At 44.6% G+C, this 1,153,433-nt stretch overlaps 2 protein-coding genes across 4 annotated transcripts; both read right to left on the reverse strand.

Annotated features, from left to right (window-relative positions):
- Positions 1-41,291: 41,291 nt before the first annotated feature.
- On the reverse strand, positions 41,292-646,549 carry NUDT14 (nudix hydrolase 14). Of its 3 annotated transcripts, XM_078660295.1 has the most exons (6): positions 459,354-459,413; positions 459,147-459,242; positions 376,957-377,000; positions 213,547-213,611; positions 136,227-136,464; positions 41,292-42,709 (listed from the first exon to the last, which is right to left on the reverse strand). In XM_078660295.1, the coding sequence occupies exons 3-6, from the start codon at positions 376,971-376,973 to the stop codon at positions 42,469-42,471; spliced, it is 561 nt and encodes a 186-aa protein (XP_078516421.1). In that variant the 5' UTR covers positions 376,974-377,000; positions 459,147-459,242; positions 459,354-459,413; the 3' UTR covers positions 41,292-42,468. The 3 variants fall into 3 exon arrangements, with proteins under 3 accessions (XP_078516421.1, XP_078516420.1, XP_078516422.1); XM_078660294.1 differs by lacking the exons at positions 459,147-459,242; positions 459,354-459,413 and adding an exon at positions 646,424-646,549; XM_078660296.1 differs by lacking the exons at positions 459,147-459,242; positions 459,354-459,413 and adding an exon at positions 646,230-646,361.
- LOC144782794 (uncharacterized) lies at positions 484,426-490,798 on the reverse strand. Its single transcript, XM_078662084.1, has 2 exons — positions 489,861-490,798; positions 484,426-486,363 (listed from the first exon to the last, which is right to left on the reverse strand). Exons 1-2 carry the CDS (start codon positions 490,762-490,764, stop codon positions 485,762-485,764), a joined length of 1,506 nt encoding a protein of 501 aa, XP_078518210.1. The 5' UTR covers positions 490,765-490,798; the 3' UTR covers positions 484,426-485,761.
- Positions 646,550-1,153,433: the final 506,884 nt, after the last annotated feature.

Genomic DNA, 1,153,433 nt, shown 5'->3' on the forward strand with positions numbered 1-1,153,433 from the left:
CGCCTAAGGGCCAGTGAGGGCCTTGGCGCAGTTTTGTTGTTTTCCAGCTGTCCAGCACTTTGTGGGCAGCTGCCACGTTTAGGCTTTTTTTTGTACTTTGAGACTGGCGCTGCATGGCAGCGCACCCTGACTTTGGACTCAGGGCATCTTTGCCCCACAAGGCCAGTTGGCCTAGGGACTGCCACAGGTAGTGGCTTATGTAGTGTTGGCGCGCAATGCGATTTCTATGCTTTTAATAGTAATTGCCTACTGTGTATTTTTGCGCTATTGACTTATGTTATGGCACCTCTGAATGTTTATGCATTATGTGTCTTTCTTTCCAGGCGCTGCACCTCTGAATGTTTAGTCATCCTGTGTCTTCTTGCGCTGCACCCCTGAATGTATTTTACTGCATCATGTGCTTTATTCTTAACACCTCTGAATGCTTTAGGCCTCATGTGTTTCTCTTTATTACTCCTCTGAATGTGTTCATGCATCATGGGTAAGGTGTTCTGGTTTATACCCCTAAATGTGTTTATTCTTAGGTGGTTGTCTTTTCTACTCCTCTGAATGTAGGTTTATTGCATCATGAGTAATGTATTCTTTCTTAGACCCCTAAATGCTGTGTGATACTTAGGTGGTTCTTCTTTCTTAGTACAGGTGGTCCTAGTAAGGTCCTGGTCCCCTGCGTGACAGTCTCCCAAGGAGTTTAGGGTTGCGTAGGTGGTACTTACCTGTTCCCAGTAGTTACGGGATGTGATCTATAACTGTTACTTTGTGTTACAGTGAAGTTTATATACTTTTATTCTAATTTCTGACAAGTATTTCTATATCTGCAAAGTGTTGATTCAGACATTGGTCCATGTGGCCCTGTCTTGTAAATAATCCCTTGTGAATATTGCCGTGCCAGTTGGCACAATGTACATGTGTAATTTCTATCTGATATGTTTTGACAATACAAAAGTTATTTTAATATAACCTTGTGTGGAGTCTCTTTTGTGGTGTACCTAGTATGTTGTTGCTGTTGTGCGCTGACGCAAATGCTTTACACATCGCCTCCGAGTTTAGCCTAGACTGCCCGCGCCATGCTACCTAGAGGGCGAGCAGGGGTTATCTTGGCGTGTGACTTCCTTGCCCTGACTGGAATGGTGGTTTCTGCCTGGCTTTGGCATCAGCCTTAGCCTACCAGAAATAGCCGGTTTCCAACATTGGTGGCAGCGGTGGGATTTGGACTTGCGTTTGCCCAGTGCCATAGCGACAACTGGCTACATTACAAAAACTCTGCGTTTTTCAGATAGTCACATATTTGGGATTATTGTTTCTGATTTTGTTTTTCCTCAAAAGTGTCATTTTCAGATGGTGTTCCTGCGCTTTATGTTAAGTGGCAGATGAGAGAAAATGACAGGGCGGGACGCCAGTAGATAGGGGAGGTTCCCATAGGTTAGGAATCCCTTGCTGGGTCCAGTGTCCAAGCCTATTCCTGTCCCTGTGTGGGTAGATGGAAGAGAGGGAGGGTGGAGGAGAAATTGCTTGCTCAGGAGGGTGGTTATTCCCTGAGTGTAGTGTGTGTGTCTGGATTCCCCAGTATGGTAGGATCCAGTGGTGGCAGCTTAAATGTGTCCAGTGCGTGAATTCCCATTCCCAGTTCCCAGAGTATGGTGCCTGGTGCTCAGTAAGAGAGTGAGAGTCAGAGGCAGTGAGGAACTGTCTCACCAGTCTGGAGGGGGAGTGTGTGGATGAGTGGTGTCTTGAACTGGAGGAGTTGGTGTGAGTTTTTTTTTAAGGAGCTTGCACGTGAGGTGTACCTCTGGTGGTGTGCAGGAGATCCTGCAGAGGCATTGGACAAGAAGGTGGATGTCTGGCGGTGTGCTGGATGTCGTGCAGAGACATTAGAAAGTGATTCTAAAAGTAGTGGCTTGTGTATCTGATGATCCTGTGTAGGTGAAGAGGTTCATGTGTAGCCCAGCTATGTCCCATTAGGATGATAGGGGTGTAGGGGCTCACGTCCTGTCTCAGTGGAGGCGGAGTGAGTGTGGGACGGTGTGTCCCACGTTAGCCCGAAACCTTGTCTCAGGGCCTGGAGGGTTCCCTAAGGGAGCGCCAGGTCAGGGGCCTAGGCTGTACTTATAAGTCATTTGAGGAGGATCTTCCTGTGTCAAGAGGACGGGGAGTTTCTGTAACCAGAACTCCGGCGGTCCTAGTGTTGGGCAGTACCGCTCCTAAGTGGAGGGTGCAGAAGTCCTGGTTCGCTGGGCATTTGACCATCTAGAGTGCTCGACCATTTTTGGGGCCTCTGGAGGTCATTCCCCGAGGAGGGGGGAGGCCAGGTTCAGGTTCAGCCTGACCTGGAAGGAAGGGCATCTGTAGTCAGTGTCCTGACCGGTTGTTGGCTTCCAGGGGTACCGCTCCAAGGTGGGAGGGTGCAGAACTCTGGAGGGGGGTGCAGAGGGAGGGTGTCCTTACTTCTGACCCCGGTGGGAGGAGAGTGTGTCGCTGCTACGCCGCTGGCGTGTGCTCTGTCTAGCCTGAGACATACTGTGCCTGTGATAGTGGAACTGGAAGGGGGTGCAGAAGGACGGTGTACTTCTGACCCCGGTGCAACTTAAGGGTGTAAATCCTAGGTTGGGAGATTAGGAAACTTCTAGGTCAAGAGGAGTCTCTACTAAGGTGGATCAACTGAAGAGACTGAGGAGGCGGCCCTTGCTGTGTGTTCTGGGGCCCACCTGCAGTTTGTTGTTTCCACTAAGGTAGAGGAAAGGGGGCTTTGCTGTGTGCTGTGCCCCCACCTGCTTGAAGAGGGACTGTGCTGTGTGCTTTGTACCTCAGAAGTGGAATCGTTTCCAGGTGGTAGACCAGTGACGGAGTGAGGTCCTGATCTGGTAGGAGAGTTGTGTTCTGGTGAGTGCTTCCCTGTGAGGGTTATTCCTTCACCCTGACTGGAAGCAAGGGTCCCTACTTGGTCTAAGGTACTTACCTCTGCCAACTAGAGACCCCCAGTTCTAACATTGGTGGAGTAGAGGTCGGATCGGGCATTCTTGCTGTGACCTCTAGTCAGCCTGAGGGTGTGGTCCCTAGGGTGTAGGATCAGTGGTAGTGTAGCTACCCTGAGAGAGAGAGTGGAGATTGGCTATTGTGTGCCAGGGGCTTCTGCCCCCACTCTGTGGATTGGTTAGGACCTGTGACCGTTGGGTGGCCTAGGGCCTGGTCCTGGCTGTGGATGACTAGTGTGTACCAGTGGGGTATCCTAGTTGTGTCAGAGAGCTTTTGTGAGGGAAATCCCTGTGGGTTCAGAGTGGCGAAAAACTGTAAGGTGGCCCTGCCCTGCAGGCCCGTCTCCGTGGTTTTGTCGCCCAAAGCATTGAAGACCATCAGTGTAGTGATTGGTCTACCCTGCGTTTTGGCTGGAAGGGGGATGTGTTGGACCCGGTCCTTTGGGCAGGTTCACCCCGTGACTTTTTGCGTTTTCCTAGCCTGTTTTTGGAACCTGGGTTGGTGATTTGAGGCCTCTGCGCACTTTTTCACTGTGGTACAGTGTAAAGTGCGTGTGCTTTCTGTGTATGGATGGTGAGCGCCCTGCCCTCCCATAGGAATGAATGGGAAATATGTATGCCCATGGTAGATTCCTGATGCGTGGGGAGTGCAGGGGCGAGTTTGATATGTATGAACTCGTGAGAATGAATGCTGCAGAATGGTGTATGCGGCATGGCTGTATCTAGTCCAGAAGCGCCACTTTTAGAAGTTGGCATAATTGTGTAGTGAGTCTGCTAGCACGGGATTGGCTGATGGGCCTGGCCCAGGCATGCCTGGGCCTGTTGGTAGATGGACTGTCTGGAGGAGGGGGGTCTGAGTCAAGCCGTAGATGAAAGGCCCCCATCTGCTGTTAGGGGGGAGTGGAAAGAGCTCTGGTGGTGCCAGGCTGTGTCTGTCGGCCCACCCTGGATGACTCTCCCTCCCGATGGCCCCCTGTCACTTCTGACCTGAGGCTGACAGGAGAGGGAAACCAGATACTCCCAGAGCTTAGGGCTCGCCTACACAAAGACTTCAAGAGACTTCAAAGTACTTCAAAGTATTTTTCTGTATAAAAAGGGGCTGTTTCCCCTTCCAACTTGTTCTTGTTTTCTGACTTGAGTCTGCCAGGGGCGTGCTGATGCTTGGGCTCAGGGAATCCCTGAGCCCTGCCCAGCTCCTGGACCTCTGATGGACATTCCTGGACTCCTGGGGGACCCCTCTGCCTTGCTGGGCTGATGGGGGGACTTTGCTTGCCCCCTTGGAATCTCTGGGACCGTGTTGCAGCATGGAGGAGCTGCATTTGCTTGCAGGAAGCGCTGTGCTTCCCCCTGAGCGCCTGGGAACGCTCTGCCTGATTTCTAGCGCTGTAGAGCGCTTTATTTGGATTATAGCGCTGTGGGTCGTCATTTAGCGCTGGGCGCGCTTTATTTACATTGCGAGTGCCCACCTCGCTTATCTGTACTTGTATTTCGGCTGCCCACGCCGATATCTTTAATGCCTGCCCGCCTGCCTGCCTGAATCGGGCCGCCCGCTGCCCGCGGTGACCCGGAAGTACCTGGCCGGCCGGCCAATCCCAGCGCGGCCGGCCGGAAGTCCCGCCCCCGCAGCCCGGGTGCCGGGAGATGATCACCGCCGGGCCCGGGGAGAAGAGGAGGAAGAGTGATGCCGGCAGGTCTGCAGGGCTCCCGTGAGCGGAGGGAGCCCTGCAGCGAGAGGGCGGCCTGCAGAGAAGAGCCCCCGCCGATGACAGCCGGTGAGTGCAAGCGGCTGGGGGGGGGCTCCGCGAGGCTGTGGTGGTGCCGATGTGAGGCACCAGCTGTGGGCCTGAAGATTGGGCGGCCCCGTATGGCAGTGGGTCGCCCCACCGTGAGTACAGAGCCCGCGAGGGGCTCTTGAGGGCCCGCCTTGCTTCGTGTTGGTGCCGGTTTAGAGGCACTGCTTCAGGGCGGCCCCGGATGGCAGCGGGTCGCCCCAACGGTGTGTAGAGCCTGAGACGACTCTGGGGGCATTATCTGAGGGCCCCGAGAGGCTCCGTAGGGGCACGTGATGGCTCCAACGATGGCAGAAGAGCAGGGAGGGGCGCCGGGACACATTATCGGTGTCCGCCCCTCCCCCGTAGCGCGAGCTCGCGCTCATGGTCAGTGTGAAGCCACGAGGGCTTCAAGGGCGGCCCCGGTTGGCAGTGGGTCGCCCCAACGCTTGGAGAGTCCAGGAAGGCTCGAGGGGGCATTGTCTGCTGAGCCTGAGAGCTCCAACGTTTGGCTATTTACAGTAGCAGAGCCTGTGTGGCTCCAACGTCTGGGGCATGTGCGATGTGCCCAGAGCCTGTGTGGCTCCAACGTCTGGGGCATGTGCGATGTGCCCAGAGCCTGTGTGGCTCCAGCAGTGGCGCAATTGGCGCCTAAGGGCCAGTGAGGGCCTTGGCGCAGTTTTGTTGTTTTCCAGCTGTGCAGCACTTTGTGGGCAGCTGCCACGTTTAGGCTTTTTTTTGTACTTTGAGACTGGCGCTGCATGGCAGCGCACCCTGACTTTGGACTCAGGGCATCTTTGCCCCACAAGGCCAGTTGGCCTAGGGACTGCCACAGGTAGTGGCTTATGTAGTGTTGGAGCAATGCGATTTCTATGCTTTTAATAGTAATTGCCTACTGTGTATTTTTGCGCTATTGACTTATGTTATGGCACCTCTGAATGTTTATGCATTATGTGTCTTTCTTTCCAGGCGCTGCACCTCTGAATGTTTAGTCATCCTGTGTCTTCTTGCGCTGCACCCCTGAATGTATTTTACTGCATCATGTGCTTTATTCTTAACACCTCTGAATGCTTTAGGCCTCATGTGTTTCTCTTTATTACTCCTCTGAATGTGTTCATGCATCATGGGTAAGGTGTTCTGGTTTATACCCCTAAATGTGTTTATTCTTAGGTGGTTGTCTTTTCTACTCCTCTGAATGTAGGTTTATTGCATCATGAGTAATGTATTCTTTCTTAGACCCCTAAATGCTGTGTGATACTTAGGTGGTTCTTCTTTCTTAGTACAGGTGGTCCTAGTAAGGTCCTGGTCCCCTGCGTGACAGTCTCCCAAGGAGTTTAGGGTTGCGTAGGTGGTACTTACCTGTTCCCAGTAGTTACGGGATGTGATCTATAACTGTTACTTTGTGTTACAGTGAAGTTTATATACTTTTATTCTAATTTCTGACAAGTATTTCTATATCTGCAAAGTGTTGATTCAGACAGTGGTCCATGTGGCCCTGTCTTGTAAATAATCCCTTGTGAATATTGCCGTGCCAGTTGGCACAATGTACATGTGTAATTTCTATCTGATATGTTTTGACAATACAAAAGTTATTTTAATATAACCTTGTGTGGAGTCTCTTTTGTGGTGTACCTAGTATGTTGTTGCTGTTGTGCGCTGACGCAAATGCTTTACACATCGCCTCCGAGTTTAGCCTAGACTGCCCGCGCCATGCTACCTAGAGGGCGAGCAGGGGTTATCTTGGCGTGTGACTTCCTTGCCCTGACTGGAATGGTGGTTTCTGCCTGGCTTTGGCATCAGCCTTAGCCTACCAGAAATAGCCGGTTTCCAACAAGGACAATAATAGGTTTTATCATTACGTATTGTTATCGTTTCTTTGTTTGTTATTTAATAAAAAGTTCATCAGTGTCCTACTGATTTTCGTTTTCCTATTCTTTTCTTTCCAGGTTGTTTCATGCTAAAGTTTCTGTTAACAGGATACAGTGATCACTTCGTTATTATTGCATATGTCCTTTTCACTAGGGGTGCTCTCTGGTCGGGCCAGATGACGTATCTCTAGTAAATGGTCCGGGTGAAACTGTGATGTATTCCTATAGGTTCTGAATCGATCCCCCTATTCCTGACCCTATTCTGGTTAAACAAACCAACAAGTTAACTAACAGTCAGCCCATGAGGCAGAAAACCCCCATGATGCAGATACCGTTATCTGACGCAGTCACACTACGGCACAGGAACGTGTTATCTGATTAGGTCATAACGCTTGCGATCTAATTAGACAAGCGATATTCCTCCAGCCCCTGATAAGGCATACGGAGTTCTCATAACAAATCAAACCTATGACAACCTGGGCAAAACCCTGCGGCCATTGTTTTGATTTCACCGAGAACTTCAGCAAAAGAATGTGCTAACGAGCAAGTCGTATGACATCCTTATTGACGTATCTATGTCCATCCTTACGTCAATCTCGGCACCTTAAAGGTATAAATATTACCGATATTGCCCTATGCAAACGCACGCGGTGGTGACGAGACGGAGCAGCCATACTTGCCGAAGCCCAGAGCAGAGCAGACCCCGCTGGCACAGCCCCGCCTTCCTGACGCGCTGAGAACGAGACGCGCTGATTTCTCCTGCCGAGAGATCCAGCACCGGCGCTTCCGGGTAGCCCTCGCAGGCAGCCTGGAATATCGAGACCAGAGAGAGAGATACCATCCCTCATTCAACCTAGATTCCAGGTACAGAACTGAATAACCCCTCACAGAGAATTCTTTAGTTATTTACTTGGCAAAAACAAACTTAACTTAAACTGTAACTTTCTATTCCCGCCCACGTACTAGGCTTAGGTCAGGTACACGGGGTAGGCGTATTTAGAAACACCAGTTGAGTACGTTTAGTCAAATGTATATGTGTATGTAATATATTTTATTCATTTTAAAACATCTTATGGCTTAGAAACCATATCAATGTTTTTACAGTATTATTTTATACTATTGCTTTTAATGTATGCACTTTACTTAGCTATAAGTATTGCAATAATATCGATCCATTTCTCTTGTATGAGAAAAGAGACTGATCAATAAATAACACCTTTTTATTGAACACGCCCGTCTCTTCCTTTTCTCTACAATCTGATGAGACTAAGAATGCACGTACTGACTGAGTAAAATAAATTGCCTTTTGTTCACACGACTCTCGAGATATACTCTTGATTAGGGGAGAGCAAAGTTGTCATGTTCTATGGTTGTCAGAAACTAAATCCCTTCTTGTCTAATCAGGGAAGTTAAGTCCTTCCTGAACATTCGAGAAAGTTTCTAGTGAACTCTGAGCTAGCTGGCAAAACCCAAAACTTTAAGTCTAGTATCGACAGTAGTAGACCTAGTTAACGTCTGGCCTAGGCCTTTACTGCTGTAGGTATTATTCCAATGCGCAGAGCCTATTGGGATGATAGGACCTACACTACATGGCGCCCAACGCGTTTGGAAAGGGCGATAAAACTAACGTAAGACATTTAGAGTAACTCAGTCGTGCTTTCTCACTCAGACCCCTTTTCCCATAATACTCCAAAGACGTCTGGAGTGGGTGAAAGGTTATATCCGCCAGACCTCGCAGGAGGGAACTCCTATGTATGGTTCTTGGTATAAGTCAACGTTGAAGGATACACTGTTCCAAAATATTGTGCATCTAATCTTTGTTTCCATAAGAAACCTGATCTGCAAACAAACAAAAAAATAACCATCCTGTCAGTAAAATGGGAGACAGTGATGAAGAAAGAGAGGCAGTTACATTAGCAACTGAACTCGCAGCAGCTGATGCTACCATGCAAGACGCAGACCTGGATATAATACTCATTCCGGTCATCAAAAGGAAATCTATAACCATAAAACTTATAGAAAATGGACTGACACCTAGAGGTGGTACAGTCATATTCGTAATTGAGGCACACGAATATCGGCAGACAGAGGTATACTATTCATGGATAAATTTTCCAGCAGAAAATCCTGTAACAAAGTACTTCCACTATTACAAAATAGAGGAACCTCCTGAAAATTACACTCCTTTCGAGGAGGTGGAAGTACCACTCAAATTTCAAGAGCATTTGCTCTTATTTGATGGCGCCCTAAAACATAATAATCACATCACCAGGCTCGGTCCTTTAGGTAGACCAGGAGCAACGTGGCCGGTCCTAGCCGGATACACACCACATCCAGACATCGACGGGATGTCTGCAGCTAACTTGCTAACACAGCTAAAACAATTAATAAAAATACATAGACAATTAGTCCAGTATGTGATGGGGACTTCAACAATTCAACCAGCGATTAAACTCCCACAGCTGACCCCTCACTAGGGGAACACAAATAAAATTACACCACAGAACATCCAGTCCTGCCTAGGTAAAGTACCGGCTAAACGGGAACAAATACCATTCTGGCTAGCGCAGAAAATAACCCAAATAGAGGCGGTGTTTCCAGACACTACCCCGCTAGAAAAGCACAGGATTCTGACTATCTGTCTTCCAATGGGAATCGCACCACACATTGAGGACTGTGACACTTGGGGTACAGTCTTTGCTTCCATCTACACAAAAACGCACGGTGTTCCATCCATTTCGGTAATACCAGATGTGCTAAAACAAATTCAAGATGAATATGGTCCAGAACCCGCTTTAACTCTTGGTATGAAATTACTGAAAGACTTCAAGCAGGTCTCGGCTATATTATTAGCCAACATAAAAGGTGAAGCAGCAAACGTGGCGATCCGCCAGAGGTTAAAAGAGACAGATATAGCAGACCAACCAGCTGAAATTGCCAGAATCATAGAAAAATCCTATGAGGAACTAGGTAGAGATAGTTTAGGTGGAATACCAGTAAAACCGCAACTAATTGAAAGTCCTGAAAAAATATTTTTTAATAATAATTCTACATCACCAAAAAAGAACTGGGATGGAAACAAACAATCCAATCCTAAAGAAAAGAAATTCCAGTCCAGAGGAAGGTCTCCTAGGCGAAGAGAAAAATCTCCGAACCAAAGACACAGGTCACCTCAGAGTGACCCCTCTGGGAAAAGATATAACCTTAGGAATAGGGATAATATAAAAAAAGCCTGATAGATATCAAGACATTGATACACGTCCCTCTCAATCTTTTCAGACTTCCTTGCAGAAATCGGAAAGAAGAGGACGATCAGAACAAAGAGAAGAGCACGCCAAGTCCAAAGACAAGGAACCTGCTCAGCTAAAAAAGAAATTACAATTTCCAAAAAAGAAGGTAGCCAGCATTAAAATAGTTAACAATGCCGAGAATACTGAGGACACAACTGAAAAACGGAGAATGGGCTCAGACAATGCTAGACAGCGTAGCAGAAGTGAGCATAGCTCGCAAAGTCCTTATGAATCATCTGGAGACAGTGGACACGAATGAATATCTTCAAGTGGAAACTGCGGACACCAGAGTTAGCAAACCTCACAAAATATACGAAATAACATCGCGTATAGAGGGGGATAAGACTAGAAAAATAAGGGGACTATTTTGGGATAATCTCTCCAAGGGCTATGATATCCTTCTAGCTGAAAAAGACTGGCCACCAGAGTTTGTCAGGGAGTGCCCTCATGGCGAAGAAATAATTATGCCTGCCTTCTCAAATCAAATTCCTATTCATAAAAAATACACACTTGCTAGAAAGTGGGCAGTGGCTCTAGCTCCTGCTTTATATAAAAATCACGTGGGATGGGATGAGGACTCCCCTCCTCACAAAATCCAGTTAAAATCACAACCAACTGCACAAAGGCAGTACCCAATTAAGCAAGAAGCTAAAAAACAGGTAAATGAAATACTAGATCAGCTAGAATACCAGGGGGTGATTGAAACTTGCACCTCACAAATGAACAACCCTTTGTTTCCGGTCTCCAAACCAGACAATTCATACCGTCTAGTTTTGGATTACCGACACCTTAACACATGTTGCAAAACCTTTGCAGTGCAAAACTCACATAGTGCTGCACTAATGAATAACATAGTGCGCAAAAAATACAAAACAACATTAGACATCTCTAATGGATTCTTTTGTCAAAACATAGAACCAGAGAGCAGATATTTAACTGCATTCTCAATAAATGGCACTCAAAAACAATTCGGTCGGTTAGCCCAGGGGTACAAGAACAGCCCGGGGGTATTCTCAGCGAGAGTAACAGAATTACTACAACTATATGATGATGAAGCATTATCTTATGTCGATGACATATACTTAACAGATGATGACTTGGAGACTCACTTGAAAAGAGTGAACACCATAATACTTGGGTTCGCAGCAGAGGGTTACAAATTCAACTTTAAAAAATCCAGAATTGCCCATCTGACAGTCCTGTTCTTAGGATATGAATTATCAAGCGAAGGCAAAAGCCTGGCTGACAATTTCCTAGAGAAATGTGCCGTACTCCAAGCACCGAGAACACTAAAAAACTTACAGTCAATCCTAGGCTTCCTAAATTTCGGAAGAACATACATTGCAAATTACGCAGAAAGGGTCAAACCCCTTTATGATCTGATAAAACCCGATTTTAAAAGATCCAATTGGACTCAAATACACACAGACATTTTGAGATCCCTACAAACAGACATGCTAATTAAAACAAAATTAGAAACACGTGATAACACACGCAATCTTGTGATTCGAGTCATCCCAGGGAGATGCGGATTCACATACCTGAACTCTAATGAGGGAGAAAAGGTACCAATTGCATTCAAATCACACTTGTACACTAAGGCTGAAATGAAATTTAGCCCAACGGAAAAAATTCTTACTGCAACACAGACAGCTATAGCAAAAGAACGAGCCCTGGCACAAGGTAAACGAATAATAATCGTGACACCGATACCAGCCCTAGAGGCTGTAACGAAAGCAAGCATTCCAAATGCTAAGGCTCTCCATCCGAGATGGATACAATGGGCTAATTCTCTTGCTGCAACAGACGTGGCGTACGAATTTGATCCTTATTTAAAAACACAAGAATTTCTCCAATATGAATTTGAATGTCCTCCGCCGACCGAAATTTTGCCTCTAGAACACTACGGCTGTATAATATATACAGACGGATCAGCACAACCCGCGGTGGGGGGTAAGCAAGCTTACAGTGCTGCGTGCGCGATCGTTAAAGGTCGCTGGCACGAAGGAAAATTTAAACCAGCAATCACTAAAACACAATCTTTAGGAGATTGTACGGCTCAGCGAGCTGAACTACTGGCATTCAAGATGGCGCTTGAAAATACCGATCGAGAATTCCCCACACTCATAGTGTGCGATTCGTATTATTGCGTTCAGTCTTATAATGAATATTTGCAGATCTGGCTTCAGAATGGTCTTAAGGATGCAAAAGGAGGCACAATCAAGCATAAAATGCTCTGGGAACAAGTAGTTCTTTTACAAAAAGAACTACCAAAGACTCACGTGATTCATACGCTGAGTCATCAACGTGATGGCGTTCACGTTGCAGGGAATTCATTGGCTGATGAGGCCGCGAAAGCAGCTGTGCAAACGGCTTCCGTAGCTGCCATCACCCGGTCAAAAACAAAAATAGACAGCGAAATATTACAAGCTGTCAGCGCTTCAGAAAAGGATTCGATAGAAACACTCCCGAAAGGCTTTCCAGTAAAATACTCATACATAACTGATGCGAACAATGTTCCTTTTGCTCGAATCCCTGGAGTGGGGGATAGGGCAATTCCAAACATGGAACACAGGTTACGACTAATAATAGCGGCACACGAAGGGCTTGCTTCCATCCATGCTGGCGTCTCAGCCACAGTATCATTATTAAAACAGAGATACTGGTGGCCACAAATGAGAAGACAAACAAGGAACTATGTTCTAGAATGTGAAATATGTCAAAAAATGAAAGTATCAACGGTGAGACGTCCAGCGCAGACGCCCCTTCTAATCTCGGATAAACAGTTAGCCTGTGTTTATCTAGACCACTGTGGTCCCTTACAAAGGGATGGTAACTATAAATATATCTTGGTCACAGTGGATTCATGCACGAGATTCATATGGATGTGGCCCCAGCGAACGGCTGACGCCAGAACTGTTATAAAAGATTTGCGAGTCTTTATCGGCACATACGCAATTGGCATGCTGCATTCGGACCACGGTCCTGCTTTTAGCTCTAGAGCTTACAAGGAGGCCATGGTCAGCATGGGCGTGGCATTGCGGTACTCTTGTCCATTTCACCCTGAGGGGAACGGAATTGTTGAAAGAAAAAACCGTGACATAAAGCAATCTATAACGGCAAAGGTATTAGGTTCGGGAGCTGGGTGGGTCAAACATCTAATAAGTGTCCAACGTAGTCTAAATAACATGCCAAGAAATTCTCTGAAGGGATTCAGTGCGTACGAATTATTATTTGGAACTAGGATGTTGATCTCTGACATTGATAGTCAGACTTCAGTGGTGAAAGAAAAAAGCTTTGATATCAAAGACCGTTTGGCTATTTTGCAGGACTTAAACAAAACAAGAAAAGACCTGAGCAACATAAAATTGAAACAACAGCCAACAACCACTGAAGAACCACCACCTGTCCCAGCAAGACCTGTCTGGATTCCAAAAGTCGGGGATCTAGTCAGGGAAAAGATCGCGGTAAAGAAGGAATTTGGGCCTTCTTACAGAAAAGCAGTTCCTGTCTTGTCTGTCAACGGGACAAGATCAGTTGTACTACCGCCACTTGCTGGAAAAAAGGAGAACCGAGTTGTATCCATCGACCTGGTAAAACCACAACATGTGGCCGATAACAAACAGTAGGCCAAGTGGACTCCCAATAAGTAGCAGAACACCAAGGTTTGCTACCAGTACAGAGGTCCTAACGAAGAGGCTCATCACATTCGAAACGCCTACAGAAAAACAACAAGGACTATGCAACAATGCAATAGAACTCAGACCTCTGAAAACCCAAATAAAAACATTTAGCAGAGACACACCAATCTATAATGAAGTACCAAGTGAAAATGCAAGAAACAGAAATCCTGAACCAATTGGCACAATTGACAGAACTGCATCCGGCTACTTCATAAACTTCGATGATTCCTCTGAAGGGTTCAGTGAATCAAAGACACAGCCATCATCAAAAACCTTTAAAGATAAAGCTAAAGAACTTTTGAAACAATTGAAAGAAACATATCTGATTTCTCCATGGATTGAATTTTGGGTGGGTTTTGGTGCATTTATCCTCATACTTTGGCTCATCATGATACTAACTTTGGGACGCTTCATTGAGGGAAAATATGCAAAAATGGACACAGCAAGTCAGAAAATCAACTTGATCCTCAAACCACACACATCTTCACACATCGAGAAAAGAGAACTTTCTTCAGTCAACTTCACAGCCAATCCGATACCTGGTGGGGTAGCCTGGGACAACACTGACTATGAAATTTATGGTCCGGTCGAAATCCTAAAATATCCACACCAAATTAAGATCTCATTGAGTGACTTTGCAAAACCAAGCTCATTTGCTGATGATTGGGACTTCGAAAGCATTAATAATATGATGTCTGACTTAGTAATGTCTGCTAAATTTACCAAACATGATTATTTGCAGGGTTCTACAAATTATGATAGTATGTACTGTTATAACCACTATGGTAACCATTTTTTACATAGATCTGCACAACCTAGAAATGTTTTAAATTATAATCAATGGGAACATTGTGCAACCCCTCCAAAAGGAAGCTCAAGGACCTTCTATGACAAATATTCATACTTTTCAGGTTTTAACACAAGTAATGCTGAAGCATTCTATTTTAAATTGTCAAACAAGACAGGGACAAAGACCATGATAACCAACACAAAATTGATATATTCAGACTCATTCTTTGAAAAAATGAATACTTTTGGTTTTGATTATTGGGACAAGAATGTTGAATTGAAAAGTGTTTGGGGTACAAAAGAATGGCAAGTACAGGGTATAGAATCTATGTTTAGAGCCTGCATGATCCCAGAACAAATGATATTTTTAAATGACACTGTTCAACAATCCACCTGTCTTGGCCTAGCCAAAATCAAAGACTTAAATAAACCGTCTATTCCAAAGCCAACAATGTTCAGCAATAGCTCTACAGATGAAGAGATAGACGTAAATTATGTATTAAACCAAAACAGAACACATCCTGATTGGAAACAGTGGTTGATCTGGCCCACAGATACAAATAACTGTCAAGATAGATTCCTGAACAAAACACAGGGGTTCAAAATGACCAGGCCAGACCCTAGATATCCCCAAAGACATCACCCAGGGATAATAACCACCTACAGTGTGGGCAAATTATGCCTTCAATGGCTACAAACTTCCACACTGGCAGAAATTAAACAACACCTAACTTTACTTACTGATGGTGCTGACTTGCGTGATTTCATTATGGGACCGCGCAAACAGCGTCAAAAACGTTTCATAGCAGCCTCTGTATATGCAGCATACAATGAGGCCTGGAAGGTTACTCAAATTGAAACAGCAGAGAGAATACGGGAAATTGACCGTATTAATTTGGAAAAATCACTTTCTGTAGTGGACAATGGGTTAATGACTCTGTCCTCCAGAATTTTTTCTTTGGACAGCATTGTGTCTTCAGCAATCGACATATTGTCGCAGACTTACTGTTATTACAACACGGTCAGTCACAATTGCGCTCTATTGTACAGCTTGGCTGGACGTTACAAAATCTGCGTTCAGGCTATGTGCCTTGGCGTTTAATCAACACAACGTCACTATTCCAAATCTTTAACCTTACTGATAGACAAATCAGTATGGCACAAAAGGGTGCTGATTATACAATCTTGAGCATTGAAAAACTCGAAAGATTACCAGTGACAATGTCAGAACGACCTGTCAGTGAATGGATAATACATGGGATAATAAATATTCCAATCTCAACCTTCAGGTTTCAATACTGCCAAAAATATATACAGGCTGGCATGTACGAGAAATTGGGAAAGGGGTACATTAAAACATCATGGAACCTGCCCTATTCACATGCATGTGTCAGTAATAAAGGACAGAAAGTGTTTCTAAGTGGCAATAATTGTGCGATGTCACTAAGCGGCACGCTTCTGTGTAACGGAATTAGTTTGCATGGAGCCTGTGAAGGGAATTCATACAACCTTTCATGTCACCAGCAAGGCGCACCTGCAACAGAAATAGAACCATTCTTTCAAAGACTCTATAATGGGAGTTACATTCTAATTGTAGACCGCAGATGTTGTAGTCTTATGCCCGGGACTCCTTATCTAGTAACTACGACTGCGAAGGTCAAGTGCTGTGGACGCTCATTGTTCCCCAGCTCCTTTCCAGACAGGGAGGCAAGGGCATGGCCCAATTTGAAAATTACTTCTATTCGAATAGATACTTTAAGCAGAATGAAAACAGTGCTTCTTCAGACGCCTACAAGGCTCACGTCATCAAAAGAAACGTATGATCTACAAGTCGCAAGGACGACTGCAGAGATACATTCATTGTTATCAACTAATTCCTCCATACATTTTGCAGAAATACTAAACGAAATCTTAAATATTTCTGATACCAATGGGGTCTCAAAGGTATTTAAGACAGTATTTTCGATGGCATTAACACCATTCAAAGCCATACTGGGTATTTTTCCAGATTTCGTCCATTCGATTTTTGGCGGACTTCCCCTGATCTTGGGACTAATTGCAGGAATCCTATTCTTGGTCCTTATTTTTCGGTATGGCAACCCATGTCACAGACAAAACTCTTGCGACAAGGGAAGAAACAATCCTAGCCATTGGATACCGGGACCGGATATCAAAAATCCTGGGACTCTCCCGGCTTAGAGACCTGAACATGACTTGGTTTCTATCATTTCGACCAATGTGGCAAAGATGTGTTTTACCTGTATTAAGGTGTCTGCTATGCGGAGAAGAATGCGTGTTAGACACCTGTCTGACGCTACAATCGGATGCGCCAATGGATGCAGAAACATTGTTGAGCCCGATCAAGGTTCATGCTTTGTGCTGCCCTCAAAGGCTACCAATCCTGATGACAGCATTCGTGGAAGCTTCACCACTACGATTGATGGGTAGTGAAGTTCAAGATGAAAACAGCATCGATCAGGTACGACCTTCTGTCAGCAATGCAAATCAGAATGTCAATGGAAACAATCATGCGCACGAATGCATGATTACACCTATTTCCGAGTTAGTGGAACTTTCCCAGGAAGCTGTTGACAGTTTTTTCGAAAGCCTAAATGATATGATGTTCTCACCAGAGCAGAAATAGAGACTTTTGAACAAGCTCGCACACGGCGTTCCCTGAATTCGGCCTTCAACTTTAAAAATAAAGTCACATGAACAATTTTCCCTCCGGTTCACGGACAGCAATTTTTCAGCAGCCCCAAATTATTTTTTCATATTTTTCGGGACACTATCTTCTGCTTAAAGTAAGAACTATTCTTAAAGAACTAAGGTTTCTAAATTTTAGATAGCTTATAGACATAGCTTATAGACATTAGCTGCCCGCTGGTATGTTCATAAATATTTTAAATATTTTATTCTGTGATGGAATGGTCTCGAACTTTTTTCTGTATTAAGAGCCATTTCATGTGTATATTCTCATATACCAAATAAGCAATAATGTATACAAATGCGTGATTACCTTAGCATTATTACACAGCTTGAGTGCATACAATACATATGATTGCAACTTTTCAGTATATTTGAAAATTTCAAAATGCATTTATGTATTTTGGGGTGGTAAGGTATACACAATACTCTATAGTATGTTGTACTATGTTTTACTATGCATAGATTAGTAAATATGACCATAGTTAGCGTGGAGTGGGTGTGATGTATTCCTATAGGTTCTGAATCGATCCCCCTATTCCTGACCCTATTCTGGTTAAAAAACCAACAAGTTAACTAACAGTCAGCCCATGAGGCAGAAAACCCCCATGATGCAGATACCGTTATCTGACGCAGTCACACTACGGCACAGGAACGTGTTATCTGATTAGGTCATAACGCTTGCGATCTAGTTAGACAAGCGATATTCCTCCAGCCCCTGATAAGGCATACGGAGTTCTCATAACAAATCAAACCTATGACAACCTGGGCAAAACCCTGCGGCCATTGTTTTGATTTCACCGAGAACTTCAGCAAAAGAATGTGCTAACGAGCAAGTCGTATGACATCCTTATTGACGTATCTATGTCCATCCTTACGTCAATCTCGGCACCTTAAAGGTATAAATATTACCGATATTGCCCTATGCAAACGCACGCGGTGGTGACGAGACGGAGCAGCCATACTTGCCAAAGCCCAGAGCAGAGCAGACCCCGCTGGCACAGCCCCGCCTTCCTGACGCGCTGAGAACGAGACGCGCTGATTTCTCCTGCCGAGAGATCCAGCACCGGCGCTTCCGGGTAGCCCTCGCAGGCAGCCTGGAATATCGAGACCAGAGAGAGAGATACCATCCCTCATTCAACCTAGATTCCAGGTACAGAACTGAATAACCCCTCACAGAGAATTCTTTAGTTATTTACTTGGCAAAAACAAACTTAACTTAAACTGTAACTTTCTATTCCCGCCCACGTACTAGGCTTAGGTCAGGTACACGGGGTAGGCGTATTTAGAAACACCAGTTGAGTACGTTTAGTCAAATGTATATGTGTATGTAATATATTTTATTCATTTTAAAACATCTTATGGCTTAGAAACCATATCAATGTTTTTACAGTATTATTTTATACTATTGCTTTTAATGTATGCACTTTACTTAGCTATAAGTATTGCAATAATATCGATCCATTTCTCTTGTATGAGAAAAGAGACTGATCAATAAATAACACCTTTTTATTGAACACGCCCGTCTCTTCCTTTTCTCTACAATCTGATGAGACTAAGAATGCACGTACTGACTGAGTAAAATAAATTGCCTTTTGTTCACACGACTCTCGAGATATACTCTTGATTAGGGGAGAGCAACGTTGTCATGTTCTATGGTTGTCAGAAACTAAATCCCTTCTTGTCTAATCAGGGAAGTTAAGTCCTTCCTGAACATTCGAGAAAGTTTCTAGTGAACTCTGAGCTAGCTGGCAAAACCCAAAACTTTAAGTCTAGTATCGACAGTAGTAGACCTAGTTAACGTCTGGCCTAGGCCTTTACTGCTGTAGGTATTATTCCAATGCGCAGAGCCTATTGGCATGATAGGAACTACACTACAAAACAGGTGCATCAATCAGTGGGGAGTAGATAGGCATGACAGATTACAACGGGGGAGAAAGGTCCGCATTACCTACCCTTTCACTACTTGCAAAGATTTTCCTACGTATATTTGCAAACAGGGAATACCTCCAAAAAGAACCAATTCCCAAACAGTCAATGTTTGGGCAAACAATCAATCAATGAGGAACGAAATAGGCACGACGTGTTAAAGGTTTGCGTTACCTACCCTTCACTATCTGCAAAGGGAGAGAGAATATTCCTATTCTTCCTCGTTTGCAGGCAGAGAAGATCCTTAAGAGAACCAACTTCGAACAATTCAATGCTCGATTCAAACAATCAACAAGGGGTACTGTGAACACAAATGGACGCCGCTTATGTACATACACATTGCTATTTTCAACAGGTTGTTCTTAATGTTTCTATTTTAGCGAGGTCAAAAAGAGATCCCATTAGTGGCCTACTGATTTTGCTTGATTCCTTTTGTTTTTTTACACGATTTTTCGCTATCTGCAAAGACTAAACAGAGTATTGCGACTCTGTGCTTGTTTGTAAATAGAGAATGAACCAAAGAGAACAATCAATCAAATGGAGAGAGAAGCAGGCACGACGGATTACAACGGGGGCAAAGGCCTGCGTTAACTACCCTTCACTATCTGCAAAGAGAGAGTACTCCTAATAGAAATGAGGGGTGGGGGGCAGCATTCAAAGCAGATCAGTGTGCATAAACACGAAAATGTTTTTACTTACCACGTACTTGACATTCGACAGCCTATGATATTTGCTATTAAAAAACCATTGAAATTCACTGAAAAAACCATAGGTTATAGACTATATATAGTTAGGAATTAGCATTTACAAAACCTTGAAAATTCACTGAAAAAACCATAGGTTATAGACCATATATCGTTAGGAATTAGCATTTACAAAACCTTATTTTACTCACACAAAACCATTGAAATTCCATATATAGTTAGTTGCACTAACTATATATCGCGCACCCGCAATCCACTGCTGATGATGTCACATATTACATCATTCATGACATGGTCAGTGACATCACTGATGACATCACTGATGACATCTCAAATGACATCACTGATGACATCACTGATGATATCTCATTTGACATCAATGGTCACATCAATGATGATATCATTAATGTGACAATACAATGCATCTCCTCACACTTTAATATAACCTCTGTTACACCCAGTGTTAAATACAGAGTATAATTTTTGAAACCATTGACACACCAATACTAGTTACTACATACGCACTCACTGATTCCTACGTCTACACACACATTCACTCATTCACCCATACAATCATTCATACATACAATCACTCATCTTTACAACACTATCATATGCACTCATACACCTATACAGACACTCACACTCTGCCACTCATCCATGGAGTTACTCACACACCTAGTCAGTCCTGTAAAGAATCAATCACACTTCCATTTTCTTATCTATACAGTTAAACATAGAGTACCTTACATTTTCAAACATATACTAACACATACTTACTCTCTTATACAATCATTGATACAAGTACACATTGATCTGCACAGAGTCACACATCTCCCAGCCAGCCACACATACACTCAGTCTCCCATACAAATACTTGGACAATCAATTAATAACCCATATAGTTACTCATATAGCTACTGATCAACACATGCAGCAGTTTACAGAGCAACAGACATAATAATGCACAAATTAAGACAGTTTAGTCACTAACCCATGCACTCAGTGAGACACATTTAATCACTCACTCATACAGTCAGTCACCCACCTACTAAATGCTTCATCCAGACACTTATACATCTACTCATTCTTCAATATGTAAAACATATTTAAACTTTACAGAAACACACAGTCACTGGATGATGTCATCAGTGATGTCATCAGTGATGTCATTTGAGATGTCATCAGTGATGTCATCAGTGATGTCACTGACCATGTCATGAATGATGTAATATGTGACATCATCAGCAGTGGATTGCGGGTGCGCGATATATAGTTAGTGCAACTAACTATATATGGAATTTCAATGGTTTTGTGTGAGTAAAATAAGGTTTTGTAAATGCTAATTCCTAACGATATATGGTCTATAACCTATGATTTTTTCAGTGAATTTTCAAGGTTTTGTAAATGCTAATTCCTAACTATATATAGTCTATAACCTATGGTTTTTTCAGTGAATATATATATATATATATTTATTCCTGGCTATAACATACTTGAAACCTATGGGTTTTTCAGTGAATTTCAAAGGTTTTTTAAATGATAATTCCTAACTATATTATACCTGAAACCTATGGTTTTTCAGTGAATTTCAAATTTAAATGCTAATTTCTAATTATAATGTTCATTAAGCATATCTGTTTTTTTCTTTCTTTTTCAATTATCATCCCAATCTCAACCTAGTAAAAACTGCAAATATCACCACTCTTCAATTGATTCCTTCCGCCAACAAAATCGCCACAAACCACTAAAAAACCAGGCGATAGCTCCACCTACAAGTAACAAATTAACATCAACATTTAACTGGTGTAAGGAGGTCGACTATCTACTGCGTGAATTACACCCAACTCACACCCATATTTAAAGACGAATATGTGATAGAGGTACTAATCATGCACCTCCAACACCCAACAAAGTCACAAAACCCAGCGCCACCACCACAACCACCCCCCCGGACCACTCCCCCCTACTACCTCAGAGGCAGGGCAAAACAGGACAACGGACCTTCCCAAGATACCATATCCTCCCTACCATATCCTCTCAACCGCACAATAGCTGAATGTTCAGAGATGTGGCAACCAACTATGTATAAGGGAGTAAATTCGCACATCAACAATAATTTACAGAATCCCAAGTGTACCGGTGATATGCTATACACAACTCACTATAGAAACAAAAAACTTTTCCATGTGGAGATATAGTATGGATACATGTAGTGTACAGCAAAGTGGACGCAACCATATTATCTCAGACACTGGGGAATAGCTCCGTCATGTAGCTGTGTTGTCCCCCCCTTGAAGCAGAAGTGGAGTGGGCTGGTCCAACGTACGAAACTCCAGCGTAAGAGTATAAATACATGGGCTACGCCTTGGGCGTGGTTCACTTGTGTGAAGACAAAAGACTCTGGCACAGCAAAGGTTCTCACCCTGCCACGTGGCTGCCGCCAGGACCACGTGCCTCCTCGATACAGGCCCATTCCGAACTCAACGCCACAGCACCGCAGACATAGGTCTGTATCGACTACTGCCTTCGATCTACACTGCGGACAGCAGGGTTCACAACTTGAATTCAGCTTTGGATCTAAACTATGGAGAACATTGAATCAAGCCTTGCTTTCTTTAATGCAGAGACAATTGTACTATAATTCTTCAGGATGTGACAAAAAGCATTGTCTATAACTGTGCCGACTACTGCCTTCGATCTACACTGCGGACATCAGGGTTCACAACTTCAATTCAGCTTTGCATCTACACTACGGACAGTAGGAAATTCAACCTTGATTTATTTATTGCAGAGACAATTGTAATGTATGTCTTCAGATTTTGTTAAAGTATGTGACAAAAAACGTTCGTCGATGTCTGTGCTGACTACTGCCTTCGAACTACACTGGGGACAGCAGGGTTCACAACTTGAATCTAGCTTTGGATCTACACTACAGACAATATTGAATCAAGCCTTCCTTTATTTAATGCAGAACAATTGTACTCTATGTCCTCAGATTTTGTTAATGGATGCTACAAAAAACATTCCGCAATGTCTGTACTGACTACTGCCTTCGATCTACATTGTGAGGGCTCACGATTCTGGTGGAATTGCGATTGCACATGACGTATTCCAATAAGCAAGAGACATTGTACCAGTGCGACCCGCCTGAACAACAAATCATCGCAGGGTATGCACACGCTGAGTTCTTTAGGTACCACTAACGCACTGCATGACAAGTCATCTTCACGTGGCCTTAAGGCAGAATTCACAAGGCAAAAAACATTGCTACCAGTGCGGCCTGCCTGTACCACGCATCATCGCAGGCTCCACAGAACCTTGCTTCAAGTGCCACTAACTCACAAGCTAAATTACCAATACTGTGCACCTCTACTCAACGCCACGTGGTTGTGGGCCCTTGCTATCCGCTGCCTCCTGCCTACACTGCAGTCATCCGACCTCACAATTAAAAAGACTCTTCATTCATTATTTGCAGAGTGCAGTACCAAACAAAGTATAACGTCCCTCAAACCTACACAATATCCCTTTAGTAGCCTTCCTTCAAAAACTTCTTTTATATCAGTTCAAGGTTTAGTTGAATAACAAAATTCACCCTACAAGTGCAAAGTAACAGTGAATGGCAGGGTACACTGCGGATAGCACAGGTCACAATTTTAACTATATTAACTATAATGTCCCTGAAACCTACATATTTTGAAGTATTCCATATATGTTTTGTCTTTTATTTGAATCATGATTACAGATGATGTAGTCCAGTAGGCAACAGACAATGCTTCCAGTGCAGCCCATTCGGACCACGCATCATCGCAGGGTGAGCACACACTGAGCACCAGATGTACCACTAACTCAGTACACCATAAATAATCGCCACGTGGCCTTTTTAAGGCAAAATTCAGTAGTCAAAAGACATTTTTACCAGTGCGGTCTGCCTGGACCACGCATCATCGCAGCCTCCACACAAACTGCCCCTACCTCAGTGCACCACAATTTATGAACCTTTTACGATAGAATCTTCTGTGTATTATTTCACATGTAGTGCTCCTACCTTTGTACAGCAGAAGTCATAAACCGTTTATAATGGAATATTTGTGTACGATATGATGATAACTATTGTACTTGTTACCAACAGCAACGTAATAAAATGGAGTCGAGCGAATGTGCCCGTACTCACTTCATCTATCTATCTGTGTCTGTGTATTCATTATGTTTGTAAAATGTTGCTCCTGCGCCCTACCACATTATATTGTGCTGTAAGCAGGGAATGCAACCATCTTACCTCTGGCAGTAACAAAAACTTCTGGTATTTAACTTTCTCTTGCTCATTTTAAAAATACGAACGTAAAAACTGGATCATTACAATACTGCAAGCAAAGTGTATAGTAAATTTATAAGTATATGCTATTGCTCAAATTTTTTTTTGTAGCATATTTATATAGCGCGAAGTCGACCCAAAACTATATCAGCGATATACATGAGCACCGTATTTACAGTACATTTTCAGGCATGCATACATTACGTGATTTGTCTACAATAACAGGATGTGGACGCGACTCCGAAGCTCGAACACAGATTTCCAGCACCAAGTTCTACAGTATACCTGAATGACCACATACGTGTATATATATTAGCTGCCCTTCATGGGCCAAAAACTGCAACCTAAAGCTTTCATAGCCCTGTATTACTACATCTACAACACTCCACTGAATGTACAACAAACATTCATATTTGCAGAAATGCATCATGTCCACCATCTTTTATGTGTGGAACTATGGATGAATGTAGGGTCAGTGATGTGTGACTTCACAGACATAATGACACATTGGTAACCCTGGGCGGGCAACTTTTCTACGCCCACGAAGTGGGCGTAGTGTTGCCTACTTTGCCTTTGCAAAGTAGGCGAAGCAGGCAACACTACGCCCACTTCGTGGGCGTAGCGAAGTTGCCCACCACCAGCCTCCCTCCCGCCCTCCCTAAATGCCTAAATGATATTATAAAAGAATTATAAAACCACTTACCTTGTCTGCCGCGTCCCCGGGGCTCCCTCTCGTCATCGCGACGCCAGCGCCGCCGTCTTAGTATTAGTATCCAAGACGCGCGCGCCGGCGGCGTGATGACGAGAGGGAGCCCCGGGGATGCGGCGGACAAGGTAAGTGGTTTTATAATATCATTTAAGCATTTAGGGAGGCGGGATGGAGGCGGGTGGCGCGTAGTGGGGCTACGCGAAGTGCGTGGGTGGGCGTCGTTTTTTGCCCACTTCGTGTAGCTTCGCGAAGCCCCACTACGCCCACTACGCTCAGGGTTACACATTTGCGTTTAAGACCCGGGTGACGGCAGCACTACAATACAGACACCCAAATCAGTTCATTTCTCATATAGCTCACGACGGAGCCACGCCCATAGCTCCGGAGTCATTGTTCACAGCCTGGGGCAGTACTGGCATACGTCAGGCCAGCCCACTCCGCTTCCAGGAAAACACAACAACGCTACATGGCCCAGATTTACATTGTAGTGATTTCTTGGTTCCAGGTCTAGTTGTCAGAATGGCACACACACTCTCCCTCATGGCTGGTATACACCCACACACCACCCATCCAGCACAGGCGTCACAACACACACGACCCTACCAATAAAAAAGACCGGGCGCACGTGCTCTACGCCATTTTAGAGTTGCTCCTATCTCAAGCGCTGTGATGGCTCGACCTGGTGGTTCGGACGCCTCATGTAGGCCCAAACTACCGAACAGGGGGGCCCACTACCACGTGCATGGCCTCTTTGGTCACTGAGTTAGTTGTACCCCAAGGACTGAGCGGGTGAAGTACCTGCGATGATGATGGGTGCACGAGTAAGAGTATGTCCTTTGCCATAGCGATATCAAAACTCAGCAACAAATGTGAGACTTCTTGGTGGCATAAGGGACTGCATAATGTAGAAGGTGCTCTGTCCGCGAAAAGGTGAGCAGTGAGGCCTGGGTGCGCACCGGAGGGAGTAGATGCGATACAGCAGACTGGATACAAAAAAGCAACGCAGCGATTTCGGCATACGCAGTCCTACATACCCTATCTTATTCCATTTGTATTTTTTTTTCCTATAGCAGGAAAGTTTTTATAGTCGGTCAAATGTCCGTCGCTCCTACATGGGTAGCGAAGTAGATGAGTATTTATTTTTTTATACTACGTACAAAGAAATGTATCTTATTTTGACAACCTTTCCTTTCTCAATTCATTTAGCACTTGTGCCTCCGTTGCTGTGCACAGTACAGCTCATGCCTTCGTTGAAGTGCACAGCACTGCTCACGCAGCGCGAGACATTTTCTATATATAAAAACGACGACATGAACCCAACCTACGAATCGCACACGCTCGTGTGTGTCTGTTTCCTTCCGTGCTTGGTGCGTGTAATAGACTCCAATAGCACATGAGGTTTCAATTATTGTGCCCAAACACGGGCGTGATGATTGAAACCACGTGTATGACTGCGCACCACTTGTTTTCTATAACCGGATGCAAAACATTACCACTCTGCTAATTGTTCATAAATCGAATCCCATTAAACAAGTTGGAACAGTACAAATAGTTGTATTTTTAATGGGGGAGGGAAGGTGTGTGAAAGAGCGATGTTATTCTACTCCACATTAAGATAGTGGCAATTACCAATCATAACATCTTTCTTTTACTATCTTTTAGATGTGGAGCTTCAGGGTTCACTATGTCCCGGCACGTGGTGGAAGACACACCGGTGACACAAAGGTGAGCTACGAATATTCTTTTCAGTCCCTCTCTCACTTCCTCTCTCCTTTGATGAACAAATGATGCACAATCTCATCTTCCTTTTATCTAACAGGTTGTGTTTCACAAATTGGCGCCCCCCCAACACCTCCAAAGCTTAACGTTTGAGGATTTTGCGATGATGCGTGGCCATCGTAACAATGCGTAGGAAGGTTGCTTTGACACGTTGTGGACCCTCTTTGAAACACGCCAATGGCACCAGGTGAGCAAAGAAGCTTGTTTCCGAAGAAAGGAGAAGTCACCTGTGGGCAGAGAGACTGGATAGTGTGCAGCAACTTGAGTGCGTAGGAATGTACAATCACCTCCGGGCAGTGGGAGTGGATAGGTTGCAAAAGTCTGGGTCCGCAGGAAAGGGCACTCACCTCCGGACACTGGGAGTCAATGGGGTACAGCAGTCTAGGTGCGCAGTAATGAGAACTCACCGCTATACAGTGGGAGTGCATGGGGTATATCACCCTGCGAGGAAAAGAGAGCACAGACACCTCCTTGCAGTGGGAGTTGATGTAATACAGAATATACATGTGCAGTTGTATGTACTCTGCTATTACTAACTCTATTCTATCTTTCAGAGCACTAAACTTAAGGGTGCACTAAGAACCAGCACGTGGTGGACACACACCGGAGGCAAAAAGGTGAGCTGCAAAGATTTTCCCCAGTATCAACACTACCTCTCCTGCTCCATCTATTACTTTCTCTCACACTTTCAATGTCTTTCTTTCTCTTCCTCTCTCTCACACTGTTTCTCTTTCTCTTTTCAAGTTATGAACGCTGCTGTCCACACTGCGGATAAATAAATCAAGGCTGAATTTTACACTGTCACCGGTATAGATCTAAAGCAGAATTCAAGTTGTGAACTCTGCTAAAAACAGTGTTTGCAAAAGGTAAGCAGAGCGGCCTAGATACACAATGCCTCCAATTAAACGAGCTGCAAACAAACAATATTGTCCTGTATAAGGACGTGATCTCTCACCTCATTCTGTCTCATCTCTGAATCATTGTAAAGACCTGCTGGACCACACTGTAGATTTGATCCAGCAGGCACTTCCCTACAGACACCATTCTTCAGCGCGGGCCTACAAGAGGGGTGGGATGTATCAAGTGCACTGCACACGTGCGAATAAGCAATATTGCAAAGTGTTATGTCAATCTGTGATCTTTGACCTCATTAAGTCACATCTCGGTCTCATTTTAAATACCATCTATACCATAAGATAGGCTTAAGCCTACGAGCAGCGCTGCTTTACAGACTCCTGTTGTGGGTGATTCTATGGGAGGGTGGGGTGCAATACCCTGAGTGTGCATGTGAGAAAAAGCGATCTTGCCTTCCGTAATGATGTAATCTCTCACCTCATTCAATCACATCAATGTAATTTTAAGGACCTACTGGACAGTAGTATAGACATCAGCCAGCAACAACCGCTGATCTACAGACACGTGACATTAGCTTTCAGGACACTTTAGTTACTTCCTTACTGAGTGTACAAGCACACAGGCTCCCGCCACTGCATTACATGCGAACATTAAGCTTCTAGCATACGCTCTATTGCTATGTATATTATCATTAACATGATATATTATAATTTAACCTTGTGTTTTCTCGTGCATTCAAACTCCTCTTTGAACCACTAACGATTATTCGTACTTCAAAAACGAAGGATGCACTCAACTCCTATGTTCTACCAAGTATAAAATAAACATTCATTTACCTGCAAACGTTTCCCCCATTAAATTACTTCTCTCTTTACAGAGCAAAATTAATTGGCTGAGAGGGGCTGAGCGGGAATTCTCACCTGCAATGATGCCCTGAGCTTTCTAACAAATTCCATGGCAGTATCAAGACACCGTTCGATTGTGGGGACCTTCTCGTGGGAGACACCGTTGGTAGCAGGTGAGCTGTGAAGCCTCAGTGTGTAAGACCTACAATTGAGCACCTTGCGAGGTAGGGACTGGGGTGCAGCACTCTGGGTGCACAGGTGCATACAAGCGATTTTCCAGTAAGTAATAATGTAGGAGTATATTATCAAAAAACGGCGATCTCTGGCTTCATGTATTTAATTTTAAGGACTTCTTAAACCACACTCTATCTCGCAGATCCCTGCGTCCTAGACAAATGAATGACGAACAGTAAACACTAAAGACTGAGTGCAATAAGCCAACACTCCTCCTGCCTCTCTACTTTTAACTCTCCCTCCTCTTCTCACTTCTACCCAGTACCCTCCCTTCCATTTTCACTATGATCCTTTAATTCGAACTACCACACATACTTATATTTCATTTTTGTTTTGCAGGTTACCTACGCTACTACCACTGGAGTCCATCAAACACTTTGTTTATAATATTGTTCTAATTAAGTTACGTTTCTATTTTTTTAATTTTTTTTATAAAGAATAATAAAAAAAGAACTGAGTATATATGTCTTCTTCTTCTGACAACATTTGACTAGCACCACCGAGGCTTCAGAGACTGCCGAGGCACCCCCTGCATATTAAAATAAAGATCCTGACTATGACAATTCCCAGACTTAAGTTGCCTCGAACTCCTCGAACAATTAGTAAATAATTCTCTGGAAGGAGCTAATCTCCTAGACTACAAAACGCCTCTGTACCCTTCCGTGCCCAATTCACATGTGACTTTAACACAATACTTGGGGGCATATTTACAAAGAAGCAGTTAAAATTATACCTTTTAATTTGTAAAAGAATAACTGACGGGGCTCAAAGTTTTACTAAGAAAAGAATGATGTTTATAACTAGAAGTGTAATAGCGGGGCTAACTCTTTACCAGAGGCTGTAGCTACGATTAACGGTTCCTATGGACATTTTTTAAAAGTCAAGCACCCTTGCTGTTTGGATTAGCAACATTGTGTACTGAACTTGTGACATGTGTGCTCAATTAAGTGTTCCATTAATTGTTACTATGGTAACAGGCAGTAAGCAGTTTGGGGCTAGGGTTCAAAGGTGTTGGCTGTACAAAAACCGTCATATTTACCCAAAGTTCTCTACATTACAGAGGAGAAAGCAAACAGAGACGACAGAACACTGTGTACATTAGGAGCAAAAGAAGAACACAACTCTTCGAATTAACCTCAAGAGAGGGCTCGATCAATCGCCACTGGCGTTACAAAACCCCATGTACAATTTGCCTACTCTGTACTCAACAATGTGCAATTCTTTATCGATCCCAATCACACACTGCTGCGTCCTGTTTCACAGTGTGCACTTCACTAAATACTTTGTGGCTACTTAAATGGAACACAGGATTGTCGACATTCCAAAACTTAGGGGCATATTTACAAGGACGCGTTAAAATTATCGCCGCTTTAGCAGCAGCAAACTGCCGCTAAAACGGCGATAATGGACCTTTGAGCCCTCTGACCCATTTTTTTCAAAACCCCGTAGAGTAGCGGTCCCTGGGGCTGGAGAGTACCTTTGAGCCCCCCACCCATTTATTTTGTAGCACCGAGGGATGGCGGTCCACGGGCTACACGGTCCCTCTGGACCCCCATCAAATTTAATATTTTAGACCCCGGGATTTGGCACCCCAGTTAGCTAATTTTTAAACAAGCACAGGAGCCCGCGCTTCGTTTTTTATTTTTATTACGGCGGATCGATGCACCCAGCGCACATTTCTCAGTTTAAAAAAAAATAAATAATTTGGGGGGGCCCTAGGGGTCCTTGCGGGACCCCCTAAGCAGGTCTAGAGGGTCAAAATCTTTCTAACCTGCCCCCTTTATACATTTTGAACACCTATTCCACTGATTTCTAGACCCTCACTTCTACCGAGGCACAAAATGGCAGCCAATTAGCATTCAGCATGTGATCGGGACGGTGCGCTTAGGGTGTGCTCAGGATGCGCGGATCCATCGCTGCCATAAATATATGTGTGCTTTTAATTGTGATTTTCTCAGGAACTACCAAACAGATTTACACCATTATTTATTCGGGTTCAGAGAGGGCCACGGAACTGAAACCGTGTTAATCACTGCGAGTGAGGAGCTCAGGAAGTCATTGGACGAAGGCGGAAAGGCCGACTTGATGTTATTAGATCTGTCGGCGGCCTTCAACACCGTCAATCATAAAATCTTAATCGCCAGACTTTCCGATATGGGTGTTCAAGAATCTGCCATGACTCTATTGACTTCATATCTCACTGAGAGATTCTTTCGAGTCGAATTAGGCGAATCAAACTCGCAAACTTTCAATCTGCAATGCGGAGTACCGCAGGGTCCGTCTTTGAGCCCTGCACTGTTTAATATTTACGTGGCCCCTCTGGCCGCCTTGATTAGACAGTTCAGGTTCTCAGTAATATCTTATGCAGACAACACGCAGGTCGTCGTATCTATAACTAAAAATAAGGAAGAGATTGCCGATCGCTTTAACAACTGTATGTCCCATGTCAATTCTTGGATACAATCTAACTGTCTTAAACTTAACGGCAGCAAGACCGAAGTATTACTACTGGGAGCCAATCCTCCGGCCTGGTCTTTGAAATGGTGGCCTCCAGAGCTGGGTGAGTGCCCCAAACCTGTCTCAAAGGCAAAAAATCTAGGGATCACCTTTGATTGTAGGTTGACCTTCGATAGCCAAATTAACTGTCTTACCGCCAGTTTCTGGGCCATCCTTAAAATGATTAGAAAGATTAGTTCCTTCGTTCCCACTGAGGCTTTCCAGTGGTGACTGCACTCGCTATTTCCAGGTTAGATTATGGTAATGCACTTTACCTGGGGATCCAAACTCAATTCTTGAAAAAGCTCCAACGTCTGCAGAATGCAGCAGCAAGATTGATTTTGGATATTCCCAAACATGAATCAGTCTCCCAGCAGCTAGAAGCACTGCACTGGCCTCCGGTTAGGAAAAGAATAATCTTTAAATCATTGTGCATCACGTTCAAAGCACTCCAAGGAAAGGGCCCTTCCTACCTGACGTCGCGCATAAAATACTATGTGCAGTCTAGGAACCTTAGATCTGCACAACAAAAACTGTTGCATGTCCCTAGGTTCAAGCAGTTACGATGGGGAGGAAGGAGCTTCTTGCTGAGATCTGCGAAATCGTGGAATCTTCTTCCACTAACAATTAAAAAAAAGCCCAAATCTTAAAGCATTTAGGAAAGCAGTAAAAACATGGTTATTTCAATCCGAACTCTAATTCAATTTTGCATACCAGCCTCACACGTTCTTTGACTCCGCAGCGCCAAGACGCCTCCGGGCATTCCTTGCGCTCTATACATTTAAAAAGCAAATCAAATCAAATCAATCAAATTTAAGCAAAAGGCACGAGTCTGAACCTCTTTGCCAAATTTGGTGTAATTTCGTTAAGCACTTCGGGCTGTAGCCGCGATGAAAGGTTCCTATGGAAAATTGAATGGGGAAAACACATTTTGGGACCCCCCTTTTTTCTCAGCCCTCGCTTCACAAATCACCCCGAGACTTTCAGGATAGGAGCGGACCGGAGCACACCACTAGTTTTGAAAATTTTGCGAAGATTCGTCAACCGGCGCCAAAGTTATTCCAAATAGAATGTTGCGGATTTCCTATGGAAAATAGGTCCTAACTATAACTACCTACTGGCGACCACCAGTAGGTAATTAATATATATATTTTGCACATTATGTGAACATGTTGCTGCTCAATTATGATGCTGCTATTCATCAAGCATATTTTGCACACTATGTGATTACTATGTTGCTATATTTATATGCTGCTTATATGATGAAATTTGTATTTTGCACATTATATCAATATCTGGCTGCTTTATCTTGATGCTGCTACTCATCAACCATAATTTTCCACACTACGTGATTATTATGAATATGCTGCTACGAAAATGAATTCGACATCCAATTATTTTTATGCATATTGAAAAATGATGTTGTATCATTACATTGCGAATTTGTACAGTTATGATGCATTATGCTGTACAGTAACTCTTCTATGTCCATGAGAAAGAGGGAGAAGCATCACTTCCTGGTCTAACACTTTATAAACGCCTACCCCGCTATGGCAACGCGTCATGTGATCAAGACCCGATAGGGGTTGAAACGCGTCATGGCGGACTGGCTGGTCAAATTATAATAAAGAATCTTTGATTGGCACAATTACCTGGGTCCACTATCGTCTCTTTGTTGTAGAAGAAGCAATTTCAAGCGACGGAGAAAAAAAAAAAAAAAAAAAATATATATATATATATATATATATAATCTACTGGTGGTCGCCTGTAGATAGTTATAGTTAGGACCTATTATCCATAGGAAAACCACAACATTCTATTGCCAATAACTTTGGCGTTGATTGATGAATCTTCTTGAAATTTTCCAAACTTTTGGCCAGCTCAGTCCCACTCCTTTCCTGAAAATGTGGGGGTGATTGGTCCAGTGGGGGCAGAGAAAAAAGGGGGTCCCAAAATGTGTTTTCCCCATGCAATTTTCCATAGACCTTTAGCCACGGCTACAGCCTGAACGGCTGAACGGAATTACACCAAATTTGGCAGAGAGGTAGTACTCAGTTCTGACTTGTGCCTTTGGCCTATCTGGTGTCAATCTGTTCAGTAGTTTTTGAGAAAATTGCGGTTAAAGTTATTTATATATCTATGGGCGCGGAGGATCAGCGGATTGTGCAAGGATTGGCCTCGTAGGATAAGCGCACCGTCCCGATCACGCGCTCAATTCTAATTGGCTGTCAAGTGGTTGTAAACATTCGAAACCAGGAACTGTTGGTAGCCATTTTGTGTCTCGGTAGAAGCGAGGCTGAGGAAGTCTGTGGAATATGTTGGCAAAACGTGAAGAGGGGCAAGTTAGACACATCCTGACTCCCTAGGCCTGCTTAGGGGGTGACATAGGGACTTTAAAAACAAAGTTGCGGGATGGGCATAGGATCCGCGCATTTCGCCGCCGAAAAAAAAAAGAAGCATGTATTTTTGAGATATACATCAAGCTTATGTGTTTAGATCTTGGGTGGCTCTAAAAAGAGCCCTTGTGTTTATTGAGAGATTTTAGTACCTACAAGTAAGTACCGATGCAGAGTCTAAAGTTCGAGAGGAAGACTCTGTTTCCCTCATCTGTAAAATGTACACCATCTGTCCTATAGATGCCATGCATATTGAAACGCAGATTGTTGTGGTATATGGACCCCATTCTATAGTCTAGGAGAAAAGCAGAAACAGATTTATTCACATGTTTTCTAGCTTTCTCAATCTGTGGACAAAATTGATTGGACCAGTTCCATTTTTGCCTTTGGCATATGTTAGAATATACAAAGGCAGTTTGGGGGAAAAGTGACACCAATTCTCCAAAGGTGTCCTTCATAAGCATTTCCAGACCTACCCCAGTCAAAGTGCCTAGGTCATTGCAACCACAGTGCACCATTATGAGGTCAGGGTGTTGGAGATGTAAAAAGGATTTCACCAATGGCATCAATTGGTGCCACTTTAACCCTCTCTGTCCAATCCATTTAATGTCTACGTTTGGTAAAGCTAGGTCTTTGTGAATTCCTTTCTGTTCTGCATACCTTTGCCTCCAGAAAATATAGCTGTGTCCCACAATTCACACTCTAAGCATGTTTAAGGGAGGTCTGGATGCACTCAGATGGTCTCTGTAAATGAAGTGCCTGTTTGAAAAGTTATATTTTTGTAAAATGGTGGATAAGATGCAGTTGAGAAAAATAGAAGAGAAATGATTGGTTTTTTGACAATATTCTACATTGAAAACTAGGGTGCAGGTTTCTGTTTTTTTAAAGCCTGATTCTTATTGGTTAACAAAAATTGATAGAAAGGAACATTACATAAGATAAGCTGGTATATTGAGAAGTCAAGCACACTTGCTGTTTTGATTAGTAACATTGTGTGATGAACTTTAGACCTGTGTGCTCAGTTAACTGTTTCATGAAGTGTTTCTATGGTAACAGGCAGAAGGCAGAATGGGGTAGGGTTCAAATGTATGTCGTTTGGAAAGGATTGAAATGTCTAACCAATAGAAATGTGTGTTTGGTTTTGTATTAATGTGGTAAGGAATGTGATTTGATGTTCAGGTGTATGTGTGTTGAAAATGAGAGGGAAACTCTGCCATTCTCTGGTTCTGGTGAGAGGTGTTGAAAACAGAGATTTTGAATAATGTCATTTGAGATGTCATCAGTGATGTTACTGACCATGTCATGAATGATGTAATATGTGACATCATCAGCAGTGGATTGCGGGCGCGCGAGTTATAGTTAGTACAACTAACTATAACGGGGGAATTTCAATGGTTTTATAACTATAACACCCCTGAAACCTATGGTTTTTTCAGTGAATATATATATATATACATATACATATACATATATATATATATATATATATATATATATATATATATATATATATATATATATATATATATACTGTGTGCCCTGACCCATTAGCAACATTTACTGTTTAGGTGATTGAATAAACCATCCATACATTATTAAAATGAATTTACTTTAGAAACAAAAGGGATTTATGTAATGTGTGCATGAATGTTCTATATTTGCTTTTCTAACAAAGAACATAAATCCCTTGTGTTCTCTTTTGGTGGTAAGTCTAGCCATGTTGTATATAGCATCACGTAGTATAAAGTTTCCAAAATTGACCAGCATAGCCCTAGGATATTGTGGTGATTTATCTGAGCGTTTCGGTAAAGTCAGAGGAAAACGATGTGCATGGTAAACTTCCCTGTCCATTTCCCAAGAGTTGAGTTCCGGGAATGCAGATTTAAGAAGGTTGGACATCAAGCCCCTTGGATCACTTCCTTCTAAGCCCTCAAGAATCCCGAGAAAACGCAAATTATTTCTCCTTGCCCGGTTTTCTTGGTCTTCAACATTTGCCATTAAGTCTCTTATTATGCCATCTTGTTCCTTTGCCTGTGCTTGAAGCTTGCTAACATCAGATTCTTAATTTTCTGTACGAACTTCTACAGAGCCCATTCTGTCAGAGATCTCCAAGCAGGTGTTGCCCACTTTGTTAATAGCTCCTTCAAGTTTTTGGATAGCCACATGGTCCCGTGTCTGTCTTTTTTTACGTCTTGGTGGAAGATTTTAATTGAGCTGAGGACGTCTCTCAGTGAAGGCTCTATAGTCAGTCCAGTGCCATTTCCATTTCTGTTTTGCCTTTGCCCCCTCTCTTCTTCGGGTGCGTCCGTAATGCTCTGGTTCCGCATTTGATTTTGAGTTGGAGTTTTTGCGTATTAGTTTAGTTCTCACTGAGGTTTGCTCCGTATTGCTCCCCGGATCTGTAGTTTCTGCGTGGGTTAATTTGGATTGCCTCTTGTGTCTACTTCTTTTTCTTTCAAGCTTTTTCCTAGGCGTTGTGCCTTGTACAGATTCATTTATATTTCTAGTATCCGTGAAAATCGATGCCTCCGGAGTTGGTCGTACAGATCCGAATCCGATCCTTCTGAAAGTACGTCATTGCGGGGTTGGGTCAATTCCCCCGGGTAGTATGTCTGCGTCGCAGGAGGAGGATGATCGTAGTTCTCCGCGCTTGCTTTAAATTTGAGGCAACACTCGAATTGATCCCTTTTGGTTGTGGCCACTCCAGACCCTTCTATACCGGGGCATGAGTCCATGATCTTTTCCCCCCGCATCAACCTGTTCCAATTGTGCGGCCGAGTCTACATCGCCGGGAACACCCACTTGATTGCCTTGTTGATGCATTGTGTTCAGCAGTTTCTCATTAGTAGAGCAAATGCGTAGCCCCTCCTTAATCAGTGGACTGAATATATTAGAAATTCTAGGCTGAGATCCTATCGAATATCCGGATGATTTGGCCGCTGCTTTTAAGTTTTTGAATGTTTGTAATCTTTTTGTCTTTTTTGCCAACAATTCCAAATTTTCGGTATCTTCTGATTCCTTTCCCATCTCTTTCTCTTTCTCCTTCTCCTTCTCCCTACCTTTCCTTTTCCCCTTATCACTTTCTTTGTCGGCATTCTTTTCTGTTTCAGTGTCTCTGATTTTCCCGTCTTGTTTTTTAGCTCTTACGTTGCCATCATGTTTTTCCTCATTATTTTCCTTTGCCTTTGACCCCCTGGTTTCCGGTCATCTCTGCGTATCTTTTGCCTTCTGTTGGAATTGTAAATTTCGTGCCCCTTTAATATTTCCCCGGCTCTCTGAGCTCTCCAGACTCTCTTGATTCTCCGGGGTCTGCGTCTGGGTCGGTTGTGATACATGTGGGACTTGTGAGTCCAGTGAGTCCTGTGCGTCTGATGCGTCTCTTTCCAGGGTGGATTTCAATAAGAGTCATTTGACGGCTCCCCAGCTACACCACCACCACCTGATCCCGTATTTCCCGCCATAGCCAGTGCCTGTTCAAATGCTAGCGCCTGTGATATTGGCCGTCGTACTGATTGCCTTAGCTTCAGTGGTGGAAGTATTGGTGCTTTTTTTCTCACCTTATTGACTTTTGCCCTTGCAGTTGCCCCTGCAGGTGCCCATGCAGATGTAGATAATCTTTCTCGTGTGGTCTTGCTTTCTATTTTGACTTTAATAGCAAATTTTATAGCAGTCCGTGCCCCTCCAGCCACTGCTCTTGATGCCCTTATGCCTGCTCTCTTAGTCTCAAAAGGCTTAACACATGCAGGGTGAAAGTCTAAATAGACTGAATAGACTGATGTCAAGTAGCTCATGCACGTTGTTTTATGAACTGCTCCCAGCGTTTTTACGTCTTGCTTGGGTTTTTTTGTACTTCTTTTGAATTATCGACCCTCAGGCATAACCATCTGAGCCTTACCCTAAGCCTGCTGCCTTCTGTCCACACGCAGTATTTCCGTTTTTTTAAAACTTGTTTTGGAGCTTGTTCGCTCCCTGTGAACTTTTCTCTGGCTTTCCTATCCAGCGAGCCAGCGAGCCAGTATTGCCGAGTCAGCTTGCTCGTCAGCAGTGCCAGCAGGGTTCCCCTGGCAACGTGCAGAGTGCCTCTCATTTAGGCACGTCCCACAGTGTTCGCTGATGACATGGCAGAAAGCAGGAAAGCAGGCAAGCAGTCGAGGCGAGGCGATAATGACGACTGCAGATTCAAGAAAGTGGTAGTTGGAGGCACACTCTTGAAGCCAGGACTTTTGCTAAGGGGGTAAGACCAATGTCACTGAGGTATATGTAGTATATGATATGACTGCCTGTGTTGGGAGAGTGTATCGCTGCTACTAGTAGATTTCTTCTCTTTGAGCTACCAATTTTTGCCGAGCTTGCTGGGTTGCCGGGATGCCGGTCTGTTGAATTATTGATTGATTGTTGATCTGTCAATCCGTGGGGCACGCATGCCACTCTATCTGCACCTTTTCTAAGGTTGAACGACTTGGGCAACCAGTACCGTCACTTTTCTGCCCGTTTCGCCTTACTGACAGCCACTGATCGTTTTATTGACGTTTTTCTATATTTGCTTTTAAATGTCGGTCTTAGTCATACTTATACACACGTACTCAAGATTTCATCTGTATGCAATGTGTAACGTGTATCTCATGTACTGACATCTTCCATTTATTCATATTAAATGTGCACCACTATGTAATAACTTGTCTTAGCTAGGCTGTATTTCTTTCTGCATAAAATGTGTTTTTTTATTTTCTGCTTTGATGTCTTTTACTTGCAGGTGCAATTCATGTGATTTGTTAGTTTGAGAATAGATACAACACTGTACTAGTGATAGAGAGAGAGAGACAGAGAAAAGGACCTTGACAAGGAACAGGGAGAGTCAGAGTGTCAACTGAAAGTATCCATTCAGCACTGTTGCAAAGAGTCACATGTGACCAAGGAAAACACTGTTCCCATGTTTGGCCTGGGAGAAATTATTGTTTCAGCTCACAGCATGAGAATAGAAAGAACAATGGAGCCCCTCATGATGTGAACAGAGGGATGTTACTTCGGAGATTCTGGTGGAAATAACTGGTGTTCACACTGTCTGAGGTTACAGCACTTTTCTTCGAACTTTGAGAGATTTAGACCTCAAATCTTATTCCCTTTGATTCTTTACTGAGTGTGGCTTAGGCTAACACTTTTTCCCTGATCCAAGCAGACTCTTAACCAGGTTACTGAAATTATGACACCTTCCTGAACTCCCCCGCATTTTTCTATTTTTCTGAATTTCCCTGCTTTTTGAGATCCTTTAGTGTTTTAAACCATACGCCTTAGTTTGGACTTTAAGATAGATGATTTTATACTTCACTCGTGTATAGAAGAGACAAACAGAAACTCTTTCTCTGAGCATTAAATTCTGTTACTGATCTTTTGTACTGGGGTGACCAAACTACTTGGCTGCCTTATACTGGAACGCCTGAACGTCTTTAGGAGTTTGGGTTATCCTGTTGTTATTCTGTATCTTTGCAGCATGGTACTAAGATCTGTTACCCTGACTGCTAACTTGTAATAAACCTTCTTAACTCTAGTCACTCAGTCCTGGTCCTTGCTGTTTAGCCAAATGGGTTGTACTGGTAATTAAACTGATTGATTTATGCTAACTCCCTTTATCTCCCAGTCAGCGTGAAAAGGTCCAAAAATGTCCACTGGATAACAATGGTAAGTGGGTTGGCCCAGCGCTGCATCAAATGTGAGGAGCAAAGGCAAGTGTTTATGCCCAAGGAAGACAACCCCCTCAATGGAACTCATAAGAGAATGAGAGCCTTAGAAGTATTTGGAAAGCATCAGGATGGCAAGTGTTAATAAATAACAGATGTGTAAATCAGATGTAATACATTAATAGTTGAAAGAATAATTGAGATTTGGGGAGAAGTTACTTCATCTTAGTTGTAAAAAGGAAGTAATGGAATAATTTTATCTATGTGAGAAATGTAGGCTGAATTCAGTGGAATAATTAGGATCTCATCCATACAGATTAAAAAGCTGCAGCAGTTCTCATGGTCAGTGTAAATATACACATAGTTACCTGCTATTAAGAGTCTGCTTGAGAGCATATTAATCACCCAATGCTATGGACAGACTCAAACTACTGAATGATGAAAAGTGCTGGGGGTTTAAATCTGAAAGAGACAACTGTCATTTTTTTAGATGTCTGTTTATTGAAGATCTATGGGATGAGATGCATTTTAACACCTAGATGCTTACATGCACTAATGTATCAAAAGACAATCTTCTGATTCAGTTCAACTACTTTAACGTAGATGACAACATTGCGAATGAGACCCTACTTTGGACCCAAAAAGCTGTCACTGTGGGGAAAATACCTATCCTGAGAACACGGAGTCAGCAGGAGGCATTAGAGTTGTGGATGGTTCGATTGAATTATAACCTAGATACAATAAATGAAATCCATTAACAAAGCGGTTCTTTAGAGCATTTGGTCAACATTTTATACATTTAATAGAGATTAGGGGCCCGATGTAGGTAAATCCCATTTACCGATTTTGAAATACCGAATCTTACCGATTCGGTATTTTAAAATCGGTAAATGGGATGTAGGTCCCAACATCTGGATTCGTTACCGAATCCTTAACAATTCTTTAATTACCGATTCGGTAAATACCGAATCGGTAATGCCCATTCTTTCCTATGGGCTTTGAAGCCCATAGGAATGATTAGGCATTACCGATTCGGTATTTACCGAATCGGTAATTAAAGAATTCACAAGGGTGCAGGGGGTGTCACTTTGACACCCTCTAGCACCCCCAAAACGGCCATGTGTGCAATGTGGCACACAGACATGCCCTAAGGGCACGTCTGTCTGTCACATGGCACATGTGTACATGCACAGATGTGCATGTACACAGGAATCGGTTTTTTACCATGGATTTGTATTCCATGGTAAAATACCGATTCTGTAAGCCATGTGCTGATGGAACATAGGCTACCTACATTGCATTTTCGGTAATTTTACCGAATCGTTATCATTACCGAATCGGTAAATATTACCGACTCGGTAAATTTACCGATTCGGTAATGATAACGAATCAGTAAAATTACCGAAAATGTGCCCCTACATCTCCATAGCCCTTTACCGATCGGAAACGGCCGAAAATCGGTATTTTCGGCCGATTCCGATCGGTAAAGGGCTACCTACATCGGGCCCTAGATTGTATATTTTACTTTAGAGTCTATGCATTAATTTTTTTATTTGTACAGTTATGTATTTACTTAGCTATTTAATTATATAGTGTATGTAAGACCGAGGGTATTCAACGTTCACTACAAATTTTTCTTAACAAATCCTATTATCACGCATACTTTCACTCCACAAATACATTCATTCCGCATACTTTCACTCCAAAAATACATTCATTCAGCATACTTTCTGCACGCAATACTAGAACATCTTGGGGCACAGATTAGTGAGAGACGAGATCAAATTGGCTTGGCTAGGCATCATGACCAGGGAAAAGAGGGGGCGGGCGGGTAGGAGGGGTTGGCTCTAGTGGAGGAACAAATACGAGTTAGTGGCATGTGGGTTATTGTTATTGACAGAGAGGGTGCATGTTGGCATGGGTATTGTAGCGGGATCATTCTCCTCTATCCTTAATTCCACTTTGACTGGCGCAGAGTAGTATAGCTTTTAATTAGATGATGCTAGGAGGATTTTGGATATTATTATATTAAAAAATGAAAGGAAAAGGAACAAATTATCAAAAAATATACTTACTGAATTAATTGACGGTGAATCCGGACACTCGACGGTGCACTGCATTCACGATAGAATATGGTGAATTAGTATTCTTTCAATGTACAAACAATAGGACGAATCTTATTTGTTGAAAAAAAATGGACGGTGCGAGAAGAAAAATTATGTGGAGAGGCTGCAGAATTTTACAGATTGTGAAGCAGTTAAGAAGGTAAGCGTACGGTACTGATGAAAAAATGTGTCTCTTTTTTATTTTTATTAATACTTCAGACGAAAGAGGTAATTCATTTTAACAATAATTTTACTTTGCAGAGTGACTTCTACGGGAACGCATGCAGGAAAGATCTGCGTGGCAGTTGGTAAGTGAAAAAAATAAAAGCATTTCTTTGACTTTTATTATCGTTGTGAAAGCAAACGTTGTTTAGAAATGTGTGATAAATGTACTTTTGCATTTTCAAATACATTTTTAGGTGTCATTCCTTCGTTATAAAAAAATGTGGAGTCATGGTATTTGCGGACTAAAAAATGCGTTGTGATTGTATGCGGAGTCCTTTCATGCGGAGTAAAGTCATATATTCAAGACCGAGCAGCAAATTAGGTAGGTCAAAAATTCTGGAACAATCAGTAAATCTACAAATTGTACTGTTTGCTACTAGGATCATTATACTGCTCCGATGGAAGCTGTGTTTGTAAAATGGGGATATTAATGGGATCTAATGTATTTCGTGTCTTCCTTCAGGCTAGCAATTTTGTTAATTTGTCAAGTTCCAACTTGACTTCTATTCTGATGCTTTCTATTGATATCAAATATTCTTAATAAATCCCCCCCACCACTCTAACATGACAAATGGGGGCATCCAAATACATAAACATGTTTTCAGCATCTACACATTGGCACCTCATCAACTCAGTCTTGTCCATGAAATCATGCATTTTATCCATCACACAAATATTCCTTCAACCCTCATGTTGAGAGTCATGTTCAGCAGTACTGTTTGAAGTGTGGTTGCAGTAGGTATTCCAAACAGAAGCAACACCGCTGGTTCCGCCATTAGTAACATCATTTCGGCTGACCTGATGAAAATGATTTTAATTAAAGTAACCTAAGAGGATATACAGAGATGTCTTTTAACAAACAATATTTGTATGTTTAATATTCATTTGTTCAAGTTATCTTCTGTGTACACAGGCCTTCTTAAATCCAATGACATTTTTTTATAAAACAGATAGACATGCTCCACAACCCAGCTTACTCTCGTCTTTGATTTTATGCTTGTCTTTAACCATGTACAGTGCTCTTCTGCGTTTTGGTTAAGTTTACACTACAGAAACACAATGTAAATTCATACTGATCTGGAAAAAATAGACAGTTAACTATGTGAAGGCTAGAATTGGATAATGTTTCATTGTTTTAGTAATCGAGGAGCTACATTATTTTGAAACCACATAAAACCAAAAAGGACTCCCATCGTTTTTGGAAAATTTTCATTGTAAGAAAAACTGATAGACTCAGCTAGCGGTATCTCCACAACTTCAATTAGCTCTCCTTCTTCCATGGTGCCCCCTCCTTTTTCAGTTTTCATACTGTCTGTCACCTCTGCATAAAACATGGTCTGCTTTGAACCTGTAACACCAACTGCAGATCTATGAAAAAGAAAAGAAAGATTGTATAAATATTTTCGAAATGAGACATTTTCACTTATGTAACAAACATCCCAACTGTAAATATTTGTTATTAATCGCTGCGAAAAAATATGTTTGCTTTTCCCTCTTCAGTCATTCTTTTTCCTAATTGAATTTTTTTTATTCACGCCTTGGTTACATTTTTGTTAAGCGGCGTAAGCTTACCTAATTAACAGCATCTACGATTACGCTTGTATTGTGATCTCCCAAAATCACAACATTACACATGGTCATATCATTAAAGACTTTATGCAAAAATCTTATTGTGGGAGCACAGGATCAATACAAATGACCAGAACACAAGCAGATATTGTTTGTGGCACTTGTGATTTTTGTGCACTTTTTAGATGCAAGCAGTGTTTCATGCCAAAATAAGGCACTGAATGCAGTATCTCCATTTCACATAAATGTTTGCAAACGTTTGCATAATTACGCAAAAGGAAGTTATGCTCATTTTGCGCACCCATATTTTTTATCTTCGCTTTGGACGTGAACCGCTGCCCAGCTCCCAGTTCCTTGTGCTCTATAAAACATCATATCTTATGGACAATAACTCCTTGTGAAGTGAACTGTGGTGGAATATTAATTGTCATGCATATACCCAACAATGATTCGAGGCCTTTTGTTTTGAAAATTAACCCATTAAGGTAATACAACCAAAACTGAAATACTGAATGGGTTTCATGGTAGAAATAGATATCACAAAGAATTTGAAAAAATATTGGAATGATCTTAGATCAATTTCAGCATTAATTTGTGGCTAGCGATGATGCCTCAAGGGACCATTCCCATCAGTGGGTGTAGCACAATAAGTGAAATTACTGAAGCGTGCCACTGGTCCACGAGTCATTGCGACAGTGAAATGGTGCCTTGAGGCACCATGGTCGGACTTCTCCTATTAAGTGGCAAGGTAGTGTGGGAGTCGAGAGAGCTGCCCATGCCATTTAAGTCGTTGATAACACTTTTGCGTAGCGTGGGGAGGGGTAAGTACAAACAGCCTTGCCTAAAGCTGTCTGAGGAACATAGATTTTTATTCAATCAATCAATCAGTCATTTGTAGAGCGCACTACATACCTGCGAGGGTCTCAAGGCGTGGGTGGGGCGCTACTGATTGAACAGCAAGCTCTTGAGTAGCTTCCTGAAGGTCAGCTATGCAATCTACATTATTTCCCCCATGGTGTGTGAGCAGCCTCTGTCTGCTCTGTACACCTGATCCTACAGCAGCACTCCCCACTAGTCCATGAAATGTACACTGGGCAGCCTCTGACCCGATACACAGAGGCAGCTGCGAGGGACATCACTCATTGTCCTGCTCCCTATGCAGACAGCATCAGGCTCTTCTACCCTAATTCACAATGACACTCCACCCCTGCCACAACCGTGATGTTGGGTGTGTAACATCCCAAAATACCTGCCACCTATAATCATCTTGCTTTTCTCCACCTCAGGGCTAGCAGCCTATGCTCCAGTTCTCCTTCAGTGCTGGGCAAATGTATCGCCAGATTTATTTCATGGTTTCCGCCACCATGTCTCCCGAGCAAGCACCCATGCCCACTGCTACCTCCCACAAGTGCCAATCCTTCTCTCTAATCTTGAGAAAAAACACCAGTACCCACACGTCTGCTCTACTAGACATTCTGCAAATGGTGGTTCACTCGTTAGTCCTCCGCCATATCCATCCTATTCCATATCTGCCATATTAACAGCACTACCAAATTGCCCCCAACTTCATGAATGCCCAGGTTTCCATCCAACCACACTCCCGAGGAATTACCAGCTAACCTGCCCCATCTCGAATCTCCAGTATTTGCTTACCCACTGCTACACTAATTACTTAGCTCCTTCCTTTTCACAGTCCCTCGGGGAGCAGCAGGCAAGTATAGGAAAAGCAAGATTCAGAGGCAGAGGTCATCCTTAAATTTTACATCCTAATTTGGGCTTGGCTTGTTGAGTGCCTGTTCTAACACTCTAGAAACTGCCTCATCACTTTCAGTGTCACCGGCTGCAGTGTAGGTGAAGTTGGCAGCAGAGTGTATGTGTGTGTCTATTGTTTTATGTTTCAAGTCACTGCCAAGGTACTGCTGGACTGAAGGTTCCCATAAAGCATACACACTCCAAATACAGGATGGCACTGCCCGTTCACAGGCACTGTAAAGATAAACAAATTGTGATGGTTTAAATTGTAATGAGATGCCCAAGGCTTTTATCTGCCCCCTTCAGGAAGGGAGGTTGACTAACCCTCTGCAAAATCCCTTCAGTGTGCCATACGTGGAGGAATTTACTTACATGGTATATCTGGTGACATGCGGCATGTGTGTGGCACATGGTGTCTTGTGATACATGAATGAATGAATGAACATTTGCTGTATGGATGGTGTCCTTCCTGGGGACATAGTGTCTTTGCCTCTAACAAAAGTTAACTTATAATGTTGAACCGTTACAATAATATTTTGTACGCCTTGGACATATGAGGTCAAGCGTGCATAACTAACAAAGAGCATATCTGGTTTCTGCAGGTGTACACCTGAGAAAATACCCCCAGAGTAGTGTGAACATTTGTGGAAGAACATGTTGGTGCTGGACATAAAGACACCCTGCTACTCTTAGGCGTTCTTAAACAGGTTGTACCCACACATAAGTATGGGGGTACAGGATTACCTTAGATTCTCTCTCGGGCACCCAGGGGTTCTACATGCAAATCATTCTGAGCTAAGCCTATTTGGTGACTTTTTATGTTGCGTATTTTAAGTCTTGAGAAAGCTTGAATTGGGACGAAACACATGTAGGGTGCAGGTAGGGAACATTCTGAAGGCTGATGTACAAAGCCTTTTTTTGGTCACAAAGTCTGACATTTGCAAAATTACAGGCTTTCAAAAATGCAAGTTGTAATGCACTGAAGCTACACTGTGAGCTGAGACATAATTGGCTTTCTCACTCACAATGTACACACAGTTACTTCTTTGTCAAGGATAAGGAGTTGTGAAAGAGCTATCAACCCTTCCTTGTTAAATTCAGCGATATACATCAATACTTTGTGACCTCAATTGTTATTGCAAACCGTTGGCTTGTTAAGGGCCTGTCAAATCGGGGAGAGGATGTAGCCTAACGGCTAGGGCGGTCAACTTCAAATCTGGGGAACCGGTTTCGAGTTTCGGCAAAGACACCAACATCCTGTGATTCTGGGCAAATCACGTAATCTCTCCGTGCCTAACAAAAATTAATGTGTCCTGATGAAACCCAACTGGTGCTCATGTAAAGCGTTCTGATACCTGGTACCCTCTGGTCAAGTTTGTGCTACATAAAAGTCTGTAAAAAAAAAAAAATAACATCAGACTGCAAAGATCTGCAAAGTGGAAGCAGCCCAAGATGGGCCTGCTGATTGCACAGGGGTGAGGGGCAGTAAAGAAATGTACAGGAGACAGCTGCACGCTTACCCTTCTCTTCAGTAGCAGTATGCCACTTATTTTATATGGAAGATCATGTCCCTTTCAAGGGGCAGGGTTTGCTATTATGCCATTCTTGCAATACGAACGCAGGGGTGGAGTTATTTTGTCCTTCATATGTCTCCATCAATGCATTAACTGGTATTTGGAAGGATTCACAAATAGAATCGCTGGTTCATTAATATTAACGGGTAGGGATTCAGTGAATCCTGATGAATCCCATTTTTGTACTTTGAAGGGTTAGTCAGTCTGTTGTACAAGAAGATAGTTCTGGGTGTCATTGCAGATACTTTGGAAAAAAGTGTTTATTACTCACTGATAACATTGTTATTTTATTTCTGTTTTGTGAATCAATGCGGAAAATGAATTTTCGATATGTAGAAGTTATATATTTAATGACATACAGCTTCAGGAATGTGAGATTTAAAAGATTCTGGGGGTTGGATGGCAGTGTGGTGTGATATTAGCAGGGACTTTACAATTCCACACTATTCAAGATTTTACACTTTATGGTACTCAGTGCTACAAGGCTCGCAAAAGAAAAACTCTTAACATTCCATTATTATAAACTGATCTTAAAGAGATACGGGATCTCTTGCATTAGAAAAATCGTGGGAATATCTGTCTTTAGAAGGAATTACTGGACTATCAATTCTGTAGAGGATATCACTACTATCAAGACCTACAGATGCGAACTGCAGGCAGCATGTTCTGATGAGGCTCTAGAAATGCTTTGTCAACTGGTCGTTCAAAATCCTAATTCTCTCTTCCAATAGCCATACAATATATTCAGCTACACTGATCTGGGAGATTCGTCTGTTCGATCAACTTTCCTCATTCCTTCTGTCTCTTCACTTGTTCCCAAAAGCCTGTTGTAGCTTCAAGACTCCTTATTGACATATGAATCCATCCATCCTAATATCCCATGAGATTGCCAAAATGATTGCCCTTTTTCTTGAGGATGGCCTCAAGCTTCAAGAAGACATGGATAGTTAGAGCCCCCATCAATGTAGAACTCTTGGGAGAGGATGTAGCCTTAAGGTTAAAGCCGTCAACCTTGAAGCTGGGGAACCCGGTTCGAGTCTCGGCAACAACGCTCAACATCCTTGATTCTGGGCTAATTTCTTAATCTCCCCGTGCCTAACAAAAATGAATTTGTCCATCTGTAACTAAACTGGTGCTCATGTAAAGCACTCCGATACCTGATGTCTCAAGTCTAGTTCGCGCTATATAAAACTCTACAAAAAAAACTCTACTACAAGAACATCAACTTTCATTGTGCTTCGGCAGGTTGAGAAAATAAACTATAACAGTCCTATTTTTAGAAATGCCTCAGGGTATGTTAGTAACCTCCCATAAAATCACCTGTTTTTCACTCCTTTACTACTGTATTCGATATACCTATGCATTAACAGGTATCGGTAACATGCAAACCTAGTTAGAGAGCAAGTAAGTGTTAAACAAGTGGGAGACCGAGTTACGATTTAGGACTGTGACAAATAACCTAGATATTTGAGCGAGGTGATGCCTATCACAGAGAAGGGTTCAATGAAGATGCAAATCTTCAGTTCCTTTCTAAATTGCAGGGAGGTTGGGTCAGAGCTAATATGGATGGATATATTCTTCCAGATCCTGGGAGGAAACCTGATAAAGGCCTGCTTCCTGATTTTCTTCTCTTGCAGTTTCAGTCCGCTCACATTGCATCCTAAGTATGATCGCCCTACCATTGCCCTTTGCAGTGCTTAATTGGTAAAATAATGAGTGCCGGTACCCAGAGCACTGCTCAGAAGCCCACGGCCGGTGTTAATGCACCGAATACCAATGCTGCCTAATCCTGAATTCACCTCAGGCCTCTTTAATCCACTGTCAGGTGCTCCATGCCCCTTTTTCTCACTCTTTCATGTTCCTGCTTTCTGCCCATGTGACTTTTTCCATCTTTCTCTTCCTCCTTCTTTCCCCTTTGTGTGTTATCCCTCACTAGCTCTCGGTAAATGTCTGCTAAGAAAAAAATGCTGCCCCCCAAAAATGAGTGCAGCCACCAACTCAAATTAAGCATTGGTCCTTTGGCACAGAGTTATCCAATTCAGACTTTTCCTTTTAAGTGCCACCGTAGTCCTCTGGTCAGAGACCAGGTATTAAGACAACCTCGAATTGTCAGTGTTAAAAGAACACCTCTCCTGGAAGCTTCCAATCATGACCTTGCTAATTTTTTATTTCTGTGCCACAAGATCAGGGAAGCAAAATTACAAAACTCTAGCCGCAGGTCTGTCATGAGGCATTAACATACTACTTTTGCTTCCACATACATATCCTCAATACCTCTTTCAACTTTTCTGTTATCATATTGTAGCGAGGTCGGGGTGGAGAGACGCACTAACTGGTGGATGCCTGTGCCTGTTCCTAATTCCCCTCGTTCCCCACAGACTAACAACCCGAGGGCAGAGTGGAACAGCGTTTCGGAGCAGGAAGAGGAAAAAGACCGCGGCGCCTTTAACTGGACCTTCATTGAACAGGACGCGACTCCGCCCCTCTCTGACGTCGGTAATCACGGACTGGACAAGAGGCAGGAAATCATGTATGGTGGGTGTGTTCACACCCCGGAGGTCGGAAGCGGAGAAGGTGAGCGAGAGAAGAGAAGCGGAGCTGCCGAAGAAGACGGGAGAACAGCGAGTGAAGGAGAGCCAGGAGGCCAACGACCCCGTGTTCCGCCGTGCCACACTCCCGAGGGAGGAGTGTGGCTTTCCCAGGAACGGAGGCGTTGGGCGGCTTGGGTGGGGAAGAAGAACGCCCCTGTGTAAATTTGTAGATATCCCTGTGTGTGCCTTTCCCGTGTGTGCCCCGATACCCGTCTTCCCTCCCTACCCGTCCTGTACTCCCTCACGAGCCTACCCCTCCCCTTAGCACCAGCACAGCTAGATAACAAGATACACGGGTGTCCCATCACCTTCACTCGGCCCCTGGAGAATACGTCGTATCACAACCTAACTCGAACGGCTCCCTCTGTTGGTCTCCTTTTCCCTCGGTATGCCTGAGATGGAGAACTGAAGCGGATGAAGCAGACGCTTGTCAGGATAGCCCGGACAATCAACATCCCGAAGACATCGCCACCACGAACAACCTGGAGTTCGCCAGGGAAAGACTAACCTTTAGGACAAAGCGCACCATAAAAATAAAGCCCAGTTTGAAGAGATACACTGGTGTAACGCCTCTTACTGAACCTGAGCCCACTACCAGACCCCCTCCCACGCCCACACATATATTCTTTAATCAAAAAAAGGGTCAACTTCGGGTTAGCTTTGGTTACAACATACTAACATATGTTTAAAAAACAACCTCAGATATTCACTTAAAAACCACAGTTAAAATCCAGTTTTGGGTACAAATTAAAACAGAGAAAACACCAAAATTCACACGTTATATGGGTAGTTCTACCACCCAAAATTCTCACAACAGCCATGCAAACCATACTTTTCACACCAAATGCAGGGCTCCTGACTTCACACTTGATGTGAGATATGCAATTACCTATGTTGTAAATAATGTAATTGAGAGGACATCTAAAATTACCCTTAACTCTATGAAAGAAAAGACTATGAATGTAGATTTTTTGTTGTAATTTATAGTAGGTTTTGCTAATTAATTACTGTGTGCTTTTTTAGCTGTTGTTACATATTGGTATAGGTACAGTGAGTTCACAAGCACTGTGTTTGTTATGGAAGTTATGGTTTGTGTGTGAGCTATGGATTGCGCAGCCAACCATAACTCGTGAATTTCAGTGCTTTTTTCAATTGTAATTTTTGTTCTTGTTCTCAATAAATGATTATACTGTGCTTAACTATTACATATTGTTACCATACACAGGCATCATAAATATAGAATAGGAGCACATTATCTTAAATATATATCAAAAAATCATAGCATAACATTATAATATTATAATGCCAGCACATAAAGACACGTACTGTATCACTGAAAAGAAACTTAATTGTATGTCTGAAATAAGTGTACACACAACAGCTTTTTACCTATTGGCGGATACCAGAATTACATAAGGGTCTTTCATAGACTGGCTGTCCTCATCTGTATTTAATGTATACCTATCACACTTGCACCTATCTGCTGGAACTACCACATGTACACAGATGACAAACAGATGTCATCTCAAGATCCCAGCAGGACATATGGGCATCAATCAGTAGTCATCTAGTTCAGTTCCATCTAACATCAATTTTTCTGCCTTTTTCCATGTATCACCCTCAAATGTTGACCATAAATGCCTGCGCCCTAAAGGTTATAAAGTAGATTTATTGCTTCACCAAGTCAGCACTATCAAAAAGAGTGTATTTTACTTTTTGTATCTCTTCCAGCAAACACTGACCCTCCAAGATTTCTTGTGGAAATTATCACAGGTCTTGGCAGTACTGATGTCCCACCCAAACTACTGTAGCTGCACATATGTGGGCCTTTGGCAGAAAACCATCTCCACACTACAACATGCCCACAAATTAATACTTCTTGCCTCATGTCTGGCCTAAAGTAGGGAGGGAACATCTCAACCACCATGAAATAATGCCTTCATTGACCCCAGATCAAAAAGTGAGGAGTCTTCAAAGCGCTCTGCCTCTTTCCATGCCCCGCCCCTAAATGCTGTGCAAATCAATCGAGCAGGTGCAACAGAGGGGGATGATACACCCATATGCTCCTTGCTTTGGAATTCCCTCCCTCGCAGTAGTAAAGACCTACCACGGTTCGCTGAATTTGCTTGAGTAATTCCCTTTTCCCTTTACCTTCTTTTACCAGCAATATTCACTTGAAATTCGACATCTTACAACCTCTGTGCTCTATAAAAAAACCTTAAATTAAAAAGAAAATTCCTGCCCAACTCCTGTTTATCTGTGGTGTAAATTTGTAATGAAGCTTCTGATAGCAATATATCACTGTAGGCTAATATTCCAAATAAAGTTCCTGGATAGGCTTAAACAATATCATGGCTGAGAATAGCCATTTTAAAAGCTATCTCACTTTCCAACTAATTTTAGGAATAATATGTGCAGATTCTAATTTGGAAAGAAGTGTATTGACTTCATTAGAAAACCGAAAGCACTTAGTAAACAGGATAATGACATATATATGAACTGTTCTCAATTTTTGTAAAGATCTGAATATCAGCGCTGGGATACTCTCGGGTGACTACGCGCTCTATAAAAACTTAAAATAAATAAAATAAATTATCTAAGCTAGTTTACCATTCCACAAATAAAGAGCGGCACATAAATAAGAATATAATACCCATAGCAAAAAAGTTATTATTATTTTAAAACACTCTGCAATAACTAACGTGATATACTTGGTGTGTTCCTATGCTGTATCAAATTTCCAATTCTGAATTAGTGGGATTTTGACTATATATGACAAATATATGATTTGTGGTTGACGCACCTGTTTGTCAAATTGATTTTAAGCGTTTAATTAATTATTGATCAGAGCTTTTTATTTATAAATGAGACATTTTATTTGGAAATGTTGTGAAAGCTGAAGGGTGAAACGCACTATGTTTTAGCGCTGGTATTATATTTATGTGTTTTTGGCACATTGCAATGACTTCAATTAAGCGAGCAAGAAACATTTATTTCGCCTACAATTCTGTGGCAGTGAAAGACTTATCTCAAAATTACATTTTGTGACTTCAACAAGCGCCCCCGTGACCCAGGTGTCTTGCATAACTGTGACTGCAGCATCCTTTACTCTAAATTTCTTATTATTGCTTTCAGGACCACCTGATCTTGAAGATTCTATATATAGAATTGGAAGCACTCGCCTCTGGTGTCTGCTGGGAACACACTATATAAATGCAGAGATGTTAGTGAGGTTTCTTTCTCTTTGCATGACCTCTAAATGTTGACACCAAGGGACCATCCTGCCCATCTGTGGTTGTAAGTCTTGCTTTCTAAAAGCAAAATGCTTCAGTCATTGAAACCAATCCAAGGACTCTGCAGATCGTGGGGTTCATTGTTTATTTATTATTCCTTTCTTGCTGAGCAAAGATGTCAGGTTGATTTTCCAAGTCCAGGCAAAAATATAAAATACCCTACAACAAAAATTGCATTTATTGCCAATGAAGTTTTCAACTGCAGGTTGATTTTTGTATCAGATGATGGCCAGCCAACTATTTAGGGAAAAGCTGCATTTCAGTATCAAAAATATATTTCCAAAGTAAGAGCATTTAAACTCAAATGACAAGACATTTACAGTAATATCGGGTATGTGGGCAAGTAATGTGTTGTGGGTAAATCAATAAACATGCACCACATCTGAGCATCTGAATGCATCGTGGGCGGATATACATTATGTGTTCTTAAATGACTTGAAATAAAATATGTATTATATTTTCCAAACATTTCAAAATGTGACTTTAAATGTCTTTGACATTTGAAAACGCTTACTCGGGGCGTTATCCCAAATCAAAACCTTTGGCAATAATAAAGCCAAAATGCACAATATACATTAGACAGAAGACTGGGCCTGGAGGAGAGAACTAATAAATGACCACTTGCAACCTCTAGAGAAGAACAAGTTTAGTTCACAGCATGGGGCTCTGCTAAGCATTTATGGAGTGGATCTATTAGTGAGAAAGCAGACAAAAGAAATTGTTATTTGCAACAATGTCTTGGTTTAAGATGTAAATGACTTTAGGTATGGAAATTGTCCAATAGTGTATGAACTCTAGAGGATATCTAGAAAAATCATATACTTAATGTGCGGCGGTTTTCACTGTTTACTCCCATATCAAATAGTAGGTCTGATAGAAACTGTTTAGCTGTCTTGCCAGCCTCGTGCTCTCCAAACACGTATATCAAAAACACATGTGCATACCTAGAGGGCGCCCTCTTCATCTGTTAGTTTGTCAAGTGTCATTAAATGTTGGTTCCATCCACCATAGCATACAGCTTAGAGCAATGGTTCAGGCCACTTCAGTAACTGACTCTCTATAGTACTGTCAGTGATGGCACAGACGCATTGGCTTTGCCAGTGCTTGTTTCGGATTTTGTTGCAGTTTCCTGAATAGGACCCAGGATTCTCCAACTACACCCATTCCCCACCAAATTGTATTCTTTGTTTCATTTATGGGGAGACCCCACTGTGCCTAAACCTATCCTTCCAATTTTACAATGCTAGTCTGCTCTCCATCTTCCTTGTTTTTCATTTCTAAATGTTCTACATCAGCCACTCCCCTCTATAAAGAAACGTGTACCCTGTTTCCACTGTTGCCAGCATTGCAATACCATTCACCTCCTTTGTCATCTTGCACATTCCAATAGTGCCTTCTCCCCATATACCTTAACTCAGGCATAGGTTAGTGGGACAGTGCACTAACCATGGGCATAAAAACCTTTACAGGTTTTGCTTGATCTTGCAGATCGTTCAAGCTGAGTGTCGTTCTTTATGTCCATGTATAAGTTTTAACATAACCCCCCTTGTTATACACACTTTACATTATTTTTGATTTGCTGCGCCCTCTTTAGTTTCTAAGCTTGCTTAAAAATTTTATTTTGTTTTCCAGTTATTGGCATTTCTTGACAACCATTCTAATTATGCAACATGTCTTACTCTAGATTTTTTAACTCAACTCAGAAATGATGCTGGATTGTTGGTGCGCTTATGAATGCATTCCACTTTTTGCACTTCTCTTTGTATGCCCTCAAGTTTATTGTCCACCCCTGATATGGCAATCAATTCCCCCTGGATAACTACCTTTAGGGTCTCCCACAGAGTGGCAATAGAGGTCTTGTGGTGTAATTAAAAGATAGGAAATCAGCAATCGCTTGCATAATGCATCTCTCCATATCGGGTCTTTGCAGTAAACTCTCTCTCAATTACCACAGATGGGGGACTCGCTGTGCTGGAGGAACCCCAAGGGTGAAATAGACCGCTATATTGTCCAAAAGGGGTCGTGGCGCAATCTCAGTCGTCCCTATTAATGGCCAGACCTTACCTGGCCCCAAAAAATTGTTGAGCTGGGCGCATGTCTTATGGGCAAGAGAGTAAAAGGTGTAATCCTGTGTTTGGGGATGTTTGTTCCTCCAGATGACCAGTAAGCCCATCTCCTGTAGCCAGTGTGCCCACTATCGGGAAAGGGCCCCAGTATGCCCAGAGTGCTGTGCTGATCTGTACAAGTAATTATTGCAGACACAGTTTAGGTCCCCCCAATCAAACCCAGCAGATTGGGGGAGGCCATCCCCTCCACAACGGCTTGCTTGAAGAAGTGCTCATGACCTTCAGTGGGGGTGTACAAAGAGGCTACAGTAAAGGTGAAGTAGACAGATGAAGAGCTAGAGACCTACTCACCGTTGGACTGTGGAATCCACTACACATCTGATGCCACATGGGATTGATTCCCCAAATAATTAAATGAAAAATAGCAGAGTCGGCAGGTGTGTGAGGAGAGGGGGTCACCTACAGAGATTATGCAGGCAGGATCTGTGGGAGCCCACCCAAAATTAGATGACTCCCCGGTGTTGCGGGACCTAAATGACATTCGGCGTGTGGTGACCTCAGAGCTCTGGGAGGGCCCTGCACCTCCTGCCCCCCTGTTTCTCCCCCGATTAATCACTGTATAGGGGTGACTGTTGACCTCTTTTGAAGACTTAAATCCTGTTTCTCTTTTGTACCGGCTAGTGACTTAGATGGTTACGACCTGCAATGTTTACTGCCACCACTGTTGATGGTGTATATGTTTTCTCTGGGTGGTTCAATCCTAGATACAATGCATTATATGTGGCTAAGCTGTTGAAACATAGTACATGTTATACCATGACATTTTTGAGATTGGATTTCTGACTTGCAATATTGGTCCAAAAGCTGGGTGCTTAAGCACTATATTTTTGAATGTGAGATGTACCTTCCTACTTTACAGTTAACATATGTGATGACATGTAATGTACCATACTGTGAACATTCTTAACAAAAATACGTTTAAAGAAAAAAAAAGGTACATTTGAAGTCAAATGAAGAATGTCTCTGGCTTTGTGAAGCATTGTCTCTTTTAATTGAAAATCATGGATGCATACAAGAATGTCAGCGGGACGGGCATTCTCCTGTTTTGGTAGACCCACTGTGTGGACTCTATCAAGATATATCTCTGTATTGGTTGGTTCGTTGAGGATCTGGAGGAACAGGGTCACATATTCTCTAATGTCTGCACCTTCTGCCTTGGTTGGTGCTCCCCAAATGTGGATGTTATGTTTTCAGGATTGGTTCTCCAAATCCTCTGTGTGAGTCTGGAGGTCAATGTGCTGGTCCTGGATGCGTATCACCCCCTCCTGAAGCTGCTCAAGTTCCTCATCTTGGCTGGAATCATGATCCTCAAGGGTTGATACTCCGTCCCCCACCTCTGCCAGGTGCTGCCAGGCATCTTTCAAGTCCTGAGAAACGTCTTTTTTTTAACTGTCTGAAGGTCTTCCCGCAGGGAGGCCAACAAAGCCTCCGGAATGATATTGTCACTGGTCCTTTGCTGTCATCCCTGTCTTCTGCCAGCTCCAGTTGTAGAGGAGGAGGCCTCTCTTCTGATGAGCCTATGGCTGGTCTGGTAAGCATCTTCCTGAGAGACTTCTTTCTTGCTCGAGCTGCTGCCATGGTCACCAAAGTATGGCCACCACTGGCCGCCCTGTCACCGAACTGCGAGTTGTCGTTGGTCTGCCCCCTGGAGATGCGCGATCCTAAGGTGTGTAATGACACCTGGCAATCTCTCTGCCCTCGATGCGGTGTCACAGCCCAGCAGTGGTTGGGCTACACACATAGCCTCTCCCACCAGGCCAGTGCGGCGGTCCTGCCAATTACTTCTGCCATCCCCACGGCCACGTCCAGCTTCTCAGGCGCCGCAGACCTCAAATCTGGGCCCAGTCTGCGCTCAGAGGCCCAGCAGGAATGCTCCAGGGCCAAACAGCTCCGCTCTGTTACCTCAGGCCACCCGCCTGTCAATGAGGGTAGGGCCAGAGCAGGAATTTGATGTCCTCAGTTGACAGCCACCTCCCTTCCTTTTGCGCGATAAGGAGGCGCTATAACTGTGCTGGGGGGTGTGGAAAGGGTCGCCAGCCCCTGTCTACTGTGTCCATTATAGGAACGAGCGTCTCTTCGGTCTTAGGGAGGTCTCTTCGGTCTTAGGGAGGTCTTAGTCTACAATGGACTTGAAGCATGGCTTATGGCGGTACACCCTTCCCCGAGGCCGCTTCCCTGTGCATGAGGAGGTTGGCCTCCAGGAGTGCTGCACCTTGCCTGCAACTTAAACTGTATGGTCTTGCCCCCCCCCCTACTGATCAAGTCTTCTACGCTACGGCAAATGGGAAGTGCTGGCGCCTGATAGGCAGGGTGGGGGAGATATCTCCAGGCGCCTCATGCTAGTGTCCAGTCTGGTGTAGAAGCAACAGGTACAATGCTGTTGATCAATATCTCCATCCACCCAGCAGGGCTCACAGCTGTAGCCTTGCATAGGTGGGGTGGAGTAGTGGTCAAACACACTAGGAAGCAATCCGATGTCTAGGCCCTCATGTATTGCTGCAGTAGTCCTTAGAGGCAACCCAGCCTGCCGACAAGTCCACTCTCAGTTTCTCAGATGCTGACTATCTTGAGTCAGGTCCCAGAAAACGGCTAGCAGGGGCACTACAACGGCCAACAGCTCAGTCGCTCCAGGGCCAGAACAGTAGTGCAGTGCACCGGTATTCAGCTGTCACCCTTCTTTATGCATGATGGGGAGGCACTGGCACTATCTCTGTCAGTATGGTGAGCAAGCGACTCACCAATCTGTACTGTAGCCATAGTCTACCATAGGCCTGGATCATGGGATATAGCCGGATATCTCCCTCTGAGGGTGCTTCAGTCTGTCTGAAGAGGATAGCTGCCAGTAGCATGTTGTACCCTGTCTGCGACCGGTGCTGCATTGCAGTGCCCCCTCCTTCAATAGAGTCAAGTCCCTTAGCCCAGGTCTATGGGAGGTTGCCGGTACTCAAGAGGGGGGCGGGGAATCCTCAAGTGCCTGCCACTGGCACCTGGTCTGGGAGAGAAGCAGCAAGCTCAATGCTTTCAGGCAGACTTTGTGAGGTAGGAGAAGCCCGCTCTGCTACCACCGCTTGCTCCCGCAGGGCCCCCGGACCTTGGGCTTTGTGCAGCAGGTTTCTGAGATGCTCCATGGCCTAAATACCTCGCCTGGAGCAGCTGCTGCCACTCTGGCCTCTCCCACGCTGCTGGAGCTCTGGGCCGGGTAGAGTAGCAGTCTCCCCCTGCCGAGCTCTCAATCATCGCCTGGCCACTCTGCACCGTTCCCCATGGCGATAGAGGAAGTATGCCACTGGCACTTGCTTCTGGCCTCCAGCCCCCCTCCAGGAGCGTCCCTCACACATGGGGCAATGCACAGATATGTTTGGTGCTGCTACCTGGAGAAACATGGACAGCGCTCTCTTCATCGCGCCTTGACCGCCGCCTGGTGGCCTCTAGTGCGCTGCTCGAGCACGCTAGGGGATGGGGGGGGGGGAGGAGGAGGTTAGGCTGACCCTGTGGGTGCCTATCGGTTCTTGTTGGGGTCTTTATGTTAGTATGAAAGAATCAAGCTAATCAGCTTGCCCTCTGCGCACTGTTACTTTGACCCGGGTGGGTTTCTGATCAAAACATACAAATCACTTTAAAGAATATTTTGAGAAATAAACTCAACGCAAGTTTTTGTTTATGTTTACATGAATTATATTTTCAATGATTGTTTTAGATAAGTGTATAACTCTCATTTAGGTGATAAACAAAAATTCATGAAAATTAGATGTTCAATCACATCTATATATTATACATCTTACAATTTTATCGCAATAAGTTCTTGTGCCCAATGCATTTCGGGCCACACGGCCCTTCTTCGGGGGCAGTACCTGTAAAAAAATATACATTTCATTTATAATATTATCAAAATGCTGGTCTTACATCATACATTGGTGCAGTTAGCCTCACAAAAAATGCATCCTTATCAAAACCTGTGGAAGATTTATGTTGGTAAATATCTACGAAACATTTTATCTAAATGTGCAGAAAACCTGATCATGTTGACACGTACTCATAATAATAAATGCAAGCAACCCATATGACCATTACAAGCAACTAAAATGTACCTTTGCTAATGAGACGAAATTGTGAACACCAAAAGGTGAGGACTCACTTATTTAACACTAAAATGTGAACTTCCAGGGATTCTACGATGTGGTATGTTAACTCGTGGACCGTCACAAGCTGGGTATTTCTCTCATTTACACTGGAAGAATATCAGAAACAAAACTGATTAAAAAACCTTTCTACCACGTTGTTTTTTCACTAATTTAAACATGACACTTCAAAAGACACTCACTGGAAACTGAATGAGATTTTTCAAAAACTCTACGAGGCCACGTTCAAATGCTCTTTAACTTCGAAACCGGCTGTTGTCCCAATGCTGTAACAAACAAAAATAAAACCTCCTAAGAATATTTCCCGTTTAGTCCCACATTGTCAACCTAGTTCCACATGATTTTAGCCGGACTTAAACGTGTGCGCAATATTTTACACAAGCTGATATCGCAATATTACTGGAGCAGTTTACATCACTAACCTTACTAAAACAGAATAATTATAGGCTTTCGACGAGACTTTGTGCTTCTAGCAGTAATTTGAAACGCGGAAACCCACATGATATAGACCTGCGTACTAAGCACAAACGAGTTACAAACTACTTCTCGCTACGCTCCTACGAGACACGTACCTTTCAATTCTGCAGTGAACTACGACCTCGACAATCTGCTACCACCATTGCGTTCGTCTTGCCAATATTACCAGGCGCCTTTAAATGACGCAGTAGAAATACTAAAAATAAACGACGGACCACGTTTGAAACCAACGAAGCGCCATGCCCAGTACATGAAGAAAAATGATAATAAAGAGGACACCATATTGGAGCGGAGAAATGTGTGTAGGTGTGTCATAACAAATCACTCATAATAGTACAGCATATATTTACAAGGTTGAAAAACATGATCATATTAATTAGTTGTTAAGTTTATATTATTTTCCGTGTCCTTCAGCATGCAGTATACGTGCAGTATCCTATAAGAAACAAGCTAGATCCACTCTGTCATTAATCCCTTTGGGATCTTGTGTTTGTAAACGACGAATCCAATGAATTTCCCGCTGTAAGAGAGTCTTAGTGAGACTTTTCCCCGGGATCGGGGTTGCCACCTCGAGGATCAGGAATTTGATTTGCGCTATTGAATGTCTGTGATTCTCCCAATGTACAGCCAGACTACTATTGGGATTTTTGTTTCTAATAGTACTTTTGTGTTCCGAAATTCGGATTTTGATTTTTCTTTCTGTCTTACCTATGTATAAGAGTCCGCAGGGACACTTGATTGCATAGATAACATTCATTGAATTGCAATCTGCATTAGTTCTGATCGAAATGGATTCTCCTGTATGTGGATGTTTGATAGTGTCAGTCACCATGACGTTATTGCAGTGTACGCAGTTTTGACATTTTTTCATTCCTTTGTACACTTGCTTTGAACTTGTAGGATGACTCTTCAACATTTCTTTAAGGTTTCGTGAACGTTTATAAGCAAAAATAGGCTTGTCCTGAAACAAATCTTTGAAATCGGGTTCATTTCTAAGCAATTCCCAGTGTGTGTTTATGCTCTTTTTGATCTCATAGGAGCTGGTTGAGTATTTAGAAACAAATACCTGGCGATGTTGTTGTTTTCTGGTCTGGGGTTTGAGTAGAGATTCCCGTGGTAATTTATTAGTTTTATCCTTAGCTGTTTCTAACACATTCGGGGGATATCTCTTAGATGCGTACTTGGCTGTGATCATGCTCATGTTACTTTGGAATGTATTATCCTGCGAGCAAATTCTTTTGGCTCTTAGCATCATTGAATATGGTAGATTGTTAATCAGATTCCTAGAATGAAAACTGTTGTACATCAGGGCTGTGTTTTTGTCAGTTACTTTGTGGAATACTTCAGTATGTATGGTGCCATCCTCTATTTTCACCAAAACGTCCAGAAAAGCAATCTGTTGCCGCTGTATGTTGCTAGTGAATTGAATATGTTCATCGTATGTATTCAATTGAGAGATCTTGTTTTGCAATTTGTCTTTGGTACCTTTCCACATCACGAAGATGTCGTCAATATAACGACAATATAATAGTATGTTCTCTGTCCATTCTGCATCATGCTTAAGAAAACTGTCTTCAAATCTTGCCATGTATGTATTGGCATATGCCGGTGCCCCGGAAAAACCCATAGAGGTGCCCTTGTTCTGCAAAAAGAAATCATTTTTCCACTTAAAATAACTGTGATGCAAACAGAAATGCAAAAGTTCCAACAAAAATTCTTTTTCAGCCGGTATCTCTTCCTGTTTCAGCAGGGCCCATTCTACTGCCTCTATGCCTTCAGTATGCGGGATAGAGGTGTAGAGGGCCTTGACATCTAGTGTACAGATCCATACATCTGATGTTATCTGTGTATCCATGAGTTTTCTGAGAGAATGAGTAGTGTCCTTGATATAGGAGTACCAGCTTTGAACAAACGGTTGTAGGAACTGATCAAGATATTGTCCCAAAGGCTCGAAGATGGTACCGCACCCGGTGACTATAGGGCGAAACGGTGGACTTGAAAGATCTTTATGGACTTTAGGTAGCATGTAAATACCTGGTTGTTTTGGAGAAGTAACAGTCAAAAAGGAACGGGTTTTCTTACTAATCCATTTCATTTCTTCTGCTGTTTCCAAGATACTCTGCAGCGTGGTTTGTAGATCTTTAATAGGATCCTGATCTAATCTTAAGTAAACATTAGTATCAGATACATGCTCTGTTACATTTGAATCATAGAATGTTTGATCCATTACGACGATGGCACCGCCCTTATCTGCTCGTTGGATATATATCTTGGAATCTTCCGTCAATTCTTTAAGAATCAATCTGTCATGCTTAGAAAAATTAAACCGACACCTTCTCCTGGTATTGATGGTTTGTAAGTCTTTGGTTACAAGGTTTTCAAATGCGTCTAGATTTTTATGAGACGTTGGTGCTTGAAAAGTTGATTTTGCTTTAAATTCCATGTATTCTGGTGAATCAATCTCTATTGTTGGTTCTGGTAAAGTCAAGAAAAAATACTTAAGACGTAGTATCCTCATGAATTTAAAGAAATCCACTTCCATTTCTAACGAGTTTGTTTGGTAGGTGGGTACAAAGTTGAAACCTTTATTGAGAACCCTAGTTTGTTGTGTAGTCAGTTTTTGTGAAGAAATATTGATCACTAAATTTGTTTGGTGCTCCTCAAATTCGGTTTTACTACCTCCTTTGCCTCTCCTTGTTTTCCTTTTACCTTCCCTGGTGGTTGTGTAGCATCCGCGTCCTGGGCGGAAAAAGACGTTTTTGATGAGGAAGCTGTTTCCGTAGATGTTGCATCCCTGCTGTCAGGGATCTTTTCAACTACCTTGGGTGGTGGTCTATTGGTTTGCGTGTCTGCCTCTGAGGCCACGCTTTCTTGTGACGAAGAAGTAGTTGTACGTTTGGTGAAGGTTCGCCTTTGGGCGTACACCTCCGCCCAGGTGTACACTTCATTTAATTTATAATCCAGGGTATCTCGTTTGTACTTCCTAAGTTTCCCTTCTTGAATTTCTTTTGTGTGTTTATCCATTCTTGAGTTCATTTCCTCCAAAAATTTAGACCAATCATCAGTGTCCATTCTGGTCTCAAGATCTGTTTCAATGATTTTGATTTCTTCAGTGATCTCTTTGATGACTACAGATAATTGTTCCACCAACAATAAGATTAGGTCCAATGAGCACTTATTCAGCACTGCGTACCAGCGGTCCATAAAGTCTTTGTTCATGTGGAACCGGAATAACATAGGTTTTATAGGCATTCTCAAACCTCTTGGAATTCTTTTAGAGCGGTGATACTGCACGAGCGTGGATGCATGAAGGCGTTGATTTAAACGTCTTTTTGTGAGAAATTCAAGTTGTTTCAATTGCTGTGGCAAACTGCTCCCTTGCACAGTGAAAGACCGAATATCATCAATTAAAGAGTATATTTACGAGGCCTGTTCATTGGTGAAGGCAAGAGTTTCAGCTCGGTTGTCAGTGAGACCTGTAATGTTGTCAAACTGCATATTTAAACGGGTGCTCAATCCCTGTGGACAGGGAACAAAACAAGAATTAGTAATGGGAGAGGCACTCCAGTATTTTACTCTTAATATTTACTTGTTTCTGCTATTTTTTTAAGCGTGCTGCAGGGGAGGACGCAATGCCCATGATGCGCCGTATGCAGTAAATATGAAAGAATCAAGCTAATCAGCTTGCCCTCTGCGCACTGTTACTTTGACCCGGGTGGGTTTCTGATCAAAACATACAAATCACTTTAAAGAATATTTTGAGAAATAAACTCAACGCAAGTTTTTGTTTATGTTTACATGAATTATATTTTCAATTATTGTTTTAGATAAGTGTATAACTCTCATTTAGGTGATAAACAAAAATTCATGAAAATTAGATGTTCAATCACATCTATATATTATACATCTTACAATTTTATCGCAATAAGTTCTTGTGCCCAATGCATTTCGGGCCACACGGCCCTTCTTCGGGGGCAGTACCTGTAAAAAAATATACATTTCATTTATAATATTATCAAAATGCTGGTCTTACATCATACATTGGTGCAGTTAGCCTCACAAAAAATGCATCCTTATCAAAACCTGTGGAAGATTTATGTTGGTAAATATCTACGAAACATTTTATCTAAATGTGCAGAAAACCTGATCATGTTGACACGTACTCATAATAATAAATGCAAGCAACCCATATGACCATTACAAGCAACTAAAATGTACCTTTGCTAATGAGACGAAATTGTGAACACCAAAAGGTGAGGACTCACTTATTTAACACTAAAATGTGAACTTCCAGGGATTCTACGATGTGGTATGTTAACTCGTGGACCGTCACAAGCTGGGTATTTCTCTCATTTACACTGGAAGAATATCAGAAACAAAACTGATTAAAAAACCTTTCTACCACGTTGTTTTTTCACTAATTTAAACATGACACTTCAAAAGACACTCACTGGAAACTGAATGAGATTTTTCAAAAACTCTACGAGGCCACGTTCAAATGCTCTTTAACTTCGAAACCGGCTGTTGTCCCAATGCTGTAACAAACAAAAATAAAACCTCCTAAGAATATTTCCCGTTTAGTCCCACATTGTCAACCTAGTTCCACATGATTTTAGCCGGACTTAAACGTGTGCGCAATATTTTACACAAGCTGATATCGCAATATTACTGGAGCAGTTTACATCACTAACCTTACTAAAACAGAATAATTATAGGCTTTCGACGAGACTTTGTGCTTCTAGCAGTAATTTGAAACGCGGAAACCCACATGATATAGACCTGCGTACTAAGCACAAACGAGTTACAAACTACTTCTCGCTACGCTCCTACGAGACACGTACCTTTCAATTCTGCAGTGAACTACGACCTCGACAATCTGCTACCACCATTGCGTTCGTCTTGCCAATATTACCAGGCGCCTTTAAATGACGCGGTAGAAATACTAAAAATAAACGACGGACCACGTTTGAAACCAACGAAGCGCCATGCCCAGTACATGAAGAAAAATGATAATAAAGAGGACACCATATTGGAGCGGAGAAATGTGTGTAGGTGTGTCATAACAAATCACTCATAATAGTACAGCATATATTTACAAGGTTGAAAAACATGATCATATTAATTAGTTGTTAAGTTTATATTATTTTCCGTGTCCTTCAGCATGCAGTATACGTGCAGTATCCTATAAGAAACAAGCTAGATCCACTCTGTCATTAATCCCAATATGGTGTCCTCTTTATTATCATTTTTCTTCATGTACTGGGCATGGCGCTTCGTTGGTTTCAAACGTGGTCCGTCGTTTATTTTTAGTATTTCTACCGCGTCATTTAAAGGCGCCTGGTAATATTGGCAAGACGAACGCAATGGTGGTAGCAGATTGTCGAGGTCGTAGTTCACTGCAGAATTGAAAGGTACGTGTCTCGTAGGAGCGTAGCGAGAAGTAGTTTGTAACTCGTTTGTGCTTAGTACGCAGGTCTATATCATGTGGGTTTCCGCGTTTCAAATTACTGCTAGAAGCACAAAGTCTCGTCGAAAGCCTATAATTATTCTGTTTTAGTAAGGTTAGTGATGTAAACTGCTCCAGTAATATTGCGATATCAGCTTGTGTAAAATATTGCGCACACGTTTAAGTCCGGCTAAAATCATGTGGAACTAGGTTGACAATGTGGGACTAAACGGGAAATATTCTTAGCAGGTTTTATTTTTGTTTGTTACAGCATTGGGACAACAGCCGGTTTCGAAGTTAAAGAGCATTTGAACGTGGCCTCGTAGAGTTTTTGAAAAATCTCATTCAGTTTCCAGTGAGTGTCTTTTGAAGTGTCATGTTTAAATTAGTGAAAAAACAACGTGGTAGAAAGGTTTTTTAATCAGTTTTGTTTCTGATATTCTTCCAGTGTAAATGAGAGAAATACCCAGCTTGTGACGGTCCACGAGTTAACATACCACATCGTAGAATCCCTGGAAGTTCACATTTTAGTGTTAAATAAGTGAGTCCTCACCTTTTGGTGTTCACAATTTCGTCTCATTAGCAAAGGTACATTTTAGTTGCTTGTAATGGTCATATGGGTTGCTTGCATTTATTATTATGAGTACGTGTCAACATGATCAGGTTTTCTGCACATTTAGATAAAATGTTTCGTAGATATTTACCAACATAAATCTTCCACAGGTTTTGATAAGGATGCATTTTTTGTGAGGCTAACTGCACCAATGTATGATGTAAGACCAGCATTTTGATAATATTATAAATGAAATGTATATTTTTTTACAGGTACTGCCCCCGAAGAAGGGCCGTGTGGCCCGAAATGCATTGGGCACAAGAACTTATTGCGATAAAATTGTAAGATGTATAATATATAGATGTGATTGAACATCTAATGTTCATGAATTTTTGTTTATCACCTAAATGAGAGTTATACACTTATCTAAAACAATCATTGAAAATATAATTCATGTAAACATAAACAAAAACTTGCGTTGAGTTTATTTCTCAAAATATTCTTTAAAGTGATTTGTATGTTTTGATCAGAAACCCACCCGGGTCAAAGTAACAGTGCGCAGAGGGCAAGCTGATTAGCTTGATTCTTTCATATTTACTGCATACGGCGCATCATGGGCATTGCGTCCTCCCCTGCAGCACGCTTAGAAAAATAGCAGAAACAAGTAAATATTAAGAGTAAAATACTGGAGTGCCTCTCCCATTACTAATTCTGGTCTTTATGTTAGTGCCACACCCTAGAGCTCAAGCGATGTTAGGGGGAGTGGGCGGCAGGCCTCGGACAACAGCAGGCGACGGAGGGACGTCCTGTCCGTGTGCCATCTTGTACACGCTCCCATATCAAATATATTTTTAGACTACTTATCTGTTGAAATTAGGGAACATTTAGGCTAGCGCAATACAGCATCAAACATTCAGAAATGTGAATGATTGAGAAGGCTTTCTTCCATTTTGTTAAGGAAATGGAGAGTCAAGTCCAGTACCTAGACGAATCAGTAAAATGTACAGATTAGACTAAAACTAATTGAGGAGTAACAGGGAGTGGGGAAAGACTATAATTTCTATTTGTGATTATTGAGAGGCTCACAGCAGCCTAATAATCAAGTATCAATAACAAGTAGACAAACTGATCTCAGTTAGCAAATTCAGTAAAGCAGGAGGACACTTTCACGAAAACAGATTTTTGACTGGAAACTGAATTAAGAAATGAAGGATGAAGATTGAAGATGAAAAAAATGTAGAACACCAATAAGAAAAAGTTTGAGTTGGGTTCCTTAGGAAACTTGTTAAAAAGTTCCCAGAGACTGCTTCTGGATACTGGTGGCTCAGAGTATGACTGAAGGGGGGGTCAAGTACTGTTATATCCTATTGACTGAAATGTGCTAAAGAATAACTGAGTCGCGAACGAAACAGACTGGGGCTATAACTTCAACAGACCTGATGAATGTGCCTAACCAGAAATATGTTGACTAATTAAAACATTAAGAGCCCGATTCACAAAAAAGTAGGAAAGTAGGGCTGAAGATCTCAGGTTGAAAGTACTTTCTAACAACATTTATTATTTACCAATTCTGGGGAGCTGCACCAGGTGCTTCTTTTGAAGCACAGTCCTGCGAATGTCAAGAGACTTTTCTCAAACTCAGCGGATGTTTCTACTGCAGAGAACTCAACATACAGCGAATAGTATTCCCTATGCAAATGCACATTTTTTTCTATGTGGGGAAAATAGTTTTCCCTGTGAAGAAAGCCTTATTCCCACACCCCTCAGGGTGACCTGTTCTTCCTCCAAACCTGGAAGTGGAATTGGTCTATCGCTATGCTAGATTACATCTTCGATCAGTTCCAGGGTGGAAAAGTGGAAGAAAGGTGTTAAGGAATGCCCAGACACGTACATAAGTGTTGGTCTTCCCAAACTTCCAAGGTAAAGAAGCCTTGGAACATCTACTTACTTTCCCTTGAGTGGAATTCATGGCTGTTGACAACTGCAAACTTATGGTGGAGAGCTCGACAACTATTAATGGGTTTAAGCCTGTCAGGAATCACTTTAGAAGGGCTAGCTGGTGTAAAAAAACAAAAAAACATAACTCATAACTTTGTTAAAAGGGCTGGGAGAGTCTGTATCGTCAGTTTCCTGTTTTTTTAGTCATGTGGTAAGGACACAAAAAAACATTAACGGAAAAATCGCCATCATGAGGCTGATGAGTAAAACAAATTAATTCCGAGTATACGGAAAAGATACGACACAAAAATCATTTCAAAGTGGTGGAACGGATAAAAAAAGCACCTTATCACTCAATAATATCAAATTGACCACTTGGTTGTCATGTCATGAACATAATCATAATGCCAGTATGTCTCCTTGGGAGTGCATTGTTACAAAATGGGTCACGTAAAGGTACACAGGATCTTACAGAACTAAGGTATTATTTTGTTAGTTGTTTGATTACAAATTATTGTTTTTTAGTCTTGATGAGGTGAAGGGTCACTCGCTCACCTATTATAATTAACCCGCAATGCTAATTTCTAGATCATTTGGCAGAATGTTCACCGAATTTATATTTTTCTTTAATGGCCACCACGTCGCTTTCGCTCATTCCCTCCTCCAATGATACTTTCCCTTTCTTCCTCCCGTTAGTATCTTCCTCTGGTGTTGTGAATCACTCCTACATCTGAGAGTTAGGATGGTGCCAAACAAAAGTAAAAATAATCCTGCGTAGAATTTAATCTGACAATAGAACACTGTCCGTCTGCCCTTCTAGCAGAGTCTGTACATACCATATCTGTTCCTTCCTCTCTGTTACTGGCTGGTCATTTGTCTTTCTTTCGATATGGTCATCCTATTCCGGTACTCGTGCAACATGAAGACGTATTGATTCGTTCATTTCAAAATATCAAGTTCTTTGCCTAGGACTATTAAATTCCTGTTTGCTTTTTATTATTTATAGGCCTTCCTGTAGAAAGCTGCAAACTGATCGTCATTTTTGCTACACCGTTGCTCATTTAAGCAAGCAGAATGAGATTTAAAGTGCATAAGTACAAAAAATAGGACACACATTTTTCGCATTAAAATGCACCTGTTGTGAAAAAGCTTAACAGAAGAGATTGTCCAACTGTTAATCCCAAGGTTTATTTTCATCAATTAATCGTACACAAACATTTTCTGAAAATGTTCGGATTTGGAAATATTTTTTAAAAAAAGATTTATATTGTGATAGTATTTTCCAGCCAGTAATTGGTAGTTCCGATGAGGAGTCTGACTCTTCCTCGCCTCTGGTGTCAATGATGTCAGAGACTACATTTTTTTGTGACGTCTCTCACTGCACTGTAATTGCCTCTAATGTCAGGGAGCGTATCGTGAATATTTGCGCTGGCCCAATGATTGCTTCTGTGTGTTGAAGAGCTGTGATTTATGCAGATCACTTGTTAACTCAGAGAAATTCCGAGTAAATATGTGCGGCTTAGACTCTGCTAACGCATAAAAACACACAAGTGCCCGGATCTGTGTGGACCTAGAGACGCTGTTCTTGATGGGGCCTCTGGCCTACACACTGTTACTGACGAGTGGGACCTTCTGGGGGCTGTCGCCGGTGAGAAATGGCAAAAAGTGACACCGGCATTGTGTTTTTGATAGGACACATGCATTTTGAAAAGGAAGGGATAGGTGTGGGAGGAGAAGAGATGAGATTTAGCCCTTAATTACAGACACAGGTACCTAACATCCTGTCGGCTGTAATGCTAAAGAAGCATTGGCAATGCAATAGGTCTCTCATTTGCAAGAGTTTAAGGTATTGGCATTGTATATGACAATGCCTTTTATTTATCTGATTTCATAATTAACACATAAATAAAAGGCATTGTCATTTACTATGCCAATAGCTCAAATTTCATTTCAAAGAAGCGTACGCCATCGCCCCGGGCTGCTTGGAAAGTAAATGTTGCAGGAAAGAACATCATGCCTGCAGTAGGAGAAACTCAATAAAGAAAATAATGCTTACAGACTAAATAAGACATACCATGTAACAACAGAAGTAAAAGGGCCAGTCTTCATGGGAGGTTACAAATGAAGACAAGGCGGTACTGAAGAGGGACTAACAAGACTATCAACTAATCAAAAGCCAGCATTTTCAAAGGACACAGACACAGACACAAGCCAATGAAAAATATGGCCGGAGAGTGGACAGAGCTTCAACTCCTACTCGAATGCAGCATGCCTCGCAGAGCAGCGCATGCACTGCCAAGGATCGACCTAAAAATGAGATGGTTCTAAATCTAGAAAATACCAGAATTAACTTTAATACATCGCATTGAAGTAGTTCAAGCACATGGCTGTGTAAACCAGCTACTATCTTTGCGTGATCATAAATAGATGTGCATTGTTTACACTGAAGGCTTATCGGAACTTGATTATAGACATATCAGCTTAAAAACACAATATAGTTTATACTGCTCTCACATGACATTCCAAAGTAACACGAGTGTCCTCGTTCTGCGTTTTGCAGTAAAAGGGTGCAGTATTTCCACCAGGAAATGCTGATATTACGGTGCAAATGTGCATGTCTTATGTGGGACCACACGCTGAATTTGCATCCTGTGCAATGTGTATTAACTGCAGGGGAATCTCTGTACATAACAATTTCACATGTACTAGAAACTCCTATTCATGTGAAATTATCGGATGCCAAAATACTGCACGTGGTAACAATGTGCATGTTCGAATATGCAATAAGGGATTCAGGCAGGGGTGTAGTTTGGACAGTAAGATGGGGGGAGGTTGAGCTTCAGATTTTCTGACAATCATGCTGGCCTATAATGTTAAAGTACATTAAATAATAAGCAGGGTGTGTGAGTGGGGCCTGAGGGGAAGTGGAAAGGGAGAGGAATGCAGATTGATAAGGTCATACAAAGTGAGAGGAAACACAATATTTTGTAAAATAACCAACATTTTTGAGGAATTTAAAAAAAGAGTGAAGGAGAGTGTGTGAATTTTTGTCTGTGTGTATGTAAAGATTCCTGGGGAGATCCAACAGACACCTCACCATACCCGACTGAAAGCACCTGTACCCAACTATTTAGCAAGATACACATTTAATGGGGGGGGGGTTAACACCCCGAACACCACCTAAAGCTATGCCCCAGGACTCAAGTCCAATGCATGCATGCACACACAAGCGGCAGCAAAATACCACTCACTACTTTCAGACAAGCTCACAGTTATTACCTGGGGAGATCACACTGTAGGCGTATGGTAGGCTAGGGCAGACATGGGTACAGGGCTCACAGGATACTGCAGCCAATGGATGGAATAGTTTTGGTAAGGGCAATAGATGGGGCAGGTCTGTAAAGGGATGGGATCGGTGCATCTAGGGTGGGACATAGGATAGTATGCATTAGTGGCAGCATTGTAGGACCTGGTTATTAACATGGAATGCCAGGACTCTCTATGCCCAGATCTGGATCCCTCATGGTACAGGACAGCAACACAACTCCAGTCTTATTAACTTTCTTCCCTCACACTCCACCCAGCTCCCACCCCTGCAGGGGAGAAAGTAAATCCGTCCATGGGCTACAGGGGGCGCTGGGAGTAGGGTACCAAGTAGGATAAAACAGCCAGGAGATGGGATTGTTGGAATTGGAGTGGGATTAAAGCAGGAGGAGGGATAGGGTTGCTAGAAGACACTTTTATCGTTTGCAATGAGTTTTTTCTTGCAATATATGACACTGTAATATAGGTTCCTTCTAAAGTGCATAGTAATAATGTTGACTTCCATTAAAATAAGTGGTATTTGGGTTCTGTGTATGACCCCTTTCACATCATTGTAATGTGTATAGAGAAGAGGTTTCTATGCGCGCAATTAAATTATAAATACAATAATTAATATACAGTTTCTTTGGAGGATATGATTAATCACAATATAGACACATATATAGACTTGCAGAAACATATTTAGCTCCTTTAGACGTGCTCAGTGTCAGTGGTTGAGAGGATGTGGCGAAACGGCCAGCGCGGCTGACTTTGGAGCTGCAGAACCAGGTTCGAGCCTTCGCGTTGGCTCAACATCCTGTGATTCTGGCCAAATCACCTGGGGTGTGCGGAATTTGCGTAGTCGCGCTACACAATGCTACGCGAAATGGTAAAAAATCTCAGCGAGCACGCACAAGTTCTGCGAACACGCAGATTTGCTTGTTCCGCTCGTTCGCGATGCTTTCTTCTTGTTCGCGAATGCTGTTTGTGTACTCGGGGAGAAATATCTCGCGAACACTCCTTTTGAAAGCAAAAAATTCAGAGGATTGTAGAATTTTTGGCAATTCTGCGTTCTCCGCGGAACGCGAAATTACCCAAATTCCACGAGTGGAGCGGAATTTACCGCCCAGGCCTACAAATCACTTACAGCCTGATTCATCAATGGGACGGTTTGCGTGGCCCTAATAGCGAATAATAGCGACTCGCTATAAAGGACACGCAAAACGGTATTCATGAATAATTTAGAGAAAATAAAGCGAATCGCACGCGGCCGCAAATACCGGTTGCGACTTTCGAAAATCGCATATAAATCGCTATTTCCGGCAACATCCGTGTCGGAATAGCGAATTCTCTAATAGCGAGATCGTCAATAGCGGGACCTCAAATAGCGCGAGATCGGGAAAACGGGAAGTCACATGTCGAGCACAGCGATGACATCACAACCAGGAAGCAGCCAGGGCCCACCCCCATACACCACAGTGAGGCAGACCTCGAGTCAGCAACTGAAAGAGCTCCAGCAAATCTGTCAGGAAAGTACTGAGCAAGTACAGTGCAGCAATGTCAGAGGAGCCAGTTCCTGGGCCCAGCAACACCACAGGGCGGAAGAGAAAGCTAAAATTCTCCGAGCAGGAGCTGGAGCATTTAATTGAAGGGGTGGTGGCCAACCACTCCAAACTGTTTGGGAAGGACTCCAGGAGGGTGGCAGAACAGGAAAAACGCAGGATCTGGCAGGGTATAGCGTCCACGGTGAACTCCGTGGGTGTGGCCGACAGGTCACTGGACGAACTGAAAAAACGCTGGTATGACCTCCGAGGTCGTGCCAAAGAGAGGGTGGCTGAGCGCCTTGAAGAATCATCGGGCACAGGAGGGGGAGAACCTACAGTCCCTCCAAACACCCCCATGGAGGACCAGGTAGAGAACACCCTGGAGACAGAGGCGGTCATCGGAGTGACTCGTATGGACTCATCCCGCACCACCCAAGACACCCGAGGTAAGTGGCATGCGACTGCGAGCCTGTCCCCTATGAATGTCCATGACCAATTAGCCTCCCATATTGTTCCATAGTCATGCCATCGTTCCACATCAGGTAATGCCCTGAAGCATTGTGGGACATGTAGTGTGGCCACAATGTAGATTTACCACAATGCAGTCAGACAGGTTCCAAAGTACGCAAAGCCATAGCCAGTCAGGGAATGTCACCCAGCATGCATGTAGCAACTGCACGTGTGACAGATACATGCAACTAATGAACGTCCACTTCCCCTCACAGGTGGTGCAGACAGCAGCGACAGCGAGAGGCTGCAAATAGATGAGGAGGCACCGGATGAGGAGGAGGTACTGCCACATACACAGCCACCAGCCCCTGCCCCAGCAACTACTCCCGCAGCCAGATCCACCACCAGTGTGCCTCCAGCCCCTGCAACTACTCCCGCAGCCAGATCCACCACCAGTGTGCCTCCTGCGTCTGGCGCAGCAAATACAACCGCAGCCAGATCCACCACCAGTGTGCCTCCAGCCCCTGCCCCAGCAACTACTCCCGCAGCCAGATCCACCACCAGTGTGCCTCCTGCATCTGGCGCAGCAAATACTACCGCAGCCAGATCCACCACCAGTGTGCCTCCTGCGTCTGGCGCAGCAAATACTACCGCAGCCAGATCCACCACCAAGGTGCCTCCAGCCCCTGCCCCAGCAAATACAACCGCAGCCAGATCCACCACCAGGGTGCCTCCAGCCCCTGCCGCACCAACAACGCCTGCCGTGACACCACCAGCAGCTGGTGCTTCTACATCAGGGCCTGCGACAGTGCCAACACAGCGGCCACCCACTGTGTCAGGCCAGCAGAGCAGGCGTGGCACGCCTCGTCTGCAGACCAATGCACCTAGCAGCAGGAGGGGGAATGGACCGGCGCTGGTGAGAGTGAGCGTGGAAAGACGCATGCTCCGTATACATCAGCTGCAAGCACGGCAGCAAGGTGCCATACAGCTACAGCTGTACAACATTGGGCGCAATGTTGCCGGAGTGGGGGACCGGATGGACCGCATGACGGCAGCCATGGAAGGTGTGGGTGAGGGAATGGCCAGCATGACTGCAGCCATGGCAGGTGTGGGGGAGGGTATGGCCCGCATGACTGCAGCCATGGTGGCCAGCACTGCTGCAAATACATCGCAGCGCAACGCAGCACGCCGCCGCCACCGGCAGCTATTGACCAGGCTGACCGCCTACACCAGGTCCAATTATATAATTAGCAATGCCACATCACAGTTGTCGCGGCGGTCCCTTGCGCAGCAGCTGCAGCTCATCCAGTGCTGCGAGGATGTGGCCAGGGTCCTTGAGCACCTGACCAGTGCCGTGACAGCACTACACCGTCCTGATCTACCTGCCACTGTTGGGGGTGATGATGCCAGTGAGGGGACATCTAGTTTGAGCAGCCACTCTGCCTCACACGTAGGGACACTCAGGCGCAGCACCAGGCCCACAGCAGCTGCACGTGCCATGGATGAGGATGAGCCACAGAGGCGTTTGGGTGGTACGCGCAGGAGGCGCACATGACTTTCTATGACTCTTACAGGCACAGGCTGAGTATAAGCCTGCCCTGTCCTTTCGCACAGCAGTATGCTGAAATACTGTTAGCAAAGACAACATTAATAGTTTTACCATTATTGTGAATGAAACAAATATATTTATTTTAGCAGCACACATTGGCGTAGTGTCATTATTGATTTCTGCATGCATTTGTGATTTGTGGGGTGAGGGTGGAGGGTGCATCAGAAACTGTTCAGTGTGATGTGGTTGCGACGTCTGTGGCCTTCAGCAGTATTCTCCCCGTGTGCAAGGCGCGCATGAGCAGGTGGCCGGTCGTCCCCTTCAGATTCACTGCCAGATATGTCGACTGGTATCCGGCGCTTGGTTGCAATGTTATGAAGTATTGCGCAGACAGCCACACTGCGGCAGCACATTGCAGGACTGTAATACATGGCCCCACCTGTCTTGTGCAGTATGCGGAACCTGCTTTTGAGCAACCCAAATGTCCTTTCTATGCAGTTCCTTGTCCGAATGTGCGCAACATTGTAGCGCCGTTGCTGGGGTGTAGCAGGGTTGAGGTATGGGGTGAGGAGGTAATCACGGAGGGCGTAGCCACTGTCACCTGAATGAGAGGAGCAGAGGGTGAGTGCCTGTGCTGCGCTGCTACTTCATAGCAATGTGACATTGTCGACAAAGTGTACTTACCAAGTAGGTGTCCTTCCCCAAAGTCTCCCCTGGCCAGTCGTGTGTGGAGGCCGCTGTGCCGGAATATATAGGAGTCATGGGTACTCCCTGGGTACTGGGCCACAATGTCAGTGATGTAAGTCTTGGCATTGCAGACCATCTGTATGTTGAGGGAGTGGTAGGACTTCCGATTGCGGAACATATACTCCGTGGCAGCTGGTGGGCAGATGGCGACGTGGGTACAGTCTATGCATCCGAGTACATGCGGAAAATGTGCTACATTGTAGAATTGCAGCTTGGTCAAGTGCAATTCCTGTTGGCTGGTGGGAAATTTTATGTATCGGTGTAGCTGGGTCAGCATTGCGTCAACAAAAGTCTTGAGGCAGCGTGATATGGTGGGCTGGGATATCCCCCCAGCAGCCGCTACTATCCCCTGGAAGCTGCCAGAGGCCAGGAGGTGCAGGCTACACAATACCTGCACATGTGTAGGCACCGCATTGGTACGCCTTGTTGGGTGCTGCATCAGGGGGTCAAGGTCGTGTATGAGCTGGATTATCATGTCCACATTTAGCCTGTATTTAGCATATATCTGCTCTCTTGTTTGTCCCAGCAAGGTCACCCGCTGGCGGAATATCCTCTCCTGGATCTGGCCTCTCCTCCGTGCTGCTCGCTGTAGCCTTCGGCGCCTCACGACCATGTACATTCGGGCATTGTGAAACTCCTAATGCAGCTGCTGAATGTCCTTATGTGTGATTGGTCAGCCCTGAACCTGTTACTGATTGGCCAACTGCTTTTTGAATTTTTTTTTTACATGGCTTTTATGGTTACCACCTGCTTTGAGTTGTCCTTAATTTGCGCCGCGCAATCAGCGATTTATGGGTTTTTCTCTATTTGCGGTATTTCATGAATACCGATTGCGATTGTATAGCGAAACCGCTATTTATTTCGCAAAATCCGTGGATAGTCGCATTTTCCGATTCGCTAGTGCTCTCCTACCGGGATTGTGCGATTATTATTGCGTATTCGCTATTATGTGTTTGCGATTTAATGATGAATGCCGATTACCGACATTGCGCCCGCAATTGCATTTTCGCAGCTAATGCGGGCGCAATTTAGCTTGATGAATCAGGCCATTAATCTCCCCGTGCCTACAAAAAAATGAATGTGTCCTTGTCTAACGTAACTAGTGAGAATATAAAGCATTCCAATACCTTCGGATCGAGTTTGTGCTATATAAAACTGCAACAAAATAAAAAATACAAATGTGATCGGCTTGGCCTGCTCCTGTTGATCTGGTGAGCCATCATTATTTGTGATGCGTATGTTCCTGCGGCTTTCTGAATTTACAAGTCATGCGATCGATCTGAACGCTTTCCCTGTAATTAGAGTTGAACCCGTCTATTTATTTTGACTTTTGCTACATGGGAAATTACCTTTTCCTGACTGAGACCCTGAAACCACTAAGGGTCAAACCGTCCTTGACGACCCAAGCAATTGGATCTAAATATTAATGAACTGTTGCGGAGTCTGAATTTCCACGAGCCAATAATTGTGTTTTTGCTATAGATATTATTTTTCCATTGCCTTCTGTCCCTTCCACACTTTTCACTTTTGTAATTGTGCTGGTGCCTCTACAATAGGAGTATTCCAGCCTGAGCTTGAACTATTATGACAAATCCAGACGTGTTTCATCCATGTTGGGACTCATAGTGAGTTGCAGTTTGAAACCCATGAAACATGCGGCTCAGCACCCACACTTGTGTGTGCATATACTAATTGAGGAGACACACTTGATCAATACAAATGTGGTGCGTCTCGTTGACGAACCTCAATAAAACTAAAAGTCGACGGAAGTTTCTAGCCAGCAAACGGTTGCTTTTCATAACATCAGTTATATCTAAAACGAATCTGAGTGGGAGAAAAGTATCCGGACTCCACAGCGTGTCTTTCACATCATCCTTGAAGTAATATCAGGCGTGATTCCAATCATCTTTCAAGTAATGACTGTCATCTTGGTTTAATCAAATAAGAAATGTAAATATCGTGCACCATAACACTCAAGTCGAAAATACTTCACCATTTGAGACAAACCCAAATTATTTTCTGAATATATTTTTTCAAACCACATTACTTAGAGAAGTAGATGTTCCTTCAAACGATGTGTAGGTTAAAGGATTTGAGTTTTCTGTTTTGCATGCAGATAATTTGACAAGCCTTTATCCACAAGTGCAGCTGCCCACGGGAGCACATTTGCTGCAGTAGTTAGAAATGCATTACAAAGTGGCAATTGAGAGGAAAAGGAGAGACCTTTCTCCAGTTCAAAGTTGAAAGCAGCAGGTGCAGAACAAAACAGGATAAAGGTAATTAAATGAACATTATATAAGACTGTATTCCCTTCCAGCAGGTGTTACAAGGAGGGCAGGTGATTCCACAAGTGATAATGCATGTCATTGTCCTAAAACTGTTAACTCAAATGCAGTTATAAGAGATATGGAAATGGATTGCTTTCATGTTCAAAGGGGGCAGACGCATGATTATCCCTTTATCAGATGAATGCTAGTAGAAATCACTGCATTACTTGGAAACAGTTATGTCTTTTACAGAGTCAGGTACTAAGGAAGGAACTAAGTTTCGCCGATTTCACTAAGGGAAGTTATGGACTGAAGTATTGACGCCAAGCTGTTCATGGCATGACTTACAATAAACAAGTCTTGCCAACGTCTTCAAAAGCACCACATCGTGTTTGGTGAAAGACATCCATTTAAAACACCTATATGGCCTACATGCTTACTTCTTGATCTGGAAGCATGAGTATAAACAATGTATTTTTATTTAACGTTTTTTTCCATTACGAAAGTGTTCAGCATACTAGAGATTTCTTTCACTAAAATAAAAAAAAAAGGGAGTTTTGTTTAAAGCGCATGAAAGTGTTTCAGTCAAGCCCTTATAGGGAGAAGATATAATAACTGGAGGAGGAGGAGCAAGAAAATAGGGGCGGTGAGGGTGCATATGTAAGTCAGCAAGCATTCTATGGCTGTGGTGAGTGCAGAATTGTACGCGTACAGATAATGGTGAGCATTTGCAAGCAGTTCAATGGACGCTGCATTCTGGACAGATGTGGCATTTCTAGTGTATCAGGGCCATGATCTAGTTTGTAACAATGCTTCACATCAAAGATATTCTTTGCTTTTCTGTAGAGGCTGTGCTCCTGGTCTAATCCACCATGCCATTCCAGTTTGGACCCAGCCCTATGCAAATCAGTTTTGACCCTGCTCCCCATGGGAACAGTCTATCCCGAACTACAATGCCAGGCCCTCCATTGACTGGAAACAAGCATACAGGGACTGGTTTTGTGGTATCAACCCTCATCAGCCAGGCTAGCTTGAATCCAATGTGAATGTTTGACAATTTACAGCATTCCATTCATCATCTTTTGGTGTTGCTATAGTCACCCTAAGTGGGAAGGGTATGCCCAGACATGGGCCACGTGCTCGCTATGCCACTGGATTCAAGCCAGCCTGGCTGATGAGGGGTGATACCCAGAAACCGGTCCAAGGTTGCTTGTTTTCCAGACCAGAGAGGACCTGGCCTGGTTGTTTGGGTTAGACTGTTCCCCTGAGGAGCAGGGTAAAGACTGATTTGCATATGGCTGGGTCCAAACTGGGATCATAGTGAGTAAAAAACGATGGACTTAACCCCCCGTGGATTAAAACTAGCTGTTATGGGGCAATACCCCGAAACTGTTCACAAGATATTTGTTTTCCAGTCCAGGGAGAACCTTGCCTGGTAGTCCGGCTGGGCTGTTCCCATGGGAGCAGAGTCAAAACGGATTTGCATATGGCTGGGTCGAACCTGGAGTGGCATGGTGAGCAAAACAACAATGCTATTAATCCAGATCTATGACTGGGGTGAATGTTTGATAATATTCAGCATTCCGAACATCATCTTTTTGTGTTGCTATAGACAATAATGTATGCCCGATAAAGGATCTGATTTGGCAAGCCAAACTGGACGCATGTATGCTGAACAATACTTAACCTGTTCTTGAGTGAACAACATATCTGGTTTTCAATACTCCAATACTGTTTGAATTAATTTATCATCTAGAATGCTCCAGAAACTCAAACCTAGTTATCTTTGCATTTTTAACTAACCTTCCTGTATCGTCATAAAAAGGCTTAAAACTAAATACATCAAATCCCTCCACAGTATGGTGCTTGAATACAGACTAAAGAGATAGGCACTGGTCACAACAGTCAAAAATAGTCTATCCTTGTACAAACATACAAACCGAATAGAACAAAAAGCTACTGGTAATAGAATATAACATTAAAATTAGAAAATAGCTATCTTGATAGTGGCTGCGATAACTAGCTGTCTCCATGTTAATATTGAACCTTTCTGTGTTTTGCATCATCGGAAGAACAATTGTACTTACTCCAAATTCGAATTCCAAGCAGCTCGGCCGATATGCAAAGCAGACAAATGTGATCATGTCAATTCAGTAATGAAAGAATGACATTGGTTGCCAAGAAAAACTCACTGCCAGTTACACTGCCCCTCCTTGTGTGAAAAGCTCTGTGATTGAACAGTACTAAATGTGTGGCTGATAAGTCTGCTTCAGGCAATCTGCTAAATCTGTATAATCAAAGAGTGGATATAAAATGGCAGTCCCAAAATGAGAAATAAAACCAGGGGAGAAACACCTTACTTTTAATCAGGGCCACACACTTTAAAAATTAGCCAACACACCTAAGAAAATTGCAAATAAACATAATCATTACAATTGTATAACACATCCGTTAAAAGTGACCCTTCGCTATAAAATGAGAAGTCAGGTTGACATGCTAAAGTTAGAACCTGCCACCTACAGGGAACACAGACACCTATCATCAGGTGTTACATTAGATCACAATCTTACAAATAGTTAAAATATGGGATCTCAAGAAAAGAGAGCAATTGTGACCTTGCTATTGGCAGTTCCAAATGAAATCCTTGCTGATTTATCTGACACTACCGGGGCTACTTTACATGCTGGGCCAACTCATAAAGTCCCTCTTTGATGAGTATGCTTATTAGCTATTATTAAATGTGTAGTGTCATATTATGTCTTCAAGATATAACGAGCAATTTCAAATGGGCAAACAAAAAATGCAAAAAAGACACTCTAAAAGTGAGACTATCTGCTCTATAGGATGTCTGTGATGATAGCAGCAATATCATCAAAGGCTTGTAAATGGATTTAGCCTCCTACAGGTGTACAACATCAATTATGCTCATATAAGAGTTCTGCACCCTGAAGGTGAGAACGGTCTTGGTCTTTCTACCATTTACTGGGGGTTTCAAGTGCAATACAGTGCACAGTGTCAAAAAAAGAAAATGATTATTACTCAACTCATTTGTGTAGAACCTAGAAAGGAATGGAAGAGGCATATAGGTATTTACTCTCAGTTTAATACACACATTAATGCCATAAAATAACTTTTTCCTAAAACTTGGCCCACAATATCCTTATTTGTAGTCAATACTATATGGAAATGTTTTCTTAGGTAATAATTTCCAGCTAATATGATCAGTTCAAATATTCTGATGTAGCAACACGATGCTCGTTCATTGACTTTCAAAGCCTCTATATTCTGGATGTTTGCAATGAAGCTGTGTTTGTTCACTGTTACCAAAGGTTAGACTAACTCATAAATGGAGGATCTTGAATTATGTTGATTACATGCCTCTTTACTATCTCTTATGAATGATTTAGTCTGAGGCACTAATGGTTTCATGACTGCATCTACAAATTCTGACAACAGTTCCAGTAGTGAGTAACATGAAGAAGCTAAAAGCCTGCCTGCGAGTCTAGAGTAGAAATATTTTTTTTCTCACTAGCCCATCATGACAGCCAGACTTCGTCACTACAACCCTTAGGACTCCAACGTGTTTCTTTAGCCGTGTTTTTATTCAGAAGTCGGGAAATAACCTGGAGAGGTTTTATGTACAGGTCACGATTAAAAGTAGGTTGGAGTCAGGGGCCGGGTAGATGAAATTTACCATAAAGGCCAGTTTATCTTTCTGAGATAATCCCCAACGAATGGGAATAATTGTGCAGACTTGGTATTTCAGGGTGGAATTACGCATGAAATTCTACTGGTGCACTGTGGCCGGTCACAGTGATGGCTGAACAGAAAAAAAGATGTGACCTGGTAAGGGGGAGCACCTGGAAGTCGATCAAACAGGGGTTAAGGACCAAGGGTAGGCTGCAATTGCCACTCCCTTCCAAAACTATTTTTCGAGTTGCTAGAAATGAATAAAGGCATTTCCGCACCTGTAAAATATTAGCATTCATAAGTTAGTTCTCACTCACACTTATATTCATGTATTTTTCAGGTATATGAATCCAATGCTGAACTTATGTACTGACATGCCAATTATTTGTAGTTGTACATGCACATATGAACACTTATTAACCATGCAGCATTGAATTATGCAGTCAGAGTTGACTTAAGTAGGCCTGTATTTTTTCTGTATAAAACACAGCTTTTCCATTTATGCTTGCAAGTCTTTTTCCTTGCAGGTATGTTCACATGGTTTGTTAGTTTGAGAATAGATGTAACACTGTACTAGTGATAGAGAGTCTGAGAAGATGACCTTGACAAAGAACATGTCGAGTTAGAGTGGTAATTGACAATCACTATTTAGTAATGTATCAAGACGTTGCAGGTACCCAAGGTTGATATCGATCTCAGGACTGGTCTGGAAGAATCTGCTAATGTTGCAGCTCACAATGTGAGAATGGAAAGGACAATAAAGCCCCTGATGATGTGATCAAGAGGGTTACTCAGAACATTTGCATGGAATACACTGGTGTTCTAACAGGTTGAGGTTGGGCACTTTTCCTTTGGACTTTTAGAGGTACAGACCTCTATGCTTTCCCCTTTGATTTTTTTTGCTAAGTGTGACTTAGGCTAACATTAATTTTCCTATCCCTAGAAGACTCTTAACCAAGCTTCTGCAATGCTGACACCTTCGCAAAATGTTCCCCTTTTCTGCATTTCCCCAACTTTTTAAGACTTCTTTAGATTTAATCACTTCTGATGGTTTTAGACACTAAATTAGATGACTTGAGAAATTACTCATGTTTAGGATAGAGGATCAGAAACTCTTCTCTAGGCACCAGATTCTACTGTTAATTCTTTGTATTGCTGTGACTGAAAGTCTTGTTTACCCCATGCTGATGCGCCTGAACTTTTTTGGGAGGTTAGGCTATCCAGTTGGTATTCTGTACCTTTGTGAATCAATCAATCAGGATTTGTAAAGCGCGGTTAATCACCCAATAGGGTATCTAGGCGCTTGTAGGCCCCAGAGGCTTACTGTGACAGCCAGGTCTTGAGAGCCATTTGAAAAGTCCAGAAGTGAGGTGATGGTCCGGAGGAGTGTGCGAAGACTGTTCCAGGTCTTTGCTGAGATATGGGAAAAGAAGCGTCCTCCATTTCTCCTTCGGTAGCTGCGGGGCGTATGGGCAAGTGAAAGGAAGGTGGAGTGTAGTCTTCTGGTTGGTTGGATGAAGTTCACGCTGTGGTTAATGTAGGCGGGTCATTGGTTGTGTAGAGCCTTGTGTGCGCGGGTCAGTAGCTTGAATTGGTATCTCTTCTGTATGGGGAGCCAGTGGAGTTTCCTGTGGTGGGGTGTGATGAAGGTTCGTCGGGGAAGGCCGAGGATGAGTCTAGCTGCAACATTCTGTATGGTCTTAAGTTTCTGTAGAAGGTGTGCGGCGATTCCTAAGTAGAGGGCATTAGCTGGTGATGAGGCCTTGTGTCACGGTGCATCTCGTACGTATGGGAAGCCACTCGAATATCGTACATAGCATGTGCATAGCGGGGAAGCAGGCGGTCGAGACAACGTTGATCTGTAATTTTTTTCTGAGCTCTAGACTGCGCCCTCCCCCCCCCTCTGCCCAGAGGTAATTTCAGACATGTTGGAACCGGATGACATCGTTCACCCTCGGTCTGCGGACTGGGTGCCAATGGACAAGGTGGCCAAGTATCTTGTGAATTGTTTGTGTAAGCCCATGGAGAAATACGCTTGCAACCGCCTCCAGGTGGAATGTCCTCGCCGGAGTTTAGCTGGTAAAGTTGCCCTTACACCTGACATTGACCTGAAGATGGCGACGTTCCTGGCCAAGTTTGTAAAGGACCCTAAGAAGGAGACCGACAGGTTCTGGCGTTCCAGCCGGGACAAGCTCCTAGATGCGGTGGGCCCTCTAACTAAGATTCTAGATATGGCCAAGGAGGCTAAAGCCTCGGTTTCTTTGATTTCCCCAGAGGTACTGTCAGGGTGGACGCAGCTTGCCATTGTGTTCCTGGGGAATGCGAACTGTGCACTCTCTACAGAGCGGCATCATACCCTTATGATAAAGGTAAATCCAAAGTTGTGAGACCTCGCCTCTTTGGAGCCTGATTCTGTGGCCAGGAGGCCTTGTTTTGGGAGCCCTTTGTTAAGGAACTCAGTAAGTTCGTGGCAACGTTCACTTCACTGGACAAGGCCTAGTCCAACAATCACAGGGTTTTTACCCCTCTGGTTTTCCAGGGGACCGGTCGTAGCACGGGTACCTCAGTCGGCTGGTACTCCTACTCCAACCTTGACAAGAGACAGGGCTCCGGGAGTGGGCAATATCAGGACAGCACACACTTCAGAGGACAGAAGTTCCGAGGCTGCGGAGGATACATTGGTCAATCCAACAACACTGGCAAAAAGGGATGATTTGCTGCACAGGAGAATACCCAAACGGATTTGTCAGCAATATTTTCCTGGTCAACAAGGCCGATGGGGGTCAGAGACCGGCGATCAACTTGAAGGATTTCAACAAGTGGGTGGTATATTGCCACTTCAAAATGGAGGATATCCACCTTCTCAGGGACATGTTGAGGCCTCTCGACTGGATGGTCTGGCTTGATCGTAAAGACGCATACCTCCCGGTCCAAATCTTTCCCCCTCACCGCCGTTTCCTACAGTTCAGGTGTGCAGCCAGGTCTTCAAGTTCACCACCCTGCCTTTTGGGCTTTCCTCTGCACTGTGGTTTCACAAAGGTCCTCAAGCCAGCGGTGGAATTCCTAGGGGCGCAGGGCATTAGGATGATCGTGTACTTAGATGACATGCTCTTCCTGGCCCAGTGTCCAGACAAGCTCACCAGTCACTTACAGACAGTAGTCAACTTAATGCAGGGGTTGGTATTTGTCATAAACAAAAAGAAATCTCTCCTTACTGTGGTTCAATGTGTGACCTTTTTGGGCTTCAAGATAGACTCTGCCTCCTCTACCCTGAGCCTTCCGGCTGGAAAATGATGAAGATCAGGCACGAGCTGCGCCAAACCTTGGCCAAGCCCCATACATCGCTGCGGCAGCTTGCCTGCCTGGTGGGCCTTTTCTCCTCCTCAATTCAGTCCAACTTTCCCGGTCCCTTGTACTATCATGCAATGCAGCGCCTCAAGATGCACCATCTCAGAAAGGGGCTGACTTACCCACAATCTGTCCCGCTTACAGCGGAGGTAAAGGAGGAGATGGTTTGCTGGTTTGCTCACATGGTGGAGTGGAATGGGAGAGCAATCTTCGGTTCAACCCTGGACGTCGTGATTGAGTCTGTCGCCAGTCGTTCTGGTTTAGGTGCCAGATGCGGAGATTTTTCCACAGGTGGAGCCTGGTCCACACAAGAACAATCCTTGCATATCAATTGTCTGGAGTTACTGGTGGGGACGTTTGCGGTGCACTGCTGGTTGAAAGACAGGGTGCAATCTTGCGTCCTTCTCAAAATTGACAATATTTTTGCCTTCAGGTATATCAACAATCTGGGCGGCACCAGATCCCATGCATTGGGGAACCTAGCTAAGGAATTTTGGAACTTCTGTCTAGAGCACAAGGTGTCAGTCACGGTGGAGTACCTCCTGGGTCGCGCGAACAAGGTGGCAGACTAGCACTCTCGCAACTTCCTGGACTCCAGTGTTTGGAAACTGGAGCCGTAGGTGTTCTCCCTTTTCAGTCGGTCTGTTTGCATCGTATCTGGATCATCAGTTGCAGAGATTTTTCAGTTGGAGGCCAGATCCTCAGGCGGAGAGGACAGATGCGGAGAGGACAGATGCGTTCCTCCAGGACTGGCGGCGGGAAGGGGCTACGTGTTCCCCCTTTCTTAATGCTCATGCGGGTGTCCATTCAGGTATGCCGCCAGCAGGTGGAGATTGTGTTGAATATCCCTCTCTGGAGATCTCAAGTGTGGTTTCTGGTTCTTCTGGAACTTGCCTGTGATTCTTTAATCTGACTACTCCACTTTCCTCACATCCTGCGGAATCCAGAACCCAATCCTCATTGCCTGGTGGTTGAAGGGATGCTACGGATGATGGCCTGGTGGATCTCAGATGGTTGCTCCCAGGCCTTTGGGGACACACTGAGTCATTACTATCCAGTGCAAGGGCGGACAGCACGACCAAAAGGTACCGATCCTCAATTTCCTGGTGGGTCGTGCAGAGGAAGGGTTGGCTTACTGCTCTATCAATACATTCCTTTCAGCAATTTCAGGGGGCAATAACCCCATTCACGGGTCGCCGGTGGGCGAGCACCCGTTCCTCTGCAGGCTTTTAGGGAGATTCGTCAAACCCTTCCGCCTGAACCACATTATTCTGCGCTGTGGGACGTAAACCTAGTGTTGAATCTTTTCCTATCCTGGCAGCCGAATAGGTTTCTGTCACACAAAGAGATTTCGGTTAGGTTGGCAACACTTTGTGGCTGATTTCTTGCAGGCGTGTGTCAGATGTGAGAGCCCTAGATATCTTGGGCAGAGTGTTCTCCCCAGATAAGCTTTCATTTACGATAAGGACCAAGTGTAAGACCGGGATTTTCTCATAGTCAGCATTCCGAGAATCTCCAAAACTGTGTGTGGTACAGTGTCTCCGAGTGTACAATGAATTGACTGAGGAGGTCAGCCCTACAGGCGAGAGACAACTGCTTATTGCATTACGAAAGCCTTACAGAGTGCTTTCTTCTCCAACCATAGCCAGACGGGTACGTGGGTAATGCAGGAGGCGGGGATTGATACAAAGGGGTTTGGTGCCCACTCAGCTAGAGGGGCAATGGCCTCAAAGGCATTTTCACTCAGAGCGGGTTTGGAAGACCTGATGCGTGCAGCCGACTGGTCCTCAGATTCTACCTTTAAGAGGTTTTACTTTAAGCCAGAGCTGGAAGTAGCTCAACAGGTGATAGACAAGCTTTGAACTGGCATAATCTGAGCCTCCGGTCCTGACATAGAATGAAAATTTGCCTAGCTGTAGTACAGGTAAGTTTCAATTCTATTAAGGACACAGAGGCGATGATTATCCCGCCCGGCAACCACTGAAGATGCAGAATCTTCCCGTTCTGGTGTAAGTAACTTGTTTTAAAGGTCAAATGAGATTTACGTTTAATGTTTCACTAGTCTCTATAGTTATGCATTGTGTAGCAGTGTTTTCTTCTGTGGTTGTTCTTATGATCCATGCGTACTGGAAATGGTTTCTGAAGCTACCTGTTTTGCAGGGAATGATGAGTCCAAACAGGATGCTTGATGTCTGTCACGGAGCTGTATGCACGAAGAAAGAGGATGGGTGAACAGAGTAGAGGGACCAAGTTTGGAGAGAGTGTGGACAGAGTAGAAGGAATTGTGTTCTAAACTTTGCCTATTTCAATCTTGTTTTTGGGAAAAGTAGTTTCTTATTGTGTTTTGAAAATGGTTGCTGAAAAGAAAAAGCAAAGGAAGAAGGCATTATCCTTGCCTCAGTGTCCCTAATAGAATTGAAACTTAGCTGTGCTACAGCTAGGCAAATATTCATTTATCTGTTGAGACAGTGCTCTTCCCATTACCCTACCATGCAATATTTTTTATTAATTTTTTTAATTTATTTTTTATAGCACTGGATAGGCCCGGAGGTATCAGAGCACTTTACATAGATGAGAACGTGATAGCTGCACAGGTTACAAATAAGTAGAAACAAACAGCAATGTACAAAACATAACAAAGACTGATACATGTAACAAAGAGTAGAGGGGGATAGGGAATTGGGCCGATGGTCGTTAGATTAAATTCAAGTCCTACAGACCGGCACCAACTAGGGTAGCACCCGGGGCCAGACCATCCCACTGGGCCTGAAAAGAGGCTGACCTTATTCGAGTCCAGTGTAAAACCCGCAGACGGGTTGTGGTCGCTGCACCGCGGGACAGCTTTGCTCACCGAGCCCGAGACTAGTAGGCAGCAGAGAAAGCCAGCAGATGGGGGTAACATGGCCGCCTCACACCCACCATCCCCACCGACAGGATGCAGACGAGAAGCGATGGGGAGCAATAAAGAATCTCTGCAGTCCGTCGTTAGGCACAGGCCAGGTCGCCGACATCTAATTCTATGGACGAGATAGGCTGCAAACAGTGTTCTCGCCAAAGACCTCCCACGCATAGGATGGAGGACTCTGTCCGTGTTCGCCAGTCCCAAGAACCTCAACCATTCCAAAGTAGAGGGGAGACCTCTCTGACCCCAAATGACTCACCAGTGGAGGAAGGCTGTCCCGATTCCTGGACCGGAAGAGGGGCCGCCAAGGGGAATGAGAGGGCCACAGACAGGAACCCAGTGCTCTCTCCCTGCTCCTACCGGGGAAAAACATCTTGGGGACCAAGGCAGCCACCATGGTAAACGTGTAGGGCCACCGTCTCAAAGGTTATCCAAGAATCACTATTTGTTCTTGCCAGAGACAAGGAGTTATAGAAGGATGCAGAGTAATAGTGGCAGTGTCCGGAAAGTAGGTGATGGCCATGGATTAACATCCAAAGGGTGATTAAGGAGTCATGCACTTAATTCGTTTTGTTACGTAAGAAGTGATCAGCAGGCTTGGGTTATAGTATTGTGACTCGTGACCTACTCAGATTATTTTTCTCTATACATCCTGCACTTGAGCCTGACAATTGAAGTATACAACTTGATCAGGCACTAATTAGAGGATAGCGCTATGTGTCACAAAGGTTATAGAGGGGGTTCTTAGGATCTGTTCTGCATATAGTTAATATTCAGAGAAAATGTAGATTTACTTTGTATTAAGGCATGCATTCTGACTTACATCAGTACTAGACATGCACGTTTAATAAAATTAATCATGTGTCACTTTTGTTGCCATCTACTTGTCAGGAGAACATGTACTATGTATTTTTGTTGATCTGACATGTCAGACTTGACTACAGTAATGCCCAAAGCCCCCTAAGGTTACGAAGGCAAGGTTATCATCGAAGGTGCTTACATGATACTTTTAAGATCTTTATTGACATGACAAAATTATGCTAACAAGGATGCCTTAGTTTGGGGTACGTGCTTGCACTAATGATAGGTGGTTATCATCTTATAGGTATATCCTCATATTTGTGAGGGTGAAATAATGTTGTTTAATAAAGTTGTAACATCTATTTCATCCCTCCTAATCTGCGTAGCATTCACCATCCCATCACTTTCTTTATTTCCGAACTTTGGCTGCTCTTCTCAGCAACGTCAATTTCAAATCCCACATGTAAACCATTAATTTGCCAATCTAACTCTCCTTCATGCGGGACACAAATGAATCCTTAGCATTTCCTCAATATGCCCTTAACATTTCTGAATATATGAACCAATAACAGTTCGACCTAAACACCAAAAAGAAAAACTTATGTGAATCGGAAACACACATCAACTTAAAAAAAAACAGTAAAGATACAGTGCATATGCAAGACTTTGTGCGCATGTAGAGAAAATATGCAGATCGCAAACAGCCCATTCTAAAGTGCAGCCTTATGACAGGTTGTTTTTCCTCAATACTCAGTTGGGCATTTTGGTTATTTGCTAATATTTCAGCCAATAATTTGCTGGAGGTATGAAGCCTCTTGATTTCTTAGTGTACTGGGAACATTAGTGGTTTGCCTTTCTTTGCTTGCAACAGAGAAATCCAGCACAAGGACTATAGCAGCTATATGTCATCCCACCAAACCGTATTGATTTTCACTCTTTATTGGTGGAGAAGCAGCTCTCAAACATGTGGGGCATACATTTTGGGTCCATGTCCTAAGAGAAGAATTTCTTTCACAACTCATCTGTTCTGAACTGGGGAAAAAAAAAAATTATAAATAGGGAACCATAAACCATGATGATAGAGTGGAGAATATAGTGTCTTTACCATCCACTTTTACTCCAGCATTGGACCAGGTGGGCCCCGAAATGGCCATACTTGAAAAAGTGGTTCTAAACAAACTACAACATGCCCTTCAGTTTATTCCTAAGCCCAGATACAACATCTCTAAAGAGGAACACACATCCCTCAACGAATTAAAGAACAACAAATCTATCGTCATAAAAAATAGCGATAAGGGAGGAGGCATAGTCCTTATGGATGCTAAGAACTATGAAACTAATATGTTAAAAATGCTCAATGACCCTGTCTTTTATAAAAAGATTACAAAAAACCCCACAGAAAGAATCATTAAATCTATACAAAAATACCACCATTAGAGCCCTAGATACAGGAATCATAAACAAAAAAAGAGTATGACTTTTTGAACAAATCACATAAAAAAGTTTCCTGTATATACGGCTTACCAAAGATTAATAAAAATCAGCAGGATCCACCTTACCGGCCTATTGTCTCCACCATAGGTACGCCTACCGAAGCCATTTCAAAATATCTTGACAACATCTTGAGACCTTATATACCCCTAACACCCTCGTACATCAAGGACACAGGGGACATAATTACCAAGGTGGAACATCTCCCATTCAACCAATATACTGACATACTAGTTACCCTAGACATTGAATCATTGTACAGCAACATCCCTCAACTTGAAGCCATGGATGCGACCATGTGGTTTATAGACAAATACAACATACCCTGCTCCAAACCATTTATTCGGGAATGTCTTTCATTAGTTCTCACAGAGAATGTCTTTGAGTTTGGTGAATATATGTATCTACAAACGAAGGGCGTGAGCATGGGGGCAGCCATGGCTCCGTCAATAGCGAACATATATATGGCACGCTTTGAATCTAAATACATTTACAACGAAATTGCCCCATTCTTTGAGTCTGTTTCCCATTGGTACCGCTACATTGATGACATCTTTTTTGTATGGACCGATGGGAAACAGACTCTTGAAGAATTTCTAACCTGGCTCACCCTCACTGACATTAATCTCCGTTTCACTGCCCATGCAAATACATCACAAGTAGAATTTTTAGATATTTATATCAGACATAAATCAAATGCACTAGAGGTAGACTTATACACCAAGCCCACGGCCAGAAATACTCTCCTCCACTTCAAAAGTTATCACCCGAGGAGCCAGAGGGATAGCATTCCCTTCTCCCAGTTCCTCAGGGTGAGATGAAATTGTACCAACATGAAGGACTATGACACCCAATCGATCAACATGAAGAAAAAATTCCTTGAACGAGGCTATCCCCATCGCCTGGTCAGGGAAGCATACAAAAGGGCACGTTTCTATGATCGAGACGCACTACTCATGTCCCAAAAAGCAAAGCAGGAACCAAAGCTAGTATGTATAACAAAACATTCTACTTTAGATGCTACTATCAGACAAGTAATTAATGCCAACGGGCATCTTTTAAATGTGGATCAGGCCCAAAAGAAGCTAGCCAAACCCATGTTCGCGCATCGTCGCAACAAGAATTTGAAAGATCTAATAGTCCGATCGCGCTATATTATGTCCACCAACAATCCTCCCTTTATACAAAAATCTATAAACGGAGCGAACTGTGTGAGAGGCACTTCTCGCTGTGGTTCATGTCAATCATGTGATAATATCCTTACTGGAGAGTTATTTGAGTTCAACAATTTTAACATTTCAGCTAAAGAATTGTGGACCTGCAACACCCAAAACGTCATATACCTGATCATATGCCCCTGCAATTTGGGCTATGTAGGGGAGACCTCTCGAGTCATTAAAACGCGCCTAACAGAACATAGGTCCGCCATTAAAACTATGAAACATACAGCCCCGTTAGTCAGCCATTTCATTGAGTTTAAACACTCACCCACAGACATCAAATGGCGTATTTTGGAGAAAATCCACATTCCAAACAATAATGGCGGAGATAAAATCCGAAAGAAAAAAGAAGTCTTTTGGATATTCTCTTTGGGTACTTTTACCCATGGGTTAAACAATGAGCTGCCCTGGGAAAACGCCATTATATAAGGGGATATGACATGAAGATCCCATACTGATTAGCTAGTTTGATCTCTGCCCCCCCCCCTTCATTACTATTCATATCATAGATATTAGTATACGTACACCACATGTTATCTCGGCTCAGACTCTAATTGCAATAACTATGGCAACCGTGGCTCCTGTGACTAGTAGCCAACTCTGTTTCAATCGCACGGGCAATTCGAACTATGCTTGGTGCATTTACCTCCATATCGCTTTAAGAGGTGGGACCACGGTACCATTCAACCTATAGTGACACTGGATATATAAACGAATAGAGAACTGCGTCTCGAATTCGTTTTTTCCCACACGAGGAACCAGATGCCATACCCGCTAACTCCACGAACAGCAGAAGACAGGTAATTTCCGTGTCTCAGTCCTGTGAAACTACAGCCCCTAGCTGTTTTTCGTTTGCGCACTCGTTAATATTCCTTATGCATTTTCTCCAGATAACCATTAATCCATTTGGTCTCTGCTCCGACCCGACAGCCACTAGTCCAGTGTAGCAGTCTAGTGTTTCACGGGTCTCGGCTGAGACCCGGAAACACTACCACACATTGTATCACCTTCTGGCCAGGCGTGGCCAGAAGGCTATAAATAAACGGACGGTGGTCGCTCGTGGCTTCCGGTCTGACCATACTGCCAACTGTGTGTGTGTCGTTCATTACAATTGTCCCTACATTGTATTGCTTACCGTTAGCCCCCAGTGTGTTCCCCAGCTCCCCTACACTGGCGACAGAGGGTGGTGCGAGGAGCGAAGGTGCTTGAACCCTAGCTGCGGAGCGAGACGATCCTGCCCGTTCCAGGTATTGTCCTGATGCCGCGTGGCGTCCGCTGTGGTGCCATCTGAGGGAGTTCATCGGACGGCGGAGTTCCGGTAAGCAGCGTGTGCAGAGCTGCGTGGGGACCGGAGTGCACGGCGAGGCCGTGTGAGTGCGGAGAAGGCCCGGCGGCCGCTTCGGAAGGTGCGCGCATGCGCAGTGTCTTCGCGGCCTAACTCTGAGGTGGAGGCGTGCGCAGGAGGCCCTGGCGGCGGAAGGAGACGGCATTGCAATCGCCGAGGTGCCGGTATGGAACCCTGAGTGTGGGAATAGATCTGTGAGACGGCGAAAGGTGCCGCGCCTGTCAGGCCGGCGAGGGAAACAGCCAACAAGCATTGGCGGCGAACATTTTGTAAAAATAAAAAAATATATATATATATAAACCAAAGGATAAGTCCATGCTTATTCCTGATTGGATGAGAATCTGCTTGGTGAATAATAGTCGTGAAGCCCGAGTGGATAAGAATTGGTTTGCAGCACGGGACAGTCACTGAGCCATTAGAAAACTCTAGACAAGGCGTCATCCTCCACGTCAGGCGCCAGGTGCTGTCTAACCACGGGGCAAAGAGGAGCCACACTAGACTAGCAGACAACAAGAATGTCGGTGCAACAAGATGCAGCCAACGGGGGCGGGGCACAACAAGCAGTGGCCCCAGCGCAGGGAGTAGGACAACAAGCGGCAGGAGCGGTAATACAGCAGTCGCCACATGCCCAAATCAACCCCATTCCTCCATTTAGTGCGTTGGCGGACCCTGGCACAGCAGCGCCACGCTGGGGGGTGTGGTTAAGTCGCCTGAACAACTACTTCACAGCGACAAGGGAGAAAGACAATGAGGTAAAAAGGTCCCTGTTATTGCATTTTGGTGGCGATGAGCTATACAAGTTGTTCCTACACCTGCCTAACACGGGAGCGGCAACAGACTATGATGGCGCTGTCCAAGCTCTGAATGCGCATTTTGATCCGCAGTTGAACCCCCATTACGAAAGGTTCAAGTTCAGGCAGTCTCGGCAAAGAGAAGGGGAAACTATGGATGCGTTTTATGCCCGACTGAGAGAGCTTGTAAGTACATGCCCGGATGATGATCAAGATAAAGAAGTAACGGCGCAATTAATACAAGGCTGCAAGAACAAACACCTACGGACATTAATTTTGAGGCAGCCCCGCATAACACTAGACGAAATACTAATGTTAGCCTGGTCACACGAACTGTCTGATGCTCGAGCCGCAGCGATGGAGTCAGCCATCAACCCGCCAGCAAACTCTGAAGCAGCAGTCAAGACAGAGAGAGTCGATGCGGTACGGAGCTCTAACCGGGGGAGCAGAGGAAGATGGCCGACCAGGACACAGAGGCGGACACAGTGTGGGTCCTGTGGGTATGAAGAGCACAATCGCGACAACTGCCCAGCACGTGGCAAAACATGTGACAAGTGTGGAGGAAGTAACCATTTTGCCAGTGTATGCAGAGGTGGAGCCAGAGGATCATCTAGAGGACAGAGAAACGAGGGAAGGAAACCACCGACTAAAGCAATCCGGCAGCTAGCGCTAGACGACACACGAGATAATTACTCGGTAAAAGGAAACAGGACAACATCTCGCTACCCGAACCGTCTGGATGACTCATCAACAGACGATGAGGATGAATGCTACTACGTCTCCTTTGTAAATGAGCTCAAAAGGCGGCGTCGGCCCCAACCAAAGTGTCAGATCCAGATCGACGGATCGACGGTGACAGGAGTCATAGACACCGGAGCCACGATCAACTTCATGGGTATCCAGCATTACAATGCACTAAGACCAAATCCTTGGCTAGTGCCGTCGAAAGCGCGAATCCTCACCTATGGAAGCACGACACCACTACCGTTAAAAGGGAAGATGACAGTACAAGTGAAAGCAGAGAATCAGGAACTAACGACGATTTTTCATGTAATCGATAAGGAGGCAGACCTGTTGGTTGGCAGTCAGACGGCAGAAGACCTCAAGTTGATTGCCTTCGCAAACGCAGTGAAAGAACTACACACGGAGGAGATCCTCCAACTTTTCCCGTCACTGTTCCAAGGTCTGGGCACCATCAAGAGGCCACCAGTAAAGCTACATATCGACAAGGCAATTCAACCAGTTGCGTTAAGGCATAGGAGAATACCATTTCATCTTCGGACGGCAATGGAGCAGGAGTTAATGAAACTAGAGGAACAAGGAGTAATAGAAAAAGTGACGGGACCGACCCCGTGGGTGTCACCAATGGTGATCGCCGAGAAGCCTAGACAACCTGGGCAAATCAGAATATGCATAGACATGAGGATGCCAAACAAAGCGATCAAAAGAGAGAGACATCTTACTCCCACAGTGGATGACATATTAACAGACTTAAATGGGGCGCAATGGTTCTCCAAGTTGGATCTAAATGCGGGGTACCATCAATTGAAACTGGCGGAAGAAAGCCGATATATTACTACATTTTCCACGCATCTAGGTCTGAGGAGGTACAAGAGACTTGGGATTACATCGGCAGCTGAAATCTTTCACAACACTATCAGAGAAATTCTATCGGGACTTAGTGGGGTATTAAATGTCAGTGACGATATCCTCATCCATGCCAAAACCAGCAAAGAACATCATAGGAGGCTGAAAGCAACACTGAGGAGGTTGGCAGAGTTTGGTGTCACGCTGCACAAAGAAAAATGTCAATTTTTCAAGCAGTCCGTAGAATTCTTTGGCTACGTGTTCGGAACGGAAGGTGTGAGAGTGGATCCACGGAAATCGACTGCCATCAAGAACGCTCCAGCCCCAACAACAGCCTCGGAGGTGAGAAGCTTCATGGGGATGGCACAATACTGTGCCCGGTTCATCCCACAGCTGGCCACCATAGCTGAACCACTGAGGAACCTGACAAAAAAAGAGAACCCATGGAAGTGGTCACGGATGGAAGAAGAAGCTTTCAACAAGATAAAAGCAGCACTGCTAGACAGCACGACGATGGCCTACTTTGATACGGCACGTCAAACGGAAATACTCGTGGATGCAAGTCCAGTCGGACTAGGAGCACTATTGACGCAAGAATCAGAACCTGGAATATGGGTGCCATTGGCATTCGCCAGCAAGGCCCTCACAGCTACAGAGGCAAGGTACTCACAAATTGAAAGAGAGGCGCTGGCCGTGTAACCATTTTCACTTATACATCACAGGGCAACCCTTCAGAATGGTCACAGATCATCAGCCTCTAGTGCCATTGTTCAAAGGCACGGCCCCACACCCTCCTCCGAGGATCGAGAGATGGGCCATCCAGATTCAACACTACCAGATGGATCTAGTCTACAGACCAGGGGCCAAGAACCCGGCGGATTTCTTATCTAGGCATCCACAGACAGAAGCTGCAGAGACGATGGATCAGGAAACAAAGACTGAAGATTACGTCGACATGGTAGCCCACCTATCATGCCCCCAGGCCCTTGCACCGGAAGACATTGTAGCTCAGTATGGGGAAGATGCCGTCATCATGAGAGTTAAAACGGCCCTAGACACTGGGTCGTGGGAAAACTTCTTGCGAAATGTGAGCGACTGGGACGAAGCAGATAATACAAGGCTGTCCCAGTTCTGGAGAGTACACAATGAGCTCAGTAGAGCGAATAATGGGCTGATACTTAGAGGAATGAGAGTAGTAATTCCACGCACTCTGCAGGACCGAGCAACACTACTTGCTCATGAAGGACACCAGGGAACGAAACGGATGAAGGCAAGAATGCGTGAAAAGGTGTGGTTCCCTTACCTGGAGGAAAGAGTGGATGAACTGGTAAGAAACTGTCGAGCTTGTCAATTGACCAGTCTTCCTGAGGCGCCGGCACCTGTCATAACGGAAGAACCACCACCGGCACCCTGGACATGGGTCAGTCTAGACTTTGGGAGTTTCCCGGACGGGAGAGTGACGGTAGTACTAGTCGACAGCTACACGAAATACCCAGTGGTAGAAGTTGCCCAATCTACAAGTTTCGCAAACGTCCAACCAATACTCAGTAAGATATTTGCGATGTTTGGCATTCCGCAGGTGTTAAAAACAGATAATGGACCCCCATTTCAGGGACATGAATTCAAAGAATTCCTGCAAGGTTTGGGAATAACACACCGAAGGATCACACCTCAATGGCCTCAAGCCAATGGGGAGGCAGAGCGATTCATGAGAACTGTAAACAAGACTCTGAGAATTGCACTGGTAGAGGGAGCAAATCCTGAAGCAGCCTTGCAGTTATTTTTGAGGGAATACCGAAGCACCCCACACAGTACTACCCAGAGATCCCCGTGGGCGTTAATGTTTGTGGGACCCAGGCACGACTTGTTGCCAACAGCAGAGAACTGGATGCCAGAACCATACTCACCAGCAAACGCTCAAGAGAGAAGGAGGAAAACAAATGAGAAGGCAAGCCACAAAAGGCGGGCGCAGGACAGAATAATAACCCCTGGTGATGAGGTGCTGGTAAGAACGCGCCGCCCAGGCGGAAAATTCAGGACTCCATATGAAGTGGAGCCATGGACGGTCAAGACAACCAAAGGCACAGCGGTGACAGCACAAAAGAGTGGGGAAGAAATCACCAGGAATGTCTCATGGTTTAAACGGATCCCATCTAAAGAAGCCAATCATGAAGAAGGTGAAGGACATGCCGCTGAACTATCTAGTCAACTTGACGACGGGCATGTGCCCCATGAGAGTGAGGAGAATACCAACAGTCCCTCATCCATGGGTAGAAGAGAACACAGACCAATGATTACCCGAGGACGAAGCTATCACAACTTGCGACCAAATCCCAGACCTAATCGGATGCTAGCGGATTTTGCGTGCTGACTCTGCAAGGCAGTGGAAAAGAAAAGAACGTTGAACACCAACTTGGGAAGGGATGTAGCAGTCTAGTGTTTCACGGGTCTCGGCTGAGACCCGGAAACACTACCACACATTGTATCACCTTCTGGCCAGGCGTGGCCAGAAGGCTATAAATAAACGGACGGTGGTCGCTCGTGGCTTCCGGTCCGACCATACTGCCAACTGTGTGTGTGTCGTTCATTACAATTGTCCCCACATTGTATTGCTTACCGTTGGCCCCCAGTGTGTTCCCCAGCTCCCCTACATCCAGCACGTGTCTATTGTAACCTAGGACGCATTCCGCCATTCAAGTGATCTATAAGATAACAGGTAACTTCTAGGAAGTAAATGTTGCAATTGCCATCTCCAGACGCTTTTTTGAATCGCGCTGCTTAAACACTCGCTATGTATTATTTTTTAGGTAGTCAATAACTCATGAGATCCCTATTCCGGCACGTTAGTCACCAGCCTAACTGCGGCTCTAATTGAAAGTAGGACGTTAGCAGAAGAGGGACTCACTGTGTACTCCCTGCCAGGTAATAAACAACAATTCTACCTTTTAGATCGTAACTAAGCAGGTTCTTTTTTCAATTACTGACAGGCCGTAATTCATTTTCTTAGAACGGTCGGCCTCAGCCCTGATCTCCATTACGACTTTACCAGCGCACATCTTTGCAGTACACGTGACTTGCATATGTTGAACGGCTTCACCGGATTATATATCTTCAGGTACACATGAAAGCTTTGTTTCCTCGTTTTTGTTATCATTCAGGATACATTATTTTTTTATGGCTTAGACATAAAACAGCTATTTATCAAAATGTTTATTTATCCATAGCACTCATGAACTGCTTTTAGTGCAATACAAGAACGCCATCGTAATATGTTAATAATTGGGTTCTGCAAAATAGTGAACCAGTGGTCATCTTTCTAAAATTCAGACACATTAGATTATAGGACCTTGTCTGTTAAAATAATCCATCCTTCATGATGCAAATCAAGTTATACATTATTGTATTTCCTCTATTCCTGTAGCATTTAACAACGTTTTAATTCCATAATCGCAATCAATACTGGTATTGCGTTCTGCAACAAAGAAGTAAATACACCCTTTACGCAGGTGTACCTCAGGTATCCTCAACAGAATAAGGCTTATTAATTAAAATATATAATTTTTGCCTCAGTTTTAACATTGATATTAGTTTTTTGCTTTTCTTTATATGTCTTAATAGACAGATACAGGCCCCTGCAATAAACCCGAGTTGGACTAGCCATTAAGTCTGGTTTTCCTCATGACCGTAAGGTAAGCCATTACAACTGTGGGATTTATCTGTCACAGAAACAATCCCGCCCATCCTTAAGAAAAAATCTTTCTCTTTCCCCAGTTCACTCTGTGATCCACGTCTATAAATTTAAATAGGCCAAAATAGCAAACCCTAACAAGTACCAGTAGACTTTTATAAAAATAAGCGCCTTTGTACAGCAGCACCAGTATTTGCCCTTTAATATCTTGCGCCACCCTATTCTATTTCTTTCTTTCCCTGGCTCTTTAAACATTCATCTTTTTTCTTATTATGTTCTTTGTATAGTTAATCTCTAAATGCATTATTCAAATGTATACCTATGTTTCTACAATTGTACGACTTAATACATAAGTGGTTTATCATGTTTAATTATCATATCTCTGGCTCTCTAGTTCAAGAATCTAATATAGAAAGTTGTGCACTGTCTAATATATAGACATTATTTTAATTTCAATGTTTATTTATTTGGAGCAATAAGAAGGTACTGTCCTGATGAAGACACATTCAGTGTCGAAACGCGTAGACGGACGAATATCCATCTCTTCTATATACAATAGGGAATATTCTTATTATTAAGATATTTTGTATAGTTTTTGAAAAAACTGTTTTAAATTTTTTTCGTTTTAAATAGACTGATTATGCCAATGAATGCTTTCATGACCTTTTATCTTGTGTATCAAATGTATTAAATGTAATCCTTTATACCAATTTAGTGCCTTATTACATTTCTTCTCTTGAATGATGCCAGTTTTTTCTGTTTTTGCCTGGGTGAGATTATTTGTCATATAGTGTATGCCCTGACCCAGGAATTGTATCCTTTTTAGGGGGTCCCTGTTGTTACATACTGAACTGAATGGTTTCCACGTACAATGTCAACTCCACAAGGTGGGTCAAGTGCTGAAACTTTATGATAACTTTATCTGAAAGTATCTGGGTCTTCTGACTGGCTCCAGCAAATGAGGTGAGTAGAAGGGAGAGGAGGTGCCAAATACATAGATGTTTCTGTTTCCTACCAGGGCAATGCAGACACAAGTAACAGTGGAGACGAGACTTGCTCCTCTGGCAGTCGGCCATTGTAAACAGCTAATGGGAAATTAGGCAGTGCAGTTCTTTACAAACATTCCTCTGCCTTTACCTTCGTCAGTTTACCCAACGGCTATTTCACCATTATTATTCAAGGCAAAATGTTCTTAAACAGAGCAAAATGTGTTTAATAATTATTACACCTTTTTTTTTGGAGATTGCATAAAAATGCATTTTGGATAAATCATTGTTGTTCGCACCCGACAGAACCATTTCTACTTAACTATTGATTACCCAGGTTCTGAGGGACACAGGGTCAACCCCGTTGATTTTATACATTTTTTTAATAGCTACACATTTTTGCTGGCAACACTTATGCTGTTACCTTTACAACTACATAGCCTAATAACACAAATCTGGTATTTGTATGCTAAAATTACTAAATAGTCCTGGGATGCAAATAACCATTAGGCTACACTTGGACCAATCAATTCTACCAGAAAGGAAAAACCCTTTGAGGAACCCTTGATGCCAACCTCTATACGTAATGGCAAATTAATTCAGGCATTTATATTATTTTTTTCTCTATCACCTTTCATAGGACAATAATGCAAATCATCCCAATAACTCTAACAAGTATGCTGGCCAGGCCTATGGTTGATTCCATGCTTGACTATGCTAACTCACTATAAATAACAAGCATTGGTATAGCCAAAAGGTCTTGCCTTTGGGACCTTATAAGTGTTTAGCTAGAGCTATTAGCTTTACCAATGTTTTTTAAACCATGCTGTAGAGCATTGTGGCAGCAGTGCAGCATGTTGAAAATATATAATAAAGTGTTATAAGCATTTTTGTTACCTTATATATACAAGAAAATAACAGGAGAGCGTGGGCTGGGAAATAGTACTTGAATTACGAGTAGTGGACGGACACTCAAGGATAATCAATAGATGGTAGATTCCAAGGTAGTGCTGAGTGATGCTGAGGTGGTTGTGTGCTAGTGGGGAGGTGCTACTGAATGATTCTGAGGTGGTAGTGCTGCACTGATGCTCAAGTTGGTGCTGTGAGGAGGTGATGCTGCACTGATGTTGAGGGGGTGCTGCATTAGTGCTGAGGTGTAGCTGCACTGTTGCTGAGTTGGGGCTGCTCTGGTGGTGGTGCACTGCTGCGGAGGTGGTGCTATGCTGATGTATTTTGGTTAACTGAAGCTAAGAGCCTAACCATGGGTCGAGAAGACTAACTGACGAAGATCGCCAAAAAGCTGGAAAAAATGGTGTCAATGAAGAATCTGATGGGTAATTGTAGATATTTAGCAACTATGACTCTTCCTCGGAGTTGCAAAATAGTGCCTTGTTATTGAACAATGCTGTATTGCACACGCGAGATGGCCATTTGTCACTTAATAATTAATGCATTACAAAACTCAGCAATACTCATTGTATTTGCACCAGAAGTCAGGAGGCTGACAGTTCTACTGAAATAAATATCAGGCACTTTCTACACACAGATCTCTGCAGCATGTGCTTTAACATGCAGAGATATATGCAGAGACTATGCTGATGAAATGTTAGGATGCTACTCAATTATTACACAGTGGTCACTAAATGCCACCCTTGATGCCGCTTTACATATACAATTTTTATTTGGATCTCAATGTTGATTCATCTCGGCTGAGCTGATGTCTAATATGCATCGTCTTGTCTCTTACAAGGCCCCCTCGCTGCACCAGTTGTTTCTCTGGAGCTGTCGGGGTCTGCCAAGATGACGTGTCTTGAGCAAACATGTGCTTTGTAGAAGCGGAGTGAATATGGGATGTTTCCTATCAGTCTATATCCTGATGGTATAAGGGTGTATGGGTAGGACAAACGGAATTACGCGATTCTGCAACCACGCTGTTTTATGCATAGTTATGGGTTCGTGGCATTTGCCACATATTGCATTATCTCTGCAAAATTTGAAGATTCCCCCCCCCCCCCCCAAAAAAAAGTGTCTAGCTAAAATGAATTAAAAGCTATAAAACTGATGCCATATTTGTGCTATGAAGTTGATGGCCGTTCACATAAGTGGACTTGCCATATTTCAGTCCCTTAGTTCTGTATTTGAGTGTAACACTGTTGCTACTGAGGTGGGACTTTTGCTTAGGCAGTGCTAACATGTATTAAATACAAAATAATGCATTAATACTGTCGCAAAATGTGACGCATTACGCTGCAAAATGTGCCTTTTGATGTCACATCATTTAGTCAACACAGCCATATAATTTGGTCCTCCCCTGTTGCTTAGTTCTAGTGGCTGTTACCAGAGGCCTTTCTGGAAGGCCAGTGGGTGTGGGGCTGGACTGGACTAAATGGGGCTTTATAAGGACAGGAGGGTTGGGACATATTCACACATGAAGCGTGTATCTTAGAAGGTAGGAGTGCTGGAGCTAAGGTGGCCAAACGTCCGTAAATTTCACGGACAGCCCATAATTTCGACCGTCTGTCCGTTGTCCGTGAAGGTTTCTTTAACGGATGCCATTTGTCCGTTATTTTAACAGCTGTTGGGTGACAGCCAATCATGTGCCTTTCTAATGCCAACCATTTGCCGTGGAGAACAAAGAAAGCGATTTAGGATTGCCTTGAAAGCCATCAGCCAACCCTAGAGCTCGCTGGTACACTGCATGAGTGCTCTCATTGGCCCTGATTCAGGGCCAATGTGAATAGCTTTAGGGTACCCAGCCACAGTACTTCTGGACGTGCAGAGCACGTTTCAAGCCTTTCCCTTTTTAATTTTTCTGGACCCTTACTCGACCCCTGACCTGTAGGCTCAGTAAAATGAGTTCTAAAGGGACCAGGCCTCAAGGTGACATTGGTGGGATTGGAGGCTGGGGAACTGTTAATGTCAGAATCCGAGCCTAATGCATTTTTGGAGATTTCCTGCAGTTCTGGCTATTCTTCAGGCGATCCTCATCGCACAACGCATGAACCATAACAGGTGCGAGTGTATCAAAATGAATGTCCTCAGTTTAACCTAACGTGTAAGGGTGAAAGGCTCATTTCCCTGTGTTACAGAACATTGTTAGTAGAACTGCACGGGAAGGACAGAATCGGTAGAATGTAACAAAAGATGGATTTTGTGAGTATTAAACCAAATCTAATGTCTGAACTGGATGGTATGATTGAGACTTTGGAAAGGCGGGTTACAGTGTTGCTAATTTATCTTATGCAACTAACAACCATTGACAAAGCCTATAATCCAGGCTAGTTGTAGGTGCAATGTTAGTAGCTGTATATCTCGTTGCAACGACAGAAGCAGCAAAATACCAGTGCGTAGCACACTATGCTAAACTCAGATTTTAGCGTAACTGTTAAACTGCCCCCTTAATTGCACGGGCCACACACTACTTTAAAAGACCCCTCCCTTCAGTATTTTTTATCCCATTTAAAGGAGATGATCATATTACAACGGTTGTTTTGAGCACTAAAACATGAAATGCACATCTGTGTCCAGGAGAAACCAGAATGTGATGGCCAGCCAGAAACATAAACAACATGTAACTTCTGTACGCTGGTGTTTCACTGTGCTGTGTATAACAGATGCTGCACTGCTTTCATGAGCATTGGAGAGCACAGTAAATGCCCGGCTTTTGAAGCACATCTCCGTGGGATGTCCGATGTTTTTAAAAGAAACATTAAACTGTGGCTCTCATGCCTGTGCTGTCTTTATCCCAGGAGTTGCTTTCTGCTACGCCTATCCCTACTTTGGCTACATAAAGTACTCAATAGAGTAAACAAGCATTTACAATGCAACGGTTTCGCCTTTGTACAGAAGGAAGGTGCAACTATTAGGAGGATAAGAGAGGGAGAACTTTAGAACCAACCTTCATTCATCCCTGAAAGCACAACACCTATTTGCACAGGATGGTGTATGTAATGTGAAAGTAATGCCTTCAAAGTTATTCCTTTTAGCTAGCGAATAGGGCTTGTGATACCCTTCAACAGAAAAAAAGTTAATATCCATGGAGAGAATAAAGTGTTTATTTATCTTTCGGACCTAAGCCATCATAGAGGGCAGCATATCTAAGATTGTTCGAAAACGTTCTATTTCTGAGAACGTCTTTTTATGGGAAATACAAGGGTATATTCACTTTAACTGAGCTGCTTTCTTAATGCTGAACAGAAGCTTCTGTCTTGAATTGGGAGCAACACGTTAAACTGAGACCATGGACACTGTTTTTTTTTCCAGCAGTTCAACCCCTTCTGGTTGCAGCTGCCCTGCAGTACATTCACTACTGCGGAAACAAAACCTCTATAGCTGTAACCTATGGGTCATAACGTCATACAACCAACCCTCTATGCGCTGGAAGTAGATTTTTACTAATAACGTGACAATACTACTGAGAAGAGAAACGTCCTCAGAAAGTAAAGCTATCCTTTAGGAGATAATCATACGTTCTCCCCATAGCAGATGTAACCACGGACATTTCCCCCCCTCCTTAAACCCGGTTAGAATGGGAAAGCTACAGGTACACTTGGGGTCAAAGGAAAACAATGGGTTGACAGCCTGCCTTTTCTGAATTGGGAGGGGGGTGGGGGGCGTTCTATCTATTTTCGGTAACAGTGAAAGAAGATCTGTTCAAGAAGATGCTAATGTGCAGACTTATTTTAAATGGAGACACGCCATGCTCCTGGGGCACGTGAATCATGAAGGGGATTGGCTGTTCGTGGTGCACGAATCGAAGAGCTGTTGGTATGGCGTAGGCCCAGACAGGCGACGTGAATACGATTTACTCTGCACAGTAACAATGCAAGGACAGCTTGAGCCAAGTTCACCTCCAGAATTCTAAAGCTGTTACCTCAACCTGGGCTCATCCCAATATTAAAATGCCAGGGCGCCACAAATCGCGTTAAAGCCTCTTCAGAGCGATGTGTGGAAAATGTCAAGTTGACCCGTGCCGACAGATGGGGAGTTCTCTCTATTCAATGCGGGGTACGATCGCACAACTGCATCCCACCTGAGGTAAAATAGGCTCTGGGCCGCTTGTACATCTCTCAACGCTAATTTACTGCCTCTGCACGGCATATCGATGTAAAAAAGTTTCGAAGTGCGGGAGATAACGCCCAATGAGCTGCGCCTTTTAAAGATAAAATAACTCCATTGCTGCTAAAGACACGCTTATATTAAGTGCGCAGAAGAACCCCCAACTGCGCATAAAATGGCAGGCATTCTCTGCAGAGGGCGCCGGAGATCCGATAAGTCTGAAGTCGCCACGGTTTAAAGCCGTGCGCAGCATGGTAATTCAGCGAGCGTTGAAAGACGTCTTTATTGGGCTTAAGAACGTGAGCTCAGGGTATCGCATTGTATTTTCACAAACACAGCTTGAATGGCTGTCAGCTGTTATGGGAGACAGAGGCGGAACCAAAAGCCATATGTAGGATCAAGAGATTTCGCCGTGGGCGGAGCAACTGCTACGCAGTTGCAACGCCCAGGGCGAAACCTAAGAAAGAATCCGGGCCCATGCAAATGTTTAACGTGGACTTTGACCTCTCGCTGAGCGCAGGGGGAAGTTTTAAATTGCTGTTTTCTTTAGGCATTTCACGCATATTTAATATTCTGTAATGGTTTCACTAAAATGGAAAGACGTAACCATGACAAAAGTTGAATTATGGCAAACCCCCCACGCCTTTCTGGCGAGCAATTCTTGGAATACAAAAGGGCCTGCGCTGCGTGTCTCAGCAGCGACCCCGTACCAGCAGCGACGCCGAAGCACTGGCCTTCAGAAAGCACAACCGCCAGTGAGAAGAGCTCTGAATGTGACTTTCAAAATCAAAGAAAAGTTTTCTACAACTCCCTGTTCGGCCAGCTGGAGGGCCCGGGGCACTTGCGAGCTTAGACAAGGAGTGAAACTGTAAACTAACACTTTTTATATCGAATATAATCCTGATGATAATCAGGTTTCAAAGAACTATTTTTGAGAGGCAAAAAAGAAACGGAGGCGCTTGGAGACAAGGTGATGTGCACACGATCACACAATTTGCGCAAGTGGGATACGCTAGGATTATATATACATACACCTCTGGTCTGTTGGCGTTAAAGTATACATCTTGCAGAAAGAAGTAAAGTAAAGTCCACATTTGTAAAGCGCACAATCACCCGTAAGGGTCTCTAGGCGCTGGGGGCCGTCGGGGAGATTAAGCGAGCTATTGCCCAGAGTCACATGGTGCTGGGCTAACCTGCCGCCGGAGCCGGGGATCGAACCATGGTCCCCAGATTCCAGCGTCAGTCGCCCTGGCCGCGGCGCCACACCTCTCCCCAACCTAGTCTCAGTCATTTTCCACCCATAGAATCTCCCACCCTCCTGTAGCAGAAATATCAAATAGTTGGAAAGAAGACAGTCTGAAACAGCAGGTGCCAGATGACTCAGCGTCTCGTGTGAGACCTTCAGCCGAGGTTCATTTAAGAAAAGAAATCTCGTGCACCTTGATGCAAATGAAAGGCAACTAGCTTGCCATTCAACAGTAACACCAAAGCAGAAGAATGAATGCCATTTGTGAAGCGAGTTAAAATACTCTGTATGCAAAAGGTATCTTTAAAGCATCTTATAATGAGCCCTGGCCTCAACCAGTTACAGCTTTTTAACCTACTACACATTGCATTCTGGGACGTGTAGTTTCATGTGTAAATTCGTAAGAAGCCTGGTGTGACAACTCCATGTGCTGAACAGCCGATAAGCACAGTTATAACTATGTCCCGACAGTAACAAATGAACTATTTTCAAGACAACCCAACAAAGAAGATAGGAAGAAGCGCGGATGGCCACTAGAAGTTCTAAGCGCTATACAAATGGTAATTATAAAGTTAAAAGATGTGCTTCATCTCAACCGGTCCCAGCCCACGAGGGGGACATCTTCTTCCAGCCCTGGATTCTTACCCACCAGCATGCTGGGACTTGTAGTTTTACTTTATATGGTAGGCACAGACCCCCCCCAAAAAACTTGTGCGTAGTAACGCATAGAAAAACATGTAACTGTTAGGATGCAAGCCATCGCACCAGGCGCCCTCACCTGTCTTGCCAACGCCGCTGACCCCAGCACGACAATCTTGATAACCTTGTTGGGCGCGCAGTCCGGGGGCGGGTACTCCCCCTTTTCTGTATCGTTTTTGGCCACTATAGGTGTGGCAGGGTATACTCAGACATGAGTCCCTTTCTCACTGCTCCATCAGGATTCAAGCAAGCCGGGCCGAAGAGGCTGAAATGCCAGAAACCGGTCCCCGGTAGCTTGTCTCCTTTCTGGTGAAGAATTGGCTTGGTAGTTTGGTCTGCCCTGTTCCCATGATGCACTGGGCCAGGGACAGACTAATTTGCATATAGCCAGGTTCTGAGCTGGGATGGGGCAGTGAGATAAATAACGGTGATGGATCAAGCCCTGATCTTTGGACTGGGTAAGAGTGGTCTGCTTAATTCAGACACTCTGTTCATCACCACCCCCTTTTCTGTATCGTTTTTGGCCACTATAGGTGTGGCAGGGTATACTCAGACATGAGTCCCTTTCTCACTGCTCCATCAGGATTCAAGCAAGCCGGGCCGAAGAGGCTGAAATGCCAGAAACCGGTCCCCGGTAGCTTGTCTCCTTTCTGGTGAAGAATTGGCTTGGTAGTTTGGTCTGCCCTGTTCCCATGATGCACTGGGCCAGGGACAGACTAATTTGCATATAGCCAGGTTCTGAGCTGGGATGGGGCAGTGAGATAAATAACGGTGATGGATCAAGCCCTGATCTTTGGACTGGGTAAGAGTGGTCTGCTTAATTCAGACACTCTGTTCATCACCACCCCCTTTTCTGTATCGTTTTTGGCCACTATAGGTGTGGCAGGGTATACTCAGACATGAGTCCCTTTCTCACTGCTCCATCAGGATTCAAGCAAGCCGGGCCGAAGAGGCTGAAATGCCAGAAACCGGTCCCCGGTAGCTTGTCTCCTTTCTGGTGAAGAATTGGCTTGGTAGTTTGGTCTGCCCTGTTCCCATGATGCACTGGGCCAGGGACAGACTAATTTGCATATAGCCAGGTTCTGAGCTGGGATGGGGCAGTGAGATAAATAACGGTGATGGATCAAGCCCTGATCTTTGGACTGGGTAAGAGTGGTCTGCTTAATTCAGACACTCTGTTCATCACCACCCCCTTTTCTGTATCGTTTTTGGCCACTATAGGTGTGGCAGGGTATACTCAGACATGAGTCCCTTTCTCACTGCTCCATCAGGATTCAAGCAAGCCGGGCCGAAGAGGCTGAAATGCCAGAAACCGGTCCCCGGTAGCTTGTCTCCTTTCTGGTGAAGAATTGGCTTGGTAGTTTGGTCTGCCCTGTTCCCATGATGCACTGGGCCAGGGACAGACTAATTTGCATATAGCCAGGTTCTGAGCTGGGATGGGGCAGTGAGATAAATAACGGTGATGGATCAAGCCCTGATCTTTGGACTGGGTAAGAGTGGTCTGCTTAATTCAGACACTCTGTTCATCACCACCCCCTTTTCTGTATCGTTTTTGGCCACTATAGGTGTGGCAGGGTATACTCAGACATGAGTCCCTTTCTCACTGCTCCATCAGGATTCAAGCAAGCCGGGCCGAAGAGGCTGAAATGCCAGAAACCGGTCCCCGGTAGCTTGTCTCCTTTCTGGTGAAGAATTGGCTTGGTAGTTTGGTCTGCCCTGTTCCCATGATGCACTGGGCCAGGGACAGACTAATTTGCATATAGCCAGGTTCTGAGCTGGGATGGGGCAGTGAGATAAATAACGGTGATGGATCAAGCCCTGATCTTTGGACTGGGTAAGAGTGGTCTGCTTAATTCAGACACTCTGTTCATCACCACCCCCTTTTCTGTATCGTTTTTGGCCACTATAGGTGTGGCAGGGTATACTCAGACATGAGTCCCTTTCTCACTGCTCCATCAGGATTCAAGCAAGCCGGGCCGAAGAGGCTGAAATGCCAGAAACCGGTCCCCGGTAGCTTGTCTCCTTTCTGGTGAAGAATTGGCTTGGTAGTTTGGTCTGCCCTGTTCCCATGATGCACTGGGCCAGGGACAGACTAATTTGCATATAGCCAGGTTCTGAGCTGGGATGGGGCAGTGAGATAAATAACGGTGATGGATCAAGCCCTGATCTTTGGACTGGGTAAGAGTGGTCTGCTTAATTCAGACACTCTGTTCATCACCACCCCCTTTTCTGTATCGGGTACTCCGGGATGGGCACCAGAAGAAAGTTACTCGAGTGCTGGGACATGGTGGCATCCCTGAGTGTCAGACGCATCCCGCAAGCCCTGCCGGGGAGACCATCCGAGCCATAGCAAAGGGCTTCCTCTGTCTCCTACCCTGCTGACGCAGGCGTGGGAGGGGCCTTTCTCTCCTCTCCCCCCCCAAGCAGCACAAAACGGTCCTCCCGCCAACCGGATAAGTTGTCTCCTCGGGAACAGAAAGGATTGTGAGTCTGGAGGTAGCCTGCCGTGGGACTCGGAGCCAGCAGCCCTCAGCCAATCAGGGTATCGCATTGTATTTTCACAAACACAGCTTGAATGGCTGTCAGCTGTTATGACGAATACGAGAGTTCGAGTCATTTCTCTTGAAATTAAACCCTTGCTCCCTCGTAACGGAATTTCAAAGCCCTTGCAACAAAAAAAAGATGAGATAGCTTGTTGATTGTGTATTTTTCCGGCTAACAACATTGCAGCAATTGGGGTCAAAATCGGAGTTATTCAAAGTAGAAACACGAAGTAGAGATTCGGATGCTTTTGGCCTTTTCAAAAACAAGAACAATATTTCCCAGAAGCAGGATCCATTGATGCTAGCCATGTACAGAAAAGGACAGAGATACAGAGCAAGAATGCCGTATACTGAATATATGGCGTGGCCAAATGTAAACAAGCGCCATAACAAAAGAAGTCAGGTCCCGGGCCGGCCAGCCAATCACAGCGCGGCCCAGGGAATGACGTCACGGGGGTGTCCCGGGCCGGCAGCCAATAACAGCGCGGCCCAGGACAAAGGGGCGGGACTTAAAAAAAGCCCGAGAAACGCCCCCGAATCGCGTTTTCAGGGGAAAGCGTGATTGACAGCCTCTGTCTCCCAATGGCTAGCCTCCATTTATGGAGCTAGCCAATGGGAGACAGAGGCGGAACCAAAGCCATATGTAGGATCAAGAGATTTCGCCGTGGGCGGAGCAACTGCTACGCAGTTGCAACGCCCAGGGCGAAACCTAAAAATGACTGTGCCTGCAGAGCCCGAGAGACAGCAAGGGAGCGGGAGGAGAATAGAGAAAAATACTTCTCCAAACCACATAAATGTCGCTAAGGGGAGGGCCACATGTGCTCGGAGCAGCCGCTATGGGAGGGAACAGACCACCATAAGACGGGATAAATAAATCAGATGGACCTATTAAACGCACTGATTTGTGCACTTCACAAAAAGGAACCAATCAAAAGTGATAGGTGTGGTCGAAGTCCGTAGAGGAGATGACTGCAGGTAAAGAGACAGCACATGTGCTGCCAGGCTCATCCTAAAATTACAGTGCAAAATTTACAATTGCAGTCTGACTGGCATCAGATGGCCTAAACACATACAGCCATATGTATTAAGCAAAGAGGAAGCTGCATTGCCTCGGGGTAGAAAGATTCCTTTTAAGTGTGATAACATTCTACACCATTGCTACTAGCGGGAACTGTCCTGCCAAATGCAAAGGAGAACATTTAACCAAAATCCGAAGGTCTGAACTCCCTTACCACCGATATGTAGCTAGAACCGTCTGTCCATACAACCGACCATTTAATCAGATGTTAAAAATCACTTTGTTCTCATAGTTGCTTCTCCCTTTCCCTGGCATGATGACTTATTAAACCAGCGACTATGGGCACTTAGGATATAGTGCCCTTTACAGACTTACTTGTCTGCTCTTATCGCTCATTATTGTGCTCCTTTTCTACTTTTATGGTTTCAGCTTGCTTTATAAGAACATTTTAACATTGATGGTTTTACCTTCACCTTCATGAAACAGGCCTCAGAAAAGCACTTCAAGATATGCTTCTTTATGTTCATCTCCAAGATTCATAATTCATAACATAATTCATAAGACACTCCACCGGGACAACAGCCAGACCTGTACTCTTACATCACACATACATATACTCGCACAAGCACTGACATCATCACCACAGCTGACCTGCCTGTCCAAAACAGCTATATAGGCACGCATGCAATGCACATTAACCATCTTTTCGAGGTCTCACAACTCTTTGGGTACATATATTGAGCAGGGAATTGTAGAACAATACATAACCATGGGATCCAAGCCAAGTAGTCCTAAAGGTAATGTCCTCAAAGCCAAGAATAAAGAGGCATGTCGGCCATAGGTGTTTGACTGGGCAATGTCACACTTTCAATACATCAATATGTCCATTATCACATTACAAAATCTTAAAATCATCAGGAGACCAACGCAGAGCCCACTCGCATCTTACCACTGCAAAAATATACACACACTTCCCAGGATCACTTACCTCCTTTCCACTTATGTGATACACTCACTCAGTAGGTCACACCAGCAAAACCATATCTCATAAACTTGAGATCAACTGCAACCACCGAAGACCAAAGACAAAATATTACTGGTGTTCAAAAGTCCACATCTGACTTCCTTATCAGGATCCATCGTGGTGCCTGAAAACTTCCTCGCTGCTGCCTTACGAACCACCACAATGTCCATATGCTTGATCTCACCTCACCACACAACACCATGCAGTCAAGACTGTGCCCTTTTTCTGTCATGCTGAGGTGCACACTGCATTGCTGATACTACCAAAGAGATATTTCCACTCTCCCTCTAAGAAAGTTAAATATTCAAGCTGTTTCTGCTATGTTTTCATTCATGTACACTGAAATCTCTTCACCACTGAGCAACGCCAGCTTCAATCACAACCTCACCACCATGATATGCCTTGATGTTGTAAATAGAATTATTAAAGATAAACAAGCTAAGCAGCACCCACCCCCCTTTCACCATAGAGGAGAGAACACTATGCAAGCCAACCCAGGGAAAATCCTAATGTTGACCCAGTGTTGAGCAGCCTGATGTGCACACACCACTGCAGGAGCTCTGCACTATTTTTTTATATGCAGTAGGCCCCAAAGTATGTCTGATCTATGTGCAGTTACAAAATTCCTCATAATGTTTGATGGAGCAGTTCAAGCTGAGTCCATTATCGCTGTGTGGACATGTGCAAGATGAGGGGCGGCGCTTCTCATACAAACATGATGGTCCGTGATCCTCAGAATCCATCACTCAGTCGTGTGGACCCTTGAACTCAGAGAAAAGCTTCTTTCCAATTAAACCCAGCGCTTGTCACTTATGCTTCTGCTGTACATGTTTGCACTTCTACAGTCCAGACTCCAGGCAAGCATCACTTGCAGGCCTGTATCAATAGTTGTCAAAGGTGTGTGCTTGTGACACAGCAGTGAAATTGCTCCACTCTTCATAAAAAAATATGAAAGCTGTCAGCAGTTACCGGGACTCAGTGTCCCAGTGTGCTTCCTTGTTTGGTGTCCAGTGGAGTAGGAGGAGCCCTCGCCACGCTTTCAAAACATCAGAACTGCTACCATGGTGCGGGAAAGCTGTCAGCAGATTACAGGACTCAGTGTTCCAGCATGCTTTCTTGTTTGGTGTCCAGTGGAGGAGCAGGAGTCTGTGCAGCGCTCTCAAAAGCGCATAACTGCTCCCACATCGCCAGTCGTGCCCGGGCAGATCCGTCCGCACACATCAGAGACCGGAGGAGGCTGGGCTGGGCCCCCCTCTTGGTCTATCGATTTAAGTTTCTCCCTTCACCTCCATTCAGATATTAAACGGAAGGGCGTCATTTATGGGCTGCAGAATTGAACTGGATTGGACTCCACCTGCCACCTCGGGACAAGGTAGGCCCTCAGAGGTCATATTGTTACAGAACTATTACCGTTAAGGGATTAAGTGGTTTCACGGTTATTTCCCCTGTTAAAGGTGTGCCAGTGTACCCTGACCTTTTCATTCCGTCACTACATATTTCTGGACTAGCCTAGCCAAGCCTAGTTTCCCTGCTGCTCCGCTAATATTAATACACCTCTATTACTTACTTTGGTCCAAATGGGTAAACACAAGACAGATGTAGAAGTCCATGTGGCACCGGCAAAAAAGACAATGGACTGTTATCTACAGAGGGTGGTGGGGGTGCTCGACAAAGAAATTGAGCTAGTGGCACGTCGGCTTTCTTGTTCCCTGGTAAATCAATTGCACCCATACTCTTCTAGCAGCAAGATTAATGGGACCCCCTCAAAAATACATTAGGCCAGGGAAAGGAGGGGAATGAGGAAACACAGCAAGAAAAACAGTTTTCCCTCAATGGCCACAATATTTTAGTACAAATATATACTTTTCTATTTTTTACTCAACATTCAATTTGGTATGGGTGACAAATACACAACAGTCTTATTTGCTTTCTCTAAAAGAGTATAATTTTATTTATTATTCATTATTTCCAAGTCATTATTTCTTTTAATGATCATCCTTTTTCATACCGACTCAGAAAGGAGAATTACTTTTTTTTAAAAAGATTTTTTTTGTTTTTTGATTTATGATCAATTACATAATCAATGTATAAACCTCAAATGTCCAAATACATTGATATTTCATTCAAGAAAAAAAGACACATAAATATATACATAATACAAAATACAGAGCTATATACAAAAGAATTAATTCACCAAAATAATTATACCCCTGGTAACCAACAATCTGTCACAAACATACTCGCACAGTCATACCCTCACCACACTCATAACAATAACATCTGAAAAAAGGGACTGGATCCAATTGGCAGAAGCACCCTGCCAATCGGTAAATCTCAAGACACAGTATGAGACTTCGTACTTGGTCGGAAGTCTCATACTGTGTCTTGAGATTTACCGATTGGCAGGGTGCTTCTGCCAATTGGATCCAGTCCTTTTTTTCAGATGTTATTGTTATGAGAGTGGTGAGGGTATGACTGTGCGAGTATGTTTGTGACAGATTGTTGGTTACCAGGGGTATAATTATTTTGGTGAATTAATTATTTTGTATATAGCTCTGTATTTTGTATTATGTATATATTTATGTGTCTTTTTTTCTTGAATGAAATGTCAATGTATTTGGACATTTGAGGTTTATACATTGATTATGTAATTGATCATAAATAAAAAAACTAAAAAATTCTTTAAAAAAAAAAGTAATTCTCCTTTCTGAGTCGGTATGAAAAAGGATGATCATTAAAAGAAATAATGACTTGGAAATAATGAATAATAAAAAAAAATATACTCTTTTAATGGTAATGTTAATGTTATGGGATCTTGTATAGCGCACGGCTGCCCCAGCAAAGGGGCGTCCCGGCGCTTTTAGAGAAAGCAAATAAGATTGTTGTGTATTTGTCACCCATACCAAATTGAATGTGGAGTAAAAAATAGAAAAGTATATATTTGTACTAAAATATTGTGGCCATTGAGGGAAAACTGTTTTTCTTCCCATACTCTTCTAGCACATAAAATGGCTGGGTCCCCATACGACGCACCCCTGAACCGGTGGAGTTAGTAGATCCTTCTGTAACCCCCCTCCCCGGCCAGGAACACAGCCACGGCAGGGCAGTAGAGTCCCAGGTTGTTGTGGGGAGGACTGCAGGGCAAAATCGGCCTCAGTGACCGTGCCAGGGATGTTTACCACCAAGTTGGCAGTAATCCATCCAGACGCCTGGGAGAGGGGGGACTGAGCGAAGGGAGTGGGGCTGGGGGTAAACAAGAATGCTCTTGGCAAGGGCCAAAGCGACTCAGATTGGACATCTCAACAGCCACCACCCCCGGAGTGGCACAACCTTGAAAAGATGAATTGACAACTATGCTGGAAGTATGCATGGGCTCTCTCCTGGAAGGACTGGACTCTAAATTGAAACTGATTATGCAACGTCTGGCCTCCATTGAGAGGGAACTCTTTGACCTGTCCCAGCACAATAAAATGGCCAGCATCATAGTCAACAATGGTCCTGTGGCCCCACTGGTCAGTGGTGGATACAAGGGTCTCAGTCAACCCGGGCCCCAACCTGCATCTGGCGAGGCCGCATCGTCAAGTTCCCTCTCGTATGAGAGTACCATTTCACCCGGCTCATCCGGCTTCCGCCTCCAAACGCAGGATCATAGGAGGTAGTAACATCCTTGGAGACCCCAGGACGAAGACCCGCCAATATGGCAACAGGACCTCCAGTAGGGAGCCTGGGCAAGGAGCGGACTCCAATTTTGGAAACTGTGAGCCAGGACTGCAGTCTCAGGCCCAACGACCCTCCAATCTACCCCAGAAGCAACCACTTATGTTGTGGTCCTGGGAAATGTACCCGCTCTGAAGCCTGGAACTACCTAAAATTTTCATCAGTTACAAAATAAATTGCTGCACTGGTTGAATACAAATACAACCTTAGGATTCAGAGTGGAGAGGCAAATTACATTGGCCCAGAGGGAGCCTGGATAGGAGGATCCAAAAAGAGAAGCAGTAGTGATTGTGTGATAATTAATTTCAATCAAACTTACGCAGCCAGCTTTCACACCACTAAAGGCCCCGTCACATCAATTGTGGCCCTCTCCCTGGGCTTTTTCTACAGATTGCTGTCCCAAGCCATAACCCCAAGCCTATGGCACCCCCGGAGACCTCCCGGTATGGCTTCTCAGGAGTGGCAACAGGTCCTTTCTCCCTTTTAAGTCTTTAACGCCTTTGCACCCCTGGGGTTCCTAGATAACTGTGATTGACTTGATGTGTCTGTGCCAGTGACCCCAATGGTTCCCTCTTTGCAACTTACTTGACCTTACCCATCTGTCGGATTGAGACAACCCTGGAACTTAGCCCCTGGACACTAACCTTCGTAAACTTATCTTATGGAATATAGCTGATTTGGCAAGCACGTTTATGGTTGCAGAGTGGTGCTGTCTTGTTCAAATGTTTGACATTATATGTCTGCAGGAGACAAGGGCCATTGAAAATTCCTTTATTGCTAGAGGGGTATAAGTCTTTCTTTGTGCCCGCTACCCCCTCGAAGGCTGGCCGACCCAAGGTAGGACTGACCGTTTATGTTTCACTCAGGCTTAAATGCACTATTGTTGAGTTGAACACAGCTAATTCATGCTTGCAGGCCTTGCTTTTCACCCGTGGGTCTAGTAGAATACTGATTTTTAACTTTTACAATGCCATCTCATCCCTTCCCGAGGTTTTTAACATATCTTGGCTGGGTACCTTTTTGATAAATGTAATGCCTCCACTTGCCACATTATGCACTTTGTATTGGTGAGAGATCTTAATACCCATCTATGTGGGGACACAACCAAGTGGAGCAAAGGTGGTTCATCTTGTCCTCGTTTTGCTGGAATGCACCTAGAACATAGTGGTCAGGGTGACAAATTAAATACCTTGGTATGTGATTCTGATCTTTTATCAGCAATGGGTAAACTTGATCTGGGTCAGACGGCTATTACTCCCACCTTTAAAGGGCATGGTAGTGCTTCTTTTACTGATTTTATCTTTGTCTCTACCCCCCTTTTTACTTAATATATGACTTTTCCATTACAGCGAGCATCTATAGCGATCACAACCCGCTATGCCTAAAAGCCAGCTGGCACTTTTTGGGCTCTAAGAAGGGGGTAGGCACAAGGGGCTCATTGCAGGCCACAGACGAGGGTAGAAGGCTCAAATGGGTTGATATCATCCTTGTCCCCTTTCATGAGACTGTTTTAGATATATGTCGGAATAAAATCCAGATCGGTCTGGCCGCACAGTTGGAGCTGGAAGAGACTATTGTCAAAGCTTTTGTACCCATCTCTCGCTCCTTCGGTGACCTACTGACAGTCTATGCTTCTAAAAGGCACCCAGATAGGGTCCCAAGATGGTGTGACTCAGCATGCTCGCATGCAGCTAGGAAGTTAAAGGAAGCCCTGCATGCCACCTCTAGAGACCGTGTGCAAATTAGAACTCGCAGAAAGCAGTAAAAAGAAGCCTTGAGAAGGCGCAAGGAGGCCTTGAAGGAGGATGCCTGGAGCATGCTCATGGAAGCCAATACAATCAAGAGTAGTACCAAGTTCAGGAGCCCTTTGCTGGGAGTACACACAGCCAATGCTCTTGATGTCCACATCACAGAGTCCGACTGGGTTAGTCACTTTGAGGATATGTTTGGGGGATCCCTGGCTCAGTGCGCTCCCCGAGGAGCGCACTGGTAGTGGTAGTTCGGGAGGGAGAAGTCAGGTTGGGAATAGCTGGGCTGATGCGTAAAAAGCTCCTGGAATGGACAGAATCCCTCCCGACTTTTATATTGCAAACTTGGAGTTGTGGGACTCTGTGCTTACCTCCGTTATTAATGCGGCTGTTAGGTCAGGTACCCAAACCTCATGGGCCACCACTATTATTGAACCGGTTTTCAAAAAAGGGAATAGAGATGGCACTCATTGCTATACGCCCATTTCCTTGTTGGACTCAGAGTACAACATCCTGTCAGATGTCTAATATTGCTTCTGTCCTGGCAGCTCAATTATTGACCAATGTTTGAACTTTTTCATGATTTGAATAAGTATACAGTTGCCCATCCAGGCACCATTTTCTTGGCCTTTATGGACCTCTTCTCCGTGTTCAACTGCGTGAACAGAAGCAAACAGTGGCAGATCTTGCTTTCCCTGGGGGCTGGTAGGGACATAGTTCTTTTTCTCCAAGACCTTCATCGAGATACGAAGGCGGCTGTGCTATAATCGGATGACCTGAATGTTTCGCACCTGTTCCCTATTCAAAGAAGGGTCTGTCAGGACTGTATTTTGGCCCCTTTTTTATTCAATGTCTACATAGACAACCTAGAGAAGATCCTTCTGGAGACTAAGGTGGATTATACCCAGGTGGGCCGGTAGGCCTCCCAGTTCTGTTGTATGCAGACAATGCCATCTTGATAGCCAGGACTGAGGGTGTCTGCAAATGCTAGTAAACTCTTTTGTTCACTTTATATGGGGATCAGGACCTGTTGGTCAATAATTCAAAGTCCTATGCCATAAAAGTAGGCACCCGTCCAAGTAGGCCGTTCACCATTAAGGTAGGGTCCTGTTAGATGCCAAAATGAAATGGGGGCCCCAAATAACTTGTAAGAAAAACGACTTACCCGGTAGTCTGCAGGTATTTTTAACTTTGCCTCCAGATTGGGAAAAAGATCAGTAGGGGGACTTTTATAGCTTTATAGGATCAAGTGTATTTCTAAAGCACTATATGGCAGTGAAATCTGGGGGTAAACTATCCCTGATGAAAGTCAAATCGCTGAAAACAAGTCCTTGAGATGGCTCTTATCTGTTCCTCAGGGCACTCCCGCTCTTACTGTACACGAGGAGCTTAGTTTGACCCAAATCACTGATTTTATAGCCTACCGTCCTGTGTCTCTCTGGTTAAAAATCTGGTCTGGTAAGGGTACATTGCTAAACAAAATGATCTTAAAGGACAGTTTGGCTCTTGATCAAGCCTCCCAAGTTCTGTGGCTCAAATACATCAAGGAATGCCTTACGAGTATAGGGAGAGATCTCTTTACTAATCCTGATCTGTCCAACAAGAAGGACTTCAATACTATAAAGGTGGCCTTCCATGTGCAGCAGTCAACGGCTAGGGAGGAGAAGGAGTTTCTGAAGCCCAGCATACGTCACTTCAACAAGTTAAGAACCACGACGGTGGAGCCTTCTTACTGGGGTTGGTAAACTCAGATGACCATTTCTTACTGATCAGGTTCTAGTTTGATCTCTTCCACTTCCTTCTAGCCCATCCAAGGGGGCAATGCAAGGGCCAAAGTCTGTTGTCCTGTGGTTGCGATGGAAAATGCCCACAAGGCATTGTTCATTGTATGATGTTTTGTAACTTTTAAGATATACCCAGAAAGACCTTTTTAGTCCCGATCTTGAAAATGGTCAATTTTAGGCAAGTGCAACCCGCCTTTATCTTTTTACCAATGCTCACGGGTAGCACTGTTTTTTATGTGCTTAACTTTTTTAGATCTGCCGTCAGGTTCAGGTCTAGTTGTGACTAATTATCTTGTCTCCCGTATTTTACTCATGGCACTATGCACTTTGTATTGTTCCGCTCACTTCATGTCCATGTAATGCTTTTATCGGATGTAATTAACTGTGTCAACCAGAATGATCCTTTTTCTCCTGGTAATTATCTTGTGATACTGGAGTTTTTGTATCTTTGATTTGAAATTTTTGTCTAGGCTACTATCTCATTTGACATGTTTTGCGAGGATTGTTGTATGCTATTTTAATGTGTGCTTTGATGGTTTTATTTTTTAAACTGAATGAAGACTATGATGATGATAAAATATTATGAAGGCATGTCCTCCCACAGCAATGGGAACAAATTTACCCTCTCCTTCATTATGAAGGAAGCAGGTTAGAACTTGAACTCCTTTACTGCATGACCAAACAGGAGGGTGCTTACCATGCGCACTTTCAGAGGCAGGGGCAGCTCCTCCGCTAAGACGGAGGAGAATTGCCCATAGTAAAAATATAATGATAATAGCAATGTTATCAGTTTATTTTCCATTATTGCCCATGTAAAGGTGATGGTGGGGTGGGGCTATGCTTAAGGCAGAGCAGGTGGAGGAGTGGTGAGCACACTCTAAAGTGTCATGCGCACTTTGCATAATTTCTACTGGCTGTAATGCACAGCCTGGGTGGAGAAAATGCCCAGGCTCCTATTCCTTGTCTGAGCGCTGAACCACGGCGCTCAGACCAATCACAACGCTGTTGTAAGGCAGTGTTGTGATTAGCTAGGGGAGTCCGGAGCGACTGAAGAGGACAGAGGAGAGGTAGCTGCAGGGAAGATAAGTGATTTTTTTTGTTTTCCTATTTTCTTTTTTTCTACTATTGTTTCAGGCTCAAAGAGGACAGTGCAATTATAAGGACGGTTCAGTTTTTTGAACATGCCTATAAAACATTGACTGCTTTTAATATACGGATATATATATATGGTATTATGAATTACGTATGTTCTTCTATATGATGTTTAATCATGGAAATTATTTTATCTCAATGTTTGCATTTTCATTTTTATTTTAATCAAATGATAAATACGATAAAGTATTTTAAAACAAACAAAACAAAAAACTAGTACCAGTTTTGAATCATATAGATTTTTATTTTATATAGATAGGTAAGTGGCTTACTGCTTTCAACAAAGAGATGCTTTAGTTACTTGCAGTTCATAAACTGTAATCGTTCTAATATAGCACAGTGATTCAAAAAACAATGGGATTGCCCTAAAAAAGTATAAAAACTTTGGCAAAATAATCATTTTGATCACATTCGTACATCCTACCAGAGTTAAATGTAAGTTGTTCATTCGTACCAGATCTGAGGATACTTTGGCCATAAGAGGTGACATATTGATTTTGACAATGTCATCTAGATCTGCGGTGATCTCCACCCCCAAGTATACAGCAGATTTCACTACCCGGTGATCACTGCACACGGCATATGAGTTTTTAACAATCTGGGTCTTCTCCCTATTTATTCTGTATCCTGAAGCCTCTCCAAACCGCTGGGTTTCCGCTTCTATCTCTCGGATAGCTAGTGTGGGATTAGAGGAAACGATTGCCACGTCATCCGCGTAAGCGAATGTTTTGAATTGCCTGTGGTTTATGGTCACTGCCGGTATGTTAATATTGGATTCTAACCTCCTAAGCAGGGGGTCCATGTACAGGGCAAATAATAGAGGTGAAGAAGAAGTTTATATGGGCCCATGGAAAGACAAGGAGGGCATATAGATTTATGAGGAGGATGGGGGGCCCCAGATTTCAGACTGTATTACTGGGCGGCTACATTACAATATATTCAGGGATTAATAGGAGGGGGAGGGCTGGGTCCAAGGATCACAGCCAATTCCACCAAGGTTTATGCCACTGTTCTCGGGATTGAAGTGGAGAACGCATTACTTAATCGTCTGGACTCATCCTACTTTAAAAGGACACGATTCAAGACAGTACAGGCTGCATACAAAGTATGGGAGGCCTTTTTGAAGAGAGCGGGATTAGGAAGATATAATAGATATACTCGGCTCTATAAAAACAGATCCCTTCCCTTAGAAATCTTTTCAGATTCAGTTTCGGCAGAATGGGCAGGGAAAGGGATTAGAAAACTGGGTGATCTGATGGGCCCCCAGGGGATTGTTCAATTCGTGGAACTGCGGGATAAGTTTAATATAAGTAGGAACAGTTTTTTTAAATACCTGCAGGTACGCAGCTTCTTGTGTAATATACGGGGGGAGAGGCAGGATTTAATAACAATTGCATATTGGACCTGATAGGAACGGGAGGGGGGTGAAGATCCGCAGTGTATACGCAAATCTGGTTACTACTAAGCCAGATGATATGGAGAAGCATGGTGGTAAATGGGCGAATAAGCTGGGGATCGAGATGGCTAGATTTCAAGATTCCCTGGAGTTAGGTTGTACAGTGTTGTGTTCAGCCCCGCTGCTATCTCAGCATTACAAAACGCTCTTCTCGCTCTACTATACCCTTGCTAGAATAGCTCAGTGGGGCGGCACTTCAGGGACGACGTGCTTTCGTTGTGCTGCACCAGAAGCTGACATTATACATATCTTTTCTACATGTCCGCAATTGTATACGCTGGTTAAAAGTATTGAGCAATTCTTATCACAGGTCACAGGGGCCAACATTGTCCTTACTCCAGAGTTAATGTTATTAGGTGTAGCAACAGAATATAATAGCATGTACAAAGCATTTCTATTCTTAGCTATGGCTGTTTTAAGATTGTTGCTCGCTAGGACATGGCTGGAAAAGACTCCCCCAGCTATGCAGCATTGGCTTGCTAGTCTTTTGGCGGTTTACAATCTCGAAAAAGGGATATATGAAAGCAAAGGTAAAAGTGGTAGGGCATTAGGTAAGAAGATTTGGAAACCATTGATACTGTGGAAAGGGGATAGGGTGGAGGTATAGTGGAGGGGTCCTAGTAACGATATACGGGTAGATCCCGCTCTGTGCTAATGGAATATACGAGCAAGAGTTTTCCTTTATGGTATTTACGACTGATTATGCTAAATCATTTTCACTTTTCTCTTTACTTGGGAACAATCTATTCTGTATGGATAAATAAACAATGTGTGTACCTTTTTTATTTATTTACTTATTTTTTCTCTTATTGTATATGCTGTGCTGTGCTATATGTGAAAAAAACCTTCAATAAAAAATATTTTAAAAAAAATATATAGCACAGTGAGCTGGGGATATATGACTCCTATACCTTGTAAGCCAATGTGTAATGTGTAAGTGTGATATGAAGCGCTTGTAAATCCTGGATTGGGATGAGCATCGTTATAAAAGAAATACAACAAAATAGTGGTATTTAAATTATTTGTGTAAATGCTGGAATTAACACATCTGACATTATTCAAGTGCATGCTTAGGTCTTATATACAGGGACTGATGAAAGTCAAAAGCTTGCCTCTCTTGAGTATCTGTTTAGTAATACGCTGTGAGCCTTTGTTTACCCTCTATTGCACTTGCAGCTAGGTGTGAAGTTACAGAAAGCTCTCAGCCAGAATACTCACTCAAAAGGAGGCCTGATGAACCCTTATCTTCAGCCTTTGTTTTGGGTTCAGCTGGAATTTTATATAACAAAGCCCCCTTGCCCTCGCATTGCTACTTTGAAAGAAAGCAGACAACGTGTAGGCGTTGCTGAATGTGTCCCGGTGTCTGAAAATTACACCAGGACATGTTCAGCATATTTCTGTGGGGCCCAGCTTCTTAGCAGAGGATACAGCGTTCACCCTGTGAAAAGAGTGGGTAGACACCATCTACCCATGTATACCATCAACTTGTGCCTTGCTCCTGTACCACTGAGAGATGGCTATCCTTACACCAGCTCTCTCCTCGCCTGCCTTCACCTTACCAGCCACACCGCGTGGACCTTAAGAAAGCTTCCACATCTACAGAACACCCGCTCCAAGCAAGTAGTAAACGGATGCAGATTTAGGCCAGGTAATTCACACAGAAAGGGGAAAGCACTTAATTTGGACGCAGTATCCATGGATGTAGGTGTGGCACTCATAATGAGGCTCCTTATAGTCCTGTTTACTACTGTATTTTCCCTCCTTGCCATTCACATAGTCACTAAACAGTAAATATGAAACTATTGACATGCTAAATTTGGACGGGTTGTCAATCCTGTAATATCTTTTGGCACAATGTGTGGGTGATGTAATGCCCACTACAACTGGAAAATGGTGAATCAAAGTCAATATGCGACGGAGCAATGCATGTGCACCGCGTTTGATGATTCAGTGTGCAGCAAAACATACAGTAAAATGAGATGTCCATCAGTACAGAACCTGGGACAAACTGATCTAACACTGTTTTTGCTGCTTACATAAAGGTATAGAAAACATTCTGTAACATAAAAAGGTGATGCAAAACAGTGGCTATACCTTTCAAATGTGACTGATGCTTCAGATAAAATCAGATCGTTCTTTTTTTATTACATTATTAGCAAATTCAGTGCCCAATACATTTGCTTCTATTTCTCCAATAAGGGTTATTTGTGGAAAAGGATTGTTTGTTATAAATATTTAACTCACTTAAAAGGACCAGCTAGTATTGTGTTGCAGGTGATTTCATAATTTGTTCTCTTAACGTTTAGGACTAAACAATTGTATTGGTTTTCAAACAACAGCAGCACATATCAATCACCTTGCATAATTGTCAAGGCACACAGCCGGTTCCACAGACAATTGCACTACAGGCAGAACTACATTTTACTTCTTTGACTGACTGAAGCAGGTAGAGCCTGACCCATGCCAATTGCCCAAAAGTGGGCATGGCAACACCAATTCCCTGACAACACTCCTGAACTTCATCACTCCCCCAACACTGCCAGATGTTAGGGTGCTTTGGGGGCACCCACAAGATACATATAGCAGAATTTCAAAAGCCATGAAAGAGACCATAGCTTTCGTTCAACCCGTGAACGTTGGGGGATCTGCAGTACGCCATATCTGTGTGATATTTCACTCAGCATTATGAGCCCAGGGTGTATCAGGGCCATTTTGTGTCTATTGGCCTCTAAATCTGAGAACACTGCAAAATAAGTGCTATGGGGTAATCTTCTAATGACCATTCTGTTCAGTTACAAAGTGAGATTCTTACTTTGTCACATAGGGATTTGATTTTAGGTCATTGTAGTGTAGTGTGCAAGAGATCCCCCTACGAGTTCCGACACTTCAGACATGTGGGTGACAACATTTTCCAGAATCTCCACAGTGTTTGCTTACCTTTTATTTTAGCTATATCACTCTGTATTGTGTAGCTACAGAGACTTCCTGAGGGGCCACATATGCTTCTTGTCACTTGTCGTCAGCCAGTTGCCCAATATTCTGTACTCATGCTTTCTTAAACATCTCAAAGGTGTCACATGTATGGTGGATTTGTGAACAGTACAAATTCTAGATTTTTTTATCGCCTATGTCTCCCATAAAGAGATGGACCACCAGTGGGTTATGAACCAGAAGCACAACTACAGCTTTGGTGTATGGATGTAAAGTGTGCTTGAGTTGCAGAAAGCTGCAGAAGAGATTCTTGTGCATTTCTTCTTCTGTTTGCAGCTCTGAGAAGGAGCAAACTGCATTCCCAGCCATGAAATTACCCAGTTTGGAGATGTCTATTAACTCTCATTTAAGGAACCCCTCGAGTGTGGTGACTTCAAGCAGCATGGTGCCCAACCATGATGCATTTCTTTAGTGACTTTTGTACCATCCCGTGTCCCTTAGGGTTACATTCCATAACACCAGGGCGGTCTAGGCAGTGGCAGGAGAAGAAGGCCATCCTTGCTTCCATCCAGAGAGTGTCAATGTTGGGTGGAACCCACAGCACCCATTTCTCAGTGGCGAATGTGGGGACAAACTTTACAGCAAATAGCTAGTCAATGATGGTAATTAGTTGTGCGCCACAAGAGCAGGGTCAGAGATCTGCAGACCCATCCCTCCATTGCACTACGAGTTGCAACATTTGGCCAATGCGATTCTAAGGTTCCAACCAACCACAGGACCAGTTTAATTATCGCTTTTTTCCGGGTTAATTCTTTGCATCTAATTGCACATGGAAAAATCTGAAGCTGATAAAGCATTTCGCCATTCCTTAAATGCAATGCAAAAACCACTTTAGAATAGCGATTTCGCTACTAGGGGGAGCAAATTACCATCAAGTTGAACTTGATAGTAATTTGCAAAAACTATGAGAAAGTGAATTTTTTAAAGTTGTAGGTTACACACACACATGCCCTTGGGGCATGTGTGTGCGCAACATGTGTGCACAGAGCAATTTCAGTGGTGCAACAGGGTGTCCTTTTGACAACCTTGCACCCTTGAAATTGCATGCGCAATTTGAGAGTACCTATTGGTACTCGCATATTGCGCATGCCTGTAGGCCCATAGGAATGAATGGGAAGGCATTCCTTATTTGCGGTTCAGTGACTTAATATCGAGGGACATAATATAGAATGCCGAAAATATCGACTCCAAAATATCAAAGTACAGAATATTGAATCCCTATCTACAAACAGGTAAGAACCAAAATATCGAATTCAAAATATAGAATGTTAAAAATATAGTTAACTAAAATATCGAGTTTTTTCAATGTATTAAAAATATTATAAAATTTATTAAATATAAAAAACAATTAAATAAAACATTCTTAAAATTTTGTAAACAAATTTAAAATGTGAAAATAATAAATGTAATGTAAGAAGGACTGAGGAGCTTGCTAAATATGCTGAAGGGTTGGATGATCTTCTTCTGCTTGACACTGGAAACAAAATAGGATGGCTGAATAATGTGAGAAACCTGGTTCTCAAATTAGGACTAAGTGATGCTTGGGAGTCTCAAACGCCGCCGCCCAAGGAAGTGATTAAATAACTATATTGGGATTGGGTACAGAGCAAGGCACTGAGTGGTTTGGATGGAGGTTCACTCACGGAGCGATTTTTGCAAATTAAATGGGTGAAAAAACTGGAACCCTTCCTCGACCTGATAACCAAACCTCTAGATAGAGCGCTATATCTAAAACTGAGGTATGGGACGCTCCCGGTGTACGACTTTACGGCGAGGTGGTCCAACTCTGGTGCCCCACTGCGTTCGTGTCCAGGCTGTGCAGCACCCAAGGAGACTGTGGCCCACCTATTCTTTGCCTGCCCTGCCTACAAAGTGGCCTGGAAAATCTGGCTGAAACCTGTGTGCAGGGAGTTGGGGTTGAGGTGTCACAGTCAGGCACTACGTGTACTTTCTTCAGATTCATCATCCACCTTCATGATATGCCGGGTGGCAAAATTTCTGGGTAGTGTGTGGGTGACGCGCTCCCGGTTACTGAAATTGCATTCTAGGGAACTAACAGTCTGATGTTGTAACCGTTGTAGTAAGCTAGTGACTGTGGTGCACTCCTTAAACCCAGGACTCTTTTTTATATGCCGTAGCATTTTATAGTTTTTAGCGGGAGAATTGACAAAGTATAAAGTATTATGTATATGTATTCTTTTATGGTGATCAAATTTGCCGAATAAAGATTATTATCTATCTATAAATGTAATGTAAAAAAAGTAGAGAATTTGTTTGATAGTGAGAGTGTTAAAATTACTATTCCCACTCCAGTGAGTGCAACAGTAGGGAAAGCGGTGGATAGCGTAGGGGTAACAATTACTATTCCCACTCCAAAGAGTGCAACAGTAGGGAAAGCGTTGGATAGCGTAGGGGTAAAAATTACTATTCCCACTCCAGTGAGTGCAACAGTAGGGAACGCGTTGGATAGCGTAGGGGTAAAAATTACTATTCCCACTCCAAAGAGTGCAACAGTAGGGAAAGAGTTGGATAGCGTAGGGGTAAAAATTAGTATTCCCACTCCAGGGAGTGCAACAGTAGGGAAAGCGTTGGATCGCGGGGGGGGGGGATAAAAATACTATTCCCACTCCAGAGAGTGCAACAGTAGGGAAAGCGTTGGATAGCGGGAGGATAAAAATTACTATTCCCACTCCAGTGAGTGCAACAGTAGGGAAAGCGTTGGATAGCGTAGGGGTAAAAATTACTATTCCCACTCCAAAGAGTGCAACAGTAGGGAAAGCGTTGGATAGCGTAGGGGTAAAAATTACTATTTCCACTCTAGAGTGCAACAGTAGGGAAAGCATTGGATACCGGGGGGGGGGGTAAAAATTACTATTCCCACTCCAGAGAGTGCAACAGTAGGGAAATCGTTGGATAGTGGGAGGGTAAAAATTACTATTCCCACTCCAGTGAGTGCAACAGTAGGGAAAGCGTTGGATAGCCTAGGGGTAAAAATTGCTATTCCCACTCCAAAGAGTGCAACAGTAGGGAAAGCGTTGAATAGAGTAGGGGTAAAAATTACTATTCTCACTCCAGAGTGCAACAGTAGGAAAAGTAATGATTTAATATTAAAATAAAAGTAAATTAATTATTAATACCAATAAAAATGTAAATAAAAATAATGAATTACCAATTAAAAAATGAATTACAGATTAATAAAAATGAATTGCCAATTCATAATTAATTATCAATTAATTATCAATACATATAAATAAAAATAAATATTTACTTTATTACAATTAAATTACTTCCCACCCCATTTCCCCTATAAACCCACAACCTGCTCCAAATAATAAATACAATTAACATAATTATCAATTAATCAATTAATACAAATTAATTACCAATTAATAAAAACGAATTACCAATTAATAAAATGTAATTACCAATTAATAATTAAGTATCAAGCAATTAATTATCAATACATATAAATTGTATTTGTATTTATATTTGTAAAGCGCGAATTGCTGCCCTGAGGCGTCCAAGCGCTAAAGATAACCAGAACACATCCGGAGAGCACAGAGGGGGGGACGGGGTTAAATGGGTGAGTTAAAAAGAAAGGTTTTAAGCTGTTTGCGGAATGAGGTGAGGTTGGAGTTGGCTCTTAGGTGAAGTGGAAGAGCATTCCACGTCCTGGAGGCATTATGGACGAAGGTCCTACCGCCACACCTGGATCTTTTTATTCTAGGGGTTACGGCTAGAAAGGTCTTACTGGAGCGAAGACTTCTACTGGGCGTGTAGTGAGTGACTAGGTTGCGAGTAATAATTGGACCAGTGTCCCAAAAGGCTTGATGGGCAATGCACATTGCCTTAAAGAGAATTCTTTGGCGAACTGGTAGCCAATGAAGGCTGGCCAGTCCGGCCCTTACTGGGTGTCTACGAGGAATCTCCAGCAATAAGCGGGCTGCGCAGTTCTGTACTGTCTGCAGCCTGCGCAGGATGTAGTCTGGGGCGCCGAGATAAAGGACATTATTGAAATCAAGGCGAGATTGTATAAGCCCTTGTATAGCCACCTGTTTGGCTTCCATGGGTAGGAGGGGGATGATTTTCTTTAACATCCTCATGATGCCAAAACAGGTAGCTGACAGTTTCGTAGCCTGTGCGTTGAACGATAGGGCTCTGTCCAACCAGACTCCGAGGCTCTTAATGTTGTCTTTGGGTGATGGTGGAGGGCCCAGACACGGGAGCCAAAGAGCATCGGGAAGGCGAAGATTCGGGGGGCCTAGGAGCATCAGCTCCGTCTTGTCCCCGTTCAACTTGAGGGATGAAGAGGACATCCAGGTCTTCACCTCTTCAAGGCACTTTCTGAGCCCGCCTGACGCAGGAAGGTTTTCACCAAAATATCGAATTCAAAATATAGAATGTTAAAAATATAGTTAACTAAAATATCGAGTTTTTTCAATGTATTAAAAATATTATAAAATTGATTAAATATAAAAAACAATTAAATAAAACATTCTTAAAATTTTGTAAACAAATTTAAAATGTGAAAATAATAAATGTAATGTAAGAAGGACTGAGGAGCTTGCTAAATATGCTGAAGGGTTGGATGATCTTCTTCTGCTTGACACTGGAAACAAAATAGGATGGCTGAATAATGTGAGAAACCTGGTTCTCAAATTAGGACTAAGTGATGCTTGGGAGTCTCAAACGCAGCCGCCCAAGGAAGTGATTAAAAAACTATATTGGGATTGGGTACAGAGCAAGGCACTGAGTGGTTTGGATGGAGGTTCACTCACGGAGCGATTTTTGCAAATTAAATGGGTGAAAAAACTGGAACCCTTCCTCGACCTGATAACCAAACCTCTAGATAGAGCGCTATATCTAAAACTGAGGTATGGGACGCTCCCGGTGTACGACTTTACGGCGAGGTGGTCCAACTCTGGTGCCCCACTGCGTTCGTGTCCAGGCTGTGCAGCACCCAAGGAGACTGTGGCCCACCTATTCTTTGCCTGCCCTGCCTACAAAGTGGCCTGGAAAATCTGGCTGAAACCTGTGTGCAGGGAGTTGGGGTTGAGGTGTCACAGTCAGGCACTACGTGTACTTTCTTCAGATTCATCATCCACCTTCATGATATGCGGGGTGGCAAAATTTCTGGGTAGTGTGTGGGTTACGCGCTCCCGGTTACTGAAATTGCATTCTAGGGAACTAACAGTCTGATGTTGTAACCGTTGTAGTAAGCTAGTGACTGTGGTGCACTCCTTAAACCCAGGACTCTTTTTTATATGCCGTAGCATTTTATAGTTTTTAGCGGGAGAATTGACAAAGTATAAAGTATTATGTATATGTATTCTTTTATGGTGATCAAATTTGCAGAATAAAGATTATTATCTATCTATAAATGTAATGTAAAAAAAGTAGAGAATTTGTTTGATAGTGAGAGTGTTAAAATTACTATTCCCACTCCAGTGAGTGCAACAGTAGGGAAAGCGGTGGATAGCGTAGGGGTAACAATTACTATTCCCACTCCAAAGAGTGCAACAGTAGGGAAAGCGTTGGATAGCGTAGGGGTAAAAATTACTATTCCCACTCCAGTGAGTGCAACAGTAGGGAACGCGTTGGATAGCGTAGGGGTAAAAATTACTATTCCCACTCCAAAGAGTGCAACAGTAGGGAAAGAGTTGGATAGCGTAGGGGTAAAAATTAGTATTCCCACTCCAGGGAGTGCAACAGTAGGGAAAGCGTTGGATCGCGGGGGGGGGGGGATAAAAATACTATTCCCACTCCAGAGAGTGCAACAGTAGGGAAAGCGTTGGATAGCGTAGGGGTAAAAATTACTATTCCCACTCCAAAGAGTGCAACAGTAGGGAAAGCGTTGGATAGCGTAGGGGTAAAAATTACTATTTCCACTCTAGAGTGGAACAGTAGGGAAAGCATTGGATACCGGGGGGGGGGGTAAAAATTACTATTCCCACTCCAGAGAGTGCAACAGTAGGGAAATCGTTGGATAGTGGGAGGGTAAAAATTACTATTCCCACTCCAGTGAGTGCAACAGTAGGGAAAGCGTTGGATAGCCTAGGGGTAAAAATTGCTATTCCCACTCCAAAGAGTGCAACAGTAGGGAAAGCGTTGGATAGCCTAGGGGTAAAAATTGCTATTCCCACTCCAAAGAGTGCAACAGTAGGGAAAGCGTTGAATAGAGTAGGGGTAAAAATTACTATTCTCACTCCAGAGTGCAACAGTAGGAAAAGTAATGATTTAATATTAAAATAAAAGTAAATTAATTATTAATACCAATAAAAATGTAAATAAAAATAATGAATTACCAATTAAAAAATGAATTACAGATTAATAAAAATGAATTGCCAATTCATAATTAATTATCAATTAATTATCAATACATATAAATAAAAATAAATATTTACTTTATTACAATTAAATTACTTCCCACCCCATTTCCCCTATAAACCTACAACCTGCTCCAAATAATAAATACAATTAACATAATTATCAATTAATCAATTAATACAAATTAATTACCAATTAATAAAAACGAATTACCAATTAATAAAATGTAATTACCAATTAATAATTAAGTATCAAGCAATTAATTATCAATACATATAAATTGTATTTGTATTTATATTTGTAAAGCGCGAATTGCTGCCCTGAGGCGTCCAAGCGCTAATGATAACCAGAACACATCCGGAGAGCACAGAGGGGGGGACGGGGTTAAATGGGTGAGTTAAAAAGAAAGGTTTTAAGCTGTTTGCGGAATGAGGTGAGGTTGGAGTTGGCTCTTAGGTGAAGTGGAAGAGCATTCCACGTCCTGGAGGCATTATGGACGAAGGTCCTACCGCCACACCTGGATCTTTTTATTCTAGGGGTTACGGCTAGAAAGGTCTTACTGGAGCGAAGACTTCTGTTGGGCGTGTAGTGAGTGACTAGGTTGCGAGTAATAATTGGACCAGTGTCCCAAAAGGCTTGATGGGCAATGCACATTGCCTTAAAGAGAATTCTTTGGCGAACTGGTAGCCAATGAAGGCTGGCCAGTCCGGCCCTTACTGGGTGTCTACGAGGAATCTCCAGCAATAAGCGGGCTGCGCAGTTCTGTACTGTCTGCAGCCTGCGCAGGATGTAGTCTGGGGCGCCGAGATAAAGGACATTATTGAAATCAAGGCGAGATTGTATAAGCCCTTGTATAGCCACCTGTTTGGCTTCCATGGGTAGGAGGGGGATGATTTTCTTTAACATCCTCATGATGCCAAAACAGGTAGCTGACAGTTTCGTAGCCTGTGCGTTGAACGATAGGGCTCTGTCCAACCAGACTCCGAGGCTCTTAATGTTGTCTTTGGGTGATGGTGGAGGGCCCAGACACGGGGGCCAAAGAGCATTGGGAAGGCGAAGATTCGGGGGGCTCAGGAGCATCAGCTCCGTCTTGTCCCCGTTCAACTTGAGGGATGAAGAGGACATCCAGGTCTTCACCTCTTCAAGGCGTTTTCTGAGCCCGCCTGACGCAGGAAGGTTTTCATCCTGCGTCAGTGAGACCACCAGCTGCGTGTCGTCCGCATACGAGATGATCTTAATCCCGAAAGGGCGGACGACCTCAGCCAGTGGCCTCATGTATAGATTGAAAAGTGCGGGGCTCAGAGAGGAACCCTGGGGGACTCCACACTTCAGAGGTCTACTGGAGGAGATGGACTCACCCTCGAAGACTCTAAAGGATCTGTCCTCTAGAAAGGACTTGAACCAAAGCCAAGCTTTGTCCTTAATCCCATCAAATAAAAATAAATATTAACTTTATTACAATTAAATTACTTCCCACCCTATTCCCTATAAACCCACAACCCGCTCCAAATAAATAACACAATTAACATAATCATCACTTTATCAATTAATACAAATTATTTACCAATTAATAAAAATGAATTACCAATTAAAAAAAGTATTTACAAATTAATACAAATTAATTACCAATTAAAAAACAATAATTACTAATTATTAAAAAGTAATTACCAATTAATAATTAATTATCAATACATATAAATAAAACTTGATATTTAATTTACTATAATTAAATTACGTCCCACCCTATTCCTCTATAAACCCACAACCCACTACGGAATTAAATTACGCAAAAATTAAATTACATAACATTCATTACTTTAAAAAAATTAAACATACATAACAAAATTAATACATAATTTTAATATATATATATACTATCATACATAACACTAAAAAAATTAGATATTATGGAAATCGATATTTTAAATTCGATATTATGGAATTCGATATTTCATACCCCAAAATCGATATTCTGACTTACTATATTTTGGTAATTCGATATTCTGGGCAGTCTATATTTTTGATTCAATATTTTGGGCAGTCTATATTTTGGAGTCTATATTTAGGGTTGTCACCCTTATTTGCGAGTCGCAATTTGCGAGTCGCAATTGAGGAATGTTAGGGAATCGCACATTTTATAGCGATTCCTACATGCATAGGCTTTTGCAATTCCTTAATTGCGATTCCTTAATAATCGCAATTAAGGAATCGCAAAGGCCTACACTGATGCATGTACCTGTGGGTCTTTAGCCCCACCCTGAGTTGTCTCTGTCTTGTGTTACATGTATACTGAGATATTGAAACTCCTCAGTGAATACTGCCATACCCATTGCCCACTGCACTTCTGCACGAGTGAGGTCAAGTGGGTAGACCGTTGTCTTGGCAAACTTCGGTTTCGATCCAGATATTTTCCTGAAAATGTTGAGTGTCCGTAGTGCTCTGGATTCTGACAATTTGGATTTTGAAGATATATCAATAGATTATTGTCAGACAGCGGCACTCCATCTGCAACTCCAGGTGCCCATTTTGAACCCCTTAAGGAGAGCATCAATCCTGAGCGATTCCACAAATGGCTAAATCGTGATGGAAAATAACAGCAATCTTAGTGGGCACTCCTGTCTGATGTCCATGTAAATTCGAAAGAGCTTTCACCTGGAGATTAGCATTCAGTAACTAAGGCTGTTTATAAATGTGGTTCCTAGTTTGATTTTCCCTAATAGGGAAAATAAGTAATCCCATGGAGACTATAGGACTATACTTGCTGGGGCAGAACTATGTTGTCCACAACCCCCTGCCACAGGAGAAAGGAGGGGGCCGCAGCGGAGCGCTTTATAGCACAAGGCGGCTTCCCACATGTAGAACATGTGTGGGATGCGGCTGCTATCCTATGTAATGCCCATGGACTTTCTTTGGTGGACTTTAAACAGACCGTATGCCTATGCTGAGAACTCTTACCAAACTGTCCCTCCAGCCCTTGCTAGTGGTAGGAACCCCTCCCTTGCCTATCAAACCTTTCATAGACTCCTTGGCTGAACTATAGATTTCTAAATCCCTTGTAAGGTTAACTTTGTCTGCACGTTGCTAAATGTGTGGGTTTTATACTACATTCTGTAAATGCTTATTGAGACTCGTGACTAAATTGCCTAAAATGCTGATATTGCTTTAAATGCTAAACATTTCTAAAACAATAATTAATTCAAGTTAAACTGGGCTGAGTCTTCTTAAATTGTATTCCTAATGTTCTGTCCAGAGACCGTTCACAGGAGATGTGATTTATAATCCATAATCGAGATAGCCATAGACTATTTTCAGAGCAACAGATTCTCCTACTATTGTTCCGCATAGAAACAGCAGAACTATTGGTTGGTATGATTTTATTCTGATTGAACTTCTTCAGGATGTTTGGGCTTCCTGTTGTTATCCTATTTATTTATAGCATGGTTGTGAGAGAGATTAATTTGAACCTAATTTCTAATTTGTAAAGTCAGTTACCAATTATTGGTCCTCACTGGGTAGCCGAAGTTCAACAACCTTGATTCCTTACCCCTCAATGCGATGAGCCAAGTCCATCGGAGCACAAAAGCCTCTTTGGGTGTGATTAGTTATTGAAATCCAGTGTTGAAAATGGATATAATAATCGGCCCAGGAAAAACGCTAGACCAGTCCTAACACCCATAAGTGGTGCCCCTCCAGCCCTGGACTCTTGGCAGTGATGCTGTAGGTGCCCAGATAGCCAAAAGCTAAAACTTGGGACGTAGGAAATGTTTGGCTAAAAACAGCTCTGGGAACCGAGGGAAGACCGGGACCAACTTGCTTGTCTATCTGTTCAGGTGTATTGCTGGTCGGCCTGACTTTTCGGCACTTCTCGCAACGTTCTTTTCCGCAGCAGCAAATCCAGTTCTGGGTTCCTTCACTAAAGGGGTATCGGATTTCATGGAACTCTCGTCGGCCATAGCCTCGTCCAGCTAGAGACTTCCAAAAAAGAGACTAAGTCTGACGGAGGAATCTTCACCCCTTCCCAATGATGACACCTTTTCCTCGGACACCCTTTGAGGCCCTGCCCTGATGAACTTCTACCTGCTCAGAGAATGCTTGTAGAAATTTCTTTCAAGTCCAAAGGAAATTGCCGACCAGGCCTAATCCACTTTTTGTTCCGACGTGCGCTCCGTTGTGGTCAGCCATACTTTTTGACTTTTACTGGGTCTCGACAGACTAGATGTCAGAGGTTGCCACTTTGATCTTTTAGCTGCTATTTCTTACCTTAAACTCTAAAAATTCAGAACACCGGTACTACTAATTGAATGCTTGTCATTTTGGTTTCAAATAATTTATGAAATGTACTCTATTTTTCTCAATTGTTGTCTTATGTTTTTATTTTATTACTGTTTGTGTGCTGCAAAAATACATTATACATTGCCTGAAAGGTAATCCCCACTCCTTTTGTGCCAAGCTACCAGAGGGTTAAGCACATGTTAATTCTGTGTCTTTTTGTGGGTCACACGGACGAGGACTGTGGCTCTTGCTTGAACAGGCTTAACACCCCAATCAACCAACAATCTAATTTCTCACAGGATGCCTTGTAGGACTCCCAGAGGGTCACTCATATACGAATCAAGTCTATGTTTAAAGTCAAGAATCCCTCCATTACGTGGGTTATAAATAAGCAAAGTAGGAGGCTAGTGAGGTGCCACACATTTAAGTGCCAGCAGTCATGATGACCGCTGCCTTAACTACCTACCATGAGTTTTCTCAGTGGTCTGAGAGGCCACAGGCTCGATATATATATATCTATTGAAATATCCCTGAGCTGGGCGCAGGTACTAAAAAGTTATTGAGTCTCAGGAAAAATGTGTGGGCTCCCAAAAAAACAAATGGTGTACTCTCGGGTCGTAATAAAACAGCACCAAGAATCACATAATCTCACTGTCTATAGGAATTTACCCAGCCATTATTGGGAGGGACAGGGGATCTGGTTAGTGAACTCTCCTGTCCATCTGTCAATCCTCCACCTCATTGACATCTCCAACTGTATTAGTTCTTCCGTCCTGGAGTTGGCCAATGTGTGTGTGAGAGAAAGGATGTAGTCAGTGGCATATATGCTAACGAACTACACTACTTCCCATAAAGCGTACCGTATAACACCCCAGTGGGTCCTTTGTGGCATGGATCTTTTAAATAAATTGCAACCTCTTGGTTCCCTGCACAAATCCAGCTTGCGACACTGTTGAAGACCTGTCTGGTTCGGAAGGGAGAAATTGAGCTAAAAAGTTTCCTGTAAAGAGAGAATATTGGCTTTGCATCTTTTGGCCCTTCTAAGCACAGCACTTCTTTTGAGAGGGTTAGACAGACAGTTTACATTCCAAATAATTATTTGTAAATAGTCTTTGAGGGGTTCTCCCATCTGTTCCCCTTACGATCTGAGACCTATGCTCATGATTCACCTCTCCTGTGACTGTCTCCTCATGTTCTTATTGGCAAATCTAAGTGCGGGTGTATGTCCTGCCTTTGAAATCCTAAAACTATAATTTGTCTGTCCCAATGCTACCTTCACCCCATACCTCAAGCACATAAATCACCTTTTAATCGAGACCCTGCGGGAGGTACATTTAATTATAAGTTGTACGATATATTAGATTTTTCAAGAAATTTTGAACAATTGATTCGTCTTTGCCTGTGCACTGTTAGAGATGACTTTTCAAAAGACGTCACATTATTAGGAGGGCGGTTGCTGATACCACAGAGCCAGTTACCCATGTCAAGGTGGCGTCTTGGATACATGTAGCTCTGCACTGTTTTACAATATGTCCAGAGATGTGCTCATAGAAGAAAGGGGGAATAGGGTCATAACACATGTAATACACACAAGACAACAACATAAATTGAGATAGTCATGATAGCAAGAGCTAGGCCTGCTTTATGTGAGCTGACTTGTAGCTCCATCTCTTTTTTACAAAGTCTTCTTCCTCCTGTCTTGGCGACCCCATCTCCTCTTTTTTCCACATGCACCCAGATCCTCCCTCGCATATTTCCCCACGCTAATTTCCCCATCTTTGCCTTCTTTTCTCTGTTATTCACTTTCTCACCCCTTAATTCCCATTTCTCTTGAATCCTACCCCTCACGCTCAAAGAGTATACCCCATCAGCAGCAAAAGGCATCCGGTCCGTGGCCTACATCAACCCTCATAGACCTTCCTCACCCCACTCTTCCTGATCCCCCCCCCCCTCTCTGGCCCTCCCCATCCCCGTTTCATCCAACATATCCTCCATTCATTTTCTTCCTTTTTGTTTGATGTCCGGAGGATGTGTGGAATATCAACATGGGTGTCTGAAGGCATAGTTCCTATTCTGAGAGGGGAAGAGACCAATGTGAGCAACAAATTGAGGATCCCCTTGTACTCAAAGGTGCACTTTCACGGAAGGCTAGACTGGGCTTATTTGTATTCTCTTAACTTTTTTTAGCTCTCGTTCTTGAGTGTACTGTAGCACCACAGTTTCAGTTTAATTGGGAAGACAGCACTTTAGCCATGGAAGTGTTGGTCCTTGCTGACCAGTATTCTTGTTTGTACCATGAAATATAAATTGAATAAAAATAAAGATTAAAAAAATAAAGAAGCCCGTATAATACACACTGTCCTCTCAGAAGCATTTCACATGAAGTTTGCACATACAAATTTTAAAAAGTTGTGTTACAAGTTGAGGAAATACTGGCTCTATATTTGCAAACAATCACTACATCCTCATTTGTTCACTGTAACTATTCGGAAACTGGTTAAGAAAGTATGAAAACTAACTTTAAAACACCTTATTTGATTGCTTGGCACTGCATGAAACACAATGCGTAGCCACCACTTTATAAATTAAATTTCATAACATTCTGTTTGACATTTATTGCACAATTAAGTGTTATACAGCCCAAAATATGACAATGTGAACTAACAAGAGACCCCTTACCTACCTATATGAAGAGATTCGTGTCAGGTTTGAAACAGGAACATCGTACCCACACTCTTCTATAATTTCTTTGCAGGCTATTTCCTCCAAAGATAGATCTGGTTTGTCTACTATGCCAGCACAAAGTTCATAAGTTACTCCTACAGCAGCAGGCAACAGATTTTGTGGGTGGCATGAGACATCCTTGCACTTTTCCTGAAATATTTGAGGGTCATGCCGTTCCATTTCACACATGTAAACAGCTGTAAGATACAGTAAACACATGTTTTAGAAGCACAAACTTAGAAGTACAACTTTAATTACAGAAATGTCTGCGAAGAACGGGTGTAAGAGTTCATCTTAGAAAGGAGTATTCAAAAAAATACTGGTGAGGTTACTGCTATTCCTTTTATTCTCTTTAATATAAATTCAATGTATAAATATGTAGGTAAACAAAATAAATACAAATTCATATTAATACAATCAACACGTATGACGTAGCAAGAATAGCTTGACTGGCCAACTAATAGCTAACATAAAGTGAATCATGATTAGAAATCAGAGTTACATTGAAAATGAAGTACAATGTTTAATAATCCAAATAAAGATTGAAAGAGAAAAGAAACAAATAAACAGCAGATGGGAATTATGCGGAAGGTAAAAGTGGTAAGAATAGTAACAGAATAAGGAAGCAGGGTGAACAAATTCTAAAGAAAGACCCTCTAGCCCATTCAGCAGACAACAGCATTTTTATCTTCTGGAGAAAAAATATTATTTTGGCTCTGCCGAGTACAAAACAATAGAAAATTGTTTTTTACAACATATTCCATTAGTTTACTCATCAGTCAAATGTTGTCTAGATTAAATCCGAATTTTTACATTTGGTCCATCATTAACCTTTATGAATAATAGAAGTTAAGGAGAAATACAGAAAGCACAATAGTATTTTGCTTGGTGCCAAACATGATTACCTCGTTTTTGCCATAACTGAACTGAGGCTAGCATCGATTCATTCAATTTTACACTTATCTTAAGACAGACCAGGAAAGTATTATACCGAGTCTAGGATCTTTCGGTTTTTTGAGAAAATTGTCTGCTATTGACCAATTATTGATGTAGCACCTGATGCTACAATGACATTCATCATGAATTTATATTAAATATACAGGGGTGATACAAAGGAGTCCTGAGGTACAGTGAATCATAAAAAAGAGCAAAATAGCTCCAGCTTGACAGGTTGATTCTCAGATTCAAGGAAAAACCCAATGTAAGGCTTCGCCAACTCATGCAAAAACCTTGAAATAGCTGATCAACGAATCATGGTCAACTTGTTTCAAAAGCCACTCGGTAACAAAGCAAGATCACCAGTGCTAGCTCCACAATCATTGATCATTTTAAGTTATCATTTACATTCATTAAGTCACCTTTGGTTATCTTCCTAGAACAAATCCGCAAGAGGTCTATAACTGCTAGTGGAGGCCGGATGTAAGTTAGCTTTTTTATGAAACATGCTGGATTCTGGGGGCAGTGACCACAGCGCTCATAAAAATAAATTCATTATATAGGTGAAATAGAGGCAAGAATTTCAGAGAACGGAGGCAACAACCATCCAGCAACATGGTCTTATGGCCTGATTTAGATCTTGATGGGCCTGGTCCCACTGCTTTTTGACGGTATTTCCGCCTGACTTCTAAGCGTACGCCCACTCTATTTAGATGTTGGCGGTTCGACCAACAAAGACCATCAAAGTGCTGCCACCTTGGGGGGGCGTGGCCTAACGCCGATGGAGTGAGTTCCTCTGAACGGGGTTCCTCGCGGCCGGGCCCGATCTGGCTTCATCCTGGGCTCTGACAATCGGTCAAGAGCTTGACTGACTGCTGGGACACCAGCGAGAAATGCCTGCAGCAGCTGGAGTAGCAGAAAGTTGCGGTTAAGACCTGCAAGTCCACAGTGAGACTAAGCAACAGTGAGGCCGGGATCTAAAATAGTGGCTCGAATGGGAAATGAAGGAACGGAGCCCTTGGGGAGCCGAGACTGAGGGCGCACTGTGTGAGACCCGGTGCGGGAGATCTCTGGCCGATTGGGGAGACCTCCTTTGCCCGAGCGAGGGCGGTAACGGTCCCGGCGGTGGCGGGTGAGGGCTGTAGCCCGGTGCCAAGAGAGGAGGGGAAGGCTGCACTAGGCTGAGGCCCACCAAATGTGGCCCTCCCGCCGCTGACGGCGAGCACGGAGACACTTGCCTGCTACCCCGAGAACCGGAGCTGGAGCGGAAGGGCTGGTGTGGACTGGAGCTCTGACCTTGCGACTTAGAGGATCGGAGACTGGGACCAGGCTACACCGCGACGCTAGTAGCTGCTGCTCTCCTTCTGTGGGCCCCTGGAGAGGCAGTCGCTGAGCTCCAGAGGGAAGCGGCGGCCTAGGAGGAGCGGACAGCGCAAGGCCTGTGGCGGAGCGCAGACACAGGTAGGAGCGCTTGCACCAGAGAGATCATTGCCATGCAGACCCTGAGGCATTGCAGTCAGGGCTGCTTGGGACACATTCTGGCAAGCGCTGAGGACTGGGCCCCACGATAATTGACCAGGAACTTGGTGGGCTTGGATGCAGCTATGTGCGGACACTGGAGAACCTGGCAGAAGATGCTGAAAATCGATCCAGCCGCAACAACATTTGCGTAGAGGGCATGCCCGAAAAAGTAGAAGGAAACAACGCAGTACAATATCTGGAAAAGTTTCTGAAAACCGTGATGGCCCCCAAGGGCCTGTCTGAGTTCTTTGCTTTGGAACAAGCGCATGCTGGCTAAGCTACTGCACTTTAAGGACTGATACGATATCTTGAATCAAGCACGAGCTAAACCGGATCTCAGGGTTGATAACTCCACAGTGCGCATATTCCTTGATTTCTCCAGGGAGGTCCAGAAAAGACGAGCATCGTACCAAGAGATTAAAAAAGAAATGTGACAATTGAACCTACAGTATTCAATGCTCTGTCCAGTGCGACTACAAGTAATCATTCCAGACGGAACTAAATTCTTTCAATCACCACAGGATGCCAGAGAGTGGCTGGAAAGTCGACATGAACCCATATCGGAAGCTGAAAGGGCCCAATGGCAACAACAGCGCCAGAAGCGCAAAGAAACCCGGGCGAGGAAAAGCCTAGTGGCGCCCTCTCAAACAGAAGCCAAAATGGGAAGGCAGAAAGTGATGGAAGAGATAGCACAAATAAGTGGGGGTCAGACAGATCAGAGGGCGCAAGAACGAGAGACCACCCCACAGGATTCTGAATCTGATCTGGAGTCCAACGCCTTTGAACACTCGAAGCACGGAGATGCCCAAGGTCACCTAGCACACTGCGGATGATCTAATATAGAGCGCCTAGTCCCCCTGACGACATGGAGATGGACTGGAATCATACCCCTAGTGCAAAGAGAAGCTGTGACAACATACTGAACACGTGCCCTGAAAGATGTCCCTCATTGCTACTTCTCTACAAACCCTTTTGAACGTTGTTCGAGTTTGGGCAGGCTGCATGTTGCTTCTGGTCCTGCGGAGGGGGAGTTAGGGGTTCCACTTTCAATTGTATTTCTTACTTTTCAAGATGGGAGTTAGCGAGAGACACTGTTGTACACATGAGCGATGCTGAGGAAATATGCGAGGGATGAGGGGGCTTGCTGACCGCGGAGGAGGGAGTCCTTGTTCCAACACTAAAACGGACACATGCTAACACCCAGACATATAAATGCCCAACATGGAATGTTCGGGGAATCCATAATATGATGAAGCGATCTAAAGTATTCTCCTACTTGCAGAAGAGGAGGACGCACATCGCCCTACTCCAAGAAACACATCTCACGAGCAAAGAATGGCAGGCATTAAAGAAAAGATGGAGGAGTCAAGTGTATTTCCCCACCTACTCAGGATATGGGGAGTGTTGATATATATCCGGTGACGGATACTATCATAGACACTGAGGGTAGGTATGTGGTGATACGGGGCCGCCTGGAGGGAAGGAAGCCGACACTGATTAACATATATGCTCCAAATGTGGAGCAGGGCACGTTCTTTGCGACATTATCGCGACAGCTGGCCCTGCTACTGACGGAAACAATATTACTAGCAGGGGACTTTAACTGTGTTGCAGATACTATGATGGACCGCTCATACCCTCCCCTACGGGACTATCTATCTACCCGCACAGCCACAGTATTCGCAGACTGGCAAAAAACAACGTAGTCTACTGGACTCATGGAGATGCCTACATCCATAGAGCAGGGATTACTCCTTCTTTTCAAACATTCATGAGGTACACACTAGACTAGGCTTGTTCCTTTCTTCCCTGGACGTACACTGTCAGATTGAAGCCATTAAGTATCTATCCCAAACTATTTCAGTTCACAACCCAGTGTTTCTGCAACTAAAGTGGGTGCAACCTCGACCCTCCATACCAACATGGAGACTCCAACCTGATGCACTGGAAGACCAAGTCTTCCGCGAAACAATCAGGAATAAAATTAATCAATACTTCACTGATAATGCAGGGACCGCGTCCACTCCCTAGGTAGAGTGGGATGCCTTTAAGGTGATAGTACGAGGGTATTGCATTGCCAAATCCAAAGGAATTGGACAAACGCTAATGACGGACGTAGAAGAAGCTGAGATACAGCTGCGCGACATAGAGCTAAGACGGCCAAACCATCCTGAGATCCAGCAAGATCTCCTAGCGGCAAGGAGGAGGAAGCAGCACAAGTAGATTGCCTCCGATGCTTTGACTATAAGAACTGCATGGAAAAAAAGCACCCTGAAAGGGATAAATCAGGCTCCTTGCTGGGGGGGCTAGCTAACCCTGCGAAGAGAGGCTCACCAATCTTAGAAATGACAAACGCTGAAGGGGCTAAAATCTATACTCAGGCAGGGATCAACGAGATATTCGTAAACTACTACTCTACTTTGTACACTTGCATGTTCTCCGGGGACCCAGAAGAGATACGAGCATACATAGCAAACATAAGAGTGCCGCGACTAGAAGAGGAAACTGTGGAGCCTCTGGGAGAGGACATTAAACCATATGACATAGGCGCTGCTATTAAGCATATGGCGCGCAACAAGACCGTGGGCACTGACGGGCTCCCTGTGGAGTTGTATGCCACATACTCTGCCAAACTGATTTTCTCACTGGTGGCGTTGTAGAAGGCAGCCGCTAACACGGGCCTTTTTCCAGCAACCATTAGAAAAGCTGTTATAGGCCCGATCCTAAAGCCCAATAAGGAATCTCACGATACAATGGCTTAGCGTCCACTATCAACGCTAAATATAGATTATAAAATCCTTAGTTGGATCCTTGCCACCCGTTTGCTACCCTACATGAGTATATTAGTACGCCACCTGGAATAAATTACCCCCTGTGCCTTCACTGCAAATCTGAGGAGACCCTGCCACGGGACGTATTGACCCTGACCCTGACCCTGAGCCTACTTCTCGCAGCACCCGCTTCGCGGGTGCCGCATCGTGATTTGGACTAGCGGGTTCTGCGAGGCGAGTAGAGCGTTCACTGCGTGGGAGCTGCGGGGGCTATTTCCAATCTCCAGCCTTCTGAACGGTGCTGCAGGGACTCAGTTTCCCAAGAGTCCCTGCCCGACATCCACCACCTGGTTCGCGCTGATTGGCTGCCCCGCCCCCTGAACGCCACCTGGAATAAATTACCCCCTGTGCCTTCACTCTTCGGACATCACTGCAAATCTGAGGAGGAGACCCTGCCACGGGACGTATTGACCCTGACCCTGAGCCTACTTCTCGCAGCACCCGCTTCGCGGGTGCCGCATCGTGATTTGGACTAGCGGGCTCTGCGAGGCGAGTAGAGCGTTCACTGCGTGGGAGCTGCGGGGGCTATTTCCAATCTCCAGCCTTCTGAACGGCGCTGCAGGGACTCAGTTTCCCAAGAGTCCCTGCCCGACATCCACCACCTGGTTCGCGCTGATTGGCTGCCCCGCCCCCTGAACGCCACCTGGAATAAATTACCCCCTGTGCCTTCACTCTTCGGACATCACTGCAAATCTGAGGAGGAGACCCTGCCACGGGACGTATTGACCCTGACCCTGACCCTGAGCCTACTTCTCGCAGCACCCGCTTCGCGGGTGCCGCATCGTGATTTGGACTAGCGGGCTCTGCGAGGCGAGTAGAGCGTTCACTGCGTGGGAGCTGCGGGGGCTATTTCCAATCTCCAGCCTTCTGAACGGCGCTGCAGGGACTCAGTTTCCCAAGAGTCCCTGCCCGACATCCACCACCTGGTTCGCGCTGATTGGCTGCCCCGCCCCCTGAACGCAAAACGTCCACACGTAACACATCCCACAAAACCGGACCGGGTCCCCGCTGAGCGGGAGCGACGCCGGGCGAAGCACGGGCAAAGGGCGGGCCGTCTGTGGCCGTCCGGGGCCAGCAGGGGCCGGGACGGGCCACCTCCCTAACATCGCATTCCAAAGGTGAGCTCCTTATCCGTTTACCACATCGGGTGCTTGTGCGGCTATCGGCATGAATATTGACGTTGTAACCCAGGGTGTCGATACCCCCGCCTCCCTTATCACATCCTTTGAGACTTTGATCGACTCAGCCTTTAATGAGATAGTGGAGACCGAGAGGAGGTTCTCCATGGGTCCTTCCACCATTAACACTAAATCGAGTGCCACAAACAGCACAAATGGGAATACACATGTAACCCCTGCAGTTACTGTGGTTAAGCCATCCTATCCCTCTGTAAATGTGCCTATTGTCTCGGATGACGAAAATACTGTCACTTATATTGCTTCAGACTCTCCCTCTTTAACTCCAGTTGTGGCTATCTCAAACACGGTATTGACATCAACACCTCCTGCTATTTCAATGTCTGATGTCATACCTACTACCACCATCGCTTCCCAGGTTGATGTTATCACCCTGGATAGCCCGGAACATAGCAACAAACAGGGAGGGGGGAAACGTAAAAGAGGTACTGTTAAGCAAGATGCAAATAAAAGGAAACAACCTTTAACTTATAAGAATCAGCCCACCCCACAAAGTTTGTGGAACAAACAAAAAACTACGGGGGCTTCAACTGTTGTTATCACGGAGGATAAAGATTTATCAGATATGGATGGATTTGCTGCAGCTTCCATCGTTCACTCAAGTGGGAATTTTAACACTGTATGGACCCAAACCACACTAATGGGGGATAATTGTAACCTCTCAAGACAAAATGTGAATCTCATTGAAACTATAGTGGACACTGTTTCTAATCGGTTAGAAAAACAAATGATCGGCCAGTTTAATAATGTTTTTAAAAGACTTGACAGATTGGACAACCTGGTCAAAAACGGAGAAACAAAAAGGAAGGGGTCTGTCATCTTGGATCAAATTAGAGCCGACCGTCTCTTAAAAGAATTGGAATCTGTAAATAACACACTGTCACTGAAAAAGCAGGAAATTACCACCATTTTGGGTGGGGCTATGAGTGATCCTGGGACTTCAATTCCACCTATTGTCCTACCTACTACTCAACCCCAACCAATTAATGGAGGGTCACAATGGAGTAAGTCTAATCTACCCACTGTATCAACTAAACCTACCCCCACACCTGCTCCAAGAAAAAATATTACTTCTACTATCAGTAACAATAATAATGGTCCAATTCAAACTACAATAGCATCTAGACCTGCGGTTGCTAATAATAATGAGGGTAAAGGCCGACAAGGACTAAGCAAACCGTTTAAACACCAAGGGCCGGCTTTACATCTGCCTCCGGATGCATGCCCTTTTGTTCTGGTCCTTGCAGGTATACCGCCATTGAGGGAAGATCAGGGGGAATCATGGGTGCAATTGCGTAACAAATGCATAGACTGGCTGACCAAGCATAAGGGCGTAGGATATGACATATCCAGAGAGATTCTATCGGTACGCAGGGTGTCGTGGGTCGGGCCCTTGACCAAAGACAAGGAAGGCGACTGCATAGTCCTTAATTTTCAAAACCCAGGGACTGTGAGAAACCTCCTTAATAGGCATAGTAACTGTTCTGCCATTTCTACTGTTGTTACTATGCTACCTTTGAGTCACTTTTACAGACAAATGATAATACAACCCCGGCCCCCCTCCATGCAACCTCAATTTTATCCAAGACAGTTTCAAGCACCGCCTATGTTTTGTCAGCAACCGCCCATGCAATTCCAAACTGCTCCATTTCAATTTAAGATGTTTAACAGATATGCACCCTTGTCGGACCTGGATATGCAAGATTGACCCTCTTTGACTAATCTTGCTGTATTACCTTCGACACCTCACTTAGAACCCCAGGCTGCTCCCCAAGTCTTGACGCAAGCTATGTCACGAACTGTTCCAAGTAAAAAACCTCAGACTCAGGAACAATCGTCCATGGTCCCTGAATTATCTCTTGTCAGCTGGAACATAGCTGGCTTGAAATCCAAGCTGAAAATTGGGGAATGGTTAAATTGGGTTGATTGCAACTGTGATATACTGATGTTACAAGAAACTTGGTGTTTAACGGACCCAATAAAGGAGGGATTTCGCTGTTATAACTTAAAGGCTTCACCTTCTCATATGGGTCGGCCTAGTGGGGGCCTATCCATTTGGTCCAAAATAAAATCCGGGGTGCAAACTAAACTGATCCCCACACCGGGCAATTGTTTTATGGCTATGACGTACACTAACAGAGTGAAATTGTGTATTAGTAATTTTTATAATAACGATTTTTTTACTCGTCCCAATGTTAATTTTATTTTGTTGTTTGCATTTATCGATGATATTATGGAAGGTCATAAGTATGGGCCCTTTGATGGCATTTGTATCGGAGGGGACTTCAATGCCCATATGTATCGTGGGAGGCCGCCCTGTAAAAACGGGGAAGAGCTGAAAAACTTCTTAGCATCCCGCGACCTAGTAAACTCAATAGAAATAGCAGGTTCTATTGAAAATAGCCCAACAACACCTACCTTCATAGGTCATGGTTGTGCTTCCACGATAGACTACATTTTTACTTGCCCCAAATTAAGTGATATAACTTTAAAAGCAGAAGTTATCTGTTCCACTTATAGCGACCATTATCCGCTTAGAATATATCTACATATCCCACAAAATTTGAAGGTTGCAGGGAAGCTAGAGTCTGGTCCACATAATTTGGTATTGTCCACTGACAGATTAAGATTAATTTGGAAAGGGGTGGACAATAAAGATATTCTCGCAAGAGTAATCAAAAAACACCCTGAGATTGTAGAGATATGTCTGTCACATACGAGTTCTGGTAGAAATGTGGTTGATGCCTTTAGCAATCTATGTGGGGCCATTAAAAAATAATCCTCCAAACCATTTAGGCAGAACACAGCACATGGTCCCCGTTGGTTTGATCTGTCATGCTCTAAGGCCAATAGGGACCTGAGGGCTGCTTTGAAAACTAACCCTAGGGACATGGTAACTGTGAGAGAACTAAGATCAAAATACAAAACTGCCCTATACATTAGATCTGAGGCTTTAGTGATCAATTATTGGGAATCTCTCACGCGCACTGCCAAATTAAAGGATACCACAGGTTTCTGGAGAGAGGTCAAGTCCTTAAGATCTTTTGGCTCCAACATTAACCCAATAAATTGTAACATAACGGGTGAGGCGTGGGTAGAACATTTTTCCCAAATTTACGCTACATCTGTAACTCCTTCGGATATTGTCTCTCTACCCAATAATACCGAACCTCTGACCTTCACATTAATGGAGGTCGAGGATGCTATAATAGATAGCGCTAGCAATAAAGCCCCTGGCCCTGACGGTCTTTCTATTGACCAAATTAAATCAGAAATTAATTTCTGGGCCCCCCTGTTATGTAACTTATTTAATAATTTGTGTGATAGATCAATCCCCGAATCCTGGGCGAACAGTGTCATCGTTCCGATATTTAAAAAAGGCGACAGGTCGGATCCCGCCTGTTACCGCCCGATCTCACTGATTGACAATACGCTAAAGGTTCTGGGAAGGGTGATTTTTAAACGGATAAGGAACTGGGCAGAGGAAAATAATGTTCTCCATTGTAGTCAATTGGGCTTTAGAAGCCAAGTAGGCACTGTCGAACAATGCCTAAACTTAAACTTAATTATGGCCAAATATATCATTGTTAAAAAATCCCCTCTTTATTTAGGTTTTATGGATTTGAGTTCCGCGTTTGATTTTGTTAATCGTTCTAGGTTGTGGTCACTTTTGCTCGATTATGGTTTGGATGACTCACTGGTGTATTTTCTTTCTGACCTGCATCGGGACTTAAAAGCCAGAGTACGAATTAATAATGATGGTGATCTGTCCAATGATGTTTTTATTAGCAGAGGAGTTAGACAGGGCTGCGCACTCGCCCCACTGCTTTTTATTTTATACATTAATGGATTGAGTAGCACTTTATGTAGGATTTGTAAGGATGTCCCAATTATAAATGGCTCCCCCATTACTACCTTACTTTATGCGGACGACGCAGTACTAATGGGGCGTACCCCGAATGCCTTACGCATTTTGATCTCTGGGTTTGTAGCCTTTATGTCAGATCTTGGTTTAAATACCAATTTTAAAAAATCTTTCATCATGAATTGCGGTCCAAAAAAGTACAATATTACTTCAATTAAATCTGGTAATAATATTCTACAATGTACAAATAGTTTCCCTTATTTAGGGCTGTTGTTCTCCAATTCAGGCTCATGGCAGCCACATGCTGCGCATGCTAGGAATAAAATTAGTAAGTCAATTAATTCAATTTTGTCTCTCCGACAACCCAAATTGGCTGATGTCGTTACACCCCTGCTTAACATTTACCGCACTCAATGCCAGCCAACGGGGACTTACGGTGCAGAAGTGTGGGGTTACTGTAACAGTAAGGCTCTCCAGTTGGAGGAAAACAGATTCTGTAGAAGGGTGTTGGGGGGAGTCCTCAGCGCCCCTACATTTATTTGTCATAATGAACTGGGGCTGCCTTATATTGCTGATTTTATTAGGTCTAGGCCTGCTCTTTTTTGGATTAAAATATGGTTAAATCCAGCAGCATCCCTAACGCGCAGTATAATATCCGACTGCTTGTTAAGTGATAGATCACAGTATATTCCCTGGTTAACTGCAGTTAAGAATAGTCTGGAAAGTGTGGGGCATGGTTCTTTATTTAGCTCCCCTAGTTCTATTGTACCTGCCCACAAGAATAACATTAAACAGGCATTGCTTGTCCTCTATAAAGAGGAACGCATGAGTTCAGAATCTATCAAACCTGCTGTTATCAGATATCTGAGCATTATAGACCCAGGCGGTGATAGCCTGGTTAATTTTTACAGATACTTATCACTACCTCTGGGAAAGTGGAACCGGAGTCTCCTGTTTAGGTTTCGGGATGGAAGCATAGTTAATTTGCTTAGCTTCCCCCTTGGCTATAACATTGGACTCGAAGAGCGGGATTGCCCATGTCCTCATGGTGGAAAACAAAGTCTGTTGCATTATCTCTTTTTCTGTGGCTATTACAAACTGTATACTTGCAAATATTTAATTCCGATTCTTCGCAAATATAACATCAGAGATCATAATCTGGCATTAAAATTTTTTCAAATGTTACATTTTGATGATGTTATACATACTTTAAGCTGTTTTATAAAAGCTTGTGTGAGATCGAGGGCAAGTATGGAACATGGATAATGGACAATAGTTTTATGTAATCTGGCGCATTTTTTGCATTTTATTCTATGCATTTTATTAATTCACTGGAAATTGAACATAGACTTAATTGCATACGTGTTTTGCTATAAATGATTGTTTTTAGAACTTTGTGATTAAGTACCCCAGTGATTAATGTTTTTTCCCTATTACGTACTTTGCACTTTATATTGGTACTTCGCACTTTATGACATATATGTTGCTTAAAATCTGTATTTTATAACAATTTTTTAAACATATGTCTTAACTTGTTTTAATTGTATTCATTCTGTATGTACTTTTATGGATGTATTCAAAATCCGAATAAAGATCATTTGAATTGAATTGAATTGAATTGAGTATATTAGTACATGGGGAGCAGGCTGGGTTTATTCCAACACGGAATACTGCTGGGAATATAAGAAGGCTACTTGATATATTAGAAGCAAATGAAGGGGGTCTTTCAACCGCTGCAATATTCACAGTAGACATAGAAAAAGCATTTGACAGCCTGGAATGGGGCTACTTGTACGAAGTGACGCTTCATATTGGGCTGGGGGAGCGATTTACAAAGTGGACTAGACTATTTTATACTGAGCCCATGGCTAGGGTGCGCACACTATGTACTATATCGAAGGACTGGCCAGTAGAACAAGGCATCAGGCAGGGATGCCCTCTTTCCCCCCTGTTGTATGCCCTGGCGGTGGAACCTCTTGCGATTATGGCCAGAACAGGGAGCCACTATCGAGGCCTAACAACAGACCCAGATAGCCACTATATCACAATTTATGCGGAGGACTTACTGCTGTTCTTAGATAGAGGAGATAAGGATTTAGCGAAGGCTGGAGACCTGCAGGAAACATTTGGCGCTAATTTAGGGCTTAAGGTGAGCTGGCAAAAATCACGACTCTTCCCTGTATAGAGAACGGGCAACTCATCCCACTGAACTCGGCAATTTGCGCTGGGAATCTAACTGTCTGCCGTATCAGGGCGTCCTTATATATCATGACTGGACAGACCTATATGAGGGAAACTTAGGATGAGCTATGCGAGGACTAAAAACAGCGCTAGAATTTTGGGGAACTTTGTCACTCTCAGTAGCTGGCCGGATCGCACTACCCAGATGATAGCACTTCCCCGCTTGTTGTATTTTTTCAATACATTCTCAAAGTGGCTCCCTGGGAGCTTCTTTAGAGAGCTCAATGCCCAGGTACGAACCTTTATTTGGTGCTCACGCTGCAACGATCGACGAGGGCAGGTGGAATGGCGGTCCCAGATTTCGAGACTTACTATATAGCAGCACAGGTGCAGTGGTTGGTACAGAACATAGCACGGAGGCGACAGCGAACGGAACACCCAGATGCAGCAATATTACAAGGGCTGCTACAGATATTTCTAAGACTCAACAAATAAGCCAGGACTGATTGCCATGCACTCAGAGTGCAGACCGGATGCTGGCACCGGGGTTTAAAAAGGATAAGTGAAAACCCGTACATATACATCAATGTAACATTTCCCCTTATCAAGTGCAAGTCCTGTACGGTATCTAATGTCAATAGTCACTGTAGTCACCCTATTTTATATGGTGTAATGCATATGTTCTCATACTAAATAAGTAAATAAGGTGAAACAAACACACCTCTAGTAACACAGCTAAAGAAAATTTGAAGCATCAATTAGTTGGTGCATTATTATGATGAAAGCCTGCATCTACATTCAAACAACCATCACATACTATGTTAACCAGTGTATGAAGTAGACATTAAAATAATATGTTGTATTACCTGCCATCATGGTAAGGAAAAATAAGTACTTAAAATTTTAGTCACAAACATTGCTAGGAATGAAACAATTGCAAAGGAAAATTAATGCCAGGACTAATTTGGTGAACTCAAAATTATGGATTTATTACAACCAATGAGATAAGTCTTTCAATATTCTCTCAAAGCCAAATGGCAGTCTATATATTGCCAACAAAGGTCTGTGCACTGTTGTGCGGTGGAAAAAACTTGCCTCCTAGTTCATTGTCAAGGGGAACCTACTAATGAAGGGGCATCTAGTGGGCAGGACAGGCACCTCAAAGATCTTACTTGGGAGGGGGGAGTTGGGTTTGGGAGGAGTGCTCTTGGGTTTGGGAAGGGGGGTTACGTTTGGGAGGGGTACTTTTGGTTTTAGTAGGGGTGGTTTTTGTATTGGGAGGGGTGGGTTGGAATGTGAAGAGGGTGGGTTGGGGTGTGGAAGGGTAGCCATGTTTGGGAGGGGTGGTTCGGGCTTTGGATGGAGTTAATGCAAGTCAAACAACAAACTCACAGGGAAAATGGGTAGGATGTTCGGCAGGGAGTCAGGTTTGGAAGGTAGAGGGAGTGGCAGTGGCTGACGTGCATGTAACTGTTGAGGTTGCAGGTACCGTGGGTCTGGTGTATGCCATGCACGTTTGGGTGAGTCTTACTTCCTAGGTGTCTGTTGTTTGGATACAAGTATGGGTGTTTGTGTCTTGTGGGTGTGGATTATAATTTGTGTGTGTGGATGGGTGTGCTGTGGAGGTGTTGGGTGTGGTTGTGGTGCATATGGTTGTGGTGGTGCATGTATGTGTGGTGGTGGGTGCAGTGACTATGGGAGTTGTGGTGCATATGGGTGAGGTGGTGGGTGCGGTATCTGTGGGTGTGCTGGTTGTGGTAGGTGCAGTGTCTCTGGGTGTGCTGGCGGTAGTGCATGTGGGTGTGGTACGGTGTCTGGTGGTGGTGCATGTGTGTGGTGGTGGGAACAGTGGGTATGGGTGTGCTGGTGGTGGTGCATGTGGGTGTGGTATTTGTATGCTTAGCTGTATGCCTGTGTTTTTGTTGGGTTTGGATTTCTGAGTGCATGTGCTGCTAGTGTCTGGTTGAGTGGGTGCATGCAACGATGTGAGTGTAGTTGGGGCAGGCCTGGGAATAGAGAATTGGGATGGTAAGGAGCGGGAAGTTGGGCAGAAGGATGGGTGGCTGCTGTCAGTGAGGAGGCTAAACCTTTAAAAGATCTCTGTAGGCCAGACTTAACACTGTTAATGCCTTCCAGGTATGAAACCCTTTTTTACATATGGCAACTAAGCCCCTGGATGACATTCAGTAGCGCAGTCAGAGCCTCCTCACTCAGTGCAGCCGGGGGGAAAAGGGGCAAAGGTCCATACAGCGAAGGAGATGCCATCCCTTTTGGGGGGTGGGTTTGGCCAACTGGGGGGGGAAGAGGGAGAGTGGAGATGGTACTCTGGGTGGTGTACAAAAATGCAAGTGGTAGCGTTCCTGTCAGGTCCACCACCACTAGTGAGTGCTCATTGTCGAGGCTTCCGATGAGGATGTTGGGGAACTGGTGGCCTCTGTTGCACTCCACTCATCTTCTGACCCACTGGGACCCTCTGTGTTGGTGGTGTCAGTATCTGAACCACAGTGGCCTGCTGCTTCCCCACCTTTGTGGCCGAGGTCTCCTCCGCCTGCTCCCAATGATGCTGAAATGACAAATACACTAGTTTTATTGAATCTATGTGAACAGTTTTCATCTTGAACTTTGATCACAAAACAGTTTCCAAGTTTTCATATAACACCCGCTTCAAGGCTCAAACTTTGGTTCTACATTAGCATAAGCTCATGCATGTACGCAACATTTTTAGAAACCATTTGGTCACAGTTTTGTCATTTCCCATGATAGCTCCTACATCATGTATGATATTGTCTCTTATCCATTTTATGTCTCTCCAGAAGCTGTTCAACACCTCTGAATAATTGGGCTCTGTTATTTATAATAGTGAACTTATGTCAGTAAAAAGGATATCAATCAAAAATACCTTTGTAGAGCATGTGTTCAGAAAGCCCAACAATCTGCATTATTTTCATTCTCAATAAATAAAATATTAATCAATGTGTGTCAACAAATATTGCAATGCTGTACCAATACATGTATAAACTATAAGCGTGTTTCCTTTGTTTGGGAAATTCACAAAGGTAACACTTACTTCAAGTAACTAAAGTAGATGTTGATTGTGAAAAATATTAAATGGATTCTGTACTGAAGTAGCTTATTAATGTATCACACACTATGTAGATACCTGTGCCGTTGAAGACATTAAGAACAATATATTTGGGTGGATTGACAAATGACTTCTACAACATAAGTAAATAAATAGGCCTTGAAACATTTTTAATCCACTTCAGTACAGAGCATTTTCACATTTGACTCCTAAATATATCTAGTCATTTGAAGTTTGTTTTAGCATTGTGAATTTGTTTCACAAAATATGCTGGCTTTCATTTTAGACAATAATTGGTACGTCAAAGTAATTATTAAATACGCTGTTTTATATATAGTTTCTACTTCAAAGATTCAAATGTAAATCACAATATGCAACATAGTACACCCTAAAGCATTTCTACATTTGCCTAATAAGTTATATGTTGGTCCTGATTTGGAGTTTTCCTGATAGGATACTACTATACAAAAACCCTACAATAAAACCCTACAAAAAGACCCTACAAAAACACAACAGACTCTCCACTCCCCACTGATTGCAAGTGAGTGTGTGGTGTGTGTTGTGGTCCTGAGGCGGAAAGCCGGGACACGGGCTGAAACTTGAACTTAGCTAGACCTAAAAAAGCCATTCTTGTTTTAAATCACGCACTTAGGAAAATGATTTTAAAAATTTTCACTTTTCTAAAAAATACGAATTTCGGTATTTTTAAACTTACTTGTCAGGTCGACGCTGAGTTAGAGCGGACCCTGCTCCCCAGACCCCTCAACAGAGCCTTGGGCTCTCCTGACCCATCCAAACTCTCGGACCCGCCATCTTGGGTGAGGAACCCAATCACCTCTGTCAGGCCCCTCCCTCCCTGAGGCACCAGACCCTACAAAAACACAACAGACTCTCCACTCCCCACTGATTGCAAGTGAGTGTGTGGTGTGTGTTGTGGTCCTGTGGCGGAAAGCCGGGACACGGGCTGAAACTTGAACTTAGCTAGACCTAAAAAAGCCATTCTTGTTTTAAATCACGCACTTAGGAAATTGATTTTAAAAAATTTCACTTTGCTAAAAAATACGAATTTCGGTATTTTTAAACTTACTTGTCAGGTCGACGCTGAGTTAGAGCGGACCCTGCTCCCCAGACCACTCAACAGAGCCTTGGGCTCTCCTGACCCATCCAAACTCTCGGACCCGCCATCTTGGGTGAGGAACCCAATCACCTCTGTCAGGCCCCTCCCTCCCCGAGGCACCAGACCCTACAATATGAATCCCCCCCCTAGGAGGCGCAGCGGACGGGCGCAGCGGCGGGGCGCCGAAGGCGCGCCAAAGGCAAGCCCGTCTGCGCCCGTCCGCGCCCAACCGGGCCCAGGGGCCATGACCGCTGGCCAAAAGTCCCCAAAACACTACTCCTCCAAAATATTACACCTACTACGGCACTTCACTAACGATCGGTGTCTCACATCTTGGGACCCTACATCAAAACACTTCAACTGTCCACACTGTCCATTTCACAGTCATCCCTCTACACCCCCTCCCTCGTTCAGCATGTTCCTGCTTAATTGCAGATCCCTTCCCAAACATGCCACTGAACTATCCCTGCTGATCATGGACAAAGATCCGGATGCCATATTCCTTACGGAAACTTGGCTTCAAAGTGACTCTGACCCCAACATCATCCAAGCTCTCCCAGCAGATTACCAAATACTGCGAGCTGACCGCTCCCTAGGAAAAGGCGGTGGCTTAGCAATTATTTATAAAAAGCGCTATATCTGCCGTTCCTCTCCAACCAATATATCCGGATGCGAACACCTCACTTTCTCGCTGGATTTCTCCCCTACCTGCACATTCTCAGGGACGCTTATTTATCGGCCACCTGGCACCTCGACTAGTTTTATTAATCAACTCGCCCCAGAGGTAGCCAGTGGCATCTGCTCTTCATCTAACTACACCCTACTAGGCGATTTAAATGTGCACTTGGACGATCTGACGGACTCGGCTGCCATTGAACTGCGTAACAGCCTGCTGGCATTAGACCTTTCTCAGTTAGTACTACAACCCACTCATGAAAAAGGGCATCTCTTGGATCCCATTTTCAGTAACTGCACCCACCTCACAGTTACCCCACCCATTACTCTTCCATGGACAGACCATTTTCTAATTCCTTTCTTATGGACTCCACCAGGTTCTTGCCTTTTAACTCTTCCTGCCCCAAGCAGAGACCGCAAGTGGACTCAACTTAATACCAACTTGTGGACTTCCACACTGGAATCCTCTGTTCCAGAGAATAACCCTGATCCTATTGTCAGTAATGACAACTTTAACAACTGGATCTCCTCTTCCCTAGACTCCATCATTCCACACAAAATCATGAAATCCAAACACAAACCAAAAAATGCTCCTTGGTACTCACAGGAACTACGTTCCCTAAAAAGAGAATGTAAGAAACTGGAACGTAAATGGCGCCTTGACTATTCAAACACCAGCAAAACTGAATATCGAGCGTCCATAAAAACCTATAAAATCATGATAAAAAAGGCTCAAGCCTCTTTCTTTGAAAATAAGATCAACGAAGCAGCATGCAAACCCAAGGAGATCTATCAGATCGCCAAAAGCTTGCTCAAACTCCCAGACAAACCACCAGACCCTTTGACCGCACAAACTCGTTGCAATGAGCAGGCTGACTATTTTTACAATAAAATAGCAATGATATACTCCTCCTTTCCCCCCATTCCTCATCCACTTCCAGAACAACATCATCCCAGACCCACCCCTCTTACCTACCTGACATCCTTTGCACCTTTGGAGCATACCAGCTTAGAAACTATAATGCTGCAAGTAAAGTCTGGATCCCCTAGTGACCCAGCCCCAGCTCGCTTCCTACAAACAATCACGCCTACCATCCTCCCTACTATCCAGAATCTGATTAACAACTCTCTTTCAACAGGACTTGTCCCCCCGAAGTGGAAACAGGCCACAGTCAAAGCCCTCCTGTAGAAACCTAACTTAGATCAGATGAATCCAGGAAACTACCGTCCGATCTCCCTGCTACCATGGATTACAAAAATTGCAGAAAAACATGTAAACAAATGTATCACTGAATTCCTGGAAACAAACAACTCCCTGGATATCTCACAGACTGGGTTCCGTCCTATGCATGGAACGGAAACTGCATTACTAGCAGTGACAGAGGGAGCTAGAAGGATTATGGATGAGGGTGGCACTGCGGCCATTATTTTACTGGACCTCAGTGCCGCCTTCGACACTGTGAATCATGACATCTTATGTCACAGAATGTCAGAACTAGGAATTACCTCCACCGCAGCAGCCTGGCTACACTCTTTTCTTTCTGACCGCTCCTTCCGAGTCTGTGAGGGCAGGATCACATCGCCCAGTAAACTGCTCAGTTGTGGGGTTCCTCAGGGCTCGTCCCTGAGCCCCACACTGTTTAATATTTACATGCTCCCCCTTGCAGAAATAATTCGCCCGTTTGGCGTTCAAGTCGTGTCTTACGCCGACGACACACAATTGGTAGTTACCCTTACCCATCCCTCCTCCTACTCCAGTGATCTCAGAGGCTGTATGGAAGCAGTCTGTTCCTGGATGAGCCAGTCTTACCTAAAGCTCAACGGCGATAAAACTGAGCTAATGGTGCTGGGCAGCTCCCCTCAAAAATCTATTGACTCACTGTGGCCGCCAGCACTAGGCCTTGCTCCTGTAGCCAGAGACACCATCAAGAGCCTGGGCATTTGGCTGGATAACGCACTAACCTTCGGCCACCAGGCAACCAAATTAGCAGCCACCTGCATGAGCATAATTAGACTCTTACGAAAGATCCTACCTCTCCTTCCTTTCAAGGCCAGACAAATCATGGTCCAGGGTCTAATCCTCTCCCGGCTGGACTTCGGAAACGCCCTATATTTAGGAGCCCCCGAATCCACCCTGAAAAAACTGCAGGTTATTCAAAACTGCGCTGCTCGAACTCTTCTGCGCATCCCCCGTCGGCAATCAGTGAAAACCGAACTCAGAGCCCTGCACTGGCTACCTGTAAAAGACAGAGTCAGCTTCAAATGCATGTGTATCGCCCACCGTGCTTACTGGAGAAAGGGAGCAATCCTCAATCATGCTCTGATTACCCCTTACCACCCCAACAGACAGCTAAGGTCGACTCTCGCCTTTCAAGTCACCACTCCCAGGTTTAAAAGAGAGAGAAGAGGAGGAAGAATGTTCTCAACAAATGCAGCAAGGCTTTGGAACTCCCTTCCTCTCTCCATCCGGTCGGAACCCAACATCTTGCCCTTCCGGAAAAAATTAAAAACCTTCCTCTTTAACAGATAAACCTCGACCTGCCTAACCCTCTTGTACTTCGGCCTGAGCGCTGGGACGCCTGCGGGTAACTATCGCGCTATATAAAAACCTATTCTATTCTATTCTATATATATATATGTGATGGAGCATTCCATCTGCCAAAATCCCTTTCAGTATCCCATTTTCTCCATCATTCACTTATCATCTGGACATAACAAAGGACACTAAGAAATGGTTTTGGGTATGTGTTACTCTGTCACCAATGTGAACACATTCCTGTCTGTGTTTCAACTAAAATTGTATGCCTATCACAATTATTTGTCTGAAAACAGACGGGCTTACACACATTTGTGAAGGAGTAAGACATCATGCAAGCTTTCAACGTGTCTGATACAGTATTTCGGATGTAAAACACAATTGGCATATGCTCGGAATCCAAAATGTAGCCATTAATTCTGATGTGACTACTCATTTTGGCTCAAATGATCTCTTTTGTTTGTCTAGAATCCCAACTTACCAATATGACGTTTGGTACATCCACTGTATCAGAAGTGCATATTATGCTATGTCACATGTAATTGGACTACCATTACATCATCCACAATAGTGAAGGAGCCTCACACTTGCCACAATAAAGATTACTTTTGGTACAACTGTCATGACATCAAACAGCCTGATGTTTATGTGTGGTTTAGGCAACCATTTGTCTGCTCAGAACAGTTATTTGGTAGTGAACTGGAATCAGGTAGTATCCTTTCCAACACATTCTTAAACAAAACACATCAACATACACATTGGCCATAATTTCCACCTTCAAGAACTCTTCTTGTGCGTTGGACATGGATCACCCCGCAATATCCTGGCTGTAACACAAAATTAGTCATGTAAAGTGCAACTCAAATAAGAAAGTATCCCCTTCATATGTTGGGCTCTCAACTGCCCATCAAGCTGTGATAGGCCCCTGAAAGAATGTGGGCCATTAAGGGGGTCAGGGAGTGCAGCGCACGCACTTCCCATGTTGGGAGGACTGCCCGAGCTGGACTACAGCTGACTTTCTGATCCGGCCTCGTGGGTCCGTCCACCTTTTGCTGCAATGGAGGCTGCGCCTCTTGTAGACCCCCAGGGTCCGCACCTTCCTGGCGATGGCCTTCCAGATATTCCGCTTCTGATTGGCGTCGACCTATACGTATAAAAGAAATGAAACCAAAAAAAATGGTTTTGTGAATTTTTGTTTGTCAGTTTTGATGTAACACAATTTTACTAAATCTAGCACAAGCATGACTCATAAGTCAACTATATAATGTGTATTTTCACATGCTGACCAAAACAATTATATTAATACACACTTTTGTAGTGACCTGTTGACTACCCTTCATCCCTTATGTCCTACACTCACTAATTCAGACCAGTGACATCATCTAGCCAAGTGGGCTCCTACATTTTCTGTGATGTGAGCTAGTTCAGATCAGTGCAAAACATTGTGCATTGTTACCAGACCCCCCTCAAGGCCAGCTTCATTGACTTGATGCCTAAAGTCCAAAGTTCCAGATACTATAGTTTGAACTAAGGGATACATGCATTCTGGTAAATGATGTTCCGTGAACTGGACACCATCACAGGTGAGAACCTGGTGTTTGCCCCATTGTTAGTGATACTGGGACAAGACAGTGAGGTACGGAGCCTAGTTAGGCGATTGGTGGTATAGGTTTGTTACTTGCAAAAGTAAGAGTGGCTATTTGTTGGGCTTGTGGCCCTCTCCCAACCCTAAAAGACTGGCACACTGATATGACATACTGTGACACACAATTGGACGTATTCAATGAGCTGCTTCCGCCACAGAGCTACCCTGAGGACATATGGGTGGCATAGCAGGCTAAGTTGGCTGGGGTTGAGACCGGATACTTGTGCAAGGACCATGCTGCTGGTGTGGAGATGGATGATGCAGACCCCCTACCAGGGCCAATTCGTCCAATGTGCATTTGAGTGACATTACAAGAATATCCTAAGAAACCTATTAATACATTGTACTTTTTTATTGTATGCCTGTGTCTCTGGAGATATCATTATAACCTATTTGTTCTTGTCACATCCGTGCGTTTTCTTTTGCTGCTTGTATTTCGACCAATGTTATTGACATGTTCGCAGAGTGACACTCTCCAGATGTCTAGACTTCTCTGCCTGTATGTTCCCATGTTTACAGCCAACCATATGTTGCCGTGCCAAGTTTGAATGGATGTGTTCTGTTTGAAAAATGCAAAATATATATATACATATATTTAAATTCACAGGTTTCCTGTAACTTTTTTATGAAAAAAGGACCTTGTGGGCATCTAATAAATTACCTAAATGCTCTGTGGTACTCTGAAGGGGTCTGGGAGCTACTGGTAGCTCCCAAATAACTGTCTGGAGCCCCTGATCTCGGCTGAGTGATTAATGGGACGATACACATAGCTAATATCATTTTCACTTGGGTTGTACAGAAAACATATATACGTACAGTTGTAAAGCCTATATAATATGTTTTCTACTTTTTTTTTTTGCAAAACATTTATTCAGCACTGTCAGGATTACACAGCGTCACGCCTACAACCCGGAGGCTGGCCGCTATCCATTCATATATAAATGACAACCATGAGCATATTTTTTATCAATGCGAACATAAGCTCGCAAACCAACAACATCCAAGTGACAAGTGCAGCATTCACACAGCCAAATCAAAGTGTTCCGCAATTTTCTGATATTTTTAGTCAACAGTAACATGTGCAGTAACATTGTGATTTCGGGGGGGGGGGGGGGGCGGGCGCAGGCCAGGTGCTAGAGCAGACACATAAGTCCGCGCGAGGTGTGCAGTCGGTATTGTCTTGAGTCCACAGTTGCAGTGACAGTGCTTCCTAACATCCAAGGTAGCAAGCCGGGAGCCGTCAGGGCTGCCTCCACTGCAACGTCTCAACATCGTAGCCTCAATCTTCGCCATCCTCTGGGGGGTCAGTTATTAAGTAACATTGCAAAGGGGCCCAAATGTCAGTAGGCCTAGAAGCGGGTGGCAGCAGCTCGGAATAAGTGTGCAATTGTTCTTGGCAGTACACCATATCACTCATCCAATCCTTAAACTTGGGTGCCCTTCCTCTCCCCCATCTACAGGCCACCCTGCGCTTAGCCAGGAGCATAGCTAGTGCCACATATTTGCGGTGAGCTGCCTGGAGAGGCTCAACATACCCCAGTAGGGCCACCAATGGGGACGGGTCCACTATCATGTGTATCATTTTGGACAGTGCTTGAAACACCTGAGTCCAGTAGCGGTTTACCTCAGCACACCCCCATGCAAGGTGAAGAAAGTCTGCCCCGGGAGCCTTACACCTGTCACATGAGTCCGTAGGTCTAAGCTGAAATCTGTGCAGGCGCACCGGTGTGTGGTACAGTCGGTGGAGAAATTTGTAGTGTATTATCCTATAACGGCTGTTAGATGAAATGCGCTCGGTCTGCTGCAAGCAGAACTCCCATTGCTTGTCCGTAAGGGTCATGGCCAAATCTTGATCCCATTTGTCCCTGGCCGGTAGAGTAGTGTAAGTCATGTTGGCACGAACAGATCTATAAAGTGTGGAAACCAGTTTAATGGGATTGTCCAGGAGCAGCAGGGTCTGTAGGGGAAGAAGTACTGGGGGTTCGTGTGGGAAGTCAGGTGTAATGGCCTGCAGTCCGTGCCGGAGCCTGATATAGTAGAACAGGTCTAGGGGCGTCGGTTGTATACCCTCATAAAGTTGGTCTTTGGACCGAAATGCGCCATCACGGTACAAGTCCCCCCAAGTGGTTACATGAAGTTTTTTCAGCAATTTCTGAAAGCCAGCTTCTTGTAGGAGTGGGAGCTGTGGGTGGTAGGTCAGTGGCAGCTGCGGAGCATAGAGGAATTGTAGGTCGAGCCTCAAAGTGATGGAGTTCCACGCCGTCACAGTACTAGCCACCGTGTTAGGAGTTTTATCTCTGCCCTCAATCCGGGAAAAAAATGCACCTTCAATGGGGGTCGGATGGGCCAACCAGTGCTCAGCCGCTAGTTGAGGCATGTATCGCTGCTGACGCACCCAGAAGTATGCATAGTGGGCCTGAGCAGTCCGGTAATAAAGTTCGAAATCCGGAATACCGAAGCCGCCCTGTGAGTACGGTCGAACCTGAATTTCCCACTTGAGCCTGGGCGCCTTTCCACCCCACACCAGCCGGAGCAACTCCGAACGTAGCAGCCGAAAAAAATAGGGTCCGGGATGAAACGGTATGTTCAGGAATAGGTATAACAGCTGAGGGAGGATTACCATTTTAACTAGTGAAGCTCTTCCGGCCATGGAGAGAGGGAGTGTGATCCACCTGGAGATGTTGTCGCCTATCTTATCCATCACAGTGCCATAGTTGGCACGCATCAACGCCTCTCTATCTCTCTCCACGTGAATGCCCAGGTACTTAAAATCACCCTCACACCAAGCAAGAGGGAATTCCAGCGGGAATTGACGTGTCGAGGCAGTAAGGGGGAAGATACATGACTTGTTCCAGTTAATTTGGACTCCCGAAAGGGCGCAAAATCGTATAAACTCCCTGAGTATTGGATGTAGGTTGTCGCCTGGGTGCCGAACGTAAAGAGTGATATCATCGGCATACATAGAGACAAGAATCTGTCTCTGAAAACAGCGCAATGCACTATCGCGATGATGCTGACGTAATTTGGCAGCCAGGGGTTCCGTGGCGATAGCGAACAGGAGCGGGGAAAGGGGGCAGCCCTGCCTAGTCCCTCGAGAAATCGGGAACTCCGGAGACAGTTTCCCATTAATGAGGACCCTGGCCGTTGGATGCGTGTACAATAATCGAATCCAGGAGAGAAATATAAGCGGAAAGCCCATGCGCTCGAGTACCCTGAACACATAGTCCCACTCAAGCGAGTCAAACGCTTTGGTGGCGTCTAAGAAAATGGCTGCTATCGGGAGGTCCCCGTGGACTGAGTCGTAGACCGAAAAAAACGTACGGAGGTTGTGCGACGTTGCCCTTCCAGGGACAAATCCGGCCTGATCAGGCAGTATCAGATCGGGCAACAGAAGGCTGATGCGCGTTGCAATTAATTTGGCAAGGATTTTCACGTCGCAGCTTAACAAGGATAAAGGTCTATAGGAGTCGCAGCTGTTAGGGGGTTTACCGGGCTTGAGCAGGGACGTGATAAGGGCAGTTCTCATGGAGGCAGGGAGGTGGCCCACCTCCAGCGCGTCCTCATATACTTCCCTCAGCACTGGCGCCATGAAGTCAATAAATGTCTTATAAAATTCAAGAGGGATGCCATCCAACCCGGTGGCCTTACCCGATTTCATATGCATGATAGCCTCTCTGACCTCATCCAGTTCAAACGGGGCGCCTAAAAAGGCTCTCTGCGCTTCGCTTAGCCACCCCAAGGACACATCTGCTAGATAGTCGTCCAGAGTAAGTTCATTGGTCCTGGTAGAGGAGTACAACGTACCATAGTGTCGCACAAACTCATTTAGGATTTGCGTGGTGTCCCTGAGTACCAGCCCTTCAGCGGTCTCAAGTTCCAGTATGACTGTTGGCGAGCGCATGAGTCTGACCGTTGCTGCTAGAGCCTTCCCAGGTCTCTCACCCTCCCCATATCTTCTAGTCACCCAATACTTGTTCCTAAACTTAACTTCCCGAGCTGCCTCCTCGGAATACTCCGACAGCCTCTCCCTTATGAGAGCGAGGGTCGAATTATCCGGGTTCGCCCTGAGGCTTTCCTCAGCACTCCGTAGGTCCGACTCCAGCGTGCGCAACCTATTCAGTATGCTCTTGAGTACCCCCGAGCCCTTTGAGATGCAGAGACCCCGGAGCGTGGCCTTAAAGGCGTCCCAAATAGTCTCGACGTCCTGGACAGAATCCTTATTACGTTTGAAGAAGTCCAAACATTCCACCCGAAGTTCCTCCTGGAACTCCGAGTCCAATAGCATAGAGGGTTGCATACGCCACGCTGTAACCGGGGGGCCCAGTTCAGAGCCTCGTAACGCAATAACGACAGGGGAGTGGTCTGAGTATGTTCTGGGGAGGTGCGACGCGTGAACCAGTGTCGCATAAAGTTGCGAGGTAAGGAGGAAATAATCGAGCCGTGCCCATGACTTAGCCTGCGCCGTGAAGCGTGTACCCTCCTCCCTTGGCCCGCAGTGGGAACGCCAGGCATCTATAAGGTTATTGCTGTCAACAGTTGCTCTAAGGACCTCACGCCCGTTCGTGTAATGGTGGGGGGCGGGGTGTGACCTATCCAGAGGGGGGTGCAAGGTAGTATTGAAATCCCCTCCCCATATGAGGTGTTGCGGTCCTGTCTCCACTATCGCAGCCCATAAGTCAGTGAAGTACTGTGGGTCATCAGTGTTAGGCCCATAGCAACACGCAAGCGTCACCGTCAGGCGTCCCAGCCTTCCCCATAGCAAGCAATATCTCCCCTGAGGGTCAGCCCTGGAGCCGGCAGGCTGAAAAGGCGTAGTTCTCCTAATCAGAATTGCCGTGCCTCGCGCATATGAGGAGTAATTAGCAAAGATTGAGTGTGAAGCCCATCTACGTCCAAAGGTGCCAGGTCTATGGGGCGCAATATGTGTTTCCTGTAGGAAAGCAATATGAATTTTGTGGCGATCAAGGTAGCTCAGTACTTGCCTCTGTTTCCTATGATCCCCCAGCCCCCTCACATTCCAAGTAATGACATTTAAGCGTGTGTCACCCATGTATGGTCATATGTGCATGTAGTCAGGATCATTGTGCGCCGAGCCGCACTGACATCACCAGCGATGAATAGGCCATCACGAAATCGTACCCGCCCGGTGACACCTAGAGGGGTCAAGAGGCCAAGCCCTGAAGGAGCACTTCTACCACACGCGTCATGTCCCAGCTTTAGACAGTGCACACCACGCACATCCTGCACATCCATCCCCCGGCCACACCCCAACCGCCCCCCACAAAGGCAGAAGAGCTTGCTCAAAACACCAAATGCACATGTTTTAAAACGAACCCCAACAGTACCCCAAATACAACCCTCCACCCACCTCCCCCCAGAGCGTCCCAACAAATGGGCAGGACCCGTAGAAAGAAATGCAGTCACCAGTAACCAACAAGTAGGACGAACCGTTCCGGCTCTGCTAAAGGGAGCCATACCCTGCCTGCCTCATTCCAACCCATCAGGACACCATCCCACCACCCCCCTCCCACTGAAGCGTCCCCAACTCGCCAGTACCCTAAGCCCACCCCCCACCCATACACTAAGCAAACCAAAGAACAACCAACAAAAAAGAAAAATAAACAAGAGTCAATGTCATTGGGGAACACCCAGTAGGGGTCAGCTGAGGCGCACATTCTACCACCCCCAATCCTCCCACTCCGTACAAGGCCACCCTCAGTGTCGTCTCCCGGAGTAGAGAGGGAGTAAGGGGGGTGAGGGCCTGGCATACATTACCACCTGCAGTCCAACACCCGTCCATGGCACCCCAAGGGCAGCCGTTGCCACCGCCGAGAAGGATAGTACCCCCAGTGTAGTGAGGCGTGAGGACATTCCAAGGAGGTGCGGAATCAATAAGAATACAAAGCCATCCGTCGATTATTCGGGATCCGATGCATGCTGGTCCTCAGCGTCCGCAGGTCGTCTATTCCGTTTAGCCAAAGTTTTAATGTAGTCATCAACCTGTTGAGGGTTGAGAAAAAAGTGTTGCGTGCCCTGATGTGTGACCGGATATAAAAGGGCATAGTCAATGTTCAGGTCTCGGAGTTTCCTTTTGACCACTAGAAACTTCCGTCTTTGTTCTTGGACCATCGGGGTAAAGTCAGGGTAGATGGAGAAGGACACACCATCATACGTGAGGTTGTGGTTCGCCCGGGCTGCACGTAGCGCCGCATCGCGATCACGATAGTTTAGCAAGCGTGCAATTATAGGTCGCGGCGGGGCTCCAGGTTTGGGCTGAGGTCCCAGGGAGCGATGAGCGCGCTCCACAATAAATTGATCCGAAAGGGCCTCTGCCCCCACCGCCGCAGTAAGCAGCCTCTCAATGTACAACTCCATCTTCCCCGTGTTGGTCGATTCTGGAATACCCGTGACGCGAATGTTGTTCCTCCGGCTCCTCGCTTCTAACTCCTCATTTTTTGCGGCGATCACCCTCAACACATTGTCCATCCGAGCAAGGCGGGAGTCATGTGCCGCCGTGGCGTCATCATTTTCAGATATCCGGTGCTCCACCTCAACAATACGCTCTTCATGCACATCCATCTTCTGGACTATACTGTCCATTCTAGAGGAAAGTCTATCCACCTTGTCAACCACCGTTGCAAAGCCCTGGCGCATTTCTTGCATCATGGCGGCCATATCCGGGGGTGGAGGAGTCGACGTCGCGGCCTCTGTGGCCGGGCTCCGGGGCTGCGTAGCGTCCCCCGTGTGTCTCGTCGCCTTCTTCTGCGACGTGGGTTCAAATTGCAGCCTGGGCTGGCGACTGTCCGGCTTCCCCATGGCGGCAATGGGAAGGAAGGAATCACCGCGACACGGCGCTATCCCCGCGTCAGCCGGGGTGGAGTTAGCCTAGGGGGAACGCCGTACCTCAATGGCGGCTGTACACAGTGGCGTCTCTGCCCCAAACGTGGCGCTAGGCTGAAGCGCGACAGGAGCCTCCAAGGCGACTCCCCAGGAGATGAAGCGCCAGGCGGGCGTGTGGAAGTAACCCGGAGCAGGGCACAGGAGCACCAGCCAAAATGTAGCGCCTCGGGATCGCAGCCAATTGCACCAGGCCGGCGGTGCTTGCAGTCTATCCGGGATGTCAGCCAAGTGATAGTCCGCAGTTCGTGCCCAGTAGGGCCAGGATCGAGCCGTTAGCAACACAGGGCTCACAGCAGGCAAATTCCAACAGTCCAATATGGCGCTGGGAGAGTCCACTCACCACAACAGCAGGGGCTCGGGCCACAGGGAGAATCAGCGGTAGCGCCGCATCGCCTCAAGCCCCCCGCGCCATGCCGCACTTGCCTCGTGGTATCCCTCAGCTGCGTGTACGATGGGGCGCCACCGCCGCTCCCGCCACCAGCGCCGGCCGCGCCTCCCGTCCAGCTCTCTCGGCCTGCAGTCCTCGTGGCGAGCCCCGGGCTCAGGTAGTCCCAGGAGCCGAGTATAGGGACCGGCACTGCAGGTCTCACATCAGCCGGGGGGCTTCGTCTGCTGTAACTGCGGAGCCCAAGGGGGTAGCGCCTTCAGAATTGCACCGAGTGTGCAGCGGCACTTGCTGCCCCTCCGTGGGGATTTTCGGGCGGGTGGGCGCAGTGGAAATAGGATCAATGCCGGATCGTCATGCCAGGCTGCTGGAGCCTCACGAAGGTGCGGCCATGCAGCTTGTGCGCCCTCTAGCGCCCCCATGTTTTCTACTTTATCTGATGTGAGATTTCTACATTTCCCTTTGTTAATCAAACATATATATATATAGATATATCTCTACAAACACACCAAATAGAATCTAGGGCAATAAGCACACAACAAATACTGATGTTGTTTTTTAACATTGTGAAGTTCTTAAAACTCCCCAACATCATTGTCCTATGTAAGGAACAAAATATATGACACTTCACATCAATCACTACACTTCACTCAGGAACTCAAAGGGATATTGTAGGCTGTGTTAAAGGAAAACAAACAGTTATACAGATTCAAATATACATTTCAAACATGTACCTGTTCCTCTGGTGAGCCACAGAGCTGGCCATACAGGGAGAGGACCTTCTGTGCCAGCAACTCCAGCTCAGCTGGTGCGAAGTTAGGGGCCCTCCCATCTGCTCAATCTGGCATTATTGCTCACAGAGGTCACAAACAACAGCAAACGTGGAGGCGGTTTTGATGGCTGCAGTGTTAGGGGGCAAGTGAGATTTTTTCAAACCGCCGCGTACATGTACGTGACGTGTGCGACCTTCAGTGGAGATGAACAGCCATTGGCCTTCGCACATTGCTTTTACAAGTGTTAGCCTATGGCTGTGTTCGCTGTGCAGTTGAACACCCACTATACGGTCAACTTCCGCTGCGGACGTCCGATTGCAAATGTCCTGATTGCGAGGTCAGACGCCCACCATATTAGAAGGTCAAATAGTGTGTTTGTGACTGTTAAGTGCGTCACTACCACTTACAATGGTGCCTACTTTGTTTAAATATTCAAACTTCAAAGGACACTCATGATTTTTTAAAAACAACATATTTATATGTAGTGTGTCACTGTGGTTAAATGCGATATTTGCACGGTGGTATGAACACCTCCGTTGACGGCATTTGGGTTGAGAGACAAAAAATTTGTAAATAATACATTAGAAATGTATACCCCTGCAAATGTCACAACTTTGACATGAGATGGCCTGACCTATTGGCAGGTAGAATCTGACAATATTGTTTGAGTAATATCAAGGTGAATCATCTGAAAAGTTGTTACATATCTTGGCTCTTCTCTTTTTTTCCATATAGAAGACTAAGCTTATCCTAAGAGGAGGAATCCAGCAATGCCGGGGGAAGTCCGCTTCAATGAGGGCAATGGAAGTACACGGAGGACAGTGAAGCGGGCTTTCAAGCTTGTAAGGGGCATATTTCGCTGTCTGGACAATACTGGTGGAGCCCTCTTCTACTCAACCACTAGGGTGTGCCAAATCACCAAGGCATGCTGCATGCTGCACAATATAGCCCTCCGATGGAACATCCCTTACATCGCAGAGGATGGACATCATGAAGAACCACCGGCTGAGGATCCTGAAATGCCAAATGAAGATGATGGTGTGAGAAGGAAGGAGTTGACTCACGACAGGCTGTCACTGACAACTTCTTCACAAGTATCTCTTTACATATTATCACATTAACTGTTAAGACAACTATTGATGTAATAAAGAAAAACATATGTGCGGGACATTTTTAGGAAGGGCAAGTTCTGGGAAACCCAGGCCAAAGGTCTTTGGTGAGCAAAGTTTTGACACATTGACTTTTGTGTTCATTTTCACTGCTTATCTCCGATTGTGTTTTTGAAGATGTGCCTTCAAAAAGATGACTTTGTAATGTGTCTATTTAATTAAGTTTCATTACTGATCTTTTTGTTTTAATCGGTTCTAGGTATCTTCACCAAGTCATTTTTATTTTGACATCTGCAGTTAAATGGTGCTGTTTCAAAGTATAAATTGAACATGGGTTGTTCCTGTGGAATACACACACAGCCTTTGTGAATACATATCTGGTTCTGAGACCACATGCACAGTGATTGAATGGAAGTTTTTAAGATTGCATTTGATTTGTTTACTGTTGAATGGTGGCACTGAGCCAATATGTGCTGCTTGATTTGCTCTAACCATATGTGGTAGTCAACCAAAAGCAGTCATGCCCCTCACATTAGCCAAATGCACATTTTGTGTTAAGTGTATGAATATATTGCTGTGTCTCATCATTCTAGAAAGAACTTCTTGAAGCAGACCATTTCAAGCTGGTTGTGACATTGCCCCAGATACTGCAACAGTAGATTTGACTGATCCTGGGGCCACAAAGTGGAGTACTGCCAGTACTTAGGACTACTCGCGTTATGTGCAATTCCTATTGTGAGGCAGAACATCTGGCTCCAGCTGATGACATAATTCAATACTATTTTGCTTACTGAATCTGATTCTTTTGATTATATCCCCTTCTTCCATTGTGGCAAGGTATGGAAATGTACAAATGGTACAGAGTACATGTCTAATCTAGGGTATGTTATGTTTAATACAAATTGACAGAACACTCTGCTTCAAATTTAATTAAAGTTGTCGAGTTTTTGGTATTTGTATTTTGTTGTCATGGCAGAAATTAGTGAGAAACATTAACTACTTGCAATTCATCTATGAATGCACAATCTTTTGGTTGTTTAAATGTTGAAATGCATGATGGAAGGAAAAACAATTTAAGGAATACAGAAAATAACTACAACACCAGTCTTGGACTTTTTCTGCTTTTATTAAACAAAGGCAAATAAAGTACAAGTGGATGTAAAACAAAAAACACACAAAATATGAAAAAGTCAGCCATAGTGTAGAGCCAAATTTTTTTGAAGTCCAATGTCCAAAATACAGCTGGCCTCAGAAAGGCAAATATGACCAGAAAATAGTTCACAGACTGAATGGTAGTCACACACTGGAGGTGATTAGGTTTGGTGTCTCTTGGTGGTGGTCTTGCTATCCTCTCCTGGTGGTCTGGATGAATGCATGCTCCTGCGGGGGGGCTGGTGGATCCACAGTTGCAGGGACATAGGTGGGTGCAGGTGTTGCCTCTTGGGACCAGGCCTCCCTTTTTGTGGCTGAGGCATATGTAGTAGGGCCTCAGAAAGGGGAGGATGGTGCAGGAAAAACTCTGCAGTTATGGGTGTAAATATCCTGCAGCACCGCAGTCAGGGAGCCTAAACTGGAGTTCAGATTCTCGTTCTTAACATTATGCTCCCTCTGCAACTGCTTCATGTCATGGAGCTCTATGAGGGCCATCATGTCTTGGGAGTGATGAAGGGCTCCTAAAACTTGGTTATTGCTGGCCTGGGTGTCAGTGACCCCAGTGACCTTACTATGCTGACCCAAGGATCCCTCACACGACCTCTACCGCCACTAAACTGTAGCCTTGAGCTAGTGTGCCCCGTCCTAAGGTGTCCTGGCTGAACTGCAGGTGGTGGTGGTATGTTTCACCACCAGCCAGGACTGGGGGGGCACAAGATGGGTGTTATGTTACTTTTGACACAGGATGTTTGCTGAGGTGTTGTAACATGTGGGGTGAGAGGTGCAGGTGTTGGCCAAGGGAGACTCAGTGGAGCATTCTGCCCAGACAGACCAGATGGACCAGGCCACTCCTCTTCATCCGGACTGTCAGGAGCAGAGTCCTGCCTGAAGGATTGATCTTTTGCTAGAGTGGGGGAATCTTGAGACAGCTGTTTAGCCACATGCTCTGGCTGTTGGACATATATTGAAGGTAACTAACATAATATTTTGTAAAAGTGTGGATTACACGGCCAATGAGTTTTAAGCAAATACAATGTAGCAACCTAAAAGTGAAAAGGAATTGAATATCATGATTATTGACCTTTCAGTGGAAACTTCATTAGTTACACAAACAGTTTATGTTTCATACAAAACTCCTTCAAATAAACAGGTAAGAAGATGTTCTGAAATGAAAAAAGATAAGTTAATAAGTATACACGAAATGCACCAACCATTCATCACAATACAGTAGAGAGGAGAAATGTGAAATGTACCATTCCAATGCATAGCAGGCTAAAAACAGACATTTACACAACTTAGAGAGATGTTTAGCATTATCATCATATAAACTGTGCAGAATTTAGTTTTCACATATGCCACTTTTATTTTGCAGACAATTTTACATGCCTTACATTTTTAAGGTCATCAAACGATTTGTGAAACTGACATCAATTCAATTACAAGACAAGAAAAGGACAGCATACAAAACTCAACACAAGCAATTTTCAAAAAGGAGCATTAAATAGAGATTGAGCATTAAATGACACTTTACCGTAGGTGAAAATACGATAGAAAAGGAAGAATGAGCAAAATCAAATGGCAATATTATTATCACAAAACTGGAACAAGTCATCAAGGTAGTTGTAGTTATTTCAATAAAACATTCACAACAATTACAACATTTTGACTTGAACATACCTTGTGTAAATATGCAGTAGAAAGATAACAAACATTTACTTGGAGTACAAACACTTACAAGCACCATACCATCATGTGAAATCTGATGGCTATTGAAATGATATCCTAAATAAAACACAATTCATTGAAACAAACAAGAAGAGCAAGATGTGACTGATATAGTTAAGTTTCTATGTAAAATTAATTTGTGGGGAACACATTAGCAACAGCTAACTTCAAAGCAAACAGGACATTTAGGTTTAATGACACATTGAAAAGTCTAACCACCAGTATCCACTCCACCAGGGATTCCTGTGAAGCCTACAGGATGTAGGATCTGCAAGACCTTCTCCTTCCAGGGCATGAGTTGTAAGGGGGCCTGGGAGAACAACTCCCAGTTCTCTGGGCCTCCAAGTGATGCTTGGAAGCAAAGGATGCTTGGAACTCCTGCCCACACAGGTCGTTCCATCTCTTCCTAATCTCCTCCAGGCTGTTTTCTACAGCATTCACTCTGTCGACTATTGTGGGCCGCATATCCTTTTTCTGAGCTAGGGATGTATTTAGGACTTGGGCTCCAAAAAAATATGGTTCTTCTGTTTTCATCCACCATGACTGACAATTCTCCCTCAGTGAAATGTGGATTTTTGTGCCCTGGCATTATCCAAATAAATATGATGAAATCAAATGAATTAGAATAACCTGACTTCAGTGACCAAATTTCGCCTTTCAAAGTTGTGGTGCTGTGAAATGGCAAAAGATTATGGTCCGAAATGGAGTGTTTCATAATGTGGTATGCAGGTGCAAACAAGTAGCCAAACCATATCAGGATACAGCCTACAGCAACAGGAATATACCAATGTTGACCGCATCCCACGACAGATTCACTCTGTCGACAACCCGACGCTAGGAGACCGCCAGCACAATTATTGAATCTAAATTGGCTAAGAGCAATCCCACCGACCTGATGGGGGCTGAGCACTATTCACCAGCAGTGGAGTCCGCTGTGTTGGCAGCAGTAAGCCGCGTACGCAGCAGTAAACACTCCGTCAGCGCAAAGGGAGAGTCAGCCAGCATACATCCAAGTAGGCCAAGCTGACTGTTGTCAGTTTGATGGGGCACTTGGGACTGCTGCTGTAGCGGTGTTATATCCTGAGTGCAATGCTATTCATGCCCTGCCTGTAGAACCTTACTGTGATGACATGTTATAGAATGTTAGTGGTCAAATGTTCACAGTTGACTGGGCTGAGCTGCATGCTGGCTGCTCCTGGTGGGGTCTTGATCTGGTCTTGCTGTGATCTTGTACCATCTTGCATAAAACCTCTTTGAATCACCTGAACCTGCGTGGACTTGATCACTACAAGCGGGATGGCAGTAGTACCACCAAAATCTAGATCAGGCCCTAATCTAAATCATATCCGCATTTGAGATGGATACGGATTACGTAATGCTTGTAAAGAGTCTGCCGAGAATCACCAAAGGACCTCATACACACAAAAACAGGACACAACCTCTCCCTCTGTGTTAAATAAAAACAAATATATACACATCTACACATCTGAATTCCTCAATGAGTTGTCGAGGTGCTTGCACCAGTCTTCCAGATCTAGTTGCAGGTAGAGGAAGGGTGCCTTCATCTGGCATCTCTGGAGAAGAGTTGGATGCTTGACTTGAGCACTCTGGTGGACTTGCCTCACTCATGAGGTCTGGAGCCGATGAACAGCGAGGCAAATGCTTAAAGTGTGACGAGTCTCTGGTAATTGATTTTCCAGGTTGTTGGGCAGTTACCATATGTCCTTTGCTTGCTACAAATCTTAGCCGTTCAGCATCAAATTGAGCATTCGTCTTGCGTGTCCGCTTTTGCTTGACAAGAACTCGGTTTCCTTTCTCGAAGACCGTGTCTCAAGTGCATATGGGCTCATCAGCGTTAGGCTTCATTTTGCATTTGTGAGACGTGTCAGTGACACAAATCTTGTCTGGTTCTAATGACTAATAATATTAACAACAAGAGAGAGAGGGCAGAGACACTCTTAGTCCCCCAGGTTCAATTCATAAACAACAAAAGAGTGTCTGCGTAGGGCAAGACAAACATCCAGCGCAGGATTCGAGAAGAGGAGGAATCAACCTAAGAATGAGTCACTTAGGGATTTTTTGAGAAGCCCTCACTCACCACCCTGGGTGGTGACATGCTTCATCATCGGGCCCACCAGGAGAAGCCGAATGCCTCCCTGGTGTGCTACAACGCCAGATTACTGCGGAGCTGGTTTTGTGACAGTAATGTGCAAAAAATGTGAGTTTAAAAAATGCCAGCAGACTATACCATACAAAAACTTTATTCCATGGTTAATTAAAATTAATCGTGAAAAAGTGTGCAAAAAACAAACCAAAAAGTGGTGGTTCACAAAAATCTGTGAAACCAAAGGTTTGTTAGTAAAAAGATCCACACTTCATGGGTCTCGGGAGGGGGTGGTGGCGACAGTGGCACACCGCCCTCAACGCCAAACACCCGCTCGGCACCTAGCGGTCTCCTTCACCACGGGGTCCGATTAATTTTAACTTTCACGTCCTCTGGCTAGGGTGGGCCTTAGCGCGTCCACACCACCGAGGTACACTACGACATGGTCCTGACGAAAGCCCCGTAAAACCTTTACACATAAGGGCAGAAACATGTTGACCCCACTTTAATAGGGGAAAACACCCAACACAAATAGTTGGTAGATTTCCCGACACATCGCTTTTAACCTATGCCCAGCTAACCATGGAATAAAGTTTTTGTATGGTATAGTCTGCTGGCATTTTTTAAACTCACATTTTTTGCACATTACTGTCACAAAACCAGCTCCGCAGTAATCTGGCGTTGTAGCACACCAGGGAGGCATTCGGCTTCTCCTGGTGGGCCCGATGATGAAGCATGTCACAACCCAGGGTGGTGAGGGAGGGCTTCTCAAAAAATCCCTAAGTGACTCATTCTTAGGTTGATTCCTCCTCTTCTCGAATCCTGCGCTGGATGTTTGTCTTGCCCTACGCAGACACTCTTTTGTTGTTTATGAAAATGGTTCTAATGACTAACAGGTGGTCTATTGTGGTATGTTCGTTTCAAGGACTCTCCTGAACAGCAAGGTGACAGGACTTTCTCCTGTTGTGGACTGGGGAGTGAAACGGTAGGCACGGAGGGCTGGGTTTAAAGCGGACTTGAGGATCAATTCCTTCCAGCACAGCACTCTGAACTACCCTTTTCAAAATACTCATAAATCGTTCAACCACACCATTTGTCTGTGGCCTGAGAGGGCACCCGCGGAATTACACATTCCAACTGCACGCAGCACGAGATGTGCACCGAGTCACATCTTGTATACGTACCTATAGGCTTTGCTAGTGTTACTTCACCAACCATAGAAGAAATATATTATTATAGAACTAAATTGTACACTCATTATCAACCTCAGGATGAAATAATATTTGAACCCAAAAGGCTTCAAAACTATGAGGTCAAATACAGATTTATGGATTTGTTACATCAATCCACGGACCTGCCAGATTCAGTTTTAATATCCTTCAGTGTGCCACCTTAGTTGGATTAGAGTAATGACATTAAACGGGAACTGTAAAACTAATTAGCCAAGGAAAAATAAAAAGAGAAAGGCAATAGCCAAACCTCAGCTGACTAAAAGGCTCCTCCAGGCTATCCCATCAAACGCTAAACTAGGAATGGCAGCAGGAAAAGGAGAACAAAATGTGAACGGGAAAGTAAACATAAGTGCTATCTAAAGACTTTTCGTCTCATCATGAAATAGAAATCCCATTTAATACATTTATTTACCTTTTTGTAACAATGTTATAAATTGCTCACAGACAATGATGCATTAACAGTGTATAGCACTACCACCGACATCCTTACAGTACATCCCTATTGGATATAAAATATTTTTAAAGCAACCTGATTTGATGAAGACCATTAGTATTAATCCCAGAGCAGGCCCGGCGCAACAACAGGCACTGAAGCTGATTAACACTTACAGCAAGCTGTCTACCAGAGGTCTAGGCAGTTTGTGGCAGGTTTATTAAAAGGTGATGGAGTCGTCAAGTGATATAACGTATTAGCAAACCACTTTATGAAAGCCTGTTCTGGATGGTTTTCATGTGGGTTTCCCAGACATATCATAAAGGAGTGCACACCTTTTTTACAGTCACCAAAAGTGTGTTTGGAACTGCACAGTGCATATGTATTCGCTACTTGAACAGAGACATAGCAAACAAGAACATCTACGTCAAAACGGCCAGCTTAACTCGCGGGGGTGGTATGGGGGTAGCGCGGGCGTTCACGCGGGGGCAATTTAAAAATAAAAAAACATACTTTACATGGTCCCGGGCCGCCTCGCTCCTGGCCGGGTCCGTGTTTGACATTTTCCTGCTGCTTTCCACGAGCAGGAAGCAGGATTTCTCCCTCCCCTCCCCTACCACTCACAACGCTGAAATGGCAGCGTTATGATTGGTGCGGATGGCGCCCAGTAGGGCGCCTATAGGGAGGCCATTAGAGAGTGTGCATGACTGCTTAAGTAGGCCCCAGAGGGCTGACCAAACAGTCAAGACCCTCAACAGTGGGCATGCCACTCCTTCCTGACCCGCCCATCTGTCCGCCCCCAACCAGGCATACCCTCCCATCCAACCCAACCAGGCATACCGTCCCGCCTGCCCCCAACCAAACATACCGTTCTGCTTTCTCACAGCGCGAGATGCAGAAACATGAAAAGCTATTTAAAATACCATTTTATGTTTCTGCTTCTCACACTGCGAGAAAGCAGCAGGGTGACACCTCTCCGCCCTAATGGAGGTGCCACCGCTGCATGAAAGTGTTCACATGCCCCATACTCAAGCTAAGCTTACCTTTTCAGATTGAGAATAAGCACGTTCTGTCTGAGTTAGAGTCCAGCTAGCATAGGCCACAATGTTTCTCTGAGCATTGGCCCGTCCATTATGTTGGGTAAGGATCGCGCCCAACCCCATTGGGTTTGCATGCATCTATCACAATCTCTGTATGCAATTTCAGATCGCAGTAACCCATTTCAGTTGCATTTTCAATTGTGTTTTTTATTTTCTTGAGGACTTTAATTACATTCAGATGACCATTCAAACGGAACATATCGCTTTGTTAGTTCTCTTAGAGGGGCACTCACAGTGGCAAAATCATGAATGTACCTGGAGCAGTAGCTGGACATGCCTAAGAAGGATGGCCATATCTTCTTGAGGGCAAGCAGACAATTCTTGTACTTTTTCGGGAGTAGGAGTAATTTATTTTTCAGAGAAAATTTGCCCAAAGAATTTAAGTCTGTTTTTGTGAAACTCACACTTCTCTGCATTTAGTGTGAGACGTGCACCCACAAGCAGACGGCATACTTGTCTGAGTGCTTTATCATGTTCCTATCGTGTAGCCCCAAACACCAATATATCATCAGTGTAGTTAAAAGCATGTGTGACAGGTTGAATTATTTGACAAATGACATCTTGAAAGATTTCTGTAGTTGACGACATGCCAAAATTGAGTCTTTTATATCTGAACAAAACAACCTGAGTTACAAAAGTAGTAATGTCCCTACAGTTGTCTTCCAGTTCAAGTTGATGGTAGCCTTTGTTCACACCAAGGCGGAAGAAATCTTTGTCGCCATTCAGCTGCATGATCATGTCCGATATGTGTGAACCTGGATGTCTTTCTTTTTCAACTGCTTTTTTAGCCTGTCCCATATCAACATATAGGAGCACTGAACCTCCATTGTCGTGTTTTGGCATCACTACAATGGATGAAACCCACAACGTTGGACCAGTAAAGGGCTCAATGATGTCATGCTTTAACAGTGCTTCTAGTTCTTTCTCAACGGCTTCCTGTAAGTGAAAAGCAATTCGACTATGTAGTTGTGCAGTAGGGTGAATTTCTTGAATAATGTTAAGCTGCACCTTCAATGTTTTAAGTTTCCCAAGTTCACGAAGCAACGTCGGGAACTGACTCACTATTTTAGAATGGCCATTCAAGTAGTAGTTCATAGAGATCAGTTCCATGTCAGCAGCAGTATCAAAACGTAATAAGCAGGTACTCGACAACATACCTTGGAGGACATGAATTGGCACTTGCACTGTTGTTTCTTGTGCTGCATGGTCACCACAAAGGATCCTTGACTCTGTAAGGGTGTATGAGCTGTCCAGGTGCACACCTTTTTTCTCAACAGTGTGAGACGTGGTACCGGAGATAGTTCTTTGTACTTTTCTGCCGGCATGATGTTTATTGACGCATCACTGTCATGATAAAAGTTGTAGGGCAACCATTCACCTTAAGCGTGAATTTAGGACAATGTCCAAATTAACATTTTTGCTTCGTGTGGATATTCTTTTTAGATCTGTATTCTTCTTTGCAAGTGGCCAATCCTACATGCGCACGTCGGTCTGTGATTGACATCATCATTGGGCATCCATCTTCCTCACTGTCACTGGATGATGATGTTAACAAACCTTTGGAAGATGAATGTAATAAAGATTGACTTTTGTTTCCACTTGCCTTAGTTGATATTGTTGTTTGCCCTTGTGGGAGTGGCTAGAGTGCTTCTGGAACTTTCTGGCGTCCATCTTCTCGTCTCTCTGTGACACAGTTTCTCTTTCACTTTGCAAACCGTGAAATGATTTCCATTCCGCAGCCTTTGCATATCTGTCTGATGGAGGAACATTTACCTTAATGTGTTAAGGAGAATCCACAGCGGGAACACCATTTCTTTTCCTTCGAGACTTCACTCTGTGGGTCTCTGCCTTGTGTTTCTGCTCAATTTCCAAACTCAATTCTAATTCATTTCAGGTTGTTCCAGCTTCCATATCAGCAGCCTGCCGATCAGCACATTCTGCAGCCCTTCCAGTCATGTACACTTTAACCAAACTGAGGGTTTCTCACAGCATGTGTTGTCGAAATGAATGGGAGAGGCAATCATCAATAACTCTAAGACGCATGGCTTTTTCAGTGTTGCATTCACTGAACTTCAAGTGCTTTATGTTAGATCTCACCTATAGTTTCCGCATGAGTGATAAGCAATGTCTGAAGAAAAGGACCCAACTTCCCTCACCCACCAAATCTGCCCAACAAGGTCAAAGCAAGGATGGTAAGAATGGGGGAAGAGGGGAGACATGGGAAGAGAAAGACTAATGTCCCACTGGGTATTACAATAAACAAGATAAGTTTCAGGATGGTCCTATATTTTCCATGCATGTAAAAAACAGAATAAGAATATTAGGGTTGTGCACCAGAACTCTACTAATACACACAACTAATGTCTAGGTATCTATGTAGTAATTGCATTCACTACCTGTTATATTCCCCTCTTCCACATTTAAATTCAGTGACTGTATGTACAGGAGCAGTGTGCAATCTATAACATAGAAAAGCGAAATATAGTATGTACCTAAACTCAGAGGATTAAATAGAGGTAAGGAAATACATGTAACAGTGTAAATACCCACCTAATATCAGGATATAGCAGGGAACTAAGAACAGCCAATAAAAGTTCAACAAATCCATAAGAGGGACAGAAGATGGTACATAGTATTTGAGTTAATACTCTTATATCAAACAAAAGAAAACATGCAAAAATATGCAGGGCTATGTGATGTGCATTTCCTTAAATCTTCAGGAAACATAAATAAGCTGCTTTGATTTTGGCAAAATTGTAGGGACTGGTAGCCCGATGTGCCTTTGCTATGTCTCAAGATATGTGCTCCAGAGGATTTTGAGTAATTTAGGTTCAAAAAAATGTATATATCTAGAGCCGCGCCCCGGTACGCGTACCGGGGAGCGCTCCGGGCGCGCCACGCGACTTGCGCACGGCAAGCTGATTGGCTCTCGGGTGTCTGTAAACATTCGAAACAGTCCGGAGCGGCCGCCATCTTGTGTCTCGGTAGGATCGAGACACAAGAGGTGGTAAAAACAAAAGGGAAAATAATGAAAAGGGGGCAGGGTAGACCCCCCCCTGGCCCCCTAGGTTTGATGTGTTATGTTATGTTATGTAGCTTTTTATATAGCGTACGGCTACTCGGTAAGAGTGTCCCGACGCTTTCCACCAGCAGCTCAGAATAACACAACACAGCTAAAAACGGAAGACAACAGAGAAAAATAATAAAAACAGTAGACAATAAAACAGACTAAGAATTAAAAAGCCAGGTCTTCAGGCCCTTCCTAAACTGGAGTAAATTGGCAGTGCTGCAGAGCGGAAGTGGAAGCAGATTCCAAAGCTGGGGAGCTCTGCAACTAAAAGACCGCCCTCCAGCACGAGCCTTCCTCACCCGCGGGACCACAGCTTTAAAGAGGGATTCCGAGCGAAGAGAACGGACTGGATGATAGAAAGTCAGTCTCCGCTGCAGATATCCGGCCCCTGATCCATGCAAAGCTTTATGCATCAGGGTCAGGGTTTTAAACTGGATCCGCTTCCTGATGGGGAGCCAGTGCAACGTCTGAAGCAACCCGGAAGCTCGAGCTCGTCTGCCTAGGCCGAAAATCGCCCGGGCAGCAGAGTTCTGCACCACCTGAAGGCGCTGGACCAGGTAATCAGGGAGGCCAAGAAAGAGAGCATTGGCATAGTCTAGCCTTGAACCGACAAGAGCCTGCACAGTAATCCTCCTGTGCTCCTCAGACAGCAAGGGCAAAAATTTGCGGAGCATCTTCAGGATTCCGTAGCAGGTGCCGGCCAGGCCAAGAATATGACTACGTAGCGACAGCTGGTTGTCTAACCTGACGCCCACATTTTTGGCCACCAAGGAAGACTGTGCTGGAGGGTTCATGTCGGACGGCCACCAATGCTGCCACTCCGGATCGGCAACGCAACCGAAAAATAAAATCTCAGACTTGCCCGAATTGGCCCTCAGACTGTTCCGCTGGAACCAGTCGAAGACCAATGCAAGACAGTCCCGGATTCTCTCTCCATCAAACTCTTGGTCTTTCCCGCATGTGAAGAGGAGTTGCGTGTCGTCGGCATAAGAGACGATCTGGGCCCCGTAAGCCTCCACCAAGGCCGCCAAAGGGGACATAAAGATGTTAAATAACGTGGGGCTCAACACAGAGCCCTGTGGAACCCCAACTCCCAATGGCGACATCTCGGCGGAACTCTGGGAGACCCAGACCGTCTGGCGGCGGCCTTCAAGAAAAGAAGAAAACCACCTGAGCACCGTCCCCCTAAGGCCGATGTCATAAAGCCTAGCTAAAAGCGCCTTGTGGGGGACGGTGTCGAAATCCGCCGAAAGGTCTAACATGACCAGCATGGCCCTACCGCCGACATCCAGGGTCTCCCTGATGATCTCAGTCACCTCCAAGAGAGCCGTTTCCGTACTAAAATTAGGACGGAAACCCGATTGAGATGGATGGAGCAGATTATTAGCTTCCAAAAAGCTCGACAGGACACCGTGGGCATGTTTTTCCGTTATCTTCGCCAGCGCTGGTAGAAGCGAGATTGGCCTGTAGTTCGCCAAAGCCTCGGTGTCAAGACCCGTTTTTTTTAGGAGGGGGATCACCATTGCTCTTTTCCAAGAACTGGGGACCCTACCCTCCCTCAGGGAGGCATTGAGGATGGAGTTGACCAGTGGATTCACCACTGCCGCCATCCCGGCCAAAAATTTGGCAGGGCAGGGGTCCAGTGGCGAGCCGGATTTGAGATTGGCCAGCAGAGTCCGGGAGACATCGCTGGAAACAGCAGGGAAATCGGACAGCACCACCGCAGATGTATGCGGAAGACTGCGGACTGCCCTCACAGCGCTGCTTCCGTCCGGTCCCTCCACGAAGGTAGCCTGAATATCCTTGATCTTATTTGTGAAGAAACCAGCAAGATCACACGCCCAAGCATCCGCCGAAGCTGGTGGAGGCGGATGGGAGTCGTAAACTCCTTCACAATATTAAAGATCTCCTTACAGGAGTTCGCAGATGCCTCAATCCTCCTAGCCAGATAGTCCCTCTTGGCACCAAGGATGTCCCGATGGTAGGCCTTCACCGCCGCTTTATAAGCGATTTTGGCCTCCCCATCATACAGAAGGCGCCAGGCCCTCTCGGCCACCTTGCACTGGCTCCGAGCCAAACGAAGCGCCTCCGTGAACCACGGTGCAGATTGCCGTGCCGCCGTGGACCGGGGGGCTATCCTAGGGGCAAGATCGTCAAGCCTATCGGTGAGCCATCGCTGCATAGTCTCCATGTCCAAATCGCCCGAAAGATGACCACGAAAGATGTGGGGGCCATAAAAGGGTCCCTCGGGTGATAAAAATGTATTTTTATTTTTTTCGATTTTCGCGGGGGGAGCGCCCGGTACGCGCACCGGGGAGCGTACCAGGGAGCGTACTTTGGTGAAATGTAAACATTTTTTTTTCTTTTTTTGGGGGGGCGTGCCCCGGTACGCGTACCCTAAGGACAAAAAATTGACGGAGATCCTTTAAAAGTATAGGTTTAATTTTTATAAATGTGAGGTAGTTCTGAAAATAACTTTTTTTTATTGTTTTTGTTGTTTTATATTTTTTTTATTATTTTACTGAACATTTTTTTATTTTTGTATATTTGAACAATTTTATATTTTTTTTGTGTTTTTTTAAGGGAACAAACAAAAAACAGGGAAGTGGAAATGGCTCAACAGGAGCAAAAAAAAGAAAAGAATTAGTGCTTCCTTTTCTTGTTGCATTGGTGGTTGTCCACAGCATAATTTATTAAGGTAACACTAAGCTCACCATAACATAATGTTTTGCCACAGAAAATGCAAACATGTTTTATGGTGCCAAATTTTGGTTGTATATTTGGCACCATTTGGCGTGCTTCAGGACCAGAATGTGAGTTTTCAGTAGAGGAGGTGCTGGCCACAGGGGGTAGGTTGTTCTGAAGTTCCTGTAGTTCAGCGTGGGCTAAGTTATTTGGATGAAACCTCTCCATGTGGCGGATCATGGTAAAATTACCAAATGAATATTTCTTTAGGGGGTTGCCCTTGGAGAGGACTGAGCCACAAATTAAGACAGGTGACTTTGGGGGCGTTCACCTTTTTTTGGCCTTCAGGGATGGAAAAGAATTGCCAAACATAGTGCACTTTAACGTGCCTTTGCCTTGGTTGTTTAGGCAGGAAGTGCCTTGATTGTTGCTCCTCCTACTCTTCTTCCTCCTCTTCTTCTTCTTCTCCTCCAAGGAACTGTGGTGGTGGACCTTCTTTTCTTGGTGGTGGTGGTGGTGGTGCACCAGCTGCAGCTACAAGTGATGCCATTGCAGTTATCAAAAATAGCTCTTGCTCTCTCAATAAAGAAAGTTAGAATGAGGAAAAAAGGAGGGGGCTTTCATCATTTGGAGAAAAAAAATGATGAGAACCAATGAAAAGTGTTATTTTCAGGTCACATGACCTGACACATGACCCGGTGCGCTTACGTTACGCGCTCCGGCGCGCTTACGGTACGCGCACCGGGCCGCGCCGCGGAGCGCTTCCGGGTGCGTTTACGAAGCGCGTCATAAGACACATTACGCGGCAACGCGATACGTCACGCTTACGCGACGCGTCACGATGTGGTTTTTTCGATCGCGGCAATAGCGCTAACGGGACGCTCCCCGGTACGCGCCCCAGGTCGCGCCGTAACATTGCGCTTACCCGTGCGTTCACCGGTACGCGCCCCGGGAGCCCCCCAAAGCAAAAATTAAAAAAATTTAAAAAAATTATTACATAATTATACAATATAAAATTCGTTATAAAAAATATTACTTTTCATACCTATAGAGATTTGCTATTAAAAAACCATTGAAATTCACTGAAAAAACCATAGGTTTCACACCAGTTATAGTTAGGAATTAGCATTTAAAAAACCTATTAAATTCACTGAAAAAACCATAGGTTTTACACCAGTTATAGTTAGCTGGAAATTTTACTCGCATAAAACCATTGAAATTCCCACGTTATAGTTAGTTGGACTCACTATAACTTGCGCGTGCAATGCACTGCTGATGACGTCACATATTACATCACTCATGACATGGTCAGTGACATCACTGATGACACCATCCTTGTGACAGAGTGACAGACCTCCTTTCACTGTATTGTAACCCTTGAAACACATATTCAAAAATAGAAAGTAACATTTTCAAAAAAATGGAGATACCCATACCAGTTACAACAACCAATTCAATAATTCCACCATCTATATACACATCCACTCATTCACCAACAGTTCTATATAGTCACTCATACATATACTCACTCATCATATGTAGTGATACACCTATACATCCTGTTACACACTGACAGGCATCCAAAAGTTACTCACACACATACTCACACATGCAAATAAACTATTGAACATCTATTCATTTGCATATATAGCTATACACACACTACCACTTTACTTCTAAGGAAACTTACACATACTTACTGTCTTAAACAATCACTTATAGAAACACATACTAATTTAAACAGGAACTCTTAGAATCCCTCACTCTCACATATACTCACTTATATACATCAATATTCACATATACTAGATTAAAACATATGTAGTTACTGATAAAAATACTAGTGAGACAGTCATTCACTCACTAACACACACATATACACACTCATCCACCCATACAGTCCTGCACATATGCTGTCTTCAAAACACATACAAAGAGAGAGTCAGTAATTCATGCATCTATGTGCTAAGTAATACCCCCACCAAACCATACAAACACTCATACTAATACTAAGAAAAACATCTAATAACCCATATACATACACATGTACCTACTCACCAACCCATGCAGCCACTTATACAGAAAGTGAAACAATAATACATATATTTAAATATTTAAACATTACTCACTAATATTTATTTTTCAGAAAGACACACATTCACTGGATGGTGTCATCAGTGATGTCATGAGTGATGTCACTGACCATGTCATGAGTGATGTATTATGTGACGTCATCAGCAGTGCATTGCACGCGCAAGTTATAGTGAGTCCAACTAACTATAACGTGGGAATTTCAATGGTTTTATGCGAGTAAAATTTCCAGCTAACTACAACTGGTGTAAAACCTATGGTTTTTTCAGTGAATATGTATATATGTATATATGTATATATATATATATATATATATATATATATATATATATATATATATATATATATATATATATATATATATATATATATATATTACCTACTGGCGGTCGCCAATAGGTAGTTATAGTTAGGATTGGCTACCATAGGAAATCCGCAACATTCTATTGGGAATAACTCTGGCGCCGGTTGAGGAATTTGCGTGTAATTTTCCAAAATTTAGGCCAGCTCCGCTCCTTCCCTGGAAGTTTCGGGGGGATTCGTGGAGTGGGGGCTGAGAAAAAAGGGGGGTCCCAAAACGTGTTTTCCCCATGTTAATTTCCATAGGACGGTCTGACAAGTCTACAGCCCGAACCGCTGAACGGAATTAAGCAAAACTTGGCAAAATTGTACGGACTGGTACGCAGATGTGCCTTTGCTATATTTGGTGATAATTGCTCCAGTGGTTTTTTTGAAAATTAACTTCAAAAATACATATATATCTATAGGCGCTCTCCGAGCGCTCACAGGTGCGCGTACCGGGAAGCGCACCCGGCGCGCTACGGGAGTGCCCGAGCGGAAAGCTGATTGGCTGTTGGGTGTCTGTCAACATTCTAAACAGTCCGGAGAGTCCGCCATCTTGTGTCTCGGTAGAATCGAGACACAAGAGGTGAAAAAGAAAGGGGGAAATAATTAAAAGGGGGCAGAGTAGACACCCCCTGACCCCCTAGGTTTTCTGAGGGGGGTCTAGAAGGACCCTGAAGGGCAAAACAACTTTTTTATTTTTTTATTTTCGCGGGGTAAGCGCTGGGTGCGGTCCCAGCTGGGCGCTCCGGTACGCGCACCCTGAGCGCACCACAGGGAAAAACAGTGTAAAAAATTATAGTAAAAAAATAATTTAGAGTGCTTAGATGTAGGGTAGCTCTGAAAAGAGCTGTTGTGTTATGTGGGTGTTTTTTGTACCTACAAGTAGGTACCAATGCAGAGTCTTATATTCAAGAGGAAAACTCTATTCCCCTCATCTGTAAAATGCACACCATCTCTCCTATAGATGTCTTGCATGTTGTAACGCAAGTTGTTGTGGTAAATGGAACCCATACCACAGTCTACGAGGTAAGCAGAAACAGATATATTCACATGTTTCCTTGCTTTCTCAATCTGTGGACAAAATTGGTAGGACCAGTTCCATTTTTGCCTTTGGCATATATTAGAAAATACCAAGCCAGTTTTTAGAAAAAGTGACATCAATTGCCCAAAGATGTCCTTTAAAAGTATTTCCAGACCTACCCCAGTCAAAGTGCCCAATTCATTGCCACCACAGTGCACAATTACAAGGTCAGGGTGTGGTAAATGCATAAAGGATTTTACCAATGGTATCAATTGGTGACTCCTCAATCCTCTCTGTCCAATCCATACAATGTCCACATTTGGTAAATCAAGATTGTAAATACCTCTGTTAGCTGCGTATTTTTGACTCCAGTAGACAAAGCTATGACCCACATACCAGACTTTTGTCATCTTGAAGGTAAATGTGCTTGTATTCAGATGAGTTGTGGAAATGAAATGGCAGTTTGAAAGTAGGAGTTATGTAAAAAAGTGGTTGAGATTCAGTGCACTTTAAAAACAAAAAATGATTGGTGCTTTCTTAACATTCTCCACTGAAAACTAGGGTGCATGCTTTTGTTTTTTGAAAGAAGTCATTTCAATGGTTGAGGAAAAGTCATTTTAAGAAACATTGCACATGATTAGCTGGTACATTGAGTGGTCAAACACCCTTGCTGCTTTTTTTTGCAACATAGTATGATGAAATTCTGAACTGTGTGCTGGGTGAGGAGGGAGTTACCATGGTAACAGGGGAATGAGCACTGGGGGGATGGGTGAATGTTATGTGACTTTCAAAGTGTTCAAAAGTACAACCAATTAAAATGTGCAGTTTGTTACTCCACTTCATTAACTCCTTCTCTTACTCCTTCTGTCCTGTTACTTCTACACTCCCCTTCCCTCATTCTCTCTCTCTGTTAGCCTCATTCTCTCCGTCCCCTTAGTCTCTCACTCCTTTTCTATCACGCTCACTCCCTATAACTCAGCCATACTCCTACACTCACCTTCTTTCAGACCTTATCCTTTACTTTCCTTCCTTTATCTTCCCTTCCTTCACTGTTTTCCCTTCCCTTATTCTCCTTACTCCACTTCAGTAACTCTTTCTCTCAATTCCTCTGTCCTTTTACTTCTACATTTCCCTTCCCTCACTCTCTCTCTGTTACCCACATTCTCTCCGTCCTCTTACTCTCACTCCTTTTCTATCACGCTCACTCCCTATAACTGAGCCATACTCCCACACTCACCTTCTTTCAGACCTTCTCCTTTACTTTCCTTCCTTCCTCTCACTTCCCTTCCTTTACTCCTTCACTCTTTTCCCTTCCCTTACTCTCCTTACTCCACTTCACTAATTCCTTCTCTTACTCCCTCTGTCGTCTTACTTCTACATTTCCCCTCCCTCACTCTCTCTCTGTTACCCACATTCTCTCCTTCCTCTTAGTCTCTCACTCCTCTTCTATCACGCTCACTCCCTATAACTGAGCCATACTCCCACACTCACCTTCTTTCAGAGCTTCTCCTTTACTTTCCTTCCTCTCACTTCCCTTTCTTTACTCCTTCACTGTTTTTCCTTCCCTTACTCTCCTTACTGCACTTCACTAATTCCTTCTCTTACTCCCTCTGTCGTCTTACTTCAACACTCCCCTTCCCTCACTCTCTCTGTTTCCCACATTCTCTCCATCCTCTTAGTCTCTCACTCCTTTTCTGTCACGCTCACTCCCTATAACTCAGCCATACTCCCACACTCACCTTCTTTCAGACCTTCTCCTTCACTTTCCTTCCTCTCACTTCTCTTTCTTTACACCTTCACTGTTTTCCCTTCCCTTACTCTCCTTACTCCACTTCACTATTTCCGTCTCTTACTCCCTCTGTTCTCTTACTTCTACAGTCCTCTTACCTCATTCACTCTCTGTTAGCCTCATTCTCTCTCACCCCTTAGTCTGTGACTCCTCTTCTATCACACTCACTCCCTATAACACAGCCACACTCCCTCACTTATGTTTCTTTCCTCTCTCAGTCAGGGCCTCATTTATGAGAAATGACGCATCGCTGCGTGAAAGCAGCGATGCATCACTTCTCAGTGCGCTCTCCTTGCGACATTCATGATGCTTCATATTTAATGTATGACGCATTATGTCGCAAGGAGTTACAGATACGTCAGTATTTCTGACGTATCTGTAAGCGCTAAAGTGATGCATTGCTGGAGTGTGTCACAAAAGTGACGCAACTCCAGCAATGCATCCTTTCACATGGGGCCAGACTCATGTGAAAGGGCCTACGTCAATCTGTGTGGCAGGCGCAAGATTTTGACGCAATGGCGTCATAAAAGTGACGCAGTGAAATCTCATAGATTTCACTGCGTCACTTCTACGACCCTTCCTTGCGTCAATACGCCCCCTTTGCATACATTACACCTGGCGCAGGTATAATGTGGCGCAGGGGATAACAAAGTGACGCAACTACCTAGATGCGTCACTTTGTAAATATGACTCAACAAGGTGCATTTTTTACAGCACTGGTACGTCACAAAAAGTGACGCACCGGCGGCATAAAAGTGACGCATGAGTCTTCTACTCTCACTTTTTCTTTCACTTTCTCTGTCTCTTCACTCCCTTACTCACCTTGTCTTATACTCACTTATCTTTATCCAGTCTGTATCTCCACTCTTTCCTAAACATCACTGCTCTTTTCTTACCCTTCCACACCCCCGTTCCTTTACTACATTTTCTTCACTTATCCTCATTCCCCATGTTCACTCTCCTTCTCCTCACTCTCCTTCCCCACACTCACCTTCTTTCAGTCCCCCTACTTCACTTCCCTTCCCCTCTCGCCCCTTTCTTTGCTTTCTCACTCATTTTCCTCTCCTCTCTCACTGCACTCCACTTCAGTTATTCTTTTTCATTTTTTTAAGAATACAGCTCTTTTTTGAGAATTGGAGGTAGTTCTAAAAATAACTTTTTTTTCTTCTTCTTTTTTCGTTTTCTTCAACAAAATTCAAAAAACAGGGAATGGCAAACTGCTCAACAGGAGCAAAAAAACCCCATCAAAATTAGGGCCGGGGACGGCAGTGGTGGTTCTCTATTGCTCGAACCATGTTCATAACACTTTGTTCCCCGTAACAAAGTAGTGCATCACAATGTTTTCACTTGATTGAGGCCTCATTAAAAACAGGCTGAATATTTGGGATCAGCCGTTCTGTTCGCCCCCTCACCGATGCAGTTGCTCCTCCAGTTGAAGTAGAGGCACCATCCTGTGGAGCCTCTCGTGCCAGAGCCCTGACACTCTCCCGGGCATAGTTCTGGGGGTGCCTCCTCAGGACGTGCCGAATCATGGTCGAATTTCCAAATGAATATTTTCTGGTAGGGTCACGGGGTGGTAGGGTCACCCCGTGACAGGACAGTGTGACAAATTCGACACTCCACCTTTGCAGCATTTACTTTTTTTTTGTCTTCAGGTATGGAAAAAAGTTTCCATATAAAATGCTCCTTAACTCTAGGCTGAGGAGCCTCTTCATCTATAAATCCATCTGAGTCCTCACTGCTGCTGGATGCTCTGGCAGCCATGATAATCCAAAAAAGATTAAGCAGGAAAAAGACAGGTCTTGCAGTCACAAAAGTGAAAGAAGAAGTTAAGGAAATGGGTGGGAATTTCATTCTTTGTAAAAAAAACTGTTAGCAACCAATGCAAAGTGTTATTTTAAGGTCACATGACTTGACACGCTTACGCTGCGCGCACCGGAGCGATTCCGGGGGCGCTTACGCGGCGCGAATGTAGGCGCTTCCGGGGGCGCTTACATGGCGCGCCTGAGTGACGTTTTGTTAGCTTTACGGAAATGCAAAATCATTTTCATTTCGTAAATCAAAAATACTGTTTTTATAAGTATGGTACTGAATGTCTTGCATTATTATTTACTTTTCATACATATTTTTTTTTCAAACGCAGAAATAGCGCTCTCGGGAGAGCGTACCGGTGCGCCACCCTGGGCGCTCCAAGACAAAATGATATGGGTAAGCTTACCGGTGCGCGCACCCTGAGCGCACCAGGAAAAAAATGATAAAAAAAAAGAAAATACAGTGAACAAATAATTTTTAAAATAAAATATATATAATTAATAGTTATAAAAAACAGCTAATAAAAAAAAAATTGTAGGTTACAAAGTAGATATACAAAGGAATTAGCTTTTAAAAAACCTTTGAAATTCACTTAAAAAACCATATGTTTCCCAATCGTTATAGTTAGGAATTAGCATTTAAAAAATCTTTGAAATTCACTGAAAAAACCATAGGTTTCACACTCGTTATAGTTAGGAATTAGCATTTAAAGAACCTTTCAAATTCACTGAAAAAACCATAGGTTTCACACCAGTTATAGTTAGCTGAACATTTTACTCATACAAAACCATTGAAATTCCCACGTTCTAGTTAGTTGGACTCACTATAACTTGTGCGCCCGCAATCCACTGCTGATGATGTCACATATTACATCATTCATGACATGGTCAGTGACATCACTGATGACATCTCAAATGACATCACTGATGACATCACTGATGACATCTCAAATGACATCACTGATGACATCATCCATGTGATAATACGATGCACACTCTAATCTAACCTTTGATACACCCAGTGTTAAATACAAACTACCATTCCTGAAATTATTGACACACCAATACCAGTAACTACATACGCACTCACTGATTTCTAGGTCTACACACACATCCACTCATTTACCCATACAATCACTCATCAATAGAACACTATCATATCCACCCATACACCTATACAGACACTCACACGCTGACACTCATCCACAGAGTTACTCACACACCAAGTCAGTTATGCAAAGAATCAATCACACTCCCATTTCCTCAACTACACAGGTATACACACTAAACCTTACTTATTCAAACATATACTAACACATACATACTCTCTTTTACAATCACTGATACAAGTACACATTGATCCATACAGTCACTTACGCAATCACAGGCTCTCATGTATAGTCATTTATATATTGCAACTCTCACATGCACTGTGTTTTACATATGTACTTACTTGGACATGGAGCACTTAGATAGCCATTCACTCACCAACACACCCATGCAGACAGTCAACCACCCATACAGCTCTTTCCACATGCACTTTTGAACCCATATACCAAGTGAATCAACTGCTCACACATATATGCACAGAGTCACACACCTCCCAGCCACCCACACACACACTCACCCTCACATACAAATACTTGGACAACCAATCAATAACCCATATAGCCACTCATATAGCTACTGATCAACACATGCAGCAGCTTACACAACAACAGACATACTGATGCACACATTCAGACAGTTTAGTCACTAACCAATGCATTCAGTAAGACACATTTAATCACTCACTCATACAGTCAGTCACGCACCTACTAAATCCTTCATCCAGACACTCATACATTTACTCATTCTTCAATATATAAAACATATTTTTACTTTTCAGAAACACACATTCACTGGATGATGTCATCAGTGATGTCATCAGTGATGTCATTTGAGATGTCATCTGTGATGTCATCAGTGATGTCACTGACCATGTCATGAATGATGTAATATGTGACATCATCAGCAGTGGATTGCGGGCGCGCGAGTTATAGTGAGTCCAACTAACTATAACGTGGGAATTTCAATGGTTTTGTATGAGTAAAATGTTCAGCTAACTATAACTGGTGTGAAACCTATGGTTTTTTCAGTGAATTTGAAAGGTTTTTTAAATGCTAATTCCTAACTATAACGAGTGTGAAACCTATGGTTTTTTCAGTGAATATATATACATATGTGGAGAAGAGTGGCTCACTGGTTAGAGGAGGCAGACCTGGAAGCAGAGGTCAGCCCGGGACCAGGGTTCAATTCCCGGCTCGGTGGGGTCTTGAGTCCTAAAATGTCCATGGACTCGACAATTCTCGCTCCGGTGCCTACTCGATTCACGGGTTCACACTCTGCGACTCTGGGCAATAGCTTGCTTAATCTCCACAACGGCCCCTCGCGGCGGGATGCCTGGCTTTCACCTTGCGGATACCCTGCCGGGGTTATCTCACAGGGGAATACCAGGACGGGTTCCCTAAGCAAGCGCTTAGAAACCGCTTGGTGATTTGCGCTATATAAATTCCTGTACATTTACATTTACATTTACATTTACATTTACATATATATATATATATTATATATACACACACACATCAAAGTCCTTTCAGTTTGCATAAAAACAATATATTTATATATATATATATATGAGAAGCTTCAGAAAATAAGAACCAGCACTCGTGGGGGGTTTAAATCCGAGTAGGATTTATTAGGCACAAAGAAAGAATGTACATATATATATAGGTGGGAAAATTAGACGAGGCAAACCCAAATAGATGGTGCAGTTATTTTATTTTCGTTAAGCCCAACAACACCACCGCCACGACGCGTTTCAGCCCACGTAGGGCCTTGATCACATGACATGTGTGTGGGGTCACCTCTCTTTTAAAGTGCTAGTGCAAATAAGTACTTCCCTTTTCCTGATATATAGACATAGAAACGATACTTAGTTTTTGTAACAGCATAAATGCTTGAGCTTTTCCAAAACCAACAAATCTGTGCAAGATATATATATTAAAAATTCCTATCCATGAATTTAAGGCTTGCTTATAACAGTATTAATTTCGAATTGTACATCTTCAACTTAAATTTGATAAATTTCGAGATTAATACATGAAAATAAATACCTAAATTAATAAACAAATAAATACCCATCTAAATATCAACGATAAATACTTATACAAAAATATATATATATAAATATCTCTATGTACATTCTATATACACCAACTGTACATTCATAAACATAATTGATTTATATACAACTTTTAAAATTGCATAGAAAAATATATGCATAAAACGAATTCTAATTTCTCAGTTTATAATACCCGTCATTACTATACATTGCACAGAACAAAATCACAAATGCTCTACATTACTATGGTTTTGAATGGATCCAATTCTTGTGTGTTTGTGCAACTATAGAATCCTTGGTTTATTCATTACTGTATCATACATTTAACCAGCTCCCTACACAACCTTCTCTTACTGTTCTTAAGACAAAATCCATTACTACAACCCTAAAATATCGATTTACTAGGACTACTTAAAAATAAATGTGTGGATATGTGCTCACCCTGTGTAAATTATAATAACAAAAAGAGTAGTAAGATTAAAATCATGAAATCCTTCTACTCAATAGGAAGAGAGGCAGCTACAGTGGATGTTAAATACTTTCTTTTTTGAATCACCATTAATGAAGATAGGTGTAAAAATCCTCACTGGTGTTCAATCCATTAGGCATCTTGCAATCTGATAAAATTGTGTGCCTAGTTACGAGTTTTCTCAGTTTAGCCTCCCGGTTACCGCCTCTTCTCCGGGGTGGAACCGTATCTATGACAAAATATCTCAAGCCTGAAATATTGCCATTGTGTACTTCTCCAAAGTGCTTGGCCACAGGGTACGCCACATCACCGTTGTTTATGGCCCTAATGTGCTGGAGCACCCGTTTGTGCACCTGCAGCTTAGTGCTTCCCACATAGCGCAGGCCACAAGGGCACTCCAGCACATATACGGCGTACTCCGTTTTGTAGGTTAACTTGCTTTTTATAGTTATTGGATTAGTACTTAAAGGAATTGTGTACTGAGTTCTGCTCTCTCCAAATTTGCAGGCCTTGCAAGTTGAACATTTTATAAATCCTTTACTACTGTTACAACCAGTTCTTATTCACTCTCACTTCCGGACTACTGGTTACCAAATGATCAGCAAGAGACTTTGCTTTTCTGTATGCAATACTAGGCAAAGTTGTCATTAAACCACCCAGTACTGGATCACTGGTAATAAGACCCCAAAGCTTGGTGATTATCTTGCGAATACTTTTGTGTTGGCTACTATACTTTACAATCAGACGAGTCACATTACTCTCTGCTTTTGTTTGAGCAAGATGTTTTTTTCTGATTAAGGATCTATTGGGATCATTCGCTTTTTTAATGGCTTCTTCAACCACTCTTGGTTGATAGCCTCTTCTCAATAGTCTCGCCTTACACTGATCTTGAGCCTGTGCACAATCCGTGTCATTGCTACAAATACGTTTGATACCAAGCATTTCCCCGTAAGGAATACTCCTAATCAAATGCGCCGGATGATGACTTGTGGCATGCAATATTGCATTGCCCGCACTAGGCTTCCGATATAATCTAGTTCGCAGGTCATTATCAATAACGGAAATTTCTACGTCCAAGAAGCATATCGAGATACTACTAATCTCACAGGTAAGTTTTATATTCAGATTGTTTTCATTCAAACTTGCAACAAAATCTACAGCATCCTTCCAAATAATAAAAAGGTCATCTATGAACCTGTACCATCTGATGATATTATTCTGCATAACATCTGGGAATGTCGGTATGAGGACCTGTTCCTCCCAGTAGCCCATATGCAAACAGGCATAACTGGGGGAGAAACAGGCCCCCATAGCGACTCCCCTCACTTGCTGGAACACAAGAAAACATGAAGAAATTGTTCTCCAAGCATAATTTAATCATACTTAGAAGCATTCTGTTAAGCTCATAAAATTTCATTAGCCTCCTTTTTAGGAAATACTCTACTGCACGCAAGCCATCTGTGTGATTGATGCTAGTATATAATGTAGAGACGTCCGTAGATATCAATAAATAGTCATCTTGCCACTGCACACCTTTCAATTTCTCCAGCAAATCACCTGTGTCTAAGATAAAAGAAGACAGGTCTCGGACATGTTCTTGTAAAAAGAAGTCTACGTATTTACTTGTGTTCTCCATTATTGAATTACATGCCGAGATAATAGGCCTTCCTGGAGGTTTCACATTGTCTTTGTGAATTTTGGGAATGAAATTAATTTGGGGCATCATAGGGTGTTCATTTAAAAAAAAAAAAGCAAATTCCCTCTTAGTGATTAGTCCCATACTTCTCCAACCCATCAAATTTGTGTATATATAGTACTCCAGGCACCCTTTGCTTCTCCACTGTTAGATTTTTTATAACAGTTCCTGTCATTCAATTGTCCCAAAGCTTCATTCATATATAATTCTTTGGGCCATAGGACGACATTTCCGCCTTTGTCGGATTGCCGAACTATCACGTTGGTGTTGCTGCGAATTTTACCGATGAGTTGATGGTATGCTCTATCCCGGTATTGCATTTTTTTATGAACATTGATTTCTTTCATATGTAGATGTTTTAGTTCCGATGCCACCTTTTCATGAAAAGCATCGAGATTATCCTTAATCATCAGAGGACAAAATGTAGATTTAGGTTTGAAGTTTGTAGGAGCTGTGGTCATCACATCTTCCATTAGTAAATTTTCAGTTATTTCTGTATGTTCAGCCTGCATTTCCAAAAGGTCAGTATATATATATATGTATATATATATATATATATATATATATATATATATATATATATATATATATATATATATATATATATATATATGATCTGAGTCAAGTATTGGATTGGAATTTTATCAGAGGGGAGAAGCATAGTTGTGTTGAAAAGAAGGTCGCCTTACGAGTTCAGAAAGGTATTTCTACGTGGAGGTGATTATTTGCTTGCTTTCAGAAGTCACTCCGAAGACCAGATTCTACAAATGGTGTTGTGATATTGTGGGATTAGCTACTGGATTTCCTTAAAGAATGTAAAAAGAGTGATGCTGGGACTAAAGATTTACAACATCATCACCTTTTTAATGTACCTGGAAAAAGTTAAATGTATCACTAGCGATTGAGTTCTATTTGATTGTACACTGAAAAGTTGTAAACTGCATTATAAGAAATTGGTCTTAACACCTGTAAGGCAATGTTATAAGTGCCTTTATAAAATAAGTATTTTTTATACATTCTTAAAAGCAGCTTGGATAAAATTTCTAGATGAGGCCTCTCCGGTCGTTTTGAAGTGATCTGTGATTTAGTGGGTAATACTGGCCAAGGAATAACATAGATAAATAAAGTGGTGTTATGTTTGGAATAAGATGGGCCAGTAATTGTAAATATTAGGATGAAAGATTTTAAATATATTCATATTGTAATGTTAATAGTAGGAATTTTTCTGTGGCGATCAATGATGGGACGTGTTCAACTGAGTATAGGGTAATGCTGCCCATCACATGACAATGGAAGAATAATAATATTTATTATAAAATAAAAAGACGGTTAAAGGCTTTTTATAAAAGAGAGTAATTGTATTTATTTAAACAAGTCAAACCTGGATACAGACCTCTATAGAAAGCCTGAACTAAAACAACCAAAAGCCTTTTCATTATTTAAAGCAATTTCAATTTCCATCTACTCAAACCACGTATTGACACTACAAGTCCTTTTTAGGTCTCGCGCCTAGCGTTGCACTGCGCAGCAGCAGTGCTCGCGCAGCACGAGACATTTAGTGGGTGAAAAACGGGGTTTAGGTAGCTGACCTAGGAATCGCACACGCTCGTGCGTGTGCCTTTCCTTTAGTGCTACCCGATTGGCCTTTGCATGCGTCTTGTTGTAAAAGACTGCACGCAATTGGCCACAGGCGGGCGCATTGCTCCGCCCATGGCCTATTGGTGTCTATTACGCGCGATTGTTTTATTTTTGGATCCATTTCCCAAGGAAGCAAGTCGGGCCGGCCTCTTATCCATCGCCACCAGGCTCCGTTCAGCAGGCGCCCCGGGCCGGCAGGGGTCCGATGGGTCAGAGTGTGCCGGGACCTTCTAGTTGCTATTGAAGTGAGACAGCGTGCTGCTCTGCTCTTCAGATTCACGCCCGCAATCAGGTCTGGATCGTGTGCTGACGAGCCTAGGCCGGCCTCTAAATTACCGAATATTGACAGCTTGTGTTATGTCGAATATTAACTCGATCTGTGGCTCTGCGCTGGGGCAGAGTGCTTGCCTTTCCAGTCCCTGTCCTTCCTACAGTGCTCTCCCATTTCCCGAGGTATGGGCTCGTCCTTTCGTATTAAGGCAGCCCCTTGGACTGATGCGGGCGGTGTTTGCCTGGCACACTGTCGCCTCATGTGGCACGGCTCGACTGCTTCAGAGATGTGTGCCCAGCTCTGCAGAGGGGAGGGAGCTCTGCAGGCGGCAAAACAAGCCTTGCTTCTTTGAGCCGAGAGCGTGCCAGAAATTGTTCTCGCCTCTGAACGTGTGTACCAGAAATGAAGGTAGCCTCGTACTGCCCTGCAGTGAGCACAGAACTTCATTGCCCTTCTTGAAACAACACAGAGCGCTGCCCTTTAAATAGTTCCCCGTATGAATGCAGTTCAGAGTGCCATACGTCTCCACCACTGCACCCCTTTCCTGACTGTGGTTTCATCGCCAACTCTTGTGCTAATATGTAAAGCAATGGATAGCACGACGCCTTTATATTCTGTACTGCTGCTTGTTTACATTTCTATATGTCACCTTTGTAATAAACGTTTGTAAAGTGCTTGCATCACATCTAATACTGCTGCGCTTTCACAGTGCTTTGTTCTGCAGTAGGTTTACCTTTTTGAGGCGCAGAGACAAGCGTATATTTTTCACATTGTTTAGGTGCCACTGGACACTGCTTAGCTTTTACAGCGCTTTGTTTTCCGGTTGGCAGCTGCAGCATATTCAATTGGGGCTGTATGTTCAAGTATGTAATAAATGTTGTGTGTGACGATATATTCACCGAACAGTACAAAGCTTTCCCCCAAGCTTTGTTTTCCGTTAGGTTTGCCCTTTTAAATGTACATACACGAGCATATGTTTTTTACACTGCTTAGCTTTTCGCGGCGCTTTGTTTTCCCGTAGGTTTTCACAGATGCACACACACAAGCATATATTTTTTGTACTGTTTAAGTGCCGCTGGACACTGCAGAGCTTTTCACAGCGCTTTGTTTTCTGGTAGGTTTTTAAAGATGCACACACACAAGCGTATGTTCACTTACTATAGCATACCGTTCCACACACTACTCAAATATACCTTCTAATGGCTCATGCATCCTACTCCTTTACATCCCTTTCATTCTCACAATAAACCTTTTGCAGCACATTTACATACGGCTAGACATCACCACACCATCTCCAAGCATTTCACACCATCTCCACGCATTTCCGCAGCACCACTTGCTCACAGGCGCAGGGGTTCACGGGGAGGACAAGCGATTCCCTCCCTCCCCTCGCTACTCTACCTCCACCCCACTCTCTGGCATCCTGCATGGCTTCTTCCATTGCTGTTCGCTCCTATGCCCCCCTTTTCTTGCAGACCTTTTAATCGACACCAAGGTCCTTATAATTTCCAACCGCCACCTCCCCCGCCCCATGACGAGTGGTGGCAGCATTTGCAAAGAGGCCAAGGTTTGAATGGGTCTTCAGAGTGCTGAAGTTTATCTCTTTGCCTGGTGTGTGCTCTGTGGACAAGTGTGGCCCGGCGCAGTGTGAGTAGTTGGCAATCCTTTCACAAACACCAAAAAGCACGTACTGATTCTGGCAAGCTCCTCAAGGAGATTCTGCTCCAAGTCCGCCTAATGAAAGAAAAGTAACGGTGAGCCGACGCCGAGACTCGAGTTCTCCAGCTCCAAAGTCGGTATCTCTGGGCCTTATGCCACATCCTCTCCCTATTGGATGACACCTATATCGAGCTATCAATCAATCAATCAATCAAAAACCACTTTATTCGATTAGTAAAAATCATAAAGTATACTTAACATAATACAAAATAGTGTCAGAGTTTGATGAATTCTCATTAAAAAACAATTTAAATACAATTACACAGAAAAATCCGTTTGTCTATAATCTATACATACAAAGGTAATACCAGAATTTCATAGATTTGCGGCAAATAGAAAAACGATTTTACAAATAAATCAGTTTATCCCTTTCAATGTAATTCAATATGTAAGGTGATCCGGCGCCATTTGGACTGCCAATCTAGTTTTCCTACTTCGAATAGATGCAACAAGGAAGCTTGCAACACCAAACATGACTACCGGGAATTCCATTCGTTGTAAATAAAGTAGTGCTGGTTTAACCTGCAAACATCCCTTGTCTTTTAACAATGGAAAAATAAACTTTAGCCTACCCCCAATATAAAAGGGCCAAAAAAACATGAAATGTATCGTGTCTTGGAGTGAGTGGTCATCACACTTACAAGGTGCAGCATCCTCCGGCCTACTCCACCCCTTAAGATCACTTAATAACAAATGAATCTGATTAAATCGGAATTTCGTTAGCAGCCATCGGTGAAAGGGAATCGTTACAATAGTAAGATATGGTTGAATGGATAGAGACGAAATAAGCAGGTAATGTGCCCTTACCATCGTTTTTCTTAATTCTACCGCTTCCCGCTCCAGCTCTCTAATCTTTGTGAAATTAGTTTTAACCCAGTTTAGGTCAGCTTTTATCAAATCCTCTGGCTTTGTATAAATCTCTGGACGCCCCAGGATCCTAGATGTTATTTTAATAAAGGACAACCATTGGATTGCCTTAGCTTTCTCTAGTTTCATACAGTCCCTAAAGATCTTATGGTTCAGGGTAAGATAGGGGTTCAACCAAGTTCTAATCCATAATAAGATAGGGGCCATGTTTATTATGTCTGAAATATAGCCCTTACCCAACTCAAGGTGGACCGCAAAGGTGGCCGTTGATTGGGGTAGAGCTAAAAGGGCACGGAGGAATTTATTTTCCTCTCTCTGGATGGAATCAGTTTGTTTATAGCCCCATACCTTGCAATTGCGATAGTTTTTGCTTTGTATATGGATAAAATCGCTTCACACGGTTTACCCCCCAGCCTCTTAGCGAAGCCTAGTATTGCAGCGGACGATCTTCTCACAGCTGTAACTTTAGTGGAAAGTTGAGGGACCCAAGACCCTTTGTCGTCAAACACGACCCCCGAGTACGAAAAGACTTTCACTCTGGAGATTTCAGAATCATTACAGTAAAATGTTTTAATACTGTTCTTTCTTGAGCCCAGTGACATCACATGCGATTTCCCGTTGTTAATCACTAAGTCCAATGATTTCATAAAATCACCAAAGGAATTAAGTAGTCTTTGTAACCCTAATGGGGTCCGTGCTAATAAAACGGCATCATCCGCGTATAGGAGTACTGGGATGGGTGTTCCTCCCATACGCGGAATGTCTGCTGTCGCCATTGCCAAATTATCTTCCAGGGAGTTAATGTATAAAGTAAATAACATTGAGGCCAATATGCACCCTTGGCGCACCCCCCTTCCTGATTTAAACCCTGCCGTACATTTCCCCTCCTGTGTCATCCTTATAGATGCAGTCAGATCCCTATGTAACTCGGCCAGAGAATACACCAATGCCCGATCAAAGCCTAGATCCAGAAGCATGGTCAACAGCCTCGACCTATTAACTAGGTCAAAGGCCGTGGACAGATCCATAAAGCCCAAAAAAATTGAGCCCTTAGCAGCGACCGTATATTTATTTATTATTAAATGTAAATTAAGACATTGGTCCTCCGTGCCTCTGCCAGCTCTAAAGCCGTATCGAGCTAGTTAGTGTGTCCCCCTCATGTCATTGCCTGTTTTGGCTTGTTTGCCGTTGACCTCAGCATGAGGAATCTCTCATTGCTAGAGGCTCTCACTGGCACAAGCTGTCTTTGTGGCATGGCATCCATCTTCCTGGGGCACCCAGTACGCTGACTATGTTAAGTTGTATTTATAAACCTGCAGTGCCCTTATAATTTAAACTTCATTCCTGACTGGTGCCGTGCTGGCGTTGCCTTCTGTACTTTAAGAAGCAGAACGTCTGTTCCATTCCAGTACCACCAGATGCTGTAACTCCGGCGGCTTTTCCTCTGATTTCACTTGTGTGTCAGTCACTCCCCGCTGGTACCTGCCTCTGAATGTTGCTCTTTTTCTCCCCTAGATCAAGCTTGCAACCCATCCCCACCCCCTTACCTCTGTCTTCCCTCACCTTGGAATAACTTCACTCTACAAACCAAATCCCTCAAACGTATCTGGCTACGGGAAAGGTACCACAATGCCCATTGCCCACATTGAGTCTCTCAGATTTGCAACCCGACAAACAGCGGACCCAAGAGCGTATGGTGCCACTAGGCCAAGGAATTAGTGAATACTGTGCTATATAAAAAACATAATCAAACTGAGTGATCCCGGCCAAATCACTTCCTCTACAGCTGCCTAAATTGCCTCAGTGAACTGGGAGTGATTGAAGCTGGATTTTTTTGCAATTTACAATAAAAAAGCAAGTGTTGTGCAACCCTCCAGTCTCCCTAAACACGTGAGGTGACACAAGCAAGCCGCACCTGGCGCTCCCCTGACACTCTGGGGTCAATTAGGATGGGACCGTCCGCCACAGGGGCGGAGGTCCCGTGCCTCGAATTAGGATGCCCCCGCCACAGTGGCAGGTGCATCCCGCATTTTTAACATTGCGCCGCAATGCTAAAAATGCATGTTGTGCGTTTCAAAGCACAACATGACAGGCACCGAGCAGTGCCTGCCATGTTGTATTTTGAAACGCAGGGGGGTACCATAGGTACCCCCCATGTGCACCCCAACCCCCGCTTCACCCTGGGGGCCCGCAACGGGCCCCCAAAGCAAAGACTGTATGCCTTTTCGTGGCAGCATTGGTCTTCCCGTCTGCCGCGGTCCCCTCCGTCATTGTAATATGGCAGGGGGAGATAGGTGGAGGAAGGGCACTGATGGCGGACGGATCGCCGGCCACCGCCTGCATGGCGGTGGCGATCCGTCCGCCATCCTAATCGGCCCCTCTGTTTGATCTTGGCAAACTCTTCCCGCCTAAGGTAGCAAACCTGTGGTAATGCAGCCATGATCTCAAACAGGAGGCATATCTCTGTGACTAAAATACCAAAGTTGCTTGGTTGTAAAGTACTGAATTAGGAGCTCCCAGCTTTTTTTTTAAAGGGGGGGGAAGGTCGGTCTTCCGCCCCACTCCCTGACATCAGATTACCTGTTTCCTGAGTTTACAACTAAACACAAGTACTTTTCAAACTTGCTGCGCAGTGTTTTACTGCTGTGAACTGCTTTGATCTGTAGCCCGTGTTGAATTAAGCACCCAGGGCAGTACTCTCATCTGTGGTGTAGCCATTTTGAATCCCAACAAAGCCAACACACCCTTTCATCTTCCTGATGCGGATAAAAAGAGCAAAAGTGAGTTTGGAAAGAAGGAAAGCATGTTTATTTGCAGAGACGGCTTGGTTGGATACATCTGTGAAATATTGGTTAATGGGGCCCTCGAGTTTAGATTAAAAAAAGAACAGCAACAATAGGCTTCTGGAATGTTCTATTGTTTCGTGATGTCATCTGAGGTTTAGAGATCTATTGTGATGTCATTCACTGTAAGGCCCCTTTAAAGTAAGGTATTAGTGCTTACTGCAGATTACTTGATTCTAACAACTTCATAACTATAAGAAGACTTGGTTGTGCCTTATACTTCAAATACATTGTGAAATCTTTAACCGAGGATTTGTTTACACTGGTGAATGACACAACTAGGTCAGTAAGATTAGTTTCTTGGGTAACATTGGTTACTGTTTACCTGTGGAAACAGTAACTAAGAGTGCGTATTGAAATGCTTTACATGAGCACCAGTTACATTACACAAGGACAAATTCATTCATGGGGAGATTATTAGAAATGATTTGCCCAAAATCCCAGGATGTTGAGCCGACGTCAAGATTCAAACCAGGATATCCAGATCCAGAGTTTTTTTGCAGAGTTTTATATAGCCCAAACTTGACCCGAATCCGAATCAGATATCAGAGCGCTTTACATAGCACCAGTTACGTTACATGAGGACACACATTCATTTTTGTTCGGCACGGGGAGATTAAGTGATTTGCCCAGAATCACAGGATGTTTTAGCGTCATTAGCGAGACTCCCAGTTCCCCAGGACCGAGGTCGAGCACCCTAGCTGTTAGGCCAACTCCTCTCCCGTGTTGGCAGCTTTGGTTGTTATGCCACATCCATATAGTCGCTCCCCTCTTGCACCTGCCTCTGAATGTTGCTCTTTCTCTCCTAGATCAAGCTTGACAAACCCTCCCCACCCTCTTACCTCCGTCTTTTCTTACCCTTCAATAGAAGTATTATTTGAAATAACGTCACTACCATATCATTGCATATTAGTCATTTGTATACGCATGCGTGCACGCCTCAGCCTCCCTGCAGCTTCTCTTGTATAGCCCAGCATGGGCTACCTTGTATGGCATTCAGTGTTCTGCAGAGCTTATATATATTCAGGTACCCACTTTTCAGAGTACCGATTTCCTGAAAATGCCTGTAGTCTCCCATTAAATATACTGCCATAGTGCTGAGAGGTGCAGGTACTCTCCACTTCAAATTAAATCTGGTGAGAAATTATACATTTTATAACTACGCGTCTTTCAATTTTTCCCGTGAAACGTTTGCATTTTAAAAGCACTGTTTTGATTCTCCCACTGAAAGCACATTTTTATTTCCAAGCACCGAAGATGATCTCACAAGGCCGAAAATACAGCAGCCTTGAGGGAACGCGCAATGCCTTTAAAGAGAAACAATCAAGAAAACAAAACGGGAATACAAGCCAGCTGAGGATCAATTCCATGTTAATTCCATCAAAGCCAAGGTGACAAAGCTTGCTGTCCTGAAAAGTCAGTATATAAAGGGGTGGTCCCAGTAAGTATAATATCAAAAAGTGTTAATGTAATAAATTATAATGGTAGTCACGAGGTAAATCCAAGTAGAGGTTTATTTATAAAGTTACAGGATCATAGTTGTTGGTTACAAGCAGAATGATGGTTGGTTCAAGATGAATTCAAGTTAGTTCATGGCTAATTCAAAGCCCCACCAGGAGCTGCATCTTCACAGCTCAGCCCACTCACTCCAACAGTCACTCTTCCAGTCCACCAGGCATACCAACATTCCACACTGTCATCAAGCATTCTAAGGTTCCATACATACACACATGCAAAATGGCTGAGCTGCTGTAAACGTAAGCTCAACAGTTAACAATCAGGACAAATTGAAAAACAAATACTTAAGAAAACAGATCAGAACACAATTTAACGTTCACTGTTATTTAAACACACTGACACTAATCATAGGTTATTCAAACAGAACCATTGAACATTAAATACATCACTGGTAATGGTGCCCAGGGGAAGGGGTAGGGATGGGAAAGTTTGCTGATTCGTACACAAACTCGGCACATGACAAACGCAACCTGACAACATATGAGCAGAATTGTGTACCAAACCAAGACCAGACATCAATGATATTCCTCTTCTAATAGCAGATCTGACTTTGTGGGTGGTTCTTCTCTGAGAGACCATCAAGAAATACTAACAGCAGCTGGAGAATTTTGAGCGTGGGCTATTTTTCTGCTCATTGTTGCATTTATTTCTAATGCCAAGAGCCTTTAAGGCAATTGATTTCTGATTTATTGAACTGTGCTTTATTTTTGCCTTATGTATCAAACTTTAATATTTTAATAAATCTTCCCTGTTTTCTCAAAGTTGCTGATCTTAAACTTCCTTTTATGAATCAGTACTTTATTAGATCTTGCCTATGCAGCGCGCATAGCCACTGCTTCACTTTTACAGGCAAAAACGTCCACGCGTTGCATTGCTTTCATTGGCAACGTATGCATGTTTGGCGATTCCCTTGCAGGAGCGAGCTTTTAAAACCATCTGTTAGTAATTAACAGATGGTTCCTGCTCACTCCCGCAAGGGAAACAGGCGCTGGCCTCCTCCTCTATCCCCTCCCCCTGCTGCCTCCTTTCAGCACGAGGCATGCACGCTTGTTTATTTGGTTATTATTCCGGCTTGCTTAGCTAACACAGCAAGTCGTGCTCTGCAGCTTTACGATACAATGAGCTGTAAAGTGTTTAAATGGCTATTTTATTTCCGCTTGGTAATCATTTTCCGCGGTTCGTGACTTTGCGGTCGGCAGCACTTCGGTAAGCAATAGCTCCGCTATTATTTTGCTCTTACGAAGCATGTTATCACGAGTATTTCACAATATGCTTCGCGCACTCACAGCCAAGACGGGTGATTATAACTGGTGCACTTTTGTATTGTTTAGAAGCTGCGCACTTGAGCGCATCACAGATATATGAAAATACGGGACGGTGGGGTCTCGTAGAATCTGTTTTAACATTGCATCATACTTTTACATTTGTTTGATGCACTATTTGGCATGTGCTTGTATATGGCGAGCACTAAACACACTTTTAGGTGGTGTGCTTTATACGGAAGCCGACGCTTCTTACTGACACATACGAGCATGCATGAGATAGTGCTACGGTGAAGTGTTTATGTTGACGTCGACTTGGGCATTTGCTTGATGTTAGAAGGCAATTACTATGGACTGTAGTTTAGACCACTGCGTTTCTAATGCTCAATTTAATACTGCTCATTTTATCGACTCTGAAATATTAAAAGCAAAGCCTGCCACTACTACACGCAGAGATATATTACCATCAGACTGGGATTGTTGAAAGTATGAGATGATTTTAGCCAAAAAAACTTTGTCTCTAAAGGCAGTCTGGTTTGGCTCTTTTACTGCCATTTGTAGATTGAGACAGAAAACCTCTTAAACTTTTCACATTTGTTTAATTTTTCATTTGTTTATTTTCAAGCATGAATTAATTCAGGGACACTGAAATTACACAGCAGTGAAGTGTGCGATTATATTGCAGGATTGAGTAAAGTAGGCAGCAAGGTCTGGCAAAACGTGCGGCATACATGCAGCAGAACAGTACAGCGTTGAACAGTATAGCGCAGTTCATATTTAATACATTTATTTAGTGTCTTACTAGGAATTTTGAGTGCTCTGTTGAATTAATGGTAGCCTTGAGAACCATGTCTGACGGTATGTAGTAATAGTGAAATAAAAGCACTTATAAAAACACTTATAAGGTCCCAGAGGCAAGACCTTTTGGCTATGCCAATGCTTGTTTTTTCTAATTGACTGTATTTTTGCAATGTTGTTTTGAAGTTTGTCTTTAGCAACACATCGATTCACCCATTTTGAAGGTTAACACCGTCCCCTACCCCGCATCCAGGTGATACGATCATGCAGATTATCTAAGAGATAGCGTGGCCACAAAGTGCATGTGAAATCAACTGAACCAGTAATAAAGGCAGAAACCATTACATCCTCACTGTAGATGGCCACCCTAGAGTAAAATTAATGCCAACGGTTCTTGCTACAAAGTCTTCATACCTACTGCCGGTGTTCTGAGGAGCGCTGTACCCCCATAGAGCTCTGTACCCCCTACGTCACGGGGGTGCAGAATTCCACAGAATCGGCCTATCTGCCGTCGCTCCCTCATCGAGTTTTGTACCCCCCTAGATTAGGGCTTGCGATTTATATTATGCAGGATACGTGACTTGTTTTTCGAAATGGAGTTAACCCTTCGCGAATCTTTACAAGTAAAGGATCAGTAACTGATTCGACCAGCCTCGCCCTCGCCACCGTTCCACGCATCCGCAGAGCCACCGCCGGAGGAAGATCCTTCTCACACCTGGCAGCCAAGACATGGAACTCCCTCCCCATCCACCTTCGGCGACCCCAGGACCACCTAACCTTCAGGAAGCTACTCAAGACCTGGCTTTTCGAGCAGTAGCGGACCCCTCTCCCCCAGCGCCTTGAGACCCTTACGGGTGAGTAGCGCGCTATACAAATATCATGATTGATTGATTTTGCTCCATCGTTCCATTACTACAGCCCTTTGCAACTCGCAAATATTAAGGGGCACACTTTTAACTGCATCCTCCTATATGTGATTAGGAAAGGGTTGCAAAAGCCCTTTTGCGTGTTAGAATGCAATCCCCGACCCGCTTTTGTACATTAGGAAAAAGTGCTTTGCTGTCTTAAACCAGTGTTTTGTGAAAACTGCCTTGTACATAGGGTCCTTTCGTATTGCTAAGTATGTTGTCCTTGGTGATGTAAATCTCGCATCTCAGCTGAAATAAACACAACCCGACAATGGAGCAGCTCGATGCTTTTCGTATTTTGTATAAGCCATGAATGTGTCTAACATTTCAAAGGAAAGGCGTCTCCTCCTTGAACTTTCCATCGGGCACGAGGCGGGCTCTGCAGAACAGTGGCGCAGCAGCAGCCGCAGCGCACAATGCCAGGGCATGTTTGAATAGAGCATGCGCAAATGCAAAACGTTAGGGGGTACACGGAATGATGGTGGCCATGGTGTGACATTTTGTATAAGCCATGAATGTGTAACATTTCAAAGGAAAGGCGTCTCCTCCTTGAACTTTCCATCGGGCACGAGGCGGGCTCTGCAGAACAGCGGCGCAGCAGCACCCGCAGCGCACAATGCCAGGGCATGTTTGAATAGAGCATGCGCAAATGCAAAACGTTAGGGGGTACACGGAATGATGGTGGCCATGGTGTGACATTTTGTATAAGCCATGAATGTGTAACATTTCAAAGGAAAGGCGTCTCCTCCTTGAACTTTCCATCGGGCACGAGGCGGGCTCTGCAGAACAGCGGCGCAGCAGCACCCGCAGCGCACAATGCCAGGGCATGTTTGAATAGAGCATGCGCAAAAAGAAAGGGGGGCTGCTCGGCCCCCACGTATGCATGGCGGGGCGGGCCCCCACCTGCAGCCATTGGGTCGCGCCCCCCGCGACCCGGAAGCACTATCGGTGTTTCCGGGCCGTGGGGGGCGTGGCTTGCAGTTTATATGCCCGGCGAGCGCGCGAGACGGTCTCTTTGTCCCCGCGCTCGCCCTAGACAACAGCTTCGCTCCCCCCACCAGGGCCGGGGAGCCTTTAATTTTATTCTTTATATTTCAGGTTAAGGTTCCCGACGAGCAGGAGTTTGTGATTGGGACCGGCAGGTTGAGCCGAGCAGTCCGACGTGGGACCCGGTATTAATCCCGGTGGCTGCAGTGTTCGTGTTGCCAGGGGGCGAGCAAGCGGTCAGCAGAGCGGTAATTCGGGACATACGAGTGTTTATCCCTTCGAGGGGAGTCGAAGGGGAGGGTCGATTTGTGTGTTTCACGGAGGGGAATTTAGTACACAGTTATCGTCACAAAAGCGAAGCAGGCTTATCCCCGGCAGCAGTTGGATGGGAGACCTCCAGTAAGATACTCTAGCAGGAGGATAATTGTACTTTTAAACGCTGGGAAATTTTGGTGCTAGAAGTACACAAGGGACATTGTTGGAGTCCTCGTTTTTGCATAGGCGGTATTTACAACATTGTGTGTGTAATACAGAAAGGGTTGCAGATATAATTTGGTTATGGCTGCATGGGGCGCGAGAGGCTCTAAAGTAGAACGCATGTTACAAACGATGATGCACAGGATGGAAGCAATGGACAAAAGGTGGGGGAAAGTGGATGCGCTGGGGAGGACTGTGGCTGAGATGGGTGAGAGGCTGGAGGCTAGCACGGGGAGCAGGCCTAAGCGAACGATAATACCACCTAAACCTAGAGGAGACTGGGAGGTCCCCCCCGCGCGCGGTAGGGCCAAAAAAGGATGCAAGGGGCGAAATAACCCCAGACCGGGTGGGGAGTCACCAGTAACAGGGCCAGACGACGCGCCAGCACCCGCCCCAGCACCCGCGCACCCCGTGATTACCCCGTTAGTGCCAGCAACCCCAGTGATTGCACCGGCGGAACAGGCTCCAGCCACGCCGCCGGTGATGGTGGTGCCAGCAGTGGTGCCACAGGGGAGTCCAGCAGGCCAAATCCCGGGAGTGGGGCCGGTTCCCCCGGAATTGGAAGCCCAGATAGCGGCGCTGGTCCCATGGTTGGGGATAGGGGGTGTTTTACCGGCCACAGCAGATCCCTTAGCAGAGGCACAGAAGGTGGTGGCCCGAATTATGACGGCGAGGGCAGGGGGTAACACGTCAGGCACCCCGATTTCTCCCCCAACAGGCGCAGCAGATGATGGGGAAAAGAATAAGATTATTGAGCCTACACGGAGTGCGGAAAGTGGTAAGGAAGTTGCTTTACCCCTTTTGGGGGTAGGCTCGCTGCCATGCAGGGGGGAGGACCTGGCCCAACACGTGGCTCAAGCTGTGAAAGAGTGCATCTGGGCAGACAAATTTATCAATATGTTTTCCTTGCTCATTGATAACAGAGAGTGGGAGTACGCAAAGACCCAGAAGGATATGTTACTGCCTAGCGAGTGGCGATCCCAGTTGTTGAAGTTTAGGGTGGAAGAGACCCTCAGTAACTGGCTCAAGGCGTTTTCAGTATTTGTAGCAGTAATCGCTGAGCATACACCAGGGATGCAGGCCCAATTGGCTTGTTACCAGAGTAGGATCATAACGTTTAGCGAGAAGCATGGGGAGGCATGGAAAGAATATGATATTGCCTTTAGGAAAGCCAAGGAATTTAACAAATCTCTAACCTGGGACAAAGTTGACTCGGCATCATGGCACTCGCAGTTCTCGGGAGGGCAGGCGCCGGGTGGGGCCAATACTTGGAGTAAAGGGTACCCCTACAGGCCGCAACAGCATTTCCAACAGCCAGCCCAACACTCAGGCCAACAGCCCTTTCATGCGGGGCTTGGGTGGGACCCGTCCAGCAGACCCAGGGGCAATGAGGGAGGAAAGGGGTATGCTGGGACTTTAATAAGGGGGCATGTACTAGGGCCCCGGGCACATGCAGATTTAAACATGCATGCGCCAGCTGTGGGCAGGCTTCCCACACTGAAGCCAACTACAGGGGAAAAGGTCCTCAGAGCGGTAGGGGGAGGAGGAGACCAGAGTAGGTCTTGTCACACCCAGGTTGCCCACACCCCTATTGACATATCAGTGATGATCCCATGGCTGAATAAATACCCAGACCATGACTCTGCCAGGTTACTACAGGGAGGTTTCACGCATGGATTCAGGATTCCAGCCGCAGGCTATGAGGGTAGGCCACAGTGCAGGAACCAACTCTCAGTTAAACACAACCCGGGCGTAGTGGAGGAAAAAATTGGAAAGGAATTGCGCCTGGGCAGAGTGGCGGGCCCCTTTAACGATATCCCGTCAGCAGATTTTGTGTGTTCACCGCTGGGGGTGGTCCCGAAGAAAGATAGGGGTTAATTCAGGCTGATCCATAATCTCTCAGAACCCAGGGGCAATTCATTGAATGATGCAATTGATGATGACATATGCGGCGTGAAATATGCCTCTTTCGACCAAGCAGTGGAGATGTTGAGAACACTGGGGCATGGGGCATTGATGGCAAAATCTGATATTGAATCCGCTTTTAGACTGCTCCCAGTCCATCCCGAGGATCAACATTTATTAGGTTTCACCTTCCAGGGGAAATACTATATGGACAGATGCATGCACATGGTTTGTTCCATATCATGTTCATACTTTGAAACTTTTAGTTCATTCTTGGAATGGGTTGTGAGACGGTCCACTGGACACCGACACGTAATGCATTATCTGGATGACTTCCTCTTCCTGGGGGCGGCGGGCTCACGGGAGTGTGCAAAGGCATTGCAGGACTTTTGCGTGCTGATGCGCGCTTTCGGAGTCCCGCTGGCTCAAGGCAAGACGGTGGGCCCGACTACTTGCCTGGAATTCCTAGGCATCGAGTTGGATTCAGGAGAGGGCTGTTTCAGGTTGCCAAGGGAAAAAATAGCCAAATTCAGAGCAGCCTTGCAACAATGCTTAAGTAAAGAGAAAGTGACATTACAGCAGTTGCAACAGACGGTGGGCCAACTTAATTTTGCATTGAGGGTCTTACCCATGGCACGCCCCTTTTCACGCTCTATTGCCCAGGCCATGAAGGGTCTGAGAGAGAAAAACCACCGGACCAGGTTGTCAGCAGAGGTTCGCCAGGACATGCTCATTTGGATAGCATTCCTGGAGGATTTCAATGGCAGGGTGGTGTGGGGGCCCTCACCTGCGACGTCGGTGGAGTTAGGTCTGTGGACCGACGCCGCCGGCAGCGTAGGCTTTGGCGCCATCCTGGGCAATAAATGGGTGGCGCAGAAATGGCCGAAATGGTGGGAAGAAAATGGGCTGACTGTCAACATAAGTTTCCTGGAACTATTCCCCATTTGGGTGGCATTGATGGTGTGGCCTAGACAATTGTCCAACCGGTCAGTGGTATTCTGGTCGGATAACATGGCGGTGGTCGAGTGTATCAATCAGCAGGCAGCACGTTGTCCCTTGATAATGCGCCTCATGAAAGAAATTGTCATTGCATGCATGAGGTTGAACGTTCAATTCAGAGCCACACACGTCCCAGGGGTGCTGAATAATGCGGCTGACGCCCTTTCTCGCTTCAAGATGCAGGTGTTCAGGGAGCAATTACCAACTGCAGAGGCGTCACCGGCACACTTCCCCACAGCACTCTGGCAGATTGGTGCCCCCGACTACAGAACCTCGTGGCAACGAGCCTAGCCCCCAGGACCAGGTCGGCCTATGAAGGGGCGTTCAGGTCGTATTCTGAATTTCTGGGGCAAGAGTGGGAAGAGACTTGGGAACAGGAAGCGAGCTTCACTCTCTATTTAGAATCAATGCGCAAGGGGGGGCGGTCAGCAGCCACAGCTAATAGACACAAGGCGGCGGTGTCATTCTTCGCACAAGTAAAGGGCGTCAGGGATCCCACAAACAGCTTCTTTGTGCGAAAGGCATTGAGAGGGTGGCGGCGGGGGTGACTGCTAGAACGATTGGCGAAAGTACTGGTTGCCCCTTTGTCCAGATTTCAATTCCAAAGGGTATTGGCAATGGCTATTAGAGAAGCAGGATTGGACCCCAAGGAATTCGGTACCCATTCATTCAGGATTGGGGCGGCGACAGAAGCCGCGGCTAGAGGTTTGCAGTCAGGCAGTATAAAAAAGAGCGGAAGAAGGTCTTCTGACGCCTATAGGCGCTATGTGCGGCTGCACATGCTGTGAGGTGGTAACATTTCCCAAATTGACATTTGCCTTGTTGTGTGCTTCCCTTCCAGTTTCCCGGATCTGCCACGCAGGACGGGAAATTGCGCAAAGTCACCCGACGCCCACACCAACAAGGATGCATCGCCAGGAGGAGCAAGAGAAGAAGCGGATAATATGGGTTGTAGGTCATTCTTATGTGCAATGTGCTAATCATGCTTTTATTTCAGGTGGGTTTAGACGGCGGGCGGAGGCACAGGGGTCCAGGGTGACCTTTTTCAGTAGAGGGGGACTCCGCATTAGTCAGCTAAGGGGCTATATGACTCAGTTGTTGCAAACACACACGCCACCACCCTCAGTGGTAATACTGCATTTGGGGGGGAATGATCTGGTGAGACTGAACAAAAGGGTTTTGGTGGAAGAGATAGTCTCCGCGGCTGGGTGGATAGCTAGGGAATTGCCAGGGTGCACAATAGTGTGGTCCCACCTCATACCACGACTACAATGGAGGGGGGTCAACTCAGTAGCGGCATTGAACCACTCGGTAAAGAGGGTCAATAACAAGTTGGGGAAACTCTTTCGCACCACAGTACTACAGAACATACCGCACGGATGCATCTGGGGCAGCCAATTTTACTTGAAGGACGGGGTGCACCTTACTGAGGAGGGCAATGACTTATGGGTGAGAAATATAATGGCATGGATTGAGAGTTCTGGTAAGTAATCATGACCTTATAAGCGTAGGGAGGTTTTGTGGGGGGGCCAGATAGCCGGTTGACTATGCTGGCCCGTGGCGGTAAGGTCATAATCGGTGAGCCCAATTGGAGGTCCTTAAGGGGGGGGCGGCACCATTAGCATATGGGCTCGCCCAGGGGGAGGGGCCACTGGTATCTCCCAGGGTACCTCTCAGAACTCCAGGGGCAGGATATACGTTGGCTTACAGCGGTGCGGGGGAGGGAGCAACGCTCTATCCTTTTGTGGAGTAGCCACCCCGCACATACACTATGATGTCGGTAAATGACGCGAGTGTAAGGGCCCTCCTATCAGGGGTTAAATGGAGTTCCCGGTGTGTCCGAGGGTAAACAGGGTACAGACTCTCTTGGTGAACGGGCCCTCGTGGGGCATGCGCACTCGGTCGGGAGAGTGCAGCAGATAAGGATCGGACACCGGTTAGCGACCTTGCCGTAGGCCCAGTAATTATAAAACTGCAAATGATGTGAAATTAGATTCGGTTAGGAACACGCTGTATTAGACAATTTGTTAAGGTTAGCCCTTTCAGACATGTCTATCACACTGTAATCTATTGTGGATATTTGCCGTTTTATAATTGTGTAAAATACCGTTTTTAATTTTGACAATTTTAATTTTGTTTTCATATTTAATAAATACGGCCGGGGGACTTCCAAAGACTCCAACTGTTTCCTCCAGTTCATTTCATTGTGCTTTATCTGTGTCAGGTGGGGGGGGGTGGCCGGTAGTCCCTGCCCATGAAGAAAGGGGGGGCCGCTCGGCCCCCACGTATGCATGGCGGGGCGGGCCCCCACCCCCACCTGCAGCCATTGGGTCGCACCCCCGCGACCCAGAAGCACTATCGGTGTTTCCGGGCCGTGGGGGGCGTGGCTTGCAGTTTAAATGCCCGGCGAGCGCGCGAGACGGTCTCTTTGTCCCCGCGCTCGCCCTAGACAACAGCTTCGCTCCCCCCACCAGGGCCGGGGAGCCTTTAATTTTACCCACCCACCATCCCTGATACCTTTGGATTGGAGTCTTTTTTTGTGGCTAGCCATTAAGTAGTGTAAGGAATAATGGTTATTGGCATAGGTTAACGTGCAATTTTCATTCCTTAGGCCTTTTTTCCCTAGAACAGGCAAAGTTGATTTACCGTGTACAGTGGTTGTGTGATTAATTAAAGTTTTTCCTCAGGCCTTTTTTCCCCAATTAGTAGCAATATATTGTCGTATTTATTATATCGGTCAGGCGGTAAGGTCATAATCGGTGAGCCCAATTGGAGGTCCTTAAGGGGGGGGTGGCACCATTAGCATATGGGCTCGCCCAGGGAGAGGGGCCACTGGTATCTCCCAGGGTACCTCTCAGAACTCCAGGGGCAGGATATACGTTGGCTTACAGGGGTGCGGGGGAGGGAGCAACGCTCTATCCTTTTGTGGAGTAGCCACCCCGCACATACACTATGATGTCGGTAAATGACGCGAGTGTAACGGCCCTCCTATCAGGGGTTAAATGGAGTTCCCGGTGTGTCTGAGGGTAAACAGGGTACAGACTCTCCCGGTGAACGGGCCCTCGTGGGGCATGCGCACTCGGTCGGGAGAGTGCAGCAGATAAGGATCGGACACTGGTTAGCGACCTTGCCGTAGGCCCAGTAATTATAAAACTGCAAATGATGTGAAATTAGATTCGGTTAGGAACACGCTGTATTAGACAATTTGTTAAGGTTAGCCCTTTCAGACATGTCTATCACACTGTAATCTATTGTGGATATTTGCCGTTTTATAATTGTGTAAAATACCGTTTTTAATTTTGACAATTTTAATTTTGTTTTCATATTTAATAAATACGGCCGGGGGATCGTGAGATCCCCCGACTTCCAAAGAATCCAACTGTTTCCTCCAGTTCATTTCATTGTGCTTTATCTGTGTCAGGTGGGGGGGGGGGTGGCCGGTAGTCCCTGCCCATGTGCAAAACGTTAGGGGGTACACGGAATGATGGTGGCCATGGTGCGACGTCATGTTCCGTAATGTGCGCATGCGTACAGAGCTCGATAGGGTACAGTGCTCTATAGCACACCGGGTCAACAGCTTTGTCTTGTTCCTAATCTGGCTGAAACTCCAAAAAAGCGTAAAACGACTTTCCATAGTAGAAAGAGAATTTAATGGATTACTATCGCTACCTCACTAATGCAATTTCTTGGGCACCCCCTCTTAGAGAAAACTGACAAGCTAAATGAAGAATAAGAACCAATGTATTAAAAAGGTTTGTGGGCCGAATATGCATTATCATAACAATCAATTTCAGCAAAAGGCTGACACTAGAGGAGCGTCTGCCTTGCAACATTGTATTTGCATGAGGTGTTACTGACTTCCTCCTATGCTACAAGACTGCACAAAAACTCTCCTGCGCGAGTAATTGTGGAGCAGAACAGCAGTGGAATATCGTATCCTTAGAGGCAGACATTTAAAAAAAAACGTAACTATAAAGATTCAGGTTAATTTAGTTACCTCTTTAAAGGCTACCTGCAGTTTAATTAAATATGATTTTGTTTATTCCCATTATTTTACATACAGTTCCACCAAACATTTTCAGCCATCCATTTAAGGCAACTATTACAGCAAAAGATCTATGTTACGTTAATATATGCATGTGTGTGTGGTAGAAAATTAGTTTGGGTGGAGTTTTTGCTACACAAAGCACCACTGTAAGGGTATGGTTGCTCCAGCATGAGGGAGAGAGCACAAAGGTCAGATATTGAGATACTGGTGCTTTGGGGCTTTATTGGGTCCTTCGGGATTAATAATCCCACAGATCTCGTACATTCTATCTGGCCAAAGGGCATAGGCTCTGCAACAAAAAATACATCACATCATGACACACGGGCTCACACAGCCTTCATTCTGCTATAACTTTAAGAGCGAGCTTCCTTTGACGGCAAATACACTGATTAAATGATTACCTGGGCGGAACTGCTTCACCACAACAAAGCACTGCCGAGTCGTATTGAAGATAAGGATCGAAACACTAAGAGGGAAAAAAACAGATAATCTGAAGAAGCAGCGATATTACTGCCAGCACAACTTTTTAAATTGGATGCTATGCATGAAAATAGCTGTTTTCCACCCATCATAGAAAATATTAACAAGCAACCCAGGTCAATTTGAAGACACATGCATTAGCGAATAAAGTTATAGACAGTAAGCAAAGCTTACAGGAAAAATATCCATGATTTCCACCGCACTAAAGCTTTTACCAATACACTTAGCTATAAATGCGAGCCAATGAATTTTAGAAAGCAGCTGGGAAAGTAGCCCAAAACCGAAAGCATCCTCGAGAGTGCTTAATGGTGGTTCTGCTCAGGAAGAGAACAGTAATTTTATCTCTGCCAGAGTGCCTTTATCAAGATGTAAGAGATGAGCAATAAAAATTCAGAGCTCACTGTTCTATACCATTAAAAGACATTATGCAAGACAAAATGATAAGGACTTTGATAATGACAAAGTCAAAAAGATGTTATTTACCTTCCTTGTTAACAATGTCACAGAAATCCACTCTTCTCCAAACCAGTTCATTCCTTAATCATATTCCAACAGATTATATTTAGGCCCCAGCAAACGTTTAGATATGCCAGCTAAATTTGTGATATTCCCAAATTTCGCATTAGGCGAAATTAGTGAAATTTCTAAAAATTCCACTTGAGTGAGCACCTGTCTTAACCGCACGGGTGCTCAGGACGAACTGGAACCATCTTCAGCCACAGTGGGAGTGTGCCGAGGATGGTTCCAGGCTGTCCCCCACATGGCACCCCGCAACACGGATCCATTGGAGGGGCAGCAGAAGCGCTTCCGCTGCCATTTCCAACTCCCCCTCATCGGCGATCTGATGACATCAGCATGAACATAGTGAGCTGACCTCATCAGATGCTGCCGGGGATGCCCTAGAACCCATTTGCTTCCAGGGCGTTTAGGAGACAGGACACCTTTTAGGTAATCCTTCTCTGGGGTGGAGGGGGGGGGTTAGAATGCAGAACACACTCAAGGTGGAAAAGAAAGAGTTTTTCCTTTCCCCTTGTATCAGTCTGTAGTGGATTCCTGCTCCACAATCCTGGGTGGGACGCAATTGTGGAGCATTAACCCACACCGCTAGATCACAAGGGCTTTTTTTTGTCTGTTTTGTTGTTTGGGGGAGTGGCCTCTTGGGCAAGGGTCGCTCTCTATGCGGCAAAATGTTAAATCTATGTTTCGGCCCACCTTAGAGTCTAGTTCGGCCTTTTCAGCCCTCTGAGGAGGGGGGGGGGGGCGGAGGAAGGGGGGGGGTCGAAACTCACTATACACCAGGGCTAATATTTGGCAGATAATTGTGGGGAGCACCCCCTTGGGCAAAGGTCACTCCTTTTGGGGAATATTTTTTTTTGTATTCTTGGAGGGCAGTTCAGTTAAATCCATGGTCCCCTCGGGGGCTAATTCAGTCATTTTTTCAGCCGATCTGCCCCCTCCAGGGGAGGCGGGGGGGGGGTTGGAACTCACTAGACACCAGGGATATTTGTGAGATAATTACGGCGAGCGACATCTTGGGCAAGGGTTGCTCCACTTGGGGGATATTTTGTTTTGGTATTTTGAACCCCGGAGGGCACTAGATACCCCAGGGCAGACAGACCATTTTTAGGCTGATATGCCCAGGTGGGATGGGGGGGAGGGGTTGACTCGAAAGCCTAGAAATCTGGATTAGTTGAAAAAGTTCTGGGGTTTCACTTTTTGGAAGGGATTGATAAGAAGCCATCACTGTATTCATATTGGTCTACTAGCTCCTTGATGGCAACTTCTATATTTACTGCAACTAGAGTCTTGATCGGTAGTTGCTTCCGCTTCGGATTCTGCATTTTGTTGACAATGCTTCAGCATTGCCACAGGATCACCCGAATTGTGACCGTCTTTTCAAGATTCGGTCTCTCCTTGATCATTTATTAGACCCAAACTGAAACCCCTCACCGAAAAAGTGTGCAGTTGTAAAAACAGCTTATCAGTGATGGGTCTGAGTTTGGATTTTCGCTTTCAATACTCTTGCTTTAAACATTTTTATTCACATTGTTGATAACATAAGAACGTGCTAAACATTGAATATATTTCCCCTGTCTTTCAACTTTGTTTTTAGTTGCCCCAGAAGAAGGAATCATCAGATTCCGAAATGCATTGGGCGTACATCACATAAAGAAAATAGTTTTGGATTGTAAAATGATTTTGAAAATGTAAAATGGTGGCAGCATTTATGCCAATTTGTATTATGTATAAAAATAATTTTTTAAGAAATTGGTTATCCTGATTAATAATATATAATAATACTACATACATGTAACGGACAGGACACATTTCAGCAAAGCACACGATAACAAGTTTCCATTAGATGAAACGATTTTTGTTTTGTTTCTTTTTTTCCAAAAAAGGTGTGTACCGTACACTTCCCTTTAGATTGAAAGATCGCCACTTTCTGATTATGTTCCTTCCACATCCCAAAAAACTAACTGTAGGAGATGTAGAGTCTGTACCCGAAGAGGCGTGCGAAAGAAGAGTTGTAGGAGAGTATTATGTACTGCACCGAGTGTCCTTCTAATCCTGAGATATGTGTACCTGCATGTTTTAAATTGTACCACACTCAGCTCAAGTATTGGGAGCAACCATGAGAGCAAAAGTGAACTGACTGGTCTATATTATTTTAATTTTTTTGTTCAGTTTCACGGTTTGCAGTTTTTTGATTTATTTAACTATATCTGTTATATTTGTAGTCATAGTTGGTTTTTCATCTCCTTCAAATTGGTTTGTGTTTTCTTGTTTGTTAAAAAAAAGTGATGTTCACATGTGTAGACTGGTGCTTGGCTGGCGGTATGTGTAGAAAGGCGCTTGGCTGGCGGAGTGTGTCAACTGGAGCTTGGCTGGCGGTGTGTTGACTGGCGTTTGGCTGGCAGTGCGTGGACCGGTGCTTGGTTGTCAGTGTGTGTGGATTGGCCATCGGATGGGCGTGTGTTGCCTGGCCCTTGGCTGGCAGTGTGTATGTTTTGTGACCATCAGCAAGTCACTTCACCATACACACACACACAGCTACCGACATGCCAGTCCAAACATTCCACAAGCTTCCAGGAGGTGGGATTTTTGTGTCTAAACTGGCATCTGGCTGGTGGTGTGTGCACTGGTGGCGTGTATTGTTGGCCTCCGGCTGGTGGTGTGTCTTAGTTGGCATTTGGCTGGCGTTGTGTGGGCTACACACACACACATTACCAACCATATGCCAGTCCAAACACTCTGTCAGCTGCCAGGCTGTGTGATTGTTGTGTCAGTCCTATGGGTGCATCAAAGGGATAGGCCCTTGAATGCCGCTATTTGATCATGTGAGTGTTGCAGTCTGCAGGGCCCGCGGCTGGTGGTGTAAACGGTTTTGTGTGTATCACGCATGAAAGGTGCGTGAATAGCATGTAATGTGGTTGGTGCCCTGATGTGGCTTTACAACTCATGAGATGCGAGTCATTGGTTCAGCATTCTGAACTTTCAATTATTAAAACTGTAAATTTAATTTGTGTAAAATCTTTTCTTAATAAAGTGTTGAACTTTTCACTCACTGTCTTGCGTGGATCCCTCAAAGAATTGGAATCTGCTGGGAGACCCAAATTTCCTGCCACCCTGAGTTCCCACATATCTCCTGATAGAAATGGTACCTCACCTGTGTGGGAGGGCCTAGTGCCCGCAAAACAGTGAGGTCCAAGACACAATGTGGCAACATCAACAAAAGGGGTAGCTGCAGGTTTAGAGCCTGGGTTTGGCAGCCACCCAGGAAAACCTTCAGAAGACAGTCATTTCTGAAAACTAGACACCGAGGGGAATACAGGGTGGTGTGCCTCTCGGGGACCTCTCAGAGGTTTCCTACCCACAATGCCCGGCAAACCTCAAAATCTGACTAAAATTGCACATTTTCCTTGCATTTCTGTGATGTATTCTTCTAAAATCAGAGGGAACCCACAAAATTCCTAGCACCCAGCATTTCTCCACTTGTCCAAATACAAATGCTGCCCCACTTTTTTGGCTAGCCTAGTGCTCGCAACAGGAACAGAGCAAATTGACATCAATGGGAGTCCTCGACAAGGGACACTCTGTGACCTTGGCTTGATCTGTTCCTGTTGCGGGCAATAGGCCCAGACACACAAGTAAGGAACCAATTTTTTCAGGAGACTTGGGGGAATGGTAAGTGGTAGGAAATTAGTTGCTCCCTGCAGATTCCAGAAATTTCCATCACAGAAATGTGAGGAAAATGTCCACACAAGTCACTCCGCCCTGGATTTTCCAAGGTGTCTAGGTTTAAAAAATGTACAGGTTTCCCTAGGTGCCGGTTGAGCTAAAGCCCAAAATCCACAGTTAGACATATTACAAAAAAGGGTAAGGCTTTACTGGAAAAAAGTTGTGTGTGTTGTGTTTTGGCACCTTTCCTGTCGAGGCCACTAGCCCTACTAACACAAGTGAGGTTCAATTTTTATCTTGAGACGTTAGGGGAACACAGAATAGTAGAACAAGTGTTATTAGCAATTGTATTTCTCTGTATTTGTACCTTCCAAATGTAAGCCAGTGTGTAAAATAGAAGAAATTTTGAGTATTGCTCTCGAATTCACATGCTAGTATGGTTACCCACAAATTCAGAGATGTGCAAATAACTACTGCTTCTAAACTTCATATCTTGTGCACATTTTCGAAATACATAGGTTTCCTTGATACCTATTTTACCACACTTTATAATTTACCATATACAATGCTCTATATCTATTACACAATGAAAAGCATTGCAAGGTGCAGATCAGTTGGTGGCTCTTGCTACCTCAGGTTCTTGGAAAATCCGCAAACCCAATGCATCCCTGCAACCAGAAGGGTTTAGCGAATGTAATGGTATGTTACTTTTATAAATAGGGCATCGTGAAGAGAAGTTACAAATTAAAACATTGCCACTACTGGACAATTTGTAGTACTAATTTTAAAAAATGTGTTTATTCAACAATTAGTTTCCTTGAGAAAACCTTGAGGCATCTACACAAACGACCCCATGCTGAATTCAGAATGTTATCTACTTTTCAGCAATCCATAGCTCTCCACAATTTCACAGTGGTTTTCATCACAAACTGGAAGCAGTTTAAAACACAAAAACTAGGAAAAATGGGCTACATCTTTGAAAAATGCAAAAATGGTGTAAAAAATGTTTTTGCTTCAGCTCTGCATGTTTCTGAAAGCTGGGAAAATGCTGATTTCAGCACAGCAAATCCTTAGTTGATGCCAATTTTTAGGAAAAAAGACACTTTTTTGCAGAACACTTTTCTTTTGTCTATTTTCTCAGTCCCTTCCAGGGGAATCCACAAACTCTGGGTACCTTTAGAATTCCAGGATGTTGGAAAAAAAGGATGTAAATTTGATGTGGATAGCCAATGTGGAAAAAAAAGATATGGCGGCCTAAACGCAGACTATTCCAAATATCCCCAAAAAGTTTTAGGACTGCTGTGGGTGGGGGGTTAGGAGTGGAGGTCTAGCAGTGAAATATCAACTGTAGAGTCCTCCCTAGCCCGGGTACCCGCCAAGGACTAAACCACACACGGTGCTTAGTATAACATGTACTTATTCTTCTGCTTGTAACTGCAAACTCAACAATCTATACCTGCATTCACTTAACTTCACTCTAACACTTACCTTACAGCTCTAAGAAGTGCTTCAGGAGCCAAAACGGTCCCGCCTTGCTAACTCACACAACACTACATCTTCCACTCCGTTAGATTAAAAAATCTTTTTTCACAAACATATCTATAATTATAGCTCTATGATAAGTGTTTGTGGTGCTCTGATCACACGTCCTGAGCATGTCATCGGAAACTGGGGACAGGCAGTAGAAGTAACCATGATCTGCGAAGGCGAGCTAGGAGCAACCGCAGTCAGGGAGTTTTCATTTGTCCTTTTAGACCCAGTATCTACATTGACTTCATGTCGACCAATAAGCCACATGTCGGAATTGCAAGGAATCTAGCATATTGGACTTCCCAGGACGTTAAGCAGTCACTATGAGACCTTTACTGGTTACAATATGAAACGGCTCAGCATAGGAGAGAGCATTAGATTTTTGTTTTCTAGACTGACGGACAAGCACTTGATCTGCTCTTGTGAAAGTAATGTCTTGTGCATGTCGGCACTTACCTGTGTAGGTCTTGGTTTTCCTTTTACAATCCAAGTCATTTATACAGGTTTCTTCCTTAGTACTTGATCTACTGTTGTTACATTGAGGTGACTTGGTCCTCATGGCTCTCCCAATCATTGCAGGACATTCACCTGTGGTCGAGTGAGGGGTCAAACGCTAAGCGTGAAGATTGGAATTCACAATAGTTTTAAGATCAAACTTTTCCAATACAACATGCTGGACAGCTTTCTTGAGTACTCATAAAACTTTCAACAAGGCCATGAGCCTGGGGCCTAAGAGGTGTGCTCTTCTGATGCTTCACATTAAGATGATTGAGAAAGTCTCTGAATTCTCGACTGTTGAAAGGTGGGCCACTGTCAGATTTTAAGATAGCTGAAACACTCCATGTCATGAAGATGCCGTCTAATCTCTCGAAGACTCTTGAGTGATAGATGAGAAATCTTCTATCAATGGAAAATGGGAGTATTCATCAACAATCACCATCAAGTGATGCCCATTGTCAAGAGGACCGAAGAAGTAAACAGCAATTCTTTCCCATACATGCTTTGCCTACTCTGACATCGTTAAGGTGTGTTGAGTGGTTTTCGATGAAAGACAGTTGCATAGAGGACAGGGTTTCAATTCTCTTTCAACTCTCTCATTATGATGAGGAAACCAGAATTGGTCTTTGAGAGCCCGTTTAGTGGGAACGATTCCACAATGTCCTTCATGTGCCACTTCAATTAGCTATTGTCGCAGATTCTCCGGAATAACAATTCTCTAACCTCCCAGGATAATGCCCTCCTGAGTATTGGAAAGTAAATCTTTGACATTTTTAAATACTGGTAAGAGTTTGAGTATGCTGGTTCCAAGACTTATGCGTAATAATGTCTTTTAGTTTCAACAGGTTACTATTTTGACTCATGGCAGTGACAATTTGTTACAACGAAATGGCAGCTAGGGATCCTGATTTCACAATGAAATTCATGTAAACTTAGGCATCTTTAACGGGGTACCATGTCACTGTAGAGGCACTCGTCAGAAGTGGTGGGCAGGGTTTTGATCTTTTTGTGGACAGTGCACGATTGTGTAGTTGTATTCTTGTAATCGCAGACCCCAACGTTCAATGCAAGGAGGCATCCTTGCCTTTGGATTACCAAATATGTTCAACAACTCTTGATGATCTGTCGTAAGCATGAAAAACTATACCTATAAAAATAAGTTGAAATGTTCACAAGCCCACACCACTGCTAAACTGTGTTTCTCAGATTGTGGATAAGCACATTCAGTTTGGTACTAACCTTTGCCTGCATAGAACACGATATGTCTTTGAGCATTTGGTGTCCGCTGCGCTGTGCAAAGATTGCGCCTAACCAGACGAGGCTAGGTTCAACAACAACCATGGTATGAAACTTTGGATCAAAGTATGCCATTTTAGTAGCGTTCTCAATAGCTTGTTTGATATTCTTGAAGCTTTGCTCGCTTTCATGTGACCAATGAAACAAAGCATTTTTTTGTCAAGTCTCTTAACAGCACACTTACAGTAGCAACATCTTGTGTATATCTAGAACAGTAGCTGGCCATGCCAAGAAATGGACATAATATGGAAACATTTTGTGGGGAACTGGCAGTTGATAACCCTTGGACTTTAGCTGGATCGGGTCATACCCCCATCAGAAAAGATGTGTCTAAAGATTTTTTGCTTTGTCTTACGGAACTCACATTTGTCAGCGCTTAACGTTAAACCTGCTGCCAGGAATAAGACAAACATCATCTTGATAGTCATGGTGCATGGTCACTGTTTGAAGCACAAGCTAGAGACTATGCGCCCAGTAATGAATCACTGTAGAACGTTATTGGGCAGATGTATTAAATAAGGCATTGTACGATGGCTGCCGTTTTGGCTGCAAGGACTGGATACCTGTTTATAATGACTCTTGTGAGATTTAATTTGTTATAGCAACAGCACAAGCCTCTCTCCGCGCACTTCCATTGAGATCCTGAGGAGACTAGAGCCTTCTTTCTGCTAGCCTTGGAAGCGGAGAGTCATTGTTATTGCCCATCAAGGGAGCAGTGTCTTCACTAGAAACAGACTCCATCAATTCCGATTTGAGACCTTCTTGCCTTGAAGTTTAAGCAAGAGAATAGCGTTTCAGAAGTGCGCTGTCTCTGCAATTATCAGCTCAGAGGAATTAGAAGCTCAGAGGAGAGCATGTCTCGTCAAGTTCAGTTCCTTCATGTGGAGCCAGTAAGAGACTAGCAACTTAGCGCATAGTTTGTTCTGGCATTTTGTCAGCCTCCAGAGATTTCCTTTGGTCCGTCATTCCCTTTCTCTTTCTCCCCTGTTCCTCATTTCATTGTGCTTCACTCCTGGAAGCTCATGGGAACAGCTCTGGAAGATTGGTTTATTTTTCTGTGAGACAGAAACTGATACCTAATTGCAGTTGAACTGTTAATAGAAGCCTTGTATCTCGTGTTCAGTGGTGCTTATTACAGGAAATTCTGATAAAAGAAAGGCTTAAGGCTTGTAGTAAGTTTAATTGGAAAAGAAGAATTAGAAGTCAAACCAGTAATAATTGTGTAGACTGCTTCATTATTCTGCTGTTTGTGTGCATTAGGCATTCCCTCCACTTGGAAGCTTGCAACTCGTAAACACTGATAAGGTGAACAAGCAAGAATAGCCGATCAAGCAGTCAAGAGAATATCACAGCAGATCAGGAGTTGCCTCTGCTCTATCCTATTCTCCATTACCCCTACTGGTTTAAACTGGCCTGTACCTCAAGGCGGGCAAAACCTGGAGGAGGGCATTGGGAGCTGGCGTCGATTCTGCTTCTGTGGAGAATCTTGGCACCTGACACCTGCATCAACGAGCAAACAACAGACACCTGCATCAATGAGCAAACGACACACTTGCGTGAGAGCTTTATTGTACTCCTTCTGTGTAGCTCCGAAAACGAATATGTCATCACTATAATTGTAAGCGTTCAAGACAGGCTGTATGATACGTCGAGTGATATCTTGAAAAAGATCTGCAGCTGATGACACACCGAAACTTAAGTTTTTTATAATGCAACAGACCAATATGTGTAGAAAAGTTTGTAATATACCTGCGTCTCTCCTCAAGTTCCAACTGAGGAAATCTTTTATTTAAATCAAGGCCAGAGAAGGCCTTCACACGATTCAATTGTATGATCATGTCGGCAATGTGTGAACCTGGATGTCGTTCTCTTTCAATCGCCTTGTTCGCTTGACACATACCCACGCTGATGTGTACAGCTCCTTCACTGTCATTTCTGGTGCTATCAGTATGGGAGAAACCCATGGCACTGGACCAGTGGATCACATATTTGAGTATGGATTCCAGTTCTTTTTCAACAACTTTCTGTAAAAGAAATGCAATTTGTCAGTGTCTTTGAGCAATAGGATGGACGTCCTTATTAATGTGTAATTGTACTTTCATAGTCTTAAGTTTTCCTAACCCATGAAACAATGAAGGGAACTGATGTACTAATTTGTGATGAACATTCATGTTATAGTTCACTGATATCAGTCCCTTATCAGCAGCAGTGCTTAAGCTGAGGAAACAGGCACTTGCAGACGCACCTTGAAGTACATGAATGGGTGCTTGTACTTATGGTTTCTTATGTTTCATCGTTGCAACAAATGAACCTTGACTTTTTAATGGCATTGATGCAGCCCATGTATACACTTAAGTTTTTGATGGCATAAGTTGTGGCAGTGGAGAGAGTTCACTGTATATCTCCTTAGTCATAATGTTCAAAGACGCACCACTCTCGATAATAAAAGATATTGAGCAACAGTTTACTTTTCGTGTAATCTTAGGACAATGTTTCAATGACTTTGGTGCTTTTTCATGTTGACTTTTCTTTGGCCTGCATTTCTATTCAAATGTGGTCAGTCCAACAAGCGCAGGTTTTTCTGAGGTAAATATCGACATTGCACAACCATCTTCTCACTTTCACTCGACATTGATACTGAAGAACTGTTTGCTGATGATTTAGATCGACTTTGTTTGGCGTCAACTTGCCTCAAATGGTGTGATTGCTTATCCTTTTGGGAGTGTACCTCATTTGGTCTTCAAGTCGTGACACACTTACTTATTCCTTCGCCTTGCAAACTTTCACAAAATGGTTCTCCATCCCACAGCCTTTGCAAACCTGTCAAATGGCAGGACTTTACTTTCGTGTGAAAACAAAAATCCACACCTGAATCCCAACTTCTTTTACCGTGGAGATATCACTCTGTGTCCTTCTGCCTTGGGCTTTGGCTTACTTTACATGTGCATGACACACTCTGGGCACCTGCAGCCTCCATGCCAGCAGCTTGTCGATCCGTACGCTCTTCAGCTCTGGCACCCATGAGAACTCACTCCAGAATAAATGTTTCTCTCAGCATTCATCATCTGAATGAATCTGACAGGCATCCATCAATAACTCTGAGACGTATAGCTTCATTAAATTAATTGAACTAAGAGTGTTTGAAGAGTATATCCATTCTATCTGTCGCTCTTAACTGAAAAGGTATCTATCGTAAAACACATTTGCCACTGGATTGAACTTTAGATTCAAGGCTTCTTTGATTTGACACTATGAACATTTGTCAGGTGGCAGCATTTTCTTTATTTTCCTTATGATTTCTTTTACACCTTCACCAGCAAGATTCTAAAGTTATTTGATAATCTTCATGATAATCTTATCTGTTTCCTCTAGCGTGTCAATGAAATCATCATATGTCTTTAGCTAAGCTGTCCAACTGACACCAATATTTTACCTTTTGGCGTTAGCGAATAATGGTAGTGGTTTCGGGAAGGCGGCGACATTTAACCATTTATGAGATTGGCTGCCACTGAGGGTGGTGTTCTTTCAAACACTGTCTGCTGTCGGTTTGGACCTGCTTCATACATACCATCTCAGAGGCCCTGTGCTGTACTGGCCTCTGGGTTATCCAGGACAGTCTGAGGATCATTGACCTCCCTCTTGGTCTCCATTGGAGCCCTTCACTTATGGAGACCTTTAGAATTGTTCTGAGCCGCCACCCGGCAGCTTTAGTGGTATGCTGCTTCATGTATGATGGCTCTGTAAGCACAACCCTGGACTCTTCCTCTGGGGCCACTCGATCCAGCGCTGTGGTATGATGACTCTCTTTATTCAGTTCTGGTAAACAGATGACCATTTCTTGTAGTTGAATTGCTTCACTTTTAGGCGTCTATTGGTACAGTCTGACACCTGGTTGAGCTCTGCCTTCAATCGCAGCATTATCTTGCAAATTGCGGTCGCTGTTTCCTGCTCTTTCAAATCTAGCTGTATTCCCCTTTAACATCATTACTTCTTTTTACGTGAAGGAAGAGACAGATCCTGCTAGTTATATAACTAAATAAATTCCCCAGATTCCAGAGATCATGTGCAAAACTCCACGACTTATTTCCAGTGATCAGAATGATACAAAAGATGAACAGCCGGCACATGTTTCGCCTATGTGGCTATCCAGCCAAGAGCTTTTTTAAGTCATATATGTTAAAAATGTCAGTCTCTGCCCTAGTATGAAAGCATCTCTATGGTCGCCACGGAACATAGACACCTTCAAACAGTGGATTTCCAGCTCGTATTCAGAGGCGGTGAACTGCAGACAAGTCCATTAAGTGGTGTGGAAACACCCCAGGATATTGGCAACAGCCTCATTAAGTTTTTTCTGTTTTTGTTCAGAGGAGGTGGGGTATGGGGGTGGGGCAAAAGTGCCTCTTAGGTCCTTCTACGCATAAGGCCCCACCCCCTACAAGGCCCAGCACTCTCCTGACACTGAAACGTAGTTTTAGTTGGCAGGTATGGGACCCTGAGATCCTGAGTAACATCAGCACTGCGAAGCAATGCAGGAGATTAGTGCTTCAGGAGACTGATGAGCCCCTGAACTCCTGCCTTCTCAGTTTGTGGGCCCTTTTGCCCCCCCACCCTGGAACTCGAGATTTACTCAGTCCTCCTCCCTATCCTTGAAGAATTTGGTAGGGTTGCCGGCTGAGATTTATGATCTCAATATCTACTGTGAGACCCTGCTGAGATCAGTTCAGTTACTTATCCTGCTCCACAAGGAGTACTGCACTAAAGTGTCTGGGCTGTGACTTGCGGCTGCCGCATTACAATCAACACTTTGCTCTGGGGTTCTTGCAATTGTGCCCTGCGATCTTTGCCCCAAAACCAAAGTGTCCCCAAGTAATCCCAGAGTGTGAGCTCTAAAGGCATTTGTAGTCTGCTTAAAAACTCTCACGTTTAACTCACCTGGAAGAGCCCGAGTTGGGCCTTGCTATTTGTTTGGGTGGTCTTCTTGCCTGAGCCTGTGATATTGACCCGAAAGCCCCAGACCCTCGCCTGCCCAGTGGTGATCCCTCAGCACCTGGAAGAAGTCACTAGGAAGAGTGTTAGACCTGTAGGCCCTTTGAGTGGTCCCTCCTATTATTTATTTATTTTGTCCCTTTTTGCCTCCTAGTACTTTTCATTTTTTTTATGTCCACTGAAATTTTTAAGTGTTGTCCTAGGGGGTGGGTGCTACCTTGTCCCCATAATTTTATTGAGGCCTAGGTGCCCCTTATAAAGATGAAAATTTAGTCACACAAAATGGTGGCTGGTAACTGCCACAACTGATTACCTCAGGGACTGGCCCATAGACTTATATGGGGGATCTAGAACCTTCTGGCCTGTTCTGGACACTTGGGACTAGGGGTATAAAAGGCCAACTTGAGGGCAGCCATTTTGTCATACAGAGAGAGTCAGTTGGAGTACAGGCTGTGGTGCTAGGTGGGGTAGGACATTCAGAGGGTTGACTTCTTTCTAAGGGTTGCCTCCTTTCTGCTACCACCGCCCCCCCTTCCTGCAGACCTGACCCTGCTAGATTGCGTTCCTGTTGTCTCTGGATAGAAGGTCCTCACGAGTCAAGAAAGACTGACCCCTAGCCTGGGGTGAACTTGAGAGACTTTAGGGGAGTGAGCTGAGAGGAAGTTCTGCCCCGCTGTCCAGTGAGCGAACACTAACTTAGAACTTTTGAAAGCCCTGCCACGATAGAGAAAGGACAGTGAGAGCGGATTCCCCCCCCCTTTTTCAATCATATTCCGCCCATGCTGGTCCCATCTGTCCTCCCCCTCACCTGTGCTTAGCAGCACTATCGAGTGATAGTTTTCCACACGTGAAACCTGGTGGAAGGTAGCGGGGCCCCCGTGGAGTGAGCTGCCTGTCCCGCAGCCCTAAGCCTGGTTGCGTAGCCAGGGACGGAGGTAATTACTGGTTGTGAAGGAGGGGAAGGAATTAGTGGCGAAGACACCCGGAAGCCGTTGGCTGCTCTGAGGGAAAGGCGCTGTAGAGTGACAGCTAATCTCTGAAAGGGGGCGGAGTGGCAATAGAAGAGCTGCAGCGTACGTGCAGGACCAGAGGAGAGCCGCTAGTCTCCCGCGCCTGCTCATTGGTGCCGCTTGCTAAGAAGGCGACGGAGGCGGCTTAACGAAAGGCTGTGTGGTGGCAAATACCACGGTTCCATTGTTCCAGCACGACCTCACCTCGGTGTCGGCCCTGTGGTAGATCGGCCTGTCCTGCGAGGGAGGCGACGTTGGGAGCAGAGAGAGGCTGATTGAGAACTCCGGTCTCCCTCAATTAACAGAGGCGGTGGAGTCGGATATAAACACTATTCACCACAAGTAAGGAGAGATCTGGGGGCTGGTATAGGACCTGAGATCAGAAGCTAAAGGTCCCAGGGGTGAGACCCCCCCCTTTGTGAATACTATTTAACTTTGTCGTGCTGGCCGTAGGAGCGATTCTGGCAAGACCAACAAACTGAGACTGTGAAGCCACCTGATCTCGAACTAGAGTTGAATAGTAAAGTGAAGTAGGGTGCTAGTGCACAACGAGTTTACCGAACCATTATAATTCTGAAACTGATTAAGATTGGTGTCTATTCTTTTCCTTGCAGAGGGGGAAGGGGAAAATTAACTCTGGCATTTCCTTGACAGTCACCTAATTCGATTTAACTACCCAGGTGGTATTAAGTGAACTACCATCGGAATGCGTGGGGTTACTTCCTGTTCCTTTGAAGGTGAAAGACTCTTTCTTCCTAAGGTGCCAAGTCTGATTAACCAAGAAATTGCCTTTATTATAAAGTTCATAATGCACTTGTTGACCCCAGTGAGTTTAAGAAACAGTGTACTGTTGAATTGATTGGGGGAGAAATACTTGATGTGAGTAGCGACAAAACAGTCTGTTGGAATAAGAGAGCACAAAAGAACTTTTATAAAAGTGAACCGTATTTTTCTAAACTGGTGTAGTGTCATTTTTGAGTGGATGGACGCTGGGTTCCTGTGAGGGTGCGACGCAAGCGTAACACTTTTGCCTTTGGAAGGACCTTCCTACTCTGTGTCAGGCTACCCCATGTGGTCTGGTAACCCCAGGTCCAACATAATTGGTGTCCAGTGGTGGGATTAGAACTTGGGCTTGCGTCCACTTGGCAGTAACTCAGTGTACACCACTTGCCTACACCTGGAGTTTTCTCCTAGCGGACTCCCTAATTAAAAATTTTTGCTTTTACAAATTTACTCCTGGTGGTGGGTGGAGGTAGCTTTTAATTACCCCCTTTCTTAACTTCTTCCAAGTGGCTGTCCCTGACTCTCATTGGCAAGATGGAATTTGAATTGGAAGAGTTGGAGACCTACACTGTGGCCCAACTCAGGGAATTTTGCCAAAGTAAGGGGGTGTTTTTCAAGCGTGGTGCTAAAAAGGGGGAACTCCAAACCAGCTTGAGAGCATGGGTGGCAGCTCACCCAGATGGGAAGGAGGAGGAGGAAGAGGGGGATCGGGACACTGTCATCGGAGTGGATGGTCTGTACCAACCTGAAGTGGGGAACCTACTAACAGGACCTAGGACACTTTCAAGGGGGGGCAGCAGTGTCTCTGAAAGAAGCTTGACCGAAGCCGAATTAGCTGACCGGAGAGAGAAAAGACAGTTGAAGTGGGAGCTAGCTAGGTTGGAAAAGGAGAGGGAGGAAAAGAGAATGGCTCATGAGTTGAGTCTCAGAGAACTAGACCTCAAGGCCCTGCAAATAGGGGCTCCCAGTGCTCCTATAGGTGGCAGCGAATCCAAAGATCTAACCAGGGAACCCAGACCCTATTTACCCAAGGACGTAGTCGCCAGCTACAGCTCAGGGGATGACACTGCAAAGTGGCTGGCTGCCTATGAGGTCTCCTTAAGAGCCCATGGGATATTGGAAAGACACTGGGGGGGGGGTGGCTTGTATAAATACATGCCTCCTGCAGGAAGGGATACACTTTTGGCCCTAGAGCAGGGAGAGCAGACCCACTACCCCACTATGAAAGTGGCGCTGATAAAAAAGTTTGGACTGACTCCAGAAAAATACCGACAGAGGTTTAGGAGTAGTGACAAACTAGGCACACAGAACTGGGTGGATTTCCTCGACTATGCAAAGAAGGCCCTAGAGGGTTGGGTGCAAGGCAGCGAGGTGGGGGACTACGAGGGGTTGTATGATCTTATCCTCAAGGAGCACCTACTCGAGAAATGTTTTCCCGAGCTGCGACAACACCTGGTGGACAGCAAGCTGACCAGCCCCCGGAAGCTTGCTGAGGAGGCGGACATAATAATAATAATAATAATAATAAAACCATTTTTAAAGCGCCTGGTTACACTCAAGAGAGTGCGTCCCCGCGCTAGGATCACTGCTACCCCCCAAGAGACAGAAGACCAGAAGAATGGCCTAGGTCAAAGGGACTTTAGAGGCTTTATTCGTGTGAAAAAAGATGAGTTTTCAGTTTCAGTCTGAATCTAGTTTCAGAGGGTTCCATGTGTAGATCAAGAGGAAGCTTGTTCCAATGTTTACTTGCTAAAAGTCTGAAGGAACGACCTCCCATCCTGGCTTTGTGAATGCGGGGAAGTTGAAACAGCATCGCTCCGGCAGATCTTAAATTGCGGATAGGGCGATGGATGGTAAGAAGTTTTCGCAAGTAACCTAACCCTTTTCTCTGGGCAATGTGATGTGCAAAACAAAGCGCTTTAAATGTAATACGTTCCTCAATGGGGAGCCAGTGAAGTTTAGCTAGTGCTGTCTTTCCTGATGCTCTACGTGGAAGGTTGAGTACCAGGCGAGCGGCAGCATTTTGAACGCACTGTAGTTGATGTATACCTTTTTTGCTTAAACCTAAAAGTAGGGCATTATCGTAGTCCAGATGTGGTGTAACTAAGGCATGGATAAGTGTCTTCCTGGCATTGATGGGGAGGAGGTCAAGAACTTTGCGAAGGGTTTTGAGTATGCCAAAACATCTTCCCGTAATTTTGCTGACATGTTGTTTGAAAGAAAGCTGCGCATCAAGCAAGATTCCCAGATTTCTAACGGATTCCGCCGGGGAGGGAATCGCGCCCAGTTCTTTAGGCCACCATGCATGTGACCAGGCAGAGGGAGATTTGCCAACCACCAACAGTTCAGTTTTGTCGCCGTTTAGGCGCAGGCAGTTGTTGTTCATCCTTCTTGCCACCGATAGCATACAGTTGGAAAAATTGGTGGCATCTTCCATCTGATTGTGCGTAAGTTTGATTATCAGCTGGGTATCGTCAGCATATGTGACGATATCCACTCCGAAAGCTTCCACAATGTGGGCTAGGGGTTCCATATAAAGATTAAACAGAGTAGGGCTCAGACTAGAGCCCTGTGGAACCCCGTGTCTCAGCTTACGGGGGGAGGATTTATAGGGAGGGCAATGCATTCGAAAACTTCTGTTTTCTAGAAAAGATTTTATCCATTCATAGGCAGATCCCTCCACTCCCATATCTGAGAGGCGAGACAGCAGCGTCGCGTGCAGCACGGTGTCAAAAGCTGCACTAAGATCTAATAAAACCAACGCTGCTGTCTGCCCTTCATCCACTAATTGTCTCAGGCATTCTGTGGAAAAGAGAACAGCCGACTCCGTCGAGTAGCCTGCTCTAAACCCTGACTGTGTATGATGGAGAAGGGATTCCTCCTCCAAGTATTTCATGAGTTGGCTGTTAACCACCTTCTCCACCACTTTCCCACAGAAGGGAAGAAGGGAGATGGGGCAGAGGTTCTGTAACTGGGAGATATGTATGTTGTATTTTTTTTTCAAGGGGATGACTTGGGCCATTTTCCAGGCGTCAAGCACATGGCACTCCTGAAAGGAGAGGGTGATCAGATGTTCAATCTGATCAATCATGCATTCTAGAATTCCCTTGCAGCGATTAGGAGAAATCACATCATTGGGAGAGCCAGACTGGATGCTGTTCGCAATAATGAGCAGATCTTGCCTATCAGGAACTTTAAAGCTAGTCAGATGAGGTTTAGTGGTAGAGTCGTTTCCCACTTCTGTGAATTTAGTCGGCAAGTCCATGCTGCCTGTAAAAGTGGAATGTATTATGTCCACTTTGTTTACAAAGTAGTCTGCAATGTCGTCACATAGCTCATTGGAAAAGGTGTCCTGGGCTTCCAGTCTAATGGGGGCCGTAAGCTCTATATAAATGGAGAAGAGTTCTTTAGTGGGATTGTTAGCAGATTGTATACGTTCCCTATAATAAGCGCCCTTGGCTGCTCTCACAAGTTTGTGGTATATTTTCAACTCCCTTTTATATTTGAGCTTCCAATCAGGGTGGTAGTTTTTCCTCCAGCCTCGTTCGAGCTTTTTGCATTTGGCTTTAGCTTCCTTAAGCTCTTTCGAAAACCAAGGAGCGGTTTTGGTTTTTCTGGCGGGGGGGGGGGTTAAGTGTCCATGGTGCTACTGCGTCCAGAGCCCTGGACATCCACTTTTCATAGTTATCCCTGGGCTAGTACCCGGGTGTCCTCAAAGGGGACTGGAGGGGATTCCCAAAGGACCGGACAGGGCGCTCCCCAGAAGAAAGAGGGGGGAGATAAAAAGAGGGAGTTCTCAAGAGGCCCCCAAAACAGTTTCCAGGGAAAGGGAACAGGATTCATTCCCAAGGCTAACCCACCAAGAAACCCTCATCCTGACCATAGTCAGCAGCCAAGGGTTGTCCGCTGCTATGAGTGTGGTGAGGTTGGGCACTATAAAGGTGATGGTAAGTGCCCAAAGAGACCACCCCCTGCCACTGGAGGAAAAGCCCCGGAGTAGCTAGTGTAGTGCTCGGGGAGGAGTTGCCCTTAAATAAGGGGGGGAGTGGGCGGGTGTCACCTTAGTGTCCCTGGGAGATCGGGAGATGGTTCCTAAGATCCAGGTGCCCTCAAATACTACTAAGTATGGGCAATGGGTCACCATCAATGGCCAAAGAGGGGAGGCTCTGAGAGATACAGGAGCCAGTATGACTATGGTGAGAAGTCATTTGTTGTCTCCAGAGCAGGTGATTCCACATGTACTCCACCCCGCCGCGATGGCTGACGGCAGAATGGGCCACTATCCAGTGGCCCAGGTTCCATTTGAGTGGGAAGGGGTTGCAGGTCTACTTCGAGTTGCCGTAAGCCCTGCCGTGCCAGTTGATTGTCTGTTGGGGAATGATATGGAGCACAATGCTTGGAAGGAGGTGGAATACCGACTCATTCTGAGATGCTGGGTACACCTGACTGGGCCTGTGCTAGCACAAGGTCCCCGACTACCCAAAGGGGGAGTTCGCTTGGGCTGGAGCCTGGAACAAAGGCACAGCCGGCTGCCAAAAAGGGAAAGATGCGGGGACAGGAGAAGCCTGCCTCGGCATCCACGCCCCGTGAGACAGATAGGCCACCTGCGGTGGTGGACCAGGAGTCCACGGAGGGGGATGTCATCCTCTTGGAGAACCTACCTATCCCTGCCGAGTGGCAGGTGGAAGGAGGGCCTACCAGGGAGGAGTTTTGTAAGGGCCAGAAGGAGTGCCCTACCCTTGAGGGACTGAGGCGACAGGCTGAAGCCCAGGCAGCAGGTAACGTTACGGGGAACTACCATATTTACTGGGAGGATGGTCTCCTCTACAGTGAACCAAAGGCACCAGTGCACGGTTCGTCACGGGCCTTGGTTGTCCCTCAACGTTACCGAGCCTTTCTTTTAGAACTGGCTCATGAGATACCCTTGGCAGGACACTTAGGTCAGGACAAGACCTTTGCCCGGCTTGTCCCCCACTTTTATTGGCCTCAGATGAAGGTGGCGTCCAACACTTACTGCCGGACATGTGTGTCTTGCCAAGCCAGTGGGAAAACAGGGATGAAGCTGAAAGCTCCCCTGGAACCACTTCCTGTCGTTAGCACCCCCTTTGAAAGGGTGGGTATCGACATTGTGGGGCCATTGGATCCACCAACTTCAGCTGGTCACAGGTTCATCCTGGTTCTGGTGGATCACGCCACACGATACCCAGAGGCAATTCCTCTGAGGATCATTACTGCACCTGCAGTGGCGAGGGACCTGATGGGGATCTATACCCGAGTGGGTTTCCCCCAATGAATTTGTGTCCGACAGGGGGACCAACTTCATGTCAGCTTACATACGGGCTATGTGCAAGGAGTGTGGGGTTACCTAAAGGTTCACCACTCCTTACCACCCAGTGACTAAAGGTCTGGTGAAAAGGTTTAACAAAACCTTGAAAGGCATGATCAGAAGTCTGCCTGAGAGCCTGCGGAGGAAATGGGACGTCCTCCTACCCTGTCTGTTGTTTTCTTACAGGGAAGTTCCACAGAAGGAAGTGGGCTTCAGCCCCTTCGAGCTTCTGTACGGGCACCCTGTGCGTGGACCTCTCAGCCTGGTGAAAGACGGTTGGGAAAAGACTCCCAGGAGGCTTCCCCAGGATGTGGTGAGCTACATGCTGGCCTTCCGGAGCCAAATGGCTAAGTTGTGGAAGCAAGCTTCTGACAACTTGGAAGCCAGCCAAGCAGCGATGAAGGAGTGGTATGACCACAATGCTCACCCTGTGGAGTTGGAGCCTGGCCAGAAAGTGTGGGTGATGGAACGTGGAGAGCTTAGTGCCCTCCCGGATCGCTGGACAGGCCCCTTTGAGGTGATGGAGAAGAAGGGTAAGGCCACTTACTTAGTGGATCTGAAGACCCCTCGGCAGCCCCTGCGGGTGCTCCATGCTAGTCGCCTCAAACCCCACCATGAGAGGCCCGAGGTCATCTTGATGATGGTGACTGATGGAGCAGAGGAAGAGGAAAGGGAGCCTCTCCCTGATCTATTTTCGTCTCAGGAAAAGGATGGGTCGGTGGAGGGAGTAATTCTCTCCCCATCCCTAAATCCTGAACAGCGGGAGGACCGCCGCCAGGTCCTGGAGCAGTACTCCTCGCTGTTCTCCCTTATCCCTGGAAGGACCCACCTGTGTACCCATGATGTGGACACAGGAAACAGCCCACCAGTGAAGTCTAAGACCTACCGGCTGTCAGATAAGGTGAAAGCCAGCATCCACAGTGAAGTCACTAAGATGCTGGAGCTGGGAGTAATTGAACCTTCGAGTAGCCCCTGGTCCAGTCCGGTGGTTCTGGTACCAAAAGCTGCCCCACAGGGCACCACTCCAGAACTAAGGTTCTGTGTGGATTACCGGGGACTGAATTCAGTGACCAAGACTGATGCTCATCCGATCCCTAGGGCGGATGAACTTATTGACCGGCTGGGAGCTGCCCAATACTTGACTACCTTTGACCTCACTTCAGGGTACTGGCAGATCTCCCTTACAGATGGAGCCAAGGAAAGGTCAGCCTTCTCCAAGCCTGAGGGCCACTTCCAGTTCTGCGTAATGCCCTTTGGGCTCAAGAACGCCCATGCCACCTTTCAGCGGCTGGTGAACCAGGTCCTCTCAGGGATGGAGACCTTCTCCGCTGCTTATCTGGATGACATTGCCGTCTTCAGTAGCAGTTGGGAGGACCATTTGTGTCACCTACAAGCTGTTCTCCAGGCCCTGAAACAGGCTGGCTTGACAATCAAGGCCAGTAAATGTCAGATCGGGCAGGGGTCGGTTGTGTACCTAGGCCACTTGGTGGGCAGGGGAACAGTGCAGCCCCTCCAGGCGAAGATTGAGGCTATCATGGCCTGGGAGCCCCCCAAGACCCAGACCGAGGTCCGAGCCTTCCTGGGCCTCACAGGATACTACCGTCGCTTTGGGAAGGGGTATGGCACCATTGTGGGATCCCTAACCAAGCTTACATCCAAGAAACAACCTCGACGGGTAGTCTGGACAGAGGCCTGTCAGCGAGCCTTTGACACCTTAAAACAAGCAATGTGTGCTGCTCCAGTCCTCAGGGCTCCTGATTTTTCCAAGGAATTCATTGTGCAAACAGACTCATCAGAACATGGCATTGGGGCAGTGTTATCGCAACTCAATGAAGAGGGTCTGGATCAACCTGTTGTCTTCTTGTCCAGGAGACTGCTTCCCCGGGAACAGAGGTGGAGGGCAATTGAGCGGGAAGCCTTTGCGGTGGTATGGGCTCTGAAGAAGTTGCGGCCATACCTGTTTGGCTCGCACTTCCTGGTTCAGACCGACCACCGACAACTTCGTTGGCTGATGCAAATGAAGGGACAAAATCCCAAGTTGTTGAGATGGTCTATATCCCTACAAGGAATGGATTTCCGGGTGGAACATCGACCTGGAGTGGACCACGCCAATGCAGACGGTCTCTCTAGGTATTTCCGCCTTGGTGATGAGAACTCCCAAGGGGTTGGGTAGCTCTCCCCACTTTCAGCTGGGGGGGACGCGTGTTAGACCTGTAGGCCCTTTGAGTGGTCCCTCCTATTATTTATCTATTTTGTCCCTTTTTGCCTCCTAGTTCTTTTCATTTTTTTTAAGTCCACTGAAATTTGTAAGTGTTGTCCTCGGGGGTGGGTGCTACCTTGTCCCCATAATTTTATTGAGGCCTAGGTGCCCCTTATAAAGATGAAAATTTAGTCACACAAAATGGTGGCTGGTAACTGCCACAACTGATTACCTCAGGGACTGGCCCATAGACTTATATGGGGGATCTAGAACCTTCTGGCCTGTTCTGGACACTTGGGACTAGGGGTATAAAAGGCCAACTTGAGGGCGGCCATTTTGTCATACAGAGAGAGTCAGTTGGAGTACAGGCTGTGGCGCTAGGTGGGGTAGGACATTCAGAGGGTTGACTTCTTTCTAAGGGTTGCCTCCTTTCTGCTACCACCGCCCCCCCTTCCTGCAGACCTGACCCTGCTAGATTGCGTTCCTGTTGTCTCTGGATAGAAGGTCCTCACGAGTCAAGAAAGACTGACCCCTAGCCTGGGGTGAACTTGAGAGACTTTAGGGGAGTGAGCTGAGAGGAAGTTCTGCCCCGCTGTCCAGTGAGCGAACACTAACTTAGAACTTTTGAAAGCCCTGCCACGATAGAGAAAGGACAGTGAGAGCGGATTCCCCCCCACTTTTTCAATCATATTCCGCCCATGCTGGTCCCATCTGTCCTCCCCCTCACCTGTGCTTAGCAGCACTATCGAGTGATCGTTTTCCACACGTGAAACCTGGTGGAAGGTAGCGGGGCCCCCGTGGAGTGAGCTGCCTGTCCCGCAGCCCTAAGCCTGGTTGCGTAGCCAGGGACGGAGGTAATTACTGGTTGTGAAGGAGGGGAAGGAATTAGTGGCAAAGACACCCGGAAGCTGTTGGCCGCTCTGAGGGAAAGGCGGAGTGAGTGGCCGGGGAAGTTGTGAAGGCGCGGTTCCGCGCAGGCCCGGTAGAGTGACAGCTAATCTCTGAAAGGGGGCGGAGTGGCAACAGAAGAGCTGCAGCGTACGCGCAGGACCGGAGGAGAGCCGCTAGTCTTCCGCGCCTGCTCACTGGTGCCGCTCGCTAAGAAGGCGACAGAGGCGGCTTAACGAAAGGCTGTGTGGTGGCAAATACCACGGTTCAATTGTTCCAGCGCGACCTCCCCTCGGTGTCCGCACTGTGTTAGATCGGCCTGACCTGCGAGGGAGGCGACGTTGGGAGCAGAGAGTGGCTGATTGAGAACTCCGGTCTCCCTCAATTGAAAGAGGCGGTGGAGTCGGATATAAACACTATTCACCACAAGTAAGGAGAGATCTGGGGGCTGGTATAGGACCTGAGATCAGAAGCTAAAGGTCCCAGGGGTGAGACTCCCCCCTTTGTGAATACTATTTAACTTTGTTGTGATGGCCGTAGGAGCCATTCTGGCAAGACAAACAAACTGAGACTGTGAAGCCACCGGATCTCGAACTAGAGTTGAATAGTAAAGTGAAGCAGGGTGCTAGTGCACAACGAGTTTACCGAACCATTATAATTCTGAAACTGATTAAGATTGGTGTCTATTCTTTTCCTTGCAGAGGGGGAAGGGGAAAATTAACTCTGGCATTTCCTTGACAGTCACCTAATTCGATTTAACTACCCAGGTGGTATTAAGTGAACTACCATCTGAATGCGTGGGGTTACTTCCCTGTTCCTTTGAAGGTGAAAGACTCTTTCTTCCTAAGGTGCCAAGTCAGATTAACCAAGAAATTGCCTTTATTATAAAGTTCATAATGCACTTGTTGACCCCATTGAGTTTAAGAAACAATGTATTGTTGAATTGATTGGGGGAGAAATACTTGATGTGAGTAGCGACAAAACAGTCTGTTGGAATAAGAGAGCACAAAAGAACTTTTATAAAAGTGAACCGTATTTTTCTAAACTGGTGTAGTGTCATTTTTGAGTGGATGGACGACGCTGGGTTCCTGTGAGGGTGCGACGCAAGCTTAACACCTTTGCCTTTGGAAGGACCTTCCTACTCTGTGTCAGGCTACCCCATGTGGTCTGGTAACCCCAGGTCCAACAAAGAGGTAGATAATTCCAGATCAAGTGGATGCTGCAGCCGGACAAAAAAACTCAGCAGTCGCCTATCACGAACTGACACAATGCTGCACCATGCTCCAGGTAAAACACTCTTGCAAGAGACAAGCAGAGGCGCAGGCAGCAGAACACTATGAACAGAAAACTCTCAGTGCACATGAGACTTAAACACCTCCTAGTCGCCAACTGAGAAGGAAGCACAGGGAAGTAGTACCTGTCTGACATCTGTACAGTAATTAGATATTCTCTGTAGCGACTAGTAGTCCCTATGGTCTTTTACATGTAACCAGATTAATCCTCATTGCCAACATTTAACAACAAGCACTTACTGAACAATAAATTAAGTAGGATTTTGTGAATTATTGAGTTCTGAGAAAACCCAAATCACTGCTCTTGAACTGTTCGCCTCATTTCCATGAGAGTCAAGTGCATAATGGGTGTACTTGGTAATTAGTTTCCACATTCCCCAGTAGGACTGCAGTTGGATATTGGAGATGAGAGGCCTCAATCACCACGACTGACGCTCAGTATGTGGCCCCCCACATGTCCTCCACATGCTCCAATACCCCTGAACTGGGTCTGACATTCACTGAGAAACATTTTCTGCTTGAACTAGCCCTCTGTTGGTACCATGTGAACCTTTTTTACACATGGTGCAGGCGTGCTTAAAAAAGTCATGCGAGATACCATACTCTAGAATGTTTCATGGAATGTCACAAAGCTCCAAGAAAAAAATGAAACTATTGTATACAAGCATAATTGCAACCATTGTGTTTACTTTCTGATCATTTGTTTTACTGTTCTTCAACTATTTCTCATTATCAACATCATCATTCTGCACTACACAAGAATGGGAGTTACATATGTTCAGCAAGGGCCCTACTGAGTCAGGAGTGTGTGCAGCAGTGAGGAAATCACTTAGTGTAGAAAATACTGCACTGTTGTTCATGTATCAAAATAAACAAATGAGTCACATTACTGAACAACACTGATATAGGAAGAGGGCAGGGTAACTAACACTTCTACAAGTAACACACCTATTTTGCCACAATCAAAAGCACCACAATATACACTTCTAAGCACTCAGGAACTGAAACTCTGCTGCTGTCTTCTTAGAGCAGACTGGCTCAGGTGGTGAAGTGAGGCAGGCAATTGCTTAAACCACCAAGAAGCAGTGTTGAAGTTACCAGAACACAAACAGCACACCCTGGAACCACTCAACCCCTTATCTTTTTTACTGCTTGCACGCCAATCAGGTGCTGGACAGCTATAAATAAAGATTAGACCAAGGAATCAGTAAAGTAAAAGAAGCTGGTGCAAGGAGAGTGTGTTCCTATTCAGCTTTATAATAGGACTGTACCATAAGGACATATTTAAGGAGCGAGAAATAGGTGTTTGAAATAGCGGATCCACATCTTGTAAAAATAATTTTGTTAAGTTCAATATTGCAGACCTTCGCAATAAAGAATTAGAAGCAGACAGAGAAAGTAAAGTAAGTAAGGGAAAAGGTGATACCAAACTTCTTTCAATGTGAAGCCATGGAGGAGCATTATTAAAATTTGTGTTGGTACACCAAATGGCGCTTTGTTTTAAAATAAACGCTTACCAAAACCACCTTTACATTTTGCAATTTTCAATTTTTTTGTAACTTTTACGAGGTGCTTTATTATTCCAAATGAATTTGGATTTTAGCTTGTCTAAAGATTTATAAAACTTAAGTGGAAGTTGGGTAGCTAACATGGATAATATATATAATATTTTGGGAGCAATAATCATTTTAACAGAGTCAACCTTTTCCCCAGGAATAATGTAAAGCAGACCACTTATGAATTTTGTCTTTAATAGTATTAAGAATAGAGTCACAGTTCATAGTAATCGATTGTTTGATGGTGTGAGAGACAAGGATCCCCAGATACTTAAGTTTTCCTTTTTGTCATATTGTTTCATCATTAGGAAGCATATCCGGGGTACATTGCATATTTAAGGGAAAACATTCTGTCTTATTTGTGTTTAAAGTGTAAACTGACATTTGGGAATATTGCTGAAACATCTTTAATAGAGGTGGAATAGAAGTATTAGGATAAATAATATATAATAAACCATCATCAGTGTAAGTCGAAGTCTTTATAATATGAATAGAAATACATTTTATTTCTGTGGATTGTCTGATAGAAATGAATAAGGGTACAATGGCAAGAAGAAAAAGTACAGGAGATAAGGGACAACCTTGGCGAGTGTCTCTAAAAAGGAGACATTTATTAAAGAGTTGACCATTAATAAAAAGTCTAGGCGATCAGGCCCGAATAAAGGGCTGAAATCATACAAATAAATGATTTGACAAATTTAAAAGCAGATAAAGTACTAAACAGATATTTCCAATTTACTTTGTCAAAAGCTTTTACACCATCCAATGCTAAAACACCAGCAGGAAGGGGTAACGATGACACAGCTTCAATTGCATGAAATAATAACCTAGTATTATTCGCTGAATGCCTATTTTTCATGAAACTAGTTTGATCAATATGAACAATAGAGTCAAGAACAGCAGTCAATCTGGTTACAAGAATTTTGCATAAAGTTTGCAGTCCTGATGAATTAAGGAAATAGGGACGTAATTTGATACAATAGTTGGATCTTTATTAGGTTTTGAAAGCACTATTATTAAAGCTTCAGTAAAGGATCCTGAACTGGATCCTGATAAACTAAAGTGAGTATATAATTTAAGTAGATGAGGCATGATATGAGGAAAGAATTCTTTATACAATTCCACAGGTAGACCGTCTGGTCCTGGTGCTTTACCCAGCTTAAGAGATTTACGAGCAGATTTAAGTTCTTCCAGTGAAATTGGTAAATCCAATTTTTTTCTTCACTGATTGGGTAATTTTGGGTAGGCCACAGGATTGCACGAATTTATCCACATAACACTTATCTACGGCTCAGGCATTACTGTATAAATTGGAATAGAAGATAAAAAATTAATTAAGAATTTGTTTGTGTGATAGTGCTAGTTTACCGTTCAAGCCAGTTATTGCATTCATTTGAATTTTATCATTTTTAATACGCAAATAGTTTGCCAAAAGTCGCCTAGATCTGTTAGCTTTAAAATGAAATTTAGCCTTGTTATTCGAAATTTGAAACCCAGCTCTTCTACTAAGCAAGGAGTTTAACTCGTATCTGAGTTTTTGCAATTGCATTTTGTATTTATTATCATGAGATAAAATAAAGAGCCGTTCATATTTCGCTATTTGTTTATCAAACTCTAGTTTAGTGTTGAAAGCTTTGTTATCGTTAACAAGAGGAGTAGATCCTTCTGGGTTAAACGGGAAATAGTCATGTAATGCTGACAAGAGTTTATATTTATTATTGCCATTAAGAGCAATATTCGTATTCATACGCCATCGAGAGTGGGATTGCCGAGTTCAGTTGTATAATACCTGAAATAAGAGCATGGTCAGAAACATCTGAATGAATTGTAGGATCAGAAAATGAAAGAATTAATGAGCGGGAAATTAACAAGTAATCAATATGAGAATAAGAATTATAGGGGTTAGAGAAAACGCTAAACTGCTTCTCTTTAGGATGATGTAAGCGCCAAATGCCTATCAATTTGGTTGATTAAAAAATTATTTAAATATAAAATAAGCGTTAGGGGGCAATATTTGGTTTGAGAGTATCTAGCCAACAATTGGTCAAAAATTAAATTAAAGTCGCCACCAATGATCAGTGAAACAGAAGCTAATTTAATCACTTCAGAAGTAAAAAGAGACCTACATTTGGGATCATCATAAACCATAACCATTAATTATATGAAAAATATTAGTATCAACCTTAACTTTCGCCATAATATAACAACCCTGTGAAAATTTGGATATTTGAATATTTAACTTTTTTGCAAAAAGGATAGCAACACCATTCTTTTTACTAATTGCGGGAGAGGAAATAATGTGACCAACTCAGCGTTTATTTATATATAATAAAACTGTATCATCTATATGGGTTTCCTGGAGTAAACAAATGTCTGTTTTATATCTGGCTAAATAATCTAAAACTTTAGTACGTTTAACAGGATGTCTTAAACCTTTGATATTGAACGAAACAACTTTAATTCTGTTAATATTATCCATAAATAGCAGAAAAAAGACATAGAAAGGAAGAATAAAAAATGAATAAAAAATGTGGAAGTAGAAAGCGGATCCAGATGGAAGAAACAGGAGAAAAAGTAAAGACAAGGACTAACATAAAAAAGACAACAACAACATAAAAACATAAATAAAGAATCGCACACACACAAATATACAATATTGACCTGCCTAAATAAAGCCCTCACAAACGATATTGATACATAGGCTACAATGAAAAAAGCATTTGAAAGTAGTAATCATGTTGGAGTGTCATTTGTTTCCATGGAAAGCAGAGAATATTGATCTAAAAATACATGAAGATCCTCCAGACGATGAAAAGATTTACAGATACCATCTTTCCAAATTCTCATAACAGAAGGATCAAAAAGGCCATACTTAAAACAACAGCTTCTTAGTCGAGGTCCAAGTTCAGCGAATTATTTGCAAATTTTAACAGTCTCTTTGGCGAAGTCTTGATGTATAACATTTTTATTTCCAATAACCATTAGAGTTGGGAGCTCTCTTGCAACTTTCCGGATCAAAACCAAATGATGGTGTTGCAAGACCTTAAAAATCACCTGGCGTGGATTAACATGGCTTGGGTTACGATGTGAAGGAATTCTGTAAGCCTTATCAATTTCATATTTTTCTGTCTACAATCACTGCCTTCAACTCCTTCCAGCAAATTTAAAATGAGCAAGTTATATTGCCTATTCCGGTTTTCTAACTCAAGTAATAAGGAATTCTTTGGCATAATTTTCGCAGTGAGGGGCAATACACTCAATTTTAACCTTATTATCATGGATTTTTATTTCTATTGCGTTGTCAAGACTTTCATTGAGAGGCCAGCCATATCTTTACGAATATTTTTAATTTCTGCAGCAATGTCATCAGTATTTGAAAGTACTGCTTGTAACTCTTCTAATAAAGTTGGTTATGACGGCTCATTAGAATCCACAATTTTAGATTTTACTGATGGAGGAGAAATTGTTTGCTTGCGTTTGTTAGAAATTGCATTTAAATTCCTACCTTCCATATTAAAATTTTAGCCAGTAAGATATGAAAATAGCATCAAAAAACACATTAAAAGCACAGAAAATGAAAATAGTGAAGAAAATCACCAGAAAAGCAAGAGTGCAACAATTATAACCAGCTGTGGGTGTGGTTAGGCCTCAACCACGACCTCCGCCCACCTGGGAAGAAGTTTCAGCAGTTCCACACAAATCGACTCGGTGCAGGAAGACAGCGTCACAGAAAAGCCTTGGAACTGCCACGAGAGCCACAAAAACACTTTCTTCAAGCGCTGGCGACAAGGAGGAAGAAGGGACACTTCAGCACTGTCCAGGCAAGCCGAAAAGTGGCAAAAAGCTAGTTGATAACACAGGCGTTGAGGGAGCACTAATGCGAGGCGTCCATCTTAGAATGCATGCTCGCGCGAATCCGGCAGTAAGCTCTTTGAGGTAAAATTCAAATGCAGACCTACAGAAGGGCTGGATGAGACATGGTGTGGTTTCAACACTGACGGGGCAACATAAAACGTGGGCAGCATGTGGGCCCCCATAGGATGCCACTGTACTGTGCAGCCATGTGACTGTGTTGTGCATATGTTTTGCACAACATTCTGAACACCCAAATTAAATCTGAAATCCTTTGTATCCAGGACCAAGCATAGCATGCGTTCACTTGTAACATCCACCACCACTGTCAACACTCTGTCAGTCACGAATCTCAGACTTTGCACATTATGAGGCTGATCACGTCCACATTTCTCACTTTGCCATTGCGAAGAATGTTGGTAGCATCACCAGCGAGCGGTAAACAGCGTTTAGTTCGCCTGCTAAACCAAACTTGCCATAACAACACGGTTGTTACAATGGCCGCTTAGTTATTTCGCATACCACAAGTCGGAACAGCGATTTGCATTAGGGGGCAGAAAGTTGATGGAGCAAGGTTTCGCACGTAAAGAGACTTGCTCAGATTCAATTCTCTCGAAATAACATATACAGCCAGATTCATCAAACAAAAATCCGCTCGCAAAGGGCCAGATTCTGAGAATCTGGTCCTTTGCTAGCGGTATTTTTGCATTTGGGATGCATCATCCCAAATGCAAAAATCGCTAATTAAGAATTCGCTAAATTGCGATTCTTTGCATTTCAGGAATCTCAAATTGAGATTCCTTAAATGCAATGCATGAAAGTGAAAAAAATAGCGAATTCGCTATTAGGGCATGCAAATTACCATGAAGTTAATTTGCAAAAACTTTGAAAAATGCACTAAAGTGCATTTTTCAAAGTTTCATGTTGCGCACACAGATGCCCTAAGGGCATCTGTGTGCGCAACATATGTGCACACATCATTTCAGGGGTGCAACAGGGTGTCCTTTGGACACCCATGCACCCTTGAAATCGCAATCTCAATTTGCGAATCGCTAATTGCGATTAGCAAATTGAGATTGTCTTCCCATTCATTCCTATGGGCCTCTAGGCCTATAGGAATGAATGGAGAGATATTCCTTAATTGCGACTCGCAATTTGTGAGTCGCAATTAAGGAATTATTAGAAATCGCTATTTTTTTTGTGATTTCTTGATGCATAGCATTTTGCTATTCCTTAATAGCGATTCGTAATTTTTCGCTATTAAGGATTAGCAAAATGTGTTCTTGATGAATCTGGGGGATAATGTATTAAAAAACATGTTTCGTATTACTAATAATTGCACCACACAACATTTCTAGTATCTAGAGGAAGCTTGACTATCTGCTTTTACTAACAGTAACTCGAATGCATTAAAATGGCCAACGCAATGTGGAAATTTCACTGCGCATGCTTCTGTCACACTCACGTGACATGACGTACTCTCTGCTTTGGTGGGAAAACTTTGCTTCTGCACACTAGAATTAAAGATGGCTGCTCACATTCTGATGCTTGCACTGCTGCTTGTACTAAACCCTGTTCGTTCAGGCTAATCACTACCGCTATAGTTAAAATAAAGTAAAGGGAATAGAGTAGAGATAAGTGGTATACAGTGCATTCATTTATTCTTTGTTCTAAAACTGTTTCTCTTTGATTTTGCTATTAGCTCATATTTGGGCCTGATGTGTCATTGCTCAACTTCATATTGAAACTCTCATTGCGCATGTGCTGAATTCTCCCGAGTCCACAAAGCATGGCATTGAATCCGTGCCAGTGACAGTCTTGCCTTCGATGTGCCTGGGAAAATGAACTCTTAACCCTCAGAAAGGAAGACAACTTACAAACCTTCGTATACATTGTATTTGTTATTGAAACATCCATTGTTGGGTGGAATAAAAGTGCAAGGGAAAATGAAATTATGGGAGGGAACATTGATTTAAATATTTGAAAGAAATGATATCATAACTGGTATGGTGTGATGACCTCTCTCCCTTTTGAACAATCAAATTGAGGGAATACCTGAACTTGCAACATTGGGGGGTGGTACACTGCCATGGAAAATGGTATGACTAAGGTAGGCTTAGCTAGTTAGATTGTCCGAATAGCTGACCTGTCACTGACCCAACGCACTCAATAGACGATCGAGAGCAGAGGAGCAGGCGGAGCACTCTGTCAGAAGATTCAATATCCCAATCGGGGTTCTGGGAAGGAGTTCGATAACCCAATCGGGGTCCCACTGTTAGCTCCAGAGAGGGGTGTCCTGATCCAATTTGGTCCCTATTTGTACTGTTTCTGGTCTGCACCTTTCCTGTCCTTTTGGCACCTGAACTATCGGGAGTCCTGTCCTTTGTCCAGCCCGAGGCCAGGGGTGGTTTTCACACCATTCTAGGTAAATATAAATTTGTGTGGGTATGTCATTGTACTGTTTCCTTTTTCTTACCCTTACTATGTCTTACTGTTTAAAGAAAGTCTCATAATATTTTCACATCATTTTGCCTTAATTATTCTCTTCTTAATTGAAAGAGCTTTAATTTGGTATGGACTCTGACATTTAATAATTTACATAGATAAAGTTTTTAAACCTTTCCCGAGTCTGTGGTTATTTTATGAATGCAAATGTTTATTTTCTACCTATTCTACCTTGATCCCTTAGGACTATAGGTACCAGTGACTAGGATTGGTAAGTCAATGGTATAGATCCTAAAAAAAAAAAAAGGTTAAATCCTGATTAGCGAAGGTTTACCTGTTTAAAGTGTGTATGTTTGTGGGCCCAGGTGAGTATGGTAAAATGAGCAGGTGAGCCCGCGCTCTATCAAGGTGTTGGATTTAAAATCCAACATCTTCCCTAGTGTCCGCCGCACAGACTGGAGCTGGAATAATAAACTATACTATTCCAACATCCAGCGCCCCCTAAAAGCATGTAGTTGTTCCCACTTGCATTGTAACGGTATGCGAAATAACAACACGGTCATTGTAACAACCGCGTTATGGCATGCATTGTAAATGCATGCGAAAAAACGTCCTATATTCCCAGCGAGCACCCCCATCATGCAACCTGGTATCACCATATCATGCAATCAGCATCAGCGGTGCCCGCCACTGATCGTACCACAATTCAAGAAGAATTGAGCTTTGAGCTTCATCCCACCAACAGCACACCGCTAATGTATTGAAGTATGTGATAGGTTGTCTAATGTTTCTGTAAACATGCCACTTACGTACGCTTTTTAGGCTAAACATTTGCTCCATTAACTGTGCCAGCTAACCTATCAATCAACCTTCATGGATAGGTACAAACTGTACAAATCGCACTAACATCTAATAGCCTATGAAAGTCACTGAACCGGGACAAAATAGATATTTCCTATTTCTGACTGCTGTAACTGCTGGTATTTTTAAGAGAAATGTTAAAGTTTAACCTGTATCAACTATATAACTCTGTTAAAACGTCGTTAATTATGTATTATAAATGTAAGACGGAATGTTTTATTAACTTATAGCTCTTTTTACAGAAAATATGTATTTTATGTGTTTTGGATCTACAAATCCTGTCGTGACACTGTTTTTCTAGCTTTCCCTTCCTCCTTCTTTTTCCATTTTTTACTTTTGTCACTCAAGCATTGGGTCAAAGTCAAATAATAAAAAGTAAGTTCTAGTCCCCCAAAAAGAAAGTTAGGGTCACCACCTCCAACCACCTGCACAAAAGAAGCACTGGTGCTGACTAATACATTCCCAGTTATTACTTAATTTACTCTGACTTTAAACAATTTGCTTTTAAATTAACAGAGCATGCCACATCTGTGAAGGGAAGACACAGCTCCAAGTGTCCCTCCTTGGGATGGATGTTGATAATGGGACCTAGAAATTACCTTTTTGGCTGATAATGAAGGACTTGGCTAGGGTGAAGGAAGGCTGGAAACGAGGATCTGAGAAGTGGGGAAACACTGGGTGGTAAAGAGGGACCAATGCCAGGGAGTTGGGAACAAGAGTCTGGTAATCAGGCAGGTACAAGGAAGGTGAGTGTGCAAATAGGGTCATAGGGAAAAGTTGGTGGATGCTTTGAGGATGTCATTGGACGTACTGGGGGTCTCTATCATGGATGGTGGTACATAAATGGGTACTTGATTTGAGGACGGTAAGGGTAAATGTTGCTGTTAAGCGGACATCCTTGTAGGGTGAAAGGATGCAGTAATGTTTGGGGCATCCTGTTGGAAAGGGCAGATGAGGACTGATAAAAAGAAAGACATACTGAAGCAGTATGGGCTAAATGTAAGCAGGTAATGGTATGTACTTGGTAAGAGGCAGTAAATGAAACTGATAATAGCATGCACCGTTCAGGAGGTGGTCGTCCTGAAAAGGAGTTGTGGGAAGCTGAGAGGGAATTGGGCAGTGGGGGTAAATATAGGCCTAAAATGGGATGCAATGAGGGTTTGGAGCTTATCAGATGCTTACACTGCCACTGCTTCTGGGTGAAGTAGGAATGAACTGCCCATAATAAATTATACTGGGGTGATGGGGATAGTTGGAGGCTAGCAAAAGCATATACTGGGGCTCAAGTTGTAAGCAGAGCATCTGCTAAAGGACTGGTACTGTGCAAGGGGCAAGGTAGATCGTTTAAGACAAATCTTCTTCCCTTCCAGCCCTTCTCTAAAGTTTGCTCTTTCTCCCACTCTCGTCTCTTTCCCAACAGCTCCCTAATCCATCTCTTTTTTATGTCTTTTCTCTCTCTGCCTGGTTTTACTTTCTCTTCCTCACTTTTGTCGCCTATCTCGTTTGTTTTGTTTCCTATCCCCTCCTTCAAACGTTGCCATGTCTATAATGAGTAACCATACCACTACTCTTTTTTCTTTGCATTATAGTATATGTAGTTCTAGATTTATAATGGCAAAACACAACATTTGTAAGTTTCACAAATCTAAAGGAGACAAAACTGCATGGATTACTTAAGACTAGCAGGGGATAACTTTAGATTTCTGTTCCTGCCATTCTTCCCCTTTTCCTCCCTCTTTCTCACCATGTTTCACCATAGATTCTGTCAAAGCTCCTTTGCATCCTATTTCCTCCTCTCCTTGTCCCTTTCTTTCCACACCTCCTCTTTCCCTAAGCCATGAATGATGCCCGCTTTTCTCCTCATACATCACTAGACCCCTATCATTCCTCCTACTTCGGCCATCATCAAGTGAAGTGACAAACGGTGGCCGAAGAGCAAATAACTTAACATAACATGTGTATTTGTAAAGCGCACATATCATCCAAGGGTCTGAAGGTGCTGAATAACAAATGTATATTATAATACATTTCTACTTGAGTAAAAGACCCCAGCTGGATGCTAATGCCTATAGGAGGTTTTCACTCTTCAACAGCAAAGTTAGGCATTTCTGTTCAAAATATTTTGTGGCCATTTCCCTCTATGATGTTAGAGAAATGTATAAATGTATCACATTTCACATATTCAATTAAATTCCCCCACCCCAAGCTATCCTAAAGATTAAAGGTGTAGGACTAGCTCTCTATTCTAGTACATACTGCTTTACATTCCATACACTTCCTATGAAACAAGAGCCCAATCAAAGATAGGTTCGTATCCTCATTGACACTAGTCAAAGCAGTTCTTCACACATCATTACAATTAATCTCCACTACAAGGACAGTTCATGAAGCTCTCTCCCCCCCTGAAAGTAGTGCACTCTTCCCTTTCATCAATTGATTATACTCACAAGCAGTGAAATACTTCTTTGAAAAATAAAGAAAGGGGTCTGCGTAACATTGTGCGGCAGATAGGTTTATATTCAATCGAGTATCAATTCCTGACATATTATTTAACGTGACATTAATCATCATTCAATATTATAAACCCAATTTAAATTTGCTTTCTAAAAGCCTGTCTTGAAACCATTTGTCCTTAACAGATAACCTAAAAGTAGAGTTATATACTTTGGCTTTTGTACAAAGCCTTTCTAGCATTGAATGTTTGTTTTTTCAGGGCACAATTACTAACATCAGCACATTCCCTTATCACTACAAGTGGAAGGAATTAGGAGTGAGGGATATGGAATGACAGCTGAGGGATGAGGAGCGAAGGATGCAGGAGTGAGGAATGAGGACTAAGAGGTCGGATAATGGAGGATGATTTAGGGGTGACGGATGAAAATATACTAAAATGGATGATGCTATACTCAGTTAGTGATAATATAGTATGTACCTTTCCACTTGCAAGGCAATTTCAGTCGGTCTGGGGGGAGGGGTCAATGTGGTAAAGTCTCTGAGTTGCTGAGTTTAAAACTGGGAACCAAAGTTGTCCTCTTGACTCGCCCACAAGCACAGATCCTGCAAATACTGAATAAATCACTTTGCTGAGAGGAACGCCCTGTGGACTTTGTTCAGGCTCCTACCTGCTGCTGATTGACTTCGTGGGACCAGGAAACGCCCGACGCCTTACCGGACCCGCTGCGCGGGTCCCGCTTCGTCCCCTGTCACTGTGGGGCTCTTGGGTCTGAACTGAACTGTGCATCCTTGCACCGGCAGGGCTGCGAGCAGCACAGCAGGGACTCAATTTCCCAGGAGTCCCTGCTCGTAACACCTGAGGCCGGTCTCCCTGCCGGTCACGCCCCCCGCCCTGATTTAAACTGCCTTATCCTCTTTGACTGCGGGATACTTTGCTGAGAGGAACGCCCTGTGGACTTTGTTCAGGCTCCTACCTGCTGCTGATTGACTTCGTGGGACCAGGAAACGCCCGACGCCTTGCCGGACCCGCTGCGCGGGTCCCGCTTCGTCCCCTGTCACTGTGGGGCTCTTGGGTCTGAACTGAACTGTACATCCTTGCACCGGCAGGGCTGCGAGCAGCATAGCAGGGACTCAATTTCCCAGGAGTCCCTGCTCGTAACACCTGAGGCCGCTCTCCCTGCCGGTCACGCCCCGCCCTGATTTAAACTGCCTTGTCCTCTTTGACTGCGGGATACTTTGCTCAGGCTCCTACCTGCTGCTGATTGACTTCGTGGGACCAGGAAACGCCCGACGCCTTGCCGTACCCGCTGCGCGGGTCCCGCTTCGTCCCCTGTCACTGTGGGGCTCTTGGGTCTGAACTGAACTGTACATCCTTGCACCGGCAGGGCTGCGAGCAGCATAGCAGGGACTCAATTTCCCAGGAGTCCCTGCTCGTAACACCGGAGGCCGCTCTCCCTGCCGGTCACGCCCCCGCCCTGATTTAAACTGCCTTGTCCTCTTTGACTGCGGGATACTTTGCTGAGAGGAACGCCCTGTGGACTTTGTTCAGGCTCCTACCTGCTGCTGATTGACTTCGTGGAACCAGGAAACGCCTGACGCCTTGCCGGACCCGCTGCGCGTGTCCCGCTTCGTCCCCTGTCACTGTGGGGCTCTTGGGTCTGAACTGAACTGTGCATCCTTGCACCGGCAGGGCTGCGAGCAGCATAGCAGGGACTCAATTTCCCAGGAGTCGCTGCTCGTAACACCTGAGGCCGATCTCCCTGCCGGTCACGCCCCCCGCCCTGATTTAAACTGCCTTGTCCTCTTTGACTGCGGGATACTTTGCTGAGAGGAACGCCCTGTGGACTTTGTTCAGGCTCCTACCTGCTGCTGATTGACTTCGTGGGACCAGGAAACGCCCGACGCCTTGCCGGACCCGCTGCGCGGGTCCCGCTTCGTCCCCTGTCACTGTGGGGCTCTTGGGTCTGAACTGAACTGTGCATCCTTGCACCGGCAGGGCTGCGAGCAGCATAGCAGGGACTCAATTTCCCAGGAGTCCCTGCTCGTAACACCTGAGGCCGCTCTCCCTGCCAGTCACGCCCCACCGACCTAGCTCTACTTAATTGCTTGGGGAGACCGCTGCGCGGTAGCACCCGGTGCGAAGCCCGGGCAAAGGGCGGGCCGTCTGTGGCCGTCCGTGGTCAGTCGGGGTTGGGTTGGGACACCCCCTTAGGCCATTGGACTTTGGTCACTGAGCTAGTTATATTAATATTAATGTGCAGAGGGTTGCGGGTTGCGGGACCACTTATTGTACTAGTATATTTGTAGTTGGTGTGGGGGTTTGCTGAGTTTTATACATTTAGTATCTTGGTTGCATAGCCTGAGTTTTTCCTCAGCATACCGCTGCGTTCGGGTAAGGATCGTTCCGTAGTGCTTCAGACTTCTAAGGGGGTGGTTTCAGGCCCATTGGATGCATTTATAATCAAAGCTACGGTAATACAGGAGAAGGAGATAGCCTTTGCGGAGAAAAGGCTATCTTTAGATCTTATTAGTGGGAAACGCTCCTCCCTGGGGCAAATTGCTACTGCAACCAGCCCCCTACCCACATTACCTCCTCCCCAAAATTCTAATTTGGTTCTTGTTTCAGCAGATATACACAGGGAAGCTGAAGGTCCTCCCTTATTGCATGGCACCACTGACACTAATGAAGCTGATATATCTGGGAGTGGGGGAGAAGATAGTGTGCTATCAGCTAGTCCGTCTTTAATAATTTCCTCCTCTGAAGAAGAGCCCTTAGTGACTAGTTGTCCCGGTAAGAGGAAGCGTAATAAGGGTAGACAGAAAGGGGGGTTGTCTAAGGTATTTAAAACAGCCTGTCCATCACTGCCTGCGGACAATACCTGTTTCTCAAGAGGTGACTCGCTACACCTACAGTCCCCTAGTAGCCCTGATACCTCCCCTGTAATTCCCTCTGTGTGGAAAAGTCAGCCCATAACACACCTGATGCCCAGGCTGCTGGCGCAGGACGCCTCTTAGTTCCCATCTTGAACAATTACCAAATAAAGAGACGGGCGCTGGAAGCAGGAATACAAGAATAGAGTTTTATTGCTCATGAGGAGAGCCTGTCATTTCGGACACTCGCATAGTGTCTTCAGGAGGTGCTCTAACAAGTTTCTCTGAGGCTTCGTCTTTTATACACAGGTTTATGGCACACAGACATCCTTCATTACAATCAAGACATTGTGGAGTATGAAGATATTCCAACACGTGGCTACAGTAGGGGCCCTTATCCTCCATACAATAGGAGGGGGCTGTCACGCAGCTGAGTGTTCTGCTGATTCCTTTAGAATGTGTGCGCCTGATTGAATCTCAGGGGGTGGGGAGGTCATGATCAATAGTGGCTCCTTTCAAGAGAGGCGAGTGCATACAGTAGTGGGCAATAAACTGTATCCTCAGGCTAAGGGATGACCAGCGGTTCGTGCAAACAATCGGGCTCATAGGAAGGGGTCATCAAAGGAGAGATTTTCGTGAAAGGAAGGATCGGTGTGGACAATCGAGCGTAGAGGAAGGGTTTATCAAAAGAGGGGTATTCATGGAAGGAAAGGAGGTGTTGGTCAGGCGCGGGGTGTGATTCCCAGTGACAGAGTCATGCAGAAGGAGAAGGGTTCATGACTTGTGCATGTGAGAGTGGGGGCGGTCGGGGTGCATGGGGGATGCTTGCAGGGTCAGGGAAGGGCGCTGATGATTGATCGCGAACAGGGAGACCATGGCACCTAAAATGGCTGTTGTATATATGTGTGCATGGGTCTATGCTGGCGGGATAACACAGTCAGTGTTTTGCAATATCCATTCTGCTTACGACAAGAGGTACAGTGAACACAAATGAACGCCGCTTATGTGTATATACATTGCCAATTTCAACAGTCGATGCTTTTTAACATACGCTAGTACATTTGTGTTTACCCCAACTGAATAGCGTTTGTCAATGCTAGCAGATTGCATATAACCATATGTAGTCGCTATGATTGGCGAAACGTGGTACGTATGAATTTACATTTGTTGGGTTATTCATACAAGTCTAGAGATCGACATAACACTTTTAGTCGAGGGCAATCAGGAAAAAACGTTCCGACATATTATAGACTCAGGTTCTGACTTTCTTTTCAATGACATCAACATACAGTAAAAAGAGCTCTGATACTTTCGGGTCTTGTCAGTGCTATAATAGACTTTTGGAAAACTAAATGCATGAGTGATCGATGAAACATTTTAAAAGGCAATACAAAATGGTTGAGGGAGGGATTCAATTCGATACAAGCAATCAGTCAAGGGGTGAATAGAAAGTTCTGGAAAGGGGGGAGGGTCTTTGTCGCAATGTCTTTTAACAGAGTCCGTCTTCTTTTGTTGGCGCTACTGAGCACCGGCGGTGGAGCTATAGGTCCAGCTCGGATTCATCCTTACACGTTGCAGGGTGCGATCAGTCCTCTGCTGTTAGATCACAGTCCTGTTTCCTAACTTATTTTCTTAGGAGTGCCTCAAGCTAGGCACCTGCGTGTCTTTCTTCTTCCGTGGCAAAACCTTAGTCCATAGTCAAAAGTTTATGCGAAAAAGGTGATGTTGTTGAATAATCAAGGGAAGAGAGGGCGGAGTGGGATCAGATCTTTGAGCACATCAAGGGACCAAAAGGAGCAAAGGATAATCGAGCAGGCAGGCCCATCGGTCGGGCTCAAAAAGGACGGGGACTTCAGGCACGAGTGGGGCAGCAAATCGAGGGCTTCAAGGCAGCCCTTTATTCCTTAATCTGCCGAGTTTGAGAGTGGTGCCTCGTCCCGCGTCTCGTTGCTCGGTGGCTCCACCTTTTGTCGCGGTCACACGTGCTTCATGATCTGTGGCCAGGCTGTGCGTCACGTCCAGCTCCTCTCCTCCGGTGATTGTATCTTTGAATGGGTAAAAACAAGTTTTAGAACAACTGGCAGGAGAAGACATTTATACATCTCAATTCCGTCCTCAATCCTAAGTAGGTGGGAGATAAGTTCATCGATCACAGTCAGAAGTCATCATTTATGGAGTATGTAGGAGGGCATTACCATTGAATTCATAAAACCTGTTTGGCGTTCATTCGTGAGTATGTGGAGACAAATTTGACCTTTATACACAGTGCATTACATCAAAACTCAAAATCGAGTCCTTATGTAGAGACTCGTCCTTCCCTTTAACCCAAGTATCGACAATCTTACATTTCCCTCCGGGGTCGGCTAACTCTTGTTATCGTCATGAAGAAGGGGGAGGGGGCAGATGTAAAACATGCTTTTCTTGGGGAGTGGCCGTTAATCAAGGTCATCAATTTCGCTTCGGGGGTAGCTGACATGAAGCTGGGTTTGATAGGGGGTAACGGGGACGCTTTGGACAGGGAGCTGGGGTCGATCGGGAGAAGTGGGGCACTCTGGACATCCGCACTTAAGTGCAGAGGGGTGGGACAATCTGGGCATTGGGGATCGCATTTCTAATGAACTGAAAAACAGAAGACCATTGACGTTATAGTCCCCCTATAAAAAGGCCAGATTAGGGGACATCAGTCGTCTGACCTGTCCTTTCTTTCATTACCAACTCGGGTTCTATCGTTTTGCAGAAAGGAGAGGTAGTAATATGGCAAGTCACAATTGTTTTGGTTTCGGTCAATTTTGCTGAACACCTTTGTGTTCGAGGAAACCCAATTATGTTTTATGCCGGAGGGGCACAACGTCACCATACAAGGGAAGAGGGAACAGGGGGCTTTGAAGAGAGAGAGAGAGAGAGAGAAAGAGAGAGAGAGGGAGAGAGTGAGAGAGAGAGAGAGAGAGAGAGAGAGAGAGAGAGAGAGAGAGAGAGAGAGAGAGAGAGAGAGAGAGACCGTACTCTAAATGGTCCATTCTGTACACGTATGACATGGAGCGAGATAGAGAGCGGGAGAGAGAGAGACGTGTACAATAATGGGCCATTCAGCGCACACACAACACAGAACAGCAGGGGTTGAGTAGTACGGAAACACAGGCAGAGGGATGACGTAGATCCACACATTACGTACATACATACTCAGGTGAGGGAGACAGTACATGTATTATATACAATAAAAAAAATCCAAGACAAGACATATAACCGTTATTGGCCATAATGATCTCTTCCTGTATGCTGCGTATTTTTAGCATCCTAAGTTCTTTTTACCCCTTTCTTTCCTTTTATTGTCGGCTGCCTTTACTGGTCTTTGCTGTTTTACACACTTACGCCTTTGGCAATTGGTCATGAACTAACCTGGTTGGGCTAATGCTCACTGTGGTATTTTCGAGTCATTTTAGTAAATGTGTTTCCAGGCTGAGACGACAGTTGGTGTCAGTTGGGAGAACAATAGGGCAGCTCTGAGTTTCCAGTCCATGAGGGTGTGGAAAGGACGCAGTAATTTCTATACACTGATAACATTCCTAGTCCTCCAAGCGGAGTGTACTAGAGTTTTAAACTTCACCTCAGAATATTTTTTAAACCTTTCCCTATTTAGTTAAGTGTAGAGTGCTTAATCATGAGTGCACATTATTTTTGGTTGTATTATTCGGGGTGCGTGGGTACCATAATCGAACGCCTTTTTCCCGTCTCTTCGTCTGTTAGATCACCTTTTTCTTTTTCGTATTTTTAATCGATGTTCCAAAGTGACCTGCAGAAAGAGGGAAAAAGAAGGGGGCGGGGGCAGCATTTAAAAACACATCAGCGCGCATAAACCCGAAAAGGCTTTTACTTACTACATACTCGGTCTATCTCCACGGAACGCAGTTCTTGCCAACTCGGCATTTAAGCCCAGATGGACCTTTTAGTGTGGGAGAGATGTTTATCGGAAGCCGGTGGATAGCATAGGTCACCCAAGTGTGGTATTACAGACCGTATGTAGGGAGGCCAAGTGGCATTCCTTCGGGGCGACTTAGGGGCATTTTAGCACAATTTTCCTGATACGGGTAGCATATAAAGTATAGACTGAATTCCAGCGTCTTTTTAGCGGTTGCTTTGGGCTGTACAAAAATTTGCAAAGTACATACAACAAAAACCTGGACCATTCATATTTGCAATATTTCTGCGTATTATACTTTTTAACCCTTAACTAATCGAGCTGAGCCATTTCACCTGTAATTCAGTTATATCGGAAACAGCGGTCATTTATTCGAAACGTACCAATTTACACGTGACAACTACGTACGTTTTTTCCAAAAAATCTTTAATAAGAATGCCGGTGCACAAATACGGGTCTACAACCCCGTGGGCCGGCCACGGAGCAGGCTGGAACTGTAGATGTGGGGATACCTTTATTAGGGAAAAAACCCAATGGAGTGTTAAAATTCGAACTTGCAATAATCATGAGGCGCCAAAACTTAACAACAATTCATTGTCCGAATGTTCAATCGATACCCATCTCAGGTCAATTCATTGTCCTTCATTGTTCGAACACATAATCAGTACCCATCCTATATCAATCCATATGTTTAAAAACTACATACATATCCCATGACACCAAGGCTGAGCAATCGGAGTACAACAAGGAGTTGAAAGTTTCATTTGTACCGGCGCCATTTTGGGTGCGGCCAGGCAGATCCAGGCATAGTCTAAATTTCCACTAACTCGTGGTTGGCCCAGAGCCTCTTTTTGGCAGTCCAAAAGTTCAGTTGAAGGGCAACAGAAAGGGATCGGCAGTATGAACCATCAGTCAAAAAAAGGGGGAGGGAGGCAACAATTTTCTACCGGGTCATACTGCGTTTTTCACCTGAACTGTTCCGAACTGTAGTCTGCAGGATTTTAGTCATTCAAATTGAGGCTGGCGTCAGCATGGGAGCGCCGACGTCCCGCGGCTACATTTTCATCGTTCCACGGGCAGTCATGGCAGTCATTCCCCATCGGGGGTATCTGCGGGAGTCGGGGACTCCCGCGGCTCCTCTAGAATCTTCAAGGTCGAGGAGAACTTTTATGGTGGTGGAATCAACAAGCAACCGGGCCATTCCTTCATGCTGGGCCCGCTCTTGCAAGGTCGACCGCCATTTTGAGAGTTCGGCAGCTACCGGCAATCGCGGGGTCAAATGAGCAGACGGGCTCCAACGTGCCGGGCGAGGTGTTGCAGCATCGCCACAGTGGACGAACCCTTTGCCGGGTGCGAGGAGCGTTGGGGGTGCAGCTGGGGAGCCTTCACCTGGGGAGGTGGGAGAGGCTCGTTCGCGCCGCCTCTCCCTCCCGGTGCACCCCACGGCGTCTTGCTTGACATTTGTTATGGCCGGACCAGGCGATGAGGACGAGGGGGGGGGGGTCGGAGGCATGTGCAAGACATCCCCCCCCCCAGTGTTGTCGCAGCCATTATTAAAGAAGTGGCGCCTAGTACGTTTCGGGCCGGGCCTCCGGTTGATGGCGGCCGGACGCTCTTTGCCACGGCCCCAGGAACGGGTCCCTTGGTTCGTCCGGGGGACAGGCCTTGGCATGTGGCGCCGCCTTCGGGCTATTCGCGTAGTGGTCCTTCCACCTCACCGCCCTCAATGGTTTTTGTAGACTTTAAAACGCCCAAAAACTACTAGAAAGTAGCCCAAAGTAGCCCAACATTGCTACTTTGGGGAAGGAAGGACTGGAACGGCGTCAGGCAGACGGCGAAATGCATTGTGGGTTTCGTTTGTCGTTGCAGCAGTTTGTCATGTAAATAGTTGCTTAAATGTTTTTTTTTTTTTGTTTGTTAAAAATAAAACGTGTTCACCTGTTACTTCGCTAGAGTGTTATATATTTTTCTATTATTCGCCTAAGTTTTGTCGTTAATTGGGCGGGGTGAGTGGTGGAGCCAAGCTGTCTCGAAGTTATAGCGTTAAGTTCGGCTTTCCCCACCAGTTTCATATTTCCTGAGGGGTTGTTCCCTATGTTTCCAATTCAGCGAGGTTGAAAAGAGATCTCATCAGTGGCCTACTGATTTCACTCTATTCCTTTTCTTTTCCCTAACGATTTTTATATATATATTTTTCTCTTTTATTTGCTAGCACGATACAGCGGCTAATCCGCATTTTTATATTTGTCCTTTTGTATTAGGGGTACCCTCCTGGTCGAGCCAGATGACCTACCTCCAATAAATGGTCCGGTGGAACTGGTTTACCAATCAGTGGGGAGTAGATAGGCATGACAGATTACAACGGGGGACAAAGGTCCGCATTACCTACCCTTCCTTACTTGCAAAGACTAGACAGAACATTTCTATTCCACGTTATTTGCAAACAGAGAATGCCTCAAAAGAACTATTCCTTGAACAATAAATGTTCAGACAATCAATCAATCAGTGGGGAGAAAAAAACAGGCATGACGGATTACAACAGGGACAAAAGTCTGCATTACCTATCCTTCACTATCTGCAAAGGGAGGCAGAATATTCCTATTCTTCCCCGTTTGTAGACAGGGAATATCTCAAAGAGCAATAACCGATAAAAATCGATAACAAACAATCAAATGCGGAGAAAAGATAGGCATGACGGATTACAACGGGGACAAAAGTCTGCATTACCTACCCTTCACTATCTGCAAAGGGAGACAGAATATTCCTATTCTTCCCTGTTTGCAGACAGCGAATGTCTCAAAGAGCAACAGAGCAACCAATCAATCAGTGGGGAGAAAAATAGGCATGACGGATTACAACGGGGGACAAAAGTCCGCATTACCTATCCTTCACTATTTGCAAAGAGAGAGGAACGTTCCTATTCGTCGCTGTTTGCAAATAGAGAATGTCTCCAAGAGAACCAATACTTCAAGTAGCAACCGAGGCTAAATGAACCAATCAATGAACAATACCAGTATCTAAATACCGTTTCCAATATCAACAATCAATCAATCAATCAGATGGATAAAGCCATCCTACCAATCAGACGTAAAGACGTCCTACTTAACCTTACCCGGACCGGATCATGTGGGCAATTCTTCGTCTTCCTTTCTCCAGCGCCTCTTTTCTCTATGTTTTTATCGCAGCATTCTTGTGGGATTCCAGTCAGGACAGTAGGTCACTTGAGAGAGGTCCGTTCAGAATAGGTGAATTTCTTTCAATCGGCAGCCGGACGAGGGCCCTCTCAAGGCAGGTATACTCCAATCATTTAGATGTTCACCCCATCGTCTGGACCTCTCTTACCGGACCTTATGTCGCTGATGGACCCCGCGTTAGGGCGCCAATTGTGGAAAAGTCAGCCCATAACACACCTGATGCCCAGGCTGCTGGCGCAGGACGCCTCTTAGTTCCCATCTTGAACAATTACCAAATAAAGAGACGGGCGCTGGAAGCAGGAATACAAGAATAGAGTTTTATTGCTCATGAGGAGAGCCTGTCATTTCGGACACTCGCATAGTGTCTTCAGGAGGTGCTCTAACAAGTTTCTCTGAGGCTTCGTCTTTTATACACAGGTTTATGGCACACAGACATCCTTCATTACAATCAAGACATTGTGGAGTATGAAGATATTCCAACACGTGGCTACAGTAGGGGCCCTTATCCTCCATACAATAGGAGGGGGCTGTCACGCAGCTGAGTGTTCTGCTGATTCCTTTAGAATGTGTGCGCCTGATCGAATCTCAGGGGGTGGGGAGGTCATGATCAATAGTGGCTCCTTTCAAGAGAGGCGAGTGCATACAGTAGTGGGCAAAAAACTGTATCCTCAGGCTAAGGGATGACCAGCGGTTCGTGCAAACAATCGGGCTCATAGGAAGGGGTCATCAAAGGAGAGATTTTCGTGAAAGGAAGGATCGGTGTGGACAATCGAGCGTAGAGGAAGGGTTTATCAAAAGAGGGGTATTCATGGAAGGAAAGGAGGTGTTGGTCAGGCGCGGGGTGTGATTCCCAGTGACAGAGTCATGCAGAAGGAGAAGGGTTCATGACTTGTGCATGTGAGAGTGGGGGCGGTCGGGGTGCATGGGGGATGCTTGCAGGGTCAGGGAAGGGCGCTGATGATTGATCGCGAACAGGGAGACCATGGCACCTAAAATGGCTGTTGTATATATGTGTGCATGGGTCTATGCTGGCGGGATAACACAGTCAGTGTTTTGCAATATCCATTCTGCTTACGACAAGAGGTACAGTGAACACAAATGAACGCCGCTTATGTGTATATACATTGCCAATTTCAACATCTGGGGCTCCCCACATTGGCTCGGTAAATACGAGTGGTAGTGATTTCGACTTACTGGCGCGAATGGAAGTCCTATTTAAGACACTTCTGTTGCCAGTGCTAAAGAGAACCAGGCTTATGAACCTTAAAATAGACAGTCTAGAGACCCTTATAACAGCTAATTCTTGCCTACTTAAAAAACTTGTCCATGATCAGGCAGCACAGCTGGTTTCTTCTACTACTGGTAACTCTAAGTCCCAGGGAAATAACCCTTTAGCTACCAAGGCCCATACATCCGGTGGATCAACAAACATTAGCACTAACAGACCGGTTCCAAAGGCCAGGAATCTAAAATCGCTTAGTGTTCTCAATCCACCCACGACCCCGGTTGTTCAAACCTTGATACCTAAGAAGGCTAGTGCTAAATCTAATGGTCCGCCACAGTCAAGCTCTTCTAAGCCTACGAATCATGCACAGGCTCAGATCATGGGGGCGGGCAAGCCTAAACCGCCCACCCATCCCACAGCGAGCACTAGCTCAGCTGCTGGGCGTGCCCATCTTCCTGGACAAGTTTCTAAGAGGGGACCTCCACCAGCGTACTTACCAATTGATGCCACGCCTTATACTATTGTCCTGACAGGTGTTGTTCCCCTTAGGGATGGCCAATTCGAACCGCATGGGGATCTCATGAATAAGGTAGCCTTTTGGCTAAATAAAAATCGTCCCCTCCCACCCAATTCCTCCACAAAGATCATGACTGTCCGGAGAGTTGGCTGGGTGGGATACTGTGCAAAGGATTTAGATGGTGATTGTATCCTTATAAATTTTCGGGATCCTTGGGTGGTTGAACATATACGTAGGGAGGCTAGGTATGGAAAGCTGGGGGACATACAATCTTTAAGTTTGAATTACTTCTATCCTAAAAGACATGGCGTCCCTCCCCCTAATAGTCTTCCGTTATTTAGATCGGTAGGGAGGAACCAGGCAGTGAGGTTCCCCAATCCCCCCTTCTATCCCTGCCTATCGAATCGGTTTGAATCCTTGTCTGGGTTGGAATGTATTGATTGACTGGGGCAGGACATCATGGGAGAAGGTACCAGTAGAGACCCCAAAGGTATTAGTCAGTTACCACTCATTTTAGAACAGAGTATTTTGGAGGATGAAAAATGGAAAGAAGGTGGAGACTTTAGCCCTGAAGCTTCCACCCCGAGATTTAGCTCTCCGTCCAGGACGAATGTTGTCATGGTGGAGGACGTGAGTACATCAGAGGCTAATTTAATTCGTAGCCAAGTGGGGTCGCTTAAAGTAGTCTCCTGGAATATAGCAGGGTTAAGGGGTCGTATTGATAATGATGATTGGGCAGACTTCATCGACACCTTCGACATTGTTATTCTACAGGACAGCTGGGCAACCGCCCCGATTCATAGAGCAGGGTATCTTAATTTCTTTAAGCCTGCCATCCAGGGCCCCAAGGGTAGAGCCTCTGGAGGATTGGTGGTGTGGATTAGACAGTCTATGGGGTATAGTTTATCGGAAATTGTGGTAGGCAACCCGGACCTTCTGGGTATTAAGCTCAGCAGGGGTAATGAACAGGGCATTGTAATAATAAACATCTACGCTAGAGGACGCCCAGGTGGTCGTAAGCAGCCAGTTATGGATGACCTTGATTTGCTTTTGAGGGAAACAGGTAGTGATAATTTTATTCTTGTTGCGGGAGACCTAAACTGTTCATTTGAACCCATACACAGTGTGGGCGAGGATTTGGGGGCAGATGAAGATGCTGTTTGGGATATCCCGCCTCTTTCACTAAGTAGGGTTGTTAAGGGTACAGAGGCGGCACTCCTTTGGTTAGGCCTTTGTTTGGAGTGGGGTTTGCGTGCAGTGAATGGGCGCACGTCTTCTGATAAGATAGGCCACCCGACTTTTAATAATGGGATCAGTATGAGTCGCATTGACTATATTTTAGTTAAAATAGAATTCTGGTCCCTTGTTATTTACGTGGAGGTTGTGGCACGTCCAGAGAGCGACCACAATCCACTTTCGTTAGGTCTTAAGCTTCCAGGTGATGGAGGTGGGCCCTCTATTACAGCTTGTCTAACGTCAGAGGTTGTTTTGTCCAATGACAGAAGACGGGTAAAATGGTCCAGGGTTATAGCTGATCCTTCCACAATTAAAGATATAGAGGAAGAAGCAATGAAAACAATGAATGCTATGGAATCTTTTACATCTTCCTTGGGGGTTACTTCCCAGATAAGTGACCTGCATGACCGGTGCTTTGCGAAATTGAAAATTTTGCTTACGCAACCACTGACATTAAGGAAAGACCAGGTACGGAAAAAGTGGTATAACAAGAGTTGTAGGTTAGCGCATAGTAGACTAATCTTAGCGGTCAAATCTAGGGTCATTACCGATATTAGAACAGCTCGGATATTATATAAAAAAGTACTGTGGGTCGCGAAGAAGGAGTGAGATGACCTTTATTGGTCAGAGCTCCTTTTGGCGTGTCAATCATCTAACCAAACTAAGTTTTGAGAAACCGTTAAGTGGGGCAGGAATCCGGACTCCCAAACTCCTGTTAATCATGTCTCGGCGGAAGATTGGGTGGCTTTTTACTCTTCGCAGTTTAGAGCCTCGAACGTAGGCCTTGACATTCAGCAGGAGTTGGAAGTGATTTTGCCTTCTAACCCTAGGGTCGTGCTTGCTTTTTCTACCTCTGATACGGAGCATGCCCTTGGTGCAGTACAGTCAGGGAAAGCACCTGGGTTGGATGCAATACCTGCAGACCTTTTTAAATCGAATCTTGATATTTGGGTTCCTTATATAACCATGCTTGTCAACGCCATTGCCGCAGGGGCTAGGATCCCGGACTCCTGGAAAGGGGCGGAGATTCTACCAGTTTTTAAAAAAGGGGACCGCTCAGCCCCGGGAAATTACCGTCCCATAAGTTTGATAGATTCTCTTCAAAAAATAGCTGCTAGGATGGTACTTGCAAGAATCCAGGGGTGGATGGAGCAGGAAAATATATTGTCCCCAATGCAAGCTGGATTTAGATCAGGCACTAGGACCATAGATCAGGTCTTTAGACTTACCATGTTGTATTGGAAGGTGGTTCAGTTGGGTGGAGGTGCTTTTTACGCCGCTTTCGTGGACCTTAAGTCGGTTTTCGACTTGGTACCAAGAGGGAAATTGTGGTAATCCCTTAGACTTATGGGTTTGCCATCCGAACTCCTGGATATAGTAATTAGACTCCATGAGGATAACTTTGCCAAGGTGAGATGGGGCAAACAAGGTCAGGTGACAGATAGCTTTCTAGTTACACGTGGGGTACGCCAGGGATGCGTGTTGGCACCCACTCTATTCCTTTTGTTCATCAATCAGGTAGTTAAATTCTTTTCAGACACCCAGACAGACGCACCATCCTTGGGCGGGTCTAAGTACCCGATGTTGATCTTTGCAGAAGATACCCGGCTCCTCTCTAAAACTCGAGGGGGGTTGCAAATAGCCCTCAACAGGTTTGCTGAGTTTTGCAGGGCTAATGATCTAGAGATCAACGTAGATAAAACCAAATTTATGGTTTTCAGTAACAAAAGCCCCATTACTAGTTCTGTTAGCTTGAATGGTGTCTTGATTGAACAAGTGAATGTAATGACTTACTTGGGTGTGACCCTGGATTACCGCCTAAACTGGAAACCCCAGATTGAGGCATTATATCTTAAATTTGAACGCCTCTCGGGTTGTTTGCTCCAGGAGCAAAAGAAGTCCTTGACTAAACGTATTGCCCCAGTGTTAAAAATTTTTGAAGCCAAGATAAATGCAGCCACTTTGTATGGCGCTGATGTTTGGGGTTTCAAAGACTTATCTCCCTTGGTTAAAGCACAAAACAAATTTTTGCGTAATTTGGTAGGTCTCCCCCAATCTACACCTATCAAACCGCTGTTGTTAGACTTGGGTTGTAAACCCTTCGATGAATTGGCCCGTTTTCGTTTGGTGGCTCTGTGGCGACGACTCTGGACTATACCGGAGCTTAGCCTTTTTGCCAAGGAACTGGATGAGGTTAAATAATTATGGGGCGCTTCTAGAATTCCATGGCTAAGGGAAGTGAAACAAGTGTTGGAAGAGATGGGACTCAATCAGCTCTGGACCAATCCGGGGGGTTCTACCTTCCCCTCCAAATCGGATTTTAAAGACCTATATTGGGCTTCAGTAAAGCTTTCTGCAGTTGTCCAGTCGGACGCTACCAGTTTAACAGGCCTTTTTTTGGTTCACAAATTGACCCCATCCTTAGAGCCATACTGGGATGTGATTGTTAAAACCCTTGACCGGAAACTATACCATCAGTTCCGAGTCGGGTCTCTCCCAGTTAATTCCTTTACTTCGAAGTGGGATGCGAATTCAAATCCAATTAACACCTGTCCCTGGTGCCCGGATCATCTGGAGAGCATGGGACATTTCTTCTTTGCCTGCCCAGCCTATCGTGCTCCACACTTAAAATGGCTCAAACCCTTATGTAGTAGACTGGATATCAAAGGGAGTTCTGAAGCCATGAACATATTTCGTACTAACACGTCTGAGTTGGTTGTGGTTGGTGTGGCTAAGTACCTACGTAGGGCATGGATTATTCGTACCAGGAACCCTAATATTTCTTAATGGTCTTAATACCAATAATGTTTTAATATTAACAATGTCTGCTGGCATCTTAAATGTAAGTCTTTATTATCAAATTTGTTTAATAACTTTTTAAATGATAACTTTTTTAAATGATGATTGTTATTCTGGTTTTTTATAATACTCTTTGTGTGTTTTGTATACTTGTCTTTTATGAATTGATATTCGAAATAAAGACTTTTTGAACTGAACTGAACTGAATAAATCACGATGTCTTCCTTTGTCTTCCTTCACTGCCAAGGCAAGAAGAATATACAAAAAGAAATCCCCGGTATTGAGGTTCATATAAAATTTGAACATTTACTTTTTTCTGCTGGTAACTTCCTAAAGTGAATGGGCGAAGAATGGAATGTTTCCTAAATCCTTCCTTTCTTAGAACATCGACAATCTGCATTTCTACGTACAATATATTTCTTAGTTATCATTTTTTTACCTTGTCGATGAAAAGAAATATTGGAACAAAAAAGCAAAAGATTGATCAGATTTCCGACCTGAAACTTTGGAATTGAAGTTTTTTATGATTATGGCAGACAAATATATAACCAACAATTCAGCAAATAATGAATTAAGAAATTTGGTGCACCCCTAGTTATTACTCCAAGAATTTGTTCAACCCAGCAAGGAGAAACTGAACCTATAACCTGGCTAGTTAACCTAGTATGTAATAATTCGAAGATTTAGTGACAAAAATATGCAAGGCAATGATAATTGTTTATAACAATGTTCTAGTTATAGCAAATCCGATAAGAGAGAGATATTATTAACCTATTATAATAACATAAATCAATCACGCTTTCGTCCACACAACCTCGAGAGGGTAGAAGTTGTATATATTTTGTTCATTTTTATAGTAACAGCACATAATGTATTCCTGCCCATCTTGTGTTAAGACTTTCTCTCCTGTTGTCTTTGTTAATAATTTCTTGGATGCATTTCTTTGAAATATTTAAGTTTCTTTATTAAATCCATGTTGCAATTTAATATGACATTTCCTAACCCGAAGCCCCTTCTGCCACATCTATAAATGTAATCGTATCTCTAAGAATAAATAAAAACAAGCATTTGCAAAGCAATCATTCTCTCCTTTGGGGCCTTATATGTATTTAGCTATGCAGCACATTAGCCTGGATGCTGAAACATCTACTGTTCTTTAACATGGAGGGAATGTTATGCGAAAACATGGCGAGAAATATTGCCTTTCAGCAGGAAATGGTATAGTCCAAAGCTCTTTTTCAATATAAAATCAGGCCCTCCGGTGGTCATATCACTGAAAATACCAGATTTAAAAAAAATATTATTGTCTACGGGTGCTCGTGGAAGACAATTTCTATGGACTGGAATCTAGAGAATGCTAAAGTGATTCTTGTATTTTACTGACCTCTGCTCGTCATTTTCTATCAAGAAAGTTAAATAGAGGCAGTTGCTAGAAATTATTTTTACAAAAGTCCCTCAGCAGAAAGCAATTCTGGTATTTCACTGACCTCTACTGGTCGTTTTCTATCAAGACAGTTAAATAGAGGCAGCTGAACAAGCAGAAAGCAATTCTGGAATTTTACTCGCCTCTACTGGTCGTTTTCTATCAAGACAGTTAAATAGAGGCAGCTGAACAGAAAAAAACATCCCTAAGCGAAAGCAAACAAGTCCTAGGGCCGAACACCAGAGCTCACAAAGTACATACATATATAAGTATAGACTAAAGTATACACAAGAGGTATTGAATGCTCGACCTAAATAGAGTTGGTTCAAGTCTTGGTGCGTGTCTTTTCTTGGGAAAGAATCAACTGTGCCCATGATCTGCAATCTCTCTGCACCGTGCTTTGTCAAAACTGGGATATGCTGAAATGTTGCTTTCCACTTTTCATGGAGAAGTGGGAAGGAAAGTAGCATGGCTTTTCTCATTGAGGGTGCCTAAATTTTATTGCAGTAACAACACACCTGGGAAATGTCAATACCACAGGATGAGGCATTTACAGAGTAGAATATTTCCTCTTGATTCCTAGTTTTCGGCTTAGAATAAAGAGTAAATCGTGCCATCGGAGTTTTGTGCAACCAAAAACCACATTTTTTCCTTCTTTCGGGCAGTTTTTTCTGTTCACATTTTGCTTGTTTTTCCTGGTAACATTTAAAGGAGAAATGTGTTGGGTGTACAGCAACCTCCATATTCAGGATTCACACTAGTCTCGGAGTGAGGTAGTATGAGCTCTATTCCAGGAGGGTAAAATGTGCCCTATGGCGCAGGCAGACCTCACCCATCAGGGAGCCCACAGTCAGCCCAAAGCCTATAAAAATATGTCACATATGATCTACTGGATAGCCCCATCATTTTGGACGGATTTCTGCCCGCCATTACCCACTAAGTGTTTTGCTTGGTGGGGAATGTGGGGGTGGAGGCGGGGACAGAAGCACTCACAATCATGGGATCCAACCAAAACTCCCACTCCATGTGGGATTCCATGTGTGAATCTGTGTTGAAATACCAATTCACACATGTTTCTGACCAGCATTTCACCTGTAAATTGCGTCTGCTTTCACCAGATGAATTGTCTGGGTGAAATACTATGTCTTGTAATCCTAACGGGCCGATGACAAACCCATGGTGGATGGCAGGCCACTCAAAGAGAGACAAAGGTGGCTATTTGATCAAAGGCTTTTGCTTTGACTTGTGACTTGAGTGCATTGCTCTTACCCACAAAGTGTGTCTCCTACCATTGTAGGCAGTAGAAAAATTGCACTTGAATTCTGCACTACTGATTGAAGAATAATGCAACCATACAACAGTTTTCGGTAGATTCCGAGCTATGAAACTTTAAATACTTCCGTCTTTCAGTGCACAATTCTGCCTGGAATTACCTGGCGAAATTTAGGCATGGAAAATGTATGCAGTAAGCTCGTCGGATCCTCTCAGGATGAGGGCCTTCCTTATGGAGTAACATTTGTACTCCTAGTACGTCAGCTCCCTCCATCCACAGTCTATAGCAATAACACCAATTATTCAGCACTGGTGTTCCTATTTATCAAAACTCCGTACACTGCAATAATACCAAGTGGGGAGGTGCATCCTTCCAATGCGTCCTTGCTCACCTCAACAGGGGTTCCTGCCTGCTTCACCCCACTCGATCCATAACAACAGCTTCGACAATGGGAGCAATGCTGAGATGTATGGTAAAGGACACAATCCAAATGGAAGGAGCTTCTGGATGAATCATACACAAATTTACCACCCCTTTGAGGAATTCTTTTGGCCTCCCTGCTTGTGGAACAGTGTGAGAAATGTGGGAATATTCTAAAGCTGGAGAGAAATGTGAGGAGAGGATCAGTATAGATCAGAAGGGGCTTACATGAAAAGGTTTCAGAGAAATGCCTGTCCAACATTAGCACAAGTCCAAAACCCCAGTAACCAGGTTGCAGTGATTACAGTAAGCATGTGGAGAAGCCCCAGTGGACACTTTACATAAAAATATGAGAACAACTCTGGCTTACCTTCGGCAAAGTATGAATGTGTTCCAAGGGACAGAAATTTCAATACTACCCAGAGAACAATGGGCATATAAGAGAACTTCCTGACAAACTACTGGAAAAACGTAGGGCTCTATTCACAAATGTAAATTTGTTTGTAAACATTTACTACAGTTAATCAAATGAAGGTTTGGAATGGACACTAGTGTCTACAGAACCAATGGTTCTGTAGACACTAGTGTCCATTCCAAACCTTCATTTGATTAACTGTGGATCTGATCAGGGGAACTGAATGGACCGATTATCCTCCTCCCTCTCTTTTTGATTGAAGCATGTAAACATTTACCTTCTTCACGCATGCTAGGAATTCATAAATGAATGCCTGGCAGGCGGGAGCCCATTTACAGGTGCCGGGATCTCCGTCAACTGTGTGTTCTTTGTACTTTTATTTCACAGGCAAGGGGTGGGATAATGGCTGTTCCAAGGTGTAGTTAGCAGCCTTGTACATTTGGGAGGACCCACTAACAACTACATTTGTGGGCATTCACAAACTCCCCTTATTAACCTTTTCAGCATAGAAAGGGTCATATTTTTAGCCCAGCACATTGCTGGCATACATTACTTTCCAGGGTGGTAAGTGAAATTAATAACCCCCAAAACTGTGAGGGTGTAGAGAAGAGGTTCTCCATGGGGCGAAATATTTTCCCCATAGATACAAAAGAAAAGTGTGCGTTTGCACAGGGGACCCTATTTACAAGAGGAACTGTATTCCAATCAGAATGTTACATGACTTTCCTAGGAATCAGAACAGAAACCTTTGCCTGCTGCACCTTTCCGTGCAGAATTCATGTTTGGCTCAGCGAATTCGAGAAAGTTATTAATCTATTCTCATAAGTAGATGTAAACATACAAGAGTGGATTTACTTCTTTTTTGTGTGAATCTGGCCAACAGCTTGGACAACATTCGGATATCTAATGTAGAATTTCTGATCTATCGTTGCCTACATACTGAAGGTTTACGGTTATCTAGTAGCAGACAATCTAGGGGGTGTCACAAGCTCTTCTATGCCCCAGCACAGATACCAATCACCCCTGATTATACTGCACTTTTTAAAGCGAAGGAGGGAAAGTGAAAAAAGAAAAAGAAACAGCTGTTCAGCTCAATGGTTAGCAGCAGCAGGGTGAGGAAAACAGATTGGTCTTCACAGCTTTGCAAAGCATCATCCAGAATAGATATGCAATGGCAGGGAATTCCAGATTCAAGAGCCTTGCAAGTGTAAGGTTCTTTCTCCAAAGCGCTTGTATCTATCTCAACTTGTGGAGAAGTTACAGGCTGAGGGCAGACGACCTTAGGCTTCAAGTCAGCTGGTGAAGATGAACGACTGTTCTGAAAACGTTGTGCTCATGTGCGTAAGGCTTTCTGAGCTGGACAAAGTGTTTAAAAGTCTGCATTTCCTTATACCAGGACCCAACGAACGTATGGTTTTGACCATAGTATTGTGGTCGAAATATTGTCACTTCAAAAATAACGTGGGACATAAAATCAAAGGTAAGCTAATTTTTTATTTATTGTTGACAATAATATTTACGTTACAGTATAGTGAACTGAAATCTTGTGTAATATATGAGAGTATATAGATACATTTTTCAAGTTAGTTATTTATTTTACTTTATTTAGGTTGTTGAATGCTTTGGGGCCAATTGGTGGGGTAATGTTTTACAAAGAAATACTTAAATAAGTAATCATTTTTATCTATATATTTTTATTTTTCTCATGCTTAATTAAATATTTGATATGTATTAAATTGTAAATTGTGTTTTGATTTATTCTCATATGTTATATTCTAATTTATTTTCTCCTTTGTTTATATCTTAATGATTTACAATACTATGATTAATTTGAAACTATAAAATAAACTATTGCAGCTTATTAATTTGTTTATTTTATGCCTATAGGTAATGGGTTCTGATGAATGTTTGGATGGGTAGGGTTTTATATTTAAGCTAATTAATTTACTAGTTCGGACTGATTAGGATTAAAGTAACATTGATGTGTTCATGAAAGATTGTTTGTGTAATTATTTAAAAATAATATTAGAAAATAAAATGTGGGTTTCAGTATTACATATAAAAAGATATAAAATAAACAAGCATTTGCAATGCAATAGGTCTCGCATTAGGAAAGTGTGAGCTATTGGTATTGTAAATGACAAATTTTTTTAATATGTGTTGGCTTTGAAACTATATAAATGAATAGCATTGTTATTCACAAAGCCAATAGCTTACACTTTCCTAATGCGAGTCCTATTGGCTATGGCAATGCTTGTAGATAGCAAGCAAGGACAGTGCTGTTGTGGTGCTGAGTGATGATGTGGTTGGGCTGAGTGATGTGGTGGTGTATTAGAGTGATGTGGTGGTGTATTAGAGTAATGTGGTGGTGTCTCCGAGTGATGTGGTGGTGTCCCCGAGTGATGTGGTGGTGTCCCTGAGTGATGTGGTGGTGTCCCTGAGTGATGTGGTGGTGCCCTTGAGTGATGTGGTGGGGTTCCAGAGTGATGTGGTGGTGTTCCAGAGTGATGTGGTGGTGCCCCTGAGTGATGTGGTGGTATCCCCGAGTGATGTGGTGGTGTCTCCGAGTGATTTGCTGGTGTCTCCGAGTGATGTGGTGTCCCCGAGTGATGTGGTGGTGCCCCTGAGTGATGTGCTGGTGCCCCTGAGTGATGTGGTGGTGCCCCTGAGTGGTACCCCTTAGTGATGTGGTGGTGTCCCTGAGTGATGTGATGGTGTTCCTGAGTTATGTGATGGTGTTCCTGAGTTATGTGGTGGTGTTCCTGAGTGATGTGGTGGTGCCCCTGAGTGATGTGGTGGTGCCCCTGAGTGATGTGGTGGTGTTCCTGAGTGATGTGGTGTGTGAGGGTGAGGGTGTGTGGGAGTGTGAGGGGGTGAGGGTGAGTGAAGGTGAGAGGGTTGTGAGGGGTGTGAGGGTGTAAGGTTGTGAGGGTGTGTGAGGAAAGAATGAAAGAGGAAGACATTTGCGCAGAGGGGGGCGGGGGAGAGGAGGCATTCTGGATAAAACAACACACAGCTCACAGTTCGTTTTAAAAAGGAGTCATTGGTCAGTTGTCACTCGTGATTAAAAATGCAAGGGCTGCGACCTTTTCACTGCAACATTATATCATCATGGCTGCCAGATTGGAGAGGAGTCGCACTGGTTACCACTCCTAATATAATATTTTGATAGGCTTCAATGCACCATATAGATAGTCCGGGTCCCAAACATGTGCTCCTAAACGATGCGAAAAACAAAATGCGTTCACTTTTGCGGCCGCTTTCATGTGGTATCTGTGTGAAGTCTGTCCAGGATAACAGGGTGCGCGCCGCTGCGTGTTCAGGGGTTTCATGCCCAAGAGGATGTGGCTTAACAATCAGAGCAGCCGAGTTTGAAGCTGGGGAACCAGGTTTCGAGCCTGTGATTCTCTGCAAATCTGCCCGTGCCTTAAAAAATATATATACTGTGTCCTTCTCTAATGCAACTTGTGCTCATGCAAAGCACTCTGATACCTTCGAGTCAAGTTTGCGCAATACAAATTATGTTAAATTACAAGTCCCGGCACTTTCCAGTCACAAATTAAGCAGGGATAGCGCAAAGGGTGCGGGGGAGAGGAGGCGGGGGAGAGCAAGTAAAGAATGAAAGAGGAAGACATTTGCGCAGAGGGGGGCGGGTGAGAGGAGGCATTCTGGATAAAACAACACACAGCTCACAGTTCGTTTTAACAAGTCCTGCAGTTCTGAAGTCGGCCGCTCCTCACATTAGCCTATCTCTCTCTTTCACTATGCTGCATGTCCTGGTGCTGCCAGTCAGGGTGTAGTGAGTACTGGCTAAGCTTTGCATAGTGTAGAAGACGCACAGATAATAGCTAAAAGTATTCAGTAAACTCAAAATCAAACTATGCGATGTGGGCAAGCAAAAGCAACAGAAATTCGGGAAAGGCACTCCTATAAAAAATTAACTTTGCGATGTGTTCAAAGAAGCCAAATAAATATAAAAGCAAGCAGATTGCAGACAAAGCTGTAACGGACAAAAACATGCTGCTTTTGTATCAAAGATTTAGAGCTTACCTCACACGCAATAAACAAAGTAGTAAACAAAGCGCTGCACGGCATGTGTAACATATTTGAAAACAATGTCACTGGTGAGAGGAGAAATGCGAGACACGGCCTGGCGGCCGTGAAAGTGAAAACAGTAATGCAGAGCTAAGGAGTGGAAGGCGCCCTCAACACAGCACACGTCTAAAAAAAAGCGGCCGGGAAAGGATCCCTTGGAAGTGGCCGTGAAAGTGAAAGCAATTAGGGGGGAGGAGAATTGAGGCCAGCGCGCACTGCGCACGCTGGGGAAGCCTGTGGGAGGGAGGCTGATGGCTTTGATGTGGGGAAATGCGCATGCTTGTGTTCACGTGAACTGTTTGACATCCGCCCGATGGATTGAGAACTTATTTTTCCTACTATAATTCTCGACTATCCATTCCTTGCGGAATGGGATAGGCGAGACCTAAAAAAGGATTTACTGAGGTTCAGATATGTTTTAATTTGTGGTTTATGTTTCATTTGAATTTAATGTATGCACCCCTAATAATAGATTACAAATGTAAACTGTAATAATAATATATCTCTTGATATACCTCTGACCCTGCCAGCAGGGCCGGTCGCTCCACGCACCATGCGCCCCCCCGTGCGTGTGCTCATCTGTTCACCGCTGCTGCCCGAATTCGCCGCCACCCTTGCCAAGCTTCTGCTCTAGTTTGTATTTCCACTGTTCTGTGCTCTTTTTGCCCTGTAATTGTATCTCTGCATTGTATTCTCTCTGTGCCCCACTTTCTGTGTCACTGCATCGTATTCTGTACCCCCTTCGCCGCCTTTCGCGACCATCTCCTTTTCCCGCTCTGTGACCCCCCCAGCTCCCCGCCGCTGCTCCCCTGCGGCCCGCCCCTTTTTTCTTCTGTGCCCTCTCCCCCCCTCCGATTCGCCGCCCCGCTCCCGTCTCCCAGCTGCCCCTCCCTCCCACTTGGCCATTTATGGCGAGGACCGCGAGGTGATAGCTGTGGCCTCTCACCCTGCCAGCAGGGCCGGTCGCTCCACGCACCACGCGCCCCCCCCGTGAGTGTGCTCATCTGTTCACCGCTGCTGCCCGAGTTCGCCGCCACCCTTGCCAAGCTTCTGCTCTAGTTTGTATTTCCACTGTTCTGTGCTCTTTTTGCCCTGTAATTGTATCTCTGCATTGTATTCTCTCTGTGCCCCGCTTTCTGTGTCACTGCATCGTATTCTGTACCCCCTTCGCCGCCTTTCGCGACCATCTCCTTTTCCCGCTCTGTGATCCCCCCAGCTCACCGCCGCTGTCCCCTGCGGCCCGCCCCTTTTTTCTTCTGTGCCCTCTCCCCCCTCCGATTCGCCGCCCGGCTCCCGCCTCCCAGCTGCCCCTCCCTCCCACTTCCCCATTTATGGCGAGGACCGCGCGTACGCGCCGATTGTGCGCCGAAGGCGCGCCAAAGACAAGCCCGTCTACGCCCGTCCGCGCCTGGACCGCGCCCAGCGCCAGGACCCCTGGCCCTCGACGATGCCAGCCAACCCGACTAACGTACGACGCTGCCACCCTCCACACACTCAACACCGGCCGGGACCCCGCCTGCCACCGAGCCACCCCAAAACGCACCCACGGACCCTTCACCTGCCAAGCCTGTAAATTCACCTGCCTCCGAACCTTCACCGCACCCGCCAAGCCAAGCACCAGCAACAACCACCTCAAGTGCATCCTGCTCAACACCCGCTCCATCCACAGGCATACCGTCGAACTCTGGGACCTCCTCGACACAACATCACCAGACGTCGCCTTCCTCACTGAAACCTGGATGAACGCCTCCTCAGCCCCCGACATCGCCATAGTCATCCCGGAGGGCTACAAGATCACCCGGAGGGACCGCATCAACCAAACCGGAGGAGGCATCGCCATCGTCCACAGAAACACCATCCGCATCACAACCAACTCCGACGACACCCTCACCGCCGCCGAGCACCTTCACTTCCAGATACACACCGACCCCAAGACCATCCTCAGAGGCACCCTCATCTACAGACCCCCGGGACCACGCACACAACTCAGCGAAGCCATCGCAGACTTCGTCAGTCCACACGCCCTCACCTCCTCAGACTACATCCTCCTAGGGGACCTCAACTTCCACCTGGAGAACAACAAGGACTGCAACACCGCCGCCGTGCTGGACAACCTCGCCAACCTCGGACTCATGCAACTGGTGAACACCCCCACCCACTACGCCGGCCACACGCTTGACCCCGTCTTCTCCTCCAGCAAGCACATCTCCTTCAGCCACTCCACCGGACTACCCTGGACAGATCACAGCTGCGTCCACTTCAACTTCAGGAGAACCACGACTCACCACCACCCGCAACAGGTTCCCCGCAGAAACTGGAGCAAGATCACCGCCGACCAGCTCACCACCTCCCTCAGCCAGAACCCTCCCACCAACACGACGGACCCCAACGAAGCAATCCGCAACCTCACATAGTGGCTCACCAACTGTGCCGACGACCTTGCACCACTGAAGAAACCACCCAGCAGACCTGGCAGCAAGAAAGTCTCGTGGTTCACCAACGACCTCAAAAACTCCAAGAAAACCTGCCGCACCCTTGAGAAAACCTGGCGCCACGACCAGACAACAGAAAACATGACAGCCCTCAAGAACGCCACCGGCAAACACCACCAGCTGATCCGCACCACCAAAAGGACAACATTCAAATATCATCTGGACAACAACACCCACAACAGCATGGAACTCTTCAGCATCGTTAAAGAGCTCTCCAACCCCAGCGCCGGCAACAACGACATCACACCCTCGCAAGACCTCTGCGACTCGCTCGCCACGTTCTTCCACCGCAAGATCGCCGACATACACAACAGCTTCGGCCCACAGACCACGCACCCAACCACCGAACCAACGCCCCCCACCACCACCCTCTGCACTTGGACCCCTGTCAGCACGGAAGACACCACCCGCTTGATGAACTCCATCCACTCCGGCTCCCCTACCGACCCCTGCCCACACCACATTTTCAACAAAGCCGACTCCATCATCTCACCCCAACTTCGGAACATCATCAACAGCTCCTTCACATCTGCCACATTCCCGGAGAGTTGGAAACGTGCCGAGCTGAGCGCCCTCCTGAAGAAACCCACCGCAGACCCCATGGACCTCAAGAACTTCAGCCCCATCTCGCTCCTCCCGTTTCCGGCCAAAGTCATCGAGAAGTCCGTCAACAAACAACTCTCTGACTTCCTCGAGACAAAATTATCCCTCGACCCCTCACAGTCCGGTTTCCGAGCAAACCACAGCACCGAGACCGCCCTCATCGCAGCTACAGACGACATCAGGTCCCTGCTCGACAACGGGGAAACTGCTGCCCTCATCCTCCTAGACCTCTCAGCAGCCTTCGACACCGTATGCCACCGCACCCTGATACAGCGCCTCAGCAACACCGGAATCCAAGGAGCGGCTCATCTTGTTCCTCGCCGGAAGAACCCAAAGAGTCCGCCTCCCCCCGTTCCGATCCACAGCCACCGAAGTCATCTGCGGCGTGCCGCAAGGATCCTCACTCAGCCCCACCCTCTTCAACATCTACATGAGCCCTCTCGCAGCCATCGCACGCCAACACAACCTTAACAACATCTCCTACGCCGACGACACCCAGCTGATCCTCTCCCTCACCAACGACCCCACCACCGCCAGAGCCAGCCTCCAGGAAGGAATGAAAGACGTTGCGGAATGGATGAAGCTCAGCCGTCTGAAACTGAACTCAGACAAGACGGAAGTCCTCATCCTGGGACCATCCCCTTCTGCCTGGGACGACTCCTGGTGGCCCCCTGCCCTGGGCACCGCACCCAAACCAACGGACCATGCACGCAACCTGGGCTTTATCCTGGACTCCCCCCTCATGATGACCAAGCAAGTCAACGCTGTCTCGTCATCCTGCTTCTACACCCTGCGCATGCTCCGAAAGATCTTCCGATGGATCCCCACCGAAACCAGGAAGACGGTCACCCAGGCCCTCGTCACCAGCCGACTGGACTACGGGAACACCCTCTACGCTGGAACCACAGCTAAACTCCAGAAAAGACTCCAGCGCGTACAGAACGCTTCTGCACGACTCATCCTGGACATCCCTCGTCACAGCCACATCTCTACCCATCTGAAAGACCTGCACTGGCTCCCCGTCAGCAAGAGGATCCCGTTCAGACTCCTCACCCACGCACACAAGGCTCTCCACGACATGGGCCCGAAATACCTCAACAGCCGCCTCACATTCTACACACCCACCAGCTCCGATCCGCCAGCCTCGCCCTCGCCTCCGTCCCACGAATTCCCAAATCCACCGCCGGAGGAAGATCCTTCTCCTACCTGGCGGCCAAGACATGGAACTCCCTCCCCACCCACCCACCTACGGCTGACCAAGGACAATCTCTCCTTCAGGAAACAACTCAAGACCTGGCTGTTTGAGCAGTAGCGGATCCCCCCCCACCCCCCGCCCCTTGAGACCCTAGCGGGTGAGTAGCACGCTTTGCAAATTTCCTCGATTGATTGATTGATTATAACGTCAGGAAGGAATATTTTGAGTTTGATATTATTTTAAAATAATATTTTCAACATATACATGTAACATATGTATAGGTAGAATACTAAATCTGACGACAGCTAATACAAGCACTTCCCCAAATGTGTTTGGGATTGGAATCAGAAATCAAATCTGTTCTGACCCATTTTATACACTTTCCTCAATGTATGTGTTTGAGAGTTAGAATAATAAATCTGACCATGTCCAATACATGCTATTTTTCCACTGTATGTGTGATTAAAGTAAAAGTAGTAAATATGACGCCCAGATATATGGCTGTCACTAATTTGTGTTGGACTGGGGTTAATTTAGTAAATCTCATCAACCCTTCCTGCCCACTAGTTATACTTTCCTCAATGTGTGCGAGAATGGACTTACAATATTAAATCGTTCCAGGTCAAATATATATACAGTTTTCCTAATGTGTGTGAGATATTGCTGTCATTTACTTTAGAAGCATTGAACATTATAAGCATTGATATGTACGACAAAGATTTGAGTCACAATATTTTTTCTAATTTATATTCTGACATGCAACTCCCAAACAATTCATTTAATGACCTTATAAATGCAAGCATAGCGCATTAGGCTAAAAATGATTGTAGGCAACATAGTTCTCAACTTGTTACAGTATAGATATGAGAGCAGTATATATATGGTTTATATGGTTTCCTGCTCCATCTCCACTGTCAACATTAAAGGTTTCCTTCACAGGAGTGGTAGTTGCATACTCATTCAGAAAGGAAGCTGGTGATAAAAAGTGCTTTTTCGATGGTGCAGACCTGATGATGGAAAGACAGATCCTTGGCAAACACGACCCCTAGTTTGCGGCCATGTAACTGGGTGTGACAGCATGCTGACACAACGTTGAAGCACTGCACTACGTTACAGGCTTGTAAATATGCTCAATATTGTGACAAATGTCCGTATTTTCTTTTACAGGTGTTTTGATTTTTTTAGCTCACCCAGTGTGGAGCGAGCTAATACCACGGGCACATTTTCGCCATCCAGTGGTCCCATGTGGTAGGATTGGGTGCGTCTTTTAGGGGACGCAGACCGTCCACCAACTTGGTTTTGAGGTCCTGACGAAAACCTGGTTCACCATAACCGCTAAGGTTGAAACATGTAGACCCAACACATAGACCCTATCATTTACAGAGATACACGGGCTCATCACTGCCCCTATTTTATCTCGCCACGATTTTAACATTGTCCAGTTGCTTGCCAATAAAAAATCTTTATTTTACAAGTTCAAACCAGGACAATTTTTAACACACTGATTTTTTCATTTTTTCACGCACCACCACTCACAACCTGCTCCACTGCAATCAGGTGTTGAAGCACACCCTGATGACGCTAGGTCATTAGGGTGGACCCCGATGATGAAGCATGTCATCACTAGGTGATGAGTGAGGGGTTTTTAATAAAAAGAGTTTTCCTCCACCTTGTGAAAACCGTCCACCCATACAGCGACTTGTGAATTCTCACTGGTGGTACTCCTCCATTTTGTTTTTTCGACAAAGATTTGAGTCACAATATTTTTTCTAATTTATATTCTGACATGCAACTCCCAAACAATTCATTTAATGACCTTATAAATGCAAGCATAGCGCATTAGGCTAAAAATGATTGTAGGCAACATAGTTCTCAACTTGTTACAGTATAGATATGAGAGCAGTATATATATGGTTTATATGGTTTCCTGCTCCATCTCCACTGTCAACATTAAAGGTTTCCTTCACAGAAGTGGTAGTTGCATACTCATTCAGAAAGGAAGCTGGTGATAAAAAGTGCTTTTTCGATGGTGCAGACCTGATGATGGAAAGACAGATCCTTGGCAAACACGACCCCTAGTTTGCGGCCTTGGCAGAAAATGTCAAGGGGAATAAATAAATGAAGACACAAAGAAGGCTTATTAGGATGGCAAGGGTGTATGGTCTCCCAAGCCAATGATTTAAAACTCTGATTGACATTGTCCCAAGTAACTGGAAGTATCCAGAGAAATGTGTCACCTATTTAAATATCTGCGTCTCTACAGCAGCAAAGTAAGACAAACATGGCACCATAAACATGCACAAAAATTATATGAACCAAAATAAATACTACACATAAATATGTATACATTTCAACAGAAGTCTAAGAGTTCTTGAATTATGGGAACTAATGTATCAATAAACACCTAGATCGGGATAATAAGCCCAGTACAAATGCATTTCTCACCTCCCCAACACTATTAGACACTCAGAAATGAGAATCTCAATCTAAACGTGGCTTGGATTATTGTTTTATATACGGCCCTTCCCTTCGCTAGGTTCTTCTAAACACTGGTGCACACAATCTACGTTCCAACAAGTATCAACAAATGTTTTGAAAAGTTGCCTAAAACACTATCCGTAATAGCCAATATATCAACTAATAGCATGCCTTTCCACCTGATCATCAGGTGCCCCCCCTATCAGTTGAACCAGTCACACAATGTATATAAATATTGCCCTTCGTGTGGTATAACCAGTAATTTCATGACATTCAAAAACACATCCATGACAAAGCAGCGGTAGACCAAAGCCACTAAGAGACAGGAAATGAGGAGGATTTCTAAATATTCTGCTGCAGCAGAAAATCTAACCGGATAATTACTTGACTCATCGCTAGTGCAAATGTGCCGTTTTATGACATCACCCTTTGCCTAAAAGATTGTGTTGGACTTTTTTTTTCCACTAATGGTGTTCAGCTATCAGTGTAAGCAAACAATTACTATGAAAAATGGTCTTAATAAGAGAGGACCCTAGAAAAACAAAAGACACGATGCACAAATGCAGCCAACATTATTAAGTGAAGCAAAGCTTGGAATAATACAAATGAGCCAAAAAAGTTCATGTAGATCATTGGGGAGACAGTAAATCCCGCACCCGCCAGCAACAGAATTAGGAAGGATAGTGCATAACCAGAAGAGACATAATGTTCTGTGAGGTTAATAGTCAAGACATATCTCTGAGTTAAGATTGTAAAAAAAAACAATGTTTTCTCTAGCTAGATGTGTTGCGTTGCACCTAGTTAAATTCAAACTGTCGTTCCATTGTTAGTGAAAGCTAAGGGCGATTTATTCAAGATTACAGTTTAAGATTACGGTGGGATTGGTAAACTGAATCTGTTGCATTTTCAATTTTCCTTCCAAGCACCGAGCAAGTAAGCTTCTGGTCCTTTTTTCCCTTCACTTCTCACAGAATCACATTTACTTGCAGCACCCATTCACTCCTTGAGTCATGAGACAACCTTCTACTGCCCATCTGAACCTCTTTAATGTCTTCTTAGGGCATCCATGCAAAGGGCATTTTATTACGGGCACCTTCCTGCAGCACTTCCCCTATTTGTATCTGTTCTGGCCTGAAAAGGGCTTTAGACCAAAAGTCTTTCCTCTCAACAACAAACAGGTAAAATATGAAATAATTATCACTTTGTCACCTGAGTGTTGGTGTTTTCCACAGAAAACCAGCTTGGGACGCACAGCTTCATCTGGTCCTTAACTTAAACTGCAATCAGCGCTAAAATAATGTAAATCGCACTATTCATTGCCACTACACTTACAAACCTGCTTTACACTCCAGTCCTACTTCCTCAAGATGAAAGGCCTCCCTTTTTACCTCCCCAACTTACTAATTCCCCTCTCAGGCTACTGCACCTCCTAAAACCCACTACCTACTTCTATCTGCATGCGTACTGTCTGCTTCCCTTCCTCCTCGCACCCCTTTACAACCAAGCTAGATGTGTCCACCAGTTCATTCCTCCTCCATCAGATCCCTCACACGTTACTTCCACCTCCACACCCAGGGGTGAGAACTCGACTTCCAGCAACAGGTCTCAACCAACTTTACTGAAACCCAGCCTCATATTCTCAAGTTTCTATTCAACACTACCTATACCCACAAGTTTCAATCTACATCATTACCCTGTAATTACACTGAACCTCAGTAATCACCAATCACAAACACTCAACACGTCCCTATCATAACTCCCGCTCCTGGACCTTTTGCAGCCTCACTTGCCTCTCCACCCCCTCTCAGACATCAGCTCTTCCCTCCTTATCACTACAAAATATACTAACATATTGTCTTCTTTGGGAAAAGAACCTACTCAACCACCCTCCTTCACAGCCACCTTGTCACAATGTTACTCACTCTAGTTGAGACATCCCTATACAAGCACTATTCACTCCTTACCCGTATGTTAATAACTGCTCATCGACTTCTAACCTACCAACTACCACCTCCACTCAACAGTCTAATTGATCACGCTCTCAAACACTGTTAAAGAATGCAAAAGCAAAATTACGTCTAACATCAATAGTGGACTTATAAGTACTCAAGCCATCTACTAACGTCCACCCACCTTCAGCAAATCCACACAGACCATCCACAAACCTAATTCGGAAGAGGAAACAAGGCACCTCATGCTCCTCACCCATGTTTCACAAATGAGATATGCACCAACCCACTAGGCAAATCTCACATAATAATGCACACTTCCCTCTCCTAGCAAACCCTACTCAATCCTTTTGCACAAGACAGTGACTTATCAGGCAGTGTGGAATGCACTACCACCGACTGCTCCATAACCTCATTGTTTTTGGACTTTAATAGTGCCAATACACATCAGGTCTTCCCAGTTAACTCACTCTCATTTGCATCAAAATCTAAACCGTTCTTAACTACCTCTATGATTGAGAACCACTGGTCCTCATGCACACATCATCTGTATCTAAATTGCCTACAGGTGGCATGTCAGAAAAGCTCCACCTGCGATGCACACAGCGTACGGCGCAGAGAGCTCGGATGGTAGAGGATGCTGCAGAGCCACCAGGCCCGCTTTATATTGTATTACGTATCGGCCCCCGGAATACAGGGCCCGGCCCCATTCCTGGTTGAGTCTTGCAGGTAGGTGCCCCAACATTGCCTCGGTGGTCCGGCTGTGTCATACCACAGGCAAGTTCCCTTGCTGCAGGCTCCTGCTGCAGGCGTCCTTGCCTCCCTCAACACTGGGGGGGTGGGGGCGGTATTCATTTGTGTGGTTCCTGAAGTGAGGTGCCGTGGCACTAGACCCCGGACAGCCCCCAAAACAGTTGTGCAGGCTTGGCGAGGGCAAGCCATCACATCCTGAACCATACACCGGAGGACTGGACACTGGGAGAGGGTGGGGCTCTGAGCCCTGTGTGCTGTTCCTGGCGGCCTGGTGACCATCACCTACACTTTGAGGTATTTACAGGAGGCATTCACAGATGAGCTGAGCAACCGAAGGTGGAAGTCAAAGCAGAGGCCAAGGGGAGGGCAAGGCAAGGTGGCGCAGACAGGGGGCCGGTGCAGGTGAAAAAGGTGAGTGTGGTGGCGATGTTCGTCTTGCAACAGACGGTAAAGTCAGAGTGGGAGGAAAGCGGCTGGGCTACCATTCCTGGTGCGGCTTGCACTACCCTGAAAGCTCTCCTGCTCAATACTCCCTCCCCCATGTACTCCTTTACAATCCTTCAACCCACCCTGCCCAGCAGTGCCTAGCAAGAATTTTAAAACTGGCCAACGACCCAAGTTTTAGGCCTAAAGATCAAGCGTACGTCCAAAGGAGTCCAAAGAAAAAAGTTCAAAGAAGAAACTCCAATACGAAAATCTGTGAGGGCCAATTGGATGACGCCAAACAAAATCACAGCTGAATCCAAGCAATACTGGCTTCAATTACCTGCCCTGTAAGGCAAAATCAATTGAATTCTTCTGTCAGAAGGGTAGGTGTTCTCAAGACGAATCCCCCGGATTCACCAGCGCAGCCTAGTGGACTCTTGGCGCACTCAATCTCACCCATAGTGCACATTCATTTGCTGCCATGCATCTTTTGAAGCGGCGCCTCATGCAGAGACTTCTCCATCATAGAACTGTCATCAGACAGAATATTAAGTGCATCATTGGAAAGTTACCCAAGTACAATGATGGAAAAATGGCCCCCCATCAACCGCAAAGGCTGGACCCAGTCTCCAAGATGGTGTAAACTATTCCAGAAACCAATATTCCCCATTACCCATAGTCAAACGTTCGCATTTCCATTACTTCTTTTGGAAGCCAAGCAAAGAAACCAGCCCCGGAAACTCCTAGGACACCCGAGATCAGCAGGTTGCATGTATCTGAACGGAATTCTTTAGAGTATGTTCTGGACCTGGAGAGTAGCATGTCAAACTGACTTGAGGTCTTTGACAATGACAACTATCTAGGCAATAGTATTCAACAAAGTGCTGCTACCCCAAATTCCAAATGCGGCTCACACAACCAAGTCTCTACATTGAAAAATGGCTGGTCCACCCCTGGCTCAGCTCCTTAAGCAAACAGTCCCAAACCAGTTGCGCGGGATCCGACTATTACCCTTTTCTTACCAAAACTGACCAGGGTAGCTTACTGGCTTCTATTAACTCCACGCTGGCCACCACGATCACCACCTTGGCCTGACAGTCAGATAAGTTGGAACCTCAATTAGACATGATAAATTTGCTAGCCACCTTTATTACCAGGCTGGAGCACAAGTTAGATGTCCTGGACCCAGGTATGAAATTTGATAAACCACGGGGCGAGTTAGTGCCTGCTCACGCCATCCAATAGTAGAAAAATGTAGCTACTGTAGTCCCTACTTACATTGAAGGCCAATCGACTGCAATTCAAACTACAGTTGCCCAGCTGGGCAGTCCGGCTACTTTAGTTACTCCACAGTTCCACGACCACTGGAGGACTTCGGAGAGGAATAACAATTGACTGTGACAATCAAAGTGCACCACCTCAGACAGCCATCCTGTGGAGCAGATCAGTATCAAAAAGTTCCAGGAAAAGGATGAAAAAGGCTAAAAATAAAGCTATAAAATAAAGTCAACTAGTGTCGCAAAGTTTGGCGTTTCAAATTCTGACGCACCCTATAAATGAAACATCTGCTAATGTGTACTTCATCTGCCTGGCAATCCAAGACCCAAGAAAAAGTCCGAGCAGGGGCATCATAAACCAATCTGGGGTATTACACGCACTTTCCTGCCTGGTACCAGAGTATTCCAGAAATCTACTGGATTAAACAGATACGCAGGATATTCTTCCCCAGTTGCAAGCCCATCCAGGGACCACCCAAACAAGAAACGCCCAGCCCGGGGAAGAGTCAGCAAAACTCCTACAAAGAACAATAATGCCGCTCAAAAATCTAGACGCCCGTAATGCAGCTATTTTTCAAACTTGGGTAAGTCAGCATCTGAATAGAAAACTTGGGGATAAGCAAGACGCTAGTCCCTCGAGTAGTAGTAGTAGCAGCAGCAAATAATGAGTCCAGAGACGAACGAACACCGGCAAAATTGATCTTTACACCTCTTTACGCAGAGGGCCAATACAATATACTAAACAGATCCAATCTGCTGAGACTTTTCCAAACCATTCTGCACTTAGCAAGAATATCTACAGAAGATATTTTGGGAGTCAAATTACACATTAAACATTGACAAATGGCCCAAATCAACAATCGTAACATTTAAATCCTCCACACTAGTAGCAAATATTCTGTTTAACAAATGTTTGTTTGACGAGTGGGGGATAGAGATCATGAAATATTTGGCCCCAAATTACCTTTCCCACTGAAAAAATAAGAAGAGTGTTCAAGGCCCCAGACCCAGTCACGCAGTTCCCTCTTGGGGGCTGGAAACTCACAACTCACCATTACAAATAATAAATTCGGGGAAACTTGGGAAACTAGATCCATCACAATCCCTTGTTACAGTGAATTCCTTCAACCAGCCGTAAAAACCAACATACAACCAACAAATTTGATAGACCCTCTGGTGGACTCTCTATATAGGCCTTGGTTTAGACCTGAAAAATCAACCCTACCAAACTTTACGATTAAATGTTTCAACTGGTGACCCTGGGAAGCCTGCAAATACATGCCCAGTACTTAAAGATCCTGCTTGTTAACGTATACTTCAACTGCTTTGGTGCAGGATACCTGGGAAAGCTGATTTAGTTCCGTGACTCACTTGGAACAATTCTAGACGAAAATACAATGCAAAAAGTCATAATTTGTGGCGACTTCAACCAGCTGTCTCTGGGAACTGACCTGGCAATGGGATGTAATACTGAGAGTCCATTATCCACTATTTTTCAAGCACACAGCTTGAGCTTCAACACAATTGAAAGCAAAGCACCGCTGCTTCAATTCCAAAATTGTTTTAAGGGAATAAGCAATTTGGATTAAGAGTTCACCATAAGCAGGATCCAGGATGCAATAGCAAGCTTTGACTTCTTGGCTCACTCAGGGAGCGTCCACTTGCATCTCGTTACCTCATTAAAAGTTAGCACCAGCAGGCTTAAAAACCTGAGGATAATAGCTGATTCTATTCTAGGATCAAATGGAGCCCAGGGAATTAGCAGAAACTGAAAGTCTGGGAGACGACCAGAGGTATGCATCTCCAGACCCTTAATGGTGGAACCCTCTTGGCCCACTAGTGCTCAACTGTCAGCAAATTACACTGTGTGTTTGGTAACAATCCACGCTCTCAAACCAATTCTGCCAGTGCTCCATGGAGAGCAATCAAACCTCACATCACCGCTAGAATACTGAGGCTATGTAGACTCCTAAAAAATTGCCAAAGGAAAAACAAAGTCTCAACCAAAGCAGAATTGAACCCCATATTACAAATCATCAACAAACAGCATAAACAGATGGTCTGGGCTGCTAAGCACGAAATGATAGAATGAGAATGCTTGCATGTATACTCGCTGATGGGAAACCTAGGCCAGGCTTACTTGTGGAGGTATCTTAAGAACAAAGCAAGTCCTGCATCAGCAAGAGTAAATGCCATCTCTGAATCTCAGTGGATCGCTCATGTGCAAAATGTATATGCATCCGGGAATGCACAGACGAGGACTTGGAGCCTCAAAATGACTGCCCGGGAATCCCGCATAATGTGTAGCTCTTTTTGGGACATGATATCTACTGAATCTTGAAGAAGATCAGAGCTACCGGGGCGCCTGGCCTAAACAGTTTACTGCAGTGGTATTCAAAGCGGATCTCGCTCTGTGGTCTGCTATGCTGTTCCCCTTTACCAAACTTGTCAATTGATCTTGAAAGTTCTGGAGAACTGGAGGGGTTCTATCCTGAATCTTATTTATAAGAAGGGTGACAGGGTGGACCTGTGCAACTACTGCCTCATTGTCTTCCTGGACATTAAAGGCTTTCAGTTCAGCTCTACTGAACGAACTAGCGTGCTGGCAAGAAGCTAATGATATAATCCTAATCACACAAACAGGTTTCAGGGCAAATTCTTCTACACAGGATAACATCGTGGCCCTTTCTTACCTATCTCACAGGGTAAAGAACTTCCTCTCTTTACCCGCTTTGATTCAGCAGCCTTTGAACAGGTGGACAGGAAAAGCCTATGGAAAAAGTCTTGAAGATGGGGCATCCCAATTACTTTGCTTCTAGACATTATATCCTTATACACCTCTATTTGGGTCTGAGTCAAGTTAACACCAACGACTGTCTCCAGGAATATCAAGACAGATAACGGTATCAAGCAAAGCTATGTGCTCGCGCCCCTGCTCTTTATCTCTTCACCACTGACATAGGTGCTGCTTTGAAACAAGCTAACCTTATTCCATTGAAAATCGGAAGGACCAAGATCGCGATACTACAATATGCTGATGATATTGTCTCTTGGACCACTTGGGAATCAGCCTACAGAGAGTTCTGAAGGCACCGCACAACTATAATTTGGCTAACAAAATTACGGCAAATTGCTCAAAGACCAAAATTCACGTCTTTTGACACCCAGTCAAAGAAACAAACTATAGGTGGAGTCTCGGGCGTGCAGCAAATCGAAAATGACTATCTGAGTGTCTGGTTCACCACCAAAGGTGGGCACAAATATCAACTGAGACATGCAACCACAAAATCGGAGTCAACTACAATCAGTGTGTGGAGGTCCTCCGTGTGATGGGGTTGGGCCCCAACTTCTGTTGATTGGTACGCATACTTTATTGGGGCCCCCCCGTGCCAGGGTGAGGCTAGGTGCGGCACGATCAGAGGAATGGCAGTTGGGACGGGGTACGCGGCAGGGGTGCCCCATCTCGCCGCTCCTATTTGCCCTGGCAATAGAGCCTTTGGCACTTCGAGTCCGAACGGAAATGGCGCAGTGGGGTATCATAGTAGGCGACACGTGTAACGTGGTGTCCTTGTACACGGATGATGCCCTCTTTTATTTAATGGCCCGCAGGAATCCCTACCCATTCTGCTGCAGCACCTGGACCGCTTTGGAGAGGCTTCGGGTCTGAAAATCAATTGTGGTAAGTCCCTAATCTTCCCTCTGGCGGGTTACGGTCCTGGGCCACTGACAGACATGCCGAGCCTTGGGCTGCGCTGGGAACGGGAGGCGTTCCGGTATCTCGGAATTCAGGTGGCCCCAACGGATGCCCAGTTGTTAGCCCGGAATGTCGATTGGATTCTTACGTCCTTACAGCAGTCGGTGTCCTTTTGGAACTCCCTGCCGCTCTCCCTCATGGGGCGGCTAGCCGTCGCTAAGATGGTAATGCTCCCTAGGACGCTTTACGTCCTCCAGAACTCATTGTGCCCTCTCTCCCCGTGAGTATTCCGCACACTTAACATGTTGCTTACGTCTCTTCTTTGGGCGGGACGGCATAGCAGGGTTGCCCTTCATACCATTGTCCGAAGCTGCGAGGAGGGTGGTCTGGAGGCGCCGAGATTTGATTTATACTACTACGCGGCACAACTACTGCCGGCTGCGCTGTGGTTCGCGGGCGCGGATAGTTGGGAGCTGAAACTTCTGGCCGGTAGAGCAAACGAGCGGGCATTACAGGTCGCATTGATGCAGGGACGGGGAGCAGACGAGGCCCTACCATATATGGTACGCCACAAGGCAGGTATCTGGCAGCGGTTCGTGGAAAGGATACTGCGACGAGCCCCCTTCCATAGAGAGCTGCCGGTGTGGATTCTGGCCCCTATAGTCACCATGGAAGAGCACATGTCCTTTCGGGACTGGCGGGTGGGAGGCTGTGAGACCTTTGCTGACCTTTACCCCAGTGAGTCATTCGTGTCCTTTGAACAGGCTGAGGAGGCCTTTGGACTGGGAGGGGAGCAATATTTACACTACCGGGGCCTCCAAGAGGTGGCGAAATCTGTCTGGCCCCAATTCCCAGAAGCGCCCCTGATGTCCCATACCCTGAACATCCTGCTTTCCTGTGGTAGAGGGCGTAGATTGATTTCTTTGCTGTATTCGGCCATGCGACAGGATTCAACCCCGCCGGTCCCGCCTTCCTGGGGGGCTTGGGAGACAGACCTTGGGGCCGTCCTGGACCAGGGGCAGCGCAAGCGTATAGGGAGCCTCACACATAAGGTATCATGCAATGCGCGGTTCAAACTAACACACTTTAATTTTATGCACCGCACCTACCTGACTCCGGTCTCCTTGAAGCGTATTTCAGGGGATAGGGGGGACAACTAGCCCAGATGTGGTATGGAGGGGGCGGAGTTCCTACATTTGGCCTGGGACTGCACATTAGTCAGGAGCTTCTGGACGGGGGTGGTGGAACGTATCACCACCGCCACCGGCCTTCGGATAGACCTGGACCCGCTTCACTGCCTGCTAGCGTTGGTCCCTAAGCCTAAGAAAAGTAACCTTTCCTATAAACTACTGCAACTAATGTTGGTATTGGCGAGACGTAGGGTGGCGATTACCTGGATGGGGCGGAGGGCTCCTGAGGTGCCTGTCTGGCCTAGAGATGTCAGGGAGTGGTCCCTGGCCGAGGAGACACATATCCTAACAACAAAAGAACCGGGGGTCTATAACGAAGCTTCAAGTATTCCGAGCTGCTGCAAAACTCCTACATAAGTGAGTTAGGCGCTAATAGAGCTACATAAGTCTCTATATCTGAATGTGTGCCAGGACAAACATGTCGAAGGACCTACTGAGATTGTTGGTAAGACCCGTACAGAGATGTGTTGGATTCCCATCAAATAGGTATGTAGATCAAATGTTCTCATTTGGTCATCCAAAAATGGGGTGGTATGTCTCTTGATCAATGAGACCCATCCATCGCCCTTACTCAATTGGGTCGCACCATCAATCGCTAAGGTACCCATGAACAAATGATAAAGATGGGATCGAGTGCAGTGCAAAAATCAAAAGATGTGGGAGTTTAAAACAAGGGGTAAAAGGATCAGAGGTGCCTGTCTGGCCTAGAGATGTCAGGGAGTGGTCCCTGGCCGAGGAGACACATATGCAGCGTACACGCAGGGACGAGAAACTGCAGGATGATCTACTCGCCTGGCGAGTCATGTGTACCACGGGGTTGTCTCTGAGTGATTCGGATGGAACAAGTGATGAACTATTCTCACCAGAGAGGTCGGGGTCTGATGGGGAGGGGGAGGGGGACTGCTAGGTCTGTTTATTGTGTAGTGCTCGGCTGCTTCCTCATGTTCAACTCCTGTTTATATCATGATTTTCTCATTCCTCATGGACTCAGCCTGACCTGTGATACCCGTACCTATCAGTGCCATAATGAGATCATCGAACTGTATGCACGTCTTTGTTATTGATGCCAATTGCAGGGGGGGGGGTGTTTCTATATATGTATAATCAAAATAAAGTTAAAAAAAAAACTATAATCAGTGTGTGCAAACTGAATAACTCTTTGGAAAGCCTGTCCACTGGCCCAATAAGATGAGTATTGGAAGCCACTCTGTTACCAACGATTACTTATGATCAGGAAACCTAGCTGAAAGGGCATGTAAACATCCATTGTATCTCTGGAACTGCCTGATAAGGCTGAAAATTGCTTTTCTACATTCACTGAATTGCATTGTTAAACGCACTTAACTCGCTAATCATTATTTCTCACACTACCCGCAGCTCGAAAACGGAACAAACATTCAATCAGAATTACACTCGCAAAAGTAAGTAAAAATTAGGCGCCTTGCCTAAATTGCTGCTATACCTCAATTCCGTTTTCACTTCTACAATCTTACGGCGTGCACAGTGTTCGATTCGGTTATTAACATTTGAACAGCCAAAAGTTCACTCGCGAATGACCGTGTGCACCTTTCTTCTACACACATTGCATTATATTCGCATTTGAATCTTTTATGATCGAAAATGCATTGTGGGTGCACTTGAGGCACATTCGACCCTGGCGTTTACACGTGTTTGGATCATAGCACTCATTTCATGAAGACACAGTGACCGGGTGAGCACTGTGACCTTGAAGCACTAATAATAGCACAGATAAGATAGTGAACCATTAATTGTGTTGTTGTATAATATGTTTCTGTTCTGAACCGAAAATATCCTCTACATTACAGCTATAGAGCCCCTGATGAAGGGCTACTCGCCCAAAATGCATTGGGCAAAGTTGAACATATATACATTAATGATGGATGTTATGATGCAATAACAAATTATCGAGGTTAACAGATACAATCAGACATGAGTTAAGATTTTATAATAAAAACTTTTGGAACAAACTTATAGAAAGACTGTTTGTATGATATACATTATTCTTTGACTGCACAAGGGACATGCACCTCTGGGCCAGAGGTTAGCATCTACTTACATTCTTAATTCTTCATCCTCATACTCAGGAGGACTAACCCGTCTGCACCACCTACCTGTTCAATCAGCGGCAACCATTAAAGCCATAGAGGAGTGCGTCCTATTGAGCAATTTTTGATCTTTTGTAAACTATCATCATAAAATAATTAAGGCCCCGGTCAATACAATTAAAGCAACCCCCAAGCTGATCTTCGCTCAAAGAGGGAATCCTTGGTCGCAATATCTACACCACTCATTCGACACCCTTCAAATTGACCAAAATGTGCTAAACAGCTCGCAGCATACGTGCGCCAAGTTTAAACTTGCCCTGAAAATAGAAACTAAAAACGTTATCCAAGGCAAGTGACATGGAAAAGCTTAAAAACTCAAGAGTCCTGCAAGCTGTGGGACTGTTATACGTCAGTGGACAACCGGCCTACCTTAGACCACAACCCTATCTGTCTAATGCTGCCAAAAATACAAAAAATGTGCAAGGCTAATGGGCTTACGAGCCAAGGAAGTGAACCCAAAATGGCGGTCCCTTTCAAAAATACTCAACTGCTGACTTTGCAATTATAAATAGGAGTCTTCTAAGCCTGCCCCGCACTTCTGACACCATGCCGTAGACTGACAAAACCACTCTTCATCACTCTCGGCACTCGAACGTGTAATGAAGCTGCAAATTTGATGTTCAGCATCACGGAGCAGATGGCACTGGCAAAATTTGGCAAACACATCAATATTATGCAGCAATGACAAGCTGCTGTGATCAATGGCAGCAATATTCATTCTGAAGCCAAAGGTGTTGAAATTGACTGACAAACAACTGAGCTAGATTGGCACAGTCGACTCACCGGCTTAGCCTGAAAACGTGTTCCGAAATGCCTTAAAGCACTGTAGGTTTAACAATCTAAGCTGCTCCATAGGGCTCTGAAGCCCAGTATCAGATTTGAGAGACTAACACTAGTTGATGACTATACGTATTTTTAATCAGATGAAACATTTTAAAGATACTGTTTGCACTTATCAAAAATTGCTAACTTCGAGTACGTCAGATTCAAGTTTTACACTTTAATACTTGACTTACTCAGCCTGTTTTAACTGTATTTCTTGGGTTTTAATGATCATAAGCATCAGTGTTTTATTATTTGGATTATAGGGGAGAGGATGTAGCTGAGGGCTAGAGCGGTCAACATCAAAGCTGGGGAACGGGGTTCGAGTCTCGGCAACGACGCTCAACATCCTGTGATTCTAGGCAAATCACTTAATCTCCCAGTGCCTAACAAAAATGAATGTGCTCTTGTGTAACAAAACTGGTGCTATCTAAAGCGTTCTGATACCCGCTATCTTCGGGTATAGTTTGCGTTATATAAAACTCTAAAAAAAAATTTTTAAAAATAGTATTATCTTATATTGTAAATATTTGTAATGATCTTACAATAAAGGTTTTCTAGTCATCTAGCCTACTTATTAAAACATAATCAGTGATCAAAATATCTTTCATCCATTAACTGACTTAAGGCCTGACATATTTTTCATCTGAAACAGGACTGGGAGATAACGTCACCATTTCTTGATGAAGTAACTATACCACTGTCACTGTCAAGGGAAAACTGGAGGAGGCCTAACACAGATATTCAATTAATCAATCGCAAAAATGAACATTGAAGACAAGCAACTGTGAATCATTGCTCTAAAGATGCAATCCAACTCTTAGCTTGCCCTCTATGTTGCTACTTATAAAAAGACTACCACAAAGCAATGGAGCCTTCACAGATACCCTCATGGAAGTCATATCACATGCATCCTCCAAATATGCTAGCATGTGTAGTCTCAGTGACATATATAGCTGGTTCAAAAGATATCAGCAATGCGTCAACCAAAAAGCAATATAACAAGTCTGGACACTCACAACCTCTAGCAACTTGCCTCAAGACCTACAGTAAAGCAAGACATATATTAGGCATTGTTTTTAAACAACTAGAAACAGTCACACTCCTAAAGATTATTCGTATTCCCTGGAGCAACCAGCACCTCGTTTCTTTCAGATGAAATAGAATGAGTCAGTACTAAAGCACTTTTTTAGGCCCAATTCATAAAGACTGTATTGTAACTTAATCTTGGAATACTATAAATAAAGATTTTTGTTGATGTTTGTTTGGTGAAGATGGGCAATGAACTGAATATGAAAAAGATGCTTAGTGGGTTAGCAACAACTGTATAAATCAATGTGTAGACTTTGTTCCTGTAAGTTGGCTTTGTGATTTGATGTTCTGGCCGCCGGTTATGGGCTACAATCCCTTTAACTTCGCCCAGTGGGTTAATTCTTCTACTGTAGGGATCAGTCCACAACTTGTGGGTCACAAATCCAAACCAGGGACAATACTCATCAGATTAATGTACCCTCTAAAGTAAAGTCTTTGTATAACCTGCAGCAAACAAGTTAAATCCAATCTCTTCCATGAAACCACCAGGCATAAAATAAGTACCATTGTGTTTGGCCATCAAAACATATTTTATTTACAATGATGTGCGCGATATATAAATGTGCAATATTAATTTGTTTTTGTTTTTTTAAATTAAAATGTCCTATTGGATTAATCTATTGGTGACTAGATTTTCAAACCCTAAAACTGAGGCAGAGAGACAGTATGCAAGGAAAATACTACAAAGGGACTCGACTACCAAGGCAACAAGGAAGCAGGAACTATATTGGCAAAAATCCTGACATAAAGACAACCTAAATTACTGGAAAGGTTGGCCTCTCAATAGTAGCTCTTGTGCTGTTTCAGCAACTTTTGGATTGCAAGAGAACAGAACATGTATTTAAAAGACCTGTACAACTGAACCATGCTCAGAATTAACGGGAAGACATAGATAAAGTGTCTTGAGCCTTTTAATGAACACTGACCATTTCTTCATTCTGGATCATTGTCAGAGCCATCTTGATCATCAGTTATAATACCAATTTTCAAAGTGGTGGAGACTGGGATATTGCCATTCAGAGGGAGGTATGCAAACCTCGGAAAAAAGTCCTCCAAACCCACCACATATCAGGACTCTGCATGGAATGCATCAACACATAGTCTTGATGGGGCATAAGGAGGGTGGTGCTGTGGGGCCCTACAGCTTATAGATGGCAATGCCCCCTATCTCCAACTATTTGGGGCTCAGGATGTCCCCGGGAATCCCTCACTGACCTGCCTCTTCTGAACACTAGGCCTGGGGAATCCCCAGCATTTTCTGAGTTCTGGTAGTAGGAGGCCGCCCCCTCACCCTTGCACATCGAGGCACACTGGAAATTCCAAGGATTTCCAACAACATATGTCAGGTAGTTCCAGCTAAGGATTTGGAATCTCACAAATTCAAGTCAACAGCACATGGCCAAACTCCCTGTATAACGCCCGGTAACACTTGGGCATTGAACCTCCACGTGCATCGAAGGTAAAATCGGGAGGAATCTGGGTATGTTTTGGGTGGAAGTACTTAACCTGAAGAAAGAAAGAGGTTGGAAAGGTGGCAATCAATTGATAATGCAAATGCCTTCTGCCCTCCTGCTTACTGCAGAAGGACAATATTTGAAACTCAAACTGAGTTCCGAATGTAGGCACAGCTACATATGGCTATGTTCCAGGGTGAGCATTAGGTGATGGATAGGTCACGGAGTAGAAGGCAACAAATTAGTACAAGGCTCGCAGGTTCAATAACTTCATTAAGTTACTAGAACCACAATGTCTACACTCTACGGTTTGAGAGTAAAACACATTTTTGGCAGTTATATAATAATACGTAATCGAACGGCATATTTTTCTTTCAGTACAGAACTACTGCAAACTTAGGGTTGGTTTATGAGTTGCATAGTAAATCGACATGTGGAACCAGATTTACAAGTTATAAAACCACATGTAAATCCCAATTTCAAAGATTTTAAAACGTACATTTACCACCTGCTCTAAGCAGCAGGTGCAAAATGTATGTAGTGGCCTCTACCCGGGGTGGGGATGGAGTGAGAAGAATGTGGGAAGCAGGGGAGGAACGGGGCAGATAAGGGCATGAATGCTCCTGCTTACCACAAAACATAGGGGACGAGGCTTGGCTACAGCCAAATCCTCATGTGCTTTTTCTGGTCAAAATGACTAGCCGTAAAATTGAGTCTGAAGCTCCAACACCCGTGGAAACCAGGTGCGAAAACAATGGTCGACTCATGATCATGGGGGTGGGGATGGTGGAAGAGGGTGCAGCGGCATGTTGATCAGTTCACATGGTACCTGCAAGAGAGGACACAATATGAATGTTGTACTGTATGTTTGTCACCAAATAATAAAACAAATTGAATACAATTATAGTCTTTGTTATATATGCCATTTTTTGTCTTCTTAATACAGGCATCAATCAATGACTGCCTCACAGGAAACCCAAGCAAGAAGGTCTGTCTTTATTACACTGATTTTGACATCTACATAAGTGGTCCTGATTAAAGCCCCATACCCATAGTGGCCTAATCATAGAGGGCTGAAACATATTGACTGAAGGTGTAATAAATCACTACACATTTTTTGTGAGACGACAAAGTAGGGTGTAATAGATCGTAAAGCTTTATTTTGACACCATAGAACTGCTTATTTTTAGCCATACTAGAGGTTCCCAAATAAAGGGATACCTTGGTGACCCCTAGGTATTTTTATTTTATCATTACAGTAGACCCCATCTAGAATTTTAAATCAAAAAGCTCCTTGAAATATTGGTTGAGCCCATCCATGTTTATAGGGACCAGGATGAGATCCGAAGATGGAGCATGACATCAGTAAGGTGTGTGAGGGTCAACAAACACAACACAGGGTCGCACAGACCAGGGCAAAAAACTGGTCAGTGATTTAACAATTTGATTGTAGGATACCTTGAAGGTGATAGTTACAGGACGGGAGGAAGTTTCCTATATCCTCTAAAAATCTTTCACCCTTCGCAGAATAACAAAAAATCTGTGAGTATTTTTTGTGACATTTTTTTCAACCCTGCCAGTTTATAATGGGTGTTTCAAATTGTACTGTAAAGGTGCGCCAAAATGTGTAATTTTGGGAATTACAGCCTACCTCTCTCCATTATAAATTTGGTCTCTAAAGTCCCAGTACCTTAGTGTGTTCTGGGCACACTGATAAAACTGGATTAAAGTGGACCTAACTTTAATGATTAGGTTTCTTTTTTAACACACATGTAATTCTTCTTGGAAGTGCATGAAAGAAGAGATTCAGTTGGCTTTAAAAATTAGTTTGGGAGTGCGAGCTCCGGTGACGGAGGTAGTGCGGGCATATCATACCATTGTAAATGGTATGACAGAAAAATGTCTTTTCGTTTGATGAGAAGTAGGGAGGCTGGTACCAGATAGGTTTTTGAGTGACTGAAAAGTTGTGTTGTTGGGAGTGTTAGGGGAAGTGAACAGGGTGGGGAGAACGTGGGCGTGAGAGGGAAACACAACAGGATGAGTGGGTAAGAAAGGGATACTGAGTGAAAGTGAATGGTTTTAACGTTTTTTGTGTATGCATGGATGTATAAGGCTCCTTATAAAGGTGGAGAAGTGAGATGCTTTATGTTGTGTGATATTGATGACTGATTAAAATTGTAGAGGTTGGGCTGATGTGATAGAGAAGTGTTTAGAAGCAGACGTGTTGGTGAAAGATTGATGGAGAGATGTGGGAAGTAGGAAGTTGACCAATAAAGGCATGCTAGTAGATGGCAAATGTGGGAGACTTTCTTCGTGGCATATCTGCAGATTAGTGGTTGGAGTCCAAACACAAACTTCCATTCCCCCAAGCTTGAGAAAATAAGTACCATTAAGTTGGACAGTAGCAGGTCATATTCAGGATGCTTTATAGAAAGACAAACTAATAATATTACTATTATTAGTGTACTGGGAATGCCTACTTTAGAAACATTTATCTTTCTTGCCATGCTATCTATTGTACAATGATATGCTTCTATCGGTACCTGAGTTGCGGAGAAGTCTCTTACAGTATCTAGACTTACAGTCAGGAGGGGGCCAGAAGAACACCTTATAATTCTTATAACAAAATGTCACCCAAAGAAGGTAAGGACCTGCCTGTGATTATAGTAATGAAAACTAAATAGGGCCAAATGGCCAGGAGTAATTAGAATAATGGGAAGTAGGGGGCTAGATTTGGGTGAGGTTACATTTTCAGTTTCAGGCTCTTTTATGAACAGAGCAATGCATAATTACACATTTGTAACCTATAATGTCATCTCCATGTGCACACATGAAAGCACCAGTATTTATCCTTAAACTAGAAAATGTCAAGCAAAGGAGGTCCATAATCAAGCACTTAACACTAATGGATGTTTTATTCTGAAAGATCATAGAAGACACTGTCTAGTCACAAGTTCAAAATCAAATCAACATCAACCATCTCCTGCCCAACAATTAAGTCAGATCACATCACAGCCAGCACATACACAGTTACCTTACAAATTATAGATGATTCACTCCTGACCTCAGATATGGATAAAGAAACGCTGCCTGTCACCCCTGTCCACCTCATCCTCATGCACACCGTAAAGTCTTGAATAGGGTTAATTAGAAACGCCCTTCACTAGCTCAACTGACACCAGTTCATATGGGCACCTTCAGGTACCAGGGTATTCCAATCACATATGGAGTTACCCCGTGTTCCATCTTGTCCCCAGTCATGTTCAATTTCGAAATGTAACGCCATGGGGCTCTACTCACAGATAACAATATCAAAATTCACCGATATGCTGACAACACATGCTCATCTCGTTGCTTCAGACATTCCACACTGCCTGCACTTTATCCAGGCCAGGATGACTTTTTCTGTGGTGTTTCCGTAACCTTATCACCAACATATATTTTATTTTACCTTCATTTTTTCCCTTTTAGAAGGAACTTAAGTCAACTTATAGTTGCTCTTTCCGAAGGCGTTCACTTGAGACATATTTAGTGCCTTACATGTGACCAGCCGATACTGTTTTTTAAATGTGGCAAATATAAAGTACCTCTCTTTAGGTCTGGTTTGACTGCGTAGCTGTCTACACCTATTGTTAACAATTATTTACTAAATACTTAGAGTGGGCATTGACTTCTTCCCACAAGTGTATTACCCTCTCAGCTCCTTTTATTGGCATTTTGATGTATCTTTTCACCTTCTATGAATTACTTGTATTGCAATCGGCCATTTTACACTCAAAAGTACATTGATTTATCAAAATTTATTTTTGTTATCTCATAGATGCACTGCATACAGAAAACAATTGTTTGTGTTTTGTTTTTTCAATGTAGCAGACTGTTTTGGTAAGAACTCAAAATGCATGCCAGACCCACATGTTTTACCAATGCTTAAAAAAACCCTTATAAATAAGTAGATGCTTCTCTCCAGGTCGAACTCCATGACTTATTGGCTATTATGCCTCAAAACATGACTCATTTGAACCAAAGATGCCCCAGAGATTCAATCTCATAAACATTACCTTGTTAAAAGAGAAACGGCAAAAGCACTGAGGGAGAACAGAAAGTTCAAAGAATTTGCATTACTATTTCTCTTGTTTCTAAAAGCATTAAAATCTAACTTTGAGGATAAATTGGTGCTTATTTTAGATTAAATGTATATAACATAGTTATGTGTAACGCCGAGTTATTTTCTACTTATTTAACAACTTGCAGCAAACAACAACAGAGACAATGGAGTAACCAGATTTTCGGATTTTTCAAGCACACTTCCTTTATAACTTCTCATGGAGCGTTTGCCACTGGCAACATCATTTCGCAGGGAGCTTTAAAATGCAAGCTGTCACACATGGGGACCCTGAGCTTCTGACAGAAAACATTCTGCCTTTTATACTAATCCCTGATAAAGTGGATTTGAGTTGAGATAGTGAAGAAGGACTAAGTGACTTTCTGAACCATGCCTAGTTTTACAGCCAGGTTTACAGCCACCTCCAGCACAGGATGGGATCTAATAATAACTGAGCTCTGCCTATGATAGAGGAACAGTTTCCGGTGGCTAGCACGAAAGTATAATAAAAAACGCGTATTGTCTGACTTGTAGCCTCCTATTCTGGAGGAGTTCATTTTGTAAGCTAAAGATTAATTATTTGTTGCACTAATTTATCTTCCTTCATTTTTTATTTGAGTTACAAGTACTAATATGCTGTTGATGAATGAGAAAGCAGTTTACAAGTTTACCATTTAGACTTTCTGAAGAAATACTATTTCAGTTTTAACATATGGAACATATGGTACAACACGAATCGTAAGCTGAAAATGGTATTTTATGCAAGGACAATAAAAGCATTTTGAAAATCAGGAGAAGTCGGTATTTTCCTTATGAAATATATATTTTAAAATATGATATACCCATTTAAAAGTAAGTTAGAACTTTGAAAGCTTTTCCTATGTGGTAATTGAAGCAAACAGAGCCAGACTTGTCATATTACAGAAAAAGAACACAGAAGGTTCTACATACATTCCTATTCGTCTACCAGCTCATGGACCTTCCAGAGTCTGAAAATATGAACAAATGGCAGCTATTTTGTCTCGGCAATATGGAAATCCAAAATTATAAGTATATCTGTTTAAGAAACAAGGATAGGGAGCCTTCCACAGGGGACTAGCACTAACTAGCAACTAGTGAGTACTACAGCAAGGGTGTAGAAGCTATCACATGACTTAGAAACTCTTTAACTAAAAACCATGCACAAAAGTGCAACCACCTCGGAACTGACATTCATTAAGCCCTAAGTCAGTAGGGTTTCTGAACCTATATCAGACATCATATCACTCCTTACTGCTTTCTTCCAAAAATAAGAAGCTCCCTTAGGAGACTTGCACTAATGCAAAATCCAGGAGCAGTATTACACCATGTGCCAAAGGGGCATAAATGTGTTTTCAACAGCTTTTTGTACCCTTGAGCACTTGTTATTACAGCAGGGGCTTGAATGACTGCGTCTGTAATAAGAATTGTGCTGGTGCAAAATCTGTACCGGGGCAATTCAAAGGGGGTGTTCCTGCATATGCAAGGATTACTAGTGACCGTGTTACTGACAAAGGTGCATAAGCAAAATAGGTACACCGATGTGCACTGTTTGCATGACAAATTTGAAGTAATGTACTATCACCATGCCCCTAGAAGATAACACCTGTGCGGCACCCCCTTGGGTCCCAAGGACCTTTCACAAAACTATCAACAGTTTCATACTCCATATACTCTTCAAAAAGCGGTTGGGTCCAATTTCAGTGGAAGACAGAGCAAGAGTTTCAGACCACTACTTCGTGAGGAGTCTATGACAATGCAGTAATACAGCCTCAAATAAACAGCAACATACAGACATTGAATTTCTACATCCAGAGACAAAATTTGCATCTACAATTGGGACATCCACCAGTTTAGCAAAAGATATTTTATTGTTTAAAAAATGGGGAACCCACAAAAGGGACTATGCATGACCACCTCATCCTATAAAAACAATGTAGCGCTACGGCCAGAGCTGGAACTGGGGAACCAGGTTTGAGCCTTCAGTTCAATATCCTGCGATTCTAGCCATACCACAATCTCCCTGGGCCTAAAAAAAAGAAAATATATAATGACCATGTGTGTATATATATAATGATCTTGAGTACATGTAATTGGTGCTCATGTAAAGTGCTCCAAACAAGTATGTGCTATATTAAACTGCAAATGTAAATACATAAATAAATCCAGCATCAATAGAATAATTAGAATTTCCCATCTCTTTAACTCCAACCATGACGTTGCCTGGGTAGACACGTATATGGTGCACTCAAGAAACGTAATCTACTCTGGGTGTGTTTACTCAATTCCTAGGGCTAACTAGGAATTTAGAAGAGAACTGATTTTAGCTGTTTACAGACTTAAGGAGCGAGGAACAAGGCAGAGATGGAGTCTACCCATGTGGAGGACAGCTCGTCGAAGAAAGCTTGAAGAATGAATTTCACAAAAATTTCAGGCCTTATGAAGCACACCCACTGATGGGGCGAGTGCAGCAAGCACTGTCTCAACAGCATCTCATGCACCGAGTGGCCGGTCATGGACCGCTGTACAGAGATTACTGACTGGGAGCAAGACTGGGAATTTAGCCGCAGGTATCCTCGATCTAAGTTCAGAACAATTACGTTTACACTCTTTTCGATGAGTTAGTAATGACTGGAGCAGTCAGAGAGCCATTTTACTTTAGTGGCCGCCTGTGCTGGAAAAGGCATATGTTCCAGGACCACTTCGGATTTTGGTATGGACTTGGACTGCAACCTGCTTTCAAAAAAAGAGAAGGGAGCAGTCTTCCCTATTTTATCACTTTTTATTGATAAGAGGATGCTCCTTGCTTCCAAGCTACCAACGTATTATCAGCCTTAGACACACAACCTCAACCCGACAGCACCTGCAAGTAAATGCTGCTATGGAGATCACAGATATATATTAATAATTCAAGAAAGCAATGCATCAGTGGGATCCCGGAGTCAACATCTGGCATGAAACCTTCGGAATGTCAAGAACCAAGTTTTACCAGCTGATGCCCAGAACAGAATAAAATGTAATCAAATCATAAAAGGGTTTGCAACAAAACCTTTCTGTATGGCACAATATCTCATTAAATTTATATTCACAAAATTCTTGGATCTATCGCAAGGATTCTTCCTCTGATGATATCTCACCGCGTTGAGTCCACTTAGGATTCTTTGGGAAATGGGTGTCAGATCAGCAGAATACAGTTCTTCCCCCACTCAAACATTAGTGAACACTTGCTCCCTGATGGATTTCTCCTACTTTAATGGCTTAAGAGAATCAAACAATGCTTCACACTGGATGTTCAACTCTCTCTACAAACCCACATAAACAAAATCTTGAAAACTGCCTGATATCGGTTTTATCCATTCAGGAATACAGAGCAACATCATTTCACAGGATCATTTCAGAAAGATAGTCCCATCTTTTCATATTTCACATAGTGATGGAGTTAATGTTCTTGTTGAAGGAATTCCAAAATTCTTCTCAATTACACAACATTTTCTATCCAGCTCTGCAGCATGTCTGAAAGCAAGAGCAGAAAAATCTGACAATATGTCACTACTCCATTAACAGTGTACTCTCGTCTCTAGAAAACCCTGAAAACATTGACAAGGCCTCCTGCCTGGACTTCAAATCAATTTACACAATTCAACCATTTTACTTAAAAAAAATAAAAAAAAGAAAGAAACTCATCATGCTGGAGGCTCCATTCTACACATCAATTTGAAATCAGGAAATTCTAAACATTGAACAGTTATTGTCATTCTTCATCCCACAATTAGCAGCCTACTTTTGAAAAGCCATCAATAACAAAAATGTCCTTACAACTTGCCTTACAACTTGCCTTACATTTTTTCAGTGTGCAAGTCACCTATTCCATAATGGTCTAGTCCAAGGCTGTTTGATAAAAAATGGAATAAAAAATATTTTGGGTTACAAATATTGTCAGAATATCGTGATGAAAAAAAGCTTGTAGGACTCAATATCGAAGGTAAGATATTGTTAGTTTTTTTAGTATTATATGTTCTGTTATACTAATATTTGGTTTAGTTTGTTTTAGTATATTTTTTAAGTTTTTATACCAAATGTAATTTTTGTAAAAACATTTATTAATAAATTTGCAATTTAATAGTGGGTTGTTGAGTTTGTAGGGAAGTAGGATGAGTAATTTTATCAACGGTAAATTATTTATATTATTATTATATTATTTTAATTTGTAATTCAATTTGTATGTAATTTGTATTTGGTAGTTACATACACCTGACATGGACATGTAATAAAATATAGGATTACTGGGTACAGGTGGCGGACACATACCTACATAGGCTACACCTCGACCTGCAGCGCACAACACAAATCATCTTATAGGGTGTAGGGGCTCCTGTTATGAAACGCCCGACAAAGAGTTTATTTACTTTGATCTATTGCTGGCCAGGCAATTCACTGGCTTAATGCCAAGGTCCCAACGGTAGAGGGGAGGTTGAAAGATGATGCTGAATGGTGTGTTGCTTAGCATGTTCAGATGAAACTAGACAGGTCTGACCTCAAACTCACGGATGACCTGGAACAGTGGCACCATTTGCTCAGGTTGCTAAGATTCCCCCCAGATGAATGCCTACCATGAGGGGAGGAAGGGCCACATGTACTCAAGGCTTATAACAAGAGTGCCCCACAGATATTCTAGCTTCAGCTCAGAGTCAACACGTTTAAAACCCTGCTGTTTAAGTCAGATTCTCTCAGGACAGTGTTGTCTTACTGAGTTTCAGATTAAATTACGCAATAAAACAACATGATGGAACTTTCAGGGGTTCGGTGTGGCCACAGAGCTGCAGACCTGAGATGGCATGCGGATGAATGGGCGTCTAGGAGATTGAAGAGCTCCGTGGAACATGTAACCGTTACAAGCCCTACCGCAGAGCACTGCCGCGAAGGAAGTAGAAACCTTGCAAAACAACACTTGCTTATGAGGGCTTCATCGAACACCGAACCCCTGAAAGTTCCATCACATTGATATCTTGTAATTGAATCTGAAACTCAGCAAGACCACACTGTCCTGAGAGAATCTGACTTAAACAGCTTTACCGTGGAATTTTAAAACTACATCGGAGCATGTGACCACAGCAGTTAAGGCTATTTCCAGTCCACGTCCTGAGGAGAACCCTAGAACAAGGCAGGGTTTGAAACGCGTTGACTCTGAACTGAAGCTAGAACATCTGTGGGTCACTGTTGGACTCATTAAAAGAAATGTATTTCCCATTGGTGGAATGACCCCATCCAACATCGAGCTGTCTTCAGCTCAGTAAACAGGCAGAATTTCTTGTATTGGTTTGTCTGTCTGTTTCTTTACAAGTTATATAAGGACTGGTGCCCTCTAACGATTTTTGGAGGCAATTGATATTTTGTATAGTGTTTATGTTTTGTACACGTTTTTATCAATTATTTTGCGGTATTATTCACAGACACTTTGTTGGTAAATGTTTCACATTGTAATTTGTGTCTCTGTGGAGGACATGACGAAAATGTTTTCATGTATAATGTTCTGAAATTGAAAATGATTGTGAAATAAATCATTCATACTTAGAATGTATTCTCTAGGTATTGTTAACTAATTGTTGAACAACCTATCTGGTCATTTTCTTGTTACTTAGCCAATCTATAACAAGCATTTGCAATACAATAGGTCTAGCATTTGCGATATTTTGAGCTATTGGCATTGTAAATGACAAGGCCTTTTATTTATGTGTTTAAAAAACCTGCACTAATAAAAGTCATTGTCATTTACAATACCAATAGGTCGAAGTTTTGAAAATGCGAGACCTATTGCATTACAAATGCTTATTTTACATTGTTTATATAGTGCAGAGCAGGCCTCCAGGCCGTCGGGCGCTGTACAGAAAAGGTTTAACTCTAGGCAGAAGAAAGACCACAACACTGAAAAAATTTACATTTACATTTACATTTCACTGAAAAAAGCAATTTACAGACAGGGTGGAATCCAATAACGTGTAGTCCACAAGTAGTAGATGTTTAAATTGAGAGGCACAAGACAGCTATAACTATAAACAAGTATGAAAAAATCACCCAGAACCGAAATGTTGATTTTTACATGCCGTTAACTGTTTACGAACTGCAAATTAGCTGTAGTAAGGTGTGAGACTTGTCACAAATTATATTCTTGCTGTGCAGTGGCAGAGGAAGGGTACCATGTACCCTAGTGCAACAGAAGAAAACGGGTTTGACTGTTGGTTTCTAAAAGCCGCCATAACTGGGATGCAATATCTCATCCCTGGGCATCTCTTCTTCTGTTGCTCTAATGATAGCCACACCCATGTATGAACCAGGAACAATCATTACATTTACATAAGTGGGTGCACATGTGCAATTTGGGCATTCTGTAACTAATGCTGCGCTGTGCAGCTAAACCCATGAACCTGCGGGATGCGGCACACACTAACACTGAAAAGAGCGAGCACAAATACTCCAATGACGTATGTACAACTTTACTCTCGCACGCGAGTGATAATATAACCTTGCATTCTTGTTGCGTGAACAAATGCAGCTGAAGTGTTTATTCCACTCAAACTTTTCGTACCATTGTGCATTGGCCCCGCAGGGGGAGCGGCGCGAGCTGTCTTCCCTGGGGTTTTCGCGCACATGGAACAGTCCATGCGCGAGATAGGAAGGGAGTGTTAGGGAAGTTTTAGCGCGCGTAGGCTGTGAGGAGATTAGGCGTAGGCTAAGGCGCAGGTAAGATAAAGACGGCGAGGTTGCTCCGAAATTCGGCCCCGCAAGGTTGTTTTTCGAGTTTTATAGGGGGCAGACGTTGCCTTAAACATAGCGGTTTTTTCGCCAGCATGAATATGAGTGAGCAGTTGGTGGCTGCATTGAGAGTCATATTCAGCAGGAGGGGAGAGAGGATATGCTGACGCCGGCTGCCCGTCAGGAGATGCTCCTTCCCAAACGTCCTGCACAGCGCAAAGCGGCAAAAGGGGTGAAGTCTGCTATAGAAGCTTGTCAGACAGCATATGTTAAAAAAGGCGAGCGCGCTCCTTGAGCACAGGCGATGAGGGGGCAACAGGACCTGGCGCAACAAGGAAATTTGTGAATATGCGCAGGGGCACTTCCCTCACACCTCAGAAGGCGGTGAGTCAGGCGGAGGACATACATGACTTTGTTGAGGAGGGTGCGCAGGTTCCAGTATTGGAAAAGGGGGTTTCTAGTGGCGCTAAGCAGGCAGCCATCAAGAGAAAAGGGAAGGAAAAGGCTGTGAAGAAACTGGTAGTCACCCAAGTCGGGCTGGGGGGCTCAGCGATGCCTACATTACCCCCACCAATGCACCTTAAGAAGGGATATGACACTTCTTGTCAGGATATCAGGCATAGAACCATGTGTCAGGCTTTTATTTTACGGGGGCGAGAAGGTTCATTGGTTGCCTATTCCAGCGACAGCGAGGAAGGGGAAGAGTGTGAGGCGCAGCTTCTTGAGGAGGTCCCCCTTCCCAGGTCACGCAATAACTTGCCATTAAACAGGAGCGGGATGGAGGAAAACATGGAGTCAGGAGTAGAAGGCCAAACTTTGGCGCAAAAGGGGGGACCACGTATGCATACGCAGATTTCCTTAGGTCAAGAGACACAGGGTACAAGTCACTTGGAGTTTGAAGTAGAGTCAGACAGCGGGGAGGAAAGCAGTGATGAAGAAGGAATTGGGGAAAGAAGAGACACAGATCGTCCATGCCCGGAGTTAAGGAGATGGGATACTGACTATATATTCCCACGTGCTCGCCCGCCACCGTTTGCAGCGCCGAACATGAGCGACACACAGGAGAGGAGCTGGGACGGAAAGTGGGTATGGGTTGAGCGCTAAAACTCTGCTAGCGACAACAACACAGAGAGAAAAAATTATAAAGACAGTTTCAACGCTTCGCGAGGTTCTCGCGACCTTTCTGAGGCGCAGATGGGTGGTTTCTTTACTGTACCATCTGTTCAAGCGGCTACCTCTAATGTATCACCGTCCATTGGGGACGATGGTTATGCCAATAGTAGTGAATCCAGAGCGGATTTTGAGCGGTCGGGCAGACCTCTTGAGCGGAGTTCTGGCGCAGCTTGGACAACCTTTGATGGCGGGGTTGGGGACGGAGTATGTCCCAGCACTAGTGCGATGAGGTATGAGTCTAGACAGGATGCAAGGGAACAGGATGGGCTGTCGTTGAAGGGCAGGGATAATTTGAATAGCAAAAAGGTTGCACAACAAATAGTTTCAGGTATGGTATATAAGGCAAAAGGGGGAAAAAAGGGGGGGCAACACAAAAATCTTCTTTATCGTTTCAGAGGTCAAGTGCGGACTCTTCTAATAAGGACCTAACACCGAGAGATTATCTAGAGCGGATGTCTCGAACGGAGTTACAGCAAAGAGCGGAACAGGTACCTTGCGGTAAGCCTCATTGGTGGGCAGCGTGGGATGAGATGCATGAAAAACGGGGGAATGGAAGCATTTTACTTAGTATACAACCTGTTGGGGAGAGGGAAGGTGGGACAGGTGAGTTGGTAGACGGGTCTGTATCGTCAAGAGTGCTGACATCGCTCAGCGTCATTGCTCCAGGAGAGTCACAGGATAGGTCAGCTAGTTTAGGCGAAGGGCAGGTGCAAGACGAAGTTCCTGATAAGATAGTGTCCCTTAATGTTAAACAAAGGCTTCCTTACATGGGTCTTGCAATGCCCTTGGGGACACATTTATCAGACAAAACCAAACAGAGTATATGGAACCATGAGTTTGTTGACGTCTAAAGAGGGTTCAAAAGAAGAGGAATGGGAGTTAGCGCAACGTCCCAGGGTTCCTCGTACCATATGAGAACTGGACCTCAGCTTTCCTGATATATGCAAGTATTTATTGCGAAAAATATCCTGAGAGGTCAGTTGCCCTCTATAAATACATGGATGTCGTCAGGAAAGCACAGCTGTATTTTGGGGGATACTCAAGGTTGAACTATGACAAGGGAATTTAGAGCTCGTATTAGTATATGCGCTGAAAAGCCGTGGGGGGATGTGGACTCGGAACTTTGGCTCCAATGGATGTCCACTTCTCACCCATTGGCAACGACACACAGGGCAAGCGGTTTGCCAGTCCCTTACCGGCCCTTTATGGGGCGTCCCGCTCAATCTGGAGCGGGTGCATGGGGAAGGGGTTTCAGCTCTGGGACGGGGGCCTGTTGGAACTATGATAGGGGAATGTGTATTAGACAATTGTGCCGCTTTAAACATGAATGTTCCCAGTGTGGGGGACGTCATCCACTCACGCACTGTGGTTCCCCAGCAGGAGGCTTTGGCGGCCAAAGATTCAGTTAACAACAAAGATTTAACGAACAGAACAACTGGTCATATAGGGGAAGAGGCGCCCCTTTCCATGCTTTTCCAAAAGGCGCATACACCAGTTAGATTGACAAGTTTGGCGCCTTGGTTAGACAGGTATCCAGATACTGACGCAGCGGCTCGATTGTTTTGGGGGTTCCATGTAGGCTTTAAGCTTGGATATCAGGGCCCCCGTCATCGTAGGTGGGCTGACAATTTACGTTCGGTTAAAGAATTGCCGGAGGTGGTCCGTTGTAAAATAGAAGCAGAAATCAAGGAAGGCAGGATAGTGGGCCCCTTTCAGCATTGTCCTTTACCAAATTTGATAGTGTCCCCACTAGGCGTCATTCCAAAAAAGACAAAAGGAGAGTATAGGATGATACAACATCTGTCCTGGCCAGAAGGTGGCTCCATTAACGATTTCATCTCAGCAATTGATACTTCAGTGTCTTACACCACAGTACATGAAGCGATTAAGTTAGTGACACGGATGGGAGAAGGGGCAGAGATGGCTAAATGCGACATCCAATCTGCCTTCCGTTTACTACCAATACACCCTTCTGATTTTGAACTGCTGGGTATGTTTTTTCAGGGCCAATACTACGTTGACAGAGTTTTACCAATGGGCTGTGCGGCTTCATGTGCGCTTTTTGAGATGTTTAGTACATTCATTCGGTGGATATTTTCTCAACTGTGCACTAAGGGCGTCAGCTGTCATTATTTAGATGATTTCCTTTTTGTAGGGAAGGCTCAGACAGGACATTGCAAGGCAGCACTCACTCAATTCCAGGCACTCACAGATTCTTTGGGGGTCCCTTTGGCTCCAGACAAGACAGAGGGGCCTGGTTCGATTATGACTTTTCTAGGCATTGAAATTGATACCCTGAAGATGACGGCGCGCCTCCCAGAGAGTAAGATTCACGAGATCAGATCTTTTTTTTTTTGCTATTGGTCTTAGATGCACGGAAGATTGAGTTGAGACAAGTACAGCGCTTGTTAGGCTATTTGAACTTTGCGTGTAGGGTAGTGAGAGCAGGGAGGACATTTTGTAGGCGTTTAGGCATGGCGTTATCAGGCGCCTCTCGCCCACACCATAGAGTTCGCCTGACTAAGGGAATTAAGGAGGATGTGAGAGTGTGGCTGTGTTTCTTGGAAAGTTTCAACGGAATACCGTTGCAATTCTAAGATGAGGATTTTATCTGGCAAGTACAAATTTATTCTGACGCTGCTGGATCAAGAGGTTTTGGAGTATTCTGGGAAGGGAGGTGGTGTGCCGAAAGCTGGCCGGAGCATTGGAAAAATCAAGGCCGCAGTATTGCTTTTTTGGAGCGGTTTCCTTTGAATGTTGCTCTGTTGGCATGGGTTCATGAATTTCAAAATAGATCTGTTTTATTTCACGTAGATAATACAGCAGTGGTAAACTTAGTGAATAACCAGAAAGCCAAAGATGTGAGAGTGTTACAATTGCTGAGGATGTTCATGCTATTGAGTTTGCGGTTCAATATGATTTTCAAAGCTAAGCATGTCCCAGGAGTTAACAATTCCATTGCTGACGCTCTTTCCCGCTCTCATTGGCAGAAGTTCCGAGAATTGGCACCGGGGTCGAATGTCAACAAAACGAAGGTGTCACACAACCTTTGGGCCCTAGGGGATTGAGGATCGTACAGCTAGTCGAGCAGTCCATTGCCCCTTCGACTAGACGAAGTTATGTACAAGCATGGGAAGAATTCTTACACTATAAACAGGTTTTAAGCGGGTCAGGGTCAGCGGAAAAGGAGAGTGTGAATATTTGTGACTTTGTTCTCATGTTAATAGATAAGGGTTTATCTCACACGACCATTGCAGGGAAACTGCCGGGTTTGTCATTCTATGGACAACTGTTGTGGGGTTTTGACCCAGTAGATAATATTTTGGTTAGGAAAATGTTGAGAGGACTCAAGAGGAGGACAGTTAATTTTCAACAGCTACGGGCCCCCATTACTTTTGAGCTATTACAACAGTTGCTAGAGCAGCTGGCGTTATTTTGTTATGATGTTTGGGAATTGGGGCGTTTTAGATTGGCTATGATTTGGATGTTCTTTGGCGCGTTCAGGGTGTCTGAAGTTCTGGGTTTGGGGAGAGATCGGGGGTTATGCAGCAAAGAAATTTCAGTTCTGGAGCATAAAATAGGTATATGGGTTAGGAGGTCCAAAACTGATCAGTTGGGTCGGGGTACATGGGTTTTTCTGAATGGCAGCGGGATAGCGCATTGCTGCCCGGTACAGGAATGGGTAAAATTTTCTTCTTCAAGCTCTTTTCAGCAAGGCCACATTTTCATTCATGAGATTGGAAACAAAATAACAAGCGCACAATTTTTAGCAGTATTGCGAAGAGCCTTAACGTTCTTAGGAGAGAACCTGCAAAATTTTGCCACGCATTCATTCAGGATAGGGGCGGCTACAGAGGCAGCTAGGTTGGGGCTAGGATTGGACGTATTGCAACATATAGGCAGATGGAAATCTAGTTGTTACAAAAGATATGTACGAAAATAAATATGCTTTGATAATCGAACAATTTTTTGCAGTAGATTAATTTCTGTTTTCTTTTAGGTAATGTTCGGGGAGTTACATCAAAATTTAAAAAGCAAACGTGGATGGTAGGTCATTCCTTTGTAAAATGGGTGGCTTTTTTTGCCGAAAAACAGATTAGCGGAAGATCTCTTGGTATTCCCAGTGCCCAGCATGAATTGGTGTGGAAAGGAAAAGGAGGTATGAAATGGGACGATTTGCTCCCAACGCTAACACAGATGTTTCATGTACGAGGTTGCCCGGACTATCTCATTATCCATCTAGGAGAAAATGATTTGGTGGACTTATCGGGCCCAACGCTCATCAAAAAGATGCAATTAGATTTAGCGGTTTTGAAAAACAATTGGCCGACCACTCGCCTCATCTGGACGGAATTCATTTATAGACAATCTTGGAGACATGCCAGATGTCATGCTGCAGTGGAGAAAGCAAGAAGAAAGTTGAACAAAGCAATGAGGGTATTTTGTAAAGTCATGCAGATCAAATCTATTGTGCATGAGAATATCACAAGCACCGAAGGTCATCTCTTTAGAGATGACGGAGTACATTTGTCACACTTAGGCATGGCTTATTATTTAGTGGAAATCAGAGATATGCTGGCTCAGGAACTACAAGTCAATTTGTGGTGTAATTCTAAATTGTGACTCGCTTTAGATTAGGTAGAGGGTGGGGCCAGGAAAACTCCTTGGTTTTCCTGGGTGGCAAAAAATCTCGGGGAGGAAAAGTCTAGAGCGGGCTTCTCCAGTCATTAGTTGGTTAGGGGGACTTATAGAGAACAATTGAGGGGAAGGATGTAAAGAAAATGTTGGGGAAGTTTATTTCAGTTTGGAATACAAGAAAAATATATTTGATGGTTTCGGTCTGAATTCATATTCATAATAAAAACAAATGGTTTCGTGTTCAATTGCCAAATTGCATATTATAATATTAATAAACGGTTATCTGATGGGAATTCATATAGCCTGAATAAAGTGGCCTTTTATGCTATAAAGTAAAGCGAGTGGTCTTGATTTTGTGGGCGACGTTATATATTTCAAGACGTTAATGGCCATCACAATACAGCAGTCCACACAGGGACTTTTTTCATTGGCTCGTTTTAAAATTTCCTATCAAGCAGAGAACAAACGCATTGTACTACAACAGAGTAGATGTACAGTTGATACACGAAAGAAGAGTCGAACTAGCTAACAAAACATCTTCTTCTTTATGTCTCCAAGCACAGATTCTTATAACCAGAATATAACTAGGGAAAGGGATCGATCACGCTCTACAGGCAGAAGAAACAGTTAGACCAGGTATTTTAGGCTCTGGTGTGAAAGGCTAAGGATAGACGACGTTTGACCGAAACATAATACTCCGGCTTGGAGTAAAGAGTAAAATTCTATTCTCATGTTAGCCGGCTGAATGCTAAAATAAGCACAGCATCCCTTTACAAGATGACTAAAGGAGGACGAGGTCTGTGGGAAAACGGTAAAGCAAGCCGAGCCCACATAAAAAGAATGACAGTGGATACAACCAAGAAAATGAACTTAAAGCGACTTACTGAGACATGAAGACTGGGGCCTCATCGCCCCCACCCCACACAGCTTAGTATCCTGTTAATGTACATTTACAGTGAAAGGAAAGCCTGAGCAGAGAGAAATGCAGTCTCAAAGCTAAACAAGCAACCAGGACACAAGGCCTAAAACGAGAACACGTGTATGGCTTCATGGGGGCAAAGAGTGACTGACAGATGCTTTTTCCAGGAAGTGAAACCTTGAAGGCCTTAGGCGCTCGAGGTCAAAGGAGAGAGCAGCGAGAGAGGAGCTGTTCTGGGGCGAGACTAGACAGACAGAAACAAAGGACAAACAAACAGCAACACCAGCACAGCTCAATCAGTGAAGGGGGAGGGAGTTTTAGGACACACAAGCAAAACTGAGAAATCCTCTCTTTGAAGTCAGAGTAGAAAATAAATATGAGCTCGAAAACAGCTTCTGCCATCGGACCTCTATCTTTGAATGGGCCTGCTGCAGCTGCGCAAGTGGATTTTTGGGCAGAAACAAGCCCGCGCATGCGCAGATTGTTTCCCCTGTGCAGTTCCACTTAGAGAGGACCAGGGGGCGGGCCGCAGCCCCCGGGGTTGCACAGGGCGACTGGGCGAGCAGTCATGCTGCCCCCCCAGCCAATGGCTGGTCAATACTGCAGCCAGGGTCCCTGTAAATAACAGAAAGGGGTCAGGTATCTTGCGGTCAGCTATGACTACTTGCACTGATAGCCATATCAACGGAAAAAAACATCAACGGAAATATCGAGTGTTAAAAGAAACGTGTAAAGGAAGAGAAAAGACATAGATAAGAGGCAAAGGGAATGAAAAGAGGGAGGGAACAATGGCAGTGAAGGGAAAAAAGGAAGGAAACAATGCGAAAATAAAAGCGGGAAATGAAGAGAGATTGTGGGGAATTAAAAAAGCATGAGTGGGAAACGGATGGATGGAAACATGCTGGTGTTTCTATATTAAAACGTTTTCAGACCTTCATTAAGGCACTTCACAGGTGCAGCAGAAGCAGCTCAAGCTCCCCTTATTTGCATGGGGGCACGAGCAGGTGGCGATAAGTCATATGACACTTATCTTGCTGTTTGGCCAACAACAAAATGCATTTCACTATTTCTAGGTCTCTCTTTTAACCAGAGCTGGAAATGGAAAACAAGCACTGGCAAAGCCAAGACGTTTTGCCTATGCAATGCAATGTTTTTAGACATGTAAAACAGCACTCGCGCTGTGCAATATGGCTTAAAGTAAATAAAAGAAAACGACACAGCGGGGACCAGTGTAAAAAACCCATTTTGTATCAATTGTTTGGTCCAAATGTCAGTGCATAATTTTACCACAGTAATCTAGTCTATTTGTTTTAATGTTTTGTGTTTGGGGCATTCTTTGAACTGTTTTTTTTTTTTATATTGATGCGCAAGCAAAGAATCTGTGACTCCCTCACATTCTCCATAGTTCAATTACATTTGTTTACCTAACCATTTGTTGTATAGGATATATTCCTATACAATACTCCTAGAGGAATGACACCACACAGTTACTGGCTGGGCACTTCGCACACGCATATGCAAATTAGTTTACGCTCCACTCTGTCAAATGTCACCAGCCGCCCCTGCCTGCTCTCAGGGACGGCTAAACACAGGAAGAGGCATGCAAATGCATACCATAAACAAATGGGGAAAAAGAATATAAGAGTGACAATGGAGCCAGCAAATGGGAAACCTAGGGTGGGCTGTAAGCCCACAAAGAAGTACATACTAAAGTATATACAAAAGGTCTCGAAGCTCGACCTAAGAAAGGTGATAGGAACCAACCAGCACGCTACAGACCTATACTCGTAATAGACCACACAAGGTATTTAGTCAGTGCGTATTATCCAAAATCCAGGAATCATGACAATTATGTCTTAAGCCCTTTCCAAGCTGGGTTCCAGAAAAGAATTCTACCATCGAGCAAGTCTTCTGTTGTATGCTAATCTACTGCAAGGTGGTAGTAATCAGCAGAGGCAACCTTTACGTTACCTTTGACGATTTAAAATCCACCTTCGACTTGCTCCCTCGCCCAAGACTATGGCAAGTCCTTAGCGACATGGGTATGCCTTCCGGCATTCTGTCGCTAGTATTATGCCTACATGAAACTAATTATGCCAGAATTTTTTGGGGAGCACAGGGCCATCTGACCGATAAGATTTCGGTATCTAAAGATGTCCGCCAGTGCTGCATCCTGGCCTCAATATTGTTGTTGTTCTGTTTAAATGATACTGTGGACTTCCTATTCCAGGCTCATACTGACGCCCCCTCACCAGCTAATGTGAAAACTCCCATCCTCCTCTTTGGTGATGATACGTTGTTGATCTCCAAGGCCCCGAGTGGGCTCCAAAAACTCCTGACTCACTTTGACAAATGTTGTCATATTCGAGAGCTGGAGATCAACACTGCAAAAACTAAACTTATATTCTTCAAACACCATAAATCACACAAAGGAAGATTAGCATTATGGGGAATTCCACTTGAGAAGGTGGATTCATTTGCTTATCTAGGAGTCACACTCTCTTCTAATATAACATGTAAGTCACATATCAATAAGGCGGTTGTTAAGCACAGGCAGATAGTTGGTGTCATTCTCAAAGAGCACTGTGCTTCCTTTAGCAATCCTATAGCACCCGCCCTTCAGATCTATGAAGCTAAAGCACTGGGCTCTGCTCTTTGCAGAGCTTTGGGGCTTTACCAAAATCAATGAATTGATCAGATCTGAGAAAATTTTTGAGAACCCTCGCCCTCTTATCCCCTACTACCTTTTCTTACCCCCTGACATTGGACTTGGGTGTGAAAAGGATAGAAGGAAAAGCTAGGTTGCAACCATTACTATATTAGAGAAGACTCTGGTTAACCCCAGAGCTAGCCATTATGCTGCTGCCTTGCAGGACGTCATCCAGGCAGAACATTTTAGCGAAAGTTCCTGGCTCTCATAGATTAAAAAGATGCTGATCTCTCTTGGTAAGACTTGCCTATGGGAGACTCCACACGGTTGCCATATTCCCACAAAAGTCTCTCTGAAAACACAGTATTGGACAAATGTAATGTCTGATAACGCCCATAAAGCTACAGGTGCTACTCCAGTGCGAGGGTTTCTTGATTTTAAGTCCTCTTATGCCTTTGAGCATTTTTGGAATTGGGAGCATTACCGTTGAAATCTTTTACCTCTAAGGGGCTGGCATTGGATCCTCCGGTTTGCCCAGCGTGCAACTCCTTCAAGGAAACTGTTCCCATGTTCTTTTCGCTTGCCCAGCCTATGCCTGTGCATGTTTTTAGACTATCGCCCATTTCTAGGCAGTTAGGCACACAAAAGTACGGCACTTCCCTTTGCATACATAGAATCGACTGTCGGCCCTTATATGCTGGTGCGGTTGCCAAATATCAGGGCGCAATGTGGCTGGTTCGAAGGAAGGCTCTCCTCCTTCATTCAAGACAGAGACAATACTAATGTTAACATGTCGCTATTTAACAGCTCTCTTTCGGTCTCTTGTATTGCTCTTAAACTGATGCTTGTCCAGCCATCACACTTGGCCTTTTTAGTTCTCTTCTGCTGTTGTATTACCCATTGTACTATGCTGCTACTGTTTGTAATTGACTAGCTTCACCACAACAGCACGAAGCTTGCTTTTACTTTATTTGCTATTGGTATGAAATATTGTATTTATGTATTCATTTGTCATTTTAATGCGAATATCTTTCATTTTAGCTATCAATAATGTATTTAAATGTATCTTTTGTACACTTTTCTGGCCTCGGCTGCTAAAATAAAGTTATTTTGACTTGACTTGATAATTTAGTGCACTTTGGCCATGATTTCCACAGGAATTTGCAAGCTAGGGTGCATTTTTTTGCGCAAATGGATCCTTTTAAAGTAAAGTGAGGGGTGCATCAAGATTTAGCCCTTGCTCCCATGTTGTTTTTATATATATATATATATATGAATAACTTGAACAAGTATTTAGCACAATATGATCTGAAGATGCCAAAAATTAGGTCCATCTCGGTCCCGTCCTTATTGTACTTGGATGCAGTTTTAATGGCACATACCCCAAGGAAACTGGAAGTACTGGTTGGAGCTTTCTCTAAATTTATTAGATTTGGATACTAATTTTAAGAAATCCCAACCAATGGCATGAGGCTCGTGCAGCTCTTCTTTGGAAGCATTCTCTATAGATAGTAAATAATTGAGGAAAGTCTATCAGTTCCTCTATTTAGGGATTATTTTTGACTTCTCTGCCTCGTGGAGCCATAACTTTTCTGCCAGGAGTAAAAAATGTAGGCAGTCGGTGGGTGCTGTTTAATCTATCTTCTGCAGTTGGAACTGAGTTCCTTGCTCCATTACTCGAGGTATCTAAGAGAAAATGCATGACTGCGGCTCTATATGGCTCAGGAGTCTGGGGCTATGCCAATAACATTGGTGCTGTTAGAAGCGACTCGTTGTTTTCAGCGATTTTTAGGGCCTCCTCCTTCAAAGCACCAGCTACATATGCCACGAGGAATTGAGACTTTTTAAATTTATATGAGTCTATTAAACTTGACCCGCTTTTGCTTTGGCTCTCTGGTTATCACAATGCACATGCAAATGTAAACAGACTTATTATCCGTGACTGCTAAGGTTGTGATAAGGGACTTATTATTCCTTGGCTCTCATATGTTAGCACTGCCTTAAAGGCTTTGGGGCTGCCTACGTTTTTTACCAACCCTTCTACCATTTGTAAATCCAATAGATTTTAAGTGAAGAAATTGTTTCTGGATAAAAGGCACTTGGTTAGGGAAAGTGAGGTACTGACTGAATACGCAATCAGGAAATATGTTATGTTACAGACACCTCAGGGAATTGAACCCTACTTATCGAAGGTAGCAGGAAACTGGAAAAAAGCTCTTTTTAACTTGCCTAAGGACTGGGGCCATACACTCGCAGATAGGATTTCAACTGGGGCAATATCATTGCGCTTGTATTTGCACATGTCTATGCGATGGGTATGCGCGTCATTTGTTATAGTATTTATTCAAAAGTTTTTAATATCTTTGTAAAATGTTACAATTTTAATCAACGTAGACCAGCACTTTATTTCTTACAGTTTCCAACGGTGATGATGTTTGCCTTCCTATTCGCTCATATTTAAGATCTGTTATATAGGGCCCGGTGTAGGTAATCCCAGATTACTGATTCTTAAATACCGAATCATACCGATTCGGTATTTAAGAACAGGCAAATGGGATGTAGGTAATTTTACCGAAATAATTACCGAATCGGTAAGTTTCGGTAATTACCGAATCGGTAAATACCGATTCGGTAATTGCCATTCATTCCTATGGGGCTGGAGGCCCATGCTAATTACCGAATCGATATTTACCAATTCGGTAAAAGGGGGAAACATTGAAGGGTGGCAGGGTGTCACTTTGACACCCTGTTGCACCCCTCAATTGTGTATGGGTGCGCATGTTGCAGACATACATGCCCTAAGGGCATGTATGTCTGCAACATGGCACTGTTGGAAAAGCAAACAAAATATGCTTTTTCCAAGGTTTTCATTATTTACCACCAACTTGTAGTTGTCAAAATTTGATTCTTTAAAATTTTCTTTTGTCCTTTTTGTATTTTTACGATTACAAATGTAATCAAATAACGTTTTTATTGGTTGATTGAGTTGAAATATTCTACTATATACAATTAATTTGATATACCAATCTACTTTTTGACGATAATCTGGTCTACAATATTTTTGTCTCAATATTTTTGTAGTTTACATAAGTATGTCAATACAATATTTTGGCTCCCAATATTATTTTTTTGCAATTTTTGTGTATTACGATAATTTTATTGTCAGTCTTATGTCATACAACCAATCTAAGGTATTTGAGCTAATTTTCTTTTGCAGGCTGGTTTTCTCGCTCTTCTAAAATTATGCAACTTTTGTTCTGTTTAGCACTCACTGTTCTGATACCTGTATCTGCCCTATTCAAATGCTAATAAAATGGAGAAAGTTCAAATTAGACAACTTGGCAGCCAGCCAAATCTTTGTCTTGATATGATTTGAAACATGCAAACAATGGTATAAGTATAGCCGAAGATTTCAGCAGGCTAAACTCTTGCCAATTATAAGTATATGGACACCGCTTCAATATAGGGGAACAAGTATTAAACAGCACACAGTGAATGAGTGGTGCAGACTACAACATGTTTATGCCTGTTTTCTAGGCATAAACATGCAACCTTCTTCACCCCCATATAGTCTGAAGGTAATAGAATGTTGGCGCTCTTTTGTCCACTGGTTAAAAATGGCAAATAATTTGCGGAAGGATAAGACTTAACAAGTGACAAAGAAATGAAAAGAGACTCATAATAGAGCAGAAGGACCAAGGGTTTGCCATCTATGTGGAGGAGTATTCTGTCAACCAAACTCTAAATCAGGCCTTCTGTCATAACAACATTTACAAACCAAATTCAGAAAGGTATCTGCATAAAACAACTGGTCATATAGGGTTGAAACCTGAAACAAGAGCTCAATTCTGTCTTAAGTAGGAGAGGGGATTGTGGACTCAAGCCTGTTTCCATCACAGTGAAAAGGGTGAATTTAAGGGACCGTAACAAATCTTGAGAAGCACGAAGCAATTTCATGACTAAATGTTGCATTGGTCATCTTGAGGTTTGTTCCATTAAACAATGTTGTGAATACAAGATGGATGTTGTCAATCTAAGATGCTCTTAAGAGTCCTCAATTTTCTCCCTGGCACACCTTTACGCACAATCTCATAGGTGAGTAGCCTTGTTTGGGTCAGTGGGAGGATTCGCAGCTGGGGGTGCTCATCCATTTTTCGGAGTACATCATTTTGACTAAAGGACATGTTAATTTGACACTCTGGAAAGCAAGTACGACAGAACAGATTTTGTTCAAGCTCTGAGAAACTATTCAGCCCGGATAATGAAACATCCGCTAAATGGGACAATATTCTAGTGATTTATGGTTGAAGAACTGAAAAGAAAGCACCCTGGCGCCAGTAGATGTCAAATTGTAACTAAGTCAGCACGAGGGACTAAGCCAAATTATTAATACTTTTTTCCTTGTTCTACAGAATTGCACGAAAACTTCTGCAGTGTTTAAAATGGTGTGTACAACACAGTTTTGTCTTTGTACATATGCAAATTATTACATACATCAATCCACTCGAAAATGTGAATGAAGAGAGCCACATAGCTAAACTTGACCATGTTTTTTGCACGTCCCAGATTCTTAATGTAGACGATGAAGTGTTTACATCTGAAACAGTAAAAGGGCAAGTCCCATCGAAATCTATTTATGCAGAAATATCACAGAGGAGCATCTGCCCTTTGGGCTTCTGCACAAGTGAACAAGACCGACTGAGAAATAAAAATTCAGTTGTCGTTCTTCTTGCCTCGAGGTGAAATCTCAATTTCCTACAGGCCTTTGCACATCCGAGCTGACGAGAGAACCGCACCTTCATGGGAACAGTGAATAGTTTTGTGTAACTGATACCTCTGAGAAATGTGTTCCCTCAAACCTTAAGAGAGTTCTGCTGACGCTGTATCTGTGACTTCTGGCATGCATCCACACACACAATCACACCCACGTGAGGCAAACAAAACATTTCCACCTTCAGAATAAAATAAAACAACCATTTACAATGCAATGGTCTCGGCATTATTAAAGGTAGAGCTATTGGCATTGCTCATGCCTTATTTTGTTTTTTTTAAAATCATAAATAAATGGCATTGTCATTTACATTGCCAATAGCTTAATTGTTAAATAAATGGCATTGTCATTTACAATGCCAATAGCTTAATCGCTCGCAAATGCATGACCTATTGCCTTTACACCCACACAGAGCCACACACACACACATACAGAGTGACCCACACAGAGTCATTCACATAGAGCCACCCACACACACAGAGCCACATACAGAGCCACCCACACATAGAGCCACCTACAAAAAAAAACTAAAAACAGCTAGGTGGCAACCCATCAGGGACTCAATGTTCCTGTCCTGGGTATTCTTTTAACATTCTGGGAGTTGTAGTCTTGGTTTGTTTCAAGCGATCCAATTGGGAGCTGTAGTCTTGGGTTGTTTCAAGTGATCCAATTGGGCCAATAAGCCTGAAAACAATTATTTCTAAATGGAAAACACATACATGCCAACATTTGGAAGTGAGGAGGGAGGTTTTAAAAAATAAATCGGGGGAATTAATGGTTCCATTGGTGTACACTGAAATGTGGGTAATTTCAAGCAATAGAAAACAAGAATAAAGCGACCTTTGGCTTTAAAAATAGAGATCTCCCCGCGTGAATCGGGTGTGTTGGCATGTATGACCTATAACTGGACCACTATGCTCTCGACAATATGGAGTCATCTGGCACCCTAAACAGGTGAAACTCAAAACTGTGGCATTTGGTGCCTTGCTGTAAAAATCAACATTCCAAATCCGCTTTTTCGTGCAAAACGGCGAGCTGCGACACAACATGTGAGGTAAAATAGCACATTATTTCTTCATCAGATTTCGCTGTGTGGTGGCTCCGTTGCACTAACCAGACATTCTAGCCGTGGCCCACGCTTTTCGATGCTCCTCGCAGACATTCTGCCCATCACATCTCGCTAGTCCTCCTCTGGTACATTGTATCGCTGCTCCCGCTATGCCAACAGGTGGCGTGCTTGCCCGGTGTCGTATTTCGCTTCACCTCGCTTCACCCCCCCCCCCCCTCTCTGTGACAACCCCCCAGAGCCGCTGTTACCTGTACGAACCATGCTGAACTCCTGAAGACTGGTTTCGTAAGTTGACATTACCTGTCTGTATGCTGAATGTTTTCTTCCTCCCATAGGTAAACATTGCAAAGACTGAAAATTGCGCAAGGTGTCTACTTTTGATTTTAAAAAGTATTTTTATTGCTGAATGTATTTACCCGATACAAAGTTGTGTGGTTCTACAAAACAAGTACAACCAAGTATTTTTATAAATTGTTGTCGGATTTATTCATTGTGTGTGTGCGCCTCATTTATTGCCACTGTGTGTTCACTCCCAGGCCTTCAAAACTGGCCTCCACGTCCTCCTCCTTCAAAGACACTTCCAAGTTTTTATGCCCTCTCTATTAACTGAAAGAAGACCTTTTATTATAGAAAATTCTATTCTCTATGACTGTGGAAGTGTCCTCCCACTATGTTCTTGTGGTTTGATAGTCTGCCATATATGAAGTATAATCCTTCTAACTGTGTTTGGTACTCTATTGCAACGTGCACCCGTCACTTTTCTCTTGTAGCACACTGTTTGCTACCTCATACATTGTGTTTGGCTCCGGTACTTGAACCAGTGCCACCGTTGCCTACGTAACGTTTGTCCTTGTGTTTGAGCGTCCTATCTATATATATATATATATATATATATATATATATATATATATATATATATATATATATATTTACTAACCAAAATCGCCACAGATCGAGCGTTTGTTCACCCTACCAAGTGGGCAGTGCCCGACTGTGCCTTTTGCCCTCAACCATGAGGCCAGCTTCAGGCAACCTCTCTGACATGGTGGTTTCCTGCTGCGCATTAAACTTATGGCAATGAAGTGGCAGATATTAATTAGTGCTGCATAATGCTGTGCTCCGCTTTGTGAGGATATAACTGTTACGTCAACATGCATTGCGCGGCCTCAGGAAAGATCGTGCACGGAAACCCCCCCCCCCCCAGGGGCAGTGCCAGCCCCGCGATGACGCGGCCACAACCCAGCTGCCCATGATCCCACTCACATTGGTGGATTCAACACTCGGCGGTGGAGCCCCGTGTTGCCTGCCCCATCGGGCCCGCGCAGATGTGCCCGTTAATGCCCGCAGCGGGACCGCAACGAGCACAGCGTAGCTAGTGCCATCAGCAGGCCAGCCATGACTCACGCACAGCACGATGCCTCCGCACGGTCTTATCCACCGTACCCTAGGCAGGCAAGTCACCCATCGCTAGCGCAAGCATGACTTGAGCCTACGATTAAATGCATGATCCTGACGCCGGCGTACACCGCACGGTGTGCTCAAGCGCGGAAGTTTGAAACCCGCCATGAGTGACCCCACTGGGCTCCAACCCACGACCCAGATGGCAAGCAAAGGGGAGGGTGGCACCCCGCATAAGCCAGCATGGCCACAGTGCCACCGGAGTGCACGCCGGGATGACTCACTCGGCCCCCACTGCGAGGCACATCGCACCCACCACCAGGAGCGTGACATGAACCGGCCATCCTAAATGTCCTCCAAGGCCCGCTCTCCACATACTCCGCACCCCGAGTGTCTACTGCCGTGGGGCCCAAGGATAAAATGTGCCCCCGACATGCACATAAACGCGCGTCCCAGGACCAGATTACGACACGCTTAAATGCACACCTTTCAGGGAAGCGGCACCCGGGGGTGAGAATTAACTACCACAAGTACCGCGGCACAAATGCTCCATACCCGAGCGACCCTTTTGTGGGCATCAAGGGGACCGGGCAGGGGCATTTGCTCCTCTAACAACCCGCCGGCCTCTGCTTCTCGATGTCTACTGCTTTGCAGGCAGCGCGTCTATAGAAGGCCGTTCCTCATCAAAGTACTAACCACGCCGAGAGCACCTATTATATTCTGAAAACATGAGGGGACGAACCGCAACTCGAGGGGTAAGATCCCCTCTATGCGGGAAAACCTGAAGGCCGAGAAAACCCACAGCGTGTGAAACACAATGGAGCTCCGGTTGCAACGTCTAAGGAGTCCCTCTGCTGCTGGACAGCCAAATGCCCTCTCTCCCCCCACCTACTGGACAATGGGGCCGGCCCCAACGCAGCACCACAGTACAGCACCCTACACTGGGAGAGCGACAGTACCCCGTCCCATATTTGCTTTGGTGCCCATTGTGTCACAGAGATTCGAACATACTTAAATGCCTGCAACCTCGACTCAGAGCCTCGGAGCCCAATTAAACGGAGCCTAAAGGAGGCCGCGGGCGCAGTGCCGTCCTGGCCGTGACTAAGCACATTTGCTGGCTTTAATTTTTACTTATCTTAGAAACAGCGCCAGCATTCTAACGCGGACATGCGACGGCTAGATGCTTGGCGCGAAGCGCCTCCTCATGTAAAAGTGCATCCTCGTGCAGTGAGATGCCTCGCATCGCAGGATGTTTGAGTGTCCCTCCGGAGACTCGATCACCGTTCCCCATCTTCAGGGAGGACCCTAGGCCGTTACGCCACACCCTCTACCTTCAAGGAGCAGTAGAGGGAATACTGCGGTGTTCGACGCATTTCTCCCTTGCGCCAACCGGCCCCACAACCGGTGCTCAACCCTCACTCTGCTGTGCCTTGGTAGCGTAGGGTGCGATGCGCCCACATATCATTGCGCTTGACTGCTCATCAGACTCCCGTGCCTTGCAGCTACAGCAGGCATGGATTTGAACACAGATGAGCGCTAGCCAGGAACACACCTGGCCTCGTTCTCTCCCGGTAGCCTGCCTAGACCCCCACTGACTCGCAATGCAGGAACTCCCCGGATGAGACCCCCGGACGGTGGGAGGCACGCGCGGGCAGAAAACAAGCACACCCAGATACCGCCTACTCTCCCCGCTTCCCAAGCAGTCCCCCACCAGCTCAGGGGCATCCCGTATTCCTCCACCTTTGTGCCCTCACTCGGTCAGCGCAGTGCTGGCCCAGAAGGGAGGGGTGCCGCTGCCATAGCCCTCCAGGAGCTGACCCCCCCCATACAGCCAAAGCAGGTCAAGCAACCCGGCCTCAGGAGAGGGGGGGGGGAGAGTACACTCACCGCGATACCAGCTCCTGGGGACACGCACAATCATTGTCCGGGCAGCACAGCTCGTCCGGGGCCAGGAGGGAGAGGGTCCGACCGAGGCAGACCGACCTCGCAGGGAGCTAATAGGCCAAACAATGGAGGTGGAGCTATGCTTACAAAAAAAATAAAACGGCCGCCGCAAACGTCCGAAAATTTCGGATTCGGGGGCGTGTTTTTGGCGTTCTGAGTGACGGATGACGTCACAGGCGAAAGAACGCAAAAAAAACCACGCCACTGAATCCGAAAGAGATGGGGCTTGAAAGGAGTGACGCCCCTCTCCTCCAATGGCTGGCCTCCGTTTAGAAAGCCAGCCAATGGAGGAGAGAGGCTGGTTCAAGCCCCCATACTCAAAAACATTTAATCTCCCCCCGGAGACTGCGCAAGCGCAGCCTTGGGTCCTCGACCTAAAAACCGGAGTAAGCTTTAAAGGGGCCGTCCCGTGACGATAAAAAAACAGTTCTCCTTACCCAGCTGTGCACTGACAACAATCACCAACAGTGGGGGATTCTAGAATGTTCCTTAGTTTGATGATGTCAGTTTGGGTTTTGAAAACTATTGCGGCACCACTAACCAGATAGCCACTTTAAAGGTATGTACTGTGAAGGCTGGCCTCCAGGAAATCTATTAAAATAGCCCAGTTTAACCTGCATTTGTCTAATAATAGCAATAGTAATAACTAGGTACTCTATATTATGATTCAATTTCAAAGCACTTTGAAACAGGTTTTATAATTACCTAACTAAACTGTAGTCATTTCAGCAAAGTAGAAGGGGAGTTGAAGTACATGGGTTCAAACAGGCTACACACAGACATCACAAACTATTGTCCCGTTGCACTTTACTCCAATTAGATGAAAACATTTCAACCAAGAATTCTCTTAAAATGCAAGCCCAGTATTAGAACACGGTTACCCCTGGGGACATGAAGGGATCAATGAACCCTAGGAAAATATGGCAAGCAGAAGGATAGGTCCTCTTACTCTGTGCATTCTCATGACTAGTCATTGCTCATAAACCTTTAAATAATTTACTGCTTTATATACATGTAGCAGAGAGTATCAGACAAAACTGGGAGAGATTAGCAGAAGAAGACTGTTTAAAGTTAGCTATCTATTTTCTCTCAACGACTACCTCTCCGATCCAGTCACCATCTCTGCAGACCTATGATGTCTCACTAAAGGTTTCTCCTCGGCCCTCCTCTGGGCATAGTAGTTCCTTAATGACATTCCTAAGAAATGTACTATGTCTACTTAACATCATCTCATGAAGCCATTACAATACAAACTCAATAATACCCGACACTTTATCTACCTTCAGGAAACTTATGTTTCCATGGGGGGGCGGGTTGTTTCTTTATGTAACTGTTTAATGTTGTTAACTACTTGTGACTTTATATTAAGGGCCTGATTTAGATCTTGGTGGATTGAGACCCACCGTGGCTTTTTTGGCAGTCTTCCTGCCTGCCGGCTTGGCGGTCCGCCTGCCCTATTTAGATGTTAGTGAATTCATAGATGAGAGACCACCGCGGTTGTGACGTTACAGCCAGGAAATCTTGACTATGTTGACGGTGGGATAGGCAAAATCCACTGTCAGATGGAGGATCGCCAGTTTCCCAGCCGGCCCAATCATGATGTGCCTTCCAGCCAAACTGACTGTGGAAGTCAAATCTCTACACTGAGTTGGCGGAATAGAAGGGATTTACAGCAGAAATTCACCTTTACTCACTTACACACTTCCTGTTCCGCCAAGGATCCGAGCTTCCAAGCCCTGCTGCTACTTGATGAAGAAAAAAAGCAACAACGTTGTGGGACGCAATCGACAGTAAGCTCTACTTTTACCTGTTACTTATTGACTTGTCTATTAACATATGCACAGGGCTTATGCAATAATAAATCACTCATACAAGCAATAGCATATCAATGTGCAATGCGTATGTCTGTAATGTTGACGTTGAAGCAATTTAAAAAAAACACACCTGCATGATCGCATTGTATGTATAAATGTGGTGCAAGCTGCCTTAAAAACAACACTTGCACAAAAAAAGTATATCAATCAAAAAATCTAAACGTCATCAAACAAGTGTTTAAAGAAATTTCTAAAATCCTCTCCTTAAAAATATACACAACATACATCATAGGGATAAGTGCAATGTAACATGATGTAGAAATTGCACTAGACAAGGTGTAACTTTTACCCTAGAAATTAACAGTTAAAGCAATGTCAGTCACAAATTAGAAGTATTCAACATATACAACCATGTAACATTTGCCCTTCTTTACTGTGAATCCTTTGATACTGATCAGTAATCGACATGAAACAAACAAACCTGTAGTTATGTTATGTTATGTTATGGAATCTTGTATAGCACATGGCTACCCAAGCAACGCGTCCCAGCGCTTGCGGACATGCCTCAAGCTAGTACGACAGAGGATGTGCTAGATGGACGGAAACAGCCAAGTTTTTATAAGTTTTCGGAATTGCAGGTGATTTGAAGTGGCCCGAGCTTTTGGGGGGATAGAATTCCAAAGCTTAGGGGCCAGATACCTGAAGGAGCGGCCACCGGCTCTACTCCTTCGAATCCTGACAGTACAAGCTAGAAAAAGTTACGCTGAGCGGAGTGCGCGCGTGGGAATATAAAAGGAGCAAAGTCCCTGCAGAGTTTGGGGGCCAGCGCTATACAAGATTTTGTGGGTGAGACAGAGGGTCTTGAATTGAATGCGTTGCTGTATCGGCAACCAATGTAGTCGTCGGAGAAAGGGGGACGTGTGACAAGTTTTGGGTAGGGCAAACAGAACACGAGCAGCAGCGTTCTGTGCTCTTTGCATCCTATTTATTGCAGTCATGTTGGCGCCTAACATGTGGGCATTGCAATAATCCAGGTGAGATAAGACTAATGCCTGGACTATAATCTGGCGGGTAGGGGGCTCAAAGAAACCCAAGATGGGTTTAAGAGAGCGAAGACGCCAGTAGCAAGTGCCTGCCACTTTTTTGGCATGGGACTCCAGGTTGAGTGAGTTGTCAAGCATCACCCCCAGATTTTTTAATGACTCCTTGGGTATGGGGGCTGGTCCCAGCGCAAGAGGCCACCAGTGCTCGTCCCATGTCTGCGTGCCTTTGCCGATCAGAAGTACCTCTGTTTTAGAGGAGTTTAACTGAAGACAATTGTTAGATAGCCACCTTGATATAGCCAGGATGTCTTCTTGGAATTTAATTTGGTCCGCTACATTGTTGTTTGAAAAGTTGAAAATGAGTTGCGTGTCGTCCGCATATGATATTAGCTGGATCTTACGTTCCTGGGCCATCAAGGCCAGGGGGCGGACGTACACATTAAACAATGTGGGACTGAGCGCAGACCCCTGAGGCACCCCGCATTCAAGAGGGAGCCTGCTGGGTGAGTACGGCGGGGCGTGCACCTGGAAGGAGCGGTCAGATAGAAATGACACGAACCAGTCCAGGGCTCTTTCCCCTGTAGTAACATATTAAAATAAAACCAGCAACCTCAAGTGGCCATTACAATGAAAAATGCCTGCACCTACATTCAAATGACCATCACATACAATATTGACCAGTATATGACTTAAAAAAGTAGACATTAAAATAATATGTTCAATTACCTGCCATTATGGTAAATAAGTACTTCACATTTTACTCAGAAACACTGCTAGCAATCAAACACTTGCTAAGGAAAATTTATAACAGGACTAATTTGGTGACCTCAAAAGTATGTATTTATTAGAAGCAATGAGGTAAGTGTTTCAACATTTTTAACACAGCCAAACGACAGTCCAAAAATTGTCAATTCCTGTGCACAAGCTTTCCTTCTAACGCACTGCAAAGGGGAACCGCCTCAGAAAGGTGCATCTAGTGTGCAGAGCAAGCACCTCATATATCGTACATGGACGAGGGGTTTGAGAGGGGTGTCCATGGGTTTGGAAGGGGTGCCATAGGGTTTAGGAGGGGCAGGGGTGGTTTTGGGATGGGTGGTTTGGATGTGGTAGTGGTGAGTTGGGGTGTGGAAGGGGTAGATTGGTGTTTTTAGGGGTGGGTTTGGAAGGGGTTAGAGCAAGGGAGAAAAGGGCACATTCAAAGGAAAAATGGCTAGGGTGCTCAGGAGGGAGCTGGGCTTGAGAGGTAGAGGGAGTGGCAGTGTATGATGTGTATGTGTCTGTTGAGGGTGCAGGCACCTGTGGGTCTGGTGTATGTCATGCACGTTTGGGTGCGTTGTGCGTCATAGGTGTCTGTTGTGTGGATGAGTATGGGCATTTGAGTTTTGCGGTTGTAAATTCTTGTGTTTGTGTGGATGGGTGTGCTGTGGAGGTGGTGGGTGTGGTTGTGGTGCATGTAGGTGTGGTGGTGTCTGTGGCAGTGCTGGTGGTGGGGATGGTGCAAGTGGGTGTGACGTTGGATGCAGTGTCTGTGGTTGTGCTGGTGGTGGTGCATGTGGGTGTGGTGTTGGATGCGGGGTCTGTGGATGTCCTGATGGTGGGGGTTGTGCATGTGTGTGTGGTGGGTGTATGTATGGATGTGCGCCTATGTTTCTGTTGTTTGTGTTTCTGTGTATGTGTGCTGCTTATGTCAGTGTGAGTGGGTGCATGCAAAGGTGTGAGTGTGCTCGGGCCAAGTCTGGGAATAGTGAATTTGGATGGGGACAGGAAGGGAGGTGAGGCACAAAGTTGGGTTGGTTGGGAGGCAGCGGTCAGTGAGGAAGCTAGACCTTGAAAAAAACTCTGTAGGCCAGACATAGCACTGTGAACCACAAGGAGATAAATGAAAAAAAGATAAAGGGATAAAGAACAAAAAAATCCTGACTTAACTGAGAAAAGCTCTGCTGGAAAATGTTGTGGTGCAGGAGAATGGGAAAGGATCAAGGTATGAAATAGAGTGTGTTTTATAGTGTGGTATGCAGGTGTTTCCATTTGGCCAATAGACTTCAGGTGTGTTATACTGGCATCCATCCAATGGCCACAGTGATGGTGCATTGTTGAGAAAGTATCGCGACTGACTCCCTCCATCAGGAAACCAGCACCAGAAGACCGCCAGCACAACTGTGAAATCTGAATCTGCTCGGCCGGAACCCGCCACCCTGAGGCGACGGAGTACTATTCATCATTATTGGAATCACCACGTCGGCAGCGATGTGCCGCGACTGCAGCTGAAAACACTCTGTTGATGCAGATGGCGAGTCTGCCTTCATTCATCTAACTTAAACGGGCAAAAGACCATCGACTTGGTGGAGTACTAGGGACTGCTGCCGCTAAAGGACAGCGGTAGGACCGCCAAGATCTAAATCGCATTGTTACACTTACTTGTGAATATGACACATGGTCACCACGTATGAACTGACAACAGGTTTGAGCTGACAACTTTACAATGTTCTTCCAATAACAGAGGAATGGTGTGGAGGCTATTGCCACTAACTAATACTTGCCATACACTCATGAATCTTGATGAGTTTAATTTGGCCGTAAATATATGGGGACCTAATGAAGAACAGGCTAATATTCATACCAAGAACCTGCACTGCCCTATATGATGTAGAATGACATGCCTCAGGCTTCAATACTTTGAAAGATCAAAAAATGACCTTAAGTTCTCACAACGTCTTCTCTCGCATGGTGTATTGACATCTACTTTCATCCACACTGGGAATAAAGGTCGAATCTACCCCCTTCTCTTTACCATCATGGCATGTTTACGTTTTTATACTTACCACTATTTGCACTGATTTATTTGTAATGCTGTGCAGTTATCATGGATACCAAGGGGATACTTAGTAAGGTACCAGACTAGCATGACTTGTCTAAAGGATGGACTGGTAAAGTAAGAACTCGCCATTCTAAAGACTAGAACATTCTTGTTGAAGTCTAAAATACTATGAAATGGAGCATATCTGGCACGTGGCCTTATTTATCAATAGTGCGCCCCTAGGCAATATTTTTCCAGTTCTGTTCAACCAACACATATTGAATGGTTGAAGTACTAAGCACTTATGAATAACTTCGAGATAACTTGTCTGTATGTGGTGTTTTCATACTCTTCTCTCATATGCCCTAAATCTCTCTGTCCCTGTATGTACCTTTAAAGAGTTTGTTTTTATATGGTATTTTAACTGTCATATGTGTATATGTTGTATTGCTCGTTTTTATACTTTATGTATTTGTATATTTTTGCAGCCCTGATGAAGTCCACAAGTAGTGGACGAAATGCGTTGGCTGCTCTGTGCCATTTCTATGGAAAATAAAGATTACCTTGGACTCCAAATGAAAAGAATGGACTAATTCTTTGTGGAATTATGATTGAGCTGTGCACACCTCATTAGAAAAGGCACAGTAAATTTCAGCCACTGCACAAATACGTGCGAGCACAGGGGTTCCCGTTATAAGTAGGAGTCAATAATTACCCGGAGTGATAAAGTCCAATCCCAGGAGTTAAATTTCAAAAAGTCAAACTTGTCAAAATCTAACAAGTACATTTTGGTGCATGTTATTTCTTATATGGTTGAGAAAAACCTGTGATAGGAGTTATTTACCAGTGACAATAAGTATCGATCGATATAGTAACAGCAATTATGAGGACCAATAAAAACGTATCTGCTCTTAATAAGGAACGTGGTGAGCACATCAAATGTGTTCTCACCAGCCTCATGTACTAAAAAATCAGAAATACAAAAAATACATGTCTACATACTTGAGGAATGCAATTTGCCTGTTGAACAGTCGTTCACATTTTGCTTCCTCCCACCAAACAACACAGCATGGGTCAGCTCACTTCTCCCACTTTTCCAACTGTCTCACAATGCGTAATTTGGGTCACATCTGCACATCCGCCTAAAAACAAGTGCACTTCAGTGCAGGGCAGCTTAGCCAATACCTTACTTTGCCACTGCTTTTTGTATTTCATTTTGTTATTCTTTTTGTATTTTTAGCTAGCTCTATGTTTTTATTAAACTATATTTTCAAGTTGCAGTAACTGAAAGCCAATAGTAAATTTTCTTTGCACCAATAGGAATCCTATCTTCCTGTGATATACATAAAAATAAAAAATGATTTATGTACAAGTTCTGAGTAGTTCAGGTGCCCTACTGAAAGAGGTATTGTTGCAGACCAGACCCTTTCACGCTACAGCTTCTGAGCTCAAGAGACTCCAATGACAAACAATAGGATATGCGTCAACCGGGTAACGACGTCGCCAGGGCAAACGTTCGCAATAATATTTACTCCACCCCGACACCATGTTTATGTCGTGATACAGTACTACTACATAATAACAAAAACACAAAAAAGGGGAAGTGGCCTGGCGTCAACCAAGATGGACCCATAGAAGGAGAGCTCGGTGGGGTCGAGGCAAAAAGCCCATCCATAATATCCTAAATTTCTCCTGAGTTGCAGTGTTGGGGTGGTCTGCAGCAGCAGCGGTAACCAGCCAGAGTTGATTGAACCCGAAATTATGGGGCTGTGCCACGTAGCAGCTAAATCCCATACACAGCAAGCTGTAAGAATGAGAGCCTGCACAGGCCCCTGGAGATGAAGGGCGATGCTCGAGTGGTGCCTGGCGGGTGCAATTTGGATGGAGCAGCGGCGGAGCCGTAGCACACGGCGAACAACGGCCTAACTGTGGCTGGGGGCCCACGAATGGCACTTGCAACTGGGGAAACTGAGCGCCGCCTGACGCTTGAGCGCTGCTGCACAATCAGAGGAGGCGGCAGCCCACAGCAGGCATCCGACGCGACCAGGACGGGGTGAGTCCCCCCCATATAACATCAAGCGGCCTATGGGCGGGTGTCCACCGGCCGCCGTGGGGAAGCTCAGCATCGAGCGAGAGGGGGTGGGTTGGTGCCGCCGGGACATTACTCCATAAAGCCAAGCAGCAAGAGCCGGACAGATCACGTCTGGACCCACCGGCCCTGAGGGAAGAACAAGGTTACGGAGGATTGTGGAGAAGGTGTGCTACCGCATAGGAGCCAGCACGGGGAATTAGGATAGTCAGCTGACTGCACTGCTGTGGCCCACACCACAGAGACGACCGGGATCTCCTCTCCCCTCGCACAATATCGGACCGCACCCATAACCTGAGCATCGGGGGACCCGGAGTTGATCGACGGCCCTTGATCTCGCCCCACTACCAGGCTTGGACTCCGGGCACAGGAATGGAGGGACAGTGCTGCCGAAGTGCCACCACCTTTAATAACTCGCTTTCTTCTCTCCGGTATCAAATCGCAAGCACCCATACATCGCTCTGGCTTGTTACCTGCCCTTCTTCATATTACTCACCGGGCGTACTTGGGGGACTCACTTCAACAGTAGACGGGACGGACCAGAGGCACAAAACCCGAGTAATCATCCATGTAGTGGGACGAATCTCACTTTACAGAATCCCCTACCACCACTATACTACCATTGTGTGATCGCCCCTGGCACCAACCTTCCTGAGTGGGCCAGCTGGCAGTAGCGACAGAATCCGCACCCTAGCGACTCTCCCTGAGGATGCGACTCTTCCAGGCTACACTGAGGGGGTAAAACATTACAAACTCATGACCAGGCTCCGAGGGCAGGGTGACCGGGCCAGGTTGGTATACTCTACTACCAATAACTCCCAGGCGCACCACAGGCAGAGTGGGAGTAACTCCTTGGAAAACTGACCGACCCAGGGGTCTCACCCAATTACCACAAGTTTAGGTGGGAACTGCAATAAAGATATAACAGCCAAGGGGTGGGAACCCAGAGGCAGATTGCCTCCCCCCAACCCCCACCCCTCCACCCTCCTCCAGGGAGGCCTTGTCATCAACAGGTACTTTTCGCGGCGGCCAGAGCCGCCTGGGAGGAGTAGGACAGCCTGGGTGATCGTTGGGGGGCACTCCCTAAATTCTCTACTATATCGCCATGAATCCGAAAGGGGCCCAACTGGTGCAGTCAAACAAATTAGACAACTATACATGCCCGAAACAGACATCGCAGGACGACGGGACTTCAGGTGGTCCAGCAGAACCCCCCAAGCCATCTCTCGGCTCAATCATGGCAGCAATCCATGTATTGTGTACAAGGTTCGAAACAAAAATCGACAAGGTCTCCATCAAAATGATCCTTCTCGGGGCAGATATGAATAAGACTTCAGAACGGGTCACAATGGTAGAAATGAACGTCACAACACTGAAATCTGCCACACTTAAACTAGAGGAAAAGGTACAACAATTAGTCCACCAGCATCGTCAGGTGGCCCTGAGACTTGAAGACCAAGTAGGTCAGGCCCGCCGAAACAACATCAGAGTGGTGGGGGTACCGGAGGAACTTGAAGGACCCAGCAGAGACCTCTTTCTTGAAGACTTAATTCTTAACCATCTTAAACCTAAACGAGTCTCCACCTTCTTCACATTAGAAAGGGCACATAGAGTCCCGGTCTCCCTGCCCAAACCTGGAGCCTCCCTGAGAACCATAATTGCCAGGATACTTAATTACAGGAACCGAGACGCCATCTTGCAAGCCGCACAACTCCATGGGGACCTATCCCTTGAAAATGCTACTGTGAGGTTTTTCCCAGACTTTACCCTCCAGGAGTAGCAGGAGCGATGCTCCTTTGATGGAGTGAAGCGAGCCCTCTGGGAAAGAGGCATTAAGTACATGATGTTCTTCCCGGCAAAATTCAAGATCATATCTAGTGGGAAGTCTTGGGTCTTCACTACCCCTGCTGAGGCGCAAGCCTGGCTGGATTAAAGGTGCCCACAGGCGACGGATCTCCGTGCTATGGATAAGTGGAGGGACAGCCGCTAACGCTCACGGGGCTCGTCAAATGGGCGGGACGGACTAGACAGTCGGAACTACCGCTCTTGGAGATCCATGAGTCCTGTGACACCAGAAACTCTGATCCTGCCACTAAGAACATTGGGACGCTGGGACATACTATGTCTCTCGTGGCACATATTGTTAGAAATCGTAAGTAGTGGAAAACATTTTTATTGTTGGTCGTGGCTGTGGATCTGCTGCTGCACTGTGATATACACTCCTTAAACTAGGCTTGCGCAGGCCTCAGGGAGCCTTGATGAGGCGACGCCCGGCGACCCCGCACTAGTTGATTACATTTTGGGGCGACAGGCGCTCTGCTAGTTGGGGGAAATGAAGTATAGTGCTCCAATATATAAAATGGCACTCCCCAGACATAGTGTTACTCCAAGAGGCCCACCTAGTTGGAAAACACCTGTAAGGCCTTAAATAGATGGGGGTATAAGCTTGTGACCCACTCTGGTTTCCCTTCAGGACCAAAAGGGGTTGGCATTCTTTTCAAACATTCCTTCCCACTGTGCATACAACACACTTGGTCCGACGTACTGGGTCGCCACTCCAGTATCTCGGGACAATGGGAGGTGTGCACATTTACAATAATTGCAGTTTATGCACCACCGGGACTGTAAGGTTAGACCTTCAAAGACCTAGGCACTCTCATGCTCCCAGAGGGCCACATGATTGTGGGAGGAGACTTCAATTCAGTGGTCTCAGGACATCTTGATCGATATCCGCCCAGACACATTGGCACTGCAAGCAACTGGCTCACAAACTTCTTTGAAGCACTAGGCCTCACGGATCTCTGGAGGGCATACCAAGCAGAGAACAAACAACACATGTTCCACTCGGGAGCCCATAACATCTTCCCCAGAACTGACTACATCTCAAATAACTATCATTCGTGAAATACGACACATGGCGAGATCACTCTCCGGTGTGGACACACCTGGCCCTGAGTGAAAAGAAAGTGGGCAGTGTAGCGCCTATCAACCCGTGGTACCCTCCGCAACCCCGTTGTAAAAACTACACTCATGCAAGCTCTGAACCAATATTTCCAGGAAAACTAAGGGTCGTCGGTTCTTCCCTAACTCTCAGGGAGGCATTTAAAACAGTAAGCATGGGACAAGCATTGTCGCCTATTGCCGGAATGCGCAAAGAGAAGCACAAAGACATGGCCCGCCTCTAAAGTGATCTACTTCGCCTGGAGGAAGAAATGGGTGAGGGGGATCGGCAGAAGGGACTCCATACCTTACTACTCAACAGAGACAAATATAAAGCCACTGCTACAGATATGGCTAAAACTCTAGCAAGAGATAAGAACAGCAGACTATATGATCAAGGAGACAAAGCAGGGAAATTGATTGCGTGGTTAGATCAAAAGGAGAGAGCAATTAGACTAGTCCCAGAACTCAAAAGTCGCTCCAGTGACATAATATTAGATCCCCAGGCCATAGTCAATGAATTCGCAGACCACTAATGGGGGGTATATCAAAGCGACTCGGACTTACCACAGGAAGACTCCACAGCACTCTACCTACTCTTTCTGCCTAATAAAACACACATTAGATAGTGCCCTTACAGTTGACGAAATAGTGCAGGCGATAAGGAACATTCAGCCAGTTAAAGCCCTGAGTCCTAACGGCCTACCAATCGAGCTGTACAAATTAAAACCAGATAAATTAGCCCCCTATCTTAAAATCATGTTCGAGGAGAGTAGAGAACGGGGGCAACTCCCAGCGACCAGAGGGTGGCAACGTTGGTTACGATACACAAGGAAGGAAAACCGAGAGATGAATGCTCATCCTATAGACCCATCTCCCTTTTAAATGCTGAACCCAAATCCTAGCTAAGCTACTCGCAAACCGGCTGACGCAGGTTATATGCAAATTGGTACACCCAGACCAATCTGGCTTTGTGCCCCTTCGGAACACAGCCTTAAACCTACGCAGGTTACACGGCGTGCTGGGATGACTGGACACGATCCAGGAAGATGCGATTGTGGTCTCACTGGATGCCACTATGGCGTTTGACACTATTGAATGGCCATACTTATTTGCAATTCTATAAAAAGTGGGTTTCGGCCCTGGCTTTATCAGGTGGGTACAACTACTCTATTCGGCCCCTCTGGCACAAGTAGTGGTTAATAACAAGAAGTTGGATATATTCGCCCTGGGTCGGGGGACTCGGCAGGGCTGTCCGCTCTCGCCCTTGCTTTTCTCGCTCTCCTCGGAGCCGCTGGCGGCATGGATACGCAGAGATTTATCGATCAGGGGGCTTAAGTGGACGGAGGGGTGGGAGGACCGTATCTTTCTGTATACTGATGACATTCTTCTATACCTTGCTTCTCCAAAAACATCACTGCATGCAGTTCTCAACATTTTCACAATCTTTGGGAAAACCTCTGGGTATAAAATCAACTGGGGCAAATCACTACTCTACGTTCTACATGGGGATCCTCGCACCCCACCTAGAAACTGCCCTACTCAAGTGGCACGAGAGGGCTTTAAATATCTTGGAATGTTCATCAAATCTGATGCTAAACTCCACTACCAGCACAAACTCCTCCCCCCACTGCAAAGATTGAAGCGCGATGCAGCGAGCTGGAAGATGCTGCCGATATCACTACTGGGGAGAGCTGCACTCTTTAAAATGATGTCCCTGCCACGCTTCCTTTATGTCCTGCAGAACTCCCTGGACTTGGTCCAGGCTAAATACTTCAAGGAAATAGGGAACATCCAGAGAGAACTGCTGTGGGCCGGTAGACCCTGAATACCTTTGCACAAACTCACATGTGGCTGGTGGGATGGAGGTATAGGGCTTCCAGATATTAGAAAGTATTACTGGGCTGCCCACCAGGCAGCCGTAAACCACTGCACTTATCGCCTCAGGGACGATCCGGGTTACGGAATTGACACGTGGATACTCCCCAGAGGCAACTTCAATAGAGCGCTCTACTCCAAACCCCACAGATACTGTTTAACAGGACCAACAAAGCACTGAGCCCAAGTATGGCACGCAGTGAACCGTAGCCTAGAGTGGAAGCAAAAACTCACACAGGCCACCCCGCTATGGGACTCGGAACAGTTTGGCACCCTGGGAAGGTGAAAGGGGTTTGATAAGTGGGACCTCATTGGGTTATCACAGATCGGCGATCTACGGGAGGCAGGCACAGTGGTGGCCTTTGCCTCACTCCAGGGCACACATCAGTTGGCAGACACCGAATATTTTAGATACTTGCAAGTACGACACTCCCTCCGATTGAACCTTACAGAGGGACCTCACCCCCCATAATCCTCACCACTGGAGGATAGATTGCGGGACGGTTACCTGCCAGATAAAATAATTTCCCTTACAGATAAAAAACGTATCAATAACACGACAGACCCCCTAGGGCCACTACGGGAGCAATGGGAGAGGGACACATTAGAGCAGGACAATGAGGAGTGGCAGGAGGCAACAGCCTCACCACAGGAAGTGGCAATATCGTCTGGACTGCGCCTTGTCCTACTAAAAATTTTGCACAGAGTCTATGTCTCAGATTAGCACAAATAGGTAGGGCGACGGATGGACAGTGTAAGAGACTGTGTGGTCAAGAGGGCTCATTTATGCACATTATATGTGAGTGTTCGTGCATCCAGAAATACTGGAAGAGGGTGCATGACTGTATGAGCAAAGTATTGGACATCGTGATCAGGCCTGAAGTGAAGCGTTGTCTCTTAAATGTGTGGGAACCCACAGATCTTAACAGTAAAGATAAATTATGGGCTACCCTGGGTCAAATCTTAGCGAAGAGAAATATCGCACAACTATGTGGGGCAGCAACATCACCGAATCTTAAAGCCTGGAAAGCAGTTATGGACTGGTGCATGGTCAGGGAAAAAACTGTCTACGTTGCACGCGGCTGACCAAAAAAGTGGACTACTATCTGTGGCAAATGAAATGCCTACTGAGGGCATATATGTGAGCCTCCTATTCTCCCTTCCCTAGACGATCCAACATCACCATAATTAGAATAACTTATCATGTCTCACTGAAAAGGTATTTTGTAAAATGTAACTGTAACTGCTATCTCTCCAAAAGTTTGCATCTTGATATATGTAGCTATGTGCGGCTGTGACCATCTAACGTTTAATAAAAAGAACTGTTAAAAAAGAAAATACAAAAAAAGATAAATTAAAAGCATAATTTGTAAAATGGGAAAACGATATTGTGCATACAAACCATGCTGATAACATGTAAAGAATCTTACTAAGTTCCCTTATAATGTTGAATGTCTTGTTTATCACATGCGTGTTCAAAGCATCATCTCTGTGCACTCCATAAACTGGATTATGTTGAAGGCCGGTCTCCGCCGCCAACTCAGGCTGGCTGCCAACTGCCCCCAAGAAGGTACACTGAAGCCCACGCTCTCTGCCAGCCTCCGGGGAGAGTGTTGGCGAAATTTTAGCCACAACAGGGTCATGCTCAAAGAATGTTCTGTGTGTGCACCGTAATATGTACATATAGAGCTCTGCTCAACGCCTGGGGCAGGTCCATGAGAGTCTGTGCACAATTCTACCTTTATATAGTTTGCAAATGTATAGCTATAGCGCCATTACATTGTTTATGTTATCTGCATTAAAAGCATTCTTTCTGTATACATCAATAAATGTGCATGTCAAGTTGCAAGAAAATTTGCAGTCACAATGCAATCTCAGTGCCCAAAGTTGCGCAGAAAGCTAAGACCCAAAGACGTCCATAACTGCTCTCCTTGCTGGAATTTTTATAATCATCTCCTACAATCATCTTAGAATGGTGGAGAACTGTGAGAAGGGGGGGGGTGAGAATCCCTATTGAAACGCCAGGGAACTGAAGTCTAACAGCTGAAGGAACTCTCTCAACACGATCTACTGCGGCTCCACTAATTAGGTCTAGCCCATTCAAGCATGGTGATGCGAATGGTCTAACCGCTGCCCTGCCTGCATTAAAAACTCAACTGTAACTCAGAAATGGGGATTGGTAATGTGATTAGATTCCAACTACCTATCTCTCAGAGAAGAACTAACCTGTGGAATGATGATATAGTTTTAATCTGTATGGTATGTGATCGCCATAGGCACCAACTCTGGGATACAGGAATCCTTGATTAACAACGAGACACATTAGATCAAATGAATAAGCCACTGTTATTCAGTCATGCACATTGAGATGAAGAGATCCAGAGGGTACAGTCAAGAGGGAGTCAAATTTAGTGAATTAAAAATGATTAATTAAGAGAATATCAGCGGCTTGCTTAAAAATGATTGATGAACCACACTTCCTAAATCCACCAGCATACACAAACAAATGTGTTACACAGAGACTAAAGTAACAACTAACCTTCATTGTGGAATAAGAAATGCTGCAATGTCACAGGAGTCCGGCACATGACCCTAACAGTCTGTACTAAGCTTCTAAACCTCACCCCACAGTCCCAGTATAACAATCAATAAATCAATCAAGACATTTGTAAAGCGTGCTACTCACCTGTGAGGGTCTCATGGCGCTGGGGTGGGAGGTGGGGGCTGCTACTGCTCGAACAGCCAGGTCTTGAGGAGTATCCTGAAGGTTAGTAGGTCTTCGGTCTGCCGTAGGAGGATGGGGAGGGTGTTCCAGGACTTGGCGGCGAGGTGGGAGAATGATCTGCCACCGGTGTTCGCTCTCCTGATGCAGGGGACGGTGGCGAGGGCGAGGTCAGCGGAGCAGAGCTGGCTGTTCGGGGTGTAGAAGGTGAGCCGTTTGTTGAGGTATGCCGGACCGGTGTTGCGGAGGGCTTTGTGTGCGTGGGTGAGGAGCTTGAAGGTGATCCTCTTGTTGACGGGGAGCCAGTGCAGGTCTCTCAGGTGGGGTGTGATGTGGCTGCGGTAAGGGATGTTGAGGATCAGGCGGGCAGAGGCGTTCTGCATGCGTTGCAGTCATTTCAGTAGTTTGGCCGGGGCTCCCACATAGAGGGCATTTCCGTAGTCCAGTCTGCTGCTGACGAGGGCCTGAGTGACCGTTCTTCTAGTGTTGGTGGGGATCCACTTGTAGATCTTTCGTAGCATGCGGAGGGTGTTGAAGTAGGAGGATGAGATGGCATTGACTTGCTTGGTCATTGAGAGTGTGCAGTCGAGGATGAATCCCAGGTTGCGTGCGTGGTCGGTAGGTGTTGGGAGCAGCTCCCAGGGCGGTCGGCCACCAGGAGTCGGCCCAGGCTGAAGGTGAGGAGCAGAGGATGAGGACCTCAGTTTTGTCCGAGTTCAGCTTCAGACGGCTGTTCTTCATCCATTCTGCGACGGCTTTCATACCTTTGTGGAGGTTGGTTTTGGCGGTGACAGGGTCCTTGGTGAGTGAGCGGATCAGTTGTGTGTCGTCGGCGTAGGAGATGATGTTGAGGTCGTGTAGTCTGGCGACGTGGGCGAGTGGGGCCATGTATATGTTGAACATCGTCGGGCTGAGGGCAGATCCTTGAGGTACGCCGCTGATGATCTTGGTGGCTTTGGATCAGAAGGAAGGGTGGCAGACGCTCTGTGTTCTGCCAGAGAGGAAGGAGGTGGTCCAGTCCAGGGCTTTGCCTCGGATTCCTGCGTCGTGGAATCGGGTGCGTAGGGTGTGGTGGCAGACAGTGTCAAAGGCGACTGACAGGTCCAGGAGGATGAGGGCCGTGGTATCGCCGTTGTCCAATAGCGCCCTGATGTCATCGGTGGCGGCGATGAGGGCCGTCTCTGTGCTGTGGTTGCTGCGGAACCCGGACTGTGATGGGTCCAGGATGTTGTTTTCCTTGAGGTAGCGGGTCAGCAGTTTGTTGACCGTTTTCTCGATGACCTTCGCCGGGAATGGAAGCAGGGAGATGGGCCGGAAGTTCTTGAGGTCCTTGGGGTCTGCTTTGGGCTTCATGAGCAGGGCGTTGATCTCGGCATGCTTTCAGCTCTATGGGAAGGTCGCAGTTTCGAAGGAGATGTTGATGGCTTTGCGGAGGTGGGGTGCGATGGTGGTGCTGGCTTTGTTGAAGATGTGGTAGGGGCACGGTTCTGACGGGGAGCCGGAGTGGATGGTGCTCATGGTTTTGATGTTGGTGCAGGTGACGAGGGGGTGCCCGTGGGCAGTAGCTGAGGGGTCTGAGGTGTCGCGGGCTATGGGGGAGGCCTGGTTGTCAAAGCTGTTGTGGATGTCTGCGATTTTGCGGTAGAAGAAGGAGGCCTGGGAGTCGCACAGGCTTTGTGAAGGTGGGATGTCGTTGGTGCTGGCGTTGGGGTTAGAGAGTTCCTTCTCAATGTTGAAGAGCTCTTTGCTGTTGTGTGCGTTATTGTCAAGGCAGTCCTTGAAGGATGATTTTTTGGCGGATTTGGTGAGGTGATGATGTTGGCGTATGGCGTTATTGCGGGCTGTTTGGTTCTCTGGTGTTTGTTTGTGGTGCCATTTCCTTTCCAGCTTTCGGCAGTTTTGTTCTGGAGGTCCTCGGTGAACCAGCCGGCATTCTTGTTCTTGCGGCTGTTGGAGGGATTCTTGATCAGGGCGAGGGTGTTGGCGCAGTCTTCAATCCAGCGTCTGAGGCTGTTGGCGGCGGCTGCGGGGTTGGTAGGGTCTGTGGGTGGGCTGCGGGCGAGGGCGGTGTGTAGCTGGTCTTCGGTGATTTTGCTCCAGCAGCGGCGGGGATCTGTTGGGTGCGGTGGTGCGTGGTAGGCTTCTTGAAGGAGAAGTGGACGCAGCGATGATCGGTCCAGTGGAGTTCGGTGGTGTGACTGAAGGAGACGTGGGGGCTTGCAGAGAAAATGGGATCAAGCGTGTGTCCAGTGAAGTGGGTGGGAGTCGTGACGAGCTGTTTGAGTCCAAGGTTGGCGAGGTTGGCGAGCAGGATGGTGGAGTTGGTGTTGTTTTTCTCGAGGTGGAAGTTCAGGTCCCCGAGGAGGATGTAGTCCGTGGACGTAAGAGCGTGCATGCGGACGACGTCGGCGATGGAATCGCTGAACTGTGCCCGGGGTCCGGGAGGCCTGTATATCAGAGTTCCTCTGAGGGTGGTGTTCGGATCAGTGTGGATCTAAAGTGCAGGTGTTCAGCAGTGTTGAGGGTGTCGTCGGAGTTGGTTGAGATCTTGAGGGTGGACTTGTGGACGATGGCGATTCCACCTCCTACTCCATTGGTGCTGTCTCTGCGGGTGATCTTGTAGCTGTCCAGGATGGCTATGGCGATGTCGGGAGCCGAAGAGTCGTTCATCCAGGTCTCGGTCAGGAAAGCGATGTCCGGGGAGGATGTGTCGAGCAGGTCCCAGAGTTCGATGGCGTGTTTGCTTGCTGAGCGGCCAATGCACAAAGGGATTTGTGGTCTAAGCCACAACAACATTAAATGCCACGTACCGTGATTAAGTCTTGTGCCCTAATAACTATGGAGATCCCGAGTCTGCACCACTTGAGGAAGTTAAATGACTGTGCCTCTGATAACGCATTGGCACTAGAGTGTGTCCCTGCTTTGGCCCAGGGGAATGGTTAGTGTGCGTTTCCCTGGGGGTACAGGTGAGTGCTGTTGCGATCTGAGCGTGCAACTTTTAGTTTCACTGAGGCTTTTACTCTAGTGCAACTACAGGGAGATTATGACGGCTGAACAAACAGGAAGTGCCATGCAGCCGAGGTGCACACTGGAGAGCAAGAACACTAGGACGCTAGCCTTTGTCGGCATCAAGAGAGCAGACTCACGAAGATGTTCAGCAGATAAAAAGGAGCACTTGGGCATTGGGACACACAGAAGAGCAAACAAACGCAGAGCAACAGGAAATAGTGTGCAACAGCCAATAGAAAAGGAAGAAAAGTAAGTGGCAAGCACACAAACCAATAAAACGTAAGAGTGGGATGTAATGCCCTTTTAAGATTTATATTAAACACAAGTGTTTTGCCGGTGAAACGTACAAACAACCATCAAACAAGATTGAAAAATATATACCTTTGCTGCAGTTTGTTCACCTTGCGGACAAAGTTTTGATGTGAATCAACCAAGAAGTGTGTCACTTTTTATAACTCACAATGAGATTGTTTAGCTGAGTGTTTGGACAAAATACCAGGAGAAACAAATATCAGAAAAATATTGTGACACAAAAATATTGTGATGCAAACATATTGTTGTCAAGAATACTTTTTTTTAGGTAAGTAATACAGTTTTTAACTCCATAACCGTGCCGCGAATTCCGCTGCGGGACTTCTAATGAGTGGGCGGGGCTGCGTTGGCTAAAGGACGTGTGCAGCACTAGCGAGGTAGTGCTCAAGTCGGCCAACGGGTTAAGAATATTATTGGTTTTGATATTGTTTTCAATTGCATAGTTGTAAAAGAGTTTGTTTTCCTATTTATTTTAATGTGTTTTAGATCACATATTAATGTTTTGTGTTACTATTTTGTGTGATGGTTATATAGTATTTTAATATAGTTGGTAATTATAAGTGATGTAGAATTCTTAATTTAATTGATAACAGTAATATATACTTTTTAGTTAATTATGTGATTGGTATTCATTATGTAAATTATGTAATACTGATTTATTGTAGTTATATTTTATGTGTGGGTTGCTAGGTTTGCAGGAGTATAGAGTAGGACGTTAGGTAATATTTCATTAGCAAATAATTATTCAATTATTAATAATTATGTAATTGTCAATTATGTAAAGTGTGTAATAATTATATATTTTGCTATGTTTTAGGTGTGTGCTGCTGGGTTTGTATGGGTACTGGGTGGGAAGTTAAATAATCATGAATTGTTAATTATTTAATTGATTATCAATTATGTGAATTGTGCTATACTTATTTATATAAGTTACATTTCAGCTTCAGGATGCTGGGTTTGTAGGGGTCAATGGTAGGAGGCTAATTAAGTAATAAATAAACAATTATCAATTATCTAATTGATTATCAATTATTTAAATTGTGCTATACTTATTTATTTGAGTTACATTTTAGTTTTGGGATGCTGGGCTTGTAGGGGTCTAGTGAAATAAGTTAATTAAGTAATCATCTCAGAGCCCACAGGGCCCTTAGTGCGTATAGTGGGGAGGAGGGTTGGGTCGATAAGGAATCTGCGGCTAGAGACTGTCGCTACCAGATAAGGCATTACCGAAGGTAAGTAACTTGTCTAACTGATAGAGACAACTAGCCGCAGATTCCTTTTCTAAGAATAAGATACCCAAGCAATACCATCCTTGGAGGTGGCTGGCCGCACCAAAGATTCCCAAATAGGAGAAGCTGGTCTAAAAGATAGAAAGAGACTAGACTGTACGAAAAACGATAGGTGATGCAAGATGCTCGCCAAAGGACTCAAAACCAATGGAAGGAGCATACACAGCGTGCACAGCCACAGCGAATACGTGCAAGGAATAAAGAGCACCCACCAATCGTCAAGGAAACTATCTTGAGAAACAGATTTCAAAGAAAAAATGGGACCTCCAATCACAGAATGATGGAGAAAGAGAGAACAATGAATGCTGAAGAGCATCTCTAGAAAAAAATTAACCGTAAAAAGAAGCCACCCTTATACTGTGAACCTTGACAGAAATACAAGGAATCCTTCAAAAAACGTAACAGAGACACTCATTGAAGAGAGGGAAGGAAACAGACAAGTACAACCAAGTAGGTTGAATCAGATTACCAAGAAGGATGTAGGTAAAATGCAGTAATGTACATCGTATAGAAGGCCAGATGGCCATATATGCAAAACACACACATATATATATATATATATATATATATATATACACACACACATATATATACATATATATATATACACATATACATATACATATATATATATATATATATATATATATATATATATATATTCACTGAAAAAACCATAGGTTTTACACCAGTTATAGTTAGCTGGAAATTTTACTCGCATAAAACCATTGAAATTCCCACGTTATAGTTAGTTGGACTCACTATAACTTGCGCGTGCAATGCACTGCTGATGACGTCACATATTACATCACTCATGACATGGTCAGTGACATCACTCATGACATCACTGATGACACCATCCAGTGAATGTGTGTTTATCTGAGAAATAAATATGTGTTATATATGTATATGTAAAAGTTGATGGAAAAATAAATTAGTGTTTAGATGTTTTTTTTTTTAAATTGATTGGTTAACTGACTTAATAAGTGTATCTTAGGCAATACATATATTAGTGAGTAATGTTTAAATATTTAAATATAAGGATTAGTGTTTCACTTTCTGTATAAGTGGCTGAATGGGTTGGTGAGTAGCTACATGTGTATGTATATGGGTTATTAGATGTTTGATTTAGTATCAGTATGAGTGTTTGTATGGTTTGGTGGGGGAATTACTTAGCACATAGATGCATGAATAACTGACTCTCTGTATGTGTTTTGAAGACAGCATATGTGCAGGACTGTATGGGTGGATGAGTGAGTATATGTGTGTGTTAGTGAGTGAATGACTGTCTCACTAGTGTCTTTATCAGCAACTACATATGTTTTAATCTAGTATATGTGAATATTGATGTATGCAAGTGAGTATATGTGAGAGTATGAGATTGTAAGAGTTCCTGTTTAAATAAGTATGTGTTTCTATAAGTGATTGTTTAAGAGAATAAATATGTGTACATTTCCTAAGAAGTAAGGTGGTAGTGTGTGTATAGCTCTATATGCAAATAAATGGATGTTCAATAGTTTATTTGCATGTGTGAGTATGTGTGTGAGTAACTTTTGGATGACTGTCGGTGTGTAACAGGATGTATAGGTGTATCACTACATATGATGAGTGAGTATATGTATGAGTGACTATATAGAACTGTTGGTGAATGAGTGGATATATATATAGATGGTGGAATTATTGAATTGGTTGTTGTAACTGGTATGGGTATCTCCATTTTGTTTGAAAATGTTTGTTTCTATTTTTGAATATGTGTTTCAAGGGTTACATTACAGTGAAAGGAGGTCTGTCACTCTGTCACAATGATGGTGTCATCAGTGATGTCATGAGTGATGTCACTGACCATGTCATGAGTGATGTAATATGTGACATCATCAGCAGTGCATTGCACGCGCACGTTATAGTGAGTCCAACTAACTATAACGTGGGAATTTCAATGGTTTTATGCGAGTAAAATTTCCAGCTAACTATAACTGGTGTAAAACCTATGGTTTTTTCAGTGAATTTAATAGGTTTTTTAAATGCTAATTCCTAACTATAACTGGGGTGAAACCTATGGTTTTTTCAGTGAATTTCATAGGTTTTTTTAATAGCAAATATCTATAGGTAAGAAAGTAATAATTTTTATAAAAAATTTTAAATAGTGTAAAAAAAAAAAAATTTTTTTTATTGTTTGCCCTGGTACGCGCCCCGGAGCGCTCCCGGGGTGCGTACCGGTGAACGCACGGGTAAGCGCAATGTTACGGCGCGCCCCGGGGAGCGTCCCGAGAGCGCTATTCCCGCGAACGAAAACAACATCATGACGTTTCGCGTAGTCGCGTGATGCGTCATATGACGCACTGCGTAAGTGCACCCGGAATCACGCGATCGCATACGATCGCGCAATGTCATGACGCGCTTACGCGACGCGCCCCGGGGCGCGTAGCGTAAGCGCGTCGGGTCATGTGATCTGAAAATAACACTTTTCATTGGTGCAGATTAGTTTTGGTTTCCAAATGATGAAAGCTTGGATCATGTGACTTGAAAATAACACTTTTCATTGGTCCAGAACACTTTTGTTTTCCAAATGAAGAAAGCCCCCTCCTTTTTTCCTTACTGTGACTTTGTCCTTTGACTGAGGAAGACCTGTTTCGAGTTCTATCTCAGAAAATGGCTACAGTAGTATCAGCAGCTGGAGCATCTGGCCCACCACCACCACCACCACCACCATCTAAAAGACCACCAGAAGATTATATTGGTGGTGAACAGGAGGAGGATGAGGAAGAGGAGGCACAGACAAGGGAGTTCCTGCCAGAAGATAAACAGCCCTACAAACCCAAAGAGCACTTTGTATGGCAGTTCTACAAACTCCCAAGGGGTTTTAAAAAAGTCAACGCAGCAAAGGTGACTTGCTTAATTTGTGGTGATCAGCTATCCAGGGGGAACCCTAACAAAAAGTATTCCTTCGGGAATCATACGATGATTCGCCACATGATGCGTTGGCATCCAAACAACTACTCTAATGCAGAGTTAAGGGACCTCTGCAGTAAACTACCCCCATTATCGGCTCGAGGCTCAACATCAAAACAACCCACTCCATCGGGTTCGGGGGTAAGAGACACATTGGCTACTATCCAACCGAAGTTTAATGATTACAACATTTTATGCAAATATTGTAACAAGTTACTTGCTTATGGTGAGCAAAGCATTGAACTTATTATGGTTTCTGGTGATAACCATAAGTGTCCAACAAAAAACTAATGTTTCCTGATTTTTTTTCATGCTCCAGTTGAGCCAATTACAATTCCCTGTTTTTTGTTTCTCCCTATAAAAAATACAAAAAAAATATAAAAGTGTTCAGAAAAGCCAAAAAAAGTACAAAATGTTCCAAAAAACATAAAAAAAATATAAAACAACAAAAAGAAGAAAAAAAACAGTTCTTTTTAGAACTACCTTTACTTTATAAAATTAAACCTATATTTTTAAAGAATCTGTGTCAATCTTTTTTCTGCAGGGTACGCGTACCGGTACGTGCACCGGGGCGCGCACCGGGGAGCGCACCCAAAAAAAAAAGAAAAAAATAATTAATGAAGGAGTTAGCATGAGGGAAGAACACAAAGAGAGTAATGTTAAGAGAAAGAGAGCTAGAGGGAGAAACATAGAGGGATTGTTTACTACATAGTTAAAAACAGACAATGTGTAATAGGGTGAAAATGAGAAAAGTAAAATCACTAAAGGAGCGAAAGAAGGGAAGAGAGAGAAAGAACACTAAACTAGAGATAGTGGGAGAATGTGAGTGGGTGTTGAAAGAAAACGATAGGACAGAAAAAAATTGAGAATGAACGGTAGTGGCGTAACTGGGATAAATGAATAACGGTGAGGGAGGGTAAGAAAAGACCAGTTAGTATAAGTAAAGAGGGGTGAAAGACAGTGAAAAATTTAATTAGGATAAGAGATGGGGAGTGACAAACACAAAGGACAGAGAAAATAAAGGTAACAGTACCTGAATGGGATGTGTATGTGTATGTGAAGTGTGTGTGTGGGGGGATTTTTTTCTGTGTATGAGGTGTGTGTGTGATGTGTGTGTGTGGTGTATGTCAGAGGTGTGTGTATGTGTTGGGACGGGGATGAGGTGTGTGTGTGTAGGTGTAAGGTAAATAATTAAGAAAAACAGAATGAGTGAAGAAGCAAAGGAAGAGAACAGAGGGTAAGTGAAGTAAAGAATAGGGACTGAAAGAAGTTGAATATGAGAGGGGAAATAGGGAAATTGGAGTAAACATGGAGAATAAGAATAAGTGAGGGAAGCAGATTAAAGAAACAGGAGTGAGGTTGGTTGAGAAAATATTAGTGAGCTTAAAGCAAAGGGTGATGACAAACTACATTTTTTTAGTCACACTTACCATATAATAAATGTAACTTTAATTACATTGTTTTAGTACACTTTATATCTGTGAAAGAGCAGAAAAAATAAGTTATAATTAGTAAAATATGTATTTTAAATTAAAAGATACAAATGAAGAGGTTAAAAATCATAACAGTGTGAAACATAGGAAATTAGAGATAGTAATGGAACCAGAGTAAAAGAAATGGAATGAAGAACGATGAGAGAGGAGCAGTGAAGTTGTTGTAAAAGAAATGATAGAAGGTAGTTAAACACAAGTGAACATAACACAAGAAGAGTGAGGCACTGAGGACATAGAAGTAGTGAACGAAAAATAGATAGAAAAGGTCAAAAGTAAGGAGCAAACAAAGTTAAGCGAGGGAGAGTGGGTGATTTATAGTGATAGAGTGCGATAATAGTGCTGAGTGAGTAAACAGGAATTACTAAAAGAGCAAAGGTGGAAAATACGGAAAAGGGAAGTAAAGCAGAGAGACTGAAAGCTGAAAAGTTATGCAAGGGAGAGAGGTGATGCAGACAGTTGAAATGAAAATGAGGGGTTGTCAAAGAAGTGGAGTAAGGGAACGGGGGTTACAGAGAGTGAGAGAAAGACATTATAAGTGAGTTAAAAGAGCAGAAAGAGGACGGAAAAAGGAAAGTGAGTGTCAGAGAATGGGAATACAATTTAATTTACACAATCCAAAGTATAGAATAACTTGTACAACATGTTTCATAGTTTATTTTTGCTGTTCTCAGAATATATTGAATTTCACTTAAAACAGTGAGTTCAAATTACTCATCATATGACAGCGGGAAAAAAAACACAATCTAAAAGATTGTGTTTTAAAAAAAAACTTAAATACTAACAAATGACAAATGTACACTAATTTTTGATTGACTTACTTTTCCTTAAGGCCAAATAGTATATCATGGAGGTCCTTTTCTCGTTGCAAAGTACTTTGCTGTTCAGTAAAAAATCCATTTTAGCGACTTTCTAGAAGAAAAACTCCAAGAACATCTGAAATATTTTCAATATTTTCATATACTCCTTTTTTTCAGTCATGACTCTTTACTCATTCCTGCACCTTTCCATTTGGCCAAATAGTGTCAGATGTATGAGTATATATCAGTACTCCTCCCGTCTTCATAGGCCAATTACCTTTACCTAAATTTTGGCTGTAAAAACACTAGGTATGAATTTATAAAGCCAAAAGGCAAACGTTGTTTGAAAGTCAAATGAGTGTCGTTACATTGGGTCCAACCTTTAGAAGTTTTTAAATAGCATGTGTAATGCCCTGATGTTGTAGAAGGACCGTCATGAAAAATAATAGCTACAGTTGCAAAGGTTCTTCCTGATATCGATAATTGAGAAGCCACGAAATTTTTAATAGAAGTTGTCAATTTAGTTCCATCAGGTCTACATCGTTGGAACATTAAAATGACATAATGACCATCATTTTGTAGAAATAATGTGGACAGCATTGTAGACTTACATTGGGTACACACCATATTGTGATCAGCTGCTTCAACTAGATTATTAAAAGGCACTGATTTGCAGTCTGGTAAAGTCAAATATATAAATCTTTCACTGTCTATTCTAGTAGTACTTGATGAAGCACAGTTATCACAGTCATGTTGCCATTGATAAGAAAGGTTAAAAAGATTTTTTATATCTACTCCTTCATCTTCCAATACATCAAACATATACATTAAAAATTCCGGACAATCCTGCTGAATTATCTGTGAAAATTGATTTTGACCTGAACATATGTCTACAAGATTCCTAATTTCTGAAACACTTTCTATTTTTCCTCTATCACTACTACATTTCTCTAACACAGAATTCAATAAACAGCACAATGTTTGTTCCCGATTTTCGACAATCTGTTTTTGTAAATTTTGAAGAAAAAAAACAACATTAACTACTACATTAGCATAGCAGTTGACACCAGAACTGTTTTCAAACTGAAATCCAACAACATCCTCAACAGAATCCTTTTTCCTTCTGCTTACAATTACAGTTTCATCTACTTTTTGTCTTTTTGCTACTACCTCACTGCAATTACTCTCATTTCTTCTTTTTCGGCCTACCACACGTTTTTCAATCAGAGGATATTGAGGCAAATGTGGAGCATACTCTCTTCTTAACCTATTGTATTCTTTAACACAATCTAGATCTGCACAAATCTTTGTTTCGTCACACTCAATCAAGTACAATCATGATAACGTTCTGACTCGTGATAAAGCCACATATGCCATACCCTCTTTAAACACAGAACTTCCAATGTTCACCAAAGCGCTATCACTTAAACCTTGAGATTTATGAATTGTCACCGCATATGCCAAACAAATAGGAAACTGTTTTCGGCGAACATATAAGTCTTTCACGAGCAAAAATCTAGCTGAACAACGACAAATTTGTTCTATTTCATCAATGCCATCAAAGTTAATTTTTATAATTTCAATTCCATCTCTATTTTTGTAATTCACAAAACCAACAACATGACCCATTGCTCCATTTACCAGACCTCTTTCAACATTTAAATTCCTTCTCAAAATGACATGACAATTCAAACAAACATTCAGAGTCTTTTCAAAACCAGCAGTTTTAGATATAGTCTTCTCCAATGAATCCAATTTTGATTTTGAATTTTGTGACAAAATAATTGTTGCTCCCATATGCTCTATTTTATCTATAGCTTCCAGTTTCACTATCTCTTCATTTTCTAACTTCAGCATTTTGATGTTGAACATGGAACATTCTTTCAGAGTAGGCATCAAACATATGGCAGATTTCTTCTCGTTAATTTTCTTAAAAATATTCTCTGGAAGAACGTTTTCATTTGGGTACAAATTAGAAATTAACCGTCCATGTAAAGCTTCTTTCCCTTGTTGACTTATTTTTCCTACTCTTACATCTTGTAAAATATTTTTATAATCCTCATCCTTTGCCTGACGCATATTTTGAAGCAGTTCTGCATATTTGAAGTTTAACAATATATTAACGTTTCCAATGCTTCCTAGGCACTTCCTGGTATCTTCATGTGTGAGCATTTTGAACACAGGTTGTCCTTTCACTGGAGTCAACTGCAGAAGATCTCCAAAAACAATAATGTGTTTTCCTCCAAATAAAACATCATAGTCTGTTCTAAGAATTTCTTGCATTCTCAAATGCACAAAAGCAAGCATTATATTTGACACCATGCTTACTTCATCAATGATAAGAAGTTTCATTTTCTTCAGGACTCTCGAAACTTCGGAACACGCATCTCCAGATAGCTTGTGATATTGCAATTTGTTATCATGCTCCACTGGCAGCATCAGTAAACGATGTAAAGTAATCCCTTTAATATTATGTGCTGCCAGCCCAGTTGGAGCGGTAACAACACAAGACAGCGGTGATTCAGTCCTTTTCTGCAGATAAGATGCAATTGCTTTAATCAGAAAACTTTTTCCAGTTCCCGCTTCTCCACTCACGTACAGTCGGACAGGCTTAAATGATGTACATGAGCACTCTTTCTTCTCATGACTCCATCCATGTTCAACCTGTCCTGTGACTTCGTCATATATCAGTTTCTGCTCAAGGTTTAATTGTTTCACCAAATCTTCTAAATGAATTACATCCTCTTGAGCTTGCTCCATAGCTCTTTCCACTTCATCCATGGCAGTGGCAGCTTCATTTTGGATAATTGGTCCTCCTAGTGGATCCTGACTCAATGAAGCAGAACTCTGACTGCCTTGAGAACTATCTCTGGCAATCTCTGCAGCAATTGTTGATTCTTGCTCTATTTCTTCATTCAACATTTGCAGATAATTTGGAAAAACAGGACATTCTATGGTATCCTTCGTAGCATTAAAAGTCTTCATAACAGAGAAAATCTCCAAGTAGTTCCTCTTCTTCTCGCCATGGTTTAAAGAGTTGCAAAAGAGCCAAATAGTAAAATTCTCTTTTGTCTGGATTTTCACAACTCAATTTTCGATGATTAATCAAATGACCTTTTTTCTGTTTCACTAGACATCCTTCACATCCAATGATTCCATATATTCCATTATTGATATCTTCTCTGATGTTCCTCTTATAAATATATCTTTGCAGAACTTCATAGAGACAAACGTTCTCAAGGTGAGGACTTCTATTTGGATAGTATGTATCCCATATGTTTGTCTTCAAAATATCTGTACTTTCTGGTTCTTTCTCCGCCAAATACTCTATCTCTTGTACAGATTTCAAAACTCGATTTCGTGTTGCAGCAATACCTAGACTCACCCAAATGATGGTTCTAGATTTGGCATAGAGACTTGCTGACGACAATCGATCAGAACATTCATATGCTTCAATTTCTCGATGCGACAACATCTTCAGACTGTAACTGTACAATTTCTTGCTTAGGCTCTTTTCATGTGAAATGTCCTCCCACATTTCCTTCAGTTCTGTATTTTCTTTTTTTGTGATGTAAGACGTCACATATCGAGCTACAGCAATAGAGTTGTCAGCAACGAATTGAATATCCATGTTAGCATTCCACATGGACAAAATCACCGGGTTGTAGTCATTGATGTACTTGGACTCTTCGTTTCTTTTTAAATTGTATGTATTTTTTGGTGATTTTCTCGTCACAGTATGTCGCAGAGAAGACATTAAATTATTTACTCTTCCTTTAGAAATCACTGGTCGCGGAAAAGCGAAACAACATTTTGTGTAGAACTTGTCCTTGTTTCTGAATTTTCGACGGCAGTACTTTCCACAACGATGGGATTGAAAGCGTAAAACTTGTTGCCTTAAATTGTTTTCTTCTGTAGTTTTCGTAACAGCACATGTTGAATACTTTTCAATGAAGCTCATCACTGTCTCATCTGAATCTGTTCCAAACTTGGGTGCATCTTTAATCCATAATAACATATGTGTGTGAGGAGCACCTCTCGCTTGATACTCCTTTCTCCAAAAGAAATCCAAAACCTCTCCAAGGGGAGGATTTTTTTTTGTTGGTAATAAAAGACATCATAGCTTCAAATCTATGATTGAAATATCTGCATACACTCACTGGATCCAAAGAACACAGTTCTCCAGGTGTTTTGAATTCTATATTTTGTATATTAGCATTGGCCTCTCGTAGAAATTGAAGTAAGTCCTCCCATGCATACTCGGCACAGCTAAGAGTGAGGAACCATGTAGGAGTTCCTAAGTTTCTTAGCATACATTTCAATTCCCCATGGCGACGGTACCAATACTCATTTGTACCACGCTGACATGCCATGAGATTGATTAGATGAGATTCTAAAATATTATCTTGCAGATTCACTTTCTCCATAAAGTCCTTCGCCGAAACATTTTGTAGATGTGCTCCACTTTTCAGAATATGGTTTACTGCATAAGAAAGCCCAGACAAGTCACTTTCATACAGTAGATGAAACAAATAGGGAATACATTGACGAAACCTTGGATCTTCAGCATATAATCTTATAGTTCGATATTCAGATGCAGGAATTTGAAGTGGTCGATCGTCATATCGTCCACCTCGACCTGTTGGAAATAGCTGTGGAAAACAACGAGCTTCCAAACTTTCTTCCCATACACTAATGGGACTTCCTTTTGCTGTTTTCATTTGAAACAATTCAATTGCATTCCCCATTACTTCTTTGGAATGCAAAGGATGAACAGTATAATGTTCATATATTTCTTCACTTCTAGACACATCAACTTTTTCAATTTGGCCGCCTGAATAATCACTGTCTTCATCTGCAGCTGTTTCCTCTGCTGCAACACATACATCTTTGTAGTACTCATTGTTTTTGACTAAATACAACGTTGCCTTTTTGACTTTCCTAACATCCACTAAATCTTGCCAGATTTTTTTACTCTTTGTTGGAACCCCATTAACTAGAATAACTAAAGGTTCCTCTTCTACTTTTTCTATACCAATTGTAATAAACAACTCTTCCCTTTAATCCTCTCTGCAAATCTGTAGGAGGCAATGTCCCTATCTTAGGCTCCATGCGAACAATTGCCTGAAAAGGATGGACACATTGAATCAAAATAGACTCATATGTATTTAAATCCATCAATTCACGGGGAATGTCTACCAACTCCAGATTATTATGAACAGCTATAGCAGGCATTCTGTTTTGATTTAATTTATCATAACAATATTTACAAATACGCTGATCAGAACTCAAATCAACAGAATTCTCCACCCACAAATAAGTTGCTAAATCTTTCCACTCATAATTATCCATCTTTTCACTTTTTGCATATAAATCAACTAACATAGTCTGAATCTTATAATGAGTCCGTCGACAACACACACAAGTAAAATTCGGACTTTCACTTGATTTCACCTTAAACCTGGTAATTTCCTTCTCAAACTTTTCTGTATTTAAAATCTGTACATTGTCTTCCACATTACCTTGAATTGCTGTCTCAATTTCTACACTGTCCTCTTTTTCACGAAAATAACAAATCTCAATTTCTTCACAAATCTTCTTCACATCTAATTCTGTTCCATGCAAAAGAGCACTGTTTAATTGTTTAAGCTTAAGTGCTGGACTTTTTGCATAACACAACATTCTCACTAATTTCCTCATTTTGGTATGATGCACTGCTAACATCCTAAAATGATGAAAAACACTCTGACAGACTTTTCTAGAAAGACAAGCCAGTGAATGGCCTTGCAAACCTGTGATTCCTCTCACTCTGCAAGGATCTAAGTCTTGCAACAACTTCACTTTCTGCTTTATACTTTTTTTACTATATGTACGTAAGAAATTACAAAACAAATCAATTGATTTTCCCCTAAATCGTTTTTGACATAACATTTAGGGAACACAGCACAGATCATATTTACAATCATCTGCCTCACAGCAGGGATAAGACTGAGGCAAAATCTTGCACCTGCCTCACAACAGGAATAAGACTGAGGCAAACGCTTTCACATGGAGCTTCACAATTTTACAAAATACAATTCCTCTATGCAAACAAACTCAATATGCTTCCTACACTGATTTAAAAAACAGGTAACATCATTGTAAAGAGTCAAATTGACACCTGCATCTAAGAATGCAGACAGGTATATGCTTCATGAAGCCTAGTCCACTGCACTCTTAGACACAAGCTTCACCACCTACGCACCCCAGGAAAACCCAAACAAGTACCTTTTTGCCCCATATTTAAAAATTGATGCATATAGGTAGATGCGTCACTTTTTAAACCTCTGCGCCACATTATAATCAAAAATGTAAAAACCAATCATTTTCTCCAAAATCGTTTTTGACATCACATTTAGGAAACACAGCAAAGATCCTATTTACAATCATCTGCCTCACAGCAGGGATAAGACTGAGGCAAAATCTTGCACCTGCCTCACAACAGGAATAAGACTGAGGCAAACGCTTTCTCATGGAGCTTCACAATTTTACAAAATACAATTCCTCTATGCAAACAAACTCAATATGCTTCCTACACTGTTTTAAAACACAGCTAACATTATTGTAAAGAGTCAAATTGACACCTGTGTCTAAGAATGCAGACAGGGATATGCTTCATGAAGCCTAGTCCACTGCACACTTAGATACAATCCTCACCACCTAGGCTCCCCAGGAAAGCCCAAACATGTACCTTTTTTCCCCATATTTAAAAAGTGGCGCATGTATGCATCATTTTTTAAACCTTTGCGCCACATTATACTCAAAAATGTAAAATCCATTTATTTTCCCCATAATCGTTTTTGACATCACATTTAGGAAACACAGCACAGATCATATTTACAACCATCTGCCTCACAGCAGGGATAAGACTGAGGCAAAATCTTGCACCTGCCTCACAACAGGAATAAGACTGAGGCAAAGGCTTTCACATGAAGCTTCACAATTTTACAAAATACAATTCCTCTATGCAAACAAACTCAATATGCTTCCTACACTGAGTTAACACAGGTAACATCATTGTAAAGAGTCAAATGTATTTCTATTAAACATGCACACATTCTTTATTCCTTTTAAAAAATGTAAAAACTATTTATTTTCCCCAAAATCGTTTTTTACATCACATTTACAAAACACAGCACAGGTCCTATGTAGAAGCATTCCATGTCACGACTAAAACTTCACAATTTTACAAAATACAATTATTCTATGCAGTAAAAACTTTTTACCAAGCATTATCAAAAAGCATGACACAAACCAACATTAAAAAACCACAATTTGCTTCCAAATCTTCTCCATAGAGTATACAAGTCTCTATGTATATTAAATGAATCATAACTCACCTTTACAAATATTTTAGGAGATTCAGAACAGTGTCAGATACACACACCAATATTTCTTTAGCAGAGCAAAAGGTATGTTCTCCAGACACTGCAAACCATAAAGGCACAGAAAACCTCTAATTCTACACACATATTGCTCATGGTAACCAATCAAATCTCTTCCCTCTGTATTTTCAAACCAACACCCTTCCCCCCCTCAGCCCTTTCTACCTGTTACCATAGCAACTCCCTCCTCACTGAGCTCCCAGGGTTAAAAGTTTATTCTACAATGTTGCAAATCACCTCATCAAGGATGTTTGACCTGCGAATACACCAGCTTTTCTGGTGAAAGGTTTCTTTAAATGACTTTTTTTTAACCATTCAAATTACTTCTTACACAGAACACAAACATGCACCCTAACTTTCAGTTTTCAACTATCTCATTCTACCAATCATTGCTTGTGATTCAAGAGCACTGAAACTCCACAGGTTTTTTTTTGCAAACTCCTATTGTTCCAACTGCCATTTCTTTTCCACACTTCATCTGACTGCATCAGAATCTCCTCTCACCATGTATTCTGTCTGGAGTATTGGACATAGCTATATCCACTGGGCTCAAAGGTATGCAGCTACCAGAAATTTTCACAACCTTGACTTACCAAATGTGAAGATTAAATGGATTGGCCATAGAGGATTGAAATGTCACCAATTGATACCATTGGTGAAAACCTTTTTGCATTTGCCACACCCTGACCTTTTAATTGTGCACTGTGGAGGAAATGACTTGGGCACTTTGACTGGGGTAGGTCTGGAAATGCTTATAAAGGACACCTTTGATCAATTGATGGCACTTTTTCCTCAAACTGCCTAGGTATATTCCAATATATGCCAAAGGCAGAAATGGAAGTGGTCCAATAAATTTTGTCCACAATTTGAGAAAGCACGGAAACATGTGAATAAATCTGTTTCTGCTTAAATGAGAGACTATGGAATGGGTTCAATATACAATAATAACTTGCGTTACAACATGCAAGATATCTACAGGGAAGATGGTGTGCACTTTTCATATGAGGGGAATAGAATATTCCTCCTGAATTTAAGACTGTGCATTGGTACCTACTTGTAGGTACCTAAATCAGCCACAGAACCCAAAAGCCCTTTTCAGGGCTACCATCTCTGATCACTCCAAATGATTATCTTTTTCTAACTTTTTTCACTATTTTTCACCATAGTACGCTCCCCGGTACGCTTCCAGGTGCGCGTACCGGGCGCTCCCCCCGCGAAAAATAAAAACTTTTTTTTTGTTTGCCTATTTCGGCCTCCTAAGACCCCCTCAGAAAACCTAGAGGGTCAAGGAGTGCCTACGATGCCCCCTTATACCCATTCCCAACGTTGTTTGTCTTCCATTTTCTGTATCAAATCTACCGAAACACAAAATGGAGGACTCCCGTAGCGCTGCCGGGTACGCGTACCGGGGCGCACACCGGGAAGCGCTCCCAAAAAATGTTAAAAGTTAATTTACATAAAAACCACTGGAGACACTTTCACCAAATATAGAATAGCTCATACTACATACCAATCCCTACCATTTTCCCAAATTCAATGGAATTCCATTGAGCCATTTGAGCTGTAGCACTGTCTAAATATCCTGAGGTAAATTACTTCACAAAAACACATCTGAAGTGTTAGAATTGACAACCAATTAAAATGTTACTTTCATTTTCTACTTTTTTTACCTGACATTTGATTGGTTATGTACCTGAATATATATAAAGAAAGAGAGGGAAACACAGCCATTTTGACTACTACTTCCTGGTGTACATTTCAAAAGGATTTTCACTAATAACTTCAACTTCTTTTTAAAGGTAAGTTGTCATTTTGAAAACTGAAGTATATTGTGCACTTTAAGTTAATATGGAAAACTTTTTCTGATAGTTATATACTATCCCTCTGTAATAGTTATAGATTTAGATAGACTTCTCTGTTATAGTTATGGATGGATTTAGGCTTGTCTTGTATAATTATGAATTTACTTAGGTTTCATCACATACACTTTTTTATATTTCTACTTCCAGCCTGATACCATACACTGCCCAAAGATAACTTCACTGTTAAAAAATCAAAACTACCTGTCTGAACTTAAACCCAACAGTGCCCTATCTCTACTGATATATTTATTTGTTATGCAATTTACAGCAACATAATGGAAGGAGATCAAAATAAATGTAATATTTCATTCGAACTTGATCTTCAGGACAACCCAGAGGAAGAGAATAACGATTCAGATTTTTTGGATCAGTCTCTTGATGAAGAGTTTCTGAAATATGTGGAAGAAATGGAATCATGTAATCCAAATGAGGACATTCCCGACGACATAATGTTGGAAGTCTTATTAAATTTTGAAAAATCAGAGCAATAAATTTATATTTAATAATTAAAAATTGTTCCAGACATTATTCTTTTATATATGTATTCAATGAAATAGTACCAAAATGAATATAATATAATGTGAGACTTCTAGTATACCGTGCAACTTTTTTGTTTTACATAGTAATTTTGCTCATAGATACTTCCTTGCTCCCACTATATTATCTCCAAAGTGTATTTGACATCTCTTTTTCATCTCCTGCCTTCATGTTCTTTATGTTTTCCTGACAGACTATGGTATGCATTCCATATACCACAATAACTTCTATAACAACATGCAAATTATCTACAGAGTAAACGGTGTACATTGAATTTAAGACTCTGCATTGGTACCTACATGTTGGTACTTAAATCACCCACACAACGCAACAACTCTATTCAGAGATACCCTACCACTAAGCACTTTAAATTATTATTTTAGTGTTTCACTGAGTTTACCCCATGTGTGGGGTTGGGGGAGGTGTGTGTGGGGGATGTGCGGGGTGTATCTGTGAGGTGTGTATGTGTGTGTGTGTGTGTGTGTCTGGGGGGGATGAGGTGTATATCTGTGTGGGGTATGTGGGTGCGGGTGAGGATGTGGGTGTGTAAAGTGTGTGTGTGGGTGTGGGTGTCATTCCATATACCACAATAACTTCTATAACAACATACAAATTATCTACAGAGTAAACGGTGTACATTGAATTTAAGACTCTGCATTGGTACCTACATGTTGGTACTTAAATCACCCACACAACACAACAACTCTATTCAGAGATACCCTACCTCTAAGCACTTTAAATTATTATTTTAGTGTTTCACTGAGTTTTTCCCATGTGTGGGGGTGGGGGAGGTGTGTGTGGGGGATGTGCGGGGTGTGTCTGTGAGGTGTGTATGTGTGTGTGTGTGTGTCTGGGGGGGATGAGGTGTATATCTGTGTGGGGTATGTGGGTGTGGGTGGGGATGTGGGTGTGTAGAGTGTGTGTGTGGGTGTGGGGGTGTGGGGTGTTTCGGTGTAGGTGGAAGTGTGGGTGTGTGAGGTGTGTTTGGGGTGTGTGTGGGTGTGGGGAGTATGTGTATAGGATGTGTGTGGGATGTGTGGATGTGTCTGTGAGGTGTGCGTGTGTGTGTGGGGGGGAGGTGTGTGGGATGTGTGAGGTGTGTCTGTGAGGTATCTGTGTGTGCGTGTGTGTGTGTTGGGGGGGTGAGGTGTGTGTGTGTGGGATGTGTGGTTGTGGGTGTGGATGTATAAGGTGTCGGTGTAGGGATGTGGGGTGTTTGGGTGTGGGTGAAGGTGTGCGTGTTTAAGGTGTGTGTGGGGAGTGTGTGACTGTGGGGGTGTAGGGTTGTGTGCGTGTGGGTGTGTGTGGGACGTACTTGTAGGTACCTTAAACAGCCAGAGAACCCAAAAGCTCTTTTCAGAGCTACCCTACCTGTAATCACTCAAAATGATTATTTTACACTATTATTTTCACTATTTTTCACCAAAGTACGCTCCCCGGTACGCTCCCCGGTGCGCGTACCGTGCGCTCCCCCCGCGAAAATCGAAAAAAAAATTACATTTTTTTTTTTACCCGAGGGACCCTTTTATGGCCCCCACATCAAACCTAGGGAGCCAGGGGGGGTCTACCCTGCCCCCTTTTCATTATTTTCCCTTTTGTTTTTACCACCTCTTGTGTCTCGATCCTACCGAGACACAAAATGGCGGCCGCTGCGGACTGTTTCGAATGTTTACAGACACCCGAGAGCCAATCAGCTTCCCGTGCGCAGGTCGCGTGGCGCGCCCGGAGCGCTCCCCGGTACGCGCACCGGGGCGCGCTTACAGATATATCATTTTTTTTTAACCTAAATTACTCAAAATCCTCTGGAGCACATATCTTGAGACATAGCAAAGGCACATCGGGCTACCAGTCCCTACAATTTTGCCAAGTTTGGTGAAAATCCATTCAGCCTTTCGAGCTAAAAGTGCGACAGTCCGCCCTATGGAAATTAACATGGGGAAAACACGTTTTGGGACCTCCCTTTTATCTCGGCCCCCACTTGACGAATCCCCCCCAAACTTTCAGAGAAGGAGCGGAGCGCCGCGAGGCAAAGTTGCTGAAAAATTCAGGCTGATTCCTCAACCTGCGCCAAAGTTATGCCAAATAGAATGTTGCGATTTCCCTATGGAAATCGATCCTAACTATAACTACCTACTGGCGACCGCCAGTGGGTAATATATATATATATATATATATATATATATATATATGTATATATATATATATATATATATATATATATATATATATATGTATCTGAAGTAAAAGACACCTACTAGAGATTCATTCAAGAGATGGGTATATACATGCATATAAAAAAAAAGCATAGAAATTCCTGTAGACACACAAGTAATACAGAATACAGCAAAAGTATATCCACTTCTCTGACGGTAACATCTCCTCCGCCACTGAGCGGGAGGACGAAAAGTGGAGGAACGAGGTACACTCCAAGAACATTCTACCATCATAAAAGAGGAGGTTACGATAGTAACTAAGGTGGAGCTAGAAAGATAGAGCTGGGAAACCGCAACACAATGCCTCATAGAGAAGGAAGTGGAAGGCATCACCCACTACAGGAAAACAATGGCAACTGTCCAAGAACAAACGCCACCTACTGAGAAAGAATGCCAGCAGGTGGGAGTAATGAAGAATAAACAGCATGTGGAAAGTCCATGAGGAAAGGCGAAGATGAGGAGGAGGAGGTAGACGAGGAGGAGGAGGAGGAAGAGGAAGAGAAAGAGGAAAAAGAAGAGGAAAAGGAAGAGGAGAAGGGCAACATATAGTTCATTATGACAGGCATGCAGTTCCTAACTTATGGAAGCAGGTGTAAACAGGTAGGAAACCTTTCCAACGCTTCACACAAACTTGAGGAAAGGTAGGATTGAAATGAAAACCCAGCCACTTGTGAAATAAGGATACCAGACAAGGATCCAAACATTGAAGGGGACCGGTGTCCCAGGTGAAGAGAACCGGAAGAACAGCAGACAAAACAGCTACCCCATGGGTGCGATGGCAGAGATGTTTAAAAAGGAGGCAACAGCAGTGTCCGTACCCCAAGTAGGTGGGTTGAACACCGAAAGTGTAAAAACACAGACAAGAACACCAGACATTCTGCAGATAAGCTGCATCAGGGGCACAAGAAAGAAAACACATTAGATTTTGCCTTTGGTATTAAAAATAAGTTAAGAGGTGTGGGATCAGTGTATGAGTGCAGGGAGAATGGTGAGACTGCACTCTGTACAGCGTGAGTGGCACATTTATGAAGGTTCATAAGTGTGTGAGTGCAGATACTTGATGAAGTATCCAGTCTGCAAAAGTCTAAATGAGGCCCTCAGACTCTGTGTAATGTTAAATGTTAAGCAAACTTATAAAGCGCACTATCACCCAACAGGCATCCTGGCACTGGTGTACATTGACTCAGACCACGCACATATATTGTAATGAAAGGTCATACCCAAGGTGTCTAAACAGCACCAGTAGGCTAGAGCCAGGTCTTTAATTTCATTCTGAACTGCAGCAGATCTTCCACCTGTCTGAGAATGGGCGGCAGTGCATTCCACAGTCGAGCGGCTGCAGAACAGAAGGCTCTTCCTCCTAGTTTTATTCTCTTAAACCTAGGTGCCTTTACAAGTTTAGCTGAGGATGATCGCAAGCTTCTGGTGGTGTAATTGGCGGGAACATTTGTTGCTGGGAATGAGTGATGTTTAAAGATGGCTATGACTCGCCACGAAGAAGGTGGATTGATGCAGCTTGCAAACTCATGGGTACAGTGCACTTTTGGGAAGCTTACAGACTCCTCAAATGTGACACAAAGGAACACATTGTGTTTGCTGAATCAAGGTTCCTCCTTTGGGCATGGAAAATAAAGATTGAGCAAAGTGACGTTTTGAATCTGTGTGCTACAAGCTCCATGTTCCAGTTCTACTGTAGTGTGTTTGCTGCTTCCTAAAATATGCACTCTCTTCGTTTTTTAAAATGTCTTATTCATTTGAACTGTCTGTGGGACAGAATGTTTTAATTTATTTATGTGTGTACTACTTTATGGTTTTTATAAGCCGAAATAAAGTATTAATGTATTGGATTGAATTCTTAAACGGTTTTTTACTGGAAAGCCTGCTGCTGGGTTTTCAGGCTACTGAAATGCCCAATTTGCATCCAGAGCCATACCCCAAACAGATGACCACCCAGAAATGTAATCTCAAACATGCTACACCGTATTTCTTTGTCTGACAACTCTGTCCTGTACACAAAACCAGAGCCCCCCTACTTTGAATCCAATACATCAACATGGGGCTACATCGGAGTCACTAATTTGACATCACTGACTCTGAGGATGTTACTACTGACATCACATCAAATTAGTTACTTCAGGGATAAGCCTTAGCATGGAAAAGGTTACTTGCTTAATTTAAATGAAATGAAATTACTATACTTCTAGTTCGAAAGAGAATTAGCTGAAAGTAATCTATGTATGCTAATATGAATTTAATGAGTATGGTTAGGCTTAACATTACGGGTGAGGGTTAAGATCAGTAACTTTTTTTAATGTAATTAAATTTAAATTAATTTAGGGTTAGGACTAGCATTAGGGTTGGTAAAGGACATTTAAATTACTGCAATGTAATTAAATTTATGGCTAAAGATACATTAGGCTCAGGCCAAAGCAGCCCAAGGACCGCCTGCCTTATTACGAGTTTAACTTGTGTAAGACGGAGGGTCCTTCGCCTTTCCCATTGGGTGCGGCAAAAAAGATCCGGCATGGACATGGTCCATGCCGTGCAGGAACTTTGGGGGAATACAGACAGGGGGGGGGGTACATGTTGTGCCCCCTTGATATTATCCCTACGGCTGGTGGAACTCATAATATGCTGACTGGGACTTTGCTAGTCCCACTTAGCATGTTACATTTTGGCGCAGTCTGCCCCTGGAGCGACTGTTCCCTGGTGCAGCCAGTGGGCCTCCGCCGCAATTACTTTTGAAGTCGTAATGCGTAAGACGAATCACCGCCATCGCGAGTCTGGCGGTCTTATGACCGCCAGACTCGTAATCAGGCCTTTAGGTTAATCTTATTTTAATTTCATTTAAATTGTAGATACATTTAGCATTAGGTTTGGGTTAAGGTAAATTATGACACTTACATTGATTTAATTTATTTGGAGTTGGATTTATCATAAGTGCCCTTAATGTAACCCTGATTTCAAAATAATTTAATTTAATTATTCTAATTTTGTATAATTTAATTTATGGTTTATTACGAATTGAAGTGAATCTAATATTTAGTTTCATATATAATATATTTAAACGCAGTATACATGTAATAGAAGTATTATATTTAATATATTTGAATTTAATCTGTGATTGAATTAGATTCACAGGTGGTGTTAAGGTCAGACTAAAGCTACTTCTCTAATTCAATTTAATTTGCTTTAATTTCATATAATTTATTTAAACCTAATTTATTTTAAATTAATGTAATTCAAATTGGGGTTGGGGTTACCATTACAGTTACATTAAGTTTACTTATAAAATGTAATTACATTTTACAAAATGTTGTCTAAAGTTTAGTGTTGGGAGTAGTTTTGGTGAATATGTAAATGTAGGGCTGATACAGTGGTGTCACTGCAGTGGTACATTACATTATATCTTTATCTTGTGGAGGGTAGTGATACACAATGTAGTGGCAGGATAAGGTAGTAGGCCTTGTAAAACCCATGGCATCTAAAGATAGTTGAGCGCTAACAACTGCAGCCCCGTTGTGATAACATCCAAATGTTGTTGCACTTTTTCACAAATTGTTCTATTTATCTAGTACCGCTCTCATTTCTCTGATTGAAATTTTTTAATTACTCAATTTTTTGTTTGTATTTCTAACCTAATCCCTCTTGGTTATCTGTAGCGGGTGCACTCTTTTATCTACTGCAGTGACCACGGCCAAGAGACTACTATTATATTCCAGCGCTCTTCACAATTTCTGGCACTTTACAAAGAGTTGGCGCCAATAATAGACAGTAGCGTTAATGGGAAAGCAGCTATAGTTTGACAAGACCACAATTAACCCCTTGAATGCGGCCGAAATCCGGGAAAATTTCACACGAGCACGATGGCGTCGGACTGTGGCAGTCTGAGCCCACATTTCATCACTAGATGACGTCTCTTAATGAGCTTGGCTCCACGCCGGAGTTGCTTGTTAAGAAGAGAGGCATACCTTATCCTTGGGGCAAACGTCAACTACAAATAGGTGTTACCCAAATATATTTAACATCTTTGCACAACCAGGTGTTTCCCTTTCTGGAATCAAATATGTAAATGTGTTTGCGTAATTATTTGAAGAAATATGGCATATTTTTCTTATCATTTAAAATTTCGCTTGTAAATCACTTGGATAATGATCTTCAAGGAAATGATGCTTGACCTTTGAACTTTGTAACTCACTGTGGATACAGCAGCACCTCAGTGTGAACAGGCTAAGCTTCAAGCAACCAAATAATGTATGTGCTGTAGTGAAAGCATGTCGGTAGTGACCCGTGTTTGCTTTCCTTCTGATAGGATCTGGTGATCAAGCAGCACATAAGAAATATAACCATTAATCAGCTTTACCCTTTTTTCACAAATCTGCAAATGTATGAATCATTTAAAATCACAATTAATTTTTAAAAGCACTAATGGAGATTCACGAAAATGCTTCAGATTTACACCCAATAGAGAGTAATTTGCTAGGCTGACTAACCTAACAGACAACTCACCGAGCACATTTCTGAAGGGGAAAGCTCCTGAAAAAAAACCAAGATATCAATCTTACTCGAACTTGGTGTAGCATTTCTGAAGCCAGAGGCTGGGTATTAAATTTCGAGCAATCAATTATCAGTTCAGTGTTCATAGCCACAATCATAAATCTAAACTCACCCTCACGAGTATAGACATAATATAGAAACAAAAAGGCTGTGTTCCATTTAGATGTTTACAATCAGTGCATGAAAAAACACAATTTTCTAAAAGTCTAACCATTTAATTTTTGAACTATTCGCGCAACAAAGTTTTATTTTGATGTAGTCCATTTCTATTTTTTTCACTTACTTGTACCATGCCATTTTATTCAGTTTTTTGTTGGCATTCTGCTGTGTGCTACTACTACACTGCTCTTAATCGAATTTAAGAATGGCAAAGGCCCAATTACCCGAAGAATTGCAACACATAGCATGGACAGCATTTTTTCTTGCAACTCTACCACAAAAACAGACTCCTGGTATAATATTGCGATAATTATCTGGAAATGTATCACTTTACTTGAGGATAGGTAACACGTTCCTGTGGTACATACTTATAAATATGTTCAAACAAAACTGTAACTTATTCTAATACGCCTATATATCACTGTGAGGAAAAGCAAAAAACTGCCCGTCGGGAAGTCGTAAAATATATAGAGCTGGGTGGAATCGTGAAATATTTTCTTGTGAAACTTTGAAAAACTACATGAAAGTTATGCAAAATTACATGAACATTCTGCATAACCATATGAGGGGATGAGAGGCGAGAATGCAGTTGGAGATGAGAAGGCTGCATTGTTAAAAAGTAAAATTCTTGAGGATGCAGCTGTATGGAAACCAGTTGAAACAAAGGTCTACTAAAGCCCTTTTTTCGGTTTTGCCGACTTTCAGCACGTACGTCGGCACTTTGGGCACTGATCCTGGTGCTCCATTTTGGGTTTTGATTGACACCCCTCGTGTCTCATCAAATCTGGGTATCATTGTGATAGTTGATTGGCTGACCCACCGGCACTATAGATTTTATACTGTCCTCTCCTTTACGAGATAAATAAACATAGGACATACTTAAGGTGAAGGCTGAGACCTGAAATCAGTGTGGAATTGGGATATGGACGTAGAGATCGACATCAAAAGCTGTGATCACAGTATTGGACGAAAAGCGTTAGCTGTTTGTTTGTTACACACACAAGAACTTTTGAAACAACGCACTGAATAACAGAAAGATGTGTAGATACAATTGGAGACCGTTCATACTGGACTGCTAATTTTATTTACAAGACTCTATTTAGTGCCCCTTATTGTATATTTACAAATGTCTACTAAAGTGTTTAAAGACAGAAAACGTGATTTTTGATATAAGAACAGAGCAAAATATTCAGCTTCATTGTGTTCTGAATTTTTGGAGGCTGACAAAAAGTACAATGAATCAAAGATCCTCAAAGGAAGTCCACGATAGTCTAAAAACAAGCATTAGCATGGCCAATAGGTCTCGCCTTTGGGACCTATAAGTATTTAGTTATGCAGCACAATATCCTTGGTGCAACAACATCAACTGTTGCATAGCTAAACACTTATAAGGTCCCAAAGGCGAGACCTATTGGCTATGCCAATGCTTGTTTTTGGTAGGCACAGGGAGATTACGTGATTTGCCTAGAATCACAGGATTTGGAGTCGACTCCGGGGCTGGAACCTTGGTTTCCCAGCTCCAAAGTCGGTAGATAGCCATGAGACCACATCCTCCCCAATGATTCTACTCCTTTCATGTGAAGCTCCATAGCCTCCAGCTTCACCTCCATTCTAGTAGTGGACTTTTTCATCTTCTCCAACTTTTTCAAAAGGGGACCCAAGGCTCCCATCATCTTTCTGGTCCCTGCCTAGATTCCAAACCAGTATCTTCATCAGCTGCCAGATTCCTAGTGAACGGTGTAAAGAGATGCGCCGCCTTCTTCTGTGGTTTGCCTGCCAAACGTTTTTCTCACCACTCTGACAAAATACATCTGAACCTCAGAAGTGCAGTCGATGACAAATCCGAGACCCATGCAAGAAGGGTGCCTATTACAATAAAGTCAAGCGCTTTTGGTCCACAGAAGTAGCAGGAAGGCGCAGCACAGATGCACTTACAATCACCAATATATAACTTTAAAGACGAGAGCAATGAGCTCTGTTGTAATTGGAGCTTATTTCATTAATTGCCGGAATCTGTTAAGAAGACCTTAAAGATTTTCTGCAGTATTTCCGAAACGCTGTTCTCCCTATTAAATGTGCTATACGCTCCGTTCCTCCTATAAACACATTACAATACCGATAAGGTCATCGGTTGAACTGACATGTTCTGAGTTCTCGCGCGACTCTGTAGCGTCTAAAAGAAAACCATAGTACGCGTGCGCAACTCGCACAACTAACATTTCAGTTTGGGGCTGACAGGCTCATCCATGTTAGAGTCTGGCACAATGTCAGAAGGCATTACTGTAGTCCTAACTTGTGCCTGAAATGGAAATATGGAACTTTTTAAGACGTGCCGGTACTCCAATTAAATGTATTAAATTTTTCTTAAGAAATGCCAGTACTCTCCCTTTCAAAAAGCGCCGATACTCACTCAGTACCGACCCATTAAAACTAGAACTGCTGCACGCGCACCAGCGCGAGACACCACAAAAACGATCCCGTTCCCCAGGTTCAGGCATGAGTACTGCACGAGGTGGGAGCGCACGAGACGTCGCCGTGAGCGTGCACGCAAGCTGAGGAGGATCGCCGGAGAAGACATGGAGCCTGATGCCGATGCCGAGACTGACCTGCTGCGGAGGGAGAGGGACACGTGGAAAGAGCCCGGTGAGTGGGGAGTGGGGGGGGGGAATGTGTGTGTGTGTGCGTGTGTCTGTGTGTGCGGTGTGGGGCTTAGTTGTAGGTGTGTGTCTCTGTGTGTGTGTGTGTGTGTGTGTGTGTGTGTGTGTGTGTGTGTGTGTGTGTGTGTGTGCACGCGCGCGATTGAGAGGCTGACTGGCTGTGTACAGTTGGAGCAAGAGATGTGCACGGCGGTTGGGGGGGGGGCGTGCGCGTCCACGAGGTGCAATCGGCGCTCGTGCCCCGGTCTGTGGTCCCTTCAGAGCTAGGTGGGCAGCAATAGGTCTTTCGCTGACGCGAGACCTAAAAAAGTCAGACGATAAGAACCCTTGACAGGAAAGAAGCAACAGCAGACCTGAGGTTTGGAGAGCATATTAAATATGGGTACTTTGCTTTAGTCTGTGAGTGCAGTGTATCAAACCTTTGGGTGTTAGAGGTGCTGAAATCAGGTTATCTTAAAATAGAGGGCAGGGATTTATAAACATACTTTTTCTTGTAGAGAAGATGACAGCCGTATTTCACCTAGTGTTCGATCTGAAAACTGTCACTAATTGGCCACAACATTTTCATTTCAAAATGACTGAGTGCAAAGGAGGATTCCACTAATCAAGCCAGGTGAGTTTCCAGCAAAAGTGGACCTACTAGAGACCTATCTACACTTACCTGTGAGGCAATGTTTTCAGAGCTTTTTAAGGTTATCAGATCAATGTGAGTTGAATGCTCTTCCTTTTGGCTCCTAGAGTCTTTACCAATTGATGGCTCATTTGGTGGGTTTCTACACAAGAGGTATCGTTCTTCATCACTACATAGAAGATTGAATGGTACATTCCCAATCACAGGAACTAACAATGGTGAATATACTAAAACCTCAGGTTATTTAGTGTCACAGGCATATTTTTAAAGATATAAGTTTAATTTTTTTAAATTGATTATTAAATAGGCATATGGAAAGGACTGTCGTTTTATAATCACAGGCTGGTCTGCATGTGTTTATATTCGTTGTATTGTGCTTTTATGGTCTGACATCTTCTTGACCGAATAAAGATAATGATAGTCTCACAGGCTTCCTATCATCTGGGAGAAACTCAAATGTGCCCCACTCAGGACATATACCCCCCAAAAACCAATTTTTTACAAACAGAGATATTGTCGCTCTCCCAGATCGCCGCATCAGAAACTGCAGGCCCATGTCATGCAGGGAAAGAACGCACCCAGAGTCCATGTTTGGTTGTATGTCCAGATGGATATGGCATTAACACTGGCAGTGGAACCATGAGCAAGGGTTAATCTAGGTCTGACAGTGCGACATCTCTTACTAGCATGGAAGCTAATTTACCAGGACTTTGAGTACAGTACACCTGTGTCCCAGGTGATCCTTTGGTGGATGAACACTCACCACCTGAATTAAGGGTTGACACTTCTCTCTCCTTCAAGAGTTATGCCATCGGTCACAGCTGGGGGACCATTCTGGAGTAGCAGACACTACAAGGCCACGGGTTGTGCCAGACCAGAAGACACTTTTTTTTCGAAATGGAAAGAGTTAGAGGCAACAGACGTGCACCGGTGGAGTTTGGACTTATGTTGTTGGGTATAGCACTACTGGTACGGATGGACAACATGACAACAAGATCTGATATACACCATAAAGAAGAAACCTCTTCTAAGGTATTAGCAGAAGTGGCCTTATAATGTTTCCATTGGCTGAGGAGTGTCTTCTTTTACTCCAAGGAATCCATATCAAGGGAGGGAACAACGAGGAAGCAGACAGACTCTGCAGTGTCTCCATCTTCTCAGGATTCCTGTCTGAGTCCTCATTTTCAGGACTCTTTTTCGAAAACAGGGAGTTGCTGTTATGATTCTGTTTGCATACTAAGAATTCTCTCGCACCGTTTTATTGTTCAAGACCACGGATGCAGGTAGTCTGGGGAGTAGATTCACTGTTTTGACCACAGTTTAGCGTCTTTAATATGACTATCTCTTCTGTTCCCTTATTCCAAAGGTTCTGTTCTGAATATGGATAGATGATGTTACAATTATTCTACTCACTGCATCCTCATCTTGTTTCCTATTCTGTGTGTCTGAAAATGACATATCCAGAGTGTTCAACACCATTTCAGCCCTCTCTTCTGGTTTTCGATCTTACCTCCAAACAATCTACAGCTTCTCTGCTTCTCAGCCTCAATGTTGACCGGACTAACACAAAGCAAGAGTTTGACTTAAGATTTAGTCAGCACTGTTAAGGATTGATTTGGGCCAAATGGAACGTTTGGGAGGATGTAGGATTTCTTCTGGGTAGGTGAAGGTTTTTACACCCTTACTGGATGTCATAAGAGAGGTTTAAATTTCAAGTATGGCTCCAGCTAAGAAGTGTCTTCTAGGGGTTGGGCTCACATCATTGAGTTGGAATGCATAAGGATGGACTCAGAGTAGTGAGTAGTGGAATTAGCTGTATTTAATTATAACATTATGCCTTGTTTAAAAAAAAAAATTATTTTAAAAATGAACGTTCTTAATTTAGATTACAAATGTGCTGGCTCAACAGTATTTCATGAGTAAGTAAGTAATGTTTATTGTACAGTTAATAAAAACTCACAATGTTAAACATACAAATGTTCATGAGAAATTATCAGGTATTAAATCCAAATAGAGCATTTTTATCTGCTTAAAGTGCATTGCGATTTGGTGTAAAAACAAAAAAAAACATGGTTTCTACAGGATCTGATAGGATACTTGTTATAAAGATCAAAGCATCTGAAATTAGTATTTTTACCAAGACAAACATTCCTTCATATTTCAAGGTCATTGCATAGTTGCATAGAAGCAGATATGGATGCTCAGAATACAATACAAGGCTCGTTATTTCTAAAAACACTCAGGGTCCGATTTCGATGTCAGGCGGAAAGCATTCCGACAGCATGTCATAGGCTTTCTGTCCGTCTTCAATGGTTTCCCACCGACCGCCGTATTACAATACTGGCGGTCGGAGGAAAAGTGTTTATTTTCTATTGGGGCCTGTGCTGCAACCCGCAGCACAAGCCTCAATAGAAAATATACATTTTGCGACTGCCGTGAAGGCGGTCGCATCCTAATTGTGGAAGCAGAACGGCCGACTCCGTGTCGGGCTGTTCGTTTCCACTACGATGTCGGTCAGGCGCTCGTCCGACTGAGATCGTAATTAGGTCCTTGGTGACTATACATGATGGACCCTGTTTATCTGCGGAGCAAGTTCATGAGCTACTGTCCTCGATGCCGGCTTAGATCAGCAGAAGCTTTTTTCTAATACAGAGTAAATTTACAATCTCTCAGGTTGAAGTTAGAGCATGTTCGGTTCAAGCAGCCGCCTGTGGAACAACCTACCAATTTCTTTGCAAAAGTCATCGGATCTTGGCCAGTGTAGGAAACCTCTTCAATGTGTTTACTAAGGAAGGGTGGGTGATAGTGATTGACTGTAATAGTCTGTCTAGCGCCAGGACGCCTTTTAGGCAATCATGCACTTTAGAATTAAAATGAATAATACATTGGCATTAACACTTGCTACAAGTTGAATCATTGGTATATGCTGTAACATCTTTAGGTGTGTGTATCAACTATTACTTTTTGACTCCCCCACCATTTCCGGAGTCCTTACCCAGCTTCACTATAGGTGTTACCACATTCGGAGAGGGGCCAACATACCTAGAAATTACCATCTGGCCACTATTGAGCTGGCAGGAGTCGAAAAGAAATACCATCTTTGGGGAGGTGAGGGCACCCAAGCCCTTTCGAGTAGCAACAGCCTGTGAATCTTTTACCCACAAAGGCTAGTTTTCCTTCAATATAAAGGCCAACTAGAAACTGTGGACAAAAGATCCATCAAAACAGAGCACTAGGTGGATTACAAGATATTCCAGATGGCCAAAGATTGAAAGTAATAGGGCTTACTAAGATCAGCAAAGGTACTGATATTAAGAGGAGAAACACCCTATAGATTTATGGCATGCTTGGGGATTATAAAAGCATGTGCTTTTCTTCAGTCCTCCCTGGCAAAGTTGCTAGAGCTTGACTTGGAAATTATCCTCAACATCCAAAGAGGGCACCAACTAGTGCCAAAAAGATCCAGGACTAGTGCCTTAAGCAACCCCTAAGATATAATTTTGTACTTCCTTTAACAAACTGAAAGCATGCTAGTCCTTAACTTTGCAATGACCAAATGAAAGTTATTTGGATGAGTCAGTAATTCTCTATTTCAATAAATGTCTCTCAAATTTCTGCTGATTAAACAAATCTATTTCTTGATCTGCATTCATTTTTCAAACATTATAACACTCACTTTGTAATGTTTCATTTCACTGCATCACTTACTTGACACATATCACGGCTCATCCTATTGCATTAAACACCCATTAGGGTCACAGTAGAATCCTAAACCCTGTTTATGATAATTGCCATAAAGACTAGTCTTACTATACATCCTAGTGTTTCACATGGTGTTTTTCTTTTTTAGTACACACTTAACCCTTGAGTGTTCATATTTTTTCAGGTGCTTCCTGTCATTATTCTGTTTCCTCATAATTAACTTTTTTTGTTGGTGCCTATATTATTTCTCGTCATTTGTACTTGCCAAAAAATGAATCATAACATCTATACTTTTTCAATTTTTCCATTACATAGGATACACACATAAATTTGAGAAGCATTCTCCAATCAGAGTTTTTTTTACCATTGCTTGATATTTGCAAGCATTACAGCCTTCTCCATCACTGAGCTGGGTTCCACTCTCAACATTCAGCATGAAATGCTCACCAACAACAGAATCTCAGTCACACTCATTCTGACTGTCTGCTACTTCAATCACGTTTCCATGTTTCTCTAATCAGACACCTGGCTTTCAATAGCTCTCAACTCGGAATATGTCTTTAGTTGCAGGACTTGGGTTTTTCTACTTATCGCCTTTTGAGACATGGATTTAACCCAGAACTCAATTTCCATGTCAACATTCTTCAAACTGCACATCAAGTCTATGTCTTTTAATACTGACCCGTTTGTACCTACTTCAATCGAAACTGAGACATAACTCACCATATTCTATGTATTCTTACCACAGAACCCGTACCAGAAATGATTAGAATGAATAATAACATTAAACGCATTTGTATTACAAACACTTTAATAAATCTGTCTGTGTATGTAGATAGTAACAACCTCTTACCTCTAAATAACCTTTGCTCAAGACCTGAATCCCCACATACTGGCCAGATGTGTAATTGACTGCTTGCTCATTCGTCATTTCCTATGATAAATAAACTTGGTCTAGACTGTGGCCCTAAATACTATCATCTAGTTTAGTCATCTCCAAATCTTCCTTCTTGAGACTTGCACTTCTGGCACTATTTCCTATGCCTTTGCATTTTAGCATCACATTTGACTTTACTACATTTATTTGTAAGATTTGTTCTGAAAGTTCCTATTTATTTCTCATCGACTATTTAAACCAACATGTCTTCTCAGTGTCAGCTCGACGATTCCGGTCAAGTCTGTTGCACCTTCACCACCAAAGACTCACTAAACCAAAGGTCTATGAAGAAGGAGGAGGATTGACAGCAGAACCATTTACGTTTGAGAACAGAAAGGATTAGAGTTGAATGAGCTACTTTGGATCTTGCCTTGGAAGTTGGCCTTTCAATGAAGTGCTATTTGAGCAAGAGGAGTGGCTTGTTCAAATAGATACGGTGCCATCTAAAAGGAGTCCCAAAAAAGATTAGAATCCATGAGTAGTATGTTTTTTTTATTGTATCTTATAGTTTACGGTATCAAAATTGGGTGGAGATGTAAGTAACTACATAATAGCGATAATCCTTCCACTGTCCACTAAAACCTGGTAAGAGTAATTTCTGTAGCATAAAGACTATGGTAACTGGGTAAAAATAAATCTATTCTCTTAATGACTCCTCAGTGAGAGGTTATAGAATTATAGTTGGATAATCCAGGAGCCTCAAAATTATGCTTCCTCCATAGAGAGACTATTTTGCCTTGACTGAGTATCATTGGAATAAAACCTTTAAAAAACGGATTACTTAGGTGGCAAATAATATGGGCAGAGCGCATTAGGTTTTTTTAAGATCCAAGTGGGAGCTAGGACCAATGGAGAATCAATAAGATTCATATGTCACTGGGGTATGGTTCAGGTATTAGAGAAAAATGGGGCAAAATATAACAGGATAAGGAAAGGTGAATTATGTGGAATGGCAAAGTAGACAGGAAACCATGAATTTGACAAATGAAGCATCTATTTATGGCACCCGCCTCTACACTATATATGAGACCCAAAGAGGTGGGAACAATATTAGAACAGGTATGTAATTTGATTTTGTATTGATTAATTCATAACTCGTCAATAGGTTTTATTCGTAATAATGTTTTTGTACAAGCCAGTTAGTGGACTAATGCGTCCACTTGCAGGGGCCTGTGTTTGACCTCATGGTCACAGGTTCAAATCCCGGAGGGTCCCCTCTGCCTTTCATCCTTCTGAGGTCGATACGATGAGTACCATTGAGTGGTGTAACAATAAACATCTGTTATTCAGTCTTAAAATGCCTATGGATGAACGTGCGCTTTACAAATACACGTTATGTTATTTGGTAGACCAGTTCCCCAGTACCTTAGCAATTTTCGGACAGACAGGCAATGCCCATAATAATTATTTCTGCTATTCCTAGAAATGCAAAAACTGTTTACAACTACAAGCTTGCTGAATTGCCAAATGTCTTCTTTCCACGCTTTTACTTTTAAGAGGTAGTGGGGTCGATCAGTCAAGGCTCACAACCGGAGGAAGTTATTGGGTAGAATGTTTAGCTGAGGTGGACCCACTCATAAGAAGTAGATTGTCTAAGCAGTGTCATCCTTTAAGAAAACATTAGAACTTTTATTGTTAATACAGTTGTTATTATTATTATTCAAAATCCTTATGAACTTGAGAAAATGTATGCTATGAACAATAATGTGTGAGTGTGTATTTGTTTACTCTATAACTGAAGTGGCCACTAGCCTTATTGCGCATAATGAAGTTTAAATGCACAGGGAGTATTCTAATGCCTAGCCAAGCACTGTGCCAGTTTGCGAGTGTTCAAGTTATCTCATTTTGAAACCTGATCTTCCTTGGTGTCCTTTTCCTGTTGGGAGGCAGTGAGCCCCCACCACAGAAACCACACTAGGCTGCACAGTGATCAGTAAGCTGCTTGTATTACAGGAGTCTTAGTCGGGGTCAAGAAAAGAGACACGCTGCATTCAGTGCAGCTGAATAAACAAGTCTGCTTGTGGATACAACCACCTGCAGCTGGAGGATAAGTTGAGCAGCATCTGTGGAGGGTGAGGCACAAGGTCTTCATACATGGTGCAACATCAAGGTCAGGCACATTGCAATACTAGGCCAGAAGTAGTGCAAAAAACATGATGGCAGCATTGGATGGTCTTCTGGGTGAGCTGGAAGCGACCCCAGATTACAGGGGACCCCTGCTGAAGGAGCAGGAGAAGCTGTTTGAGATACTTGAACGCCTACACTACTTCGATTATAAGGCATATGCGGCTAGGGCTCATACAGAGCAGTTAGAAAGATACAGATTTTACCTGCATGGGATACCATATTGTTATCTTGCTCGCAACTGGATTGGTGGGCCGGGTGGCTGTGGATGATTCTTCCTCTGACTGTGTCATGCCGATTTCAGATGCTGGAGCAGTGTGTCCGGTTCGGGTGGCGTCCCCTAGTGGCCCTCAGATATCGCGGTTTCCATACTCTGTTTCTTCAAGCTATCCTTAATGGGGTCCTTTGGGATCTGTACAAGATGGGTGTGCTGGGGGGCGGCTCGGTTTGGCAACTTCTATGTTGTGTAGGCTGCACTCGTATGGTCTTAGGGCTATTTTGTAGGAGGATGCACTCTCTCTGCTGAGTATGTTGACTTTGTTATTACCACGAACGGCACCTTCATTATGCTAACGGACTACTGATGGCTTGTCTCAGAGTGAAGCCTCCAGGCATCTTTTTGATTTTGTTATGCACTGGTTTGTTGTGATACACTGTAAAACTTAAAATATTTTTGCAATAGCTTTCCAGTGCTACGAAGGCATAATAAAGTTCACACTGTGGTCTAGCAAGTTGGTTCAGAATTGAGTATGGTTCCACTAGGGAGTAAGTGGATCCAAGTGACAGCATTGAGCTGTGTGAGTCCACCACCCCGGCATTATGGGCAAGTCAACTCAAACCAAAACCAGAATGGTGATGTGAGCATGCCCACGCATACAAAGGCAGTCAAGGCTGATGGTCTTTGTCTCTTTTTGAAGGTGCAGTCTGGAGCAGTGAAGGTGTGTGGACAGTCCACACAGTAGATTATGTTTATGGCAACCCGGGGCACAGCCAAGAAAATGTCTGGTACTGTAGAGTGACAAGATGATCAATGTAATAGTAATAGTAGTGAATTCCCTTTCCTTTCATTACTATAAATACACAGTTGTTAAAAGGCATTGATATATTCAATTCATACGGTTTCTGTTGGGATAGGAGCTCTACATTTTCGACCTAACCAACTGGTTTTGATCTTTCCCAATTACTTTTATAATTTTTTGCCTAGATCTTTTCTGGTACCTTTTCAATTTTGAAGGGCTTTTTTGCACTTATCAACATCTTTCAAATTAACATCTCGCATTTAAAATATATATATTTCGAGAATATCTTCACTTTCAAGAAGTCTAATGCAATGAACAAGTCCAGTGGAGACATTCTTTTGTCAAATAGTAGTCCCCAGGTTGATTCCAGAATATACAAGACTGTACAGGGATACTGATTTTCCAATTTGAAAATGTGAGTCAAGATGGACGAATTAAATTTTAGAAAAATAACATAAGAGTACAAATGTTTGTGCTCTACATAATCGAAAAATTTGTGCCGGTCAATAAAGTTATTTTAGGCTTCTTGAGACCAACATTCAAATTAAAAATATAACGTTTGAACACTTCTGGTAATCTAAGTCAAAATGCATTTATTTAGTTTACTTTTTTTATAACGCTGAAGGGCCAAGAAAAAAAGTTGAAAACATGCAATATAGAAATAAGTTGGGTAGAAAGGAATGATAAAGAGAAAAAGGTAGACTTAGAGTGAGAGAGGAATCTGAAAAAGGACATAATCTTAGTAATCACCTTAACCTTGACGAGAGACAATAGCACGATATTGAAAACAACTGAAGTAGATTGAAAATAAGTATAAGTAAAACGATGATGCATATTTTAATCAGGTCTACCTGTCATGTGTTCTCATGAAATCCCAGAATTTCTTGGTTCCATCCTACAAAAAAATAAATTATAGTGAAAAGCTATATCCAAGTAAACTGATTGAAATTAACAATTAAAGCATATTTGATATGAAACCAGTTGCCCTCTTACTTTCTAGATCGAGGGGCACATGCCTAAGTAAAAAACATACACAGGTCAAAACACTTGCTACTAGCAGTATACTCAGCTTATCACACGGTGATCATTGAAGACGCGTTTAAAAAAAATTGTGTGTTTTGTGCATTTAAACAGTGTTTGCACACTTATAGTCTAAAGTATTATTGACCTTTCCGTAATGTTAGCGAGTGTGAATTATCAGTTTATTATGAATAAATAGACCAGCGATATCCAATACTGGTTGAGAAGGGTGGGGTCTATGCAATATTTTCAGAATAACCCTATGATACTGTAAATTATTCTCAGTTAGATTCATGGGATGGAAATGTAGCTAGCCTAAAAATCGGGCATAGACTAGGCCATAAATTGGTTAGATGATCTAACATTTTGGTCCTGCGTAAGCAACTTTGCTTCTAAACATTTGTCCTCCCTTAAGTGTTGACATTCTGAGGCATAGTGTTTTAGATTCCTATGTTGTGTTCCTTATCTAAGGTCAAGTGAGGAACAGTATTAATTTGTTTTTGATGGCGGTGTATTTTTTATGCAGTGTGGTTGTGGATGGTCACTGTGGTTGTAAAATTAAACACTATTGGAGCTCACTGTAATGACTTTGCTGCATGTTTGTCCTTTCCAATTTGCTTCCAGTTTCTTCTTACGCATTTCCACAGTTTATAAAACCCAGTGTCTAGCTTAGCCACCATAGCGACTCTTTTATTCTGAGGTACATTTGTATTTTCTCAAGAAATACTTTAGAATATTTAGGAGACTGATGTAATAATGACTATTTACAACCACATTAAACAACTGAGGGGACAACACAAGTCCCTGTAAAGATATTTAGGATTCCACATGAGAGGTATTGAAACCTTACACAACCTATTTTGTTTCTATTTTAAGGTGAAATATATCCAAAGTAGGGCAGAGGCACAACCTTAGTGAGACTTTTCAGACATCTAAATATGCATCTCAAGGTTGATGGTACAGATTATTGTTAACACAACAGGAACAGCGTCATCATTAAGTCCAGTCACTTTCATGAGACAGTTTCTTAGATGCATATCGCAAGTTAATTATGGCAGATACTGTTCAATAATATGAGAGTGGCATCCGAGGCCTGAAATTCATTAATTTTAATTGTTCAGCAGTGGAACAAACTGACCTGAGATTACGAGGCCTTACTAGGAGTTGGAGAGTTAGAAAATAAATGAAGCCTGTGGATGTGGACTCACTGTGGTATAAATAGGTTGGCAGGGCAATGACTAACAGTAGTTGACGCAGTGTTGGTCAGAGAGTGACTGAGATACTGACATTGAAAAGAGCAGATTAAAGCCAAACCAATCATAACTCTTTACTCATTTAATTATGAAAATGGTTTACCTTCTCCAGGCTTAGGAAAGAATCTCGGAGCTCTGACTACAAACAGCATTGCAGCTGAGCAGTATTTCAGTGCTGAGGTTGCATGATTAATGTGAGCTGCCATTCACAATATGAGAGAAAGTCAGGAGGATACAGTTTTTTTTTTAAATCTCAGCCAGTGCAACTCTAAACATATAACATGACAGTAAGCTTTTAAATATTTGTTTTCCTTGCGGTTCAGTAAAGATATAATTGAGATATTCAAAAACATCACCACAGCTAACACAAGCTAAAAATTGTTTTCTATGAATTCACCAACGTTACCAGATCGTATTTAAAAGATTCACAAATGGGGGATTTTACCCATACTGCTTTTTTTTACTAAAATACCCAAGTTAATTATATCTACTGACTAACTGAAAGACTAAAGGATAGAACATGGATGAATGATAGAGTGGCTTGAGTGGATCCTGCAATGGGAAAATAATGTAGTTACTACCAATAAATTAACTCAAGACTGTAATGGAACGTTGTATCAGTAAATGTAGTAAATGTAAGAACCGAGGAATTTCTTTATTTAGAAATTTTAGAAGTATAGAATAATATATGGATGGAAGTACTCTAGGACATAGTCTTGGAACCCGATAATATCATGGTCAAAATAATAACTGCAATAGTTATCTCCACTTATTTCTTCCAAACTATCTCGTATAGGCCTTTTTTTAGTTACATTATTTAAAGAACAGTGGGTCCCCACTAACCCAAGGTATGGCTGAAGTTAAGAAGGCACCTCTGACAATAGTAGCAATAGATGCTGCAAAAGATTTTGATCAGTTTAATTGGATATATCTTTGGGAGCATTAAAAAGCTTTGGTTATCCCAATAACGTTGTTCAAGCGATGAGGAGTGTGTACTCTAATCCTAAAGCAAAGGTGTTGGTAAATGGAGCCTTGACAGATTGGTTTAACATTTCGAGGGGCACAAGGCAGGGGGTGTCCCCTGTCACCACTTTTATTTAACCTGTACATCGAGCCTTTTGTCAGCTGGCTTAGGATGGATCCTGTTATTCATCCCTTCAAGATGGGAGATTTAGAACTCAAATTTGCTCTTTATGCAGATGATCTGCTTCTCTATACAATAAATCCAACAGAGGCCATACCTCGGCTATTTGAGATGGCGGAGAGATTTGGCGAGGTTTCAGGATATACAATGAATAAAGAGAAAACGGAAATAATGGTGTGGAACCAGGTAAAGAGATATCAGGGGGCAAAGAGCCAAATTAGGTATTTAGGGGTCCAATTAGTGCAGAAATGAGAGGATATCCCTAAAGTGAATTGGAGGAGGATGTCTAAAGAGGTCGCCAGCTTACTTACACGATGGACCAATCTCCCTTTATGAATGTTTTAACACACTTGGACTCGGCGTAAATCAACAGTTCAATGTTGTTGCGTGCTCTAGGGTGTAGTCTCCGTGATGGAGTACAAGTATATATCAAGTAAGCATGGCCCTGATTGGGTAACGTCCCCTACTCACAGCTCAATCCCACTTGGGGTTGTAAAGTTCAAAACAATAAAGATCAATCAGTTCAGATTTTCCGAAACGTATTTATTCTTCAATTTTAATCGGTGTATTTTTGTAATTTATATTTTGCATTTTCAACACAAAGATAAGGGCATCCAGCCGTATATCCAAAACATTTTCATATCCAATGCATTTCGACTATGTTCTAGCCTTCATCAGGGATATAGGTTCTACAATCAAGGTAAATAAATCATGTATGAGGGTACATAGGAAAATACATATAATCATAATCAAGTGAACAAAAAGTCATCATACATCTAACGCATCATTATGTCTACAATCCGTGAGGTAGTGTGTTTGAATAGCACCAAGGTAGAAATGTGAAAAAACAAGGTGTATATGAAGTGCCCAAGTTATATAAAGTCCCCATGAATCTACTATAATCAAAAAAGAAAAAACGACGTTGTGAAATGTCGAAATTTATAGAGCCGGGCTTATCCCAAAAGGAAGATTTAGTGTACCATAATCCAAGGTCATGTGCTCGTGATCACATCCCCCGTTTGGTGTACATGAAAACGGATAAATAACAGCAATCGAATCAGTGCTCCCCTCCCGCGTGTCACAAAAATCGGATTAACTCACATGTCTAAGAAACTCCGATCCTCTCAAAAAGGCTTGTTTGTTCCGAGGTACCGGCAGCGTGCACAGCCGCGTTATCTAATCAGGTTTTAACATCAAAGTAGGACTACAAAACTAAGCAGAACTCGTCTTTCGAAGGCCATCTTGTAGTGTAGTGAACGTTAAAAAATGTGTGTATATGTATGTTACTCCAAATATCGATGTCTAATCGTTACAACATTCAAAAATGTGTGTTAAAAAATAAATGAATAAAGAAAGTATGAATTCCGATCATCAGGGACTCAATGGTGTCAGAATAATAAAGATATTCATTAAATAAATAATTGTGATATGTCTTAAATTACGGCGGCCATCTTAGAATGGGTAATCGTCCTGTTTCTAACATGATACCTATATGGTATAAATAAAATACGTCTATATTAGAGTACTTCTAGTACATACGAGTATGAGGTCTGTTGACAAAAAATGGAGGAAAAAAATGGAGGAAAAAAATGAGGAACGTAATGCTTGTCCTACCAGGGCATAAGAGATATAAAAGGATTACTTATGATTGCATATTCAAACCAATATGTATGGATCCACCCATAGTGTGTAACAGTTGTATAATTAAACCTAATGTGATGTGTGTAATACAATCAATGTAGACATAGTGAGGGTGAAAAAAAAAGATATAGCAGGCAATGTCAAATATCATTCAAATTCTTAAAGTCTCTACAAGTAACAGCTGTATTCTGTCCGGTCATTCATCCCCATTGGTTTCAATGTTTCCAATTTATATATCCAGAAGTTTTCACGTTGTAACAGGCTCTTGTTGTTATCCAAACCTGCTTTTTTTGCTACAACTTCCAAGATGGTGTATCTCAATTGGTTTGTGTTGTGGGATGCCTCACTGAAATGTGCCGCAACCATTGATTTCATCAGTTTATTTCGAATGTTGGATTTGTGTTGATTCAATCTTGTTTTTATTTTTCTCTCAGTTTTCCCCACATAACCTTGTCCGCAGGGACATTTCAATAAATAGATGACATTCATTGTGTCACATGTAGCTGATACACGTAACTTTATTTTGTAACCTTTGCTGGGATGTGTTATGAAATTTCCTTTGATTATGCTATTGCAATGACTGCAGTTATGACAAGGTAATGTTCCATAAAATGCTTCCTCAGGACTATGTTTCTTAGGTTTCAACAAGCTTCCCAAATTCCTCGCCCTTTGATATGCGAACAACGGCATTTCACTGAATATGTTGTTAAAATCTGCCTCTTGTGATAGTATCATCCAGTGTCTTTTGATGATATTCTTGAATACCTTACTCTTGGTGGAATACTTAGACACCACCACTACTCTTGTGTTTTCCTTTTTCAAGGTTAATAGTTAGTAATTCTTTCCTGTTTTTCAATGCACAACGTGTTCTAGCATCTTTCAGATTCTCTTGTGGATAGCCCCTTTCTTTGAATCTGCTAGCCATTTCACTTATTCTGATGTCTGCTTGTTCAGGTGATGACACTATCCTTTTTACTCTTATCATCTGAGAATATGGGAGATACTTCTTTAACGAATCTTGATGAAAACTATTGTGATGAAGCAAATTATTCCGGTCTGTAGATTTCCGATAAATGTCAGTTCCAAAAGAGGCGCCCCTTCTTTGTATTTCTACATCCAGAAAAGTAATCCTGCTATTATTGATTTCGGATGTAAACTGAATTCTTTCATGCCTTGTGTTCAGTTCTACAATAGCTTTAGTGAGTGTCTCCTCTGATCCAGTCCATATTATAAACATGTCATCTATGTATCTCAATATCAATTTAGCCTGTGATAGCCATGGTTCCTGAGTCAAAATATGTTGTTCTTCAAACCGTTCCATGTAAAGATTTGCATATACAGGAGCTGCCGAATTTCCCATCGCTGTACCTGTTAATTGTAAATAGTATTGATTTTTCCATTTGAAATAACTGTTGAAAAGAGTAAAATACAACAATTCCATTAGAAAGACCTTAAAATCCGGATCAAAATCAGTATTCAATAATATATATTCTATCGCTTCTATTCCCTCGTGGTGGGGTATTGAAGTATATAAGGATTTGACATCCATACTACAAAGGATGATCTGCTCGTCACTAGTTATTTGAACTTTCTCCAATGTATCTAAGAAGTGAGTCCTATCCTTCACAAATGTTTTCATCCTCATCACACAAGGTTGTAGATGTTTATCCAACAACTGTCTTATTGGTTGATGTATGCTTCCTATAGTTGACAAAATTGGCCGGAACGGCCGATTGTTAAGATTTTTGTGTATTTTAGGCAGCATATTAATCATTGGACTTTTTGGGTAACAAGTGATAAGAAACTTCTTGGTTCTCTCATTAATAACTCCATTATTGTATGCTTTAATGATAATTGTTTCAAGATGTTTAGAAAATTGCTCAGTCGGATTCACATCCAAGGGTAGGTACACAAGACGGAAGTCCTCATCCTGGGATCCTCACCCTCCGCCTGGGACGACTCCTGGTGGCCCCCCGCCCTAGGCAGCGCACCCAAACCAACAGACCACGCACGCAACCTGGGCTTCATCCTGGACTCCTCCCTCTCCATGACGAGACAAGTCAACGCCGTCTCCTCGTCATGCTTCAATATCCTGCGCATGCTACGTAAGATCTTCCGGTGGATCCCCACCGAGACCAGGAAGACGGTCACCCAGGCCCTCGTCACCAGCCGTCTGGACTACGGCAACACCCTCTACGCCGGAACCACCGCCAAACTCCAGAAGAGACTCCAGCGGATCCAGAACGCCTCAGCACGACTCATCCTGGACATCCCCCGTCGCAGCCACATCTCCGGACACCTGAGAGATCTGCATTGGCTCCCGGTCAACAAGAGAATCACCTTCCGTCTCCTCACCCACGCACACAAAGCCCTACACAGCCAAGGACCAGGATACCTCAACAGCCGCCTCAACTTCTACGCTCCCAAACGCCAGCTCCGTTCGACCAGCCACGCCCTCGCCGCTGTCCCCCGCATCCGCAGAGCCACTACAGGGGGACGATCCTTCTCCTACCTCGCCGCCAAGACTTGGAACTCCCTCCCCACCCACCTCCGCCTGACCCAGGACCACCTCGCCTTCAGGAAGCAACTCAAGACCTGGTTGTTCGAGCAGTAGCAGATTCCCCCCCCCCCCCTCCCAGCGCCTTGAGACCCTCTGGGTGTGTAGTGCGCTATATAAATACGATGATTGATTGATTGATTTTTGTCAGCTAAATGTCGTTCCACTTCTCTCTCATAGTGTGGTATTCATTACAACTATTGCACCTCCTTTATCCGCCTTTAGACAGATGATATTAGGATTCCGAGCAATTTTATTCAAGGCTTCAATTTGTTTCTGAGTCAAATTATGATGTCTTGATTTCTTGGAGAAACTTAATTTGGATAATTCCATTTTCACCAAGTTCTCAAATGTATCCAATGTTTTGTGAGACATTGGTGCTGTGTAGGTACTGTGTGGTGATAGACCTAAAAGTTGATCATCTATTCTGTCACCTCTGTCTGTGACAATGTTGGTGAAAAAGTGTCTTAAACGCAGTTTCCTCATCAGTTTATAGAAACTCACTTCCAGCTCCAATTTGTCCGTCTCCGTCATCGGGAAAAAAGTCATCCCCTTTTGTAGTGTGTCCATGGAAATTCTATCCAGGTCATGAGGTGACACCGCCGGTGTGTGAGTAGTGTGCGACCCCACCCCCATTTGTAACTTTAAAGCTCCCGTGAGCAGTGGGCTGACGAGCCTGGGATCCCGCACCTAAGTGGTACTATACCTGGCAGATATTGGCAGCCATCGGCAACCCCAGTACACGGCCTATCCCTGCTGACGAGGGGTGATACCCCGAAACACGTGTCCAGGGATGGCGAAGACAGCGAAGATAGCAGAAAATCGAAAGATGATGCATCGCGAACAATTTACTACATTGACCAGAGTCCTTAGGGGTGACACCGCCGGTGTGTGAGTAGTGTGCGACCCCACCCCCATTTGTAACTTTAAAAGCTCCCATGAGCAGTGGGCTGACGAGCCTGGGATCCCGCACCTACGCGCCTGAGTGGTACTATACCTGGCAGATATTGGCAGCCATCGGCAACCCCAGTACACGGCCTATCCCTGCTGACAAGGGGTGATACCCCGAAACACGTGTCCAGGGATGGCAAAGACAGCGAAGATAGCAGAAGATCGAAAGATGATGCATCGCAAACACTTTACTACATTGACCAGAGTCCTTAGGGGAGACACCGCCGGTGAGTAGTGTGCGACCCCACCCCCATTTGTAACTTTAAAGCTCCCGTGAGCAGTGGGCTGCCGAGCCTGGGATCCCGCACCTACGCGCCTGAGTGGTACTATACCTGGCAGATATTGGCAGCCATCAGCAACCTCAGTACACGGCCTATCCCTGCTGACGAGGGGTGATACCCCGAAACACGTGTCCAGGGATGGCGAAGACAGCGAAGATAGCAGAAGATCGAAAGATGATGCATCGCGAACACTTTACTACATTGACCAGAGTCCTTAGGGGTGACAAGGCCGGTGTGTGAGTAGTGTGCGACCCCACCCCCATTTGTAACTTTAAAGCTCCCGTGAGAAGTGGGCTGACGAGCCTGGGATCCCGCACCTACGCGCCTGAGTGGTACTATACCTGGCAGATATTGGCAGCCATCGGCAACCCCAGTACACGGCCTATCCCTGCTGACGAGGGGTGATACCCCGAAACACGTGTCCAGGGATGGCGAAGACAGCGAAGATAGCAGAAGATCGAAAGATGATGCATCGCGAACACTTTACTACATTGACCAGAGTCCTTAGGGGTGACACCGCCGGTGTGTGAGTAGTGTGCGACCCCACCCCTATTTGTAACTTTAATGCTCCCGTGAGCAGTGGGCTGACGAGCCTGGGATCCCGCACCTACGCGCCTGAGTGGTACTATACCTGGCAGATATTGGCAGCCATCGGCAACCCCAGTACAGGCCTATCCCTGCTGACGAGGGGTGATACCCCGAAACACGTGTCCAGGGATGGAGAAGACAGCGAAGATAGCAGAAGATCGAAAGATGATGCATGGCGAACACTTTACTACATTGACCAGAGTCCTTAGGGGTGACACCGCCGGTGTGTGAGTAGTGTGCGACCCCACCCCCATTTGTAACTTTAAAGCTCACGTGAGCAGTGGGCTGACGAGCCTGGGATCCCGCACCTACGCGCCTGAGTGGTACTATACCTGGCAGATATTGGCAGCCATCGGCAACCCCAGTACACGGCCTATCCCTGCTGACGAGGGGTGATACCCCGAAACACGTGTCCAGGGATGGCGAAGATAGCAGAAGATCGTAAGATGATGCATCGCGAACACTTTACTACATTGACCAGAGTCCTTAGGGGTGACACCGCCGGTGTGTGAGTAGTGTGCGACCCCACCCCCATTTGTAACTTTAAAGCTCCCGTGAGCAGTGGGCTGACGAGCCTGGGATCCTGCACCTACGCGCCTGAGTGGTACTATACCTGGCAGATATTGGCAGCCATCGGCAACCCCAGTACACGGCCTATCCCTGCTGACGAGGGGTGATACCCCGAAACACGTGTCCAGGGATGGCGAAGACAGCGAAGATAGCAGAAGATCGAAAGATGATGCATGGCGAACACTTTACTACATTGACCAGAGTCCTTAGGGGTGACACCGCCGGTGTGTGAGTAGTGTGCGACCCTACCCCCATTCATGATATGAGATATTGATGACCAAATTTCTCAATTCAGGTTCTTATTCATTTTGTCCTTCTTTGTTTCGGCTACTACACTCAGAGTATTTGGTGCGTCCTTTTCTTTTGCCTTTGCTCCTCCTGGGTCTTCCTTTTCTTGTTGGCACACCTCTAAAAAGGCTGCACACTTTTTTGATGCTCAATTGTCTGTTGCTGTCCTGATGTTGCAGGATGTTCATCAACTTCTGTAGGTTGTGGTTGTCTGGGTCTACCAGTCATTCTTGGCCTTGTCGATTGGTCACTATCTGTTGAGGTTGTATCAGTGCTTTGAGTGTACGGTTTTTCTTGTCTGCGGCGGGCATATACCTCTGCCCAGGTATACAACTCCCAGAGCTTGTAATCCATGGTGTCTCTGCGTAGTTTCCGGATTTTTCTATCGCTGATCTCTTGTGTGTGTTTGTTGAGTTGAGTATTGATATCCTCAAGTATCTTTGTCCAATCCTCAGTCGATATATATTCTGTTAATTCATTGGTTAAGGTTGTGATCTCCTTCTGTAGTTCCTCTAAAATATTCGATAATTCCTCGATGATCAGGAGGATGAGATCTAACGAACATTTATTTAAGATTGCGAACCACTTTTCTTTGAATTTCAAGGAATTTTTGCAGAGTGACGGTTTCAAAGCAATTCTTAGTCCGCGAGGTATTCGAAGAGAACTGTGGTATTTTATTAAAGTACTTGCAATTCTGATTTATCGCCCTTTTTGAAAGGTAAAGCAATTATCTTATACTTTGTTCTCTGTTCTTGTGTGATGTAGTTTCCGTTGTATCCTCATGAATTAAGGAATAAATGCGAGTAGCTTCATCCGCTGAGTAGGCGAAGGTATCAGCTCTTTGGTCTGTAATGTTAATGATTTCCTCATAGTGCATTTTTCAAATGGTGCTAAGTGTGTGTCACCGGAAATGTAATTGTCATGAATGTTTTAACACACTTGCACTCGGGGTAAATCAACAGTCCAATGTTGTTGCGTGCTCTAGGGTGTACTCTCCGTGACGGAGTACAAGTATATATCAAGTAAGCGTGGCCCTGATAGCGTAACTTCCCCTAGTCACAGCTCAATCCCACTTGGGGTTGTAAAGTTCAAAACAATAAAGATCAATCAGTATCAAAGGGCGAGGAATATGGGAAGCTTGTGGGGAAAACAGAGAGAAATAAAAACAAGATTGAATGAACACAAATCCAACATTGGAAATAAACTGATGAAATCAACAGTTGCGGCGCATTTCAGTGAGGCATCCCACAACACAAACCAATTGAGATACACCACCTTGGAAGTTGTAGCAAAAAAAGAAGGTTTGGATAACAACAAGAGCCTGTTACAACGTGAAAACTTTTGGATATATAAATTGGAAACATTGAAACCAATGGGGATGAATGACCGGACAGAATACAGCTGTTACTTGTAGAGACTTTAAGAATTTGAATGATATTTGACATTGCCTGGTAAATCTTTTTTTTCGCCCTCACTATGTCTACATTGATTGTTTAACACACATCACATTAGGTTTAATTATACAACTGCTACGCACTATGGGTGGATCCATACATATTGGTTTGAATATGTGATCATAAGTAATCCTTTTATATCTCTTATGCCTTGGTAGGACAAGCATTAAGTTCCTCATTTTTTTCGTTCATTTTTTTCGTCCATTTTTTTGTCAACAGACCTCATACTCATATGTACTAGAGGTACTCTAATATAGACGTATTTTATATATACCATAAAGGTATCATGTTAGAAACAGGAAGATTACCCATTCTAAGATGGCCGCCGTAATTTAAGACATATCGCAATTATTTATTTAATGAATATCTTTATTATTCTGACACCATTGAGTCCCTGATGATCGGAATTCATACTTTCTTTATTCATTTATTTTTTTCTTAACACACATTTTTGAATGTCGTAACGATTAGGCATCGATATTTGGAGTAACATACATATACACACATTTTTAACGTTCACTACACTACAAGATGGCCGTCGAAAGACGAGTTCTGCTTAGTTTTGTAGTCCTACTTTGATGTTAAGGCCTGATTACATAACGCGGCTGTGCACGCTGTCGGTACCTTGGAACAAACTAGCATTTTTGAGAGGATCGGAGTTTCTTAGACATGTGAGTTAATCCGATTTTTGTGACACGCGGGAGGTGAGCACTGATTCGATTGCTGTTATTTATCCATTTTCATGTACACCAAACGGGGGATGTGATCACCAGCACATGACCTTGGATTAAGGTACACTAAATCTTCCTTTTGGGATAAGCCCGGCTCTATAAATTTTCGACATTTCGCGACGTCGTTTTTTCTTTTTCGATTATAGTGGATTCATGGGGACTTTATATAACTTGGGCACTTCATATACACCTCGTTTTTTCACATTTCTACCTTGGTGCTATTCAAACACACTACCTCATGGATTGTAGACATAATGATGCATTAGATGTATGATGACTTTTTGTTCACTTGATTATGATTATATGTATTTTCCTATGTACCCTCATACATGATTTATTTACCTTGATTGTAGAACCTATATCCCCGATGAAGGCTAGAACATAGCCGAAATGCATTGGATATGAAAATGTTGTGGATATACGGCTGGATGCCCTTATCTTTGTGTTGAAAATGCAAAATATAAATTACAAAGATACACCGATTAAAATTGAAGAATAAATAAGTTTCGTAAAATCTGAACTGATTGATCTTTATGGTTTTGAACTTTACAACCCCAAGTGGGATTGAGCTGTGACTAGGGGATGTTACCCAATCTCCCTTTAAACATCTATGGGAGGGTTAACCTCGTAAAAATGATAATTTTGCCAAAAATTACTTTCCTATATAATTCAATCTCATTATTATTTAGGACAGAAGATATGGCTAAGGTACAAGGCAAAATAGGTCCCTTTATTTGGGTAACAAAAAGACCCAGGATAGCCTAGAAAAAATTAAGAAGAGGCCTTAAGGTGGGTGGGTTAGCTTTACCAGACTTATTAACATATTGTTATTCTTTCCACTTTAAAAACTTTAGGATGTTGGCGAACAAAACCGATTCTTTGTCGTTAGGTCATTTGTTTGAGGCCATGCTAAAGGATGTTGTACAAGGGCATGATTTCTTTTTATATAAGAATAGAGATCCAAAATTTTACAAAAAAGTTAGGCTAAAGATTTTGGGGGCGGCTTTAAAACCATAGATGTATATAAGAAGAAAAAATAATATCCCTAATTATGCAGCACAGGCTCCAGTTTGGGACTCCCCCGACACTCTGGAATGCCTACACGACCGATTGAGTCAACCACTTAAAATGGGGGTATAAAATGTTGGGGCGATCTACAAGAAGGCTGTGAACTAATGAGCTAGGAGGCACTTAGTATGTTAAGCCAAGGATCTTTGACAAGGTTTAAGTTTTATCAGATCTCATCCTGGTGGGCGATGCAGAGTTGACAGGAGGAGGAGGTAAACCAAAAAGCGGATCTAGTTACTAGAACAAGCTTGTGGAAAAAGGAAGTCTCGTTCTGGTACTGCGCATTACTGAATGCGGAGGATGAGGGGGAGTCTAAAGTCAGAAGACTATGTGGGAAAGAATATGGTGAGAGTGAAATGGATGTCTATAAGGTATGGTCTGACTCCTTTGTTATGTTACAGGCTATAGTTAAACCAGCTGCATTGTGGAGGAACCACTTGTGTACTGCCCATAGAGTATATTGGTCTCCAAAAAAGTTAGCCAAGCTGAAAGGGAATGTATATAGTTGCCCAAGGTGCACATACCCAGCTGCCGATGACATTCATATATTCATAGAATGTCCAGGAATCAAGTCTTATTGGATGGAGGTATGTGAATTCCTGGAAGCTGTATTGGAAAGACCGATAGAAGTAAGTACCAGTTTGATTTTCTTCGGTCTATCAAATGAGTATCATATGAATGCACCTGTGTTTAACTTTATATTCTACGTGATTATTCTTGCAAGGAGAGAAATTTGTAGGGTCTGGAAATCAGAATAACCCCCGACTTTTGATGAATGTTTGAAGAACATTATTCATACTAGTGAATCAGACATGGCCTGTGATCAAAAAAGTTAAATAGAGACCTGGGCAGCTTTGTGAATCTGGCGGGAGAAGGAAACAGGGTCCAATGATTAAGCCATTGCACTGTTGGACCTGGCCTCCTAAGTAACACCAAAGGGGGCCTTCAGACAAGTGAACAGGAGTGGGAGAAGGTAACGGTGTCCTCTTGGAGGGAAAGCTCTCTCTCTCTCTCTCCACTTGCCTCTCCCAAGGGCCGGTAAAGGTAGACATGGAGGTATCCCATCTAGAGTTTTGGCAGTATGTGGACACCAAAAAGAATCGTATTTAAAAGGTTCACAAAAGGGGGATTTTACCCATGCTGCTTTTTTTACTAAAATATCCAAGTTAATTATCTATACTGACTAACTGAAAGACTGAAGGATAGAACATGGATGAATGATAGAGAGGCTTGAGTGGATCCTGCAATGGGAAAATAATGTAGTTACTCCCAATAAATTAACTCAAGACTCTAATGGAACCTTGTATCAGTAAATGTAAGAACCAAGGAATTTCTTTATTTAGAAATTTTAGAAGTATAGAATAATATATGGATGGAAGTACTCTAAGACATAGTCTTGGAACCCGATAAATATCATGGTCAAAATAATAACTGCAATAGTTATCTACACTTATTTCCTCCAAACTATCTCGTATAGGCCTTTTTTTTGTTACATTATTTAAAGAACAGTGGGTCCCCACTAACCCAAGAGTGGTATGTTTCATCAGAGGAACCACTCCTCACCCTTGAGAAGACATTTTCTCATGAATGGGTTCACTTCCTTAAGTAGGAAGGTTTTATGCTTCAGGTATAGGCCAGAGAGCGGATAAGGGGAACAAACAATCTTTAAACACTCCTGCGGTACGAAGGAGCACAAATAGTGGGACATTCAACAACTAGTCCAATCAAAAAACCCAGGTACTGTATAAACCAAAAAAGTTAACTTTTTTCTTCTTTTTCACACACCTCAACTATATCACACACAACTTAGAGGCACCAGTAGAATACTAGGTATTCAGTTACGGAAGTGTTACATAGTGCAGCCAGACGTGAATAAAACCTTGACTCCTAGTGGGCACTCACATGTGGGCTGAAGAGTGTCAACCTATCACCAAGGTTTAATTACTCCCCTGTTGTTCACCAACTAGTAACAAGAAATAAACTAGTGGGGTCCATTAGGAAAATATTTTAACAGATTGCCTATAAAAAGAATATAGCTACCGATATCAAAACGCTCTAGAATGCCCATATTTTATGTCTTACACAAGATATACAAAAGCTTGGAAAACCTACCAAAATGTACAATTATATTCTGGTACAACTCAGTACTAAAACATATATTAAACATTTTATACCTGAAACAAAAGCACATCTCAAGGACATAAAGGATACCATCAACAAATTTGAAGGCCTACCATTCAACAAAGAAAAAGAAACACTCATCACTAGATATCCAAGCATTGTATGCCAATATAACTTAAGAATTAACCTTAGAGGTAATTAAGTTTATTCAAATCAAAGGGAAAGATAATGCAGAATATCTAATCACTTAATTTTTTAACTAGCTCAAATCGCTGTCAACAAACACATGTTCACCTACTGCCAAATAAAAGGAGTAGCCATGGTATACAGCTTGACTGAAACAATAGCCAATTTAGTTATGGTCGAGCTTAAAAACTATTGAACAATTGGGGGCTGATTAACAAATGTAAATTTACACGTAGATGTATTCACATGTAATTCTACTACTGCACCCAGGTGGAAATCTACCCCCCGGTGGAAACTCCAACAACAGGATTTAAAACTGTTCAGCTACTACGAGTACATTTTCAAACATGGGGGGAGGCCGCTGCCATAGCTGCAGTGAGTTGCCTATGGGAAAATGTAAGGAAGTGGTTTATTGGGGTAGATTGGTGTCCACCACAAGTAATAAAGTCAAGATCTTGGAGGTCCAGTCAAATGTTTCAGTACTTTAAATATGAGCTTAACCACTGGTAGCTGCGGCAGACAGGCTTAACACAACACAATAAAAATCGCAATATAACTTATTAAAAAAAAAAGCAAATGGTAATAAACAAAATGGCATAAATCCACTAAGGTGTACAGTATATATGTTTTTTGAAGATTTAAGTGAAAATAGTGCCAAAAAGTGACAATAGTATTTAATGGTCATAGTAGAGCAGGACCGAGGTGCAATTTGTGGCCAACTGTGATGGAGCAAGGGTTGGAAACTCCAAGTGAGTTAGCCCCCTTAGGGCCTGAAGTTGGAATGTTTGAAAATATTTCTAAATCCCAATATGAACAAGCATTTACAATGCAATGGTCTTGGCATTATTAAAGGTAGAGCTATTGGCATTGCTCATGACATTTTTTTGTTTTTAAAACATAAATAAATGGTATTGTCATTTACAATGGCAATAGGTGAGCATTAGAGAGTAGTAGAGAGTATTCGCAGACACAGAGCCACACACACAGAAAGCCACACACACACACAGAGCCACACACACACACAGAGCCCCACACACACACACAGAACCCTACACACCCACAGAGCCCCACACACAGCGAGCCACACACACACACACACACACACAGAGAGCCACACACACACACACACACAGAGCCACACACACACACACACACAGAGAGCCACACACACACACACAGCGAGCCACACACACACACACACACACAGAGCCCCATAGACAAACACACACACAGAGAGCCACCCCCACACACACACACACAGAGCTCCCCCCAAACACACACACAGAGCCCCCCACACACACAGAGCCCCCCACACACACAGAGCCGCCCCCTCACACACAGAGCCCCCCCCCACACACACACACACAGAGCCCACATCATTCTATTGCTGGTTTTCTCTACATCATCCTTGAACTTTTTATCCCAAGGTCATCCGCTTATCCCACGAACAGCCATTGCGTTTTTATTTCTTGTGCATACAAACAACTGCTATCCCACAAGAATCCTTGAAGTATTTTGTACCCTCAAAGTAACTTCAAATGCTTCACAAAAATAAAACCTCAAAATGTTTTCTCTCTGTGAACCTTTCAGCCCCGAAAATGCTTGAATGTCTTTCGCTGCACTTTCTCTACATATGCCCCCTCCCCCAGAATACTGTAACTTAAAGTCATTCTCAGGTTTTTGAATAAATATCTTCCTTTACTATTTAACTACACATTGTCGCCTAATGTATTTACCTCTCACCCTCCCAGAAGTTTATAACCTTTTCACCCCCAGCCCCTGTGGATGTTTCATGATACCTCTCTTTATGTCACTTTCTATTTACCACTTGTATCTCTCTGGAAATCGATGTCTCATGAATTAAAAGAATCCCTCTCTGTTGTCATTACACACATAACACCATGTTTAGTGCCACCAGCTCTTTCTATACTCCATGTCAAATACAGACACTAGTTATAAACCCATAACCCCCTTCAGCGTTTAAGTTGGTGTGATATTTTCCTTTAAGGCAAGTTGGTTGAGTTCTACTAAAGTAAATACATTTGATATTAAAAATATAACACATGCCTATAAAGCAGCAAGTTTTGTAGTTACATCTCACATCTCCTCTTTCTACCGAGCCAAGATGTCTCTGACCATCACTCCTACCAATCTCTGATGGACAATTACGTTTAGCACCTCTCACACTTTCGCATATAAATTCAATTGCAATGCAATACAGTACATAATCACACTACTGGAATCAGTCCCACATCTTAGCTATGATCAGTCTCCGCACAGCATTTTCCCTGCCTTTCACGACTTCCTCTCTTGTATCAAAGGGGAATTGCAATCACAAAGTCAGCCCTCTCTATCACAATACGTAAATATAAGGAGAGCCGGCCTTTACTCAGACCCTAAGAATTTATGTGCAGACAGAAAATGAATTTAAAAGATTCCTTAGCTTCACTTTTTTTCACCATAGTATGTTTTTTTACACTTACACATAATCTACCACTTGTATCATGATGTGCAGATTCTCAAAATAAATCTCACTTATACAGATTACAAGGCATTAAAACGCTGCAAACTCATTGCAATGCAGCTCGTGCCACTTTCAAAACATTAGCTGTCACCTTTCAACTGTAGATATATGAATTTACTGATTAAAGAATTAAGAATTGTTCCCAGATGGTGTTTAGATTGCTGTTTGATGGACTACGGAATGCTTTTGTCATCAGCAATTAATAAACACTCCATGGGCACAATTCATAATTTTCGGAATCGGGGGCGTGTTTTTTGCGTTCTGAGTGACGGATGACATCACAGGTAGAAAGAACGCAAAAAACACGCCCCCGAATCCGAAAAAGACGGGGCTTCAACTGAGTGACGCCCCTCTCCTCCAATGGCTGGCCTCCGTTTAGGAAGCCAACCAATGGAGAAGAGGGGCGGGTTCAAGCCCCCTACACCAAGAAACATAAAATCTTCGGAGCTCCGCCCACTGCTTACAGCAGTGCGACGAGTCCTCGACCTAAAAAGGACTTTGCTGTTTTCCCAGGAAAAACACTTCTCTATGTGAAACAAACTTGAAATTCAATCTGATGCCGTGGAACTACTGGTCAGATACTTTTCACGGGTCGATCCCGAAGCTTTGAAGCTCAAAGTTTTAATAAAGTGCCCAAATTTCTTTTGGTGCCAAAAATAACCACAGCTGTACAAATTCTGAGGCCCCTAGGACCTCCTGGGGAGCACTTGGAGATTCTCTGGGTGGTAGCCAAGGGGCAAAAGTAAAGTCCAGGCCCAGTTACCAATGGTTAGCTAGATTCTTGATAGGAAAATCTTCTTTAGCTTTTTTATGTTTGTGGTGCGACCCAAGTAAACAGCCGTATAATCCTTGGAGATCTCTACGTCTTTGGATTTCAAATGGAAGGAGGTCCAAGCTCCTCAGTTCTTACCTACAGGTCACAGATGCCAAGTGCAGCAGGTTCAATCCGCATGGTATCCTTTTGCATGTTCTGCAGTGTTCTAAGGAAAGCAGAGTCAGGGTGCAGCTTTGTAGGGTTCACCAGCTTGTGGTCTTAGGACACCCTAAACACTACTAGTTCCTCTCTAAATAATGAAGCAATGGTTCACAGCCCCTGATCTACCTACCTTTGTAGTTATTCCATTTTGCTTTACTGTAAACAGGCCCAAAATATAATCTGTCAGGGCAAATCCAAGATGGCAAAGATCTCCAGCCACACTAAACGTGGGCTCTGAGGCTAGACGTTTGAGTGGGAAATTAACTATGGTAACCCTTGTGTCTTCCCACATCTAATAATAAAATTCAGCTGCAGAATTAATGTAAATTAGCCTTCATTAATTCAGTAGGAGAAAGGTAACTTGCTAGAAGTTACTTTATCGTAATATTTATTAAAAATTGAATTTCACCATTTAATTGTATTTTCAATACCTATTAAAAATATCTGTTTATTTTTCCAGATTATCGCCCGCCTTGGATTTTCGGCCTACACCGACTACGTTTGTGACTCTGAAGCCTGGGACGTTTGAACCCTGTCGCCGCGCCTGGAGGAGAACCCGGAGTCCCTCCTGCACTATAGGCTCCTCGCTTTGCGCCTAATCCGGACAAGTTATTTCCCACGCCGGATTGGCAGCACAAACCTCTCCAAGTCTTTGAGAAGTTATACCCTGGGTACGCTGAATTAAAGAAGCGACACCTAGAGAGAGTGCACTTTTATTTACTCTCTTCAAATCCGGATCCTTTTATCCCCCGGAGAGAATTGCTCCTTCAGATACCTGCCTAGCTGACAGTTTGTACCTTGGAAACCGTCTCCGCCCCCCCCCCCCCTCTTCTGCCACCCAGCAGAGCGGTATTCAACTCAGTTCTATTCTTCCACCCAAGAGTATCCTCCAAGTTCCATTCCATCTCTGCATTTCCATTTTTTCAGAGCTGCCTTACAGGGGAAGTGTTTATTTTTGGATCCAAGCCTATACGTATCATTTTCCCCTTTTTACCCGGTCCTCCCCGCCTTAATGCTCTTTTGAGACATTTAAGACTCCTGTGCCCTGAGGAAGGTGATGGCTACTTGCTAGCTCAGCACCGAAACGCTTGTTGGCACCGTGCAAGACAGAAACCACTGTGCGACCAACGATTGAGAGCACGGATTATATGTACCACTGCCCTGTAGTTCTTTTTTGGGTTTCTGCCTCATTTTTATATCGCTTGCATTTTGTATATAACTTGTTTCAGTTTGAGCTGTGTAAGAATGTGGAGTGCATGAATTGTAAGACTGTTTGATATATATGTGTATTGTTTTTGCCTTTTAGGTCCATTTCATTGTGTTGAGCTCTTTTTTACAAGAGAACGTACTCATCAATTGAATCACTTTGTTTATCTCAGATTCTCCTATTGTATATGTTCAGTTTATATAAGTGTTGTGTTTGTCTTCTCATTTTTTGCTCCATGATGTATCATTTAAATATCTTATAAGATATATGTATTATTCTTTCAAATAAATACGATTTCGTACTGCACTTTTGTTCTGACTGAACTTGGTGTGCATTATCCGGTCCTTAGATTTTAGTCAAATCTCCCTTTTGTTATCCTTTAGCGGTGCAACTACGCCCCACCATTATCCTGCGGCAGGTGTCACTTTTCTCCCCAGTCCCTGAGGGTGGACCTTTTGTTATTATTTTTGGTCTCATTATGGTCTCATTCCCGAGATACAGAATTAGTATTTTAATCTGTACTCTGGTTTTCTGCATAGGACACCTAGACCTGCCACAAAGAAAATAGCTTGTAGGGCCTTGTCACTGTAAAGACATAGTAACAATGATTTTCTACACGTCCCGCAATTTAATACACTCTACCTTGTGGGCTACTAGTCTTAGATAGGGACGACTAATATTTAAATGGTAGGTTTCTGTTAAAAATAAATATTTTAATAGTTCACACTACAGGTTTTACACTGCAGCAGTCAGGCCAAATGGTGGGCCTGAAGACATGTAATCGTTTGTCATACTAGTGGATGGCACAATATGTGCTGCAGTCTACAAGTGACATTTAACTGTTCATGCCATGGGTGTATTTCTGCATGATATGCTACAGCCTCATACACAAGTTAACACAGCCAATTAGAAGATAGCAAATCTTTAGAGGTCAGAGCAGATGCACTGGGACCTGGTTAACAAAGTCCTAGTACCAGAGCAAAAAAACAGCAGCATTAGTAAAAAGAAAATGGGGATAATCATGCCAAAAATGGCAATTTTACAGAAAGTACAGCAAAAACTAACATTATTATGCTTAACAAATATTAGAATATGTTAATATGAAATAGAAATGTTAAATAACTTAAAATATTTCATAGAAACATAAGACTATTCAAATAAAATGATACATAACACTAAAATACATAATTCATTAATAATGAATTACAATATATTTATTTAATTTATAAATATTTCTTGAAGAATATAGTTAAGTTTACCCAGAGTTAACATGTTTATGAGATATATATATATATATATTTACACACATATATTTATATTTAGAATTTACATTATTTTTAACTTTTTCAAAATGTTTAAAAGTTTCATTTGATATATATTTGTAAATATATCCTTTTTTTTTAAATCCCAATAATAGATATTTAAAAAAAATAAAAGTAAAATATAATAGGACTTAAAGGGTACTAAATTTACACCTATATGGGAAGTTTATAGGAATTCACCAACTCTATGCTGATACCAGAGGCTGACACGATACTGACCCTGGATATGAATAGTTTAGAGGACAAAGGAAAAGACGATAAAAATGATCACATAACCCCTAACCTACCTCAGATCATTGTATTCTATCGTATCGTACTTTATAGAAAGACGTGTCTGTAATCTTATTTCTTGTTGTGTTAAGCACTCTGATACCTATGGGTCTTGTTCGAGCTATAGAAAACTTTAATAAATAAATAAAATAAATAAGCACTGAAACTCTTTGGGAAGCCTACCAATCTGAATGTAATAAGAAGCTGCTTAATATCTGGAAAGGTAGGAGAAGATAGGGCAAGGGAGTAAAATGTGAGACACTAGGTATACTGCATTTGAAGGCCATACATGCATGATGTATCCCAAAATCCTAATTGGTGAGGTGATTACAGACAACAAAATAAGTCTATAAATCAATGCTTGCTAATGAAGCACAAGTGGAAAAACTGGGCAAACAAAGGAAATTATATAAAAAGGGAACACTATGGCCGGGTTGAGTAGACAAGAAGAGAAACTAAGACTCCTATATTCTGCACACATTAGGGTGAGCTGGTAGAGGAAGCTATGACAATAGCAGAGTCCAAACTCACCTTGTGAAATCAGACTGCTCAAAGCAACATGTTAATATGGAACATATACACACGTTGGGATAGGTATGTGCAATAGAAGAAGTGAAACCTGCACTATCACAACTTTAGTGACTGGGCCCAAATAAGCTACCTGTGGAATTCCGAAAAAACTGGGTGATGTGATTGGGAAACCAATGCTGAATATGTTTTCAGATTCTCTTGTTGACAGATCTGAGAACAACAAATATAGTTCTAATTCATAAAGGAGGGCAACCTAGAGAAGACCACGAATTCGATCGACCTATCACTACTGAATAACAGGACAAAGGTCCTGGCCAAAATATTAGACATCAGATTTTCCTCCTTACCATTGATTATTAATTTGGTCCATGCAGGCCAATCTGAATTCATGCCCCAAACTCCCACTAGGCTTAACCTGAGGAGCCTGCATAATAAATTAGTATTCGCCGCAAGAGTAGATACAAAGAAAGGAGCTGATTTAATAGAATGCCCATATATGTTTCAGATCTTAGAGAGGATGGACCCTATTTTCTATCTTGCATTAGAAAACTATATAACCGAAAAACAGCCGATGTTAGTGTCCACAGTAAGTAGCCTAGAACCTTTCCTATTCACCATGTGACAAGAAAAGGGCGTCCACTATTCCCAATGTTGTTCGTCCTAACAACAGAGCCATTGGTTTGTGAATATGCAGGGATGCTTAGTTGAGTATGTGCTAAATTAAAAGCAGAGTGTACCTTAACACGTTTCAGACACTGGAACAGTATTGGAATTTCACACTAGGAAAGGGATCAGATATAAAGTGGTAATGTTTATTACCTCTGCAGGCCGGATATGAATATATATGACCCAAATGGATCACAGATGTTCGGGTACTTGGACTCAAATACGCTCTGACAAAGGGACACAGGAACAGACAATGGAAGAAACTCATTTAGAGAGAAAACTACTGGAAATCAGCATTGTTAGAAAGGCATAATCTCTGACTTACACTACCCTGATGGTCAGCACAAAGAAAGAGCTAATGGATCCAAGAATCCAAAGAAGTCAGGATATTGAAACCATTGAAAATGACATGTGTGAGGTGCACTCAGATGTCCCAGAGAGATGTTGATAAAAGCTATCTTGAGGATGGTCCAGCTCAAGATTCTCCACAGAGTGTATTGCATTAGGGAAAAACTCTAAATGTTCGGAACTGCAGACATTTAATTCTGCAAAAGGGGATTTGCACATAAAGGCACTTTTCTACTTGCAATGGGAAACTGCCCCTGCTAAAATACCACTAGCAAGGACTATGCCAAGAATGAGGAACAAAAGTGGGACTAACCCTAAATCTGATAGCACCAACTATACTCCTGTGGATCTAGGAGGCAACATATTTGCCTAGATATCAGAGATAGTTCATGAACCACTACACAATAGTGTCAAAAAAGGACACTGCATAAAGATAAGGGTGTTCCAGCCTACCAATGACAGTGGACTAAACATGCAAGATGAAATGGTCTATGGATGCCAAAAAGGTGGATGGCAAATTTCAAGACTGTCTACCAAATTTGAAAATCTCAGGGAGAATTGATATTAATAGCAATTTGGAACAATATAAATAATATAATTGGAAAAATATAAAAGCATAAACAGTTTGATTAAAGGTTAGTTTTCTCTATAAAAAATCATATCGGACAAATAAAAGACAAGACACTATACTATGACTGTCATAATATCACATTTAAAATAGAGGGAACCTCTTTTTACAGAAAATCTGATTTAAAAAATGTGTAGCTGTACAAGTTCTTTGATCTTCAGTGTCAATGCGGCACACGCACACTCTATTACTTGTACATTTTATGGAAATATATGCTACTTCAGTGGCCTTTTATTGTATAACAGAACATCACAATATAATGTTATTATAAAAATACTGCTGATGGAGCTTTAAGAAATGGTATAGCGAAAAGTAACTGCAGATACACAACCTTAGCGTGAATCTTGAGAGGTATTGAGGACATCTGCAAATGGTTATGTCTCCCATTAGCATCCTAAATCAGAATGGTGACTGCATAGTTTACAATGCGGTGACCATGCTACATAGGATGTCAAACTTTGCCGAACAATTTGGAGTAAGTGTGCTTAGTTCTTTAATAAGACCTTGCCTCACACCTCTGGTACGTAGTATAAAGACTGGACCTTCCTTAGCATTGCCTTGCAAAGTTTGTTCATGTTTGCTGCGTTAGAATCTTTAAACCAATAAGAAAATATTCCTCAAAGGTTTTGTTGGAATATTCCAGCTGATGTCCATACTTGCTTCCTCTCCTCAGAGGCTCTTGGGATGTATCCTCAAGTACCAAAGTAAGTTAAGAACAGTGCCAATTGGCCTCATAAGACTGTCCACTTCAGTAGAGTATTTCACATACAGATCCTTTAGGAAATGAAGACCCCTGTAGGTTCATTATGATAATCAGTTCACCATTATTATGGTCTATAGTGGCGTGCCTCCAGGCATAGAGGTGGTCATTCCTAGTGTGATGGTTTTGATTCTGGCATATGTTGTGGGTCTCACAAAAGGACGCATCATTAACAATTCATGGGCATTCTTGACATTACAAAAGATCTCATTAGCATAATGCTGGTGAATAATGGCATAGTGGAAGGATCTACTACATAAATAACAATTTGTGATCTTGCTACAAGATGGCCATCCTTGGCATATTATGGATGTTATTTATGTGGCCATCACCAAGTGTGAATACTTGACAAAAATGACAAGCTAGTATTTGTCAATCAAACTCAAGTAATAACTAAAAATAAGAAAAAGATCTACTTATGTACAGAACATGCACAGAGAATTGCACTGTTATGCTTCAAGGAATGAGTTTATTTGCTTAAAAAAGAAGGTGTTGGTGGGGAAAAAAGTACACGGATATGGAAAACTGCAAGCTCTTTTTGGAAACCAATGTATTCAACAGTTATAATTTACTAAAGCGGATAGCTAAAAGATAATGAATGCTAAATGTAAGACATTTATTGTGGCAGTTGCTTCCTCAGTGCCAGCAGAGGGCAACTGCAGCTGTGGCAGATATTTTATGATAAGTGTAAAGGCATTTAGGGCCTGATTTAGAGTTTGGCAGGCGTGTTACTCAGTCACAAACGCAGCGGATATCTCGTCCGCAGTATTACAATTCTATTATTCCCAATGGCACTTGTAATACGGCAAGCGGGAAATACGTCACCTTTGTGGCGGAGTAACCCATCAGCCAAACTAAATTTGTACTCACAAAGCTTCTTGGTAACATTATTTTCTACACTATTATGTGAGGCTAGAACCTGTATGATTAGAACAATCGTGAGATATGTCGGATATAAAAACTTGTAGAACATCTATGTTTCTTTACCCTTAGTGGTAGCTCACGTCTCATCCTGTAAGATCTAACAAACCTGAGCAAAAGCTCTTCTAAGATTGATTCTCATTCAAAGTTTATGACAGTAAATATGTGTTAACGGTGCAGGTTGGTAACATAAAAGTAAGTAGAAGATAAAAATAAAGAAAGATGCTATGGACAGCTTGAAATATGTTATGAGGCAATGCCAAATTGCATTATTTAACCTGTCTGTAAAACCCTGTAAATATTTAGCCAATTTTTAGTCAATCACTGCTGTAGTTTCCTGAGAGATTGAGGTAAGGCTGAGGTAGATTGCTCTGTGTGCTTGGTGCACAATTAAAGCACTGGAATATTTCACAAATGTTCCTTCAAAACTGCCAGTGCAATTCAGTAGTAATTATGAGGTAAAATGCATAGCAAACCCAATTTTTTCAAAATGTTCTCTCTGGAATACCCTTAACAGGTCCCAATGTGGAGAGAAGAACTTGCTCGATGGTTCCGGAGGTGGTGTACACCTGACTATGTTCAAAGCTCACTACCGGCAATTGTATTTCGTTATCTTACTATGAGTACCATGGAGTTGGGCGACAATAAACATCTGTTATTCAGCACCGAGATACCCTTGGGTGAAAGTGTGCTTTATAAATACAAGTTATGTTGGGGGGAGGGGCGTCAGGGAGCCCGCGGCATGATGGCAGCACATTAGTGCAGCTCCGCCGGCAGGGTTCTAAATATCTGTTCAAAATCAGCTCCAGACACGAGAGGCCATAAAGAAAATACAGTTGAGGGCGTGTGAAAACAAGGGGAACCGAGTGAGCTGTGACCGGAGACTACTGCTTGGCGTCTGGAGGCGAGAGAACAGCGAGGCCTGACAGCGGTACCCGACGAAAGCGTATCCGGAGAGAGGAGGCGGATCGCGAAACGGCCTAGTTGTCCATAGATCAGGGCTGACGGTGGGAGCTCTCAGCATGAAGGAAACGCGAGAGAAGGAGGCGCACAGATAAGTCCCTGTGCCTGCACTAGATGAAGAGGTGAACGGCAAATGCGAAATTGAGCCCGGAGAGCTGGTCTACGCAAGAGGCCTACAGGGGGATCACACCGCTGAGAGAAGCGGTAGGTGGGGCTAATGATTAGTAAGCTGAAAATGTATCCCGGACGGCAGGATTAACAAGTGCCCAGCCGTATTTTGTCTGTGCCAGGAGTTACTGGAGATCAGCGCGAAGGGCAGCGATACTGTCAAAGGGTTCGAGACAGTAAAAACACAGAGTAGCCACCGAAGAGTAAATACGTGCCAGAAGAACAAGGAGTGTAAAGTGGTGGGCACATATCATATGATGGGAAGGGAGGAGGCCCCAGACCTGATAGAGTAAACTGTGAGTAAGCAGAGGGCACAGTCAGCAAAGGCGTGATTAAATTGTACAAAGTATGCTGTGGAATAAAAGAGGCACCCAACAAACAAGGAGGCGGTGCACTCAGAGGGAGGAAGGGTACAGTGAATAAATGTTGCAACAGTGCTAGACGCATACGAATAAATAAAGAAGTCCCAGTGAGGCGCAAACTGCGAGCTAAATACCATCTGTGGCAGCAACGGATAAAAGAATACACAGTGCTGCAGTGAGCTGGGCACGGTCGCAGTTGGCAGGCAAGATCACAAGGTTGAGGGACAAAGACCGGGAAATGGGTAAAACGGATAAAACACAATCGTGCCTGAACTTAGATACAAGGAGTAACACCAAACGTGCACAAAGTGAGGGGACAACTGGAAGCAGTACTCTCAAGACTATATTGTTGGCCATGCAGGCCTATCTGCAATCAATCGACGGGAAAATAGACTCCCTGAATCTGCGCATTGATAACATGGCTGCAAAAATGGACAAGCAAGCTGCACGTATCACGGAAGCAGAACAGAGAATATCTAAGAACGAAGATGAGCTACAAACGGTGAGCACCAGAAATTTGAATATGGAACGTGTACTGGCGGTTATTCAGGCAAAAAACGAAGATTGATGAGGCACGATAGCGTTGTAATAATCTGCACATAACTGGACTGCCGAAATCCACAAACGCGGGCAAAATGGAGGAATATACTGAGGACATGTTAAAGACACTGTTTGGGAGAAAAAACTTGTTGACGTTACTGGTAGTAGAGCGTGCGCATAGGGCGCTCATGGCGCGGACCCCCGCCAGTGGCACCACAGCGCGTCATAATAGTAAAACTGCTGAACTACTGGGACAGGGACACTGTATTGAGATTGGCCAGGAAGTATGGTGAGCTACGATATCAGAACAATCATATCTCCTTTTATCCGGATTTTAAAGCTGCAGTACAGTCAGCGTGCAGAGAGTTCTTGCCTGTAAAACGTCAGCTGCAGAAAGCAAAAATAACGTATGCAATGCTACACCCTGCCGGACTGCGAATAGATCATGAAGGTAAACAACGTATATTTGCACCACCGAAAGCAGCCAAAGAATTTTGTCACACAGATAACAGGCAAGCATAAGGCCCGGAACACCTCAGATGTGGAAGACGAAGAGGACTAAGTGTAAATCTGTTCGAATGCCAAGACAGAGCACAAAGACTGGATGTTATGTAACAGATATCTGAGGATAAGCCTCTGAATGGAGAAGAAACAGGTGGACACTTAGAGAGGTGAAAAGAACACTCGGCCACAGGTGTCAGGTGATAAAGACGATTGGCTGAACCCGGCCACCTCCGTCTATATGGAGGGGACATGGACCACTGTCGCACCCCCGCGAGGGAGTACCCCAGATGACTATCAGCACAAATAGCTGATATAGTATGAAAGGTTCTTGTATAATGTGGTTGTGTGGTTGGGTATGTCTGTTTATGTGGGGAACCTTTGGCTAGTTGGGGCTGCTGAAGTGGGTGGGGGGAGGTGGAGATGTTTTCACACAGTTTACATATACCCGAGTGATCACTACCCCGCACAACATTACTCACCCATTCTAAGGCTCATAATTAGACGGCATAATATCGGGACGTCATTGAAATGTCGCTTGGAGACAAAATTAAGTTTTTGACATGGAATACATGTGGGCTGAACAACCCTTGTAAAGTTAGAATGGTGCTGCAGTTCCTAGAAAGACATCATGTCCAAGTAGCTCTATTACAGGAAACAAATTTGTCTAAACAACAAGAGTGCAAGGTGGGTGCACAGTGGGTGGCGTACCATATAGCTTCTTCGTACTCTACATATTCACATGGAGTGCTACTCTTAATTAAGCAAGGGACTCCATTTGTGCCCATAGCACATTACACAGACGACCAGGGCAGAATGATATTGTTTCAGGGCAGCTGGCAGGAAACAATATCATACTAGTGAACACATATGCTCAAAATGTGAATGACCCTGAATTTTTTAAAGAGGTATGGCGACAAATACAAAGTTTAGCACAAACTCACATTATATGGGGTGGAGATCTCAACACTTATCTGGACCCTGAAACGGACAGATCAGCCGCCACTAACTTCAGGGTGGGATGGGCGACTTCGGCCTGATGGATGCCTGGTGAATGAGGCACCCTCAGAGCCGGGAAGACACATTTGTATCTTTGGTGCACGGCACCTGGTCCAGAATGGACTATTGGCTCGTCACCTCGGCGGTGGGCCAGTAGGTAACTGCCGTATGTCACCTCCCCATGACATTATCTGATAACGCGCCCGTATTGCTAACACTGCAGGTCCCTGGGGTGAATCCCAGGCCTTTCACATGGCGGTTCCGAGCAGCAACCCTTTTGGATGTTGTTGCTAAAGAAGAAATAAGTGAAGCAATAGAGGACTACTTTAGAGTAAATGAAGGATCAGTTGTGAGCGACAGCTCTTTATGGGAGGCCTTTAAAGCAACACTAAGGGGGAAGTGTATAAGCTCCCAGGCGGGAGTATTAAAAAGTGTAAAAACACAATTAGACAATAAGGAAAATATGCTACATTCCCTGGAAAGGAATTTGAACCACAATCCACAGGGGCCAAATTGGCTTCAATTAGAGAACACCTAACAAATTTCGAGGCATTGGCGGAACAGGATCTGCAGTTCCTCTCCAAGCACCATTTAGCCCATGCATATGGGGAAAGAGGAAGACCTGGACATAACCTCGCCCAAAAAGTAAAATAGCGGAAAGCTGCCGAGTCCATTGCTCAAATAGTAGATGAAAACGGGAACGGGCACTGCACAAGTTCAGACATACTGCAGGTATTTAAAAACTTCTATATAAATCTGTATGCTGCCAGAGAAACAGCTACAATGGAAAACCGGTGTTATTTCCTCGACGATGTGGCTCTGCCCGGTTGTCACCGGGGCAGAGAGAGTACCTGATGCAACCTATAATGGTGGATGATGTAAAATCGGCAATACACGCTTTGCCAAATGGCAAGGCACCCGGAGTGGATGGGCTCACGGGAAACTTTTATAAAGAGTATGCTCAATTACTTGCCCCGCAGCTGCATGCGGTATATGAAGAGGCGTAAAATGGGGGCATATTGTTGCCAATGCTTAGGGAAGCCCTCAATATTACCCTTCTCAAACCAGATAAGCCGCACGACAAATGCGTGTCATACAGACCATTATCTTTGCTAAATATAGATGCTAAAATACTAGCCTGCCCTCCGTTTTTGGCTCGAGGAACTGCTCCCCTGTTTACGCATCTCACCGCATTCCCTGTGGCTGAGGTCGGCTGGTGGGAGCGTTACTGCATTCGGCGGTAATCCATCTCGCTCTCAGCGCGACCCGCCCAGGTTGTAGTGCAAAGGCTGTGCCCTGGAAAAGCCTACCGGGGGACTGCGAGGCCCAGAAACCACCGCTCCTTGCAGCAGGCGCCTCTTCCCCCGGCGGCCACGCCCATTGATCTGACCAGCTCCTACAAAACCTTTCGCGACACCCGCTGCGCGGGTGCCGCTCACTGACCTGCCCTCCGTTTTTGGCTCGAGGAACTGCTCCCCTGTTTACGCATCTCACCGCATTCCCTGTGGCTGAGGTCGGCTGGTGGGAGCGTTACTGCATTCGGCGGTAATCCATCTCGCTCTCAGCGCGACCCGCCCAGGTTGTAGTGCAAAGGCTGTGCCCTGGAAAAGCCTACCGGGGGACTGCGAGGCCCAGAAACCACCGCTCCTTGCAGCAGGCGCCTCTTCCCCCGGCGGCCACGCCCATTGATCTGACCAGCTCCTACAAAACCTTTCGCGACACCCGCTGCGCGGGTGCCGCTCACTGACCTGCCCTCCGTTTTTGGCTCGAGGAACTGCTCCCCTGTTTACGCATCTCACCACATTCCCTGTGGCTGAGGTCGGCTGGTGGGAGCGTTACTGCATTCGGCGGTAATCCATCTCGCTCTCAGCGCGACCCGCCCAGGTTGTAGTGCAAAGGCTGTGCCCTGGAAAAGCCTACCGGGGGACTGCGAGGCCCAGAAACCACCGCTCCTTGCAGCAGGCGCCTCTTCCCCCGGCGGCCACGCCCTTATTTCCTCCTTTATAATTAGCCAGCCTCCAAGCGCCGCGGGTCGCGCGCGGGTCGCAGCCCGGGGCGAAGACCGGGCAAAGACCGGGCCGTTTAAGGCCGTTAGAGGCTGGTAGAGACTGGACTGGGCCACCCTTCTGACATCTGTATCCGGACTTCCCCCATTATCCCACAAGCAAATTCAACAAGGACAATAATGGTTCTTACGAGGGGAACTAAAACCAAAACCAAAGCCCCCAGCTCCGTGGGTAAATTGCTTGGCCCTATGGACGACTTCCTAGCGAAGGCTAACACACTCATAGATGAAAGCATCTTAATGATGGAAGAAAGGGTCTCCCTAGATCTGGCATTCGCCAAAAGATCCTCATTAGGCATCTTGGCGGAAGCCAGATCCCCCGCACTGGGAGCCCCAAACGCTGTGATAGTGCCAACACGTGAGAGACGCAGCTTGCCAAATACCGTCGATCTGTCAGCATCCCAGTTTGCGGACTCTCAGCTCAGCTCTGACTTAGAAAAAAACCCAGAATTGCTTCCGACAACACCTTCACAAATCACCTCCACAGACAAAAGAATAGAAAGGGGCAGGAGGGAGGGAGCAATTAGTAAGAACAGGGCGCCCAGAAATCCCTTTACACCGGAAAGTCTGGTGCTACCATCTAGCACTCCGCAAAATCATGGTGATAGGTTAGTACAAATAGAGATTCTAGCGTCAGCCCATCAGACAGAGAAGGAACCAGCCCCCCCGAAAGCCTCGGACCGTCACTCCGGTGAACAAGCCCAAGTGGACTTGAAGGTTACGGAGGCTCGGGAACTAACCCTCACCAGCATAGCTGATATAGTTAAACAGGCAATACAACCCCTAGAACATCGATTATTAACTATAGAGTCACAAATCTCCAAACTCCTAAAAAACCAACAGCTAATTTTCCCATCATGCCCACAAAAAACAGGAGAAAATAATATTAAAAAACCAACCTCTACTAATATAGCTAGCGCCAATCCATCTTTGCCCAATCCACAACAAAAGACTCTCCGGATAATTACACCAAATGCCCCCATTAACAAAAACACGTTAAATCCAACCAAAATAGCAAACACTGCAATAGCCTTGCCCACCACCAATAACTCACTGCAGACAATCACTCCAACCTCCCCACGAGTGGCATCCACAACTGCCGCCACCCCGGCAGCACCAAGTAGTTCCGCCAATAAAACTTCAACCGAGATTGTAAACAAACCAACAACAAAAACTTCCTTACCTCCACCCCCACCACCAAAAACCCCTTCGGACAGGCCCAAGAGAAATGCCGCCAGGAATCCTGGTCCCCCAAGACTCCCAGCAGATTTCCCTCCTGAGGCCTCGCCCTATGTGGTGGTTATGGCTGGAGTACCTGAACTAACAGACCTTACCTCAGAACCGAGCTGGTCCTTAAAAAATAAGGCCCAGCACTGGCTCCAGACCAACCGCCCGATTCCATCTTCCTGGCGCGGAAGAATTAGATCTGCTGTCAGGGTGCCGTGGGTGGGCAGCACGAGAAAAACCATTTCCGGGGACTGCATAACAATAACATTCGAGGACCCACGAATAGCAGACTATGTCTGCGCATGGGAAGATATCACCCCAAATGGAGGAATTAAGATCAAGCCACTTTCCTTCTTTTATCCTTTTAGGCAGGCGGGTGGCTTTATACAGGAGCAGGAGCCTCCCTGGTCTGCCCCATTCCCCAGGCAGGACGACTTATCAATTCCCAGTTACCACGGCCCCCCTAACTTATATGAGCCAGATTATCCCTGGCACATAGTAAGACAACGCCATCAGGGTGGACGATGGGACGACAGAAGGCCCTATACTCAACGGCCCCCTCACAGAGACCAATCTCGGTGGGACTCATGGTACAACATCCCGCTACACAATAGGTACAGTGGCCTAGAAATGGTCGACTGACCATCAATAGAAACCTCCTCAAATGAGCTTCATGTATCTCCTTCTCCACAACCTCTCATAACCTCTCCAGTTCCCAGAAATAAGGAACTCACAAGTCCAATAAAAGAATGTAATGATGACTCCTCATTAATCACAGTACTTTCTTGGAACACCGCAGGCCTCCGAAATAAAATCGAGGATGGTTCCGCGCAGGAGTTCCTAAATTCATACCAACTAATTTGTCTTCAGGAGACATGGTCCGTAGAAGAACTACACCTACAAGGCTACAAAACCTATTCTGTTCCAGCACTAACCAGCCCAATGGGCAGACCAAAAGGTGGGCTATCAACTTATATCTCAAATACTCTACCTCTTAACAAAGTGGCCACACTCTCCCAGGATCCTAACCATCAAATCCTTTCACTAACTCTCGCAAATAAAGAAATAATCATTCTGACTAATATTTATAATAACTTATCGGAAGAAAACTTCATAATTCTTCTTACCACCCTATGTGATAAATTAAAACAGACTTATCACCGGAGATCCGCAAATAAGGCAACCCATCTAATCTGGGGCGGAGACTTCAATCTCCACCCCTGCACAGCCTCCAACCTACTGTGCTGCGGGATAGTGGACGAATTTAACGCCCCAGTAGCGCATTTTGCCCACAATAAACTAGGAAATCTTATTAACACAGTCCTATCGGACTTGGATCTCCACATTGTAAACCACCAGGAGGCAGACCCAAATAAATTTACTCCGACATACGTGGGAAGAGGGCATCAAACCACAGTAGACTTCATATTCCTTTCTCCAAGTCTCATGAATAAAGTTAAAGATTTTAGGGTCATTGTCACTCCCCTCAGTGATCATTCCGCTTTAACAATAAAAATAACTATGCCATCCAACTCCTCTCATAAGTTGGAGATGGCGACCACTCTCACACAAAACAAGATCCAGGTTGGTAAACACAATGGCTTCACAATCAAGTGGGCAAAAATTAATCCATCTGAGATACTGAAAAAATTAATAACTCGGACCTACCCTAATATTGTGAAGTGCCTGGACCTTGCATCAAGTCATAAGGAAGTCCTGACAAACTTTAAATTAATTCTGGACTCTATAAAGGACCTACTTACCTCAAAACCTAACCGAAACCGTTCGACAAAACCAAAATGGTTTAACCATAATTGCACTGCTGCTTTAACAAAACTAAAATCTGCACTTCAAAAGAAACCGCGGGATGCAGCCCAGATCCAACTTTTAAGGCGCCAATACATAGGGGAAAGAAAGCTGAGAACTGCCCAACTCAAGCAAAAACTATGGGACGATCTTCATAAAGGTGCAGTCTTAAAAAACAGCGAGCTTTTCTGGCGTACAGTTAGAACCCCTTATCTTACTCCTAAAGGCACCCCAAAAATAGAAGTCGCAATTGACGAATACACATGGGTCTCCCACTTCGAAGAGATCTTTAAAAACACCTCATTAACAGAACCTTTGCCTCCAAAGCCCCATTATCCCATTTTGGTTCCTTTTGATATTCCAGATCTAATGGACGCACTCCAGAGTAGTAAATCAGGCAAGGCACCAGGACCGGATGGGGTCCCAGTGGACTTCTTTAAAAACAACCTAGACCTCTGGGCCCCCATCCTAACTAGAGTCTGCACAGCGGCAGTGAATGAGGGAATCCTAACCTCCTGGACTAAATCAATAATGGTCCCCATCTTTAAAAAGGGGGACCGTCAAGATGCAAAATGCTACCGGCCCATATCACTGCTGGATTCGCTCGGAAAAGTAGTGGGGAGAGTGATCCTAGAGCGTCTCCAGCAGTGGAGCGAGGACCGGGGCATAATCTCTGATATTCAATTCGGCTTCCGTGAGGGCTTTGGCACTCTAGAGCAAGCCCTAAATCTCACCTTAATAATGGGTAAATACACCCAGGCTACCCCCACGAAGTTATATATGGTCTTTGTTGACCTATCCGCAGCTTTTGACTGCGTTTCGCATGCAAAGCTGTGGAAGGTCCTAGCTCAACTGGGAATAGATCTACCCCTTTTAGACCTTCTAAGAGAGCTCTATACCGGAGCAACAGCCAGAGTGCGTTTCGGCGTAAACGGAGAGCTGACGTCGCCGTTTGGGGTAGGGCGTGGGGTCAGGCAGGGATGTGTCCTGGCCCCCTTCCTCTTCTCACTCTACACTAACGGCTTGGAGGAGGAGATGTTGAGGGGGGCCCAGGACCTCCCACGCATAAACCGCCGCCTGATCCCAGCCCTGCTCTACGCGGACGACGCTGTAATCCTCGCAAGAACTCCCCGAGAACTCCAGAAATCACTAACCAGGTACACTTCATTCATGGGCAATCTTGACTTAAAGGTGAACGTAAAAAAAACTTTTGTAATGACAGTTGGCAGAGGCCAAAAAAGAATAAATCCCATACTCCTCAATAATCAAAAGCTTGAAGCTACCCCTCAGTACCCTTATCTAGGGGTCATGATAGATGACCAACTTAGCTGGAAGCCAGCAGTGAACACAAGGGCACATCTATTCAGGAGGGCAATTGCCGCCCTAACAACTTTTTCTCAGAGACTAGGCAAAAGACCACCAGTAGAGCTCCTCAAGATTTATAATGCCAAATGCCAGGCAATCGCAACATATGGCGCGGGAGTCTGGGGTTACACTGATATTAGTCCCATCCAGAAAGCTGAAAACGCCTTTTTAAGATTTTTGCTAGCCACCCCCAAAGGCACCTCTACCTATGCAATGCATCTAGAATTAGCCATACCTTACATAGAGGACCTAATCAAAATAGAACCGCTGATGCTGTGGCGCCGCATTTGGAACTCAGACAAAAACGCCCTCACACAAGCCATTATTACAGATTCAATGAACTTGGACAATTCCACAAAAATAAAATGGCTTTTTTATGTTAGAAATTTTTTTAACGATCTAGGCGCTGAGAACTACTATTTGGACCCGGTGTCAATAACAGACATCTCGAAAAAAGATCTTAAACAGAAAGCATTAAGACACCTGGAAACTTTAAGACTTGCATCCATTTCCTCAAAAACGGCAGTTATCCACGCAAATATGATTCAAGTAGCCTTTGACATTCACCCGTATTTGGCACTTCAAATATCAACCTACGAGAGAATGCTAATCACAAGATTCAGGCTAAATACCTTTTTTAGAATGGTTACTTTTCCATCACAAAACTGTTGGAATGCCACACTCCCCCCCTGCCCATGTGATGGTTTGTCAACGCAGTCTAACTTGCATGTGATCCTGCTTTGTAAATACCATCAAGCCCACAGAAAGATCTGGCTTTTACCGATATTAAGAACGTGGGGGCTGAGACAATGCAGACCCGCTCTCTTAAGATTGCAAATGCTGGAAACGGAAAATGTCTGTTATTTTGTTAGTGGTTTTCTAAAATGTATTATGAAACATAGAAAGAATCTCTAAAATCCCCGTCAGTCTTAATTTGAGCGGCTCTCTGTACATTCTTGTACATTTTGATTAATTCTTTTATTGTGAAATGAATTTTATATGAAATTTTATGTAATATATGTATTTTTGCATTGTACGATATTTTCTGCTCTTTTATGGTTTTTCCACTGCGAATAAGCCGAATAAAGAATTTATATATATATATTGCTTATTGCTTATTACTAGCCAAGGTGATTGCAATGATATTACAGCCGTTGATTCCAAAGATTGTACTGCCAGATCAGTCAGGATTCATAACTGCCAGATCTACCACCTATACCTTACGCACCTTATTTGCACTGCTCCATTAGCTAGAACCTAACATGCAGGCAGCAGCAGTGTTGTTGGATGCAACTAAAGAATTCAATTCGATTGCATGGCCATATATGTTTACAGTGCTCGCCCGTATGGGTATACCTGAAGCCTTTCTGAAATGGATTAGAATATTGTATGAGGCCCCGGGAGCAAGGGTAAGAATTAATGGGCGCAAGTCAGACCCTTTTGGGATCTATGCAGGGACCAGGCAGGGACGCCCACTGTCTCCACTGTTATTTACACTAGCTATGGAGCCACTAGTTTGCATAATAAGGCAGAAACATGCAGAGGTGGCATTAAACTTTCAACTACACCCATTGATCATATTTCTTTATGCAGACGATCTGATATTGTATCTGAGAGAACCAAGTACGCATCTAGGGCCTATAATCCCCGAGTATATACAATTTGACTATCACTCAGGCCTAAGTATAAACTGGGCAAAGTCGGTGATATTACCACTTACAGCAGAGACGGAAACCTGCAAGGTGGACTTCCCGCTGGAATGGGCGATTGACTCGGTCAAATATCTGGGGGTGTGGGTACATGGGGATCCAGAGGTGTTGTTCCATGAGAACTACGGTAGAGCCATAACCAGATGAGAGGATCAAGTGATGCGATGGATCTCACTCCCATTGTCCATGGCAGATAGGATAGCGGTTATTAAAATGACAATCTTACCGCAATTCCTTTATCTCTTTACAAATGTGCCTGCGGTGCTTACAGAGGCTTTTTTCAAACAGTTGCGAACACATGTAATAACACTGAAGTGGGCAGGCAAAACACCTAGAATTGGCTAGGAGGTGCTAGTTGGCCTTTATACAGATGGAGGTTTCTGCGCACCAGACCTAAAACTATATCATTTATGTGCAGAGGCGCACTTTGCGCATTTTTGGTATATGCCACATGAATTTATGCTGCATGCATGATATCGCAGTCCCATTGCCGCTTAGAGCCGTGCCCCCAAACAAACACGCTCCCCCTTCCCACATGGAAATAAACACGGTCTACACGACGTGGAAGGCATGGCAGAAAATTATAAAAACAGTAGAAAGAGACATAGTTTATGCCCCGGAAATGCCTCTATAGCACCACCCAGACATATCAGTGACAAATGAAGAGAAATTTCTAAAAATGTTACAGCAAGCAGGTTTGACAACAATGGGTGACCTATATGTTAATGGGACTTTTTTATCATTGGCGGACGCAGGGGCATAAACAACAAACTTGCCACTTTTTATGTTTCTGTATTATAGGCTGAGGGCGGCAGGGCGAACACACAGTTCATGTTTCCCAGATGAACCTCTCACATGTACAACTCTACAAACACTGATGGCTAGTACCTCAAGGAAACACCTAGTAACCAAATTATATAATGCGGTGCGAATGGAAAGTACACCGGGTGGAGGGAAGTCCATGGAGAATTGGAATGCAAAATTGGATGAACCAATGGAAGAGGTAGACTGGAAAAGATGCTGTGCACAATTGGCTATGCTAACGTCCAACTGCAATTTACGTATTATCCAGTTTAAATATTTGCACCAAATGTATTATACACCGCAACAATTATATGAATATGGTCTAAAGAACAACTCCAACTGTCCTCGCTGTAACGTGGAGGGAGACGATTTTTTCCATCTAGCTCGGAAATGTCAGAAAATAAATGGTTTCTGGATACAAATTACGAATGTACTAACTGTAATGGTCAATGTTAAAGTGGAGTGTACGCCGGAGGTGTGTCTCCGGGGTTTTTAAATAATTTCTGAGCGCTTACAAAGAAGCCGTTACTGGTGTGTCTGGTGGTTGAACAATTCAGGTAGCACTACACTGGGGAAGTAAGGTCAGTCCTACGAAGGCAGCATGGCTTAAGGACCTGGTGTACTGCAAGACACAACTAGAAATATATGCTGAGTAACAACCAACGGCATCGAAACCAAAAGACTATTGGGGTCCACTGTTAACATATCTGCCTTCAAATGTGGGTAATGGAGGATAGGATGGCTATGGGGCTCCATGGCTGGTAATAAAAAACAAAGGGAGAGGAATTGTCTAATTACTGTATGTACGGTGCTCCGAGAACGTGGATACATCAGGTGTGCTGTCAACTGTTTGCAGGGGTGGTATAAGTGAACCGACCATGTACTGGAATATGTTACGCTGTGTCAGTTAATGGGAAATTAACAAAGTTACGGGTTAATATGTGAAGCTGTATGTTGCAAAACCATAATAATAAAACATAAAAAACACACACAAGTTATGTTATGTTACTGACATCATTTTTTACTTTCAAATACGTAAAACACCCATCACACAATATATTTTTCCTCCAGAGAGTTCTCTCTTCATATTCAATGTGTACATAATATTATTCCATACAAAGGTAGCCCCTGGATCAAAGCTCGGCTCAATACCTTGAACGAACCAATTCTTAATCAATGTAAGCAGACAATGGAGCAGCTATTTTCTATTTACATAAATTATGTAAACCGAAAATTAATTGAGCCTAATCACTTTTTGCGTTCAAGAGACGGTTTGCAAATAGTTTGTTTAATGCTGGTCTTCATTTGTGAGATAAAAACAGTCTTTCATGCAGTAAAACCGGCTGTGCAAAGAGCAGCATTGTAAGTCCACCCTGCGACTTGACAAAGGTTAAAGGTCAAGATTTGAATGATGCACTGTACATAAAGCTCCGGAGAAACCCTTGGCAACTATTTACATTCGATTAATGATTATCACTCTCTCTGTTAGTCAGGCGGCTTTTGGCACTATATAAACCTCGCTCTTTACAGTTAATTCACATTAATTTGATTTGAGCAGTAGCAATGAACGTTACTCGTTCGAGTTTGTGCTTGTACAAACAATGGTGTGTAGGAATGTTTTGTTTGGGTATTGATGCATTTATTTGAACAGGTGTACATTGACTCTGCTTAACTGATTAGTACTATTGGACTACAGCCACTGAGGCCGAGGACTATTCCATTGCAATGATTGCACATGTATTAAATGACCCTCTAATAAATACCTTCAAATATATGTAAAGTTATTTTCTTAAGTGTGCTCTCCAGTCGTAAAGTTGATCAACAAAGGGGTAGTGAAAAGACACGAGTATAAAATACTTTGCCAAGTCATGTGGCAAACTTTAAAAGCAGTGCACTTCTATTTAGTACAAGAGAACATTTTTATAGATGACTGATGGATAGCAAACATTACTATGTGTTTATATAGTTGTAATGACTCCACCAACAAAGTGGGTTCAGAAGCATTATTAGAATAGTTACTATTTTCGGAAAAAGGTGTTGACCACAGTTAATTGCCAGGCCTGCAGTTATGTGAATTAGCCAACAGAACAAGGCATAAGCAAGATATGCAAGAAAAAAACGTATTTGCATTGCAATAGGTCTCGAATTACTGAAAGTTTGAGCTAGTGGCGTTGCTTTATTACTTGCAATACCAATAGCTCAAACTTCCAGTAATGTGAGACCTATTGCAGCCTCAAAGATACCTCGAATGTAGGGGCCAAACAATCAAATATGGATCATACGAATCACGGGAACGAAATGTTGAGCACTCACTTCCATCTTTCTTATGTAGGGTCATGTATGCCACCTGCCATTTCTTGCCCATTGAAGTGCTCCCTAGGCCCATCAATATGAACTCATTAGGTGCTCTCCCATGTGAAGGCTCAATCTATTTCTCAGATTTTTTCCTTGATCTTTTCTATGTTGCTATCCTTCCTCACCCCAACCCACTTCTCGTGTTGGAATTTCAGTTTATATCATTACATTTATTTTTTCACTGCATTACATTTATTATGGCTTAGAAATTCAAGCCAAACATGGACGACTACAGAAAGCTCAATTAATTTTTGTAAAGCTTTTCCGTCAGATTTTAAGGATCCTTTTCTGTCGAGTGAGTAGCATGTCACTCATGTATGAGTGAGGCTTTAAGTGGGACAGGCCCTGCCAACACTCAGACCTGGCAGTAATTAGAAACGGACTTTGAAACTGTTCACTAGCGGGCAGGGGCATAGTTCAGCCAACCATGTTAGGGGCATTGGCTGTCAGCCTTCTGGCAATTCTCAATTCTTGTTTTGTTTTGTCATGGTTTTTCAAACATTTATTGTATGGGAATATGCCAGGCCCTCAAACTTAATACAAAAATTAAAAAAACACATTACCATAGTACGCTTAGGAAGGCCAGCACTCTCACTCCACCGGTGGCAGTCCTCCAAGATCCACATGCTGCCTCAAGGAGCCTTGGAGAACCCTTGTGCTGCTCCTCCTCTGCACCTCCTGGCAGAATTCTGGGGCCACGCTTGTTCCTGGCCCCCAACCTCCCGGTCCGGTAATTACGCAGCCCGCGGCCACTGGAGTCTTCTAGTTTCTCCTGAATCCTCGCCTCCCAATGCCATTGGAGCTCTATTTTAATCTCCCTTAAGAGGACGTGTAAAGGGCTTAGGTAGAGAGGGCAAATCCTGCCTTAAACGACCCCCTGGTAAGAGCCCACCCTCGAGAGCTGCACAAGACGGTAGAAGAAGTGTGCACGCGCCACAGAAGAAAAACGCACTTCACAAATGTACCTGCATTTAAGAACAATGTGTGGAATTAGTTCTATGAATTAGGGCCGAACATTCGCCCTCCTAAATACTACTGTATGCCACTCTAGTTCCCGTCAGGAGCGTAAGTAGTTTGTGAATGGACCCAACATGCGCACGCCGAGCGTAGCCCTGGCTGGTTGAAAGCGGTGCAGCGAACTGGGCTTGTTTACCCGTAAACCCCGCACCCTTTGCTGGTCGAGCGCCAGTGGAAGATTCCACCCTTTACTGAGATATAGGCGCTCCCATTTTACTCAGTTAAAACAGGAGAATATGAAAGGCGATACATATAGAATCGATCCCTACAAACACCCAACATCCCCCCCTTCCTCCCCACCACCCAGTGCACCGTCTCCTTATTACGAAACAGCATTTCTCTAAACCAAACTGCCATTGCACCTACATAAAAGCCCAGTGTCCAAGATATCGGATCCTGCCGTGGAAGTAAGGGCAAAAGAATGTAGGAAACAGGGGAAGCACACAGGTCACCCCGGGTTCCGGCTCCGGCCCTCTCGCGGCGGCTCCAATTCCAAGCATCAATAATCTGCCCAACGCCTCCAGATGTTATAGTGCTTACGGGCGCACTCTCTAGATTAAAAAACAGGAATCTCGAGGCCCATACAGAAACCCAGACCTTTTTTCCAGGTCGAGACCGAGGAGGCAACCACCACCTTCCAGGCTCTAGCTATATCTCTCTTCGCTAAGGTAAAGCCTAGGAGCATAAGGTGGCGCTTATAGATGTTGCCCCCGATCCATTCCATCACATGAAGGAGGACAAGTTTCGGGGAGTTAGGGAGCTCCCACCCCAATTTTTCAGGGAGGCGGGCCAGGACCCCACTCCAGAATCATGCGAGCGATGTGCAGTGCCAAATAGTGTGTAGCAGGGTTCCCTCCTCGTGCCCACAACAAAGACACACCAGGGAAGACACCAAGCCCGCCCTCCAGAGCCTAACCCTGGTAAAATGGACCCTATGAAGGTATTTAAATTGAATGAACCGCAGGCTCACCGCAATAGATGCCCCACGCGGGAAGGCCAAAGCTTCTGTCCAGTCTTCTTCCTCCATCTGACCTACATCTCCCTCCCAGGCCTCTCGCAGACGCTGCAAGGAGGGAGAACACCTTTCCATGTTTACCAGAACAACCACCCTTGTTCAAATCACCTGTTGTGATGAGATTTATTAAAGGTTTGATGCACTTGTTCCCTCAAAACAGTCTGTGATGCCACAGTAGGACCTTAACCTGACTTGGCATTTCTTATGTGCAAGTTCTTCGAGCAGATGCATAGTTGTTTATTGTGGCTCCAGACTTTAAAGACCATCTTCCTCATTGCAAGTACATAAGCTTGTCACATGAGTGAACTCTTGCCACTTTCAGTGCCACCACCATACACCTCCTTTTTCTCAGACAAATTAGTGTTGAGCACTTGGGTACCATTATTGCCTAAAGTCGTGACTCAATTTCACGTTAGGCAGTCTATCTCCCTAACTGCAATCTTTGCTACCCCACACCCCTCGAAAGAGGAAGAGTGACTCCAGAAGCTGGACCCCCAAAAGGGTTTTAAGTTTTTACTTTGATCGTACCAAGGAACACCATATGGACGATCAGCTGTAAGTGAGGTTCATCAGGGTGAAGAAAGGAAAGCCTGTGCAGAGAAAGAACCTGTTGAGTTGGATAGTCCTCCGGAGCCAGATCTGCAACACACTGGCCAAGAAGCAGCCCTCAAAAGGTCTGAGAGCCCTTTCCACCAGGACTAAGACTGCTACCATTGTGCAGAGGAATCTGTTGTTGACATCTGTAAAACTATGTCATGGGTATCAGTGCATATGTTCACAAAGCACTATTGCCTCGACAGCTGGTCTGATGGGTAGGACATTTAGCCCATGCAGTCCTTTTGGTCTGAGACCACTTCCCAGGCCCTCCACCTGGGGAGTTACTGCTTTGGTATCTATTCTAAACTGAGGCATCTGCAGTTACATGAATACAACATAAAAACAAGTTATTTACCTCCAGTAGCACTATTTCTAGTGGATACTCTAACTTCATATTCCTCACTGCCCTCCCATCTCCCCGTTCTGTGGAGTGACCCCTTTCTTCCATCTAAAAAGGTCTGAATTTAGGAATCTGCATAATAGTGCTAACAATTGTTCACACTCTCCATATGAGGGTGCAGAAAGAGATAAGCAAGAAACTGACGTCAGGGGTGGCATTTATATGCAACTCCACTCCGTCACTTCTGAGGCAAGATGGAATAAACGTGGAGCCATAGGGCAGGGCACATTTAGGTGATCAATTCTTCAAATCTGGAAATCTAAGTGAAAGACCTAAGCATTTTTATCAAAAGCGGAACACCTGAATCATTTCGATTTTCGGTGATATGACTACTATGTTTGAAAGCTTTAATGAGCTTCAATGAGACCTCCAGCAAGGTCCATGAAAACAATGAGCGAGAACTGAAACCATTGTCAGCAAATTCCAGCAAGTTAGGAAACAGTCTGCAGGAACGTGTAGCACTCTTTGTACAATCCTGTAGGTCGTTTTATTTGAGCAGTAAAGTTCCTGTAATGTCGAAGCTCAAAAAACAAGCACATTAAAATTAGTCCTTTCCAAGAATGTAGCACAGTTTCTGCTCTACTGTTAATCTGGAATCTTGAATATGCAGTCCTGATTAAAGAACTGTGCCATTACCACATTTATAATTTTAAAAAAGTATGATTAGCTTATCAAAGTACTATGTTATGTTATCAAAATACTCAATCCAACTTCACATGTTTGCCTGGGTGTAGCAAATGGATTTTGGGAGGTTTTAAGTTTTAAAAAATGGAATGGAAAAGTATTTTCACTAGCATTCTTGGATAGTCAATGGCACAGAGCGGTTCACCAGACAAGAAACAGAAAGTAACAGGAGTCTAAACTCCCCTAGTTTTGTACAACTTTAAATCAGAGGAAACTATCCACGTAGCACAACAGTTCCTAATTGCCTTATTTTACAGTTTAAATTCACCTTATACAATAGATACACTGTTTTAAACCTTAAACGATTTTCTTTCTCCCGGTACATGTTTTAATCAATTATTTATTAAATAGAGAATAGATAGAGAATTAGACAATGATAATCTTAGGTTTGTAGAGAATTTAGAATACAAGTGCATAAATATTAAGAGAAGCCTTCATATTCCTCTTTCAGGCATGTATGACAAAAAAACTGATATCCAGAGTTTATACATGAGACCCCCAGGGTAGGCAAGTGGCTCAGCTTCATGGCCCACAAAGGTACAGGGCAACTCTCGGTAGGATGCACGTGTGGCATAACCAAAATATATATTTATTTATTTTTAACTCAGAGGGTACACAACAGTACCTTTTGTTACACCCAGGATGTAGGGTTTAAAAATGAAAGACTATGCACTTGTGTGACTGTGAACCTGCAAAGTCGAGACACGGTTGGTATGGGTCAAGGTGACAGAACATAAACGATATATGTGCAACTATGTCAGTGGTCATTAACTCCAATTTTTAAAAGCTTGGAGACATCATGATAATGTTTTGTTTCTCCATCCGAGGATGCTCAGGCTCTAGACTGAAAAAAATTGAAGAATTTGTCGATTAAGGTGGAATTCTGTTCGAACCTTTGAGATAAAAGAAGGAACTGTCTGAAGAAAAATACAATTGTTGCTAAAAACAAAATAAGCTCTCTAAAAAAGCATGACACATGTTTATTCTTCTAGTAGATGTGATTTCTGCCAAAAAGGCTGTTATCTAGTTAGCAAATCTGTAACTAACTGCTAAGACTAACTTCAAGTCCACTTATTATCACACTTGAGCCATACAAATGAGTCATGAAAGCTAAGACACAAATCAGAGTTGGTTTTACTCTTTCTGGTCAAATGCCGGATCTATGCCACTTTCATTAATATTACTTCCTTTTGCATTATTTTCTGCCTTTGCACGTGATGGCAATGTGTTCTTCTGGAACAGATAAATGTACATAAATACATTATTCATGTTCCTGGCACTCAAGTTGGGCGAAGGGAAGGAGAGGTGCAGAAAGAAACCACCCTCCAGGAGAAAGAGAGATGATGTCTGAAAAATGAGTAAGGGCCTGGAGAGAATTCAGCATGCTCTTTCGGATCACCATTCATTGAAGCTCAAGGGACTGATGCCAGGCTGGAGACAAATGTTTCCAAAGATCAGATGTACGGCCTGAAGAAAGTAATCCCAGATGACAGCTTAGGGTATCACCAGCAAGTGGACACCAGATTGCTCCCAGAAGCATCATACGTACCCCCTTGCCCTGGAGACAAGGAGAAACATTTCACTTTGCCTTTAGTGCCCTAAATTCTTGATTCAGCTTTGCAAAAGGGACTACAGAAATACATTAAGCCCCAGGGTCTCTGAAACCCATGTGACTAACTTGTAGTACAAGTGGGAAAGTGCTACATGTGTTTGATTCAGGAACAGATATTTCTGTGATGGAGGAAATGGCAGGCAAAAACTTTAGCCTTATACTCATATAAGCTGCATTTTCTACAATGAATAAACAACATTTTCGCGGTAGACTGAAAAGCAAACATTCTGCAGAGCATTACATATTAGACAAGCATTTGCAATGCAATAGGTCTCGCATTAGGAAAGTTTGAGCTATTGGTATTGTAAATGACACATTTTTTATTTATGTGTTGGTTTTGAAAATAGCGAAAATAGCTTTGTCATTTACAATGCCAAAAGTTTTAACTTTCGCAAATGTGACACCTATAGCATTTGTAATGCAATATGTGTTGTATTTACGTGACTTAGATGTATTGATATTACAAATAAAAAGGGTGCAGTGTGTGTGTGAGGGTGCAGTGTGTGTGTGTGAGGGTGCAGTGTGTGTGTGTGAGGGTGCAGTGTGTGTGTGTGAGGGTGCAGTGTGTGTGTGAGGGTGCAGAGTGTGTGAGGGTGCAGAGTGTGTGAGGGTGCAGAGTGTGTGAGAGTGCAGAGTGTGTGAGAGTGCAGAGTGTGTGAGAGTGCAGAGTGTGTGAGAGTGCAGAGTGTGTGAGGGTGCAGAGTGTGTGAGGGTGCAGAGTGTGAGGGTGCAGAGTGTGTGAGGGTGCAGAGTGTGTTAGGGTGCATAGTGTGTGAGGGTGCAGAGTGTGTGAGGGTGCAGAGTGTGTGAGGGTGAGTCTCCTGGGAACATAAACTATGGGAAAATGAATATTGGGAAACATTACATACGTGCAGGAGTTTGCATGGCAATATACAAAATAAAGAAACATAGAGGTAAATACCAGCTTTAAAAAATCCATTAAGTTGCTAGAGACGCACAGCAGCTGTGATTTCATGTAAATAAAATAAAACAAGTCACTGCGAACACGCTGTGTAGCCAATAAATTATATGTCTGCCCACAAGGCTGTAGTCAGACACCCTTTCATGCACAGGACTTAAGTCTCAAACAATCTCTTGCCAGTGTTGTCAAAGTCAGGACTAGCTCCCCCTGGATGATTTCTAAAGCAGGCCTTTTGAGTGTAAATATTGGCGCTGGGGGGTTAAGTGTCGCTGGAGATCCTTCAAATCTCAGGCAGGAATCCCTGCAGGGCTGGCTCCGCTTTTCATCCTTCAAGCGAGGCTTACATTACACATAGCTCTGAGAGGCTATTAGTTAGTTGGTGCGCGCTGCCTAACTGGTCTAATCAATGGTCAACAGGGGAGAGGCAGATTCTGTATCTAAAGGAAGTGTTCATATAGTCTGTCTGCAGGGAAAAAAGTCGAGGTGCTGCAGCGACATGTTCAAGATCACACAGTGTGCCTCTCTGATAGCAGCCATAGCATTTCCAAAACTGTTTTATGTTTAAAAAAATCTTAATGGGCGTAGGATGATAACATATTCAGAAGTGGGTGCTTGAACAATATATCCAAACTTTTAGCACTGAAAACATCTATGTGTGTTTTTAGGTGTTTTAGTGGAAGAAATAATGGATGGTGCTATGAACAAAGTTTCTGGCAAAGGAGTTAGCTGATTCTTCTAAAGTAAAGGGATTACATTCAGGAGGGATGTCCCACAGAAGTGAGAAGAGGAGACAGATGGTGCAGGCGCAGTGGCATTGGGACCCAGGTGTACGAAGGACTGACAAAACGCAATTTTTTTTTTTTAACTATCCTTCCTTGCTTGCACTAGGGCCCAACTCACCGTTGCTGAGCCAGCGTAGCTTTGCACCTGGGAGCAAGAGCCCCAGGATGAAGAATATTGAAGCAGAGGGAACACCTTAGTTTGGGCCTAGGATGATGGGTAGGGCAAGATGGGGGCTTACGTTTTTTAACATGTCAGAAGAAACTCCCCTTTCTCAAGAAGTAGCTATCATTAATGCAGCAGGTGCATTACCACTGGGACCCAGGTGTCCAAGGGGCCCACTTGTGGCATATAGGTTACCTGTATTCTGGTAACATGAGGCCACAGGTTCTGGAACGTGGTAATGTAAGAGAGCAGGTACTGACAGTTGGAGGTGATACCACTAGGCATTGGGTGTAACTGGCTTGCCCTCCAATATATCCTTAAATTACCTTTCGAGTCTACTTTACACGACTACGTCACAAATAGGACTGTCCGTCTTTGGGGCAAGGGGTGAAAGAAGAGTAATGAAAGAGGCAGAGGAGAAAGGCTGATAATCACGGCTGCAGGTATCATCAGTTCAGTAGCTGGCATTGCATGCCCAGGAGTGTGTGTGGCTTACAACGCCCCAATTATGGAGACTCTGATTTCTGGTCACTATATTTTTTTGTTCGATGTATTTGCTCTTGTATAAGTCTAACAAATACTGTGCATTTTGTGCTACAGGTCAAATGTAATGATCTGAAAAGACTCATAACTGCGCTAAGTCCTGTTCTTCCCGCTTAACCAACCCTTGCCATTATGTTTCTTAGGGGACCCAAATTCAAAACATTTTGTTTAGAGGTGTTCAGAACAAAAATGTTTGAAAACTTTTGCCATAAAGCCAAACACCACCTTGAAAAAGTCTCATTTCACGTGTCTTCTTTAGTTTTGAAGATTGGAAACTTGATCGAGTAGAGAGGGCAACAAAAGTAGACTTACTGTCTGGTTTTCCTCTGGTTGCTCCTCACGGGCGAGCAGTTGGGTCTACTAATAGCCGTTCTAGCATCAGGAGGACAGCCACAAACATCCACATGTACGTCAACCCGGAAACACTTTGGTAGGCAGGTCACAGGAACTATTTCCTGTGAGAATCAAAAGACTAGTACGCAAGCAATAGAGTAAGAACTGTGCTAAGAATTGCGCGGCCACATTGGAATAGGCCGGTTTCTTTAAATTAGAAAAGTGACTTTTCGCCAATGGACAAGAAACTTGTTTTAAAGAAAATGAAATTCGTTAAACACCTCCTTATGCGAACACATAAACGTAGTAGGGCTTTTTACCACCTTCATTTTCAAAATTAAATTGTACATGCCTCCATTATTCTCGCGCAAAGTATCGTGTCACATTTTTTACATGCTCCCGAAAAGACTATATTTTTGGGAACGAATAAATGAAGGGTTTTACAGTGTTTGTTTTCTGTTTGATTGACAGGTTTTGAACCAATCGGTGCAGTGCTCTCTTTCTGAACCCTGCCGTGTATAGGGGCGGGAGTTCGCCTGTACTTCCGTTGTGGGAGGCGGTCTCTGTTTCTTCTGCTGCTGCTTGTGAAGGGCATCGAGCCGGTCGCTGTTGAACGAAGGTGAGAGCTAGAGGGGTCTTTTGAATGAGAGTGTTGTTGCAGATGGTCCTCGAGAGTTTTCGAGTTCTAAGTGCTGTCACCAATTGCTGGGGCCACGACGCACCCTGCAGTTAGAAATGATAGCGGACCAGAGAGGGAGCATGTCTAAAAGGAGTACTGCCTCCTGATTGGCTGAGGAGCCGACGCGGGAATCGAAACTAGTGGTGCGCGCGCACCAGAGGAGCGGGGGCAAGGGAGCGCGAAGACGCCGAGACGAGGTAAGGGATGTGTGTGTAAGCGCCGGGGGTTCTCTGTGTATGTGTGTGCGTGCGTGCGTGTGTGTATGCGGGGGGGTTCTGTATGTATGTATGTATGTGTGTGTGTATGCGTGGGGGGGCTGTATGTGTGTTGTGCATGTGTTGTGAAGAGCCTGTTGATGCGCGCGACCTGATCCCGGCAGGCTGCTGCTGCTGCTGCTGCGTGCGCGTGACAGTCTGTTGTCCTCTCCGGCTCCCTTTGAGTCCTTGAAAGCCGGAATGATAACAATAGTCTCGCTCTGCGACAGCAGGCCTTTGGCCTGCAATCGCAGGGCGAGACCTAAAAAAAGCTCTTCAGAAGAAGTACTAAGGATTCATCTTTCATCAACCAATCGTCTAAGTAGCGGAACAGCTGTACTCCAGAATGCAAAGATGGACCACAACAACTTAGAGCATCTTGGAGCAGAGATCGGTTTGAAAGGCTAGTATCTGCAGTAACAGCTTAGGCTTCAAAGGCAAACTTCTGACTGCTGACACTAGACTCTGCTGAGTTGGTTACTGTTGTGAGAAGTTGGCCTGGTATATGCTGTCCACTATTTAAAGTGGGCACCTTGCACCAGTCCAAACAACCCTTATCGATGATTAGGTCAATGACAACCTTTACAGAAAGCTATCCTAGTGGTAGCTGTGGAGAGCAGCCTTCAGGCTAAGTCTCGAAGGAATGTAAAGCAGCTTGTTTTACCAGATCATGACCTCCTGAATAACCAAATGAAAGGAGAACCACACAAGAGATATATAAAATATATGTATTTATTACTAAACACTCTCTACTAACCTCTATACGAGATTAGAGCACAAGGCACACAATACTCAATCAATAGAACAACAGTAAATAGCACAATACACAGCGGACTCCAGGGGGAGACAGAACCATATACTAAGAAAGTCGTATAACAACGATGAAATGACTAGATACAGTGCCTAGAGCATGTAGAATCGCTGGGACCCCAAGGAACCACCCAAAGTAGTGACACAGGGGACCCACGGAGGACGGGTGCAGTGTGAGAACACAGAAGCGAGCTCTGTCCAGCTCTATGGGAAAGTCACGGTTGGAAAATTACAGTTTAAGGACACTTCGGAGAGATCTTCAAGCAAACCCTTTGGAACATAGAAGGTTCTAAGGCCAGCACCATTGAGAGTATCAAAGTACCCGTGTTGCCTATTCCAGGGGAGCCAGGTGCATAGGGGTCAAGTGGTGTTGGAAACCTTCATCGTTTTCAATGGCGGGACTCAAAGAAGTGCTGCTGTCGGGAAGATGAAAAATCCTTGATGGAATCCAAGCCTGGATCCGAGGTGAGAATAACCCGAGAGTAAAGGGGACAGAGTCTGGGTCACTTCAGGGTGACCAGGGGCTCGGTAGACGAATGCCCACCGATGTCGGGTGCTTCAGGTGAGATGACGGGATGCTTGACTCTGCAGCCCGGGGGACAAGGAGACGTTGACGATGGCCAAAGTCCGGAGGTGAGCTGTCCCATGAAGGATGTCGAGTGCTGAGGGGTCAGTGTTCGGATTGAACACCAACAAGCCTTGGCAAATGCAACCCACGTGGGCAGAGGAAACCACTTACAGTGAGGACCAGCAAGGTCCTGGAGGCTCTCCAAGCTATGGGGAGTCAGGGCACGTCTGGAGCAACCAAGAAAGTCCAAGAGAAATCAAAGTTACCTTCACAGGAACCCACGGGCCAACGGACCAGGGATTGTGAAGGGACCTTGAGCTGAATCACAAAATACCAACCCACGGAACACTCGTGGAGTGTAGGCCGGAAGTCTTCGGTGCAATTACTGCACGAGGTCAACACTACACGTACTCCAAAGCACAGCCTCAGGGATCGCCAAAAAACATATGCTGCTGCAAAAGTACACAGTGCACAGGAGTTCGGGTAGCAAGGTTCCCACAAGGGATACTAGTTTCAGAATTGCTGAGAGGGCAGATCGACCACAGGGACGCTCGGGAACCCACCTCCTGTGTTGCAGAAATCTTTGGAGTCCTCAGGAGCTCAGGAGATGCAAACCGGTCACATGCGTTAGGGTGCCTGCTTCAGCAGGGGAGTAACTCCTTTACTCCAAGGGAGATTCTTCAGTCATCCAACGTAGTGTAGATCATCAAAGTACTTGGTTTCTGCTTGCAGAGTTTAGTCCAGGTAAAATCTAAAGTCCCGTAGACAAGGTTCCTACTTTATACCCAAGGAAGGGGTTGGACAAACTCTGGGGACCCACCTATGGTAGGGGCAGGACAGAGGGGTGGTTACACCCATGTCCTTTGTCCAGTTTTGCGCCAGAGCAGGAGCAAAAGGCTCCTGCCACCGGTTTGAACTGGACTATGCACAGGGACACCAAATGTGCCCTCAGTGCAGACTTTCAGGCGCACTCAGAGTGCACCCACCCAGCCCCAATACACTAAATCCTGTCTGGGAAGTGGTCACACCTCCCTGTGACAGGAAACCTATTGCCAAGCCTTCCCCTGCTCGAGCTCAGCTCAGCAGCAGGAGGGCAGACGCATTTCTGTGACTGGCAGCATCCATTTTGAGATGCCCAGGTCGAGAAAGCTGGTACCGGGTAGACCGGTGCCCCACAGTAGTGGTTCTACAACAACAGAACAAAAGAAAAAAAGCGCCTTGGAGAAACAGACATAAAAGACATAAAACAACAAATTAAAAAGCTGCAACGTAGCTTGCTCAAAACAAACGCCAAACAAGACAAACTTCACTTACAGAAAATTAACAGATTATACAAGTCTGCTATCAAAAATGCTAAGAAAAGGTACTATTCAGACAGAATTCAAAACGCTAAATGTGCAAATAAAGAATTCTATAAAATACTCAATGAATTTCGCAAACCAAATTGCCTAGAAGGAACTCGTCCTGTTACTCAAGATTTCACAGAAAAACTGGCAAATCAGACAAAGCAGACACATTGGAATCGTACTTAAAACAGAAACAAAGCACCAGCACTAACCTTGTACAAAACAACAATCCAAGAATGCTCTAATCATGCCTCTCCATTCCTTCCAACACATCTCACACGATGAATTTATGGACCTGGTCTATTATTCTATTCTATTATTCTATTAAAATTATTTGTACCGCGCGCTATCACCATAGGTTTCTTGGCGCTCAGAAAACAGTAACCGGTGACCTAGGGAGGGGAGTTAGTCGAAAGCAGCTTGAAAAAGCAAAGTTTTTAAAGATTTTCGAAACAGCTCATATTTAGGGCAGAGACGGAGAAAAAGCGGCAAGGAGTTCCAGGTCGATGGAGCCAAGACCGAAAAACTCAGACCACCATGTTTTTTCCTTTTATATCGGGGGACATCCAGAAGATTGAGTGACGCAGAGCGGAGAGCTCGAGAAGGGATGTGACGAGACAGAGTTGAGGATATGAACAGAGGGGCTGCGTTCGAAAGTGCCTTAAAGGTGGTGCATGCCAGTTTGAAAGTACAGCGCTTCGAAACGGGGAGCCAGTGAAGAGTACGGAGAAGGGGAGTGACATGTTCATATTTAGGCAAACAGAAAATCAACCGGGCAGCCTGATTCTGCACCAGCTGAAGTCGGTGGAGGTGACAGGCGGGGATTCCAGCGTACAGACTATTAGCCTAGTCAAGCCTGGAAGTTATGAGCGCGATGACAACTTGAATTAATGCTTCTTTAGTAAGGAAACGACTGATCTTGCGAATTCGCCTAAGGTGAAAAAAACAGGCAGATGTCACCGCGTTAATGTGCGGCTTCATGGAAAGATCATCGGAGATGATCACCCCCAGGCTTTTGACAGAGCTCACCGGAGTGGGTGCTAACCCCAAAGTGGTGGGCCAAAAGGTGGCATTCCAAGGATGCGAGGGTCCTCCTACCAGGACGAGCTCTGTTTTTGTAGGATTTAGCTTTAAATGACTATGATACATCCACTCCGCAATGGACAACATAGTGGACTGAAAATCAATACGGGAAGACGGATGAGAAGTGATGGGGAAAATTAACTGAAGGTCGTCAGCATAATTAAAAATTGTGACTGGGGCGTTTCGAAGGGAGGCTAAAAGTGGCTGGAGATACAAATTAAACAGGAGAGGGGAAAGTGCAGAACCCTGGGGTACACCACAAGGAAGGGAAGTATAAGGAGCGGAAAAAGTGGAAAGATGAACAGATTGAGAACGCTGATGGAGGAAAGATCTGAGCCAGTCAAGGGCCACTCCCTGAATGCCAGCGTTATGGACACGGTCGATCAAAATAGTATGATCGACCGTGTCGAATGCCGCTGAGAGACCCAGTAGGACAAGGGCTTGAGAGATGTTGTTATCAGCACCTTTCCTAAGAGTGTCCATAACTGCTACTATGACCGCCTCGGTGGAGTGGAGGGGTCTAAATCCTGCTTGTTGAGGATCCAAGAAAGAGGATTTCTCTACAAACGAGCTCAAGCAGCGGGTGACATAAGTCTCCAGGATCTTTCCTAAATATGGAAGGAGAGAGATGGGTCTGTAATTACTGAGTAGGGCAGGGTCAGCGTTTGTTTTTTTTAGAATCGGTAGGACTGCAGCTTGCTTGAAAGAAGATGGAACCTCCCCAGTAGCAAGAGAGTTGTTTAGCAATGCTAGTGGGGGACCTGGGCAAGCTAGAAAAGCGTCTTTCAAGACTTGCGGGGGACAGCAGTCACTGGGGGCGCCAGAGCTGACTTTGTGGAGGAGAGAGACAAACTCTTGATGCGAAATGGGTGGAAACTCCGTCAAGGTACTAGTGTTGGTAGGGGGGAGAGGGGGAGAAGTGGGAGAGGCCGGAATCGGTATGTTGTTTTTAATTATTGTTATTTTCTCTGAAAAATAGGTGTTGAGCGAGTCACAGAGTGTTTGGGTAGGTAAAGGTTGAGGGGTGACTCTATCTGGGCGGGAAAGCTCATTCACAATTGAGAAAATATCCTTCGATTTATTATTAGACTTCAAAAAATTTTGAGAGAAAAATGCCGTCTTGGCTGCTAGGATGGATACTTTATAGGATTTTAGAGTCTCCATGTAGACGAGCTTAAGCTGAGGATCATAGTGACGCCGCCATCGGCGCTCCGATTGCCTGAGCGCAAGTTTGGCTACTTTAAGTTGGTCAGAAAACCAACATTGAGCATCGTGGGGGCGCTTGGTTTTTATTTGCTTAAAAGGGGCTACTTTATCGCTTGCCTGGCGTAGCCAATCATTAAGGTTGTCTGCCTGGTTCTCAAGTGAAGTATACAACTCCGGAGCAGTAGAGACCAGTGACTCGTGAAAGTCAAGCAGGTTGGCCCTTTTCCAATTGCGAGCCGACAAATTTTTAATGCGAGGTGGAAGGCACAAAGTGTGAAGGGGTAGATGAAACGAAATGAGATAATGGTCTGACCAGGAGCAAGGAACAACTGAAGGAGGGGAGATGTCTAAGTTAGAGGTCCAAACTTGGTCAAGGATATGACCCAACCGATGAGTGGGGGTATTGATGAGTTGAGAAAGATTCATGGTTTTTAGAAGTTCGGAGAATTCAACTGACGTGTTGCTTTCATGGGCATCGGATGGCCAATAATTAAAATCACCGATAACCAAAATGTTGGCATGGTTAATTACAAGCGGAGCGATGGCATCGCTAAAGAGTTGGGGAAACAGAGGCATATGATGGGGGGGCCTATAAACAAGAACACAAATGAAGGACGATTTAGGGGAAATAAATTTTATTGCCAAGTAGTCGATTTTAGGGATAGGAATTACCGTAATCTCGGAAAAAGTATATTCGGAGCGGATTATTGCCGCTACCCCGCCACCTGTCTTACCAGCAGGTCGGTTAGCGTGAATGATGTAATAACCCGTGGGGATAGCTGCCAAGATGTCGGGGGCGGAATCTTCATTGATCCAAGTTTCAGTTAACAGAAGGACATCAATTGAACTCTGATGCAGTAATTGAAAGAGCTCAAGCTGATGACGAATAAGGGAGCGGGTGTTGAGGTAATAAATCGATAGGGACGAGGATGTCTGGGGAGCCAGGGGGAAAGGGTCAAGGGAGCAAACCTGTTGCAAAGAATCTGATGGAACCAGGATATCGCATGCCAGAGCCGCTTTAACGGCACGGGCAGGAATGGGTCCGGATGATTTGAGTCTCAAGAGATCGTCCGAGGAATAAGAATAAAAATGGGCATTACGACGAGGCCCTAGGCCCGGTCGGCCGCGGACGGGCGCAGACGGGCTTGACTTAAGCGCGACTTCGGCGCGAAGTCGGCGCTCCCGCTGCGCTCGTCCGCTGCGCTTCCTCCATGCCGTCATTAAGTACTGAAGGGGGAGGGAGTACTAGACCGCTAACCTGCGGGGCTTCTGTGCAGGGCGGAAGTGGTGTCACGAACACAAAGTGACTGCTCCTCGGACTGACCCTCCGCGCAAACGGCACAAGCCGGGGCGGAACGGGCCACGAGGGGAGAAGGGAACAGGTAAGAGTGACTGTGGCAGGCTACAAATGCAATGTGCAAAATACAATTTTTAAAAATGAAGTCTGCGTGCTATTAAAATCAGCAGCAGAGTCAAAGTGCAAATATACAATTTTAAAATGCAATATAGTGCGTGCTATTAGATCAGCAGCAAGATTTCCGACAGCCTGCTACCACAGCCTAGGTCGCCGTGTATGTCAATGTGGCCGGGAGCAAAGAGGAAGTTAAATAACCAAAGGGCTCGGCAGCACTAGACCGCTAACCTGCGGGGCTTCTGTGCAGGGCGGAAGTGGTGTCACGAACACAAAGTGACTGCTCCTCGGACTGACCCTCCGCGCAAACGGCACAAGCCGGGGCGGAACGGGGCCACGAGGGGAGAAGGGAACAGGTAAGAGTGACTGTGGCAGGCTACAAATGCAATGTGCAAAATACAATTTTTAAAAATGAAGTCTGCGTGCTATTAAAATCAGCAGCAGAGTCAAAGTGCAAATATACAATTTTAAAATGCAATATAGTGCGTGCTATTAGATCAGCAGCAAGATTTCCGACAGCCTGCTACCACAGCCTAGGTCGCCGTGTATGTCAATGTGGCCGGGAGCAAAGAGGAAGTTAAATAACCAAAGGGCTCGGCAGCACTAGACCGCTAACCTGCGGGGCTTCTGTGCAGGGCGGAAGTGGTGTCACAAACACAAAGTGACTGCTCCTCGGACTGACCCTCCGCGCAAACGGCACAAGCCGGGGCGGAACGGGGCCACGAGGGGCGAAGGGAACAGGTAAGAGTGACTGTGGCAGGCTACAAATGCAATGTGCAAAATACAATTTTTAAAAATGAAGTCTGCGTGCTATTAAAATCAGCAGCAGAGTCAAAGTGCAAATATACAATTTTAAAATGCAATATAGTGCGTGCTATTAGATCAGCAGCAAGATTTCCGACAGCCTGCTACCACAGCCTAGGTCGCCGTGTATGTCAATGTGGCCGGGAGCAAAGAGGAAGTTAAATAACCAAAGGGCTCGGCAGCACTAGACCGCTAACCTGCGGGGCTTCTGTGCAGGGCGGAAGTGGTGTCACGAACACAAAGTGACTGCTCCTCGGACTGACCCTCCGCGCAAACGGCACAAGCCGGGGCGGAACGGGGCCACGAGGGGAGAAGGGAACAGGTAAGAGTGACTGTGGCAGGCTACAAATGCAATGTGCAAAATACAATTTTTAAAAATGAAGTCTGCGTGCTATTAAAATCAGCAGCAGAGTCAAAGTGCAAATATACAATTTTAAAATGCAATATAGTGCGTGCTATTAGATCAGCAGCAAGATTTCCGACAGCCTGCTACCACAGCCTAGGTCGCCGTGTATGTCAATGTGGCCGGGAGCAAAGAGGAAGTTAAATAACCAAAGGGCTCGGCAGCACTAGACCGCTAACCTGCGGGGCTTCTGTGCAGGGCGGAAGTGGTGTTACGAACACAAAGTGACTGCTCCTCGGACTGACCCTCCGCGCAAACGGCACAAGCCGGGGCGGAACGGGGCCACGAGGGGAGAAGGGAACAGGTAAGAGTGACTGTGGCAGGCTACAAATGCAATGTGCAAAATACAATTTTTAAAAATGAAGTCTGCGTGCTATTAAAATAAGCAGCAGAGTCAAAGTGCAAATATACAATTTTAAAATGCAATATAGTGCGTGCTATTAGATCAGCAGCAAGATTTCCGACAGCCTGCTACCACAGCCTAGGTCGCCGTGTATGTCAATGTGGCCGGGAGCAAAGAGGAAGTTAAATAACCAAAGGGCTCGGCAGCACTAGACCGCTAACCTGCGGGGCTTCTGTGCAGGGCGGAAGTGGTGTCACGAACACAAAGTGACTGCTCCTCGGACTGACCCTCCGCGCAAACGGCACAAGCCGGGGCGGAACGGGGCCACGAGGGGAGAAGGGAACAGGTAAGAGTGACTGTGGCAGGCTACAAATGCAATGTGCAAAATACAATTTTTAAAAATGAAGTCTGCGTGCTATTAAAATCAGCAGCAGAGTCAAAGTGCAAATATACAATTTTAAAATGCAATATAGTGCGTGCTATTAGATCAGCAGCAAGATTTCCGACAGCCTGCTACCACAGCCTAGGTCGCCGTGTATGTCAATGTGGCCGGGAGCAAAGAGGAAGTTAAATAACCAAAGGGCTCGGCAGCACTAGACCGCTAACCTGCGGGGCTTCTGTGCAGGGCGGAAGTGGTGTCACGAACACAAAGTGACTGCTCCTCGGACTGACCCTCCGCGCAAACGGCACAAGCCGGGGCGGAACGGGGCCACGAGGGGAGAAGGGAACAGGTAAGAGTGACTGTGGCAGGCTACAAATGCAATGTGCAAAATACAATTTTTAAAAATGAAGTCTGCGTGCTATTAAAATCAGCAGCAGAGTCAAAGTGCAAATATACAATTTTAAAATGCAATATAGTGCGTGCTATTAGATCAGCAGCAAGATTTCCGACAGCCTGCTACCACAGCCTAGGTCGCCGTGTATGTCCAAAGCAAGCAGGCCTGCCGGCAGCCCTTCTGACCCCTGTCCGCCACAAACTTTCAAGACAATTCTTTTAACAACCTCTGCTGCCACTCCAGTAAGAAGAAGAATCATCAACGATTCCTTAACTACTGGAATATTTCCAGGAGAACTCAAAAAGTCATACATACGCCCTTTACTGAAGAAAACAAACTTGGACCTGCTAAATCCTGACAACTACAGACACATTACAAATGGACCGTTCCTGGGCAAACTGATAGAAAGAGCAGCGTTCGCCCAGATGTCACAATTCATTGAAGAGAATGAATACTTTCAGACTTCCAAACAGGATTCCGTCAGGGAAGAGGCACTGAATCTGCCCTCCTTGCCATCTGGGATGACCTAAAGAATACAGTTGACCGCAACGGGGTTGCTGCGCTACTTCTCTTGGGCCTCTCAGCTGCCTTGGACACGGTTTACCATGACACTCTGAAACAAAGACTCTATGAAGCCGGCATAGAGGGAACTGCTTTAGACTGGATAGCGTCCTACCTTCGAAACAGAACTAATGACATCCGTACCCCACCTTTCTCGTCCAAACCATACTTCACAAAAGCAGCGGTTCCCTCAAGGTTCTATCATCTCGCCCATGCTTTTTAATATCTGCATGAAGTCATTACCAGTACTGATCAATAAATTTCACCTCACGTGCTATAACTATGCAGATGACACACAAATACTCCTTAAACTGGAATGCCCCAAAGACAATGGAAAATCACCAATTTTCAGCTGTCTCAGAGCCGTGGATCAGTGGATGACCTGGAGCCATCTTAAATTGAATGCTTCAAAAACTGAAATACTCACTTTTGGCGATTGGAAACATTACAACCCGCTTGCCGCATGGCCTGATGAACTGGGATCACTGCCTAAAGTATCGAAGGAAGTAAGAAACCTCGGAATGACCATGGACTCCAAGCTGTCGATAAATGCCAAAGTGGATAAACTAGCAAGATCAAGCTTTGCTACTATAAAAACGCTGCAACGAATTTTCCTTCATTTGGGATTTCCACACAAGGTCCAAGCTACCATCTCCCTTGTTCTGTCCAAACTCGATTACGTCAATAGCCTCTACCACAGAACACCTTTAACGACCATGAAAAGACTACAACGGATTCAGAACTCGGCTGCCAGACTACTCTTGCATATCAAACCGCGAGACCACATCTCCCCTGCCTTGAAAGCCCTGCATTGGTTACCGGTTGCCAGAAGATCTACGTTCAAGCTGCTTTGTATCACCCACAAAGCAATACATGGAAAGGGACCGCTCTTCATCAGGAATAAAATCACCAAACACATTCAACAAAGGAACCTCCGCTCTAAAGGAGCATTTCGCCTCAAAATCCCACCATACAAGAAAAAAAAAAAACATGGGTGGCACATCCTTCTCTGTTCAAGCAGCCAAACTATGGAACTCTTTACCCCCAACGTAAGGTCCACCGACAATCACCTTATCTTCAGAAAACTACTCAAGATTTGGCTCTTCCCCATATAAGCACCATACGCAAACAGAAATTTACAGCATGTTTTCACTATAGATATGTACCTATCTTTGTGTATTACTTTGTATAAACATGTAAAATAACTATGTTGTTGAGAGAAAAAATAATAATAATAAATAAATAAAAATCATCTTTGGTCTACATGTACATACTTATAATAATAATAATAATAATAATAATAATAATAATAATAATAATAATAATAATAAGGGAATTTGTAAAGCGCCTGGTTATGCCCGATGGCGTGTCCCCGCGCTGTAGTGAGTGGATGAGCAAATCCCTCCTTCCCTGAAAGTTGCATCGTACTCCCATTATTGGCAGAACAGGTACGTTTTGAGCTCTGTTTTAAAGCTGCTCTCGGATGGCTCCAGCCGAAGCTGGATGGGGAGTTCATTCCATTTCCTGGCCGCCAGGAAATGGAATGCACTCCCCATGTACTTGGATCTGTGTGTCTGTTACTTTTCTCCTGAAAAGCATATCCAATGCACTACCCTATTTCTCATCCTGTGCCTCTATCAATATCTTTAATCTACATATACTTACCTCCTTTATGTATCTATATACTTTCAATGTAATTATGGATCTATATATTTATCACTTTCTTCTAACTTAGCATTTCCAATGTACTACCCTATTTCTCAGCCTATACATCTATCAATATATCCTCTACATCCAATCTCTCATTCATCCTAAACCCCATACCACTACTATAATTGCCAAAATATCCCTTTCTAGACTCTCTCCTACTCTACCCCTCCTTGCATCATCTGACACCTCTTTTACTATACCGATCCCCTAAAACAAACCTTTCTAAACTCTTTCCTGAGTCCTCCCCTCCAAAACTCTTTTTTACTCATCCAAAAGCCTCCTCCTATTGCTAAGACCTAAAGAAAAATAAAAAAAATCTTTCACTCTTTTATCCATCCACTATCCTTTTCAATCGAAATTAACAGACTAACATGTTCACTTCTCAAATTCCATATTAAACTATACTAATATACTACCCAAGTAACTGAATAACATATCCACTACTCAAATTACTTCATATTTTATTTTTACTATACCAATTTTCAACAGTAATCCTTTATGGGTTCCGGAGTGGCGTGCTTCTCGCCAGAAAAGCGATTCAACACCCATCAGGGGTAACAAGTGCTTTTTGAATGCAAATCTTTCTTCCCCTTTTATCCCTCCGAGATCCTTCTCACTCCAAGTAACGGACTAATATCCACCACTGAAATTACTTCATATTTCACCATATTAATTCACCACTAATCCTTTGTAGGCTTCCTGAATAGCGTGAGTCAACAAGCGCTATATAAATACAAACCTTTGCCCTCCTCTATCCTTCTGCTATCATTCCAAATCCAAAGAACTGACTAACCTATCCACCACTTAAAATGTACTTGCATGTTTCACTATACTAATTCAACACTAATCTTCTATGGGTCCCGGAGTAGCGTGCTACTCGCCGAAAAAGCGCTTCAACGCCTCGTCAGGGGTAGGAAGCGCTATATAAATGCAATTACAATTACAATGGTGGAAGCAGGACCGCTCGACTTGAAATCGGCTGTTCCGCTGCCCGCATTTCGCATTACAAAATGTGCACATCTAAAACATCCCTGTACTATGTGGCAGGTGCCATGCGGGCATGCCCCATGGTGCAGGGATGTTTAGAGAGGTCCCATAGTGGAGGGCCAGGGGGTAAGGGAGCCCTGCTAGGGGCCCCCATGTCACTTTTCACCTGCCTTTTCATGGTGGTTGAACTGCCATGAAAGGGCAGGCAGAAAGGGACATCCTAATCCCTACGGCAGTGCCTGAGCAGGCACTGCCCTCTTTGTAGGGAATGGGAGTCTGACCGCCGCCCTGACGGGATCCTTAATCCTGTTGGACGCGGCGGTCTTTCCCCAGTCAGCCTTGCTCCGACCGTCTGCATCTTAATGCAGCGGTCGGACACATGGGCTGGATGTCGGTGGGACCGCTACCGACGGCGGCAGTCCCACCCCCATCGTAATCAGGACCATAGTGTTTAATAGTGTTTAAACTTTATGTATTGCAAACCCATATGAACCGTTATCAAATAGGTTGATTACCAACATGTACATTTTGTGAACTTGAGCTCAAACTGGACATACATAGAAACAATCTATTATGTTTTCTATATTGTCATCGAAATAAAAATGTGATTAACAGAAATAAATATTCGATCTACTGTGCATTCGACAGCAATACTTGCGGTCCTTGCTAAATACAATATATTCGACACCTTTATCAGCGCTAAGTATTTGTTGCGAAAAAATGCCAGAACTGCAAACCTGGTCTTTAGCCTCCTTGCAATGCAGTGAAACCTGAACAACATCAACAAGCCAAATGAGATATTGAACGAGCTGCACAAGCCTGGACTTGTCGAGGCTCTGCTAAAACAAAGGCTGAACATTTCCTTCCCATGCCCTTTGTTGCATGAACAGCAAGTCAGGGGCCATTACTGCCACATTCTGTATTTAACTATTTTCCCTTTAGCTCCTGAACCTTTGCTAACAGCTCATACATATTTAAAGCCAACATTATACATCACCCTTTAAGTAACATCATTAACCAAAAGCAGACCGCAAACTACAGCTGCAAATTCTTCTGGGCACGGCAGGGTCACACTTTACACTGCCCCCATGCTTGAGATGTGGAAATACACTGATTATTGTTTCTATGCACGTTTCATGACCTTCGTTGAAACCTGTATTCTGATTTACGTCAATCAACTCAGTGTTCAGGTAGTAAATTAACAAAATGGCGTCTGCGTTAAAGTAAAGCAAGAACACAGATCAACGGAATACCTTTGCACTTGTGACTGTCAGTCAGGCCACACTTCCACTCTTTATAATTACTGTTTATATACGGTATTGAAAAGAATGCCATTGAGCACTTAAAGGAAGTGTTCTCAAATTCCTCAACAGGAAAATAAACAAAGGCACGGAGGCATGACAGGTATCATGACACTGCGGTGGATCCGACCAGCATACTCAACGGAGTTAAGAACCGCAGCTCTCACAGGAAGCTACTTTGGAGATAAGTTACCGTTTTAACCAGTCTTCTTGCATGTCAATTAAAGACTAAACCCAGGGAACCTAGAAAGGTACACAATCCCAGGTCACAGGCGGTGGTTTTTACGACTTGGATCAGTTATTGGTCTCAGTGACATGAATTCTGGAGAAGGAGGAGGCCATAATGGGAAAAACCCGTGCCATGTATCTACCACAGAATAGTTTGCAGTGGCAATGGCTGCTTTGTCTTTCCCCTCACATCTTAGAAGGTAAAACAAACATCCAAAAACACTTTTACACGTTTATTCAGGTGTCAGTGTGGTACCTGAAGAAGAACTCTACATTTCCGAGTTCCAGAAAAAATATAATTAGCGCCATTAAAGTAATTTGCAGTTTATTAACCTGTGTTTTCTTCTTAGATATTTCAAGCTTCAAATTATTTTTTATGAACATCAATATTTCTACTAATCATTTCAAATTAATAAAAATATAATATATTTTTATGCCTTTACTTCAACTTCAAGATGGCTGGTTTAGTTGAGAGATGTCAGAATCTTCTGTAGGGCTGGGAGTCAAAAATGTTGCTGGGCCCTATTAGTGTCTCATCCAAGTTGCAGGAGGTATCGCTAGGCAGACCCCCCAGGATAGAGCGGCATGGATTCGCAAATTTAGCGGCACAAATATTGAAATTTAGCGGCACAAATATGGAAATTTAGCTGCATTTTTGCGCCACTTCATTTTACTCATAATCATTCATTTTCAGCTTTAAAACAATGGAAACTGTTTTAGCAGAGTATTCCACTTTGAAATAGGCCCCGAGGTGATGTTATTTCCTGTGATGTCCCTTCCACTACCCCTAGCATTTTAGTGGATTGACGCCCATGCTCTAGTTGGCCATGTTACCCCCTCACCTTCCATGTCCAATGTGCCTGTATTTCCGTGCAATGAAAATCATACAGAGCTTCTAACATTATTAGTGTTTTTATACTGACTACATCAGACAAGATTATTTTAGTGGCCACCCCATTCATGATTACCAGCAGTTAGTTGTCGGCCTCAGTTCTTCAGGAGGGGTTTCCATCAGTAATGTAACAAGGCTTTGCCACTTTGGAATTCCTCTACATGTATAATACATACCAGCTATAGCTGCAATACCCCTGGCACCAAGTGATAATATTAATAATAATTCTGCCCAATGTCTGATGAGTTATCGAACACATATCAGTCAATAAATATATTTTGCCAATTGAACCATTTCTCAAAACATCCGCTTATGAGCTATGAAAATACACATATGTTTGTTTCAAATACATACTTTTCAGTTTTGGTATGTGCATTCAGCCTAGCAAATCTTCAAATTTAGTATGTTGCATTGCACACAGGAAAGCTACTTACAGGTAGCTGTAGAGCTACTGGTAGCTCATTAGCTACTTGTTGGAGAAGCCTGCGTTTGACCTTGCTAGTGAATGGCTCGGACCATTGTTTTATGTTTTTGCAGCAATACAGTTTTGGTTGTCGAGTTAGTAAATGTGTATTAACTCATCATTTTATTTTGATATGTGGTGAATTGAAGCTTACCAGAACTGGTGTGCTTTCTGTGAAGAATCTTCAAAGTATAGTACTGTTGAGTGTGGCTTAATTCAGAGATGTGTTTCACTGTAGAAAAAAATATCTAGATAGTTTGCGCCCTGTACACTAGTGCAGTCTGTATTTCAAACTACTAACTAGTGTTATTTTGTTGATGGGGCAACTCTGTACCATCTTCCGTTTAAGCTTTCTCATCACTGGATGTACCTTTTTTTCTTAAACCAATGTAGTCCATCACTTCCCCCATGTATGCATTTCTCTGGTGGTTCTGTTTACATTTATAAATCCCGTACTACCAAAATGTAAATGGCATCATGGAAGTCCACCAGTACACTTGGTGCCCTCATCTATAAATATTTCTCTTCATAATTGTATGTTAACCCTGATTACCTGCATTTCCAGAAAAGTGAAGAATTATCCTTCATTTTCGTGGGCACTTATGTCAACTTTTCAGCATTTTGAAAAAGTGCCGATTTCGCGGGCACTTTTGTAAAAATAGCGGCATTTTGACAAATCGCGAAATCCTGGAGGGTCTGGCTAGGAAGCAAATACTCTGCGGAAAAGGAAATCACAGTATTTTGCATCACCTATGGTGCTGCAGCATTAGCTACATCATGAAGAAACAAGTCAGGCCTGATTTTTAAACTACGTAAGTACATGTTGTGACATAATTGTCGACACCCAGTAATTGCTGGCCTGGAGCAGAGGGCCTAACCTGGCTGCTTTGTAGTGTTGCTGTCTAGCCTCCCCACAGTCATGTGACCCGCCGAAGGCATTGCGGGAGGACATGATGCGGGGGTGGGCATTGCGGCAAGCAGGACCGCTCTCCCCTATCACCTTGGGTGCTCATGACAAGCTCAGCTCATCATGAGGCACAGTGGCTCGTCATGACCGCAGCGGCGCTCCCACGCGGGGATAATTCCCCTGCTGTGCTGTGCTGAGCGTTCTATAGAAACGGGCGTGGTCATGACGAGCTCAGCTCGTCATGAGCACAGCACCACCGTGTAGTGACGAGCTGAGCTCGTCATGAGTACCGCGGCGCCACGCGCCGCCCCCTTCCCCCACCACCGCTGGGGAATTAGCCCCGCGGCGAAGGGGTTATATATGCAGAAACTGCTTAAATAAAGTAAAAGTTAAATCGCCCCATAGGCTCCGCTCTTCTTTCCGTGGGGCATAAGCTTCAATCCCACAGTGGCGACGAGTGGAAGGACCAGTGCGCCGCTCAACTTCGGCCAGGTAGGGGAGAGCCGGCGCTTGTCACAAGGCGGGGGGGCGCACCGTTTCCCGCGCTCCTCCTTGCCCCTGCTCCAAGTGGCAGCCCTACTGCTGTGTGGCATCGGCGTGCATTACGACGTGGCGTGCGGACCACGCCCACTTCATTCTCAGCTCGCATTTCGCCGCGCGGCGTGAGCACCACGCTCTTCCCAGCACGGCACGGCCTGCGCATAGGGGCAGCAACCACCAGGCCCCATTTCAAGAGGTGCCAGTCACTGCACTGAATAGCTTGGGCACGAGGGGAAACCCCCACCAGGCCTTGGGGCACGGGGAGCCAACCACTACAAGGAGAGGCCGTGCGCTGGGGAAATCACCCTGAGGCCTACCTTCACGAGGAGTCACGCGCTGCACGTGGCCAGCTCCGCGTGCACCATCCACACCACCTGCACCTCTAGAGAGCCATGTGCCCTGCCGTCCACTCCTACAAAAGGGCCCCTAGTAGTCCTCCAGCTGCCTTAGTGACTACAAGGCCACACAGCGGCCTTACCCACCAGCACGAGAGGCGCCCAGTAGCGGCACCAGGCAGCCTGCAACCCAGAAAGCGGCACCCTCTCAGCCCACGCAGGGATGCACCCCCTCCAAGCCAGCGGGAACCCCCCTGGGCTCTACGAGTACCGTAAGGTTCCACTGCTGTCCTCGCCGCACGCAACATGTGAGGACAGACCTTCTCCTTAACAAACCCAGTGCACTTCCTTCCTAAGCCCGGGGAACCGGCCATGAAATGGGCTGGCTAGAAGGGTTTTTTTTTTAATTACCTCTCAGCGTTGGAGGAAGAAGGCGAGGAGGATTTCTCAAGCAAACGGCGGAAGAAAGTCCTGTTACATAATCTAGGGCCGGAGGGTCTGCGCGTTTACGACCAGATGTTGAAAAAGACCAGGGCTTCAACCGACGACGACGTTTTCCAACACTCCCTTGACAACCTGGACAGCCATTACTAGCCCGTGATATGCACGGCCATTGACCGTTACAATTTCTTCCAACAGAAACAGGCAGAAGCGGAGTCAGTGAAGGACTATGTGGCGGCCCTCAAGAAACTGGCCATCAACTGCAAGTTTGGCGCCCTGCGCAACAACCTCATACGAGACCAAATCATCATGCACACCACCCACAGGGGTGTCCAGGAAAAGCTCTGAGTAAATGGCGAAGCACCCCTTTCAGAGATCATCGTGATAGTGAAACGAGCGGAGTTATCCAAACGATGCGCTCTCGCGGCCAAGAAAGACATGGCACCACAAGCCACAGTGTGCAAAATCACAGATCGTAGTGTTCCACCATCAAAAACCATGACGGACTCCGCCTCACCCCGCCAATTGACGTCTAAGGGCAGAGGTCCCAGTCGCGCCCCTCAGGGTAAACAGAGTTCCCTTATTACAGATGCGGCAGCCACTCCCACATGGGTAATGACAAAAAAAAATGCCCGGCGTTCCACGTCAAATGCTCGTTCTGTGGCATCACAGGACACTTCCGCAAGGTCTGCCATCGAAGGCTCTTCATTGTGACTGGCCTCCCATCTGAACAGAGATACTTGGGAGCCGGAGTTTGAAAACCAGTTCTCTCTGCTGAACTGTTAACCAGTCATAGGTTCAATTCCCTATATAAGCTCCGAAGTTGAAGCCCCCTAGATCTCCCATCTGCAAATCACTACAGATGCTAGGACCCGATGCTTTGGGGACAGATACAGCACACACAAGTTGTGTACTACTGCTTCGTCTACACAGAAAGCTTAGAACCCACTAAGTTCATTCACTGCAACATTCTTTGCTCAATTTGGAAATGCCTAAATGGGAGGCACTGTAATGTGTGCATCTATCTACTCGATTAGTCTCTTTTTGCATTTTGCTGCCAGAGCACACCCTTCTATTATCTGTGGTTCTGCCCCTCATATCACAGGTACCACAGTAGAAGCTACAAACCATACGATCTTTGGAATAACGCAAGATCATTAGGGCATAGCTATGGTGTTCTCGCTGGTTTCCTAAATGGATCCAAATAATTAAGACTAATTTCAGAGTAAAGGCTGGGATTCTATTGGGATCTTTAATTTACAAGCAACTCACTCCTTAATTTAACTCATTTTGGCTCGTCGTGTGCTGGGAGAAATTAGATTTTTGAAACACAAACAGAAAATTGGAACATCATAACAACATTGACATTCTTCTTGAGCATGCATGGCTTTCAAATGCTTATAGTAGTTCGAACTATATCTACGGACATATTAGAGCTATAGCTCGAGTGTCAATTTCCATTTTCACCTTTTAAAGAATTTTTTTATGTTTTTTAGAACTTTTTAACATTGTTTTTAGCAAAACAAAAAATGAATGTTTTTTAACAAATTGCGTACCAGTATCTAGTAAGCCTAGTAGTACATTTAGAATGTAATTATGTTGTCCATTCGGAAGAGGAGTGGGTGTTATATTCCATTTAGGTGCAATTATATAGGCCCAGATAACTTTGTTACCCTTCACCTATATTCCTCCCTACATTACAGTTATAATAATTTACAGGGACTGACCTTTTACCTAGATACGACACTACATTCAGAACACGGGTTTTCCCTAGTTCGAAATCTCATACATTATGCATGAGGATTCTTGGAAGCACAGCAGGACTACCACCTCCTGTATAATCTATGTATAAAGTTCATGGCCGACGTCATCCTAAGACCGACACAGTAATACAGCAGGGTAGGAGCCCTGGGGAGACCTATGGGTATATATACATCACATCTTGCTAACAATGGCATCAATATACTGAAAAAGATGGAGAATTACAGTTCCCGCTATTCTGCACATTCCAAATACCCAAACTTGAATATATGAGAAGGAGAATGTATGACATAAAGCCGCACCTAGATATGCTCAATTCCAGCCTTGAAATCTTTGGAAGCAAATGGCAAACAAAAAATATAGAAAGAGGTCTGCACTTGAAACCTGCAGCAAGTCTTACTCATGGCTAAACATTCAGGATGAAGTAAGGCGTAGAAAGAGGCGAAAAGACAGGATTGAATCGCTTACCCTGCAATAGAAAGTGAAACAATGGGGAAAGAGAATCCCACATCTCAAAAAAAGCGGAGAGAGGAATCAGAAAGTGATGAGGACGCCTTTATCGAAGAACTCCTAGGGTCCAGAACATCCCACCCCCTCCACCCCAAAATGCAGCCTCACCAGGAGGAAATACATCACAAAGTATTATGCAGAGCAAAACCATATCACACAGCCCTAAAGAGGAGAGTGCACCCTATAGAGGCAGGAAATTCACAGACCCCACCAGTCCAAAGCATTCCTCCACCGCCAACCCAGACCCTGACAAGTAGGAGGCTTCTACCAATCCCCCATAACTGCAACTACCCCCCAAATTCAGCCCATCCAGAGCATTCAGGTAACCATCCAGCCCATAACGTCCCAGATCCCAGAGTAAGGAAGAGATATCGGAATTCCTGTACAGTTAACAGTTCCAGGAATTACCCCATTACCAAATGGATTAGCCTAACAACAAATAAATGTTGCCCAGTTATAAACTGAACTCAAAGAGATTGTCAAGGGCAATGTGAGATTAGATTTCTTGGGACACTAGTGCATTAAACTATTAAAGCAAAGATGCTCCAAGAGTGGCACGAAAGGTGTATGCAAAAATGGAGTCACTAGCGGAAGAATGTGGGTATGATCTAACTCAGAGAAAGAAACTACGAAGAAATTCTAGGATGCCTACTAGCAACAGGAATTTGAGGGCACTTAAACCAAATGGTTTAAGGGCACATGTGAAGGAGTTGATCAAAAGCATCTGAGAATGGAGTGATTTGTAAAGTTCAAGAAACAATGGCCGAAGACTGAGAAATCAAAGGTGAGGATGAAAAGGGAGACAGTAGAGAGAAGATCCCAAATTGACAGTAAAGGAGTACCCTTTGGGGTAGCTGCAGGGTAGACCTTAAGCATACGTTCTGTGGTCTTGAGCTGATCTGTGTCACTTCACAACTACTCTCTGTAAGTTAAGGGGAAAACCTCAACAAGTAGTACAGCCTAATAGATCAGACTGTAACCATTTTGAAGGTGTTGTAGGCAGACTTAGATATGTTGTTTGAGGTAGCAGTACTAAATGATTTAGAGCAGAAGACTAGCCAACACAAGAATCCCCTAGATTAGCAAACACAAATGCCCCATCCTCAGTAGTAAAAGTCAAGTACAATGCGGTCAGTGTCCATCTTAGAACAAAGGTTCCTCAGAAGGAAATGGATTGGTCCCAGATTTTTAGAACAAACAAGAATCCAAAGAGTAGTTTTATGCTCATTTGGAGCAGTTGATGCAAGTGTATATGGAACATAGTAGCATGAACAATCCACTTGATGAGAACATTGGAGGGTTCCTCACGTACATTGCGTATGGACTTAGACTCGAGATCAGTTCACAGATAATACAGGGTGTGCTTTGATGGCAATCAAAACCACTGGCCGAGATCCTGCATTATGCCAAATATTGTAGCAACTCTCTGGGGCTAGATGAAAGGGAGTGAAGAATCGATTTATAACTGCCAGACTAAGCTGGCGCAAAATGGAGGAGTAATGGGGTCAAGCATGAGTGAGGCAGTATTTGGCTTAGATGTGGATACCGGACCTAAGTTAAGCTTTGAGCAGGACGAGGGAGTGTAAATAGTACAAACATTGATGCTTTATAGAAGGTAACTCCATGCCACATTTGCAACAAGGTTGGACACTGGAAGAGGGAGTGTTGTTAGAACCCCAACAGGGCACAAATCAATGCTCAAGTACCAAACCCCATGGCCCAGGAGAAAGTTCCCCCAATGCTAAAGCCCTGGATGAGCCCAAAATTCCAAAAGTCAGGCTTGCACCAAGGTCCTTGAACATACATGTGGATGCAGAACCGAAATCCCAATTTCCAGCCCAGTCTTAGAAATCAGCAAGTTCCATTTCTGAATCAGGCTTTTATGGTCCAATTATGTTAAAATTCCAGTGCACTTCAACAGGTCCTGTAACGGTGGAAGGGAGCTCCTGTGTAAACTTAACTGTCAAATATATTGCACGCCTCAGGCAGTCGAATTAGAAATCAATGAGGCGGATGCAGAGTTTAAATTGAAATCACAGGAATCAGAGGTTTGAATGTACCCAGTCTGTACAGAGGTTGACTGTTTCCGTTATCTCATGGTGCTAGTCTAAGAGGATGCTTGGGATTTCACAGGGAAGGACGTAGGCTTAATCATGGATGCTACCCCTTTAAAAATCATCCTTTAATCTGACTACATTTTCCCCCAATTGCGCCCTTACAAATTGACACCTGAAGACATGGTTGGAATAACCCCAATCATTTAGAATATGAAAGAACAGGGCATCTTGAAGGAGGTCATTGGAAGCCCATGTAACTCTCCGATAATTGCCTTGCAAAAAGCAAATAAAGAATGGAGAATATTTCTCGATCTTAGAAAGATCAATGAAATAGTCGTTTCATGCTATCCTGGGGGACCTAACCCAGGTGTGATCCTACTCCAAATTCCCCCAGAATCTGAGGGGCTCACAGTCATTGACTTATGTCCGCCATTCTTTCCCTATCCCCCCCAAAAACAGAACCAGTATCTCAATGCGTTTTGGTTCCAAGAGAAAACTCTTGTTGGGTGTTACACTCCTCAAGGGTATGCAGAGAGCCCCTTATATAACAAGGTTCAGAAAAAAAATCTCGAGATGCTGCAATTGTTATGCAGTTTCATCCTAGTGCAGTACATCAATGACTTGCTTGTGGCATCAATAAAAAATTGCAGACAAGACATCATAGCCCTGCTCTACCATCTATTTGAGAACAGGCATAAGGTCTCTCCAGAGAAATTACAGTATGGTCAACAAAAAAGGTCGAATATTTGGGACACCAAATTGAGAAAGGCGCCAGAGGGTGTCTCTGGAGCGCATTGAGGTTGTTCTCAAACTCAAATTCTTGACCATACAAAGAGAGGTGCACAAGTTTTTTGCATATGGTTGGCCACTGTTCAACCTAGACCTCCATACACAAATGGCTAGCAGACATATGAAAGTAGGCGGAGGAGAGAAGGCTGACCTTGGTGCGCACTGTTGAACACGTAGAGCGGGACTTAGAAATATGGGGGGATTTGGTGGCTCAAATATGGAGTGTTGAGCTACCAGGGGTGGAATCACAACCTGCCTCCCAGGATGCTATCTCAGAGAGCCCCCGGGATGACACAATATAGACTGGACATCTAATGAGAGATGGGGAGGTAGTTGCATGTGTGATGATGGCGAGGTCACTGACCCCTAACTTACTTCAAGGCTGTTGCGCCATGCCCGCCCTCGCCAGAGGTGAGATGAATTAGAAATAATGGGTTCTTCGGAAGGAAGAGTGCATCATCAAAACAGTTGGTCAAAGTCAGGACTAAGAGGAAACAGACTGCTAGCTAAGGCTGAAAGACCAGAGACTATGATGGGAATTAGCAAAGCGTAAAAACCAGAGAATCAGGTGCAGTCAGTGCTGAGTGACAATTAATTGGATTTGACAGAACTTAAGAGACCAAAGAGAGAAAGAAAAGTCAATTGAAAATATTCAGGTTTCGATTTGACACACTTTGTGCAAACTGACAACAATAAAGATGATTGCTTGAATGACCTCGATGGACCTCCATGGCTGAGGGACAAGACCAAATTTGTTAACTATAGAGGCATTTAGACAAGATGAAATTAAGTGACAAGTCAGGACAACAGTCAGAGGACTTTAGGCCCTTAGGCATCCTGTTAACGTAGTGGATGCAACATTAGTTTCCGAAATAGGGTACAGACTAAAGGGTAGAGATAGGGAGATTAATAATCTTAAATACTAATACTTTCACGATCAGATCTGAGATGAAAATGGTGCAGAAATCCTCCAAATCTGGCCTGATAACATTGAAAGTTGCTGTTGCGGTTTCCATAGCTGAGTGGATGACAGACTTCTATCTGGTAGAGGGAAACATCTTACCAAAGCAGGCTAACACTGCTAGTACTGTAGCTTCTAATCATGAAGCTCATGCAAGAAGATGTTTTCATGTTCCCCATTCTCAGAGTGCCTTTACTTATAATGTGCATTTTCAAATGCTGGCTGAATATACAAAAGTCATGAATATTCCAGATTGCTTTGTTTACTCCTTTCTTCCAGCTTCCGCAGCCAACAGTTCTGCTTATTTTCACATACCACTTTCCTACGCTTTTTCTTGCTGCATATTCTTGAATTTGTTTTGCAAGAGTTCAGTAAAATGGTTTTATTCAGATTATGAATGTCCTTTAGAAAATGTACCTTTCATTAGAGATACCAATCTGTATCTTTGGGCAACTAAACATGCATTCAGTTTCTCTAAAACTTTCAAACTAAATGACGCCTGTAAGTATATGCATTTATGTGACTTTAAAACAATACAAACTAATTTACGTTCTTATTCCCATTACAGTACTCTCCTAACACCCAGTAAGCACCTTGCACACAGCACTGGACCACCTATGTCTACCAGATTACATGTGGTTTGCCCTAAATCAAATTTTCATTCCAAAGCTCATTGAAATCGCACAAAAGTGCTCTTGTACCAACATTGAAATGGGAAATGCATTGTGGGATAAATGCCTAGAAGAAATAGGCTCTGACAAAGTTGCACAGCCTGTTTGAAGGCGGTCTTGTGTTGTACCTTAACTTCTAAACTGGTGGGACACTGTTCCCCACCAGGTGCTCCATCTTGAACTTCTCACAAGCTTGTATCTGGGCCTTCCAAACCAGCTACCTTGGTTTTTAAGACTTATATCTGAAGCTAGGAAAAGACCAAGTCTAGGGTTGGCTTCTCTGAAGACCTAATGGGCAAGGACAAGACACGACAGCTGGCTCTGACTGGTTCACAATGTCAGGTGTTCCCCTTGTCCTCACCAGGACAATTTAACAGTTTAATCATTAGGGTCTCCATCGCATGAGCTTGGTTGGGATATGTCTGAGCATCTACCTGCATTACGGAATGGCTGGCAGTCACTTTGGGAAGAATATGAATGCAGAGCACAACAGCAGGGGCTCAGCCTGCATTATAAGTGATTTCTCCAGAGAGACAATAATAGAGAGACAGCTTTCGAGTTCTTTTGTGTCTCTTACATTGAAGGCAAAAAGAACAATTGATGTACAGAAAGCAGAACAATGTCATACATTCACCCCAGTACAGCGATCTGGGCCTAAAGCCATAGTTTTTTTGCTCACCATGCCATTCCAGTTTGAACCAAGCCATATGCAAATCAGTCTGGACTCTGCGCCCAATGGGAACAGTCCTGAAAATACTACAGGGGTTCTGCCCACATCACCCTCCCATACCTGGGCAAGGAGCATCAAAAAGATGAAAAAGTAGAAAAGATGATGCTGAGGGATTAATTCAACATTTAATTTCGACCAAGAAAAAATTAATTATCCTGTTCTGTACAACTTAATGTATAAAGGTTACTAATCACAAATTTCTAAAGACATATAGACGTGTAACAGGAAAAAAGTGACGCACAGAAAAATATATATATAGAGAGAGCAAATATCAACTATATACAATACAATCCAATATATACAAATCACAAATACAATATATATAATACATATACAAACGTGTACCCAACGAAAGATCTAAAAAAAGACCTATCTCAAAATATACACTCCTAATTTCGAGTGATATATATCTGTCAAGGAGATCCTCACAGCGCCTGAGAAGCAAATTCTCTCAAAAAACTATTTTGTGTAGGGCGCATGAATTTAAACAAACACAAATAGACAATAAGGGGACTCCTTAACACAATGGTGTCGACGACGGGTCGCGGTCGCGTTTCCGCCAGTTGTATCTTTATGGCTTCATCAGGACAGGGGTACTAACTTAGCATTAAAAAACACACAGTATATCAAAAACAAATAACAAAGTGCCGTATCCTTTTCACCCGTCTGTGTTAATGCAGTGCCACTTATACCCTAAAGAAAAGTGCTCACAAATAAACAACCAGATCTTCACTAACAAAATAAAATAATATAAAGTCAAATAAAATAACACATCCGAGTGAACCAAGGGAAATACAAACGAAAAAAAGAACAAGAAAAGAACCAACACCACGTGACAGTCCACAGTACTCAATCAAGAGTTACACAGGACATGCTCAATAGAGAATCAATCAATCAATCAGGCATTTGTATAGCGCGCTACTCACCTGGAGGGTCTCAAGGCGCTTGGGGAGGGGGAGTCTGCTATTGCTCGAACAGCCAGGTCTTGAGTTGCTTCCTGAAGGCGAGGTGGTCTTGGGTCAGGCGGAGGTGGGTGGGGAGGGAGTTCCACGTCTTGGCGGCCAGGTAGGAGAAGGATCTTCCTCCCGTTGTGGCTCTTCGGATGCGGGGGACGGCGGCGAGGGCTTGGCTGGTCGATCAGAGATGGCGGGTGGGAGTGTAGAAGTTGAGGCGGTCGTTGAGGTATCTTGGGCCTTGGTTGTGGAGAGCTTTGTGTGCGTGGGTGAGGAGCCGGAACGTGATTCTCTTGTTGACGGGGAGCCAGTGGAGGTTTCTTAGGTGTGCGGAGATGTGGCTGTGTCGGGGGATGTCCAGAATGAGCCGTGCTGAGGCGTTCTGAATCCGCTGGAGTTTTTTCTGGAGTTTTGCAGTGGTTCCGGCGTAGAGGGAGTTGCCGTAGTCCAGACGGCTGGTGACGAGGACCTGGGTGACCGTCTTCCTGGTTTCGGTGAGGATCCATCGGAAGATCTTTCGTAGCATGCGTAGGATGTTGAAGCATGATGAGGAGACTGCGTTGACTTGTCCGGTCATGGAGAGGGAGGAGTCCAGTATGAAGTCCAGGTTGCGTGCGTGGTCCGTTGGCTTGGGAGCGCTGCCCAGGGCAGGGGGCCACCAGGAGTCGTCCCAGGCGGATGGTGATGATCCCAGGATGAGGACTTCCGTCTTATCTGAGTTCAGTTTCAGGCGGCTGTTCATCATCCACTCGGCTACGTCTTTCATCCCTTCGTGTAGGCTGGTTCTGTGGTGGCGGGGTCGTTGGTGAGGGAGAGGATCAGCTGGATGTCGTCGGCGTAGGAGATGATGTTGAGGTTGTGTTGGCGTGTGATGGCCGCGAGTGGGCTCATGTAGATGTTGAACAGCGTGGAGCTGAGTGATGATCCTTGTGGTACGCCGCAGATGACTTCGGTGGCTTCTGATCTGAACGGGGGGAGGCGGACTCTCTGTGTCCTTCCGGCGAAGAAGGAGATGATCCATTCCAGGGCCTTCTCTTGGATTCCGACGTTACTGAGGCGCTGCACTAGGGTGCGATGGCAGGCAGTGTCGAACGCCGCGGAGAGGTCCAGGAGGATGAGGGCCGCTGTTTCACCGTTGTCGAGCAGGGCTCGGATGTCGTCAGTGGCTGCGATGAGGGCGGTCTCGGTGCTGTGGTTGGCCCGGAAGCCAGACTGCGAGGGGTCGAGGGATCCATTCGTCTCGAGGAAGGCGGCCAGCTGTCTGTTGACGGTCTTCTCGATGACTTTGGCAGGAAACGGGAGGAGCGAGATGGGGCGGTAGTTTTTGAGGTCGGTGGGGTTGGCTGATGGTTTCTTCAGGAGGGCGCTGAGTTCGGCATGCTTCCAGCTCTCCGGGAAGGTTGCGGTGTCGAAGGAGGTATTGATGGTGTCCCGGAGATGAGGTGCGATGACGACATTGGCCTTGTTAAAGACGTGGTGAGGGCAGGGGTCGGTTGGAGATCCGGAGTGGATGGAGTTCATCGTGCGTATGGTCTCCTCTGTGTTGATCGGGGTCCAGGCGCGGAGGGTGGTGGTGGGGGGCGTTGTTGCGGTTGTAGGGTGCGTCGGCTGTGTGCTGAAGCTGTTGTGTATGTCTGCGATCTTGCTGTCGAAGTATGCGGCGAGAGAGTTGCAGAGGTCTTGCGATGGGGTGATGTCAATCAATCAATCAATCAATCAATGACACTTGTAAAGCGCGCTACATACCCGTAGGGTCTCAAGGCGCTGGGGGGGGGGGGGTGCCGCTACTGCTTGAACAGCCAGGTCTTCAGCTTCCTCCTGAAGGAGAGGTGGTCTTGGGTCAGGCGCAGGTCGGTCGGGAGGGAGTTCCAGGTCTTGGCAGCCAGGTAGGAGAAGGACCTTCCTCCTGTAGTCGCTCTTCGGATGCGGGGGACGGCGGCGAGGGCGTGGTTGGCTGATCGAAGGTGGCGTTTGGGAGCGTAGAAGTTGACTCGGCTGTTGAGGTAGCTCGGGCCTTGGTCGTGTAGGGCTTTGTGTGCGTGGGTGAGGAGGCGGAAGGTGATTCTTTTGCTGACGGGGAGCCAGTGAAGGTCTCTGAGATGTCCGGAGATGTGACTGGTTCGTGGGATGTCGAGGATGAGTCTGGCTGAGGCGTTCTGGATCCGCTGGAGTCTCTTCTGGAGCTTGGCGGTGGTACCGGCGTAGAGGGCGTTGCCGTAGTCCAGTCGGCTGGTGACGAGGGCCTGGGTGACGGTCCTCCTGGTCTCGGTGGGGATCCACCAGAAGATCTTCCGTAGCATGCGTAGGGTGTTGAAGCACGCCGAGGAGACGTTGTTGACTTGCCTGGTCATGGAGAGGGAGGAGTCCAGGATGAAGCCCAGGTTGCGTGCATGGTCTGTCGGTTTGGGTGCGGTGCCCAGGGCGGGAGGCCACCAGGAGTCGTCCCAGGCGGAGGGTGAAGAGCCCAGGATGAGGACCTCCGTCTTGTCCGAGTTCAGTTTCAGGCGGCTGGTCGTCATCCACTCGGCTACCTCCTTCATCCCTTCGTGCAGGTTGGCTCTGGCGGCGGCGGGGTCGTTGGTCAGGGAGAGGATCAGCTGGGTGTCGTCGGCGTAGGAGATTATGCTGAGGTTGTGTTTGCGTACGATGGCCGCGAGGGGGCTCATGTAGACGTTGAAGAGGGTGGGGCTCAGAGATGATCCTTGAGGGACGCCGCAGATGACTTCGGAGGCCTCTGACTTGTACGGTGGTAGGCGGACTCTCTGTGTTCTTCCGTCGAGGAAGGAGATGATCCATTCCAGCGCCTTGTCCTGGATTCCGACGTTGCTGAGGCGCTGCACTAGGGTGCGGTGGCAGACCGTGTCGAATGCCGCGGAGAGGTCTAGGAGGATGAGGGCCGCTGTTTCTCCATTGTCCATCAGGGCTCGGATGTCATCGGTGGCGGCGATGAGGGCGGTCTCGGTGCTGTGGTTGGCTCGGAAGCCGGACTGTGAGGGGTCGAGGGATCCGTTCGTCTCGAGGAAGGCGGCCATCTGCTTGTTGACGGTCTTCTCGATGACTTTGGCTGGAAACGGGAGGAGCGAGATGGGGCGGTAGTTCTTGAGGTCGGTGGGGTCCGCTGTTGGTTTCTTGAGTAGAGCGCTGAGTTCGGCGTGTTTCCAGCTCTCAGGGAAGATGGTGGTGTCGAAGGATGTGTTGATGATGTCTCGCAGATGGGGTGCGATGACAGCGTCGGCCTTGTTGAAGACGTGGTGAGGGCAGGGGTCGGTCGGCGATCCGGAGTGGATGGAGTTCATCGTGCGGATGGTGTCTTCGGTGCTGATCGGGGTCCAGGCGTGGAGGGTGGTGGTGGGGGGTGGTTGTTTGGTCATGGTGTGCGTTGGTTGGTTGTTGAAGCTGTTGTGTATGTCCGCGATCTTGTTGTGGAAGTATGAGGCGAGGGAGTTGCAGAGGTCTTGCGATGGGGTGATGTCGTTGTTTCCTGCGCTGGGGTTGGAGAGCTCTTTCACGATGTTGAAGAGTTCCTTGCTGTTGTGTGCGTTGTTGTCCAGCCTGTCCTTGAATGCTGTTTTCTTGGCGGCGCGGATCAGCTGGTGGTGTTTCCGGGTGGCAAGCTTGAAGGAGGTCCTGTTGTCCGGTGTCGGATCCCTTCTCCAGACTTTCTCGAGGGCTCGGCAGTTCTTCTTGGAGCTCTTGAGTTCGTCGGTGAACCAAGGGGCCTTCTTGCTGCCGGGTCTGCTGGGCGGGGTCCTCAGTGGGGCGAGTTCGTCCGCGCAGTTGCTGATCCACTTCGTGAGGTAGTCGGCGGCCTGGCTGGGGTTCGCTGAGCTGGCAGGAGGGTGCTGGCTCAGGGAGGTGGCGAGCTGGTCTGCTGTGATCGTGTTCCAGCTTCTGCGGGCGGCCTGTTGTTGGTGGTGGTGGGTCGTCGTTCTCTTGAAGGTGAAGTGGACGCAGCTGTGGTCCGTCCATTGAAGCTCTGTGGCGTGGCTGAAGTCGATGTCTGTGCTGGAGGAGAAGACGGCGTCGAGTGTGTGTCCGGCGAGGTGGGTGGGGGTGGACACCAGTTGCTTGAGTCCCAGGTTGGCGAGGTTGTCGAGCAGGGTGCTGGTGTTGCGGTCGTTGTTGTTCTCCAGATGGAAGTTGAGGTCTCCCAGGAGGATGTAGTCAGCGGAGGGGAGGGCATGCGGGCTGACGAAGTCGGCGATGTCCTCGCTGAATTGTGTGCGTGGTCCAGGGGGTCGGTAGATCAGGGTGCCTCTGAGGGTGGTGTTCGGGTTGGCGTGGATCTGGAAATGCAGGTGTTCGGCGCTGGTCAGGGTGTTGTCGGTGCTGGTCGTGAGACGGATGGTGTTCCTGTGGATGATGGCGATGCCTCCTCCCATCCGGTTGGCGTTTCGGTCCCTCCGGACGATCTTGTAGCCCTCTGGGATAGCGATGGCGATGTCGGGAGCTGAGGAGGTGTTCATCCAGGTCTCCGTGAGGAAGGCAACGTCAGGGGCTGTGGTGTCGAGGAGGTTCCAGAGTTCGATGGCGTGTCTGTGGACGGAGCGGGTGTTGAGCAGGATGCACTTGAGGTGGGTACTGCTGGTGTTCGATTTGGCGGGTGCTGGTGCGTGGCTGGTCCGGATGCAGGAGAACTTGCAGGCGTGGCAGCTGAAAGGTCCGTGGGTACGTCGTGGAGTGGCTTGATGGCAATCTGGGAGTCGGTCGGTGTTGAGAGCGGTGAGGGTGGCGGCGGAGTACGTCAGGCGGGTCGGTCGGGCTCTTCGGGGGCCAGGGGTCCTGGCCCTGGGCGCGGTCCAGGCGCGGACGGGCGCAGACGGGCTTACCTTTGGCGCGCCTTCGGCGCACAATCGGCGCGCCCGCTGCGCGTGACCGCTGCGCGTTCGCACGGTCGCCATTTAAGGCGAAGTGCGCGGGTGGGCGGAGCAGCTGGGAGGCGGGAGCGGGGAGGGAAACAGAAGAGAAAAAGGGGCGGGGCTAATGGCGGTGGCGGGAAGCGGGAGCGGGGGGCGGCGAGGTGGGCGGGGAAGCAGGAAGGGGACAGGCACAATTTGCAGAGGAGTGCAAAACACGACGGGAACGGCAAATACAAAAAACAAGCACAAATTCAAGAAAAAACGGGGGAAAGAGACGGTAGCACACGATCTGGGGCACAGGGAGAAAACAAGCACAAATACCAGTCAAAAACGGGGGAAAAAGACAGTAACACACGATCTGGGGCACAGGGAGAAAAACAAGCACAAATACCAGTCAAAAACGGGGGAAAAAGACAGTAACACACGATCTGGGGCACAGGGAGAAAACAAGCACAAATACCAGTCAAAAACGGGGGAAAAAGACAGTAACACACGATCTGGGGCACAGGGAGAAAACAAGCACAAATACCAGTCAAAAACGGGCGAAAACCAAAGGAGAGCGCTCAGGGCGGCAGCGAGGCCGGCGCTGAGGCAGAGGCAGGCACTGGGGGCACACGCAGCAGCTGGTGGCCGTGCGGCGCGGGGGTGTCCCACAAGTGTCGTTGTTTCCGGCGCTGGGGTTGGAGAGCTCTTTGACGATGTTGAAGAGTTCCTTGCTGTTGTGGGCGTTGTTGTCCAGACGGTCCTTGAATGCGGTTTTCTTGGTGGCGTGGATCAGTTGGGGGTGTTTTCGGGTAGCGAGCTTGAGGGTGGTCATGTTGACTGGTGTCGGGTCTCTGCGCCAGGCTTTCTCGAGGGCTCTGCAGTTCTTCTTGGAGCTCTTGAGTTCGTCGGTGAACCAGGATGCTTTCTTGCTGCTGGCAGGGGTCCTCAGTGGGGCGAGGTCGTCTGCGCAGTTGCTGATCCATCTCGTCAGGTTGTTGGCGGCCTGGTTGGGGTTCGCTGAGCTGGCGGGGGGGTTCTGGCTCAGGGATGCGGCGAGCTGGTCGGCTGTGATCTTGTTCCAGCTTTGCGTGGAACCTGTTGCTGGTGGTGGTGGATCGTGTTCTTTCTGAAGCTGAAGTGGACGCAGCTGTGGTCTGTCCAGTGGAGTCCGGTGGCGTGGCTGAAGGAGATGTCCTTGCTGGAGGAGAAAACGGGGTCAAGCGTGTGGCCGGCGTAGTGGGTGGGGGTGGTCACCAGCTGCTTGAGTCCGAGGTTGGCGAGGTTGTCCAGCAGGGTGGTGGTGTTGCGGTCGCTGTTGTTCTCCAGGTGGAAGTTGAAGTCCCCTAGGAGGATGTAGTCAGCGGAGGGGAGGGCCTGCGGGCTGATGAAGTCTGCGATGTCTTCGCTGAATTGTGTGCGTGGTCCCGGGGGTCTGTAGATGAGGGTGCCTCTGAGGGTGGTCTTGGGGTCGGTGTGGATCTGGAAGTGAAGATGTTCAGCGGCTGAGAGGGTGTCGTCGGTGTTGGTCGTGATGCGGATGGTGTTCTTATGGACGATGGCGATGCCTCCTCCCGTCTGGTTGACGCGGTCCCTCCGGGTGATCTTGTATCCGTCCGGGATGGCGATGGTGATGTCGGGCGCTGAGGAGGCGTTCATCCATGTCTCCGTGAGGAAGGCGACGTCTGGGGATGTCGAGTCGAGGAGGTTCCAGAGCTCCACGGCATGTCTGTGGACGGAGCGGGTGTTGAGCAGGAGGCACTTGAGGTGGTTGCTGCTGGTGCTCGGCTTTGTGGGTGCGGTGCAGGTCCGGGTGCAGGAGAAGTCGCAGGAGTGGCAGGTGAAGGGTCCGTGGATGCGTCTCGGGGTGGCGCGGTAGCAGCCGGGGGTTCGGCCGATGTTGAGTGCGTTGAGGGTGGCTGTGTCGTAGGTCCGGCAGGTGGGCTGGCATCCTCGGGGGCCAGGCGTTCCGGCGCTGGGTGCGGTCCAGGCGCGGACGGGCGCAGACGGGCTTGCCTTTGGCGCACAATCGGTGCGCCCGCTGCGCGTCAACGCTGCGCGTGGGAGTGGGCGTCATAAGAGGGGAGCCGGGAGGGCGGGTCGGCTGGGTCTCGGCGAATGGGCGGCGGGCCCGCAGGGAGGCAGCGGCAGGAAAATCGGAGCGAGCGGCCGGCTCTGTGGTGGCTGGGGCGCTCTGGCGGCCGGTTCTCAGGTGGCTGGGGCTCTCAAGTGGTGGTCGGTGTCAGCGGGGACAGGAGGGGGTGACCAGGCCTAAGGAAGGCGCGGTGGTCACTGGTGAGGGCTGTCCTTGGTCCCCTTAAGAGGGGAGCCGGGGGGGCGGGTCGGCTGGGTCTCGGCGAATGGGCGGCGTGGGGCGGGCCGCAGGGAGGCAGCGGCGGGAAAATCGGAGCGAGAGGCCGGCTCTGTGGTGGCTGGGGCGCTCTGGCGGCCGGTTCTCAGGTGGCTGGGGCTCTCAAGTGGTGGTCGGTGTCAGCGGGGACAGGAGGGGGTGACCAGGCCTAAGGAAGGCGCAGTGGTCCTCATCAAAGTGGACAGTCCACTGCAAGCTACAAGTATCGCCAAGATAACCAGAAAAAAGGTACCTTAGAGTTAATAACGATTAATCTACAAATCCCCCCCGGGGGGTGGAAAACGATGTACTCTTCTGGGCCACAGGTCCACAACACTTTGGAGAAAAAAATAGGTCAAAAGAACATTCAATACACAGGTGCGCCCAAACAGGGAAAAATACCACATGTGCCAAAGTAACGATTATATGTACCTTACAAGCCAAACAACCGTGCCCACTAGTTGGTTCAAGGCGCAAGGATGTCAGCAAACACACTTAACAGTGCAGACGAGGTGGGAAAACTCGCTCCTAAAACACAGAACAAAGAAGCCCCATGGCCTCTATTAGAACCCCCGATTAATTCTACATTCAAACCACCCAATCTATCGATCAGGGGTACCTAATAAAAGTAGAACATACCAAAAACGGGAGGTCAAAATCACTTAATGATCCATCCACGGTGCTCCAGCAGCAGCAAACATCCGCGTAAGCCTGGGTCGCCCGCAAGGTGACGTCACGCGTAAGGCGTCCAAAACGCGCGCGACACAAACAAAGGACTAACCGGCAGAGGTGCCGCACCGCCCGACTACCACCACTGTAGTCTAACCATAGGAATAAAAATAGGGCTGCCTCACATTGCCGCTCCTGCAGAGTGGTCACGAAAACAGACATGCACTGTGCACCGAGACGGGCACCTCATAACAGGGCGCTGCCGAGGGAAAATCAATCAGGGGCTCTCCCATCACACACGATTTCCAGATAATCCATACTCGGGACAAAAAACAAAAATGAAAGGCACGAGAATGAATCGAAGATTAATAAGAGGACCCTTCACCACACCAGCGTGAACTAAGTTTCAGCGGCACTGCATACCCACATAAGGATTCACACGCTAAACCCCAGGTGCAACTAAACACCGGTGAACATGGTACAATAAGTCAGAACGGGTGACTCAAACCCACATTTTTATTTATATTTTGCAAGCGACAGGCATGGAAAAAAATGAAATGAAAACAACATATCATTGATTCCAGCGCCTATACCTCATACAGTTTGCACCATGGTAACGTATAGGGAGAAAATTCAAGCAAATCAAGTCCGAAGAAAAACATACATCAGTGGACAGGAGAAAAAAATCAGATAGACCTAAAGACATCCAAAGAGAGCCCTCCATGGATAAAGGTCATATCTAAAAGATCATTTCATAGTATACAGGGTGTATTAAATAAGTGCCTAAAATTCGTCCCGGTCATTTAAACCGTTTGTGGTGGTGTGATATCTATCAAGTAATCTGGCCTCTGTCCTGTTTAGTTTCATTTCTAGCTCACCTCTATTTTTGGCCGCAATTACCACTAGAACAGACCACATCATGTCTTCTTCACTGTGTCCCGCATCTATGTAGTGCTGTACCAGTGGGGCCCCACCAGTTTTGCACCTAATGCGCGACTTGTGCTGCCCAATCCGCATTTTGACAGCTTAGGTCGTCTGGCCTATATAGGCGAGGTTACACGGACAAACTACTACATATACAACATTTTTAGTGTTGCAATTCGAGAATGAGCGCATAGTGTGTGTCTGTCCGTTGATCATTACATTTTTTGAATCTTTAGAATTAAGGCACACCGCACAATTCATGTACCGGTAGTGTCCGATTACTGCTGGTAGGCCTAACAGACTCCTAGTGTCTTTCCGGATGGGCGGTTCTCTACTGGCTCTGACTAGATGTTGCTTTATGTTTTTTCCTTTACGGAAGGCAAAGAGCAGTTTGGGGATGTTAAGGTGTTCAATCAACCTCCAGTTTTTTAAGATAATTTGCTTGACCTTGTTGGCCTTCGGATTAAAAGTCAATACACAGGTCATCACACTTTTTTCATTCTTTTCTTTCGGGTTCAACAAAGTCTCACGGGGCGTGTACCACGCTCTTTTGGGGGCAGCTTTTACCAACTTCCTCGGATACCCTAGGGCATACAGTTTGTTCAATAGAATTTCTGCATTGTCAAAATAATCTTGTTTATTTGAACAGTTGCGGCGAACACGCAGAAACTGTCCATAGGGCAGGTTCTCTTTGAGGCTCCTGGGGTGGCCACTGGTGAATTCTAGAAGAGTGTTTCGATCAGTTGGCTTAATAAACAAGTTCATCCCAAGGTGGCCTTTGTTAAAAATCAACACATCTAGAAAGTTGATTTTCTCATTACTGAAATTGATGGTGAATTTGAGGTCAGGGGTACAAGCATTCAGCCACTCATGGAATAGCTCAAGTTCTTCTCTACTACCCATCCAAATGAGGAATATATCATCAATAAAACGAACCCACCTCGACAAACAATGCCGAAATGGGTTCGCCTCACCAAAGACATATCTCCCCTCGAACTGGTCCATGACGAGATTCGCTATCTCAGGGGCAAAGCAACACCCCATAGCTACCCCCTTAAGTTGCAAATATAAATCCCCTTTAAAGGAAAAGAAACTGTTCTTTAAACAAATTTTGGCCAACTCAAGAATACATTTGGTAGGGACCTGGTGGGGCCTGCTTCTTTGATCTAATATCAATCCCATCACCATTAGGGCCTCGTCTTGCGGTATATTGGTATAGAGACTCTCGATGTCGAAGGAGACCAGCAATTGCTGGTCTCCATCGAACACCGAGTTCTCAATTTTGTGGATAAAATCCATCGTGTCCGTAATGTAGGCCTGTGTCGTACTTACAAATGGCTTAAGAAAGGTGTCGATGTATTTCGCCAAAGGCTCAAGCATAGACCCACATGTCACAATGATCGGACGTCCTGGGGGTTTGGTAGCATCCTTATGTACTTTGGGTAGTACATATAAGGAAGGTATTTTTTGCTGAGAGGTATTCAAGAATTCATATTCTTTTTTACCCAAAAATCCACAATCTAGTGCCTCCGTAGTAAGATACAATATCTTCGCTCTTAATGTAGTCGCCGGACTCTCTTGGATTTTACAACAGCAGGGGCTCAGCCTGCATTATAAGTGATTTCTCCAGAGGGACAATAATAGAGAGACAGCTTTTGAGTTCTTTTGTGTCTCTTACATTGAAGGCAAAAAGAACAATTGATGTACAGAAAGCAGAACAATGTCATACATTCACCCAGTACAGAGATCTGGGCCTAAAGCCATAGTTTTTTTGCTCACCATGCCATTCCAGTTTGAACCAAGCCATATGCAAATCAGTCTGGACTCTGCGCCCAATGGGAACAGTCCAGCCAGTACTGCCAGGCCAGGTCCTCTCTGGACTGGAAACAAGCATCCTAGGACCGGTTTCTGGGTTTCACCCCTCATCAGCCAGGATAGCTTGACTCCAGTGGCATGTAGAGCACGAGACCCACGTCTGGGCATATCTGTCCCACTCGGGGTGATAAATGCAAAAAGAACAATTGAGGGACAGAATGCAGAACAATGTCATACATTCACACCAGTACAGAGATCTGGGGCTATATCCATCGTTTCTTTGCTCACCATGCCATTCTAGTTTGAACCCAGCCATATGGAAATCAGTCTAGACCCTGTGCGCAATGGGAACAGTCCAGCCCGAACTGCCAGGTCAGGTCCTGCCTGGACTGTAAACAAGCATCCTTGGACCGGTTTCTGGGTTTTACCCCTCATCAGCCAGTGGCATTGAGAGCACGGGACCCATGTCTGGGCCTACCCGTCCCACTCGGGGTGACAAATGCGAAAAGAACAATTGATGGACAAAATGAAGCACAATGTCATACATTCACCCCAGTACAGAGATCTGGGAGTGAGTGTCTGAAAAGTTTCAGCACTCCGTCCATCATCTCCTTGTGTTTGCTTTGTTCGCCCTAAGTTGGCAGGGTATGCCCAGGCGCGAGTCTCTTGCTCACTTTGCCACTGGATTCAAGCTAGCCTGGCTGATGAGGGCTGTTAGCCCGAAAACGGTCCCAGGATGCTTGTTTCCGGTCCAGGAAAGATATGGCTGGGCAGTTCGGGCTGACTGTTCCCATGAGGCACAGGGTCAAGACTGATTTGCATATAGCTGTGTCTGAACTGAGGTGGCAAAGTGAGCTAAAGAACGATGATGGATTCAACCCAGATCTGTGACTGGGGGTGAGTGTCTGAAAAGTTTCAGCGCTCCATCCATCATCTCCTTGTGTTTGCTTTCTTACATTGAAGGGACATCAACTGTGTCATGTGTTATAAATAATAGTTCTGTCAGAACCCCTTTTAGAGGGCAATGGACTAAGCAGGAGCTACTGGGCTCCACCGTGGGTTTGAGGCCTTTTACTTCTTATGTTACTAGGCCCTACTATAGGTTCTAAGCAACTGGGCCAAGTACACTTTCAGCACTTGACTCTCAATGGTATTGCGGATGGAACAGTCCTGAGGCTTCTTGATGGGTGAGAGGGATTACACGCAGGTACAAGATTTACAGGCCCACAGGACTCAAAACAGCAACCCCGATAAGGAATATGCTGATATTCATATCTGTTTTCTAAAAAAGGGGGAGTTAGGTCCTGGGGCGCGAAGTTGGCTGGACCATCAATACTTGTACAAAAAAGAGATTGCCAACCTCACATTTCTTTTCTCCTCACAATTGAGGAAAACAAACCAAAATTACTATATGGTTTGTTCGGTATATCCACTTCATACCTTTTTAATTTTTATTTCATTATTTTTAGGTATTTCTTATTTGAAAAAAACACAAAACATTAACACATTTGACACTTTCTACATAAATACAAATACATCAAAATTAAACAATACATATATATATATATATATATATATATATATATATATATATATATATATATATCAATGCTCGAAGGTGTCCACCTTTGAGTAGCACACGAACAGCAGCTTGGTTTATGTATATGTGAGGACGGGGATCCACTCGTAGACGCCGCTCCGTACGGGATCTGCCCGACGCGTTTCGAAGCTCCATATGCTTCTCTTCAGGGGCTTTAACGGAAGCGGTGTGCGCAACCGCCGACCCACTTCCCCATTTTATATATAACACACCCACCGATGGGAGGCTCAAATGAGACTGTGCATTCTGGGAAGTGTGGTCCGGGAAGCACACAATCAAGTCCTGTATGGACTCCACAAGTGGGCCCGTCCTCGATTCCAAGTACGACTGCTGCTTCACTTTAGTGACCCCCAGGGTACCGGGGTGGTGCATACTCCGCGGCTGGACGGCCGCGTATAAATCAATGCTCGAAGGTGTCCACCTTTGAGTAGCACACGAACAGCAGCTTGGTTTATGTATAGGTGAGGACGGGGATCCACTCGTAGACGCCGCTCCGTACGGGATCTGCCCGACGCGTTTCGAAGCTCCATATGCTTCTCTTCAGGGGCTTTAACAGAAGCGGTGTGCGCAACCGCCGACCCACTTCCCCATTTTATATATAACACACCCACCGATGGGAGGCTCAAATGAGACTGTGCATTCTGGGAAGTGTGGTCCGGGAAGCACACAATCAAGTCCTGTATGGACTCCACAAGTGGGCCCGTCCTCGATTCCAAGTACGACTGCTGCTTCACTTTAGTGACCCCCAGGGTACCGGGGTGGTCCATACTCCGCGGCTGGACGGCCGCGTATAAATCAATGCTCGAAGGTGTCCACCTTTGAGTAGCACACGAACAGCAGCTTGGTTTATGTATAGGTGAGGACGGGGATCCACTCGTAGACGCCGCTCCGTACGGGATCTGCCCGACGCGTTTCGAAGCTCCATATGCTTCTCTTCAGGGGCTTTAACGGAAGCGGTGTGCGCAACCGCCGACCCACTTCCCCATTTTATATATAACACACCCACCGATGGGAGGCTCAAATGAGACTGTGCATTCTGGGAAGTGTGGTCCGGGAAGCACACAATCAAGTCCTGTATGGACTCCACAAGTGGGCCCGTCCTCGATTCCAAGTACGACTGCTGCTTCACTTTAGTGACCCCCAGGGTACCGGGGTGGTGCATACTCCGCGGCTGGACGGCCGCGTATAAATCAATGCTCGAAGGTGTCCACCTTTGAGTAGCACACGAACAGCAGCTTGGTTTATGTATAGGTGAGGACGGGGATCCACTCGTAGATGCCGCTCCGTACGGGATCTGCCCGACGCGTTTCGAAGCTCCATATGCTTCTCTTCAGGGGCTTTAATGGAAGCGGTGTGCGCAACCGCCGACCCACTTCCCCATTTTATATATAACACACCCACCGATGGGAGGCTCAAATGAGACTGTGCATTCTGGGAAGTGTGGTCCGGGAAGCACACAATCAAGTCCTGTATGGACTCCACAAGTGGGCCCGTCCTCGATTCCAAGTACGACTGCTGCTTCACTTTAGTGACCCCCAGGGTACCGGGGTGGTGCATACTCCGCGGCTGGACGGCCGCGTATAAATCAATGCTCGAAGGTGTCTACCTTTGAGTAGCACACGAACAGCAGCTTGGTTTATGTATAGGTGAGGACGGGGATCCACTCGTAGATGCCGCTCCGTACGGGATCTGCCCGACGCGTTTCGAAGCTCCATATGCTTCTCTTCAGGGGCTTTAACGGAAGCGGTGTGCGCAACCGCCGACCCACTTCCCCATTTTATATATAACACACCCACCGATGGGAGGCTCAAATGAGACTGTGCATTCTGGGAAGTGTGGTCCGGGAAGCACACAATCAAGTCCTGTATGGACTCCACAAGTGGGCCCGTCCTCGATTCCAAGTACGACTGCTGCTTCACTTTAGTGACCCCCAGGGTACCGGGGTGGTGCATACTCCGCGGCTGGACGGCCGCGTATAAATTAATGCTCGAAGGTGTCCACCTTTGAGTAGCACACGAACAGCAGCTTGGTTTATGTATAGGTGAGGACGGGGATCCACTCGTAGACGCCGCTCCGTACGGGATCTGCCCGACGCATTTCGAAGCTCCATATGCTTCTCTTCAGGGGCTTTAACGGAAGCGGTGTGCGCAACCGCCGACCCACTTCCCCATTTTATATATAACACACCCACCGATGGGAGGCTCAAATGAGACTGTGCATTCTGGGAAGTGTGGTCCAGGAAGCACACAATCAAGTCCTGTATGGACTCCACAAGTGGGCCCGTCCTCGATTCCAAGTACTACTGCTGCTTCACTTTAGTGACCCCCAGGGTATGCGCGGGGTGCTACACGTCTCCAATTGAAGTAGTCGACTGTATTCTGCCTGCTTTGTTTCGTGCGCGATCCAGCGCTGCGCTAATGTTCCAATTTCCATGACATCCTTGTCATGGAAATTGGAACATTAACGACCGGTACACAGGAGAGACAGGAAACTGCCAGATACGATGACCCCAAAGTGAATAAGCCGAATGAGCAAGCTGTAGACGCGAAAAACACTCAGCGCTGGATCGCGCACGAAACAAAGCAGGCAGAATACAGTCGACTACTTCAATTGGAGACGTGTAGCACCCCGCGCATGAACGCGCCCATTTGAGAGCAGCTAATGGACAGACAGCGAGTAAGATAGATAAGTGATAAGGGTGCCAACACGAGGACAAAGATCTGATGAGATAAAGACACAGACGAAGTAGTGAACAAAACGTACAACTGTGGACCGGCGAAATTCTGGAATACAGATAAACAAAAGAGACAGAGCCCTGATGAGAACCCAGGAAGTGACGAAATTGGGTTCGAAACGCGTCGGCATTTAAAACATAAATGCATTAAGTTGCTGTTTATAGAATGATAAATGTTTTCGTGTTGACTTTGTCCGTTGGGTAAAAATGTAACCAGAGAGCATTTTGTGAAAAACAAATTGATTATTGACAAAAGTCTTTGTGAAATGTATAGTGTATATATATGTATTGTTTATTTTTGATGTATTTATATTTATGTAGAAAGTGTCAAATGTGTTAATGTTTTGTGTTTTTTTCAAACAAGAAATACCTAAAAATAATGAAATAAAAATTAAAAAGGTATGAAGTGGATATACCGAACAAACCATATAGTAATTTTGGTTTGTGTTCCTCAATTTTGAGGAGAAAAGAAATGTGAGGTCGGCAATCTTTTTTTTGTACAAGATCGCCGCCTAGTGTTGGGTCCGAATGATTGCACATTGTTGTCCTGGAAGAGTCATCGAAGTATCACGAGATAGGTGGCTCCTCCCCTGGACTACAGTGCGCATGGGCATCCTCTCCATCCACAGATTGTTTTTCGCCATTGTGGCAGAGATGGAGTATTATACAGTAAGTGATGTCCATGCTAGAGATTAATTCTGAGTGCTACAGCTGCGACAGGCACCGGGGAGGAGGGCGGGCGATATGATTATCAGCAGCCCTACATGCCAAGAACAGATGCATACTGGTAAGTAGCATATTCCGTTCGAGGCATGTGGGCTGCTGAATTCATATCTGTGCATAGAATGGATAGCAGTCTCCCCCTTAGCGGTGGTTGCCCGTGCCAGCTGCAGCAGTCTGAAAAAGAGTCTAGAGAACAGCTTGTCCCACAGCTGCTTGGAGTGTACATCTACACAGTAGTGTTTGGTAAATGTATGTATGGTAGACCATGTGGCTGCTCTACATATTTCTTCTAGAGGAATGTTTCCTAGGAAAGCCATGGATGCCCCTAACTTGCGTGTTGAATGCGCTCTTGGGGCAACTGTTATTGTGCGTTTAGCTTTCTGATAACAAATCTGTATGCACTTAACAATCCATCTGGCTACACCTGATTTGGAAATGGGGTTGCCTTTATGCTGTGGTGAAAAGGCAACAAACAGTTGCTTAGTTTTCCTGAAATGTTTTGTCCTGTCTATATAGTACAGGAGAGCTCTTTTAACGTCTAGTATATGTAGAGCTCTTTCTGCCACTGAATCTGGATTTGGGAAGAACACTGGCAGTTCTTGGGGAAGAACACTGGCAGTTCTATTGTTTGATTGATGTGTAACTGGGATACCACCTTCGGCATAAATTTAGGGTTAGTACGTAGCACTACCCTATTTGCGTGAATTTGGATGAATCGCTCCTGAATAGTTAGGGCTTGCAGCTCACTAACTCTTCTAAGTGGTGTATTCGCCACTAAAAAAGCCACTTTCCACGTTAGGAATTGTATTTTACACGAGTGTAGAGGTTCAAAAGGTGGTCCCATCAGTCTGGTTAGAACCACGTTCAGGTTCCAGACAGGTGAAGGTGGGTGTCTTGGAGGAATCACTTGTTTGAGCCCCTCCATGAAAGCTTTAATAGCAGGTACTCTGAAGAGTGAAAGGTGCTGCCTGTTTTGAAGATAAGCTTCCACCGCAGCTAAATGTATACGTATGGAACTGTAGGCTAGATTGCATCTGTGTAAATGTAACAGATAACATATGATGTTTTGAGTTGATGCATCTAGCGGATTCACGTCATTATTGTTACAATAGATGACAAATCGTTTCTACTTTGCCGCATAGCATGCTTTGGTTGTAGGTCTTCTTGCTTCCTTGATAATATTCATGCAGTCAGGAGGCAAGTTCAGGTAACCAAACTCTATGACTTCAGGAGCCAGATCGCAAGGTTTAACTGTTGCGGATCTGGGTGCTGAACGTCTCCATGGCTATTGTAACAAGCATTTACAATGCAATGGTTTCGCCTTTGGAAAAGTTAGAGCTATTGGCATTGCTCATGACATTTCTTTTTTTTTTTTACTTATAAATAAATGGCATTGTTATTTACATTGCCAACAGCTCTCACAGCCCACACAGCTCTCACAGTCCACACAGCTCTCACAGCCCACACAGCTCTCACAGCCCACACAGCTCTCACAGCCCACACAGCTCTCACAGCCCACACAGCTCACACAGCTCTCACAGCCCACACAGCTCTCACAGCCCACACAGCTCTCACAGCCCACACAGCTCTCACAGCCCACACAGCTCTCACAGCCCACACAGCCCACACAGCTCTCACAGCCCACACAGCTCTCACAGCCCACACAGCTCTCACATCCACTGCTCAGGACAGCCATCCATGACTGCCCGGAACACGATATCACAGTCAAGGGCAGACTGATTAATGTCCAGATGGATTACGTGACTACCCTACACTCTAACTAATGTATCACATGAATACCTTCTATTGCAACCTATGGATTACATGAATACCCTTTATGTTATCCTATGGATTACATAATACACCCTCTACTCCAGCCAATGGGTTACGTGACTATCCTGTACACAATTAGTGAATGCCAATGAATGTATTACATAAATACCTTTCACTCCAGCCAGCGTGTTTGCCCTATACTCCCGTCATTGTATTACATGAATACCTTCTACGGCGGCCAGTGCGTTACATAAACACCCCGGCATATTAATGATGTGAATACCCTCTACTCACGCCAACGAATGGCACGAATGCCTTCTACTGCAGCCAATGTGTTATGTAACTACTCTCTACGCCAGTCTATGGATTAAATGAAAACCTTTCACTTTAGAAAATCTAAATAATAGCCAAGCTGGCTCCAAAGAGCCCAAATTACATAACTACGCTGACAGCTAGCCAAGGAAATGAGCTGTAGATGCCCCAGGGCCAAGACGGAAACATTCACAGGAAAAAGTGAAACCAACAAAACAATGGGACAAGACAACGACAATTCATTATAATTCTTTGTTACTTCTTTTCACAAAAAATGGCAGAGTTCAGCGGGAGAATACTCAATGACGCCCCTCGCCAAACGACTCCAGCAGGTGGAAATGGGTTTATTAGAGAGAGTGAAGAGGGCGGCGGGCCAGAACAGAAACAGTTTATATGATATGTTATGTGTATTTGTATAGCGCACAACACGTGGGAGTGCGTCCTGGTGCGGGGCTAAGTGAAAAGCCAGGGCTTCAGTTTCTTGTGGAATTCAAGAGCTGAGGAGACGGCTCTGATGCACATGGACAGGTCATTCCAGCCTTTACCTACTTAAAAACTTTATTCGGATAGCGCAATATCCATAAAAGCACATTCCAGGCTTTAGGAGTGAGGTAGGAGCTGGCACGACCGCCGTACAAAACTTCTTAATTTGTTTCAAACATACCCTCAACAGCGACACTCATTCCCCCATGATGGCTAAAATCAAATAAATATCCTCTGCCTCACCGCTGAATGCCTGAAGAGAACCATGTACCTTTGAAACGCGGTCACTAGATATGCTCCCAAGACGCCTCCTTGATCCTGCCAACCTCACAAAGACCTTACAGGTGAGACAGATCTGCATCGAACCCAAGGCTAAAAAACCTCAGCCCCAACAAGCCCTAAAACCTATCAGTTCACACACTTGAGCAAACTGCAAGACTCAGGCAAATGCAGGACATGGTTCAACTGACAAGACGCACCTATGCGAGACTGAATCCACACCGGGAGAGCGGCGACATTCCTGGAGGGAAAGTGAATACGCTAAAGATGGCGCCGGTGGCAAGGTGTCTTATCGTAAGCTTGACCGTCACAAGGCATTTTTTAACCATTGGCGACTATGTAGATGCCAGTGTGCCACAGTTGCTTACATCTGTAATTTAGATAAGCTGGGGGGAGGGAGGGGAGAGCAGCACAGCAAAAATCAAACAAACACTGGAAAACCAACAGGTCTGGGTTTAATGTGTTAATGCAAGCAAACTTAGCACATTAAAGGGAGACAGACAGGGTAGAGCCAGCAGGAACGGCCGAAAGGGTTATCGCTGTAAAGTAGTCCCATATACTTGAATAGCCAATAGCATAAGGGGGGGAAACAAATACTTTACTGGCAGGGACCTAAAGAAGGCCCCTTGCGGTGCAGGGGGTCTCCCACCTCCACCTCCCCCTCAACTCTTCAGTGGCCCCCAAACCCGCCAGAAGGTCCCTATTGTCCACAAGGACAATGAATATCTATGGAATATGGGAGACTCTGGGAGGGGGCTCCCCCAGCTTCACATTCATTTAAGTTACACCACTGTTCACTGGCTGAGCCAAGACATGATTGACAAAATCTCAAACCAATGGCTGAAGGAGGCTGGTTGAAGAAAGCGAATGTTTTAAAAGAGCAGACCCAATTCCTCTCTATGTGCACTGATAGCAATAGGTTCGAAAACCGAGACCTCAAAAGAAACCTGAATTCACACTCTACTCATAGTAAAAACAACTATTTGCACTCAATGTGGGAGTTACATTCAACTTTAATGAACTTGGAAGTTCTTGCCGCCGGCACCTGTTGGTCAGTTATCGTTTGCGGAGGGATATTGTCGGCCATAAGAACTCCGTGAACGAGGGTCCTGAACAGGATTTCTTTTTTAAATGTGGTGTCTAATGTAAGGACTTATTTACTCACCTTTGTTAGGAGTTTCCACAATTGTAGTAAAGTGTGAACTTTAACATCTTTTAAACACGGATACTATAAAGTGGACTCATACCGTGTCAAGATTTACATTCTATACTACTTAAAGTAAAATATCACTATTGACATGAATATATATATACACACACTCATAATCAGGAACTCTCACTCATTCCGGGTCTTTGTTCGCATACAGAACGTCCATCATAAAATACACAACAGACAATTTTGGAGATTTTGGGTGAGTGAAGGGAGACACATATGATAGGTTTGAGGCGAGACGAGGGCGGGAGTCACATATGCCAGGTGTGGTGATAGGTTTGAGGCGAGGGGGGGGGCAGGGAAGGGAGTCACGCGCTTTATAGGTGAGTGGAGGGAATCACAACGGAAGGCAATGAACGGAGGATAGGGTGGAGGGAAAGGGGGCACACGTGCCAGGCACTGACAGGAGTTTCAGGGGTTTGTATGTGGCACTGTGAGCCTGCCGCACCACGGCCAGACTACCGCCCCGAGTAGTGGAGAATGGGCCTCCGCCACAAGCTTCAAGGGGCGGAGGGCTGTGGCAGATGCTGTATGTGCCGTGGACGGAGCCGGTGCCTTAAGGAAGGGTCTGCCGACGATCAAGTAGCTTTCATTGGCCGCTGCTGGGCCCAGCTCCACTTATGACGGCCCACAGTCCTGGGGCCGCGACACTCCTGGCCGTGCATTCGCCGCTCCGCACATGGCCTCGCCACAGGAACCTCGGCTGGCCAGCACAATGTTCAGCCTCTGCTCAGGCCGTGTCCCGGTACGCCACACCTTCTGCCGAAGTTCTCTTCACAATATATGAATATTTGTGTATGCATGTGTGTGTCGGTGTGCATACATGTTTATATGTGTATGTGTGGACAGTCAGGGTTAGATGCGAGTATACGTTCCTTTCCTTTGAATGAACGAGTTGGTCACTTGGTAAGGATAAATCATTCTTGTCTTCATTTTATCTTAGCAGGAGTGTGTTGGTGCGCAAGTATGTGTGTGTTAGTGGGATTATTTGTCTGCACGGATGTGTACATATGTGTTTGTGTATACCGGTAGATCCATGATGGCGTGTATGCATATGTGTTTGTGTATGTTGGTGTGCATACATGTTTATATGTGTATGTATGGCTGGCGTCTTGGTGTGCGTGTACGTGCAAATGTTTGAGTACGTTTATGTGTGTTGCTGCCTGTGTATGTATGTGTTTGTGTGCATGTATGTGCACGTGTGTGTGCGTGAGTGTGCCCTTCACACGCGCCTCCATTGGAAACCTACGCCAAGCGTGAGTTGAGATATGGGAACAGGGCGTATTTCATTTTTTCTCGTTTCTTTTGCTATTTAAACTGTCTTCCTTTGCTGAATAGAACCCTGCGGGTTCTTCCTTTTATGCGGAAACTAAATAATGAAGTAATTTTACTACAGCCAGTAATTCTGTCCGACTCCAGACATTGTCATAAAATAAATTAGTAAATGCATGAAATGAATTTTTAATTTCCATTTATGCGGTTTCTAGTAAAGGAGGGGTGCAGCCCTCGGTGGTGGGGGGTAGAGGGGGTGCCCCGCTGGGTTCCTTCACTGTGCTCTTACTGTAACACGGCTCAAACACTGTCCTTTGTCACACGCGTGGCCCGAGGCGTTGTGTGTGGGGCCAGGCATCCTTCGGAGCCTTTCCCTTGTGTAGCGCTGCGAGTCCGGTGTTCGCCTGATTCTAAGCGCTTCCACGTTGTGCCTGTAGGGAAACAGAGGCACCGAGAGAGAGGATTTATCAGCTTTACTTCCTCAGGCCACGTTTGACACTGCACACGTCCGAGGGGGGGCATTAAAAGGAGAGTGAGAGAGGAGGAAGCAGGGCCCCAGCCGGGGGTTGTGTTGTTTAGGGGGGCTGGCGAGCGTTATTTCTTTAAAGTATTTTGCGGAGTTTCCAGATTCACCTGAGACTTGTTTTCCTCGTGCAGGTTTTCCTTGGATACTTTTCTTCAACTCATTCGTATACAGGTTATTAACCCATCGAATTGTTATAGTAAAGAAGGGTCGTTCCCCAAAGGTGGGTGGTGAGACCGCATCTGGCCTGTGACGCCGAGAACCCTCTGGTGCTCAGTAAAACGTGCACGGGATTGCAGAGGCTTCTTGCAAACTTGAACATGTTTTCTGTAGGAGCTAGAATGGGAGACGGGCACACGGAGGGGGGGAGGGGTACGGCGGGAGGGGGGACACGGAGGAAGGCAGGACCACACGGAGAGCGGGAGGGGGGAGAGCGGGAGGGGGGACGGCGGGAGGAGGGACACGGAGGAAGGCAGGACAGCAGCAAGCACGGCCCGGCCGGACCAGATTCGGGGGCGTTCCCGGCTTTTGGCTGACGTAGCATGACGTAGCCAAAAGCCAAAGATTCTCGGGAACGCCCCCGAATCTGGTCCGGCCATGACGGACGCCTCTCTGTTCCAATGGCTAGCCTCCATTTATGGAGCTAGCCAATGAAGCAGAGGGGCGTGTTCAAGTCACCCATACTAGAAACTACAGATTTCTCTGGAGGCGGAGCTTACAGCTCCGCCCTCCAGCGAAACCTAAAAAGGCAGAGCCGAATTCGACCAAGAACCCTTCAGTATTTGCCCGGCGTTAGCCGCCTCTCATACCATTCAATATTACCAAACAAAGAGGCAGGCGCTGGAGACTGGAAGGCAGGAAACAGGAGTTTATTCCGACGGAGCAGAACACGTCAAATCAGACAACAGGGTATCTTCTCGAGGTGCTCTAACCGCATCTCTGAGGCCTGGGCTCTTATACACAAGTTTATGGCTTTATTACATTTATGACATCCGTGGTATTGCTTTGAAGTACGAAAAAGGCATCTTTGGAATCCCCGGTTCAGGCCCGTTCTCACACATATCTACAGTAGGGGTCCCCACCCAAATCTCAGCATGATGGCTATCGCGCAGCTGGACATTCCGCTGGGAACAGGAATGCGGGTGATCGGTCAGATCTAGGGGTGTGAAGGCATTGATTAATCCCCGCTCCTTTGATGTGAGGCGAGGTCCTACTGTAGGGGGCAATAAACTGCATCTGTTGGGCTAGGTGATGGCCTGGGATCAGGACGGACAATCGGGCAGGGAGGAAGAAGTTATCAAAGGGCCTGTTCTGTGAATGAGATGAAAGAGTGAGGGGGTTCAGCACGGGATGTGGCTCGGAGACAGGGTCGCGCTGGAGGTGCGTTTATGGCCCAAGCAGGAGAGACCGGGGGCTGTCGGGGCGCGGGGGGGATGCTTGCAAGGCCGGGGAGTGAGGGGGAGAGACGCGCAGGCTATTGGCAGTGGGCAGAGAGGCTATGGCACACAAAATGGCTGCCACTTACGTGCATGAAGGGGCCTAAAAAGGGACAAGATGGCGTGGCCATTGTTTCACGATTTTCACTTTACTTTCAACAGTGGCTGTGGTGAACATAAATGAACGCCGCTTATGTATACCTAATTTAAACATTTTCCACAGCTCTGCGTTAAAAGACTGGGTGTTAATTGCAGCCTTTGATGAGGCACCACGGAAAGTTCTAGGAACGTGGTGTACCATGGTTGCCTCGCCCACGTTGGAGCAACTAGGATGAGGGTCATTGAGTGTTGTCGTAGTTTGCTTGCCAATAGTGGTATGAGCGGGGCTGGTGGAAAAGCGTACGCAAATCTGCTTGACCAGTTCATCCATATCGCATTGCCCTGAGACTGCGGGTGTGGAAACCTGGCGGCGAAGCTTTGGCATTTTGCGTTTTCGCTTGTGGCGAACAGGTCTATCTGTGGGTGACCCCACTGATGGAAGTACGGTTGGAGCACTGAGGGATGTATCTCCCACTCGTGCATCTGGTGGCTGTGTCTGATGAGCAGATCCGCCATCTGGTTGTCCCTGCCTGGGAGGTGTTCCGCCATGAGGAATATGTTCCTCTGAATGGCCCACTTCCACATGCTTTGCGCTAGATGTGACAACTGTGGAGAGTGTGTCCCTCCCTGCTTCTGTATGTAGTACATGGCAGTCATCTTGTCCGTGCGGATCAACACGACTTTGTTGCACAAATGTACTTTGAACGCCTTCATTGCCATAAAGATTGCCATCAGTTCCAGCAGGTTGATGTGCATCCTCTTTTGCTGTGTTGTCCATAGTCCCTGCACTGTGTAATGGAGGACATGCGCTCTCCATCCCAGGAGAGATGCGTCCGTCGTCAGCACTATTTGTGGTATAGGCTCTTGGAACGGTCGTCCCCTGCAAAGGTTTTGTGGGTTCCACCAATGCAGAGAGTTTTATGCACCAACACTAGGTCTTTTAATTGTCCTTGAGCCTGGTTCCACTGCCGTGCTAAGCACTCCTGAAGCGGACGCATGTGTAATCTCGCGTGAGGGACTATGAAGATGCAGGAGGCCATCATGCCTATCAACTGCATAAACACCCTCGCTGTGAGCGAGTGTTGGGGTCTGAATTTCTGAATCAGTAATTGAATGCTGTTGATTCTTGCTGAGTTTGGCTGCGCTTTTGCTGCCAGAGTGTCTATTGTTGCTCCCAGGTACTGTTATACGTGGGCGGGTTGAAGATGAGACTTTGGGTAGTTTAATAAGAATCCGAGGCTGTGAAGGAGGTGAATAGTGCGGGACACGTGGCTGGCACATTGCTGGGCTGACTTTGCTTGTATAAGCCAGTCGTCCAGATAGGGGTAGACGTGAATATGGTTCCTCCGTAGGTGCGCAGCTACTGTCGCTAGGCACTTGGTAAACACCCTGGGGGCTGTTGTCACCCCGAAAGGCAGGACCTTGAACTGGTAGTGCTGATTTTGTATGGTAAACCTGAGATATTTCCTGTGTGCTGGATGTATCGGTATGTGGAAATATGCGTCTTTTAGGTCTAGCGTTGCGAGGAAATCTCCCTGACTGAGTAATGGTACAACATGCTGTAAAGAGAGCATGTGAAAATGTTCTGACAAGATGTATTGGTATAGGGGCCTGAGGTCCAGTATGGGCCTGAGAGACCCGTCCTTTTTGGGGATTAAGAAGTACAGCGAGTATACCCCTGTACCCTGTTCCTGAACAGGTACGAGTTCTATGGCCCCTTTTTGCAGCATGCTGATGACTTCTTGCTGTAACAAGTGTATGTGCTCTGCGGACATAGGACGGTGTCTTGGGGGTATGTTGGGTGGAGTGGAGGTTAGCTCTAGACAATAGCCGAACTGGATAAGTTGTCTCACCCACCTATCTGTGGTAATGCTTTCCCAGACTGGCAGGAACTGTTGTAATCGTCCCCCGACCGGTGTTACATGGTCTGGGGGCAGTGACAAGACGTCACTGTTTAGTATTGGCGGAGGATCTGGTGTTGTTATTCCCTCGTCCTCTGCCTTTGTTGCTGTTGCCACGATATCCACCTCTATTGTTTTTATTATAGGTGGTCTGCGTGCTCCCTTTATTGTATGGAGTCTGCTGGGATGCCTGGCCTCGTGCAGCTCCTCTGTTACCGGAGCGACGAAAGGAGCCCCCTCTGAATTGTTGTGACTGCAAGGCACCCATAGACTTGGCTGTCTCTGTGTCCTTTTTAATCTTCTCTAATATTGTGTCCACATCAGGGCCAAATAAATAATCAGGGTTCACAGGCTGATTTAACAATGTGGTTTGAATCTCAGGTTTGAACCCAGAGATGCGTAACCAAGCATGTCTCCTGAGCATGACACTTGTATTGATGGCCCTGGCTGCGGTGTCTGCTGCGTCTAGCGCACATTTAATGGATGCGTTAGATATGAGTTTTCCCTCTTGAATCAGTGTTTCTGCTCCCTCCTTGTAGGCATCAGGCAAATGTTGTAGCAGTTGCTCTAGTGTGTCATAATGAGCCCTATCATATCTGGCTAATAGCGCTTGTGTATTAGAAATTCTCCATATATTAGCTGCTTGAGCAGCCACCCTTTTTCCAGAAGCTTCTAATATCTTAGACTCCTTGTCTGGAGGAGGAGCATTACCAGTTGTTTGCGAGTTGGCACGCTTACGAGCATTTGATACCACCAAAGAGTCCAATGGCAGCTGTCCCTTAATATATGTAGGGTCCACAGGTGCCGGTCTGTATTTTCTTTCGATTCTGGGGTTAACAACCCTTGCTCTTGTGGTTTCCTTGAAAATGTCTCCTGCGTGTTTAAGGACACCTTTCAACATTGGCAATGTTTTGACTGATTTCTCTGAAGTGGAGAACGTGTCAAATAGGAAGTCTTCTTCAATTGGGTCAGCATGCATTTCCACATCATGATTGTGTGCTGCCCTTTCTATTAATGCATTAAACGCAGCTGTATCCTCTGTTGGCGAAGTTTTGACAGGATAAGAAGGAGTGTCAGGAATACTCTGTGACTCCCCCGGGTCGACAGGGTCTGTCCAGGCTTGAGTCTGGTCATCCTGATCCATGTCCACAGGGTAATTAAATTATTCATTGTAGTCATACCCCATATCCTCATCAGTGCGTGTGGGTGAGTATGCAGAGGTGTCCTGGCCATGGTACCTTACAGTCTCAAAAAGGACAGGTGATGTGGAAGAATCCCTTTTCTTTTTGAGTGGAATTTTATATGTTTCAAGAGGATTTTCTGACCTGATTTTCCTCTGATAAATAGTAAGCCTGCCAGAGTCGGGGTCGATATGTAGCTTTGACTGTTCATCATAGGAGGGCTCTTGGTACACAATGTCCTCTTCTAGAGAATGACTCCTTTTCCCCATGGACACCTTCTTGGACGTTTCGATCCCTGTCTTCGGATCGAGCGCCTTAGGCCGTGCGGTTGGGGGCAGTCCGAATTTTATCGGTGGCATAGTAGTTGTAGACTGACTGACCTTCTTTGGGGCTGGCGTCGTTATTGGTCCGCCCGACTTTGTCTTGTCGCCAATATGTTTTTGACCTTGCGTCGACTTAGGCGCCTGTGGCGTTTGAGGCGCGCTCTTCTGCCTCGACTCGACGTGGTCCTTCGAGCCGCTCTTGGTCTTCGGCTCGAGGCCTTTGACGAACTGTGGCCTGTCGACTCGTTGCTTCGGATCAAGAACCTTCCAACACTCGAGTCCCTTATTTGTGTCGCTGTCCGTCGATGTCGACCTTGGCGGATCGACGTGCCTGACTTTAGTTATGGACTTCAGCGCACCGATCTTTGGGTCGACACCCCTTATTTGTGACCCCGCAGGGTCGTCGACACCTTTCTTTTTTGTCGAATCCGATGGATCCGAACTCTTCGATCCGAAGACTGTCTCCAGCAGTTTTGGTTTCGTTCTCGACTCCATGGCTTTCGGTTTCGATTTAACCAGTGACTGGTAATGTTCGACCGATGGCTCGTGTGATATATTCTTAGCCGGGCCGAGACGCGGGGCTATAGAATGTTCGTCATGATCTTGGCTAAGGCCTGTTGGCGATGCCTCGACCTGAGCCCTTGGAAGTCTTTGCGTGTCTGTTTTGGGCCCCGTACTCACTGTTGGGCCTGGTTAATCGCTCGAGTCGTCATCGACGGCTCCGATGGCCGATGCGTCGTCCCTTACCTCGACAACGTTTTCATCTCCGATGTTTCCTTCGTCGTCTTCATAATAGTTGGAGTCATGCTCCGAACCGGGATCCGACTGCTGTTCTGGATCCTCAGTGTCGACGACCTCATCGTCTCCCTCATCGAAGATATTCACCGGGTTGGGCGCTGGCCTCGTCATCGTCTGCCTCGCTTCGAAGTCGAAGCGTCTTCTTTGACCTGAATCGAGCCCAAGCTAGGCAGTTGGCCTCATTGTGCTCCGGAGATAGGCACTTGTTGCACACCAGGTGTACATCGATGTGTGGGTACTTAGAATTACAAAGGGGGCATCGTTTGAATGGGCTTCGTTCCCTCGACGATCGGGCCTCTTGTGTCGAAAAGGCCACGCGGCTCTCTTCGACGTCCTGCTCGAAAAGAACTGGAACAAGTACTCGGCACCGATCGAAATGACAATACCGACGACCCCAAAGGCCTTTTGGCCTTTAGAAAAGTTTCCGAACTTGAGTAAAGAAAGTACATCCGAACCCAATGGCGGAAAAAAAACAATCTGAGGATGGAGAGGATGCCCATGCGCACTGTAGTCCAGGGGAGGAGCCACCTATCTCGTGATACTTCGAAGACTCTTCCAGGACAACAATGTGTAATCATCCGGACCCAACACTAGGCGGCGATCTAAGCACAAATATGAATTCAGCAGCCCACATGCCTCGAACATAAATGTCCAGCCAGTTACTTCCTTTTATGAAAAAATGTGTATTTATATACAAACATAAAGTGAAATACGACACACCATATAAATTATACACAGTCTTTGTTAGGCCAGCATTCTAGTGTTGTCTGGGTAAGATCCTGAGTCCAACTTCCCTGTCTAAAGACTGGTTATTCCCCATATAAGAGAGCCAGCATTAATTGTAGGCCCTGCTAGTAACTACAAGCCTTAGAAGTCAACTATAGCTTTTAAAAAGTCAAAGTAGCTCAGCACTGTAGAGCTTCAGGCAGAGCAAGCTGTCACAGAGGCCTGGTGGCCCAGTAATCAGTTTTACCCACTCTCTCTTGAGTTGCGGTACGGAAGGTCCAGGTGCATATCAGTGGCAGGGTGGTGTGCAGAAGTCTGGCAGCTGCAGGTAAGGCGGCAGGCATCCACAGCACCCCTTCAGCTGTGTGCTAAGTCCTGATTCTGGTAGCAGGTCTAGGATCCTTCTGAGTTCATGTTGTTGAGCCAATGCTGTGTCTCCACTGATTGCAACCCACTGTGCTTCAGTGTCGCACACTGCTCCACAGCAATGGACCTCTCTCTTCACCGCAGCTCCCACCTGGTATACGGGGATTGCGAACAGCAGTACACAGGGTGACGTCCCCTCCAAGTAACAGAATTGCACAGGGCAACAGTCCATTTCTTTCACAGAGATGCTCCAAGGTGATGGCCATTAATGTTCACCACAGCCCCCTTCTGGCATACGGGGATCCCGAGCAACTGATCACAGGGCGATGACCCCTTCAAGTCACAATACTTCACAGGGCAACTGCACTCATCCTTTTGTAGCGATGCACCAGTGTGTTGGCCCTTAACACCTTCCATGCTCATGACGATCCCAGCTTTGCTAGAAGCAAAAACATAAAATGATAATAACGTTCAGTTATTATCATTTTATCTTTCCTTTGCGGGCGAGGCTGCTCTGCTAACGAAACAGGGGAGGAGTGGTTTGACCACTCCAAAGTGCGCAATGAATGTTGGGTCAGCTCCCTTGGGCCACCCAAACCAGTCATGCGCACTTTCCCACTTCTCCATGCAGGCTGCATTACAGCCTGCATGGAGAACATGCCCACCATGAGCACCGTGTCGGGGCACTCAGACCAATCTCAACACTGTATTGCAGCATTGCGATTAGCTTAGGGGAGAGAGCCTGGCTGCCAGCTTCCTGTTTCTGAAGTCGGAGGCAAGAGAGCAGGAGCAGAGATGCGGGACCTGGTGGCGGCAAGGTAAGTGATTTAAAAAATATATATATATATTGTGCTCCCTCCCGCAATAGCGACCCCCCTGCATACCCCCCTGCAACCCGCCCACGCCCCCTCCGCCCCCCCCAGTGAGCCATGACGACCTCAACTGCCTGCAGCTCATGGGGCCACACTCATTCAAGATCCCCCACCCCAAACCTTCAGGAGACCATCATTTAGACCAAGGGCAATGAACATCTCTCAATACATTCTCTAGGAGGCCCCATCATTTTGTGCTACGCCACTGTTGACATTAACACACTCTTCATACAACGGATGGTACATCGCCACTTTTTGATGGGTGGCAATCATCTACTCAACTCTAAAGAAGGCATTAAGGCCCCCATTGTGAGTTACAACCAACTACTGATGCGGTGATACAGTGGCCAGATGCAGTGATACAGTGGCCAGAACACCCAATAGCACAGGAATGCAGTGATTACTGGGTGATTATTACCACACCTTATGAGTTTAAGCCAGCCGAATGAGGAATAACAGTGGGAAATGGTTTTTACACATCAATTTCTGCATGTTTTCTCTTCTCTTAATAGCGCCATTTAGGAAGCTCAAGAGAGTAATCCACGATCAGCTTATCACAAATATTTGCAGCTATCAATAAAGTTAATAAAGGTGTCATAGTTATGGAACTTCAATCTACCATTCACAACATTTCAGCGAATAATAAATAAAGCAGCAAAAAGACACTCGTTAACGGAGGACACATTTATATTTAGTAAGCGCTCCCATGCCTGGATGGTACTTCAATCCTATACGATTTTACAACCAGTGGCTTATTTGGACATAACATATTCTGTTCATCTAAAAAGGAAATTGCTAGCAATACGCCTTGGGGCACTACCAACTAATGCTGATCAACCCCTTCGGAAATATAGTGGTCCACCGTCATGTGCATTATGTGGTGCTCCGAAGCAGGACTTTGTGCACCTGATCTGTATATGTCCCGTTTTAAAACTAAATCGTCTTTTATTGTTAAAAAATCCTTTTAAAGATAGGGGCATACGCACCTGCAGATCTGCTATATTAAAGTGTGTTGATCCACATGATCCGCAACTTAACTGTAGATTCGTAAAGTTTTTACTCTTATATGAAAAATTGATTTGACCTAGTATTTTAAATGGTCCTTTACTAAAGAGATTAAACTTTTGATACATGGCTCAATTATTGTTTTATACAATTGGAACTGGTTTCTGCAGCGGACAACCAGTAAGTGTAATAGGTATATATACTAGTGCTAACACAGTCTTGATATGGTATCATCAAAAGCTGTAAATGTTATTAATGGTAATTAATGAGTTTAATATGTACAGTATATGTTCCTCTGCAGACTGATTAATTTTATTGGAATTGTTATGGTTTTAATTAACTTAAACAATAAAGGTTTTTTCTCTTTTCTCTTCGCTCTAAGTACCTTTCCCCAATATTTTCTGACTGCTTTTCAAATGTGCCCAAGGAAAAAGCCGAAGGTGTGTATGTACACAGTGAGTTGCAATTCCGATTCGGTAGGTAACTCTCGTTTCTGCCAGAGTTCAAATTTAAAGGGAACTTGTGAGGGCCCAAATAACATTTTTGGAGCCGAGTACATGGAATAAAGTTCTAGAAATCACAGTGGGGCTCAAAGACTGCAACGAGTATGTTTTTTTGTTACACCTACACTCATTTCTCTCCTAGAGTGCTGTTAAAACATTTCAATTAGAAAGCGAAAATCAGGTGTTGCAGATATAGCTTGAAGAATAACCAATCTGATTAACCAATACAAAAGATGTAGCGCTAACTTATTTTGCGATTACCTTTACCAATGCAAGCTTTTAATTTTAATTATCAGTCTTCTCTGGGAGTAGGTTACTTATTTTTTTTAACTAAGTTCATGCTTTAAAGATTTGAAGGACTTGATGGTTGTGCGATGTTGCTAATAAAAACAAGTAAAAAATCAAATTAAAATAAAAGATTTGGAGGCCTACCAACAAATGATTATGCCCCACCTTGGATCAAATTTAAGCAAAGTGGTGACTGCAGACCGTGCAATTCAACAGTCGAGACCATCAATATCATGCTTACTAGTTTGCAGGTCGTACAGAGAGCCCTGTTGAGAAAACAGGAAAACAAAAAAGGGTATGCTTTTCTGCAGACAGACACCTACATATTCCGTGCCTGGACCCGAACAATTTTCAGCTAAACATTGCTTTTACGAAGTTTATTATGCTGGTGGAAAACAGATTAGCGAAAGCTAGTCAACAGTGCATTCAAGACCGCTGATCTAGCCATTTGCATGAAATATTAATACTTCCTATGATTAGTTTTAACGGTTTATGATGTAGTGTCTTCTCAAGCTATTGTTGTCTGCTGTTGCAGCTTAATTAGCGTTAACTTCCCCAAATGATGGCTTTTACTGCTTTTTAGTCATTGTTCGATTAAATGTTTTATTGAATCACTGCTGTCCCGCTGTTGCTGCATTCATTTTCGTTAATGTTTTGTACTCTAAAAGGTAGAAGGTGAAATAAACATCTTTTGCACCGTTAGGAACTTGCCTTTTATTATGAAGTCATTTTAACATGAAGATTTGTTATAACGCACAGCTTGCTGTTGGGTAAATGATCATTTATTTAACTGTTGCAGTTTTAATTTGACACATTTTAGTTCTCTGTAATGTCACACTCTTACGGTTTTTCATTAACGATATACATAAAGTTCTTATTGTTATCGTTTTATTGAGAGATGGGCGTTTTGCCTCGAGTAAAACATAAATAAAGTCCGCCAATAAGAAGCGGGTTATCTGTGTTTGATAGTGCACAGGAAACACTACAGGGAAAGCAAAAACCATGCAAAGCAACCTCAATTTTGGACCGTTTTATCCCGCAATTAGTATATTTGGGAGGGGACAGGGTTTCCTCCTGGGACAGTGGCATCAAGGAACTGCTGAAAAGGGAAGCGCCTGCTTTTCTCATAATGTATTCATCACTAGCCATCACATCTGGCGGAGAAAATCCTATTTCCTGCGCCATTCAGGAGACTCGGAAACCCGGGGTTTCGGTGATTGCTGCCACACTTTTCCCATGGCCTCCTCACCCCTTATCCTCCCGCGGCCCCTCCCCCGCCGGTTTCCATTGTTTATCATCTGTTCGCCCCTGCCCTAGACTGCTGTTAGATGTGCACTGGTCTCTAATCGCGTTGTTGTCCTTTGATAGTCTGCCTAATCCACCAACCTGTCAGCTGGGGCACCGGCCCATGTCCAGGCCAGCTGCTCCTTCACAGGCCTCGCGACACCGTCTCACCCTCCTATCAGAGCCCGACGGGACCCGCCACCACGAGGCGTCAGCGCGACACTAATAAGTAATGTTGTTTTGCTCTGTGACCGGGCCTTCAGTGACGCCGGATTATTAACAGTGTTATACTTCAACCCTTTAGATTACACACCAAAGGTGAATTCAATTTAAAATGAAGTGAAAAAAAATAGGTATTTACTGTTTTGTTTGAGAAGGTGTTTATCAAGGCAATACGTAGGTGTTTGTTGGGAGAGAGGGCGAGGGGTGGGAGAAAAGTAGACCAAAAGTTGTTTGTGTGTGTAAAAGGCCGCTTTATTAAGACACAGGTGCACATTACAAACACAAACCTTGGCAACGCCTTACAAAACTAAACCTCACTAAATAAATAAATACCTACAAACTCAGCCCCCCGAACCCTCCCCCACCCCTAAAACATTTGAGCCCTCCCGCTCCCAACAATACATCAATAACAATATAACAGCATTATAACATTACGTCATCAATAAAATTACATCATCAATAAAACATTTCGTCATTAAACAAACATACGTCATCGTTAAAACTTTATTCGTCCAACCACAATTGCAATAACAACGGTCAGGTCCTCCATAACCATAAACCCTGCCTGACCCTGCACTCCTGCAGATACCCCCCCTCACAAAACTGAACGGTCAAACCATGACCAACATACCCCAGCACTTGTCAAAGAAATACTCGAACTAATACTCAACCAGCAATCTGCCTAAAAACCGTAATGATACCCAAAAACACCGCACAGCACCTGTGTCTAGCGACGGATACAAATACAAGAGAAACAACCCCTGCACACCGGTAGCCCACAAAACAGCCTTTTACTTAAAAAGAAAATAGGGGCAAAAACCACCAAAAATGGGAAAAAACTGGGCTGCGAGGGGAAAAAAGGAGCATTAAAGCGAAAAATTGAGGGAGGGAGGGTGGGACAAAAAAGCTATGAGCCCACCTAGCCACCAGGTCACCAAACCTAAAATGGTGGCTGGTAGGCAGTGGGCGGGGGGTTTATAATTGGGCTATTCTGGTCCTACTGGACCAGCCCAATTCTAGAAACTTCTGTCCCTCTTAAAGGGACACCCCTCGCAGCTCTCCCAAACCGCCCGGGGGAGGAGACCTCCCGGCGGTCGGCTCCCTCCCCCAAGCCCCCCTTGGGAGAGAGGGCGAGGGGTGGGAGAAAAGTAGACCAAAAGTTGTTTGTGTGTGTAAAAGGCCGCTTTATTAAGACACAGGTGCACATTACAAACACAAACCTTGGCAACGCCTTACAAAACTAAACCTCACTAAATAAATAAATACCTACAAACTCAGCCCCCCGAACCCTCCCCCACCCCTAAAACATTTGAGCCCTCCCGCTCCCAACAATACATCAATAACAATATAACAGCATTATAACATTACGTCATCAATAAAATTACATCATCAATAAAACATTTCGTCATTAAACAAACATACGTCATCGTTAAAACTTTATTCGTCCAACCACAATTGCAATAACAACGGTCAGGTCCTCCATAACCATAAACCCTGCCTGACCCTGCACTCCTGCAGATACCCCCCCTCACAAAACTGAACGGTCAAACCATGACCAACATACCCCAGCACTTGTCAAAGAAATACTCGAACTAATACTCAACCAGCAATCTGCCTAAAAACCGTAATGATACCCAAAAACACCGCCACCCAGAAAGGTAGGCGGGGAAGAAACGCCTCCCTTTCTGCCCCCCAACCGCGAAGCGAAAGAGAAACCAGAAACTCAGCGCTGCATGGCCAATGCCCGGGCTAAAACCTCACGAATCTCCAACAAGTAAAGTTCCATTCCCACACGGGACAAATGAACTCCATCATCCCTAAAGAACTCAACAGACTCAAACTTAATGTCCCTGTGTGAAATCCTACTGAAACCAAGGCCCCTACAGCAACGAGACACCTCCGAATTCACTTTCTTCCTAGCCCGATCGACAGCCCTGGGATTCACCGCTCCCCTCCATATCCTGCGAGGAATTAACTCTGTCCAAAAAACATGACACCCAGCCCATCGTTCCTTAATGAGGCCTAAATCTCGTTTCATAGCTCGCAGCAAGACTACCCCTTTCGTTGCACATAGGTCATTTTCTCCCAAATGAATGACTAAAATATCCGGGCAAACACCGCCCACCATGTTGTTGTTCAAACAAGGGATCAACTCTCTCCAGAGCATCCCACCTTTACCCTTCCAAAGAACGTTAAACATTCGATCATTGAAACCAAGTAGATCTCCAAAGTAACTCCTCGCCGCCTGGACTCTGGCCCACTTGACAAATGAATGCCCCACTATCCAGACCGTTAGCACCGAGGAGCGAGGCCCAGCAACGGATCCTGAAAAAGAAAAAAGAGTTAGAAACCTGTGAAGGAGGATGACGCATGCGCCTCCTCCGCCGAGCTCCTCACGTAACGCTGGAAACAGTTAGAAGACCAGCGCCCCAATCGCTTAATATCCCTTTCAGACCAATTTCTGTGAAAAGCTTCAGTGGCAGCACCTATTCTGAAAGAGTGAGTACCATAAATATTGCCATCGAGACCTATGTGCTGTAGCGCTTTGCGCAAAACCATACGTAATTGATAAGATGTTACAGGGGTGCCATTGATATGTTGGAAAACCAGTACTTCATCGCCACCCCCACACAAGGAACGCCATCGCCGCGCCAGCAGTAGAGGGCAAGTAAGCTTTGGAGCACATGCTTGTAACCATACACCTTTCCCCTTACCCGTCTGATCCGTTTTAGAACTGGCCAACCATACATGAACTCCCTCATCATAACAAAAAACGTCCTTCCAAAACAATCCACACTTATACTTTGAACCCAACAACTCAGATACCCTGAAAGCACCAAAAAACATGAAAGCCATCAACATTGAGAAAAGACATGCCTCAAAATCATCTGAACAAACTAAAGGCAAAACCGTAATTAACCTGGCAAGAACTTGCCAAGATATAGGGGCTCTGGATCTACCAATGTGCCCTTGCTCCCTGGCCCAGCCCTCAAGCATCCTTCTACCAATTTCCCCCGCAGATGGAGGATAGCCCCACCACAACTTCCCCATGAAAGCAATCCCCGCCAGTTTCCCAGCAATGGTTACTTTGGTCAAACCCTTATCCATGAGGTCCAGTATAAAGTTGACCACATCATCCGACCGACTCGACAGATCCTCCCTTCTGACAGCACCAGATTCCAGAAATTCTTTCCACGCAAGGGAATACGCAGAACGCGTGGACACAGACAGAGAACCTACCACCAATTGAACGACCCGACCTCGCCGACTTGCCACAGATGACTCGGCATTGGAGTCGGGGATCTGTCCGCATCCGTCGCCAGTCCACGGAATCTCCCCCACTGTGAACGAGACAGAGCATCCGCAATGTCATTGTCCACGCCAGGAATGTGCAACGCACGAAAATGAATATCGTGTTTCAAACAACCAAGAACAAAAACTCTCATAAGTTTCAACACTTGTCCGTCCCTGGCCGATTGGCGATTCACTATCTCCACCACCGCCATGTTATCCACACGAAACAGCACTTTCTTGTGCGCCAATTCCTCCCCCCACAGTGTCAAGGCGACCAATAAGGGGAACAGTTCTAGGAAAGTGATGCTGCGACCTCCATTCAACCATTCATCGGGCCAACGTTCTGCACACCATTTGCCATTCCAGAAGAGCCCAAAACCATCACTGCCAGCAGCATCCGAAAACATTTGTACATCCCACTGAAAGTCAACCTCTCTGACCAAGGGGACACCATTGAAGGAGTTCAGGAAAAACTTCCACATTCTCAAATCCTCCTTGACACCAGCAGACAGACGAACACGATGGTGGGGCAAATGATGACCTGCCAAAGCCCTGCCCAGTCTCCTACAAAAGGTCCTGCCCGCTCTCACCACTCTGCAGGCAAAGTTCAAATGACCCAAAAGCACTTGAATCTCTTTCACCAACACTTTTCTCTTTGACAACATCACATCCAGTAAATCAATCATGTTGACCCTTTTGTCCTCCGGCAGTCGAGCAGACATACCCACAGAGTCTATTTCAATACCCAAAAATGATAGGACAGTGGCAGGGCCCATTGTTTTCTCGGGAGCCAAAGGAACTCCCAAATCCTCCATGAGCCCTTGGAATGTGTCCAGAGCCTTCTGGCACTCCGCGGAGCCCGGGGATCCGACAAAGAAAAAATCATCGAGATAGTGTGTTACCAGGGTATGACCAGACTGATGGGAAAAATACCATTGCAGAAAAGTACTAAAACACTCAAACAAAGCACATGATATAGAGCAGCCCATCGGCAGCGCCTTGTCCACGTACCATTTACCATTGAACTGAATACCTAAAAGGCTCCAATCGTCCGGGTGGACCGGCAATAGCCGAAAAGCAGACTTGATGTCACACTTAGCCATCTCAGCGGCTGCGCCCGCTGTCACTACAAGTGACATGGCCACGTCAACCGAAGAGTAAGAGACAGACACTGCCTCTGGGTCAATGAAATCATTAACAGACGACCCTTCAGGCCATGACAAATGTTGAATCAGGCGAAACTGTCCCGGTTCTTTCTTCGGGACAACTCCAACCGGTGAAACAATCAAGTTATGGATCGGCCAATCGTGAAAAGGGCCAGCCATCCTCCCTTCATGTACCTCCTTATTAAGCTTGTCTTGTACCACTGTGGCATGTTCAGAAGCTGATTTTAAATTGGCAGACCACCTCCGGTCCCTAGCACCTAAGTAACCGAGTCGGAACCCAAACTGAAAACCTTCCAACAGTGTAACTTTTGCCGACTGATCTTCGAAACCATGGAGGGCAATGCGCAGCCTTTCTAAATTAACTGGCGTACGAGCCCTTGGACCCAGCACCCTTAGCACCTCTGTATCCCCTTCCTCCTGAAAACTGTGAAGTCGTATTTGATGGTCCTGAAACTGTTTGCTTTCCCTGTGTACCCTCCGATGACTGATTGTTCCAACACTTGGACAACGGGTGTTTCTTACCACAGCCTGAGCATTCATGTTTAAATTTACAATACTCCCTGGTACAGGAGCCCCTATTAAATTCCCAACAGAAACCAGACCCTGAGTACAAGGTTGCAGTGGCCCCCACCCCTCCCCGGGTGGGCTTCCCCTGAAAGGGCCGATAAACTAACGGCAAACCACTTGCCGTGAAAATGGTTTTCCCCCCTGACGCTGACCCCATTGTGTGTTGCCACAAGTCATTATCTATCTCCCCCCACTTAGCTTCCGGGTCCCAAGCCATCCTGGCCCGAAATTCCTCATCATATTGAGACCAAGCAAAACCACCCCCGGTGATCTGGGCCTTGCGAATGACGTCCATGTATTTAAAAAGGGACACGCTGCGCTCAGGGAACTTTTCGCAATATACACTGGCATAAATTAAAAATGCGGCTGTCCAGTTTTCAATAGTTAAAGGCACTCTGGGGCGTTTAGCCAGCTCAAACTCCTCCTCCTTAGACCCCTCTTTGGACCTGACTTCTCTGTGGAGTAGCTTCAGTAGTTCCACATACTCACCATTCCAAATTCGTTCCTTGGTACTTAACATGAGATGAGCACCTAATGGTTTCGTAACCCCCATGTAAGGCAGTTTTTTGATTTTTAGTTCTTTACTGGCCACAGGCTCTTTAACCTTGCTGGAAGCACCAGCCATAACATGACCTACCACTGTGTTCTGAATGTCTACCACATCATCAGTACCAACTGCTGTGTCTTTTACATATCGACCTTTGACCAGACGGCCATCACTACTAATCACTTCAGTTTCACTACCGGTACCCACAGACACCATCTTAGGTTTGGCCTGTGTGGCTGATTGCTCACCTGGCAAAAGAGAGACCACTCTCGATGGCTCCGCCCGTGTCTCCGAGGTCAATGCATCCGGTCTGCGAGGCGCCCTACTCGATGGGCCGTGCTCTCTTCTCCCTTGCACTTGACTTTGGACCACTGGAGCCTGTAACACACTAGAAGAAACATGAGAGGGCACCCCCCTTTCCGGATCCCGCACTTCACCTTCTTCAGGACTCTCTTCGTCGTAGTCCAACACTACTGAATCGACACTAGTGTGCAACAAATCATCACGGGTCTTACCCAACCCGGTATCAACCACTGTACATTTAAATGATTTTGAAACTCCAGGAGGGGGAGCAGGCTGTACACGCCCGTACCTCCCTGTGCGTTGACTCTGTAGCTCCTTAGCCGCCGGCAAGGCCTGCCACCTATACCTGCTACTCGTTGGGGCCAGCGGGGTCACGCCAGACCCTCGTGTGCTGGCCGCGGCGGGATCCCTCGGTGGAACAGAGAGGGCCGCGCTAGGCACTCTCCTCACTTCCCCTTGGCGTGATGGGACTGGACCGCGCCCTGCCAAGTCTGGACCTCCGCACCTATTCCTATCCTGAAAAGAAAAAGTTTGGACTGGTGTGCTAGGGTCCCTAAAAGCAACACTCGAAACAGACCTTGACCTCCGCAAATTAGCATCAACAAGCGACCCCTGACACCTCTCCAAAGAACGTCCCCTAATGCAACCCTTCAATGGCACTCCCCTAACCGGAGAGTCGCCTATCATCTCCTCCTCATCACTGTCATCCAAGTTAGCGCCCGCTGCCACTGAAGAAGAGGTCTGCAAAGGTATCCCCACACCCCTCGCATGGCCCCCAATATCCTTGTGAAAACCACGCTGCGCCAAACCTGCTGTACCAAAATGCTCCCATCCAGGAGAACCGAACATAAGATAAGGACCTGCAGCATCCCCATGTACAGACCCTCCACTCACCTGCCTGGAAAACCCCTCACGCTCCAACAACGTATTTGAGAAACCCCCAGCCCCTGTAAACCGCACACCAGGGTGAACCAACCCCACAAAATCATCCCCTACAGCCCTACCCAATCCCCCTAAACCTGTGCCATGCGCAGGTGCAGACCCCCGACTCTCACCATAAAAAGCTCCCTGACCCCCTTGTGACAAACTCCTGTCATCCCTCCGCAAACGGACACTCCCCTCCTGAAAACCAGGAAACACAACAGCCCCTGACCTTACCGTGTCCTGGCCCAAAACCTCACCATACATGGAACTACTTTCGCCCATCTGGGCCCACTCACCCTCTCCTCTGGATCCCCCTCCAACAGACATAGCAGAACCCACATAAGAACCAGGTGTAGAGAATAATAACGGGCTGCCCACATTACTGTCCCCATCCCCCCGGTCAGTACCAACCTGTGCAAAAACAACCTGGCCAGCATGATGCTCCATACCAACCTGCCTGTCCAATCCACCTGTAACAAGCTGGCTAGAATCCCTACCATCAGGCACATCCATCCCTGATACAGCAAGGTGTGAAGGGGTTAACAACATACCAGCGCGTGGGTCAACAATCCTCTGCGTCTCTGTTACAAAATGCTGTGTAACATTCAATTCCGGCATAACGTGCTGCTGCTCTGCCCCCTGCCAATCATTCAATTGAAACGAGCCCCTGCGCGCACCTCGCGCAGACCTGACGAACGCAGGCTCCACCCGGCGTTCCCCTATGGGGTCAGAAGCGGAGCGCTTCTTACTCCCTCTCCGTCCCCCCCTCCCCCGCTTGGCCGGGACAATCGGAGCGGGAGCGAGCGCTTCTGCCTCTAAACCGTTCCCCGCCCGCCCCGCCGAAGCAATCAAGTGCGCTTCAGACGCCTGACCCGGCTGCATGCGAGCCGTCTGCCCTGCCGCCGGAGCGCCTCCCGCCCCACCCCAGGACTCCGTAACCGCAAAAGGGGCCGGTCCCGCGCCAGCACCCCCGACTACGGGAGCGCCCAAAATTACCGGCGCTCCCCCCTCCCCCGCCGCCACACGCGCCTGTAAAGGAGGGGCCGGTTTCCTCGAACGGGACCGGCCCCTTTCACTTACCTGGACAGAACGCCTCCTTTTAGGCGAAGAGCAAGCCATAACTGCGGCGGACACGCCGGCGGAGGCCTGGCGCTGGGGGCGCGCCGGCCCCCCTCCCACCAACAAGTCCATGCGACCCGCTTCCGACAGCAGTCGCATGGCCTCCAAAACGCGGTAGTCTTCCATCTCGGGATTAAAGCGCCAAAGTAAACTACACCAGGATAGCTAAAATTCCCGAAATACCTGACAATATACTCTATAAAACGCTGACAGACAAAAAAGCTATGAGCCCACCTAGCCACCAGGTCACCAAACCTAAAATGGTGGCTGGTAGGCAGTGGGCGGGGGGTTTATAATTGGGCTATTCTGGTCCTACTGGACCAGCCCAATTCTAGAAACTTCTGTCCCTCTTAAAGGGACACCCCTCGCAGCTCTCCCAAACCGCCCGGGGGAGGAGACCTCCCGGCGGTCGGCTCCCTCCCCCAAGCCCCCCATGTGTTTTACGGCAGAGTGCATGCGTTTCCGCTGCCCGCTGCCCGCTGACTGAAGGACTGTGGAATGTGTTAAAATACGGGTTGAAAAATAGCTATTCAGTTTACTCGATACAAAGGCATACACTGGCTCCTTGATAGAAAATCAAATTTTCTTAGCCATGAAAATCATTTAACATTTAAATTTCAGGGCACCTTTCAGATAGAACTTGACAACAATGCATGTTTGGCGTTACCAAGACTTTTTCATTTTACTAAAATTATATGTCCATTTCTATTTCCAAGCTTTATTTCGATCATAAAAGACCATAAAAGCAGAGATAAAATATAAACATCACAAAATGTTACCATTAGCCATATAGGTTATACAAATTCATAACAAAGTCTTTTTTTAAAAATGGTAAGGTTTAAAAACTTTTAAAATATGGAATTCATTATTAAAAAGATCATAGCAATGTAAAACGGACTGAACATTTAGCATGTTCATGGTGAGCTTAAAAACTTGCGACGCCTAAGCCACATGGAGTTTAGAAAGCGGGACACAGCGAAAACAATCGGGGGTGAGTTGCAGTTCGCATAACTCTAATGACCACCCGTATCTCTCTAAACCCCATGTTCCTGCATAGTGGTGAAAGCCAGTACCTCCTGGGTGAGTTGTAGCCTGGGCAGAAAAAAAAGACATGCATAAGGGTTTCTTCCTGACTCTCACAACCAGGACAGCCCATTGGGGTGGCTTTGCTCCATTTGTTTGTAAATGTATGTACAGCCCCACCTAAACTGGACATAAAGTTTCCTTGCCATGTGCGGGGAGACCTCATCAAGAAAAGCCTCAAATAGAAACTGGTCTTTGAAATTAAAAAAGTCAGATGTTAGACTGACAGATTTTGTGCCCACTTGGAGTTCAGCCAGTCTAATAAAAGATCTGTAGGAATTAACTAGGTCGAGGTGTGAGATTGTTAAGGGTGCTTCTTCGGGGTGGGTCCATAAGTTTGTCCACCCTAGTCTAGAGCACAGGTCTTTTATATGTGCAAACCAGGGTAGTTTTCCCACCCCAGGGAGCCCAAGAATCACCTTTACTTACGACTGATAGGCTGCTAATTCTGGGGTCGCCCATAATCTGCGCTAAAAGGTCAAGGGTCGTAGCCCAAACTCCTCATTTATGGGTCTAAGCCCAAGATCCATTCGTAGGGGGACAAGAGGGGTACTAGGTGGTAGGCCCAAGAGCTGTCTTGTGAAGTTGTTCTCAGAGCTAACCAGTGCACCTACAGGGCTGTGTCCCCAAAGTTCAGCCCCATACATTATGGTGCTCCTGATTTAAACTCTATAGATCTCTATCAATGAGCCCGGTTGTCTAGAGGTTAAGCTCCTATATAGTTTTACTAGGCCCCCAGTCATCTGTGCTAGCCTTAAGCCTGCCTTTTCTTGCTGCGGGCCCCAGCGAAAGGTTTCCGTCAGGGTAACACCCAAATAGTTAAAGATTGCCACCCTCTCCAATTTGACGCCATTTAGAGTAGGATTAGAGCGAGAAGTTTTGCTAGGATTATATACCATATACTTGGTTTTTGATGTATTAATCTCTTGCTCCCTGTTTTTACAGAAAAAAAATTTGAATGCCCATTGGCGATTTAGAAAGTAACAAGGTGTTGTCCGCAAACATCATTGCTGGCACCTTGTCACAGGTAAGCTTTGGGACATCAATATTGGTGACTTTATTTAGTTGTTCCACCTAAGCATTGATGTAAAGATAGAACAGTGTGGGGGCCAGAACACACCCCTGCCGTACGCCCCTGTCCACTGGGAAGCGAGGAGTCAGTTCCTCATGTTTCCCATACCTAACCTGGGCAAAATTACCAGTATGCAGTCGCTTAATCAGGGAAAGTAAGTAAGATGGAATGCCCAGTTCCTCCAGGACTACCCACAATTTATGACGGGGACCAGGTCGAAGGCTGATTTAAGATCGACAAAGATCAAATAGAGGCTCCCACCCTCTATTGTCACCGTCTTCCAATATAACAATTGCAGCCTGAAGATTTGGTCCATAGTAGAGATGTGTTTACGGAAGCCTGCCTGATAAACACTCAAAACCTCGCGCTCGTCCATTCAGGACTGAAGGCGCTCTAAAAGAATCCTGGCAAACCGCTTCTGTGTTACGTCAATCAGGCTGATTGGCCTATAGTTCGTGGGCAGGAGGGGGGAACCCTTCTTATATATTGGAAAGATTTCGGCCCCATGCCAGGTATCCAGGATCTTCATGCCGGATAATATGGCATTAAATATTACGCATAGATATGGGCCCCAGATATTGGCCTCCTCCCGAAATAGATCCCCGGGGATTTTGTTAAGTCCAGGGGCCTTTCCAAAGGGAAGCTTCCCAATGGCACTCAACACCTCAGTCAAGGTGAACCAGTCAGGAACTTCTGTGGGATTCTCCATGGGGGTTGGCGGGATGCCATCTATGGGCTCCGTGGAATCCTAGGTGGAGTACAGTGATTGAAAATGAAGTCACCAAGCTTCTGCAGCTATATTTGGCTCAATCGGTGAGCTTCCTGTGGAACTATATGTTCTGACCAGGGACCAGAACTCCCTCATGTCTCTATTGATAAGGTCCTGTTTAATCACATCCCATTTTTCGGACTCCCACTCTTCTTTGGCAGACTTTATTTCTACAAAGAACTCTCCTGTTTTTTATCAACGGTCTATCATTGATTTTTATGGAATCAATAAGGGCACTCTTTGCAATACGGCAGGAGTTGTTATACCAAGTCAGGTTTGAGGGCCTTTTGCCCTTATAGTGCATCAAGGCATTAAAAATGTTGGTTAAACTGGTGATCAAGGCGGGGCGTGGCCATGGCGGCAACCGTAATGGCCGCATCGCTGTGAGGCTCCTCCGGGCGGGCGCCCGAAGCGGACGAAAAGGAATGTAACCCGCATCCCCGCTGCCACCGACTGCTGTGTCCGGCCTACACATGATCAGAGGCAGCCCGCGAGAGATGGCCGAGCCGCGGGGACGGCTGGCCGCGTCAACCACAGCGGAGGGGATCTGAGGCCTCCGGACCTCGGCGCCATCTTCCCTGCAGCACTGGTGCACCGGGTAAGTGCCGCTCGGCCGATCGCGGCCGCGGCTTCGTTCCTTCAGCTCCTACCCCTTGCGGCCTCGTGCATTGGCTCGCCGCTGCCGCTCGATCCCGTCTTTTCCCTGTTTCTCCGGGCTCTTGGGTGAGGCGACGGCCGTGGGCCTGCTGGAGCTCGGGAGCCGGGGACTGGATTTTGGACTCGGGCGGAGCTGGGGGACTTGCTGCGAGCGTGAGCGGGGGGTGGGGCGATCCGCGTGCCTACTGGGCGGCTTGGGGGCACTCCCTGGCGCCACGCAGCAGCCCCGCCGAGTGTTTGGAAGGCGTGCGACCCTACCTTGCAGTCCCGAGGCCTCTACCTGCTACGCTACGATAGGGGTGGCTCCCACCTGCAACCCGGAGCACCATATTGCGCTGCCTGCCACTGACTGGTCGCCCCTGCTTCTGCTACTTTGGCTACGGCCTGAACACTTGCCTGTCGTGCTGCCCACGTTCTCTGGCCTTGGTGGTCTATAGCTCGGCCTGCTTTACAATTGATCCCTGCTCACCGCCTTTGTCGCAGCGACTGCGACCTCGCCAAACGTCATCCACAATGGGGAAGAAGGATCCTGCTCAGAGGACTCTTAGTTTCGACAAGCCTCCTCTCCCGGCTGCCGACCCCCCTCCGGGTGCTGCATCGGGAGCTCCAGTGGCACTGGATAATGGTGACGCAGCGTCCATGATGGCCGCCATGATGGGGGAGATGCGTGCAGGCTTCAAAGCACTGGACACCAGGTTCGACAGTCTGGAGCAGAAACTGTCTGCCATCAACTCCACGGTGCAAGCCCATGATAGACGCCTGGACCTGGCGGAGTCTAGAATATCCGACTTGGAGGACGGGTCCTCCAAAGCTCTAAAGCGCCTGGAGAGGGTGGAAAAGATTCTTAAGGATGTCGCCATTAAGAACGAGGATTTGGAAGCGCGCAGCCGGAGGAATAACATCAGGATCCTTGGCGTGGCGGAGACTACAGCCACTGGGCGATTCGACACCTTCGTGGAGAACCTCCTTTTTTTTTTTTTTTCGTCAAGCAATTTTTATTGCAGATCAATACACATGCAGAAAGGCATCATCGTCATCATCATCAGAGGGCATAGCAGGAACAATTTCTGATCAGACGGTAAAATGTGGGAAAACACAGCCATTCAGCCCTCATCCCGGAGGCAGGGCGGCGCTAATGCCCAAAATAGAGTAATACGTAAGAAACTGCCAACATACCCAACAACGGTTAGTGTGCTATGGTGCCTGCTTTTATTTTGTCGCCCGCCGTAGGTGAAGTAGCCCTGATGATCTAGTACAGTGATATAAAGAACGTGAATGTCCCCAGTCTTAATCTATAGCTCCCAACCCCCCCCCCCCCCCACCCCCCCCTAGTGTCAGTGCCTGTGTATGGTGCAACTGTAAGCACTCCTGGACTGGGAATCCGGATCATTCGTGGTAAACTACGTGTGTGATATCCCTGGTAGTGTCGAGGGACCGTCTATTGTGGCTGGGGCCGACCCGTATCCCCCTCCTCTACTTCCTCCTCCTCCAATGTGCTATCCCTGAGAGCCTGTACCAGTATTTCCCATGCCATCGCCGCCTCCCGTGCTTTATCATCCGAGTTACGGCGGGCCAATTGATAACGGATTGTGCTCTCCGCAGTGGCCCATTTTAAGAATTCGTGTAGCCACCTCCTGTGTGTTGGTCCCACCCTCGATTTCCAACCTTTAGTCAATTCTCTCTTGGCAAGGAGTAAGCCCATGTCTATGAATTTACTGGATAGCTTGTTTTTTTTGGTGTGGGGGAACCAGTGTAGAATGGTGACTGCATTATCGTAGAGTAGCTCCCTATTCGTGATCGCGGTCAAAGTCTCCCCTATGGTGGTCCAGTAACCTTGGAGCGCGGGGCACCCTCTCAGCATATGTACTAAGTCAGCCCCTATGTGGTTGCATCTAGGGCAAGCCGCGTCAGCCACGTGAAAGTATGCAGTGATTTTTTGCGGGGTGAGGTAGGCCCTGTGGAGGATGTATAAATGTATTAGCTGAAAACGCGCATTCCTGGTGCTTTTTCTAGCCCTACCCACTAGTTGTGCCCATGTCGTGTCCGGGATGTCTAAGTGCAGGTCCTCCTCCCATTTAGTCTTAAGCGGCGTAAGAGGCAGCAGCGCTTCAGAGAGCATTCTGCGGTAGAGACACGAGACAGCCTTAAACGTACCCGCCGCCATCATCGTGTATTGACATGCTAGGGAAGTCGTGGGTTCCGACAGTCCACTTCCCCAGTGCCTCTGCATAGCTCTCACCACCGCGGCGTGCATTAGGTAATCACCTCTGGGAAGGTCGTACCGCTCTTGTAGGGACTGGTATGGGGATAGTACCCCATCCTCGTATAAATCGCCCAGCATCTGGAGCCCTGCTTCTTCCCATAGACGCAATCCCGACCAATCTCCGCCATGCGGCAGTGCCGTCACCATGCCCAGCGGGATTTCAGGGGCGTACGGGCGACCAGGTCCGGCCCGCTTCTGTGCACGATTCCAGCACTGCCGGAACGTTCGCTCCTCCTGGGAGAGTCCCCTCAGGAACAACTTCTGTTGTAGAGTGATGTACGCCAGGACATGGCGAGGGGTGCCCCTCTCCCTGTCTTGCTCCGGACCCCGATAGACTCTCGCTACCTCCTGCGTGAAGCACTGCAGCTGTCCCGCCAAGTAATATAGCTCGAAGTCCGGGACCGCTAGTCCCCCCTCGTCTCTAGGGCGGGTTAGCGTCGCCAGCGCAATCCTACGCCTTCCCGTGCCCCAAAGGAAAGACACCAAGATAGTTCTCAGGTGTTTGAAGGTCGACCCTGGTATCCACACGGGGAGGGTCCGGAAAAAATAGAGCAGCCGCGGCAGGACAATCATTTTCAGGAGCGCCACTCGGCCGCCAGCGAAAGGGGCAAAGTGGCCCAGAAGGATATACAACCCTTCAGGGCACGGATACACCGCCCAACATTGCCGTCTAGGAGGTCAGCTGGGTCGTGATAAATATGGACTCCTAGGTAGCTCAGGCAGCGGGGCTCCCATCGCAGTCGCGAACGGAGTGGTGGGCTTTCCACCCCCTTCCGGAGTGGGAAAAGGCACGTTTTCGTCCAATTTACCCTCAATCCGGAAACTTCTCCAAAGCACTCTAAGAGTTTCTCAGCACCCTCTGCCGCCTCACCCGCGTTGTCCAGGAAGAGGAGGAGGTCGTCTGCATACAAGGAGATGTGGTGGAGGTCTCCTCTGAAGGTCAGGCCTGTATAGTATTCTCCGCTCCTCGCCGCAGCCGCGAGCGGTTCCACCGCTAGCGCAAATAGTAGCGGAGATAATGCGCATCCCTGTCGGGTCCCTCGAGTCACCTCGAATTGGTCCGACACCAGCGGTCCGATCCGTACCCTGGCCCTCGCAGTGGAGTAGAGCACTCTAGTCCATTGTATGTACCCCTCTCCCAGACCAAACCGGCGCATTACTTCGTATAGGTAGTCCCACTCCAGGCTATCAAAGGCCTTTTCTATGTCCACAGCCAGTACGAGAGGGGAACCCGCCTCCGGTGGCGGGGCATCCACCAGCCGCAGGAGTCTACGAATGTTATGCGACGTGTTCCTCGTGGGTATGAAACCCGATTGGTCCGTGTGGATCAGTTCTTGCAAGTGGGACAACAGCCTGGTAGCCAGCACCGTGCTTAGAATTTTGTAATCAGCCGTTAGCATAGCTAGGGGCCTGTAAGAAGCAGGATCAATGCTTTCCCGCCGTGGTTTCAAAAGAGGGATCACTATGGCCTCGCTCATCGAGAGGGGGAGTCGGCCTGCCTCTTTTGCCTCATTGTAAACTAGTAGTAGTCTCGGGGCCAAGAGGTCCAGATATTTCCCGTAGAACTCAATGGGGAGTCCATCCATCCCCGGTGTCTTGTTACGCGCCATTCGCTTCACTGCACTGCGTACGTCAGATATTGTAATGGGACCCCCCAGCGCTTCAGCCTGCTCCCGTTCTAGGTGCGGTAGTGGTAAGTCAGCCAGGAAGGCTTCCAGCATGTCTGAGTTGTCTCCCAACCCAGATTTATACAACCTCTCATAGTACTCTCTAAAGCAGTCCGCTATTGCAGGTTGCGTAGCATGGACACGGCCGTCAGGTCCCCGCAAGGCTAAGATCGGTTGGGCGTTCCTGGAGGGGTTCGCCAACCAGGCCAGGAGGGATCCAGTTTTATCACCCTCTGCGAGAGTTTTCGTAAGGTATGTCCTGTAATCAAAGCTGCGGAGGCGCTCCACCTCCACAGCCACTGCCTCCCGTGCCTTACACACCGTCTCCTGCAGTTCCGGGCGATTAGGGCGGTTGACCTCCGCCTCCCGCAGCGCGCTCTCAGCCTTCTCTAGGTCCTCTATCAACGACCTGCGCGCACCCGCGTATTTCCCGATACAGTGGCCCCGCACCACTACCTTAAACGCGTCCCACTCCGTTGCTCTGGAGGAGGTGGTGCCCGCGTTGTCCCCAAAGTATTGGTCGATCCGCGCCTCCAGGTCAGCACGGAAGGGCGGGTCATCCAGAGTGTCGGGGCGCAGCCGCCATGTCGGGATTTTTGGGGGCACAGTCATCCAGTCCAGGGACAGGAGGAGCGGGTTATGATCCGACAGTGTGCGCGCTAGATACTCTGTGCGGAGCACCGCTGCGAGCACTGCTGGGGAGCACAGGAAGGAGTCAAGGCGCACGTGCAGGTCGTGCAAGCTGGAATAAAATGAGTAATCTCGCACAGTGGGATGTTGCGTTCGCCAGCAGTCCGACAGGGCCCAGGCAGTTTGCCATTCGGTTCTACATTTCGCTACTCGGTACACAGGGGAGGTGCGCAGCGGAGGGTGCGATCTATCCAGCGTAACATCCGCAATGGAATTGAAGTCCCCACCCAATAAAGTTGGGCCTGAAATATAACTGGCAAGTACCCTGGAGAGTTTGGTGAAATAAGTAGCCTGATCTACATTCGGTGCATAAACGTTGCAGAGCGCTATGAGTCGGCCCCTGAGCAGTCCCTCCACAGCCACGTATCTCCCCTCCGGGTCCTCAGAGTGCCTAGTGATCTGCAGAGGGGTGCCCGCCCTTATCCAAATCAGTACTCCCCTAGCGAAAGCAGAGTAGGTAGTGTAGAATAAATGACCCCTCCATCTACGCTGAAGCGCAACACCCTCCTGTTTAGTCAGATGAGTTTCCTGCAGGAATGCAATCTGCACTCCACGGCGTATTAGGTATGAGTGAATTTTGTGTCTCTTTGTCATGGTATTCAGGCCCCGCACATTCCAGGTCACACATTTCAACGGGCACAGATTAGCCATTATCCCATACAGTGAATGATGAAAGCCCAGTAACCGGCACCCAGGCCACAGGCACTGACACATACAATCCCACCCCATCCCCGTACCCCAATCCACCCCTAGTAGCTTCGCCCAGAGAACCCCCAACCGCTCCAGGCCCCCCCCCCCCCAGAATAGGACCCCTCTGCAATAGAGACACTCCCATCCAAACAAGTGAGCAACGGCTCACAGAACCACTATTCCGTAGTCAAGCTACGGTGGCCTTATGGGCCTCTGGGTGCGTACGCTAGTCGCTAACGCCTGTGGGGACTGCCCTCAGGCCTCCGCCCTGTAATACACATCCCAAATTGCAATAGTTCAGTCTCACAGCTGCCAGCTCCAGAGTTCGCAGCAGCCGTGGAAATTGTGGGAACTCCCAGTCTCCCCACCTGTTACCTTGTTGAGGGGTCAGCTCCCGAAGATTTCACCTGATGTCTGCGGAGTGACCTTCGGTCCCTTGGCTCCACCCAGCTCCGAATGTTCAGTGTCCGAGCCTGTACCCTGGCCCTCCGAGCCCGAGCCCCTCTCCGAGAGGGCCAGTGCAGGCCCCGAAACTTCCTTAACCGCCTGTAATGCTGCTCTCCGTTCGTCCGCCGTCTGAATGTCCGTTGGTCTCTTAGGGCCTCGGGCTCGACCCCGGTGACGTCTCGACCGTCTGAGAGGTTGTTCCTGACGTTCCTCTTCTTCCTGGCGCCGAGCACCGTCCGTGCCAGCTTTGTAGGTGTCCCACCAGGCCCAGGCCTCATCTGACGTCTGAAAAAACAACGTGTTCTCGTCCACTACAACTCGGAGCCTAGCTGGGAACAAGAGCGAGTATTGGATTCCCTCCGCGCGGAGCTCCCGCTTGATAGAGAGGAACGAGGCCCGCTGCTTTTGGGTGTCATATGTATAGTCCGGAAACAGGGTCACCTTACTGTTGTCCACCTGGAACGGGCCGGCGTCTCGGGCGCGCTGCAGCAGCCAGTCCCGATCTTTGTAGTGCAGGAGTTTTATGACCACTGGGTGAGGTGGAAGGCCCGGCTTCGGGGGCCTCGCCGGCACTCTGTGCGCCCTTTCCAGGGTGAAGAAGGGGGAGAGACCCTCCGGGGCCACCACAGAACGCAACCAGCCATCGAGATATCCCACCATGTCCGTCCCTTCTGTTTTTTCCGGCAGGCCCACGAGGCGCACGTTGTTCCGGCGGCTGCGATTTTCGGCATCCTCGGCTCGCCGCTCCAGGGCTCTGATCCGGTCCAGTGCCTCCGTGAGCTTCCCCTCCATCGATTTCTGCGATGGCGCGACATCCTGTAGGGTGGCCTCCACAATCTTAACCCTGTCTGCCAACTTCACATGGTCGGCCCGCAGGAGCCCCAGGCCCACAGATACCTGAGCGATGTCGCTATGCAGTGATTCTTTTGTGGCAGCAATAGCGTCCAGTATTCTGTCCTGCATTAGTTGGAGATCTGTCGCCGGGCGCTCAGGGCCTTCGGACTCCTCCGTGGGGGGAGTCCCCTCTGTCCTCGCGCCTCTCGTCGGCTTGCCCATTCTGCTCCGCTGTCCGTCGTCCCAATGCACTGGAGGTTCAGATCGTTTGGAGTGTTCGCAGTCCACACCTCCCCTGGTCCGCAATCTCCGCGATGGGGTCAGCACAGTTCCCCCTCACAAACTCGGTGGTGGCGTGCACCCCAGGCGCCCCCTCGGTCAGTCCCCTCCGCGGGCGTCCCCAGGCAGGAAGATGGCGGGCCAGGTGATAGCCCCGCTGTGAGCCTTCAGGAGGGTTAGGGCCACCTGGCTGTTCCCTCAGAGGGCTCCGCTGATGGACGTTGCGCCAGTGGCCCCGGCGGGAGGGGCTACCCGCGGGCGGCGGGGCCCAGCCCCGGGACGGGCCGAAATGCCCCGAAGCGGGGTCAGCTCCGCAGCGGCGGAGCGCCCCACACTCCCGTCCTCACACCGCTAAGCAGCCAGCCGGGCTCCAGGGGCAGCCAGTTCTCTCAGCCAGTAGTCCCAAGGGGGGGGCCCCACATGACCAGTCGGGCTCCGGGAGGTCGGAGGAGGGGGAGGGTCCCCGCCACGGGTGTAGGCCTCAGCGCCAGGGAATACAGTCGGAGTCGGAGTCCGCCCCTGCGAGGCGGGGCCCGCCGATGCACAAGTGGCGGGGTGCCGCCCGGGGCCCCCCAGAGGTCAAGGTGGGCATCCGCCAAGCCGTCCCAGGGCAGAGGCCGCAGCGCCGGTGTCCGCAGCGCCGGGGAGGGACCCCCGGGGTCTCGTGGCTCACCTCTGCTCGGGAGACTCCGTCGTGCGGTCGGCAGGCCTCGTTCACTCCAGTGGCCGGCCGCCACCAACCAGCCGAGCAGGGCCCAGGGGGTCAGCCAGCGCCCGTCTCCCCGAGCCCGACGGGGGAACCACGGGCAGCAGCGCCGATTCCAGTTGCCCAGGGTAGGGGCGGACCTCCGTCCAGGGCGCAGGCCTCAAACCGGGGAGTAAAGTGTAGGACCCTCCCGGAGGGGGCGGGGCCCCGCCGGACTCCCGGCGACGAAGCTCTGGGCAGGATGCAGTGTCCGCTGGGGACGGTCGCCCGCCGGGGCGTTCCAGGGCACGGTGCTCCGGGTCAGTAGTCCCCGCTGCACGGGTGGGCGCTGTTGAGGAGCCCTGAGGGAGTCGCAGCCTGCCTCAGTTAGGGTGCCGCCATCTTGGGAGCCAGGAGCCCCGTCCCTCGTAGCGTTCTGCCGCTTCTGTGAGCAGTTCCTGGGCGTGCAGCTCGCACCGGAGCAGGCTTCAGCGGCAGTACCCGGGATCTACCCGAGGTGCGCGGGGATCCCGGGGCACAAGCAGGATAATAGGCGGATTTGCGGGCAGAGGGTCGGGAGCCTCGTTAGGCTGCGACCGTCCGCATCGGCTGCTAGCCACGCCCCCCGTGGAGAACCTCCTTATTGAACTGTTTGGAAAGGACACTTTTACGGCTGGTTTTGTTGTGGAAAGAGCACACAGGTCCTTGGGACCCAAGCCGCGTTCTGGTCAGCTGCCCCGACCCATCATTGCCAGAATAATGAACTTTCGTGACCGTGACGCCGCGCTCCGGGCGGCGCGTGAGATGGGTGAGGTAAGATGGCAGGGGAGCAAGTTGTCCTTTTTTCCGGATTATACTGTTATGGTGCAGGAGACTTGGAGGAAGTACATCAGCGTCAAGGCGGCACTCCGAAACCTGGGCCTCAAATACAGCATGCTCTACCCAGCCCGGCTGAAGGTGGACGTTCATGGTCGATTTCGCATCTTTGACTCTCCAGCTGAGGTCCAGGACTTCTGCCACTCATACAAACAAGGTCCGGGATCGGCCTCTGGCTCCAGACCCACCTCTCCCCCGCTGCCGGACACGCAAGCCAGCGCTGACTTATTTACTGACGCTGGTAGAGGCTGATTGCACATAACGCTCTGCTTCTGGTTCGTTTTTCTCCTTGCGGGGATGACTAACAGTCCTTTGATTCCTGTTGTTCATGACATTCTCATCGTTCCGTTGGATTGCCCGTTCGGGGGTTAGCGTTGCTTCCCCCCCCAGGCGCGGGCCGATATGTCCTGTTCCCTTTCCTTGGGTTTCCTGGATTGCATTATGCAGCGTCTTTCATATGCTTTGCCTATGTTGCACTTGTTGTTTTGCATTGCTGATTTGCATCTAGTGGGGTTCTGCCTCTCAAGGGGTTCTGGGAGGCTGGGTGGTGGGTGGGGGAGAGGGGGGGGTTCGTATTTTCCATGTTTTTTTTTTTTTGGGTATCTGATTGCATGACACATGGCACTGGTATGTACAATGACCGCTTCTTGCCCACACTTCTTGATTTAACTCTATGGCCCGGATAGGTTTGCAGACTGGCCCATCTAGTCTAACATTGATGACATGGAATGTCCGCGGCTTGAACTCCACCCGGAAACGGAAACAGGTTTTACAGTATGCGGTGAGACATAATGTTGATATTCTTGTTTTACAGGAGGAGACGCACATGGTTCCATCTGACACGCCTGCCTTTGCACGGGGTTGGGGTGCTCACAGAGTGTTTTCATGCTACAGTAGATATGCACGTGGCGTGGCGGTTTTAGTACACAAGCGCATACCCTTTGTCTTGACGGGTAGCAAAGTTGATGGGGAGGGGCGATTTGTGATTCTCCATGGTCTGCTGTTTGGTTATAAGATTACCTTTGTAGGGGTATATGGTCCTAATGTCGACTCCCCGGCCTGCCTCGAGGAGCTACACCTGTCCCTACTACACGCTGACATTGACCTGCTGGCGATGGGAGGCGACTTTAACTTACTGATGAACCCCGGCAGAGACAGCACATCCTCCTCCCCTGATCGCAAACCGCTATCCCACACTGCGATGGCGGATATTTGCTCCCACTTTTCACTTCAAGACATAGAGGCTACACGTCACACTGCCTCCCCCTCCTTCACGCACCATTCCGGCTACCACAACACGAGCACCAGGATCGACTACTGGCTCCTTTCTCCGGGCCTGGCAGGTTGGGTCTCTGATTTGCACACCCTACCGCGCACCATCTCGGATCATTCTCCTTTGGTTCTGGCGCTTGCGATTCCCAGGTTGGGTGGGTTTGAGCGGCAATGGCGATTCCCCGGGCGCGCACTCGCGGATCCTGTTTTCACTGAGGAGATCCGTTCGGCGATCGAAGACTATTTCGACCTTAATACTGGCTCGGTGACCGCCTGGGCTACACTGTGGGAGGGGTTCAAGGCAACCATAAGGGGGTATGCATTACCAAACATGTCGGAGCGCTGCGCGAGCTTCGAGCTTCCCTGTCCCGCCTAGAAAATGACCTGTTGGCTATTGACTCCCAGATCCTAGCTGACCCCTCCCCGGCTAACGAAACACGGCGTATTGAGCTCCTTTTGGAGTTCAGGGACGCGGCGGACAGGGAGCTTAAGTATCTGGGCAAGTACCAATCTGCGCGCCAATATGGCGAGGGAGATAGACCGGGCAGACTATTGGCCCAGTTGCTGCGCCCACCTAGGCAGGCTGCGTACATTACGGAAATAGTTGCTACCGACGGCACGCCACACTTCGACACTCCCGCCATTTGCAACACATTCTTGTCTTACTATAAGCACCTTTACAAGTCTGCCCTTACGGACGAGCACCGCGACCCTGGCCCTTACATTGACGAGATAGCTATGGTCTTTTTGGAGAAGTATATGCAAGATTTCTTGGCGCATCCCATCACGCCCGAGTCGATCGCGGAAGCGATAGACTCGCTGAAGGGGTCTTCGGCTCCGGGCCTGGATGGTTTCACGGCCGATTTCTATCAAACATACAAGGAGGAACTGATACCCATTCTGGTCGAGGTCTACGCCGAGGCCCTGGAGTCCGGTATTCTCCCTCCTACGCTCCGCGAGGCGGTTATAGTCTTGTTACCCAAGCCAGGCCGCGACCCAACGGTTTGCGGCTCTTACCGCCCACTGTCACTCCTGAACCTGGACTATAAAATCCTGGCTAAGGTGCTTGCAATGCGGCTTGCGCTACTTGTGAACTCTATTATTTCACCAGTACAATCTGGTTTCGTCCCGCAGAGGTCGACGTCCCTGAACCTTCGCACTGTCTTCTCGGTCCTGCACAGAATTGACCCCGACATACCGGCTGCTGCGGTCTTTTTGGACACCAAAAAGGCTTTTGACACTCTGGAGTGGCCCTTTTTTTGAATGTGATGCGTAGGATGGGCATGCCCGCTATGTTTGTGGCGACTGTTGCATTGCTGTACACGGCTCCCATGGCACGTATTCGCCTCAATGGCACTATCACAGACAGGTTTACCCTCTCCAGAGGTACGCGACAAGGGTGCCCCCTATCCCCCTTACTTTTCATTCTGGCTATGGACCCTCTGGTCCGACATTTTCAGGAGAAGCATCTACATAGGGGGCTCCAGTTCCGCACCGGGCCTCTTCTGATGTCACTCTATGCGGACGACATGGTTCTGTACGTCCGCACCCCCGAGATTAACCTGCAGCCTCTACTGTCTGAAATTACGTGCTTTGGTGAATATTCCAGCCTTAAGGTTAATTGGCATAAATCACAACTGTTCCCTCTCACCCTCGCCACTGCGAAGTGGCCTTGCTCCCTCCCGTTGGAGTGGTGCGAAGACTCCATTAAATATCTTGGGATACATATCCACTTGGATACCGTGTCCATTGTCCGCCTAAACTATGGACGTGCCCTTGACTTTTTGGAGGACAACACGGATCGATGGCTCCGCCTCCCTTTATCGATGGCTTGGCGCATTGCTATCGTGAAGATGGTGGTCCTGCCCCGTTTTTTATATCTTTTTCACAACATTCCCATCCCTCTCACAAAGGTTTTTTTCACCCAACTGTGCACTGCCCTGCTTAGACTGGTTTGGGGAGGGAAACGCCCTCGCCTTGCCTGGAACACACTGACGCTGCCTTACGAGAGGGGTGGTTTTGCGGTCCCGGACTTCCACCTTTACTACCTGGTGGCCCAATGCTCGTATGCCCACCCCTGGTACCATCCTGACGCCAGGATCCAACATTTAAAACCCGAAGCAGACGCCGCGCTCCCAGTGTCCCTAGATGCCGTGCTTCCCAGAGGCCTCCCTCGCGACCCACACGACATACTCCCTCTCACCACAACGACTTGGGCTTTGGACAAACTCAGACGCCTACTGCGCGTAGACTCTCTATACTCTCCGGCCCTTCCGCTCCCCAATCCACATTGGCTCCCCATAACAGGCGAAACATTGATTAGTCAAACACTCTCTAAATATCAACTGACCACGGTGGGCGACTTATTCCCAAATGGCCATGCTCTTTCTATCACTGAAGACCCCCGCTTCACCGAGCGCACTTTCATGGATACTTTTGTGTTTGCAAGACTTAGGGCACTGATGCGAGCTACATTTCCTACCTTCCCACTACCACCTAAGGGCATGCTGGCACTCACGTCCGTAATCCAGAACTTTTCGGGGGCACATGTTGTGTCCAAACTCTACAAACTCTGCCTGTCCTCACTCCCATCGTCTGACGTGGCGGTGCGCACCGCCTGGGAAATGGATCTGGGTGCCCAGATCTCTGACGAGCAATGGGAAGCATGCTGTGCCATGACCAGGGAGGTTTCAATGAATAGCAGGCACAAACTTATACACTTTAAATTCCTTCGACGGCTGTACCACACCCCAGCGTTGGCCCACAGAATAGACCCGATCCGACCTCACACTTGTCCTAAATGCAATGCCCCTCAGGCCGATTTTGCCCATCTTTCCTGGACCTGTCCGAAATTACACTCCTATTGGGTTGACATTCACGACACACTGGGTGCGATATTGGGCCTATCACTATCGGTCCTACCAGAGATTGCCCTGATGGGATATATGTCCAATTTTCCCCGCAAGATTCGCAAGTTGGCATCGGTCTGCTTCCTTCTGGCCAAGAGAGAGGTCGCGCTACACTGGTGCTCGCGCCGTGCTCCCTCTGTTGCCGCTTGGCTAAGGAGTGTGGCTTTCTGCAATGTCAACAGTGTGGAATATTCTGATCAACTCCCAGCCTCTTCCCGCTCTACCGATATTTGGAGTCCGTACCGCCAGTACATTTCAGGGAAGGCACGGGAAGCACCCTCTCAGTCCCTGCATCCCAATACACCGACCGGGGTGGGTTAGTCCCCCGGGCCCCCCATTACACACTCCCACTTTGGCTCTGCATCTGCTGTTGCTTGCCGCTGTCCTTGGATGAGGATGCGGGGCCTGGTATGCGGGGGCCCCGATGCTGTTCCCGATACAGGGGTCTTTAATTTGACGAGGGAGAATGGTTTTCTTTACGCCCACGCAGCCCGCCTATTAGCCCTTCACGACAATTTGGCAATGTGCGCACTCCTGCTGCTAGTCCGACTCATTCCTGGGTGGACGGGTTCCTTGAATGCTTTAACCGGGATGCGGTTATTGGTCATGTTGCTGCCTGATATGATACTGTACGACCCAGTGTGCTGGGCTTGCAATCTGGTTCTCCTTATTATTGTTCTTTTTATCCCTTCTTTGTTTATTGGACGAATGATTATGTTTATTTTGTACTTCAGTTGCCTTATCAGAAAACTTTCCAATTGTACCATCATCCATGCTTCATGGTGTAACCCGAATGTTTATTTTGCTGTACTCATCAATCTGCTGATTGAGCTATCTGCCTGCCATAAGTGCAGACCCTGTATGCTGGCTTTGTTTCTCTTTATTACTGTGGTTTGCACCTTCTGCCTCAATAAAGTGTTATAAAAAAAACAAAAAACTGGTGATCAAGGCCGTATGGACATCCATAATTTGGGTGATTGAGTCAGGAGAGTTAAGTGTCTGCGTGGCGGTTTCCAGAACCAAGAAAGGGGAAATACCTAGGGAATAGAGGGCAGCCACCTTACCAGGTGACTTCTTCAATATATCCCACCCAATTCTCCTTCTGCTGCTGTCTAAAGATAGGGTGGAATCGGAACGGGGGCCATTAACAGGAGGACTATGAAGGTCCGGGAGCTTGAGGTCAAGAACCAGAGCATTATGATCTCTGTCATGCCTTGGCAGAACAGCAAAGTCAATCACCCATTGCCATGGGCCCACTTCTACTAGAATGTAGTCAAGCAGAGATGATTGGCCAGGTCTGTTAAATGTATGGTTTCCTGGTTGGTCTGACTTGGTGCGCCCATTACAGGCCCTCAGTGCGTGTGTTAGTGTGATTGCGTTTAACTGTAAAACGAGGGGGGTCCAAGCTCTAACCGGGGGAATTTGTGGGACAGGAATTAGCCAGAGAGAGTCCCCAGCAGTGAGCAGAGGATCAGTGGGAAAAGCTAGAGGCTCAAATTGACAGTTAAAATCACCTCCTATCACTATCCTAGTGTTCAATGGAACTTTATCAATTAGTGTAGAAAGGATGCCTATGGTCTTTTTTAGAACTGGCTATTTCTGGTAGGCTAAGGCTGACGCCAAAGCCAGGCAGAAACCACCATTCTAGTCAGGGCGAGGGAGTCACACGCCAAGATAACCCCTGCTCACCCCCTTGGTAGCTTGGCACGAGCAGTGAGGCTAAACTCGTAGGCAATGTGTAAAGCATTTGCGCCAGCACACAACAGCAACAACATCCTAGGCACACCACAAAAGGAACTCCACACAAGGTTATATTAAAATAACTTTTGTATTGTCAAAACACATCAGATAGAAATCACACATGTACATTGTGCCAACTGGCACGGGCAATATTCATAAGGGATTATTTACAAGACAGGGCCACATAGGCCACTGTCAGAATCAACACTTTTAGAAATAGAAATACTGTCAGTAATTAGAATAAAAGGATATAAAATAACAGTTATAAATCACATCCAGTAACTACTGGGAACAGGTAAGTACCACCTACGCAACCCTAAACACCTTAGGAGAATGTCACGCAGGGGACCAGGACCTCCCTAGGACCACCTGTACTGGAATGAACAACCACCTAAGAATAAAATACATTTAGGGGTATCAGCAAGAACACATTACACATGATGCCTAAAACATTCAGAGATGTCGGGAAAAATCTAAACACATGATGTATAAAAACACATTCAGCGGTGTAAGGAAAGGAAACACATGATGCCTAAAACATTCAGAGGTGCAGGGAAGGAAGAACACATGATGCATAAACCAACACATTCAGAGGTGTAAAATCCAGGAAGACACATAATGCATAAAAACATTCAGAGGTGCCAGAACATAACTCAATAGCGCAAAAACACATGATGCATAAAAACATTCAGAGGTGTAAGATCAAGGTGCGTAATCATGTTAAATGCATTACATTTCCTAGCACCATATCACATTGCGCAAAACTCACATTAGGCAAATACCATCACATAGATAACCACATTGCGCCTAAATAAAATCACATACCAGCCCCTATCTAATAAAGGGACTAAAGAGCCCTATGTCCAGAATGTCAGGGCGCGCTGCAATGCAGCGCCAGTCAGGGGTGCGCCACTGGCGCAAAACCTAAACGTAGCAGGTGCCCACTACTTGCTGGGCACCTGGGAACCAGACAAGACCTAAACGGTGCAGCTCCCCACTAATTGCTGTGCAGCTGGGAACTTCAATCTGCGACAGGGTCCTCACTGACCCTTAGGCGCGAACTGCGCCCACTGCTGGAGCCACACAGGCTCTGAAAACACTCTACACACGTTGGAGCCACACAGGCTCTGGCATAACACGTGCCCAACGTTGGAGCCACACAGGCTTTGACACTAAGATACAGCCTCACTAGGCGATGGGGTCCCTCACGGGGACCCGGGCACACTTGGGGCAGCTTGAGCCTCTCGGGGCTCTGAGCAACGGTGGCGCCGCTTTGCTGGAGTCCCCCCTCCTGGGGACTCGACAGGACAATGGCCCCTGGAGCCCTTGTGGGCTCGAAATCGGTAAAAAATGCCCCATAAGCCCTCGTGGGCTTGAGGTAACGGGTATTTAGGAACCCGTTTGGTGCCAGGGGATAACACCCGAAGACCTCTGAGTTCTCCCTTGTTCCGGACCACAGAAACACTGAGTCTTCTAGTCGCAGTCAGAGATCGAATTTTATTGGTAGCTACCAAGTAACAGGTGTCCTAGAAGCACGACAAGCACGGGTCATGTGTTCTCAGGAGACTGTTCGTTTTTACAGAACCAGCCTTCTCCTTATATACAAAAATAATAGCTGCAAGCAAGAATTCTTGAGTTTATGATATGGCTATACACATATTTCTACAATAATACAAAAGAGCGAAGTCATGTAGGCAAGCCCGTATTTTAGACGTCAAATTCGTGATGGATTACCCAGCCAGGCCCGGAACTCCCATCAGATATCGATGAAACCCCAATAAAGGAAGGCACCTCCTAGTCATAAAACTGGTCATAAACAGGGAGCGTGGACAGGTGTGTCTGTGTGTAGAAAACATGATCTGGATGTAGTGAATGGTTTGTGGCATGTTATGCATTGATGCTATCGTATTAGGCCACTGGGCGAGGAGCTGCCCAAACAGGTTCGGCTGGAGGCAATGGAGTCAGTTGGGATGGGTCAGGGGGAAGTCAGGGAAGGTGGACGTGTCCTTTTAGATCAAGCTCGACCTTTAATTGACTTATCATGAGGGCAAGACACAAGATGGATACCGTTTACAAAATGGAGTCTGAGGGGTCGGGACGGAAACTACGATTCAGGGGTGTTAGCATACCTCGATCATGACGCAAATGCATAGGAATGATGTCCTAATCATTATCGGTTCGTCGACACCAAATTCGTCATGGTACGTTGATGTTTCGGGACACGGGTATTGGACCTCGATACCGGGACAACAGTAGGGTCCAGAATTTCAGAACCACAGCCCCTCCTTTTGCCCTCATATAAGGCAATAATTCATGCTAATCCGAGTCTAAATCTGTATGAAGGAATTCGTGGAGATGCTGCTGTAGCATCATTCTGTTGCTCAGTTCGTCCCTTGACACAGGCTTCCGTACACATGAGGTAGCACAGAGGCCACATAGTGCAGGAGCGCACTGTACACACAGGCAGAACATAAACAGAAGTGCTAAGATCATCCCAATGAAGATCAGTGTTTTCCATCCCCAGGTGGCGATCAGTTCCCAGAACCACCCTAGTAGGGACCAGTCCCCTTTTTCTACGTGAAGGGAACCAGATATCTTGTGTAGCTTAGAGATGGCCTGGTACACTGTCGGTGCGTTATCAGGGATGAAAATGCAACAACTGGATTGGATCACTCTACACACACCACCACGATCGGCGAGTATGATATCTAGGGCAACTCGGTTCTGAAGGGTCATAAATCGATCCGACTGAAGCTCGGTCGTCAAATTGCCAAGGGCTCCGGCCGTTGTAATCACGGCGGATTCAACTATCCTCGATAACTGGCGAATATTCCTGCTGTTCACCATAGGCCCCCAAAATGGCAGAAAACCCTTTGCGAAGTCAGCGAATTCCTGACCCGCGGTGTCGTCGTTACTCATGACACCCCTAGCTGTCCTTGTCCGATGGTAATCTGCCCTGGCCGTGTAGGTGGGAGGCAGCAGAAATGAGATAAAACATGTACCTGAGAAGTCAGGGGGCAACCAGGTGTAGGCTTGGTCATGGCAGACGAAATACGTGCCTTTGGCTGCTAATAGTATAGGGGAAGTTCGGGACGCGAACACATATGTTTCCCTGCATATACTCTTTCCTAATTGTGCTTTGGGATCCCTGCCGATACCTTGTAAACATAAGTGACCTCGGTTGGGTACTATCCAAACTGGGCGGGATTTCTTTGCTGTCTGGCTCTTACTCAGGTAAACCCCATATTTAGTTACGTTCCAACGAGTGTACGGAGTGAGTTCATCTTTGGGAATCGTTAGATATGTGTCGAACTCTCTACTCATATTTCCTATCCCTGCTACTAGTGCCTTGTTACTGGAATCACTCTCAGTAGAACGGGTCGGGTATGGTTCTAGGGCGAATAGGAACATGGTCTGGAAAGCCCACAGAGAACCATAATAACTGAAAGGCAGGATGAAGTATGGGATACCCTTATCAGTCGTGTGCGGCATGAGTCCGCATACCCAACAGTTCGATGTGTTCATTATGGACTGGTGTTGGTGTAGAAGTTGAATGAATGAGTTATTTACAAATTCGAGTCTTCTGGCAGACTCGTGTTCAGGTAGAGGGTGAAAGGAGTGTGTGGAGAGAGTGAGAGGAGGAGTTGGCCGAGATTCATTTGAGAACAAGGAAACTTGAAAAACGAATAGAGTATAACCAGTCAAGAACATTGCTATGCTACACAACATAAAAATACATATTATCAAAAACCTTCTTTTGGCCAGTATCGTGCATAATTGTCTTTCAAAGTCCGTGAGTCTGGCAGGTCTCTTTACCCTGGGAAACTCCATCCTCTACTTGCTGCTCGCGGTGGTAGGTTGATTCTGCCAGGGATAGCGCTCTGTTCAGTCCGGGGTAACTCCCTTGGACCAACCAGAACCGTTGACCTAAACGTCCCCAGTTGCACTCCCCAGACTTCAACCGCGACCCTAGCAGCAGAACCGGATGGCGGTTCGAAAATCAAAAATGAGCAAGTTTCCTGGGCGAGAGAGCTGAAAAATCAAAAATAGTTCTTAGGGGAAAAGAAAATCACATTAGTTTGCTTTTATTAGTCTCTTTGTTTAGACCTTAAATTGTACCGTCGTTTTCCTGGTACGGTGTGGTCTTCAAACAATGTCTCAGGTTCGGTAGTGTCCAACTGCATAGACGGTGGCACAAGTCCTTGTAAAATATGATCACTCTCCTTTTCGGTACCAGTTTCTTTCAAACGTGCATCGCTGAAAGGGAGGAAGCGAGGTATGGATTCTGTCTCAGAGTCGGCAAGTCCTTCCTTGACCCACCGGTTGTATGGGAGGGGTAGAGGGACCCGTTTACAATGGGTCCCGTGCACCCAGTTCTTTTTGCCTTCCACCCGAACAGCTGATCTCGTGGAAAGAAGTACCAGGTACGGTCCGGTCCACCTCGGCTGTCCGTTATTTGTGCGCTGGAAATTCCGCACCAAGACCCACGTGCCGGGTTCGATGGAGTGACCTGGATCGTCAGAGGCTGGCGGAGAGGAACTGTGAACCTGTTGGTGTAAAACACGCAATTTAGTTGTTAATTCGCACAAAAGTCAAGCAGTACGGGGTGCTCTATTTCGCTGAGTTTCTTTGGCCTTGGCACGCCCCAGACATTGGCTGGGCGGCCAAACACTATCTCATGAGGACTAAGTCCTAACCTGGAATGGACGGTCATTCTGGTTGACAAGAGTGCTAGGGGCAAGGCGTCAGGCCACTTAAGACCTGTACAGGCTTGGATCTTGGCTAATTTGAGCTTTAAAGTGCCATTGTAGCACTCTACTAATCCAGCTGATTGGGGGTGATTCGCAGAGTGAAACTTTTGTTGTATGCCTAAACACTCACACACTTTCTTCATCACGCGTCCTACAAATTCACTTCCATTATAACTCCAGACGATTCTAGGCATACCGAATCTAGGGAAGAACTCTTTGACAAGGGCTTTGGCAGTTGACAAGGCAGTATTGTCCTTAAGGGGGTACGCTTCCACCCACCTGGAGAAAGCGCAAACAACAACGAGCACATACTTCAGATTGTTGCACCTCTCCATGTGAATGAAATCGAGCTGCAAAACCTCGAACGGATACGTTGGAGGCGCAAAATGACCAGCTGGAGTTGGGGTTCCCCTACCGGGATTGTACTTCAAACATACCATACAGTTTCTGACCACATTCTCTGCATATTTCGTGATATTACCATTTTGCCATACTGGGGCCAATAGTTTACAGATTCCTCTCGAACTGATGTGCGCAATTCCATGAGCCATTGTTACTACTGCAAGTACATATGCGTTAGGTAATAGCCATCGCTGGTGTTCTGACAGTTCGACCCAACAACCATTCGCGTCTAATCTACCTTTACTTTCTCTCCATTCATTCACCTCTTTCTCAGTTGCCTCGGCTTGTATAGATTTCACGCTTTCAATGGTGTCCTCACACATTCCTACATCCGTAATCCATCTAGCGGGACCTACAACATACATCCGACTCATCGTGTTCCTTGCAGTCTCTTTCGCAACCTCGTCTGCAAATGCGTTCCCGCGGCCAACATCATCCTGAATCTTTCTGTGGGCACTGCATTTCACAATCGCAACTTGTAGTGGCAGGGTCAATGACTCGAGGAGTTCATTAACTAACTGACCATGTTGTATCTTTGCACCATGTGACGTAAGGAACCCACGTTCATGCCATAATCTCCCAAAACTGTGAGCCACGCCAAAGGCGTATTGGCTGTCAGTGTACACATTCACTCGCTTTCCTTTCGCTAACACACATGCTCTGGTAAGTGCAATCAGTTCTGCGGCTTGTGCAGAATTGTGGGAAATACGCGCGGTCTCTATAATGGTGTGTAATGTCGTTACGGCATATGCTGCAGTCGTATCACCATTCGGCAGCTTGAAACATGAACCATCAACCCATAAAGTATCGTTGCATTCAGGAAGGGGAGTGTCCTGTAAGTCTACTCTCCCTTTTGTCTCTTCTTCTGTCCTAAAACAGCAGTCATGGTTATCAATCTTGTCTGTTTCTGTCGGAATGGGTAATAACGTTGCGGGGTTCAGTGTATCACACCTCTTTATGTGGATGTGACTTGCTAGCAGTGTAAGTTCGTAACTGGATAGTCGAGCGCTAGTAAGATGTTGTGTCTTCGTCCTGTTTAGTAAAATGTCTACTGCATGCGGGACCATAACGATCAGAGTATTATTCATGACTAATCCAGCGGACTGTCGAATGCAGACAGCTGCTGCGGCGGTGGCTCTCAGACAACTTGGTAGTGCCTTAGCCACAGGGTCTAGAGTTGCCGAAAAATACGCGCATGGGCGCTGTCTGTCCCCAAAATGTTGTGTTAAAACTGATAATGCACAACCTTCCTTCTCATGGACATATAATGTAAAAGGCTTACTGTAGTTGGGGTTTCCCAACACAGGAGCCGAACATAATGCATCACGCAACTTGTGGAAACTCGTTTGGCAATCTTCAGACCAGGGCATAGGATTTGGCGTGTCTTTGCAGAGTAGTGCCAGCAAGGGTTTAGCTAGTAGTGAGAAATTCGGTATCCATTGTCTACAGTACGATGTAATGCCCAAGAAGGCCCGAACATCTCTCTGTGTCCTTGGGGCACTCAGTTCTGCAATTGCCTGTATTCTTTCTGGTGTCAGTCTCCTTCCCTCCTTCGACAAGATGTGACCTAGGTAGGTTACTTCTTGTCGGCAAAATTGGAGTTTGGAAAGAGAGACTTTGTGCTTCATGTCACATAAGTCACGTAATAATGATAACGTAGCTTTCTTGCAAATCTCTTCAGTGTCTGCAGCGATCAGCAGATCGTCTACGTACTGAATCAGAGTTGACCCATTCGGTAGAATAATCGTGTCTAGTTGTGTTTTCAGGGCCTGACTGAATATTGATGGGCTTTCGCAGTAGCCTTGAGGAGCACACTTGAAGCGGAAGCTTCGTCCTCCTAAATTGAAGCCAAAAATATCTCTACTTTCCTCGGCAATCGGGATGCTGAAGAAAGCGTTCTTCAGGTCAATCACCGAGAACCAAGCTGCTGAAGCTGGAACCATTGTCAATAAAGCAGTAATGTCGGGGACAACTGGAAACTGTGGGATAACTACCTTATTTACTTCTCTGAGGTCAATCACGAGCCTGTACACAGGCGGATGTAAAGGATCAGTACGCTTTAAGACGGGCAGAACTGGACTGTTACAAACATTACCTGTTGTTTCTTCGATTACATTTTTATCGATCAGATCATAAACGATCGTCAACAATGCATTTTCGCATTCGCTAGATATTTTGTATTGGGGAATACATGGCAACCTAACGTTGGCTTATAAAGTTATGACATACGGTGCTATCTCCAAACGACCTACATCATTAGAGCCATTAGCCCAAAGTATATCAGGAAGTGATGACAATTCAGTTGGAATATTGTCCTTTGACAAATACATTGGAGAAATGACTTTCTTACCTAAAGTAAGTTGTACTCCCAAGGGGGAACAGTACAAAGTCGCATATAACCTTTTTAGCAAATCCAAACCTAACAAATTTTCACCGCAACCTGTTGTAAGAACGAGGGGTGCTTCTAATTCGCACGGGCCAATAGAAAGCGATATAGGACTAGAGATCGGGTTTCTAACAGGGGCGCCAGAGAAACCTACTGAAACATTCATTTCGCCAGACAAAGGGGCGCCAGGAAGTTTCGAGTGCATGATAGAACTTTTTATAGCACCAGTATCCAGCAAAAATGGCTCTGACACTCCTGAGGTAATTACCTCGACATAAGGTCCATTCTGATCTACTGGAACTGAAACAACTCCCTCCCTTCGTCCATGGCTGTCCTAGCAATCGTTACCCTCATTTTCGTGTTCGGTGTAATAGTCGTCAGCATAGTACTGAGCTGACCTAGACGATGCATTATTCTGTTGGTCAAAGCTGTTCATCGAATTCTGAGGCGGAAAAGAAGTTGTATTCTGGGTGAAATTTCCACGGCCCCTACCTCTAGGGGCGTGTTGAACACCTCTTCCCCTTACACCTGAAGCACCGCTCAAACGTCGCGCAAGAGCCGGACAATTACCTTTAAAGTGACCCTCTTCCTTGCAATACGCACATTGATTCGGGCCATAAGCAATACGCTGATGGGAAAACTCGTTTCCTTGCGCGTTTCTCGAATACTGCTGTTGTTGTTGATAATTGGGCTGACTAGCCGTACGAGGCGGATAGGCTTGCTGGAGAAGAACTTTAGTTTTTAAATCTTTTGTCTTTTTGTCTACTTTATCTAGCTCGTCTTTGCGCCTATTTTCATAGTACTGGGCTGTAGCTAAAATTTGCGCTGACGTAGAGACAGCCCAAGCACTCTCTGAATCTTTCAGTTTATTACACAGTTCAGGAATTAAATTATGTACGAATTTGTCTACAAACAATCTTTGACCACCCTCGGTAGCCATATCCTGACCACTATGATCGGTGAAAGTCTCCTCAAATCTTGTGAAAAAGTCAGACACATTCTCATCTTTCTTCTGCTTGCACGCAGATAGCTTGTCCCAGTTTACGCGTACTTCAGGCATTATTGTTTTCATGTACGCGATAATCCTACCGGGAAGTTCAGCTATTAACGGCTCAGGTTTAAAACCACCTATTTGTCTAGCATCCATAGCGGTAATGTTCGCCCATGAGTCACCTAGTTCTTGGTCATGGTTCGTATGACGGATTTTGCTCCATAAAGGATGTGGAACAACGTTCCCAAACAACATGTCTATATCCCCTAAATTCATTATACATGAGCTTGCAGTTTGCGATAACTCCTTATAATACCCAGTCGGGTTTTTACGAGGATCAGGCAGTGTCTGCTTGAGCGCTAAGAGACATGATCTAGAGACGTTTCCCTTACTCCTATAAGAGAGCAATAACTCTATCGCTTTCTCAACATCTGCACCTATAATCATACCTTCATAGAACTTAAAGCGTGTACGCCATAGTTCGTACATTGTGCATTTGGAATCATTTGTCTTCACATCTTCGCACAGATATACACACATTTCTTCGAATACGTATCTCTGGGTGGGTGCATTCCATTGACGGAAAACGTCCATAACAGACTGAACATCATATCTAACAGTATCCGTAATCCATTTACGGGCTAGTTCATTTAGCACTCTTCTTTCCTCGTAATCAGGCAGTTGACTACGGGACTGTCTATGTTCTGTTTTAGGCGTTCTTTTAGGCGACCCAAAGAAAGGTGAAAACAGACTAGTGACTGTACCTGTCACTCTTTGTCTAATAGAAGGAGAACCTTGCGGAGGGGTGAGTGCATCAGAAAAAACAGGCTGAGGCAAAGAAGAAGTAGAGGCAATAGCAGAGGAAGTTGAAGTAGTAGCAGACGTAGTATCATAGACAATAGCTGGAGCTGTAGGCAAAGTCGTAGAAGTAGATGCAGTAGGTAGCAGAGACGGCGGCCTTTGAGAAGGCTGCGCCGGAGAAGTAGGAACCAGCTGAACAATAGCTGGAGTTTGTGCAATAGCTGTGTTCCGTGCGCCGGGGCGCGGTATAGTAAAATGCTTTGGCGTTGTAGTAGCGTCTAATGCATACGGTGGAGGTGAGCTTAATAAGTGGGACATTAATGGATCTTTCTCGGATCTCTCCTCTTGACCTTGTCCCTTATTTGGTAACATCGGGTAGCATTTATCTACTGCTAATTTCTTGCTCCTAAGCATTTGTTCGTTTTCCTGCTCTTCCTCGTTATCCCTGTATGTTATGGCAGCTTGCACCATCGACATTCCTCTTTTATTCTTTTTTGCTAATTTTATTTCTTTCTGTTTGGCTTCTTTGCGCCATAAGCGGAAAGAGTCAAACATCGCCGGCCGGGCTTTTCTCTTGAATAATTTGACCTCTAGGTTATCTAATATTTCTGAATCGAAACTACCATATTGGGGCCATTTTAAAACACCATCCTTGCGGGTGTATTTTATCCACACTTCATTATATGTGATGGGACCTACGCCGTGCTTCACATAGAGCTCATATGTTGGAGTTCCAATCGGAGGAACCGGACAGGAATCCTCTAATCGGGAGTCCTTACTATAACCAAGACAAAACAAGTTTCCAAGTCTGCTAAAACCAGGCATCTTTGCTCACTAGTCTAGCTTCAAACTTCAAAGGATTATCTGTTACGATATTTCTCGTGAATACACAAGTCCTTCGGCTTTGGGGCTTGCAAGTACCAAATCAAAGCGTATCTCAAGGATACCAAAAACTAAGGACAAACTAAGGACTGGGAGACGCTCCACTTATACTTAACTGAAGTATTTGAAGATCGGTGACGTCGCTAGAAGACTCGTCTATCGTTTCGCTCTACCAAGGATCACTGGGTCCAAAACAAGGCGATAGTCAGGGCAGCAGTCCTTCGTAGCCGTCGGGACGCGGGGAACCTCGCAGCAAAGACCTTCGGAACCACGTCGACATACAGGGGTCGCTGAAGTGGCTGGCCGTCCTCTGGAATTTTCACACGAAGCTCCTCACGAACATCTGGCTTGGACCGTTGCCGCTTGATACCGCCCCACGTTGGGCGCCAACTGAGGTAACGGGTATTTAGGAACCCGTTTGGTGCCAGGGGATAACACCCGAAGACCTCTGAGTTCTCCCTTGTTCCGGACCACAGAAACACTGAGTCTTCTAGTCGCAGTCAGAGATCGAATTTTATTGGTAGCTATCAAGTAACAGGTGTCCTAGAAGCACGACAAGCACGGGTCATGTGTTCTCAGGAGACTGTTCGTTTTTACAGAACCAGCCTTCTCCTTATATACAAAAATAATAGCTGCAAGCAAGAATTCTTGAGTTTATGATATGGCTATACACATATTTCTACAATAATACAAAAGAGCGAAGTCATGTAGGCAAGCCCGTATTTTAGACGTCAAATTCGTGATGGATTACCCAGCCAGGCCCGGAACTCCCATCAGATATCGATGAAACCCCAATAAAGGAAGGCACCTCCTAGTCATAAAACTGGTCATAAACAGGGAGCGTGGACAGGTGTGTCTGTGTGTAGAAAACATGATCTGGATGTAGTGAATGGTTTGTGGCATGTTATGCATTGATGCTATCGTATTAGGCCACTGGGCGAGGAGCTGCCCAAACAGGTTCGGCTGGAGGCAATGGAGTCAGTTGGGACGGGTCAGGGGGAAGTCAGGGAAGGTGGACGTGTCCTTTTAGATCAAGCTCGACCTTTAATTGACTTATCATGAGGGCAAGACACAAGATGGATACCGTTTACAAAATGGAGTCTGAGGGGTCGGGACGGAAACTACGATTCAGGGGTGTTAGCATACCTCGATCATGACGCAAATGCATAGGAATGATGTCCTAATCATTATCGGTACGTCGACACCAAATTAGGCATGGTACGTTGATGTTTCGGGACACGGGTATTGGACCTCGATACCGGGACAACAGTAGGGTCCAGAATTTCAGAACCACAGACTTCACAAGCACAAGGCGCGCAAGATCGCGCCACTGGGGGAGGCGGACACCGGCAATGTGTCCCGGCGCCCCTCCCTTCTCTTCTGCCCCACTCACCGGTCTGTCTCTATTGCGGGGCTCCTCTCACCGACTGCGGGGCTCTCCCTCCATTCGGAGAGCCTCGCTGCCCTCGCGCCGGACTTCTCTCTCTCCCCGGGGCTCTCCCTTCACTCGGGAGCCCCGGGGGACCCGGCAGGCAGCTTCCTTCTCCTCTCGCCGGAGCTCTTCCCGCCGGCCGCGCAGGGATTGGCCAGCGAGCTGCTTCCTGGGGTCCCAAGGTCCCGCCCACGTCGCGGTACTGCTTGCCTGGCTTCCTGTGCTGAGGGCCGCCAATGGCAGCGCGGCCCTTGGCAGGGAGGCGGGCGCAGCTCCTCTATATCGATCTCTGGGCCAGCGGCGGTGAAATCAACACGGGGCAATGCTGGGTGGGCACCGGCTGCAAATAATTAAATAAAAACAGGGTGGCACCCATACATTGAGTAAATAAACGGGAAATAAAAGCGCTACCAAGCGCTAGAGGGCCAACAAGGTCCCAGTATAAATAAAGCGCTCCTAGCGCTTAAGGCAGAAATAGAGCGCCACCAGGCGCTAGGGGTGAGAGCAAAGCACTCCCAGCGCTAGGGACAAGTAAGGGTCCACAAGTCCAGCAAAGTCCTTCAGGAGTCCAGGGGCAGGGCAGGGCCCAGGGATTCCCCTGGGCCCAAGCAGCAGCACGCCCCTGGCAGATTCAAGTTAGAAACAAGAACATTTTGGAAGGGGACACAGCCCCTTCTTATACAGAGAAAAGACTTTGAAGTCTAAAGGGTGCAGGCAGTGTGAGAACCAGCTAGAACTGGTTATAGGGACTTCCTTTCAGTATCAGGGACAGAGGTGACAGTCGCCCAGCGGGGAGGTGGAGCCAGCATTGTGGCAGGCAGGCACAGCCTCATTCACTCCCAGGTGCTATCTCCTCCCACTTCCCTGGCAGCAGATGCAGCCTTTCATCCACGGGCTGACTCAGACAACCTCCTGGGGCTCCCCAGCCCCTGTCATCCTCAAACCAGACAGTCAATCCACAAGCAGGCCCAGGCACTCCTGGGCCAGGCTCACCAGCCAATCACACGCCAGGCACAAATTACACAAATATGCCAACTTCTAAAAGTGGCACTTCTAGACTAGACACAATCATGCCGCATACACCATTACGCAGCATTCAATCTCACGAGTTCGCACATATCAAACTCGACCCTGCACTCCCCACACATCAGGAACTACCATGGGCATACATATTCCCCATTCATTCCTATGGGAGGGCAGGTCACTCACCACACATACACAGAGAGCTCACGCACTTTACACTGTACCACAGTGAAAAAGTGCGCAGAGGCCTAAAATCACCAACACCAGGTCACAGAACAGGCTAGGAAAAAGCAAAAAGTCTCGGGGTGAACCTGCCAAAAGGGCCAGGTCCAACAGTCTTTGATTCTGACCAGTAATAACTGGACGGGAGTAGATATTAATGAAAGCAATCTTAATCAAGGCACTAAAAGTAAGAATGGTACACTGGATATCATCTGATGTGTCCAACTGTTCGACAATACAATCCAGATGGATAGCAACCCAGGTGACTAACCCTCCCAAGGGTCTGCCCCTACCTCCCATAGTGGCTAGTACTTTAAATGTTGCAAAACTCCTCATAGCCTTGTCCTCTCTAGCCCAGGTCTCCTGAAACATGCATACATCATAATTTTGCACGAATTGTGTCCAGTCAGGGTTTTGGAGTTTGTTTTGAATCCCGGCAATGTTCCACGACAGCACCCTCAACTGGCGTCCCAGGCTGCCAGCAATGGGACCCGCAGGGTTCAGGGCTAGTAGGGGTGCCTGCTCTTTTTCTACGTCTATAAATCTTACCTGCAGTATAGAACTATTTTTGGCCGCAGATGTAGTTATAGGTTCAGGAGGGTGGGTTATGTTATGTTATGTTATGTTATGTGGTATTTGTTGAGCGCACTGTCACCGTGATTTTCCTGGCGCTGCAAGGATCCTGAAGCTAAAACGGTAGAATTTAATAACAATGGGAGAAAAGCAAAGTTTTTAAGGATTTCCTAAAGGCAAAGAGGGAACAGGAGGTCTTGAGGGGGAGAGGGAGGGAGTTCCACAGCTTAGGGGCCAGATAAGAGAAGCTGCGACCACCGGATCTGGTGAATTTGACACGGGGAACAACTAAGAGATGAAGATGGGTAGACCTTAGGGCTCGAGAGGTATCTAAGATTGCTGCTATTACTCCCACGGAGCCTTGCTGTCCCAGCTGAGATTCATGGGGTGGCACCAATGGGGCCACGTGGGTCGCACCCACAAAGTTAATAGTCTGAGACACAATAGAATTTGGATCAGGATGCCTGAAAGTGCCCCCTGTGCCCAAACTAGGGGTGTAATCAAGTGAGATTGAGTGTCAGTCCACATCTTCAAGAACCTCAAACCTAATATTTACTGGAACGTTAAACTGCATTCAAGTAGATTGTCCAGCTGTGAAATGGAAAGGGGACCAATGTGATGGAGCTCTTGTACCTGGGGCCCAGGGTGGTGGATTATTACGGGTATAGAAAAAAATCAAATGTGTGTAATTGGATCCCTATGGGAGATACATGAAAACTGTGAAACTGATGGGCCAGAAATTGAACTGTCCGTGGGTTACTAAAGTTGATGACTATGCAGCTACCATTGATTGTCTTGGTTTTCCCACCCACCCAACTCACTCTTCTAACCAATAGTATCTCACCCGCCCTGTCATAAGAGAGTTGACCATGCCTGGTAAGCCAAAAAAGGCATTTGTTTCTAAGTTACAGCTGTGTTTCTTCCCTCCCAGTTTTTAGTTCAGGTAAACCAGTCAGAACTATGACATAGGGAAGTGAGGCTGGAGGTAAATTAATTATTGGCAAAAGCCTTTGAAACCAGGACTGGGGCCTCAGAGTGTGCCGGGACAGCTCTGTCATGACTGGGGTCTGGACTGAATGTGAGGGCTCATTGCTACATGAGCCTCCATGGTTTGGGGCAGCATGAGAGCTTGCAGTAGATTTGTTGGGATTTTTATTGGAATTGCAAGCCCCAAGCTCATCAACGTTCTTAGACGGTAGACACAATGAGCGGGAGGGGGTAAATCTTTGGGAGATAGGGATTGCTCTGTTCTGACCGTCTGTGTGCTGCACTCTTTCTTCTCTATTGGGGCATCAATATAGTTGCCAATGGATTGTTTGATGCACACAGGGCAGGTGTCAAGCCGCTAATTCGGTCCCCAAGATGGAACGCTAATTCTTCTTTAACAATGGCTCTCATCTGTGCCTCTAGTTTCACTACCAGGTTCCTCACCCAGGAAGGACATTCTGGATTTTTACAAGATTTGGGAGGGGGTTCTACTTCTCGACCTGGGCTAGTTATTTCACCCTGGGTGGAGATTAGGGGTGGGCAGAATCTGCGTAATCGCGTTACGCAAATCTCCTCGAAATGGTAAAAAATCTCCACGAATCCCGGCAATGTTCCACGACAGCACCCTCAACTGGCGTCCCAGGCTGCCAGCAATAGCTAGTAGGGGTGCCTGCTCTTTTTCTACGTCTATAAATCTTACCTGCAGTATAGAACTATTTTTGGCCGCAGATGTAGTTATAGGTTCAGGAGGGTGGGTATCTAAGATTGCTGCTATTACTCCCACGGAGCCTTGCTGTCCCAGCTGAGATTCATGAGGTGGCACCAATGGGGCCACGTGGGTCGCACCCACAAAGTTAATAGTCTGAGACACAATAGAATTTGGATCAGGATGCCTGAAAGTGCCCCCTGTGCCCAAACTAGGGGTGTAATCAAGTGAGATTGAGTGTCAGTCCACATCTTCAAGAACCTCAAACCAATTATTTACTGGAACGTTAAACTGCATTCAAGTAGATTGTCCAGCTGTGAAATGGAAAGGGGACCAGTGTGATAGAGCTCTTGTACCTGGGGCCCAGGGTGGTGGATTATTACGGGTATAGAAAAAAATCAAAGGTGTGTAATTGGATCCCTATGGGAGATACATGAAAACTGTGAAACTGATGGGCCAGAAATTGAACTGTCCGTGGGTTACTAAAGTTGATGACTATGCAGTTACCATTGATTGTCTTGGTTTTCCCACCCACCCAACTCACTCTTCTAACCAATAGTATCTCACCCGCCCTGTCATAAGAGAGTTGACCATGCCTGGTAAGCCAAAAAAGGCATTTGTTTCTAAGTTACAGCTGTGTTTCTTCCCTCCCAGTTTTTAGTTCAGGTAAACCAGTCAGAACTATGACATAGGGAAGTGAGGCTGGAGGTAAATTAATTATTGGCAAAAGCCTTTGAAACCAGGACTGGGGCCTCAGAGTGTGCTGGGACAGCTCTGTCATGACTGGGGTCTGGACTGAATGTGAGGGCTCATTGCTACATGAGCCTCCATGGTTTGGGGCAGCATGAGAGCTTGCAGTAGATTTGTTGGGATTTTTATTGGAATTGCAAGCCCTAAGCTCATCAACGTTCTTAGACGGTAGACACAATGAGCCGGCAGGGGGTAAATCTTTGGGAGATAGGGATTGCTCTGTTCTGACCGTCTGTGTGCTGCACTCTTTCTTCTCTATTGGGGCATCAATATAGTTGCCAATGGATTGTTTGATGCACACAGGGCAGGTGTCAAGCCGCTAATTCGGTCCCCAAGATGGAACGCTAATTCTTCTTTAACAATGGCTCTCATCTGTGCCTCTAGTTTCACTACCAGGTTCCTCACCCAGAAAGGACATTCTGGATTTTTACAAGATTTGGGAGGGGGTTCTACTTCTCGACCTGGGCTAGTTATTTCACCCTGGGTGGAGATTAGGGGTGGGCAGAATCTGCGTAATCGCGTTACGCAAATCTCCTCGAAATGGTAAAAAATCTCCACGAACATGCGGAATTGCTTGTTCATGATGCTTTTTTACTGTTCACATTTGCTGTTTGCGGGCTCGGGGAGAAATATCTTGCAGGCAGGCGTTTGAGAACGCGAATAAGAAAAAATTTCGCAAAGTCGCAGAATGCAGAATTTTGAGTAATTTCCTGTTCTCCGCGGAATGCGAAATTACCCAAATTCCGCGAGCGGAACAGAATGTACCGCCCAGGTCTAGTGGAGATGGTTACTGGCTAGTAATTTTAATTGGACCTTTCCCTTTGCTCGTTTTCTGTCTTGTAGAGAGGTGGTTGTTCTAGCTTAACGAGTTTTTAGAGTTGCTAAACGAGGTTGTAGAGGTGATGTCAAGAGGTCGCTACTTCCGGTTAGAGATCTTGTTGGGCTGAAAGATGTTCTTTAGACTAGATTGTACAGAGAGTAATGGTTCAGTAGATTTAGGGAAGAGGTCTGGGGTTAAAGAACCGCCTTTCCGTTAGATCAATTTCTGTTGACACTACCCCAATAGCTCTCTGGAGCATCCTTCAATAGAGGTTTGAGGGAGTGGGGCCGGTATTAGCAACGGGGGATTTTTTTTATGTATACAGCCACACTTTCCCATATTGAGGAGAAATAAGGTTTGTGTAGCCGCAGTCCTCGACAGAACCTGTCCCCTAAGAAGAGTGTGTAGTGCAACCTAAAGGGAGTTTTAAGCATCAAGAGGAGATGCAAACATGAGCCAAAAAAGGGAAACATACATAAAATAATTAGCAAAACAGAAAAGGTATGAGCATAGTAAAGGAAATACAGGGCTGAAAATATGCAAGTCCAGTGGGCAGTGATGCAGATTGCTTGAAATCAATGTTCAGCGATAAAGTATGTGTGAGCTGGTTACTATCGCTGATGTATAGCAAGACCCGGAGTACTCGCTCAGGGCGCACTGTGTTCGAAAACAGTTCGTAAGAATGTGACCAATCAAGTGGAGCAGATGCGGGGGCAAATAAAAAGAGAAACAATGGGAACGAAAAATAAAAGGGTTGAAAAACTCAAAGAACCAGTCAGTCGACTCCGATGGAACACGGGGGGCTACGGCCTTAAAATGTTAGAGGGGTGGCCCTGCCCTGCCTCTTCCTAGCGATGACGGTCAAGGACGGGCCCACCCTTGGCCTGGGCTTCACCCGGCCGCATCCCGTGCCACGGGATATAAGCGGCGTTTAAAAAGAGTGTTCAGACCGCGCCTCCCTCGCAGCTGGGGGTGATTAGGTGTTCGCGTTGCGCTCAGGGACTGGAAGTCCCACCAGAGTGTGGAATGAGGTTGTGATTAGGGGTGGAGTTAGCGTGCGCGCCCCTGGTCAAGATGGAATGAAAGGGAGCACAGGAGCACCCGCAGCACCCTCAGATCAGTCGCAATTCTCCCGCAGCAGCAGTATTCCCACAGCGGTAAATTATATGTATATTATACTTAATTACAATAGGGACTTTCAGACAGCTCTCTTCATCTATTGGTCAGTTGATGTGTTTGTTATTCATACTTATGCCCAATACAGCATAGGGCATGGGGTATAGGTCAGCACTCTTCTGCCATTGGCTAACTTCGCAGTGCAGGACAGCATTGTGCTCTTGCTCAAGGAGCTCATAGCTTAGTTAGCGCGAGTGCCAGGGACTACTGTGGCATTGTGTGCTTTATGAGACTAAAACATCTTTTTTGTATAAGCTATCTTGATCTGACATGTAATTCACAACTTTCTTCTGCCCACTACTACAACATGGGGCAATGGGGAGCGTATTTTACCCATTTGCTAACTTCACTGTGAGTGGCATTCTGTTCTTTCACAAGGAGCTCCTTCACACACAAAGTAATTTGCTCCAGTGCAAGAGTCTACTGCGGCATAGTGTGCTTTTGAGAAGAAATAAAGATGCTAACTTGTTTGAAAAAGCATTACCAAACAAAACAAGCACTGACAAAGCTTGCAGGCAAAACAGGTCGATTATATTTGGCAATGCTTGTTTGAAATGACGTTTTTCAAGTCGACTACAGGCCACTTCTTTCTTCAGCGATGTAGAAAGACGCTGTACGTTTTTCTAAAATATGAATGTACAGTTTTATGAATAATGCATCAAGCTTTCCATCGGATTCACTCTTCAAAGCAATTACACAATTACTCTTCCTGTGAGCTTGTGATCTTCCTATCAGAAAGCTTAGATTATTTTAATACAGGCGCATTCTGACATGAGAAAACATTTGCAATAAGAACATGGCATCACTACTTACTTGTAATAATGTATTTCAAGCCAGTAATGAATGAGTTATTAGTGCTTCACCCCTTTGTGACTTCAACAATGGGAGGAGACAGTCTCTTCAATCAGGAAGTAGGCCCAATCAATAGAAAAGCCAGCTGCAACTTCTCAGTGATGAGAGACTGCACACAAATTGTCACCCTCCCAGAGAGAGGTTACACATGGCAAGCCAAGATCAACACACAAATTATAAGGCGCAATGCACCCCATAACAAATCACTTTGAAATGCTGTGGGCTAATAAATGCTAAATATTGCACTACGTGAAGTGTGGATACCATATCTGCAGTAATACCACGGACATTCTGAAAATAAAAATACATTATTTGAAGAACCTGAAAGTGAAACATGAATGTAAACAAAATTAGAAAGGTAACAAGGGTATTCAGTATAAGAAGTTGTGTGGGAATGATTACATTACGGTGGTAATTCCATGTATACAAATTAAGGCAGTTATATTTCTCAGTTCAAGCAATCACATGGATATATCTCTGGTACCACAAATATTGGTGAAACAATGTTTTGTGCATTTTGTTTACTTTTTATTGTTTATCAGCAACAAAATACTTTGCATAACACTTGCCATCATGCTTTCCGTGAGAGGAAGTCATACAATGAGGATTTTAGAACATAGGACTTCAAAACAAATAAACGTTCTTGTACTTTTTAACAAAATCATTCACAGATTAATTATCTCCACAGAAAGAGTGTCACTGGGGTTATGCAATTATCTAGAGCCTTGCAGTAAAGTTAGAAACGTGGAAATTAGATGTCCCAACTTTTTAACCTTTCCTCACTGATTTAAAGTAATTATTACCAGCAAGGGCCAGCGGTAATAGGGTGGGAAAACGGAACTTATTTGTGAGATATAGCAGCTTTTTAAATATATCATTTAGCTCTTTAACTCTAAATGTTAGGGTAATGCACAGCTCCTAAAAGCAGCATCACTAGTACTGCATTATGGCATTGCCAAGAATTTAGCGCCCTGAGAAGGGTGCCAAATTGCTTCATGCAGGGGTGTGGAAATCCTATACCCCGATACCCAGTAAATATTGTTTGGGGTCTAGTAGAATGGGTTTTCATGTCTATTTTTTAATTGGACAGGCAGGCCCAGGCCCAAGCACCACAAATACTTTGGTTGATAGTTTACAGTACCACCGTGTGATTGTGGTACAGATGACTGCTGCTGGCAAGGTAATATATGCATCTGTATGTATAAATTGTATACACGTTTCATCAATTTATAGAACGCTAAAAAAACATTTAAAGCCTTTACTATTTGAGTAAGTGCGCTAAGGAAATATAGTGAGCTGTAAACTAAGCTTGCATTACCGAACGTGGTTCTAAAGAGAAACAAGTACATGTTTGCAAAATTTAATACATTGTGGCTAGCTTAGATGCATATACATGCACAAGGCAGGAAGTCAGATTGGTGATTATTTTCGAAATAAAATGTGGCCAAATAACTGCAATTTGAAAACCAATGGACTGAAATTACATAGATTTTTAGGGACAACTTTAAAAAACATTTATCTATTCTAAGGCCTCACTTAATAAAACTTGTTTGATAAATGCCATGATTTTGACTAAGTGCAGGTTTATGACTTTCAAGCATTCACAAAGGATTACAGAATAAGGCCTGATAACTATATTTCTAGTAAATGCTTATCAGTGCCGTTTTTGCATGAGCAAATGTGCATACGAGCAAATGTGCATACTTTTGTTCATGCAAATATCTGCAGAGTAAGTGCAACTTTTTTTCTCCAGGGTCAAATGTTTTCCCAATTGGAGGAACTCCTTTTACAACCCACCCCCATTTTCTTTTGTTGAAGGTAGCATGGAATGCCTTCCCACTTGGTAAAAGGTTTTAAGCCTACCATTGTCAGCAGGCAACCTTTTATTAAGAGGCAGGAGAGGAGTGGGTGAATACCCAGAAAAATGCAAGTTTGTGGGTGTTCCCAAATGAATAAGGGATTACAGGCGAGGAACAACCACTTTCCCCCTTCTTCCAGTATGTGTGAGTAGAGCGGCTCTCACCCAAATCTACATGCTAGTAACTCCTTTAATCAGCACAAAACCAACTTGTAAATGGTTAAGCCAAACGTATATGCGTAAACAGGTTTGGAAATCGGGCCCTCAATATTTAGACTCTGAGAAGATCTTTCTGACTTCACCTTTTTGTAAAATCCAGGCAATAATCTATCACTTGGTATAAGGCCACAATTATGGCAAGCAAGAGAAGTGAGGCACAGGGAGATGAAGTGATTTGCTGATAAATTACCAAACGTGGTCAAGGGGAGCATTGTGTTGCTCCTTATTAAGCAACTTAGGTGCAAATAAAATCCAGCTTCACTTGCAGTAATATTTTTTGAAGTCGACCTAATGTGATCAAAAAGCTGGCCTAAACCTAGTCCATTCTTAAACAGAGCCCGTGAATGTTCGGTGACTTGACATAATTAGAACTCTGGAATGTTCAGAGCCCCACAGAAATGTTGAATAATAAGAGCCTTGCTACGATTCTATCCCTGACATTTGACCTCTGATATAATTAGAAAGAGTATTGTCGGATCTCAATATACCCCATGATGTAAGATGTAGTGGATAGATAGCAAATGTGATTGACAACAGACCATTGAATGAAGACGGCCGTCTGAAAGCCCCTCTAAGTAATTTTTATTATGCATATAATTTGAGTAAATTCAAAAGGTCGTGGCTAATGCCAGGCCGAATAAAAATGCTTCGAAGTTAGTTCATACAGGAGACAGAGATGCCCTTATATGGGTCCCATCTGCACTCGTTACAGACACACACCACTGCACCATATGCAGCAATAACTCTAGCCTTTTAAATCGGAGTTTAAAAAAAACCTCGATATTAAATGCTTGAGTCATATAAAGAGGGGAAAAAGAGTAGCAACAACCTTTAAATCAATGTAGCTTAAAGGCTCACTGCCACTGAACAGAAAGAGGTTAGATGATAGGTTAGTGTGATTGGAAAAGGCAAGTGGAACTGGGTTTAGAACGAGAAGGAAACTGCTACCTGTAAAAAGGCACAAGATCAAGTCTTTTGGAGTAAATGGCAGAAAGAAGGAAGTAGGTATCAGTTATCGGGAGAGCAAGAGGGAATGCAAGTATTCGTCCATACCCGAGTAGCTCACACTTAGCTCAATCACTTCACACATGCCAGAGCATAACGCACCTTATGCTTTTTCTGATGTTTTTTCCAGATACAATACAGACCCTGATTCCAGCCTCTATCTGTGCTCGTCTTCATCGCCTTTTTAGGTTGAGCCTATTAGACAGGTCACAAGGGCAAAACCTATTGGCTTTGCCTATTCTTGTTGATGTCAGGAAAAGAGGAAGGCTCCACGCAGCACACCACCAGCGTTCACAATGCTTGTAAAAGTTCCAAACTAGAGAGGAGGAGGAGATTCCCTGTGCGGTTGATTCCAGACTGGTCAGAGAAAGCATTAGTGAGGTCCTGTACTTCTTCAGGGATGCATGCTCATGCTGCAACATCTATCACTTATTCACCGACTGTAAAGGAACCCTGCCCTGATTATATATGATGAGGCAGGGGACATGAATAATACCAGTACAGTGCCAAATGCTGGACCGGCTGTGTTTTGTCTTTCAATTACAGTGTTTTTTAACCTTTGCAACGGGTGCCTGTACTATGGGGGGCACGTTGGAGCATTTTTTTAGGGCGAGCCTAGCGCAGCCCGCAAGCGCTACCCTAGGAAAACGACCTCTTGGAATCACTCTGGAATTTTCACGCGCTCGTGCGTGTGGTTTTTTTGGTTGCTTTTTTTTTTATTGGGCTTTGCGTGCGAAGACAGCACGCAATTGAGCAAAGGTGGGTGCATGTCCCACCTTTCCCAGGAAATGTATACACACACGGCCTACGGCTTGCAGTTACGAGCAGCGGTGTGCAGTGTGCCATCTGTTATTCGCGTGCAGCTGAGGGCACAAGCAAGCGCACCACTCCAGGGCTGGTTTACCTCGCTAGAGTAACACTTATCCCACAATGCACTGTGCTTGTGCCTGTGCTTGTGCCTTTGCTCGTGAGCTGGAGGCGCACAGCACGTGTCCGCCAAGGGCTCTCTCTGCCTTTCATCTCACATCTGTGGCCCAGCGATAACGTCATCTCGGACCCAAGAGCCCCAAATGGAATAATACGTTTCATTCTCAGATTGCGCTGCACCCCTCTGAGTCACACAAATGGCTTGCTTTTTTAAAACAATGTTGATAAAGTCCTGGCGCCATGTGGAGGAACCCGGGGATATTACTGGGACAGCACAGATCTGATATCAGCCTCTTAATACGCTGACGGCACTCACGGTTCCGGCCTTTGTTTCAGTTTCCTTTCCCTGCCTGGGTTCACTCGCCACCCTAACGTGTCTACTCATATGTCTCCGCTACCCCCCCTCATCCTTCACCCCTCCTATCCTCTTGTCATCTCGCTCCATCCTCGGAAATAATCCTCACCGGTTCTCCATCCTGCCGTCCCCTCCATCCTTCGTATGAGCCATCTCTGCCACCCCCCTCCCCCTCTCATTCCCTTTCCCCACTTCCTGCTCCGTTACCATTCCCTGGCTCCCCCTTCAGTAATCCTCACTCGCCCCCTCTCAACCGAACCTCTCTCTGCCCGTCCGTGATTCCCTGGCCTCTCTCCTTCCTGCACACCTGTCCTCCCGCCCCCTTCCCTCTCCTCTTCCTCCTAGCCTCTGATCCGCTCTTTGTCCCTCCTCGTGATTCTCTTTCCTTCCTGTGCTATCCCCCTCCACCTTCCTCCTCCTCCCCATAGCCTTCAACCCCTCCTGAACACCTGCCCTTATGCCCCTGAACCCTGATAATTTTCTCCCTCACCATCCTCTCCACCTGATCCTCTCTCATCTCTCACAGACCTTCTCTCTCGCTCTCCTTCCGATTCCTTCTCCCACGTCCCACCCTTCCTCTGATCCTCTCTCCCGTCCTCCACCTCTCCAAATATCCTCTCTTCCCCTCCTCCTCCCCCTCATTTTCCTCCTTCCGATACCCCCCACTTCTCTCCTCTCTACTGAACCTCCTCGCTCTCCTCCTCCGATCCGCTCCCATCCTCTCCTTCTGGTTCCATCTTCTTCCCTTCTCTGATCTCCTCTCTTGCCTTTTCCCCATACACTTGCCCTCCACCCACCCCCTGGTCCCCTCCCGTCCGCTGTCCAGCTTCTAAAAACCCTCTGCTCCCCTCTTCCTGAACATGTGTCCTCCACTCGCCCAAACTCCCACATGTTCTGGATGCTGTACTTACTGTATGATGTGTTGCTACCATTTGCACACCTGCATTTTACTACATGAGTGGAAGATATGTTTTTTTAATAGACATCTCCACTGGTCGAACTGCATAGACTGATAGTCTGCACTGACTTCTGCAGCCCAGTGTTACCACGGTACATTACAAAGCAAATTTCTATCCATGACACACAGGGATCGCGTCCTTAAACATCATAGGGTGTAAAATTGTGCAGCCGGATTATTAACAAGATAATGGGCTGCATGGCTAAACACTTATAAGGTCCAGAAGGCGAGACCTATTGGCAATGCCAATGCTGGTTTTCCCCAGGTGCCGCAAACACCTTCCACATGCATGCTTGATACTTTTTCAAGCCTTGCTAAGGTTGGGGCTGGTCAAATAGCATGCTTTGTTGACACCATAAAAGTGAGGAGACAGGGAATGAAAAGTAAATAGTTGTTAACAAACCATACATTTTGGAATTATCTTTTTACATTTTACTAAAGACCAACTTTCACAGGTTTAGAAATATCACCCTTAAACTTCTTGTTTCAAATGTAGGCAGAAACTCAAACAAAAAGTGATTGCAAATTAATTTATTTCAAGCAAGCTAAATATGTGGCAGCATAAAAAGCACCAATATTGCTTTCCTGCAGGATTCTCCTAGAGCTCGTGATTCCCATAAGTTGAGACATTTTCAGTTTAAAGTACATACAGTTCTACAGGACCACAGAAATGCCTTTTCAGTGCAATCCGATTTTAATAGTTTATCTGTTCTCCTAGCAGGTCTCCGTCACTGCTACAGGGCTCCAGCAGCATGACCATCAGTAAATCACTTTCCAGACTTTGTGACAGGAATTAAGCAAAGTAAGCTTTACCCCAGCCGTGCCTTCAGAACTAGAATATTTTTTCAGTGTCAGCAATGTTATGTTATTTTGTTATATTATTTTATAAGTGTAGACTACTGGCCAATATTAGGACATCCGTGCGCTATGATTGGAGACTGTAGGATCATAACTTGCTGTGATTAGTGTAGCAGGCATTGTCAAGTCTTCAGTCGCTTTTAGGTCTCAGATAGACAGCACCTGCAACTGCACTGTCAGCACAGCACATGCACTGTCTCAAAGAGCTATGCTGTATATATTTTGTGGCCTTCAGCCTGGCCATAGGCTTCCCATTTGCTATCTCCATCATCGCTCTCCTATTCTTTCTCTCCATTTGTCCATGGCATGCATTTGTCATGCCTCTTCCTGTGGTTAGCCCTCACCAAGAGCATGGACCAATTACACTATCCCTCCACTGCTGCCATTTTAGAATCGGTTTCAGGAACTACTTTTTTGTGTTTTCACTACCTGCTCCAAGCTCCTCTGTAAACAGCCTGTAAAACTTGTTCTTATCTCGTGACATTTGCTGTACATTCAAAGGCTGAGGTCAAATGTTAGAAGCTGTTTTCTGAGGGCACCTGTTTAGCTATTTTACACGATTGTTGTATGTCAACATTCAGGTCGGGCATCAGTATGATATACTTGTAATTCCGAGTGCCTGTGATTGACTTTCAAAACACGTGGCTAAATCCCTCTTCTATCACTTCAATTTAAATATTTTATTTGAGTGTGTGTTTACAAATTAAATCAAGCAATGCCGAGCCTTTGTTTAAGCACATGTTGTAAAAGTAATTCAGACACATTCATAGTTAAATGTAATGCTGCACCGGCAGATTGAAGTGAAATACTTTAAAAATACTGCGCCTATTTTTTATTTTGATGCGCCTATTTTTTATTTTGATTTATCGGTGCAACACTACTTAGAATTATGAGTGCATCTGATTTCATTGCAAAATATAAGCTTAAACAAAGGCTTTTAATCACATGACTTTCTTAAATCGTAAATACATACCTAAATAAACTGTTTTCATTGCAGTGATAGAAAGGCGGTTTAAGAGTGTGTTATGGGCACAATCAGAATTAAAAATGTTTCACCAGCAAATCAGGGTACAAATAAACGCAACAATTTGCCCGTATAACATTACTTTTATTTCTGATTTACTTTCAAGATACTTGCTTAAAAAATAGCTTCACATCGGTTTCACGTTTCAAGTTTCATACATGCACTCACAAAGGGCCAGATGTAGGTAATTTTTATTTACCGACCTCTTAAATACCGAGTCATACCGACTCGGTATTTAAGAGGTCGGAAAATAAAAATACCGAGATGTAGGTAATTGCAGATGTGCAATTACCGAATCGGAAACAGTCGGTAATTTCCGATGTGGTAAATACCGACCAGTTAATGCCCATGCATTCCTATGGGCTTTGAAGCCCATAGGATTGATTGGGCATATACCGGTCGGTATTTACCACATCGGAAAATACCGACTGTCACAAGGGTGCAGGGGGTGTCACTTTGACACCCTCTGGCACCCCCAAAAGAGGCTCGGGTGCCATGTGGCAGGCATACCTGCCCTAAGGGCAGGTCTGCCTGTCATATGGCATAGGTGTGCATGCACACATGTGCATGCACACCAGAAACGGTATTTTACCATCAAGTAGTATTTGATGGTAAAATACCGATGTGGTACTGCTTGTGGGACTCAGAAGAGTCCCACCTACATACCAATTGTCCGGAATCAGTAATGATACCGACTCGGTATTTTACATACTCGGTAAATTTACCGAGTCTGTAAATTACAGGGACCTACATGTCAAATTGCTTTTACCGGGTGGTAACGGCCGAATTCGGCCGTTACCACCCGGTAAAAGCCTACCTACATCTGGCCCCTAGTCTGTATGAAATACACGAAAGTGCAAGTTTAGATTTACATCTCCACTTGACATATAATTTATCATGCCTTCACGCTTGACTGTCAATGTCACATCCATCAAATTAAAGGCTGACCACCGCATGGAAACAGTGACTAATATTTACCAACATACATTTGCTTTATATACCTTTTATTAATCACTTTCACGTGATGGGACAAGAATTATATAGTGGAAATAAAAATACTCAGTAGGAACATATGCATTGTTCCATGCATGCAGGGCGACCATAATAAAAAAAAACAATTGCTTACGTTATGCCAACTAATGTAAATAGTTGGCATACTGATTAGAGCGGCAGACCCTGATGCAGAGGTCTGGCCCGGGACCAGGGTTGAATTCCCGACGCGGCAGGGTCCTGAGCCCAAAAATGTCCACGGACTCGATAATTCTCGCCTCGGTGCCTATTCTAATCATGGGGTCCCACGCTGCAACTCTGGGCAATAGTTGCTTAATCTCCACTACGGCGGCCCACCCGCTGCGGGATGCCTGGGTTTCACCCTGGGGATACCCAGTAGGGGTTATCTCACTGGGAAAAGCCAGGACGGGTTCCCAAGGCAAGCGCCTTGATGCCTTCGGGTGATACGTGCGCTATATAAGTCGCAATACATTTACATTTACATATTGTTATTACACTATGCCATTTGCAATTGGAGAACTGCGGTGGAGATGTCGTTTCTCTATGTCAATGCATGTCTGCTGCGCTGCTTTCAGTGCTCGAGGACACATTATACGCTGCACTGGTGATGCTGCGTGGAGGTCAGGCCTCACCTGGCACCAAGTGCACATTGCTGCGCTGATGTGCCATTACCACTGACAACGCATTTCCAAATTCTACAGGCATTAACATTGATAACCCCTATAGCTCTCAGATTTCCGAGACCTTCTGACTTTGCCAACGCTTGTTTCAAAGTGGAAAAGGCCAAAAATAGACGAAGAGACAAAGGTAGGAGATTCCAGTTGTAAATTGCTGAATAGGAGAAAGAGCACCCCCCAAATCTAGTTCAATAAATTAATGGGATAGAGGCAAGGGCAGAATTAGGAGAGCGAAGGGAACGAGAAAGTCGGTAAAATGAAAGATGTTACCTAAGGTAAGGAGGACCATGATTATTAAGAGCATTAACGTCGAACAGAGAATCTTTAAACAAGCCTGTTTGTGAATAGGAAGGCAATGGAGTTCCAAGAGTTAGGGCAAACTATGGGCATTTCTGGGAAGGTTTAGAATCAGATGTGCAGCAGAGTTTTGCAACACTTGCAGCCTCTGTAATAGGGATGTTGGGGTGCCAAGATACAATGAGTTTCCCTAATCAAGGCACAATATAATAAAACGCGTGAATCACTGCACCATGAGAACTAAAGATTTTTATCATCCTAAGAAGCAAGTGGTTGCAACTTGGGTCACTTGTTGATCCACAGAGATTAGAAAGTCTACATTTCTAGTGGAAGTGCCAGGCTTTGGCAAGCGTCCCATGTTAGGTGACCACCAGGAACAGGTCCATGAACAGGCAAGTTTGCCAAACATAAGTATTTCAGTTTTATCAGAGTTCAATTTCACACAATTCTCTCTTTTCCAGGTAACCACTGCGGCCATACAGTAAGTCTGAGTTTCCAAAAGATTACTGGTATTTAAAATAATAAACCGCTCTTGAAACCGAAGTAGTGAACCAGTTTGGCAAAAGGTGGTCTGTAAAAACTGAAAAGGACAGTGCTCAGTGGAGGACCCGAGAGACTCCAGAAGTGGAAGACTGATAAGAGTTAAAAGGAGGAAGATGTACCGATTGAGATCACTCTACCAGGAAAGAACAAAGCCATTTGAGAGCCTTTTTGCAGATATCGAGATCAAAGACACGTAAGATCAGAACGATATGAGACACAGTATTGAATGGTGCAGAAAGATCATGTAGAGCACGGGTACTCGCAAACTTTTTCCCAGGGGCCGCAAAGTTTAGTCCATGGTGTGACCGAGGGCCACACTGATGCCAGCGAGAAGTGTAAAGTGACTGTAGGGGAAGCAAAGCATGTATATCTAGTGGTTCCCTTTACAAATGAAGGTGTTCCTCCTAAAGTTAAGGGCCTAGTTTTTCCTTTACCTAAGTGCAATTAATCTTTAAATAAGTGTTTGCTGTATATTTAACTTGTTTTCATGTTAGAGCCGAGTCGAGTTAACGGCAGGACAGTGCTGCTGCTGCCCAGGGGGCCGCAAGTAAAGGTCAGGAGGGCCGAATGCGCCCCCTGACCGATCGTACTTTGAGTATCACTGATGCAGAGCTACGACACAAGGCAGCTGATCCACCCTGGTCCAACGCGAGAACGTCTGTTGCAGCAAGTAAAGCAGTTTCAATACTGTGTTTGGATCGGAAGCCAATTGAGAGCTATCCAGTAAGACAAAGGCTTCCAGATATTCAGACACCTGTCTGTTAACAGTCTTTTCTAGGACTTTAGATGGGAGCGGTAGAAAAGTTATAGGATGGCAATTAGCCGGTTCAGATGGTACAATCACTTTTTAACGGAGCCAGCATCCAGATATTGAAGATTGAGGCCTGGGAACAGGAATTGATGTGTGTTGACAAAAGAAGAACTAAATCTGAGAGTTCAGAGACTTCAAAATTCATTGGCCAAATTTGGCAGCATCAAGTGATACATTATCATTGAGAACAAACAAGTGCCTCCAGCAATTTAGTTTGTGAACCGTATTATTTTACAGGTGCCAGGTGACAAAAGTTACAGGATTCAACTAAAAGTGGCCTTGAGTGGTGACAGGGAAAAAATGCAAAATGATCTGTCCATAATAAAAATTAAAGGGCTACGACTTACAATCTGGTTTCAGACCTGAGCACAGCACGGAAACCACACTCCACCACATTGTGGATGATGCCCTTCAAGCCCTTGACCAAGGTAAAACCTGTCTCTTGATCCTCCTTGACCTATCCTCGGCTTTTGACACGGTTAACAAAGAAACTCTCCTAAATCGCCTCAAACTTAGGATGGGCCTGGATGGCACCATTCTGGCTTGGTTCAGGTCCTTCCTCCAGAACCGCTCTCAGAGAGTCCTGATCAACAGCAACCTATCCGCTTCCTCTCCGATCACAGTTGGAGTCCCCCAAGGATCAACCTGGTCCCCTACCCTCTTCAATCTTTACCTCGAACCGCTCTCAGAGGTGCTCCTACCACATGTATGCTGACGACACAAAGCTCTACATCAATATCTCTTCTCCAGAGGATATCCGTTCCCTGAATGAGGCCCTGAAGCTAACTGTTCACTGGCTCACAACTAACCAGCTTAAACTCAATGCCAAAAAACAGAGTTCCTCTTAATCTCTCCACCTAACGCCAATACAGACATTCAAGTTTGGACCAAGGCTATCACAGCGCTAAACTGCTCTCCTACCATTGTGGACTCTGCTAAATCCCTGAGAATTACCTTAGACGGCAACCTGAACATGCAGGGCCATATCAACGCGATGGCCAAAAACGCCAGATTTCACCTGAAACCTTTCCTCGACCCCCCCAGATCTAAAATTGGCAATTCAGGCCTTAGTCATCTCTAGGCTAGAATATGGTTGCTTCACCCTCGCAGGCATACCCAAGATCTCTCTGGCACCCTTGAAAGCCGGCCTCAACGCCGCCGCCAGACTTCTAACTGGCTCTAAGAAGTTCCAGAATCCAATTTAAGCTGGCTTGCACCACCCACAAGGCTCTCTATTCTAAGTCCCCTGCTTTTCTCACACAGAAACTTGTGTTATCTGGAGGAGTTAGAAACTCCCGGTCCACCAGAACCCTTTTGCTCCAACCTCTAAGCTTCAAGAAAAAAAAGAACATACAATCGGACTTTCTTTGGGGCTGCCCCAAGAATATGGAACTCACTCCCACCCGCCATCATAAGAATATCGTTTCTAGCTCACTTCAAAAAGTAGACCAAAACTTTCCTAATGGGCAAATTCCTTTTCTAAAATTCACGCTACAATCACCCCCTTAACCTGACTTTACCTATCGTCACAGCACTATTCCTTGGCCACCTTCCCTTATGTTACCCACCCTGCACTTCCGAACAAACCTCCAGGGTGATGAGACTGCTTTTCTAGCTTATTGTTTTGTATTTGCTCCTATCCTTTAAGGTAGTCGGATATTATGAATCTTTGTCTTGCCATATACTGTATCTATTTGTTTCCCTATTCCTTGGCTCTCCTTCCCCCTTTGTCATGTATCCCACCTGATACTACTGTAAAGCGCTCCGATACCCTCACGGGTCTGGTTCGCGCTCTATAAAACACTAAATAAATAAAATACATAACTCCAGACAGGCAAAATCCTTTCTAGAGAACATCATCGCCAAGCTAAGTACTGCAAGGCTTCATAGTCACTCTCATTTCCTTGTTTCTCATTGGCCAGCGCATGCCAGTTTAACTTTCTTCTTTGTGTGTTTGTACGGTCTATAGACCATTGGGCAAGTACTGATTAATTGCATGATGAGTGTCCTTCTGCTTCCTACGCTTGGATTCAGGTACTGTTTTTCTTGCTTCCATCGTTATTGTTTTTTGCACTCCTTACCCTCCATTTCCTGTCAATGTTTGCCACCTCTCCATGCTCCTTTTGGTGTTGTGTTGCTCCCCATAATCCTGCACCCCTCCCCAAGTAGTGTAGTGTAGTTCCTATATTCCCAATAGGCTCTGCACATTGGAATAACATAAACGATAGTTTAGACGTAGGACTTAGGTCGACTAGGTCTCTATTGAATATGTTAGACTTAATTATGAATGCCAGCTAGCTCAGAGGTCACTAGAAACTTTCTCGAGTAAACAAGAAGGTGTTAACTTTCCTGAATAGGCAAGAAGGGATTAGTTTCTGACAACCGCATAAACATGACAACTATGCTCCCTCCAGAATAAGGAGTATATCTCCAGAGTCGCGGAAACAATAGATAGCTATTTCACTCAGTCAATCGTGCATGCTTAGTTTCACCAGAAGCGCAGAGAAATAGAGAGACGGGCGTTTTCAATAAAAGAGGTTATTTATTGAGCAGTCTTCTTTCTCATGCAAGAGAAGTGAGTTGCCACAATTGCAATACTTGTCATAAAGTAAAGTGCGTACACTAAAAGGAGTGTTATGAAATAATACTGGAGAAGCATGGTATGGTTTCTAAGCCATACGATGTTTAAAATAGATCAAATATATACATAGATAAAATCATAACTAAACGTACTCAATTGGTGGTTCTAAGATACGCCTACCCCGGTGTACCTAACCAAAGCCTAGTACGTGGGAAGGAGTAAATGAGCTGCAGTTTTAGTTAAGATAATTTCTGCCAAGAATCCGAATCAAGAATTCTCTAAGGGTCTAATCAGCTCCGTACCTTGTTTATAGAATGAAGGAGGTCTTGTGTCTCTCTCTCAGGACTCGATCACCCTGCAACCCGCAAAGGTGACAGGGAAACACTGGAGCTGGATTTCTCGGCAGGAGAAAAGACAGCGTCTCTCTCAGTGCGTCAATGGGAGGGTCGGCTTCCTTCGGCACTCGCTACAGCAGGGCGTCGGGCAAGTAGATAGCCGATCTGCTCCAAACCACCGTGTGTTTTGCTAGGGCAGATGCTGGTATATTTATACCTGGAAGGTGCCGAGTTTGATGTACGGTTGGACATAAGACGGCACTAAGAACTCGCAGTTCTTTCAGGACTCCAGGAGTTCTAGGACAAATCAATACAGAAGCAGGGGGAATTCCCGGGCTGCTGGAGGCTTGGTTTGTTTAACAACACGTTGTGCTTTCTAGGAGTCTATGGGAGTAGCCTTGCCGTATTTGGACTGCATTGGCTATGACTTAATATGGGTATGATTCTTATGCCTTTATAAGGATATGATTTGATATAACCGCATAAGGGCATAAATCGGGATTATTTAAATAGGGTCCTAGATACGTTTACAACAGTAGCTTGCCCCGTAACACCACCCCCTACCCCATTGTTGCTTGCTACTTCCCGACCAATCACTCCAGTCACTAACACTGGCCATGTCCTAATACTTTTTCCCTATGCATTGGCAAAGATCTACCAGCTTTGTCAATGTTTTTTTTGCCATGTTGGACAGCAGTACGGCTGCTTTGCAATATAGTTGAAATGTTTTTTAAAAAGCGCCAGGACACGAACCCAGCATTGACCACGTCATAGCACTTTGTTTTTTTGCAGCTTTCAAACATGCAGCACAGCATGCACGTTGATGTACAACATGGCTAAATAAAAAAATTGACAGAGCCAACAAATCTCAAATAGGCAACATCAGTTGGCTTTGCCAATGCTTATTTTTCTTCTGCTGTGGAACTAGAGGTGAGCACACCAATTATACGCAGGAAACTATTACCCTTGTCAAAATGTCTCCTGGAGTGTTCAAAGTATATGTTTGAAACGCCTTGCTTTGCCCTTCACATACAAAGATTTTTTAAGAGGGAGGTGTTGGGAGACTGGTCTTGGTGTAGGACTCCAGTTAGAGTAATGACGGTCCATCAGTACCTTTATTTAGTCGAGGAATGGTTGGGCAGAAGGGAATTTAGGCCGAGCCGGGCCACTAGGCAGTACTAAAAGGCTTTATCTTTGTTAGAGGGCATAACCCAGAAGTCAGATTCAAGTCTTAGGGCAATTATAGATGAGCAGTTTTTAGGTTAGAGGTACCATCTTCAATTAATACTGATTAAAGCGGAGATTTAATTGATCCCGACCATCAAATCTATCTAAGCTTTGCGAGAACACCACTATACTTAAAAATATCTTATTTAGTAATGCCATTTATATATTGACCAAGCTCAAATGAAAACAAGTATTCGCATAGCCAATAGGTCTCGTTTTTGGGACCTTATAAGTGTTTAGCCATGCAACAGTTGATGTTGTTGCACCAAGCATATTGTTCTGCCTAACTAAATACTTATAAGGTCCCAAAAGCGAGACCTATAGGTATTAACATATGTATACATATATGTATATGTTTAGATGTATCTATATCTGTAAAAACGAATATATTGATTATTTAAAAAAATATATGTATATTTATTTATTTTAAACATTCCACCTCTCCCTTTCCCTCCCCTCTTAAATCATCCCAAACCTTTTGGACTACAGTGAACTCCCACACATTCTTTCACAACTTTTCTCCATTCCTATCCAATTAATTTAACTACCAGGAGCACAAATGTGTGTGCAGTGTCTAGCTGCTTAGATTCAAAGGTCTGTGCGTGGGAAAGCTGGGAGGCGCGTGACAACTACTCAGACTTTGCCCAATGCCTACTGTGGGAACGTAGAGAGATATGAAAGCATGAGTTGAAGGGGGAGTTTGGAGAAGGGAGGGGCTCTGTTCTGGAAAGCAAGTGCTCTGCAGGTGAGAGTGAGCTGCTGAGTGTAGGTGAGTGGTGTGACAGAACAGGTTGGGGAGTTTGGGGCAAAGAGGAGAGTCTGACCTGCAAAGTCTGTGCCCTGCAGTCGAGAACGGGCTGGCATACACTACAGGCCAGGGTGTTTGCAATGGGGATGTGGAGGGGTGGGAGAGGTGAAGCACCGCCAGGAGCAGTCTCGCTGGAGTAGATCAGCAACTGTGCGGTCCCCACAAGTCTCAGAGGGTCCAGGCACTCCACGGCAGGCCAAGTACCACCAAATGCTTGCGGCAAAATGAGGACAGCGGGCAGCCCACACATCGGGCTGGCATAAACTCGGTCCCCGGCAGGTCAATCACGCTCAGGCCACCACTCACTCAAGTTCAATGGAGGAAGGCAGCTGACCAAGCCGTGTCCGAATAGTGGCCACCATAAGCCCAAATCCAGCGGGACCACAGAGGTCGAAATGGCCCAGGTCTGAGCTGCACTGCAATCCCTGCGCTGCACCCAGTGATCCAATTCAGTAGCTAAAGCTATTGTCAGACTCAGCCCACAGAATGGGGCTGCAATATGAGTCCAGGGGTGCCTGATGCCCCCAATTTGTTGGGATAAATAGCGGATTGTAGCCTCCAGCAGAGCCTCAGTTGAGTGCAGCAATTTTGCAGCAGGGCTCTTTAGCGCCCCCATATTACATCTTGTTAGCCTCCAAAATGTTTGAGGACACCTTTTAGCATTGGAAGCGTTTTAACAGTTTTTTCTGCGGCAGAGAAAGTGTCAAACAAAAAATCTTCTTCCACCGGGTCGGCATGCATGTCCACATTATGATTTGCAGCCGCCCGTTCAATCAAGGCATTGAATGCCGCTGAATCCTCAGTTGGGATGTCCGTACACCATAAACCTGGGGGTCCTGTACCACTTGTTGGCCTCCCTGGTCACCAGTGTCCACCCATGAGTCCTGTTGCCCATCAGGGTCATTGTTATCTGGGAAATTGTACTGGTCATCCTGGTCATCGTCATCTCCCCCTGAAGCATTGGGAGAGGGTGATGGGCTCCTCCTTGGTTGAGGATGAATAGGTTCAACAAGGGCAGGAAGGTCCTGTGCTGGCCTTTTCTTCTTCAGAGGTATGACATATGATTCCAAGGGTTGGGAAGTAATCTTTCGCTTATAGAGTGTCAATTTTCCCGTATCGGCGTCGATATAATGTTCAGATTGTTCTTCTGAAGCTTGATGTCGACTCAAATGGCCACCTAGCATTGAGTGTTGTGAGGCCTCTGTGTCCTTTGACACCGACCGGGGTGCAAAGGCCTTCGGTGCCACCCTCGGCGGCAGAGTGTAGAGGATTTGCGTGGGAGTCTTCTTCTGTGCGTCCACCAATTTTTTGGCTGACGGCGTGTGAGTCGTTGACGGCAAAGTCTTCTCCCGAATCCGTTTGAGGGAGTCAGTGACTTGCTTCGTGAAGGAAGCGGAGGGTTTAGTTACCGATGACCCAGGCCCGTCACCATCGGAGGACCCCAGCGTCGACGAGGTGTCCGTGCGTACTGGAGCCTCCGACGCATCTTCGACCCCAATGGTTCGGGCCTCCTTCCTAGGCTTATGCGCCGATGCCGTTGGTTTCGGACCGGCTTCTTTGTGCCGTTGCGTAGGGCCTCCGGACTTCAGCTCGGGGCCCTTCTTCGACTGCGCGTCGACCGGGAGTTTGCCTGACGGTGGCGCAGTCGCGTCCGATGGTCGTTCGACAGTCTTTGTGGACTTTGGTGGAGCAACCGTGCTCGACACGTGGTCGACGACCTTCTTTGAGGTCGGCTCCTTGGCCACCGTATGTAGCGGTGCCGGCTCGACAGCCTTCTTCGGTTTCGGAGCCACTGAAGGCGACGGAGCCGATGACGTAGCAGGCTTCTTCAGTTTCGATGGTACGTCGGCCATCTTTGTTGTGGTCGAATCCGAAGGTTTCGGTTTCGGTTTCGATATCCGCAATGGCGGCTCCGCTGACGTGTCCGTGGCCGGGCCAGAAGGCGGGGCCGGGGATTGCGGTGCAGGGTCGTGGGTAGGGCCGAGTGGCGATCCCGTGACCTGAGCCTGAGTCATGTAACCTTCGGGGCATAGCTCTTCCTCCGAGCTATCTTCCGCGGCTCCATAAACTTCTTCGTCGTCCCCTACCTCCTCGACGTATTCCAGGTCCTGGCCCTCAACGGGTTCTCCGGAATCGGCCTCGACCTCCGTCGATGGCGGTGAAATCTGCAGACGATGGCTTGGGCCTTCTGCCTCGGGGTCGTCGAAGATGTCGTCGGGTGCCGGAGCCGCTCGCCGGGCCTCAAGGCGCGCCGCGCGCCGAATCTTGAGCGTCTTCTTCGACCTGAACTTCGAACAGGCCATACAGCTGGCCTCGTCGTGTTCCGGCGAGAGGCATTTGTTACAGACTGGATGCACGTCGATGTGTGGGTACTTTGAACCACACACGGGGCAGAACTTGAACGGACTCCGTTCCATCGTAGTTTCGTCGGGGTCTTGCTGCGACGACAGGGCCTCGATGTCCGAAGAGTTACTCGACTCCGCAGAAGACCGACTCCTAGAGTCGGATGAAGCACGAGACCGAACGCGAACAATACCGACGAGGTAACAAAGGCCTTTTGGCCTTAGAAGTAGTTTTATTCGATTCCGACTAGGAGACGTCGAAATCACATCCGAACCCAATGGCGGAAAAAAACAATCTGGGGATGGAGTCGATGCCCATGCGCACTGTAGTCCTGGGGAGGAGCCACCTATCTCGTGATACTTCGAAGACTCTTCCAGGACAACAATGTGCAATCATCCGGACCCAACACTAGGCGGCGATCTATGCAATAGATATGAATTTAGCAGCCCACATGCCTCGAACACTTAACTTCTCCGCAACCGCCGCCAAGAAAAAACACATATGTGGGCTGGCACAGTTAAAAACAAAATTCAATTTAGGCGCCTCGTGCCCCTCCCTCGTGTGACCCAAAGGATCTTCAAAATGCACCTTCTAGAAGAATCACTGGTCATTTCCCCATTAACGCAAGTCAAACAAGCACGTTCCTCGCGCTAAAAGGAGCCAGCAGGAGGAGGGGGCAAGTGAAAGCGTTTCACTTGTGAGAGCAAGTGAATCGCCACATGTGCACACGCTGCCATTGAAGGCAATGGAATGTGTGCACGATTTTGGCTGAAAAGCCAAAGCGATTGCAAAAGGTCTTTTGCCTATGCAGCGCATGCACGCTGCATAGGCGAGACCTAAAAAAGAGTTTAGCTGAACAGTTAAAAAAAAAAAAAGTGCTTAACCTGAAGTGCTAAACTAGTTAGAGCCTTTCAGTAGAGTATACAATGATGCTCAACTTTCAGTGAATAAATTATTAGTGAGTGCATATTTAAAATGATCTTAGCGGAGACGGTGTCCAGGAAAATTACAGGTTGATTGGATCAGGAAGAGATACTCAAAGGAAAGACTGTTTTCGGTCATTAATCGGTTAGTTCCCCATAGTGCTGCTATTTCAGTTTTTGTCCTCTTTCACATTGGACTGTGGAGTCCGCCAAAGCAAGTTGGTATTGTAGGAGATTGGAGATTCGGGATAAGGGATCAACGCTGAGGCTGAGTCCACCTGAGGAAGGACTAGTTAGTAGTTTAGATCGCGGAGGGAAGTGGAGAAAAGATATTTGGTGTTATAGCTTTACTTTCACCAGTAAAATTGGACCTAACAGTGGATGTCCCCACCCAGCACTGCCTTTCACTTTAAAATAACTCTGAATAAGTTAGTTTCCTCGTTGTTGGGAGAGCTTCCACCTTGTGTGCCCTATTGATGCTCCAGGATCCCAGCAATTCAAGTATCCTCGAAGAGTCCTGCCAATGTTACAGCATAACAACTGTTTCCGTATACTGACAATAGTGTCCTCTTGGTGATACAGGGCCCAAGCAGCAACCTCCGAATTCTATAGGACTACAATAGTGCCTGATTTCTCTGGGCAGTTTCTCGCAGTGGTATGGATGACAACAACGTGAGCTTCTCCACAGAGTTGCATTTGTGCTACAAGATTCCAGCAATGCAAGCTTCCTCCAGCAGTGACTTTTCTGTGCTAAAGGACTCCAAGAGTAGGAACGTTCTCCAGTAGTGCCTTCTAAATGCTATGCTATCCAAGTAGGTATGATTTCACCCAACAGTGACCCACAGATGCTACATGGTACCTGCATTACAACTATATCCAGCAGAGCGTGGTCAAGCTCTGTCAATAATAAAGAACCGCAGCAGTAAAAAAAGGTGTAACTTTCTGCTCTCACTGAAAACATATTAATGACAACAGCAGGTCACCTCACAAACATCTGTAAATAGAAAGTGGAATGCAGCAGAGTGGAAGGCATCTAGCTATTATCAGTCACTGTTAGCGAAATTTAAGGAAGGTGGGCATGAAAAAAATATCAGCCACTTCCTGTGGAAACAAATCTCCTGCGTCCAGGGAAGAAGCTCAGGTTTCTGGTAAAATGTAAGGTTTCTGGTTCAGCCTGAGGAGGCTCCGCAGTTGGGCACGGACAGAAGCATCAATTGGGATTTGAAGGGTCCATCAAGATTTTATCAAGATGAGTGTAATGAAATTATTTAGAAAGAGGGTGGAGGGTGGGCATGACTGTAATTAGGCCCCTAAAATGAAGGTAATGGTTATGTTGATTTTCAGCCATGTAAAGTATACACATATTTTTGTTCAGTAGAACAGACATGAAGTGCTCACTGACTGCCGTGAAAGAAAAGAGGACATTTATACTAAACTGACAGAGAGTTAGAATACATTATTATCTTATCATCAACATGTCCTCGTATTTGAAAGTACCCATTATCTTCAGGAAAAATTGACAATATCCTAAGGTGATAATTTGTGAGAAGCAACCTGAGATTTAATGTGATTTTACAGAAAGGGGAGCAGATCTTTATTTTATTGGCACATTAATACATCAGTACCCCATGTTGTCTTGTCTAAAAAGCATAAATGTAGCTGCTTCTTCAATACGGCATGGTTCATTTATTTGGAGATTTTGTAAAGCAATTTGTGTTGCTTTTCATTGATTTTTGAGGACTGACATTGCTAACAAAAATCCAACTTGAAAAAAAAGAGATTAGAGCTTTTAGGAGTTTTCCTTTACTGCATAATATAGGGCTCAGATATCAAATTAGGTTTGGGGGGGTCTCTAACCTAGGGATATGTACATGCAACCATCTGCCTCTGTGCTTCAGGTCCTTAAAAGATTATTAGTTAACCCCTTCGATGCGGATGACAAAGCCAGCTCGTCATGGGCGTTACCTGCGCTACGCGGATGACGAGCTGGCTTTGTCACAAACCGCGCGATTTTTAAATTTCAGCGCACAGCGGGAAAACCCGCTAGCGCGGTAGCGGTTAAAAAAAGGGCAGATGCACAACAGAGGTTTCTGATAGGGGTGTAGTGTGGTGGTAGTTTCAGTAGGTATTCTGTAGTGTGTGCCCCCAATATAATTTATGTAAGGTGGTGACAACCCTAACATTGATTGAAAAATGATGGAAATCTTTAAGGATGAGTTTGTTAAGCTCACTCTTACAGACGTTTAAGGACACACTGGTGGCATCCGTCTGTATCTCTGCATCCTGGTAATGAAATCGTTTGGGAAGCAAGTGTAGCTAATGCATCAGTTGCTAAAGAGTGCCTCTCATCAGCTCCACCCAGTGGTCTGTTGTCGTATGGTTTATGGGCCTCTTTTGCGTGTATGTTAAGTTAGCATGGCTTATTCGAAGTTTAAACGCCATTTTTCCCTTTTGCTATTTTTGCACCCGACACTGCTTAGTGGTTTTTGCTGACTTAGCTAGGATGAAGGTCTATACATGGGAAAAAGGTTGTTTTTCGACATCTCTAGACATACATCGTATCTCCAGACTGTACAGTGAGTGCTAAGCCGCCAAGTTTATCATAACACGAGCCTGTTTACTGGCTTGTCCGTGTAACACATTCTAGATACAACAATTTGGCAGCTGCAAGCCGAGTAGGATTCTGGCGCCTTTATCATAGCACACTTGCCAGAATTGCACACACTTGGAAGATTCCAGGCATGCAGAGAGACTAATCGATCTTGATGTAATTTACACTTATTGAGCAGATAGGTAAATGGGGTCCCCCTAAGATAATTCCAGAGACCTTCTATAGTTTTATAATACCTAGTTCCTAGATAGGGAGGGTGTTTTAAATAGGCGCTTTTATCACCTGTTTGCACTATCATTGTAACATGATTCCTCCTTTTGTATTTTACGGAATTGTAACCATGCTGTCCGTATTATTATTATTCATATGTATGTGGATGTTGATTAAAATACTGCGCTTGAGATCACGTTGTTAAAATAAACATTTTAACCTTACTGTGTCTCTATTTTACTCTTGTTGTGGACTGGTATGAACGTATAACAAAAGAGTGTTCTCACTTCCCACCATTCCTGAGATGGTCCTAAGTCGCATGTTCTAGGTTGTCTAATCGTTGGTTGCTATAGGACGAAGAGCTAATGTGACACTGATTGCTAGTCTGGTAGGGAATTTGGGTACTAAGGTGAGTTTTGGCACACCCTAATTCACTGAAGTCCCGAGCCTCTGTGCACAGTTCTGTGTTTGCGCAGAATCCCTGTAACACGGCGCCGCCGAGTGTGGTCTTATTGTGAGACACTTGAGTAGTGCTTATATCAGTCTACAACCCCCTCACTATCGTTTCCGGTTGACGGTAGTGACGGATAAAAAACCTACCTATGTTTACATAGGTTGTTTCAAGCTTGTTACTTCTCAAAGCTTTCTTCTTTGAATTACAACCCAGTTGTGCGTTCTAGTATTGTCTTGTACTACTCTATTGCTGTTTCGATATGGCTGCGGTTGATATCCCGGCTCCCAGTCGTGTAGCTGTGAGTAATCATTTGCAGGAATACCTCGTTTCTCTTGAGGGACAGGCGGTGGTTTTTGTGGTCTCTGCTAACGTGGCATACCCGTTTGAGTTGTATTACTCATGGGTCACATTTCCCGCAGTGGATGCTGTTTCTGGTATTTTTCACTCGTATACCCCCGCTGATGCTCCTGCAGTGTACGTTCCATATCGGACAGTAGAAATTCCGATTTTTGTTTGGCAGCATGCCGTTTGGTTTAATGGCACCCTCCCACACGTTATTACAGCGGTCAGACAAGGACAGTTGTCCATTCCAGGTCCTACTTGGTCTGCGTTGGCTTCTTACACTCCACATCCCCAGGCGGGTGCTTTGACAGCTGTTCAATTGCGACCCCTGTATGCTTCTTTGGTGGCAGTTATCAGGGGTCTGGTTCACTACATTACTCACAACCTCCCGGTTGGGGCCCCGGCTGGTGCTGCGCATCCAGTTGGCGGTGGCGGACTCAAACTTAGTCCCGTCATGGTTAATGGGGTCATGGGCAAGCGTCCCCAGGATAAAGAAGAAATGCCCTTTTGGCTTGCCGAGAAATTTGACCAACTGGAATCGGTGTTCCCAAATACTAGTCATGTTGGTGCTCCTGAAGCGACTTTTAAAACTCTTCAGCAAGTGCAAAACGCAGCCGCCAGACTGTTGTTGGATGTTCCCAGAAGGCATTCAGCTGCCCCAGCTCTGAAAACGCTGCACTGGCTCCCTGTGAAGGAGCGGGTGAAGTTTAAGGCGTTATGCACTGCTCACAGAATTCTGCATGGTAGGGGCCCCCGTATTCTTTCTAGTATGGTACGTCCCTATAAGCCCACTCGTCCCCTGCGGTCGGATCAAGGACATCGTCTGCAGTCTACCAGAGTAAGGAAGGCTCGCTCGGGGGGCAGGCGCTTCTCAGTGCAAGTGGCGACGCTATGGAATTCCCTGCCCCTTAAGATCCGCTCAGAGCCCAGGATCTTACTATTTAGGAAACTTCTTAAGACTCACTTGTTTCCAGTGTAGTGTGTTAGGCCTTGCTTTTCCGTCTTATCTGTCTCGCGCCGGGATGCTCATGGGTAACTGAGCGCGTTATAAATTTTGTATAAATAAATAAATAAATGTTGAGAAACACAGGATTCTCACCGGGAGTTTGCAGAAAGACTTAGTGCCTGACGTAACTCAGGGGACAACTTGGGGGGGTGATTTTTGCAGCAGTCTACACTTATTGCTTTGGCACCCAGTCAATGACTGTTTTGCCTACTGTGATCAAGCTTAGTTTGAGGTCAGGATGAGCATGGACCAGAGGCAGCAGTGGAGTTGGGAATGCGCCTCGTGGGAGTGTTTCATATGGTACGTGATCTCGTCCTTGCTAATGTCAAGGGGATGCTGTAAGCTTCCAGGTCTCTAATGCTCTACGCAAGGTACCCGACACCGACAAACCCCGTCAGTTGCCGAAAATTATTACGGAGGCTTATAAAACCGTGGGCCATAATAGTTTAGGTGTTAAGCCTTTCGCGAAGAAAGAAAAGCAACAGCAACCTCAGCAAGGGTCATCTGCCCGAAAAGCAGGGGAAGCAGCAGAAACAGGGTTCCCGTCCCGCTTCGCCTACACCTGCCCCTTTTGAGAATAAATATGATTTGCGAGACCGCAGTACTATTAAGTCGCCTGATAGGTTTCAGGTACCTGAACAACGTTCTCCTCGCTCTTTGCAGTAAACATCGGTAACAGCCACCGGTGGAGGAGGCGGCGGCAGAGGTCAAGGTGCCCAACAGAGCCGTGAGCAGCCTCGTAAGGCTGACGGAAAAGTCAAGCAGGACGAGTCACCGTGTCAAAGACCCCAGTTTCAAAAGAAGAAAGTTGCTGCTGTAACAGCGAGATATGCCACAGATAGTGAGAACGCAGCTTCAGAATCTGACATGGGCTCTGACCCTACTGGACAGCGCGGCGGAGATTACCATCATTTGAGAGGCGCAGTGTCCGCTACTGAAGGTGACAGCGACTGACACCTTTGTTGTTGTTGAGACAGTAGACACCAGAGTGGCTTCCCCTGACAGGATTTATGAAATAGTCCTTGTGATTGAAGGGGACATACAACATACCATAAAAGGGGTATTTTGGGAAAATCTAACGACTACTTATGACATTTTGTTGGCAGAGGTCGACTGGCCCCCACCCTTTGTCTTGGCCGCTCCGCAAGGGGAGGGGGTGATCCTGCCCGCTTTTGCGCACACTGTGCCAAAGGAGCAGGCACTGCAGTTTGCAGAAGATTGGGCTAAGGCGCTTGCGCCGGCGTTGTACCGTACTCATTATGGATGGGACAAATTATCCCCTCGACATGAGATCCCTTTGCGGTCAATGCCTCAACTACAACCCCAGTACCCCATACGGCATGAGGCGAAAGCCTCTGTAGCCGAGTTCCTTGAACAATTGGAAAATCAAGGTGTAATTGAAACGTCTGTGTCTCCGATGAATAACCCACTTTTTACTGTGACCAAGCCAGAAGGCTCATACCGTTTGGTATTGGATTACCGCCACTCAAACTCACATTGTCGTACGTGTGCGGTGCAGAATACACACAGCTCTGCTCTAGTGGATAGTCTAGTGCGTAAAAGGTTCAAAACCACACTTGACATTTCCAATGGCTTTTTTTGCCCATAACTTGTACCCCTTTAGTAGTGAGTTGACGAGTTTTACCTGTGGCGGCAAACAACGCCAGTTTCTTCGTTTGCCCATGGGCTACAAGAACAGTCCAGGCGTTTTTGCTGCCCGTGTTGTCTCTCTGATTGAGAGGCTTGACGCAGATGCATGTTTGTATGTCAATGACATTTATCTCACAGACGACGAGTTATGGCCACATCTGTGCCGGGTTGACCGCATAATTTGCAGTTTTGCGAACTTTGGCTATAAATTCAACTTTGCAAAATCACACATTGCAGAATACACAGTGTTGTTTCTGGGCTACGAGGTCAATAATGAAGGTAGAGGCTTGGCTCCTCACTTCTTGGAGAAATGCGCACTTTTGCGAGCTCCCACAATTCTGAAGAAACTACAATCCTTACTAGGCTTTTTGAATTTCGGCCGTACATACATTCCGGAATATGCCCAGCGTATCAAGCACTTTATGCGTTGATACAACCTTCTTTTTCCAAATCGTGCTGGCTGCCAGAACATTCAGCCGTCTTGCAATCTTTGCAGGCTGACCTACTTGAATCTAAGTTCTTGTCTACTCGTGATAACCACACAAACCTGGTAATAAGAATCGTGCCAGGGTGGTGGGTTTCACGTACCTCACTTTTAATGGGGAGACACAGTTTCTATTGCTTACAAGTCACACCTGTACACTTTGGCCGAGCTGCGGTTTTCCACTGTGGAAAAAGTTTTGACAGCAGTGCAAATGGCGATTCTTAAGTAAGGTGCACTGTCGCAGGGAAAACGCATTGTGGTTGTTACTCCGTATCCTGCCTTGGAGGCAGTGACGAAGGCCAGTGTACCAACTTCCAAGGCTTTGCACCCTCGGTGGATACAATGGGCTACCTCCTTGACATCCCCGGATGTAACGTTAGTTTTCGATTCCTCTTTGCAGACTCAGGAGTTTTTGAAGTCTGAGTTTGTTCATCCTGCTCCTCTGACTGTGCGCCCACTGGAGGATTTTCGTTGTATCATTTACACTGATTGAAGTGCTCAAGCGGCTACGGGTTCTAGACAAGCGTATTCCGCGGCCTGTGCGATTGTGGTTGGTACAATGGTGGATGGTGAATTCAAGTCCGATGTCATGCATACACATACATTAGGGGACTGTACCGCCCAATTAGCAGAACTACGTGCTCTGATGCTTGCATTAGAGTACGCGGACCCCAGTGTGACTACTCTTATTGTGAGTGATTCTTACTACTGCGTACAGTCTTTAAATGACAATCTACCCTTTTGGACTCAAAATGATTATCGTGACTCCAAAGGTCGCACAACAAAACATAAAATGATCTGGGTTTGAGTGGCGGAACTTAAAGAACGTCACCCACTCGTTTTTGTGTTTCATACTCTGGGTCATCAGTGCGTGGGAGTTCACGCTGTTGGCAACTGTCTTCCAGACGAGGCTGCGAAGACAGCAGTAGCAACATTTGCAGTGGCAGCGGTTACACGTTCCAAAAGTAAGATTGATGATGACATCTTGGAAGCTATTCCCGCGACTGAGAAGGGAGGTAATTATCCTAAGGGTTTCCCTTCAAAGTACACTTATCACTTAAGTCCTGATAAAGTTCCTTATGAGAGAATTAATGACGTTGGTGACAGACTGATTCCCAACGCGGACCGCAGACAGGCTTTGATTACAACAGCCCATGCGGGGATGGCTTCGGCGCATGCCGGCATGTCAGCTACTGTATCTCTACTCCAGCAACGGTATTGGTGGCGGGGTTCGTACAAATAGACGCGTGATTTTGTCCTTCAATGTGGCATTTGTCAGCAAATTAAGCCTTCTTCTGCTGCACGCCCGCCCCAAACCCAGTTGTACGTATCCAATAAGCCACCTGCATGTGTTTATTTGGACCACTGCGGTCCTTTCTCCTCTGATACTGCGTATAAGTACATCTTAGTAGCAGTTGACTCTTGCACGAGCTTTGTGTGGCTGTGGCCTCAAAGGAGCACTGATGCCAGAACTGTCGTAAGAGATTTGCGTGTCTTTGTGGGAATTTTTGCATGTGGTGCCTTTCATTTGGACCAGGGTCCAGCGTTCGCCTCTAAGGCCATGGGTTCATTGGGGGTCCAAGTCAAATTTTCGTCTCCATACAGGCCTGAGGACAATAGTGTTGTGGAGCGGATGAACCGTGACTTAAAGCAATCATCGACAGCAAAGGTGTTAGATGCTGGCAGAGAAAGGTTAACCCACTTGCATAGCGTACAACGTGCACTTAATAATCTCCCTAGAAGGTCTTTGGGTGGGCGGACTCCATACGAAAGGCTCTTTGGCATCAAGATGTTTGTTCTGGACCTTGACGGTCTAGACATGGCGGCGGGAGCCGCATCCTTTGACGTAGACGAACATGCTAATGTTTTACAGAATCTGCAAAAGACCAGAGACAGTCTTGCAATGGAACACTTGCCCTCCACGTCTGAAGCTGCGTTGCAGATTTCGGTAGTAGGCTGGCTACCCCAGGTTGGAGAACTGGTCTGAGAGAAGATCGACAACAAGAAAGAATTTGGTCCTTCCTACCGAGCTCCAGTTTCCGTGCTTGGTGTGCAGGGTACAAGAACGCTCATTTTACCTCCTCTTCCTGGGCGAAAGGGGAACAGGTACATTTCAATTGACCATGTCAAACCACAGAGGGTGGCCGATACTGTATAGTATGACGCCTGCGGTTTCGTGTCCAGCAATGGTGCGACACTCTGTTTTGGCCCCGGATCCTGCCATCGGGCCTGATGTTGCCATTGAAATTAGTCCACTTACGAATCCTATAGTGAATCTACCTGCTGGTGATCCTCTTAATGACACTGAATATACTTATCCAACTGACTTGTCTATGCCTGATTTGGAGACCCGTGTGGCTAATCAATCCCGTTTTTCATTTGACACTGGCTCATCCACATCGAAGGCCCCTTCAAAAGTTTCGATTTTTGCTATCCGGTTTAAAAAACATTTTTTGATTCCCCCTTGGATTTACATTTGGCTGGTGCTGATTGCATTTTTTTTGTTCATGTCCATAGGATTTGTGGTATATTTTTTTCGTTTTATCAATGGACACTATGTTGAAGAAGGAACATCTATTCGAGTGATTGATGGAACTTTGGCTCCCCACTCCTCTTTGCACATCATGAAGAGGGACCGGACTTATGTTAATATAACTGCTTGGCCTGTTTTAGATGGGATTGTATGGGATGCTGTGAAGTTCCAGATTCATGGTCCCACAGAGGTTATTAATGTTCCCAATGTACTCCATGTTTCTATGGGGGATGTGGTTAAACAAAAATATTCGCTCTGATGATTGGGATGTTAAAGCGGTGGAAGCTTTATTTACTGATTTGAAATATTATGCTGCCTTCGATGCTGAAGATTTATATTTAGAATCTGCGAATTATGGTGATTTGTACTGTTATCAACATTTTGGCAATCACTTTCTGCATAAGACTAGCTCATTTAGGAGTATGGTTAATTTCACACAGTGGGAACATTGTCCTGCACCAGTGGAAGGCAGCTCCAAAACTTCCTGAAAAAGTTTTCCTATTTTACTGATTTTGATCAATCCAACCCTAATGCTTTTTATTTTAAATTGGCTGGGGAGTCATTTTCCAAGGTTAGACTTACTCACACCAAATTACTTTATTCGAAGTCCTTTATTGACCAGTTGGCTGTTGGGGCTATGAACTGTCGAGAGATACTATTGATCTTAAATTTGTTTGGGGTTCTAAAAGTTGGCAAGTGCAAGGCACTGAGGCTTTGCATCATGCATGTCTCATCCCAAACCATATGTTGTGTCTGAATGATACTATTTCACAAACAACATGCTTTGGATTGGCTACTTCTAAAAAATTAAATGCTCCTTATTTTCCCGATTTGGGTGAATACCCCAATTGGAATAATTTTATCAGTACACCCCTGAGTGACTTTCAGGCACTGTTTATTAATTCTTCCTTTAATGTTTCTAGCACTAATCCCGAATGCTGGTTGCTATGGCACAAAAGTGCGGATTCCTGCCAGCACCGCTTTCTAGGTCTGACCCCTGGCTATACGGCGGTTAGAGTTGATCCCCGTTTTCCAACTCACCATTCAGTCACCACCTATTCTGTTGGCAAGTTGTGCCAGAGTTGGCTCAGACATTCATCCTTACCCTGTGTCAAGTCGCATTTGTCTAAACTCACGGAATCTGTCGATTTAAATGGTTTTGTTAAGGGCCCTGCAGTTGGCAGATCAAAACGATGGATATATGCTGCTTACAATGAAGTTTGGAAACTGACTCAGATTGAAGCTGCTTCTAGGCTTAGAGCTATAGATCAAGCTAATTTAGAAAAAGTGCTTGCTGTTGTAGACAATAGCATTAACACCCTTTCTTCCACAATTTACACTTTAGATAATATTGTGTCATCTGTGGTTGATATTGTACAAGAAGATGTTGCAAAGTTATATATTACGGGCAAAATCAATTGCGTTCTGTCATGCAGTTTGCTTGGACTTTGCAAACTCTTAAGAATGGTCGCGTTCCATGAGATTACATGAAAACGAGCTTGTTATTCCTGCCTTTTAATGTGACTTTGAAACAACAATTCATGTCCATGAAAGATGCCGCGTTTTCCCTGTTGCATATTGAAAAATTAGAACCATTGCCTTTTTCTGTAGCTGAGGCCAATTCTGCTGTTTGGCCTATTCATGGGTTAATAACCTTACCTTTCTCTCTTTTCAAATTCGAGAATTGCATGAAACACTATGCCATAGGCAGGTTTGAGTCCCTGGGTGGAGCATTCCTTCACGAGGTTTGGAACCTCCCCTTCACTTATCGATGTTTGAGGGATGGTAAAGAAGTATTTTTGAATGGCGAAGATTGGGTCTCTACACCAGATAATTAATTACAATGCAGAAATCTTCAATTGCAAGGCTCTTGTAATGTGCTTGCACCAAATTTAGCGTGTGTTTTAAAGGGCATCCCAGTCCCGGCCATTACACCAACATTCACACTGCTTGCTAATGGTAGTTATTTGTTACTAAATAATGAAGAGTGTTGTGGGTTGGGCGCCAGTATTGCTTACATTGTTACCGTTTCCCAGCGTGTTACTTGTTGCAAGAATGTGCTAATCCCCTCCTCCGCATGGCAGGCTTGATGCGTCCATCTGGCCCTTGATTCTGACCTTGAAAGCAGAGTTCAACAAGATGAGCAGAATAAGAGCTATACTGTCCCAAAAGGAAGTTCCCCTTACATCTGCGTGTGAGACATTTGTCCTTCACGTTGCAAATACTCGTACAGAAGTAAATGCTTTATTAAACACGGACCTGCCCTTGCACTTCGGTGCTTTGATCCACACGATCCTGAATGCCTCGTCGACTACTGGCTTGGCTCATTTTTTTGAAGTAGTATGCTCAGGCCTTGTTACCTCGTTGCAGACTATATTCGATTTTTTCGAGCGTCTTTGGAGGTTTCCCCTTGTTCCTGGCTTTGGGCGCCCGCATTCTGCGTTTATTTTGTCTGGTGCAAAATGGATGCACAGTATGTGCCCCTAGACGTTCAGTCCCGGCTGCTCCACCTGCGTGACCGGATGCTAGAATAATATGGAGCGCTGCCTTTGGCCACTCTGAGTGTAGCGTATGGTTTGTCCTTCCGGTTCTTTTTCTTCACTTGCGAGCAGCCTGTTTTTCATTGCCTGGATTGTGAATTCGAATGGGCCCTGGATTTGTGTCTCTGCAACATGGTGTCTCCTGATCTGGATTTTGATCTACTAATGAGTCCCTTAGTTGCTCATGAAATAGACTGTTCTGGTACCGGGATTATGGCCTGCGCAGCGGCACATGGGGTTCTAGGCAATTGGAACGTTTGGACTGCGGCCAATGACTTTCTGGATCACAGTCATCTTGAAGTAAGCCTGAGTTGTCCTCTGATGATGCTGGAGGCTCCGGCAATCGAGGAACATGTATGTTTTTTTCCTTTGCTTAATTGGATGGCTTATATGTTCATGGATGAGAACAACGACTTCTTGTTGGAAGCAGTTGCAACGTTTGGTGCTTACATGTTGTTGGACTGAAGTATTGATTATTTTTTTCACTTCATAGACACGTGCTGGACTCGTGAATATTTTTAGTTTTTATCTATCTTTTTTCCTTGCAAGGCTAGGGTGCTTTCCCCACTGATTTGGATGTATTTTGGATTTTCACTCCAAAAATTTCGAAATCGCCTAACTTTTTGAGCTTGGTTCTCTCCTCCTCGAACTTGAACTCTGCGGTCTAGCATGTTTGCCCTGAGTGCTATGTGTTCCCCAAACATGGGGGGTGGGGGGGGGTTTGTATGGTTTATGGGCCTCTTTTGCGTGCATGTTAAGTTAGCATGGCTTATTCGAAGTTTTAACGCCATTTTTCCCTTTTGCTATTTTTGCGCACAACACTGCTTAGCTGTTTTTGCTGACTTAGCGGGGATGAAGGTCTATACATGGGAAAAGGGTTGTTAACTCCAGAGACCTTCTATAGTTTTATAATACCTAGTTCCTAGATAGGGAGGGCATTTTTAAATAGGCTCTTTTATCACCTGTTTGCACTATCATTGTAACATGATTCTTCCTTTTGTATTTTATGGAATTGTAACCATGCTGTCCATATTATTATTATCCATATGTATGCTGATGTTGGTTAAAATACTGCGCTTGAGATCACGTCGTTAAAATAAACATTTTAACCTTACCGTGTCTCTATTTTACTCTTGTTGTGGACTGGTATTAATGTATAACAAAAGAGTGTTCTCACTTCCCACCATTTCTGAGATGGTCCTAAGTCGCATGTTCTAGGTTGTCTAATCATTGGTTTCTTTGCTATAGGACGAAGAGCTATTGTGACACTGATTGCTAGTCTGGTAGGGGATTTTGGGTACTAAGGTGAGTTTTGGCACACCCTAATTCACTGAGGTCCCAAGTCTCTGTGCACAGTTCTGTGTTTGCGCAGAATCCCTGTAACACTGTCTGGAGTAATATGAGTATTGTATTGAGAAGGAGAGAGCATATTGACACCCATTTCTACAGTACTGACTTGGGGAATGAACGAGAAATCTGAATGCAAAAGGCTCACCAATTTCCTTATTTATAAGAAGGGGGGTTAAGAGGGCTTGGGGCCAGTCTAACGGATCATAATCCGCTATTGCTAAAGATCAGCTGGGCTCAAGAGAGACCTGCGATACCGATGTGGCGTCTATGACCTGAGGTACTGGAGGACACTGTCTTCCGTGCAGAAATAGAAACGGAAATTGCGCAATACTTTGCTGAAAATGAGAGGATGAAGTCTAACTTAGCACTGGAGCGGGACGGTTTTAAGGTGGTGGTGAGGGGAATGTGCATTACCAAAATTACAGGTGTACTGAAGACATTGCTGGGTGACGTAGAATTGGAAGAACATCGACTGAGAGTGTTGGAAAGGGCGCGACCTGAGAACCCAGGGTCCCAGGAAAAAATGTTCAGTCATTTCAAGACAAGAATTAAGAATAGCAATTGATGATGTGAAGGCCTCTACTAAAAGGTAACGTCTAACAAAATAGGTAATATCATGAAGACAGATTTTCCTGACTAATAGTCACCTCACAAGATATAAACCCTAGTAAAACTATGGAAATCTGTTGGGGGAGAACAGTGGCAGCGTGAAAATTATTGCTCTGTGTTCCAATCCCTCTGTTTGCATTGAAATCACTGCTAAAGAGTATTGCAAGTTGTAGGAAAAGATATGCTCCCCTCAATACCCAGTAGATTCTGCAAAGTCTTCCATCAAGCCATCATTTACCTGTATATGACACTCAAAAACACCCAACAAAACTTACTATAAGTATTTTAGTCTAGCATGGGTTTTGCTGCCTGATGGCACCAAAGCTGTGATGCTCATCTGAGGGTTTTATCTAGCGCACAGCTTTAAATCAGATAATTTTATAAACATTTGATATTCTATTGGAGGTCATGTTGCCCTTCACTTGGTCTGTCTGTTTGAGATCCAGGTATTCAATAGTAGATTTGTTTTATACAATGGCTCCATGACAATTTTCAGTCATTCAAGAGAACTTTGTTTCATTATCAAATGAAGAAAAACAAAATTATGTAAAGGCAGGCACAAAAATTAGCTCATGTAGCGTGTAAAGTATCCAAGACGAGAGGTGGAGAATTTGGAGGGGTATCCAAGAGCCTGGTTTACAGTGTAGTCATAGGGGGTTTGGCAAACTGATGGTCCATCTGCCCGATTTAGGGTTGGAAGAACCATTAAGTTTCAGTTGACAGAGCCCCAGTTAGTTCTGACGGCCCCGCGGAGAAGGGCCATTGGAGTAAAGCCATCACACAGTTCACTCTATTTACTGTGGGCGGTCTGCTGTTTTTTTCTGTATGTCACTGCCAAGGAAAACTTGGCAGTGAGGGACAGAAATGAATTGTGCCTGCTAAGCCCTGAGAGAAACCTCTCAAGGGTGTGTGTGGGGGGGGGGGAGGGGAAATGGGGGAAGGTAAAGAGTTTGTTTAAAAAAAATAAAGAAAGTTTGGAGGGCAGCCATCACAACCGACAGGGACTGTCCACCAAGCATTTTGTGCCTTGAATGGAACTGCAGTGACAGCGGTCACTTTCAACATACAGATATGATCCCTTGCACAGCAGAGTGGCGGATGGTAAGTCCTACGCCACTCTGACTCCTGGTACACCTTCCGCTAAGGTCGAAATTGATCTGCTGTGTAGCATCTGAATCAGAGTGGAATAACTGCCTCAGAAGGGCTACTTTAGAGTGTTTTCTGGAGAGGTGACAGTTACTTTGGCTTTGAAGTACTAACACCTATGAGTAGAGGCATAATGCGACAATAGAGATGCCTAGCAAGGGCAATATAACTCAAATATGTCAAGACTGCCTCAGGAATGTTGGAAACTAAGTTAGAGGAGGCTAAGGTGCAGGGGGCTTTCTCCTCCATATATGTTTTCATTGGTTTTCCAACTAACTGATCGTGTGATGTTGACCTGACCCCTAACTTCTGGCGCGAGGGTGCTTATTGGGTCAGCCTTACTTTGAAGCTTGTACAGACACTTTTGAGTCAAGAGCCAGGGTTGCCTGCAGAGGATTTGATTTGACAGTATATACACTTTATTAATAGTTTGATGTGACTGGGTTTAAGGCTCCATAAAAATGTCTAGTCATACACAGGAATGATGACTGACAGCAGCATGTAAAGCTCCTAAGTTAATTCACAAGTAAGCAGGAATGGAGGGCGTGTCCACCACTCTGCTGTTTCAGCTTGGCTCCTCACCAGCTGTGGTTTCTGAATGAGTTTCCTAAGGAGGCCCAAATAAAGCAGGTTCGGGTACATCTACTTCAACTACATCTTCTGCAATACAAAGGGGGAAGTTAGACCTTTTTCTGACTGCAGTGACTTAGATGAATAAAAAATTGCTCACCGTAAAAGAGGCTAAAGGACTAGAAACTAAGGCCACGGGAAGGGTAGGATGTTTCTGGGATCTCCAAACCAGATGGCCTCCACCCGGACTCTGACTTTATCACCCAAGACTGAATTGCCTGGGTGTTTTCAGTGGTCTATGTTAACCTTTCTTGTTAAGGTTCGAAAAATACTTGGTTGTATCCCAATTTGGAAAGCTCAGAGGGTCCTCTTGCATTTTGATATACGCCAAATCACACATGATGACTGATGGGACTTGGCAGAGAGGACAGGCTCTTTTTGGGGGCGGTCCCTGTGATACCTTCCACTCTCTTGGCTTTTAGCCTTAGTACCCATGTCCTGATGAAGCCTAAATCATCTGGCTGAAACGCGACCGCGACTGCGTCGACACCTTGTCCTTGAAAGGAGTCCCCATTATATTTCAACTAAATTTGAGTGCCTCCTTTTGCACCGTAATAATCACAGGTTGTGTAGAGAAGTTAGTTCTCAGGTGCACTGTGTGGGACTACCTACTGTTTATGTAGTTCACTCGAAGTTAGGAGTGGATACAAGTACAAGTTGTGTATTTCTTCTTTTTTAGGGCACATAGATTTATACATAGATATTATTTTTGATAGATTGAAATATTTGTACAGTTTATGTTTGTGATATGTATATTGTGTATATGTTGGAATGTTGTATATAGACTGTGTGTTTTGTATTACTACTATCTGAGCCACTCTTGCTGTTCCCATATATGTTAAAATGAATTAGTACAGACAAATGCTATTAGTAATTTGCAGGCAACAAGATAATGAATCATTTCTTGTTCTACTTTTTCATCCTTGGATGTTCCCTGCTCAGGTACGGGTGGGTTATGTGGGCAGAACCCCTAACCATTGTTTCTAGAGGCTCTAAGAGGAGGGCTCTCTCTCATGCAGTTTTCTTTCTGACCTTTAGGTCCATATCAGGCTAGAGGGGGTCTCTCAACTGAGAATCTTAGTTGATATGAGATTGTACAAACTGTATTCTCGGGCAGCTTATTGTGTAGAGTTTCTACTGACGAAACTCACTGAAAAAGCGCTTCAACACCTCATCAGGTGTAGCAAGAGATATGTAAATGCAAACCCATTCCCTCTTCTATCCCTCCACTATCCTTCTTCAATTCAAATATCAAACTCGCAAGTTCACCACTTAAAATTAATTTCATATTTCCCAATACTAATTCACCATTAATCCTTTTTGAGTTTCGGAGTAGTGTGCTACTAGCTGAAAAAGCGCTTGGACGCCACGTCAGGGGATAGTTAGTGCTATATAAATGCAATTACATTAAAAGTGTAATAGGAATAATTGTAACTAAAATACTTATCCAGCAGTTTGTTTTGCAGTTTTATATAGCACGAACTCGACCCGAAGGTATTGGAGTGCTTTACTTGAGCACCAGTTCCTTTACACAAGGACACATTCTTTTTTTTAGGCACGAGGAGATTAAGTGATTGGCTTTGAATCACAGGGTGTTCGGCCGACCCCGAGCATCGAACATGGTTCCCTAATTCCAAAGTCGGCAGCTCTGGCTGGAACAATACATCCTTAGAGAAAGGTGTGCGACATGCTGGTCACAGGTTCAAATGTCAGCAGGTTCGACTAACCAGTTCATCCTTGCCAGGTCGATAAAAATAAGTACAATTAAATAGTGTAACGGTAACCTCTATTATCAGTGCCTCCAGACCGTGATGGGTTAACTTAAACAATATATAACAACAATAGGGCATTTTTCTTATTATTCATAGTGGAAATATTTTACTGTTCAATTAATATTCTCTGCCTTGTCTTCCAGCTGCATCTTCCAACCATGTTTTCACGATTGCTGCATTCTACACAAAAGTAATTGGTAAGCCATTTTGAATGAGAAATGTTGTAAGTGAAAGTGTAACTTGAGTTGCATCAGGGATGCCATGGAAACTAAAAGGTGAAATTACAACCTTGTTAATTTATTACGTCCCACCTTTTATTCAGCTTCCTTGACTTAAAAAAAAGTTAATTGACAAAAGAAAAAGACTCACAGAAAGCAACTGCTTTTAGAAGGGATGAACAGGGTCTAAGCAGGGTGGAGCGCCTTTGGCGTTGATGTTACAGATAGAAAGCAGCAAATACAGACTAGCTGTGAAAGGCTGCAAAAACTGATTATTAAGCATAAAAACAGTAAATCCAAAAACTTCTCAATCGCACCTTATGTTTCCGAAGGTTATCTACGGAGCACCACACGACCTCCAGGCGTCATGATGTTTCTCGCCAAATAAAAGGTGAGAGATTTCTTTGTGGACAAAAATCCAAATGGCTAACTAAAGGAATAATATGGAACCCCAACATCAAGTAGACAATTAAGAGCAAATATATCCATCTGGACCCAGGGTAGCATTCAATCAGCTTCCAATGTTGCCCCCCCCTCCCCTCCCCCGCTTGATCGCACCATTAAAGATTAAAACCATCAGGAATGGGAGGGTGCATCTAAGGCACGGAGGTAATTGCCAAGTATTGACCTGTAGAGGTCTTTTGGGCCATCCGTTTTTGGAAATTATGTGCAACTTGTAAAGTTAAAATACCTGATCAGGTCTGCTAAGTGGGTTAGGAAGATGTATAATAGAAGCGGAGAGATGACTGACCCATGAGGGATGCCATAATGTTGGGTGTGAGCGGTAAATACAAAAGGTACATCTGTCTCTGAGGTAGGAGGCAATCCTTTTTAGGGCGTTTTTGTGTATTTTGAGTGGTAGCGTCGGGTGATGAACAATATCAAATGCTGCTGACATATCCAGAAGCAGTAAAGCAGGCACTCTGTTCTTGTCCACTGTAAGTTTTCAGGTCATCCCATATGGATACGACGGCTGACTCTGTCTCTCTACCAAGTGTGAATCCAGATTGTTGATTCAACAACAAGTTCTTTTACCCAATAAAATTGGAGAGTTGAGTAAAAACAACTTTTCCGAAAAGTTTACTTAGGAAAGGATAGTTGGAAATTGGCCTGTAGATTACTGTATTGATGGGCTGGGATTCTTCTTCTTGAGGGGTGGCCTAATGTAAGAAGGTTTAGAGTAGGTGGAAAAGATTCTTGTTCCAAGGACTTAATTAGTGTTAGTCTAAGGTTCTGGCTGGTTCTGCCAGGAAAAGATGGCTTCCTTACAAAGAATGAACTTGTAGAAATGATTTTCTTATTGATGTAATTTGTCATTTGTATAGCACATTGCTGCCAATGTTGTGGCCTTGAAGCCAGAGCTGTACGGCTAGGGGGCTAATGGCTATAGTGTGGCCTAGCGTGAAGAGTTATGTATCATGCACGAGGACCAGAGATGTGCCCCAACTGCATAGTTTCCCACCATGGAAACAATTTCTTGATTCAAAAACAACCTATGAAATATTTATGTATTCTCACAAACTTATAGGTTTGGGACATTTAATGTCTTTTTCATGGTTACTGTTAGAAATGGGGGTCTCTAGTTGGCAATGGTTTGCACCTTTGAATAGGGACCCTTGCTTCTAGTCAGGGTAAGAGGCTACACTTCTAAAATAACCCCTGCTCACCCCCTTGGTAGCTTGGCATGAGCAGACTGGCTTATCGCAGAGGCAATGTGTAAAGCATTTGTGAACACATACAGTAATAGAGTGAAAACACTACAAATGGACACCACACCAGTTTAGAAAAATAAGTAATCTGTATCTAAACCAAAACAAGACCAAACAACAAAAATCCGCAATAAAGTACTAAAAATAAGGCTTTCAAATGGTAGAAATAGTTCAGGTCAATGCAAGTTGTAAATGCGACACTTTTTCCATAAAGTACGTTGGATGATTCACGCAAAACAAATAAAATGGCTGCAGGAAAGGTGATGCGTCAGTTCCTTGCTTCAGGGGAGGTGATGCGTCTGTTCCTCACCGGAGAGAGGAGGTGATGCGTCTGTTTCTTACTGCATCACCTAGCGATGCGCCAAACTTGGCACCTTGATGCGATGCAATGATTCGGTACGATGCATGAACTCTTGCAGCCGCACTGCAGGCCTTGCGTCGAAATGGGTGCATCGGTCTTGGACTTCGGATATAGGAGCACTTGATGCGGCGTACGGCGCTTTCTCGAGCCGCGGCACGCGCTGCGACGATTTCTTCAGTGATGCGTCAGAAACTGGCACATATGCATCTCGCTTCTTACTCGTTGCATCGATTTTCCAGCACCCTGGAAAAACAGTTCTCTAGAGGCCCAAAACAACAATCGGTGGCTCTTGCAGGTCAGTACTCCCAGCAGGGCAGTTATGGGGAGCTGGTGGTGAAGTCTTTGTGTCCCTGAGACTTCAGAACAGGTGGCAAGCTCAGATTCAAGCCCTTGGAGATCTTTTCTTCAAGCTGGTGACAAAGCAAACAGCAAAGTCTTTTTTCTTCTTTCCTTGGCAGCAAGCAGCCACTGCAGGCCAACCCCAGACAGCAAACAGCACTGGGGCAGTATTCCTCCTCAGCTTCCCCGGCTCTTCTCCTTGGCAAAGGTTCCTCGTGATTCCTACACTTCTAAAATAACCCCTGCTCACCCCCTTGGTAGCTTGGCACGAGCAGACAGGTTTATCTCAGAGGCAGTGTGTAAAGCATTTGTGAACACATACAGTAATACAGTGAAAACACTACAAATGGACACTACATCAGTTTAGAAAAATAAGTCATCTTTACTAGACTTAAAACAAGACCAAACAACAAAAATCCACAATACTGTGATCAAAAATAAACTTAAAAATGGTAGAAATAGCTCAGTTCAATGTAAATGGTAAAAGCGACACTTTACTCTCAAAGTACCATGGAAGCGTCACGCAATACAAACAAAAGGGTCGCAGGGAAGGTGATGCATTGGTTCCTTGCTTTGGGGAGGTGATGCATTGGTTCCTTACTGCAGCGTAGGGGAGGTGATGAGTCGGTTCCTTACCGGAGAGGAGGTGATGCGTCAGTTTCTTACTGTGATCCAGTGCGATGCGACAAGGTGGCGCCTCGATGCAACAATCTGGTGCAATGCAAGAAAATGCCGTCGCGATGTGACAAGGTTGGATGTGATACGTACACGCCGGAAGGCCATGCAGCATACTCTGTAACTTCTGAGCTGCGAAAGGCCCTGAGACACGCTTCTCCGGTGATGCGACGGCCACACGCTCCTCCGGTGATGCGATACGCTTCGTCGGTGATACGACGGCGAACAGCTGAAGCGGCGGCACGCTTCTTCGGCGATGCAACAGCAACTGCTGCGGTGGCGACACGCTTCTCCTTGTTGCATCGCGCTTCCAGCTCCCACTGACTCGCAGTCTTCTTAGAGGGTCCAAGACAACAGTAGGCACCTCTCGGCAGGCAGAATTCCGCAGCAAGGGAATTCAGGGGAGCTTGTGGTTAAGTCTTTTTTTTTTTTGTCCTCAAATGCCTCTCCTCACCCCGTGCCGTCGCGGTTCCACCCTGGGGTAATTTCATCTCATATGGTAGAAATAGTGCTGTTGGGAGCAAGTGTACCACGCTCACCTTTCCTCCTTTAAGCAGACCTTCCGCCGAGATTCTGGAGAGGCTTAATCATAGGATTTTATTGTTCTATTTCACATAAGTCTTAGCCCCACCCACCGTCACCCATATTGTTGTAAGAACGGAGTCCATAATCTGTATCTCTTCTCGTTCCGACCAACCATATCTAGCTTTGCTATAGCTCTCATAGCTCTTAACCAGTTCAAGTCTGATGGAGGGTCAACAGATACCCACATCCTACAAATTTCCCTACGAGCCACCAGTATGCCAAAAAACACCAGCTTTGCTTTGTCATTAAGGCCCTTACCTTGTAAGTCAGCTCTTCCCGTCATAACAAGTTCAGGGCTTACCTCCAGTTGTTAGTTACAAAAAAATGGTCGGTTACATCACATCTTTCAACAGACTTATCATCATTCAATTGTAAAGGTACACACAAGAATCAAGTATCTTTGATACTGAATTTAATTCAGCTGTACACATAAGTATCCAATATTTTCACAAGTATTATATTTCATTTCATACAATACAGTTTATGTAATTTTCACTCAAAATGGTGCTCGGTGAGTGCCAAAGAAAAAAGGGGGGGATTGCAGTAGGATAGGGTGTGGTTGGAATAGATTAAGGGACAAAGAAAAGGAATTGTGTCCTGTAAACAATTCTATCTCATTCCGAGAACATTTCTAGTCAATGTAAGATCAAACAGGGTTCCCTATATACACTATACACGGGAGCCATATATGGCCAACTTTGCTGCGACGTGTATGTATAAAGGTGGTGTTGTCGACGTTTCGACCCCTAAGGTAAGGGCGGGTGGTTCCTCAGTCTAGGGTCTTCATCAGGACAATAAAATCAGTGACAGTGAGCACCTATGGAAACAGAGATATATCTCACTTAGTAGAATAGATTAAAAAAAAATTTAAAGTGGGGGCAACACTACATGTCCCAAATGCAAGGTGTACCTACATATATTTACATAGGCGGTTGGATCAGGTCCCACTTCAGTTGAGACTTGCGCCTTTGGTGTATTCTGTGGGGAAAACCAGGGCTAAATTAGGAAAGATTACGTACGGCAAGACTAGGTGCCGTAGCCCAAAAAGGGTGAGATGCAACTTACTATGTTCTTCGATCGACAGGAATCCTAAGTCAATTAGTCCCAGATCGCGGGGTGAGAAAAATCTGTGGGTACAAAAGGTAACCGTGTGTCTACACAAAGTTGTGGAGAGAGTGCATCAAATACACCTCAATTTCGGAGAGATTAGCATCCATAGTCAAGGACTTACTTGGAAGCCTCCAGGTTGTCTCCATGAGTGGGTGTGGCAAACGTCCTACATCCACTGGAGGAATTAGTCAAAGGTGGAGAATCCTTACACCAACTGAAAAAATAGAGAGAATCTCTATTTTAACCATATACCAGACTTGAAGTGGCATTGCACAGCAAAGGAGCGACAGGTCTACCATCTATTGAAATGACGGGATCACGAGACTATAAACCCTGTGTTGGGTACGTGAGTAAGACTGCACTGAGCCGTATTGCCCCGCGGCGATACTTTATAATCAGAAATCTCTGTGAGATACACATTGTATACAAGATCGAGAAACACTCAATCAAAATCCTAGATCCGGTCCTTTCAATGGTACAATTATACTCGATGTAAATTACATGATTGCTCAATCCAAAACGACAGCACGTTATATACGGCTTAAGGCACATATTTAAGTATACAAAGCTGGCATGGACTAATTTAGGGAAAAACAGTGTATGCCGCTGTCCTCGCACTCAGGCGACCCTAAAGTAAAGCCTCCGATCCGCACCTACCTGTGGCACTGCCGGCGAGCGTCTTCACAGTGACCGCCGGCGTCCACTCTGCGGCAGGCACATAACCCGGGCTAGTAAGGGGGCGTGTCATGGGGGCGTGTACAGGTCCCTCGCGGTGCCGCCGCTAGATGCTTGGATCTAGGGAGGCTCCTTAGTGCGCATGCGCGCAACTTGAGACACTCAGAAACACGGGTCGTAGAGGCGCATCTTACAGTAGATAGCTTAGACCGTCCGGGTGATTTATCCATAACCCGAGGGGCATTAATTGTGTTCAACCAACGTCTAGGTTGTGCATTGAATGACCGCGATTAACTATCACTGGTGCGAGTCACCTTCACTGCGAGGTTTTCATAACACTTACACAAATATTCTATTAGCAATGTGTAGCAGCGGTTTTGCAGGAGGAAGACTTCTTTCTGAATCATACAGGCATCTAATACCACGTTCATGCCTACTCCTACTTCACAGCATATATTTCACATTTGGGTATGTTTATTCAGTGCTTATGTTAATCAATACAAATGCCCTTATAAACCTCTTTACATAAACTTAGTTTACAAAAAATTAATTATTAGCCTAAACTCAGTTATTATTTCTGTTTGTTGTCACAGCATATATCCATATAGTTCTTTGAGTATCATAAATCCTTATAAACACTTTATCAGTTTATCATGGCTTCCGTACTACACAATGTAAGATATTTTGAACAACTTTACACATACTTTATCAGTTTATCATTGCTTCCATACTCCACATTGTAAGATATTCATGGACATTTAAATAACTTTACACTATCAAGCACCGTGCAAGATTATCACAGATCTCAGGCCCAGACCTCAGATTCTAAACAGCTGGGCAATATTTAAGCAGAATGTAACATTATCTCTGGTCTCCTGCATACTCTGACCTCAGACATTAGGGGTCGGATGCCAGTCCCGCTAATTGCGAATAGGTCGCATCAAGTTCATTCAGACCATTGTCCACCGTGTCCAATGTATACATCCATTTACACTCCCTCATATTCATTAGTGAGTTTAGGTCACCCCCTCTCGGCCCGATCACAATTTTCTCTACAACAAGCCATTTGAAGGATTCAGGAGTGTGAGCTTTTGACACAAAATGTTCCACCAGGTGTTTGGCACCTTATCCGACTACAGTGCTGGAGAATACGTTTCTTGACGTGTTGTTTGGTCTGGCCAATATATACTAGGTCGCAAGGACATTTAATGGCATAGATCACGTCACTTGTATTACAATTGGTCATAGATTTTAAGGTCACCGTATGGTTTCGATAGTTCCAAATCTTAGTTTCCAATGTCTGTGGGCAAGCTTTACATTTAGTACATTTAAAATGCCCCACCACCTGGGGAAGATTCCAGATACTTTGTAGGGTAGGGGGGGCTGGAGTTTCTAGATAGGAGCAGACCACTTTGTCCCTGATATTCTTGGCTTTCTTGAATGCGTGCATAGGTGGTTGTTTCTGGTCAATGACATCCGATACCATATTCCAGTGTTTGTTCACTGCTTTCTTGATCAGGTTACTTTTTGTGCAAAAAGTAGTAACACAGATAATTCTATCTGGATCGGTGGGGCGTTCTCTGGGTTTTAGCAGATCTTCCCTTGGACTGAACCATGCCCTCTTTCTGGCCCTTGTCACAAGTCGTCTCGGGTAACCTCTCTCCATCAGTCTCTTGATCAGGATGTCAGACTCCAAGAAATAGTCTTCTCTGAATGAGCAATTTCTCCTCACTCGGAGGAATTGTCCAAACGGGAGATTGTCACGTAGGCTTCTCGTGTGGTGACTTGAATACCGTAAGAGGCTGTTTCTTTCCGCGGGTTTCCGAAACAGGGTGGTGTGAAGGTGGCCATTTTTGGCCTTAATGGTGATGTCTAGAAAGTCAATCGAGGTCCTGCTCATGCTCATAGTGAATTGGATGTCTTGAGATTGGCTATTCAGCCATATAAGGAATGCATTCAGTTCCACCTCATTTCCAGTCCACAGCATCAGCACATCGTTGATATACCGTCTCCACATCCAGATGTTGCTTTCCTGCGGGTTTCTAGTTGTTAGGATGTTGTCCTGTTCGAATTGCGCCATATACAATATGGCTAGGTCAGGAGCAAAGGCCGCCCCCATCGCTACTCCCTTGCTCTGAAAGAAGAATTCATCCTGAAAAAAGAAAAAGTTCTTTTTCATTGCAACCTCCAAGAGCTCAATGATGAAGTCCGTTGGTACCTGCGTTGGTTGAGTCCTTCTATCAAGTGCCTTTCTCATTACTTCCAATGCTGGATCTTGGGGGATGCTTGTATATAGTGACACTATATCAAGCGTTACCAATAGTTGTTTGTCTTGGTCAAAGGCGATGTCGTCTACTTGATTGATGATTTGCATGGTATCCCGGACATAGGTGGGTGTCCCAACTGCTAGCGGTTTCAAAAATGTATCTATGTATTTACATAGTGGTTCCAACAAAGAACCGCACCCTGAGACAATGGGGCGGCCCGGCGGTTTTGTCATGATTTTATGAATCTTTGGTAGTGTGTAAATTGTCGGAATTCGTGGCTGCGCAACATTCAGATACTCATATTCCTTAAGACTGAGGAAGCCCAAATCTTTGCCTCTTCCTGTGATGTCTTGGATCTGTCTCCTGATCTCCCTTGTGGGGTTGGTGTTACTCACAGTATAGCTAACCCCATCTCGAAGTTGTGAGTAGATCTCTTCTTTGTAGTTTTGAACATCTTGCAGGACTATAGCTCCACCCTTGTCTGCGGGTTTGATCACCAATAGTTTGTTATTCCTCAAACTATCCAGAGCTGTTCTCTCACCTTGCGTGATGTTATGTTTAACATAGGAGCGTGTAGTACAAATGCTCATCACATCTCTCATCACCATGTTTTCATATGCCAGTATCCTGTGCGGTGTCTGATGAACTTTGGGTGTGAATGTTGAGGGCGGTCGTAGTCCGGTAGCTGAGGTTGTGGGCGATATTGGCAAATGCAGAAAGAAATATTTTAGTCTGATCTTGCGAAAGAAGCGCGTCAGCTCTGAACGTATATTGAATTGATTAGGTTGAGATGTGGGCACAAATGATAGTCCCTTATTCAGCACACTGGATTCCTCCGGGGTCAACACATGTTGCGAGAGATTCACAATTGGACTGGATTGTTTCACCATCTGTACGTCTTGCGTCTCGTGTTGATTTCTCCATGGCCCTCTGGTTGAAAACGGACCTGTTTCTGTGGGTTCTCTTGGGGGTGTGCACCCTCCCATTGACGTTGGGTATTTCCACCTCTCCCACGAGTTGGCCAAGTCTGTCCTCTGCCTCTGTTCGAATAGTTGCTTCTCACTCGGGGCGGTCGCCATGGGTTCCCACCTAAAAAAGGGTGCCATTCTGGTTGCGGTTGATACCACTGGTCCTGGTGGCTGTCGTACGAGGTCGGTCCCGGCGTACCCGGGTCGCTGCCAGAGCTATATGAGGAATCTGAGAAATTAGTGAATTTTCTTCTGCCACGGTATCCACCTCTTCCCCTGTTTGTGAATCTCCCCTGGGTATCTTGGTTGTAGTAGTCTTCTGCCAGGTATGGATAAGTCTTCTTTTTGTCGTAGTTAGCGATGTCCTTGCTTAGTTTATCAAGTTTTTTGGATTGGGCCTCAACATCAAAGTCATCCAAAGTTTTCTCAAGTTTCTCTAATGTATCCCTTGCGTTAGCAAATGCAGTATGGCTTTTGATCTCGGCCTTGAGTGCGTCTATCTCTTTCATAAGAGTCTCCACCTGTATTTTAGCTGTGTCTATGCCCAGCACCATCCAGTGGCGCGAGCAGGTGTTGGCCACAAAACTAAATCCTTCCTTGAATTTAGGATTATCTACAAATATCGCAGGTTCATTTCTGACCTGAAGTCCTGTGGGTATTATATTAGCTTGAAGGTACTGCGTCAGTGCATATCCGTGGAGTCTGGTGCGGACCAATTTCTTTTCGAGTCTTTCCAACTTAACGATCTTTTCGTTAAGTGATTGATCCAGCAGTGTGGTTTTGTTGGTGAGAAATACCTGCCCTGTATCCCCTCCCAGAAGATTTTGGATATATTCTTCAGTATATGACAGGGTTTCACGATCACTCATGGTATACCCTAATTAGTGAATTATAAATAGAACAAACCCTCGCAGGTATGCACCTGCTCAAGAGAGTGGTAGGTAATAACGGGGTAAACCCTTATCCTCACCGACCTGGGTTAGCATATAGTTACAAAAAAATGGTCGGTTACATCACATCTTTCAACAGACTTATCATCATTCAATTGTAAAGGTACACACAAGAATCAAGTATCTTTGATACTGAATTTAATTCAGCTGTACACATAAGTATCCAATATTTTCACAAGTATTATATTTCATTTCATACAATACAGTTTATGTAATTTTCACTCAAAATGGTGCTCGGTGAGTGCCAAAGAAAAAAGGGGGGGATTGCAGTAGGATAGGGTGTGGTTGGAATAGATTAAGGGACAAAGAAAAGGAATTGTGTCCTGTAAACAATTCTATCTCATTCCGAGAACATTTCTAGTCAATGTAAGATCAAACAGGGTTCCCTATATACACTATACACGGGAGCCATATATGGCCAACTTTGCTGCGACGTGTATGTATAAAGGTGGTGTTGTCGACGTTTCGACCCCTAAGGTAAGGGCGGGTGGTTCCTCAGTCTAGGGTCTTCATCAGGACAATAAAATCAGTGACAGTGAGCACCTATGGAAACAGAGATATATCTCACTTAGTAGAATAGATTAAAAAATTTTTTAAAGTGGGGGCAACACTACATGTCCCAAATGCAAGGTGTACCTACATATATTTACATAGGCGGTTGGATGAGGTCCCACTTCAGTTGAGACTTGCGCCTTTGGTGTATTCTGTGGGGAAAACCAGGGCTAAATTAGGAAAGATTACGTACGGCAAGACTAGGTGCCGTAGCCCAAAAAGGGTGAGATGCAACTTACTATGTTCTTCGATCGACAGGAATCCTAAGTCAATTAGTCCCAGATCGCGGGGTGAGAAAAATCTGTGGGTACAAAAGGTAACCGTGTGTCTACACAAAGTTGTGGAGAGAGTGCATCAAATACACCTCAATTTCGGAGAGATTAGCATCCATAGTCAAGGACTTACTTGGAAGCCTCCAGGTTGTCTCCATGAGTGGGTGTGGCAAACGTCCTACATCCACTGGAGGAATTAATCAAAAGTGGAGAATCCTTACACCAACTGAAAAAATAGAGAGAATCTCTATTTTAACCATATACCAGACTTGAAGTGGCATTGCACAGCAAAGGAGCGACAGGTCTACCATCTATTGAAATGACGGGATCACGAGACTATAAACCCTGTGTTGGGTACGTGAGTAAGGCTGCACTGAGCCGTATTGCCCCGCGGCGATACTTTATAATCAGAAATCTCTGTGAGATACACATTGTATACAAGATCGAGAAACACTCAATCAAAATCCTAGATCCGGTCCTTTCAATGGTACAATTATACTCGATGTAAATTACATGATTGCTCAATCCAAAACGACAGCACGTTATATACGGCTTAAGGCACATATTTAAGTATACAAAGCTGGCATGGACTAATTTAGGGAAAAACAGTGTATGCCGCTGTCCTCGCACTCAGGCGACCCTAAAGTAAAGCCTCCGATCCGCACCTACCTGTGGCACTGCCGGCGAGCGTCTTCACAGTGACCGCCGGCGTCCACTCTGCGGCAGGCACATAACCCGGGCTAGTAAGGGGGCGTGTCATGGGGGCGTGTACAGGTCCCTCGCGGTGCCGCCGCTAGATGCTTGGATCTAGGGAGGCTCCTTAGTGCGCATGCGCGCAACTTGAGACACTCAGAAACACGGGTCAAAGAGGCGCATCTTACAGTAGATAGCTTAGACCGTCCGGGTGATTTATCCATAACCCGAGGGGCATTAATTGTGTTCAACCAACGTCTAGGTTGTGCATTGAATGACCGCGATTAACTATCACTGGTGCGAGTCACCTTCACTGCGAGGTTTTCATAACACTTACACAAATATTCTATTAGCAATGTGTAGCAGCGGTTTTGCAGGAGGAAGACTTCTTTCTGAATCATACAGGCATCTAATACCACGTTCATGCCTACTCCTACTTCACAGCATATATTTCACATTTGGGTATGTTTATTCAGTGCTTATGTTAATCAATACAAATGCCCTTATAAACCTCTTTACATAAACTTAGTTTACAAAAAATTAATTATTAGCCTAAACTCAGTTATTATTTCTGTTTGTTGTCACAGCATATATCCATATAGTTCTTTGAGTATCATAAATCCTTATAAACACTTTATCAGTTTATCATGGCTTCCGTACTACACAATGTAAGATATTTTGAACAACTTTACACATACTTTATCAGTTTATCATTGCTTCCATACTCCACATTGTAAGATATTCATGGACATTTAAATAACTTTACACTATCAAGCACCGTGCAAGATTATCACAGATCTCAGGCCCAGACCTCAGATTCTAAACAGCTGGGCAATATTTAAGCAGAATGTAACATTATCTCTGGTCTCCTGCATACTCTGACCTCAGACATTAGGGGTCGGATGCCAGTCCCGCTAATTGCGAATAGGTCGCATCAAGTTCATTCAGACCATTGTCCACCGTGTCCAATGTATACATCCATTTACACTCCCTCATATTCATTAGTGAGTTTAGGTCACCCCCTCTCGGCCCGATCACAATTTTCTCTACAACAAGCCATTTGAAGGATTCAGGAGTGTGAGCTTTTGACACAAAATGTTCCACCAGGGGGGAACCAGGTGTTTGGCACCTTATCCGACTACGGTGCTGGAGAATACGTTTCTTGACGTGTTGTTTGGTCTGGCCAATATATACTAGGTCGCAAGGACATATAATGGCATAGATCACGTCACTTGTATTACAATTGGTCATAGATTTTAAGGTCACCGTATGGTTTCGATAGTTCCAAATCTTAGTTTCCAATGTCTGTGGGCAAGCTTTACATTTAGTACATTTAAAATGCCCCACCACCTGGGGAAGATTCCAGATACTTTGTAGGGTAGGGGGGGCTGGAGTTTCTAGATAGGAGCAGACCACTTTGTCCCTGATATTCTTGGCTTTCTTGAATGCGTGCATAGGTGGTTGTTTCTGGTCAATGACATCCGATACCATATTCCAGTGTTTGTTCACTGCTTTCTTGATCAGGTTACTTTTTGTGCAAAAAGTAGTAACACAGATAATTCTATCTGGATCGGTGGGGCGTTCTCTGGGTTTTAGCAGATCTTCCCTTGGACTGAACCATGCCCTCTTTCTGGCCCTTGTCACAAGTCGTCTCGGGTAACCTCTCTCCATCTTGATCAGGATGTCAGACTCCAAGAAATAGTCTTCTCTGAATGAGCAATTTCTCCTCACTCGGAGGAATTGTCCAAACGGGAGATTGTCACGTAGGCTTCTCGTGTGGTGACTTGAATACCGTAAGAGGCTGTTTCTTTCCGCAGGTTTCCGAAACAGGGTGGTGTGAAGGTGGCCATTTTTGGCCTTAATGGTGATGTCTAGAAAGTCAATCGAGGTCCTGCTCATGCTCATAGTAAATTGGATGTCTTGAGATTGGCTATTCAGCCATATAAGGAATGCATTCAGTTCCACCTCATTTCCAGTCCACAGCATCAGCACATCGTCGATATACCGTCTCCACATCCAGATGTTGCTTTCCTGCGGGTTTCTAGTTGTTAGGATGTTGTCCTGTTCGAATTGCGCCATATACAATATGGCTAGGTCAGGAGCAAAGGCCGCCCCCATCGCTACTCCCTTGCTCTGGAAGAAGAATTCATCCTGAAAAACGAAAAAGTTCTTTTTCATTGCAACCTCCAAGAGCTCAATGATGAAGTCCGTTGGTACCTGCGTTGGTTGAGTCCTTCTATCAAGTGCCTTTCTCATTACTTCCAATGCTGGATCTTGGGAGATGCTTGTATATAGTGACACTATATCAAGCGTTACCAATAGTTGTTTGTCTTGGTCAAAGGCTATGTCGTCTACTTGATTGATGATTTGCATGGTATCCCGGACATAGGTGGGTGTCCCAACTGCTAGCGGTTTCAAAAATGTATCTATGTATTTACATAGTGGTTCCAACAAAGAACCGCACCCTGAGACAATGGGGCGGCCCGGCGGTTTTGTCATGATTTTATGAATCTTTGGTAGTGTGTAAATTGTCGGAATTCGTGGCTGCGCAACATTCAGATACTCATATTCCTTAAGACTGAGGAAGCCCAAATCTTTGCCTCTTCCTGTGATGTCTTGGATCTGTCTCCTGATCTCCCTTGTGGGGTTGGTGTTACTCACAGTATAGCTAACCCCATCTCGAAGTTGTGAGTAGATCTCTTCTTTGTAGTTTTGAACATCTTGCAGGACTATAGCTCCACCCTTGTCTGCGGGTTTGATCACCAATAGTTTGTTATTCCTCAAACTATCCAGAGCTGTTCTCTCACCTTGCGTGATGTTATGTTTAACATAGGAGCGTGTAGTACAAATGCTCATCACATCTCTCATCACCATGTTTTCATATGCCAGTATCCTGTGCGGTGTCTGATGAACTTTGGGTGTGAATGTTGAGGGCAGTCGTAGTCCGGTAGCTGAGGTTGTGGGCGATATTGGCGAATGCAGAAAGAAATATTTTAGTCTGATCTTGCGAAAGAAGCGCGTCAGCTCTGAACGTATATTGAATTGATTAGGGTGAGATGTGGGCACAAATGATAGTCCCTTATTCAGCACACTGGATTCCTCCGGGGTCAACACATGTTGCGAGAGATTCACAATTGGACTGGATTGTTTCACCATCTGTACGTCTTGCGTCTCGTGTTGATTTCTCCATGGCCCTCTGGTTGAAAACGGACCTGTTTCTGTGGGTTCTCTTGGGGGTGTGCACCCTCCCATTGACGTTGGGTATTTCCACCTCTCCCACGAGTTGGCCAAGTCTGTCCTCTGCCTCTGTTCGAATAGTTGCCTCTCCCTCGGGGCGGTCGCCATGGGTTCCCACCTAAAAAAGGGTGCCATTCTGGTTGCGGTTGATACCACTGGTCCTGGTGGCTGTCGTACGAGGTCGGTCCCGGCGTACCCGGGTCGCTGCCAGAGCTATACGAGGAATCTGAGAAATTAGTGAATTTTCTTCTGCCACGGTATCCACCTCTTCCCCTGTTCCTGAATCTCCCCTGGGTATCTTGGTTGTAGTAGTCTTCTGCCAGGTATGGATAAGTCTTCTTTTTGTCGTAGTTAGCGATGTCCTTGCTTAGTTTATCAAGTTTTTTGGATTGGGCCTCAACATCAAAGTCATCCAAAGTTTTCTCAAGTTTCTCTAATGTATCCCTTGCGTTAGCAAATGCAGTATGGCTTTTGATCTCGGCCTTGAGTGCGTCTATCTCTTTCATAAGAGTCTCCACCTGTATTTTAGCTGTGTCTATGCCCAGCACCATCCAGTGGCGCGAGCACGTGTTGGCCACAAAACTAAATCCTTCCTTGAATTTAGGATTATCTACAAATATCGCAGGTTCATTTCTGACCTGAAGTCCTGTGGGTATTATATTAGCTTGAAGGTACTGCGTCAGTGCATATCCGTGGAGTCTGGTGCGGACCAATTTCTTTTCGAGTCTTTCCAACTTAACGATCTTTTCGTTAAGTGATTGATCCAGCAGTGTGGTTTTGTTGGTGAGAAATACCTGCCCTGTATCCCCTCCCAGAAGATTTTGGATATATTCTTCAGTATATGACAGGGTTTCACGATCACTCATGGTATACCCTAATTAGTGAATTATAAATAGAACAAACCTTCGCAGGTATGCACCTGCTCAAGAGAGTGGTAGGTAATAACGGGGTAAACCCTTATCCTCACCGACCTGGGTTAGCATATAGTTACAAAAAAATGGTCGGTTACATCACATCTTTCAACAGACTTATCATCATTCAATTGTAAAGGTACACACAAGAATCAAGTATCTTTGATACTGAATTTAATTCAGCTGTACACATAAGTATCCAATATTTTCACAAGTATTATATTTCATTTCATACAATACAGTTTATGTAATTTTCACTCAAAATGGTGCTCGGTGAGTGCCAAAGAAAAAAGGGGGGGATTGCAGTAGGATAGGGTGTGGTTGGAATAGATTAAGGGACAAAGAAAAGGAATTGTGTCCTGTAAACAATTCTATCTCATTCCGAGAACATTTCTAGTCAATGTAAGTTCAAACAGGGTTCCCTATATACACTATACACGGGAGCCATATATGGCCAACTTTGCTGCGACGTGTATGTATAAAGGTGGTGTTGTCGACGTTTCGACCCCTAAGGTAAGGGCGGGTGGTTCCTCAGTCTAGGGTCTTCATCAGGACAATAAAATCAGTGACAGTGAGCACCTATGGAAACAGAGATATATCTCACTTAGTAGAATAGATTAAAAAAAAATTTAAAGTGGGGGCAACACTACATGTCCCAAATGCAAGGTGTACCTACATATATTTACATAGGCGGTTGGATCAGGTCCCACTTCAGTTGAGACTTGCGCCTTTGGTGTATTCTGTGAGGAAAACCAGGGCTAAATTAGGAAAGATTACGTACGGCAAGACTAGGTGCCGTAGCCCAAAAAGGGTGAGATGCAACTTACTATGTTCTTCGATCGACAGGAATCCTAAGTCAATTAGTCCCAGATCGCGGGGTGAGAAAAATCTGTGGGTACAAAAGGTAACCGTGTGTCTACACAAAGTTGTGGAGAGAGTGCATCAAATACACCTCAATTTCGGAGAGATTAGCATCCATAGTCAAGGACTTACTTGGAAGCCTCCAGGTTGTCTCCATGAGTGGGTGTGGCAAACGTCCTACATCCACTGGAGGAATTAATCAAAGGTGGAGAATCCTTACACCAACTGAAAAAATAGAGAGAATCTCTATTTTAACCATATACCAGACTTGAAGTGGCATTGCACAGCAAAGGAGCGACAGGTCTACCATCTATTGAAATGACGGGATCACGAGACTATAAACCCTGTGTTGGGTACGTGAGTAAGGCTGCACTGAGCCGTATTGCCCCGCGGCGATACTTTATAATCAGAAATCTCTGTGAGATACACATTGTATACAAGATCGAGAAACACTCAATCAAAATCCTAGACCCGGTCCTTTCAATGGTACAATTATACTCGACGTAAATTACATGATTGCTCAATCCAAAACGACAGCACGTTATATACGGCTTAAGGCACATATTTAAGTATACAAAGCTGGCATGGACTAATTTAGGGAAAAACAGTGTATGCCGCTGTCCTCGCACTCAGGCGACCCTAAAGTAAAGCCTCCAAAGGTTCTTTGTTGGAACCACTATGTAAATACATAGATACATTTTTGAAACCGCTAGCAGTTGGGACACCCACCTATGTCCGGGATACCATGCAAATCATCAATCAAGTAGACGACATCGCCTTTGACCAAGACAAACAACTATTGGTAACGCTTGATATAGTGTCACTATATACAAGCATCCCCCAAGATCCAGCATTGGAAGTAATGAGAAAGGCACTTGATAGAAGGACTCAACCAACGCAGGTACCAACGGACTTCATCATTGAGCTCTTGGAGGTTGCAATGAAAAAGAACTTTTTCGTTTTTCAGGATGAATTCTTCTTCCAGAGGAAGGGAGTAGCGATGGGGGCGGCCTTTGCTCCTGACCTAGCCATATTGTATATGGCGCAATTCGAACAGGACAACATCCTAACAACTAGAAACCCGCAGGAAAGCAACATCTGGATGTGGAGACGGTATATCGACGATGTGCTGATGCTGTGGACTGGAAATGAGGTGGAACTGAATGCATTCCTTATATGGCTGAATAGCCAATCTCAAGACATCCAATTTACTATGAGCATGAGCAGGACCTCGATTGACTTTCTAGACATCACCATTAAGGCCAAAAATGGCCACCTTCACACCACCCTGTTTCGGAAACCCGCGGAAAGAAACAGCCTCTTACGGTATTCAAGTCACCACACGAGAAGCCTACGTGACAATCTCCCGTTTGGACAATTCCTCCGAGTGAGGAGAAATTGCTCATTCAGAGAAGACTATTTCTTGGAGTCTGACATCCTGATCAAGAGACTGATGGAGAGAGGTTACCCGAGACGACTTGTGACAAGGGCCAGAAAGAGGGCATGGTTCAGTCCAAGGGAAGATCTGCTAAAACCCAGAGAACGCCCCACCGATCCAGATAGAATTATCTGTGTTACTACTTTTTGCACAAAAAGTAACCTGATCAAGAAAGCAGTCAACAAACACTGGAATATGGTATCGGATGTCATTGACCAGAAACAACCACCTATGCACGCATTCAAGAAAGCCAAGAATATCAGGGACAAAGTGGTCTGCTCCTATCTAGAAACTCCAGCCCCCCCTACCCTACAAAGTATCTGGAATCTTCCCCAGGTGGTGGGGCATTTTAAATGTACTAAATGTAAAGCTTGCCCACAGACATTGGAAACTAAGATTTGGAACTATCGAAACCATACGGTGACCTTAAAATCTATGACCAATTGTAATACAAGTGACGTGATCTATGCCATTATATGTCCTTGCGACCTAGTATATATTGGCCAGACCAAACAACACGTCAAGAAACGTATTCTCCAGCACTGTAGTCGGATAAGGTGCCAAACACCTGGTTCCCCCCTGGTGGAACATTTTGTGTCAAAAGCTCACACTCCTGAATCCTTCAAATGGCTTGTTGTAGAGAAAATTGTGATCGGGCCGAGAGGGGGTGACCTAAACTCACTAATGAATATGAGGGAGTGTAAATGGATGTATACATTGGACACGGTGGACAATGGTCTGAATGAACTTGATGCGACCTATTCGCAATTAGCGGGACTGGCATCCGACCCCTAATGTCTGAGGTCAGAGTATGCAGGAGACCAGAGATAATGTTACATTCTGCTTAAATATTGCCCAGCTGTTTAGAATCTGAGGTCTGGGCCTGAGATCTGTGATAATCTTGCACGGTGCTTGATAGTGTAAAGTTATTTAAATGTCCATGAATATCTTACAATGTGGAGTATGGAAGCAATGATAAACTGATAAAGTATGTGTAAAGTTGTTCAAAATATCTTACATTGTGTAGTACGGAAGCCATGATAAACTGATAAAGTGTTTATAAGGATTTATGATACTCAAAGAACTATATGGATATATGCTGTGACAACAAACAGAAATAATAACTGAGTTTAGGCTAATAATTAATTTTTTGTAAACTAAGTTTATGTAAAGAGGTTTATAAGGGCATTTGTATTGATTAACATAAGCACTGAATAAACATACCCAAATGTGAAATATATGCTGTGAAGTAGGAGTAGGCATGAACGTGGTATTAGATGCCTGTATGATTCAGAAAGAAGTCTTCCTCCTGCAAAACCGCTGCTACACATTGCTAATAGAATATTTGTGTAAGTTATGAAAACCTCGCAGTGAAGGTGACTCGCACCAGTGATAGTTAATCGCGGTCATTCAATGCACAACCTAGACGTTGGTTGAACACAATTAATGCCCCTCGGGTTATGGATAAATCACCCGGACGGTCTAAGCTATCTACTGTAAGATGCGCCTCTTTGACCCGTGTTTCTGAGTGTCTCAAGTTGCGCGCATGCGCACTAAGGAGCCTCCCTAGATCCAAGCATCTAGCGGCGGCACCGCGAGGGACCTGTACACGCCCCCATGACACGCCCCCTTACTAGCCCGGGTTATGTGCCTGCCACAGAGTGGACGCCGGCGGTCACTGTGAAGACGCTCGCCGGCAGTGCCACAGGTAGGTGCGGATCGGAGGCTTTACTTTAGGGTCGCCTGAGTGCGAGGACAGCGGCATACACTGTTTTTCCCTAAATTAGTCCATGCCAGCTTTGTATACTTAAATATGTGCCTTAAGCCGTATATAACGTGCTGTCGTTTTGGATTGAGCAATCATGTAATTTACATCGAGTATAATTGTACCATTGAAAGGACCGGATCTAGGATTTTGATTGAGTGTTTCTCGATCTTGTATACAATGTGTATCTCACAGAGATTTCTGATTATAAAGTATCGCCGCGGGGCAATACGGCTCAGTGCAGCCTTACTCACGTACCCAACACAGGGTTTATAGTCTCGTGATCCCGTCATTTCAATAGATGGTAGACCTGTCGCTCCTTTGCTGTGCAATGCCACTTCAAGTCTGGTATATGGTTAAAATAGAGATTCTCTCTATTTTTTCAGTTGGGGTAAGGATTCTCCACCTTTGATTAATTCCTCCAGTGGATGTAGGACGTTTGCCACACCCACTCATGGAGACAACCTGGAGGCTTCCAAGTAAGTCCTTGACTATGGATGCTAATCTCTCCGAAATTGAGGTGTATTTGATGCACTCTCTCCACAACTTTGTGTAGACACACGGTTACCTTTTGTACCCACAGATTTTTCTCACCCCGCGATCTGGGACTAATTGACTTAGGATTCCTGTCGATCGAAGAACATAGTAAGTTGCATCTCACCCTTTTTGGGCTACGGCACCTAGTCTTGCCGTACGTAATCTTTCCTAATTTAGCCCTGGTTTTCCCCACAGAATACACCAAAGGCGCAAGTCTCAACTGAAGTGGGACCTGATCCAACCGCCTATGTAAATATATGTAGGTACACCTTGCATTTGGGACATGTAGTGTTGCCCCCACTTTAAAAACATTTTTTTTAATCTATTCTACTAAGTGAGATATATCTCTGTTTCCATAGGTGCTCACTGTCACTGATTTTATTGTCCTGATGAAGACCCTAGACTGAGGAACCACCCGCCCTTACCTTAGGGGTCGAAACGTCGACAACACCACCTTTATACATACACGTCGCAGCAAAGTTGGCCATATATGGCTCCCGTGTATAGTGTATATAGGGAACCCTGTTTGATCTTACATTGACTAGAAATGTTCTCGGAATGAGATAGAATTGTTTACAGGACACAATTCCTTTTCTTTGTCCCTTAATCTATTCCAACCACACCCTATCCTACTGCAATCCCCCCTTTTTTCTTTGGCACTCACCGAGCACCATTTTGAGTGAAAATTACATAAACTGTATTGTATGAAATGAAATATAATACTTGTGAAAATATTGGATACTTATGTGTACAGCTGAATTAAATTCAGTATCAAAGATACTTGATTCTTGTGTGTACCTTTACAATTGAATGATGATAAGTCTGTTGAAAGATGTGATGTAACCGACCATTTTTTTGTAACTATATGCTAACCCAGGTCGGTGAGGATAAGGGTTTACCCCGTTATTACCTACCACTACCTCCAGTTGTTGGCCCAATACGGCAGACATGCATTTACTCACTGCTTTCCAGAAGTCCTCTATCGCAGGGCATGTAACAAAGATATGCAAGTCGTCTTCGTTCGGGGCACTACATTTGGAACACCTCACTGTTCTGCCATCCTTGAATTTCGCCAATTTTTTGGGTGACCAATACGCCCTGTGGAGAGTGAACAAATGGTTTCTCCTTAAATTCGCAGGTTTTACCACCTTGTAAAGAATCATCATAGATACTTGCCATTGGTCTTCAGTCGCGATCCTTGGCAAGCACTCTCCCCCCAGGGTCTCAGGCAATGTAAAAGGTCCATCTTCTATCTCCACTATTGACCAATACCACATCGCCACTTCTTTTTTGATGGAGGTCTCCAAAGCTAGCTTTTCTTCAAAAACATTATAGTGCCCGATAGAATTTTCCTTTCCGACAGCCCAACTTTGTATCTGAAGATATTTAAACTTAGAGAACTTATGGCCCCACTTGTTTTCACAGTACCTCCACGGTGCTAAGCTACCTTCTAAAAACAGATCCCCCCATCTCTGAGGGCCCTCTGTTTTTAATCGCCTTGCCAATGCATCCTCGGACCAGCTCGGAGCTCCTGGTGTATTCCAAATCGGTGCCATTGCGCTAAAATATGGTATCTTTGTTGCCCTCCTGACTCTGTACCATAACATTGCTAAGTCTTTCAGTACCTTTAACCTTATTTTTTTGAAGAACTTCGGGTCGGCAAATTTGTACATAAAACCATTCTGATCGATCCTTTCCGTTCTAAGCAGTGCTGACATTAGTGTACCAATGGATGAAAACCCTGGAGTACCCAAAAGCATTCTGCAGTTCCTCAACAAAAAAGCCCAAGAGTAGATCTGAAAATCCGGAGCTGCCAGGCCTCCTTTCAAAAGTTTTCTCCTAATCTTTTTCCAAGATAAACGCGATCCTTTGGATGCCCAAATAAAAGACCCAATCTCACTTTGCAGCTTTATGATCCCCTCCTTCTCAAACAAAAGTGGTATAGAGTCAAAAAGAAAAGTTATCTTAGGTAAAACCATCATTTTCACCAAGTTAACGCGGCCATATAATGTTAGCGGCAGGTGCATCCAGCCTTTCATAGCCTGGGAGATTTCTTTCCTAACTTTAGCAAAATTAACTTTTGTAAGTTCCTTTATGTCTTGTGTTATTCGAACCCCCAAATATCTTATCTCTGTTTTGCATGCTATATCGTCTGTATTTAAGTTCCAGGACATGATCTCAGTTTTGTCCCTATTTAAACCATATCCAGAGACCTCCCCAAATTTCTTCGTTATAGTATCTATACAGCTCAATGATTGATGTAGTTTAGGGGTTAAAATAACGTCCGCGTATAGCCCGATCTTTCAGGCCCACCCCTGAAACTCAAAAGATGGAATCGACTCTGCCTCTCTAATTCGACAAGCTAAAGGTTCTATATAAAGATCGAACAAGAGAGGAGATAAGGGGCATCCCTGCCTTGTGCCCCTCATTACTTTTATTGGCGAGGTTAATGTCCCATTTACTAATACCCTCGAGGTAGGTGACTGATATAGCCGTGCCAAGACCGTACCAAAATTAACCCCCATATGTAGATGTGCTATTAAAGCTTTCAAATACACCCAGTTAACACGATCAAACGCCTTGGCGGCATCCAAAGCAACTACCGCCAAGGGGAGATTTTGTGTAACTGCTACATCTATACTACTTATAAGGGAAAAAGTTAACTCCTTTAAATACCTGCCTTTGATAAAGCCCTTTTGATCTCTGTGTATAAGATGTGGGGCAACTCTGGCCAACCTGTCTGCCAGGATCTTAGCAAACAGCTTGTAATCACTATTTAAAAGCGAAATCGGCCTATACGAATCCATATATTTCGGTGATTTCCCAGGTTTAGGAATAACTATGATGTTTGCCTCATTCCCTGATTCAGGGAGGGTCGCGTTTCCCCAAAAAATGTCATTGAAGAGCTTCATTAATAGGGGTGCCACACTCCCTACCAACACCTTATATACTTCAACAGCAAGCCCATCCGGGCCAAGAGCCTTCCCTTTCTTCACATTCCTAATAACCCCCTCTTCTTCTCCCTGCGTTATCTCTTGATTTAATGTTTCCTGAAACTCTTCTGTCAGTGGATTCAAAACCTTCACCCAATTATCAATTTCCTGTTCAACTGGGGCAAGATCCTCCCTGTACACCTCTTCAAAATACCTGTGAAAGGCTTCAGCAATATCTTTTGTATCCGTAACAAATCGTCCTGACTCCCCATCTTTCACTTCTTTAATCATGCTTCGTACCCGGTCACTCTTTGCTTTCCAGGCTAATAACTTACTTGTGCCCTCACCATATTCAAAGTGTGCCAATTGACTAGCCTCGTATTTTTCTCTAACCCTTTTGGAAACCACTGTAACAATTTCTCTTTTCAATTCATCCAGTTCTTGAACTAACTTTTCATTAACCTCGCTACTCCCTGTATTTACTAGGTCTACCTCCTTTTGACGAACTTCCTTTTCCAGGAGCTCTACCCTATTAAAATATACTCTTCTTTTGCTTGCGGCCAGAGCTCCCAACCTCCCCCGAAGAAAAGCTTTACAGGCCTCCCAAACAATATCAATTCCCGCTGACCCCACATTGTGTTCTATAAATACATCCAATTCCTGCCTTACTCAGAGTCGTACAAAACCGTTCGATCCAGCCTTCAGACTGAGCCCAGATCTCGAGGCCCTATCTTGACCACTAAGGTAACTGCTGAATGATCTGACAGATGCACTCCGACATGCAGGATCTGTTTCGCTCTCTCCAACAATCTTAAATCTATTAAAATATAGTCAATCCGTGACCTGTGGCGATATTTTTTATTATAATAGGTATAACCTAATACTTGATCTGACCTCTGTCTCCAAACATCACATAAACCAAACTGGTCCATCAATCCCTTAACCCTGTTTGACATTTTGCTATTTACCTGCGCCCTAGTATTTAAAGATCTATCCAGCTTATTATCCAATACGGTATTAAAGTCACCAGCAAGAATAATATTGCCTGTAAGGCCGAGCATCTCCTTAGCTAGTTCATCTAAAGGCCCCACATCGTCCTGATTTGGACCGTAATACCCTATAATATTGTACTTGAGGCCATTAATTTTAATGGTTACAATCAACCATCTTCCCTTAGTGTCCGCCACCTCACCCTCAATAATACAGTCTACCCCCTGCCTAACCAACAGTACAATACCTTTTGTTACCACTAATTGTGGAGTGTAAAAGACATGCTTCAGCCATCGCTGTGATCCAATGTATTTCTTACTCTCCTCCCCTGTTAAGTGGGTCTCCTGCAAAATCATAATGTGTGCCGGGAGATCTCTCAGGTACTTCATAATCATATCCCTCCTGGACTTCACTCTTAAGCCGTTCACATTCCACGAAATCAGAGTCAGCTCTACTGCACTACCCCCAACATCCCAAATTCCCTCAAACCTCAATAACACCATGGTGAGAAAATAGCTCATGAGAACAATTTTAAATTTTTTCTTCCCCACTCCCACCTCCCTCCCCTCTCCTACCCCACCTCCCTTCCCTTCTCCCCCCCCTGGAAAACCCAACCAGCTTCCTAAGGCCCTATCAAGGCCCTTCGAGTGCCTGTTATGGGTGATGATGGCGTTTCCCCTCAACAGTTAACCTTGTTCACAACAATAACCCTCTACACGCCTAATAGTATAAACCAGTTCACCTTGAGCCTTTTTCTGTTACACATTCCCAGCCTGACATTGGTCCAAAAAAGCATCAACATCCTCTACAAACCTAAACGTATGCATTTTATTCTTCCACATAACTTTTAGAAAAGCCGGAAATTTCAGTTGCACACTAGCTCCCATACTTCTTAATGGCTCGATCCTTTTGCCCAGCTCCCACTGCCTATTTGCCGTTACCACTGAAAGATCTGACCTGACCTCGACTCTAGCGTTATCAACCAACAAAGCTCCCTTCTTCAGAGCAGCAGCCAGAAGCTTTTCCTTAAGGCTGTATGTCAAAAAATTGATCAAAATCCTTCTGGGGGAGGAGGAGCTTGGCGGGCATCCGTGATGGCCGCTTGAGCACAGCGCTCTCCGGACCCTCGCCGCTCCCGGCGATTTATCCTGACTAGATCCTGATTTCTTGTAAGAATTCAAGTAGAGGACGTTTGGCTGATCACCCTGGCACTTTTCGGAATTTGCTTTGGATCTCGTACTCCTGAGCTACGGTGGTCTGAACTTTTGGGCTCCGCCCTTGAGGTGCGCCCGGGACGGGGTGCAGATCTGTGGCCGTCCTGGAATTGAACAACAACGGCAGGAGATCTGGCCTTGTGAGACCCCCTTCCTGAGTTTCGGTTTCGATTCTCTCTCGACTTGTGCCACGAGTGTGCGTATCGCGCTTGGCTGAGACTTGGAGACAGTTCGGACACGGGGCTTTCCTCTTGTCTACTTGCTGGTTTGGTGGCCTCCTCCCGAGTTGAGCCCTTCATTTTGGTGTACTTTTGATCCTGAGTTTTGGGTGTTTGGCCCGTCGACCCTGGTGGCTTGTCCCGTGACGCATCCTCAAAATGGCGGGCAGAGGGGACAGAGAAACGCGCAAGACGAAAACACCTCTGCGCGGAGCGCCGGTTCAGACGAACGTCATGGACCGTTATACTCAATCTAAGGGGTCCCCCGGAGCTGCCCTACCTGGCCACAGTACGGCGTCTGAACGGATTTTGGAAGAGTCGGCGGAGCCTTCCCTACAAGATATCATGGGCGCCATCTCGGGAGTGAGGGAATCCACCGGCCTTCAGTACGAGGCCTTGGCCCACAAACTTGACACCGTGGCCATTGAGGTGAATCTAATTCGTGCTGATCTCGGCAAGACGAATGAGAGGGTGCAGTCATTGGATATTAAATCATCTAGCCTCACGAAAGACGTCTCGGAGCTCCAGACAGAGGTTGGGAATCTTCGTCGGGTGAACGACTTCATGACCCGACGCCTGGAGGATTTTGAAAACAGGGCACGTCGCTGCAATGTTCGCCTGGTTGGTGTACCGGAAAACCCTGAACCCCACTCCGTTGATCTCCTGGTTGAGGGTCTGATTTTAAACCATCTTGCCCCCTCCGGGCTTACCAAATTTTTCACGGTTGAACGCGCACATCGTGTCCCGGGGGGCAAAGTTAAGCCGGGTGCTCCGCCAAGGCCTATTGTGGCTAAACTGTTTCATTATAGGGATCGGGACGCTATCCTGCAGGCCTCACGGGTGAAGGGCCCGGTGGCCTTCGAGAATGCCACAGTGAACTTCTACCCGGACTTCTCCCAACAGGTTCAGAGACAACGGATGGAGTTTCGTGGTGCTAAGAAACGTCTTCGAGATCGGGGTCTACGCTATGCTATGCTTTTCCCCACCAGACTTCGTGTCGAGTATAATGAGCGTACTCTGTTCTTTGATAGACCGGATGCTGTTAATGACTGGCTGGACTCCTTGCCTGACCGTCCTCCTGAGACTGAGTCTGCCGCTCACCCTGGTGGTGCCGAAGGTGGTGTGGAGATCTGATTGTTTGACTCTGATGTCTCGTTTTGAATACGTTCCCAGGAGTGGTGGCCGGCGTACCTCTGCAATGTGATTATTTATTTGTTGTGTGTTGATTCTTGCTCTTACTGTAGTCTGGGGGCGGGTGGAACGGAGACCTTTCCTCCTCCGGGGTCTTTGTGTAGACTAGGGGTTATGGGGCGACAGGCACACTGCAGGTTGGGGTGGCTCTTTAGCTTTTTGCAGGGGTGCAGGGTGGGGGGTGTTTCCTTTCAGCTTGGGGGAGGGGGGATGGGAAGTTCTTATTTTTTTGTGTGTTGTTTTCAAGGCGAATTGCTTCTGTCTTTATTGATGTTTCTGATGTCTGGCTCTTGGATGGGGGGTCCTGGCTCGGGTGGGTGGGATGGGGGGTAGGGGGTTGAAATTTGTTTCCTGGAACGTTAATGGCCTGGGAGATCGCATCAAGCGCAGTGTGGTGTTGAAATATATAAGACGTTTGTCACCGGACATTGTTTTCCTGCAAGAGACCCATTTGATTGGGAATGTATGTAATGCAATGAATAGATGGGGCTACAGCCTTGTGGCACACTCGGGGTTTACTTCAGGATCCAGGGGTGTGGGTATCCTTGTTCGTAACTCCCTCCCTCTGGCGATAGATGAGGTGTTTCGGGATGATCGTGGGAGATATATTGTTCTGGTGGGTAGATATGAGGGCCGCACCCTGTCCCTCTTTAATGTTTATGTCCCCCCAGGCTTGCAAACTGCTACTTTCACTGATTTAGGCCGTGTCTTGTTGGACCTTCCTGATAGTGTACTCTTTCTTGCCGGTGATTTTAATTCAGTGCTTTCTGGCCTTCATGATCGCCATCCCCCCAGGGATACCCCGCATGCCCAGCGTTGGTTGGGTGGGTTTTTGGATACTTTTGGCCTTGTGGACTGCTGGCGATTGTTAGATCCTACTCAGCTTCAATACACTTTTCATTCTGGTGCCCATGGTAGCCTATCTCGGCTAGATTATTTCCTGATGCCCGCTGCCCAGTCGTCGGCGGTCCGTGAGATTATCCATTTGCCAAGGGGCATCTCTGACCACTCGCCGCTCTGGCTTCGTTTTGAGGTTGGGATAGAGGCAGTGGGCCGAGTGGCTCCCATTAACCCATGGTATCTCTCCTCCCCTGAGACTCGTGCCCTCTTGCTCAAGTCCATAGATGCTTATTTCCTGGAAAACGAGGGGTCGGTCCCTTCGGCGGTGTCCCTGTGGGAAGCCTTCAAAACTGTGATTCGTGGACAGGCCCTTTCTTTGATTGTTGAAGCTAAGAAAGCCGGGAAGAGGGAGGTAGTGGGCCTCGAGGGGGAAATTTCTGCCTTGGAGGACGAGTTGGGATCTGGTGTCACGCCTGAGAAACTTCATGCCCTGGGTCTAAAGCAGTTTGCATATAAATCCCTAGTTACTGACGCTGCAAAAGTGATGTTTCGTGAGCAACAAGGCAGATTGTATGATGTTGGTGATAAGGCGGGTAAACTCCTGGCGTGGTTGGACAAGAAAGAAAGAGCTAATCGTGTGGTGCCTGTGATTCAGTCTGCGAGTGGTGAGAATGTGATTGATCCGATCGCCATTGTAGATCGTTTTGCGGAACATTTCCGTGTTGTGTATGCTCCTGTGTCTGTGAGGGATGTGGCTGACTCTCGCCTCCTTTTGCGTGATATTGCATTGCCCTGTGTCTCTGATTTGGACCGTACCGCTTTGGACTCCCCCTTTACGGTTGATGAAATAGCTACTGCCATTCGTTCGCTCCGTTCGGGCAAGGCGTTGGGTCCAAATGGTTTGCCTATTGAGTTGTACAAGTTGCGACCCGATAAAATGGCGCCATATCTCCGCGATATGTTTTTGGAATCACGTGAGCGTAACCTCCTTCCCTACGATCAGCGTTTGGCGACGATAGTCGTCATCCCTAAAGACGGTAAACCTCGCGACCTTTGTTCCTCATATAGACCCATCTCCCTGTTAAATGTTGAACCCAAGGTTCTGGCGAAACTTTTGGCGACCCGACTCCTATCGGTTCTTGGGGACTTGGTTCATCCGGATCAATCTGGTTTTATCCCGCATCGCAACACTGCTTTGAATCTACGTCGTCTTCACGGCGTGATAGCGAGGGCGGGGCTACTGACTGAACCGGCCATTTTGGCGTCCTTGGATGCCTCCATGGCCTTTGATACTGTGGAGTGGCCTTATTTATGGGCGACTCTTGAGAAATTCGGTTTCGGGTGCGAGTTTATTGGCTGGATTAAGTTATTGTATGCGGAACCTTTGGCGCAGGTTGTTGTGAATGGTAGGGTGTCTGCTCCCTTCCCCCTGGGCAGGGGCACCCGCCAGGGTTGCCCCTTGTCCCCGCTACTGTTTGCGCTCGCCCTTGAGCCGTTGGCGGCCTGGCTCCGCTGGGAACCGTCCCTTAAAGGGATCCGTTGGGCCCCGGACTTCGAAGACCGAGTCTCGCTCTATGCGGACGATATCCTCTTGTATCTTATCTCCCCTCGTAAGTCTTTATCTGTTTTATTTGACGTTCTTGTATCCTTTGGTGCTAACTCGGGCCTCGTAATTAATTGGACCAAGTCCTGTGTGTATGTTTTGTCTGGTGTCTTGCCTCCATTACCGAGCAGGCTCCCTCTTCAGGTGGCCCGGGATGGTTTCAAATACTTGGGAGTTTTCGTTACTCTGGACTCGTCTCTTCGCTTTGATCGTAATCTCCTTCCTCCGTTGCTTCGACTGCGTTTGGACGTTGCTCGTTGGCGCAGGCTTCCCTTGTCTCCCCTTGGTCGGGCAGCCCTGTTTAAGATGATGTCATTACCGAGGTTTCTCTACGCTCTCCAGAATTATTATGATCCTGTCCCTCAGTCCTATTTTCGGGAGATTGAGACCCTTCAGAGACAACTTGTCTGGGATGGCCGCCCGCGTATTGCTCTTGCTAAGCTTTCCATTCCTTGGTATGACGGTGGCATTGCACTCCCCGATATTAAGAGGTATTATTGGGCCTCACACTTGTCTGCTATCAACCACATCATGTTCTCGCCGGGTAGTAATCCGGCGTTTGAGATGGATAGACTTCAGCTTCCGGGAGGTGACTTTAACAGAGTGCTTTACTCTCGCCCTGCTGGGCGCCATCTTGTGGGTCCTACGTCGATTGCTTTGGCGGTGTGGCGGGCCGCGACTCGTAGCATGGGCTGGGAGGATCGCTTGACGTTAGCCACGCCGCTTTATGCTTCCGAACGTCTGGGCGGTCTTTGGTCTACCAAGGGTTTCGATCGCTGGGACATGATTGGAATTTCTAAAGTGGGAGATGTGTATTCCAAGGGCTCTGTGCGAACATTTCAGGCCCTCCAGGCTGAATATGGCTTGAGTGGTCGGGAATTCTTTCGATACCTACAGGTTAGGCACGCCTTGACCGCTGTATTTGCTCCTGGTGAGATTCCGCCTGATTCTTCCCCCCTTGAAGACCGTGTCCTTGACGGACATCTTCCCGACAGCACTATCTCCCTGATTTATAAGAAACTGATTAATAATCGGACTGATCTGTTGGTCCGACTTCGGGAGGCGTGGGTTCGTGATGGTTTGGAGCTTGATGACGAAGATTGGCAGTCGGCCCTCTCTTCTCCTAAAGAAGTGGCTATCCCGGCTCGTCTCCGTTTGGTCCAATTGAAGATCCTTCATCGGGTGTATGTTACGGGACCTCGTTTGCTTGTGATGGGTTTTTCCTCCGATGGGTTGTGTAAGCGTGGATGTGGTTTGAGTGCGACTTTCCTTCATATTCTTTGGGAATGCCCGATGGTGGTTGCTTACTGGACGGCTGTGCTTGAGGTTATGGCTGTGGTGACAGGGGTGTCCTTGTGTCCGGAACCTCGTCGTTGTCTTCTGAATGTTTGGGAGCCCACTGACTGCTCGGTGGCCCAGACTAGGTGGGCCACCCTGGGTTATATGGTTGCGAAGCGAGATATTGCTCAACTTTGGGGGGCCTCCAAGCCCCCTGAACTATCGAAATGGGAAGACAACATGGATTGGTCTATGTTCCGTGAGAAGACTGTCTACGTGGCTAGGGGCAGACCCAGGGCATGGACTAGGGTGTGGGGTCAATGGAATGAATATCGTGGTGCCATCTGTACTCCTCCCCTTGTGGATGACATTGAGCTTTCCCGGTCTCCTTAGGCGAGCGTTCTTGGAACCTTGCGTATAGGGGTTGTGCTGGTTTTCCGGCTCCCCCCCCCCCTTCTTTTTCTCCTTCGTGCCCCGTCCCCCCCCCCCATCCGGGCTCTTTGGAGCTTATAGCTTTGATTCCATTTTTGTTGCTGTCCCCTCCCGTCCTTTGGGCTGACCTTCAGTAATACACTTTCGCCTTTTTTGTGTGTCTGTTCTTTTTTATAAAACAAAATCTGTTTTTGTTCTGTATATTATATGGAGTATTGCATTGACGATTGATCGTTACCGCTACGGAAGTGTATATTGTGTATTTTCTCCTCTTTAGCGGCTGGCCCGTGTGGTTGTAGGCCCATCCTTGTATTTTATTGCATACTCAAATAAAGGTTTTTAAAAAAAAAAAAAAAAAAAAAAAAAAAAATCCTTCTGGGTTTTAAGCGATTTGGATTCAGTCTGAAGGGGTCACGATGTATCCTCTGAATATCAAGAGAAATCTCCTCCTCAGTTTCCTATAACTGCAACTCTGTTTTTAATAAATGAACAATGTAACCTTTTATGTTATCTCCTTCTTTCCCCTCTGGTAATTTCAAGATTTTTAAATTATTTCTCCGTTGCATATTCTCCAATCTTTCCAGCCTCTCTTCATGTGCCCTCTCCCTAAATCTGACCTCGTCCAATTCTTTGCTATTTTCCTCTACCTTGTCTCTGATCTCCTTAACCTCTAATTCAAGTGTCTCGGTACGCTTGGTTAGGTCGTCAAACTTGGCTTCCAGCAGTCCACATAGCTCCCTGATCCCCTCCTGATTCGCCTTTGACTCCTCAAAACCCTTATGTACATCCAAATCTAGTTTCCTTAGGAGGGCAATAACCGTACTGTCCAAGTTTTCAACCTCCAGTGGGCTCTCACTACCCCCTCCCTCACTTCCTGCTTCCTCTCCGCCACCCGGTGGTTCTGCCAAGGGGGAATCACTTTCACCTAAGCTTGTAGGTCGGACAGTGACCACCTGTTCTTCGTCCTACTCCACGTCTATTGCATCTTGATTATCTTGATTTGCATCCTCCATCTCTAACACCTGGTATCTGTTTGGGCTTAGATGATCTACCCAATCTTTCAAGTTATTTTCTAACCCAGGTGCCTTCAACCCAATACCTGCTTCTGGTGTTTCCCCACTTGTCTGTTCCTCCTTCCGGTTCCCACTTTTATTTAATCTAACGCTGTCTGGGATAGAATCCTTCGATAGTATTAAAGTTTTGGGCAATGGTTTGAAATACGCATTCAAAGAGGGGTTAATTAGTAATTTTTTGCATAATATTCCTGCTTTATTGTTTTGTCTAGTATGCTTTTTAGTGCTATTTCCACAATTTGAGCCTGGATCACCTCTACAAGTTTTTTTTGGATTAACCTGTTTTTCCTCCCCTGCAGGTTTTCCTGCGCTTCTCAAAGCATACCCTGTAGCCTCTTTGTTTTCCTCCCTCTTAGCTTGAACTAAGCCTTTTTTCTTATCACTTGCACTGTATTGGGAGACCTTGGATCGTGCCCCCCCTGACCCCCACCTCTTTTATTCTCTACACCCACCCCAGAAGGACTCGCTTTAGAGATCTGTTGTAACTGTTGTGACTGCAGAGTTTGGGCTTCTCCTACCTCTGCCTTTCTTTCTCCCTTTGTGCTCCCAGCTCCACGACCAATTGCCCCTCCCACGCTGTACTGCAATCTGGCTGCTGCTCTCCTGCCTCTCCCTACCTCGGCAGCCGCTCTATTCCAGCGTTCTCCTCCCGCCAAATGGTCCACCGGCGGCTCCGTAGGAGGCTCCTCCTCCGCTCCCCTCTGCCCGGATGATCGCTCTCCGTCTCGCGCCGCCATACACTGCCTGCGGCTGCCGCCTACGATTTCAAAACGCGGCCCGAGGACAATTTTAAAAACACGAATCCTCCGAGATCAGGTAGGAAGCTTTTTCCTCAGCTGGGCATCCCGATATTTGACGCGTGGATGGCTTCCCGCAACGAAAACGCCACTCCTCCCTCACCGGCACTCGCGACCGACTACCTAGCTGGCCGCCATGTTTTCCCCCCAGATGTATCTCCTTGCTTGTGGTTAAGTCATGTATCCCTGAGACTTCAGGCAGGAGGCAAGCACAGTTCAAGCCCTCGGAGATACCTCTTTAAGATTTCAAAAGTACACACAAAGTTCCTTTTCTTCTTTCCTTGGCAATAAAGTTACCACTGCAGGTTCAAACGCTCTGTCCATCATCCCCTTTGGTATCGCCTTGTTCGCCCTAAGTTGGCAGGGTATGCCCAGACGTAGGTCCCTTGCTCACTTTGCCACTGGATTCAAGCTAGCCTGGCTGATGACGGCTGATTAGCCAGAAACTGGTCCCAGGATGCTTGTTTCCGGTCCAGGGAAGACATGGCATGGCAGTTTGGGCTGGACTGTTCCCATGAGGCACAGGGTCAGACTGATTTGCATATGGCCATGTCTGAACTGGGGTGGTGGAGTGAGGTAAAGAATGATGATGGATTAAACCCTGATCAGTTGACTGGAGGTGAGTGTTTGATTTGCTCAAACGCTCCGTCCATCATCCCCTTTTGTATCGCTTTGTTCGCCCTAAGTAGGCAGGGTATGCCCAGACGTGGGTTCCTTGCTCACTTTGCCACTGGATTCATGCTAGCCTAGCTGATGACAGCTGATTAGCCAGAAAAAGGTCCCAGGATGCTTGATTCCGGTCCAGGGAAGACACGGCTTGGCAGTTCGGGCTGGACTGTTCTCATGAGGCACAGGGTCAGGCTGATTTGCATATGGCCATGTCTGAACTGGGGTGGCGAAGTGAGCTAAAGAATGATGATGGATTAAACCTAGATCAGTTGACTGGGGGTGAGTGTTTGATTTGCTCAAACGCTCCGTCCATCATCCCCTTTGGTATCGCTTTGTTAACCCCAACAGCACAGCACAGGGGCAGTCTCCTTCTTCAGCTTACTTGGTTCTTCTCCTTGGCAAAGGGTCGTCTTGATTCCAAAAAGTGATCTAAAATTCTGGGGTCTGGGTCCCCCTTTTAATACACAAAAATGCTTGGTCTCTGAAGGCAGAGAGTGTCTGTACCTAGTCCAAACCAGTTCTGGGTGCTTCTTTCTTTGTCAGTGTGGGCAGGGTCATCAGACACAACACAGGAGGTGGAGCCAGCATTGTGGAAGGCAGGTACAGCCCTATTCAGGCCCAGGTGCTACTCCTCCCACCATTCCTAATGCAGATAGGTCTATTCAGCCTTGTGCTGACTCACCCTGTCTCCTGGACCCACCACAGCCCCTGGCACTCACAAACCACACCTTGAATACACAACCTAGCAGAGGCAGGCTGGATGGTTATGTTAAAATGTAAAATCTGATTCTTAAATGTTTTGATTAAGCTGTGCTTCATCCATTTTCACCCCTTCCCTACTTCCAGCATGGCTCTCTTTTTGACACTGCATCTCTATAAACATGAGTAAAGAATTGCAGGTTGGGACATTGTAGACTGTGTAAACATGCAGAGTCAGCTTGCTCTAGGATTTTCAGGCAATAGTAAATCGTCAAGTAAAGTCTACTCATAATAGCATATCTTGTTGTTCAGCCTTAGGACATAGAAATTGCACAAGACACGGAGGCTGTCGATTCTTGCCTTGCCTCATTTGTGTGTTCTTTCCAAAGTTCCATTTACCTCTGGGTGTTCCTTGTTTGTGATCTTCCCTTTAAAAAACCATGTAACCATTGTTTAAGCGTTCTTTCTCCTTGAGTAACTCCATGGTGCTCGTTGGATGGAGACCCATTCATGAATGATTAATCAATAACATATGGTTTGACTTCGCTCCAGTGTTGATTCCTCCTTACTTGATAAGGACCTGTGGCAAGAGCGGTGGCCCTGCACCAGCAGATTAAAATTAATCTGCTCCACAATTAGGCAACAAAATACCTACTTTCTAAAAGTGGTATTTTCAAACACAGAATGTTAATACCAACTTCACTAAAAGGTGTATTTTATCATTCTAAGTTCAGGCATACTAAACTCGAGTTTCTACCTAGTTCCCTGAGTCAGTTAGGGTTATAAGATGTTATAATCAAACTGCCCATTCTGGTCTATAGGAACAGGTAGCCTTGCAATAGTGAAAAATGAATTTGGCTGTAATTCACTATCAGGACATGCCACACACATCAGGGCATGTCCTACCTTTTACATACAATGCACCCTGCCCATGGGCCTACCTTAGGGGTGACTAATATGTAGAAAAGGGAAGGTTTAGGGACTGGCAGTGGGTGCACTTGCTAAGTCGACATGGTCAGCCCCAGGCTGCACACAGGCTCTGCAATGGCAGGCCTGAGTCACATTTTACATACTGCTTCTGTGGGTGGCACAACCAGTTCTGCAAGCCAACAAGCATCATTTGATTTACAGGCCCTGGGCACACATGGTGCACTGTACTAGGGTCTGACAAGTAAATCAAATGAACCAATCAGGGAGTCACTAATCCAATACACTACTTTACAATAGGGAGCATTTGCACTTATGGCACTGAATAGCAGTAGCAAAGTGCCCAAAGCATCTAGACCAGCAAAACACATAGCAAAAATATAGGAGGCAACTGTTAACCGTCAGGCTTCTTGTACCTTGTCCCTGCTTGATAGCAGGCAAAAAGTACCCATCCCATAATGCACTGCAACGGCTACCAGATTGTATGCTTTCCCATGCTGCTCTAGTCTAAGGTCAGGTGACATCTGCAGCATATAAGCTACCAGCTCCCGGTCTCAGGTGCTTGGCTTTTTTGCTAGGACCACGCCCTTCCTGCCTGTGAGTTCCTGTTTCTCCAGCACCTGTGCTGTAGTGCTTCTGGTGATTTCCACCCACCTGCCTAAAGTGTTTTTGTATGAGATCTTCGTCCCTGATCTACCCTAATTCAGCCAGGACATGCTGAATACCTCTGTCTTCCTTACTGCCGTGAGTGCAAGGACGCGTTGGAGCCTGTTTCCCTTTTTTGTTTATTTTTTTCACACCGGGACCCGTTGCACTCTACAGTCTTGTGGATTTCCCTGAGCGTGAGGACGCACTGGAGACTGTCTTCCCTTTTGTTTTACTGACACGCCATTGAGCGCTGTGCATTCTTTTGATTCCTCACTTTTAAATCTCGCTTTCTGCTGACAGACTGTGGAATCCCTGTACTGACAGATACCACGAAGAAACCAGCAGGGTAACCACTAGGATCCTGTTGAGTTGACCAGAGAGCGAGACGGAATTGACCCGTATATACCAGGGAGACTCTGTGCTCAGATTTATCAAATTACAGGTTCTGCCAAACCTTCTAAACAATGGTCAAATATTCTTGAACTATTCCTTCAGGAGGTGAATAGTGACATATAATTGCAAAAAAACAGCAAAATACTCACAAAAGCTTAAATAGGAAAGAAAATCGACCGAATCCTAGTTTATCGTTGCAATATATACAAGATACAGATTTGGACATCAATAGACCAGCTGCCAGTCTCGCTAGGGGAGATTCAACTAATTCCCTATCACGACAGATATACAGAAAGTCTTGATAAAGGTGGTTTTCATCTGTTTATTCCACCGAAACGCGCCGACGCCATCCTTGGTACAATTCAAGACTCCAGCATCGATGGTTGATTCACAGATTCGATAGTAACATAAGATCGATGAAACCATAAAGGAGTTTGAATGTACAAACTGTATCCAACAATTTTATGTTTTACACTTCTGTCTTGCTTTTCAATTATGCAGGTCATAATTGATTGTGATGTATCCATGTTTTTTTATTAGCCGATTAGATTAGCTAGTTAGAATAATTGGTTTTAATGTTATGTCTTTGCATATATAATACATGACTTTTTAACTGCTAAATGTTTGTGTTATATATGTAAGAATCATTTTCTCAGAATTGCGCATTGATATAATCTTGCTTGTAACTCATCTCAAGGGAATCTCTCCATACTTCGGGTTAGATAACCCCACTTCCCTTGACTAGATTAAGGGGTACCTCTCTCTTTTCACACACTGAATAGCAATGGCAAATTGCCCAAACAATCGAGACCAGAAAAACACATAGCAAAAATACAGGAGGCAACAGCAAAAAAATGGAAGGGAGACCCAGGCCAATGGTGCCAGATTTAACAGCCATGTTCTGGCAGATCTGGACAGCAAGAGGCTCCAGTGCGATCACAGAGAGGAGGGGTGACAATGTTGCATGCCTCAGCCAACCTCCCAGGACACGGAGCATAGCCTACCCATCTGTCCTGTATACCGGAGGCGTACCCAAGTGATCGCCAAACCCCATCGACTCCAACACCTGTATAGGGTAGTTCAGTTTTACTGTGTCAAAAGTTTTAGCTATTTCGATGGATACCATTGCTAAGTCCTCCTCTCTACCTTCCAACTCATGTAAGATGCCGCATATTTGTGGAAGTACTACAACTGAGAATAAAACTGCATTGGTAATCATGGATTAAGCATCTAATAATTGGTCTCAAACGAAGGGCAAGCGCTTTGCAGAGCACTTTAGTGTCTATATTAATCAGTGTAAACAGTCTATCGACAGATGGATCCAAGTCAAGCATCAGCAGCACAGAGATGCAACTCTCACGCATAGTCGGCAGAAGCAACCTGAACCCCCTGTCCTCCAAGTATACCTTCAGTAAGTGTAGAGTAAGAATTGGGGCTAAAGTCTAATAAAACTCAGAAGGAAAACCATCACTGCCCGGAGGCTTCCCACCAGGCAATTGTCCTAAGACTGTACAAATTTTCTCCAAGGTGAGGTCAGCATCCAAGTCGCGAGTAGGGATTTCTCCCAGCCACGGAAGTGGCAAAGAAGCCAGAAAGGCACCGATATGCACCTGTGTGGACAGGGTTGAGTCCCGATACACCTACTGCAAATGGGTTTTAAAGGCATCCATTATGCCCCCCTACATATAAATCTCACATCCCTGAGAACAAAGGTCTAAAATAGTGGGGTGGGGAAGCTCCTGCTGTAGAATCCAGGCAAGAAGGCGCCCAGATCTAACTCCCTCCCTATGTCGAAGTTGGCGATATGTATTAGGCGTGCACTTCTCAAGCTTATCCCTCACCTGAAGGACCAGTCGTTGAGCTCTCAATTCCTCCTGTCCTCGCCAGCTGGAGCCTGACGCTGAGCACGCACCAAATCCTCCTCCCTCTGTAGAAGCTCGGATTGCAGGGTTTAATGAACCCCACAAGAGGCCTATGCATCCACCCCGGATCACAGCTTTCATAGCCTTCCACTTGGTGAACTGCAACTGAGTAGTGGCCCAATTTAGTTCAAAGAAATCTGTCAGCACACCGGCCAGAACCTCCCTGCCCGCAGGATCCTGAAGGACCTCGGGAGATAACCTCCAGGACAATGGCAACCGCCGATCCGACCACCTCAATTTAATTTCCCAATACACTGGGGCATGCTCATACAAGTAGCAGGAGAGATGAAATACCCTGGGAACGCTGCAGCCCAGGTCGAGTCTGCTATGGGTACCCTGTGCTGGTGAATAGCAGATTATGTCTTTTGACGAGGGGTGAAGAGACCTCCAGATATCGCAAAGTCCAAAGCTCTAAGTGGCTTCCCGGAGCATCGCAGTCATTGTAGATTTACGATGATGTCGTGGAGGATGCGTATCCAGTGTACCATCCAATACACAGCTGAAGACCCCCACCCATAGAACCTGTGAGTCTAATGCCGGTGAAATAACATCTCGCGCCTTCGTATAGGTCTCACCATCCATACTGGGCCCTTAAGTATTAACCAAGGCCACCTCACCCCCGTCAAGTCTGCCCTGGATCAATAGATAACGTTCTTACACGTCTGCCTTCATATAAGGAAGAGAAAAAGGACCTGCACGTTATTCCTTCAGGAGCGTCGTTCCGCATCCTCAACTCAGTGCTCCAGGGTGTTGGAGACAGCCTGTAAATAACAGACCTGTTGTTTAAGTTATGTACCTTAGTCTGCAGAGTAGTGATGTTAGATTCCTCAATCTCCACCTTATCCTAGATAGGAGATCTACTCTAAGCAGGTTAACTTCGATAGACACCTCTGCAATTTGTCTCTCAAGAACTGCTTTCGAACCCTGCATCGCCTCCAGGAGGTCAACACACGAGGGCTCCACCTGCAGCTTCGGAGAAGGATCCAGCGTAGGTGGGTGTTCTTGATTAGTGAGTCTATGTGTGGCCTGACGAGATGCAGTATATTTTGTGATAGTATTTCCATGATACGGTCTTTGGCCATATCCTTCCCCATACTGTAGAGAAAAGAAGAGGAGAGCACAAATCGAGACACTCCCTAGCTGGCTTAGGAGAAAAGGACCTCCCTGCTGGGGGCCACGCATTACACTGAGTTGTGATTGTTGGGCACATCAAGGATTAGAGATAGCTGAGTGTGTCCCAGGTCTGAATCTGTGTGATTGCCAGTGTCCCTAAAAGGCAGCTTCCACCCAGAAGCCCTACTTCAGCACCCCAGGCCAAGGCATGGGATAACACCAGGTCAACAGCTCTTCAGGAAGAAACCGCAACATAAAGCGTGTTGGGGTATGGGGACCAGATGGCGGAGGCATTACAGGACCCTGGTGTCAGGGACCTCTGCAAGTTATCCATTACCTCGTGGAGTTCCCGGCGGTGAAGGGCATCCGCTCTCCATCCACGCCTCCCAACTAAACCACAGTCCCTTCCCCATGGGGCACCTCTATGCCTACAAACCTAGGGGAAGCCCTACCAGGCCAGGTGCTCAGACGCTTGCCTCCAGTGCCTCGCTTCACTGTCCGGGTTCCCTCAAACAATGGGGGCACTTCTCCCTGCAACAGCGCTATTCTAGTGGGCTGTTCTCCTCTTCACCTCTTCCGGTCTCAACAGAGCGCAATACCCCAGACCAGAGTAGAGTGACTATTTCACGATCCCAAACTCAACGTGGTAGCAAAGGACCCATTTGACCCCTGAAAACCCGAGTGCCAAACAGGGGCCATCCCAGGAAGCGTGCCAGAAGATCTGGCCCCCTAGGCACCCCTGGAGGCACAGAGGGCAACAAGGCCGACGTCGAAATCAAGGAGAGGCCGCAGTCAAACCAATGGCCGGCACCTCCAGCTTCGTTGAAGCCTGTGGCATCAGTGGTCGCCAAAGCTCAGCAAAGATCGCAGAGAAGGGCCAAACAGCCGCCTGAAGTGTCTTTCGGGGAGGAAGAGCCTGGTCCCGATCTGGGACTCCCTTGTCTCTGCTGCGGCCCCCCAGCAAGCCCTGCAATGGTGTGCGCCAGGAAGTAATTTGGCCTGTCATTTGCCCCGGGCAGCGTGGGCCTTGGAGAGAGCCACTCAGTGCATCAATGTCAGGGACCATCAAGGCCCAAGCAGGGCAGCAAGGTTGGGCCACGCAGCTGCCACCACCCTCTTTTGTGGGGGTAGGCCAACCCTGATCCAGGTCTGCAATTGCCCCCGTGCGGCCCTCGCCTAGAGCCCTGCCAAGGTTCGCGTTGAGATTCTCCTGGCCCGAGGTAGGTCCCAGGCAGTGTGAGCCTTGGAGTGTATCACTCAGCTGGTCGGTTCCTGGTTGAGGAGGATGGCAGAGCTCAGGAGATCCCCCCAGTTGGTTGGTTGGGCTCAGGGGGTCAGCGGCACAATCAGGTGTCCTCAGATAGAGTGCAGCATACTTAAAGATTTTGATGCAACACAAAAAGATGATTGACGGAATGTTGAACATTGTCAAACATTCACCCCCAGTCACAGATCTGGGTTTAATCCATCGTTATTTTGCTCACCACTCCACCCCAGTTCAGAAATAGCCATATGCAAATCAGTCTTGACCCTGTGCCTCATGGGAACAGTCCAGACCGAACTGCCAGGTCATGTCTTCCCTGGACAGGAATCAAGCATCCTAGGACCGGTTTCGGGCTTTCAGCCCTCATCAGCCAGGATAGCTTGACTCCAGTGGCGTAGTGAGCACGGGACCCACGTCATGACTGGGCTCAAACTGGAATGGCATGGTGAGCAAAAAACGGTGGATTTAGGCCCAGATCTCTGTACTGGGATGAATGTATGACATTGTTCTGCATTCTGGCTATCAACTGTTGTTTTTGCATTTGTCACCCCGAGTGGGACAGGTATGCTCAGACGTAAGTGCCGTGCTCTCCATGCCACTGGAATCAAGCTATCCTGGCTGATGAGGGCTGAAAGCCCGAAACCGGTCCTAGGATGCTTGTTTCCAGTCCAGGGTGGACATGACTTGGCAGTTCCGCTGGACTGTTCCCATGGGGCACAGGGTCAAGACTGATTTGCATATGGCTGGGTTCAAACTGGAATGGCATGGTGAGCAAATAAACAGTGGATTTAGGCCCCGATCTCTGTACTGGGGTGAATGTATGACATTGTTCTGCATTCTGTCCATCAACTGTTGTTTTTGCATTTGTCACCCCGAGTGGGACGGGTATGCTCAGACGTGAGTCCTGTGCTCTCCATGCCACTGGAATCAAGATATCCTGTCTGATGAGGGCTGAAAGCCCGAAACCGGTCCTAGGATGCTTGTTTCCAGTTCAGGGAGGACCTGGCTTGGCAGTTCGGCTGGACTGTTCCCATGGGGCACCGGGTCAAGAATGATTTGCATATGGCTGGGTTCAAACTGGAATGGCATGGTGAGCAAAAAAACGATGGATTTAGGCCGAGGTCTCCGTACTGAGGTGAATGTATGACATTGTTCTGCATTCTGTCCATCAACTGTTGTTTTTCCATTTGTCACCCCGAGTAGGACAGGTATAATCAGACGTGAGTCCTGTGCTCTCCATGCCACTGGAATCAAGCTATCCTGACTGATGAGGGCTGAAAACCCAAAACCGGTCCTAGGATGCTTGGTTCCAGTCCAGGGAGGACCTGGCTTGGCAGTTCAGGCGGGACTGTTCCCATGGGGCACAGGGTAAAGACTAATTTGTATATGGCTGGGTTCAAACTGGAATGGCATAGTGAGCAAATAAACGGTGGATTTAGGCCCAGATCTCTGTACTGGGGTGAATGTATGACGTTGTTCTGCATTCTGTCCATCAACTGTTGTTTTTGCACTTAAGGATTTTGAAGCAGGAAAAAGGAGCTCCCCAAGGGCACGTTCAGGCAGCCATCCGGGCTGGCCACGTCTCCTAGGTCTTGAGAAAACATTAATCTGTATACAGACATATGTGCTGAATAAACTGTCAGGACATGTTTAAGAACTGGTGGCGGAATCCTCTTGCTTTTAGGACTCTGTGAGAAAGCACCAATCCAATAATCAAATGCTTTCTCAGCATCTAAACAGAGAAGCATGACACTCATATTCTAGTTATTTGTTGAATTGAATAGGTGGGTCACTTCTTTTAGTTTTATCACCAACTTCTTTCATGGTAATGAGCCAAGTTAGTTCTGGGTTTATCATATGGGATATTGGTTTGTTGAAGCATAGTCCCAGGACCATCGCAAGGACACTGGCATTAACATAAAGGGAAATATAGAAGTATGAACTACAATCCTGTGGGTCTTTCCTTTTCTTCAGCAAGACCGAGACACTAAGCTCTGACATTGTGGGTTAATTTGACTCACTGTCTCAGGAGGCAAACTCAAGGTAACACTTTGTTAGGTCAATCAACCTTATTCATTGTGTTTTATTACAATAACCAAGGGGAGGAGGAGAGGAACCATTGAGCGACAATCCTTGGAAGTGTTTGTTATTTTCTCGGCCACAATCAAACTATCTAGGTCTTACCACTGGTTCTCCGGTATCTAGCCTTGTCATTCTAATGTAATCTGCATTTGTTATGGGTTTAATGTGTTCCTATAGTGTAGCCATTGGTATTAGCACTGCCAGGCTGCTTATTTCTTCTATTCCTGTTGGACTATGGACCCTTCGTCCGCCTTGGTTTCCCCAACATACAAGCAACCTTTTTTTCTAGAATTTTACTGAAGCAGCTTTTGCATCTTGACTCCCCCCAAAATATTTTTGGTTGACTTCGACTAGAGCATATTTTGCTTTATTTACGTCTAGTGAGCATGTCTGTACTTGTAGAGGTAAGCCTTGGTGGTGCATCTTCAGTGAAGATGTTTTATTGTTTTATGCTTATGTTCCAGATTGCTGTACTCACTCTTGTGGATGCTCAATTTCTTCTTGAATCTTTTTAGGTCGAGACTATTAATCCCGCAAGGGATAATAGACGAGAGTAGAGAGGGCAAACCAAGGTCTGAAACCATCGCGGATTTCGGACAGTTCGTGTGGTGCACTCGTGCAGAAAGCACGTCCACATCAAAGCCATCAGCCTCCCTTCCACAGGCATCTGAAGCTTCCCCCAGCATGTGCTCGGCCTCAGGCATTTCTCCTCCCCCCTAATTATTCACCCCTGCTGTTGCTGCCCACGGCCGTACTTTCACTTTCACGGCCGCCATGCTGTGTCTCTTTCAACATCCTCCCCCTCCCATTGCCATGACGTCACGGCTCCCCCCCCCCGCATTTAAATATATGATGGGTTTTCAGGCTTAATGCTCATGCTTTCCTCTTGAGATTGTCCACATAGGTTCAAAAAAACAAATTCTGATTTGTGCACAAATTAATCTTTTTTTCCTTCGTGTGCAGAAATCTTGCTGAGAATATGGGAGTATGTGTAGCTTTTCGACTGTTTGCTCGCTTTCAGCACTCTACAACATTATCATTATGTGCGCATAGTTTGTGTTATGACTTTGTGGGTGTTCCCCATCACCTGGCATTTCCCCAGTGAGTACTTATGTCCCCCTGAACTTTAAACTTGCAACCACAAGAAATCTGTTATGAGGGTTTTATGAATTAGGAGTCCTACTCCCGGCCACACTCGCACCTCTTCCAGCCCCATCTGCATTCACCCTGCTACCCTCTTAAACGCTCTGTATCTCTCAGTCCAACCAACTCCTATACACCCCTCATATCATTCCGCTTTACCACACAAATTCACCCCCCCCTCCTTTGTTCCTCTGAACGGAGTACAACGTCATCCCTATTTTACCCCCAAACATTCCTCAAGCAACACATACCTGCTGTAACGGATTCACGCCTCCACTCGCTCTTAGATTTTCCCACAAAATTACCTCCCCCCCTGCAACCAATCGATTTTAAACCATTCGTACTTGAGACTCACCCCCATTGGGGCTGCTTGATTGCTACACCACGCACACAACCACACACACAACCACACACACACATAACCACACACACACAACCACATACATCTATCACGCTCACTCTATCTATCTGTCGCCCTCACTCTATCTGTCGCCCTCACTCTATCTATCTATTGCCCTCACTCTCTATCTATCTATCACCCTCACTCTCTCTCTCTATCTATCTATCTATCTGTCTCACTCTATCTATTTCAGCACAAAGGACAAAAGGCTTTTGCCATGCCATTGAACTGCAAACATTCCTTAACTTGGGACAGAATTGCTTTTGACACTTAAGTAAATACACATCAAGGCATTCCTCCGTTGGTCCAGAATCTCCCATCTAAATGAGCAAATTTCCAGTGTGGTCAGATACTCCAGTACGCTATGGTTAACTGTTTTCAGATGCAGGTATAACTACTGGCCTAGAAGGACAATAAAGCATCTTGTATAACTTGTGGGAATCTGACAAGTTGGAAAAATCACACAGATTAGCCCTCCTGCAAGTATCCACCAGTCTCAACTCTGCAATAAACAGACTTCTGTTCCCAGAAAGGCCCACTAATTGTTAATGAAATTCTGTACCTTGTGTCTCAGTAATGGTACTTGGCCCTAATTTAGGGCATACACTGCCACAAGTAAAGCTGATTTGCTTCTAAATAATCCATTCAGAAATATCCAGTTACCCTCCCCATATGTATGTACCTCCTGCAGAGAGCATTCCAACTCCCTTGGATTTGTTCTTGGCCCTAACAAAGCATTGCAGGGGTAACAATCAAGATCTGACTCAAGTATCGCTCAACAGCAATGACACAAACAAGGTGGTGGCTGGGGTAATGGGCGCACACAACTTAAACTATACAGTAGGTAGATACATGTATAAGTCAGTTACGCCAATGTCCATGTATCGTTTGGTGCTCTGCAGGACTGAGAGCCACCTGACCTTCCTCTACTGGAAAGAAACTTTTTTCCAAATCGGATTTGGATGAATTCTCCAAGCACTCAAAAAAATACTTAAGGAGGTGAGGCTTGTGGTATCAACTGTCTTTATAGGACAATCCCAATTTTTCTGTCCTTTTGATAGGACTTCCCATGTGCCAACAAGTGCTTCGTCTTTCGCTGTAATCATGACAGCAGACTTCATCAGGGCTTGTTATATATAATTTCAGCTTATCTTCTTGTCAATAATTGCACTTCAAGGACCCAACACTCTACGGGGACCATTAGCTTCTGAAGATTCCAAGCCAACATTACTGCTTATACCCAGTCCCCACACAAGATTACTTAGGTTATCAAGAATTCTATCAAACACGTTTACTCTGATCAAACCTTTGCGATATCTTTAGGATTATGGACAAGAAGATAAGCTGAGAGTATATATGACATGTTATGTTAGCGCATATTTATAGAGCGCGCGGCTACTCCCTGGAGTGTCCCGGCGCTAAAACATCCAAATGTCAAAGAACACAAAGCATTGCCCTGATTAACAGTTGATACCAGGACCTCAACACCGGAAATATTTTTTTGAGTGCTCGGAGAATTCTTTCAAATATTGCTCAACAGCAGATGGGTCTCTTATGTGAAGCAAATTACTTTCTTTAGACGTCTGAAAACCTGGATAATCATTATTCTTTTACTAGGAGAATGGAGCCTTCGCACTACCCAGCACCAGCTGTGTGCTCAGACCCTCAAAGATGGCCTATCACCGCCTTTCTCTTTCTCAATTAATAACCACCGCAGTCAGTCAAATCCACTCCAATCATTTCTCCAACACCTTTTCTTTTTCCACCTCTCTCTCTCTGGAGTTTCAGATGCTGCGCTCCAGCTGCCAGGTCAGGCACTCTTAAAGCCACTTCTTATACCTAGTCTAGGTTCTTCTTTGCTTCTGTTAAAGATTTTCTCTGGTATGCCTGGTCCTGCCTCTGGAAAACTAGGCCATAAAGATGACTCCTCTGTTAGGGCAGTTCATGTCATTGAAGTTGGTCTATAACAGGGCGAAAGTCCTACCACTTCTGTGGAGTGAAAGTAGACCGATCTAATGCAAGAAAATTGAATGCTGCTCGAAATGAAGATCACACATTTTTCTCACTGCTTCCATTATCTTTTCTTTCTGTTGAAAATGATGCATGTTGGATTGAGAGGTTGGTGTTCCAGTCCGATGGATTCCGTCGGGTTTCATGGTCTCCACCTCATATGCCTGGAGCAGGAACTGAAATGGCCTACAGCTGGAGCCTTCAATGTGGTTTGCTTCAGTCCCGGGAGAAATCACAAAATTCTATTAATATTGTGTCTTTGTAAGTCTTCGAGATCATCTACATGCCCGTGGACAATTAGAAGCTTAGTCTGAGAATGAACAAAACCTGCTTCCTGGGTCACCCATTTCCAGCTTTTTCCAGAGAGCTCACTTGCTTCCCTAGCTGATTTAAGTCTCTGTTGACCTCCTTCAATTCTTCTTTTTGTTTTCCAGTCAGAGAAGAGCAATCATCTGTCAGGTCCCAATATAGCTATTCCACAAATGTAATTGTTACCGAGGCATCTCAGTTTTCAGTGCACAGGAGTACTGGCTGCTTATTCTTCCATAACTCTTCTGTCTTCCATCTAGGAAAGTTGTTGAACTGCTCGGTTACCGACTAGACCATTTTTTCTTGCCACTTGAATTGTTCTTTCAAAGGATTATGTGGATGGAGAGTAATAGCTTGTGTACAGTATTCACTACTATATTGGTCCTTTCTCCTGGGCACGCAGAGACTCTCACACGTACTTTGCTTATTCACTGCCCTTCAGCTTGCATGCAGGCCAGCAGGGCATTATAGTCACAATTGGGACTCCGGTGAAGGTGCCCCTCACTGAGTTGGGCCCACTGTAAGTCTTACTATCCCCTAAGGGAGGCCTCATTCACACACTTTGATGCTAGGTTTCCAAGTAATCATTAAATGTCAGGGGATGTGGTCTGAAATTCACCATCCCATACTTTCCAAAGCTGCATTTGCCTACTGCCATCTGCTGGCCTGAAGCTCAGCTATGTCCAGAATCATTGAAGGTAATCAACACACTTTTGTTGCCACACTAGCTCACTTTCACAAACTGCTTTCTCATCCAGTCGTAAGGTTAACTCATTTATACCTAACAAAAGGGCACACGGAGGGGGGGGGGGTTCTTCACTGCTGAACATGGTAGTCACATTTTAGAGAGGCCTCCAACAGTTGTATCATCATCCTGCCCACTCTACATATTGACATTCATCTGGCTGAACGGGCACCTGCAAGGGGAGGAGAGCAGTGACGGCAGAGGGAGGATCACAGCGATGGCTGGTGGCGACATGGATGGACCTTGTCTGGAGTGGTGGTACAGCCCTGGGGGATCAGGCCCGGACTGGAAGCCGGGGGCTGCCCCACAATTTGAGGCAGTAGGCGACCCGGAGACTGAAGGCGTGAGACTGTAAGTACTACCCAGTCAGAGACTGTGCTCCAATTGAGACCGGGGTAGTGGCGGTGTGAGGGGAGGACACAGCCAAGTACCCTGGGCCGGCCGGGCATCACTGAGCTCAGACAGCGATTGGCAGGAAAGGCACCTGAAACCTGCAGAGACCTGCTACAGATTGGTGAGCATTGCTGGGGCCTAGATGGAGTGAGGGCTTTACTAGGGGCAGGCGTGCTGGACTCACTGCTTGTGGATGGATGGTGTCCACCCAGGGGGCTGTGTGCAGGCCGCCGGTACGGAGTCTGGTGTGATGGCTGAGCGCCCCTGAGACAGGAAGGGACTGGATCTGCACCCCTTCCCGCCACTTCTTGTCCTGTGCTGGATCACTTGGTGGGCTCCCCCCCCCCGGGCTCCAAACCCCTCCCCCTCCCCCGGGGCCTCAGGAGCAGTGGTGCCGGGCACTCGCCGGCTGCACTTCTGATCCTTGGGGTGCCCTGGCAGTAAGGTGCTGCTTTTGGGGGACTCCCCCCCCTACTGTGATTGCCTGGGACTGGGGGCCAAGCTGGCCGAGTACAGCGTCCTATATGGAGTTAGGGGAGTGAATACAGGAGAGCGGCCAGGGCTAGAAGAGATTTTGTCAACCTGGGTTCACTAGATGAACTGGAATGGATGGCTTTGGGGAGATCCAGCCTGTTTGCGGCCAGCCCTATGACAGTGGCGAAGAGACAATACCAGAGCACTCAGCGCGGGACTCCAAAAGGGGGCCATGCTGAAAGCTGGTGCCCTTTTTGCGGAAGCGGTCAGGCTAGGTCCTGGTGTGGCTTGTGACTGGCGGTGGCTGGAAGAAATGTACCCGGTTTTATATGGCCCTTGGGGACATTGTCGACATTGCTAAGTTAGCATGAGCTTTGCTGCCATGATGCTGCTTTTGCGCATGATACTACATGACTTTATTATTACAGGACTCTGTTTGTGCCCTTCGCATGAGAACTGTCCGATTTTCACGGTCTCTGCTGTGTTGCTGGAGTTTAGGCTGAACATGGTGGACAAGGTCGATAAACAATGCACCTTGTAATTTTGTTCTGATCAGTCCCTAGCACCTAGACATAATATGCTACACACAGCTGCAAGGCTGGAAACTCGTGCTTCGATAGCCAGAAACTGGTCCTTGGATGCTTGATTCCGGTCCAGGAAAGACATGGCTTGGCAGTTCGGGTTGGACTGTTCCCATGAGGCACAGGGTCAAGGCTGATTTGCATATGGCCATGTCTGACCTGGGGTGGTGTGGAGTGCAAAAAAACGATGGATTTAGGCCCAGATCTCTGTACTGGGGTGAATGTATGACATTGTTCTGCATTCTGTCCATCAATTGTTGTTTTTGCATTTGTCTCCCCGAGTGGGATGGGTATGCTCAGACGTGAGTCCCATGCTCGCCACACCACTGGAGTCAAGCTATCCAGGCTGATGAAGGCTGATAGCCAGAAACCGGTCCTTGGATGCTTGATTCCGGTCCAGGAAAGACATGGCTTGGCAGTTCGGGTTGGACTGTTCCCATGAGGCACAGGGTCAAGGCTGATTTGCATATGGCCATGTCTGACCTGGGGTGGTGTGGAGTGCAAACAAACGATGGATTTAGGCCCAGATCTCTGTACTGGGGTAAATGTATGACATTGTTCTGCATTCTGTCCATCAACTGTTGTTTTTGCATTTGTCACCCCGAGAGGGATGGGTATGCTCAGACGTGAGTCCCATGCATGCTCTCCACACCACTGGAGTCAAGCTATCCAGGCTGATGAAGGCTGATAGCCAGAAACCGGTCCTTGGATGCTTGATTCCGGTCCAGGAAAGACATGGCTTGGCAGTTCGGGTTGGACTGTTCCCATGAGGCACAGGGTCAATGCTGATTTGCATATGGCCATGTCTGACCTGGGGTGGTGTGGAGTGCAAAAAAACGATGGATTTAGGCCCAGATCTCTGTACTGGGGTGAATGTACGACATTGTTCTGCATTCTGTCCATCAATTGTCGTTTTTGCATTCGATATTACAGGGTGGCATGTTGTTTTAACACACTTGGAGAAAGCCTTTCCATGGAGAAGAGCAATGCTACACTGTTCCTATGATGTAAACCTTACATTCAAGCTTTAAGATATTAGGGTCTGCTGTCAACGCCTAGAGATCTTCCTTTATATAAATAAACAGCTTCCAGTCCAGGGGGGGGGAGTTAGTTAGGTCTTCTAATCCTTATTTCACTGTCTTTATAAAATGGCTTCCTCCTTTGTATTCTATGGAATTGTAACAATGCTAAAAGGGTTGAGTTTATACATTTTGCTGCTGGTAGTGGCTTGTATACTGTATTTTAGAGCACAACAGTTAAAATAAAAATGTTGAACTATTTGAGTGACTCTGCCAATCCTTATTCTGGACAAGTACGAGGGAGTGAGCGAAAGAGTATGTCTTGCTCCCGCGATTCCTGAGAGAGTCGGCAGTGTTGTGTTCCGAGTTGTCTAATCATTTGTAGCTTCGTGTTTTTTATCGGAGAACGAATGAGACACTATAGCAAGTCAGTTTTGGGATTTTGGGTACTAATGTGGTTGGTTGTACACCCCTATACATGGAGGTCCTGTTTTCCTGCGCATAGTACTGTGTATGTGCTGAATCCCTGCAACATGGCACCGCCAACGTTTGGTATGGTTCTTATCTGCGAGACGCTTGAGTAGCGCTTGTGTTTGTGCAAAAATCCCTCACTTCTATTTCCAGAGGCAGCTGTGACGGTGTACACTCCTTTATTGATGTTTTATAAGTTCTTTCAGGCTTGAAGTTTTAAAAGTTTGCGCTGCCGCACTTTAGGTTGTAGTTGTTTTGTTTTTCATTATTGCGGTTGATATTCCACCTCTTAGCCGTGCAGCGCTCAAGGCTGATTTGACTCAATATGGAGTGCCTAATGCGGGTGCTGCACTTATATTTGTTGTGGAAGCTAATCCAGCTTTCCGCTTCAAGCTGTTTTATTCTTGGGTCACTTTTCCGGCAGTGGATGGAACAGATGATTTGTTTCATGAATATACTGCCACGACCCTTCCTCAAGCTTATCAGCCTTATAGAGCTCTTGAAGTTCCACGCACAGCTTGGCAACACCTATTTGGTTTAATGGCGCCCTTCCTCACCCAATAATGGCGGTCCGTTTAGGTCCTTTGTCGATACATGGAGCCACGTGGCCCGTTTGGGCTGGATATACCCCACACCCACGTTATTTGACTGCTGCAATTGCAGACCTTCATGTACTACGTACATCCTTGATACGTGTGCACAGAGCTGTTATACAGTTCATCTCGTGCAACTTTCAGATGGGACCACCTGGCATGGCTGCGCAACCTCCTGGACCTGGTGGTGTGACCATCAGTCCCCTTATGGTTATTTCAGTGATGGGCAAGCGTCCACAGAATAAGGATTAGTTTCCTTATTGGCTTGCTGAAACATTTGGACAACTAGAGGCAGTTTTTCCAAATCCTCTTCTGTGGAGAAACACAGGATATTGACTATTAGTTTGCCTAAAGACTTCCTTCCCGAGTTAGCTGATTGTAACACCTGGGGCAAGGTGTTGGCAGCGGCATATTAGAAGTGTTTCGGCACTCCATCCATGACCGTAATCCCCTTTGTGATTAAGCGTGTTCAAGATGAACATATGGCCGAAGCCGCTTTAGAGTTGGGAATGAGACTGGTGGGGGTGTTCGACGTGGTTGCTTATGTGATCCTTGCTAATGTCAAGGGTAACACGGTGAGCTTTTAAGTGGCTAACCGCTTTTGCGGCTGTCCCAGATGCAGACAAGCCACGCGAATTACTAAAGATTATTGCAATGGCTTATAAAATCATATTGCTCAATAGTCTGGGAGTTAAGCCTTTTACTCAAGCGCAAGCACAATCTCAAACCCAACAAAAAGGCCAGTCTGATAAAGACGAACATCCGTTCTTTCCTAAAAAGAAATGGACGAATAAAAAACAGGGGCAGCAGAAGCAAGGTTTGCGTACTAGTTCACCGACACCTGAGTCTTCTGAGCATACTTATGGCTTGCGCGACTGTGTGAAGATTAAGACTCCTGATAGATATCAAGTCCCTGATCAACGCTTTACTCGTTCTTTACATGACCTTTCAGGCTCACAAGTCGGTGGAGAACGCCAGGATCGTGGCAAAGGTCAACCTGCACCACAGGGACGAGATCGGCCTCGACAGTTTAACGGTAAAGGGAAACAAGAGGATCTGCCTCGTTTTCGACCTCCATTTCAAAAGAAGAAAGTTGCCGCTTTAACAGCAAGGTATGCCTCAGACGGTGAGAACGAGACTCCTGGATTGGACATGGGCAGTGACTCTGCTAGACAGTGTAGCGGAGGTTACCATAGAGCGGGAGGTTCAACCTTAAAACCTTAACTACTGTGTTCAACCTTAAAATGACAACTTATTCTTTTGGTCTCAAAAGGACTATAGAGATTTTAAAGGCAGCGCAATAAAGCATAAGATGCTTTGGGTTTGAATCATTAACAGAAACAGTGGTCCCGGTGGATTAATATAGCAATCTATACTGATATCGGTATGCATAGTCGCAATGAAAAGGGTTAGGTTGATGTCAAAAGGAGAAAAGACCATATACTTTGATTACTTTATCACAATTATTTTTTATGTATTTTGAAGAAAGGAGTTGATCAAATACATACAAAAAGAAATTATACAATGGTGCGGAGTGTCTCCAGTGCAAATGGAATCTAAAACATTGGTGACATATTTGTGACATTTGGACTTGGTTTCCAAAATCTTATAAAGTCGACCATTTTGATATGCATAATAAAGACAGCGACTTTATAATTAAAGGCGCCGGTTAATGGTGCGCTTTAGTTCTACTGTCGACTACATTTCGACCCTTTGTGCAATGGTGGGTATCTTCAGGACCTAGAGATGTAGGGACATCTGAGGGAGTGAGTGCACAGCCGTGAGAGGGTGGTATGCCACAGGTGGGTGAAAAAGATAAGGTTAGGATACTCACATAGGGCCCAGCCGGGTACCTATATGAGGGTTGGGGAGGTCTGACAATCTGGAATATGGCACAGCGCGAGCAGTCGAGTCAGTGCGTAGTGGAAGATTGTAGGAGCACAGCAGTATGTGCGGTCTTGTGTGGTACCGGAAGGGGGATATGAAGCACAGGAGGTGCAGACGTTCCGACCTCTGGCCTTTGTTGAATACCAGCGACTCACTCAAAATGGCTTGTGGATGTAGAAAACCGGAATGTGCATGAAAATCATACACGAGTAAGGGACGCTTCAAATCGGTGTCCAGAGCTTGAAGTCAAAGAATCAGTCAAGCATTATGGTGTGAATAACCTGTGGGATCTGAGGGGTAAAGATCCAAGGTGCCTGTTGATGCAGCGTGCAGCAGCAAGACAGGGTGAGTCTGTCTGTCAGGGCCAATTGGCCATTCGAGTGGCAGAACTTAAACAACGTCTGCCCCTCACACAGGTTATCTATACTCTTGGCCATCAGCGTTTGGGAGCACATGCTTTTGGTAATTCTTTGGCTGACGAAGCAGCCAAATCTGCAGTAGCCACATGTTCCGTAGCAGCAGTTACAAGGTCCATGACTAAAACAGATGATATTTTGGCAGCGGTGGCTGCAACGAGGGAGGGAACTAAGTATCCACAGGGTTTCCCTTCGCAATGCTCTTACCACATAACTCCCGAACAGGTTCCTTTTGCTATAATTCCTTCGGTTGGGGATCGGCTGATTCCCAACTTGGACCGCAGATTTGCTCTGATCAAAGCCACACACGAAGGCGTTGCGTCAGCAAATGCCGGTGTGTCGGAGACAGTCTCTATTTTACAGCAACGATACTGGTGGTGTGGTTTATATAAACAGACCCATAATTATGTACTTTCTTGTGATATTTGCAACAAATTAAGCCGTCTACGGTCACACGCACACCTCAGACACAGCTATGTATTTCTAATCAACCTTTTGGCTGTGTGTATCTTGATCACTGCGGTCCTCTATCTTCTGATACTGCATATAAACATATATTTGTTGCATTTGATTCGTGCACTAGATTCCTTTGGGTTTGGCCACAACGCAGTGCTGACCCTTGAAATGTCATCAGGAATCTGCGCGTCTTTCTCTGGATGTTAGCCTGTGACACCCTCCACTCTGACCAATGTCCAGCATTTGACTCTAAGGCGTACAAGGAAGCGATGAAGTCACTGGGGGTGCAGGTGCAGTTTTCGTCTACATACAGGCCTGAAGGCAATTCCACTGTGGAACCAATGAACCATGATTTAAAGCAATCCTTGATAGGTAGAGTCTTAGGAACTGGCTGGCCCACTTGTATGGGGTTCAACGTGCACTTAATAATCTCCCTCAAAGATCTCTGGGTGGGCGGACCCCATACAAAATGATCTTTGGCATTAAAATGTTTGTGCCAGACCTAGATGGTCTAGAAGTTGTGGCGGCGGCCGCATCTTTTGACCTAGATAAACATTCTACTGTGTTACAGGATCTACAAAAGACCCGTGACAGCTTTGCAACTGAACATTTACCCTCTTCCACTGATGCAGCACTGCTGATTCCAGTCGCTGGCTGGCTTCCAAAAATCGGAGATCTGGTACGAGAAAAGCTGGAAAACAAAAAATAATTTGGCTCCTCTTATCGTGCACTAGTTCCAGTGTTTGGACTGAAGGGTACTCGTACAGTCATTTTACCACCTTTATCTGGTCGCAGAGACAACAGATACATCTCAGTGGACCATGTCAAGTTACACCGTTTGGCCGATTCTGAATAGTGTCACACCTGCTGGTTCGTGCAACACAATTTGATTGGATCCACTGACTTAATCTTCTTCCACTGGTCCTCGTGTAGCTAAGGAAGTGATGGACACTGTAATTGACCTTTCACCCGTCCAACCTCTATCTTCCACTAATGATGTTGAGTATACATATCATGCTGATGAGTCCATGAATGAGGTGCCGAACAGTCCTCGGTTATTTTGGAGATCACGCCAGCCTCTCTTCTGACTTGTCCTCCTCGACATTCAGTTTGGCAGACCCACCGACTAAAATAAATATTTTCTTCTCTTGGTTCAAAAAGACTTACATCGTCCCTCCATGGACCTACATTTGGTTGGTGCTTATCCTGATTTTCCTCTTCATGTCAATTGGATTTGTGACAGTGCTCTTTTTACTCATCAATGGTCATTACTAGCCAGAACGCTCTGCTGTGAACTTGGTCAATGGAATTCTGACCCATCACACATCGTCCCACATCATGAAACGTGATGAGACACTTGTAAACATTTCAGCTTTCCTCGATGCAGATGGCATCTTATGGGTAAAGTAGCTTTCAAAATCCACGGCCCCACCGAGGTACTCAGGGTACCATACATGTTTCACGTCCATTAGGAGATGTGGTCACACGGGACATATATTCTGATGATTGGGATATGCAAGCAGTACATGCATTGTTTTCAGATTTAAAATATTATGCTGCTTTTGATGCTGAAGGTTTGTATTTAATTCTGCCAATTATGGTGATCTCTTTTGCTATCAACATTATGGGCATCTTTTTTTTGCACAAAATAAACACGTTACGACCTGCTTTTAATTACACTCAATAGGAACATTGTTCTACTCCCGAACAAGGTAGTTCTAAAACTCTTAGAGATAAATTCACTTATTTCACAGATTATGACACATCTAATCTGGAATCCTATTTCTTTAAATTACAATTGTCATCTCCATCCAAATTTCTATTGACCCATACTAAATTGATTTACGCCAACTCCTTTAGGACTAAATTAGCTACACAGGGTTATGATTACTGGAAGGAGACCGTTGATTTAAAATCGAACAGGCCTGTATGTAGGTTCAGAGAACTGAGGCTTTACACAGAGCCTGCCAAATTCGAGCTCAATTGTTTTGTAAATGATACAGTGTACCAAACCACTTGTTTTGGCCTGCCAACTGTACAAAAAATGTAAATACCCCATCTATTCCGTCCACAGCGGAATATGATAATTGGCGCACTCAGACAAATTACACTAGACATTACAAGTGTTGCATCGAAATGACACTTTCAATGTTTTTGAAATTGATTCTTCCGGGAAGTTAGTGTGGCAAACGAATACTACTGCATGTCAATTGCGCTTTGATAATATTAAACCTGGTTTCATTAAGACTAGACCGGATCCACGTTATCCTCTTACACATTCGTCACCACATATTTGGTGGGTAAACTATGCCAACAATGGTTGCAACATTCCACCTTGGCATCAGTGAAAAAACATTTAACACTCTTGTCGAATAATATCAATTTGGCTGATTTTATCTTGGGACCTAGAAATCCAAGATCTGAGAGGTTTCTTAATGCCGCTTATAACGAATTGTGGAAACTTTCACAGATGGAAGCAGTATTCCTTCTGCGCCAAATTAATCAAGCTAATTTAGAAAAAGTCCTTGCATTGGTCGACAATAGTATCAATACCCTTTCATCACGCATTTATACATTGGATAATATTACTTATTCTGTTATAGATATTGTTCAAAGTGATGTTTCTGTGTTGTATCATGGTCAAAATCAATTAAGATCTGTTATGCAATTTGCATGGACGTTCAAAATGGGGAAGGTGCCATTGGATTATTTAAATGCTACTGCTTTATTTCTGCCTTTTAATTTAACTGATAAAGATTTATGTCTATGAAAGATGCTGCTTGTATACCTCTGCATATTGAACAATTGGAGCCTTTACCGTTCTCTGTGGCAGAAACAGACTATGCTGTTTGGTTAATTCATGGGGTTATCTCACTCCTCTTTTTGCTGTTTCAGTTTAAATCATGCATGCAACGTTTTCCAATTAGCCGTTTTGAGCCACTGGGTAACGAATTGCTCCACGAATTATGGTCCCTACCTTTCACTTACAGATGTCTGCGGGAGGATAGGGAAGTTTTTCTAATAGGGGAGGACTGCGATTTCATAGTAGGCCATTCACTTGTTTGTAAACACGTTAAGTTGCAAGGCTCTTGTAACGTATCGGCGCTGAATCTGGCTTTGTTTTTTAAAAGGAACACCGGTGCCGTCACTAATTCACGATTTTACCTTGCTTATTAATGGCAGTTATCTTATTTTGAAGAACCAGGACTGCTGTGGTTTGCGGGCAGGAATTCCTTATTTAGTAACAGTTTCCCAGCGAGCAACTTGTTGTAGCAATGTGCTTTTCCTGCCCCGCATGAGAGTCTAGATAGCTCCATTTTGCCTTCCATTCCAACTTTGAAACAGATTTCAACAAATTGAGCAGGCTCAAATCGCAACTATTCCAACAAGGCGTGGCTCTCATTTCCGCTCGAAAGACCTTGAAGTTACAGGTGGCTAGGACATCTAGCAAGATACAGTCCCTTCTGAACACTAACCTCCCACTTCACTTTGGGGAGCTTATACATCATATATTTAATGTGTCTGACACCAAAGGCCTTGCACATTTTTTTTTAAAACATGTGGGATCCGGCCTTGCGACTTCTGTTCAGACAATATTTGGAGTCACACTGGCCTTCATTCATTCTATTTTTTCCAGCGTCTTCGGAGGGTTCAGCTTAATTTTGGCGTTAGGTGCTGGAATCCTGCTTCTTCTGTTCCTGCTGCGCAATGGCTGCTCATCTTGTGGTAATGCACAGACCAGGCTAGTTGCAGCTGTACCGTAATCGGATTCAACAAGCTTTTGGGTGCTTGCCATTAGCAAAGCTTGGCATGAGATATGGCTTAACTTTTCACTTTGCCTACTTTACTTGCGTGCAACCAGTGTTCTATTGTCAACGGTGCCCTCTCTATTGGGCTATGTATGTGTGCCTCTCCAATACGTCATGTCCAGTCCCGGGTTTTAACCAGTTATTGGGTCCCTTAGAGACTCATGACCAGGCTTGTTCTGTGGATGGCCGTATGGCGCATGCTGCAGCACTTGGAGTATTGGCTGAATGGGATGTCTGTGTGGCTGCGCAGACAGTCCTTCATCGCAGTTTCATCGAATATCATGCAAGTTGTCCAGTTATGCTTTTGGAAGCATCTGATTACGAGGAGCACATTTGTTCCTTCAACTTACTAAATTGGATGGCATCCCTTTTTTCTACCAACGACAGAGATGATCTTTTGTAGGGAATTGCTTTCTTGGGTTCGTATGCCTTGATAGATTTACCACCTCCTTCATAATAACTTCATTATCCCTGGGGCCGCATTCTTTCAATGACACTGATAAAAGGTTGAAGAAAACAATTTCTTTTATTTTTACACAAATTTAGATTTTTTCCTATTAGGTTTTTTTTCAAAGACGCTTTGCACTCTGCTTGGCTTTATGAACTCTATGACCTTATAAGGGGGAGGGTGTTATATGGCCATTGGGGACATTTTCGACATTGCTAAGTTAGCATGAGCTTTGCTGCCATGATGCTGCTTTTGCGCACGATACTACATGACTTTATTATTACAGGACTCTGTTTGTGCCCTTCGCATGAGAACGGTCTGCTTTTCACGTTCTCTATTGTGTTCCTTGAGTGTAGTCTGAAGCTGTTGTACAAGGTCAATAAACAATGCCCCTTGTTATTCTGTTCTGATCAGTCCCTAGCACCTAGACATATTATGCTACACACAGCTGCAAGGCTGGAGACTCGTGCTTTGATATTACGGGGTGGCATGTTGTTTTAACACACTTGAAGAAAGCCTTTCCATGGAGAAGAGCTACGCTACAGTGTTCCTATGATGTAAACCTCACATTCAGGCTTTAAGGTATGGGGTCTGCTGTCAATGCCTAGAGATCTTCCTTTATATAAATAAACAGCTTCGAGTCCAGGGGAGGTCTTATAGTCCTTTTGCCACTGTCTTTATAAAATGACTTCCCCCTTTGTATTCTATGGAATTGTAACAATGCTAACTGTGTTGAGTTTATGCATTTTGCTGCTGGTAGTGGCTTGTATACTGTATTTTAGAGCACAATAGTAAAAATAAACATTTTTAACTATTTCAGTGACTCTGCCAATCATTATTGTGGACAAGTACGAGTGAGTGAGCGAAAGAGTATGTCTTGCTCCTGCGATTCCTGAGAGAGTTGGGAGTGTTGTGTTCTGGGTTGTCTAATCATTTGTAGCGTCGTGATTTTTGTCGAAGAACAAATGAGACACGATAGCTAGTCGGTTTTGGGATTTTGGGTACTAATGTGGTAGGCTGGTTCACCCCTATACACTGAGGTCCTGTTTTCCTGCACATAGTTCTGTGTATGTGCAGAATCCCTGCCACACCGGAACAGCACCCCATTATGGATAATCTCTCCCTTTGTTGCTTGTGGTAGATTGTGGAGCAGGGCTATCTACCGCCAACTGATCCTCGAGGTTGGGGGAAGGAGGTCGCGCACACCAGAGGAGCTGATCAGCAACCAAGGGGACGCTGATAACACTACAACTCAACATGGCCAAAGATAAGCTGCCCTCCATAGAATCCAAAAAGAGCACCTTGGATCAATACACCAATATGGGGGCTGCGGCTCCCAACACAGGTGGGCCGGTGGGTGCCCTTCCGGCCAACGCAGTGCTGCTGGCGGCCATTACGCAATATAGAGATATGCTAGACACTACGATCAGAGCAGTCAGCTCTGATGTTACTCTTCTTCATCAAGATCTTCGGAAGGCGATGGAAAGGATCACAGAGGCAGAGACCAGGGTATCCGGCATTGAAAATTCAATGATGGCCCTGCCACAAAAAAGTCAACACTGTGACAGTAGTGACGAAAAAAAGCTAGCGGCGCAAGTTGAAGAGGCAGAGGCCGTGCTCATTGCCATAATCTGCACTTTTTTGGGCTTCCCGGGAACGATGTGAGGGCTCCTTCATAGACAAGCTCCTGACGCAGCGGCTCCAATCGGTGGTACCAGCTGAGTCCCTCTCGACGCGATTTGTGGTAGGGAGGGCCCATGGGTCACTAGTGAAGAAGCCTCCACCTGGGATTAGACCACCACTGGTAACTGCTAGGATACTCAACTGCAGGGACGCGATCCTTAAATATGCACAGAGTTAAGATAAGATTCTATACCTATTAAAACACAATTATATTTCCGGACTACACAAAAATGGTACAACAACAGCATTACCCCCTGTACCACAGCAAAACTGCGCCTCTGCGACCTCAAAGTCCTGTACATGTGGCTGTATCCAGCGTGCTTGAGGGTCGGCTTCAATTCATAGACTCTGTTCTTTGAATCTGCAGAGGAGGTTTTTGCCTGGGCGGATAAAATCGGTGACACTGAAGCCAACTACTCTGCCGCGCATGGACTCTGATTTGTCCCAAAGGGATCGACAGACTCATCCTGTGAAGTCCATGGTGAAGCGTCGTAATCGATCTCGTCCCTTCTTGAAGAACACGCCCCCAAACTGAAGTGTCCCTGCTGCCACAAAACAGATGTGCGACGGACCTGGTGTTGAGGCATACCTGTGGGAGCCATTTAGATGGTAGATGTTTTATTTACATAGATAGAAGTGGGAACTTCATGTTGGACTGTACCCATACAGATAAAGATTTAACCTTCTCTAGTGCGGTTCCTTAGCTTGGAAGGGGATTTAGGGATCCACTGGTGATGCCCTCTTGGTGGCCCATGTTGGGGTGATGGGAGGGCGTCTTCTGCGACAGATACTTCTTGTTCACTGAAGTATGGAGATAGGGGGTTGTTTAACTGTTTTATGTCACATGTACAGACCCAACGCACAGACCACACTAGGCCCATGTGTAGACACCCAAATTCACCTACCTTAGCTGTCGATGTCTGATACAGATTCCGCCGATCCCCTTGGGCACATGCGTCATTTTAGATGGAATGTACGGGGTTCTAGACAAGATTAAACGAGGCACGTTTTTTAAACAGGCCAAGCGTATGAGGACAGATATACTTCTCTTGCGGGAGATGCATATTCTAGGCTCCAAAGTACCTTGCCTAGCCAGATATGAATGTACACAGATACTCTACTCCAGATTCACAAGGGTAATCATGGGGCATATGTATCTCGATTCATCGCCTGATGCATTAGCCCACCAAGACCTGGATAGACAGCCACACTAGATATCTGGTGGCGACCAGCACACTTTATGGGGACTTTCTCACGCTTGGCAGTGTGTACGCCCCCCTCCATTGTTACAACCAGGTGGCCTTTCATTGATAGAAGGAGATCAGAATGACGTGATGCAGCCTGGGGTGGACACAAGTGGCGTGCCCGGGGGAGAGGAGTGGCGGCCGTGGGCGGGGTGCAAAGCTGGGCTCCCTGTTATCCGCGCTGGGCTGGGGAGATGACTGAAGGGCAAATCATCCAAGTGTAGCTGGATTCACATATTATTTGGTAGTCAACAGCTACTTTTCCTAATTTGTACTACTTATTAGTCCACAGTGGCTTCCCTCATCGAGAGTCAGATGTACACATATTGCCCAGAGGCTTATCCGACCATTCCCCGGTGGCCCTGGGGCTCAATATCAGAACGGTACGTCCGGTCTATTGTTGGCGCTTGTCGCCCTGCCATCTGCGTAACCCTTGGCATAAAAAACACTCCTATATTGGTCAATTGACAAATATTTTGCCCTTAATACCGCTACATCTGCCTCAGTGACAAAATTGTGGGAAGCCCTCAAACCGACGCTCCAAGTCGTGGACACTGGCTATTGCGATGGAGAAAGTAGGCGTACACTCCACACTATGGTAGGGAAGGAGTGTGGTGCCAGTGGGGCCTGGCTTAGCAGCAGTACCAACAGTTACTCCTCAACGATGCCAAAAAGGCGTGGCAGGCTGCACTAAGCCGAATATTCCAATGGGGCGACAAATCGAGTTGGCTGTTACATAGGCTGTGTCAGGCCACTCGTGGGGCCTCTCCAGTGCCAGTGATTCGAGATGCTCAGGGCAGGTTGCTGTCTGGTCCCCGGGAGGCGGCCCAAAGTTTTGCTGTACACTTTAGAGAGGTATACGCTCGAAGGGAGGTGATGGACATGGTTCAAATTGTAGACTTTGACGAGGCGCTTCCTCCTCAGGGCCTGGTGGACGCTACCCGGGACCAGCTAGAGGAGGCAATTAGAGAGGAGAAGCTTTCCTTGGACTTGGGGATATGTGGCTGAGGAAGGCCCCAGGTCCCAATTGATTCCCCAGTGGGTTTTTAAAACATTGATGCCGCAGTTAGGGAAGAAACTCATGGGGGTGATCCACTCTGAGCTTGAAAAGTTCCTACTCCTGCCAGACTGGAGACAACCAGAGATTGTGGTTTTCCTTAAGCCAGGCCGCCAACTGGAGGAGCAATCCTTGTATCGCCCAACATTGCTTCTACATATGGAAGCGAAACTCCTGCCCAAAACATTGCCCAGCAGACTAATGAGACACATGTCGGATTTGGTCCATCTTGACCAAGCGGGCTTTATGCCCAATCGCGCCAAATGCCATAATATCAGGCGCATTTACAAGGCTTTATGCTAGGCAGACCGCTTGCGGATGTGCTTCTAGCAGATATGGATAAAGCTTTTGATTCCATCAGCTGGGATTACTTATTTGTTCATCTTAAGCACTTAAACTCAGGCCCCAATTTCCTCTCCTATGTCCAGCTGTTCTATACCGAACTGTCTGCCACAGTGCGGTCTCAGACCCCTTCCCAATTCACAGGGGTGCCCATTGTCCCTCCATGCTGTTCGTGCTGGCCATAAAACAGTTGGTGGCATGGGTCAGGGTGGACGCCCAGGTACGAGGCTTTGAATGGAATGCACAGCTGTCTGATAGGATAGCCCTCTATGCAGACTAGGTTCTATTCTTTCTCACGGACCCAGCAACCTCAGGACCCCACATTTTGTGGATTATGCAGATCTTTGGTGAGACTTCAGGGCTATACATCAATGCAGAGAAATCCATTGTGTTTACTGTGGGCGGGTGCGCTGACCATCAGGTCTCATGCTGGCCATAGGGGCTTTCAAATAATTTTGAGTATTTCTCTCTCCAGACCCGGAATTGTCGTGGACTCGCAATCCCGCCTCAGTGTTCTTGCATATCAGGGAAGCGGTGAAGGCCTGATCATTGTTGACATTGTCCATGCTGGGTAGGTCGGCAATTATCAAAATGGTCTCCCTTCCTTGATTGCTAAACCAACTCCAGAACTACCCCTGACCTATCCCACAGACATGGTTTCGGCAGGTGGGTGGGTGGGGGGGGTAGGCTGCACAAATTGCCCTTCGGACATGCTTCCAGCCCACGTATTATGAAGTCATTGCAGCCACTGGTGTAGGTTCTTATTATGTTGCCTCCCATTTATTGATTATCAACGATTGGTGGTATGCCCCTCAGAATGATCCGCCGTATGTGGTGGTGGGATGGGCGATGGGCGACGCCTACCTGCTAGACTACCTTTTTAGTGAAAAGATGGTGGGGTTCTTTCTCCAGCAACGCAAGTAGTCATAGATGCATGGCGGCATTCACTCCCGGGGGTGAGGGGGTGGTGGAGATTGACAAAGTTGATGCCTCATGGCAGGGCACAGTCCTTCCGAAAGTGGTTTCACTGGGTGGGTTCCAGAGATGGGATTTAATAGAAACATCAATTCTGGAAGATGTTATGTGAGGTCTTGTTTGAATATCATTCCAGGAACTGCAAAGTGATTATCAGCTAAATCATAGCCCATTCTTCCAATATCTGCAGTTTTGCCATGCCGTAGACCCACATCTCTGGGACCTCCAGGAGCTACCAGAGTTTAGTCTTTTAGAGGGCAAGTTACTACTGGGAGACCTGGAGATCATGAAAATATATCAGTCCTTGATTACGAACAGCTCCAACACTATACCACAAAAAAATGATGGACTGAATGCTGACAATGCAAACATTCTACCCCAGTCAAAAGATCTGGGTTAAATCCATTGTTCTTTTGCCCACTAAGCCACCCCAGTTTGGACCCAGCCATATGCAAATCAGTCTTGACCCTGTGCCCAATGGGAACAGTCCACTATACCAGCACTAAGGGCCACAGGAGGCTGACATTGACAACTTAGATGATGAGGACTGGGTGAAGACCCTTGGGGCTCCGCGGGCAGTGGCGATACCATCCCATGATCTCCATCTGATACAACTTAATACCTACACAAGGCCTACTACATGAGAAGACTCCTCTGTTGTATGGGAGTGATTGACTCCCCCCCTCATATGTCTCTGTTGTGGGGGGGATGAAGGTACCTTTCCCCACACAGTGTGGAGCTGTATGACATGAACTGACTTTTGGCGGGGTGAGGCCCTGCCCTGGAGAGGCCCTTTCCTGTATGGTTCCTCTTGAACCTAAGCTAATCCTCCTCCGCAGTACAGAGGGCATAGGGGGAAATTGGTATAAAGACAGTTGTTATTCTGGGGCTTACCCTGGCAAAAAAAGATATAGCTAAGCTCTGGCAAGCAAACACATCTTTATCTGCTGGGGCCTAGAAAAAGGGGATGGGTCATAGTAAGGGTCTTGAAGTAAACCTATTACAGGCACGGGGTTGCCCCCAAAAACACCAAAACATCTGGCAACAGTTGGCCGACTACAATGGTATAGTTCTGGCCCAAGTTAGCTCTATTGACTCCCAGCTGGAACTTTAGCTCCCATGCAAGAGAACATGGGGTGCGTGTATAATGTTGAATTCAATTGAGGGCTATGCTAGTGGCATGTGGCGTAGGGGTGGGTGGTTTGACACAGACTGTACAAGTTTCTATATTGTATTAGTTAATAGGGGTTTTAATTATATTCTCCTGTACATGTTTGTAGGCTGGTTCGGCCTTGATGTATTACAAAAATCCAATAAAATTATTCTGAAAAAAAAGGTCACACCAGGTCCCTGCCTTGAAAAGATCCTAGAAACAGCACAGGGCAAAACACAGACACTACTCTTGTTAAAAAATTACAGTTAAGAACTCTAAACATCGAGAAGGAACCTGCCCTTGGCACTGTTTGCTCTTCTCATCCACCCCCAAGACATATCAGAGTTCAGTGGAACAGATGAACTACAATAAATAAAATGTGTTCCATAATTGTGTGAACTCCCTTCAGATCTGAGCTCCAATGCAGAGTTAAAAAATGTGCCATGAACCTATATGAGAGGGATAATTGAATAGGTCACAAATTATTTCACACACTGGTCATTACTTTTTCACTAGTGGTGGGTTGTTCTTACATAACATGTTCAAATATCAATGCCAACACTATTTAAAGGTATTGTGTGAAATTATTGTATATAAATGCAAAGGATGTAGGCAACGTGTGATTCCCTTTTCTTTTTTTAAACAACTTGTTGCATACAATTGCTTTCTGTGAATATATGATAGGTTGCTGGAGAATGACGATTCTCCAATTTTCATGCAGAGAGAATCTTGATTTCATTAAAGACATACGGAGGCTAACATTATGCAAATATTTTTATTTGCTGCCCAACATGCAGCCCTTAAAAGAATGTTAACACATCACAATAAGTAGAACTTTAACAATAACATATTAGGACAGTGCACACTCCCATCTTCCTCTTGAGGCAGCGATGACACAGGCCTAAAACGAGGAATTCCAGTTTTTCTGAGACACTGTTATCTGAGAAAGACTCAAAGAAAAGGTAAAGTGAATGAAATAAAGACCTTCTTTATTGAATAGAAATTGAATAAACAATGTTTAAAACAACAATATATCAAATATTCCCACACCCAAACCCTCTCAGGGAGAGGCGGGTGGGATAATGTTAGCCTCGGTATGTCTTTAATGAAATCAAGATTCTCTCTGCTTGAAAATTGGTGAATCGTCATTTCATTACTAGACCGGAGGCTACCATTATGCATGTTTAAAGCCATGTAGAGCTACACTGCTAACATGCTCAATTGGTCTCAAATAGAATTTTGAGAAGGTACCTGCATTAGACCAATCTGCGGCTTTAAGTATTTCAGGTAGGGATCCCCCTGCCCAAAATACTTAACTAGCCATTGCTCCTCTAGAAGAGTGAGCACCTAATCTAGAAATATCAACACCAGCTTCAAACATAATCAGTCGGACCCATCTGGCTAGGGTGGCTGAAGAAACAGGTCTAAAAAGACTAACATAAGACAGGATAAGTTGATCAGTACCAGTAGGTCTAAATCTTTCAATTTTTTTTATCATAGCATTTCATACAGTTCACAACACAGAACTTTTCACATTCATGAAAAAGGGGATAAAAAAATAGATTCAGACATTGTCTTAGTTCTTTTCCAAATATCGAAATGAACACCATTGGAGGAGTAGGATCTATTAGAAATTTCTAAAGCTTTAATATCTGAAACCCTTCGAAAGGAGATAACGCACAAAAGAGTTGTTAATTTCATAGAGATCTTTTTGAGTGAAAGTAATTCATTAACTGGCCAGGAAAGAAAGAGATTGAATATTAAGTTAACGGCCCAAAGAGATTCGTAGCGCGCCTTAGGAGGTCTCTTCAATCTGATACCCTTCATAACCCTTTTGATTAAGGGGTTACTACCAATAGCAAGATTATTAAACCATTCATGGCCTGAAGAAATTGCTGACCTGTAGCAGTTGATGGTTCTAAAAAAAGGAAATACTGTTTTTATTCTGAAGTGTGTCTAGGCACTAGGAATTGTGCTTTTTACTTGGGCATTTACCGGTTACCGGCGTCTAATTTAACTTGAGGCCAGTCATTGGGGGTGTCATTGGGGGGGTGACAGAAACTTACCGGAGGCGACAAGTGCAGTTGCGCGGAGGGCGTGGAAGGAAGAGCAAAGGCACTTCCAGTTCCACGGTTAGCGGTCTAGTGGCTGCAGCCCTGCACAGGATTTAGGGGACCCGGGAGAGCGGCCGCGCGTGGTGAGTGGGCTGTGGCAGAGCCCTCAAGCTGCTTGTGACTGTTGCTCCCTGTTTTTGAAACGTGCGCTTAGTTTTTAAAAAAGGAAATACTGTTTTTATTCTGAAGTGTGTATAGGCACTAGGAATTGTGCTTTTTACTTGGGCATTTACCGGTTACCGGCGCCTAATTTAACTTGACGCCAGTCATTGGGAGGTGACAGAGAAACTTACCGGAGGCCTTGCTTGTCTGTCCCTCCTTCCCGCCCTGGTCCGACGCGGCGACAAGCGCCGTTGCGCGGAGGGCGTGGAAGGAAGAGCAAAGGCACTTCCACTTTCATGGTTTGCGGTCTAGCGGCTGCAGCCCTGCACAGGATATAGGGGACCCGGGAGAGCGGCTGCGCGTGGTGAGTGGGCTGTGGCAGACCCCTCAAGTTGCTTGTGACTGTTGCTCCCTGTTTTTGAAACGTGCGCTTAGTTTTAAAAAAAGGAAATACTGTTTTTATTCTGAAGTGTGTCTAGGCACTAGGAATTGTGCTCTTTACTTGGCCATTTACCTGTTACCGGCACCTAATTTAACTTGAGGCCAGTCATTGGGGGGGTGACAGAGAAACTTACCGGAGGCCTTGATTGTCTGTCCCTCCTTCCCGCCCTGGTCTGACGCGGCGACAAGCGCCGTTGCGCGGAGGGCGTGGAAGGAAGAGCAAAGGCATTTCCAGTTCCACGGTTAGCGGTCTAGTGGCTGCAGCCCTGCACAGGATATAAGGCACATGGGAGAGCGGACGCCCGCATCGGGCGCGCCAAAGGCAACCTCGTCTGCGCCCGTCCGCGGACGTTCGGGGACTGGGGCCAGACACTCTGGCCCCTATGCGTCTCGTGTGCAATGGAGTTCAGGACAGCTGCATGATCTCCGCCATAAGGCACGTAGTGCCTGTAGGCACAGTATGCAAGCAGATTTGAGCAATAGGTTTAACCACTGCCTGTTCAGCTACAATACCTCAGGTATACAAAAGCTAGGGGCCATAGGGTTGGCCTGTGGCCTGCTCAACAGCAGATCCATGGTAAAACATAAGCTGGATATCTATGATCTGCTAGTTGATATGGAACTTGATCTCTTGTTTCTTACAGAAACGTGGCTGGATGCCGACTCAGAGCCAGATATCATTGAGGCCCTCCCGCCTGACTATATGACAGCCAGGATTGATAGGCCAGCCGGCCGAGGCGGTGGGGTGGCCATTGTGTTTAAACACCCTCTGGGTTGCACACTAGAACCTGTAAATATAGCGGATAGTGAGGCAGGCCTATTTACAATCAGAGTCAGCGCCTATGTTACGCTGAAAGGGTTCTTAGTATATAGACCCCCTGGCTCGCAGGCGCCGTTTGTGCCTAGCCTACTGGAAGGAATTATAGACGTGGCCATACGGAATGATAAGTTTATTCTGTTGGGTGACCTTAACACTCACTTTGAGGACTCCCTTAACGGGGGGGCAGTGGATCTATGCCAAGAACTTAAATCACTGCAATTAGAGCTGAAACTTAAGGTCCCCACACACCAACAGAGGCATTTGCTGGATCCTGTATTTGCGAACTAGCAAGGAATTGATGTTAACATCCCCTTACCTATACCCTGGTCTGACCACTTTTTTGTCTCCTTTGTGGTTAAGACCCCCGAATCCAAAATCCAGGAACAACCAGCACTTCACCATCTATGTCGCAAGAGGGTAGGCTTCTCACGGTCCACACTGAATGCATCTCTGGCTTCAGGGGGGGTCCCAGGGGGTTCCGATAGTGAGACGGCCTCCGTTAACCTAGACGGACGTATAATTGAAGCACTGGATAGTGTTGCCCCGCTGCAGCAGATTAAAACTCTAAACAGAGTACAGAAATCTGCAGCTTGGTACAATGATGACCTTCGCCTAGCCAAGACTGAGTGTAAACATTTGGAGAGACAATGGAGGAAAGGTTTTCTCAATCAGGCCAAAATTAGATATTTAATACAGAGAAGGAAATATCAAAGGCTCTTCAGGCAGGCTAAGGCCTCTCATTATTCAGTTAGAATTGGAGCAGCGGGTAGTTCCTCTAAGGAACTATTCAAGATCTATAAAGAGATCTCCTCATTAGCAGCCCACACTGTTGACGTTGAGGGCTCGGTGACTCCTGCAATCGCATTGCAGCTTTTTTTCTGATAAAGTGTGAAAGATATACTCCTCCTTTCAGGGCCCCAGGAAAACGGCAGCAGAATTCAGGGAACAATCGGGAGAGGTGGGGGAAGGTTTAAGGATAGATGGCTTTATGATCCCTCTCCCCCCCAGAGGCTCTGTGTAGTATCTGCAGGGCTGTAAAATCAGGCTCTCCTAGAGATCCTGCCTCAGCCAAATTGCAGGGGGAAAGCGCTCTAACTCTTGAGCCATACATTAGGCACCTCCTAAATGTTTCATTCAACACGCACACGGTGCCGGTTAGCTAGAAAAAGGCGGTGGTTTTGCCACTCCGGAGAAGCTCAACATCAGCTTTGAGAAATTGGACAATCTACGGCCTATCTCATTGCTACCATATATGGCAAAGGTGGCAGAAAAGGTTGCCAACTCCCAGCTTTTGGCTTTTATGGAAGAAGCCAACCTCCTGCATCACACTCAATTTGGCTTTCGGTCATTACATTCCACAGAGTCAGCCTTGCTTATGGCCATGGAGACTATTAGGCAGGGAGCAGATGAGGGTCAGACAATGGCGCTCATTCTCTTAGATCTGAGCGCCGCCTTTGACACTGTGGCACATTTCACCTTGCTACAGTGTCTGAATAGAGGTGGTGTCTCAGGATCTGCTCTTAAGTGGATACAATCATTTCTGATGGAACGCAGTTTCCAAGTTAGGCAAGGGTCACATTACTCTGATTCTGTTATTCTGGACCAGGGAGTGCCAGAGGGATCTGCCCTGAGCCCTACCCTATTTAATTTATATGTATCCCCGATGGCTGGGTTAGTGGAGGGCTTTGGAGTCAGGATTGTGTCATATGCAGATAACACACAGCTGGTCATCTCGTTATCACGGGCGCCGGGTGTTGATGCATCCAACTTCAGAGCATGTATGCAGGAGCTTGCCACTTGGATGGCGGACAACTGCCTGAAGTTGAATGGCAGCAAGACGAGGCTATTGTGGTGGGTGGGGCCCCTCTGAGTGGTCATCGGTATGGTGGCCATTGGATTTGGGTCCTGCTCCAACACCAAGCCCCATGGCAAAGAACTTGGGTGTGTGGGTAGATTTCAACCTAACTTTTGAATCCCAGATCAGAAGCGTGGTGGGAAGTGTTTTGGTGCCTTGAAAAGCATGCGAAAAACCATGGATCTCCTCCCGATTTAGGCCAGGAAGACGCTAGTGCACGCACTTGTTACATCACGCCTGGACTATGGCAACATTTTATAACTGGGTGCTATGGTCAAAAGTTTGAACCGGCTCCAGGTGATGCAAAATGCTGCTGCACGGTTTGTGCTAAGACGGCCGAGGCGGACTGACTCTAAAAGAGATTTGGACACTCTTCACTGGCTGAATTATGTTCAAAGCGCACTGTTTGTGCCACCGCATTGTCCAAGGCAGGGGCCCCAGAGATCTTCTAAGTCTCATTACCTTATACAAGCCTGCACGGTCCCTTAGATCTAGTGGAGCGGGTCTGGTACTCGTTCCAAGAGTGAAGAGGGATCGGATGGGTGGAAGGTCTTTCAGGCTTCTGGTGGCCAGGAAGTGGAATGAACTTCCCGTTGAGCTCCGGCTGGAACCATCGGAGGGCAGATTTAGATCAGGGCTTAAAACGTACCTGTTCCGAAAATAGGGGAGCACGCTGTTATTGCAGGGTGGGGGGTTTCACTCGGCTACTCACTATAGCGCGGGGACACGCCATCTGGCGTAACCAGGCGCTTTATAAGCTCCCTTATTATAACTATTATTAAGAGAGACCCAATTCGCAAAGATGAGCAAGATAATTAGCTACTTGTTGTAAAGAACTATGTACGGGATCCAGACTCCTTTCCATGCACCAACAAGACCATTTTCTCCAAACACCCTTGTATCTTTTCCTGGTTCCAGGTGCCCATGAATCTTCCAGAAGGCTTTTAGCTTCTCCTGAAAGGTCAGAATATCTGTCTGAACCCCTGAAATCCTCCAGACAGGAAGGTTCATCTTGCCCTCTAGAACCAAAGGATGTTCTTCTCCGTCCGAACCTAGGAGAAGTCCTAGAGAAGGACTCAGGCACGGAAAATCTACCGCTAGCTCCATAACTCTTGGGAACCAAACCTGAGATTTCCAGAAGGGGGTTACTTGAATGATGGAGTAAGACTCCAGCCTCACTTTCCAAAGCAGTCTCTGAATCATTGAGAATGGGGGAAAGGCATAACCTCTGATCCCCTCCCAAGATTGGATAAAAGCATCTACCCCTGATGCAAGCGGGTCCGGTCTCCAACTGAAATATCTCTGAACCTGATGAGTCAATCTGCTGGCGAAAAGATCTATCTAAATCGGCCCCCATAACTCTTGTATTAGAGAAAAAAATCATTGGATTCAATTTCCAATCGCTGGAATCGTGTAGGAAATGGGAATTCCAATTTGCTTTTAAATTCTGAAACCCCGAAATGAATTCCGCTCTGAGTGTAATCTTTTGATCCCAACAAAAATACCAAATCCGTTTGGCAATATCCGAGAGATACTTGGATCTCGCGCCGCCCAGGCGATTTATATATGAAACGGCAGAAAAATTGTCTAGACGGATTAGGATATTGGAATTCTTTAGGAAATCTTTGAAGCGCATAAGGGCATTCAGAGCTACCAACATCTCCAGAGAATTTATGTGCAGGGGTTGTTCCTCTAAGGGCCATCTCCCGCCGGTCTCTAAGTTGTTTAGGCGAGCACCCCACCCTTGGTTGCTCGCATCCGATTCTAGGGTAAAATCTGGGATATTCCTGAAAATAGCTTTCCCGTTCCAGGCCTGGAGGTTCTAGCCACCAGAGAAGATCCTTTCGAGTGTCTTCCGATAGGGGAATTGAATCCTCGTACCAAAGACCTTTCCTCAAGCCATGAGCTTTCAATCTCTGAAGCCCTCTGTAGTGGAGAGGACCAGAGGAAATAGCCTGGATAGAAGAAGATAGTAGACCTAAAACCCGGGCCAGGTCTTTCAGACGAATTAGATCCTTTGATAAGATAAGAGAGAGAGTTTCTTTATCCTTGTAACTTTTTTGTGAGGAAGGATTAGGTTGGAAAGGATTGTATTTACTTGAAAACAAAGAAATTTGAGTTCCTGTGTGGAGACCATGATAGATTTTTCTGTATTTATGATAAACCCTAGATCCTGTAGAAGGTATACAGTCATTTGCAGATGGTTCACAATTTCCAGTTTGTCTTGAGACATAATGAGGATATCGTCTAAGTAAATAATCAGACGAACCCCTCTTTCTCTGAGATAGCTGAATACTGGTCTGAGGACCTTGGTGAACCACCAGGTTGCTGAGGACAGGCCGAAGGGAAGACATTGGAACTGATAGAGAGTCCCTTTCCAAGTAAAACAAAGGTATTTTTTACAATCTGCGTCCATGGGTATAGTAAAATAAGCGTCCTTTAGATCCAGTTTTACCAGCCAATCCTTGACTTGTAAAATATCACTTAAAAGATGGATACCCTCCATCTTGAAATGTCTGTACATTAGAAGCTGTTTAGATATTCCAAGTTTATTACGGTCTCCAACCCTTCTCCTTCTTTTCGACCAGATGATATTTGAAAAGGGAATCCGCAAGATTGCGCCTTTGTCTAGCATTTGGGAAACCTGCAACTCTATCAGTTTTGCATTCTCCGAGTCTAGGGATTATTCTCTTGGAATTCTTTTTTGGAATGGTTGTTGCCAAAAATCTATCTTGAACCCCACAATAGTTTCAAGAACCAAGGGGACTTGAGTAACTCTAAGCCTATTGTGAGCAAAGTGTTCTAGTCTTCCCGCCACTTTTAAGGGGAAGAAGACTTCGAACTTACCTTGGAAGGTTTGATTTGAAACTCTGGCTCTGCCACGAGATCTTGCTCCCCTTGTTCTCTGGGGGTAAAAGTTTGAATTGGAGCGGTAGCCTCTTGAACGAAAGGACCCTCTATCATCTTGGGGGTAGAATTGGGACCGATAGGAGCCACGGCCAACAGACTGTCCTCTTCTGTCGGCCCTTCCAAAAAGTGGCTGGCCCCTGAAGACTCTGTGCATGCTTGATTGAGCTCTGCTAAAGGCGTTAAAGGTTGAAACATAATTACCCAAGGATTTAACAAAATTATCTCCAAAAAGGAGGCCCTTGGTGTCACTCATATCTTCCTTAACAGATAGGTCTGCAAGTTTAGGATTCATTTTCAGCAGCACCGCTTTTTTAAGCTCAGTGATGAGGTTGGCATTCGCATTGCCTACGAAGCAGATTGCTCTTTGAGACCAACCTCTAAGCAGGTCGATGTTCACTGGAGTATTGTTGCTCCTAGCCTCCTCAGTCATGTCCAGAATCTTGGACAGAGTACCAAGTACATCCAACAATTTGTCTTGGAATTGCTTTAGACATTTTTCGATCCCTTTCTTTGGGTCCCTTCCAGATTTAAAGAGGAAGGTAATCAATTCTGGATCCAGATTGGGGGTGTTGCAAACTTTATCCTCCGAAGAGGGGTAAGGGCACTCATTACGCAAAAAATTACGAGTTTCCCTATCTAAGGGCTTTTTAACTCTCCGAGACAAATATTTCCCCATGTGGTCCATAGGCCACCATTCAGTGCTCTGGGGATGGCGAATAGTAGATGGGTTAAACATCTCCCCTCCAAGGGGGTCTTTCACAATAGAAGTCGAGGTAGATGGTTGGTCCAGATCCTCATCGAGATCCTCTAAGGTATCCTGAGGATCGAAAATAAATTCATCCAACCCTGAATTTTCAAAATCCTGATATTCATAATGAGTAAGTGAAGGATTATCAAAATCATTTGTACCGTAAAGGTTACCCAAATCTCTCATGCCGCTACGGGCAACTTTTCTTTTTGTCCCAAGGAGATGGGATCTCTATTTTGTGTTGCCAAGAAGACCAAGATCTATTGTAGCGAGAGGGCTACCATACTCAGTTGCATGAGTTCATGCTTCTTTCATATGTTTCCTTTTTTGTGAAACTTTTTTATGTCCAGAGGTAGAGGATGAATCTCCATCCGAAAGAGAGAAATAAATCTCTTCTACAGGAGAAGTCCTCTTTCTTTTAGTTAGGCACTGACAGCTTCCTTGATGGATGACTTAAGTTCTATAATAAATCTCTTCTACAGGAGAAGTCCTCTTTCTTTTAGTTAGGCACTGACAGCTTCCTTGATGGATGACTTAAGTTCTTGCCCAATGAATTTCTTCAAAGTCTCATCCAGGAGCTCCTTAGGGGGTTGCTGTGAGATTAAAGGATCATTGTCCATTTTGTTACACAGGATCTTAGAATATATATATATATATATATATATATATATATATATATATATATATATATATATATATATATATATATATAATGTATTAGGGTCCTTTAAGAAGGACTACTCACAGTCACAGGCAATGTTAAATCAGTGCGTATGCTGAAAGCTCTGAAAGCTCCCTTGATTGGATGACTTAAGCTCTTGCCCAATGAATTTCTTCAAAGTCTCATCCAGGAGATCCTTAGGGGGCTACTGTGAGGTTAAAGGATCATTTTCCATTTTGTTAAACAGGATCTTAAGATCAATATATGAATATAAAAATATATAAATAATGTATTAGGGTCCTTTAAGAAGGACTACTCACAGTCACAGGCAATGTTAAATCAGCGCGTATGCTGAAAGCTCTGAAAGCTCCCTTGATTGAATAATCAACAGAGTCCATAGCGATACATAAAAGGGCCACCGGGTGGTGCACAATCCTCAAATATTCCTCAATAGCATGAAGAAATAGGAAGAAAGAGGCTCCGTTACGCGTTTTGATTCGTAACCATAGTAACCCGTCGAGACGAAATGAAAAGACGCGTTGTCATGAACACGTGTCTGTAATCAAAGCCTCACTCTCGCGTCTCCGATCCGGTTGCTACCCGGTTGCTAGGAGACGCGAGAAAGAAGCAAGGGGCGCAAAGGTTAACTCTTGCCCAAATTACCACTTCCTGTTTTGGAAGGGGAAGAGAAGGAGCGTTTCCTTGAAGTCGTGCTAATGGCTAGAAAAAAATGAGGCGCGAAGCTTTCAGTCACAAGGTACATCACGCTACATTAATAAAATACCAAAAACGCTTACCAAATAACTAGCTCGATCAGAGAGCGATCGAAAAGACAAGGAGACATAAACCATTCCCCGCCATAAATTGGACAGGGGAGATGGCAGCTGAAAGAAAAGGTTAATTATAGTAAATTAACAAAGCTAATTACACGTAAGATATGTCAAAGAAAACGAGCAAAGACAAAATATAAGGTTTAAAATACGAAATATTAATAATAGGTTATCAATAATGGTATAATTAAGTAAAGTAACTGTCACTATAAAGGGGAGTACTTAGCTGTGTCAGGAGCAGCAAATAAAAGAGGAAGATGGGAGTGTGCACTGTCCTATTATGTTATTGTTAAAGTTCTAATTATTGTGATGTATTAACATTCTTTTAAGGGCTGCATGTTGGGCAGCAAATAAAAGTATTTGCATAATGGTAGCCTCCGGTCTTGTAATGAAATTATATTCACTTTTGTATCACCACTTGCGTTTAAAGCTCACCCCCTCTTGCTTGTCTTTAACAACAATAGCATTGGAAAAAGGCTGTGGTCATTGACCACTCGCAGGTTAAGCCTATCCTCCTGCGTAAAGGGACAGGCCCCATCAGATTAGGGCCCAACTGCTCCTCGGATCTAAGCGTCAACTGCACCTCCATCTGACACTGGTGGGCTGTAATATGTACACACAATTGCTTGGCCTGTGCCACTGTCCATTCGTTGATGTCCCCGAGTGAATGAATGCCTCACTCCTCCCACTCCGATCCAATACTTAGTTATCTGCTGATGCCAACCTTCAGGTGCCAGTACCCACACCTTCAGAGTATGGGTTTTCTCATCAATCATGCCCACCAATATCAACTTCTCCCTCAGCTCCACCACTTGCTCTCTCCTCTGCTGTGCTAACCCGGACCGCTCCACTGTATCAGTGTCTAGGCACCCTCAGGCCCTCGCTGCCTCTGCCTCCTTGAAGGCTCACCCAGTGCTGCCGGCCTTCTGCATGTGTTCTGCTCAGTAGTCCCCTCCAGGAGGTTTCTATCACCTCAGATGCACTCCTGAGCTCTCTCGTCTGCTTCAGAAAACAGGACATATGTCTCCTTGTTCTGCTCATGAGGATTGAGGAGTGCTGTAAGTCAGGTCAGGATTGAAGGAAAAACTCGACCTCTTACTCCTCCCATCAGCTTAGCCATACTCTACTTGTTACGTAATTCCATGAAAAGTATGTGAAGGAAAATGAGGTGCTACAGGAACACTCAGAAGGTGGATGTTTGCCTAGGGGTAGGTCTTGGTTGTGTTGGTTAGGGGGACAACAGGAGTGGCCTTGATCCAGGGTAGGTAGACTAGCCCCAGGGACTGTGAGTCAGGTAGGCACTGAAGAATCAGAAAAGTCAGATACACGTTTGAAGGCAAGTAGATCCTATCTAGATAGACCACTTGCTCAGGGTGGTAAAGGAGAACAGAGGAGTTCTTGTTTGTATTCAGTGGGTTCCATTTTTGTAGTGCATTCTGAATTAGTTTGGGTCTTTCAATGATGTAAAAGGCCAGTGCATAGAGGAAAGCGAAAACTGTGTTTGCTGCTACTGGATGGATCCAGAAGAAATGCCACTTAGGCAGTCGTCCAAGATATTAATTGGTGGCTATGGTTCTTTTGGTTAGCGGCAATCAAGGATTGTCAGCTTTATTCCAAAGCAGGCAAGTCAGCCTGAGTGCTTGGAGGCTGGGGAGCGGGTACTCCCTGTGCAAATCAGTCAGGAGTAAGAGGACCAGAATGATAAATGAGGGCTGATAGGTCCAGGAAGTGAACGAGGACTAGCCAGTCAGGGATTCGGGAACAGCCTTTACAACTCGAGCATTACCACGCGCTGCCATTACTACGCTGCTTTTACAACGCACGTCGTTTCAATGACTTGCGCTGGAGGGCGCTGTTGGCAAAGGAATAGTTAATTTTCTATTCCAACACCTTCCCTACTGTCAACGTGGGCTGGAGTTGGAATAGAAAATTAAACTATTCCACGATCCAGCCCTTACAGCGCAAGTCGTTACGTTGTAAAAACAGCGTTGTAATAGCCCGCGTTGCAGTGACATACATCCGTCAGGGATATATAGGCAAAAGGCAGGGCGATATAGCCAGATGGCACGACACTTCAGAAACGTTATTATTAGAAAGTGGAACTCCTGTGGCTAAAAAAAGAGTAGCTGGCTCAATTTTAAGCACATGTGAATGCACTTTCTAGCTGTTGAACAGGCACAATTGTTCTTCTGTGTACAAAAAGGTGAACCATTGATTTATTACTGCCAATTCATATGTCTACCTCATGCTGTTAACAAAGAACAATCCACACGTTGATCAGATTGGAGCAACAGACAAGTAAATATTTGTATTAGTGAATAAGTACAAAAACGTTCAGAGCAAAACATGCGCTGAAAGCTGGGCCCTAAGGAGAATAAACATTGCATTTTCAGTGACATTGTTGAACAGAGTGAAAGCATTCCTCCCAAAGCACTGGAACACAGTAAACTAAGCAATTGAATATCATTTTGATTGTACAAACTAATTTTTGGTATAACAACCCTTACTCAGTCAACCAGCGGGTCTGCTGCTAAATTAATACAGCCTCTATGTTGAGCTCCTATAATGGAGTTTGTATACTGCGCCACGACCCAGATAGAATATATATTTATGTACATATTGTTGCAGAAGAGGATGATTAATACATTTCTTCAAACCAGGCTACGGAAAAGTCCTCTGCATGGTTATGGCCGTATACCCATGCCCTGAGTGCCCAACTGTACTTTTGTCTGAATCCCTAATGATGGCATAGGCAAACACAGATCATGTGTGTGCATCATGACATAGGTCTGTCTCACGGATTGCAGTCTTGTTGGACTGGGAGGGGTGCCCAAAGCGCTACCCTCATAGCGGTGGAAGGCTACTGCCTTCAACTGGAGTTAAGCAGCACAAACGCGGTGATGGCATTATACAGTGTAATGATCAGTATGAGTGAACAGGTCCTTTTTAACCTGAATCACTGAAGTGAGGCCTACAGGCTCACTCCCCTTTTTAAAGATTCCCTGTTGTATGCTTAATTCACCCTTGGCCTAAATCAGTTAGATATAAAGTGCTGCACAGCGCAAGAATAATGACTCTTTGCTGGATGTATGTGTGCCTGGGAAGGGTACAATACAGTGATAAAGCACTGCTGTGCAGTACATGCATGGTGAGCGCAGGTCGAAACCAGCATTGAGACCTGCCCCTCATCTGTCCAGTGGACTTAGGAGTGCCCTGAGAGGACATTGTCACATCGCTGGAACCAGATTGGGAGCACCAGGATCAACGCTACTGTGGAGTCAGAAACCCAGGAGTAACTCAGATCACTGTTGGAGCCGACCGCACTGCTCAGGGCGAGCCTGCACTTGCCAGTTAGTGCCTCAAAATCCCACATGCATACCGAATCAACCGAGCAGGAATGGAACATTGCAAATAACCACGGAGCTGGTACCATGCAAGCTACATACACAAACCCACACAACGCTCATTTGGGATATTAGCACTAGAATTTTGGTAGGCGCATAGAAGCTGACCTGTGCGTCCATATTAGTGACTCAGACAAAAAGATGTGGTAACTACTATGGATTCACAAAACAGTAAGCTGCATTCTATGTGTTAAACCCACGATAGATACAGTAGCCAACTATCTGCCAACAAGGACATGTTTAATGCAATCCTTCAGATCAAAGTACAGGTCTAGAACATTACTTATGTCAAGGAGCAGGTCGAAGAGGATTCAGTGCACACGCTAGATTAGCATGAAACCAAGGCCAAGATCGAAAAGCAAGATTACAAGATACATGCAGTGGGACACTCTGGGATGGGGACCACACCTCTAAAGGCAATTGATACGAAGAGAACGCAGATTAGGAGAACCGGTGCACGATATTGTAACGCTCTGTGATTGAAAGCACACGCGTTCACACGCGAGCTAGGCCTGAAGATCAGTGAGAGTGCGGTGAGGGTAGAATTAAGGCGCACGGAGAAGACAGAGGAAAGCAAGCAGCTGAACCTGACCCACATAAAATGGCGCCCCCCTGAGATCGGAACTGAGATAAACAACACTAGAAACAAAAAGAAGACTGCTCCATATATCAATGCAAAAACATCCTGCAAAATGGGCAGACATCTTCAAATGGCACATTAATCATTAGCAACCCTTCAAATTCGGAAACAGACACCTGGAAACTTTGGCAACAAGCTCGTTAACAAGAAAAACTTCATATTCCCCACAACTCTAAATTAGCACTAATCTGAATTATTAGCAAAAACTTTACTTGTCCCCGGACATTATTTGGATTTTTCTTGTCCCCGGACATCGAATGGTCGGGAGCGTCTGACGCTGTGGCCGCCATTCCTACCGGTCATAGCAACACAAGACTTCTGGCGTAATTCTCACCCGGCATTTTAACCTTAAGATGGCGCCTGTGAAGAAACGGACCTGCTTTTTTAATGCCCTGCAGCAGATCCATGGGACCTTTTACTGAACTACCTACCCCCTACCCCTCCCTGCTCTACTCCTCTCCTCTTTCCTGCTACTAACCTTTGCCCTCACCTGTCCTTGCCCTCGTCCCCACCCTGTTTACCTGTGAATTTCCCGCATCATTTGAGAGCTAGCTATTTTGTCTGATGCCCGATGGAGCTACCTGATTTAGCTATAGGTCGGGGATTCCATCCTTGGACGTCACCTACCCAGTCGGTCTTTAGCTAGACTTTCTTTCGTCTCTCCTGTCGTCTCTTCCCGCTTCCTCCCTCTATTTGTATCTCTACTTCTTTCCTCTCTCAATGTATTGAGACTGAACTATTTTGTCTGATGCCCGATGGAGCTACCTGGTTTAGCTGTAGGGGAGATGAGCCGTGGATTCCCTCCGTGGTCATCACCTACCCAGTCGGCCTTTAGACAGATTTAATTTCTTCTCTCCTTGTTGGCTCTTCCCCTATCCTCCCTTTCTCACCTTCCCTGTTCCCTTCCCTCTTCGCTCCATTTATTTTACCCTCCATGTTATTTAAATGTTTCCCATTGAGACCTAGCTATTTGGCCAAAGCCCGGTGGAGCTATCTGATAGCTATAGAGGAGATGGGTTTTGGGACTTCCCCCTCGACCGTCACCTACCCAGCCGGTCTTTGGGCAGACTTTCCTTCGTCTTGATGCCATATCTCCCTTCCATCTTGTTTTTCTGCGAACCTCTTCCCTCGACACTTGAGACTGAACTACTTTGTCTGATGCCCGATGGAGCTACCTGGTTTAGCTATAGGGGAGATGGACCGTGGATTCCCTCCTTGGTCGTCACCTACCCAGTCAGTCTTTGGACAGACTTCCTCTCGTCTCTACGGTTGTCTCTTCCCTTATCCTCACTTTCTCACCTCACCTACCCCCCACTTCTTTTCCCTCTCCTTTCTCTCCTCTCCTAATGTATTGCTGATTGTTTGATGTAATGTGTAATTGTTGATCTTTTTCTGTTATACTGTTAAACCACATTGTTGCACTTCCTTTCGTCCCTCCTGTCGTCTCCTCCCGCATCCTCCCTCTATTTATTTCTCTCCTTCTCCCCTCTCTCAATGTATTGAGACTGAACTTTTTTGTCTGATGCCCGATGGAGCTACCTGGTTTAGCTATAGGGGAGATGGGCCGTGGATTCCCTCCTTGGTCATCACCTACCCAGTCGGTCTTTAGACAGACTTCTTTCCGTCTCTCCCTATTGTCTCTTCCCTTATCCTCCCTGCCCCCTCTACTACTTTTCTAACTCCTTTCTCTCCTCTCCTAATTGTATTGCCTATTTTTTGGGGGGGAATTATTTTGTAATTGTTGAACTTTTTCTGTTACATTGTTGATTCTCATGTAAAGCGCTCTGATACCTCCGGGTCTAGCCAGCGCTATATAAAACTCTTTAAATAAATTAATAATTAAATAAATAAATAAATACAATCCAGTCCCAACAAATTTGGAATTCTGGGTACCACGTACACATGCAGTAACTAGAAGGCATTATGCAACTTGTTTCTTTTTCTGTGAAGAAATAACTTCTCAAACAACTCTAGCTTAACAAAAAAAATAATAGGCTGGCAACTGGAATCTTGGCCAGAAGTCAGCAAACCTGCGTGACTATGCAAAGGTATCACGAGTGCCATATAAATTGGCATACCATAACATGTCCAATATTTTCATATTGTGACGCTGAACATATGCAGGGCATACATCATTCGAAATACTGGAGTAAAATCGCAATGAAAAAGGCTGTAAATATCTGTGAAAAACAAAAATACCAAGAAAGCAATACCAGTTAGGCAGACAAGATAGCCTTTTCACATGACACAAAATCCTCACTATGACGTGCTGAGCACATATTTTTTTTAAAGGGCAGGGGCATCCCTGGCACCAGATAATAAATGAGCTGTATATGGCATCCTTGGTTTCAAATTTCTAACTATGACAATTTATGGAAGGGGCGCTGCATTTCTATTGCTAGTTCGCGTGACATTTTGGAGGAAGTGTGGCTATTTTGAGAATCGGTCTTCTACTGCCAACATTAGAAAGTTGAAACGGGGACACACTGGGCCAGTGTGAGTGCTCAATATCCTCCCTGAAACGAACTGTGCACAACAAATATTCAAGAGCAGGGCAAAGTAGAAATATGTATCTAAAGCTTTAATTCACACAAAGCGTGCGGCTCGCTAATCCAATCAACATGCATTCGTGGCCTATTTAATCTGGAACACCAAAGCACCGTCTTTTCTGCCAGGAGCACTCGGAATGTTGTATGTTTGTGTAAATTGACGTACTTATGCTTCAAAACGTAAAATGATTAGGTGAAACTAGTAGTTTTCAAACTACAACTACCAGAATGCAAAGCACTCGGGCTTAAAAAAAACAACAGTAAGATTCACATGTGTGATGTAGTCAGTTGACACAGAGAGTGTGAATTTAAAAGCAAGGCCTTTTACAATAAATAGACAATCGCCCTTTAAAACAATGACATGTTTTCAGCTCATTTTTTTAGATCATGACATACCAGAACATTGCCCACATCGGGGCATTCATTACAGAGCTCTGTTTAAAAGGGAAAGCATACGATTTTGCAAAGAGGAGACACCAGCCAGACCGTCCTTCCATGACATCCGGCACTCAATCGTCGGAGCCGGAAGTGGTGTAGGCAGTGGCTGAACCGCCTTCTTCCTTCACTACTATGGCGACGTCAGGACTCACCTGACTGTAGAGCATCCTAAACGGCCTGAGATACTGCGAGGAGGCGCAGGGCACTACCTCTACATCTGCAATCTGCTCCATGCCTCTAGAAGGGGGAACCGAGCACAGTGCCGTTGAAAAAGAAAGTGAAACTGGTCTGCGCGCGATCACGCGCCTCTTTACGGCTCTGACTGGGAGGGAACCTGCGAGAAGGCAGTCTCAGAGCCCAGCAACAGCAGCGCTCGGTATGGGCGAGAGACAGACAGCGGTAGAAAGATAGATAGATCCTTAGTCCACAGCTTCACAATAGGTGTGCTTCGGGTTTTGCCCGCATGTAGAATTAGTGCATATTATATGAGCATTTGTGTCAACGAGATGGTAAAGGAGAAAAGCTTGTTAGTCCACCATTCATGCGGTAGACTCCCGTTTGTTTAAGCCCAAACATTGATTTATTTGATCAATGGGGAAAATGCATTCCCGCGACTTTGCTTTCAAAATGTTCCGCTTTCCCGTTCTAAAATGTTGGCATGTATTAGTACCTTCTCCATGCCGAGCTTTCATGTTTTTTCAATGCGAAACCTAGGTAGCATGTCTTTTCCTTCTGTTACTTGTAGTTTTTACCTTGTTACATGTATGATGCAGCCTATAGACCAGATAATGCAAAGATAATAGCAGGCTTGGACGATCTGTTCGAATATAGCACGCAACTAGTGCTTTAAATGTAATGTAATGTGAATGGGGTGTTATATTGCGAAGCTATCACTCCAAGGAGCATCTTGGGGATGCAGAAGTACTCTTAGGGTACCTGTTTGCTCCTGAGCCGTGCCAGTACTCTTGCATTAAGTATTTGGAATCAGTGCCAGTGCTTTAAAGGGGCCGGTGCTGTCGGCTACGCAGTACCAGCACTTCTTTTTTTATTTTTAGAGGGAGAGTACCGGCACTTCTTAAGAGAACTGCAATACTTTTAATGGGAGAGTACTAGCACTTTTCAGAAACAAGCAGGTACTCTGGTACAGAGTACCTGCACTTGTATTATTCCATTTCAAGCACTGATCAGTGCTGAAAAGTGCAAGTACTCTCCCTTTCAAATTAAAAGAGATGCAGGTACTCATTACTGTACAGAACCTGCCCATTTATTTAAAGCACTACTTAGGACCGTTTAAAATAAGGCCACATGCTGAATCATGTTCTGCATTACCAGCTGTGCCTACCCTGTTTCAGTCTTTACTGAATGAGGTGGTCACTGCTTTCCCAAGGCACCATGTGATTAAGCACTAAAACCTTTCACTTTCATTCTCACTAAAGTGAACTACCTATTCACTCCAGACTCCATCTTCTAACCTGGAAATCAGGCTGGAGTGAACCCAACTGTGAGAAGCATCACTGCCGACAAAGCATGCGTCTGGAGAGTATAGCATACTGATGTCATGCACACCACAACCCTCGTGGTTCTGGGCAGACTCTGAAGAGGGAATCCATAATATGCAGGGAGGTGTTATGGTGTGATTAATGTGAAGTATGATGTAATGCACAGTGTATGAGTGTATGCTGAAGAATAAAATAATGCTTGATAGAAGCTCCCTTGTTGCATAATTCATCTGCATGCTCCCGGTATGGGGAAGACACTACAACTGGTGATTAGTAATGCAAATGTGCCATAAAGGTCAAGACTGCTCCCCCTTAGAGTTTGTAACGATACGGCACACTGCTTGTGCGTGCCACATGTGCCCAGAAACGACGCAGAGCAGTCTGCAACCAGCACATGTGGAGTCAAAGCCCTGCTCCATCGCATACAAGGCCGCTGAAGATATTAACCCCTTCGCGCTCATGACGAGCTGAGCTCGTCATGAGTTGTGCCGCTCGCACGCTCATGACGAGCTCAGCTCCTCATGTAACGCGGCTTTTTAAAAAACGCAGCGTGCAGCGGGAAAACCGCTAGCGCGCATGCGGGTAAAGACCTTCAGAGGAGCATATTCAAAAATGCCTGTCAAACCCTCTGACAAGGTGGTTGACAGAGATGCGACTTGCCCCAGATACTGAGCAACTGATCAGACAAAGCCAGAGATAACGATCATGTCAGCAAGGTACAAGAAACCGAGAACTTACTATCACAGGCGATTGCAGCATACTGCGACGCATGCTTCGAAGACATCTTCTACTTGCCGGAGTTGTTGGAGCCAGCCTGCATCACAACCGCCTGAATGGCACGTGCTCTCAATGGCAGCGAAAGGGAGCACAAAATACACTGCAGCTGTGTTCCTGTAGCCACCACAGCCTTTTTGCACTTCTAAGAAACAGAACATTGTTGCCAGGTGAGGTGTGTAGATGGAAACCTTTGAAGATTTCAAAGATGCGCTAGAGGAAGAAAATGACAAGAAGATTATCAAATATTTGAAAAATCTTGCAGGTGAGGGTGTGGAAAATGACTAAAATTAGGTATATATAAGCGGCGTTCATTTATGTTCACCCCATCCACTGTTGAAAGTAAGGTGAAAATCGTGAAACAGTGGCCATGCCATCTTGTCCCTTTTAGGCCCCATCATGCACGTAAGTGGCAGCCATTTTGTGTGTCATGGCCTCTCTGCCCATTGCCAATAGCCTACGCGTCTCTCCCCCTCACTCCCCGGCCTCGCAAGCATTCCCCCGCGCCCGACAGCCCCCGGTCTCTCCTGCTTGAGCCATAAACGCACCTCTAACGCGACCCTGTCTCCGAGCCACATCCCGTGCTGAACCCCCTCGCTCTTTCATCTCATTCAGAGAACAGGCCCTTTTGATAACCTCTTCCTCCCTGCCCGATTGTCCGGCCTGATCCCAGGCCATCACCTAGCCCAACAGACGCAGTTTATTGCCCCTACAGTAGGACCTCGCCTCACATCAAAGGAGCGGGGATTAATCAATGCTTTCGCACCCCGAATATCCGACTGATCACACACATCCCCGTTCCCAGCGGAATGTCCAGCTGCGCGATGACCACCACATGCTGAGATCGGGGTGGGGACGTCTACTGTAAATGTGTGTGGGAACGGGCTTGAAGCGGGGATTCCGAGGATGTCTTTCCCTACTTCAAAGTATTGACAAGAACGTGTTTCGTACAATAAAGCCATAAACCTGTGTATAAGAGGCCAGGCCTCAGAGATGCGGTTAGAGCACCTCGAGAAGATACCCTGTTGTCTGATTTGACGTGTTCTGCTCCGTCGGAATAAACTCCTGTTTCCTGCCTTCTGTCTCCAGCGCCTGCCTCTTTGTTTGGTAATCTCGAATGGTATGAGAGGCGGCTAACGCCGGGCAAATACGGAAGGGTTCTTGGTCGAATTCGGCCCTTACCTTTTCACAATTGGCGTCCCAAACGTGGGGCCCATCAGCGACACGTGGATCCAGTGGGAGAGGTCCCAACGACAGAGTGAACGACTGCAACGATCGGGAAGTGCACCTGCCCGATAGACCCTCGTCTGGCAGCCGATCATCCGAACTTCACTGGTTCCGAGCAGACCTCTCTCGAGTGATCTACGGTCCTGACTGGAAACCATCAGGAGTGCCACAGCAATTACGGAGAATAGAGGACGATCGGGCGCTGGAAGCGGAAGACGAGAAACCGTCCATGCGGTCCGGGTAAGGTCGTGTAACACGACGAATTGCGAATTGATTGTTTGATTGTTTGAAAATACTAGTATTACTCATTTGATTGTTTCTGAGAGATTCTCTATTTGCAAACAAGCACAGAGTCGCAATACTCTGTTTAGTCTTTGCAGATAGTGAAGGGTAGGTAACGCAGGCTTTTGCCCCATTGTAATCCGTCGTGCCTGCTTCCCTCTCCATTTGATTGATTGTTATCCAAGCATTTACTGTTTTGGAATTGGTTCTCTTTGGATCATTCTCTATTTGCAAACAAGCACAGAGTCGCAATACTCTGTTTAGTCTTTGCAGATAGTGAAGGATAGGTAACGCAGGCTTTTGCCCCCGTTGTAATCCGTCGTGCCTATTTTTATCCCTCATTTGATTGATTGTTTGTCCGAACATTGACCGTTCGGAATTGAATCTCTTTGGGTTATTCTCTATTCACAAATAAGCACAGAGTCGCAATACTCTGTTTAGTCTTTGCGGATAGTGAAGGATAGGTAGTGCAGACTTTTGTCCCCTTTGTAACCCGTCATGCCTATCTTCGCCCCGTTTGTGGGTAGTTGGTTCAGCCCGGACCGCTTATTAGAGGTGAACCATCCGGCTCCACTGGAGGACACCCCTAATAAAAAGGACATATATATAAAAACATGGATTAGCCGCTATATCGTGCTAGCAAACTATAACATAAAAATCGTTAGGAAAAACAAAAGGAATCGAACAAAATCAGTAGGCCACTGATGGGATCTTTTGACCCCGCTAAAATAGAAACATTGGGAACAACCCCTCATGAGAAATATGAAACTAGTGAGAAGAACCGAGCTCGACGCCATGATGGCTGCAAGACAGCTCGGCTCCGCCGCCCAAATAACGACAAACCCTATGCAAATATTATAAATATATACAACACTCCAGCAAAGTAACATGTTAAAACTTTTTATTAAACAACTATTTACATGGCAAACGGCTGCAACTACAATCCCAATGCATTCGACGCTGTTCCTGTCCCTCCTTCCTTAAAGTAGCAATGTTGGGCTACTTTTGGCTGCTTTTTAGTTGGTCTTGGGCTACAGAAAGTCTACAAAAGCCATCAGCCGGCGAGGTAGCGTCGGTGGCTGCCTGGGGTTGAGGACCGTTGTGCGAATAGGCCGGAGGCAACCCAACGCGCCGAGGCCAGTCCACGGATCATCCAGAGGTGATGTCCAGCAAGTTGTGTGCGGGGGATGCCTTGCTGATGGCTCCCCCCTTTGTTGCCTGGTCCAGCCATCTCGTATATCTACGCCAGGAGATGGCGTGGGGCGCCCGCGGAGAGGCGGCGCGGACGGCCCCCTCTCCCCTGCGCCCCCCCCAGGTGGAGGTTCCTCTCCTGCACCAAGACTGCCATTAGCGTTCCACTCAACGAGCCCCCGCGGTTGACTGGCCGGGGACCCGCTCCGGTGGCCGTGGTGAAGGGCGGCTGCTGGGGGTGGCTCTCAAGATGGCGGCCGGCTCCCCGGATTTGGGCCTGGTCCACTAGGATGGCTCTGGACTACCATGGAACTCGGATGCTTGCCTGCTCGGGCATGAGCCCCACTCCTGAAGACGTCCTCTCAGTTTTAAAGATTCTACTAGAGTCGTTGGCCCTCGACTCCCGCGGGCTTCCGGTGGGGGCAACCGCCACTGTTGCTCGACTGTCCCCCATGGATGTGCCGCTGCCCCGGGCGACCGCCGCCTTGTCCACGTCTGGTGCCGTGGGAGAGACTGATTCAACGCATCTGTGGAGGGATGCGCCTGCTGTCCCGCTCTCCGGAGTGGCCACAACGTTGTCGCAAGATGGTGATGCTCTCATGCTGACACCTGCCTTTGTCCGAATGACTAAGAGACACTGTAGACTGCCAACTCGATCAGTTCCGGTGGGACCTCAGCGTGACCCGGTAGGGAAGATTTTGCCTTCCTCGCCTTTAAGTCGCGGTTCATGCTGCCTGTCTCTTCTGCTGGCGTTAACGGAACTTTTTGAACTGCCGAAAGGGATTCTGGTCCGGCCGCTAGTTATTGGAGGCATTTGAACTATACTCTGGACCCGCCTGGCCTCGATCAAAATGGCGCCAGTATGGGCGGGACTTGCAACTCCTTATGACGATTCTAGTTACTTAGCCTTGATGTTATGGGGGATGTATGCGGTCTTTGTGCACATGGCGGGTGGGGAAGTGTACTGACTGGGCATGTGGACAACCCTATTGATGTCGGGTTTTTTACTATTGATTATTGTATTATTAAAAGCTCCGAAGTAACTCGCCCATGGTATGCGTATGAACGATTTTATTGTAACTGATCCTGTTATACTTTCAATTATAAAATCAACCTTCACTGATCCTGCAACCGTTTGTCACGTTTAGTTTTTTTCAATTAAATGACTCGCTCGTTACGTACTCCTATACTACAGTGTAATCTCTCCTTACCTCATGCGTTTCCCGTCTGCCCCGTGGCCGGCCTGTATGGTTGGAGGCCCGTATTTGAATGCTGACATTTTTACAATCAAGGTTTTAAAAGGAAAATATATATGGAACTAACATCATAACAGTCATTTAGATTGATAGGGTTGTTTTTTTAAATACCATGCTCTGCGAACAGGAACGACCCTATACCACAATAAACCTTTTCTTTTCCTCGAATGAAAACATGAATCCGTCACCCCCCCCACCTTATACTGAATACCCCTGGCCTTTGACCCTCTCCTACACGCGGTCTGTACTACTGCCCTCGGGCGATCTATGTAATGAGCAGACTACCATTGCATCTTTTCCGCACTACCAGTTCCTCTGGGCTTCAATGCCGAGACATAGGGGACTGCATCCCAGAGAAAGAAGTCAAGTACGTGGTAGGTAAAAACATTTTCGTGTTTATGCGCGCAGATGTGCTTTGAACGCTGCCCCCTCCCCCCCCTCTTTTTCTTTTTGCAGGTTACATCCGAATTTCAGCTGAAGTATGGAGAAGACCTAAAACCGCATCGTGTTCCACGCGAGGAAAATAGGCTAGCTCTGTGAGACGGTACATTATATGTAGGAGCTATCTCTGGGAGCGTGAAAGATTGTATGGTATGAATGTGCGCATGGGCCCTGATTTGTACGGTATGAATGCGTATGTGTGGCGCGCGTCTGGGTCAATAAAAGAATGCTTTTTGTATGATTGAGGCGTTGATCGAACGGTTAACGGGATAGGAAAATTAAGCCCGAACATGGTACCTGCATGTGAAAGACGAATAAAAATATAGCACTTTTCCTTACTTAGGAACGACTCTCTCTGGAGCTAGCGAATGGGAGAGTGGCCTACACCAGAAACCCGAAGGCTTATTTCAGTACGACGAACCCAACCCCGACCGATATCCCAAATGTACACCCAAAACAATGCGCACCAATGAGTTAATTTATGTGCTGACTAAATAAGAAAAGTTAAGAGTACCCCGGGTTGGGGTTCATCCAAAACCCTCCTCAGCCCAGATATTAGGGATATTGTTATTTTTAGATTTACCCCTTCTTCCACCCTCATAGAAAAGTCAGAATTGTACCACCGCACGTCCGACTAACACCCCTCCTTTACCTCAGCTTGGGTCACCATTTGCTAGATGTTGGAAGACCCCACCGTGAGTATAAGCGCGACTGGACTAGTGTCCGACCAATTAAAAAGGAGTAAGTATTTTTGAAGCGAGGTTACCAACAAAAATTGTCTACTATTAGGAAGGAAGGAGAACAAAGAGCCCGACCCCCAGAATGAATTAAAAGGAATACTGAGAATACGCAACATGCATGACAAAGTCCTTTGCCCAAAATAGCTCTGTGTTCTGTCTTAGGTTTCCGTACTTGATGTATGTACTGTCGCACCCTATCTGGTATTTGTGTGTACGTAAACTATGAATTTATGTTTTCCCTCAGCTTGTGTTTTTACGTGAAACCGACCCGTACTGTTCTAAATGTGTGTGCACTGAATAACCTATTATTATACACGTTTCTCTCTCTCTCTCTCTTTATGTTGTACGTGTACTAATAGCCTATTTGGTGCACACGACGCTCTCTCCCTCTGAGGGCTCCCTTGCTCCCTTTTGAATAAATGACGACACTGTACCTCGCCGGTACAGGTATAATTGGCTTTAGACACGACAGTGTTTGAACAAATTGACAGAAACAAAACGATCGTATTTTGCCATATTACTACCTCTCCTTTCTGTAAAATGATGGAACTTAATTGACTGAGAAAGAAAGGACAGGTAAGACGACTAATGTCCCCTAATCTGACCTTTATAAGGGAACTATATGTCAGTGGCTTTTGTTTTAGTGCTTTAGTAACACCACCCTCATCATTTGGATTACCACCGCCCATTGCACAAAAATAGAATGTCCGAAACGTCCCCGTTTTTCCAGAATGGTCCCAGTTCTGTAACCAGCCGTCCCAGAAAATCTTAGAGATTGTAGCTGATGACCGTGTGTTTAAAGATAAATCGTCCAAAACTGATAAAAGTTAGCAGTTGCTGTCAGAAAAGAAAGAAAAAAAAATGCTTAACGTATGTCCTGCCCTGGAAAAAGTAGCTGTAAGCCCATGATAATAAGCACTTCACACTTTTTATGAATTAGCAGGCCTTGAAGAAAAATATAGCTCAACAGGATTTGTTTTAGAAAAACTCAAGTCTCTACTGGAGGAGCCGGTTTGAATTCGATGAACCATGTAATTGTTGGATATCAGACTTCTTGCCACGCTCGCGAATATAACAGGAATAAACACCAGACAGACATGATGTTTGAAAATAGAAAGATACTTGCAGACCTGCACCACAGCAATAATGCATGAGTTAACAGCATACACCGATGTAAGGATTACTAAGCATCCACCCTATCGTGACCAATAAACGTTTCCCCAACTACTTGGGGTTGGGAGAGAAATTAAAGTGTATAAACATCTTCCCCTGCCAGTTCTCTAAAAACTTGTTTTTTGTACTCATTTAAAGATAACATGCGGTCGTCGGAGGAGAGGGGCCGGACGTGATGCACAGCCTGGCTGCAGATCGGGGAATATCTATGACCTCGACCAAGGTGGAGCCACAGAGCAAAGAGTTACGGGACAAGGCACCATTCTCAACGTGGAAAGTGAAGGAAAGAAGGGCTGTCCAGAAGCCCCTACATGGTTGATGAGCTCATGCCGAAAGTCCCAGCCCATTGTGCCCGATTGATGGGCCCACTTGCTTGAAATTTCTGCCCTCCTTGGTCCGTTTCAGATCTGATCCCACTCCACCCTCTTTTCCCTCGGCCTCCCAAAGCACGCCCCCATCACCCCTTTTTCCATATGGAGTTTTTTTTTTAACTTGACTCAAAGAAGAAACACTGCACAAAAGATAGAATAGGGTTTGTCCCGAAAGAAGAACGGAATACGGGTACCCCGACTAAAGTACCTATGGTAGATTAGTTAGGTAACAGGACAAACAGGACTGTGGTCCGAGAGCAAAGAGTGGCCACACCCTGCAACGCGAAATCGGAATCCGAGCTGGACGCATAGCTCCACCGCCGGTGCTCAACCGTGCCAACGAAAGAAGAAAAACAATGAGAGCCTACCAGTGATGGCTCGTTGTAATAAGACACTGGAAAGACGAACCCCCTTTTTTGAACATTGCCACCCCTTGACTGTCCCTTGTATTAAGTTGAATTCCTCTCCCAACCGCTTTGTATTGATTACCACCCAATTGAGCTTTCGAAACCTTACATCGGTCACTTTCAACTGTACATGGATAACTAAGAAGGCGTTAACTCTGTATCTTGATGATTGTAGAACACCAGTTATGCACATGAACATGCTGTCTAGTTTTGACCCCCATGGAGTCCAGACCTCAAGTGATAATAGCCCTTATCCTGCCAGAGCTTTTTTGTATGACATCATGTTTGTATTCGGACGAATCTCCTACATCGTCTAAAGTAATGTCCCCGCCTCCAAGGTCTAACGTATGACGCAGCTAATGTAATTTTGTATGCACTGTCTCCCCGCCCATCACATTGACTACATATGGTTATGTACGATTCTGTCTGCATTGATAACAGAATTATTTCCACCTGCCTGTAATGCATATGGGCTACCAAAGCGAATTGTATAACTAATGTCAGCTTGTACATCCTCACCTATGACGTGAACAGGAATGAACTAACTTATGATAAAAACTGGGGACTGTGGAAAATGACTAAAATTAGGTATATATAAGCGGCGTTCATTTATGTTCACCCCAGCCACTGTTGAAAGTAAGGTGAAAATCATGAAACAGTGGCCATGCCATCTTGTCCCTTTTAGGCCCCATCATGCACGTAAGTGGCAGCCATTTTGTGTGTCATGGCCTCTCTGCCCATTGCCAATAGCCTACGCGTCTCTCCCCCTCACTCCCCGGCCTCGCAAGCATTCCCCCGTGCCCCGAGAGCCCCCGGTCTCTCCTGCTTGGGCCATAAACGCACCTCTAACGCGACCCTGTCTCCGAGCCACATCCCGTGCTGAACCCCCTCGCTTTTTCATCTCATTCAGAGAACAGGCCCTTTTGATAACCTCTTCCTCCCTGCCCGATTGTCCGGCCTGATCCCAGGCCATCACCTAGCCCAACAGATGCAGTTTATTGCCCCTACAGTAGGACCTCGCCTCACATCAAAGGAGCGGGGATTAATCAATGCTTTCGCACCCCGAATATCCGACTGATCACACACATCTCCGTTCCCAGCGGAATGTCCAGCTGCGCGATGACCACCACATGCTGAGATCGGGGTGGGGACTTCTACTGTAAATGTGTGTGGGAACGGGCTTGAAGCGGGGATTCCAAGGATGTCTTTCCCTACTTCAAAGTATTGACAAGAACGTGTTTCGTACAATAAAGCCATAAACCTGTGTATAAGAGGCCAGGCCTCAGAGATGCGGTTAGAGCACCTCGAGAAGATACCCTGTTGTCTGATTTGACGTGTTCTGCTCCGTAGGAATAAACTCCTGTTTCCTGCCTTCTGTCTCCAGCGCCTGCCTCTTTGTTTGGTAATCTCGAATGGTATGAGAGGCGGCTAACGCCGGGCAAATACGGAAGGGTTCTTGGTCGAATTCGGCCCTTACCTTTTCACAAGGGAGTAAAAGCAGTGCAAAAGAAAATCTCACAGACTGATGTAAAATCGTACTTCAAAGATGCGCTAGAGGAAGAAAATGACAAGAAAATTATCAAATATTTGAAAAATCTTGCTGGTGAGGGAGTAAAAGAAGTGCAAAAGAAAATCCTGCAGACTGATGTAAAATCATACCAAAAGGTAAAAGCAGCATTGGAGGCCATGTTCAATCTAATGCCAAATGTCAACTATGATAGGCACATCTTCACCCACGCACGACAACAGGTTGGTGAAACAATGGATGAGTCTGTTTAAAGACTTGAATTTAAAATTGCAAGTTCTGTGACTTCATTGTCGAAGAAGCCATGCATCTCAGAGTCATTGAAGGCTGCCTTTCAGATTTGTTTAGAATGTGCATGCTGAAAGACACACTATTAGAAATTGGGTTTCTGGTTGGCTAGGGTATGCACCTAAGCCAGGCAGACACCACCTCTCTAGTCAGGGTAAGGGAGTTATACACCCAAGATAACCACTGCTCACCCCCTTGGTAGCTTGGCAGAGCAGTCCAGCTTATCCCAGAGGCAATGTGTAAATCATTTGCTCATCACACACACCCCAGTGACACATTACAAAAGAGACTCCACACAAGGTTATATAAAATATCCTTTGTATTATACATAAAAACACATTAGACCACGATCACATACATCTCTTTGTCAACTAGGCAAGTCAGGGCAACACATAGATGATAAAATCACTTTGCCACTAGGCAGTTGTCAAAACATCACAATTAGTGCATAAAGTAAATATTTATAGGCTGCACACGTCATAAATCACCTTGCCATAGGGCAATTGTCTAAAACACAACAGTTGGTGCACTAAGGCACATAGTTATGAATTGCCCCTGTTATCAACCATTATTAGGCATGAAATCACAGTTAGTGCCCTGAAGAGTCCACAGACTCTGTGTATCACACGAAAACCACATGTGACCATATACACTTTGGGTCATAGGTAAAGCACAACATCAGTTATAGGACGTACTTCACAAGAATGCCACCTGGAGTGTGCAGGAGCAGCTGCGCTCCTACTATACTGCAGGCTATCAGTCTCTACCTGCGGCCAGACTTTAGGAAGGGTGCCCGTCACGGGTTCGCCCCAATATGGTTACAAAAGTCAAAAATGCCCCCAAAGGTATGTGCTGAATGAAACAGCTGCCTGCGATAGAGAAGTGCAGCTGCGAGGGTTCTCTGGGACTTAAATCCCCCTTTCAGAGTAGGCAACTCCGGGGGGCGGTGCTTCCTGGACCTGACACAGCCTCCACACAGCTGCCCGCGAGACTGCACTCAACGGTCTCATCACTGGGAGAGAGATACTAGACTCCAGCAGTCTTCCTTTGAAGACGGGACCAACAATTGATTCCCAAGGTGCCTTCCCTCATTTCTGAGGAGGGAGGCGTGCCGCTCCTCTGGTGCGCGACCACACGTCTTTCCGGTGCGGCTAGGGTCAGGCTCCGACTCCTTCTGGAATGGGACAGCCACATTCTGTTAGCGCAGGTCGCCAGGCAACATTTAACCGGCTGGGGCTGCGTTGGAAGACGTGGATGCAACTCTTCCTTACGGCTTCTCTGCCTCACAGCGGGCCCACACACTCGATTTGTGGTGCACTCCTGTCCTGGTGGACTAAGCATCTCATGGGCACTGGAACAGGGAGGAGCCCTGAAAATGCAAGCACACATGGGTACTGCAGATTTTGTGGCTATACAGAGCTCACCATGCGCTGATAATAAATCCACAAGTGAAGGCACACATCGTGCATGCGAGGTGCGGTCCCGCCCCTCTCTTATTAGGAAATGAAGCGCCCAACCTGCGCATGATAGTGACCGCAGAAGCAATGAACAGTGCTCACCACGTGCTATGGTTTCAAGGGTCAGGGGTAGTAGCCAGCCCTCACTACGCGCTGGACACCCTGGAAGAACACTGGCAGCACCAACAGCAGGGCCCAGGCAGGCCAGCACACAGGTTTCTGCTGCAGGAGTGGCTGTCCTTCTCTCAGCCCAGCAGGCAGCCGGTCGGCAATCTAGGCAATCAAGTCCAATGGCGGTTCCTCCTGGCAGTCCTCTGGCAAGGTGCAGTCCGTAGTGCCAGCAGCGTCTGGTTACAAGTCCATGCAGTGTCTCAAACATGGGGTTACAGCCCCTGTACTTATACCCCTAAAGTCTTTGTTCCAGGAGCACTTCAAATAACGTTCAGAATTTTACCACATGATCTAGTTCCAGACACACTACAAGGAGACAGCATTGTGAAAGGTAGGCAGAGCCCTATTCAGGTGCAGGTGACAACTCCTCCCACCACGCTAAATGCAGACCAGGCCTATTCAGCCCAACTATGAGTCACCCAGGAAAGGCAGGACACACCCCAACACCCCTTGTGACTGTCTCCAGTAAATGCACATCCCCAGCCCCTGTCATTCCAAAACCAGACCTTGAATACACAACACGGTAGGCCACAAAGAGTCATAAGGAAATGTCCACTTCTAAAAGTGGCATTTCTAAAATAGTAATAACAAATCTGCTTTCACCTATAAGCAGGTTTTATTGCTACTATTCCAAACATGGCCTTGCGACCCCTTTCATATCAGAAATTACCACTGAAACACATATCAGGGAATTCCCAATGCAAACCTACGAGCGAAGCACACTTGCAGCCTTGAGAAACCAAATAGGCTGTTTGTCACTACCAGGACATGCCACGCAACAAAGGTACATGTCCTATCTTTTACACCCTGTCCATAAGGCTACCTAGGGCCTACCATAGGGGTGACCTACATGTAGTAAAAGGGGAGTATCAGACCAGAAAAACACTTCAAATGCCACATCACAGCGTCAGTAAACTGCACATGCAGGCCTTGCAGCAGCAGAGGCCTGAGACAGGTTCGAAAGGCTACTTCGGTGTGTGGCGCAAGAAGCGCTGCAGGCCCACTAGTAGCATGTTTTCAGAGAGACCACATGCACTTTAGCATTGATCCGCAGTGGTAAAGTGCCTAGAGTCCTAATACCAACAAAAACAGGTCATACAAAATACAGGAGGAAGGCCAAAAGTTCTGGGATAACCCTGCAAAAAGGGCCAAGTCCAACACACACAGTCTAGAAAAAAAGCTGATGGCTACGAAAGCAGAACGAACAGACCTACAAGCTGCTGACATGGAAACAGGAACATCAAGCAACAAATTGGCATTTATCGTGAAAAGCAAGCACAAACATAAACAGGGAAACCGTAATTACAATGTGGTCTGAACTACACATGTAATTACAACGAAAGCTTAACAACGCATGCATTTTTACCACGCATGCCTTTACCACAGTTTTTTTTACCTCGACCTGCCTTTAAAACACATGCAACACATGCAAAATGTTAAGTATAAAGGTAAGTGTATTGAATGTATAAGCATGTGTGTGTGTAGGTGTATATATATATATATATATATATATATATATACATATATATATATATATATATATATATATATATATATATATATATATATATATATATATATATATATATATATATATATATATATATATATATATATATATATATATATATATATATATATATATATATATATATATATAGCCAGTAGGTAGGTATAGTTGGAACCTAGTTTCCATAGGAAAATAATTTTTGACTTGTCTATAACTTTGGTGTTTGACCAATCTTCATGAAATTTTCCTCCAAAAGTGTCAAAGTAGATGCTGTGCATCATCAAAAGTTTGGGGGTGATCATGCAGTGGGGACCGATAAATAGGGGCACTAAATAAGGGTACGTTTTTAATGTTAACATTTAGGCATCATAAATTGCCAAAAATCTCTAGAAGAGTAGATTGCTGTGCACGATGACAAGAATGCGAGTTCAGGTTTCTTCACCAAAAGGCACACGAAAATCCAACTTTTACATGCTTATCCTGATTTCATCTTTCTTCATTTTGTCTCCCCTCAATTGTCTTGTTTTGTCTTTAATGATAACTCAAAATCTGATTTTATTATCGAATATTAAGGATAGGCAAAGAATATTGTTGATAAAATATCGAAGACCAAAAAATCGAAAGGTAAGTGCATATAGAGGAACCATGAATTTACTATTCTGTTGTCTACATCTACATACCTTGAAGATATATATTTTGTCAAGGTAGTTATTGAAAAGTAAATAAGTATAGATTTTCTGTACCTTACTCCATATATATCTTGGTTTCAATATTGTGTCCTCAATATTCTACCCTTGATATTCAGAGAGCATACGTTACAATCTTAACTACCAAATTTCATGGAATACAAGGTAATACACTTTCAAAAACATGTGCTTGTGTTTTTTTGTTATTAAACTTGTTTTTTCTTGTTTGCCAAGGTTCTTCTGCTGTAATCGAGATACAACCATGAAACCTGTAATACAACAGTTGACACAGTGACCAACGTGACCACCATAATGTGGTAGCAAGCCCCAGCCAGGCCTACTAGTGCAAGGGATTCGCCCTTCTCTGCTTAGAGTCCTTAGACCAATAATAAGAAGTTGGCACAGAAACTGGAATAGAAAAGACAGAGTTTATTAAACCTCATGAGGTGGAACTACATTCACACAACACCCTTCGGTATAGTATGAGGTAGCACACTGACTAGAAGGAGCTTGGTCCTTTTATACCCACACAGGGGCTGAAATGAAGGCGGTGCAAGGCACAGAGTGTTGGTTTCAAATACATCTAAGGTCATACAGAGATTGTTCTAGCAACAAGTGGGAAGGGCTGACAGCTAATTCTGGTGGACACATCTTGACAGTTACAAATTGGAGACAGCTGCATGCTCAACTGATCAGGTGCAAAGTAGAAGAGGATAAATATATCTTGTCTCTAGGCAGATTTCAAGAGCAGTTAACAGGAAGGTAGGAAAGAGCACATGGCAAACAAAATGGCCGACAGAAATACAAAATGGATTCCGTAAACAGACAAAATAGTCTCTAAATACAAGATGTCTTCTGCTAATGCTTAACCTAATCATTGCTAAATTACGACAGACAACCCTTTCAGCATTTGCTGAAGACATTCGTCTGTCTAGGGTAATCTGGATCTGCATCCTGTACATTGATGTTCATCATCTCAGTAACTTCACTATTTAGCATTTGTTGTTCTTTTGTAATATTTCTTTTGGCAGGTGTACAAGCAGTGATGCACATGGAGCAAATCATGGGACCACATTGTATACAAGTACAGTATGTAAATAGTATCACCAGTACTATACATAGAATAGTCAGTAGTTTCCAGCCCCAAGTAACAAAAAGTGTCCATATCCAGTTTGAAAATGTCTATGTACCAGTCTCTGGGTGAATGTCTGCAGCAATCTTATGCAGCTTAGAGATTGCGTCATAAACTGAAGGTGAGTGGTCAGGAATAAAGACGCAGCAACTGCTACCGATGATGCGGCATGCACCACCTCGATCAGCCAAAATCACGTCGAGCACCATCCTATTTTGGAGTGCTACCATTCTTGCAATTTGCAGTTCTTCTGTAATGTTCCCAAGTGTTATAGCTGTCTGATTGGTGACAGCTTCCACTACACGAGTCAATCGTCTGATCTTTCTGATATTCAATGCAGCACCCACAAAGAAAAACAAACCCAAATTAAAATCAACATATTGTTGCAGAGCGGTGTCTGTCTGGTCAATCTCGTCAGTACTTGTCCATTTATATCTATTTTTAGAAATATCATTGTACAGTTTCAGGTCAAGATGATATGATGCAGGTGCTAAAAACATAGGTGGTAACAAAAATGATATGTAGCATAACCATGACCATCCAGCAGGTAATTGGTAATATCCTTTATTACCACACACAAAGTAGGTGTTGTGCGACGATATAAAACTAATATTATTAACACCCTCAATGTTCATCGTAGTTATACATTCACTTCGTCCTTCGGGAATTCTCCCAGCACTGCCAATACATAAATCTGTTTTCGCTCTTGTTACAGAAATCATAAAGGGTCCAATGTTCTTCATATTCCTCACATTTGTGAAGACATACGGTGTAGAAATATTGTCCGGTTGGTATTCATCCCATTTCCATTTAATCCCTTTAGCTTGAGGATAACCATTTTCATCTTGGTAACATTCTTTATTTAATTGAAAAATGATTCCACCTACTGAAGGCTTTCCATAAGCAAACAAAAGGGCATACCAAGCTTGACATGAACCATTATGGGAAAACGGTAGAGGAATAAAAGATGTTCCTCCTTTCTTCTGGTGTGCAGGTATCATCCCACATACCCAACAATTGGTAGTATTTGTAGCATTATGGGTATGATGCAACATCTGAATGAATGTGTTATTCAGATAGGACTGTCGATGTTTCTGCTCATGATAAGGAAGAGTGTAGTAGTGATGCTGCAGTTGAGCTGGAGTAGTTGCACCAAAAAGCTGTCGAGCAGGAACTGCTTTCTCAGTGAACCAAGTGATTATTGCCAAAACCACCAGGGCAACAACAAACCCTACAGCACAAATCATTTTCCTATTCATTTCAATGACAACGATGCTCGATCTTTCTAAGAACCTGTTAAAAACAATCTTTGGAGCTCTTATCCCTTGGGTAGCCGTTGATTTCTTCACCACGGTCCAAGACGGGTGTCACTACACTAATGCAAGGCTGATCTCCCCCCTTGCCTCATTGGCTCTCCGTTTCACAAACCCAGGGCAGTAGCTCAACCAGTCTCGTTCAAAACTGCAGATTCTTTTCTCGGTCTCAAATTGTATAGCGATGTTCCAGGAATCATGTGGTCCGGGAAGACTTCCGAAGACTTGTCAGATGAGATAGCTTGACCTTTCTTCGTCTCCAGAATTTCTCGATGGTCGGTCAGCACAGCAGGTTCCACCAAGGCGGGCGATACACGCTTGCAGTGCGTGGTGTGGAGCCAATTCTTTTTGTTCGTCACTCGAACTGCTGTCCTTGTAGCCAACAGAACCTGCTCCGGACCTCGCCACCTCGGCTCCAAGCTGTTCGATCTGTCTAAGACCTTGACCATCACGTGGTCACCGGAACGGAGATCATGGGCCTCACCTGTAGATCTATCAGGAAGAGCTTCTTGAACTTGTTGATGAATAGAGGTCAAACTGTCAGTTAATTGTGCCAAACAATCATTCAACAGAACACAAGGTACATCATGTATGGGGCGTGGCTTAGGAACTCCCCAAATGTTCATCGGTCTTCCAAATACTACCTCATACGGTGTAAGACCTGATCGTGAGTGTGGTACTGATCTTATGGATAATAGTGCCAAAGGCAATGCATCCGGCCACTTTACGGACGTGGAAGCCAGTATTTTCGCCAGCTTCAATTTTAAGGTAGCATTGTACCTTTCCACAAATCCTGCTGATTGTGGGTGGAAGACTGTATGGAATTTCGGTTTGATCCCTAATCCTTTCATGACATAATCAACAACTTGCCCAATAAAATGAGGTCCGTTGTCACTCCACAAAATTTTACAAACACCATACCAAGGAAAAAAGTCCTTCAGAAGCACCTTTGCTGTGCAGTATTATCCTTTGTAGGGTACGCCTCTATCCATTTACTGAAGGCACATACCACCACTAGGACATATTTTAGATTAATACAGCGTTCAAGTTGGATGTAATCCATCTGCAAAACTTCAAAAGGTGGTGTTGGTGTAGCAAACCCTCCTGTAGGAGTTTGTTGTCCCTTTTCCAGGATTGTACTGCCAACAGATCAAACAGGACTGTACCACTCTTTTAGCTGTGCTGGCAATTTCAGGATGCTCTCAGACTTGTGTAAGCAATTTAGTTATTGCTAGAGCTCCAACATGTGCCAGCCCATGTGCCATTTGAACCATAGGTTGTAAATAGGCTGCACGCAATTTCCATTTATTAATTTCTTTGTTACTCCAACAACCCTCATCGTCTAACATTCCATCTTTGGACCACTGCTCAAGTTCTTCCGCAGAGGCAGATCTCTGTATATCCAATACTTTCTCTCTAGCATCATGCCAACGCTCAGCTTGTGATTTTACTACGTACATAGGTGTAGTGCTTTGCTGTATTGCAGTTTCACGAGCTACACGATCTGCAAAGGCATTTCCTAGTCCTATTTTGTCAGTGATCTTCTTGTGTGCGCTACACTTCATAATGGCAACTTTCTTCGGATATATAAGTGCAGTCAAGAGATTATGTACTAATTCTCCGTGCATTATCTGCATCCCGTCGGATGTAAGAAAGCCTCTTTCCTTCCAGAGTAGGCCAAAATCATGAACCACTCCAAAAGCATAGAGGCTATCCATGTAAATGTTCACACATAAATCAGTACTAAGCTCACACGCTCGTGTCAAAGCTATTAGTTCAGCTGCTTGAGCCAACTTCTGTGGTATGCGAGCTGTTTCCACTACTGTTTCAAGTGTGGTGATCGCATATGCAGCTGAGGTTGTGCCATCTGTAACTTCAAACAGGACCCATCAACCCACAGCTCCCCATCAACATCTGGAAGGGGCGTATCTTGCAAATCAATGCGACCCTTTGTCTGTTCCTCAGTAAGGAATATACAATCGTGAGGCTCCTTTGATTGAGACTGAGTCCCAGGATATGGCAACAAAGTGGGTGGGTTTAGTGTTGCACACCTCTTCAATGTAATATGAGGTGCTAACAGTGTCAATTCGTATCCTTTCAAGCGAGCACTAGTTAAATGCTGAGTTTTAGTCTGATACAAAAGGGCATCTACTGCATGGGGTACTAGCACCAACAGTTTGTGTGACAAAACTATCCCTTCACTCTGATGTATGGACACAGCTGTTGCTGCAACTGAACGAAAACATCCAGGCAACGCACGAGCAACAGGATCAAGAACTGCAGAAAAATATGCACAGGGACGCTGCTTGTCACCGTGTGTCTGTACTAAAACTGACAATGCACATCCATCTTTCTCGTGTACATAGAGTGTAAAGGCCTTCGTATAATCTGGTGTGCCTAATACTGGTGCAGAGCTAAGAGCTTGTTTCAACTGGCAAAAGGCATTTTGACATTCATCTGTCCAAGAAAGAGAAATCGGAGTGTTCTTAGTCAAAAGTGCTAGCAATGGTTTAACAATGTGTGAAGTTAAACCAATAAATGCACGGACATCTTTCTGTGTGGAAGGTACTGGAGTGTCTAGAATTGCTTGAATGCGATCTGATGTCAGTGCACGGCCCTCCTTAGACAGAAGGTGTCCTAAATAGGTTACCTTCAGTCTACAATATTGCAATTTCTTCCGTGATACTTTATGGTGATGTGTCGCAAGAAAAGAAAGTAAGGACAAAGTACATTTTTCACACTGCTCAGGTGTATCAGCTGCCAACAAGATGTCATCGACATATTGTATGAGAGCCACTCCTTCAGGCAAAATAAAGGAATCGAGTTGTCTTTTTAAGGCTTGACTATAGATACTCGGACTCTCAGTGTACCCTTGAGGAACTCTACAAAATCTGTATGATCTGTTATTTAAAGTGAAACCGAACAAATATCGACTATCGGGATAAATAGGAATCGAGAAGAAAGCGTTCTTCAAATCCACTACTGAAAATGTAGTTGCTGTTGGAGGGACCAGGGTAAGCAATGTCGCTATGTCAGACTGTAGGAGAGTAGGGTCTGCAATCCTATGATCACCCAGATTTTTGCTTTTTGCTGCACTGGTTTACGACTTTCCCTGGCCGTGGGCCTGCTAATCAGACCCACAGCCTAGCTGTTCTCTCTATCCAAATTGTACTCAGGTACTGAATTGGCACTGGGCCCTCTCTAAGTCCCTGTACCCAGGGCTGAGGTACCCAGAAGTCTCCCAGGGGCTGAAGCATGTATTATGCCACCCCTGGGCTGACTAACTAAACTGACACAACTGGCTGCACGACAGCTGGGGCAAGGTGGTGTACTCACCCTTTGCTTTAGATATAGTATACCTATATCTAGCCCTAAAATGGACACACAGATCTCCTATCAGTCACTCCTATGGCAGGCCTTAACAATCCTGAAGGCAGAGTGCTTGGAATCGTGTGAGATGGTGCTCTGGCATGAGCTGAGCCTGTCTGCGGCTTTCGGGATCCATCCCTTAGCCGTTTCCATGATATCGCATACCATATACTCTTAAGTGCATTATAATCCTCGCGGTTATATGCCAACTCTGATATCGCTTTATCAAAACATGTCGAGTAAGGTGTCATACGAATTGGAATACTAACCCCTCGCCAATTCTGGCGACGGGGTTAGCATTCCACCCTTCTAGAGGGACACGACATGTATGTAACCCCTAACCCCGGTTAAAGTCAAACAGAGCCTCAGCTCCACAAAATGGATGCTGCCACCGAGACACAAGTCTGCCCTCCTGCTGCTGGGAGTCCTCCCAGAGCAGGAGATAAGGACAAAGGGTTTCCTGCCAGGGGCGGTGCCAGCACCGTCCCAGACAGGGTTTTGTGTATTGTAGGTAGGCAGGGCTTTAGAGGAAGGTGACTGCACGTGGCACCCCGGTGCTCACTGTGCATAGGCTGGCTGGAACCAGTTCCAGGGTCACTCCAGACCCTGTGCTGGGGAAAAGCCCGCCAAGGAAGTGGGTGTAACCACCCCCCTCCTAGTCCCACCCCTAGGGCAGGACTTAGTCGCGTGCCAGCCCCTTTTTACAGGATAAAGGTAGGAACTGGCCCCCTTCCAAATCAGATCATCTTTGAATCCTGAAACTACTTTCCACGAAAGGAACTCAAGACTTCTTCCTAAGATTTCTCCCTTGTGACTAAGGAGTAGTCACCCTGCATCCGCAGGCACCATCTTAAGAACACTGCGGTCTGCTGCACGTCTCTCCTCCGGATCAAGACTGCCCAGCTCGACGAGAACCGGCTTCCCTGGCACCTCTGACCTCTACCTACATCATCAGTCACGCTGAGATTCGTGGGTGTGACGAGACCTCGAGGGACCGGCCATCTTCAAGACTGCACGACTTCTGCACAGCAAGCCCGCCGAGCAATTTCCTGGTGAGTGCTTTGGGGTCCGAGAAGCACCGACCCTGAGCAGCTCCAGCACCGAAGTGCAGCCTCCCAGCATCGCCACGATCTGCGTGGGGCCCTTCTGCTTTTTGCTGCTCACCGCGTTGTTTGGCTACTAGCCCGATGGCTTGTGGCCTTCTGAACGACGCCCGACGACATCACTGCTGCTAGTCTGGTTGCTCCAGACTGGCCCTTGCTCCCTTCCAGAAGAGGAGCACTCCGGACCCTCCTGGTCCACTCAAGACGCCATTTTGAGTCCACCGCGTGGGCTTGAATTAGCCAAGGCTTGTTGCCCAATCCTGGGTAACTTCGACGCCGACAGCTTCATCCATCGTGGGACAGCTCGCCTCTCCATCCTGGTCGCCGACAACGCCTCCTGGTCCGTGAGATCTGCAGAGCCAGCGTCGCCCACTCACCTAGTCGAGGTGACTTCGCCCGGTGCCATCCTGGTGCCCACTTAATCACTGGCTAGTGATTCAAGAACTTGGTCCCCTCTGCTTTCAGGTTTTCTTCTTCCTTGATCCAGGCTTGGATCCATCGAACTTTCCTTCACTGGTCGCCTGCCAGCAACTTCCTTCTTCCAGGCTCCTGGTCCGGCAACGAGATTCCCGACGTCTTTTCAGACCTATGCAGCTGCAGCCCCTGGGCTAGGTAACTTCGGCACTTCGGTGTCCCAGCATAGCCTCACTATCCTAGGGTCAGGATCCACTGTCGTTTTCTTCCTACCAGGTCGGGTTCGCCCGTGAACACTAACTTTGCCTTTACTAGCTCCCATAGACTTTGTCCCGCATCCCGCGTGAGAGTGCACACTCTGCACCCGAGTCCCCTAGGTCTCCTAGAAGTAATCTAACGATTCTATAGTCAAGTCCTAGCGAGTCCAAAGTCTATTAGTACTGTACTTACCTGCTAGTAATTTCGCATTCCACTTTTAAAGTATATGGTTTTTCGTGCCCCTCGGGCATTTGTGTATAACGTGCTAACTTAAGTATTTTCGTAAGAGTTTTGTTGTGTGCCTAGCACCCTGTCCTCATAAAGAGTACAGGGTTGTTGTGATTCTAATAAATACACTGTTTATTTTCATAACACTTGTGTGGTGTCCTTTCACTGGGTGTTCAAGGGGTAATGTGATGGTAAAACAGCTGGCTTAACACGCCCTCTAGAGTCTTAGCCCTAGACTGCTCGTATCCATGCTACTAGGATAGCTGGTCTATAAGGTTGACTTACAACCAATCATCAATAAGGGTTGTTTGGACTGATATATAGTGATCACTAGAATAGTGAACACTGCACATCAGGCCAACTTCTCACATTGGTGAGCAGCGGTTGGGATTTGAGCTTGCTGTTGTTTTACCACACATGCCCTAAGAATATCTTGTGAAAGATCACATAAGTACTAAAGGTACATATAACTTAGCTTAGAATACTCTGAGTTCTACTGAACTAGCTGTTGTAGCTCCTAGGGCCTAGCACACCCTAAACTACAACTCTAGCAAGGGATCAGTAGGCAAACATATAGTGTAGGTAAGTGCACCACTTACACCTCACTAGAAAAGCATGTCTACCCAGGGAGAATCTACTGAGACTCCCCTGGTCAGTGTTGACCCTCCACAGGTCACTTCAAGATATGCAGCTCTCAGTTTCCAGGAGATGAGACAAATCTGTGTCTCCAGAAAACTGAAGCAGGGGTCTAACCCCACCATTCCCTTTCTGATAGGTCTCTTAGAGACATATGATGCCAGAAAGCTTTCTCAGTTACATGAGAACATGCCAGCCTTAGAGGGAACCTCTGGGGATCCAGATCTCCCCAACATTGCTACTGCAGTTGAGGAGGAGGATCAAGAGGAACTGGGGATGAGGTAGACAAAGGTCTTGAGGTAGTCAGAAGGCTAACCAGGGCCAACTTAGACTTACTTGGGCTAGGAACTGGGGGACCCCCAGTACTAACCCGAAGTGGGCCTAACCTTGGAGTTAGGAGAGATAGATCTCTTTCTAGGGACTCCAATAGATCTCTGCACTCTAATGCCTCTTCTCAGGGGAGAAGGAATCCTCCACAGAGGAGATTTACTTCCCCTCAGAGAAGGGAGCATGTAGCTAGGATGAGACAAGCTGAACTGAGGATTGAAAGGGAAGAAATTGCCCTGGCCAAAGAGAAGCTTGCCCTGGCAAGAGAGCAGCAGATGAGTGGGTTAGCTCCCACTGGTGGCAGCAATCTCCCAAGAGATAGAGAGAAGGGTTTAGATACTAAACACCTGACTAAGATAGTGCCCCCCTTTAAGCAAGGGGATGATATCCAGAAATGGATGGCTGCTCTGGAGAGGGCCTGCACTGTGCAGTGCATTCCCCAGAGTCAGTGGGCAGCTATACTGTGGCTCTCCTTTGATGGTAAAGGTAGAGATAAGCTCCTCACTACAAGAGTGGAGGATGCTAACAATTACCAGGTCCTGAAGAATACACTGGTTGATGGGTTTGGTTTAACCACTGAACAGTACAGGTTGCTGTTCAGAGACACCCAGAAAACTCAGTCTCAGGACTGGTCTGACTTTGTGGATTGTGCCACTAAGGCTTTGGAGGGCTGGTTGCTGGGTAGCAAGGTTACAGATTACACAGGATTGTATAATCTTATGATGAGAGAACACATTTTAAACAATTGTCAGAACCAGTTGTTGCACCAGCACCTTGTTGATTCAGATCTGACCTCTCCCCAAGAATTGGGAAAGAAGGCAGACAAATGGGTCAGGACAAGGATCAAGCAGAACCAGAACCAGAACCAGGGTGGTCAGAAGAAAGCAGACCAGAAGGGTAATGCAAAGAGTGAACAAAATGACCAGAAGTCTTCACCAGGTCCCCAACAAACCAAAGAGGGTGGGGGTCAGGCTTCCCAGAAGCAGAAGACTCAAGAAGGCCAGTCAAAAAGGTGGTGCCAGTACTGCAAAAGTAAATCTCACTGGTTTAGTGAGTGCACCAAAAGAGGAGGACAAACTCCTGCCACTACAGCCCCTAAGGCAACTGCACCCCCTAGTACAGTCAGTAGTGGTAGTGTACCTCCCAAGGCATTAGTTGGGTTAACCTTGGGAACTGAGGGGTCTGACAACTTAGTTGGCACACTCACTCAGGCTGTCCTTGTCTGTACAGGGGATATGGATATAACCCCTGAGATAAGTCCCAATACTTTGGGCAAATACAGGCAGACGCCTTTGATTAATGGCAAAATGGCTCAGGCCTATAGGGACACTTGTGCCAGTGTCACCATGGTGACACCTAACTTTGTGGACCCTGGACAGATCATGCCAGGTACTGATTTCCTGGTGACCAATGCCAGCAATGTCACTACTAGTCATAGTGTGGCAATTGTGGCTTTCTCCTGGGGTGGAGTGAAGGGACAAAAGAAAGTTGTAGTCAGTTCAGACCTCCCAGTTGATTGTTTGTTGGGCAATGATTTGGAGTCATCACAATGGTCAGAAGTGGAGCAGAGGACTCACATGGAAATGTTAGGCTTGCCAGCACATGTGCTTGCTGTGACTAGGTCACAGGCCAGAAAATGCCCCACTGAACAGGTGCTGGATCCTGAAATTATGGACCAGACACCTTCCAAGAAGAAGAGCAGTAAGGGTAAGGCTTTGCCTTCCCCCTTGCCCCAGGTTGAGGATCAAGTCTCCGAGGAGGCTGATCTGAGAGAACTGAGGGAAACTGAGCCTAAAGAGCTTGAACTTGATCAAGTTGAGTTTCTGGGCTCAGGGGGACCCTCCAGAGCAGACCTGGGGAAGGAACAGTTGAGCTGCCCTTCCCTTGAACCCCTCAGACAGCAGGCTGCTGCTGAGGCTGCAGGGAATGCCACAGGTGCCCACAGGGTATACTGGGAAGATGGACTCCTGTACTCTGAGTCAAGAGACCCCAAGCCTGGTGCAACCAGGAGGCTGGTCATCCCCTTGTCTCTGAGAGGTTTCCTTCTCACCTTGGCCCATGAGATTCCCCTTGCAGGTCACTTAGGTCAGACAAAGACTTGGGACAGGCTTGTCTCACACTTTCACTGGCCCCATATGAATGAGAATACCAAGGAGTTTTGTCGCTCCTGTGTCACTTGCCAAGCCAGTGGTAAGTCAGGTGGCACAACAAAGGCCCCCCTCATACCACTACCTGTGGTGGGGGTTCCCTTTGAAAGAGTGGGGATTGACATTGTTGGTCCAATGGAACCCCAGACAGCATCAGGGCACAAGTTTATACTGGTGGTGGTGGATCATGCCACCAGGTATCCTGAAGCTATTCCCCTTAGGACCACTACAGCACCTGTAGTGGCAAGAGCCCTAGTTGGAGTGTTCTCCAGAGTGGGTTTCCCTAAGGAGGTCGTTTCTGACAGAGGTACAAACTTCATGTCAGGATATCTGACTGCAATGTGGAAGGAGTGTGGTGTGAACTACAAGTTCACCACACCCTACCACCCACAATGCAATGGGCTTGTTGAGAGATTCAACAGGACCCTGAAAGGGATGATTCATGGACTACCTGAAACTCTTAGGAGAAGATGGGATGTCCTGATCCCCTGCCTCTTGTTTGCTTACAGAGAGGTCCCACAGAAGGGGGTTGGCTACAGCCCTTTTGAGCTTCTGTATGGGCATCCTGTAAGAGGACCCCTGTGTTTGGTGAAGGAAGGATGGGAGAGACCTCTCAAAAAGCCTGCAACCAACATAGTGGACTATGTACTTGGTCTCCGCTCCAGGATGGCTGAGTACATGGAAAAGGCATCTAAAAACCTTGAGGCCAGCCAGGAACTTCAAAAAGCTTGGCATGACCAAAAGGCTGTTCTGACTGTGTACCAGCCAGGACAGAAGGTGTGGGTGCTGGAGCCAGTGGCCCCAGCAGCTCTGAAAGACAAATGGTCTGGGCCCCACACCATCATTGAGCAAAAGGGAGAGGTTACCTACTTGGTGGACCTTGGAACTCCCAGGAGCCCTCTCAGAGTGCTCCATGTTAACAGGCTCAAGGCATATGTTGACAGGAAGGACATGAGCTTGCTCATGGCCACAGATGAGGGACAGGAGGAAGAGAGTGACCCTCTCCCAGACCTGCTCACTCAGAATCCTGATGATGGATCAGTTGATGGTGTTGTCTTTTGTGGCAGCCTCACTGAACATCAGCAACAGGATTGCAGGCAAGTCTTGCAATCCTTCAGACATATGTTCTCTCTGACACCCAGCCAAACTGATTGGTGTACCCATGATGTTGACACTGGAGACAGTCTGCCTGTCAAGAGTAAAATCTACAGACAGCCTGATCATGTTAGAGACTGCATCAAAACTGAAGTGCAGAAAATGTTGGAGCTGGGAGTCATTGAGCCCTCAGATAGCCCTTGGGCTAGCCCAGTAGTTCTAGTGCCAAAGCCTCACACCCAGGGTGGTAAGAAAGAGATGAGGTTTTGCGTAGACTACAGAGGCCTCAATGCAGTCACTAAGACTGATGCCCACCCAATACCAAGAGCAGATGAACTTATAGATAAATTGGCTTCTGCCAACTTCTTAAGTACATTTGATTTGACAGCTGGGTATTGGCAAATCAGGTTAGCTGAGGAGGCCAAACCCAAGACAGCATTTTCTACCCCTGGAGGGCATTATCAATTTGTGGTAATGCCCTTTGGACTGAAAAATGCACCTGCCACCTTCCAAAGGTTGGTGAATCAAGTCCTCACTGGGCTGGATGACTTCTGTGCAGCATATCTAGACGATATTGCTGTCTTTAGCTCCACCTGGGAGGATCACCTGGTCCACCTGAGGAAAGTGTTAGAGGCCCTGCAAAAGGCAGGCCTCACTATCAAGGCCACAAAGTGCCAGATAGGGCAGACACAGGTTGTGTACCTGGGCCACCTTGTAGGTGGAGGCCAGGTTCAGCCACTGGAGAGTAAGATACAGGCCATCAAGGACTGGACTCCTCCAATCACCCAGACTCAGGTTCGAGCTTTCTTGGGCCTGACTGGGTACTATAGGAAGTTTGTCAGAAATTATGGGTCCATAGTGACCCCTCTTAATGACCTGACAAGCAAAAAGATGCCAAAGAAAGTTCAGTGGACAGCAAGCTGTCAGAAAGCATTCAATGACCTAAAGCAGGCCATGTGCACAGCACCAATCCTAAAGAGTCCAGATTACTCCAAGCCATTCATTGTCCAAACAGATGCTTCTGAGTTGGGTGTGGGGGCTGTTCTGTCTCAACTGAATTTTGATGGTAATGATCAGCCTATTGCTTTCATTAGTAGGAGGTTGACACCCAGAGAGAAAAATTGGTCAGCTATTGAGAGGGAGGCCTTTGCTGTGGTCTGGGCCCTGAAGAAGCTGAGGGCCTACTTGTTTGGCACTCACTTCACCATTCAGACAGACCATAAGCCCCTCTTGTGGCTAAATCAGATGAAGGGTGAAAACCCCAAACTGCTTAGGTGGTCCATTTCCCTACAGGGGATGGATTTTACAGTGGAGCATAGACCTGGTACTGATCACAGCAATGCTGATGGGCTCTCCAGGTATTTCCACTTAGAGCAAGAAGACTCACCTGGTCAAGGTTAGTTTATTGTCCCAAAGTTTGGGGGGGGGTCATGTAGGAGAGTAGGGTCTGCAATCCTATGATCACCCAGATTTTTGCTTTTTGCTGCACTGGTTTACGACTTTCCCTGGCCGTGGGCCTGCTAATCAGACCCACAGCCTAGCTGTTCTCTCTATCCAAATTGTACTCAGGTACTGAATTGGCACTGGGCCCTCTCTAAGTCTCTGTACCCAGGGCTGAGGTACCCAGAAGTCTCCCAGGGGCTGAAGCATGTATTATGCCACCCCTGGGCTGACTAACTAAACTGACACAACTGGCTGCACGACAGCTGGGGCAAGGTGGTGTACTCACCCTTTGCTTTAGATATAGTATACCTATATCTAGCCCTAAAATGGACACACAGATCTCCTATCAGTCACTCCTATGGCAGGCCTTAACAATCCTGAAGGCAGAGTGCTTGGAATCGTGTGAGATGGTGCTCTGGCATGAGCTGAGCCTGTCTGCGGCTTTCGGGATCCATCCCTTAGCCGTTTCCATGATATCGCATACCATATACTCTTAAGTGCATTATAATCCTCGCGGTTATATGCCAACTCTGGTATCGCTTTATCAAAACATGTCGAGTAAGGTGTCATACGAATTGGAATACTAACCCCTCGCCAATTCTGGCGACGGGGTTAGCATTCCACCCTTCTAGAGGGACACGACATGTATGTAACCCCTAACCCCGGTTAAAGTCAAACAGAGCCTCAGCTCCACAAAATGGATGCTGCCACCGAGACACAAGTCTGCCCTCCTGCTGCTGGGAGTCCTCCCAGAGCAGGAGATAAGGACAAAGGGTTTCCTGCCAGGGGCGGTGCCAGCACCGTCCCAGACAGGGTTTTGTGTATTGTAGGTAGGCAGGGCTTTAGAGGAAGGTGACTGCACGTGGCACCCCGGTGCTCACTGTGCATAGGCTGGCTGGAACCAGTTCCAGGGTCACTCCAGACCCTGTGCTGGGGAAAAGCCCGCCAAGGAAGTGGGTGTAACCACCCCCCTCCTAGTCCCACCCCTAGGGCAGGACTTAGTCGCGTGCCAGCCCCTTTTTACAGGATAAAGGTAGGAACTGGCCCCCTTCCAAATCAGATCATCTTTGAATCCTGAAACTACTTTCCACGAAAGGAACTCAAGACTTCTTCCTAAGATTTCTCCCTTGTGACTAAGGAGTAGTCACCCTGCATCCGCAGGCACCATCTTAAGAACACTGCGGTCTGCTGCACGTCTCTCCTCCGGATCAAGACTGCCCAGCTCGACGAGAACCGGCTTCCCTGGCACCTCTGACCTCTACCTACATCATCAGTCACGCTGAGATTCGTGGGTGTGACGAGACCTCGAGGGACCGGCCATCTTCAAGACTGCACGACTTCTGCACAGCAAGCCCGCCGAGCAATTTCCTGGTGAGTGCTTTGGGGTCCGAGAAGCCCCGACCCTGAGCAGCTCCAGCACCGAAGTGCAGCCTCCCAGCATCGCCACGATCTGCGTGGGGCCCTTCTGCTTTTTGCTGCTCACCGCGTTGTTTGGCTACTAGCCCGCTGGCTTGTGGCCTTCTGAACGACGCCCGACGACATCACTGCTGCTAGTCTGGTTGCTCCAGACTGGCCCTTGCTCCCTTCCAGAAGAGGAGCACTCCGGACCCTCCTGGTCCACTCAAGACGCCATTTTGAGTCCACCGCGTGGGCTTGAATAAGCCAAGGCTTGTTGCCCAATCCTGGGTAACTTCGACGCCGACAGCTTCATCCATCGTGGGACAGCTCGCCTCTCCATCCTGGTCGCCGACAACGCCTCCTGGTCCGTGAGATCTGCAGAGCCAGCGTCGCCCACTCACCTAGTCGAGGTGACTTCGCCCGGTGCCATCCTGGTGCCCACTTAATCACTGGCTAGTGATTCAAGAACTTGGTCCCCTCTGCTTTCAGGTTTTCTTCTTCCTTGATCCAGGCTTGGATCCATCGAACTTTCCTTCACTGGTCGCCTGCCAGCAACTTCCTTCTTCCAGGCTCCTGGTCCGGCAACGAGATTCCCGACGTCTTTTCAGACCTATGCAGCTGCAGCCCCTGGGCTAGGTAACTTCGGCACTTCGGTGTCCCAGCATAGCCTCACTATCCTAGGGTCAGGATCCACTGTCGTTTTCTTCCTACCAGGTCGGGTTCGCCCGTGAACACTAACTTTGCCTTTACTAGCTCCCATAGACTTTGTCCCGCATCCCGCGTGAGAGTGCACACTCTGCACCCGAGTCCCCTAGGTCTCCTAGAAGTAATCTAACGATTCTATAGTCAAGTCCTAGCGAGTCCAAAGTCTATTAGTACTGTACTTACCTGCTAGTAATTTCGCATTCCACTTTTAAAGTATATGGTTTTTCGTGCCCCTCGGGCATTTGTGTATAACGTGCTAACTTAAGTATTTTCGTAAGAGTTTTGTTGTGTGCCTAGCACCCTGTCCTCATAAAGAGTACAGGGTTGTTGTGATTCTAATAAATACACTGTTTATTTTCATAACACTTGTGTGGTGTCCTTTCACTGGGTGTTCAAGGGGTAATGTGATGGTAAAACAGCTGGCTTAACACGCCCTCTAGAGTCTTAGCCCTAGACTGCTCGTATCCATGCTACTAGGATAGCTGGTCTATAAGGTTGACTTACAACCAATCATCAATAAGGGTTGTTTGGACTGATATATAGTGATCACTAGAATAGTGAACACTGCACATCAGGCCAACTTCTCACACAGACACTACAGGGTACTGTGGTACTACAATCTTGTTGACTTCTCTCATATCGATGATAAATCTATACATCTTAGTGTCAGTATCTTTTTTCAAAATGGGAAAAATCTGACTATTGCAGACATTATAAAGAACTTCTTCCACCACTCCCACCTTAATCAAATCTTGTTCAATACGTGTAAGTGCTTCTTCTCCTTCTTGAGAAATTTTATACTGAGGCAATCTCGGCAGTATAGCACCCTCCTTGACACTAATATGTACTGGTGGAATAACCATTTGTCCTACATCAGTATCTGAATTAGCTCACAAAGTACTAGGGAGTGAAGCTAGGGCAATGTCCTCTTTAACAATGCAAGATCTCTCAATCATGGGGTGGTTGTCATTTAAAATAACCCGCACTCCTTCTGGAGAACATCGTATTGTGGCCCTGAAATATTTGAGCATATCAAGACCCACAATGTTGTCTGGTGTATTTGGAGAAAGCAAAACTGAACATGGAGCAGTAAACTTATCAACATGGAGTGCAAGTAGTTGTGACAATGGGCTAAGGGTGGATGTTCCATCGAAATCTATTGATGTAATAGTTAAGCCAGACAGGGGAGCCCTTGGAATCAAGTGTTTAGACAAGGCGCTACGAGTAGCTCCTGTATCAACCAGAAACTGATCAGTAGAATCCAAAACATATGCTGTAACATAGGGACCCTTCTGATCTACTGGAACTTCAACTGATTCCTTACCCCATCCTAGGCAATCCTATGCATAAGCAAAATCTTGCAAATTAGGCGGCTCATAGTCGGATATTTGATATTTATTCCATCTTACAAAAGTATTAGCCCCCTCTTGTCCACGTGTATTAGCATAAACCTAGCACGATCATTTGTATTTCCTCTAGGCCCTGAATATCCTGAACAATTTCTCATTTGTCCCCGACCACGTGAACCCTGCTGAGCACGTAGCACTGGACAATTAGAAATCCAATGTCCGAATTGTCTGCAATACGCACACTGATCAACAGACAAATCTACACGAGGATAGGGAAAAGACGAACCATAAGGTCCAGGTCCACCTCTATTATTACCTCTAGAAGGTGGGCCATAAGCTTGAGCCATCATAACCTTTGTTTTTAACTCTTTAGATTTTTTATTCTCCTTACTTTTAGCTTCTAATTCTTGTCGTTCATAATACTGAGCCATAGTTAAGAGAGAAACTGGAGAGGAGGTAGTCCATGAACTTTCACTCGCCTTTAGGCGACTAGCTATTTCTGGCAAAAGGTTTGAGACATATTTATCGACAAACAGATGTCTACCCGTGTCATCTGTTAATGACTGACCACTAAAATCGTGCAATGCTTCTTCAAAGCGTGTGAAGAAGTCTGAAACTGATTCTTCTATCTTTTGCTTACAAGATGCTAACATAGTCCAATCTATCTTTTTAGGGGCAATAATTGTCTTTAATTTAACCAATATAGCTGCTGGAAGATCTAAAATTAGCTGACACGCTTTTTGTGCAGGTTCTCTATCTTTATCTAATTGTTCTATATCTGGCCACAATGCCCCAAATACCTCACGATCATCAACTTTACGCACAGTTCTCCACATATCAGGCGGTAATATTAATCCAAAAAACAAATCAATGTCAGACAAGGTCATAGTACAAGAACTAATGGCAACCTTAATTTCTTCATAAAAAGCTGTTGGATTCTTTCGTGGATCAGGCAATGCATTTTTAAGAGCCATGGCATCTGCTCTATTCCAAGGAGTGTAAACCCAATTATAAATAAAATACCCTTTCGCGTCAATAGAAGTCTTATCATCACTTGTGCCTGATCCTTTAGGAGGAACATATAAAGGTGCGGCTTCCCGCATAGGTTTCACATTTACAACATTCTTATCTGTTTCGAGCGTTGGAGCTCGTGCCATGTTGATTCGAGATGTTTGTGCAGCTGCGTCTTCTGCCTTTTTCTCCTCCCGCAAATGAACTGCTTCATCACATAGTTTAACTAAGCGTCTGATCGTGTCAGCCACCTGGGAGAAGACAAAAGAACCTTCACGTAATTGCTTACAATCAGCTGCTATATCATCTGGCTCTACTTCCACCGAATATTTCCTAAATCGCTCAAGAACCTCTCAAGCAAATATCTCGGTGAAATATTGTTGTTTCCTTCCGACCAATTCTGAATAGTATCTAAGATTTCAGAAGCAGTATTAGTAGTACGATCGGCTTTAAGCGCCGCAGATCTAATCTGAGAGGAACTTTCGGTATTTAACATTGAGCGAGTGTCTCGGGCTTTATCCTGCTCCGTAGGAGAGTCCTCATCTGACTCATCAGGAGCAGAGGGAAGAGTATACGGAGGTGGACAACGATCTAATAAGAGAGAATCATCTTGGTGTTTATTAAGAATAGGATAAAGAGGCCTACAAATAGCGTATTGGCCATTTACCTGTAACTGACGCTCCCTATCTTCCCTTTCTTTAATTTCTTTAATCTCTTTATATTTCATTTCTAATGCTTTCGCATGCACACTTTTACGCTATTCTTTTTCAATCAATGCCTGTTCACGCTTCATTCGCTCACGCACATCTTTCTCCCACTTTCGCACACAGTCAAACATGTCTTGCCTAGCCTTTCGCTTGAACATCCGTTGCTCCACATACTGAATCTTTCGCAAATCAAATGCCCCATGCATAGGCCAACGCAACTCAGGATCCTTGTGGGTGTATTTATTCCACAATGTGCTGTACATTATGGACGAAATACCATATTTAATATACATGTCCCTATTAGGCGTCCCCTCCGGGGGGGCCGGTTGTGCTTCATCGATTCTCAAATTGGTAGCACCACAAAAGCAACACATCTTACGAAGTGTGCTGGAAACAGGCATGCCAAAAATAGTGCAAAATATGCAGTATTATAATCAAAAGTAGCGCTTAAAGTACTCTTCGTACGTTGCGCCGTTCAAATATTCTTAGAAGTAGAGAAAAATCTCCTCATTACCTGCCTATATGTATTGCAACACATATATATACATATTCATAGGACGAGTTCAATAAGTGGCCAATTCCATATACAAATGCCACAGTAAGCGTTTCTAAACCATTTTACCAATCCAAGGCGTCAAACTTACAGCAAGTGCCGCAAAACGGCTCTTACCAATCAAATGGTGTCCAGGTTCCTATTGCCAAGTTCTCAAATCGACCAAACGGTCACTGCACGGCGAATCAACAAAAGAGATCTCAGTCGAGGACCGGCGCCACCTGGATGGTCAGATCAGAAAGAAAGGGAAAACGCCGTGGATGCCAAGACTTGGGTCTCCTCCGGCAGTAATCACGTCCAAAGCGGGATTCCAATCCTTCGTCTCGACCAGTCCTTCGGGCATCCGAGTCGCCGATTAGTCCTATGTTGGAAGCGCCAATTTGTGGTAGCAAGCCCCAGCCAGGCCTACTAGTGCAAGGGATTCGCCCTTCTGTGCTTAGAGTCCTTAGAAGTTGGCACAGAAACTGGAATAGAAAAGACAGAGTTTGTTTATTTATTTATTTATTTATTTTTTAATTGAAGTGTTGTATAGTGCTAGCTAGACCCGAGGGTATCAGAGTGCTTCACAGTATGTACAGTTATGAACAAGAGAATTTAGTTTTTTCCTCTGGGCAGCAGACAAGAACACGAAAACAGTAAGAGAAATAAAAGTCTGCAGATTGTTCACTTGAGAGCAACACGGGCCATAGTTCGAGCGCGCCCCGTTTCGGGAGAGGAGGGTATCTGACCTGCCCCCATATAGAAGTGAGAATATCATTATGCCAGCGAACGTTCTAGGAAGAGGGCTGTGAGTAGTGTCTTAAATTTCAGGAAGGAGGTGGTCATTCTCATATGGGGGGGATGGAGTTCCAGATCTTGGGAGCATTTCCCAAAAAGGAATTGTTTGCGGTTTTGTGCTTCCGTGATTTGAGTGGGATGAGAAGGAGCGTGTTGGAGCTTCTGAAGTTCCTGGCCTGGCCGGCCCTCTTGAGTTTCGTGGCCAGGTATTCTGGTTTGCCTGTGTGCAGGGCTTTGTGCTTGAGGCACGCTGTACGGAAGCTGGCTCGCTGGTGGATAGGGAGCCATTTCAGCTCTTTGAGTGCCGGAGAGATGTGCTCGTATTTCTTTGTTCCTGTGACCATCCTTGCTGCGGCGTTGAGGGTAGTGGAGAGAGGACCTTGGTGTAATGTTGCTGACCCGGTCAGTGCTGCGATGCCGTAGTCAATTCTGGAGAGCACCAGTGCCCGGGTTGCCTGTTTAAGATCTTTCAGGGTCAGGAAGTAGTTTCAGATTTAGGAATGCACTTTTGGCAGTCATTGAGATGTGTTTTTTCAAATCCAGTTTGGGGTCCAGGGTAATCCCTAAAGAGTCAGATGTCGTAAGGGCGCCGTTGAGGGCGTTTAGCGCTTTGAGCCATTCGACGATTTGGGGGTTTTCATACCTATTGGAGATGAGGAGCACTTCGGTTTTCTCTTGGTTATCTTTGAGGTGGTTGGTTGAGAGCCAATGTCGACCTCAATGAGCGTGGCATTAAGTCTGTGAATGTCTGCGATCGAGGAGATTTCCAGGTAGAGTTGTGTGTCGTCCGCGTAGGGGTGGAAGGGGGTGTTGGAGTTTCTTAGTAGTGTGGTCATGGGTTCCATGTAAATATTGAAAAGTTGTGGGGAGAGAACTGACCCATGGGGAACTCCTCGGCTAACTGGGAAGGGGTCTGACTCAAAGTTGTTAATTTTTATTCTTTGTGTACGGTTGTGGAAAAAGGAAGAAAACCATTTTAGAACCGTCTTTTCAATGCCCGCTCTCTCTTGGAGGACTTTTAGGAGCAGGGTGTGGTCAACAGTATCGAACGCGGCCGATAGGTCTAGGAGGATGAGAAGACTACATTGGTCAGAGTCGAGTGACATGTGGAGATCGTCTAAGATATTTAAGATTGCTGTTTCGGTGCTGCAGCCCTTTCTGAATCCTGATTGGTGTGGGTCTAGAAGTTTGATGTTCTCCAGGTGTTGGGTTAGCTGTGGAAAACCACATCTTTCTAGAATTTTGGAAAGGAGAGGAAGATTTGAAACCGGTCTAAAGTTGTTCATGTCCTTTGGGTCGAGGCCAGGTTTTTTTATTTAATAGCAGCGTGACTTGTCCAATTTTGATGCAGTCTGGAATGCAGCCCTCGTTCAGTGAGCTGTTGATGATCTTGCACCAGATTGGGGCTAGCGTAACTTCAAGTCTTTAGTCTGTCTCAGGGGGAGCTGATCGAGGGCATGGGAAGATGGTTTAGTGGTGGCAATCAGATTGCTTACCACTTCTTCCTGGACCGGACGGTAGGAGGACCAGCAGGTAGACGTGGTAATTGGAGTATTGCTATTGGATGCTGGCGTCGGGATGTCCAGTGGAGTGGCGGGCTTGATGTTGAGAGACCGATCGATTTTGGCGTTTTTATTTCGTTGAAAAAGCTGGCAAAGTTGTCACAGTGGATTTTGGATGTCTCCATGTTGGCTGTCACTGGTTTAGATGTTTGGGCCTTGATGATGTTAAAGAGTTCTTTAGGGCGGTTTTTGGCGTTGTCTAAGGCGGAGCAGAAGAAAGTTGTCTTTTTGCTCTTGATGAGATCATTGTATATTTTGCGTGCTGCCTTGAGTTGATCTCGGTGGAGGGAGGAGGGGTTGTTTCTCCAGGTTCTTTCTAGTGTTCTGAGGTGTCTTCTTTCCTCATTGGTGTCTGTGGTGAAGCAAGACCTGGAGGGGGTGCTTCTGTTTTTTTTTTGTTTCAAGGGAGCCAGCCGGTTTAAGGTGAGCTCCAAGTTGGAATGGTAGAGCGAAGCGAGTTCAATGGTTGGGAGGTGATCTGTCGTGTTAGGGAGGAGCGTGCTTAGACCTTCTTCCAGTTTTTCTCTGGGGACTCGGGAAGTGTTCCTGTCCCACAGAGGAGCGGCTTGTGTGGGTGTTTGGGAAAGGGCCGGTTGATTGATATGAAAGAGTATGAAGTGGTGGTTGGACCAGTCCACGGGGATGATGAAGTCGATAGTGATTGTATTTTTTTCCACGATGATTGCGTCCAGGATGGCACCTCTATGGTGTGTTTCCTCTGAACAGTGTTGTATCAGGTCGTTGTCTAGTAGGAGGGTGTTGAGGGATTGGAGGAGCTGTTTTTTTTTTTCATTCCATCTTAGGTTGAGGTCGCCCAGGATAATGTAGTTATCGTTAGTGAGTGCGGAATGGGTAATAAGGTCCGATAGCTGGGCACCGAATTCAGTAGAGTTGCCTGGGGGTGGTATAGGAGGTGGCATTGGAGTGGACTGTTTGAGGGTGATTTGATGCTAACCGAAAGGCATTCAAGCGAGTTGTAGAGGCAGGAGGGACTTTCTAGGATGGACAAGTTACTTTTGTGAATAATTGCTACGCCGCCTCCTTTGTGCTTGGGTCTATCTTTGTGGATAATGGCGAAACTGGGCGGTACCAATAGGTCCATGTTGGGATAAGACAGGGAGTTCAGCCAGGTTTCCGTGATGAAGGCTACATCCAGGTTGTGGGAGAGGATGGCTTCTGCTATTTCCGTTGCGTGTTTGACTGCAGACCTGCTGTTAATAAGCATACAGTTAATGGAAGGTTCATCATTTGTTTTCGGGGTGACCGACTTGGCTATGGGATGGAGGAAAGGTAGGAAGGAGGTCTGAGGGCCTTCGGTGGGGAGGGTCCCTACCCAGTCCCGTTACCGTAATGACTTGGATCAGGGATGGTGGAGTGGGGTTTACCGGCGAAGCCCGTGCTGGCGGGATATTGGGATGAACATAAGATGCGGCGAGTGCAGACGCTTCCTGGGGGGAGAGGGTGGGCCTGGTTCTGCTGGGCCTGTCGGCTCGTGACTCTATCCAGGGTTTGGAGAGAGATGGTCGAGAACCTGGGGGGGTCGGGGACTGGTGGGGGGGCTGAATCCGTCCTATTGGGAGGTGGTGGGATGTGGTGTGATGCGGGTGAGGGGCGGGCAGAGGGATTGACCCTAGGGCGGAGAAGGTTTCCTTCAGGCCGTGGATCAGGGTTCCGAGCTGCGCTTCCAGAAGATCGAGGCGTTGCAACAGCTTGTCTGAGGAGGTGAGGGGGGAGGCTGGGCGGAGGAGAGCCTTCTGGGTGAGGGGCCGCAGGGTAAATCAGATCTGGTGGGGTATGGAGGAGGAGGGGTGTTGTTTCTGGCTTAGTGTTCGGCTGTGGACAGGTATAAGGGGGAGGAGGGATGTTGCCTAGTTGGGGATGAGGGTGGGGTCCATCTCTGGTGAGGTGGCTGAGTATTTGACGGGAGGGGGATAGCCGAGGGGGGTTGTGGATTAGAATTGCTATGGAGATGGGATTCTCCTTGGACAGGTGACTGGGGACTGGGAGTGATTCCGAAGATGGAGGGTGGGGGGCTGAGGCTCGGTTGGGGTTGGGAGGGGGTCTGGATCCTGGGAGGTTGGGAGAGATGAGAGGTGTCGCGGGTCGGGTGATAGGTGGCGCTGTGGATGATGGAGGTGCGGGGCTGGTGGATTGGCGAGGTGCGGGGGATGGAATCTTTGTTTTGGTGTAAGCAGGGACAGATGGCTGGAAGGTTGTAAGGTGCTGCTGGGGCGGGGATAGAAAGGTGTGAGATGTGGGAAGATGCTGACTTTAATGCTGGGAAAAGAGAGTCGAAGAACTCGAGGTTCTCTTCTTTGGCCTGAATTAGGGTGGTACCGTTACTGAAAATGGTAATGGAGATGTCTCCGGTCAGGGACTGATGTTTCAGGGGGGAGATAGTTAATTTACGGTTGTGATCTGTGATAGTGGTTTTGGAGACGGGGAGGTGGGAGTTGAAGATAATGACCCAGAGATCTGGTCTGTTGGTATGGAAAATGAAGTCCATTTTCTTCTGCCCTCTAGTAGCGCAGTGGTAAGTGTCGACAACTAGTGTTTCGGTGTGTTGCCTGATTAAATTCTGTTTAAAGCGTTTTTTCGCTTTGAAGGAGAGACTGTGGGGGTAGGTTATAGCGAAGGTGTTCTGACCGTGGGGTGTCAGGGCGTTGAGAGAAGGGCCTGCAAGAGAGTCCAATTGTGCGGCCGGGGGCATCTTTGGTGGTTGGGGCTGACGGTCTTCGGGTGAGGGGGCGGGGGGGTGATGTGGTGGGTGGAGGTTAGGCTGTTCGATTAGGGGGGTGGGGGTTATTGCGCACTGAGGTTCCCCTTCCGGGGAGTACTGTGGCGGTAGGGGGGAGAAAAGCTGATTGTCAGGTAGGAGGGAGGGGGAGTGGACCGCTCTGGGGGCGGGGCGGTGTTGGGCTGGGAGTTCAGAGGCCCTCGGCTCTCCTGGTTAAGGGAGTGGGTAGGGTCAGGGACCTTACTAACCTGGCGATGTTGAGGCATCGCGGTAATACCTTCCCAATGCTCCCTTGGGGAATTCATCCAGGGAGGTACTCTAGTTGGGTTGCCCTGGGGCACTCCGGCTGCCTAGTCGATGCAAGGGGGGTGTTGCTCCTGGGATCAGAATTAGTTGCAGTGAGGTAGGGATGCTTTATTGATGCCTTATAGGATTAGGTGACCCCTGAGGCGCCAAGTCCTCGGGGTAGGGAAAAAAAAAGAAAATGACGTTAGAGACAGACAGTGGTGGGCTTCCCGTTCCCAGTTTGAACTTTTGGTGTTGAAAACAAGGCGGCCATTTTAATGTCAGGCAGCCACAGCCTAGAGGGGAGCTGGAGCTTGCTATCCTCCGGTGGTGCAGGGAATTTGTTATCCTTTTTAGGTCGTGGCGTGGGTCTGCTTTCCTCAATCCGGGGCAAGCGTCCACAAAGGTCCGATCCGGTCGAGGTGCCATCAATTTTGGCTGTTTAGAGAAAGCGGGCGGCCATTTTGAGGGCAGGCAGCCCGGAAGGGAGTGGTCCCAAGTTAGACCAGTGTTGGGTCCAGCGTTTAAATGTAGAGGGGACTCTGCAGCTGGGGCCGGGTGTTTAATGGGGTCGATCTTCAGCTACAACCTCCGCTGGGCCATCGTTGAGTGGTTGGAGATCGTGTCCTTTGCTCCTTCCATGATCAGTGGAAGTCTGAGGTGGCTGCCATTTTATAGTCAGGCGTCCTAGGAAGGGGGATCCAGCTGGGTCTCCAGGATCTTCTGCGGAAACATATGTTTGGTACTCCTTAGAGACGGCGCGAGGGCTTCTCACCGCGCTCCTGGGCTGGTGGCTTAATGGGGCCGTTTCCGCTTGTATGGCCTCGTTTATATCTTGCGTGGTTTGGATTGCCGGCGGCCATTTTGGGGGCAGGCAGCCCCGGTGGTGAAGACGAGCGTGGGCTCACCCGCGCTGCCCGCGCCCTTTCATCGCGGATCTCCTCTTCGGCTCCGCTCCCTTGGAGGCCAGTGCTCCGCTGGGGCATCTGCGGCACCCTTGTTATCCGATGGGCAAGGGGGTCCTGCGACTCTGCTGCTCGTGGCCTCCAGGCGCTGCGAGCTTCGATGCGAGTGCCACGCGTCCGGGAGTCACTCCGGTGAGTGTTAGAGTGGTCTTCCGTTTTTTTTGTTTGTTGAGAGGCATTCCGGTGGCCCCGTCACGGGGAGGGGGCTCCGGTGGGATTGGATTCCAGGCCTCTTGGCTGGGCGACCCCTCGACCCCTGTGTTGACTCCCTTGTGGGAGTCCGTTGTCTAGGGTACCGGTTTTTTCGCGGGTCCCGCTGCTGGACGTGAGAGCTGTCTGTGCCGTCGGTAGGGGGGTATAGTATGAGGTAGCACACTGACTAGAAGGAGCTTGGGGCTAGATGTAGGTAATTATATTTTACCACTTCTTAAATACCGAATTTTACCGATTCGGTATTTAAGAAGTGGTAAAATAGAGGGGGGAGATGTAGGTAATTCCAGATGTGGAATTACCGAATCGGTAATATTCGGTATTTACCGATTCGGTAAATACCGAATCGGTATTTCCTATTGATTCCTATGGGCTGTGAAGCCCATAGGAATCAATGGGAAATACCGATTCGGTAATTACAGAATCGGTAAATACCAAATTCTGCAAGGGTGCAGGGGGTGTCACTTTGACACCCTCTGGCAACCCAAAAATTGACATGTGCGCCATGTGGCACACAGACATGCCCTAAGGGCATGTCTGTCAGTCACATGGCATAGGTGTGCATGCACACATGTGCATGCACACCTGAATTCGGTATTTTAACACCCAATTGGATTGGGTGGTAAAATACCGAATTTTTAGGGCCTTTGGGACTCAGAAGAGTCCCACCTACATCTGAGATTTACCGAATCGGTAAAAATACCGATTCGGTATTTTACCGAATCGGTAAATTTACCGAATCGGTAAATTTACCGATTCTGTAAAAATGTGCCCCTACATCCCAAAAACCCATTTACCGGTCGGTAAATGGCTCCTACATCTGGCCCTTGGTCCTTTTATACCCACACAGGGCCTGAAATGAAGGCGGTACAAGGCACAGAGTGTTGGTTTCAAATACATATAATGTCATACAGAGAGTGTGCTAGCAACAAGTGGGAAGGGCTGACAGTTAGCTAATTCTGGTGGACACATCTTGACAGTTACAAATTGGAGACAGCTGCATGCTCAACTGAGCATGTGCAAAGCAGAAGAGGATAAATATATCTTGTCTCTAGGCAGATTTCAAGAGCAGTTAACAGGAAGGTAGGACAGAGCACATGGCAAACAAAATGGCCGACAGAAATACAAAATGGATTCCGTAAACGGACAAGATAGTCTCTAAATACAAGATGTCTTCTGCTAATGCTTAACCTAATCATTGCTAAATTACGACAATAATACCCAAAGAGTTGAAGATCTTGCGGGACCCAAAATCTGGCAAACCACTGTAGTGACAGGGGCAAGGGATTGACTTTGAGTCTACGCACCTAATTCCTCACAGAGTGAATTTCATTCAAGAGGCCTAAGTCTCATAGATCATGGGGGAAACCCACGGTTCTACAGCCACAGGCAAGAGAGGACAAAATAGGAGCACTGTGAAAAAAGAGTAAAATCGGGCCACTAACTATCAGAACTAATATTTGTTAGGGTTTATTTTTCTCAGTCACTGCTTAAAGACTTCCTATTTTTATGTACTGTTTTGAAAAAATGGGAGTGTTCTGAGCTATTGGTAATGAATGAGCTAGTTCTGTCTGATGTACCTAGGGTTTTATTACAGTATTCACTCTTAACAGGTACAATTTCAATAGAGGCCATGCAATATGTGTTAAAACACCACTGGCACCTGGAGGCTGCATAGGCAGTCTGCTTCTGTGAATTCTTTTTTTTCTGGGATGTTATGTTATGTTATGTTATGTTATTTTAGTTTATAGAGTGCACGTATACCCGTGGGTGTCTTGGCGCTGTGGACAGCGAGGGGATCTGTGCTGGCGGCTAGTTCTGGAACAGCCAGGTCTTCAGGCCCTTCCTAAAGATGATGAAAGAGGGGGCGTTTCTAAGCTCAAAAGGAAGAGAGTTCCAGAGTTTGGAGGTGTAGAAATGAAAACTGCGCCCACCCCATTGCGCGGTGCGAATTTTTGGTACCTGGAGCAGTTTTGTGCCAGAGGAACGGAGGTTTCTGGGGGAATCATGCCAGGAAAGCAGGTTCTGTAGAAATATCGACCCTTTGTTATTCAGGGCTTTATAGGCTATGGACAGGGCCTTAAATTTAATCCGTTGCTCCACTGGGAGCCAATGCAGCTTGCGAATTTCTGAGGTAACCAAGTTATTTCTGGGGATTTTAAGAAGGAGTCGGGCCGCTGAGTTTTGTACACTTTGGAGTTTTTTTAGGCATTGTTTTTGTGCATTTCCCAGTAATCCATTGCAATAGTCCAGTTTAGACTGTACCAAAGCTGGTATTACAGTTTTTCTAGAATCAGCCGGAATGTACGGGAGAATCTTCCTGATTTTTTTATAAGAAAATTACTTGCTGACACAGTGGCATTCGTGGGGTGAATGAGAAAAAGCTTAGGATCAAGCCACACCCCCAGATTCTTGACTTTGGCCGCAGGTTTAGGGGGTTCTCCCATCTCGGCTGGCCACCAGAGGTTGCCCCAGCTTGGAAGTACGTTGCCGAAGGTCAGGATCTCTGATTTTATCGGTGTTTAATTTAAGGCAATGGGTGTGCATCCAATGGTTGATCGTCCGCATGCAAGTAAGAAATTGTGCCGCTGGAGATGTCTCTTTTTTATGTATTGTTATGGCAATCTGAGTGTCGTCGGCATAGGACGTGAGGGAGAAACCAAAACTCTGAATCAGTGGGGCCAGCTCTGAGACATACACGTTAAAAAGTGAAGGGCTTAGGGATGAGTCTTGGGGCACTCCACAAGGAAGAGTGTACGCATCCGAACGGAAGGCGTCCAGCACCACTGTGAGTCTTCTGTCTTTGAGGAAGGAGGATAGCAGAGTCAATGCTACGCCCCGATCCCTATTCTCTCGAGCCGCTCTAGCAGGAGAGAATAATCAACCGTATCAAACGCGGCTGACAGATCGAGGAGTATGAGCACGGCTGTGCCGCCCCGATCCATCACCATCCTGATCTCTTCTGTAGCTTTGATAAGGGCCGTTTCCGTGCTATGATCATGGCGAAAGCCAAACTGAGAGGAGTCCAGCAGATCTTTGTCATTAATAAATTGAGTTAATTGGGAGTTCATGATATTATCAATGATTTTGGCTGGAAGTGGTAGCCGGGCGATGGGACGATAATTGTTGGGGTCCGTTAGCTCAAGGGAGGGTTTTTTTAGTAATGGTAGGATGGAAGTATCTTTCCAGATCGAGGGAAAGCATCCGGACCTGAACATAGAGTTGAAGATATCCGCGAGACCCGGACTAACTAAATCAGCAATTTCTTTAAGTATTTTTGGTGGGCAGGGGTCAGTGGGGGATCCTGATTTGGAGTCTTGTATGTATCTAGCTACGGTCTCAGAAGAGATGGGAGGAAAGGCCATGAGTGCATTGGTGTTATGCTCTCGAATGGTGGATTCTGTCGGGGGTGCAGGGGTAGAATCCTGAAAATTATTAAAGATATTCAGTACTTTGGTCTCAAAAGCTGCAGCAATGTTGTCGCATAACTCTTGGTCATACTTAATTCCTGGACTTTTTGCTGAGGTGAGTATGTTCACCACCCGGAAAAGTTCCTTGGAAGAGCTTTTTGCTTCCCTGATTTGCCTAGTGTAGAACTCCTTTTTGCTGGCTATTAGGTGGACTTTATATTGGGAAAGTGCTGTTTTGTAGATGGTTTTCTGGTTAGGGCAATAATTGGCTCGCCAACGTCTTTCTAGTTGTCGGCAGAGCTGTTTTTCTTTCCGAAGATCTTCGGAAAACCAGGGTGCTGAAGGGTTACGCCTATTGCCTGAGGTTTTCTTTAAGGGAGCGACAGTGTTAAAAGCGTCGTTAAGCCATTTGAGGTATTTCGGGGCCGAGACTTCAGGGGCCCTAAAAGTAGGAGGTGAGACTCCTCAAGCAAGGAGCGAAGGGATTGCTTCTCCATAAATTCCCATTTCCTTTTGGTTGTGGCTGGGGCATTTGATGCCTCAGATGGTCCCAGGAGGGTGAAAGGAAATGTGAATTTAACCAGTGCGTGATCGGACCAAGTTAGAACCAGGGTTTCAATAGGCGCAAGATTATTAACAGAGGAGAAAAAGCCATCTAACGTATGGCCGGCCTCATGGGTGGGGTCTGAACTTTTTGTTTGAGACCTACTGCTTCTAAGGTCTCCAATAATGCTTCTGTCTCCTTATTGGCTCTATCTTCGAGATAGAAGTTGAAATCTCCTAGGATAGTGAATTTGTCGTTTTGTAAACTAGTTTCTAGGAGACTGTCGATGTTAGAGATGAAATGGCTTCTAAATCCGGGGGGCCGATATAAAAGAATACCCTTGAAAGTTTGTTTTGTGTTTAACTCAATGATAAAGAATAAGGACTCATAAAAGGGTGTGGAGGTCGTGTAAAACCTAACCGGGAAGTGGTCCCTCAGTATAATAGCCAACCCTCCCCCGCGTTTGAGGGGTCTATCTACCCTAATTGCCTGGTAGCCTGCCGGAGTTGCAGTTACAAAGTCTGGGTCGGATGCTGCGTCTGCCCAGGTTTCGGTCAGGCACAGTAAATCCAGATCATGGTCAGTGATGAGTTGAGAAATTTCGTACTTGTGTTTGGCCAGAGATCTAACATTCACTAGGCCTCCCTTTAAGGTGGTATTCTTACTAGAGGGGGAGGCTTGCTATTTCCAGGGGGCTGGGCTGTCTGAAAAGCTCTGGTATTCTGAGGTTCCGGAAGAGAAAAACCGCAAGTGCAGGCTGTTTTTTGGTTACATGGTGTAAGCTTACAGCAGTTGGTATTGGTACTGTTGAGGCGACGGAGAGCTGTGCTATCATAATGCAGTGTGCGTGTTATGACACAGGCAGGGGTCTGGCCCTAGGCACGGACCCGGCGCGGACGGGTGCAGACGGGCTTGCCTTTGGCGTGCCCGCTGCGCGCGTCCGCTGCACGGAACTCCGATTGCCGGTATTTATGTGGCCCGTCCCCCCTCTAGCCCGGAAGCAAAACACGTCTGGCGCTCCCTCCACATCAATCGGGTAAAACCCATGGTGGACCGGGGAGCGCGAGGCAAACAATGGGCGTCAGAGGAGAGGACGTATGCAAGTACAAGAAGGCAAGTGGGGGAATTAGCAGCAATAAGTATTTAAAAGTTTAAAAACAGCACGAGATAAAAATGCAGGAGGCAACGTAAACAGAAAGTGAGCAGGACCGACTTGCTCTTACCCCTCGCGTCTGCTGCGCGGAACTCCCATTGCCGGGATTTATGTGGCCCGTCCCCCCTCTAGCCCGGAAGCAAAACATGCCTGGCGCTCCCTCCACATCAATCGGGTAAAACCCGTGGTGGACCGGGGAGCGCAAAGGCAAACAATGGGCGTCAGAGGAGAGGACGTATGCAAGTACAAGAAGGCAAGTGGGGGAATTAGCAGCAATAAGTATTTAAAAGTTTAAAAACAGCACGAGATAAAAATGCAGGAGGCAGCGTAAACAGAAAGTGAGCAGGACTGACTTGCTCTTACCCCTCGCGTCCGCTGCGCGGAACTCCCATTGCCGGTATTTATGTGGCCCGTCCACCCTCTAGCCCGGAAGCCCGGATCAGCTTCTGTGGCTCCAAGCAGGAGAAGGGGCCTATTCCCAAACTATTTTGTAGTACATTCAGTAGTACTAAAGCACCACAAAATACTATTCACAAACTTACAAATGTAAATTTCCACTTCTTCTATCTTTCCTTTGGGGAGATCCTCACATATGTAAGAGAATTTGGCCTAACGGCTAGAGCAGTCGACCTCGAAGTGGGGGAACAGGGTTCGAGTCTTGACAGGTACCCTTAACATCCTGTGATTCTGGGCAAATCACTTAATCTTCCCATGCCTAACAAAATAAATGTATTTGCCTGTAACGCAACTGATGCTCATGTAAAGTGCTCTGATACGTCAGGTATAGTTCGCACTATATAAAACTCCACACCCCCCAAAAAATGTGGGAAGGACCAAGGGGAGTGGCTGAAAAAAGGGGCATACTTCTAAATGGGAGGGGTTTAGGGAGGCGTAAGAAGGGGTTTAGGGAGGTTTAGGCAGGGATTTAGGGAAGAAAATCTACCTAAACACGAGAAGAAAGCAAATTGCTATTCACAAACAACTTCCGTAGTTGCTACAGCCAAAATGGGACCTAATATGGTAGTGAATTTAGTAGTGAATTACCCCAGCTCAGAGCTGAAGTCCAGCACCACACCTGGCCAACTACTGCTACTGAAGCACCCTCCTGTTGAAAATATGAAGGTAATGACCTAAAACCCGATAGGAAGTAATGTTAAATGAAATAGCACAAATATAAATAAATGTAATGTTTGAAAAAAATAGTAAAAATAAAATATATTTATTATTTTTAATTATTAAATATTTTAACAACCCTTCTTGAATTTATAAATGTATGTAACATTATGTTTTAATTAAAATAGAGTTAAATTACTTTAATTCTGTGCATCACTGTTAATAATTATTAATTCATAATAAAAAATATTTGTTTTAACTTTTTAGTTGAGAATTTATTTTATAATTTAAAGTTCCCGAAAAATAACTTTTACTCAATTTAATATATGTAAATTAGTTTAAAGATGTAATTCAAAACTACGTTAATATTTTTTTTGTTTTGTTGTTCAATTACCATAAATATATCAAATGAATTTAAATTAATATTTAACACACAAATATTAATACTCATTTTTGGGGAATTAAAAAAACTTTTGTTCCTATGCTTTACGACAGGGAGACTCCACTGTCGGAGTAGAGATCTCAATAATATAAAGCTGTTTTTAAATATACATACAATTTCCCTGTTAGGGTCGTTTACATTGGCATGAAATTTTAAGAGATCTACCTTGTCAAAAATAAAAATGCCAGTATATTTTCTTAGATTTTATGTTAAAGAAGTAATCCACATACAAGAGTGTAAGACCAAAACCTCTTTGAAAACTATTGATACACATACATGTGAGTCTGACAGTGCTTCTGGAGAGGGAGAGATAATTGCATAATTTCAGTTTTGTTTGTTTGTGGGGACCATTTAACACTCACACAGTTAACTGCAGAAACAAGATCACTCCTTAGTGTTCTTTTACTCCTACTATGTAGTTATTATTTTATAGCGTTTTCTACATATGGAGTTCCGAAGGTGCAATGGCAAGCCATGGAGTATACAAATGGAGTCCCGAAGATGCAATGGCAAGCCATGGAGTATACAAATGGAGTCCCGAAGATGCAATGGCAAGCCATGGAGTCTACAAATGGATTCCCGGGGATGCCATGGCAAGACCCCTCTCAGGGATTTCGGGCTGGTGGTGTGAACCACTCAGCAAGAGGAAATGGTTTGGCTAGGAAGTGATAGGGCATAGTTAGGTGAGGGTATGAGGTGGTAATGGAGTTGGGGACATTGTCTATGGCTGTCCCCATACTTGTAGGGAGGCAGGAGTTTTGAACTATATCTACCAGTCTGCCTTAATTTACTGTTACAGCTTTTTGTATTGGTGATGTGCCTGGGGCTTATCAGGTTTTACCATTTTAGGATAGCAGGGGTTGTGTTCTTCAGGGACTTAGCCAGGCTTTGTTGGAACTCTTTCTAGGGGCGCATTTTAGGTATAATTTGAATGCTTTATGAAACGGGTTTTGTGCAGTTTTGGTTTTCTTCGAAAGCATATGTCTGTCTATGTTTCTCTTCTTCTTTTGAAGTTTGTAAGGTTTTGTTTATATTCTGCTGATAGGACAGGTGTTGCCCAGGGCCTGGAAGGAGGAAAGACAAAGGCAGGAAATGTAAATTACAGTTGGGGTCTTTGAAGGGTGGGTGAACAGGAAAGGTGTGACATGGGACTTATGCGAGTGACTTTAGGATGGAGGAGGAATGTGTAGCAGGGAAGAGTAGGGTAAAATAGTAAGACATCAATGAGCCAGCAAAAGCTTCAATGGAAGCTGTCAGAAACCTCAAATTTCCTACTCCTCTTTGCCAAATGATGGGGCTACAATCTAAAAAAACATACTTGTTAAAAACTCTATAATAAAAATCATGACAACTCAGGGGGGTGGTCTAACTGAAATGTTCTCAAAACTTTGATAGTGGGTCCCCATATTCAGCATATTCACCAGCTTCATACTGGACAGTAATCTTAGTAAACAGAGTTAAATGTAATGAAGAATTTGTTGTTCCTGCCGTGGAACTAAATCTATGCTGCAACATTAGATAATTGTAGGAGGAGAGCACCCAAAAAGAGGCGAGCTTTTAGTAATCTGACGTCAGAGAGAAGAAGGAAGTTATACACCTACAACAATTAACTTTATTTTAAATAATCTTTTCTGCTTTCTGTGCTTGACAACTGTAGCACTGTGGAGGAGGACAACAGAGTAACTTTGACATACTAATCAGCCACACAGTGACTGTCAGTCATGTGTTTAAATACTAAGGAGCGCTCCTGATGAAATTGCTACACACAGGAGGAGAGTATGGTGTACAGAAACATAGTGATAACAGAATTAGGGTAAGACAGTACCCGTCCCACTTGAGCCTCCAACGGATGCAAGTAAAAAAAACAGGGCTTTCCAATACACAATTTTAGATGCCCTCTGGCATTCTCCTTGTAACTTGACTGCATCAATTTATTTTGAGGCGGTATCACGAATGCAGCACCTGCCATAGCAATCAATGGCATGCATGACTGATTCAATTTTTACCACTAAACCCCCATTATCCCTCCATGTGTGCCAAATCTTTGTAAAGTGAAAATAATTCTCTATTCAGCCATGCCGTGAATGTTTTATTTTGCTTGCCCTCAATTCCACCTGCACTTTTCTTTTTTAACCCTTCTGATGCAGAATGGCCTCTTTTGGGACAGACTCTTTAAAAGCCCATGCTGTTCTTCCCATCACTTTCACAGTTCTTCCCTTGAGAGGCTGCTCCTCTAGAGCCTTTCCCTCCATTTCCAATACCCTGACTTGTCATCTGCCACATGTCCCTCCAGTGACTAAAAGATTTTCTTACTCTTGACCTTGTTTTTTCCAAGGAGCCCTCTCCTTAATGATAGATCTGGATGCTTGACTAGATATCCCAATTACTTCTGCGGTTTGCAGCCATACCCTGCCTATCTGACACTGCATCCCACCCTCTCAAAACTGCCAAAGGTTGCTTCCCTTAGGTCAATACATAGCTTTCATCAACTTTATCATGATTTCTAACGTCTTTCTCAGTGCCAAAGCATTCATGGACTGTATTTATTCCAAATACAGTCCATATTTCAGTCCAAAATTCCACCTGTAACTTGATCGTGAGCTTTTTACATCAAAGGCAACCGATGAGTTTCGTCGCAACAGTGACTTTTTCAAGGCATACAATGTCTTTGCGACAATCGTTAGGAATATCAAAAGATCAGTTCAGGACATCAGTCTCCATTCAAATACACGAAAATAAGCGTCACTACGTGTGAGACTGGTGATTTCCATGACACAGGTCGCGCACTGGATAGTCGACCTGGGTTATTTCTCCCTTCCTGAGTAACACCGGTTGTGACACTCCGAAGATTCTGCAGCTTGTTGGTGCCAAATTTAGCTCTGGCGAATGGAGGGTGAGACTATGAAACTCGCACAAAAAAGTTTTTTGTGCGCTTTTTCCATTCATATCAAGTGCAATAATTGGTTTCTTTGAAGTTGTACAGCCAGCATGTGTTTTGCAGCTTAACCCCTTGCATGCTCGTGACGGCGGGAGCCATCACGCATCACCGTTGGCGTGTGTGGAGGACACCCCCGGCCGTCCGAATCCCGCCCACTTATTTCAATCCCGCACAGCGCGAAAATTCACGCTGCACGCAAGTAAACTGCCATTTCTTCAGGGCTGTTATGCTTATTTGTAATGAAGCCTTTGTTGTTCAGTCTTCATTACTTTTATGATCTCTGTTTCATTCGGAATATGAAATAAATAAATGTACTTGAGTTTGAGAACACTGCTGTATATTTTTGAGATTGTGCGTTTTTTTATTTTATGCAAATTTTCTAATTATTTTGCAAATATAAATTCCTAACAGCCCTGAAGGACCTGCAGTTCATTTTAAGCCACGTGTTAGCTGTACAATATCAAAGAAACCAATTATTGCATTGGTATGAATAAAAAGTGTCTCTATTGAAATTTAAAATTGTTTGGCGGCAGTACATCTATAACATTTAAATAAGCAACACTGAATTTTGGAAATAATGTCACGTACAAACTTCTCAGTGCTTAATTTGAGCCTGTGGTTTCCGGTGCTCAGCACCTAATTGTGAACTCCGGCACTTGTGACAGTCTGCCATAAGGTGGTGCTGATTGGCTAATTTAAAGATTACCTCAACAACAGTTAATTATTAATTCAATATACATTAAAAATGACAATTAACTGTTCAGTTACCACAGGCTACTTTAACGTGGCTCGAACTCCCGGGCAGTCAGCACGCCATTTTGGTAGAGGGTGAGGCAGGCTTACGACCATCGGCAGGCGCCATCTTGGGAGGCGCTTTAGTTGTTAGATGCTCGGCAGATCCCACAGCCCAGCATACTTTAGTGGGGGAATGCAAGCGAAGTGAGACTTGCCTGCCCCAGTGGATACAAAATTCTTCATAACCCTAGAGCCACGGGCAGAGGAGGAGGAGTGGGGGTTATTTTTAAAGAGGAACTGGATTTTAGACTCTTACTGACTGATGAAGTTGAGGGGATAGAAATGATGGGGTTCTCACTACATTCTTCAAGTGGGAGTCTACTCACTGGATTGTAATGCTACAGGCCGCCGGGGGGTACCACACAGTACCAGAATTTCTTTGATACTATCACTAATCTTACGTTGGCACACTCTAGAATGATTATTTTAGGAGATTTCAATCTCTGGGAAGACGGGAAGGCTAATAGGCAATTGTGAGATCTGAGGCATACTTGTTTGAACGTGGATCTTACCCAGATGGTGGAAAGCTCAACACATCAAGGGGGGCATGTTCTTGATTTGCTATTCTCTAACCAGGCCACAACTAGGGTACTAAATATAGTGCCCCAGAACTGGTCTGACCACTACCTAGTCCATTTTAGTATTAGGATGAGGTACTCAAGGGACAATGAGGGTCAGCAAAGGTCCTCCGGATAGGCAGGGAATGGGCGAAACTGGACAAGACTAGAACTACTGCATTTGACCCAGATGCTACTTGTTTTGTCCCCACGATGACTGTAGAAGAGAACTACATAGTCTATACCAACTACATTACTGACACTTTAGACCAGATAATCCCAATGAAAAGGTTAAAAAAATAGGAGGAAGGCCACTGCTCCCTGGTTTGATGAGGAGCTGAAACCGCTCCGCATGCTCCGCAAGAAGGCGGAGAGGAAATGGAGAAATGGATACCGGGAGGAAGATAAAAAAGATCTAAGGTTGAAACAACTATTTTATAAAGAGAGCATCCTAAAGGCTAAGGCAGATTTTTATGCCAGCTCAATTGTACAAGCATCAAATGGGACAAAAGCGCTTTTTAAAATCATTAAGACACTATCCGCTCCTACATGTATGGATAATAAAGTGGCCGCATCGCAAAAACTATGCGATGAGATTGCGCTACATTTCCAGGATAAGATCGCAAAGATCGTGGATACCTTCCATGTTAACAATAAGGTTCAACAACCTAAGCTTGGACAGAGGGGAGCTGAGGATCAGAAACAGTTGATATTCTTGGACAACTTCCAACTTTTAACAAAAGCTACATTAGACAGCTTGGTGGATTGTGTCTCTTCAGGTTCCCCGCTTGATCCCTTTTCCTCTAAAATCTGGAAGTCATCGGGCTGAAATACTCTTCCTTGGCTGAGGCAAATTTGCAATCAGTCCTTGGAAGAAGGAGTGGTGCCAGAAGGCTGGAAATTGGTGGTGGTAACTCCACTGATCAAAAAGCCTTCTCTGGATCCATCTGTGCCGGCAAATTTTAGGCCCATCTCCCTCCTACCCTACCCGGTGAAAATCTTGGAAAAAATGGTCAGTAGGGAATTGTCGTGCTTTCTGGAGGAGAACTCCCTGCTAGATAAAGACCAATTTGGTTTCCGCCCAGGTCATGGGACGGAGACGGCTCTGGTTACAATGTTGGATAACCTGCGCATGCGTGCCGACAACAGGAATGCTACTGTTCTAGTGCTTCTCGATATGTCGGCCGCATTTGACATGGTGAACCACATTATCCTAGTGGAAAGACTCAAGAAGATAGGAGTGAAAGGCCGGGCCCTGCGATGGTTACAATCCTATCTAGCAGGACGACATGGTAACACTAGCACCGTTCTCTTCCAGTAAGTCACCAGTCATCCATGGTGTGCCGCAGGGCTCTGCGATTAGTCCCATTTTATTTAATGTCTATCTGCAGCCCTTGTTCCTCATCATAAAGTCCTCTGGAGTTTGTTTAGTCAACTATGGCGATGACACGCAATTGGCATTTTCTCTAGAAGGCGACCATGCTTTATCCCAGCAATGCATGAGGCTGACAACTGACTGGCTCAGAAGGAACTCGCTACAATTCAACGGTGGAAAGACCGAGGTGGTATATTGCTCCTCTGGTAGGATGCCCAGACAATTTCCATCTGAATTTAGGCTCACCCGAGAGGAGGAACCACTAATCCCGGTCAGCAAGGTTCGTAATTTGGGGGTGCTGATTGATGAGGACCTCCAGATGGAATCACAGGCAAGCAAGACCGCCAGTTTCTGTTTTGCCTTAATACATATGTTGCGTAAAATACTACCTTTAATACCTAAAGAGTCACTCTCACTGTTGGTAAGCTGCACAGTGGGAAGCAGGCTGGATTATTGTAATTCCCTGTATTTGGGGGCCCCACTTTACATTCTCCAGGGGCTGCAAAGAACCCAGTCTGCAGCAGCCAAATTGGCCCTGGGCAAGCAACATGGCTCCTCTACAACTTTGGCTTTGAGGGAGTTACATTGGCTGCCAATAATGGAAAGGTTTATTTTAAAGCCCTTTGCTTGGTCTTTAAAGCAGTGCACGAGTTAGGACCTGTTCCTATGCAGGAAAGGTTTTCCTGGTATCATCCTACAAGGCAGCTTCGCTCCTCCAGTGCCGGTCTGCTGACGGTACCTAGATTCAAACGGTCTAGGTTAGGAGGTAGGGCATTTAGTGTGGCTGGTGCTCGTCTGTGGAATAAACTTCCCCAGAGACTTAGACAGCTCAGCATTTTACTAGAGTTTCGCAGGCACCTAAAAACCTGGCTCTTTCCCAAGGTTTAGCCCTAGTCCCCTTCGGTTCTTTCTGCTGGGACCTGTTTCAACCTTGGTCTTTTTAGTCTGAAGCGCCAGGATACCCGCGAGGTGGCAGTACGCGCTATATACGTTTTTAAATCAATCAATCAATCAGTTTCTGAAACTGAAACTGACAATTAACTACCGCCCAAGTCTTTTATAGGTTTGGGGGCCTGGAATAGTTTGAGTTGTCACACTTGTAGGAGTGTGATGGTTAGTAGTTATGTTGTTACTATCCTTGGCGGCAAGGCAGGGGCAATGTGTGGTGCAAGCAGCAGTGGCCTCCAGACGAGAGCCCTGACACTTATGTTTTTTTACAAATTAAGCACTGGAACTTGTAAAATGAAAATTAAGAACTAATGACAATATTGTTTTGATATGTTTAGGATATACATTTAATTGTTCTTTAATCTAAGAAGTGTTATTATGTTTTTCTTTTTTTGGACTCTCCAACAATTTTTAACATTTTTGTTACAGTGGTTTGTGACATTAATGCAGAACGTGTCGTGCCACCGGGCTTCAGGGATTTTATGGGCCCATACCACCTCATTTATATTAGTATTTTAATATCCATCTGAGGTCCAAGTTTCCCGTGGTTGCATTAGGGACCATGACACAAGGCTGCACCGCTGTCTGTCAATACAGTTCGATCTGTATATATGCCTAGACTAAAAGGTGGGCCCCTCTACAGAATTTTTCACGAAATGGGTGAAAAGTAACTCACACTGTGAACAAATGAGTACATGGGGCTTATAAATAGAGCTTAGTACCTGGGTAGTGGGAGAGGTATATTAATTTTTGTTTTTAAAGCTCATCCTTAAGTGTATGTGGCATTCTTTAGGGCACATACCATAAATGCATCTTGGCAGACCTCAACCAATGTCAAAGCATTGAAGAGGATATGACCGTTCTCCAGAAACTGAAAGCTTAATCATAGGACCTGAATAATGACTGGAAGAAATTGGGTTGCTTGTGTATTTTACTCTTTTGAGAATGTGTGGCCCAGCCCTGCAATATTCCTGCATCACCAATTCTTCAAGTTAGTTGGAGATAAGCTATTTTTAGAAACTTTTGTTTTTTTCTGTAACTGGTGGCTTGATTTGCCTACTAACTTGGTACCCTTATCGCATTGCATACGCTCATCAAAGGACTTTCCCAACTCCAGCAGCTAGTCCTAATAAATACAAGAGGTGTGGTCCACATAAAGTGCTCCATGCTACATGCTTGATACCACAACGGCAACAGGTTCAATAGTAAAGAAATTAGTATACGCTTTACTTCTGTGGAGTGCATAACTGCTATTGTTAAATCCCATTTGGAGGCAATGCAGCTTTGCTGTATATCGAAATTCACATGTCTCAATGCACCCTGCTTATGAGGGTGTCACTGGCCTTAAAATCTTTTTCACCTCCCAATATGTCAAATGATCCTAAATCATGGTCTACAAGTTTAGTGTATCACATGCTTAAGATAGATTTGTGAAACGTGGCTGGGGCATCAGATAATCTCTCCTTTGAATCTGGGCAAACCACTTAATCTCCCCTGTGCCCATAGACAGTGCTTGGATACCCTCACAGGTGATAAGCCGCGCTATATAAATCTACAAGTAATAAATTATAATTATTATAGATCTGCTGGTGATACTAATGGTTATGAAACAGTGGAATTGAGAGAAGCTAAAAAAAGCTGTTATCCAATTTCCCAAGTGTTTCATAGCAAGAAAGAATGGACCAGAAGAAAATAAACATACAATATATAGCATTATACAACTAAAGTGTAGAGTTAGGAATTTAAATTGAGATGTATGAACACTATCAAGTATGAGTGACGGGGTGATTTTATCAGAAAATTCTGAAAAAAGAAAATAGTAATGTGGTAAAATATAGGAATGAGTAAAAGGGAATAAAACCTGGACTTGTTGCAATAAATAAGCAGTTATATAGAAGAAATACCATAATGGACTCTGTGAGTGGTACAGAGCTTCAGAAAATGCACAACATTTACCATGGAATTTACAAAATATTTGTTACCAGCTTTTTTTAAACAAAAATAGAATCTGAGTTGAAACAATTGGAAATTCCCTGAAGAAAGCCAAAAAAGAATGTTTGAGAGGAAGGTCGGTGCAATTGTACAGAGCATAGAAGAGATGTGCAGACACAAAAGAATGTTTTTTTTCTATTTTTTTAAATGGATAATGAAAACAAAAGAAGGAAAAAACAGTTGAGTGCATGTATCATCTAAGTCAGTTTGAAAGCATCCAGATCAAATCCGAAAAAGATGAATATGCCAAATAGCTTCAAACCAAATTTCATGAGTGCCACCTGCTCTGTAAAACATCCTTCAAAAATTGATTACTTCTCTTGAATCCTAAAACAAAAGCGAGGAGCACCAACAAAGAATTTTTAGTGAGTTCAAAGAGGTTTTTTGCACAGCCATCTGTTCATCTCAGGGCATGTCGTCTTGTCTTATTTGAAGATTGTTAATAAAACTGATGAAAAGCAAATTTGAAAGAGTATTGTGCCGTATATGCTTGTTTGCTGTCTAGAATTGTGTTGCAAGTGATACATTTTGTTAAAAGCACCAGGATGAGCAAAACACTTCTCTGGACTCACTAAAAATTCTTTGTTGGTGCTCCTCACTTTTGTCTTAGCTCTTGTAGAGGTTTGGATCTTTACGGTTGATCCAAAAGCGTGAGCACATTTGAAAATATTTGGGACAAACAGTGTGCAGGCGGAGGAATACCATAACCGTTGTGCTGTTGTATTAATAACTTCTCTCGAATCCATTTGAATGGCCAGCTACAAACAGTTGACTTAATTTGGAGATTCCATAGGTTTGGAGACATGAAAATTGTGTTTTTTTATCCACATTCAGAGACCTTGGGCCACTGATATCATGCATTTTAGTGGTAGCAAACGGCCTGATTCGCAGAATCGATCTGTTTCCGACTGGTAAAATGCATTTCGGTATGTATGAATTCCAAGTTGCGATTCGGTAACACATTACCGAAACACAATTTGGAATTGCAAATACATACCAATTCGGTATTAGGAAGGTGTGTTTTCAGGGCGTCCCTTCCTAATTCCGAATCACAGCAGAATGTAGGAATGTTTTGTGACCGAATTCGGTCACAAACCATTCACATTTTATCACCTACTTCAAGTAGGTGGTAACCCCTTCGCAAATGGGAAGGGGTACACAAGGTACCCCTTCTCCTTGAGCATGGTAGTGAAAACATTTTTTCAGAGCAAGCAGTGGTCCCACTGGCCACTGCCTGCCCTTAAAAACATGAAAAGATAACTTTTCATTTATCTTTTTTAAACATTTGCATTTAAAAAAAAATAATGATTGCTTTATTTAAAAGCAATCACAGACATGGTGGTCGGCTGATCCCAGCAGGCCACCATCCCTGTGACTTTAGCGATTCTCATGGGGTCGCAAATTGCGACCTACCTCATTAATATTCAATAGGTAGGTCGATGTGCTACCCACTAGGGCTCACTAAATGAAACTCATGGAGTTTCATACTTTAGGAATAGCGGTTACCTAATTGTGATTTGCAAAATATCGCATTGTGTAATCGCTATTTCCAATATTGATACATGTGGCCCCTTGTGCCAACATGTAAAGATTTTGTAGTAAATGGAAGGGTGAAGAATTAAATTAGTTTAGAGGCTAACAATAAGACATAGCAAAACATTTTTCAAAAGCCACTCTGACGAAACGTACCAGCACTCAGAAGCCCAGATTAATATGGCTTATTCTGCACTTGACCATCAATTCTGCTCACAATAGATTTGTCTCCATGTGACTGTAAGTTGCTGTAATTATGTGAAATTGAATATGTACAGTCGACCATCAACGCATTGTCCTGTCCATCCCCAATCCCCATGGCCTCCTCCTCTTGGAACTGTTCTGCCATAGGTGACCTAATTTAATAACATGCAAATATATACAGTGTTTCTGGAAGAAATCCGTAATTGAAAGAAAAAATAAAGAAAGAAAACACTTGAGGCAGTAACCGCCTACCGAGTTGCTTGATATAAAGCTTCACCTTTGACATAAAATGATAATTAGGAAATGTTACCAAGATGTAAAATGTAAAGCTGAATTTTATGCCGATTAATACTAATAACAAATATTACTTTGCTTAAGATAAGATTTTTTGGTGTTTTGGAGAGAGGTGTGTGACTTGTATATGCCTGAAGGCAGTGCTTTAAGTAGAATGAAAAAGGTGAGAGGTCTCTAAATGGGGCGTGGCAAACAAGCAAAAATAGAAATCCTTTCGAAGAGGTTTGGCCTATGTAATTAAAAGCGTGGCTTAAAGCGTGTAATAAAATCTTGTGCTTTGCATGTCCTACCACATGAGCAGTATTTGGGTCCCTTGCTGTGAATTTTCTGTAGTTGATTTCAGGCATACAGCACAAGAGCAGACATACGCTTCAACCAAGCCAGAACTATTGGCCTTGCCAATGCTTGTTGGCATTATCTATTTTTTTGTGAATGATTAGAATTAAAAATGTTTCAATTCTGAAATTATGACACTGCTAAATAAATGCTACTATAGAGCACTGCCATTTCTTTTCCTGTAATCTCCTTCAATCACTTTCCCGCAATTACAATTTGCACATATGTGACCATGGTTCTGTGTGCCCTGCAGAGAGGCCAAGGACTGGATGTGCATTTCTCGTCACCTCTATCCAGGGCTCGAGTAGTGGTACCACGCGGGTGGACGGCGTCCCCCACTTCTTTTAACTTATTTTACCGGGTGGACGCCGTCCCCCCTGCCCAAAAGCTGGACCGGACAATGATGGCGTTACTTACCGGACCGGCCGCCCCGTCGATCTCCCAACCTTGACGTACCTCGTGTATACGTTCATTCCATTTCTTATTTCCTTTAGAACCATTTCCAACACCCTCCCCTTAATTCACACTATTTTGACCCAGCATTGCGTTACACATTAGCAACGCTTTACAGAGTATGCCAATGAAGCGCACTTCTGTTTTCTCGTCTTTCTTGGAACAACATGGTTTCCCTTAGGAGGGGAATTGCAGCATTCTCTATGAGTGTTTTCTTTTCGATTGATAGAAGTCTATGTTTTTTACCTTTCGTGACATCACTTTCTGTCGTGACGTCACTTCATGTCTTTGAGCGTCCCCCCACTTCTGTTTTTTTACCGTTTGTGATATCACTTCCTGTCGTGATGTCACTTCCTGTCTTTGAGCGTCCCCCCACTTCTTTATTTAGGACTTGTGCCCTGTCTATAACCAGCTCGGTGACAGGCACTGTGAGGTATCGCACTACCTTCAGCCTCAGTGCAGTCAGTTGTGTTCTTTTTTTTAATTTTTATTTTTTATATATTTTATATACATAATACAGTCTTGTTACACAGGTTTCCGCAGCAAGTAAATACAGAGTAGAAAGAAAATTTGAGAGTACATTTCCGCGGCAGGTAAATACAGAGTAAAAAAGCCAAACATTACATTGCGCGGTTCCCCTTTTGCTGGTTATGCTTGCATAGAGGTATGTCTGAGAAAGGAAAGAAGAGAAAAGAAAAGAGATAGGGATAGGTGAAGGTTAAAGGTAAGACAGCCATCTTGGTACACCCTCCTGTCTGGGGTCAGGGCGAGCCTTGGATGGTGCTGTCATGGCGGTACTTCTAGGGTCATGCTTTTGTCCAGTGCTTCCCATAGGCCCCTGAGTGGCGTTTTCCATGGGGTGTTTTGTAGCACCAAATTGTGTGCACCCCTGATGTGGATGACCCAATTGAGCCAGCCTCTGTACGTAGTCTTGGTGGCATCCTTCCAATTTGTTAGCACCATTTTGATTACTGCCGTAAGAAGTAGGTCCATTAGTTCTCTCTCTCCCCTTCTGAGGGGAGGTCTGTGCTTATGAATGCGGTGGTGAGCGAGGCAAAGTCTCTTACAGTCTTGTGTTTCAAAACATGGTCTATGAAGTCAAACACCTGGTCCCAAAAAGCCTTGAGTGTTGGGCATTTGAAGATAAGGTGCTCTAGGTCTCCCTTATCTTTGTTACAGTTCCAGCATGCAGGGCTGTCTCTGATTCCTAGTTTGTGTAGTCGATCTGGTGTCCAGAATGTTTCATGGAGCAGTTATAGCTTAGTTTGTGCCAGGACTGGGTGATCTTATTTTTGGTGGCGAGTCCCACACCCTGTCCCATTCTTGTTCGTTTAGTGGGGCCTGTATTAGTTTGTCCCAGTATTCCTTTGTGCTGGTGTTGCGCTTGGATTTTTGTGGCCGGAGTATTTTGTATATTCGTGAGACTTGGTGTCCCGTTTTGTTTAGGTTTGCTACGCATTGGAAGATTGAGGGAGGTGAAAGTGTCAATTTCAATTTCGGTTTTGATAGGGCTGCTTTTAGCTTTAGAAATCTATATAGGTCTAGATCATCTAGTTGGTAGATTGTTTTGAGCTCTGAGAATGGAATTGGTATAGTGTTCCTTTCTAACTGGTGTGGGTGTGAGATGCCCTTTTCTATCCTTGACTCGAAATGGAGTGTTTTCCCCTTGTATCTGATCCTGTTATTTGACCATAGAGTTTCAGATTTGGACCCTTTAATGCTAACCTCCATCTTTTTGTTGAGTTTTAGGAGCGCTATCTTGGTGTTTTTCAGGATTGTATTAGGCTCGTGAGGGTATGTGTTTGATGTTAGTAAGGCTAGTGGGTTCAGGATGGCTATTTCCACCTTTAACATTTTAGAAAAGTGAAAACTATAGCAAAACATTCAATAAATTACTGCCAGAACTCTCCCTCTACTCCAAAAACATTGTGACTACACATTACATATATAAGATTAGAGTCAAAGTTAACTGAACAAATCACAATAGAACCGGTCAGTGTTCTTTATAAAGTGGGCAAAGCGGTGGACTACGCGCGTTTCGGCATTCTGCCTTCATCAGGTGACCATCTTTCGCACATACATGGGACAAAATATACAAGCACACATATATTGGATAATCAGAACAAAGATTCCTGTACAGCTGGGCTAAAAGTGTTTTTAAAGTCTCAGCAAATCTTCTAGTTTATTCGATGCTGTAATTGCGAAGGACCTGTATATGGTCCTCACAGTATTCGTAAACTGCTGATTCTTAGCATTCCCGTGAGTTTTCACGATCTGCAATTCGAGGGCAACGGCTGCCTTTAATTGGTGTCTATGACGGCTGAGGCTCAAAAGCTGCAGAATCTTCCGAGACAATAACGCTAAAAGATAGCTTTTGGTTCTCCGTGACTGAAAGATATATAAATAGTTCTTTATAGGGATGAATGTTGCTCAATACTGTAGCGTAATAAGTAACAACGGGTACGAAACCCGGAGAGAGTTTTGCCGCACGGCCCATGAAACAGAACCCCCATAGAGGACTCATATTTCTAACACGAAGTCCAACAAGCGACTTTCCAGCGCCGTTGTTACTTATGAATACTGTGAGGACCATATACAGGTCCTTCGCAATTACAGCATCGAATAAACTAGAAGATTTGCTGAGACTTTAAAAACACTTTTAGCCCAGCTGTACAGGAATCTTTGTTCTTATTATCCAATATATGTGTGCTTGTATATTTTGTCCCATGTATGTGCGAAAGACGGTCACCTGATGAAGGCAGAATGCCGAAACGCGCGTAGTCCACCGCTTTGCCCACTTTATAAAGAACACTGACCGGTTCTATTGTGATTTGTTCAGTTATGTATTGTGTGTATATATACATGTCTTTCTATATATGATTTTTGAATTATTAATACTTAGATGAAGAATAAAATACCATGTTTTTTAAAAATGTATATAAAAATGTTGAAAAAAGTAAATTAAAACAAATTATCAAGAAAAAATAAAAATGCTTTTCATATAAAAGAAAAAACTTTGACTCTAATCTTATATATGTAATGTGTAGTCACAATCTTTTTGGAGTATAAATAAGGGAGAGTTCTGGCAGTAATTTATTGAATACTTTGCTATAGTCTTCACTTTTCTAAAATGATACTACTTCCCTACGTATAGCAAATTAAGTATCTGTAGGGGTCCCCTGTTTTCCAAAATATATTTCCACCTTTAACCACATCGGTGTATATTCCTCTGTCTGTGCTATCCAGTGTAAGCCTTGTTTAGCTTGGAAGGCAAGTTGAAAGAGCCTAAAATCTGCCAGGTTCACCCATCCCTCTGGTTTGGGGAGTCTGAATTTCTTAATACTAATTCTCACCTTTTTTCCTCTCCACAAGAAATTGGCGAACATTTTGTCAATCCTTTGTAGCATCCCTGACAGGTGGTTTATCAGCGGGGTAATCATAATTTTCAGTGTTTCTATTCTTCCCCACTACGTCATGAATTTGGGCAACCAGGCGTCTATTTTTCCTTTATTTTCCCTACTATGCTTTTCTCGTTGTGGCGTAGTGTGGTTATTAGGTCAGAGCTAAAGAGTATACCCAAATACCTAACTTATGTAAATGTAAATGTAGGTGTACTTATATAGCGCAAACCTGTCACCCAAAGGGCATCCTGGCGCTTGCTTAGGGAACCCGTCCTGGTATTCCCCTGTGAGAAACCCCGGCAGGGTGTCCACAAGGTGAAAGTCAGGCATCCCGCCGCGAGGGGCCGTTGTGGAGATTAAGCAAGCTATTGCCCAGAGTCGCAGAGTGTGAACCCATGAGTCGAGGAGGCACCGGGGCGAGAATTATCGAGTCTTTGGACTTTTTAGCCCAAGACCCGCCGAGGCGGGGAATTGAACCCTGGTCCAGGACCGATCTCAGTTTCCGGGTCTGCCGCCTCTAACCCCTGAGCCACACTTCTCCACTATCCTGTCTGCCAGTTGAGGCATGAGTCACCCAGCATGTCTCTGGTGCTGTATACATTCAGAAGTTTGCACTCCGACTTTTCGCTGTTAAGTTTGTACCCTGAGAGGTCTGCATATTGCTTTATTGTAGGCATTAGTGCTTTTATTGTTGTCTTTGGTTGTTGTGTCATTATTAATATTTCATCTGCATACGCGGCCAATTTCACAGTTGTGCCGTTAAAGTCTATCCCCTGTAAGTTTTTGTTATTTTTATGTCTTGAATTAGGGGCTCTAGTGCCAGGATGAAAAGTAGTGGTGACAGCTGGCAGCCCTGCCTCGTTCCCTGTTTGAGTTTGAAAGGGTCTGAGAGTGAGCCGTTTACTGTAATTCACGCTGATGGTGTCTGGTATAGGGCCATTTGCCATCCTGATGTAATTTTCCGCTAGGTTAAAAGTTCGCATAGCCTGTTCTAGGAAGGCCCAGGATACTTTATTGAAAGCCTTCTCCGCATCTAGCGCTATGGCTACTGCCGGAATCTGTGTCTTTGAGCTTTGTTCCAAAACGTGACAGAATAATCATGTGTTGTCGCTAGCCATACGGTTCTTCATGAAACCTACTTGCCCATTGCTTATTAGTTTGTGCAATACCTTGTTCAGTCTGGCCGCTAGAATTTTGGCATATATTTTACAGTCACCGTTGATCAGAGATATGGGTCTGTGGTTTTTTTGGTAGTTGGGGGTCTTTCCCTTCTTTCGGGATGACTTTTATTGTTGCTTCGGTCATGGATGGTGGCACTTTACCTGAGGATGCCGTTTGGTTAAAAACCTTTTTCATGGTTGTGGCTAATTGGGGGAAGAAGGCTTTATAGCAATCTGCAGTATATCCATCCGGGCCGGGGGCCTTGTTCTTTTTTAGACATTTCATTGCCATTTCCATATCAGTGCGACTGATTGCTTGTCCTAGCTGTGCAGTGTCTGCTTGTTCGAGTTTGGGTAATCTCAGCCTGTCTAGGTGTCTTAAACATTCCTCTCTGTCTGTTGTCTTGTCTGTTTGGTATAAGTCTGAGTGGAAGTCTCTGAACATCTTGAGAATGTCTTTGTGTCTTGTGTGTGTTTTGTTGTGTTAGTCTGTGATTGATGAGATCGCCACCCGGTTGCGCTGTTTCAGATATGCGGCTAAGAGTTTCCCCACTCTATTGGCTTCGCATAGATTTAGGGCTTTGCACCTGCTGAACCACATCCCTGCTCTCTCGCTTGTGATTTTGTTGTACTCGTATTTCTGTTGTGTTAGGTTGCGTAGTATTGTGTTGTCATCTTTTGCTTTAATGCGTTCGAGTTCTAGCTTATTTATCCCCTCCTCAAGCTGTGTAATTCTGAGGTTCGCCTTTTTGTTCATGCTTGCCCTAATGTTGATTAAAGCGCCCCTGATTGTTGCTTTTAGCGCTTCCCATAGTGTGTTGGAGCTAACTTCCCCGTTGTCATTGTAGGCTATGTATTCCTCTGTGGCCCTCTCTATTTCTCTTTTGTTGCTAGGGTTTGAGATGATGGCACTGTCTCATTATGGCACCCACCTAGGTTTAGATTGATGGCTGCCTGATCCGAGACTAACCTGGGTTCTATTGCTGATTCTTCAATCATGTGTGAATGGCCAAGGTGTGGTCTCTCGTGTCTGGGTGTTGTAGTCTCCATGCATCCTTAAGGTTGTATCTGGAGCATATATTTTGTAGCTCTGCGTGGGAGTTGGTGAGGTGATATTGGCAGGTGGATTGTCTGTCTATTAGTGGATCTAATGGCATGTTAAAGTCTCCGGCTACAATGGTGAGGTTGTCTTGCAGGATTCTTGCTAGTGTGTCGGAAACCTCTGTCCAGATTGTAGGATCGTCTGTGTTAGGGGCATATAGGTTTGCGATGTGTATGCGTTCCTCCCCCCTTGCTAGTTCTGTTATAAGAATTCTTCCATCCTTGTCGTGAGTGTGGGAGGCTATTGTTAGTTTCGAACTCTTTAGAGACCAGGGTAAGAACTCCCCTCTTCATTTTGTCTGCCGGTGCGCTTGCCACCTGTGCTATCCAGTTTGCCCTAACTAGCCTGGCATCCTCTTCATCTAGTTTTGTTTCTTGTAGTAGCACTATGTCTCTTTTGGACTTTGCCAGGTAAACCATTATCTTCCTGCGTTTAATGGGGGGGTTCAGGCCCTTAACATTGAGGGAGGTTATTTTAAGATCCGCCGCTAGTGTGAGTGTTGTTATTAGTCATCCTTTTTCCTATCTGGTGGTGGTTCTTTGTGCGTATTGCTAGAGGGCATGGTTTGGTGCCTCATTCCTGAGTAGGTGTGTAACCTACCTGTGCGTTTGTGTGCTTGTGTGTCTTCATTTGCATTGGTGTATGAGATTTGGAAAGAGAAAAGAAAGGAAATTATAGAAAATATATGTCTTAGGTACGATACCTCTGCCCCCCATCTCTTTCGCCCCCCCATTCCCCCCCCCCCTTTCGCTAGGATCTGGAAGGTGCGACGGCAGGATCGCCATTGCGCCTCCCGGACCAGTAACTTTATCGTATTGTTCATTTATAAAACTCTTTTTTCTTTATCTACTTAGGCCAGGTATGTGCGTTCGTTGTATAAGTAGTATCCATGTCGTAAACATCTTTTTTATAAAAGGATACGCTACAGTTCTTGTGAGGCTTATGTCTTACTCAGCGTCCTTAGTCCACTTTTTGCTTGACCTATTGGCGTTTCTGTGGCTACTTTCGTGGTCGTTAGGTAGTAGTGACTGTTTTCCGGGGGTCAGGGCCCCCATCTCAAAGAGGTAGTGTCGTTGGTTGGATCTGTTTGCGAGCTTTGTTCCAAACCATTGTCTCATTCGGACCATTCTTCGGAACTAGGATCTGGCGACGGTCCTCTCTTCGCTGTGCCAAAAAGTGCGGTGTCCATGGCCTGTGTCGGCGGGCATTCTATATACCGCCTCAGGTCCTGCGGGTCGGTGAAGAAATAGTTTTTCCCCTTGTCGATTATTTTAAATTTAGTGGGTGCAATAAATGAAAACTGAATACTCCTATTTTTGAGTGTCTGACGCAGGGCTAGGAAACCTTTCCTGGTGTCCACTGTGGGCTTCGAGTAGTCCTGTGTTAGGATAATTTTGTGACCTTTCCAGTTAATGTGATGGTTATTACGGCGAAATTGAAAATCTCCTCAGTGTGCTGGGATCTCAGTGGCTTGCATATGATTGGTCTTGCATACTGAGACACTGGAACCTTTGCCGCTGGAACCCTGTAGGCGTTGTCGAGCTCAAATTGGTGGGTAAACTTTAGGTTGTCAGGTTTAGAATCAGGTCTTCCAGGGATGTAGCATAGGACCCCGCTGCATATTCTGCTCCTTCCGGGATTCCCAGAATCCGGATGTTGCCCCTTCGGTTATTGTCTTCCATCTCTGCTGTTGTTTTTAGTAGGGAACCAGTAGTCTCTGTCAGCGCTTTCATTTCCTTTTTCATGATGTGGCTTGTGTCCTCTGAGTCGCTGATCCGCTGCTCTGCTGCCGCTAATCTGATGTTTACTGTGTTCATGCCGGCTCTAACCGCTGCGATCTCTAACTGGATAGTTTCCGTGGTGAACTTAGTGGATTTAGCCAGGTCATGGACCTCTGCTAGTTTCTTAAGAATCGTCTCCAGGGTACCATTTATATCTGTTTTTTGTTTAATTGGCGAGTCTGATGTCTGCGTTTCCCCTTTGCTCTTCTTCAGGTTTTGTTGGTGAAGCCTCATCTTTCTGTCGGCCATGTTTCTTGGCTCTATGTAATATTTGTGTGTTGCCTCCTGATTCTTGATTTCCAGGGACCTGGTTACTTTTGTAGTCTTGTATTTAAAAACTTCGCTCTCCGGCTCTGTTTGCCATATCCAGATGAATGCTCACTGTCCTTCTTTTCTTAATGCTCCGTTTTAGAGGTCGATTTCCTCCTTTTGCTCCTTTGACGGTATTGAGTGTCTTTGGTTGTAGTCTTTTGTCCACTTTCTTACTCTCTCTTCTGCGTCCAGCCGTGCACGTGGCTTATTAGTGTGTGACCTCTTGTTGTCGCCTCTCACCCTCCACTGTCAGCAAATCGTTATGTGATCCACTACTGATGTGTTGGTGGTCTGGCGTTCCGATCGTTATGGTGTTCTCTCCTTGCGTCTAGCGCGGATTGTTATAGCTTGCTGCGCTTACTTATAGTAGGCCCTGTGTGGTACTGCGGCGGCCGCCTCTTTTCTTCGCTTTCGATTTCGCTTTGGCTTTTTAAACTCGCTTCGTTGTGCGGTGCCTCAGTGCGGGGGAGTGCTCTCCGTAGATATTGGGTCTCTCTGCTTCTGGTATCGCGCTCTCCTCTCTCTCCTCGGTTTCCGTATCTAACTCCAAAAATGGCGCCCCGCTTTCCTCGCCGCTCCTAGTTTCTGTTGTGTTTTCCGGGCTTTTTCTTCCCGGAGCGCGTTTCAGGGTGGGGGGGGGTCAGGGGTCTGTAGAGGGGGTTCTTCTTATTCTGTCGCCCTGTGGAAGCTGAGTTTCGCCGCTTCTACCTGTGTGGTGAAGGCACGTTGGGGGGTTTATCGCTTAGCCCCACTGCGCCTTCCTCTGCTCTATTGCTTCTAGGACCCCTCTCTCTCTCACCTCTGCGCCCGCGTGCTCTTTGACGTTGCACCGTTCGCCTGTTGGTGCGGCCGTATCTACGTCTTTTCTTTTCCAGACGGCGTTTCAATGCTGGGGTGTGCTCTCTGTAGGTAATTGTGACTCTCTGCCCCTGTTAAAGTGCACTTTTCTCTCTCCTCGACTCCCTCGTGTTCCCGTATTTTTCTCCAAAATTGTGCCCGCCTTCCTCGCCGCTCCTACTTTCTGTTTCGTTTTTCTGGCTCTTCTCCCGGAAGCGCGGTTTTCGAGCGGGGGGGCAGTGGTGTGCAGGGGGGGTTCTTCTTATTCTGTTGCTCTGCAAAAAAGCTGAGTTTCCACGCTTCTTCATTCACGGTGGAGGCTCCGTGGTGGTGTTGTTTATCGATTAACCCCACTATTCCTTCCTCCGCTCCGCTGCTTCTATGCCCCCTCTCCCGCTCACCCCCCCTGCCACGCGCACTCTTTGTCATTTCTCCGCTCGTCCACAGGTGTGTCCGCATCTACTTTTTTTTTCTTTTCCCCGGCTGGTTCTATCACCACTCGTCGCTCGCTCTGCTTATAGCCTTGATCGCCATCTTGTCTCTGTCATCTTTTAAGGTCGGTTCGGCTTGACTTTCACCAGTCTATTTTCCTCCTTCTGTGTTGCCTTTGCCACACGGGGTAGTCTCATTGTGTGGCCTTCATGCTCCTACGCCGGCTGTTATCTCACCTGGGGTACCGACCTCGGTGTTTCATGGAGTTTTTCTCTCTCGTAGGCTCCGTTTTGGCGCATCGGCAGGAACAGGCAGCCATTAACTCTGCCATCCAGGCCCCCCAAGTCAGTTGTGTTCTATCTGAAAAACTCACCAACAGCTTGAATACTGATTGATAGGCTTTATTTCGGTATGCAAATACCATAAAAGCAATACAAAAATACAATTTATAAAAATGTCATATGCAATTATATACACAATTGATAAAAACAGGTACAAAAATTGACTAGACATATTAAAACGAGGATTAAATTGACACGGAAAGACTTCTATTGCGAATCAACCAAGCCCATTTCAGGAATTTTGACACAGCACATACAATCACAGGGGATGTGTCAGTCTTTAAAATGCGCATTGCCACTATACACTGACGAATGCCCAGGAGTCTACAGAGTGGTTTGAGCCAACGAATCCGCGGGACACAATAGTCCGGGCAGTCAAAGAAGATGTGGACAACTGACTCTATACAAGTGGGACAGGATGCACAAAAAGGAGAAAGTTGGTTAGGGCCTTTCCAGCGGGCGACTACCTCCCCTACTGGTAAAGTCCCCACACGAAACTTAAAATACAGAGTGCGGGCAAGCCGGATGGTAATAATGTCTAGGTAGGGTTCGTATGCCACCACCTCCTTAGTTCTCACAAAGGCTCCTGTTGTGTTGCAGTGGCGTGAGTCTAGATGTAATTTCGCAGAGACCCATTTACAGTACAACTTTTTAATAGTAGCCTTGGGTGGTGCAGATTTTGTGGACCAAGCGTCAGGTAACCCTATCTCCATTAGTAGTCTTTTAACGGCCCTCAACCATTTGATCCTAGACCACCCCACCATATCCATAACCTCAGACAGAGCCTCCGCGTAAGGGGCCAATTCGGGCACACGCCACAACCTCGCCCAAAGAAGCAGTGGGCGAAGTTGCGCTTGGTCCCCGATGGGTTTACAGCCTAAATCCAAAAGCACTGGCACAGTTGGAGTGCTTCGTGGCAAAGCCATTAGGTCTTTTAGGAACTTGTTCTCTGATTTGACTATTGGGTCCAGGTTGCAAATGCCCCACAACTCTGCCCCATATAAAGCGGCACTGACCCCTCTCGCCTTGTATATATCCACTACTGGGGCAATAGGTTTGCAGGATGAGGAGCGTTGTTTTTTGAGTAACGCTCCTCCTACCCTTTTGTGACCCAGTAGCATTTTATAGATATGTGGATTCCAGGAAAGGGAGTCGTTGAGGCGGATACCCAAATAGTCAAATTCAGAAACTCTCTCTAATGGCTCTGAGTTCAAGGTCGGAGGTCTGCCAAGTTTCCTGGGGGGGTTCATGACCAGAAACTTGGTTTTGTCTGTGTTAATTGCTAGGCCTCTCGATAGACAAAACTCCTGAAAACTATTTAAAAGACTCTGCAGGCCCATGGGGGACCTTGAAATGAGGAGAGTGCCATCCGCAAAAAGCAATGTAGGGATCGGTTTGCCCGCCAAGGAGGGAGCATCCGAGGGAGTGCCAAGCAGATGTTTGACCACTCCGTTTACATAAAGCGAAAACAGAGTGGGCGCTAAGACGCATCCTTGTCGGACACCCCTTCCCACAGGAATTCTTTCTGTTTTTTTACCCTTCGTGCCCCAGCGCACCTGTGCAAAATTGCCATTGTGAAGTTTTAACAGTAGGGAGAGAATGTAGGACGGCAACCCTAAGTCTAACAGGACCTTCCATAGTTTCTACCTAGGAACCAGGTCGAAGGCAGTTTTTAAGTCTATAAAAGCCAGGTCTAGATTGCCCCCTCCCAACACCACCACCTTCCAGTGGAGAAGAGTTAATCTGAAGGCCTGCTCGATGGTCCCGGTACCAGAACGGAACCCAGCTTGGAGGTCCGACAGAATGTTATTGTCGTCCATCCAATCGAGCATCCTTCGCAAGATCACCTTCCCTGCCAGTTTTTGCGTGGTCAATTAGACTTATTGGCCTGTAGTTGGCAGGGTTGTCCCGACACCCCTTCTTAAATATCGGGACAACCTCTGCCCCCTTCCAGGAATGAGGAATGGGCGCGCCCTCATTGATGGCATTTAACAGTGAGGATACGAGAATCCCCCACTCCTTGGGGTTTGCCCGTAAAATATCACCAGGTAACCCATCGAGCCCTGCTGCTTTCAACGGTACCAGGGTTTTAATTACGTCCATCACCTCTCTAACGGTAAAAGGAACAATCTCTAAACCCATTAAGCAAATTCCTGCAGGGGGAGTGTTATTAGTAGATGGATCTCTTGCAACATAGAGGGATGAGAAGTGATTGAACCAGCTCGGGGCAGGGATATTGCACGTCATTAATGTACTATCTGGCCTGTCCCTAGATCTTATAAGGGTCCAGAAACCTCTGGCATCCCTGTCCAAACATGTTTTCTTCAGATCCTCCCAGAAACAGTCCTCCCATTCCCTCTTTGCTGCAGTCACAGTCAGTGTGTAGTATTTCCTTGCCAAACGGATGTCGGTTAAGGACTTGCTCTTCACAGCGCAAATCAAGGAACTTTTCATCTCCCTGCATTTTTTTGTATACCAAGCATAGGGATTCTGCCTAGGTTTGGGCTTACCAGCACGAGAAGCCATGTTGGGAAGATAAAAAAGTTCACTCAGAGCCTTAGTAGTAGCACAAAAGAGTGATGTTACTTCCTCTGGATGTAGCGAGGATTCAGCTAACCTGGACTGGGCAGAGGTCAAAAGTGTTGAAATGGATAGGACTTTCTCTTTGTCCATAATAATATTGCCCCATTTTAAACGCCTGCCACAATTAGAAGGGTGAAGCTCCTGGTGAGCTAGCACTGAGGAGGACACATCTCCTCCCGAATGCTCCGTCCAGAAGGGGCGAAGAGCAAGGGAGAGCAGGTTATGGTCGCTCTCTACTGAAGGGAGTACCTCCATGTCCAGCAAGTGACCCAGGAGTTAGCATCAAGAAGGATATAGTCTATTCTAGACGTGTGATCCACCCTTTTGTAGGTATGCGCTCCGGAAGGATCCTGAGACGTCCTACCATTCACTGCCCTGAGGTCGAAGTCCAAGGTTAGGGAGTAGATTTGGACTGCCACCTGGGACCACCTTCTGATAGGAGATAAGGTTAAAGCTGGTATACCTCTCCTGTTATCGTCCTCAACTGTCCCCAGGGAGTCCTCCAGCCCAAGAGGCTCGAACGTGCAGTTGAAGTCACCTGCGACTAGGACGTGGGAACTATCGGGGCCCCCTCTTAATCGGGCTTCTAACTCAGCAACAATGGGTGACAGTAGACCTCCCTTTGTTCCCCTAACATAGATGTTAAAAATGTCTAGGGCTGGCCCTCTCTTGGGTCCTGTGATTGATATACTCAAAAGATCAAGGGAGTCAGTCATTCGCTGGGTAACCTGACAACCAAGCGAAATAGCGACCCATATAAGAGGACCTCCAGAGGGGCGGCCCTTCCCAGAAGAGGAAGGGACTGCTGGCAGGAAGAAGGATGAATATCCTACCTTGTGGCATGGTTCCGTACTCCAAGTTTCTTGGAAAATACAGATGGAGAAACCCTCCACCAAGATGTTCCAGTCCGGGACAGCCAACTTCCTCGCAATCCCAGCGACATTCCAGCTAAGAACTTTTATGACAGGATCGGCCGTTATTGGCTAGGCATAGGGGACAAAATTAGTATCCTGCCCTTCCTCAGGGAATAAACAAGAAGCTCTGCTTCCCCCCTCAGACCTACTACCAGGACTGTCGCTCTGAGGCTGGGGACCACTCTCAGTGGAGATGGACATCCTACTGTTGATGGTAGTCACCGAGAAGCATGGATCCAACCGTGGGCTCATACCCGGGGGAGCGAGAACTGTCCCAGGGAGAATGTCGTTTCAATAGCCTGCGGTTCTTCCATAGGTCCCCGGCCATGGAATTTGCTGGTAAGGTACAGAGAAGGGGTCGAGTCCGGGAATGGGAAGATTGTGATAACAACTTACTTCTGGAGTGATTCCAAAATGAATGCCATCTGGTCTCGGGTAGAAGAAAGTCAAGTCGACTACTCCAATGCCAGCGCTGCTAGTGCCTAAATTCTGCCTAGAAATTAGCTGAGCTACCCTGGGATCCTTGAAATTAACTACTACACAATCCCCCTCAAAGCGCTTAAGACTACTACCTACCCAACCTATCCTTCTGACACCAAGAATCAGCCCATCAACTTCCCTGGGCAGTGGTCTATTTATCCTTAACCAGTGCATGGTTTTATTTTTAGCATCTGGAAGGATTCTTGCTGCCCAACCAACAGTGGTGGTACGTTGGTAAGGATGGCAACAAAGGGGTAGCAGTCTGGGGGCAGGTTCATAGGTGGTATTCTGCAGGGCACTTTAGGAGGAATTGTGGTGGGTAGGCTAGAGGGGAGAGGAACGGGGCAAGTCGATGGAGATTGGACTAAAGCGTTGGGATTATTGGATCCAGAGTTCCCAGTTTTGGATCTATCAATAGTGCCCGTGACCTCGAGAGCTAAGCGCTTCTTGGGTTGGGATGTGTTCGCCCGTGAATGGTCTGAAGGGTGGGGAGTGATCTTGTGGATTTGACCTGAGAGACGAGGCCCCCCTTTAGTAGTAATAACAACAGGACGAAGGGGCTCTGGAACATGTACCCCTCTTGCCAACCCACTTGTGTTAGAGGAATCGTGTGGAGTTTTAGAGGTTGACGTGTCCGCTTGGGCCCCCCCTTTATTACTGACCCCCGACCTAGAGTGTGTTTTAATTAAGGATTTAGTTGAGAAAAAATTGTCTAAGGTAGCTTGTTCAAAGCTGTCCAAACGATCCGCTAACCTTTTGACTCGTTCTACAATAGTGTCAGTAGAGATTTCATCAATTTCTCTATCTGCGTGAGTAAGGGTGAATCTGGGGATATAATCTCGGCAGGAGCTATCGCCAGAGAGTCAATCGGGTTAGATGCTGAATTACCCGAGGACACCCCATCCTTGTCAGCTTGAGCCCCACCAGAACCAGCCCCTTTAGGCTTACAGGAGGCTCCCGCTCCTATACCAAGTTTCCTGATTTTCTTAGGGTGTTTTGGGTGGCATCCTTTCCTGGGACTAGTGTGTCTTTTCCTTTTAATATGAGGGTTTTTGGGGGTTGCGTGGGGTAACACACCTAATAGGGCAGGATTTTCCTCGTCAGTAGAAGTAATATTTAGAGTAGTAGGCATGGGGGGAGGCAAGTTGGTAGAGACAGCGACCGATGGCTCGTTTCCGGTCTGGGAGTCGAAACCTAACGTACCTTCCACCCTGTCCAGACTGGGTGACTGTAAAGAAGTGTTGTACATAGACTTTGTCTCTTTTCCCCAGGTTTGTATTTCCTTGATGATCCCTTGATGTCACTGTATGTTTACCAAGTGACATCATAGAATGTTGTAGTGATTGCTTAAGCCTACTGACAGTTGGAGGCAGGCTGAGGGACATGGAGGTCACTCCTGGTGGGGTCTCTTATTAATTATCTTAAGAACTGGACTTGTAACTATCTATGAATAAAGTTACATGAAATATATTATGACTCAAGAACATCTTTTATATACCACATTTTGGCGACTTCTGGATGGGATTTTTAAAGACTCTACAATCTACAGCGTACAAAAGAAGATTAAAGAACCGATGTTCCTTTATTCAAGTAGGATAATAATAAGATATACAGGAGAAAACCCCACCAGGAACAGGATGGTCACTGCTCAGCCCACTCTCTTCAACTGTCATTCCACATACACACCAGGCACACTAACATTCTACTCACTCTGTCATCCAGCATTCAACATTCCATACAGACATCACATTCATACTGGCTGGGCAGCTACAAGGAGATGATTCAATGCACAACAAGAAGCATGGGGCATTCCCACTGAGACTGGTACGGTTAAAGGTGGTAAAGAAGGGACCGATGCCAGAAAACCCAGGGGTGCCCGCTTCTCTAAAGAAAGTTTAAGGAGTTCGATAGATTGCCTGCGCTCAGCGCGTCTCTCAGCTAGGGCAATCTCTTTATCAATATCGCGAGTGGCCCTAGTAAAGTACTTGTCTAAGGGACCCAAAATTGCAACCCCTACCGTGGGCGGGAGGGAATTCAATAGGGGAGTAGTTGGAGGTGAAGACATGCTTAGTGGTCTTTGCAGCACGAGGGGTGGGCAGGAACGATGTAGACCGCAGCAGGACCACTCAAGGGACAGAAGGAAACTTAAACAACGGTCCGTCTACAAAGCTACACAAAATAACAGTTCGCTTCACCTTATGCAGTATAGTCCAATAGATGACGTTGGATGACAGAGAGAGGGCCCAGCCCAGCCTCCTGCAGCCCCTGACGGCCACAGACGGCCCGCCCTTGTCCCGGGCTTCTCCCGGCGCGCTCCCGCGCGCTCCCAACGCGGCGGAAATAATGACCTGTGAAATATAGGGGGAGGTGACAGGAGGGGGGCGGGGCAAGCAGGGAGAGCGGCCCAGGTGTTGCGGGTCAGGCTGTCAGGGACTCCTGGGAGATGGAGTCCCTGGACACACCGCTCGCAGCCCTGCTGCACCAGCCACACAGCCCAAAACAGTTCAGGATAACCCAGTCCCTCCTCCTCAGTCCTTGCTCACAACAGGAGCCGCAAAGCGGGACCCGCAAAGCGGGTCCGGCGAGATGTGGAATATGCAGGGACAGCACCCAGACAACAGCAGCGGACCAGACCTTGAACGACCAGCAGGTATGCAGAAACAGAGTCCCGGGGAGGGCTAGGCGGCGTTGCTTTTTGATCCCGTAGATGGGGGCGGGGCAAGCAGGGAGAGCGGCCCAGGTGTTGCGGGTCAGGCTGTCAGGGACTCCTGGGAGATGGAGTCCCTGGACACACCGCTCGCAGCCCTGCTGCACCAGCCACACAGCCCAAAACAGTTCAGGATAACCCAGTCCCTCCTCCTCAGTCCTTGCTCACAACAGGAGGGTCCGGCGAGATGTGGAATATGCAGGGACAGCACCCAGACAACAGCAGCGGACCAGACCTTGAACGACCAGCAGGTATGCAGAAACAGAGTCCCAGGGAGGGCTAGGCGGCGTTGCTTTTTGATCCCGTAGATTGGGGGCGGGGCAAGCAGGGAGAGCGGCCCAGGTGATGCGGGTCAGGCTGTCAGGGACTCCTGGGAGATGGAGTCCCTGGACACACCGCTCGCAGCCCTGCTGCACCAGCCACACAGCCCAAAACAGTTCGAGATAACCCAGTCCCTCCTCCTCAGTCCTTGCTCACAACAGGAGCCGCGAGATGTGGAATATGCAGGGACAGCACCCAGACAACAGCAGCGGACCAGACCTTGAACGACCAGCAGGTATGCAGAAACAGAGTCCCAGGGAGGGCTAGGCGGCGTTGCTTTTTGATCCCGTAGATGGGGGGCGGGGCAAGCAGGGAGAGCGGCCCAGGTGTTGCGGGTCAGGCTATCAGGGACTCCTGGGAGATGGAGTCCCTGGACACACCGCTCGCAGCCCTGCTGCACCAGCCACACAGCTCAAAACAGTTCGGGATAACCCAGTCCCTCCTCCTCAGTCCTTGCTCACAACAGGAGCCGCGAAGGTCCGGCGAGATGTGGAATATGCAGGGAAGGCACCCAGACAACAGCAGCGGACCAGACCTTGAACGACCAGCAGGTATGCAGAAACAGTTTGAATACACTCAGGCCCTGAGAAAAAGCAAATAATGTTAGTGAATAGAAAATGAACTAAAATATGTATAATGTAAACAGGGACCCCTGACGTGGATTACTTTAAAGGTGTGGGCAGTAATTTTTGAGAGATAGATCAGTGTTTTTACCCATGATGTTAAGGACCACGAATATAGGGCCAAATAGGATCCATTTGACAGTCAGTTTTTAATATCTGCCTGTCCGGGGCCTTGCAGGACTTAGCCCACTTAAAGCAGTATCTGCAAACAACCATGAATATTGTGTTGGATGAGGTGACCACTATGTAACAATTACTACACACGTTTCCTAAAAATACTTTTCAGGCCATTTTTCCGTGGGAGATAACTCTCTCCTTACCTGTATCCATTGTGCAGCAGTTTGTAAACTTTTTGATACTCTCCTAATAATAGAAAGGTCTATGCATTTAAAGAGCAGTATCTATAAAACACACAGCCATGAAACCTATCGAGGAGCATAGAAAGCACACATGAAAGGGGTGTTTTTCTAATGGGGTTCCGTGCATTTGTTTGGCAATCGTGTATTTTCCACTTTACATGGTGGGCAGGTGAAGAAAGAAACTGCACGTCCCGGGTCGCTGCCAAATTAAACACAATATAAGCTAGCAAGAGAAGCCGCCTTGCCGAGCCCATTCTGATTTCACTGAGAACGTTTGCATTGTCCAACTGCACGCGGATGGGTGCGTGCCAGAATGGGCTTATTTACGACTGTTTGCTCAAAGACAATAGCGCCGGTGGAATGCTTCCCGCGCGCGCGCCAGGCGCGAGGCCGCCTTCCGCAGTGGCCTGTTTCCCGCCTCTAGGCTGCACACACCTGGCGTGGGCGCGGTGAGTCGGCGCGCCGCGCCCTGAGAGGCACAGCTGTTTACACGGCATTCCTTCGCTTTCGCACACAGGAATGCCACGGCAAAGGGGCTCGCCTGCTAACTTTGTGGTAAATGACTTCATTTAGGCTCCGAAGTGTGCTCTCACTGGTAATTTAGGAAATATTCTTTTTTTTTATTTAAAGTGAACGCTCACAAGAGAGCACACAGGTAAATTGGCCCGCAATCAGCACAGTCAGTTACCTAAGAACGACCTAACCTTCTGGCCTTATCGAGCATTCATGGTTTCCTCTTGAGAGTCGCAAAATTAAATGTTTTGAATAGCCCCCGTCATTTTCACTTGAGGATATGTACATCTTTACTTAAGAAACATGCACGTCATTCGTTTTTTTCCTACGTTGTTGCTGTCACAATTGTGTTTTCTGTCTCTTGCATTAAAAGTAGCTATTTTTGCAAACCTTGTTTTGCGGTGTTGGCCTTTTCACAGAGATAACACGCCGTTATTGTGAACATATGTTAAGACTACAATTTTGGAAGTCATGCCACTCTTTAGGTAGTCTAAATATTGAAATGTATAAAATTGTCCAAAAAAATGACTTGCATGCCAAAAAAAGGGGTAAAAAAATAGGATGAAACCAGTTTCAGAGAGCAAACCAGAAGTCAGAGCCATTGGGCTAGTGGATGTCCCAATCTGGGCACAAGGAGAAAACTGCGAAACTTTTAAGAGAAAAAAACAGTAACCCTTCCGGTTTAATAATACCTCTGATGCTCCAAATGCGGAAGTCATAAGTTAAAACAATCAATACAATATTTGTTACACTTATACCGCCTCACTCATATTTTTGGAATATTTTTAATTGTCTTTTGATGATGTAGGCTGTGATATTTTTGAGGTTTTGTTTCTTTGCTGATAGATTTGCTTGCCATAGTTCTTGAAAACATTTAAGGGAACCTCCATTGATGATAATCTCTAATTTCTTCCTCATCACGGACAACATGTCCACCTTAATTCTAAAGAAAATCATTCGGGTTACATTTTTCTGAATAAAACATTTATTCATCCTGGTTCCGAAAGAACATGCAATGCTTTGGTTAGAATTACATTTGGAGCAGTCTGTAATTTGGAAAATATCTTAAAACATAACCTATACGTATTCTTCTAACTCTTTATTTTTTAACATCACTGCTTCTGTTTATCTTTCTTTGAAATGCCTTTTCGGTTTTGTTGATTGCTGCCTTTTTGGGGTTAACATGCTCTCAGGTAGTTCATCCTACTCACAGGCCTGTTCGTTCAATGATTGCTCGAAATTTTCAACCTGCAACTCAACTGCCAAAGCTAAGTTGCCGCCGTGTGCACTCAATTTGGTTAAATCCTGGTATATCTAGGCTAAATCTTTTGTTATTACAGAGAGATGTATCTTAATAGCCTCCTTTACCACAGATGCCTGGTTGCCTGTGGTTGTTCCTGTATCAACTGGACCCGTTCTTCCTCTTGTGGTCCTAGTTTTGCTTTCCTCACCTCCTTCGATCCCCCACTCCCAATCATATAAGCCAGTGGTTCCCAAACTTTATCTAACTGGGGCTTCCTTGACCTATTTGCCGTTGGCTGCTGCTCCCCATTATGTTATTTTTTTGGAGCAGGTGGGGATGTCGTCCAGCCTCGGGAGTACTTCAATTTTTCTACTGAAACAAATGCTTACAATTCATTAAAATAACCAAGGCAGCATCCTAACCTCGATGCCTTCCACAAAGAGATTATATGTGGTCCATTCTCCAGCGGTAGCCAGAACTTTCAAAAGTTCTTAAAAATTCCTTCCAAAACCTTCTTATCAATTCCTTCCAAACTCGTAGGCCCAGTAGATACTGCATTTATTTATTGATGTAAACAGGCATTCAGATGTTCGTTTTCGTAGCTTCAACACTGCCTGAATTTCATTTTCCATAATTATTTGCAAAATGAAAATGAGAGTAAAACAAGGCTGACCTTTGTGACACTCAGCAGATGTGCCAACAATCAAACAAAAGACTCGCAGTAATCGACCTCAAACACATCGGTCTTCAATTAAATGGATTCTGTTTAATTAAATGGATTGACACCACTAAAGTTACAGTGTGAAAGAGCAGGAGACTTGGGTAACCGTACTTTGTCATAGAGCTGATAGAATGGAATTCCATGGTCTTCGAAGAGCTTCCCGCCTTCCGAAACCATGGGCCGGTCCAGCCCCTGCCAGGCCTCTTGAAATGCTCCTGTGAATAGTCGAGCACAGTGATGCCCTCCTGGTGGTCCACGGACCTGCAATGGTATCATAGGTCACAGCTGGAATTACGCAGCAGCCAATGCTGCTCTGGAGAGACACTTCTGAGTTCGCTGCCTAGCAACAGCAGAAGCTGAGGTTTTTAAGCTTGCACGTTTAGACTCCTAAGTATGAAAGTGATGCCCTAATATGCTGGCAGAGAAAAGAGGCCGAAGCGCCCGGTCTAAAAAAAAAGAAGAAAAAAATATGTGAATTTAAAATATGTGGGTCAGACTGTTTTAGTTTTCTCATAGTTGCTGGGTATTTTTTTTATATCTATTGTATACTCTATAGCACTGCTATTTTAAATAAATATATCTGCTTGCCTGTGGTAGGGACGCAGATCTTTATGTAGCTTTCTTTACATGCATTTTACTCCAGCATGTCTAAAGCACTGTGCACTCTCCTTTGGCTAATGTGAGCCCCTATTATATCGTGCATTGGTTCCCAAACGGTGCCGGGTGCGCTTCAATTCGCACCGCCCCTGGCAAGTTTTGATGGCGCACTGGGGAGCCACGGCGCACAGATTGGGAACTGCTGAAAGCTGTTCTGTGAGCCTTGGGTTACAAAAAAAAAAAATCTGACCTTGTTTAGTGCAATCTAGTGCTCATGTGAAGCACTCTAATGCCTGTGGACCAAGTTAGCGTTATATAAAACTGCAAAATAAAAAATATAAACGTTAGTATTGTAATGAGTTAATGGAGGCCAACCTGAAATTATATTTCCCTGGTGTACAATCACAAATCTGCAATGTTTTCGTGTGTTAATCTAGAACAGGGTCTATCACTCATGGTAGTCACCTGCCTGTCAATCATTCATGGCCTGCCACGATGGCGGGTCCACTCGAACAGGCAAAAGATGCGCATACTAATTTGCGGTTGCACTGAGCAAAGAAATCCATACTTGAATCAGTCATGTTGCTGCTCTGTCTCTCTTTTAATTATCCTTGTGTGCATCTCTTTCCCTCACCTCTAATATTCTACTACTCTTTTGACTCCTTCACTCTCCCATGTACTTTTTTTCTCCTGTGGTCCCTCGTTTTTCTCTTTTTAGATCCTCTCTCATATCGCTCATCCTACTTAATCTTTATTCAGCATGTACTGAATCATTACCATAGTGTTTCTATCATACTACTAAACTTTTCCCCCAACTTTTAACTTCTGTCTGCTGTCTCTGTCGTATCCCCCTGCCCACTCTATTTTTTCCAAACTTTGACTCTGTACTGAGGGGTTTTGATGGAGGTCACAAGGTTAATGATTCCGTGTATAACTTTCAACACAATTATCATGCTGTGGCAATGAAAAGGAGTAGTATGGGCATGAATCGTCTCATGGAAAAAAAAGAGAAACATTGCTGAAGAGAGTCTGTGAGGCGAACGTCTGTGATGGAGGGACAGGCAAAGGGGGGTTCCAGACAGGTTGCGTTGCAAAAATGTGCTACTTGGGCTGTGAACTGTACCGGATTTGGCCCCTTAGAACTTCAAAGTGTTCAAATAAATGTTAGGACTAGGGGCGTCTATGTGTGGCTGTTAATTGCTTCCTACCTAGGTCTGTCAATGCACCTATGCACTTTAGGTGCCAATAAAGTGCATCATTGTGAAAGTACCTCCATCTAATTTCCTTGCAATGATAATGAGGTGTAATTAAATTGAGGCGTATACCAGCAGAGCCCAGAAAATGTGCCCAGTGGAAAGGGGAAGTTTTGCCCCTATATTAACCCTCAATCTATGTCATCCGAAGAAACGTTAAGATGGAGCTTGCCAAAGTTCAGGTGGCCATGTCCTTAGAAACTGTTGTCACCACAATGTAGGTCGTCCCCCTCAAAGCCCGAATATCGGGATCATTTCAGTCCTACATCAGCTGGATGAGTAAAGCGACAGCAATGAGCAACATCGGACTTCGACCTGACAAATATGTCAGGAACCAGGTGGCTCACATTTGTGCAGTATAGGCACCATCTTGAGATGTACAGCTCATATGTGGTTGCTATTTTACTTTGGGAACGCCTGTAAACTGATAAGCTCCAGACAGTGTCATTGCATCCTCTAGGTTGATGTGACAGCTATATGGGAAAGCAAGAAAATGCGAAGTTAATACATCTCAGACAAGAGTGGTTAGGATATAAACATTTGAAGTGAAAGTGTATTGTGTAAGTGAGCAGCTGAATTAGTTTATCAAGGTGATGGGATGAATGCTGGTAATAAGTTTAACCATTGGCAATCGCTCGGGGTAGCATTCCAACCCATCACTTTTTTTGCCCACAATGCCACCTCAGTTTAGGCCCAGTCATAATCAAATCAGTCTTTGAGCCTGCTCATATAGGAACAGTCAAGTCCAAACTACCAGGCTAAGTCCACTGTGAACCAGAACACAATCAACCGAAGACCGCTTTTGCCCTGATTGCGGCTTGTCATTCGGGTAGAGCTTAGTTTCGGTGGAGCAGGGAGCAAGGGACCCACACCATGGCATTCTCTTGCCACCAAGGGCATTACCTCAAAGGTGATGGGAGGAATACTTACAATATGTCTTATCAGTTGAGTATTTTACAGATGTAATTTTGAATGCCACCTGTAGCTCCAAAAATGTTTTTAAGGTATTGAACGATATTGCCAACCCGACCTGTACTAAAAATAAGATCCCCCATACGCAGGAACTCTGCGACAGTCTGACCGCCTTCTTTGACAATAAGATTAATAAAATCATTGAAGGGTTAGAGGAGAACAGTATGGTTGATAAGGCCATTTACCTCCCATTGGTTGGGCAGGAGGAATCAATAGTGATGAGGGAGACCTCGGCTCAGAAGCCTCTTTTGGATCCCTTTGACATTCTTTCCACCAATAAGTTTGAGCAGATTGCGATTGGAGTCTCCTCTGGCTCACCTATAGACCCTTTTCCATACAGGGTCTGGAAAGTGCTTGGTGCCGAACTGTTTCCTCCTCTCAGACAGCTGTGCAATCAATCTCTGTACAGTGGGATGGTCCCCTCCAGCTGGAAGCAAGCAGTTGTCTCCCCTTTATTTAGAAAGCCCTCACTGGACCCAGCCTGCCTTAAAAATTACAGGCCTATTTCGCTTCTTCCATACCCTGTGAAGATCATTGAGCGCCTTGTGAGCAGGACACTCTCCCAGTCCCTGGAGGCTCATGGCCTACTGGATGATGTTCAGTTTGGATTTCGCCCGGGACATGGGACAGAGACTGCACTGCTGACTGTGTTGGATGACCTTCGTTTGCGTGCAGACAAGGGTCAACATGTCATCTTGATCCTATTAGACCTGTCTGCCGCATTCAACACGGTCAATCATAAGGTCCTCTTGGAACGGCTGGAAGGAGTTGGGGTAGTTGGTCAGGCATTGAAATGGCTCCACTCATATCTATTTGATAGATGTCAGGCCGTGGCCCTCCCCCTTTTCAATCAAAGTTTACCAAGCTCCACCATGGTGTGCCACAGGGCTCTGCAATAAGCCTCATTCTTGTTAACGTTAATATAAAGGGCCACCGGTGGATATTATTAAATCCTTTGGTATAGGCGCGGTAAACTATGCTGATGACACCCAGCTGATTCTATCACTGGAGGGAGAACCGCCATCCTCATTGGAGAATTTTCATATCTGCTTGCAGAATGTGGTCCAGTGGTTAAAAAACAACTCTCTGCAATTCAATGCAGATAAAACTGAAATTCTTTGTGCTAAGAGTGGGAGAGTTCCTTATTTCCTCCCAGCCAAATTCTGGCATATTCTTGCGGACCCCCCGTTGTTACCATCAAAGTCGGTTCGCAATTTGGGAGTTACATTTAATGAAGAGCTGACCATGGAGACACATGTAAATAAAACCGTGGGGATATGTTTTTTCCTTATTAGGGTTCTGAGGAAAATTCTTCCCCTGCTTCCTGCTCAAACGAGCTCCCTGGTAGTTAGGAGCGTGATTTTGAGCAGGTTAGACTACTGCAATTCTCTCCTGTTGGAGTCCCCCAAGTTTTTAACTGGTAGACTGCAGAGAATTCAGAATATGGCAGCCAAGCTGGCCCTGTCACGTCCCCGTCATTCTTCTTCCTCTTGTGCCCTAATTGAAACTATTCCGTCAGATATAGCATGGTTCCAGTGGCACAGTGAGCAAGGGACCCATGTCTGGGCATACTCTTGACACGTAGGGCAGTACATTAAGCACACAAATTGTGATGGGAGGAATGCTTGTAAAAAGTGTAACCACGGGTCATCACTCAGGGTAGCATTCCAACCCATCTTTTTTTGTCTACCACGTCATCTCAGTTTGATCCCAGCCATATGCAAATCAGTCTTGTCCCTCCTCCAACAGGATCAGTCAAGTATGAGCTAGGGGCAGCAACCAGATCTGGAACGCCGAGAAAATCTATGTTCCTTGTTAGTGGGATTGTCATGATGTGCCTAGTCTCAGGGTTCACCTTGACTGTTGCCCACCCCAGATCACAGGTCAGCACTCCAGTTGTGGCCTGTAGCCTATGCAAGCCCCAGAACCCTTAAGAGACTACTTAAGTAACAACCTTTGTGGCCTTCTCATCCAAAAACAGACGTATGGGTCTCAGGCCCCTGCTCCTTCTCCACCATTGCAGAACTTTGGCACTGACTCCCTTCCATTAGTGGACCAGACACGTCATGGCTGTCCTCCCTCAGCCCTTTGTACCTTGTTCCTGGTTTTGTGGATCAAGTTCTGCATTGTTGTAAGAACACACTGAGCACGCAGGGTTCCACAAGATCAAGCCTCCATCTTCGGTACAGCCTTACTTAAACTGTTTCTAGGGCCCAGAGCTTGGCTTCCTAGGATTCTGCTGAGAGGAAGTCTCTGCTCTTATTCAAGTTCCCCGCTGTTGTCCCTGTTTCTAGTTTCCAGGTTAGTGAATTAAGAAATTGTACACACAATTCAAGCAGAACTGCAGGAATAAACCTTTGTAACCAAGTGCATACAAACCAAACAGACACAGAAAAAGCAACGCAAATACATTTTTAATAAAGCGCATACAAGCAAGATTGTAGGGCACCAGATCAAAGCATTCCACTGCCTTTGCACAGAAAGAAGTATCTATATTTTCAGGCTTTAACAGGCCTCAGTTACCTTTTTGGCAAAGTAGTGAGTGAATAACTGTAACCTCAAGGAGACGGCGCAGTTGGGAATAAAGTAGTAAGCCCCTTCTGCAGAACATCGCCAGAGGTCATATAAACCCTAAAACAGTAACACTCAAATAACCGTCATTGCACTGTGCACAGTACTGATTCCTGGTTGCCTGTCCATATGTTTTACAGTACTAAATCTATGCTGTAACTTCATAGATAGAGTTAGGGCTTTAAGTGGGATGAAAAAACTGGGGGTCTCTCAAAGGAGCGTGGCCGGTGTTATTAAGGGAGTGGCTTAAAAACACGTAAGCTAGAAATTTGCGCTTAGCATAGTGTGCCATCCACTTGTATTTTGCTGTTTCTGTAATTGCATCCAGATATAGGATACAAGTAACATCATACCTACAAGAAGTCAGGACTATTGGCTTTGTCAATGGTTGTTAGTTGCATAAGATAAATAAGCAGCAACTACAGCTTTGATATAACTTTGAAAACGCTTCCACTTAAGCCCTGATGACACGACGACTATGTTGCTGCTTCTGAGTTTCAAAAAGAGAAGTGAAATCCAGAGAGAAAACGACTCTCTTTAAAGGATTTCCCTTGCCCCACAAAGCTCACCTGGCATGCCATTACGTCATGGCGTAACTTCTCCACTAGTGAGAAGTGAGCAGTGTGAGCACGTGCACATCATTCATGTGCCTGCTGTCACTGCAGTGTGGAAAAAAACGAACCGCCTGTGCCAGGGCACAAAACAGAGCCCGATAGAGACCCGTTTCGAGGCCCCCTTTAGAAAACTGCTGGTGCTCAGCACTGGTGAGACTCGGCCCACTTAAAGTCCTGGATAGAGTTACCCCATAGCCCAAATTGTTATTCTCTCTACTCATTATTGTAATTCTTGTTATATTTCCCTGGGATTTGTTTGCTTACTTTGTGCTATCCCATTTCAGTAGACCAATATAGCCACCTCCCTGTCACAGACGGACATACAGCCCAGAGAGACAGACAGAAGCCAGCAGAGATCATCACACAGTATTGCAGCATCTTCGCCTCTCCTTCCATTTCTCCATCCCCATTTCGCTGTCTCTGCTGATCCTGTCCTGATTTTGCCCGGCTACGACGATAATGTGGGGGCCTACTGACCTCCAGCCTCCTTGTCATCTCCACAGCAGATCGTCCAGACCCAGCCTAGGGGTCTTGAGAAGAATATTGCATCCTGAAGCATTTTACGTCGGAAGCACACTTTGTTTTACCTGCACCTGGCACCACTTTCTGGAATAGGAACCTTGGAAGAAAGGGTGTGAAGCACATTATGATGCCATTGGTGGAGATGTATGTACAGTACAAATATGTTTGCGCCTTTAAGGCACAGACTGGGACCAGGGAAGAACTGTGCTTAATCATTTGCCAAACGAATACGTAACAGAGAACTCAAAGGAAGAGATGTAATAAATAAATATGTATCAACAGTTTGAAACAAAAGGATTATAGGCCATGATGACAAATAACTAGTAGCAAAAAGTACACGAGAGGGTGTTGTATACAGAAGATTCGAGATTAGAAGAGGTGGTTGAGGTAGTTTACTGCATTGAACATGCCATGTTGTGCATGTCAAAGATGACAGTGATTGTGAGAAAACGGGCTCTGACGTATTGAAGCCCCCACTAGATTTTGTCATTTTGAATCAAATGTTTTTTTGGATTTCTGTTGCTAGTGAGTCTTACTGAGTCTAAATCACTATAATCTTTTGTAAACAGGACGTGAGTGATAACCCCCAGTGTTCACCTTTGGAAAAAAAAGCCCGGTGCTAAACATCTTTGTTAAGAGACTTTATGCTGATTACTCGTGAACACCTGTACTCACGTGTGCCCATGTGTGTAAGATGAGAGTGAATTACATCTGCGTTCTAACTCCTTCTGGTGTCTGAGCGTAGGCAGACTGTCGTGGATGCGATGTAGAGAAAATTGATTATGCCTGTGGAGGGCTTTGACTTTAATTGCCCACGGAAAAGGAAATATCCCCATTTCTTTTTGACTAGAGTGTGACTCTCTAGTGCTTCACTGTAAACCAGCGGTGCTCTAAGGTATTCACACCTTTGGTAAAAACTCCACTGAAATAATAATTTAGCATTTGCTCAACATAGAAAGATGATTAACATCATCTTCCTTATGGTCAAAAGGTCCTGCATGCACATATTATATAAATGTGGCCATATTTGCACACCTTCATATACTTTTGGCTTTGGAGAACTTTCCTGAATCAGCATTTAATAGGATTCAGGTTTTGAACTACAATGTTCGGCCAAGGTAATTACTGTGCTGGTCAGTAGTAGATCAAAGCCTCCCACAGGTAATAGCAGTAGCGGCTCGTGGAGGGAGTGCGGCGGGGTGGGGGAGAGGCAGGGTGGGTGGTAGTAAACTCCGGTTCACGGCCGACCGGAGTAATGTAAATAAATAAATAAATAAAACAAATTTCATTACGCGTGCTGAAACGCGCTCAATGAAATTCATTTTATTTATTTATTTATTTACATTACTCTGGTCGCTCGTGAGCTGGAGTTTACTACCCCCCACCCTGCCCCTCACCAGACCCCGCGGCACTCCCTCCATGAGCTGCTACTGGGTAATAGGCTTATTTGTAGGAGATTAAAGGCCTGATTTAAATTTTGGGCGGACAGGTACTCCATCACAAACGTGACAGATATAGCATCAGCCTTATTACAAGTAAATTATATTCTAATACATTTTGTAATAAGGCAGCTGTAATAGGCATCACATTTGAGACAGAGTATATGTCTAACAAACTTTAAATCAGGCCCTAAGTCGAATCCTCAAGCTGAAGAGGGTAGGGGAGACACCTGCATAGGGTGTTAACTGTCACCTCCTTGACAAGCCTGGCACAGGTTACACCTGAGGCTCCCTTTTGAAGTCTTGGATAGAGGGAACCAGTTTTCAGTGGCAGTTAGGGGCAGGGTTAAGACCCAAGAGGAGCTGTTGCAAACCAAGAGTTGATCCTGCCATTTTTAAAAATTCCATCATGCTGTGCAAGCCAATGGGATGCTCCTAGAAGTGTCTGTCAGAGTGGACGGGTGATGTGGCATCTCTGGACTTGCCTGGAGAGTCCTCCAAGTAGAACTCTCCACCTTCACTGAAACTCTGAGAAAAAAGGAAACTGCAAAAGCAGTGAAATACTGTATGGACAAACCCATGTCTTGAATAAAGGAACCCTCTAAACCTGTACTTTCTTCGGACTGTATGAACTCTTTTTTCCAAAGAAGAAGAAAGTGCAGTACAAGAGGAGAGTACGAAATACATGCTATGACTTTGATAACCAAGCATAACGAAAAGGGTTATCCACATAGGATTGTAAAATCAACGTATAAAAAAGCCAAATTCCAACACAGAATATCTATTGGCTTCTAAGGAAAAAAAGTGATCAGAAGAGTGATAGAATAGTAGCTGTGTTCCAATACAATCAAATGGAGTGTTGACTGAGCTTTCTAAGATCAATAGAGGTACGAGGCAGGAATGTCCACTGTCCCCTCTCCTCTTTGATATTTGTATTGAACCCTTAGCTCAGTCTCTGTGCAAGGACGACCAGATAATCCACATTCACTCACTGAGCCTTTGCAGTAAAATAGCCCTATTTGTAGACAACCTTATAATATACACCTCCGACCCAGACAGAATGGTACCAAGGATGGAACAGTTAACCAAAGAATATGGGGAAACCTCTGGTTATTTATTAAACACCACTGAAACCGAGGTGATGGTATGGAACATAGATGGGTGGGATGGGAGATGAAATACCTGGGGATTAATATAATTAAACAGATCAAGGATATCCTGGCCCGGAACCTAATTAGAGTAGGAAAAGAGATAGACAGCACCCTTGCCAGATGGAAAAACCTCCCACTTACTATTTATGGGAGGGTGAACTTGATCAAAATGTCTATCCTTCCCAAGTTAACATATATATTAAACTGTATTCTGCTAAAGTTCCCTAAAGAAATGATAAATAAAATTCAAGGGACAATAACTAGCTTTAATTAGGCCTCTTGAGGGGTACGTCTCTCATGGAAGAGGCTAGGAAGACGACTCCAAGGGGGAGGTCTACCTTGCCAGACCGTAAGATATATTGCATGGCATTTCAATTTAAAAACTTTCGAATGCTTATAGGGGACACTGATTCGACTACTTGGGGACTAATATTGCGGGAAATAATAAATGAGTTTGGAACAGCCATTTTGTACAAATTTGGGGCTCAGAAAAAAAACAAAAAAATAAGAGTAAAAGTTTTGACGGCATCCCTACGTTTATGGTTTACTATGAGAAAGATGCTAAGCATAGGATACTTCTCGGAATTTGCTCCCATCTGGGATTCGCCCGGCACAACGGAATGCCTAAAAGTTTCCTTGGCATTACCATTGAAGCAAGCCGGGTTGATTAAGTGGGGAAAACTTTTATTTGAAGGCAATATGGTCCCCTGATAAGTATTGAAAATTAAAACTGGAAATAAATTATCGAAATTCAAATTCATCCAGCTAACTTCATGGCTTTCCACAATTCCTCAAGAGATAAGATCTCTATGGGACTTCGAGAACGATATTCAAGACACAAGGGCAAAAAACAAAGAAGTCTCCAAGTGGTATACACAACTGCTGGAAGCGAAAGAAAGGAAATTAGATCCTCCATACACCATCTGGCAAGATACACTTCAGGCAGAAGATTTGCAGATACTCTGGAAAAGCTCTCAAAAAATGTTATTTGTTCTAGTCACACCAGCAAATCTTAAAAGGCACCATTTTTTTTACAATAAATAGACCGTATTGGAGCCACACAAAATAGCTAAGTTTGTCTTTCAACCAATACCCAGCTGTAACACACCAAAAGCCAATGATATGCACATCTTCTTTACATGCCCTGAAATAGAGCAATATTGGAAGATGGTAGAATCAACCATTAAGATACCACTAACATTGTCAGCGGCTCTCGTGTTTCTTCGGGGTGTACTACGATCTAGAAACAACGCTTGATAGTAAATCAAGGGGGCTGCTTTTTTATCTGATATTCCTGGCAAGACGAGAGATTTGCAAACACTGGATAGATTCTGTACCACCTCATCCTAATGGTTGGCTGGCAGCAGCCAGGTGGATATGTGAAATAGTAACAGATGGTAATTTGTCACGAGCAAGGGATGTGTGGAAGGCCTTTGTCGACTTGTTGAGTTAGCTGGGAGGTTCTCCCTTTTTTTCTCTTTTTTTTCTGGAGTCCTATGATTACAGCAGGAAATGGGAAAGGTGTCTGTCCCTTAGGATGAAAGAACCTTCCTTAAGGGCCTGGCTGAGGAAAGGCAAGGGTCCATTCGATATAAGGGTGTCAGGATATGGTCCGTAAGATGCCATGCTGACATGAGGGCAAAAAAAAAAATACAATCAAATGAGTAGCAAAATAGTCGAGTTAATTATTAAAAACTGGGACACATTGAACCTCATTAACACTAAATACATACAAAAAACCCTTTTTGCTTTTAAGAAAAGGAAATCAAAAAGAGATCATTTAGTCCATCGCTATACCCTTTACCAATAGCAATTTCAAACTATCACAGAAGTGTGGAGACTGCCGGAAATAGAAGTGAGTTAAAAGTGTGCCACAAGTAGCATTTGTAAAGTTACTATTGAGACTGATCATTTTCAATTTAAGAAAGTCCATGAACATTTAGAGGATCTCACAAATTGCAGATCCGAAGATATTATGTATGTCACTTTTTGTCAGGGCAAAAAAATGTATTAAGGCATGACGACCAGAGAAATAAGAATTAGAATATTAGGGCACAGATCAGCAATTAGACAAAACAAGCATTGGCATAGCCAATTGGTCTCGGCAATGGGAGTGTTTCATTATAGAGATGACCAATGGGGTGTTGCAGTGGGGAATAAGCAAATTAACTTGTAGGCTGTGGTCAAAGGCTAGCAAATACGTTAAAATTATTAAAATAATTTTGCATGCTGCAACAGATGCATTCTGGTTTTTTTTTTAAACTTGGGACTGTTATTAAACTTGAAACCTTTAAAACAAGTGGTGGAGTTGTGTGTGGACCCTCTCCCCTTCTGTGTGTGAGTAAGCATTCACATCCACACACCTTCTGCTGAAAAAGAGGGTTCTTTGGTTTCCGGTGGTTTCCTTGCGGTTAGCCGTTGTTTTTTCCCCACCTCTCTTCTCTTCTGAGAGGGACACAAGTGGTGCGGGAGCGTTCCACCGGAACAGTAAGAGGCATGCGTGGGGTGCGCGAATATCGGCCATGTGTGTGGAGAGTGCATGTTACTTCACTTCCGTTTCTTTATATGCAAAGTACCTTAAACGGGTGTGTGTTATCGTATACAAGAACATCTGAATTATGTATACGAGGTGGATGTCTCTTCCGCGTATGATGGTTGATGGTTGGCATCAATATATAGTGTGGTATGATAAAAACGAACAACTTTGGGGTGCAGTTGAGTTGCTACAGCTAGAGAGGCAACAATCGCATTATTGAATATTGGCCATCTCTCGTCGTCCTGTGAGTGGTATATTGCGAGTGAATTCTCTTCAGTTTCGGGGGACCTCTCATGTGACACATTTTGAAAATTGAGAGTGACTCTTCCAATGGTTCCGGCAACCCATGTGTGTTTCTCCACTGTTTTGAAATATAGCTTGTGTTCTCTGAAACCCCACCCTTCAGACACCAGGTCAAGTGGTATGTTTTAATAAACTTGGTGAGTTGTGTCTGTTTCTGAAGGGATGTGTAATTAACCTCCACACGGTTATATTCCCGGGTTGATGAAAAGGTCATGACTCGATTTTGTGACAATGAGGGTCCTGTGGATAATAATTTCCTTACAAATGTAGTCGGGAGCCAAGTTGTATTTTCGGACGGATGTCTTCACATTCATTATTTTTTTAAATATTAGAACAATTCGTTCTAAACATGGTTAACTGACTGTCCATCAGTGGCTAGCATCTATGCATGGTATAGAGGGGCATGATGTAAGACAAGGAACTTTGCGACTTAACAACACTAGAATAAAAGGTAATATTTGGTGTTGTCCACAGTTGTGAATGCCATTTGTTGTTATTATTTTTTAATTTCAAAGTGTTTTTATTAAGTTTAAAAGCAAAGAAGACAGGCAGTGCAATGCAGTAGACACACATCAGGCAAATATGGCGAGCGAGACAGACATCTACGTCTTCTCTATGACTCAATAGAAATGCAGATAAAACATGCCCAAGATGAGAAGCGTTGCCTGGAAATTGCCATACTAAAAGATAAAAGATCTAAAATAGAAACAAACAGATCTGACACCGATAAACTGGGTCGATGGGTGATTGCGCAAGTTTGCGTTGGTAATAGTAAATATGTACTATGTGGAGTCTATGGCTCCAATAGAGATGAAGCTTTTGTCTTTGATGAATTAAATGTGGAATTATTGGGCTGGGAGGGGGAGTTAATCATGATGGTGGATTTTAATTGCATTATTGATTACAAACAGGACACCACTAGATCGGGGACTCGTCAACGAATGCATAAAGTCAGGGCTGCTATTTTAGATCTAAGCAGGGTACATAATGTTAAGGATGTATGGCGCTCTCTTTACCCTGCTATCCCGGGTCATACGTTTTATTCAGCTCCCCATAAACTCTGCACGCGGATTGATATGGCCTGGGCAACGGATCAAATCATTCAGAATAGTATTATGGAAATTTGCCCCCGTGTGTCCTCGGATCATAACCCTATTCTACTAACTTATAGTTATGAAGACGGTCAAAATAATTCTAGATTGTTCTCGTTCCCTCGCTATCTATTGACCGACACGGTTTATATCTCTCAACTTAAGCTTCACCTATGTGAATTTATTAAATTAAATCTTCATACTGCTTCTCATATTTGTGTCTGGGATACATGTAAGGCCAGTATCAGAGGTCATGCGCAACAATACATTTTTAAACAGAATTCTGAACGTCGCAAAGAGAACAACAAATTAATAGCAGATATTAGGGAGTATGAAATCTTATTGGTTAAAGCACTTTGTTCACAATCTACTAATGTTCTAGATATAGAACTAAAATTGGGATCGTTAAAATCTAATCTAAAAACTAGCTTAATGGAAAAAAACTGTGCTAAAATGCTTAAGACTAAAATTCAGTTCTATGAAGGAGGGGATAAGATCGGTAAGCTACTGGCGTATAAAGTGGCAGATGACAGAGCCCAGACCCGTATTAAATGTATAAAAGGCCCAAATCAAATTCTGTATAATCAACCAGTGCAGATCTTGTCTCAATTCAGAGATTATTATAGCACCCTTTATACTCCGGAGAATCAACCTCCCATATCTAATATATTAAAATATTTAGAGAGCAACTTTAAGGAAAAATTTAATTTTCCAGGCTTGGAAACTCTTTCGGATGATATCACCGAGATGGAACTGAGACATGCTATTATATCTCTGCCAACAGGGAAAGCTTCAGGGGAGGACTCAATCCCGCTGGAAATATACAAAATCTGCATTGAGGAAATTATTCCTCTATTTCTTCTTGTAACACAGCATATCGGGTTGACTGGGAAGGCCCCGAATTCATGGAATATTACAAAAATAATCTTTTTTTAAAAAAAAGATAAACCAGCGGAGGAATGTGGGTCGTATAGGCCTATTTCTTTAATCAACTCCGATGCGAAAGTATTCGCCAAAGTGTTGGCAAACAGGTTGGCTCTGATTCTCCCTGGGATCGTTAACGAACAACAGCACGGTTTTGTACTTGGCAGAGACACAACAACTCACATCAACACAGCTATCACAGTCTTTGACATTGCCGAAACTGAAAACGCCCCACTCTGCATGATTTTATTAGACGCTGAAAAGGCTTTTGACCGAGTGGGGTGGGATTATCTGTGGTCAGTTTTGTCTTTTATCGGTCTAAGGGGCAATATGGTTAGCTGGATTCGGGCCTTATATGACCAACCTATGGCTAAAATCAGCTACGCAGGTCTACTATCCTCTGCTTTCTCCATAGCACGGGGCACTCGCCAGGGGTGCCCGTTATCACCTTTGTTTTTCTCAATCTCTATGGAACCATTTCTATCTGCACTCCTGGCTCAGCCCAAAATAATCCCATTTAGTTTTGGACCTCACAGCTTGAAAATCACCGCTTATGCGGATGATATTGCAATCTACTCATCAAATGTCATAACAGCATTAGAGGGTATTATGGTCGAAGCAGAAAAATTTGGCAATGTTTCTGGCTATAAATTAAATGCGAATAAAACTCAGTTAGTGGTCAACTATAAATTACCGGGGGGAATTTCGGGGGTTTGTAGGGCTGCTAACTATCTGGGGGTAAAAATTTCATCCAAGATTAATGACATAATTCCCATTAATTATGATGTGCTGGTTAAATCTACTAAACAGCTTCTTAAAAAATGGCATAAAATACCATTAAACATCATAAGCAGAATAAACTTCATTAAAATGAAAATTCTGCCGAAATTTCTTTATCTTTTCCGTTCCATCCCTTTGGCACTTAACAATATTTTTTTCAAAAAGTTAGATGGAATTTTCAGTAGTTTTATTTGGAGTTATAAAAAAGCTCGAAAAAGCTTATCTTCATTAAAAGGATCAATTGATATGGGTGGTCTTTGCTTCCCCGACTTTAAACTTTATTTTTGGGTGACTTTTATAGGCCGCCTTCATTCCCTACTTAACCCTGAGCTTAAAACTTACTTTTTCCATACCATAATGCTGAATCTGGAAGCAAGAATGTTTCTCCTTAGATTGAATGACCCAAATTTTTACAAAAGAGTCAAATTCAAGACAGCTCGTGATACTGCTAAAATCTGGTTTGGTATGATGTGTTTTTGTAAGACCTCTTTTTTTCACTCAAAATTGAGGCTCTGGGATAACCCAGGACTTCCGGGGATATTTAATGATAGTAGGGCTAGTCTTTGGCCAACCTATGGTATTCTAACCTTAGGGGACATGTATGGGGCTTATGGCTTTCTAGATTTTGAGACTTTAAAACGTTTGTACCATTTTACGGATTCTATGAGGTTCAAATATATTCAGGTACATGATTTTCTGATACGTCTCATGAAAATATTAACCGTCTCAGAATCTGATATTTGGGATTGCCTTTATTCAACTAAAACCAAATCGCTAATAAGCACTGGCTATAACTGTTTAACTTCTTATATAAAACAAGATTGCTCCAAATTAGCGGAGAAGTGGAGCTCTAAACTCGGATTGATGATCTATTCGGATCAGATCTCTCACTCTCTTTCTAAAATCAACAGTTTGGTTCAGTCAGCCAGCCTTCGATCGCAACAGTTTAAAACATCTTGTTTATTGTACCATACCCCGGAAATGATTCTTAAATGGTCTTCAAACCCATTATATACTGATCGTACTAAATGCCCCAAATGTGATGCAGTTGGTGCTAATATAGTACACATGTTATTTTCTTGCCCGCAATTGAAAGATTTTTGGCTTAACTTGGATAAAGTTTTGAAGCTTAAAGTAATAAAACCACCAGTATTATCAGCTTCAAGTGTACTTTTAGATATACACAGTACCACGTTACCTCAAAATGCTTTAATTACTATTTTGTTATCCTGTGCTAAACTTACTATAGCTCGGGCATGGATTTCGTCACAGCCACCGCAGATTATGCAGTGGTGGTCTTTGGTTAATGAAATCCACAATATGGAAGCCGGATTAGCCCATATTAGGGGTACCAGGGCTATGCTGAACTTTCAGAAAATTTGGGGAAACTTTATCTAATAAAATTATTATTATTTTTTTTTGTGGGGAATGTGTTTCTACTTATATTCTATGAACTTATCTATATATTTTTCTGTTTTTATTTATTTATTTTTCCGTATTATATGCCTTTCTGTATAAGTTTTATGTATAAATCTTGATGGTATACTGCTTTTTCTTGTCTGAGCTTCACTATGTGCTGTTAATAAAAAAATAAAAAAAAAAAAACAAGAAAAAAAAAAAAAACAAGTAGCATTTGTAAAGTTACTATTGAGACTGATCATTTTCAATCTAAGAAAGTCCATGAACATTTAGAGGATCTCACAAATTGCAGATCCGAAGATATTATATATGTCACTTTTTGTCAGGGCAAAAAAATTTATTAAGGCATGACGACCAGAGAAATAAGAATTAGAATATTAGGGCACAGATCAGCAATTAGACAAAACAAGCATTGGCATAGCCAATTGGTCTCGGCAATGGGAGTGTTTCATTATAGAGATGACGAATGGGGTGTTGCAGTGGGGAATAAGCAAATTAACTTGTAGGCTGTGGTCAAAGGCTAGAAAATACGTTAAAATTATTAAAATAATTTTGCATGCTGCAACAGATGCATTCTGTTTTTTTTAAAACTTGGGACTGTTATTAAACTTGAAACATTTAAAACAAGTGGTGGAGTTGTGTGTGGACCCTCTCCCCTTCTGTGTGTGAGTAAGCATTCACATCCACACTCCTTCTGCTGAAAAAGAGGGTTCTTTGGTTTCCGGTGGTTTCCTTGCGGTTAGCCGTTGTTTTTTCCCCACCTCTCTTCTCTTCTGAGAGGGACACAAGTGGTGCGGGAGCGTTCCACCGGAACAGTAAGAGGCATGCGTGGGGTGCGCGAATATCGGCCATGTGTGTGGAGAGTGCATGTTACTTCACTTCCGTTTCTTTATATGCAAAGTACCTTAAACGGGTGTGTGTTATCGTATACAAGAACATCTGAATTATGTATACGAGGTGGATGTCTCTTCCGCGTATGATGGTTGATGGTTGGCATCAATATATAGTGTGGTATGATAAAAACAAACAACTTTGGGATGCAGTTGAGTTGCTACAGCTAGAGAGGCAACAATCGCATTATTGAATATTGGCCATCTCTCGTCGTCCTGTGAGTGGTATATTGCGAGTGAATTCTCTTCAGTTTCGGGGGACCTCTCATGTGACACATTTTGAAAATTGAGAGTGACTCTTCCAATGGTTCCGGCAACCCATGTGTGTTTCTCCACTGTTTTGAAATATAGCTTGTGTTCTCTGAAACCCCACCCTTCAGACGCCAGGTCAAGTGGTATGTTTTAATAAACTTGGTGAGTTGTGTCTGTTTCTGAAGGGATGTGTAATTAACCTCCACACGGTTATATTCCCGGGTTGATGAAAAGGTCATGACTCGATTTTGTGACAATGAGGGTCCTGTGGATAATAATTTCCTTACAAATGTAGTCGGGAGCCAAGTTGTATTTTGGGACGGATGTCTTCACATTCATTATTTTTTTAAATATTAGAACAATTCGTTCTAAACATGGTTAACTGACTGTCCAGCAGTGGCTAGCATCTATGCATGGTATAGAGGGGCATGATGTAAGACAAGGAAGTTTGCGACTTAACAACACTAGAATAAAAGGTAATATTTGGTGTTGTCCACAGTTGTGAATGCCATTTGTTGTTATTATTTTTTAATTTCAAAGTGTTTTTATTAAGTTTAAAAGCAAAGAAGACAGGCAGTGCAATGCAGTAGACATACATCAGGCAAATATGGTGAGCGAGACAGACATCTACGTCTTCTCTATGACTCAATAGAAATGCAGATAAAACATGCCCAAGATGAGAAGCGTTGCCTGGAAATTGGTAAAGGTGCTCTGTTAGAGCGATGAATGAACAAAACAATACGAAAAACCCACCCCCTCCCCCAACTCCCAACGCCAACCCCCTCCCCCTCCCCGACCAGTATGCCAGTTATCCAGATTGTCTATCAGAGCCTTCACAGGATGAAGTGCCTTAAGGTGTGTAGGGTCGCGCTTGGTCTCGTGTACGTTCCGTAAGTTGCAGAATGCGGAGGTATTTCGTACACGTGATTTCGTGGAATTCCCTGAACAGGAGTGATAGGAGCGGTTGCCAGGTTGTCTGGAATGAGTCAGCAGTGTGTGTGAGCGTGGCCTGGATACGTTCCATGCCCAATGTGAACCATAGTTTGTGTAGCCAGCCAGTATGAGTGGGTAAGGTGGGCGATCCCCATAGTGACAGGACGTGTTGTGACGCTGCTTGCATGGCGATGCCCATCTGTTTGCCACGAGGCGATCGCAGGGGAAATGTGAGCGCATTGGGCAGCCCTAGGAGTGTGTACGCTGGGAAGCGCGGTATTTCGGTGTCAAATGTTGAGTCTATATCATCTAAAACTTCCTTCCAGTACCCCTGCAAAGCGCGGCAGTCCCACAGGAGATGAGTTAGGGTGCCTTTTTCGCCACAGCCCCTCCAACACAGCGCGCTTCGAAGAGGGTTACCCTGGTTAAGTCTTGCTGGGGTGAGGTGCCAGTAGATGGCCAGTTTCACCGCAGATTCCCTGGCTTTAGTATTGCGAGTAGTGTGAGCAGCCCTGTAGTGTATGAAGCCCCATTCTTTGGGCGAGAGTGTCCTTCCGAGTTCTGATTCCCAGCGTTTCTGTCCTGCTGTCTTAGCCGGGTCGGCCTCCGGGGATAGCATCTTGTAGAGGTCCGAGATAAGGTGTTTATCCGATTCCTTCGACACCAGCCAGCGTTCGAATGGCGCCATCTGCTGCCCAACCAGGGGGGCATTTTCCGGTTGCAGGAGCCAGTGGCGGATTTGGAAGTATTGGAACATGTGGGGCTTAGTCACTCCGTAGTCTCGCGCGATATCGGCGAGTGGGAGAAACCCCTCCACATCAAAGAGATGGCCGGCCGAACGGCAGGTCGTGTCACGCCATTGCGGGAAGGCGCGAGGATCCGTGCCCGGTGGGAATGCAGGGTTGTCAAAGAGAGGGGTGAGTGGGGAGGGGAAGGTCGTTAGGCCTCTCTTGACTGCTACCATATCCCAGGTTGTCATGATACTGCGCGTAATAGGGGAGCAGAGGGGGTATCGTGGTCTATGCTGGCGGGTGAGAAATGGGATCTTCCACAGGGACGTCTGAGCCATTGCCCTATCTTGAAAGAGCCATCTCTTTTCGGATTCGGGTCGATACCATCCCACCAGATAGCGGATTTGTGAGGCCTGAAAATATTGCAGGAGGTTGGGGATTCTTGTTATTATTTTTTGCAGTTTATGTCACCCGTGTTGGCGCAACTCTCTCCACATTGCCTCACATTGATGGGCAAAAGTGACTAATACCCTTTTAACACCAAACTAAGGTAAGGGGGTATCACATGAACTGGGACAGTCAGACGTCCTGAAGAAGACCGATGTGACCAATTATTCGAAGGCACACATAGGTCGAAACATGTTGACTGTAGCAGTAAAGGAGGGGTGCTAGGGGATCCTTATACCCTACCTTAGCACTACCATCCACAATTTAGTTTTAATCCTGACCTTGGAACCTATTAATAAAGTTATACTTAGTATCCAGGAGCCAGGTTTAATTTCACTATTCCCTACTGCAATTTTCTGCTCTATCACTGTACCCAGTCTTGAATTCTTTGTGTTTGTTTGTGAACATTGTTGTCACTTTCAGTCTTGTGTTGCACTTTGTTCTTGTATTATTCGTTCACCCTCCCTATGCTCCACCCGTAGCGTGGCTACGTCCGGGCATCGTAGCAGACCCGATGGAGGTGAATGCTGCCAACACTGAATGAGTAACAGAAGCAGCAAACCCCTTTTTCGGGACACAAACAGCTTCACCTTAATGAGAAACAGAAGGATCCAACACCACTGTACAGCCACAAAGAGAATTAACTACATAACACCCACAGGTGTTCTAATGCATTGAGGTGCTGCCGCTTCTCACTTTACACACAGCGCTACAAAGCAAGAGTTCATCCATGTCACTGCTATGTTTAATTGCAGCAGCTCCTGAGCGTTGGCTATGGATATTTGCACCTTGACTTGCTCCATGATATAGCCTGGGTCCACCTTCCTTGAACCCACCTTCCCTGAACCCTCTGCCCCCCTGTGCAAAAGTCAGACAAGAACTGGCCATTGCTTGCAGCACCAGGATGAAAGTCACAGTGTGCAATTGAACACTACCCAAGAACCAGAGGAGCAGGGAGAGCTTTACTGGTCAATGGCATGCTGGGAGTTGTAGTCACATTTCTTTCTGAGCTACGATGTGGCAAGCAGGAGGCAACATGGGCATTCAGCCCCTCCGGCAAGATTCTTGCTGTAGTCCATGGAAGCTGAAATGGCCATTAGGGCATGAGCACTGGCTGTACAGCTAGAGTTGGAGAAAGGCACTCCCTTAAGAGTGCACCTAATAATTACTGCCAGCACAAAGTTGTTGTAATTGTGTAACACACTCCCACAGTGAAATCACGCCACTGCCTTGAGCCAATTTGAGCTGATAACTTGCATAATACAGAAAGATTTGGGGGAATAGTGAGGAAATGCTATTTTAAAAGCTCTTTCTGAGCAATCTTATCAATTCAATATGATAGGCACCCCATAACACTGCATTTAGCTGATATTGGCAGAGAGTGTAAGCAGAGCTTAAATATTGCAGATATGGAACATAGCATGCATGTGAAAAGTGAACTCCGTAACAAAACCATGGAGAAAAAAGGTCAAACAAGAGACGCCGTTAGAGGCGGTTCAGGTTGTAGCACGGTGCAGGGAGCCCCCAGCACAGCCTGCCAGAGGAGGGAGCATACATTGGTTGTGGGAGTGAGTGGCAGCATCAACAAATCAAGCAATGACTATGCGAAAAAGAAAGAACATTTTAATAAAGTACCTTGGAAAGCAGCCGAAATCGACACTCCACAGGACTTCATGGTAGCGCAACCATGCGGTGTGTGATGAAACAACAAACATACCCCACCATAAGAAAGTTGTTGTAATTGTGTGACACAATTCCACAACAAAGCCCCGGCACCACCGTGACCCAAGGTCCCCGCCCTTCCCCATGCACAGCCAATAATGGACGGAGTGACTGAAAAGCGGGACGGGGTAATAAATTAAACAAAGAAAATATACGGCGCTCGGAGCAAACTAAAATGTAATCAGGACTAGTTGTCCAACACAATGCCAAACGTAAATGAGAAACATGCTATGTAAAATGAGTTTTCAATCACAGAATTTGTATACATAGCATTCATCTGCTTAGAGCATACAAATCAAACATCAGACATAGAAAAAATGCAAGCCGCACTGTGTGAGGTTTGAATAAACAATTGGGTAAGCCATTTTAGTTGGGAGCTTCGGCATATATACAGAAATGTGAAGTTTATGGGTTTGTTGTAGATATGTAGCTAATGGATGGCAGTGGGAAAAGACTCACTATTAAGTGGGAAACAATGTGAATGTGGTAGCATGAGTGGAAATGCAGAGTTCAATAGACCAATGAGGGCTATCAACTGGTTATCAACAGAAAATCGAGTTGCAATAAGCGGGCCAGGGAGTGAAGGGGCACAGCTTTTGGCTATACCATAGATCAGGGAACTGGGACTGGGAGAAGGTTGGAGGCGAATTTAAACACCAGTGGTACTCAGGAGGACTGGTAAAAGGAGAAAGAAGAAGTCCTTAAATTAGTAATAAAATAAGGGATAGTGGAGGAATTGTGTACTTAGTCCCTGCTCTTTGGTAGGAGTAAACAGAGAAAGAGGCATGACAAATGCATGCAATGGACAAATGGGGAGAAAGAATGGGAGAGCAACGAAGGAGCCTGCAAATGGCAAGCATATGGGTGGTCTGAAGTCCCTAAAGTACATACACAAGGTCTCTTTTTAGGGATAGCGCATGCACGCCGTCTAGAGCTGAGTCCTGAAAAGGAAACTGTTAAGCATTTTTTAATGTGCAACACAGTGTGGATGATATAAAATGGTTAATAATTGAAAAAGTGAGAAATACTCTTAGAAAAAATGATACAACACATAAGCTGTTCCATAAAGAACACATTTTTCTTTTCAAACTGGAGCCTTTGGAAAAAGATTAAAATTGAGTGGATGGCACTAGCATTAATGTAAAATATCTATATTGGAAAACAGAATGAATTGAAACATTCTGCCACAATCTATAAAGGAACGGGATCCTTTAACGAAAAAGTAATAAAGAGATACATGTTAGTTGGTTATGTACTTAGGAGAGAGATAATAGAGTTGCCTTATTTGATCACCAATTTAAAGCTATTTTGGTATTTTTCTTGTTGGGAATTAAAACAAATTGTTCTAACCAGCTTATATTGACGGGCAATCATTATAAATATTATAGTTCCTGAGAGCATGAATAGAATGTGAGGAAAGAGATAAAAAGACCTTTTTACAAGCAACAGTTAGCTTCCCCATTCCACTTTTTTGACTAATTCTAACTTTAAAAACAAACTAACTTTAAAAACAAGCTCTTTAAATGAAACATGATGTAGTAAGCAGTGTTCCAAGGCGAAGCATGCATAATAAACATGACAAGCTGCTTTTAATAGAATAGATCGGTGACATCCTACACAGCAACAATTTAAAGTCAGTGTAGCACCAGGCCATTTCTTTCAGACGAGGAAGATAAGGGTTGAGATTAAGACCTTAGATGCAATGCGATCTACCTTGATGAGTTGGAAATATTCTTAACTAATAAGAGGACAGACATCCCTGATTTAGGCAGACCTGTCCAAACTACGTGATATTTATTCTAGTGCTCTGGGAGACTTTTAAGACCAAGTAAGACTTAATAAGAAACTGGCTAGAATAACATAATTTAAAGAAATACAATGTTTGTATTTAAACAAAAACGTTATAATTGATTTTGTTTTTAGAACCCAGTGGAAGAATAAAATAAAATCCCCTATGGGATTCTTACACACCACGAATGCCGCAGCTTTTTAAGCAATGTAGATAACATAGGAACAGAATAACAAAAAGGTGAACACATCTATTAGGTAATAATAGATAATTGGTTGTGAAAGAATTTTGGTGAAATAAATGCATTATTGAATTATGTGATCATAGTAACAAGTGCACCAATTAATGTAGACAGCAGGGGCGTAACACCAGCTCCTGCAGCCCCCGTGGTGGGGGGGGGGGGCTCACCCTCCAGGGGGCCCCGTTAGCACTGCACTTCTGCTGGGGAGCTCTAGATTGGGTCTGGAGGGGGCCCCTTCACGTACCCTGCAGGGGGGCCCCCTCAAGGTTCGTTACGCTGGTAGACAGGGATCTACAGCTGCCTTTGGAGAAACGAGGGACAAGGTATTTCAGTGGCAGGTGAGTACACTGAAAACTTGACAAGGGCATTTGAAAATTTGTTATAGGAGACTTGGCGATTTTTTGAATAAGAATTTAGAGTAGGTCCGTTTGGCTTGTTCATTATTTTCAGTATGAGACGTTCTATGACTTTAAATACCGTTGAACATGATGTCTGTTTATTGAAGTATACAAGTATACAGTGGACACTGGTTTTGCTCGAATGTTAGGATTGTGAGTAGTGCCATTTGGATTAAGCAGAAACCTTCTAGTGTTGGTTTACAAATGTCATATCAGCATGACAGTCGTGGAGAGGCATGTTTGAGAGGAGTTTTATGGCCAACTCTTCTTATGGTCATTGAACAGTATGTGAGAGATTCTGTAATGCGTGCTCTATAATAAAAAGAAAGTGACTATGCAGGGTTTTTATAAAACCGATAGAGGTCCCTCTGGGAGTACATCAGCAGCAAAATATGTGACTATCATGATGGATTACTGCTCGCAGTGGCTTGAAGTGCAGTTTGTTGATTTTGTGAGTATTAAGGGAGCTGTGGAGTTTTTGAGGGATATTTTCAGTCATGAGCAGTTCCAGAAGATGTCATTTTTGCTTTGCCTAATGCACTGCCTTCACATTGCATTATCATTCACAGACAGTAAACATGCATGTGTGCTATTTCCTCCGAATGACATGCAGCTCCTGTTACCTTCTTCCCCATCCGCTGCTCATGTCCATTTAGATTGTTCCTTCCTTAGGTATGTGTCCTTAGCGCTTGCCTTCTACAAAGGGCTAATGTCTCTTTACATTTCTCCCTCCAAGGTACTAGATTTCACGTAGTTTTCTGCTTGGAAATTGGTAAAATTGGGTCCCCCATAGATATCTCTGCTTCATCTGCTTATGCTAGCCTGGCTTTATGTTGTTCTCGTTTGCCGTCAGTAATGATATGAGCAGCACTGAGGTTTCAGAGGACAAACACAATGTTTGTCTGTATCCAAATAATCCTGCTGTCTCTTCCCAAGACAAAAAGTTGTTTAAAAATCGATTTTCACTTTCTGTGTTTACTATCTATGCCTGTGGTTGTTACAGTTAAAAATTGTAGTTTTAGCCTGCCTGTAATTACATATTTTATCACCTGTGTTGTGTTTTAAATGTGTGGTTTTCCCTGCCCATGATTGCCTTCATTTAGTGTGTTGAATTGTGGGATTTGCACTCCAACCTCTGTAGTTTGTCCCTCTCATTCCTTGGTGACAAATCTGTTTTTCCCTCCAAATTTCTCCTTTGCTCTGTGCTTAGGCCTGTGTGCTCAAACAGTGCACCCCCAGCCACCATTTTGTGTTCACAAGCCAGTGAGGTCAGCCCCCCTGCCCCCCATCCCAGCAACAGGGATTTTCTACATCAGAGGGTGCTTTTGTGAGCTGTTTAAAATGTATTTACTGGGGCCTATGCACTTCGTTTTTTGGCCAGGAGGGGGACTAAAGCTTTATTCAAACAGTATTGTTAGATTTCGAGTTAGTGAAGCCTTTACCTGCTGAAGTCCAAAGTTGTGGATTGAGCCTGTCTGTCTCCTAGGAGATTCTGAACAGGAGCAAGCAGCTTCCAACTCCCTGGCCAGCAAACCTTGTCTGAGGTTGCTGGGACCTTGTATGGTGTGGTAGTGGTTGGCACATGTGTACACTGGTAGTTGTATCTGGTGTTTCTATTGGGTTAGGGTTAATGTCCTCATTGGTTGGGTATGTGAGGGTTCTGATTGTTTTCTCGGTCTGTGATTCAATCATTGCAGGGTTGGGACTAGGGCTAGGGTTAGACCTTTAATTGGAAGTAGCTATTTAGGGCTTCTGGTGTGATTGGTTGTTGGACCAGTTGTGGGATTAAGAGTAGGGGTAGGCTTTCTATTGGAAGTAGGGACTAGGGCTACCTGTACCATTGGCTGCTTGGACTTGGGTTGGGACTAGTGGTAGGGCTAAGGCCTTTATTGGACAAAGAGATCAGGGTTTTTGAACTGATTGGCTGCTTGGACTAGGGTTAAGATTGGCTGCAAGGTCCTGGTCTCTATTGGTTCTAGATGTTAGGACTAGTGTTGTGATTGGATAGTGTTAGGGCTAGGGTTCCCATTGGCTGAAGGGGTCAACTGATTACTAGGGCTACAAAAAAGGCCAGGCTTAGGGCGTCTCAGCCCGGGCGTCAAGGCTAAGGGTGGAGAGGACAAGGGTAGTTGCCTGTTTGGGCCTGTTAAGGGTGGAGAGGACAAGGGTAGTTGCCTGTTTGGGCCTGTTAAGGGTGGAGACGACAAGGGTAGTTGCCTGTTTGGGCCTGTTCGAGACTGGTCGGGACTAGGGCCAGAAATGCTGCCCTTCTTCTCATTTAACAATACCCAGTCCTCACCATCCACAACCACAAACAGAGCAACACACTCACACCAAATATACACCACGCACAACACTATGCACAGATTAATGTACTGTGGTAAATAAAATATTACCCTGGCATAATTTCTAGGCATTAACAATTAGCATGTATCAAATGAGAGGCAGAGAGTCCGTGGTGTCCAAGTTAAAAGGGCTTTATTCCAATAACTCGAGTTAAGGGAGAATCTGTTCCATCACCTCTAAGGTTCAGGAAGGGTCTTCTAACATTATTTACAGAGAACAACACATATATAAATTTTTCCTTGTACATAGGGAGGAGCGCTCCAGGCAGAGCATGAAAGAAAGAGATAAGAGCATGTGGGCGTGCATGAGGGTGTACACTTGATGAGTCACAGGTGGGTGATAGGTGGGTGGCTACATAGAGGAGGGGTTACATGGCAGGCTGGAACTTTGCCCTCCTTGTGCACGCAATTTGAGCATGACGTGCAATTGACGTGTAACTGGGAGGAGAGCTGACTTTCAGTCTAGTAGAGAGATCTTTAGTGTCAAGGCGACCAGCATGTCTGGTACTAACTGATATCTTAAGTCAGGGGATGTATTATCTGAAGCAAAGGTTGCTCATCGCTAAGAATCAGAAAAAGCATATATTTCTTCGTTCATTGCGTGGGGCTGTGAGCTTTCTATGGATGCAAGCACTGTGATTTACTTCAATGGAGACAGAGAGGTTAGGCCCTATCTTCCGCGGACGGGTTCTGTTTACCTTCCTCACTGGGCAGGAATGTGACTCTGTACAGCAGGCAGATAACTGTTATTCATAATACTATCTTGGCAACCCTTGCTGGGTCTCTTTCGGCTGAGCTAGAAGTATGCGAGGTCAGAGATACGTAACTGCAGCTTTCAGTGTGTCAGGAGTCATGAAAACCCTAATTCAGAAAGTGGCTCAGACTGAACCACAAAAAGGGTTCATTACGATATTTATTTAAAAGTGCAGAATGCAAATACATGGACCTTCATGTTAGCTTAACGTTTGGGAAACTTGATGGCAGGCACCTTAATGCAGGACGTGATTGCAGAGGCCTTGTGATTCAGGCTACTGAGAGAAATATGCATGGGTGACATGCACATACATGTAACATAGGGTACACGTAGGGGGCATCTTGGTCAGGCAACATTTCATTTTCCACATTCCCTCCTTGTCCCCGACTTAACCCTTCAGGATACATTTATATTCATGAGACCGTATAGTTGATCATACAGCATCATTTGTTCGTCCTTAACCCTTTGTATACTTGGATGTGGAACACATGCAGTTGCCCACAGGCCGCAAATGGCCGGGCCACACTGCAGACAGAGACAGCAACCAAATATCATAAGTAGGACAATTCCTAGGAAGGACAACACTTTCCATCCCCAAGCAGATATCACACCCCAGATCCAACTGGACCAAGTCCATGTGCCTGGGTCTTGATGTATGACATGAGCAATCTTGTGGAGCCTTGTTATTGCTGCATACACAGATGACGCGTTATTTGGGATGAAAACGCAACAACTAGATCGGATCACGCTACAAGCTCCGCCCCTATCCGCCAAGATGACGTCTAGAACGAGGCGATTTTGAAGAACAACAAGTCTCATAGCAGACTGTTCCTGGGTCAAGTTCGCCAGGGCAGATGCAGTCACATTCACTACTGCCTCAAGAGTCCTTGATAACTTGCGGATCAGTTTACTGTTTTGGACGGGACCTATGAAGAAGAAGAATCCTTTGTTGAAATCTGTATATTGCTCCCAAGCTGTTTCAGTCTGATCAATCCCTGAGGCATCTGTCTCTCTCTTTACTCTAACATGTTCTAGTCGTGAATCTCTATGATAATGGGATGGGGCCAAGAATACAGGTGGTAATAAGAATGCTATATAACAAGTCCCACCCCAGTCTAAGGGCAGATGTACATAGGCTGTCTGACCGCAAATGAAATAGGTATGGCGGGATATTTCGAAAGAAGAAAGTGCCTTATCATTAAACTCTACTACAACTTTACACTCGCTGTGTCCCATATGTACTGAGCCTTTCTTATTAACACATAAATCACCTTTTGCTGGTAGAACTGAAATAAACGGTGGACCTGTATTTTGCTTGGGCTGAACATTTAACATTATAAAATTAACGGATGCATTTCCCTGCTCGTACTCTTCATTCTCTAGATCGGTTCCCTTCCTTTGGGGAAATCCGTCTTTGTCTGGAAAACATGCTTCATTCATTACTTTATTCAGGTTTCCATATATCCAGCCACCTGGATAAGCTATGTACTTTCTATCTATTGAGGTCATTAAGGCAAATCATGCTCCACATGAACCATTGTGTGAGAACGGCAGAGGATAGAAGGGCAGAACTCCCTTCGCCTTTTCATAAGGTGGCAGTTGGCCACATACCCAGCAATCAGTCGCATTGCTGGTCTGATGAGAATGGTGTAACATTCGAATAAAAGTATTGTTACGCAATGCAAGTCGATATGACAATTCATGAGGTGGCAGTTCACTAAATGTATGCTCTATGGTGCTGTTACTGGAAGAGTGTATATGTGAGGAAATAGGAAAGAAAACATGTAGTAATAAACTGACACAGATTATAACAATGCACAGAATAAAAAGAATGATCAAAGTAACTATACATCTACTGCGTAATAGCTTGCAGTATTTTGCTTTCATGTTTTTTTTCTTACTATTCTCGTATGTGATCTTATACATGTCAGAAATCTAGTCTAACCGATTCACCACCGAGTGGACTTAGACAATTAAACTACGTCTGACTTACTAGATCTTAACTTAGATTTATACTCCTGCTGTGGAGTCTTTTCTAGTAAAGGCGGCACAGGCGGCGCAAGCGGCGCAAAGTCTGTATTGTCTTTAATGTCTTTAGTGTCTGTATCTTTTACTAAAGTACCAGATTGTCCAAAGTGTCTTTTACAGTGCTGAGCGTGGATCCATCCTTTGCGTCCCTCCACCTTCAGCGCGGTCCTTGTTGTAAGAAGCACTAATTTCGGGGTCTTCCAGCGAGGCTCGAGGGGGCTTGAACGATCAAAATTCCGGACACAAATGTAATCCCCAGGGACAATGGCGTGTTCCTTGACCTGGGTGTTGTCAGGGAAGGCGGCAGCAACCTGTGAACGACAAGAAAGTAGTGCAGACATCAAGGAAGCCAGGTAATCTGTCAGCATGTTACTGTCGACATCAGTTATTCTTTTAGGCATAGGCGTACCCCACATATTTGGCGGTCTACCGAAGACTACTTCATACGGGGATAGGCCTGTTCTGGAATGAGCTACCATACGCATGTAAAAGAGGGCAACCGGTAAAGCTACCATCCAATCCACGCCTTTTTCTGCACATATCTTAGCAAGTTTTGTTTTGATTGTCTGATTATGTCTTTCTACAAGGCCTGCTGCTTCAGGGTGTCTTACACAATGGAATTTCCAAGTATATCCTAACAGAAGAGACACTTGTTTCATTAATTCAGAGGAGAATGGCTGACCGTTATCGGAATATACGACCCGAGGCAATCCATACCTGGGGAAGTACTCGCGCACTAATTGCCTGGCTGTTGTCACAGCAGTATAATCTGGAACTGGATATGCTTCTGTCCATCTAGATAGTGCACACACAACTACCAAGACATACTTGTAACCTCTACATCTGTTCATTTGGATATAATCCATCTGGAGGACCTCAAAAGGGTGGTCAGGAGGATGAAATCCGCCTTGTTCCACCGGAATGCCTTTACCTGGATTGAACTGGCAACAGATCATACATGTTCGTACTTTCTGTTTCGCTGCTGAACGCATGTGCTTGTTAAACCAGATATTCTGTAAGCTGTCTATCATTGCCTTTTCTCCCAAGTGTGCTGGACTATGTGCTGTGTTTATGATTACTTGTACCATAGAATCTGGAAGAAACCATGTACCTTTTCCCTTAGTCATCCAACCTTGTTCAGTCTGGACCCCTCCTTGTTCAGTCCATTTCTTTATCTCATCTGCAGTGGCATGTGTCTGTATGTCGAGTACATCTTGAGTGGGATCCCTGACTGTCATACATGTTGTCAGTAATGGTACCTCTGTCCTTGTCGTGTCTGTTGGTGTCTGGGCTGTCTGGGCTGTAAGTTTAGCTGTTCGGTCTGCCAGGTCATTACCCTGGGAAATAGTGTCTGTAACTTTGGTGTGAGCTTTGCACTTCAGGATAGAAATGGCTGTAGGTAAATGTATTGCTTCCAACAGGGCTTGAATGAGCTGGCCGTGCTGGATCTTGGTCCCATGGGAGGTCAAGAAACCTCTCTCCCTCCATAAGACCCCGAAATCATGAACAACGCCAAAAGCATATTGTGAGTCAGTATAAATGTTTACTTTCAAGTGCTTAGCTCTTATGCAGGCTTGTGTCAGGGCGATGAGCTCTGCTGCTTGTGCTGATAGTGTGTCTATTTTCTGTGTCTCTATGACTTTAGTAGCAGTGGTCACAGCATATGCTGCTACTAATTCTCCTGCACTCGTTCTCATGCATGATCCATCTACATAGAGCGTTAAGTCTGGGTCTGGAAGTGCAATATCTGTCAGGTCTTGTCTTGGTTTCGTCACTATATTCCTTACTTCCACACAGTCGTGTGGCGGTGCATTTACTGTACTTGAGGGTAAAAGTGTTGCAGGATTCAGAATATTACAACGTCTGATCTCTATGTGTGGTTGAAATAATGTCAGTTCATATCCTGTCAGTCTTGCTACAGTCAAATGTTGTGTCTGTGTCCTGTTTAAGAGAACCTCCACTGCATGTGGAACCTGTACTGTCAGAGGGTGACCCAGCACTATCGAGTCACTTTGTCTTATGGCTAGGGCTGTTGCTGCAACTGATTTCAGGCACGCAGGCAGAGCCTGGGCCACTGGATCTAGTGTACTAGAAAAATAAGAACAAGGCTTGTGTTTGCCTGCTTGATCTTGTGTGAGGACAGATAATGCTGTTCCATCCCGTTCAGTTATGAAAAGCATAAAAGGTTTACTGTAACATGGAGTCGCTAAAACTGGCGCTTGACATAATGCTCTTTTTAATTCCTCAAATGCCAAGGTATGTTCTTGTGTCCAAGGGAGGACAGTCGAAGTGGCTGCCTCCTGTGTTGTCAATTGTATGAGTGGTTTGGCTAGATAGGCATACTGGGGAATCCATTGCCTACAGTATGAAGTGAGGCCAATGAAGGCCCGTACTTCCTTTTGTGTCTTGGGCTGTGAAAGGCTACAAATGAGCTATGTATACGTTCTTGTGTTAGCTGTCAACCATCCATGGAAAGTAAGTGTCCAAGGTACACCACACAAATACACGGACGCATTTGAAATAGAATGTTAAATGAACACTTCTTTACTCTCCATGCAAGATGTTACCATTCAGTCAGCAAACTGACAAAGCTGACAAAGCACATAGGCAGACCCAGCAACCAATGAAAAAATTAAATCAAACCATCATTCATCTAAAACACTCACTGACTTTTTATTGTCAGCTCACATAACCATGCATGTTAAACAGCATGTTAAAACAAATACTGCCTTCTCAATACAAGATATTAACTCTTTGGCAGCTGAAGCACAATCTTTCCCCAATGACTGCAGTACATGGGAAAGTCATGAACCCATCTCTCCACGTTATCACATAACACGTACGCACATCTTCAAAACGTTTTCTCCAAGCACTTGAAAGAGATCCAGCTCTCTCCTGCCTAACGTAATGATAACATGCTCTGCACAAACCATAACCACATGGCGCTATTCACAAGCCATATTCACAAGAAACTCAACAAGTTATAATGATGACATGCTCTTCATAAACCATATTTACAAGGAGCTATTTACAAGGAACTACACAGTAAACTTATATATATGGGGACTCTTCTAGATAGGAGGAAATAAAAAGCCTCTGATGCTGTCGGCTTCTTTCTACATACTCTAAAGGGTACAGGTGGTGGCGTTCGCGACCTACTGGGTGTTTCTGAGGTGGTCACTCTAGCTAGTTCTTCAGCCAGGACGGGATAAATACCAGTAACGACGGCATTTCTTTCTTTATCAGCCTGTTCTGTTTTGACCCGTTCCCCCTCCTCCCGTAGTTCTTTTTCTTTGGCTTTTTCCTCTGCTTGTTTAGTTCTCTCTGCTTTATTGAATTCTTTCTCTGTTCTCCTGTGTGACTCTTTGCGCCACAATTCAATGGCATCTTTCTGAGAGGGTCTTGATTTCTTTTTCCATAGCGCTTCCTCTACTCTCATAATGCATTCTGAATCCCAAGTACCTGAGATAGGCCATCTATACTTTTCCTCCAGGTCCTTTGTATAGTCTACCCATAAATCTAAAAACAAGATGGCGTCTAATCCATGCTTATTATACATATAATGACCAGGTGTGTCTCTAGGCGGGATGTTAACTGACTCTTCTAGTATACCTTTTCTGGTCCCTATCTGACGCAATTTTGAAAACAGTGGCATGTTGAAACCAACACAATGGAAATACAATACACAAAAATAGACTGAAACAATCAACAATCATTCACACTAAAACATCATAACATTAAAACAAACATGATCTAAACCAATACAGAGAACTAAACATGTACTTGAAAAACTATATGCACTGGAATACAGTACAACCATACCGGTCTCAAAAATGAGACACGTCTTTACCGTGCCCACGTTTACCATGGACCCGTCTTGACCGTGCTCGTGTGAACGAACCCGTCTTTACCGTTTTCACGAATAACGTGAACCCATCTTTACCGTGCCCACGTTTTACCGTGAACCCGTCTTGACCGTGTTCATATAAAATGAACCCGTCTTGAAACTTTATGCATTCCCCACAGTGGTACTCACCGGGAAGCAAAACTTGAAACTTGAAGGCCTCGGACTTCTACGCATCTACGTCTACGTCTACGCATGCGCCTCGGAACGGGTGGACCTCTGGAAACCTCGGACCTTGCTCTCTCACAAGTCGGGCTCTGGTTGAGGCGATCCGCAATCCTCACCGCCTCGTATGGATGCCTGGTCACAGTCCGTCCTCCTCCTGGGCCTGAGGGAGTAGCGGGAAATCCCGATGGCGTGTACACTTTAAAGTCCGTCACGGCTGTAGAAGGGGGCAAAGCTGGACCTACAACTCCGGCGCGTGGGGAAGGGATATGTCCCTGTAAGGGCGCCAAATTAATGTGGTAAATAAAATATTACCCATGCATAATTTCTAGGCATTAACAATTAGCATGTATCAAATGAGAGGCAGAGAGTCCGTGGTGTCCAAGTTAAAAGGGCTTTATTCCAATAACTCAAGTTAAGGGAGAATCTGTTCCATCACCTCTAAGGTTCAGGAAGGGTCTTCTAACATTATTTACAGAGAACAACACATATATACATTTTTCCTTGTACATAGGGAGGAGCGCTCCAGGCAGAGCATGAAAGAAAGAGATAAGAGCATGTGGGCGTCCATGAGGGTGTACACTTGATGAGTCACAGGTGGGTGATAGGTGGGTGGCTACATAGAGGAGGGGTTACATGGCAGGCTGGAACTTTGCCCTCCTTGTGCACGCAATTTGAGCATGACGTGCAATTGACGTGTAACTGGGAGGAGAGCTGACTTTCAGTCTAGTAGAGAGATCTTTAGTGTCAAGGCGACCAGCACGTCTGGTACTAACTGATATCTTAAGTCAGGGGATGTATTATCTGAAGCAAAGGTTGCTCATCGCTAAGAATCAGAAAAAGCATATATTTCTTCATTCATTGCGTGGGGCTGTGAGCTTTCTATTGATGCAAGCACTGTGATTTACTTCAATGGAGACAGAGAGGCTAGGCCCTATCTTCCGCGGACGGGTTCTGTTTACCTTCCTCACTGGGCAGGAATGTGACTCTGTACAGCAGGCAGATAACTGTTATTCATAATACTATCTTGGCAACCCTTGCTGGGTCTCTTTCGGCTGAGCTAGAAGTATGCGAGGTCAGAGATACGTAACTGCAGCTTTCAGTGTGTCAGGAGTCATGAAAACCCTAATTCAGAAAGTGGCTCAGACTGAACCACAAAAAGGGTTCATTACGATATTTATTTAAAAGTGCACAATGCAAATACATGGACCTTCATGTTAGCTTAACGTTTGGGAAACTTGATGGCAGGCACCTTAATGCAGGACGTGATTGCAGAGGCCTTGTGATTCAGGCCACTGAGAGAAATATGCATGGGTGACATGCACATACATGTAACATAGGGTACACGTAGGGGGCATCTTGGTCAGGCAAAATTTCATTTTCCCCAGTACCAGCATGTACCACCAACCCAACCAAACCATATCTACACACCCTACTATCCCAACTACCACACATACCCACCATCACCCACAAACAGTACACAACTCTATCCTATACCACTAACCAATACACTCATTACTAACATGCCAATAAACACCATAAATAACTACATCCCACTCAGACACACTCTCCCTGCTGTAATTACACCCAACAGTCCACCTTTTATCACTAATAAATATATAATGATCCTTCCTTCACTCTTTTATCCCTCCACTATCCTTTTTCTATCAAAATTAACAGACTGACATGTTTACTTCTTAAATTCCATATTCCATATTCAACTATACTAATATACTGCCCAAATAACTGAATAACATATCGACTACTCAAATTACTTCATATTTATGCTATACTAATTTTCAACACTAATCCTTTATGGGTTCCGGAGTGGCGTGCTACTCGCCAAAAAAGCGCTTCAACACCCATCAGGGGTAACAAGTGCTATATGAATGCAAATCTTTCTTCCCCTTTTATCCATCCGCTATCCTTCTCACTCCAAGTAACAGACTAATATCCACCACTGAAATTACCTCATATTTCACCATATTAATTCACCACTAATCCTTTATAGGCTCCCTGAATAGCATGCGTCAACAAGCGAGCGATAAATAAATACAAACTTTTGTCCTACTCTATCCTTCTGCTATCATTCCAAATCCAAATAACTGACTAACCTATCCACCACTTAAAATGTACTTGCATGTTTCACTATACTAATTCAAAACTAATCCTCTGTGGGTCCCGGAGTAGCGTGCTACCCGCCGAAAAAGCGCTTCGACGCCTCGTCAGGGGTAGTAACGCTATATAAATGCAATTACAATCCAATACAATGTTGAGACGCTTGCCCTTTATCATGGCTTTATTTTATGCCTTTTTCACATTTGCCCGCGTCTAATTCCTAAGTCACACATTCAAGATGTTTGGTATCCTGTCTCCACCTCTTCCATCCACTACAATATCCCTCTTCAAGTTTGTTATTGTGCACAGCACTCTAACCACCCATGGCTCCTCCCCACCTCCTTTCCTTGCACTGCTTGCAACTCGACATGATTACGTTGATTGCCTGGTATAAATACAAATATTAAACGTAAAAAATGATTCATGGTCCGTTAACTCCTTAATAGGAATATACATCAGCAACAGCAGCAAATGCTGGCTTCCAAAACATATTAATCTTTCTTTCTAATAAATGATTGGGCCAACAAAGAGTTGGGGCCAATGCACATAATCAAAAAGCCTGATCTGCACAGGTTCTTAAAAATACAAAAATACAAATATTAGTGACCTTAAGGATAAAAGCCACGGTTTCCAAAATGAAACTAAAATTCTTGGACTCCAGTTCAAATCCAGAATGTTAATTGTTGCCACCACAAGAAAAAGGGGCAGCCATAGTGTGCAATGCGCTTCAATGGCCGCCATACTCTTTAATAAGAAAGCAACCCCTGTAAAAGTTCCATATGGGGGAAGCTACCTCACAGTCTTCTGCCTGCGCTATATCAGCTCAGTGTGAGTGGAAAAGCATGCGCTACTGCTGCCCATAAGGTTCCTCTACTTTGGATGTGAAGGAAGCTACACTACTCACCTGCCCAACAGGTGTAAGGAATTTTATACTGCTGCTGCTCATTTTGTGCCTGTGGAGGTGAGGATGTGGGGGGGGGCTTTACAACTGTGTGTGTGCACACATAAACACAGGTGAAGGAAGCATTTGCAACTGCTGTCATAAAGAGCAGGGTTGGATTGGTAAGGTGGGCACTCAGGAAATAGGCAGTGGGCCAGTATCTGAGTGGCAGCTGTGGGCGGCTTTATTTGGGCTGTGTGGTGGCTGATTTGGGCGGTGCCAGCGGCCCTGTCTGGGCCTGAGTGGCCTTTCTGGAGGCAGATGGGCCTCTGTTACCTCCCTTTTACCAAGGGGGTGGAGATGTAATTCCCAGTCTCTAACTTGGCCGGCCCATTAATGTCATTATTGTATGCAGATTGAGCAGGGAGGGCGGGCCTGAGCAGAAGTGGCCTCAATTAAATTAAGGTGTGGTTTACCATTGGGAACTAATCCGGGCACAAAGAGTCCTGGCAACATTATTATTATTTTTTTTATCTCAGTGAAGTTCAGAAAACATGCCTCTTTTAGAGAACCCCCCTTCTTTGCGAGAAGGTGGCCACTTTTCTTTAGGTGCCTTGGCCTATTTTTGATCCCAATCCAACCCCGTGTGTGAGAGTTTTACACTGCAGCTGGCCATACTGTAACTGCTGGGTGAGATAAATAACCGTGATACATATTCTCTGATCGCCAAAAGTAAACAGTTGGTTTTGTCAAAACGTATTTTCGCTATATCCTAATCTCCACCACCATTGGATTGAGGGTAATGTCTGAACACGAAAAGCAGCCCATTTAAATTTAATAATTACTAAACTTTTGTCAATACATCGATGTAACTCATGATGCTGCAGCAACATACAACAATATCAAATCAAGATATAGATCAACGTTTTAAGAAGTAAAAATAATCTACAGGAAGCAAGGCGTCCCTTTGCATTTCAGAGTTTTTGTCAACCTTCATCATGAACAGTACAAATTGCCTTGCCCTGCCAGTGACCTGATTTCCAGTTGGCTCGTCTTTGATATAATTTCCTCCCTTTCATTCTCCCTCCACATTTTCTTTTGACTGTTGATGTTTATCAGACAGGCTGTGCCTTTTGTATCGTATACGCACAGTCTGCTTCTTTTCTGCATTGTTCAAAGGCCTCCAACAGCAGAGTTTAAGATTGCTAATCGGTCTCCAACCTGACAGCCTTCCAGGTTCTGAGGCAGACAAACGGTTACTCTATCATCCTAGACTCCGGGCAGGTATGTGTAAGTGAACAACACCTTTATTGCACGGATGCAAGCAATAAACCTGTTTTATTGAGAGACAGGTGGGCCTGGAAAAAAACAGTCTTTTGATGTGTTTTAGTGCTTTCTGATAATGCATTTCCTGTGAGAAGCCGCTCATTCATAATATAAAACGGTTTCTGTAACAAGCTGATTACAAAATTCATCAACGAATATTCTAAAAATGGGCAGGTGGCACTCTCTGCTATGTGGAAGCCTTGCAACTTGAGAACTTCGAGTGTGAGCGTTTTATTTTATTTAAAACGGTGTCAGCTGCAAACCCATTATGACTGCCCACCCCCCACCTGTCTGGCTTATGAGCTCACCATCTCTAGTAGCTCTCTGCAAACCTGCAGCCAGGGCGCTATCAGACCGGAGACAAAGAAGTACAAAAAAGAAAAAACAAGCATTACCATAGCACTCACTGACACAGAAGGGAACTACTTAAAAAGTCAATTAGTCTGACACTGGAGAAATGAAGAAAGAAAAAAGAATGAAAGAAAGAACGAAAAAAGGCAGGAATGAAAGAAGGCAAGACAAAAGGAAAGAAAGTAGGAAGGAAAGAGAAAGAGAAAGAAAGAAAACAGAAGCACACCACGAAAGAGAGAAAGCAAAAAAAGTAAAAGAAAGGACACAAAAGCTATCAGACCGGAGACAAAGAAGTACAAAAAAGAAAAAACAAGCATTACCATAGCACTCACTGACACAGAAGGGAACTACTTAAAAAGTCAATTAGTCTCACACTGGAGAAATGAAGAAAGAAAAAAGAAAGAAAGAAAGAACGAAAAAAGGCAGGAATGAAAGAAGGCAAGACAAAAGGAAAGAAAGTAGGAAGGAAAGAGAAAGAGAAAGAAAGAAAACAGAAGCACACCACGAAAGAGAGAAAGCAACAAAAGTAAAAGAAAGGACACAAAAGAAAGAAAGAAAGATAGAAACAAAAAAGAAAGAAAGAAAGAAAGAAGGAAAGAGAAAGACAGAAGGAAAGAAGGAATGATGGAATGAAAGAAGAAAAGAAATGCAGCAAGAATGCGAGAACAAAGAGAAGGGAGGAAAAAAGAAACAGAATGAAAGAAAAAAGGAAAAAGGGAGTAAGTAAGAGAGAGAGTGAAAAAGCAAGGAAAGAGAGAAAAAAGGTAAGAATGAAAGCAGACTAGAAAGAAGAAAAGAAAAAGAAATATAAAATGAAGAAAGAAAGAAAGAGAGAAGGAAAGAGAAGTAAAGAGAGGGATGGAAAGAGAAGGAAAGAAAAAAGAAAGAAAGAAAGAAAGAAAGAAAGAAAGAAAGAAAAAAGAAAGAAAGAAAAGAACATACAGATGGAAAGAAAGAGAGATGGAAAGAAGTAAATAAAGGGAAGAAAGAAAGGCAAGAAGAGAGGGAACGAGAGAGGAAATAAGAAATTAAATGAACCAAGGCAAGTGTGAAAGAAGGAAAGAGAAAAAGAAAGAAATGTGTAAAGAGAAAGAAAGACTGAGTGAAAGAAAGAATGAGAAAAGAAAGAAGGGAGAAAGAAAAAGAAAGAAAGAAGAACAAAATGAATGAAGGAAAGAGAAAGAAAGAAAAATAAAGGAACTAAAGACAGAAAGAGAAAGAAAGGAGAAAAGAAAGAAGAAAGGAAAGAAAGAGGGAATTATAGAAATTTCAAAAGAAAGAAGGAAAAAGAGGAGAGAAAGAAAAACATAAAAAGATGATAACCTGCTGCTGAATAATTGAAATGGACATAATCTGGTATGCTGTGAAATAGTACCAGTGTTACAGCAAACAACTGATGGACGGAATACTGACAATGCAAACATTCTCCCCCCAGTCAAAAGATCTGGGTTAAATCCATTGTTCTTTCGCCCACTGCGCCACCCCAGTTTGGACCCAGCCAAATGCAAATCAGTCTTGACCCTGCGCCCCATGGGAACAACCCAGACCGACCTGCCAGGCCAGGTCCTCCCTGAACCGGAAACAAGTATCCTCGGACCGGTTTCAGGGTATGTCACCCTTTTTCAACCAAGCTAGCGTGAATCCAGGGGCACAGTGAATTGCTGTAACACTTTTCGTCCTAAGTGGAATAGGTATGCCCAGACGTGGGTCCCTTGCTCGCTTTGCCACTGGATTCAAGCTAGCCTGGCTGAAGAATACCCTGAAACCGGTCTCAGGATGCTATATGGTGTAGTAGGTTGAAGCAAAATGTGAATGACACAACAACAGACCAATGGATGAAGAGAGGTGACTGAAATTCTCTATATGTAAGTATATTATACATATTTCAGGAAAATCAAAAGGTTTTGACTAACACCAGACCTATGCACTCATGTGGAATGACATCCATTTTTGTATCAGGACCATGGCAATTCTTCCCCACTTTAGTCCTGAACTAAAGACACACCTCTGTAAAAAACACTACACCATGATGTAGTCACTGTCTTTCTCCACTCTCATATCTCAGTTTCTCTCCAATCTCTCACGGACTGCATCTTTGACTTTGCCCCTGTACATACCACCACTGCCTTTTTGCTGCATTTTATAGAAATGTCACATACATACATTTAAAACACAAATGTTTGAGTACCTTATATTATACAGGGTTTGCTTTTTGACAATTATAAGTAGTAGTTTGCCCCGTATTGGGGACCACGACATAGATCTGCTGAATGGCAAAATGTCTGTGATTGGATTTGGGCCTATATCTGGTAAATATTTGATTAATTTTTGGTAATCTTCATTACTCCGTTTCTCCATTCCCTCTGCCATTACTTACTACTTGAGTGAGTAGGGCTTTGTCCATATAACAGACACACGCTGTATAAGCAATATGCAACAAAAGCTTTGCAGAAGTATATACAGACCCCTTAAATAGACCCTGCCCACTGTGTGCCATTAAAAGCAAACCTATCAGAGATTCTTTCACATTTTTACCCAAACGTTCACTCAGGATCATAGGCAAATCCCCTCCAGGCAGAAGGGTGTTGTAAGAAATTGGGTTATTAGTTGTGAAGGATGTATGTCCTTCACAAGTAATGAGTCTACTATGACTAGGAGACAAGTACCCCATTGTAGCCCTTGACCCAACACTTGGCTCTCTCAGAGTAGCAAAGCACAGCAGTCCAAGTGCAGCTAATGGGAGGTGATGACAACTTGTGATCCTAATTCACTGGCGTTTAACAGCAACAAACAACAAATCTGTGCTATTTCTCTTAAAAAGTAAATGTAGTTTTATTACACACACCATACTAAATACTATGCATTAAACTACAAATATATATCTATATCTATACCTATCTATATATCTATATCTATCTATCTATCTATCTATCTATCTATCTATCTATCTATCTATCTATCTATCTATCTATCTATCTATCTATCTATCTATCTATCTATCTATCTATCTATCTATCTATCTATATCTCTATATCTCTATCTATCTATCTATCTATCTATCTATCTATCTATCTATCTATCTATCTATCTATCTATCTATCTATATATATATATATATATATATATATATATATATATATATATATATATATATATATATATATATATATTACAAAGAGCAGCTCCATTTTGCTGGGGACCCCGACCATATATATATATATATATATATATATATATATATATATATATATATATATATATATATATATACATATGTCATAGCACATTGCACCCTAGTGGTCTTGAATCCCATCATCACACTACTCCCATTAATGCCAGATAAAACATTACAGTATAAGCAGGAGCCATTTTAAATGAGGCTGACCTACTGGCTTTGTCAAGGAAACACGTTAAAAGGGGTTACAATATAGCTAAAGCTGGCCTACTGGCTTTTGTCAAGGGGTCCCCACAATAATAATAATAACCACATGTTATGCTTCTCGGGCCAATAAAATCAATGGAACCAATACTACTTGGTTAACATTCATTGTTTAATCACAATGTTGTCAATAAAGCATTTGAATTCAGAATCACATGTTACCTGAGTCTTTGTTTAGTTACTACAAGCCGTAAAATGTAGCCATAAGACAACCTACTAGAGTTCCTCATTCCTCCAAAGTCTGAGAACAAAAGTTACAGCCCTGGTTTGAAATTAGTGGAAACCTCTCCTTTTACTTGGTCTGAGCAATGAAACCAATAAACCGTCTCACAAGTTGTTGGGGTTGCCCTGTTATCAATATATTATTATAGATATCTGTCATTAACATCAAGTTAATTAACGGGTGAGGTGTGTCAGTTACTGGACCATAGTCATAACTACTATATGATTCTGTGAGTCTACCTCCAAAAGCATGATTTTCAATCTCCCAGCATTATTTCACCCAATAATTTCAGTTTACCTAGGTCAGTTTCCTGTCCAGTGAGCTTCTTGCAAAATTATATTATCAACATGGCTATCCCAAATATATGTCAAGAAGGCTCTTCTACATTATTGAAATAATTTAAGTTTACAGATAAAAACTTACTGTATTTGTCATTAACTCTAATTTCTAATAATAACCTCTGTCTTTTATGTCTTGTTGTTTTTTAGCCCTCATTTCCACTTCCCACCTGTCTCCCATATCCCTATTCTTAAACCTATCCCCCACCCATTGGTGCCTGACCCACTGTGCATGGTCTGAGAGGGGGTCCCTCGGGTACCCCCACAGGGCCGATTTGGCAGGGCCCGGGTGAAGAGGGGCCTGCTATGCACCCCCAAAGTCAGATTCAGACTGCCGATCGGAGTCAGAACAAAGATTTGGAAAGGCTCTCTGAACCTGACATTGTAATCAGTTGTTTGGAAAGCTTTCCGAATAGGTCGTAAAGACGGGTTCCGATTCGGATTCGGCAAACCCAAGTCCGATTCGGAGCCTTTCCGAAAGACATCGTAATCGACCCCTTAGTATGAGTTTTACAGCAGCTTTATATTTCACCATCATTCAAGCCCCTGTCAGATCTAAAAAAAGAAGGCTTGCGCTTCCACAGCCTCTTCAAGTATTAAGTACTCTCCTTTCCGAAGAGTACATAGGTTAGCTTACTGTCCAACTTCTGCTGGTGCACCTACTTACTTTAATTCTGACTTTAATTCTGGCATGGGGTTCCTCCTTGCTGTTCTCTATTGAAAGGGTTCTGTATTAAATGACTCGCTGCAGACGAAGGAAAGTACCAGCAGGTAAGCTTTATTTCAGACAGGCACTGCGCAGCAGCCGGCTCCGGGAAGGCACAAGAAAACAACTGCCCAGCATTCAAACCCCAAAGTTCTAAGTTCTGTTGTGGAATGCTCACACCAAGTAATCACATGAGGCGTGCATTCCATACAGAGGGAAGCACAAGGAGAGACTACTACATTATTTCCCCTGGGAAACGGGACAGCGGAAGAGAAACAGGAAGGAAAATAAAAAAGGGAGAAGCAGAACAAGCAAGGAACAACAGAATGGAAAAGCCTAACAAGGAACAGCCAGTGAGAGCGAGCTCACAACAAGGTAAAACTAACAGATTAGCGAAATCTACTTGGAACAGAACATTGTCTCTTGGTCCTACGCAGTCTCACAGGTGAAGGAGCGTTAGAGAGAAAACCATTGGACACATCAGGAGGACAGCAATAAGAGCTACTGTTGGGAACATGTACGGACAACTTAACAATTCAGGACATGTTCCAACAGTGTTTTTGTTCACCCTGACAGCATTTCCACAAACCTTATCCACAACCATGGGATCAGAGAACTTGGCATCCCCTTTCTTGCTGTGCACAGGAATCTCCACACTCAGTGTCACCAACGAAAATGTATGTGGAACTGATCTTTTCCTAGCATCAAAATAGGATTTTTGGCATAACTGAGCAAGGAAAACGTTCTTTCTCAAGAGATCCTCCACAATGGTATCCATTTTCACCCACTTAAACATCCACCGGGGCACACCTTGGAACAAGGCTTCCTCCCCCGCAACAGTTCAAAAGGCGAAACCTTTGTAGACGAGTGGGGTGTGGTGCGGTACAACCACAGCATGGACCGCACAGCATTCTGAACATTGCACTTGCTAGCTATCGCCCACTGCACACAGTTGTTCAATACCCTGTTCATTCATTCCACAAGACCGTTGGTTTGTGGGTGATAGAGTGAGGTCTTGGAGTGAGTAATTCCACCCTGAACTTGGAAATTTTGAAATCCCTGACTGCTTAACTGTACTCCATTGTCGGAAACAATAGTGGAGGGGAAACCCTCCCGCAGGAAAATATCCTTGAGTAAATCAGTGACATTTTTGGAGTTCAGTTCACCGAAGAAACTGACCTCTGGCCACTTTGAATAGTAATCTATGGCAACCACAGCAAACCGGGAGGAAGGTGGTAAAATATTGAAAGGACCCACCAAATCGATACCAATTTTTTCCCAGGGCCTGGCTGGAAAATCAATGGGTAGAAGGGGAGGAGTTCTCACTTTCAGACCTTTTTCAGCATTGGAACACACAACACACCCTCCAACAAAAACATCAACGTCCTGGTCCATAAAGGGACACCAAAAACACTCACGTCATCTTCGGTTGGTGAATGTTTTTCCAAAATGCCCTTAATGGCCACCACTGACCAATCTGCCTCTCAGTTTTTCTGGAGGGACCAACCTTATACCACGCACCAAGGTACCATCTTCCACGGAGAGCTCCATGGAGATTTTTACAAAAAAATCAGGATATATAAACTGCAGCTACACTTTGAGCAGGTTTTGCATTACAAAAGTAATACAAACCCTGTGCAATGAGATAGTAAATGTAGGCCTAACTTAGACCTGACAACCATGTTACAAAAGTGGTACTCCCGTTGGCAGGGCCTTCTTTCACATACATACAGGCATACATAGGTGGTTATACCCAAACCATTTAATGTTTTATTATCGTGCTTGTTACCAGTCCTGCACTTTCAATGCACTGAACATTGTCGACAAAATTACCAATCTAGAGTCAGGTAGCTATTAAGACCTATTATTATATGCCACGAAACACTGTAGTTTATGTTGTTTGCTGTGTACATGATCATTATTACTTTAATTATATGCCTAGCCTTCGTGCATACATTATACATAATGTGGCTGTGCACTGAGTAGACGTGTAATTTTCTTCTCCTAACCTGTCGCCAGATGTTTCTGCTGTTTCTCTTCACTGTTGTAAATTGGAAAATCATTTCCCTTTTGCCAGCGTTTTGGGAAGTACACCTCTTTCCTTTTCTTTGCCTCATCAGTCTTTTGCAGTCTGATAGAGAAATAATGTACTGCCAGTGACCTGTGTACATTGTTTTTGTTTCTTTTTTTATGTAAGTGCTCCTAAGTTTCGATGACTACAGATATGTACATATCAATAAAATAAATAGAATGTGTGCATGGAAATATTGGTGAATGTTAGGAAGGGAGATCTTGCTGAGACAGGTCCAGGAGTTATTACCAAGAGTCTGCTGAGGAACTGGTGCATCGGCTGGGGACATTAGATGGTGTGACACTTTTGCTACGCTTCAGTGAAAAGCAGGAAGAGTTGAAGAGCAACTCTCGGGTAAACAAAAACCCAACAAATTCTCACTCACTAACCTCCTGGAGCTGTATTTACCTTCCGTCTCAGGGGAAGGAAGGAGAAGCATCAATTAGAAATCCTGGGTGAATAATGCTAGTAGGGCATGACTGTCCTTCTACTCTACCTGGCATTTCCCCGGTGGGATGACGCCCTAGGAGGCCGGTTTTGAAAGGCCAGGGTTGCTCCTGGTGCTTCTGTCACTTTCCACAGCTCCCCGAGGTTAACTGTATAAGACACAGTGGGGCTTCGAGAGAGATAAAGAAGAGAGGGAGGGAGGTGGAGTACGAAATCAGAGAGGAAGAAGATGGAGAGAGGGTAGAAGGATAGAATAGGATGGATGGAAAGAGAAATAGATTGAGGAGAGGAAGGGAAGGGAGCTATGCAGTTTTGAGCACTTATGGATAGAACGCCTATTCAGCCATGTCAATCAGTAAGGATAAACGTGTTCCAGCCTGAAGACAACATCCCATCGGAGAAATACCCATGTAACATTGAGTACAGTGGATCCTGGGCACAAGAGCAAAGGTCGCCACTTTCTAGCCCCGACTGACAACCATGTGCCCCTTACACGTCAGTAAAAGTCTCCCTGCTTATTCTTTTCCTGCTGTTTTCCTAATGGTAACCCAGTCGATGTAAACAGATATCCGGGGAACGTTGGGTGGGGAAGTGGGGGTGTCCAGTACCCCAAAATTACTGAATTATTTCCATTAACAGTATAAGGTAAACTTTACAAACAAAAACATTCTACCTGAAAGAATAAAGTGGTTAGATCAAATGTCAAGGCCGTAAGATGGTAAGAGCTTGGAAACAATAGCAAACAAGCATTCGCAAACCCAATTGGTTCATTCTTTAACATGCTAGTGCCTACCCATTGGCTTTGCAAACACAATTTCAACACCAGGACAGGTGTGGAGGAGGGGCTGACATTGCTCGCTGGGAACTCTTGAGTGTGCAAAAGATACCCGATGGACGGTGATTGCATCAGGAGGGTGTGACAGGAGGATTTCAAATTGCTTGCCTGAGACTCTATGTGTGTACAAGGGCAGCCTCACAGCAGCATTGGATGGGTGCTGGGAAAGGGGAGATGAAACCACTCCCAGGGCACTCAGAGTGCAGGAACATCCCAGATGCAGCGTTGTTGTTGCAGCATTGTTGTGGGTGTGTAGAGGATGTGGCACTTTGGCAGCACAGGGGCAGGATTGGAGGGGCTGAAAATTGCTCATCAGGCATTTCGGAAGCATAGGAGTGGCCCGGCTGCAGCACCGGGGAGGTGGGGCAGGGGTTAGAAATGTACTGGCTGCCTGCTCTGATTGTGCAGAAGGAGCCTGGCAGTTGTATCACTGGCGATGTGTGGGCAGGAGCAGCAATCGTCAGCATCAGGGTAGTTGCAATAAGGTCTAAAAATATCACCAGGAGCTCCAAGTGTACTTGACAGGGTAGGCGTCAGGTGGGTACATGGGGCCGGAAAATCTTTTGCCAGAGCCGAAAGTGTGCTGGGGAGGCCTGGCAAAATGATGTGCTCGGAGGACTGGTGTGGGGGCTGTATCACAGGAGTGTACGGGGAGCAGATGCCTTTGCATAAAAAATAAATAAACCAATACATTATGAATTAAGCCACGGTATATTACATTTTTAAAGTAGAACACTTATGCAAAATGCTGTGGGCTGATACCAAGACTGATGGACAACCCCTAAAGCCAATGACTAAAGACAGCTGATTCACAGTAGGACATGGCTGAAAGGGGTTGCCCATAACCCCCTTTCATTGTCTCTATGTGTATATTGTGTGGTGTGTGTGAGAACATGAGCACTTGCTACACAGATAAAGATTGGTATGAGATACCTAAAATGTCTGTAAAAGAGTGGCATATTCTGTTCCAACATAGAGCTGAGACAATCCCTTGGCATTTTGAGGCGCACTGTTAGTCATTGGCTTGATACCTTTCAACTTAAATTTGGGAAGCCATATATAATTGCATATGAGTACACCACATAGTCTTAGTAGTTAGGCCAATCCGGAGATTAATGCTTTGGTGGTGCTGTACACTATGATCAAACAACTGCATGTAATGCAAATCATCAACTCAACCACATTTCGAAAACGATTTGTCCTGAACAATTCAATAGCGGACCATATTAACAAATCAGTCTATAAATTGAGTCAGGCCTGGGTGCGCCTTGTGTGTAAAGTCCATGTCTCCGTCTTGAAAATATGATAACATGTTATTAATAAATATAACCTACAATATAAGTAGCAAATAGGGAGACGTCGCTGGAGTAAGACTGTAGCCTGCTTTGTAGGCTCCTTCCAATTGGGCTTTTAATTTAGACGCGCTATTGTGTGGGAAATAGCTGCAAGGTGGAGTCCTTCCTGAGTGGTGTATGCCACTAAACAGACTGAAGGACGACATTGTAGGAAGGGAGAACTCCTTTGCCTCCAGGGAGGAATCCTTGATCGTGGACTTGAAAAGCAAGAATCTCACACAATGAAAGTATTATTGAGAGTAATAGAAGGCAGGTTTGAACAAGCATTGGCAATGACAAAATAAAATTAAGCATAGCTGTGGATGTCTATCTTGCAATTTTATTTTACACAGTGCACCATGGTTTTAAAGTTCCAAAATGGCCACCACGTTTAGAAGCAACATGTTGGTCAGCCTAAGATGGTAAACAATCAAACCCTATAGACCTGTGATTCCCAAACATTTTAGTACACAACCCATTTTTTAGAATGGCAAACCTTTGCAACCCACCTAATTTTAATGGACATGAGGAGGGTAGATTTTATAATGTAACTTCAGAGTTGACCCACTATAGGGACGATTTAAAAGCTGGACTGTCCATTATGGGGGCAGGTAAAATCCCTCGGTTGGCATTTGTTAGGGGCAAGGCGAGATCATTGGGGATGGGAGATCTTTGGTCTAAACCTGAAACTGCATGCTCTGAAATCCCCCCAAAAAACCCTAGCATCTGCCTTGAAAGATCACAGTTTGGGATGTATCGTCCAGACAATTGATGCCTCTTCTTTAACCTATGAATTCTTGAACCATAATTGCCAATATAAATTTGAAGAAGTGATTGACACTACGCAACCAGTACTACTCAGAAAGCTCTATCTACAATTTAAGTATGGGACCCTCCCACTCAACGCTCGCACAAACAAGTGGGAAGGTGGGGTAGGCCGCCTTTGCCCAGGGTGCTCAGTGGAGGACGAAAATGTTATACATGTGGTATTCTTCTGTCCAGCATATAGGAGTCCCAGAACAAGATGGGTGATCCAATTTTGTAAAAACATGGGCATCAGTAACTATAGAGAATTCTTTAGAATTTTAAAATCAGACACTGATCCTGTTACTGTTGCTGTAATATCGAAATTTCTATTTGCAATGTGGCTCAAGAGAAGGCATCTGCTAGCTGCAGGCTCTGTGAACTTGTAACCTGCTCGTAGACTCTTATTTAGGGCAATGTGCAACAAAGAGGGTTTTATCTGCAGCTTCTTTAAACTCCTCCCCAACGTAATCTGCTTAAAATGAGGGTAAATGATGAATGGACTTCCTCATTTTATCTCTAGTCCTATACTATTTGATGGTCGGGCCTCTTATGCTTGTGCCGTTTTTATAATATTGTTCTAACTCGATTTTAACATCCACATAGTAATCTATATTTTTAACATACATTTTTATAACCTCTTCCCAGACTGCTTTTATTAATGGCCTTATTCCCTATTTTGAAATATTGTATCTTTACAGTGTTTATATCTTTGCACTTGTGAACTGGACTCTCCGTTCCTTTTCTTTTGTTTTTGGATTCTAAAAATTGTGTTTTTTCCAATGTGCTTTTATGGCCATACTGGCTGATATAAAGTTATTATGAATGAATATAACTAATGCATTGTGTGGTAGTGCATTGTAATTTACAAACAGCACATTCTTCATTTAAATGGCCACTTACTTTGTACAGACATGCAGTTCTACTGATAAAACTATGTAGCATACAGCATTCAAATGCTATTGTGCAGGAATGGGGTTTCTGTGAATATTTATCATTTGTGTATCACCAAATAAAGTAGCTTTATTTGTTTTGATCCTATTAAAATCTCTGTTTCCAGCACACTTCAGAATTACAAAAAAAGATTCATCTTCATTTATGCTTTTCTAACTGCTGAATGTATACAATTAATTTACAGGTATTTACATTTTGTTGTGTGTTGCAAAAAAAACGATATCCTAAGACTGTCTCATAATTCACTTTAAAAACTCCTCTCACTTAGCAGTCAGTGAAAGAAAAGTAAACATCAATCAGATGTTAAAAGCAGCAACTTGTCAGAAGACATAGCCAAACATTTGACCTCTGTCATTGAAGCATGCAAATTGACAAGATAAACACATTATTTTAAGGCATGTTATTTTATTGCTCGGATATTCCCGACCAACCAAAATTCAGCTTGTGACCCACTAGTGGGTCATTACCCACAATTTAGGAAACACTGCTATAGAGAATATCGTGCAAAGATAGCTGTCCAGTTTAGAAGCAGGGGCCTCCCGGGACACGGTGCGTTGCAGATAAAATGAGCAGCATACAAGGCCACCTGTAGCACGATCTATGGAGCTGCAGTACACTCTAAACAAATATATGAAATAAAAAAGGATAAGAAAATTAATGGAGCCTTATGGATACAAAGAATAGTAAAGTAAAGCACTGACTCACCAGTTGCAACAGTGAATCACACTCATTATCATACAGAGGTGCATGCGTGATCAGGCAAAATGTTATCACTCACAGGGCAATGATGTCAATGGTTGAAAGGGGCTGACCGATTGTTCCATGCCATTATAAGGGTAAACAAAGTGAGAATGACACTCAAGCAGACCAGCGGCAGATGAAGGCTGATCCAAAACCCATATTTGTATGTATATATATATATGCATTTATGGATGTATGTATTTTTTGTAATTTGTTTTTATTATTAGTGCTTGGCAGACAACCAAACCATTCAGGCCCTTGTAAGAGGGTGTAGCTAGAATTATCACACAGGAGTTTTCAAAGGAGGTACTCAATGCTAAAACGTTTTAACATCTAAGGTAATTAATGAGAATCCAGGTAACAAAATATATGTCTAAAGACGTTAATAGGGTATACTCACAATCCAATGGCCTTCACATATGCTTTTCATAATGAACATAATAAAACTGGCTCCAGCAGGATCGATATTTTGAATTTCATGACGAGGTAAACTTATTATTTGCAACCGCACTGGAACTGAAATCACCCATGGAGAATTAATCCTGTATATTCAATTAGACTGAGTACAATTACGAAAAAAAAAACCATATGTTGAGCATCAGCCGCAAAACAGCCGCATCTGCTACAGCTGGCACCTGGACCAGTACTCCATTTGGAAACTTTCCTGGGGGAGTAGTACAAGTCATATAAAACCATGTAGTGTTGGGCCAACATCTTACCCAATAACAGAACCTCTTTGGCCAAACATATAGAAGAATAGAGATCAATGGTTGCTATGTTTAATTTAGTTCTCCATCTCTCCTGACACTGATCCAGATCCTCTGGAAGTAGCTGAATAAAACAGGAGTAGAAGAAGCCAATGGGGAGCCCTTTTCCCATCCCTTCCAATAGCGGAAATTGTTTAAACCGAGTTTCATATTGCCCCAGCCGCATATAGTAACTGCGGATCTGGAGAAATTAAAAAAAAACATTTTTGTGTACTCCATATTTACATTGTAGCTCATTGAAAAGTAGTGGCTGGAGGTTGTAAAACATGTCACCTAGATTACTGATAGGTTTCAGTTTCCCTACCCCGCCCACTTTCTAATTATGCCTATAAGTTAGCAGAGTGTGTCTAACAATTGATATATTCACTAATGCATTTCCTTTTATATTCTAACGGTAGTTGCTCATTTATGCGTGAGACATTATTATAGAGTGTTCTTAGCTTAGCCTGTGTGCCACCATTTTGAAGCATTCCCTTTTCGTGCGAGTTGCACTCTCTCATTCCCCCTCCCGTAGGAATAGGAATATTCCACATGTCAGCAGTTTTGCCTCTCGGCCCACTGTGACTGAAACTACTAGCGAAACCCCTTATCACTCTGTTCTCATGTGCTGGAGATGCTCCAGCCTGGCTCCGTGTCCTTGGAGGTTGATAAGAAAATGTTGCAATCCCAGGTGCAGATGCCTACTGTATGAGACCATTGTTCACCATCTTAGGGGTTCAGCACTTTTCCACAAATGGGCGTGCCTTACTCTGCTTTTTCGCATTATAATGTGTTACTGTAATGATGTGAGTCAGTCCTTCTCGGCGCACTCTTAGGGGTGAGGTCGAACAGGGCCCTCTCATATGGGAGCTTATGGCCTAATAAACTATTTGTTTTTATTCTTCTCCACTGTCCGGCTGACTTATTATTGGGTAACAATAGGTGAGTGCTGTAAGTCACGCGGGTGGATTTGAGCCACGCTTATCATTACTTATACCCAAATTATGCCATTTCCGAGTTGTTACATCTCGAAAGATATTAGGCAAAATTCCAGCAGCCTCAAACGGGGTGTAGCAGTTTATTTGAGGAAGTCCTATATTTCGCCTAATTTGTCTCCACACAGAAAAAGCGTCAATCAGCACCTTAAACTTGGTTTTTTATAGTAACTAGGCTCCAATATTTTCAAAAGGCAGCCATTGGTCTTCTCACCAATAAAGAATTCATAAACTGTGGGTGTGTGACACTGCAATTGATTACATTTTTTCCCAATAACTAAAGGATAAATAAATTGCAAAACAGATGCCCAATAGTAAAATACAAAATAAGGTATACCCCACCCACCCTTGGATCTGGGAAGTGCCATTTTTTTTAATGCCCTTCTATTTCGTTTGTATCCCCAAAGAAATCTTGACGAGACATTTTCAAGTTTTTTTAAGCAAGATAAAGGAAATTCTAATGGTACAGGTCTAAATAAATAAATAAATCTAGGGAGAACCAAATTTTTTAAATGTTTGCTCTTCCGTATAGGGATAGATGCAAATGATTGAGGCGCTCTAACATAGACTTGACTCCATCTAAGACTGGGTTGAAGTTAATCTCAGGAATCCTACTAATAGGTGATGTAATTTTAACACCTAAATATGTGGCCTCAGTGACCTCAGTGACAACGGTTGTATTCCTTGGGACATCATCCCCTACGTATAATACCTGAGTTTTATTTATATTAAGCTTGTATCCTGCAAAATGGCCAAACTGTTTAGCCAAGATTTCTACTGTCGAAAGAGCAGGCACCAAATCTGTAGTTAAAATCACGATGTCGTCCGCATATGCGAGAGCTCTATACTCCATCATGTTTATACTAACAGGTTTGATCTGAACTGATTCAGTTAGTTTAACCAAAAAAAAATCGATATATAATGCAAATAATAAAGGGGACATGGGACAGCCTTGTCTAGTACCACGAAAAATAGGAAATGGGTCTGATTCTTTACATGCTAAGCGAATAGACGCTTTAGGGGCCAGATACAACATCTTAATAGCAAGAAGCTATGCATACATCCTTTAAAAATGTCTTCGCACCATGATCAAATGTGGCCTTTTATTGTGAGTATAAAGTACCCAACAAGTTAGTCCTCAGTCATACATTTATCCAATTTTAAATGTGTACAAAATATTGTTGGAAAAGCAATACACAACACTCTTATGGTGGCATGGGACTCCAAAATTGAAAACCTTCTACCTTTCACGGTTTGTCAAAGGGAGGAACCTTGACTAGTATGGAGATCTGTGACCCTCCATGTACCAAAATACCTGTCCATGTTCTTTAACACGGTGTAACACCAATCCTCTATAAAAGGCCTATTGGCTTTTATAATTGCTTCTCATAATAAATAAGTCAGGCCTATCATCTTTGTCATAACCTTTCACAATAAACATATCAGACCTAAGGCTTCTGATATAAAGTTTCGCAATTAACAAATTAGGCGTTTGTCACCATTAACTGATTAGGTGTCCTATATTGTGAATAAACTGAGAACCATCAGCCATGCTCAACTAAAATATATATATGTATATAACTTGATGCAACTAAATTTAAGGAAGCATTGGTTGAAGCCAGATTTAGCAGAGGCCAGGTAGATGCGACATATCTAACGGCCCAGCCCACTAATGTGGACTTATTGTATAAAGAAATGACATCTGATGTACTGGCCGCGATTGACCATGCTATGCCGCTAGCAAGGATTAGGCTGTCAGGAAATAGCAAGGGAGCTCCTTGGTATACTCCTGCCTTGAGAATGGAAAAACAAGCTCTTCGTAAATTGGAGCGTCTTTGGAGGCATCTTTTAGACTCTGCTTCTAAATCTATATACAATGCTAAATTGGTACTTTATAAAACATCTGTGGCTGTAGCCAAGTCTAGTTACTATGATACTAAGATAAAGGAGGCAGTGGACATTCAAAGGGAATCCTTTAAATTCCTTAGAGAGTTAAGCTGTCCTAAAATACCCAGTCCAGACTTTGATCAAGCTGAGTGTGAGAAGATGCAAGAGTTTTTCCTGACCAAAGTCAAGGACATTATTTCAAACATCAATAGTTCCTGCCTCACCTCTGTTCCACCGCTAGAGGAGGAACTACTAACGCCACCAAACAATTCTTTGTTGGACTTCCCTCCTCTTGAGCCTCATGACCTACTCTGTATTGCACCGAAAAGTAAGTCTGGCTCGCCGGATGATCCGTGTCCCCCGAAAGTGTTTCAATCTATCATGCCCTTTCTGGAAGGGGATATACTATCCATACTGAACACATCCTTAGCTAGTGGGAAGGTCCCACTTAAACTGAAGGAAGCTTCAGTGATCCCCCTCCTTAAGAAGGTGGGAGCAGATGTAAAAAATCCAAAAAACTACCGACCGATCTCACAGCTCCCCTTCATGGCTAAGATCTTGGAGCAACATGTGCTCGGCGCTCTTTCATCTTATATAGGAGACAATAATCTCCTCCACCCCAGACAAGCTGGCTTCCGAGCACATAATAGCACTGAATTGGTGATGCTTTCAGTGCTAGACGATCTGCGATGTGCAGCAGATAAGAAGGTTCCATCTGCCCTTATCCTCGTAGATCTCTCAGCCGCGTTCGACACGGTGGACCATGGTAAATTGGTTTCCCGTGTCGGCCGGCTGGGAGTTTTGGGGAATGCCCTTCGATGGATCTCCTCGTTCTTGGAGGACCGTTTTCAGAGAGTTCAGATGGGAGAGTATACTTCTAAAGCCGGCAGGTTTGGGTAAGGTGTACCTCAAGGTTCAGCTTTGTCCCCCCTCCTATTTAACATTTATCTACAGCCACTGATTTATGCCCTATCTAAACTGGACTGTCTCGTTTTTAACTACGCAGACGACACGCAATTGATCATTCGCATTGATAACACTGCTCCCTCCCAGTTTAATGTCCAGAATATCCTCTGGTTTATCACTAACTCGATGACCTCCAATTCTTTGAAGTTAAACCCAGATAAGACGGAGGTCCTGGTTCTGTCCGTAGCGGTTTCACCTTGGTCTAGCTGCTGCTGGCCTTTAGAGCTGGGCACAGTGCCCTCGCCAGTATTTGCCATCAAGAGTTTGGGCATTACACTGGACACTGACCTTTCACTAAAGCAGCAAGTTTCAGCAGTAGTTGGGAGCTGTGTTGGTTTGATGCAGCAACTTCGGAAGGTGGTACATCTGCTGTCCGCTTCAACTAGACAGACCGTGGTGACTGCACGTATTCTTTCCCGCTTAGACTATGGGAATGCAGTTTATCTTGGGCTTCCTGATGTACTCATCAATAAATTTTAGGTGGTTATGAATGATGCTGCAAGGTTAATCTATATGCTGCCTAGGAGTGCCCATGCTACCCCAGTATTGAAGCAGCTGCATTGGCTCCCAATGAAACAACTTATTGAATTTAAGGTTTTATGTATTACACACAAATCACAGTATGGTATGGCCCCAGAATATATCAGAGACCGCCTGAAGGCTTATGCACCTAGCCGTTTGCTCCGTTCATCAGACTCTAGTCTTTTAATCTGTCCTCGATTTACGGGAGCTAGACTGGGTGGCCGAACCTTCTCTGTAGTGGCTCCTAAACTCTGGAATAAATTACCAGTGATTCTTCGCAAAGAAACTAGGCTCTTACCTTTTAGGAAGTGCCTGAAAACTGTACTATTTAGAGAGGCCTATGCCTAGCCTCTTTCTATGGTTTCCGTTCGCCCCTATTGGCTTTTGAGTCGATCTTCCTTTGCTAGACACTGCAGTGCATATGTATTTTGAACTATGTTAACATCTTAGCGCTTAGAGACCTTGGGTGATAGGCGCTATATAAGTATAAATAAATACAAACATGTTGAAAACTAATATGCTGTCACTCTCAAAAGTACTTAACAAGAATTGTGCCACTCAAATGTTCACCCTAAGGGTTTCTCAGAGGAGGTAGCATCACCAAAATCCTTGGCTAGTATGGCAATCTGAGAGTCCATGTAGCAAAATATCTGTCTACATCCTTTAACACAGTGTAATAACAATCTACTTTAAAAGTGTATTGCTTTAACACATGCTTTTCAGAATGAATAGGTTAGGCTACTATCTTTCTTCATAACTTTATATAATGAATGGTTCAGACCGATGGCATTAGATATAACTTTATCTAGTGAACCAATTAGGCCAATAGCCTTTATTACTTGATTGTGCCCATACAAAACTTAGGCCTACTTTATTGAGTAATAGCTGTCTCATAAGGCAACTATGAGGCATACCAAATTACAAGTATATAAATTACAGTTGACAGAACAATATACAACCCCTCTCAATAGGGCCTAACGAGAATCATCACAGTGAAATACTCTTCTACCAGCGTTTGTCAGAATAGGTGACCAACACCAAATCCCTTGCCTATTATGATAACCAGGGAAAGTGCATGTTAACCGATACCTGACTACAGCCTGTAACATAGTGTGAGAATAATCCCTCATCCAAGGCTTATTGGCTTTAACAACTGCTTTTCGCAATTAATAAGTCAGGACTACCGCCTTGTCATAAGGTTTCATAATAAACAGACCAGAACTATGATATCTTGCATAACGTTTGCCAGTGCACCAGTCAGGCCTAGGGCTGTAGTTATCAGCTTGTCACCATAACCAACTTGGGTGTTATGTACAGTGCATAAGCTTTACTATGAAGTAACCATCAGGATACAGTCATAAAATTATCAATGTACATAAAATTAGAGTTGCCAAAGCAAAAAAAACTAAATCAAAACCCTTGCCAGATACAGTAATCTGTGAGATTCCATGTAACCAACCCCTTCTCTGCGGGTTTTCAGGCAGAATAATAACAATCCAACCATAAGTGGATTGATGTTAACATATTCTTTTCACAATAACTATGTCAGGCACCCTGCCTTTATCGTAAGATTTCATAATAAACTGATCAGACTTCTAGCCATGATCCTTTAGCTTGTCAGCATAGCCAACGTAGCCCTAGTGCATTGAGTGTATGCCAAAAAGTACAATACAAGCACTCTTTTAAATGGAAGCACACAACTCCAGCTCGATCAAGTCCAGTGCTCAGTTTAAACAGCATGTGGTTGGAGCCTAAGCCCCTCTCTCAGTGATACTCTTTTGTTGATCACATAAGGTATGGTATGAGGTGTTATGTTAATCCAGACCTAAAAATGTGTGTATCCAAAAACAGGAGTACTCCTTGCGCACACAGCTCCTAAAAGACTTCTTGTATTACAGGAGACTCTAATCTTTTTATTAAGTAGCCTTAACTAAAAGTGAAATTGTAGTTATCTGAGTATGTTTAACTATATAGCTCTCAAGCCACACAAGGCATGGATGTTCATGGTGCTTTTAAAGGAGGCAAAAGAAAAATAATCAGTCATATTATATTCTTTCTCTGCACATGGTGTAAAGAATAGAGCTTCTGGTTCCTACTGCTCTGCCTTTTCAGAGTATTGCTAACCACATATTCTTCATGGAAATGCTTGTCACCACACTGAACCGAAGATACTGTTTAGACAACTTGCCCACACCCTTAAACAAACAGTTTCCAAAGCCAAGAAGCAACATATAAGAAAGTATTGCACTCTTCCAAAAACCCGTGCCATGTGTGTAGAACATAACAAAGCTGCTGGAACAAACATAAATAAGACAAATAGTATGTATGTCTGTGGCCATTAAAGATGCTTTCATTTAAAATGATCTTCTTTATAGGTGGCTTCACCTTAGTCATGGCCCCATACCTCTCTCACAGCTTTTGAGAGTCCCACCTTGCCTCCGGTAACCATGGGCTCACCATCCAGATTTCCAACAACCCTTTTGAAGTCTGACTGGGGGATTAGGCGCACAAAGAATGCCCCACCAGATCACTAATTTTTCTTGACATAGGCAAGGGTAAGAGTGAGGCTTGAGGTCAGTACCCACAGTTGGAGAGCTACAATCTCTTTCCACTGTAGGCCATTACATTAGAGTCATCACGTTTATATGTTTATATTTTTATTTGAATTTACAAATATCACTGAAAAAAACATAACTTAAAATGATGTTGTAGTTAGGTGTTGAAATAATTCAGAAGTTAATGTTTAAAAACAAAAAAACCCATGAAATTCACCAGTTATAGTTTCCCGAGCTACCTATAACTTGTAAAGCTTAGTACCACACATTGTACATCACTCATGATAGGTTAAATTACAGCATTGATGACATTATTGATGACATCATCTATGCTTTTCAAATAGCTCTATAAACCACTTGATCGTTAAAAAAAACCCAAAGTAGATGATAAAGAGCCCATAAACGTATACAGCATAGATCGATTTTATGTACTTGTGTATAAGTACAAAACACAACCAGTGCAGTACAAAACACAACCAGTGCAGTACTGGAAACAAGCTTGTTTCAGTATGGCAAATGCTGAATGGTACAGACATCAGCTACCAGCGAAATTTTAGGAGCAATGAGTATTTCATTTAAATATGGTAGAAACTGAGTGCAACTAGTGTCTGTTGCAGGCATAAGTACAAATAGGTTGCAGGTTAATTCAAATGGGGATAGGATGTGGAGTTACTGCAGGGGCTGCTGACTTTTGAACTAGGGATCACAATTCGACTCCCGGTGATCCTGGACAAATCACTTAATCTCCATACACCTAAAAAATTAAAGAAAAATATTTTGACCTTGTGTAATGTAACTGGTACTCATTTAAAGAACTCCAATGCCTCTGGGGCGAGTTTGTAACTGCAAAATAAATAGGAAAATAAAGGCCTGTTGCCAAAAAGTGTGAAAAAAATGAAAGCTTCTACTTACAATACATTATTCACCTGTGGATTTATTGCACATAATAATTCTCATGTAGTGCTATCAAAAATACCTATATAAACTTGCAATTTATAAAGTGAATATATTTATTTCCATACTTTCAATGAAAATTTTGAGGCACATTGTTATAGAACGTATAACCTGCAACTTGAACCAGACAGTTCAAGTTGCAGTATGATTGTAAGCGTTGTTGAACTAGTGTACACCATTCTGCTCATTATTAGAATATGTGAAAGGTACTTTTATATGCTATGGAGCTGTGATCGTAGGATTTGGTTGTGCCTTATCACTGGCTAATCTATAGATGTGAATCTGTTCACTTAAAATTCTATGTCGATGAGGTATTTAACAGGTATATCTCATTAAATTAAATAATGACCATACACTGTTTTTGAACGGTGTTGAAGATTTAATAATTTGATGATCTTATTATTATCTACAGAGCCATGATGTTTCTTACACACCTCAACAAGGAAAAAAGGGGCACAACATCTACTAAAGGTTGGTGATTTCACAGATATGCTTGATATTCTGCTTGTTGCAAAACGTTATACCCAATAGTGCAACAGAGGTAAAGGAAAATTTAGTCAACGTGTTCTCCATTGAACACCTTCTAGTATGAAAATCTTATAACTGTCATATCCATTGGATGATGTAATTAATGATGTTATATATGAGGTATTTTGAGATGTCATCAGTAGTGTCATCAAAGATGAAATTCAACACGTCATGAGTGATGTAATATGTGAGGCCATAATCTGTGAATGGCATGAGCACGTCATTACATTAGTCATAAGCCATAAATGTTGCTTAACACCGTGGACTCAATGTTGTCGATCCAACAGCCCAAATGAGCATGAACAAACCTAGTATGTGGTATGGCTCTACAAGAATTATCTAGATGATGATCTTGGCTTTTTGCTTTGGAATTAAACAGAAGATATGGTTGAGGACCACACTAAATTGTATGGCCAATGTCTAATCACTGGAGGTCTGGGGAGTACAGTAGCCAATGTATCATGGTCCACAGTCCAAGTAAAGAAATGGCCCCCCTGGCTGCTGTTTAAAGCATAAATACAGCAATAATCAAGGTTTATTGGGCCACTCAGGCTTCCGGGCCTTTTCGCCATTACACCTGCTGTACCAATGGAAGCTATGCCCTTGGTCTGGGAGTGCATTCTCTAAAAATGTAACCATACATTGCCAGCTGTCTGAGTCCTCCCTGTGTTCAGGGATAACAAAGCAGAAAGCAAATTTACTCTGTGCAATTTTTTACATTGTTAGTATGCCTTTAGCAAGGAGCACTGGAGTTAGTTGGTTCCATAGGTATGGTCATTATCACATAGTTAGGATAAGGCTTCACTTTATATATGTCCCCACACCCTAATGGCCCCTTCAGCACTAATATATTTGCCTACACCGAGCCCCTAAAAGACTTGTTACTACACTTGACCTTTGCCAAAATGCCAAGAAGCATTACAAGAATTGCTAAGACACCATCTACGTGGGATCGGTCTACTCTGCTGCAAGAATCTTTACTTTCGGACCTTGATTATTTGTAATAGGATAGGCTGAAAAGGATTTCACCCTCCACAGTATGAATAGCTCCCCAATTGACAGAATATACTAACAATGTTTTCACATAGGAGATAACGAAAAGCAACTTGTGCCTATAGCATTCACACAAAGTTACTAAAGACGAAACTTGGTACAAATAAAACAACTACAGTGTATATAGCCTTTCACTCCTCATCCTTTTCTTGATCTTTGGTGTAAGCACTGTGAGAATGTGTTTGAAATAAATAGGAGACAGCACATCTGGTTACTATTAGAGTGAGGAGTATGGGCAAGGGCCCTCTATAGCAGCCAGGTGTATGCTCCCAGTGCAGATTAAATTGAAAACAATCACATAAAGCAATATAAATCAAGAAACGTATCCGTTTTTTGAAATGCCCATCTGTGTTAAGATCCCACCATGCCCCTTCTCAGCATGCCCAACCCCTGGCCTGGAAAAATACACAGGACCAAACCCATTCTGCTCATTACCTGAACCAGGAAACAACACAGAATGACAATTCATGTATCACAATGGCCGGACCCCAGCTCCTGTACTGGTGGCTGTTTGTCCAGGAAACAAAGTGTGGCAGTTACCACGTGTCGCTGTTGGTGGAGATCAAATGCTCGGCAACAATGGTAGATCCAAAGGATCATAGCTCCGGCCATCCGAAGAGGCTGGAAGTCCTAGCATACTGTGCACACCGCAGTCCTCATGTGAGGCAGCCATTTTGCTGCCTGCAAGTGTACCCCAGACCTGAAGCCTATAATAAAATCTCCTAGTCTCAATCTGCATTTACAGAATGGCAGAGATATAAAGTGGTAGAACCGCTACATCACTAAATGGATATGATTCTTTCCAGATTTTTTTACTTGAACCTTAGCAACATTTTTCTGTTTATTTGAACTCTCGTGAAATTTTCCTGAGTGAACTAAGTGATGCATTTGTTAACAGCTATCCACATGGACATTACACAGGAAAACATGGAACAAACATTGTATCGAAGTCTGATTTGGCGACAACAACCTCGTTGTAACAGCAATTAATTTTCTAATAGAGTGATGTGTGAACTGTCAATGTTGAAGGAACTTAGCTGACTAACTCATTAACTCTGAGTTACACATTGCACCGTGTGCTTAACCTTGTGACCAGAGCCTTCATCACTCTACTATTATCGGAGCCACAGAACTATGTGACCACGAATTCTTGCCCATTTATTGTTACAGATCTCCCTCTCTACTATTCCTCCTCTTGGTTGGTCATTCTGTACCACCATGTATACTGCTAGTATGTATTATATCAGATATCTAGCCCAGTGAGCGCAGTATCATGTCAATGTGAAATCCCTTCTGGGTTTGCAAAGTAGCTTGACTGCAAGACAAATTGTGGCAGTGTGATCTTGTCTATACCCTAGTTACTCTCCTTTCGTTTAATGTAAGTCACAACAACTTTGTGCAGATAGCAGGTTGTATGTCACTATATCGACCATAAAAAATGTTATGGTGCAAAAATATCAACGTGAAAATATTGATATAGAAAGCATTGACTTGACATACTTATAAAGCAAAGAACAAAAATGTTGGCTAAAAAAATATCAAGATCAATTATATCAATATTATTATTAGAAAATATATGTTTAATTCTAAATAACATTATTTAAATTTAAAAGAAATTATTATTCTCTTAAGTACATATAACTCATATATTTTGACAGTTATTTTAACAGTTAATAAAATTATGAATTGCTGATCATACAAATATACGTAACTTTTACATTAAAGAATCGGTATTTGCGATTTCGGTATTAGCGAATCCGCAAAAAAAAAAAGTCGCATCGGCAGCAGTCTGATGACATCACAACCAGGAAGCAACACAGCCCATGCTTCATTCAGTGCCCTGAGGAGCTCAGAGGAGGAGGTAGAGCACAGGAGCTGAGGATTGTTACTTTGCAAACAACAAACAACTCAAACCAGACTACCAGGATGGAGAAGGATGCACCCCAGAACAAGGAGGCACCCAGGAAGAGAAAACAAAAGTTCTCAGATAAGGAACTCGAACTGCTCATTGAGGGGGTGAGCAGCAAACACGACAGGCTGAACCCACAACAACATCATCACCACCACGGCGGCCATCACCAACACCACCACCACCACGGCGGCCATCACCACCATGGCAGCCATCACCACCACCACCACCACGGCGGCCATCACCATCACCACCACCACCACCGCGGCCAACTACACAGAGCCGCAGGGCAAATGTCCCCTCCCTGCAGGTGATGGAGTCAGAGCAGAGGCCAGCTGACACAAATGTCCCGCGACAGACAGTCGTTGCTCCAACCACCCAAGCAGCAGCACGTGTCCGAGTCAGGCAGCGGGCCAGGCCCCTAGGTAGAGCTGTTGACAGAGCAGATGATCCAGCACACGGATACGGAGTGGTGGAGACACGGATGCTGCGTGTCCAGCGCCTGCAGGGGAGACACATGGGCTCTATGAACATCAACATGGTGAAACTGACAAACAAAATTGGCACCATGACAGACGCAATGCGTGAGATGACCACAGCCGTTGCTGAGGGCAACAGAGACATCAAACTGTGCCTGCAGGAACTCATACGTGCTGTAATTGCAGGTCAACAGAGCGAGCGCCGTAGGCATCGGCAGAACATGGTCCGTACTAATGCCACCAATAGAGCCATCACTAAGCTGTGCAACAGCACAGCTGTGCTGTCGCGCAGATCTGTGTCCCTGCAGGTCGATTTGGGCCATTATTGCGGGGATGTCGCAAAGTCCATGGAGAGAGTGACCACTGCAGTGGAGCATCTGCAGTCTGGGACTTTCAGTGCCAGCAGTTTGGGAGGGGAGGAGGGGAGTGAGGCTGCCTCAAGCGTGAGCAGCGTCTCTGTTCCGGAGGCCAGCGAAAGGAGGCTCAGTGCACGCAGTACCACAGCCACAGAAACACATCGCGGAGATGTGGCTGAGTCACGGGACAGGGGGCTGGGGGTACGGGGCAGGCGCAAGTAGCCATGATCCATTGGCTCCCTGGCCATGGTGACGTAACCATGGGCTAACTATACAGCAACATGTAACACCCGTGATGACAACGGACATGTTTTCATTCGTTCATTTACTTCTGCGTCATGTTGGCGTCACATACATATGCACCTGACAGGTACTCATGTGCATTAAACAATTGCAAACATAAACATGTTTTGTTGGCTCTTTCATACCTGTCTCAGAAGTGATGTCTTGTGATGTATGTCCGCCTCCTATGTCCCTCAGCTGTATTTGGCACGTGTGCCTGTTGGTGTTAGGGGGGGGGGTTGCTGTGCTCATAAGTCATCCTCTCCGTCCACCTCTATTGGTATCTCCCTTCATGTGGCAATGTTGTGCAGCATGGCGCAGACTGCTATTATCCGGCAGCAGGTAACTGGGTCATACTGCAAGGCACCTCCTGTCTTGTGTAGTATCCGGAAGCGACTCTTGAGGATGCCAAAGGTTCGCTCTACCACATTCCTGGTACTGATATGTGCTGCGTTGTAGCGCTGCTCCTGAGGTGTTGCAGGGTTGAGGTAGGGAGTGAGTAGATAATCACGCAAGGCGTAGGCGCTGTCACCTGCAGGGAGGGGAGCAAAGGGTTAGTTGCATGGATACATTTACATATGTGAGGATGGTTATCATTTGGAGGCATTTATATGTACCGAGTAGGTGTCCCTCTTCAAATTCCCCGTTGATCAGGCGCCTGTGGATGCCACTGTGTCTGAATATGTATGCGTCGTGGGTGCTTCCTGGGAATTGTGATACGATGTCCGTAATGATGTGCTTGGCATTGCACACAACCTGGACGTTGATGGAATGGTATGACCTCCGGTTGCGGTAGATGTATTCGTTGGCTGACGGGGGACAGATGGGGACATGGGTGCAGTCCACGCACCCTATCACGTGGGGGAATTGTGCCACCTGGTAGAACTCCTGTTTGGTGCGGTTCAACTGCTGTGGGGTTGTGGGGAAGGTGATGTGGTGATGTATCAATGTCAGAATGGCATCTAGGAAATTGTGGAAGAAGCGTGATAGTGCGCTTTGCGACACGCCTCCAGCTTCTGCTATGACCCCATGGAAGCTTCCTGACACCAGCATGTGCAGGCTGCATAGGACCTGGACATGGGCTGGGATGGCGTTGGTCCTACGGGTCTGGTGCTGCAGTAGTGGTTCAAGGTCCGCAATGAGGTGCATGATCATGGCCCTGTTGAGCCTGTACTTGTCATAGATCTGTTCCTCTGTCTGGCCCAGCAATGTGATGCGCACCCTAAAGAGTCTGTCCTGGATCATCCTCCTGCGCTGTGCAAGGGCGTTGATTCTCCTCCTCCTAACAAGCACGTAGGGGGCAGCCATTTTGGAAGACCTACAGGGTCTCCAGAGGCATATTTGAAGGGTTTCTGATTGGCGGCACCTGTGTAGGAAATATATATATATATTTTTTCTACCTTCCAATAACTTTACCTCCAGTTTGTGATTCCCCTTATTTTGCTCATGCAAAATAGGGATTTTTAGCATTTTCGGTATTTGCGAGTTTTGATGCATTTCGTTGTGATTCTTTATTAGCGATTCGGTTTTTCCGGAGGCTGGTTTCTTTCTCGGTATTACCGAATCACTATTATGCGATTCGGTATTTTACCGCGGGAGGTATTTACCGATTCTTTAATTTTGAAGGGTTTTGGCTTGATGCATTGCATTTCCAGGTTTTGCGTTCGGTATCGGCCTGTTTTACCGAATCGCAATTTTACCGGGAGGTATTTTGCTTGATGCATCTGCCAGATAATTATTAATAATTTCCAATTAGAACACAATCACGTATTCTTAACTTATTAAATAATATAATTTTACATTGCAACATCATATTCACTATTATAAATCTAGTCTAACTAGTATTAGGGAAAGTGCATATGTTTTGGGGGTCACACGCTTACTACTCAAACTCCTGTCAGTCCAACAAACACTAGGGAAAGTTCATACATTTGGGAGGACAGATTCATTATTCTAACTTCAGTCCTACATAGATTTGGATAAGTGCTATATTGAGTGGGGATGGGTGGTCAGGTTTACTATTCTAACTAGAGCTGTGTTAAATTATATTTAGGGGTGTGTGAAAATATGCCTGAGACATGTACCATGCCCATATGGGTGGTGCAAAATGTGCCATGCCAACGTCCCTGGTGATCTTTTGTACTTAAAATGAATAAACAAAACACATCATTTCAGGCCATGGCTCAGTGTTCAAAACTCTTAGATGATCTGGAAGTCCCAATGAGTGTTCATTTGAAGATTCGGAGCATACTTTTTACAAGAATGGGTAGTAAACGTCCTCTGCCGTAGTAGTACAGTAGTAGGACAAGGGTGTGGGTGGCATTCAGTCCTTCTAGTTGCTTTCCCTGAATGAATCACTGGACCTGGGAGCCCCATACAGGGACCAAAGGATCAGTCTCTGGTTTTCGTGGGGTGGAGAGCTCTCCTAGGACCTCAGGCCAGAGCTCTGGTGGGGACCACCCTGGAGGCAATGTGCTGGACCGCCATATTGAAGAATGCCCAGGGAGAGCTCCCCTGGATCACTTGGCTGAAAAAAATGACTGGGCCCTAGGTCAGAGCTCTGGCGCACCCCAGGTGAGAATCCTTGGGGCCTGGACTCTGTGCACTGGCACGCTGTGTCGCAAAGTGCCCAGGACAGGGTCTTGCAGGCTTGGATAGGCGAAGAAGCCTGGGCCATGGTTCGGAGCCTTGGTTGGCCAGGAGTAGAGACCCCCATCCTCAGCTCTATTCTCCGGCCCACTGTGTTGCAAAATGCCCTGGATGGGGTTGCACAGACACTGGGACTGCTCCTATGCTTGGCCAGGGTAAAAAGTTCAGACTGGGCCACAGGTCACAGCTCTTGTTGACCCAGAAGTTGCAGCCGTTATCCCAGTGCTGCATTCTCTGACTCGTCGTGTTACAAAGTGCCTGGTACTGAATCCCGTAGGCACTAGTAGGGCTTCCCTGTTTGGCCCGGTAAAAGCTCTGACCGAGCCCTACTCTGAGCTCCCTCCCGGCGCAGCCGATTGTAGCGCTGACGCCGGCTGTCAGAGGGCTTATTCGCCATCTTAGGGGGAGGCAGGGTAGCGGTCCAGCTCTTGGACGCCTCCCACCCTCCTCTAGTATGGATATAAACAAGGGGACTTCCCGCCCGCGCAGCGGGCGGGCACAGCGGGCGCGCCAGTGGCGCGCCGAAGGCGCGCCTAAGGCAAGCCCGTCTGCGCCCGTCCGCGCCTGGTCCGCGCCCAGTGCCGGTCCCCCTGTCAATCCGGCTAAAAAGATCTGCTGAACTAGAACTCAGCTCCTCGAGTTGAGACAGGGTACCTGCGCACCAGCTGCCCGATGCTGCTCATTCAGCCTAGAGGGCTTTCCTTTCAAATGCGCACTCTGTGAGCTCACTCTCACCCCTTGGTTGGAACGTCCCCCTCAGCCTTCGAGGTTGGCTAAAGGCCCGAGCTACCCTCAATTGTTAAAGGCTGCTCTGATCAATTGTCGCTCCCTTCCTCGTCATGCTAGTGAGATCTGGATGTCACTCGATACGCATGCCTGGGACATCCTATTTCTCACGGAGACTTGGATTAAAGATACTTCAAAACCTGACATCCATTTAGCCATCGCCTCAGGTTACCGACTGGTGGGTATCAATCGTGATAACGCTAAAACCGGGGGTGGTGTTGCCATCATTTTTAAATCACATCTTATATTGAATTTTAAGAAATTAACCAATATAGGACTTATGAAACCATGTATTTTACGTCTTGGATTCGGCTACTACTATTCTGGCTGGTATCCTGGTTTATAACCCCCCAATGCTTTAACCTCTTCATTAGTCTCTCTTCTACACTTGATTGCTGATCTCTCCCTCAGACACTCACATTTTACGGTTCTAGGAGACTTTAACCTGCACACTGACAATCCCTCTTGCTCACAAGCATCTCACTTAACTGAGACCTTGCAAGGACTAACCCTGTCCCAATTAGTTCAGGGCCCGACTCACACAGCAGGTCACACGCTTGACCTGATATTTACTAATCATCCCGGTATCACCACTCTTCCCTCACTTCCCCTTACTTGGTCGGATCATTTTCTCCTTCCTTTTGATCTTACTACCCCTTTGCAACCCACCCTATCTACTTTTGAAGGGAAAACAGGGAGGAAATGGCATAAAGGTACTTGTGATACCGTTGAGCCTCGTTTCTCTTATCAGTTTGACCCTCTTTCTAAGGACCTTAATGAAGAAGTGACAAAATATAACTCCGCTCTTTTAACGGCTATTGATGACATCTCCCCTTTAAAACCGATCACTTCCACTAGATCTAGGCCCTCTGCACCCTGGTTCTCCCCCGTCTTGCGAGAGGAAAAGAGCCGCTGTAAACAGATGGAACGCAAATGGCGGCAGACATATGATTCTGAGTCTAAAGTGATTTACAAAACTGCCCTAAACAAATTTCAAAAATTAAAACGGTCCACGATGAGAGATTTTTATACCCAGCAAATTAAGAATGCAGATAACTCCGCTAAAATTATTTTTAAAATTGTGAAGGACTTCGTTAACCCTCCCGCCATGAGGGTTCAGAGTGCGCCTAGCCAGGCTCTTTGCAATGGGCTATCGGACTATTTCCAGGATAAAATTATTAAGTTAACATTTGCATTCAATCAGATTCCGGCCTCCCCTCCGACCGGTGATCCAGACTCTCAGAAAGCCTCGCTGATCTCTTTTAAAGAGATCACTTCTGAGACTGCCTTAAATCTACTTCTCCAATGCAAATCGGGGTCGCCACTTGATCCTGCACCTGCTAAGGTGATGGGCATGCTTGCCCCTGTACTGATTAGCCCCCTCCTCTCCATCTGGAATTCCTCATTTCGCACGGGTCAATTCCCCATGGCATGGAAACAGGCTATGTTAGTTCCGATTCTGAAGAAAACTGATGCGGATCCCTCTCAATTCGATAACTATCGTCCGATTTCTCTCCTTCCAAAGCCAGCAAAAATACTGGAAAAGGCTGCCCAGAAACAATTGGCAGATTATTTAGAATCCAAACAATTGTTACATGACTCGCAGTCTGGTTTTAGAACGGGCTATAGTACCGAAACAGCTCTTTTAGAGGTATCGGCGACTATTCGTGAATGTGTGGATAGGGGCGAGGAGGCCATGCTGGTCCTCCTCGACCTATCCGCCGCTTTCGACACGGTATCTCACGCGATACTGTTGGACCGGCTGGGGCAGTCGGGTATCGGAGGTACTGTGCTGAATTGGATTAGATCGTTTCTCACTGGCCGGACTCAGAAGGTCTTCCTCCGACCTTTTGAATCAGAGGGTAAACCTCTTTTTTGCGGAGTGCCTCAGGGCTCTGCTTTGAGCCCTTTATTTTTTAATGTTTATCTGGCTCCATTGGCGGAAGTGGTGGAATCTTGGGGGGTCAGAGTGATCTCCTACGCTGATGATACTCAGCTTGTGTTTTCATTTAGAGATCACTCTGACTCCAGCTTCATCAATTTTCGCCAGTGCCTCAGCAATATTTGCTCCTGGATGACCTCCAACCACCTTAAATTGAATACCGACAAAACTGAGGTTTTATTTTTTAATCAGAAAACCGCGCTGCCGGCTATTCAATGGTGGCCAACTGTTCTGAATCCTCCTCCGGTCCCAGTTCAGACAGCCCGAAATTTGGGGTTTCAATTTGATAATGCTCTGTCCTGCAAGTCACAAATCAACAAGGTCACAGCTGCCTGCTTTGGCAAACTCCGTATTATCAGGAAGATCTTCCCTTACCTCCCTTTGGACTCCCGCAAAACCATTGTTCATGCCCTGATTACATCGCATTTAGATTATGCCAACAGTCTCTATGCGGGCGCCCCCCTATATCAAATTGAACGTCTGCAAATAGTCCAAAATGCCACTGCGAGACTGATTGGCAATATTCCTTTCCGCCACTCGGTTGCTCTATACCGGAAGAAGCTACACTGGCTCCCCATTGCCCGTCGCATACAGTTCAAAGTTTTGATTTTTGCCTTCCGTGCCCTTAACTGGCTAGGCCCTGGATATCTGAGAAAGAGACTTAAACCGTCCCTATCGGTCAGATCTCTGAGATCGAATAGTCCGCGCCTCCTGGTGGTACCCAGATTCCGCCGAGCCAGGAGCGGGGGCAGAGCATTTGGCGTAGTAACAGCTAAACTCTGGAACAGCCTCCCATTGGATCTTAGGTTCATTGAATCGGAGCCTTTGTTCCGTAGGAAACTGAAAACTTGGTTGTTCACCATCTCATAAGTAGCTTAATGCTTTCAAGCTTGCAGTCTGTAGCGCCGGGACACCCCCGTCGGGGGTAGCCGTGCACTTTATAAGCTTCTTAAATAAATAAATATGTCAGAGCTCTGGCTAACTCAAGGTGTAGAACTCTCCAGCCAGCTATGTTGCAAATTGCCCTAGAAGAGGTCCTGCTGGCACTAGTAGGTCTTTACTGCTTAGCTGGGTGAGGAACCTCTGACCAGGTCCTGGTTCAGAGCTCCAGCTGGCCCTAGGGTGGAAATCCCCAGCCCAGGGCTCACTTCTCTGGCCTGCCTTTGTAGCAAATGACCCAAGACCGGGTTCAGCAGGACCTGGGAGGATTCCCCTGGTTCGCCATGGTGAAAAGGCACTTCCGTGTTCTAGATCACAGCTCTATAAGGTACCACATCTCCATCGCCCCTTTCCTGAGACCCCTAGTCTCTTCAAGGTTGAGCGGAATCTGGTTTATAAGATATGGTGCACTCAGATGGCCATGCTTCATACCCTGCCGTCTGGTTTCTCTCACCCAGCCATATAGTTGCACTTACCATAGAAATGTATGGTGTACACAGATGGCAAAACAGCCCAAGAAATCCAGATGGGGCTCATTTAACTCTTCAAACTCATCCAGGGCTCCACAGGGTCAGATACATTTGCTCAAATGTCCTCCTTTATCACTCGGTGTGCACCAATTTAGAAAACGCAGGTGGCCTTTGTCCGGATTTGTAGGGACAAAATAACAAGGTACCCATTGGTCGTCCTCTTATACTCCCTGAGTGTTGGCAAGCCTGTGGCTGGCCTGCCATAGGCTCTTGGAGGCTGGCAGGGCTGCTCTGGATTTCCGGTGAGGGCTAATTTGGCTCATTAAGCCCTACCTGGTCTCCAGGAGGCTGGATACATTTCCTTAAATATCCCACTCTGGTATTCCGTGAACATGGACAAAAAGAAAGGCAGGTGACTTTCCTTCAGAGTACTAGGGGCAAGATTCTAGGGACCCGTTTGACATCTATCAAGGCTAGATCCCTGATTAAGAATAAAGCTGCCTTTAGAGGCTTTGTCTCTCTATGGAAGCCAGATTGGGTGTTCATCACGGAGACATGGGCCACGGACTGTTCAGGTTACGATGTTGTAAAAGCAATCCCCTCTGGTTATAGTCTAGTCAGACTGGATAGGTTAGGCCAGCGGGGTGGGGGGCAGGGTATTCTCCATAGGGAGACTTTTACTTGTCGTACAGAGCCACTCACCTCACTTTCTGATCAGTACCAGGCTTTTTTTTATATTTCTCAATAAATACTCATCCTACGGAAAACTTCTCTTGTGTCCTATGCTATCGGCAACCTGGTTCTAGGGCATCCTTCAGCCAGGACTTTAGTAATCTCCTAGAGCCCTACCTGGAAAGATCTAATTTCACACTTCTGGGTGATTTTAATTTCCATTTGGACAAAACATTATATAATGACACACAAGCTCTCCTAGAAACCATGAGGTTCAGCGGTTTTACGAAGTTGCTTATGGGTCCCACCCACATGGTGGGGCATACCTTAGATGGTATTTTCTCTAATGATCGGCAAATTAAGGTGGGAGAGCCTATACCTCTCGCATGGTCAGATCATTTTGCCATTACTTTTAATTTAAGGGTCTCTGCATCATGGACTGTTCTATCTGAAAATAGGAAAGTGGAGGAAAGGAGAAATCTCAACCTTATTAGTAAGGAGGCATTCACTAACCTCCTCAATGACATTCAGCTCTCTGGGCACCTGGATGCAAATCTGATAGCAGCTGAATTATCTAAAAAATTGTTATCAGTCATGGACACTTCAGCGCCCATTAAAAGGCACTACGCAGCAAGGAAAAGGCCCTCCGTTCCCTGGTTCTCTGACAGACTCAGAAATTTGAGACAGATGGGCCATAAACAGGAGAGGCTATGGCGCGTAGATTTTGCGCCGACGGGTAGAGAGCTACATAAGCAGCATTTGAAAGAATATGAATAAGCTATCATGGAAGAAAAGGGAATTTACTACTCTAAGATCACAAAGTCCACCAAATCCTCCAGAGAGCTTTCTAATATCATCATCTCCCTCACTTCCCCCAGGTCACAGATCCTACAGAGTTTTCGCAGGAGCTCTGTGATAGATTATCAGTCTTCTTTAGTACCAAAATCACAGATACATACTCCTTGCTGGAGGCATCCAATTCTAAAGCAGGGCTATCTGCTCAGCCTATACTCCACCTTAATGGAAGTGCCAGTAGGGAGGAGACACCCAGGCTACTCACTTTCCAGAGTATGTCACCAGAGGTTACGGACCAGTTACTAGAAGGAGTTACTTCTGGTTCTCCTCTGGATTCTTGCCCCTGAAGGTACTAAAAATTGGTAGAGAAGTTATCATTCCCCACCTTACCGCTGTACTGAATGTAGTCATCTCTTGGAAGTCTGCAGTGGTTAAGCCACTTTTAAAAAAGCCTTCATTGGACCCTACGGAATTGGAAAATTATCTCCTGATTTCTCTGCTACCAGTCCCAGCCAAGATTTTAGAATCCTATTTAAATTCTCACCTTAGTGCCTACCTAAAGGACCAATAGATTCTCAATGGTTTACAACATGGCTTCAGAAGCCACCATTGTACGGAAACATCACTGACTGCGGTATTTAATATTTTTCGGTACTCAGGTGTACGCAGGTCACACTATATTGCTACTTGACCTTACCGCAGCTTTTGATACCCTATCTCCTCTGAGGTTGGTTGAATGTCTCAGGGAGATAGGGATCGGAGGCTCGGCCCTGGGGCTTGCTTATTTCCTCAGTGATCGGACACAGACAGTGAAAATGGGCCAATTCTATTCGGCTTCTAATTCCCTGTTGCGTGGAGTCCCCTAGGCCTACTCCTTGAGCCTGACACTTTTTAATATCTATGTTGCCCTGCTGGCAAAGGTGGTGAGATCCTTTGGGCTGGCGGTGTTGTTGTACGCTGACGACACACAAATAATGGTGTCCATTACTCACAGCATTAGGGACTCCGCCATTAACTTTAAGAACTGTATGCAGGCAGTCTCATCCTGCATGGTGGAAAATTTTAGGAAACTGAATGGGGGAAGACCGAAGTCTTGATATTTGGTAACCAATTGGATATTTGGTCCAACGATTGGTAGCCGGATGCTCTGGGCAGTTGCCCTTGCCCTGTTTCCCATTGGAAAAATCTAGGGGTCATAGTGGACAATTCTCTTTCTTTGATCCTGCAGATTAGCAGGACAGTGTCCACCTGTTTCAGGTTAATTAGGATCCTTAGGAACATTTCCCAGTTTCTCTCGTTTGCCTCACGTAAACAGGCTGTCACCGCCGTAGTAATGTCCAGATTGGATTACTGTAATGCCCTCTATTTGGGCATTAACAAAGGACTGGTGCGACGTTTGCAGCTTGCACAGAATTCTGCTACCAGGCTGGTGATGGATCTGCTGAAATATCAATCAGTCGCTGCTTCTCTTTTTACACTGCATTGGCTTTCTCTGTACCGTATTATTCTTTAAAAAACCCTCTGCCTAACCCATAATGCCTACTATGGCGTAGGCTCTGACGGTATTAAAACTATATTCCAGCGTTATGTTCCTACTAGGAAGCTTAGGTCCGCAAATAAAAACCTTCTAACAGTGCCAAGGTTTAAAAAGGCGAAATGGGGAGGTAGAGACTCTTCTACTGCTGCTGCTAAGCTGTGGAACTGCCTCCTGGAGGATTTCTCTGGGCAGGTGTCACACCCACTCTTCCGTAAGGTCTTGAATGCTTGGCTTTTTACATGTACCCATTTCTGAGTATGTTCATTTCTGTCTGAACATTGTCCCGCTACAGCACCTTGACGCCCTTGGGCTAAGTTAGAGCTTTATCACTGTTATATTCATTCATTCCTCTCATTGTTCTCCCCGGGTGCAAGGATGTTCCCCAGGGCTGGGTCCATGGCTAGCTTTCAGCCCTGTGAGATGGATTTTAGTTCTGAGCCTGCCTCACTGAAGGGGAGACAGAGTTGTTAATGTGACATCCCTGTGCAGCGAGGGCTGCTTAAGGAAAACCTAGCCCGCACTGTTCTCTCGACAATTGGGCATACTCAGTCCATATAGTTTCAAGCCAAGAGCTTCCACCCCAACTGTACTGTCATACTTGAGGGTATCTCCTTTGTAGATGCTACCCAGCAGAGTGAAGGCCATGTATCCTGGCAGTTTGTGCCCCTCTGAGCGGCCTGAACAGAGTGGATGGGGTTGGGTGGGGCTGGTCCTGGATGCCACCTAAAGTTCCAGGCCCTCCTGTGCCACCTCATTTCCCTTCGCCACCCAGCACATTTTCACAGAAGGTGTGAATGACCATTCTGTGAGATGTCCCCACTGCCAAGGCTGGCACCCCAGTGTCCCGGCTAGGCTAATCCTTGGCTCAGCTCTCCCTTCCATTGTTGAGGAGTCAGCTGGACCCGCAAGCGCATGTGTGACTGCCTTGTCCACCCAAACCTCTGGTGGCAAGCAGGGGCTCTTACAGAAAGCTCCCAAGGAGTGCTAAGGTTGGTCTGGGACAAGCACTCAGGTCCTCCTTCCATCTAATAGGTATGACTCGCTGGTTTATTCAGCCAGTAGCATATTTTTGACTCAAAGATAAAGCCATGAGTATGTAAGTACACATGGCCAGTACAGTGAAACTGTGAATGTCTCAATAAATCAGTTATGGTTCCTTTGATCTTGCCATCTGTTACTTGGATAACTGTTGGAATTTTACAGCTAATACATGCCTCCCATTTATGAGAACAAGACCAATCCAGGTTTGCACAACCTTCCCGAGAAGAGCATCACTTAAGGCCCGATTTACAATATAGTGGATGGAGGTTGGCAGTCAGGGCGACGGAGTAATTTACTCCATTGGCTTGACCGTTCCTCTACCTGCCAAATTATGAAATGACCACCAAGCTGGTGGTCATTTCCTAAAGCATTGCCAGGAACTGCAATCACAGCAGTTCCTGTCAATGCTTTAAAAAAAGTTTTAGGCATGGCTCTATCAAGCATGATAAAAGCTATCCGGCAACCTTATGCACTGTGCCCGGACAGTCCCTTCTGTCATTGAAGAAGTCTCCAACCTAGAGTGCTCCTCCCAGGGTACCGCACTAACCAGCAGGCGTGGCTAGCCTGGCACTGTTCCCAGGTGTGCCAAGCAGACTGTATTGCTCCGAAGTACAAAGCTGCTGGATTGAGTCACTCTCACTCTGTGCTGAAGCACTGCCTGTTTTTCTTGACTGTAGAGACTTACACGCCAGATCTGATTTGCCTACTATGCCCCAAAATGACTTGAAGCTGTTAAGTCACCTCTTGCACCATGCCAGGGAGGCCCTAGTGCGACTGACATTGTGACTCTCGAGAACAGAGGAAACAGGCCCGCTGAGACTGCACGGACGGTCTTCTGCTGACATCGCCAGAGCCCTGAAAAATACCACCATCAGAAGCCAACCACTCCTACCACTGTCTTCAGGATTTTACTGAGCAACCTGCACCAGTCCAGCTTGACCCAACTGCAGCCCAACAGATCTCAGGGGAAGCGGACTGTAAGTGGAAGGTCCACTGCTGCCCTCTGCCTCCCAGAGGAGTGGGCAAGAGACTCTTTGGCTCACCCAAGCCAGAAAGAGACTATATGCTAACAGACGAGTCGGCGCTGCACCTACACTAGTACCTATAACGCTGGCCGCTAGAAGATCACAAAAAGGAAGGAGGGTAGAGCGCATAGGGGAGACTACCTTGAAATATACTGGATTGTACATCGGATATCTGTAAAATATTTCTGATTTCTGACTGTGACTTTGTGCCTCACTCTAGTACAAGGTGCTTTCCTTGTATAAATGAGAAGCACTGGGCATGACCATCACGTTATTACACTTGTTAAGATTTGAGCCTGTCGTACCCCTACAGTAACATCTCTGAGAAGCCTGTGACTAACATACACACACACTATCTCTCTCTCTCTCTCTCTCTCGCTCTCTCTCTCTCTCATGCTTTTCCTGGAGTAGTAACTAGTGTAAGCACAGCAAGAAAGAGAAGGGAATCTATAGGTGATTGTGAGTGGGTTGAATGAAATGGAGTATTGAAACTAATCAACATCTCTTCCCTTGGCAAAACTGAACTTCAGACATTAAATCCTCTGCAGGCCGACTGACACGTCCCCGCAGGGGACACTAGTAAGAGGGCGGCCACCGTAGTGCCACAAGATGGCACACGGGGCAGCCCAGCTCTTTGAGACCCTGGAGGGTCTCGTGCGTCACTTCCGGACTGGGGTGGGCGGGGGAGAGTATATATTCCTCCCCCGCCCACCGAGCGGCCTCTTTGTCCGCTGTCCCCTCACCCTGACGCCGTTTGGTTTCTGTCGCGCAGCCATGCGGTCTGGGCGCGATGTCCGGTTACGGCGGGGGTCGTTGAGCCGTTTGTCCGTCGGGTTTTATTTGGTGAGTCAGGGTTCAGTGTTTCTTTGCCTCTTGCGGCACCTTCTTGTTTGCGGTATCCGGAGGGGCTATCTCTCTCTTGCACTGTATGTCTCGGGTGACCGGGTGTTTGAGCCAGGTTGCACTGGGCAGGGTGTCGGGGTCATTGGTCACTGAGCCCATGTTGTGCATAGGGGCAGACTGCGTGTTTCTGTCTGATGACGGGGGGAAGAGGGTTTCAGGTCTCCGTTTCAATTTGTGCCGAGGTTAGGGCGGGTCAAGGGGCTCCCGCGCTGATTGTAGAAAGGGCTTGACTTACCTATGTGTTAGTTGGCGGTTTCGTGGGGGCCCGCGGCCTGTTCGGTCCGGAGTCCAACAACCCTGTCAAGCACCTGGGAGGCGAGCACCTGGGAGGCCTGCCGGGTGCGGAACTTTGTGGTTTCCAGCCTGCATCTGGTCGGGCCTGGAAAGATACCCCCTGGTGTTTCTTCTATTGTTGGCGCGAGGAGGTGGCTGCACTAGAAAGCTGGTGTCTTTAGTGCAGGGAAACAGGGTTCTAGCCACCTGGAAGACTGCAATAATTAGTCGTCTTTGAGGGATTTCTTTACATTCTTTGATAGGTATCATGTACTGTGCACACGTTTAGTATTTTGCATCACTGGTACAGCTGCCTTCATCTCACGGCCTGAGCGATGCTTCGGTTTTCCCCTCATATGCAAGCTTGACTTTAAGGATATGTTTACAATTTTTAGCTATACGACCGGTGTTACCGTTAAATATAACATCTTGTATGCAAGAATTTCATGTGTCTGGGCCGTAGTTTGTTTCGGGTGGGTCCACACTTCGAGGGGGAGACGCCAGAGTTCGACTATCCCCGAACCTTATCTGCATTTCGTAGGCATTTCTGTGGATAACTGAGCGTGTTTTTTCGCCTTATCTCAGTCTGGAAACCGAAAGTCACATTTCTTTATCGGGTCCAGGCAGTGGCATTTGGTGAGCTTCGGTATGGTCCGAAAACTCACAGCTATTTTAATTGACTAAGAGTTATCTTCACGCATCGGTGTAGTAGCTGCCCCCCTGTTCGCTACATGTTTCAATTTTTATTTGGGGGTCACAGGGTGTCCTCCGCTGACGCGATGTTTAACAGAGGGCTCAAATTCCTGGTGCCCGGGGATCTGGGTAGTTTAACCCCTCTCGTGCCCGCGCCCCCCGTCGGGGGGGCTAGAGTAGGCCGGGGGCGGCCTTCTACTGAGGGCCGTTGTAGTGAGAGCACACCAGCGTCTGGTGGTCGGGGTGCAGGATCTACCCGTGTGGCACCTCATGGGGCAGAGTGGGCTCCTCCCCCGTGCGTGTAATGTTTCGGGGGGGGGAAGCCAGATTCTTGGTGCGGCACACCGCTCTTCCCCCTTCTCTCATGTGGGTTTTACCTACGGCACTGGCCATCGTGTGCCTCCCCTTGGCCCGCGTTGTTGTTTAGGTGTTTCCGGGCACGCCGCCTTGGGGGTTACTGGCCGTTACCTCCTGCGGCGTGCACACATGGCCCGATATCCTACTGGGGGCATATCTGTGTTCACTTCGACTGGCCCGGGGGGGGGGTGGGCTCGGTTTGGGTCCGTGTTCTAGGCCAGGTACCCCCTTCTAGGCTAATGGTATTTTGTACAGCCTTGCCATGTATCACGCGCACGGTGGCTGTGCGTGGGGGGGGCTGAATTTGTCAGGGCCCGGTGGCTCAGGCGAGGGTTGGGCCTAGAAGGAGGGGCCACTTCACCCACGCAGTGCGGCTATCGCCCTGGTTTTCCTCTCCCCCCCTCACTCCCGGTGGCCATCTTGTGCAAGTTGGTCGTGGCCGGACGGGCACTCTGTAATGATATTTTCTAGCTTGCTGCTTGTTAGCTGACTTTTCCTCTCATTGGATTCCCTAGAAGCATCTGTACACCCGGCCACGTTTTGCGATCGCTTCTCGTGCATGTTCGACGGCTATGAGGTGCCTGTTCCCGGGTCCACGATTCGGGGGTCCGGCCGGCTAACGGTCGCGCAGGATGCATAGGGGAGGTTGTGCATCGCTAGGGGCCCTCGTGGCCACCTGGGCTGCTTGGAAGCTCCTTTCTCCGAGCATTCAACTTTCGTAAGTCAATTGTTCTTAGACTTGCCCGCGGTGGAATTGTCCGGGACAGCAGGCCGTTCCCGACGTTCCGGCCAAAACCCAGCATTTGGCCACCCCCGATGTTCGGAGCATATGTTGTTAAATGTTATTTTCTTTTATGTATCTGTGTTTGGGTTATATTGCACGGGTCCCCCAGCGCGCTCTGTTTTGTGTTTAAGCGGGACTGGAATTGCATTTCGCATGTTGTGAGCGGGTTTGCGGGCTAAGATAACGGCCTCTTAGGCAGCGTACGTTTCAGGCAGCCTGCCAGCACCCGACTTCAAAGGAATTGCCGAATTTCATTTTAAGCGATTAGAATCTAGGTGCCACTCGGACGCCAGGGGGCAGCTGCGTTGAATGTGCCTTACCCCACCTTATACATACATTATTCTTGCCTAGGTTTTTTCGAGCTGGAGTAGCGTACCACGGTAATGCTCCATTTATTCCGGTCTAGCAAGGTTCGACTCCCGGGTTGGGCTTGAGCAAACGCGATTATATCCGGAACAGATTAGAATAGTTTTAGCAGTAGGAAGGGTGTCTGCGTCCCTCACTTTTGTCTGGAAGAGAGGCATCTAAGTCAAAAGGTTGTAGCAGCAGACCGTCTATCTCCGCTTTGGCCTCCGATCAGGAGGTGCCTGGTCGGGCTTGGGTTTCTCTAACATCATCGGAAGGTGTCAGAGCGCTTTACGAAGAACCGGTTTTCATTTATACATGCCAGTTCTTTGTCCCCCCCCATGCTGCTTAGCATGAGCCTGAGCAATGTTTATTTAATAAATTTTAGACAGCGCTAACATTATTCTTGGTGTCAGAGCGGTGCATAGAAGAACCAGCTTTCAATTTATACAAGCCTTGTTTTCTGCTTCCTTCATGCGGCTGGGAGGAGCTGTGCTACGCTTTTTCAAATGCGATTTGTTTAGCGCGAACTTTTTCCGTAGGAGTCAGAGAGCATTACATAATAATCAGTTGCATTACATAAGACTTTGGACTACATGAGTTCGGTAAAAGGTACAAACAGCTAATGTTGCTTATGAGCAAGAGGCGAGTGGAAGCGTTTTATTTACACATGCAGTGTTTCTGCATAATTAGTTGTGCATCAGAGACTCTGAATGTGTCAAGGTGCTTCACAATAGGGACAGAACTGATATGTGGGAGCACTTTAGGTGTACACCTTATAAGCTAACATTAGTTACATGTAGCAAAGTGACTATCGTGGGCATATGTTACAGGGAGTAGCTAACCTTGCATTACAGGAGGAAAAGTGACATGAGGGCAAGTTGCATATGCCTACCTTGTACGAGTAGGAGGTATAGAATGCTTTACATGGCAGAATGTCTATCACAAGAACGTAAGTTACGTAAGCCGTGGTGGCACTTGTGCAAGTACAGGAAGCAAGCACGATGTAAGTGGTAGCAAACAGTGTGTTACAAGATAGAAGTCCGTGTGCATGTTACTATAAGAGTACCTAAATAGGTAGAAGGATTTTACTGCAATAACCGGCACCTGTCATATCACAAGACACTGGGAAGACTCTTCCACAGTCATGGAGAACAGAACTTCATTTATCAGAGGTCTTCCGTCTGATAATAGAGGGCACGTATTGTATTGATAGTGTCTTTAAAGGAGGAGCACTTTGGGGTCAGTGTGAAGGCCTGGGATGAGTAGGTGTCACTCGGTAGAATGGCAAAGGGACGAGTTATGATGGGTCTCTCAGTCACACACATCTAAGTGCTATGGTCATGGCAAGGCACGATAAACTTCTGCCCGGGCGCTGGAAGTACGCAAGTGATTGCCCCACCCATCTCCTTACGGGAAGGTAATCGGACAAACTAGTTCTCGTACCTGACTAACATGCTTGGCGTGGGGGCAATTTTGGCCCCTGCCTCATTGCTGAGAATATGTATTGGTATTGAGGGGGGGCAGGGCTTCTAACGGATGTTTTACGTGTCACAGGCAGGAACCACACTGGAGTGAGCTGGGGTCTGGGACCCCCAGTCTCTCCCCAGGAGTCTTTACTGTCCCTGTTGTCAGCGCGGCGCGCGCAGGTTACGCCCCTTAGAGGTAATCATGATCAGTAAACTGGTGAATGTGAATAGAGCAGGTAGTTCCTGGGCAATAATGGGATGTCTTCTTCGTTAAACGACTGAAGAGTCTGGGCACTTTGTTGATTTACTAGGCACGAGTTGGGGTGTTCTCTTGGTACGCAGTGGCAGAGTGTGGGCATATCTTGCATATATATAAATATTTTATTGCTTTCGACCGGATGCACCAGGAAGCCTCACAACGGTGGCAGGGTAAAAGCTTTCACCGTTAGTGTTATGGGGCACGCTTTACTAACATGAAGTAAAGGTAGTTACATGTATTTTGTGACAAACTGTCTCATGCACATGTTTCTAGCAGGCGACGCTCATGCCTCCTCTTGATAGGGATCGTAGGAGTGCTTACGTTTCTAAGTGCAGCTAGTAATATTGTGTTAATAATTTGGATCTGTTCAATTCAGCTATTACTGAATTCCTGTAACTAGCTGGGCAATATTGTACCTGGACACACTATTTAATTATAATTTGATGTCATGTCATCCACCCGGGTCCCACAAGGGCGGAGGGGCCCTCACGATTTTCCCTGCTTATTTGCGGCGGGGCACACACTTGTCATACTGGTAACTTTTAACCCTGTAGGTTAGTCAAGCCTGGACTCCCGGAGGTGCGGCTATGGCCCGCCACTGTTTTTGCAGATGCAAGTTATCAGTGCTCGATTAAGCAGGGTGGTTGTTTCTGGTCTGTGGCACCGTCCCTCAATTGTCTTCCTCAGCACTGCTGGCTTTCAGAGAGGACCGCTCTACGCCACGGAGTAAGTCAAGTTTAGTGGTGACTTTGCCTGTGGATTTATCGGTTTGTTTTATTTCTCGTGCACAGAGTAAGTTGGACACTTATTGGCACGTTTCACCCAGTTTGGGTTGTGTCTTAGCATGTAGGACTGCAATTGTTTTGGATAGGTTTTACTGGTAGGGCCCAGAGGGGGCAGGTAATAACAGTCTTTGTACAAACTGCAGGGGAAGAACCAATGTCACTCTTTGTGCTCTGTACCATGGAAATGTCACACATAGCGGTTGATCCCGGGTACCTCTGATAAAGGGTGGCTAGTTCGTGGTTGACTATGCAAGGAAGCTTTATTGTGGCCTCTTTATCTTGTGCAACTAAGCAGCATTGACTGGCACTTTGACTCCCATAGTAGCGTATTTACGTCATTGTTTCACACAGGCACACGTTTAGCTTGGGAATTTCTGACATAATGCAGCCTTATCCTTGACCTTTTAGAGTCTCTTGTTAGTCATTGGTGTATTTACTGATTTGGGTCTTACTCAGCTTCATGTTCGATTGCTGGCACGAAAGTGTTATTCTGGTCCTTTTATATCACTCATAGTGCACTGGACTGATGGAAATGTCACACATAGCAGTTACACCTTGGTAGCTATGGATGGGGGTGACTTTTTCTTGTTTGGCTGCAAGAAAGCTATTACTGTGGCTTAGTTCTCTTATGCACCAAGAAGCATTGACTCTTCTATGAGATCGCCTTGTTGTATGTTAGCGCTCCTTTTCTACGTAAGGATAGGGAGGCTTTGTCTTAGCGGCCAATCACCAAGCACTTCTCAGCACTTTTGCCTGTGCAAGTGGTATAGCCCATGTAGGCGATTGCTTTAGCGTCTTTTCGTGAAGGGTCCAAAAGGGACAGGAATTTCCTCAGTCTAGTCCCTCTTCTGGGGTTGACTCGCAGGGAGGGCCCTTGGCTAGGTGCTTGGGTAAGCTTTTAAACCAGACAGCATCGATTTAGTTGTTATTCAGGTAAGATAGTCGGGACTCCTTTGGCAGTGCTCACTTACCAGGTAGTAAGAGGAGGAAGTTTTAGTTCCCTGATTTCCACAGGATGCATATACTGTTGTATAGGCTGCTTGTTAAGCTTCATAGGGTACAACTTAGGCCAGGCACAGGGGGACGACTTGGCATGTGTCTACCACGAAGGGATCACTACACAGTGTTTTAAGGGATGTTGCCTGTGCGAATCTCTCACTGGCCTCATACGCTTGTTGGAGAGGCTCGCGGCCAGCGGTGGGCTGCCCAACTATGTATTTGTTATGGGGGCAGGCTTGCAAATAGAGTTGTTCATCGATCTGCTAAGCCTATCATATTATCTCGATGGCGTTCCCACTGCCCTAGATGGGTCGAGTTTCATTCTGGTAGTTCCCCCCCTACCGGGTTGGTACTCTGGGACGCTCGGGTTAATATCACACTTCCCATGGCACGACAGTCACTCCAAGGCGGGAACGGCCAGTTCAAGCCGTGACAGGACAGGACCAGCCACTCACATTACCTGGTAACTCAAGTAAATGCATGTCACACACACTGACTGGGGGTGCGGGGTCCAATGGCATTAACCTAAGCTGCGAGGGGGCATCAGGCTGTCAGATGTCATTGTGGGACAGACATGGGCACTAGGGGCCTAGTGCATCATGCAGTATTTGCAGGGACACATATGCGTCCCAGCGGAGCCCCCAAAGGGATTTCAGCGCAGCAGGTGTCACTAAACATGGTAGTCCGACACCGTCCTGGTGGATGTATCTAGGCTCACACGGGGTTAGCAGGGACCGGGATCCTGTGTCCGGTCCTAGGGTCAGCAAGCAGGATGGACTGCACCAGTTGGCCCTTCATGGAGGTTTTCAGTGCCTACCCACAGGCAACTCACTCTATTTCTCTCCACCTTGTGGTGACACCATGCTGTCACCGGGGAGCTATGGTGAAGCATTGTGAATTTGTCTGGGCTCTGGGGCTAGCATGCACCTTGGAGGAAGAACACAAGGGGAATTGGTGACAGGTGAGCTTAGTGGCGGATTTCTTTCCTTAGCTCCCGTGGCATGGCGCTCTATCGAGGACAAATGAGGCAGCTGGCTCGCAAGAGGTTTCTGGCGCCATGCGCAATCTTTTGAGCAGAGACTTGGCTTTATTGACATGTGTGCCACACGCCAATTTCCCATGGTGTTCCAGGACGTTTGGGTCAGCGGTCCACTCTGGTATGGACCTGTTTTTGCTGGATAGGGATGAGGCCCTAGTAATCTTAGTACAGCTAGGAGGAATGCCGGCCTTGGTGGGGGGCCCTGGCTGCGACGGTCGCCACACCCAGGGCTGTGGCGGAGTTACAGGGCGATCCAGAGGCGGAAAGGTACCCGGGAGTACCCTCTTCAGGAGCACAATATGATGCTGAGGCCTAACATCCTCAGGAAGTCTGTGCGGTGGACCCTGGGGGTGCGACGGCGCCCCGCTATCCTACGGGCGGTTGGAAACCTGTACAACTGGGGGTTGCTTGAACGCTCCGCCCCTCGTGGGGGGGGCGTGAGCAGGAGGGTGGAACAATGGTTCACCGGATTTGGGAGGGGCTATCTCCTCACCACAACCGCTAAGCAACGATTGGCTAATGCCACGTTGCAAATTGGCCCATCAGGTGGTAGGTCGCGAGGGGCGGCTTGCCTTTGGATCGCCTGTAAGATAACCCACCTTGTTGGCATGTGTATATGCTAATAAACCTGCAGCTACTTTTCTCCAACATAAAGTTGTCTTGTCTGCTTATTTCTGCGACATGCATGTTGCTGCGAGCAGGCTGGTTAGTGGGCCGATATTGGCACTATGCAGGCTGACCGACACGTCCCCGCAGGGGACACTAGTAAGAGGGCGGCCACCTTAGTGCCACAAGATGGCACACGGGGCAGCCCAGCTCTATAAGACCCCGGAGGGTCTTGTTCGTCACTTCCGGACTGGGGTGGGCGGGGGAGAGTATATATTCCTCCCCCGCCCACCGAGCGGCCTCTTTGTCCGCTGTCCCCTCACCCTGACGCCGTTTCCCTCCCTTCCGCATACCCGGCGTTTCAGGGTGGGGGGGGAAATGTTTCTAATCTTTTCTCATTTGTGTTGCAGGCGGAGTTACAGGGCGATCCAGAGGCGGAAAGGTACCCGGGAGTACCCTCTTCAGGAGCACAATATGATGCTGAGGCCTAACATCCCCAGGAAGTCTGTGCGGTGGACCCTGGGGGTGCGACGGCGCCCCGCGATCCTACGGGCGGTTGGAAACCTGTACAACCGGGGGTTGCTTGAACGCTCCGCCCCTCGTAGGGGGGGGGAGTGAGCAGGAGGGTGGACCAATGGTTCACCGGATTTGGGAGGGGCTATCTCCTCACCACAACCGCTAAGCAACGATTGGCTAATGCCACGTTGCAAATTGGACCATCAGGTGGTAGGTCGCGAGGGGCGGCTTGCCTTTGGATCGCCTGTAAGATAACCCACCTTGTTGGCATGTGTATATGCTAATAAACCTGCAGCTACTTTTCTCCAACATAAAGTTGTCTTGTCTGCCTATTTCTGCGACATGCATGTTGCTGCGAGCGGGCTGGTGAGTGGGCCGATATTGGCACTATGCTCCTTGTATGCTGAGTTGTGGGACAGTCTTTCAGAAAATCATACGGACAACATCTGTTAGCTTTCTAGTCCCTGTGAGTCCATGTAGAAACTCGGTGGGCTGCACAAGCACCCGGTCGGTCAGTGACTAATTTCCACTCTAATCACGTGAAATCGGAAGAGTCTAACATGCAGTGGAAAACAGATGCGCAGTCTGATGTAAACGAAGAGACAAAGATGGACGCCATTGTTCCTTCTAATTCGAAATTGGTGACATCCTCACAGACAGGTTAAATCCCTGTTTTGCATCCCAGAGTGATTGAAGTCTTGACTTACACTCTAGCAGCATAAAGAATAGATGTCAAAGTCACAAATCCATTTTTCTTCAGGATGGGTCAGCAATGTAAAAGCCACGGACAAAAGTCTCAAAAGTATTCTGTGCCACATCCAAAGAACCAAAATAAACACTTTCTGTACTCACTATCGAAAATAGCACCAGCAGTGTTGTGCAGATTCCTTGGATTATCATGCCCATGGTGGCTCCTGTCGTATTCTACTGCATCAGCTCGGTAATGAACCACGCAGGAGACCAGGTATAAGTTTACAGGTCTTTATTATCATGCATGCTCAGGGTGCAGCTCACGTCTGTCCTCGTCGTCGTCCTGGTCTGCAATGCCCCCTTCCTGTCCGTCCACAGGAAGTCGTGTCCAGTGACCTGGACGCTGCCCTGTGACCCACAGGGTCCTAGTGCCCTGTGTCGGTGGTCAGGTCACCACATCTCCCCCTTTGTTACAAACAGAACGTCTTTGTGTCACATGTGCAAGTCCTTGGCACAGTACCTCATGACGAGGGGATAATAGACCGATGGTGATGGAGAGAGAGAGAAAAAGAGAGAGAGAGAGAGAGAGAGAGAGAGAGAGAGAGAGAGAGAGAGAGAGAGAGAGAAAAAGAAAGTCTCTACATTTCTTCTAGTAGTCTTCTTGTCTTCTTGCACTCCCTTTTTGGTCGTTGTTCTCTGCTCTGTTCTTGTCCTCCGTTTTCCTCTTTTGGTGGTGTTGTCTCTCTTGTTGTCACTTGCTCTCGGTCTTCTGTTGTTGTTGCACGTTCTTCCTCTTCCACTTTGAATTCCTTGAAGTGGGAACTGTTTCTTGTTATTCTTCTGTTGTCAGAAGCTGCAGTCACCATTGACCCTTTTACGTCAGTCACAACCAGCGGGTCTCTTGAGAATGGGCTGTCCGACTTTCTTTGTTGTTTCTGTCGCACTACCACCAGATCCCCTTCAGTCAGCTGGTGTTCAGTTGCATTTCTCCTTTTGTCAGCATATTCTTTCATTCTCTTTTTCGCTTGGTGATCTCTGTCTGCAATGTCACTTCTGGTCGTACTTTCCGTTTCGTCTATCTGAGGTAGCCTTGTTTTGCTTGATCTCCCTAGCACCAGCTCTGCTGGGCACCTGCCGGTGGAGCTGTGAGGGGTATTCCTGTAGGTTCTGAGCACTTGACAAAGCGCTTGTCCAATTGAAATCTGCGTTAATTTTGCCCGCATTATGGCTTTCTTGATAGTCCCCATGAATCGTTCTGCCATTCCATTGGCCTGTGGCCACAAAGGAGTTATTTTCCGATGCTTGATCCCCAGATATTCCAGGAATCTATGGAATTCCTCTCCCGAGAAGGGAGGACCATTGTCTGTTTTCAGTGTCTGTGGGGAACCCCAGGCGGCAAATATGTCGTCTAACACTGGTAGTGTAGCACTTGCCGACGTCGACGATACTTCTCTCACTATTGGGAACCTTGAAAATTTGTCGATGACCACTAGTAGGTACTTTCAATTCTCCAGTGGCCCATAGAAGTCTGTTGCAAGCTCTGTCCATACTGCCGGTGGCAGTTCCGACATTTTCAGGGGTGTCGGTTTGGCAGGAGGTCCTGTTACTTGACAGGTGTGACAGTGCGATATCTCTTCCTCCACCATGTTGTCCAATCCCGGGAACCACACTTTTTCTCTCAACATCTTCTTTGTTGCTACAATGCCTCGATGCGACTCGTGTGCTAGTTCAACTGTTCTCTTTCTTAGCCGACGTGGTATTACTATTCTTGAGCCCCTCATCAGGATTCCCTTTTCCGTTTCAGACAGTTCTTCGCTTATCTTTTTGAATGCCAGTAGTTCCTCTTTATTGACTCCTTCTTCTGTGATGGTGTTGCTGTTGATGTGTCTCCACCTCTGCTGCCGTACCACCACTCCGATGGCCTTCATTGTCGGGTCTCCTTTTGTTTCTCGCTCTAGTTCTTCATTTGTTATTGATGCCGGAGTGTTCTGTCTCACAATGAAGTTTAGATATTCTTCTGCCATTGTGGGGCCACCTTTTTGATAGGGAAGCGGATGCCGTGACATGTAGTCCGCTGGATTTTGATCTTTCCCTGGTTTGTGGACAATCGTGAAGTTGTAGTCCATCAACCTGATCCCCCACCGTTCGATTCTTGGTGGTATCTTTGCCTTTGGGTTTCCGTATATTGTTACTAGGGCTTGATGATCTGTTATTATCGTGAACGGTTTTCCGTATATGAACATGTGGTAGTGCTCACATGCCCATACTACAGCCAAACTCTCTTTTTCTGGTTGGGAGTATGCCTTCTCAATGTCCGACAAGCTCTTGCTTCCGTAAGCCACTATCTGTCGAGGTGAGTCTTTTCCTGGCTTGTGTTGTGCTAATATCGCGCCCAGGCCTACCGGGCTGGCATCCACTGTCAGTTCGGTGCATAGTCTCGGGTCGAAATAGGCCAGGTGGTCGACTGCCGTTACTGATGCCCTTATCTCTTCGAACGCCCTCTGACACTCTGTGGTCCAATCGAAAGTTTGGCCCTGCTTCGTCAATTCTCTCAGTGGCGTGCTCACTGTCGCGAAGTCCTTTATGTATCTTGCACAGTAGCTGGCAAGGCCGAGGAATGAGCGCACGTCAGCGACATCTTTTGGTTCTTTTGTTTTTTTAAGGGTGTCTATTTTGCCACCATCTGGTCATATTCCTTTCTTCGAAAAGATGTGTTCGAAGAATACTAGTTCTTCTCTGCCCAGCGCGTATTTCTTCTCATTTACTGTTAGGCCCACCTCTACTAGCTGTGAACACACTTCTCTCAAAGCCTTGTCGTGTTCGTCATCACATTTGCCAAACACCAGGATATCATCACTATAGTTCAGACTGTTTTTGATCGGTCTGATGATCTGCCTTATTGTTTCCTGAAAGATCTCTGCTGCTGACGATATTCCGAAACTTAACCTCTTGTAGCGAAATAATCCGAGATGCGTTGAAAAGGTCGTGATGTATCTGGACTGCTGGTCCAGCTCCAGTTGGTGGTACCCTTTGCATAGGTCGAGCTTGGAGAATTTCCTCATTCCGGTCAGGCAACTTATCATGTCATCTAGATGCGGCCCTGGGTGTCGTTCTCGTTCGATGGCTGTGTTGGGTATTCTCATATCCACACATATTCTTATTTGGGCGGCGTCCTTTTTTGGTACCGCCACTATTGGGGACACCCATGGAGTTGGCCCCTCTGCTGGCTCGATGATGTCCTGTTCTAGTAGTGCCTTTATTTCTTCTTCTACCTGAGGTTGTAGATGAATGGGCACCCTTCGGTGATGCTGGGCCACAGGCCTGACCGACTCATTTATGTGTAGTGTTATTTGCCTTCCTTTCAGCTTTCCAAGTCCGTTTGTTAGTGCTGGGTACTCTTGTAGGATGTTCTCTCGCCAGTTGTTGTATTCTACTGCATCAGCTCGGTAATGAACCACGCAGGAGACCAGGTATAAGTTTACAGGTCTTTATTATCATGCATGCTCAGGGTGCAGCTCACGTCTGTCCTCGTCGTCGTCCTGGTCTGCAATGCCCCCTTCCTGTCCGTCCACAGGAAGTCGTGTCCAGTGACCTGGACGCTGCCCTGTGACCCACAGGGTCCTAGTGCCCTGTGTCGGTGGTCAGGTCACCACAGCTCCGTACCTGGAAGGGAGCCAAGACCTAAACTAGGAACGGAATGCCGGGAAGACATGTTAAACTTTGCCCATATGTTCTTGAATCTTTCGTCCTAAATGTCAGTCGGTCACACCTATTCGACACGAGATTAGACCAATGCAATCCAGCCATAGAAGCACTTCAGAGTGATCAATCATAAAATCACCGAAGTTGAACAGCAAATTACATCAAAGGGCAGTTGTAAAATAGAAGAAAGCTATGTAATACTGGAAGTCTGAGTTATAGCCACAGCCAATTGAGTTTTCTGGCAATGCTAGAGTAAATAACACAGAGGCGTTGCTGAAATTATTCAAATGGCAAAGCAAATTATGCAGCACATCGTGAATTGAAGAGCAATTTATATGTCATATTATGCTTCTCAAGGAAATTAACCAAAATATATTTTGACAATGTTATCTAACTATTATAATATTTTAAAGCATTTACGTTTTGGAGCAAATGTGAAGTTAATGCTTTAGAATACATGTGTCTAGTGATAGACTGACTACAGTATCATATTCACTATTTAATATGCTATTATTCAACATTTAACTAATATTTTTGCTGTGTAGTGTAACAGAGGAGCACTTTTATTTTCTCTAATTATAAATTAGTCTATGTGCACTATCAACCAAGGATGTTACACTGTTAACACATTCGAGATCTGGAGGAACCACTGTACCTATGTGCACACGTGCACGCATACAGGTCCAATCCACTTATGCTTTTATTTATGATGAGAGTTGACACTGATATCGTCAGGCAGGTAGCAAATTATTCATTTAATAAATTATTCTAGTCAGGCATTGTTGAATGTGCATTCATCTTTTGTGACAAAAAGGTAACTGCAGGTTTAACAAATATGATTAATTTTAGAAATTCTTAGCCTGGTTGGCCATTCTGTTTCATATATCTTGACATTTGATGCAGTCACAAAAACATGTTGAATTTTTTTCGATAGCAGTTTTTTTGCAACTAAGAAATTATACCACATAACCTAAAAAGATGGATATATATTTGAATGAATATTTGACTGGGGGCATGAAAAGAATGCTGGAATTATTCAATGGTGTCAACATCAGAGACCGCTGTCACAAACTTTAAAGTTGCTTGAAAAGAATAGTAGTTCTACTTGTTAAATCATGTTGAATTATAGCTGTTTAGTTTTTAACAGCCTTATGCCACAATCCTACGTTTACAAAAACGTATACTTGTGTTACGAGCATACATTGATTTAGTTAGCCAAAATCTAACCTTTTAATTCAAGAACATTCATGTTCCAACAGCCATATTTAGGTCTTGCCTATGCAGCGCGCATGCGCTGCATACTGCATAGGAAAGAGACCTAAAGCCTTCGATTCCCTTTTTGAGGCAAAAACGTGCATGCGTTCCATTGCCATTAATCGCAACGCGTGCACGAGTGGCGATTGCCTTGCGGGAGCGAGCGGCAGCGCCATATGGTATCAATTATCGCCGCTGGCTCCCGCAAGGGAATCGGCTGCCCCCCATGCTGCTGCGCGAGGCGCGCACACTTGTTGTTATTTACAACAGTTTCTTTTTGACAAATAGTAATTTGGGAAACAATGGCAAACATTACAGTATGATTCAGTAGTATAATGGTGACTGGAAGAAGCATTAAAGGACCAGCTCCTGTCACAGGAATTGGGCAATCCAAGGTGGACTAACAACTCTTTTCATTTTGGAATATGCTGAAAGCATGGTTGCTGTTTTGACGGTGGAGAAGAAGCAGTAAATCTCTGATGTTTACAAAATATTTGTTGGCACTCCGCTGTGAGCAAAGATTGTTGTCGGCCTCCTGTGTCTCATGATTGCAGCACCGTCTTGTTGTCGGTGCGCTCTGCTGTTCTTGGACCTTTAACTTGTCCCTCCCCCATGTGATAACGGCCGCTCTAATTTCCACATGCACTTGTGTTTCTCCCCTCAATAATATTTTCTTACCTGTGACCTGCAAGAGGCATTCCAGGAAGCGATGCATGTCATCAACGTTTAAAATGGTCAGATTTTGATAAATAAATCCTTCTTGTTTAATATGGGCACGCACAGTTTTTTTTAATTTGGATTGAGATTTACATATAGCACGTTTGCTTCCTATCCTGGTGCTCAAAACCAACATGGAGATTTCGGAGGCAGGCCCTGGATCCGCCTCAGAATTCTTGCTGTGTGCTAGTGTATTGCATTTTGACAACAGCTGCCAGGGAACATTTCAGAGAAGAGCTGGATATTACCGGCGTGGCCATTTTACCGAGGCAATTCCTAAGTAAACAAGCATTTGCAATGCAACTGGACCCGCAATTATGCGAGTTTGAGCTATTGGCATTCTAAATGACAATGCCTTTTATTTATGCTTCGTTTTTTGAAACATAAATAAAACACATTGTGATTTACAATGCCAATAGCTTAAACTCGCGTAAATGCGAGACCTATTGCATTGCAAATGCTTGTTCTCTAATGAGTTCTCCTCTGCCATCTCTAGATAGGTGATTAAGTGGGTGAGCATTTGTTAACCTGATACCAACTCTTATAGGGTTTGGATTATAGCACACTCCTGTGATAGCGCTTTTGGCCACCTTATTGTCAGCCATGGGTTTATGTAGAGAGTATATTCTGATAGGATCCAACCCTCACCTTAAAATGTCCTCTAACTTTTGAACAAGCTTTAAAAATGTAGTCAGAGAAAATACCTGCTTCCTATTTTAGGAACATTAGAATGTTTGCACTTATATATAACTTTGTTTTGCTGGACTAAGGCTTTATACGGGGGCTTGGAAAGCTAGCCTGCCATTTTGACTCTCAGACCCAGTTAGTATCTTGTTTTGAGCTCAATTAGCTTATGTTTACAATTGCCTATCTTCTAGCCCTGAGATCCTGGAGACAGAGGATCCCAAAACCACCAAGAATCTCTTTAGTAATGTAATGACCTCCCAGAGGCTGTGTTAAAGTGTATTTAGCTTGTTAGACGCAGACCTGAAGAGTTTGACATGTAGAAAAATACAGTTTATTAGGATGATGGCAAGCACAGGTCTCGTTAGCTGGTTGGTGTTGGTAAATAAGTGCTTGATGATTGCCCATTGAAAAATTCAGTTGGCTCTTTCAGGCCTTTGTGTTTGGAGTCCAACTTTCTCTCCAAATGTATTACTTAATGTTTGTCTGGCTGCTTCACAAGACTGAAGGAGAAATAACGTCAATGATCTCTTACTGTATGTCATTGCACTGTACAGGTGGTATTGTCAAATGAAATACTGTCTCACTGGGTCAATGGGTGTCTTACGCTGAATTCTACTCTTGTGTTGACAGATGCATTTAACGATTTAGTGCCAGGAAACATGTGGATGGGTAAGCCTATGACGTACAAATGCTAAATTAAAAAAATCAATCATGAGTTAATAGGAGCGACAACAATATCTAGTTCCACGAGTACATCAACAGCACTCAACTCTATCTAAATATATTCTCAAACACTAAAATTAATGATAAAAAAGCCTTCCTTCAACTAATCCAGATTGAAATTCTCAGACCAAATGAAGACAAATTATCTCTGAGTTGCAAATGTCCACAAAAACAAGTCTGGCTCACCAACATAAACCCACAAAGTTTTACCTCCCAGCCGACAGATAAGGAAAATCATGTTGATTCATCCTCAAGGTCAAAGAATATACCACCAGGAAAACCAAGACTGTGTAATACTAGTTCTCATTGATGAGGAAAGTGAAGCCTTTATTTCAGATTTAAATTTCAAAATAGTAATGCAAGCTCTCGTCCTCTACCTTTACCACCTGCACATGTATGCTGACATTGTCACTTTAGATTTAGAAGAGACCTCCAGAAAAACCTGATGCATTATCAACATAATGTCCCTGAGGCCTCCAGAAAAACCTGATGCTTTAACAGTAGAATGTATTTCATTCAGAAAATTTCAAATGTATCAGTTTTCGGTAAAATGAGTGTCTAACTTCAGCTGCTTCATAGATACATTGAAAGTTGAAGAAGTTAAAACAAACAATTATTTAGGGCTATAGTTTAACGCAACTGGAAGTGGAATGAATGTTATGTATGGGGGACTGTCTTATACCCCCACTTACGAAAGCATTTTTGCATAAAATCCCTCCGTTAGCACTTTATGGCTCAGAAATAGTTTGTATAGGTAATATTTTAGATTCTGTTGAAATTGTGTGCAGATTTTTTTTTTATATCTTCCGAAAGGGCCAATGATCCAGAGTATTTGGTGTGAATTCAGATTAATATCATGGTCACACATAGCTGGAATACTGGTAGACAGCCCAGACAGAATAGCATAGATTTGTTGGTTTGAAGCACCATATAGTGAGCTAAAAGGGGCTCAGGTTGTTAAGAAATATGCACAATATAACAAAGAGTTTTTTCGTCTGCGAGTGCTTTTGGTAGCTGGGATCCATGCCCTCATCAGAAACAACTCAAAAAAGTTGCATAGACCTTGTATAGTGAAAACGATATGCTGTACCTTGCTCCAAAAACTTCGAACAACATGACATACTTATCTTTGGGAAACTCAGATGTTCTTACATATTTGTTTTATCTGTCACTACCCTTACTCCGACAACTGTTGCTTATGAGCCTTACTGTCTAACAAGCATGCAAACTATTTATTTATTTTTGGGTTGGCTGTCAAGACGCATTTAGTGCAAATTTACAGACTAGGGGCCTCATAGTTCTTGATCCTACAGCAGCAACAGAGCACGAGTAACTACTGCCATACTCAGCCGTGGTCGGCAGTAGGAGTTCCTGCAGGGCGGTGACGTGGGGAGGGGGAGGGGCAGGTTGGGGGGTAGTAATGTATGGATTGCGGAGTTTAACAGGTAAGTAAACATATAAATAAATAAAACGAATTTCGTTGCGCGCACTGTATCGTATTTTTTATGTTTACTTACCTGTTAAACTCCGTAACCCATACATTACTACCCCCCACCCTGCCCTTCCCCTCCCCACGTCACCACCCTGCAGGAACTCCTACTGCCGACCGCTGCTGATGACCTCCCTTTCTCAGGCTTGCAAAGACAAAATGGACACTGGGCAGCTGTGCACTGGGCACATAGACTAAGATCTCGTGGTTTGTCTGCTAAATCAACTGAGTGGCTACAGACCATTTGGCCAAATGAGCCTGCTAATCATGGTTTTGACGATACTCCACTGTAAACACAGAAAGTACTTAATGTTATTCCTCATCTAGAGTCACCCAGACTACTGCAACATAATTTGAGTGTAGTATATCCGAGTAGATTCAAGAACCGATGCTACAGATTGCAGCTGGTACATGACTAAATTGCATGACTGTATTAGGAAAGAAGTAAGTGAGGCCATTTAGAACATATACAACCTTTACCAAATTTAGTCCACTGGCTTCCTATGGAAGATCTCATCATATTCCAAATTGCTCTCAATAAGCACAAAGCAGACAGGTGAAAAGGGGCTTGGTACCTAATAATGCGTTCACCTCTCGACACCTCAAACGATCCTAAGATCAATGAATTTTCCTGCTGTCAATCAGTAGGTCCATATTGCTAAAAGGTTCTCAACTCTGCCACAGCCTTACCCAAAAATAAGATTTTTAGAAAACTCCCTTTATGGAAGGTGTTAAAAACTGCAAACTAAAACCAATATAACAATAGGCCCTGCTGGATTGACCAACACCAGATGAACAAACCATGTATAGTTCTGCCTGTGTTTTATCCCCCACGAAATCTGGTATAAGCGCAATATTGATATGTAGCTATCACTCTGCCTCTTTCCTTACGGATCACTATAGGTATCATGTTTCTCTTCGGAATGCTTCTAGCTTCACACAATCCACAGGTAGTCATTTTTTTTTAAAACTATACTGAGTTCATTAGGTATATGCATCTCTATTTGATGTTTTCATATATTGTGCTCACACATATTTTTTCACTCTGTATGTAGCTGTACAACCAAGAACTGCTTGGCTATATTAGAGAAACCCAACACCAGTGCATAGCATACAGATCAAAAGCATTTTCCTATTTTTTCTGTTTTATAAAGGCATAAAGGACAATCAGAATTGTTTCTAAGCCAAACAAGCATTGGGATAACCAAAAGGTATGGCCCTGGCACGTAGGGTCCGGTTGTTGCAATACACTCTAAGGGGAGAGCAGTTGGCCTAAGGCTAGGGCGGTCGACCTCGAATCTGGGGACCTGGGTTCGAGTCTCTGCAATGACACTGACCATCCTGTGATTCTGGGCAAATCACTTAATCTCCCCGTGCCTAACAAAAAAAAATAATAAAAAAATGAATGTGTTCTCATGTAATGCAACTGGTGCTATGAAAAGTGCTCTGATACCCGATTCGGGTCAAGTTTGCGCTATATAAAACTCTGTAAAATAAAAAAATAAGTGCCTCATTATGATGGCGGTCGGATTGCAACCGACAAGCCATCGGTTGCGGTCTGACCGACATCTGGTGCTGCAGTGTGACCGCCGCATGAAGATGCGTGGTAATCGGAAGCAGCGGGTGGAGGGACTGACCGACACTTCTGACGGGCTCCAGGAGCCATTCGTCTGACTGTCGGTTGGAATGTAATACCCTACAATAGGACGGTGCCTGCTCAGGCACCACCGCAGGGATTACGATGTCCCTTTCATACAGACTTTCAATGGCGGTCCGACCACCATTGAAAGGCCTTTGGAAATGGTCTTTGGGGGCCCCTAGCATGGAAGGTATAGAAGGTCTCAGAAATACAGAGGGAGAGAAAAGAAAATAGCAAATCTCTCTATTGGGACCTAATAGTGTCCTCTTTACATGCCCAGAATACACAGTTAATCTGGAAACAACCAAGAAAACAAAAACAAGAGAAGATGCACAAGGAGAGGAAAAAGATACCCATCAGCCCACTCATAAGTGGAATCTCGTCATCTGGGTATATGTTGGTAAATGGTGTCCTCTAGGGTCTGCCTTGGAAACAATCCATAGGACTGCCTAGTGATGGACCCAGAACATTTCACCAACAGATGACAGTATATGAGCGGGAGGGGTTGAGGTTGCAGTGCTCAAAGAAAAAGAAGAGGCCAAATACAGAAGGCGCCTGTAGACGCTCTACATGGGCGAACACGGCAGGGGGTTATCTTCACGCCGCGTTATTAGTACGCGGGCGGCTCCCCTCCAGCTACCTAGCCAGTCATTCGGGCCGCGGTGGTGACAGGCGCCTTCTGTATTTGGCCTCAGCAAAATAGCTGAGCAAGCCTAAAACGGCTTTTGCCGTGAGTATAAGTAATACATTTTACTTCTCACTTTTTATTTTACTTTTTCACACTAATATCCTCACGGTTGGGTGCACCTTAGCGCGTACATACCGCCGGAGGATTACATTACTGGTCCTGAAGAATGCTGAGCGACTCGGGCTCAATAAGCTGAAACATGTTGACCAATTTTGACCAAATTGAGGACTAGGGGTCTCTAATAAATTAGATCACACCTATGAGTCCACTCATCACCTGTTTTTAACTAGTGTTGGTTGGACTATTAATAAAATAGTTGACAGTCACAACTACGCTTTTTTAATTCCCCTCTTTTTTTGCACTCACTTAGCACAATTGGGTTTCTCTACCACTCCACCACTCACAAGAACCAGCTCCGCTGTAATCAGGTGTTGTAGCACACTGGAGGGACGCTAGGTCCTTCCAGTGGGAACCCGATGATGAAGCCTGTCACCACTAGGTTGGTGAGTGAGGGTTCTTCTTAAATAATCACACTGTGTGCCTTTTCTTCACCTTTCTTTCCCAGGTAATCCATCACATGAATTTCTGAACTGGTTCTTTGTTGTTTCACTCTCCTGTTGATTATCAATATTAAGCCCATATTCTACATACAGCATGTCTTGCAGCAGCGCATGCTTGCTGCCTTGGCTCGACCTAAAAGAAGTACAGAAAATAAATAACCAACTTACTGTGCACCCAATGTGAAGGGGAAATAAATACCTAGTTTTTGAAGTTGATACAAAAAATAAAGAAAATAAAACACTTTGAACCACATTTGTCATTGAAGATAAAATAACTTTTCTTAGATGGACGTGAACAAAGTGCACAATGTGAACAATGTGCACAGGCTTCTTTTAAAGTGAAGGGAGCCAATGGGCAAAGTGGGATGACCCACTGCCCCATATTGCATGCTGTAGTAGGTGGGAGCAAAAATATGAATAGCAGTTTTACAGACCAATTAATGACGCTCATTGACTAAATGCCCCTCTACCAATGAGTATTACTTTTGACATTTTTAAAAAAAAAACAATAGTCTGGTAAAACAGACAAATCGGCCTCACCTACCATGCCAAAAACCTAACGAGGGTCAATCTTGAAAGAAACAGACTTCCTTTTATTGGGTTTACATAGTAAGAAATTGAAAAACTACATTGTCCCTAGATTTCAAATTTGAAAGATTAGACCAGGTTTGAGGCAGCAATATCAGTTTGTTTCATGTTTCTTTATAAATGTAGCCCGAGGACCACTACGTAGACAGATTGACAAAGGGCAAGCTGTAATTTGCTTTCTCTATTAGAAGGAAAGGCGCAACTAGTGATGAAAGAACATGTGTGGAATATAAATTATTGTGCCAGCATCTAGAGACAACTGAATACTGTGATGCGATTCCCAAGTACAGTACCCTCCACTCATCTGTTTTTTAAAAGGGACTAAAGACCTAACATATTTCCTCTTCCCAAAAAGGAATTTAGGCATTCGAAAAGTATGCCAAGCAATCTTTTATTAGGGATTAGGTACATCTTAGACTCTCGCCAGGTCAAACAAAGAGGGATTCATATCAGAAATATTAGACCCATACAGGCTTTCAGGTTAATGCCCATTTATGATACATCATTAACACTGGGATACACTAGCACTAGCAGTACCATAACCGATGGGGCATTTGACTGGAGGTCAGGATTACATCTCCCTCATTCATTGGGCTTCTTGGACTTCTTGGGCACCTGCCAGCAAGCGGAAAATGGGGACCAGTTGTGTACGAGAGGGACTGCTGGTCTGGGGATCTTTAGGAGTGAAACAAACCTACTAGTTCTCCTGGCAGGGAACCAATATGCGGATTGAGTTACCTTTGATGCCTAAACTAATGTTATTAAGGTTGGTACCTGGCAAACCAACATGGCTGTGAACTCACTCACTCAGGTCATAAGGTAAGGAACTAACCTGGAGCTCAATCTACCCACACGGTTGTTGACTTTAGTATCAACCTCCATTTCTGTTTTTTTTACTGCTCTCCCTTTAGGGTCCTCAGCACTGTGCAGTTTGTTACATTTGGGACCACTTCGACCTCAGGCATTCCCAGGGTCCTCGCTAGGAGAGTGCGGCCAGGGTTCTTTGGGGCCTTCTGTCTTTTCACATATTGCTAAATAATAAATCAAGAGACCTGACGTGTGACTTTCTGATGCAGCTAACATGAAAGCACCAGTAGGTCGATCCAACCACTGTTCTTTCGCTTTGCCTAGAGTACGCATCTTCCTAAATATGAGCCGCTTCTTGGATCACAAACTGAAGAGATGCCCCGCAATTTAGCCCCTGGCCTCACCAAAGATTCTAACATGACTTGGGATGGCAGAAGCAATCAGACCACTTGAGTTGATGAAGCACCAGTGGCTCAGGTTGAGCCAAATGCCCTCCTCCTTATCTCTTCGGATCCCATATGGGTTCGTTGCCACACCCTGGGGTGACACTTAATAATCAGGTTCTCACCACAGTACCACACAATTGTGGTAATCTGCACCCACCTCACAAGACATCTTTGTCACACTTGCCCTACACAGCAAATTCCACTGTCAAAGACGATTACTGCTCATACAGCCTATCGTGCTCCACCTCGCCAATCACCTGGCCACTCCAGAGGCATTGTTAGCCAAACATCGTTCATGCAAACATTCAGACCATCCTCCCATTGTTCGGGGTTACTCAGCTATCCTAATCCAGTTAGCCCTCTACTAGTACTGCTACCTAGAGGGCTTGCCAGGAATAGAAAGTCATCTCTCAAGCACCTTTCTAATAACAGCATGCTGAGCAGCGACCTTGGCTCTGCATTCACCCACTTGCTCACTCTCTAAGGAGGAGCTCATAAATGTAAGTAGCAAAAACGGTGCAAAGTCATGTTGTGTATTTTTTTTAATATAAGGTATTTCTTAAACTAGGGTTCATTGTTAACCCCTGTAAAAAATTACATATAAGCAATACATATGTGCAGCACGGGTTTCACAACCCATTTTATCAATTTTCACCTTATGCAAAATCTTGTTGGAGCAAAATGTTTTGCTTCATTCTCTATGTCGCAAGCAGCAACATAATGCAAATGTGTTTGTCCATACCTTTCCCAGGGATACCGTTTCTGCAATTTGGTCTCTGAAGTTGCTTTCTTTGCTTGCTGTCTTTGTAAAAATAATAAATGCAACATGTAATACAGTATGTACTTTGAAAAAGGAAATGAAAGGGGAAAAAAGTCCGTTGTGCTAAATGTCTTGCTGGTAGAGTCATCAAGGGATCAGGTCTTTCCAGATCCGTCTTGTGGGAGTTGCTTATCTTGTAGGACAGGTCAAGCACTAGCTTATGATTGTCAGGGTGTACAGGTGCACGGTAAGGGCACAGAGAAAACACCCATGCCTTGCTTAGAATGCATTCATATGCCTGATGATTTATGCGAGTGGACATCCATCACACACACACATGCTTCAACCTAGAGTCAATAAATCATATTTCTTCCATTTTTAAACAGTTGCTGGTGTCAGAAAGAACAGTCTCCATAATCAATTACAGATACTTCTCTGCCTTCTCTGTTCTATTTTTACCCAGTTTAAAGCTCTGGAAGATGAATAATGTGGAAAGAACAGGTGCCCCGATATGTTGAACAGTAAATCTCATAAACAAGATCCATATTTTGCAATGTCTACAGGAGAAGATATGCATGTTTCCTCTGTCTCAGAAAAGGGCGAATACATTTTTATCCGTTTGGTGGCCTTGACAGGATTTGAGGTTCTTGCCTGCCAGATTGTGAAACTATTTCAGCTGCTGCTGGGGCCAGTTTGGCAAACCAGAAATGGTTCTTGTTATGAGCTGAATGCCCTCATCTGCAGTAGCTGTCATTGGCTTGCATATCTTTCTTGATGACCGACTAAAAACTACTTCTTTCTTTGTGGATTTAAATATTAATTTTGTTGTACTTTATATGCCAAAGAGGCAGTTATCAAAGCCAAAGAAGTAGGTCAGAACGTAAGCAATTTAAGAACTCCCTGCGTAAACATATTCACAAACAAACAACACAGGCATACTGCCTTTTTTGTTTTAAAAACGCTGAGCAATTGTACGAAAAGTTAACGCAGTATCTGCTGTCCAAGTAGATTCGGTGAAACAATGAACCAAAATGACCTTTCTGTTTTGGCTCAGGGGTGGAAGACGAGCTCGATAAGTGCAGCATGAGGGGCCGAGAATGCTTTCAAGGCTCTCCCCATGTACCGCACCTCAATTGAGTGCTCACGGCTAAAGCCACTGTCTCCTGCCTACTGTTTGAGCCGGGAAACATCCTTTACAACGCAACTTTTACCACGCAGTGCCTTTACGACGCAACTTTTACAACGCAAGCCATTACAACACATTGTGCTGGGGGGCGCTCTAGGATAGGGAATAGGTTTAATTTACTATCCAACACCTTTCCTACTATCCACGGGGACTGGAGTTGGAATAGTAAATTAAACTATTCACTATCCAGCGCCCCAAAGCACTATGCGTTGTAAAGGCATGCGTTGTAAAAACAGCGTTGTAAAGGCATACGTGGTAAAAGCATGCGTTGTACTGTCATACATCCGTTTGAGCCCTGCCAGTCAGGCAACATACCTCCATTGCTTCGATGTGTGGCAGAGATGGCGAACCGTTGAGTTGTTTCCATACCGCCATATTGTAGGCAAAGGTTGCGAGGCGTGTGCCTGGTTCAGAAGTGTGTGTTATGAAGGAAGCACAAAGCACATTAGTGTAGCAGGGTGATATGCATTAAACACATTGCAGTAGGGATACTACTCCAAGTCCTGTTTCGACCACCACCTCACTCCCATTAAAGTAAGGTAAGCACTGTGTGTTGGGGACCTGGTTCTGTGCAGACTGGTAGGCAGCCGAATATTGTAGAGATAAAGCGAGGGTTGTACTGGCATGTGGTAGAATGTGCAAAATGGAGGGCTAGTAATAAGCCCAATCAGTCCCACTGTCATATCTCACATTGCAGTAGGTGCTGTATGGTGGGGCCCCAGGCACTGCATAAATTATGCACCAGCCAATTGGGGCTCTTCAGTGGTTATGGGTGATGTAGCAGGGGTCAGGGTAGTGCAGACTTTTGAGGACCTGGGAAAAGTCTACATAGCCACTCCTATGCAAAGGGCCAGTTCGCAGGTTTGTTGGGCTCTGGGCAAAATTGGAACAAGAAAGGTCCATCTAAGATGGGACATAATAGGATGTGAAATCACAGGAAGTGACATCGATTGAACATTAATTTTCTGGCATTGTTTGTAATAAACTACTTAATTAGTGTGAATATCACTAAAATGGCTAAATCTATAAACATTAATCCTAATAAAATGAGTACATATATTTTAAAGCTATATTGCAAGGAAATACATTACATTAATCAAACTTGCTAAAAAAAGCTAAGCCTTGGTCTCCCCAAAACTGATATGATTACTACGATGTTCATTATTGTTTCCAGATTAGAGCATGATCAAAAACCTGGGTGTCAAGTGGGACTCAGATTTATCCTTGGAAACTCACATACGCCATGTCTTATCGGTCTGCTTTGGTAAACTGAAAGCCCTTAAATTCCTGCACCGCTTGCCAGAGGACAGCCAGAGGGCAGTAGTTCAAGCGACGGTTAAATCTCAGCGAGACTATGATTCACAGACCGCAGATGACTCAGAATGCGACAGTGAAACTTATTCGGAGAGAGCTTTCCCGCCACCACATTTCCCCTCACATCAGGCTCCTTCATTTGCTCCGGGTAGCACAACATAATGAATTTCTGTCCCTAGTTTTTCTGGCAATGCATAACACAGGACCCAGATACCTTAGAAAGAGACTTCTCCCATACCAATCAGCCCACATACTGAGATCCAATTCCAAGTTCCTACTTTGTGTTTCCCGTTTTGCTAACGCGAGAAAGGGGGGAAAGTCCTTTTCGGTCAGGACAGCTATGCTATGGAATGCACTGCCACTGCAAATTTGCATGTCAGACTCTGAATCCGAGTTCCACAAAGTACTTGAAGACGTGGCTCATCGGATAAAGTTAGATGCTGTCCCAATCTACTCACCTGACCGCCGCTAAGCGAGGCAACTGCTTGCGCTATACAAATAACACTATTATTATTATTGAAATTCTAAGTCAGAGTGTCCCAGGGCTTTACAGTGGGACTTCAAGTGACACCCTGGGCCTCACCTTACGCTAGTGAAGTTCAAGATGAGGCATTTGGTTTTCAGCAGGTGTGGGGATCAACACAAACAGAGACATGCTAGATTGGGTAGCAAGAGCTGCAACAAACAACAGAAAGCACGGATTCCAATAGATAAGAAAAGGAGACAGCACAAATGTCATACACAGGTGCACACTGAGCACCTAAACCTAGCAGTTACTCTCAAACTCAATTTTTAAGAGTTGCAAAGAGTTGAACTAATGTAAAGATATACAGAAGAGATGTCTAAAAACCGAAAATAGGTTGTCGCCTTGGGACAAAAAAGACTTCCAAAGCTATACTGGGAGCTAGTCACTAAAGAGATACATAAAATCAATACAACGACAAAAGCTTACAATAGTAGACTCTGTGCAGTTGACAGCAATATGAAAAAGAAATGTAGCAATATGGAATAGCAGGTTGGGGGAGGTGGTGGGTGACTTGCAAAAAAGCTAAAGTAGTATTACCAGAGACTTACAGTTTAAATATAGGTAAGTCACATGTTCCTAATATCTGAGAAGAAACTTGCTAAATTGCAAAGGGACCTGAACCATGCCACTCAACTCATATTTAGATTAAGAAGTAATAACCAAATTGTATGTGCCGTCTGGTTAATCCATTGGATCTTGGTTAAAGAGATAATTGAATGTGAGACCATTTCTATCATTCCACAGTCACTCCAGTTACTCTCCATGTACCTAACCAAACACTTAGGGGCCCATTAGGATGTTGGGCGGATCGCCATACGGGCGGTGGCAATCCGCCCGACATTCTTGCCCGCCCGCCACTCGACCGCCACCCATTACCCCCCCGCCATATTACTATGGCGGGGGGGGACCGCGGCGGGCGGAAAGACGGTATGCCGCTTTTCCGCCCCAGTCGCCTTGCGACCGGGGCGGAAAAGGTTTATTATGATGGCGGTGTCTGATCCATATTAGTATGGTCTTTGGGAGATGCCTTTAAGCAGGCGGTCTTCACTTTGGGGTCCCCCTGCGGGCGCCCATGGTGAAGGCGAGGTGGGGGGTGCACCTGCATTTGCATACACAATGCGGCAAGCACCGCGCGGTGCCTGCCGCTTTGTGTATGCAAATGCTTTACATGCATTTTTAGCATTGTGGCGGGTGGTGCTGATAGCACCGCCCGCCGCAATGTTAAAAATGCAGGATGCGCCAGCCACTGTGGCTGGCGCATCCTAATACTCCCCACGGGACCCCGCCCTTATGGCGGGTGGTCCCGTAATCCGATAGGATGGTGGGCGGACTAAGTCCGCACGTCATCCTAATGACCCCCTTAGTCTTCCAACCTCCAATACAAGATCTGCCTCCCGAACCTATTGGTTACCTACTTCATAGGCTCAGTGTATGGCAGATCACTCCATGTGCATTGATGTACTCCATGGAATGCCTCGTTGCTTCTTAGCTGCTTTCTTCCCAGCAGCCCCCATCTCCTGCACCCTTCCCCCTCTTTCCCTCATGTCCCACCAGAGGCCAGTTCTGAAAAGCAGCAATTTCCCCAGGCTCTTTATAACTCCCTGAGGTTTGGGATTATTTGTTGTGGTAGGAGGTTGACATCATACTATGCTTGCCCATTCGGCCCATTGTCATTCTGCACATGACAATGAGCTGACTGACTTCACGAGCACATCAACCTTAGGGCTGTAGTAGCCATTTTTGGATGTGCACCAGTAGCCAAGCCAGCCAAAGCAGGAGGCCCAGATTACCCACAGTAATAAAAGAAAATCTTCTCACCAAGTGGCCTGTCCATAGTACCGTCTGTCAACTGTGGATTCTCCGCCTTTCCTACCTGAACCTAGCCCATTCCTTGTGCCTCACATCACTTAAGTCTTGCTGGGTGGGCTACTGTCCATTATCACTTTGTAGGACACTTTGTACACACAAGACCTTTGTTGGGTATTGGGACATAAAACACATTTTTTGGTGTCTCATTACAAAACCACCTTCTTTAAATCAGTCTCTTTTAAAAGACATACCTAGGCTGGCTGGATAAAGTGCTAATCAGGTATGTTCAATGTGAGGCACTGTATTTGAGCTCCAAAGCCTTGATCATCTCTTGGAGTAAGCTTTGACTACTTGCAATTTCCACCTTTGAAGAGACAAGTTTGTAAAAGGAACAACTCTTATCTAAATGAAATTAAATAGTAATTTCTGAAACAACAATCGTAAACAGTAGTATCCTCCACCGATGCTGCCAATTAATCACCTATTGCCCTTGCCCCAATAAAAAGTCTCACAACATGCACCTGCTATTTTCGTTTTTACAGAAAAATATTGTGGGACATTTGAGAGAAAGGTAGTAGAGATGTCAAAAGAAGCGGAGAAGATTTGAGCCTGCTGAAAGCTTTGGAGCAGAGAAACAACCACAGCTTTTATAGCTTTTAAATTGGTTGGAACTTATGATGAGGCAAGCAAGTTATTGCAAAGGGAATTCAGTGCAGGAGCTATGATCTCTGGATCTCCTGTCAGCACACATGCAGGAAAGAGTGCAACCCGGAGTGAGATTTAATAGAAAGGTCAAGAGGCGTTATAGAGTACACAGAGAGCAGGCTGAAAATCAACAGACACATTGAGGATGGTTTAAGATCACAATCCTTTGTGTAGAATGACACAAGCATCTAAAAACCAAGACCATTTAAAAAAAACATTTTTTACTTGGAAAATAAAGAGATAGGGAATTGCAAACTTTGGCATAAGGCTCAAGAGTCTTAGCAGCACACATTGGTTCAACAACATTTTTGCCTTTTACCTAGCCTCCTATTTCTTTTGCTGATTCTGCTCATTTACTTTCCCCTCTGCACTCCATGCTTTACTTTTCATCTCATCTCTTGCCCAACCTACATACCCACTCTTGGTGGTTCATTGCCCTGTTCTATTAACTTCACCCCTGTATTATCTCCTCTTCACCTCTTATTTCTCCTCTGGTATCTTACCTTCTCTCTCTGTCACACTCGTATGGCACTGCAAAACTGTGGAACATGCTTCCAATCGAGCTCAGAAGAGCAAGCTCACTCATCATCTTTAGAAAAGGGCTAAAACTTGGCTATTTCAGAACTAGACGTTCCTTCTGGGCTAACCTCAGTCCTAGCGCCAAGACACCTCCGGGTATTTGTGTGCTAAACACATTTTATTAACATAACATAACACTTACATCCATCTTAGCCCTCAAGGCTCTCCTTCCTTCCTCTCATCTTTCCACCCATCCACTCACCTTCTCTTGAGTCAGCGTTCTTTTGCTGATTGTGCCACCTTTACATCAGCCTCTTTTTTTTCCCAGCCTCTTCTTTCCAGTTCTGCCCCTCTAACATCCACTTCTTCTCTCTATACACAGCTTTTTACCACTCTTCTCTCCCAGCCTCTAACCTTGTTTCAGCTGTTCTCTTCCTTTACATCCATCTATCCCCTTCCATCCTACCACTCTGCGAACAGTTTTCACATTTTGCGTGGATTCTGCCCCTCCTAGTATTACTGTTTTTGAATGCCATTATAGGTGGACAAACCACTGAAAACTCTAGCCAGAGGCCTGGCTATGATCAGCTCAAGGTCCTCTTGGAACCTCGTGCCCAAATTAAGCCAAGCTTCCACAGGAGGAGCTGTGGCTTGCATGCATTATGGGGAGCCAGGCTTGAATCCCGGCCTCTGCTCAGCAGCCTGTAAATCCAGGCAAATCTCTGTGCTGGAAAAAAAGTAAAGTGGGCTGAGTCTGTTGTGAAGCACTTTTAGGTTAATTGCCAATATTTGTGCTATGTAAAACAGCCCAAAATACAATGTGGCCGGGCCTGTCACCCAGGCTCTGGTCTCATCCTCCAAGAAATAAAGACAAACTATTAAAGCTTTATTGTCATAAAGAGATGCTCAGACCTAGGAAGTAGCAGAATTGCACAGTGAGAAACTGGAAACTACGATCAATCCTGGCTTCCCTCCTTGAACAAATGGTGTGATCCTAGGCAAATGCTTTATTTCACCAACCTCCATTTTGTTCATTAACACACATCAGAGCACATTCAAATATGTTCAGCCAGGGTGTGGGCTATGCAACACCACCTCTTGTGTTTGTTGTTGCTCCATATTTAATAATAATCTAGCCCACATAAAGGGTACACATGAACCCCGTAAACCCTGTTAGTGCTACTGCATTTTCCTCATAATTATGGATATACCACATTTGCCACATAAGCCGCATATTCTGAAACCTTTAACAAAAAATAATAATTTTGTTTCTATCTCAAACCGACGAAAAATTACTAAAAATACAGCCCCGTAGAAAGCCTTTCACAAAGATTTGCTGGTCATCTTCATCAAGACGCTCGCGTGCCTACCCGGAAACAGGAGTCATGGGAATTGTAGTTTTTTTCCCCTACATCGCGGATGAACGCTGTCTTCGCGTTCCCCGCACACCTAGCAGCCGCCTCGCTCTCGGTAAGTGTGACAGTACATTCCGCTCCCTACAGGGGCCCACGAAGACGTGGCTTATTGGGAAAACGCCTATGGAAAGCGCGTATCAATTGGGGAGCATGAACGCTCCCTGCTGGTTCCCAGGAATTTTCTTCCATGCTATATCCTTTCCAGGAAATCAGATACCACAACGAGCATCCCCTCATTTTGGAGTCCAGTATCTTAGAAACCTCATACTCAGGTTCACCATCCACCAACACAGGAGGGGGAGATTTCTTTACAGGCGAGTAGGAGGGTTTCAGTAAAGACACATAAAATACTGGCTGTATCCTCATGGACTCTGGAAAGGCCAAACGGACAGAGACAGGTTGATGCACCTTAACACCTTGTAGGGTCCCAAATAGCGAGGGTTAAAGATACTGTATCTACAGAACCTGATATTCCTTGTGGATAACCAGACCACATCACCTGGCTTGTATAGGGGGGCCCCCCTACGATGCATATCTGCATGTCTTTTGTAGCTCTTTTTAGCTTTCTGGAGAATTAGCTGTGTTGTTTTTATAACGTGTTGAATTTGCTTCACATGGTTCTGCACTTCAGGCAATTTATGATCCATTCCTGGGTGGACCAAAGTCAAAAGTCTAGTATGAACCCCATAGTTGCTGTAGTAAGGGGTGTGCTTGGTGGACTGGTGGATAGCACTGTTATAAGCTGTTATAAGCTGTTTCTGCCACCCACAACAGATCCACCCATTCATCAGTGTTTTCCTGAACATAGCATCACAGGTATTGTTTTAACGTTTGATTTAAACGCTCAGTCTGTCCGTCTGTTGGCGGATGGAAGCTTGTGGATTTTGTGGACTTTATCTGAAGAGCTTCACACCATACCTTCCAGAACTGTGCGGTGATATGGAGTCACAATCGGATACAATAGTGGAGGGCATGCCATGTAAGCGCACTACCTAGCTCAAAACTATCTTAGCTAACTGCCCAGAAGAAGGTAGCGACTTGCAAGCTATAAAATGCCCCATCTTGGTAAGACTGTCGACCACTAGCAAGATCGTCGTGGGCCCTTGATCTTTAGGTAAGCCTACTATGAAATCTATGGAAATTGTGTTCCATGGGGTCAAAGGTGTGGGTGATGGCTGCAACAGCCCTTGAGCCCTTCTGTGATCAGTTTTAGCTTGTGAAAATGTTTCACATTTCTGTACAAAAAGTGTCACGTCAGTCTTTACAGAGGGCCACCAAAAATACCTCAATATTCTGTCTAGGGTCTTGTCGATGCCATTGTGACCTGCACTAGGAGCCATATGACACCAATCAAGCACTCTTGCTTGTAACACTTTTGTAGGGATTAACATTTGTTGATTTCTGATTGGCACCCCTTGTTTCATCTTCCATTGAGGATATTCCTTGAGCCATTGTCTCCACAAAGGAGTTGTGCTTGCGTGAGCCATTGAGCGTAAGAACTATTCCGAGTGCACCACACCTATGACTTGTTCAGGGGCCAATTTAGAAAGTGTTGATTTATTCTCCTGACCACTCACTGTTTCTCGTCTGGTTAGAGCATCGGTTTTTCCATTCTCCGCGTCTGGTCTGTGGGTAACAATATAATCAAATTCTGAGAAAACAGCATCCAGTGCATTTGCCTGGGGGATAATAAGTAGGCTGACCTCATAAACTGTAGGTTTTGATGGTCCGTGTATACAGTAACCACATGCCCATCAAATGATGTCTCCTTATAGAAAAGGCATCCTTGATGGTCATTAATTCCTTTTCTGCGATAGTGTATCTTGTTTCAGCCTCATTAAGTTTGCGAGACATGTATGCTACAGGGCGTAGCTTTCCTATCTTCGCATTCCTTTGTGACAAGATTGCACCCACTGCGAGGTCTGAAGCATCTGCTTCCACTATAAATGGCTTATCCGGATCTGGATGGGCCAAGACTGGGGCTGAAGTAAAGGCTCCCTTCAACTGTGAAAAGGAGGATTCGGTTTCTTTAGTCCATACAAATGGAAACATTTTTCTCAAAAGTTTTGTTATTGGTGTTACCATTTTTGAGAATTGTGGGATGAACCTTCGGTAAAAATTCGCGAAGCCCAAAAAGCATTGTATTTCCTTCACGTTGACTGGTTGAGGCCAGTCCTTCACAGCGTTTATCTTGCGATCAGACATTTCCAATCCTTGAGGTGAAATGATTACTCCTAAAAACTCCAGCCTCTGAACATGGAATTCGCACTTACTCAGCTTGCAAAATAACCCATTGTCACGCAAGGCTTGCAGTACCAAACACACATGCTGGTAGTGCTGGTACACAAAATCAGAATAAATCAAAATATCGTCAATGTATACGACAGTGAAAACATCTAGGTACTCCAGCAACACTTCAGTAAAAAAAAAACCTGAAAAGCAGCAGGAGCATTAAATAGCCCAAAGGGCATCACTGCGTATTCAAATAACCCAAAACGAGTGCGAAAAGCGGTCTTCCACTCATCACCCTTTCTTACCCTGACTAAGTGATAAGCTCCTGTTAGGTCCAAATGGGTATAGATTTGAGCTGTTTTTTAACTGATCTAATAGAACAGCAATGAGGGGTAGGGGATACCTGTTCTTGATGGTGATGTGGTTCAAGGCTCTATAATCGATGCACGCGCGTTTCCCCCCGTTTGCTTTCGGTATGAAAAACAAAAGGGAAGCTCCAGGAGACTTAGAGGGTCTTATGAAGCCATTCACCAAATACTGATCTAAGTATGGCTTAAGATGTTCGTTTTCCGTATCTGTGAGAGCATAGATCTTGCTACATGGTACTACCGCACCTGGTACTAGATCTATTTGACAATCATAAGATCTATGCGGGGGTAACACATTGGCTTGTTGTTCATTGAACACTTCTTTGTATTGTTCATATTCCATTGGTAAGGTAATGTCTTGCTCTGCTGTGGTGGCAATGTGCAGAAGGGCGGCTAAAGCTTTTACTGGAGGATCACTATGTTCTGGGCCCCCATGTTCCTTGCATTCTGGACTGTTGAAAAGTACCATCTTGGCAACCCAATCTATGGAAGGATTGTGTTTGATCAACCAAGGTAACCCCAGAATAATACCATACTGTGGTGCCTGTATGATGTTAAAGGTCAATGATTCTAAATGTTTAGGCGCACTACGAACAAATAATGTTCCGGTGGAGAAACTGATGGGACCTGTGTTCAGCTCTCTCCCATCTATTGCCAAGACAATTTCAGGTACCTCTTTCTTAACCAAGGACAAACTTAATTTGACTGATAAAGTTCTATCCATAAACAACCCAGTAGCCCCTGAGCCTATCATGGCTTCCAGGTCTCTCCACCCGTTATGCAATTGAATACTAATGGGAATCTGAAAATGTTTAGATTTAATAGTCTGTATCTCCTGAGTTGAAAGGATGACTAAATTGCTCAAAAAGCCCCCCCCCCCCTGTTACCTTTGAGCATCCTAGTTTTCCGACTTAGAGGACATAGATACATTCATATTACCAAACCCGGGTTTAATCTTTGGTTAGGCTAGACAATCTCGTACAAAATGGCCTTTCTTGCCACAATACAAACATAACCCATTCTTGCGTCTTTGATCCCTTTCCTCCTGTGATAAAGGAGCCCTAACTGTAACTATCTCCATAGGTTCAGGCCCTCCGGCCATGCTTGGTTTCGAGAACCTTGGTCTCTCGTATCTAGAAAAACCCCTGTTGTTCTTTTCCTATCGTTCCTACGACATTTATCCTACTGTTTAATCTCGGGGTCAAATGAATAAGATCAGTGCACGTGGATGGTTGAGGCTCTACCTGGGCTATCGAATCCTTAAGCTCATCCCGTAATCCTTGATGAAACAAAGCTGCTTTCTTATCCTCAGGCCATCCAGTCTCTGAAATTAATCACTGAAATGTATTCAAATACACTATTAATTCTTTATTGCCCCGCCTCAGTTCTAGCAACTCCCTGTCTGCAGTGAGACTATGAGCCCGTCTATCAAAAATATTCTCAAACTCTTTTCTAAAGCCATCCCAATCATATAGGAGCGGGTCATCACCTCAAACTACGGGACCGCCCACAAAGCACCATCTCCAGCCAAGTATGAAATAAGAAAAGCCACTCTCGCTTGATTAGTAGGAAACGCCTTGGGTTTGCAGGTAAAGTGCAACAACACTTGTGTCATAAAAACCTGTACCTTGCTCTCATCCCCTGTAAACCTTTCAGGAGCCGCCAAAGGTATGTGAGTGGGAAAGTCCACGGACAATGGAGGTGTCACTCCTGGAAAGGAAGCTGAGGACCACTTGGCACCACTACCTCTACCTACAACCATATCAAACGGGTTCCTTTGTAACTTCGCTCCACCCTTTGATGCTATAACAGCACAGAGGGTAGGAATGATTAAGCGAGGGAAGGAAAGGATGGGGACAGCGGGGAGGGAGATCTACAATAAACAAAAATAAACAGAATCAATGACCTGTTCTACCTCTTAGATACAAACAGAAAACATATATACTATTCTGAGCAATAACTACTTGTAAAGGAAAATAAAGATACGTGCATTCTGGTAACAAGTTCCATGATGAGGATATCGAATATGAAGTCTTCATATACATAATAAATGAAACAACAATCAATGTCCAGGGTCTAACACGACGTGAATACACAACTCACACACTAGTCACTCACTCCTAACCCACCACAATGCTTGTAGATACTTGCATCACAGAGGGGGTAGAATTACTCACACCAACCTCTGCTAGCAAGAGAAATCACATGAGCATATAATGTAGTTTGGAATACCCATCATCACAATGTGTCAATTGATACCGGCATTAACTTCATGCCAAGCACTTTTCAGCTATTTCATCACAGCTTCGAACACACACATATGTCCAGAAATCAGGTATGTACCAAGTGAAGCACCAAAATCAATATCCGTAGGAGATAGGATCTATCTCTAAGTTTGGGCAGGAGACTAGTTAAAGCTAAAATTAGTTTAAGAGTTACTAGGCCCCCTTTTAAATATGAGCAAAAACGTTTCCAAATTGCAACTGCGTGAAGATTCAAGAATGCTCCCCTGAGCGGTGACTTATTCACCCTTGCCGCCCTTCAGCCCAATGTCTTGTAACTATGAAGATTCTCCAAGAGTAGTTCCTCTGGCTTAAATGTCCCAACACATGGAATTCGCAGCACCGATCGCCGCGAGTGCTCCGCTTACAAGCATTCTGGGTAGGCGCATCATCAAGACGCTTGCGCGCCTACCCGGAAACAGGAATCATGGGAATTGTAGTTTTTTTTCCTACCTCACGGACGAACACTGTCTTCACGCTCACCTGCTCGCCTAGCAGCTGCCTCGCTCTCGGTAAGTGTGACACTGAATGAATTGCAAAAATACATTTATGAAATGGCACTTAAATACAGAAGAAAAAAGTTGAGACCATTCCATGACAGATTATATAAACTGGTTGAAGGACAAGGTAAAATATTGTCTCTTGGAAGTTTTTCAAAGAATTCTAGTTCTCAATGAATAGTTCTACTCTAAGCAGATTACTTTGTGCCAAAAAAATGAAAAAATACAAATTTGGAAAAACAAAAGTTTGATCATAGAGAAAAAAATAGAGTTCCAAAGTAAGAGACTTGTTTTGAAAAAACAAAGGTCGAATTCAGAGTCTTTCAGAAACACTGCGTGCCAAAAGTCAGTGTTATTGTTTGGAGAAAAAATCAAGTCTTCTAAGTCTGAAAAGAATTAGTCTACCATTGTAGGTGAAAGATGGATTACCTCGTTAAGAAGATTAATTGCACATAGATGTAAAGTATCACCGTCAGCGTTGGTCGCCTTAGCAATGTTCGAATTGGATGGTACCTGTGTGCCGCTTTCCTCTTGTACCTCACTGCCAACATTTTGCGTCTGTGAGATCTCATTGAATGCCGTCATCAGAATTGGTAGCCTCTGGGGACAACACTGCGCATGGGCCTTTACCAGGTCCAACAAGGTATCAACGTCCGTTGGCATGACTGATGGGAGTGTGAGACAGATGTCTAACATGCCTTCTTCTCCACATAGCAGGCATCATAGAACAGGTAAGATGCAATCTTGCCAGATTGGTCTGAATGACTTGAACCATGTGGTATTTAATTCCCTCAAACAAGTTAATCCCAAAATGTGTACTATGCGCTCATGACACTTCATCGCCAGAAGAATAATCTCCACGGTGAACTGGGTATCGCTGGTGATTTGACTTGCCATATCGAAGCAGAAGGAGCAAAAATAGTATCCCTGCTGCGAGTCCCAAAACGAGAGGCAGTCTGCCAAACACAGAGTGCACGAAGTATGGAAATATTCCTAGGACCGCTTCAAAAGGTGCTAACAATCCCGAAAAAATCATCTTAAATACATGTATAATACCACTCGTATCACACATGTTTAAGATACGACCTAACAGTTCTGAGAAATGTACAGGGCAGTTTGTAGTTAATAGGGTGTGTATCTCTGCAGAAGTCCTTGCGACTTGCAGATCATAGGTTTCTTTGGCCGAGGTCAATGGCACAGATTTTTGTAAAAGAATGGCTTTCATTCCGCTTAAAGTATCAATTCATATAGAAGAGATGTTCAGTGAAGGCCATAACGGCGACTCCCGGTCTTTCTTGGTTTTTGGAAACAATGCTTGCATACAGCAAGTGACCCTGGCTGACACAGTTACGAGATAGGCTAAACCTAGCAGCATGCCACAGCAGCTGTGATCATTCAACATGATGTAACTTCCATTAGAAGCTGCCTAAAAATTGGATCAATCACTGCAGCTGGGAACCTTGCAGGTGGCAGGATAAATTGTTAGAGGAACCATCGCAGGCCCTGTGTAAGTTTATACCCTGACATAGGAGAGAACCGCTTAGAGCGTTTTCACAAATATTACCACTAAGAAACATTTTCTTTCCCCCCACTCCAACATCTGTGTGTGTAAGGTAATTCCCAGGATGTCTTGATGTATTCTTTACCCAACCTTCCACATAGGCCTGCTGGTATACGTTTTACGCAATACTGAAAATGGAAAATTGTAACAGTCAGAGTGACTATACCATGTATAATCCATTCAATGGCTGGTTTTTTAGCAACTGTAAATGGCAATCTTTCCAGTTTTTCAATGCTCAGCACCGTATAGTCTGCTCCCCTCTGTGCCAATTTGATTTGTTTATCAGTGAGATTAAATTCAGAAAACAGTGACGTTGTGTTGATTAAACGCCAAGTCACATAGCCTGAACGAAGGTTTTATAACGTCCAGCCTAACAGCATTATAGAATGTAATTGCGACTGACCATTTTGCAACATGACCAAGTCGTGTTCCATTATGTCTATGGCAGATGATACTATGCTGTCGAAAGAATATATCCTGGATGACAGAGTCTTTAGCCCATTATCAACTACAGAGAGAGATTTCTCTAAATTAATATGATCAATTTCTCGTATTAGTTCTGCAGCCTCTGCTTACGTAATCTTCCACGCTTCATTATATAGAGCATAGATACCGGCATATATAAAACGTTTATGACGTGGTTTAGTAGGTCCTTGTAAGAAGTCCCTCAGGTCAGCGCCATCTTTAAGTAAAGATACGTGTTGTTTTACTTCCTTCAGTGTAGACTTGTGTAGCCACTCAAGGCACAGTTTCCTTACACTGTATGATGTTACTATCCCTGGATGCTGTCTCTGAACATATCTTGGATCTGGCCTAGTGAATGTGAACCCTTGTGTCTTATTCAGGAATCTATCTTGACAGGTGATTGTGTCCGTGGGCCAGATTAACCATTTTTTCCAACCAGGATCTGTTCTGTTGTGAAGCAAAATAGTATGTACGTCAAACTCCTCCTCTGAAGTGTTACTGCTATCAGGTGTAGGTGTAGGTATTGACGGTTTGTTTAAATCTTTTATCTTGGCTAACCCAAGACAACATTATTTGCTCTGGGGTGATGCAGGCTCTAAATAAAGCTTCTAATCCCTGCACCTACCAGTCTTTTGTGCCCCAGTCAGTTTTTGTCTCAGTGGAGTCTTTCCAAAAGTCAAAACCTAATGTAGACAGCTGAGCATAAAAGGCAACAGAATAAATGTGCTTTGTATTTGTCAACATACTTTTCATTCCTGTCCTATTAACATTTTTAAAGTAAAATGATTCTGTGCCCTGAAAAGTATGGAAATTTGCCCAAAAATGTTTTTGAGCTACCCTTTGGTGGCGTATGACAATGTTCCCATTGGTTATAAGTTAATACATTTCTAGGATTTGCAGATTTGTGCAAGAAATGATGACCATAGTGATATAACAATACATTTGTTCATAATCTGATGAACCTTCTAAGCATTCATGATTTGTAAATTTCGCAGACATTTCTAAGTCTGACATCACATTATTAAAAGTCTCGAAGTCCCAATCATCAGAAAAGGTACTAGATGAAACAAAGTCACTCAAGGAAATCTTGAATTGGTGTAGTATTTTCAACAGCTCCGCCGGACCAAGAATGTCATATTCAGTTCTGTCCCAAGCTATACCACCAGGTATAGGAATGGCTGTGATGTTCACTGATGACAAGTCTCTTTGTTCACGATGAGATGATTTGTGTGGCTTGAGGAGTAAGTTGATGTTCTCACTTGCTGTGTCCTTTTTAACATATCTTCCATGTATCAGCATTCCCAAAGAAAATACAAGAGTCAATCAAAGTAGAAGAAAAAGTACACCCAACACAATCCAAAGTTCAATCCATGGTGAAACCAGATAAGTCTTTTCCAGTTGGTGAAAAAGTTCTGTTGTTTGTTCTTTGAAAGTTCTTTTTACTGGCGTCGTGGTATTTCTTCAGTAGTTGTTGGCATCAGGAGTATGTTACTTTGTCTGGATCTTGTTTCATTTGAGTCCTGCAAAACAGCCAAACATTCTTGGATATCAAAGGGTTTTTGTTCTTCCACTGAAGTGTGACAATCGAGGTCCGGCACAATCATTCTAGTACCAAAAAGGATTTCATATGGAGTGATACCCCCTAGAGAACTTCTTGGCAGATTGTTAAGACTACAATTATTAGATGTTTAACCCACCCATCACCACAGCCTAATACCCTAGCTGTTATAGGTTGCTTTATGTCCCGTTTTTTTCTCTCCACTACAGTCTGCTGAACATCGCGCCAGCGACATTCAGCAGACCCTAAAGACCTCAAAAACTTCCGCCCCATCTCTCTTCTTCCCTTTCCGGCGAAAGTAATCGAGAAGATCATCAATAAACAGCTGACCGCATTCCTCGAGGCCAATGGATCCCTTGACCCACCCCAGTCCGGATTTCCAGCCAACCACAGCACCGAGACCGCCCTCATCGCAGCCACCGACGAAATCAGGAGCCTACTCGACAACGGGGAAACCACCGCCCTCATCCTCCTAGACCTCTCAGTCGCCTTTGACACAGTCTGCCGTCTGTTTGGACTGAACGCAAAATTTCTGGGTGTTTTTTTAGTCCAATTAACTGTTTTAAAATCAGATTTGATTAGTTCATAGATAGGTTTAACCCTTTCTGCGTAATTTAGAATGCATGTTCTTCCAAAATTTAGGAAACCTAGAATTGACTGTAAGTTTTTCAGGGTTTTTGGAGGTTGGAGCATCGCACACTTTTCTAAAAAGTTGTCTGCCAGGCTTTTGCCTTCACTTGATAACGCATATCCTAGAAAAAGGATGTTTAGGTGGGCAATTCTTGATTTCTTAAAATTGAATTTGTACCCTTCAGAGGCGAAGCCCAATATTTTGGTGTTCACCCTGTTCAAGTGCCTATCCAAGTCATCGTCTGCTAGATAGATGTCATCAACATATGATAATGCCTCATCATCATAGGTTTGTAGTAACTCTGTTACTCTGGCTGAAAATAACCCTGGACTAATCTTGCATCCCTCGGGGGGATGACAGAATTGACCCTGTGTCCCCATAATTGAAAAAGCTGTCAAATACCTACTTTCATGTGCAATGTTGTGACAGAAGAAACCGTTAGAAATATCTAATGTGGTTTTATAGTTTTTACGCACAATGTTATTCATTAGTGCTGCACTGTGTGCATTTTGTACTGCAAAAGTTTTGCAACAAGAGCTTAAATGTCTGTAATCCTAAACTAGACGATATGTATTGTCTGGTTTGGAGACAGGAAACAAAAGATTGTTCATGGACGAGGTGCATGTTTCAATCACCCCTTGGTATTCAAGTTGATCTAATACCTCCCTGACCTGTTTTTTACCTTCCTGCTTAACTGGATACTGCCTTTGTGCAGTTGGTTGATTTTTTAACTGGATTTTATGTTGAGGAGAATCCTCATCCCATTCTACATTACTTTTGTATAATGCTGGAGCCTGGGCTACTGCCCATTTCCTGGCATAAGTGTATTTTAAAGGAATTAGATTATGGCTGGAGAAAGCTGGCATAATGATGTTTTCGCCATGTGGGCACTCCCTGACAAATTCAGGTGGCCAGTCTTGTTCAGCTAGAAAGATGTCATAATCCTGAGAGAGCTTCTCCCAAAAGAGTGCTCTTTTTTTTCTAGTTATGTCCCCCTCCATCCGGAGTGTTACTTCCTATAACTTATGTGGGACACTAACCCTGGTGTCTGCAGTTTCAACTTGGATATACTCATTTAAGTCCAATGTCTCCAGATGATCCTTCAAGTTCTTGTGAGCTATGGTGACTTCTACCGCACTGTCCAACATCGTTTGAGCCCATTCCCCGTTCTTGAGTTGTGTCATCAAGATCCTTGGCATGTCAGATCTTTAGACCTGCTACCTTCTTTTTGGTAAATTGTGTTTTCTTATTTTATGGAACGTGTTGATTGTCTTTGGACTTCACACGTTCTTCCATGTGTTCTGATCATCCTCTTCTTTCGGATTTCTGTGATGAAGTCTGAAAGATACGAGAGGAACGCGCATCATTATCTTGATATCTATCAGGTTTTCTCAAATTATCCTTATTCCTGAGGTTATACCTCCTTTCAGAGGGCTCCTTTTGAGTAGACCTACCTCGGGACTGAGAACGTTTCTCTTTAGAAGTTTGTTTAGTGTTCTCCCACTTCTTTTTAGGAGTAGAAGGAGTATTTTTAATAAAGACCTTTTCAGGACTTTCAGTCAGTTGGGGTTTCACTTGTTTACCACCCAAACTGTCTCTACCTAGTTCTTCATAGGATTTTTCAATTATTCTGGCTAGTTCCTGAGGTTGCTCAGTTACATCAAATTCTCTTAACTTTTGGTGGATCGCCACGGATGCTGCTTCACCTTTAATATTAGCTAATATTATTGTTGAGACCTGTTTGAAATCCTTCAGTAATTTCATACCTGGATTTAAAGCAGACTCTGCCCCGTATTCATTTTGAATCTGTTTCAGGACGTCTGGTGTTACTGCCATTGACGGAACAAAATGTGTTTTGGTGTATATTGCAGCAAGGACTGTACCCCAAGTGTCACAGTCCTCCAGATGTGGTGTGATCCCCATTGGTAAACAGATTGTTAGAATTCTGTGTTTCTCATGAGGGGTAGTATCAGGAAATACTGCCTCGATTTGAGTAATTTTATTGAGCTATCCAGAATGGAATTTGTTCCCATTTTGCAGGTAAATTACCAATGACCAATTGTATACTCTGTGGTGTAATTTTATTTGTGTTCCCCTGGTAAGGGGTGTGTTGCGGAATCCTAATTGCCAATTGGGTTGTAAGAGTCCGCATGACATATTGAACCAATTGTCTGTGAATTTTAATTAGCTCCTTTAGTCGAACTTATAGTTCCTCATTTGTCATTTCTTCAATGGCAGGATGTGGTGCATAGCTGGCTATACCGGCCATGTTGATCCTGGTCTACCTAGTGGACCGAGCCTGATAATGTGATTTATATGAGTTTGGGCACCTTTACACCAGAGCGCATGCTCTTGGTTTGTTAGTGAAATTTCATATCCTTGAAAGGAATGTATTCCGTTGGAGGTTTATCTTCTTTGTAGAAGTGAAACAATTTAGTTACTGGATTTGCTTCAGAGAAGACTATCCATGAATAGAATACCTCTGTCTGATGATATTCATGTGCCTCAATCACAAAAACTACCCTACCACCTCTTGCTGATAGGCCATTTCTTATAAGTTTCATAGTGATGGCTCTATTTAGATTTTCTGGAATGACTATAGCATCATCGTCGTCAGCTTCATTAAGCTCGTACAGCGTTTTCGTCTGTAGCTCCACCGGCCTCGGTGCTGTTACCGTTATTCGACATTGTTTAATGAAAGTTGAAGAGCAAGTTTTCAAGGAAACAAAGATAAGGTGCACAATATTTTGGAACACTGTATCCTTCAACGTTGAAAAACCAAAAACTAATACATAGGATTCCGTCCTACTCAGCTATGGCGGATATTTTATCCCTTTACCCACTCTAGACGTCTATTGGAGTATTTTAGGGGGAAAAGGGGTCTATGAGAAAAGCACAACTGAGTTACTTTAGTATCTAGCGTTAAATTAGTGCCTTACCAAACGTTGGGCGCCATGTAATGTAGTCCCTATATTCCCAATAGGCTCTGGGCATTGGAATAGTATATCCTATAGATTAGACTTAGGACTGAGGTCGGCTAGATCTTTATCGAATATACTAAACTTAATAGTGAGTGCCAGCTAGCTCAGAGGTCACTAGAAACTTTCTCGAATTTACAGGAAGGGATTAGTTTCTGACAACCGCATAAACATGACAACTTTGTTTCCCAAGAATAAGAAATATATCTCTCAGAGTCGTAGAAACAATAGATAAGTATTTCAATCAGTCAATCGTGCATGCTTCGTTTCAACAGAGTTGTAGAGAAATAGAGACGGCGTTTTCAATAAAAAGGTTTATTGAACAGTCTTCTTTCTCATACAAGAAAAGTGAACTGCTACAATCGTTAAGCAGACTGCAAAATATAATGCGTACAGCGAGAATAGTATTATAAAATAATACTGTAAAAGCATTGTATGGTTTCTAAGCCATATAAAAATACATACATAAATATACAGGCTGAAGTACTCAACTGGTGCTTCTAAAATACGCCTACCTCAATGTACCTAACCTAAGTCTAGTAAGCGGGAAGAAGTAAGTATTGTGTAGCATAGGTATAGTTTTTCTTTGCCAAGAATCTACCAACGGTTTCTCTAGGTTCTAATCAGCTGCATACCTTAGTTAGAATGAAGGAGGTCTGGTATCTCAGTCTCGGGACTCGAATTCCCAACACCCCACAAGGGGAGCTTGGAAACACTGGAGCTGGATTCTCGGCAGGAGAAGGGCAGCCTCTTGATCAGTGCGTCAGCTGGAGAGTCAGCTTCCTTCGGCACTTGCTGTAGCGAGCTGCGTCGGGCAAGTAGATAGTCGAATTGCTCCTAACCACCGTGTCTTGCTAGAGCAAGTAAAGGTATATTTATACCTTGAAGGTGTATAGGAATGCCATAGTTTGACGTAAAGTCTGGCATATGAACGTCAGTAAAGAACCCCTAGGGAATAGGTGTTCTTTGCAAAGTACATGAGTTCTTGGACAAATCAATTTTCAAGCAAGGGGAAGTTCCCTAACTGCTTAAGCCAATTTTCCAAGAAATCAGTGTGACGTTTGATACGGGTGGAAGTTGGCAGGCCTGTATTTGGGTAGCATGGGCTATGCCTAAATAAGGGATTGATTTGTATGCCTATGTAAGAGCAATGTGAATTATACCTATATAAGGGAATGAATCGTGAAAATTCACTCGGAACTTCAAACGCCACACAACAAATTTGTACGTTGGTTACCAATTACTGGTGCTAATGTGGTAGCCAACAGTCAACACCTTAGTCTCCTCACCCCTCAATACGATTAGGAAGGTCCATCAGAGGATCAAGACCTCCTCAAGTATGTGTAGGATTTGAGTATAAATTTAGCGCTGCGGAAAACATCAATGGGCCCGGGTAAAAAAAAGGTGCAACAACACTGGGTGGTATCTAGCTTGTACAAGATTGTTGGTCTTGTGATGTTATGGTCAATGTCTTCTCATATCTAATCTCAGGCTGGTTGGTTTACCAATTTGTGGGTGCTAGTGAGAAGGCTTCAAACATTCCATATGCAATAGGTTTTGACATGACCGACCATCTCTCCAAAATCTGGGCAGGTGCCAGAACACAGGCTTGTTGTGGAGAGTGGATGAGGACCAGAGAAAACAGTAAAGCCGGGGGCAGCAGCAGAGATGAAAACCAGTGTGAGAGGGTATTGGGTAGAAGGCTAATTTGCGGGGAACAGAAAGCACAATGCAGCAGGTGAATGGCAAAAAGAGTGAATCCATGAAGATAGATAAAGCAAAGAAACAAGGTGGGCAAGAGAGATTATAGGAGACAGGGCACAGAGGTAAGATGGAAGAGTAGACATAGGAAAGAAGGTTGGTAGGAAGGTTAGAGCTATCCAGTGGAAGAGTAGAGAGGAGAGAGATAGTAAGGAAGAACAGAGGACAGAGTAGAGAGGAAAGAAGTACACATATAGAGAAGAAATGTAGGAAGGAAGAGTAGTGAGAAGAGTAGAGAGGCTGGTAGGAAGAGAAGAATGGCAGATAGGAGGAGAGGTATAGGAGAGTAGAGTGGAAAAGAGAGTTTGGAAGTAGAGTAGAAAAAAGATAAAAGAGTACAAAAGAACGATGAGAGCAGGAGAGCAGAGAGTTAGGAAGGAAGAGCAGTGAAGAGAGTAAACAAATGAGAGAGATAGAGAAGGAGAGAAGACAAAGAGTGAAGAGGAATAGAGAAAGGGAATAGGGAGTTTTGAGGAAGGGAATGGAGGAAGGTTGAGAGGAGGGAGAAAGCGGAGAAGAATGGAAAAGAAGAGTTTAGAAAGAGGGTAGAGTGTAGTAAGGTGAAGAGCAGAAAAGAGGTGGAAGTAAAGAAGAGTGAGGGAACAAGGTGGGCAAATAAAGAAAATGCAAGAACAGAAAGAAGGGATAAGTATAGTTGAAGTAAGTAGAGTAGAGGACAGAAGGAAAATGGAGAAGCGATGATGTGGTGGACAAGAGAGAGAAGTAATTGGAGAGAAAAAGAACAATGATGGTGGGTATCAAAGGATGAAGAGGCAATGAGTACTTGGGAAATACTCCCTATGAGGAGCCTTATCTGTGATACAAAGTTCATGCATTATTCCTGTCATTTACTTTTACTTGGCCTTCTCCGCAGGATCACCCCAAACCTTTTGCCTTCGCCCCTCCTGCTCACTAAACCCGTCTTTGTAGGCTTTTAGAACTCTGTGCACTCTACCACTGCTAACCAATGCTAATGTGCTTGTGTTTTCTCCTTTAAACATGGTACAACTGGCCTACAGCTGTCCCTATTAAAGTGGTACAACATGTGCCCAGAGCCTGTAAATGAAATGCTACCAGTGGACCTGCAGTTATTTTGCACCCCACAAGTCGACCTGGAAAAATAAACCTTTTGCTTGGAATAAAAACTCTCTTTTTAATTCATATAAGCCATCCATTACGTAGGCCCTAAACAGGCCATGGGGCACGGTGCATTGTATTTAAAGAGTTGAAAACGTACGTTTAAGTTTTTCATGTCCTGGTAGTGAAAAACTCATAAATTAATTCACTACTGTGAGGCCTACCTCTCTAGTAGGATAACATTATAACATTTAACCCCTTAACTGTTGGGCCTTTTCCCCCAGTGCTGAGCTGTTTTTTGAGTATTTGGGGTAGTTCACACTCAGGGCTCCATAATTTATTTTCCTGAAAAGCTATCCATGCCAACTTTGTGTCCTTTTTTTCAAATATAGCACAATGTTGAGTTTTTAAAAAGAAAATTGGGAAAAGTTCTCCAAATAAAAGTGTTTTTTTCCTAAAAGTAACATCCACAAATGGTTTACTGCATTAACCTCTTCGGTGCTCAGGACGGCCCCTGGCCGTAGACATCACAGTAGGCGTGTTCTGAGGACGGCCGGGGGCCGTCCGAATCCCGCCCACTTATTAATTCTCCCACACAGCGCCGAAGGGGTTAAAGCACCATCTTCCCAGCTTTCAGGAACATGCAGATCTGAATCAGAAACCCTAATTGTGTACCACAGTTTTAGCATTTTTCTAAGAGGTAGCCTATATGTTACTACTTTTTGGACTCTCAACCTACTTCCAGTTTGTGGGGGAAACCAGTGTGAAACCCATGGGTAAGACAGAAAAGCTACAGATTTCTGAAAAGTAGACACAATTCCCTGTTCAGCAGGGGTTAATCTGTGTAGATCTCTGTAGTAATCAGCCTGCCAGCTGCTCAGCCCCATCCACCAACTGTCATTCCTGATTTAGTCACCCAAACATCCACTCATAGCCCACACACCAAACATTCCATTCAGAACACACACACAGGCTGAGCAGCCAGGGGCAGGGAAACATGGGAGAGACAACCCATAACATCAGGATACCACATACCTCTACATCCCATCCTCGTTGCCAAAAATAAGTGTAGTAATCAGGAACCACACTGGAGATATTAAGTCAACCAAGGTTTATTCAGGTAGCAGGTAAGCAGGTAAGCAGGTAAACAGGTAAACAGGTAGAACAAATCCAGGTATAATGCCACAGCAGCCCCACCGGGAGCAGCATGCTAGCTCCTCAGCCCCATCCATCAACTGTCATTCCTGATTCAGTTACCCAAGCATTGCACTCATAGCCCACACGCCAAACATTCCATTCAGAACACTCACACAGGCTGAGCAGCCAGGGACAGGAAAACATGGGCGAGACAATCCATAACATCTGAATACTACAATCTCTCAAGAGTTTCCAAAGGAAAATAACTGTAGAAATAACAAAATATTGAAAATGAGTATTGAGTAATGAGACATTTTCATCTGTAACGTTTTGTCACAATGACCGATTTACAAAAGCAAAATACCATTACATTATATGATAATCTTCTATTTCTACAAATCTAAGCACTCTTTTAAGGGGCATGTACTATGTTTTTCTCAAAATTGTTGTCATTCTATAAAAAAACTTATGCAAATGTGTACATTAATTTCTCTGTGTGTTTTCGTTCTTATCTGGTTAGGGTGTTGTGTAAAGATTAATCAGCTTTCAAGCTGGATCAGAGTGAAACACGAGACACAGTCTTCCAAGCGCTTCTATGTAGGGACTACAGCATCCCTTGTCCAGTCATTGTGGATGGGCACCCATTTAGGACTTGCCTACTGAAAGTGGTAGGCGCAGTTAATGGGTGTGTGCAGGTCAGTTCTTCTTGTCAGTCCTACCAATCTCATGGAGGCTCATTAGCGATACAGCATATGAAAGAACTACCTGGCAAAAAGCCATTCACACTATCAACTTTTGGCAATGACAATTGACCCAGGAGAGGAATCAAGGTTGGAAGTTAATCATGGTCATGGTGCTTGGGCAGGATGGTGCCAATGTGGTGATGAACTTTTGATAGGGGTTCAGGTCGGTGGGTCTCAATGGAGGTGAACCCCAGAAAAGCATCTACTACAGGGTCGCAGGAGTGCATTATGACTTAGGCGTCCTTGGAAAAGAGTTCATTCATCAGTAGTGATCTTATGCACACAGATGAACAGGGTCTTGTAGCTGCTTCAGGCCTAGATTCACAGAGGGACTGTAAACCAGCCAAGAGACTGGGAAACTGTCTACTGATGCATAGTGGACAAGTGCTCCCTCTGGCATGAGTTTTGCCATTCAATTCCAAGCCACAGTACAGTCTGCATAGCCCAACAACTCATGAACTAGTCAATCCATTAACAAGAGTTTCTCTGTCTCTCCCTGACTCTTGTCTCTCTGTCTTTCTCTTTCTCCCCAACTCCCTATTATAATTCTGCCTTTCTTTGAGTTTCCTTCTAGTCCTGTGTTTTTCTTTTGTTTACTACCTCTCCCTGTCTCTTTTTCTTGTTGTATCTCTCTCCTTTTCTCTTTCTTTCTTTCTCTATTTCTCACTGTTTCTCTTCCTCTCTCCGACTCACTTTCTCTCAAACTCTCTCTTTCCCTCTTTCCACCTTCTTCCAGGTATTACTCTCTCAATCTTTCATTTTCTCTGTCTGTCCCTTTGTCAATCCGGCCCTGTCTTACCAATTTTCTACCTCTTCCTTTTCATCTCTCTGTTAATTCTCCCTTCTCTCACAGTCTCTGTCTTTCCACTGTCTACTCCTGTCTTTCTATGTCCGTATTACAATCCCTGTCTTTCTGCCTCTCCCCTTTCTTTTCTGTGTTTCTTCCTGCATTCATCTCTCTTTGTACTGCATCTCTAGGGGAGACTTTCTGCTGTTTGATGTCGCCATCTGGACGCGCGGGTGGACTTGAGATACCAGGAGCCCCGCGCCCATGCCCGACGCACCTGAGGCGCATTAGCCCTTCCTGCTCCTACATAGCTCCTCGCGGCATCCGCTGTGCGGGACGCGCGTGGGCGCGCGCCGGGCAAAGCCCCGGCCAATGGCGAGCCCGTTTGTGCCCATTCGAGAACGGAAGAGGATGGGCCGGGCCCCCCTCTGGTTAGTCCACACTAGTTCATCTGTATATTCGTGGTATTACCCTGACCTGGTTTTTGGACATTTGGGCTAGTGGTTGTGACAGTTCCAACTCCATGATGGCTACCAGAGGAGGAAAGGGGAGAAATGCCCCAATGGGTGGGTCTGTGGTGGGGACATTGGACCAGTTCCTAATTAGAGCATCATCAGTACTGGCCCACGAAATAGCTCTGACTGAGCGGCATTTATCGCTGGACCACACGCAATCTAAGCGTTCATCTCTGGGTGGGCTGATGCATGCAAGGTCACCTGAGCAACTTGCAGATGTGGTTACTGACTCCCACGCCTCGGGAGGAGGCAATAATCAGCTAATAAAGGACTTTGTGACTCCAGCTGACACCTCTCTATCATTGGAAGCCATTTGATACATCGCCTGTTGCCCCAGCATTAAAAGAGCCCGCTCGCAGGATACCTCCTCGTGTCTTAACGAGGTTTGTGCGTTGCCCTATATTGCAAACTATGGTCCAAGAGCCTGAACCAGCAACAAAGAGAAAGCGGGGCGGGGGCCCTCAGAGGAAACAAATGCAAACATTCATAAGTCCAACAGAACTGGCGTATCGGTGTTTTCAGTAGCGCCACCCTTATTGGAGTCTTGGTTACCCACTCCTCTATTGGGCACACCTCATTCAGACACGGCTGATATTCATCTACCTCAAGCTGCTGAGGACTTTTGGGTTAAACTGGGAGCCCTACTCCCCACATCTCCTCCACCAATCCTTGAAAGACTCTCACTAATAGAGGCTAAACTTTTGCATCTTGATTCGCTTTTTGCATCAAATCATGCCAATAATGTCAAGTTATTGGGGGGCATGTTGGGCTCTCTGAAACAACAACAAATGTAATGTGTAACCCTCCTGCTCCTATTAGTTTACCACTTGCCTCTTTGCCTTCCAACTTAACATTAGCACCTCTTAGTGGGAATGATGAGGTTGGTACCACCCTGAATCTTGGCAATGTGACACATGGTGGGGGAGAAAAGATAATGCCTATGACCACCGTATGCGTTCTCCCGGCCGTGGTGTATTGAATCCTAGCCTGCCATTAACTAATTTACCACTTGCATCAATCCCATATGTGGTTGTACTGGCTGGTGTTCCTGTGTTGGAACAGGGTAAAGAGGAGTTGTATACTGACTTAAAAAATAAGTGTACCCACTGGCTAAATATAAATAGACCACTTCCACCACAGGTGTACAGTGAAATTCTATTTGTTCGTAGAGTTAGTTGGGTGGGACAAAGAAAGAAATGTATTGAGGGCGATTGCATTTTGATTAACTTTAGATATAAGCGGGCTGTTGAACATATATGCGATTGGCATCAGATGCGAGCGGTCACTGGGATACATTCCCTTTCCCTAACCTACTTCTACCCTCCTTATTCTTTCCACCCTCCAATAGAAAGTAGGAGCAGGCCATGGGAAAGTTGGGATCCAAGGGCCCAGGCTGGCAGTATAAGCAGCCGTAAGTATGGTAAATATGATACTTTCCTACCAGTTGTCCTCCCTGTAAGCAATAGATTTAGCATTTTAGACCAGGTGGATTGACTGATCTCTAGTAATCAAAATTCAATCCTCAAGGTCCTTCAGCCAGGCTCCCCCCAGTGATGATGGGGTTGAGGCCCACGATCATACACTGATTCTCTGTAGGGAATTGGTGAAAAAAGAAACCTCTATGGGACCCACTGATGATATTGAGGAGGCCTTAGATAGTCTCATGCCTGGCAGGGCGGGGACCCTGCCCATTACATCTGAATGGGGGGGACCCCACTCTTCAATTTCAGGATAAGAAAGCCCAAAGGCCACAGGGAGTTGTGGTTTCTGACCACCCATTGTTGATGAGCAATGTTATGCTAGTACCAGAGAATGCCAAAGGGAAAGTAGATAGCTTCATTGAGGCCACTGCTGAAATTACTGGTGACCATGATGAGGCAAATCTGCTCACGCCCCCTGAGAGAGGGGAGCCTAATGTAGTTATGCAGAGTATAAAGGTAAGAACACCACACGGACTAAAGATGTTGTCTTGGAATATAGATGGATTAAATGCTAAAATGGACCTTCCAGACTGGGGTGAATTTATTGACACCCATGAGATCTATTCATTCCAGGACACCTGGGCCTTGAAACCTGTGCACAAAGTAGGGTTTGCCACATACTGTACAGCGGCCGTTCAAGGGCCCAGGGGAAGACCATCGGGAGGTTTGAGTATATGGGTTGGTGTACACCTTGGTTGTGCAGTTAAAATGATAGAAACCCATTCCTCAGATATTTTATGTATTATTCTCTCCCTTAACAACTTTCCAAAGGTGGCTATCATCAATGTTTATTCTCGGCCTGTGAGGTATGGACAGACCTCGCCGACGCTAGATTGCTTGACTGTTTTTCTTTCCACGCTGCCCGAGCAAGTCTATTTTATCATTGGTGGGGATTTCAACTGCCACTTTCAACCTTTAATTGATTTACCTCACCCTATTACGAGTGAAGAGGACTCAACTTGGGGAATTCCAATGTGTAATCTCTAGCGAATTAGGGGTTGGACCCCCTAGTCCTCCAGATGACTTTGCTTACCCTCAGTTACTCACTGAGGGCTTGTAACGGTCGCCTCTTTGCTGATAACCCAGGGAAATACACTTTTGAAAGGAATGGTCAGGCCTCAACAATAGATTATATCTTGGTAAATGTGGATATTTGGCATAGGATTGTGAACTTTTTGGTAAAGACCCGTACTGAAAGTGATCATAATCCATTGGTTGTACCTTGGATTGGTGCCAACTGTCAGTAGGACAGGCTGCAACTAACCCACCCCCATCTGACTTAGTGGCAATTAATGGAGGCAGAAGAATCCGCTGGGGAACATTTTCACAATCACCAGAGGCAATGGCTTCCATGTATAAATCCATCATTCCCTTTTTAGGGCTCGCCTGCTGTGCACATGTGCACAGCTGGAAGCTCTATTGGGGCTTATCCAGTCTTTAACCACCACTGGCGATTCCACTGGCGATTTCTTTGAGTGCATGTGCTTTTTAGGTCATTGCGCAAGCGCAAGCCCTAAAAAGCGCGTGCACAATGCCATCAGCCGCCTGCCTGCCTGCCTCGCATTACCACATCAAAGGCAGCTTCTCAGCGTGCGCTCATCCCCTAATTATTCACGGCCGGCCGGCCGTACTTTCAGTTTCACGGCCGCCGGTGCACACTCAGCTCAGGCGCCTGGATTCCTTGCTGCTTGTGGCCTGGACGAATATATTAATCTAACTCTCTCTCTCTTTCCATTTCTCTCCTCTCTCTCTGCTCTGTCTCTGATCATTCTCTCCAACTCCATACATCTCCCTCTTTCTTTCTCTCTTGTTAAGCTGCCGGCTCTTAACGCTCTGTCTGCAGCAAGGCTGTCAACGATATGCTTCGCTCATTACATTTGCGGTGTAGGAGTGTGCTTGTTTCCGCCCCCTGCCAGCACGAAAAGAGAATCATGACCACAATGGTTTACATAAATATCAACGCGCCAGGTCAATCTTTTGAGAAAATCGCTACCATTATGATTTGTAATGGTGGCTGCAGGGCATTCGCAAAAATATAATTAAAGTCGCAAGACCGTCATGATACTGGCCAATCCTATTCCTGTATATTTACATTCCTACATTTAAGCACATTGGGCTTTACTGAGTGACGCACTAAGGGCCGGTCTCACCAGCCACTTTTCCTCCTGCCCCCCTCTCATTCCTCCTGCAGTGCCCACGCCGCTCTCTCTGCTGTCGCCATGTTGGAGTTCATAGGTCGGTGTTGGCCGTCCTAAATGCCCCAGTCACTTTTTGAATTATATTATTGTAGTTTTCATTGTGGTTTTTTTCTAGCCACTACAGTTAGCCTAGCGCCGCACCATCACCCACCTCTGCAACTCCTCCCACAACACTGCCTGCTAAGTACACTGTTCGCCGGTATGTGATGCGACTGCATTTCCTCTGACAGCGCCGCAGGGAGTTGTCAGCTGCTTCAGGTTACTTTTGACAAATCAGGAGAGGATAAAAGAAACCACCAGTTTAAGCACATGCACAAGTAACTCTACGTTACGTCTGCCCCACCATCCGTTCTTGATGCAGACAGAATAGTTGCTAAACATTATGTATGTGCTACGTACATAACTCTGCCTTATTAAAAAGAATTCCATTTTAAATAGCGCTTGTTACAGTTGTACTAATGTACCATTAGTCTAGACGTTAATTCCATTGGCACAGCTTCTGGGAGCGCGCATTCCATCATCAAAGGCATCAGCCTCGCTCTGGCCTCACTTCTCCTCCCCCCTAATTGCTCTCACTCTCCATCTCTTGCCACACGCATCAGTAGGCAGCCCACCCCCTCCCTCTCCATTTGTTTCTATGCCTACTGATTTTGCAGCACTTGTGAAATCCTTCTGGTGGGTGATGCAAGCGAGGAACATACGTGGTGCACACTCAGCTCAGGCGCCTGGATTCCTTGCTGCTTGTGGCCTGGACGAATATATTAATTCTCCCATCTGGTAGTTATTGTTTGCTGTTCATTTTTTGGGGGGTGATGGGCTACGACACAGTGGACTTCTCTCTCTTTTTTTTAAAGGTATTAAATGAGAAGAAAATGTGTAGAGCAAGAATCGATCATCTAAAGGAATTTTTGCCCCAGCCGTGAACAGGAAATGCTAATTACCATACATACCTCCAGAATCCTTTGCGCACAAAACATCGTGTTTATGAGGCTGACAGGTAATAGAGTACAGTTCGGAGTTTTGCTCCTGCTTTCTTATTGCCCATTGACACTGTGGTTTGCACACTCTGTCAATTTGTTTTTTATTCTACCACTGGGCAAAGTACCATTAGATGTGTGCTTAAAAATATCAGCAGTACTTATTCACTCGTGCACGGCTCGCTCTTGGATTTATTTTATTGGCCATTAACTCTGTGGTTTGCGCACTCTGTCAATTTTTTATATTCTCCCATTGGGCAAAGTAACATGTGCTGTGGGCTTAAAAATATCAGCATTCGTTAATCACTCGTGCATGGCTTACTTTTTTGTATCACTTGTGTTTTTTGTTTCTCTCTCTCTCTCTCTCTCTCTCTCTCTCTCTCTCTCTCTCTCTCTCTCTCTCTCTCTCTCTCTCTCTCTCCTCTCTCTCTCTCTCTCTCTCTCTCTCTCTCTCTCTCTCTCTCCCTCCCCCCTCTCCCTCTCTCTCTCTCTCTCTCTCTCTCTCTCTCTCTCTCCTTCCCTTCCCTTCCCTTCATTTACTCTCTCTCTCTCTCTCTCTCTCTCCTTCCCTTCCCTTCCCTTCCCTTCATTTACTCTATCTCCCCTTATTCCCTCTCTCTCTTTGACTCCCCTTCATTCACTCTCTATCACCTTTATTCTTTTTCCTCTTGCTCTCTTTTCTCTCATTCATTCCCACACTTGACAGGACCAACAGTGGGCGCTTCTTACATACAGGTACAACAGAGCGCGCATCTCACACAGACAGGAACAGGGGTCACATCTCACACAGACAGGAACAGAGGATGCTTCTCACACAGACAGGAGCAACAGAGGGAGCATCTCACAGACAGGAACAACAGGGGGCGCATCTCACACAGGCAGGAACAGGGGGCACAACTCACACACACAGGACCAACAGGGGGCGCATCTCACAGACAGGAACAACAGACATCTATCTATCGCCCTCACTCTATTGCCCTCACTCTATCTATTTATCTATCGCCCTCACTCTATCTATCTATCTATCGCCCTCACTCTATCTGTCTATCTATCTATCGCCCTCACTCTATCTATCTATCTATCGCCCTCACTCTATCTATCTATCGCCCTCACTCTATCTATCTATCTATCTATCTATCTATCTATCTATCTATCTATCTATCTATCTATCTATCTATCTATCTATCTATCTATCTATCTATCTATCTATCTATCTATCTATCTATCTATCTATCTATCTATCTATCTATCTATCTATCTATCTATCTATCTATCTATCTATCTATCTCCCTCACTCTATCTATCTATCGCCCTCACTCTATCTATCTATCTATCTATCTATCTATCTAGCGCCCTCACTCTATCTATCTATCGCCCTCACTCTATCTATCTATCTATCTATCTATCTATCTATCTATCTATCTATCTATCTATCTATCTATCTATCTATCTATCTATCTATCTATCTATCTATCTATCTATCTATCTATCTATCTATCTATCTATCTATCTATCTATCTATCTATCTATCAGACTCTATCTAGCAGACTCTATCTATCAGACTCTATCTATCGACCTCACTCTATCTATCTATCTATCTATCTATCTATCTATCTATCTATCTATCTATCTATCTATCTATCTATCTATCTATCTATCTATCTATCTATCTATCTATCTATCTATCTATCTATCTATCTATCTATCTATCTATCTATCTATCTATCTATCAGACTCTATCTATCAGACTCTATCTATCGGACTCTATCTATCGGACTCTATCTATCGGACTCTATCTATCTATCTATCTATCTATCGCCACTCACTCTATCTATCTATCGCCACTCACTCTATCTATCTATCTATCGCCACTCACTCTATCTATCTATCGCCACTCTCTCTATCTATGTATCTATCTATCTATCGCCACTCACTCTATCTATCACCCTCACAGCATCACTCTGTGCAACTATTCAACAACAACTGGTTCAAATATGTTCTCTCAATGTTTCAAGCTTTATTACAATTGTCACAAAAATGTTAATATTTCACCTCTGTTCTTGGATTTTCGACACAATAAAATACACTGAACATAAGTCTAAGTCACGTACATACAAAACATGTTGCATTACAAATGCTATAGGTGTCACATTTGCAAAAGTTAAAAGTATTGGCATTGTTAATGACAAAGCTATTCATTTTGCTATTTTCAAGACCAACACATAAAAATAAAATTGTCATTTACAAAACCAATAGATCCAACTTTTCTAATGCGAGACCTATTGCATTTCCAATGCTTGTTTGGAAAAGGCAAGCTTTATTATAGATAACAGTAGTGCTACTGACCATATTAAGGTGATGGGGAAAAACCATTTGGATTTGGTTGGAACCCTGGCAGAGTTATTTGGCAATACTTCAATTTGCAAAAGACATGAATAAAGAGGTAATAACCCTTGGTACAATAGGCCATGTAGAGATGCAAAGAGTGCTTTGCTGATTAAACTTCGAGAGTGTGACAATGTAAGCATCAGGGAAGCAAGGGGACATTTTAAGAAAACTATTTTAGTTGCTAAATCTGATTGGGAAATTGACAGATGGCAGGCCATTAAGAAAGCCCTAGACGATAAAGATTCAAGAGGGTTTTGGAACCTGGAGAAGACAGGTAACACCGAGGGCAGGTTTGCAATTGAGCCAAACCTTGGGAAGGAGTTCTGGCAAACCCATTTTAAACTTTTATATTCCAAGTCTGAAACAGGAGCTACTGTGATGGGCCCGCCTGTCATTGATTATATTCATGTTCCCATCACCGAAATACCCCCTTGCTCTTTGGCTGAGGTAACAGTGGCCTTGGCCAAAGTCTTACCAAACAAGGCACCCAGTCTGGATGGGGTCCCAGGAGACCTGTTCATAACTGAACAGGTAGTTTGGGCTGCATATCTGCAGTGTCTTTTTAATGCAATTCTTCATGGCATGACACCCCCTCCAACCTGGGCGGGTACCGAGATCATTCCCATTTATAAAAAGGGCTCGCCTCTAGAACTGGCAAACTACAGGCCTAATCGATGTAACACAAAAGATTTTTGCTCGTGCTCTTCTGGGAAGACTGCCGATCTGGATGGATAACCATAATATACTCACCCCATTACAAGCAGGTTTTAGGTCCAAAACCTCAACTATAGACTAGCTGTTAAGATTACAACTGATCTATTGGAAAACTATAACGTTGGAAGGAGGTTCTCTCTACCTAACATTCGTAGGCCTCAAATCCGCGTTTGATATGGTGGATTGAGACCAGTTGTTGGCCTTACTGCTTGAGATGGGAGCCCCAGCCTACCTTTGTCAACAGCCTAAACGCCTTCATGACGGCACTTTTGCCAGAATAAGATTTGGGAATGGCGGGAAACTATCAGCTCCTTTCCCTGTTGAGAAGGGAGTGAGACAAGGTTGTGTGCTTGCACCAACTCTTTTCTCCCTCTTTCTTAACGGTTTAATTAAGGATCTTTTAGCTGTTAGGGACATAGACTCCCCAAAACTTGCTAACCGCAAAATACCAGCATTAATGTTTGCGGATGACACGCTATTGCTATCCAAAACACCCATGGGGATGCAGCGTGTCCTAGATGAATTTAGCTAGTTTTGTCAGAAAAGGAATTTGGAGGTTAACATAAAGAAAACAAAGTATATGGTCTTCCATGCCGATTCCACCAAATGCCCACACCCTAATTTGGATCTTAAGACCTTGGAGAGGGTGCCAGTTTTTGATTACTTGGGCCTTACCCTAAATGAGAAAATGGAATGGGGGCCACAGATTTCCAAGGCATATATATATATATTTTGCAGGCTAGTTTCTCCGTCAGCTCCCCCTCCCTTGCGACCGGGTGCTGCTAAAGTGGGTGACGGACACCACGCTGGTCACCTTCAGACCAAAGCTATAGAAGTACGCAGCACTCACAGGGACGAGTCCAAAATTTTATTTAGACAAACGCACTTGTAAAGACGCGTTTCGGCAACCGCCTTTGTCAATTAAAGGCCGGCGCCACCATTAGGCAGTGTTTAAATACATCCATTCATGAACATAAAGAAAGGACATATTACTTGCATCAAAGAAACCACCATTACTAAGTGGTGTTGATCCAGTTGAATTCACTGTGATATTTAGCCCTGGATAGGCAAACACAAAAAGTAATGCAAGCGTCTTAAAATTATATACATTTACAAAACAAACTAAATAATTTGACCCTGAATGGGCTGGAACTCAGAAATGTCAGTTGCGCACTACAGTATACTCAATTACAGGGAGAATCATAAATGGACAGCTAACTCCTCTCCGCTATTCAAACCTCCAGGTCTCTTGGTTTGTTTCTCAATTATATGGCGCGATTCCAACCTTCGTAACTTGAGCCACCTGTTGCCTCCTCTTAAATCTGCAGGCACCTGGTCCATACAGTAGAAACTAAGAAGATCTCTGTTACTTTGGTGAAACGCCTCAAAGTGTCTCACCACTGGACATACAAGACAGTACACCGTGTGGCTTGTGTTACAATTCATTAAACTTTTGATCTTCTTAGGTTCCTTCATCCCTGGTACCAGGTAACTAGACACTTTTCTACTGTTTCTACAGGCTTTGCACTTGAGGCATGAGTAAAATCCCGCCAGTTTTCCAAATGGCGACAGTTTATCCTCTCTCACACAGTGACTTTGAACAACACTGGATCTCAGTGACCTTGCTCTCCTATACGTGATAAGAGGAGACTTGGGTAGATCTTCACCAATAGTAGGATCGGATCGGATCTAAGTATGTGCCAATTCTTAACGCACTTCTTCCTAATTTCTAGGGCATCGCTGGAATAATCAACGATCAATCTAATGCTGTTCTTATGTGTCTTTTTCTTCTGGGACACCACTGTGCTGAATTTAGATACTAGTTCAGATCTTGGTTTCCTGTCAGCTTTCAATTTAGCCTCAGTGAGTACCAATTCACTATAGCCTCTAGCTTCAAACCTTTTCATACTCTCCCTGGCCGCTGTTTCATAATCACATTGTCGTGTACAATTCCTCTAAATTCTCAGGAGTTCGCCATACGGTATACTAGATACTGTTTTCCCTGGATGGCAACTACTGGCGTGAAGGACAGAGTTTCCTGCTGTCGGTTTTCTGTGTAATGCAGTACAGATTTTACCTTCAGCAATGAACACCCTAAGGTCCAAAAAATTAACTGTCACTGTGCTTATTTCGCTGGTAAACCTGAGATTCAAATCGTTCTTGTTGAGTACATCAACATATGCCCTAGCTGACTCCTCAGTACCTCGATAGATGATAAATAAATCATCTATATATCTGTTCCAAGATACATGGTTCAAGCAAGGGCAGCCACCATGTATGGAGCTGAACTATGGGGCCATTGCCCAATCAATATTCTGACAGCGACCGAAAATAAATTTTTAAGGCAACTCCTGGGCCTCCCACAAAGTACCCCCCTAATCCCTCTAAGGATGGACCTGGGTATTGCTCCTATTGCCGACCTGATTGCTTTTCGCCCACTCCTGTACTGGCGACGGCTATGGAGCACACCAGAGTTGGAAATTTACAGAGAGGAATTAAAATCAGTTATGTCCATTCTGGGGGCAGGGAAGATTCCTTGGTTGTCTTTTATTCGGGATGCATTTAGTAAAATAGGCAGAAATGACCTGTGGTCCGCACCTGAAGAGACTTGCCTTGCTATATCCAAACAATCTCTATCATCTGCTTTGAAAGAACACAGACTGGCATGTACCATTCAGTTAATAGATTCATCCAGTCTTACCTCTAGGTTCCTGGATGTAAAGCAGCACTATAGCTTGGAGCCTGCTTTGGATATTATCCAACCTCTTGCAGCCAAGAAACTATTTCTTCAATTTAGGCACGGGACGCTCCCCCTCCATACCTTTACCAACAATTGAGTGGGTGCAAAAAAATCATTATGTCCTGGGTGCAATGTTGCAGAAGAAACGGAGATCCATGTAATTTTTTTTCCCCTGCATATAGTGTTGCTAGATCTAAATGGGTTCTTTAACTTTGTAGGAACCTGGGTATAAAAAACTATAGAGAGGTCTTTAGGATACTAAAATATGATACTTACCCGTTTTTTGTCGTTGCAATTACCACATTTTTTTTTGCAATGTGGTGTAAACGCAGATGCAATGTGAATAGTTAGAGCAGAGAATTTAGATGTTGTTGTTTTATTGAAGATCAATTTAATTTTAGATGGTATAAATTGAGGTCTACCTAATTATAAAATTTGTAGTCTTGTATATTTATATTTTTAAACAGTCTGTGCCCACAATGACATTGTCTAACATGTTGCTAACTTTGCCCCCAAATGAGATATTCGTTTATGCTTAACACTCCTCATGGGTTATTTGCTCGAGGGGGTGGGACCCTCCCTATTCTGCCCCCTCTTTGACAATTTGGGCCACTTGTCAATTTATATAAATTGTAATTGTTTTCTGCTTTTTTTAATTTATTTTTAATTATCATTCTGTCATTTTATGATGATGAATTTATAAATGTTATATTATTGCACTTTTATGGCAGTAATTGCCAAAATAAAGTTTTTCTGACTGACTGGCTGACTCATTGTACGTCTGCATTACTCTGTTTCATCCAGTCTTGTAATATTTCGCCTCTAATGTTTTAGAGTCTTTCTGGATCTCTTCCTGGCTTCTGGGAATTTCTCTAACTTCGTCTCTCCCTGTCTCTCGTGGTAGTTTTCCTTCTCTGAATCTCTTTCTCCCTGTCATTCTCGTTCTCCCTTTTCCCTTTATGTTCTTGGCTTTCACTTTGTTAAAATGCCACATTATGCTACAGCATCTTTGGGGACAGAACTGTTTTTCACCCACAATCTCTCCCAGGAACTGCTGCTGCAGGAGTGCGTTGTGGTCATAATCTATCCCTGCATCTGTTAGCAGCCCAATCTTTGCCGGCATCTGCAGGCTTTGTGAACCCACTCTGTCCTCGGGTCTGCAGGGGCAAAAGTGCGGTGCCGAACACAAACTGTTCCAGTGCCTGCTGGGGTAGAACTACACTAAGCCCTATTTTTTCCAGCATCGGGGCATAGAACTGTGTTGTGGGCCCAATTGCCCTTGTATGTGCGGGGACAGAAGTATCTTGTGGCTACAATCTATCTCAGTATCGATGGGGGTAGAAATGTGTTATGGGCCCTTTGTCTCCAAGCATCCGTAGCGACCCAAGTGCATTGTGAGCCCATTCTGTGTTGGAATGTGTGGGGACAGTAGTTCCAACCAAAATTTGAATCGTTTACTATGCTTTACAAGGCTTATTGTGTATTTTTAATTCCCATTAGTTTGAATCACTCAGCACACCTTTGAATAGACCATTTAAACTGAAGGATATATGTTGTCATAATGTGGAAATCTACGGCCAGAAAAATGTATTTCTTAACAAACAATACATCTCAGTTTATTTTAAGACTAACCTTTTTAGATTAATTTTAGGGATGCGTGATGAAATATGATCTGAATATTTACCACGGTCTACCTAGTGATAAATGTATTTGCTGAGTTGTTAATGATTATTAGTTATTACTCACATGATTTGTAGAGACTAGTACATAATAAATAATGAGGTTATTGTAAAATACTGATACTTCTGTGTATATAAACGTATGGGATTCGGGGCAGGGAAATCTGCAAAATCATCTACCAATACGAGATCTCTGACAGATCTGTCTAAATCCTAAACTCCTATCCATATGAGCATAAGTAATTGGGAGATGTGAAGGACACATTTGCCAGTTTTCCTTTTGACCAAAGTGGGCCCTCTTCTGTAGGTGCACGAGGAATTTTCTGGTTGTGACCAGATAATTTTAGCACCAATATTGTAAGGAGTTAGCTCTGGTTTATTAATTGTGTAGGGCTCAATCTAATTCATTCAAAAAACTTGAATGAGCCCCAGACTAGTTATTAGTGGAGCAGATTAATCCAGACAATCAACCCATTATTTTTTTTGTTTCAAAACTGGCACCTGTAAGTTGCACTTGGAGTGGACGTTGGTGGGCAGACTGATGAAGTATCACTGATTGGCAGTGTAAGATGCAACCATTAGTTAGCAGTGACACGATCAGGACCTATCACTGATTGGCATTGTAACAAGGTGGCGGAGTATGCAATTTAAAAAGTGGGCACAAGTGGGTGAGTGTGAGGAGAGGTACTGATAGGGTGCACAAGGAGCAGACATTGGTTGGTAGGGTGAGGAGCTGGCACTCATAGGCAGTAGGAGGAGAGGGTACTTCTAGGCGTTGTGAGTAGATGTCACTTGTGCATCATTAGAAGCTAACAATGGTGAATGGTGTCAGAAGCCTGCAAATGTGAGCAGAACAGTTTGTGAAGGCGAGCTGACACTGGGAATATGTGGAGAAAGTCAATAAGACTTTGCTAATGTGCTTCATAAAAAGCTGGACCTAATATTTCTCGACGCCGAGAAGGCGTTTGATCGCGTATCTTGGGCTTTTATGTGGGGTATCATGCAAAGGATGGGGTTTGGGCCAGAATTCATTAAATCAATTTGAAGTATGTATAAATCGCCAGGAGCTAGAATCTGCTTCATGAGCAGGGAATCTCAGCAAGTCTGTATTAAAAGGGGAACTAGGCAGGGAGGTCCCTGCTCCACATTACTTTTTGCACTGTATATTGCCGCTTTTGTACAGATGCTGGAGCAAAGTAGTCTGATATAATCAATGGAATGTGGGCTTTACCGCATATGTGTTCTAGCATATGCTGATGCAATCGTTGTAGCCTCTGCAGATCCTGCGCAGGCTATAAGAGAGATAGAAAAGTTGGCTGAAGAATTTGGGGCAGTGCCGGGATATAAATTAAACGCGGCCAAAACGCAGATAGTATGCACCGATCAGGCCTGTCCGGAGGAGAACCGTGTAACACATGAAGCTCGATATTTGGGTATAAAAATCAAAATATCCCGACAAGAACTAGTCGAGATTAATTGGGGTAGTATCATCTTAGCGGTTAAGCAGCAGTTAGATTGCCTTGAATGTTTGCGTCTGACACTAGTTGTGAGACGAAATGTTTTAAAAATGATTGTCCTCCCTAAAGTACTCTATTATTTTAGAGCAGTACCATTAGAGATTACAAACAAACAGTTACAAGGGATACAATCCATATGTAATAGATTTATGTGGGGACAACGTAAAGCCTGGGCGGCTTTTAAATACATGATGCTACCGTTAGATAGGGGGGGTGGTCCGTTCCGAATTTCTGTTTTTATTATTATGTTTGTTTATTGCAAAATATATGTATTCTGTTGACTGGGGAAGATGTGATAGAGGCAGAAGCTCCTTCAATATATCAACTTCTGTTAGGGGAAGAAGCTAGAAAGGTGTTCAAGGTTATGATTTCAGCTTACAAGATTTGGATAAGGGTATGTAATTGGCTGAATATTCCACAATTGAATTATTATATTCCACTAGATTCAACTGCTAGGTTCCCAGAAATATTCTGAGACTATAAGATGTTGTGTTGGAAGATGTGGGGGGTCAGACATCTGGGTGATCTATATAGGGGAGGTGTGTTATGCTCACTTGAGGAATTAGTTGAAAGATATCAACTTCGACATCATGCATTTTTTTAAGTATTTGCAATTGTGCAATTATCTTGTTAGGCATCATCTATATGATGGGATCACTACACTTTCAATGGTAGAGGCTATTGGAAGGAAGGCTAAGATAGGGGAATTATATTCTATGTTAATTGAGTTTCAAAAGAATGATTCGGCTACTCATGATCTCAAATGGGCCGCATAGGGGTTGATGGAGAGGTGATGCAGACTTCTATAGATATTGCAGGAAATATTTTGTTATCATCCAATCTACAAGTGCAACACTTAAAGACCATTTTTGATTTCTATCATACACCTGACCGTATGATGAAGTGGGGTGGAAACAATGATGGTAAATGTTTCAGGTGTCAAAGTGATGGTGCGGATAGTGTTCATATTTTCTTTGAATTTACAGCATAGTTGCAATTAAAGCAACACATGGAATTGTTTCTGCAAGTAGTCACAGGTACCTCCATATCTATTACGAAGGCAATGGTGATACTAGGGATATCAGGTAATATTCTGAATGATCAACCAGTGTTCAAATGTAGATATTAATTATTTATAGCTGTAGCTGGGGTGCGTATATGTATTGCTTCATGCTGGCTCCAAAAGGAGGCACCCTTATTTGAGATGAGGAGGGCAACATTTTTTCATGTTTTTGATATGGAATATAGTTTATATGCCCTGAAATCAATCAAACGGCAAAAACTTGGGATTCAGATATGGGAGTCGATGATACAATATATGAAATAAGCAACTGTTCTAGGTTCTGCTATGATGATAGGGTTACATTTATTTTGCTGCAGGCTTTTTTGATGATTTATTTTCGAACTGTCAATGGTACTGTATCACAAAATCCTGTCAGTATTGATTGTAAATGTTACATGATACATTTGTAGTAGGGTATTTTTGACATGGAGTGAACCAATTAAAAAAAAAGGGAATATGTGGAGAACCTGGCGAAGATCATGAATCTGAAAGGCAGTCACAAGTGTAGGAAGGCGGCTTTAGTAGACAGAGCGAGAAGCAGGAAATGTAGCAGTTTCAGGAGTAGGCACTGGTGGTTAGCATCAAGAGCTCACTCTGGTGGGAAATGTGACAAGCTGGCACTGACTGAGAGTGTGAAGAGCGGAAGCTGGGTAAATGCGCAAAGAACTAGCACTGAAGTAAAGTGTGAGATGAAGGCATAGGTTGTCAGTATGAGGGATTCACATTGATGGGCAGAGAGTAAAGCCAGAACTGGTCAGCATTCTGAGTAGTTGACATCTGGTAATGAGTGTGAGAATTTTGGATTGGTGTACAGTGTGGTAAGCAAGTACTGTTGGGCAGTTTGAGCATACTCTGGTACGATCTGTGGGGAGCTGGCACCATAGGCAATGTAAGGAGCAGAGGGGCAGAGTGAGAAGCAGAACTGGGACGGCAGTGAGTGGGCACTTACACAGTGTGCTGAGCTTCTACCATCATAGTGAAGAGTGAGCTTTTTTTGTAATGCGTGGAATTCCCAATGCAGAGCAGTGATGACAGCACTGGCTAGTAGTGTGAACAGTATGCACTGGAAGGCAGCGTGAGAAGCATGCAGTGGTCATCTATGTGGGAAGTCTGCACTGTGTGGAAGTGTGAGCAGCAGGTACTGATGGGGAGTGTGAAGAGCGGGCACTGGTGAGAAGTCTAGTAACCACACATTGAAGGACACTGGCACTGGTAGCCAGTGAGAGCAGTGTAAGCAGTTGGCACTGGTGGCCAGAATGAGGAGCTAGCAATGGTGAACAGGGAAAGAAGCAGACATGAGTGTGTTTTGAGATGATATCACATTGATATGCAATGTGTATAGAATCTTTATTGTTTAAGTTAATAAAAACCATAACAATTCCAATAAAATTAAACAGTTTGCAGAGGAAAATATACTGTACATATTAAAATCATTAATTACCATTAATAAAGTTTACAGCTTTTGATGGCATCATATCAAGACAGTATTAGCACCAATGTATATACATGTTAGACTTACTGGTTGACCGCTGAAGAACCAGTTGCAAATAGATAAAACAATATTAAACAGTGTATCAAAGGTTTCATCTCTTTAGTAAAATACTATTTGAAAAACCAGTTCAAGTAAATTTTTCATATAAAAGTAAAAACTTTACCAATCTGCAGTTAAATTGTGGGTCATATGGATCAAGGCACTTTAGTATAGCAGATGTACAGGTGCGTCTGCCCCTATCTTTAAAGGGATTTTTTAACAGTAAAATATGATTTCGTTTTAAAACGGGACAAATGCAGATCAGGTGAACAAAGTCCTCCTTCGGAACACCACATAGTGTACATGACGGCGGACCACTATATTTCCAGAGGGGTTGATCAGCATTAGTCGGTAGTGCCCCAAGAAGTATTGCTTGCAATTTCCTTTTTAGATGTATGGAGTATGTTATATCCAAGTAAGCCGTTGGTTGTAAAATCGTACCATCCAAGCATGAAAGCGCTTACTGAATATAATGTTGTCCTCCGTTAACGAGTGTCTTTTTGCTGCTTTATTTATTAGTGGTTGAAAGGTTGTGATTGGTAAAGTCAGGTTCCATTACTCTGACACCTTCATTAACTTTATTGATAACTGCAAATATTTGTGATAGGCTGATTGTGAATTATTCTCTTGAGCTTCCCAAAGGGCACTATCAAGCGGATTCTGGCAGTTTAACCAGATTTTGTGCCATAGTTTTATTGTTGCATACATTCTTGCTAAACGTTGCTGCAGTGAACTAAATTCTAAGCGAATCTGTGCAGGAGAGGAATTTCTCCGTAAAGCAAATACTGTTCTATATGCCTTAATTTGCATTCTCTCAAGGACTGCTGCTTCCTTGCCATGTTGAACTTCAGTAGCATATGCTAAAGTCGGCAAGAGCTCCGCTTTGACAACAGCGAATAATGGTTTAAACAATGGACCGCTTAAACTCTTCACTATTGAGCAAAAAGTATATATCAATCCATTTCCTTTCTTGATTTACCATGTGCAATGTAAGAAGTTGACACTGAGGGCATTACAAGTTTATTGCACTGGACATTAGCGTGAGGATCTTTGTCAGTGTGATAAGAAAGCGCTGATTGCATTGTAAAGAGCAAGCACAAATGGCAATTGTAAGACAATCACATTGGAGGGCAGTGTGATTAGCTGGCACTGGTGGCCAGTGTGAGTAGCTGACACTGGTGGGTAATGGGAGCATCTAGCAATTGTGGGCAGAGTGAAATTCTGGTATTGGTAGGCAGTGTGAGCAGTTGACATTGATGGGCCTGCAAGAGACACAACCTTTGAGTAATAAGCATTGTTGAATAGTGTACAAAGTTGCACTAGGGGTAGTTTCAGTAGCTGCCCTGGTGAGCAGTTTAAGACACTCGTGGGCTGTATAAGTGGAGGGCATTGCTGGAACCTGAGAGCATCCACCATTGTCCTGTAAAATATAGGGACCTCACACCTGGTTATGGGCAATGTCCGAAGTTGGTCCCAGTGGGAAAAATGAGGATCTGGCTTTGGTGGGATTTTTAAGGACCTGGCAGTGATGAGAGGTGTGAGGAGCTGGCACTGGTGGGAAGCATGATAAAGAGCTGCCATTGATCCCCAGTCTGAGGAGCATTCAATGGTGAACCTGAGTGAGAAGCAGGCGTCCAATGTGAGTGTGAGAAGCAGACACTTGCGGATTGATTAAGAAGTAGGCAATGGTGTGCACTGTGATAAACATGCACTGGTTGTGATTATGATATGGTGGCAATGGAGAGATGCATGTAGTGTTTGGCCCTATGGGAAATTTAAAATCCTTTGAAATTAGGACGTGTAAGGAAATGCCAATAGTGATTGGTGTGAGAAAGGCAATGGCAGGCACTGTGAAAAGCAGACAATCATAAGCATTGTAATAAACATTTACTGGTGGTATATCAAGCAGGCAGGATAAGAAACATGTCAAGTTGGGCATAGTGGGGTACATTAGTGGCTGGTACAAATAGGGCATGTGAGGAGCGACTAGTAGTGAGTTGCATGGAAAAAGGCCTGGTGGACAGTGTGAGAAGTAGACAATGATGGCTAGCATAAGGCAGTTCGGGTTGAACTATTACCATAAGGAACAGGGTGAAGACTGATTTGCATATGGCTGGGTCCAAACTGGGGTGGCGTGGTGAGCAAAAGAACAGTGGATTAAACCCAGATCTTTGTGACTGGGGATGAATGTTTGCATTGTTCAGCATTCCTTCCATCAATTATTTATTTTGCATTTGTTGCCCTAAGTGGGAAGGGTTTGCCCAGACATGGGTCCCATGCTCACTGCGCCACTGGATTCAAGCTAGCCTGGCTGATGAGGGGTGATGACCCAAAAATGGTCCCAGGATGCTTGTTTCCAGTCCAGGGAAGACCTGGCTTGGCAGTTCGGGCTGGACTGTTCCCATAAGGAACAGGGTGAAGACTGATTTGCATATGGCTGGGTCCAAACTGGGGTGGTGAGCAAAAGAATGATGGCTTAAACCCAGATTCTTGTGACTGGGGGTGCATGTTTGCATTGTTTAGCATTCCGTCCATCAATTGTTACTTTTACATTCGCATAAGGAGTAGGCACTGGTGGGCAGTGTGAAGAGATGGCGCTAATTGCCAGCATATGAAGCAGGCATTGGTTGTCAGCGTGAGCTGATCACTGCAAGGCAAATTGTGGGAACTTAGCACTGGTTGTTTTAGTAGCTGTTACTAGTGGGTAGTTTGAGAAGCAGGCACTTGTGAGCAATGTGAGAAACATTTATTGATAGGCAGTGATAATACCAAGTTCTAGCAAGCTCTGTGCAGAGTTAGAACTGGTTAGTAGTGTGAGAAGTTGGCACCGCTGGGTACCTTGCGAAACTTTAAGGAGTTGGCACAGGTCAATAGTGTGAGAAGTTGACAGCAATGAGCGGAGTAAACAATATTCTGTTGTTGCATATCAATTGAGGTACTGGTTAATGATGTGATAAGTGGGTACTGGTTGGCAGTACGGGGACTTGGCCTAATGAGCAGTGTAAGAAACTGCCAGGTGGGCAGACTCGACAGCGTAAGGAGCAAGAATTGGTGAGCTTAATGGTGGATCATCATTTATTTGAGTCTTGAGATAGACCCCGAGATTGATGGTCCATTTGCAGAATCACATATCTTGTGTCCCTGGCATGCTGGAAATTCCCCCCCAGTGCTTGGAGACATTTTAAAATCAATTATTTTTATTGTGCGGGAATCAGGATAAATGCACACAGCTTCCTGCCTACATCTCAAGGCTGCCATTTCAAAAATGGGGTTACCCAATCTTAGTCTTGGACCTGGGCACACATTGATACAAAATGCACTGGTCCTAGACCTAAATCTGACAAGCTATAAATCAAAAGTTTCTATTTGGCATATCAATACATTCATGAGCCTCTGAGAAATGATTTATAGGCTCACAGTACTCAATACATTATTCAGAAAATATAAGAAAAAAGAGAGAGTGCAACAAAACATAACCTCATCCAACATGCATTTTATTTTTATGTCAATTGGTGAGAGAAGGTCAAAAACATTATAGTATGAACCTAAGTTAAAAAGGTTGCTCCAGAGGGAAAGTGCATCTAGGAAGGGTGCTCAAGTGAGAGGGTGGTGAAAGGAATTCAGTTAGGTGGCATGTGAAGCTTTATACATTTAGAATTGGGACGGCAGAACAAGACATGAGCGAAAATACACAGCATTCAGGTACAAAACCCGGAGGTCGGCCGCGCAAGAAGCAATCGTGTAGGGCATTTGTGTTGGCTCCTATTTAAAAGTCCTCCATAATATAACATTAATAAGACAAATGAAAAACGTGATAAACAGTCCCACCCACCCCCTATCCCACCCCCCACCCCTGTCCGCATCAGTTCCACCATACGCCCTAAGACCTCATTCCAGGGCATCATATATTACAGGGATTATGCTCATCTTGCCTATTTTTGGATGTTCAACAACAATACAAACGCTAGTGGAAGGTCCTAGGGCATATTTATAGACCCCGCATTGGCACAGCCCCCAAAACAGATACTTAGAAAACCACAAGTACCTATGGGTCTAGAGTGCAACTTGAAAACAACCCAAAAATGACATGAATCAATAGCTAAATTATAGAGAGTGTAGTTAATATAAACGCATATCACTTAGTGAATAAGGATACCCATCAGTGGCTGTCCTGTACCGCCCTGGTCATCATTTGGGCTGCCTTATACCGTGTGACTTCCATGTTGCCAAGGGGCTCTAGTGGCAGGAGCTTGAGAATCTGTAGGTATTTAGGGCATAGCGGTACAAAAGGGGTGGTGATGGACGGGGCATCTGAACCAATCAAACACTCACACCCAATCAACAGATCTGGGTTTAATCGATCACCGTTTTTTAGCCCACTCTGCCACCCCAGTTCAGACAAGGCCATATGCAAATCAGTCTGACCCTGTGCCTCATGGGAACAGTCCGGTACAAAAGGGGGTGGTAATGGACGGAGCATCTGAACCAATCAAACACTCACACCCAGTCAAAAGATCTGGGTTTAATCCATCACCGTTCTTTAGCCCACTCTGCCACCCCAGTTCAGACATGGCTATATGCAAATCAGTCTGACCCTGTGCCTCATGGGAACAGTACAGCCCGAACTGCCAAGCCATGTCTTCCCTGGACCGGAAACAAGCTTCCGAGGACTGGTTTCTGGCATTACAGCCGTCTTCAGCACGGCTGGCTTGAATCCAGTGGCAAAGTGAGCAAGGGACTCACGTCTGAGCATACCCTGCCACACTTATGGCAGCCAAAAGCGGTACAAAAGGGGGTGGTAATGGACGGAGCATCTGAACCAATCAAACACTCACACCCAGTCAAAAGATCTGGGTTTAATCCATCACCGTTCTTTAGCCCACTCTGCCACCCCAGTTCAGACATGGCTATATGCAAATCAGTCTGACCCTGTGCCTCATGGGAACAGTACAGCCCGAACTGCCAAGCCATGCCTTCCCTGGACCGGAAACAAGCTTCCGAGGACTGGTTTCTGGCATTACAGCCGTCTTCAGCCCGGCTTGCTTGAATCCAGTGGCAAAGTGAGCAAGGGACTCACGTCTGAGCATACCCTGCCACACTTATGGTGGCCAAAAGCGGTACAAAAGGGGGTGATAATGGACGGAGCATCTGAACCAATCAAACACTCACACCCAATCAACAAATCTGGGTTTAATCCATCACCGTTCTTTAGCCCACTCTGCCACCCCAGTTCAGACATGGCCTTATGCAAATCAGTTTGACCCTGTGCCTCATGGGAGCAGTCCAGCCTGAACTGCCAAGCCATGCCTTCCCTGGACCGGAAACAAGCTTCCTAGGACCGGTTTCTGGCATTTCAGACGTCTTCAGCCAGGCTTGCTTGAATCCAGTGGCAAAGTGAGCAAGGGACTCACGTCTGAGCCGTCATCAGAATAGGTAGCCGCTGGGGACAACCCGTTGCATGAGCCGTTACCTGACCAAGCAAAGTATCGATATCCATAGGTACTGCTGATGGTAGTGTAAGACAGATGTCCAACATGCATTCTTCTCCGCATAGCAGTCATCGAAGCACAGGTAAGATGCAATCTTGCCAGATTGGTCGGAATGAAAGAAACCAGGTAGTACTCAGATCTCTTAGCCGGGCAAAGCCGAGGACTTTAGTGATCCGTTCTCGGTATCGTTTAGCCATGATCTTTTCTTCCATTGTAGCCTGAGTTTTGTCTGTGACTTGACTTGCCATATCGGAGCAGAAGGAACAAAAATAAAATTCCTGCTACGCGTCCCAATAGAAGAGGCAGTCCGCCAAATACAGAATGCACAAAATTCGGGAAGATGCCCATAACTGTTTCAAAGGGTGCTAACAGTCCCGAAAAAATGGTCTTAAATACATGTGCGATGCCACTGGTATCAGACATGTTTAAAATTTGACCTAATATTTCTACGAAATGCACGGGGTAATTTGTCGATAATAGGGAATGTATCTCTGCCGCTGTCCTTGCAACTTGCAGATCATACGTCTCTTTGGACGAGGTTAAAGGCACAGTTGTCTGTAAAAGAATAGACTTCATTCTGCTTAAAGTATCAATTCGAATAGAAGAGATATTCAAAGAAGGCCATATTGCTGCCTCCATGTCTGCTTTGCTGTTTGGATACAATACTTGCATACAGCAAATGACCCTGGAAGTAACGCTCACGAGATAGGCCAATTCTGGCACTATGCCACAACAGCTGCGGTCATTTATTACAACGTAGCTGCCGTTGGAAAGCTGTCTGAAAAATGGCTCTATCTGTGTTGCAGGAGTGCCATGCAGGTGACATGAAAGGTTATTCGATGAACCTTTGCAGGCTCCATGCAAGTTAATACCTTGACACAAAAGTGTACCGCTTAGTGCATTTTTACAGTTATTACCACTAAGAAATACCTCTTTTTTCCCTTCACTATAACATTTATGTGTATGAGGTAATTTCCAGGTTGACTTGATGTATCCTTTACCCAACCTTTCATACAAGCCTGCTGGTATATACTTTTGGCAATATTGAAACTGAAAAGTTGTTATCGGAATTGCAATTGTACCATGTATTATCCATTCAATGACAGGTCTCTCTGACATTGTCAATGGTAATCTCTCAAGTTTTTCAATGCTCAGAATCGTATAGTCTGCTTCTTTTTGAGCCAAACTGATTTGTTTATCAGTAAGGTTAAAGATAGAAAATAATGACGTTTTGTTGATTAGACGCCATGGCACGTGACCTGAACGCAGATTTTGTAACGTCCAGCCTAGCTGTACAATAGAACGTAATTGGGACTGGCCATGTTGTAACATTAGCAAGTCCTGCTCTATTATATCAATAGCAGATGATACAATGCTGTCCAGTGAATAAATTCTGGAGGACAGAGTCGTTAACCCATTGTCCACTACAGACAGTGATTTTTCCAAATGAATACGATCAATTTGTCGTATTTTTTCAGCAGTTTCAATTTGCATAACTTTCCAAGCTTCGTTGTTAGCTGCGTATATACCGGCGTATATGAAACATTTTTGACGCTGTTTGCGAGGTCCCAATATGAAATCTCGCAAGTCAGCACCTTCTTTAAGTAAAGTCAAGTGTTGCTTAATTTCCTGCAGTGTTGATTTCTGTAGCCATTCGAGGCATAGCTTTCCTACACTGTATGTTGTAACTATCCCTGGATGTTGTCTCTGGGAATATCTTGGGTCTGGCCTGGTCTGTTTGAACCCCTATGTTTTGCTCAGGAATCTATCTTGACAGTTATTAGTGTCTGTGGGCCAGATCAACCATTTTTTCCAATCAGGATTTGTTCTGTTTTGGTGTAAAATATGGGATACGTCTATCTCCACATCTGTAGTGCTATTACTATCAGGTATGGGCTTTGGAAAAGACGGTTTATTTAAGTCTTTTATCTTGGCTAAGCCAAGACAGGTTGTTTGTTGAATGGTGTCATTCAGGAACATCATTTGTTCTGGGATCATGCAGGCTCTAAATAATGATTCTAGAACTTGTACCTGGCAATCTTTTGTACCCCAGATGGTTTTTGTCTCAATGTTGTTTTTCCAAAATTCAAAACCAAATGTAGACATTTTTTCATAAAATTTTTCAGAATAAATCAATTTAGTATTTGTCAACATGTTTTTCATTCCTGTCTTATTTAACATTTTAAAATAAAACGTTTCTGGATCAGTTGTATTAAACCCTGAGAAGTATGTGAATTTCTCATAAAATGTTTTCGAGCTGCCTTTTGGCGGTGCTAGACAATGTTCCCATTGATTATAAGTAAAAACATTTCTAGGATTAGCAGATTTATGCAAATAGTGATGACCATAATGATTATAACAATACATTTCTTCATAGTTCGATGAACCCTGCAAATAGTCATGTTCTGTGAATTTTGCTGACATTTCTAAATCTGACATCATATTATTAATATTTTCAAAGTCCCAATCATCAGAGAAAGTACTTGGTGTCACAAAGTCACTTAAGGAAACCTTGAACTAATGTGGATATTTCAAGAGTTCCACCGGGCCATAGATTTCGTAATCAGTTTTGTACCATGCTACACCCCCAGGTATAGGATTGGCTGTGATGTTCACTGATGGCAGTTCTCTTTTTTCAATGCGAGAAGATCTGTGAGGCTTTAGGGCCAAGTTGATGTTCTGACTTGCTGTGTCCATTGTACTATATTTTCCATCAATAAATCTACCCAAACATAAAATCATGATGAAGTAGAAGGAAAAGTACACCTAACACAATCCATAATTGAATTCATGGTGAAATCAGATATGTTTCTTTCAGTTGATGAAATAGTTCAGTCAATTTTTCTTTCAAAGTTTTTGTTGCTGGAGTTCCTTCATGTTCACTTGGATCAACAGAAAAGTCATCGAAATTGATGAAGTAGCCAGATGCAGTTCTGTCAATTGTTGGAATTGCTTCCGGATTTTCATTTGTCTTTGATTCTGTATGTTCAGAGGCTACATCATTGTAGACTGGTATTTCTTGACAAACTGTTGCAATTTGGGTTTCAAGAGGCACAAGTTCCATGGCTTTGTTGCATAGTCCTTTTTTATTCACTGCAGGTTTATCAAATGTGATTAGTCTCTCAGTTTGAACCTCTTGGATTGTAGCAAAGTTTGGTCTTCTGCTACTTCTTGGGAGTCCACTGGGCCTACTACTTATTATTGGCCACATGATTGTGGTTTTACCAGGTCGATTGATACAACTCTGTTCTCCTTTTTACCAGCAAGGGGCGGTAGTACTACTGATCTTGTTCCGCCGACAGCAAAAAAACAGGTTCTGCTTTTCTATAAGAAGGTACACATTCCTTCTTCACCGTGATCTTTTTTTTTATCTGATCCCCAATCTTTGGAATCCAGACAGGTCTTGCTGGGACAGGTGGTTTTTCTTCAGTGGCCGTTGGCTTTAGCTTTGTGTTACTTAGACTTCTTCTTGTTTCATTTAAGTCCTGTAAAACAGACAAACGATCTTTGATGTCAAAGGATTTCTCTTTCAGCACTGAAGTCTGACAATCTAAGTCCTGGATTATCATTCTAGTACCGAACAAAAGTTCGTATGGAGTGATACCTCTTAGAGAATTTCTTGGCAGATTATTAGGACTATGTTGGACACTTGTTAGATGTTTGACCAACCCATCACCCGAACCTAATACCCTCGCCGTTATAGATTGCTTTATGTCACGTTTTTTTCTCTCCACTACCGCATTTCCCTCGGGATGGAATGGACTCGAGTACCGCTATGCAATGCCCATGCTGGCCATGGCCTTCTTGTAAGCTCGAGAGCTAAACGCAGGACCCTGGTCAGAATGTAGCATGCCAATTGCGTATGTGCCGATAAAGACTCGCAAATCTTTTATAACAGTTCTGGCGTCAGCCGAGCGCTGGGGCCACATCCAAATGAATCTCGTGCAGGAATCCACTGCGACCATGATATATTTATAGTTGCATCCCTTTGTAAAGGACCACAGTGGTCCAAGTAAACACATGCTAATGGTTTATCTGAGATTAGAAGGGGCGTCTGTGCTGGTCGTTTCACTGTTGATACTTTCATTCTTTGGCATATTTCACATTCTAGAACATAGTTCCTAGTTTGTTTTCTCATGCGCGGCTACCAATATCTCTGTTTTAATAATGATACTGTGGCGGACACACCAGCGTGTTCAGAAGCGAGCCCTTCGTGTGCCGCTAAAATTAGTCCTAACCTGTGTTTCATGTTTGGAATTACTCCATCCCCCACTCCAGGGATTTGAGCAAAAGGAACATTATTCGCATCAGTTTTGTATGAGTACTTTACTGGAAAGCCTTTCGGGAGTGTCTTACCACTGTCTTTTACTGAAGCACTGACCGCCTGCATTATTTCGCTGTCTATTTTTGTTTTTGACCGCGGGACGACAGCTACAGAAGCAGTTTGCACAGCTGCTTTCGCGGCCTCATCAGCCAATGAATTCCCTGCAACGTGAACGACATCACGTTGATGACTCAGTGTATGTATCACGTGAGTCTATTGTAGTTCTTTCTGTAAAAGAACTACTTGTTCCCAAAGCATTTTATGCTTGATTGTGCCACCTTTTGCATCTTTGAAACTGTTTTGAACCCAGTTCTGTAAGTATTTGTTATAAGACTGGACGCAATAATATGAATCTCACACTATTAGTGTGGGGAATTCGCGATCGGTATTTTCAAGCGCCATCTTAAAAGCCTGTAGTTCAGCCCGCTGAGCTGTACAATCTCCTAGAGATTGAGTTTTAGTGACCAGTGGTCTGAATTTTCCTTCGTGCCAACGACCTTTAACAATCGCGCACGCAGCACTGTATGCTTGTTTACCCTTAACTGCGAGTTGTGCTGAACCGTCTGTATATATTATACAGCCGTAATGTTCGAGAGGCAGGATTTCGGTCGGAAGAGGACATTCATATTCGTATTGGAGAAATTCTTGCGCTTTTAAGTCAGGATCGAACTTCGAATACTGCGTCTGATGCAGCAAGAGAATTAACCCATTATATCCATCTCGAATGTAAAGCCTTAGCATTCGGAATGCTTGCTCTTGTTACCGCTTCTAGGGCAGGTACCGGTGTAACGATTATTATACGTTTACCTTGTGCGAGGGCTCTTTCTTTTGCTACAGCAGTTTGAACCGCAGTTAGAACTTTTCCAGTAGAACTGAATTTCATTTCGGCTTGTGTGTACAAGTGTGATTTATAAGCTATTGGTACCGTTTCTCCCTCATTAGAGGTCAGGTATGTGAATCCGCATCTTCCTGGGATGACTCGGATTACAAGGTTGCGCATTTGCGCGTGTTTGCAATTTTGTTTTAGTTAACATGTCTGCTTGTAATGTTCTTAAAATTTCTGTGTGTTTCTGAGTCCAATTAATTGGTTTGAAATCAGGTTTTATTAATTCATAGAGAGGTTTAACCCTCTCTGCATAATTTAGAATGTATGTTCTTCCGAAATTCAGGAAACCTAGAATTGATTGTAAGTTCTTCAGCGTTTTTGGAGCTTGGAGTACTGCACATTTCTCTACGAAATTGTCTGCTAGGCTTTTGCCTTCACTTGATAATTCATATCCTAAAAACAGGACAGTTAGATGGGCAACTCGTGACTTTTTAAAGTTGAATTTATACCCTTGGAATGCGAACCCAAGTATGATGGTGTTCACTCTTTTCAAGTGTGTCTCCAGGTCGTCGTCTGTAAGATAGATGTCATCGACATAGGATAATGCCTCATCATCATACATCTGTAGTAACTCTGTTACCCTGTTTGAGAATAATCCTGGGCTATTCTTGAATCCCTGTGGGAGACGGCAAAATTGTTTTTGTGCCCCCATACAGGAGAAAGCGGTCAAATTCCTGCTTTCTGGTGCTATATTTTGACAGAAGAAACCATTTGAAATATCTAATGTTGTTTTATATTTCTTGCGCACGATGTTATTCATTAGTGCTGCACTGTGTGAGTTTTGTACTGCAAATGTTTTGCAGCAAGAGTTTAGGTGTCTGTAGTCCAAAACTAGACGATATGAATCGTCTGGCTTGGAGACAGGAAACAAAGGATTGTTCATTTGTGAGGTGCATGTTTCAATCACCCCCTGATATTCAAGTTGATCTAAGATCTCCCTGACTTGTTTTATAGCTTCTTGCTTAACAGGATACTGCCTTTGTGCATTCGGTTGATTTTTTAACTGAATTTTGTGGTGAGGAGAATCCTCATCCCATCCTACATGATTTTTATATAATGCAGGGGCTTGGGTAACTGCCCATTTTCGTGCAAATGTGTATTTTTTATGAATTGGAATGTAATTTGAGAAGGCAGGCATAATCATTTCTTCGCCATGTGGGCACTCCCTGACAAACTCTGGTGGCCAGTCTTTCTCTGCTAGAAGGATATCATAACCTTTCAAAAGGTTATCCCAAAAGAGACCCTTTATTTTCCTGGTTTGTCCCCCTCTATACGTAATGTTATTTCATATAATTTATGGGGTATGCTAACTCTGGTGTCTGCAGTTTCCACTTGAATGTATTTATTCGTGTCCACTGTCTCCAGAAGATTCATCAGGATCTTGCGAGCTATGGTCACTTCTGCTGCGCTGTCTAGCATTGTCTGGGACCACTCTCCGTTTTTCAGTTGTGTCCTCAAAATCCTCGGCATGTTTTATTTTAATACTGGCTACCTTCTTCTTTGGAAATTGTAATTTTTTACTTTGATGAGCAGGTTCCTTGTCTTTGGACTTGACGTGCTCTTCCTTGTGTTCTGGCCGTCCTCTTCTTTCCGATTTCTGTGAGGAAGTCTGAAAAGATCGAGAGGGACGTGTATCGATATCTTGATATCTGTCAGGTTTTCTTAATTTATCCCTATATCTAAGGTTGTATCTTTTCTCAGAGGGCTCCCTGTGGGGAACTTGCCTACTCGTTCTGGAGATCTATCTCTCCGTTGAGGAGACCTTCCTCTGGACTTAAACATTTTTTCTCTGGGAGTAGTTTGTTTATTACCTTCCCACTTCTTTTTTGAAGTATTGAGATTATTTTTGATAAATGTTTTTTCAGGATTTTCAATTAGTTGTGGTTTTAGTGGTTTCCCACCCAAACTATCTCTACCTAATTCTTCATAGGATTTTTCTATGATTCTGGCAAGTTCAAAAGGTTGTTCTGCTATATCTGTTTCTTTCAATCTTTGGCGGATCGCCACAGATGCTGCTTCTCCTTTTATGTTGGCTAATAATATAGTCGAGACTTGCTTAAAGTCTTTCAGTAATTTCATACCTAGAGTTAAAGCAGGTTCTAGACGGTATTAATTTTGAATCTGTCTTAGTACGTCTGGTATAACCGCCATAGACGGAACACCATGTGTTTTTGTGTATATCAAAGCAAAGACTGTGCCCCAAGTGTCACAGTCCTCCACATGTGGTGCGATCCCCATTGGAAGGCAGATAGTCAGAATTCTGTGTTTCTCATTAGGTGTAGTATCAGGAAATACTGCCTCTATTTGAGTGATTTTTTGAGCTAACCAGAATGGAATTTGTTCCCGTTTTGCAGGTATTTTGCCAATGGCTGATTGTATATTCTGTGGTGTGATTTTATTTGTGTTCCCCTGTTGAGGGGTTTGTTGTGCAATTCTTATTGCTGGTTGGACTGTTGAAGTCCGCATGACATATTGGACCAATTGTCTATGTATTTTAATGAGTTGTTTTAAGAGAGCTAAAAGTTCTCGGTCTGACATTTTTTCAATGTCAGGGTGTGGCGTGTAGCTGGCTAGAACCGGCCATGTGGCTCCTGGTCTACCTAGTGGACCAAGCCTGGTGATGTGATTTTGATGTTTTAGGGCGCCATTAAACCAGAGCAGGTGCTCTTGGTATGTTAGTGGAATTTCAACGTCCTCGAAAGGAGCGTATTCATCCCGAGATTCCTCTATTTCGTAATAGTGAAAATCTTGTGTCACAGCGTGTGCTGCTGGAAAATGTATCCATGAATAGAATACCTCTCTCTGCCGATATTCATGGGCCTCTAACACAAATATGACTGTACCACCTCTTGGTGATAGTCCATTTTCTATGAGTTTAAGAGTTATAGTTCTTCTTACGTTTACCGGAATGACTATAGGATTCGGGTCTTCATTTTGGAGACTTGTGTCATCCGCTAAAAGTTGAGCTGCTATTCTAGCTTTCTCCCTTTCCCCCATTTTTACTGACAGAAAGTTTTTGTTGCAGAGCAAGTTTCAAGGAAACAAAGATTAGGTGCTCAATATTTTGGAACACTGTATCCTTCAACGTTGACTAAACCAAAAACTAATATATAGGATTCTCATCCTACTAAGTTCTGGCGGATATTAACCTTTCACTCACTCCAGACGTCTATTGGAGTTTTTACGTGAAAAAGGGGTCTGTGTGAAAAGCACGACTGAGTTACTCTAGTATCTTGCGTTAGATTATCGCCTTACCAAACGTTGGGCGCCATGTAGTGTAGTTCCTATATTCCCAATAGGCTCTGCGCATTGGAATAACATAAACGATAGTTTAGACGTAGGACTGAGGTCGACTAGGTCTCTATTGAATATGTTAGACTTAATTATGAATGCCAGCTAGCTCAGAGGTCGCTAGAAACTTTCTCGAGTAAACAGGGAGGAGTTAACTTCCCTGAATAGACAAGAAGGGATTAGCTTCTGACAACCGCATTAACATGACAACTTTGCTCCCTCCAGAATAAGGAGTATATCTCCAGAGTCGTGTGAAAACAATAGACAGCTATTTCACTCAGTCAATCGTGCATTCTTAGTTTCACCAGAGTGCAGAGAAATAGAGAGACGGGCGTTTTCAATAAAAGTTGTTATTTATTGAGCAGTCCTCTTTCTCGTGCAAGAGAAGTGAATTGCCACAATTGCAATACTTGTTATAAAGTAAAGTGCGTACAGTAAAAGGAGTATTATGAAATAATACTGTAAAAGCATTTATATGGTTTCTGAGCCATATGATACTTAAAACGGATAAAATATATACATACATAAAATCATTGACTAAACGTACTCAACTGGTGCTTCTAAGATACGCCTACCCTGGTGTACCTAACCTAAGCCTAGTACGTGGGAAGGAGTAAGTGAGCTGCAGTTTAAGTTAAGTTAGTTTTTACCAAGAATCTGAATCAAGAATTCTCTTAAGGATCTAATCAGCTCCGTACCTTGGTTATAGAATGAAGGAGGCCTTGTATCTCGTTTCTCAGGACTCGATCTCCCAGAAACCCGCAAGGGTGACTGGAAACACTGTAGCTGGATTTCTCGGCAAGAGAAAAAGACAGCGTCTCTCTCAGTGCGTCAATGGGAGGGTCGGCTTCCTTCGGCTCTCGCATCAGCTGGGCTTCGGGCAAGTAGATAGCCGCTCTGCTCCAAACCACCGTGTGTTTGCTTAAGGCAACGTTGGTATATTTATACCGGGAAGGTGCCGAGTTTGACGTAAGGTTGGACATAAGACGTCACTAAGAACTTACAGTTCTTTCTGGACTCCAGGAGTTCTTGTTCCAATAAAAAAAAGCAGGGGGATTTCCCGGGCTGCTGGAGGCTTGGTTTGTTTAAAGAACGCGTTGTACTTTCTAGGAGTCTATGGGAGTAGCCTTGCCGTATTTGGACTGCATTGGCTATGACTAAATATGGATATGATTCTTATGCCTTTATAAGGATATTATTTGTTATAACCACATAAGGGCATGAATCGGGAATATTTGATTAGGGTCCTAGATACGTTCACAACAGGATCTTGCTCCATATAGAGAAGTTGGTAAAAACTGCGGAAGGCGTCAACAATCCGATCATCTGCGGACTGTTCTACACCAGAGTGAACCCGCACCGACTGAATTAAGGACGCATGCATCTTAGCTCGCAACCTATGGGCCAACATCTTCCCACATTTATCATTGCTAAGGTAAAATTTATGACGCAGCCGTAGGAGGGCATGTTCCACTCTGTCCAGGTCTAAGTGTTTCAGCATTCGTCTGCGGTTCCCCAGCTCTCGCCACACCCGTGGATCCCCTGTGCGCCTATGAATCGCCTCTAGCTCTCCCACCTCCCTCTCTAACTCTGCACGTTTAGCCCTGTGTAGGACATTGTAGATTGCCGCAACAGCAATGAACTCTCCTCGCGCCACCAACGTCAGGGCCTCCCATACCGCAGAGAGAGAAGTAGACCCCACCTCATTTACCTGAAAATAATGTACTATAGTGTCTCGCATGCGCTTAACCACATCCTCAGAGTGTAACAGATTCTCTTGGAGCCGCCATCCGGGAGAGAACGTTCATGTATGCAGCGCGGTCAAAAGGACGGAAATAAGGGCGTGGTCAGAAAGAGAGCGTGGAGTACTCGCCGAGAAATGTAGGCTAAGCATGTGTGAAGTAGACTCTAGGAAATGGTCAAGGCTCGTATATGTTTTATTTTTTATTTTTTTTATTTTATTTTATTGTTCTTGGCACAACAAACTGCATACAAGATCGCAAATTAATGTATATCAAATTCTTCATCAAGTAGCAATGTCCAAATATTTGACTTTCAGGTGAAATGAACTCATGATTCATAATAATCTCGGAACGCGCTCCAAATTTTAATACCCAGTCTCTTTTTCCTGGATCCTTTAATTGAAAATAAGCTCCACTCCAAATTATATAAACTCAACATTTTAGCACGCCATTTATGAAAGTCCGGTGGTTTTTCCTGTAACCATTCCCTAGCAATGCATAGACGTGCTACTGTCATTGCAAAAAATATAAAATGGCGATGCTGAAAAAGTGTTTCCGTATTTTTATCCTTTTGAATTTGACCTAGCAACATCATTGCTGGAGAGATAACAATCGTTGATTTAATCACCAAAGAAATACATTTTTCCAAATGCTCAATAAATCCTTTCAACTTAACACAGCTATAAAAAATATGTATCGCCCCAGCATCCTCATAACCACAACGGAAACATTTACCCTCATTTCCAGCTCCCCATTTTGCCATTCGCTTAGGTGTGTAGTATAAATCATATAGTGATTTAAAAAACTGAGCTTTCAAATTCGCCGACATGAGCGCCTCTTTAGACAAAATTAAAAGATCCTCTACATCAATCTCTAAATCTCCTCGTGATTCTCTCCATTTCATCTGCACTTTTTCTACATCATCTTTCTTAGCAGAGACCAAGGATTGATAGATCACTCCGATTTTAACTGATCTCCTAATTTCTTCAATGACTTGATGTTGAGTTAGATTCCCACCCCTTCGATTTAAATAATCCCGAATTTGAAGATATTTGAAAAAATACCATCTGGGCAGTGAATATTCATCCTTGATCTCTTCAAAAGATTTACACATCCCATTCTTATTAACAATATGTCCTAAGGTCTTAATACCTTTCTGGTGCCACTTGTTAATCATTGCATCAGAGAAAATACCAGGTAAGATCCTATGTGCGTTAAACGATGTATAGTATGACACTCTTGATAAATCCATATTTTTCATGAACCATTTCCAGACCTTGAAAGCCCCCATCGTTACCTTAAACCTTGTTCGCTTAAAATAACTCCCATCAATTTCTTTAACTAAAATATGCTTTGCATTTATACCTAACTGTATATCAAAAATATTTGGCATGCTTGCATCATCACTTTCATATACTCCTATTATCAAGACTTCCATTTTCAATAAAAAACAAGTTATGTAATAAAGAAAAAAATCGGGTACCCCCATTCCTCCCCTTAGGTCTGGCAGCATCATGTATTTCATTGCCCTTCTGGGTCTCCCAGGGCTCCATATAAATTTCCCACATTTATTTTGCAGCTCCTGTATTTTACCTTTAGTTATCTCTAAAGGTATAGATCTAAATAAATACAAAACCTTTGGCAATATATTCATTTTTATAACATTAGATCGTCCAATAATGGTTAGGTACAGCCTTTCCCACCTATCCAAAGATTACGTGATTTTTGCCATTAATGTGTTCCAATTGACTTGCACTAATTCGGTCATATTTGCCCTAATTAAAATTCCCAAATACATCACTTCTTTTACAACCCTACTATCTTGCCAGATAATCGTATCAGAACAGAGAATTTGGGTTTTTGTCTCATTCAATTTATAACCGGTTATAAAACCGAGTACCTGTGCTAGTCGTTCGATTTCCTTTATTGCTGTTACAGGATTGGTTGTGGCCACTGCAATGTCATCAGCATAGGCAAAGACTGAAAAATAATACTCTTGAACTTTGTAGGGGGGAATCAAAATGTTCTGGCTCAGTAACTCGATTAAAGGGTTAATATAAAGAGCAAATAAAAGGGGGGAGCAAGGGCAACCTTGTCTTGTACCACGTGATATAGTGACATTGTCAAAGAGTTGGCCCATGACTGATATCTTTGCCACTGGTTTTAAATATAAAGATTGTATTGCTCTAATGAATTTCACCCCAAATCCCATTTTTTCCAATAATTCCCACAGATAATCCCACTGCACACGATCAAACGCTTTTTCCGCGTCCAATAGAATCAGCGCTAGATCATTCTTTTTTACTGAGGCAATGTCAAATAAGGTAATAACCTTATTTACATGTTCTACAGTCCCCCTTCTAGGAATGAATCCATGTTGATGCTGTGATACTAAAGGGGTGATACAATCAGCCAGCCGATTAGCTAAGATTTTAGAATATATTTTATTATCGGCATTCAGCAAAGAAATCGGCCGGTATGACCCAACGCGTTTGGTGGTTTACCTTTTTTGCAGAAGACTGCGATAGTAGCCTCTGTCCATGTTCCTGGGGGATTTCCCATCTGGGCTTCCCGCACTGTTTTTAACAGCTCTTTTTTAATATCATGATAAAATTGTATATATATTTCACTAGGTAGTCTATCAGGGCCAGCAGCTTTACCTTTAGCTAAGCTTTTAACAGCCCTATCCAGCTCCTCCTCTGTAATTATATCCTCTAGTCGCTGTGAAACAGTTGAGTCCACCTTTTTTAAACCTACTGCAAATATTGTGTTCCAGTTTGGTCCCGGAACTAATGGTCTTTCGTATAGCTCAGCATAAAATTGTTGAAAAACCTTGAGTATCTCTTGTGGTGTCGATTGTGCCACCCCTGCAGAGTCTATCATTTGGTCAATATTTCTAGCCGACTCTTTAATACGTAGTTGAATCGCCAATTTTCTCCCAATTGCCTCTCCATATTCGTGTTTATCCATTTTTGAAGAAAGAAATTTCCTAGCATTTTCCTCTGCCCATAAACCTGATATTTTCGCTCTGTCCCTGGCAACTTTATCCTCTAATATAGTTAGCCTCTCACCATTATTGATTATCTCTTGCATTAGCTGTGTTTCAGAATGTATCAATTGTTCATATAGCCTATCTAGCTCTTGTCTAGCTTTCTTTTGTATCCTGCACGAAAAGCTAATGCATTCTCCCCGAAATCCAGCTTTAAAAGTATCCCAAATTATGGCCTGTGAGCTGGATCCCTTATTTTCTTTAAAATAGAATTTTGTCCATTTCCTTATATTTTCTCTAAACTCCTCATTGAAGATTAATTTCCTATCAAATGTAAAATTAGTTTGTCTAGGTTTATTTAATGCCATATCAATTTCTAGCAGTAGCGGCGAGTGATCGGATGAAATTCTAGGATATACTGAAATAGTTGCACCTGAAGCAATTGAGACCATGGTAAAAAAATAGTCAAGTCTAACTAATTTTTTGTGCGGGTAGCAATAAAACGTATACCCAGTATCTTGTGGCCTCAATTGCCCCCACACATCCACCAACCCGTGATCCTGCACTAAACCTGCCAAGGCCTTGTATACTTTTGGTTTACGGCCATTATACTTAGCCAGCCCGTCCTTCATAGCAGTATTGGCCAAATTTATGTTCATGTCCCCACATATTATTATAGGTTGGGACCAAGTAGTTAACTCCATATTGATTTCTACTAAAACCTCTGGGTGGTCTAAGTTTGAACCATAGATATTACAAAGCGTTAGCGTCTTGCCTTCTACGTTGAACTCCGCGATTGCCCATCTCCCCTTTTTATCAGCCAAAGTTTTACCTGTAGCTACATTATTGCCTTTACACATGATAGCGACCCCCCTAATCATGCTAGTTTGACCTGTAGCAATCACAAGTGTGTAACCAAGTTCTCTTAAAACCACTCTCTTAGACCAAGGTAAATGCGTCTCCTGTAGGCATACTATATGTGGTGCTATATACCTCAATTCAGCAGCAACTTTCTGTCTTTTTTTAACATTATTCAGTCCTGACACATTTAGAGAACAGGTTTTTAATCGCCTGGATGCCATTATTTTATTGTAACAAATCTAAGGAGGTACCCCTTTAATCTTGTCTTTCGAGTTGTATTCAATTTCCGAATCATTTCAAAAAAATCATATACAACAAAATACATGGTGGTCCATGCCAGCACAGGATCGTAAATAATCTTCTCAATATGCAGTTCACTATACCCAAGAACAGTTTTTTCCCATTTTCCTTCCCTACCCCTCCCCACTGTGCCACCCACACATCCCCCCCAGCCATGTGTCACCCTCCCTCCTGCCCACCCCTTTAATGAGGCTTTAGGACTTATGGTCCTCTGGATGCGAGCTTGCCCCATTCTACCTGCCTTCGCCCGCGAACTTAGTGTTACTTTAAAGAAGAAAAAAAACAAAAAATTATCATATGTATTGACCGACTGAAATGAGGCCTAAGCCTGGGCCATGGGCATCTTTACCAATCTCTTAGGTATTCCTCTAAGTTACCTATACTCATTATATACCCATTTCGCTAAATAAGCTTATACAGTAGCTAAGTCCAAATACATTACATTAAGTCCAAAAATGTCTTGGCTGCTAATGATGATGTAAAGTAATGGGTACGTTCTTTATGAACAACTTTCATTTTTGCAGGAAACATAAGATAGACTTGAGCACCCTTAGATTGGAAAGCAGGTATAAGCTGTCGCAGCTGCCATCTCAAATCCACCGTTTGTTTACACAGATCCGGGCGGACAAAATAATCACAGCCAAGTGCACTGATTTTCTTATCTGGTCTTGCATTCTTGAATATTTCCTCTCGTGCTAAGAAGCTATTAAATGCCACTAGCAAAGCCCTTGGTCTCTGATCGTATATGTTTTATGTGCGGCGGAGAAATATGTATAGTCCCGCTCGCTGGGTGCTGAACCCCCCAGACGTCATGCAATCTACTGTCCTCCAGCCATCCCTTCCCACCCAATGCGAGAGCCCCGGCTTGGTGTGACCGCTGCGCTGACCTGTGGAGCTCTAAATCCATTACAAGATTTAAATCACCCCAACTAGTATCGCAGCGTCAGGAGAAGTGAGCACCTCTGCCAGGGCCGAGAGTAGGAAGGGTTCCTGCTTCCCATTAGGGGCGTATAGTGACCCTAGCGTAAGATGTGACTCTCCCCATTGCACCCTTATGGCCAACAGCCGATCCTTTATTTCTGCCACGGTCATTACTACTTTGCACGGGCAGTGCGCACCCAATAAGATAGCCACCCCATTCTTCTTGGACGGCCCAGCAGACCAAAATTGCTGTGGGAATCGCTTATCGTGCATGCGCACCGTATCTTTAAAAAGCAGATGGGTCTCCTGGAGTAGGCATATGTCACTTTCTGCATTTTCCAGGAGGGATAGCACTGCAGCGCATTTCACAGGATTGTTCAACCCACGTACATTCAAACTTACTATCTTCAGGTCTCTACCCATGTGTCAGCTAAAAAGATGCTATGCAAGGTGTTAGCTGTTTCCTGATCAACAAATGAACTCTAATAGAGGCCCTGACTCGCCCTTCAACTAGCCACCCTGGCGTGAGAACTGATGCGGAGATCCCCAACTGTACCCCTAACAAACCCCACCCCCAAATAAAAGCAAACAGCACAAAACCTAAAAGAAAGACATTCAACAAGGTGATCATGACCAAAGTTCGTCACAGTAGGTAAAATCTAGGGGATTGTGGCTGCGACTGTTGCCAGCCCGCAGAGGGTTAGACTAGTGTCCACTTTGACGCAGAGGAACTGTCAGTTCGATGACCCAATCATTTCCTTCCGCCCCTCCGGCGCCCCCCTGTGTGCACAAGTCCGAGCCATCAGCTAGTATCATCATGGGGTGGCGGGGCGCTCTGTAACCTGCGACTGGGAGGAAAGCACCGTCTCTCTCTCTCTCTCTGTCTCTCGGATATGTATGGGTTGCGCCTCATGTGCCTTCTGGATAATGCGTTCTTTCAATTGAAAATCGTGCACACACACCAGTATATCAGGAGGAGGCACTTTATTACCTCGAGGAAGGCCCACACGATGGACTCAGTCTGTTTGAATGTCCAACCCCTCCTCTTCCCCGAGGATTTGCCGAAATAGGGCACTGACATGCTGCCATGTTGTGCCCTTCCTGCCGTGGGGCCCCCGGTCCCAGCCGCCACACTAGCAACTAATGCTGATGTAAACTGTGCTGGCTTTGCACACCTTCCCGCCAGTGGTGCTCTTTGTGCTAGTCCGCCTCGTTCTCAGACCGACCGCCTTGTTGCGGCCACCAGAGCCTCACTCCAGGTCTCCCTCACTTGCCTCTCAAACGGGAGCCACTCTCCTCCTGTGTGGCCCACGGGTTAAGGCATGCCCACGCCATTTCCTCCCAGGTTGTCTGGCCGGGACGTCTGCTCAGGCTCCAAAGAACAGAGCTAATAGTACCTGTCTCCGAGCACTCTAATCCTTAGCTGCACCGTGTCACCATAGCTTGTGGGCTGCCAGGGCTACCTTAAATAGAGAACTCTTCCGCCGTTCCGCGGACCGCTCGCTATGGCCTAGAGCCGCCGCCCCTATCGCAGCTTTGCAGCACAATCACTGTCCGCCGAGTCATGGACCCCAAAAAGTCTCAGCTCCAGCCCGCAACCTTTGCTGCTGAGAGGGTGAGAACACTCGCGGCCGCCCTGTCGTGCACCACATGTTTCTGCTTCCACCCTGGGGGGAGACACTCCTTGCACCCCTTGGCCCCGTGATATTAAGCCCCAGGGCCTAATTATTCCTGCTGTGACTCTGACGCCACACTCCTCGTCCTGCCGTAATGCAACACCCTCCCACCACATCCAAAAAGACTTGTTTTTAATACTGCTTAGGGCCCATTAATAAACTAACCTTTTGGGACCACTAGGACAGCATTTTAACATCACTCAAAACGACTTCACCACACACTCACCTAACGAAACCAGCTCTGCTGTAGTCAGGCGTCGCAGCACACCTGAGGTGCACTCGGTGCCTCGGGTGGTGCCCGATGATGAAGCATGCCACCAACTAGGTTGGTGGGTGAGGGCCTTCATAAAAACCTATGAAGTTTTCCCAAAACAAATACATACTACATACACAGCCAAGGTAGCTAGATCTTTATGATTACTATATATCCCTCGGGGAAACAAACTAGCTACTCTAGTTCCTCTCTCTCTTCTCGATTCTCACTGTAATGCAACACCCATCAGGAAGAGCTCTTGGGTTCGACGACCGGCCGAGGCACGGATCTGACGTGTGCCGTCCACCGATCTGCGGACCGAGTAGGCCAAGTCCAAGCCCAGCCTCGCTGTCGTGCCCTCCGTTTACCGCCTCACACGGCCGGGCCGCCAGCTAAGGAGTGAAAGCCACTGGGCCCGCCACTCGAATACCGCGCCGCTGCACTAGGTGAACAGGTCTGCACTTCGTAGCAGCTCTGAGTCCAAGTCCGACTCGGCCGCATCTCGAGGCGGTTACTCTCCTCAGGGTCCCCAGCGCGGACCACCGACAGGGTCAGGTGTCCTGCCGTTGCCAGGCACTCCCACTGCCGTCCGGTAACCGCACACCGGCAACCGCCACAAGTACACCACAGGATCCTCAGCTCCCAATGTGGGCAGAAGCTCCGCCTCGGCCCTCACTCCCAGCAAGGGCCACACCACCTCTAGGCCGCAATGAGTTCCGAGCAGGCCTCACACGCACAGGGGCTCGGAAGCGGCAATATGGTGCAGATTCAGTAGCACGGTTCTCCCCACAGGTTCCCTGCGCACCTTCGTGAGTTCGCCAACTCAGGTAGTGGGTGGATGGCCCCAGGAATCGGCAATAAGATAAGGCTAATGTGTGGCAGCGCTGGAGGGACACAGATCCGCGTCCTACCGCGCCACCATCTTGGCCACGCCCCCTTGGAGACATTTTAAATAAAATTCTGCGTGAGGCTCCCTAGTTTTGATGGTGGTCGTGGACCTGCAGGCCGCCTTAAATTGCGTGGCCCACCCTTTGCCAGTTCCTTTTTTGTCTGACATGCCAAATTGCCATTCATGCTGCAGAGCTGGGTGTGCCTCTGTCCTTTGAATCGCTGCCCACCTGTTCACTCTAAAGGGGTGTAGGTTGAAAGAAATCCCGTTGTCATAGAAAGTACCAGTGAGTGTTCATTAAAAAGCTGTAGAAGAGTCAGCAGATAAACTGCAATGTCTCCCAAATACCATTAACCAGCATAAGTGACTTTACCTGTCACGGACTTTGACACCTGAAGATGGCTTTCAACATACAACACTGGGACACACTTGCAGTGCAGATATAAGGGAAACAATGAGAAAAGCAATGGACACAGACTTGGAAGTGGAAAGACAGAAAGAATTTAAAGCGAGTGAGGATAGTGTAGGCATGTATTAATGTATGTACGTTCCTGTGTGCTGCATTTAACTGATTGATAATTAATTAGGTTATTTATTGGTGTTTTCCTAAAAGCAGTATACCTCTCCTGGCTTGCTTTGGCCTGCTAAGGAGTATGGTGTTTGGGATTTTTGTCACGTTGACAGATAAAAACTAAAGTCTGTTAATTACAGATACAGATAGTCTGTCACTTATACAGATTGGTCTCGTACACTAAATAGGCTATCCACCAAGAACATGGCTGTAAGCTCCTTCTACGTAAATATTCCACTGCAGCTGTACATCAATTGAATTGGGGTTATTAATATGTGTGAATCCTTCGCTCATGTCCGTTGCAAGTGACCCCAGTGGGCATTTGTGGCTTGAGGGGGTGCCTAATCTACGGACTGGCGTGTGTGATAATTGTGTAAACATTGGAAAAAAACACCTTGTATAAACATCGGTACTTATTGTTTGTAGCAATGACTGTGGCCCGATTATGTATAGCTGCAGAATGGCTAAGTCCTGATCCCCCAGTGTTTGAGACCTGGCGGGCAAAAATGTATAATCTAGAAAATCTAGAACTGAGTCTTTACTCTATAAAGGGGGCACGGAAACGAAAAATAGGATTGTATATATGGGAAGTATTTTCTGATTATATGAATGCATGATGTAAGCCCATTTTTTTACTAACCCAGTCCTCTGTAATCAAGTTATATGTATTATTCTTAAAATTTTGATTTTCTGTATGATGCCGCATACCCTCTATGTTGGAACTGTGTTTAATAAAAAAAAAAAAGAAAAAAAAAAGGGGAAAAAAACACCTGTATTTAAGTTCATATGAGAGTGCATACATTTGTCTCTTGATGTTGCTACCTAGACTAATACATATACCCCATAGAACCAGAGTTCTGTTTTTATGATTTTCCTGCAGTTCATTTGACATAGTATTAAAGTTACCATGTGATTTATGTGATCCTGATACACTTTTGTGTAAGTTTACAATTGTTTGCTATTCGCAAATGTATTTTACTGGTAGAATCTGTATGACTGGAAAGTATTAGCACATTAAAAGATAGGAGATGTGGGGTGATGTTAGTGCGGATGGGAGCTTGAAGGTAAGCCAGGCCGCTGAGTTTTGTATGGTCTGGAGTCTTCTGGTCAGTTGATTCCAGTAAAGAGTACAGTTGATTCCAGATTAGAATACAACGATGTAGGCTAGCTTGCTGGTGATGAGGGCTTTGGTGAGGGTTGAACGAGACTTGGTGGGCAGCCATTGGAAGATCTTCTTGAGCATCTTAAGTGTGTGGAAGCAGGAGACAGAAACTTGGCTTTTCATGGTGAGTTGGTTGTCGATTACTATTCTAAGGTTCTTTGCGTGGGTCAGAGGAAGGAGTTTGGGTACGAGTTTGGCAGGCCACCAGGTGGGGTCCCAGAATGAGGTGTCTTTGCCGAAGAGTACTACTCTGTCTCGTCTGTGTTGTACTTGAGGCAGTTGGTTTTTATTCATCTGGCGACTTTGGTCATGCAGGTGGAGAAATTGGTCCACGTGTCTGGTGTCTTGTCAGAGCAGGACTGTGTGAGCTGGGAGCCATTAGTATACGACGTGATGTTGATTCCATGATAATATGGATGTCGCCAGTGGTGATGATGAGTACGATGTTGGTACTGTGTATGAGCCTGAATCTGGATTGATTGGCATTGAGGAGGTGGCTGCCAGTGAGGTGGATGGCTGGCATTTGTTTATCTTCTTTTCCTTGACTTTTGCCTGGCAAGGTAGTAGGGAGATGGGCTGGTAGTAGGCTAGCGTCTTTGGGTCTGCTAAGGGTTTCTTGTGAAGAGGAGTAATTTGCCATATTTCCAGGTATCTGGGTAGGCGGTTGTGATGATTGAGCCATTTAAGATCTGAGCCAGGGCTGTGCTGATGCAATCTAGTCTTATGATGAAGACATGGTGAGGGCAAGGCTCAGAGGGTTCTCAGATTGTATGGCATGCATGTAAGTTGTGGTTTATTGAGTGGTAAACAAGGTGGTCATGGTGGGCCTCTGGTTATTGATAGAGATGGGTAGCAGGACTGCAAAGGTTGAAAGGTTTGGTTGGGGCTCGAAGTTTTCATATATTCTGGCAATCCTGTTGCTGAAGAATAGGGACAGATGGTAACAGATGCCCTGGGAGGAGGGTTACACTGGTGGAGCTTTCCACCTGGGAGTGAAATCTTTCACTAAGGCAAAGATTTTCTTGACACTGTTGGTGCTGCTTTTGATGCAATCAGTGAGCATGGATAATTTGGTGGCTCTTATTTGCTTATGGTAGTGTCTTCGGACAGATTTGTAGGTGCTCTTGCTGATGTTGTTCTGACTTTGTCTCGATCTGCATTCAGGTTACTTGCAGTAGCATTTGGTGTACCTGAGCTCTTCTGTGTACCTGCACACTTGTGGTCTGGTTCTCATAGCTTTGTATGCCTTAAGAAGAGCTAGAGTATCTGCACAGGCAATGAGCCAGGCATTGAAGTTGTAAATGAAATCGGGGAGGTTGTTGTTGTATTGAGGCCAGTGGTGTAGGAGTCCGGAAGATGAAGATACTCCTGAAATCTTTTTCCAGTCCTGTCATGAAGATTTAGTGATAGCGTTTCTGCAGTGTTTTGGGATAGGTATGCAGAAGCTGATGAGAGTGTGGTCGGGCAAAGTGATCGGTGTAGGGGTGTCTACTGACGTTACTGAATCTGGTGTCAGTGGCATATGTAGTGCCTTCCACTCTCCTGATGAGTCTGAGCTTGTTCGGGTCCTGGAGGAGGTTGGTCATAGTGGGATCAATGAGGCCCTCTAGGTGGTACTTGAGGCTGCTGGGGAGAATGAAGGGGCTGAAGTCAAGGCTGAGGGGGGGGGACGAATTCCACAATGGTGCTGCTGAAGATGGCATGTGGTCCGGAGCGCAGAAGACAAGAGTGCCTCTCCGGGTATTGTTCGTGGTGATTTGGAGTTTGAAGGTCAAGATTTCCATGCTGCTAGTGGTACTGTCTGAAGTACTGGACCATTGGATGGGTTCTTTGATGATGATAGCGATTACGCCTCCAGGTCTGTTTGTTGTGTCCTGTCCTATCTTGCAATCTTGTATTGGGGGGATCACCATGGTGAGGATGGTGGCTGATGAGGGAGTCATCCGGGTTTAGATCAGGAAGCGCAAGTTCGGTGAGTGGTTGAGTAGCAGATCCCAAATTTTGGTGGTATGTTTAGTGAGGGAACGCGTCTTGAGCAGTGGCGGTGCGTCCATTGGGGGCGTTGGGGCGTTGCCCCACTAGCCATGGACGACCGTCACGCTGAGGCAGGATTAAAAGTGTAAATATTCAAATGTGAGCACGCACTCGCAAACTTCTCTGCGCCCGCAACGCTAGCTCATCTTGCCGGGACAAGCCCGACTTTGCAGAAGGTGTGGGGGCGGGGCTGCGGAGGAAGTGATTGACAGCGCAGTACGGCAGTCTGCAGAAATAGCGCAGCTGCAGTGTACGCATGTTAATGCTTGGAAACTCATTTTTTGGCCTTGCCTGCGCATGCGCACACGGTACAGTACCTTTCCCTCCCTCTCCAACAGCGACTCACAGTGCGAGGGACCGGGGCCCCAGGGGTCTTATATGGGCAGGCACTAACCCTGCTCTTACCCAATCCTGGCGCAGTGGTGCTGGTATCACAGCGCCAGGATTGGCTGAGAGCAGTCACCGCGGCGTGCAGCCAGGAAGCCTGCCTACAACTGGTCATCATGGTGCCGCGCGTTGGTGTAGTATAGACCTCGGCTCGTGCGTGCGTGTCTTGACTTCCTCTGTAACATAAACCAAACGTAAGTTTTTTTCATTTCACACTTGACTCAGGTGTTGTTAAGTTTGTCTAACATGGCGCTGTGCTGGTCATCGCACGCCTCTTAGGCGTTAGGCAGCTGGCAGTGGCAGCGCCTCGCCTTCTGCTTTGAAAAGTGATTGATTGTTTGTATCGGAGACGGTGGTGTGGTGGGCGAGGTCAGGGCCTCGCACGCAAGAAAAACACACAATGATGACACACACACTTGGTTGTAATGTATGCCGGAAAAGACCCCGAGCGGTCTTCCGCGCTTTTTATATATACCTCGGGGCGTGCCCGTCCCGAGGGTGTAGGCGTGCGTGTATGTGTGTCGTTACATTGTAGGTGAGAGGCCGGGTGGCTCTCTACATCCCTCCTTCAATTTAGTTCACACGCAGACTGTCCAACCACAAACAGCTACGGGGAAGTGCACATAAAGTCTCGAAGTCTTTGGCTCGGCCCCGGATTGGGCCGCAGGTGGTACTGGTGGTTGGACCGGGGCTGTTGTTTCCTCTCGGGAGGAAGAGGTGCGCCCGGTTGTTTCACGGTGGGGTACACCAAGGTGACGCCTGTCTTCTCCTGACTGGTCACGGCTCGGGAGGGGAACGGAGTTTTGGGATCCCGTTCCTTCATCTTCCAGGACATCTGCGCCGACATCGATGGTTTCGTCGGCCTCCTGGGGAGTGCCATCCGGCACTCCTATCCGTTTGAAACAAGATACATTCCTTGTGACGGTTTGTTGGCCAAGACGGGCCGTCACCATTGTTCCTTGAATTTTCTCCACTATCCATCGCTCTGGTTCGAACGGGGTTCTAAACTTCCACCCAGGGTGACGATCTTGTACCACAACGGTGTCACCTTCTTGCAACCCTGGGTGTCGAGCATGTCTCTTTTCGCTTGCTTTCTGGTTTGTGATGGTTCTCCGCGCTTGGATGGCATCACCATCTCTCTCTTCCGGGGTCCATGTAGAGGATGCCGGGATGTTGCCCCTTGGTGCCCTTTTGAACAGGATATGCGCGGGTGCGCAGTTGGTGGTGCTATGCGGTGTCTGTCGGTATGCACTCAGGAACTGATCTAACGCCGCTTCCGGGTCATTGCCATCGTTGACGGCGATGCGGAGTGCCCGGTTGAGAGTCCGCATGAGCCTTTCCACCTCGCCGTTTGCTTGCGGCCACAACGGTGTGATCTTGCGGTGCTTTATCCCTAGGCCCTCCAGGTAAGTCTGGAACTCTCGCCCTTGAAAAGGGGGTCCGTTGTCCGACTTTACCTCCTCCGGGAGTCCCATGGTGGCAAAGATGCGATCCAACGCTTTCTTGACTGGTCCAAATGCGGTGGAGGAGAGTAGTTCTACAACAGGGAATTTTGAGAAGGAATCCACGACGACCAGCGTGTGGCGACCATCGGGGAAACTCCCAAAGTCTATGCTCAGTTGGGTCCAGGGTGTTGTCGCCGCTTCTTCAGTGATGACTGGGGCTGGGGCTGGATCTGATCCAGTAATGGTGCAGGCATGACAAGCGCGCACCATCTCATCGACCAGACGATCCATGGCCGGGAACCATACTTTGTTGCGTAGTCTGGCCTTTGTCTTGGCGGTTCCTTGGTGGCCCGTGTGAGCAATTGCGAGGGTCTGTTGTTGGAGGCTTGCTGGCACCACAATGAGATGCCCTCTCAGGATAACACCTTCATCGCCGACGCTCAATTCGTGGCGGATCTGCCATAGCTGTTGTCGGGCATGGCTAAACTCCGGACGAAGTCCTTGAGCTCCTTCGAGAAACCTCGTCCAGCTTCCTGTGTCCAGGGCCTTCTTGACCCGGGTCAGAGTCTCATCTTCAGCGGTGGCTCTACCAATCTCCTGCAGGGTGAGGGTCTCCGGGCAGGCGGCCACGGACACCATGTGTACAAATTCCTCCACCAACGGGCTATCCGCAAGTGGGATTGCTTTTCTAGTGACGTCCGGATGCCTGGACAAATAGTCCGCTGGGTTATGGGCGCCGGGCCGGAAGACTAAGGTAAAATTGTAGCCTTGTAGCTGGACGGCCCATCGCTCAATCCGCGGTGGGGCAAGCCTGGAGGATCCGGTGAACAGGGGCAGGAGTGGCTTGTGGTCGGTCACAATGGTGAAGGGTTGACCGCAGAGGTACAAGTGAAAATGTTGGCAGGCCCACTTGATGGCTAGCGCCTCTCGCTCGATTTGAGCATATCGCGTCTCAGTATCCGTGAGGGCCTTGCTCGCATATGCGACAGGTTTCCAGTCGCTCTGGCCATATTCCTGCAGTAGAACCGCACCGAGGCCTACGGGGCTGGCGTCCACGACCAATTCGGTCTTCCTGCGTGGCTGGAAGTAGGCCATCATGGCCTTGTCTAGAAGGCTCGCTTTGATTTCCTGGAATGCTTGGTTTGCTGCGCCAGTCCATTCCCATTCCTGGTCCTGTCTAGTGAGTGCGCGGAGAGACTCGGCCAGGTCAGCCAGATTGGGTATGAATCGGCCACAGTACGTGGCCATCCCGAGGAAACTTCTCACTTCGGTGGGGTTTCTGGGTGTGCTGGCAGTCTGAATAGCTTCCGCCTTCTTTGGGTCAACTCTGAGCCCTTTCCGCGTGAATCGGTAGCCGAAGAAGTCCACTGATTCTTGGTAGAATGAGCACTTGTTCCTGTGGAGGGTTAAGCCATGTTCTTGCAACCTTTGCAGGGTGGCCCGCAGATGTGCATGGTGTTCCTCCAGCGTGTTTGAATAGATCAGGATGTCGTCGCTCAAGTTGATGACCCCACTCAGTCCGGATAAAACTTCCCTTATTGCATTCTGGAACACTTCGGCCACCGATGACACTCCGAAGCTTAACCTCTTGTATCTCCGTAGCCCGACGTGAGTGGAGAAAGTTGTTATATATCGGCTGGCCTGATCAAGTTCCAACTGGTGATAGCCCGCGTTGAGATCAAGTTTAGAGAACCACTTCGCCCCGTTGAGATCGGCGACGATGTCGTCCATGGTGGGCGTGATGTGGCGCTCCCTTTTCACGGCGGTGTTCGGCAGCCTCATGTCGACGCACAGCCTGATGGCGCTAGGCTGCTTGGGCTTCGGGGCAACCACCAGTGGGGACACCCACGGAGTCGGTCCCGACACCTTCTCGATGACATCGAGGTCTTCGAGCTTCTTCAGCTCTTCTTCGACCTGAGCGCGAAGGTTGAAAGGCACTCTCCGGTGACGCAAGGCGACGGGACGGATGGAGGTGTCTATGTGTAGTTTGATCTTTTTGCCTTTGAGTTTTCCAAGGCCACTAAAGAGCGCCGGGAACTCGTCCAACATGGAGTCGGCGTGCGATTGGTGCACTTGGTTGGCGAAGAAGACCAACCCCAGGTCCTCCGCCGTGTTGCAGCTGAGTAGCGTCCCTTTCTTTCCTTCAGTTACATGGAACCGGGCTTCAGTCACGTACTCCCCATTTCGAATGGTAGTGCTGATGACGCCACGTAGGGGCATGGGTTCGGTGCCCCCATACGTGTATATCCGAGCATTCGTTGGGGTCAGCGTGGGTTTGGGCGACATCAGTTCATACTGGTCCGAGTCCATGACATTCACGGAGGCGCCAGTGTCGATGAGTGCTCGGATTTCAGAGCCTTCCACTGATATCGTGCACATGGGCGGCGGCCTCTTCCGGGTGGCAACCCGGCTGACATAAGAGATGACATAGACCTCGTCGTCTTCTTCGTCCTCATAGTACGGTTTCCGACCTTGGGCCTGCGTGTCCGGGGGCGGGTGCTCCTGCTCGAGTGACAGTTGCCTCACTCTGGATGCCATTGACCGAGGCCCAGATCCGCCTCGCGACCTCTGTGAACTGGGCCTGTACCGTCCTCCTTGGCACACCGCTGCAAAGTGGTTGAGCCTGCCACACTTTGAGCACGTCTTTCCTTTCGCGTTGCACACAGCGGTCGCCGCATGGTCTCCCCCGCAGTATGCACACTGGGCGTCCCGGGGTAGCCACTGTCGATTTCTTCCACCTGACGGTCTCCGTTGAATGGCGTCGACGGTCTCTTCCTTGACAGACGCCATTTTGGGTGCCGCTTGCGGGGCAATGGGGGACCGGAGCGCCATTTCCATCTCGTCCGCTCTGGAGTCCGACAGTTCATGGGAGCGAGCAAGGATAAGGATGGCATCCAACGTGATGCCCTGTTGCCTGAGGATGAGCTTCCGAAGCAATTTCGATTTGCACCCGACGATGATCTGGTCTCTGATCTCCTCACGCGGATCAGCAAACGGGCAGCTGCTGGCCAGCCGGCGCAGCCTCGCATAATACATGTCCACGGACTCACTCTCCGTTTGCCACGCCCGTTTAAACTTGAACTTTTCATAGTCGGTGTTGACCTGGGGGTCAAAGTGGGTATTCAACGCGGTCACCGCCGCGTCGTAGTCATCGTCCTCGCCGGTGTTCGGGAGGGATTCGAAAAGGTCATAGATTTCAGGGCCACCATACAGGAGTAGGAGCGATCTTTTCACGGCGCCGTCGGTTTCTCTGGTCCCCCTGAAGTAGAGGTTCAAACGCCCCAGCCACGCCTTCCAACGCGGCGCCGCAGTCGCTGGGTCCGCAGTCTCGCTGAAAGGAGGAAGCGGGGCCACCCCAGTGTGGGCATGGCTAACTATGGTAGTGGTTGCTCCGCGCCGCGGAGGTGGACGTGGCGTAGCGGTATGCGCGGCCGTCCACGCGGGCGCACCCCCAGAGGCGGCGTCGGTCATGATGGTGACTCCTCTCTCGGGTCACTCCCACCAGCGTGAGCCGCGCAGCGTGGAACGGTAGCTTCCTGACCCGGGGTCCCACGTGAAGCAAAAATAGAATTAGCCAGTGCTTGTTTGCAATAGAGTTGCACGTTGCGGTGCGGCAGGGAAGGTTGGGCAGACGGTGGCACACGTGACTCGCACCCTGGATGTGGCGTGGCGTGGGTGGTGGCAGGACAGCCACCCTGCAGCGAAAATCTCGAAAGGATGGAAAGTTGCACTTGCCAATGTTTGATGGAGACTTGCAACTGCCCACCGTATGGTAAATTCAGTGACTTTTGCTGGGGCTGCAGACTTAGAAGAATGAGTGCAGAACACGGCAGGATGAGGCGGAGGGCCAGACACGCGTTGGAGGCACCACGTGGTTGGGCCTCGGGGCTGACGTGCAGCGTCTCCCCTGTTCACCCCTCCCCCTCCGGGGCAGCACACTAAGAGAGCGTACTCGCGCTAAGCGTAGCGTGGGACAAGGCCACCCAGACGGCAGCATACGCAGCGCGGGGGCCGGGCAGAAACTGCGGGGCGAAGCAACCACCAGGCGGCTCCCGCCAGCTGAACGCGCTCCAGCTAGGGAGGCGCGTGGGCGGGGAGCCGACTTTGAGCAGGCCCAGCAGGCCGGCGGACGAGCTCCGCGGCCCGGGAAAGCAGCAACGCAGGGGCGGCCGGCAACAGCTACCAGGTGAGGAGCGGACAGCTCCGGCAGGGCGGCCAGGCACGCGTAGGAGCGGAACCGGCCTCGTCGCCAATGTGGTGGGCGAGGTCAGGGCCTCGCACGCAAGAAAAACACACAATGATGACACACACACTTGGTTGTAATGTATGCCGGAAAAGACCCCGAGCGGTCTTCCGCGCTTTTTATATATACCTCGGGGCGTGCCCGTCCCGAGGGTGTAGGCGTGCGTGTATGTGTGTCGTTACACTGTAGGTGAGAGGCCGGGTGGCTCTCTACAGGTGGGACCTGGGCTGGCTGTCTGTCACCTGGTCGTCGATATAAATTGGTGTAACTGTATGTATTCCCTCTCGCCCAGAGGTTATTCAGGAAATGTATTTAGTTGTTCCCTTGGCCTTTTCCGCCTCTGATTGCTCACACGCATTTTGAGAGAGTGTGTGCGGCCGTATATCATGCTTGTGGGTGTGTATGTTGTGTTTATCGACTTTATATGTGTGTGTATTGTGTATGATGTGTATATGCATGTATTCGCGTGCAAGAGCAGATGAATCTATTTGCCGCACTTCGATACGTCCTCATTAATTTCCAGTGCAAGGACAGGACGGCGCTCGACTTCTGTCGCAGATCCGAAGAACAAATTATTTAATCAATAGTCTGGGTTGGACCTGGGTCCCGGCCGCAATCATCAGCCTAATTGAATTTGGATGGAAACACTAGTGACTGCGCGGCGCGTGGCTTCCGGCAAACTTTATTACACTGTAATAATGTGAGAACTTGCTGTGTTAAGTTGACTGTGCTCTGTCTGTAGACTGACTGGGCGTGAGTTACTCCAACACTACACCACGCAGACCAGAGAGAGGTATGCAACAAGTGGGCTGTGTCACTCACTGTGCGGGCAGTATGCGTGAGAGGGCAAGCACCCACCCCTTCAGACAGAGCAGAGGGGGGTAGGCTGGACCCTGAGAAAGCGACAGCAGGAGCTAGGAAGAAAAAAACTGGGCAAGGAGAGTGATGCTAGTAACGGATGGGGTGGGGGGGCGCATGCTGGTCTGGCATCGGAAAGGGGGTGAGCAAGAAAGAGGATGGCGTGGAAGGGAGACAGGCAGGGGAGGAGTGCTGCAAGAGAAGTATGGGAAGCAAACTGCGGAAAGTCACAAGTAGAGGCAGCAGATTTCACGTGCGCGTGCTTCTGTGTGTGACTTTTTAGTGCATTCTGGGGCTTACAGTTTCAGTTACAACCCGTGTAATGCACACAGACGCCAGAGTGGTTTTGATGAAGCAAAGCTTCGCATATTTTGCGGCTTGCCGAAATCAAGAACCTCGTTTATGTATAACAAGGTAATAAATGTACGACTTACTAACATTTATATTAAGTTTGAGTAAAAGTTTAAGACGCTTGCCTATGTGTATTTCTAATGAATTTAATCCATGTCCTCTAAAATGGCCGCCGCTTGTATTTTAGTTACTGCGCATGCGTCAGCCACACTCACGTGTCCTGACGCGTCTGCAGAAGTGGAGGGAAAGTTGTGCGCATGCGTAATTCATAGCTGTGCTTATCATGTGGTACAGCTCGTGCCACTGCTCTTGTGTCCGTCTCAATGTAGCTAACATTTAATTGCATAAGTTTATATCTTGATGATGAGTTAAAAGTACCAACCCTGTGATGTGTTTTTCATAATGACATTATTATGTATTAATTTGTTTTCGCTTACTTTTCATGTACCGCGGGAAATGGGGGTCTGAGTGAGAGGAGAGCCATATTGGAGGTCCTTTCTGCGCCTGTGCGACATTCGGCAGCACGAGGGACCTTGGCTGATGGAACATAGCCAGCTGGCAGTGATGGGCGAGATGCTCCTGAGAAAGTCACCTCTGCCCTGCGAGAACAGCGAATGTGGCTCCTTATGTGATACATTGTATTGTTGCGCTACTGTTAGCTCATGGGAACCCCAAATCTGCTAGGCGGTACCCAAATATGTTAATGAAGGCTTCAATTCGCGTATTGTGATTGGTGTGTTACCCAAACCCTACCTTAGGACCAATCGAAATTGAGGGATTCTGACACTTTGCAACATTGGGGGGTGGTACACTGTCCCCAAACTGTATATCTACCCTGGGTTCACCTAGTGAACCGTCCGACTTGTCTGGTTTAGCTGACCTGTCACTGACCCAACGCACTCAATAGGTGACCGAAGATACAGAGCGCTGCGGAGCACTCTGTCCGAATTTGACCATAGACTAAGGTTTTACTGAACCTTAAAGTGCTGGCAAGGCACTTAACTGGGAGTTCGTTGACCCAATCGGGGTCTTGATCGATAGCTGCAGAGCGGGTGGAGCGCAGGCGTTGCTTCCGAACTGTGGGTTCCGGTCCTGTCCTGAAGAGGGTCCTGTCCTGAGGGTTTGCTGTCCTGTCCTGAGGGTCCTGTCCTGATTCCTATTCCGAGGGTATCCTGTCCTGTCCTGGGTGTCCATTCTGCACCTGCTGTCCTTTGAGGGGTATCCTTCCTTGAGGGTTTCCTGTCCTTAACTGACCCGTGGCCAGGGTTTGGTTTCCACACCTTTTTCTAGGTAAATATTACTCTGAACCTCTTGAAATTCTTGCACCTTCTGAATTTCTAACTTTTGCTTAAATAAAGTTCAACATTGCATATGTTATATTTCCATGCCTTTCCGCAACTATTGAACAGTCATTTATAATTTTGCAAAGTTATTCCTATGTCTTCTCAATTGTTAGAAATTATATTTTGCATATCAGTGTGTCATTTTCTGATATGGTCTAGAACTTCGTTGCCTAGATTGTTCAAAGGCCCCTTCACCTTAAGTGAAGCGTGTTATTCATTATAAGCTCTTCTACAGTAACACACACATAGTCTATCCCTGTTTAGATAATACTGACTTGCATAGTATCTTTTCTCGTTACATTTTAATTTGTACCTTGATGATTACTCTGTCATTATTTCTTTCTGCCTATGTGATTTACGTTATCTTGGTTATTGATTGCCTTATTTTGCTGTATCTCATGCAAGAAAATATTGAACTTTAGATAAACATTTTAAAACTTCCAGTTGTCCGTGGTCATTTAAACAGTATTTGAATGATATTGGTTGGGTTTGTATTTTGCTGCCTTTTCCTTTACAGCTAGCTCCCTGATTCATTGTGGTCATTAGGCACCTGCATCGGTGGATGGTAAGTCGGGTGCACTGAAAATTGGTAGCAGGGAACACACACACACACCAACTTGATAGAGCTCGTGAAGTCACCTGATCGATGTATATGGTGATTTGAAAAGTATATGGGCCCTGAAGCCGGAAACGGCGAAAACTATTGGTCGGGTGGCCTCGCGCGCTCTATCAGTTTTCTGGTAGCTAGAGGATGGTTAGGGACTAGTTGAAAGTAAGGCAGGGATTAGTTGGACTAGTTAAGTCGGAAGCTGCTATTATATTAATGCTGCTATAAGAGCGGCTGTTCTGAGGGAACTGATCACTCTCTTGTGAATACGCTGCTGAAATTCATGAATTGCTGTATTGTTATTTTTCTTGTTCTTATATTGTTATATGTACTAATCCATGCAATTGTCAATCGTTTAGTTTCTTGTTGTCCGAACTCCCCGGGGAATTGAAAGGGCAAGTGGTGAATAGAATCCATTGTCCTGAGGTCACAGGTTCGAGGAAAGTTAGGTGCAGGTTAGGATAACCGGGAAGCACTAACTAGGGTTTTCTGAATACATGTGTGAATAAATGACAGTAACGGGGTTCATTGGCAAAATTCCCATAGTGGCGTAACCTAGTAAGAGTCACATCGGAAGAGTAGCAGGTTCCTCGGAGCTAGCGTGAAAGCAGAGGGGTCCGCTGAGAAACCTTAAACTCGGAATATATCCCGGAAAGAAGTGGATGAGTTTAGGGGAATAACAGGTTCACCGATGCTAGAGTGAAGGGTAGGCGGAAGAGATCTGCCCGCAGCGAGTGAAAAGTAAATGGAAGTAGTTTACTTGCTGTAAAAGAATTCTTTCTCTGTCTAGACACTTGAGCACTGTGGCGAATGTGTATTTGTTGTAAAATAACCAAGCACTGAGCACTTTAAAAGAAAGAAAGTTTCCGTTACCTTGTGAAGGGAGGGAGTCAGTCGCGAAGCGCCTCTGACGTCACTCTGTGCCGCGCTGGGATTGGTGGACGCAGCGGGCGGGTAGCGGAGCTGAAATTGTAAAGGAGGGGTGAGCGCCGGAGCGTGGGAACTGTCTCACGAAGGGGCCGCGCACCCATTGGCGGAGCTTATTTTGTGTCGCGCACCCATTGGTTGCACGAATTTTCTGAAGCGCGTTCTGATTGGAGGTAGTTTGTAAACAAAGTTAGCGCAGAAGTCGTATGTGGCACTCGCGGACTACAGAGACTCGACCTGATCCAAGGCATCTAGGGTTTGAAAGGGATCAGTGGAAGGCTAACAGATACGATATTATGTACGGAACCAAGAGAAAAATGTCCCTTGTAAGTAAGGTGAAAAATTATTTTAAAACGGACAAACCGATTAAATCTAGGGAAGGTGTTCTTGTCCCAGCACCCAATACTCCTGCCTCATTCATGATGTTTGACCGAGGGTACAATACCTGTGTGTGGCTGGAGAATTGGGTGAAGTACACAAAAGATGACGGAGTATTGGCTTTTCCGTTAGATGGTACTTTCAATGGTAGGATCTTATTTAATTTAAGAACCCGAATGAATGAACTGCATCCCAGACCGAGACTAACGCAGTATGAGGCATTAGAGGAATGGGAGATTGAGGCTTTTGAAAGAGAAAGACCCCGAATGGACAAGGGTTTGACCAAGTGGTACCCCAGGCAGAAACAGGAATCCAGGGATAAAAGGATGAAACAGTGGAGGCAGAGCATGATTGTTGAAGGTCTGTTTCCCATGATGCCGGCATGTCATAACATTGGAGCGGGTGAGAAAAGTACTGAAAAATGTAAGCATTGGGGGGCCCTGGGGGATTCAGATGATGAATTAATAGATGACATCTGTACCAGAAGTCCGCCACCTTACAATGAGGGAACCCGACCTTCCAGTGTAGGAGATGTTCCCCGACGCCACTTCCTAAAGGAAGAAGACAGGTCCCTGGGACTGGGAGGGGGTGGTCAAGTATTACCCTATCCTGAGAAACCCGAACTGGCGGAAACAAGGGATATATATCCCAAAGTGCCCGCAAGTCAGGAAGAAAAATATCCACGTACGAAAACTTTTTTCCCCAGACCCTTGTATGAAAGCGAAGAGAAACCTTCGAATTCGGGACTGCCTTTTGTTCAACCTCCATATGGGGAAGAGCGCAGGTCCTTTAATACTGGAACTTTATTCCCGAAACCAAATTATGGGGGAGGACCAAGTGAAACGCATCCTACTGCCCCGAGTTTTACTCCTCCATTGACCCCACAGATATTACATGACACAACTCTAAGAAGGGTACTAGTGGAAAAGGAGCAAGAGGCTCTAGCTAGACAAAGAACAGAAATAATTCAGAAAATTTCTCAGATAAATACCAGTCCTGAGGCATTGACTATTCCAGTAACTATTGGACCGGTGGTCCCGTTATACGGAAATGGTCAGGGAAATCCGATTACTCCAGTTATGACCCCAGTCATGGCAACCCCGAGACAGGAACCAATCATCATAGATGATCAGTCCAGTGAATGCGAGTCTGAAGTTGCGTTTTTTGAATTACCAAAAAAACAGACTGGAAAGGGAACACAGCAGAGGTATAACCCTTTTAATACAAAAGAAATTAAATTAGAGACAGCAACCGGTACTAGGAATGTCTCTCTGGTAACTCCGGATGAAATTGAGAGTTGGAGTCGTGAATTAGAGAAGCAGACTCCGCAAACAAAGCCTTTAGACCTCTACAAGCTGAGGGTTGAAATAGAAGAATTAATGGCAGGAAATGTGGGGTTGGATCGATTGAATACCTACTCTGAGGAAGAATTGTCGTTCATATGTAAAAGCTTTACAAGGAACACCAGAGTGCTCCACGAAAAACTGACCGAAACAGCAGTTAGTATGGGGGTAGATATCTCAAAATCCAAGCCCTTACAGAAACCGTACAGAGCAGACTTCTCAGACAAAGATATAGAACACCTGAATGTGGCAGGGAAGAAGTTGCAGATTAAAGAATTAATGGGAGTACTGCAGAAATGGGGAGATGTGGAAAAATGGAGAAGCAGGTGGGCGAAAAAGAGGGAAGAGGTTCGCTCCCGACAAGTGACTCCCGAGTTTGCTTTAAGAGAGGTAGAAAAACCTGAGCAGTTATGCCCCATGCGCGAAGTTCCAGGAGGGAAATATGTGCATGTCCCCTGGTCTAGGCAGGATATTGTGTCCTTCACGAACGATTTTCCAAAATTACGAGAGAAACCAGTTGACTGGTACAGGCAGGTGGAGAGGTTCGTGAAGGTACAAAAATGTCTGTGGAAAGACCTGGATGGGTTTTTCGACATTGTGGTTCCAGTAGATTTATGGACCCAGTGTAAAATAAACATAGATTGGCCCAGTGAAGAGTATCCCAGAAACAAGGAAACAGGGGAGCCATCAAAGGAAGTCATGCGAAAATATGAGCAGGTAATTCAGCACTTGAAAGAAAAGGTGCCCGCTAAGGAAACTGATTGGACAAAAATAGATAGAACAACACAGGAAAGGGACGAGACAGTGCACTCCTTCTATGAGAGGTTATTGCAGGTATTTAAAACATACAGTGGTATTGACAACATCGACCTGAAGGATATGACGCACTTTATTTACAGGTTTGTAAATGGTTTAAGACCTGAAATTTGTCAGTGGATAAAAGACAATAAAATCTGTTGGCATACTAAGAAAATGGATGAGGTCCTGCAGTACGCTAAGTACTGCGAGGACGAGATGGCAGAAAAGAAAAAGGCCCTTAAGGAGAAGGTTATGTGGGCTCAGGTGAAGCTCGCAGAACAACAGGAAAAACAATTGAGTAACATGGTTAAAAATGCTGAGAACAAAAGTCCTGGGGGAGGGGGTGGAGGAAAGCCCCGGCCAAAATTTAGCAGGGAAGAGGCTATGAAAAAATTTCCCTGCCATCAGTGCGGCGAAATTGGACACTGGCGAAACGAGTGTCCCCAATTAGTCGATGTTAATGAGAAAACTCCTGATTTAATTCCACAGACGCAGAAAGAAAGACCAAGAAAGACTCAACCCCAGGTAAAAACAGTTCAGGTGCCTCGAGCACCCAAACAGGTATACAGGGGAAGACAGGCAGAAAATGAAGAGATAGAGGTTTGGGAAAGCGGGGAGAACAGAAATGCAGCAACTTCGCAGTATCTGCTGAATGATACCTTCCTTTGTAATGATCAGGACTGACGGGGCCTGAGAGGGGAGGACGAGGAGTGCGTACTTGGCGCTTCCTTGCCGGTAGACCAGTCTGGACCATATATTGAAGGAAAGGTTGACGGAAATGATGTCACCTTTCTGTTGGACACTGGCGCTACCCGTTCTACTGTAAGAACAGTGGACGTTCCAAACCTACCCCTCTCGGGAGAAAATATCCAAGTAGTAGGTGTATCTAATCAATTGATTAGTACTCCTGTTACCGAACCAATGGAGATTTCAATTGGAAATTTTAAACAGATGCATAGATTTGTCGTCTGTGACACCAGTCCAGTGAATCTACTGGGACGTGATTTGCTGTGCAAAATGAACTGTACCATCTTTTGCACACCAAAAGGTGTTGAAATACAGACCCCAGATGAAGACGGCATTTATAAATTATTATTGCTTAGACCTGACTCAGAAATTAAAAGATTGACCCTGCAGGACTTGCCCCAAGAACTACAGGAAGCCGTAAAGCCAGAGGTGTGGGATTTCACTGGAAAAGATGTGGGTTTGATGAAAGATGTGGACCCCATACAAATAGCCATCAAGGACAATGCAGTATATCCTAACACTAGGCCCTACCGAATGAATGCTGAAGTGAAAGCAGGTGTCACTCTGGAAATACAAAAACTATTGGAAGGAAACATCATACAGGAAGTGATGAGCAGCCCATGCAACTCACCGATTATGGGCATTAAAAAGCCTAGTGGCAAGTATAGGGTAGTGCAGGACCTGAGAAAGGTTAACAAAATTGTAGTTCCTTGCTGCCCTATTGTCCCAAACCCTGCAGTGATATTGTACCAGATTCCTTGGGATGCTGAGTGGTTCACTGTGATTGATTTGTGTCATGCATTCTTTTCGATACCCCTGCACCCCGACAGCAAATTTCTTTTCTCATTTGCCTTCGAGGGTCACGTGTATTGTTGGAACCGGGTCCCTCAAGGGTATACAGAGAGCCCCTCTATCTTTAATCAGATCTTGAAAAAATGTCTAGAGACTTTGATCTTACCTGGGAACTCTGTGTTAGTCCAGTACATAGACGACCTTCTACTGGCGTCTAAAAGTCACCGGGACTGTGTAGTTGACACCATTGCCCTCCTAAATCACCTGTGTGAGAAGGGGCATAAAGTGGCCCCTGACAAACTACAGTTCTGTGCAAAATCAGTGAAATATCTAGGACACCAGATAGAAAAGGGTGTCAGAAAAGTCACTTCAGAAAGAGTGAGAATAATTCAAAAAATGCAGTTGCCCCGTACTCAAAAAGAAGTCAGAATGTTCCTGGGTGTATTAGGGTACTGCAGGCAGTGGATTCTAGGATTTGCAGCTTTAGCCAGGCCCTTGATAAAAATGACCACGAGAGGAATGCCAGATGTTGTACAGTGGGACGATGAAAGTCTAATGGCTTTCACAAGATTGAAAAACTGTCTGTGTACAGCCCCTGCGTTGGGAATGCCAGATTATTCCAAAGAGTTTGCACTATTCTGTGACACTCGCGATAATTGCGCATTGTCAGTCCTGACTCAAGAACATGGCACGACCAGGAGGCCTGTGGCCTATTTCTCTGCCACACTGGACCCAGTAGCCGCTGGGTTACCAGGCTGTCTGAAAGCAGTAGCTGCTACCTGTGCAAGTTTGGAGCAGAGTGAGTCCATTGTCATGGGACATCCTGTGACCGTGTATGTTTCACATGGAGTGGTAATCCTATTGACCAGAACTAAAACACAGTATCTCACCCCTAGTCGGCTGACTAAATACGAGAGGATTCTTGTGGGTGCAGCAAATGTGAGCATTGTTAGGTGCGGTATTCTGAACCCTGCCACCTTACTCCCCGACCCCTTAGAAATGGAAGGTGGGGATGATGATGAACATGATTGTATTGATCTGACAGAGTTCAGTACCAAGCCACGCCCAGACATAAAAGAAGTACCATTGCCTGAGCATGATAAAGAACTATTTGTGGATGGTTCCTGCCTAAGACATGAATTAGGAGGCTTGAGTGCTGCTTATGCAGTAGTGTCTTTCACAAAAATTGAACAAGCAGGTTACCTATATAACATCAAGTCTGCACAAGTAGCCGAATTGATAGCCATGATAATGGCTTGCAAAATTGGGAAGGACTTACGCATAACAGTGTATACTGACAGTCAGTACTGTTATGGCGTTGTGCATGACTTTGGCCAATTATGGCTGCAGAGGGAATTCATGACTTCCTCAGGTACTCCCATTCGGAATGCAAAAGTTGTTCATGACCTTTTAGAGGCCATCCAGTTGCCCAAAGAACTGGCAGTGGTAAAATGTACTGCTCATCAAAGGAGCATGGACAGAGTATCTCTGGGAAACGATTATGCTGATCGAGTGGCTCAATGGTGTGCCAAAGATCGGTATATTGTAAATCCAAAACGAGGGGGGCCAGGAACCAGCTGCCAGCTTCAGATGTTTGAGGAAGTGCCTACATGGGATGAGGTGAGAGAGTGGCAGGAGTCGGCTCCTTGGCAAGAAAGAGAGAAATGGAAGGAGGATGGATGTAGACCGAGACGTGTGGATGGTGTCATCATAGGCCCAACTGGTATGCCTGTGTTACCCCGACACTTGCTTGGCACAATGGCAAGATTAATACATGAAGGATCACACATTGGTAGGGATGCCATGATTCTGGTATTTCAACAGACTTGGTACAGTAAAAAGTTCAGGAAGGTAGCAGAGTCCCTCTGCCAGAGGTGCCTGTCATGTCAACAGATGAACCCAGGCAAAAGGACAATGGTTGAGCTGAGCAAGATTGGGAGGTCAGGGGGTCCCTTTATAAAGATACAGGTTGATTTCATCACCATGCCCCGTTGTGAAGGGAAACGATATGTCCTTGTCATTGTTTGCGTATTTTCAAAATGGGTAGAAGCTTACCCTACTCCTCAAAGTGACGCACTGACAGTAGCGAAGTGTTTACTAAAAGAACTGATACCTAGGTTCGGAATACCATGCATTATTGAATCAGATAAGGGTGGACATTTCCAGAATGACATACTGGCTGAACTCTGTAAGGCCTTTGGAATAAGGCAGAAACTCCATTGTGCATACCACCCAGAGGCTTCTGGAATAGTGGAACAAGTAAATGGAACTATCAAAAACAGACTAGCAAAACTGACAGATGCTACTGGCATGACCTGGGTGAAGGCCCTGCCCCTGGTCCTGATGGGACTGAGAAGTGTTCCAGACCGCAAGACAGGCCTAAGTCCCCATGAAATCATTATGGGAAGAGTGATGAGACAAGCATGGGTGCCAGGAAGCAAACTGTTGAGTATTACTGATGATTTGGTGCTTGAATACTGCAGAAGATTGGGTGACCAAGTGCGTTCTATCTCTCGCCAGATTGGAGACGACGGCATCCTTAATCCAACGACTCCTCTCCACAACTTGGTTCCAGGAGACTGGGTCAAAATAAAGAAGCACACTCGATCAAGCTGTCTGGCACCAAGGTGGGGAATTAAACGCCAAGTAATCCTGGTGACAACCACTGCAGTGAAAGTCGCAGGTGTTCCCCAGTGGATCCACGCCGGACACACTCAGAAGGTATTGCCAGACAAAGGATTTGAAGAACCAGGGCAACCAGCAGAGGACCCTGAAGGAGCCAGACCAGTAGCAACTGACAACGAGCAGCCCAGCACCAGTCAGGTTGCAGGAACAGCAGACGTTGGCCCAGGAGTAGTTGACTGCGAACTGCCAAGAAACCAGCCTGCTGAAGAGGTCCAGGAAACTGAGCCAGGAGTAGCTGAAGACGAGCTGCCTAGCATATGGCCAGAAGAATGGATACCGATGATTGATCTGACCGAAGATCCTATCAGAACAAGAGAACGACTTAGTGAAGGTAGAGAGTGGACTAGTCAGGAACAGCAAGGCACAGGCGAAGATCCTCAGCCGATTGAGATTCAAATCAAAACTGAGGAAGGAGAAGGTCAGACAGGGACAGAGCACGTGATTGATACAGATCAAGTGAATAAGACTGAACAAGTGCCCGATACTGAACAAGTGCAAGATACAGAACAAGTGTTTGATACTCCTCCGCTAACTCCTGATGTGGATAAGGGACAGACTAGACATAGAGTAATAGTTCGAGCAGAAGAAAATAAAGAGATCGAAGTGCTTGAACAGGATCAGATAGGGTTAGAAAAACGGGTTCAGGAAACAGAAACAGAAACAGAAACAGAGACAATTGAAAGCCAAAAACAAAATATTCCTGAACAAGGCCAGATTAGTAACCAGGCAGAAGAATTTGATGCTAGTCCTGGAACTAGTCAGATAAGGGAAGTAGGAGAAGAAAGTGGAGAAGAATTACCACAAGATAAAGAGAACAAGAGAATAAGAAAAGAAAGTGAAGTCAAAGTACCGACTAAGAGACTAAAGAAAAGAAACAACCTTGAGCCTAGGTTCGTAAAAAGACTGAGACTAAGGATAAAGACAGTGGAAGAAAAACGTGCAGAAGCAAGAAGAAGTGCTCGAATAGCAGAGCAAGAAGAAGACTCTTCCAAAAGAAGGAGTGAGCGAATAAAAAGACAAAACAAAAAGTACAAGTCTCCTGAATGGACACTGGTTTTGGAAGAACTTGAAGATCTTGATATAACTGACGTGAGCGACGGAGAACCTGTCCCAGAGTACTCAGCTGAAGAGGAAGACGAACCACCGTGAATTTGCACAAAGTAAGCTAGTTGTGTAAAAAAGTAAAAAAAAGAGGGGTGAGAACACTCCTTCTGAGCTAAAATGTCTGATTCAACAGTGAATGGTAGACCTAGTTGCAGCCGTTTTAAGACGTGTTGCAAGGTGTGTATATGTAGTGTAGTAGTACTGATAGTTATCTGGATAGGATTAACAATTTTCATTCCCTTTGCTGTAAGTAAAGATACTAACATTGTCCCTACTGAAGTTGTAAATACTGACAGTGAGGAGCTAACAACACAGAGTGTAGAAAGACATGAGAGAGCATTGAGACAAACTAAACGAGACTTAGAAGCATCAGATGAGAAAGGACTACATTATCATGGCATGAAGAACAGGACACATTTAAATGTTTTCGCAAACTTGTTAATACACTATGTAGAGACTATGGAAATTGAAGATTGCTATGTCTGCATGAAGCTACCTACTTCGGTGGCTGAAGGCGTGACATACCATCATCTGCCATTGACATATGGAATTTCCTGTAGCATTTTAGCTAGTTTATTTTACAAAAGGGGACCGTTACAGTATTATTATTCTAACAATGACGTGATCTTTTCTGAACTTCCTATACGTGGGAACTTGAATCCTGTACATACCAAAACTGACACCATAAGATATATGGGAGACTACTTTCTGACTATAGGGAACATTGACATAGCAGACGCACACAGAGATAACTTGACTTGTTCTTTGCGTGAGCAGGAAAAGATGTTCCTGAACATGGCAGAGAAAAGGAGAATTAAAATTCAGAAGAAGGCTAATGACGAAAGTCAGAAAAAGCCAAAGTGGGCAGAAAACATGGAAGGCACCTCATCTGGTGGAGCGGGTCCTGCTCTGTTGCTGGATTTTGAAAAGAAAGGCAAGCTATGTCTTCACCGCGAGAAGACTAGCTATTATAATAATGTTTTCATTGGTTCCAGTGAATGCGAACATAATTACAAGGTAATTGGAGGTTGGGGTTTCAAAAATGGGTCAGAGCCTGTGTTTCCTGGAATTTATTATATTTGTGGGGACAAGGCTTATTTCAAATTGCCGGATCACTGGTATGGGAGCTGCTACTTTGGCATTGTTTTCCCGAAAATATACCATGTGAATGGAAAAGCTGGAAGCAATGAAGATACTAATGGCTTAGTGCGTAGTAAAAGAGAAAGTATAGGTGAAATTATGGGTAGTATTTTCAGTGCACTGATACCTGGAGTGGGAGTGGTTCTGAACACTCACAGAATTTGCAAATTGTCTACTATAGTAGATGTGCTGTCTACTGAAACAGCTCATGGATTTCTGCTGGTCAATACTGAAATGGTTGCGATCAGATCAATGGTTTTACAAAATCGACTTGCTCTTGACACCTTATTAGCGAAAGAGGGCGGAGTCTGCCGGATGTTGAAGGCGCAACATTGTTGCACTTATATTCCGGACAAAAGTGTACAGATCAAAAGATATGTGAAAAACATTACTAATTTGGCAAAGGAACTCAAACCACTCGAGGTTGATAGTGCCTGGAAGAGACTGGTAGATGGTCTCTCAAATGTAGGTCATTGGCTTGCTAGCATAGGTAAAAGCTTATTATTCAAAATTCTGATGCCAATTTGTATTATAGGTCTTATTATACTTTCCATTTTCTTATGCTGTAAATACCGCAAGCGCACCAAAAAGCACGAGGTTAATGCAAGAGGAGTGAAACGAAGTGTGGATGAGATTGAATTAGAGGAAGTGAATGATCAGATATACAAAAAGGTGAAGACTTCTCACCCTGCTAAAACTGAAAGAGAAAAGCTAGAACGGTTGCTGGAAGAAATAGAACTTTATAAAGTGTGAAAGAAAGTTGGCATCTGGTTCCATTATAATTTGTGATGATAGTAGATATCATCAAAGAGGGGATTGATGAAGCAAAGCTTCGCATATTTTGCGGCTTGCCGAAATCAAGAACCTCGTTTATGTATAACAAGGTAATAAATGTACGACTTACTAACATTTATATTAAGTTTGAGTAAAAGTTTAAGACGCTTGCCTATGTGTATTTCTAATGAATTTAATCCATGTCCTCTAAAATGGCCGCCGCTTGTATTTTAGTTACTGCGCATGCGTCAGCCACACTCACGTGTCCTGACGCGTCTGCAGAAGTGGAGGGAAAGTTGTGCGCATGCGTAATTCATAGCTGTGCTTATCATGTGGTACAGCTCGTGCCACTGCTCTTGTGTCCGTCTCAATGTAGCTAACATTTAATTGCATAAGTTTATATCTTGATGATGAGTTAAAAGTACCAACCCTGTGATGTGTTTTTCATAATGACATTATTATGTATTAATTTGTTTTCGCTTACTTTTCATGTACCGCGGGAAATGGGGGTCTGAGTGAGAGGAGAGCCATATTGGAGGTCCTTTCTGCGCCTGTGCGACATTCGGCAGCACGAGGGACCTTGGCTGATGGAACATAGCCAGCTGGCAGTGATGGGCGAGATGCTCCTGAGAAAGTCACCTCTGCCCTGCGAGAACAGCGAATGTGGCTCCTTATGTGATACATTGTATTGTTGCGCTACTGTTAGCTCATGGGAACCCCAAATCTGCTAGGCGGTACCCAAATATGTTAATGAAGGCTTCAATTCGCGTATTGTGATTGGTGTGTTACCCAAACCCTACCTTAGGACCAATCGAAATTGAGGGATTCTGACACTTTGCAACATTGGGGGGTGGTACACTGTCCCCAAACTGTATATCTACCCTGGGTTCACCTAGTGAACCGTCCGACTTGTCTGGTTTAGCTGACCTGTCACTGACCCAACGCACTCAATAGGTGACCGAAGATACAGAGCGCTGCGGAGCACTCTGTCCGAATTTGACCATAGACTAAGGTTTTACTGAACCTTAAAGTGCTGGCAAGGCACTTAACTGGGAGTTCGTTGACCCAATCGGGGTCTTGATCGATAGCTGCAGAGCGGGTGGAGCGCAGGCGTTGCTTCCGAACTGTGGGTTCCGGTCCTGTCCTGAAGAGGGTCCTGTCCTGAGGGTTTGCTGTCCTGTCCTGAGGGTCCTGTCCTGATTCCTATTCCGAGGGTATCCTGTCCTGTCCTGGGTGTCCATTCTGCACCTGCTGTCCTTTGAGGGGTATCCTTCCTTGAGGGTTTCCTGTCCTTAACTGACCCGTGGCCAGGGTTTGGTTTCCACACCTTTTTCTAGGTAAATATTACTCTGAACCTCTTGAAATTCTTGCACCTTCTGAATTTCTAACTTTTGCTTAAATAAAGTTCAACATTGCATATGTTATATTTCCATGCCTTTCCGCAACTATTGAACAGTCATTTATAATTTTGCAAAGTTATTCCTATGTCTTCTCAATTGTTAGAAATTATATTTTGCATAGCAGTGTGTCATTTTCTGATATGGTCTAGAACTTCGTTGCCTAGATTGTTCAAAGGCCCCTTCACCTTAAGTGAAGCGTGTTATTCATTATAAGCTCTTCTACAGTAACACACACATAGTCTATCCCTGTTTAGATAATACTGACTTGCATAGTATCTTTTCTCGTTACATTTTAATTTGTACCTTGATGATTACTCTGTCATTATTTCTTTCTGCCTATGTGATTTACGTTATCTTGGTTATTGATTGCCTTATTTTGCTGTATCTCATGCAAGAAAATATTGAACTTTAGATAAACATTTTAAAACTTCCAGTTGTCCGTGGTCATTTAAACAGTATTTGAATGATATTGGTTGGGTTTGTATTTTGCTGCCTTTTCCTTTACAGCTAGCTCCCTGATTCATTGTGGTCATTAGGCACCTGCATCGGTGGATGGTAAGTCGGGTGCACTGAAAATTGGTAGCAGGGAACACACACACACACCAACTTGATAGAGCTCGTGAAGTCACCTGATCGATGTATATGGTGATTTGAAAAGTATATGGGCCCTGAAGCCGGAAACGGCGAAAACTGTTGGTCGGGTGGCCTCGCGCGCTCTATCAGTTTAACAGTTGATGACATGAAACCACTAGAATCGACCACAAGCTGCACTAATGCCAGGCCAGCTCAGTTTCTATGACGTATTTCAATTAAAGTTAACACAAATGCAGGCCAGTGTTATACGTCACCCTCGTCTTCTTGACTTTTCTAGAATGTGTTTAGGACATTTTCATTTATTGTACACAACATCTCATAAGAACACCGTCTTATCAACTATTACAGCAAGCTGAGTTGTCTACGCAAAGTTTACAGAATCTGTGGAATACTGGATCTGTTTACTGCTTCATGTCAAGTTTAAATTAACCTCCTAACTTCACCTGACTAACTTGCTGCCTACTGAAAATGGCGTTTAGTTTGCCCGGTGCTTCCTTCACACTCAACGCCAATGATTATTCGAGGGTTTCAAGAGCCCCCACGGTTAAACTAGCTTTATGTAGAGTGTTACATATGGCTTCTGTATGTCAGCTGCTGCCATTTCTCAATAACTTGATTAAAAAACAAAACTTCCAGTTAGTAGTTTGGTTTTCACGCATAGCAGTATTTGAATGGCATTTTCCTTTTCACACTTTGACACACTGAGAGCAGCCCGCTTTTTAGCTGGTAATCAGGATATTAAACATATCTCCTGCTCAGCGCCTCATACTTTGTTCTAAACGACAGCGCTATATCAGGAGTGCTCGCACCTGGAGAGGCAGATCTGATGAAGCAAAGCTTCGCATATTTTGCGGCTTGCCGAAATCAAGAACCTCGTTTATGTGTAATAAGGTAACAAAAGTGTATGTTTTACTAACATTTATTTTGTTTAGGCAAAGTTCCCGAAGCTTGCCTATGTGTATTTCTAATGAATTAATCCGTGTCCCTAAAAATGGCCGCCGCTTGTATTTTAGTTACTGCGCATGCGTCAGCCACACTCACGTGTCCTGACGCGTCTGCAGAAGTGGAGGGAAAGTTATGCGCATGCGTAATTCATAGCTGTGCTTATCATGTGGTACTGCTCGTGCCACTGCTCTTGTGTCCGTATCAATGTAGCTAACATTTAGATGCAATAAGTTTATTTCTTGATGATGAGTTAAAAGTACAAACCCTGTGATGTGTTTTCATAATGACATTATTATGTATTAATTTGTTCTCGCTTACTTTTCATGTACCGCGGGAAATGGGGGTCTGAGTGAGAGGAGAGCCATATTGGAGGTCCCTTCTGCGCCTGTGCGACATTCGGCAGCACGAGGGACCTTGGCTGATGGAACATAGCCAGTTGGCAGTGATGGGCGAGATGCTCCTGAGAAAGTCACCTCTGCCCTGCGAGAACAGCGAATGTTGCTCCTCATATGATACAATGTTAAATTATCATTGTGTTTCTGCACAGTTTCTCCTGGGAACCCCAAACCTGCTAGGCGGTACCCAAATATGTTAATGAAGGCTTCAAATCGTGTATTGTGATTGGTGTGTTACCCAAACCCTACCTTAGGACCAATCGAAATTGAGGGATTCTGACACTTTGCAACATTGGGGGGTGGTACACTGTCCCCAAACTGTATATCTACCATGGGTTCACCTAGTGAACCGTCCGACTTGTCTGGTTTAGCTGACCTGTCACTGACCCAACGCACTCAATAGGTGACTGAAGATACAGAGCACTGCGGAGCACTCTGTCCGAATTTGACCATAGACTAAGGTTCTACTGAACCTTAAAGTGCTGGCAAGGCACTTAGCTGGGAGTTCGCTGACCCAATCGGGGTCTTGATCGATAGCTGCAGAGCGGGTGGAGCGCAGGCGTTGCTTCCGAACTGTGGGTTCCGGTCCTGTCCTGAAGAGGGTCCTGTCCTGAGGGTTTGCTGTCCTGTCCTGAGGGTCCTGTCCTGATTCCTATTCCGAGGGTATCCTGTCCTATCCTGGGTGTCCATTCTGCACCTGCTGTCCTTTGAGGGGTATCCTTCCTTGAGGGTTTCCTGTCCTTAACTGACCCGTGGCCAGGGTTTGGTTTCCACACCTTTCTAGGTAAATATTACTCTGAACCTCTTGAAATTCTTGCACCTTCTGAATTTCTAACTTTTGCTTTAATAAAGTTCAACATTGCATATGTGATATTTTCCATGCCTTTCTGCAACTATTGAAAGTCATTTATAATTTTTGCAAAGTTATTCCTATGCCTTCTCATTTGTTAGAAATTATATTTTGCATAGCAGTGTGTCATTTCCTGATATGGTCTAGAACTTCGTTACCTAGATTGTTCAAAGGCCCTTTCACCTTAAGTGAAGCGTGTTATTCATTATAAGCTCTCCTATAGTCACCCACACTTAGTCTATCCCTGTCTAGATAATACTGACTTGCATAGTATTTTCTCGCTACATTTTATTTAGTACCTTGATGATTACTCTGCCATTATTTCTTTATGCATATGTGATTTACGTTATCTTGGTTATTGATTGCTTTGTTTATTGTACCTCATGCAAGAAAATAATGAACTTTAGATAAACATTTTAAAACTTCCAGTTGTCCGTGGTCATTTAAACAGTATTTGAATGTTATTGGTTGGGTTTGTATTTTGCTGCCTTTCTTTTACAGCTAGCTCCCTGATTCATTGTGGTCATTAGGCACCCGCATCGGTGGATGGTAAGTCGGGTGCACCGAAAATTGGTAGCAGGGAACACACACACATCAACCTGATAGAGCTCGTGAAGTCACCTGATCGATGTATATGGTGATTTGAAAAGTATATGGGCCCTGAAGCCGGAAACGGCGAAAACTATTGGTCGGGTGGCCTCGCGCGCTCTATCAGATCGACTGCGGTATTGTGTTTGTGTTTAAACAAAGACTTCTGAGATTTGCTCTGCTTTATTTAATCCTGTCGATGCTACTTTCGGCAGGCACTTTAAAAACATAAATAATTAAGCAATGTACATGGCTGGAAGTCATGAAGCACTGCAGCTGACTGCTGCATCATAGCTATGATCCAAGCAGGATATCTCTATTCGCTTTTATCATGTTGCACATGTAAATGAATTTTTGTCTGTTTTCTGTTTTACATGAGTTTATTTTTTTAATAATTATTTTCCATAAAACAAACATTGGAATGAGTGAATTTTTGCAGGAGCGAATCCGAATGCTATAAGGGTGTTATCATTTCCACTGTTGTTTAATGCTTTGTCTATATGGCACATTGTGGTCACCATGAGCAATGTTATTGAAGGAATTCTCTGTATATTATTGTTAAAATTGATTATTTAAATTTTTTAAAATAGTATCACAAATACCTAGACAGGCTGTATTTGTAATAAATTAAACCTATTGAGTGCAGTGTAGCGAAGGGTGAGTGATGTCTGTGTGAGTGCAGGTTGAGAAGTGTGCCTGTATGAGTCCAGGGTCAGTGATGTGGATGGGTGAATGCAGGCTTACAGCTTAGTGATGTGTCATGGAAGGGTGAGTAATGGGTCTATGAGTGGAGGGTGAGTAGTGTGCCTTTGTGAATTCAGGGAGTGTGATGTATCTGTGCAAGTGCAAAGGGACTTGTCTGGCTACTCCCAGAGATGTGTTCACCAAGCCACCTCTTTTTCAAATTTGCTTGAGAATGCACCATTTGCCCACTCTTTTAAAACAAATTCTCGGCGAAGAAGCCTCCCGAACCCCCCCCGTAAGGGGGTCGGGCACGCTCACTACGCACACTCACCACAGTGCAGTATTTACGCCTCACCACTTTCAAATGTCACCAGCCGCCACTGGTCTTGAGGAGAATGCAGGACAAGGAGGGGTGTTGTAAAGTGGAGGTCGGGTGTGTGTGGAGAGTGAGTGTGTTGGGTATGTGAGGTGAGTGTGGAGAGTGAGGTGTGTACGGGAGAGTGCATGTGAAATGGGTGGTGAAAGAGAACACATCTTCAGTGTTTGGTGGTGATACATGGCAACGCTGGCAGATGTTATCATGTAGTTCCTAGGTATCCCCCCGGACCTGCGCATTTTGGATGACCAAAACTGAGGGCTTGGTGTCCAAACCGATTCTGGACCCCCCACAGGATACAGAAGCTGTTTGACCAGCTAGCTCTACAGTGCCACTTCCACTCTATTGTATTTTACAGTGGTGTAGGTAGTTCTGGCAACCACTGAACATGACAAACCTGATTCCTCAGGGATCGTGGAAAACAGTACAGTCCTTTTCACTAAGTCACTCATGCTTACTTATTCTCAGAAAATACACAGGATGGCGATTAGGACCTTTCAATAAGTATTTATTGGTCCAGCGTCAGTCTTGAGTAAAACATATTTGCTGCAACAATCAAGAGACAGAAGGATACGAAAGAAATCGCAAGTACTAATATAGTAACAGTAGATACATTTCTACCATAGTGCTAAGAAGATGAACATATACAGTTCATATAAAACTGTAGCACTTGCATACTCCTATAATGCGTGCAATACGTAATTTGCCTAAAAGTACCTAGCCTAGATCTGTAGGTGTATCTTGTAGATGTGTATAGATATGTATATAGCCAAGAATCCCTTTGGGAAGAACCAACCCCCTCACCTGATGGTAGAGAATGAAGGGTCTGCCTCTGCTCTGAGGAAGACACCCTGCAAGGGATGTCAGACCGCTGCTTGTCGAAGATTCAGCATCCAGGGTCCAGTGTCAGTGTGCAAGGAATTCTCCTCTAATTTGCAGGGGGAATAAGGGTGTTATATACTAGATTGGTCCCTCCTGGGTTTCTTTTAGAATTGATATGTTTTGAAAACAATCATAAATGTTTTTTTAAAACAATGTGAACATGCACAGCGGGCCTGTTGTCCAAGGATACAAAAAGTGGTGACCCTTATACAGAATGATTATGCTGTGCCTGAGGGCATGTTTATGTACCTCAGGTACAGGGATTATGATAAAATACTAAGAGTCTGGTGTCGAAGAGACAGGAGCAAGCTACTAGGTAAAACGTCACCTGTTCAGAACCGTTATTGTAATGTGGATGGGACAATGTATGTAAAAATGGGGCATACGTGTCAGGTCGAGCCTAAAGGACATGATAATGTGACCGTGCTTCACCCCGACCCCTCGTATGGGGTGTCGGGGTGGAGTAGTGATAGAGGAAAGTGGATGGAAGGAGGCCAGGGGTCTTGCCATTGTGCCCAGGTATGCCACAGACAAACGCAGATAGGCTAAATAGGAGCAGATGGGTTTGACTTTGGCATGCTGTTGGAGACCAAAGGCATGCCCGCGGCACATCCATGCTGCAGCCTCCATTAAGTGAAGACTGTTTTGACAGGAAACCAGTGATGCCACTTCCTTTGCAGATGGATGATGTGGAATCCAGTCATGTCACTCCCTGTGCAGATGGATGATGGAAGATCCAGTGCTGTCAGGTCCTGGGAGATTGATGACGGGGAATCCAGTAATTTCAATTCCTGTGCAGATGGATGATAGATAATCATGTCTATCATACTTCTACAGTTAGGCCGATCTGTCTGAGCTACTTGGAAAAAATTACCCCCACAATGTTCCATATACTCTCTCATAATCTGGGTATATATTTCCAATAAGACCAATTTATGTAAAATGTTTTTAAACATTCATTATTCTTAAATGCTAAATGTTCTATCATGGTTTGTGTCCCAGACTTCTCCTTCCAACTTTCAACAGAAAGTTTAGAGTCTGACTTCCAGTTTTTTTTAAATCATACTTTTGGTGACTACTGTACCTTGCAAAAATAGTGACATCATCTTTACAGTGACTTCAAAGGCTTTGGAGAAATCTCCAGTAATTGATGAGCTAAAAGATACATAAATATGAGTTGAGGTTACAAAGCTAAGGCTATAAACAATTTCTTAACAAACATTGAGAACGCTGGAACATTCCTACATCATGTATTTAAACATTTTACTCGCATCATGAAAGTTACAATAAATAATGTCACAACAAATTCTGGAAATAAACATTTTTCAGGAGCTCAATTTACAGCCAACAATATTTGATGCTGCTCTAATGTCAGATGAAATCTCAACATAGGCTTATTAAAGAATGAACTATCTTTTGCCACAATCTGACCCCAGCAGCATCTTCTTTCCAAGTCTTTTTCAATTTGAAAATTGGATTAAAAAATTCAGCTCAGTGTTGCCAAAAATCATCTGCAAAATGTTTTTTGACCTAATTAAAGCTAAAGAGTGCATATTTAAAAATATCCCTCTTGCTCACCAATGCGATCAAAATCAGGTATGAGCTTTCTAACCGTGTTCTCATCACTACTCTAATTATGATCACTAGCACTCCCATGGAACTAAAGAAATCTGTGCTCTCATATTAAACAAGTTAACTTAGCCATCCTCAATAGCATGCAGCCTCCAGCAAACCTTCATCTTATTGGTTAGATCTCTTAGCACCCCACATCAGCAAATTATTGAGCGAAATGATTCTGCCACACTGTCTCAACATTGTAAATGCTTATTATCCCAAGGCATTGGGCACAACCTCCTTGGAATGAGTATCATCAACCCCAATCTCAAATAATGCAATGTTGAAACCCAGCTTAACAAACATTATTGATCTATTACTGCCAAACGTCTTGAAAAATGCATTACCAACCAATTGGATAAACACATTTATAAGCACAAGCAATAAACAAACAGCAATCTTGTTTAGGGAAGGTCACAGCAGTGTGCCAACTATGCTACATGAAGCCCCAAAGATTATGGATATGGGAAACTCAAGCCTTCTCAATGATATCCTTTGCCAGATCTATTAATTTTTTGAATGTTTTTACCCATTTATGATGATAAAGCTGTGCAATTACGACTATGCCCATGAAATGTTCATTGGCTGATCCATCTACTGTCCGACCCAGATACAATATTATTCCTAAATTCTTTTACAATTTTATTATTTAAAGAAACATGGAGAGAACAAATGACACCCCTGCTTGGGATCAATGAGTATGGTTTCCGGGCATTGCACTCTAATAAATCAGGCCACACAAAGTGTGGGCTCTCGTGCTACATTGCGGCTGACCTAAACTTAGCAGTACAAGTGGTGTATTTCAATCTGGATTGGCTACAATGCCTTGTTTTACATAATACAGAACGTAGTCTAATTATACTTAATATATATCTAAGTGAAAGGAAAAATAAAACTATGCAGCTGTATGTCTTGCGGGATATCTTAAGTACATTAATAATCCGCCACCCTGAAACCGGCTTTATAGTCTCTGGTGATTTTAATTTGCATTTGATTTTGTTTCATTCAGTAAATGGCAAGACTAACGGAATTGCAAAAGAGTGTTGTGATATAATGTTCCAGGCCTAATCCTAATATAATCTGAACAGGTTAGTTTGGCATATGGATAAACAAAAGGAAATAACGCAAGTGGCTAAAACATTAATAAAGGAAGGTGAGTTAGGGGATGTCAATATGATCAACAAATGGAATTACATAACAACATCCCTGGAGGGGAAATTTGCAGTTCAACATACGAAACCAAATAATCTATTAAGATCTCCGATGATATGGTTTACTTCTAAACTATTTAAGTTTACAAAATCACTTAATAGAGCCATACGGGGGGCATACTCCCACAGATTCCACCAATTATATTCTGTCTCTAAGGATAATATGAAGGGACTTAAAAAAGTTTATAAACAAGAAGTCTGGAAGGCTAAATCTAATTATCAAACTATTTGGAATAGCTTATTATCTGCCACTAAACAAAATAATGCAAAAAGGTTTTGGGCAGTAATTAACAAGCTCAAAAGGGGAGGCAGTAGGGCATTCTGTGCAAATATATTGGAAACTGGTTGGGTAACTTTTATTACTAATCTCAATGGCACGGTGGTTCAAGCTGAAAATCTACCAGATACTTGTTGTGGTTATGGGAAAAAGAGGACATCAATGACTGATATGGAGAGTGGTATTTGCCAGGGGATGAATAATTCTGTGAAACTTGTTAATTCCAGTTCTGATTTGAGTATTAATTTAGAATGTATACGTTGTGATCAAATTATAACCTTTCACATGGGCTTCATACAAATGGTGCTACCGGGCCTAATGGGTTGCCTAATGCCTTGTTCCGTGGCAATACGGACATGTGGGCTAGAATTTTACATAAATTGTTTAATGAAGTTTTGACATTGGAAATTGTGCCAGCATCATGGAAAGGTAGTATTCTGCAGCCTATTTATAAAAGTCATCCCGTTGACAATCCTGCTAACTACCAGTTAATTTCATTACCTGATGTTGATACTAAGGTTTTTACTTCAAGTTTGGCCAATAAAAAAAGAATCCCTAGAGTCCCAGGGGGGGCCAGAAAGACTGCCTGTATAAAACATTCATGATGGGAGCAAAGCCTTTTCCCAAGGAGCCGCTCTACCCTCCCTGGTGGCTGGTGGGTGGATCCCCAAGCAGGGATCTCCCCTTTCCAACAATATGCCTCCCATGTGTTTCAGTCCTCAGGGGGCTGAGATAGCCCCACAAGCACTGAAACTGTGTAACTGAAACTAAGTTTTAGTTTCATTTTCATAGTAATGACGGCAGCGCGCCATGCCAAGATGGATAAAAACACATTAGCAGCGAAAAATCATGCATGGTATATGATTAACTCGTACCAGTTTTTACGCATTCAGCCATACCTGACTGCACATTCCTCTGCAAAAATAAAAAATATATTTTTAAATCTATGAATGGTAATAAATCTAACAAAAGAGGGCACACCATCTTGGACTCAGCAGTTGCCGGATACTAATTGTAGACTTTGCGGATGCTCACAATCATTTTTACTGCATATAGTATGCATGTGTCCTAAATTGCTTAAAATACGGCATATCTTCTTGAAACCCCTATTTTAGAAAATCGGGGTAAGATCAGCTCGCTAGGACCTTATTATGTCCTTAGAGGACAAGTTGATTCGGTTGCTATGCCAATTGATAACATTTCCAGCTGTTTGGGAGTCTGTTTGAGAGGTAATATATTTATATCCCCTGGGCGCAAGATCATTTTTGCACTGTTTGGTATTCTGTAGAACTTAATGCTGCTAGGATAATAATTAGTACTGTGATAACTGAAGTTATCCTGTTATAGCAATTATTAATGCACTTTATAATTGGTTTGAACAATGCTGCTAGGGTAATAGTTAGTACTGTAATAACTGAAGTTATCCTGTTATAGTAATTATTGATGCACTTTATAATCATTTTGCGCAATGGAATTACTATTTATTGCACATTGGCACTTTCATATGTAATGATCTAGCCCATGTCAGATAGGGCGTATCTTTTTCGAAACCCCTATTTTTTTTTTTTTCAGATCGGGGTTAGATCAGAGCACGCCATGCCCTTATTAGTTCCTTATCGGGCGAGTCGATTTAGTTGCTATGCCAATTGATAAAATGTTTATAAGCAGCTGAAAAAAGTTTGGTACTGACTGTTTGGGATGTATTATAGTTATATCCCTTGGCCTCAAGTGATATATATATATCTATATATATATATATATATATATACATATATATATATATATATATATATATATATATATATATATATATATATATATATATATATATATATATATATATATATATATATATATATTCAAAATGGGATTTCTTTTGTTTGTTCAAAGAAGTCATCCGGCACTCATTCGTGGATATTTTTCAATTAGGCTTTTTATTTATTATTAAAATACCAACTCAAGCCAACCTTAAATGAGTAAAAGCAACCCCTGACACAGTGTTTCGCTCGAAAGGGTTTTGTTTTGACTTAATACTGGGTGCTCCCTTGTGTCTGGACAAAGCTATACCTCTCTGAAGAGCTCGAATTAGAGCGAAACACTGTGTCAGGGGTTGCTTTTACTCACTTCAGGTTGGCTTGTGTTGGTATTTTACCAATTCAAAGCTGTAATACTGTGCCTGGAGTGATAAATGGCTTTTGTAATTTTACAGCTCGGCAAGGACAGCACTGCACTAGTCCTATGCTTAAAGACTTTGCTGTATAAATGCAAAAGACTTTGTCATTTTCTATCTCGGCGTGGATAGCACTGTGCTAATCCTATGCTTAAAAACTTTGATAGAAAAACAGACATTTGAGGTGAGCAGATTTAGAGTGTCGCTGGTGTTGAGAGTGCTCTAACAGGAGCTGCTTTGCTGCTTTCCACCTAAACTTGAGTACTACCCAGAGTTCTCTCCTTCTTTTTTGCATATATATATTTTTTTCTTGTTTGTATCATGTTTGATGAACTTGATTGGTTTTATGATATAATTATGAAGGTATTGGTAAATTGTCAATAATATCTGTGGTATAGTTTTTAAATATTGTACGATTGAGAAGATGTTTTAATTGCTATGAATCTTGTTAATCAAGCAATAAAGTTTTACTTACTATTAAGGTTTTCGTTGTATAGAGTGCTCAATTACCTAGGGCTGTCCTGGTGCTAGCAAACTAAGACACTATATACATCAACTTGCATACTCAATGGCTCTGGGCAAATCCTATGTAAACAAATGGGTGTTAAGAGCTCTGTGAAATTTTAAGATTTTTGGCTCTAGGTGTAACTCAGGCAACAGTATGTTCAATGCCTGAGCTGTAACCAAAGAGAAAGCCCGTTCTTCTAATCTTACTCTCCTGTATTTAGGTACCTTGATCAGACAAAAAGAGGTTGACCAAAACATTCCAGGAGGAAAGTATTTTTTATACATATCAGATATATATGAAGACCGTCCTACTGGGTAAAGGACCATATGAAGCTGACAAAGAGCCTTCAACAAACATCTCATATGAACAGGAAGAAAAGTAAAGATGAGACGCTATCAAACTTACTCTTCCCAAAAATCAACTTAGATGTCACATTCTGTATAAATTGTATCCTCTTTATAGGTAATCTGAAAGTCCAACATAGAGAACTTTGCAATAGTCCACTCTGCTTAAAATCAGGGCTTGCACCAACAACTGTTGAGAATTTTGAGGAATAAAAGGGAGGATCTTCTTGAGTTGTATCATTAGTAGGAAGCATATAGACATTAACTTATTAATCTGATACTCCAATGAGAATTTGCTATCAAATAGCACACCCAGATTGTGGGCAGTGCATGCTCGCTCCAGACATTCTCCTAACAATTGGGGCCGCAACGTAGAGAACCAGATAAAGAGATTACCATATATCGAAACCTCAGTTTTATCTGATTTCAGGCAGAGAATATTAGTATTCATGCAGCTGGCTACCTTGAACAAACGGCCTTTGAACTTCTCCTGGAGATGGAAAATGTTGCCCTCCACGCGAATGATTATTTGGGTATCATCTGCAAACACCTTAGAATAGAAAGCCAAAAGAGGCAATCAAATCTGCCAGGGTAGCGACATATATATTAAAAAAGAGTGGGACAGAGACCACTGTGGAACACCACAGGCAAAATATTTAAATTCTGAGCAAAAAGATGCCATCTGGACTGCCTGAGTTATATTGTCAAGAAAGGATTCAAACCATCTCAGTGGCTTGTTCCTCAACCCAATAGTAAATAACCTTTTCAGTAAAAAAGAATGAGAAACTGTATCGAAAGTGGCTGACAAATCAAGGAGGATGAGTCCCACTGAACTTTCTCAAATCAAGATCATACGGATGTCATTGGAAGCCACCGTAAGTACAGTTGCAGTGCTAAGACAGGGTCTGAATCTAGATTGGTGCTTATTAAATACAACATTTTCCTGACTTTTAGAATCTACCTGGGTGCTAGATGTATGAATCATTTATGGGATTTGTAGGCACCATTCTGAAATTATTTGAATCCTGTCTCTCTGAATACACAGAAGCAATCAAGATCAGAGACACCCTATCCAAGCTACCACATCAATGGATGGAGTTCACCAAGGATCCATTCAAGTCCCATCCCTTTTCAAATTCTATATTGAATCACATGGTACCTTGATGAAACCTCAGTGTGTTTTGAATTAACTATAATAATAAACAATATTCAAAAGTATCTGAAATTGACTCTCCTTTCTCATCTATCAACCTAAAACAATACTGTGGTATCCTTTGCTATGGGGGGGGGGGGTCCTCTTCTAAGCCACCCACCCTCTCTCCTGGTGTTCTGTTGCTTCACTCCACTGTGACAGTCATTAGAATGTCACAGTGGCCAACGTTCTAAGGTGAACTCCCTGCGTGGAGCAGTGACAAGTGTGTGTTCGGGATCACAGCTGTGGCTGGGGTCCTCCTGTGTACTTCTTTAAATAAAACATTTAGTTTCACCTTTGCCGAGTCTCCTCGTTCCTGCTGATGATGAAGGGACGACTTACTTTTTTACGCTGGCATCAAGAGACGGGATCAGTAACACCAGAAGTACCTGTGAGAGGGGCCTCAACAAGCTTACGAAGTATGCTGAAGGGTGACTGAAAGGAATCGTGAGTACTACAAGGAACAGCTACGGATTACATCTTAAGGGAAGTGTATGCAGTTAAGGAGCAGTATACACTCACAATCTGTCTTAATTGTAAAACACCTCGTAAACCTATGTGAAATTGTACTTACCTTGCGGTTGGGCTTGCAATCCCTCAGACTGTCCAGGGCACCCTTCCTGTCCGATCGTCATTTCTGAGCATCTAGAGGTCAGGGGGACGTATCTTTCACCCCGTCGGATGTGCTTCTTCACAGACACTTCATCAGCCTTGCGAGTGGTGTAGTGGCCCTTAGGAGGAGTTCGAGCGCAGTTTTGGATGGAGAAATTTGGGTGTCATTTAGTCTCTATGTTACTGAGGTAGCAACACTGCGAGCACCTTGTGGGTCTTGTGGGAAAACACATTTGGTGTTTAGTTCTGACTGCAGGAAGACGAGGAACCTGTACACTTTCTCGCTCATGCTGTCACGTGTTGGTGTGAAGCCGGTGCGGTGAGTGACACCTGCCGTGTTTTGTTTGGCAATACTAACAAGGGAAAGTAACAGCAGGTCATCCCCATGCTAGTCATGCTGACTGGCACAGCTGGTGTTGGTGGTGGGGAGATTCGCCTCTAAAATCCCCCCACGCAACATTGTTCTGTTAAGTGTGTGGCGCGCCCAATGTTAAAGGAGAGCAAATTCCATGAGGAGACTGTTTTCAACGCTTCAGAGCATCGCCGGTCACGGCGACTGGCACAGCTCCAAACATAGGGAAGATTTGAGTGCAGTCTCTGTCCAGAGGAGTTCAAATCGCGGCCTGTCACGCTGATGGGCACAGCGTTTCCTCTCACCATTTGCTCAACGTCAATTTCCTCACAGGCATCTCCCCCTCGGTGAGGAAAAGAAAAGTGCTGGGATCACACCAGTAATGGAAATTGTGGCGTATAAAAAAACAGTTACAATGTGAGTCACCGATCTAGGAGGGTGATCCAGGAGGAGTACAGTCCTGGTCATTTCTATCCACGGCAAAAAGGAAATAAGACGTACACTTTACACATGACGAGAGATTTGTGAGGGGAACTGTTGACTTGTGCTGAAACTCAATCACATACTGCCACCTAGTTGTTTGAACTATGTATTCCCCATACTGTTCCCATTTGCTTGATTTTCTCATTATACCTGGTCAAACTGGAGATGATTGTTCTTTCTTCCATGTTAGTTGTTTCCCTCAGTTCCCTACACAAAATTGTTCTGTATAAAGGGTGTGAATTTTCTGGGGTACAGGAAGCCTTGCAGTTGTGAGCTTAACATCAGAAATATTAATTCTTTCTTGTTGCACACTGTTTTTCCATTATCCATCTGAATTACCCGTAGACAGCATGCAGAATGTTACTCCTTCACCTTTTTTCCTATCCACCCCAGGGGAGCCAGTTCTAAAATGGAACAAGTAGAAAAAGTTTTTCAAAACTATGCAGTCGTTTGTGGACCTAACTTGGGGTTGGAAAGGAAAGTGGCACTACTTTTGCACTATCTAGGAGCAGAAGGTCAAGAAATATTGGAACATCTTCCTGAGTTGAATGCTAATGATGCGAGAGGGTTGAATGTATACGAAATCAGTCTAAAGAAATTGGATATCTATATTTTGCCAAAAATTAGCACGCTAGTTAGCGCTACCATTTTGGAAAGAGAGGGCAGAAGGAAGGGGAAACGGCAGAAGAATTTGTCTCAGAGTTAAGAAAACTAGCTGCCGCGTGCAAGTTTGGGAGTGCATGTGAAGAGCGGATACATGATCAATTTCTGTTGAAGTGTAAAATTGAACGTATACATGAAGAGTTGTGGTTAAAATATGACCCGCCCCTTGGTGAGGTACTTATCTTAGCGAAACAAGTAGAACACATGATGGAATGTTTGAATAAAATAAAGCAGGATTGCGAGGTTAAAGCCAACGTGAGCGAAGTCTCTGTTGAAAGTGAGAATGTACTGGCAGTCAAGTCTCAGAAGAAAGAACAAAAGGATAGTAAAAGCGTTTGGAGTTTCAAAGGAAACTGTTCTAGGTGTGGAAAACAGGGACATTTAGCGAATGATCATGAGTGCCCTGCATTGAAAGCTACACGCAATAAGTGTGGGGGGAGGGGACACTTCAGACAATGCTGTAGAAGCAATCCGAATTACAGAAAACCATTCAAGGGTGACTCCACCTGTGTATGTGATGAAATTGTGTTACAAGTTAAGAGTGAATCTGTTAGCAATCCTAAAGACTTCACAGCTGTAGAGGAGACAAAAATTGAAGCGATGTTTGACTCATGCTCAAAACTGACTCTAATATCTGCAGAAGATTTTGAGAAAATCTCCAAGGGACAATTGACATTACAGAGAATGGATGTAAGACCGGGAGGCTATGGTGGGCAGCCCATACAAATGAAGGGTTACCTCTAGGGCACAGTAGGCTATAAAGACAGACTGGCGGTTGCTAAGATTTACCTGTCCAGAAAAGGAGATAACATCCTGGGTTGGCAACGTCAGAAAGATTTGGGAGTATACCTCAATCCCAACAAGAACCTCCAAATACTGATACAAGGGTAGAACACCAGAAGGGATAGAGGAAGACCTCAAGGACGTATTCACAGACAAATTAGGATGCCTACATCACTATGCCCACAGAATAAAACTCAGAGACAATCGTAAGCATGTCTCAGCCAAGGTCAGGAATCTTCCCATTGTGATACAGGAAGTGGTGAGAGAAGAACTTGAGAAGTTATGTGGCTTGGGAGTGATCGAACCAGTAGAGGCTACCGAGTGGTTGGCACCCATTGTCGCAGCCAGGAAGGGGAATGGTGCCGTATGCTTATGTATTGATTTAAGGGCTCTGAACAAGGAAATCATAGTTGATAAGTACCCTCTACCAAACATTATACAGATGATGAGCAGGTTAGCAGGGGCAAAAGTTTTCTCCACACTTGACCTAACATCTGCCTACTATCAGGTCAGACACCACCCCGATTCACAAGAACTCACAGCATTCATTACGCCCATGATGGCTTATAAATTCAAGTGAATGCCGTTTGCTCTAGTGTCTGGTGCTGCGGTTTTCAAGAGGATCATGAACAACCTCCTTAGTGGCATCCCTGGGGTGGTGTGCTACCAGGACAATGTGTTGATCTTCGGAGAAGATGTCACACAGCATGAACTAAGACTCAGACAAGTCCTAAAAAGGTTCCAAGAACAGGGGCTCATAGTGAAGAGAGAAAAGTGCAAACTTGGGTGTGCTGAGTTGGAGGTCCTGGGACACAAAGTGACGACCGAATTTTGCTGCTGACTGTTTCTCTCGCCTGGTGAGTGAAGACTGCGATGAAGCTGTTGAAGTAGAGATTGACGATGAGTCAGACAAAGAGATGTAGGTGGAGAACGTGTGCACCATCACCCAGGGTGCCTTTGATGAGGAACGTTGGAAGGAAGCCTTGAGTGCTGATGCACTCCTACAGAGAGTTTGTGAGAAGACCAAGAGAAGTTGGATAGACCAAGACAAGAAGGAAGAGACTCTAAGGCCGTGGTTCCCAAACTGTGCGCCGCGGCACCCTGGTGCGCCGCTATGACTTGCCAGGGGCGCCGCGGCACGATGTGGGCAACATGCAGAAGGGAGCTGCAGGGGCTCTTAGACAGGGTGAAAAAACAGCAAGGCCTCATTAGCACGCAAATGGTCTTTTAAAGACCTGTGAAGCGTTCGGGTGCGGCTGTGTGTGTACCCGGGATGCTGTCTCATCCTGGGCTGCCACACACGAAGGGGAGGCAGGGGGGGGGCAGAGGAGCAAGGGGCCTTATTGCTCCTCGCCAATGTCACATTGATTGTTCCTTTCTTGTGCAACAGCACACAAACCAGCATGCCAACCCCACCGCCAACGAGCTCAACGACAACATGCGGGTTTTAGTCCAAGTTATCCTTCCCGTTTCTTTTCCCAGGTCACCTTAAAGCCCCCTCATCTGATTTTTTTTAATGCGTATTTCACACCAGGTTTGAGGCTTTCATCCCACCCCAGTATTAACGTAACTCAGCTTTTCTAACCTCCAACACGTCCCTCTCTCCTTTGTGTGGCCAACGTTGAAGTCCCTTCTGGGTACCCCTGCCAGGTGCCTCTTTCCTTGGCATCGCAGTTACCCTTCCCACCCCATCTGACACTGCAGTTGCTCCTCTCATCCCAGGGTCATTTCCCCCCTGTGCTGGTAGGTCTCCGTTCTCCACAACCTCTATATTAGCTTAACTGGTGGCTCTCACCTGCCTGCTCCTATATCAGAAGCACAGACCACAGCGGGGTGCTCACTAACACTGTTAAGGCAGTGACATTGAAATGTCCTTGGAGTGGACGGACTGGACTGCAGGGGTGCAGGAGGCACCGTACACCCTCGCTGAACTGAATCACACCTATTTCAGGGATCAAATTCGAAAAGGACATCGTTTCCTGGGGTTTGACCCATCGCATCCCTTCCTGGTGAATAGCAGACATGATGTCAACCCCATTCAGACACGCAGAATCTGTAAAACACAGCCTCGCCACTAAATGCCTTCTGTCATAGCTCCCTCCTCTTCCCACCCAAATGGATCCCAGCCCCATGAAAAACTTGGCACAGTCCATATCCAGTTACTAAGCTGCCAGCTTCACAGATTGACACCCGGAGTGGGGGGGAGGGGTAGGGGGCTGAAGCCCTGTGAGTCCAATGGGTGTTGCGCGCCTGAGTCTGAGGGCACAAAGACAACAGGCATGGAATAATGGATAGAGGGCACAAACACGAAGGGAGCAGACATGGAGGAAAGGGGCAGTCTCAGGGCGCGAAGGTAGCAGGCATGGAGGAAAGGGGCAGTCTCAGGGCACAAAGGGAGCAGGCATGGAGGAAAGGGGCAGTCTCAGGGCACGAAGGTAGCAGGCATGGAGGAAAGGGGCAGTCTCAGGGCACAAAGGGAGCAGGTATGGAGGAAAGGGGCAGTCTCAGAGCACGAAGGGAGAAGGCATGGAGGAAAAGGGCAGTCTCAGGGCACAAAGGGAGCAGGCATGGAGGAAAGGGGCAGTCTCAGGGCACGAAGGGAGCAGACATGGAGGAAAGGGGCAGTCTCAGCGCACGAAGGAAGAAGGCATGGAGGAAAGCGCAGTCTCAGGGCACAAAGGGAGCAGGCATGGAGGAAAGGGGCAGTCTCAGGGCACGAAGGTAGCAGGCATGGAGGAAAGGGGCAGTCTCAGGGCACAAAGGGAGCAGGCATGGAGGAAAGGGGCAGTCTCAGGGCACGAAGGGAGCAGACATGGAGGAAAGGGGCAGATTTAGGGCACGAAGGGAGCAGGCATGGAGGAAAGGGGCAGTCTGAGCGCACGAAGGAAGAAGGCATGGAGGAAAGGGGCAGTCTGAGTGCACAAAGGGAGCAGGCATGGAGGAAAGGGGCAGTCTGAGCGCACAAAGGGAGGAGGCATGGAGGAAAGGGGCAATCTGAGCGCACAAAGGGAGAAGGCATGGAGGAAAGGGGCAGTCTCTGGGCACGAAGGGAGAAGGCATGGAGGAAAGGGGCAGTCTCAGGGCACAAAGGGAGCAGGCATGGAGGAAAGGGGCAGTCTCAGGGCACGAAGGGAGCAGACATGGAGGAAAGGGGCAGATTTAGGGCACGAAGGGAGCAGGCATGGAGGAAAGGGGCAGTCTGAGCGCACGAAGGAAGAAGGCATGGAGGAAAGGGGCAGTCTGAGCGCACAAAGGGAGCAGGCATGGAGGAAAGGGGCAGTCTGAGCGCACGAAGGGAGAAGGCATGGAGGAAAGGCATGGAAAGACGAGATAGTCTGAGAGCACGAAGGGGGATGTGATGGACAGAAGGGGAAGTCTGAAAGCACAGTGGGAGCAGGCATTGCCAGATGGGTCAATCAGGGGTATAAATGGAGCAGTCATGGACACAAGGAGCAGACTGAGTGCACGAAGAAAGGAGGCAGGCACAGAAGTGGCAGTCTGAGGGCACGGGGCTGGCATGGACAGAGGGGGCAGTCAGAGTGCACGGGGGCAGGTATGGACAGAAGGGGTAGTCAGGGGTATGGGGACAGGCACGGACAGAAGGGTAGTCTGAGGGCACAACGGAAGCAGGCAAAACAACAGGAAGTACTCCCGAGGTCGGGCTTACATCCCCACCCGCCCGTCCACCGGTAAAAAATGAGGGGGAGCCACGGCCAACTGCCAATTAGATCAAGGGAGCCACGGGTCAAAAAAGTTTGGGAGCCACTGCTCTAAGGCCATACTGGACGGTCAGGGACGAACTATCCATCACCCACAGTTGCCTGTTCAGGGGCACGAGGCTAGTCCCCCCTGAGATGTTGAGAGAGAGCTTGGTCAACCTAGCCCATGAGGGACATTTGGATGTCACCAAAACCAAACAAAGCCTGCGACTAGACTACTGGTGGCCCGGCATGGACTTGGAAATCGAGAGGAAAATAAAAGACTGTGTGCCATGCTCTACCAGTGACAAGGTCCTAAAACAACATACACCCCCTACGCACTGTAGGTCTCTTACTATGGGTCCCTGGGTGGATGTGGCTTTAGATATCGTAGGTCCTCTGACAGGGAAATGTCGCACACCATACAAATTGGTGCTGATAGACCTCTACTCCAGGTGGCCTGAAGTGAAATTTGTGTCACTACTAGGGTCGTCATAGATTTCTTGCTAGAAGTGTTTATCAGGGAAGGCTTGCCAAGCAGTTTGTTGACAGATAATGGGGTGCAACTCTGCTCGAAGAAAATGAGAGAATTGCTAGAGTGCAATGGAATTGTACAGAAGCGCTATGCACTTTACCACCCAGAGACTAATGGGATGGTCAAATATTTCAATAAGACTATTAAAGAGGGCATCCAACTAGAGAAGACCAGTGGGTTGTGTTCGGAAGATGAGGTCTTGAAGTGTCTTAAGCCTACAGACTACCACCACACCAAATCACTAGTATGACACCTTTCGAGTTGCTTAAAGCCAGAAAACCCAACTCAAGGTTAGTACCAGGGTGGATGAAGTGGTATAAAGGGTGGACAGGTCTTAAAAAGGAATCGCAGTGGCAGGACAGAGAACGCAAGGCCATGTTAGCGAGGAAACCCAGACGGCATGCGGTCAAAGATGTGGAGCTCCAGGTGGGAGATCGAGTCAAAATCAAAGCACCCACGGGCAGAGCAAACCGGTCCGAGTACACTGAACCCACCAAGATTGTGAAATTGTTTAATAATGCTGTTAAGACACAAGAAGGGAAAATATGGAACCTGGGGACGGTGGTTAAATACACTGCTCCCACTGTAGACACCAACAACGCCTCTATGAATGGGAGCAGTACCCTGAGCAGAAACGGGGGTCAAAGCAGGGGTGTTCTAGACTGGTAAACCCTCTTCCCAGGGCGATTGGCAGGGAGATTTGCTGCCCCAAGTACTTGGAACAATATGTTGACAAATAGTCTGAAAATGTGTTCTAACTGTATCTACAATGTACTTCAAATGTGTAAGGAGACAGATATGTGGTATCCTCCACTATGGGGGAATCCTCTTCTGAGCCGCCCACCCTCTCTCCTGGTGTTCTGTTGGTTCACTCCACTCTGACAGTCATTAGAATGTCACAGTGGCCAACATTTCAAGGAGAATTCCCTACGTGGAGCAGTGTCAAGAGTGTGTTCATGATCACAGCTGTGTCTGGGGTCCTCCTGTGTACTTCTTTAAATAAAACATTTAGTTCCACCTTTGCCGAGTCTCCTCATTCCTGCTGATGATGAAGTGACGACTGACTTTTCTACAAATACCTTGACTAACTTCACTTCTTACTGGTTCAAAAAGCACCTGCGCATATCTCCAGGTGATGAAAAACAAATTGAGAGTCTTCATTCTGGAATTGATAACACAAGAGGGCTCCACCAGTATTCCAATAAATGTACGGGTAATCGATCTATATTGTACCTTGAATAAACTTTGTACATGCCCAAACATAATTATGTGGTTTCCTATTATTTCAACTGAACTAATCAGGATTATTAGTTAACAAGCTTTGGGTATTTTGAAGGTATAATATAATGCACTTTATCTACAGTTTTCAGTAGCCCAGGAAGGAGGTCTTAACAAACCTAATAAGAGCTTCCCTTTGCAGGGAAGCTCAAGCAATATCGGGGTTGATTCACAAAGTGACTTACTATGGTAGTACTTCTGAAATTCACGAGCAAGTCAGGTGTTTGTCAGACTTACTCATACGCCAAACTTTGTGAATCTGGTTCATAGTGGGTAGGTGCCCTGTTCTTGATTTTTCTGACACCACTTCTAGAATAATTTTCATTTCTTTACATTGACTTCTGGCACATATATTCTTTCTCAAGATGATCCACCTCTAATCACTATGCTTTTTAACTTAGATATAATGTTAGTGAAATCCACTTGCATAGAATCAACAGTTTTTTATTAATGGCTGCAATTAGTGATTTTTTTCAAAATACCTTCTAATGTCTTTTTTTGATATTTTACTGCATTAGTCGAGAAACAGTTAAAAAATATGTTCCTTTTGTAGCCCAACATATTGTATCATGAGTTTGCAGGTTTACCGAATCCCTTCTACCATCAACTTCATGCATTTAGGTGTTCAGCAAATACTTAGTGAATATGTGCAGTGAAATGTATTCTAGTGAAGTGAATAGTTGACACAAGCAATGTAAATTACAAACAAAACTGGTACTGTGGTTGATATTAAAGTGATTCAAACATGTTTCTGCAAAAAGATACAGTATTCTGCTTTTACTCCAGTATTGGGACTTTCACAGATTCATATGCTTAAATCAGTGGTGTAACTAAGCTTGAGGGGGCCCCTCTGCAAAGTACATGGAGGGGGCCCCCCCATTCTCCACGTCAGTCAAGAGCTCTCAGGTCAGCGACCCGCCATACTGCAGGGGCTCACCCCAGCCATAAAAAAAGGGTTATTGTTCCACCATTAGTCACATCCGCCCTTTCATTGGGCATTTTACATACATCAGTAAATACTGCTGCTGCGCTCTCCATCAAAATTACATAACACTGCTTTCAGCTGGCCCAACATACACATCTTCCTGCTTGATCACCCACCTTCAAGCGAAGCCTGCTCAGTTAACCACCTCCAAACACAGACCACTGCCTTCGTGCCTGCTACTAACACATCCATTAACTCTACTCTCACCCCTACATAACCTGCAGTTATGCTTTTCCGCCCGCCTTTAAAACCACCCCTCGGATGTCACTGCGAACCCGTGACGGTCGCCGACTGCTCCCATAGGTTGTGGGAGAAAAGCTCCTAGGGTTTAAGTGAGGGCAAATAGGGAAACAAAGTAGCAAAAAAGGTGCACCCTCAGCAAAACTGAGACGGCCGGGTGCAGAGTGCTTTTTCAACGTCGGGCGCTCTGTTGTTTTCAATGGAGAACCTCCGTTTTGCAAAAGCACTGCAGGCAGGGAGACAAAGGACTTCTGGGTGCGACCACCACTTTGAGAGGTACGTTGGGAAGTTAAGGGTTGGTTAGGCACCGTCGGTTTGGGCCCACAAAGCCGTGGGGCGTCGGTTGCAGGGGTGCCTTTTGGGGTCGGATATTCTTACCAGCTCCTAGTTGCGGTTAGGGGGACCTTCTGGATTTAGACTCCAGGTGTCGGCTTGAGGCAGGTCAGGGGTCACTGGATCTCGGTTCAGGATCTCTAGGGTGACCTCCTCGTAGTGTTTTTCCACTTGAGCTTGGGCCGTGTTCGGCAGGTGCAGAGTGGCCTGGATTTGCGGTCTCCGGCTGCTGCCAGAGATTGCAGTTGAACAAATCCGGTGTTCGTGGGAGAAGCATTCTTTGGGAGTGAAGGTAGGCAGGTCCTCTGGGGTTTTTAGGGTTGCTGGCTGCAGGACACACTGGGATTTCGCAGGAGCAAGTACGAAGGGAGACAGGCCTGTAGGACTGGGTCTAAGTTAGTGGGCGTCTTACTCTTGTTAGCTGGATGCACAGCTGTATGGTCCTTCTTCTTTTCTGCTTGTCGTATCTGGATCTGAGGAAGCAAGGTTCAGGGTGCCCCCTAAATACTAGATTTAGAGGCATTACAGGTAGGTAGAGGGTCCCTTCCCTGGGGTGGGTGCACCCCCAATTGTGACACCCTCCAGTGGCAGGTGGGCACAAGCCTGTCCCTGTTTGGTTGGGTCCCCCCATCCTCAAGATGGCGGGGACTCAGAGTTGTGCTTCACCTCGCCCCGCCACCTGAGGGGTGGAGCTGGCAGAGGGGGGCACACCTCTCTTCCTCACTGTTTTCCCACCAGTTCTCCCCTCCAAAGTGGGGGGGGCAGAACCAGTGGGGACCAGTTGCTGAAAGCAGCGAGTGGTCTGGTGACGCTCACAAAGGCAGCAAGCCTTTGAAGTTTCCCCTTCGTGAATTCTGCCCATCCTGGGGAGGAGGCTTGGCACCTCGTCCCAGGATGTGGATTGTTTCAGGCCCCCGAGAGCAGCAGGCTCTCGACCCAAGGGTCCAGAAACATGTCTGTTGGTTGCAGCTGAAAGCAGCCACTCAGCCTGGACACTAGTGGTAGTTCGTTTTTCAGGGGGCATCTCTGAGATGCCCTCTGTGTGCATTTTTCATTAAATCCCACACTGGCATCAGTGTGGGTTTAATGTGCTGTGAAGTTTGATAACAAACTACTCAGTTTTCAGTGTAGCCATTATGGTGCTGTGGAGTTTGTAATGAAGAACTCCCAGCACCATATACTCCTAATGGCAGCACTGCACTTACAATGTCTAAGAATGGACTTAGACACTGTAGGGTTACAGGGCTTATGCACCTGTTCCCTCACCACTGGTGCCGTGCACCCAACTAGAGGGGTGACTGATCTATGCCAGGGCAGTGGATTGTGGGCATGGCACACAGGGATGTGTGCCATGTCGACTCTTCACTTTGTTCTGCTCCGTAACACGCAGCCTTTAAAGGCAGTTTGTGAGTGTAGTGGTACAGGACCTCTAAGGGTAGCACAATAAGTGCTGCAGCCCTTAGAGGCCTTCTCTGGTCACAGTGCCCTGGGTACCTGTGGTACCATTTACCAGGGGCTGACCTGTGGCCAGAGATGCCAATTGGGTTTGTGTTGGGGAAAGAACACAGGCCCTGGGAACCTGATTGGCAGGGACTTAGGACACACCAAGTAAAAGTGCATCAGTAGTCTGGCAACAATTGGGGGGTTACTGCAACAGAAACCCACTTTCCTACACTTTCCCTGTCTCCTAAACGTGATGCTGTAAATTTCGTTATGCAGTACAGATGCCTTTGTGGTAGTCCTGTAATGAATGTCCCTCTTCTATACCCACAACATTTTGCTGTATTTCCGTAGTATGTCCATAAAGTTAGGTCTTTTGAGGATTTGTTGAAGTCGTGAGCCATGCACCGGCAGCCCTACGATGTCAAGTGCGACATATGCAAGGACTTTTTCCTGATGTGATCAAGGGGCTTGGAAAGGACACCGTAGCTCTGGAGTGGGTGATGTGACCTGGGATAACTCTGCCTCTCTGCGGGGAGCGATGTGCAAAAACGGCCTCACTGCATGAAGGTGCCGGGATCTAAGATTACACACGATGACATCACAGCGCTGAAGTGCCCAATTTCATTGCTGTTTTGTTGTGGGGGGAAAGGAAATAAGGATGAGTAAGTATTAAAGGAATAGGATGCAGAAGTCTGTTTCCAGGCTGAATCCTATTTGTTTTCTTCAAAACTTTCACATGGCGGTAATAGCTACTTTCAGCAGCAGACATACCGGAATCAAAAACAAAAATGTTAATTGTGAAGGTCCAGTAACGCCTGTGACCTAGGTGTATTGGTAACTCTTACCTGTGTCAGAGCGTTGATATCTTCAGATGCAAGATAGATATATAGCTGCACTGATTAAGGGTGTTAAATTGAGTAATTGCTAAATGAGTGACAATGGTTTCCAAAAGTGTTACTGTACCAAGGTGACATTGTATTGAACCGCACAATACACTCTCAGAGTGCATAGACATAACCTCCCCTCCCCATACTGCCATGAATTATTGCTTCTCAGAGGTTAGCGCCTCCAGTCATCTCACATAGTTCCACCTTTTTCTGTGGTCAGTCACCTCGCAGCCATCCAACGCCTGGTGGCCCTAAAGCGGTCCTCAATGCTCCTCTTTTGATTAGAGTCTATAGAGAGGCATGCTCTAACAGTCTACTATATTGCCTCATCCAGCCTCTCAAGTTCGGGCCTCTGCCTGCTGATCGCAGGCCCATGAGGCCCAATTTACATGCACACAGTAGAGGCCTCAGGCCCCCCTATGTTCAGCAGGTGTTGTATTAATGCACCTACAGACCTTGCTCCACAGACAAGCTGATTGCGCCGAGGGTCTAGGTGCCTACCATGGCGCAGGGAGCTGTGGCCTAACTCTTGTCTGGGAATATCAGAGGCACCACTGCACATACTGCTTCAGGCTCGGATCTACCCTCCTCTCACACACCTGGCTAAATGGACGAAACACTTCAGACCAGGGCAGTCCAGACCACATAGTCCTAAAGCATGTTAGATCCCCGTTGCACCCTACCTCAGACAGAAGATCACTGCGGAGGCACTAGAGGGTAGGTCACTGGGTCTTACTGTGATTTTAGCATCCCAGAAACTGACTGATTACTCATAGATGAAAGCAGCTCTTTTTGGAAGGTTTAATCTGACCACAGATTAGCATTTAAAAACAACTTTGCATCATTTCTACGCAGAGTAGGCAGACATTATGGAAGGCCTGATTGGACCTTGAATGAAGTGCCACTTTTAAAGTGCTGGATTAAGTGTAACCTGGCACAGGCAAACCTCTGATTTCTGCAGAGAACATCCTATGTATTTATTTTGTAGAGTTACATTAACATGTAGCTGGTGGAAAACTGCATGGCGCTTGCATGTTTGCAAAGACACCTGGTAGTCTGGTCACCATGAGGGTGCAGAGGAATACACCTCAATTAGAGCACATTTTCACACTGATTCACTCATAGATGCCAAGATTTCAGATTGGTAAATGTGACGTTTTCATAATTTAACTGTAATAATGGGTGACATTTATGCAGTCTGACTCTGCTCAGTTTTCAGTAGGCTACTGTTAGCGCACTTTAGTTCAGTGACTTTCTTAGAGTTTCTAGTTGCTCAAATGGGCGTAATTTCTAATATTCATATGTTTCCCTCCTCTTCATTGCTCGATTTTGCTCACGAGAAAGTGTCACTCACAGTTGTTGAAATGCCACTCATAATTACACTGAAATCATGAAAATGTCACACATCACAATCTGAAACCTTGGCTGCTATGCTAAGTCTACCACACACAGCACATTTGAACATCTCATAATTCCATGCCACACAATTCTACTATAAATAATTTAACCCTACAAAATTCCATACCACATAATTACAATCCTAAAAATTAAAAAACACATATTTCCACTTCACTCCATACAACATAATTCCACATCACAAAATAACATTCCACGCAACTTAATACCACTCCAAACCACATAATTACACTCCACACAACACAATTCAGCTACACATAATTCCACTTCAACCTATATAATTATACTTCACACAACATATTTACACTGTACTCCAAAACACATAATTACCCTCCACAAAATACAACTCTGCAACATGCTGCATAATTCCACTCTGCACAAATATACACAACACCAAGCCACATAATTCCACACGTCACACAATTCCACAATTCATCCCACACAAGTCCTCACACAACATAATTACACCCCACATAATACCACTCAGCACCACATAATTTACCTCCACATAATTATGCTCTACTCCATATTGCATAAATACACTCCATATACATCCAGTCTATGCCACGTAGCAACATTCCACATAACTACACTTCACACCATGCCTCATAATACCACTCAACATAATTATCACTCAGCAGCGCACACTTCCATGTCACACAAATTCAACTAGACACATTTCCATTCCACACCACATAATTCAACAGCAAACTACATTATGGAGTGGTGTGGCTCACTGGTTAGAGGCGGCAGCCCCGGAAGCAGAGGAAGGCCTGGGACCAGGGTTCAATTCCCGACGCAGCAGGGTCGTGGACCAGGGTCAGCGGACTCAATAATTCTCACTTCGGGGCCTACTCTAACCAGGGATCACACTCGGCAACTCTGGGCATTAGCTTGCCTCATCTCCACAACGGCCCCCCACATACACCGGGGATGCCTGGTTTCACCTCGGAGATACCCAGCATGGATCATCTCACAGGGAAAGCCAGGACGGGTTCCCCAGTGGTCTACAGCACTGGGACACCCCATTGCTGGGGTAGCCATGCGCTTTACAAGACAACATAACATAACATAATTCAAACCAACAACACAATTACACAACACACCACATACATCCAATCTACACCACAAAAATCCACAACATGCTACAATATTTAACAGCACCCTACATAACTTAACTCCACTACAAACCACTCCACAACACAACATAGCATTCCAGATAATCTCTCTGCAAGACACACAATCCCACTCCACATAATTCCAGTACACTCAATACCACACAATTACCATCCACATAATTACACTGCACACCATGCCACATTATTTCACTACACAGATCCAATCCGCACAACACAATTCCACAACTATTCCAATCCATATATGACTTGCATATATGCAAATGCTTGTTTACCTTGCAATGCTTCCCAGCAAATCCTGTTCCAGGAGGGAGCTGCAATCCTTCTCTTGCCGTCTCTGTGCTGCCGCCTCCCTTCTCAGAGGCTGTGCCCTGTGGTGAATGCTGTCTCTGGGCCCCCCACCCCCATCCTGGCTGTGGCTCTGATAGAGAAGCAATGTCACTTGTTACTTTGTTTCTCTTCAGTCCTGGGTCAGTCGGAGAAGCTCAGTGCAGGCTGCTTTAGAGGCTGCTTCAGAGACAGAGGGGCTTGCTTACGAGCAAGCATCTCTCTCACAGCTGTCTACTGAAGAGTGAGGGGGCCCCCTTCATTTACTAAAGAGTGGGTGCCCCCTGCACCGCTGGGGCTGCGGGGGTTTGTTACACCACTGGCTTGAATCATTCCTTGTCGTCGAGATGGGAGTCCCACGGTACATTATAAATAGCAATGCATTGTCAAACATAAGCTTGAAAAAGGCCCCAGACCCATTAATTTTGTAACATGCCATAGTAATTATTTAAAAAATAGACAAAACATAGGTTTCAACCAATCGATTGCCCTGCCTTCTAGAACACTCCTGTGAGAAGCTCCAGTCCTTCAGATTTTTTACCTCACGTCGTGTTTGGGAGTCTCTACTGATCTCTGCTCAGTCATCTTGTTCTACAGTGTCTCAAGGATTCAAAAACCTTTTATTGCTTCAGGATATTTACAGATTACTCTTTTGCTTTATATGGGGTATGTACTTTTTTTAAACTTTTATTCTGACTTTGCCATGCCAGATAAAGGGAAGAGCCTGTTCAGGGCCAATGCTACCTGCTCTAAGAAGAGGCTCCATACAGATGACCCTCATAAGGACTGCATTTATTGCTTTTATCCAGATCATAAAGCGAAAGAATCTAAGGTATGTTGCACCTTTTCTAATAAAACCTTAAAAGACTGTGAGATGTGGGTGCTAATATGGCTGCAGAAACTTAAGGCAAGGAAGGAGCCAGTGTCTAGTGATGACAGTGAGGAGGAATCCTCGTCTTCCTCCAGAAGGTCACATAAAAGAGAGAGGTACCCCCGTTCTCACTCTTCTCTAGCACGACCTAAACAAAGCCTATCAAACAATCACCCAGGGGTCTTACAGATTCAGCCCTTTGAAATATCATCAAAAAGAGTTAAAGGAGAAGAAGGAATCATATACTTCCACTAAAAGACCAGAAAAAACGAGATCTAAGCCACCTACACCACCCCCTCAGGTGTGACATTCCTTCAAAAAACCTTCGTTATTATTATTGCTTACTTCAGTCCGCCATACACCACAACTTACTCTTCTTCATGACCCTGCAACTCCCAATGAAGACACGGAAGAGGGTGAGCTCTGTGACCCCCACCAAGCATGGGATGATTATCTCAAATCTACATCATCGTCTCCATTTCCAACTCCAGTGGATTCCCCGCCCACAGACATTGAGGGTTTCCACAACTTCCTTGAAAGAGCAGCAAAGAGGTTTGACTTACCTATGCCCACTACACAGACGGACTGCTTTCTTTATGATTTTAAAGAACCTTTTCGGAAGAGCGATGCCCATTGTAAGATTCATCTGGGAAGAGGGCTTAAAAGTCATGAAAACTCCAACCACAATAACTATGGTCCTTCTCCCAAAGCTCCAAAAGGCGTTCCTGCTTGCTTGACTGGTCACCCGAAGCCCGATTCTGTTATATCATAGACGGCACAGCACAGAACAAAAAACCCAGCGCCTCCGGACAAGTAAGGTAAGCCCCATGATGACATAGGAAAAAGGTTTTCATCATTGTTGACACTTACAGTTAGGGTAGCAAATTCACTTGCTGTTCTTGGCCGTATGATCGACAAATGTGGTCCGATATCACATTGTCTCTGGATCAGCTCCCGGAGGACAGTCAAGCAGAGGCTAAGAAGATTCTCCAGGAAGGAGAACGCACTTCATTGGAAGTGATTGACTGTGCCATGGACAGTGCCACTACTGCATTTAACACAACTGGTAGGTGCTGTTATGTTATGCCACCAGGGTTGACTAAAGGCTACTTCGTTCAGGCCTGAGCTCCAAGACAAAATGCTAGACCTCACTTTTAATGAGGCCGCCCTTTGTGGCAAGCACGTGGATGAGGCTTTACAAGCTATCAAATCAGATACTGACGCAGCTAAGTTGCTAGGCAGGCTTCAGTAGAGAAAAGTACTCTTTTGGGGCACCCAAGGAAGAAGCCTTCATCCTATAGGGGAGGTTACCAGCAATATTGGTACCCTGTTTACACATCTTCCTCACAGCAATTTGGTCCCCAGTACTCCCAATGCCAACCACCACCAGCGGCTTGCAATCGTCCAGCACCAAGAGGTAGAGCAGGGCATCAGGGCAAGGACATGGCCCGTTGGCAATGACAACCTACAGGCTCCGGCTATTCATCCTTTGTCATCAACCAAATTAGGGGCAAAATATCTGCTTATCTCCATTGCTTGTAGGATTTAACTACAGATCAATGGGTGCTGAACCTTTTTCAATTTCGCAATACTAGAATTTCATTTCTTAAAACCCCACCCCCTACTTCACCTCAACCCTCTGTTCCAAAGCATCTATATCTTCTCAAATTAGAGGTCCTGACAATGCTCTAAAAAGAAGCAATAAAACGAGGTCCTGCATCACAACAAGGGAGGGGATTCTATTCCAGCGTCTTTTTGGTCTGCAAAACGTTTAAACAATGGCGACCAATTTTGGACTTGAGGTATCTCACCACCTATCTCAAGAAACAGTACTTCAGCATGGTGACTTTACAGGACATTCTGTTGCTATGAAATCAAGGAGGCTACATGTCAACCCTCAACCTTGAAGATACATATTTCCACATCCTCATCTTTCCATCCGACAGAAAGTTCCTACGATTTACAATAGCCAGGAGACAGTTCAGAGTCCTTCCTTTTGGCCTAAACTATGCCCCTCAGATATTTACAAAGTGCTTGGCTCTGGTAGCAGCTTTCCTAAGAAAACAAAGACACCAAGTGTTTGACGATTGGTTGGTCAAAGCTCTATTCATTTGCGCAGCACAGGCATCAACGGTGGCCTGTACAACACTGTTCAACGAGTTAGGCCTTACCCTGAATCTAGAAAAGTCAGTCTTGCATCCTTCAAAAACTATCGCGTTTCTAGGGGCAAAGCTGGACACAATGCTCAACAAAGTATATCCCTCTCTGGAGAGACAATTGAAACTAACTCCCTTAGCAGAACTGATATGAAAACAGTGACTCTTTCAGTGTGCTTTTTCCAATCTCTATTTGGGATGGTGTTACCCTGCATCTCCCGGTTCCATTTTGCTGTCTAAGGATGCATCCCCTCCAGGATGAACTAAAAAAGCAGTGGCTACAGGCAAATGGATCAGTCGACGATCTACTCACCATCATTCTGACCATGGTCAATGCCCTATCATGGTGGATGCAATGAAAACATCTGTCAGTCTGTCTGTCTTCCTGAGCATACTGTCTCTGTTGATCATAACTACTGACATCGCATTCGAAGGATGGAGAACATACCTTCAGGAATTGCAAGTCAGTGGCAGGTGGCAAAAACCTCCTCTCCTTCTTCATATCAACTTGCTGGAGCTCAATGCAGTCCATCCTACCTTACAGGCTTTCCTCCCAAGAATAAGGAACTCAGCGGTACTCATCTGGACGGGCAATACAACCAGAAAGTACTTCATCAACAAGCAAGAGGGCACAAGATCAAGCCTCCTCTCTCAAGAGGCGCAGTGCATCTGTGAGTGGGCTATTCACAACAGAGAGTCAATATGAGTGGAACATGTCCCCGGAAACCAAAATGCAATAGCAGACATACTAAGGTCATCTTGTCATGAATGGAAGCTGGATCAGAAAACTCTCTACAGCATCTTTCTCTAGTGGGGCAAGACAAGTCTCGACCTCTTTGCGACCCCCCAGATCAAGAAATGCCAGTTCTTTGCACGTTGGCGTCACCATCAGGGATCATGGGAAATGCATTTTTGATGGCGTGGTCCGGCATCTTTGTCTATGCCTTTCCTCTCATTCCTCTCCTCCCAAGAGTTCTCATGAAGATGAAGGCCGAACTGTGCACGATGATTCTCATAGCCCCGTCCTGGCCAAGCCAGCACTGGTTTACAGAGGTCCTTCTTCTCTCTGAGAAACCTCACATTCAGTTGACACCAATACCAATTCGCTTAATGATGTCTCAGGGCCAAGTTTAGCATCCAGATCCCACATTCTTTCATTTATCAGCCTGGTTCCTGAGCACAATGAGTTAGCCTATATGAACTTATCTTCAGACTGCAGGGAGATACTTTCCAGAGCCCGAGCGGAGAGTACTGGCACTAATCTCTTGAGGAAATTCTCCCCCTTACCTTCTGTGACTGCTCTAACTTCTAGCCGCACCCGCTTCGCGGGTGCCGCGTCGTGTGGCTTTGACTTCGGGAGGCTGCTGGGAGCCCGTGTTGCTCGCAGCCGAGGAGACTGTGGGGGCAGTCTGCGGATACTGAGGCGATCAGTAGAAGCGGCGCTGCAGCGGGGACTCGTTCTCCCAGGAGTCCCTGCTTTGGACTCCACACCTGGCCCGTGCTGCCTCTGTGCCCCGCCCACAGGACGCCAGCTGCACAAAACCATCGCCCACTCATCTGACATCGGGACTCTGGCACTAATCTCTTGTGGAAATTCTCGCCCTTACCTTCTGTGGCTGCTCTAACTTCTCGCCGCACCCGCTTCGCGGGTGCCGCGTCGTGTGGCTTTGACTTCGGGAGGCTGCTGGGAGCCCGTGTTGCTCGCAGCCGAGGACACTGTGGGGGCAGTCTGCGGATACTGAGGCGGTCAGTAGGAGCGGCGCTGCAGCGGGGACTCGTTCTCCCAGGAGTCCCTGCTTTGGACTCCACACCTGGCCCGCGCTGCCTCTGTGCCCTGCCCACAGGACGCCAGCTGCACAAAACCATCGCCCACTCATCTGACATCGGGACTCTGACACTAATCTCTTGAGGAAATTCTCGCCCTTACCTTCTGTGGCTGCTCTAACTTCTCGCCGCGCATCGTGTGGCTTTGACTTCGGGAGGCTGCTGGGAGCCCGTGTTGCTCGCAGCCGAGGACACTGTGGGGGCAGTCTGCGGATACTGAGGCGGTCAGTAGGAGCGGTGCTGCAGCGGGGACTCGTTCTCCCAGGAGTCCCTGCTTTGGACTCCACACCTGGCCCGCGCTGCCTCTGTGCCCCGCCCACAGGACGCCAGCTGCACAAAACCATCGCCCACTCATCTGACATCGGGACTCTGGCACTAATCTCTTGAGGAAATTCTCGCCCTTACCTTCTGTGTCTGCTCTAACTACTCGCCGCACCCGCTTCGCGGGTGCCGCGTCGTGTGGCTTTGACTTCGGGAGGCTGCTTGGAGCCCGTGTTGCTCGCAGCTGGGGACACTGTGGGGGCAGTCTGCGGAAACTGAGGCGGTCAGTAGGAGCGGCGCTGCAGCGGGGACTCGTTCTCCCAGGAGTCCCTGCTTTGGACTCCACACCTGGCCCGCGCTGCCTCTGTGCCCCGCCCACAGGACACCAGCTGCACAAAACTATCGCCCACTCATCTGACATCGGGACTCTGGCACTAATCTCTTGAGGAAATTCTCGCCCTTACCTTCTGTGGCTGCTCTAACTTCTCGCCGCACCCGTCGTCTGCCTCTGTGCCCCGCTCACAGGATGCTACACGTCCTATTTAACTGAACCTGAACTCCGCTGCGCGGGAGCGTGCGGGAGTGCGCCGGGCTAAGCCCGGGCAAAGGGCGGGCCCTCTGAGGCCTTCAGAGACTGCAGGAGACCGGGCCGGGCCCCCCCTTATCGACGAACAATTTGTGGTAAATACTCTTCGCATAACGTGGTAGTAAGCTGGTTTTACTTAAAGCATTTAACTTGGTTGCTTATAAAGTTTATCATTTGACCCGCCTGAGACGACTATGCTAGTGTGTTTTGAGTAGGTCCCAACAGTGAATAGTGATGTCGTCTCCCTCTAAGGACAAGCCTTTACAAGCAGGAGGAACTAACCAACGCACACTTGACAACTATATAATTAGGGTTGCCACAGGAACAGATAAGGAAATCGCTCTGGCAGAGCGACGGGCCGAGAGACGTCACTCTATTGAACAAGCGTTCATCCTTGGGCCCGCTATAGCTAGCGATTTCACCACTCTACAGTACCTCTTCTGTAAATGAGAACTGCGAGGCATCCTTTAACAATAGTATCCCATTACTCTTGCAAGAGAGAACTCCTCCACTAGTTGCAACCAGTGACTTGATTAAAATGATTCAGCTTCTCACTATAATTTGACACCAGAGGTCGACGTTCTGCCAGACACCCTGCCACCACGAGTAGACTCAGCCCACAAATTAAAGGAAACTCTCAAAACCCCTCGAGCCCAAGGTCCACCACCTAAAAGAAGAAGGAAAAGGGGGAACTCCTTACGGAAAAATAAGACCATTCATAATAACTTTGGGCACTCCAAAAGCTCCTCGCCTAACGCACCCACAACTCCTATAATAGTTAACCCAACACCCACTCCAACAAATGATCCATCTAGCATTGATCTAATGGGCAGTATAGAATTATTAATGAAATCACTCACATTGCCGTTAGCAGAGAGGCTGAAAGGACTAACCCATCAATTGGAGAATCTAGAACAGGCTATTGGGGAAATTAAAGTGGCAATTAAGGACTTATCTAAATCAATACCAGCGCCCCCAACCCCCATGTTACCCCCAATTACCATCGCCCAACATGGAACAAACACTACTAATTTGCCTAAACCAAAACCTCTAAAAACATTGCCCCCCAACACAGCAGGGTTAAATGTCAAAAATAAAGAAAAGGAGGCACAGGAACGCGCAAAATCGAATTTTTTAGGAAACGCCCCCAAACCTGAGGGCCATGAAAAAACCGCTAGGGCACTTCCACCTAAGAGGCCTAGAGTTGAACTACCTCCGGAAGCAGTTCCGTATGTAGTGGTTCTTACAGGAGTGCCAGTTTTAGAGGAGGGTAGTGGAGAAGATCAGCATCAGCTGAAAAATAAAGTTATATATTGGCTGAGGCAGAACTGCCCACTACCACCAAATATAAATGGGGTAATTCTTAATGTCAGGCGTCTCCCCTGGTTGGGACAAAGAACTAAGGATATAATGGGCGATATTATTATAATACATTTTAGAGATGACAGAGCAGTCAGTCACATTGTAAATTGGTTCCCCCAAAATGGTAGTAACTCAATCACTGCACGTGATCTGACTTACTTCTATCCCAGAGGAACAGTGGCTCCGGTATCTAACCTTAGGCCCTTGCTTCATTACCAGAGCAATTACATTGGCCCTCTACCTCGACATCAGAATGTTGGTTTTGGGCCCTCATTTCAAATGCAGGAAAGTAGATCTAGACCACTTGTTTACCAACAGGTTGATCACTCCTTGCCCACTTATAACTGTTTCGAGGCTTTAGCGGGCATAGAGGGAGTTGACTGACTTTTATTAGGGGTACACCAGATGATGATGCCGTCGGGTCGCAAAAGGGGTCCTCCCTGACTGTAGGACCAAACTAAAATGGTAATGCATATGTCTCCCCCCCAAAGCATACATGTCCTCAGGACATAGTGATTGATAATGTGGTTGCAGATGATGGGCAAACCGATTCCTCACAAGGTTTAGGTTTGGGGGGTAAAATTGGGGAGGCAGATGACGATGCAGTCAGAATAGTGTCCTGGAATATAGCCGGTTTGGCAGCCAAATTTAAAAATAAAGAACGGCGCCAGTACATAAGCAGATTCCACATAATTTGCTTACAAGAAACTTGGGCAGTTGATAACAGTGCCCTACATATCCAAGGGTATAAATGTTTCTTTGTCCCTGCAAAGAAATCTAGATCAGGTAGGGCTATGGGAGGGCTATCTTTATATGTAGATCTGAACCTCCACGGTACATGGTCGACCTTAAACTGTAACTCACATGACATTCAAGATGTACGGTTTAATGGTAAAGGATTAAAACTGACCATGTTTAACGTTTATAACAACGTAGCAGGTGGAGGCTGTAATGCACTGATAAGTGAACTGGAGTGCAGATTGTGCCAGGATTTTGTTGGCGGAACCGGGACCCATGCTCAAAATATTCTGGTCATGGGGGACCTTAACTGTCACCTCTGCCCGGCTCTCTTCCCATTAGATGTGGCCTGGTCGCGCTGTCCAGTGGACAACGGGGCTCATTTTGAGCACTCAGTGGAAGGTTATGCTCTAACCAAATTCTTGTATAATCAAGACCTGGTTCATACCATGGATATGGCGTATATACCGCAGGATGGCATCCTCCCACCAACTTTTAAGGGTAGGGGATGCTCCTCATATATCGACTATATTCTAGTTTCAAGGGTTTTTAAAAATAGAATTTCCAGAGTTGGGATTGACTGGAACCCGTTTAGCGACCATAATCCCTTAGTACTAGATGTACTGTATCGGGCCTGCCCCAGAGGGAGAAAACCCGATGCGATAATTGAGAGGGTCACTGATCAGGGCAGACGCCTTAGGTGGTCCAAAATTGACGGAGAAAGGTTTTATAGATCTCTGATGGAGAGTGGGAAATCAGCTATTGAGGTGTGTTTAGATATGATAGTAGAAGGGCCGCAGCTACTCGCAGCATTTGAGCAGATTGCTGGTTTGGTAGATGGCCTGTTAAAAACTAGTGCCCCGGAAAAAAGAACTTGCGTTCAGCCGCGTTGGTTTGTTCGGGATTGTTCCAAGGCCCTGAGGGAGCTTAAAAACAGTATTAAACCGAGGCCAAGTGACGCCCTACGTGTTGCCTCATGTAGGAAAAAATATAAGACCGAACTGAGTAGGAGGAAATTAGCTCTACAAGCAGAAGGATGGGCAGATTTAAGGGAGGCGGGGGAAAAGAGGGACATGACACAATTCTGGAGGATCATTAATAGACCTACATTCCAGGACGACAAAGCCCCTGAAATAGGAACAAACATCACGCCTGACATGTGGACAAATCATTATAGGGGTTTATATAATCACGAAGTGGGAACATCTGATGAACAAGGGAATGTTGACCAGGGCCAGCCCGTAGTTTTCTCATTAAAGGAAATTAAGGTCGGGATTGAGGGCTTGTCTAAAAACAAAGCCCCCGGCCCAGATGGTATCCCACCTGATCTGTTCCTAAGCTCTGTGGAATTATGGGCCCCTATAATGACCAGGGTCATAAACACAGCAATTTGCTGTGGTTTGCCGCCCTCCTGGTCAATGGCTATTATTGTCCCTATTTTTAAAAAGGGCAACAGGGACGACCCCCAATGTTATCGACCGATCTCTTTGATCGATGTATCTGCCAAAATTTTGGGAAGGGGGATATTAAACCGGCTGTCTGAGTGGACAGAGGCAAACAACACTATCTCAGACACCCAGTACGGTTTTAGGATGGGCCGGTCCACGAGTGACCAATGCTTGAACCTTTACATGTTAGCAGCCAAATATACAAAGGCTAGTAATGAATCCATTTATATGGGGTTCATGGATCTGGCAGCTGCTTTCGACCATGTAAATAGGGACAAGCTTTGGGACATGATGACCAGAATGGGGATAGAGGTCGGACTTGTCAACATCCTAAGAGAACTGCATAGTAGCACCTCAGCGCAAGTTAGGTACAACATGGAGGGCGGACGCACTGACTCCTTCCCTTGTAGACGCAGGGTACGCCAAGGTTGTATCTTGGCGCCTTTTTTATTCTCTCTTTACATTAATAATTTGGAGCAGCATCTCGTACAGCTGAGATCCGATTGTCCACGATTAGGGTCGCGTCAGGTTCCTGTGTTACTTTACGCAGATGATGCAGTCCTCCTCGCACGTACACCAAAGAGTCTACAGATTTTAATTGATGGTTTTGTATCTTTTATGGGCTCATTAGACCGGTCTGTTAATTTGGGTAAATCCTACATCTTGTCAGTTGGCAACAAACCCTGTAACAAATGTACCTTGACGATAGGGAGCCACAAGATAAAGAAAGTTAAGTCATTCTCGTATCTGGGCTTACTATTTGACGGGTCATTAAAATTCAACTGCCTGGTGGAGGAACGTTGCCGTAAGATGAATGTCACTAACGGCGCAATCGCAGGTTATGGGCGAAGGTTGGGGAGATGGTGCCCTGAACAGGTGCTGAACCTGTATAACTCCATGTGTCGCTCTAAAGTCTTTTATGGGGCAGAGGTATGGGGCTTTGTGAACATTTGCCAACTGCAGCGGGAGGAGAACAAACATTTACGATCCGTCCTGAAAGCCCCACAAAGTTTAGCTGCAGTAATTGCACACAGGGAGTTAGGGATACCCTACCTTGAAGATCTGGTGAAGGTCAGGCCAATTTTAGCTTGGCTAAAAATCTGGGTTAACTCAGAGGCGACCTTGAGTAGGGAAATCATGAATGACTGCCTGGGTAGAGATAAATGGACGCGAATCCCGTGGCTCAGTTATGTTAAGTCTGCATTGGATACTCTGGGCTTCGGGAATCTCTTTGATGACCCGGCAGTGATTACCCCTCAGCATAAAATGATTGTAAAAAAAGTGTTCTTGGCATACAAAGTCACACAGAGAACAGAGCTAGAAAGGGCTAAAACCACGGTGTGTGCTTATAACCTTGTTAAGATCACAGAGGGAATAGAACCTTATTTATACCTGATACACAATGCCCAGGACAGGTTTTTAATGTGTCGTTTTAGGCTCAATTTATTACCGTATTTATTGGCTCCACCACTAGGGTATTCAACTACAATTGAGCAGAAGGGAACCTGCGGCTGCGACAATAGGTCTCCGCAGGATTCCCTTCATTTTGTACTGTTATGTTCATTTTATTCAAAGCCTAGGTGTAGATTCTTGATTGACATTTTAAAGCCAGCTAATATGAAATGTGCCCAAGAGGCTTTGATCTTCCTACAACAAGCGACTGATCCTCTTACACTGTGTGGTATCATCAATTTTATCAAAGTCGCGGTTTGATTAAGGGCAACCAGAGGGGGGGGGGGGGGCACTGTGAGATTTTAGCGATTGGTTTTAAAGGCCAGAAATGTTTTTTTAATATATTGTGACTTTGTCTGTATAAACACTGGGATTCATGTTAATTTAATTGTTTTTGAAAAAAGGGGGGGATATTGTATGTTTGTACTTTTATGGTGATTTTTAATCATCGAATAAAGAATCCTGACTGACTGAGTACTAACAAGACCTTTTGCCTTAAGTGGAAGCATTTTTTCATTTGGTGCCAGCAAGCTAACGTGCATCCACTCTCTACTTCATCTCATGAAATTCTCCCTTGTTTCCTGCACTTGGTAAAGTTTAGATTGGCTCACGCATCCATCAAGGTCTACTTGGCAGGTGTCTCCTGCTTTAGGAGATCATCTACCTTTCCTTCATTATAGTCCATTAGAATTGATAAACAGTTCCTCAAAGGGCTGCTTAGAGTTTCTCCACCGGTGAGACCTCCTCCACCACTCTGGCTGCTCAATATTGTTCTCTCACAGCTTATGAAGCACCCAGTCGAACCCATTCACAGAGCTGATCTGAAGTTCATTTCTCGGAAAGTGGGTTTACTCAGAGCGTTAATGTCTGCTAGGCGGGTGTGCAAAATTCAAGCCCTCACCATGCAGGAGCTTTTCCTACAATTTTAGGACAATAGAGTGCTTCTTCATGCGAACCCTAAGTTCATTCATAAAGTCCCTTGAGACTTTCATTTAAACAAGCCTCTCTTCCTTAGGGCATTTTTCTAGCTCATACAACACCAGCTGAGCGAGCCCTTCATTCTTTGGACTACAAAAGATGTTTAAAATTCTATTTACAAAGGACTAAAGACTTTCACAAGTCTAATCAGCTCTTTGTGGCTTACAGCGTGCCATGGAAGGGTTATCCTCTGTTTAAGCAAACTATTGCTCATTTGATATCCAGCGTCGTTTGCTATTGCCATCAGGCAGCAGGTAAACCACTGCAAATGTCAGTGCACGCCTACTCTACCAGAACTGTTTGCTGGTGTGTCACTCCAGGGCATCTGCCGTGCAGCTACCTGGAATAATACACACACCTTTACCAGGCATTACAGCTTGGATTCTGCAGCAGCTCAGCAGTGGGTCAAGCGGTGCTGCGGCATCTTTTCCAGTAATGTGAGCTTTCTTTTTGTCGCACCTTCCTATGTGTATGCTTCATTAATAAAGATTCTTATGTATCTTGTACATGTTCCACATTTAAAAAAAGAAAAAGAAAATGTGCTTGATAACTGCTATTTAATCTTAGTCAAGCAAGTGAATCTATGAAAGTTCAAATACTTAGGTAAGAAAGTAAGTTACTTACCTGTAACTGTAGTTCTCCAGTATTGGAATCTTTCATAGATTCACATGTGACCCACCCTCCTCCCCATGGAAACTCACAATCTTCTCTCTCTTTTTTTTCAGGGTGTATTTCCTACACTCTTGCTTTGAAAATATGATGGACTGGAGCGTCTCACAGGAGTGTTCTAGTGGGAAGGGAATCTGATTGATTAAAACCTATGTTTGGTCTCTTTTTTAAAGAATGACTATGGTTTTTAACAAAAATGAATGGGCCTAGACCCTTTTACTAGCTTATGTTTGAGACTGCGTTGCAATTTGTAATATACCGTGCAATTCCAATCTCAACAATGGGGAATGAATGAAGCATGTGAATATATGAAAGATTACAATCCTGGAGAACTAGGGTTACAGGTAAGCAACTTCTTTTCTTTCATTCCGATAACCCTGCTCATTCAGTCAGATCACTTTATAAGCTGTTGTCTCAAAGCAGAACAATTTAGTTTCAACCAGAAAATTATTTTTTAAAATACACCAGAAGCTTTTCTCAACCATTGGTAAAAGCTTTTTTTTCTGAAGGATACCATGCCTGGTCAAACTAGTATAAATCAATTTCTTATCAGACATTTAGGTTTATAGAAGTTATTCTTAAACTTTACAAATGCCATCTTTTAACGGCCTACAATGCTATGCAAAGAGTTGGTTGTAGGGCAATAGCAATTTACATACCAAAGAAGGGCTATTATTTCTTGAAACTGGGTTATATAGGCTGCCTCAGTATGGCCGACACTTAATTAACCAGTAGAACTATTACCTACTCCTGAGTTAATGGTTCTCCACCAGCTCTTATGTTTGGCTCACTCCTGGAGCATTTAGGTTTCACTCTCATTTTTGATTGGTTGAGTGTATTCTTCCACTGCTGACTTCAGGAAACGACTTTAAAAAAACATTTGTGACACTGCATTTTACAGTAGTGCATCTCCTACACCTTTCTCTCTCTTTCTTTTTCAATCGTGCCTACTTCCTGAAGACTTGCGCTCTTTCTCTCTTCACCCACATGTCTCTTTCTCCACTACAGTCATTCTCAGTTCCCTTCCTCTCAAACGGTACCTCTGTATTCTTCGACTCAGTGTGTCTCTCTCTCGCTCTCTCTCTCGCCCCTACCTCTCTCCCGCTGTGCACTGCTCTCCACTACTATTGACTTTACCAATGCTCTTTTAAAATGGATCCACATTAGCATAACCAAAAGAAGCAGACAGCCATGTTGGAAATGTATTTTCTATTCTTCAAAGATGCATGTTACCAGGTGGAAATAATAAAAATAATGTTCTCCTGTCTTGGAATATTATTTTTACATTACCAAGATGGACACTATGTTGAAGGTAGATGCAACGTAGCAGTCATCTAGGAACTACATTTGTTGTACTTTCAAGATGGCCACCTAGTTGCACACACATATACAAAGTAGTTTCCCTATTTAAACTATAGATAATAATGTTCAAAGACTGTAGAATGTTATTTTATATAGTTGCAAGGCGAACACCATGCTGCCTTTGCATGTAGCATGATGGCCATCTTTGAACTATAGAAAATACCTTTCCATTGTGGCAGGCCGCCACTACCAGATTTGCCAAAGCTGGAGCAATTTAACGGGCATTGGAAAAGTGATAGTCTTAGAACCCCACATTATAAATACTCATGATCACACTACAACAGGTCTTGAACTTTATTCCAAATGATTCCATTCTCTAGAAAGAGTCTTTAGGAATGCATTTAAATGTATTTATTTGTTTGATGTAGCCAATACCAGAAAAACGATTCCACTCCCTTGGACGGGGTGACGGAGGGTAAGGCGAGGGTAATGTAAAGGTGGTGAGCTGGAAACAGGAGAAGAATAACAATAAAACCAATTACAGGAAAATATACAGAACTAAACATTCATGAGTCAATTTGCATTCTGTAAAGAGTTTATAAGGATTTTTCTCAAAATGGTTTTGAAACTCTTAAGTCATCGTGCACTTTTGCAGAGGGTGGGAGATCGTTCCAACGTTCGGTCCCTGCTGATACAAGAGGGTTTCCACCAAGATTTGTCTTTGCCATTTGGAGGTGATGAGCTTAAGCTTTTGCTAGATCATACTGGTTGGTACAAACAAGTGTGTGAAGTATTTGTAGGCTTTTTGATGTGTAGGATTCCAAAGGGTAGAGAGGGTTTTAAGTATGATTTGTTGTTTGCTAGGAATCCAATTTAATGTAGATTGATAGCCAGATATGGGGTTGTGTTTTTCACATTGAAGATGAGTGTGATCGCTCTATCTTTAACCGTTTCCAGCAGATAAAAGTCATGAGTGCGCGTTGAGAAAAACAGTAGCGTAATGGAATAGTCTGGGTAGCACAATTGCCTGATGAGGATCCTTTGCAGACTGATGAATGTGGAACAGACTTTAGATATGTAATAGAGGTCGTGATGAGCATTTTAGTAATTGTTTGAGCTCGTGGGGCGACGAAGAGTCTGACTTGAAGAGGACTCCAACATTTTGAGGCGTTTTGAAAGATGCTGGAGGAGGTTTAATGTCTGCTGGCCATTTGAAAGGGATCACTGCTAAATTTTACATTCCAAATGTCAGGATTTCTGTTTTCTTGGTGCTGAAGCTAAGGGCATTTGTATCCACCTATTCTTTTGTTATGAGCAAGCAAGAGCTTTTAAGAATTTGAACAGCATATGCGTCTATTTGGCACTTAGACCAAAAGAGAACATTACATAAAAAGAAAGTTCTATATAGAGGTTGGTGAGAAGTGGGGAGGTACATGAACAAATTTGGATGTGAATGGGTCACATTTGAGGCATTGTTTCCTGTTAGCAAGAAAGGAGCAGAACCAAGTGAGAGAATTTCCATGAATACCTGGCGCTGGTCAATGTCATCTTCACTCTACAAAAACAAGGGCAGCAAAACAGACACCTCCAGCTACCGACAAATTTCACTGTTAGATGTTGACGGGAAGTCATATGGGAAGATCCTGCTACAGGAACTTGAAACCTGCTCAACTAACAATAAGATTATTTCTTTTTTTTCAAACAGGGTTTAAACGAAATTGAAATACCACAGATACTATCTTTCTTGGCTCATCATGCTATTAGCTCTAAAGGCCTCCGATTATTTGTCTTTTTTATTGACTACACAGCAACCTTTGATAAAGTTGATCAGCTAATATTGTGGAAAAAACTGGCAGCTTGGGGCATACCGTCTAATTTATTACAAGTTGGTATTTCACTGTATTCCGACACCGGGGTTTGAGTAAAGGTTGGAAAAAAGTTGACTATTTAAAAAAATATATACCAGTGTAGGCCTGAAAAAGGAGTGTGTTCTCACCCCTCTCCATTTTAGCCATTACAACAGAGACTTGAGAGCATCCCTAAGGAACGCAAGATAATTTCCTCCAAAGATTACTAATGTCCATCTACAAATGCTACAGTATGCAGACAACATTGTCATCCTCGACCACAAATACATAGGGCTGCAAAGGGTCTTAAATTAATTGCATACTTTCAACTATGAAAATAAACTAGAACCGAGCCCATCTAATTAATGCATAATGATTGTTGGTAAATACCCGAAAATAATCTGAAAAAGCATGACATTCTGGCCTTTGTTCTCTAGGATACACCACGTTTTATCAATACTTGGGTATTTGGCTCACAGAAAAAGGTTCACCTCAATAGCAACTCGCGAAGCTGAGAATCAAAGGAGCCTCAGTAGCATACGCCCTCTGTAGGCTCAAAACAAAGCTCTACAACCCCTCAGTAAACTCAATCCTGAATGTAACCAGAGCAAAGTTAATTCCATCAATGGCCTATGGTCACCAGCGCTTCCCTGGTCGTTTTGCCCCAACAATAGATCTTATACAGTGTAACACATTTAGGAGGCTGTTTCATCTAACCCGAAGCTGCTCTCAATTGCAAATATTTCTTGAAGTTGGCCTAGTCTGCCAACACCTTGCGTGAAAGGCAAACATTTTAGCTTTTTTTTTGTAATTTTGTTATTTGGTTTGATTAGGTACAGTTGTTTACACCACTTCGCCGTTTTACACAGCAACAGTTAACATGCAAACGTTTTAGCTTACTGCTCCCTGGTTAAAAAAGCAAACCCAGGTACACTAAAAGCAGCATTCAGACCACTCCTGTTACTTGATGGCACTGCTGCGAACCCATGGACAACATACTTAACCATCTCTGTGAAGGACCTGGAGGCACGGCCAGTTTGGGAAAATAATCTCCCACATATTGCTCTCAAATCGGTTTTAAAAACACAAGACTTGTTGCTCAGCAGGGCCGCTTATATTTCAGACTTGGCTAACAAAAAGTTATTGGATTATACTATTTATTCGAGCCATTGCACAAATCAGCTACACAGTCCTTTATTCCCACGTGGTTCTTATTATTCCCAATAAAAGAACTCAGGATATCCTGGTACAACCAACAATTCCTTAACTGTAGGTGCAGGCAATGTGACTACAAACAATAATCAATTACACATGTTACATGTTGTTGCACAGGCCTGCGCAGGCAGAGGCAAGACTTACTTAAGTAGATCTCTCTAACGAACAACATCAGACACAGCAAGGACATGCTGACGCTCTGCCTTAACTCCCAGAATATGTTGGAACGATTTCGAGCTGCCAGGTGTTTTCTAGAAGTTGCCAGGAAATTTAATTTATTGTGTCCATGACTGTGCTCAAGGCCTTTATTCTGACACCTCTGTACTTATCACGCTGAGGTGGTTTGAAACAGGATTACTTTCCCAGGGTCAGCTTTCAGATCTGCTGCTGAGCAATCATGAACTTTGTAATGAATTTCACCCTAAAGACTGATTGCGATTTTAAATCCCAAATTTTGAGGAACCTATGAGATTTTAATTCTATTATTATTTTATCCAAAGTCGATTAAATGAAATTGGATTATGACCATTATTTATGTGTTCTTTATGTAAGACTGTAATTAAGGAAACATGATAAAATGTACTTACTTTATATTTCTCCTTGAAGTGAGGAGCTGATAATTTGTGTAATGTCATTTCCTATGAACTTTGAGCTTCAGGGCTAAGCTTGTTGGTGAGGGTTGTGCCATCATTAGGCGAAATGAAATAAAACTGGTTGAAGGTTGACTCAAATTCTGTGACTGGCATCGAAGAGAGCGTCATCAGGTGTGACCGGACTAAGAGATGGAATTTAATATCAGGGAAGTTGAAGGTGAGCATTTGGTGTGTAGAGCGCTTTGGCTATGTGTTGATGGAATCCCAAAGTCTCTGTGAGGTCAATAAAATTGGATGTTAATATTGTATTTACATCAGTTGATGTATCAGCATATTGACATGCATATGGACTTTGAATACATACAATGTTTCTCTCTACTCCTCAACACTGATAAAGATACAGGTCAAAACTTAATATACGAAAACAAGCTTAAATTGTGCATTGCTACAGTGATTTTCGAAAATATAAATGTGTCACAAGTACACTTCCTTGAATCTGTAAACACACAATGGGGCCCTATTTACATTTAAAAAAAATGTAATTCTTAATCATGGAACACTTTTAGAATGAATACTTTTTCTGTTGAACAGACTTCTTATTGGGCGGCCAAGGTGATTATAGACATATAGATACAATCTGACTATTAGGCATTTCGTATAGTGGCTTGAACTATTTTTAAAAGCTACCAAGGGATACAAATCCGTGCAAGATAAGAAATGGCTTACACGTTCTTTGTTATCTGGAGAGACATCAGTCTGCTACATGTTCTGGTGTTAATATTTGGTGCTCGAGTAGCTCTATTTCAGTGGGAGCTTTTCAATGACTGGTTCCTCCTTTATCCTGTCATTGTTTCTATTAAAAAGAAATGGGACCGGCCCTGCTGCCATTGTGCGGCCGGGTGAAAGTCGTGAAAACGCCAAACAAAGGATTTGCTTGAAATGCAAGAAAATGAGCTGTTTTTTTCCCTTTGATCAAAGAAACTGTGTTATGTCTTCACAGAGATCATATGCCACTTGATGAGGTAATGAACAAGCATAATGGTGGTTGTTATTGAGCACTATTGTGTTTGCTGGTCAGCACAATAAGATTCATGAGATATGGGATGGATAAAATTACACTTTCGAGCAATAGGTAGCATCCCCTCTTCCCTAGAGTTGTCTATTTTAAGCTATAATTCTACATTTAACTAAATTAGTGGAATATATTTTTTCTACATGAATCATACTATCTCCACCTTTGTGTCAGACCAGCTCATTGCAGAGAACATTTTGAAATTGTAAATTTACAGCTTTACATTAAACAAATCGTTGCTCTTTTACCCAGTTTAGTGACACTTTGTGTCATTAAAACTATATATTACACTAAAATTGATCTGTCAACTTGCAATTATTCACAGAGTCTTTTGGGTGTATAACTATGTCATTTGAAAACATTTCTTAAACTAAAGGTAAATGTTAACACCCAAAATGCATAGAATGTAACAACAGTGTTAGTCATACGGAGGCCCACAATCTAATAACCTCGAATTTACCTTTACGAGTGATACCTGACATGTTACTTTCAGCTTGTTATGAGTTCGAATCCTGGAAAATCAGACTCTGGCTTCCATTCTACAGAAGGTGGGTAAATTAAGTACTATAATGTGGTTAATAGTGGCATTTGTTATTTAGAGTGCCATAAAATTGCAGACATGTGGTACGAAGGCTATACAAGCATTTACAATGCAATCAGCCTCGCCTTTGGGACCTTATATGTATTTAGCTAAGCAGCACATTAGCCTGGGTGCTGAAACATGTACTGTTTTTTAACATGAAGGGAAAGCACCAAACTGCGTGAAACGCCAGGTAGGGGAACACATGGAGAGAAATATTGCCTTTCAGCGGCAAATGGTATAGTCCAAGGGCTCTGCAAGGAACGCTAAATGCTCATGAGCCACGGGCATACCCTACTTTTCTCTTGCAGCACTGGAAATCCTAGAAGAAAGAGGTGGATTGTTTGTAGAAGTACCAAAGCAAATTTATATTGGAAACAGTGCCAATTTTTAGAACACTACCAGCCCATTTTTGTCCCCTCCCCCCACAAACCCACACATCCCCGTTTCCCCCTACCAAGCCCACCGGAGAAGTCTGGTCAGGTTGAAGGCATTGCACTAGTATCTTAATAGCCAGAGACCACCTTATTTTAGAGACTTGTGGGCCACTTGGTTAATCGGTCTATAAAACCTGCAGATTCACATATGATGATTTACTAATGAAGTTGTGCTATGGTGTTAGGTGCACTGCTAGAGATGCAAACACCAGTCAGAACATGCTTTTAGGTTTGCATGCTGTAACTTACTGTGCTATGTTTACGCGCAGATTTACAAGTCCCAGTTAATAAAGTGCAGAACTTATTACACCTGCCACTTTCACTGGTAGAAGTTGCAGCTTACCAGTTACTAAGGATATTAGGCCATATAAATAGCACATGCTGCTGTGGCATAGCAAGGATACCGGCAACCCTAATGCAAGGAAGGAAATTGACACCCCAAACCTCCAATGAGCTGGCTCAATTGTAAAAAAAAAGACATGAATGACGACCGATACCAAGGGAGACCATTGCATGCTGTAATTGGGCAGATCAAATTTACACAAGGTGGGCGTTGACACTAACGTATATACATCCACAGAAAAATATGAGCTTTGCATTAAGATACGGTGTATGTTTTTGGCTTTGCTTCTATTATTACAGTTTTATATATCGCGAAATCGACCTGAAGGTACCGGAGCGCTTCACATGAGCTTTACACAAGTTGTTTAAACAAAACTATGCACAAGGTAGCACAGAATCACACAATATGAACTCACATTTGATGTATGCGTCTTTCTAATGCGCTTAGAGCACAGATACTGTTGGCTCACTCTTATATGCCCTCACTGAGTCCGGCCATATATTTTGGTTTGGCACGCATATGAGAGGTCCCTCCCCCTCCAAACTGTAGTGAATAGTAGTAGTAAAGTCAGGATTCCTAACTTTACTACTATTAAATGCCTTTTGTAAATACTGAAAGTCGGAAAGTTAGGATTGTGTCTCAGGTTAGTAGTAGTAAAGTTAGGAGTCCTAACTTTACTACTACTAAATGACTTCTGTGAATACCAAAAGTAGTACGTTTCGGATTTTAGCTCAGATTAGTTCTGTGAATCGGCCCCTCAGTCTTCATAGCCACTTCCCACCACCTTTACAAACATTATGAAAGTGCCTTGAACAAATACCTGCCAATAGAAACCAATTTACACTTATGTAGACAATCACAAACCTTTCACCTAAAGCCATGGAAAATCAGCCTTCTGCTTTGAAAAATAAGTGATATCTTGGTCCATTTTTTCAGTGGCTATCCAATCTTTATACACAGACCTAGAAATCCATACGATGATTCCTATCAGATCTTTTAAGTTGCTCCAGTCTAAAATTCTACTGCATCTTTAGTCTCTGAATCAATTTACCTATTATCTATTCATATTAAATGGAGGCCTGATCCAATCAAAATACCTATGTGAATATTTGATTCACACTGTTCTTTCATGTCTATTCATGAAGGACTAATTTCATGAGATCATGTGAGTAATGGTGAAGCTTTTTGGGGTGCTGGAATTTTAAATCACCTATGACCTATTTTTAATAATTTTACTAGTCAAGATAATGTTCAACTCAACCATAATTGTACAAATGTATCTCAGTATTGCCTAACTAGCAGACATCTATTCTTACTCCTCTCAACCAACCAGGCCTCTCTAATCACCATGAGTCATCCAACATTAACCATCCATTCAAAAACCCGACAAACATATATATCATATACATGTAACTCACATTTCATCATGTGCATGATTAACACTGCTCTGAGCAACTAGCAAAAGGCCATCAGCAAACATATATTCTACACTCAAACAAAGGTGCAACTTCATCTACTTCACAAAACCAGATCCATAAAATCTACCCAGCTCGCACACCGTTCTCCACTATGCACCTTCTTAATTGAATATGAATGGGAAAATTGGTAGGTGAAGCCTAAACCCTACGAAAGCACCTTGCCTCTATTATATAAAGCCTCCAACTCACAAATTGCGTCTGAGAAAGAGCAACATACTCATGATTGATTGGACAGACACGTGAAGGTAGAGTTACCATTATCTACTCCAATGAGGGAATAAGCGCACTCAAAATGTAAGCCTTGTGAGTCTCATTAGAGTCTTATTAGAACATCTACTACGCACTTGTCATTTTCAACCTCATTCTCCTTCAATACAGACCACTTGCTACAATCCTTTAATGATTTATGCTCACTATCTTTACCTGAGTCGCATCTACAGATAACTCCAGCTAATTAGAGGGCTTCATTGCTCTTTGTTAAAGTTGTCTGAGCCACAAATTACCGAGCATTTTCATGTATACTGCATTCTTTGCACTTTGCTCTAAGGCTGATGTGGTGTGTATGTCAGCCTATCCTAGTTTTTACTTTATTCTGGTGTGCCATCCCCGGTCGCTATTTTGGTGGATGGCTAGTTGTTGAATGGTGGGCCGCGACTTCATCTATTTAAGGTGGTCTGTTGCATGGCCGCACCAGCCATGCTGGCGGTTCTGACATCGACATTTGGGACAAAACTACAAGATCATATGTTCCAACATAAGATATCGCTGAGACACTTTGGTTAAAATGGGGAAGATTATAAAAATGTTATGACATTAGGCAGTTTTCCTTCATCAACCCTGTGGCTGGGCCGTTGGACTCTGAAACCACTCAAGAGGCTAAGCTATTGATTTAAAGAAGCTGAACACATCTGCCCCTGGTTAAGAAGTATCTGCTCTGCAGACAATGTTTACCCACCTGATGAGTCTACTATTTCATCTAAATGTGGCCAGTCATTAGAATGCGAGCTAATTAATGTATGTCCTTCTATGAAATACACTTTTGAAATAAGAGAGCTTCTTGCTGATTTAAAATGAGACAGTTATCACAAAATCCTGGACTACAGATAATGCTACAACATTTTTAAAAGTCACTTAATTTTTTTAAAAAGTTCCCATTACAAGAATTTTCTATGGTGGAAGTCCTTGGCTTCTCTATACAAATAAGCAGCTCTCGTATATCAGTGGGCATAATTGGTGACCGACTTCGGGAGCTTCTAGTCTATTTTAGTCTGCCTCTGCTTTAATCTTATTATGCATTTTTGCTTTTAGATGATTTTAATGTCTTGGCTTATACTCTCTCCAATAATTATGTATTAGATTTACTTAACTCCATGGCTGCTTTAGGGCTAGATTAATTTATCTTTGGTCCAACACATGTAGGTCGTCATGCTAGACCTAATTTTTAGACCCTCTCATTTATGAGATTGGTTGATATTTCCCTCAAGCATGTACGCTTCATTCATTAATTCAATTTAATAAACCCTTTCCAGACTCTTACTCACAGTCTGGCTCCTCAAAAAGCAAAGTATCCTTGGACTAGGCTCAACATTGAAGTATTAGCCAAGCAATAAGCAAATATGTTACCTGTCCCGGCTGATAGGCTTATCGATGAACAATGGGCGATTAATGACCACTGGTATAAATCAGCCCTACATATAAACCTTCCTATAAAACAAATTTGACAACAAAATCATATGTCAGCCCCATGGTAAAATGACATATTAAACCCTCTGAAAGGAAGATGCAAAATTGCTGGAAAAAACATTGGAGAGTTAATTGTGATCCTGAGATGAAGTTAGAGATCAAGGCAGCATCGTTTTCCAGTGGGCATAAATTGGCAAACCGTAGATGCATTTTTGAATCATTCTCAAGTACACAATCACTTTGTGATAATTTGGGCTATTGAATATTCTGAATATCATTAATAGCATAGTCTAAGCGATGATTCCACTCCTAGTGATCCACAGATTCTAAAGGATATGCATTAGAAATCTGGGGAACCCATTCTGATGGTCTCTAATTTATTTATTTATTTATTTATTTAAGCTTGTACCGCGCACAGCTACCCACAATGGGTTTCCCGGCGCCAGGGATAGACTGTAGAAGAAAAGAGAATGTCACCTTGACTTAAGGCCTCTGCCGACTATTGGTCACGCTTAGTAAAGAGCAGGGTCTTCAAAGCCTTACGGAAGCGGAGTAAGTTGGTCTCAGATTTTAATGCCAATGGGAGGGAGTTCCAGTATTTAGGACCAAGAGTGGAAAAGGAGCGGCCTCCCATTTTTGCCAGCTTCCATCTTGGTACTGTGAAATTGCCAATGTCCGATGACCTTAATGAGCGCAGGGGTCTATAGGGTTTTACCAGCCCCTGAACATATACTGGGGCGCTACCCTGCTTAGCCTTGAACATATAGCAGAGTGCCTTGAATTTAACGCGTTCTGGGATGCTCAACCAATGGAGGTCACGCAAAGCGGCAGTGGCTGAGGTGCGTCTGGGGACATTCTTTAGCAGGCGCGCGGCCGCATTTTGCACCACCTGCAGCACATGTATAGTGGCTTTATCTGCGCCCAAATAGAGAATGTTGCCATAGTCCAGGCGTGATGTTACAAGTGCCTGGACTACAGTTCTGCGAGAGGAGAGGGGGAGCATCCACAAAATCTTGTGAAGCCATCGCAAGGTTGAAAAGCAGATGGCTGAGACCTTAGTAGCCTGTTGTCTCATAGTTAGCCTGTCGTCAATAATGACGCCCAGGTTGCGAACTGCAGTAGATGGTGTAGGCGCATTTCCCAGTTCGATGGGCCAATGGCGAGGACCCCAAAGATGTTTGTTCTGTCCCAGAATGACCACCTCGGTCTTCTCCCCATTCAGCTTGAGACAATTTCTCCGCATCCAGTCGGCCACAAGAGTGAGGCCCGACTTGAGTGCGGAGATGTTGTTTACGTCTCTCCCTGACAAGGAGAAGACAATCTGGGTGTCATCTGCGTAGGAAAACAGGGTTAGCCCAGCTTGTTCGACTATGGTTGCCAAGGGTTTAACATAAATATTAAATAATAAAGGGCTAAGAATTGAGCCCTGGGGGACGCCGCGGGTGGAAGGACAAATGGCGGAGGCAGCTTTAGAAGAAAACACTTGGAAGCTTCGGTCACTAAGGAAAGACGCCAGCCAGGCCAAGGCCTGGCCTGCCACACCTAGAGATTTCAGAGAGTCAATGAGGATGGAATGTGACACGGTGTCGAAAGCTGCGCTCAAATCCAGCAGGATGAGCGCCATGGTGTTTCCCTGATCGACACCGTGCCTAAGACTCTCTGTCACCCCCAGGAGGGCTGTCTCGGTTGAGTGCCTAGGCCGAAAGCCCGACTGAGAAGGATGGAGAAATCCAGTGTTTTCAACCAGTTTGGAGAGCTGAGAATTTATATGTCTCTCCAATATCTTTGAGAAAATTGGCAACAAGGATATAGGGCGAAAGTTAGCAGGATTTGAAGGATCTGCACCCTGTTTTTTTAATAACGGTACAACCATGGCGTGTTTCCAAGGTTGTGGGACATGGGCCTCGCTCAGAGAAGCGTTGAGTAATTTAATGATGGGGGGATGAGTGAGGGGGTCTAATTGTTTTAATATTTTGGCCGGGAGAGCGTCCTGTGGGGAGCCCGATCTCACACTATTTAAACAGGAGAGGAAAGAAATGGCGTCTAAGGGCTGCCAAGTAGTGACTACTGCATCAGTGTCATTGTTTTCCAATTTTTGGACTATGTCAAGGGCAGTGTACATAGTACCTGGAGGTGTAGTGAAATTTTCATAGATAAGATCAACTTTATCTATGAAGTAATCCGCTAAGGACTGACACTGAGTGCCATCAAGTGCCGGGGGAGGAGGGATCGAGTTAGCACCAGTCAATTTTTTGACAACAGAGAATAGCACCTTTGGGCAGTTTTGTGCATCAGTCACAGTTTTCCTTGTGTAGTCTGCTTTAGCAGTTTTACAACTGTAGTGGTATTTTTTTAAGGCTTCTTTATATGTGGCTTTACGTGAAGGAGAATAGCCTTGTCTCCATTTACGCTCCAAGGTCTTACAATGTGAGCGGAGGCTTTTAAGTTGTTCCGAATACCATGGAGCAGGAGGGTGGTGTGAAAATGCGGGCTTTGATGTCATTGGAAGCGCTGTATTGACTGCAGTGGTTAGCCAGAGTTCAGTGGCGCAATTGAGAGCGGCAGTTGGTAGTTCAACACATGGAAGTGTTTTGATCAGTAGTTTATTGAGTTCTGGCAAGTTAATCTTCCCCCAATTCCGAACTGGCCGCGTAGTTTCCACCTCAGGTCTTACTACTGTATCAGCCATGTCATAAGAGAAGGGGACAGCTAAGTGGTCGGACCAGGTGATTTGTAGGGCTTCATGTGAACAATCTAGGGACAGGTTAGATAGGATCGGGTCCAGTAAGTGACCGGCACAATGAGTGGGACCTGTGTTTAGAAGTTGAAGGTTAAAAGCTTCCAGAATAGAGAGAAGCTGATTCCTATTAGGGCACTCATGGTCGTCTAAATGTATGTTTAGGTCCCCTAAGATTGTGAAATTAGGCGCTTTAAGCAGTACTGGGGCTAGGAAGTCCGGTAACGATGTTATCCAAGGGCTCGCTGTCCCAGGGGGACGGTATACCAGTAGCCCTGACAGCGTAAATTGGGGGGTAATGGATAATTTAAAAAGGGCTGATTCACAATCTTTTTGAGTGGTGTCTACCAATTATTTAATCTGGGTCAAATCGTCCTGGAAAGCTTTAAGAAAATAACTTTGCCCATCAATTTGGGCTCACCATTCGATTTGACTCCCATCAAACATGATTGAGTCAGTAGCAAATCTATTATGCTCAATCTGCAATCTTTCTCTGTCTACTGGGACGGTGCCGAGGGGGAAGGAAAACAGCAATGGCCATTCTGTAATTATAGATAAAACAAATTATTTTTCAGACCAATATCTCTCTTACCCTTTCCAGTCAAAACAATTGTGCTTAATAAATTGGTAATATTAAATATAGTAATGCATGTTGGACTAAATGGAAGCACACAAATATGAATTCCTGATTTATCATTGGCGACCTGTTAGTGTGGGATTTTGTGCTCCATCCTCCCCATTTTTTAAGTTCTATGATGTCAACAGCCCACCAAAACCCTTTGAGGAACCACCGCGATGATAAAGGAAGTGTACCTGATAGTGTCAGCCCTTAGTTCTTTAGGTGTAAGCCCAGCGGTGCCCTAAAACTGACTATCAATCAGTGAAGCCTCACACCAAACTATCCCAACTTGTCACTGTTTGGGCTGAGATCAGCAAGTCTCACTGATCCCATCCTCTCTGTGCCGATTTAGGAAAGCTCCTTCTCTGCTTGGCTGACGCTTGACAAGGTTGGCCAATATTAGGAGATCTGCTGCCTGAAGCCTCCAGCTTCCTACTGGCCTTCATTCTTCTCCCCCTGCAAACCCTGGTGCTACCTTCAATGCAGAGGCATGAGAGTAAGGCTTCACAGGTTAGGGTTTTATTGAACAGTTGAGTATTTCCTTTTGCGCATGCATGGATGCATGTGTGAATGAATGCCTTAGTTTGCTTGTGTGAATCGGTGGCTCTCAGTGAGTGCATGTGTGTGCTTGTGAACGTATGGATGTGAGTATGTACACATACATGTGAATGTGGACAGGTGGGTGAGTCACACTGCTTAAAAAGACAGCCAGCCAACACTGACATTTACTGGGACAACAAGAGGGCATATGAGCTACTGATTATTTTTTACGTTGTTACAGAGTCTCAACATATAGGTGCAAAAAAGGACTTTCCAAACCTGTCCCTATTCTCCCTATTTCTGATTAACCTAACACTGAAGAAGATCCTTAACAAAATAGAAACCTTCAGGTCCCAAGAATGTTCCATTTACAAAGGAAACCAAGGCTCCAATTTGATAAGTGGTCCGTAATTGTCCAGCTTGTTCAGTGGGGCATGCATTTTCAACAATAGCAATGTTTTAAGTAGGTGAATTCTTGATGTGGAACCAAATCCGAAGAAAGATACTAGTGACCATCATTGCTTTACAAGCAAGGGCGGCTCTAGGCTCATGGCGGCCCTGGGCAGGGAGCATAGATAGGGGGCACCCCCAAGGAACGCAAGCACGGAGGCCAGTGAAGAGGGGGGTCAGGGTGTTTGAAAGTGGAACAGAGCCGGAGGCCCTCAAATCCATGCCAGGGGCCGCCACGCAAATATGTATCCATCCTCGGAGAATTCATATATTAATGATATATATTGGCGTGGTGGCCCCTGGGGTTTGGCGGCCCTGTGCAGGTGCGCAGCTTGCACATGCCTAAGGCCGCCCCAGTTACAAGACAAAATTCCAGTCTGATTTAGAGTTGTAACAAGGCATTAGGAAGTCAAACACTGCTTAAAATACTCTATATTTCATCAGACCATATGGCACGCCTTCTTGCAATACCTAATTCTTATATAGAAAGGTCAGGGAAAAGGAATGCGCTGCTGCCTTCTAAGACAGTTACTTCTGCTTCTGGTTCTAATCGAGGATGCTAAGAGACGACGAAGCTCCACGCAGCTCCCTTGTCTCAGCAGCTGCCGGACATCAGAGCGTGACGGAAGCGACCTCCGTGGCTTCTGTGGCCTGAGGCTTGAGGCTCTGAGGGCCTGCAGCAGAAACCTCACAAGAAGAAGGGGGTAAGCGGAGGAGTGCTAAGCTGCATCTAGCAAACAGCCCCTCGCCGGTGTAGTGAACGGGCAGTACGAGATCAGCACTGATGGTGAGGGGAGATGGTGTGCATGTGGGATGCTCTCTGCTTCTCCTATCTGAGGGGCGGGCAACCAACTGAATCAGCGTGGGACTCCTGCAAGAGACCCTCCAGCAACTTTAGCTGCCTCCTTCTCAGCCTAAGCCCAAACCGGCCTCCAGAAACTCAAGGAGGAGCTGGGAGAAGGGTGAACAGCAGGTTGGGCCCTGTTGCGTTTTGGTAGAGCTGCTACTGTGCAGAAGAGGCCCGACCAGGTTCCGATGCAGCTTGTTTACCGTGCACTTCACTGCCCCCTCCAAGCCCACACTAAGCACGGCGCAGCCCGCGCCTGTGCCCCACACCGCATAAACAGCTGTGGTCTACAAGTCATTTGATCTGACTTTCTTCACAGCTCTTACTTAGTCCATTGCAAAGTGGGGACAACCTGCTCCAGCTAACAAAGCAACTAGAGTAGGAAGAAACCAAATGTCAAACACCTAGGTCTGACTCACCATTGAGAATAGGAATGGGTCTCCAAAACAATTACCCGAACTTGCCAGGTCTTACCATGGCTGCAAAAAGTCCCTGCAAAAAGTCCTCAATAGTGCTGCTTCCCCAGAGTATAGCTGACAACCTCGCTAGCATCGACAAGCAGCTTAGAATGAGACCTTACCTTGAAGGAGTGGGAGAGGATGCACGCCTCATATGGCAATGAAGCACCGATAAACTCTAGCCTGAACACAAAGGGAAATAAGAATCCACAAGGGGCCCTATGGTCAACCGTGATAAGAAATTTGCAGAGCACAGCAGAGGCACTTAACTTTCAGGCAGTTAAAACAGACATACAAATTCAGTTCCATGACAAATAGTTCAGAGAAAGTATTCTGGCCTTTCAGGTTTCTCAGCAAAATACTGCATTTTTTCAGTGCTAGCAGTCGCAGGTACACCATCAATTTATCAGGGATCATCGGCACAGAGACCTTGAATGTGCACTAGTACCTCAAAGAAAAGAGTCAATGCATGGATTCTCACTCCCTGAGGACACCCTCATTAGCCACACCAGCAATATTGGCATGCCGCTTTCAAGCCAGTCACCTCATACCGATCATGAAGCCTGGTGGGAAATTTTGGGGCTTAACACTGAAACAGGCAATCCGGGCCTCTCAGTTTCTAAGGAGAATTCAATAGGTCTGAGAGTCAAGGCGGAGTCATAACATGTGTGAGCAGGATCATGGTTGACACGGGGGCTATGGGTCACTACCCACATAAAGCCCCCCAGCAGGTAGGAGGCATCATTTTAGTGTGCTGGGGGAGCGGGTCCAGCCACAACGCACTTCACTGCCGCGGCCCAGACCACATCCAAAGATCACTCTCCTAAAAACCCCCACAGCCACTCTTCAGGCTCCGGAGAGCCTAAACATTGGTGGAGAGACTGTCCCCACCATAAGCACTCTTACCTGCTAGATGATGAGGGTCAACCACCGTCTCCGTCTGTGTTGGGTCACTGAAATACCAGGAGTCCCCTGGTCGCCATGCTGGTGATGGAGCAGGGATTTGAGAAAATAAAACCTGCTTGGATTAAGTCCTCAGTAATATCTACTAACAGTGTGCTGTGGAAATAACGTGCAAAAAAACACGAGAAACATGGGAAAATGCTTTGCGCATACATGCACTAATGCAAGACTAATGCATGACAGACTGGGCCGTATTTGCATTCTGCTTTTGAATAAATAAAAATAATGCTGCTTTTACACATTAATGCTCTTGCCAGGAATATCATTTTGGATAGTGCAATGGTGGCTGGTAAACAGTGAGAAGTACATTTAGTGAAATTAATAATGTCCGTGTTTTGTTCATCGTAGTGAAGCAAGCATGAGCCTACATTTCTGCATGAAAGTTGAGGGTTAAAGAAATAAATATGAATAAATAAGCTGAAGATCAAGCTCTGAGAGAGAATGGAGGAGGCAAAGGCTGACAACCTTCAAGGAATATGTTGTGTCTGCCAAGTAACGGAAGGATGGCCGTGAGAAACATGTGCAAGTGTACAAACTTCTTTCGCAGAAGCCGCAGAGATGAACGATGGAAGTTTAGAGACTTGCAACATGTTATTTATTGGAGGAAATGTGTATTCACGAGACGTTGCTAACGTAATGAGAAAAGTATATAACAAAGAACGCTATGAAAAATATGAACGTGACTATGGTGGTGTGATAGAACACCCCCCCAAATCAGCCAATGAGAGACTGAGTTTCTGTAAAAGTTTCAACAAGTGTGGGTTGGACTTGTAGGTTTTAAGGTATAATTGAGGTGCCCTAGGGGGTGTGGTTTAGAACAGTGGTGGTGCGATTGGGAAGAAGAGCTAGAGGCAGATCGTCATTGTCAGTCGGTTTGCTGATAGAGGCCTACCTGTTTCCTGTTCCTGTATCCAATATCCTGATTAATTTTTGTTCCCTGAATTTGTCTCAGGGGACCCCTGATATCCCAGTGGCCAGAGGGTGGTATTTCTCTAATATTTCCCTAGGTTAGTATAGCTAAATGATCCGTACTTCGCATAATAATTTGCAAATGTATTTTGTCTCTAAAACTATTGTCTCTTCGCCTATCCACTCCTTCATTTGCATTTATTCATTTTGATATGAGTATGACACTGCTTTCTTTGTAATCCTGTACATGTTGAGCCTTTTAATTTCACATTATCTGGTGATAAACATTGTTAACCTTACACTGAGTTTGTGATTATTTATTAAGATAGATAGATAGATAGATAGTACTTATTATTACCATCAACTTCTTAACTTTAGGTCCATTGACCAGAGGAAATGAGTTGATATGCAGGCTCAGTTATGTATTTAGAGTGTTAGATACGAGTCTGTATAAAGAACAACTGATTTATTGTCAAACTTTGAACCACAGCACATTCAAGGATTCTGCCTGTGGTTTGGGTAAATGTGTATGGGCCTGTGTTTGTGTTATTATTGATTATTGATCCCTGATTGGCACTGGATCACTGGCAAGGTGCATTCAAGATTCCATCCTGAGGCTTCCTCACGCTAAGAAATTGGGTTATTAGTTGGGAGGGGTGGAAACCCTACTCACACAACCACCACTATCCTTGTTAGGTAACCTCTGGCAGCTTGACACAAAACCAGTCATCAGCAGGCAGCCAATGTGTAAAGAATTTATGCAGCACATAAGCAGCAAGAAAAATTCCACATCAATTTAGAAAAATAGAGTAAATTAAAAAAAATTAAAAGAGACCAAAATGAATTGGGTCCAAATACTAGAACTGGAGTTATGGATTTTTTATTTCTTTTTAGTAGAAAATAGCACCCGAAAGAACAAAGCACCAACCATGAATATGTGGTTGCATGAGTCTGGGACAAAGTCACAAGTTAAGGGCAACTGCGATGGAGGTGGGTCGCATATAGTCACCAGGTTCGGCCTGGTAAAGCATTACCTTTGGGCTTAAAAGCAATTCTTAAGATTTATTGTAAAAGGTAGAGTCCTCAGTCGGGCCAGGCAGCAGGTTGTAGCGGAGAGGAGGTTGTCCATGACGGGGCGCTGCTGGACAAAGTCTTGGAGAAACCATGGACAATAGCGGGTAAACTCAGAGTGAGAATACTTGATTTTCAGGCCAAGAAGGTCGTTGTCTTTTGGGTGCTGGTTGCCGTCGAGACAGGTGAAGATTTCTATCTTTATACTTACATGATTTTGTGGAGCTTGAAATACCCCAGCGGGATAAGTCTGCAGGCAGCAGCCGAAGAGGGCTCCATGAGGCCGGATAAAGTTGTCTAGAGTCCTTCTAAAGGGATTTGCTACTGCTTAGAAGAACAAACTGCGAGCTGAGTTGTAGTCAATTCTATCGGCCATGCACTTTCACCGGATTGGCTTGCAGGTATGTACCGATCTTGAGTAAGATAGAGTCCTCAGTGGGGCAGGGTAGCAGGCTGTAGCAGAGAGGTCATCAATGAAAGACAGCTGCTGGAGAAAGTACTATATCACATGACACCCCAGCACCCCGGTGAAGTAGAAATAAACAAAATACAGAAACAAGCCATGAGCAACATAACCCATTGAAATTAGAATCAAACAGACCGAATTCAAAGACACGTCATAAACAATTACTGCAATAACATCAAAAGTGAAAAGGAACGAGAAGAAAAACAAGCCCATGATAGACAGATACGACAATGTGAAGAAACGAAGAAAAATAAAATGACAGACCACAAAGAATACATTAATGAATAAAAAACGTGTGTGAATAAAAGTAATTATTAAGCCATCAACGGTCCTTAAAAAACATACTCCAATGGGTTGCTATTCGATTTAAAAAACAAAAGTGAAATGAAAATAAAAATAAAGCCAACTGTTGTTCTCAGTATATCAAACTATGATGGAGACGTAAACCACCTTCATTCAAACTGTAAAAGGGTGCAAACTGTCCGGAACTAGGTACACAATTGAACGTCAAAATCGTAGAATACACACAAGATCCCGACAATCTACTTCATTTTTGTGATGCTCAAAGCCATGTGTAGGCATTCAACCCTGGACCGGATCAGCATGGTTCATCTTCCTGCTGCAGGTAAACTTAGTCTTCAGGCACTGATACCAATCAATTTGAAACGCTTTCATTTCTAGTTGAACACTATGCTACTCACATGCACGTTTTGCGCTTTTTTTTATTTTCAGTTGTGATTTATTGGATGTGCACATTTTGAGTTAATTTACAAACTTTCAATTTAATACCATTTTTGTGTGGATTAGTTATTTTGCATAAAATATGCAAGTTAATTTTTATGATATCAGTTTTGTACTTTGTTAGTGTTTTTATACGTAAGTGTACAATTATCAATGTTTTGTGCTGATTTCTTGTAATAATTGTGTATATTCATATGTTTCACATGCAGTGACATGATTCACATAGTAGTTTGTGTATGTTTATGTCTTTGATTATGTTTGTGGTCACCGCTGGTTCTCATGCGATCTTTTTTTACCATATTTACCCCTGAAGAAGGATTTAGATTGCCCTAAATGCATTGGGTCTACATATTCTACGTTGAGTTTTGAGGAATGGTGAACCACCATATGTTCTGAGAAAAGAGTGTTTAGGCATCTTCATGAACTTATACGTTGGAACTTGGAGTGATAAAATGTATGGATTAAAAAAATGATTACTCTTTGATTAAAATTGATCACTATGGAAGAATTTTGAGACTTGTTGATTGTATCAAACAATTTTCACTGGCTGTGCATCTTGAGCCTGGGGGACCTGACGAGGCTTCAGCTTCTTCGCATGTGTGTCCTGTTTGCCATGTTCATCCTCCTTCAGAGATTGGTAGATGTTCAGCTTGTCATCTGACAAGTGCATTGCAGTCACAGCACTGCATGTAATGGTGGACGGGACATTTGCCACATTCTCACTGACTGCCCTGCATGTCAAAAACTAAAGTTCTTCGTAGTTTAGTATTTGCATGTTAGGGAACTTTGACAGTCTTCTCCACATGTTTGCCTTTGTTTCAAAGATAGACAGGTTCACTCAGTTCGAGGACTGTGAGCCTTGCATGGCAGTCCCAGACACCTCCAATTCGAGGCCACAAACTGGAAGAAGTTGGATTAACCAAATGAGTGTGCAACAGGCGTTTATAAGACATGTCTTCCTGAGCCTCATGTGGCTGTCATGGGAGCTTTTAGTAAAGGTTCACTAGGCATTCGTTCAGTAATGCTCAAAAGGTTGACTATGGTGGATACTTGACAGGTAGGAAAAACATAGTCAAAGTTTTTTTCAATATACGAAGGTTGTGACACACCAACCGTCAACATGTCTTGCCATATGTGTGTAGTGGTTTGCTTATGGAGTGTTTGTGTGCACGTTGGTTGATGACTGGGTGAGAGTTGGTTTGATTGGGAATTCCATCCTGTGGCATATGGTTTCAATTAACTTATGCAAATAAATGTATGTACCCCAAAAAATTACCATTCTGTGGCATATGAATGTGATGGGCCCTTGAATAGTGGAGGTATGTTGATGTGAGTGCACTGATGTGTTGGATTGGCCCCATGGCTGGTACTATGCAAGTTTTGTGTGTGGTGCGTGAATGGCATGCGAATGGCTGACAAGCAGTTGGTGTCTTGACCTGTAGTCTTGGTTTCAGTATTCTGATACTGTGATTAGTATCTGTTCTTTGAAGTTAGCACTTCTGGAGGAGGCAAAACCAACCAGTTTGAGTGGTGGTGTTATTTTGAAAGTAACAACCCCTCATTTATTTTTAAACTGAGCACCCCTAGGTGTACAGGGTGGTATAGCTTGTATTGATCCCTCTCACTTTCCCACAATGCCCTACAAAAAATGAATGTTTGCTTAAATGGCTAAGTTCTCTTCTTTATTTACATTTTGTGATGGATATTTCTATAATCTGTTGCAATCCACAAATTGCACCACTACCTACTAATTCCACATGTCTCCACATTAAAATGGAGCCCAATTTTTGTGGGCTGACCTAGGAAAGTGCTAAAAACGCAACAAGGACACACCAAATTTCCTATAGGTTTTCATGGGTGGAGCCAGAGCAGGGCCCGAATACCTCAGCTACCCCTATTGCTTACCTTTCAACATAGCGCTTTAGGGCCCTTTATCTGGTGGTCTCTTGGCCCATAGACACAAGTGGGGTGCTGTTCTTATCACGAATCATGTGGAAACAGAGAGTGGTAGGAAATTTGTGGCTCCTCGCAGATTCCTGAACTTTCCATTACGGAAATGACAGAAAAACATATGTTTTAATCCAAGGTTTGAGATTTGCAAACGTACCGTTTATCCAACTGCACAACTGAAATATTTTAGAAACGGAAGTGATGCATAAAATAGAAGATGAATTTGGGCCAGAATAACCTTAAATTAGCCCTAAGAGTGACATTTTGATTAATAATGAAAAACAGGAAGCTCTATGGGAATATTTGGTATTGTTGCAATTTTGCATTAAAAAAATTCAAACATGATCAAATCCAAGCACAGGAAAGTACTCTAGACCAGAAAGCCATTACAAAACGAGTGGCAAATAAAAGCAAGCATAGGCAAAGCCAATAGGTCTCGTCTTGGCAAAAGATATTGGCTTTGCCAATGTGTTTTAGCCATGTTGTACACCAGTGTGGATTCTGGTTAAGAAAAGCTGGTGAGAACCTTGCTACCTACTGCACTCTGGATTCCTTATGTGCCTGCTGAACTAGGACCCAAAGTACACTGCTACCGACATTGCACAACAGGGGTAATTTTTCAATGGTAAAATGTGATGTGACTATGTATCTTTTTGGGCCCTTTCCTATTGAGGGCACTAGACCTACCCACACACGTGAGGTACTGTTTTTATTCGGAGACTTGGGGGAATGCTAGGTGGTAAGATGTTTGTGACTCCCCACATTCCCGAACTTTCCATCACGAAGTGTGAGGAAAATGTGCTTTTAGTCAAAGTTTTAGGTTTGCAAGGGCTTCTGGGTAAGAAAAGAAGGCGAGCGCCATGCTACCTACAACACCATGGATTCCCCTATGTGTCTAGTCTTAAAAATGTACAGGCGGAACTCGGACCCAAAATCCACAGTTACCGACAGTGCAAAAAAAGCGTCCTTTTTCAATGAAAAATCTGAAGTGCCCATGTTGCGTTTTGGCCCATTTCCTGTCATGGGCACTAGGCCTATCCACACAAGTGAGGTACCATATGTATCAGAGGAGCATGGAATAGTAGAACTTTTGTTATCACCGATTGGTTTTCACTGCATTTGTGCCATGCCTTCCAAATATAAGCCAGCATGTAAGAAAGAAGACAGTTTGAAAAATGTCCTCTGATTCACATGTTAGTATGGGTACTAAGGTTTTCGTGACTCTGACCTAACGAGGAGAGAGGAGGAAGGCTCTGGTGTTCCCTGCAGCACAGCGTCTGCCTTTTGCATTCCACTGTCCACTCGGTGTTTTTTGGAAAGGTATGGGAAAGAGAAAGGCAGAGGCTGTTTAGTACATAAAGGGGCCGATTCCGATCTGGGTCGGAAAGCTCCCCGACCGAGCCGGATCCAGAGTGTTTTCCGACCGAGCCAGACTCCTGCAGTCCGACTGAGCGAGTACGATGCGGCCCCATGCTGCCGGACTCGGTTCGGTTGGACTCTCATAGAAGTCAAGGGAAGCCGGTCGTATGACGCGTACATGAGTTCCCTTTGACTGAATGGGTACGTCTCACACAAGGGCCCCCCTACAGTGGCTACGCGTCGGTGCCATCCGCACCATACATGCCTGTTTTGGGGAGACCCTTGGGTCTTCCCCTGGGCCTCGGACCCCCAAAGACAGCTTCCCGGATGTTTTGTGAGCTGGAAACTTCGGCTCGATCCGGCTGTCTGACGCATACATTGTACTCGCACGGTCGTAAAATGTCTCCATTGCGTGGTGTGAATCGTGTCTGTACGAGTCAGTTGGAGCGGGTCATATCCAGAAACGGTTCGGTCGGAACACACGCGTACAGTCACATCGTATTTGCTTGCTCGTACAGGTGTCCGAGTCGATCGAGAAACACGCGTCCGACTCATACCTTGACGTGATCGGAATCGTCCCCTAAGATGTTGAAGTCAGCGGGCCTTTATCAGTTTACATTGGCCACTGCTGCTCCATTGTCTTCAATGGAGCTGTCAACATTCCAAAGTACTAATACCACATATTCATTTGACCACCATGGGTCATATCACATATAATCCCTAATGGTACAGTGGGCTTTTGGGCCTGTTTTTGTGATCTGGCACCCTTCGGTATTACTGACAGGATCACCTCTGCCGCCACTTCGGTCATCTGGTTCACTCAAGCGTGAAATGTCAATGAGGTGCTCCAAATAAGCAACTCGTTATTTCAATGGGGATGTCGTTCCATGCAAATGAGGTCACATCTTTACCTTTATACTCACATTGTAATACAGATGTGGGCACTGGGACAAATAAGCTGTCCGGAGGCACACTGTTTTTGCGCCACATAGGAGGAGGTGCATAATGAGGGGACTACAGGGGTTGCTGTACAGAACTCCTTCCCACAGACACCGTGTCCGCCCATACCATCTCCCCACTCCCCAAACACCGATGGCTGCAGTCCCACATTACAGGGGCTTTCTGCCCCCATTGAAATTGAGAGACAAGTCCATTGCCTGCACTTCAAAATGGACTGGCGTTTCAGACAGCAGGTTCATCTTTCATTAATGTGCTGTTGCAATGGCAGTCATGCCTGCAATGGGAACAGCACCTTTTTTTTGTATTCCGGCGCTCATTCGCAGTATTCTACACTGGGCACCGCAAATAGACCGGGAACGTGTCTGCAGTAGTTCTTCAAAATGTGCGTAGGAGTGTCACCCCTCACACTTCTACGCAGATTGTGTGAAAAATAAAATGGTAACATAATATTTTTATTACCTTTTGATTTTTTACCAGCAAGCCGAGTGTGGGGACGGGGCCAGTCCGTCACTGCTGCTAATTGACTAGAGTGAGGAGTGGCCACTTCCATTTGTAGTGCGCATGTTGGTTTGGCCTGCTAACTTGCTATGACCAAACAGAAATGGGCAATTCAAACCTCTTCAACCTAACAGTCTTAGACAGCTGTGTTGGAGAGCAGGCAAAGGCCTCCAGTGCCTTTCGGAGCAGAGAGCCAGCTCGCTCCGGCCAATCCAGGTGCTTCACTTATGCATGAGAGCAGCATCTTGATTGGATAAGGGAGTGAGCTGTGATACCTAGTGCTCGGACTGAAGTCTGGAGCCAGGAACATCAAGAACGAGGATATGCTGCAGAACATTGAGGGCGACATCAAGGGCGTGCAGTGTAAGTGAAACTTTTTTTTGTAAATTCTTTTCATGCGCCCCTCTGACTTAATTTAAAAAGTCACTAATGACTATTGGAACGTGTTTTAGACGCATTTGTGGTATGTTTGTTTGTCCTACAGAGCGTTTGGATGTCATATTGATTAATTTGCAGTGCTCTTATCAGCTGACTTTCAGCTACATCAGGTAAACTACACACAAACGACTGTGAGCACTTGAAACATTCGACTGTATGGGTTTGTAAGCCCTCTCATCTATACTGAATGGTTTTAGGTATTAGCAAAAACGAAGCTGTCATATGCGTTTTTCTTTGATGATGAAATGAATCTATTGTAAATTTCCACTGACAAGAAAAAGAACGGTGTCACACAACTCAGTAAAATTTACTTGAACGATCACCGCTATTTACTTTCCCCATTGCATTTGTTACCTCAGTTCAAACTTATTGTTTGCTTTAGTTTCTGAGGGAAGTCCATACGCATTTATCTTGCTTATAGGGTGAAAACATTTGACAGGGCAGTTGCTCAGTTCCTATTTACCTGCAGATCATCTGTATTCCACGCACACACAAATAGCAAAGTTCATATTTTTCCCTTAACTAGTCTATTCTATAGACGCAGTGTGAATATTTGTTTAATGTGCATGAATTAGTTCTGATGTCTTACCATTGTGTTAAATTCTTGTTTTGAAAACGTGCCATTCATACACCTGAACAACTGAAATATTTTAGGAAAGGGTGTGACGTATAAAATAGAAGATGAATTTGTGCCAGAATAACCTAAAATTAGCACCAAGAACATTTTCATTATTAATAAAAAAATAGGAACTATATGTGAATATTTTGCATTGTTGAAATTTCGTATTTCAAAGAATTAAAACATGATAAAATCCAAGCACAGGAAAGTACTCTAGACCAGAAATCCATTACAAAATTAGTAGCAAATAAAAGCAAGCATTGGCAAAGGCAATAGGTCTCGCCGTGGCCAATGTATTTTGGCCTTGTTGTACACCAGCCTAGCTGTTGTAAAGCATGGCTAAAAGTTAGTGATGAAAAGGAGAGTGGCATGGTGTGGAGTGTCATAGAGTGTTGTAGAGTGGTGTGGCATAGAGTGGATTGGCGTACTGTAGAGTGGCTTGGCATAGAGTGTTTTTAGAGGGGCATGGAGTGGGGCATGGAGTGGTGTAGAGTGGAGTGGCTTAGAGTTTTGTGGAGTTTCACAGAGGGAGTAGGTACAATTAATCATCATTTGTAGAGTGTGGCACTGTCACGCCTGGGGATACCTGGGCACTGGGGTGTGAGGTTTCTGTGGACAAGACAGGTTTTGAGGAAAGAGTGGGAAGGGGGAAGACCCCAGCAGGAAAGGCAAAACAGAGGGCAGAAAAACAAGCAGGAAAGGCAAAACAGAGGGCAGAAAAAGGAGCAGAAAAGGCAAAAGAGAGCAGAAGAAGGCATAACAGAGGACAAAAAACAATCACAATAGGCAAAACAGAGCAGAAGAGGGCAAAACAGAGGGCAGAACAACAAGCACAAAAGGCAAAACAGAGTGCAGAAAAACAGTCAGGAAAGCAAACATAAAATGGAAAAATAGAGTTCTGAAAACGAGCAGGAAAGGCAAAACAGAGCAGAAGAGAAGAGGACAAAACAGAGGCCCGAAAAACAAGCAGAAAAGACAAAACAGAGCAGAAGAGGGTAAAACAGAGGGCAGAAAAACAAGCAGAAAAGGTAAAATAGAGAGGAAGCGGGCATAACAGAGGGCAGAAAATTAGCAGAAAAGGCAAAACAGATTCAGAAAAATGAGCAGAAAAGGCAAAACAGAGCAGAAGAGTGCAAAACAGAGGGCAGAAAAATGAGCAGAAAAGGCAAAACAGAGGGCAGTAAAACCAGCAGAAAAGGCAAAACAGCAAGAAAAGAGCGGGTGAGGTGCAAACAGAAGGCAGTTGTGGATAGGCTGAGTGGGTAGTGGACTGCGGGCAAGCCGGACAGGAGAACGTCACAGGGGGAGCTGGCACGAGAACCTGCAGTGGTGTAGAGTGCATTGGTTTTGAGCAAAATACTATAGAGTGCTTTGGCGTGAAGTGCAGTGATGTAGAGTACACTGATGTAGAGTGCAGTGGTATAGAATAGAGTGCAGTAACAGAGGATAGTGGTGAAAAATAGAGTAGAGTAGAGTGACACAGAGTGGAGTGTCGCAGCATAGATTACAGTGGTGTAGAGTGGAGTGGCACAGAGTGGAGTAGAGTGAGGTAGAGTAGAATGTTTCAGAGTAGCGTGAAGTGGCATAGAGTGCAGTGGTGCAGAGTAGATTAGAATTGTGTAAAGTGGATTGGTATAGAGTGCAGTGGCATAGAGTGGAGTGATGCAGAGTAGAGTGGTTAAAGTGTAGTGACGTAGAGTGCATTTGTGAAGAGTGCAGTAGAGTGGCATAGAGTTGAGTGGGGCAGAGTTGAGTGCATTGATGCATAGTGCAGTGGCAAAGAATGCAGTGGTGCAGAGTAGAGTGAAGTGAGGAGTTCTGTGTTTGGGAGTGCTGTATTTCAGAGTAGAGTGTCATAGAGTGCAGCGGTGTAGCATAGAGTGGTGCAGGGTAGAGTAGAGTGGTGCAAGAGTAGAGTGCAGTGATGTAGCGTGAAGTGATGCAGAGTAGAGTGGTGTAGAATGGAATGGTGTAGGGTTGAGATGTTATGTTTGTATTGTAAGTTCCGCTTTTATAGCGAACGACTCACCTGGAGGCATCTTGGTGCTGTTAAAGAAACCTAACTGAGAGACCAACCATAAGAAATTAAAACAGATAAGCTTTTAGTTGTTTCCTAAATGTGGTGTTGGTGGAGATCTCACAAAGAGCGATTGGTAATTTATTCCACTATCTGGGAGCAAGGTAAGATGAGTGGTGCAGAGTAGAGTGCAGCGCCATAGAGTAGAGTGGTGTGCAGTGTAGTTGCTTAGACTAGAGTGGTGTAAAGTGCAGAAGTGCAGAGAGATTTGAGTGCTTAGAATGGATTGGAGTAGAATGCAGTGGCATAGAGTGGAGTGATGCAGAGTAGAGTGCAATGGTGTGCTGTGCATTGGAATAGAGTGCAGCAGAGTGGTGCAGCGTAAAGTGCTGTGGCATAGAGTACAGTTGCATAGAGTACAGTGGTGCAGAGGAGAGTGGCATAGCTTTCAGTGGGGGAGAGACAAGTGTTGCAGAGTAGAGTGTGATAGAGTGTTGTGATGTTTAGTAGAGTGCCTTACAGTGCATAGGAGTAGAGTGCAGTGGTGTAGAGTAGAGTGGCACAGTGTAGAGTCGCATAGAGAGCAGTGGCATAGAGAACAGTGGTGCACAGTAGAAAATATAGTGGCCTAAAGTATAGTGGTGCAGAGCAGATTGGCATAGAGTGCAATGGCGTAGAGTTCAGTGATCTGTAGCGTATTTGTTGGAGTAAAGTGGCATAGTGTAGAGTGATGCAGAGTAATGGGGCATACAGTGGAGTGGTGCTGCGTTTAGTGGTGCAGAGTGAAGTAGACTGCAGGGTATAGAGTACAGTGGCTTAGAGTAAACTATTTCAGAGTAGAGTGAAGTGGCATTGAGTGTAGCAGTGCACAGTAGAGTATAGTGGTGCAGGGTAGAGTCAGTGGCATAGAGTGCAGTGCTGTAGAGTAGAGTGCCGTAGACTGCAGTGGTGCAGAGTGCAGTGGTTCAGAGTAGATTAGAGTGACGTAGAGTGGATTGGCGTAGAATGCACTTGTGTAGAGTGGAATTGTACAGAGTAGAGTGCATTGGCATATAGTACAGGGGCATAGAGTACAGTGTTGCAGAGTGGAGTGGTGCAGAGTAGAGTGGAGTGGAGTGGCCCAGACTGAAGTGGTGTAGAGTGCAGTGGCATAGAGTGCAGTGTTGCAGAGTGGAGTGGCATAGAGTAGAGTAGTGCAGAGTAGAGTGTAGTGACCTAGAATGAAGTGGTGTAGAGCACAGTGGTGAAGAGTGCAGTGGTGCCGAGTAGAGTGGCATAGAGTGCATTGGCATAGAGTAGAGTGGGGCAGAGTAGAGCAGAGAGGTGTAGAGTGAAGTGGTGTAGAGTGGAACGGTGTAGATTGGAGTGGTGCAGGATAGAGTGCAGTGGCGCTGAGCGGCAAAAAGTGGAGTATGCATGGAGTGGTAGCGCACTATTCATACAGACAAAACATCTTCAATTGAAATGACCATTACATTTGCACAGACATATAGTTTCACTGATAAAAGTCTGCAACAAACAAACGATTATGTGTGCCAATGACATCATCTAGGTATTGATTTGTTTTGACCGTACTAAGATATTTGTTTCCACCACACTTCAGAATTACCAAAAGATTTGCTTCATTTGTGCCTTCCTATTGTCAAATATCTGCACAGTTAATTTACAGACATTTACATTTTGTTGTGTGCTAGATAAATATAACTTCTCCAGCCTTCCTCCAGCACACCCTCAGAACCCAGCATGATTGTTTCATAATTCCTCTCACTTTGAAGCCAGAGAAGGAAAGGTAACCAACATGCTCCCTTGTGAGACAGAGCCTGATATCTGACCTCTGTCTTTAAATGTACTCTATGTAAAGACCCTAGGCAGCGTATAATTCACTACAAAAACACTAATATACATCCATGCATTTGAAAGCCATGCAAAACACAAATATAAAAAGACAATGATTGTGCCAGATGTTACGAATTATGCCCTGCTGTTGTGTCACCTGCTTTACCAGAATACTGATATCACACAGATCGAGTTTTGTGCATTCATGAAAAGTATTAATTTGTACATCTAAATATATCTGAAGAAAGAATAAATTAAGTTGAACCCAATGTTGGTAGCTACCAACCTTCACTCACCCTGGAGGAGTTTTATTAAACATCTGTGGGAATTTCATGTCCCACCACCTGTGAATTGTTCTTTCTCCATAGTATCATCTGGTTCCATCTGTGGCTTACCTGATGAAGGGGCATGGGTCGCTGAAACACGCTTGGACTCAATCCCACCAAGAATCAGTCATGATCTAAGCCACTAATGTTCTGAGAGATATAGCAATATACGAAATAATGTTTTCTGTATCTAATTGAAATAATTATCCTGATATTGGATATATATTTTTGATCAGACCAGGAAGTGTTGGATGTACACAACGTTTTTGATTATTCATAGGATAGGACATTGTTAATAGATTCTTTATATTTGTTATTAGCTTTCATTCCTATTTTTGATAATAAAAACGTATTTGTCTTTTTATATTTCTGTTTTGCTTGGCTTTCATATGTATGGATGTATATCAGTATTTTTGTAGTGAATTATCAGTTGACTAGGGTCTTTACATACAGAATATTTATTTAAAAGTAGGTCCTTGTTGTTCACATTGGCTCTGTCTTTGAATGCACAGCAAATATAACAAGATAAGAAGAAGATTTAAAGGCCTGTTAACAGAAATCAAGTAATCAGAACGATACAGTAAGCAAGAATTGGTCCAAAGGAGGGTCAAACTCAAGCTGGGCAGTTTAAAACAAATAAGGCCAGCAAATAGAAACTAAGCAAATGTGAGTTGCAAACCACAAAGTCAATAGTAAGCAATGGGCAGAATGCATTCCCAGGGAAGCTCTCCGAATGTCCCTAAGATGTCTTTAGAAAACCAGACACTGTCTGGTAGGCTTCGACCTGAGGAGTGACTCACTGCTCCAAAACAACAAGCATTTGAAATGCAATTGATCTCGCCTTTGGTACCTTATATGTATTTAGCTATGCAGCACATTAGCCTGGGTGCTGAAACATCTAAGGGAAAGTAAGAACCAAACTGCGTGGCACGCCATTTAAGGGAACACATGGAGAGAAATATTGCCTTTCAGCCAGAAATGGTATAGTCTAAAGCTCTGTTTTTAATATAAAATCAGGGCCTTCGGTGGTCATATCACTGAAAATGCAAGATTTGAAAAATATATTATTGTCCACGGGTGCTCGTGGAAGACAATTTCTATGGACTGGAATCTAGAGAATGCTAAAGTGATTCTGGTATTTTACTGACCTCTGCTGGTCGTTTTCTACCAAGAACGTTATATAGAGGCAGTTGCCAGAAAAAGTAAAAAAAGTTCCTCAGCAGAAAGCAATTCTGGTATTTTACTAACCTCAACTGGTTGTTTTCTATCAAGACAGTTAAATAGAGGCAGTTGAACAGAAAAAAAAGTCCGTAAGCGAAAGCAGACAAGTCCTAGGGCTGATCTCCAGAGCCACAAAGTACATACACATATAAGTATATACTAAAGTATATACATGAGGTCTCGAATGCTCGACCTAAAAATTATCTGGACCTCACCAATAGACCCCAACTGATGAAGCAAACTCAGTTATAGTGCTAGATGGCATATTTACTGAACCTGCACAGCTGAGCTGTAAGAAGATAGTTAGGAGGCAGGTGTTGTGATGTGTCTCAACTGAGGAAAGGAATCTATTTAAATAAGCAGAATGCTAATCTGATCAAGCAGAGCACCAACACTGCCACAATGACTGCAGACGGTTAATGATGCTCCAAGGATCCCCTTTATCAGCCTGCGTAATAATTTGTAAGGGTCATCACAAGATCCTGGAAATAATAAATGGGTATTTGTAGTACTGAAGTCATTGTTTTTCCTCCACCCATGACTGTATTCAGTGAATGAAAATGGTTGATTTCTATCCCTCGCTATTTATAGAGTGCCATTATCACCCAGACGAGAAACTACTGAGGGCTGGCTCTAATCTGTAAGGCTGAGCCGGAAAATGAACTAACAGAACGGGGGTGCCAGTACTGATATTAGTAATTTTAATCAACCAATGTACATCCACAAAAAGAAAGGGAATTCAAGAAAGGGAATTTGCTACTTAATAGCTTTTTATTGAAAACATTTTTTGATGTATTTTAAGGTTCAATGCATAGTACAAAATGTGAATTTTAAACAAACACGTGGGACATGGGAATATTCAGCATGCATTCAATCATTCATTCATGAAAACAGGCATATCACAAACGACCAAAAAAGATTCATACACTCTATAAAAAGAAGAAATTTTATGAACATTATTCAATATCAACAAAACGAAAAAGCAGCCACAGTCTACATATGATTTCCAATGGCAGTGGAATGGGCTATTTTATCAGGTACATTCCTATATGTCAGACAAACTAGTTCAAACTCATTATCAATTAATACTGGAGGGTGATGTACAAAAAAGAGCTCCGGGTTGAACTAATTGAATACCCAGACGCTCATGTAGACCAAAAGTGGCAGGGCCTACGCGTTTCGAATCCCACTGGAGTCGTTGGGGATTCTCTTCAGGGCCTACTGCAGAATCTATAACAATTGAGACAAAGGAAAAGAAAGAGAAACATCAGTGATGCGAAAAATTAATTTGTTTTGCGAATCAACTCAAGGACATGCAGAGAACTTGGTGTCTAAATTATGCGACAGACACCTTATAGAAGGCCGTAGTCAGGCCGTCTGGGCCCGGGGCCTTGCTCGCAGGCATGCTTTTAATCACCTGGGCTATATCCTGCACAGTGATGGGGACATCCATATACTGGCGGTGGAAGTTATTGAACCAGACAATGGCAATTGAGTCTAAGAAGTCTTCCAGCGATTCAGGTACATTGGGTTGCCTGGAGGTATATAAGGTCTTGTAGAATGCCGCAAATGTTTCCAGCACTGCCTCCTGGCCAACAACCATACTCCCTTCGCCATTTTTGATGGAGTGTATGTAGTGTGAATGTGTGCGGGGAGCTATCAGTCCTGCTCGGCCTATCTCCCTCGCCGTATCTACGGGCCTCAGCTTGCTTTCCCAGGAAGGCAATCTCTCGTTGAGCTTCCTCATTAAAGGCGAGCAATTTCGCCTTCATCTGGCCTGCCGTCTCCGGAGTTGGATCTCGGCAGAACGTCAGGTCCAGCTCACGTATTTCCGATTCCAGTTTAGTTAGTGAGAGACGTATGGAGCGAAGCACTCCGGCTTGCCTAGCAAATCATTGTCCGCGGATAACCGCTTTGAAAGCGTCCCACAGTGTAGCTACCGTGGACGTCGAACCCTCATTTTCTTCAAAATAGTGCACAATATCTGCTCGTATCTCCTCTGTGAAAACAGTGTCAGTTAGGGCATGGGGGGGCAGTCGCCAAGCAAACGCTCGTTTAGGGACCCCGGGTATCTTCAATTCTAGCTGGCAGGGGGCATGATCAGAGAGGGATCTAGCTTGAATGGATGTGTCAAGCGTCTATGACGCCACGGTCGGCGATACCAGCCAATAGTCTAGTCGGGACCAGGCTGCATGATGGCTGGTTATGCATGTACCCACAGCGTCAACTGGATGTCTAGCCCTCCACACGTCAGATAAACACCCCTCCTCCATCACATCCAGAATTGACTGTCCGGCCCCAGTGTGTGTAGGCTTGCTCACCCCTCTGCGATCCAAAGCATCATTTAGTGGAACATTAAAATCCCCCCCTAGGACAATATGGGAACAATCCAACATCATGATCCGTGCCCAGACATTTCTAAAAAACTCTGGGTCATCTACATTAGGGCCATAAATGGCAGCAAGTATCAGCGGTCTGCCATGTAGAGAACCATGCACAATGACATATCTGCCCTCCCCATCTAGTACAATGTCATGCTCTCGCCAGTCCAGGCCCCTGCGAATTAGTATCGCTACACCTCTAGCATAGTTGGAATAGATTGCAGAATAAACCTGTGACCATCTCGAGTGTTTCAATCTGGACGTAGGAGTAGAATTGACATGGGTCTCCTGCAAAAAACATATGTCGAAATTATGCCTAGCAAGCATGCCATGCATCAATCTGGCCTTCTTGTGGTCCCCCAGACCTCTAATGTTCCAAGTCCATAGCTTAACACTCCCCATGTCGCTTTACATTTAGAACATCAATTAGCAGTCCAATATTCGCCCTCCACCCACCTAACTTCCCAGCCCAATTTGGGTGTAGTAAGTTTGCATGTGAGTCAACAATCTGATCGTATCCTTTAAAGCACCAACTTTGAACGATTAGCAAACAACTCAACTCCTCCCGCCTCCCCCCACCCTCACTAACCCCCCAATCAGGTCGTGACAAAGCCCAACTATCGAAACCCATATTGTGTCGCAAACTAGACACTCAAACAGTGGGAGACACCCCTTGAGGCATGGTGCTCCAGGTTTACACCCCCGTTTTCACAGGGTGGCTACATTCAAGTATGAATCTCCATGACCCACTCGGTCATCAGTACGTAGAGCCGCAACAGGATTACACAGCAGAGCATTAGAAAATGGAAAGCCCAAAAAATCAAAAAGCAACAGAATCGTGTGCTCCAACATTCTCATCAACACTACAGGATATCAGTTCGGACCTCATCCTCTTCTACAGGTCAGGCACACATGACAGTAAAGTGAAAGATTAGAACTAGAGCAGTTAAGTAATACTTTAGAAATGGAACATAGAACTCAATATTGTACCAATACTAGCATATCAGTCATTATCACTGAGGCGGTCAGAGTCGGTTTCAAGTCTCGGCGACTTTCGCCTCGCCCCGGGACCACTAATATGTTTTGCAAACTTTAGTGCCGATTTGGCGTCCGTAAAAAAGTGTGAGTTGTGTTCGTGAATGACTCTCAGCTTAGCTGGATACAAGAGTGCGTATTTGATGTTAGCTTGCATCAGGATTTTCTTAGCTGGCAGGAACTCTTTTCTTGCCGCTTGGACCAGGGGGGTAAAGTCAGGGTAAAATGAGATGTTATTACCTTTATGTGTGATCTTACCCTTCTCCCTAGCGAGGCGTAGTATGAGGTCTCTGTCTTGGAAGTTAAGTAGTTTAGCAAGGATGGGACGGGGCGGTGTGCCCAGCACCGGTACCTTCCCAAGTGATCTGTGCGCCCATTCGACCGTGAAAACCTGTGAGAGGTGTGGGTCGAAGAGTTCATGGAGGAGATCAGCAACAAACACCTCCATCTTGCCAGTGTTGTCAGTTTCAGGAATTCCCGTGATGCGGACATTCGACCTCCTGGAGCGCGCCTCCAAATCGTCCGTCTTGGCACGCAGGGATTCCAGTTCCTTTTCGATGCTAGTGATGTACTGTTTAGTGTGTTGCTGAAATTCGCTGCACTCGGTCTGCCTGTTCTCTAAGCAGTCCAGCCTAGTCTCATGGGCATCAACTTTCGTTTTAACCGATTCCAGTTGTGAGGACATTGCATCCAGTTTGGTGGTAATACTTTTGAGGCTCGCACGAACTTCCATCATTAATGCTCCAAAGTCCATGTTCGCGTCTGAGCCCTGTGACACCGACGCACCCGCAGCCTGGTCCGCCGAGTGTGGTTTGTCAGTGCGTTTTTGCTCAAAAGTGATCTTGGGCTGTTTCGCATCATTTTTCCCCATCGTGCAGCCAAGGGAGGTGCGCGTGAGATGAGATACAGTGGAACGGGCTTCACGATGATACTCACAGTGAATAGCGGGGCGGTTATAGTCGCTAGGTTTCCACAGGTTAGTAGTGCACCCGGTTCCTTTAGGCCAACAAGCCTATTCACGTTCGTCTGCAGGTCAGCGCGGGCAGACAGGGGGTGACAGAGTTACAGCTCAGGCCCAGGCGGGCGATCCAAATCGATAAAATGTCGGTTCTAGCAAGGCCCCCACATGCACCGTCAGATCCACGGCCTCCTGCAGCTTCCCACCTATCTAGGTCCATAAGAAGGCCACTAGTAGTCTCAGGACGTCTGGTCCTTGCACAGGGAGAAGGAGTCTGCGTGGTAATCACGGGCCGCAGCTGCAGCAGGGGGCATAGTGCGTATGCTTAGAGGGCTGCGTGCAGGAGGACCCCCCCTCCACCAGGTCGGTCCCGCCAACACAGGTCCACTTCTGCGGGAGCCGGCCCAGGCCCCAGCGTCCGTGCGGATCTTTCAGCTAAACCGCCGTCAAAAATGGCGGGCTCACCTCAGGCTCGTACTCTCCGCCCGTCTACCCAAGGAACTGCAGCGGCAGATTGACCATATCAATGAGTGTATCTCCGGGGCTCTCGCGCGCCCCCAGTCTAGCTTCGACTCACCGGCCGTCCGCTTATGTGTTGGCTCAGAAGCTCCGTGGTCTGCTCATCAGTTCCGTCCAGGCTCCGGAGGGCCCGATAATCCCCGGCGCGCAGTAGGAATCGCAGCCCGGCGGCGGCTCCACATCAGCGGGATCTCTCTTTGTGTGCAGGTCACCCAAGGCACGGGAGGTCGCAGCCGCGTCTGGCGGCTATCAGCGTGCACCAAACTCGGGGCGGAGGTGAGCGTTTACTGTGAATGCGTTTCGAAGTTGGAGCGCTTCAGGGTCTAGGAGCAGGATTATAGAAGGATTTCACTTTGTAGCCGGCGGAGCTCGCTCACAGAGCGGCCATTTCGCTGCCTGGTTAGCCACGCCCCCGGTGATCTTGCATTAGTTTCAAGAGCACTGTGGCAAGAACTACTCGATCCTATTTATTCATAGATATTCCTAATTTTATAACAAAAGAAGGATGCCAGACCATCACACGGGGTTGGCAAAAGATTGACACAGGGGGGTCCCACAGCTAATATTCCTGTTCATTTGGGGTATACCACTGTTGTGAGCATCCTCTTTTTAAAGTCACATCTGGTATATTAACCTAGATTCCAGAGGCATGTGCATAGCCCTGGCCTTTGCAGAGAAAAGGAAAATGGATGGGCGTTTCACTTTCTCTCTTTTTGGCTATGCTCATAGAAATAATGGAAGGTAGGAATTTGACAAACCTGCAAGAAAAGCTGTTAAAAATGGAGTCTCTAGTAGGCACCGGTAGGCACCCCGTCCATGTACGGACCACCACTCTGATCAGGGTAAGTCAGATACACACTAAAAGATAACCTGTGCTCACCCTCTGGAGCAGTCAGGCTTATCTAAAGAGGCAAGTTGTAAAGTATTTGTCTAACACACACACAGTAACACAATGAATACAGCACACAAAAGACTCCACCCTAGTTTAGAAAAATAGACAATAATTTTAAAAATAAATCAAGACCATAATGACAAAAATCCAATAATTAGAAGTGAGTTATGTATTTTTAAAGAATAAAAAGATTTCTAGCTCTTAGAAGCAATAAGCGGCTATGGGGTTTATCTGGTCAGTTGGACCATGGGAAAATTAAGAGTTTAAGTCGACCGCGATGGAGCGCAGGCAGGGGACAGGAGCCACGCAGTCCCCGTGAAAAGAGTACCTTGATCCTGGTCGCAACAGCAAGATGTGGGGTGCAGACGGGCAATGCGTCAATGTCGAGCCTGCAGTCGAGGTCATGCATCGATTTTCTTCACGTCGTGACAGAGATGTGCCGGTTTCGTTTTGCGAAGTGCTGGTACTGAGTGCAGCGGTTCTGAAGGTGATGCGCTGGGTTAATCCACGCTGGAGGGGTGATGCATCAATCTTGTCCATGCAGTGGTGCTGATGCATTGGTTTGGAAGCAGCAATTCTGATGCGATGTGGTGGTTTCAAGTGCAATGCTCCAATTCTACTCCCGCAACAGGATCAATGTGCTGGTTCTGCTACATGCAGACTGGAGATGCGTCAATTTCTCTGGTGCAAGAATCTGGGTTCACTTGAACCAGGTGCAGGGGTAGAGACTTTGATAGCCCTGAGTATCACGCAATAGGAGGCAAGTCAACAAGCCCTTGGAGATCACTTCCTTTGCATGGTAGAGTTCAGCGCTTCCTCAGCAGGGTCAGAAAGCAGCAGGCAGCAGGGCAGCACAGCAGAAAAGCAGGACTTCTAGATCAGCAGTCTAGCAGAGTGTCAGTCATTGATGCAGCACAGCAGTTCTTCTGACAGAGTTAAGTTACAGGTCCAGAAGTTTCTGATTTAGTTGGGTGAGAGACCCAGTACTTATACCCAGTGGTACAGGGCACTTCCTATTTAGGTGTAAGTGTTGGCCTCTCCCTCCTTCCTTTCCTGCTGAAGAAGAACCATCAGAATGCAAATGAGTACTCAGACACACCTAACCTTCCTGTGTTTGTGGCTGTCTAGAGGGAATATGCAAAGTGTGGCTGTCGCCCACCACAGACGTGTATTGGAGGCAGGCTGATGGCACACAGAGCCGTAAGAGCAGAGAAATGTCCACTTTTTAAAAGTAAAAAAACACAGTGGGTTGTGGCAATTTATTGTCAGCAAGACTAGGCCGCTATTCAATATGAAACAAACGAAAGCCAGTACTGACGTTACTTCACAATAATTATTTGCGGCACAACTAGGGGTTGTTAGAAGTGCCCTTTGCCCCTTGCAATGCCGAAATACTGAGCAATGCCTATGACAATGCCCCTAGCCAATCCTGCCACCACAAGATCCCGGTCATCCTTGGCGGGAATAGAATCCTGAATACCACCCTCCCTTCCAGGCTGCCCGGCCAACAAACTACCATCCAACCCAATCAGCCTAGGCTGAGATCTTTACCTACACCCTGCTGCCTACCATTAAACTGTCAATCAGAAGTCAGCCATGCCACGGAAGTAGCTGAAGTTATTTTAAGAAGCAAAACTGACATCTGCTTTCTAACTTTCTTACATCAACCACCTTACCCCATCGGGCTTCGCAATCCTTCACAGCTACTACAAGGATCGCAGGGGTGGTGGAGTAGCCATCAAACACAAATATTCTCTTTCCCCAATTCCCTTCTACACTACCAAATACCCTACCTTTGAATATTTAGGAGTTCAGCTCCCCTCTAAAGGCCCTATCCACACCAAATGTCATGTCATCTATCACCCTCCAGGTGACAATTCCTAGAAGACTTAACAGACCTAATATCACAAACCTCCCTAAAAGGCACCACAGACATTATACTAGGAGACTTAAACCTTCATGTGAATAATGCTGAAGATGCTACAGTACATGCCCTCTTCACCCTCTTGGAAGCGCACAATCTTACCCCACATGCAACAAACTCACAATAAGGGCTCTACCCTTGACGCAATCTTCTCTAAGCATAACACACTATCCTACCACTCTATCCTGCCATCCGAATGGACAAATCACCATCTAATTCTTTTCAATCTCAATACCATCTAACCAAAGGCCCATCCCCAAACTAACTGTTGGGTTAGGAACACACATCAAATCCCTCAAGCAGTATTAGAAGCATTAGTCAGTTACCAAATCCTACCTCCACCTGACCTCTCCTATGTCAATGATCTTACTGCCCACTACAACACAAAAAGGGCAAGGATCCTGGTTCAATGAAAGACAAATACTCCGATTAGCTGATAGAAACTGGAGACAGCAACCCTTGTTAACCAATCTCTTGATCCACCACACTGCAAACGTGTCTCCTGGTGCACTGCTGGTTGGGAGCTGAAGTCCCCTTAGCTCCAGAAGGTCCCTGGGGGTCAGCTACCCTTCCTGCTACCTCCAGTAAATCCCACACAGTGGGATTGCTGAGACTTTGCTGGAGGCCACGTCTCCTTTCTCCACCACTCTCTAAGCGCACCTCCTGGCGCACTACTAGTCAGGGGAAGAAGTCCAATTTAGGCCTTAGGCCCTTAGGAGCCAAGGGGACATCATTCCCCCAACAGCAGTGCACCAAGAGGCTCGTTTGTAGAGTGGTGGAGAAGGGAGGCGTGGCTTCTGACCACCTCTCAGCAATCCCGCTGTGTGGGACTTACTGGAGGTAACAGGAGGTCTTGTTAGCCTTTCAGAGCCTTCACCAGCCAGGGGGACTTCATCCCCCAACCAACAGCACACCAGGAGGCACAATTGCAGAGTGTTGCAGAAAGGGGGCAGGGCTTCCGGCATTGTGCAGGTAGCATTTTCTTTTTTTTATTATAACGGAGGGGGGGCTGTGTGGCTCCCCTTACCGGTCCGACTTTGGCCCTGGGGACACCATTGTCCAGGTCCTGGCATCTCTTCTGTGTGCCCTAGTCCCACCCAGGACACCCATGGGGACCGCAGGGAGAGCCTGAAGTCCCCTGCGGTCTCTGACAGCTCCCTGTGTGCTGTGGGAGTCAGTATAATGAGCCCCAGGAGGGGGCCCTCTGCGCCCCCCCTCAGGAAAACAATGCTCCCGGGACCTGGCCCACCTAGGGGCCGATAATGAACAACACGTAGGAGCCAGCGCCCCATTTTTTCAGCCAAATCCACAGATCCTGCCAAATTCTTTTTTTTAATGCTTTTTTTGGCCCTAGTGGTCAGCATGTGTCTACCCTGCCCCCTTTTCTTTTTTTTTTTTACATTTTTGAAGGACTCAGTTCAACCAAGTCCCAAGATGGCTGGCAAACTTCCTGGTTGAAGTGTTGGTAGCCAATCAAATTTCAGTAGGGTCTCAGTAGGCTGTTGGGCTCCCATATATCAACATTTTTTTAAACTTAAATATCTATTGAACTGCGGAACAGATTTACATCAAATCACAAAAAGCACACTTTTTAGCCCACATCCTAGTTATCTGCTAAATTTGGTGTAATTCGATTCAGTGATTTGGGCTGTAGTCGTGTTCAAACAATGAAAAGTCCCCATGGACCTAACATGAGGAAAACCTGTCTTTGGACCCCCCGTTTTTTCTCGCCCCCCGCTTGACGGACCACCCTGAAACTTAAAATACAGCAGCTGAATAAAAAAGGGGATTTTTTTGAATATTCTGTAAAGATTTGTCAAGCCGCGCCAAAGTTATTGGTAAAATAAAAACCGCTATTCCTATGGAAACTTTTGTCCAAACTAACACTACCTAATAAATATATATATGTGTGATCTAGGCCACCGTGTCGGCTGAAACGTGTCATGGCTGACGTGCAGCGGAATAAATGAAGAAAATCGCATTAGAAGTTGGCTCCGTTTATTATTATTAACGACTGTCAAACTTTTGAATGATTATATATATATATATACATATATATATATATATATATATATTCACTGAAAAAACCATAGGTTATAGACCATATATAGTTAGGAATTAGCATTTACAAAACCTTGAAATTTCACTGAAAAAACCATAGGTTATAGACCATATATAGTTAGGAATTAGCATTTAAAAAACCTTATTTTACTCACACAAAACCATTGAAATTCCATATATAGTTAGTTGCACTAACTATATATCGCGCACCCGCAATCCACTGCTGATCATGTCACATATTACATCATTCATGACATGGTCAGTGACATCACTGATGACATCACTGATGACATCTCAAATGACATCACTGATGACATCACTGATGACATCTCAAATGACATCACTGATGACATCACTGATGACATCTCAAATGACATCACTGATGACTACATCCAGTGACTGTATAATTCTGTAAAGTTAAAATATGTCTTACATATTGAAGAATGAGTGGATGTATAAGTGTCTTGATGAAGGATTTAGTAGGGGCATGGCTGACTGTATGAGTGACTGATTAAATGTGTCTCACTGAGTGCATGGGTTAGTGACTAAACTGTCTTAATTTGTGCATCATTATGTCTGTTGTTCTGTAAACTGCTGCATGTGTTGATCATTAGCTATATGATTAACTGTATGGGTTATTGATTAGTTGCCCAAGCATTTGTATGGGAGACTGAGTGTGTGTCTGGGTGGCTGGGAGGTGTATGACTCTCTGCATAGATGTGTGAGCAGTTGATTGACTAGATGTATGGGTTCAAAAGTGCATGTGGAAACAGCTGTATGGGCGGTTGACTGTGTGCATGAGTGTATTGGTGAGTGAATGGATATCTCAGTGCTACATGTCAAAGTAAGTACATATGTAAAACACAGTACATGTGAGAGTTGACATATATAAATAACTGTGCATAAGAGCCAGTGAATGTGTGAGTGGCTGTATGGATCATTGTGAACTTGTATCCAGGATTGTATAAGTGAGTAAATATGTTTTAGTATATGTTTGAATAAGTAAGGTGTGTATAACTGTATAGTTGAGGAAATGGAGGTGTGATTGATTCTTTGCATGACTGACTAAGTGTCGGAGTAACTCCATGGATGAGTGACAGTCTATGAGTGTCTGTTTACACTGAGTGTATCTAAGGTTATATTAGAGTCTGAAGAGGTTCATCGTATTATCACATGAATGATGTCATCAGTGATGTGATCAGTAATGTCAAATGAGATGTCATCAGTGATGTCATTTGAGATGTCATCAGTGATGTCATTTGAGATGTCATCAGTGATGTCATCAGTGATGTCATTTGAGATGTCATCAGTGATGTCATCAGTGATGTCACTGACCATGTCATGAATGATGTAATATGTGACATGATCAGCAGTGGATTGCGGGTGCGCGATATATAGTTAGTGCAACTAACTATATATGGAATTTCAATGGTTTTGTGTGAATAAAATAAGGTTTTTTAAATGCTAATTCCTAACTATATATGGTCTATAACCTATGGTTTTTTCAGTGAATTTTCAAGGTTTTGTAAATGCTAATTCCTAACTATATATGGTCTATAACCTATGGTTTTTTCAGTGAATTTCAATGGTTTTTTAATAGCAAATATCATAAGCTGTCGAATGTCAAGTACGTGGTAAGTGAAAACATTTTCGTGTTTATGCACACTGATCTGCTTTGAATGGTGCCCCCCCCCCCTCATTTCTATTAGGAGTACTCTCTCTTTGCAGATAGTGAAAGGTAGTTAACGCAGGCCTTTGCCCCCGTTGTAATCCGTCGTGCCTGCTTCTCTCTCCATTTGATTGATTGTTATCCAAGTATTTACTGTTTTAGAATTAGTTCTCTTTGGTTCATTCTCTATTTACAAACAAACACAGAGTCGCAATACTCTGTTTAGTCTTTGCAGATAACGAAAAATCGTGTAAAAAAAAAGAAAAGGAATCGAGCAAAATCAGTAGGCCACTAATGGGATCTCTTTTTGACCTCGCTAAAATAGAAACATTAGGAACAACCCCTCATGACAAATACAAAACTAGTGAGATGAACTGAACTCCACACAATGATGGCTGCAAAACAGCTCGGCTCCGCCACCCACTCCGCCCAAAATAACGATAAAGAGCGGCTGCCATGATTGGTTGCGGAATGGCCACGACGGAGCTACGAAATGGTGCTGCTCTCATGCTAACCCCAGCTTCAGTCTGAAACATCCAGAAACACTGTAGACTACCAATTCGATCAGTTCCGGTAGCGCCCCAATGTAACCCGGTAGAGAAGAACTAGCCCTCCCCTCTTTGACTGATGGTTCTTGTTGCCTGTCCCTTCTGTTGTCATTTAACAGAACTATTTAGCCTGCTGAAAGGGGTTGTGTTCCGACCGCTGGTTGGTGGAGACATTTTGACTATATTCTGTACCTGCGTTGTCGCGTAATGCGTCATATGACGCGCCGCCTTAGCGCATCCGGAAGTCATCGGGGGCGCGCAGCGCGTAACGTAAGCATAACAAGTCATGTGACTTGTTAATAAAACTTTTCATTGGTTCATTTTACTTTTCTTATTGTAATGATGAAAGGCTTGGTCATATGACCTAAAAATTACGCTTTTCATTACTTCCGAACATTATTTTTTCTTAAATATATGTTATAATGTTCCAGGCTAATGTACTTTCCCGGAAATTTTACAACTGTCCTGCAAGTAAAATATATTCTTTTTTCGAGAAAAAGAGCGTTTCTTCGTCCCATGACGGAGCCGTTGAGCAAAAGAGGGTCGACCTGCTGTCTTAGTCGCCGATACGCCTGAATATGAGATTCTTATCGATCACTTTATGTTGCAGGAATAGAAAACACAACAGCCCTTGACCATTTATCTTTACTGCGTTCCTTCGTATTATACCTTTTACCCTTCATGTAATTGGTCTGCTTTATTTCACTTGCCTTTTAATGATTCTAAAACAGTCACTATTATTAAAAACTTTACCAATGTATATACTACTACCATGTTTTCTTTTAAAAACCTTTATTGTGAAAATTTCATTATACAAATACGAGCCTATAACCACGTGGGCCTGCCACGGAGCAAACTGTAATCGTATATGATGAATAGACATTTACACTGTAGAGGAACGTAACGGGCGGGCCATTAGGTTGCAAGAACTAAGGTGTCTAACAGTTACGGAATCGGTGGACGTACATTTTATAATTAAAATACGACAGGGCCAGTTACAATAAAATTATCTAGATATACATTTGCGGGCAAGTACCATGGGTGACGTTAATTCGAACTTTCAACAGTACAGTAATCAATAACACATCAGAACTTAATATCAATAGGGATGTCGAAATATTCAATCAATTCTCGTCCCCGCCCGCCATGTGCTTCAAAACTGCATACGTATCTCGTGATTTCAAGGTTCTGCAACCAGTACACAACAAGGAGTTATGAGTCCCATTTATTCCGGCGCCATTTTGGGCGAGGACGGGCAGGTCCAGGATATAGTCAAAATGTCTCTACCAACCATCGACTATGATGATGTTCATATGCTGTATTTATTAGAGTAACACTCATCTGTCCACATGAAATTAATTTGCCACAATCTAAACATGTCATTTTAATCTTTCCAAAGTTCTTCTAAATATTTGGGACCGTTTCCCTTGCCTCTGAAGCTCTCAGTGCCACTTCTTTGATGAATGTACTAGCAGGTCAGGGGTTCTCCTCCAAATCTCTCTTTTATGCAGCACTATAATTAATTGGTGCCACCTCTCCATATGACGATGCATGGTATAGTTACCACAACTATATATTTTTTCGGTTCCTCTGGAGAGTTCATCGTGGCAGATGAAGCGTGTAACGTACCGGGCATTTACCTTTTTTTGCATGTACAGGAAAGGAAAAAAAAATCGAGCGTCCGAGTTCTAAGGTGTCCCAGGGCCATTTTAGTGGACCAGGCCCAAATCCAAAGAACAGGCCGCCATTTTGAGAGTCCTCTTGCAGCCGCCTGTCGCTGTAGCATCAAGAGCAGCCGAAACTCAGCTGAATGGCAACTGAAACGGTAAAGGGGCGCCCCACTACAGCAGACGAGCCTCCACCTAGGAAGGCCCATTCACGCCGGCTCCCCCCCCCTTCGGGCACCCCACGCCGTTATTCGGAGCAGTATTGTAGGATGGCCACACCAGTGCGGCAACTTGCTAGACATCACCTCGGTGGTAACCGAATCTCAACGCCTTGTGGTGTCTTCTATTCAGAAAACATTGTTATGCTGCCTTCGACCTATTCGCCGCAAGTGCGCACACAACTCAACTGCATAGCTTGCTAGACACCACCTCGGTGCCATCCGGATCTTGGAATGTCAGCACCTTTTGGTGTCTTCTCTTCAGAAAATATTGTTGCGCTGCCTTTGGCCCCATTCGCACATCAGTCCGCTACTGACGCCATCTCACAGGCTAATGGGGCGCCCCACGCCGACTTTCAGCATTGTAGAATGACCACACCAGTACAGCAACTTGCTAGACATCACCTCGGTGCCATCCGGATCTCGGCGCCCCACTGCAGATGAAGTGCCTCTCAACTATGAAACCACCACGGTGACATCCGGATCTTGGCGCGTTGTGCTGCCTTCGGCCTATTCGCACATCGGTCCGCTACTGACGCCATCTCACAGGCTAATGGGGCGACCCACGCCGAGTTTCAGCATTGTAGGATGACCACACCAGTACAGCAACTTGCTAGACATCACCTCGGTGCCATCCGAATCTTGGCATCTCAACGCCTAGTGGTATCTTCCATACAAAAAATATTGTTACGCTGCCTTTGGCCCCATTCGCACATCAGTCCGCAACTTAGACATCACCTCGGTGCCAACCGGATCTTGGCATCTCAGCGCCTTGTGGTGTCAGTCAGAAAATATTGTTGCGCTGCCTTTGGCCCCATTCGCACATCAGTCCGCTACTGACACCATCTCACAGGCCAACAGGGCGCCCCACGCCGACTTTTACCATTGTATGATGGCCACACCAGTGCCACAACTTGCTAGACACCACCTCGGTGCCATCCGGATCTTGGCATCTCAGCGCCTTGTGGTGTCTTCAAATCAGAAAATATTGTTGCGCTGCCTTTGGCCCCATTCGCACATCGGTCCGCTACTGACGCCATCTCACAGGCCAATGGGGCGCCCCACGCCGACTTTCAACATTGTAGGATGGCCACAGAAGTGCGACAACTTACTAGACACCACCTCGGTGCCATCCGGATCTTGGCGCGTTGTGCTGCCTTCGGCCTATTCGCACATCGGTCCGCTACTGACGCAAACTCACAGGCCAACGGGGCGCCCCACGCCGACTTTCAGCATTGTTGGATGGCCACACCAGTGCGGCAACTTACTAGACACCACCTCGGTGCCATCCGGATCTTGGCGCGTTGTGCTGCCTTCGGCCTATTCGCACATCGGTCCGCTACTGACGCAAACTCACAGGCCAACGGGGCGCCCCACGCCGACTTTCAGCATTGTAGGATGGCCACACCAGTGCTGCAACTTGCTGGACACCACCTCGGTGCCATCCGGATCTTGGCGCGTTGTATTGCCTTCGGCCTATTCGCACATCGGTCCGCTACTGACGCCGCCTCACGTGCCAACGTATTTTCTCCGCATTTTATACCCTATGCCGCATAACAGGTCATGTGACTTGTTTATAAAACTTTTCATTGGTTCATTTTACTTTTGGTTTCCTAATGATGGAAGGCTTGATCATATGACCTAAAAACAACACTTTTCATTGGATGAAAACTTTTTTTTTTCCCAAACGATGAAAGCCCCACCTTGTTTCTGGATGTTTCAGACTGAAGCTGGCGTCAGCATGAGAGCACCACCATCTCGTAGCTCCGTCGTGGTCATTCCGCGAGCAATCATGGCAGCCGCTCCTCACCAGAAGCCTGCAGGAGTCGGGGCCCCCAAAACTTTTGATGAATTCTCAAGGCGGAGGGGATGCTTTCGAGAATGGGGTCCAAGACCTAGCAGACAAGCGTCCGATTTCCAAGGTGTCCCAGGGCCATTTCAGTGGACCAGGCCCAAAAAGGAAAGAGCCTGCCGCCATTTTGAGAGTCCTGTGACAGCCGCCTATCGCTGCACCGCAAGAGTGGGCGCAACTCAGCTGAATTGCGGCTTTTGACACAGTGGACCAAAAACGGACGGAATGGCAACTGAAACGGTAAAGGGGCGCCCCACTACAACAGATGACACTCCACCTGGAGAGGCCCGTTCACGCCGCCTCCCCCGGGGCGCCCCACGCCGTTATTCGGAGCAGCATTGTAGGATACCAAAACCAGTGCGGCAACTTACTGGACATCACCTTGGTGCCATCGTTCTGCTGCCTTGGAACTATTCGCACAACAGTTTGCTACTGATGACCCACCCCCCGCGACGCCCCACGCCGTTATTTGCTGGGTGGCAACTTACTAGACATCACTTTCGTGTCATCTAGATTTCGGCGCGTTCTGCTGCCTTGGAACTATTCGCACAACAGTTTGCTACTGATGACCCACCCCCCGCGACGCCCCACGCCGGAAATCTGGACGTTGTGCTGCGTTGGGACTATTCGCACAGCCGACCGCTACTTCGTTGTTTTTCCCTAAAAATGTTTATATGTTATTACTATTTTTGTTTTCTTGTATATATTTATAAATTATTAAAGTTTTATAATCTTACTACTTTGTCGGAGTGCTATATATTTTTAATGTGACACATAATTGTAAAAACTTTGATGTACAAAGAGTCATCCCTGGAATCTTCCGCTTCACGCTCGGTCCCCTCCCCAATCACAATACAGGATGGTTTTCAGATAATAGCAACGCTTCTGCTGTGACGGATGTGTGGGCCTTGATCTACTATAACTCCTTTGAAGAGGGGTGATTCTTTACAGCTGTGGCCATAAACTACATCTGCAGGGCTAGCTGATAGCCTAGGACCGGCCTGGACAATCGGACACAGAGGTAAAGGAGTGTCAGAGGGTGCAGTAGTGAATAGGGCGAAAGGGAGGTGTCGGGCGGGCACAGGGTGTGATTCTCAGGGAAGAGCAGCGCAGATGGGGGGAGGTTTATTACCCATGCATAAGACAGAGAGCGGGGGTGACCACTGCCTGGGTGAGATGCTTGCGAGGGTGGGGAGCCATGCTAAGGATCGACAGCGTGCACAGAGTGGGTCTGGTCAAGGCATCTAAAATGGCTGCCGTGCACGACAAAAGTGTGGCATTTGAAAAAAGACAAGATGGCGCAGACAATGTTTTTCAACACTTCCTGATTTCCTTCGAATCGAACGTTAACAGACGTTGGGGCATATTACCAAAGTTAAGCGATATTTATCCCTAACGATGCATTGCAAAGATTTTTTTACCGTCAGAAATTATCGCAGATAAACCTTGCTATTATCAAGGTTTATCGCAAATACGATAAAAAACGACCGCAATGCATTAATATCGCTGAAAACTCAGCGATATTCATGCATTACCGAGCTAATGCTCTTAGCCATGTTATCCACCTCCCATTGGATAACATGGCTAAGAACTGCTCAGGGCAGCTGTTACTTTTTGGAGATATTCGCGCTTATCTCGAATATTTCCAAAAGTTGATAATAGGAGATAGCGATGTTAGCGACTGTTTCCAGTCGCTAACATCTTGGCATGCCCACTTTGCATGTCATTAGTGATAAATATCACTCACATGCAAAGTGGGGCCCAAGATGGTCGCTATCTCCTACTAGCCGTCGCTAACTGGTGTTAGCAACAGCTAGGTAATACAGATATAATTTTATCTCCGCGAAGCGGAGCGCTGTTACAGATATATATCTTGTTTTTGAACGTTAATTTCTCAAAATGCACTGAAGCACATATATTGAGACCTAGCAAAGGCACATCGGGCTACCAGTCCCTAATATTTTACCAAGTTTCGTGCAAATCCATTCAGCCGTTCGATTATTATTATTATTATTATTTTTTGCCCCGCGGGGCCCTTTTAAAACCTCCACATCAAACCTAGGGGGTCAGCGAGGATCTACTATGCCCCCTTATGGTCATTTGCCCCTTCGCTTTGGCCTCCTCTTGTCTCTCGATCCTACCGAGAGACAAGATGGCGGCCGCTACGGACTGTTTGGAATGTTTACAGACACCGGAGAGCCAATCAGCTTCGCTTCGCAAAGCTCCGTAACGCGAAAAGTACGCGAAGCGGTGCGCTGTTACAGATATATATCTTTTTTTGAACGTTAATTTCTCAAAATCCACTGAAGCACATATATTGAGACCTAGCAAAGGCACATCGGGCTACCAGTCCCTACAATTTTGCCAAGTTTCGTGCAAATCCATTCAGCCGTTCGATTATTATTATTATTTTTTTTTTTGCCCCGCGGGGCCCTTTTAAAACCTCCACATCAACCCTAGGGGGTCAGCGAGGATCTACTATTCCCCCTTATGGTCATTTGCCCCTTCGCTTTGGCCTCCTCTTGTCTCTCGATCCTACCGAGAGACAAGATGGCGGCCGCTACGGACTGTTTGGAATGTTGACAGACGCCGGAGAACCAATCAGCTTCGCTTCACAAAGCTCCGTTGCGCGAAAAGTACGCGTCCTGGAGCGCTGCCCGGTCCGCTGTTACAGATATATATCTTTTTTTAAATGTTAATTTCTCAAAATCCACTGTAGCACATATATTGAGACCTACAAAAGGCACATCGGGCTACCAGTCCCTACAATTTTGCCAAGTTTCGTGCAAATCCATTCAGCCGTTCGGGCTAAAAGTGAGGCCAACCGCCCTATGGAAAACTCAATGTTAAAAACACGTTTTGGGACCCCCCTTTTTTCTCAGCCCCCCCTTGACGAACCCCCCCCAAATTTTCAAGGGCTGCTCAGAAACAAAATGTGCAATTTTCCTGAAAATTTCAGCCAATTCCGTCCACAAACGCCAAAGTTATTAGACATAGAATTTTCAAAAATCCCATAGAGAAAAAATCCTAACTATATATACCTACTGGCGACCGCCAGTAGGTAATATATATATATATATATGTATTCACTGAAAAAGCCACAGGTTACAGGGACATTATAGTTAGGGTCAGATTTCTCTCACACAAAACCAGTGAAATTCAGCAGTTATAGTTAGGCGAGCTAACTATATCTTGCGCACCCGCAATGCACTGCTTATGACTTCACATATTACATCACTCATGACATGGTCAATGACATCACTCATGACATCTCAAATAAAGGAGGGTCCAGGGCCTGAGCCAATGCCAGCTTCTCAGGGCAATGATCACAGACAAACTCAGATACACTTCTCTCCTTCAGGAAACACCTGACACAGCTGATGTGAGTTGGTTGGTAGTAGTGACATGAAAATGTCATACAGCTACAATGATACATTTATGTGTTCACATCCAGGCATACACTAGGTGTGATACAGGACACCATCACCGTGTTTTCCATCCACAGAAACCTGTATTGAAGACCTCCTCACTGGCAGTGTCTCAGTTTTGATAACACAATATTATAATTCACAGCGTTTAACACAGTAGGGGTGTGATGGCTTGGATTCAAAATCTATTAGGGCCTGCTCAGCTATACAGTGCAAGTAAACCAGAGTATATTTGTTATTCTTCAGAGCTGAACAGCACACCAACTCAGGCAGTAAATTGTGAGATTGTATTTCAAGCATTAACAGTATTGTGTTCTATGTGGTAATAATAGTGTCCATTTAGCAATCCTTTTGCCAGATCTTGGTTCTTGGTGTTAGTTCTTTCCTGTCTACCATTTAGGCATCATGATTTACAATGCCATTCATCAGTCTGAGGCAATGCCATGAGCCCCAATAAAAATATAAATGAATTGCAGCAACTTAAATAGGACTAGAGAGCACAGTAGCATGCTGCACCCCTGCTGTCCAATCTAACTTTACCCAAGTCTGACTCCCATTTGTATTTCAAGACCTCCTGATCTATAGGCATGTAATTTGTAGTGCTCTATATAATTGCGTAAACAATGTTCTTGGTCCACTCAGTGTAAACAACAAATGAAGAACTGTGTGCGTGTTTAAGGTTCATCTTTATTTTTTTACCAGGTCAATGGTGAGCAGTACTTGTCAACGCCGCTTGAGTCAGGAACTATCTTATTAGGACTCCATACTCCTGTTTCAGACCTGTATAGTGGTGATTCAGTGTCACCATCATTTGATTGCGCTTAATAAAATGTTAACTTGTAACACGCATAACCATTAATTTCTGTGTGAACATGTTATTTTACATTTAGAATTAGTTAAAATGAATGATTTATATGTTTGTTTATTTATAGATAGGGTGGAGGCATCTTAATTTTTTAAAATTAATATTCATTATTAAATCACATAGGTAGGCCATAGCAAATATTACAAGCATATACAATAGCAATATTAAACCATATAGTCTAAAGCAGGGTTGTTTTTCTCCCTATTTGTGGAACACCCCCCACCACCCGCCCTATCCCAACAACACCATGGTAAGACATGTAGGAAGAAGACAACAGTACGTTATATGTTCAGCAGTGTAAGGTAATGCAATTTCAGATCTTATAACAGCACTCTAACATCATTAATAATCATAATACTATATATCTATGTCAGATCAGGGTGTGCCAACAGATACGTGGTGAGTGGTGCCCAAAAATCTATGGGTCTGGAGGCCTCAGGTAGCACCTCTGCATATAAATTCAGTTGTTCCTTACAGAAAACAAGATCAGGAATCAATTTGTCCAATGTTGGTACAGCTTTAGAATTCCAGTGCATTGCAGCTGTACGCTTAGCAATTAGAGTGGCTATTGCAACAATACGTCTTTTACATGCTTTAATTTTATTCAACATCTCAAGCAGGTGTGCATACGATTTTTTCTAATATCATATCTGATAGCGCCCTCACCACACCACACAGCACCAGAAATTAAATATAGCAGGGCATCTCCATGCCAAGTGCACAAAGTCCGCTCCATGCTGCTGATATCTCTCGCATCCTCCTGCAGTCCAAATTTTAACAATTGTGCTGGGGTATAGTATATCTGATGCAAGTATTTAAAATGAATAATTCGAAGATTACAGTTGGCAGACAAGTGCCCCGTTAGTTTACAACATGCTTCCCAGTTTGCGCGGGACATGGGGGCCTCCAGGACACAGCATTCCATTTTTCTAACGCAGAGGATTCATCCCACTCATTCTCTTGTTGAGAGGCACCATATATTCTGGTGATCAGCCCTCTACACTCACCGCCTTTTACTACCACCTGTAGTGCCTTTAACACATGTGGCTCCTGCGGAAAATCAGGCCACAGGGTGCGCACCGCCTCCCGCAATCCGACATATATAAACTCATGCATTAATTTATACGGTTGGCTAGGTTGAAAGTCGGGCAAATTTAAAAAGGTGCTATTTCTGTACATATCCCCCAATTTAGTGATCCCCGCACTTTGAAGAATGTTAAGGACCCCACGTTCCCATGCCGCCGATATACCCGGTTGAGCATCTATTGGCATATCTGGTGCACAGATATACTCTCTCCCCGCACGTGTGGCCAAGGCATCCCATGCCCACACAGTACAGTTAACCAGGTTAGTTTCCCTTTTATCACCACCCTCACATTTATAGAGAATCCTAGCTGGCAGTGGGATTGGATGCACAGTGTCCGCCTCCACAGCGAAATGTGGCATATATTATTGCGTAAAAAGCCAGTAATGCGCAGGCATCTTAACACTGACAGCGGTGGGCCTCGGTGATGTGCATAATTTTCTTTTTTGTTACAAAAGCACCAAATTCACTGTGTTCTCTTTTAAAATTGTTTTCGGTTAGCTTACTGTGGCCATTTTTGTAACAACTGAATTAATGAATGAATGTATGAATGAATGAGGGATTTATAAATCGCACGGCTACTGCGATGAGTGATCCTGCGCTAGGTCATGCCTCATAACACAAGCCTTACTATCTCACAGAAAAAAAAACAGGTTTTAAGTTTCCTGTGGAATACAGTCTCAAGTGGAATCAAATTCAAATCACATGGAAATTTGTTCCAGGGTTTTGCCATCTGCAAGGAAAAGGCTTTACTGCCCCTATCAACACTTTTGAAGTGGGGAATCTGGAAAAAAGCAAGGCTGAGGCAGAATGCAGCACTCTGGTGATATTTACTGATTTACCCACAACTTTATTTTAGAATGCAATTTACCTTAATTTGGATATGCTGTCCTTAGTAACTTGTACTTGAATTTGCCGATTTGAATTGCCTAGATTCTATTCATATATGATGCATTCAGGTGACTATTGATTTATACATCATTGATTCGATTTGAGATGGTAACTTTACTAATTTGCTATTAAATCTTCATAGTTTGCAGACTTTATTCTCTCTGTCACTACTGTGGGGCAAATGAATCTGCTTGACTGTCATTGAAATGTTACTGGGGTTGTGATTCCAGTCTCAGCTCAAGAAAAAGGTCCTGCTAGTGTCTGAGTGGTGCAAATACTTTCCTTAACTATCCCGCTATCAATAGTCTAGTAGATGACTATTTGCAAATAAATGGCCAAACTAGTAGAAGACAGCACTCGACCAGGGCGCTTTTGCATAGCCCTTGAATAACATTGCGAAATCTAGGAAGATACTTTAGTGGAATCTCGGGTGCATATGCTATTCTAGTAGCTGTTTTGCTAAGACAGCTTGACCAACAGTATTTTGCTACATAATAGTTTACGGCTCTTGTTCATTGATGTTGCTGTTTTAAAAAATAAAGAAGCACTTGCTAGTCGACCCAGTACATTCTACGGATGTCGAATGCCTGAGCAGCCATCTGTCGTCAACCTTTCTGCTGGCCACTGTAGCTGGGAAGCCAAACAATATGCTTCAAAATATAGGATACTAAACCTCCCCTCTGTTGATAGAAGCTGGAATTTGCGAAATGTTATATATGATTTCAGAACTAATACATATTTAATCACATTCACTCAAAATTAGTCTAAATGGAATTTATAATTTAAAAGGAATCCTTTTTTTTATTTCAACAATTTTTTTGTTTTTTCCCCCATAAAACATTACATATAACATAAAACATACAGCCATCGTTGGTTTCTTGTTACAGGGTTTTCAGCCAAAACTCGTATTTAAAATAGGTTTTTATTTTTCTTTCTTTATTTTTCAAAGTTTATGAAAATATCAAACAACTTTGGAAAACGAGCACTTATTATGCAAGCACAGAACTTCTGCCCATGCAAAATTTGTGCTCCTCGCTACCAATGTGTGAGTGGAGCCGAAGTCGCTCTTTAGGGAGTGCTTCTTAAATCCCTTCTTAAGGTTAATAACATGATGTTTGGAAACAGCTGCGCCTCCATGAGATTTCCAACAACATCTTACCCAAGAGCTTCAAGTACTTCAGCATTCTGAATCGAGACTGGTCTTTTCTCAGGTCTGCCCCAAAGGCTTCCTCATTACCTGAAGCATGTCCCTGAATATTAGCCCGATCTGTCCTTGGACAAAGTCCTTTGCAGAGAAAAGATGGTGAAGGTGTGCTTATGGTCAGGAAATTACATTGTACTCAAGAATGGTTATCAATAAATTGTTCTTACTGCAGAAAAAACAGTGGATATTGATTGGTGACAGAACTACTGGTGGGGTTATCAAAGGATTTTAGTGGTCCACGAGGCTTGTCAATCATCACCACTGATTGGGTCAGGAGATAACTCTCTGCACTGCCCATCTGGGTTATCCAGTTTAATAGTTTTTGATCCATTGCCCATTTACATTTTCAGGTATGGCTTTTGCTAGATCCTGAGAGTTGGCCTAAAGGCAGGGTCACACAAACCTACCATTGTTTGTATTCAGTTGGATTGAGCTCAGATACTCTTCCTTCATGAGGCAGGGGCTGTGTGAGGCTTTCTGGAGTTGCTCTTCAGTTTCATACACCACTTGGGCGTTAGTCCTTCTTCTGTGTTACGGACCTTGGCAAGGGTGGCCTTGAAAGTTCTTAGACTTGCAGAGAACTGTTTGGCATTTAAATATGGCATGTCAGTTCAGGGGGGCCTGCATGAAGTACCTCTCTTTTTCAAAATCGAAGACCTGAAAGCAGTGGTAAGATGTGTTTTTCTGGTTGTTTTGGACTTCAGCTGAGTCAGTAGGGAAGTGGGCCATGGACTGTTGGACCAAGGACTAAAGGTCCTTGTAAGGTTAGCTAAGGTCAAGGACCGTGACTCATCAAATACTGGACATCATCCAGGTGGGTTTACATGATCCAGAATTTTCAACTGTTATTTTTAGACAATACATTTGTTTTAAGTTTACATTGGAGGGACTGTGTTGAGTTGTGTGCTGTGTACTTTGCAGTTTTATGCAAAGATGTCTGAAAGAAGCTCTTCTTCACTGAACGATCTATTATTTGAAGACAGACACTTTCTTAACATTACTTTGCAGAAATTGAAGAAGAGATCTACCTTCTTTTTTCAGGTAATCTTCATTGAGTGCAATTTTACTGATAGCGTACCCGTTGCTTTTTTGGATAAACAATTATAGTGAATACTGAAGAGCCTCTATAATTGTCTTAACCCATCTATTCCCTCGCAGCCCATTTCCTTTTTCCCAAAGTCTGGTTCCTAGTAGCAAACTTCGGCTGCACTTTGGATTCGGTGCAGGCAAGTGTGGGAATGGATTACACGCTACTTCTGTGAGAGTCTTTAGCGTCCAATCTGGCTTTGAGTCTTAAGTCTATATAGTAACAAGGAGAAAATGCAAGATCAGAGCTCAAGACATTCCACAGGAAGCCGGACATAGATACATATCAACATACATGTAGGAGGATGGATATCTGACTATGGTTACCCCAGATTTTTTGCCTTGTGTTTAGCTGGTTTTCGACTTAGTTGGACTGGGACCCTGCTAATCAGGGCCCCAGGCTATCTGCTCTCTCTGTAAAATGGACTCCATGTACCCTAGGTACATAACTGATTGGATATTGAGTCACCTTATCAGCCCCTGTACAGTGTACTATAGGTACCCAGGGCATAGGTGCATCCAAGGCCTACCAGGGGCTGCAGCATATCTTTTGCCACCCCTGGCTGGCCATCCAAACTGACACAACTGGCTGATCACTCAGCTGGGGCAAGGTCGTGTAATCATCCCTTGCTTAGATATAGTATACCTATGTCTAAACCTATATCTGGACCCATACACACCTATAAGTCACTCCTATGGCAGGCCTTAACAATCCTGGAGGCAGAGTGCTTGGTTTTATGTGAGATGGTGCTCTAGCATGAGCTGAGCCTGTATGCAGCTTTCGGAACCATGTCCTTATAACTGTTCTGGGATATTGCCATACCATATACTCTTAAGTGCATTATAATCCTCGCGGTTATTGCTAACTTTGGTTTGGCTTTATCAAAACATGTCGTGTAAGGTGTCATACACTTTAGAATACTACCCCCTCGCCAGTTCTGGCGACAGGGGTAGCATTCCACCCTTCTAGAGGGCTAAGACATGTGGGTAACAGTAAACGTGATTAAAACTAACCAGAGCCTCAGCATCACAAAATGGATGCTGCTGCCACAGACACGAGTCTGGCCTCCTGCTGCTGACCGAAACTCCGGCAGGGGAGACCTGGACAAAAGGTTTCCTGTCACAGGGAGGTGTTACACCACCCCAGACAGGAGATAGTAGATTGAGGCAGGGAGGGCGAGTGAAACTAGACACTGCCTGGGGCACACAAGGTGTCCCATGCATAGCCCAGTTCAAACCGGTCCTGGGGCACTCCAGCCCCAGCTCTGGTGCGAAACTGGACAAAGGGAAAGGGGTGTAACCACCCCCTTCCTGGGTCCCACCCATTGAAGGGACCTAGCAGGTAATCCAGCCCCTTGATTTGGAATAAAGGTAGGAGCTGTGTCCATAGACTTTAGATAATCCTGACTGAAACTTTGATACAAAACTCTGGACCCTTCGACATTCTACTCGACGTAGAAGACTGAAGAATCTCCCTTGTGGTCAAGGAGTGACCACCCTGTGCAAGCAGGCACCATCAAGCGCCCAACGGTTTGCTTTGTTGCAGCTTCCGCTGGAGCTTGAGCAACAGAGATCAACAAGAACCAGATTCCCAGACATCCAACAGCCCGATCTACAGCTCCAGCAAAGCTGAGACCCGTGGAGGCGACGTGAGACGTGGGACCGGCCATCTTGAAAAGACTGTGAAGTGCTTTCAGTGCAGCTCCCGAGGCACCCTTGAAACTGTGCATTGAGGACTGAGAAGCCCCAGCCCGACCAACTTTTGCACCAAAGATCACCTCTCCACACTCCCGAGTGCTGCGTGGGGCCCTTTTGCATTTTCCTGCTCAACGCGTCTGTCCGGTCACTTGCCCATTGGCTAGTGGCCTCTACGACGATGAATCTTTGAATTTACACCACTGGTCTGGTTGCTCCAGACTGGCCCTTGCTCCCCTGAAAAGGAGCAGCCCATCAGATCTTGCTGATCTGCACCATAAGCCATCTTTGATTCCTGCGTGGGTTGCATTTGCCAAGGCCTGTTGACTCCAATCCGGAAACCGACACTGCCGTCAGCGAGAGCCTTTGTCGAACAGCTCGTGTCCAACTTCTGGTCATCGTCGATGCCCCGGGGTCCACGTGGCATTGGAGACAAGATTCTCAACAACCACCTGATTGCGCCCGACTTCGCCTGGTTCCTTCCTGGTTCCATCCTGGTCACTGGCTAGTGACCCAGACTCTTTCCCCTCTGCTTTCAGGTACTCTACATCTTCGATTCACCCTTGGATCCAATCGGACTCTTCTCTCCTGGCCGCCTGCAGCATCTTCATCTCCAGGCTCCATAGAACTCCACGACGAAACCCGACGCACTTTGACACCTATGCATCCGCTTCCTGTGGGTGAGGTAACGAGAGTACTCTGGTGCTCCTGTAGTGGTTTACACCTCTAGTGTCCTAGTTTTAAGTGGCTAAGTTCTAGTCCAGTCGGAAGACTTCTAAATCTGCAACTTTGTAACTTTTACGCACCATTGACTTTGCATTGGTGCATGCGTGTGCTTTAGGCACTGCACCCGAATCCCGCGGGCTTCTCCCGTCCTAACTGCTGTTAGTCCAGGGTAGCCCCAGCGATTCCCAAGGCCCTAGGCCTTACCATTGTTCAAGACGTGGTTCTTATACCACTATTTTAATATATGGTTTAAGTGGCCACCGGGCCTATCCATAACTGTGCAACTTTTGTATGTTTAACTGTGCTTTTGTTTAAACGCTTGTGCCTCTGTTCTCATAAAGAGTACAGAGGATTATTCTAGTAATAAATACATATATTTTTATAATATTTTAGTGCAAATATATGCTTTCCTATTTTTTGCTCAGCATTTAATTTAGTATGGGTGACAAATACACAGCAGTCTTGTTAACTTTCTTTAAAAAAAATTCGGAAGGACAGAAACTTTAGAAAGGGGAGCGACTTTTCTGTGGCAATAACCTACACAAATAGTTTCGGAGAAAGTCAGCATCTCATCCTGGGATGGCACCGATTGTGATTCTTTAATAATAGCGACACCACAATATTGGGGGGAGCCAGATCGGTACCTTTTTAACTTATGACATACAGAATACAACAGGGTTCAACTGCTGAAACTTTCTGCATTGGGCAGGATTAGAAATTTATGGTCTTAATGTCCCCTGGGCATATGAGTTTGCTTATCTGGAGGAGGTCCTGAGGAAGGTAGCCTTGCGCCGCCGAAACGTGCGTCGACCAAGTGCGAAGTCTCATACTGTGTTTTGAGATTTACCGATTGGCAGGGTGCCTCTGCCAATTCGACAAAAAAACTTAAAAAAAAAAAAAGAAATTCTCTTTTTTGAGTCAGTATGAAAAAAGATTATCACTAAAAGAAATGATAACTTGGAAATAATGAATAAAACTTTATACTCTTTTAAAGAAAGTTAACAAGACTGCTGTGTATTTGTCATCCATACTAAATTAAATGCTGAGCAAAAAATAGGAAAGCATATATTTGCACTAAAATATTGAGGGAAAATTGTTCTTCTTGCTGTGTTTCTTCATTCCCCTCCTTTTCCCTGGCCTGAATCAGTTCTGAGGGGGTCCCATTATTCTTGCTGCTCACTAGACTAGTGAACATCATACATCAGGCCAACATCTCACAATACATGTTTAATTTTATACATGCAAAATAAAACTATTTAAACTATTTATGCAGAACTCCGCACAAAATCCCTTAAACACAAATCCAGAATATCATTCCTCACATTTTGTCAGCACCACTCAGCTCCACCAATCCATAGCGAATTGAACTGCCATCCTAAATATATTCCACAACAGAAAGCCAGACCTTCTCTGCTCGAGGAGGCATCATTTAGGGCCAGTTGCACGACCCGCCAATTTGTGCTTCGCAAATTACGTTGCATTTGCGACTCGCAATTGGTGACTCACAAATTGGGATGAAGGAAAGCTGCTTGCATCTCAACTCAGAGAAGACCTCGGTCCTCATCCTCAGAACCCACTCCTCCACCTGGGATGACTCCTGGTGGCCCTCGGAATGCCACCCACCCCTACAGACCACGCATAGAACCTCTGCATCATCCTCGACTCCTCCCACTCCATGAACCGCCAGATCAACGCTGTCGCCTCCACCAGCTTCAACTGCCTGCGCATCCTCTTCAAGACCTTCAAATGGATCCCCTCGACTGCAGAAAAACCGTCATCCACGCACTGATAACCAGCAGATTGGACTACAGCAATGCCCTATACATGGGTATGAAGAGAACTCTACTACACAGACTCCCAACCATCCAGAATGCCGCTGCCAGACTCGTCCATGGGACTCCACGCCACGAACACATAACCCAACACCTACAAGACCTCCACTGGCTCCCAGTCGAAAAAAAAAAGAGTGTCACCTTCAAACTCCACACCCACGCCTACAAATCCCTCCACAACCTCGGACCCTAATACCTCAACTAGAGAATTTCCTTTCACATACCCAAGAGGAACCTCCACTCCGCCGACCTCGCCCTGACCGATGTCCCACACATCCGTAGAAGTAGAACAGGAGAAAGAGTCTTCTCCTACATCGCAGCCAAGACCTGGAACAAGCTCCCCGTGAACATCAGATGCTCTCCGACCCTGCGCACGTTCAGGAAGGACCTCAAGACCTGGCTCTTCGACTGCTCCGGAGCTGCCCCCCCAGCGACTTGAGACCCTCATGGGTGAGTAGCGCGCTTTATAAACCCCCTGATTGATTGATTGATTGATTAATGTATAACTGTGTCTCAGACACTGTTAGCAATTCCTAATGGGGTCGCAAATTGCATGCCTCATGAACAGTAATGAGGCTGTTGCAATTTGCGACCCCATTAGGAATGGCAAGCACTCCCAGGGGTCAGCAGTCCACCTTGTCTGGGACTGCTATTAAATAAATCAGTCTTTTTCTTTTTCAATGTAGCCCGTTTTCCTTAAAGGAAAACAGGATGCATTTAAAAAAGAAAAATTTAATTTTTCAGTTAAATTTTTTTAAGGGCAGTTAGTGGTCCCTGGGAACGTCTCACACATACTCACAAAGGGGAAGGGGTCCCATGGGGACCCCTTCCCATTAGCGAGTGGGTAAACTGCAAGTGTTTTGTGGCCGCAAATGTGGTTGCAAAACAGCATTTGCGACTCCCGCTATTAGGAAGGGGCGTCCCTTCCTAATAGCGAGCCACCATGCCATGTACAATTGTTTTGCGACCACAATTGTTTTGTGACTGCATTTACGGCCGCAAAACAAGTAACAAGTAGGTGGTAAAACACTCGCAAATGGGAAGGGGTCCCCTGGGGACCCCTTCCCCTGTGTGAGTAAGTAAGAAAATAATTTTAAGAGCAGGCAGTGGTCCCAGGGACTATTGCCTGCCCTTAAAAAACATGAAACTGAAAAGTTTAATTTATCTTTTTTAAATGCATCCCGTTTTCCTTTAAGGAAAATGGGCTGCATTTAAAAAAAAAAAGAATGCTTATTTAAAAGCAGTCCCAGACATGGTGGTCTGCTGACCCCAGCAGGCCAGCTTCCCTGGGAGTGCTAGCCATTCCTAATTGGGTCGCAAATTGCAACAGCCTCATTAATGCATGCAATTTGCGACTCCATTAGGAATCGCTAACCGTGTCTGAGACACTGTTATACATCCCAATTTGCGAGTCGCAAATTGCAAGTCGCAACTGCGACACACTTTGCGAGTCGCAAATTGGTGGGTTGTACATCTGGCCAATAATTTTTTGTTAAATAAAATTTCATTGTATGCTGCAAGAATGTCTCTAAGAATGCTTTGTTATTCTTTTTTCTCTTATGCCCTCAAAATCAATAAAACTTTGCGAAAACATAGCTCACCTTTACAGCCGATATTTTGACAGTTATTTAAAGGAACGTCAGAAACTAAAAAGCCTTTGTTGCATATTTTTCTTCAAAAATATTTATGAATTCCATTTCTTGTACCAGATGCCCAGAGGTCCCTGTGCATTAGAACATGTTCTTCATTTCAAATTACAGGTAATTTGCATTTGACACTGCCACTCAAATTGCTGTTTCTAGGAATAGCATAGTATTTATATCCATCAATCAACTAATTACCCAGTCATTCGTGAAACAAATTTGGTAGAGGTGAAAAGAAATTGACGACTTATTTTACAGTATGAAATGCCTGTCACTATAATTAGTCATGTTATACAAAATATGCAACTATTTACAATCTCATTCAACATTGAAACATTCTTGTAGACCCTTTTCTGGAATGTTGTGGTAAATGTCAAACCCCTTACTTCTTTCTTCATGTTTTGTCAAGCAGGTTTGGTACCAGATGCTAACGTACGTCCTCCTCTTTTAGCTAAACAGAACTTTGACTGTTTAATTCCCAGCTTTCTAAACCAGATCCATGACCAGTGACCACTGCCTAAAACCTACTAGATGGTGGTCTTGCACAGAGCCATTGACGAAAGGATGGGAAGTTTTATGAAGGCTTATAATTAATTAATATGTTTTATTAATTCATATTGATATATTCAATATTTTATATTGTTAATTGTGGTAATTAATTTATTATCAATTAGTTCTTAATTTGTTGTTAATTATTAATAAATATTTCATAAATATTTTATTTATGTTATTTTTTAGGAGCCGGTTGTGGGTTTATAGGGGATTAGGGTAGGAACTAATTTAATTATAATGAATTAATTAATAATTTTGATTATTTAATAATTTAGGGGTCTAAGTCCGCAAGTCCGCCCACCTCCCTAGCGGTGCTGGGACCGGCCGCCAGTGGGGCGGCGGTCCCGCACCGGCAATTAGAATGTCACCGCCACGGTGGCGGTGGCATTCTCCATCCACATCATTGTGGCGGGCGGTGCACACAGCACCGCCCGCCACAATGCTGGGGCTGCACACTGTGCATTTGCATGCACAATCTGGCAGGCACCGCGCGGAGCCTATCATGTTGTGCATGCAAATGTAGGTGTACCCCCCACCCCCCAACATCCTGGGGTCTGCAACCGGCCCCCAATGATGAAAACCGCATGCCTTTCCGTGGCGATGTAGGCTGCTTACCGCTCTCAAAATATTATGGATGGCAGTGTCTAGCAGATAACGCCACCATATTCAACCCTTGGTCATCCCGTCCGCCGCGGTACCTCCTCCATCATAATATGGCGGGGGTAAATGGGAGGCGGGCGGGGGATTATATCCGGCGCACCCGCACCACCATGTGGGCGGTGGCGATCCAGCCAACATCGTAATAGACCCCTAAGTATTCATGATTTTATATTGGTAATTGTGGTAAACAATTTATTATTAATTATCTAGCAATTGTTTGTAATTATTAATAATTGGCAAATATGTAAATTGTGTCATTTTTTAGGAGTGGGCTGTGGGTTTATAGGGGAGTAGGGTGGGAAGTAATTTAATAATGATTAATTTATTTATATTTTTAATTATTTAATATTTATGTATTTAAAATGTTAATTATACATTGTGGTACATAATATATTTTTCATTATTTATGAATTGGTTCTTAATAATTATTAATTAATGATTAATTATGTTATTTGTGTCATTTTTTTAAGAACGTGTTGTGGGTTGATAGGGGAGTAAGCTGGGAAGTAATTTAATTTCAATATATTTTTTACTAAAATGTATTTTAAGTTGTTTTATACTGTTAATTGTGTGAATTCAAATATTATTCATTGTTTTTAAGTTACTTGTTAATTTTAATTAAATTATTAGTAATTAATTATATTAATAGTGTTATGTTTTACAACATTGGTGGTGTAATTTATACGGGAATATTGTGGGAGACAAACGTTTTTTAATTCATTAATTGTTTGGTAATTAATTTTAATTATTTTGCTTGAGTGGGAATAGTAGATTATTCCCCTATGCAATCCAACACTTTCCCCACTGTTGCACTTGCTGGAGTTGGGAATAGTAATTGTTATCCCTCTGCAATCCAACACTTTCTCTTCTGTTGTACTCCCTGGAGTAGGAATAGTAAATTATTGACCTCCGCTATCCAACACTTTCCCTACTGTTGCACTCTCTGGAGTGGGAATAGTAATTTTTACCCCTCCACTATCCAACACTTTCTCTACTACAGCACTGTCTGGAATGGGAATAGTAAATGATTCCCCTCCGCTATCCAAAACTTCCCCTACTGTTGCACTCGCTGGAGTGCGAATAGTAATTTTTACCCCTCCGCTATCCAAGGTTTTCCCTACTGTTGTACTCTCTTGAGTGGGAATAGTAAATTATTCCACTCCCCTATCCAACACTTTCTGTACGTTCTACCTGCTAGAGTGGGAATAGTAATTTATTCCCCTACGCTATCCAACACTTTCCTTACTGTTGCACTTCCTGGAGTGGGAATAGTAAATTATTCCCCTCCGCTACTCTGCTATCCAACACTTTCCCTACTGTTGCACTCCCTGGAGTGGGAATAGTAATTTTATCCCCTACGCTATTCAATATTTTCCCTACTGTTGCTGTTAATGTAGTGTAAAATGTAATTGTAAAGGAAGAAAAATATTTTAATATTTGAATTTATGATATATATATATATATATATTTTATTTTTATTTTTAATTTACTGGTATATGTATATTTATGTACTTATTTTTTATATGTTTTATTATTATATACTTTATTATAATACATATTTATTATTATGTTAAGTACATTTATATATTATATTTGATATATATGCATGTTTAATTGTTTTGGACATTATATTTATCATTTCTAATTTTAATATTATTTTTATAATAAACCTAACTATCTTTATTATTAATTATATGTATTATTTACTTTATGTTATATTATTTTGTAAACATTTTTAAAAAACTATATTTTAAACAACCATATTTTTTACAACAATATTTTTTCTCGATATTTTTGTATTTACCATGATGTAGATAGGAGTCAATATTCTTGACATCAATATTTAGGTCTTGATATTTTGGGGCCTCGATATTGTGGTCGTCGATATTCTGTCAGTGATTCGGTGGTGCAATGGCGGTCCAATAGACCTAGTTGTAATAGGGTGGTTGGACTGCCTTTGCGGCGGTGGCCGAACCACCAGAGCCACACCACAGTGAGTGTGGCGGTCCGTGGAATGCCAGACTCATAACCAGGCACTTAGTGTCATTGTAAGATATTAGGTTGCTGGTGGGAGGGGTGAAACCCTATTCAAGCAGGAACCACAATTCCTGTCAGGGTGAAATTGCAAGGAAACCCCAAATTAACCTGTGCTCAACCCTCTGGTAGCTTGGCACAGAGCAGTCAGTCTTAACTAAGAACCAATATGTAAAATATTTGTGCAACACTTCAAATAGTAGTACGGTGAAAACACACTACAAAAAGGATCCCACACCACACCAGAAACATAGAGTATGTGTTCAAATAAAAAATACAAGATAAAAATGTAAAAAATCCAATCAGTAGAACCGGAGATATGCAGGTTTAAAGTTTTTGATGAAAATTGCCCCGCCAATTGCGGATATCAATCAATCAATCAATCAATCAATCAATCAATCAATCAATCAGGGCACTTGTAAAGCGCACTACATACCCGTGAGGGTGTCAAGGCACTGGGGGGGGGGGGGGAACGCTGCTACTGACCGAAGAGCCAGGTCTTGAGTAGTCTTCTGAAGGCCAGTAGGTCTTGGGTCTGCCATAGGTTGGTGGGGAGGGTGTTCCAGGCCTTGGCAGCGAGGTGGGAAAAAGATCTGCCTCCGGCTGTCGTTCTTTGGATGTGGGGGACAGTGGCGAGGGCAAGGTCGGCAGAGCGGAGCTTGTGGGGTGTAGAAGCTGAGTCGTCTGTTGAGGAATGCTGGGCCGGTGTCGTGGAGGGCTTTGTGTGCATGGGTGAGGGGATATCTGGTCATACTGGACTGGGACAAAGTCACAAGTTAAGGCTGACCATGATGAGCGCGGGCTGGCTACTAGGACCCGGTTAGGCCTACTGAACAAAAGTCCCTTAAATCCTGGTTGTGGAATATTGCAAGGTCCCACGTTGAGGATGGGTCATGCAGCGTCGGTTCTGGTGAGCAAGGAGGCTGCGATGAGAGGTCCTGCATTGTCATCGAGGCGGCCATTGACGAGGGAAGCTTGTGATGTGAAGTCCCGCGTTAAGGAAGCGTCACACACTGGCTGGCTCCAAAAGGACTGCAGTCCTGCACCGCCATCGAGGCTACCGTCATTAAGAAGCTTGTGATGGCCTGCACTGGGGATGCGTCATGCGGTGGTAGTTCTGACAGGGTTGCGAGGTCGAAGCATGGTCCTTGTGCTGGAAGAATCCTCACAGCAGAGACTATGCATCTGTTCTTTTCGAGGTTGCGCCGCAAAGCAGAGGAGATGCATCTGTTCTGCTGGATCCAGAGCTGGGCTAGCAGATCAATTTCAGGCCCACTTCCAGGGGTCCAGGACTGTGTAGACCTCACAGTTGCAGAGTCTAGGTTTGGTTACAGAAGACTAGCCTTTGGAGTCACTCTGGTGGTCCGCCTGGGTACAGGTCCAGTCCTTCTCACCCAGGCAAGAGGGCAGTAGATTAGCACAGTAGGCAGCAGTCGTTCAGGACAGCAGTCGAGCAGAATGGCAGTCATTTTTAGTAGCACAACAGTCCTTCCTGGCAGAGTCTTCCACAGGTCCAGAAGTACAGTATAGAGTTGGTGTCTGAGGTCCAATATTTATACCTGGTGCCTTCTGTCAGAAACCACTAACCTGACTCTCCATGTAATTCTGATGGGGTGATGACTGGACTCAACTCCTTCTGAGACCCAACTGTGGTAGCAATGGCTATGAGAATGCACTGTTCCAAAAAAGGTTCCAAGGGGAAGGAGGTTTGGAGAGAGAAAGAGAAAACAAACTGCATTGGACCACAGCACATGTTCTCACCTGGAATAAGCTGTGGTGTAACAGGATTCACTGAAATTCAGGACTTGTTTGGTATCAGAACTCAGGAATCAAGTGTAGTAACAAGGATCTGTGGGGATCAGGCACAGTTACCTTTGGCATGCAGCAACTACATGAGCAAGAGCATGAATTATAACTTCACACATTGTTTAAACATACCATACAAGAGTTACTCCAATGGCATCTAACAATGTACCTCCGTTCTTAGCTTCAGGAACTGCATGGGGGCAGTTTCACGGTGGATGATTTGCAACTCACTGAAGCTGAACGGAGAGAAAACCGAGGTTTAGATCTTCGGGGAGACCAGGATGCCTGGTCAAGCGACTGGTGGCCCCCATCCCTTGGAGAGTGCCCACGGCCCACTAAATCCGCCCGGAATCTGGGCGTGATGATGGCTACCTCTCTCGCTATGGACCAGCAGGTGAACAGAACGGTTTCCACCTGCTGGGGCGTCATCAGGACCCTGAGGAAAATTACTCATTATCTCTCCCTGAAAGCCCATAAACAGACTGTAGTGGCCTTAGTTACCTCCCGGCTAGATTATTGTAACGCACTCTACTCGGGCATTAACTCAGGCCTGAAACAACGTCTGCAGACTGTACAAAACGCGGCAGCTAGGTTTATTCTTGATGTCCCCAGCCGCTCATCTGCTACTCTTGCCAGGAAGAGTCTGCATTGGCTCCCGATTCAGGCCAGGATCTCTTTTAAGATCCTATGCCTTGTCTACGGGGCACTATTTAGGGAAGGCTCTGAAGATATTCGATCTTTCTTAGTCTTTTATACTCCCTGTAGAAATCTACGGTCCTCTAGTAAGAACCTCCTGACTGTTCCCCGGGTTAGGAGAGCTAGGTGGGGTGGAAGGGCCTTCTCTGTTCTGGCCCCTAGGTTGTGGAACACTCTTCCCCCGGAATTAAAAACACAACCCGCCATTGGTCCTTTTAGGAAGGCATTAAAAACATGGCTATTTTCAGAGGCATACCTGTAAGCTAGCTCCTGGTACACATATTTTGGATTTATTCTCGTTAGGCGCCTTGATGCCCATGGGCTAAGTCTGCGCATTATAAGACTGCTTTCATTCATTCATTCATTCATACCGTAGTAGGGTTATTCCAGTGGTTTTATTACAAAATACTATTATCGACAGTAAAGTTTTGCAGTTTTTTATACCAATGCAAAAAGCTCTCCTCTGATAAAACTCAGAGTGAATCTCACATGTAATAGTCCTTTAAATGCTGCTAATTATGGGCACATCCGTAGCCCAATTGCAGCGAAAGCAGAAGTGTTCACATATTAGTTATTGCAATATCAAGGCAGTATGATGGATCCACAAGTTGTTACATAAAACACAAGCATGATTTGTTTTTTGGGTTATCGTCCAAAGCGCTGTGCCAGAATGCGCTGTCACAGTCCATAAATACTGTGACCATGATGTGTATCGTAATATTTGATGTGCTAAGAATTGCTGCTGCAAGGCCCGTGGCTGAGAGATACCTGCCTCAACCCTTTTCTATTTCTCTGCTTTCAGGTCTGAAGCGAGCAGTGGGACGCGTTGCCTGGAGATGCCGAAGTGAAGATTCACTGGGTGTGGAGCGACGAGTCACATTGCCGTGGTGATGGAGGAAGCCTGCTGATGCTGGAGAGGTGTTACCCTGGTGATGGTGAAAACCTTAGGAAGCCAGAAGACGTGAGGAAGCCTATGATGCGGGGCTGAAGAAACAGGTCAATAGCAAAAGTTAGGCCAAGCTTATTGTGCTAGGCAGCACAGTTTAAATAGCTGTGTCCCTGGAAAGCACGTGGAGCGAATGGCACACCTACCAAGATTTCCTCTTGTTGACGTTATACTGCATGCGATGCCAGTGTTCAGTTATTCCATGTTCATCCGTTTGTTCACAAGTGTAGTGTAATAAAGAATCTTCAGGCAAGGCAAAGGTGAAGAGACTTTTATTATGCAACTGACACCTCCAAGTCACCCCACAGCAATGGAATATGGTTCACCAGCATTCTAAGGTAAGCGCCCGGACATTCCAAAGATAATGTAATGCAGGGAGGGGGAGACAGTGAATCAAGGGAAAGGGAAGGAGGGTAATACCAAAAGGGCTAAGAGGAAGAAATTAGAAACAAGTGATAATTCTGTTCAATAAATTAGGAAATAAGTAGTTACATTACAACATGTAGCTCACGTGGATGCTAACGGCAAAAGGAATTAAAAAGAATTCTCATCAGTACCTGCCATTTGCCATCAGGGAAAGGCAATATATTTCACAATTCTGAATAAATGGCTCCTACCACTACCATCAGGGGACTCTACCAATGTTGCACGCATTATGTGATTAAATTATCATACAGAACCAAACACATCTGAAAACATCACACAGTACCATCATCATCGGGGAAGGTGGGCCATCATTGACATATTTGAACATATGTGTGCTGTTGCACGTGGGAGCAGGGTCATGACACCTTCTTTGAAGTGGAAGAAACAGCTAGGGGATTCCCTTTGAAGTGCACAGGATTCCTGCCTCCCCTACCCTAGCTACAGACTAACTAAAGGAGGTATGCATTCCTTTGTGTGAAGGCAGGACACAACCTATTCTGGTATAAGAGGGGCTCTGACTAAGTCCGCCCTCCCATCCTGCCAGTAATGGCCCATCAAGGCACACATAAGCTCTTTATTATGTGTAGTTTTCTAGGAGGAATACACAAAGACCAACTTCCAACTACATCTAGTCATGTGACCCAGAGACAGGCGTCAAGCAGTAAATGGCTAACACGAGAAAATGCCAACTTTCTACAAGTGGCATATTCAAAATTGTAATTCAAAATCTGACTTTAACATAAAAGAGGATTTTTCATTACAATCCAAAGACACCAAACATGAACTGTTTACCTGTTCCTATTTGGATGTTACAGCTTATTAAATGTAATAAGGTAACTTTAATGATATCCTATTGGAGGGGTAGGCCTTGCAATAGTGAAAAACAAATGTAGGAGTTGTTCATTATTAGGACATGTATAACTTAAAAGTACATGTCTTACTTTTTAAATACATTGCACCCTGCCCTGTGCGCTATTTGGGGCCTACTATAAGGCTGACACGTGTATTAAAAAGGCAGGTTTGAGCCTGGCAAAAGGTTTATTTTGCCTGGTCGAAATGGCAGTTTAAAACTGCACACACAGGCTACAATGGCAGGCCTGGGACATGTTTAAAGGGCTACTTAAGTGTATGGCACAATAAGTGCTGCAGGCTCACTAGTAGCATTAAATGTCCAGGCCCTGGGTACATGTAGTTCCATTTTACTAAGGAGTTATAAGTAAGTTACCTACGCCAATTGTGGTTACAAGCCGATGTTACCATGTTTTAAGAGGGGAGCACACACACTTTGGCACTGGTTAACAGTTGTAAAGTGCAGAGTCCTAGGGCCAACAAAAACTAGATCAGAAAAATGTGGCGGACTAAGACAAAATGTTCAGAAGCAGACTTCCCTAAGGCTGACAGGCCTAAAAATTAGTAAATGTGGTTTTAATTAAATTACTTTATCATAGATAATGTAAATGTTTTCCTTCCTCCACCTGAAAGGTAGAATTTCTCTCCATCCATCATTAAGTACGAGTTCATCATAGAATTGTGAATTTTATTAATGAGTACAGAATGGTAAAGAGCTTTAAGAACAGGATAGATGGGAGTAGATATATTCTTTCTGATCTTAAGATATAAAAAAGTATCTTTTAATTTTAAATTCTGAAACTCTGGTAAATTGTATTAGGATTACTGAGAGAGTTTATTGAACAACTTTCGCTGATTACACTTATCTAACAAATTCCCAATTTAAACAAAAAAAATCAAATAAAATGACATTACCAGGAACTTTTAAAGTTTGGTAATCTAAACTAATATTTCTGTTCCTGGAAATATGAACTTAAATCTCTAATTTGTGACATCAGCATTACATGAAAGGACTCTACCTTTAAAGGAGTCGGTGCCATGTTATCACTAAGAGAGTTCATTGAATGCAAAATATGTGAAAGTACTACATCAGTTTCTGCATGACCTAACTTCCCTTGTTGTATTGAAAGCATTATAGGTTCTGAGTGTATTATATCCAAAGTACCCTTCAGAGTAATTAATAATACAGCATGCATTGTAGAAGGGTGCACACATACAGCTACATCAGCATGTACAGTGACAAATGGTCTACCATCCTGGAGTAATCACAAGTTGAAGTTGCACTAGATTTTGTTTCTATCCAGTTTAATCACTGGGGTGTTAAAAGTATTAGGACATTCATTCAAAACTTTCTCTAGAACAAAGGCAGGTGGAAGCAAATACCAAGCTAGGGTCACTGGCCTATTAAGGTTATGAGACTTTGCAGAAACAAAAATCACTCATCTCAAGGCTACTTATGGAAGCTGTGCACATGGCTTCTGAATTCTTCATAGTTATTGCCATATCTTCAAATGTTCTAACAATGCTATCTTGAAAGGTATGGGTGAATGGGCTGTGAGATACCCTGCTCTAGGACACTTAGCAGAGTTTGGTTTGGGAGAACTACGCCTCCTTGATAACCTCAGACCTTTCTCAAGCGTACTACCAAAAATTAGTAAAGATAGATCTTGTGGGGCTACTTTACACCTCTGGTTTCTAAAGGACTGAGATTTAAACATACATAAAGCAGTACTTTTAGATATTTGCTTTTGCTTTGGGGCCTTGTAACCAAATAGGTTTTTAAGAGCATGTTTCACTTTCCAGACTCTTCATATTCATTGGATTTACTGTTCACCATCACATTTTTAGGTCGCTTGCCTGACTAAATCAATCTACACTGTTTTACATAATATCTTAGTTTAGAGATGCCTATATTAAAATCTTTTATCTTAGATCTTCCATTTTTATCAAGAGGATAGCTATCAAGGATCCATGAATTGCAAACATTTCTCAGGCTTGGCACAGCCTGAGGCAATAATTGATAGATTGGGGGCAGGTAAGAAAGAAGTCACCAAATGACTCAGCATTTAAAATGGCAGAGGGAAAAAAACACCCAAGAGAACAAAAAACACTTTTAGGTGGATTTTGGCACAGTACATCCTCCTTAGATGAAATATCTTTCAATCTCACTGCCCACTGTTCACATTCTCCTGCATTCAGTTCTCTCCTGCTCTAACGAGCACTTCTAAGCTGCTGAGGAGCCTCTATGGAGCGGCAGTAAACCTTCTGCTTACTATGTTGTCTGCCCTTCTTATTGTTTACATATCAGTGGCTAAGTGTTGCACCTTGAGCACTCAGTGACGTTTTACGCATATCTCTTTAGGGGCACAAGTGCATGGGGCGGGCCTCACCACCATGAAGAGAAAGAAACTGAAAGCCACAAAAAATTAACAGCAAGAAACATATTCAGTAATGTACTGTAGTGTAGTTCCTATATTCCCAATAGGCTCTGCGCATTGGAATAACATAAACAATAATAATAATAATAATAATCCACATTTGTAAAGCGCACAATCACCCGTAAGGGTCTCTAGGCGCTGGGGGCCGTCAGGAAGATTAAGCAAGCTATTGCCCAGAGTCACATGGTGCTGGGCTAATCTGCCGCCGGTGCCGGGGATCGAACCGTGATCCCCAGATTCCGGAGTCAGTCACCCTGGCCGCGGCGCCACACCTCTTCCTCAATAGTTTAGACTTAGGACTGCGGTCATCTAGGTCTCTACTGAATATGTTAGACTTAATTAGGTATGCCAGCTAGCTCAGAGGTCACTAGAAACCTTCTCGAATGAACAGGAAGGAGTTAACTTTCCTGATTAGACAAGAAGGGATTCGTTTCTGACAACTGCATAAACATGACGACTTAGCTCCCTCCAGAACAAGGAGTATATCTCCAGAGTTGTGTGAAAACAATAAACAGCTATTTCACTCAGTCAATCGTGCATGCTTAGTTTCACCAGAGTGCAGAGAAATAGAGAGACGGGCGTTTTCAATAAAAGGTGTTATTTATTGAGCAGTCCTCTTTCTCGTGCAAGAGAAGTGAATTGCCACAATTGCAATACTTGTTATAAAGTAAAGTGCGTACAGTAAAAGTAGTATTATGAAATAATACTGTAAGAGCATTGATATGGTTTCTGAGCCATATGATACTTAAAATGGATAAAATATATACATACATAAAATCATTGACTAAACGTACTCAACTGGTGCTTCTAAGATACGCCGACCCCGATGTACCTAACCTAAGCCTAGTACGTGGGAAGGAGTATATGAGCTGCAGTTTAAGTTAAGTTAGTTTTTGCCAAGAATCTGAATCAAGAATTCTCTAAGGATCTAATCAGCTCCGTACCTTGGTTATAGAATGAAGGAGGTCTTGTATCTCTTTCTCAGGACCCGATTTCCCAGCAACCCGCAAGGGTGACTGAAAACACTGGAACTGGATTTCTCGGCAAGAGAAAAGACAGCGTCTCTCTCAGTGCATCAAGGGGAGGGTCGGCTTCCTTCGGCACTCGCATCAGCTGGGCTTCGGGCAAGTAGATAGCCGGTCTGCTCCAAACCACCGTGTGTTTGCTTAAGACAACGTTGGTATATTTATACCTGGAAGGTGCCGAGTTTAACGTAAGGTTGGACATAAGAGGTCACTAAGAACTTACAGTTCTTTCTGGACTCCAGGAGTTATTGCACAAATCAAAACAAAAGCAGGGGGATTTCCCGGGCTGCTGGAGGCTTGGTTTATTTAAAGAACGCGTTGTACTTTCTAGGAGTCTATGGGAGTAGCCTTGCCGTATTTGGACTGCATTGGCTATGACTAAATATGGATATGATTCTTATGCCTTTATAAGGATATGTTTTGTTATAACCACATAAGGGCATAAATTCGGAATATTTAAATAGGGTCTTAGATACATTCACAACACCCACTCCACGTATAATGTCCATCATTACTAAATACTAAGTAATACTAAACATATAACGATGCATGTGTTTTCCAGCCCACCCCAAAATACATAAATTGCATTTGAAATGGTATATAGTATATACACGAAAATGAGTATTTGTACTGTTGCTGTTTTTATGGCTTTTATGATTTTAAAACAAATCGAATAAAGTGTATTTTGACTGACTGACTGACTGAGTATTTGTACTGTATGCTTTTCAAGCAGTGGTATCATTCAGATAATGCATATAAATATTGGCTCAATGAATTGCGAAAATTACATTTATGAAATGGCTCTTAATACAGAAAAGAAGGTCGAGACCATTTCATCACATATTTATAAAATACTGTACATGTGCTAGAGGCTGTATCAAAATATTGTCTCTAGAGATTCAAAAATAGAAGTTCTGTTCTCTAAGAATAGTTCTACTTTAAGCAGAGCACCTTGTGCCAGAAAAAAGGTAAATATTTTGGAAATGGAAAAATAATTTTGCTTTCAGGGGAAAAAATAGTTCCAATTGTTTTCAGTAGTGTTGTTTATCAAAAACTGAAGGCCGAATTCAGAGTTCAGGGAACGCTGTGTGCTCGTTGTTTTAAAAGTTATTCTCGTTGTTAGGCGAGAACATCAAATCAGACAGGCTTGCGAAAAATTGGTCTACAACAGTAGGTGAAAGTTCGACCAAGTTAGAAAAAGCTGCAATAGTGCATATGTGAGAATCATTGCCATCATCGATGTCTGGATCAGCAATGCTCACAGAAGGTTGTACCTGTGTGGTGCTGCTTTCATCTCGTACTTCACCGCCACCTAATCGTAATGGTGAAGTCTCAACGAATGCCATCATCAGAATAGGTAGCCGCTGGGGACAACATGTTGCATGAGCCGTCACCGAACCAAGCAAAGTATCGATATCCATAGGTTCTGCTGATGGTAGTGTAAGACAGACGTCCAACACGCATTCTTCTCCGCATAGCAGACATCGAAGCACAGGTAGGATGCAATCTTGCCAGATTGGTCTGAATGAAAGAAACCAGGTAGTACTCAGATCTCTTAGCCGGGCAAAGCCGAGGACTTCAGTGATCCGTTCTCGGTGACATATGGCCAGGATCGTTTCTTCCATCGTAGCCTGAGTTTTGTCTGTGGCTTGACTTGCCATATCGGAGTAGAAGGAACAAAAATAAAATTCCTGCTACGAGTCCCAAAAGAAGAGGCAGTCCGCCGAATACAGAATGCACAAAATTCGGGAAGATGCCCCGAACTGTTTCAAAGGGCGCTAACAGTCCCGAAAAAATGGCCTTAAATACATGTGCGATGCCACTGGTATCTGACATGTTTAAGATTTGGCTTAACATTTCTACGAAATGCACGGGGCAATTTGTCGATAATAGGGTATGTATCTCTTCCGCTGTCCTTGCAACTTGCAGATCATACGTCTCTTTGGACGAGGTTAAAGGCAGAGTTGTTTGTAAAAGAATAGACTTCATTCTGCTTAAAGTATCAATTCGAAAAGAAGAGATATTCACAGAAGGCCATAATGTTGCCTCCTTGTCTGGATTGCTGTTTGGATACAATACTTGCATACAGCAAATGACCCTGGAAGTAACACTCACGAGATGTTACTTCCTGGCACCATGCCACAACAGCTGCGGTCATTTATTACAACGTAGCTGCTGTTGGAAAGCTGTCTGAAAAAAGGCTCTATCTGTGTTACAGGAGTGCCATGCAGGTGACATGAAAGGTTATTTGATGAACCTTCGCAGGCTCCATGCAAGTTAATACCTTGACACAGAAGTGTACCGCTTAGTGATTTTTTACAGTTGTTACGACTAAGGAATACTTCTTTTTTCCCTTCACTATAACATTTATGTGTATAAGGTAATTTCCAGGTTGACTTGATGTATCCTTTACCCAACCTTTCATACAGGCCTGCTGGTATATACTTTTGGTAATATTGAAACTGAAAATTGTGATTGTACCATGTATTATCCATTCAATGACAGGTCTCTCTGACATTGTCAATGGTAATCTCTCAAGTTTTTCAATGCTCAGAATCGTATAATCTGCTCCTTTTTGTGCCAAACTGATTTGTTTATCAGTAATGTTAAAGATAGAAAATAATGACGTTATGTTGATTAGACGCCATGGCACGTAACCTGAACGCAAATTTTGTAACGTCCAGCCTAGCTGTACAATAGAACGTATTTGGGACTGGCCATGTTGTAACATTAACAAGTCCTGCTCTATTATATCAATAGCAGATGATACAATGCTGTCCAGTGAATAAATTCAGGAGGACAGAGTCGTTAACCCATTGTCCACTACAGACAGTGATTTTTCCAAATGTATACGATCAATTTCTCGTATTTTTTCTGCAGTTTCAATTTGCATTACTTTCCAAGCCTCGTTGTAAGCTGCGTATATACCGGCGTATATGAAACATTTTTGAAGCTGTTTGCGAGATCCCAATATGAAATCTTGCAAGTCAGCACCTTCTTTAAGTAAAGTTAAGTGTTACTTAATTTCCTGTAGTGTGGATCTCTGTAGCCATTCGAGGCATAGTTTCCCTACACTGTATGTTGTAATTATCCCTGGATGTTGTCTCTGGGAATATCTAGGGTCTGGCCTGTTTTGTTTGAACCCCTGTCTATTATTTAGGAATCTTTCATTACAGTTATTAGTGTCTGTGGGCTAGATTAACCATTTTTTCCAATCAGGATTTGTTCTGTTTTGGTGTAAAATATGGGATACGTCTATCTATATATGTTTTTGAACTGCCTTTTGGCGATGTGGGACAATGTTCCAATTGGTTATAAGTAAAAACATTTCTAGGATTAGCAGATTTATGCAAATAGTGAGGACCATAGTGGTTAAAACAGTACATTTCTCCATTACATTTTGCTGACATTTCTAAATCTGACATCATATTATTAATATTTTCAAAGTCCCAATCATCAGAGAAAGTACTTGGTGTCACAAAGTCACTTAAGGAAACCTTGAACTGGTGTGGATATTTCAAGAGCTCAATCGGGCCATAGATTTCATAATCCGTTTTGTCCCATGCTACACCCCCAGGTATAGGATTGGCTGTGATGTTCACTGATGACAGTTCTCTTTTTTCAATGTGAGAAGATCTGTGAGGCTTTAGGGCCAAGTTGATGTTCTGACTTGCTGTGTCCATTGTACTATATTTTCCATCAATAAATCTACCCAAACATAAAATCATGATGAGCCAAAGTAGGAGGAAAAGTACACCTAACACAATCCATAATTCAATCCATGGTGAAATCATATATGTTTCTTTTAGTTGATGAAATAGTTCAGTCATTTTTTCTTTGAAAGTTTTTGTTGCTGGCGTTTCTTCATGTTCACTTGAATCATCAGAAAAGTCATCGAAATTGATAAAGTAGCCAGATGCAGTTCTGTCAATTGTTGGGATTGCTTCCGGATTTTCATTAATCTTTGGATATGTATGTTCAGAGGCTACATCATTGTAGACTGGTGTTTCTTGACGAACTGTTGCAATTTGGGTTTTAAGAGGCACAAGTTCCATGGCTTTGTTGTATAGTCCTTTTTCGTTCACTGCAGGTTTATCAAAAGTGATTAGTCTCTCAGTTTGAACCTCTTGGATTGTAGCAAGGTTTGGTCTTCTGCTACTTCTTGGGAGTCCACTGGGCCTACTACTTATTATTGGCCACATGATTGTGGTTTTACCAGGTCGATTGATACAACTCTGTTCTCCTTTTTACCAGCAAGGGGCGGTAGTACTACTGATCTTGTTCCGCTGACAGCTAAGACAGGTACTGCTTTTCTGTAAGAAGGCCCAAATTCCTTCTTCACCGCGATCTTTTCTCTGACTAGATCCCCAATCTTTGGAATCCAGACAGGTCTTGCTGAGATAGGTGGCTTTTCTTCAGTGGCCATTGGCTTTAGCTTTGTATTACTTAGACTTCTTCTTGTTTCATTTAAGTCCTGTAAAACAGCCAAACGATCTTTGATATCAAAGGATTTTTCTTTCACCACTGAAGTCTGACAATCTAAATCCTGGATTATCATTCTAGTACCGAACAAAAGTTCGTATGGAGTGATACCTCTTAGAGAATTTCTTGGCAGATTATTAAGACTACGTTGGACACTTGTTAGATGTTTGAACCACCCGTCACCCGAACCTAATACCCTCGCTGTTATAGATTGCTTTATGTCACGGTTTTTACTCTCCACTACCACATTTCCCTCGGGATGGAATGGACTAGAGTACCGCAATGCAATGCCCATGCTGGCCATGGCCTCCATGTTAGCTCGAGAGCTAAACGCAGGACCCTGGTCAGAATGTAGCATGCCAATTGCGTATGTGCCGATAAAGACTCGCAAATCTTTTATAACAGTTCTGGCATCAGCCGAGCGCTGGGGCCACATCCAAATGAATCTCGTGCAGGAATCCACTGCGACCATGATATATTTATAGTTGCCATCCCTTTGTAAGGGACCACAGTGGTCCAGGTAAACACCTGCTAATGGTTTACCTGAGATCAGTAGGGGCGTCTGTGCTGGTCGCTTTACTGTTGATACTTTCATTCTTTGACATATTTTACATTCTAGAACATAGTTCCTAGTTTGTTTTCTCATCCGCGGCCACCAATATCTCTGTTTTAATAATGATACTGTGAGGGAAACACTAGCATGTGCAGATGCGAGCCCTTCGTGTGCCGCTAAAATTAGTCCTAACCTGTGTTCCATGTTTGGAATTACTCTATCCCCCACTCCAGGGATTTGAGCAAAAGGAGCATTATTCGCATCAGTTTTGTATGAGTACTTTACTGGAAAGCCTTTCGGGAGTGTCTTACCACTGTCTTTTACTGAAGCATTGACAGCCTGCATTATTTCGCTGTCTATTTTTGTTTTTGACCGGGTGATTGCAGCTACGGAAGCCGTTTGCACAGCTGCCTTCGCGGCCTCATTAGCCAATGAATTCCCTGCAACATGAACACCATCACGTTAATGACTCAGTGTATGTATCACATGAGTCTTTTGTAGTTCTTTCTGTAAAAGAACTATTTGTTCCCAGAGCATTTTATGCTTGATTGTGCAACCTTTTGCATCTTTGAAGCCGTTTTGAACCCAGTTCTGCAAGTATTCACTGTAAGACTGAACGCAGTAATATGAATCGCACACTATTAGTGTGGGGAATTCGCGATCAGTATTTTCAAGCGCCATCTTGAAGGCCTTTAGTTCAGCTCGCTGAGCTGTACAGTCTCCCAGTGATTGTGTTTTTGTGACCAGTGGTCTAAATTTTCCTTCGTGCCATCGACCTTTAACAATCACGCACGCAGAACTATAGGCTTGTTTACCCCCAACTGCGGGTTGTGCTGAACCGTCTGTATATATTATACAGCCGTAATGTTCGAGAGGCAGGATTTCGGTCGGCAGAGGACATTCATATTCGTATTGGAGGAATTACTGTGTTTTTAAGTTAGTATCGAATTCGTATACTACGTCTGATGCAGCAAGAGAATTAACCCATTTTATCCATCTCGGATGTAAAGCTTTAGCATTCGGAATGCTTGCTCTTGTTACCGCTTTTAGGGCAGGTACTGATGTAACGATTATTATACGTTTACCTTGTGCAAGGGCTCTTTCTTTTGCTACAGCAGTTTGAACCGCAGTCAGAATTTTTTCAGTAGAACTGAATTTCATTTCAGCTTGTGTGTACAAGTGTGATTTATAAGCTATTGGTACCGTTTCTCCCTCATTAGAGGTCAGGTACGTGAATCCGCATCTTCCTGGGATGACTCGGATTACAAGGTTGCGTTCATTTGCGCGTGTTTGAAGTTTTGTTTTAGTTAACATGTCTGTTTGTAATGTTCGTAAAATTTCTGTGTGTTTCTGAGTCCAATTAATTGGTTTGAAATCAGGTTTTATTAATTCATAGAGAGGTTTAACACTCTCTGCATAATTTAGAATGTATGTTCTTCCGAAATTCAGGAAGCCTAGTGTTGTAATAAAGCTGACATCAACAAGTACAACGTTTCAAGACCTCGTTCTAATTACCACACCTAGTATTGATTGTAAGTTCTTCAGCGTTTTTGGTGCTTGGAGTACTGCACACTTCTCTAAGAAGTTGTCTGCTAGGCTTTTGCCTTCACTTGATAATTCATATCCTAAAAACAGGACAGTTAGATGGGCAATTCGTGACTTTTTAAAGTTAAATTTGTACCCTTCAGCTGCGAACCCAAGTATTATGGTGTTCACTCTTTTCAAGTGTGTCTCCCGGTCGTCGTCTGTAAGATAGATGTCATCGACATAGGATAATGCCTCATCATCATACATTTGTAGTAACTCTGTTACCCTTGCTGAGAATAATCCTGGGCTATTCTTGAATCCCTGTGGGAGTCGACAGAATTGTTTTTGCGCCCCCATACAGGAGAAAGCGGTCAAATACCTACTTTCAGGTGCAATGTTTTGACAAAAGAAACCATTTGAGATATCTAATGTTGTTTTATATTTTTTGTGCACGATGTTATTCATTAGTGCTGCACTGTGTGAGTTTTGTACTGCAAATGTTTCGCAGCAAGAGTTTAGGTGTCTGTAGTCCAAAACTAGACGATATGAATCGTCTGGCTTGGAGACAGGAAACAAAGGATTGTTCATTTATGAGGTGCATGTTTCAATCACCCCCTGATATTCAAGTTGATCTAAGATCTCCCTGACTTGTTTTTTAGCTTCTTGCTTAACAGGATACTGCCTTTGTGCAGTTGGTTCATTTTTTAACTGAATTTTGTGGTGAGGAGAATCCTCATCCCAACCTACATGATTTTTATATAATGCAGGGGCTTGGGCCACTGCCCATTTTCTTGCACATGTGTATTTTTTATTAATTGGAATTTGAGAAGGCAGGCATAATCATTTCTTCACCGTGGGGGCACTCCCTGACAAACTCTGGTGGCCAGTCTTTTTCTGCTAGAAGGATATCATAGCCTTTCGAAAGAAAGGTTATCCCAAAATAGACCCTTTATTTTCCTAGTTTTGTCCCCCTCTATACGTAATGTTATTTCATATAATTTATGGTGTCGCAGGGTTTCTGTTCTCACACAGAACTGTGCACAGAGGAGTGGAACCTCGGCAAATTAGGGTGTCCCAAAACTTACCTTAGCAACCAACTCACCCCTTACCGAGCTAGCTACAGTGTCTCATTGGACATATCAAACTCCCAATGTTTAGACAAACCAGAACATGAACTTACAGTACCTCAGGGTACGTGGAACTCATGAACACTCTTTTGTTATATTATCATTACAAACCCGAACATGGAGTAAAGAAGACACATGTGCATTTGAAATGTTTATTTACTAATGCCGTCTTCTCAGGCGCAGTAACTTAGATAATACAAGTATACTTATTATCAGTATCAAAATTATCAGCATAGTTACTAAGACATAAAAAGCGAATGGTGACAGCATGTTAACATACTGTAATGAATAAGAGTCAACAACACTTATATCTCACCCTCCCTAACACATATATTATATTATTAGCTAAGAAGGTCTCTTTGGGTTGTTTTAGGGCGGGCCCATACCTTAGTGTCCTAGCATGAAGGAATCACATCAGCATACACCAGCTCTCTCTGCATGTGCACCGCATCAAGTGTGTTAACAATTCTCGTGCAAAGCAATATCAATCCCGCCTCAAGCCCAAGTTGGCAAAGGCTGCACTTGTGTTATGACTATGAAGGCGTGGAGATCAGACCTCATAACAATTCCATATCGTGTTGCTCCTGAAACTTCAGCACTCTCCGTGCAGACATGGTTTATTAAACAAAACTGATATCAGAGCAATAACATATTATTCTCACATACACCACGGCAAACCACTAGGTTGAAAGCTAAGTCAACAATTAAGGGTCGTGTGCAGAAGTTGCAAGAAAGGAAAAATGGCGTTTAAACCTAAAATGTACCTATGCTAACTTAACACGATATAAGGATATATAGGAGCTATATAACACCCCCCCCATGATCCGAGAACGGACTAAATAAGATAACAGAAGTGCCATCACATGAGAGCAGAATCCAACAATAAACGAGCATGAATAAAAATTCAATTATAAAAACTAATGCTAAAAAATAGCCCAAAAGTATAATGTGGCTCAAGCCAATAGGCAAGCAAAAATAAAATGTCTTGACCAAAAGTCAATAAAATCAAGGAAATGCTATTAATCAGCATGTCAATTCGAGGCAGTGTTTATGATAAGACTGTATATGAAAAGTAAGCTGCAACAGCCTCCAGGAGGAAGTCACTGTCCTCATCCGAAAACAGTTCAGCCATCCAATTTAAAAGATGAAAGGAACATACGTGATCTCCCAGCACCGGATCCTCTATAACCATCAGAGGACAGCTCGGTGGGTTTTCAAGAAAACTTCGTTCCAAGAAATTTTGCGCTGCCGACAATACATCCCAGGGACCCATTAGTCCATGTGCCACCGCTAAGGCCATAATCCTTTCGTCAGAACAAACCAACTCGTGAGCAATGATAGGACTCATCAGCTGATCAAAATCGACGTCAGAAGAAATCGGTCCGCAGAGACACAAATCAATGGCCCAAAGGAAATCACAGGTCAGGCAGCGAAATACAGGCTGGACACAGGTGAAATAGGAGAACCGAAAAGATAATCCAAACGCCGTGCTTAGAGTCGCCAACGGCAGTGTGCCATAATAATCAAGCATGCGGTTGCGAAACCGCGTCAGTAGCAGTTGAGCGTGGTCTTGCACAGGAAGGGCATCCATATTTAAAAAGGCAGAAAACCACCAAAGCGCCAGCCGCTAATGCAAGAAAAAACGGGAACCCTCCAAATAAGGATGAAAAAATAGAATGGAAGAAGGCAGGGATGACTCCAAAAATCTTCTCAAAGGAAGTCACGAGACCACTGCTAACAACTTTAAAAAAATGTGCTAGGCCCGTTGTGGAGGATGCGTTAAAGATAGAACGAACCATGGCTCCGAAATGCAAAGGCAAATCAGTATTTAAAAGAGCCTGAACCTCCGTACGGGTGTTAGCAATGTGAAGCACGAAAGTTTCACGGGCCGAGCTCAAGGCCACCTCTTTCTGGGACAAAAGAGCTCTTATTCTAGCCATGCCGCTGAATTCTGCTCCCAAGGTCGGTATCTGTGGCCAAATGGAAGACTCCCTATGTTCACGCGTGGGAGGATAAAGAACATTTCTGCAGCAAATAACTCGCTCACTTACTGTTACTATGAAAGCTATACCTTTAATTAACCCACAACAGTTTTCATTATTGAGCATCAAATAACTACCATTTTCTAACAATTTAAACATGGGGATGATAGCCGGAACTGGCGTGCCCTGTAAAACGCAAGCCATATTCGGTCGGTCCTTGTTACATGAACCGTGTAACTGTATGTGTCTGCACATTAAAGAATGATCTGGCGTCTCAGTACACTCCTCCCCTGTTAGATAAACCTCCTGTTCATCCTTGAAACATCTGTATGTGTATGGGAGCGACCAGACCTCATGAAGAAAACCGCTACCTAAGGGTTCAAAACGACCTATTGGCACATATTTCATACAATTTGAAAACTTATATAAAGCAAAAGGCAGTGTTATTAAACCGTGGATAAGCCACGTAGCAGCAGTGGCTTCTGCCACAGAAAAAGGTAAAGATTCCAACCTTTCAATATGTAACATAGAAAAGGAAGCATCACGCATTGAAAGCAAGCGTTGTTTGTCAGTCAAATTAAATGGTGCAAATAAAGAGGAAACGTTCATGTATCCCCAGGGAACTTTACCCATTTTCAGAGTCTGAAGTGTCCATGCAAACTGCATGATTGACCGTAATTGATTTTGACCATGGTATAATACTGACACTTCATCATGCACAATATCAACAACAGACGACACAATATTATCCAATGTGTAAATTCTAGAGGAAAGCACGTTAATGCTATTGTCAACAACTGCAAGCACTTTCTCAAGATTTGCCTGATCAATAGCCCTAAGGCGTGTAGCAGCCTCAATCTGTGACAGTTTCCAAATTTCATTGTAAACCCCATATAACCACCTTTTCGACCTGCCACTAGCTGGGCCTCTAATGAAATCATTCAAATCCACGTCTGCATTCAGTTTGGAAAGGTGATACTTAACCGCAGGTAAAGTTGAATGTTTCAGCCAAGCTTGACACAACTTGCCCACAGAGTAAGAGGTGACAGTATGACTCAAATCAAACCGGGGATCAGATCTAACAGTCTTAAAACCGTCAGTTATATTCAAAAATCTTTTTTGGCAAGAATCAGCACTACGGTGCCAAAGCAGCCAACCCTTAGGATTCATACTGGAAATATTAAAGGAGGAATTAAGAAGCAGAGCCTGTATATCTTTAATGGACAATTGAGTAAAATTACTCCAATCCTCATATTCCTCCAACTCTGGGAAAGACGGGGTGTTTAACCTTTTAGATGTAGCCAATCCAAAGCATGTGGTCTGGGAAATGGTTTCATTTAAAAACAACTTATGATTCGGGATGAGACATGCACGGTGCAAAGCCTCAGTGCCTCGTACCTGCCAGGCCCTTGAACCCCAAACCGATTTAAGGTCTATGGTTTCCTTCCATAACTCATACCCCCCAGTAACTAATTGATCTAGGAAGGCCTTCGAATACAACAATTTTGTATTTGTAAGTCTAACCTTGGACAGTGGCTGTTTGTGAAATCTAAAATAAAAGGACTCGGGATTGGACTGATTAAAGTCAGTGAAATAAGTATACTTTTTAAGAAACGTTTCTGAACTCCCTTGTGTAGGTGCTGGGCAATGTTCCCACTGAGTAAAATTAACAGCATCCCTTCGGGAAGATGTCTTGTGTAAGAAGTGATTGCCATAATGTTGGTAACAGAACAATTCACCATAATTAGCAGATTCTAAATATAAATCCTCAGCATCAAAAGCAGCATAGTATTTCAAATCAGAAAACAAACTTTCCACAGCATTAACATCCCAATCATCAGAACGAATGTTTTGTTTCACCACATCCCCCATATTTACTCTAAGTACATTAGGAACATTAACGACTTCCGTTGGGCCATGAATTTGAAACCGAACTGCATCCCACGCGATTCCATCCAGAACAGGCCATGCTGTGATGTTAACCAAAGTCAAGTCTCTTTTTAATCTGTGTGTAGAATGTGAAGAGGAAAGTGGGGCCAAAGTTCCATTCAAATGAGTAATGCATGTTCTTTCCTCAACATAATGTCCATTGATGATTCGAAAAAAATAAAACACAAAACCAACTGACATAAAAATGTAAATCGAAGCAAGGACCAGCCAAATGTAAGTCCAAGGTGGTATTAAAAAATGTTTTTTAAACAGGCTTGCATAAACTGCAACTCGAGAGTGTTCCTTCGAGGTAAGAGAAACAGAGTCAAAAGAAAATCTGGAATCTGTGGCTAAACGTGCTTGCAGGTCAGGTATGGACAAATCAGTGGGATAGGCATAGTCTGTCTCATCAATGTTAGTTCCCGGTAAATTATTTAATAAAGGACTGGAAACAGCAGGTAATTCGATGGCCACTTCAGGTTCAATATTAGAAGCAGTGGGCATAATTGAATTTCTCACAATGGAAGGACAGGAAACATCTGGTGTCATGCTAAGAAGAATCGGCCACTCTGTGTATCTTGACATTGTCAATAGAAATAAACCTGTTTTCCTTACGTCCTGGAAGTGGTGGTAAAATGACCGTTCTTGTGCCCTTCACTCCAAGCACTGGGACTGGAGCTCGATAGGAGGGACCAAACTCTTTCTTGTTGTCGATCTTCTCTCGAACCAGTTCTCCAACCTGGGGTAGCCAGCCAACTACCGGGATCTGCAACGCATCATCCGATGTGGAGGGCAAATGTTCCTTTGCAAGACTGTCTCTGGTCTTTTGTAGATTCTGTAAAACATTGCAATGTTCATCTGCGTCAAAGGAAGTGGCGCGAACCACAGAGTCTAGACCGTCAAGGTCAGGGACGTACATCTTGATGCCAAAGAGCATTTCGTATGGGGTCCGCCCACCCAGAGACCTTCTAGGGAGATTATTAAGAGCACGCTGCACGCCATATAGGTGAGCCAGCCAGTTTCTGCCAGTGCCTATAACTCGGGCTGTCAAAGATTGCTTTAAATCACGGTTCATTCGTTCAACTACACTATTACCCTCAGGTCTGTAGGGTGACGAAAACTTGACTTGAACCCCCATCGAAGTCATGGCATCCTTATACGCCTTAGAGGCGAAAGCCGGACCCTGATCCGAATGGAAGGTACCACAGGCAAAAATCCCTATAAAGATACGCAAATCTCTAATGACAGTCCGTGAATCAGCGCTGCGATGTGGCCATACCCACACAAAGCGTGTGCATGAGTCAACTGCTACTAAGATGTACTTATATGCAGTATCAGATGAAAAAGGACCGCAGTGATCTAAATAAACACAGCCCAGCGGTTTATTAGAAATGTACAACTGAGTCTGTGGCGGACGCGTAGCAGTTGAAGGTTTAATCTGCTGGCATATGTCACAAAGAAGGACATAATCACGCGTCTGTTTGTACAGTCCCCGCCACCAGAAACGTAGTTGTAATTGCGTTACAGTGGCCGAGACGCCCGCATGCGCAGACGCCACACCTTCATGAGCCGCTGTAATCAAGTCTGCTCTGCGATCCGAGTTGGGAATCTGCCGTTCCCCAACATCAGGAATTGTCACAAAAGGAACCTTTTCGGGACTTAAGTGGTATTTATACTTCGAAGGGAATCCCGCAGGATGTTTACTTCCCTTCTCAGAGGCAGCAATCGCTGCCAAGATGTCGCTATCAATCTTGGTTTTAGACCTAGTAACTGCTGCAACTAAGTATGTAGATACTGCTGATTTCGCTGCTTCATCAGCAAGCGAGTTGCCAACAGCGTGAACTCCTACGCGCTGATGACCGAGAGTATGAATAACAAAAACGAGTGGCAACTTAGCCTTAAGCTCTGCCACTCGAACCCAGATCATTTTATGTTTTATTGTGCTACCCTTGGAATCATGAAAATCATTTTGAATCCAAAAGAACAAGTTTTCATTGTAAGACTGGACACAGTAGTAAGAATCACTTACAATCAGAGTTGTAACACTTGGATCCACGTACTCTAACGCTAGTAATAGAGCACGAAGCTCTGCCAATTGTGCGGTGCAATCGCCCAGGGGCATCGTGTGCACCTCCCTGGAAATTAACTCATCATTCAACATAGCACCGACCACAATGGCGCATGCGGAAACGTAGGCATGTTTAGAGCCATGCGCAACCTGCGCCGACCCATCAGTGTAAATGATGCAATGGAAGTCCTCCAAAGGTCGAATAGCCAGAGGAGCAGGATGAACGAATTCATACTGCAAGTACTCTTGCGACCGTAAGGAGGCGTCAAAAATAAACATGACATCCGTGGATGACAATGACGCAGCCCACTGAATCCACCGAGGGTGCAAAGCTTTTGAATTTGGTACACTGGCTTTCGTGACCGCCTCCAAATGAGGACAGGGTGTTACCACTAGCATGCGTTTCCCCTGAGACAGTGCTCGTTCCTTAAGAATTGCCATCTGTACAGTAGTTAAAACCTTTTCCACTGTGGGAAACCGCAACTCAGCCGAAGTGTACAAGTGCGACTTGTAAGCAATAGGTACTGTGTCACCTTCATTAAAAGTGAGGTATGTGAAACCCACCGTCCCAGGAATTATTCTTATTACCAGGTTGGTGTGGTTATCACGAGTCAGTAAATATTTAGAAGCGAGCAGATCAGCCTGCAAGGATTGCAAAATGGCTGAATGCTCAGGCAGCCAGCATGATTTTGAGAAAGTTGGTTGTATCAAAGCATACAACGGCTTGATACGCTGGGCATATTCCGGAATGTAAGTTCTGCCGAAATTCAAAAAGCCCAGCAAAGACTGTAATTTTTTCAGTGTTGTAGGAGCGCGCAATTGTGCGCATTTCTCCAAGAAGTGAGGAGCCAAACCTCTACCTTCATTGTTCAGCTCATAGCCGAGGAACAACACTGTGTGTTCTGCAATGTGCGATTTTGCAAAATTAAATTTGTAACCCATATCAGCAAAGGTACAAATTATGGAATTCACTCGACACAGATGCATCCAAATCTCGTCGTCTGTGAGATAAATGTCATCCACATAAGAACATGCATCGGGATCGATACCCTCCAATAGAGTGACTATTCTGGAGGTGAACACTCCAGGACTATTTTTGTAGCCCATAGGGAGTCGCCGGAAGCATTTTTGCACACCAGCGGACGTAAAACTTGTCCATTGGGAGCTAAAGCCATCCAGTCTGTGGGCATAAAAACCATTGGAAATGTCAAGCGTTGTCTTGAAACGCTTACGCACTAGACTATCCACTAACGCAGAGCCGTGAGTATTCTGTACTGCACAGTTACGGCAATGCGAGTTCAAATGCCGGTAATCCAATACCAAACGATATGATCCGTCAGGTTTGGTCACCGTAAAAAGGGGATTATTCATTTGTGACACACACGTTTCAATAACTCCCTGATATTCCAATTGTTCAAGGATTTCCGCGACGGCTGCTTTAGCTTCACGTCGTATGGGATATTGAGGCTGAGGCTGCGGCTCAGACCGCAAAGGAATTTCGTGGCAAGGGGACAATTTGTCCCAACCACATTGGTTGCGGTAGAGAGCCGGTGCAAGAGCCCGAGCCCACTCTTCTGCAAAATGCTGCGCATGCTCAGTGGAGACAGTGTGCGCGAAACTGGGAAGGATTACCTCCTCCCCTCGCGGCGCTGCGAGCACAAAAGGTGGGGGCCAGTCAGCCTCAGAAAGCAAAATGTCGTACGTAGACGACATGTTCTCCCAAAATACCCCTCTGACCGTACGCTGTATGTCACCTTCAATTAACAGGACAATTTCAAAAAGTCTTTCAGGGGGAGCTAATCTCGTATCGGCTGTTTCTATGACAACAAACACATCAGTCGCTGTCACCTTCAGTAGTGGACGGAGCGCCTCTCTGACTATGGTAATCTCCGCCGCGCTGTCCAGCAAGGTCAGAGCCCACGTCAGATTCCGAAGCCGCGTTCTCACTATCTGTGGCATATCTATGCGCTGTTAAGGCTGCGACTTTCTTTTTCGCAAACTGCGGACGCTTAGGCGTAGAATCTTCCTGCTTCACTGCGCCGTCCGTCTGGCGGGACTGACCACGTCCTTGTTGGCCACCACGTCCACGTCCACCCCCTCCTCCTCCACCGGTCTTCGGGGCCGATGTTTCCTGAAAGGAACGAGGAGAGCGTTGATCAGAACCCTGAAATCGATCAGGTGATTTAATCATCGCGCGATCGCGCAAATCATAAACTTTTTCTGTCGGCGCAGGTGCTTGTACTGCAGGAAAAGAATCCTGAGTCTGTGTATTCTTCTTCCCCTGTGTCTGTTTCTTAGGCCAATTTTGTTTTTTGGACTTGGGCTGGACATCTGTCACTGCAGATTGTCCCTGAGGTTGTTTTCTCTCCTTTACTGGAAAATATTTCAGACCTCTACTTGTGCGGCCAATTGTCTTATAAGCGGCCACCACAATCTTTGCTAACTGGCGGGGTTTGTCGGCATCGGGCAGAGCAGCCAAAGCATTCGACACCTGAAAGTTAACTGCATCTCCTTTAACATTGGAGAGAATGAGATCACATACAATCTCAAAAGAACCACACAGGCGCATACCCAATTCAACCGCTGCCTCTGGACCGTGATCATTCTGAACACGCCTAATTATTTCAGGCAGGGCAGTCATAGACGGGGTGCCGAAGCACCTTGTATAAACTGCCGCAAATGTTTTTCCCCAGCTTTCACAGTCAACAAGTTCAGGAGTTATATCCTTCGGTAGAGTAATCGTTAACATTCTATGTTTATCAGCAGGAGTAGAATTCGGAAAAACCGCCTCCAGTTGATCAAACTTCTCTGCTAGCCAGAATGGGAAGTCATCGTTGTCAACTGGACGCGCACCAAAAACCGAATTAACCATCACTGGATTGAGACGCATTCCGCCTCGATCCACGGGAGCGGCCGCACCCACCTGGGGACCACCAGGAAGATGTCGACCGATGTATTGCACTAAAGCACGAATCACGGAAATGGAAACAACATGTAGCCTGCGAATTTCTGCTAGGGTACAAGCCCCGTGATTCGGGTGCGGGGTAAAGCCACCCAACGCAGGCCAATTCGTACCTGGAATTGAGAGCGGACCTAACCTCGCTGCGGACAAAGAGTGGGGGAGGGCGCCATCAAACCAAACTCGATGCTGCCAATGATCAATAGGTATTTCCAATGCCCTGTACGGCGTATATTCAGCCGGGACATCCGAGGCGGTGTAGGAGTGGAACAAACCAGAATTAGCGTCCACAGCCGGAAACGTAACCCAAGAGTAAAACAACTCGTAAGGAAACGCCGGATCTGCACATACCACGAAAATCACAGCCATCCCATCTACTGGGACCTGGTACGTCTGAAGATGGTTGCGTACCGCTACGCGACTATGCTGCGCAATAGCCACCGCCGCCATGACAACACTGGAAACAAGAAAACACAAAGAATACTTCGTAGCACAACTGGGTAGTAATTCAAAGAAACCGTTTAAGAAAGAATCAAGCTTGAATAAAGACCTATTTCAAAAAATAGGTAGGTTTCACCGACACCCCGTTTTCCGGAAACGGATGTGAAGGGGTTAAGGCATGAACGATAAACTACTCGAGTGTCATGATATAAGACCACCGAAACCGTTGGGCGCCATGTCGCAGGGTTTCTGTTCTCACACAGAACTGTGCACAGAGGAGTGGAACCTCGGCAAACTAGGGTGTCCCAAAACTTACCTTAGCAACCAACTCACCCCTTACCGAGCTAGCTACAGTGTCTCATTGGACATATCAAACTCCCAATGTTTAGACAAACCAGAACATGAACTTACAGTACCTCAGGGTACGTGGAACTCATGAACACTCTTTTGTTATATTATCATTACAAACCCGAACATGGAGTAAAGAAGACACATGTGCATTTGAAATGTTTATTTACTAATGCCGTCTTCTCAGGCGCAGTATCTTAGATAATACAAGTATACTTATTATCAGTATCAAAATTATCAGCATAGTTACTAAGACATAAAAAGCGAATGGTGACAGCATGTTAACATACTGTAATGAATAAGAGTCAACAACACTTATATCTCACCCTCCCTAACACATATATTATATTATTAGCTAAGAAGGTCTCTTTGGGTTGTTTTAGGGCGGGCCCATACCTTAGTGTCCTAGCATGAAGGAATCACATCAGCATACACCAGCTCTCTCTGCATGTGCACCGCATCAAGTGTGTTAACAATTCTCGTGCAAAGCAATATCAATCCCGCCTCAAGCCCAAGTTGGCAAAGGCTGCACTTGTGTTATGACTATGAAGGCGTGGAGATCAGACCTCATAACAATTCCATATCGTGTTGCTCCTGAAACTTCAGCACTCTCCGTGCAGACATGGTTTATTAAACAAAACTGATATCAGAGCAATAACATATTATTCTCACATACACCACGGCAAACCACTAGGTTGAAAGCTAAGTCAACAATTAAGGGTCGTGTGCAGAAGTTGCAAGAAAGGAAAAATGGCATTTAAACCTAAAATGTACCTATGCTAACTTAACACGATATAAGGATATATAGGAGCTATATAACAATGGGGTATGCTAACTCTGGTGTCTGCAGTTTCCACTTGAATGTATTCATTCGTGTCCACTGTCTCCAGAAGATTCATCAGGCTCTTGCGAGCTATAGTTACTTTTGCTGCGCTGTCTAGCATTGTCTGGGCCCATTCTCTGTTTTTCAGTTGTGTCCTCAGAATCCTCGGCATGTTTTATTTTAATACTGGCTACCTTCTTTTTTGGAAATTGTAATTTTTTACTTTGATGAGCAGGTTCCTTGTCTTTGGACTTGACGTGCTCTTCCTTCTGTTCTGACCGACCTCTTCTTTCCGATTTCTGTGAGGAAGTCTGAAAAGATCGAGAGGGACGAGTATCATTATCTTGATATCTGTCAGGTTTTCTCAATTTATCCCTATCTCTAAGGTTGTATCTTTTTTCAGAGTGCTCCCTGTGGTGAGACTTGCTTCCTCATTCTGGAGATCTATCTCTCCGTTGAGGAGACCTTCCTCTGGACTGAAATAGTTTTTCTCTGGGAGTGGTTTGTTTATTACCCTCCCACCTCTTTTTTGGAGTGTTGAGATTATTCTTGATAAAGGTTTTTTAAGGATTTTCAATTAGTTGTGGTTTTAGTGGTTTCCCACCCAAACTATCTCTATATAGTTCTTCATAGGATTTTTCTATGATTCTGGTAAGTTCAAAAGGTTGTTCTGCTATATCTGTTTCTTTCAATTTCTGGCGGATCGCCACAGATGCTGCTTCTCCTTTTATGTTGGCTAGTAATATAGCCGAGACTTGCTTAAAGTCTTTCAGTAATTTCATACCTAGAGTTAAAGCAGGTTGTGGACCGTATTCATTTTGAATCTGTCTTAGTACGTCTGGTATAACCGCCATGGACGGAACACCATGTGTTTTTGTGTATATCGAAGCAAAGACTGTGCCCCAAGTGTCACAGTCCTCCACATGTGGTGTGATCCCCATTGGAAGACAGATAGTCAGAATTCTGTGTTTGTCATGAGGTGTAGTATCAGGAAATACTGCCTCTATTTGAGTGATTTTTTGAGCTAACCAGAATGGAATTTGTTCCCGTTTTGCGGGTATTTTGCCAATCGCTGATTGTATATTCTGTGGTGTGATTTTATTTGTGTTCCCCTGATGAGGGGTGTGCTGTAGAATTTTTATTGCTGGTTGGACTGTTGAAGTCCGCATGACATATTTGACCAATTGTTTATGTATTTTAATTAGTTGTTTTAGCTGAGCTAAAAGTTCTCTGTCTGACATTTTTTCAATGTCAGGGTGTGGTGTATAGCTGGCTAGAACTGGCCATGTGGCTCCTGGTCTACCTAGTGGACCGAGCCTGGTAATGTGATTTTGATGTTTTAGGGCACCATTTAACCAGAGCAGGTGCTCTTGGTATGTTAGTAGAATTTCAACGTCCTCGAAAGGAGCGTATTCCTCTGGAGATACCTCTATTTTGTAATAGTGGAAATCTTGTGTCACAGCGTGTGCTGCTGGAAAATGTACCCATGAATAGAATACCTCTGTCTGCCGATATTCATGGGCCTCTACCACAAATATGACTGTACCACCTCTTGATGATAGTCCATTTTCTATAAGTTTAAGAGTTATAGTTCTTCTTACATTTACCGGAATGATTATAGCATTCGGGTCTTCTTCTCGGAGACTTGTGTCATCCGCTATAAGTTGATCTGCTATTCTAGCTCTCTCTCTTTCATCATCACTTTCGGTCATTTTCTGACAAAAAGTTTTTTGTTGCAGAGCAAGTTTCAAGGAAACAAAGATTAGGTGCACAATATTTTGGAACTCTGTATCCTTCAACATTGACTAAACCAAAAACTAATACATAGGATTCTCATCCTACTAAGTTCCGCCGGATATTAACCTTTCACCCACTCCAGACGTCTATTGGAGTTTTTACGGGAAAAAGGGGTCTGTGTGAAAAGCACGACTGAGTTACTCAGGTATCTAGCGTTAGATTATCGCCTTACCAAACGTTGGGCGCCATGTAGTGTAGTTTCTATATTCCCAATAGGCTCTGCGCATTGGAATAACATAAACAATAGTTTAGACGTAGGACTGAGGTCATCTAGGTCTCTACTGAATATGTTAGACTTAATTAGGTATGCCAGCTAGCTCAGAGGTCACTAGAAACTTTCTCGAATGAACAGGAAGGAGTTAACTTCCCTGATTAGACAAGAAGGGATTCGTTTCTGAAAACCGCATAAACATGACAACTTTGCTCCCTCCATAACAAGGAGTATATCTCCAGAGTCGTGTGAAAACAATAGACAGCTATTTCACTCAGTCAATCATGCATGCTTAGTTTCACCAGAGTGCAGAGAAATAGAGAGACAGGTGTTTTCAATAAAAGGTGTTATTTATTGAGCAGTCCTCTTTCTCGTGCAAGAGAAGTGAATTGCCACAATTGCAATACTTGTTATAAAGTAAAGTGCGTACAGTAAAAGTAGTATTATGAAATAATACTGTAAAAGCATTGATATGGTTTCTGAGCCATATGACTCTTAAAATGGATAAAATATATACATACATAAAATCATTGACTAAACGTACTCAACTGGTGCTTCTAAGATACGCCTACCCCGATGTACCTAACCTAAGCCTAGTACGTGGGAAGGAGTATATGAGCTGCAGTTTAAGTTAAGCTCGTTTTGCCAAGAATCTGAATCAAGAATTCTCTACGGATCTAATCAGCTCCGTACCTTGGTTATAGAATGAAGGAGGTCTTGTATCTCTTTCTCAGGACTCGATTTCCCAGCAACCCGCAAGGGTGACTGGAAACACTGGAGCTGGATTTCTCGGCAAGAGAAAAGACAGCTTCTCTCTCAGTGCGTCAAGGGGAAGGTCGACTTCTTTCGGCACTCGCATCAGCTGGGCTTCGGGCAAGTAGATAGCCGGTCTGCTCCAAACCACCGTGTGTTTGCTTAAGGCAACGTTGGTATATTTATACCTGGAAGGTGTCGAGTTTGACGTAAGGTTGGACATAAGACATCACTAAGAACTTACAGTTCTTTCTGGACTCCAGGAGTTCTTGCACAAATCAAAACAAAAGCAGGGGGATTTCCCGGGCTGCTGGAGGCTTGGTTTGTTTAAAGAACGTGTTGTACTTTCTAGGAGTCTATGGGAGTAGCCTTGCCGTATTTGGACTGCATTGGCTATGACTAAATATGGATATGATTCTTATGCCTTTATAAGGATATGTTTTGTTATAACCACATAAGGGCATGAATCGGGAATATTTAAATAGAGTCCTAGATACATTCACAACAGTACCCCAATAAAAGGTTTCTGTAGATAGTGATAATAAGTCCATAAGACTGGAGAGGGATTCATACCTTGAAGGAGTACGGAGGGCAGCAAACCTACAGTGGCATTTCCATGCATTAATGCGTCATTTTCACTGTCTCATCCATGTTTGGCACTCTGCTTTGGTCCCGCTGCCCCAACTAAACAAAGACTCCCTGCACCACCCCACACCCACCTGGAGCCTCAGGATTTCAAAACTACCACACTCTCCCACCTCGAGCTGCAGAATTCCAACATTGCCCCATGCAGGAACATCCGGTGTGCAGGGCATGCCCGGTTGGTGAATAGTTGATTAGTGTAAAGTTGTGGCCCTCTAGGCCCACGTACTTAGTCAATGAGTACACGGACACATAATGTATGGTTACAAAACTGGCGACAAGAACGTGCACCCGGGGCCTTTTATTTGCAGGGTCACTTCACTTGTGACGCCTGTGGTGGATGGGTGTGTAGTGTGTCTGTGTGGCCAGCTCTCAAAGGAGTGGCTGGTAAAACTGGTGCCTACTGAGACACTGGAACGTGTCTCTAGCAGGACACTACAGATGGGCATCAGCAGGTGATAATAATCATCATTGTCCAATAGCATAGCACATACTGCTATGCTATTGCTTACTGGGCTTAACAATAGCAGTACAGATAGAGATCCATAGTGATGACAGGGGCGTAGCTTCAAGGGGGTGTTTGGGGTGTTACACTCCCTTAATAAATGTATTTTCTGATAAAGAGTTGGGTACGCCTGCTTTCAGTCGGGTATGGTGAGATGTCAGTTGGATTTCATCATGGATGTTTACATGCACACAGACAAAAAAAGCACACACACTCTCCCCCTCTCTGTTTTGAAAGTCCTCAAAATATTGGCTATTTAAAAAAAGTATTGTGTTTTCTGTCTGAGTACGGCTACCAGTCCGTATTCCTCTTCCTTTACGCTGCCTCTTAGGCTCCTTGTAAATATCAATCCAAAGAAAATGTAGTTAAATCCATAAGAGTTTATTGAGAAGGTCCAAATACACCTCAGCCTACACACACAGCTATGAATGTAAGACTCAACAGCTGTCCTTTGAATGCAAACATTCTGAGTAGAGATTGTTACCATGACATGTGGAACTAAGGGAGTATCAATGTTCCACTAACATCAGGAAATGCAAAGTACAGCATACTACACACCTCTCATGCACCCCTCTTGTCGTATAATGTACTGAAACATTATATGCCAGTCTGATAGTTGAAATATCTAAAACGCACCCCCCCAGTCTTACTGACCAAGCTACGCCCCCAAATGGCGATGATAATTGAAAGCAAGATGGTACTGTGAGGGACATCAGGCATGAACAGCTATGGCTATGAAGTATAAAGTGGGCTGCGCCAAGGGCCAGGAGCGTAGGTCTTGGAGATGCTTGAGGGGAACTTACTGAACTATACAAACTGCAACCAGATACAGCTTATATCATTATTTTGTGTGCAACTACAGAAGAGAGAACTGAGGTATGTACAAAGCCCATTCATGTGCTAGAAACCCCAGGATACCAAAGGGTGATGTCACTACATGTAGCAGGATAACTGTCATCAGTTGAGTGTGCTAAGGTAGGGGCCAGTAGTTGTAAATTGCTGCTTAAAATTTAAAAATATGTAGAGCTGACAGAGACACAAGAGCTCCAATATGTGAGCTCATAACTACTGGTCATTTGACCATGGGTAGTCAATGGTGTATTATTGATCAATATTTTTACCACATCAGTTGTCAACTACACCGCTATAAGGAAGAGCACTGTTCCCTTCTGCGTCATCCACTCTTCCACTCTTTATTGATATCTTATAAGATATAAGAAGCCATCAATAAATGATTGCATTGAGGATCCACACTTTCATGTATTCATTCATCAGTTCTCAGACTCTGCTATATCTGTACAGTCATCAATTGGCAACGCTTATTCATTCATTAATCTCCATTCATCATTCATTGCACTAATTCAAGTTTCGAGCCAACCATCCTTGCATTCACATCCATCCATGCACTATACTCGCACTATTCATCATTTCACCCACCCATCCAAACTCTGCTTCATTCATTAATTCTCGCATTCTCAATAATGTATTCATCTTCAAATACTCATTCCTGGGCCCGTACCACATTCTTGTCCATCCTATCCATCCATCCATGAAATTCACCCTCTCACTTTCTGTGCTACATACTCACACTCACACATCAATAAACGAATACATTGATAAAATCAAGACCCATTATGTTTGTCAAAAGCATGCTTTTGACCTTGAAACCATTAATTGAAAATTAATAAATGCCCAAGAATACAAAGAGAACACCTTGCATCCTCTTGTAAAATTGCCCTGAGAAGAAAAATCCTTTTATATGCGCTTAGACAATATTTTACGTGTCTTGGTTGCATAATTCAGATGGTGCAGGGTTTCAGGCAACAGCTGTAAGTGTGTATCAATGTCTTTCGAAACTCTCTGCTTGCCTTAAAAAGAAAGGATTAGTGCTAATGCCCGGTGCTTAACGACGCACAACCTTCGCCATCATGACGCGCTTCCCAAAATGTAATGGACAACCACAGACAGAAATACACATAACGCCGGCAGAATTCCATATAAATAGCCTCCGTGGTTCCTTTAGACTGAATTATTCTTAGCAAAAGTCCATTTCGTAGCTTGCAGCGATGGCCCTGAGGGTGAATTCCGTGTGAGTTAATCAGAGAGAAAATCTCCTCATAATAACTGCAGATTTGCTGCCACTCACTTCCCTCACTGCACACATTTCTGAAGGATCACCTATTTTCGCCCTGTAAGTGAAGACTGGAGGACTGTAGCATATTCGCACCAGCCACGGGTGCAGATAAGGCCTGCTTCAGTTGTTCCATGTAAAAGGTCTGCCAGAATTATTCATATAACAAAGGAATTGCAAATAATTATGATACCTAATCTAGAAAAACATAGGACTGACTTATAGTAAGAAAGCAATAAAGTAGGAAGAGCGTATGTTCCTCTCCTCCATTTATATATAATGTCAATTTCACAACCCAGAAGAGGAAGCCAAAATATTTATTTCAATGACATTCAAGAGCCATGATCTGCTTGCTACAAGGGGAGGAGAACGTGAATACCCTCATGGCTAACAACTTTGCTTATTTTTTTTAAATACGGGAGTAAAGTTAAGTTTGGGTGCCATAGATTACACAAAAATAGATTACACAGATTACATTGGGGTAGTTGAAGGCAACTAGAGAATTAGGAAACGAATGCTGCTTGACATGAGTCATCGCTGTCCCTCGTATGGAAACCATAGCACCCAAAGTCAGAATTAGAGGTGCTGGAGGTCCTTCACAAAATCTTCCCAACCATCCCAAAATCTGCCTAAGTATAATCGCCGTGCATGCGTGGGCGTAGAAAATGGCATGATATTCGGGTAGCTGAAAGATCATTTTTTTTACAAGCTATGCCTGATTGACGACTGTTACACATGGCCATACTTGTTGCGTATTGTTTACCAATCATAAGTTATCCTTGGTGCACTTATCTTGAACCCATAGGGTCCAGATTCCCCTGAATTCTGCAATTCTATGCAGACCCATGTCAGGTAAAGCAAATTTGCTGAGTGCCTCCAAAGTGTTCGAATTCCCAACTCTGTATAGTGAATCACACGGGCCATACTATATAGTATGGCCACTCATGATTATTTAGGATTTAGATGCAAATCTTGCTCTTATGCAATCGTTAGCCAGAAGGCACATCACTTGTTCAGACTAAGGCTACTAGGGACAACATGCTTGATCTGTTGCAAGGCTAGCACTTTGGCGGATGGCAGTGGCATAACACAAAATGATGGTGCACTTCTGCAGACTGTGATGAGGAACCCCTGAGTCTCCCATATCTCACAGATATTCATTGGTCTTGGGCTCATTGGTTGCCCCCTGGAGGGTTGGGGCCGTCCCCAAAGAGTTGGGGGACCACCTGCGACACAGAGGCTGCAAGGGCCTGCCTTACGCCCCTTGCAGATGATACTCAATACCATAGCAAATTGGGCTACATTGGCAGTGCAGGAACGCGTAGGCCAGATTTTTCTGAGTAGCTCGTTGTTAATCAGTGTATATCAACATTGAAAAGTGTGCATTTAAGTCGACAATGTATGTATTTTCAAAACTCCTAAGCAGATTTTTGGCGAAAAATAGTTGAACTTCCAAAATATATTTAAATCTGATATCGAGTGCTAAATCATGTGATATTAGGGAGACTTCTTACTAACATTATTATCTTGGCTACAGGGACATTGTAGTAATGGCTGTTATGTATTACCATATAAAGGCATTCCAAATTGACAAAGCCTTTTGTACAATACTCCTGTCAGCCGTGCCTGATGCACTGACTTGTTTACTGCTGGTAAACTTACATAGGGGAGCCACTAATGAAATCTTGTCTGATGTGGTTACTATTCCAAAACTAATAATATTAGCAACTAGTGATGATGTTCATTGGACATTAGGTTGGAGACCATCCACGTAGGCTGTCAAAACACGAGGCTGCTCACCGGTGCGGTATCATTTAACTACTGGTGATGAATTCTTTCTTGTAACATCCATGGGCCTGATCCACAAACATGTTTTTTAATGCCAGAAATCTATTCTGCTTACGGTTCGTCCCATGTTTGAATTAGATTGGTCAAATTCAAGAAATTCAGATGCCCATTTCCTTCTCTTTTCTCTCCCATAACACAGAGTCACTTTTGCGTAAAAATTCAAGAAGTAGATGCACTCTTCGAAGTAAATATTTGTATCTGTGTTTATGATGATGCACCAGTTCCAGTTCTATGACTCTGTACCTTCATTTTACAAGTGCAAATCTACCATGTTTACAACTCTAAGTGCGGCTTAAGTGTGATGAGGTTTATTGGATCAGGCCCAATATGTCTGGTACATTATCCTTTCCCTCAATAATTCAATTCAATTACTTTATTCAGATAAAAACACATCCATAAAAGGACAAACTCATACAATACTACGTCAAAACTCACAAGTTCACAATATTCACAAAATGGTGGTGTATATAAAAGTTTCCAATACAGTGCAGGGCAATTAAAATACAGTGTATACAGTGTTCATCATGTTAAGAGTACGAACAGCAGTTTTCAAAAAGGCTCCCACATAAAATATTAACTCATCATCTTCTAAATTGAAGATTGACCTATATGCATCTCTATGATTGACGTATGAGCGATTTTTGAAAAAATGAAGTAAGAGCAGATTAGTGTATTGTAAAATAATACTTACAAAAGAATACACAATTTCATATGGTTTGGCCTGAACGACCATCGCATGGACAGGGAACAAGATCAAGGTTGGTTTGAAGGACAAGGGAAAAACATAATAAATACTTCACAGTGCCAGCTCCTAAATGAAAGAGGAGACACCGCTCCCAGCGGCCCATGGGTTTAGTCAGATAACTAGCTGGTTGTTTGTTGTTCTGAATGTTCATAAACATGGCTACACTAGATTTACTAGACTCCCTAATGAGTTGGTCCTTTCTATACTGCGTATATAGGGCTGCCTGAATATATTTGTAATTTGCGGGGTATAGCTCATTAGAGCTAAAAGATATGTTCATAATTAATCCTACATAAGCTGGTTCTCACCTCTGCTAGCCATGGGATGTCCATACCTTTCTCACAGTTGAGGCAATCTGTTATAATATCTCTAGTGAGGGATGCCACCTTTTTCTTCCATATAGCTAGCCAACATAAAGCAGATCGCGCCCTAATATAGCCTTCGATGTAATCTAACTTTAGTTCTCTATGGCATATGTATTGGTACGAAGACATCGGGGCTCCCAGGAGCTTTTGACAGAACTTGTTCTCTTCATACTAAATAATATTACTTCTTAGAAATGCCCCTTACTTCGGCACCATAGGTTGCTGTAGACGTACACTGAGTTAAGGCCCACATGCATTAAGCATTTTTGTAGTCGCAAACGGTGCGATTCCTTAAAATCGGCCGTTTGCGAATGCAAAAGTGCTTTTTGGGATGCATGAAGCAATTTTAGAATTCGTAACATTGTTGCGAGTTCTAAAATTGCGGGTGCTTTTAAGAAGTCGCATATGTGCGATTTCTTAAAAGCAATGCATCATTACTTTTACAAGTGGAAATTCGCAATTAGGGTGCCAAATTTACCGAGTGGTTGAACCACTCTGTAAATTTGGAAAAAGTGTTTAAAATGGTGAAAATGTTTTTTTTTCAACATTCATGTTTCACACACACATGTCCTTAGGACATGTGTGTGTGAAACATGATGCGAAAAATACATTTCAGGGGTGCATGGGGGGTCCTTTGGACCCCCCCTGCACCCATGAAATTTTCTAAGTGCCACTCGCAATTTGCTGATGCCTTCCCATTGACTCCTATGGGCCTTTTGGCCCATAGGAATCAATGGGAATTGCGAAAATTTACTTAAGAATTCGGTATTCATTTGGGATTCGGTAAAAATTGCGATTTTTACCGAATCCCAAATGAATACCGAAAATAATGATGCATAGCATTTTGCACTTCTTAATTTGCGATTCCTTATTTTTCGCAAATTAGGAAGTGCAAAATGTTACAATGATGCATGTGGGCCTAAGTACTGTATTAATTTATTTAGAAAACGTATTTCTGCATTATATAGTATCATCAGTCCATTAGCCATTTGCGTAAAAAAACAACCCCAGGTAGGGAAAAGTGCTTGTGCATTGTAAACTCTGATTGCCCACAGAAATAACATTTAACAAGCGCTTCTTATGGCCTTAGGCCATTATAAAAGATTTTTTTTAATTGGTACATAAATCTAAGGAGGTCACAAAATCCACAAAACCCCGAACTGAAAGACACAGAGCCTTGGGTGTGTGGCCCATTAAGACCGCATCATCAGGAGATGGGAGTACATGGCCACTAAATCTTGGGACATCTTGAATGTCGTTAGAAACGTGTGTAAATTATTAATTATACAAAATAAAAAGAAGTGGGGTTAAGACACACCCCTACCTTACCCCTCTATAAGCACCAATATAATTAGAGACTTGCCCATGCACATTGAATCTGATCCCGGCTTTCAAGTCTATATGTAGATACGCTAGAAAGTGCACTAGTGCGTTGCACATTCCACTTTCAAGGAGGATAGACCACAGTTGTGATCGATTAACAAAATCAAAAGCAGAGCTTACGTCCAAACCCAGATATATTGATGAGCGCTGGGCAATGTTGTATTTCCCAATTATTAGGATGCAGAATTGAATTTTCCTCAGCCCAGGTTTTAAGCTTATTGTGCAGAACCCTGCCTAAGATTTTCAGCATAGTGTCTTTCAGAGAAATGGGTCTGTAGCCGCCTAGCTGGGAGCTGTCACCTTTTTTAAAAATTGGAACAATAATACAAGTTAACATGCTTTGTACCAGGGAGCAGACTAAATTATTAATAAGCAAGAGCGGGCCCAGAGATCAGGTTTGTGTTTAATAAGGTCTGGGGCACCCCATCTGGGCCGGGGGCTTTATTACCCAGGCTCTGGTGTATAGCTTCCTCAACTTCAGACAGGGACATCGTTACTCCTTTAGGAGTGTGCAACTCTAGCGGGTCCTTGTCACATGGGGGAGCTTTATATATCACAGAAAAGTGTGCTTCTCATGCTTCACTAGTTATGTTACAACTGATTAGTGTTAGCGTCTGTCGCAGTGCTCTCATATCTTTTATGGCGGGCCAAAAGAGTTTCCTGCTCTTTAAACCCACGGCACTAGCGAGTGAGTCCCATCATTCGATCAATATCTCTTCCTTCCTCAAAGAAGTAAACAACTTATATTTTTTCCTTAGCAGCTGCACCGATTGGTGACATCGTGATTTTGCCGATAGGGCCTTACGTAGCTGTCGGTTTACTGCTGAACCCTCATGATTGAACATCTTGGAACATGGGGTATGGACCTGGCAGTTTTCGTTAATTCAGTTTAATTAATAGAGCAGAGGTTAGTAATAGAAGTGATTACATCAGGATTAGATTCCTGCGCTGTCAGACAAACCTCAAATAGTGCAAGATTTTCCCTGACCACCTTATAGAGCAAATCTGTAGAATCGACTCCTCACCATACCAATAGCAGTTGATCTGATGAGGGCACCAGATCCCTTGCACCACACTCAGTTTTATACTCAGGCCTTGGGGACAGTTTGAATACTGCTTTGATTGGGTTATGGCCGCTATTGGGTGTATCAACAACCTTAGCATGCGATAGAAAATCCTCTAGATTAGGAGAAAAAAATATATAGTCAATCGTGGAAACGCAACCCCTGCCTCTGAACGTGGGTTCTGAAATGTCATTATTATTATTAAGAGCAGCAACATCCATAACGTTGCTCAAGTTATGAGATATCAAATAATCCATCAGTTCTAAACCCTATTACAAGTATGTACTCTGCAATGGTTACTGGGGACAGAGAAGTATGGGTAAGGTAATTTGGCATTAAAATTGCCTCCCAGACAAATGCCTGCTGTATTGTCAATGTCCTTCAAGCTCCTTAGGGTAGTAATGTAGTCAAAAAGATTAATACAATGTATATTGGGTGTACCATGAAAATCATTGTAATACAATTTTATTACAATGATTTTCATAGTACACCCAATATAAATTGGCATGCCCCTTTTATATTTTAAGGCCTAGAATCTGTCATTATGTGTTGATAGAGCCTTAAAGCAGCCCCCCGCCACGATTTTCACCCATATGGCTAGACCATTGGAGGGCCGACCGGATTTGGGAAGTGGAGCCAGAGTGTTGCAATACTCAAATCCTTCAAGGTATATATCTTTAGTAGCCCAGGTTCTTGAAACATTAAAATATCATATTGCCTGACAAACTCCAACCAGTCGGCTAAGGCTATCTTTGATTGTAAGCCGGACACATTTCAGCTGAGTATTTTCAAGGCCTGATTATCGCAAGGCATAGGCCCTGCTATGGCAATTTGAACGTGCGTCTTAGATGCATGTGATGAGCATATTTCTTAAGAAACAACCACACCAGCTTGAGGAGGTGGTGTTAGTCAATCCTGGGTGTCAAGATCAGTTAGCGCTGTAAATGTATTCTGTTCAGCTAAAGGGGGTCCTTGCAATAGACCTCTTAGGGGTGGTTTATAGAAGAAGCCTAGGGGTAAAGATCACATTTTAGTCTGTCTAGTGGTGAGGATCTCCTGATGTTTTAAGAGCGTCGTTACCACTAAAGGTCTATGAAAATTAATCACAACACAATCCCCTTCGATGTTTTTGGCTGAACCATCAACGCATCCCACTGCCCGTACCATGATTATCTCATTCATGATTTGGGCGTAAAAACTGCTTGTGCTTAGACAGCCGATCCACACATTTGTTTCATAGTTATCCACAGGTTTCACTCTGCTGAGCCTTAAGGGGGGATGGGTACTCCTGCCAACACCAAAACATTGGGGCAGGCTGCAGGTGGCAAACCCAACACACCCACATTGGGTCTACAGATTGGCTTGCTCACAGGGTGAGGAATGGCATCATTGCGTAGAACAGAAATTACTGAACGGCGAATAGGTATAGGGTTAAGCTTAGGTTTCAAATTAGAGGGGATAAGAGGACCAACCCCAACTAAAATTTGCAAACAATCATTAGGCAAGGGAATTTGTGATACTATTATGTCCCTTACAATAGAGGGGTGCCGATCAGTCACTTGTGTACATTTCCTGCTAGGATGTGCAGTTAAGGAACCATCTGGCCGACGGTGGTGGTCACCAGCCACAGGCTGAACTAAATACAGTTGGATCGATTATAATGTTGGCAGTCTCTTCCCGGTTACAGATTCTAACCATCAAAGTCTCCAAGTGATCCAGGTGATTCATCAAAGGATTAAGTTTCATGTCTATCAGATCCCCAATCCGGGAACAAAATCTATACTACTATAATAAAGTAAGAACTTTCAGGCTTTGAGGCGGGTAAACTCGGGAACCACAGCGCCAATCAACACACCCGATACACCGTTGAAATCGTCAGGGTGTGTAGATGGTTATAGGCTATATAAATATTAAAAATAAACGTTATTTACAAAATGTATATTAAAAAAAAAGTAGTCCCTCCAAAGTAGCGCCGGCCGCGACGTGCGTGCTCACGTCAGCAGCACGGGGAGGAGCGGTGTCCGAGGAGCGGCGGACATGGCGCGGGGGAGGAGCAGTGACGTGAGGAGCAGCGGACAGGCCAGCGGCAGTGCAAGCAGCGGAGAGGCAGACATGGTGCGGGGGAGGAGCGACGGCGGACAGGCGGTGAGGAGCAAAGCGGCGAGGAGCAGTGAACTAAGGAGCGGGTGCTGAGGTAAGGCTCCGCGGCGGCGGACAGGCGGTGAGGAGCAGAGCGGCGAGGAGCGGTGAACTAAGGAGCGGCGGCTGAGGTAAGGCTCCGGGGACAATGTCGGGGCAGGCGGGGGTCTGGGCAGGCGGGGGACGGGGCGGGCGGGGGCACGGACTTAAGGAGCGGCGGCTGAGGTAAGGCTCTGGCGACAATGTCGGGGCAGGCGGGGGTCGGAGCAGGCGGGGGACGGGGCGGGCGGGGGCACGGGCTGCTGGGCAATGTCGGGGGAGGCAGGGGTAGGGGAAGCCTTAATGCTCCCGGACAAGGTCGGGACGGGCTGCTAGTGCATTAATAAAGGGTTGACCTATGCCAGGTGTGACTTCAGTCTGGGTATAAGAGCAATAATTAGCCTTGTCATATGCGATCTTGGCTGAAGAGTGAATACTGGGTGATCCAGGAGTTTAAATCGCTCCGGGGTGCACCAGTGCGTGGGGGTTGTTTCCTTTTAGACCGGTTCTTTGAGTAAACTAGATTAAATTGTTTAATCATCATATCGTAATATAATATACAAATATACAGGTCACAGAGATAATCTTTCTTCACAAATACAATACAGCATGTTTGGCTTAGATCAAGGCTAATTCTTGGTAGGATCATACCAAGAATTAGCCACAATCTAAGCCAAGTGTATATTTGTACATCCTATTACGATATGATGATTAGACAATTTAATCTAGTTCACTCATAGAACAGGATTGTTTCAAAGGAGTCATCAGTATTCTGTGTTGATTTTAAAATTTATATTTTTGATAATAAAAAGGAACAGTGAATGGTATTTGCTTTGCTTGGCTCTCCTTATATTACTGAACTTCATAGTTGAAGAGTAGGCTGCCTAAGGACTTTATTTACAATATATTTTCCCTGCCTTAGGAGCTTTGATTATTAGCTGGGGGTCCTTTCTGTTCGCAATCTTATACTTATGAGTCAAAATTGCAAATGACAATATTGACAATAAATATTTTGAGTGTTAATGAAATAGTTGATGACACGCTACAATATACAAGAGACTAGCAGTCACTGGAAAGTACAAGTGGCTAAAACATGTTATTCTTGGGGAACAATTTTTTTTAGGTGTATGTGTACATGTCCAAGGGTTAAATGCATCCACTCTAAGGGCCCGATTAGGATGGCGGACGGAACAGCGTCCGTCCGCCACCCCCGAGGTGGAGGGACCGTCCGCAGGGGCTGCGGCGTTCCCTCCCTCGGAATTAGGATGTGACCGCCACCCTGGTGGTCACGTCCCCTATATTTAACATTGCAGCGGATGCTGCTTCAAGCAGCACCCGCCGCAAGGTTAAATGTGCATGTTTACCTTTGCATGCACGAAGCGGCAGGCACCGCGTGGTGCCTACTGCTTCGTGCATGCAAAGGCAGGGGGGTACCATAGTTACTCCTCCATGTGCACCCCCAACCCCCCAACACCCCTGGGGGCCCGCAATGGGCCCCCATACTCAAACTCCACATGCTTTTCTACGGCAGAAAACCCGCCGTGGAAAAGCATGTCTCCGCCGGCATCCTAATATGGCTGGCGGTGTCTGATAGACACCGCCACCATATTAGAGCTTTTCCACCGCGGTCGGAAGGCGACAGCGGCGGAAAAGCGGCGGACGGAAAAATGACCCCCCCAGCCATCCTAATCTGGCGGGGGGTCTTTTCTGTGTCCGCAACGGTGAATCTGCATCCTTCGGGCCGGCGGTGGCTTCCGCCGGCCCGGAGGATTCGGATTCACCGCGATCCTAATCGGGCCCTAAGTGAAAACACCCAGTGGCCGAGGTGGGTTTGTTCATTGATCAATACTTTGTGTTGGGAGGTAGTATAATTTGAGAGACATTTGAACAGATCAATGGTGAAAGAGTTGGAGTCAGTATTTTGTATGATTGTTTGGGCAAATATGAGGTTAACAAATAGCTGAAGCTGTCTTTAGGCCAGGCCAAAATATGAGCAAAAACTTCCAGGATCCCAGATCATGGATGGAAAACTAAGCCCACTTTTTTTTATTGTACCACAAATGTAAACATTTGACATAGTACGTCTTCACTGATTTTAACTTGACCATTTCAAAACATGAATGATAATACCTTGTGAGCCCATGGATTCTTAAGGCAATCCTTGAATTGTCACCATAAATTGTAGATTGCATAGCAGATATGTTTGAATATTTATAAATGCTTAGATTATTTTTTAACTGCAGACTCGTATTGCCTCAAATATTCACATGCTTGCAAGCAAACGGATTGAAGGACATGATTTCCACTTTTCAAAGCTGAAGGAAAAGTTCATGTCCACTGGTTGACTGATGCTATATGGGTTTCTTGTTCCTAATACAAAAAAAATAGTAATAATAATAAGTTGTTTGTACCTGGTTCAAAGAGCGAGTAGTCATTACACACCATTAACTTTTCCATGGGTACCAGACACATGCGTGCTCAGGGTATTGTCAGGTTTGCACTATCTATGTGTGCAGGACCAGGAGCAAACAATGCTCTTTTCCATCTCTCATAGCCACCACCAATCACCACACATACAAGAGTATGAAGGCCACCGATAAAAGTAGGAAAAGGGTAATGTAAAAAAAGAGAAAACAGAGACTTTGGAGTCCACCACTCTGCCTCGTCACTTCTGTTGATTAAATAGGTCTGCTGGCTGTAGTGGATAAAGAGATAGCTTAAGTAAATTGTCATAAAGAATAGTAAGTGTAATTATAAATGGATATATATTAGCAAAATATGTGTAGAAATAACTCTTTGCATTTCAATACGAGGCTGGGAATTCATAAAATCTAAACATATGAAAAAAACGGACCTCATAAATGGTGCATTAGCATCTCTCGCCATGCTTCGAAATACTACTTCAGGCTTCATCACTACTCATTTAGAAGTCTAGTACTTTTTACATGGCGTGTGTGTGTGCTGTGTGTGTGTAATATTGTTCTTTTTCAGAATCCTGCCTGTTATTGGACAGGGAATCTTTGATTATGGCATACAAATGCAAGATCATGCATGCAAGAGTTCCTGGCCACTTGGAATCGTAGTTCATTGCTTGCAAACTACCACTGAGTGTGTCCTTCATGTGTGTGCAGCTTGTATCAATGCAGCACCTGGCACTTGGGGATGATCGCTAGCCTTTTTTTGGCTAAAATACATTCCACCTGGGTGAATCTAAAGCCGGTGGGTTGTAACTGGCCTGTGTCCTTGATGGAGCTTCTGTGCTGATATTACTTGGTCCCCCTATTAAGACCAATAATTAGGTGAATTTGAACCCCTTGCCACCAGGCTCACATGAAACCATAACTCACAGCCCCAACAATGTTGCAGTGCAAAGGCCAATGGGGCAAGGCACCACATTTGTCATTGAAACACAAGTCGTAGGGCTGGACACTAGCAGCAACAGAGGGCAAAACATATGGCCAGTGTGGACTAGCAGATTACGGATTTCGTGTCTTCATATGAAGTCCTCACTTATGCCACTCAACCTACTGTCCCAACAGTGAGGTTATGGAGCTGCAAACCAAAAACACTGCCAGCAGGGTTCAAGGTGCCATACCACTGCAAGGAAACACAGTCACTTAAGCAGTTTTGCTGTCAACTTCCGTTACACCACGAACTTCTAAATGCTACATATTTAGTTTTCCTCAGCTGAGCAATTAGCATATAATTCACAAGTCCTGTCACATGGTCTGGGACTACCGACCACCCCCTGCCAATCATGCAAACACCACATACAATCCCCGTAGTAATTTAGCCAGGCGAGGGATTTCTTTGGAAGGTAGCGGGTCGTATTTATTAAAATATGAAAACAAAAAAAAATTGGTAAAATAAACATTATTTACATAATTATTAAATGCAAAATTCTGTCATTAGATTTACAGCAAGGTAGACAGGTATGAAGGACTAACCTTAACAAATGTCTAATACAGCGTGTTTCTAACCAAATCTAACATCCTACTTATCAGTTTTGCATTCAAAAATTCTGAGGCCTACGGCAAGGTCGCTAACCGGTGTCAGATCCTTTTTCCAGCTGCACACTCACGTATGAGTGCGCATGCGCAACAAGGGCCCGGTTACCAGGAGAGTACGTACTTCTCCTGGTTACCCTCGTACGCACCGTGAACTCCATTTAACCATAACAGGAGGGCCCTTACACTCGCGCCATTTGATGACATCAGAGTGTATGTGCGGGGTGGCTACCAGCCTGAGGAAAGCGTGACTTCCTCCCCCGTACCCTTCCAATCAAGCGGATATCCTGCCCCTGAAGTTCGAGGAGAGACCAATGGCCCCTCCCCCTGGGCGACCCCATTCGATAATGGTGCCGCCCCCTAAGGACCTTAAATTGCTGCTCACCGATTATGACCTTACCGCCTGACCAGTATAATAAATATGACAATTAAGAAACCTGTGAAGGGAAAAACGGCCTAAGGAGAAAAACAAGTAATTACACATCCACATAACCAATTGAGCACATTCCACTAATATTGCCTGTAAAAGGGAAAAAGGCCTAAGGAAGAAAATTACACACACATCAACAGCGTTCGCTACCATCACCGATGATACCTACCAACGTCCAAACTGATATTCTGCTAACAGGGATGGTGGGTGGGGAAAATTTAGCGGCCCCTGCAGCAGGGGCGAGGAGCGAGCCTGGGGAGCGCGGGTACAAGAGGCCGCTTCCCGCGCCCCCCAGGCCTTTTCTACCCTCCTGGTCCCTCCCCTTGACCCGGAAGCACTCACACCGCTTCCGGGTCAACGGTGGGACCCATAACCAACTAGGAGTGGAAGGGGGGGCTGGGCCCAGCCATACGTGCGTGGGGGCAGAGTGCCCCCCCCTTTCCTCATGGTCTGGGACTACCAACCACCCCTTCCCTATCATGCAAACACCACATGCAATCTCCGTAGTAATTTAGCCAGGCGAGGGATTTCTTTGGAAGGCAGGGGGTCTCGCGACCCCCCGGCCGTATTTATTTAAAATATGAAAACAAATACAAATTGGTAAAATAAACATTATTTACATAATTATTTAATGCAAAATTCTGACATTAGATTTACAGCAAGGTAGACAGGTATGAAGGGCTAACCTTAACAAATGTCTAATGCAGCGTGTTCCTAACCAAATCTAACATCCTACTTATGGATTTTGCATTCAAAAATTCTGAGGCCTACGGCAAGGTCGCTAACCGGTGTCAGATCCTTTTTCCAGCTGCGCACTCACGTACGAGTGCGCATGCGCAACAAGGGCCCGGTTACCGGGAGAGTATGTACCTCTCCTGGTTACCCTCGTACGTACCGTGAACTCCATTTAACCATAACAGGAGGGCCTGTACACTCGCGCCATTTGATGACGTCATAGTGTATGTGCGGGGTGGCTACCAGCCTGAGGAAAGTGTGACTCCCTCCCCCGCATCCTTCCTAGCAAGCGGATATCCTGCCCCTGAAGTTCTAGGAGAGACCAATGGCCCCTTCCCCTGGGCGACCCCATTTGATAATGGTGCCGCCCCCTAAGGACCTTAAATTGCTGCTCACCGATTATGACCTTACCGCCACAGGCCAGCATAGTTGACTGACTATCTGGCCCCCCCCAAAATGCCTACACTGAAAGGTCATACCTACCTCGCAAAACCTTCCAACCATGCCAGTATGTTCCTTACCAATAGGTCATTACCTGCCTCAGTCAAGTGGACCCCATCCCGTAAGTAGAACTGCTTCTTGATTTTGCTGTTGACCCTCTTTACCGAGTGGTTCAATGCCCTAACTGAGTCCCCTCCCCTCCACTGAAGTCTAGGTATCAAATGTGACCACACTATGGTGCAACCCGGTAGCAACTTCGCCAGCCAACCTGTTGCTGAGATAATCTCTTCCAACAAGACCCTTCTGCCCAGCGTCACACCATGGCCTCCCAGACTCGCTTCCCAACTTCAGGAGGTCTGGGATGTGCCAGCCCCCCCGACCCCCCAACTGCATGTTAAATATGCTAGGACTGTCTGATCCAGGGAAATTAGACCTGCCGCCATGGGGCCACCAGATGGGCTCAATTGATGGCATTACACTGCGCCCGATAGACATCGCGCTCCTGCTGCTGACACCCACTGTTAGTGCAACTGAAACGGCTACCCTGGGAACCACAGGCCCCCAAAAACTCCCACTGACCACTACCCTCTGGGAAACGTTCAGTGTATGTCTACCTCCTTACTATGGAGCCCCTAGACGCACGGTGTCTGCCACAAATGGCAACTCGGAGCTCAGGCCCCGTAAAGGCAGAGTCCTGCTTCCCGACCAGGGGTGCGGAGGTGTAGCATACTCCTATTACTGCTGGGTTTGGCCAAGCTGGCAAGGCACACCCCTGTGTACTGCCACATTACTACTACCACTTGGTAAACTACGAATATACTGTCTTGACCACGGTGGCCCTGCGAGCACAGGCGCCGTATCTGCAGCAATAGTGTTTCCTGATAAGTAACATTCTGCCATATTATGTGAAACAAGATCCTGTGCTGATATTACTTGGTCCCCCTAGCAAGACCAATAATTAGGTGAATTTGAACCCCTTGCCACCAGGCTCACATAAACCATGACTCACAGCCCCAACAATGTTGCAGTGCAAAGGCCAAAGGGGCAAGGCACCACATTTGTCATTGAAACACAAGTCGTAGGGCTGGACACTAGCAGCAACAGAGGGCAAAACATATGGCCAGTGTGGACTAGCAGATTACGGATTTCGTGTCTTCATATGAAGTCCTCACTTATGCCACTCAACCTACGGTCCCAACAGTGAGGTTATGGAGCTGCAAACCAAAAACACTGCCAGCAGGGTTCAAGGTGCCATACCACTGCAAGAAAACACAGTCACTTAAGCAGTTTTGCTGTCAACTTCCGTTACACCACGAACTTCTAAATGCTACATATTTAGTTCTCCTCAGCTGAGCAATTAGCATATAATTCACAAGTGCTGTAATTTGTGAACTCAGCTTCAACAACTCTTTAGTTTTGTAATGAGAAGATATTTCTGTCAGCACTGGCATTATGAGGTAAGTTATCGGGATGTATAAATCAATGCTCTAAATTATTTTTGTTCAAATCTCATTGTATATATTCAAATGATGTGATTTTCATTGGCACCCATGTTGGTGAGCAGTCTTTAACTAGTTCTAAAGCAAATGTTATTTTGTTTTACATCTAGATTTTCACCCAGTAGGACAATGGGCTAAGTTCCAAGCTCTGTCTTATGGATGAAATCTCCAACTCACATAAATGACCAGAAAACAGCAGATTTCGATGTCACACTTTCAGCTGCATAACTGCCTCACTTATACTTCTAAGGATAATCATCATTGTGCCATTGGAAACTCCTCTGGCACTGTCATTTGATCTGCAAAGTTGTGGAGGTAATTCTGCCAGAAACAATAGTAGATAAACCACTTTATTTCTTAGAATGATGCATCTGCCAACAGGTCTAATAGGACTACCTTCAGACAAGAAGTCCCTCCAAAAAAAGTAGAAGGGCTGCAGATCAAAGTAAGAATAGTCTCATTTGATTAGCCAGTGATGTCAACAATAATGTCATTTAACATGCCATGAGTGATTTCAATGTAATAATCTTTATGTGATCACTTAAAAGCAGATCATAAAATATATAATGACTGATTTAATATGTGTACAGTGCATGACAGGGATGCATGTTTATAGTTAGCTCACTGTACTATAGTTGGCAAATTTCAGTGGTGTTTAAGCTTTTAAACATCAGTCTTATGTGACTTTGTCACCTATCTTCAATGTCAATTTAAAGTTTTTTTTCCTGTTAATTTCTGTTTTTGTTTTTACATAATCTAAGGTTTTATTACCGTAACTAATTATAATGACACTTTAAGAACTGTTTTTTCAGTGAATTTCTGAGTGTTTTTATGTTTAGGTTTTATTTCCATAACTAACTGTAATGTCATTTTAACCTTTGCTTTTTCAGTGAATTTCTGGGATTTTTTTTAATAGTTCTATATGTAGGGTGTGTAACTCTGTCTTCTGGTTGGGGAGCCCCACTGGAGATGGCATATGCCCATATGCAGAAAGGTGTTGGACAGAAGGCCTGGTCTCTGACCATACCTATGCCAAAATCTCTGAAACCATCCAACCTGATCTGTTCTACACAGCTGATTGGATGTAGAGCTTTACATCTGGATATTTTACTTTGTATGCTGTTTTCATACCCTTTCTTTGTATTATTTGGTTTGATTTTGTTTGAAACGTTTTCTATTTGTATAGTTTAAAGGTACTTTTTTAACTTTGTTTTTTTATGTTTTTTAGTGTAATTTGTATTCATGTATTTGTGTTCTTTGTTAAGATGATGTTCCATTGCCTTGGAAAATATGTGTTTATTTTTTTCTCCAGAGGTCATAACGTTTAGGCACTGCCTTCAATATGTAGTAAATGCTCTATCTTGTCATCATCTTCTCACACTTGGCTCGCCATTTCAATCTGTTCTCCTTCTGCTGCTTGACTCCTCTCCACCTAAGCATGAGATGTGCTGTTTAAATGCTTAGCCCTCATGTGCTTCAACACCCCAAATTGTTCTCAAGACAATGCAGACAAATCTACTAGTACTTTGTGCAACCTGTGGTGCCCTCAGTTGCACAAAGTACTGCTGGACCCGGACATCTTAAAAATGGTATGTTTACTATGAAGTGGTCATTTTATTTTAATTTTAAGCTTAGGGGTTTCCTCACAGGCACATATAACCAAGATCTCACATTTCATTAAAAATGTATAGGATTTTAGGGATCTCTGTGCTGTAGTAGCAAAAAATTGTAAAATGATGCCTCTGACTCTCAGTGAAACTACATCTCATTGGCTGATGGGTTTGTACTGATGTATTTCACTTTCCCTATTACTTTCATTAGGGAGTTGCACTTGATTTTCTGGGGGATTCCATTGAACAAAAACACAGAAGATGGCATCTGGAGAAGACAAGAGAAGAGCTTAAGAGCCCCAAGAAGACCAGCAGGAGCCAAGTACCACAACACAGTCCATTGTTTGGGATTTTCTTTCTATCGCTACAGCCAAAGAAAATGTCTCTGCAAATGTGGTTACCTGCAACCTGTGCATCTATCAATCTTCAGGCTTACTGGCAAAAAGTATTCCTTTGGAACATCTGGCACGATCAAGCATTTTAATGCTTGGTACATCCTGCAATTCAATGTAGCTAAGAGAAGACATCAGGAAGATGAGGGAGCATCAACATCTTCTGCTCCAGTCCATAGTCTCCAACCTGATGGTTGCCTTCCTTCAGAAGTTGCTTCCACACAAACCAGAGATGTCAACCTTCATGATGCAAATATTACATTATATTGCATGAAGAGTCAAAAAAATTATTTGTTGGCAAACGAAGTTCAGCAGCTAAAAAGTAGTAGTTGGCTGTGAGAGAGTGGAATATTTGTAATTTACGTGTTGTACTGTTTAGGAGTGCAGTGTAACCATTTGTAGAACCCACTCACATATTATTCAATGTTATGAGAGAATTAGATGTTAGAAGATATGTGAACCTATTAGCATGCTCCAGTGAGAGTTAATGCGATCTAATGTAAGGCTCAGTAATTAATGCTCAGAGCGTGTACTGACCATTGTAATCAATGTGACTTGTCTTCTAGGTCTCTTTAGTTAAGTAAATGTGATTTAGTAATGTATTATCTTGTGATAAATGTTTCTTAGGCTCATGACGTAGATGCAAGACGTGAATTAATATAGTTAAGGGAGTTGCTCCTATCGAATGTTAACGGTTGATGTAATTCCTAACCTACACAGTAAGGTAAATTCATAAAATTAGCTTGAGTCGTAGGCCTCAATTTGTAATACATTTGCAGTGTCTTCATTTCTGAAATTATTGTACAAACTCTTATGTCAAGTTCGTAGAGTGCTTTCTGTCTCATGTTTGCGTTGCAGGTGGACAACGTTTGCTGGGGAAGAGTTGGGTATTGTTCCATTAGATAAGATTATGAAATGAAGGAGTTACAGTTAGCTTGGTTGCAGGAGCTAAGGTGGAGGGAGGTGTTTTCCCACTGGAGAGGGAGAGAAGACCAAAGACGAGCCGCTATGGAGGGGCGTGGGTGGAGAAGGCCGTGAGGGGAGTCAATGTCATGGAAATGTTTATGGCTGAGCCAATTGTAAAGCCTTCGAGGAAAAAAGCATTATGTGACATCTGTTGAACACAACTTCGAGTATATGATGTTTTGCAGAGAGGGAAAAAACCCCATCCCTGCTTGCCCTTCTGACAGAGAGCACCTGCATACTAATGTGCTTTCTTTGCTTTGCTTGTTACTTCATGCCCCAGACCCATCCTATGGCAAAGTAACTTCTTAAGAAGGCTTTGCCAAGTGACACTTTTTCTTTCTAATGTCCTTTGGTTATACTTTAACTTAGGGATGTCACTTTACAGTTAGAATAGGGATAGTTAGAATTAAATGTTGTATACAGAAGAAGTGCAATGCAAGGAGACTTGAACTTTTGTTTTCCATATCTCATGCATAATCATAATTGAACTCATTGTTCTGTTTAAACTCCACCGGGTGAACCTTTTTATGAGGTTCAGCTTCCTTTTATTTCCCTTGTACTTCTATACTCTCATGCTAAAACTTGTGTATATCCAAATATTTTTGAATTTGTAAAAAACTGACTAACCTTCAATCGGTTGTCGATTTGGGTTCTTGTGGAGCCGTTTGTGTTACACTGTATTTCAAGTGACTTATGACCTTTTCTTCCTGCTACACATTCATGTTGCTTTACAGAACTATCGGAGATCAGACATAGGACTGAACACGTGGGCCATGGCTCCTTCAGCTGCTTACCAAGCAAACTGCAGATAAAAAATACTTTTTTTTTAACCAAGTTTAGATGCCTTGTGTTTTTTATTTTTTTTTAGTAAAACTCCAAAATATGAAAAAAAAATAGAGAAAAGTATATGTTGTTGTTCCTGGCCTTGTCTGCAGGGTGTATGTTGCTGGCTCTGTATATACTATACCAAAGTAAGATATAGTGTGCACAGAGTCCAGTGGAACCCCAGAGGTAGGCTGAGGTAAAAGTAGATAATACCTTACTCTCTATTTGTGGTACTGTGGGCGAGCAGTAAGGCTTTATTAGAGGGTAGTGTTAAGCATTTATTGTACACACTCAGGCAAGAAATGAGGTCACACACTCAAAGACTGGGCTCAGACCAATTTGTTTGTATAAAAAAATATTATTTCGTTTGTATTTTATTTTCTAGAACCAAGCCAGGCCAGGCACAGTTAGGTATAATAACACTTTGCAAGAATAATACAGTTAAAACAGTTTGAATGCATTTGAATGCAATAGAATTGGTTAGAGGTAAGTCATTTGTTTGTAAAGCAGTTTAAATTACTTTACAGATTACTTTTCAAGTTAATTTTTCTACTCAGTGTGATATGCCTAGATACCACACTTTCCTAGAGAAAAGGTAAGTAAATCCGTTTTTGTATAATTGCCATTTTTCTAGGTTTCATACAAACCAACTCCAAACTTAGAACAATTCTTACAAGAAAGCAGTTCAATGCAGTCCTATGGGAGAAAACAAAGTTATCAACTTAACACTAAGTACTTAGGTTTGGGAGTTGGTTTTCTGGGGGTAGAACCAGGGTTCCCCCAGGGTGAAGGATGCACTCTAAAAGCACCCTCAGCGGTACTAGGAATGGCTGGGCGCAGCGTGCTGAGGCCCAGTGTTATTCGATGGGGGATGGAGGCCTCTTGTTGGTGACTGCTCACAAGCAGGCATTAGGTTGCGTGAATTCGATTTAGCACACAAGGTGCACCCACAGAGGCACAGGGGCGGCCGAGTGCAGGGTGTTGATTTGGCGCTGGGTGCCCTGTTGATTTCAATGGGGATTCTCTGGTTGCAACAAACACTGCAGGCGCGGGATGAAGATCTTCTAGAGGTGACCACTGGCTGGAGAGGTAAGTTGGGATGCCTGGGAATGCTGAGACACCGTCAGTAGGGCCCTCCAAGGCTGTGGGACATCGGGTGCAAGGGTGTCTTTTGGCGTTGGGTTTTTCTTACCGCTCCTGTCACTGTCGGAGGGATCCTCTAGAAAGGGGCTACAGGCATCAGTTGGAGACTAGAGACGGGTCAAGGATCAGCATATCCCAATTCAGGATTGCCGGGGAGACCTCCTAATAGTGTTGGGCCACTCGAACTTGGACCGTATGTGTCGTGTACATGGTGGAGCCGACACACAGATTTCGCCGGAGCCAGTGTCTGTTGGTGAGCAAACCCGATGCTCCTGTAGACAAAGTCTGGTGTGGGAAGGCAGGGCAGCTCCTCTGGGTTCTTGGGGGCTGCTGGCTGCAGGACACACTGGGATTTTGCTGTAGTCGGTCTGGACAGGCCAGTAGGACTGGGGCAAAGGCAGTTGGTGTCCTCCTCTTCTTCTTCAGCACAGCTCTTCAGTCCTCCTTCTTCTTGTTTCTTTTTGTCTGAGCAGGCAAGGTCCAGGGTTGTCCCTAAATACTAAATTTAGGGGCGTTACAGGAAGGTACAGGTCGGGACCAATGGGTCCCTTCCTTGGGGTGGGTACACCCCCTATTATGCCACCCTCCAGTGGGAGAGGAGCAAGAGCCTCACTCTATTTGGCTGGGTCCGCCCATTTGCAAGATGGCAGGGACTTATAGTTGTGCTTCACCTCGCCTCCCCCACCTGAAGGGTGTGGTTGGAAAAGGTGGGCACACCCCTCCTCCTAACTTAGTTTTCCCACCAATTCTCCCACCCAAAGTGGGGGTCAGAACCGGAGGGGGCCAGTTTCTGGGAGCAGCAAATGTCTGGGGTAGCTCACAAAATCAGCACACCTTTAAAGCTTCCCCTTTGTTATACCCTGGCTATCCTGGCGGAGGAGGCTTGGCACCTCCTCCCAGGATGTGCTTTATTTCAGGACCCTGAGAGCACTAGGCTCTCGACCCAGGGGTCCAGAAACATGTCTGGTTGTGGCAGCTAGCGAGCAGCCACTCAGTCAGGACACTAGACATCTCTAAGATGCCCTCTTTAGTGCATTTGTACATTAAATCTCACACTGACATCAGTGTGGGGTTAATGGGCTGAGAAGTTTGATACCAAACTTCCCAGTTTTCAATAAAGTCATTATGGTGCTGTGGAGTTCTTAATGACAAACTCCCAGATCATATTATCTTTATGGCATTACTGTACTTACATTATCTAAGAGTTGACTTAGACACTGCAGGGGTACAGGGCTCATGCACCTGTACCCTCACCACTGGTGTAGTGTACCCAGCTAGAGGGGTGGCTTACCAATGCCAGGGCAGTGGATTGTAGGCATGGCACACAGGGATGTGTGCCATGTCGATTCTCCACTATGTTCTGCACCAGAACATGCAGCCTGCAATGGCAGTATGTGTATGTAAAGTTACAGGGCCTCTAAGGATGACACAAAAAGTGCTGCAGCTATTAGAGGCCTTTCCTGGTCACAGTGCCCTTGGTACCTATGGTACCTTTTAGAAGGGATTTACATGTGGTCAGAGAGTTGCCAATTGGGTTTTGCAACTGTACAGTTTAGGGAAAGAACATAGGCCCTGGGTACCTGTTTAGCAGGAAACCAGGGCACACTCAGTTAAAGTACATCAACCTTAGGCAAAAAGTGGGGGGCAACCATGCATAAAGGGGCACTTGCCTACACAGGGTGACCCCTGATTTTTGCCCTCCTTTGCTGAAATCATTTTGTTGCACTTTTTTCCTGCTAATCATTGGTAAAGTGCTTGTGCTCTGCCTTGAAAGCATTGTAACAATTGCTGTACACCTGATTGGTACATTTACCTTGCTTGTAAATCCCTAGTATATGCTACTGCATGTACACAGGCATGTCAAATAAATGTTACTAGTGGGCTTCAGCACACGACCTACTCGTAAATTAGCCTTTTAAAACATGATTCATTCCTGTCACTGCAGCCTGTTGTGCTGTTTTAGAAATAAACCTTTTTCCTGGCTTAAATCTTCCTTTTTAATACTTATAAGTCACCCCAAGGTAGGTTCTAGTTTTTCATAGGGCAGGTTGCATGGTATTTAAAAAGTAGGACATGTTTTTTTTCACTGTTGAAAGGCCTATCTCTCCCATAGACTAACAATGAGTTACCTTATTACACTTAAGTAGTGCTAGTTTCAGTTTATGACTTGATAGAAACATGCTGACTCCACTCAAATGAAGTGTAATTTAAAATCCTCTTTAATGGTAAATCAGAATTTAAGTTACAGTTTTGAAAATGCCACTTTTAAAGAGTTGGCATTTGTTTGTCCTAAGCCAATTCTGCCTCTCTGCCTGTGTTTAGGGTCACATAACCGTGACTGACTCACCTGTTGAAGGTTGTGTATTGCTTCCATATACTGAGAAAAAAGAGGCCTAGGTGTGAGGGCAGAAGGTATAAACATGGGACCTTTCATAAGAACACTCTGGGACCTGTGAAGGATTCAGAAGAAGGAATGCCCTTGTTGTCTAGGGAAAAGGCTGACCAGCACCAACGGGACCTGCTCAAGACTGACTGCTAGTCTCTGCTGGAGTGAGTTGTGATCCCCAAGAGGTGTCTCCCAGCTACTGGACTTTTGGCTTGCATCGGAGTGGACTACTCCTGCTGAAAAGGTGAAGATATATTTTGGGCGCCCACAAAGTGACTTCTTTACACAAAGAAACACCCATCAGTGATGACCGCCAAAGTAAGCCTCCAGTGGGACCTGCTCTTTGCACAGATAGTGACCGCCCACGATGACTGCAAACATGAACCCTGGAAAATTCCCTTACTTATGGTAGAGGAGTAATTCATGGGGTCATGGGGTTCCTGAAAGTTTATGTGCTGGAGGGGTGGTAGCACAAGTGAAACAGACTCTCGACGCGTTTCAACCTGCATTGGTCTGCATTGGTCTTGATTATGTTAAGCCAGTGCTGACAGCACTGAAAAAAATGGGAATTGGGAAAATCGCAGATAAAGCGTGTTAACACTACAGAAGAAAACAAAAATAAATAATATTTTGAATTGTTGGCATTGACTCAATAATAATCACAACAGTTACTTAATGGTTACTCTGCTACTGTTCCCCTTTTGGTAGTTTCTGGCATTTGGTCATTACATGTTGATGGCGCGCCAGGATTTTGAACAGTTTAACCTACTCACCTGGGCCCATAATCATACACACCCTGAACAGGTAATCCTAGCTTTACCTTCCTGCCTATCAGAATTTGCTTTCTTTACGACCTTTACCTTTGACTTACCAATCCTTGTAACGTGTAAATAAAAATCCTAAGGGATCGAATAGGGTGTTAGCATAAAACATTACCTTTATAAAATAACCACAGACTCTGGAAAGTTTTAAACACTTTATCTATGTAAATTCTTATTTGCAAGAGTCCATATGACCTCAGTTAAAGACTTTTCAAGCAAGAAAATAATAATCAAAGTGATGATCTGTAGAAATATTACGAGATTTCTGTTAGACATTGATACCTGGGAAGGGTGAAAAAGGGAAACAGTACAATGACATACCACACAGAATATATTTACCTAGAATGGTGTGAAGACCAACCCTAGCCACGGGCTGGGACAAAGACAAGACTCCCGACACTCCTGTGTCAAAAGGAAAGGACAGGTGCAGATCAGGATAGGACAGGTGCAGATCAGGATAGAACAGGTGCAGATCCAGGTCAGGACCGATGCGGACAAGAACAAGACAGATGCAATTCAGGACAGGACCTCAGCTAAGTGCAACACCAGCGTCACACCTCTCTGTCTGCGGCTACCACTCGGACCCCGATTGGGTCATTGATTCTTCTCTCGCAGCAATTTATCGATTCTTCTGACAGAGTGCTCAACCAGCACCTCTGCTCTCGATCTCCTTCAGCATACGTTGGGTCAGTGACAGGTCTGTGACAAGTCGGTCAAACTAACTGACTAAGCCTACCTTAGTTATACCATTTTCCAGGCAGTGTACCACCCCCAATGTTGCAGATTTGTGTATTCCCTTGATTTGATTAGTCAGAAAGGCGAGGAGAGGTCATCACACCATACCAGTATGATAATATTTCCATTAATGTTGATCAACGTTCCCGAACATAATTTACTTTCTCATGATTTTTATTCCACCCAGCGTTACTGTAGCAAAATGACATACAAAATATAACAATTTATATTGTCTCTTCCTCTGGAGAGTTCACGAGGTTAGATTCCCAGGCGCATCGCAGGCAAGGCTGTCATTGGCTTTGATTCAATCTCATGGCTTGCAGACTCTTCATACTTTCACTCATGCGTGGGACAGTTTTCAAAATGGCGTTACAAGTTACTCTTCTGGCCCAAATACTAGCTAATGATAAAGTCAAAGAGAGACACATTAGAATGCGAAAATAGATGAATGCACTGTATACCGCTTATCTCTACTCTATTCCCATTACTTAATTTTAACTATAGCATTAATAGTTAAGCCGAACAAACAAGTTTAGTCAAGCAGCAGCAGGTGTTTTAGTGTGTGAAACATGAAGCGGCCATCTTTAATACTAATGCGCAACTGCATAGAGTTCCTATCAGAAGCAAAAGACGTCACACCACGTAAATGTGGTTGACGCATGCGCAGTAGAGTTCCCGCGTTTTCGTCGTCCATTTTAATGCATTCGGGTTATTGTTAGTAAAAGCACATTGTCAAGCTTCCCCTAGATACAAAAAATGTCGTGTGGTGCAATTATTAGTAAGACAAAACATGTTGATTAATAGATTACATATTATTTCAAGAGGATTGAATCCAAGCAAGTCTCTTTACGTATGAAACCTTGCTCCATCAATGTGATGTTGTCATCTGGGGCTCATTGTGATCAAAACCAATGTGGGTCGAAACGAGTTTGAGATCTCTTTTGCAATAAAACTCATTTGCAGCGTCTCAGGAGTGGAGAGTATATTATGTATTTGCAGTAAGAGCCTGAGTAATGCGCACCTTCTTCAACGGAAAGTAAATAAATATATATATATTTATTTATTTATTTACTTTCCGTTGAAGAAGGTGCACACTACTCAGGCTCTTCCTGCAAATACATAATGTACTCTCCACTCCCAAGATGCTACAGGCTTGGTGCCTTGGCACTTCAACTCTTACACTAAATCAGTGTGGTCTCAGCTGTATCTGGAGGAGGCGCGGTTACTACGCAAGTGGAGTCATCTCTTTAGGTAACTAATGCAAGGTACACCTACATAGGGTATATAGTGTTTGGAGACCATATATTTCACCTCAGGTTTCAAACACTGTGTAGATTAGAATCCTCTGGTCCTGATGAATTGCCCTCTTTAAGGCAAGAAACATGTCAACCTTTTAAACTTTTCTGGCATCCAGAGATCATTGTCTCTACTGGGAGCCACAACTTTTTCAATTGGACAAACATACTCACTGATTAAAATCCAATCCAGAGAAATGCTTACTCTACTTTAAATCACCTTTTTTCATGCACAAAGACTACAATTAACCAATCTACACTCTGGGCCTTATACCTGAACTTCACATACATCAATCAGTGGGTCAAAAGATCGCTGATAATGAGCCCCCTTGAGGGTGCCCGTCAGGCATTGCAGCGCCGGCCTGACGTGGAGCCCTATGGGTGTGTGAGGGCTCTAGTTCCTAAAGGAACTGTCTCTCTAGCTCCGGGTCCTCCTTCTCTGACCTAACAATTTTCCCCTCTTCCTCCCCCTAGAACTGCATACTCTTTATTGTTAGGATCTATCTTGGAGCACATATGCTGGACATACAAGTGCTTCTGCCCCCCCCTACCCACTCTTCTTGTGGTAGTGCATATCCAGCTGCCCATGAAAAATTGTTTCCAACTTTTGATTCAGCTTTTCTTCAGGAACCATGGCCTGGACACCCAGAATTCATAAGTGAGCTACTGTTATCACATTGTCAAAAAGCTCTAGTAGTGTGTCTAGTTTCAGCCTACTTCTAATTGTACCAGACTGAAGTCTTCTATAGCAAATGATAGATGTGCTTGCCCTCAGTGAGTTAATATGTTAAATTGCTGTTGCAAACTCTTGTTCCATAGTGATAACTCCACCAGACAGTCCCTAAATGTTTTGCTGGACTGCCTCAACTGCTGCCTCATTTATAAAAATTCAGATGAAAAGGTCTGTATGCAAAATATTGATTGATTTCAGTGGGGGGAGGTTCCCCAGGAGAACGGCCAGTCTACCTCCACCTTCTTCTGTGCCTTCCTGCCTGAGGTGGAGTATGGACAGTCATCCTTTCGTTACTTGTGGCTTGTCATAATATTTCCCTGAAGTCCTGGTCACCACTTCCTCTCGAGGAGGTTGTTTCTTCTGTCTCTGGGCATCTCAGGTTAAAAAATGATTGCCCAGTCCCATGGTGCAGAGAAGCCCACTCTTGGGGAGCAGTTCCTTCAGTGGGCCAGTCTGTACTTCTCTCCTACAAAAAAGGACACAGTGGATTCAATCTGCTGTGGTGAAACCACACATTCTTCCTATGATGAATGCCGCCACCCATCCGTCCTCGGAGGGTCAACAGAAACACAATTGTAGTCTGGTTCAGCCCTCACAGTCTCATTATCAGCTGAGCTTTGCCCAATGACATACAAGATCTCAGTACCATTAATTGCTCCAACTCCTCCTCCGCAGGGGCCACGTGACTCAGTTTTTAACCACTGGAGTACTGTCTTTATGCTCCGCTTGCACAGTTTCTAATCTGCCACTGCCACAGGAAGATCACTGTCTCTTCCTGTCATAGTGACCACAGAGTGTGAACCACAAGGCTCACAGTTACTTCCCTCTACCCAAGGGATGCCTCTGATCTGCCTGAGCATTTCACTGGAAGGTTCAGCTAACAGATGGGAGGTGAAACACCTGAGAGAACACAGGTTAAGTGACCATCTTGGGCATCAACCAATCACAACCCCATCTCAAATTAAGTCTTAAAGGAACATTGCAAGTACTACCATGTTGGTCTCATAATGTTACCAGTACTGTGCTAGTACTTCTAAGCATGACTGGTTAATTATCTCCTGTACTGCCTTAAAAAATTACTTCACAAAAAGTCTCCTGAAGTTTTCATTATGCACTACTAATATTAGTTGGCATTTCTAGTTGAAAAGCAAAGAATCAAACTGGCATAGTCTTTACTCTCCTCTCACCTTTCAGATTCAGGTGTTGACGCAAGTCTTTGCTGTATCCATGGACTGTATTACTGTGTGGGATATTTAGTTTTGGTGCTTAGTACAGCTTCTTTCATGACATTTCCATGATTGAAATATATGTCCCATGTCTGATACAGTCCAAATCCTTAGAAACAAGAAAAGGAGTACCACCAGCGTGGAATCGCAGATTCCTAATGGGGTGTGTGGTTGTACAAAAGTGAGAAGTTCTCCTTTTGTTAAAAAAACCCTCACTCACCACCTAGTGGTGACATGCTTCATCATCGGGGTCCACCCTAATGACCTAGCGTCATCAGGGTGTGCTACAACACCTGTTTACAGTGGAGCAGGTTGTGAGTGAAGGTGCGTGAAAAAATAATAAGTGTGTTAAAAATTGTCCTGGTTTAACTTGGGAAAAATAAAACTTTATTTGCAAGCAACTGGACAATGTTAAAAACAAAGGCGAGATAAAGTGAGGGTAATTATGAGCCCATGTATCTCTATGTGTGTCTGGTCTACATGTTTCAACCGTGAAGGTATAAATTAACCAGGTTTTCTTCAGGACCAAAAACCCAGGAGAGTGGATGGTCTGCGTCCCCTAAAAGACGCACCCGGTCCTACTCTCTGGGCCCACAAAAAGGGCAAAAGTGTGCCTGTGGTGTCAGCTTGTACCACACTGGGTAAGCCCAAAAAGATCAAAATACCTGTAAAAGAAGGTGAAGGCAAATGTCAAAATTTAAACTTCTACATGCCTGTTACGTTGTGCAGTGCCTCAAAGTCGTGCCTGCATGCTGTCACTCCCATTAGGAAAATTTTTTTGCTTGGCGTCGCAAAAGTCAGGGCGCAAAGAGTTGCTGATTGTGCCTTTTCTCAGTGAAAGGATGTGGATGTGCATGGCCGTGGATAGGCGGTAGATATTAACCACAACTTGCAAGCTTTACAATTGTACGTGCTGCGTGGTAACTATATATCTGAACAACTCACGAGCTTCTCATCATTTTAAGTGGCGTGATAATATCTCGCATTCAAAATCGTGAGGGCGAGGTCATATCTTATAGATAGTGCATGTGCTGCCATACTTTACATACTCAACATAAAACAGACTCACTCACATTAATACATGTAGGACATACAAAAAGTTGAAACTACGAGGCTTACTCCCAATGGGGTATTGGTAGACATCATAGGGCAGGGAAGGTTATCCTCACTATGAAACGTATTCTGAAACAAAAGGTCGGTAAATTGTTTCATGAATAGCGTTTTTAAGGAGACCGGCAAAAGAGCACTGAGCCGTGTCTGGAAAACACGTTACGGAGCTCGGTTGAATAGCGGTGCCCGTTGAAGTTCTGTGGGCAGGTCTGACAAGGTTTTGACTTACAGTTTTGATGCGAGGTATGAGGCCGATAACCTACTTCTGTCCGCCGCCCTGCTACAGTGAGATCGAGAGCTCGGGGACTGAAATATGGAAGATGGGCCTCCGCGTAGGGCGGAGCTATGTGCCGGTCACGTGGGGCGTTGCTAAGGGCACCTGGGAGACAGCTACGAGTATGGAAGCTGCATAGGTTCATACCTGGCTGGCTTGGAAGGAGTTCGATCCTTGGTTGAGGGACCGATATCAGGGTACTGAATTGGATGGCTGGAATCCTGAAATAATACTTTGTGACAAAGGAATATCCACATTATATATCGGCATTTTTAGAATTATGAATTCTGGTTATAAAATGGATGCATTGATCACAGGTTATACAAAGGTCATCGTGACACTGTAATAAAGATGGGTGATGCTGGTGTCATTTAGTACAGTGCTGGTAAATTTCCAGAGTAGGTTACACAGTGGGGTGAACATATAGTTTGGCGCTATTAATAGGAATATGGTTGAGGAGGGGAATACATAATCGGGCTGATTCATTTTGGTGCTCGTACCAAACGCCCAGGTATGTTAGTACAGACGTGGCCTGACTGTCATGAAGATGATTGAAGCTAGTGCCGTTCATTGCCAGAATGATGGATTATTGGGTGGTAGGGTAAACCTCTTGTATGGCACTATTAACAAGGATATAGTTATGATGGTGTGGGGTCTAGTTTATTTTTAGAACTGATGCCCACGGGATATTGTCGTTAAGGCCTGTTTTGTGGGTCGATAATCTATAGACCCATCGTTGCTCTTTTTCATATAAGAGCTGTTGTGTATTGGGTCCAGACGGGATCTGTTCAATGATGGTCCATCTCATATCATTTGGTGTGTGGTGTGCTTCTAGAAAATGGTCCGTCAGTTTAGTCGCATTCTTTTTGCAGCGTATGGTGCTGCGGTGCTCACAAATGCGTTGCTTGACTTTGCGTGTAGTCTTGCCGATGTAGGACTTTCCGCATGCACACTTGATCAGGTATACAACATTTGCACTGTTGCAGTTCGTATGTGTTCGTTGTTCCCAGACCTTTCCTTCCTCCAAATTCAGAGTCTTTGTGTTCTCTGTGAGGTGACACACACTGCAGTCCCCGCATTTATAGTGTCCTGTTACTGGTGGAAGGTTCCACACCTCTGTGACACTTGGGTTCAGATTAGTTGGTTTCACTTTTGGTCTGGTGTTGACTAGACTGTCTTTTAGACTGGGTGCCTTTTTATAGGAGAAGAGTGGTTTTTCCCATTGTAGCATGCCCGTATTCAATATTGACCAATGCTTATTGATACTCTTACTCACTTGGTTCGATATTGTGTTGTACGTGGTGACACAGGTGAGTGGGACCGGGTCACTGTGAATCATTTTGTCTTCTAGGAGCACGTCTCTAGGTTGATTCCTGGCTCTTTTTTGGCATTTATCAATGATCTTGGAAGGGTACCCTCGTTGCTTGAGTTTGCTGGTTAGGTCCTGCGCTTGGGCTTTATAGTCCGACAGTTTGCTACAGTTTCTCCGTAACCTTAGATATTGCCCGTAGGGCAGGTTTTCTCTGAGAGGGCGAGGGTGGAAGCTTTCATATCTGAGGAGATTGTTCTTGGCAGTCGGTTTAAAGTAGGTTTTTGATGTCAACCCATTCTCCTCCTTAGAGATTTCTATATCCAGGAAGACCATTTGTTGTTTGTCATAGCAGTGGGTAAATCTTAGAAGTGGATCACAGGTGTTGATCCATGTGATAAACTCTTTGAGTGTTTCTTCTGGTCCTTGCCAGATAGCTAGGACGTCATCAATGTATCGTCGCCAAAACTTGATGTACTCAATGAAAAGGTTTGTCTCCGCCAGGATGAATTTTTCTTCAAAATCATGGACGTATAGTCCAGCCACACTTGGGGCAAAAACACTGCCCATAGAGGTCTCTCCGGTTTGGAGGTACAGTGAACCTTCATACTCAAAATAGTTCCGTTTTAATGCAAGAGTGGCACATTGTAGGATAAATGATTTTGGTGTTTGGTGCTCCCAGGTATTCCCTTCCAGGGTGGTTTTGAGTACATTGATGGTGGCATCCTGTGGTATACTGGTGTATAAGCTTTCGATGTCAAAGCTAAGTAAGATGGTTTCGTCATCAACTTTGATTTCATTGAGGAGTACCAACAGGTTTTTAGTGTCCTTCAAATATGTGGGTGTAGATTGCACGATAGTTTTTAGGAAAAAGTCACAGAACCTTGAAAGTGGTTCTAACAGAGAACCAATCCCCGAAACGATTGGCCTGCCTGGAGGGGGGATTGTTCCTTTGTGCATTTTAGGCACTATATAGAAATTTTATATAGTGCCTAAAATGCGCAAAGGAAAAATCCCCCTACACCCACATATGTGAAGGACACTAAAAACCTGTTGGTACTCCTCAATGAAATCAGAGTTGATGACGAAACCATCTTACTTAGCTTTGACATTGAAAGCTTATACACCAGTATACCACAGGATGCCACCATCAATGTACTCAAAACCACCCTGGAAGGGAATACCTGGGAGCACCAAACACCAGAATAATTTATCCTACAATGTGCCACTCTTGCATTAAAACGGAACTATTTTGAGTATGAAGGTTCACTGTACCTCCAAACCGGAGGTACCTCTATGGGCAGTGTTTTTGCCCCAAGTGTGGCTGGATTATACGTCCATGATTTTGAAGAAAAATTCATCCTGGCGGAGACAAACCCTTTCATTGAGTACATCAAGTTTTGGCGACGATACATTGATGACGTCCTAGCTATCTGGCAAGGACCAGAAGAAACACTCAAAGAGTTTATCACATGGATCAACACCTGTGATCCACATCTAAGATTTACCCACTGCTATGACAAACAACAAATGGTCTTCCTGGATATAGAAATCTCTAAGGAGGAGAATGGGTTGACATCAAAAACCTACTTTAAACCGACTGCCAAGAACAATCTCCTCAGATATGAAAGCTTCCACCCTCGCCCTCTCAGAGAAAACCTGCCCTACGGGCAATATCTAAGGTTACGGAGAAACTGTAGCAAACTGTCGGACTATAAAGCCCAAGCACAGGACCTAACCAGCAAACTCAAGCAACGAGGGTACCCTTCCAAGATCATTGAGAAATGCCAAAAAAGAGCCACAAATCAACCTAGAGACGTGCTCCTAGAAGACAAAATGGTTCACAGTGACCCGGTCCCACTCACCGGTGTCACCACGTACAACACAATATCGAACCAAGTGAGTAAGAGTATCAATAAGCATTGGTCAATATTGAATACGGGCATGCTACAATGGGAAAAACCACTCTTCTCCTATAAAAAGGCACCCAGTCTAAAAGACAGTCTAGTCAACACCAGACCAAAAGTGAAACCAACTAATCTGAACCCAAGTGTCACAGAGGTGTGGAACCTTCCACCAGTAACAGGACACTATAAATGCGGGGACTGCAGTGTGTGTCACCTCACAGAGAACACAAAGACTCTGAAGTTGGAGGAAGGAAAGGTCTGGGAACAAAGAACACATACGAACTGCAACAGTGCAAATGTTGTATACCTGATCAAGTGTGCATGCGGAAAGTCCTACATCGGCATGACTACACGCAAAGTCAAGCAACGCATTTGTGAGCACCGCAGCACCATACGCTGCAAAAAGAATGCGACTAAACTGACGGACCATTTTCTAGAAGCACACCACACACCAAATGATATGAGATGGACCATCATTGAACAGATCCCGTCTGGACCCAATACACAACAGCTCTTATATGAAAAAGAGCAACGATGGGTCTATAGATTATCGACCCACAAAACAGGCCTTAACGACAATATCCCGTGGGCATCAGTTCTAAAAATAAACTAGACCCCACACCATCATAACTATATCCTTGTTAATAGTGCCATACAATAGGTTTACCCTACCACCCAATAATCCATCATTCTGGCAATGAACGGCACTAGCTTCAATCATCTTCATGACAGTCAGGCCACGTCTGTACTAACATACCCGGGTGTTTGGTACGAGCACCAAAATGAATCAGCCCGATTATGTATTCCCCTCCTCAACCATATTCCTATTAATAGCGCCAAACTTTATGTTCACCCCACTGGGTAACCTACTCTGGAAATTTACCAGCACTGTACTAAATGACACCAGCATCACCCATCTTTATTACAGTGTCACGATGACCCTTGTATAACCTGTGATCAATGCATCCATTTTATAACCAGAATTCATAATTCTAAAAATGCTGATATATAATGTGGATATTCCTTTGTCACAAAGTATTATTTCAGGATTCCAGCCATCCAATTCAGTACCCTGATATCGGTCCCTCAACCAAGGATCGAACTCCTTCCAAGCCAGCCAGGTATGAACCTATGCAGCTTCCATACTCGTAGCTGTCTCCCAGGCGCCCTTAGCAACGCCCCACGTGACCGGCACGTAGCTCCGCCCTACGCGGAAGCCCATCTTCCATATTTCAGTCCCCGAGCTCTCGATCTCACTGTAGCAGGGTGGCGGACAGAAGTAGGTTATCGGCCTCATACCTCGCATCAAAACTGTAAGTCAAAACCTTGTCAGACCTGCCCACAGAACTTCAACGGGCACCGCTATTCAACCGAGCTCCGTAACGTGTTTTCCAGACACGGCTCAGTGCTCTTTTGCCGGTCTCCCTAAAAACGCTATTCATGAAACAATTTACCGACCTTTTGTTTCAGAATACGTTTCATAGTGAGGATAACCTTCCCTGCCCTATGATGTCTATCAATACCCCATTGAGAGTAAGCCTCGTAGTTTCAACTTTTTGTATGTCCTACATGTATTAATGTGAGTGAGTCTGTTTTATGTTGAGTATGTAAAGTATGGCAGCACATGCACTATCTATAAGATATGACCTCGCCCTCATGATTTTAAATGCGAGATATTATCACGCCACTTAAAATGATGAGAAGCGCGTGAGTTGTTTAGATATATAGTTACCACGCAGCACGTACAATTGTAAAGCTTGAAAGTTGTGGTGAATATCTACCGCCTATCCACGGCCATGCACATCCACATCCTTTCACTGAGAAAAGGCACAATCAGCAACTCTTTGCGCCCTGACTTTTGCGACGCCAAGCAAAAAAAAATTCCTAATGGGAGTGACAGCATGCAGGCACGACTTTGAGGCACTGCACAACGTAACAGGCATGTAGAAGTTTAAATTTTGACATTTGTCTTCACCTTCTTTTACAGGTATTTTGATCTTTTTGGGCTTACCCAGTGTGGTACAAGCTGACACCACAGGCACACTTTTGCCCTTTTTGTGGGCCCAGAGAGTAGGACCGGGTGCGTCTTTTAGGGGACGCAGACCATCCACTCTCCTGGGTTTTTGGTCCTGAAGAAAACCTGGTTAATTTATACCTTCACGGTTGAAACATGTAGACCAGACACACATAGAGATACATGGGCTCATAATTACCCTCACTTTATCTCGCCATTGTTTTTAACATTGTCCAGTTGCTTGCAAATAAAGTTTTATTTTTCCCAAGTTAAACCAGGACAATTTTTAACACACTTAATTTTTTTTCACGCACCTTCACTCACAACCTGCTCCACTGTAAACAGGTGTTGTAGCACACCCTGATGAGGCTAGGTCATTAGGGTGGACCCCGATGATGAAGCATGTCACCACTAGGTGGTGAGTGAGGGGTTTTTTAACAAAAGGAGAACTTCTCACTTTTGTACAACCACACACCCCATTAGGAATCTGCGATTCCACGCTGGTGGTACTCCTTTTCTTGTTTCTATCGATATACCCAGGGGTACAGGGGTACTCCCCGTTCACGTATGTGAACAGAAATCCTTTCTCTCCCTACTGTTTTTTCACAGTCCAAATCCTATCAGCCTTTCAGAGGCAACATCCAATGCAAAAACCTAAATAATGGTATGTGGAATAGCTCTTTGATAATCAAGCATGATTGGTGCAGTTATGTATGCCTTATGTGAGAGTAACCCCTGCTGCAGCAAACAGTCTTTTCACAGGTAGCCTATTGTGAAATATAGCTTGGTTAATGTGCCTGCTGCAGAAATCTTTCTTAAATCTACAGCACCCATTTTCAAGTTGTAGTAATTTAGGGCCACATGTAGGTAGCTTTTTCTCAGTCCTAAACTGCCCGATTCACAGAGGTGGGCCATTTGCGACGGGTAAAAAGCCTTTTTCTACGTACTAAACCCTATTTTGCGATTCAGTAACTTATTTAACAAATTTCAAAAATGGTTACCGATTCGATATTAGGCAGGGGCGTGCTAGGAGCGTCCCTTCGTAATCGCAACTCGCATTGGTATGTATGAATGTTTTGGGACCAAAATGCGGTTGCAAACCATTCGCTTTTTACCACCAAATTAGTTTGCAACCGAGAAGGGGTCGCTACCGGACACCTTTCCATTTGTGAATCTATGCAAAAACGTTTTTTTAAGAGTCGGCAGTGGTCCCACGGACCACTGACTACTCTTAAAAAAATGAAAAGAAAACTTTGTCACCGAAATCGGTGTCAAAACATTAATATTTTACCACCACCTCGAAATTGCTTAGTCACTTGTGCAATACATGAAATCCAACACCTTTGTAGCAAAATCACAATATCAGCAAACATTACCTCCATCAAACCCAGATGCATATAATATTAGAGAAAACACATTTGAAAATGTTCTCTTGGGTTCTTCTATTGAGCAAACAAAAATAGCTCCTCAAAACATTAGGTGTGCCCGGGAAAATTGCAGTCATTCAGATTAAGTGCACGGCGCCTGTGGAAATGAGCACTGCTGCGTATCTGTTTTTCAGTCTGCACTTTGCAGTTTTCCGACTACGTCTACCATTATGTATCAGCAGGAAATTACACTTTCATGACTGATGTAATTCTAAACAAACACCGGGCGCTAAACAATATCTTATTCAATGTAGTTATTCGTTTTTAAGACTTCAGGAGAATGATTCGAACAGCTGCCTTAGCTGATAGCTATTATCTTGGATAGGAATGTTGATTGAGTCATTTTTCAATTGTTTAAAACATGTTTTTTGCATTTCAATGGAATTTACCATTATTTTTAAACGTCTCTGAGTCATAAAGCACAATTAAACAGTCAAGGACTTCCAGCAGCTATATTGTATCATAGCCCTTCCCTATGGTGTTAATAATAGCTCATTCCTGGTGGAAAGTATATCAGAAAAATATGTATTTAATTGCTACTTTTTTCCATTGATTTAATATATGTATTTAATATTTCACCAAAGTAATTTTCTAATATTATCCCAGAGTCTAATAGTGTCGTTGTTTCTACCCCTAATGATTGAATGCTATTTTCAACAGTTCTCCTCTCCAATGTTGCTAAAGCCTTTTGTGAAAATTTGACCTTGATTTACTACTACCAAATATAGTCCCTCTCTCTTTTTGTACTATCAAAGAACCCTGAACCTTACCTACCTTCCTTGGCACTACCTACTCTCCCTGGCCTCCTTCTACTCAAAGCTGCATGCCCCTTTACCTTTATTTTCTGTTATGCATCTCTGCGAGCTGCCTCCAATGTATTACATAGATCACAACCTCTTCTATTACATTTACATTTACATTTTATCTCTGAAACCGAATAATACAGTCTCCCATGTTATGTTATGCAGACTTGTAGAGAGCACTATTACCCAGGAGGGTATCCTGGCACTGTGCACAGCCAAACATAGGGCCTAGTCGGCTATTCAAAAATCCAGGTCTTCAGCTTCTTGCTGAATTAAAGGAGGAGGATGCTCTTCTGTGTAGAAGCAGGTTGTTCCACACTTTTGGAGTGATGTAGGAAAAAGCTTGACCACCGTATCTGGTTTGTGCAAGTAGGAGTCCAAATGAGCAGAGGCATCTGGAAGGTTGTGATTGTTGATGTATGCTGACACAGTATTATTTGGTGCCTTGAAAGTGTGGGTGAGGACTTTGAATGGTGTGTGTTTGTATATGGGGAGCTAGTGGAGCTCATGCAGGTTTGGAGTGATGTGAGTGGGGTGTGGGAGGTTGAGAGGGATTCTGGCCGCCTAGTTCTGAATGGTCTGCAACCGTCTAGTGAGTTTTTTTATTGATGTTGGCATAGATGTTGTTCTCGTAGTCCAGCATGTTTGTGACCCTGGTGTGTGTGTGATGGTTTCCGGTGCTGATTGGGAGCAATTTGAAAATCTTTCTCAGGATCTTCAGGGTATAGAAGCATGAGTCAGTGATGGTCTTGACTTATGTAGTCAGGTAGAGTTTGCTGTCCATGATGGTCCCAAGGTTCTTGGCGTGGGTGGTGGAGGTGGGTGTCAATCCTAGCTCTGTTGGCTGCCAGGTGGAGTCCCAGAGTTGTTCTTCCTGAAATCACAATTCAGGTCTGGTTGGTGTTCAGCTTTAGACAGCTGGGGCCTGATTCACAAAGGTTTACGACCGTCGGTATTCACAAAAGGGATTTATGAGTAGTAAATGCCCTTTGTGAATGCCGAAAGTCTAACTTTACGACTTTCAGTATTCACAAAAGGGATTTATGAGTGGTAAATGCCCTTTGTGAATACCGAACATCGTAAAGTTAGACTGTTGTCTAACTTTACCTTTGTGAATTGGGCCCTTGGTCTTCATCCAGTAGTTATTTTCAGTCATGCAGGCATTGAACTTGATTTTGTACTGGGCGTCTTGACTGTGAGGGAAAGAATAATTTGTGTGTCATTGGCATAGGAGAGGAATTTGATGTTGTGAAAGCAGATGTTGCTGGCTTGAGGGATCATGTATGCATTGGAGAGGGTCGGGCTCAGTGAGGATCCTTGTAAAAATCCAGAAATGAGGTCACAGGCATCTGAGGGGTATTGTTCAAGACTGAGTGACTCTTTTCAGGCATGAAGGCACAGGTCCATTGGAGCCCATGTCCTCAAATTCTGATGTCATGTCGGTTTTGGATGAGGATGAGTTAGGAGACCGTGTCAGATGGTGCAGAGATGTACAGGAGGATAAGGGCCACCGTGCTTTTCTCTGTCCAGTGGCTTGTGGATGTCTTTCATGAGGGCTGGGTCTGTGCTGTGGTTGGGTCTTACACGAGACCGAGTGGTGTTGAGAAGTTGTTTGTTGTTGAGGTATTCAGTGAAGCATCTTTTGATGATTTTCTCTAAGACTTTGGCCAGGAATGGTGGCAATATTTTGTTTTTAGGAGTCTGTATTTGGTGACCCTTGAATGGTTAGTGGAAAGTTCCTTCAGCATTGGGAGGACAATTGTATGTTTCCAAACGTCTGGGAAGGTCTTAAAAGAGTTGGATGCATTCAGAATGGATGTATGGTGCTGATGGCCTGTGGAGTAGGCTGGGTGGGTGCAGTAGACTGATGTGGCAACAGAGTGAATGGACTTCTTGGTGGCAGAGGTTTCTACTGGGGTGATGATGTGCCATGTGGTTAGCATTGGTTCTTCACTCTAAAACTTACGTCACAGTTCTATGGAGTCCATTGGGAGCCAAAAGGGTTCCATTGTTTCTAACTTGAAGGATGCTACAAATTCCTGTGCAGATAGATGCTGAGAAATGCTGTGATGTCACTTCTTGTGCAGATGGAAGTTGGGTAATCCAGTGATGGCTCTTTCTGTGTAGATGATTGATGGAAATGAGTCCTCTTGCTTGGCTTCTCTGTTTTGAAGATTGTTTTGGGGGCAAATCAGTGATTTTACTTGCTGTGCACAATGGTTATTGACAATCCAGTGATGTCACTTCCTGTGAAGATAGATGATAAGCAATCCAGTGATGTCACTCCCTGTGCAGATGGATGGTAGAAAATACAGTGATGTCACTTCATGTGTAGATCGATTATGGAAATGTGTCCTCTTGCATGACTTCTTCTTTTCAAGACTGTTTTGGTAAGAAACCAGTGATGTAACTTCCTTTGCAGATGGCTGATGGGAAATCCTCTAATGCTGTATTCATCCCAATAATCAATTTCATGATGCCACAAAGTCAGTACGAACGGCATCACCTAACTCCTTTTCATTAATTTCAAATAAACAAAGAAACTTAACTAAATATAAGAAATGTTATCCTTGAGTGCACAAGACTAAACCTAATAGCCAATAATTTCACATGACTAACCGCTAATCTTGGATTCTGGAGCACTGTGCTACTCACTATAAAGTGCATCAATGACTCGACAGGGGTAGCAAGTATTCTATAAATACAAGTATAATACAATACCAAAAAATTTACTAAAGAAGGCAACAATACATGCATTGAACCATTACAGAAAGACCCCCAACAGAGAGACAGAGGCATTGATTGGGCAGAATAGCAGATTCCAACGAAAAAGGGCTTAGAAACATGGTTTGGATTTGAATGTACTGAAGACGGCCAAGCAATATAGGTAAACAATGCAGAGTGAAAAAAGGGCATTGTAATTGCATAAGAGACAGTATGCAGGGAGGGGGGAGGAGACATTTCTAGAGAAGGCTAGACCATAATGTGACATGATTTTATCAAATGCAAAAGAAACAATTGATGGACGGAATGCTGGACAATGCAAACATTCACCCCCAGTCACAATAATCTGGGTTTAATCCATCATTCTTTTGCTCACCACACTATCCTAGTTTGGACCCAGCCATATGCAAATCAGTCTTGACCCTGTTCCTTGTGAGAACAGTCCAGCCCGAACTGCCAAGCCAGGTCCTCCCTGGACCGGAAACAAGCATCCTGGAATCGGTTTCAGGGCATCACCATTCATCAGCCATGCTAGCTTGAATGCAGTGGTGTGGTGAGCATGGGACCCATGTCTGGGCAAACCCTTCCCACTTAGGGCGACACATGCAAAAGAAACAATTGATGGACGGAATGTGGACAATACAAACATTCACCTCCAATCACAAGGATCAGGGTTTAATCCATCATTCTTTTGCGCACCACATCACCCCAGTTTGGACCCAGCCATCAGTCTTAACCCTGTTCCTTTTGGGAACAGTCCAGCCCGGAATGCCATGCCACTGGAGTCAAGCTATCCTGGCTGATTAGGGGCTGAAAGCCCGAAACCAGTCCTGGGAAGCTTGTTTCCAGTCCAGGGAATACCTGGCCTGGCAGTTCGGGCTGGACTGTTCCCATTGGGCGCAGGGTCAAGACTCATTTGCATATGGCTGGGTCCAAACTGGAATGGAATGGTGAGCAAAAAAATTATGGATTTAGGCCCAGATCTATGTACTGGGGTGAATGTATGACACTGTTCTGCATTCTGTCCATCAATTATTCTTTTTGCATTTGTCACCCAGAGTGGAACGGGTATGCCCAGATGTGGTTCCCGTGCTCTCCATGCCACTGGAGTCAAACTATCCTGGCTGATGAGGGCTGAAAGCCTGAAACCGGTCATAGGATGCTTGTTACCAGTCCAGGGAGGACCTGGCCTGGCAGTTTGGGCTGGGCTGTTCCCATTGAGTGCAAGGTCAAGACTGGTTTGCATATGGCTGGGTCCAAACTGGAATGGCATGGTGAGAAACATAATGATGGATTAAGGCCCAGATCTCTGTACTGGGGTGAAAATGTATGACATTGTTCTGCATTCTGTCCATCAATTGTTCTTTTTGCATGATTTTATCAAAGACAAACATGATATACTAGGAGAAGTTCAGCATGAAAGCATCCCTTGCAATTACCCTTCTGTGCAATGCACAGAAAAGTATTGGCGCCAAGCCTGCCAGCCTGCCATGGCAGAATTAATGGAATTAGGCATAGATTTGTGCTTCCACATCTCTGTGTATTAATAGCTTATTGCGGTGGTTCACCATTTGACAAAATCAAGTCAATCATTAAATCGGCCCAAAAATAGTTCAAAGACGTTTTAGTAGTGCTCACTGAACTTTGGTTAATTCAACCGAATACACCGTGTAATGGAACTGGGCAGATCTAGCCAGCTCAGCTTAAGAGATGTCAAAAGCTAGACCTCCTAAAATGGAATCAATGAAAAGCCACATTTTCCTTGTCTTTTTGTGCTCATAAGGAGTTTCTCTCAACTCTATTTGGCTGAGAGTTTCACTAAAAGGTCATCTGTGTAATGCAGCTGGTATGCTGCGCAGACCATATTTTGTTAATACAAATATTTATTGGTCTTATTTGTCCATAAAAAATGTTTTTCTGTTGTTTTTCTTAAAGCTTCACCTACATTAGAACAAATTAACAATTGTATTCAAATTCCTCTAAATGTATTAATAACATGAAAGCGTATTAACATTTTTAAAGGCAACCTTTAATTTATTCATGGACTCGTTCTTAGGTTCATCATGCCGTTGTCTATAATTTTAGAATGCAAAGAAACTAAAGGCTAGAAAGAGAAGAGGAATATTTACGAAAATTGTATATATTTACATATTCACTGTCAGGAAATTATTGTGACATTATTGGTTTTCCTCTTTTTGGGAATGCATATGTAGTCAATAAGCATATTAAGAGATAGGGTGGAGCGCAATGATGAAAATGACTAGGTATAAAAAGAGAAAACTTAAAGGGCAAGGCTACACGCTACAGCATAAATGTTTACAATTATTTCTAAGGAAGACTGCTAAGAATAAAGGTGATGGGCCTAGAAAGAAATTAGAAACTGAAAACAGCATGTCTGCGAGGAATGAAAATGATTATTAAAGAACATGGCACGAACGTCACCAGGACATACAAGGACATACAAGAAGCTGGGCCTAACTTCTCCAATTATAATTTTCAAATGTTGCCCTTACATCAAGTAGTCATTGTTATAGGTTGAGCAGTTCACAGTGACAGATGTATATCTATGCCACGTGGAGTATTCACAATTCAGCATTCATTTACCTACAGGGACATGTGAATATTTATTTATTGGGTAGAATCATTAGGGAATATATTTACTTAGAATACCTCAAGTCAATCCTGCGTGAAATTCAACAGTATTCTGTTGCATGAACAGACAACAATTGTGCCGCATCATATTTACAATGTGTCACATATGGATGAATTCATCTACAATGCAAGCGCAAACAACTCTGTGCTTGTGGGAAGCCAAAGACAATCTAGTTCTGCACTATGGTACAAAAGTTATTTAGTGGGGTCTTGTTTGACTATTGGTCACAAGACAGACCCTCAATCGCAGCATGTGTATATTTTTATGTACTTTTCATAATAATTTCACATATTAAGCATTGAAAAATCGTGCTATGTCACCTACATCAACATTTGGCCATTGTTATAGCCTGTTTTCATTTGATGTTAGCATTCTCCTTAATGTTAGGTTGGACTACTTAGTATGTTTTGTTTTTTACCTATGTATTTGCATTGGCTACTACGGTTGTCTGTGCAGGTTCCGCCATGAAATGCAGAAACTGCATTCATTGTAAGTCTGGGAAGAGTGTTGTCTGCTCTCCCCTGCTGCACGGTCTAAGGCAAGCCCGTCCGCGACTGGCCGGGACCAGGGGCCACAACCCCTATATCTCACTCCGTTCACTTCTGGCACTACAGCCCCTGCTTATTGCCCAGCATTAGAACTCAGTTTAAAGCAACATACTACCATTCTTATCACCCCCTAGATCTGCCCTCTCTTTACCCCCATTGTAATGCTAGGTTTAACACTACGCTCCATGCAGAAGAACAGTCGGCATTTAAAATGTATCTTCTAAATTGCAGATCTTTACCTAAGCATTGCACAGAGATTTTGATACTATTGGAGGAACTTAAGCCAGACGCAATTTTTCTTACCGAAACCTGGTTAAACCCGTTTTCGGAACCAGATTTAGTGCAAGCTCTCCCGCAGGGTTACCAAATTGTAAGGAAAGACCACCCTCATGGGAAAGGAGGCGGTCTGGCAGTTATCTTTAGAGATAACTACACATGCCGCTATATCCCTGACCCTATCCCAGATTGCGAAAGTTTCTCTTTCTCTCTAGAGTTTTCTCCAAATGCTAGCTTCTCGGGGGTGCTTATTTACTGCCCCCCAGGACCTTTAAAACAGTTCCACACGTCTCTACCCTCTGTCGTTGTGGCCCTGGCAACTACCCCCTTTAATTTTACGGTGTTGGGTGATTTTAATGTCCATTTTGATAATAATTCCGACCACACAGCCCTAGAGCTAACAGCTGGACTCTCCGCATTACAAATGGACCAGCTTGTTCTTCTTCCTACGCACATCAAGGGCCATCTGTTGGACCCAGTGTTTAGTAACTGTCCCAACCTGAGGGTGAATTCTCCTATCTCTCTTCCTTGGACAGATCATCTATTAATTCCTTTTATTTGGGAGATTCATAATCCTCCCCCTCTAATACCTGGACTACGGAAAGCACGAAACTGGGCAAAACTCTCGCTAGAACAATGGACCAAGGATCTAGAGATGTCCAGACCGCCAATTAGCCAGGAGCCCATGGCAGCGAATAACAACTTTAATAACTGGATACTGAACTCCCTTAATTCCACATTGCCCATCCGGAAAACGGTCCTAAAAAGATCTAGGAAGTCCGCCAATGGTACTCAGCGGAGCTCAGGGAAAGGAAATGCCAGTGCAAAAGACTGGAAAGAAAATGGCCACTGGAGTACGCTGAGGCAGATAACGTTACTTATAGAGAGGCAATAAGAGTCTATAAACGGGAGATAAAAATGGCCCAATCCATATACTACACCAGAAAAATCTCCGCGGCTAGCTCCAAACCTAAGGAAATATATCAAATTGTGAAAAGCCTTACTAAGCTTCCTCAAACTTCCTTAGTTAATCACAATGCACTATCTCGTTGTGAGGATCTGACGGAGTTTTTCTTTCAAAAAATCTATTTAATATATTCATCATTCCCTGATGTGGGCTTGAATAACCATGAGGAATTACCTCTTCCGTTCTCCCCGGAAGCTATCTGTAACCCTTTACCCATTTTGGATCAGTTTCCTCTGTTAAACTCTGAAATACTTGCTCCTTTAATGTTACAAGTAAAATCAGGCTCTCCCTGTGATCCCGCCCCCCCGTATATTGGCTGCTGTATCCCACACTGTTCTTCCAACTATACTGGATGTACTCAATGCATCCATCTCCTCAGGCACTGTTCCACCGATGTGGAATCAGGCCATGGTTCGGGCATTGCTGAAAAAATCTAACTTGGATGCTGACAATTTGAGTAACTATCGTCCTATCTCCCTGCTCCCCATGACCAGTAAAATCCTAGAGAAATATATTAACGGCCCCCTGACAATATTCCTGGAGAGTAACGATCTGCTTCATGCTACTCAGACCAGTTTTCGCCCTAAGCATGGGACAGAAACTGCCCTGCTCGCGGTGATGGAAGAAACCAGAGAGATCTTAGTCCGAGGGGGACTGGTGGCAGTTATCCTCCTTGATCTAAGTGCTGCATTTGATACAGTAAATCACAGTATCCTATTGCAGCGTCTCTGTAATGTAGGAATATCTGGCAGAGCGTTAATTTGGCTAAAATCCTTTCTGAGTGATAGAACTTTTCAAGTTTTTGAGGAAGACTCCATCTCCTCCAGTAAACCCCTGACATGTGTGGTTCCACAAGGCTCATCTTAGAGCCCGACGTTATTTAACGTCTATATGAGACCGCTGGCTGAGATCGTCCGTCCATATGGTATTAAGATCATTACCTATGCGGACGATACTCAGCTGGTGGTTTCTCTTGATGATAGCTCATCAGAAAAAATGGATCTAGCAGGCTGTCTAGAGGAAGTGAAAAACTGGATGACAACGTCATGTCTTAAGTTGAACGGAGACAAAACAGAGCTTATGCTTCTAGGCCATTCTGCTCCGTCTACAATCAACTCTATATGGCCCATCTGTCTTGGCCCGCCACCAGCCCCTAAGGACACCATAAAGAGTCTTGGTGTCTGGCTGGACAAGTCCATGACGTTCGACAGCCAGGCAACCAGGCTATCTGCCACCTGTTTTGGTCTGCTCAGACTCCTCAGGAAGATTCTTCCTTTGTTACCCTTTGAAGCCAAACAAACTGTGATCCAAGGCCTGATTCAATCTCGCCTTGACTTTGGTAATGCTCTGTATTTAGGAGCTCCTGAATATACCCTGCGGAAACTCACAACTAATCCAAAACTGTGCCGCGCGCACACTTCTTCAGCTCCCCCGCAAGAGTTCAGCCAAACCCGGGCTGAGAAGCCTGCATTGGCTCCCCGTTAGGGAGAGAATCAATTTCAAATCTCTATGTATTGCACACCAGGCCTTCTGGGAAACAGGACCAGCGATCAACCACTCTTTAATCACCCCCTATCATCCAAGCAAACAGTTGCGTTCATCAAATGCGTTTCTGGTCACAGTCCCCAAGATCAGGAGATCTAGAGCCGGAGGTCGCTCTTTCTCATTTAATGCAGCTAAGATGTGGAATACCCTTCCCTTTCACTTGAGGTCCAACTCTAATCTCATTTCTTTTAGTAAACAGCTGAAACCTTTTCTGTTTAATAAATAAAGCCTTTCCCCCCTGCTTTTCTTGCGTCTCTTGGGTTTAGCACCTTTTGTTTCTTTTTAGCGCTTGGACACCTCAGGGCAACTATTGCGCTTTACAAAACCCATTTTCATTTCATTTCACGGTCTAGGCTATGCCTTTGTTGACAGCCACTTCCTGTGGTTTCAATTTAGTTAACCCGTTGCATGCTGCCGCGATTCTGCGCCTGTGCGGCAGAATCGCGAGTGGGCGGGTTTATGACGGCCCCCAGCCGTCATCAGCACACGAGCGCCATAGTGCATGACGGATGGGGGCCGTCATCAGCATGCAAGGGGTTAATCTGGGCCTGGTGTTTCCAGAACTAGGATCATCAGGGTTGGTATTTGCGTAGCAAAGAAACAAAAACACAATCATACAGAATCTCCCAGAGTGGGTGATGTCCCAGAAGGGATTTCACTCCAGGGGCTGTATTACGCTTTTCATTGTTTGCACCCGGCACACCTTTTAACCCATTCCATGCTGATGACGGCCGGGAGCCGTCATGGCACACAGTGCTCATGTGCTGATGACGGCTCCCGGCCGTCATGACCGCACCCGCGATCGGAATGTGCCGCACAGGTGCAGAATCGCGGCCACGCCCAATGGGTTAAAAGGTGGGCTGGGCCTAATCAATGAAAATGCCCCCTACTATGATTAATGCGCTGCCCCAGGGCAGCAGTGAGCTTACGTCATGTGAAAAGACGTAGTGGCTGCTTGCAGCTGCTCTGTGTTTGCAAGTGCAGGCGGCAACCAGTCTGCCCTTTTGAAGGGGATTAGAGATCCCCTTGCAGGTGGGTGCAGTCAGTGACTGCACCCACCTGCAAGGAGATGTCTGAGGGGTCAATAGGACCCCTCTCTCCTCTCCAGAGAGCTTCTTTTCCTCTGCACCTGCACCTGTAATATGGTGTGGGCGCAGTGGCAAAGGAATTCCCTCATTTGCATAGGGCACGCCCCTATACACATGAGGGAATGCCCCCCGATTGTAGCACTGGCACTTTAAGTGCGCCTGTGCTAAAGGTATTACTGAAGGGACACACAAGTGTATGTGTCCCCTTCTGTAATTCTAAAGTGCCCGGGGCCCCGCAAAGCAAGTGCAAACACCTGTTGCGCCCCAGGGACACTTACTGTAATACGTCCCCGGTCACACTTAAATAGGCCCTCAGTATAATTAGGCATTGGGTAATGGAAGCCTAGGGTGCTCCATATGATAGTCCCTGTAGAATGCCTGGAAACTGGCGCCTGGTGCTCTACGGGATAATACTTTGACTATTTTGTGAATTGCAAAAAGTTCAACAGGACTTTTAATCAAAGGTATAAATCTCCTTACACACATCTACCCTGAATCGGGCCCCAAGTATCTTGAAAATAATACTGGCACTCCAAAAGCTCCCAGAATAGAGAATTTCAGTAGTGTCTATCACTTTACCTGACGTCAATAATAATGTGTAGGATGGAAGGCTTGAGTTTTTGTATGGTAGGCTCAAAGTGACATGTCAAAATGTAGCTTTTTAACTGGCTAAGGACCTAGCAGAATAACATATCAAAGGTATGTAACTTAGTGAACATAGTCTACAGTACTCTATGTATGTAGTATTATTGTTAAAATGTCTTCATAGGGAGTTTATGATTCATCAGCATTTATCAACCTTGTTGTCTGATAGTCTCTGTCAAGTGTTGATCCTGAACTTTCGGAAGCCACTGGTCAAGCTTTCACAGTGTCGGCCGTGAGGGCACTGATGATATGAAAGTTGTGTTTATTTTTTTTAAATATTCCCAGCCGTAAAAAAAACAATCCTGAGAGTCGGCTATTTTCCTACGGGTTGCCCGTGTTACTTCGCCTTTTTTGATTCTATTAACGATCTACGATTCATCTTGCACATTAGCTTTTAAGATCCTTTTCTGTCCCCTTAGGAGGGCCATTGAGTGCTGTTTTTTAAGTTTACTCTACGTTGGCAAAAACGTTCATATATGTTACTGCACATATTGAACTTTGCACACAACAAAAAGGATACTATTGTGTGAAATGTGCCTCTTTATAGTGAATGCAGCAAGTCTAGCTGGCAGCTAAGAGTAAAATCACTTGTTCTTCAACAACATTTTGTTAAAAAAAGGGAGTGCAACAAAGGTGTCCATCGTGGGTCGAGGAAGATCAAATCCATAGCAAATTTTGAGAATATGCACATACTATGTATTTATATACAATAATTCTAAATAGAAATCATTTACATGGCAAGATGCTGTCCTGAATGTCAATATGAATCTGGCAACCCTGGACCGACTGTGGACACCCCTGAAAAAAAGTTTTCACCTGTGCGAAGTTACGTCTGCATGCACAGCTGACCAGATGGCATTTCTGGTGAAGGTGAACTCATAACTTTAACATACGTATAACACATTTTGAAATGTATATATGTCACTAAAAATTACTGAAACATTTTCTTAAACAAAGTTATGAATAATTGTGAGAAAAACAAAAGTTGTACATATGGGTATTTACATAGAGCGAACGTAACTAGGAAGCGCTGTATATTACATGGGAGACGGTCTTAGAACGTGTACTTCAAGTGGGGATTACACAAATATATTTCAGACATTACATATGTGGGCAGAGGAAGACTAAGTGATTTGCCAAGAATCACAAAAGCCTATCGCCAAGGCCAGCATTCACCCCTAAGCCCCCAGGTTCTAAGGCCAGCTGCTCTAACCACTGTACCTATCTTCTCCTGAAACATGCCAGCCATGCATTATTTTTGTTCCACTTTGGGCTGCATGCATAGAGCTCATATGTTTTTTAATGTTGCCACTTTTCTCGGAAAAACAATGCTTAACCTACATGAATTATGATTAGGGCCTTAAATATGTATTTCTAACATGACTGCAGTAAGCATTTTTTTAAATATAAGGTGCATATAAAATAAACAGCTTGTTGCATTTATAAATAAACGTAATTGTCCATCACAAGACCTGGTGTGGTAAACAAGTAAAGTCAGTGCTAACCTCATCATTTTAATCTGCTACATCCATAAAACATGTTGGTGTGCACACATTGTAATTAGGTGAGTAAAGGAGGTGTTAAAGAAGAGCCGGTTCTTATGACAATTTTCTTAACCTAACAGGTGGCTTCGCCAAAGTTTGTAATGCATGTAAGTTTTGCCTCCTCCTGTGTGGATGTCTATACCACTAAAACCTTCCTGGGAATAAAGTGCTTGCAAGAGCCGCCTGAAAGACCCCCACATGGGAGGACACACCTTTGAGTTGGTGTATTTTCATGAATGATCTCATCTAGTTGGTTTTCAGGTCAAAGTCTGTCCTACTGTTACTCTAAGAAGCTTTGTAAAGGCAACAAAGTGTATATAAAGAGCTTCCGTATCCGGTATATTGTAATATCTTCACATGGATGCCGTCTTTTTGAGGGTAAACATCATCAGTAGAATGTCGCTTTTTAGTAGATTCAGGGGCTAAAGCTTTTGGGATGAGGTACATCTAACTTTCTAGTGGGCCTTTGGGTCAAATCCTAGAACCCAACAATATTTAATTCCAGTGTAGTCGACGACGCTCAGCTCCACCTGAAGCTGCAGGAAAAATCCAGCGACCAACAGCAAATTGGTCCCTCCTATAAAGGATACTGCACTTGTGCAAGGACGACAAAAAACATACTCTCTCATTGCTTCTTACTCTTAGACCAAAAGAAGCACTCGCTAACCCACTTAATTTAGCTAACTTCTAAGGCAGTACTTCCCAAACGTTTAGAACCAAGACACACTTTTTAGAACAACAAACTTTCATGACGCACCTAGCTTTAATGGACATGAGGCACTGTCATTTACAGACGTTTGACATTGATAAGGGCACTAAATGTGCACAGCCGGACAGTTTTACTGATAAAACTATATTACACCTAAATGATAATGTGTGAAAATCAGGTTTCAGTGAATATTTAAACATTTTACTCCAGCATGTAATGTACCTTGATTTATTTTGATCCTTTTAACATCTTTTTTTCCATTAAGCATCATAAATACAAAACATTCTCTCAATTGTGTTATGCTTTCCGAACTGCTGCAGGTATATAGTTCACTTGCAGATGTTTACATTTTGCTATGTATTACAAAACATGACATCCTGTCGGTTTTCCTTTAACACTGGTGTACCCAGCAAGATTGTCACACCATTCACTGTACTTTTCTTTCTCTGACTCAAAAGTGAGAAGAGTTTGCACATGCCAATCCCCATGTTAAAAAAATAAGCAGCAATTTGTCAGAAGACATAGCCTGAAATGTATCCTCTATCTTTTAAGCAAATGTGACAAGATGAATACAGAATTTAAAGGCTTCTTCATATAGTGCTTTAACTTTCACAACAAAAAATCAGCTTGTGAGCCACTGCGTAACCTTGATATCACTTATGATACCAACATGTCCTTCCCTAAAGTCAATAATGTGATCATGTCTATTTTCCATTTCCGATGCCTCTTCATAGAGGCCATACCCTTCCTGCATTACTCTGTGGACCTCATGGAGGCAGTGTCAAGACATGCCTATTGTAATGCCATCTATCCTGATCTACCAGCACAAAACTAACTGCATAATACAAAAGGCTGAAAACTATGTTGTTCGACTGCCCGCGAACTTGCAAAGAACCGAGCTCATTTCACGCCCTCCACCAGTTACCAGTGACAAAACAGATACAATTAAATAATAGCCTGTACATCGCATGCATGGCCTGAAGCAACAGAACAACAATCTGCCACATTAGGATCTTGCAACAGTGTCAACTGACCTGTAAACAAATGTTGGCCTCCACCCTCTGGAACTCATCTTTTTCTCCTCCTTAAGCATGACCAACACTTTTTAAAATTTAGGAAAAGGCTTGCAAACCCATTTGCTTTATAATACTGTCAGCCTGAACATGCCTCAATGGGCTTGAACAATTGCAAAACGTTATCACACATTTCTGTTAACTTTAGCTGTACCATTTGCTGTTTTGTTTTTTATCTTTGGACTAAACTCCATCCCTCCCCTTCCAGTCCTTCAAAACTAGCATAGAACTAACAAGTGCTCTATAAACAATAAAAAATATAGGGATAAATGATGCTGAATGAAATAGTGCCAGCACCCGAATCTTCAGTTCCTCCAGCTGCAGCACAAAGTAAAGTTTTCAGATATTTGTCAGTAATGAGGTGGTGCATGGGAATTATTTGTGCTCATAGAAGCCAAGTTCCTAAATTATTTGGAATTCTTTTTTTCTGTTTCCCTGTGCTCTGCTTTTTCCGAGAAACATGATGGTAGGATAGTCTGAGCCAGGAATCTTTACTGAATCCTCCAAACACCATCATACTGCAAGTCAGTACCTTCAGATGACATGTATGACTTGAATGCAAGCTGGAGTTGTGAGGAAGACACCAATCTTCTTTCTCTCCATTTTATGTGGGTTCTGAGGTACTGCTACTGTCTCTCATGTACTTTGAGATGTTATTTCATCTATGACTTTTGCTAGATTCCCACAAACTCAGAATTTCACTAATTTTACTGTTTGTGCCATCCACTGCAGGTGTGGTAGAACATGTAAATACTCTTTATTATGTTATGCCATGCTATGTAGATTTTTGTGGTTCACTTTCACCCTGAAGAGTGACCTGGTGCAGAGAAGTTGTGAGATTAGGCACACCTAGGGCCATGTGGCACTACTCGAAAATCCAGGTCTTCAGCTTATTGTGAAATTAAAGAAGTAAGGAGGAGGCTCTAATGTGTAGTAGTAGGAGTGTGGAGGTGTCTAGAAGGTTTGTGATAGCAGGCTTGATTGTTGGGCAAGTGATATTAGTGCCTTGAAAGTGTGTGTGCAGATATGTTAATTGTGCTAGTTTGTGGGTGGGGAGCCAGAGGAGCAGAAGTATATTTCCAGTGGCCTGATACACCAAAGTGCCACAGAAATAATCAGAAATGTACTCCCATAAAGTTACTCCTACATTTGGAATAGTTTTCCAAATTTTTAAGAAGTCACAAAAGATTCCATTAGTGCTCATGGAATTATTTGGCTCTTTCAGGTTTTGAAGACTTCTGAAAAGTATACATTTTCCCTTCTCTGAATATGTAACATATTTACCCTTTTGCAAACTGAAAGGAATGGTTACTAAAAATGTGCTCTTATACTTCAATCAATTTATTCATGTTGCGTTATGTGTATTTGTACAACTCTCCCGGAGGGTATCCTGGCTTTGAAGTGGGAGCTGAATAGGCAAAAACAAATATTGTTCTCTTTTGTGGACATTTCAGCTCCTAAGCTTCCATCAATTTTAGGGATGTTTCCTTATCATCCCAATGTAAAAATGCATTTACTCATGTTCTTATCAGCAGTAGACTCAATTCTTCTTTAGTGGATCTTTGTATCGTAATTTTTTATTAGCATTTTTGCAAAAACTCATCACAAGAACAGCAATGGTAGTAGCATTTAACATGTTTAAGCACAAGATAAAAAATACCATAAAATATTAAAATATACTTGCGAAATTTATTGTCACATCATTAAAGTCACTTTAAAATACTACAGTGGTTCAAAGAGAGTCACTACAGTGCCTGATCTTAATAACAGCTAAAATACCTATTTAACTACTCTCCATAGATTTTCGATGTATGGCTATCTTGAGAAAACAACAAACATTAAAACAAACTTTAGCGCTATTTAACTGTTGAAGATAGGGTAATGCCATCCTACATTATCTTTTTATTATACTGTTTTATCTTGTGCTTTTATGATCTTATCAGCAATAATTGTGAAGCATTTTCAGCGAGCAAACCACCTTCAAATGTTTGGTGAATATCTACAGACCTCTGTGTTTGTATGTTAATTTATGCTATATGTATTTCTTAATTGCGCTTTCACCGCAAAGGCATCTTGGCTTAGAGCAGGTGTGTGCGAATACCGTTGCCTATGGTAGTTTGGTTAGCTGAATTATAGTTTGGCTTCTTAAAAAGCCAGGTCTTCAGCATTTTGCAAAACTCGAGGAGGAAGCTCTAATGTGGAGTGGTAGGTCATTCCATGCTTTAGGAGCGATGTTAGAGAACTCTCGCCCTTTTGACCTCCTTCTGTGTATATAAGGGATACGGACAGGTATGAGTCATGGGGAGCAGAGGTGTCTGGGTGGTTGTTGGAAGGAGACGCAACTGTTCATGTAGGTGGGGCCTGAGTTGTGTAGTGCCTTGAATGTGTGTGTGAGGAGTTGGAATTGGGCATGTTTGTGTATTGGGAGACAGTGTAGCTCCCTTATTTGGTATGTGATGTGCGTTCTGTGTGGGAAGTTGAGGTTGAGTTTGGCCATCGAATTGTGGATGCTTTGTACTCTTCTAGCGAGTTGCTTGATGGTAAGATGTAGTAATGGTGTTGACTTGTGTGGTCATGTTTAGTTAGGTGTCAATGATTATTCTGAGGTTCCTGGTATGGGTTCTGGGTGTGGGTCTGCGTTTGGATGACCATCAGTTGGAGTCATATGGTGACTCTTGTGGAAGATCACTACTTCTGTCTTATCGGTGCTTAGCTTGAAACAGTTAGCTTTCATCCAGTTAGTGACTTCAGGCATGGTGGTAGTGAACTTTTTTCTTGTGTTGGGGTCTTGTCCAAGAGGGAGAGTATGAGTTGTGTGTCGTCAGTATAGGAGAGATTGTTGATGTTGTGCGCACGGATGAGGTTGGCCACACAGATCATGTATGAGTTCAAAAGGGTGGGACGGATGAGTTTGCGAGCTTCAGAGGTGTAAGAAGCCAGGCTGACAGCTTGTAGCCATCAAGTTTTGCTAGTGTTGCTTCACTGGTAACATTTCCAGGTAATCAAATTCCATTACAAATGCAGAACAATGCCTTTTATTGAATCAGAAATATGATTTTGCCCTCATAAATAGTGCTTGCTTTTTGTGCACCTCAGTTGTATTTAGGTGTGGAAAACCTTTTGAGAATTTTTGTAAATCAAAAAATCTGTTGTTCTAAAACCGTATCATGTCTGCTCTAGTCAAGACATCCCTCGACCTCCAGCAAACTATCTCAGGCCCTCTCACTGAAACACATCCACGCAATGAAGACATATGAGCCTGGTGCCTATCTACCATCTGTGAGACCACCATATAATATTCAGTAAGCAATACTGTGGTCATCCATCCAAACTCCTCTACTTAAACAACCCTTCACACCTGACAAAAGATGTGACAAGTATGTCTGTGCTCCGATGATTTCCATTAGTATCACTTACAGTACCATACTTGTATGCATTGGTGTTCCCACCCTAAGCATGGCAAAGTGGCATCGTGTCTGACAATAAAATACCAATAAATAGACATTGCAAAGCAATATCTTTAGCGACAAACTACATCAATCTAAACGATTTATTGTAATCTTTTCATGTTGTTAAAATCGTGTGATGTCCAGTAAACACTCCAGTCTGTTTGTAAACAATTTCTAATGGTAATAATAATTTTTGCGATTTTACTTAATTTCTTTGTAGAGAGAGGGTTCAAGGGCTCCCTCCCCCCTCCGCTCGGAGCCTTGCATAGATTTCACAGGTATACATGCCTTTAACGAATTTCTTTAAAAAACTGTTGATGGTGCCTCGTTTCTTATGGTATAATTAATGAGGTTGTCTAATACCTACACGATTTTCCCAGCCTTGAATTCTGACGCCGTCAAAGGCATTCATTATTGCTGACAAAGTGAAAGTATTGATTACTCTTTGAGGAAGTGATCTTTGGCCTGTAATGGTGTTACTGCTTCCTGCCATGCCCTTCCTATTTATATCACTGTAAGTCTGACTGTTTTAAGACTGAACACATGTTCAAGTAGGTAGGTGAGTTCACTTAGAAGCGTTATTGAAACATCAGCAGCAGCCACATGACTTTAAACATTACAATAGTTTTATTTCAAGATATTTTTGTTGCCTGTGAGCATGCAGGGGTTTCAATGGATGCTGTAAAACCAAGCGTCAAGTTATTTTAATTTCAGTTTTATAGGTTTTATAGTTTTATAGGGTTCTGTGAATTGGAGTATAATATATTCCTGTACCTAAATATTGTTGGTTTGTTATTAAGCCTTTGTAGCGTGAAGAATCTGCAATAAGTATAGCATCATAATGTTTTCGGTAGTAAGTTGATGAGTTTCCAAACTGTTTTCGAGGTTTCTTTCAGATGCCGGAATCTGATCTCGTTTGAGGTTAAGATGGTGCCAAACATTTTAACTTAAACAATAGCCATGTTGGTGGCATGCCCTGAGAGGAGAGGAGACAATATATGTGTCTCTTCTGAGCTCCAGGGCTGAGGAGTCCTCCTTGTGAAATATGTTTACGTCATGGAGTCACCCTGTAAAGAAATGAACAGAATATAAAACAGTTTTTTTTATGATTGGCAGTGTCTAATTGGAGCTAATTTATCAACAATCTACCTGCACTCACAGATTAAACTGAGTTTCAAAATGGCTGCACCCACTGGGCCAGTTTTTGTTGCTCATGCGCTGCCAGAGGGCTCAATTGTAGGCAGTTGCCCTGATTGCAGCAGTTTCCCCATGGAGATGGCAGGCCAGTGCTTAACTTTTAAAAGAATAAGAAAAAGTGCTGGGGCCCAAAGTTTAGTTCAAAAGTCTGCACCCACCGCCCTTAGTGCCAGGCAGGTGTGGTAAAGTTAAAAAACCAATCTGCCACTATCCGTGGTGGATATCACTAAAGTCAGGGGGTGAAGGAAATCGTCACGTTCCTTAAGGTATGTGGGAAGGGTGTCACACAGGGTACTATGCAAGTGGTGAAAAACAATACTATCCATTGATGCCGGGCCTCCCAGGGGACAAGTGTGGGATGGGCAATCACTCTGCTGTTCGCAAAGAACTTCCCCACGGTATGCAATTGGTGAGCCGGGACACTAAAGCGACCTCGATTGTATGGAAGAGTCAATGTCTCCCAGTGAACTCAGGAGCGACGGCTCGCCCAATCAAGATACGTCAGGAGGCCGCGAAGGGTAGCAAAACACTATTGGTCAGTGCAATAGGTATATTTAAGATGAGATATAGAACACGTGGAAGGACCACCATTTTTTGGTCGAACCTAGGCAGCACTTGCACTGCCTCCAAGACCTGAAGTAATGACAATACTGACTGTAATCCTGCCTGCTGCTTGGCATTGGTTCACTCCTGCATCACTCCAATATCCTGGTGCCCCCAATTGGTTGGTGCTGGCGAAACATAATTTCTGTTTTTAGTCGAAAAGCACTGGGCAACTACAGTTTCATTACACTGTAGGTGCTGATGTGTTTTGCCTGGGGACTACTTGGCGCCAGCTTAAGGGGCTGGAATGCACAAATGTTTTATGTACACGGGCGCCGCACTTTGTTTCAGCACGGTGCCCGCTTTCATGTTAAATTTAAAAAAAATCACGTACTTAAGTTCTAAGCGCATGGAAGACTAATTTTTTATTATGTGAGCACTGGTTTTCTTTTCCTGCCTGCTTGACAAGCTGAGTCGCAGACTGAATCTTATCTCGGTTGCCACAAAAAAAGGACTGCCTCTCAGTAACAAGCATATGAATAAATGACGACGTAAGATGCTTCACGTGGTCTTCAAGTCCTTGAAACTGGCTGCTGTGTGTATAACCAGAGTGTTGCCCAATCATCGGCTCCTTCTCTTCGAGGTAAAACTGTCCATAAACACGATGCAGGTAAACACCACTTCCCTCCGAATGCTCCCTATCATCTTGAAAGCTTCCTATACCAAAGAGCTCCATCCTTCTACTGATCCTTAGACATAAACAGCTAGATTCATGAAAGAAAAATCGGCTCGCAAAGGGCCAGATTCTGCGAATCTGGCCCTTTGCGAGCGCAATTTTTGCATTTGGGATTCATCATCCCAAATGCAAAAATCGCTATTTGCGAAATCGCATATTGGCGAGGAATTGCATTTAAGGAATCTCTATTTGAGATTCCTTAAGTGCAATTCATTAACCATTTTTAAATTGCGAATTCGCAATTTTTGGCCGCTATTTACCACGAAGTCTGACTTCGTGGTAAATAGCGAAAAAATAGAAAAAAGCACTTTAGTGCATTTTTCTCAGTTGCATGTTACACACAACACCTGTGTAAATTTGCATTTCAGGGGTGCTACAAGGTGTCCTTCGGACACCCCTGGCACCCTTGAAATCGCATCCTTATTTGCGATTAGCAAATTGCTAATCGCAAATAAGGAATAACTCCCCATTCATTCCTATGGGCCTTAGGCCCATAGGAATGAATGGGGAGTTATTCCTTATTTGCGATTAGCAATTTCCTAATCGCAAATAAGGAAGATGTAGGAATCGCAATATTTCTTGCAATTCCTACATGAATCTACATAATCCCTTAATAGCGATTCCTTATGAATCGCTATTAAGGACTCGCAAAATGGGATAATGATGAATCTAGCTGAAAAGCTCAAGGAAACACACCAGCATCCAGTTTCACAACACGCTAACTTGCGTGCCACCTTCACACATGCTCAAAACATGTGACATACTGGGAACCATGATAAATTGCAGGAATTCAAAAGCTGCAGGTTGCCAAAGGAAAGCTTTTTCCAAGAAGTGACAACTTTGCCTGCCCGGAAGGCTTCTGTCTGTAACCAAAGAGCAAAATCAAAATACAAAAAAATCTTCAGTCTCATTTAAAATTGAAAAATTTCAATATGATTTTGACTCGTTGCGCGACTATTTATTAGTCACTAACCCAAGGGCGCACAAACACCATACCACAGGGAGAGCGGAGAGGATGTATCCTTACGGCTAGAGCTGACGATTTTGGAGTCTCAACATAAGCTCAGCATCCTGTGATTCTGGGGAAATCAGGTTATCTCCCCGTGGCTACCAAAAAAAGCATTTGTAATGAAATAGGTCTCGTTTTTTACTCGAGTTTGAGCTATTGGCATTGTAAATGACTATGCCTTTTATTTATGTTTTGGTTTTTAAAACGTAAATAAAAGTCATTGCATTTACAATACCAATAGCTTAAACTTGTGTGAATGCGAGATCGATTGCAATGCAAACGCTTGTTATTATAGCAATTCTCCCTCGATGGACAGCTGTAATTTAATCTATTACTCGGCCTGCGAGGTGATTTTGCCAATGGCAGGGCCATAGTTTTGCAATACAACTTCAGCTTTTTGCCTGTATACGACGATACGTATTTGGGTGAGTCTGTGCACTTCCGCAAGGGGTACTCCAGCTCGCAGGGAACAATGGGGATCAGTGACATAATATCGAACATAAAAATGTCATGACACTTAAAAATCGTGTTAAAAATATCAATCACAAATATATAATTTCCCTATACTTATAAAGTTAAGTACAAAAATATTGGAAAAAAATATTGTTTAACACTAATATTATTAACAACACAAAAATATCGATTTTTAACATATATATAGTTTAAAATAATAAATCTAAAATATTTGAATATATAACATTACTATAATGTAAACAAAATACATTTAAGTAACATTTAATACTATATATATAAGTATATAATTACATAAACATATACACATAAATATGTTGTATGTTATATATATATATATATATATATATATATATATATATTTTTCGTAGTTTGGTTCTATGTGAAACGCCGGCGCTCTTGAAAGTAGCGTGGTGCCCTCCTTAAACGACAGAACCAATCGTGAAATTTGCACACAAGGATACCGGCTGGAAACCGGTAAGGAGGCACTCACTCAGGTTATTTCAGTTTAGACCAACTGCTTTTATTTCAGCATACTCGTCCTAACCCAACGCGTTTCGCCTTCAGCCGAAGGCTTGATCACGGCCTACTTTTATTTCAGTGCACAGTGAAAAAAACTTTACAGTGCATTGTGGGTGATGTAGTTTTTCATGTGAACAAGTGTTAATGTGCTCAATTTTCAATTACATTTTCAGCTGTTTGGATTAGGCAGACATAACAAATTAATTAGAACAATGTTTTTATCAAAGTTCTGGTTTTGAGTCAGTGGTGACTGTCATTCACGTCCGTGAATGTTTTCATGGTTTTGGCTCACTGGTGAGCAATTTCACAGTACTCTCGGGTTGATCATGTTTTATCTTTATATCTCTCAGTAGTTGTCGCGGTTCTTTCTCTCTGGTGAGTAGATCCTACAAAGTCATTATGATTTACATCAATTTTGCGGTTCGCTATTGGCGTCAGTTTGAGGACAGATTACAAATGTACATGTAATTCTTCCATCTGGTTGAGACCGTATGGCTCAAGGGTCCTGAAGCTGATAATGTGTTTTGATTCTTTTTGTCTCACCGCCTGTCTTCGATTTCCTCTTCTTTCTTAGTTCGTCTGTTGGTCAATTGCACAGTATTTGAGGGTTTCCCAGTTGTTGTTATGGTACTGTGTCATGTGTTTGGCGATTGCATTGGACTGGTCTTGATGAGTGACAGCTCTTGTATGTTCGAGCATTCTTTTTTTGGCCTCAAAGATTGTGCTGCCGATATAACTTTTGGCGCAGGGGCATGTCACCATATAAACTACGAACGTGCTTTTGCACGTCAGATGTTGTTTTATTTTCCATTTTTTTCCTCCAAACATGGAAAGTTCTTTTGTTGGAGATGCAATTCGGCAAACCTTGCATTGTTTACATGGCCAAAAACCCTCACGATGCATCCAATTTACAGTGGGAGATTTTTTGAAGTGGCTGTGGACTAATTGGTCACCCAGATTTTTGCTCTGCGGAAGGTTACATGCGGATGCTCTCCAATGATTTTTGATAGTGTTGAATCTGTCCGTAAAATACCCCAGTGTTTTTTGATTATTTTCATTAATGTCCCCTTTTCCGCATTGTATGATGTTATTAATCTGATTTTGTTATCGGTTTTAGTCTCTTGGACTTTGTGTAGGATTTCTTTTCTGTCCGTTTCAATTACTTTCTTGAGGCATTTTTTCACATTGTTCAGTTGGTATTTTCTTTTTATGAATCTATTTGAGGCCTCCGTGCTGTGTTTGAGGAATTCTGAGTTTTTAGAACAATTTCTTTTTATGCGGAGAAATTCTCCATATGGAATACTTCTTTTTAGTTTGTCATCATGGAAACTTTGTCCATGTAGTACAGAGTTGGTTGCAGTTTTCTTACGGTGTAGTGTAGTTTCAAGACAGTTGTTCTCAATATATATTTCTGTGTCCAGGAACACTACCCGGTTGCTGCTTATTTCGTACGTGAACTTCAGATTTGTAGGTGTGTTGTTTAGTTTTTCAAAGTATTGTTCAAAATCTGATTGTTCACCGTCCCATATTATAAAAAGATCGTCTATGAATCTTAGCCATAGTATTGTCCTCTTTTTCCACGCATAATGTTCTGTTTTCCATGCCTCATTTTGTTCATACAAGCCCATAGAAAGATTAGCGTAATTTGGTGAAAAAGAAAAGCCCATAGCACATCCCCGAATTTGTTTAAAGATGTTTTTGTCAAATAGGAAATAGTTGTTATGTAGGCATAAGAAGATCATGTGATTTAACATTTCATTATGTTCCTTATATCTTATGTTCCTTTTTCCCAAATAGTATCTGCATGCATTCATCCCAATGGTGTGCTCGATGTTTGTGTACAATGATGTCACATCCATTGTGATTAGTTTGAAAGAAGGTTTCCAGACACATTTTTCTAGTTGTTTTAAAAGGTCAGTAGTATCCTTTATGAATGATGGGAGATCTCTGACCAGAGGAGCTAGGAATTGGTTGATGTAATTTGACATTCCTTCTAGCAGTGAGTTATTTGCCGAGACTATTGGCCTCCCTGGTGGTTTCTGGCTGCTTTTATGGATTTTTGGGAGGCAATAGAATGTGGGTAGAGTTGGAAATTTGTTTGTCATATATTTGTGTTCATCGTCGCTTATGAGGCCCGCATCAGTCCAAATCTTTAATAATTCGGTAATTTCTGATTGTAAGTCTGCAGTTGGATCTTGATTTAGGAGCTCATAGCAGTTTTTATCCTGCAGTTGACGTTGTGCTTCCTCTGCGTAATCTATTTTGTCTATGATGATGATGTTTCCACCCTTGTCCGCTGGCTTTATCTCTATTTTTTTTATCTTCAGAGAGATTTCTTATGATTAGTTTTTCTTTCAAAGAGAAGTTGTTTTTTGTCTGGGTTTGTTTGATTTTGTATAGCTCATCGATTACGAGTTCCTGGAATAAATCAATCTTGTTACCAGGAGGCAGTATGGGGTTATATTTAGATTTTTCTTTTAAGCCACTCTCGTTGGCACCTTCTTGTTCCATTGAATCTTCCATTGCAATGAGCTCCTCTTCTTCCTGTGATATTGACATGGCACCCATTGTCATTAAGGTGGAGAGTGCCTCAGAGTCCTCAGCATTTAGATTTAAATTTGACATTTGTTTTAATTGGGTAGTTTTTTTGGTGGTCTTCTCTGCATAGATTTTTGCAAGTTTCAGTTTCCGCGTATATTTATACAAATCTACGCGGGTGTCCGCAATGTTTAGATGTGTCGTGGGGCAGAAGTTTAATCCCTTTTTGAGTGTGTCCTTTTCTTCATCTGTTAGGATTCTTGTTGAGAGGTTGATTACATTTAGTTCTTGGGAGTCAGAGGATAGATCAATTATCGGCGCGGTTGTCTGAGTCTGGATGTGGTCCAAGAGTCTTCCTTTGCCTCGTTTCTGGCCTCTCTGGCCTCTTCTTGTTTTCCTCCCTTTCCACGGGACGACCCCTGCCTCTCCCTCTGCCCCTTGTGGGTTGTTGCTGTTGCTGTGATTGTTGTTCTAATGCCTTTTGCATCTCTATTAAAAAATTGGTCTTTTTTGGAAGAGCGGTGCTCGGTGTTGACTGTTCATCCTGGTCACTTAATTCCAAGCTTGTTAGAGAGTCAAAACTTGAAGTGTCATTGGTTTCTTGTTGTTCTGGTTGTTTGCCTTTCTTTGGGAATTGTTGTTTGCCAAAAGTGAAAATTCGTCCCTCCTCAAAATCTTCTTTGTCTCTCTGGAATTTGTGTTGTTTCCGCGCTTTTACGCGTGCTTCATGTCTTTCCAGATTTTTCAATATGTCTGTTTTCAATTTTTGTTGGTCATCATTTAACGTTAGAGATTTGATGTCGTCTTCCAAGGTTTTCAGTTCCGTTGTTATTACTTTTAAGATTTTTTCAATGTGTTTAATGAGGATTACCATTAAGCCCATGGATGAATCTAAGAGATGCTCGCCCCATTCTTGTAGTAATTCACTTGTTGTATCTTGGTGACTTGGCATTAGGGTTAGCCTTAAACCCCGAGGTATTCTTTTTACTTCCATATATTTTTGCAGACTTAAGAGTTCCCACCATTTATTGATTTCTCTTTTAGATAAACGTTCCCATTTCTTTAATTTATCTCTGATGGTGTCCGGGGGTGTGCCTGTTTGGCCCCTTTCTGTATTTTTTGTGCCCTGGTATATGAAAAAGTTGTTTATGTCTGCTATCCTCCTTGCTTCTCTTTCCTCCATGACGAGTTTGTTTCTTAATTTATGCTTTGTTTTTTAACCAACCGGTTCCTTTTTCAATTATTGTTGGTCCTTTAGGTTAGCCTGAGTCTGATTCTAATATACTGATTGGATTAGGGGATTAGTGAATTTTGCTTATTTATATAAAATTCATGTGTATTCCCCTGTTCTCCAATTTTTGTAGAGAATTCCAATGTTATGTATAACGTGTAAGATTCCCAACGTATTCTTGAGAGAGAAAACCACTGTTCAGATGCTGTTTTAATCACAGTCTATACATCTTTAGTAATAGCGCTTGTTTGTTACAACATGTTCTTACCGAGGTTCTGTTGTACTGGAGATGCCTCGGGTTCTGTGGCTCGATATTCAGTTCTGCTTCATGTTAGCCCTGTTCTCGCAGAGATTCGTGTTCTTTAGATTGAGTTTAAACACGTCCGGGCGTTTTTTTTCTCCGTTTTATGTCTACCCGGCGTGTTATGACTATGATCTGTGTTTTCCCCACAGATGTCAACTTGACTGATTCACTCTCCCGCTAACTCCTCTGTGATTCGAGGCGGCGCCCCTCACTTTGTTGGCCGCTCTGTACACGGGAGCCGTGTGTGCCGGCTTTCTGTCTCTGGTGCTGCCGCGTCCCAGCCGTTGATGAAGCCACAGACCCAGCAGAGAAGTCGGGTCTCCGGAGCGTCACTCTGCTTCTGCCTCCAACCGGGCGCCCCCTGTCTCAATGGCTGCCTGGCGTTCAGGAGCCGCGTCTGTGGGTCTGTCGGTGCCGGTGTGTGTATCCGTCTCACCAGCCGCCCAATCTCCGATTCCACCGCCGTTGAACTCTCGGACCCAGTGGAGGAGTCGGGGCACTGCGACTTCTACCTGCCTCTGCCTCGTTGATTGATGTGTCAGGGCGTCTCCTCACTCGATGACTGCCCGGCACGCCCAAGGCTGTTTCTGCTGCTTCTGCTCGATATCTCCACAGGTAACACGGCCGTGTCTCGTTGTCTCACAGGCAATGTGTTGTGTCTTTTGCGCGATTTCTTTGAATGTCTCTTTAGCTGTGACGGCAGCCAGGCGTTAAGAATTAATTTTCGTAGTTTGGTTCTATGTGAAACGCCGGCACTCTTGATAGTAGCGTGGTGTCCTCCTTAAACGACAGAACCAATCGTGAAATTTGCACACAAGGATACCGGCTGGAAACTGGTAAGGAGGCACTCACTCAGGTTATTTCAGTTTCAGTGTAAAGTTTATTTCAATGTGCACTGAAATAAAAGTAGGCTCGTGTTAGAGCTCAACACCCGTGATCAAGCCTTCGGCTAAAGGCGAAACGCGTTGGGTTAGGACGAGTATGCTGAAATAAAAGCAGTTGGTCTAAACTGAAATAACCTGAGTGAGTGCCTCCTCACCGGTTTCCAGCCGGTATCCTTGTGTGTGTATATATATATATATATATAAAACATAACACAGTTATGAAAAATATATTTTACATTATCATATTTTTTGTGTGTTTTTTTATTTACTACTATAAAAAGAATATATACTTTTTTATATTACCTGCTGACTGTTTCCAGTAGGTAGTTATAGTTAGGATCTAGTTTCCATAGAAAGAGATTTTTTTGTTTTGCCCCCGCGTCAAAGTTGTTAAATTAATGTGGAGGGGCTGTGCAGTTCCCCCTGCAGCCCCAGGGACTGCCACTTCCCAGGGGCAAAGTTGTTAAATTAATGCGGGGGCTGCCCAGTCTCCCAAAGGACCGGAGACAGCCACCTCCTGGGGAAAACGTTTTTAAATAAATGTGGGGGGCGGTGGCACCCCACAGTCCTGGGACCGCCACCTCCCTGGGGCAAAGTTGTTAAAAGCAAGGGGGACACACCCCCCGCAGCCCCATGGACTGTCACCTTCATAGGGCTGAAATAAATTAATGTAGGTGGTCCGTCACCAACCCCGGCCCCCCAGGACTTCCACCTCGATGGGGCAAAGTTTTAAGATGAGAGGGTCTTCGAGGCCCTGTTTGTGAGGCCATTTATGGGGACCTCCCCCCCCCCGGACCTGCTCCAGCCACCTCTTGAGTAACCCTGGTCAATGAACTCCGCTCCGCTAGCGAAGTTTGCGGAGATTTCTTAACTACTTTGCGGAGATTTGTTAACTACGCATTCCATTAAAAACACAGAATTCACATAGCGGAATCAGCTACTAAACTGCACCCACAAATGCTTTGATAAAGCAACTTTACATGCAAAAGGCATATAACCAATTCACAAAAGTGAACTTTGAAAATTAAAAATATCAGGCAATGAGAGAGGTGATGATTTTGGGGTTCCCTCCTAACCTAGGGGGAGGATCAAGCAGATGCCATGAATACAAAGAGCATATCATGCTGATCGATTCAGTGGTGGTCCCATCCTCTTAGGACCACCCCAAGCACAGTTATAGGCAAAAATACAATCCCAACCAAAGACCCTGCGAAGCATTATGGGACGAGATTAGCAGTGGGCAGTGAATATTATAGTATCCAATATCAAAATAATTTTACAAAGAGCTGCAGTTCAACTAGTCATTACTAGGTGTCCCTCACGAGTCAAATGCAAAATCATTGAAAATATTACATCAAGCTGCACTTCAACTAGTCTTTGCTAGGTGTCCCTCAAGTCAAATGCTTTTGCATTTGACTCATGAGGGACACCTAGTAACGACTAGTGGAACTGCAGCTTCATGAAAGGATTTCAATGCTTTTGCATTTGACTTGTGAGGGCCACCCAGTAACGACTAGTGGAACTGCAGCTTGATGTAGATGCAAGTCGATCACACAGATGGGTGGTGCTGATTTGTCTAAGAGGATGCATTGGGTGAGTGACCTGGTGCTGTGTGGCATGGGGAGTCGCCCCCACCCTTCTGCTGCTTTCAGAATTAAGCCACATCCGCAAGGGTGTGGAAGAGAAGGTGCTGTCCATTCACCTTTACACCAGAGGCCGCCTAGTAAAGCATGCTGTATTTGAGGCTTTGCTTCTTGAGGATATTTTTCACGTCCGAGAACTTGCATTGTGCTTCGTGGATAATTAGAGTAAAGTCTGGGAACAGGGACAGCGGTGAGCCCTGAAATTGGAGAGGGCTGCATTCGTAAGCAAGGTGTAGTGTTGTGTCCCTGTAATTAAGAAGGCGAGCTATGAACGGGCTCGGTGCGCACCCTGAATGGGAAGTGGGAAAAGTGTCCTATGAGCTCGATCAACTACAAAGGTTTCAGTAAAGTCTTATACACACTTAGGATCTATTTGGGGGATCTAAGGAAGCCAGAAGTTACTGATACCGCAAAAGAATACTACTCACATAGAAGTACGCCTGGCTATGTGTAAAGAAAAGAGAGGAAAGAATGAATAAATGAAGAGCGAGGATTATGTAGAAGAAGAGGGGGGGAGAGTTCCCTCTGGACAAGAACCCTCACTCACCATTAGGTGACATGCCTCATCATATGGGTTCCCTCCTCACACCGTAGTGTGGGCTACGACTCCCCAAGTGGAGGAGCAGAGGTATTTTCTCAGGAGATGAGCATTAGCGTACAGATGAATGAGGGGCACCTTATACATAGTATCAGTAAAGTCTTGCCTACTGAAAATCTCAATGGGTAAGTTCTCGACGAACAGATCCAAGGGCCAATGTCAGTGGATTCGCAAACCCCATAATCCATAGGTTATTGCAGCATGAGCGCGCCTCCAAATCTTCATTTTGGCCCATTGCAGATTTAATCATGCGCTCTACATTGTCTAGGCGCTTCCAAAAATCATTGGTGTCAGCCTTCAATCTTTGAAATCCTGCGTTCCGCCCAATCAAGCTGCATTGTGTGGCGGCCAATTGGCTTGCCCATGTGCTCTAGTTGACTATTAAGAGTGTCAAAATGGACATCTATGGATTTGAACCCGGCCTGGAGCTCAGCCATGATGGTGGACGCACCATCTGATGGCGGATTGGCAGCGTCGCTGTGAAAGGCCTCCTCGGTGTCAAAGAGGGAATGATGTTGCCGTAGTATCCTTGTGAGTTTGAAGGAGAGCTACTTCTGTTTGAGGTCACCGCACACCATCACAGGCATCAGGCACACAGCCCCAGTGGAAACATAACCTCAATAACGGGTTAAGCACCGGCCAGCACAGCTGTAATCTCAATGGGGAAGCACGCCGCCACGTGCCCCCAACAGCAGCTGGCGTTCAAATGCGGCACGCGTTGGGTAGGCCAGAAGCCACAGTGCCAAGTAGCAACCGCCCCCAGATGCACGCTCTAATCGGGTCCAGGGCAGCGCAGGCAGCACGTTTGAATTGTAGGTATTCTGGTAGCACAGAGCGGCAGCAACTGTGTATGCTCAGTCCCAGTACCTTGTAGGTGTAGGTGAGGTGGCAAGGTCCAGCGCTTAAGTCCTGTATCCTCCTCCATAGCATCTGCGACATCCATTAGGCTGCATGTTGGGGACTGCAACACCTCGCTGCAGAAGCGACGTCTGCTCATGCAGGTCAGATCAGTCCTGCACATGCTGCGGCCCGTCCTCAGGCTCACAGTGGCCCCTATCACTGGAGGGCCTCTGATGGCCACATCAGGCCGCGGTCATTGGCTACATGGGGGTGCCTCCCATTGCATCCACGGGGTCAGATATGTGGCTATGGCCAGAGGGGAGGGGGGCCTTCATCAGAATATGGTCTGGAAAGCGTTGGGTTGAGGGTGTAAGACCACCAAACCGAGACAGGAATGGGCCCTCGGCTCCGACGCTTCAATGCCATGCGGCCACCTTGGTTGCTGGTTTGGCCATGCCCCCCAGGTGAGAGAATAGTTTAGACTGTGCCCAAATGATTCATAGGCTCTCATCTTTGTCTGTCAACAAGGGCTGGTACATTGTTATTACATGTTAAGCAGTCTTGCTTAACAGCATTTCGGGACCCTTCCATTAGAGCAACAGCTGTCCTACTGAAAAGGAATGACAATACCCATTAAACAAGTTTTGTATTCATGTTCTATTTTTATTTATTGTGGCTTTTATAAAGCATAAACTTGACTGAAAGGCATTAGAGCACTTAACTAAACAACAGGAAGGAGGTTCTGGTTAACAAACATCACAAAAACGTCCTATTAGCAGCAGGAAAGCAAGGAACAAACAGTTTATACCAGAATGGATGTTTCAGGATAAGAAGTAGTTAGCTAACCATCATAGTAAATAAGCAGCAAGTAACGACGAGAGCAAAGAGAACAAATATTTCATAGCAGGAAAAACAGGCTATGTCAACATTAGATGAGAGAAACAATCGCTACTTTAAGCAAATTGTTTCTAAAATAGGATGATTCTGAGCCCTCTTTTGAATGTGAGCAGACAGCAGGGTATGGGAAGGGCTGGTGGGATGGATCTCCAAAGCTTTGTTGCACTTCCTGAGAAAGCCTGTCTCATCTTCTTACTTGAAAGTCAGAGGTTCAAGTAGGAGGGACTCAGGTTTTCTTGATCCTCGTTGAGTTCCAGACTTTCGTTTTTTTTTTTATCAGGAAGGACGGAGTAGGATTGGGGATGGCTTAATGTGAGTAATGCATGAAATCTTCTATTGGGACTTTGCATTGACGGGGAGACATTGCAGGGAACGGAGAATAGGAGAGAAAAGGTTGAATTTCCTGCGGCCTAGCATAAAGCGGGCAGCAGCATAGAATAGAACACTACTATCAAGTAAGCGGCAACATTGAAAAAGTTATTACTGAGATGTAAAACCTTTGCTGAAAAGTGCAGGTACACTCCCTTTAGCATAAGAAACAGCCCTGCTGCAGGGTTGCATTTGGAAAATAGGCCATATTAAAAGTGGACGCCACTTGTCAATTAGATAACTAAAGAAGTTTCCCATATTTGCATATCAGGACAGTTTTGAACTTGCAAAGACAAGCTGTCTATATGTTTTGCAAGGTATTAGAGACTGTATGAATTTACACTTGCTGCAGGCAATGTTTGGGATAATATCAGAGCAATCGACACAAAAAAAATGGCCCACCGTACAATAAGAAGACTCAAAAACAACCAAAATAACGCCCACATACTGACATGTCCCACCAACCTTTCTGACATTGCCAGGTTGCCCAAAGACCAGTCCGACCCTAGATCAGAAAGTTTGTAACTATCTCAGTAGGGAAATATTAGTAATGTCGCTTAATAACTTTGCGGCAACCCTGTTGAGATATGCTGTTAACTCCCTCCAGTGTTCTCCATAATAGTTAAAGAAGGTAAAAGGGGTGAGGTGCCATGTACCTACACTTGCTGCCTCCATTAGGCTTCCAATGAATAATTTCACACTATAATGCTTCTAAGCACTCCAATTCTTCTCAGAAATAGGACCTGCTGCACATGGAAAGAAAGTTATTTGCCAGTTATCAAACAGTGCGCTTAAAAAGGAAGCTAGAACTGCGCTCCAGATGATCAACCTAATCTCTGAACCACTCTAGCACCCTTTCTCAATCTTTAAAAGTATACACAAATACACAAACAGCATGTTCACTCTAACACAGGAAGTAGGTCAGCTAGGCAAAGGGCCTATGTGCCTGCCTCTATTTCCCTATCTCCTTTCTGTGTTTGCTTTGCCTTGACTTGAGCTGGACCTTTTAGGATATCTTAAACCTTATCTCTGCAGGTCCCGTGAACAAATAAGCAGTGCATAATGTAGTGCCAAAAAAAGACAAACAGAAACCAGCATTGCTATCTCCCAAAACAAAACATGACACAAGTTAATTAAACCTAGCTCAAATAACCCACTTCCCGTTGAAAAATGAGAGGGTGCCACAACCCTCTAGAAACACAACATTAATTAGAATGTGAATCATGGGGCCTGCAGGGGAGATGTGGGGGATTCTGAATTCTATAGGAAAAAAGAATCCCATGAGCTAGGAGCAAATGAGAGCTCAAGAATCCTGACAGAGAGGTAAGTCTGAAGAAGCAAGGAGTGAGGAGAGCTGGATGAGCCCAGAGTAAGCTACCCTGCCAAGTTTCCCAGGTCCATGCTTGGCTATCTGCTCCGGTCCATTTCTTTATTTTGCATTCTTCTACTTGCAGTCTTGTTTACCCATTTACCAAACCCTGTTATACAACTACAACTCCCAGAATTCAAAGAAAAACTTGAACTGGAGGAGTTAGTCAACATAGACCTGGGAATGTTAGAAGCTATGGGTAAGAAATTGCTAGAGGACCCTGGAAAGAGTAAGTGCTGCAGAACCTGGTGGAAGGGTGTGATGTAAGAGCCTGGAACAATTGAAAAATATTAACAGGCAGTGCTAGAGAATTATGGTGGCAGGTACTGCTCCAGGTTGTAGGTAGGGTTGGGACACTACTGAAACTCAGAAGGTAGGAATGAAGATGAGCCTGGAGGAAGTAATGCAGGATTCAGCAGTAAGAGAGAGCTGCAGTTTTCTGAAGTGGAGAGAAAATATGACTGGCCCATTCCTATACCCTTCATGGCCAAGAACAATCTCTATAGTGCATACATTTTCATAAAGCCTCCTCATCCTACATTCGCCAAAATGTTATCCACCAGCGCATTTTAGTTTCAGAGAGCCCAAATCATATATAGTTTGTTCATGGGATGGTTCTTCATTACAAATTTGGAAAAGGATTACTGTAGAACATAGCGTCCTGCAGGCTAATGGGCACAGAGTTAATATCTCAAGGACATATTGGAGACAATACCAGACAGAAGTCGTGTATCTGGCTCTGAAACTTGACTTTAATTCGCTCTTGTACCCATAGCCAGTGCAACTCCTTTCTGTCCTCTACACCATGATCATATTTCTTAGGTCCTTTATCCAGATGTGTGCCACTTGTTTTTTGTTTATTAGCTTCTTGATGTATCTATGAAATAAAGAGTTGGCATAGGCTACCCTGAAATTACCTAATGCCCTACTCACCGCACCTCTCAATGCCTGCGGGATAAGATGCCTTATTTTCCTCAGAGCGAAAGTAATAAAAAAGAAGCTGTTAATGACTGAGTGGACTTTTGACTATATTGGACCCAGCACCACTCAGAGAGTTTACATTGTGAAAGTGTTATTTGTGATTGTTCTAGCAAATAGGGTATAATAGTTAACGGCTCAGGACTTTTTAGCAATTTTGCTGGCTAAGAACCATAATCTCTGCATTTTGCTTGCTCAGCTGGAGTAGATTTAACTGTATCCAGTCACTCGAATCAAAGAGACAAGATTGGAGCTACCAGAGTTGGCCAGGAGATGTATCCGTATCCACCACTATTTGAGTATCATCTCTATACTTCTGGAAAATCAGACCTCTGTTCTTGATAAAGTTACACCAGGGTCTAACATAGATGTTAAATAGTCACAGTGAGATCACCCGACCTTACCCTAGCAAAACAATTGAAAAAAAAAAAGACTGGAAAAATCTAATGCTGCACCCTGAAGCCATGTTTCTGACTGGCAATAATTATCAAGCAAAACTGGATCTATATGTTGCTTTGGTGGCAATGGAGTCATTGTGGAATGTTTAAACCTAATAACATAATGCTAAATTTCAGAGAGGCATTAATTAGGTCAGGAACCCAACCTGCAAAGAGCTTTGGGCAGATAAACAGAATTCACAGTTGAACATCTTGTTTTGATCTAGAGTAACAGACCATATCCTCCTGCAAGGGTGATTTTTTTAAAATTGAAAAACAGTAACCAGAATCCATTGTTACCTTTGTGATCAATAAACCGCTCTCTTAATAATATTAAAGTCAAACAAAACTACAAAAAGAAAGAATACGGTTCAATGAGAACATACTTATCCTGAAACACAAAGTTAGCGAAGATGATATAAATCTCATTCGCCATCAGTTTTGCTTCTCTGCAGGATTTAAGCCACCAACTGTAAAGCCATCGGCATGAAGGCCAAACAAGTGTATGTTCATGCCCGAATCTATAAAGATTAGATGTCCAATGAACTGGTCAGAGTTTTTAAAGAACATGAAGCTCAAAAGACCAGTTGCCCAGCTGTAGACTCCCCAAAACAACTATATGGAAAACTAAAGTAATTCTTTTCGCAACGAGATCTAGGCACAAAGAAACAGTATTAATTAATCTCAACTGACTAGCTTAATTGATCCTTAAATTTCCATTCTTCAGTAACAATCACTAGGTTCACCACAGACTTCAAGTGTGACATTAGCAAGGTCCTGTCATGCTTCCAAAAAGCTGCTTTGCTCAACAACACCTGTAACGCCAAAGTTGTGCGCTTGGCCCTCCTAGTTCCCATGATCACTACCTAAATAATTGTTCACTTGCCTCTGATGAAATCCCTCAACAACACAAACACAGATTCATAGGCTCACACCTACAAAAAATGAAAAGTGAGAGGTCGTGTCAAGCTGCAGACCTATTTTATATCTTTCCTGAATAGCAAAAACCTTCGCATTTGTGTTACTGCTGAACTCTTAATATACATTTGATACAACTTATTGTTGAGCACCTTTCAGTCCAGGTTCCACATACAATGAGTCACAGAAACGTTTCTCTTCAACGTCAGAGAGGAGATATTCACAAGGGACAGAAGTCAAATGTGAACTTTGTTACTTTTACATCCATCGTCATACTATTTTCGACGGTCTTCCTAACTGCCCAGGAGTGAGAGTTCAGCCTCATCTTGCCTCTCTTCATTCCTCCAGGAACCTCTCACTCCCTGTCTCCTAAACATGTATATGTTGCTTCTAGTGCACATTCTTAGGAGCCGTAAAATCTGTTATACTCATGTATTTGAATGATAAGCTTGTCCTCTTGAAGGTTTGGGAGTTCAGTATCAGGTAGCGAACTGACAGAAGCCCAGTGATAGATGAACCAAAACACTCTGAAGATAGAAATATTGTTCCTGGCCTAGTAGACCTGTCAACTTTTCCTTTCACTTGTCTTGATACTATGGATCTGCTTCCAAAGCTGGTCCAGAATTGTGCGTCATCTAGGTGTTATATTTGAGTGCAACTCTTCTTATGCCCACATGTGAACTTAGTTACTAAATGTGCATTTCACCATTGATATCTGTTTCAATGCAAGTTTCTTTTTAGGTCGAGCATTCGAGACCTCTTGTATATAGTTTAGTATATACTTATTATATATGTATCCAACACAAAGGTTTGCCTGCAAAGGAGTGAGCCCACAACAGGAATGTCCATTGCCAACACATCTTTATTGCAAAATGCAGCGAGGAGACTGCTCAGCATCGCAGTAAATTAGTCCAGCTTAGCCTGACGCGTTTCGTGTTTTCAACACTTCCTCAAAGGCACCGGATGCAGGGGCACAGGCACGGCGATTTTCGGCACCATCTTTGAATGTTCAACCTCGCCCCGATGGGCTTGGCCACCCCTGTGGCCTGTTGGTTAATGTAGTGCTTGTATTCCTCCAGTGAGATGTCGTGTCGGTGCTTGCAATTGTCAAATTAAAAAAAGTAATACCTCAGTGGGGTTGTGATGTTGCGCTTGAGTCCCCGCTGCAACGTGATATTTACAATATAGGCTCCTGTCCCATATGCAGCGGCGTTGTTGGCGTCGCTGCTGGCATGCTAGCAGCACAGGGGCTCACTCCGCGGCTCATGCAAAAGCCGAGACCTCTTGTATATAGTTTAGTATATACTTATTATATATGTATATGTACTTTGTGGGCTTTGGAGATCAGCTCTAGGACTTGTCTGCTTCCGCTTAGGGACTTTTTTTTCTGTTCAACAGCCTCTATTTAACTGTCTTGATAGAAAACGACCAGCAGAGGTCAGTAAAATACCAGAATTGCTTTCTGCTGAGGACCTTTTAAAATAAAAATTCCGGCAACTGCCTCTATTTAACTTTCTTGATAGAAAACGACCAGCAGAGGTCAGTTAAATACCAGAATCACTTTAGCATTCTCTAGATTCCAGTCCAAAGAAATTGTCTTCCATAAGCACCCGTAGCAATAATATTTTTTTCAAATCTTGTATTTTCAGTGATATGACCATGAAGCCCTGATTTTATATTAAAAACAGAGCTTTGGATTATACCATTTCCCGCTGAAAGGAAATATTTCTCTCTATGTGTTCCCATACATGGCGTGTCACACAGTTTGGTGCTTACTTTCCCTCCATGTTAAAGAACAGTAGATGTTTTAGCACCCAGGCTAATGTGCTCCAAAGCTAAATACATATAAGGCACCAAAGGCGAGACTGTTTGCATTGCAAATGCTTGTTTAAATTCCCCGAGAAGAAAACTCAAGTCCTTGCAGTGATGGTGTCCTGCTTGGATTAGTGCAACTGCACCTTTATTGACCTCCGTAAAATCTTGACTGACTAACAACAAAGGCTTCAAAACCATGCAGCAAGGCTTATCAGTTGATAAAGTGAAAAGACTTCATCACCACCCTCTTAAGATCACTAGTTTGGTTGTCTGTCAATCTGAGATCCCAATTTAAAATGGTGTGTATTGTTCACAAACCTGTTCATGAGCATGCATCGGGTCGCTTGTGTAAACTGTTTCAGCCCCGTCATTTGATAAGCATCTGAGATCTTCCTCTGCAAACTTCCTGGTTGCCCATTCCCCGAACCCAAAATAATTAGTGACAGATTGCTTCATTTACAGGCTACTTCTCTTTGGATCTCCCTTCCTCACCCACTGAGACGAGAAATATAATTTCTAAAGTTTGGAAGAGGTCCAAAGGGTCATCTGTCCCAAAGCCTAGTCACTGCTGACGTCAGACAGCCTCCACCCTATCTGTAACTGAATATCTACTTTTACAGCCAGTCAGTCGCAAAAGATTAGTTGTTGATTGCTCAACCCTCATCATCAATGCTTTTCCATCTACGCCACCATTACTATTTCTCCATTTTCAGGATTTAATATTTGCTTTTCTTCTTTTACATTGCCTGCTTGTTATTCAATTTCTCTTTTTCCTGTTTTTCCCCACATTTCACCATTTCAGAAATTCAGGAAATAGTTACAAACTTACCTCTTCAGAAAAAACTACAGTTAGCTAAAAATAACATAATTTCTAATAAAATCACAATCTCAATTTGTGCTCATTCCTTGCTTTTTTACACCTTCTCTTTTCACAACTAATACTGAAGTGGCCCTAGCGGCGACTATGTGTGTTACAAACACTACAATGAGTTTAGACACATGGGAACGATATTTCCTTGCAGTAATTTCACAAATATTATTTTTCATACCTACGAGTAAAACAGTCCATAACCATCCAGTCCTTAATTTAGTTAGACATGCAAATCCAAAACACTTTAATTTGTAAAAACAAACAAATCGATATTTTCCTCGTCTATTTATTGTGACTGTAATTATCACTCTGAGTAAAATGTTATTCTTTTCTTTTGTTACAAAGAAGCAAAAGTACTTTTTTTAATGCTTTTAGAAATACCATTTTCTTTCAAAGGAATCGCGCTGAAGTGTTTTTGCTTTTTACCTTACATTCTCCAATGCATACATCGTATCAAGAACTAGTGACACTTAAAAAGGCGACTCATCATCTGGTCTTTTATACTGAGTTGGTGCGCAACTGTCTGGCTTCAAAAGACCCGACCCATCCCTGAATTCACTCATTGGCTCCAAATAATGGGAACCCAATCTGCCAGCTTCGCCCCCGAGTAGTTTTCAAAGCACCAATCCCTTGCCCGTTGCAGGCCTTTGAAACAGAAGCTGTGCTTTCATGAAGTGCTTTTATTTTCAGGTCAAGATGATATGGCGGTCGAGGGCTTTGTTCTTTTAGGCAAGGTCAGTGTGAAAACGTGTACCCTTTTGAAGGGGAGAATATTATATCGGTCATGATAAGAGAGGCGAGCCGCGAGACCCTTGAAGGCCCCGCCCGACGGGCTCGCAATGTGTTTCACAAAGGTCTACCAGGCTCCGACACTCTCAGTGCTTATTTCAAGAGCCGTCAGGCTTCCTGTTCTCTTTTCAGAGGCCTCGTGTGCCTCTAGCTAACAGGAAGAGCGCGTCTGGCAGTGGCTTCCATTGTGCAAACCTTTTGTTCTTGGTAATTCCCAAGGAACAAACTGATCCTTTTTCTGCTCATGGTCTCACTGTTCAGTTTTGTCCTCATTATTTTTTTAACAATAAACATTTTCCTGACATCTGTTTTCTTCCTCCACTATTTTTCATTCTCTGCATTTTTTTGGCAACTTTCCTGACACAATTCACAAAACTGATTGCACGTGTAAGTTGAGTTGCAATTCGCAGTATTAAAATGATATGCTTGCACTGTGGTGTGCTTGTGAGAAATCATGGCAGGAATGCCCTAAAAGTCTGTGAACACCTACAAAGTTACTTACACTTTTGTGGGTATTCACACACTCATCTTTCAGCCCTTCACATCCTGGGAACAGTTGGAGATTTACTCAAGATACTGGAAGGAATAAATTAATTTCCACGGTTGGAGGTGAAAGGAAATAGGAACGAGATTTCTCTAGAAGAAATAAATTGTTTCCGTCTGCAGAAAAATATATTTTTTTTAAATTGGAAAATATAAATAGGTGTGGGCGAAACTCGTGGAATTTCATTCTGTGGAATTCTGCAGAGTGCCAAAAAAACTCCATGAGATTCTGTGGAGTTTCGCCAACGGTCATAAAAATGCTACGCTGCTCGCACTGCATTTTGTTGCCGGTAGCGCTTTCCACGCTGAAAAATCAGCAAGAACAGCAACTCCGGGTACACAAGACCATGTGGCCATTTGAGTTTAATTTGCTGCTGCTCAAGTAGAACATTTACTCGCAAAGCAGCTCTCTGACCACGACTGCTCCCATGACTGCTTGCATTAGAAAATTGCACCAGAAAGCTTCCTAGTGACTTGAAGTTGCACAGGGGGAGCTAAATTTCGCTTGCACTCGGCAGCTCGCTTGCTGGAGCCTTGAGTTCCCGTTGTCATCGCATTACTCAAAGGGGAACACAATTTCACCACATGGCGATTGGCAGAATTTGGCCAGAATTCCGCATTAAAAGAGTAACGCAGAGTCGCCAAATTCCTCCAATTATGCAAGCGGAATTAAAAATTCCACCCGTGATTAAATATAAATTTGGATATATTCAATTGAGCAAATGGAATTCTCAAAACCTTTCCATGAATTTGACTTGAAAGCTATGACTTTGTTAAGCTACCATACTTTACCTAAAAAGGTTTTGAGAATTCCCAAAAAAAATTCTGCATTCCTTCAAGGGAGTTAACCTCGAAGTGCAGATTTATGAATTTTTCTGAGGAGACCCTTGGAGTTATCTACACACTTGCAGAAAACAAACTTCCTTATCTTTGGAAAAATTGAAATCTTTCTGCCTAATCATTCCATATCTCTGTTGCATTGATATGCATTTCCTTGCAAATCCATACCTCCAAAAACATTATAGCCATGCACCTTCAAAAACAGGTGCAAAACGAATTGTAAGTAATTCAGTGTCCATCCAAAAATTATTTCCTAATATGTGCTTGCTTTCCTCACTGACTGACAATAACATGGAGGCATTTTAAGAGTTTGAAAAGTGTCTTTGATAATATTGGAACAACCTGGGTACAAACAATACATCAATCATTTATATGATAGTATTTTTTTACAAACTTTTGGTTGGAAGTTGGATGAGCTGTTGGTGATTAAATGTCAATAACGAGAGGAGCTGAGTAATTTGTTGCAAATCCACATTTCCCTCACATCCCACTAGATCCAGTTTTCTGGAAAGCCCTCATTAATACTTTGCTGAAAATCTTTGCACATACAAGAAATTGACTGCACCTTTTGCTTCCTATAGGGTAGTATGTACAGATAAGAGCTACCCAATAACCTCTTCAGAGCTTGGGTGTATATATAAATAATAATAAGATTCGAACAAGGGAATCATTTAGTGTACTATATGTGGGAACAATTCAGACTCGTGAATATAACATCCATTCATAAAGGCGTATGCTTAATACAAACTGACAAAAACAATAAACAGAAAATTGTTTTTTTAAATCAGAGCATACAAAAAAGGAACTCTTAACTGACACAAGAAATGCAGAGGAACAAAACAAATAACACAAATATTCACACGAAAAAGGTGGAGGTTGTCAATGTTCTAGCATACAACATCGGAGTGGCCTGCAAGAGTATAAATAACACAATCCATGGTAAGGGCCACGTCAGTGTTTATCCACTCTTGCAAAATCCCTTGATAGGTCCTTTGGTGAGGGATGTACATCATGACAACGCAGGTTTTTACACCGCGCTGCCATTACGATGCATCCATTACAACGCAAGTCGTTACAACGACTTGCGCTGTAGGCGCTGGATTTTGGAATAGTATGATTTACTATTCCAACTCCAGCCTACGTAACAGTAGGGAAGCTGTTGGAATAGTAAATCTACTATTCCTTAGTCTCTAGCGCCATCCAGCGCAAGTCGTTGTAACGACTTGCGTTGTAATGGCAGCGTCGTAATGGCAGCGCGATGTAAAGCCCGCGTTGTCATGGCTATCTCCCTTGGTGAGTAGATCATTCATATGTTGACAAACACAGTCTTGATATTGAAGAAACAAGTAGTGGAGGAACGTAGACATTTCGGTCTTATTATATTTATTATATAGGATCACCCTCAGGACGATGCTTAGAGTAAATGATTTAATCCCCGTTGCTCTTCTAGATCGAAAGAAATGAAAAAAATGTTTCAAACTTAAATATGTATGCCTCGGGCATTTCAAAGGTACCCAACCACAATACACTTCAAAATGATCAAGACCTCAGAGAAATCATGTGGAGGCTTTACTAACAATGTCATGCCAAACAAACATAAGAGTGTGTTATGTTAATTTTTAAGGAGGGCATAGCTATGCTTACGTGAATGCGGAGAGAAAAAAATGCAGAGATCTAACAGCAATTCGACATCTTTATGAAGAAATGTATTTCAATCATTTTACCTATAACATTTTAAAGGATGCCTCCAAAACAACGTGCAACTTACTGGAGATGTAACTCACCTACTGATTCATTAGAAGAATAATGAGTACTGAAATAAGTAAAATGGTGCATTTGATATTCTGTATCTGCCTAAAAGATGAGGGCTTAAATATTACCGCTAAGGAAGGTGACTATGGGGCATATTATCAAGACAGTAGATAAAATTATCGCCACTTTAGCGGCAGGAAACTGCTGCTAAAACGGCGATAATGGGCTTGATAATATGCTCTATGGAATTCCAATTGAAGCCCATGTTAGATGTCCTTCACATAGCTGCAACAATTGAGACCGTCATCTATCGCCGAATATTGCTATACCAATTCGACTTGGAAACGCCATCATAAAGGTTTTTTTTGGTAAATGAACTTGACATGCGTTCAGTGGGATTATTAAAACATTGTAATAATGTTTCTTGCAAATATCTTTTGTAACCCGTGAAAAAGAAACAAAGTCATGCTATCGAATCAGATTAAATATGTGTTACTAAACTACACTAAAACATTGGAGTGCTGGGGTATAATTCTTTAATCATATTGAAACATGGGGACATTGCTCTTTTTGCATCCACACCTAAGGTAGTAGGGTCTGTTATTAACCTCAGTGGCACCACTACTCATTACATTTTAATGCTTACTTGATCTACCTACAATATATGGCCACCAATTTTTGTTCATCTCATGAGGTGCGACTGTGTTTCCCACTTCTACCCCCTTTGTCTGTTGCAAACCCAAATTCAAGTTTTTTTTTTCACCTTTCACAGGCATATTGGTGAAGAATTAAAAAAACATCCTTAGTTGAGGATTACATGACCAGCAGTAAACTACAGTACGAGATAAGAATGCTAACTGTATTATGATTTGTACCACGTAACTGTGTAGATCAGTTCTACACTTCAATTACAGAATCAGATTTTTTCCCCCAAAATGAAGATAAATTGCCCCCCTACTAAATTATTTTGAAGACACAGGGATTGGCTGTCTAAGGTCGCAAGAGGAAGAGGAAGCCAAGGTTTCCCATTGAATGGTGGTACTTTTACACGACCTGCTTAGTGGGTGTTGCAAAGACTAGCATTGCCATTGAGGGATGGCATAATTCCTTCAATAAATCTATTGGCAAACATAATCCAAACATCTACCATTTATTGGAAATTTTAAGGGAGAAACAAGGGTCCTCATTATGATGGCGGGCAGACCGCCTCTGACAGGATCAAAGATCCCATCGGGACAGTGTTTGGATTTCTAACCCTACAATGGAGGCGGTGCCTGAGCAGGTACAACCGTAGGGATTAGAATATCCCTTTCCACCTGCCTGTTCATGGTGGTCCCACTGCCATGAAAATATAGACGAAAAAGAACTTTGGGGCCCGAAGCAGTGCCCGTTCCCTGTGGGCCACTGGCAAATTGCCTGGAGGGTCACATGTAGTACCCCCACACATCCAGGTACCCTGTGGCAGGCACCACATGGTGCCTGGAACATGGCGCATTGATGTGCACAAAGTGCGCGGTTACACTGCAACTTGTGCTGCGGCCCTGTTTATGGGCCGCAACACAAGCCACAGTGTAAAGGGCACTTTTCCAAATGCCAGCACGGCGGTCAATTCCTAATTTGGTGGTCGGACTGCTGACTGCTTGTCAAATGGTCTGCTGACCACCACAACAGCGGTCGGTGGTCCAACACCAAACATCATAATGAGGCCCTAAGTTTCCAAGAAATGTGAATTGCACAATCACTGTCCGATAGTCTGAACACACGTGTTTAAAAAAAGTAAAGAGATGTCCGGCAAACTATTAGGAAAAATGCAACAATTTTCATTGACGGTGAATTCAGACTACCTGAGTACATATTACATTTCTAACCCTTACTAAAAACTGCCTACATTACTTGCCAGTTTTCAAAACACTATACAATGCAATTTACATTTTTTCCAATTATTTTTTAAAACAAATTAAAGTACTTTTGGGATTCATACCTGTAGCTGTTTTCTTTTTTCAACCCATGGTAACTTTTTCAACCCACCTGTCACCATGAGTCTCATTTTCTCCAACATTCCATATTCAGTAAGCAATTTCCGATAATAAATATAAGTCCTGAAGAATATGGTTTACAAATTAATACCATCTCCTTCATGTCAATTGTTTCAAACAAAAATGTTGATAAATAAAAAACGCTACTCCAAAATACCAAGTTCCAAAATCACACCAGTTTGGAAGGAAATCGCCAGAAAGAAATCCATTCTCCAAAACAAAATGTATTGTAAAATCCAAGTTGTGTTCTCTTCAAGAGAAAGTGCGCATTCTGAAAAATTAAAATCTAGAAGGAAAAATCTGTTTGGTTAAACATAACAAAACAAATACCGTGCGGATTTCCAAATCAAAGTTCCCCAAAAAATATCCGGTAGTAGACGTTGTATGAAATTCCAAATCTTGCCTGCAGTCATGTAGTCTTTGCCCTGAGAAACCAGCATACAATGGAAAAAACATGTCGCAAAAAATCCATTGAAATGTTATTTTTGTGCAAAATAGGTTTAAAAAAGAGATATCCATATGTTTGAAACTTTCTTAAACCTAGTTTTAAAAAAAAAGCAACTGTTGAGATGCGGGCTTGCAAACACAACCTGCGTGGCAATGAACCTGTGGTAAAAAGCAGCTCTTCCGTGCTTCCAATCTTGACTGCGACACTCCACCGACTATAGAAAAAGATGCACAACTACGTACCTCAGGCCTAACAGCAAAAAAGGAAAAAAGGACCAATGGAAAAGTGTGGGAAACTACTTAACAAAATGTAAATTATGCATTGCATTAAAATATTTTTTTATTTAAAAAAAAGACTTATCTTTATTACTATTCTTTAGAATACTTATTCTATTTTGTAGCACTGCGTTAATACATTTTTTAAATTTGTCTTGTACAATTTACTCCTAACCAATGTTTATTTCACTGCACAATTAATATTAAATATTAAGTAGTGTTTTAAAAATGTATTGGATATTATACATATTAATCTCACTATATTTTTAACAGTCTTTCACATTTTAAAAATTATTACTAGGTCTTTAAAAATAAATTATGTGGTATTAAGATTAACACCTGAGTATTAATTCACTCTGCACCCTATGCTCCTATATCCCTTGCATCCCATCCCTAAATGTTAGTGTAATTAAAATAATTCTTTAAGATTAATATGAATTTTCATTTTAAATATATTATAATGCCTATTAAATAATTCTCAGGGATTAAAACTAATATCTGGGTATTAATACTCTCCCGACCCACAACCCCTATATCCCTTGCATCTTGTCCGTGGAAATTGGTGTTACACTAATTACAACAACTATTTAAGATGAATATGAATATTAATTTTAAATATATTATAATGCATAATAATTAATTCTCAATCAATCAATGAATCAGGGAATTGTAAAGCATGCTACTCACCCATGAGGGTCTCAAGGCGCTGAGGTGTGGGGGGTGCATCTCCGAGTCAGCCAAAGAGCCAGGTCATGAGGCTCTTCCTGAAGGTTTGGGGGAGCGTCTGATGTTGAGCGGGAGCTCGTTCCAGGCCTTTCCCGTGACGTAGGAGAAGGCTCTTCCACCCACTCTGGTTCTACAGATACGTGGGGTTTCTGCTAGGGTGAGGTCGGTGGAGCAGAGGTTTCTCTTGGGTATGTGGAAGGAGACTGGGGAGCCAGTGGAGGTTTCGCAGGTGCTGGATGATGTGATCATGTCATGGGATGCCGAGGACGAGTCTGGCCGCGTTGTTTTGGATGCTCTGGTGTTTGCGCAGCAGGATTTGTTTGATTCCAGCGTAGAGAGCATTTCCGTAGTCCAGTCTGCTTTCTCGAGTAATAAAACGAATACCTGAGTATTAATACACTTCCCTACCCAATACCACTGTATCCGTTGCATCCCATATCTAAAGGCTACTGGTACAGTAATAAGAATAATTATTTAAGATTAATATGAATTAATTTTAAATACATCATAATACCTAATAACTTAATCATATTTCCTAAATATCTATACCATATACTTACGATACACTTACCTAACTACCTACACTTAATGTGTGGTAAAGTAATGCGTGATAATGACAATCATGGTAAAGGTATATGCATTGTAATAACATGAGTGGCAAAGACCTACCCGTGGTTAAGGCATTGCGTGGTTAAGACTTGTTGGTAAAGGTTATTTCCCATCCTAGACATGGCACTACTCGATGGCCCTTAGGTGTCATTCAGGATTGTCTGCTGCAGTGTTTTGAGGAGAAAACCTGTGTAAGCTGCTATACTTTTAAAATTCTGTGAACATTTTCACAGAATATGGATGCCTTCTTATGCTGACTTGAAAATGAGGCTTATTGACCAAAATATCATAACACTATTTCACATTAGAGGAATGTATGCAGTCTCCTGAATCAAAGATGCTTGTGACCTCTGTACAGCAGCACTCCACTACATGTGTCTGTCAGACTCTTTGTGCGAGGTAAGTGGAACTCTACATTCAGACCAGCAGATGCTGCAGGCTTAGTTGGTAGAACCAATGAATGTGCACTTGATCTGGGTGGGATCTAAGCCTCATTTCACCACTAGCAATACTTGAAAATTACAGAACTCCACCAGGTAATGCAGTTGTACTTCCCCTAACAGCCTGAAGTCTACAATGATATCCTGGTCCTTTACTGGTTTAGAAGGTGTATGGTGGATTTCCCATGAAGAAGAAGAAGGATACAGCTGTTAAAAAAGACAGGGAAAGAAAGTGGTCCTGCAGAAATTAACAGTTCAAAAATGTTTAGAGTGAGATAATCTGGGGCCACTATACTTGCTGGTAGTTAATGTCATGGAATTAATGAATAGCAGCCAACAACAAATCTGTATCCCCTACCACTTCTCCAGTTTTTCCAATAGTACTTTTTCAACATTGTGGAAGGTAACAGAGAAATGGAGCACTATCGTCTGCTTCTCTCTCTCCATCAATTACTGCTCTGTGATGTCAACCAGTACTGCTTCAGCACCATTCAGCTACCTAAAACCAAATAGTCAAGTGGGAAACAGAGGGTGTTTCAAATTGTAGTGAAGTGACCGGGCCCAATGCTGTATGTGATACAAGTGAGGAGGCTTGAGAGGCGCATATAAGTAGCCACTGATTAGAAGTTGGCTGGAACTAGTTGCAGTATTTAGCAGTGGCACCCTGTACTTTTAGCCAGGAGGGGGGCGGTCTGGGCACAAACGCACAAATAAACACTCACTTCCACTCCTGCATTCAAACACTCACATACATCCATTCACAAAGCTTACTTCCAACTATTGCTGCACGCCCACATGCACACACCAAACATTAAAAATACAATCATGCTTACCTGCTCAGCTCTGCCTTGGAGATCCCAGGAGGTTTGGGACTGCTGCCTTACCACATTGGCTGACCTAAAGTCAGCCAATGAGGGCAGGCAGCAGTTCCTAAATCGTCACAGAGTGGGATGGGGGTCAGTGAGACTGCTGACCCATCCCACTCTGTGACGAGGTGTCAGTGATTGACACACAGCCCTGTGCACTCCAGGGTTTAGAACGGAAGCGCCTAGGTCTGAGGCAATCAGTGACTCTCCCCTCATCATGAGGAGGATGGCCTCAATGTGATTTGCCAGGATCAACTGATCACGCCCACAGGAGCTGTGACTTCTTCAGCCCAGCAAAGTTCAGCTCAGACAGTCAGTAGCCTGCACATTTAGTACATGTCCAACTCCTGGCTGCCTGACCTGAAAATAAAGAGTTTCTGTCAGGCTGACCTTTGATCATCCTGACAGACAGTCTTTATGGTAGACAAAAGGTGAGTGGGGATGGCTCCTCAGACAATGAGGATGGACCACGGCTGGTATTAGGTGCACCTGGTAAATACCAATACCGCAGTGATTGCGACTGTGCTACATATCTCATTTAATAAGTTTCCTCTAGAGTACGAGGAATAGCATGTAAAATTAGGAATTAGGGCTTTTCACAGTGTGTTCCCCATGTACCAACTTTAACATGCATTTTTCCCCAGTACATTTTGACAAATTTCACCTACTGAAAACTTACCAGGGGAAATTGCAGGGTGTCAGACCCCATTCAATGGAACAGAGTAGAAGGGGCAACCGTGGTGGTTGAGGTCATTTACCACTGGGGTCCACGGGTCATTCCTACTACAGCTCTGCAAACTGGACCAAGTACAGCCCTTCACACACCTGACCCTCGAGTAGCAAGGATGAGCACTACTAAGCTTCTCACGGAGGGAGTGTCGGGGACAAGAGCTAAGTACTCAACAGATGCAATAATGTTTAACAAAATAACTGAACAGACGCAATAATGTTTTGTCCAGTCTAATGCTCTATATTTTATGTAAAAGAAAGTACTTTAATTTCACAGGAGAACTAAATACTGCACAAGTGAATGGGAACATAACAGACAGTTGTAATCTATGTTACATTATACAGTGAGGTCATACCACTCCTTCTTTCACCATACTATCTGCTCCCAGTAGGGTTAGAAGCATATGTCTATTGTCTCCAACACACTGTTGGACTGATTACGAGTTTATGGGATGGATTACTCCATCACAAACATGATGGATATCCCATCCGCCATATTACGAATCCCATTATATTCCATTAGATATAATAGAACCTGTAATACGGTGGACGGGATATCTGTCACATTTGTGATGGAGTAACCTGCCCACCAAACACTCAATCAGGGCCCATGTCTTATGCATTGATCAGGTATAGGTACAGATAGAGTCAAATACTGTCACTGGTTAAATGTGCAACTCATATCAATGTCTTTTATCTCTCCAGAAAAAAAAATAAGTGCACCTGGTAGACTTGTCTGCACATATTAGTCTCTTATCACAGGTGCAAGTGAAGCCCAGAGTTTAGCTGTGGGGATAACTGCAGTGTGGTGTATAAACGTCTTGCTCCTGCTCTCGCAGTGGCGTCTCCTCATGGCAGTGCCACAATGACAGTGTCGAGGCAACAAGGAAGGTTTGGGTCCTGTCTCTGACCGGCTTGGACCACTCAGATGTACCAAACAAAACAGATGGCCAGTCAGGTTTACTTTTTTATCATTTGATCACACCCAGCCTATAAGTACCGAGCGATCAATGTTTTATTTATGTTTTTTATCTTCTTGTACTTTTTTGTTTCTTTTTTTGTATGTCAGGGATAAAGAAGAAGGGTGCAACTAGGGATATAAACAATTCCACGCTTCCTGTCCCTAGCAGTGCAACCATAAAAATATCTAATCACTGGCTCAGTAAGACAGGCAGGCAGTATTTATGAACTTTGTTGTCCGCCTGTCTTCTGTTATATAATCTGAAGGACTGGTGCCTATCTCAAAAATTGTTTCTAGGCATTGTATTAATTTATTTGTTGTACTTTTGGTGTTTTTGATACTTAGTATTGATGATGTACATATTGAACACTTGTATATATTGCGCACATTGTTTTCTGAATGCATTCTTTATTGTTTGATAACTGTACTTTTGATGACATACAAAAAAAGAAACAAAAAAGTACAAGAAGATAAAAAACATAAATAAAACATTGATCGCTCGGTGTGATCAAATGATAAAAAAAGTAAACCTGACTGGCCATCTGTTTTGTTTGGTACAATGACAGTGTCAGCACAGAACAGTAGTCATGGCATGAGATCAGTGAGGCAGTTCTGGATGGCAATTTGTGTCATCACCAATAGTGGGCTTCATGACTGGTTTTACACAGTGGTTAAAATGCAGCAGTTTTGGCCTCCTGGCTGATTAAGGTTCCCTGCTTTAACAGCAATGCACTTCACTTTCCGTCACGTTGGCAGAAGAAGAAGCATTTTTATAGTCCCTCTGCAGAACTGCTGGCATCATGGTGACACTAACTCTATAGCAAGCTTAGGGCCTGATTACGAGTTTGACGGTCTTACAGCCATACTGCCGCGGCGCAGACCCAAAAACACAGTGGAGTCGGAGGTCTTCCGACTGCCCTATTATGATGCATGCAGCCAGAACCACCAATCACATCGACAGAGTGTGTCGCACATGCGAAGCGGCGGACTGCAATGTTGGGGATTCGTACTGCGCCACTGCCAGGGCTGCTGGTACCCACTGAGACGGTTACAAAAGCACATTTGTACTGGTGGTTCCCTTGCTGAGGTTGCCCGACGGCATGAGTCCGTTATGGTACGCTCTCAGCAAAGCACCATAACTGACCATTGGTTGGATACAAATACAATACACCTGATGTTGATTGGCCAAGTGAATACACATGCAAATCACACTATAAAACACACTCCATTTCAGGCCATGATCCTTTGCTGCCCCAGCCCTTTTACCACTCTCAACTCACTTTTTCTGCACATTTATTACATCGCAAGGTGTATTTCATTGACTTTAATTTAAGGAATTGGCAAGGCAAAAAAAATACATGTTTTTCAGAGGCAGAGTTACTAGTCATGGTGGATGAACTCATAAGAGTAGAGCCAAAATTGTTTGGAGCCTAAGTCCAACATACTACTCAGTCAGAAGAGGGAATTGTGGTCCAGAATAGTAGACATAGTGAATGCTGCAGGTACCACCCTGCATACACAGGAGGGAATTATGAACAGGTGGAAGGTGTGTTCCCTGGCCTTAAAGCAACACCTGGAGGCCAAGAGGACTGGCGGTGATCCTTCTATCACTCCAATACAAATGTTACCCTGGGAGGAGAAGGTCTTGTCAATCCTACATTTGGAATGCTTGACAGGAATTCCTGGGGGAGTGGAGTCTGGTAAGTTACACCTCACTAACTGTCACAATACTTCAATGTCCTGTTTTTTCTGAACTCAGCTTTTGCCATTGTGTTGTGTATCTAGTTTTCTAAATGGCAATCCTCAAAGTATAAGAGATGTTGGTTTGTCTGTGTTAATGTGTATTGTTGCGTATAAGATCACATGTATCAATCTCCATTACATGCCACATGTTGTAATGGTGCCTGTAAGTGTATTACTATAAAAAAATATAATTCCAGGACCCATAATATATGTTAATATGTAAATGTATGGTCTGTCCCAACTGCATTTTGGCAACATGTATGTTACTGTAATAATTTTACATGTGTTGGCAAGTAGAGATTAAAATCACTACGACTACTATGAGGCCCTGTTTTTGTAACTCAAAACAAGATGAAATTGTGATTTTGCCCATTCTCACTTGTCTGACATATTACAACTGATGATCACTTCTTATGGAGTGAGCAACCTACATACAATGCTGTACTCAGTGACATTTCTGCATACTTTCCTATATGTTATCCTGGTCTCCTCAACTGAAACATTTGATTGAATGAGTGACACCATACCAAGTGTGTGGGTCAAATATGTGTAAGGCATAACGTTAATTCAGCTGATTAGAAGTGGCAGGTGACCCATTGACTCTGCACTGCTCACATGATGACTAATGCTAAATATACAACTAAGTTATGTGTTTGCCTTGGAATGGTCGAATACACATGTTACATCTCCACTGTGTTGGCTTGAATGTTTGGAAGATGTCATGTTTATTCCTTAATCCAAAATGCATAATTTTAGGACATCAAATAAGCTGCTTAATTCAAGTACATGTATTTAACTTTTACAAATGTCTTGTTAACAAGTTCAATACCACTGAAATATATCAGTAGGAATAGTAATCTCTACCGATTTTGTTTTTCCTAGGTTTCTACTCACTGTGTCACAAAACATTTAGATGTAGATACCACATTTCCACTAATTACACAGTTCTCTATTTCACAACAGGTCGATCTGGCAGAGCACCTGCCCAGAGCTTGCCCACAGAAGAGACACCCACTCCACCCCAGGACCAAGCCTTCAGTGATGACAACACTCCTGATAATCTGGATGAGGATGACAGCGCTGGTCCATCTGGTCAGCCTGGGCAGATGGCAACAGTGAGTCTCACTCAGTCCACAACAACACCTTCCATCACAGCTGCAAAACTTCAGATAACCCCCAGTCACTACAACCTTTGTACCTAGTACCATTTCAACCACAGAGTGCCCCTCAGTCCTGAATCCTGATGTGACAATCACCATCCCTGTCAGAGAGGAGCTGGGACCCAGTGGGAGAGGGCAACCTGAGCCAAAGGCATAGGCTCCTAGAGGTAGGGGTTGTGGGAGGGTAAGTGTTGGCCAGTAGAGTGAGGCCAATGAGGACACTCACGCCCAGGCCACCATCAACCAAGTCTCAGGAGCCTATCAGGAGCCCCAAGGCATGATGTGCCCGGTACTCACCAAAATCCGGGAGATGAAGCAGCTGCAGAGGGACATACACCATGTGATGTAGACCCATAACACCAACATGCAGACACACTCAGCTGCCCTGTTTGTTCATTCTCATTTTAAGGGCATTTGTCTGAGCACTCCTTTCCATCGGACTCAGCAGCCCTGGCGTTTTAACTAACTGGCTCACCTCTTCGTTCCCGCTGGGCATAGTTCCCTCCCCGCTGCCTCTTCGTCACAGCCTCATCTGACGCCGGGTTTCCCGTTCGAGCGGAGGGCTTGTGACGAAACGAGCCACCTGACCATTCTTCACCTGGCCTACGGGGGCAGAGCTCGGCCTGAGGCGGTACGTTGGTGGACTACAAAGCCCACATGTCATTCTGGTCGCGCAGCAGATGCGCACAGCAGGCGCGCCAGCGGCGCGCCAAAGGCAAGCCCGTCTGCACCCGTCTGGGGCCAGGGGCCCGTGATGCTGCTCAATTCCTCACCTACACCTCCTCAGAACTTATGGCGTGCCAAGCAATGTGGCCTATTTCCAAACATTTACAGGCTAGCTTGGCACCCTGGGTCTTTTCTGTCCTACCGACCTCCCCACTTTGGTCCCTGGTGCTGGGGAAGTTTACGTTTCTAATGACAGTGGAAACATACTAGCAGCCCCCTTCACTGATTACTCGCCCGAGGTATTTTCAGCATGCTTGCTTAATACTCGCTCACTACCTAAACATCAGTTTGAGACGTTCTGCTTTCTTGACCAAGTTGAACCCGATTTCTTATTCCTTACTGAAACTTGGCTCACTCCTGTATCTTCAGCTGATATTTTAGCTGCTCTCCCCGAAAATTACTACGTCCTGCGCTCAGAACGTGTCTCTGGTAAAAATGGGGGTGGTGTGGCTGCTATCATTCACTCGAGGTGGTCATTTTCATTAATGCCCTCACCCTCGATCTCTGCGCTTGACTACTTGGTCATTAAATCTATTTCTGTCTCTCCCCCGTTAGTCTGTGTGTTATTCTATCGCCCCCCCAGCCTATGCCCGCCTTTTCTTCTTTAGTCGGTGAGATTCTCGCCAATGTGGTCGTAAATAACTCACGCATAGTGATTTTAGGTGATTTCAATTATTGGCCTGGTAACCCCTCGGAGGACCATCATTTCAAGCAGCTCTCTGATCTGCTCACTTAGCTTAACCTAACTCAATTGGTTCATATACCGATCCATAAGCTCGGTCATACTCTGGACTAAATTTGGTCGGCTAATTTAGATATTTCTTTACTCTCGGTCCTCCCCTGCCTGTGGTCTGATCATTATTTGGTTTCCTTTTCTTTGTTACTTAATCCCATGACTAGAACTCCCTTACCTACCAACATTAAGGTTAGAAACTGGGGACGAGTAAACATCAATTCTCTCTGCTGATTGCTTTCCACCACTAGTCCGTTTAAGGTCGACTATTCAGACTCGTCCCTGCATGATCAGGCCTCAGCCATTAACTCCTGGCTTACTTCATCTTGCGATGACTTGGTCCCCTGGAAGTCGATTCGGCTTAAACGCTCTCATGACACTCAAAGATGCTTTTCCCCCTCTTTACAAGCAAAGAAACTTCAGCTCAGACAGGCAGAACGTAAGTGGCGTTGGCGCTATGATCCTCTTGATAAAATTGTTTATTCTACAACTTTGAGGGAATATAAACATGATATTCCTACTGCTAAAACTCAATATTTTTCTGCAATGATTCTATCCTCCTCCAATAAACCCAAGGAAATCTTTTCCATTCTGACTATTCTTTCTAAACTTGATCGAGTCACTGCTAAACCTCTCCCTTCCCAAGGTCTTTGTGACTCTCTCCACGATTATTTCTTTACTAAAATCTCCACTATCAACATCAATATTTCTTCTCCTTCGCCTTCTTTCGATCCTCCCCTACCCCCTCCCAGTATACATCCTTTCACTGGCTTTCCACCCATCTTGACAGAGAATTTTCTCAGTTTCGTGGGTTCTATGAAATCTGGCTCCCCCACTGATAGTTGTCCTTCACACATTGTCCGCGAGATTTTCTCGGTCGGCCCGACCCTCCTCTTGCCCTTCTCAATAAATCTTTGGCTATGGGCATTGTCCCTAATCTTTTTAAATCAGCAAAGATTGTTCCTGTTTTGAAAAAGGTGGGCGCCGATCCGACTATTCCATCCAACTTTTGACCCATCTCTCTGCTCCCCTTTTTAGGCAAAGCTCTTTTATTGAGGCCTCTGATTACTTTGACCCTTACCAAGCCAGTTTCCGTCCTACTCACTCGACAGAATCAGTCATCCTTTCAGTTTTGGATGAGCTTAGAGTTAGTGCCGATTATGGATCTACTCAGGCCCTTGTACTTCTTGATTTGTCGGCCGCCTTTGACACGGTCGACCATCTTCTTTTGGTCGACCGTGTCCAGCCTGCTGGCATCTCAGAGGTGGCCTTGTGTTGGATCTCCTCCTTCCTGGAGAACTGTCACCAGGCGGTTCAACTTTCTTCCTTTTCTTCTACCCCTCGGGCGGTAACCTGTGGTGTTCCTCAAGGTTCTGCCCTTTCCCCCCTTCTCTTTAACCTTTATATTTTTCCTCTTCTTTTTACTTTATGTCAACGGGAGGTCACAGTGTTTAATTACGTTGATGACCTTCAACTTATATTCACGTTTTTTTCTTCTCCTGATTCTATTTCCCATTTCCAGAACACTATGATTTTCATTCAGGACTGGATGAGCTCAAACCATCTTAAATTAAATCCCGATAAGACGGAATTAGTCCTATTCGGAGGTTCATCCAATTCCTGGTTTTCTAATTTTTGGCCCCCTCTCTTGGCCCTGCCCCTCCCCTGTGAAGAGTCTGGGTATAAAAATCAGTGACAACCTTTCTATGCACACTCAGATTAGTATGGTCGTCTCATCCTGCTTTTTGTGTCTCCGTACTATTCGAAAGGTTGCCCGGTTCTTTACCATTGATGCTCTTAAATTCATTCTCCTTCCTCTTGTCATCTCTCGGGTTGACTATGCTAATTCCCTCTATATTGGTATCCCTGCCTATGAACTACGCCGATTACAGCTCATTCAAATTCAGGCAGCTAGACTGATTTATAGTCGGTCTAGATACCATCATGCTCTTCCACTTTTGAGGCAACTGCACTGGTTACCGGTCACCCATCGATGTCTATTTAAATTAGGGTGTCTCATTTTTAAATCACTAGCGGGTTTAGCTCCTTTTTATGTAGCATCTAGGATTAGAACCTACACCCCCTCCAGCAACTTGCGTTCCTCCTCCAAGAACCTTTTGGTTGTTCCTCGGTTTGTCAGGAAGAAACATGGGGGGCTGAGCTTTTCTTTCCAGGCCCCTCGATTTTTGAACTCTCTTCCTGACAATCTCCGTTCTTCCCAATCTTACATGGAGTTTCGTAAAGATCTGAAGACCTGGCTCTTTACTAAAGCTTTTGAGGTCTAAATTGTTGCCCTGTTCTGCTGCCAGTCTCATTAGCGCCATGAAACCTTTTTGGTGTACGAGCGCTTTATAAATTCCCCCAACTTCAACTTCAACTTCAACATGGGCTGCATAATTGGGGTGCTGCAGATCATTCACACAGAACTGTGCAGGTCTTTTCCAGCACCATCTACCTTGTCCTGTGGTCCAAGAACTTCAGGTCCATCAACATCAGCAGCAGCCACAGGAAGGGAGACCCTGCCAGAGGATGACACAACTACAGATACCCCTGTCCCCACAGCTGTGGATCCCCCCATACTGGGAAGCAGGGCATCCATGCAAATCACCAGGCGGTACAAATGGCAAGACCTTCACCAGCGCCAGCAAGAAACCTCAAACTTAATTTCCTCCAGATGTGTAACACATTTACTCTGTGGACTATTTCGGGACACATTTACCTTTCTCATGGGAGTAGTATTTTGGACATTGGACTTCAAACTATTTGGCATCTGAAACTATGGTTTCATTCTCCATGACTGGCATCTTCAGTTTTCTGTTTTCCTGTTTGGTTTTGCACAATATTTATGTTCTCTTTGTTCACTTAAATAAATCAAATAGTCTGTAACTCATTGCCTGCCATGTAGCATATCCCACTTCTAGTAATGTATACATGTACTCCCATCTGAACTTTACAATGCCAAAAATATAAAGTTGTGTAAGCATGGATATGTTGCATGTACACAATATTTAGCTATGGATCACAACCATGACTTACCAACACATACATACTAGGGTATTCTCATATACCAGCTTTATTCCAGTGTACCATCCTACATGATTCAAATTGTCTATGCCAGTGATCACATTTTCAGTTGCAGACCTTAACAACATGGAAGGAGGGGACACATCAGACAATTTCCAATTGAATAGGCAAAATACAATTTGTCAGTGCCATCAATGACATCATCTGGAGCCATATAGCTCTCAAAAGGAAACCCACATAAATAACACCAATAGACAAACACATGGCAGGACTACATTTTATGATCACAGGATTATTCCAATACATTCTTGAAGTATCTGGTGGAATGTCACAAACAAATTTCAGTGGTGTGCCGCAAGCACTTTGGACTACAATGAGGAGAAAAATCAACAGCTATATACACTTCATACACAATGAGGATTTAGACAATGTGAAGGGAGAATAGTATGGTGTGGCTCCACAACAACATTTTGTTGGAGCATATGATGGCACATATATTTCATTAGGACCACCACATGACAAGGAACAAGTCCAATCTATTCCTCATAACATCCATCCTATCACTGGGCAAGCGGTCTTGGTACAGGATTTTTACACCCAAAGTGCGTGATAGTAATTTCCAGGAACCACTCATGTCCCCTTTGTACTATCAAACAGCATCATATACTTGTAATTGTCGCAAATCTGAAAAGGCCATGAAGATGCCATGGTGAAGGCACCTAAAACAGACCAAAACAAGGAAATCAGCTATGAAACCATATTAGCTATCAAACCGTACATATTAGACAATTCACCAAGTCAACTTCTGGAGAACACAGTCCATGACAACAATCAAAGCAACGCAAACAAAATGACCATGTGACAAAGCCTTGCTCAACAAACACCTTTCACCTGGATTTCCCAGGACTTTCCCAGGACTTGTCCTTCCTAAGATTTTACCCTAACATACTCCTCTCATCATCACAACAAGAGTTGCTGTAACATTCAAAGTCATGACATTTCCCAAAATACTTATACTCTTAAGAAGAGATTGTTGATGAGATCTTGTCACAAATCAGTTCATTCTTCTTCACCACTATCATCATTGTTCGGCATTTCAGGATACTCACCCAGTGGCGCTTTATGTCCTCCATCCTCTGCGATATAAGGGAAGCTCCGTTGCAGGGCGATGTTGTGGGGCATGCAGCTGGCCATGGTAATTTGACACACCTTCCCAGGTGAGTAGAGGAAGACTCCTCCAGTTTTGTTCAGTTATCTAAATCTGGCCTACAGAAGTCCAAAAGCGCGCTCCACTAGCCACTGTGTCCTACCATGGGCCTCATTGAAGCGGACTTCCCCTGGAGTTTTTGAGTTCCTCCGCGGTGCCAACAACTATGGACGGTTGGGATACGCTGAGTCTCCTAGTTGGAAGACAGACATAAGTACAACAATAAGTTACACACTTTCTGATTCTATTTCCTGACATTTCCCAGACTAAGTTACAACAGATCATACTTATCAACAAGTCAGGCCCTCTCCAATAGGAGCTGTGACATTAGCTCAGCTCGCGTATGGTGCTGTTCCTCAGTATGAAAGAATCATGGGCTGATCTCGGTCACCGGGCACAGACGTTTGAGTAATACAAATCCGGTAAGCAGACAACTTGCATGTTGATAGAATGGAAGTGTTTCCTTTTCTGGTAAACTTGTTCTCTGGCTTGCGGTGGTACTAAGGCAATATGAGTGCCAACAATGACTCCAACCACATCTGGGAGGTGACCAGATCCATAGAAGTCAACCTTCACATTGGCTAAATACTCACGTCTGGGAAACTTGATGTAGCTGTCAATAAGTTTCATCATTGCTAAAACCACGTCTTGTGCTACACCATTGAACATTGGTTGTGACATACCACCAGATATTGCCACAGCGTATTGAAAGGAACCTGTGGGCAGAAAATGTAATACTGCCATAAGTTTCACATTTGGTGGGATACATGTGGGATTAGTGTTTTAAGGAAGGGGATCAGGCTCCAACTGATGACATAAATCCAGTATGGTTTGCCTATTCAAACAAAACTCTTGATTATATCTCTTTCTTCCATGGTCTGAAGGTCTGGAAATGGGTGGTACACTGGAGGCTGCCGTCTCCTCTCTCTCCCAGGGTACCTATGTGTGAATTGAATACAGTTTTTGAATGCTGGTCACAATGTCCAGAGTAACGTATGTGAAGAGTAAGCCAAAACTCTTGTGACAGTACATGAACGTTTCAGATTGCAAAATACACATATTACTTTCAAATAGTATTTTGTGCAACATCCATCACAAATCCCCAGTGTGGCCTTGACGTGTCTTGACCATTAATGTGTAAATAATACATCTTGGATTCATTATTTGCACCTTTATTTTATCTGTGAATGGGGGTGAGTGTCTGAAAAGTTTCAGCCCTCTGTCCATCATCTCCATGTGTTTGCTTCATTCAAATGTATAGCCTTTATAGCAAGAGCTGTGTATGTATTTTGTAAAAAGCAGTTGAGGATGATGTTAGCTATGTGTACAGTCCCACATATCACTTAGCCTAGATCAGGGCTTGCCAAACTGTTGTCTGGGAGCTAGCAATACCTCACAGACCCCTTCAGAGTGCCACCAAACCTTAAGGTCATGTATTGGATGGCCACAAGATGTACTTTTATATATTGAAGTGGTGGAAATGTTTTGTTCATGTGGGATCCGTATGCTCAGCCTGACAATGAGTTGTGCCCAGTTTGGACCATAGACCAGGCTGGGGCAGAGTTACTGTGGTAATAAAACTGATGCATACAGTAATATCCCAGTAGACCTGCAGATCCTTGGATTATCCCAAAATGAGTATTCAGAAAAAATAGTAGCCCTGTTTGCTTTTACCGGGACTATATTTGAAATGGTGACTGAGGTAACCCCCTGACCTGATACTTCTTTCCATTGACCCACTTTGTCAATGTGTGTCATTTACTTATGACAAGTCCCTTACCTTCACAGTGTTGTTTTCCCTTTTCCATAAATTAGGCTCGCACTGTACAGGCCATTTCACATGTGACACATTAACTGTGCAGTTAGCTTGCTACTTCAGAAGAGATTTTGATACGTGAATCTCCAGCTTTTTTACATTGAACCAATCAAACAAGAAATACAATGGTATGTTGATGTCATCCCTGGAACAGTGCCACATATGACAAAAGGTGTGTTCTGTCATGGTAGTGCATACCACATGAACTCAATCAGATGTAGTATGATATCCCATTATGTAGGTCCATATGTCTCCACATCCCCAGAGAGGAACCTCCAAGTGACCCACATGGCAGTCATTTCATAGTGACCTAAGTTTTAGGATATAGTCTATACTATGGTACAGGCTCTATGGACCATATGCATCAAGTCAATGGGCCTAGCTTTAAAGGTGCCTGTACAATAATGCACAAGTAGTTTACCTATCAAAAGGTCACAATGGTGTGTTGTGTTTCAGAGTAGCTCACATCACAGTACATGTAGGATGGCCCTGGGCTACATGATGTTAGTGGTCTGGTTTAGTCAGTATAAGACATGACCATGGATGAGGATAGTCAGTAGATGACTACAAGATTGTGTATTCATGCCTTTGCAGTGTTCAGCATGTGAGAACTACACATGTGGTGTGAACTTTTGATTTATGCTTGGGCTGGATATATATAAATGGTGTGTCAACAAAACAGATATCCAAAAACTTGCAGTGATATTCAGTTTTTACCTCTCTTGTATCCATACAGGTTAACTCCCATCAGAAACAGGCTATTTGGAAAGCCATTGCGCGGAAGGTGTAGGCTCTGGGGGTCTATGGCCAGTGCCGCATCCATTGCAGAAAAAGGTGGGAGGACCTGAGGCCTGGACCCGGAAGATCGCAGATGTCAGCTGGTGAAGTCCTCCTAACATGGACACAGCGTGCGCCGAACCCTGACCCCACCTAATGGCCCACATACTGGTGGTGGCCTACCCAAAGCTTGATGGGCAGTTGGGGGCCCGATAGCAGCTACAAGAGGGTGAGTCCTGGCCAGAGTTGTACATGTTACATGACAACTTCTTTTGTTTCAGGCAGGCATTTCCCCATCAATGTTGGGGGTGACCCATGTCAAACGCGCAAGAAGAGTCCTTGTTTGTGTAGGTCTGGTAGTAGGTGCATGATGATGTGCTTTGCCTATTGTCTTTATGACCAGGAACACAGCACAGTCCAGTTCACCACTAATTTACTGTCTTGAGCAGACACATGGCTGAGTAAAGTAATTACTCACTTCGTGTTGTTTGATATTTTCAGTGACAGTTGTACCAAACAGGCCACTTGTCTTCAGTGTGTCAGGAGAATTTCTCCATCACTACTGTGTCTCATGTGATGGTAGTCCTGTTACATGTGACATGAATGCAGTGCACTTTTTATGCAGTGACTGGACATCAGTTCCCATTGGTAAGTTGGGATGCTACAGCAACATGAGTGTGTAAACATCACTGGTGCCATCTGCATTAGTGCCTACATGTTGCCCAGTGTACCTTTTTCTGTTGTTGTTACATCTGCATTCTTTTTTCAAGATTCATTCACTGACTGGTGACAAGCATCAGAGAGTGAGATGTAGAAAGGTAGAGAACATATGTGAGTTTCTACACTCGGTCTTTCGAGGTAATTTGTGTTTGCTATACCAAATGGTACTGTGATGTGCCATCCCCTTAGGATTAAAGTGATCCCACCTCTTCATGTCATAGATATTCACTGACATACAACAATCTTTAAAGGTGTTTTGGTTTGTAGGAATGCAATCTAAGAATGGTGTTGTCATCACTATCAAGCAGGATTGGGGATGTTTATAGGACTATATGAACTCTTATGCTGTATTCATTTGGAGTATCTATCTCCCAATACGTTGGCCCTCAATGTTTCCAGAGTACTTTTCTAAGCTACACGTGATGCGCAGAAAAACGACTTCAGTACAACTTCCATTTGACTTTTTTGAAAGTGGGCTTGTGATGAAGTTTCTAGTAAAAAGTGACATCAGTGTGGAATTGTGGAATGAGCATTTGCATGTGACATAAATTCTGCTACAGCTCATAGTGCTGCTTCATCACTGTATAACGTGACCTTCATGACATCATGATGTTGTTTAAGGTAAAAAAACATTTGCTGAATTCTGGGACTTGTGTGAACAGTATAGAAATGTATATTTAGTAGTCATCCTATTTGGTAACAACGATTTACTATGGTATACTACAAGGGGCAAAGTATACCTATCCTAGTATAGACATAAGGATGGAGTGTAGGAAAGTCCATTGATGGTATTGGAGCTGTCTGGGGTTATTACATCACTGTGACCAACTGTTTCAAGGTAATGTAGCATTCTTACATGTGCTCATGCCAATGTTGAAACCTATATAGTGAACCATGAATCTTGTGTAATCTGTGCACTTTAGAAATGTTTTGTGTTGAAATCTGATGGTCAGTTGTGTTAACGCTGTTGCAAACAACCAATTTTATATGTGATTTCAATTGATCCTGGGCAAGCGAAGGAGAAAGGGCCAACATCGTTGGGGACGCAGCAGGTCACAGTGGTTCTGGTCGTGACAGTATGGACACAGAGGAACCCAGTGCCTGAGAGGATTGTTGAGTGCCACAGAGGATACACGCTCTACTTCGCCATCTTCAGAGTCGTCCTCCTTTGAACACTCCTCAGTGGAGGCAGACTCCACAGGATTTGTTCCAACTTCATCCTTGTCCGCCACCCCCAGTTCCATCTCCACCCTCCATGTTGCTCCCCAACCAGTTAGCCGGGCCTGCTCCCCTAAGAGGGGAGCAGTCTCCTTCACTCCAGACACTTTAGCCCCTGCTCCTGTACCCCGTTGCGCAAAGTGAGGAGTCTGTGGGTCAGACTGCACTACTGAATGCCATCCTGGGGCAAGGCAGCCATCTGTGGCAGATGGTGGTCTACCTGGAAGGCACTCACAGTGCAATGTCTGTCCTACAGAGATCTTTTCAGGCTTTGGTCTCCTCCCTCAATGTAACCTCCGATCCCCCAAACTTGTGTCCCTGCCCCGCCCCTTACCCATACAAATACCCTATTCCAAAACCTATCCAAAGCACATGCACAATTTTTCACCCACCCACTCATACAGACCCAAGCAGAACATCCACACATAAACCCCTCACACAAAAAAGCAGGCATACATCCAAACCATACCCACCACCACACCCACAGGTACCCCCACCACTATCACATCCACATTCACCACTGACAACACCACACCCACATACTCACACCACTCCCCTATCACATCACCACACAGCACAGATGACAGCACACACGCATGCACACACCCCCCCCCGACCCCGACCACCACATCCACAGACAGCCCAGACAACACCACACTCACCTCCCCAAACACCATCACTTCCATACACACACCACATATAACCACACCCACTGTCACCAACACATCAGCCCCCAAAACACCCACACCCAGCACTCCCACTGCGGCAACATACACAGATACAGCAGTCACATCTACACACCTCAAGAATACAGATGCACACAATCAAGCACCCAAAAACCCACGAAAACAAGACACTCCCCTACTTGCAGCACATACACCTTACACACATGCACCTTCACCCGCAACAGACCCACGCATATTACACACAGTCACTCCCTCTACCTCCAAGATCCCATCTCCTTACCATTCCTACTACTAAGTTCTAAGTTCCCTATCGAAGATCCCTCATTTCCCCTTGCCATTACCTCTCCAAAACTTCCAACCACCACTTCCAAAGACCTTGCTAATGCTTCCACACACAAGAGGACCCCTTCCACCTCTAAATCCACGCCTTCTTACCACTCATCCACCCGTTCCACTTCCCAAGGCACCCTTGGCCAAAGGTTCCTTAAGTTCACATTCCCACCCCCTCCTAATTATAAGTCCACCCTTTCCTTTTCCAAAACAGCCACTTCCCAATCCAATGTCACTCCTCCCAGAATCAAACTTCCCCATCTCAAATATCAACTTTGAGGTGCCTGCCCCGTTCAATGGATGCTCCTTTGTGAGGAGGTTACCCTAGCAGTGTCATCAATCGGGGAAAGGCTTGTGGCATTGTAGTGTGCTCAGCCACACCATTTCTCATTGTACTGGACATTGGCCTTTTCTTATGTTTTGTCCCTGTGGTTAATTTGGATGAACCAAAATCTGCTTTGTTTTAGGACACATTAGTCCTGGCATTACTATTCCCTAGCTATTTTTGGGATCCTAGCAATGTTGCATAGGTTAAATTGTGACACAAATCTTATTGTGTTTACATATTATAGCAAGTTATACTACCAATATTTTTACAGTGTACTTTTTTATTTACATACACAATTTGATATGGTATGTGAAGGTAATTCATTTTTATGGGCAGGCATTCATCATAGTGTTGATCACATGCACCACCTAATTGATGTGATTTGATGCATTGGAATGTGTGACTACAGGTGTGTTTGTTTCACTTTGATTGGTGACCAATATGAACAGATTTGTATATTTAGAGCTTGGAACCAGCACAGGAGTCACATGGGACAATTGAAAATGTCCTATGGATGGATATGTGTGTTGATTCCAAATTGGATCAGACATTGATTGGGGTGGTATTTCACATGGTAAAGGTATCAGCTTGTCTTGCCAATGTCTTCATCATGTTGCTTGAACTACTCCCTATGATGCATGTTGGATATGTGTTTAATGTGGGCAAGTTAGTTAATTGTTTATCCACACACACCTGGAGGCTAGCTAGTTGTTGTAATTTTTTGTGTTATGTTTTTGGACATGGGTCCATTATTTTGTGCGTACCTTAAACCTACTTTAGTTATATGAGAAGAATGCTGTTACTGATGTGTTTGGTTTTATACCTTGCACTTACACTTTACGCACATATGCATGGCACTTGGTGATGCTAATGGTTATCCCTGATATACTTGAAGCCAGGGGCCTCTGCACAGAGATGCTTAGAGGCATGAGCAAAGTGGGCTCTGACCCAGGGAGTCAGACTTTCAGGGTGCCCCCTGATTGAGCAGTTCTATTCTACAGTGAGGCTAGCGATGATGACCTTGAAATACTTCTTCAACAGATTGGTTTGATTAACATTTTCCAAAAATGACTTTTTAATGCGGGTGATGTGCGAGAGTCTATTACAGAAGTATTGCAGAAAAGGTGTGTTTCTGTTTCATGAAACATCCATACTTAAGTTTATTTGATATTAAAACAGGACCTAGCATGTGAGAAATGGGTGGGTGTCACCAAGCTTATTTGATGTAATGTTAATGAGGAGCTGCTTTTGTGTTACAATATTAAAAACACACATCACTATCTTTGAATATTAGATATAAACATATTTGGAACTTGGAAGGTTGTGGATGTGCTGTGTCAGTGACTTGGCCAAAGAGGGCATCAAAGGCTGAATTTCGATCATACCTTCAAAGCTGTTCTGAACTGGGACCCACAAAATAGGTTTGGGCCATGGCACACTGACACCTTAAGATGTCACTGCCTGTACATGTGTTAACTGGGAAGTCAATGGAAGCGGGCTAGATTGTGACTTACCGTCAGTTGCATCCGCGATGTTGTCAGTTTTGGACGTCATCAAGCAGCTGCAACAGTGGCAGGACGGGTACAATCGGCTCCATGGTGGTACAGGACATGTGAAGCTGAGTACAGGTGAGTTTCAGCCTTATATCTGTCCCTTTCTGCCGGCTTTGGAGTTTTGACCACCACAGTCACGTTGGCAGAAAGGCACATCATGATTGGGACGGCAGAAACACTGGAGGTCCGCCCTTAAACAGACCCATTGGCCTATCCCGCCACCACCGCGGTTGAGATTTGCTAGGGGTGGCAGTGCCGCTGCAGTCTTTCGTCTATGGAGCCACATGCATCGTAATAGGGCGGGCGGACTGCCAACTAGGGTGGGGAATCTGAGACTGTTTCAACAGCTCAAACATTTAAACACAAAAAAGAAAAAGAAAAAAACGCTTTCTTTGAGCAGTAATCAGGGACAGGCACAAGGACAGTCCCTGCCTATAACAACCTCACCTACAACAACGGACTCTACAGGCTCACCTCTCATTTCTACCATTTACCAAATGGAACGTTTCAGGACCACTAATTTGCTTACGAGGCCCTTACTGAATTTGTAAAGGTATCCCCGTCTTCAGACTCTCTCACTTCAGTGTCTGGGTTTCGCACTCCAACCACATGAATGCATCCAATACCCTAAGTTGTCTGGGGAACCTGTCCTCATCCACCATCTTGAGCCAGGTTCAATTAGGAGCATACAAAATGGACCCCACTGGTCCCAGGACATAAACTCACACAACAATCAGAGCTCTACTACCACACATATGCTATATACTCACTACACATACATGCACTTGATGCATCACCACAAGGTTCTGGGCTGGGTTTCACATAACAACGGACCTCTACATGAGAGGAGCCAGTATATTCTTGCCTCTCCATGACACAGAGATAAAGGTCTGGTCGCCATATTGCTTCGCAAAACACACTACACTATCGCTGTATGTGATACACACACACTGGACAGTAGTTCAATGCTTAATATGACGGTATCTATGCTGTGCACCCCCTCCAGACCATACAAATGGTTCTAGGCCTCAAAATACCATGGACAGACCTAGGCCTCTGTGCATATGCTATTTTAAATAAATGACAGGGTCAAAATAAAAGTTAGAGTTTCATATGCAATCGTATGTTCATAGCAGGGGTACAGGTCAGTTTACCATGCAGGGGACATTCCTGTCCCAAAACAGGAAATACAGTCATTACCACATTACATAGAATTCCAAACACTGAGTAAACAGATATTTGCTCAGGGTTCGGAATTGAAAGGCCTTCTTGGAATCAGGACCTCTGCCTAGACAGCCTACTTGATATAAGATGCATTTAAAAACCATTTGGTGCTTGGTTCACTTCTCCAAATATTTATGAGTAACTATTTGTGCATGTTAGTAAATCTACCTAAAAATAATTATTCTAGCAACGATTTTTGGCAACATATAAAGCGACCGACCTTTCATCACGATTGTGCGGTGTTTTGATCAATAAGTTTTGACCCTAATGTTCAGTGTTAGTATGCTAACATTGCCTACTGCAAGTATCTAATGATAAAATA

The sequence above is a fragment of the Lissotriton helveticus genome, chromosome 9, assembly GCF_964261635.1.
Source record: "Lissotriton helveticus chromosome 9, aLisHel1.1, whole genome shotgun sequence".
Classification (NCBI taxonomy): domain Eukaryota; kingdom Metazoa; phylum Chordata; class Amphibia; order Caudata; family Salamandridae; genus Lissotriton; species Lissotriton helveticus.

Excerpts from the sequence above, each read along its gene's own strand:
- LOC144782794 (XM_078662084.1), bottom strand. The coding sequence starts at position 490,764 with ATGTTCGGTTCTCCTGGATGGGAGCATTTTGGTACAGCAGGTTTGGCG. Across the intron at positions 486,364-489,860 it reads AGTGGTCTCTCTTTTGCCAG|GATCCGTTGCTGGGCCTCGC; the intron begins GTGAGCAATCAG and ends TTTCTTTTTCAG.
- NUDT14 (XM_078660294.1), bottom strand. The coding sequence starts at position 646,504 with ATGGAGCAGATTGCAGATGTAGAGGTAGTGCCCTGCGCCTCCTCGCAG. Across the intron at positions 136,465-213,546 it reads GGTGAAGCAGTTCCGCCCAG|CTGTTTACATGTGTGAAATG; the intron begins GTAATCATTTAA and ends TGTATCTTACAG. Across the intron at positions 42,710-136,226 it reads ACACGAATCTCTTCATATAG|ATCTGCAGTTGGTGTTACAG; the intron begins GTAGGTAAGGGG and ends TCTTTTTCATAG.